This window comes from Mustelus asterias, chromosome 5 (genome assembly GCF_964213995.1).
Source record: "Mustelus asterias chromosome 5, sMusAst1.hap1.1, whole genome shotgun sequence".
NCBI lineage: Eukaryota > Metazoa > Chordata > Chondrichthyes > Carcharhiniformes > Triakidae > Mustelus > Mustelus asterias.
Window position 1 is genome coordinate 134,834,856 of NC_135805.1, and position 1,153,433 is coordinate 135,988,288.

The window sequence follows — 1,153,433 nt, forward strand, 5'->3', positions numbered from 1 at the left end:
GTGATACGTTGATTATTATGTGTGTGACACATTGTTTATTGTGTGTGCGACACATTGATTAATGGGTGTGTGACACATTGATTATTGTGTGTGTGACACATTGATTATTGTGTGTGTGACACATTGATTATTATGTGTGTGACATATTGATTATTGTGTGTGTGACACATTGATTATTGTGTGTGTGACACATTGATTATTGTGTGTGTGACACATTGATTATTGTGTGTGTGACACATTGATTATTGTGTGTGTGATACATTGATTACTGTGTGTGTGACACATTGATTATTGTTTGTGTGACACCTTGATTCTTGTGTGTGTGATACATTGATTACTGTGTGCGTGATACATTGATTATTGTGTGTGTGACACGTTGATTATTCTTTGTGTGACACATTGATTGTTGTGTGTGGGATACATTGATTACTGTGTGGGTGATACATTGATTACTGTGTATGTGATACATTGATTACTGTGTGTGTGATACATTGATTACTGTGTGTGTGACACATTGATTATTATGTTTGTGACACATTGATTATTATATTTGTGACACATTGATTATTGTGTGTGTGAGATACATTGATTATTATGTTTGTGACAGATTAATTATTATGGTTATGACACATTGATTATTGTGTTTGTGACACATTGATTATTGTGTGAGTGACACATTGATTATTGTTTGTGTGACACATTGTTTATTGTGTGTGTGATACATTGATTATTGTGTGTGAGATACATTGATTATTGTTTGTGTGATACATTGATTATTGTGTTTGTGACACACTGATTATTGTGTGTGAGATACATTGATTATTGTTTGTGTGATACATTGATTATTATGTTTGTGACACATTGATTATTGTTTGTGTGACACGTTGATTATTGTGTGTGTGATACATTAATTATTGTGTGTGTGATACATTGATTATTGTTTGTGTGATACATTGATTACTGTGTGAGTGATACATTGATTATTGTGTGTGTGACACATTGATTATTGTTTGTGTGACACATTGATTATTGTGTGTGCGATACATTGATTACTGTGTGTGTGATACATTGATTATTGTCTGCGTGACACATTGATCATTGTTTGTGTGACACATTGATTATTGTGTGTGTGATACATTGATTACTGTGTGTGTGATACATTGATTATTGTCTGTGTGATACATTGATTATTGTTTGTGTGACACATTGATTATTATGTTTGTGACACCTTGATTATTATGTTTGTGACACATTGATTATTGTTTGTGTGACACATTGATTATTGTGTTTGTGACACATTGATTATTGTGTGTGTGATACATTGATTATTGTGTTTGTGACACATTGATTATTGTGTGTGTGATACATTGATTATTGTGTGTGTGACATATTGATTATTATGTTTGTGACACATTGATTATTGTTTTTGTGACACATTGATTATTGTGTGTGTGACACATTGATTATTGTTTGTGTGACACATTGATATTATGTTTGTGACACACTGATTATTGTGTTTGTGACACAATGATTATTATGTTTGTGACACATTGATTATTGTGTGTGTGACACATTGATTATTGTTTGTGTGACACACTGATTATTATGTTTGTGACACATTGATTATTATTTTTGTGACACATTGATTATTGTTTGTGTGACACATTGATTACTGTGTGTGTGATACATTGATTATTGTTTGTGTGACACATTGATTATTGTGTGTGTGATACATTGATTACTGTGTGTGTGATACATTGATTATTGTGTGTGTGACACATTGATTTTTGTTTGTGTGACACATTGATTATTGTGTGTGTGATACATTGATTATTATGTTTGTGACACATTCATTATTGTGTGTGTGACACATTGAATATTATGTTTGTGACACATTGATTATTGTTTGTGTGACACATTGATTATTGTTTGTGTGACACATTGATTATTATGTGTGTGACACATTGATTATTATGTGTGTGACACATTGATTATTATGTTTGTGACACATTGATTATTGTGTGTGTGACACATTGATTATTGTGTGGGTGACACATTGATTATTATGTTTGTGACACATTGATTATTGTTTGTGTGACACATTGATTATTGTGTGTGTGACACATTGATTATTATGTTTGTGACACATTGATTATTATGTTTGTGACACATTGATTATTGTTTGTGTGACACATTGATTATTATGTTTGTGACACATTGATTATTGCTTGGGTGACACATTGATTATTGTGTGTGTGATACTTTGACTATAGTGTATGTGTTAAATTGATTATTATGTTTGTGACACATTGATTATTGTGTGTGTGATACATTGATTATAGTGAGTGTGATACATTGATTATTATGTTTGTGACCCATTGATTATTGTGTGTGTGATACATTGATTATTGTTTGTGTGACACATTGATTATTGTGTGTGTGATACATTGATTACTGTGTGTGTGATACATTGATTATTGTCTGAGTGACACATTGATTATTATTTGTGTGACACATTGATTATTGTGTGTGTGATACATTGATTACTGTGTGTGTGATACATTGATTATTGTGATTGTGATACATTGATTATTGTTTGTGTGACACATTGATTATTGTGTGTGTGACACATTGATTATTGTTTGTGTGACACATTGATTATTATGTTTGTGACACATTGATTATTGTGTGTGTGACACATTGATTATTATGTTTGCGACACATTGATTATTGTGTGTGACACATTGATTATTATTTTTGTGACACATTGATTATTGTTTGTGTGACACATTGATTATTGTGTGTGTGATACATTGATTATTGTTTGTGTGACAGATTGATTATTGTGTGTGTGATACATTGATTCCTGTGTATGTGATACATTGATTATTGTGTGTGTGATACATTGATTACTGTCAGTGTGATACATTGATTATTGTGTGTATGACACATTGATTATTGTTTGTGTGACACATTGATTATTATGTTTGTGACACATTGATTATTGTGTGTGTGAAACATTGATTATTGTGTGTGTGATACATTGATTATTTTGTTTGTGACACATTGATTATTGTGTGTGTGACACATTGATTCTTATGTTTGTGACACATTGATTATTATGTTTGTGACACATTGATTATTATGTTTGTGACACATTGATTATTGTTTGTGTGACACATTGATTATTGTGTGTGTGATACATTGATTATTGTTTGTGTGACACATTGATTATTGTTTGTGTGACACATTTATTATAGTGTGTGTGATACATTGATTATTATGTTAGTGACACATTGCTTATTGTGTATGTGATACATTGATTATAGTGAGTGTGATACATTGATTATTATGTTTGTGACACATTGATTATTGTGTGTGTGATACATTCATTATTGTTTGTGTGATACATTGATTATTATGTTTGTGACACATTGATTATTGTGTGTGTGATACATTGATTATTGTGTGTGTGACACATTGATTATTGTGTGTGTGACACATTGATTATTGTGTGTGTGACACATTGATTATTATTTTTGGGACACATTGATTATTGTGTGTGTGACACATTGATTATTGTGTGTGTGACACATTGTTTATTGTGTGTGTGACACATTGATTATTGTGTTTGTGATCCATTAATTATTGTGTGTGTGACACTTTGATTATTGTTTGTGTGATACATTGATTATTGTATGTGTGACACATTGATTATTGTGTGTGTGATACATTGATTATTGTGTTTGTGACACTTTGATTATTGTGTGTGTGATACATTGATTATTGTGTGTGTGACCAATTGAATATTGTGTGTGTGATACATTGATTATTGTGTGTGTGATAAATTGATTATTGTGTGTGTGACACATTGATTATTGTGTGTGTGATACATTGATTATTGTGTCTGTGATACATTGATTATTGTGTGTGTGATACATTGATTATTGTGTTTGTGATACATTGATTATTGTTTGTGTGATACATTGTATATTGTTTGTGTGATACATTGATCATTGTGTGTGTGACACATTGATTATTGTGTGTGTGATACATTGATTACTGTGTGTGTGATACGTTGATTATTATGTGTGTGACACATTGTTTATTGTGTGTGTGATACATTGATTATTGGGTGTGTGACACATTGATTATTGTGTATGTGACACATTGATTATTGTGTGTGTGACACATTGATTATTGTGTGTGTGACACATTGATTATTATGTGTGTGACATATTGATTATTGTGTGTGTGACATATTGATTATTGTGTGTGTGACACATTGATCATTGTGTGTGTGACACATTGATTATTGTTTGTGTGACACATTGATTATTGTGTGTATGACACATTGATTATTGTGTGTGTGATACATTGATTAGTGTGTGTGTGACACATTGATTATTGTTTGTGTGACACCTTGATTATTGTGTGTGTGATACATTGATTACTGGGTGTGTGATACATTGATTATTGTGTGTGTGACACATTGATTATTATGTTTGTGACATATTGATTATTGTGTGTGTGACACATTGATTATTGTGTGTGTGACACATTGATTATTGTGTGTGTGACACATTGTTTATTGTGTGTGTGACACATTGTTCATTATGTGTGTGACACATTGTTTATTGTGTGTGTGACACATTGATTATTGTGTGTGTGACACATTGATTATTGTGTGTGTGACACATTGATTATTATGTTTCTGACATATTGATTATTGTGTGTGTGACACATTGATTATTGTGTGTGTGACACATTGATGATTGTGTGTGAGAGACATTGATTATTGTTTGTGTGATGCATTGATTATTGTGTGTGTGACACATTGATTATTATGTTTGTGATCCATTGATTATTGTGTGTGTGACACATTGAATATTGTGTGTGTGACACATTGAATATTGTGTGTGTGACACATTGATTATTGTGTGTGAGACACATTGATTATTGTGTGCGTGACACATTGATTATTGTGTGTGTGACACATTGATTATTGTGTGTTTGACACATTGATTACTGTGTGTGTGACACATTGATTATTGTGTGTGTGACACATTGTTCATTATGTGTGTGACACATTGTTTATTGTGTGTGTGACACATTGATTATTGTGTGTGTGACACATTGATTATTGTGTGTGTGACACATTGATTATTATGTTTCTGACATATTGATTATTGTGTGTGTGACACATTGATTATTGTGTGTGTGACACATTGATGATTGTGTGTGTGACACATTGATTATTGTGCGTGTGACACATTGATTATTGTGTGAGTGACACATTGATTATTGTGTGTGTGACACATTGATTACTGTGTGTGAGACACATTGATTATTGTTTGCGAGACACCTTGATTATAGTGTGTGTGATACATTGATTACTGTGTGTGTGACACATTGATTATTGTGTGTGTGATACATTGATTATTGTGTGTGTGACACATTGATTATTGTTTGTGTGACACATTGATTATTGTGTGTGGGATACATTGGTTACTGTGTGTGTGACACATTGATTATTATGTTTGTGACACATTGATTATTATGTTTGTGACACATTGATTATTGTGTGTGTGATACATTGATTATTATGTTTGTGACACATTGATTATTATGGTTGTGAGACATTGATTATTATGTTTGTGGCACATTGATTATTGTGTGTGTGACACATTGATTATTGTGTGTGTGATACATTGATTACTGTGTGTGTGATACGTTGATTATTGTTTGTGCGACACGTTGATTATTGTGTGTGTGATACATTGATTACTGTGTGTGTGATACGTTGATTATTATGTGTGTGACACATTGTTTATTGTGTGTGCGACACATTGATTAATGGGTGTGTGACACATTGATTATTGTGTGTGTGACACATTGATTATTGTGTGTGTGACACATTGATTATTATGTGTGTGACATATTGATTATTGTGTGTGTGACACATTGATTATTGTGTGTGTGACACATTGATTATTGTGTGTGTGACACATTGATTATTGTGTGTGTGACACATTGATTATTGTGTGTGTGATACATTGATTACTGTGTGTGTGACACATTGATTATTGTTTGTGTGACACCTTGATTATTGTGTGTGTGATACATTGATTACTGTGTGCGTGATACATTGATTATTGTGTGTGTGACACGTTGATTATTCTTTGTGTGACACATTGATTGTTGTGTGTGGGATACATTGATTACTGTGTGGTGATACATTGATTACTGTGTATGTGATACATTGAATACTGTGTGTGTGATACATTGTTTACTGTGTGTGTGACACATTGATTATTATGTTTGTGACACATTGATTATTATATTTGTGACACATTGATTATTGTGTGTGTGAGATACATTGATTATTATGTTTGTGACACATTGATTATTATGGTTGTGACACATTGATTATTGTGTTTGTGACACATTGATTATTGTGTGAGTGACACATTGATTATTGTTTGTGTGACGCATTGTTTATTGTGTGTGTGATACATTGATTATTGTGTGTGAGATACATTGATTATTGTTTGTGTGATACATTGATTATTGTGTTTGTGACACACTGATTATTGTGTGTGAGATACATTGATTATTGTTTGTGTGATACATTGATTATTATGTTTGTGACACATTGATTATTGTTTGTGTGACACGTTGATTATTGTGTGTGTGATACATTAATTATTGTGTGTGTGATACATTGATTATTGTTTGTGTGATACATTGATTACTGTGTGAGTGATACATTGATTATTGTGTGTGTGACACATTGATTATTGTGTGTGTGACACATTGATGATTGTGTGTGTGACACATTGATTATTGTGTGTGTGACACATTGATTTTTGTGTGAGTGACACATTGATTATTGTGTGTGTGACACATTGATTACTGTGTGTGAGACACATTGATTATTGTTTGCGAGACACCTTGATTATAGTGTGTGTGATACATTGATTACTGTGTGTGTGACACATTGATTATTGTGTGTGTGATACATTGATTATTGTGTGTGTGACACATTGATTATTGTTTGTGTGACACATTGATTATTGTGTGTGGGATACATTGATTACTGTGTGTGTGACACATTGATTATTATGTGTGTGACACATTGATTATTATGTTTGTGACACATTGATTATTGTGTGTGTGATACATTGATTATTATGTTTGTGACACATTGATTATTATGGTTGTGAGACATTGATTATTATGTTTGTGGCACATTGATTATTGTGTGTGTGACACATTGATTATTGTTTGTGTGACACATTGATTATTGTTTGTGTGACACATTGTTTATTGTGTGTGTGATACATTGATCATTGTGTGTGTGACACATTGTTTATTGTGTGTGTGATACATTGATTACTGTGTGTGTGATACGTTGATTATTGTTTGTGCGGCACATTGATTATTGTGTGTGTGATACATTGATTACTGTGTGTGTGATACGTTGATTATTATGTGTGTGACACATTGTTTATTGTGTGTGCGACACATTGATTAATGGGTGTGTGACACATTGATTATTGTGTGTGTGACACATTGATTATTGTGTGTGTGACACATTGATTATTATGTGTGTGACATATTGATTATTGTGTGTGTGACACATTGATTATTGTGTGTGTGACACATTGATTATTGTGTGTGTGACACATTGATTATTGTGTGTGTGACACATTGATTATTGTGTGTGTGATACATTGATTACTGTGTGTGTGACACATTGATTATTGTTTGTGTGACACCTTGATTCTTGTGTGTGTGATACATTGATTACTGTGTGCGTGATACATTGATTATTGTGTGTGTGACACGTTGATTATTCTTTGTGTGACACATTGATTGTTGTGTGTGGGATACATTGATTACTGTGTGGGTGATACATTGATTACTGTGTATGTGATACATTGATTACTGTGTGTGTGATACATTGATTACTGTGTGTGTGACACATTGATTATTATGTTTGTGACACATTGATTATTATATTTGTGACACATTGATTATTGTGTGTGTGAGATACATTGATTATTATGTTTGTGACAGATTAATTATTATGGTTATGACACATTGATTATTGTGTTTGTGACACATTGATTATTGTGTGAGTGACACATTGATTATTGTTTGTGTGACACATTGTTTATTGTGTGTGTGATACATTGATTATTGTGTGTGAGATACATTGATTATTGTTTGTGTGATACATTGATTATTGTGTTTGTGACACACTGATTATTGTGTGTGAGATACATTGATTATTGTTTGTGTGATACATTGATTATTATGTTTGTGACACATTGATTATTGTTTGTGTGACACGTTGATTATTGTGTGTGTGATACATTAATTATTGTGTGTGTGATACATTGATTATTGTTTGTGTGATACATTGATTACTGTGTGAGTGATACATTGATTATTGTGTGTGTGACACATTGATTATTGTTTGTGTGACACATTGATTATTGTGTGTGCGATACATTGATTACTGTGTGTGTGATACATTGATTATTGTCTGCGTGACACATTGATCATTGTTTGTGTGACACATTGATTATTGTGTGTGTGATACATTGATTACTGTGTGTGTGATACATTGATTATTGTCTGTGTGATACATTGATTATTGTTTGTGTGACACATTGATTATTATGTTTGTGACACCTTGATTATTATGTTTGTGACACATTGATTATTGTTTGTGTGACACATTGATTATTGTGTTTGTGACACATTGATTATTGTGTGTGTGATACATTGATTATTGTGTTTGTGACACATTGATTATTGTGTGTGTGATACATTGATTATTGTGTGTGTGACATATTGATTATTATGTTTGTGACACATTGATTATTGTTTTTGTGACACATTGATTATTGTGTGTGTGACACATTGATTATTGTTTGTGTGACACATTGATATTATGTTTGTGACACACTGATTATTGTGTTTGTGACACAATGATTATTATGTTTGTGACACATTGATTATTGTGTGTGTGACACATTGATTATTGTTTGTGTGACACACTGATTATTATGTTTGTGACACATTGATTATTATTTTTGTGACACATTGATTATTGTTTGTGTGACACATTGATTACTGTGTGTGTGATACATTGATTATTGTTTGTGTGACACATTGATTATTGTGTGTGTGATACATTGATTACTGTGTGTGTGATACATTGATTATTGTGTGTGTGACACATTGATTTTTGTTTGTGTGACACATTGATTATTGTGTGTGTGATACATTGATTATTATGTTTGTGACACATTCATTATTGTGTGTGTGACACATTGAATATTATGTTTGTGACACATTGATTATTGTTTGTGTGACACATTGATTATTGTTTGTGTGACACATTGATTATTATGTGTGTGACACATTGATTATTATGTGTGTGACACATTGATTATTATGTTTGTGACACATTGATTATTGTGTGTGTGACACATTGATTATTGTGTGGGTGACACATTGATTATTATGTTTGTGACACATTGATTATTGTTTGTGTGACACATTGATTATTGTGTGTGTGACACATTGATTATTATGTTTGTGACACATTGATTATTATGTTTGTGACACATTGATTATTGTTTGTGTGACACATTGATTATTATGTTTGTGACACATTGATTATTGCTTGGGTGACACATTGATTATTGTGTGTGTGATACTTTGACTATAGTGTATGTGTTAAATTGATTATTATGTTTGTGACACATTGATTATTGTGTGTGTGATACATTGATTATAGTGAGTGTGATACATTGATTATTATGTTTGTGACCCATTGATTATTGTGTGTGTGATACATTGATTATTGTTTGTGTGACACATTGATTATTGTGTGTGTGATACATTGATTACTGTGTGTGTGATACATTGATTATTGTCTGAGTGACACATTGATTATTATTTGTGTGACACATTGATTATTGTGTGTGTGATACATTGATTACTGTGTGTGTGATACATTGATTATTGTGATTGTGATACATTGATTATTGTTTGTGTGACACATTGATTATTGTGTGTGTGACACATTGATTATTGTTTGTGTGACACATTGATTATTATGTTTGTGACACATTGATTATTGTGTGTGTGACACATTGATTATTATGTTTGCGACACATTGATTATTGTGTGTGACACATTGATTATTATTTTTGTGACACATTGATTATTGTTTGTGTGACACATTGATTATTGTGTGTGTGATACATTGATTATTGTTTGTGTGACAGATTGATTATTGTGTGTGTGATACATTGATTCCTGTGTATGTGATACATTGATTATTGTGTGTGTGATACATTGATTACTGTCAGTGTGATACATTGATTATTGTGTGTATGACACATTGATTATTGTTTGTGTGACACATTGATTATTATGTTTGTGACACATTGATTATTGTGTGTGTGAAACATTGATTATTGTGTGTGTGATACATTGATTATTTTGTTTGTGACACATTGATTATTGTGTGTGTGACACATTGATTCTTATGTTTGTGACACATTGATTATTATGTTTGTGACACATTGATTATTATGTTTGTGACACATTGATTATTGTTTGTGTGACACATTGATTATTGTGTGTGTGATACATTGATTATTGTTTGTGTGACACATTGATTATTGTTTGTGTGACACATTTATTATAGTGTGTGTGATACATTGATTATTATGTTAGTGACACATTGCTTATTGTGTATGTGATACATTGATTATAGTGAGTGTGATACATTGATTATTATGTTTGTGACACATTGATTATTGTGTGTGTGATACATTCATTATTGTTTGTGTGATACATTGATTATTATGTTTGTGACACATTGATTATTGTGTGTGTGATACATTGATTATTGTGTGTGTGACACATTGATTATTGTGTGTGTGACACATTGATTATTGTGTGTGTGACACATTGATTATTATTTTTGGGACACATTGATTATTGTTTGTGTGACACATTGATTATTGTGTGTGTGATACATTGATTATTGTTTGTGTGACACATTGATTATTGTGTGTGTGATACATTGATTACTGTGTGTGTGATACATTGATTATTGTGTGTGTGACACATTGATTTTTGTTGGTGTGACACATTGATTATTGTGTGTGTGATACATTGATTATTGTGTGTGTGACACATTGATTATTGTGTGTGTGACACATTGATTATTGTATGTGTGACACATTGATTATTATTTTTGTGACACATTGATTATTGTTTGTGTGACACATTGATTATTGTGTGTGTGATACATTGATTATTGTTTGTGTGACACATTGATTATTGTGTGTGTGATACATTGATTACTGTGTGTGTGATACATTGATTATTGTGTGTGTGACACATTGATTTTTGTTTGTGTGACGCATTGATTATTGTGTGTGTGATACATTGATTATTATGTTTGTGACACATTGATTATTGTGTGTGTGACACATTGATTATTATGTTTGTGACACATTGATTATTGTTTGTGTGACACATTGATTATTGTTTGTGTGCCACATTGATTATTATGTGTGTGACACATTGATTATTATGTGTGTGACACATTAATTATTATGTTTGTGACACATTGATTATTGGGTGTGTGACACATTGATTATTGTTTGTGTGCCACATTGATTATTATGTGTGTGACACATTGATTATTATGTGTGTGACACATTGATTATTATGTTTGTGACACATTGATTATTGTGTGTGTGACACATTGATTATTGTGTTTGTGACACATTGATTGTTATGTTTGTGACACATTGATTATTGTTTGTGTGACACATTGATTATTGTGTGTGTGACACATTGATTATTATGTTTGTGACACATTGATTATTATGTTTGTGACACATTGATTATTGTTTGTGTGACACATTGATTATTGTTTGTGTGCCACATTGATTATTATGTGTGTGACACATTGATTATTATGTGTGTGACACATTAATTATTATGTTTGTGACACATTGATTATTGGGTGTGTGACACATTGATTATTGTTTGTGTGCCACATTGATTATTATGTGTGTGACACATTGATTATTACGTGTGTGACACATTGATTATTCTGTTTGTGACACATTGATTATTGTGTGTGTGACACATTGATTATTGTGTGTGTGACACATTGATTGTTATGTTTGTGACACATTGATTATTGTTTGTGTGACACATTGATTATTGTGTGTGTGACACATTGATTATTATGTTTGTGACACATTGATTATTATGTTTGTGACACATTGATTATTGTTTGTGTGACTCATTGATTATTATGTTTGTGACACATTGATTATTGTTTGGGTGACACATTGATTATTGTGTGTGTGATACTTTGACTATAGTGTGTGTGTTACATTGATTATTACGTTTGTGACACATTGATTATTGTGTGTGTGACACATTGATTATTGTGTGTGTGACACATTGATTATTGTGTGTGTGACACATTGATTATTGTTTGTGTGACACATTGATTATTATCTTTGTGACACATTGATTATTGTTTGTGTGACACATTGATTATTGTGTGTGTGACACATTGATTATTGTTTGTGTGACACATTGTATATTATGTTTGTGACACATTGATTATTGTGTGTGTGACACATTGATTATTATGTTTGCGACACATTGATTATTGTGTGTGACACATTGATTATTGTTTGTGTGACACACTGATTATTGTGTGTGTGATACATTGATTATTGTTTGTGTGACACATTGATTATTGTGTGTGTGATACATTGATTATTGTTTGTGTGACACATTGATTATTGTGTGTGTGATACATTGATTCCTGTGTATGTGATACATTGATTATTGTGTGTGTGATACATTGATTACTGTCTGTGTGATACATTGATTATTGTGTGTATGACACATTGATTCTTATGTTTGTGACACATTGATTATTGTTTGTGTGACACATTGATTATAGTGAGTGTGATACATTGATTATTATGTTTGTGACACATTGATTATTGTGTGTGTGACACATTGATTATTATGTTTGTGACACATTGATTATTGTTTGTGTGACACATTGATAATTATGTGTGTGACACATTGATTATTGTGTGTGTGATACATTGATTACTGTGTGTGTGATACATTGATTATTGTGTGTGTGATACATTGATTACTGTGTGTGTGATACATTGATTATTGTGTGTGTGACACATTGATTATTGTGTGTGTGATACATTGATTATTGTTTGTGTGACACATTGATTATTGTGTGTGTGATACATTGATAACTGTGTGTGTGATACATTGATTATTGTGTGTGTGACACATTGATTTTTGTTTGTGTGACACATTGATTATTGTGTGTGTGATACATTGATTATTGTGTGTGTGACACATTGATTATTGTGTGTGTGACACATTGATTATTATTTTTGTGACACATTGATTATTGTTTGTGTGACACATTGATTATTGTGCGTGTGATACATTGATTAATGTGTGTGTGATACATTGATTATTGTGTGTGTGACACATTGATTTGAGTTTGTGTGACGCATTGATTATTGTGTGTGTGATACATTGATTATTATGTTTGTGACACATTGATTATTGTGTGTGTGACACATTGATTATTATGTTTGTGACACATTGATTATTGTTTGTGTGACACATTGATTATTATGTTTGTGACACATTGATTATTGTGTGTGTGACACATTGATTATTATGTTTGTGTGCCACATTGATTATTATGTGTGTGACACATTGATTATTATGTGTGTGACACATTGATTATTATGTTTGTGACACATTGATTATTGTGTGTGTGACACATTGATTATTGTGTGTGTGACACATTGATTGTTATGTTTGTGACACATTGATTATTGTTTGTGTGACACATTGATTATTGTGTGTGTGACACATTGATTATTATGTTTGTGACACATTGATTATTATGTTTGTGACACATTGATTATTGTTTGTGTGACACAATCATTATTATGTTTGTGACACATTGATTATTGTTTGGGTGACACATTGATTATTGTGTGTGTGATACTTTGACTATAGTGTGTGTGTTACATTGACTATTACGTTTGTGACACATTGATTATTGTGTGTGTGACACATTGATTACTGTGTGTGTGACACATTGATTATTGTGTGTGTGACACGTTGATTATTGTTTGTGTGACACATTGATTATTATGTTTGTGACACATTGATTATTGTTTGTGTGACACATTGATTATTGTGTGTGTGACACATTCATTATTGTTTGTTTGACACATTGTATATTATGTTTGTGACACATTGATTATTGTGTGTGTGACACATTGATTATTATGTTTGCGACACATTGATTATTGTGTGTGACACATTGATTATTGTTTGTGTGACACACTGATTATTGTGTGTGTGATACATTGATTATTGTTTGTGTGACACATTGATTATTGTGTGTGTGATACATTGATTATTGTTTGTGTGACACATTGATTATTGTGTGTGTGATACATTGAATCCTGTGTATGTGATACATTGATTATTGTGTGTGTGATACATTGATTACTGTCTGTGTGATACATTGATTATTGTGTGTATGACACATTGATTCTTATGTTTGTGACACATTGATTATTGTTTGTGTGACACATTGATTATTATGTGTGTGACACATTGATTATTATGTTTGTGACACATTGATTATTGTGTATGTGACACATTGATTATTGTGTGTGTGACACATTGATTCTTATGTTTGTGACACATTGATTATTGTTTGTGTGACACATTGATTATTATGTGTGTGACACATTGATTATTATGTTTGTGACACATTGATTATTGTGTATGTGACACATTGATTATTATGTTTGTGACACATTGATTATTGTTTGTGTGACACATTGATTATTGTGTGTGTGATACTTTGATTATTGTTTGTGTGACACATTGATTATTGTTTGTGTGACACATTGATTATTATGTTTGTGACACATTGATTATTGTTTGGGTGACACATTGATTATTGTTTGTGTGATACATTTATTATAGTGTGTGTGATACATTGATTATTATGTTAGTGACACATGATTATTGTGTGTGTGATACATTGATTATAGTGAGTGTGATACATTGATTATTATTATGTTTGTGACACATTGATTATTGTGTGTGTGATACATTGATTTTTGTGTGTGTGATACATTGATTATTATGTTTGTGACACATTGATTATTGTGTGTGTGACACATTGATTATTGTGTGTCTGACACATTGATTATTGTGTGTGTGACACATTGATTATTATTTTTGTGACACATTGATTATTGTTTGTGTGACACATTGATTATTGTGTGTGTGATACATTGAATATTGTTTGTGTGACACATTGATTATTGTGTCTGTGATACATTGATAACTGTGTGTGTGATACATTGATTATTGTGTGTGTGACACATTGATTTTTGTTTGTGTGACACATTGATTTTTGTGTGTGTGATACATTGATTATTATGTTTGTGACACATTGATTATTGTGTGTGTGACACATTGATTATTATGTTTGTGACACATTGATTATTGTTTGTGTGACACATTGATTATTATGTGTGTGACACATTGATTATTATGTGTGTGACACATTGATTATTATGTTTGTGACACATTGATTATTGTGTGTGTGACACATTGATTATTGTGTGGGTGACACATTGATTGTTATGTTTGTGACACATTGATTATTGTTTGTGTGACACATTGACTATTGTGTGTGTGACACATTGATTATTATGTTTGTGACACATTGATTATTATGTTTGTGACACATTTATTATTGTTTGTGTGACACATTGATTATTATGTTTGTGACACATTGATTATTGTTTGGGTGACACATTGATTACTGTGGGTGTGATACTTTGACTATAGTGTGTGTGTTACATTGATTATTATGTTTGTGACACATTGATTATTGTGTGTGTGATACATTGATTATAGTGAGTGTGATACATTGATTATTATGTTTGTGACACATTGATTATTGTGTGTGTGACACATTGATTATTGTGTGTGTGACACATTGATTATTGTTTGTGTGACACATTGATTATTATGTTTGTGACACATTGATTATTGTTTGTGTGACACATTGATTATTGTGTGTGTGACACATTGATTATTGTTTGTGTGACACATTGATTATTATGTTTGTGACACATTGATTATTGTGTGTGTGACACATTGATTATTATGTTTGCGACACATTGATTATTGTGTGTGACACATTGATTATTGTTTGTGTGACACACTGATTATTATGCTTGTGACACATTGATTATTATTTTTGTGACACATTGATTATTGTTTGTGTGACACATTGATTATTGTGTGTGTGATACATTGATTATTGTTTGTGTGACACATTGATTATTGTGTGTGTGATACATTGATTCCTGTGTATGTGATACATTGATTATTGTGTGTGTGATACATTGATTACTGTCTGTGTGATACATTGATTATTGTGTGTATGACAAATTGATTATTGTTTGTGTGACACATTGATTATTATGTTTGTGACACATTGATTATTTTGTGTGTGAAACATTGATTATTGTGTGTGTGATACATTGATTATTATGTCTGTGACACATTGATTATTGTGTGTGTGACACATTGATTCTTATGTTTGTGACACATTGATTATTGTTTGTGTGACACATTGATTATTATGTGTGTGACACATTGATTATTATGTTTGTGACACATTGATTATTGTGTATGTGACACATTGATTATTGTGTGTGTGTGACACATTGATTATTATGTTTGTGACACATTGATTATTGTGTGTGTGATACATTGATTATAGTGAGTGTGATACATTGATTATTATGTTTGTGACACATTGATTATTGTGTGTGTGACACATTGATTATTATGTTTGTGACACATTGATTATTATGTTTGTGACACATTGATTATTGTTTGTGTGACACATTGATTATTGTGTGTGTGATACATTGATTATTGTTTGTGTGACACATTGATTATTGTTTGTGTGACACATTGATTATTATGTTTGTGACACATTGATTATTGTTTGGGTGACACATTGATTATTGTGTGTGTGATACATTTATTATAGTGTGTGATACATTGATTATTATGTTAGTGATACATTGATTATTGTGTGTGTGACACATTGATTATTGTGTGTGTGATACATTGATTATTGTGTGTGTGACACATTGATTATTGTGTGTGTGACACATTGATTATTTTGTATGTGATACATTGATTCTTGTGTGTGAGACACATGATTAATGTATGTGGCACACATTGATTAATGTGTGTGCGATACATTGATCATTGTCTATGTGATACATTGATTACTGTGTGTGAGACGCATTGACTGTTGTGTGTGAGACACTGAGTTTTGTTTGTGGGATACATTGATTATTGTTTGTGGGATACATTGATCATTGTGTGTGCGATACATTGTTTATTGTGTGTGTGATACATTGATTATTCTGTGTGATACATTGATTATTGTGTGTGATACATTGATTATTGTGTGTGTGATACATTGATTGTTGTGTGTGTGACCCATTGATTATTGTTTGTGCGACACATTGATTATTGTGTGTAATATATTGATTATTGTGTGTGCGACACATTGGTTATTGGGTGTGTGTGATACATTGATAATTGTTTGGGTGACAGATTGATCATTGTGTGTGCGACACATTGATTATTGTGTGTGTGATACATTGATTATAGTGAGTGTGACACATTTTTTATTGTGTGTGTGATACACTGATTAGTGTGTGTGTGACTCATTGATTATTGTGTGTGTGATACATTGATTATTGTGTGTGTGACACATTGATTATTGTTTGTGCGACACATTGATTATTGTGTGTGTGATACATTGATTATCGTGTGTGTGACACATTGATTATTGTGTGTGTGACACATTGATTATTGTTTGTGTGACACATTGATTATTATGTTTGTGACACATTGATTATTGTGTGTGTGACACATTGATTATTATGTTTGCGACACATTGATTATTGTGTGTGACACATTGATTATTGTTTGTGTGACACATTGATTATTATGTTTGTGACACATTGATTATTGTTTGGGTGACACATTGATTATTGTTTGTGTGACACATTGATTATTGTGTGTGTGACACATTGATTATTGTGTTTGTGACACATTGATTATTGTATGTGTGACACATTGATTATTGTGTGTGTGACACAGTGATTGTTGTGTGTGTGACACATTGATTATTGTGTGTGTGACACATTGATTATTGTGTTTGTGACACATTGATTATTGTATGTGTGACACATTGATTATTGTGTGTGTGACACATTGATTGTTGTGTGTGTGACACATTGATTATTGTGTGTGTGACACATTGATTATTGTGTGTGTGACACATTGATTATTGTGTGTGTGACACATTGATTATTATGTGTGTGATACATTGATTATTGTTTGTGTGATACATTGATTATTGTGTGTGTGACACATTGATTATTGTGTGTGAGATACATTGATGATTGCTTGTGTAATACATTGATGATTGTGTGTGTGACACATTGATTATTATGTTTGTGACACTTTGATTATTGTGTGTGTGACACATTGATTATTGTGTGTGTGACACATTGATTATTGTTTGTGTGATACTTTGATTATTGTGTGTGTGACACATTGATTATTGTGTGTGAGACACATTGATTATTGTTTGTGTGATACATTGATTATTGTGTGTGTGACACATTGATTATTGTGTGTGAGATACATTGATTATTGTTTGTGTGATACATTGATTATTGTGTGTGTGATACATTGATTATTATGTTTGTGATACATTGATTATTGTGTGTGTGACACATTGATTATTATGTGTGTGACACATTGATTATTGTTTGTGTGACACATTGATTATTATGTTTGTGACACATTGATTATTGTTTGGGTGACACATTGATTATTGTGTGTGTGATACTTTGACTATAGTTTGTGTGTTACATTGATTATTACGTTTGTGACACATTGATTATTGTGTGTGTGACACATTGATTATTGTGTGTGTGACACATTGATTATTGTGTGTGTGACACGTTGATTATTGTTTGTGTGACACATTGATTATTATGTTTGTGACACATTGATTATTGTTTGTGTGACGCATTGATTATTGTGTGTGTGACACATTGATTATTGTTTGTGTGACACATTGTATATTATGTTTGTGACACATTGATTATTGTGTGTGTGACACATTGATTATTATGTTTGCGACACATTGATTATTGTGTGTGACACATTGATTATTGTTTGTGTGACACACTGATTATTGTGTGTGTGATACATTGATTATTGTTTGTGTGACACATTGATTATTGTGTGTGTGATACATTGATTATTGTTTGTGTGACACATTGATTATTGTGTGTGTGATACATTGAATATTGTGTGTGTGATACATTGATTACTGTCTGTGTGATACATTGATTATTGTGTGTATGACACATTGATTCTTATGTTTGTGACACATTGATTATTGTTTGTGTGACACATTGATTATTATGTGTGTGACACATTGATTATTATGTTTGTGACACATTGATTATTGTGTATGTGACACATTGATTATTGTGTGTGTGACACATTGATTATTATGTTTGTGACACATTGATTATTGTTTGTGTGACACATTGATTATTATGTGTGTGACACATTGATTATTATGTTTGTGACACATTGATTATTGTGTATGTGACACATTGATTATTATGTTTGTGACACATTGATTATTGTTTGTGTGACACATTGATTATTGTGTGTGTGATACTTTGATTATTGTTTGTGTGACACATTGATTATTGTTTGTGTGACACATTGATTATTATGTTTGTGACACATTGATTATTGTTTGGGTGACACATTGATTATTGTTTGTGTGATACATTTATTATAGTGTGTGTGATACATTGATTATTATGTTAGTGACACATGATTATTGTGTGTGTGATACATTGATTATAGTGAGTGTGATACATTGATTATTATTATTATGTTTGTGACACATTGATTATTGTGTGTGTGATACATTGATTTTTGTGTGTGTGATACATTGATTATTATGTTTGTGACACATTGATTATTGTGTGTGTGACACATTGTTTATTGTGTGTGTGACACATTGATTATTGTGTGTGTGACACATTAATTATTATTTTTGTGACACATTGATTATTGTTTGTGTGACACATTGATTATTGTGTGTGTGATACATTGAATATTGTTTGTGTGACACATTGATTATTGTGTGTGTGATACATTGATAACTGTGTGTGTGATACATTGATTATTGTGTGTGTGACACATTGATTTTTGTGTGTGTGATACATTGATTATTATGTTTGTGACACATTGATTATTGTGTGTGTGACACATTGATTATTATGTTTGTGACACATTGATTATTGTTTGTGTGACACATTGATTATTATGTGTGTGACACATTGATTATTATGTGTGTGACACATTGATTATTATGTTTGTGACACATTGATTATTGTGTGTGTGACACATTGATTATTGTGTGGGTGACACATTGATTGTTATGTTTGTGACACATTGATTATTGTTTGTGTGACACATTGATTATTGTGTGTGTGACACATTGATTATTATGTTTGTGACACATTGATTATTATGTTTGTGACACATTTATTATTGTTTGTGTGACACATTGATTATTATGTTTGTGACACATTGATTATTGTTTGGGTGACACATTGATTACTGTGGGTGTGATACTTTGACTATAGTGTGTGTGTTACATTGATTATTATGTTTGTGACACATTGATTATTGTGTGTGTGATACATTGATTATAGTGAGTGTGATACATTGATTATTATGTTTGTGACACATTGATTATTGTGTGTGTGACACATTGATTATTGTGTGTGTGACACATTGATTATTGTTTGTGTGACACATTGATTATTATGTTTGTGACACATTGATTATTGTTTGTGTGACACATTGATTATTGTGTGTGTGACACATTGATTATTGTTTGTGTGACACATTGATTATTATGTTTGTGACACATTGATTATTGTGTGTGTGACACATTGATTATTATGTTTGCGACACATTGATTATTGTGTGTGACACATTGATTATTGTTTGTGTGACACACTGATTATTATGCTTGTGACACATTGATTATTATTTTTGTGACACATTGATTATTGTTTGTGTGACACATTGATTATTGTGTGTGTGATACATTGATTATTGTTTGTGTGACACATTGATTATTGTGTGTGTGATACATTGATTCCTGTGTATGTGATACATTGATTATTGTGTGTGTGATACATTGATTACTGTCTGTGTGATACATTGATTATTGTGTGTATGACAAATTGATTATTGTTTGTGTGACACATTGATTATTATGTTTGTGACACATTGATTATTTTGTGTGTGAAACATTGATTATTGTGTGTGTGATACATTGATTATTATGTCTGTGACACATTGATTATTGTGTGTGTGACACATTGATTCTTATGTTTGTGACACATTGATTATTGTTTGTGTGACACATTGATTATTATGTGTGTGACACATTGATTATTATGTTTGTGACACATTGATTATTGTGTATGTGACACATTGATTATTGTGTGTGTGTGACACATTGATTATTATGTTTGTGACACATTGATTATTGTGTGTGTGATACATTGATTATAGTGAGTGTGATACATTGATTATTATGTTTGTGACACATTGATTATTGTGTGTGTGACACATTGATTATTATGTTTGTGACACATTGATTATTATGTTTGTGACACATTGATTATTGTTTGTGTGACACATTGATTATTGTGTGTGTGATACATTGATTATTGTTTGTGTGACACATTGATTATTGTTTGTGTGACACATTGATTATTATGTTTGTGACACATTGATTATTGTTTGGGTGACACATTGATTATTGTGTGTGTGATACATTTATTATAGTGTGTGATACATTGATTATTATGTTAGTGATACATTGATTATTGTGTGTGTGACACATTGATTATTGTGTGTGTGATACATTGATTATTGTGTGTGTGACACATTGATTATTGTGTGTGTGACACATTGATTATTTTGTATGTGATACATTGATTCTTGTGTGTGAGACACATGATTAATGTATGTGGCACACATTGATTAATGTGTGTGCGATACATTGATCATTGTCTATGTGATACATTGATTACTGTGTGTGAGACGCATTGACTGTTGTGTGTGAGACACTGAGTTTTGTTTGTGGGATACATTGATTATTGTTTGTGGGATACATTGATCATTGTGTGTGCGATACATTGTTTATTGTGTGTGTGATACATTGATTATTCTGTGTGATACATTGATTATTGTGTGTGATACATTGATTATTGTGTGTGTGATACATTGATTGTTGTGTGTGTGACCCATTGATTATTGTTTGTGCGACACATTGATTATTGTGTGTAATATATTGATTATTGTGTGTGCGACACATTGGTTATTGTGTGTGTGTGATACATTGATAATTGTTTGGGTGACAGATTGATCATTGTGTGTGCGACACATTGATTATTGTGTGTGTGATACATTGATTATAGTGAGTGTGACACATTTTTTATTGTGTGTGTGATACACTGATTAGTGTGTGTGTGACTCATTGATTATTGTGTGTGTGATACATTGATTATTGTGTGTGTGACACATTGATTATTGTTTGTGCGACACATTGATTATTGTGTGTGTGATACATTGATTATCGTGTGTGTGACACATTGATTATTGTGTGTGTGACACATTGATTATTGTTTGTGTGACACATTGATTATTATGTTTGTGACACATTGATTATTGTGTGTGTGACACATTGATTATTATGTTTGCGACACATTGATTATTGTGTGTGACACATTGATTATTGTTTCTGTGACACATTGATTATTATGTTTGTGACACATTGATTATTGTTTGGGTGACACATTGATTATTGTTTGTGTGACACATTGATTATTGTGTGTGTGACACATTGATTATTGTGTTTGTGACACATTGATTATTGTATGTGTGACACATTGATTATTGTGTGTGTGACACATTGATTGTTGTGTGTGTGACACATTGATTATTGTGTGTGTGACACATTGATTATTGTGTTTGTGACACATTGATTATTGTATGTGTGACACATTGATTATTGTGTGTGTGACACATTGATTGTTGTGTGTGTGACACATTGATTATTGTGTGTGTGACACATTGATTATTGTGTGTGTGACACATTGATTATTGTGTGTGTGACACATTGATTATTATGTGTGTGATACATTGATTATTGTTTGTGTGATACATTGATTATTGTGTGTGTGACACATTGATTATTGTGTGTGAGATACATTGATGATTGCTTGTGTAATACATTGATGATTGTGTGTGTGACACATTGATTATTATGTTTGTGACACTTTGATTATTGTGTGTGTGACACATTGATTATTGTGTGTGTGACACATTGATTATTGTTTGTGTGATACTTTGATTATTGTGTGTGTGACACATTGATTATTGTGTGTGAGACACATTGATTATTGTTTGTGTGATACATTGATTATTGTGTGTGTGACACATTGATTATTGTGTGTGAGATACATTGATTATTGTTTGTGTGATACATTGATTATTGTGTGTGTGATACATTGATTATTATGTTTGTGATACATTGATTATTGTGTGTGTGACACATTGATTATTGTGTGTGTGACACATTGATTATTGTGTGTGTGACACATTGATTGTTGTGTGTGTGACACATTGATTATTGTGTGTGTGACACATTGATTATTGTGTGTGTGACACATTGATTATTATGTGTGAGACACATTGATTATTGTGTGTGTGTCACATTGATTATTGTGTGTGTGACACATTGATTATTGTATGTGTGACACATTGATTATTGTGTGTGTGATACATTGATTACTGTGTGTGTGATACATTGATTATTGTTTGTGTGACACATTGATTATTGTGTGTGTGGTACATTGATTACTGTGTGTGATACATTGATTATTGTGTGTGTGACTCATTGACACATTGATTATTATGTTTGTGACACATTGATTATTGTGTGTGTGACACATTGATTATTATGTTTGTGACACATTGATTATTGTGTATGTGACACATTGATTATTGTGTGTGTGACACATTGATTATTATGTTTGTGACACATTGATTATTGTTTGTGTGACACATTGATTATTATGTGTGTGACACATTGATTATTATGTTTGTGACACATTGATTATTGTGTATGTGACACATTGATTATTATGTTTGTGACACATTGATTATTGTTTGTGTGACACATTGATTATTGTGTGTGTGATACTTTGATTATTGTTTGTGTGACACATTGATTATTGTTTGTGTGACACATTGATTATTATGTTTGTGACACATTGATTATTGTTTGGGTGACACATTGATTATTGTTTGTGTGATACATTTATTATAGTGTGTGTGATACATTGATTATTATGTTAGTGACACATGATTATTGTGTGTGTGATACATTGATTATAGTGAGTGTGATACATTGATTATTATTATGTTTGTGACACATTGATTATTGTGTGTGTGATACATTGATTTTTGTGTGTGTGATACATTGATTATTATGTTTGTGACACATTGATTATTGTGTGTGTGACACATTGATTATTGTGTGTGTGACACATTGATTATTGTGTGTGTGACACATTGATTATTATTTTTGTGACACATTGATTATTGTTTGTGTGACACATTGATTATTGTGTGTGTGATACATTGAATATTGTTTGTGTGACACATTGATTATTGTGTGTGTGACACATTGATTGTTGTGTGTGTGACACATTGATTATTGTGTGTGTGACACATTGATTATTGTGTTTGTGACACATTGATTATTGTATGTGTGACACATTGATTATTGTGTGTGTGACACATTGATTGTTGTGTGTGTGACACATTGATTATTGTGTGTGTGACACATTGATTATTGTGTGTGTGACACATTGATTATTGTGTGTGTGACACATTGATTATTATGTGTGTGATACATTGATTATTGTTTGTGTGATACATTGATTATTGTGTGTGTGACACATTGATTATTGTGTGTGAGATACATTGATGATTGCTTGTGTAATACATTGATGATTGTGTGTGTGACACATTGATTATTATGTTTGTGACACTTTGATTATTGTGTGTGTGACACATTGATTATTGTGTGTGTGACACATTGATTATTGTTTGTGTGATACTTTGATTATTGTGTGTGTGACACATTGATTATTGTGTGTGAGACACATTGATTATTGTTTGTGTGATACATTGATTATTGTGTGTGTGACACATTGATTATTGTGTGTGAGATACATTGATTATTGTTTGTGTGATACATTGATTATTGTGTGTGTGATACATTGATTATTATGTTTGTGATACATTGATTATTGTGTGTGTGACACATTGATTATTGTGTGTGTGACACATTGATTATTGTGTGTGTGACACATTGATTGTTGTGTGTGTGACACATTGATTATTGTGTGTGTGACACATTGATTATTGTGTGTGTGACACATTGATTATTATGTGTGAGACACATTGATTATTGTGTGTGTGTCACATTGATTATTGTGTGTGTGACACATTGATTATTGTATGTGTGACACATTGATTATTGTGTGTGTGATACATTGATTACTGTGTGTGTGATACATTGATTATTGTTTGTGTGACACATTGATTATTGTGTGTGTGGTACATTGATTACTGTGTGTGATACATTGATTATTGTGTGTGTGACTCATTGACACATTGATTATTATGTTTGTGACACATTGATTATTGTGTGTGTGACACATTGATTATTATGTTTGTGACACATTGATTATTGTGTATGTGACACATTGATTATTGTGTGTGTGACACATTGATTATTATGTTTGTGACACATTGATTATTGTTTGTGTGACACATTGATTATTATGTGTGTGACACATTGATTATTATGTTTGTGACACATTGATTATTGTGTATGTGACACATTGATTATTATGTTTGTGACACATTGATTATTGTTTGTGTGACACATTGATTATTGTGTGTGTGATACTTTGATTATTGTTTGTGTGACACATTGATTATTGTTTGTGTGACACATTGATTATTATGTTTGTGACACATTGATTATTGTTTGGGTGACACATTGATTATTGTTTGTGTGATACATTTATTATAGTGTGTGTGATACATTGATTATTATGTTAGTGACACATGATTATTGTGTGTGTGATACATTGATTATAGTGAGTGTGATACATTGATTATTATTATGTTTGTGACACATTGATTATTGTGTGTGTGATACATTGATTATTATGTTTGTGACACATTGATTATTGTGTGTGTGACACATTGATTATTGTGTGTGTGACACATTGATTATTGTGTGTGTGACACATTGATTATTATTTTTGTGACACATTGATTATTGTTTGTGTGACACATTGATTATTGTGTGTGTGATACATTGAATATTGTTTGTGTGACACATTGATTATTGTGTGTGTGATACATTGATAACTGTGTGTGTGATACATTGATTATTGTGTGTGTGACACATTGATTTTTGTTTGTGTGACACATTGATTTTTGTGTGTGTGATACATTGATTATTATGTTTGTGACACATTGATTATTGTGTGTGTGACACATTGATTATTATGTTTGTGACACATTGATTATTGTTTGTGTGACACATTGATTATTATGTGTGTGACACATTGATTATTATGTGTGTGACACATTGATTATTATGTTTGTGACACATTGATTATTGTGTGTGTGACACATTGATTATTGTGTGGGTGACACATTGATTGTTATGTTTGTGACACATTGATTATTGTTTGTGTGACACATTGATTATTGTGTGTGTGACACATTGATTATTATGTTTGTGACACATTGATTATTGTTTGGGTGACACATTGATTACTGTGGGTGTGATACTTTGACTATAGTGTGTGTGTTACATTGATTATTATGTTTGTGACACATTGATTATTGTGTGTGTGATACATTGATTATAGTGAGTGTGATACATTGATTATTATGTTTGTGACACATTGATTATTGTGTGTGTGACACATTGATTATTGTGTGTGTGACACATTGATTATTGTTTGTGTGACACATTGATTATTATGTTTGTGACACATTGATTATTGTTTGTGTGACACATTGATTATTGTGTGTGTGACACATTGATTATTGTTTGTGTGACACATTGATTATTATGTTTGTGACACATTGATTATTGTGTGTGTGACACATTGATTATTATGTTTGCGACACATTGATTATTGTGTGTGACACATTGATTATTGTTTGTGTGACACACTGATTATTATGCTTGTGACACATTGATTATTATTTTTGTGACACATTGATTATTGTTTGTGTGACACATTGATTATTGTGTGTGTGATACATTGATTATTGTTTGTGTGACACATTGATTATTGTGTGTGTGATACATTGATTCCTGTGTATGTGATACATTGATTATTGTGTGTGTGATACATTGATTACTGTCTGTGTGATACATTGATTATTGTGTGTATGACAAATTGATTATTGTTTGTGTGACACATTGATTATTATGTTTGTGACACATTGATTATTTTGTGTGTGAAACATTGATTATTGTGTGTGTGATACATTGATTATTATGTCTGTGACACATTGATTATTGTGTGTGTGACACATTGATTCTTATGTTTGTGACACATTGATTATTGTTTGTGTGACACATTGATTATTATGTGTGTGACACATTGATTATTATGTTTGTGACACATTGATTATTGTGTATGTGACACATTGATTATTGTGTGTGTGTGATACATTGATTATTATGTTTGTGACACATTGATTATTGTGTGTGTGACACATTGATTATTGTGTGTGTGACACATTGATTATTGTGTGTGTGACACATTGATTATTATTTTTGTGACACATTGATTATTGTTTGTGTGACACATTGATTATTGTGTGTGTGATACATTGAATATTGTTTGTGTGACACATTGATTATTGTGTGTGTGACACATTGATTGTTGTGTGTGTGACACATTGATTATTGTGTGTGTGACACATTGATTATTGTGTTTGTGACACATTGATTATTGTATGTGTGACACATTGATTATTGTGTGTGTGACACATTGATTGTTGTGTGTGTGACACATTGATTATTGTGTGTGTGACACATTGATTATTGTGTGTGTGACACATTGATTATTGTGTGTGTGACACATTGATTATTATGTGTGTGATACATTGATTATTGTTTGTGTGATACATTGATTATTGTGTGTGTGACACATTGATTATTGTGTGTGAGATACATTGATGATTGCTTGTGTAATACATTGATGATTGTGTGTGTGACACATTGATTATTATGTTTGTGACACTTTGATTATTGTGTGTGTGACACATTGATTATTGTGTGTGTGACACATTGATTATTGTTTGTGTGATACTTTGATTATTGTGTGTGTGACACATTGATTATTGTGTGTGAGACACATTGATTATTGTTTGTGTGATACATTGATTATTGTGTGTGTGACACATTGATTATTGTGTGTGAGATACATTGATTATTGTTTGTGTGATACATTGATTATTGTGTGTGTGATACATTGATTATTATGTTTGTGATACATTGATTATTGTGTGTGTGACACATTGATTATTGTGTGTGTGACACATTGATTATTGTGTGTGTGACACATTGATTGTTGTGTGTGTGACACATTGATTATTGTGTGTGTGACACATTGATTATTGTGTGTGTGACACATTGATTATTATGTGTGAGACACATTGATTATTGTGTGTGTGTCACATTGATTATTGTGTGTGTGACACATTGATTATTGTATGTGTGACACATTGATTATTGTGTGTGTGATACATTGATTACTGTGTGTGTGATACATTGATTATTGTTTGTGTGACACATTGATTATTGTGTGTGTGGTACATTGATTACTGTGTGTGATACATTGATTATTGTGTGTGTGACTCATTGACACATTGATTATTATGTTTGTGACACATTGATTATTGTGTGTGTGACACATTGATTATTATGTTTGTGACACATTGATTATTGTGTATGTGACACATTGATTATTGTGTGTGTGACACATTGATTATTATGTTTGTGACACATTGATTATTGTTTGTGTGACACATTGATTATTATGTGTGTGACACATTGATTATTATGTTTGTGACACATTGATTATTGTGTATGTGACACATTGATTATTATGTTTGTGACACATTGATTATTGTTTGTGTGACACATTGATTATTGTGTGTGTGATACTTTGATTATTGTTTGTGTGACACATTGATTATTGTTTGTGTGACACATTGATTATTATGTTTGTGACACATTGATTATTGTTTGGGTGACACATTGATTATTGTTTGTGTGATACATTTATTATAGTGTGTGTGATACATTGATTATTATGTTAGTGACACATGATTATTGTGTGTGTGATACATTGATTATAGTGAGTGTGATACATTGATTATTATTATGTTTGTGACACATTGATTATTGTGTGTGTGATACATTGATTATTATGTTTGTGACACATTGATTATTGTGTGTGTGACACATTGATTATTGTGTGTGTGACACATTGATTATTGTGTGTGTGACACATTGATTATTATTTTTGTGACACATTGATTATTGTTTGTGTGACACATTGATTATTGTGTGTGTGATACATTGAATATTGTTTGTGTGACACATTGATTATTGTGTGTGTGATACATTGATAACTGTGTGTGTGATACATTGATTATTGTGTGTGTGACACATTGATTTTTGTTTGTGTGACACATTGATTTTTGTGTGTGTGATACATTGATTATTATGTTTGTGACACATTGATTATTGTGTGTGTGACACATTGATTATTATGTTTGTGACACATTGATTATTGTTTGTGTGACACATTGATTATTATGTGTGTGACACATTGATTATTATGTGTGTGACACATTGATTATTATGTTTGTGACACATTGATTATTGTGTGTGTGACACATTGATTATTGTGTGGGTGACACATTGATTGTTATGTTTGTGACACATTGATTATTGTTTGTGTGACACATTGATTATTGTGTGTGTGACACATTGATTATTATGTTTGTGACACATTGATTATTGTTTGGGTGACACATTGATTACTGTGGGTGTGATACTTTGACTATAGTGTGTGTGTTACATTGATTATTATGTTTGTGACACATTGATTATTGTGTGTGTGATACATTGATTATAGTGAGTGTGATACATTGATTATTATGTTTGTGACACATTGATTATTGTGTGTGTGACACATTGATTATTGTGTGTGTGACACATTGATTATTGTTTGTGTGACACATTGATTATTATGTTTGTGACACATTGATTATTGTTTGTGTGACACATTGATTATTGTGTGTGTGACACATTGATTATTGTTTGTGTGACACATTGATTATTATGTTTGTGACACATTGATTATTGTGTGTGTGACACATTGATTATTATGTTTGCGACACATTGATTATTGTGTGTGACACATTGATTATTGTTTGTGTGACACACTGATTATTATGCTTGTGACACATTGATTATTATTTTTGTGACACATTGATTATTGTTTGTGTGACACATTGATTATTGTGTGTGTGATACATTGATTATTGTTTGTGTGACACATTGATTATTGTGTGTGTGATACATTGATTCCTGTGTATGTGATACATTGATTATTGTGTGTGTGATACATTGATTACTGTCTGTGTGATACATTGATTATTGTGTGTATGACAAATTGATTATTGTTTGTGTGACACATTGATTATTATGTTTGTGACACATTGATTATTTTGTGTGTGAAACATTGATTATTGTGTGTGTGATACATTGATTATTATGTCTGTGACACATTGATTATTGTGTGTGTGACACATTGATTCTTATGTTTGTGACACATTGATTATTGTTTGTGTGACACATTGATTATTATGTGTGTGACACATTGATTATTATGTTTGTGACACATTGATTATTGTGTATGTGACACATTGATTATTGTGTGTGTGTGACACATTGATTATTATGTTTGTGACACATTGATTATTGTGTGTGTGATACATTGATTATAGTGAGTGTGATACATTGATTATTATGTTTGTGACACATTGATTATTGTGTGTGTGACACATTGATTATTATGTTTGTGACACATTGATTATTATGTTTGTGACACATTGATTATTGTTTGTGTGACACATTGATTATTGTGTGTGTGATACATTTATTATAGTGTGTGATACATTGATTATTATGTTAGTGATACATTGATTATTGTGTGTGTGACACATTGATTATTGTGTGTGTGATACATTGATTATTGTGTGTGTGACACATTGATTATTGTGTGTGTGACACATTGATTATTTTGTATGTGATACATTGATTCTTGTGTGTGAGACACATGATTAATGTATGTGGCACACATTGATTAATGTGTGTGCGATACATTGATCATTGTCTATGTGATACATTGATTACTGTGTGTGAGACGCATTGACTGTTGTGTGTGAGACACTGAGTTTTGTTTGTGGGATACATTGATTATTGTTTGTGGGATACATTGATCATTGTGTGTGCGATACATTGTTTATTGTGTGTGTGATACATTGATTATTCTGTGTGATACATTGATTATTGTGTGTGATACATTGATTATTGTGTGTGTGATACATTGATTGTTGTGTGTGTGACCCATTGATTATTGTTTGTGCGACACATTGATTATTGTGTGTAATATATTGATTATTGTGTGTGCGACACATTGGTTATTGTGTGTGTGTGATACATTGATAATTGTTTGGGTGACAGATTGATCATTGTGTGTGCGACACATTGATTATTGTGTGTGTGATACATTGATTATAGTGAGTGTGACACATTTTTTATTGTGTGTGTGATACACTGATTAGTGTGTGTGTGACTCATTGATTATTGTGTGTGTGATACATTGATTATTGTGTGTGTGACACATTGATTATTGTTTGTGCGACACATTGATTATTGTGTGTGTGATACATTGATTATCGTGTGTGTGACACATTGATTATTGTGTGTGTAACATATTGATTATTATGTTTGTGACACATTGATTATTGTTTGTGTGACACGTTGATCATTGAGTGTGTGACACGTTGATTATTGTTTATGTGACACATTGATTATTGTTTATGTGATACATTGATTATTGTTTGTGTGAAACATTGATTATTGTGTGTGTGACACATTGATTATTGTGTGTGTGACACATTGATTATTGTGTTTGTGACACATTGATTATTGTGTGTGTGACACATTGATTGTTTTGTGTGTGACACATTGATTATTATGTGTGTGATACATTGATTATTGTTGGTGTGATACATTGATTATTGTGTGTGTGACACATTGATTATTGTGTGTGAGATACATTGATGATTGTTTGTGTAATACATTGATTATTGTGTGTGTGACACATTGATTATTATGTTTGTGACACTTTGATTATTGTGTGTGTGACACATTGATTATTGTGTGTGTGACACATTGATTATTGTTTGTGTGATACATTGATTATTGTGTGTGTGACACATTGATTATTGTGTGTGAGACACATTGATTATTGTTTGTGTGATACATTGATTATTGTGTGTGTGACACATTGATTATTGTTTGTGTGATACATTGATTATTGTGTGTGTGACACATTGATTATTGTGTGTGTGACACATTGATTATTGTGTGTGTGACACATTGATTATTGTGTGTGTGATACATTGCTTATTGCGTGTGTGGTACATTGATTACTGTGTGTGTGATACATTGATTATTGTGTGTGTGACACATTGACACATTGATTATTATGTTTGTGACACATTGATTATTGTCTGTGTGACACATTGATTATTATGTGTGTGACACATTGATTATTATGTTTGTGACACATTGATTATTGTGTGTGTGACACTTTGACTATTATGTTTGTGACACATTGATTATAGTTTGTGTGACACATTGATTATTGTTTGTGTGACACATTGATTATTATGTTTGTGACACATTGATTATTATGTTTGTGATACATTGATTATTGTGTGTGTGATACATTGATTACTGTGTGTGTGACACATTGATTACTGTTTGTGTGATACATTGATTATTGTGTGTGTTTCTCACATTGATTATTGTTTGTGTGACACATTGATTATTGTTTGTGTGATACAATGATTATTGTTTGTGTGACACATTGATTATTGTGTGTGTGATACATTGATTACTGTGTGTGTGATACATTGGTTATTGTGTGTGTGACACATTGATTATTGTTTGTGTGACACATTAATTATTGTGTGTGTGATACATTGATTACTGTGTGTGTGATATATTGATTATTTTCTGTGTGACACATTGATTATTGTTTGTGTGACACATTGATTATTGTGTGTGTGGTACATTGATTACTGTGTGTGTGATACATTGATTATTGTCTGTGTGATACATTGATTGTTGTTTGTGTGACACATTGATTATTATGTTTGTGACACATTGATTATTATGTTTGTGACACATTGATTATTGTTTGTGTGACACATTGATTATTGTGTGTGTGACACATTGAGTATTATGTTTGTGACACATTGATTATTATGTTTGTGACACATTGATTATTATTTTTGTGACACATTGATTATTGTTTGTGTGACACATTGATTATTGTGTGTGATACATTGATTATTGGTTGTGTGACACATTGATTATTGTTTGGGAGACACATTGATTATTGTGTGTGTGATACATTTATTATAGTGTGTGTGATACATTGATTATTATGTTAGTGACACATTGATTATTGTGTGTGTGATACATTGATTATAGTGAGTGTGATACATTGATTATTATGTTTGTGACACATTGATTATTGTGTGTGTGATACATTGATTATTGTGTGCGTGATACATTGATTATTATGTTTGTGACACATTGATTATTGTGTGTGTGATACTTTGATTATTGTGTGTGTGACACATTGATTATTGTGTGTGTGACACATTGATTATTGTGCGTGTGATACATTGATTATTGTATGTGTGACACTTTGATTATTATGTTGGTGACACATTGATTATTGTTTGTGTGACACATTGATTATTGTATGTGTGACACATTGATTATTGTGTGTGTGACACATTGATTATTATGTTTGTGAGACATTGATTATTATGTTTGTGACACATTGATTATTGTGTGTGTGACACATTGATTATTGTCTGGGTGACACAGTAATTATTGTGTGTGAGACATATTGATTATTGTGTTTGTGACACATTGAGTATTATGTTTGTGACACATTGATTATTGTGTGTGTGACACATTGATTATTGTGTGTGTGACACATTGACACATTGATTATTATGTTTGTGACACATTGATTATTGTGTGTGTGACACATTGATTATTGTGTGTGTGACACATTGATTATTGTATGTGCGACACATTGCGTATTGTGTGTGTGATATACTGATTACTGTGTGTGTGACTCATGGATTATTGAGTGTGTGATACATTGATTATTGCGTGTGTGATACATTGATTATTGTGTGTGTGCTACATTGATTATTGTGTCTGCGACACATTGATTATTGTGTGTGCAAGACATTTATTGTTCCTTATGTGATGCATTGATTAATGTGGGTGTGACACATTGTTTATTGTGTGTTTTGTACATTGATTATTGTATGTGTGATACATTGATTATTGTGTGTGTCACACATTGATTAATGTCTATGGGCCACATTGATTAATGCGTGTGGGATAGACTGATTACTATGTGTGTGACACATTGATCATTGTGTGTGTGATATATTGATTATTGTGTGGGTGACACATTGATTATTGTGTATGTGATACCTTGATTATTGTCTGTGTGATACATTGATTATTGTCTGTGAGACACATTGATTATTGTGTGTGAGACACATTGATTATTGTTTGTGTGATACATTGATTATTGTGCATGTGATCCATTGATTATTGTGTGTGAGACACATGAATAATGTATGTGTCACACATTGATTAATGTGTGTGCGATACATTGATCATTGTGTATGTGATACATTGATTACTGTGTGTGAGACACATTGACGATTGTGTGTGAGACAGTATTAGTTTTGTTTGTGGGATACATTGATTATTGTGTGTGAGATACATTGATTATTGTGTGTGTGATACATTGATTATTGTGTGTGTGACACATTGATTATTGTGTGTGCGACACTGATTATTGTGTGTGCAACACACTGATTATTGTGTGTGATACATTGATTACTGTGTGTGCGATACATCGATTATTGTTTGTGCGACATATTGATTATTGTGTATGTGTTACATTGGTTATTGTGTGTATGATACATTGATTTATTTATGCATGACTCATTGATCAACCTGTGTGCGATATATTGATTGTTGTGTTTGTGATACATTGATTATTGCATGTGAGACACATTGATTATTGTGTGTGAGACACATTGATTATTTTGTATGTGATACATTGATTATTGTGTATGTGATACATTGATTCTTGTGTGTGAGACACATGATTAATGTATGTGGCACACATTGATTAATGTGTGTGCGATACATTGATCATTGTGTATGTGATACATTGATTACTGTGTGTGAGACGCTGAGTTTTGTTTGTGGGATACATTGATTATTGTTTGTGGGATACATTGATCATTGTGTGTGCGATACATTGTTTATTGTGTGTGTGATACATTGATTATTCTGTGTGATACATTGATTATTGTGTGTGATACATTGATTATTGTGTGTGTGATACATTGATTATTGTGTGTGTGATACATTGATTGTTGTGTGTGTGACCCATTGATTATTTTTTGTGCGACACATTGATTATTGTGTGTAATATATTGATTATTGTGTGTGCGACACATTGGTTATTGTGTGTGTGTGATACATTGATAATTGTTTGGGTGACAGATTGATCATTGTGTGTGCGACACATTGATTATTGTGTGTGTGATACATTGATTATAGTGTGTGTGACACGTTTTTATAGTGTGTGTGACACATTGATTATTGTGTGTGTAACATATTGATTATTATGTTTGTGACACATTGATTAATGTGTGTGTGACACGTTGATTATTGAGTGTGTGACACGTTGATTATTGTTAATGTGACACATTGATTATTGTTTATGTGATACATTGATTATTGTTTGTGTGAAACATTGATTATTGTGTTTGTGGCACATTGATTATTGTATGTGTGACACATTGATTATTGTGTGTGTGACACATTGATTGTTGTGTGTGTGATACATTGATTATTGTGTGTGTGACACATTGATTATTGTGTGTGTGACACATTGATTATTGTGTGTGTGACACATTGATTATTGTGTTTGTGACACATTGATTATTGTATGTGTGACACATTGATTATTGTGTGTGTGACACATTGATTGTTGTGTGTGTGACACATTGATTATTGTGTGTGTGACACATTGATTATTGTGTGTGTGACACATTGATTATTGTGTGTGTGACACATTGATTATTGTGTGTGTGACACATTGATTATTATGTGTGTGATACATTGATTATTGTTTGTGTGATACATTGATTATTGTGTGTGTGACACATTGATTATTGTGTGTGAGATACATTGATGATTGCTTGTGTAATACATTGATGATTGTGTGTGTGACACATTGATTATTATGTTTGTGACACTTTGATTATTGTGTGTGTGACACATTGATTATTGTGTGTGTGACACATTGATTATTGTTTGTGTGATACTTTGATTATTGTGTGTGTGACACATTGATTATTGTGTGTGAGACACATTGATTATTGTTTGTGTGATACATTGATTATTGTGTGTGTGACACATTGATTATTGTGTGTGAGATACATTGATTATTGTTTGTGTGATACATTGATTATTGTGTGTGTGATACATTGATTATTATGTTTGTGATACATTGATTATTGTGTGTGTGACACATTGATTATTGTGTGTGTGACACATTGATTATTGTGTGTGTGACACATTGATTGTTGTGTGTGTGACACATTGATTATTGTGTGTGTGACACATTGATTATTGTGTGTGTGACACATTGATTATTATGTGTGAGACACATTGATTATTGTGTGTGTGTCACATTGATTATTGTGTGTGTGACACATTGATTATTGTATGTGTGACACATTGATTATTGTGTGTGTGATACATTGATTACTGTGTGTGTGATACATTGATTATTGTTTGTGTGACACATTGATTATTGTGTGTGTGGTACATTGATTACTGTGTGTGATACATTGATTATTGTGTGTGTGACTCATTGACACATTGATTATTATGTTTGTGACACATTGATTATTGTGTGTGTGACACATTGATTATTGTGTGTGTGATACATTGCTTTTTGTGTTTGTGGTACATTAATTACTGTGTGTGTGATACATTGATTATTGTGTGTGTGACACATTGACACATTGATTATTATGTTTGTGACACATTGATTATTGTGTGTGTGACACATTGATTATTGTGTGTGTGATACATTGCTTATTATGTTTGTGACACATTGATTAATGTGTGTGCGACACATTAATTATTATGTTTGTGACACACTGATTATTGTTTGTGTGACACATTGATTATTATGTGTGTGACACATTGATTATTATGTTTGTGACACATTGATTATTGTGTGTGTGACACATTGACTATTATGTTTGTGACACATTGATTATTATGTTTGTGATACATTGATTATTGTGTGTGTGATACATTGAATACTGTGTGTGTGACACATTGATTACTGTGTGTGATACATTGATTATTGTGTGTGTTTCTCACTTTGATTATTGTTTGTGTGACACATTGATTATTATGTTTGTGACACATTGATTATTGTTTGTGTGACACATTGATTATTGTGTGTGTGACACATTGATTATTGTTTGTGTGATACTTTGATTATTGTGTGTGTGATACATTGATTATTGTGTGTGAGACACATTGATTATTGTTTGTGTGACACATTGATTATTGTGTGTGTGACACATTGATTATTGTGTGTGAGATACATTGATTATTGTGTGTGAGATACATTGATGATTGTTTGTGTAATACATTGATGATTGTGTGTGTGACACATTGATTATTATGTTTGTGACACATTGATTATTGTTTGTGTGATACTTTGATTATTGTGTGTGTGACACATTGATTATTGTGTGTGAGACACATTGATTATTGTTTGTGTGACACATTGATTATTGTGTGTGTGACACATTGATTATTGTGTGTGAGATACATTGATTATTGTTTGTGTGATACATTGATTATTGTGTGTGACACATTGATTATTATGTTTGTGATACATTGATTATTGTGTGTGTGACACATTGATTATTGTGTGTGTGACACATTGATTATTGTGTGTGTGACACATTGATTGTTGTGTGTGTGACACATTGATTATTGTGTGTGTGACACATTGATTATTGTGTGTGTGACACATTGATTATTATGTGTGTGACACATTGATTATTGTGTGTGTGACACATTGATTATTGTGTGTGCGACACATTGATTATTGTATGTGTGACACATTGATTATTGTGTGTGTGACACATTGACTATTATGTTTGTGACACATTGATTATAGTTTGTGTGACACATTGATTATTGTCTGTGTGACACATTGATTATTATGTTTGTGACACATTGATTATTATGTTTGTGATACATTGATTATTGTGTGTGTGATACATTGATTACTGTGTGTGTGACACATTGATTACTGTGTGTGATACATTGATTATTGTGTGTGTTTCTCACATTGATTATTGTTTGTGTGACACATTGATTATTATGTTTGTGACACATTGATTATTGTTTGTGTGACACATTGATTATTCTGTGTGTGACACATTGATTATTGTGTGTGAGATACATTGATTATTGTTTGTGTGATACATTGATTATTGTGTGTGTGACACATTGATTATTATGTTTGTGATACATTGATTATTGTGTGTGTGACACATTGATTATTGTGTGTGTGACACATTGATTATTGTGTGTGACACATTGATTGTTGTGTGTGTGACACATTGATTATTGTGTGTGTGACACATTGATTATTGTGTGTGTGACACATTGATTATTATGTGTGTGACACATTGATTATTGTGTGTGTGACACATTGATTATTGTATGTGTGACACATTGATTATTGTGTGTGTGATACATTGATTACTGTGTGTGTGATACATTGATTATTGTTTGTGTGACACATTGATTATTGTGTGTGTGGTACATTGATTACTGTGTGTGTTATACATTGATTATTGTGTGTGTGACTCATTGACACATTGATTATGATGTTTGTGACACATTGATTATTGTGTGTGTGACACATTGATTATTGTGTGTGTGATACATTGCTTATTGTGTGTGTGGTACATTAATTACTGTGTGTGTGATACATTGATTATTGTGTCTGTGACACATTGACACATTGATTATTATGTTTGTGACACATTGATTATTGTTTGTGTGACACATTGATTATTGTGTGTGTGACACATTGATTATTATGTTTGTGACACATTGATTATTATGTTTGTGACACATTGATTATTATTTTTGTGACACATTGATTATTGTTTGTGTGACACATTGATTATTGTGTGTGATACATTGATTATTGGTTGTGTGACACATTGATTATTGTTTGGGTGACACATTGATTATTGTGTGTGTGATACATTTATTATAGTGTGTGTGATACATTGATTATTATGTTAGTGACACATTGATTATTGTGTGTGTGATTCATTGATTATAGTGAGTGTGATACATTGATTATTATGTTTGTGACACACTGATTATTGTGTGTGTGATACATTGATTATTGTGTGTGTGATACATTGATTATTATGTTTGTGACACATTGATTATTGTGTGTGTGATACTTTGATTATTGTGTGTGTGACACATTGATTATTGTGTGTGTGACACATTGATTATTGTGCGTGTGATACATTGATTATTGTATGTGTGACACATTGATTATTATGTTGGTGACACATTGATTATTGTTTGTGTGACACATTGATTATTGTATGTGTGACACATTGATTATTGTGTGTGTGACACATTGATTATTATGTTTGTGAGACATTGATTATTATGTTTGTGACACATTGATTATTGTGTGTGTGACACATTGATTATTGTCTGGGTGACACATTGATTATTGTGTGTGAGACATATTGATTATTGTGTGTGTGACACATTGAGTATTATGTTTGTGACACATTGATTATTGTGTGTGTGACACATTGATTATTGTGTGTGTGACACATTGACACATTGATTATTATGTTTGTGACACATTGATTATTGTGTGTGTGACACATTGACACATTGATTATTATGTTTGTGACACATTGATTATTGTGTGTGTGACACATTGATTATTGTGTGTGTGACATATTGATTATTGTATGTGCGACACATTGCGTATTGTGTGTGTGATATACTGATTACTGTGTGTGTGACTCATGGATTATTGAGTGTGTGATACATTGATTATTGCGTGTGTGATACATTGATTATTGTGTGTGTGCTACATTGATTATTGTGTCTGCGACACATTGATTATTGTGTGTGCAAGACATTTATTGTTCCTTATGTGATGCATTGATTAATGTGGGTGTGACACATTGTTTATTGTGTGTTTTGTACATTGATTATTGTATGTGTGATACATTGATTATTGTGTGTGTCACACATTGATTAATGTCTATGGGCCACATTGATTAATGCGTGTGGGATAGACTGATTACTATGTGTGTGACACATTGATCATTGTGTGTGTGATATATTGATTATTGTGTGGGTGACACATTGATTATTGTGTATGTGATACATTGATTATTGTCTGTGTGATACATTGATTATTGTCTGTGAGACACATTGATTATTGTGTGTGAGACACATTGATTATTGTTTGTGTGATACATTGATTATTGTGCATGTGATACATTGATTATTGTGTGTGAGACACATGATTAATGTATGTGTCACACATTGATTAATGTGTGTGCGATACATTGATCATTGTGTATGTGATACATTGATTACTGTGTGTGAGACACATTGACGATTGTGTGTGAGACAGTATTAGTTTTGTTTGTGGGATACATTGATTATTGTGTGTGAGATACATTGATTATTGTGTGTGTGATACATTGATTATTGTGTGTGTGACACATTGATTATTGTGTGTGCGACACTGATTATTGTGTGTGCAACACACTGATTATTGTGTGTGATACATTGATTACTGTGTGTGCGATACATCGATTATTGTTTGTGCGACATATTGATCATTGTGTATGTGTTACATTGGTTATTGTGTGTATGATACATTGATTTATTTATGCATGACTCATTGATCAACCTGTGTGTGATATATTGATTGTTGTGTTTGTGATACATTGATTATTGCATGTGAGATACATTGATTATTGTGTGTGAGACACATTGATTATTTTGTATGTGATACATTGATTATTGTGTATGTGATACATTGATTCTTGTGTGTGAGACACATGATTAATGTATGTGGCACACATTGATTAATGTGTGTGCGATACATTGATCATTGTGTATGTGATACATTGATTACTGTGTGAGAGACGCATTGACTATTGTGTGTGAGACACTGAGTTTTGTTTGTGGGATACATTGATTATTGTTTGTGGGATACATTGATCATTGTGTGTGCGATACATTGTTTATTGTGTGTGTGATACATTGATTATTCTGTGTGATACATTGATTATTGTGTGTGATACATTGATTATTGTGTGTGTGATACATTGATTATTGTGTGTGTGATACATTGATTGTTGTGTGTGTGACCCATTGATTATTTTTTGTGCGACACATTGATTATTGTGTGTAATATATTGATTATTGTGTGTGCGACACATTGGTTATTGTGTGTGTGTGATACATTGATAATTGTTTGGGTGACAGATTGATCATTGTGTGTGCGACACATTGATTATTGTGTGTGTGATATATTGATTATAGTGTGTGTGACACGTTTTTATAGTGTGTGTGACACATTGATTATTGTGTGTGTAACATATTGATTATTATGTTTGTGACACATTGATTAATGTGTGTGTGACACGTTGATTATTGAGTGTGTGACACGTTAATTATTGTTTATGTGACACATTGATTATTGTTTATGTGATACATTGATTATTGTTTGTGTGAAACATTGATTATTGTGTTTGTGACACATTGATTATTGTATGTGTGACACATTGATTATTGTGTGTGTGACACATTGTTGTGTGTGTGATACATTGATTATTGTGTGTGTGACACATTGATTATTGTGTGTGTGACACATTGATTATTGTGTTTGTGACACATTGATTATTGTATGTGTGACACATTGATTATGGTGTGTGTGACACATTGATTGTTGTGTGTGTGACACATTGATTATTGTTTGTGTGACACATTGATTATTGTGTGTGTGACACATTGATTATTGTGTGTGTGACACATTGATTATTATGTGTGTGATACATTGATTATTGTTTGTGTGATACATTGATTATTGTGTGTGTGATACATTGATTATTGTGTCTGCGACACATTGATTATTGTGTGTGCAAGACATTTATTATTCCTTGTGTGGTACATTGATTGTTGTGTGTGTGACACATTGATAAATGTGTATGGGCCACATTGATTATTCTGTGTGAGACAGATTGATTATTGTCTGTGAGACACATTGATAATTGTGTGTGAGACACATTGATTATTGTGTATGTGATACATTGATTATTGTGTAGGTGATGCATTGATTTTTGTCTGTGTGATACATTGATTACTGTGTGTGAGACGCATTGACTATTGTGTGTGAGACACTATGAGTTTTGTTTGTGGGATACATTGATTATTGTTTTTGGGATACATTGATCATTGTGTGTGTGATTCATTGATTACTGTGTGTGAGATACATTGATTATTGTGTGTGTGATACATTGATTCTTGTGTATGTGATATATTGATTATTGTGTGTGCGAAACATTGATTATGGTGTGTGTGATACATTGATTATTGTGAATGCGACACATTGATCATAGTGTGAGTCATACATTGATTATTGTGTGTGTGAATCACTGATTATTGTCTGTGTGATACATTGGTTATTGTGTGTAGGACACATTGATTATTGTGTGTGTGATACATTGATTATTGTGTGTGTGACACATTGATTATTGTTTGTGCGACACATTGATTATTGTGTGTAATATATTGATTATTTTGTGTGCGACACATTGATTATTGTGTGTGTGAAACATTGATTATTGTTTGGGTGACACATTGATTATTGTATGTGCGACACATTGATTATTGTGTGTGTGACACATTGATTATTATGTTTGAGACACATTGATTATTGTGTGTGTGATATATTGATTATTGTGTGTGAGACACATTGATTATTGTGTGTGAGACCCATTGATTATTTTTTGTGCGACACATTGATTATTGTGTGTAATATATTGATTATTGTGTGTGCGACACATTGGTTATTGTGTGTGTGTGATACATTGATAATTGTTTGGGTGACAGATTGATCATTGTGTGTGCGACACATTGATTATTGTGTGTGTGATACATTGATTATAGTGTGTGTGACACATTTTTTATTGTGTGTGTGATACACTGATTAGTGTGTGTGTGACTCATTGATTATTGTGTGTGTGATACATTGATTATTGTGTGTGTGACACATTGATTATTTTTTGTGCGACACATTGATTATTGTGTGTGTGATACATTGATTATAGTGTGTGTGACACATTGATTATTGTGAGTGTAACATATTGATTATTATGTTTGTGACACATTGATTAATGTGTGTGTGACACGTTGATTATTGAGTGTGTGACACGTTGATTATTGTTTATGTGACACATTGATTATTGTTTTTGTGATACATTGATTATTGTTTGTGTGAAACATTGATAATTGTGTGTGTGACACATTGATTATTGTGTGTGTGACACATTGATTATTGTTTGTGTGATACATTGATTATTGTGTGTGTGACACATTGATTATTGTGTGTGAGACACATTGATTATTGTTTGTGTGATACATTGATTATTGTGTGTGTGACACATTGATTATTGTGTGTGAGATACATTGATTATTGTTTGTGTGATACATTGATTATTGTGTGTGTGACACATTGATTATTATGTTTGTGATACATTGATTATTGTGTGTGTGACACATTGATTATTGTGTGTGTGACACATTGATTATTGTGTGTGTGACACATTGATTATTGTGTGTGTGACACATTGATTATTATGTGTGTGACACATTGATTATTGTGTGTGTGACACATTGATTATTGTGTGTGTGACACATTGATTATTGTGTGTGTGGTACATTGATTACTGTGTGTGTGATACATTGATTATTGTGTGTGTGACTCATTGACACATTGATTATTATGTTTGTGACACATTGATTATTGTGTGTGTGACACATTGATTATTGTGTGTGTGATACATTGCTTATTGTGTGTGTGGTACATTAATTACTGTGTGTGTGATACATTGATTATTGTGTGTGCGACACATTGATTATTGTGTGTGTGACACATTAAATATTGTTTATGTGATACATTGAATACTGTGTGTGAGACGCATTGACTATTGTCTGTGAGACACTATGAGTTTTGTTTTTGGGATACATTGATTATTGTGTGTGAGATACATTGATTATTGTGTGTGTGACACATTGATTATTATGTTTGAGACACATTGATTATTGTGTATGTGATACCTTGATTATTGTGTGTGAGACACATTGATTATTGTGTGTGAGACACATTGATTATTGTGTGTGTGACACGTTGATTATTGTGTGTGTGAAACATTGATTATTGTTTGGGTGACACATTGATTATTGTATGTGCGACACATTGATTATTGTGTGTGTGATACATTGATTATTGTGTGTGTGACACATTGATTATTATGTTTGAGACACATTGATTATTGTGTGTGTGATACATTGATTATTGTGTGTGAGACACATTGATTATTGTGTGTGAGACCCATTGATTATTTTTTGTGCGACACATTGATTATTGTGTGTAATATATTGATTATTGTGTGTGCGACACATTGGTTATTGTGTGTGTGTGATACATTGATAATTGTTTGGGTGACAGATTGATCATTGTGTGTGCGACACATTGATTATTGTGTGTGTGATACATTGATTATAGTGTGTGTGATACATTTTTTATTGTGTGTGTGATACACTGATTAGTGTGTGTGTGACTCATTGATTATTGTGTGTGTGATACATTGATTATTGTGTGTGTGACACATTGATTATTTTTTGTGCGACACATTGATTATTGTGTGTGTGATACATTGATTATAGTGTGTGTGACACATTGATTATTGTGTGTGTAACATATTGATTATTATGTTTGTGACACATTGATTAATGTGTGTGTGACACGTTGATTATTGAGTGTGTGACACGTTGATTATTGTTTATGTGACACATTGATTATTGTTTATGTGATACATTGATTATTGTTTGTGTGAAACATTGATAATTGTGTGTGTGACACATTGATTATTGTGTCTGCGACACATTGATTATTGTGTGTGCAAGACATTTATTGTTCCTTATGTGATGCATTGATTAATGTGGGTGTGACACATTGTTTATTGTGTGTTTTGTACATTGATTATTGTATGTGTGATACATTGATTATTGTGTGTGTCACACATTGATTAATGTCTATGGGCCACATTGATTAATGCGTGTGGGATAGACTGATTACTATGTGTGTGACACATTGATCATTGTGTGTGTGATATATTGATTATTGTGTGGGTGACACATTGATTATTGTGTATGTGATACATTGATTATTGTCTGTGTGATACATTGATTATTGTCTGTGAGACACATTGATTATTGTGTGTGAGACACATTGATTATTGTTTGTGTGATACATTGATTATTGTGCATGTGATACATTGATTATTGTGTGTGAGACACATGATTAATGTATGTGTCACACATTGATTAATGTGTGTGCGATACATTGATCATTGTGTATGTGATACATTGATTACTGTGTGTGAGACACATTGACGATTGTGTGTGAGACAGTATTAGTTTTGTTTGTGGGATACATTGATTATTGTGTGTGAGATACATTGATTATTGTGTGTGTGATACATTGATTATTGTGTGTGTGACACATTGATTATTGTGTGTGCGACACTGATTATTGTGTGTGCAACACACTGATTATTGTGTGTGATACATTGATTACTGTGTGTGCGATACATCGATTATTGTTTGTGCGACATATTGATCATTGTGTATGTGTTACATTGGTTATTGTGTGTATGATACATTGATTTATTTATGCATGACTCATTGATCAACCTGTGTGTGATATATTGATTGTTGTGTTTGTGATACATTGATTATTGCATGTGAGATACATTGATTATTGTGTGTGAGACACATTGATTATTTTGTATGTGATACATTGATTATTGTGTATGTGATACATTGATTCTTGTGTGTGAGACACATGATTAATGTATGTGGCACACATTGATTAATGTGTGTGCGATACATTGATCATTGTGTATGTGATACATTGATTACTGTGTGAGAGACGCATTGACTATTGTGTGTGAGACACTGAGTTTTGTTTGTGGGATACATTGATTATTGTTTGTGGGATACATTGATCATTGTGTGTGCGATACATTGTTTATTGTGTGTGTGATACATTGATTATTCTGTGTGATACATTGATTATTGTGTGTGATACATTGATTATTGTGTGTGTGATACATTGATTATTGTGTGTGTGATACATTGATTGTTGTGTGTGTGACCCATTGATTATTTTTTGTGCGACACATTGATTATTGTGTGTAATATATTGATTATTGTGTGTGCGACACATTGGTTATTGTGTGTGTGTGATACATTGATAATTGTTTGGGTGACAGATTGATCATTGTGTGTGCGACACATTGATTATTGTGTGTGTGATATATTGATTATAGTGTGTGTGACACGTTTTTATAGTGTGTGTGACACATTGATTATTGTGTGTGTAACATATTGATTATTATGTTTGTGACACATTGATTAATGTGTGTGTGACACGTTGATTATTGAGTGTGTGACACGTTAATTATTGTTTATGTGACACATTGATTATTGTTTATGTGATACATTGATTATTGTTTGTGTGAAACATTGATTATTGTGTTTGTGACACATTGATTATTGTATGTGTGACACATTGATTATTGTGTGTGTGACACATTGTTGTGTGTGTGATACATTGATTATTGTGTGTGTGACACATTGATTATTGTGTGTGTGACACATTGATTATTGTGTTTGTGACACATTGATTATTGTATGTGTGACACATTGATTATGGTGTGTGTGACACATTGATTGTTGTGTGTGTGACACATTGATTATTGTTTGTGTGACACATTGATTATTGTGTGTGTGACACATTGATTATTGTGTGTGTGACACATTGATTATTATGTGTGTGATACATTGATTATTGTTTGTGTGATACATTGATTATTGTGTGTGTGATACATTGATTATTGTGTCTGCGACACATTGATTATTGTGTGTGCAAGACATTTATTATTCCTTGTGTGGTACATTGATTGTTGTGTGTGTGACACATTGATAAATGTGTATGGGCCACATTGATTATTCTGTGTGAGACAGATTGATTATTGTCTGTGAGACACATTGATAATTGTGTGTGAGACACATTGATTATTGTGTATGTGATACATTGATTATTGTGTAGGTGATGCATTGATTTTTGTCTGTGTGATACATTGATTACTGTGTGTGAGACGCATTGACTATTGTGTGTGAGACACTATGAGTTTTGTTTGTGGGATACATTGATTATTGTTTTTGGGATACATTGATCATTGTGTGTGTGATTCATTGATTACTGTGTGTGAGATACATTGATTATTGTGTGTGTGATACATTGATTCTTGTGTATGTGATATATTGATTATTGTGTGTGCGAAACATTGATTATGGTGTGTGTGATACATTGATTATTGTGAATGCGACACATTGATCATAGTGTGAGTCATACATTGATTATTGTGTGTGTGAATCACTGATTATTGTCTGTGTGATACATTGGTTATTGTGTGTAGGACACATTGATTATTGTGTGTGTGATACATTGATTATTGTGTGTGTGACACATTGATTATTGTTTGTGCGACACATTGATTATTGTGTGTAATATATTGATTATTTTGTGTGCGACACATTGATTATTGTGTGTGTGAAACATTGATTATTGTTTGGGTGACACATTGATTATTGTATGTGCGACACATTGATTATTGTGTGTGTGACACATTGATTATTATGTTTGAGACACATTGATTATTGTGTGTGTGATATATTGATTATTGTGTGTGAGACACATTGATTATTGTGTGTGAGACCCATTGATTATTTTTTGTGCGACACATTGATTATTGTGTGTAATATATTGATTATTGTGTGTGCGACACATTGGTTATTGTGTGTGTGTGATACATTGATAATTGTTTGGGTGACAGATTGATCATTGTGTGTGCGACACATTGATTATTGTGTGTGTGATACATTGATTATAGTGTGTGTGACACATTTTTTATTGTGTGTGTGATACACTGATTAGTGTGTGTGTGACTCATTGATTATTGTGTGTGTGATACATTGATTATTGTGTGTGTGACACATTGATTATTTTTTGTGCGACACATTGATTATTGTGTGTGTGATACATTGATTATAGTGTGTGTGACACATTGATTATTGTGAGTGTAACATATTGATTATTATGTTTGTGACACATTGATTAATGTGTGTGTGACACGTTGATTATTGAGTGTGTGACACGTTGATTATTGTTTATGTGACACATTGATTATTGTTTTTGTGATACATTGATTATTGTTTGTGTGAAACATTGATAATTGTGTGTGTGACACATTGATTATTGTGTGTGTGACACATTGATTATTGTTTGTGTGATACATTGATTATTGTGTGTGTGACACATTGATTATTGTGTGTGAGACACATTGATTATTGTTTGTGTGATACATTGATTATTGTGTGTGTGACACATTGATTATTGTGTGTGAGATACATTGATTATTGTTTGTGTGATACATTGATTATTGTGTGTGTGACACATTGATTATTATGTTTGTGATACATTGATTATTGTGTGTGTGACACATTGATTATTGTGTGTGTGACACATTGATTATTGTGTGTGTGACACATTGATTATTGTGTGTGTGACACATTGATTATTATGTGTGTGACACATTGATTATTGTGTGTGTGACACATTGATTATTGTGTGTGTGACACATTGATTATTGTGTGTGTGGTACATTGATTACTGTGTGTGTGATACATTGATTATTGTGTGTGTGACTCATTGACACATTGATTATTATGTTTGTGACACATTGATTATTGTGTGTGTGACACATTGATTATTGTGTGTGTGATACATTGCTTATTGTGTGTGTGGTACATTAATTACTGTGTGTGTGATACATTGATTATTGTGTGTGCGACACATTGATTATTGTGTGTGTGACACATTAAATATTGTTTATGTGATACATTGAATACTGTGTGTGAGACGCATTGACTATTGTCTGTGAGACACTATGAGTTTTGTTTTTGGGATACATTGATTATTGTGTGTGAGATACATTGATTATTGTGTGTGTGACACATTGATTATTATGTTTGAGACACATTGATTATTGTGTATGTGATACCTTGATTATTGTGTGTGAGACACATTGATTATTGTGTGTGAGACACATTGATTATTGTGTGTGTGACACGTTGATTATTGTGTGTGTGAAACATTGATTATTGTTTGGGTGACACATTGATTATTGTATGTGCGACACATTGATTATTGTGTGTGTGATACATTGATTATTGTGTGTGTGACACATTGATTATTATGTTTGAGACACATTGATTATTGTGTGTGTGATACATTGATTATTGTGTGTGAGACACATTGATTATTGTGTGTGAGACCCATTGATTATTTTTTGTGCGACACATTGATTATTGTGTGTAATATATTGATTATTGTGTGTGCGACACATTGGTTATTGTGTGTGTGTGATACATTGATAATTGTTTGGGTGACAGATTGATCATTGTGTGTGCGACACATTGATTATTGTGTGTGTGATACATTGATTATAGTGTGTGTGATACATTTTTTATTGTGTGTGTGATACACTGATTAGTGTGTGTGTGACTCATTGATTATTGTGTGTGTGATACATTGATTATTGTGTGTGTGACACATTGATTATTTTTTGTGCGACACATTGATTATTGTGTGTGTGATACATTGATTATAGTGTGTGTGACACATTGATTATTGTGTGTGTAACATATTGATTATTATGTTTGTGACACATTGATTAATGTGTGTGTGACACGTTGATTATTGAGTGTGTGACACGTTGATTATTGTTTATGTGACACATTGATTATTGTTTATGTGATACATTGATTATTGTTTGTGTGAAACATTGATAATTGTGTGTGTGACACATTGATTATTGTGTGTGTGACACATTGATTATTGTTTGTGTGATACATTGATTATTGTGTGTGTGACACATTGATTATTGTGTGTGAGACACATTGATTATTGTTTGTGTGATACATTGATTATTGTGTGTGTGACACATTGATTATTGTGTGTGAGATACATTGATTATTGTTTGTGTGATACATTGATTATTGTGTGTGTGACACATTGATTATTATGTTTGTGATACATTGATTATTGTGTGTGTGACACATTGATTATTGTGTGTGTGACACATTGATTATTGTGTGTGTGACACATTGATTATTGTGTGTGTGACACATTGATTATTATGTGTGTGACACATTGATTATTGTGTGTGTGACACATTGATTATTGTGTGTGTGACACATTGATTATTGTGTGTGTGGTACATTGATTACTGTGTGTGTGATACATTGATTATTGTGTGTGTGACTCATTGACACATTGATTATTATGTTTGTGACATATTGATTATTGTGTGTGTGACACATTGATTATTGTGTGTGTGATACATTGCTTATTGTGTGTGTGGTACATTAATTACTGTGTGTGTGATACATTGATTATTGTGTGTGCGACACATTGATTATTGTGTGTGTGACACATTAAATATTGTTTATGTGATACATTGAATACTGTGTGTGAGACGCATTGACTATTGTCTGTGAGACACTATGAGTTTTGTTTTTGGGATACATTGATTATTGTGTGTGAGATACATTGATTATTGTGTGTGTGACACATTGATTATTATGTTTGAGACACATTGATTATTGTGTATGTGATACCTTGATTATTGTGTGTGAGACACATTGATTCTTGTGTGTGAGACACATTGATTATTGTGTGTGTGACACGTTGATTATTGTGTGTGCGACACTCTTATTATTGTTTGTGCAACACACTGATTATTGTGTGTGTGATACATTGATTATAGTGTGTGTGACACATTTTTTATTGTGTGTGTAACATATTGATTATAGTGTGTGTGATAAACTGATTATTGTGTGTGTGCCTCATTGATTATTGTGTGTGTGCCTCATTGATTATTGTGTGTGTGACACATTGATTATTGTGTGTGCGACACTCTTATTATTGTTTGTGCAACACACTGATTATTGTGTGTGTGATACATTGATTATAGTGTGTGTGACACATTTTTTATTGTGTGTGTAACATATTGATTATAGTGTGTGTGATAAACTGATTATTGTGTGTGTGCCTCATTGATTATTGTGTGTGTGCCTCATTGATTATTGTGTGTGTGTTACATTGATTATTGTGTGTGTGACACATTGATTATTGTGTGTGCGACACATTGATTATTGTGTGTGTGACTCATTGATTATTGTGTGTGTGACACATTGATTATTGTGTGTGTGACTCTTGGATTATTGTGTGTGTGATACATTGATTATTGCGTGTGTGATACATTGATTATTGTGTCTGCGACACATTGATTATTGTGTGTGCAAGACATTTATTATTCCTTGTGTGGTACATTGATTGTTGTGTGTGTGACACATTGATAAATGTGTATGGGCCACATTGATTATTCTGTGTGAGACAGATTGATTATTGTCTGTGAGACACATTGATAATTGTGTGTGAGACACATTGATTATTGTGTATGTGATACATTGATTATTGTGTAGGTGATGCATTGATTTTTGTCTGTGTGATACATTGATTACTGTGTGTGAGACGCATTGACTATTGTGTGTGAGACACTATGAGTTTTGTTTGTGGGATACATTGATTATTGTTTTTGGGATTCATTGATCATTGTGTGTGTGATACATTGATTACTGTGTGTGAGATACATTGATTATTGTGTGTGTGATACATTGATTCTTGTGTATGTGATATATTGATTATTGTGTGTGCGAAACATTGATTATGGTGTGTGTGATACATTGATTATTGTGAATGCGACACATTGATCATAGTGTGAGTCATACATTGATTATTGTGTGTGTGAATCACTGATTATTGTCTGTGTGATACATTGGTTATTGTGTGTACGACACATTGATTATTGTGTGTGTGATACATTGATTATTGTGTGTGTGACACATTGATTATTGTGTGTAATATATTGATTATTTTGTGTGCGACACATTGATTATTGTGTGTGTGAAACATTGATTATTGTTTGGGTGACACATTGATTATTGTATGTGCGACACATTGATTATTGTGTGTGTGATACATTGATTATTGTGTGTGTGACACATTGATTATTATGTTTGAGACACATTGATTATTGTGTGTGTGATACATTGATTATTGTGTGTGAGACACATTGATTATTGTGTGTGAGACCCATTGATTATTTTTTGTGCGACACATTGATTATTGTGTGTAATATATTGATTATTGTGTGTGCGACACATTGGTTATTGTGTGTGTGTGATACATTGATAATTGTTTGGGTGACAGATTGATCATTGTGTGTGCGACACATTGATTATTGTGTGTGTGATACATTGATTATAGTGTGTGTGACACATTTTTTATTGTGTGTGTGATACACTGATTAGTGAGTGTGTGACTCATTGATTATTGTGTGTGTGATACATTGATTATTGTGTGTGTGACACATTGATTATTTTTTGTGCGACACATTGATTATTGTGTGTGTGATACATTGATTATAGTGTGTGTGACACATTGATTATTGTGTGTGTAACATATTGATTATTATGTTTGTGACACATTGATTAATGTGTGTGTGACACGTTGATTATTGAGTGTGTGACACGTTGATTATTGTTTATGTGACACATTGATTATTGTTTATGTGATACATTGATTATTGTTTGTGTGAAACATTGATAATTGTGTGTGTGACACATTGATTATTGTGTGTGTGACACATTGATTATTGTTTGTGTGATACATTGATTATTGTGTGTGTGACACATTGATTATTGTGTGTGAGACACATTGATTATTGTTTGTGTGATACATTGATTATTGTGTGTGTGACACATTGATTATTGTGTGTGAGATACATTGATTATTGTTTGTGTGATACATTGATTATTGTGTGTGTGACACATTGATTATTATGTTTGTGATACATTGATTATTGTGTGTGTGACACATTGATTATTGTGTGTGTGACACATTGATTATTGTGTGTGTGACACATTGATTATTGTGTGTGTGACACATTGATTATTGTGTGTGTGACACATTGATTATTGTGTGTGTGACACATTGATTATTGTGTTTGTGGTACATTGATTACTGTGTGTGTGATACATTGATTATTGTGTGTGTGACTCATTGACACATTGATTATTATGTTTGTGACACATTGATTATTGTGTGTGTGACACATTGATTATTGTGTGTGTGATACATTGCTTATTGTGTGTGTGGTACATTAATTACTGTGTGTGTGATACATTGATTATTGTGTGTGCGACACATTGATTATTGTGTGTGTGACACATTAAATATTGTTTATGTGATACATTGAATACTGTGTGTTGAGACGCATTGACTATTGTCTGTGAGACACTATGAGTTTTGTTTTTGGGATACATTGATTATTGTGTGTGAGATACATTGATTATTGTGTGTGTGACACATTGATTATTATGTTTGAGACACATTGATTATTGTGTATGTGATACCTTGATTATTGTGTGTGAGACACATTGATTATTGTGTGTGAGACACATTGATTATTGTGTGTGTGACACATTGATTATTGTGTGTGCGACACTCTTATTATTGTTTGTGCAACACACTGATTATTGTGTGTGTGATACATTGATTATAGTGTGTGTGACACATTTTTTATTGTGTGTGTAACATATTGATTATAGTGTGTGTGATAAACTGATTATTGTGTGTGTGCCTCATTGATTATTGTGTGTGTGCCTCATTGATTATTGTGTGTGTGTTACATTGATTATTGTGTGTGTGACACATTGATTATTGTGTGTGCGACACATTGATTATTGTGTGTGTGACTCATTGATTATTGTGTGTGTGACACATTGATTATTGTGTGTGTGACTCTTGGATTATTGTGTGTGTGATACATTGATTATTGCGTGTGTGATACATTGATTATTGTGTCTGCGACACATTGATTATTGTGTGTGCAAGACATTTATTATTCCTTGTGTGGTACATTGATTGTTGTGTGTGTGACACATTGATAAATGTGTATGGGCCACATTGATTATTCTGTGTGAGACAGATTGATTATTGTCTGTGAGACACATTGATAATTGTGTGTGAGACACATTGATTATTGTGTATGTGATACATTGATTATTGTGTCGGTGATGCATTGATTTTTGTCTGTGTGATACATTGATTACTGTGTGTGAGACGCATTGACTATTGTGTGTGAGACACTATGAGTTTTGTTTGTGGGATACATTGATTATTGTTTTTGGGATTCATTGATCATTGTGTGTGTGATACATTGATTACTGTGTGTGAGATACATTGATTATTGTGTGTGTGATACATTGATTCTTGTGTATGTGATATATTGATTATTGTGTGTGCGAAACATTGATTATGGTGTGTGTGATACATTGATTATTGTGAATGCGACACAATGATCATAGTGTGAGTCATACATTGATTATTGTGTGTGTGAATCACTGATTATTGTCTGTGTGATACATTGGTTATTGTGTGTAGGACACATTGATTATTGTGTGTGTGATACATTGATTATTGTGTGTGTGACACATTGATTATTGTTTGTGCGACACATTGATTATTGTGTGTAATATATTGATTATTTTGTGTGCGACACATTGATTATTGTGTGTGTGAAACATTGATTATTGTTTGGGTGACACATTGATTATTGTGTGTGCGACACATTGATTATTGTGTGTGTGATACATTGATTATTGTGTGTGTGACACATTGATTATTATGGTTGAGACACGTTGATTATTGTGTGTGTGATACATTGATTATTGTGTGTGAGACACATTGATTATTGTGTGTGAGACCCATTGATTATTTTTTGTGCGACACATTGATTATTGTGTGTAATATATTGATTATTGTGTGTGCGACACATTGGTTATTGTGTGTGTGTGATACATTGATAATTGTTTGGGTGACAGATTGATCATTGTGTGTGCGACACATTGATTATTGTGTGTGTGATACATTGATTATAGTGTGTGTGACACATTTTTTATTGTGTGTGTGATACACTGATTAGTGTGTGTGTGACTCATTGATTATTGTGTGTGTGATACATTGATTATTGTGTGTGTGACACATTGATTATTTTTTGTGTGACACATTGATTATTGTTTGTGCGACACATTGATTATTGTGTGTAATATATTGATTATTTTGTGTGCGACACATTGATTATTGTGTGTGTGAAACATTGATTATTGTTTGGGTGACACATTGATTATTGTGTGTGCGACACATTGATTATTGTGTGTGTGATACATTGATTATTGTGTGTGTGACACATTGATTATTATGGTTGAGACACATTGATTATTGTGTGTGTGATACATTGATTATTGTGTGTGAGACACATTGATTATTGTGTGTGAGACCCATTGATTATTTTTTGTGCGACACATTGATTATTGTGTGTAATATATTGATTATTGTGTGTGCGACACATTGGTTATTGTGTGTGTGTGATACATTGATAATTGTTTGGGTGACAGATTGATCATTGTGTGTGCGACACATTGATTATTGTGTGTGTGATACATTGATTATAGTGTGTGTGACACATTTTTTATTGTGTGTGTGATACACTGATTAGTGTGTGTGTGACTCATTGATTATTGTGTGTGTGATACATTGATTATTGTGTGTGTGACACATTGATTATTTTTTGTGCGACACATTGATTATTGTGTGTGTGATACATTGATTATAGTGTGTGTGACACATTGATTATTGTGTGTGTAACAGATTGATTATTATGATTGTGACACATTGATTAATGTGTGTGTGACACGTTGATTATTGAGTGTGTGACACGTTGATTATTGTTTATGTGACACATTGATTATTGTTTATGTGATACATTGATTATTGTTTGTGTGAAACATTGATAATTGTGTGTGTGACACATTTTTTATTGTGTGTGTAACATATTGATTATAGTGTGTGTGATAAACTGATTATTGTGTGTGTGCCTCATTGATTATTGTGTGTGTGCCTCATTGATTATTGTGTGTGTGTTACATTGATTATTGTGTGTGTGACACATTGATTATTGTGTGTGCGACACATTGATTATTGTGTGTGTGACTCATTGATTATTGTGTTTGTGACACATTGATTATTGTGTGTGTGACACATTGATTATTGTGTGTGTGACTCTTGGATTATTGTGTGTGTGATACATTGATTATTGCGTGTGTGATACATTGATTATTGTGTCTGCGACACATTGATTATTGTGTGTGCAAGACATTTATTATTCCTTGTGTGGTACATTGCTTGTTGTGTGTGTGACACATTGATAAATGTGTACGGGCCACATTGATTATTCTGTGTGAGACAGATTGATTATTGTCTGTGAGACACATTGATAATTGTGTGTGAGACACATTGATTATTGTGTATGTGATACATTGATTATTGTGTAGGTGATGCATTGATTTTTGTCTGTGTGATACATTGATTACTGTGTGTGAGACGCATTGACTATTGTGTGTGAGACACTATGAGTTTTGTTTGTGGGATACATTGATTATTGTTTTTGGGATACATTGATCATTGTGTGTGTGATACATTGATTACTGTGTGTGAGATACATTGATTATTGTGTGTGTGATACATTGATTCTTGTGTATGTGATACATTGATTATTGTGTAGGTGATGCATTGATTTTTGTCTGTGTGATACATTGATTACTGTGTGTGAGACGCATTGACTATTGTGTGTGAGACACTATGAGTTTTGTTTGTGGGATACATTGATTATTGTTTTTGGGATACATTGATCATTGTGTGTGTGATTCATTGATTACTGTGTGTGAGATACATTGATTATTGTGTGTGTGATACATTGATTCTTGTGTATGTGATATATTGATTATTGTGTGTGCGAAACATTGATTATGGTGTGTGTGATACATTGATTATTGTGAATGCGACACATTGATCATAGTGTGAGTCATACATTGATTATTGTGTGTGTGAATCACTGATTATTGTCTGGGTGATACATTGGTTATTGTGTGTACGACACATTGATTATTGTGTGTGTGATACATTGATTATTGTGTGTGTGACACATTGATTATTGTTTGTGCGACAAATTGATTATTGTGTGTAATATATTGATTATTTTGTGTGCGACACATTGATTATTGTGTGTGTGAAACATTGATTATTGTTTGGGTGACACATTGATTATTGTGTGTGCGACACATTGATTATTGTGTGTGCGACACATTGATTATTGTGTGTGTGATACATTGATTATTGTGTGTGTGAGACATTGATTATTATGTTTGAGACACATTGATTATTGTGTGTGTGATACATTGATTATTGTGTGTGAGACACATTGATTATTGTGTGTGAGACCCATTGATTGTTTTTTGTGCGACACATTGATTATTATGTGTGTGACACATTGATTATTGTGTGTGTGACACATTGATTATTGTGTGTATGACACATTGATTATTGTGTGTGTGACACATTGATTATTGTGTGTGTGATACATTGATTACTGTGTGTGTGATACATTGATTATTGTTTGTGTGACACATTGATTATTGTGTGTGTGGTACATTGATTACTGTGTGTGTGATACATTGATTATTGTGTGTGTGACACATTGACACATTGATTATTATGTTTGTGACACATTGATTATTGTGTGTGTGACACATTGATTATTGTGTGTGTGACAGATTGCTTATTGTGTGTGTAGTACATTGATTACTGAGTGTGTGATACATTGATTATTGTGTGTGTGACACATTGACACATTGATTATTATGTTTGTGACACATTAATTATTGTGTGTGTGACACATTGATTATTGTGTGTGTGATACATTGCTTATTATGTTTGTGACACATTGATTATTGTGTGTGTGACACATTGATTATTATGTTTGTGACACATTGATTATTGTTTGTGTGACACATTGATTATTATGTGTGTGACACATTGATTATTATGTTTGTGACACATTGATTATTGTGTGTGTGACACATTGACTATTATGTTTGTGACACATTGATTATTGTTTGTGTGACACATTGAATATTGTGTGTGTGACATATTGATTATTATGTTTGTGACACATTGATTATTATGTTTGTGATACATTGATTATTGTGTGTGTGATACATTGATTACTGTGTGTGTGACACATTGATTACTGTGTGTGTGATACATTGATTATTGTGTGTGTTTCTCACATTGATTATTGTTTGTGTGACACATTGATTATTGTGTGTGTGATACATTGATTATTGTTTGTGTGACACATTGATTATTGTGTGTGTGGTACATTGATTACTGTGTGTGTGATACATTGATTATTGTCTGTGTGATACATTGATTATTGTTTGAGTGACACATTGATTATTATGTTTGTGACACATTGATTATTATGTTTGTGACACATTGATTATTGTTTGTGTGACACATTGATTACTGTGTGTGTGACACATTGATTATTGTCTGTGTGACACATTGATTATTATGTTTGTCACACATTGATTATTATTGTTTGTGACACATTGATTATTATTTTTGTGACACATTGATTATTGTTTGTGTGACACATTGATTATTGTGTGTGTGGTACATTGATTATTGTTTGTGTGACACATTGATTTTTGTGTGTGTGATACATTGATTACTGTGTGTGTGATACATTGATTATTGTGTGTGTGATACATTGATTACTGTGTGTGTGATACATTGATTATTGTGTGTGTGACACATTGATTATTGTTTGTGTGACACATTGATTATTATGTTTGTGACACATTGATTATTGTGTGTGTGATACATTGATTATTGTGTGTGTGATACATTGATTAATATGTTTGTGACACATTGATTGTTGTTTGTGTGACACATTGATTATTATGTGTGTGACACATTGATTATTATGTTTGTGACACATTGATTATTGTGTGTGTGACACATTGATTATTGTGTGTGTGACACATTGATTATTGTGTGTGCGACACATTGATTATTATGTTTGTGACACATTGATTATTGTTTGTGTGACACATTGATTATTGTGTGTGTGACACATTGATTATTATGTTTGTGTCATATTGATTATTATGTTTGTGACACATTGATTATTGTTTGTGTGACACATTGATTATTGTGTGTGTGATACATTGATTACTGTGTGTGTAACACATTGATTATTTTTTTTGTGACACATTGATTATTATGTTTGTGACACATTGATTATTGTTTGGGGGACACATTGATTATTGTTTGTGTGATACATTGATTATCGTGTGTGTGATACATTAATTATTATGTTTGTGACACATTGATTATTGTGTGAGTGATACATTGATTATAGTGTGTGTGATGCATTGATTATTATGTTTGTGACACATTGATTATTGTGTGTGTGATACATTGATTATTGTGTGTGTGATACATTGATTATCATGTTTGTGACACATTGATTATTGTGTGTGTGACACATTGATTAATGTGTGTGTGATACATTGATTATTGTGTGTGTGACACATTGATTATTATGTTTGTGACACATTGATTATTGTTTGTGTGACACATTAATGATTATGTGTGTGACACATTGATTATTGTGTGTGTGACACATTGATTATTGTGTGTGTGACACATTGATTATTATGTTTGTGAGACATTGATTATTATGTTTGTGACACATTAATGATTATGTGTGTGACACATTGATTATTGTGTGTGTGACACATTGATTATTGTGTGTGTGACACATTGATTATTATGTTTGTGAGACATTGATTATTATGTTTGTGACACATTGATTATTATGTTTGTGACACATTGATTATTGTGTGTGTGACACATTGATTATTGTGTGTGTGACATATTGATTATTTTGTTTGTGAGAGATTGATTATTATGTTTGTGACACATTGATTATTGTTTATGTGACACATTGATTATTGTGTGTGTGACACATTGATTATTGTGTGTGTGGTACATTGATTACTGTGTGTGTGATACATTGATTATTGTGTGTGTGACACATTGACACATTGATTATTATGTTTGTGACACATTGATTATTGTGTGTGTGACACATTGATTATTGTGTGTGTGACAGATTGCTTATTGTGTGTGTAGTACATTGATTACTGAGTGTGTGATACATTGATTATTGTGTTTGTGACACATTGACACATTGATTATTATGTTTGTGACACATTAATTATTGTGTGTGTGACACATTGATTATTGTGTGTGTGATACATTGCTTATTATGTTTGTGACACATTGATTATTGTGTGTGTGACACATTGATTATTATGTTTGTGACACATTGATTATTGTTTGTGTGACACATTGATTATTATGTGTGTGACACATTGATTATTATGTTTGTGACACATTGATTATTGTGTGTGTGACACATTGACTATTATGTTTGTGACACATTGATTATTGTTTGTGTGACACATTGAATATTGTGTGTGTGACATATTGATTATTATGTTTGTGACACATTGATTATTATGTTTGTGATACATTGATTATTGTGTGTGTGATACATTGATTACTGTGTGTGTGACACATTGATTACTGTGTGTGTGATACATTGATTATTGTGTGTGTTTCTCACATTGATTATTGTTTGTGTGACACATTGATTATTGTGTGTGTGATACATTGATTATTGTTTGTGTGACACATTGATTATTGTGTGTGTGGTACATTGATTACTGTGTGTGTGATACATTGATTATTGTCTGTGTGATACATTGATTATTGTTTGAGTGACACATTGATTATTATGTTTGTGACACATTGATTATTATGTTTGTGACACATTGATTATTGTTTGTGTGACACATTGATTACTGTGTGTGTGACACATTGATTATTGTCTGTGTGACACATTGATTATTATGTTTGTCACACATTGATTATTATTGTTTGTGACACATTGATTATTATTTTTGTGACACATTGATTATTGTTTGTGTGACACATTGATTATTGTGTGTGTGGTACATTGATTATTGTTTGTGTGACACATTGATTTTTGTGTGTGTGATACATTGATTACTGTGTGTGTGATACATTGATTATTGTGTGTGTGATACATTGATTACTGTGTGTGTGATACATTGATTATTGTGTGTGTGACACATTGATTATTGTTTGTGTGACACATTGATTATTATGTTTGTGACACATTGATTATTGTGTGTGTGATACATTGATTATTGTGTGTGTGATACATTGATTAATATGTTTGTGACACATTGATTGTTGTTTGTGTGACACATTGATTATTATGTGTGTGACACATTGATTATTATGTTTGTGACACATTGATTATTGTGTGTGTGACACATTGATTATTGTGTGTGTGACACATTGATTATTGTGTGTGCGACACATTGATTATTATGTTTGTGACACATTGATTATTGTTTGTGTGACACATTGATTATTGTGTGTGTGACACATTGATTATTATGTTTGTGTCATATTGATTATTATGTTTGTGACACATTGATTATTGTTTGTGTGACACATTGATTATTGTGTGTGTGATACATTGATTACTGTGTGTGTAACACATTGATTATTTTTTTTGTGACACATTGATTATTATGTTTGTGACACATTGATTATTGTTTGGGGGACACATTGATTATTGTTTGTGTGATACATTGATTATCGTGTGTGTGATACATTAATTATTATGTTTGTGACACATTGATTATTGTGTGAGTGATACATTGATTATAGTGTGTGTGATGCATTGATTATTATGTTTGTGACACATTGATTATTGTGTGTGTGATACATTGATTATTGTGTGTGTGATACATTGATTATCATGTTTGTGACACATTGATTATTGTGTGTGTGACACATTGATTAATGTGTGTGTGATACATTGATTATTGTGTGTGTGACACATTGATTATTATGTTTGTGACACATTGATTATTGTTTGTGTGACACATTAATGATTATGTGTGTGACACATTGATTATTGTGTGTGTGACACATTGATTATTGTGTGTGTGACACATTGATTATTATGTTTGTGAGACATTGATTATTATGTTTGTGACACATTGATTATTATGTTTGTGACACATTGATTATTGTGTGTGTGACACATTGATTATTGTGTGTGTGACATATTGATTATTTTGTTTGTGAGAGATTGATTATTATGTTTGTGACACATTGATTATTGTTTATGTGACACATTGATTATTGTGTGTGTGACACATTGATTATTGTGTGTGTGACACATTGATTATTATGTGTGTGACACATTGATTATTATGTTTGTGACACATTGATTATTGTGTGTGTGACACATTGACTATTATGTTTGTGACACATTGATTATTGTTTCTGTGACACATTGATTATTGTGTGTGTGACACATTGATTATTATGTTTGTGACACATTGATTATTATGTTTGTGATACATTGATTATTGTGTGTGTGATACATTGATTACTGTGTGTGTGACACATTGATTACTGTGTGTGTGATACATTGATTATTGTGTGTGTTTCTCACATTGATTATTGTTTGTGTGACACATTGATTATTGTGTGTGTGATACATTGATTATTGTTTGTGTGACACATTGATTATTGTGTGTGTGATACATTGATTACTGTGTGTGTGATACATTGATTATTGTGTGTGTGACACATTGATTATTGTTTGTGTGACACATTGATTATTGTGTGTGTGATACATTGATTACTGTGTGTGTGATATATTGATTATTGTCTGTGTGACACATTGATTATTGTTTGTGTGACACATTGATTATTGTGTGTGTGGTACATTGATTACTGTGTGTGTGATACATTGATTATTGTCTTTGTGATACATTGATTATTGTTTGAGTGACACATTGATTATTATGTTTGTGACACATTGATTATTATGTTTGTGACACATTGATTATTGTTTGTGTGACACATTGATTACTGTGTGTGTGACACATTGATTATTGTGTGTGTGACACATTGATTATTATGTTTGCGAAACATTGATTATTATTTTTGTGACAAATTGATTATTGTTTGTGTGACACATTGATTATTGTGTGTGTGATACATTGATTATTGTTTGTGTGACACATTGATTATTGTGTGTGTGATACATTGATTACTGTGTATGTGATACATTGCTTATCGTGTGTGTGATACATTGATTACTGTGTGTGTGATACATTGATTATTGTGTGTGTGACACATTGATTATTGTTTGTGTGACACATTGATTATTATGTTTGTGACACATTAATTATTGTGCGTGTGATACATTGATTATTGTGTGTGTGATACATTGATTAATATGTTTGTGACACATTGATTATTGTTTGTGTGACACATTGATTATTATGTGTGTGACACATTGATTATTATGTTTGTGACAAATTGATTATTGTGTGTGTGACACATTGATTATTGTGTGTGTGACACATTGATTATTGTGTGTGTGACACATTGATTATTGTGTGTGTGACATATTGATTATTATGTTTGTGAGAGATTGATTATTATGTTTGTGACACATTGATTATTGTTTATGTGACACATTGATTATTGTGTGTGTGACACATTGATTATTGTGTGTGTGACACGTTGATTATTATGTGTGTGACACATTGATTATTATGTTTGTGACACATTGATTATTGTGTGTGTGACACATTGACTATTATGTTTGTGACACATTGATTATTGTTTCTGTGACACATTGATTATTGTGTGTGTGACACATTGATTATTCTGTTTGTGACACATTGATTATTATGTTTGTGATACATTGATTATTGTGTGTGTGATACATTGATTACTGTGTGTGTGACACATTGATTACTGTGTGTGTGACACATTGATTATTGTGTGTGTGATACATTGATTATTGTGTGTGTGACACATTGATTATTATGTTTGTGACACATTGATTATTGTTTGTGTGACACATTAATGATTATGTGTGTGACACATTGATTATTGTGTGTGTGACACATTGATTATTGTGTGTGTGACACATTGATTATTATGTTTGTGAGACATTGATTATTATGTTTGTGACACATTGATTATTATGATTGTGACACATTGATTATTGTGTGTGTGACACATTGATTATTGTGTGTGTGACACATTGATTATTATGTTTGTGAGAGATTGATTATTATGTTTGTGACACATTGATTATTGTTTATGTGACACATTGATTATTGTGTGTGTGACACATTGATTATTGTGTGTGTGACACATTGATTATTGTGTGTGTGACACATTGATTATTATGTTTGTGAGACATTGATTATTGTGTGTGTGACACATTGATTATTGTGTGTGTGACACATTGATTATTTTTTTATGTCATACATTGATTATTGAGTGTGTGATAAATTGATTATTGTGTGTTTGACACATTGATTATTGTTTGTGCGACACATTGCGTATTGTGTGTGTGATATACTGATTACTGTGTGTCTGACTCATGGATTATTGAGTGTGTGATACATTGATTATTGCGTGTGTGATACATTGATTATTGTGTGTGTGATACATTGATTATTGTGTCTGCGACACATTGATTATTGTGTTGTGCAAGACATTTATTATTCCTTATGTGATACATTGATTAATGTGGGTGTGACACATTGTTTATTGTTTGTTTTGTACATTGATTTTTGTATGTGTGATACATTGATTATTGTGTGTGTGACACATTGATTAATGTCTATGGGCCACATTGATTAATGCGTGTGGGATAGACTGATTACTATGTGTGTGACACATTGATCATTGTGTGTGTGATATATTGATTAATGTGTGGGTGACACATTGATTATTGTCTGTGAGACACATTGATTATTGTGTGTGAGACACATTGATTATTGTGTGTGTGACACATTAAATATTGTTTCTGTGATACATTGAATACTGTGTGTGAGACGCATTGACTATTGTCTGTGAGACACTATGAGTTTTGTTTGTGGGATACATTGATTATTGTGTGTGAGATACATTGATTATTGTGTGTGAGATACATTGATTATTGTGTGTGTGACACTTTGATTATTATGTTTGAGACACATTGATTATTGTGTATGTGATACCTTGATTATTGTGTGTGAGACACATTGATTATTGTGTGTGAGACACATTGATTATTGTGTGTGTGACACATTGATTATTGTGTGTGCAACACACTGATTATTGTGTGTGATACATTGATTATTGTGTGTGTGATACATTGATAATTGTGTGAGTGTTGCATTGATTATTGTGTGTGCGACAAATGGATTATTTTGTGTGCGACACATTCACAGTGTGTGTGCAAATTATTGGTTATTGTGTGAGCGATACATTGATTTTTAATTGTGCAACATATTGATTATTGTGTATGTGACACACTATGTGTGCGATACATCGATTATTGTTTGTGCGACATATTGATTATTGTGTATGTGTTACATTGGTTATTGTGTGTATGATACATTGATTTATGTATGCATGACTCATTGATCAACCTGTGTGCGATATATTGATTCTTGTGTTTGTGATACATTGATTATTGTATGTGAGACACATTGATTATTGTGTGTGAGACACATTGATTATTTTGTATGTGATACATTGATTATTGTGTATGTGATACATTGAATCTTGTGTGTGAGACACATGATTAATGTTTGTGGCACACATTGATTAATGTGTGTGCGATACATTGATCATTGTGTATGTGATACATTGATTACTGTGTGTGAGACGCATTGACTATTGTGTGTGAGACACTGAGTTTTGTTTGTGGGATGCATTGATTATTGTTTGTGGGATACATTGATCATTGTGTGTGTGATACATTGATTATAGTGTGTGTGACACATTTTTTATTGTGTGTGTAACATATTGATTATTGTTTGTGTGATAAACTGATTATTGTCTGTGTGCCTCATTGATTATTGTGTGTGTGCCTCATTGATTATTGTGTGTGTGTTACATTGATTATTGTGTGTGTGACACATTGATTATTGTGTGTGCGACACATTGATTATTGTGTGTGTGACTCATTGATTATTGTGTGTGTGACACATTGATTATTGTGTGTGTGACTCTTGGATTATTGTGTGTGTGATACATTGATTATTGCGTGTGTGATACATTGATTATTGTGTCTGCGACACATTGATTATTGTGTGTGCAAGACATTTATTATTCCTTGTGTGATACATTGATTATTGTGTGTGTGACACATTGATAAATGTGTATGGGCCACATTGATTATTCTGTGTGAGACAGATTGATTATTGTCTGTGAGACACATTGATAATTGTGTGTGAGACACATTGATTATTGTGTATGTGATACATTGATTATTGTGTAGGTGATACATTGATTTTTGTCTGTGTGATACATTGAATACCGTGTGTGAGACGCATTGACTATTGTGTGTGAGACACTATGAGTTCTGTTTGTGGGATACATTGATTATGGTTTTTGGGATACATTGATCATTGTGTGTGTGATACATTGATTACTGTGTGTGAGATACATTGATTATTGTGTGTGTGATACATTGATTCTTGTGTATGTGATATATTGATTATTGTGTGTGCGAAACATTGATTATGGTGTGTGTGATACATTGATTATTGTGAATGCGACACATTGATCATAGTGTGAGTCATACATTGATTATTGTGTGTGTGAATCACTGATTATTGTCTGTGTGATACATTGGTTATTGTGTGTACGACACATTGATTATTGTGTGTGTGATACATTGATTATTGTGTGTGTGACACATTGATTATTGTTTGTGCGACACATTGATTATTGTGTGTAATATATTGATTATTTTGTGTGCGACACATTGATTATTGTGTGTGTGTGATACATTGATTATTGTTTGTGTGACACATTGATTATTGTGTGTGCGACACATTGATTATTGTGTGTGTGATACATTGATTATTGTGTGTGTGACACATTGATTATTATGTATGTGATACATTGATTATTGTGTGTGAGACCCATTGATTATTGTGTGTGAGACACATTGATTATTGTGTGAGTGACACTCTGATTATTGTGTGTGCAACACACTGATTATTGTGTGTGATACATTTATTATTGTGTGTGTTGCATTGATTATTGTGTGTGCGACAAATGGATTATTTTGTGCGCGACACATTCACAGTGTGTGTGCAGATTATTGGTTATTGTGTGAGCGATACATTGATTTTTAATTGTGCAACATATTGATTATTGTGTATGTGACACACTATGTGTGCGATACATTGATTATTGTTTGTAAGACATATTGATTATTGTGTATGTGTTACATTGGTTATTGTGTGTATGATACATTCATTTATGTATGCATGACTCATTGATCAACCTGTGTGCGATATATTTATTATTGTGTATGTGATACATTGATTATTGTGTGTGAGACACATTGATTATTTTGTATGTGATACATTGATTATTGTGTATGTGATACATTGATTCTTGTGTGTGAGACACATGATTAATGCATGTGGCACACATTGATTAATGTGTGTGCGATACATTGATCATTGTGTATGTGATACATTGATTACTGTGTGTGAGACGCATTGACTATTGTGTGTGAGACACATTGATTATTGTGTGTGTGATACATTGATTATTCTGTGTGTGATACATTGATTATTGTGTGTGTGATACATTGATTATTGTGTGTGTGACACATTGATTATTGTTTGTGCGACACATTGATTATTGTGTGTAATATATTGATTATTGTGTGTGCGACACATTGATTATTGTGTGTGTGTGATACATTGATTCTTGTTTGGGTGACAGATTGATCATTGTGTGTGCGACACATTGATAATTGTGTGTATAATACATTGATTATAGTGTGTGTGACACATTTTTTATTGTGTGTGTGACACATTGATTACTGTGTGTGTGATACACTGATTATTGTGTGTGTGACTCATTGATTATTGTGTGTGTGATACATTGATTATTGTGTGTGTAACACATTGATTATTGTTTGTGCGACACATTGATTGTGTGTGTGATACATTGATTATCGTGTGTGGGACACATTTTTTATTGTGTGTGTAACATATTGATTATTGTGTGTGTGATACATTGATTATTGTGTGTGTGATACATGGATTATTGTGTGTGTAATACATTGATTATTGTGCGTATGACACATTGATTGTGTGTGGGCAACACACTGATCATTGTGTGTGTGATACATTGATTATTATGTGTGTGACACTTTTCTTATTGTGTGTGTGACACATTGATTATTGTGTGTGTGATACACTGATTATTGTGTGTGTGCCTCATTGATTATTGTGTGAGTGTTACAATGATTATTGTGTGTGTGACACATTGATTATTGTTTGTGCGACACAATGATTATTGTGTGTGTGACTCATTGATTATTGTGTGTGTGACACATTGATTATTGTGTGTGTGACTCTTGGATTATTGTGTGTGTGATACATTGATTATTGTGTTTGCAAGACATTTATTATTCCTTGTGTGATACATTGATTAATGTGTGTGTGACTCATTGATTATTGTGTGTGTGACACATTGATTATTGTGTGTGTGACTCCTGGATTATTGTGTGTGTGATACATTGATTATTGCGTGTGTGATACATTGATTAATGTGTCTGCGACACATTGATTATTGTGTGTGCAAGACATTTATTATTCCTTGTGTGATACATTGATTAATGTGTGTGTGACACATTGTTTATTGTGTGTTTTGTACATTGATTATTGTGTGTGTGACACATTGATAAATGTGTATGGGCCACATTGATTATTGTGTGTGAGACACATTGATTATTGTGTATGTGATACATTGATTATTGTGGTGGTGATACATTGATTTTTGTCTGTGTGATACATTGATTACTGTGTGTGAGACGCATTGACTATTTTGTGTAATAAACTATGAGTGTTGTTTGTGGGATACATTGATTATTGTTTGTGGGATACATTGATTCTTGTGTATGTGATACATTGATTATTGTGTGTGCGAAACATTGATTATGGTGTGTGTGATACATTGATTATTGTGAATGCGACACATTGATCATAGTGTGAGTGATACATTGATTATTGTGTGTGTGAATCACTGATTATTGTCTGTGTGATACATTGGTTATTGTGTGTACGACACATTGATTATTGTGTGTGTGATACATTGATTATTGTGTGTGTGACACATTGATTATTGTTTGTGCGACACATTGATTATTGTGTGTAATATATTGATTATTGTGTGTGCGACACATTGATTATTGTGTGTGTGTGATACATTGATTATTGTTTGGGTGACACATTGATTATTGTGTGTGCGACACATTGATTATTGTGTGTGTGATACATTGATTATAGTGTGTGTGACACATTTTGTATTGTGTGTGTGACACATTGATTATTGTGTGTGTGACACATTGATTATAGTGTGTGTGACACATTTTTTATTGTGTGTGTCACATATTGATTATTGTGTGTGTGATACACTGATTATTGTGTGTGTGACTCATTGATTATTGTGTGTGTGATACATTGATTATTGTGTGTGTGACACATTGATAAATGTGTATGGGCCACATTGATTATTGTGTGTGAGACACATTGATTATTGTCTGTGAGACACATTGATAATTGTGTATGTGATACATTGATTATTGTGGTGGTGATACATTGATTTTTGTCTGTGTGATACATTGATTACTGTGTGTGAGACGCATTGACTATTGTGTGTAATAAACTATGAGTGTTGTTTGTGGGATACATTGATTATTGTTTGTGGGATACATTGGACATTGTGTGTGTGATACATTGATTATTGTGTGTGAGATACATTGATTATTGTGTGTGAGATACATTGATTCTTGTGTATGTGATACATTGATTATTGTGTGTGCGAAACATTGATTATGGTGTGTGTGATACATTGATTATTGTGAATGCGACACATTGATCATAGTGTGAGTGATACATTGATTATTGTGTGTGTGAATCACTGATTATTGTCTGTGTGATACATTGGTTATTGTGTGTACGACACATTGATTATTGTGTGTGTGATACATTGATTATTGTGTGTGTGACACATTGATTATTGTTTGTGCGATACATTGATTATTGTGTGTAATATATTGATTATTGTGTGTGCGACACATTGATTATTGTGTGTGTGTGATACATTGATTATTGTTTGGGTGACACATTGATTATTGTGTGTGCGACACATTGATTATTGTGTGTGTGATACATTGATTATAGTGTGTGTGACACATTTTGTATTGTGTGTGTGACACATTGATTATTGTGTGTGTGACACATTGATTATAGTGTGTGTGACACATTTTTTATTGTGTGTGTCACATATTGATTATTGTGTGTGTGATACACTGATTATTGTGTGTGTGACTCATTGATTATTGTGTGTGTGATACATTGATTATTGTGTGTGTGACACATTGATTATTGTATGTGTAACTCTTAGATTATTGTGTGTGTGATACATTGATTCTTGTGTATGTGATACATTGATTATTGTGTGTGTGATACATTGATTATTGCATGTGTGATACATTGATTATTGTGTCTGCGACACATTGATTATTGTGTGTGCAAGAGATTTATTTTTCCTTGTGTGATACATTGATTAATGTGTGTGTGACACATTGTTTATTGTGTGTTTTGTACATTGATTATTGTGTGTGTGACACATTGATAAATGTGTATGGGCCACATTGATTATTGTGTGTGAGACTCATTGATTATTGTCTGTGAGACACATTGATAATTGTGTGTGAGACACATTGATTATTGTGTAGGTGATTCATTGATTTTTGTCTGTGTGATACATTGATTACTGTGTGTGAGACGCATTGACTATTGTGTGTGATACACTATGAGTTTTGTTTATGGGATACATTGATTATTGTTTGTGGGATACATTGATCATTGTGTGTGTGATACATTGATTATTGTGTGTGCGAAACATTGATCGTTGTGTGTGTGATACATTGATTATTGTGTGTGCGAAACATTGATTATAGTGTGAGTGATACATTGATTATTGTGTGTGTGAATCACTGATTATTGTCTGTATGATACATTGATTGTAGCGTGTGTGATACATTGATTATTGTGTGTGCGACACATTGATTATTGTGTGCGCAAGACATTTATTATTCCTTGTGTGAAACATTGATCATTGTGTGTGTGACACATTGATTAATGTGTATGGGCCACATTGATTAATGCATGTGGGATGGACTGATTAATATGTGTGTGGCACATTGATCATTGTGTGTGTGAGATATTGATTACTGTGTGTGAGACACATTGATTATTGTGTGTGCAATAAATTGATTATTGGGTGTGTGACACATTTATTATTGTTTTGGTGATACATTTATTATTGTTTTGGTGATTCATTAATTATTGTGCGTGTGATACATTGATTGTTGAGTGCGTGATACATTGATTATTGCATGTGCAACGCATTGATTATTGTGTGAGTGAATCTTTTTTTATTGTGTGTGCGTGATACATTGATTAATGTGTGTGTGATACATTGATTATTGTGCGTTTGATACATTGATTATGATGTGTGTGATACTTCCATTATTGTGTGTATGATACATTGATTATTATGTGTGTGATACATTGATTATTGTGAATGCGACACATTGATTATAGTGTGATTGATACATTGATTATTGTGTGTGTGAATCACTGATTATTGTCTGTGTGATACATTGTTTATTGTGTGTGCGACACATTGATAAATGTGTGTGTGACACATTGATTATTGTCTGTGCGACATATTGATTCTGGTGTGTGTGATACATTGATTATTGGGAATGCGACACATTGATCATAGTGTGAGTGATACATTGATTATTGTGTGTGTGAATCACTGATTATTGTCTGTGTGATACATTGGTTATTGTGTGTACGACACATTGATTATTGTGTGTGTGATACATTGATTATTGTGTGTGTGACACATTGATTATTGTTTGTGCGACACATTGATTATTGGGTGTGTGTGATGCATTGATTATTGTTTGGGTGACACATTGATTTTTGTGTGTGTGACACATTGATTATAGTGTGTGTGACACATTGATTATAGTGTGTGTGACACATTGATTATTGTGTGTGTGACACATTGATTATAGTGTGTGTGACACATTTTTTATTGTGTGTGCAGCACGTTGATTATTGTGTGTGTGATACATTGATTATTGTGTGTGAGATACATTGATTCTTGTGTATGTGATACATTGATTATTGTGTGTGCGAAACATTGATAATGGTGTGTGTGATACATTGATTATTGTGAATGCGACACATTGATCATAGTGTGAGTGATACATTGATTATTGTGTGTGTGAATCACTGATTATTGTCTGTGTGATACATTGGTTATTGTGTGTACGACACATTGATTATTGTGTGTGCAACACATTGATTATTGTTTGTGCGACACATTGATTAATGTATGCGTGACACATAGATTATTGTGTATGTGATACATTGATTATTGTCTGTGAGGCACATTGATTATTGTGTGTGAGACACATTGATTATTGTGTATGTGATACATTGATTATTGTGTATGTGAAACATTGATTATTGTGTGTGAGACACATGATTAATGTATGTGTCACACATTGATTAATGTGTGTGCGATACATTGATGATTGTGTATGTGATACATTGATTACTGTGTGTGAGACGCATTGACTATTGTGTGTGAGACACTATGAGTTTTGTTTGTGGGATACATTGACTATTGTTTCTGGGATACATTGATCATTGTGTGTGCGATACATTGATTATTGTGTGTGAGATACATTGATTCTTGTGTATCTGATACATTGATTATTGTGTGTGGAGAAACATTCATTATTGTGTGTGCAACACATTGATTACTGTGTGTGAGACACATTGATTATTGTGTGAGTGATACTTTTATTATTGTGTATGCGTGATATATTGATTAATTTGTATGGGACACAATGATTATTGTGTGTGTGATACATTGATTATTGTGACTGCGACCCATTGATTATAGTGTGAGTGATGCATTGATTATTGTGTGTGAGAATCACTGATTATTGTCTGTGATACATTGATTAGTGAGTGTGCGACACTTTGATTATTGTGTGTGCAGCACGTTGATTATTGTGTGTGTGATACATTGATTATTGTGTGTGAGATACATTGATTCTTGTGTATGTGATACATTGATTATTGTGTGTGCGAAACATTGATTATTGTGTGTGTGAAACATTGATCATTGTGTGAGCGACACATTGATTATTGTGTATGTGATACATTGATTATTGTGTGTGAGACGCATTGACTATTGTGTGTGAGACACTATGAGTTTTGTTTGTGGGATACATTGACTATTGTTTCTGGGATACATTGATAATTGTGTGTGCGATACATTGATTATTGTGTGTGAGATACATTGATTCTTGTGTATCTGATACATTGATTATTGTGTGTGAAGAAACATTGATTATTGTGTGTGTGAAACATTGATTATTGTTTGGGTGACACATTCATTATTGTGTGTGCAACACATTGATTACTGTGTGTGAGACACATTGATTATTGTGTGAGTGATACTTTTATTATTGTGTATGCGTGATATATTGATTAATTTGTATGGGACACAATGATTATTGTGTGTGTGATACATTGATTATTGTGACTGCGACCCATTGATTATAGTGTGAGTGATGCATTGATTATTGTGTGTGAGAATCACTGATTATTGTCTGTGATACATTGATTAGTGAGTGTGCGACACTTTGATTATTGTGTGTGCAGCACGTTGATTATTGTGTGTGTGATACATTGATTATTGTGTGTGAGATACATTGATTCTTGTGTATGTGATACATTGATTATTGTGTGTGCGAAACATTGATTATTGTGTGTGTGAAACATTGATCATTGTGTGAGCGACATATTGATTATTGTGTATGTGATACATTGATTATTGTGTGTGAGACGCATTGATTATTGTTTGTGTGAAACATTGATTATTGTGTGTGATATATTGATAATTGTGTGTGTGACACATTGATTATTGTATGTGTGTGATACATTGATTATTGTTTGGGTGACACATCGATTATTGTGTGTGCAACACATTGATTACTGTGTGTGAGACACATTGATTATTGTATGAGTGATACTTTTATTATTGTGTGTGCGTGATATATTGATTAATGTGTATGGGACACATTGATTAATGTGTGTGTGATACTTTAATTATTGTGTGTGCGATACATTGATTATTATGTGTGTGATACATTGATTATTGTGAATGCGACCCATTGATTATAGTGTGAGTGAAACATTGATTATTGTGTGTGAGAATCACTGATTATTGTCTGTGATACATTGATTCGTGTGTGTGCGACACTTTGATTATTGTGTGTGCAGCACATTGATTATTGTGTGTGTGATACATAGATTATTGTGTGTGTGATACATTGATTATTGTGTGTGCGACACATTGATTATCGTGTGTGTGACACGTTGATTATTGTGTGTGCGATACATTATTGTGTGTGCGACACATTGATTATTGTGTATGTGACACATTGATTATTGTGTGTGCAACACATTAATTATTGTGCGTGCGACAAATTGATTATTGTGTGTGCAACACATTGATTATTGTGTGTGTGTTACTTTAATTATTGTGTGTGTGATGCATTGATACATTGATTATTGTGAATGCGATACTTTGATTATTGTGTGTGTGATACATTGATTATTGTATCTGTGACTCACTGATTATTTTCAGTGTGACATTGATTATTGTGTGTGTGACACTTTGATTATTGTGTGTGTGATACATTGATTATGTATGTGATACATTGATTATTGTGCGTGCGGCAAATTGATTATTGTGTGTGCAACACATTGATTATTGTGTGTGTGATACTTTAATTATTGTGTGTGTGATACATTGATTATTATGTGTGTGATACATTGATTATTGTCAATGCGATACTTTGATTATTGTGTGTGTGATACATTGATTATTGTATCTGTGACTCACTGATTATTTTCTGTGTGATACATTGATTATTGTGTGTGCGACACTTTGATTATTGTGTGTGTGATACATTGATTATTGTGTGTGTGACACATTGATTATAGTGTGTGTGATACATTGATTATTTTGTGTGCGACACATTGATTATTGTGTGTGCAAGACATTTATTATTCCTTGTGTGATACATTGATTGGTGTGTGTGTGACACATTGTTTGTTGTATGTTTTGTACATTGATTATTGTCTGTGTGAAACATTGATTATTGTGTGTGTGACACATTGATTATTGTGTATGGGCCACATTGATTAATGCGTGAGGAATGGACTGATTAATATGTGTGTGGCACATTGATCATTGTGTGTGTGAGATATTGATTACTGTGTGTGAGACACATTGATTATTGTGTGTGCAATAAATTGATTATTGGGTGTGTGACACATTTATTATTGTTTTGGTGATACATTAATTATTATGCGTGTAATACATTGATTATTGTGTGTGTGATACGTTGATTATTGTGCATGTGATACATTGATTATTGAGTGCATGATACATTGATTATTGCATGTGCAACGCATTGATTATTGTGTGAGTGATTCTTTTATGATTGTGTGTGCGTGATACATTGATTAATGTGTGTGGGGCACATTGATTAATGTGTGTGTGATACATTGATTATTGTGCGTGTGATACATTGATTATGATGTGTGTGATACTTCCATTATTGTGTGTATGATACATTGATTATTATGTGAGTGATACATTGATTATTGTGAATGCGACACATTGATTATAGTGTGAGTGATACATTGATTATTGTGTGTGTGAATCACTGATTATTGTCTGTGTGATACATTGGTTATTGTGTGTGCGACACATTGATTATTGTGTGTATGATGCAATGATTATTGTGTGTGTGATACATTGATTATTGTGCGTACGACACATTGCTTATTGCGTGTGTGATACAATGATTATTGTGTGTGTGACTCATTGCTTATTGTGTGTGTGATACAATGATTATAGTGTGAGTGATACATTGATTATTGTGCGTACGACACATTGCTTATTGTGTGAGTGATACAATGATTATTGTTTGTGTGATACATTGATTATTGTGTCTGCGACACAATGATTATGTGTGTATGATACTTTGATTATTGTGAGTGTGATACATTGTTTATTGTGTGTATTGTACATTGATTATTGTGTATGTGACACATTGATTATTGTGTGTGTGATACATTGATTATTGTGTGTGCGACAAATTGATAATTTTTTTCCAAACATTGATTATTGAGTGTGCGAAACATTGATCATTGTGTGTGAGACTCATTGTTCATTGTGTGAGCGACACATTGATTATTGTGTATGTGACATATTGATTATTGCGCGTGAGACACATTGATTATTGTGTGTGTGAAACATTGCTTCTTGTGTGTAATATATTGATTATTGTGTGTGCGACACATTGATTATTGTGCGTGTGATACATTGATTATTGAGTGCGTGATACATTGATTATTGCATGTGCAACGTATTGATTATTGTGTGAGTGATTCTTTTATGATTGTGCGTGCGTGATTCATTGATTAATGTGTGTGGGACACATCGATTAATGCGTGTGTGATACATTGGTTATTGTGTATGCGACACATTGATTATTGTGTGTGTGAAACTTTCATTATTGTGCGTGTGATACTTTGATTACTGTGAATGCGACACATTGACTATAGTGTGAGTGATACATTGATTATTGTGTGTGTGAATCACTGATTAGTGTCTGTGTGGTACATTGGTTATTGTGTGTGTGACACATTGATTATTGTGTGTGTGATACATTGATTATTGTGCGTGCGACAAATGGATTATTTTGTGTGCGACACTTTCACATTGCGTGTGCAAATTATTGGTTATTGTGTGTGCGACACATTGATTATTGTGTGTGTGATACATTTATTATTGTGTGTGGGATACAATGATAATTGTGTGTGTGACACATTGATTATTGTGTGTGTGATACATTGATTAATGTGTGAGTGTTGCATCGATTATTGTGTGTGTGACAAATGGATTATTTTGTGTGCGACACATTCACATTGTTTGTGCAAATTATTGGTTATTGTGTGTGCGAATCATTGATTTTAAATGGTGCGACATATTGATTATTGTGTATGTGACACACTATGTGTGCGATACATTGATTATTGTTTGTGCAACATATTGACTATTGTGTATGTGTTACATTGGTTATTGTCTGAATGATACATTGATTTATGTATGCATGACTCATTGATTAACCTGTGTGCGATATATTGATTATTGTGTATGTGATACATTGATTATTGTGTGGGTGGCACATTGATTATTGTGTTTGTGATACATTGATTATTGTATGTGAGACACATTGATTATTGTGTGCGAGTCACATTGATTATTGTGTATGTGATACATTGATTATTGTGTGTGAGACACATTATTAATGCATGTGTCACACATTGATTAATGTGTGTGCGATACATTGATCGTTGTGTATGTGATACATTGATTACCGTGTGTGAGACGCATTGACTATTGTGTGAGCGACACATTGATTATTGTATCTGTGATACATTCATTATTGTGTGTGAGACGCATTGATTATTTTGTGTGTGATACACTGATTATTGTGCATGTGATACATTGATTATTGAGTGCGTGATACATTGATTATTGCACGTGGAACGCATTGATTGTTGTGTGAGGACACATTGATTAATGTGTGTGTGAAACATTGATTATTGTGTGTGTGATACATCGATTATTATGTGTGTGATACATTGATTATTGTGTGTGCGACACATTGATTATTGTGTGTTCAACACATTGATCATTGTGTGCGACACATTTTTTATTGTGTGTGTGACACATTGATTATTGTGTGTGTGATACACTGATTATTGTGTGTATGACTCATTGATTTTTGAGTGTGTGCCACATTGATTATTGTTTGTGCGACACATTGATGATTGTGTGTGTCACACATTGATTATTGTGTGTGTGACACATTGATTATTGTGTGTGATACATTGATTATTGTGTGTGTGACTCATTGATTATTGTTTGTGCGACACATTGATGATTGTGTGTGTGACACATTGATTATTGTGTGTGTGATACATTGATTATTGTGTGTGAGATACATTGATTCTTGTGTATCTGATACATTGATTATTGTGTGTGCGAAACATTGATTGTTGAGTGTACGAAACATTGATCATTGTGCGTGAGACTCATTGTTCATATGTGAGGGACACATTGATTATTGTGTATGTGATACATTGATTATTGTGTGTGAGACGCATTGATTATTGTGTGTAATATATTGATTATTGTTTGTGCGAAAAATTGATTATTGAGTATGCGAAACATTGATCATTGTGTGTGAGACTCTTTGTTCATATGTGAGGGACACATTGATTATTGTGTATGTGATACATTGATTATTGTGTGTGCGACACATTGATTATTGTATGTTTGATACATTATTGTGTGTGCGACACATTGATTATTGTGTGTGTGACACATTGAATATTGTGTGTGTGGTAAATTGATTATTGTGCATGCGACAAATTGATTATTGTGTGTGCAACATATTGATTATTGTGTGTGTGATACTTTAATTATTGTGTGTGTGATACATTGATTATTATGTGTGTGATACATTGATTATTGTGAATGCGACACTTTGATTATTGTGTGTGTGATACATTGATTATTGTGTCTGTGACTCACTGATTATTTTCTGTGTGACACATTGATTATTGTGTGTGTGATACATTGATTATTGTGTGTGTGATACATTCATTATTAAGTGCGTGATACATTGATTATTGCATGTGCAACGCATTGATTATTGTGTGAGTGATTCTTTTATGATTGTGTGTGCGTGATACATTGATTGATGTGTGTGGGACATATTGATTAATGTGTGTGTGATACATTGATTATTGTGTGTGTGATACATTGATTATTGTGTGTATGATACATTGATTATTATTGTGTGTGCTACACTGAGTACTGTGGATGCGACACATTGACTATAGTGTGAGTGATACATTGATTAACGTGTGTGTGAATCACTGATTATTGTCTGTGTGATACATTGGTTATTGTGCGTATGACATTGATTATTGTGTTTTGATACATTGATTATTGTGTGTGTGACACATTTTTTATTGTGTGTGTGACACATTGCTTATTGTGTGTGTGATACACTGATTATTGTGTGTGTGACTCATTGATTATTGGGTGTGTGATACACTGATTATTGTGTGTGTGACTCATGGATTATTGTGTGTGTGATACATTGATTATAGTTTGTGTGACACATTTTTTATTGTGTGTGTGACACATTGCTTATTGTGTGTGTGATACACTGATTATTGTGTGTGAGACACATTGATTATTGTTTGAGCGACACATTGATTATTGTGGGTGTGACACATTGATTATTGTGTGTGTGACACATTGATTATTGTGTGTGTGATACACTGATCATTGTGTGTGTGACTCACTGATTATTGTGTGTGCAGCACATTGATTATTGTGTGTGTAATACATTGATTATTATGTGAGTGATACATTGATTATTGTGTGTGCGACACATTGGTAATTGTGTGTATTGTACATTGATTATTGTGCGTGTGATACATGGATTATTGTGCGTGCAAGATATTTATTATTCCTTGTGTGATACATTGATTAATGTGTGTGTGACACATTGTTTATTGTGTGTCTGATGGATGGATTATTGTGTGTGTGATACATTGATTATTGTGTCTGCGACACATTGATTATTGTGCGTTCAAGACATTTATTATTCCTTGTGTGATACATTGATTAATGTGTGTGTGACACATTGTTTATTGTGTGTTTTGTACATTGATTCTTGTGTGTGTGACACATTGATTATTGTGTGTGCAAGACATTTATTATTCCTTGTATGATACATTGATTAATGTGTGTGTGACACATTGTTTATTGTGTGTTTTGTACATTGATCATTGTGTGTGCGACACATTGATTATACTGTGGGTTATACATTGATTACTGTGCGTGTGACACATTGATTGCCCTGTGTGTGATACATTGATTATTGTGTGTGTAATACATTGATTATTGTGTCTCCGACTCATTGATTATTGCGTCTGCGACTCATTGATTATTGACTGCATGACACATTGATTATTGTGTGTGAGACTCATTGATTATTGTGTGTGAGACACTCTGAGTATTGTTTGTGGGATACATTGATCATTGTGTGAGCGACACATTGATTATTGTGTGTGTGATACTTTGATTATTGTGTGTGTGATACATTGATTATTGTGTGTGCAACGCATTGATTATTGTGTGTGATACATTGATTATTGTGTGTGTGTGATACATTGATTACTGTGTGTGTGATACATTAATTATTGTATGTGTGATACATTGATTAATGTGTGAGTGGTACATTGATTATTGTGTTTGTGATTCATTGATTATTGTGTGTGTGATACATTGATTGATGTGTGAGTGTTGCATTGATTATTGTGTGTGCGACAAATCGATTATTTTGTGTGCGGCACATTGACATTGTGTGTGCGAATTATTGGTTATTGTGTGTGCAATACATTGATTTTTAATTGTGCAACACATTGATTATTGCGTATGCGACACACTAATCACTCTGTGCGATACATTGCGTCTTGTTTGTGCGACATATTGCCTATTGTGTATGTGTTACATTGGTTATTGTGTGTATGATACATTGATTTATGTATGCATGACTCATTGATTAACCTGTGTGCGATTCATTGATTATCCTGTGTGCGATTCATTGATTATCCTGTGTGCGATTCATTGATTATTGTGTATGTGATACATTGATTATTGTGTGTGTGATACATTGAGTATTGTGTCTCCGACTCATTGATTATTGCGTCTGCGACTCATTGATTATTGACTGCATGACACATTGATTATTGTGTGTGAGACACTATGAGTATTGTTTGTGGGATACATTGATCATTGTGTGAGCGACACATTGATTATTGTGTGTGTGATACTTTGATTATTGTATGTGAGATGCATTGATTATTGTGTGTGAGACACATTGATTATTGTGTGAGCGACACATTGATTATTGTGTGTGTGATGCTTTGATTATTGTATGTGAGATGCATTGATTATTGTGTGTGAGACACATTGATTATTGTGTGTGCGACCCATTGATTATTGTGTGTGCGACACATTGTTATTGTGTGTGCGACACATTGATTATTGTGTGTGAGACACATTGGTTATTGTATGTGCGATGCATTGATTATTTCACGTGCGACACATTGATGATTGTGTGTTTAACACATTGATTATTGTGTGTGTGATACATTGATAATTGTGTCTGCGACACATTGATTATAGTGTGTGTGACACATTGATTATTGTTGGTGGAGTCCATTGATTATTGTCTGTGTGATACGTTGATCAATTGATTAATGAGTATGCTACATTGATTATTGTCTGTGAGAAAGACATTGATTATGTTTGTGGGAGATATTCATTATTGTGTATGTAATTCGTTGATTATTGTGTGAATGACACTTTGATTATTGCGTGTGTGATACTTTAATTAATGTGTGTTGGGTTACATTGATAATAGTAATAATCATAATCATGTGTGACGCATTGATTATTGTGTGTGGAACACAGTGATTATTCTGTGTGTGATATATTAATGTTTGTGATTGCAACACATTGAATATTGTGCGTGGGAAACATTGATTATTGTGTGTGCAACACACTGGTTATTGTGTGTGTGATATATTTATTATTGTGGTTGCGACACATTGATTATTCTGTATGCAATACATTGATGATTGTGGTTGCGACGCATTGGTTATTGTGTCTGTGATGTATTGATAATTGTGCCTGCGACACATTGATTATTGTGCGTGGGATACATTGATTACTGTGTGTTTGATAAATTGGTCATTGTTTGCGCAACACACTGATTATTGTGTGTGTGATATATTTATTATTGTGGTTGCGACACATTGATTATTGTCTGTGCAATAAATTGATTATTGGGTGTGTGATAAATTATTGTGTGTGTGATACATTGATTATTGTTTGCTTGACGCATTGATTATTGTTTGCTTGACGCATTGATTATTGTGTGTGCGATACATTGATTAATGTGTGTGTGAAAGATTGTTTATTGTGTGTTTTGTGCATTGATTATTGTGTGTGTTGTACATTGATTATACTGTGGGTGATACATTGATTACTGTGTGTGTGATACATTGATTACTGTGTGTGTGACACATTGATTACTGTGTGTGTGATACATTGATTATTGCGTGTGTGATACATTGATTATTGTGTGTGTGACACATTGATTACTGTGTGTGTGATACATTGATTATTGTGTCTGCGACTCATTGATTATTGTGTGTGTGACACATTGATTATTGTGTGAGTGACACATTGACTATTCTGTGTATGACACATTGATTATTGTGTGTGTGACACATTGATTATTGTGTGTGTGATACATTGATTATTGTGTGTGTGATACATTGATTATTGTGTGTGTGATACATTGATTATCGTGTGTGCAACGCATTGATTATTGTGTGTGATACTTTGATTATTGTGTGTGTGTGATACATTGATTATTGTATGTGTGATACATTGATTATTGTACGTGTGATACATTGCTTAATGTGTGAGTGGTACATTGATTATTGTGTTTGTGATTCATTGATTATTGTGTGTGTATGATACATTGATTATTGTGTGAGTGGTACATTGATTATTGTGTGTGTGATACATTGATTATTGTGTGTGTGTGATACATTGATTATTGTGTGAGTGGTACATTGATTATTGTGTGTGTGATACATTGATTATTGTGTGTGTGTGATACATTGATTATTGTGTGAGTGGTACATTGGTTATTGTGTGTGTGATACATTGATTATTGTGTGTGTGAGATACATTGATTATTGTGTGTGTGATACATTGATTATTGTGTGTGTGTGATACATTGATTATTGTGTGAGTGGTACATTGATTATTGTGTGTGTGATACATTGATTATTGTGTGTGTGTGATACATTGATTAATGTGAGTGGTACATTGATTATTGTGTGTGTGATACATTGATTATTGTGTGTGTGATACATTGATTAATGTGTGAGTGTTGCATTGATTATTGTGTGTGCGATAAATCGATTATTTTGTGTGCGACACATTGATTATTGTGTGTGCAACACACTGATTATTGTGTGTGTGATACATTGATTATTGTGTGTGTGTGATACATTGATTATTGTGTGTGCAACGCATTGATTATTGTGTGTGATACATTGATTATTGTGTGTGTGTGATACATTGATTATTGTATGTGTGATACATTGATTAATGTGTGAGTGGTACATTGATTATTGTGTTTGTGATTCATTGATTATTGTGTGTGTGACACATTGATTAATGTGTGAGTGTTGCATTGATTATTGTGTGTGCGACAAATGGATTATTTTGTGTGCGACACATTGACATTGTGCGTGCGAATTATTGGTTATTGTGTGTGCGATACATTGATTTTTAATTGTGCGACACATTGATTATTGCGTATGCGACACACTAATCACTCTATGCGATACATTGATTCTTGTTTGTGCGACATATTGCCTATTGTGTATGTGTTACATTGGTTATTGTGTGTATGATACATTGATTTATGTATGCATGACTCATTGATTAACCTGTGTGCGATTCATGGATTATTGTGTATGTGATACATTGATTATTGTGTGTGCGATTCATTGATTATTGTGTGTGCGACACATTGATTATTGTGTGTGCGACACATTGATTATTGTGTGTGCGACACATTGATTATTGTGTGTGCGACACATTGATTATTGTGTGTGCGATACATTGATTATTGTGTATGTGATACATTGATTCTTGCGTGTGCGACACATTGATTATTGTGTGTGTGACACATTGATTATTGTGTGTGTGATACATTGATTATTGTGTATGTGACACATTGATTATTGTGTGTGTGACACACTAATCACTCTGTGTGCGATACATTGATTATTGTGTGTGCGTTACATTGATAATTGTGTCTGTGACACATTGATTATAGTGTGTGTGGTAAATTGATTATTGTGTGTGAGACACATTAATTATTGTTTGTGGGGTAAATTGATTATTGTCTGTGGGGTACATTGATCAATGTGTGTGAGACACTTTGATTTTTGTGTGTGAGACACGTTGATTAATGTGTATGGGACATTGATTATTGGCTGTTGGAAATACATTGATTCTGTTTGTGGGAGATATTCATTATTGTGTATGTAATTCATTGATTATTGTGTGAATTACACTTTGACTATTGTGTGTGTGATACTTTAATTCACCTGAGTTGGGTTACATTGATAATAATAATAATCATCATAATAATGTGTGACGCATTGATTATTGTTTGTGGAACACAGTGATTATTCTGTGAGTGATATATTGGTGTTTATGGTTGCAACACATTGAAAATTGTGCGTGGGAAACATTGATTATTGTGTGTGCGACACATTGGTCATTGTGTGTGCAACACACTGATTATTGTGTTTGTGATATATTTATTATTGTGGTTGTGACACTTTGGTTGTTGTGTGTGCGATACATTGATGATTGTGTATGGGATATGAAGTGGGGAAAACAGGTAGAGGGGTACACAACATGGCTGCCTGGCCCATAAACGGTCACCTGGGAAAAGAGACATTAAACAGGCACTGACTTTTAGTGCAGACAGTTATTTAAAGTTAAAACATGCAGGGAACAAATGCTACAGGAAGCCAGGGCTTGAGGCACTTTTCAATAAAGGACAGTCCCAGGACAAAAGGATCTGTTAAAAAGATTAGCCACAAATGGGAATGGGAATACATAAATGCAGGGAACCAATTTCTGTATGAATAGACCGAAACCAAACCATTGATAGTCACTGACAGAGGAAAAGTATCCATTCATAGAACAATGCGATGTGAACATGCTTATGTCTGTATTTGTCTCTAACGATGTGTGAACGATCGATCACCTACTTGATTACAACGATGTGATAATGGCAAGATGTCCGGTCCATCTACTGTGTAAAGGGCGGCACAGTAGCACAGTGGTTAGCACTGCTGCTTCACAGCTCCAGGGAACTGGGTTTGATTCCCGGCTTGGGTCACTGTCTGTGTGGAGTTTGCACATTCTCCTCGTGTCTGCGTGGGTTTCCTCCGGGTGCTCTGGTTTCCTCCCACAGTCCAAAGATGTGTAGATTAGGTTAATTGGCTATGCTAAAAATTGCCCTTAGTGTCTTGAGATGCGTAGGTTAGAGGGATTAGTGGGTAAATATGTAGGGATATGGGGGCAGGGCCTGGGTGGGATTGTGGTCGGTGCAGACTCGATGGGCCGAATGGCCTCTTTCTGTACTGTAGGGTTTCTATGATTTCTATAAAGATGGACTGCTCCTATTGTCTCATTGAGAGAAGGTAGCTGTCTGGAAGCACTGTGGAGTGCCAGTGCCTTTTCTCCACGAACCTTCGTTAAAATCATAGAAACCCTACAGTGCAGAAGGAGGCCATTCGGCCCATCGAATCTGCACCGACCACAATCCCACCCAGGCAAATAAAACTGTATTGTTGAAAACTCCAGTCTGAATCCGAAGTGGCATTTTTCCCACAACAGGATACATTGATTACTGTGTTTGTCATACATTGATTATTGTTTGCTTGACGCATTGATTATTGTTTGCTTGATGCATTGATTATTGTGTGTGCGATACATTGATTAATGTGTGTGTGAAAGATTGTTTATTGTGTGTTTTGTGCATTGATTATTGTGTGTGTTGTACATTGATTATACTGTGGGTGATACATTGATTATTGTGTGTGTTGTACATTGATTATACTGTGGGTGATACATTGATTACTGTGTGTGTGATACATTGATTATTGTGTGTGTGACACATTGATTACTGTGTGTGTGATACATTGATTATTGCGTGCGTGATACATTGATTATTGTGTGTGTGACACATTGATTACTGTGTGTGTGATACATTGATTATTGTGTCTGCGACTCATTGATTATTGTGTGTGTGACACATTGATTATTGTGTGAGTGACACATTGACTATTCTGTGTATGACACATTAATTATTGTGTGTGTGACACATTGATCATTGTGTGTGTGATACATTGATTATTGTGTGTGCGATACATTGATTACTGGGTGTGTGACACATTGATCTGTGTGTGCGAAACATTGATTATTGTGTGTGTGATACATTGATTATTGTGTGTGTGATACATTGATTACTGGGTGTGTGACACATTGATCTGTGTGTGCGAAACATTGATTATTGTGTGTGTAACACATTGATTATTGTGTGTGTGATACATTGATCATTGTGTGTGCGATACATTGATTATTGTGTGTGTGATACATTGATTATTGGATGTATGACACATGGATTATTGTGTGTGTGATACATTGATTATTGTGTGTGCGATACATTGATCATTGTGTGTGTGATACATTGATTATTGTGTGTGTGATACATTGATTATTGTGTGTGTGATACATTGGTTAATGTGTGAGTGATACATTGATTATTGTGTGTGTGATACATTGATTAATTTGTGAGTGATACATTGATTATTGTGTGTGCGATACATTGATTACTGGGTGTGTGACACATTGATCTGTGTGTGCGAAACATTGATTATTGTGTGTGTGATACATTGATTATTGTGTGTGTGACACATTGATTATTGTGTGTGTGATACATTGATCATTGTGTGTGCGATACATTGATTATTGTGTGTGTGATACATTGATTATTGTGTGGATGACACATTGATTATTGTGTGTGTGATACATTGATTATTGTGTGTGTGATACATTGATTAATGTGTGAGTGATACATTGATTATTGTGTGTGTGATACATTGATTATTGTGTGTGGGGAATACTGATAATTGTGTGTGCGACACACTGATTATTGTGTTTGTGATATATTTATTATTGTGGTTGCGACACATTGATTGTTGTGTGTGCGATACATTGATGATTGTGTATGGGATATGAAGTGGGGAAAACATGTAGAGGGGTACACAACATGGCTGCCTGGCCCATAAACGGTCACCTGGGAAAAGAGACATTAAACAGGCACTGACTTTTAGTGCAGACAGTTATTTAAAGTTAAAACATGCAGGGAACAAATGCTACAGGAAGCCAGGGCTTGAGGCACTTTTCAATAAAGGACAGTCCCAGGACAAAAGGATCTGTTAAAAAGATTAGCCACAAATGGGAATGGGAATACATAAATGCAGGGAACCAATTTCTGTATGAATAGACCGAAACCAAACCATTGATAGTCACTGACAGAGGAAAAGTATCCATTCATAGAACAATGCGATGTGAACATGCTTATGTCTGTATTTGTCTCTAACGATGTGTGAACGATCGATCACCTACTTGATTACAACGATGTGATAATGGCAAGATGTCCGGTCCATCTACTGTGTAAAGGGCGGCACAGTAGCACAGTGGTTAGCACTGCTGCTTCACAGCTCCAGGGAACTGGGTTTGATTCCCGGCTTGGGTCACTGTCTGTGTGGAGTTTGCACATTCTCCTCGTGTCTGCGTGGGTTTCCTCCGGGTGCTCTGGTTTCCTCCCACAGTCCAAAGATGTGTAGATTAGGTTAATTGGCTATGCTAAAAATTGCCCTTAGTGTCTTGAGATGCGTAGGTTAGAGGGATTAGTGGGTAAATATGTAGGGATATGGGGGCAGGGCCTGGGTGGGATTGTGGTCGGTGCAGACTCGATGGGCCGAATGGCCTCTTTCTGTACTGTAGGGTTTCTATGATTTCTATAAAGATGGACTGCTCCTATTGTCTCATTGAGAGAAGGTAGCTGTCTGGAAGCACTGTGGAGTGCCAGTGCCTTTTCTCCACGAACCTTCGTTAAAATCATAGAAACCCTACAGTGCAGAAGGAGGCCATTCGGATCTGCACCGACCACAATCCCACCCAGGCAAATAAAACTGTATTGTTGAAAACTCCAGTCTGAATCCGAAGTGGCATTTTTCCCACAACAGGATACATTGATTACTGTGTTTGTCATACATTGATTATTGTTTGCTTGACGCATTGATTATTGTTTGCTTGATGCATTGATTATTGTGTGTGCGATACATTGATTAATGTGTGTGTGAAAGATTGTTTATTGTGTGTTTTGTGCATTGATTATTGTGTGTGTTGTACATTGATTATACTGTGGGTGATACATTGATTATTGTGTGTGTTGTACATTGATTATACTGTGGGTGATACATTGATTACTGTGTGTGTGATACATTGATTATTGTGTGTGTGACACATTGATTACTGTGTGTGTGATACATTGATTATTGCGTGCGTGATACATTGATTATTGTGTGTGTGACACATTGATTACTGTGTGTGTGATACATTGATTATTGTGTCTGCGACTCATTGATTATTGTGTGTGTGACACATTGATTATTGTGTGAGTGACACATTGACTATTCTGTGTATGACACATTAATTATTGTGTGTGTGACACATTGATCATTGTGTGTGTGATACATTGATTATTGTGTGTGTGATACATTGATTATTGTGTGTGTGATACATTGGTTAATGTGTGAGTGATACATTGATTATTGTGTGTGTGATACATTGATTAATTTGTGAGTGATACATTGATTATTGTGTGTGCGATACATTGATTACTGGGTGTGTGACACATTGATCTGTGTGTGCGAAACATTGATTATTGTGTGTGTGATACATTGATTATTGTGTGTGTGACACATTGATTATTGTGTGTGTGATACATTGATCATTGTGTGTGCGATACATTGATTATTGTGTGTGTGATACATTGATTATTGTGTGGATGACACATTGATTATTGTGTGTGTGATACATTGATTATTGTGTGTGTGATACATTGATTAATGTGTGAGTGATACATTGATTATTGTGTGTGTGATACATTGATTATTGTGTGTGGGGAATACTGATAATTGTGTGTGCGACACACTGATTATTGTGTTTGTGATATATTTATTATTGTGGTTGCGACACATTGATTGTTGTGTGTGCGATACATTGATGATTGTGTATGGGATATGAAGTGGGGAAAACATGTAGAGGGGTACACAACATGGCTGCCTGGCCCATAAACGGTCACCTGGGAAAAGAGACATTAAACAGGCACTGACTTTTAGTGCAGACAGTTATTTAAAGTTAAAACATGCAGGGAACAAATGCTACAGGAAGCCAGGGCTTGAGGCACTTTTCAATAAAGGACAGTCCCAGGACAAAAGGATCTGTTAAAAAGATTAGCCACAAATGGGAATGGGAATACATAAATGCAGGGAACCAATTTCTGTATGAATAGACCGAAACCAAACCATTGATAGTCACTGACAGAGGAAAAGTATCCATTCATAGAACAATGCGATGTGAACATGCTTATGTCTGTATTTGTCTCTAACGATGTGTGAACAATCGATCACCTACTTGATTACAACGATGTGATAATGGCAAGATGTCCGGTCCATCTACTGTGTAAAGGGGCGGCACAGTAGCACAGTGGTTAGCACTGCTGCTTCACAGCTCCAGGGAACTGGGTTTGATTCCCGGCTTGGGTCACTGTCTGTGTGGAGTTTGCACATTCTCCTCGTGTCTGCGTGGGTTTCCTCCGGGTGCTCTGGTTTCCTCCCACAGTCCAAAGATGTGTAGATTAGGTTAATTGGCTATGCTAAAAATTGCCCTTAGTGTCTTGAGATGCGTAGGTTAGAGGGATTAGTGGGTAAATATGTAGGGATATGGGGGCAGGGCCTGGGTGGGATTGTGGTCGGTGCAGACTCAATGGGCCGAATGGCCCCTTTCTGTACTGTAGGGTTTCTATGATTTCTATAAGGATGGACTGCTCCTATTGTCTCATTGAGAGAAGGTAGCTGTCTGGAAGCACTGTGGAGTGCCAGTGCCTTTTCTCCACGAACCTTCGTTAAAATCATAGAAACCCTACAGTGCAGAAGGAGGCCATTCGGCCCATCGAGTCTGCACAGACCACAATCCCACCCAGGCAAATAAAACTGTATTGTTGAAAACTCCAGTCTGAATCCGAATTGGCATTTTTCCCACAATAGGATACATTGATTACTGTGTTTGTCATATATTGATGATTGTTTGCTTGACGCATTGATTATTGTTTGCTTGACGCATTGATTATTGTGTGTGCGATACATTGATTAATGTGTGCGTGAAAGATTGTTTATTGTGTGTTTTGTGCATTGATTATTGTGTGTGTTGTACATTGATTATACTGTGGGTGATACATTGATTATTGTGTGTGTTGTACATTGTTTATACTGTGGGTGATACATTGATTACTGTGTGTGTGATACATTGATTATTGTGTGTGTGACACATTGATTACTGTGTGTGTGATACATTGATTATTGTGTGTATGATACATTGATTACTGCGTGTGTGATACATTGATTATTGTGTATGTGATACATTGATTATTGTGTGTGTGATACATTGATTACTGTGTGTGTGATACATTGATTATTGTGTGTGTGACACATTGATTACTGTGTGTGTGATACATTGATTATTGTGTGTATGATACATTGATTACTGCGTGTGTGATACATTGATTATTGTGTATGTGATACATTGATTACTGTGTGTGTGATACATTGATTACTGTGTGTGTGATACATTGATTATTGTGTGTGTGACACATTGATTACTGCGTGTGTGATACATTGATTATTGTGTATGTGATACATTGATTATTGTGTGTGTGATACATTGATTACTGTGTGTGTGATACATTGATTATTGTGTGTGTGACACATTGATTACTGTGTGTGTGATACATTGATTATTGTGTGCGACAAATGGATTATTTTGTGTGCAGCGCAATAACATTGTGTGTACGAATTATTGGTTATTGTGTGAGTGATACATTGATTTTTGATTGTGCGACACATTGATTATTGTTTGTGCAACATATTGACTATTGCATATGTGTTACATTGGTTATTGTGTGTATGATACGTTAATTTATGTATGCATGACTCATTGATTAATCAGTGTGCGATACGTTGATTATTGTGTATGTGATACCTTGATTATTGTGTGTGAGACACATTGATTAGTGTGTGTGTGAGACACATTGATTATTGTGTATGTGATACATTTATTATTGTGTGTGAGACACATTGAATACTGTGTGTGCGAAACTTTGATCATTGTGTGTGAGACTCATTGATTATTGTGTGTGCGACACACTGATTATTGTGTGTGTGAAACATTGATTATTGTGCGTGTGATACATTGATTAATGTTTGTGTGATACATTGATTATTGTGTGTGTGACACATTGATTATTGTGTGTGTGATACATTGATTATTGTGTGTGATACATTGATTATTGTGTGAGTGATACTTTGATTATTGTGTGTGCGACACATTGATTATTGTGTGTGTGATACTTTGATTATTGTGTGTGTGACACATTGATTATTGTGTATGCAGCACATTGATTATTGTGTGTGATACATTGATTATTGTGTGTGTGACACATTGATTATTGTGTGTGATACATTGATTATTGTGTGAGTGATACTTTGATTATAGTGTGTGTGACACATTGATTATTGTGTGTGTGATGCATTGATTATTGTGTGTGATACATTGATTATTGTGTGTGCGACACATTGAATATTGTGTGTGTGATACTTTGATTATTGTGTTTGTGACACATTGATTATTGTGTATGCAGCACATTGATTATTGTGTGTGATACATTGATTATTGTGTGTGTGACACATTGATTATTGTGTGTGATACATTGATTATTGTGTGAGTGATACTTTGATTATTGTGTGTGTGACACATTGATTATTGTGTGTGTGATGCATTGATTATTGTGTGTGATACATTGATTATTGTGTGTGCGACACATTGATTATTGTGTGTGCGACACATTGATTATTGTGTGTGCGATACATTGATTATTGTGTGTGTGACACATTGATTATTGTGTGTGCGACACATTGATTATTGTGTGTGCGATATATTGATTATTGTGTGTGTGATACATTGATTATTGTGTGTGATACATTGATTATTGTGTGTGCGACACTTTAATTATTGTGTGTGCGACACATTGACTATTGTGTGAGTGATACTTTGATTATTGTGTGTGTGACACATTGATTATTGTGTGTGTGATACATTGATTATTGTGTGTGATACATTGATTATTGTGTGTGCGAAACATTGATTATTGTGTGTGCGACACACTGATTATTGTGTGTGTGATACATTGATTATTGTGTGTGCGACACATTGATTATTGTGTGTGCGACACATTGATTACTGTGTGTGTGATACATTGATTATTGTGTGCGTGACACATTGATTATTGTGTGTGTGATACATTGATTATTGTGTGTGCGACACATTGATTATTGTGTGTGAGACACATTGATTATTGTGTGTGTGATACATTGATTATTGTGTGCGTGACACATTGATTATTGTGTGTGTGATACATTGATTATTGTGTGTGCGACACATTGATTATTGTGTGTGAGACACATTGATTATTGTGTGTGCGACACATTGATTATTGTGTGTGTGACACATTGATTATTGTGTGTGTGATACATTGATTATTGTGTGTGTGATACATTGATTATTGTGTGTGCGACACATTGATTATTGTGTGTGCGACACATTGATTATTGTGTGTGTGACACATTGATTATTGTGTGTGTGACACATTGATTATTGTTTGTGCGACACATTGATTATTGTGTGTGTGACACATTGATTATTGTGTGTGTGATACATTGATTATTGTGTGTGTGATACATTGATTATTGTGTGTGCGACACATTGATTATTGTGTGTGTGACACATTGATTATTGTGTGTGTGATACATTGATTATTGTGTGTGCGACACATTGATTATTGTGTGTGCGACACATTGATTATTGTGTGTGTGATGCATTGATTATTGTGTGTGTGATACATTGATTATTGTGTGTGTGACACATTGATTATTGTGTGTGTGATACATTGATTATTGTGTGTGACACACTGATTATTGTGTGTGCGACACATTGATTATTGTGTGTGCGATACATTGATTATTGTGTGTGTGATGCATTGATTATTGTGTGTGATACATTGATTATTGTGTGAGTAATACTTTGATTATTGTGTGTGTGACACATTGATTATTGTGTGTGTGATACATTGATTATTGTGTGTGCGACACATTGAATATTGTGTGTGTGATACTTTGATTATTGTGTGTTTGACACATTGATTATTGTGTGTGTGATGCATTGATTATTGTGTGTGTGATACATTGATTATTGTGTGTGTGACACATTGATTATTGTGTGTGTGATACATTGATTATTGTGTGTGACACACTGATTATTGTGTGTGTGATACATTGATTATTGTGTGTTTGACACATTGATTATTGTGTGTGATACATTGATTATTGTGTGAGTGATACTTTGATTATTGTGTGTGTGACACATTGATTATTCTGTGTGTGATGCATTGATTATTGTGTGTGATACATTGATTATTGTGTGAGTAATACTTTGATTATTGTGTGTGCGATACATTGATTATTGTGTGTGTGACACATTGATTATTGTGTGTGCGACACATTGATTATTGTGTGTGCGATACATTGATTATTGTGTGTGCGACACATTGACTATTGTGTGAGTGATACTTTGATTATTGTGTGTGTGACACATTGATTATTGTGTGTGTGATACATTGATTATTGTGTGTGATACATTGATTATTGTGTGTGCGACACATTGATTATTGTGTGTGCGACACACTGATTATTGTGTGTGTGATACATTGATTATTGTGTGTGCGACACATTGATTATTGTGTGAGTAATACTTTGATTATTGTGTGTGTGACACATTGATTATTGTGTGTGTGATACATTGATTATTGTGTGTGCGACACATTGAATATTGTGTGTGTGATACTTTGATTATTGTGTTTGTGACACATTGATTATTGTGTATGCAGCACATTGATTATTGTGTGTGATACATTGATTATTGTGTGTTTGACACATTGATTATTGTGTGTGATACATTGATTATTGTGTGAGTGATACTTTGATTATTGTGTGTGTGATACATTGATTATTGTGTGTGTGATGCATTGATTATTGTGTGTGATACATTGATTATTGTGTGAGTAATACTTTGATTATTGTGTGTGCGATACATTGATTATTGTGTGTGTGACACATTGATTATTGTGTGTGCGACACATTGATTATTGTGTGTGCGATACATTGATTATTGTGTGTGCGACACATTGACTATTGTGTGAGTGATACTTTGATTATTGTGTGTGTGACACATTGATTATTGTGTGTGTGATACATTGATTATTGTGTGTGATACATTGATTATTGTGTGTGCGACACATTGATTATTGTGTGTGCGACACACTGATTATTGTGTGTGTGATACATTGATTATTGTGTGTGCGACACATTGATTATTGTGTGTGCGACACATTGATTATTGTGTGTGTGATACATTGATTATTGTGTGCGGGACACATTGATTATTGTGTGTGTGATACATTGATTATTGTGTGTGCGACACATTGATTATTGTGTGTGTGATACATTGATTATTGTGTGTGCGACACATTGATTATTGTGTGTGTGACACATTGATTATTGTGTGTGAGATACATTGATTATTGTGTGTGTGATACATTGATTATTGTGTGTGCGACACATTGATTATTGTGTGTGCGACACATTGATTATTGTGTGTGTGACACATTGATTATTGTGTGTGTGATACATTGATTATTGTTTGTGCGACACATTGATTATTGTGTGTGTGACACATTGATTATTGTGTGTGTGATACATTGATTATTGTGTGTGTGATACATTGATTATTGTGTGTGCGACACATTGATTATTGTGTGTGCGACACATTGATTATTGTGTGTGTGACACATTGATTATTGTGTGTGTGATACATTGATTATTGTGTGTGTGACAGATTGATTATTGTGTGTGTGACACATTGATTATTGTGTGTGTGATACATTGATTATTGTGTGTGTGATACATTGATTATTGTGTGTGTGACACATTGATTATTGTGTGTGTGATACATTGATTATTGTGTGTGTGATACATTGATTATTGTGTGTGCGACACATTGATTATTGTGTAAGCGACACATTGATTATTGTGTGTGTGATACATTGATTATTGTGTGTGTGATACATTGATTATTGTGTGTGCGACACATTGATTATTGTGTGTGCGACACATTGATTATTGTGTGTGATACACTGATTATTGTGTGTGCAACACATTGATTATTGTGTGTGTGATACATTGATTATTGTGTGTGTGATACTTTGATTATTGTGTGTGCGACACATTGATTATTGTGTGTGCGATACATTATTATTGTGTGTGCGACACATTGACTATTGTGTGAGTGATACATTGATTATTGTGTGAGTAATACTTTGATTATTGTGTGTGCGATACATTGATTATTGTGTGTGTGACACATTGATTATTGTGTGTGCGGCACATTGATTATTGTGTGTGCGATACATTGATTATTGTGTGTGCGACACATTGACTATTGTGTGAGTGATACTTTGATTATTGTGTGTGTGACACATTGATTATTGTGTGTGTGATACATTGATTATTGTGTGTGATACATTGAGTATTGTGTGTGCGACACATTGATTATTGTGTGTGCGACACACTGATTATTGTGTGTGTGATACATTGATTATTGTGTGTGCGACACATTGATTATTGTGTGTGCGACACATTGATTATTGTGTGTGTGATACATTGATTATTGTGTGCGGGACACATTGATTATTGTGTGTGCGACACATTGATTATTGTGTGTGCGACACATTGATTATTGTGTGCGTGATACATTGATTATTGTGTGTGCGACACATTGATTATTGTGTGTGTGACACATTGATTATTGTGTGTGAGATACATTGATTATTGTGTGTGTGATACATTGATTATTGTGTGTGCGACACATTGATTATTGTGTGTGCGACACATTGATTATTGTGTGTGTGACACATTGATTATTGTGTGTGTGATACATTGATTATTGTTTGTGCGACACATTGATTATTGTGTGTGTGACACATTGATTATTGTGTGTGTGATACTTTGATTATTGTGTGTGTGATACATTGATTATTGTGTGTGCGACACATTGATTATTGTGTGTGCGACACATTGATTATTGTGTGTGTGACACATTGATTATTGTGTGTGTGATACATTGATTATTGTGTGTGTGACAGATTGATTATTGTGTGTGTGACACATTGATTATTGTGTGTGTGATACATTGATTATTGTGTGTGCGACACATTGATTATAGTGTGTGCGACACATTGATTATTGTGTGTGTGATACATTGATTATTGTGTGTGTGATACATTGATTATTGTGTGTGCGACACATTGATTATTGTGTGTGCGACACATTGATTATTGTGTGTGTGATACATTGATTATTGTGTGTGATACATTGATTATTGTGTGTGCGACACATTGATTATTGTGTGTGCGACACATTGATTATTGTGTGTGATACACTGATTATTGTGTGTGCAACACATTGATTATTGTGTGTGTGATACATTGATTATTGTGTGTGTGATACATTGATTATTGTGTGCGTGACACATTGATTATTGTGCGTGTAACACATTCATTATTGTGTGTGTGATACATTGATTATTGTGTGTGATACATTGATTATTGTGTGTGCGACACATTGATTATTGTGTGTGATACATTGATTATTGTGTGTGCGACACATTGATTATTGTGTGTGCGACACATTGATTATTGTGTGTGCGACACCTTGATTATTGTGTGTGCGACACATTGATTATTGTGTGTGCGACACATTGATTATTGTGTGAGTGATACTTTGATTATTGTGTGTGCGACACATTGATTATTGTGTGAGTGATACTTTGATTATTGTGTGTGCGACACATTGATTATTGTGTGAGTGATAATTTGATTATTGTGTGTGTGATACATTGATTATTGTGTGTGCAACACATTGATTATTGTGTGTGTGATACATTGATTATTGTGTGAGTGATACTTTGATTATTGTGTGTGTGATACATTGATTATTGTGTGTGCAACACATTGATTATTGTGTGAGTGATACATTGATTATTGTGTGAGTGATACTTTGATTATTGTGTGTGTGATACATTGATTATTGTGTGAGCAACACATTGATTATTGTGTGAGTGATACTTTGATTATTGTGTGTGCGACACATTGACTATTGTGTGAGTGATACTTTGATTATTGTGTGTGTGACACATTGATTATTGTGTCTGTGATACATTGATTATTGTGTGTGATACATTGATTATTGTGTGTGCGACACATTGATTATTGTGTGTGCGACACACTGATTATTGTGTGTGTGATACATTGATTATTGTGTGTGCGACACATTGATTATTGTGTGTGCGACACATTGATTATTGTGTGTGTGATACATTGATTATTGTGTGCGGGACACATTGATTATTGTGTGTGCGACACATTGATTATTGTGTGTGCGACACATTGATTATTGTGTGCGTGATACATTGATTATTGTGTGTGCGACACATTGATTATTGTGTGTGTGACACATTGATTATTGTGTGTGAGATACATTGATTATTGTGTGTGTGATACATTGATTATTGTGTGTGCGACACATTGATTATTGTGTGTGCGACACATTGATTATTGTGTGTGTGACACATTGATTATTGTGTGTGTGATACATTGATTATTGTTTGTGCGACACATTGATTATTGTGTGTGTGACACATTGATTATTGTGTGTGTGATACATTGATTATTGTGTATGTGATACATTGATTATTGTGTGTGCGACACATTGATTATTGTGTGTGCGACACATTGATTATTGTGTGTGTGACACATTGATTATTGTGTGTGTGATACATTGATTATTGTGTGTGTGACAGATTGATTATTGTGTGTGTGACACATTGATTATTGTGTGTGTGATACATTGATTATTGTGTGTGCGACACATTGATTATTGTGTGTGCGACACATTGATTATTGTGTGTGTAATACATTGATTATTGTGTGTGTGATACATTGATTATTGTGTGTGCGACACATTGATTATTGTGTGTGCGACACATTGATTATTGTGTGTGTGATACATTGATTATTGTGTGTGTGATACATTGATTATTGTGTGTGCGACACATTGATTATTGTGTGTGCGACACATTGATTATTGTGTGTGATACACTGATTATTGTGTGTGCAACACATTGATTATTGTGTGTGTGATACATTGATTATTGTGTGTGCGACACATTGATTATTGTGTGTGATACACTGATTATTGTGTGTGCAACACATTGATTATTGTGTGTGTGATACATTGATTATTGTGTGTGTGATACTTTGATTATTGTATGTGCGACACATTGATTATTGTGTGTGCGATACATTGATTATTGTGTGTGCGACACATTGACTATTGTGTGAGTGATACATTGATTATTGTGTGAGTAATACTTTGATTATTGTGTGTGCGATACATTGATTATTGTGTGTGTGACACATTGATTATTGTGTGTGCGACACATTGATTATTGTGTGTGCGATACATTGATTATTGTGTGTGCGACACATTGACTATTGTGTGAGTGATACATTGATTATTGTGTGTGATACATTGATTATTGTGTGTGCGACACATTGATTATTGTGTGTGTGACACATTGATTATTGTGTGTGAGATACATTGATTATTGTGTGTGTGATACATTGATTATTGTGTGTGCGACACATTGATTATTGTGTGTGCGACACATTGATTATTGTGTGTGTGATACATTGATTATTGTGTGCGGGACACATTGATTATTGTGTGTGCGACACATTGATTATTGTGTGTGCGACACATTGATTATTGTGTGCGTGATACATTGATTATTGTGTGTGCGACACATTGATTATTGTGTGTGTGACACATTGATTATTGTGTGTGAGATACATTGATTATTGTGTGTGTGATACATTGATTATTGTGTGTGCGACACATTGATTATTGTGTGTGCGACACATTGATTATTGTGTGTGTGACACATTGATTATTGTGTGTGTGACACATTGATTATTGTGTGTGTGATACACTGATTATTGTGTGTGTGATACATTGATTATTGTGTGTGCGACACATTGATTATTGTGTGTGCGACACATTGATTATTGTGTGTGTGACACATTGATTATTGTGTGTGTGATACATTGATTATTGTGTGTGTGACAGATTGATTATTGTGTGTGTGACACATTGATTATTGTGTGTGCGATACATTGATTATTGTGTGTGCGACACATTGACTATTGTGTGAGTGATACTTTGATTATTGTGTGTGTGACACATTGATTATTGTGTGTGTGATACATTGATTATTGTGTGTGATACATTGAGTATTGTGTGTGCGACACATTGATTATTGTGTGTGCGACACACTGATTATTGTGTGTGTGATACATTGATTATTGTGTGTGCGACACATTGATTATTGTGTGTGCGACACATTGATTATTGTGTGTGTGATACATTGATTATTGTGTGCGGGACACATTGATTATTGTGTGTGCGACACATTGATTATTGTGTGTGCGACACATTGATTATTGTGTGCGTGATACATTGATTATTGTGTGTGCGACACATTGATTATTGTGTGTGTGACACATTGATTATTGTGTGTGAGATACATTGATTATTGTGTGTGTGATACATTGATTATTGTGTGTGCGACACATTGATTATTGTGTGTGCGACACATTGATTATTGTGTGTGTGACACATTGATTATTGTGTGTGTGATACATTGATTATTGTTTGTGCGACACATTGATTATTGTGTGTGTGACACATTGATTATTGTGTGTGTGATACTTTGATTATTGTGTGTGTGATACATTGATTATTGTGTGTGCGACACATTGATTATTGTGTGTGCGACACATTGATTATTGTGTGTGTGACACATTGATTATTGTGTGTGTGATACATTGATTATTGTGTGTGTGACAGATTGATTATTGTGTGTGTGACACATTGATTATTGTGTGTGTGATACATTGATTATTGTGTGTGCGACACATTGATTATAGTGTGTGCGACACATTGATTATTGTGTGTGTGATACATTGATTATTGTGTGTGTGATACATTGATTATTGTGTGTGCGACACATTGATTATTGTGTGTGCGACACATTGATTATTGTGTGTGTGATACATTGATTATTGTGTGTGATACATTGATTATTGTGTGTGCGACACATTGATTATTGTGTGTGCGACACATTGATTATTGTGTGTGATACACTGATTATTGTGTGTGCAACACATTGATTATTGTGTGTGTGATACATTGATTATTGTGTGTGTGATACATTGATTATTGTGTGCGTGACACATTGATTATTGTGCGTGTAACACATTCATTATTGTGTGTGTGATACATTGATTATTGTGTGTGATACATTGATTATTGTGTGTGCGACACATTGATTATTGTGTGTGATACATTGATTATTGTGTGTGCGACACATTGATTATTGTGTGTGCGACACATTGATTATTGTGTGTGCGACACCTTGATTATTGTGTGTGCGACACATTGATTATTGTGTGTGCGACACATTGATTATTGTGTGAGTGATACTTTGATTATTGTGTGTGCGACACATTGATTATTGTGTGAGTGATACTTTGATTATTGTGTGTGCGACACATTGATTATTGTGTGAGTGATAATTTGATTATTGTGTGTGTGATACATTGATTATTGTGTGTGCAACACATTGATTATTGTGTGTGTGATACATTGATTATTGTGTGAGTGATACTTTGATTATTGTGTGTGTGATACATTGATTATTGTGTGTGCAACACATTGATTATTGTGTGAGTGATACATTGATTATTGTGTGAGTGATACTTTGATTATTGTGTGTGTGATACATTGATTATTGTGTGAGCAACACATTGATTATTGTGTGAGTGATACTTTGATTATTGTGTGTGCGACACATTGACTATTGTGTGAGTGATACTTTGATTATTGTGTGTGTGACACATTGATTATTGTGTCTGTGATACATTGATTATTGTGTGTGATACATTGATTATTGTGTGTGCGACACATTGATTATTGTGTGTGCGACACACTGATTATTGTGTGTGTGATACATTGATTATTGTGTGTGCGACACATTGATTATTGTGTGTGCGACACATTGATTATTGTGTGTGTGATACATTGATTATTGTGTGCGGGACACATTGATTATTGTGTGTGCGACACATTGATTATTGTGTGTGCGACACATTGATTATTGTGTGCGTGATACATTGATTATTGTGTGTGCGACACATTGATTATTGTGTGTGTGACACATTGATTATTGTGTGTGAGATACATTGATTATTGTGTGTGTGATACATTGATTATTGTGTGTGCGACACATTGATTATTGTGTGTGCGACACATTGATTATTGTGTGTGTGACACATTGATTATTGTGTGTGTGATACATTGATTATTGTTTGTGCGACACATTGATTATTGTGTGTGTGACACATTGATTATTGTGTGTGTGATACATTGATTATTGTGTATGTGATACATTGATTATTGTGTGTGCGACACATTGATTATTGTGTGTGCGACACATTGATTATTGTGTGTGTGACACATTGATTATTGTGTGTGTGATACATTGATTATTGTGTGTGTGACAGATTGATTATTGTGTGTGTGACACATTGATTATTGTGTGTGTGATACATTGATTATTGTGTGTGCGACACATTGATTATTGTGTGTGCGACACATTGATTATTGTGTGTGTAATACATTGATTATTGTGTGTGTGATACATTGATTATTGTGTGTGCGACACATTGATTATTGTGTGTGCGACACATTGATTATTGTGTGTGTGATACATTGATTATTGTGTGTGTGATACATTGATTATTGTGTGTGCGACACATTGATTATTGTGTGTGCGACACATTGATTATTGTGTGTGATACACTGATTATTGTGTGTGCAACACATTGATTATTGTGTGTGTGATACATTGATTATTGTGTGTGCGACACATTGATTATTGTGTGTGATACACTGATTATTGTGTGTGCAACACATTGATTATTGTGTGTGTGATACATTGATTATTGTGTGTGTGATACTTTGATTATTGTATGTGCGACACATTGATTATTGTGTGTGCGATACATTGATTATTGTGTGTGCGACACATTGACTATTGTGTGAGTGATACATTGATTATTGTGTGAGTAATACTTTGATTATTGTGTGTGCGATACATTGATTATTGTGTGTGTGACACATTGATTATTGTGTGTGCGACACATTGATTATTGTGTGTGCGATACATTGATTATTGTGTGTGCGACACATTGACTATTGTGTGAGTGATACATTGATTATTGTGTGTGATACATTGATTATTGTGTGTGCGACACATTGATTATTGTGTGTGTGACACATTGATTATTGTGTGTGAGATACATTGATTATTGTGTGTGTGATACATTGATTATTGTGTGTGCGACACATTGATTATTGTGTGTGCGACACATTGATTATTGTGTGTGTGATACATTGATTATTGTGTGCGGGACACATTGATTATTGTGTGTGCGACACATTGATTATTGTGTGTGCGACACATTGATTATTGTGTGCGTGATACATTGATTATTGTGTGTGCGACACATTGATTATTGTGTGTGTGACACATTGATTATTGTGTGTGAGATACATTGATTATTGTGTGTGTGATACATTGATTATTGTGTGTGCGACACATTGATTATTGTGTGTGCGACACATTGATTATTGTGTGTGTGACACATTGATTATTGTGTGTGTGACACATTGATTATTGTGTGTGTGATACACTGATTATTGTGTGTGTGATACATTGATTATTGTGTGTGCGACACATTGATTATTGTGTGTGCGACACATTGATTATTGTGTGTGTGACACATTGATTATTGTGTGTGTGATACATTGATTATTGTGTGTGTGACAGATTGATTATTGTGTGTGTGACACATTGATTATTGTGTGTGTGATACATTGATTATTGTGTGTGCGACACATTGATTATTGTGTGTGCGACACATTGATTATTGTGTGTGTGATACATTGATTATTGTGTGTGTGATACATTGATTATTGTGTGTGCGACACATTGATTATTGTGTGTGCGACACATTGATTATTGTGTGTGTGATACATTGATTATTGTGTGTGTGATACATTGATTATTGTGTGTGCGACACATTGATTATTGTGTGTGCGACACATTGATTATTGTGTGTGATACACTGATTATTGTGTGTGCAACACATTGATTATTGTGTGTGTGATACATTGATTATTGTGTGTGTGATACATTGATTATTGTGTGCGTGACACATTGATTATTGTGCGTGTAACACATTCATTATTGTGTGTGTGATACATTGATTATTGTGTGTGATACATTGATTATTGTGTGTGCGACACATTGATTATTGTGTGTGATACATTGATTATTGTGTGTGCGACACATTGATTATTGTGTGTGCGACACATTGATTATTGTGTGTGCGACACCTTGATTATTGTGTGTGCGACACATTGATTATTGTGTGTGCGACACATTGATTATTGTTTGAGTGATACTTTGATTATTGTGTGTGCGACACATTGATTATTGTGTGAGTGATACTTTGATTATTGTGTGTGCGACACATTGATTATTGTGTGAGTGATAATTTGATTATTGTGTGTGTGATACATTGATTATTGTGTGTGCAACACATTGATTATTGTGTGTGTGATACATTGATTATTGTGTGAGTGATACATTGATTATTGTGTGTGTGATACATTGATTATTGTGTGTGCAACACATTGATTATTGTGTGAGTGATACTTTGATTATTGTGTGTGCGACACATTGATTATCGTGTGTGTGATACATTGATTATTATGTGTGCGACACATTGATTATTGTGTGTGTGATACATTGATTAATGTGTGTGATACATTGATTATTGTGTGTGTGATACATTGATTATTGTTTGTGTGACACATTGATTATTGTGTGTGTGATACATTGATTATTGTTTGTGTGACACATTGATTATTGTGTGTGTGATACATTGATTATTGTGTGTGTGATACTTTGATTATTGTGTGTGCGACACATTGATTATTGAGTGTGTGATACATTGATTAATGTGTGTGATACATTGATTATTGTGTGTGTGATACATTGATTATTGTTTGCGTGACACATTGATTATTGTGTGTGTGATACATTGATTATTGTGTGTGTGACACATTGATTATTGTGTGTGCGATACATTGATTATTGTGTTTGCGACACATTGATTATTGTGTGTGTGATACATTGATTATTGTGTATGTGATACATTGATTATTGTGTGTGCGACACATTGATTATTGTGTGTGTGATACATTGATTATTGTGTGTGCGACACATTGATTATTGTGTGTGTGATACATTGATTAATGTGTGTGATACATTGATTATTGTGTGTGTGATACATTGATTATTGTTTGTGTGACACATTGATTATTGTGTGTGTGATACATTGATTATTGTTTGTGTGACACATTGATTATTGTGTGTGTGATACATTGATTATTGTGTGTGTGATACATTGATTATTGTGTGTGCGACACATTGATTATTGAGTGTGTGATACATTGATTAATGTGTGTGATACATTGATTATTGTGTGTGTGATACATTGATTATTGTTTGCGTGACACATTGATTATTGTGTGTGTGATACATTGATTATTGTGTGTGTGATACATTGATTATTGTGTGTGCGATACATTGATTATTGTGTTTGCGACACATTGATTATTGTGTGTGTGATACATTGATTATTGTGTGTGTGATACATTGATTATTGTGTGTGCGACACATTGATTATTGTGTGTGTGATACATTGATTAATGTGTGTGATCCATTGATTATTGTGTGTGTGATGCATTGATTAATGTGTGTGTGATACATTGATTAATGTGTATGTGATACATGATTATTGTGTGTGCGACACATTGATTATTGTGTGTGTGACACATTGATTATTGTGTGTGTGACACATTGATTATTGTGTGTGTGATACATTGATTATTGTGTGTGTGATACATTGATTATTGTGTGTGCGACACATTGATTATTGTGTGTGCGACACATTGATTATTGTGTGTGTGATACATTGATTATTGTGTGTGCGACACATTGATTATTGCGTGTGTGACACATTGATTATTGTGTGTGCGATACATTGATTATTGTGTGAGTGATACTTTGATTATTGTGTGTGTGACACATTGATTATTGTGTGTGTGATACATTGATTATTGTGTGTGGGATACATTGATTATTTTGAGTGTGATACATTGATTATTGTGTGTGTGACACATTGATCATTGTGTGTGTGATACATTGATTATTGTGTGTGATACATTGATTATTGTGTGAGTGATACTTTGATTATTGTGTGAGTGATGCTTTGATTATTGTGTGTGTGATACATTGATTATTGTGTGTGTAACACATTGATCATTGTGTGTGTGATACATTGATCATTGTGTGTGTGACACATTGATTATTGTGTGTGTGATACATTGATTATTGTGTGTGTGATACATTGATTATTGTGTGTGTGATACATTGATTATTGTGTGCGTGACACATTGATCATTGTGTGTGTGATACATTGATTATTGTGTGTGTGATACATTGATTATTGTGTGAGTGATACTTTGATTATTGTGTGTGCAATACATTGATTTTTGTGTGTGCGACACTTTGATTATTGTGTGTGCGGCACATTGATTATTGTGTGTGTGATACATTGATTATTGTGTGTGTGATACATTGATTATTGTGTGTGCGAAACATTGATTATTGTGTGTGTGATACATTGATTAATGTGTGTGTGACACACTGATTATTGTGTGTATGATACATTGATTAATGTGTGTGTGATACATTGATTAATGTGTGTGATACATTGATAATTGTGTGTGTGATACATTGATTAATGTGTGTGCGATACATTGATTATTGTGTGAGTGATACTTTGATTATTGTGTGTGCGATACATTGATTATTGTGTGAGTGATACTTTGATTATTGTGCGTGTGACACATTGATTATTGTGTGTGTGATACATTGATTATTGTGTGTGTGATACATTGATTATTGTGTGTGCGACACATTGATTATTGTGTTTGCGATACATTGATTATTGTTTGTGGAGTACATTGATTACTGTGTGTGTGATAAATTGATTATTGTTTGTGTGATACATTGATCAATGTGTGTGAGACACATTGATCAATGTGTGTGAGACACATTGATTAATGTGTATGGTACATTGATTATTATCTGTGAGAAATACATTGATTATGTTTGTGGGAGATATTCATTCTTGTGTATGTTATTCATTCTTGTGTATGTAATTCATTGATTGTTGTGTGTGTGATACTTTAATTAATGTCTGTTGGGTCACATTGATAATGATAATCATCATAATAATGTGTGACTCATTGATTATTGTGTGTGGAACACAGTGATTATTCTGTGTGTGATATATTGATGTTTGTGGTTGCAACACATTGAATATTGTGCGTGGAAAACATTGATTATTGTGTGTGTGACACATTGGTCATTGTGTGTGCAACACACTGATTATTGAGTGTGTGATATATTTATTTTTGTGGTTGCGACACATTGATTGTTGTGTGTGCGATACGTTGATGATTGTGTATGGGATATGAAGTGGGGAAAACATGTAGAGGGGTACACAACATGGCTGCCTGGCCCATTAACGGTCACCTGGGAAAAGAGACATTAAACAGGCACTGACTTTTAGTGCAGACAGTTATTTAAAGTTCAAACATGCAGGGAACAAATGCTACAGGAAGCCAGGGCTTGAGGTACTTTTCGATAAAGGACAGTCCCGGGACAAAAAGATCTGTTAAAAAGATTAGCCACAAATGGTAATGGGAATACATAAATGCAGGGAACCAATTTCTGTATGAATAGACCGAAACCAATCCATTGACAGTCCAAAGATGTGCGGGTTAGGTTGATTGGCCAGGTTATAAATTGCCCCTTAGAGTCCTGGGATGTGTGGATTAGCGGGTAAATATGTGGGGGTCGGGCCTGGGTGGGATTGTGGTCGGTGCAGACTCGATGGGCCGAATGGCCCCCTTCTGCACTGTAGGGTTTCTATGATTTCTATAGTCACTGACGGAGGAAATGTATCCATTCATAGAACAATGCGATGTGAACATGCTTATGTCTGTATTTGTCTATAACGATGTGTGAACGATCAATCACCTACTTGATTACAATGATGTGATAATGGCGAGATGTCCGGTCCATCTATTGTGTAAAGGGTATAAAGATGGACCGCTCCGATTGTCTCATTGAGAGAAGGTAGCTGTCTAGAAGCACTGCGGAGTGCCAGTGCCTTTTCTCTACGAAGCTTCGTTAGAATAAAACTGTATTGTTGAAACCTCCAGTCTGACTCCGAAGTGGCATTTTTCCCACCACAGGATACATTGATTACTGTGTTTGTCATACATTGATTATTGTTTGTTTGACACATTGATTATTGTGTGTGCGACACATTGATTAATGTGTGTGCGAAAGATTGATTATTGTGTGCGAAGCACGTTGATAATTCTGTGTGCGACACAGTGAATATTGTGTATGTGTACAATAATTTATTATTTGTGAGACACATTGGTCATTGTGTGTGTGACATATTGATGATTGTTTGTGGGATACATTGATTATTGCGTATGAGATGTGTTGATTATTGTGTGTGTGGTACTTTGATTAATGTATGTTGGGTTACATTGATAATTGTGTTCGCGACACGTTGGTTATTGTGTGTGCAACACATAGATTATTGTGTGTGCGACACATTGATTACTCTGTGTGTGATACAGTGATGATTGTGGTTGCGAAACATTGATTATTGCATTTCGGAAACATTAATAATTGTGCGTGTGACACATTGGTCATTGTGTGTGCGACACACTGATTATTGTGTTTGTGACACATTGATAATTTAGTCTGCGACACATTGATTATTGTGTGTCTGATACATTGATTATTGTGCGCGTGATACATTAATTATTGTGCGTGTGATACATTGATTATTGTGTGTGAGACACATTGATTATTGTGTGTGTGAGACATTGATTATTGTGCGTGTGATACATTGATTATTGTGTATAAGACACATTGATTATTGTGTGTGTGGTACATTGATTATTGTGCGTGTGATACATTGATTATTGTGTATAAGACACATTGATTATTGTGTATGTGATACATTGATTATTGTGTATAAGACACATTGATTATTGTGTGTGTGATACATTTATTATTGTGGATTCGACACTTTGATTATTGTGTGTTCGACACATTGATTATTGTATGTTCGACACATTGATTATTTTGTGCGCGAGACTTTGATTTTTGTGTATGTGACACTTATTATTGTGTGTGAGACATTGATTATTGTGTGTGTGATACTTTGATTATTTTATGTGCGAGTCATTGATTATTGTGTGTGAGAATCATTGAATATTGTGTGGGCAAGACGCACCGGTTATTTTGTGTTCGACACTGAGTATTGTGTGTGTTACAATGACTATATTGACACATTTACTGGTGCCAGATACATCTCTTGATCTGAATGCATTGATAAAATATGTGAGATCTTGCTGTTGAAGAAATAACACCTTTTTTCCCAGCGATGTGGGATCGCCTCTGGATTTTCTCAGCACTTCCGCATGATTAATTCAAATCAAACAGTCATCAGATTAATGTTTGCCATTTTAACAGCAATGCTCAAGCATTTCTTTAAGCCCTTTACCCTGGCAGTGCCATAAATCTGTCTGAACTCGGCCAGGATAAATAAGTAAACACCTCCGTAATGTATTGCTCAGACGAAGAAGAACATTCAATTTTGCAATGAGTTGTATCACCTGAGAAAATGTACCTTTTTAGATTTGACCTGCCAATTGTGTATTAATCCAGCCTTTGAGTTGTCAGATCGGTAGAGTCCCACTCGAACATTTCATATTTAAATTTATAACATTTTTTTTGGTCTGAGGGAATTATTTCCCATTGTTAATAATAAATCTGGCCGAACTCTCTAATGGCTCCTGTTCAATTATGAATGAGGATCAACAATCTGCAAAGGTCACCCAGCATTGGGAAGGTGATGAGAGCGAGACAGAAGCATCCGGAAACAATTTCAAAATAACTCAGAAGGGCACCAATTCGTGCTGTCTTAACTTTCTGATTACTTCATTCTAAATGGTGCAACAGAAAAAAACTAGGTGGAGACTTGGGGTGGAACAGTTGTTCGCACTGCTGCCTCACAGCGCCAGGGACCCGGGTTCAATTCCAGCCTTGGGTCACTGTCTATCTGGAGTCTGCACATTTTCCCCGTGTCTGCGTGTGTTTCCTCCGGTTGCTCTGGTTTTCTCCCACAGTCTAGCAGTGTGTAGGTTAGGTTGATTGGCTATGCAAAATTGTCCTTTAGTGTCCCAAGAAGTGTAAGGGGGAATTAGAATCATACAATCATACAGCACAGAAGAAGCCCTTTGGCCCATCGAGCCTGCACCGACACATTAAAAACACATCCCATCTACTGGCACTTGGTCCATTGCCCTGAATGTTATGACCTGTCAAGTGCTCTTCCAGATACTTTTTAAAGGATGTGAGGCAACCTGCCTCTAACACCTCCCAGGCAGATGTATTCCAGACCATCACCACCCTCTGGGTAAAAGTGTTTTTCCTCACATCCCCCTGAACCTTCTGCACCTCACCTTGAACTGATGTCACCTCATGACTGACCCTTCAACTAAGGAGAACAGCTATTCCTTATCCACTCTGTCCTCATAATCTTATACACCCCGATCAGGGATAAGACACTCTTACCACTGCCCCTTGACATTCAATGGTGTAACCATCACTGAATCCCCCACTGTCAACATCCTTGGGGGTTACCATTGACCAGAAACACAGCTGGACTCACCACATAAACACAGTGGCTACAAGAGCAGATCAGACGCTAGGAATACTGCGGCGAGTAACTCACCTCCTGACTCCCCAAAGCCTTTCCACTATCTACAAGGCATAGTCAGGAGTGTGATGGAATACTCCCCACTTGCCTGGATGGGTGCAGCTCCAACAACACTCAAGAAGCTTGACATCATCCAGGACAAAGCAGCCGCTTGATTGGCATGACATCTCCAAATATTCAATCCCTCCACCACTGACGCTCAGTAGCAGCAGTGTGTACTATCTACAAGATGCACTGCAGCAATTCACCAAAGATCCTTAGACAGCCAAACCCATCCTTCCAAACCCACAACCACCTCCACCTTGAAGGACATGGGCAGCAACTACAGGAAACACCACCACCTGCAAGTTCCCCTCAAAGCCACTCACCGTCCTGATTTGGAAATATATCGCCGTTCCTTCACAGTCGCTGGATCAAAATCTTGGAATTCCTTCCCTAAAAGCATTGTGGGTCAACCCACAGCACGTGGACTGCAGCGATTCAAGAAGGCAGCTCACCACCACCTTCTCAAGGGCAACTAGGGATGGGCAATAAATGCTGGCCGAGCCAGCGACACCTGTGTCCCACGAATGAATAAAAATAAAGGTCACCTCTCAGTCTTGTCTGCTCCAACAAAAACAACCCAAGCCTACCCAACCTCTCTTCATAATTTAGATGTTCCATCCCAGGCATCATCCAGGTGAATCTCCTTTGCACCCCCTCCAATGCAATCAGTTCTAGCAAGCAGAACTGCACACAGTACTCGACAAGCGGGGTAAATCCTTGGGGTTATGTGGATGGGACCTGGGTAAGATTTTTTTAAAAGGGGGTTCAGTGCACACTTGATGGGCTGAATGGTCTGCTTGAGCAATCAAAAAAAATTATAATTCTTTGGGGAGTTGAGCGCAAGAGAAATAGTTGGAGATTTCAGGCTTGTTCTCCAGCTCAACTGACAGGAACAAGAAAAGGAAAAATTTATTTTCAGCATGCAGACATTTTCTCAACAATTACAAGTCCCCAGGGGCCATCAAAAATTCTCACAACATTATGATTAATTGAGCATTCTTAATCATTTCATCGTCTCTCATCACTTCTGGCAGATATTGATAGAGAGTGCAGACAATTAGAATAACAGCACAAAACGTGGGTGTTTTCAGAAGAAAGCTATACTGCAATCTTCAGAATCTGTTTGCACAAGGACTATTTAGCAATGTCACGCATCCTGGGTGAGCCAAGAAAGTCTCAACATACAGAAGTAGTTTGAGAGTATTAATTGGATTCTTGTGGTGTTGTTAGATTTGCCAACCTTTATTCAAAGAAGGAAAAGAAAATTACAGCACAGGAACAGGCCTTTTTGTCCTCCAAGCCTGCACTGACCATGTCTTTCCTTTGAACGCTTCCAATTGTTAGTTCGAAAGGTGACACAGTGGTTTGCACCACTGCCTCACAGCACCAGTTCGATTCCCGGCTTGGGTCACTGCCTGTGCGGAGTCTGCACGTTCTCCCCGTGTCTGTGTGGGTTTCCTCCGGGTGCTCCGGTTTCTTCCGACCCTCCAAAGACATGCAGGTTAGATGGATTGGCCGTGCTAAATTGACTCTTAGTGTCAGCAGGACCAGAAAAGGTAAATATATGGGGTTACAGGGATAGGGCCTGGATGGGGTTGTGGTCGGTGCAGACTCGATGGGCCGAATGGCCTCCTTCTGCACTGTAGGGATTCTATGATATAAAATAAATATGGGAGGGGAGGGGGAATAGGGAGGGTACAGCTGATGGTCAAGAATCATCCCATCAGTCAGTGTGTGTTTTTCCCAGCTGCCATCGGAAGGGCAGGATGGATGTGTCAAGTGACCATTGTGAGGGTGGTATCTTCAGAGATACATCCATCCAGAGCTGACGTTCCTGGCTCCATTTGTAGCACTCTTGCCCCAGAGTCAGAAGATGATCATTTCAAATCCCACTCCAGTGCAGTGCCGAGGGAGTGCTGCACTGCCAGAGTCTTTCAGATGTGAAACTGAACACCGGCCTACTCTCTTGGATGGGTGCAAAAGATCCAATGGGAGCGCATTGAAGAAGAGCAAGAAGCTTCTCCTTTGTGCACTAACCAATATTTATCCCTCAATCAATGCGGATTATCTACTCATTATCACCTGGCTGATGGGGAGAACTTGTGGTGTGCAAATTCGCTTTCTTGTCATCTGCATTACCGCACTTAAAAGCACGTTCTTGGCTATAAAGTGCCTTGGTACATCTGGTGGCCATGAAAGGTGCTACATCAATGCAGGACGTTTTGATTGCTCAATATAAGTGTTTCAGGTTCTGAAACTTTTGTTGCAATCTAAATAAAGTGGTGTGAAGCGGATAAAAGCTCTTTGTCATTGATACCATGAATGACCCTGTCTGTACAACCTCTAAAACGCTGTCAAAGAACAAAGAACAGTACAGGAAACAGGCCCTTCGGCCCTCCAAGCCTGTGCCGCTCCTTGGTCCAACTAGACCAATCGTTTGTATCCCTCCATTCCCAGGCTGCTCATGTGACTATCCAGGTAAGTCTTAAATGATGTCAGCGTGCCTGCCTCCACCACCCTACTTGGCAGCGCATTCCAGGCCCCCACCACCCTCTGTGTAAAAAACATCCCTCTAATATCGGAGTTATACTTCGCCCCTCTCACCTTGAGCCCGTGACCCCTCGTGAACGTCACACCTGATCTGGGAAAAAGCTTCCCACCGTTCACCCTATCTATCCCCTTCATAATCTTGTATACCTCTATTAGATCTCCCCTCATTCTCCGTCTTTCCAGGAAGAACAACCCCAGTTGACCCAATCTCTCCTCATAGCTAAGACCCTACATACCAGGCAACATCCTGGTAAACCTTCTCTGCACTCTCTCTAATGCCTCCACGTCCTTCTGGTAGCTCGGCGACCAGAACTGGACGCAGTACTCCAAATGTGGCCTAACCAGCGTTCTATACAGCTGCATCATCAGACTTCAGCTTTTATACTCTATACCCCGTCCTATAAAGGCAAGCATACCATATGCCTTCTTCACCACCTTCTCCACCTGTGTTGCCACCTTCAAGGATTTGTGGACTTGCACACCTAGGTCCCTCTGTGTTTCTATACTCCTGATGACTCTGCCATTTATTGTATAACTCCTCCCTACATAACTCTCTCCCTCCCTGTCAATCATTGAGTAGCTGTTTACAGAGAAGGTTTTCAAAGCCGTGCCCCTTCACGTTTCAGGAGCAGGGGCATTTCAAATTCTTGCCAGGTTTTCCCATGGTTCTTTGGTTCTGTACACCGTGAATACCGGGAGAGTGCGTACGGAGGATGGAAGCATAGAAACTAGAAGCAGGACCAGGCCATTCGGCCCTTCCGCCTCCTCCGCCATTCATTATGATCATGGCTGATCATCGAATTCAAAATCCTGATTCCCCCCTTCCTCCCCCCATATCCCTTGATCCCTTTAGCCCCAAGAGCTATATCTAATTTCCTCTTGAAATCAGACAATGTTTGATTTGATTTGATTTGATTTATTATTGTCACATTATTAGTATACAGTGAAAAATATTGTTTCTTGCGCACCATATAGACAAAGCATACCGTTTATAGAGAAGGAAAGAATAAAATGCAGAATGTAATGTTACAGTCATAGCTAAGGTGTGGAGAAAGATCAACTCAATGCAAAATAAGTCCATTTAAAAGTCTGGTAGCAGCAGGGAAGAAGCTGATCTTGAGTTGGTTGGTATGTGATCTCAGACTTTTGTATCTTTTTCCCGATGGAAGAAGGTGGAAGAGAGAATGTCCGGGGTGCGTGGGATCCTTAATTATGTTGGCTGCTTTGCCGAGGCAGCAGAAAGTGTAGACGGAGTCAATGAATGGGAGACTGGTTTGCGTGATGGATTGGGCTTCATTCATGACCTTTTGTAGTTTCTTGCGGTCTTGGTCAGAGCAGGAGCCACACCAAGCAGTGATACAACCAGAAAGAATGCATTCTATGGTGCATTTTTAAAAGTTGGTGAAAGTTCTGGCCTCAACTATTTTCTGCAGTAGTGAATTTCACACATTCAACACTTTCTGGGTGAAGAAATTTCTCCTCACCTCAGTCCTCAAAGCTTTATTCCTTATTTTCAAACTATGACCCCTAGTTTTGGACTCCCCACCATTCGGAACATTCTTTCTGTATCTACCCTGTCTAACCCTGTTACAATTTTACAAGTTTCTATGAGATCCCCTCTCACTCTTCTAAACTCCTTTGAATATAATCTTAACCGACTTAGTCTCTCCTCATATGACAGACCTGCCATCTCAGGAATCAGCCTGGTAAACCTTCGCTGCACTCCCTCTATAGCAAAGACATCCTTCCTCAGATAAGGACATCAGAATTACAGCACAATATTCCAGGTGTAGCCTCACCAACGGACAATTGCAGCGAAACATCCCTATCCCTATACTCAAATCCTCTCGCTATGAAGGCCAACGTACCATTTGCCACCTTTACTGCCTGCTGTACCTGCGCGCTTACTTTCAGCGACTGATGCACAAGGGCACCAATGACTCACTGAGTAAAAGCATGGAAGGGACATGGGGATATGAGGGGCATGGAGGGGGCACAGGGGCATGGAGGGGGGAAGGGCGATGTGGAGGTATGGATCAGAGGCATGGAAGATATGAGGGGGTATGGAGAGAACATGGGGTTACGGAGAGTGCAGCGGGGTCAGGTTTGAGAGCATAACAGTCTAACTGGGCTGAACTCCTGGTAAACGGAGATGAGTTAGTCCCGCTGGAGGGAACAGAGGCCATGGAGGCCCCCCCAGAGAGATCGGGGGTAAGGACGTGTACCCCCTTGGGGTTGCAGGGTGAGTTGGGACTGCCGGGTGTGGCGGAGGGTGGGGGGCGGGGGGGTGTGGCGGTCAGGAATGCGGGAGGATGGTCAGGGAGGTTGGGCTGGCCAGGGTGGAGGGGGGGTTGGGACTGGCCCAGAGAGATCCAGGAGGCCAGCGATCGGGGGCAGGGTGGGGGGTGGGGGGCGGGTGGTGATCAGAGTGGTAGCGATGCAAGGGTCATGGGGCTGGCCAGTGATCAAAGGCCGGCAGTGCAGGGCCACTGTACTCACGCTAATCCCCGTTCTGATGGATCGTTGCATGCGCGGTGGCCTGATCAGTGCTCTGCTGCTAGCCGGCCACTCCAGCCGGAATGGGTCACGCCCACTGATTTTCAGAGTGAATCCCGCTTGGGCACTCTGCAGTGCTCAGAATGTGGATGATTCATTCTGAAAATCACACTAAAAATTCAGCAGGACTTACTCCAGTTTTCACATGAATTTGGCACATAGAAATTATTTGGGAGAATCGCTACCAATATATATGTATCACATGGCCTGGCTTAAGGTGAAGCAATCTTGCACATATTACTAATGCTGAAAGATATACCCTTCATGACAGGATCTCTTTCCCACTTTAGTGGGTAACTTTCCTCATTCCCATCCAATGTTCGGAGGAAAGACAGAATTTGTCAAGGGGTGGGGGGAGGGTAACTTTGCCTTCTACACTGCACCCACCTCAGCCAGAGTTGACCCTGGCAACAACACCTGACAGGAGCTAAACAAGGCTCAGAATGATGGAGAGCTGTAGCAAGGAGCTAACATTGCAATGGCTGCAAAATTACATCACCCTCAAAATGGGTGTAGCATTGCAATGAGGGATTGATCACTGCCCATTACTTGTGAAGTAGGCAGTGTGCAAACTCTGTGCTATCGGCTGACTGAAATCAGATCAGAGTGTAGAGCATTGAGAACACTATTGACTGGCTGCCTGACTGAGTAAAGGAGGGAGCAGTAAACCTGCACTTCATCGAATGGGTGAGGGAGAGGAGAGAGGGGGAGGGGGACAAGGGCAGTATTGCATTTTGGCTGGAGCAGGTGCCGGAAGGAATTCTCAAAACATGTCTGGATTTTGCTGAAAACAGAAAGGTGTTGCTGAAGCTTTTCACTCATCAGGAAGAAAAAACACAAAAGAATGCCAAATATCGAACCATCATTTGAGGAGAAAAGGGTGCTGATTGGTTGTTGGTGTAGCACACTCAGGAGTGTTCAGTAAGTGCTTCCCAATCACAGAATCACATGTAGCAGTGGGCGTTTTGGGTTTTGCTAGTGTGGGTCTGTACTGTCCACAGTCAAAGAAATAAGCAAACATAGAAAATAGGAGTAGGCCATTTCAAGCCTACTCCCCCATTCATTTGCAGATACGATAGCGACTTTTAAGGGTTGTCTTGTCAAATACAGGAAAAGGATGGGAATAGAGGGATATTGTCCCCGCAAGGGTAGGGGTTTTAGTTAAGTCGGGCAGCATGGTTGATGCAGACTTGGAGGGCTGAAGGGCCTGTTCCTGTGCAGTAATTTTCTTTGTTTTTTGTTCTTTGTTCATTCTGATCATGGCTGATTATCCAACGTAATAGCCTGTTCCTGCCTTCTCTGCATATCCTTTGATCCCTTCCATCCCAAGTGTTATATCTAACTCCTTCTTGAAAAACTACAATGTTTTGGCCTCGATTATTTTCTGTGTTAGCAAATTCCACAGGCTCATCACTTTCTGGGTGAAAACAATTCTCCTCACCTCAGTCCTAAATGGTCTACCCTGTATCCTCAGACTGTGACCCCTGATTCTGGACTCCCCCACCATCTGGAACATCCTTCCTGCATCTACCCTGTCTAGTCACACTGTCTCTCATGCAGGACAAGGTGACACATCATGGGAGGCAGCAGGAGTTAATGCCCCAATCTCCATGGAGAAGGCAGTGGTCACCATCAACAGGGCAACCATGACTGACGCTGTCGCCAGTGGCAGAGTTCGAAAGATTGAAGAGGACTTTATACTCAAACCTAATCCTCCTTCTCACTTCCCCCAGTTCAATTTACAAGTTACTGTAGGCATACATTTTATTCCTTCTGCTCCTTCCCTTCAGCCTCTCTCCCTTCAGGTCCACAAGAACAGCAAACCTGGCCAGGCAATGGTCGAAGGACAGGAAGAGAGTGATGAAGGAGAAACGCTGTCTCTCGCTAGCACACCAGCTCAGATACTATGGCGCTCCTAGAATCATAAAATCCCAACAGTGCAGAAGGAGGTCATTCAGCCCATCCAGTCTGCACCAACCACAATCCCACCCAGGCTCTATCCCCATCACCTCATGCATTTACTCTAGCTAGTCCCTCTGACACTAAGGGGCAAGTTAGCATGGCCAATCCACCAGCCCGCACGTCCTTGGACTGTGGGAGGAAACCGGAGCACTCGAAGGAAATCCATGCAGAAATGGAGAGAAGGTGCAGACTCCACACAGACAGTGACCCAAGCCAGGATTTGAACCCGGGTGTCTGGCGCTGTGAGGCAGCAGTGCTAACCACTGTGCCTTTAAGAAATGTCGTTTAATCACGTTTCTCTGCAGTTTTCTTTTAAGCAGGCCTGTGTTTTTTAGATTGAAAACATATAATGGGCCTTTATGTTTACTTTTAATTTGCGCCTAATGTCCTGAAGTTTTATGACCCTTTTGAATTGTTGGGGTTGACAGGTCAAGGTCAGGTGGTTCCTTCACAGAGGAAGCCAAGGATTCACTTTCAGTTTGGCTAGTGAGAAGTTGTTTGAAGTCCAGATTGAAAACAGTGTTTCTGTCTTTCTCCCTGGTCGTGGAAGTTCTGCTGGCTCGGCAGAAGCTGTTGATCTCCAGACCGAAACGCAGTTTGTTTCTGTGTCTCTCCCTGGTATTGGAAATTTAGCTCTTGGTGGCTAGCAGGTAACTGGAAGCTAGGAGTTCCTCTGTCTCTTGAAGTGGGCTGAAAGGACCAGGGTCGGAAGGCCTCAACGTTTTAACTCAATATTCAAAGGAGTAAACCACAGAGGGACTTGCAAAGCTGCAAGATCCAGCACCACATAAGCATACTGACTTTCTGTGTTAAGCCTGAAACAGGTGTGTGTGTTTGTAGGAGGTTGTTTGGTTGGAACAGTATATTTAGTTGTTAAGGTATATAAAATATCATGATTGTCTTTTTTCTTGTTTGTAATTAATAAAACTTACAGCTAATATTCTTATACATGTTGACTATATTCTTAAATAAACTTTGTTTGATAAAAGCTCCCCAGTGGGTCATTTGAATCATACCTGGAGTGAAACGTTAGATGCTCACCTGTGCCAAATTCAAAGTGCAAATCTTATGATTTAGGCTGACCTCATAAAACACCTTGGAGTTTCTGACCTGGATTATAACAATACTGAAACAGTGATCACTCCGAAGGATGCTGAAGAGATCTGCATGTGGTGAAGAGGCATGTGAGCCAGGGCAGGGGACATGGGTAACATAGGTGCCAACTTGTCAGAGGGCAACGAGTTCTGGTGCAGAGGACTCAGATGAACACTTTATTGGGTTGTCTTACAGAATAAAGGTTGATGGATTTACATACAGTATCGGTAGGACTTGGGTTTGGATAAAGCTTTTAGGACTGAGGTGAGGAGAAATTTCTTCACCCAGAGAGTGGTGAATGTGTGGAATTCACTGCTACAGGAAGTAATTGAGGCCAAAATGTTGTGTGATTTCAAGAAGAAATTAGACATAGTTCTCAAGGGATCAAGGGGTATGAGGGAGTGGGGGGAGAGAAGGGGTGAATCAGGATATTGAATTTGATGATCAGCCATGATCGTAATGAATGGCAGAGCAGGCTCAAAGGGCCGAATGGCCTCCTCCTGCTTCTAGTTTCTGTATATGTTTCGATGTATGACTGCCAGACTGCCTGTGTACATGGATGAGTCTGATACCAACGTTATCGGAGGTTTCATACAGAGCAGGGAGCCCATGTTGTCCAATGTGTAAATGCTGCTTCTCAGAATAGATCAGGAGGGATCTGTTGCCTTCTGATGATTGTCAGTCCATCGAATCACTTGTTTTTGTTTTATATCCCTATATGTCCCTGTTCAACATCTGGAGCTAAAATTGACTTCGATATCACAGAACCATAGAATCCTACAGTGCAGAAGGAGGCCATTTGGCCCATCGAGTCTACATTGACCACAATCCCACCCAGGCCCTATTCCCGTAACCTTCATTAATGCTGCTAGTCCCCCTGACGCTAGGGCCAATTTAGCATGGCCAATCCACCTAACCCGCACATTTTTGGACTGTGGGAGGAAACCCACGCAGTACGGGGAGAAAGTGCAAACTCCACATGGACAGTGACCAAAGCCGGGAATCGAATTTGTGAGGCAGCAGTGCTAACCACTGTGCCACCGTGCCGCCCCATAGAGTTACTTTAACTGAGAATTTACCTTTAATGAAAGGAAGCCTCATGGTTCTATGGTGTCTTTCAAAAAAAGGACAATCCCAAAGTGCTGCATAGCTAATGAGGTAGTTTAAACAAGTAGTGGAGGCTGTAATGTTGTAATTGGAGTGACTGCCTGTGCAAGGATAATTCATGACCCTTTAGTTAACGTCTGCTGTAAATCTGAATTTGTGTGTGCTGGTGTTGGAGATGGGTTAACAAAGCAGAAATGTGAGCTGCTCCAAAACGGCTATCAACAAGACAGCACAACCTTACAATTAAAGCCAGGCCCTTCAGGGGTGACACCTTCTCATGCAAAGGACAATGGAAATCTGGAACTCTCTCCCAGAAAAGCTGTCAAGTCTGAGGAGCAACTGTACATTGTAAAGGCAAAATTGCTCGACTTTTCTTAGGCAAGGGTATTGAGGATTAGACTATCGAGCAGAATAAAGTTCAGATACAGTTTGTAACACTCTGCACCCTCTCTTTTCCTTCTCCACTATGTACTCTATGAATAGTATGCTTTGTCCGTATAGCGGGCAAGAAATAACACATTTCTTTGTATCCCAATACATGTGACAATAATAAATCAAATCCATTCAATGGCACAGAACAGGCTCAAGGGACTGAATGGCCACATCCAGCTCCTGTGTTTCACTACTCTACGGTGATGTAGAGAATTAACATTAATACCGAATTGAACTGCACAATATGAGGCGTGGAGAGACCATATAGCTAACAAAGATTTCTTAGAAGTGTGCTTAATACATTCAGGATGATTGATGCTTAACTGGAAGAGAATCCACGGAGTACAGAAATCGTCACCATTTCCACACTTGATTGACAGATCTATTTTATAAATTATCAATGTAGTGGTTAATTGCTGCTCAATAAACCTTGTGACCAGCTGGAACGATGTGTTCCATTCTATTAGATCTTCGATAATTGGAATCGAACAAAGGGCTGGAGTCAGAGACAGAAAGAAGTTCAAAAGATGGAACTGGAAATTGACGCCCTTTCTCCTCTGATGCTTTGGAAAATGCCGGTGGAAGTCTCCAGGGACATAATGAAGGCAGCAGGGATTGGAGGCGGAGGGGGAATGAACAGTGCCTCAATGTCAGGCCTCATTCGAGCAACGTTACACATCAGGCTGCTGAGTCAGTCATGGACGAAGGGAGCAGCAGTGATTCCAGAAGGGCAGGGAACAAGAGGGCAGCAAAGAGTGAGGGTTTAGTGGCAGCAAAAGGAAAAACAAAAAGTGCAATGGTAATAAGAATGGATTGAGCGGAAGCGATGAAGATGTGACTAAATGAGGGCAGCTAAAACTCTATAAAAGATTAACATAGGAACATAAGAATTAGGAGCAGAAGTAGGTGAATTCAGCCCTTCAAGCCTGCTCTGCCATTCAATCAGATCATGGCTCCCTGTCTCAAATCCATCTCCCACCTGTTCCCTGTATTCCTTTATGCCATTTTTTATATCTATCTCTTTCTTGAAACCATTCAACGATTCAGACTCCACCGCGCTATGGGGCACCGAGTTCCACAAATTCACCACCCTCATCTCAGTTTTAAATCTACCGCCTCTCAACCTATACCTGTGACCTCTTGTTCTAGATTGCCCCGTAAGAGGAAACATTTGGTCTATGTTTGCTCTATCAATCCCTTTTAGGATGTTATATATCTCGATCAAGCCAGATCCCCTCTCATCCTTCTAAACTCCAGCAAACTGGGGTGCCACAGTGGCACAGTGGTTAGCACTGCTGCCTCACAGCTACAGGTTTGAAGAACCACAAAGCAGGCAACAAATCTTTTCCTGACTTCTTTAGCTGGGGCGGGGGGAGGATTTCAGATGATCATGTGACCCATTCAACCCTCAGGCCAAAGTACGTCATAATAGCATGACATCCCTCGGTGATGTCAAGACACTTCAGGTTTCATTGACAATAAAAGGGTATTTATTGCTAAATAGAATTGGGTACAGGGGATTGCAACCCATGACTGCCTTGGTGCACAACCTCATTTCTTACATGCTTACTACATGGTTGCTTGATGATTCTGCCTGGGAGAGAATTCTAACCCCTAGGGTGATCACTCGCTTTCCATTCCCATTGGTCCCTCATTCTCCTGTTATCTGTGTTGGTTTTCTCCAGGTGATCCAGTTTCCTCCCACAGTCCAAAAGATGTGCGGGTTAGGTGGATTGGCCATGCTAAATTTCCCCTTAGTGTCAGCAGGACTAGCTAGGGTAAATGCATGGGATTATGGGGCTAGGGCTTGGGTGGGATTGTGGTCGGCGCAGACTCGATGGACCAAATGGCCTCCTTCTGCACTGTAGGATTCTATGAAGGCAAGTGACCCTCTTCTGCTGTGCAGTCTGACACCACATCACTATACACATGGATCTTGGGACAATGTCCGGGGCTCTCCCCGAGCAATCTGGAGACCGGAGTCAAAGAAATTGGTAGCATCTTTCCCACTCTCTATAGAGTTATTCCTGATAATGAATAGTTCTTTAGGTAATCCACTCAGTGGTCGTCACTCTTTCCAATATATTACACTAACCTCAAGAGATTCCAGGTCTGACAGTGAAAAAGATGGCACAGTTTGGAAGTTGAAGGAACTCTGGGCCGTCTGTTACATCAGAGAGCATGATGGGATTTTAAGCTCTTCAGCCAGTGCTGAGCTTTCAAAGCAAAGACAGCAACATCATAGCCAGGCGCCTGCAGGAGACTTTAATCTCTCTCTTCCTTGATGCAGTCACGAAAGCAGAGTTAAGTTATAAAGAGGATATCACAACTAAGCTGAGACGTTTGCCCAGAAGCAGGTGACTCTGAAGGACAGGAGATGGACAGGAGATATCCGTGGTGAAGGAGGAAATGAAGATAAGAGGCAGGTCCTTAGGCTAAGGGACTGATCGACCCTCCGTTTGAAATGTCACTCTCCAATATCACTCCCAATCATCCCTTACCTAACCAGCTAACAGCTTTGCTCATGAAGTCAATCTTAATTTGGCAGCATAATGTATGATTATCCCTCTCCCCATAGTCAGCGCAATAACTTCCTCATTAGTGTAGAGGTTAGTATCCCCGCCTGTCACGCGGGAGACGGGGATTCAATTCCACGAGCGGGAGCTACCAAGTTCTATAATGGCATGGTGGCGCTGTCTGTTTGTGGGCGACACAGCGGCACAGTGGTTAGCACTGCTGCTTCACAGCGCCAGGGACCCGGGTTCAATTCCGGCCTCGGGTCACTGTCTGTGTGGAGTCTGCAGCACATTCTCCCCGTGTCTGCGTGGGTTTCCTCCGGGTGCTCCAGTTTCCTCCCACACTCCAAAGATGAGCAGGTTAGGTAGATTAGCCATGCTAAATTGCCCCTTAGTGTCTGGGGGACTAGCTAGGGTAAATGCATGAGGTTACATGAATAGCATCTGGGTGGGATTGTGTTCGGTGCAGACTTGATGGGCTGAATGGCCTCCTCCTGCACTGTAGGATTCTATGATTCTCTATGATATAAGATAACAAACTGATAGAAAGATTTATTTTACCACACAGAGGTTGGACAGGGAATCAGGGAATTCTACCAAATGACCCAATCCTCTGCCCAACACTTCAGTCTGTGGTTATCTAAAGCGTACAATGTTTCTTTTTATACTTAATCTCCGAGGGAGGATGTGTAGAATTCTCTCAAGCACTATAGTTTTTTTCTATTCATTCATGGGACATGGGCGTCGCTGGCTGACCAGCATTTATTGCAATCCCTTGTTCAGAGGGCAATTGAGAGTCAACCACATTGCTGTGCCTCCGGAGTCGCGTGTAGGCCAGACCAGGTACGGATGGCAGATTTCCTTCCCTCAAGGATATTAGTGAATCAGATGGGGTTTTCAACAGTGGTTTCATGGTGATCAGTAGACTCTTAATTTCAGTTTTTGTTTTATTGAATTCAAATTCCCCCATCTGTCATGGCGGGATTCTAACCCGGGTCCCCAGAACATTAGCTGAGTTTTGGGATTTCTAGTCTCGTGATAATACCACGAGGCCATCGCCTCCTCTAGTTGGGTAATCTTCCTTCCTTCTCACTTTCATTTACAACACATTGCTGCTGCCTGTAGCTACACCTGCCAGGAAATCTACCATCACGGTGTGTCACACTCGTCTGTCTAGCTCCAATCTCACACATTCACTCGAACTCAATTGCAACTGTTCTGTGACATCTGTCATCTAACTACATCAAGGTCGACCCCCACCACCCCCCGCTTTCTGCTGTCCTACACTTTGCCATCTAGAAGAGATCTCAGTAGCCTTCCAGCTCTGATCAAATGACTGAATTATGGACATTTTCTTTTCTGGATGTCATTTTATAGTTATTTGGTTTAGTATTGTGTTGGGTCCATTCATTCATTTGAACAGGTGAGAGGACAGCACTTGGTACAAGTTTTAAAATGGTTTTATTTTATTATATTAGAATCCCTACAGTACAGAAAGAGACCATTCGGCCCATCGAGTCTGCACCAACCACAATCCCACCCAGGCTCTACCCCGATATCCCTACATATTCTACCCACTAATCCCTCTAACCTACGCATCTCAGGACACTAAGGGGCACTTTAGCATGGCCAATCAACCTAACCCGCACATCTTTGGACTGTGGGAGGAAACCGGAGCACCTGGAGGAAACCCATGAAGACACAAGGAGAATGTGCAAACTCCGCACAGACAGCGACCCGAGCCGGGAATCGAACCCGGGTCCCTGGAGCTGTGAAGCAGCTACCGTGCCACCACAGACTTGAAAAGAAAACAACATAACAGAAGCAAAGAAAAACGAACTTGGAGACTGGCTTCTCAGCCAGGTCCTGTACTGAACTTGAACACACTGAACTAAACTGAACTGAACACACTGTTCCAAAATATCTTTCAACCCATATCTCGTTGTTGGAAGTGTTTTTCGCAGTCTTTCTCCATCTTAGAAAAGCAATCCTCGCAGCTGCTGTCATGGGAAACTGTTGTTTGCTTGCATTGTGTACCCTTCAGGAATGCAGTCAATTTTTAGCTAACCCATCATGCCTTCTGATTCTACGTGTAGTCAAGCCAGCTACAATTGTGCAGCTTAGCAGAGTTAGTTAACCCCGACAGCCTAGCATTTAAATGTAATTGTGCATAAGCAGAAATATCTTAAAATAAAGTATTTGCATAGACTGAAACAAACAGAGCGAAGCATATACAGGATCTCTCATCTTGTCACATGTATTAGTATACAGTTAAAAGTATTGTCTCTTGCGCACTATACAGACAGAGCATACCATTTATAGTATACATAGAAGAGAAGAGAAGGAGAGGGTGCAGAATGTAGTGTTACAGTCAGAGCTAGAGGTGTAGAGAAAGATCAACTTAATATAAGGTAGGTCCATATAAGATGGCAACAGGGAAGAAATTCTTCTTGTGTCAGTTGGTACGTGACCTCAGACTTTTGTATCTTTTTTTTGCTCTTGAAGTTTTATTCACCTCTTCATTTGTCCTATGGTTTGTATGGAATTTTACTCGACAGTGGAGGATAGCTTTTCCCTTCAAATACCTGGAAAGGGGAGTTTCATGATTGAAATATGTGTTTAAAAAAATCTCTTTCCTCCGTATTAATGTGTGCTGTAAAATTTCTGATTAAATTTCGATCGATATACTAAACTACCACAGATCATTTGTTCTTAAAAGTGCTTTACCTATCTCCTGCTTTTGTGAACACATCATAGTATTAGTTGAGGATGTGTAATATTCGATGGCTACAACAGAATCATTAGGCCAATGACACTATGAATCCTGGGGAGCAAACTTCAGCATTTGTGTAGCTCTCTTGCCTCTTGCTCCTCGCCATCTGTGATTCTATATAATATGTACAATGTATTGATTTGGATGGAAGGCTAAACACATTCAGCATTTACTTATGTGACTAAACAATGCTCCCGCTGCTTAACAATGTCAGAGCTGTCACTTTGATGTCACTCAGTAGAGGTGATCAGTTATGCAGCCTCCTCTCACGCACTGGTTAAGCAGAGTAATTGATGACATTGGCGGAAGGAAACGAGAAAACACTGCTGGCCTTTCCCGGAGAGCTCGCAGGGTTAGTCGATGCTTCTGGATAGATTACGGGCAGCAAACGTTCAACTCCTTGCCTGCTAATTACTTTACAGTGAAGGTCACAGCGACTACTGAACACCTGCAAATTGAACATTCTCTTCCTGGCAAGTGAACGAGTTGATGCAGCAACTAATTAAAGTATGCAAGATCAGACCCAACCTAGTGCCTCATGATGACAAGTCAAATAAGCTGCACTGTACTGCGGGGGGGGCAATCTCTGCTTCATCCCGAGTTCAGTGCGAGGCTGAACAATAAGCACCTCAGAATCTGAGGGTTTTGGGTTCACGGAGAGTAAACGTTTGTAAAAGTATTATCCGTAAAGTGAGGTTGTCCTGATTGCTATGAAAGGCGCGAACTTAAATGCGTGAATAATCTTGTCTCACAGCAAGTCCAACAGGTTTATTTGGAATCACGAGCTTTCGGAGTGCTGCTCCTTCATCAGTTGAGTCTGATCACCTGGAATGATAGAATCATAGCATCCCTACAGTGCAGGAAGCGGCCATTTGGCCCATCGAGTTTGCAAGGACCAAAATCCCACCCAGGTCCTATTACCGTAATCCCTCATATTTAGCCTGCTAATCCCCTTGACAATAGGGATAATTTAGCATGGCCAATCAACCTAACCCGCACATCTTTGGACTGCGGGAGGAAACCGGAGCACCCAGAGGAAATCCACGCAGACACGAGGAGAACGTGCCAACTCCACACAGACAATGACTCGAGGCTGGAATTGAACCCGGGTCCCTGGCGCTGTGAAGCGGCAGTGCTAACCACTGTGCCACCCTGCAGCCCTCATGAAGGAGCCTGATGAAGGAGCAGCGCTCTGAAAGCTTGTGATTCCAAATTCCTGTTGGACTTTAACCTGTGTTGTGAGACTTCTTGCTGTGCCCACCCCAGTCTAACTCCGGCATTTACACATCATGAATAATCTCGGGCAGACATTTTGAAAACAGGATGCCCCATGGCATTTTGCCAGTGGCCAGGCAGTTGGAAGATACCTCCCCCACCCAGAGGTAAGATGCACTCCTTAGGTGGAAAGTTAAGGCCTCTCCTTGCAGTTGGCAATCTACCAGGAGCAGATGGGCCTACCACTATTTGGACAGGCTGTCTGCTTGACCCTGGCAGGCTCATGAGGTGGGGGCTTCCTAATGGTTCCACACAAGAGATGGAAATGGCTGTGACTGTGTAACCACCAGACCCCCAAACACCCATCCCCCACCCCCCACTCCCCACTCCCCACACCAACAGCTCCACCAACTCATACCTCTCACCGAGAGCTGCCTGACGGGCCCCGGTAATGCTTGACCCCAGCAAAGGCCATTCCTCAGCTGGGTGCAGTTCCAGGTGTGAACACTACTCTCTATGGCATTGCTGGAGTTGAAGGCCCCTCCAATTGGCCAGCACTCTTTGGAGGGGGTATCTTCTCCGTTAAAGGCCCCATGGCAGCTCACTAACAGCAGGAGGCAGTGTTGTCCTTGATCTGCCAGCCTGTCGTTGGGGTGTCCGTCACTCTGACAAAATTCAGCCTTCCTGTGCAGTGCTGAGGGAGTGCTGTACTGCCAGAGGTGCTGACTTTCAGATGAGACATTAAACCAAGGCTCCATGTATCCCCTGCAGTGGATTTAAAAGTATCTGCAGCACACATGAGCAGGGGAGTTGCCCCCAGAGTCCTGGTCAATATTTATCCCTTAAAAAAAACTCAATGCTGACCTGGACATTTGGGATAACCCCCTCACTCTTCTTTGAAGTAGGGATCGTTTTCACCCACAGCGGACAGGTATTGGCCTTGATTTAACATCTTTCACAGAAGAAGGCCCCTCTGACAGTGTAGCACACCCAGTGCTGCACTGGAGTGTTGACCTGGATTATGTTCTCAAGTCGTAGAATCATACAGTGCAGAAGAGGCTCTTCGGCCCATCGTGCCTGCACTGACTCATTAGAAACACCTGAAATCCCACTTAATGCCATCTGCCAGCGCTTAGCCCATAGCCCTGTCTCTAGTGTTAGGTTCAGGTCAGAAACTCCAAAGTGTTTTATGGAGCCCGCCTGGATCATAAGTTTTGCATCTTGAATTTGGCTCGGATAAGCAAGACAGTTTCACTTCAGGTATGATTCAAGTGACCCACTAGGGAGCTTTTATCAAACAAAGTTTATTTAAGAATATAGTTAACATGTATAGTAAAAATATTAGCAATAACTTCTATCAATTACAAACAATACCAAAACAAGCATGATAATGTATAACTCTTATAGCTCTTCATTGATACAGGTGAATATAGGAGCTGTCCCAATCAAACCAATCCCATAAACAAGACACTTCAACCAGGTTTAATGCAGCATAGACTAATGCTCACGTGATACTGAACTTGAGACCTTGGGATGAAGTCTGCAGTTCTCTGGATAGACTCAGAACAGTTTGAAGTCAGCACAGCTTCCCAAAACAACAGGGACTCTCGGCAAGCCACCAAGAGCAGACTGCCCCCTTCAGAAAGGTAAGACTTTGCTTTCAGATAATCAGCAGAATTTCCAAAACCAGTGGGGGAGAGAGAGAGACTTCTTTTCAGCTTGCTGTCCCTTCTAAAACTAAACTCTAACTTGCAGCCAAACAGACAAAAAAACCTTAAACTCGCTAGGAAGGAAACAAAGACCTGTACCAAGCCTATGACCTTCCTTCTAACAATGAAGAGCTATAAAACCAATCCTGGAATAAACATAAACAAATCACATTTAATCCATGTAAGGAGCAATAAAAGGACTCATCGTAGTCAGCCCGGCAACAATGACATCAGCTAAAGCTGTGAGCTGCAGAGAGCATGATTTTGAAAAAAAATCTCTTAAAGGTCACTGACGTCACACTCGCTTCCTGATGAAATCCACAAGTGGCAGATCAAGTGGGAGGGTAGGGATGAGGCAAATCTTTGCAAAAGACCCCGAAAATGTTTATGTAATCCATTGACCATGCTTGCCAAGACTGAAGGGAGGAGAGGACAAAGACATGACAGACTAAATGGAAGAGATAATTATTCCAATGTACCACCAGGAAGTGATGACAGAAGCCATTATGCGAACTCTCTCTCTGATGGCTGCTGAAATGAGGAGTGACATTGGGTGTGGCGCTTGAGTGAGGCGGCTACTCCTGCTCATCACTCCCATCCCCCCTGGCATGAGCCACATTGCCAGCAGCGGCGAAACCACAGCTGCCAGGTGCTGACTCTGACTGTGCCAGTCTGGTGACACCTGGCAAGCTGCAGGCGCCCTTGAAGCAGATGGGACTGCTAGGTCTTGGCCACCGTGGGTCTTGCCATCTCTGTGGTCCACTGGCAAGAAGGTACGACAATCCCTGCTGGTACAACTGGTGGCAAATTGATGGGTGCACCTCGCCAAGGCGATACTCGGTGATCTCCCAGTCCAGCAGAGCGCTCCTATTCCTGCAGAATTTACTGAGAGTGCGGGCTGGGGTACTTCGAGAGAACCACACTCAGTTAGTGGGATATTCAGCAGCTTTGTTTGCGATGTCAGGCACACTTGGCACTGTCTACCTTGGAAATATAGCCTTCCCTTGGTCTAATCCTTTGGTAAAACCAGGCAATGTGTGGATGCAAAGTGGTACAGCAAAGTGGGGTTGGCGGGGGGATGGCTGGCGGTGGCGGGGGGCGGGGTGGGGGGGGGGGGGGGTGGAGGCATCAGTACTGAATGACACTACTGCAGCCTGGCTTGTCTGGTCACCCACTTCCTTCTTCATACAGTTCCGACAGGGCAAGTCCCATTGGGAAACACACTGATAACTAATGGAGTAGAAATAACTGGGCAACATGGAAACATGCAGAGTGTCCAGTCAGTGTATTTCCGATTTCCTGACAATGACCCCCTGCAATTTTTTGATACGGGCATCGCTGGCAAGTCCAGCATTTGTTGCCCATCCCTGATTGCCCCTTGAATTGCTAAATACCCCGGACAACAACCTGTGGGTCTGGAGTCACATGTAGGCCAGACCAGGTAAGGACGGCAGATTTCCTTCCCTAAAGGACATTAGTGAACCAGATGGGGTTTTTTTTTAACAACAATCGGCAATGGTTTCATGGCCATTTCTGACTTTTACTTTCCAGATTTTTATTGAATTCAAATTTTACCATCTGCCATGGTGGGATTCGAACGCAGGTCCCCAAAACATTGCCCTAGGTCTCTGGATTACTAGTCCAGTGACAATATCACTATGCCACCACCTCCCCTGAAATATGACAAGAGTTCACCAGTGGTTCTAATGGTGTGGTGCACAGGCCATTGGCGATTTGTGAGGGTCCTTCGGCTGATCCGTAGGGCTGATCCAAATAACCCACAATGCCATGGATGTGGCCATATTCGAGAATAGGCCGGAAGCCTCACCTCCACCGAACATATAACGTCACAACAAGACCAGCTCCCGTGAATGTGGCCCGAGTCATCCCAAGCTCGATCACCAGCAATTTAATAAAGGCACAATCCTGTGGACATTGGAAATGTGATATAAAAACAGGAAATGCTGGATAAACTCAGCGGGCCTGGCAGCATCTGCAGAGAGAGAAACAGAGTTAACGTTTCCATTCTAATACGACTCTGCTGAAGATGACACAAGACGTTCGCTGGGATGCTCCGATCTTGCCCACCCCGCCACTGCTGCCAGTGAGACCGGAGTGAAAACTCCATTCATTGCAGCGGGACTGGAGAATCCCAGTCGTGGGCGAGGTGGGAGAATCCTGGCCGTTAACCCGGTTTGATTCTCCCACAGATGCTGCCAGACCTGCTGGGTTTTTCCAGCACCTTTGTGACCAACAATGACCTAATTTTACAAGTGAGATTGATGTTACTGTTACAGTGAGATCAGATCTTCAACACTTGCAGTGTTGAAGACAATAGAGGCAGATTTGAGGCTGAAGTGTGTATTCTTGGAACCAGACCTCACCTTATTGGTGTCTCACCCAAAGCAGCATCATTCTTCACACTAATTTTGAAGATTTATTTTTATGCAGCAGTGAGTGAACATGGGTGAGGTTAGAATCATAGAAACCCTACAGAGCAGAAGGAAGCTATTCAGCTCATCGAGTCTGCACCGACAACAATTCCACCCAAGCCCTATCCCCGTAACCCCGCTAATCCCTCTAACCTATGCATCCCTGGACACTAAGGGGCAAGTTTGCATGGCCAATGCACCTAACCCGCACATCTTTGGACTGTGGGAGGAAACCGGAGCACCCGGAGGAAACCCACGGAGACACGGGGAGAACACGCAGACTCCGCACAGACAGCGACCCAAGCCGGGAATCGAACCCGGGTCCCTGGAGCTGTAAGGCAGCAGTGCTAACGACTGTGCCACCGTGCTGACCAGCATGTGGTCCCTGAGATCCTTTGCCCCACAGTTTCAGAGACAAAAAGAGTTTGAGAGCTTTTTTTTTCAGTCGTGGGACATGGGCGTCGCTGGCTGGCCAGCATTTGTTGCCCATTCCTAGTTGTCCTTGGAGGGCAGTTGAGAGTCAAGCACGTTGCTGTGGTTCTGGAGTCACATAAAGACCAGACAAGGTAAGGACAGCAGATTTTCTTCCCGAAAGGACATTAGTGAACCAGATGTTTTTCCGACAATCGACAATGGTGTGGTGAACCATAGATGGTTACCACTATGGGTACTGAACCATAGATGGTTATCACTATGGGTACTTGTACATATGTTACTCTTGTTACTGTTGGAGTTAGGGTTGGGGTGTTCCACCTGTTGGTATTGTTCTGTGGTACACTCCGGTTGACTCCGCCTTCCTATAGGAGTATAAAGGTCACTGCACTTCCTAGTGACCCGTTAGTCTGGGATTGTATTGTTAAGCAGTATGCTCCATTCTTGTTGCTAATAAAAGCCTTTATTTCCCGGGTACGATCCAGCCTCCCGAGTGAATTAATCGCGCATCAAATGGTTTCATGGTCATCAGTAGATTCTTCATTCCAGATAATTTTTATTGAATTCAAATTCTACCAGCTGCCATGGCGGAATTCGAACCTTGGTCTCCAGAAAATTAGCTGAGTGGCTGGATTAATAGTCTAGCGATAATATCACTAGGCCATCGCCTCCCCTATAGCCCTACATGCAGGATATGCCAGTCAGACATAAATATTTGAATAGCATACCTGGCCCATTTTCGCTGTGATCAGGAAGACATTGAGGATCACAGAAATCTTCCATACATTAAGAGGTTAGCCAGCCCACAAGACAGATGCTGGTTTGTTGAAGGAGCAGTCCTGTTTAGTTCCACACCCCCACATGGTGGCACAGTAGTTAGCACTGCTGCCTCACAGCGCCAGGGAGCTGGGTTCGATTCCTGGCTTGGGTCACTGTCTGTGTGGATTTGCACGTTCTCCCCATGTCTGTGTGGGTTTCCTCCGGGTGTTCTGGTTTCCTCCCACACTCCGAAGATGAATAGGTTAGGGGGATTAGCCATGGTAAAATGTGTGGCGTTATGGGAATAATGCTGGGGAAAGGGCCTGGGTGAGATGCTTTCTGTCAGTGAGTCGGTGCAGACTCGATGAGCTAAATGGCCTCCTTTTGCACAGTAGGGATTCTATGATTTTATCTAGAATCCTAAGGCCTGGACTTTCCCCACCCCTTCCCCGCAGTGTGTTTTCCCATAGGGGGGGTGACTGTCGGTGGGATTTTCCAGTCCGGCTGAAGTCAAATAACTATTTACGTCCCTCGTCAGCCATGCTGCTGGAAAACCCACTGTCAGGGGTCACCTTTGGCAGGACTGGAAAATCTCACCCTCAAGAAGGGCTGGAAACTCCCACCCTAAGTTCCTCATTGTCAAGTACCTATCCAACTCTCTTTGAGAATTATTATTGGAATTCCACAACGTTTTCAGGAGTGTGTTCCGGGTCCCAACAACTCTCCGAGAGAAAAAAATATTCTCCTCACCTCCTCTCCCCTCAAGATCTTTAACCAATGATTTTGAATCCATAGCCTCTGATCATTCACTATGATCATTCACTCGCCAGAGAAAATACTTCCTCTTTGAGGTACCAGAACCTCTCACCGTTTTGTAAATTTGGTCGCATCTGTTCCAAGAGGAGCACTCCTAAATTCCCATCTTCTTCTCATGACTGAAGTCCCTCATCGCTGCTAACGTCCTGGTAAATTCCCTCTGAATCCTTTCTGAGGCCTTAGTGCAAAAGAGGCCTCTCGGCCCATCGAGTCTACACCAAGCCTCCAACAGAGCATTTTACCCAGGCCTTATCCCCATACCTCCATTATTTACCCAACTAATCCCTCGAACCTACACATTTTTGGACACCAAAGGGCAATTTAGCATGGCCATTTCATCTAACTTGCACACCTTTGGACTTTGGGAGGAACCCGGAGCACCCAGAGGAAACGCACGCAGATACGGGGAGAACGTGCAAACTCCACACAGACAGTCACGCAAGGCCAGAATTGAACCCGGGTCCCTGACACTGTGAGACAGCAGTGCTAACCACTGTGCCACCCATCTTTCATGGGATGTGAGTGTTGCTGGCAAGTCTAGCATTTATTGCCCATCCTTAATTGCCCTCGAACTGAGGGGCATTTAAAATGCAACCACGTTGGTGTAGATCCGGGATCACATTCAGGCCAGACAGAGTGAGGATGGCAGATTTCCTTTCTTAAAGAACATTAGTGGTGTAATAACCTCAAAGGCCACTTGTTGAGCCTTCAGGTATGAACAGTTCATTGTTTAGCAATATTTCTATGTGTACAAGCAATGGTCTGACAGAACTTTATACACATCTACTCGCCAGCTGAGGTTCCTCCCTGTCTTAGGAAGTTAATAACTCCAGACGTCGGCTGTGAAGGAACTGCGCTTTTATTACATAAATGAAAATAAACAATAACTGTGGTTCGACGACTCAGGCAGCAAGGTGACACAGTGGTTAGCACTGCTGCCTCACAGCGCCAGAGACCTGGCTTCAATTCCAGCCTTGGGTCACTGTCTGTGCGGAGCTTGCAGATTCTCCCCTTGTCTGCGTGGGTTTCCTCTGGGTGCTCCGGTTTTCTCCCACACTCCAAAGATGTGCAGGTTAGGCTGATTGGCCATGTTAAATTGCCCCTTAGCATCAGGGAAATTAGCAGGGTTGTGGGCGTGGGGCCTGGGAGGGATTGTTGTTGGTGGAGACTCGATGGGCCGAATGGTCTCCTTCTGCACTGTAGGGTTTCTATGAATAACCACACGCCTGTAGTGAACACAGCAGGTCCCAACTGGAACTAAAGGGCTAATGGACACTCTCAGGGTCCTGCTTATAAATGGCTCAGTATACGAACTCCACCCGGTTGGCTAATTACCAGTCCTCAGGGAGCTCATATCCAACAAGCCCAACTGGGAGATCAATTAGTGTCTCCCCATGCATATTATGGGGTAATCACTTGGACACACTCCCTTGCACCCTATTGGCACCCTATTGGCACTCCATTGGGTCCAGCCCGATCGTGTGGCTCTCAGGGATCACTCCCTTAAAGAGGCCACACCATCACAAGCGGATAATCACCTCTGCTGCTACTGCTTAACGGCTATCATCGACACCAAGTGATATAATCTCACATTGTATATACTGATCAATTATAGTCTTCAAAAAGAAAATGGCAACAGTCTGTTCAGATGCAGAGACAGGAGTTAATTGATTGAATCCGAGACACAGACACTGCAATCAGCAGTAAAGTATGTGCCAGGATCAATATTGGTAACCACAAAATAAGAACCTACATTGCACATGTAAAGGATGTTGCTTGACAGATTAATGTGATTCTTATTGTAGGATAGCTTTTAAGTTTATTTATTAGTGTCACAAGTAGGCTTGCATTAACACTGCAATGAAATTACTGTGAAATCCCCTAGTCGCCACACTCCGGCACCTGTTCGGGTACACTGAGGGAGAATTTTGCACGGCCAATGCACCTAACCAGCACGTCTTTTGGACTGTGGGAGGAAACCAGAGCACCCGGAGGAAACCCACACAGACATGGGGAGAACATGCAGACTCCACATAGACAGTGATCCAAGACCGGGAATCGAACCCGGGTCCCTGACGCTGTGAGGCAGCAGTGCTAACCATTGTGCCACCATGTCACCCATTAGTTACTTTCATTTGACCTGGAGATGAAGCAGAATTGGAAATCATGGCCATCTCATCTCCAGGCCACCTAAAGGTCAGGGGGTGGTTTTGACCAACAGGGGTGAAAGGATACTGGGGGTGTTCAAAAGGACAGGTCTCTCCGCCAAGGTGGAGGAGAATGATGAGGAAGAAAGAGACGGTGACAGAGGCTTTGGTTTACAAATCCAGCTGGGAGATTTTCTGGCCTGCTCTGTGGTGTGTCTCTTGCGGCGAGAGGCGGTGTGTTGCTTGCCGGCGATGGGATCTTCCAATCCCGCTGCTGTCAATAGGATTTCCCATTGACTCCACCCCATGCCGCTGGGAAACCTGTGGAGAGTGTGCGCTGTCAACAGGACCGGAAGATCCCACCGGCATGAAAAATTCCATCCATAATTTTCCAACCAGCTACAGCTGGGGAGCCAATGGACTAGTGATAGTATCACGAGACTATTAATCCAGAAACTCCACTAATGTTCTGGGGACCCGGGTTCGAATCCCGCCATGGCAGATGGAGGAATTTGAATTCAATTAAAAATATCTGGGATTAAGAATCTACTGATGACCATGAAACCATTGTCGATTGTTGGAAAAACCCATCTGATTCACTAATGTCCTTTAGGGAAGGAAATCTGCCGTCCTTACCTGGTCTGGCCTACACGTGACTCCAGAGCTACAGCAATGTGGGTGACTCTCAACTGCCCTCCAAGGGCAACTAGGGATGGGCAATAAATGCTGGCCAGCCAGCGATGCCCATGTCCCACACATGAATTTTAAAAAAGCTGAGGCTAGGCGGCTGATAATTGGACAAAGAGAAAAATGTTCTCATTTGAATGCAGATTCCAAAATATTTCTGGATGCATACACAATCACAAAGTCATTCCAGTACAGGAGGAGTCCATTCGGCCCACTGTGTCCGTGCTGAATCTCTGCAAGAGCAATGCATCTAGTTCCACTCCCTCACCTGTTTCAATAGTCCTGTCATTTTTTTCTCTTCTCCTTTGAATGCTTGGATTGCACTTTCCTTGATCATGCTTTCCAGCATTATATTCCAGATCCTAACCGCCTGCTGTGTTTTAAAGAAAAGCTTCTCCTCGTTTAATCATTGTGTCTTAATCATAGTCACTTTAAATCTGTGCCCTCCGATTCTCCAATAGAAACAGTTTCTCCCTTTCAACTCGGTCCCCACCCTTCAGAACTTTGAACACCTCTATAAAATCTCCTCTCAATCTACACTTCTCTAAGGAGGACAACCTCAATTCTCCAATCTGTCTGCGTAACTGAAATTCCTCTTCCTCGGAACCATTCTCCTCAATCTTTACTGCACTCCATTCCATGCCTTCACATCCTTCCAAAAGTGAGGCGCAATGGGCGGAATCTTCTCGTCCCGCCCGCCACGGGAATCTTGACTCCTGACTTGTCATCAGTTTTCCAGAGGGGTGATGCCAGTGTCAGGTGGGCTGCCCCCTCAGGCCTATTGTGACCCATGATACAGTGCCTCTTCAGTGCCTCAGTCCACCCCAGCTGTTATTTTGCCCTGGCACACTGAGGCTCATGCCAAGCGGGGTTGGCCAGCAGCATGGGCTGATGCCAGGAAAGGGAGTCAAATAACTCCTCCGAGGCCACTGTCCCTTCACTAAATTTAGATTTATTTACACAGTTAGCAACACTCTGACAGGTACTTCCATGTCCAGGGTTTAACCCAGAGTGCCAGTAACCCTGACACTCCGCATTATGTACAAATGCAGGGCTCCCTGAGTGGACAAGCCATTACTGCCTTAATCTGGGAACTCGTATTGTAAGAGGTCCAGATCACGGGCCTCATTAAAGTCATTACAGAGAGTGGGTACCTCATGTTACCCACCTGAGGAACATCACCAAGAACCTTCCCCTCTGTAGACGGGGTTTCCTCCTGAGACTATGTATTTGCTCAAACTTAAGCTTATACAAAGACTCAAAATGCAGTGTACTGATTATTAAGACATTACTTTATTTAACCAAATGATCGAATGGGAGAATGATACGAGGAAGGCCTGCACTCAAGGTAAAGAATGCGGGCAGCCGGTTATCAGTCTGAAGAACAATGCCCCTGTGAAGGCAATTATAGATTCCCAATATCGTATTGCCCACCTTTACGGTGGGCATTATCCAGTAAACATTAATACAAATCAGTCAATAATCATCCTGTCATTAACTCCAGCTAATAACGATACACACCATGACCCCATGGGATTTCATTTGTCATTAATTACGGATGTTACCTCCCTTCTATTGCCCAGCGATGTGAGACGCTGGACAGTGAAATGGGAGAATGATTCCCACCGAATTGAACTCACATAACTCTCGTCCAACCCTGAGAAATTCTTCATGTCTGTTCGTCACATGCTAATCTCTCGGAGTTGTATGACCCTATTTCTAAGGCTAGCATCGGTAGCCATCTTGTTCCTGACCACTGCTGATAACATTACTGCTTACAGTGAATCTATTGTTCCTTCCCTCTCCCACCAGGGCCTGCTATATTTTGTCTGTGACTGAAGTTTCACAAAATGTAACCAAAAGCAAAACACATCCAATTACATGTTTTAAATGAGAAATATTTGTTAATTATGCAGAGCTGTCTTCTATGGTAACAGCCCTGGCTGGCTTATGTTATGATGTGGAGATGCCGGCGTTGGACTGGGGTGAACACAGTAAGAGTTTTAACAACACCAGGTTAAAGTCCAACAGGTTTATTTGGTAGCAAACACCATAAGTTTTCGGAGCGCTGCTCCTTGGTCAGATGGAGTGGAAATGTGCTCTCAAACAGTGCACAGAGCCACAAAATCAAGTTACAGAAGACTGATTAGAATGCAAATCCCTACAGCCAGCCAGGTCTTAAAGATGCAGACAATGTGGGTGGAGGGAGCATTAAGCACAGGTTAAAGAGATGTGTATTGTCTCCAGACAGGACAGCCTTTAAGTCCAGGAGGCAAGCTGTGGGGGTTACTGATAATGTGACATAAATCCAACATCCCGGTTTAGGCCGTCCTCATGTGTGCGGAACTTGACTATCAGTTTCTGCTCAGCGGCTCTGCGCTGTCGTGTGTCGTGAAGGCCGCCTTGGAGAACGCTTATGTTCCCAGAGTCCAAGATCATTCATTCTAAAGTTAGTATTGTGTTAGTGTTCCTAAATCTATGGTTATGTGTTAATTAGCCTAATTAGCCCCCCGACATAACCCTCCCTAGCCTCTCAGATCTCTTCACCCCCATCACTGGGGCCTGTCAGTAAGGCTCCTGCCGCTAGGACAGCATGATGGTGCAGCAGTTAGCACTGCTGCCTCACAGCGCCAGGGGCCCGGTTTCAATTCCCAGGTTGTCTGTGCGGAGTCTGTACGTTCTCCCCGTGTTTGCGTGGGTTTCCTCCGGGTACTCCGGTTACCTCCCACAGTCTGAAAGACGTGCTGGTTAGATGCATTGGCCATGCTAAATTCTCCCTCAGTGTACCCGAACAGGCGCCTGAGTGGGGTGACTAGGGGATTTTCACAGTAACTTGATTGCGGTGTTAATGTAAGTCTACTTGTGACACTGATAAATAAATAAATTTAAGTGCATGATACCATAATGAGAGTTTGATACTGGAGGAAGCTGACTTACCCTGGTGGAGCGGGTGAGGTAATTCATCCTCTTCCAACAGCACTAGATGGCTGATTGAGTGCGGTTTCCAGCCACGTTGACTTCCTTTGTTCCAGGCCAGAGATGTGGCTGAGGCGCTTGTAAGGGGAATTTTCTCGGGGTGCCCCACTGGGCAGTCTTGCATTCAGCTGAACCCAGCTAACACAAAGACTTTGCGAAAGACAGTATGCAGTTAAAAATGTTCCTGATTTGACCAACACGCATTGGGAGAGAGATGGTTCCAGGGTTCTAACCTCTCTCTGATGTTACATCACAAACAAACAAATATACATTTCTGAAGATTTGATCTCCCGTCCCACCTGTTATCCAAACTGGACGGTCCAATTACATTAATACACTTTATTTACTTCGGCCAATAGCATTTTACCTTCTGGCAGAATTAGGAATTCATTGATCAACCAAACCCATAGACTCACTCTCCCCCTTGCCTAGTAACTTCACCAATGTAAATCCAGTAGTTTCCAGGATTGGTCCTAACACCTGCAGTCCTGGGAACAATAAGGGAGCCATCTTCCCTGTTTGTTTTCCTGCCACCTTATCAGTAGAGGCTACATCGCAGCTACTCATCACAGCTCGAAGCCGAATCCTTCTATTCATTTCAAAAACCTCAGCAATGTAGCTGCCTGGCTTGCCTCTGATAATAGGGTAAATGCTCTATTCTTCATTGTTCCAAAAGAATGCGGTCTGTCGAATTAAACCTATTTCCCATTATGCCAAGGGGTAAACTGCTTGTTGGCCACAGCTCACAAAAAAATACAAAAATACAGTTTAAATTTATAATGCTTGTTCAAAAATGATTATATATGTGCTTCTACAGACAATACCTACATAGCATAAAACTGAGGCACATTGTGATACCTTATATATATACAAATATATATAAGGCACACTGTGGTCCCTATTTTAAACAAATCCACTTTGTTTTAATAGTCTCAAGGCAGGGGTTTCTGTATCTCCCACTACAGGTGCTTCCTGGAGCCACCCTTAGCATGCAGGACATGCCTGTGTACCCACACTCCTCTGATCAAAGCCTCGATGGCGTTGTAAGTGAAATGGGGTGCTGCCTTCTCCTTGAGATTTTCGGCTGCCCTCTTGTGCTGGAAGACATCGCTGCATGTCCTGAAGACAGGTGGGCTGGAGAGAGTGAGATGTGTAGAACTGATGTTGAAATACGGTGCCCGGAGCTTGCAGCAGGTGGACGAATCAGCTCCCAACTCGGCAGGAGATTCCACCTGATACTCAGCTGTGCACAATTAATGAGCTTCCAAAGGCAGAATCGAGGGTGTTTTTTTTCTAATTCATTCGTGGGACACGGGCATCGCTGGCTGGCCAGCATTTATTGCCCATCCCTAGTTGCCCTTGAGAAGGTGGTGGTGAGCTGCCTGCTTGAATCACTGCAGCCCACGTGCTGTGGATTGACCCACAATGCCGTTAGGGAGGGAATTCCAGGATTTTGACCTAGTGACTGCGAAGGAATGGCGATATATTTCCAAGTCAGGATGGTGAGTGGCTTGGAGGGGAACTTGCAGGTGGTGGTGTTTCCAGGTATCTGCTGCCCTTGTCTTTCTAGATGGAAGTAGTTGTGGGTTTGCAAGGTGCTATCTAAGGATTTTTGGTGAATTGCTGCAGTGCATTTTGTAGATGGTACACCTGCCACTGAGCGTGGGTGATGGAGGGAATGGATGCTTGTGGATGGGGTGCTAATCAAGCGGGCTGCTTTGTCCTGGATGGTGTTGAGCTTCTTGAGTGTTGTTGGAGCTGCACCCATCCAGGCAAGTGGGGAGTATTCCATCACACTCCTGACTTGTGCCTTGTAGATGGTGGACAGTCTTTGGGGAATCAGGAGGTGAGTTACTTGCTGCTGTATTCCTAGCCTCTGACCTGCTCTTGTAGCCATTGAGTGTATGTGGTGAGTCCTGTTGAGTTTCTGGTCAATGGTAACCCCAAGGATGTTGACAGTGGGGGATTCCGTGATGGTAACACCATTGAATCCTGGTGATTAGTGTCTCTTATTAGTGATGGTCATTGCCTGGCATTTGTGTGAAGGTTGCCCCACTTGAGCCAAGGGTGATGCTGATACTGCCCATCACTGCATATAGTCACCTTAAAGGAAAACCCCACACAAAGGGTTCAGCAGAAATAAAATTGATGAGCTTGCATTTCTCCTCTGAAAAAGTTGTTGTTCAGCATGCAATTTGTTTCAGTGAAGCAACTGACATTACACATTGATTTTTGGATGAATTAGCCTCACAATAGATAAATATGTGCTTGCATTGATTTTAATACTACCTCAGTAGATACAAACAAACGAGAATACAAAACTCTAATTGCCTAATAAAGTTAGTGCTATGCCGCTTGTGCCCTCACTCACACCAAGTCATGTTCATTCATTGCCTTTGTGCTGAGTGAGCTTATAGACTCCAGGTACAGTAAGAGCCAATTTTAAAATTCTCAACCTTGTGTCTAAATCTCTCTATGACCTCTATCACTGCGCCGCCTCCACAGCACGGTGGCACAGTGGTTGGCACTGCTGCCTCACAGTGCCAGGGATCCGGCTTCGATTTCGGCCTTGGGTGACTGTCAGTCTGCATGTGATTTGCATGTTCTCCCCATGTCTGCATGGGTTTCCTCGGGGTGCTCCGGATTCTGCCCCCCCCCCGCCCCATATGCAGGTTATGTGGACTGGCCATGTTAAATTGACTCTTAGGGTGGAATTTTCCTGCCCCGCTCGCCACGGGAATCGTAGTGGGCGCGGGGCAGACCGTGCGAAGGTCCGTTGACCTCAGGCGGGAATTTCCAGCCCAATTGCCAGAATTTTACCGCCTCCCCTGCTCGAGGCTTGTAAGATCCCGCCTGAGACCAACGGACAATGTCGTTCTGTGAGCCTGTGGTAAAATCGGCAGTAGAATTCCAGCCAATGTGTCCAAAGATGTGTAGGTTCGGGGGATTAGCCCGGGTAAATGCATGGGATTACAGGGATAAGGCAGAGGGGAGGGCCTGGGTGGGATGTTCTCTTGGAGAGTCGGTGTAGATTTGATGGGCTGAATGGCCTCTTTCTGCACTTTATGGTTCCAGCCCCACAACCCTCCAAGAAATCTGTTATCCTCTAATTCTGGCCTCTTGCATATCCCAGATTCTAATTGTTCCACTATTGGTCGCCACCTCTTCATTTATCTTTTGATAAAGTTACCTCAAAGGCTACGAATTGCTTGTGCCAATGGGATGTGCGGCATGATATTGGGGTACTGGTGTGAGTGTGCAGATGCGATTTCTTACGTGTGAAATAACTACCATACGGAAATGCAGGGTGAACTTACTCTGAAGGGCAGGTTGTTGATCAAATCTACTAAAATTCCATTAACTCTAAAAGATCACAAGGAGGAGTAGCAGTAGGCCTTTGTCCTTGGAGGTCTGCTCCACCGACCAGTAAGATTGTGTTTGGCTCCACTTCCTGTTTGCTGCCGACGACCCTTGACCCTCTTATAGATTCCCGCAGCTACCTGGACTACACTTCCTCACGATTGCTTCCCAGGAAGAATGCGTCCTCCATACTTGCCCCCAATTCCTGTTGTATCTGTTCTGACAATGCAACTGTGGGGACGTGGCCCCAAAAGGGGGCGATCCCTGAGGGCCACGTAATAGGGCCGGACACTATGGAGAGGCCGCATGGGAAGGCTGGCCGATCAGGAGTGAAGCCATACATCCTGCAAGGGGAATGACCTTCAGTTGGAGCCAGGGAGGAGAACAGAGTAGATCTCTGTGTGAGTTTTCTATCAGAACGTTAACTTGTAAATATATTATTATTAGTTAATACATCCTTCGCTGTTGGAGCCACATTGAGTCGCCTCCAGTTATTGCAGCAACATTTCATCCCAGTGCTTTCGATGTATCTTTCCTTATCCCCAACTGAGAATTCCCTGATTGACAGTGCCCTCAACTGTGCCCATTCCATTTCCAAAATTTCTGTTTTTCACCCTTTCCCCACCTCAGCACAGCCAATGGCAGCGCAGTGGCACAGTGGTTAGCATTGCTGCCTCACAGCGCCAGGGACCCGAGTTCGATTCCCGGCTCAGGTCACTGTCTGTGTGGAGTCAGCACGTTCTCCCCGTGTCTGCGTGGGTTTCCTCCGGGTGCTCCGGTTTCCTCCCACAGTCCGAAAGTCATGATGGTTAGGTGCATTGGCCATGCTAAATTCTCCCTCAGTGTACCCGAACAGGGGCCGGAGTGTGGCGATTAGGGGATTTTCACAGTAACTTCATTGCAGTGTTAATGTAAGCCTAGTTGTGACACTAATAAATAAACTTCAAACTGAAGTGCACTCCTGAGTACTGGAGATGGCCATTTCTTGCTTTCGTGAAGGTATCCGTTGTCCATTCTAACCTGCCTGTGGAGCCCAATTGCAGAGCTACAGGGCTTTTCACAGCCTGGGCAAGGAGGCCAGCTGGAATTTTCTGCCCAGTAACACCGAAGGGATTCCCTCATCTCGCCATTATAGTGAACGGAGATTGGGTTGAACGCCAAGTTCTCCATCCCCGGTCGCAGAGGCAATGGCTGAACAATTCCAGCCAACATGTTTGATTTTGTTTGGACTGCCTAGTCTCTCTCGTCTGTCTTTGGCCAAGCGGAGTTTGCGTTTCTCATTCTTTTTGTCACATCTGGAATATACTGCGGTGGTGGTGGGTAAATCCTAAAGGAGTGCATTTTGAGATGTTGTGTGTGACAGAGCTGGTAAGATGTGCACATGAGAAACACCTACATTTGAGTTGGTCACAGTGGGGGATGGATTGCACAGTCCGAATCCCACTCTCTCAGTCTCCCACAATTGTTCCCAGTGGTTTGCCAAGTCTAGATGGCCAATGTTTATTTGTTTAGTCATTCATGGGACATGGGCGTCGCTGGCTGGTCAGCATTTATTGCCCATCCTTAGTTGCCTGAGGGCAGTTGAGAGTCAACCACATTGCTGTGGCTCCGGACTCACATGTAGGCCAGACCAGGTAAGGACGGCAGATTTCCTTCCCTAGAGGACATTAGTGAACCAGATGGGTTTTTACAACAATTGACAATGGTTTCATGGTTATCATTAGACTCTTAATTCCAGATATTTTTTATTGAATTCAAATTCCACCATCTGCCGTGGTGGGATTCGAACCTGGGTTCCCAGGACATTAGCTGGGTTTCTGGATTTATAGTCTTGCGATAATACCACTCAGCTATTGCCTCCCTATGATGTGCTTGACTTCAGTAGATGATGGGTAGCATCTTTTACGGCCATGGTAATGAACATTACCGCTGTCCACACAGCTGTGCCGTGATGCTTTCAGTACCACGTTCTCCCCGTGTCTGCGTGCGTTTCCTCCGGGTGCTCCAGTTTCATAGAATCCCGAAGTACAGGAGGAGGCCATTTGGCCCATTGAGTTTGTACTGACCACGTCCCATCCAGGCCCTATTCCCGTAACCCCACACATTTATCCTGTTAATCCCCCTGACACTAATGGACAATTTGGCATGGCCAATCAACCTAACCCGCACATCTTTGGACTGTGGGAGGTAACCGGAGCACCCGGAGGAAACCCACACAAACACGGGGAGAACGTGCAGACTCCACACAGACTGTGACCCGAGGCTGGAATTGTACTCGGGTCCCTGGCGCTGTGAGGCAGCAGTGCCGGCCATTCCTCCCACTCTCCAAAGATGTGCAGGTTAGGTGGATTGGCCGAGTTAAATTGCATCTTAGGTTGGATAGATTAGCCATGGGAAAGGTTGCGGGGATAGGTCGGGGAAGAGGGCCTGGGTAAGGTACTCTGTCAGACGCCAGAATTATAAGGCCCGGCCCGCCACGGAACCGGAGCGGGCGAAGGGCGGGCAACGGAAATGTCTGTTGAACCTCGGGCAGGATTTTCCGGACTCGGGTCAAGCGAGGCCGTAAAATCCTGCCCAGAGACTCTGGTACAGATGCGATGGGCCAAATGGCCTCTTCTGCACTATAGAGATTCCTTGACTCTGTGGGCGAGCGGTAGAGTGTTGGAGATGTTCCTAACGCAGGGGGATTACTCTGCAGGCCAGTGTGTTACTGTCCGTAATGATCGCATCAAAGCTTCACACCACCATCAGCATTCAGCACAGCGCTGTGACCTAGAGGAAAGCATTCAATTTGTTAAAAGGTCAAACCTGCTTAGCCTCAAGCTTGCAGAATTGAAGCTGAGAAAACAATTCCGTCGCTGTTTACAGGCTGTGCTCTGACAACTTGTGTCCTTATCACCTTAAAGAGGGAGGCTTTCATTTGATGGCCTCAATCCCTTAAGTAAATTTCTCGCTGGTGGTCACAGCAGGAAGGAAACTATTTTTGATTTTATTATTGCTTTACATTCTTCTTCTATAACCTGTTGCTACATTTCACTGAGCGTGCACTCTGCTTAGAACAATATTGACTAACACCTGTTGTACACCTTTAATTTAAACACTTTCCAAGCATTCCAGTTTAATGAGACAAACAAGGACAAACAGTAATTCAATTATTTCTTTATTTAACCCTTCTAGCACCAACTCAAACTTAAACAGTTGCAGTTCATTAACTCTTCACTGAACTTTAACTCTAACTGAACATCAACTGAACTTTAACTCTTAAACTGCACATTAACTTTAACTGAGCATCAGTTTTAACTATGTAATTGAAAATAGATACTACCGAGTTTCGGAAAACTTTGGCCAAGAAATATCCTCGATGTTGAATCTATCTTCATCTTTGAAGCATCCTTCAGGGTACATTTCTTGTTGCGGTGGTAAGTCTCTGAGTTATTGCTGCCAAACAAACAACTCACATGTTCTTTTATCCACAATTCTCCACTCGCTTCACTCGCTTCTGGAAGATTCTCTATCATCCAGCCAACTGTGTAACCAGAAACCGATCATATGGCTCGAACATCCAGTGAAATTAATTTTGAATGAAACCATTACACTTAGTTCAAACTGTACACTCCATTACACTCAGTTCAAACTGCATACTCCATACATAGCAGCCATAAATCAGAGATGCAATGTCAGAGTCAATGTAAACAACTTCCTTTATCTGGCGTCAGATCGCAGCTCCCAGACCAGAGCCTCTTTATGACCTGCATCTATGAGTTGACCAAAATTCCCAGCATGCTTCACTCTCAGCAGAAGAGCCATTTTAAAGCCACTATTGCCATGATTGTTGTTAAATTATTGTTGCAGCCATTCTTTCCCCGTTCACACACCCCTAGCTCTTTGAACATACTGTGTACCAGGAAGGGTGGAGTTACATTCAACCATTCCCAGCCCCAATGTTAAAATCAAAGTGACGAGAGTTTGTTCTATAATTCAGGAAGTATGACAACTCCACTTCACCATACTTCCCGACCACATTGAGAAATCGCACAAATCATCAGCACTGTTGAGCTTTACGGTGCAATGTGGCATCCAATTAATCTATATCGCATCAATAAATCATGCTGTCTTTATTCCGCGTTTACTTTTTGAAGCACATTCAATCAATTTGGCCCTCTGCTGTGCTTGCAACAGCATCGAATGCTTTATTTCATCTTGCCTCGGTGTGCTAACCGTTCCAGAAACTTAACATCAGTCTTATTAATCACTCTGAACTTTAAAGCTCTCTGCATTCATTCTTGAACTGAGGACCGAGTTCCTGACCTCCATTTAAATCAATTGCATCTTAACCTCTAACTATTAAACCTAATTACAGCTGAAAGGCTAATTCCGAGCTGGTAGCAGAGATCTGTTTATATTGGAGTGTTTCAAGAACTGCCGAGCCAAAAACAAAATACTGAGAGATGACTGCAACACTAAACACAATCGTGAGAATCCCCCCTTTACGCTTGCGTGTAAATCTACCACCTATTTGCTACATGATGCGCTATTCAGACACAAGGCTTGGAGCTCAGTATTTACTGTTAACGAAGCTACCAGAACTTATATACACTATCCCAGGCTGAAGGGGTCCCGGCCAGAGCAGGGACTCTTATACCTCTCCCAGGAGGCGGAGCCCGACTGGGATGTGCCACAACACTACAGTACAAAGGTGTAACAACCCCACCCTAACCCCAACAGCAACAATAGCACAACCCAACAGTAACATATGTACATCCTTGTAGTACTGGCCAGCCCCTGGCTCAGCACTATCCAGTGGGAACCAACGATGGTTCACCACATTCACCCCTCCTTTGAGAACAAAGGCCGGCAGGGTACAAAAAATCAGAATAAAGTGTCAGCAGTCTATAAGTTCAGACGGTCAGGGGGACCGCACCGTCATTGTGACCTCCTCAATACCGGCGGTGACACCGGAGTAGGCACTTGCGGTGGCGTTCTCCACAAAGCGGCATCCAGCTGTTCTTCCACGGACTCACAGGCCGGTTGACCCTGAGGTGACGGTAGTCCAGGGGATCCTGACACGCCCTGCGGTGGCGACCATCTTCTGGGCTCAGGCAAGCTGTACATGGGAGTAAAATGGTTAAGCAATGGTCCCGATGCTGCCCGCGCCATGTCCGGGGAAGAAACAGGAGATAAAGGGTTTGTTACAGGGGGTATGGGAGCGACAGGGGTTGCTACGTCCCCTGCTGGCGCCAGGTCTCGGATCAAGATCGTGTCCTCTCGCCCGTCAGGGTATGCCACATAGGCATACTGAGGGTTGGCGTGGAGGAGATGGACCTGTTCGACCAACGGGTCGGACTTGCGTGCCCTTACATGTCGCCGCAGGAGGACGGGTCCTGAGTACGTCAACCAAGACGGTGATGAGGTCCCCGAGGAAGACTTCCGAGGGAATGAGAACATCCTCTCGTGGGGAGTAGCATTGGTTGCCGTACACAGGAGGGAGCGAATAGAATGGAGTGCATCAGGGAGCACCTCTTGCCAACGGGAGACTGGAAGACCTTTTGACTTCAACGCCAGTAAGACAGCCTTCCAGACTGTAGCATTCTCACGTTCCACCTGTCCATTACCCCTAGGGTTGTAGCTCGTAGTCCTACTAGAGGCAATCCCGTATGAGAGCAGGAATTGCCTCAAGTCATCGCTCATGAACGACGAGCCCCTGTCGCTATGGATGTAGCTGGGGTACCTGAACAGGGTAAAGAGATCACGGAATGCCTTGATAACCGTGGCAGCGGATGTATCAGAGCAGGGAACAACAAAAGGGAACCGAGAGTACTCGTCAATGATATTGAGGAAGTACACATTCCGATCTGTTGAGGGAAGGGGGCGCTTAAAATCGACACTCAGTCTCTCGAAGGGACGAGTGGCCTTGACTAAATCTGCCCGGTCAGGTCGGTAAAAGTGCGGTTTGCATTCTGCGCAAACCCGTCAGCTCCTTGTTACTGACCTGACGTCCTCCACCGAGTAAGGCAGGTTGCGGGCTTTTATAAAGTGGTAGAGCCGAGTGACCCCAGGATGGCACAGGTCATTATGGAGGGCGTGCAAACGGTCCTCCTGTATACTAGCGCATGTTCCACGCGAGAGGGCATCCGAGGGCTCATTGAGTTTCCCTGGACGATACATGATGTCGTAGTTATAGGTGGAGAGTTCAATTCTCCACCACAAGATCTTGTCATTCTTGATCTTGCCCCTCTGCGTGTTGTTAAACATGAACGCCACGGACCGCTGGTCCGTGATCAGGGTGAACCGTTTTCCCGCCAAGTAATGGCGCCAGTGCCTGACGGCCTCCACAATGGCCTGGGCCTCCTTTTCCACTGCTGAATGCCGAATTTCGGGGCCTTGGAGGGTGCGGGAAAAAAATGCGACGGGCCTGCCCGCCTGGTTAAGTGTGGCGGCCAGGGCGAAATCAGATGCATCGCTCTCCACCTGAAAGGGGATGGACTCGTCTACAGCGTGCATCGTAGCTTTCGCGATGTCGGCTTTCAATTTATCGAAGGCCAATCTGGCCTCTGGCGTTAAGGGAAAAGTCGTGGACTTAATGAGCGGACGGGCTTTATCCGCGTAGTTGGGAACCCACTGCGCATAATAAGAGAAGAAGCCTAAGCATCTTCTCAGTGCTTTTGCACTAGCAGGTAAGGGAAGTTCAGAAAGGGGGCACATATGGTCTGGATCAGGGCCAATGACCCCGTTTTCCACCACGTATCCTAGGATGGCTAGTCGGCGCGTACGAAACACACACTTCTCCCTGTTGTAGGTCAAGTTCAGGCGAGATGCAGTGCGTAAGAAGTTCAGGAGATTCGTGTCGTGGACCTGCTGGTCATGGCCGCAGATGGTGACATTATCCAGGTACGGGAAGGTAGCCCGCAGCCCGTTCTGGTCCACCATTCGGTCCATAGCACGCTGGAAGACCGAGACCCCATTGGTGACACCAAAGGGAACCCTGAGAAAGTGATACAAGCGACCATCCGCCTCAAAAGCCGTGTATTGTCGGTCCTCTGGGCGAATGGGGAGTTGGTGGTAGGCAGACTTGAGGTCTATGGTGGAGAACACCCGGTACTGCGCAATCTGATTGACCATGTCAGATATGCGCGGGAGGGGATACGCATCCAGCTGCGTATATCGGTTAATGGTCTGACTGTAGTCAATGACCATCCGGGGTTTGTTCCCGCTCTTGACCACCACGACCTGCGCTCTCCACGGACTAGCACTGGGTTGTATGATCCTTTCTTTGAGGAGCCGCTGAACCTCAGATCTAATGAAGATCCGATCCTCAGTGCTGTAACGCCTACTTTTAGTCGTGATGGGCTTGCAGCCTGGCACAAGATTCTGGAACAAGGAGGGTGTGGTGATCTTCAGCGTCGAGAGGCTGCAGGCGGGGCGCGTTGGGCAATTTGGAGGCTGCTGCTGTTTTCCCACTGCCAGTGAAGGGAGTGGCCCACCATACTGTAAGATTACACTCCTCAAGTGGACCATGAAGTTTAGTCCGAGAAGTATTGGCGCGCAAAGATACGGCAACACAAGGAGCTTGAAACTGTGCCTTGCACCTTCAAGGTTACCACGCAACTCCATAGCACGGCAACAGACCGGGACCTTGATGCCATAGAGATTGTCTGTTTGGCAGGTTGAATCTGGAGTCCACACCGCTTCACAGTGTCTGGGTGGATAAAGCTCTCAGTGCTCCCGCTGTCAAACAGACAATAAACCACGTGGTTATTTACCTGGATATTCATCATAGATTTGTCAAGTCTATGATGCTTGGCCTGGTCCAGGATGATCGACACCACCGTTGGTTCATGAGCGCCACTGCAGGCAGCTGAAGTCGATGAGGAGGACCCCTGCTGGTCGTTCGTGGTCAGTGTCGACCAACATGGCTGCCCCCATGAATCGCACGTGGGTGAGGACGCCAAACTCAGCGACCCCTGGTGGTCATACTCCTCCGACTCCATCGACCGTAATGGCGTCGTCCTGGTCTCGCACGTGGACGAACCCCGCGACGACTTCGATGACGAAGACCCGAGCTCTGAAGAATCGCAGGCCGCACTGCCGTTCCTGGGTTTAGATCGGCACACTTTTGAATAATGCCCTTTTTTACCGCATGCGGTGCACAACACAGCTTTAGCGGGACACTTTTGCCGAGTATGCTTCGCTCCTCCACAGAAATAGCACCACGGGCCGCCCGGGGCTGCTGTCGTCGTCTGGCCCGAATGGGAGCATGCCATTACACAGCATTTCGAACCCGAGGGACGAGGAGGGATTGGCGACTGCTCCTGCCACGTTGTCTCCACATGATCCTCCGGATATAATACCAAGCTTTTGGAGGCCGACTCAAGCATCTCTGCTAACTCGATGGCCTGGGTAAGATTAAGGTTACCCTTCTCCAACAGTTTAAGTCGAATGTACGATGATCCGACCCCGGCCACAAACGCATCTCGGGCGAGGTCGTACATGCTCTGCTCAGCCGACACAGCTTTGCAGTTACAGCCCCTGGCTAGCTGTAGGAGCTCGTTCGCATATTCCTCCATCGTTTCGCCCGACTGCCGTCGTCGAGTCGCTAGGAGGTAACGAGCGTGTATTTCATTGGGTGGTTTGATATAGCGCTTCTTTAGAAGCTCGAGGGCCTTAGGATAATCGGTGGCCGCACGGATCGCGAGGTAGACAGTGTCGCTTACCCTCGCATGGAGGACCCAGAGTCTGTCATCATCTGTGGTGACCGCTGCGGAGGCTGCCAGGTAGTCTTCGAAACACTTCAGCCAGTGGTCGAAGGTGTTAGAAGCGCCCACCGCACGTGGATCTAGTGTAAGGCGTTCCAGCTTCAGAATTTGCTCCATACTCTCTTTTTTTTTCTCGACGAGAGTTTAACGACATTAAATAAAATTGATGCGCTATTCAGACATGAGGCTTGGAGCTCAGTAAATGAAAGGCTTTTATTTACTGTTAACGAAGCTACCAGAACTTATATACACTATCCCAGACTGAAGGGGTCCCGGCCAGAGCAGGGGCTTTTATACCTCTCCCAGGAGGCGGAGCCCGACTGGGATGTGCCACAACACTACAGTACAAAGGTGTAACAACCCCACCCTAACCCCAACAGCAACAATAGCACAACCCAACAGTAACATATGTATATCCTTGTAGTACTGGCCAGCCCCTGGCTCAGCACTATCCAGTGGGAACCAACGATGGTTCACCACACTACAGTACTGGAGTCCAGAACTCGGGGTCACAGTCTAAGAATAAGGGGTGAGCCATTCAGGACTGAGATGAGGAAGAACTTCTTCACTCAGAGAATTGTGAACCTATGGAGTTCTCTGGCACAGAAAGCTATTAAGGCCAATTCGCCAAATATATTCAAGAGAGAGCTGGATGTGGCCCCTGTGGCTAAAGGGATTAAGGGGGTATGGAGAGAAAGCGGGAGTGATCATATTGAATCGTGGTGCAGGCTCGAAGGGCTGAATGGCCTAATCCTGCATCTATTTTCTATATTTCTGCGTGCCTGTGTGCCTGTATCTGTGTGTCTGTGTATCTGTGTGTCTGTGTGTCCGTGTCTGTGTGTCCGCCTGTTCGCATGTCCATGTCTCTGTGTGTCTATGTGTCTATTTGTCTGTGTCCTGTATCTGTATGTCCATGCGTCTGTGTGTCTGTGTCTGTGTCTGTGTCCTGTATCTGTGTGTTTGCGTGTCTGCATGTCTGCGCGTTCGCATGTCCGCGTGTCTGTGTGTCTATTTGTCTGTGCCCTGTGTCTGTGTGTCCATGTGTTTGTGTGTCTGTGTGTCTGTGTCCTGTATCTGCGTGTCCGCATTTCCCTGTGCCCCCGTGGCCCCATGTCTGTGTCTCTGTGCTTCCGTGTTTCCATGTACTGAATTCACAATTTATTGTCAACAATTTGAAACAAAACTTCAAATAATTATTGTGTGAAGGTATCTCTCTATAATCATTGCCAGCATATCAAGAATCCTTGACAGGTCCGTGCTACAAACCATTTAGATCAATTGTTATCCAGTCAGAAACAAAACCACTTGCATTTATGTCATCGTTTTTGTACTGCAAAAGGTCCCAAGCTGCTTCACAGAAGCAATTATCAAACCATAATCGACCACCAACCAAAGAAGATGATCAATCGCTCGGCCACAGAGTTAGGGAAGAAGGACGAAGAAGTAGACAGATGTTGATGGGTACAGAGATTTGGGGAGGTCATTCCGGAGCTTAATGGCTGGGCAGCCTAAAGCATGGCAGTCACCGGTGAAGCGAATTGAGAGAATTCCGAAATCAGAAGCGCAAAGGGACTTGGGAGTCCTAGTTCAGGATCCTCTTACGGTTAACTTGCAGGTTGAGTTGGTAGTTAAGAAGGCAAATACAATGTTAGCATTCATTTCGAGAGGACTAGAGTACAAAAGCAGGGTTGGATGGCTGAGCATTAAGTCAGACCACATTGGGAATATTGTGAGCAATTTTGGACCCCATATCTAAGGAAGGATGCGCTGGCCCATGAGAGGGTCCAGAGTATGTTCATAAGAATGATGCTGGGAATGAAAAGCTTGATGTATGAAGAGCATCTGAGGACTCTGGGTCTGTACTCGATGGAGTTTAGAAGGATGAGGGGGAATATTATTGAAACTTACAGATTACTGCAAGGTCTGGATAGAGTGGAGGTGGGGAAGATGTAGGAGAGACGACGATCCGAGGGCACAGCCTCAGAGTAAAGAACCGAGATGAGGAGGAATTTCTTCAACCAGAGGGTGGTGAATCTGTGGAATTCATTGCCACAGAAGGCTGTGGAGGCCAGGTCATTGAGTGTATTTAAGACAGAGATAGAGAGGTTCTTGATTGGTAAGGGGATCAAAGGTTACGGGGAAAAGGCAGGAGAATGGGGTTGAGAAACTTATCAACCATGATTGAATGGTAGAGCAGACTCGATGGGCCAAATGGCCTAATTCTGCTCCTATATCCTATGGTCTTAGGTGCTGAGGGAGTATAGAAATCTTGGGGGTCTGTAGGACTGGAGGAGCTTCCAGAAGGAGGGACGAGAGAAGGCCTGGGAGGGGTTTGAATACGAGGATGAAGTACACTAATCATAGGAGCACAATGTGAAATGCTCAAAGTTTTTAAAGTTTATTTATTAGTGTCACTAGTAGGTTTACATTAACACTGCAATGAAGTTACTGTGAAAATCTCCTAGTCTCCGCACTCCAGCACCTGTTCTGGTGCAATGAGGGAGAATTTAGCACCTAACCAGCATGTTTTTCGGACTGTGGGAGGAAACCGGAGCACCCGAAGGAAACCCACACGGACACGGGGAGAACGTGCAAACCCCACACAGACAGTGACCCAAGTCAGCAATCGAATCCGGGTCCCTGGCTCTGTGAGGCAGCGGTGCTAACGACTGTGCCACCATGCTGTCCCATTGTGAAATGAGGAGATAATGTGCATCATAGCTGGAAACGAAACAGGTGAATAGTCGGCAATTGTGCTGTGCACAATTGTGCTGTGGGGGAACAAAAGACTCATTGCAAACTCAAGAACCGACTGAAGTCAAGCCTGAAACCATGCACTGTCAAGTTCTGTTATTTTCATCCTCCCACCTTGTCAGGCAGGAAAAGTGACAACAGATATGAAGTGGTAATGACAGGGTTTCACTCCAATGGGAAGCAACTTCTGTTGGAGAAACATTCAAGGTAAAATGCTTCAAGACAACACATCGGCTCAGTCACTTTCTTGATGCAATTTCTAAAGCATTTGTTTGGGTTTTTTTACATTGGAAACCAATTTGTCTATTTTGAAGTGTTAATTGTATAAATTAAGTGTATACAGGTGGGGAAACTCATTGGATAATTACTTGTCAAGGAGTGAGTATTTGGTTAATTTTATTTATTTGTTAATTGATGCTTCAAAGGGTAGTTTACGTTCATACGTTTATTTTATTAGTGTCACAAGTAGGTACATTAACATTGCAATGAAGTTACGATAAAAATTCCCTAGTCACCACACTCCAGCACCTGTTTGGGTACATTTAGGGGGAATTTAGCATAGCCAATGCACCTAACCAGCACGTCTTTCAACTGTGGGAGGAAACCGGAGCACCCGGAGGAAACCCATGCAGACACAGGGAGGGAGTGCAAACTCCACACCGAGAATGACCCAAGTCACAAATTGTTTCCAATGTAAAAAAAACCTGAACAAATGCTTTGGAAATTGCATCAAGAAAGTGACTGAGCCGATGTGTTGCCGTGAAGCATTTTACCTTGAATGTTTCTCCAACAGAAGTTGCTTCCCATTGGAGTGAAACCCTGTCATTACCACTTCATATCTGTTGTCACTGTTCCTGCCTGACAAGGTGGGAGGATGAAAATAATAGAACTTCTGATGACATTTTATCAATGGCCACCCATTAGTTTCAGTCTGAGAACGTGTGTGTTTGGGCCCAGAAAAATGGGTGGATTTTACCCAACCACCCCAAGGCAGGCACCATCTTGAAGCAGATCTTTTATTGGGCGTCAGGCGTGAGTGACTACTATGTATATTTAAATTAGTGCCCACCTGCAGCTCTTTATGCACATGCTATTTACCAGTTCTACAATGGACCAACAAATCTTGCACGCTATTAAGAGATGGGAACGTCCTCTCTTGTATCCACTAGCCCACTATTTCATTCATTTTGACTGCTGCTGTGCTGTTCTTAATGCGGTGCTCTCTCATGGCTGGGAATAAACTTTGGGAAGAAAGTTAGTTGGCCAACTGACTAGGCACTTCTGGTAAAACAGAGAAACCAAGCGCAACTTCCACATCTCCATTCACATTCAGAGTGAGAAAGGAGCAAGTGGCATTACTACAAGGAAACCTGCAAATAAGTCGAGGGGAGGAAAGCATTGGATTTAATAAGAGTTAGCAAGCATCCCTTCCGCTAGTGTCACAGCTTGGTATGTCTCCTGCTCTGACCAAGACCGCAGTAAACTACAAAGAGTTGTAAACGAAGCCCAGTCCATCACACAAACCAGCCTCCCATCCATTGACTCCGTCTACACTTCCCGCTGCCTCGGAAAGGCAACCAGCATAATCAAAGACCCCACTCTCTTCCATCTTTTTCCGTCAGGAAAAAGATGCAAAAGTCTGAGATCACGTACCAACCGACTCAAGAACAGTTTCTTTCCTGCTGCCATCAGACTTCTGAATGGACCTACCTTACACTAAGTTGATCTTTCTCTACACTCCAGCTATGACTGTAACACTACATTCTGCACTCTCTCCTTTCCTTCTCTATATATTGTATGCTTTGTCTGTATAGTGCGCAAGAAACAATACTTTTCACTGTATACTAATTCGTGAGACAATAATAAAGAAAATCAAAAGAATTAAAAAATATGCAAAGAGAAGTTAATGGGACTTATTAAGAGTGAGCCATATCCAGGAGTCGATTTCATTCTTCTTGAGTCGGTTGGTACGTGACCCCCGATTTTTGCATCTTTTTCCCGACGGAAGAAGGTGGAAGCGAGAATGTCTGGGGTGTGTGGGGTCCTTAATTATGCTGGCTGCTTTTCCGAGGCAGCGAGAAGTGTGGCCTGTGTATTATAATAGCTGAGGAATTTAACTGTCCAGATTCACTTGCCATGCTTTCACTTTGAAAATGTGATTCCATTAATCAGAGCAGAACTAGACTTGTCAGTTTGATGTGGATTGTAAGGAAGTTACTGGGATATAATCAGGACTTTTAAAATTTTTTATTTGTTTCTCCAAGTTACAAAGCGGAGAGTGGGCAGAGCAAGCCCTTAATCCAGAAACCTCAGCTTGTTACCATTTCTATCAATACCTTGAATGAAGGTGAAGTGAACTGAGGATAGAGTTGTGTATCCAGGTTTGCAGATAACATGAAGATCAGAGACATGGTAAACTTTGTGGACAGGAGCAATGAAGTACAAAGAGACAGAGCCAGATTAAACAAGTGAGTAAAGTTGCAACAAGTACGCTCAATGTGGGAATGTGTGAAGCCACCCACATGCGGAAGCAAAATTGGAATATTTCCTGAATGGTGAGAAACTAGGAGCTGAGGAGGAACAAAGAGATTGAGATACCTATGCCCACAAATCACTAAAAGCTCATGGACGGGTACAGAAAGTAATCACGAATGCTTATCTCAAAGGGGTTGTAGTTCAGGAGTGATATGGAGAATTTTAATATGTAAGGGTCGCGGAGTGGGATGGGGGGGAGTGGAGGATTGGAAGTCTGGTTGGAGTGGGAGTTAAACCCCCCCAAAATGCCAGGATATCAAGAACCCAACATGACCCTGCTACCTTCCAGCTTCCACTAGGATATGTGCAGAGGTACACAGGAAACTCCAGCAGAGATGTCAAGCTTCCAATTTAAATGTGCCAAGAGACAATTAATTCAGACCTTAAGTCAGCATTCCAGCTGGGGTGCCACAGTGGCACAGTGGTTAGTGCTGCTGCCTCACAGTGTCAGGGACCCAGGTTCAATTCCTGGCTTGTGTCACTGTGCAAAGTCTGCACCTTCTCCCCGTGTCTGTGCGGGTTTCCTCCAGGTGCTCCGGTTTCCTCCCACAGTCCAAAAGATGTTAGGTGCTGGTTAGGTGCATTGGCTGTGCTAAATTCTCCCTCAGTGTGTCCGAACAGGCGCCGAATTTTCACAGTAACTTCATTGCGGTATGATTGCAAGGGACCTGTGTTCGAGTCCCAGCTTGGGTGACTGTGCGGAGACTGCACGTTCTCCCCATGTCTGCGTGGGTTTCCTCCCACAGTCTGAAAGACGTGCCGGTTAGGTGCATTGGCCGTGCTAAATTCTCCCTCAGTGTACCCGAACAGGCTTCAGAGTGTGGCGACTAGGAAATTTTCACAGTAACTTCATTGCAGTGTTAATGCAAAAACTTGTGACGCTAATAAATAAACAAATAAACAAACAGTAGCCCAAGAGCAAAATCTGCCCTGTAAAATTAGTGAGGCGATGAGGGAAATACATTTTGAAGAAAGGTGGGGATTGAGGAAAGCAAATTACTTTGCTTTACAGGGAAATGTGAAGTTTTGTTTTGGGGCTTTTAATAAGAATGTTCCCATTGTTAATGATATCTTCGTAAGTTGTAGGGAAAAAGATGTTGGATGCTTACACGAGTTCATAACTTCTGCAACAAGCTTATTTGCCTCTACATATCATCTTGCTGTTGAATTCACTAGGCAACATTTTCTTTGACTTATTTGCCCTCTGGTACATGATACTCTTCAATATTTCACAGCATCCTTTCACTTTCAGCTGCAATGAAGTCTTTTGGAAGCACATTATCCTCCAAATATCTCATTAATTAGCCTTGAGTTCTCATATTGCACCTTTCTCCTTGCTGAAATGGTAATGGAACTTTATTTTTCCAAGAACTCCTTTTTCAATTACGGCCATCTCCACAGAAGTATGTCGCAAGAACATGCGTTCACATTTTTGATCGATTTTTTGTTGCTGGAATGGTAAGGGACATATCTAATTCATAGAATCTCGACAGAGCAGAAAGAGGCCATTCGGCCCATGACAACATGCATGACAACAATCCCACCCAAGACCTAACCCCATAACCCACGTATTTACCATGCTAATCCCCCGAACATGAGGGGAGAATTTAGCATGGCCAGTGCACCTAACCAGCACATCTTTTGAACTGTGGGAGGAAACCGGAGCACCCGGAGGAAACCCACGCAGACACGGGCAGAACGTGCAAACTCCACACAGACAGTGACCCGAGGCCAGAATTGAGCCTGGGTCCCTGGCACTGTGCGGCAGCAGTGCTAATTACTGTGCCGCCGTGCTTCACAGCTAATAATTAAACAGTCATCTTTGAAACTAAATCTGAGTGGAATTTAATATTGATGATGCACCAGGATGAGATGGGATAAATCCCACATTTCAAATTGGTACAGTAGAGTCTACAGCACAGAAAGAGGCCATTCAGTCAAACTGATTCATTCTCATGTTTATGCTTCATTACCTCCCGTACCTTTTCATTTAACCACATCCTGTATTCATTACACAACTCACCTCAGCCAGTCCATATGACAGAAGAGCCCCATTCCACCCATTCTCTTGATAAATTCCTTTATCTCCTGTTATATTTGTCAGTGACTGCCCTATATTGATGACCCCTTGAGTTTTGCGCTTCCCCCAAAAGTAGCAGCTTCTTTGTGAGGTATACCCTATCAAATGCCTTCATAATTTTTAAGATGTCTGTCAGGTCCCCCCCCCCCCCCCTACCCCCCCCCTCAGTTTTTTAGACCATAAGACATCGGAGCAGAAGTAGGCCATTCAGCCCATCGAATCTGCTCTGCCATTCAATAAAATCATGGCTGATTTAATATAATAATCCTCAACTCCACATTCTCCTTAACCCTTGACTCCCTTACTGATTAAAAATCTGTCTATCTCAGCATTGAACATAATGACCCAGCCTCTACAGCCCTCTGCGGTAAAGAATTCCATAGATTCATTGCCCTCTGAAGGAAGAAATTCCTCCTCATCACTATCTTAAATAGGCGACCCCTTACTCTGAGATTACGCCCTCTGGTCCTAGACTCTCCCACAATGGGAAACAACTTCTCAGCATCTACCCTGTTAACCCCATGAGAATCCTAATGTCTCAATAACAAGAGGGCAGCTCTAACGGAGCAGCACTCCCTCAGCACCACACTGGGAGTGTCAGCTTACATTGTGTACTTAAGTCTTCATTGAATTGAAATTTGAACTTACAACATTCTTACTCAAGAGGTGGGAATATTACCGCCTGAGCCAAGGCTGATCATTAGTATAATAACTCCAAGAGTCATCTGTGAAGGAACGGTGCTTTACTGCACCAAATAAAGTCAAACAAAAACCACAAGCCTGTGGTGAACACAAACAGGTCCTTCCAGTGGGACAATGGAATAGTGGACCCACTCAGGGGCCTGTTTTATACAGGCCTCGGTATACGAGCTCCACCTGGTGAGTTTTTAAAAATTCATTTGTGGGACATGGGTTTCGCTAGCTGGCCAGCATTTATTGCCCATCCTTGGTTGCCCCTGGAGGGCAGCTGAGAGTCAACCACATTGCTGTGGCTCTGGAGTCACATGTAGGCCAGACCAGGTAAGGACAGCAGATTTCCTTCCCCAAAGGGGCATTAGTGAACCAGATGGGTTTTTCCGACAATGGTGTCAGTAGATTCTTAATGCCAGATTTCTTTAGTGAATTCAAATTCCACCATCTGCCGTAGCGGGATTCAAACCTGGGTCCCCCAGAACATGAGCTGAGTTTCTGGATTGATAGTCTAGCGATAATACCACTTGGCCATTGCCCCACCTGGTGAGTTAATTACCAATCCCCAGGGAGCTTATATTCAACGCGTCCGACAGGCAGGTAAATCAGTGATTCCCCATGCAAGTCCTGGGGGTTATCAGAATTAGATTATCAACTCCAGTGAATCCAAACTTAGGAAGTCAACATGCACTAGATTGGGCTAACTGGCTTTTCATGCATCCTTAATGTAACAGGAGTTGACAGTCGATCTCTTGGTGATTCAGTGATTCATGTTTCAGAGATGAAAAATAATTCTGGTGTCAAAATGTCTCCTCCTGTCATCTTGCTGCTGTTTACTTTCACTCTTCTAAGCATTTCCACAGGTTATTGTCTATTATTAACTTAAAGTACTGTTCCAGAAGGTTCCAAAGTTCACATTGCCTACTTTGAAATCCTTTCTGAAATATTTCCACTCTAACTTGGCGGCACGGTAGCACAGTGGTTAGCACTGCTGCTTCACAGCTCCAGGGTCCCGGGTTCGATTCCCGGCTCGGGTCACTGTCTGTGTGGAGTTTGCACATTCTCCTCGTGTCTGCGTGGGTTTCCTCCGGGTGCTCCGGTTTCCTCCCACAGTCCAAAGATGTGCAGGTTAGGTTGATTGGCCAGGTTAAAAATTGCCCCTTAGAGTCCTGAGATGCGTAGGTTAGTGGGATTAGCTGGTAAATATGTGGGGGTAGGGCCTGGGTGGGATTGTGGTCAGTGCAGACTCGATGGGCCGAATGGCCTCCTTCTGCACTGTAGGGTTTCTATGATTTCTATGATGAACTTTAGACTGTTGTAACAAAGTTGGAAAGAATGGGGTACAGGACAATAAAAAAAAACTAACTACTGCAGTGCAAGTTTTAAGTTTATTTATTCGTGTCAAAAGTACGCTTACACTAACACTGCAACAAAGTTATTGTGAAAATCCCCTAGTCGCCACACTCTGGCACTTGTTCGGATACACTGAGGGAGAATTTAGCATGGCCAATGCACCTAACCAGCACGTCTTTTGGACTGTGGGAGGAAACCAGAGGAAATCCACGCAGACATGGGGAGAACATGCAGACTCCACACAGACAGTGACCCAAGCTGGGAATTGAACCCGGTTCCCTGGTGCTATGAGGCAGCAGTGCTAACCACTGTGCCGCCGTGTTGCTCTGAGTCAATATTTTCGAGATTCTTTGTGTAAAGGTGATGCCCAGTTTGATAAAGCTCTGCTCTTCTCTCAAAGGGGATTTCTATTTCTCTGTGTCACTGGGTTCACCCCCATTATTCTCTGCTTCTCTCTCCATGATTGATCGTGTACCTATTGCCACTATTCCAATGAAGCTCAGTGCAACGTTTGAGAAACACCTCCAATTTCAATTAGACCATTACAACCCTTTAACCTGAAGGCCGAGGTCAGCAACTTCAGATTATTACCAAGACCTCCTCCCTTTTACTCCCGCTTTCTCAGGCTGAGCTGCTGATATTGGTTCTGTGATTGCTATTTACACCACTTTGAAACGCAGCTTAATTCTTTTGCTTTCTTACTTGCCCTATTACCATCTCTTTTTTCCCATCATCCTTCCAGTTTTCTTCCCTCTCACAGATCTGTCTCGTTCTTTCTCTTCCTGTGATGTCATAACTATGTTAGCGGTTGTGGGTCTTACACCAAAAGAAAAAGACGTGATTTGCACAAGTAGATTCAAACTAACAATGTTTATTGAAAGAGATCGTACCTGTCCAGAGGAGAGACTGAAAGTAAAACAGCAGCCTGTGCAACACCCTAATGACATTGCCATCAAATCAAGTGATCAGCTCTTAAAGCAAACTGCAACCATGTATATATATTTATGTATGTATATGTATGTATGTATATGTATGTATATATATTTATGTATATGTATGTATGTATATGTATGTATATATATTTATGTATGTATATGTATGTGTATGTATATATAAAGACTTCCTTCTCCTCCCCTCTTTTCCTGCCTCTCCATTTGCTTAAAACCTGTCATGTCACTTACTTTTCTCCAGCTCTGATGAAAGTTCTTTGATCTGAAATGATTATTCTGACCCACTGAGTGTTTCCATAGGTTTTTTATGGAATCATAGAATAGTATCATAGATTCCCGGCAGTGCAGAAGGAGGCCATTCGGCTCAATGACTCTGCACTGACTCTCTGACAGAGTACCTTTACCCTGGCCCTATCACTGTACTGCTACATATGGACCCCCTGCTAACCTGCACATCTTTGGACACTAAGAGGCAATTTAGCATGGCCAATCCACCTAACCTGCACATTTTTTATAATGTGGGTGGGAACCAGAGGAAACCCACACAGATATGGGTAGAACATACAGACAGTCACCCTAGGCCATAATTGAACCCAGATCCTTGGCACTGCACCACCCGGTACAAGACCAAATTTCAGGGATATCAGCATCCACAGTTCTTGATGCATGAAGAAACAACCTTGCCTTATTATCCTGTAAGTCCATCGCCATTGGCAAGAAAGACAGAGGGCACCCAGCATGCATACCTAAGCGAGACATTCGGAGGAATGCAGAAATTCTCCTGGATGGGAAGTTGAAAGATGCGAGTGGAAATGGCGAGTGTGCGGTCCATTGCAAAATAATAGAAGTGCTCAAGCTTACAGGAAGAGTCAAACATGTCTGAGACTGGGTATTCATCCAGTTTGCCAACAACAGACCTGCAAATGTATATCACATTTATGCATCTGTTGTCACTTTCGAAAGACTTTTAATTATTCATTTCTAATTGACAGCCGAACAAATATCCAGAGCAATTACACAAAGCAATCAATAAGGTATTATTATACCTCTGGAGTCATAAATTGCTTTTATTTACCACTTGAAAATGCAATGTAATATCCCAAGGCACCAAGCGGGGCATTATCAAACAAAATTAACACCAAAAACCAAAAGAGAAAATGCTGGAAAATCTCAGCAGGTCTGGCAGCATCTGTAAGGAGAGAAAAGAGCTGATGTTTCGAGCCCAGATGACCCTTTGTCAAAGCTAAAAGGCATAGAAAGTGGGGGCTAATTATACTGTAGGGTGAGGGAATGAAAGATGAGTCATAGCCATAAAAACAAGGGGAAAGGTTAAGAGGTGCAAATGGCAGTCCACAGAGAGAATAGAAGGTGTGAATGACCAAATGGCAGAGAAGCTGAAATCAGAGGGTAAGCTGTGACAGATAAAGATATGGGGGTGTGGGTGGGGGTGGGTGGTGGGTGGGGGGTGGGGGGGGGGGTGATGGATAGGAGAAGGATAAAATGGAGATAAAGCTTTTAAAAATATAGTTTTTAAAAAAAAAGATTTATCTCAATTTGAGATAAAATTAATTATTTATCTCGATTTGAGATAAAGGGGGAAAAGGGAAGCAAAGGGGGAGAAAAGGTAAGAAAGGGGGATAAAAAAGGGGGAAAAGAGTGAGAGGGAGGAAGAAAAATAAAAAAGACATTAAAGATATAAAAGGTAGAGAACAGTTAAAAAATTAAATAAAATGAAAGCAAAGGGGTCGAGGTGGGGTAGAGCTAGTCATCTGAAGTTGTTGAATTTGATGTTGAGACTGGAAAGCTGTAACATGCCTAGCCGGAAGGTGAGATGCTGTTCCCCCGCACCTTCATCTGTCACAGTTGATTGCCCTGTGATGAGAGCCATCACAGATGGAGGGAAAAGGTGCCAATGCACTTTGAGGGAGGCCGGTCAAATATTTATTCATCAATCACCATGACCCCAAAGCAGATTATCAGGTTATTATCTCGTTGTTATTTGTGGGACCTTGCTGTGAGCCAATTAGCGACTGTGTTCCCCACGTTATCACAATGACCACGATGAGACTGCATGGTGGCACAGTGGTAAGCACTGATGCCTCACAGTGCTAGGGACCCGGGTTCAATTCCAATCATTGTCTGTGTAGAGTTTGCACATTCTGCCAGTATCTGCGTGGGTTTCTTCCGGATTCTCCGGTTTCCTCCCACACTCCAAAGATGTGCGGGTTAGGTGGATTGGCCATGCTGAATTGTCTCTTCGTGTCAGGAGGATTAACAGGTTAAATACCTAGGGTTATGGGGATAAGGCCTGCGTGGGATTGTTGTTGGTGTAGACTCGATGGGCCTCTCTCTGCACTTTGGAATTCTATGATTCAATGACTGCCCTTCAAAAAGTACTCCATTGTTTGTCTGCTGCTCCTGAAGACATTTAAGGTGCTATATAAATGCACATTCTTTATTCTAAATCAAGGAGAGTTATTGAGGTCCAACAGCAAGCCTGGTAAAATGCCAGGCATGGTTTTCTCTGCAGTGCCCCACCCCCACACCCTGCTACAGGCCATCATGCTGCATCCTTTTACAACACACGCAAGAACTCTGAATACTGTACTGTCCTGCCTGGCCTGTTTATTACGCACTGGAGCTATCATCTAGGATTAATCGTCCTGAGAAATGACCAGAACAAAATGCCATTGGGAGAGTTTTTTCTCCCAGTTTTATGAATAGTGTGTGAGTGGCCTTATGTCTGTCTTGCTTGCTGATATTGATGCAGAATTTCACTGTATCTTTCTCTTTTCCGTTCTCATCTGATTCTCAAGCCACTTTCGGGGCTAATTTGAGTGCGAATTGCATGGTTATCTTATGCCCAACCACTGTAATGCAGACAGTGTGTCAACTTTGCACTGTCTGCTTGTTGCGTGACCTGTGTCCAGCCAGTGCTAACTGCACTGTTTAACTGGTTGGATCCATGAGCAGGGATTGCAATATTGCAAGAGGTTAGCACCAAGCACCAAGCCTGCACTCTTTAGAGGAGGGGCACAGAGGCTGCAGCATGTCCTGGGCTTTGCAGTTGGGAGAGTGCCCTTCAAGCTTTCTGACACTCTTGAGGGGGTGTTAGTGAAAGGCACAGACAGGGGGAGAGATGTCCTGTATCCACAATGACAAGGCGGCACAGTGGCACAGTGGCTGGCACTGCTGCCTCACAGCGCCAGGGACCAAGGTTCAGTTCTGGCCCCGGGTCACTGTCTGTGTGGCGTCCGTACGTTCTCCACATGTCTGCGTGGGTTTCCTCTGGGTGCTCCGGTTCCTTCCCACAGTGTGAAGATGTGCGGGTTGTGTTGATTGGCCGTGCTAAATTGTCCCCAGTGTCAGGGGGATTAGCAGGGTAAATATGTGGGGTTACGGGCCTGGGTGGGATTGTGGGCCAAATGGCCTCCTTCTGCACTGTAGAGATTCTAAGATGTCCTCCAGCAACATTCGCAGAAGAGCAGAGAGCCATGGAAGTTTGTGCCGTCAAGTCAAGCTCCAATGAACTGGATGCAGTTCAATGACCTCACATGGGTGGTCAAGGTCAGTAAATGCATTGCCAAATACCACACTATCACAGAATCACAGAATACTACAGTGCAGAAGAGGTCCTTCAGCCCATCAAGTCTACACCAACGCATGACCTGCCCACCTCATCCCATTTACCAGCACTTGGCCCAGAGCCTTGAATGTTATGATGTCCCAAGTACTCATCCAAGTACTTTTTAAAGGATGTGAGGCATCCCGCCTCTACCACCCTTCCAGGCAGTGCATTCTAGACCATCACCACCCTCTGAGTAAAAAAGGTTTTCCTTAAATCCCCCCTAAACATCCCACCCCTCACTTTTAACTTGTGTTCCCTCGTAACTGACCCTTCAGTTAAGGGGAACAGCTGTTCCCTATCCACCCTGTCCATGCCCCTCATAATCTTGTACAACTCAATCAGTCACCCCTCAGTCTTCTCTGCTCCAGAGAAAACAACCCAAGCCTATCCAGCCTCTCTTTATAATGTTCCATCCCAGGCAATATCCTGGTGAATCTCCTCTGCACCCCCTCCACAGTGCAATCACATCCTTCCTATAATGTGGCGACCAGAACTGCACACACTTCTCCAGCTGTGGCCTCACCAGAGTTCTATGCAACTTCAACATGACCTCTCTCCTTTAGTAATCTATACCTCAATTGATAAAGTTGAGTGTGCCATACATTGCACTGACTAAACAAGTAGCATCAGCTCAACGTGCCCCCAGCACTCACCGACCCACCATCTCTATCAATCAGGCTTCATATCTAATGTTCATGGTTTCACTTCCCCCGCACACACCCAGCGTTGTACAAGCCTCACACCAACAACTCACAACTTGCACACACTACCTGCCATCTAAAGTGACAGTCACATCACCCAAACACCACATTCACTGACACACATCCCTCCCTCTTGTAGGTCAAAGCAGACCGAACTAGAAGGAGACAAGCATGTCTACGTGACGTAATGTCCATGGAGGAGACCGTGCAGGTCATTAATCGGACATCCATTGTTGACGTCATAGCCAGTGAGAGAGCTGAAATCATCGATGGTATCCTCAGGCCGAATCCTCCTTTCCCATCTCCCATCGTGCCCCCCTATCCCACACCCTCTTCTGATTGGCGGCATGGTGGCACAGTGGTCAGAGCATCAGGGACCCGGGCGCGATTCCCAGCTTGGGTCACTGTCTATGTGGAGTTTGCACGTTCTCCCCATGTCTGCGTGGGTTTCCTCCGGGTGCTCCGGTTTCCTCCCACAGTCTGAAAGACGTGCTGGTTAGGTGCATTAACCATGTTAAATTCACCCTCAGTGTACCCGAACAGGCACAGGAGTGTGGCGACTGGGGGATTTCACAGTAACTTCGTTGCAGTGTTTACAGGATGTGGGTGGTGTAGCCGACCGCTGAGTTTCCCCATTTTCCTGTGCCACAACCTTACCTTTATGTTATTTGCCTTTTACATGGCAGAGAGGTGCAACCTGGCAAGGCAGTGTGGGACGACAAGAAAATACAGTGGTTACTTGGCTTGACTTGACTTGAACAACCACTAGCTCAGATTCTGGCACTGAGCATATCTTAGCGGATAGATCCGTGCGCTAATCAATAGGTGATGAGACATTAGGAACAAATGGGCATCAGACAAGGCAGGAGCAAAGAGAGTGCAGGTTCCACCTCACAGGAGGTCAAAGGGTTATGTTGCAGAGGACTCAGATGAACACTGGCACAAGGGAAGATGGTTGTGGTGTTTGCAGGTCAATCATCTCTGTCCCAGGACATCACTGCAGAAGTTCCTCCTGTCTCCTGATTTTCCCCCGTCTGTTTTCTCTTTATTCTTCAGTGGGATGTGGGTGTTGCTGAAAAGTCCATCAATAATTGCCCATCTCTAATTTCCCCTTGAACTGAGGGGCTTGCTACATCATTTCAGAGGGGCAGTTAAGAGTCAACCACATTGCTGTAGGCCGGACTGGGTAAGGACGGCAGCTTTCCTTCCCAAAAGGTCATTAGTTAACCTTAGAAACAGGTGCTAAGAAGCCCAGTCTTTTGCCCCATGTATTTGAAACTGCTGTAGTTTGTCCCTTCTTGTACCAGGAGATCCACTGTCATGATGCAACACCTACAATAGCTCAGCTGAAAACATCCTGTGATGGCCGACATCCAAGTATGCCTAGAGCAGCCCCTCTGCACTTTGCCCTTGAGCTGAGATCTCTGTAGCTTTTCAACTCTGATCAAATGGCCAATGTGCAGACATTTTCCTTTCTGGATGTCACTCTTTAAGAGTTTTGTTCTTGCCATGTCATGCACCTCTTAATTTGTCCTATGGCCTGTGTATAAAATTTTAAGCCTCAGTGTCCATATTTACAACAGAGAGCAGAAAACTCTTTATAATAACTCCAGGAGTCGGCTGTAAAGGTACAGTGCTTTATTGCACAGAATAAAGGAAAGAAAAGCCACAAGTCCGTGGTGAACACAGACAGATCCTAACCGGGACAATGCAATAATGGACCCACTCAGGGGCTTGCTTTATAAAGCGCTCGGTATACGAGCTCCACCTGGTGAGTTAATTACCAATCCCCAGGGAGCTCATATTCAACCAGTCCGACAGGGAAGCCAATCAGTGATTCCCCATGCAAGTCCTGGGGATTATCACACTCTTGCGCTCGACTTACTGCTTAATTCTTTCCAATGCAATCCACTTATGCAAAAACCAATGCAAAAATTGTAGAATTTCCAGCACAAATTACATTTGGTGGCAGTTTGGGTTTGCATGATCTTTTTAGCTTATTCCTCCCCCCCCAGGGGATAATCGGTTACACCCCCTCTCCTCCCCCCCCCAGGGGATGATACGTCACACCCCCTCTCCACCGCCCGCCCCCCCCCCAGGGAATGAGATGTCACACTCCCCTCCCACACACCCCTCCCCCGCCCCACCCGCTCCCTCCCCACGACCAGAGGATGAACATGAGAGAGCCGCTCTCTCCGCTTTCTGCTTTTTTTTTCGCGCCCGGGTGCGGTCAGATTTTTTTTGACCTGCGCATGCGCAGCTCAGAGCTCCGATCGGTCCGCCAATGCTAAGCCCCGCCCACAGCGCGAATCGGGCCGGAGCCGGCAAAACACGTAAGGGCGCGCTGCAAAGAGGATTCCAGGCGCGGATCTATTTGACGCCCAGATCCGGCACTTAGACTCAAAATGTTAAAATTCCCCACATTGTCTGTACCTTTAAGACTTGATTCCCTGTAAAGACTCGCATTCCAACCATTATCTTGTAAATTGAGTTTGTGTCTTTATATGACCTGTTTGTGAACACAAGTCCTCACTCACCTGATGAAGAGACAGTGCTCCGAAAGCTTGTGGTTTGTGCTACCAAATAAACCTGTTGGACTTTAACCTGGTGTGGTGAGACTTCTTACCATCTACAAGACTCACTGCAGCAACTCACTAAGGCTCCTTTGACAGCACCTTACAAAGCCACGACCTAGAATGACAAGGGCAACAGATGCATTGGAAGTTCACCTCCACACAACATCCTGATTTGAAAATATATCACCATTCCTTCACTGTCGCTGGGTGAAAATCTAGGTACACCACCGCCCGCCCCCCGCTAACAGCACTATGGGTGTACCTACACCACACGAACTGCAGCGATTCAAGATGTTGACTCCCCACAGCCTTCTGAAGGGCAACTAGAGAAGGACAATAAAAATGCTGGCCGAGCCAGCGACCACCCCCCCACCCGCCCCCCACCCCACAATGCCATGAAAACATTTTGTAAAAGTCTCCTACATTAACTCAAAGATTCGGAGGGTTCCAGACTGTAGTGGGATCTTTCTCTTTATTCCACTTACAGGCCGGTATTTGGGGGTCTGCCGATAGCTGCGAGTGTCTCTCTCTTACAGGCCTTGAAATTTCAAAGGCTGGGGAATGCTGCACTGGGGCAACTCCGCAGGAGAGAGCGCTGAATCAGGCTCACCGTTTATACCTGACCGGTAACCTGATACTTATATCACACAGTCATCCCAAAACCGCCACCAAGGCCTGAGTGATTCACTCCCTTGTCGGTGGGACAACGGCCACCCTGCACCCACTCCACTCGAGTAGGTCTCCAAAAGAGAACAGAGAGACTCTGTTCTTTATATCTCCTGACCAGCAGTCTCCCTTGAGTGAGTGGGTTCGAATCGCTCAGATCACCCTCGGTTCTAGACTCCAGATTTATGGTGCGGGGTATTGAAACTGTGACCTCGCCAGAGTGCGCTGATGAGAGAACAAGAGGCAAGACGAACTCCAAACGAGTTTCAAAACTTACAGTGATTTATTTAACAATAGAATCAACCTCTCCAATACCCCGCCACACATGAATAAAACTTATACTTTATACTATCACTATGGGAGAAATGCTAACGGGTACATCGTAAACTCTTACTTTACACAGTTCAAAACAAGATTATTGAACTTTAAAATAACAATACACCACCCCTCCCCTTGCCTCAACTTCTATCCTATCCTCGGGAGCTTCACAAGGTTGGCTGGGATACTCACAATTCTAAAAGGGGTTCCTTTGTGGTGGGCTCGAATGTCTCAGTGCAGGGTCGGAACTGGGCTGCTGTTGGTCTTCACCTCTGCACATCAGCTTGCGATTCTGGAAGAGAGCTCGGTTTGGCTCGTCTGCCTCCCTTGATCTTAACATTCAGCCCAATTTAACAACCAACTTCCCTGCCCCCGGACCTGATTTCAAGTACAATGGGCTTCCGATCACCGGCAGTCTCGGTTTTAATTGGGTCAAGTCCAAACACAAAAGGCTGGAACTGCCTTGACCCCCGGGGGTTGTTATTTTAATGTCTTCTTAATGCTCCTCCGGAGCTTCCTGAACGGTGTCCCATTAGTGGGATGGGTCTTCTTGTCTTCTGTGGATGGGCCGATTTCCGTGGCCATTGACTCCCTGCTGGTCTGTTTACTGTTCGTCTGCTGGTCTCCATCTCCCCTTGTCCTTCTGATGATTAGATCACTGGTGTGTCTGCCTTTCTGGCCACTTGCATATTCAGGGGGCTCACACCTTTCCTTAGCACAGTCCACAGGCAGGTTATGTTTGTCCTGCCGAGCCTTCTGGGAGGTTTTAACAGCCAGCAGCCAGAGTTGGCCACTTTTAAACTGTCAGGTTTTCTCCTGAGTCCTTTTAAAATATGGAGGATTGCTCTGAAACTTACACAGACACAAGGAATTGCCTATTGGAAGTCCAAACATTCTGGGAAGTTGCTGCTTAGTCAGAGAGGTGCCCTGCTGTGCCCCTCTGAGGTACAACCCCCTGGGGAACGGAAATTCTAGGTCTATATTTTGTAAGGTAAGTGGCATCCCAGATGGGAACTCAGCCATTTATAACTACATACTCTGTGATTTGTTGTTTCATGCACCATTTGAAACGGTAAATAATACCTTTTTATAGTGGCATCCGTAAGATTGGGAAAACTGAACAAAATGTACTATGCATGAACAGAAGGGGGTAGAGTTTTCTTTTGCACAGTTGGTGTTCTGGGCAGATTACACCCACAATTGTGCTTGTTTGGAAAAACCTATTAATTTCTTCAAGTTTCTACTCAATATTATTTGCATATTGCTGAACGCAAATCTGCCATGGACCCATGCAATCCAACAACATTTGGAACATTGTTTGGCTATAAAAAGAATATTGTTAAAAACAATTTTTTATTCATTCATGTGACATGGGTGTCATTGACTGACCAGCATTTATTGCCCATCCCCAGTTGCCCAAGGGCAGTTGAGAGTCAACCACATTGCTGTATCTGGAGTCACATGTAGGCCAGACCAGGTAAGGATGGCAGATTTCCTTCCCTAAAGGACATTAGTGAACCAGATGGGTTTTTCTGACAATCAACAATGGTTTCATGGTCATCAGTAGATTCTTCATTCCAGATTTATTTTTACTGAATTCAAATTCCACGACCTGCAATGGCAGGATTTGAACCCGGGTCCACAGAACATTAGCTAAGTTTCTGGATAAATAGTTGATAGATAATACCACTAGGCCATCGCCTCCCCCTGTTACTTGATATACTTAAGAATGGTAACTTGGTTAAGTTTGAATAATGGGTGGCACAGTTGTTAGCACTGCTGCCTCACAGCACCAGGGACCCGGGTTCAATTCCAGCCTCGGGCCACTGTCTGTGTGGAGTTTGCACGTTCTCCCAGTATCTCGTGGGATTTCTCCAGGTGCTCCGGTTTCCTCCCACAGTCCAAAGATGTGCGGGTGGTTGATTGGCCATGGTAAATTGCCCCTTAATGTCAAAGGGATTTGCAGGATAAAGACATGGGGTGACGGGGATAGGGCTTGGGTGGGATTGTTGGTGCAGACTTGATGGCCTCCTTCTGCACTGTAGAGATTGTATGAATGGGGTTGAACTTGGGTTTATCACAATTAATTAAGCACTTTGAAACACAGCGTCAATCCACACGTGAATAATCCAATTTTTAATAACTGTAAATGTAAAAATAATGATCGAACAATTGCCGATTAGCATTGGAGTGCAGCATTCCGGTTTTTAGTAAATTAGGAAGAATTCATTTAAATGTCTTTGTGCCCAAAACGACCAGTTTATTTTTTAAAAAGTCTCCTGCAGAGGCCCAGAAATGGGCCAGATTATGCACGCCAGGGTGCATAATTAGTCCTGGGGTGCATCCAATTTTGATCATAGATCATAGAAACCCTACAGTACAGAAAGAGGCCATTCGGCCCATCGAGTCTGCACCGACCACAATCCCACCCAGGCCCTACTCCCATATCCCTACATATTTACCCACTAATCCCTCTAAACTATGCATCTCAGGACACTAAGGGCAATTTTTAGCATGGCCAATCAACCTAACCCGCACATCTTTGGACTGTGGGAGGAAACCGGAGCACCCGGAGGAAACCCACGCAGACACGAAGAGAATGTGCAAACTCCACACAGTGACCCAAGCCGGGAATCGAACCCAGATGCCTGGAGCTGTGAAGCAGCAGTGCTAACCACTGTGCTACCGTGCCGCCCCATTTGCTGCTGGACCCTGCTTCTACTTCTCTCCAGTGATGATGCCAGGAGGGATCGGCCGCAGACAGGCAGCGGAAACCCTCCCCCGACCAGAGGATGAGACGTCACACCCCCTCTCCTCCCACCCCCCCAGGGGATGATCGGTCACACCCCCTCTCCTCCCCCCCCCCCCCCACAAGGGGATGATCGGTCACACCCCCTCTCCTCCCACCCCCCCCAGGGGATGATCGGTCACAACCCCTCTCCTCCCCCCCCCCCACAAGGGGATGAGACGTCCCACCCCCTCTCCTCCTCCCACCGCCCTCCCGCCCGCCCCAACCAGAGGATGACCTGGGTCAGAGAGCCATTGCAGGTCGGTAACAGCGCGGACGCGGATCAGGCCAGAAGACAGTCAAGTGTGATTTGGCGGTAGAGTTGGGCGCGCGGTTCATTAAGTCGATTTAAAAGCATGCAGATGCACTTAAATCGTCGGGCCGCCCGATTCAGGTGCGCGCCGGACCCGCGCCCGAATCGGGTGTCGGTAAAGACGCGATCTGCTCGGAATCGGGTGCAGATCGCGGTCTTGGCCCGACGCCCAACTTTACCGTGATTTTGCGACCGGACATTTTGGTAAAACCAGGCCCAATGTGAGTGGAGAGAGGGCTAAGCACAGGTTAAAGAGATGTGTATTGTCTCCAGCCAGGACAGTTAGTGAGATTTTGCAAGCCCAGGCAAGTCGTTAAAGATAGTGTGACATGAACCCAAGATCCTGGTTAAGGCTGTCCTCATGTGTGCGGAACTTGGCTATCAGTCTCTGCTCAGCGATTCTGCGTTGTCGTGTGTCATGAAGGCCGCCTTGGAGAACGCTTACCCGAAGATCAGAGGCTGAATGCCCATGACTGCTGAAGTGTTCCCCAACAGGAAGAGAACACTTTTGCCTGGTGATTGTCGAGCGGTGTTCATTCATCCATTGTCGTAGCGTCTGCATGGTCTCCCCAATGTACCATGCCTCGGGACATCCTTTCCTGCAGCGTATCAGGTAGACAACGTTGGCCGAGTTGCAAGAGTATGCACCATGTACCTGGTGGATGGTGTTCTCACGTGAGATGATGGCATCCGTGTCAATGATCCGGCACATCTTGCAGAGGTTGCTGTGGCAGGGTTGTGTGGTGTCGTGGTCACTGTTCTCCTGAAGGCTGGGTAGTTTGCTGCGGACAATGGTCTGTTTGAGGTTGTGCAGTTGTTTGGTGGCAAGAAGTGGGAGTGTGAGGATGGCCTTGTCCGTTGTCCACAGCAACCTACCCAGCCTTCAGGAGAACAGTGACCACGACAACACCATCCACCAGGTACATGGTACATACTCTTGCAACTCTGCCAACTTTGTCTACCTGATACGCTGTAGGAAAGGATGTCCCGAGGCATGGTATATTAGGGAGACCATGCAGACGCTACAACAACGGATAAATGAACACCGCTCGACAATCACCAGGCAAGTGTTCTCTTCCTGTTGGGGAACACTTCAGCAGTCAAGGGCATTCAGCCTCTGATCTTTGGGTAAGCGTTCTCCAAGGCGGCCCCCACGACGCACGACAACCCAAATCACTGAGCAGAAACTGATAGCCAAGTTCCGCACACATGAGGATGGCCTCAACTGGAATCTTGGGTTCATGTCACACTATCTGTAACACCCACGACTTGCCTGGGCTTGCAAATTCTCACTAATTGTCCTGTCTGGAGACAATACACATCTCTTTAACCTGTGCTTAACCCTCTCTCCACTCACATTGTCTGTACCTTTAAGACTTGATTACCTGTAAAGACTCACATTCCAACCATTATCTTGTAAATTGAGTTTGTGTCTATCTCTGCCCTGTTTGTGAACACAACTTCTCACTCACCTGATGAAGAGGCAGTGCTCCAAAAGCTTGTCGTTTGTGCTACCAAATAAACCTGTTGGACTTTAACCTGGTGTTGTGAAACTTCTTACTGTATTTAACCCAGTCCAACACCAGCATTTCCACATCTTGTAGATGGTACAGACTGCTGCCACTAGATGACAGTGTTGAGGGAGAAGATGTTGAAGGTGGTTAAGGGGGTGCCAATCAAACAGGCTGCTCTTTCTTGGATGGTGTCAAGCTTTTTGAGCGTTGTTGGAGTTGCACTCATCTAGGCAAGTGGAGAGTATTCCATCACACTCCTGACTTGTGCCTTGTAAATGGTGGACAGGCTTTGGGGAGTCAGGAGGTGAGTTACTCTCCACAGAATTCCCAGCCTCTGACCTGCTCTTGTACCTACAGTATTTCTGTGGATAGTCTAATTCATTTTTTGGTCAATGATAAGCCCCAGGATGTTGATAATGAGGGAGTCAGTGCTGGTGATGACATTGAATGTCAAGAGGTGATGGTTGGATTCTCTCTTAATGGAGATGGCCATTGCCTGGCATTTGTGTGGTGCAAATGTTTCTTATCATTTATCATCCCAAGCCTGAACATTTTTCACATCTTGCTGCATATAGACACTGCTTCAGTATCTGAGGAGTCCTGAATGGTGCTGAACATTGTGCAATCATCACTGAACATCCCCACTTCTGACCTTATGATGGGAGGAAGATCATTGATGAAGCAGCTGAAGATGGTTGGTATTGATCCAGAAGGAACTCTTCCAGCATAGACAATAAAAATATAACAAAACTTACTCCAACTTATAAATCAAAGAAAAGATTGAATAAAGAAACTTAATTAATCCAACACTTGAGGTCTCACCCTGGGCCATTCCAACTTCCCCACTACAAATGACTCTAATTTATACTGAGTCACCTGATCATTGCATCATTCTGTCATTGGTTACATAGTTTACAGGGTCAGCTGACCCTTACAGCTTGTTACCATTGGTCACATTGCAACAGATTCAATGTTATCACCGGTTAGATTCTAAGAGTTAGAATCCTGCAGTGATGTCTGGAGCTGAGATGATTTTCCTCCAACCACCACAACTTCCTTTATGTCAGGAATTCTCTTTCCACAGACCAGCTGAATACTTCCAGCACTTCACATTTTTATTTCCGGTTTCCAGCATGCACAGGATTTTGCTTTTATGACAGAAATATGAGCTTTGACAAGTGAATTTTATATGCGAAGGAATGACCGTTGCAGACAGAATGAGAGCTTTCAGAGTGGAAGATTGGCCTGGGGCGGAACAGAACATTTGAGCAGGGAGAAGAGATTGAACTTTGCTGTGTTGTAAAGAGAACATATTATACAGAGATACTTGTGATGTGGAACAAGCTGGGCCCTTGGGTCTCTCACTGCTCCATTGCACCATCTCACCACTTTGTTGCTGTGATTCACATGCGCTTAATGTCCACACTTTACTCGTTAAGTGCTTTTTAAAAATTCTTTCATAGAATGTATGTGTTGCTGAGAATGCCAGCATTCTCATCGTTAAGGATGAGATTTCTAAATTCTTGGAAGTGCAGGGTCGGATTAAGACAAGTCAGCATGGATTTAGTAAGGGGAGGTCGTGCCTGACAAACCTGTTAGAGTTCTTTGAAGAGATAACAAATAGGTTAGACCAAGGAGAGCCAATGGATGTTATCTATCTTGACTTCCAAAAGGCCTTTGACAAGGTGCCTCATGGGAGACTGCTGAGTAAAATAAGGGCCCATGGTATTCGAGGCAAGGTACTAACATGGATTGACGATTGGCTGTCAGACAGAAGGCAGAGAGTTGGGATAAAAGGTTCTTTCTCAGAATGGCAACCGGTGACAAGTGGTGTCCCGCAGGGTTCAGTGTTGGGGCCACAGCTGTTCTCTTTATATATTAACGATCTAGATGACGGGACTGGGAGCATTCTGGCCAAGTTTGCCGATGATACAAAGATAGGTGGAGGGGCAGGTAGTATTGAGGAGGTGGGGAGGCTGCAGAAAGATTTAGACAGTTTAGGAGAGTGGTCCAAGAAGTGGCTGATGAAATTCAACGTGGGCAAGTGCGAGGTCGTACACTTTGGAAAAAAGAATAGAGGCATGGACTATTTTCTAAACGGTGACAAAATTCATAATGCTAAAGTGCAAAGGGACTTGGGAGTCCTAGTCCAGGATTCTCTAAAGGTAAACTTGCAGGTTGAGTCCGTAATTAAGAAAGCAAATGTAATGTTGTCATTTATCTCAAGAGGCTTGGAATACAAAAGCAGGGATGTACTTCTGAGGCTTTATAAAGCACTGGTTAGGCCCCATTTGGAGTACTGTGAGCAATTTTGGGCCCCACACCTCAGGAAGGACATACTGGCACTGGAGCGGGTCCAGCGGAGATTCACACGGATGATCCCAGGAATGGTAGGCCTGACATACGATGAACGTCTGAGGATCGTGGGATTATATTCATTGGAGTTTAGGAGGTTGAGGGGAGATCTGATAGAAACTTACAAGATAATGAACGGCTTAGATAGGATGGACGTAGGGAAGTTGTTTCCATTAACAGGGGAGACTAGGACGCGGGGGCACAGCCTTAGAATAAAAGGGAGTCACTTTAGAACAGAGATGAGGAGAAATTTCTTCAGCCAGAGAGTGGTGGGTCTGTGGAATTCATTGCCACAGAGGGCTGTGGAGGCCGAGACGTTGAGCGTCTTCAAGACAGAAATTGATAAATTCTTGATTTCTCGAGGAATTAAGGGCTATGGGGAGAGAGCGGGTAAATGGAGTTGAAATCAACCATGATTGAATGGTGGAGTGGACTCGATGGGCCGAATGGCCTTACTTCCGCTCCTATGTCTTATGGTCTTATTTGTTGCCCATCCCTAATTGTCTTTGGGAGAAGGTGGTGATGAACTACCTTCTTGAACTACTGCAATCCCTGTGGTGTAGTTACACCGTAAGAAGTTTAACAACACCAGGTTAAAGTCCAACAGGTTTATTTGGTAGCAAATGCCACTAGCTTTCGGAGCACTGCCCCTTCGTCAGGTGGAGTGGAGATCTGCTCACAAACAGGGCATACAGAGACACAAACTCAATTTACAGAATAATGATTGGAATGCAGTCTTTACAGACAATCAAGTCTTAAAGATACAAACAATGTGAGTGGAGAGAGCCTTAAGCACAGGACTTTAACCTGGTGTTGTTAAACGTCTTACTGTGTTTACCCCAGTCCAACGCCGGCATCTCCACATCATGTATTTACACCCAAAGTGCTGTTAGGGAGGGAGTTGAAAGATTTTGACCCAGTGAAACTGAAGGAAAGGCAATATAGTTCTGTTTTTTTTCCAGTCATTTGATTTGATTTATTATTTTTGCATGTATTTGTACACAGTGAAAAGTATGCTATATAGACAAAGCATACCGTTCATAGAGAAGGAAAGGAGAGAGTGCAGAATGTAGTGTTACAGTCATAGCTAGGGCGTAGAGAAAGATCAACTTAATATGAGGCAGGTCCATTCAAAAGTCTGATGGCAGCAGGGAAGAAGCTGTTCTTGAGTCGGTTGGTATCTGACCTCAGACTTTTGTGTCTTTTTCCCGACGGTAGAAGGAGGAAGAGAGTATGTCCGGAGAACGTGGGATCCTTAATTATGCTGGCTGCTTTTCCGAGGCAGCAGGAAGTGTAGACAGAGTCAGTGGATGGGAGGTTGGTTTTGTGAAGGACTGGGCTTCATTCACAACCTTTTGTAGTTTCTTGTGGTCTTTGGCAGAGCAGGAGCCATATCAAGCTGTGATACAGCCAGAAAGAATGCTAGATATAAAGGGAAGTACTTCATTAGGCATTTTGATTAGCACCTTATCCTGTTCATGAGCGTTTCATGATCTATGTATGTGGACTGCCAAGTCTCTTTGGACCTCCACTGTTACTGGCTTGTCATCATTTTCTCATCGATCCATTTTAGGTGCAAAATGGATGATCTCACGCTTTCTTACATTGAAACCCATGAGCCACGGTATTTGCTCTTTGGTTAATCTATTATTCTAATGGTAGAATGCCAGTTACAGCTGAGAGGTAGTGTCCATCCCAATGTATGAGGCCAAGGACAGAGAGTAGGCATGCTGTAAAGATTAAAATCCCTTCGCAGGAGTTTAATGATACAAAGTTAGCGGGGGGAAAATAAGCAGTGAGGAGGGCACAAAGATGCTGTGGAAGCATGTTGATGGTTTGGGCGACTGGGAAAGAAGACAGTAGATGGAATGCAATGTGGTGAAGTGCGAAGTTACTATATTTTAATAGTGAGAGCGATTCTTTCAGTGCAGACTGGGCTGAATGGCCTCCTTCTGCACTGTCGGGATTCTATGGAGAGACTGGGAGATATTCACAAGGACCTTGTGTCCTTGTACATGAATCACAGAAAGTTTAATATGCAGGTACAACAAGCAATTAGTAAGACAATTGGTATATTAGCCGTTATTACAGCAGAATTGGAACACAAGATGAAAGAACTCTAACTGCATTTGCAAAGGGCATCAGCAAGATCACAACTGGAGTACTTTGTGTAGTTTTGGTTTCCTTACCTCAGTAAGGACGTATTCATTCCTGGTTGATGGGAGGAGGGAATTGCCCATTGAGGAAAGGTTGAGAAGGTTAGGGCAGTACGGTGGCACAGTGGTTAGCACAGCTGCCTCACAGGGACCCGGGTTCAGTTCCGACCTCAAGTGATTGTTTATGTGGAGTCTGCACGTTCTCCCTGTGTCTGCGGGGGTTTCCTCCGGGTGCTCCGGTTTCCTCCCACACTCCAAAGATGGACAAGTTAGGGGGACTGACCATTCTAAATTGCCCCTTAGTATCAGGGGGATTAGCAGGGTAAATACATGGGGTTATGGGGATAGCGCCTAGGTGGGATTGTTGTCGGTACAGGCTCAATGGGCTGAATAGCCTTCTCCTGCATTGTAGGGATTCTATGATTATTCCAACATTCCCTAGAGTTTCGAAGACTGTGAGGTGAAGCCATTGAAACACGTGGGATGAGATTCTCTGGCCTCCCAGCCGTGTGTTTCCCACCGGCAGGAGGTGGCACATTGTTCGCTAACAGCGGAATTCTCCAGTCCTGCCGCTGCCAATGGGAAACCCGTAGGTGGGGATGCTCTGCCGGCATGCACTGCCACAGAATTCCGGCCACAGCATTTTTAAGGAAGTCAACAAGGCAAATGCAGAGAAACTGTTTCCTTGTCTGTGGAGCCTAGAATACAGGATTACAGCCTTAGAGTTGTTGATCCAGAAGGAACTCTTCCAGTGTAGACAATAAAAATAAAACTAAAGTTACTCCAACGTATAAATCAAAGGTTTAATAAAGAAACTCCATTACTCCAACACTTGAGGCCTCACCCTGGGCCATTCCAAGCTCCCCACAATTCTAATTTATACTGAGTCAGCTGATCATCACATCATTCTGTCATTGGTTACATGGTTTCAGCTGACCCTTACAGCTTGTTACCATTGGTCACATTACAACAGATCCAATGTGATCACTGGGTATATTCGAGCAAGAGTAATGGATTGTTTATTTGGGACTGAGATGAGGAGAAATATCTTCACTCAAAGGATTGTGAATCTTTGGAATTCTTCACCCCAGAGAGCTGTGGATGTTCAGTTGTTGATTCTATTCAGGACGGGACTCAGTAGAATTTTGGGTATTAAGTGAATTAAGGGATAGGAGAATAGTGCAGGAATGTGGCATTGTGGTAGAATATGAACAGTGATCTTGTTGAATAATGCAGCATGTTTGAAGAGGCAAACAGCCTATTCTTTATATTTTGTTTATTCGTGTCACACATAGGCTTATATTCACACTGCAATGAAGTTACTGTGAAAATCCCTAGTTGCCACACTCTGGCGCCTGTTCGGGTACACTGAGGGAAAACTTAGCACAGTCAATGCACGTAACCAGCACGTCTTATTGACTGTGGGAGGAAACCAGAGCACCCGGAGGAAACCCACGCAGACATGGGGAGAACATGCAAACTCCACACAGACAATGACCCAAGCTGGGGATCGAACCCATGTCCCTGGTGCTGTGAGGCAACAGTGCTAACCACTGTGCCACAGTGCCGCCCGCTGTCCCTATTTCCCTTGTATTGGTCGAATTCTTCTATGCATGTCTAATGTCACTGAAATGACACAGGGATTTGTGAGAGTTATAGGTGGGCAGCATCTAGGGGGTGGAGAATATTAAATACCCAACCTCCTGCATCGCTGAAAGATTCATTCAGGAATATGAAGGAAACATGTGAATCCTACAGAGGGAGAATTAAGAACTTTTTAACCCAACATTAAAATTTTCAACACACCCTGAGAAGTATCATTTCCTCTCTGCATGGTACATTTTTATATATGCTGTTGAAAAAAATAAATATTTTGTTGAAGGATACAGAACAATCCTGAGTGCAAAGAACTCAACCAACAGACAATTGAAAATTACCAGTCGGGCTTCCACTGTGACTCACTAACACTTGCTGGAAGTTACATGAATTCATATGCAGGGCTATGTCTTCTACAATCAGAAAGGACATGAAAGTGAAAAGTGAAAGTTTATTTATTAGCACAAGTAGGCTCACATTCACACTGCAAAGAAGTTACTGTGAAAATCCCCCAGTTGCCACAATCCAGTGCCTGTTCGGGTACACACTGAGGGAGAATTTAGCATGGCCAATGCACCTGACCACCCTGTCTCATGGACTCTGGGAGGAAACCGGAGCACCCGAAGGAAACCTACGCAGACACGGGAGAACGTGCAGACTCCGCACAGACAGTGACCCAAGCTGGGAATTGAACCCGGGTCCCTGGCACTGTGAGGCAGCAGTGCTAACCACTGTGCCACCGAGCCACCCATGTTCAGGCATTGAGCATTTTTCAGTCAAACAAATGCATGGGAGACAACAGTTCCTTGATGCATTTGCCTTGGTGACACCTTGACAGGATGCAAAGATGCTTCAGCGTGATTTGGACAGGCTGAGTGTGTGGGCATCGGCATGGCAAATGCAGTATAATGTGGATAAGTGTGAGGTTATCCCCTTTGGTAGCAATAATAGGATGGCAGATTATTACTCGAATGGGTGTAAATTGCGAGAGTTGGATACTCAACGAGACCTTGGAGTCCTCATGCATCAGTCCCTGAAAGTAAGTGCGCAGGTACAGCAGGCAATAATGAAGGCAAGTGGTATGTTGGCCTTCATAGTGAGATTTGAGTAGAGGGACAAGGATGTTTTGCTTCAATTTATAGGGTGTTCGTGAAGCCACACCTGGAGTATTGTGTGCAGTTTTGGTGTCCTTATCTGAGGAAGGATGTCCTTGCTATAGAGGGAGTACAGCGAAGGTTTACCAGGCTGATTCCTGGGATGGCAGGTCTGTCATATGAAGAGAGACTAAATTGATTAGGATTATATTCACTGGAGTTTAGAAGAGTGAGGGGGATCTCATAGAAACTTATCAAATTCTAACAAGGTTAGACAGGGTAGATTCAGAAAGAATGTATCTAATGGTGGGGGAGTCCAAAACTTAGGGGTCATAGTTTGAAGATAAGGGGTAAACCTTTTAGAACTGAGGTGAGGAGAAATTTCTTCTCCCAGAGGGTGGTGAATGTGGGGAATTCACTACCACAGAAAGTAGTTGAGGCCAAAACATTGTGTGATTAGATATAACTCTTGGGGCTAAAAGGATCAAGGGATATGGGGGAAGTGGGGAGCAGGATATAGAATTTAATGATCATCCATGATCAAAATGAATGGTGGAATGGGCTGAATGGCCTACTCCTGCTTCTAGTTTGTGTGTTTCTATGACCTATCAGAGTTGACTTATCTGCTTTGAGCTTTCACAGGAGCTTCGGGGGAATAACTGTGCGCTGGTGCATTCTCCATGGCAATGACTGCACCAATCACAGTCCACTTCCCAGCCAATCAACATCCTTTGAAATTTGATATTCTTGCATCGGTCCTGGTGAGTTCAAGGTGAAAAGTTTTGACAGCATGTCACTTTATTCAGCAACACTCAAGTCCTGGAGTACCAAGCAACTATAAATATGTACTACTACATTATTTACCAAGTAGAGACCATAATTTAAGTCTTAAGGCACATGAAGTGCCAATAATCAGACGCCTGTTACGCTAGAACACCAGATCAGTCATCTTTATAATGTCTCTGTTTATCTAGGGGGTATGTAGCTGTCAATGAATCTAAGATTAACTTTATTAAAGTCTTCCAATATATGATTGCAAAGCAAATAGAAATATCACCCAAGGAGCTTATAGTGCATCAAACATTTGAGATGTCACCTCGAGTTTGCACATAATGATTGCAAAATTGCCCAAAATCTTTAGGGAGGCTAAGGTATTAAATACTTAATGAAAACTCAACAGAAAGCCTTAAATGGGCTCTTACATTTGTAATGAGGAATAATGAACTCACGAGCGCATTGCAAATAATGATTTTCTCCCCTTGGTATAATCCTCATTACAGCTGAGCAGGAAATGTATTCACTCATCGCATTGATTGCAAAGAGTTGAAAAATATGCCTCCTTTGATTGTAACAGCTTCCAATGCAAGTGGTGATGCAATCAGAGTGACAATCAGAAACAAAATGATGCATCTGAGAAGTATCTAATAGTCATAATTCTTTGATCAGACTTGCTCTGACTCCCATTGCTCTCAATTGGACTCAAGTAGGATGAAATACAACTTTCACATTCAATGCTACAGGGCGGCATGTTGGCCCAGCGGTCAGCACTGCTGCCTCACAGCGCTGGAAACCGGGTTTGATTCCCGGCTTGGGTCACTGTCCGTGTGGAGTCTGCACGTTCTCCCTGTGCCTGCATGTATTTCCTCCGCTTGCTCCGGTTTCCTCTCACAGTCTGAAAGACATGCTGGTTAGGTGCATTGGCCATTCTTAATTCTCCCTCAATGTACCCGAACAGGCTCCGGAGTGTGGCAACTAGGGGATTTTCACAGTAACTTCATTGCAGTGTTAATGTAAGCCTACTTGTGACACTAATACTTAAACTCAAACTATTATTGGAAAATCACATGAAGTTCTAAATTGGGAAAAGTTTGGAAATCACAGATTAAATAAAATGCTAAAACCCATTTCCTCTTACTATTTAATTAATAAAGGGATTTTAAAAATAAGCAGTAAACAAATGAGTAAACAACTGTAGAAAGAACACTTTGGAACACAGGATTGCGGGTGGATAGGATAGTTCTTTATCTTAGCACCCTGATCAGTTTCAGTAGTTTCTCTGCAGACCCTATAGCCCAGTAATTATTGCATGCAGCAATGATATTCAACAGTCATAGACTCATCAGTGTCATAGCATCATAGAATACCTACAGTGCAGAAGGAGGCCATTTGGCCCATTGAGCCTGCACCGACCACCCAGCCCCTAAACCCACAACCCCACGTATTTACCCTGCTAATCCCTCTGACACTAAAGGCGGGATTTTCCGGTGCTCGCCCCAAAACTGGAAAATCCTGCCCATGGTCAATGGATCTTTGCATGGTCTGCCTCCCAGCCCACTATGATTCCCGTGGCAGGCAGGATGGGAAAATTCCCTGAGAACAGGCAATTTAGCATGGCCAATCGACTGAACCCGCACATCTTTGGACTGTAGGAGGAAACTGGAACACCCGGAGGTAACCCACGCAGACACAGGGAGAACGTGCAAACTCCACACAGACAGTGACCTGGAATCGAACCTGACACTGTGAGTTAGCAGTGCCACTCATAATCAAAATGACTTCCTTTCTGGGCCAGGGAGGTTGATTGGCATTGCAGTAGCAATTATCATATTGTTAAAAGAATACTTAGGCTGTTAAATTCCAGTCCTAACTTCCTGAGATGAGTCTAATAGGAAAATTAAAATACTTAGCTGGCAGGGGAGAGTTAATATTCAGGTCATTTGGCTAAGATCAAGTGTCAGATGAAGCCCAATGTAGGGTGCAATATCTTATCGTGTCAGCTTGGATCGAGTCGATCTCCTTTGTGGGGACAAGGAATTGGATTCCATTTGAATTTGAATTGGTTTTTCAAGGACCAAGCAAGCAAGGAGATGGATTAAGGCCAGTATTTTATGACCTCGCTCGGGCGAGGCTCCTAAAATCCCTCCCGAGGCCAACGGAGATTTTTGTTGAATTAAACCTGGTTCCCTGGCACTGTGTGGCAGCAGTGCTAACCATTGCGCCACCATGCCATCCCAATATCACTGAAAACAGAGATATGTCACTGAAGCTTTAAGTCTTGCGCTCATCAGGAGAAACACAAGAGTGCCAAATTTCAAAGGTTCACAATAATGGCAGTAAAATTCCACCATAGGGGTTTGCTCTGTCCACTCTCTGCACACTGGCTTTGCAACTTTAACAATGGAGTAAAAAATTTTAATACCCCGGCAATTTCTTAAAAATAACAGGAAGGTTATGAGATTCAGCTTGTGCCGAGCAAATAGTAGACTCATGTAAATTGCCCAGCAGATTTCTAGAGATTTACAATTCATTCCACATCCCTTAATTCCCTGAACCCATTGTCTGATTTGCACATTAGGAGTTGTATTTATGTGGTTAACATGCTGCTATTTTACCAGTAAGCTCTGACCGATTGATCCCAATGTTAGTCACATGCTTTCTCTCTCTAGTTGGTCAAGAGTCAGGCAAACTTGGAATGTTTGGAAGGATGGACTGAGGTAACAAAGCGATCACTCACACTTAAACCGTGGCCAAGTCTTCTGCACAACACCAATTACTGTTGGATTGCTGCTCTGCTTCCTCGTTACTTACCCTGCACCAGAGCCCCACATCCCTCATTCCAAACCAGGCTTCCTCAGCAATACATACCACAGCTGTCCTGGGAGCTCTTTCCTCAAGTGCAGGACGATAGGGGGGAAGCCAAATCATTAGCTGCTGTATTCCGGTATCTTTCAAGGCCTCAGAGCCACTTTGAAAAGGGATAAAGAGAAGGTAAGAGGGTGATAGGTGGGTGGGTGAGGAGGTAGGGCGTTGGGTGAGTGACTGAGGGGTGGGAAGTTAGGTGAGTGGGTGAGGGGGAAGCGTGTTAGGTGGGAGGGTGAGAGGGTTGGGTGGTAGGTGAGTGGGTAGGGTGGTGGATGGGTGAGGAGTTAGGGTGGTAGGTGCGTGGGTGAGGGGGTGAGGAAGTAGGGTATTAGGTGAGTGGGTGAGGGATAGAGTGGTAGATAAGTTGGTGAAGGTGCAGAGTGGCAAGTGGATGGGTAAGGGCAGCCAGTCAGTTAAGTTTGTTGATTAGTGTCACAAGTAGGCTTACACTAACACTGCACTGAAGTTACTGTGAAAATCCCCTTGTCACCGCACTCCGGCACCTGTTCGGGTACACTGAGGGAGAATTTAGCATGGCTAATGCGCCTAACCAGCACATCTTTCAGACTGTGTGATGAAACCAGAGCACCCGGAGGAAACCCACGCAGACACGGGGAGAACGTGCAAACTCCACACAGACAGTGACCCAAGCCAGGAATCGAACCCATGTCCCTGGCGCTGTGAGGCAGCAGTGCTAACCATGGCGCCATAACTGACTCAAATGGAGTCAAGCAGAAGACTAAAGGTGAAACAATTGTGTCTGAAGTGGGTTGATCTGGTGTGAGGCAAGTGGACAAGATTTAGAATCTGAAGAACTGTGAAAAAGGAAGAAAATAAACCCCTAAAACACACATGGTGAAAAGAGAAAAAAAGTCAATGAAGAAAAAGGGACAGACTGAGGAAAGGGAAACAATAATAGGCAGTATCTTATACACACATATAAACATTTACCAAACATTTAAATAAGCGCAGGTGAAATTTAAAGGGATGGATAATATGGTTACTGCATTACTGCACTTGACTTCCTGACATTTATCACATGTAAATGCAAAAGGTATATAAACAGAAAGGATGTTGTGTTACAGTTCTGTAGAAGGTTTATTTAGACTCGAAGCAATCACTCTGCTTCTATCTCCACAGATGCTGCCAGGCCTGCTGAGTTATCCAGAATTTTCTGTATCTTATGCTATCTTACTACATGTTTTAAATTGAGTTTACTAAAGGTAGAGCAGCACGTACTATCTATATTTTTTTTTCCTTCAGGCGTAGGACATGGGCGTCGCTGGATGGCCAGCATTTATTGCCCATCCCTAGTTGCCCTTGGAGGGCAGTTGAGAGTCAACCACATTGCTGTGGATCTGGACTCACATGTAGGCCAGACCAAAAAAAACGTTTATTTATTAGTCACAAGTAAGGCTTACATTAACACTGCAATGAAGTTACTGTGAAATTCCCCTAGTCACCACACACCGGCGCCTATTCGGGTCAATGCACCTAACCAGATAAGGATGGCAGATTTCCTTCTCTAATTAGTGAACCAGGTGGGTTTCTCCAACAATTGACTCATGGCCATCAGCAGACTCTTATGCCGGAATCTTACCGTCCCGTCCGCCATGGAAATCGGAGCGGGTGAACAACGGAAGGGTCCGTTGACCTCGGGCAGGATTTTACGGCTTCAGGATGAACGAGGCTGGAAAATCCCGCTTTTAATTCTAGATTTTTTTTTATTGAATTCAAATTCCACCATCTGCCGTGGCGGGATTCAAACCTGGAACCCCCAGAATATCAGGTGAGTTTTTGGATTAATAGTCCACTGATAAAACCACTCGGCCATCGCCTCCCCTATCACCAGCCCGTAGTTATTGTCAGTGCGGACTCGATCGATGAAAGGGCCTTTTCTGCGCTGTTTGACTCCATGACCAAGATAATGGGATAGAATCAAAATACTGCGGATGCTGGAATCTGAAACAAAAACAGAAAATGCTGGAAAATCTCAGCAGGTCTGACAGCACCTGTGGGGAGAGAATAATGCCAACATTTTGAGTCTAAATGCCACTTCGTCAGAGCCTCCTTCTACACTGCAGGGATTCTATGATAAGAAGACCAAGATAAGTGTTGGAATTCTACCCCCTTGCCAGTTTCGGAGCGGGCGTGAGGTGGACGACGGAAATATCAGTCGATCTCGGGTAGGAATTTCCGATTTCGCCCGAGCCATAAAAACCCGCCCAAAATGAGAGTATGCCTTGAAAGCATGATTAGAAAAGTAAATCAAATCACTATTTGGCATGATATTTGAAGCCAGTTTGTGTTTCATTTACTGAACAGTTTGCACCTGTACCCTGTTCAAACACACAATGAACGTGGGGCTACTGTAGGGTCAGAGGTGATCACACTGTGTTTTGAATGGAGCTTACGGAAGACAGAGCTGCGTGAGTGGTGCAACTCAAAGGCCAACTCATTTTCTGCACAGCTGAAGAGACAGCATGTGTCAAGACTGTAATTTTATTTCCTCGGGGAGTAGTCCGGCTTTGTGACAAAGAGCAAGCTGACTGCTCAGGCTAAATAAATTCATTTCTGATCAGCTGTCTTGAATGACTGCCCAGTGCGCTGTGGGAAAGCTTGCGAAGAAGCTTGTTTTCCTTTCAGACTAACCACTGGATTGGCTTCCAAGGCAGCACGATCCTGGTACAGCAAAACCTCCATGAGAAAGATCAACGTATTTCATAATCAGAACAATTTTTCTCCACCAAAAAAACCCACCAGTCAAAGTTGCTTGTTGCAGAAACATCAGAGTCGCAGGACATGCCTGTGTGGAATTTACACGCTCTCCCTGTGTCTGTGTGGGTTTCCTCCGAGTGCTCCGGTTTCCCCCCACAGTCCAAAGATGTGCAGGTTAGGGGGATTGGTCATGCTTAATTGACCCCTAGTGTCTCAAGACGTGTAGGTTAGGTGGATTAGCCATTCTAAATTGCCCCTTAGTGTCCCAAGATGTGCAGGTTAGGGGGATTAGCTTGGGGTAAATACGTGGGGTTACGGGGATAAGGCCTGGGTAAAATGCTCTGTCGAAGAATCAGTGCAGACTCAATGGGCCGAATGACATCTTTCTGCAATGGTTTCATGGTCATCAGTAGATTCTTAATTCCAGATATTTTTTATTGAAGTCAAATTCCACCATCTGCCGTGGTGGGGGATTCGAACCCGGGTCCGCAGAACATTAGCTGAGTTTCTGGATTAATAATCCAGCGATAATTCCACTCGACCCATCGCCTTCCCTTGTGTGGTGCAGAGTGATGCCAGTGGCACGGGTTCAATCCCTCCAATATTAACGATAGAGGGTTGGCAGCAGGAGAAATACTTAATACAATTAATGTTACCAGAGAGGCAGTGCTGGGTAGACTAATGGGACTGAAGGTGGATAAGTCCCCGGGTCCGGATGGAATGCATCCCAGGGTATTGAAAGAAATGTCAGAGGTAATAGTGGATGCGTTAGTGATTATTTATCAAAACTCGTTGCATTCTGGGGTAGTGCCGGTTGATTGGAAAACGGCTAATGTTACGCCGCTGTTTAAAAAAGGAAGGAGACAAAAGGCGGGTAACTATAGGCCGGTCAGCTTAACGTCTGTAGTAGGGAAAATGCTGGAATCCATTATTAAAGAGGAGATAGCAGGGCATCTGGATAGAAATGGTTCGATCAATCAGACGCAGCATGGATTCATGAGGGGAAAGTCGTGCTTGACGAACATGTTGGATTTTTATGAAGATGTGACTAGGGCGGTTGATGGAGGAGAACCGGTGGATGCGGTGTTTTTGGATTTCCAAAAGGCGTTTGATAAGGTGCCCCATAAAAGGCTACTGAAGAAGATTAGGGCACACGGAGTTGGGGGTAGTGTGTTAAAGTGGATTGGGGACTGGCTATCCGACAGGAAGCAAAGAGTCGGAATAAATGGGTGTTTTTCCGGTTGGAGGAAGGTAACTAGTGGCGTGCCGCAGGGATCGGTACTCGGGCCGCAACTATTTACCATTTATATAGATGATCTGGAGGAGGGGACGGAGTGTAGGGTAACGAAGTTTGCAGATGACACAAAGATAAGTGGAAAAGTGAATCGTGTGGAGGACGGAGAAGATCTGCAGAGAGATTTGGACAGGCTGAGTGAGTGGGCGAGGATATGGCAAATGGAGTATAACGTTGAGAAATGCGAGGTTATACACTTTGGAGGAAATAATAACAAATGGGATTACTATCTCAATGGAAACAAATTAAAACATGCTACCGTGCAAAGGGACCTGGGGGTCCTTGTGCATGAGACGCAAAAGCCCAGTCTGCAGGTACAACAGGTGATCAAGAAGGCAAATGGGATGTTGGCCTATATTGCGAAGGGGATAGAATATAAAAGCAGGGATGTCTTGATGCACCTGTACAGGGCATTGGTGAGGCCGCAGCTGGAATACTGTGTGCAGTATTGGTCCCCTTATATGAGGAAGGATATATTGGCATTGGAGGGAGTGCAGAGAAGGTTCACCAGGTTGATACCGGAGATGAGGGGTTTGGATTATGAGGAGAGGCTGAGGAGATTGGGTTTGTACTCGTTGGAGTTTAGAAGGATGAGGGGGGATCTTATGGAGACTTATAAGATAATGCGGGGGCTGGATAGGGTGGAGGCGGAGAGATTCTTTCCACTTAGTAAGGAAGTTAAAACTAGAGGACACAGCCTCAAAATAAAGGGGGGTCGGTTTAAGACAGAGTTGAGGAGGAACTTCTTCTCCCAGAGGGTGGTGAATCTCTGGAATTCTCTGCCCACTGAGGTGGTGGAGGCTACCTCGCTGAATATGTTTAAAGCGCGGATGGATGGATTCCTGATCGGTAAGGGAATTAAGGGTTATGGGGATCAGGCGGGTAAGTGGTACTGATCCACGTCAGATCAGCCATGATCTTATTGAATGGCGGGGCAGGCTCGAGGGGCTAGATGACCTACTCCTGCTCCTATTTCTTATGTTCTTATGTTCTTATGCCTCCTTGTCTTGCCTAGAGCTTTCAGAGTGGGGCTCTTCAGGCTGTGAGTTGCCAAAACTTGTCTCTCTCTGGTGGACAGAGATTCCTTTGGCACCACGACTAGGTGATGATATCCCTGCATCTGACTTTCTTTACTCACTGCTGCTAAGCATGGTTGCAATAACCACTATTTATTGCCAACCAGGATGCTCAGATTGCTTCTATTTCCCTTCCAAATTATTTCTTTTCCTTTTAAGTAATTGCCCCTTCCTGGATTTTTTTTGGAATTTGCCACATTGAATTTGATCTGACACATGTCTGTTCAATTCCCAAATCCTTTTACAAGTTAGCCACCTTTGAAATCTATCATCTTTTATAACATTTATAAACTATTGAGCTTGTGACTTTCCAGATCATTTCTAAAGCTACTCAAAAAAAGAGATTCCAGTTAGACCCCACAGGATGCCACTAATAATAAACCCCTGGACTGATGCTAATACTGTACCATCAGCCTCTGTGATATATCAGTCAACCAACTATACAGCTACTGAAAATAGTTTCACCTTTATCCAATGTTTCCCGTTTCCTTTATTTTAGTCCCAGCCTTTCCAAAGGTTAGTATTGTATTCATTGGAGTTTAGAAGAGTGAGAGAGCATCTCATCGGAACTTATAAAATTCTAACAGGATTAGACAGGGTAGATTCAGGAAGAATGTTCCCAATGGTGGGGGAGTCCAGAACTAGGGGTCATAGTTTGAGGATAAGGGGTAAACCTTTTAGAACTGAGGTGAGGGAAAATTTCTTCACCCAGAGGGTAGTGAATGTGTGGAATTCACCACCACAGGAAGTAGTTGAGCCCAATGCGTTTTGTAATTTCAAGAAGAAATTTGATATAGCTCTAGGGACTGAAGGGATCAAGGGATATTGGGGGAATGTGGAATCAGGATATTGAATTTGATGATTAGCCATGATCATAATGAAAGGTGGGTGGAGTAAGCTCGAAGGGCCGAATGGCCCACTCCTGCTTTTAGTTGACACGGTGGCACAGTGGTTAGCACTGCTGCCTCACAGCGCCAGGGACCCGGGTTTGATTCCTGGCTTGGGTCACTGTCTGTGTGGAGTTTGCATGTTTTCCCCATGTCTGCGTGGGTTTCCTCAGAGTGCTCTGGTCTCCTCCCACATTCTGAAAGACATGCTGGTTAGGTGCATTGACCCGAACAGGTGCCGGAGTGTGGCAACTAGGGGAATTTCACAGTTACTTTATTGCAATGTTAATGTAAGCCTTGCTTGTGACTAATAAATGAGCTTTAACTTTTTAACTTTAATTATGTTTCCAACTGTATCGAAGACCTTACTGAAATCTAAGTACATTACATTCACTGCCTTACCCATATCAAGCTATTTCAAGGGATGAGGGAGGAGTTGGCTAAGGTAGACTGGGAGCAAAAACTTTATGGTGGGACAGTTGAGGAACAGTGGAGGACTTTGAAAGCGATCTTTCACAGTGCTCAGCAAAAGTATATACCAGTGATAAGGAAGGACTGTAGAAAAAGAGATAATCAGCCATGGATATCTAAGGAAATAAAGGAGGGTATCAAATTGAAAGAAAATGCATACAAAGTGGCAAAGATTAGTGGGAACCTAGAGGATTGGGAAATCTTAAAAGGTCAGCAGAAAGCCACAAAAAAAGCTATAAAGAAAAGTAAGATGGATTATGAGACTAAACTAGCTCAGAATATAAAAACAGATAGCAAAAGTTTCTACAAATATATAAAATGAAAAAGAGTGGCTAAAGTAAACATTGGTCCTTTAGAGGATGAGAAGGGGGATGTAATAACTGGAAATGAGAAAATGGCTGAGGCATTGAACAGGTATTTTGTGTCAGTCTTCACAGTGGAAGACACAAATAACATGCCAAAAATTGATGACAGGAAGGCTATGGCAGGTGAGGACCTAGAAACTATCATTATCATGAAAAAGGTAGTGTTGGGCAAGTTAATGGTGCTAAAGGTAGACAAGTCTCCTGGTCCTGATGGAATGCATCCCAGGGTACTAAAAGAGATGGCGGGAGAAATAACAAATGCACTAATGGTAATTTACCAAAATTCGCTGGACTCTGGGGTGATTCCTGCAGATTGGAAAACAGCAAATGTGATGCCACTGTTTAAAAAAGGAGGTAGACAAAAGGCAGGTAACTATAGGCCGGTTAGCTTAACTTCTGTAGAAGGGAAAATGCTTGAATCTATCATCAAGGAAGAAATAGCAAGACATCTGGATACAAATTGTCCCATTGGTAAGACGCAGCATGGGTTCATGAAGGGCAGGTCATGTTTGACTAATTTGGTGGAATTCTTTGAGAACATTACATGTGCAGTGGACAATGGGGAACCTGTGGATGTGGTGTATCTGGATTTCCAGAAGGCATTTGACAAGGTGCCGCACCAAGGACTGCTACATAAGATAAAGGTGCACGGTGTTATGGGTAATGTATTAGCATGGATAAAGGCTTGGTTAACTAACAGAAAGCAAAGAGTGGGGGTAAATGGGTAATTTTCTGGTTGGCGATCAGTGACTAGTGATGTGCCTCAGGGATCAGTGTTGGGACTGCAATTGTTTACGATTTACATAGATGATTTGGAGTTGGGGACCAAGTGTAGTGTGTCATAATTTGCAGATGACACTAAGATGGGTGGCAGAGCGAAGTGTGCAGAGAACGCTGAAAGTCTGCAAAGGGATAGAGATAGTCTAAGTGAGTGGGCGAGGGTCTGGCAGATGGAGTACAATGTTGGTAAATGTGAGGTCATCCATTTTGGTAGGAATAACAGCAAAATGGACTACTATTTAAATGGTAAAAAATTGCAGCATGCTGCTGTGCAGAGGGACCTGGGTGTCCTTGTGCAGGAATCTCAAGGAGTTGGTTTGCAGGTGCAGCAGGTAATTAAGAAGGCAAATGGAATTTTGTCCTTCATTGCTAGAGGGATGGAGTTTAAAAACAGCGAGGTTATGTTGCAGCTGTATAAGGTGCTGGTGAGGTCACATCTGGAGTACTGTGTGACAGTTTTGGTCTCCTTACTTGAGAAAGGATATACTGGCACTGGAGGGGGTGCAGAGGAGATTCACTAGGTTGATTCCGGAGTTGAGAGGGTTGGCCTATGAGGAGAGACTGAGTAGACTGGGGCTATACTCATTGGAATTCAGAAGAATGAGGGGAGATCTTATAGAAACATATAAGATTATGAAGGGTATAGATAAGATAGAAGCAGGGAAGTTGTTTCCACTGGCGGGTGAAACTAGAACTGGGGGGGCATAGCCTCAAAATAAGGGGGAGCAGATTTAGGACTGAGTTGAGGAGAACTTCTTCACACAAAGGGTTGTGAATCTGTGGAATTCCCTGCCCAGTGAAGCAGTTGAGGCTACCCCATTGAATGTTTTTAAGACAAGGATAGATAAATTTTTGAACAGTAAAGGAATTAAGGGTTATGGTGAGAGGGCGGGTAAGTGGAGCTGAGTCCACAAAGAGATCAGCCATGATCTTATTGAATGGTGGAGCAGGCTCGAGGGGCCAGATGGCCTACTCCTGCTCCTCGTTCTTATGTTCCTATCACAATCTCAAATAAAACCAGAAATTATGTTAACATTATCTCCCCTTGTTGATTGGTCGTTTGATATTTTGTTTTCTTGTGGTGTGGCCAGCACTGACAAGACCAGCATTTACTGCCCATCCCTAATTGCCTTTGAACTGAGTGGCTTGCTCGGCCATTTCAGAGGGCAGTTAAGAAAGAATCAGTCACATTGCTGTAGGTCTGGAGTTACATGTAGATCAGACTGGGTAAGGATTAAAAATATTCATTTATGGAATGTGGGTGTCACTGGCTAGACCAGCATTTATTGTCCATCCCTAGTTGCCTTTAAGAAGGTGATGATGAACTGCTGCAATCCCTGTGGTGTAGGTACACCCACCGTGCTGTTGGTGGTGGGAGTTCCAGGAATTTGACCCAGCGAACGTGAAGGAACAGCGATATATTTCCAAGTCAGGATGGTGAGTGGCTTGGAGGGGAACCTCCAGGCGGTGGTGTTTCCAGGTATCTGCTGCTCTTGTCCGTCTAGATGGTCATGGGGTTGGAAGGTGCTTCCGAAGGAACTTTGGTGAGTTTCTGCAGTGCATTTTGTAGATGCTACACATGGCTGCCACAGTTTGTCGGTGGTGGAGGGAGTGGATGTTTGTAGATGTGGTGCCAATCAAGCTGCCTGCTTTGTCCTGGATGGTGTCAAGCTTCCTGAGTGTTGTTGGAGCTGCCTCCATCCAGGCAAATGGGGAGTATTCCATCACACTCCTGACTTGTGTCTTGTAGATGGTGGACAGGCTTTGGGGAGTCAGGAGGTGAGTTACCCAGTGCAGTATTCCTAGACTCTGACCTGTTCTAGGAGGCAGATTTCCTTCAGTAATGGACATTCACAAACCGGATATGTTTTTACAACAATCGATGACAGTTTCATGATCACCATTACTGAGACTAACTTCATATTCCAGATTTATTTTATTGATGCTCTATGAATTTAACTTCAATCAAGTTTTACATAACGCTACCAACAAAGGCCATGAAGCACATTGGTCTGTAATTTTCTGCGTGACTTACGGTACATTGAAAAAAACACACTGAGATGTTTGCATTTCTTCAATTTCCAGGCGCTGTTCCAGTGTTCACTGATTTCTGGATGATGTACGCTAGAGTTCCTGCAATTTGCTCCCTGGGCAGCATAAGAATCCCTGAATGTATTTCAGTTTGGCCCCCTGAGGTTTATTTACCATAAGTTTATGCAAACATTCAGAAACCATAACACGAATAATGTCACAAGCTATTTCTGCAACCCCCTCTAGTTCCCTTTTATAGATTATAGAATCCTGTCCCTCCCTTGATTCTAACTTAGGCACCACTTACTTACCCTTCTGCAATCTGTGATGTATTGTTGTCGTTATCAAATCCCTCTTTCAGTGACTCTGCTTCTTTCCTTGTTTTTCTTTTCATCTTAATATAACTATGAACAAAAGCCTCGTCGATGTGTGTTCTCTGCTTGCTGGGTGAGAATTGGCTAGCTCCCAGATTGCTTCGGTGTACAGAAAGTAATTGGCGATGTACCCAAAGAAAAAGGTTCCTGATTGAATCCGAATTAACCATTTGTATTTGAGGGGTAAATACCAGAAACGTATTCCTGTCTGCACACAGAGTATTAACTCAGTACAGACTACAGTTTGTCAAACAGATCTACTGATTGGGTGATCTATCATAGAATTGTGGAGGAAAGAAGGAGGCCATTCAGCCCCTCCGTGCCCATCTTGAATCTTTGAAGGAGACATCTAATTTATCCCACTCCATTGCCATGGCAAAAGGTAGTGGAAATCTGGGATTCAGCCTGTCACAAGAATTGTTGACATGGGGGTGGCGTGGTTGGGAGTCAACTGCAAATATCAAAGGTGAGATAATAGACTTTGCTTTCAGAAAGGATATTATGTCTTATAGGGAATAAGGCAGATAAATAGATTTAAGGTGCGGATCTACCCAATTGTTGGTACAGGCTCGAGGACCTGAATAATCTATTCCTCTTTCTTTTCCGCTGTAATAAGCTCTTTTGCAAGACAAGTTGGACTTCCCGAAGGCTGCAATGCTGGCAAGAAATGCAGAGGTAACCCAAATCCCAAATCTAAGTTTAAGTTTTAAAAAATGTTTTAGTGTCACAAGTAGGCTTACATTAACGCTGCAGTGAAGTTACTGTGAAAATCCCCTAGTCGCTACACTCCGGTGCCTGTTCAGTTACACTGAGGGAAAATTTGGCATGGCCAATGCACCTAACCAGCACGTCTTTCGGACTGTGGGAGGAAACCAGAGCACCCGGAAGAAACCCACGCAGACACTAAAGTTTAAAGTTGATTTATTAATGTCACAAGTAGGCTTGCATTTACGCTGCAATGAAGAAAATCCCTTAGTCACCACGCTCCACATGGGGCGAATGTGCTGACGCCCGCACAGTGACCCAAGCCGGGAATTAAAGCCTGCCGTGGTGAGGCAGCCATGCTAACCACTGTGCCACCGTGCAGAGGGTGTAGAGGGTGCACAGAGCTAAGTGAATCCACAATCAACAGATCAGATCTAAGCTCTGAAGTCCTGCCACACCCAGTCATGAATGGTGGTGGACAATTAACTCACTGGAGGAAGAGGCTACACAAGTATCCCCATCCTCAATGATGGAGGAACACAGCACATCAGTGCAAAAGATAAGGCTGAAGTATTCACAGCAGTCTTCAGCCAGAAGTACCGAGTGAACGATCCAGCTCGGCCTCTTCCAGCATCTCAGATGCCAGTCTCCAGCAAATTTGATTCACTCCACGTGATATCAGGAAACAGTTGGAGGCACTGGATACTGCAAAGGCAATGATAACATTCTGGCAATAGTACTGAAGACTTGTGCTCCAGAACTTGCCGCTCCCCTAGCCAAACTCTTCCAGTACAGTTACAACACTGGCATCTACCCGCAATGTGGAAAATTGCCCAGGTATGTCCTGTACACAAAAAGCAGGACAAATCCAACCCGGCCAATTACTGCCCAATCAGTCTACTCTCGATCATCAGTAAAGTGATGGGAGGGGTCATCGACAGTGCTATCAAGCAACACCTGCTCAGCAATAACCTGCTCAGTCACGTCCAGTTTGGGTTTCATCAGGGTCACTCAACTCCTGACCTCATTACAGCCTTGGTTCAAACATGGACGAAAGAGCTGAATTCCACAGGTGAAGTCAGAGTGACAGCCCTTGACATCAAGGAACCCTTGGAAAACTAGAAAAAATGGGTATTGGGGGTAACCTCTCCACTGGTTGGTGTCATACCCAGTACATAGGAAGCTGGTTGTGGTTGTGGAGGCTCAGTCATCTCAGCTCCAGGACGTCTCTGCAGGAATCCCTCAGGGTAGTGCCCTAGGCCCAACAATCTTCAGCTGCTTCATCATTGGCCTTCCCTCCGTCGTAAGGTCAGAAGTGGGGATGTTCACCGATGATTGCACAATGTTCAGCACCATTCATGACTCCTCAGATATTGAAGCAGTCCTTGTTCAAATGCAATAAGATCTGGACGATATCCAGACTTGGGCTGACAAGTGGCAAGTAACATTCGCGCCACACAAATGCCAGGCAATGACCATCACCAATAAGAGACACTCTAACCACCGCCCCTTGACATTCAATGGTGTAACCATCACTGAATCCCCCACTGTCAACATCCTTGGGGTTACCATTGACCAGAAACTCAACTGGACTCACCACATAAACACAGTGGCTACAAGAGCAGGTCAGAGGCTGGGAATACGGCAATGAGTGACTCACCTCCTGACTCCCCAAAGCCTATCCACCATCTCCAAGGCACCAGTCAGGAGTGTGATGGAATACTCACCACTTGCCTGGATGGGTGCAGCTCCAACAACACTCAAGGAGCTTGACACCATCCAGGACAAAGCAGCCCACTTGATTGGCATCACATCCACCAACATCCATTCCTTCCAACGCTGGCCAGCCAGCGACGCCCATGTCCCACGAATGAATAACAAAAAGAGAATCACCTGCAAAGGCCTCTCTTGTCCTGCACCATTACTGCAGGTAACCCCAAAAGGAGCTTTCCCTGCAACTCCCACCCCCACCTCACTTCCCGTTTCACTTCCTGTTTCCCATCTAATCCTGTTCCTCACCCCCCCTTGACACTACCCAGGCCAAAGCAGCCCGCTTGATTGGCACCACATCCACAAACATCCATTCCCTCCATCACCGACGCTCAGTAGCAGCAGTGTGTACTATCTACAAGATGCACTGCAGCAATTCACCAAAGATCCTTAGACAGCACCTTCCAAAACCATGACCACTTCCATCTAGAAGGATAAGAGCAGCAGATACCTGGGAACACCACTACCTGCAAGTTCCCATCCGAGCCACTCATCATCCTGACTTGGAAATATATCGCTGTTTCTTTGCAGTCGCTGGGTTAAAATCCTGGAATTCCCTGCCTAACGGCCTCCTCCTGTGGGGGCAATCTCAAACAAGAGGTCACAGCTATAGGTTGAGAGACAGTAGATTTAAAACTGAGATGAGGAGGAACTACTTCTTGCAGAGGGTGGTGAATTTGTGCCATAGCACGGTGGAGTCTGAATCTGAATGAAAATTTGTCACCCTCTCGCCACTGAATCCTGGCTTACATCTGGGACTTTGGGTAAGGATAGGGACGTCCCTCCCACAGATTAAATAGCCTGTCCACACTTACTGCCAAATGGTCACTTGTCCCTCACTCAATCAACATCATAACAAAGGAACATCTGGTCATTGCTGTGCGTGGGATCTTGCTGTGCACAGCATTTAATCAATTCATTTCCCTCCAATGAAACAGTGAGTGCACTTCCCCAAGTAGTTTATTGGCTGTGAAATATCTGAGTCATTCTGAGATCTTGAAAGGAATTCTGCATACATAAGCCTTCCTTATATGGTAGCACAGTGGTTAGCACTGCTGCCTCACAGTGCCACGAATCTGGGTTTGATTCCAGCCTCGGGTCACTGTCTGTGTGGAGTCTGCACGTTCTCCCTGTGTCTGTGTGGGTTTCCTCCGGGTCTCCGGTTTTCTCCCACAGTCTGAAAGACGTGCAGGTTAGGTGCATTGGCCGTGCTAAATTCTCCCTCAGTGTACCTGAACAGGTGCCGGAGTGTGGCGACGAGGGGATTTCATTGCAGCATTAATGTGAGTCTACCTGTGACACTAAATAAACTTTTCTTTAGGTGGATTGGCCATGCTAAGTTGCTCCTTAGTGTGTAAAGATGTGTAGGTTAGAGGGATTGGCCATGTAAATGTATGAGGTTCTGGGAATAGGGCAGTGTGGGTCAGACCCGATGGGCCAAACAGCCTCTCCTGCACTGTCGGGATTCTATGATGTTGGGAGACAGTTCACGCATTTCCTACGCAAGTCAAGTTTAAAGTTTATTTATTATTGTCACAAGTAGGTTTACATGAACATTGCAATGAAGTTACTGTGAAAATCCCCTAGTTGCCACACTCCGGCGCCTGTTCGGGCACACTGAGGGAGAATTTAGCATGGCCAATGCACCTAACCCGCACGTCTTTCGGACAATGGGAGAAAACCGGAGCGACCGGAGGAAACGTACGCAGATATGGGGAAAACGTACAGACTCTACACAGCCAGTGACCGAAGCTGGGAATCGAACCATGGTCCCTGGCGCTGTGAGGCAGTAGTGCTAACCACTGTGCCACTGTGCCACTCTCAATGAAGAAGATGAAGAGTAGTTTACAGAAGGGCTGGAATACTGGAAGTCAATATTGCGGAGGAGATCACACGAAAGGAAAGTCCGCATGTCCAATGCGGGGGAATCTGCGTTCCATTTCCAAATAGTTGAATCAATTTCATAGAATCATAGAAACCCTACAGTGCAGAAGGAGGCCATTCGGCCCATCGAGTCTGCACCGACCACAATCCCACCCAGGCCCTACCCCCACATATTTACCTGCTAATCCCTCTAACCTACGCATCCCAGGACTCTAAGGGGCAATTTTTAACCTGGCCAATCAACCTAACCTGCACATCTTTGGACTGTGGGAGGAAACCGGAGCACCCGGAGGAAACCCACGCAGACACGAGGAGAATGTGCAAACTCCACACAGACAGTGACCCGAGCCGGGAATCGAACCCAGGACCCTGGAGCTGTGAAGCAGCAGTGCTAACCGCTGTGCTACCGTGCCGCCCTGCTACCGTGCCGCCCAATTTGCATCAAGTGTTGTGCTGGAAAGAAGAAAAGTAAGTCCATAACGATGGTTGATGGAGAGAAGATGGATGACGATGCTGGTGAATCACTCTACACCCTTGAACACGTTGGCACCATCAAGTCTCAAGGTTAAAATGGATTTTGACTTTTAGAATAGTGACGACAGAAGGAGAGCATCAAGTGAATATCAAGTGTCAGATAGACACAAGTGCTAGAGGCAACATCACAAGCTTCACAGACCTGTGTCAAGCAACTCGAGATGGTGGCTCAACAATGAAACCATCAGAGTTGAAACCAGGCAAAGTTGAGACAAAATGATTGAACAGTGCTGACACAAAGAGGGTAAACTGAGCAGAGTGACTCACACATTCAGAATGTGATAATCCCCCAGGACTTCAGGGAATCTCTGATTGACTACCCTGTAGGACCCGTTGAATATTAGTTCCCTGGGGATTGGTAATTAACTCACCAGGTGGAGCTCATATACCGAGCCCTGTATAAAGCAGGCCCCTGAGTGGGTCCATTATTGCATTGTCCCAGTTAGGACCTGTTTGTGTTCACAACAGGCTTGTGGTTTTTACTTTACTTTATTTTGCGCAATAAAGCACTGTACCTTTACAGCCGGCTCCTGAGTTATTACAGGGAAGAAAGAAGATCATCAGATTCAGGTAGTAGCCACCAAGTATAATTGTCTCATCTCCGTAAGACCATAAGAGATAGGAGCAGAATTAGGCCATTTAGCCCATTGAGTCTGCTCCACCATTCAATCATGGCTAATATGATTCTCATCCCCATTCTCCTGCCTTCTCCCTGTAACCCTTGATCCCCTTATTGATCAAGAACCTATCTATCTATGTCTTAAATCTCTGTTTCAGCTGAAATGAGTCAAAAACTTAGACTGGTAACCCTCCACCTAACCAAAGAAATTTGTGGCATTTCACTCCGCATTAGACATTGGCTACTGGACATATCCTGATAGCTTGCAAAGGTGTCTTGGGTGTCTTCCTGGTGAATATACTGGGCGGCACGGTGGCACAGTGGTTAGCACTGCTGCCTCACAGCGCCAAGGACCCAGGTTCGATTCCTGGCTTGGGTTACTGTCTGTGCAGAGTCTCCACGTTTTCCCTGTGCCTGGGTGGGTTTCCTCCGGGTGCTCCGGTTTCCTCCTACAGTCCAAAAGATGTGCTGGTTAGGTGCATTACCAAGCTAAATTCTCCCTCAGTGTACCCGAACAGGTACCGGAGTGCGGCAACTGGGGGATTTTCATAGTAACTTCATTGCAGTGTTAATGTAAGTCTACTTGTGCCACAATAATAAACAAACTTTGAAGTGGATGAAAGTGTGAGACCAAGTCAGCATCGTCCGCAGAGAGTCCCGGCTGCCCTCAAGCCCTAGCCTAAAATACAAAGATAGCAGAGTCTGAAAAGATGGGAACCAGTGTCAGTTCCTGATAGAATTAGCAGCATGAAAACAGAGGGGGGATAAAACCTGGAAAGCTGAGCGTGCACATAGATCCAACGGTCGTCAATAAAACTTTGGAGCGATCTCACTGGCCCATGCCACCCTAGATGTGAAGGATGGTTACTGGCAAGTGAAATTAGATAAAGTAGCAGTTTCCTGACTAGCTTCTGGATACCATTTGGGAGGTACAGATGGTTGCACATTCTGTTTGGCATTTCTACTGCTCTGGATGAATATCAGCACAAATAGCAAGGGGTATCCAAAGATCCATCAGCACTGGAAGCAATGATGGATGATCAGGGTGCGAAGATATGACAGACAACCACAGTCAGAACCTAGTCAGGACAACTTGCTGGAGAGAACCCTCCAGAGAAACCTGAAGCTGAACAAGAGAGAACTGCAACTGCAGATGATGAAGTAGCATAATTGGTCATGTACTGATGGCACAGCACGATGGCACAATAGTTAGCACTGCTGCCTCACAGTGCCAGGGACCCGGGTTCAATTACAGCCTCGGGTGACTGTGCGGAGTTTGCACATTCTCCCCATGTCTCTACCGAGTGCTCCGGTTTCCTCCCACAGTCCAAAGATGTGCAGGTTAAGTGGATTGGCCATGCTAAATTGACCCTTAGTGTCCAAGATGTGTAGCTTAGGGGGATTAGCGGGGTGAATACACGAGGCTACCGGGATAGGGTGGGCCGGAGTAAAGTGCTCTGTAGGAGAGTCAGTGCAGACTCAGTGGGCCGAATAGGCTCCTTCTGCACTGTCGGATACTATGATACTCGATAGTACCGGGACTGTACTCTGATCCTGATATGGTGCAAGCTGTAACAGAGATGCTGCAACCAATTGATGTGAAAGTTGTTCATCGATATGTTGTATTTGTGAAACAACTAGCAAAGTTCTTACCCGTTTGTCATCAAAGTGTGAACCTCTATGCAAGCTCATTGTAAAGGATGGTTAATGGTGGTGGGGCACAGAAGAAGATGCAGCTATTACTACACATCAAAGTAATAACAGCAATACCAGGCCAGTGCAGAAGTGTGTTCATGGCAAAGTCACTATGCTGTGAGCTGTCAGTAAAACAGGACTTAGAATCATAGAATCCCTTATTTATTTTATTGCATTTATTTATTATTAGTGTCACAGTAGGCTTACATTAACACTGCAATGAAGTTACCGTGAAAATCCCGTAGTTGCCACACTCCTGCACCTGTTTGGATGCACTGAGGGCGAATTTAGCAGGGCCAATGCACCTAACCAGCACATCTTTCAGACTGCGGGAGGAAATCGGAGCACCCGGAGGAAATCTACGCAGACACAGGGAGAATGTGTAGACTCCACACAGACAGTGACCCAAGTCGGGAATCGAACCCGGGTCCCTGGCGCTGTGAGGCAGCAGTGCTAACAATTGTGCCACCTAACATGCAGAAGGAGACCATTCGGCCCATCGAGCCTGCACCGGCAACAATTCCACTCAGGCCCTATCCCCGTCATTCCACATATTTACCCTGCTAATTCCCCTGACACTAAGGGGAAATTTACCATGGCCAATCCACATCTTTGGACTGTGGGAGGAAACCGGAGCACCCAGAGGAAACCCATTCAGACACGGGGAGAACATGCAAGCTCCACAGTAACCTCATTGCAGTGTTAATGTAAGTCTACTTGTGACATGAATAAAGAAATAAATGTTAAACCGAGGTCCGGAATTGAACCCGGGTCCCTGGTGCTGTGAGGCTGCGGTGCTAACCACTGTGCCACCGTGCAACCAACTTTGGAGGAGCAATCATTCAGCAAGGACAATCAGTTGTGTTTCATTCAGAGCATGATCGCAAGTGGAATGATGCTACGCACAGACTGAGAAAGAGAATCTGGCTATTGTCTTGGCTTGTGTGCATTTTAATCAGTCCCTCCTTGGAAGAGACAAAGTTTGACCTCAATTCGTATCAAAGCACCTTTCTTAATCCCTTTCTGGCTGCTCCAAAGTGCCTGCAAAGCATGTTCCATTATTTGCCAAAGGTATCATTTGAATTACAAGCAGGGGAAGCAGATGTACATCACCAACCTGCTGTCCAGCGCTGCACTCTCTTTGAAGAACATTGACGATGCTCATACAGACTGTGACATTTTCCAGATTCAACAGGAAGCAACAACACCAGTTGTTGCCATGCAAAAACTCAGTTTGCAGGTGCAGCAGGTGATCAAGAAGGCGAATGGAATGTTGGCCTTTATCGCGAAGGGGATGGAGTATTAAAGCGGGGAGGTCTTGCTGCAATTGTACAAGGTACTGGTGAGGCCGCAACTGGAGTACTGTGTGCAATTTTGGTCCCCTTATTTGCGGAAGGATGTATTGGCCTTGGAGGGAGTACAGAGAAGGTTCACCAGGTTGATACCGGAGATGAGGGGGTTAGCTTATGAGGAGAGATTGAGTAGATTGGGCCTGTACTCGTTGGAGTTTAGAAGGCTGAGGGGAGATCTTATAGAGACATATAAGATAATGAAGGGTCTCAACAGGGTAGAGGCAGAGAGATTCTTTCCACTTAGAAAGGGAACAAGAAGTAGAGGACACAGCCTCAAAATAAGGGGGAGTCAGTTTAGGACAGAGTTGAGGAGGAACTTCTTCTCTCAGAGGGTAGTGAATCTCTGGAATTCTCTGCCCATTGAAGCAGTGGAGGCTACCTCGTTAAATATGTTTAAGTCACAGGTAGATAGATTTCTGATCAATAAGGGAATTAAGGGTTATGGGGAGCGGGCGGGTAAGTGGAACTAAACCACGATCAGATCAGCCATGATCTTATTGAATGGCGGGGCAGGCTCGAGGGGCTAGATGGCCGACTCCTGCTCCTATTTCTTATGTTCTTATTTAACACGAATTGCTCTAGAAGTCATCGAACTGCCAGAGACCAGAATCGGGGCGGGCGAGGCTCGCAGAATGTCATTCTCCATTGGCCTCGGACGGGATCTTACGAGCCTCAGGTGGGCGAGGCGGTAAAATTCCGGCACTTGAATCTGACAGACAGGCATCTTGCTCAGATCAGGCAAACTACACAACGAGAAGCAACTCTCTGAGTGCTGCAGGAAGTAGTGATGAGAGGATGTCCTGAAACCATCAAACACGCATCTGTTGCTCCAAAACAGCCTTGGGCATACAGAGAGAAACATCGACATCCTGGAAGTTACCACTGACCATGAACTGGACCAGCCAGAAAAATATTGTGGCAAAAGGGTGACTTGGATAGACGGAGTTGAAGTGATTGCCCAAGATGTACATCTTGTACAAAGGGACTAGAGTCATCACCATGAAAAAAGATGGGAACAGAAACCATCAGGAATGAAGTCTAGTCTGAAGAAGACGAGAGAAGCGATCAAGACCGCAAGAAACTACAGCGGATCGTGAATGAAGTCCAGTCCATTGACTCTGTCTACACTTCCCGCTGCCTCGGAAAAGCAGCCAGCATAATCAAGGACCCCACGCACCCCAACGTACTCTCTTCCACCTACTTCCGTCAGGAATAAGATACAAAAGATACCTTCTAATTCTATATTTTACTCTTGTTCTGCTTCTATTCTGTTGCTGCTTCTAAAACTTTATTCTATCTCTTTTAAACTCTCTAACAGTGCTCTAATTCAATCCTTAGCTATGACTGTAACACTACCTTCTATACTCTCTCCTTTCCTTCTCTATGAACAGTATGCTTTGCCTGTATAGCGCGCAAGAAACAATACTTTTCACTGTATACTAATACATGTGACAATAATAAATCAAATCAAAAGTCTGAGATCACGTACCAACCAACTCAAGAACAGCTTCTTCCCTGCTGCCATTAGACTTTTGAATGAACCTACCTTATATTAAGCTGATCTTTCTCTACACCCTAACTATGACAGTAACACTACATTCTGCACCCTCTCCTTTCCTTCTCCCCTATGCACTCTATGAGCGGTATGCTTTGTCTGTATAGTGTGCAAGAAACAATGCTTTTGACTGCATCCCAATACATGTGACAATAATAAATCAAATCAAAAAGGTGCTCTACTTGGCAAACACAAGCAATGAGATCAAGGCCCATATCAGTCAATGCAGTGCTTGGAAGCAGCATCAAGTTAAGGAAGCAACACGATTCCTGACAACCCAGAGAAGACTAGAATTAAGAAACAGTTTGTTGTTCACAAGTCCAGACTCCTGTACAGGTACAGGACCCTCCTCTGTCATCACAGCCACTGGAGGTTTGTGTCACTGGCTGGGGCCAGATTGCCCTAACAACAGCTCCCAGTACTGGGAGACACCCGCTCCCCTTCCCGAGAAAGGCACACCCACACCTCCCTGCTCACTTGAGAAGGAGGAGGACCTGGCAGAGACTCCAGTTACCTTGTCCATCCTCACCTTACTATTGAAGGCTGTGGAGGCAAGTCATTGAGTGTACTTAAGACAGAGATAGACAGGCTCTTGACTGGTAAGGGAATCAAAAGTTATGGGAACAAATCATAAAATCATAGACTCCTACAGTGCAGAAGGAGGCCATTTGGCTCATCGAGTCTGCACCGACCACAATCCCACCCAGATTCATTACCCCATGCATTTACCCTAGCTCGTCCCCCGATAATAAGGGGCAATTTTAGCATGGCCAATCCACCTAACCAGCATACCTTTGGACTGTGGGAGGAAACTGGAGCACCCGGAGGAAACCCATATAGACATGGGGAGAATGTGCAAACCTCACACGGACAGTCACTCGATTTATTGTCACATGCATTTTTTTTATTTATTAGTGTCACAAGTAGGCTTACATTAACACTGCAACAAAGTTACTGTGAAAATCCCCTAGTCGCCACACTCCGGCACCTGTTCGGGTACACTGAGGGAGAATTTAGCATGGCTAATGCACCTAACCAGCACATCTTTCAGACTGTGGGAGAAAACTGGAGCACCCGGAGGAAACCCACACAGAGACGGGGAGGATGTGCAGACTCCACACAGACAGTGACTCAAGCCGGGAATTGAACCCGGGTCCCTGGCGCTGTGAGGCAGCAGTGCTAACCACTGTGCCACCCAGTGTCTATACTCCAAAGTTGGGAAAATGGGTTTGAGAAACTTAAAAGCCATGATTGAATGGCAGAGCAGTCTCTATGGACCAAATGGTCCAATTCTGCTCCATTATCTTAGGGTCTTATGGTCTAATTGGCTGCATACAGCTCCAGGACAAGGTGATGGTTTGTAAGTCTGGACATACTTCCAGCATCCTCTTCAGGGTCTGTTGGATCTGGCTCTCCATGGAGGGAGTCGACACTGCACATACCTGAGGCATGCCAGTACACACGGTCTGGATCGACTCCCCCTTTGTCCGCACATGTCCTTTACAGTTCCATCAGATGGTTCCCTCACATCTTACTGCAGCTCCAGTACGTTCAGTGCGACTAACTCTGGAAGGTTGTCATCAGCCTGGGGCTCAGCATAGATCTAGCCTCAGATTGTCAGTGACCTCAGCTGTCACAGCTACCTGGGTCCACCGACAATGTGTTCACCCACTGCAGACCCTGAATCGAATGATAAGCACATACCCAGTGGCGTATCTGTGCTGATGGAGGGATTAGGAGAATGTTGTGGCACGGCATAAAATCCTACAGTGCAGAAGGAGGCCATTCGGCCCATTGAGTCTGCATGGACCACAATCCCACCCAGGCCCTATCCCCATAACCCCATGCATTTACCCTAGCTAGTTCCCCTGACACTCAGGGGCAATTTAGCATGGCCAATCCACCTAAACCGTACATCTTTGGACTGTGGGAGGAAGCCGGAGGAAACCCACGCAGACACGGGGAGAATGTGTAGACTCCACACAGACAGTGACCCGAGCCGGGAATTGAACTCAGGTCCTTGGCTCTGTGAGGCAGCAGTGCTAACCACTGTGCCACCGTGCTGCATTCCCTGAGGAATCCCCCTTCTCCTCAGAGGTGGACTGACAGACCCTGATTTCTGCAGCTGAAGCCCCTCATCTTGCCGCTGTTTGATTTGTAAGGATGAATGTGTGAAGGGTGGGAATGAAGTACCCATGTTGATGCATTGTTTATGTATGCACCAGTTAATGCAATCGCAATGATGGCAGATTATTACTGCTATTCCTGACTGCTCGAAGCAAGTGGTACTCAGATCAACTCAATGTTGAGTCTCAAGTGGATGAAGTCCTTGGACCTTTGATTGCAGAAGTATCTTAGTGATGTGATATGAAAATTTGGATAATCCCCAAGCCATTTCAGAGAAGTAGTGTGATGAAATATGATCATTAATAGCATTGAAAATCAAGATTAAAAATATCAGCAATTATTATTCAATTCAAAGTTATATTTTTGTGTTAAATATATTCATCAGATCTCATCTCTATGAGTTAAAGGACTGGAATATTAATCCCAAATGAGTATATTTGTGAATTGTAATGTGAAGTGGTGCCTCCAGAAATTCTGAAGTCATAAAGTGACAGATTATTCTTGCTATAAATACCTTCAATAGTTAGATGCCACCGGGAATAGTTCCAATCATGGTTCAAATGGGGTTACACTCAATAGCTCAAGAGCGGGAAGGTTGTGGGATCACCAATTCACCAAAGATCCTTAGACAGCACCTTTCAAACCTACGACCACTTCCATCTCAAAGGACAAGAGCAGCAGATACATGGGAACACCACCACCTGTAAGTTCCCCTCCAAGCCGCTCAACATCCTGACTTGGAAATGTATCGCCGTTCCTTCACTGTCACTGGGTCAAAATCCTGGAATTCCCTCCCTGACAGCACACAACCCACAGCACGTGGACGGCAGGGATTCAAGAAGGCAGCTCACCACCACCTTCTCAAGGGCAACTAGGGATGGGCAATAAATGCTGGCCAGCCAGCGACACTCATATCCCATGAATGAATAAAAAAAAATAGTCCCAGTCCAGGAGCCTTAAATATATTGGCTTACTTTCCCAATGCTGTAATGAGGGAGTATTGCAGTGCCCAATTTCTTAAACTGAGGCCACAGCTGCCCTCATGGGTGCATGTACTGCTTTTCTGAGTCTAGGTCAATACTTGTCCCTCAACCAACATCACTAAAACAGATTATCTGGTCATCATCACATTTATGTCTGTTGGAGTTGGCTGTGTGTAAATTGGCTGTCGCGTTTCCTATATTACAAAAGTGTCTATGCTCCAAAACTGCAAAGCACTTTAGGATGTCCTGAGATTTTGGAAGCTGCTCTGTAAATACTGTTATGTATGTTTGCCGCGTAGCTCTTTTAAGGGAATGGGTCATGTGACCCGGGGTGTGGGGTGAACTGGCCGGGAACCACCGCAAAAGGCCAGTCTTCATTCGGAGTGTGGAGCGAATAAACTGCAATAAAGATCTGTGTTTCCTGATGCCTGGCTGTGGAGTAGTTCTCGGGAGTAAGGAATTTAACAAATACAAGTTCTCTCTCTTGTGGTAACAAATTAACGATAGCACTTCTGTAGCCTTGTAACAGCCAATGACATGGTCACATCACCATTCCACCCAGCCAGAAACTTAGATGTCCTAACTCCAGTGAAGCAGCAGAGAGCCTGGCAAAATGACTCCTCCCACACAAATAACATACTCTCCAAGACCACCGGATACTGAGCATCCCCTCTGTCCGATTTGGTTGGCATTATTTAAAGGGAAGCAGGAAATTTTCCCCAAGTTCTGGTCAACATTCATCCTTATTTGATTTATTATTGTCACATGTCTTAGCATACAGTGAAAAGTATTGTTTCTTGTGCTTTACAGACAAAGCATACCGTTCATAGAGAAGGAAAGGAGAGAGTGCAGAATGTAGTGTTACAGTCATGGCTAGGATGTAGAGAAAGATCAACTTACTATGAGGTAGGTCCATTCAAAAGTCTGATGGCAGCAGGGAAGAAGCTGTTCTTGAGTTGGTTGGTACGCAACCTCAAACTTTTGTATCCTTTTCTCGACGGAAGAAGATGGAAGAGAGAATGTCCGGGGTGTGTTGAGTCCTTAATTATGCTGACTGCTTTTCCGAGGTAGCAGGAAGTATAAACATGTGTAACCAACATGGTCATAATTGGGTTGGAAAATCCCACCCATTGTGTATCCCAACGTAATGCAAGAACTTACCTTTCTTACCAAAGATGGCTGTGACATAGCAGCCTCCACTTTAAGAGCTACACTACAGCACCGGAAGGTGATGTCACGAGAAAAATGGCCTGACAATTTTCAATTGACCTCCATCCTCCAACTATTTTGTAGGAGAGTTCCAGATGGCCACTACCCATTGGGTGAAGAAGTGCTTCCTGACATCATTCCCAACAGCCCAGCTCCAATTTTAAGGTATGCCCATTGTTCTGGACTCCTCCACCCCCAGACACCACCATAGAAACATAAAATATCAGTAGGCCATTCAGCCCTACAAGCCTGCTCCATCATTCATCATGATCATGGCCTATCATCCAACTCAATAGCCTGGTCACACATTCCCCCGTACCCTTTGAGCTCCTTCATCCCAAGTGCTATATTTAGCAGCCTCTTGAAAACAGACAGGGCTGAATTTTCCCATCCCACCTGCCAAGGGAATCGTAGTGGGGGGGATGGGGGCAAACCATGGAAAGGTCCATCGACCTCGGGCAGGAATTTCCAGCCTTGGGGCGAACGCGGCCGGAAAATCCCACCCACCATGTTTTTTTCTGTGGTAAAGAATTCCACAGGCTGACCACTCTCTGGGTGAAGACATTTCTCCTCATCTGAGTCCTAAAATATTTACCCTGTATCCTTAGACTGCGACCCCTGGTTCTGGACTCCCCCATCATCAGGAACAAATCTCATCTATGTGACCTTTGCTCATAATTTAATACCCTTAACCTTTTATAAATATTATATTGAGAAAGCTAGCTGTCTGGAAGTCAAAATTCAGATTCTGATTTTAGTTAGGTTTCCCAAACTCCGAAGCAGCACAAACTGTCAGTAAGATAAAGTCCTGATTAACCTCTATTGATTGAGGTTCTAGGAGTAGAATACATGATTTTAGCAGAGGTTTGATTTGATTTGATTTATTATTATCACATGTATTGTATACAGTGAAAAGTATTGTTTCTTGCACGCTATACAGACAAAGCACCATTCATAGAGAAGGAAAGGAGAGGGTGCAGAATGTAGTGTTACAGTCATAGCTAGGGTGTGGAGAAAGATTAACTTAATGCAAGGTAGGTCCATTCAAAAGTTTGATGACACCAGGGAAGAAGCTGTTTTTGAATTGGTTGGTACGTGACCTCAGACTTTATCTTTTTCCTGACGGAAAATGATGGAAGACGGTATGTCCAGCGTATGGGGTCCTTGATTATGTGCTGTCTGCTTTTCCAAGGCAGCTGGAAGTGTAGACAGACTCAATGGGTGGAGGCTGGTTTGCGTGATGGATTGGGCTACGTTTCTTGCGATCTTGGGCAGAGCAGGGAGGCATATCGAGCTGCAAGGAATAGGTTTCATTCCCATGACTGAGCAATATCAGATCCATATTGCAGAATTAGGAGCATGTCTGTAATTCTCCTGTCCACTAAATCCATGTTTGCTTTCATTCCAGAAACAAAGTTAAACAGGGAAAATGGAGTCAATTCCTTGGTGAACTTCCCTGCGTTGTTTCAGTAAAAGCTGAGTTGTGGACAATGAACATACCACCCGACTTGAGTACACAATACCATAAGATATAGGAGCAGAATTAGGCCATTCGGCCCACTGTGCCACCATGCCACCCTTTGAATTTGAATTCAATACAAAAAATCTGAAATTAAGAATCTACTGATGACCATGAAACCATTGTCGACTGTCGGAAAAACCCATCTGGTTCACTAATGTCCTTTAGGGAAGGAAATCTGCTGTCCTTACCTGGTCTGGCCTACATGTAACTCCAGGGCCACAGCAACGTGGTTGACTCTCAACTGCCCTCAGGCAACGAGGGATCGGCAATCAATTCTGGCCCAGCCAGTGACGCCCATGTCCCACAAATGAATAAACAAAAAAGGCAATGCCCAGGGTGTTCTGGGTAAAAGGTCAAGGATGAATGTCACTTTAAGTGAACTTTAGTTCCACGTACAGAGCAGTGAATGAAAGTGAGGGAATCATACCTGATATAGCAGTATCATTATGGCAGTGGCATAGTGGTTAGCACTGCTGCATCACAGCATCAGGGACCCAGGTTCAATTCCACCATGGGTTACTGTCTGTGTGGAGTTTGCACGTTCTCCCCGTGTCTGTTTGGGTTTCCTCCCACAGTCCAAAGATGTGTGGGTTAGGTGGATTGGCCATGCTAAATTGATCCTTAGTGCCAGAGGATTAGTAGGTAAATTCATGGGGTTACAGGGATAGCGTCTGGGTAGGATTGTGGTTGGTGCAGACTCGATGGGCTGAATGGCCTCCTTTTGCACTGTTGGGATTCACTGATTCTATGTATACTGCCTACCATGGCAGTATTAAATGCAGGTCGTACTGAGTGAAGGTTGGCTATTACATTATAGGTAAGATGAAAAATATACTTAGTGAGGAATTGAGTTATGATGATTCCTATAAGGTCCCTCATTCTAAAGAAGATGAAGCCAAAGGCGCAAAGATTTAGAGTTACTCATATAATTGAGCCTCCTTAGAGACTGGCTAATCAACGAACAATGTTCACACCTTGAGGGATGGCGATAATTATTCTCTCCACGCTAAATATAATCCATGTATGTCCCTTCTGTAAAAGCATCATGAGCTGACACAATGAAGGCCCGTGGGCAAGTTGCTGTTATTGCCCAGCCTGTTTCTCCATAGTCAAGAGCTGCCTTTTCACCTGAGTGTTAGTTTACTACAAAGCAAATCATACAGAATCCATGAAGAATTAAAATATCATAGGAACATAGGAACTAGGAGCAGGAGTTGGCCACTCGGCCCGTCGTGCCTGCTGCCCCATTCAACAAGATCATGGCTTTTCTTTTAGTCATTCTTGGGATGTGGGCGTCACTGGCTGGCTAGCATTTATTGCCCAATCCTAGTTGCCCTTGAGAAGGTAGTGAGCTGCAGTTCTGTGAGTTGACCCACAATGCCATTAGGGAGGGAATTCCAGGTATTTGACCCAGCGACCGCGAAGGAATGGTGATATATTGCTAATGTGGAAATGCCGGCGTTGGACTGGGGTAAACACAGTAAGAGTTTTAACAACACCAGGTTAAAGTCCCACAGGTTTATTTGGTAGCAAATGCCATTAGCTTTTGGAGTGCTGCTCCTTCGTCAGATGGAGTCTGGTGGAGTCAGATGGAATCTGGAGTCTAACCTCTCCATCTGACGAAGGAGCAGCGCTCCGAAAGCTACTGGCATTTGCTACCAAATAAACCTGTTGGACTTTAACCTGGTGTTGTTAAAACTCTTACGATATATTCCCAAGTCAGGATGGTGAGTGGTTTGGAGGGGAACTTGCAGGTGGTGGGGTTCCCATGTATCTACGGCCCTTGTCCTTCGAGTTGGAAGTGGTCATGGGTTTGGAAGGTGCTGTCTAAGGACCTTTGGTAAATCTAATTATAACCTCAACCCCACTTTTTTGTCTACCCCGATAACCTTTCACCCCCTTATTAATCAAGAATCTATCAAACTCTGCCTTAAAAATATTCATAGCCTCTGCTTCCACTGCCTTTGGAGGAAGAACATTCCAGACTCACCACCCTCTGAGAGAAAACATTTCTCCTCATCTCCGTCTGAAATGGGCGACCCCTTATTTCTAAAGAGTGACCCCTGGTTCTAGATTCTCTGACAAAAGAAAACATTCTCTCCACATCCACATCAGTTTCGATCAAGTCATCTCTTACTCTTCTAAACTCTGGTGAATACACACCTAATCTCTCCACCTTTCCTCACAAGACAACTCATCCATTAGTTTCATAAACCGTCTCTGAACTATTTCTTTCAGATTTATATCTTTCCTTTGATAAGGAGACCAATACTGTACACACTACCCTTGATGTGATCTCAACAATACCCTGTTCAACTGAAGCATAACCTCACTACTTTGGTAATCAATTCTCCTCACAATAAATGATAACATTCTATTAGCTTTCCTAATTACTTGCTGTACTTGTATACTAACTCTGGATGCCCGCTTGATGCCCACTCTATCAGAATGGATGTTAATAAAGAATAATGAAGGGCACAGTGGTTAGCACTGCTGCCTCACAGCGCCAGAGACCCAGGTTCAATTCTGGCATTGGGTGACTGTTTGTGTGGAGTCTGCACTTTCTCCCCGTGTCTGTGTGGGTTTCCTCCGGGTGTTCCGGTTTTCTCGCACAGTCCAAAAATGTGCAGGTTAGGTGGATTGCTAAACATGCTAAATTGCTCCTTAGTGTCCCAAGACGTGTAGGTTAGGGGAATTAGCCATGGTAAATTGCCCCTTAGTTTCCCAAGATGTGTAGGTTAGGGGGATTAGCTGGGTAATATATAAAGTTACGGGGATAGGGCGGGGCCGAGCCTAGTTAAGATACTCAGTCGGAAAGTCGGTACACACTCATTACTCCACATCTTACATCTCAGAAATGCCACACACACACACACACACACACACACCATACACCACAGACCCCGCACACCCCACACACCACATACACACATCACATGCACACACACACCACATACACACACACACACCACATACACCACATTCACACATACACCACATACACACACACTCCACTGGACCACCTTCTTCACCATCTTAGGATCACCCACTCCCGCTCAGTTACCTGCGGTCCAATTGTGAGTGACTCCTCACGTCTCTCAGGCGGTGGGGCCTGGGGAGGGAAATCTCCGCCACAGAGATTATGAAAATGTGTACATCCGAGTTTCTACCTCATTGTATTTATGTTTAGGAGGCGGTGGGGCAGAACGGCTCTGGACTTGGTGATCAGTAATACTTGTATCAAGACAGTCGGCAGCTCGGGAGCCCGAGATTAACCATTAGAGTTTGAACTCCAACATGGCCAGAGGTTGACGCAAGTGGCTCACATCTTCCATTGTTCCCAGTTGAGATTCATTCCCCATCAACCAAACTTCATTTGCACTGACATGAAAACAGAAGTGTTTGTGAGGCAATTTCATCGATAGCTTGAAATGGTACACAAGGACATTTAAAACCAGAAACTTGGCTCAATTCTTTTCTCTTTGATCCCTTGCAACGGATGTACCCCTTCAGGAATATTAACACAGAAAGATGTACATTATATTATTGCAATGGCTGACCCCAGTTTGTAAAGGACAAATGTTCAAAACATAAAACTTATTTTTATTAATTCTTGGCATGTTGATAGACCCATCGAGTCTGCTCTGCCATTCAATCATGGCTGGTATGTTTCTCAACCCCATTCTCCCACTTTTTCCCCATAACCTTTGATCCCCTTACTCATCAAGACATATCCATCTCTGGCTAAAATATACTCAATGACCAGGCCTCTACAGCCTTCTGTGGCAATGAATTCCACAGATTCGCCTCCCTTTGGCTGAAGAAATTCCTCCTCATCTCAGTTCTAAAGGGTCATCCCTTTACTCTGAGGCTGTGCCCTCGGATCCGAGTCTCTCCGACTAATGGAAACATGTCACCCATTCCTTCACTGTCACTGGATCAAAATCCTGGAACTCCCTCTGTGATAACCCCCAGGACTTGCATAGGAATCACTGATTGGCTTCCTTGTAGGACTCGTTGAATACGAGCTCACTGGGAATAGGTAATTAACTCACCAGGTGGAGCTCGAATATTGAGCCTTGTATAAATCAGGCCCTTGAGTGGGTCCATTATTGCATTTCCCGGTTGAGAGCTGTTTGTGTTCACCACATTCCAAAGATGTGCGGGTTAGGTTGATTGGCCATGATAATTGCCCCTTAGCGTCAGGGGGACTAGCAGGGTAAATACATGGAGTTATGGGGATTGGGTGGGATTATGGTCGGTGAAAGCTTGATGGGCTGAATGGCCTCCTTCTGCACTGTCGGGATTCTATGATTCTATGAAATTCAACCATCTGCCATGGCAGGATTCAAACTCGGGTCCCCAGGGCATTAGCTGAGTTTCTGGATTAATAGTTCAGTGATAATATCACTAGGCCATTGTCTCCCTTTGTCGACTGTGGCAGTATTTAGACTGGATGGACACACAATAATTCCAATCAAACCTATCCACCGGGAAACCAACATGATCAGATGCAACATTAACTTCACATCCAGGCCAATTCTATTTTGCACTGAAATTAATATGGGGTGGGTATAGAACCAAAGTCAGACCCAATCCCATGGGATACCTGCCTTGCGAATTAGGTTAAAATTACCTCTGGAATATACTTTTTTAAATTGGCTTATTTATCACCTTTTATATTCTCGTCTGTCTGCTGAGAAGCATTCATATCCGTACAGAAGGGAGCATCTACTGAACCTCAAACTACCAAATATCAGGATGCTTTTGTGTTTCTCCAGCACCGTTACCACATCTAAAAGACACCGGCTTTCATTCAAATCCAATAAAGCTTGAGCCAATGGTGTGGAGTGTGTGTCCTTTCAACAGGGGAAGTCATAAGTGCCTTGTTGGTTGCAGGTGGAAACCCAGAATGTTACATTTCTTCCCTGGTGCTAGAGGTCCAGGAAGTCACTGAGCAGCTGTGGAGGATTCTGAGAATGGAGGGTGAACTGTCAGCATTTGTTGATATTATTAGTACCAATGGCTTAGGCAGAAAGAGTTCTTGCAAGCAGATTTTAGCGAGCCAGCTATCGAAGTTAAAGTTTATTTATTAGTGTCACAAGTAGGCTTACACTGTAGGCGGGCATAAATTTTGTGGGTATTAGGATTAGAATATTTCTTAAACTATAACTCGATAAATGAAGCAAAACAGGACAGCATTCAGCCAGAAAGGTGTGAGTAAGGCAAGCAGGCATCTTTTAAACACAGAAACCAGGTTGACAAAGACTCAGGAACTCGCATCAATATGCTATTCAGAAAATATCTTGAGACCTGGAAAACTTCCTGACATCCCATCAAACACCCATTGTCCAAAGGAATTCAGAGACATAAAGCAATTATCACACTCTTAAACCAAACTTTACATATTAAAACTCTAGACCAGAAAACCCATTAACGGGATAACTATAAAAGAAAACCATTTACACATCAAACTCCACACCCACAAACCTATTGAAACAGGATGATTATATCAGGAAACCACTCACAAACCATTTACATATCAAAACAGATCGTTACTATAACTATACTCCGTTTTGGCAGGCAGGCAGAGTACTTTGCGGGACTGTCTTGTCTGTGTCCTGATTGTACCTCCGTCGACGTAAAAAAACTACAATAAACTGTGCTGTTATCGATCTTGGCTCTGGGTGCGAGTGGTGTGGTATCTGTTCACTCGCGCTAACAACACTAACACTGCAATGAAGTTACTGTGAAAATCCTCGCGTCGCCACACTCCAACGCCTGTTCGGGTACACTGAGGGAGGATTTAGCATGGCCAATGCACCTAAACCAGTACGTCTTTCGGACTGTGGGAGGAAACATTCATACAATAGGACAGATGTCAGAGGTAGGTTCTTTACTCAGAGAATAGTAAGGGCGTGGAATGCCCTGCCTGCAGCAGTAGTGGACTCGCCAACATTAAGGGCATTTAAATGGTCATTCGATAAACAGATGGATGATATTGGAATAGTGTAGGTTAGATGGGCTTTAGGTTGGTTTCACAGGTCGGCGCAACATCGAGGGCCGAAGGGCCTGTACTGCGCTGTAATGTTCTATGTTCTATGGAACCGGAGAACCCAGAGGAAACACACACAGACACGGGGAGAATGTGCAAACTCCACACAGACAGTGACCCAACCCTGGGATTCAAACCCAGGTCACCGACGCTGTGAGGCAGCAGTGCTAAACACTGTTCAGCCGTGCACAGTGTAAGAGTTAAACAGTGGGAGCGGCAAAAGTGTAGATCCTTGGAGACACCAGAGGTAATGGTATGGGGGCAGAAAGAGAAGTCACTGAGTTAGTTCTAACTCTGATGGACTAGAGAATGGAATAAAATGATGGCTCTCCCACTCAGTTGGATGATGGGGCAGAATGTTGCAGCTATCTGTGCCAAAGCCTGCACACACTGTCGCTTTGGATGAGAAGGGACAGTGTACAATGACCACAGCCATGTTGAATATCATTTGTAACATTAGCACGAGCTGTTTCAGAAACTGTAATTGGAGTGGAATCCTGTTTCGTGGGAATAAAACATGGAGATCTGAGATAGATGGAGCCAGACCCATCCAGTGACCTGAACACAAAATCTAAGCTGGCATTTGGGTGCGGTGTGGAGGGAGTGCTGCGCTGTTGGAGGAGCTGTCTTTCATGTAATTCAATAAACTGGACTCCCTCCAGCTGCTCGACGATGTGGAAAAGCTCCTTCTGCATGATTTGAAGCATAGAACAGTGCTTTACACCAGTGTCCGGGTCAATCTTTAACCTGCAGTGAAACCCATTGAAAAAACAAATCACTTCATGATCGTATTGTGAATTGCTGGCGTTTCCTGTCTGCAGAGAGGCTGCCATGTTTCCAACATTGCAACACCCACGACACTTCCTCACCTCCTCACTGGCTGTAAAATACTTTGCAATGGCATAAAATACTTTTCAAAGGCACTGTACAGATACGAGGCCTCCTTCCTCAAATCATCCACTCCATCCCCACTTGTACCAAGTATTGGCTTCACCTTAAACAAAGGGACCTGACTGAATAAAACAGACCTCCAACATTGAAACTGGAGTAACAGCCAAACACTGCATCAGGCAGGAAAATCCCCCATTGCAAAGAATATAGAGGACCATCCCTACACTGTAACCACAACACAGGACCATTCCCGCACTGTAACCACAACACAGGACCATCCCCACACTGTAACCACAACACAGGACCATCCCCACACTGTAACCACAACACAGGACCATCCCCACACTGTAACCACAACACAGGACCATCCCCACACTGTAACCACAACACAGGACCATCCCCACACTGTAACCACAACACAGGACCATCCCAGCACTGTAACCACAACACAGGACCATCCCTACACTGTAACCACAACACAGGACCATTCCCGCACTGTAACCACAACACAGGACCATCCCCACACTGTAACCACAACACAGGACCATCCCCACACTGTAACCACAACACAGGACCATCCCCACACTGTAACCACAACACAGGACCATCCCCACACTGTAACCACAACACAGGACCATCCTCACACTGTAACCACAACACAGGACCATCCCTACATTGTAACCACAACACAGGACCATTCCCGCACTGTAACCACAACACAGGACCATCCCCACACTGTAACCACAACACAGGACCATCCCCACACTGTAACCACAACACAGGACCATCCCCACACTAACAACAACACAGGACCATCCCTGCACTGTACCCACAACACAGGACCATCCCTACACTATAACCACAACACAGGACCATTCCCGCACTGTAACCACAACACAGGACCATCCCCACACTGTAACCACAACACAAGACCATCCCCACACTGTTACCACAACACAGGACCATCCCTGCACTGTAACCACAACACAGGACCATCCCTACACTATAACCACAACACAGGGCCACTCCCGCACTGTAACCGCAACACAGGACCATCCCCACACTGTAACCACAACACAGGACCATCCCTGCACTGTAACCACAACACAGGACCATCCCTACACTGTAACCACAACACAGGACCATTCCCGCACTGTAACCACAACACAGGACCATCCCCACACTGTAACCACAACACAGGACCATCGCCACACTGTAACCACAACACAGGACCATTCCCACACTGAAACCACAACACAGGACCATCCCGACACTGTAACCACAACACAGGACCATTCCCGCACTGTAACCACAACACAGGAGAATTCCCGCACTGTAACCACAACACAGGACCATCCCCACACTGTAACCACAACACAGGGTCATCCCACACTGTCACCACAACACAGGACCATCACTACACTGAAACCACAACAGAGGATCATTCCCGCACTGTAACCACAACACAGGACCATCCCCACACTGTAACCACAACACAGGGTCATCCCCACACTGTAACCACAACACACGACCATCCCTACACTGTAACCACAAAACAGGACCATCCCTGCACTGTATCCAACAACACAGGACCATCCCCACGCTGTAACCACAACACAGGACCATCCCTGCACTGTATCCAACAACACAGGACCATCCCCAAACTGTAACCACAACACAGGACCATCCCTTCACTGTATCCGACAACACAGGACCATCCCCAAACTGTAACCACAACACAGGACCATGCCGACACTGTAAACACAACACAGGACCATCCCTGCACTGTATCCAACAACACAGGACCATCCCCACGCTATAACCACAACACAGGACCATTCCCACACTCTAAACACAACACAGGACCATCCCCACACTGTAACCACAACACAGGACCATCCCCACACTGTAACCACAACACAGGATGAGACTCACACTGTAACCACAACACAGGACCATCTCCACACTATAACCACAACACAGGACCATTCCCACACTGTAAACACAACACAGGACCATCCCCACACCGTAACCACAACACAGGGTCATCCCCACACTGTAACCGCAACACAGGATCATCCCCACACTGCACCACAACACAGGATCATCCCTGCACTGTATCCAAAAACACAGGACGATCCTCAAACTGTAACCACAACACAAGACCATCCCCACACTCTAAACACAACACAGGACCATCCCGACAGTATTACCACAACACCGGCCCATCCCCACACTGTAAACACAACACAGGACAATCCCCACATTGTAACCACAACACAGGACCATCCCTGCACTGTAGCCAGAACACAGGACCATCCCCACACTGTAAACACAACACAGGACCATCCCCACACTGTAACCACAACACAGGATGAGACTCACACTGTAACCACAACACAGGACCATCCCCACACTATAACCACAAAACAGGACCATCCCTGCACTGTATCCGACAACACAGGACCATCCCCAAACTGTAACCAGAACACAGGACCATCACCACACTGTAACCACAACACAGGACCATCCCCACACTGTACCACAACACAGGATCATCCCTGCAATGTATCCAAAAACTCAGGACGATCCTCAAACTGTAACCACAACACAAGACCATCCCCACACTCTAAACACAACACAGGACCATCCCCACACTGTAACCACAACACAGGATCATCCCGACAGTATAACCACAACACCGGCCCATCCCCACACTGTAAACACAACACAGGACAATCCCCACATTGTAACCACAACACAGGACAATCCCCACATTGTAACCACAACACAGGACCATCCCTGCACTGTAGCCAGAACACCGGACCATCCCCACACTGTAAACACAACACAGGACCATCCCCACACTGTAACCACAACACAGGATGAGACTCACACTGTAACCACAACACAGGACCATCCCCACACGATAACCACAAAACAGGACCATCCCTGCACTGTATCCGACAACACAGGACCATCCCCAAACTGTAACCAGAACACAGGACCATCACCACACTGTAACCACAACACAGGACCATCCCCACACTGTACCACAACACAGGATCATCCCTGCAATGTATCCAAAAACTCAGGACGATCCTCAAACTGTAACCACAACACAAGACCATCCCCACACTCTAAACACAACACAGGACCATCCCCACACTGTAACCACAACACAGGATCATCCCGACAGTATAACCACAACACCGGCCCATCCCCACACTGTAAACACAACACAGAACAATCCCCACATTGCAACCACAACACAGGACCATCCCTGCACTGTAGCCAGAACACAGGACCATCCCTAAACTGTAACCACAACACAGGACCATCTCCACACTGTAACCACAACACAGGACGAGACTCACACTGTAACCACAACACAGGACCATTCCATCACTGTAACCACAACACAAGACCAGCCTCACACTGTAACGACAACACAGGACCATCCCCACACTGTCCCATAACACAGGACCATCCCCACACTGTAACCACAACACAGGACCATCCCCACACTGTAACCACAACACACGACCATCCCCACACTGTATCCACAACACAGGACCATCCCCACACTGTAACCACAACACAGGACCATACCCAAACTGTAACCACAACACAGGACCATCCCCGCACTGTAACCACAATACAGGACCATGCACACACTGTAACCACAACAGAGGACCATCCCGACACTGCAACCACAACACAGGACTATCCCTGCACTATAACCACAACACAGGACCATCCCCACACTGTAACCACAACACAGGACTATCCCTGCACTGTAACCACAACACAGGACCATCATCACACTGCAACCACAACACAGGACCATCCCCGTACTGTAAACACAACACAGGAACATCCACTCACTGTAACCAAGAAACAGGACCATCCCCACACTGTAACCACAACACAGGGCCATCCCCACACTGTAACTACAACAGAGGAGAATCCACACACTGTAACCACTACACAGGATCATCCGCACACTGTTACCAGAACATGGGAGAATCCACACACTGTAACCACAATACGGGACAATCCCTGCATTGTAACCACAACACAGGTCCATCCCCGCACTGTAAACATAACACAGGACCATCCCCACAGTTTAACCACAACACAGGACCATTGGCACACTGTTACCAGAACATGGGAGAATCCACACACTGTAACCACAACACAGGACCATCCCCACACTGTCACCACAACACAGGACCTTCCCCGCACTGTAACCACAACACAGGACCATTCACACACTGTAACCACAACACAGGACCATCCCCACACTGTAACCACAATACAGGACCATCCCGACACTGTAACCACTACACAGGACCATCCACACACTGTAACCACAACACAGGACCATCCCCACACTGTAGCCACAACACAGGACCATCCGCACACTGTTACCAGAACATGAAAGAATCCACACAGTGTAACCACAACACTGGACCATCCCCACACTGTAACCACAACACAGGACCATCCCCACACTGTAAACACAACACAGGACCATCCCCAAACTTTAACCACTGCACAGGACCATCCACACACTGTAGCCACAACACAGGACCATCCGCACACAGTTACCACAACACAGGTCCATCCCCACACTGTAAACACAACACAGGACTATCCCCACACTGTAACCACAACACAGGACCATCCCCACACTGTAAACACAACACAGGACCATCCCCAAACTTTAACCACTGCACAGGACCATCCCCAAACTTTAACCACTGCACAGGACCATCCACACACTGTAGCCACAACACAGGACCATCCGCACACAGTTACCACAACACAGGTCCATCCCCACACTGTAAACACAACACAGGACTATCCCCACACTGTAACCACAACACAGGACCATCCCCACACTGTAAACACAACACAGGACCATCCCCAAACTTTAACCACTGCACAGGACCATCCGCACACTGTTACCACAACACAGGGCCATCCCCACACTGTAACTACAACAGAGGAGAATCCACACCCTGTAACCACTACACAGGATCATCCGCACACTGTTATCAGAACATGGGAGAATCCACACACTGTAACCACAATACGGGACAATCCCTGCATTGTAACCACAACACAGGTCCATCCCCGCACTGTAAACATAACACAGGACCATCCCCACAGTTTAACCACAACACAGGACCATTGGCACACTGTTACCAGAACATGGGAGAATCCACACACTGTAACCACAACACAGGACCATCCCCACACTGTCACCACAACACAGGACCTTCCCCGCACTGTAACCACAACACAGGACCATTCACACACTGTAACCACAACACAGGACCATCCCCACACTGTAACCACAATACAGGACCATCCCGACACTGTAACCACTACACAGGACCATCCACACACTGTAACCACAACACAGGACCATCCCCACACTGTAGCCACAATACAGGACCATCCGCACACTGTTACCAGAACATGAAAGAATCCACACAGTGTAACCACAACACTGGACCATCCCCACACTGTAACCACAACACAGGACCATCCCCACACTGTAAACACAACACAGGACCATCCCCAAACTTTAACCACTGCACAGGACCATCCACACACTGTAGCCACAACACAGGACCATCCGCACACAGTTACCACAACACAGGTCCATCCCCACACTGTAAACACAACACAGGACTATCCCCACACTGTAAACACAACACAGGACCATCCCCAAACTTTAACCACTGCACAGGACCATCCGCACACTGTTACCACAACACAGGACCATCCCCACACTGTAACCACAACACAAGACCATCCCCACACTCTAAACACAACACAGGACCATCCCCACACTGTAACCACAACACAGGATCATCCCGACAGTATAACCACAACACCGGCCCATCCCCACACTGTAAACACAACACAGGACAATTCCCACATTGCAACCACAACACAGGACCATCCCTGCACTGTAGCCAGAACACAGGACCATCCCTAAACTGTAACCACAACACAGGACCATCTCCACACTGTAACCACAACACAGGACGAGACTCACACTGTAACCACAACACAGGACCATTCCATCACTGTAACCACAACACAAGACCAGCCTCACACTGTAACGACAACACAGGACCATCCCCACACTGTCCCATAACACAGGACCATCCCCACACTGTAACCACAACACAGGACCATCCCAACACTGTAACCACAAAACAGGACCATCCCCCCACTGTAACCACAACACACGACCATCCCCACACTGTATCCACAACACAGGACCATCCCCACACTGTAACCACAACACAGGACCATACCCAAACTGTAACCACAACACAGGACCATCCCCGCACTGTAACCACAATACAGGACCATCCACACACTGTAACCACAACAGAGGACCATCCCGACACTGCAACCACAACACAGGACTATCCCTGCACTATAACCACAACACAGGACCATCCCCACACTGTAACCACAACACAGGACTATCCCTGCACTGTAACCACAACACAGGACCATCATCACACTGCAACCACAACACAGGACCATCCCCGTACTGTAAACACAACACAGGAACATCCACTCACTGTAACCAAGAAACAGGACCATCCCCACACTGTAACCACAACACAGGGCCATCCCCACACTGTAACTACAACAGAGGAGAATCCACACACTGTAACCACTACACAGGATCATCCGCACACTGTTACCAGAACATGGGAGAATCCACACACTGTAACCACAATACGGGACAATCCCTGCATTGTAACCACAACACAGGTCCATCCCCGCACTGTAAACATAACACAGGACCATCCCCACAGTTTAACCACAACACAGGACCATTGGCACACTGTTACCAGAACATGGGAGAATCCACACACTGTAACCACAACACAGGACCATCCCCACACTGTCACCACAACACAGGACCTTCCCCGCACTGTAACCACAACACAGGACCATTCACACACTGTAACCACAACACAGGACCATCCCCACACTGTAACCACAATACAGGACCATCCCGACACTGTAACCACTACACAGGACCATCCACACACTGTAACCACAACACAGGACCATCCCCACACTGTAGCCACAACACAGGACCATCCGCACACTGTTACCAGAACATGAAAGAATCCACACAGTGTAACCACAACACTGGACCATCCCCACACTGTAACCACAACACAGGACCATCCCCACACTGTAAACACAACACAGGACCATCCCCAAACTTTAACCACTGCACAGGACCATCCACACACTGTAGCCACAACACAGGACCATCCGCACACAGTTACCACAACACAGGTCCATCCCCACACTGTAAACACAACACAGGACTATCCCCACACTGTAACCACAACACAGGACCATCCCCACACTGTAAACACAACACAGGACCATCCCCAAACTTTAACCACTGCACAGGACCATCCGCACACTGTTACCACAACACAGGGCCATCCCCACACTGTAACTACAACAGAGGAGAATCCACACACTGTAACCACTACACAGGATCATCCGCACACTGTTACCAGAACATGGGAGAATCCACACACTGTAACCACAATACGGGACAATCCCTGCATTGTAACCACAACACAGGTCCATCCCCGCACTGTAAACATAACACAGGACCATCCCCACAGTTTAACCACAACACAGGACCATTGGCACACTGTTACCAGAACATGGGAGAATCCACACACTGTAACCACAACACAGGACCATCCCCACACTGTCACCACAACACAGGACCTTCCCCGCACTGTAACCACAACACAGGACCATTCACACACTGTAACCACAACACAGGACCATCCCCACACTGTAACCACAATACAGGACCATCCCGACACTGTAACCACTACACAGGACCATCCACACACTGTAACCACAACACAGGACCATCCCCACACTGTAGCCACAATACAGGACCATCCGCACACTGTTACCAGAACATGAAAGAATCCACACAGTGTAACCACAACACTGGACCATCCCCACACTGTAACCACAACACAGGACCATCCCCACACTGTAAACACAACACAGGACCATCCCCAAACTTTAACCACTGCACAGGACCATCCACACACTGTAGCCACAACACAGGACCATCCGCACACAGTTACCACAACACAGGTCCATCCCCACACTGTAAACACAACACAGGACTATCCCCACACTGTAAACACAACACAGGACCATCCCCAAACTTTAACCACTGCACAGGACCATCCGCACACTGTTACCACAACACAGGACCATCCCCACACTGTAAACACAACACAGGACCATCCCCACACTGTAAACGCAACACAGGACCATCCCCAAACTTTAAACACTGCACAGGACCATCCGCACACTGTTACCACAACACAGGACCATCCCCACACTGTAAACATAACACCGGACCATCCCCACACTGTAACCACAACACAGGACCATCCCCACACTGTAAACACAACACAGGACCATCCCCGAACTTTAACCACTGCACAGGACCATCCACACACTGTGGCCACAACACAGGACCATCCGCACACTGTTACCACTACACAGGACCATGCATACACTGTAACCACAACACAGGACCATCCCCGAACTTTAACCACTGCACAGGACCATCCACACACTGTAACCACAACACAGGACCATCCACACACGGTAACCACAACACAGGACCATCACCACACTGTAACCACTACACAGGATCATCACCGCACTGTAACCACAAAACAGGACCATCCCCACACTGTAACCACAACACAGGACCATGCACACACTGTAACCACGACACAGGACCATGCATGCACTGTAACCACAACACAGGACCATCCACACACTGTAACCACAACACAGGACCATCCCTGCACTGTAAGCGCAACACAGAACCATCCCCACACTGTAACCACAGAACAGGACCATTCCCACACTGTAACCACAACACAGGCCCATCCCCACACTGTAACCACTACACAGGACCATCCCCACACTGTAACCACAACACAGGAGAATCCACATAATGTAACCAGAACACAGGACCATCCCCGCACTGTAGCCACAACACAGGGCCATCCCCATAGTTTAACCACAACACAGGACCATTCGCACACTGTTACCAGAACATGGGAGAATCCACACACTGTAACCACAACACAGGATCACTCCTACACTGTAACCGCAACACAGGACCACCCCCACACTTTAACCACAACTCAGGACCATCTGCACGCTGTTACCAGAACACGGGAGAATCCACACAATGTAACCACACACAAGACCATCCCCACACTGTAACGATAGCAGAGGACCATTCCCACACAGTAACCACTACACAGGACCATGCTCACACTGTAACCACAACACAGGACCATCCCCACACTGTAACCACAACACAGGACCGTCCCCACACTGTAACCACAACACAGGACCATGCTCACACTGTAACCACAACTCAGGACCATCCCCACACTGTAACCACAACACAGGACCATGCTCACACTGTAACCACAACACAGGACCATCCGCACACTGTAACCACAACACAGGGCCATCCCCACACTGTAACCACTACACAGGACCATCCACACACTGTAACTACAACAGAGGAGAATCCACACACTGTAATCACAACACAGGACCATCCGCACACTGTTACCAGAACACGGGAGAATCCACAAACTATCCGACAGGAAGCAGAGAGTCGGAATAAATGGGTGCTTTTCTGGTTGGCAGATGGTAGCTAGTGGCATGCCGCAGTGATCGGTACTGGGGCCTCAACTATTTACCATTTATCTAGACGATCTGGAGGAGGGAATTGAGTGGAGGATAACAAAGTTTGCAGATGACACAAAGATAAGTGGATAAGTGAATTGTGTGGAGGGCGTAGAAGGTCTGCAGAGAGATCTGGACAGGCTGAGTGAGTGGGCGTGGATCTGGCAGATGGAGTATAACGTTGACAAATGGAAGAAATAATAGCAAATTGGATTATTATCTAAATGGAAAGAAATTACAACATGCTACTGTGCAGAGGGACCTGGGGGTCCTTGTGCATGAGACGCAAAAACCCAGTCTGCAGGTGCAACAGGTGATCAAGAAGGCAAATGGGATGTTGGCCTATATCGCAAGGGGGATAGAATATAAAAGCAGAGATGTCTTGCTGCATCTGTACAGGGCATTGGTGAGGCCGTAGCTGGAATACTGTGTGCAGTTTTGGTCCCCTTATTTGCGGAAGGATATATTGGCCTTGGAGGGAGTGCAGAGAAGGTTCACCAGGTTGATACCAGAGATGAGGGGTGTTGATAATGAGGAGAGACTGAGCAAATTGGGTTTGGACTCGTTGGAATTTAGAAGGCTGAGGGGAATCTTATAGAGACCTATAAGATAATGAAGGGGCTGGATAGGGTAGAGGTGGAGAGATTCTTTCCACCTAGGAAGGAAACTAGAACTAGAGGGCCTCAAAATAAAGGGGGGTCAGTTTACATAGAAACATAGAAAACTACAGCACAAAACAGGCCCTTCGGCCCCACAAGTTGTGCCGAACATATCCCGACCTTTTAGGCCTACCTATAACCCTCCATCATATAAAGTCCCATGTACTCATCCAGGAGTCTCTTAAAAGACCCTATTGAGTTTGCCTCCACCACCACTGGCCGATTCCACCCAGGGCCATCCCCACAGTTTAACCACAATGTAGCCGATTCCACTCGCCCACCACCTCTGTGTGAAAATCTTCCCCCTAACATTTCCCCTGTACCTACCCCCCAGCACCTTAAACCTGTGTCCTCTCATAGCAGCCATTTCCACCCTGGTAAAAAGCCTCTGAGAGTCCACCCGATCTATGCCTCTCAACATCTTGTATACCTCTATTAGGTCTCCTCTCATCCTACGTCTCTCCAAGGAGAAAAGACCGAGCTCCCTCAGCCTATCCTCATAAGGCATGCCACGCAATCCAGGCAACACCCTTGTAAATCTCCTCTGCACCCTTTCAATCTTTTCCACATCCTTCCTGTAATGAGGCGACCAGAACTGAGCACAGTACTCCAAGTGGGGTCTGACGAGGGTCTTATATAGCAGCTGCATCATTATCCCCGGACTCCTAAACTCAATCCCTCAATTGATAAAGACCAGCACACCATACGCCTTCTTAACCACCTCCTCCACCTGCGGGGCCGATTTTAGAGTCCTATGGACCTGGACCCCAAGGTCCTTCTGATCCTCGACAGTACTAAGAGTCTTTCCCTTTATATTGTACTCCTTCATCCCATTCGACCTGCCAAAATGGACCACTACGCATTTATCTGGGTTGAAGTCCATCTGCCACTTCTCCGCCCAGTCTTGCATCCTATCTATGTCCCTCTGTAACTTCTGACATCCCTCCAGACTATCCACAACCCCACCAACCTTCGTGTCGTCGGCAAACTTACCAACCCATCCCTCCGCTTCCTCATCCAGGTCATTTATGAAAATGACAAACAGCAAGGGTCCCAGAACAGATCCCTGGGGCACACCACTGGTGACCGACCTCCATTTAGAAAAAGACCCATCTGTACACACTCTCTGCCTCCTTTGGGCGAGCCAGTTCTGGATCCACAGGGCAGCAGCCCCTTGGATCCCATGCCCTCTCACTTTTTCGAGAAGCCTTGCATGGGGGACCTGATCGAACGCCTTGCTAAAATCCATATAAACCACATCTACCGCTTTCCCTTTGTCAATGTGTTTCGTCACATTTTCGAAGAACTCCACCAGGTTCGTAAGGCACGAACTGCCTTTGACAAAGAAGTTTAGGACAGAGTTGAGGAGGAACTTCTTCTCTCAGAGGGTGGTGAATCTCTGGAATTCTCTGCCCACTGAAGTGGTGGAGGCTACCTCGTTGAATATGTTTAAATCACGGATAGATGGATACCTGATCGGTAAGGGAATTAGGGGTTATAGGGATCAGGCGGGTAAGTGGAACTGATCCACTTCAGATCAGCCATGCTCTTATTGAATGGCAGGGCAGGCTCGAGGGGCTAGATGGCCTACTCCTGCTCCTATTTCTTATGTTCTTATGTTCTTACAACACAGGACCATCCGCACACTGTTACCAGAACACACGAGAAACCACATACTGTAACCAAAACACGGGACCATCCTCACACTGTAACCACAACACAGGACCACCCCGCACTGTAAACACAACACAGGACCATCCTCACACTGTAACCACAACACAGGACTATCCCCACACTGTAACCACGGCACAGGACCATCCACACACTGTAACTACAACACAGGAGAATCCACACACTGTCACCACAACACAGGACCATCCCCAAACTGTAACCACAACACAGAACCATCCACACACTGTAACCACAACACAGGATCACTCCTATACTGTAACCACAACACAGGTCCATCCCCGCACTCTAACCATAGCACAGGACAATCCCCACAGTGTCACCACTACACAGGACCATTCCCACACTGTAACCACCAACACAGGACCATTGCCAAACTGTAAACACCACACAGGACCATCCCCACATTGTAACCACAACACAGGACCATCGCCAAACTGTAAACACCACACAGGACCATCCCCACATTGTAACCACTACACAGGCTCCTGACACACTGTAACCACAACACAGGACCATCCCCACACTGAAACCACAACACAGGATCGTCCACACATTGTAACCACTACACAGAACCATTCCCACACTGTAACCACAACACAGGACCATCCTCACACTGTAACCACAACACAGGACCGTCCCTACACTGTAACCACAACACACGACCATCCCCACACTGTAACCACAACACAGGACCATCCTCACACTGTAACCACAACACAGGATCACCCACACACTGTAACCACAACACAGGACCACCCCGCACTGTAAACAAAACACAGGACCATCCACACACGGTAACCACAACACAGGACCATTCCCACACTGTAACCACAACACAGGAACATCCTCACACTGTACCGACTACACAGGACCATCCCCACACTGTAACCACAACACAGGACCATCTTCATACAGTAACCACTACACAGGACCATCTTCATACTGTAACCACCTCACAAGACCATCCTCACAATGTAACCACTACACAGAACCATCCCCGCACTGTAACCACAACACACGACCATCCCCAAACTGTAAACACAACACAGTGCCATCCGCACACTAACCACAACACAGGACTTTCTGCACACTGTGACCACAACACCATTCTCACAATGTAACCACTATACAGGACCATCCAGGCACTATAACCACAAAACAGGATCATCCTCACATTGTAATCACAACACAACACAGTACCATCCTCACATTGTAATCGCAGCACAGGACCATCCCCACACTGTAACCGCAACACAGGACCATTCCCACACTGTAACCATGGCACAGGACCATCCACACACTGTAACTAGAACACAGGAGAATCCACACACTGTAACCACAACACAGGACCATCCCCATACTGTAACCACAACACAGGACCATCCGCACACTGTTACCAGAACATGGGAGAATCCACACACTGAAAACACAACACAGGACCATTCCTACACTGTAACCACAACACAGGTCCATCCCCGCACTGTAACCACAGCACAGGACCATCCCCACACTGTCACCACAGCACAGGACCATCGCCATTTTGTAAACACCACACAGGACCATCCCCACATTGTGATCACTACATAGGACCATCCTCACACTGTAACAACAACACAGGACCATCCGCACACTGTTACCAGAACACGGGAGAATCCACACACTGTAAACACAACACAGGACCATCCCCGCACTGTAACCACAACACAGGACCATCCCCACACTGTAACCACAACACAGGATTACCCACACACTGTAACCACAACACAGGACCACCCCGCACTGTAAACAAAACACAGGACCATCCACGCACTGCAACCACAACACAGGACCATTCCCACACTGTAACCACAACACAGGAAAATCCTCACTCTGTACCGACTACACAGGACCATCCCCACACTGTAACCACAACACAGGACCATCTTCATACAGTAACCACTACACAGGACCATCTTCATACTGTAACCACCTCACAAGACCATCCTCACAATGTAACCACTACACAGGACCATCCCCGCACTGTAACCACAACACACGACCATCCCCAAACTGTAAACACAACACAGTGCCATCCGCACACTAACCACAACACAGGACTTTCCGCACACTGTGACCACAACAACATTCTCACAATGGAACTACTATACAGGACCATCCACGCACTGTAACCACAAAACAGGATCATCCTCACATTGTAATCACAACACAACACAGTACCATCCTCACATTGTAACCGCAGCACAGGACCATCCCCACACTGTAACCACAACACAGGACCATTCCCACACTGTAACCACTATGCAGGACCATCCTCACACTGTAACCACAACACAGGACCATCCCTGCACTGTAACCACAACGCAGGACCATCCTCACACTGTACCCACAACACAGGACCATCCCCACACTGTAACCATGGCACAGGACCATCCACACACTGTAACTACAACACAGGAGAATCCACACACTGTAACCACAACACAGGACCATTCCTACACTGTAACCACAACACAGGACCATCCGCACACTGTTACCAGAACATGGGAGAATCCACACACTGAAAACACAACACAGGACCATTTCTACACTGTAACCACAACACAGGTCCATCCCTGCACTGTAACCACAGCACAGGACCATCCCCACACTGTCACCACAACACAGGACCATCGCCATTTTGTAAACACCACACAGGACCATCCGCACATTGTAACCACTACATAGGACCATCCTCACACTGTAACCAGAACACAGGACCATCCGCACACTGTTACCAGAACAAGGGAGAATCCACACACTGTAAACACAACACAGGACCATCCCCGCACTGTAACCACAGCACAGGACCATCCCCATACTGTCACCACAGCACAGGACCATCCCCACACAGTCACCACCACACAGGACCATTCCCACACTGTAACCACAACACAGGATCATCGCCAAACTGTAAACACCACACAGGACCATCCGCACATTGTAACCACTACACAGGACCATTCCCACACTGTAACCACAACACAGGACCATCCCCACACTGTAACCACAACACAGGATCGTCCACACATTGTAACCACTACACAGGACCATTCCCACACTGTAACCACAACACAGGACCATCGCCAAACTGTAAACACCACACAGGACCATCCCCACATTGTAACCACTACACAGGACCATGCACACACTGTAACCACAACACAGGACCATCCCCACATTGTAACCACAGCACAGGACCATCCTGACAGTGTAACCACAACACAGGACCGTCCCCACACTGTAACCACAACACAGGACCATCCGCACACTGTCAACACCACACAGGACCATTCCCACACTGTAACCACAACACAGGATCATCGCCATTTTGTAAACACCACACAGGACCATCCCCACATTGTGATCACTCCATAGGACCATCCTCACACTGTAACCACAACACAGGACCATCCGCACACTGTTACCAGAACACGGGAGAATCCACACACTGTAAACACAACACAGGACCATCCCCGCACTGTAACCACAACACAGGACCATCCCCACACTGTAACCACAACACAGGATGACCCACACACTGTAACCACAACACAGGACCACCCCGCACTGTAAACAAAACACAGGACCATCCACGCACTGCAACCACAACACAGGACCATTCCCACACTGTAACCACAACACAGGAAAATCCTCACTCTGTACCGACTACACAGGACCATCCCCACACTGTAACCACAACACAGGACCATCTTCATACAGTAACCACTACACAGGACCATCTTCATACTGTAACCACCTCACAAGACCATCCTCACAATGTAACCACTACACAGGACCATCCCCGCACTGTAACCACAACACACGACCATCCCCAAACTGTAAACACAACACAGTGCCATCCGCACACTAACCACAACACAGGACCATCCACGCACTGTAACCACAAAACAGGATCATCCTCACATTGTAATCACAACACAACACAGTACCATCCTCACATTGTAACCGCAGCACAGGACCATCCCCACACTGTAACCACAACACAGGACCATTCCCACACTGTAACCACTATGCAGGACCATCCTCACACTGTAACCACAACACAGGACCATCCCTGCACTGTAACCACAACGCAGGACCATCCTCACACTGTAACCACAACACAGGACCATCCGCACACTGTCAACACCACACAGGACCATTCCCACACTGTAACCACAACACAGGATCATCGCCAAACTGTAAACACCACACAGGACCATCCGCACATTGTAACCACTACACAGGACCATTCCCACACTGTAACCACAACACAGGACCATCCCCACACTGTAACCACAACACAGGATCGTCCACACATTGTAACCACTACACAGGACCATTCGCACACTGTAACCACAACACAGGACCATCGCCAAACTGTAAACACCACACAGGACCATCCCGACATTGTAACCACTACACAGGACACTGCACACACTGTAACCACAACACAGGACCATCCCCACACTGTAACCACAGCACAGGATCATCCACACATTGTAACCACTACACAGGACCATCCTCACAGTGTAACCACAACACAGGACCGTCCCCACACTGTAACCACAACACACCACCATCTTCACACTGTAACCACAACACACGACCAACCTCACACTGTAACCACAACACAGGATCACCCGCACACTGTAACCACAACACAGGACCACCCCGCACTGTAAACAACACACAGGACCATCCACACACTGTAACCACAACACAGGACCATTCCCACACTGTAACCACAACACAGGAACATCCTCACACTGTACCCACTACACAGGACCATCCCCACACTGTAATCACAACACAGGACCATCTTCATACAGTAACCACTACACAGGACCATCTTCATACTGTCACCACCTCACAGGACCATCCTCACAATGTAACCACTACACAGGACCATCCCCGCACTGTAACCACAACACAGGACCACCCCACACTGTAACCACAACACAGGATCGTCCACACATTGTAACCACGACACAGAACCATTCCCACACTGTAACCACAACACAGAACCATCGCCAAACTGTAAACACCACACAGGACCATCCCCACATTGTAACCACGACACAGGACCCTGCACACACTGTAACCACAACACAGGACCATTCCTACACTGTAACCACAACACAGGTCCATCCCCGCACTGTAACCACAGCACAGGACCATCCCCACACTGTCACCACAACACAAGACCATCGCCAAATTGTAAACACCACACAGTACCATCCCCACATTGCAACCACTACATAGGACCATCCTCACACTGTAACCACAACACAGGACCATCCGCACAATGTTACCAGAACACGGGAGAATCCACACACTGTAAACACAACACAGGATCATCGCCAAACTGTAAACACCACACAGGACCATCCGCACATTGTAACCACTACACAGGACCATTCCCACACTGTAACCACAACACAGGACCATCCCCACACTGTAACCACAACACAGGATCGTCCACACATTGTAACCACTACACAGGACCATTCCCACACTGTAACCACTACACAGGACCATCGCCAAACTGTAAACACCACACAGGACCATCCCGACATTGTAACCACTACACAGGACCCTGCACACACTGTAACCACAACACAGGACCATCCCCACACTGTAACCACAGCACAGGATCATCCACACATTGTAACCACTACACAGGACCATCCTCACAGTGTAACCACAACACAGGACCGTCCCCACACTGTAACCACAACACACGACCATCCTCACACTGTAACCACAACACACGACCAACCTCACACTGTAACCACAACACAGGATCACCCACACACTGTAACCGCAACACAGGACCACCCCACACTGTAAACAAAACACAGGACCATCCACACACTGTAACCACAACACAGGACCATTCCCACACTGTAACCACAACACAGGAACATCCTCACACTGTACCCACTACACAGGACCATCCCCACACTGTAACCACAACACAGGACCATCTTCATACAGTAACCACTACACAGGACCATCTTCATACTGTCACCACCTCACAAGACCATCCTCACAATGTAACCACTACACAGGACCATCCCCGCACTGTAACCACAACACAGGACCACCCCACACTGTAACCACAACACAGGATCGTCCACACATTGTAACCACTACACAGAACCATTCCCACACTGTAACCACAACACAGAACCATCGCCAAACTGTAAACGCCAAACAGGACCATCCCCACATTGTAACCACTACACAGGACCCTGCACACACTGTAACCACAACACAGGACCATTCCGACACTGTAACCACAACACAGGTCCATCCCCGCACTGTAACCACAGCACAGGACCATCCCCACACTGTCACCACAACACAAGACCATCGCCAAATTGTAAACACCATACAGTACCATCCCCACATTGTAAACACTACATAGGACCATCCTCACACTGTAACCACAACACAGGACCATCCGCACACTGTTACCAGAACACGGGAGAATCCACACACTTTAAACACAACACAGGGCCATCCCCGCACTGTAACAACAACACAGGACCATCCCCACACTGTAACCACAACACAGGACCATCGCCAAACTGTAAACACCACATAGGACCATCCCCACATTGTAACCACTACACAGGACCATCCCCGCACTGTAACCACAACACAGGACCACCCCACACTGTAACCACAACACAGGATCGTCCACACATTGTAACCACTACACAGAACCATTCCCACACTGTAACCACAACACAGGACCATCGCCAAAATGTAAACACCACACAGGACCATCCCCACATTGTAACCACTACACAGGACCCTGCACACACTGTAACCACAACACAGGACCATCCCCACATTGTAACCACAACACAGGACCATCCCCACACTGTAACCACTACACAGGACCATCCACACACTGTAACTACAACAGAGGAGAATTCACACACTGTAACCACTACACAGGACCATTCCCACACTGTAACCACTACGCAGGACCATCCTCACACTGTAACCACAACACAGGACCCTCCCTGCACTGTAACCACAACACAGGACCATCCTCACACTGTAACCACAACACAGGACTATCCCCACACTGTAACCACGGCACAGGACCATCCCCAAACTGTAACCACAACACAGGACCATCCCCAAACTGTAACCACAACACAGGACCATCCGCACACTGTTACCGGAACATGGGAGAATCCACTCACTGTAACCACAACACAGGATCACTCCTATACTGTAACCACAACACAGGTCCATCCCCGCACTCTAACCACAGCACAGGACCATCCCCACACTGTCACCACTACACAGGACCATTCCCACACTGTAACCAACAACACAGGACCATCGCCAAACTGTAAACACCACACAGGACCATCCCCACATTGTAACCACTACACAGGACCATTCCCACACTGTCACCACAACACAGGACCATTGCCAAACTGTAAACACCACACAGGACCATCCCCACATTGTAACCACTACACAGGCCCCTGCACACACTGTAACCACAACACAGGACCATCCCCACACTGAAACCACAACACAGGATCGTCCACACATTGTAACCACTACACAGAACCATTCCCACACTGTAACCACAACACAGGACCATCGCCAAACTGTAAACACCACACAGGACCATCCCCACATTGTAACCACTAGACAGGACCCTGCACACACTTTAACCACAACACAGGACCATCCTCACACTGCAACCACAACACAGGACCGTCCCCACACTGTAACCACAACACACGACCATCCTCACACTGTAACCACAACACAGGACCATCCTCACACTGTAACCACAACACAGGATCATCCACACATTGTAACCACTACACAGGACCATCCTCACACTGTAACCACAACACAGGACCATCCCTGCACTGTAACCACAACGCAGGACCATCCTCACACTGTACCCACAACACAGGACCATCCCCACACTGTAACCATGGCACAGGACCATCCACACACTGTACCTACAACACAGGAGAATCGACACACTGTAACCACAACACAGGACCATCCCCATACTGTAACCACAACACAGGTCCATCCGCACACTGTTACCAGAACATGGGAGAATCCACACACTGAAAACACAACACAGGACCATTCCTACACTGTAACCACAACACAGGTCCATCCCCGCACTGTAACCACAGCACAGGACCATCCCCATACTGTCACCATAACACAAGACCATCGCCAAATTGTAAACACCACACAGTACCATCCCCACATTGTAACCACTACATAGGACCATCCTCATACTGTAACCACAACACAGGACCATCCGCACACTGTTACCAGAACACGGGAGAATCCACACACTGTAAACACAACACAGGGCCATCCCCGCACTGTAACCACAACACAGGACCATCCCCGCACTGTAACCACAACACAGGACCATCCCCACACTGTAACCACTACACAGGACCATCCACACACTGTAACTACAACAGAGGAGAATTCACATAATGTAACCACAACACAGGACCATTCCTATACTGTAACCACAACACAGGTCCATCCCCGCACTGTAACCACAGCACAGGACAATCCCCACACTGTCACCACCACACAGGACCATTCCCACACTGTAACCACAACACAGGACCATCGCCAAACTGTAAACACCACACAGGACCATCCCCACATTGTAACCACAACACAGGACCCTGCACACACTGTAACCACAACACAGGACCATCCCCACACTGTAACCACAACACAGGATGGTCCACACATTGTAACCACTACACAGGACCATTCCCACACTGTAACCACAACACAGGACCATCCCCAAACTGTAAACACCCCACAGGACCATCCCGACATTGTAACAACTACACAGGACCCTGCACACACTGTAACCACAACACAGGACCATCCCCACACTGTAACCACAACACAGGATCATCCACACATTGTAACCACTACACAGGACCATCCTCACACTGTAACCACAACACAGGACCGTCCCCACACTGTAACCACAACACACGACCATCCTCACACTGTAACCACAACACACGACCATCCTCACACTGTAACCACAACACAGGATCACCCACACACTGTAACCACAACACAGGACCACCCCGCACTGTAAACAAAACACAGGACCATCCACACACTGTAACCACAACACAGGACCATTCCCTCACTGTAACCACAACACAGGAACATCCTCACACTGTACCCACTACACAGGACCATCCCCACACTGTAACCACAACACAGGACCATCTTCATACAGTAACCACTACACAGGACCATCTTCATACTGTCACCACCTCACAAGACCATCCTCACAATGTAACCACTACACAGGACCATCCCCGCACTGTAACCACAACACAGGACCACCCCACACTGTAACCACAACACAGGATCGTCCACACATTGTAACCACTACACAGGACCCTGCACACACTGTAACCACAACACAGGACCATCCCCACACTGTAACCACTACACAGGACCATCCACACACTGTAACTGCAACAGAGGAGAATTCACACACTGTAACCACTACACAGGACCATTCCCACACTGTAACCACTACGCAGGACCATCCTCACACTGTAACCACAACACAGGACCCTCCCTGCACTGTAACCACAACACAGGACCATCCTCACACTGTAGCCACAACACAGGACTATCCCCACACTGTAACCACGGCACAGGACCATCCCCAAACTGTAACCACAACACAGGACCATCCCCAAACTGTAACCACAACACAGGACCATCCGCACACTGTTACCGGAACATGGGAGAATCCACACACTGTAACCACAACACAGGATCACTCCTATACTGTAACCACAACACAGGTCCATCCCCGCACTCTAACCACAGCACAGGAACATCCTCACACTGTACCCACTACACAGGACCATCCCCACAGTGTAACCACAACACAGGACCATCTTCATACAGTAACCACTACACAGGACCATCTTCATACTGTCACCACCTCACAAGACCATCCTCACAATGTAACCACTACACAGGACCATCCCCGCACTGTAACCACAACACAGGACCACCCCACACTGTAACCACAACACAGGATCGTCCACACATTGTAACCACTACACAGAACCATTCCCACACTGTAACCACAACACAGGACCATCGCCAAACTGTAAACACCACACAGGACCATCCCCACATTGTAACCACTACACAGGACCCTGCATACACTGTAACCACTACACAGGACCATCCACACACTGTAACTACAACAGAGGAGAATTCACACACTGTAACCAAAACACAGGACCATCCTCACACTGTAACCACAACACAGGACCCTCCCTGCACTGTAACCACAACACAGGACCATCCCCACACTGTAACCACAACACAGGACTATCCCCACACTGTAACCACGGCACAGGACCATCCCCAAACTGTAACCACAACACAGGACCATCCCCAAACTGTAACCACAACACAGGACCATCCGCACACTGTTACCGGAACATGGGAGAATCCACACACTGTAACCACAACACAGGATCACTCCTATACTGTAACCACAACACAGGTCCATCCCCGCACTCTAACCACAGCACAGGACCATCCCCACACTGTCACCACTACACAGGACCATTCCCACACTGTAACCAACAACACAGGACCATCGCCAAACTGTAAACACCACACAGGACCATCCCCACATTGTAACCACTACACAGGACCATTCCCACACTGTAACCACAACACAGGACCATCGCCAAACTGTAAACACCACACAGGACCATCCCCACATTGTAACCACAACACAGGACCCTGCACACACTGTAAACACCACACAGGACCATCCCCGCACTGTAACCACAACACAGGATCATCCACACATTCTAACCACTACACAGGACCATCCTCACACTGTAACCACAACACAGGACCATCCTCACACTGCAACCACAACACAGGACCGTCCCCACACTGTAACCACAACACACGACCATCCTCACACTGTAACCACAACACAGGACCATCCTCACACTGTAACCACAACACAGGATCACCCACACACTGTAACCACAACACAGGACCATTCCCACACTGTAACCACAACACAGGAACATCCTCACACTGTACCCACTACACAGGACCATCCCCACACTGTAACCACAACACGGGACCATCGTCATACAGTAACCACTACACAGGACCATCTTCATACTGTAACCACCTCACAAGACCATCCTCACAATGTAACCACTACACAGGACCATCCCCGCACTGTAACCACAACACAGGATCATCCACACATTCTAACCACTACACAGGACCATCCTCACACTGTAACCACAACACAGGACCATCCTCACACTGCAACCACAACACAGGACCGTCCCCACACTGTAACCACAACACACGACCATCCTCACACTGTAACCACAACACAGGACCATCCTCACACTGTAGCCACAACACAGGATCACCCACACACTGTAACCACAACACAGGACCATTCCCATACTGTAACCACAACACAGGAACATCCTCACACTGTACCCACTACACAGGACCATCCCCACACTGTAACCACAACACGGGACCATCTTCATACAGTAACCACTACACAGGACCATCTTCATACTGTAACCACCTCACAAGACCATCCTCACAATGTAACCACTACACAGGACCATCCCCGCATTGTAACCACAACACACGACCATCCCCAAACTGTAAACACAACACAGTGCCATCCGCACACTGTAACCACAGCACAGGACTTTCCGCACACTGTGACCACAACACCATTCTCACAATGTAAGCACTATACAGGACCTTCCACGCACTGTAACCACAAAACAGGATCATCCTCACATTGTAATCACAACACAGGACCATCTGCCAGCTGTAAACACAACACAGTATCATCCTCACATTGTAACCGCAGCACAGGACCATCCCCACACTGTAACCACAACACAGGACCATTCCCACACTGTAACCACTATGCAGGACCATCCTCACACTGTAACCACAACGCAGGACCATCCCTGCACTGTACCCACAACACAGGACCATCCCCACACTGTAACCATGGCACAGGACCATCCACACACTGTAACTACAACACAGGAGAATCCACACACTGTAACCACAACACAGGACCATCCCCATACTGTAACCACAACACAGGACCATCCGCACACTGTTACCAGAACATGGGAGAATCCACACACTGAAAACACAACACAGGACCATTCCTACACTGTAACTACAACACAGGTCCATCCCCGCACGGTAACCACAGCACAGGACCATCCCCACACTGTCACCACAACACAAGACCATCGCCAAATTGTAAACACCACACAGTACCATCCCCACATTGTAACCACTACATAGGACCATCCTCACACTGTAACCACAACACAGGACCATCCGCACACTGTTACCAGAACACGGGAGAATCCACACACTGTAAACACAACACAGGGCCATCCCCGCACTGTAACCACAACACAGGACCATCCCCACACTGTAACCACTACACAGGACCATCCACACACTGTAACTACAACAGAGGAGAATTCACACACTGTAACCACAACACAGGACCATTCCTATACTGTAACCACAACTCAGGTACATCCCCGCACTGTAACCACAGCACAGGACAATCCCCACACTGTCACCACCACACAGGACCATTCCCACACTGTAACCACAACACAGGACCATCGCCAAACTGTAAACACCACACAGGACCATCCCCACATTGTAACCACTACACAGGACCCTGCACACACTGTAACCACAACACAGGACCATCCCCACACTGTAACCACAACAGAGGATCGTCCACACATTGTAACCACTACACAGGACCATTCCCACACTGTAACCACAACACAGGACCATCCCCAAACTGTAAACACCCCACAGGACCATCCCCACATTGTAACCACTACACAGGACCCTGCACACACTGTAACCACAACACAGGACCATCCTCACACTGTAACCACAACACAGGATCATCCACACATTGTAACCACTACACAGGACCATCCTCACACTGTAACCACAACACAGGACCGTCCCTACACTGTAACCACAACACACGACCATCCTCACACTGTAACCACAACACACGACCATCTTCACACTGTAACCACAACACAGGATCACCCACACACTGTAACCACAACACAGGACCACCCGGCACTGTAAACAAAACACAGGACCATCCACACACTGTAACCACAACACAGGACCATTCCTACACTGTAACCACAACACAGGAACATCCTCACACTGTACCCACTGCACAGGACCATCCCCACACTGTAACCACAACACAGGACCATCTTCATACAGTAACCACTACACAGGACCATCTTCATACTGTCACCACCTCACAAGACCATCCTCACAATGTAACCACTACACAGGACCATCCCCGCACTGTAGCCACAACACAGTACCACCCCACACTGTAACCACAACACAGGACCATTCCCACACTGTAACCACTATGCAGGACCATCCTCACACTGTAACCACAACACAGGACCATCCCTGCACTGTAACCACAACACAGGACCATCCCCACACTGTAACCATGGCACAGGACCATCCACACACTGAAACTACAACACAGGAGAATCCATACACTGTAACGACAACACAGGAGAATCCCCATACTGTAACCACAACACAGGACCATCCACACACTGTTACCAGAACATGGGAGAATCCACACACAGTAACCACAACACAGGACCATTCCTACACTGTAACCACAGCACAGGACCATCCCCACACCGTCACCACTACACAGGACCATTCCCACACTGTAACCACAACACAGGACCATCCCCACATTGTAACCACTACACAGGACCATCCTCACACTGTAACCACAACACAGGACCATCCTCACACTGTAACCACAACACAGGACCATCCACCCACTGTTACCAGAACATGGGATAATCCACACACTGTAAACACAACACAGGACCATTCCTACACTGTAACCACAGCATAGGTCCATCCCCGCACTCTAACCACAGCACAGGACCATCCCCACACTGTCACCACTACACAGGACCATTCCCACACTGTAACCACAACACAGGACCATCGCCAGATTGTAAACACCACACAGGACCATCCCCACATTGTAACCACTACACAGGACCATCCTCACACTGTAACCACAACACAGGACCGTCCCCACACTGTAACCACAACACACGACCATCTCCGCACTGTAAACATAACACAGGATGAGACTCACACTGTAACCACAACACAGGATCATCCACACACTGTAACCACAACACAGGACCATTCGCACACTGTTACCAGAACACGGGAAAATCCACACAATATAGCCACATAGCACAGGACCATTCCTATACAAAGAACAAAGAACAATACAGCACAGGAACAGGCCCTTCGGCCCTCCAAGCCCACGCCGCTCCCTGGTCCAAACTAGACCATTCTTTTGTATCCCTCCATTCCCACTCCATTCATGTGGCTATCTAGATAAGTCTTAAACATTCCCAGTGTGTCCGCCTCCACCACCTTGCCCGACAACGCATTCCAGGCCCCCACCACCCTCTGTGTAAAATATGTCCTTCTGATATCCGTGTTAAACCTCCTCCCCCCCTCACCTTGAACCTATGACCCCTCGTGAACGTCACCACCGACCTGGGAAAAAGCTTCCCACCGTTCACCATATCTATGTCTTTCATAATTTTATACACCTCTGTAACCATACACAGTCTTCCACCACCACCAAGCCTTGGTTTGATACCAAGTCTCACAAAACTTTCTTTCACATTCCAAGTGCTACTGGGTGCCGAATGTTTACCTTCAACCACTTGACATTGCAGATCACCTTGCTGTGTCCAATTTGCACCGAGGGATTGAGGAAATGGTAGCATTGAGTTTGATTTACCCAGCCACAGTAATTCAGAGCCAGAAGCTACCTCCCGTGTAGCTACACTAGCCTGTAGTTACAAAGTATTGCAGTGTTGATCACCATCAGCAGTGGCGTGGGATACAGATTAACATCTCATTCCGAATCCAGCATAATCATACACTTCATTACTGTAACAAAGTACTTAAAAGAAAGGAGACAGTTCAAGAAGAAAAGTAATTTGATATAAATGAGATGTAATTAAATGCAAAGAAACTTCATTAAGATGATACATTTAGCATTTTATTAAAAGTACATGAATTCGCTTAGCTCCTAACTATGTGGGAAACGTATTAATATAAATAAAATTCCGTCAATATAATATAGTTCCAGTGATAGATGTCTTCATGAAAATTGGACTACTTAAACTACACCTAACTTGAATGTTAACAATTTAAAGAGCATGAAACAACATAAGTCATCATTACGATGTTAAAACTTCTGTAGAAATAACATACCTCCCTTGGCATTGCCCAGAGATATCTCGCCACTGAGTCCAGACCTTCTGATGTTGAAGATTCTCGCAGCTGATGGTTCCCTGGGTGGAATTTTCCTATCCCGCCTGCTGCAGGACTTGTAGCGGGCAGGACATGGAGCATGAAAAAGCCTGTTGACCTCAGGCGGGAGTTTTCCAGACTCGTGACGCGCGCTGCCAGAAAATTCCGCCCACCCCCCCATCTCAGTTTGTAGTCGTGGCAAGCACAAGACAATCAGAAAACCAGAACGAACTCCATATTCCTTCACCCAGACACTTTTTAGCTTACCTGTCGTTTGCATGAGACATTTATCTGAGGGCCACCCCCGCAGCCCCAGCCCCAAATATCAGATGCATATTAAAGATCCCATGACGCTATTTCTAAGGTGAGCAGGGGAGCTCTCGCCCGTGTCCTGGCCAATATTTATCCCTTCGCCACCCACCCACTGACATTGTTAAAATTGATCACTGACCACTGACACCTCTACTTTCTCAGAAGACTATGGAAATTCGGCATGTCTGCAACAACTCTCACCAACTTTTACAGATGCATCATAGAAAGCATTCTTTCTGGTTGTATCACAGCTTGGTATGGCTACTGCTCTGCCCAAGACCACAAGAAACTACAAATAGTTGTGAACGAAGCCCAGTCCCTCACTCAAACCAGCCTCCTATTCATTGACTCTGTCAACTATTCCCACTGCCTCGGAAAAACCGCCAGCATAATCAAGGACCCCACGCATCCTGGACCTATACTCTTCCACCTTCTACCGTCGGGAAAAAGATGCAAAGGTCTGAGGTCATGTACCAACCAACTCAAGAACAGCTTCTTCCCTACTGCCATCTGACTTTTGAATGGACCTACTTTACATTAAGTTGATCTTTCTCTACACCCTAGCTATGACGATAACACTACATTCAACGCTCTCTCCTTTCCTTCTGTATGAAGGGTATGCTTTGTCTGCATAGCGCACAAGAAACAATATTTTTCACTGTATACTAATACATGTGAAAATAATAAATCAAAATCAAATTATGACATGGCTGTTTGTGGGATCTTGCTGTGCCTAGACTAACTTCTGTGTTTCCAAAATTACAACAGGGACTACACGTCGAAAGTACTTAATTGGCTGTAAAGTGCCTTGGGACATTCTCCCCGTGTCTACGTGGGTTTCCTCCGGGTGCTCCAGTTTCCTCCCACAGATCAAAGACGTACAGGTTAGGTTGTTTCGCCAAATTGAATTGCCCCTCAATGTTAGGGGGTCTAGTGGATTAATGCGTGGAATTACGGGGATAGGGCCTCGGTGGGATTGTGGTCGATGCAGACTCGATGGGCCAAATGGCCTCCTTCTGCACTGTAGGGATTTATGATTCTATGAGATGTCCTGCTGATGTGAGTGGTACTGTATAAATATGAGTCTTGAGAAATGGCTACAAACTGAGACAGGGGGCAGAATTTTCCAGCTGCACTCTCCCAAAAACAAGTCTTGATTATGAGTATAAAGTCACATTGAAGTCTTGAGAAAGAATGTAAATAGCATTATGTGGACTTCATAGAATCCCTACAGTGCAGAAAGAGGCCATTCGGCCCATCAAGTCTACACTGACAACAACCCTACCCCAGGCCCTATTCCCACAACCCCACACATTTACCCCGCTAATCCCTCTAACCTACACATCCTGGTACATTATGGGGCAATTTAGAATGGCCAATCAGCTTAACTCACAAATTTTTGAATTGTGGGAGGAAACCGGAGCACCCGGAGGAAACCCATTCTGATAGAGGGAGAACGGGCAGACTCCGCACAGACAGTGACCCAAGGCCGGAATTGAACTCAGGTCTCTGGCACTGTGACGCAGCAGTGCTAACCACTGTGCCACCATGCTGACTTCATAGGACATTCTGCCTAACAGGTCAAAATCTGTGTTCCTGTTCCACACGCGCCTTCCCCCACCTCTCCTCTTCTCACACAATCAGAAGATCCTTCAATTCCTCTTTCCATGGTGTACTTACGAAGTACCCCCTGAAATACAGCCAAACTATTCATCGGAACAACTCCTTGTGGTTAAAAAGTTCCATGTTCTCAAAACTCTCTCGGTCTCTTGGGTAAAGAAGCTATGGTGATTGTCCCTTTAAGATTCTATCTGCAGAGTAAGGGTCACTGGGGAACTAATCAGGGTAAGAGTTTTAACAACACCAGGTTAAAGTCCAACAGGTTTATTTCGTAGCAAATACCATTAGCTTTCGGAGCACTGCTCCTTCATCAGATGGAGTGGAAATGTGCTCTCAAACAGGGCACAGAGTGTCTCTGTGCCCTGTTTGAGAGTACATTTCCACTCCGTCTGACGAAGGAGCAGCGCTCCGAAAGCTAATGGTATTTGCTACGAAATAAACCTGTTGGACTTTAACCTGGTGTTGTTAAAACTCTTACTGTGTTCACCCCAGTCCAACGCCGGCATCTCCACATCATAACTAATCAGGGAACAGGGTGAGGGATCACCGTGCTGAATTCCAGAACCTTCTCAGAAGCTGACTAGCAGCCATGAGACTGCAAGCCTTTTTATTATAGTTACATCTAAATAAGTATTGCAATTGTTATTTATCTAACTGGTGAACTGGCGACAAGGATAAAAAAAAAGAAGTGGTCCCAAGATTATGAGTATAAAGTTATGTTGAAGTTCAATTCAAATTGAGAAACAGAAGAGTGTTTGCAGATATGGATAAGCCTTGTGGTGCCTCTGTTTAAAGCTTATTTATTAGTGTCAGAAGTAGGCTTATATTAACACTGCAATGAAGTTACTGTGAAAATCCCCTAGTCGTCACACTCTGGCGCCTGTTTGGATACACTAAGGGAGAATTTAGCATGACCAATGCACCTAAGCAGTGTGTCTTTCAGACTGTGGGAGGAAACCGGTGCACCTGGAGGAAACCCACGCAGACACGGGGAGAACGTGCAAACTCTACACAGACATATGCAGCCTCACATCTCCAACTAGCCCGATTCCAAGTCATTTACTGAGAGAGTTGAATTGGCGAAAACACACCACCATCCAAAACCACCAGTCAGATTGCAGTGATTTAAGTTCAACTCAACCGGGACTGCCCATGAGGAAACTATTGCAAATTATATTACCAAGGGATTCCCAGCCAGGATTTCAACCTCACCTTCCGATGTTCCTCTCCCCTGGAGTGCCACGTGTACTCAAGCTTGGCCTTCCGCGCAATCTCTCGGATACCCGGCTGTGCCAGCAGAACACCAAGATACACACGTCTATGATAAGCACAGTAAGAAGTCTCACAACACCAGGTTAAAGTCCAACAGGTTTATTTGGTAGCAAATACCATAAGCTTTCGGAGCGCTGCCCCTTCGTCAGATGGAGTGAAGGAAAGCTTATGGTATTTGCTACCAAATAAACCTGTTGGACTTTAACCTGGTGTTGTGAGACTTCTTACTGTGCTTACCCCAGTCCAACGCCGGCATCTTCACATTATGATAAGCAGCCACAGAAATCTTCGGTGACTTCACCCCCTCAACTCTGCCTCTCCCTCATTTCTCCCCCTGACTACACCAACCCACCTCCCCCCCACCTCCACCTGCCACCAGATCATTCGACTAGCGTACCGCTCCCCCGCCACACTTCCACCACCCCCCCGCCCCCCCCCGCCAACAATCTCCCTCCCCTACAATCCCTGGCCACCTCATAAAACCATGAGATATGGGAGCAGGATTAGGCCATCCGGCCCATTGCGTCTGCTCTGCCATTCAATCATGGCTGGTAAGTTTCTCAACCCTATTCTCCCCATCTTTTCCCTGTAACAAATAGAATCCCTACAGTGCAGAAGAAGGCCATTCGGCCCATCAAGTCTGCACTGAGTCTAACCTTTGATCCTCTGACCAATCAAGAACCTATCAATCTTTGTCTTGAATACACTCAATGACCTGGCCTCCACAGCCTCCTGTGGCAATGAATTCCACAGATTCACCACCCTCTGGGCTTACGATCCTCTGAAAGCTCCCCCAAACCCCACGATCCACTTATTTCCACCCGCACGGAAGATCCAACTCACAGAGCTTTTGGAACACTACAGTTGCCGTGGAAACCGTCATCGTTTGCACAAAGGCACAGCAAGCGCCAAAACAATTAATGTTTCCAGTGCAAATTAGACTAATAATTATACAGGCAGCGGGGACTCAGTCTCACTGAAGCATTAAAAAAATCTAATAACAAACTTAAAAAAAACAAAAGGAAATTCTTCCTTTCACACTCCCATGGAGATTTGATTCAACCTTTGAACAGTAAGACAGAAAGCTAATGAGCAGGAAATGTGCGACAAGCAAGCAAGAACTCAAGCTGGTGGGGTAACTGAAGACACACTTTGGATTTAATTGAAAACATGTACTCTCACTCTCTGGAAGTAATGCGGCTGAATCCTTCATCACTTGTGAAGCAAAATAGCACCATCCTGCAATGATTATTGTCATAAGTCACACTGCTGAACAAATTATCTTTCCCACCCACCCTAGCCCTTATCCAGTTGGTACAGCCAGTGTCTCTGAATGCTCTCTGGGTTAAATATGTTTGCCCCCCTCACGGTTCTCAACCAGCACTTGACCCCATTAAACCCAGTGGGTAAAAGAAATGCTTGAAAAACTAATCCAACACTGAGAGTAAATTATTGAGCTTTCTGTCTGTGGACACACACTTAGAAAGCTCAATGGGCGGCACGGTGGCACAGTGGTTAGCACTGCTGCCTCACAGCTCAAGGGATCTGGGTTCGATTCCCTGCTTGGGTCACTGTCTGTATGGAGTTTGCACGTTCTCCCTGTGTCTGCGTGGTTTCCTTCGGTTTCCTCCCACAGTCCAAAGGTGTGTGGGTTAGCTTGATTGGGCATGCTAAATTGCCCCTTAGTGTCCCGGGATGTGATAAATTAGAGGGATTAGAAAGTTAACGAAGCGGATTTGGGCCTGGGTGGGATTGTAGTCGGTGCAGACTCATTGGGCCAAATGGCCTCCTTCTGCACTGTAAGAATTCTATGATTTCTAACTACTTCTGTGCCTCATTCTCATCAGCTGTTGGAACCCAAATCCATTCCTCTGGTACATCTAGATTTGACAATTCCAATGCTGACTCCATGTCAGTGGTTGGAGGGGGGAGGGGATCCACATCTCACACCAATGATATTCTAATCCGGCATTGAGGGAGTGCTGCAGTGTCAGTTGTGTTGGCCGTAATTTTCCAAAAAAAAAACCAAATGCCCAACAGCTGGAAAGTGGGGGTTTTTCCCACCCATCTTCTGGGCGAGCTGAGTGAAATGAATTTACACACTCAGTGCAACACAGAGGGCATCAGGGGATTCACACCGGCGGAGTGGGTGGGGTGGGGTTGATCCCACCCGTGAGACTAGCAGCAGGGTGCTGAGGGGGCCACTGCGCATGCGCTGATCTCCCAGTATATCGAGAGATCAGCTGACATGTGCTTTCCCCCCCCACCCCTCACCCTGTACATCGCCGGCCTCCCAATCATCAGCCCAGATGCCCCCATCCCCACCACTGCTGTTGAGGATTAACCCAAATAATGCACGATGAGTATTCAAATGTGTCAAATTTTTAATTGCTTGTGAACACGTGAGAACACAAATGCAGCACAAAGCATCGCAGGGTGTTCTGTTGATTCATGTAGAAAATGCAATAGCTATAGTTCACCGTATCTTGCTTTTTGGAAGTTTGTTAATGAAAATGAAATCTTCATCCTGTGGCCAAGGTTGGAAGCAGCGTTTATGGAACTAACACAAGGTTTACTCGTCTCTTATCCTGATAAGCTTATTGTTTATCCACACAAGCGCTGGCCTCACTGAAGGCCTTGTCTGGCTAATAATAATTTTCCATTACTTAACAGAGTTATTTGTCATAACTTAATTTCCACAATTGTTGTAATTTAATATCTTCATACCAGCTTCTGCCGTTTGTAACTGCTTTTAACTATAGTTTCACTATATTTATTGCTTTATTTGAAGTGAGCATCCTTAATCTTGCAGATCAAAGTGAATTAAATACTTGGCCATAGCTAGAATTACAACTTAATTTCCACGCTGCCTGATTGCCGGTCCTCACTCAAGGCACCATTTTTTAAAAATGCAGATAGTTCCTCCCCCGTGCCCTGGTCAATATTTACCCGTCAACCAAAAACACTCAACTAGGCTATCTTGTCATGATCACATGGGTGTTTGTGGGCTCTTGCTGTGCACAAATTGGCTGCCACATTTTCTGGGTTAAAGCAATGACAACACTTCCAAAACATCTCATTGGATGTCATAGAGTCATTGAGGTTTACAACATGGAAACGGGCCCTTCGGCCCAACTTGTCCATGCCGCCGCTTTTTTTAACCACTAAGCTAGTCCCAATTGCCCATATCCCTCGATAGCCACCTTACCCATGTAACTTTCTAAATGCTTTTTAAAAGACAAAATTGTACCTGCTTCTACTATTACCTCTGGCAACTTGTTCCAGACACTCACCAACCTCTGTGTGAAAAAAATTACTCCTCTGGACCCTTTCTATCTCTCCCCTCTCACCTTAAACCCATGCCCTCTAGTTTTAGACTCCTCTATCTTTGGGAAAATATGTTGACTATCTACCTTATCTATACCGCTCATTATTTTATAGATCTCTATAAGATCACCCCTAAGCCTCCTACGCTCCAGGGAAAAAAGTCCCAGTCTATCTAGCCTCTCTTTATAACTGAAACCATCAAGTCCCGGCAGCATCCTAGTAAATCTTTTCTGCACTCTTTCTAGTTTAATAATATCCTTTCTATAATAGGGTGACCAGAACTGTACACAGTATTCCAAGTGTGGCCTTACCAATGTCTTGCACAACTTCAATAAGGATGTGAAGTGCTTTGGGATATTCTGGGATCAGGAAAGACATGATTTAAATGCAATCTTTGGGTATGAAATTGGGATTTGAGTGTTGCTCGAGACAGCGCTGTGAAGCAGATCATCCCTCTCGAAGTGTGAATGGCCTGTGACATTCCCCCACCCAGAGCAAGTTCTTTGCCCTCCCCATAGTCTGGGCTCCCTCTGAGTGGTGTTCAACATGGAGGAGCATGATTCTCCAGCTGAGGGAGGGCAATAGGTGCAACTCAGAGGGAGGTTCCCATCACGCCGTGAGACTTTATGGAATGCAAAGTCAATGTTGAGGATTTCCAGCTCAATTGTTCCCAACTGTGTACTACTGTGCTGCCTGCTCTGTTGGGTATGTCCTTTAGGAACTCTGGGCTTCCCACAGAATCATGGTGTTTTTTCCCTTCACGTCACGTCACCACCAGTGGCTTCCTGTGCTGGACACATAACCCTGTTCTCTGCCCAGCAGTTTCATCTTCCATTGTTTTGATTTAAAAAAAATATTCATTCATGGGACGTGGGCGTCACTGGAGGCCAGCATTTATTGCCCAACCCTTCTTGCCCTTGGAGAAGAGTTGAAAGTCAATCACATTGCTGTGGATCTGAAATCACATGTAGGTCACACCAGGCAAGGGTGGCAGATTTCCTTCCCTCAAGGACATTAGTGAACCAGATGGGTTGTTGTGAGAATTGATAATAGATTCTTACTTCCAGATTTTTTTAAAAATTGAATTCAAATTCCACCAGCTGCCGTGGTGGGATTCGAACCCGGGTCCCCAGAACATTAGCTGAGTTTCTGGATTAATAGTTTGGTGATAACAAAAGTTTATTTATTAGTGTCACAAGGAGGCTTACATTAACACTGCAATGAAGTTACTGTGAAAATCCCCTAGTCGCCACACTCCGGCGCCTGTTCGGGTACACTGAGGGAGAATTTAACATGGCCAATGCACCTAACCAGCACATCTTTCAGACTGTGGGAGGAAATCGTAGCACCCGGAGGAAACCCACACAGACATGGAGAGAACGTGCAAACTCCACACTGACAGTGACCCAAGCCAGGAGTCAAACCTGGCTCCCTGGCGTTGTGAGGCAGCAGTGCTAACCACTGTGCCACCGTGCCACCACTAGGCCATTGACTCCCCAGTCAGCAATAATATTCAATAGATACCTATTTTAATTGAATGCAACCTCTCTTCAAGAGGGACTGACCGCCTTTAAGAGGAGCAGGCTGATGGCACCATGGGCTATGTTCCTCGGGCTCTTACTGAGCACTAAGATAGCCAATAGCGCAGAAGACCCTTGACCTTCACTACAGTCAAGTAAATGAGGTGGCAGCATCAAAGACGTGTGCTCTGCATGTCCACCAGAATGAGACATGGATCTGTTGGGAATCAGAAACTCCCCACTGAAACCGGCAACATAAATCTTTTGTTCCAGGGCTGCCCGCAACAGGTTGTCATTGCTTCAAAGAGCTTCACATTAATACAAGATGGAGCCCGTTGACTTGACAGTACAATTTTCCACTAAACCTTTCCCCCAAGCTGGTGGCAAACTGGGAGCTTCTCAGAAGACAAGCACTCTTTCAAGATAAATATAGAACACAATGTACGCTAGAACCATAATAGGACAAGTCACAATGATACAAACAACTGGACAGAAGTATGGAGCACTTTTTCGCTGAAGGAGAAATTAATACCTGCCAGGATCTGCTGGACAAAAAAAACTAGAGGCCGTTGAGTAGTGCGATCTTGGGACCTAGTATTATTTTACAGAGAAGAATGAGTTAGATAACCTCCCTCATCTCTACTTATCTATGTGATTCCCACCATGTCAGAGAATACTGTAATCTCCTGCAATTATTGATAGCAGGACATTTTCTCAGAATCCTTCTTACAGTCGCTGTGAGATACTCTCATCCCAGCAGGTCTCCAAGGCTTGGTCTGTACTTACTCAGCATTTATAGGGAAGGTCAAGGAAAATGACTTACTGCAAAGTAGATGGTACCATTTTTCTTTTCAATCTAGCTTAAATTCAGCCTGCTGCAGGCTTCTCAACATTTCCCAGCACATTTTGTAACTAAATTCCTTTCAATTGTACATTCATAATATCGCAAACTGCTTTATAACAAATGGAAGTCTTTATTTTTTAAGTGTAGTCACTCTTACAATATATATAGCAAATGCAGCTTCCAATTATTCCCACACCAACAGCACTATAATTACCAGATAATCTGTTTTTACATATGTTGGTTGAAGCATGAAAATTGGATAGGCCAATGGGAGGGTATGGTAGCGTGGCCCCTTTAAGGGGCAGATGTTAATGGGTCATGAGACATCCCTCCTTGGGGCCTGTCAGGAGGAAGCACATAAATGCCACCTATTGCGTGTTAGGGCATGGGTCCTGGTAGGAGGAAGCCTTCAGTGTGAGCCCAGGAGTCAGTGGAACTAGACCTGTATCAGTGTTGAGTTTGTTTGTATACACCGTTGCGATTCAAGCATTCCTCCTCGACATAGAAACTAGAAGCAGATGTAGGCCATTCGGCCTTTCAATCATGGCTGATCATCAAATTCAATATCCTAATCCCCTTTTCCCTCCATATCTTTTGATCCCTTTAGCCCCAAGCGCTATATTTGATTTCTTCTTGAAATCACACAATGTTTCACCTCAACCACTTTCTATGGTTGTAGGAGGAAATGAACAAACTGAGTCTTCTGAGACTGTGTAAAACTTCAACAAAAACGGCATTATTCAACATGCATGAGGGAGAGCAGGACTCGTGGCTGTAACTATAGCTTGCTTCCCAGCTACTCTACTGAGCATTGGTTCTTACAGATTCCTATACCCCTTTCTTTACATTACAAAGCACTACCTTTACATCAGGTCATCATATTGTTACTTTGCCTTTGTTACAGTTCTGTTTTTGATTACATTATCCGGTTCCATTGTCTTGTGTGCTTTAGTTTTAATCATTTTCTGGACATCTCCTGTCTACCTGTTTACAATATCAAAGCATTGTTTTGTCAAACTGATTTTGATTGGGTGTTAATTGTCCCATCTCCCGGATATTTGATTAGTTTTTCAGAGGCACAATGGTTCCTCTAGACTTTCTGAAGCCTTGATAAGTGATATTAATTCTCATGTGGTTGTTGTAACCTTGGAATGATCCTACCTAGGGTGTGACTGTTTTAGTGCTGTCTAAGATATAGTTATTTGTATTTTGTCCTGTCTGCCTGCAGTGAGTGTGAATACTACAGTGCTGTCTGTTTAATCCTTTCCATTCCTTCCTCTCTGCTGCAACCCACACTCCCTCGGTTTGCCCTACTACAGTGGTAGTGAATTCCACACACTCACCACTCCTTGGGTGAAGATACTGTGTGCTATTACAGAGGGTTAGCATTGCTGCCTCACAGTGCCAGGGGCCTGGGTTCGATTCCCGGCTTGGGTCACTGTCTGTGTAGAGCTTACACGTTCTCATAGTGTCATAGAGTCATAGAAGTTTACAGCATGGAAACAGGCCCTTCGGCCCAACTTGTCCATGCCGCTCTTTTTTTTTAAACCCCTAACCTAATCCCAATTGCCCGCATTTGGCCCATATCCCTCTATACCCATCGTACCCATATAACTGTCTAAATGCTTTTTAAAAGACAAAATTGTACCCGCCTCTACTACTACCTCTGGCAGCTTGTTCCAGACACTCTGTGTGAAAAAATTGCCCCTCTGGACACTTTTGTATCTCTCCTCTCTCACCTTAAACCTATGTCCTCTGGATTTAGACTCCCCTACCTTTGGGAAAAGATATCTCCTTTCCTCCCCCGCCCCAAGTTGCACTGTGGGATGTTTCACATCCACTTGTGTGGACATAGGCATGACATCTTTAGCAGGGCAGCATTCCCTCTGTACTGCAATGAAGTGTTAAGTCAAGTGGTGCTGAAATGGGACTTGAACTCCTGACCTTCTGATTTAGAATGCCACCCACTGGGCCAGGGTGTCAAACCAACCAAAGTGAATTTTGATAGATCACTGGTGTGAGAGAAAATCTGCCCTGTCGTCCGATGTTGTATGTTGCCTTGTCAAAGATTCTTGACTCCGACCAACATGATCCCTAGCTGGGACAGAGCAAGTTGCCACTGCTCCCTACGCCTAATGTGGAGATGCCACTCTGAACAGAACGGGAGAACAATTTTTATGTTGATCAGGTTTTCAGTGGGAAACTGATAACAACTGGAGAGATATTGGCCTGGATTCTCCCAAAAAAAACACTAAGGGCGAATTTTCCCGTTCTGCCTGCCATGGCAATTGTCATGGATGAGGGATGGACCTTGGGAAGGTCTGTTGACCTCAGGCAGTATTTTCCGGTTTAGGGGCGAGCGCGGATGGAAAATTCTACCCAAGCATCCAACAGTCAGGAAAACAGGAGACTTTCCTGTCCATTTTTTGACAATTTCCGGCCTGAGGATGATTATGTCGGAAAACATACGCCAGTCGTGACTCCGGCCATTGGCTTTCCGCTGATGTCTAACAGCCCTCCACGCTACTGAAGCGCCGCAGCAGGCAGGGAGAATCACCCCCATTGCTTTGTTTCTCAATGAGATACCAATATCATGACAAGGGGTGTCTATTGATTTTCAAGTGGCAGCGGCTGGTGGCAGAGCAAGATCCAACAGTTGTAGGGATTGAATGAAAACCATCCCACTCAGAGTAGGATAACAAATGACATTCTATGTGGCCACGACAAGAGTAAACCAATCCCTCCTTAATCTGCCTGCAGATGTTGATCCCCTTAGACTCACCATCATCGTCCAACACCTCTTCACTGCCATCTATTCTTACCTATCTACTCATCCAATCACAGCCAGGTCACAGCCAATCATGTCAACATCTGTGAGGTTAGCATTGACCAGAAACTCAACTGGACTCACCACATAAACACAGTGACTACCAGAGCAGGTCAGAGGCTAGGAATACTGCGATGAGTAACTCACTTCCTGACTCCACAAAGCCTGTCCACCATCTACAAGGCACAAGTCAGGAGTGTGATGGAATACTCACCACTTGCCTGGATGGGTGCAGCTCCAACAACACTCAAGAAGCTTGACACCATCCAGGACAAAGCAGCCCACTTGATTGGCACCCCATCCACAAACGCCCACTCCCTCCACCACCGACGCTCAGTAGCAGCAGTGTGTACTATCTACAAGATGCACTGCAGCAGTTCACCAAAGATCCTCAGACAGCACCTTCCAAACCCATGGCCACTTCCATCTAAAAGGGGCAAGGGCAGCAGATAGATGGCAACACCACCACCTGCAGGTTCCCCTCCAAGCCACTCACCATCCTGACTTGGAAATATATCGGCGTTCCTTCGCTATCGCTGGGTCAAAATCCTGGAATTCCCTCCCTAACGGCATTGTGGATCAACCCACAGCACGTGGACTGCAGCGATTCAAGAAGGCAGCTCAACACCACCTTCTCAAGGGCAACTAGGGATGGGCAATATATGCTGGCCAGCCAGCAACACCCATGTCCCACGAATGAATAAAAAAAGAGAATCACCTGCAAAGGCCTCTCTTGTCCTGCACCATTACTGCAGGTAACCCCAAAAGGAGCTATCCCTGCAACTCTCACCCCCACCCCACTTCCCATTTCACTTCCTGTTTCCCATCTACATCCTGTCCCTCACCCCCCCATCCCCCCTCACCCAACCACACACACACACTCACACACACTCTCTCAATGGTTTATCTGCTTGCCTGACCTCCACTACTGAATGAGCTTATTGGGAAGACAGAAACCATATCCTTCAGTCCCCACCCATATGCTCCTGACAGATTCAGCTCACCCACGGCTGAACTCCCCGTCAATGTTTGTGTCAATTTTCCCAATGCATGCCTTGTTGCCATCTGGTAGCAGAGGTCCCCATAAGCGGTCCTTCTATTAAAGGATCCTCCCCCACTATGTCAGGGACCTGGGGTAGAGACTGGTGCATGCAGCAGTACCATACAATTGTAGGTTGCACCAGTCCACAGGCTCCCAAGAAACCTGCCCTTTTTGCGATCTTGTGGAGTCCGTGGGCCATGACTATGTTGAATGTTACAGGCTGCACTCCCTTTTCAGTTCCCTTTAAAAGCTGCTATGATGTTTTGTTTGCACTTCAGTCCCACGTTCCTGGTTTACGGGCACCCGGTGTGGAGTGGGGCGGGGATGACGGAGGACCTCCTCGTGAACCTGCTCCTGGGCCTGGCCAAACTCGCCATCAACAGGTCCAGGCAGCGGATGACCGAGGGGGTCATCCGACCCAACTGTCTGCCCCTCTACTGTGGCTAACAATCATGGTTGGATGTCCCTGGAGAGGGAGCGTGCGGTGTCCGAGGGAACCGTTGAGGCCTTCCGTGCTCTTTGGGCACCGTAGGGACTGGGGTGTATTATCAACCCCTTCAATCACATTTCAGTTTTATGTTTTAAGTTTCCTTTCTGTTTTGTCTTTTGTTTTGGGCGGTTCCCCTCTTTTTGGGGGCTGTCCCTTTTAATTTGTCCCTCAGTTAATTTGATTTAGTTTATTAGTTTAAGAAGGCTAGCACTGCTGTCTCACAGCTCCAGGGACCTGGGTTCGATTCCCGGCTTGGGTCACTGTCTGTGTGGTGTTTGCATGTTTTCCCCGTGTCTGCATGGGTTTCCTCCGGGTGCTCCGGTTTCCTCCCACAGTCCAAAGATGTGCGGGTTAGGTTGATTGGCCATGTTAAATTGCACCTTAGTGTCCCAGGATGCGTAGGTTAGAGGGATTAGCAGGGTAAATATGTGGGGTGACGGGGATAGGGCCTGGTTGGTGCAGGCTCGATGGGCCAAACAGCCTCCTTCTGCACTGTAGGAATTCTATGATTCTTTTTAGGTTGGTCAAAACGAATGACTGCTGAACTTCACCCATGCCCTTTTAGTGACCCGACAACTTTCTAATCTTATGTAGCCTACTGCTTCTTCCAGGTGCTCCACCAGGATGCACATCAGAGGTGGAGGGGTCCAGCTGTGATCCACGCGCGCCCTTTGCCTGTGCTGCCCTTGGGAGCCGTCCCTGGGGGGCCGAGAACTGGAGGGCACCAGCCAACGTGCAGATGACACTGATGTTTCTGTGCCACCCTGTTCATCTCGCTGGCCCTGAGATGCCCCGGTGTGAGAAAGGGGGGGAATCGGAAGGTTTTGGGATTTCTGGAGCCTCCTGTGTGGAAGGCACCAGCATGGATTCGAAGCCCTTTCTCCTCCCTTGGGGTGCCCATAGGCCCTGAGGACCCTCCATGGATTGCCAGGGCTGCTGAACTGAGCTCCACAAGCCTCGCCGTCACCTGGAGTCTCAGATATGTCTGCCCCATGTTCTGTGTCCCCTCAGCCCTGGCCCTCTGAGACTGGGCCAAGCTCTGGAGCCCCTCTGCCACAGCATTCTGTGAGCAAACCAAGCTCTGGGGCCCCTCAGCATTAGCCCCCTGAGACTGGGCTAAGTTGTCGAAGCTCACAGCCATGGCCTGCTGTGTCTGCAGAATGCCAGCAAGAGTCCCAGCCATGGCCAGCAGGGTCTCCCACATGCCCCCAACACCTGTGGCCACAGAATGCCAGCAACACCCTTGGCCGTGGCCCACTGTGTCTCCAGGATGGCCTGGACCCTGTCACCCATGAGGCCAAATCCAGGTCAGTGGGGGATGGAGAGGCCAGCGATGTCTGGTTCACTGGGGGAATGGGGAGGCCAGGAGGCCAGCGATGTCCGTAGGGGATGAGAGACCAGCGATCTCAATGCTGGGAGGATTTGTTTAACGATCTCCCAGAGATCGGCGCATGCACGGTGGCCCGCTGAGCATGCTCATTTCAGCCTCTTCAGTGGGAATAAGCCCTTGCAGAGTGATTCATGCTCATGCCTTCTGCAGTGCTGAGTGTGGGAGATTCATTTTGAAAATGCCGCTGAAAAAATCGGTGGGAGTTACTCCAGTTTTTACGTGAATTCAACACTTAGAATTTTTTTGGGAGAATCCCAGCCAGGATGTTTGATATTGCGATGTTTTGATTAGCATAGGATTAGACCAGCACCACCCACAGTGTGATGTAGAGATACGCCTGATAGTATTCAGTCAGGATGGCATCAGCACCTAGTTTCGACTATTCCAATTCCCACACCTAGTGGTGCACGAAGGCAGACTTTGTCTGTTTCCATGGCTAGTATAGGGGAAGCGATGGCCCAGTGGTATTATCGCTGGACTATTAATCCAGAAACTCAGTTGATGCTCTGGAGACTCAGGTTTGAATCCCGCTATGGCAGCTGGTGGAATTTGAATTCAATAAAAAATATCTGGAATTAAGAATCTATTGATAACCATGAATCAATTGTCGGAAAAATCCATCTGGTTCGCTAATGTCCTTCAGGGAGGGAAATCTGCTGTCCTTACCTGGTCTGGCCTACATGTATCTCAAGAGCCATAGCAATGTGGTTGACTCTCAACTGCTCCCTGAAATGGCCTAACAAGCCATTCCGTTCCAGGGTGACTAGAGATGGGTAATAAATGCTGGCCAGCCAGCAACGCCCATGGCCCACGAATGAATAAAAAAAATAGTAATTCCTGGAACTAGTCTGTTGCCAGAGGCTTATAGCTTGAGGGGGACCACTCCACATCAAGTCCCCCCTCCCTTACTGCCAGCCACTGGCATGTTGGGAGGGTTTGCAATCTGTTTGACTGCATTATCAACACACCTACCTCGGCCATCAACTGGGACTCGAACCTGGAGCTTCTGGCTCAGAGGCAGGGACACTACCCACTGCGCCACAAGACCATCTAGTTCTGATGTATATATAGTGATGTATATATAGATAGTGGTGTATATGTAGATAATAATGTATATATGGAGAGTGATGTATATATAGATAGTGATGTATATATATGGATACTGATGTATATATAGATAGGAATGTATATATGGATAGTGCTGTATATATAGTGATGTATCTAAGGCTTGGAGAGGCGTGAGCGGCAGAGAGGCAGAGTGGTTTAGGGAGAGAATTGTCGAACTCAGGGCCAAGGCAGCTGCAAGCACGGCTACCAATGGTGGAGTGATTGAAAACAGGAATTTCTTTGAGTGAGGACCTTTTCACATAGTGTCGGGTTCAATCTGCCACTCACAATTTATTTGTTATCCAGATACATTCCAATCGCAGACTGTTGACTTCTCGCATGTTGTAATATGTTGACTGTTTAATAAATACAATTGGAGGAAAGGATATTTCATTACACAGTAGAGAGCCCGCCCTGTATAATTTAGTCTGACACTGACACAGCTTGCTAGTATACTCTGTGACAGAACAATGCGGAGCGGAGAAGCTACGGCATCTCCTCCGGAGCCTTCAACATGTCATTGATGAAGACGAACATCTCGCCAAAGCCATCCCCACACCCCCACTTCTTGCCTTCAAACAACCGCAAAACCTCAAACAGACCATTGTCCGCAGCAAACTACCCAGCCTTCAGGAGAACAGTGACCACGACACCACACAACCCTGCCACAGCAACCTCTGCAAGACGTGCCGGATCATCGACACGGATGCCATCATCTCACGTGAGAACACCATCTACCAGGTACATGGTACCTACTCTTGCAACTCGGCCAACGTTGTCTACCTGATACACTGCAGGAAAGGATGTCCCGAGGCATGGTACATTGGGGAAACCATGCAGACGCTACGACAACGGATGAATGAACACCGCTCAACAATCACCAGGCAAGACTGTTCTCTTCCTGTGGGGGAGCACTTCAGCAGTCATGGGCATTCAGCCTTGGATCTTCAGGTAAGCGTTCTCCAAGGCGGCCTTCACGACACACGACAGCGCAGAGTCGCTGAGCAGAAACTGATAGCCAAGTTCCGCACACATGAGGACGGCCTAAACTGGGATGTTGGATTTATGTCACATTATCAGTAACCCCCACAGCTTTCCCCCTGATCTTGCAGAATCTCACTAGCTGTTCTGTCTGGAGACAATACACATCTCTTTAACCTGTGTTGAATGCTCCCTCCATCCACATTGTCTGTACCTTTAAGACCTGGCTGGCTGTAAAGATTTGCATTCTAATTAGTATTCTGTAACTTGATTTCTGTGTCTGTGCACTGTTGGAGAACAGATATCCACTCCATCTGACGAAGGGGCAGCGCTCCGAAAGCTTATGGTATTTGCTACCAAATAAATCTGTTGGACTTTAACCTGGTGTTGTGAGACTTCTTACAGAACAATGTGGACAGGAGAAACTTCTGTTTTATTGCAATCTGGTTGACAGATGGATTGGCTGATGTGGAAACTGCTTAAACTTCGTTTCACTGACTCTGGGCTAGGAGACCATACACTCTGCCGAAATACTACCCATATATACATTGCTACACTAAATATATTGCTATCCATATATATGCATTGCTACCCATATATACATTGGTACACTATATACATTGGTACACTATATACATTGCTACCCATATATACATTGCTATCCATGTATACATTGCTACACTATATACATTGCTATCTATATATATACATTGCTGCCCATATATACATTGTTATACTATATACGTTGCCATCCTATATACATTAACACCCATATATACATTGCTACACCATGTACATTTCTACCCATATATACATTGCTACCCATATATACATTGCTACCCATATATTCTTTGCTACACTATATATATTGCTACCATATATACATTGCTATCTATATATACATTGCTGCCCGTATGTACATTGCCACACTTTATACATTGCTACCCATATATACATTGCCACACTTTATACATTGCCACCCATATATACATTGTAACACTATATACATTGATACCCATATATACATTGCCACCCATATGTACATTACTATCCATAAATGCATTACTACCCAAATATACATTGCTACCCTATATACATTGCTACCAATTTATATTACTACCCATACATACATCACTATCCATATATAATCACTGCCCATATGCACATCACTATCCATATATACATCACTATTCATACATACATCACTATCACATATACATATAAATATACATCACTATCCATATATATACATCATTATCTATATATACTTCACTCTCCATATATATACATCACTATCCGTGTACGCATTACTATCCATATACACATCAATATCCATATATACATCACTATCCATGTATATACATCACTATCCATATACACATCAATATCCATATGTGTACATCACCATCCAGATATATATATATATATATATATATGTATCACTATCCATGTACACATCATTATCCATATATATAATCACCCTGAATGAAGCAAAACAGCCTTTGCTGCTGTTGGGATGATTTCTTCAATTTAACATAATGATGAAATTGCAGATCTGTGGTACACCCTCCAGTTTCCTGGAAGGGTTAACAGCCTTCCTTGTCTGTACATTATCTACCTTGTTTGTACCTATCTTCTGATCTTCATTGTGATTTCAAGACTTCAAGTTTCGAATATTTGTTTCTGGGTTAGTCAAAGCAACTTTCTTTATCGTGGGATGTTCCTGATTTCTCTCTCGTTTTTATTATAAAATTAGACTGGCGACCTTGTACGGTTTCCCAATTGCACAGAAAATAAAATGAACTACATACTGGGTTTTAACCTATGTAGGATTTCTTTTTTTCTGCAGGTTGTACTTGTGGAGGCGTTAACTAAATTGTAAGAAAAGAAGTGGGCGCAGAATTAAGATTTTGTAATAACAAAATGTAGATGTGATTATCTTTGTTTTATCAAGGTCAAAACAGCAGAACTAACCCGAGGATGGAGATTTTCTCCATTCACAACAGAAACACATTATTTAGCTGGTGACAACTCAGTCTATGAAAGTGATACTCTAGGAAGGTTATACAGAGAGGAATGTAATGTCCATTTTGTGAACCCAAACCCAATTAGGCTGATGACACTACTAACTACTTCATCTGGAGAAACCATACATAAATTGAGGCACAGAACATATCAAAACAGATATCGGTTGTACATGCATTCATGAAGAGACAGCATTAACAAGACTTACATATGGTGGCATCACAGGTCAGTGTAGTACAGCGATATCTAGCATAGCAAGGGTTAATATGGGAAAGGAAAACAGTTGTGGCTACAAACAGTACAATACTGATTCCAGGCATTGAGTTCCTTAGCAATTTCTTATACAGTGTGATGTAAAGAGACGCAAGACTTGAGATTGTAGTTAGGTGCAGACCGGACAGAGACCTGTGTAGAAGCCAGCATGGAGTTAGCTCATAGAAACATAGAAACATAGAAAATAAGTGCAGGAGTAGGCCATTTGGCCCTTCAAGCCTGCACCACCATTCAATATGATCCTGGTTGATCATACACTTTCAGTATCCCACTCCCACTTTCTCTTCTTACCCCTTGATCCCTTTTGCCGCAAGGGCCACGTCCAGCTCCCTCTTGAACATATCTAACAAACTGGCCCCAACAGTTAAAATTCCACAGGTTCACAACTCTCTGAGTGAAGAAGTTCTTTCTCATCTCAATCCTGAATGGCTTACCCCTTATTCTTAGACTGTGACCCCTAGTTCTGGACTTCCCCAACATCGGAACATTCTTCCTGCATCCACATGTCCAGTCCCATCAGGATTTTATATGTTTCAATGAGATCCCCTCTCATTCTTCTGAATTCTAGTGAGTACAAGCTCAGTCCATCCAGTCTCTCTTCATATGTCAGTCCTGCTATTCCAGGAATCAGTCTGGTGAACCTTCGCTGGACTCCCTCAATCGCAAGAATGTTCTTCCTCAGACTAGGAGACCAAGACTGTACATAATATTCAAGGTGTGGCCTCACCAAGGCCCTGTATAACTGCGACAAGACATCCTTACTCCTATACTCAAATCCTTTTGCTGTGAAGGTCAGCATGCCATTAGCTTTCCTCACCGTCTGCTATACCTGCATGCCAACTTTCAACGACTGTTCCACCATGACACCCAGGTCACGATGCACTTTTCCTAAACTGCCATCATTCCGATAACAATCTTCCCTCCTGTTTTTGCCACCAAAGTGGATAACCTCACATTTATCCACATTATATTGCATTTGCCAAGTATTTGCCCACTCAGTCAGCCTGTCCAAGTCACCCTGCAGCCTCTTAGCACCCTCCACAATGCACACTTCCACCCAGCTTAGTGTTGTCTACAGATTTGGAGATATTGCATTTAATTCCTTCGTCCAAATCATTAATGCATATTGTGAAGAGCTGGGGTCCCAGCTGAGGTCCTGCGTTACCCCACTAGACACTACCTGCCACTCTGAAAAGGACCCGTTTATTCCCACTCCCTGCTTTCTGTCTACCAACCAGTTCTTTATCCACGTCAATACATTACCCCCAATACCATGAGCTTTAATTTTGCTCACTAATCTCTTGTGTAGGCCCTTGTCAAAAACCTTTTAAATTTTATTGTTGCTAACTTAACAACAACAATTACGATGCCAAGAGAAAAAAAATGAGAAAAAATAAAAGAAAAACTTCATCACCAATCACCAGCCAACCTGTTGGCTGTGACATCATGGCTCAATTTCGTTCTACTTCTCTCTTGCCCTCGAGTCTCCGGCTCAGCTCCGCCTCTCCCGAAGGTGAATGTCTGGGTTTGATTTGATTTATTATTGTCACATGTATTAGGAGACATTGAAAAGTATTGTTTCTTGCGTGCCACACAAAGTATACCGTTCATAGAGAAGGAAAGGAGAGGTTCAGAATTTAGTGTTACAGTCATAGCTAGGGTATAGAGAAAGATCAACTGAATGAGAGGTGAGTCCATTCAAAAATCTGATGGCAGCAGGGAAGAAGCTGTTCATGAGTCAGTTGGTACATGATCTCAGACGTTTGTATCTCTTCCCTGATGGAAGAAGGTGGAAGAGAGAATGTCCAGGGTGCGTAGTGTCCTTGACTATGCTGGATGATCGTAATGTGGAGATAACCAGGTGCTTGCAGCTGTAGTCAGGTTCCCAGTCCTGTAGAACTAAGGGATAGCTTCGGCCACATACCCTGTATGCACGTATATAATTATGGGTCATCATTTAAAGTAAAAGTTTATTTATTATTCACAAGTAATGCTTACATTAACACTGCAATGAAGTTACTGGGTAATTCCCTGGTTGCCACACTCAATGCACCTAACCAGCACATCTTTCAGACTGTGGGAGGAAACCGGAGCACCCGGAGGATACCCACGCAGACATGGGGAGAACGTGCAGACTCTGCACAGACAGTGACCCAAGGCAGGAATCAAACCCGAGTCCCTGACGCTGTAAGGCAGCAATGCTAACCACTGGGGACACCGATTTGTCACTTAATGTCAACCATGCAAGACCCAGAACCTCTTCATAAGGCCTACTGAACGGAATTGAACTGAACAACATACAGCAGTCTAGGCCAGATGGAGACCGTAAGATATAGGAACAGAATTAGGCCATTCAGCCCATTGAGTCTGCTCGATCATGGCTGATATGATTCTCATCCCCATTCTACTACCTTCTCCCCATAGCCCTTGATCCCCTTATAGGAAGAACCTATCTATCTCTGTCTTAAAGACTCTCAGTGACCTCTGTGGCAATGAGTTCCACCAAATGGGAATGCAGGTTGAATCTCAGCTTTTCTTTCAACCTGTTTTAGTCCTAATTTATGCAAATTTTATTTCCATTCTAGCATTATTTATATTATCTGATCCTTTGATTTTCCAGACCCTTCTGCACTGATCATTGCTTCCTCAGTTGGTACTGGTGACTTTCTCTCACCTAATTCTTGACGGCCACCATCTTGACCCATCAGCCATGTTTCCGTGTGTCACTCCTCACCCAATTGGGTTATTGCATTGTCAATCATGCCATCAGATTGAAGGTGACTTGGATTGACTTAACTCTGCTCGAGAGAAAGCCCTGCTTTTATCAGGAGACTTTGTTGTAGTTTAGCTGATGGGTTCAAAGAATCTGTGAACGGTATCCCCAACCACCAACCACAACATTCCCCCCACCTCCAACCCCATACCCATTCTCCAATTAAAATAAAAAATGATTTATGGGATGTGTGTGTTTCTGGCGAGGCCGGCATTTATTGTACATCCGTGAATGCCCTTCAGAAGGTGATAGTGAGCTGCCCTCTTGGACTGCTGCAGCCCAGGTGGTGTAGGTACACCCACAATGCTGTTAGGGAGGGAGTTCCAGGATTTTGATCCAGCGACGATATCATTCCAAGTCAGGACGGTGAGTGACTTGGAGGAGAACTTCCAGGTGATGGTGTTTCCATGTATCTGCTTCCCTTGTCCTTCTAGAAGTAGTGGTCATGGGTCTGGTAGGTGCTGCCTAAGGAGCGTTGGTGAGTTCCTGCAGTGCACTTTGTCAATGATACACACTGTTGCCGCTGTGTGTCAGTGGTGGAGGGAGTGGATGTTTGTGGATGAGGTGACAATCACGTGGGCTGCTTTGTCCTGGATGGTGCTGAGCTTCCTGAGTGTTATTGGAGATGTACCCATCCAGGCAAGTGGTGAGTATTCCATCATATTCCTGACTTGTGTTTTGTCGATGGCGGCCAGGACTTGGGAAGTCAGGAGGCGAGTTACACACTGCAGGATTCCTAACCTCTAACATGAATCCATATGGCGAATCCAGTTCAACTTCTGGTCAATGGTAATCACCTAGGATGTTGATAGTGGGAGACTCAGCAATAGTAATGCCATTGAATGTCAAGAAGCGATGATTAGATCCTCTCTTTTTGGAGATAGTCATTGCCTAGGTAATCTGTGGTGTAAATGTTACTTGCTACTTGTCAGCTCAAGCCTGGATATTGTCCAGGTCTTGCTGTATTTCATAGAAAACATAGAATCATAGCATCACTACTGTGCAGAAGGAAGCCATTTGGCCCATTGAGTCTGCACAAACCCACTGACAGAGCACCTTACCCAGGACCATCCCCCCACCCTCTCCCCATAACCCCACATTCCCCTAACTTATCTTGGGACACTAAAGGGCAATTTAGCATGGCCAATCTATCTCTTTGGACTTTGGGAGGAAACTGGAGCACCTGGAGGAAACCTACGCAGACATGGGAGAATGTGTAGACTCCAAACTCCACACTGACAATCCCCCAAGGCTGGAATCGAACCCGGATATCTGGCACTGTGAGACAGTAGTGCTAACCACTGTGCCACTGTGCTGCCCATTTTGGACATGCACTGACTACCTCAGTATCTGAGGAGTGGTGAGTGGTGATGAACATTGTGCAATCATCAGCGAACATCCCCACTTCTGAACTTATGATGGAGGAAAGATCATTGATGAAGGAGATGAAGGTGATTAGGACAAGGGCACTACCTTGAGGAACTCCTGCAGAGATGTCTTGGAGTTGAGTTGATTGAACTCCAACAATCAATAACCATCTTCCTTTAGAATAGAACCATAGAATCATCTGCCTACAGTGCAGAAAGAGGCTATCCAGCCCAACAAGTATGCACCGACTGTCCAAAAGATCATCCACCCAGTCCCTCCCCTTTGCCCTATCCTTGTAAGCCTGCACATTTACCCTGCCTAATCCCCCAAACGACATAGCTTTGGACTGTGGGAGGAAACCGGAGCACCCGGGGGAAACCCATGCAGACACAGGGAGAACGTGCAGACTCCGCATAGACAGTGACCCACGCTGGAATCAAACCCAGGTCCGTGGCGCTGAGCGGCAGCAGTGCTAACCTTGGTGCCAGTTACGACTCCATCCAGCGGAGGGTTTTCCCCTGATTGCCACTGACTCTAGTTTTGCTAGGGCTGCTTGATGCCACAAATGGTCAAATGCTGCCTTGATTTCAAGGGCTGTCACTCTCACCACATTGAGTCTACATAAGTCTCCTCCCAGCTCGCTTCCTCTCACTCTGTCAATATATTATTATTCTATTCCTTTCTCCCTCATGTAATAACCTAGCTTCCTGTTAATAGTATCCGTGCCACTCACTTTAACTGCTCCCTGTAATTTCAAGTTCCATAAATTCACCACTCTCCAGTTAACCAATTTTCTTCTGAATTATCTGCTGGTTTTGTTTGTGCCTATCCCATATTGATGGCTCCTGGCCTTGGGCAGCTCAGTGGCATAGTGGTTAGCACTACTGCCTCACAGCACAAGGGATCCAGGTTCGATTCCAGCCTCAGGTCACTGTCTGCGTGGAGTCTACATGTTCTCTCCGTGTCTGCGTGGGTTTCCTCCGGATGCTCTGGTTTCCTCCCACAGTCCAAAGATATGCGGGTTATGTTGATTAGCCATGCTAAATTGCCCCTTAGTATCAGGGGCCTAGCTAGGGTAAATACGTGGGGTTACAAGGATTAGGCCTGGGTGGGATTGTTATTGGTGCAGGCTCGATGGGAAAAATGGCCTCCTCCTGCACTGTAGGGATGTTCTATGATCCTATCCTATATTGATAGCTCCTAGGCTTGGAGACAAGTGAAAACACTTCCAATAAGGTTCTACCTTACTGAACCCTTTCCTAATCTTATAAACCTCTATCAAGTCATCCTTCAAACCTTTCTTTTCTGGTGCCCTCAGTGTGGGACTGCAGGGGCTGGAGAAGCAAACAAAGAATGGTTGAAGGAAGAGGTAACCTTCTTAGCTTGACAAGTCTGATAGAGTCATTAAACTCTTTACTATATTGCAGACATGTCCTGAAACCTAATCCCTGGCATTGGGCTCCATAGCAATTTCTTCCCATTGACTGTCTGTGTGGAGTTTGCTACTCTCCCCGTGTCTGCGTGAGTTTCCTTCCGGTGCTCTAGTTTCCTCCCACACTCCAAAGATGTACGGGTTGGGTGGATTGGCCATGCTAAACTGCTCCTTAGTGTCGGGGGACTAGCTAGGGTAAATGCTTGGCGTTGTGGAGATAGGGCCTGGGTGGGATTGAGCTTGGAGCAGACTCAATGGGCCAAATGGCCTCCTTCTGCACTGTAGGATTCTATAATTGGCTATGCTAAGTTGCTCCTTAGTGTCCAACGATTTGTAGATAAGGTGGATTACCGGTATAAATGCCTGGGGTTACGGGGATAGGGTGGGTGGTGGGCCTGTGTGAAATGCTGTGTTGGAGAGCTGGTGCAGACTCTCTGCACAGTGCTGTTTATATGGTTATTGCCTGAAGAGCTCCTGGGTTCCTTTGGTAGTGAAATGAGATTGGGGAGGGGTGGGTGTTGGGTGTTGTGTACCTTCTGTCAACATGTAACAGTGCCCTCATGCAGGAGATTGAAAGAATGGCTTCCAAGACATTTCACTGTTTGGCAGAACGTGATGTTCCCTTGAGATCTGTAATGAGGTCTCAATCTTCAAGGATCAGCATGAAATCACCAAGAATTAAAGATTAATCTGCTGATTGCAACCAAAAACTATAGCAGCGATAAAAATGGCGGTATGTTTATTTAAATTTTCTTTGAACTGTTTAATTTATTAGTTGTAAAAAATATTGGAGATGGGAAATAAAGGTCTATTTGACTGAACATAAATCCAATTATGTAACAAGTCTATTCAGTTTTCAATTGGTGAAGGAAGGATAATGCATACAGTGAATGGTCCAATGGTTGGAGAGCAGGGCCGGATAGTTTGAGATGGGAGGTCACCTGATGACCCCTCCAGTAACCCACCCGACCAGAGTTGACAGACCTCACTGTACCGTCTGATGGGCATGGATACCGAAGCAGAAGAAGCTCAATGACCTTGTCAGAAAGGGCGAGGTATGCAGGTACAATTCCCACCAAGAAATAAAGTGATTGCGGAGTGGAGGAACGCATTACCATAAAATGTTTTATTCATTATCTTCACAAGTAAAGAAAAATCATAACTTACAAAGAGTTCATGACATCTCAGGCGTTCGCTGCTTTGATACATTGGCCAAAATTGTATTCTGAAGTTGTTTCATTTATAAAAAAAAGCAACAAGAAGTTTCCAATCAACTGATGGGGAATTAATTCCTTTTATGTGTCATCTTGTGTGAGGTCACCTGCACTCTGATAAAGCCAGCAAAACCTTCAACACGGGACACAAAGCATGCAGGAAGCACATTCCGATTAGCTCATTAATACTTGTTTGAGAGTGAAAAATGGCAATTCAACTTAACAAATAGAATAGGGAAGATCAGTGCTTTGAGACACTGAAATGTATTGTGTGCTGTGCAGGTACCAATTCTGTCTAACGTTCCAGACTAATGAAAATATATCTATACCGTATCTCCTTAATTAACATATTCCAGTTTGATTTATTCTTGAAACCTTATTTATTCATAATCCACTCTGAATTACAGCAACAGTGAAATAATTAATATGACAAGTTGTATGCTGACTATCTTCTGTTGCACTTTGTCACTTGTAACATAATTATGTCAACTGACTTGTTGACAATGCTTAAGAAAAGAATCTTTAAGAGATGTCACTCAAACATTACCAACTGAAAGTATGTTTAGTTTAGTTTATTTATTAGTGGCCTTACATTAACACTGAAATGAAGTTACTGTGAAAATACCCTCATCGCCACACTCTGGCGCCTGTTTGGGTACACTGAGAGAGAATTAAACATGGCCAATGCACCTAACCAGCACGTCTTTCAGAATGTGGGAGGAAACTGGAACACCGGGAGGAAACCCACGCGGACACGGGGAGAAGGTGCAAACTCCGCACAGACAGTGACCCAAGCCGGGAATCGAACTCGGGTCCCTGGCACTGTGCCACCAGGTTTATGTACTTTAACTTTAACCTGGTGTTGTTAGACTTCTTACTGTGTTTACCCCAGTCCAACGACGGCATCTCCACATCATGACTGTGCCACCATGCCACCCACAGAAGTGGACTATTCAGTCCTTCAAGTCTGCTCCACCGTTCAGTTTAATAGTGCCTGACCCGGCCAAGGTACAAAGTTATAAAACGAACTCCTGTGAGATTATCAAGGGACATTCAGCACGGGAAAGGATACAGTGGTGAAAAAATGCATTTTTTTTCCCTTTGCTAGATTCAGACCTCGGCTACCCACTGAGTAGAAGCAGGAGAGGATGAAGGAGAAGCTTTTCCCCAGGGTGGAAAGGTTAACTACAAGTGGGCACAGGTTCAAGGTGAGAGGGGGATAGTTTAAAGAAGACGAGTGGAGAAAGATTTTCATACAGTGGATGGTGGGGCCTGGAACGCACTGCCAGTGGAGGTGGTGGAAGTAGGCACATTAGCAATGTTCAAGGCATATCTTGATAGACACATGAAAGGGAGATAAACAGAGGGATAGAAACTGCATATGGGCAATAAGTATTGGGTCTCAATAAGGATTAGGAATTGGCATGGGCTTGGTAGGCTGAAGGGCCTGTTCCTGTGCTGTATAGTTCCTTGTTGTCCTGATTGGACAAGCCATGACTCCCTGCAAAGAATTTCCAGGCCATACAAATCCTGTATACATCTTAACGCATCATTATGCTTTTGGATTGGTTTATTATTGTCGCAATTATTGATATACAATGAAAAGTATTGTTTCTTGCACACTATGGAGACAAAACATACCATTCATAGATTACATAGGGGATAAGGAGAGGAGAGGGTGCAGAATGTAGTGTTGCAGTCATAGCTGAGAAGGGTATGCTAAATAAAAGGGGCAAAAAGGAATGTTCTGCTTTCAATCGTCATCAAAAATTTAAAGATGTGCGGGTTAGATCAATTGGCCAGGGTTAAGGGCACCGTAGTGTCAGGGGGAACAGCAGGGTAAATACATGGGGTTAAGGGAATAGGGCCTGGGTGAAATTGTGGTCAGTGCAGACTCGATGGGCCAAATGGCCTCCCTCTGCATTGTAGGGATTCTATGATTCTATGACACTGAACACGTCTATCAAATTTCCCATTGACCTGTTCTGCTCTGAGGAGAAGCTTCTCTGGTTCCTTATCCCTGTTAACATTGCAGTAAATCTCAACGTTCAACATGGCTCTTGCCTCCTTCTTTACTGCTGAGTTCACAGAAGAACTCACTTTTCGAGTGAAGACAGGGTGCAAAGTATTCAGTTAATACCTTGACCATACCTCCAGGAGAAGATATCCTTTTTGGTCCCTTCCTTTGACCATCGTTTTACTGGCTGATGACGATCTCTTTCATTTTACCGACATTGAGGGAGAGATTATTGTCATTGCATTGAGTGATCATTCACTCCAAGTATCTAGTCAGTCTGAACTATATGAACAAGACTCATCAAACGCTAGGAATCAGCTCAAGGGGCACTTGTTTATAAATCAGAACATGATGGACTGACCTTAATATCGTGGTGAAGTCAGATTATGAATGCCATCCGAGAACACTGGGGCTAACTTTAGATATTGTTGTGAAATGGGAAGCGTCAAATTAATGATGATAAATCTCGCTGGCTTTTCACTTCCGTTGGCTGATTTGACATTTTGCATGAACAGCGAAATTCCCAATTACAGCCTTTGAGTTTTGGGAACTTAACATAAGACTGTGAGGCCTAGGCTCCTAGTGCAATGATCAGACCTGAAACAAAGTTATAAATGAGAAAATGTTTCACATTCCCTCCCCTATCCCTGAGATATGGATTTGTATGGGCTATGAAGTAAAATCCAATTTTACATGCTGTTGGGTAAAACAAATCTTTAAACCAGCCCTAATGAATAAGGTGGTGACTCAGAGACAAATCACCAGCATTTTGTGTATGGGGCGGCACGGTGGTACAGTGGTTAGCACGACTGCCTCACAGCACCAGGGACCCAGGTTCGATTCCAGGCTTGGATCACTGCCAGAAATTTCTTCACTCAGAGGGTGGTGAATGCGTGGAATTCACTACTACAGAATGCTATGAGGCCAAAATGTTGTGTGATTTCACAAAGAAATTCGATGTAGCTCTTGGGGTTAAAGGGATCAAGGGATATGGGGGGAAAGGGGATCAGGATATTGAATTTGATGATCAGCCATGATCAAAATGAAAGGCGGAGCAGGCTCAAAGGGCCGAATGGCCTACTCCAGCTTCTAGTTTCTATGTTTCTCTGGTTCCCAGGGCAGTGCAATTGCCTAGAGGAAGTTTACGCTTTTGGGCATTTGCCATTCAAATCCTGACCTATAAAGTTCCGCGAGGGGATTCCCCAGCACACCCTCCCAAACCATACCTCGTCTGATTCGTGCCAAAGTTCAATAGGCGAAAGAGATGGGAGACGCAGACATGGGTGGAGATTGCCGTGTGGATTCCGATAATAGCATGCAAAGCTATGTAAACTCATGCTAATCAGCAGCCCGCTAGTTTTCAGCGGGTTCCCGGCAGGGCCATTTTTCTCCGGCTGGGAGATGCGCGTGGGTCGTAAAAGCTGGTGGGGAACCCGCGAAATGGCCGACACACATGTCTCCCGGCCCGACCCAGATGAAAAGTTGCAGGTCGCGATGGGAGAATCGCGGCCATTCTTTCTGAATCTACCCTGTCGAACCCTGTTAGAATTTTATAAGTTTCTATGAGATGCCCTCTCACCCTTCTAAACTCCAGTGAATCCAAAAATGCTATGTAAATCGTACACTTCAGATGGTGCCGACAAGGTAACACCAATGATTACCCACAGAAAGTTAGAAGAATAAAAATCTCTCTTCCAGTCCCATGGAACCCCATGAAATTCCTTCACACCCACCCGGGCCCCCACACCTGACATCACCCAGACCTGTTCTGATCTCTCCCACAGCCTGACCTGATCCTTCCTCACACCACACCCAGCAGTACTCATGGCCTTATGGTCTGACCGCCACCCCCTACCCCCATGCACCCCCCCCCCCCCCCCCCCCCACCGAAGTCCGGCCTCTTAGTCCGCAGAGGTCTGACCCATCGCCCACCTCCCCTTTGCTTTGACCCACCCCTGAGGTCCAAAATCCCACCCTCCAAACCCCCTCTGATGTCTCACTCTCCCCTCCCTACCTCAGAGCTTGTATCCACCCACCCATGGCTTAGCCGTGGTAAATTGCCCCTTAATGTCAAAAGATGTGCAGGTTAGGTGGATTAGCCATGGTAAATTGCCCCTTAGTGTCCAAAGATGTTTAGGTTAGATGGCTTAGCCATAGTAACTTGCCCATTAGTGTCCAGGAATGTGTGGGTTAGCTGGATTAGCTATGGTGAATTGCCCCTTAGTGTCCAAAAATGTGTAGGTTAAGTAGCTTAGCCATGGTAAAGGCACAAGGCTACGGATTTGGAGTGAGCCTGGGTAAGATGTTCTTTTGGAGAGTCGGTGCATACATGATGGCTTCCTTCTGCACTCCAGGAACCACTGCACTGGTTCTATGCCAGATGCATCTTCCTTGCCAACCCACCCAGAGACTGATAATCGATACCTTACCATTTTCTCCCTGGTTGCAATACACCCCCATTCCTCCTGCTGTCAGGCAGAAGATGCTTTGACCTGATGTTTTGACCCTGTTCTGTTTCATTTTTCCCTTTACTCTATACCCACTGCACTTTCTCCTCCCCACTCAGCCTCTGGTGGATCATCTCACTTCCTGATGGTCTTATATCCCATGACCCAGTTCCACTATCTGTGCTGATTGGAATTTCCCGTCTCTGGCATTTCCAGCTCTCCCCACACTGAAGTCAATTTTCCAGGCCATTCCTTCCATTCCCACGGGGAGAATTTCCTGGACACGCCAGCAATCCCTGGAGCATCACCTCCTCTTGTGTCAGTTGTGGCTCAGTGATTAGCATTCTCTCCTCTTGAGTCAAAATGTTCTGGGTTCAAGTCTCCCTCCAGGTCTTGAGCACAAAAAAGAAATCAAGGCTGACACCCCAGTGCAGAACCGAGGGAGTGCTGCACCGTCCGAGGCGTTGCTTTTCCGATGAGCTGAGGCCCAGTCTTCTCTCAGGAGGATGTAAAAAAAATCAGGTTTGTATTTGGAAGAAGAGTTGGGATGTCCTGGCTAATATTAAATCTCAATCAGCATAAGTAAATAAACAAATTATCTGGTCATTATCACATTGCTCTTTGTGGGAGCTTGCTGCATCACATTGGCTATTGTGTTTCCGATATTACCAACAATGTGCATACTTCACAAGAATGTCATTTGGTGTTTTGAGACATCCACTGGTTGTGAAAGGTGCGATATAAATGCAAGCCTTCCTTTTCTTGAGCTTCTCTCCCATATCTCCTATCATTTCCCATCTGTCTCCTCATCCGCTGTCCTCTCCACATTCTCTCATTCCACTTTCTCCCTTCCTTTGACCTTTCCTTGTCTCTCTCTCTCTACCTCTATCTCTACTTCTCTGTTTGATTCCCTCCCCCTTTCTCATTTCTGCCTTCCTCTACTCCCTCAATCACCCTTTCCCTTCTCTCCTGTTTGTCCATTCATTTTTCCCCATCTTTTTGAACCCTCGGCCCTGTCCCCTATTCCACTGCCTGCTTTCCCACCATCCACCCCTCCCCCCCACCCCTGCCTATATTGCTTTCTTTCATTTGCACCCAGTTTCCCCTCTCTTTTTCCCTCCCTCTCCTTCCCGCCTCGCTCCAAATTCGCCCTTCACTTCCTCCTTCCCGTTCTCCTGCTCCCTGGATTATTTACATTGGTCTAACTAATTTGAGGCCATGGCGTGGTGATATTGTCACTGTACTAGTAATCCTGGGTTTGAATCCAACCACAGCAGATGGTGAAATCTGAATCCAATAAAAATCTGGAAATAAGCATCTACTGATGACTATGAAACCATTGTCGATTGTCAGAAAAACCTATCTGGTTCACTAATGTCCTTTAGGGAAGGAAACCTGTCATCCTTACCTGGTCTGGCCTACATGTGACTCCAGATCCACAACAATCATAGAATCATAGAAACCCTACAGTGCAGAAAGAGGCCATTCGGCCCATTGAGTCTGCACCGACCACAATCCCACCCAGGCCCTATCCCCATATCCCCACATATTTACCCTCTAATGCTTCTAACCTATGCATCCCGGGACACTAAGGGGCAATTTTAGCATGGCCAATTAACCTGACCCGCACATCTTTGGATTGTGGGAGGAAACCGGAGCACCCGGAGGAAACCCACGCAGACACGAGGAGAATGTGCAAACTCCACACAGACAGTGATCCGAGCCGGGAATCGAACCCAGGTCCCTGGAGCTGTGAAGCAGCAGTGCTAACCACTGTGCTATCGTGCCGCCAACAATGTGGTTGACTCTTAAGTGTCTCCTGAAATGATCTAGCAAACCACTCAAGTCAAGGGCAAATGCCCTCAGGGATGGGTAACAAATGTTGGCTAAGCCAGCGACACTCACACCCCAAGACCGAATGAAAAAAAGAGATTCCCAATATCCAAGATTCCACTCAAGAGCTCTGGAGAAGGAAGTGAGGTGGGGATGGAGTGTTGGTGTGCAAGGGCAGCGATCAAGGGAGGTTTGTTTCAGGAGGGTTTGATGATGGCAGATTTGAAGGGAAGGGGACTGTACCAGAGGAACAGAAACTGTTAACAATATCAGGTAGATGCAAAACTGTCAGGTAATTTAAAAAAACGATGCACATCCAGCCAGCATCACATGCACGATAGCAGGAACACCATGTCTAGGCACTTCCTTCCTTAACCTGTCCCTCTCAAATCTCCCCTCCCAAACCTCCCCTCCCTCAGCCATGTCATCTGCTGGGAAAGGCAAAAATATGGAGAAAAGTCTGTGAAAAGTGAGGGAAAGTTACATGAAAATGCCACAATTTCCTCAGGCAGTCAAAACCAGTCATAGAGGTTTACAGCATGGAAACAGGCCCTTTGGCCTAACTTGTCCAAACTGCCCAGTTTTTGCTATTAAGCAAGTGCCAATTGCCTGCATTTGGCCCATATCCCTCTATACCCATCTTATCCATGTAACTGTCTAAATGCTTTTTAAAAGACAAATTGTACCTGCTTCTACTACCACCTCTGGCAGCTCGTTCCAGACACTCAACACCCTCTCTGTGAAAAAATTGCCCCACTCGATCTATTTTGTATCTCTCCCCTCTCATCTTAAACCTATGCCCTCTAGTTTTAGAATGTCCTTCCTTTGGGAAAAGGTTTTGACCATCTACGTTATCTGTGCCCCTCATTATTTTATAGATCTCTATAGCATCACCCCTCAGTCTCCTACGCTCCAGGGAAAAAAGTCCCAGTCAATCCAGCCTCTCCTCAACTCAAACAATCAAGTCCCAGTCACATCCTCGTAAATCTTTTCTTCACTCTTTCTAATTTAATAATATCCTTTCTATAATAGAGTGACCCCAACTGTACACAGTATTCCAAGTGTGGCCTTACAAATTTCTTGTACAACTTCAACAAGACGTCCCAACTCCTGTATTCAATGTTCTGACCAATGAAACCAAGCATGCCGAATGCCTTCTTCACGACCCTGTCCACCTGTGACTCCACTTTCAAGGAGCTATGAACCTGTAACCCCAGATCTCTTTGTTCTACAACTCTCCCCAATGCCGTGCCATTAACTGAGTAAGTCCTGCCCTGGTTCAATCTACCAAAATGCATCACTATACATTTATCTAAATTAAACTCCATCTGCCATTCATCAGCCCATTGGCCCAATTGATCAAGATCCTGCTGCAATCCTAGATAACCTTCTTCACTGTCCACTATGCCACCAATCTGGGTGTCATCTGCAAACATACTAACCATGCCTCCTAAATTCTCTTCCAAATCATAAATATAAATGACAAATAACAGTGGACCCAACACCAATCCCTGAGGCACACTTTTGGTCACAGGCCTTGAAGTGGGAGATTTCTAACCAGTTAATAAGGTTTTTAAACAGTAAACACTAAGGCACTGACAGGACTACCAGTAAAGAGTTAAAGGATTCTTGAAACAACCTAATAACTTAATGAGAGAATAGTTTACACATATGTGAATGCAGTAAGATAATTAAACAGGTAATTATGAATTTAAAATATATATATGCTGATATTTTAAATGTGTTTTAAGTATTGTATGAATCATTGTATGATCCAAGGTATGATGGTAAAGATGGATAGTTCAGAAGCAAAGTCCTGGGAACCCTGTAATTAGCAAAATCCACTTCAGAAAGTTTCTTATGCGGGAACACATATTGCAACATTTATGAATAGGGGTATTCATTGTCTAGACTTAGGATGGAAATGTACCCAGAGGTGGGGTCATGTATCTATCCAGTTTGGCAGTGATCCAGTGGGAACATCCACTTTGACCTTTATAGTAAGTGAATATGGTAACCAGGCAACAAGGAAGTAGCTTTAGCCAAGATGAGAGTTAGCGTCCGGATTTAATGGACAAATGAGGTATCATTATGCTGGATGGTAGAATGCAATTGGCTGAGGTGAATGTCAGGGATTATTATTGATGTATGTATACTAAATGTAATTAATTTTAAGCTAATGTAAGACAGGAATGATTGACAAGAAAAACTATAATTGATCTGCTTTTGATTGTATATGTCAGATTCACCAGAGAGGTTCTGTCACTCTATCTGAGAGCTATTTAACTCTTTTTGGTGATCTCCTTGCAGCTGCTGTTTTCTTTAAAAAAAATGTTATGTCTTTACACTGAAATATCTGCCTTGTGAGTTTTGTATTGTCTAAAGTTAAGACAGTATGGTCATCTCGATTTACCCCACAATAGGCCTCCAGTTTGAAAAGCAACCTCTACAACCACCCACTGTCTTCTGTAATTAAGCCAATTTTGTATGCAATTGGCTACCTCACCCTCGATGCCGTGAGATTTAATCTTATGCAACAACCTGCCATGCGGTACCTTGTCAAAGACCTTGCTAAAGTCCATGTAGACAATGCTCCTGCACTGCCCTCATCTACCTTCTTGGTTACCCCTTCAAAAAACTCAATCAAATTTGTGAGACATGATTTTACATTCACAAAGCCATGCTGACCGTCCCTAATCAGTCCTTGTATCTCTAAATGCTTGTAGATCCTATCTCTCAGAATAGCTTCCAACAACTTACCCACTACAAACGTTAGGCTCACCGGCCTGTAGCTCCCAGACTTTTCCCTGCAGCCCTTCTTAAACAAAGGCACAATATTCGCCACCCTCAATCTTCAGACACCTCACCTGTGGCTGTCGGTGATTCAAGTATCTCTGCTCGGAGATTATCCTTGCTAACTTGCAAAGAAAAAGGGCCATCTGAGTCTGCGAGTGTGTTTGGACTTGCAGACATTCTGTCGGGAGAATAGAAAGTTGCAATGAATCATAGAATCATCGAATGCTACAGTGCAGAAGGAGGCCATTCGGCCCTTCAGGTCTGCACCGACCACAATCCCAACCAGGCCCTATCCCCATAACCTCATGTATTTACCCTCGCTAGTCCCCCTGACACTAAGGAGCAATTTAGCATGGCCAATCCACCTAACCCGCACTTCTTTAGACTTTTTAAATTCGGGGAAAACATTGTTTTTGACTTTGCCAACCTACCTGGATCAGAAAGAAAAAACAAAAACACTTAATTAATCATAAGTTAATTGAAGAGTGCTGAATATTTGAAACAAAGTCCTGTATCAAGGTATCAACTTCAATTACTTATGCAAGTTTGAGTTGCTGTTCATTTTATATTCTTCCGCTGCATTTTGGACAATGAATCAATGCTTGCAAGTGAAGATCATGTAGCTATCCTGTTTGGACTTCCAGCCTGATTAAAAAAAGGGATAAGGGGATATGGGGAACAGGTGGGGGTGGATTTGAGACCAGGGAGAGGTCAGCCATGATCTGATTGAATGGCGGAGCAGGCTGGAAGGGTTGAATTTGCCTACTTCTGCTCCTAATTCCTATGCTCCTGTGAAGTTGACCAGCCACTCAGCACATCTGGATAAACAGCTGGCTTGGGTAAAAAGAAGAAACACACAGAAAGCTTTTGTGAAGAGATCTTCTCAGCAGTCAGTCGTACATAATAGAAGAACCTCAGTGGAATTATGATGAATTAAGTGCCCGCGTTACTTCCTAAAGAGTTTAGTCATTGATCTGAACAGCCTCTCAGTATTTATATGTAAAAACAAATGCACAGGGGAGACAGAGCACTTACGCTTTGGTTTCACATTTTTTTTTGGTTTCTATGCTCTTTCAGATGTGAAAATGTTGGCCTTGACGTCCGTCAGGAATGTTTTTGACCATGTGTTGATCGTATCAAGTTCTTGCTGCACTTTTCCAAGCAATTCTGCTTCTCGGAATAGGGCCAATATTTTTTTGTAATAAGACAGTGCGTTATTGTGTTGACAGTTACAGGGCAATAAATTGCTTGCTTCTTCAGGCTCGTTTGTAGTGTAGAATAATTTGTCGTAAAAATCAATTGCATGGATTTTCAGGGCAATATCACATACATTTATATGGCTAGCCTCCACAATTAATTATATTGGATTTTGGGAAAAAGGTTGCACATTACATTGCTGGACGTGGCTGGTTATTGATGTTCTAATGGCATTGATTATGGCCATTTATCTTTGTTTCATGTACCATGTTCAATGCAAACACTAGGAGGAGAGTTGTGTTTATAACTATAATATTGTTACATTATATTAAGTAATATAATAACTGCAATATCGTAATACATTTCTGCTGCAATATTTGGGTGAATTTTTTAAAAATTCACCTACTCCTCTTATTTTCTTTTTAATCTTTTCTCTTGAAAACGCTTACCGTTCGAGGGACCTGAGCAGCCATTGGCAACAAATCCCTCTGCAGAAATTCCTCACCAAAAATGCAGCACCACAGCACAGGTGCCCTTATATCCTGTGCACTGCTGCCTCACAGTGCCAGGGACCCAGGTTCCATTCTAGCCTCAGGTCACTGTCTGTGTGGACAGACACATTTTCCCCGTGTCTGCGTGGGTTTCCTCCGGGTGCTCCCATTCCTCCCACACTCCAAAGATGTGCAGGTTTGCTTGACTGGCCATAAATTGCTAGGGGGATTAGCAGGGTAAATAGATGGGGTTGGGGGTATGGGTCCTGAATGGGATTGTGGTTAGTGCAGACTCAATGGGCCAAATGGCCTCCTTCTGCACTGTAGGGATCCTATGGTTCTATTCTATGATAGAGGGGTCCTGGGTGTTAATAGGATTCGAGCTGGTTGGTGAAGCTGGAAACTAAGACATCGAGCTTTCCTTTACTGAGGATTATTGACTTATTAAATCATAGAGGCTCTCCCCAGACGTAAACCAGTGTCCCAGCCGTCACCTATTTAATTACTCTTATTAAACTAATGAAACAAATATACTCACTCATTCATTCATTCAGAACTCCTTAAAGGGGCACTGTAACAAAAAGACGTAGGGTGGGATTTTCCTGCCGCGCTCGCCCCAAGACCGGAAAATCCCGCCCGAGGTCGCCGGACCTTTTCATGGTTCGCCTGCTACGATTCCTGGGAAAAGTCCGCCCAAAAACTTTAAAACAAACTTATCAAACTGATGATGTCCTCCAGCCCCTTCCAGTCACAGAAGGCCTCAAATCTATCGGTGGACACCACATGCTTCCTCTCCAAGGACACTCACTCACAAACATAGTGGCGAAAGGGGCAAGACAGTTGGGTCTAATGGTGCCCCATTGCCAGAACCTGTTCATAGACACCTTGGCTAGATTCTAGAACATAGAATAGTCCAGCACAGGAAAAGGACTTTCAGCCCACGATGTTGTGCCGAACATGATGCCAAATTGAACTAATCCCTTCTGCCTGCATTTGGTCCATATCCCTCTATTCTCTCCTATTTATACCTGCTCAAGAACAATTAATAACCATCAGCTATTTCCCTGAACCGTAACAATTTAATTGACAAGATGCTAAAAGTGGAAGTACCCCAAGGTGGTCTTTGTTTTGCTGCAGAATGTATTAAAACTTTCTGGCTTTGCTGCTGGTAAACTAATCATTCGAAAATCTCTCCCTTAATATCGAAACATTGTCCCCTGTGCCTATTTTATTTCCAGGACTTCCTGTGCCACACTCGTCCCCTCAATCAGTGCCAGGGACCTGGCTTTGATTCTCGGCTTGGGTCACCGTCTGTGTGGAGTCTGAACGTTCTCCCCCATGTTTGCGTGGGTTTCCTCTGGGTGCTCTGGTTTCCTCCCACAGTCCAAAAGACGTGTTGGTTAGGTATATTGGCCATACTTAAATCTCCCTCAGTGTACCCGAACAGGCACGGAGTTTGGCACCTCGGGGGTTTTCACGGTAACTTCATTGCAGTGTTAATGTAAATCTACTTGTGACTAACAAGTAAACTTAAAGTTCACACTTCACTTCACTGAAGCAGTGCTCCTTGATTCATTTCATATCCCCTGGCAAAGGGTTGTAAATGAAGCCCAGTCCATCACGCAAACCAGCCCCCCATCCATTGACTCCGTCTCCACTTCCAGCTGCTTTGAAAAGCAGCCAGCACAATCAAGGACCCCAAGCACCCTGGATACTCCCTTCTTCCATCGGGGAAAATCTACAAAAGTCTGAGATCACATACCAATCGACTCAAGAACAGCTTTGTCCCTGCTGCCATCAGGTTTTGAAGGCCTGGGTGGAGATATCGGTTTTGTGATGTGCTCTCTTGTCCTGTAGGGACTCTTGTTCTCTTTAATGTTGAGATTGCTTGGCTCAAAGACTTTCCTACTTGGATCTGTCCAGCATTGTTGAGTTTTGGGGGGGCGGGCTCATGCTACAGGTTCTGAGATTGACTTTCAGAAATGTCTTTGTACCTAAGTTTGGGATGCCCTTTGGTGCTCCAGAATATTGGCTGCAGAATATTGCCTTTGGTATGTGGAATCTTCCATGTTAACCAAACATGGTTAACTGTGAAGCTGAGCTCCGCCGAGCTCTCGATATCAGGGATACGGCACCTTGCAAGAACATCAGTGTTAAAGATTTTGTCGGTCACTTGATGTTGCAGACAGTGAAGGCAGAATCCATCTAGCTGCGTTTTGTGATGTCGGTAGCCTCACAGCTATAGAGAAGTGATGCGAGGACCACTGCCTGGTAGACTTTGATATGTGCTTGGAGATTAAACCCCATGCTCTCTCTACACCATGTGGATACGCCTGCTGAATGGTGGCACAGAATGGTTAGCACTGCTGCCTCAATGCACCAGGGACCCGGGTTTGGTTCCCGGCTTGGGTAACTGCCCCTGGGGAGTTTGCACGTTCTCCCCATGTCTGCGTGAGTTTCCTCCGGGTGATCCAGTTTCCTCCTACAGTCCAAAGATATGCAGGTTTGGTGGATTTGTGAAGCTGAATTGTCCCTTAGTGTCGGGAAGGTTAGCAGGGTAAATACATGGGGTTATGGGGATAGGGCCTGGGTGGCATTGTTGTCAGTGCAGGCTTGATGGGCTGAATGGCCCCCTTCTGCATTGTATGGATTCTATGATTTTATTCTATGACATGGGTGTCGCTGGCTGGCCAGCATTTATTATCCATCCCTTGTTGACCTTGTTCAGAGGGCAGTTGAGAGTCAACCATATAGCTGTGGCTCTGGAGTCACATGGAGGCCAGACCAGGAAAGGATGACAGATTTTCTTCCCTAAAGGACATTAATGAACCAGATGGGTTTTTCCGACAATCGACAATGGTTTTATGGTCATCAGTAGATTCTTAATTCCAGATTTTTTTATTGAATTCAAAATTCACCATCTGCAATGAACATAGAAACATAGAAACCCTACAGTGCAGCAGGAGGCCATTCGGCCCATCGAGTCTGCACCGACCACAATCCCACCCAGGCCCTACCCCCACATATTTTACCCGCTAATCCCTCTAACCTATGCATCCCAGGACTCTAAGGGACAATTTTTAACCTGGCCAATCAACCTAACCAGCACATCTTTGGACTGTGGGAGGAAACCGGAGCACCCGGAGGAAACCCACGCAGACACGAGGAGAATGTGCAAACTCCACACAGACAGTGACCCGAGCCGGGAATCGAACCCGGGACCCTGGAGCTGTGAAGCAGCAGTGCTAACCACTGTGCTACCGTGCCGCCCTTATGGTTGGATTTGAACCCAGGTCCTCAGAACATTAGTTAAATTTCTGGATTAATAGTCTAGCAATAATACCACCAGGCCATCACCTTTCCATGTACAGTGAGGGATGGGGGTGATATCCGGGGAGGAGGATGTGGGGGGAGTGACAGATCGGCCAATGCGCTATGCACACTGGGAGCAATGGCACCCTTTATAGCTCAGCAGCCGGATTCCCAGCGTGAATAGGCGCCGCCCAGTCTCCCTACTGGTGAGAATCACGCTTTGCCTCATTTCGTTTTCTAAACCCTACGATTGCTTTTGGGATCTCGCCCAAAACTTGACTGCAGTTCTTTCTCTTTTTCATGATTGTTCAGCATTTAGAATTTTCTTGGTAAGATCGCCCCCTTCTTCCTTTTCAGATTCTCAAGCATTCTGAGACGTGGGCAAAGCGGACAACAAACAGCTGGATATCTCCTGGTGTTTATCAGAAACCACACTTCTAAAGTACTTCATTGGCTGTCATGATACCATAAGGTCACAAAAAGGGCTATATAAATACCTCACTGATACATACCTACTTCTTTCTTTCCTTCTTTTCTTTCTTTTCTTGCTTTCAAGACAGGTCATGTATTAAATCTGGATTACAAAGTTATATGATTTATAATGAGACTTGAACTCATAAAGCACCTTTTACAATCTCAGGACATCCCAAAGCAGTATTAAGAATTGTAGTCACTCTGGCAGTGTAGGCAATGTGGATAATGATTTTTATCTTTGAATTATTAAAGGGTTTACACAAATCACGTTAAGAATGAATTCCCAGGTGATTTATGACAATGAGTGAATATGGAAATGAAGGATGGATAGGAAGTAAGGGCAATAATTATGGTCGTTAGAAATGATGTTCACGTTTTGCCAGGGGCTTACCTCCATGATGTAAATCAATCTCTGATACCTCGTCAAATTGGTACTGATTCATGAGCAAGTGTTGGTGAAGCAGTCATAGAAATCATAGAAACCCTACAGTGCAGAAGGAGGCCATTCGGCCCATCGAGTCTGCACCGACCACAATCCCACCCAGGCCCTACCCCCACATATTTACCCGCTAATCCCTCTAACCTACGCATCTCAGGGGCAATTTTAACCTGGCCAATCAACCTAACCCGCACATCTTTAGACTGTGGGAGGAAACCGGAGCACCCGGAGGAAACCCACGCAAACACGAGGAGAATGTGCAAACTCCACACAGACAGTGACCCAAGCCGGGAATCGAACTCGGGACCCTGGAGCTGTGAAGCAGCAGTGCTAACCACTGTGCTACCGTGCCGCCCCAACATTTGCTGCTGTTACTGTTAAGCCCAGTTCTGTCCTGTTTTGATATGAGCATACAGTTCCACTGGAGAGCCACTGGATAATGCTCAGAAGCGGACGCTCCCCCTGGTTTCCTTCCCCCTGACGCCCTCTCCCTAGATCTGTCATTCCGCCCACCCATCCTCCCCAGATATCTCTCCCCACTCCTCACTCTATGTGGGGAGGCAATGGCCTAGCGGATTATCGCTAGACTATTAATCCAGAAACTCAGCTAATGTTCTGGGGACACAGGGTTGAATCCCGCCACGGCAGATGGTGGAATTTGAATTCAATAAAAACGTCTGGAATTAAAAACCTACTGATACCTATGGAACCATTGTCGATTGATGGAAAAACCCATCTGGTGCGCTAATGTCCTTTAGGGAAGGAAATCTGCCATCTTTCCCTGGTGTGGCCAACATGTGACTCAAACCAGAGCCATTTGAGCAGCCCTTAACAGCACCGCAACTAAATACCAGTTCACTCATCCACTTGTCAGAAAAATCTGCTTTTTAAAAATTCATTTGTGGGCCATGTTCATTACTGCCTGACCAACATTTATCGCCCATCCCTCGTTGTTCTTGGAGGGCAGTTGAGAGTCAACCACATTGCTGTGGCTCTGGAGTCACATGTAGGCCAGACCAGGTAAGGACGGCAGATTTCCTTCCCTAAAGGATATTAGTGAACCAGATGGGTTTTTCCAACAATCGACAATGATTTCATGGTCATTAGTAGGTTCTTCATTCCAGATATTTTTTATTGAATTAGAATTCCCCCACCTGCTGTGGCTGGATTGGAACCTGGGTCCTCAGAAGGTTAGCTAAACGTCTGGATTAGTCGTCTAGTGATAATGCCACTGAGCCATTATTAAGAGGAATTTCTTAAAGTCAAATTATAAAGTATGCTTGGCTAATCTTTTTGAAAGTTCAGATGTTTACCGATAATCATTAAAGACACAAATGAGGTAATTATACAATGATATAGTATCCGGTGCAGGACTATAATAATTGCTGCTTTAGGTGCTGCTACATACATACATGTCTAAATAATGCTACGGTGTCAAAATAAAAGCAAGGGAAAAAAATATTCAACAAAAAAAGGTCAAATACAGTGGAACCCCGATTTTACGCGCCCCGATTTAACGCGAAATCGGCCATGCGTGATCGCGCGACGGACCCTTTTTTTTGCCGGTTTAGTGATTTAGCGCGACCCCGATTTAGCGCGAGCCCGATAACATTCGCGATAACATTTTATGGACCCCAACCATTGCGTTAAAACAGTGCTCCACTGCATTTGCACAATAAGAAAGAAATGAAATGTAAAAATATTAAATGCTGTCACAGTGATAAAATGGTCTGGGGACCCAAGTTCAAATCCCACCACAGCAGGTGGTGGCATTGACTTGAGCTGGTGACAATTTCATTGAGTTGAGCTGGTGATATTAAAAAGTGATCTTGTCCTCACTGCTCCTCCTTATTGTGTTGTGCCTGCCGTACAGTCTGTTTTAACCCTTATACAATGGACAAATAACTGCGAGTAGACGTCTTGTTAGTACAACCAATATTTATTTAAGACACACAATCAATAATCACCCACCCAACCAATAATAAGTTACCTTACAGAAAATACTAGAGTTCAAGTCCAATACAAGACCTTGATTTAACTTTGCGTGACGGGCAAGTACCCAAGCAGATATTGGCCTTTATCTGTGCGCTGGTCTCGGCCGTCCTCTGCGTAGTCTGCTCCTTTCGTCTGGTCTGGCACTCTGGCTCTGGTCTTCCTTCCTTCTCGGGTGTGGTGGCTCTCCTCGTGCTGGTCGATGCTGGCGATGGTCACCGTTGTTGTAGCCCGTTCGTAGGGTCAGAGAGAGAGAGAGAGAGAGAGCTTCTTCAGTTGTGCAGAAGCTTTTATCCCTCCTTGGTTTTGTGTCCCTTTTGGGCGGTCTCCTGCTTCTTGTCAATCAATCGATCAGGGCTTGATCTGTGTTCACCCCAGTCCAACGCCAGCATCTCTACACGATAAGAGTCCAATCAGGTGCTGCCACACCGATCTTTGGGTGTGTACCCAACGGCCATGCCTGTAGGTGCTGGAGGCACATAGGTCACACACTTCCCTCCCAAATAAAGGGTTAAGGTAAACAAGTATGTTTGACCAGAAAGTGACCATTGTCTTTGGGATGGCCTATTGCCTGTGTATTCAGTCGTCTGAGTTGCAGCCTGTGTATCTCTGTCTTTTAGGCTGCAGCCTGTCGTTTTAGTTCTTTAAGAAGTTTCACAACACCAGGTTAAAGTCCAACAGGTTTATTTGGTAGCAAATACCATGAGCTTTCGGAGCGCTGCCCCTTCGTCAGATGGAGTGATTTAGTTCTTGCCCAATTGTCCCAGAGTGCTTTACACATCGCCATTTTAGGTGGCCCGTTTGGCCACAATTGCCATTCCTTCACTTGAATCCCTGGGACAGGACAGGACAGGACAGGACATCCCGGTGGGGTAAGGGGGCAATTTTAATCATGGTCAGCTGAGATTGTCAAGGGGGGTCACCACTAACTGAAAGATTTGGACCTTTCTGTTGGTTTAGTGTGATGTGCTGTACAGTCACAGAAATCAAGATTTGTTATGCGCACACATGCAAACAAACACACACACGCAAACACTCATGCACATACACCCACCCACATGCACACACACGCATACATGTGCATACATGCACACACACACATGCACCCACTAACACACACACACAAAACACTCACACGCACACATATGCACACACATGCACATCCAAATTCACACAGACACACACACACGCACGCACACGCGCACACATACAAACTCACATGGACACTTGCGCACACACATGCACACTCGCACACATGTGCACACATGAACACACATGCATACATACGCACACACATAGCTGACGATCTCCCTGCCAAGCATTCAGAAAACTATTCCCACTTTGGTTGTCCCATCAAGTTGCTGTTTTACTTGATTCACAAACAAGAACATGAGTTTGGCATTGTTTCTCAGTGTCAACGCTGGATGCAGTCTTCAGTTACCCCAACCCAGTGAAAGTTTTGGAAATGCAATGTTATGTCAGAACCAAATCCATGCACCTTGTCAATCTTTTGGAGGAGGTTGAAGCTGACACAGACTTTCCTTCTCATGAGTGAAAACTCTTTATTTTGGAGCACAATCACTGTCTCCCGTGCTTGTTTTTGTACTGCAGCATCACTTGCAACACTCCTTTGACATGGAGTTTGATACATATAACTGTGCCATGGGTGACCACAGACATTGTTTCATTGGCCACAGTCCCTTATCTGCCAGAATCATCACACTGGCTCCTGTGCCTTACTTAAAATTGGTGAGGTAAAAAGTGTAGGTAAGTCAGCATTCCAAAATATAAATCTGGGATACTTGATTTCTTGGTTTATATAAATCACAAACAGCAGAGGTCCCAATACAGAAACCTGCGGAACACCACTAGTCACAGGCATCCAGCCGGAAAAAGACCCTTCCACTACCACCCTCTGTCTTCTGTGACCAAGCCAGTTCTCCACCCATCTAGCCACCTCCCCCTTTATCCCATGAGAGCCAACCTTTTGCACCAACCTACCATGAGGGACTTTGTCAAACGCTTTACTAAAGTCCATATAGACGACATCCACGGCCCTTCCCTCATTAACCATTCTAGTCACTTCTTCAAAAAACTCCACCAGGTTAGTGAGGCAGGACCTCCCTCTCACAAAACCACGCTGATATCGTTAATGAGTTTATTCCTTTCTAAATGCGCATACATCCTATCTCTAAGAATCCTCTCCAACAACTTCCCTACCACGGACATCAAGCTCACCGGCCTATAATTATAAAAGTTGGGGTCTGATGTTGCAGCTGTATAGAACGTTGGCTCGGCCGCATTTGGAATACTGCGCCCAGTTCTGGTCGCCACACTACCAGAAGGACGTGGAGGCTTTAGAGAGAGTACAGAGGAGGTTTACCAGGATGTTGCCTGGTATGGAAGGGCTTAGTTATGAGGAGAGATTGGGTAAACTGGGGTTGTTCTCACTGGAAAGACAGAGGATGAGGGGTGACTTAATAGAGGTGTATAAAATTATGAAAGGCATAGATAGGGTGAACGGTGGGAAGCTTTTTCCCAGATCGGTGGTGACGTTCACGAGGGGTCATAGGTTCAAGGTGAGGGGGGGGAGGTTTAACACGGATATCAGAAGAATGTATTTTACACAGAGGGTGGTGGGGGCCTGGAATGCGCTGCCGGGCAAGGTGGTGGAGGCGGACACACTGGGAACGTTTAAGACTTATCTAGATAGCCACATGAACGGAGTGGGAATGGAGGGATACAAAAGAATGGTCTAGTTTGGACCAGGGAGCGGTGCGGGCTTGGAGGGCCGAAAGGCCTGTTCCTGTCCTGTATTGTTCTTTGTTCTTTGTTCTTTGGTGTAGCTCATCTTTGTCATGGACTCATTGGGATCCTTTTCACATCTCGAGGTTTTCGGCTTAAGTTGTAAGTGAAAACACTGCACAGTGAATGTTGGGCACGGTTCACACCTATGAGGTCTTTTTGGCACCATGTCTTGCTTACGTATTGCTTTCCTTGTCCTAGAATCTCCTTGCATCTTTGTTTGCTTTATGAGCTGGACTGTTGGGGTGTAACTTCATCATGCAAAATGGATCGATTGTGTGCCAGACTTCCAATTGTCTGACAATTTAGATGACTTTTTCCAAAAGCATCCAACATTTTCCTTCTTGAGACTGGAGTACAAAGAACAAAGAACAATACAACACAGGAACAGACCCTTTGGCCCTCCAAGCCTGCACCGATCATGTGTTCCTAACTAGACCATCCGTTTGTATCCCTCTATTCCCAGCCTGTTCATGTGGCTATCTAGATAAGTCTTAAATGATCCTAGCGTGTCTGCCTCAACCACCTTGCTTGGTAGTGCATTCCAGGCCCCCACCGCCCTCTGTGTAAAATACGTCCCCCGCATATCTGTATTGAACCTTGCCCCCCTTACCTTGAACTTGTGACCCCTTGTGTTTGTCATCTGACTACATCTGACTAAGTATCATCAGCCACTACCACTACTATTCAGTCTCTTACGAGCTCTGACTTAAGGTCAAGCCAATCTGTTTAATTCATTTATGGAAGAGTGCACAGGTTCCACAAGCTTTGAGACTCTGTTGCTCACTTCAATTTTTTATTGTTTCTTAGGTTAAAGCAGGTGTCAAATAACATCACGACCTCTGCAAAGTTATCAGAAGATTCATTTACTCTTTGTCTGGCAATTATGTCATTGGCTATTGGACCTACTGAATATAATAGTATAGTTCATGAACACCATTGACATCCACTTTAGCCATTAAAACAGATTTTTTGGCAATTATCTTATTCCTGCTCATGACAGCTTGCTGTGCACAAATTCTCTGCTGTGTCTTTCCATGTTACAACACATATCTCATCGGCTGTAACATGTTTTGGGATCCATGATATGGAGATGCTGGCGTTGGACTGGGTGGGCACCATAAGAAGTCTCACAACATCAGGTTAAAGTCCAACAGGTTTATTTGGAATCACGAGCTTTCGGAGCGCTGCTCCTTCCTCAGGTGAGTGGAGAGTTGGATTCACAAACACATATATAGACAGAGATGCAATTGCAAGATAATGGTTGGAATGCAAGTCTTAACAGCTAAGCAAGTCTTTACAGGCACAGACAGCGCGAGAGAGGGATAATCACAGGTTAACGAGGTGTGACTTGTCTCAAGCCAGGATAGTTAATAGGATTCTTCAAGCCTAGGCCAAATGGTGCGGGTTACAGGTAGTGTGACATGAACCCAAGATCCTAGTTGAGGCCGTCCTTATGCGTAAATGACAACGCAGAATCACCAAGCAGAAACTGATAACCAATTTCCGCACACATGAGGATGGCCTCAACCGGGATCTTGGGTTCATGTCTCACTACTTGTAACCCCCACCATTTGGCCCGGGCTTGCAAAATCTCACTAACTGTCCTGGCTTGAGACCTCTTTAACCTGTGATTATCTCTCTCTCCACTCGCACTGTACCTGTAAAGACTTGATTAGCTGTAAAGACTCGCATTCCAACCATTATCTTGCAATTGTGTCTCTGTATATGTCGTGCTTGTGAAACCTACCTCTCCACTTACCTGAGGAAGGAGCAGCGCTCCGAAAGCTCACGATTCCAAATAAACCCGTTGGACTTTAACCTGATATTGTGAGACTTCTTACTATGTTTTGGGATGTGAAAGGTGCAATAGAAATGCAAGGATTCATTTTGCTTCAGGAGCGAAGAAGGAGGAACAGTTAAGGTTAGGATCAGAACAGGAAAAAAAGAAAACCTTAGAAAACTTGTCGCGATTAAAGGAAAAAAATGGAAAGACTTTGAAAACAGATCGCACCCATCACTCTCCTTCAGATTGTGCTTGGCCTGTTTGGCTTTCCAGCATTTTCTGCACTGGTTATTGAGAAACTGTACTGGCGTTGTAATGGTTATTTTCATACAGTTCACTTTACAGTGAGTAATGCTGATTCCTGCCATCTGTTATGAACATTTTATCACGAAGACAGTGTATTTTGAATAACAGATTACTGTGTTACACACTGATGAAGTTTTCACCAACTCCTCACATTTACATTTCTCGATGGTCGCACTTGCACAGCGTATTACTTTGGCAATCAATTATTCATATAAATATGAACAGCGCTAATTGCAAATTATAAATTCTGTGCAGGTGTTATTGCCGCATTAATACCTTATTCATTGCGAAACTTCCGCAGAAGCAAACTTGTGTTATTCTCACAGATTTAGCAATGATTCTAAATGCAGTATTAAATAAGAGCTTTCACTGTGCTATGAAGCAGCTTCAATTTGCAGGTTTCAAACCTATTTCGTGGGTGGCATGGTGACACAGTGGTTAGCACTGCTGCCTCACAGTGCCAACGACCCAGGTTCAATTCCCGTCTTCGGTCAATGCCTGTACCGAGTCTGCATGTTCTTCCCGTGGCTGTGTGGGTTTACTCCGGGTGCTCCGGTTTCTTCCCACACTCCAAAAATGTGCAGGTTAGGTGGATTGGTCATGCTAATTTCTCCTCAGTGTACCCGAACAGGCGCAGGAATGTGGCAACTCGGGGATTTTCACAGTAAAGTCATTGCAGTGTCAATGTAAGCCTACTTGCGATAAATAAACTTAACTTAACCTTAACTTAACTATTCCTGGTCTCAGATGTGCCTTTCTGCTGAACTTCGAAAGTACCTGAATGAGTGAGGAGATACTGAGATGCATCGAGGTGCTGGGGGGAACTCCCCTTCTCTTTTTCAAAATAGTTCCGTGGGATCATTTATGTCCACCTGAGTGGTCTAATATTTTACCCCAAAAGACAACACCTCTGACAGTTCAGCATACGCACAATACTGCAGTGGAGCTATCAGTATTAATTATGTGCTCAAATCCCCCAGAATGGAAGCTGAACTGGCAACAACGGTAGCACAGTGGTTAGCACTGCTGCCTCACAGCGCTAGGAACCCGGGCTCAATTCCAGCCTCGGGTGACTGTCTGTGTGGAGTCTGCACGTTCTCCCTGTGTCTGCGTGGGTTTCCTCCGGGTGCTCCGGTTTCCTCCCGCAGTCCAAAGGTGTGCAGGTTAGGTGCATTGGCCGTGGTAAATGCATGGAATTATGGGGTTGGGAGTTGGTGCAGACCCAATGAGCCAAATGGCCTTCTTTTGCCACAGTAAGAAGTTTAACAACACCAGGTTAAAGTCCAACAGGTTTATTTGGTAGCAAAAGCCACACAAGCTTTCGAGGCTCTGAGCCCCTTCTTCAGGTGAGTGGGAATTCTGTTCACAAACAGAACTTATAAGACACAGACTCAATTTACATGAATAATGGTTGGAATGCGAATACTTACAACTAATCCAGTCTTTAAGAAACAAAACAATGGGAGTGGAGAGAGCATCAAGACAGGCTAAAAGATGTGTATTGTCTCCAGACAAGACAGCCAGTGAAACTCTGCAGGTCCACGCAACTGTGGGAGTTACAAATAGTGTGACATAAATTCTGATTCTAGGATCGCATGATAAAGACTCAGGAGGAAAAAAGCAGAAATATTTATGTGAAATAGTGTGACATAAACCCAATATCCCGGTTGAGGCCGTCCTTGTGTGTGCGGAACCTGGCTATCAGTTTCTGCTCCGCGACTCTGCGCTGTCGTGTGTCGCGAAGGCCGCCTTGGAGAACGCTTACCCGAATATCAGAGGCCGAATGCCCGTGACCGCTGAAGTGCTCCCCAACAGGAAGAGAACAGTCTTGCCTGGTGATTGTCGAGCGGTGTTCATTCATCCGTTGTCGCAGCGTCTGCATAGTTTCCCCAATGTACCATGCCTCGGGACATCCTTTCTTGCAGCGTATCAGGTAGACAACGTTGGCCGAGTTGCAAGAGTATGTACCGTGTACCTGGTGGATGGTGTTCTCACGTGAGATGATGGCATCTGTGTCGATGATCCGGCACGTCTTGCAGAGGTTGCTGTGGCAGGGTTGTGTGGTGTCTTGGTCACTGTTCTCCTGAAGGCTGGGTAGTTTGCTGCGGACAATGGTCTGTTTGAGGTTGTGCGGTTGTTTGAAGGCAAGAAGTGGGGGTGTGGGGATGGCCTTGGCGAGATGTTCGTCTTCATCAATGACATGTTGAAGGCTCCGGAGGAGATGCCGTAGCTTCTCCGCTCCGGGGAAGTACTGGACAACGAAGGGTACTCTGTCCACTGTGTCCCGTGTTTGTCTTCTGAGGTGGTCGGTGCGGTTTTTTTCTTTTGCCATGCAGTGACTCTATGAACCTCCTGACCCAAAGGCTAGAGTGTTACACACTGAGAGGTGGCTGACATTGCAAATGTATGTGCTTTAAATATGAAACATTGGCTTTCTGGTGAAGGGTCTCCTGGTTATAAGTAACATTTGCGCCACACCAGTGCCAGGCAATTATCAACTTCAACAGCAGAGAATCTAACCATCTCCCCTTGACATTCGAAGGCATTGCTGAATCCCACAACCTGGGCATTACCCTTAACCAGAAACTGAACCAGACTGTAGACAGTGTGAGAGGGAGGATAGGCAGGTGACAGAGAAGGGGAGCGCTCAGGGCAACTAGACAAATACATGAAGAGGATGGGAATGGAAGGATATGGACTTCATAAGTGCATACGGTTTTAGTTTAGGCAGACATTATGATTGGCGCAGGCTTGGAGGCCGAAGGGCCTGTTCCTGTGCTGTACTGTTCTTGTTCAACACACTGATGCTTTGAAATTGGAAGAAATACCTTGTGCAGATTTTTTAAGCACCATCTTGGAAATGTATTAACTGGAACAACATCATGGGGGTATCTGCTCACACCTCAGGTGTGTCTCACCCATAGCTGCACTAGGGCAGCATGTCCAGACCAACAGGGGCCAAAGCTCCCATATTATTAATTCTCATGCCTAACATCATGCAATTTTGTCAGCTTGATAATATTGGCAATTTGCTGTTCTTCATGCCATTGTGTTGCGGATTATAATATATTGAATTAATTTGTTATATTAAATATTTATTAATTTGGAAGACATGACTTGTCAATGACATGGCAGCATGCAAAACATGGATAGCACCTCACGTATATGGAACAGAGAATTTTCATCTGCTTTTGGGATAACAAACTGTCAAACATCTATATACACAGCCACAACAGGCTGCACAGTGGTTAGCATTGTTGCCTCACAGCACCAGGGACCCGGGTTCAATTCCTGGCTTGGGTCACTGTCTGTGTGGCTTTTGCACATTCTTCCCGTGTCTGCATGGGTTTCCTCCGGGTGCTCCGGTTTCTTCCCACAGTCCAAAAGACATGCTGGTTAGGTGCATTGGCCATGCTAAATTGCCCTTTAGTGTCCCAAGATGTGGAGATTAGTGGGGTTACCATAAATACCAGAATGGGGCCTGCGCAAGACGCTCTGTTGGAGAGTTGGCGCAGATCTGATGGACCAAATGGCCTTCTTCTGCACTGTAGGAATTCTATGATTTAGTGCATGAACAGCAATTGCAACAAGATGGAACCACGGCAGCTCCATCATTAAGAGTCGTTCAAAATGTTCGAGGGTTCTGCGGTCATTAAAACAGTTCTATGTGTTCCATGGGGTTAATTGAAGGAAAAAGATTAAGTAGCGAAAATCAATGGCCAAGTTACTCAACTACGAATGACACAACTTGTCTTCATCTGGCACCCCAACATGCTTCACGGAATCATGGAATTCCTGCATTGCAGAAAGATGCGATTCGGCCCATCAATTCAGCACTGACCACAATCCCACCCAGGCCCTATTCCCATAACCCCATACATTTACCCTAGCCAGCCCCCCTGACACTAAGGGGCAATTTAGCATGGCCAACCCACCCAACCCGCACATGGGCGGCACGGTAGCACAGTGGTTAGCACTGCTGCTTCACAGCTCCAGGGACCTGGGTTCGATTGCCGTCTTAGGCCACTGTCTCCACTGTGTGGAGTTTGCACATTCTCCTCGTGTCTGCGTGGGTTTCCTCTGGGTGCTCCGTTTCCTCCCACAGTCCAAAGATGTGCGGGTTAAGCTAAAGTTGCCCCTTAGTGTCCTGAGATGCATAGGTTAGAGGGATTAGCGGGTAAAAATGTATGGATATGGGGGTAGAGCCTGGGTGGGGTTGTGCTAGGTGCAGACTCGATGGGCCAAACGGCCTCTTTCTGCACTGTAGGGTTTCTATGATTCTATGATCTTTCAGACTGTGGGAGGAAAACGGAGCACCCAGAGGAAATCCACACCGACACAGGGAGAACGTGCAAACTCCATACAGACAGTGACCCAAGCTGGGAATTGAACACAGGTCCCTGGCACTGTGAGGCAGCAGTGCTCACCACTGTGCCACCGTGCCACCCTATAGAGTGAAGCAAAGGAGGAGACGTGAGGAAGAGTGGCTTAATGTTTGGTCAAAGAGGCGGATTTTGAGAAAAGTCCAAGAGGAGGAGATGGAGAGGTTTACAGAGAGAATGCAGGTGGTTGAAAGCATGGTGCGAGGGTTATGGAAATAAAGGATTCACAAGAAGATCGTGACCGAGGAACAGAGCCTCAGCAGTGTTAGAATGTAACCGGTGATAACATTGGATCTGTTGTAATGTGACCAATGGTAACAAGCTGTAAGGGTCAGCTGACCCAGTAAACCATGTAATGAATGATAGAATGATGTGATGGTCAGCTGACTCAGTATAAATTAGAACATTTTGTGAATGCTGGGGAACTTGGAATGGCTCAGGGTGAGACTGCAAGTGTTGGAGGAATGAAGTTTCTTTATTATACCTTTTCTTTGATTTATAAATTGGGGTAAGATTTCTTTATATTTTTATTTTCTACACTGGACGAGTTCCTTCTGTATTGCCAATCAGAAGGTGTGGCACCAGGATAGGTACAGATTTAAACTTTAAGGATAAGAGTTTGAAGAAAGTCAATTCCAATTGGATCGATGGGTGGTGAATAGGCAACATCTGATGTCAGATAGGATAGAGATAGCAGAGGGTTGGATGAGCTGAGCTTTCTGGAGGATAATCAGCAGTGCATCAGAACAACTGAGTCTGACTGTGACAGTGGAAGTTTCAATGGCAGACAAGCAAAGGCTTGATGGAGGCAGGTGAAAGAAGACAGTCTCTATGACAGTCCCTTTTGAATTGATTTATTATTGCCACATGTATTAGTATACTGTGAAAAGTATTTCTTGTGTGCTGCTATACAGACAAAGCATACTGTACATAGAGAAGGAAAGGAGAGAGTGTAGAATGTAGTGTTACAACCTGTGGTGAACCATCGTTGGTTCCCACTGGATAGTGCTGAGCCAGGGGCTGGCCAGGACTACAAGGATGTACATATGTTACTGTTGGATTGTGCTATTGTTGTTGTTGGGTTAGGGTGGGGTTGTTACACCTTTGTACTGTAGTGTTGTGGCACATCCCAGTCGGGCTCCGCCTCCTGGGAGAGGTATAAGAGTCCCTGCTCTGGCCGGGACCCCTTCAGTCTGGGATAGTGTATATAAGTTCTGGTAGCTTCATTAACAGTAAATAAAAGCCTTCATTTACTGAGCTTCGAGCCTCGTGTCTGAATAGCGCATCACAACCATAGCTAGGGTGTAGGGAAAATTCAACTTAATGCGAGGTAGGTCCATTCAAAATCTGATGGCAGCAGGGAAGAAGCTGTTCTTGAGTTGGTTGGTATGTGACCTCTTTTGTACCTTTTTTCCCCAGGGAAGAAGGTGGAAGAGAGTATGCCCTCGGTGTGTGGGGACCTTGATTATGCTGGCTGCTTTTCCAAGGCAGCAGAAAGTGTAGGCAGAATCAAATGGGAGGCTGGTTTGTGTGATGGACTGGGCTTTCTTCACGACCCTTTGTAGTTTCTTTGGCAGAGCAGGAGTCATACCAAGCTCTGATACAACCAGAAAGAATGCTTCCTCTGGTGTGTCTGTAAAGGTTAGTGAGAGTTGCAGCTGACATGCCAAATTTCCTTAGTCTTCTGGGAAAGTAGAGGCATTGGTGGGCTTTCTTAACTATAGTGTCCATGTGTATAGCATGCAAACTTGATGTCAGAGATATAATTTGCACAATGATGACTGAAAGGGTTAAAAATCACATAAGCTGCAAGCTGAATCTCTGTCACACAGGGAAAGTTATGTGCAAATGACAGGTCTTGATTAAAGCAGACCCAGATAAGGGTCAAGGACCATTAATTGAACGATGTGCAGCTGCAGCACATGTTTGCCCATTAGAACCAGGAACAATGGAAAGGGAGGGTGCTATACCATTGGACAAAATTACAGTTTAAAATTTATTTATTAGTGTCACATGTAGGTTTACATTAACACTGCAATGAAGTTACTTGAAAATCCCCTTGTTGCCACATACTGGCACCTGTTTGGGTACACTGAGGAAGAATTTAGCACGGCCAATGCACCTAACCAGCATATGTTTCAGACATGGGAGGAAACCGGAGCACCCGGAGGAAATTCTCACAGACACGGAGAATGTGCAGAATCTGCAGTGACCCAAGCTGGGAATCAAATCTGGGTCCCTGGTGCTGTGAGGCAGCAGTGCTAATCACTCTGCCACTGTGCTGCCCAGCTATCATTGCTTGATGATATAACAAGTAATAAATGGACAACTATACCCTTGTGCATGCATGATGTTACCTTTACTGTGAGTAGATAGAGAACTCCTATACTTTGATTGGTATCTGTAATCAAATTTGAAACTATAATTGCTTGTGTATTTCTGAATTCTACACTCTGGCTGGTCTTAAAGATACCAAATAAACCTGTTGGACTTTAACCTAGTGTTAAACTTCTTACTGTACTTAAAGATTTGGTCAGGGTTCTGTAGCTGCAGCAATAAATCATCATGAAACCAATCTGCGGCTCTGTCTGGCTACTTGAGCGGAAACAATGGTTTTAAATACAACAAGGGAACAATTATGACTGCTGCGCAACAAAGACATTGAACCCTAGCACTCTGGCCTAGATGCTATGGCCCCCATTGGGGCAGTTTTCATTGAGAGGGCATGTAAAATATGTCGGGTGGCTAGCCCACCGCCTTCTTGCCCACTCCTGGGTTGGACCCCATCAAATTCTAGGTGGGTGCTTAAATTGACAGCCATGGTGGCAGTGGTTAGCACTGCTGCCTCAGTGACAGGGATCTAGTTCAATTCTGGCCTTGGGTCACTGTCTGTGTGGAGTTTGCATATGCCCCTGTGTCTGCGTGGGTTTCATTTGGGTGCACTGGTTTCCCCTCCAAGTCCAAAAATGTGCAGGTTGGGTGGATTGGCCATGCTAAATTGCCCCTTAGTGTCAGGGGGAATAGCAGGGTAAATATGTGGAGTTGTAGGGATAGGGTCTAGGTGGAATTGTTGTTGGTGCAGGTTCGATAGAATCCCTACAGTGCAGAAAGAGGTCTATGATACTTGCATGAATTAAATTTCAATTAGACATGTTAGGAAGCCAATTGACCAAGATAATACACTGCCCGCACATTAATACATTTGGCATGGACAAGAGTTGGCAGGCTATCTTTTGTGGACAAGATTAAAAATGGCGGCAAGGAAGCAGGGCACCTCAATCAGAGGGTGCATTGGGGAAACCCCCCCCCCAAAATCCCACAGCCTCACTTCCATTCTCGCCAACTGTATTCCAAAATCAGCCCCCTCCACGGGTGTCACCAGCAACATTGTTAGAGGGCTGGTGAGTGGGCCATAAGATTGAAATCCAGCGCTTCACTAACCATGACCCCAGGAATAAGATTTAATACATGCCAAATATTTCATACAGTAAATGCTTAATCATTTATGGTAATAGAACTGTCATCAACTTCAAACGGTGAGAAGAAAATACATCTTTACACTTTGCGCATGGCTCTCACAATCAATAATCAGCGTGCACTCACTTCACTTGCCCTTGCTGATTGTCACATGCCCCTGTCTACATCAACGGGGATGAAGTGGAAATAGTCGAGAGCTTTAAATTGTTAGGAGTCCAGCTCATCAACAACCTGTCCTGGTCCCTCCACACCAACACTATAGTTAAGAAAGCTCACCAACGCCTCCAATTTCTCAGGCGGTGAAGGAACTTTGACATGTCAGCTACGACTGTCACCATCTTTTACAGATGCATGATAGAAAGGATTCTTTCTGGTTGTATCACAGCTTGATATGGCTCCTACTCTGCCCAAGGCCGCAAGAAACTACAAAGGGCCGTGAATGAAGCCCATCTATCATGCAAACCAGCCTCCCATCCATTGATTGCGTCTACACTTCCTGCTGCCTCAGAAAAGCAACCAGCATTATCAAGGACCCCATGCACCCTGGACATGCACTCTTTCCTTCTTCCGTCAGGAAAAAGATACAAAAGTCTGAGGTCACGTACCAACCGACTCGAGAACAAATTCTTCCCTGCTGCCATCAGACTTTTGAATGGACCTACCTTATATTAAGTTGATCTTTCTCTGCACCCGAGCTATGATTGTATCACTACATTCTGCACCCTCTCCTTTCCTTCTCCCCTACTGTTCATACTCCTCTATGAACAGTATGCATTTTCTGTATAGCGCGCAAAAAACAATACTTTTCACTTCATACCATGTCACTGGAAGACCACCAACCCACCCTGACACCTCCCTCTATTACTAGTGGCCAATTGTGGCCTGGCTTATCTCCAACACTTTCTGTCAGGGGGGAGATGATTGGGGAGCCAGCTCCAATTCACTGCCTCGCTCTGATGTTCTTCTGGCCTGCCTGGAGAGACAGGAGAGACCTGATTGTTTTGAGAGGATGAAAGGAAGAGGTGCCTGTGAGGGATGAGTGTGATGTCATTCCAAGATATGTGGCTGGTCAGATGGGGAATGAGGAACTAAAACAAAGATGATTGCACACTGCAAGATTGCTAGTCTGAGGAGCGACATGCAGGAGAAGGCTGGGGAAAGTAGTTAGGAAGTTTGTACTTGAATGTGCCATGCCACTCAAGTTCCCTGCCCTGCCCGTCACTTAACCTCTGGCAGCACTGTATAAGACCATAAGATACAGGAGCAGAATCAGGCCATTCAGCCCATCGAGTCTGCTCTGCCATTCATTCATGGCTGATGTGGTTCTCATCCCCATCCTTCTGTCTTCTCCCTGTAACCCTTTTAATCCTCTTATTAATCAAGAGCCTGTCTATCTCTGTCTTAAATACACTGACCTGGCTCCACAGCTCTCTGTGGCTATGGGTTCCACAGATTCCCCACTTTCTGGCTGAAGAAATTCCTCCTCATCTCAGTTTTAAAAGAGCGTCCCTTCAATCTGAGGCTGTGTCCTCGCGTTCTAGTCTCTCCTACTAGTGGAAACATCCTCTCCTCGTCCACTCTATCTAGGCCTCTCAGTATTCCGTAAGTTTCAATTAGATTCCCCCTCCCCCCATCCTTCTAAACTCCATCGAGTATAGACCCAGACTCCTCAACCGCTCCTCTTATGACAAACGCTTCATTCCTGGGGTAATTCTTGTGAACCTCCTCTGAACCCCCTCCAAGGCCAGCACACCTTTCCTTGGGTATGGGGTCCAAAACTGCTCACAGTATTCCAAATGGGGTCTGACCAGAGCCCTGTACAGCCTCAGCAGCATCCAGGAGTGAGACTCCACACTCCTGTTCATGATCTCCTCAACCTTGCTTGCTTGTCATCTGAGGCCGCACTTCTTCCCCCTGTAGACAGGAGGAAGGGAATCTCCCTGGGACTCCTGACGGCATGGGGTTCAGGAATGTATTGGAGATGTGTGGGCACTACTTTCCCACTCTGATTCTCAATCCGTGCTGCCCCTCACTCTGTCCTGAAACTTCTGGAATGCTCCAATTCTGACCCGCATGATCCCGTTCAATATTGGAGTTGAATAGGCTGATGTGATGGCCGTCAACCTCACCGACTCGGTGAGGGCTCAGCATCTAGATTCCATGCCAAGAGAATGGTGGTCAGGGTAGATTCAGTCATGGCTTTCAAAGGAAACTTAGATAATCATCTGAAGAGAAAATCGTAAAGTTTATTTATTCGTCACAAGTAAGCTTACATTAACACTGCAATGAAGTTACTGTGAAAATCCCCTAGTCGCCACACTCTGGCGCCTGTTCGGGTTACACTGAGGGAGGATTTAGCACGGCCAATGCACCTAACCTACAAATCTTTGGACTGTGGGCAGAAACTGGAGCACCCAGAGGAAACCCACGCAGACACGGGGAGAATGTACAGAGAGTGACCCAAGCCAGGAATCGAACCCAGGTCCCTGGCCCTGTGAGGCAGCAATGCTACCAACTGGGCCACCGTGCCACCCTGAGAAAAGAAATACAGTGCTTCGAGGAAAAGCCGGGGTAGTGCAGGAAGCAGGAAGCCAGTACAGATAGGAAGGACCGGATGGGCTCCTTCCCATTCATAACCATTCTATGATTCTGATTGGTTGGGAATCCCAGATGTCCGATTCAATTGCAGGGACCTGTGATGTTGACTGAGGGATAACAGTGGGGGCACACGGGAGAACTCCCCTGAGCTTCTTTGAGCAGTGCATGGGGATCTCCTGCAGCCACCTGAGAGAGAGGTTAGGCTGAATCAATGTCCCATCTGAAAGAGAGCCATCCAGAATCCTCCCAAAGAAATTCTAAGTGTCGAATGTGTGTGAAAACTGGAGTATTTTACGCTGATTTTCAGTGGGAGTTCAGAGACGAATCTCTCACACTCTGTGCACTGCATCTGCAGAGGTCACCAGCATGAATATCATTAAGTTTCAGGAGGCGGGGCCTATCCCTGCTGGAGAGGCTGAAACCAGCACGCTGAGTGGGCCACTACACATCACCGATCTGTCACTGCCCAGATCAGCACACGCATAATGGCCCCACACTGCTGGCCTCCCAACCGCTGGCCAGCTCCACGACCCCCACAACGCCGGCTCTCTTCACCCCCCCCCCCGCCCCCCCCAACCACACAGCCTGATTGCTGCCTCCTCCTGACCACTCTCAGGCCCAGCCCCCCACTACAGATTTTCCGACCCCCCCCCGCCCAGCCTGCCCCGATTGGTGGCCTACCTCCTTCCCCCACCGATCCTTATGCAGAGTGGCAACGGGATCACCCCTGGGCCCTGCCCCCATATGCCCTGTCCCCTTGGCACTGGTGAGCAGTGCCAAGATGCCCTCGGAGCATTGGCACTTTGCCCCTTGGGCAGTGCCAGGGAGTACAGGCTGGCATCGCTAGGGTGCCAATGCCCAGCGGGCACCCCCCCCCCACTCCCCTGAGCACCCAACCCTCTGGGGGGCCCCCTTCATTCCAGCGGGATTGGGCCGCCAGCTCCCCAAAAGTGGGGAGCTACTCCAAACCTCACTGGAGTGAAACACTCTGGCTTGGGGCCCGCTAATAGCATTTAAATTATATTAAATTCCCCCCCACCCCCCCTGCCCCGCCCCCCCATGTACCTAATGCAGCTCCTATTTCTGGCGCGGAGTTGATGGCGGCAGAAATCTGGCACTGGGAGAGGTGCTCAGGGCCGGACGCCCAGCACCTATCGCGCCACTCTGGCCCTGATAAAATCTCCCAGCCCCCTGCGCGGATGGGAGAATCGCCCCCGGACTGTGCATTTTCCCTGAATCCAGCCATGGACTATCAGTTTAAATTTGATGCTGTACTCACTGGAGTGCAGCTTCAATCCACAACACTGACTCGGCTGTGACTGTTGTCACTGAGGTAAGAAGTCTCACAACACCAGGTTAAAGTCCAACAGGTTTATTTGGTAGCACAAGCCACTAGCTTTCGGAACACTGCTCCTTCATCAGGTTAGTGGGAGTTCTGTTCACCAGCAGGGCATTTAAAGACACAAACTCAATTTACAAAATAATGGTTGGAATGCGAGTCTTTACAGGTAATCAAGTCTTAAAGGTACAGACAATGTGAGTGGAGATAGAGCCAAGCACAGGTTAAAGAGGTGTGTATTGTCTCCAGCCAGTACAGTTAGTGAGATTTTGCAAGCCCAGGCAAATCATGGGGGTTACAGATAGTGTGATATGAACCCAAGATCCCGGTTGAGGCTGTCCTCATGTGTGCGGAACTTGGCTATCAGTCTCTGCTCAGCGACTCTGCATTGTCGTGTGTTGTGAAGGACACCTTGGAGAACGCTTACCCGAAGATCAGAGGCCGAGTGCCCGTGACTACTGAAATGTTCCTCAACAGGAAGAGAACACTCTTGCCTGGTGATTGTCGAGTGGTGTTCATTCATCCGTTGTCATAGCGTCTGCATGGTCTCCCCAATGTACCATGCCTCGGGACATCCTTTCCTGCAGTGTATCAGGTAGATAATGTTGGCCGAGTTGCAAGTGTATGTACCGTGTACCTAGTGGATGGTGTTCTCAAGTGAGATGATGACATCCGTGTTGATGATCCGGCACGTCTTGCAGAGGTTGCTGTGGCAGGGTTGTGAGGTGTCGTGGTCACTGTTCTCCTGAAGGCTGGATAGTTTGCTGCGGACAATGGTCTGTTTGAGGTTGTGCGGTTGTTTGAAGGCAAGAAGTGGGGGTGTGGGGATGGCCTTGGCGAGATGTTCGTCTTCATCAATGACATGTTGAAGGCTCCAGAGAAGATGTCATAGCTTCTCCACTCCGGGGAAGTACTGGACGACGAAGGGTACTCTGTCCGCCGTGTCCCGTGTTTGTCTTAGAGTCATAGAATCATAGAAACCCTACAGAGGCCATTCGGCCCATCGGGTCTGCACCAACCACAATCCCACCCAGGCCCTAACCCCATATCCTTACATATTTACCCACTAATCCCTCTAATTTACACATCTCAGGACACTAAGGGCAATTTTAGCATAGCCAATCAACCTAACCCGCACATCTTTGGACTGTGGGAGGAAACCGGAACACCCGGAGGAAACCCACGCAGACACAAGGAGAATGTGCAAACTCTACACAGACAGTGACCCAAGCCGAGAATCGAACCCAGGTCCCTGGAGCTGTGAAGCAGCAGTGCTAACCACTGTGCTACCGTGTCGCCCTTCTGAGGAGGTCGGTGCGGTTTTTCACTGGCGCGTTGGAACTGTCAATCGATGAGTCGAGCGCCATATCCTGTTCTTATGAGGGCATCTTTCAGCGTCTGGAGGTGTCTGTTGCGATCCTCCTCATCTGAGCAGATCCTGTCTATACAGAGGGCTTGTCTGTAGGGGATGTCACGGAGTCATGGCTAACGCAGGCCATATGGAATCAGCCACTCCAACATATATCTCAATTTTCGCCACCATTGACTACAATACAAATGAAAATCAGCAGAGACATTGTAATGCGCAATTCGATTATTGACGTTCAACCTTGTTATCACCCAACATTCGTCCCACCCGGGCTGACCAGGTTAAATACTGATGGTGAATTGTCAAAATAAACCCATGGAAATCTGCCCCAGATGAATCAAAGAAAATGCAAATGTGGCACAGTGGTCAGCACTGCGTCCTCACAGCTCCAGGAACCTGGGTTCAATTCCTGGTTTGGGTCACTGTCTGTGCAGAGTCTGCACCTTCTCCCCGTGTCTCTATGGGTTTCCTCCAGGTGTCCCGGTTTCCTGTCGAGATCAGTGGGCGGGGCCTATTCCCGATACAAGGCTTCTGCTTACGTCTTCCAGCTCCTCTTATTTATTTATTGATTGATTTATCAGAAGTAGGCTTCCATTAACACTGCAATGAAGTTACTGTGAAACTCCTCTAGTCGTCACACTCCGGTGCCTGTTCAGGTACATTGAGAGAGAATTTAGCATGGCCAATGAACCTAACCAGCATGTCTTTCAGACTGTGGGAGGAAACCGGAGCACCCGGAGGAAACCCACGAAGACACGGGGAGAATGTGTAGACTCCACACAGAAAGTGACCCAAGCCAGGAATCAAACCCGGGTCCCTGGCGCTGTGAGGCAGCAGTGCTAACCATTGTGCCACTGTGCCACCCTTATGCCCTTAGCCATGTTTCCCAAACCATGGGTGAAAACCCCAAATGGCGTCACGAGAACAGCAAACAGAATCGTCGAATCATCATAGAATCATAGAATCCCTACAGTGCAGAAGGAGGCCATTCGGTCCATCGAGTCTGCACCGACCACAATCCCACCCATGCCCTATCCCCATAACACCACATGTTTACCCGGCTAATCCCCCTGACAGTGAGGGTCAATTTAGCACGGCCAATCCACCTAACCCACACAACTTTGGACAGTGGGAGGATTGTGTTTGGTGCAGCCTCGATGGGCCGAATGGCCTCTGTCTGCACTGTAAGGATTCTATGATTCCATTTTGATTTTACTAATATCTGAAGTCACCTTAACTTTCAAATATTTAAAATGGGACCAAGTTGGAAAGTAGTTTGGGTATAGCTGATCTTGGTCCTCAGCTCCGGAAAGCCTCCCTGACTTCTCGAACTGTCTTAACATCCACAAAATGCTCCTTAAAACCAATCTCTTTGATCAAGGTCTTGCTCACACAATATCTCTCGGTGTGACAATTTGGCTGATGATACTTTTGTGAGGCGATGTTTTACTATGTTAACGGCGCTATTTAAATGCAAGCAGTACTATCCCAGATACATTATCAAGAGGAATAGTCACCCGCTTTTACGATCCTGACCAGAGTTATAGCTTAAAAGACATTTGTCAGAATATGAATTACAAGAGACCTCGTGAGAACAGCTCTGTGATCCAATGTACATGCTGGGCTTCCTGTGAAGTCACGAGGCTCATCAATAATACAAATTGCAAATGTGAATGAGAGCAGTCAAGTTGGTTTATTGAGTAAATTAATAAGAATGAGTCTAACCAGATTAGGCTTTGCAAGCTAATTTGCTGTTGAAGTCTGCTACTCAGATACTTTGGGCCCGATTTTACCATCAAGTTGTACCTGTTTTCGGGCGCGAAAACTCGATTAAAGTCAGGCGTGAGGTGAGTAACGCTATCCACGCCCGTCTCCGCGCCGGTTCCCCCTTTACCAAGGCCCGAAAATGGTTGTGATCAGGACCGCGCCCAAAACGGGCGTGACAGCCGTTTAAATGCATTTGCATGCATTTAAATTGACTTAATGATACTGCACATCCAACCTTACCGGCACTTCCCCCTTTACCACCGCATTCGCCCATCCAGAATCGGCGCAAAACAGACATGCTCAACAAAAGTCCGATTTGGGCGCTCCAGTTAGTGAGGAGGTAGGTGCTGAGGGTCCGACCACTCTCTGTTTGAGATCGGTGGGGGGGGAGGGGGTTCCGCTTTCACTTTGCCTGAGATTGGTGAGGGGGGAAGGGAGCGAAGGGGGGAGGGGTCTGCGATCGCTCTAGGTGGGGGGGAGAAGGGGGTCAGTAATGTTGTGGGGGTGGGGCAATGTCTGTGGGGGTCAGGGGGAGGCATTATCCGGCCCGGGAGCGAAGTGGCAGGGGAGCTGCATTCTACCATTTTTTTTCTGCACATGCGCAGTTGGAGTCACCAATTGGAGCTGCGGGATTTCGGATGCGTTAAGCCCCGTCCACAGGCTTGTGCAGCGTGATTCGGAATCGCTGATATTTTTCCAGCAGAGTGCGTATGGGGACGCCGGAGAACGGGTCTAAAAGTCAGATCTGAAACACTCCCAGTTTCAAGTGCGCCCAGCACTTAGAATCAAAATGGTAAAATAGGGCCCTTTGTGTGGGGGGTGGGGGGGGTGAATGTTTACAAGGTCAGGGTGAGGTCACTTCCTTTGCATTCCAGTGCTGGATGCCCCTACCACCCTGACTGGGCCCCGTGGTAGCTGTTTTCACATCTTCCATCCTCCAGCCCAGAAATAACAGAAGAACATTTAGCCCTTTGAACCTGTTCCACCGTCTAATTAGATCATGGCTGATCTGTATTGCAACGCCATTTGCGCAACTTATTTCTGCTACTCTTAATACCTTTGCCTAGGTCATTCATGTGGTCTATTGCATTCGCTGCTCACAGTGCGGTCTACTAGACATCAGAGACCAACCGCAAACTGGGTGACCCCTTTGCTGAACACATTCGGTCAGTCCACAAGCAGGACCCAGACCTTCCTGTCACTTGCCTTTTCAACACCACCCTGCTCTCCTGTCCACATGTCCCTCCTTGGCCTTTTGCAATGTTCCAACGCAAACTGGAGGAGCAGCATCTCATCTTCCGATTGGGCACTTTACAACCTTCTGTACTGAACACTGAGTTCAACAGCTTCAGAGTATGAACTCTCTCCTCCACCTTCACCCCATTTCCATTTATTTAACTACTTTTTATCTTATTAATCCATTTTTATTACTTTATATTCTTATTATTTTTAAATTCAGTTTCTTCCATTGTTTCATTTATCCACTTCTGAATCTCGCTTTCCATCTTGATCCTACCCACCCTGTCAACCACCCCCCTACCCCACTAAGGCCATCTGCCACATTCCTCAGGTTGTCCCCTGATACTTGGCATAGTGGTTAGCACGGCTGCCTCACAGCGCCAGGGATCTGCGTTCAATTCCGACCTCGGGTCACTGTCTGTGTGGAGTTTGCACATTCTCCCCGTGTTTACATAGGCTTCCTCCGGGTGCTCCGGTTTCCTCCCACACTCCAGAGATGTGTGGGTAAGGTGGATTGGCCATGCTAAATTGCCCCTTAGTGTTTCAACATGTGTAGATTAGGGGGATTAGTGAGGTAAATACTTGAGGGAACAGATCTGGGTGGGATTGCCCCTTAGTGTCAGTGGGATTGCGTGGGGTTACAGGGATAAGGCCTATGTGGGATTGTTGTTGGTGCAGACTCGATGGCCCGAATGGCCTCCTTCTTCACTGTAGGGATTCGATGATTTACACATTTCAATCTCTTAATGGACGCAATTAGCACTATCGTGGTCAATTTCACAAACCGCCACCCCCCCCCCCCGCCCCTCCCCCAGACCCCAACCCTTACTGTATAAATCTTGTCCTAGTTTCTTTGTCTTCAGCTCTGATGAAGGGTTATCCAGACTCAAAACATTGCCTCTATTCTCTCCTCACAGATGCTGTCAGACCTGCTGAGATTTTCTAGCATTTTCTGTTTTTTGGTTCAGATTCCAACATCCACAGGATTTTGCTTGTAACAATTTCTCAGTTTTGGTTTTCAACACTTTAATGGCCCCGACCTCAGCAGCTCTTTGGGGGGGCGGGTGGTGGTGGGGGTGGTGAGCTTTAGCTTTCCAATCCCTCTAGTGTGGAAAAAGTGCTTCCCGACATCATTTTTGAATAGCCTGAGCCTAATTTAAATTTCATTTGGATTGCCTCTCCCCACCCCCTACTGAGAAAATTGTTCCTCTCTATCCACCTTATCAAATCCTTTAATCGCCTTAATCATGTCGATTAGACCACCCTTAATCTGCCATCTTGGGATATTTTGATTTATTGTCACTTGTATTGGTATACAGTGAAAAGTATTGTTTCTTGCGCGCTATACAGACAAAGCATACCATACTGAGAACTAACACTTAACCACTCAGAGAGGAGTACCTCACCTCATAATCTGTTAAAAGTGTGTGAGAAATAGTCTGACGTTCAGCAACTTTTAGTGGTTAAATCAAAATAACTATCTGAGACTCTCTGTAAAATCAACAAGTAACACTTTATTTAATTAATAGTGAACAGGTTAACTAAACTATTAACAAACCCAATAAAACACCATTCTAATAGAATGCTGTTTAGATAAATACAATTGGCACTTATTAACAAAAAAAAGAAATTTGGTTAGTTACTTTCAAAATTTCAACCAGGTTTGTCAGAATCTTCTGTCTTTCTTCTGTCTGAAATCTCTAGCTTCTTTTGCTTCCTTTTCTATCAGATGAGGTGTTGAGCTAAAAGGTATTAGTTGTGAGAGAGGGAGCAGTTGCAGGCTGTTTTGTGGTTTAAATTGATTGGGCAAAATTCAAAAATAGCCTGTTGTCTTTGCAGCGTTACTGCCTGGCCTTTGATGCAATGTTTCACTTTGGGCTCTCTGTGTACTTGCATTTTTTTAAACACCTCTTTTTAACAGACAATATTACAAACACCAACTTCACAACAGTCTAAGTATTTTCTTGCGCGCTATACAGACAAAGCATACCGTACATAGAGAAGGAAAGGAGAGGGTGCAGAATGTAGTGTTACAGTTGAAGAAGGGAAAGGGTTAATGTTTTTGTACTCAATGTATTTTGTACCTAAAAGGTTGAACTTTGTACCTGGAATGTATCACAAACATATCATTTCCTTGTGGCAAGTCACCCCTTTTTTATATTGCTCCTGGTAGTAGCATAAGCCATTTGTTCATGTCTTTCATGTTACTTTTATGATAAGCCATTTGTTCATGGTTCACTCGCTTGTTTATATCATTCGGATAAAACAGATAGTTGAATATAGATGTTAGGAGGCTTTCCCGTGGGCTTGTCTGTGATTTAAGCAGAGGATGCAGCCACCAAATGGTAGAGTGCGAGAATGGCCGTTTGAAGGAGAACTCCCACTGGGACAGTCACTCAGTCACTTCAAAGGAAACGCTGCGGGAAGAGCAGGGGACCAGAGGTGACACCTTGACTGCAACGACCAGAAGAATTGTGCTTTATGACCCAAGGATACCAGATGGTCTCTAACCATGATCCAAAGACTATCAGAAGCTGTTAAAGGAACTATAATTTACGATCAAGGACTGTTAACTGGACTTTGCTTTATGGCTTGTATTGGGAACCCTGATGTATAAATATCCATGTTTCTTGTGTTCAGAGAGAACTTTGGCTTCCGCTTTCAAGGGGTCAGGTTCTCCCATAAGCTTATGAGAATAAACCCTGACTGTATTTTTGACTCATACCAGCTTATAGAGGTATATTTTCCGACTTCACAGTCATAGCTAGGGTGTACAGAAAGGTCAATAGAGCACTGTTAGAGAGTTTAAAAGAGTTAGAATAAACTTTCAGGAGTAAAAGATAGAATTAGAGGGTATGCTGGGCACAGCTCACAAGAAGTCACCTCGCTCCAGCGTCATCTTGGAAGCAATCATATACAAGCCTAGGTCATGGACCTGCTTCTCAGAATTGAACCCCTTGGGCCCCGGTATCATTCAGGTGAACCAACATCTCCAAGGTTAATATCAATATATCCTTCCTTCGGTGCAGCACCCAGAACTGAATCAAGCACTCTTGATGGAGTCAATCAGAACTTTTCATAGCTTATCACAGCGTTGGAGGTGGAAGATGGGTCGACTGTCTTTAAGGCTGCAGAGAGATTGAGAAGGACAAGATAGGAGAGTGCACATGCAGTCATTAAGGATGTTAGTTTTAACTTTGTTGAATGCAACTTCAGAACACAAGAAAGAGGAGCGTGAGTGAGCCATTCAGTTCCTCAGGCCTGCTCCACCATTTGATAAGAGTTGACTTTTAACCTCGATTCCACTTTGCCAGTCTATCCTTATTTCCTTCAATTCCCTAACAGAGATCGTGCTGGTGGCACAGTGGTTAGCGTCAGGGACCCGGGTTCAATTCTAGTCTGTGTGGAGTTTGCACATTCTCCCCATGTCTACGTGGGTTTCCTCCGGGTGCTCCGGTTTCCTCCCAAGTCCAAAGATGTGCGGGTTAGGTTGATTGGCCATGCTAAATTGTCCCTTAGTGTCAGGGGAACTAGTGAGATAAATATGTGAGGTTCCTGAGTGGGATTGTTGTCTGTGCAGGTTTGATGGACCGAATGGCCTCCTTCTGTACTGTAGGGATTCTATGATCTCAGCTCAAATATACTCAGCTCCTCTGAGGTGTTTTTCATTCGTTCATGAGGTATGGGCCGCTGGCTGGGCCAGCATTTATTGCCCATCCCTGAGGGCATTTAAGAGTCAACCACATTGCTGTGGCTCTGGAGTCACATGTAGACCAGGCCGGGTAAGATGACAGATTTCCTCCCCTAAAGGATATTAGTGAATCAGATTCACAACCCTCTGAGTGAAGATGTTCCTTCTAATCAGTCCTAAATGCGAGGCCCCTTATCCTCAGACTATGATTCACTATTCTAGATTCCCTAGTCTGGGACAACAGTCTCTCCAGATCAATTTTGTCAAGTCCTTTAAGGACATGATGGGTGGGATTTTATGGCCTCACACTCAGGTGGGACCAGAAATTCCCACCCGAGGTCAATGGAGATTTCCATTGTCGGACCTTCGTCCGCTCCAATTCCGCGGCGGGCGAGATAGCAGAGTTCTGGCTGATATGTTTCAATTAAAACATCACTAATTCTTCAACCTGAGAATATAAGGCCATTTCAGTAAATCTTTCCACAGAGCTTAACTCTCTCATCCCAGGAATCAAACTTGTGGGATAAAAGCAAAATACTGCAGGTGCTCAAATGTGAAGCAAAAACAGAAAATGCTGGAAAGCCTCAGCAGATCTGACAACAGCTGTGGAGAGACACTGGGGCGGCACGGTGGCACAGTGGTTAGCACTGCTACCTCATAATGCCAGGATCCCTGGTTCGATTCCCGGCTTGGGTCAATGTCTGTGGGGAGCTTGCAAGTTCTCCCTGTGTCTGTGTGGGTTTCTTCCGGGTGCTCCGGTTTCCTCCCACAATCCGAAAGACGTGCTGGTTGGCCATGCTAAATTCTCCCTCAGTGTACCCGAACAGGTGCCGGAGTGTGGCGACTAGGGGATTTTCACAGTAACTTCATTGCAGTGTTAATGTAAGCCTACTTGTGATAAATAAACGTTATTTTTAATAAATAAACTAGAATGGAAAACTGGTTCAAGGGGATTAGATTTTAAAAAAGGGCTGGAGAAGCTTAAAAATAATTACAGTATAGAAATGATGAGCACATGTTAGTGAAGATGGATGGACAAAAGGAACAAGATATCAGGAAAGCTGGAGGAGATTGCAAGCAAAGGAATGGGTTTATGGAGTATTAAACCAGTAATCAAATGAGTTATGAGGACAGATTGACAGAACTGGGATGGTTTGCAGTTGCGACAAGATTGAGAGGGTCATCATTCAGGACTTTAATATGGTGAAGGGTTAACATGAATGAAAGTGACTTATTGGAAATGTGGAGCAGGGAACATAAATACAAAACATAAATATAAAACCCAACAGGATCCAATAGGCAGCAAGAAACCATAGATTTCAAGATTCTCCCCTCCCCCAGTGCAGTAAAGATGTTTGAAGCACTCCTACCAATTGTCGATGATGCAACAAGGAGATAGACTTGATTTGTTTTATTGTTGTTACATGTATTGGGATACAATGAAAAGTATTGTTTCTTGTACGCTATACAGACAAAGCATACCATTCATAGAGTACATAGGGAAGAAGGAGGGGAGAAGGAACAGAATATAGTGTTACAGTCATAGCTAGGGTGCAGAGAAAGGTCAATTTAATATAAGGTAGGTCCATTCAAAAGTCTGATGGCAGCAGGGAAGAAGCTGTTCTTGAGTCTGGTTGGTACGTGATCTCAGACTTTTGTTTTTTTTTCCTGACGGAATAAGGTGGAAGAGAGGATGTCTGGGGTGTGTGGGGTCCTTGATTATGCTGGCTGCTTTACTGAGGCAGCGGGAAGTGTAGATGGAGTCAATGGATGGGAGGCTGGTTTGCATGGTGGACTGGGATTCATTCATGACCCTTTGTAGTTTCTTGCAGCCTTGATCAGAGCAGGAGCCATACCAAGCTGTGATGGTTCCAGAAATGATACTTTCTTTGGTGCATCTGTAAAAGTTAAAGCGTCCTAGCGGACATGCCAAATTTCCTTAGCCTCCTGAGAAAATAGAGGCATTGGTAGGCTTTCTTAACTATAGCATCAGCGTGAAGGGGCCAGGACAGGTTGTTGGTGATCTGGACACCTAGGAACTCAAAGCTCTCGACCATTTCCACTTCATCCACATTGACATAGACAGGGGCACGTCCTCCACTACACTTCCTGAAGACGATGACTATCTCCTTCATGATAGTGACATTGAAGGAGAGATTATTGTCATCCCACCAATTCACCAGAGTCTCTGGGTGTAACTTTACCATCTCGCCTGCCCATCGATGGACAGAGTGAGCCGTAAAATTAGACGAGAGCCGAGAAATCAGGATCACGCCTGATTTCCGGCGAGGTCGGCCTCTCCTCGGAAATGGGCAAGGGGCAGGATAATTGATTTAGATATATTATAATGCCGATTTGCATGTGTTTAGTGAGCCTGGCGCTGAATCGTCCCGGCTCATTTGCCTTTGTGGCCTCGGCGGGAGAGTTTCTCTCTGGCGTGGAAACCACCTGCTGCCCATGAACGGGGAATAGCCATGTTGGCCTCGCTGGTAGAACTGGGGGCCATTAAGGCCCCTCCGGGGATGCCAAGGCCAAAAGGGGATGCCCCTTGGGTCGTGCCAGCCTCGCCCCAAGACCGGAAAATCCCACCTGAGGCCAGCGGACCTTTGCATAGACCGCCCTCGCCCCACCCACACCCGCTACAATTCCCACGTCAGGCGGGACAGGAACATTCCGGTAACTAAGTCCATCTAAATCCTCCTGTAGTTGCTTTATATCTGCCTCAAAACACACATTCCACTGTACAGATGCATCTTCAGAGACTCCCTTAATGAACACAAAAAGGATTTATTAATACGAACTGTTTAGCTGCCTCACAGCTGCCGTGAGTTTTCTACATGTCTCTTTGCCCAGGACCCCCTCTCACCATGGGGTGATTCCACATTCAGAGTCAGGATTGGTCACACAGGCCATGCGACCCTTACTCTGCTGTGTTGCCCTCAAAGGGGCAATCAGTATGCCCGCCCAGCTTTGTTCCAGAGATATTGGAAAGATGGGACAAAATCCTCAACATTTAAGTGTGATACCATAACACTTATGCCAGAACTGAGAGGTTCTACCTTTCAGTAAATATTAAAACAGGCTCTTATCGCTGGAAAAGGAAAGACTAAGGGGTGGCCTCTAGAATGATGAAGGGGTTTTGTGATAACCCCCATGACATGGATGGGGAATCACTGACTTCCTTGTATTTCTTTTAATGCAAAACTAATAAACTAAATCAAACAGTCAAACAGCCCCATTATATTAAGCTGATCTTTCTCTACACCTTAGCTATGACTAATAGTACATTCTGCACTGTCTCCTTTCCTTCTCCCCAATGTACTCTATGAACGGTATGCTTTGTCTGTATAGCGCTCAAGAAACAATACTTTTCACTGTATACTCGTACATAGTGGCAAGGTTGCACGGTGGTAAGCACTGCTGCCTCTCAGTATCAGGGACCCGGGTTCGATTATCGGCTTGGGTCATTGTGCGGAGACTGCACATTCTCCCCGTGTCTGCGTGGGTTTCTTCCGGGTGCTCCGGTTTCCCCCCTCAGCCTGAAAGATGTGCTGGTTAGGTGCATTGGCCATGCTAAATTCTTCCTCAGTGTACCCGAACAGATGCCAGAGTGTGACGACTAGGGGATTTTCACAGTAACTTCATTGCAGTGTTAATTTTAAGCCCACTTGTGACACTAATAAATAAAGAAAATACATGTGACAGTAATAAATCAAATCAAAAGCACCAATGACATGGATTTATCTCTGTGAACGAATGCCTAAACAGATGCCACCAGGTACCAGGACACAAGTGACAGAGGAAAGCTGGTGTGATGTGGCACAGTGACGCAGTGGTGAGCACAGTGACGCAGTGGTTAGCACAGTGACGCAGTGGTTAGCACAGTGACGCAGTGGTTAGCACAGTGACGCAGTGGTTAGCACAGTGACACAGTGGTTAGCACAGTGACGCAGTGGTTAGCACAGTGACGCAGTGGTTAGCACAGTGACGCAGTGGTTAGCACAGTGACGCAGTGGTTAGCACAGTGACGCAGTGGTTAGCACAGTGACGCAGTGGTTAGCACAGTGACGCAGTGGTTAGCACAGTGACACAGTGGTTAGCACAGTGACGCAGTGGTTAGCACAGTGACGCAGTGGTTAGCACAGTGACGCAGTGGTTAGCACAGTGACGCAGTGGTTAGCACTGCTGCCTCACTGCGCCAGGGACCCGGGAATGATTCCTGGCTTGGGTCACTGTCTGTGTGAAGTTTGCACATTCTCCGTGACTGCATGGGTTTCCTCCAGATGCTCTGCTTTCCTCCCACAGTCCAAAGATGTGCGGGTTAGTTGGATTGGCCATGCTAAATTGGCCATGCTAAAAGCTCGGCACAATATCGTGGGCCGAAGGGCCTGTTCTGTCCTGTACTGTTCTATGTTCTATGTTTAAATTGCCTCTTAGTGTCAGGGGGACTAGCATGGGGTTATAGGGATAGGGCCTGGGTGGGATTGTGGTCAGTGCAGACTGAATGGGCCGAGTGGCCTCCTTCTGCACTGTCGGGATTCTGTGATTCATTTACTGACCTGCCTTCAGGTCAGATCTGCACAATAAAAATAGTACAGTCAGCATGAAATCTGCTGACCATTGCTTTTCCATGGCTGTTTGAATCAGGAGTCTAGAATGTGCCAATGACCTAGAAGTTGAATGTTACAATCTCTGTGCTTTCCCAAGCATAATTCACAGCCTATGTGCTCCCAACTCTGAATGTTTATGCAGCTTTATTAAGCAGATGTTCCATGACACAGCCATTCCTTTCCGACTTCCAGAAGGAATAGGTTTTGGGCCAATAAATGGATGAACGTACCGTGTGCAACTCTTGACTCCAATTTCTGCACAGAGTTCTCCTGCTTCTGCAGTCGCGCGACGTGAAGATAATTCTCTTCCCTTCCCCTGAATGTTTAAAAGGCTTCTGTGTCAGCAGGGTTTTATATTTTAGCGCTGTGATTAATGATGCTGAAACGTACCATTAATCATGCTGTGAAAATTGACTTGTTAGTGCCTCATAATTGAGTTAAAAAAAATAATTGTGGCACAAGGCGCACCAACAACTTTCATTCGCATTGACACCAAATTAACAATGTCCCCAAAGTGTAGGTTAGCAATGCAAGAAGTAAGATCCGGCGCAGTTGCAAGTGTAATGGCCCAGATAGATTGGAAATGTTATAATGGCCGGTATTGTACCAGCGAAGCAGTGTTGCAAAAAAATTACTTTAGGGATTGTAGGGAATGGTGCATTCTACGATGGTGGAGAGTTATTTCTAATATAACCTCTAGAAATAGATGTCAATTACACCATTAACCTCTGGAATTGCACACTCATTACACCAGTCATCTATATAAGAATGCCAGGTAATGAGGTGTGAACATAGGCCATTAAGCAGACCAAGTTGGAGCCTGCCGTCCCCACTAAGGCAAAGGAGTCAATTAAAAATAGCTGCAGATAGCTGCAGGATGTCTCGAAGCTACGGACTTCTGGACCTTGGGGTGCAACTGGCAGTACGAAATCCTGACAATGAGACTGTCCTCGTATGGTTCCGTTGAAGGTCGACAGCACACCTGGAAGCATGCGTGCTTCTATGTATGTGTGTACATATGTCTATGTATGTGTATGTTGGGGGTCAGTTTAGCTCAGTTGGCTGGATGGCTGGTTCATGATGCAGAGTGACCCCAACAGCGCGGGTTCAATTCCCGTACCGGCTGAGATTATTCATGAAGACATCGTCTTCTCAACCTTGCCTGAGGTGAGGTGATCCTCAGGTTAAAGTATATCTGTCAGCCTGTGGCCATCTGGCACAGTGGCGATTTTACCTATGTGTATAGGATTCAACTTGTCCAGATGTTAGCAGTCACCTGAGTTGGGAGCATTTCGTGTCTCTGACTCCAGGTATCATAGATCATAGAATTCCTACAGTGCAGAACGAGGCCATTCGGCCCATCAAGTCTGCACCGGCCACAATCCCACCCAGGCCCTATTCCCGTAACCCCACATATTTACTCTGCCAATCCCCCTGACACTAAGAGGCAATTTATCATGGCCAATCAATCTAACTCACACATCATTGGACTGTGGGAGGAAACCGGAGCACCCGGAGGAAACCCATGTAGACACAGGGAGAACATGCAAACTCCACACAGGCAGTGACCCAAAGCAAGAATTGAACCCGGGTCCCTGGTGCTGTGAGGCAGCAGTGCTCACCACTGTGTCACCGTGCCACCCCATATCTGGGTTCCAGTCCCCATCCAGATATTTAAGCACAGCATTTGTATTCCATACAAAGTCCTGGCCAATGTTTATACCTTAACCAACGCTTGGAGCAGGGTGAGAACAGAAAATGCTGGAAAGACTCAGTAGCAGCTGTGGAGCAAACGATTTAATGGCCTGAATCTTCCAAGGGGACGCAGCAATGGTTGGAATGCCTCTCTGCTCGGAAATTCCCCTGACTCCAAGCTGCTTCCAGGACCGTCTGATCCCGGCTTTTGGGGGAATGTGCAGCATAGCGTCCCGGGAGGGAGCGGGGAGCTCCATCACAGTGAGATAGCGTCAGGGTGAGACGGGACAAACCCTGGTGTTATGGCACTAACTGCTATGCAGTATGTGTCCAAAACAGGTTAATCTGGTTTTCAGGTTGATATTCTTGGGACAATCCTGTGAGAAAATTGGCTACTGTGTTTTCAACATGGCAGATTCAGAATAAGTCCAGTGAATGTGAAGCGCTTTTGGAGATGCCTGGAGGCCATGGAAGTTCACACAGTGGTTAGCACTGCTGCCTCACAGCACCAGGGACCCGTGTTCGATTCCTGGCTTGGATCACTGTCTGTGGAGAGTCTGCACATTCTCCCTGTGTCTGCATGAGTTTCTTCCAGGTGCTCTGGTTTCCTCCCACAGTCCGAAAGATGCAATGTTTAGGTGCATTGGCCATGCTAAATTCTCCCTCAGTGTACCCGAACAGGTGCCGGATTGTGGCGACTGGGGGATTTTCACAGTAACTTCATTGCAAGTAAGCCTACTTTGGGGTGGCACGGTGGCACAGTGGTGAGCACTGCTGCCTCATAGCACCAGGGACCCGGGTTCAATTCCGGCCTCGGGTCACTGTCTGTGTGGAGTTTGCACGTTCTCCCTGTGTCTGTGTGGGTTTCCTCCAGGTGCTCCAGTTTCCTCCCACAGTCCAAAGATGTGTGGGTTAGGTTGATTGGCCGTGATACTTTCCCCTCAATGTCAGGGGGATTAGGAAGGTAAATATGTGGGGTTACTGGGATGGGGCCTGGGTGGGAATGTTGTCGGTGCAGGCTCACTGGGCCAAATTACCACCTCCTGCACTGTAGATTTAATGATACTTGTGACACTAAATAAATAAACTTTAAACCCTTCTTTCCTCACTCATTTCTGAACTCCCAACATCTGCCCTCCTTCCCATTCTTACTTTTCTCTCTCTCTCATGCCCCTCATTCCTCATTTCCCTCACTCTTATTTTCTCTATTCTCTGTGTGGAAATAATGGAAATATGTTAACAGATATCCGATGTAATGAGATGTAACTTTTGTAAAGAGTAAATTGCTCGATCTGACACAAAATGCAAATCCTTTCTGTATTTGAGTTGTTTGATTTAAGCATTTCCCTGCTGAGTGGAACCTGCAAAGGACAGAAATGTGTTCAGTCGAGTGTGAAGCTGCTCTAATGTGGAGTGCTGTAGTGAATGCTAAACTCCTTGGGTGTCGGTTAATAAACAGTTTCTGTTTTACTCATCCCAAACCTGAGGCTTCAATTTATCTCGGAACAGGAGGAGATTCAGCTGTGCCTGGTGACTGAGGGAGTTCTTGCACTGTTGGGGGTGCTGTCTTTGAGATGCCACATTGAACCAAGTCCCAGTCAACACCCTCAGGTAGATGAGAATTCCACACCACGATTTCAACAGAGAGCACCGAATTTCTCCTGTCCTGACTGATATTTGTCCAGTAAGAAGTCTCACAGCACCAGGTTAAAGTCCAACAGGTTTATTTGGTAGCAAATGCCATAAGCTTTCGGAGCACAGCTCCTTCGTCCATATTTGTCCATCAGGTCTACACAGTAGTTAGCACTGCTGCTTCACAGCACCAGGAACCTGGATTCGATTCCCGGCTTGGGCCACTGTCTGTGTGGAGTTTGCACATTCTCCCTGTGTCTGCGTGGGTTTCCTCCGGATGCTCCGGTTTCCTCCCACAGTCCAAAGGTGTGCAGGTTCGGTGGATTGGCCAAGCTAAAATTGCCCCTTCGTGTCAGGGGGATTAGCAGGGCAAATGCGTAGGGTTACGGGGATAGGTGGGATTGTTGTCAATGCAGACTTGATGGGCCAAATGGCCTCCTTCTGCACTGTGGAATTCTATGATTTTAAAACTGGAACCCACTGCTTAAAAATAAGGAATTGCACATTTAAGACAGAGATGAGGATTTTTTTCCTCTCAGTAGATAATGAAGGAAACTCCTTCCTCAAAAGGACATGGAAGCAGAATATTTGAATACTTTTTAACTCAAAGCTACACAGATTCTATAGACTCATCAGGCACGATATTACTCCCTGTTCACGCCATGCTCCTGCCAGCCGGCGGGATGGGAAAATCCCACTAGCGTGAACAGTGGTAAGCTTCTGGCCATAGAGTTTTACAGCGCAGAAAGAGGACCTTCGGCCCATTGCATCTGCATCAGCCATCAAGCAACTATCTATTCTCATCTCACTTTCCAGCAGCCTTGTATGCTGTGGTGTTTCAAGTGCTCATCTAAATGCTTCTTCAATGTTGTGAGGGTTTCCGCCTCTACCACCTTTTCAGGCAGTGAGCTCCAGATTGCCACAACCCCCCTGGGTGAAAAAGTTTTTCCTCAAATCCTCTTCAAATCTCTTGCCCCTTACTTTAGAACCATGCCCCCTGTTTATTGACCCTTCTACAAAGGGGGAAAGTTTCTTCCTATCCGCCCTATCTATGTCCCTCATAATTCTGTACACCTCGATCAGCCTTCTGTACACCCCTCAGCCTTCTCTGTTCTAAGGAGAAGAACCCTGGTCTAACCAGCCTCTCTTCATAGCTGAAACGCTCCAGCCCAGGCAACATTCTGGTGAATCTCCTCTGCACCCTTTCTAGTGCAATAAGTCTGGCTACCAGAACCGCACAGAATACTCCAGCTGTGGTCTAATGAGCATTTTATACAGCCCCCTGCTCTTATATTCTGTAAGAAGTCTCACAACACCAGCTTAAAGACCAACAGGTTTATTTGGAATCACAAGCTTTCAGAGGCTGCTCCTTCATCAGGTGACTCACTATGTTATAGAGAAAATCAAACTACATCCTTTTAACCCACAAATACAGTAAATTAAACTTAAAGCTATTTCTTGCTCCTTACACCTACAAATACAACTTACTGAAAAAACTATCTTTAGTTCCTAACAGCATGGATGGAAGCTTGGCGAGCTAACATGAAACAGAGTGTGGACATAATATGGCCTTCTTTTGGTTGGCCAGATAGAGTGATTGGCATGCCACAAGCCTCAGTGTTGGGGCTTCAACATCTTACTATTTATATCAATTACTTTAGATTGAGGCGCCCTCCGGGTGCTCCGGTTTTCTCCCACAGTCCAAAGATGCGTGGGTTAGGTAGATTGGCCATGCTAAATTACCCCTTGGTGTCACAGGTCTAGCTAGGGTAAATGCATGGGGTTATGGGAATAGGGCCTGGGTGCGATTGTGGTTGGTGCAGATACGATGGGCCGAATGGCCTCCTTCTGCACTGTAGGATTCTATGATTCTATTCTAAGATTCATCCACTCAGTGACTTGGGGCCCTCCCTGAGCATTCCTAGTTCTGTGATTTAAAATATTATCAAGCCTCTCCAATGGTTGGACTGTTGAAGGCAGTCATGGTAAATCCCTGATCCGTGCAGAGCAGGAGGCCTGACAGGAATTACACAAGTGGCAAGCTGTGGACAGAGGAGGCAAGTTCACACAGGTTTCCCACTATTGGCTCACTCTCCCGCAGAGTCAGTTTGGAAGTGTGTTTGCGAGGATGTTGGCTGCAAACTCCCATCATGCCTGGCAGTGACACCTCCAATCGCCAATGTCCATTGACACTCATTGTAGAGTCCAACATAAAGTCAGCCAGTCAGCAATGTCTCTGAGAGCAATTGACGCTGTGGAATCATCACCTAAAGCCCTTGGTGAAGGGAGAAATGGCAGAAAAGATCATTGAAGGGAATAAATTTATGTCATTTCTTCCATGGGAGATGGTTATTTGTTTCACCATGATGGTTACGCATAGCTATCTCTAAATATATCATGCTCTCCATCACTAACTATTCATAGAATCCCAACATTGTAGAACGAGGCCATTCAGCCCATCAAGTCTGCACTGACGACAACTTCAACCCACGTATTTATCCTGACACTAATGGGCAATTTAGCATGGCCAATCAATCTAACCTGCACACCTTGAGTGTGGGAGGAAACCGGAGCATGCAGAGGAAACCCACGCAGACACAGGGAGATCGCGCAATCTCCACCCAGACAGTGACCCAAGTCGGGAATCGAACCCGGGTTCCTGGCGCTGTGAGGCAGCAGAGCTAACCACTGTGCCACCGTGTCACCCAATTACAAACTCCACTTTCCTCTCCTTTCTCTACATTATTTTGTTGACTCGGCCTTTGGCCTATTAATTGTCATTCCCTCTCCCCAGCAGCATCCAGCCTACTTCGTAAACCTTTGGAGAAACATCAAAATACTTTATCTTGAAGGAACAAATCACTTACTCATCAGGTCTAACATGGTGCTAAACCTCAGGTTTTTGACACATCAAGGGTGATCCGGTGACCCTTCACTCCCAGCAGGAAGTGGTGTTCACAGGAAGCAACTCACGGGCATCAAGGTTGAGGAAGGGAACAGATGAGAGCAAGGGGGGCTAGCCAAGGAGAAGGGCATGGTGGCACAGTTAGCACTGCTACCCCACAGCACCAGGGACCCAGATTCGATTCCCAGCTTGTGTCACTGTCTGTGTGGAGTCTGCACGTTCTCCCCGTGTCTGTGTGGGTTTCCTTTTGGGAGCTTTGGTTTCTTCCTACAGTCCAAAGATGTGTGGGATAGGTGGATTGGCTGTACTAAATTGTCCCTTAGTGTCAGGGGGATTAGCAGGGAAAATACATAGGGTTATGGGTATAGGGGCTGGGTTGGATTATTGTCAGTGCAGACTTGATGGACCGAATGGCCTCCTTCTGCACTGCAGGGATTCAATGAATATGAGTAATCATGCAAACGTGTATGGAGCAGGTGGTAAATTGTGAGACAACATATTTCGAAAAGAGGGGATCTCATAGAAACTTAAGATTCTAACAGGGTTAGACAGGGCAGATTCAGAAAGAATGTTCCCGATGGTGGGAGAATCCAGAACTATGGGTCATAGTTTGAGGATAAGGGGTAAATCTTTTAAACTGAGGTGAGGAGAAATTTCTTCACCCAGAGAGTGGTGAATGTGTGGAATTCACCACCACAGGAAGTAGTTGAGGCCAAAACCTTGTGTAATTTCAAGAAAAAAATAAATATAGCTCTTGGGGCCAAAGGGATCAAGGATATGTGAGGAAGAGGAGAATGAGGATATTGAATTTGATGATCAGCCATGATCACAATGAATGGCGGAGCAGGCTCAATGGGCCGAATGGCCTGCTCCTGCTTCTAGTTTCTATGTCTATGAAAACTGTTAAGACGTAAAATTCCTTTGAATTAACACTGCTTCATCACTGAATTTATTCTGGAAATAACCAACCTCCCCCGACAGTTCATACCTAACTGTACATGGCAGATACTTAGAATATATTTGCAGTATTTCTCGGAAGTGACCACTTGTGGGAGAGCCAGAGGTATAATCACCAATAAATTCATTATGGAACTCAGGAGAAACCTTTTTGTTTAGAGAGCGAGCAGAGGTGGATCTGGCTGTCACCAGGAATGGCCGAGGCAAATGACATAAATACATTTGGAGAGAAAGTAGATGCTTTAAAGTTTATTAGTGTCACAAGTAGGCTTACATTAACGCTGCAATGAAGTTACTGTGAAAATTCCCTAGTCGCCACACTCCGACGCCTGTTCGGGTACACTGAGGGAGAATTTAGCACGGCCAATGCACCCTAACCAGCACGTCTTTTGGACAGTGGGAGGAAACCGGAGCACCTGGAGGAAACACAGGGAGAACGTGCAGACTCTGCACAGTGACCCAAGCCGTGAATCGAACCCAGGTCCCTGGTGCTGTGAGGCAGCAGTGCTAACCACTGTGCCACCGTGCTGCCCAGGTATCGGCAGTTTGATTCCAAGGCAGATGACTGCTGGCTATCAGAACTGGATGGATGGAAGTATATTCCTAAATGCAGTTTCAGGCGCTCCTTACAGCTTGGAACTCATTTGTCTTGCTTGTTCTGCAGCCAAGTATTTTTTTGTAAGTTAGCTCGGCTTCCTGGTCCAACTTCTTTCTTGCTGTGGACACCTGCCAGTTCTGGATGACGGAAATCCTGAACTTCTCTCCACCACCTGCCACTCCATATGGCTGGATCTCACATCAGCCAGTGAGGATGATGGACCATTTCTCTACTTCACTGCTAATTGTTCCACCTCGCTCCTTGGCTGGGCGGCAGTGCTCCCCATAGACCTTGACCCAAAGTTGATCCAACACTCAGAAGGACCTAAATACCTTTAAGTCCTTTATCCAGCTATCCAGTGGCACAGTGGTTAGCGCAGCTGCCTCAATTCCCGGCTTGGGTCACTGTCCATGCGGAGTCTGCACGTTCTCCTCGTGTCTGCGTGGGTTTCCTCCGGGTGCTCCGGTTTCCTCCCACGGTCCGGAAGACGTGCTGGTTAGGTGCATTGGCCATGCTAAATTCTCCCTCAGTGTACCCGAACAGGCGCCGGAGTGTGGCGATGAGGGGATTTTCACAGTAACTTCATTGCAGTGTTAATGTAAGCCTACTTGTGACACTAATCAATAAATTTTAAATATCGATTGTTTAGTTGTTTAATAGAGCTGTCTCGCCAATAAATACAGAAATGGTGAGACGAACATAATTAATTTCTGGATAAAAAAGTCATCACAAGTGAAACTTTGCTCTCTGCCCTCCATTCATATCAGGTACAGTCCAAACTCAGAGCTTCCAATCCCTATTAAAGTTTCCAGATGACAGCAGGCTCGGTTTCGTTGTAAGATACAATTTGGTGCCTCTCCACCTCAATTAGATTGAGAACTAGTGCTAAATTATGCTTTTTTTCCCCTAATTATAATTTCAGTTATTGGTACAAATTGGATATTCCATGGTGGGTGTTGAATTAATCTTGGAGTGTTGCCATGTTCCACTTACATTGTAACTGGAAGAAGAGAATTCATGATCTCGCGCGCACTGTGGGGAGGCAAGCTCACAGGATGTACAGAGCAGAGTATGATGGCAATATGTTCTTCGTGGCTTGTGTTCCCCCGATTGGCAAACTGGCTGGAAATAGCAACTCCTTGAGCTTATGTAAGAAGTTTGAAAAATAAGTTTAAAAAAACTGTCGGATGCATCCTGAATCAACCATTTAACCCTCTTCCTTCTGGCATTGCTATCAGATGAATTACCTGACCTTTTTATCTCGTTGCTGCTTGTGGGGGCTTGCTGTGTACAAACTGCATCTCCACATCACAAACTGGCTGCCAGTGATCCTGGTACTTTGTTGTCAAGCCCATTGAGGTGTGCTGAGAATGTGAAAGATAAATGTAAGTACGTAAGATGGACTCAGGAATTGGAAGTACAGCTTCAATATCCGGACAAATGTGAGGAAATGCATTTTGGAAGGTCTAAGACAGATAGGAAATATACAGTAAATGGCAGAACCCTCAAGAGTATTGATAGGCAAACAGGTACACAAGTCACTGAAAGTGGCAATGCAGGTGGAGAAGGTAGTCAAGAAGGCATACGGCATGCTTGCCTTCATCATTGACAGGGTATTGAGTTTAAAAATTGGCAAGTCATGTTGACGCTTTATAGAACCTTAGTGAGGCCGCACTTGGAATATAGTGTTCAATTCTGGTCGCCACACTACCAGAAGGATGTGGAGGCTTTGGAGAGGGTACAGAAAAGATTTACCAGGATGTTGCCTGGTATGGAGTGCATTAGCTATGAGGAGAGGTTGGAGAAACTTGGTTTGTTCTCACTGGAGCGACGGAGGTAGAGGGGAGACCTGATAAAAGTCTACAAGATTGAGAGGCATGGACAGAATGGATAGTCAGAAGCTTTTTCCCAGGGTGGAAGAGTCAATTACTAGGGGGCATAGGTTTAAGGTGCAAGGTTTAAAGGAGATGCACAAGGCAGATTTTTTACAGAGTAGTGGATGCCTGGAACTCGTTGCCGGGGGAGGTAGTGGAAGCAGATACGGTAGTGACTTTTAAGGGGCATCTTGACAAGTACATGAATGAGATGGGAATAGAGGGATATGGTCCCTGGAAGGGTAGGGGGTTTTAGTTAAGTCGGGCAGCATGGTCGATGCAGGCTTGGAGGGCCGAAGGGCCTGTTCCTGTGCTGTAATTTTCTTTGTTCTTTGTTCTTTGTTATTTGCAAACAACACCAAATGGAAGGACTTAGTTAGCAGCAGGGACGGCATGGTGGCACAGTGTTTAGCACTGCTGCCTCACAGCACCAGGGACCCGTGTTCGAATCCCAGCTTCAGTCACTGTCTGTGTGGAGTTTGCACATTCTCCCCGTGTCTGTGTGGGTTTCCTTTGGGTGCTCCGGTTTCCTCCCACAGTCTGAAAGATGTGCTGATTGATGCGCGATTAATCCACTCGGGAGGTTAGATCGTACCCGGGAATAAAGGCTTTTATTCGCAACAATAATAGAGCATACTGCTTAACAATACTATCCCAGACTAAGGGCCACTAGGAAGTAGCAGTGACCTTTATACTCCTATAAGAAGGCGGCGCCAAACGGAGTGTACCACAGAACAATGCTAACAGGTGGAACACCCCAACCCTAACCCCAACAGTAACAAGAGTAACATATGTACAAGTACCCATAGTGATAACCATCTATGGTTCAGTACCCATAGTGGTAACCATCTATGGTTCAGTACCCATAGTGGTAACCATCTATGGTTCACCACACTGGTTAGGTAGATTAGCCGTACTAAATTGCCCCTTAGTGTCAGGGGGACTTGCTAGGGTAAATGCATGGGGTTATGGGGATAGGGCCTGTGGGATTGTGGTCAGTGCAGACTCGATGCGCCAAATGGCCGCCTCCTGCACTAAAGGGTTCTATGATTACAACAGAATGCAGGAATCTTGCAGAATAGGCATAATTGCCAACTGAACGTCAATATAGATAAGTGCAAACTGGTATATTATGGTAGTGAAAATAGGGTGGATACACTGGGGAAAAAACATTCTAAATGGGGTGGTAGAATAGAGGAATTTGAGAGTGCAGAATCATAGAATCCCTGCGATGCAGAGGAGACCATTCAGCCCCATGGGTCTACACTGACTCCCCGAAAGCAACTCACCCATCCCCGAAACCCCACATATTTAATCCACTAATCCCGCTAACCTACACATCATGGGACAATAAGGAGCAATTTAGCCTGGCCAATCCACATAACCCGCAGATTTTTTGGACCGTGGGAGGAAACCGGAGCACCCGGAGGAAACCCAAGTGACCCAAACCAAGAATCAAACCCAGGTCCCTGGTGCTGTGAGGCAACAGTGCTAACCACTGTAGTTAAGGTGAATAACATGGATGCATTCAAAGGAATGTTGGTGGCACAGTGGTTAGCACTGCTGCCTCACAGTGCCAGGGACCTGGGTTCAATTCCTGGCTTGGTCACTGTCTGTGCGGAATCATCACGTTCGCCCTGATGTGTAGATTAGCAGATTAAATACATAGGGTTACGGGGATAGGGTGAGTTGCTGTTGGGGAGTCAGTGTAGACGCGTTGGGCTGATTGGTTTCTTCTGCACTGTAGGGATTCTATACTTGCAAATTCCTCGACTCTACCGTCTCCTTTCGAACCCTTTTTCCCCAATGTATCCACCCTTTCTTCTGTACCAATATATTTGTCTAATTTATATATCCACATGGGTTTCCTCCCACAGAAAGACGTGCTGGTTAGGTGCATTGGCCATGCTAAATTCTCCTTCAGTGTACCCGAACAGGTGCCGGAGTGTGGCGACTCGGGGATTTTCACGGTAACTTCATTGCAGTGTTAATGTAAGCCTACTTGTGACACTAATAAATAAACTTTCAACTTGATAAACACAAGGCGGGGAATGAATGGAAAGTTATGCCGATGGGATAAGATGAAGAAGGAATTGGCGCTTTAACATTGGCACGGATCTGTTGGATGGAATGGTTTGTATCGTGCTGTACATTTTTAAAGTTTATTTATTAGTCACAAGTAAGGCTTACATTAACACTGCAATGAAGTTACTGTGAAATTCCCCTTGGTACATACTTTGTAACGCATTGTAGAATTTGCCTGTCATCTCCAGTCTGTGCCAAGACGGAGCTACACAAATAATAAACATAAAAATCTCCCAGAGCGATTGCCAATCTGTGGGGAAGTGTTGATGGGTTAACTTTTCAGGAAGCAGCTGGCACCAGCATCTTCTGATAATGGATGAAAGACAAATACAGATACAGCCTCCAGCTACGTGTCCAGTGCCTTCCAGTATCAACAAGCAGGTTTCAATTTAGCTTTTTACTGATACTTAGAATTGAAGGAAGTTTGGTGATTTGTTCTGTTCCTTCTGCTGCGCCCATTTGAGAAGTGGCAGATGCTGCAATTTCTATGTTAATGCTTCCTTTGCATCTGAAGCTGGTGGAATCTTCCAATACACTCAAATTTAGTTTTAAAGTTTACTTATTAGTGTCACAAGTAGGCTGACATTAACACTGCGATGGAGTTACTGTGAAAATCCCCTAGTCGTCACACCGGCGCCTGTTCGGGTAAACTGAGGGAGAATTTAACATGGCCAATGCACCGAACCAGCACGTCTTTCAGACTGTGGGAGGAATCAGAGGAAACCCATGCAGACACAGGGAGAACGTGCAAACTCCACACAGACACTGACCCAAGGCTGGAATTGAAACCAGGTCCCTAGTGCTGTGAGGCAGCAGCGCTAACCATTGTGCCACTGCGCCAATTTAATTTGTTAATCCTGCTAGCCTACACATCGGGGAGAACGTGCAGACTCTGCACAGACAGTGACCCAAGCCAGGAATCAAACCCAGGTCCCTGGAGCTGTGAGGCAGCAGTGCTAACCACTGTAGCACCAACATCCCTATGAATGCATCCATGTTATTCACCCTAATTACAGTGGTTAGCACTGCTACCTCACAGTGCCAGGGACCTGGGTTTGATTCCTGGCTTAGGTCACTTGGATTTCCTCCTGGTGTTCCATTTTCCTTCCACAGTCCACCAAGGACCTAAAGTGAAAATAAGCAGCTCATGGTTCATTTGGCCAGGACACTACCTAACTGGGATCCTCAGCCATCCAGCTCCAGACAGTTCCAGTCACTCAGTGTTTATTGATCTCAGGCAGATTAACAGTTGAGTCTCTTCAGTAAGATATAACTGGAGGGGCGGGGGGATGGGGGATGGGGAGCTTCAAGCCCTCACACAGTCACTGATGTCAGGATGTTAGTGCCTGCGTGGGAGAAGGATGCGGCAGACACTCGCCATAAGATATAGGAGCAGAATTAGGCCATTCTGCCCATCAAGTCTGCTCCGTCATTCGATCATGGCTGAGAAGTTTCTCAACCCATCTCCCGCCTTTTCCCCGTAACCTTTGATCCCCTTACCAATCATCTGTCTCTGTCTTAAATACACTCAATGATCTGATCTCCACAGCCTTCTGTGGCAATGAATTCCACAGATTCACCGCCCTCTGGTTGAAGAAATTCCCCATCATATCAGTTCTAAAGGGTCGTCCCTTTACTCTGAGGCTGTGCCCTTGGATTCTAGTTTCTCCTACTAATGGAGACATCTTCCCCACATCCACTCTATCCAGGTCTCACTGATGGTTTGCCACCTGGTGAGCAGGGAAGTGGAGGACTCACCCCATAATGGTGGACCAGCTGGCTGTTGTCTCTCTGGCCTCCCAGATGAGGACAACACCACCTCCGCCTCTCTGCCAGTCACCAGGTGATCCTCCAAGTCTGTGACGACTGAGGAGTACCCGGCCATGTCGCTGAGCGAACCTCCGGAGGTGGTGCCAGCCACAGGACAACCGCCAAGGTCATGTATGCCAACAGGGCACCAGAGTCAGCAAACTTCCACTGTCAGCAAAGGGGCAGGGAGGTGGGTGCACACCTAGATGTAGCACCCACAAAAAGCTCAAACCACACTGATTGCAACCAGGGGGTTTCACTGGGAGCTTTTGCTTTCTTTTTCTATCACAGTACTCTGTTAATTTTTAAAAATTCATTTGTGGGACATGGGCATCACTGGCTGGCCAGCATTTATTGCCCATCCCAAGTTACCCTTGGAGGGCAGTTGAGAGTCAACCACATTGCTGTGACTTTGGAGTCACATGTCAGCCAGATTTCCTTCCCTCAAGGACATTAGTGAACCAGATGGGTTTTCCTGACAATGGTTTCATGGTCATCAGTAGATTCTTAATTCCAGATATTTTTTATTGAATTCAAATTCCACCATCTGTTATGGCAGGATTTGAACCCAGGTCCCTCGGACATTAGCTGAGTTGCTGGATTAATAGTCCAGCAATAATGCCACTAGGCCGTCGCCTCCCCAGTGATTAGAATGGATTTGTTTTGGTTTGTTTCATGTAAATATTCCCACCATTAAACACTTATTGCACTCAAGCCATAAGTGTCCTGTGTGCTCCATTGGTGTGGAGATGCCGGCATTGGACTGGGGTAAACACAGTAAGAAGTCTCACAACACCAGGTTAAAGTCCAACAGGTTTATTTGGTAGCAAATACCATAAGCTTTCGGAGCGCTGCTCCTTCGTCAGATGGAGTGGAAATGTGCTCTCAAACAGTGCACAGAGACACAAAATCAAGTTGCAGAATACTGATTAGAATGCGAATCCCTACAGCCAACCAGGTCTTAAAGGTACAAACAATGTGGGTGGAGGGAGTATTAAACACAGGTTAAAGAGATGTGTATTGTCTCCAGACAGAACAGCTAGTGAGATTCTGCAAGCCCAGGAGGCAAGCTGTGGGGGTTACTGATAATGTGACATAAATCCAACATCCCGGTTTCGGCCATCATCATGTGTGCGGAACTTGGCTATCAGTCAAGTGCTCCCCCACTTCCTGTGGGGGAGCACTTCAGCAGTCACGGGCATTCAGCCTTGGATCTTCAGGTAAGTGTTCTCCAAGGCGGCCTTCACGACACACGACAGCGCAGAGTCGCTGAGCAGAAACTGATAGCCAAGTTCCGCACACATGAGGATGGCCTAAACCGGGATGTTGGATTTATGTCACATTATCAGTAACCCCCACAGCTTGCCTCCTGGGCTTGCAGAATCTCACTAGCTGTTCTGTCTGGAGACAATACACATGTCTTTAACCTGTGTTGAATGCTCCCTCCACCCACATTGTCTGTACCTTTAAGACCTGGCTGGTTGTAGGGATTCGCATTCTAATCAGTATTCTGCAACTTGATTTTGTGTCTGTTTGCACTGTTTGAGAGCACATTTCCACTCCATCTGACGAAGGAGCAGCGCTCTGAAAGCTTATGGTATTTGCTACCAAATAAATCAGTTGGACTTTAACCTGGTGTTGTGAGACTTCTTACTGTGCTCTATTGGTGTCAGTGCCATCACTGGCTGCTGAGAGTTCTGTGGTATCCCATTTTATTCCGAGGGCAATGGGCTCATGGCCTGGCTAAGTGTTGGGTATCTGGGATTGAGGTGGTGTGGAAAGGCAGGGCATGCCAGCCTAGCTGAATCAGGACCTCCCTGGTATACCTGTCCCTCTACAAATTACTGATTGCTGCCCCATTTTCCTTGCCCTCTGGCTGCCTGGCATCTGCATCTGAGTCAAGATTGGGGCAGCACGATGGCACAGTGGTTATCACTGTTGTCTCACAGTGCCAAAGATCCGGGTTCGATTCCCAGCTCAGGTCACTGTCTGTGTGGAGTCTACACATTCTCCCCGTGTCTGCTCCCACAGTCCAAAGATGTGCAGGTTAGGTGCATCGGGCATGCTAAATTCTCCCTCAGGGTACCCAAACAGGCGTCGGAGTGTGGCGTCTAGGGGGTTTTCACAGTAACTTCATTGCAGTGTTAATGTAAAAGTCTACTTGTGACACTAATAAATAAATGAAACATCTGAGACAGGTACTGCAGCTTCAGTGTTGCCCTGTTTTAGAGGATCTCCCCTGGAGAGAACGGGGTTATGAAGTGTGCAATGTCTATAGCGGCACTTGCTCAGGCAGGTACTGCAGGGCACCTCTATCTGTCGGAGCAACTGAAGTTTTTCTTCAGCAGGCCAATGGCTCCTGTCCATCACCGTCCTAGTGGATGCATGGCAGTAGTTGTACCTTTCCTCAGCCTCTGTCCTTGGGAACCTAACAGACATCACCATCCAACTTTTCAATGGGTCGCACATGTTGCCAATCAACCACCCATTGAGACGAGCTGGAGCAGTGGAGAGTCTTGACACTTGCGAGTGCTGAAGTACGTAAGCATCGTGTGAGCTGCCCGGGTACCTTACACACAGAATCTGGGTCTTGTGGTCACAGACTAAGCGAACGTTCATAGAGGGAAAACCCTTCCTGTTCACAAGTACCAGCTGATGGCCATATGGGTGCAATGGATGGCACCCTGGCTGTGGGTAAACCCTGTAGTGGTAGTGAATCCCCTCGCCTGCTCGGCCTGGCTGACTTGCACCATTCTGAAATAAATGAATGTCCTTACATGCCTGAACAGGGTGTCAATCTCACTGTGCACAGTGAGACTTTATAAAGATCACCCACGGTGCTTTGGAATGATCGGAGGCATTAGGGTTTGGCGCCTTCTGTTGTCTGTGACCGGGGAGGTGCAGAGATCAGTTCCATTCAGGAGGTCCACACAAGCTTTTATAAAAACAGCAGGAGGTTTATTTTTAGGTGTGCATGGTGCAGGCTGCAATCCCCAACTGTCATCAGCTGTGGAGGCCCCGCTGATCTCATGGAGTGATCGCCCTCTTAAAGGGGCCATGCCACACACAGTAATTCCTGAATGCATGATATCTTCAAGCCAAGGCATTTTATGTCCACCTACACAATTGGAGGCTATTTCCGGGCCAATCATCCAGCATTTGACGGTCACTGCTGAAGGCGAGGGTATAATCCTTCAATACAGAGCCTTGGTCACACTCCATCTGGAGACCTTTGTTCAGTTGTAGCCACCACACCACATTTAGGGTGAGGCAACTTGGGAGGAAGCACGCTACAGTTAAGAAAGCCCACCAATGCCTCTACTTTCTGAGGAGGCAAAGGAAATTCATCATGTCTGCTATGACTCTCACCAATTTTTACAGCTGCAACATAGAAAGCATCCTTTCTGATTGTATCACAGCTTGGTATGGCTCCTGCTCCGACCAAGACCAACAAAGGGATGTGAACGAAGCCCAGTCCATCACACAAACCAACCTCCCATTCATTGACTCCGTCTACGCTTCCTGCTGCCTCGGAAAAGCAGCCCAGCATAATTAGGTACCCCACACACCCCGGACATTGTCTCTTCCACCTTTTTACATTGGGAAAAAGATACAAAGTCTGAGATTACACACTGACCGACTCGAGAACAGCTTCTTCCCTGCTGCCATCAGACTTTTGAATGGACGTACCCTTATATTAAGGTGATCTTTCTCTACATCCTAGCTATGACTGTAACACTACGGTCTGCACTCTCTCCTTTCCTTCTCCCTGATGTACTCTATGGACGGTATGCTTTGTCTGTATAGCACACAAGAAACAATACTTTGCACTGTTTCCCGATACACGTGACAGTAATAAATCAAACCAAAAGGAAAATAAAGGATAATAGAAATCTGGAACTTTCTCCCAGTAAAACTGTGACAGGAGGCTTACAATTGGAGCAATAGACTGAGATTGAAAGGTTTTTATTGGGTAACTTACCAAGGGATATTGAGTAAAGGCTGGATAATGGAGCTGAGGTTTTAGATTAACGATGATGTCATCATTGTGAACAGCAGAATAAATTGAGGGGCTAACTGGTGGAATTGGTTTAATTCTGCTCCTATCAATGCCTCTGAGGCCTAGAGGATCCTCTGCCAACAAGGACACGCTATTGAAGGTTTGGACAGCCTTGGGTGTGATCAAGAGTGAAGAATCCTTGAGGGCAGAAGGATTAATTGGTTAAAAAATGATAAATCTGAGTTTAGCAATGCAGCAAGTCTGCATAAAAACATAAAAGATAGGAGGAGGCCATTCGGCCCTCCGAGTCTGCTCCACCATTCATCACGATCATGGCTAATCGTCCAACTCAATAGCCTAATCCTGCTTTCTCCCCATAACCTTTGATCCCATTCACCCAAGTGCTATATCCAGCCGCCTCTTGAATACATTCAATGTTTTGGCATCAACTACTTCCTGTGGTAATGAATTCCACAGGTTCACCACTCTTTGGGTGAAGAAATAACTCCTCACCTCCGTCCTAAATGGTCTACCCCGAATCCTCAGACTGTGACCCCTGGTTCTGGACTCCCCCACCATCGGGAACATCCTCCCTGCATCTACCCTGTCTAGTCCTGTTAGAATTTTATAAGTCTCTATAAGACCCCCCTCATTCGTCTGAATTTCAGCGAAAACAATCCTAACCTAGTCAATCTCTCCTCATACATCAGTCCCGCCATCTCCAGAATCAGCCTGGTAGGTTAAGAGGGGATGGAGTAGCCAAGAATGTCGATTGATGAAGAAAGATTAATGGGAAAGTTATCATAGGTAAGATGGTCAGTTGGACTGGAAGAGAGAGAGAGATGAAGAAATTGTTCTTTGCTACATTTACAATAAGATCTTCATGGTGCATTGAAGGACATGGAGGCGATGATAAGATGCTGAGTCAGTCATTGCACTTTAAACGAGTTTAAAGTCCAACAGGTTTATTTGGAATCATAACTTCCAGAACACTGCTCCTTCATCACTCACCTAAGGAAGGAGCAGCGCTCCAAAAGCTTGTGATTCCAAGTAAACCTGTTGTACTTAAACCTGGTGTTGTGAGACTTCTTACTGTGCCCACCCCAGTCCAACACCAGCATCTCCACATCATGGCATTATGAGAACACCTGAGATTGTAAACATTGAGTATGTGCAATAAGAAGTATCCTGCATCCCAGGCAGGGGTGTTCACCCTACTGGATGGCCGTCTCCTGTTGTGTCGGTAAAGGGTTTCACTCCTCTGCATGACTCCATTGAGCTGTCTGGTCAATGTCCCCCTGCGTCAAGGGCAGTGCAGGCTTCTTGGCAGCCATTGCTGGCAGTCATTGTGAAACAAGTGCTAGGAACCACTTCATTTTCTGCGCCGTACCCATGTTTTTGGTTAGATTTTGCCCAGAGAGTGCAGCCGTAAGCAAAAGGAGGGACAGGGTATGGCCGTGTGTGAAGAAGGCCTCTGATATATAAAGAACGAAATGCAAGAGAGGACTGACCCCGGGAATTCTGTGAACAAGGAGTCCAAATAAACTATCAGCTCCAGCTGATGAAAGCAACTTGAAAGAGAATGAAACAGCCCCAAGCGCAGTTTTAAGTGGAGAACATATTCAGATATCATCAGGACCGGAGACCTCATTGGATTCCAGAGGGCAGTGAATTTGACAGACTCGGTTAATCTGAACCCTATCAAAGGCGGTAGGGGGCCTTCAGGCATGTATAAGCAGGAGTTGCTCTCCTTACAGCAGAGTCAGTTCAGGGGTAATTTAACAGAGGTGCTCAAAGTTACTGCGGCTATTGATAGAGTGGAGAGGAAGAAACAGTTGCCCCCAGCAAGGTCAGTAAGCATAAGACACAGCTTTAAGATCATTGGCAAAAAGAACAGCAGTCAGGGGAGGAGGAGAAAGTTGTTCATGGGAGTGAATTGCTGCGGTCTGCCTGAAAGAGAAGGAGATTAAATCGTAACTTTCAGAAGAGGATTAGGTAGATACACAGAAAGAGAAAAGATTGCAGAGTAATGGGAAGAGAGAAGAGGAGATGGACAATTTGAATGACACTGCCAAAGAGGATTACTGTGCTGTGACATACAAAAGGCCCTGGAGATGATGACTGAACAGTGGCACAGTGGTTAGCACTGCTGCCTCACAACGCAAGGGGCCCAGGTTCAATTCCAGCCTCGGGTGACTGTCAGTCATAGAGGTTTACAGCATGGAAACAGGCCCTTTGGCCCAACTTGTCCATGCCGCCCTTTTTTTAAAAACCCCTAAGCTAATCCCAATTGCCCGCATTTGGCCCATATATACCCATCGTACCCATGTAACTATCTAAATGCTTTTTAAAAGACAAAATTGTACCCGCCTCTACTACTACCTCTGGCAGCTTGTTCCAGACACTCACCACCCTCTGTGTGAAAAAATTGCTCCTCTGGACACTTTTGTATCTCTCCCCTCTCACCTTAAACCTATGCCCTCTAGTTTTAGACTCCCCTACCTTTGCGAAAAGATATTGACTATCTAGCTGATCTATGCTCCTCATTATTTTATAGATCTCTATAAGATCACCCCTCAGCCTCCTACGGTCCAGAGAAAAAAGTCCCAGTCTATCCAGCCTCTCCTTATAACTCAATCCATCAAGTCCCGGTGGCATCCTAGTAAATCTTTTCTGCACTCTTGTAGTGTCTGTGCGGAGTCTGCACATTTTCCCTGTGTCTGCGTGGGTTTCCTCCGGGTGCTCCAGTTTCCTTCCACAGTCCAAAAGATGTGCTGGTTAGGTGCATTGGCCATGCTAAATTCTCCCTCAGTGTACCCGAACAGGCGCCAGAGTGTGTTGACTCGGGGATTTTCACAGTAACTTGGAGATGGAAACTCGTCTCCAAACTCCGTGGCCTGGGCCTCGGCACCTCCTTCTACGACTGGATCCTGAACTTCCTAACTCACAGACCACAATCAGTAAGGATAGGCAACAACACGTCCTCCACGATAATCCTCAACACCGGTGCCCCACAAGCTGTGTTCTCAGCCCCCTACTGTACTCCTTATACACCTATGACTGTGCAGCCAAACTCCCCTCCAATTCAATTTTCAAGTTTGCTGACGACATCACCGTAGTGGGTCGGATCTCAAACAATGATGAGACAGAGCACAGGAATGAGATTGAGAATCTGGTGAACTGGTGTGGCAACAATAATCTCTCCCTCAATGTCAACAAAACGAAGATGATTGTCATCGAATTCAGGAAGCGTAAAGGAGAACATGCCCCTGTCTACATCAACGGGGACGAAGTAGAAAGGGTTGAGAGCTTCAGGGTTTTAGGTGTCCAGATCACCAACAACCTACCCTGGTCCCCCCATGCCGACACTATAGTTAAGAAAGCCCACCAATGCCTCTACTTTCTCAGAAGACTAAGAAAATTTGACATGTCAGCTACGACTCTCACCAACTTTTACAGATGCATAGAAAGCATTCTTTCTGGTTGTATCACAGCTTGGTATGGCTCCTGCTCTGCCCAAGACCGCAAGAAACTACAAAAGGTCGTGAATGTAGCCCAATCCATCATGCAAACCAGCCTCCTATCCATTGACTCTGTCTACACTTCCCGCTGCCTCGGCAAAGCAGTCAACATAATAAAGGATCCCACGTACCCCGGACATTCTCTCTTCCACCTTCTTCCTTCAGGAAAAAGATACAAAAGTCTGAGGTCACATACCAACCAACTCAAAAACAGTTTCTTCACTGCTGCATTAAGTTGATCTTTCTCTACATTCTAGCTATGACACTAACACTACATTCTGCAATCTCTCGTTTCCTTCTCTGTGAACGGTATGTTTTGTCTGTATACTGCGCAAGAAACAATACTTTTCACTGTATGTTAATACATGTGACAATAATAAATCAAATCAAATCAAAAACTTCATTGCAGTGTTAATGTGAGCCTACATGCGACACTAATAAATATACTTAAACTTAAAACTTATGTCCCTGGATCATTAGCCTGGGACACTGGATTACTCGCCCAGTGATATTACCACTACACCACCATCTCCCCTGCTTATCAGGAAGCGAGAGGAATAAAAAAAGATTCACAAAGGTTTACAACGACAGACTTGACAGAGACTTATAAGAGGTGCTGCTTAAGGAGTGTTAGGGGGATTCACAAAAGTTATGAAACATAGAGCTGGTAGATGTAATTGAACCATGCCTCAGAATTGTCCCTGTAGACTATTCCAAATACTAAAGTATGTTCCGAATGTAGGCAAGAGTCGGGAACCCAGCAGTTAATTTGTACCCAGCTCTCGCAGACCACAATGTAATAATGCCCTGGTAAACTGCTGTTTTATGATGCCAGGGCTCGGGGACAATTCCCATTGATCTTCAATACCATGCCCATGACACCTTTTATGCCCATTGAGGTGGCAAAGAGAGTCTCAGTTTAACATCTCACCCAAAACAAATTTGACCACTGGCAGTGCAGCGCTCCCTCAGTACTGCACCGAAGTATCAGCCTGGGATTTTGTGTTCGCATCACTGGAGTGGGACCAATGACGGGATTATCCGGCTAATCCCACAGGCGACATCTTCCGGTCCCGCTGATGGAGACCATCACTGTCACGGGTTCCCCAGCAACAGAGGGTACAGATGACAAGAAGCACTGATGGCAGTGTTGGGACTGGAAAATCTGGAAAATGCTGGGTAGAAACTAGAAGTAGAAACTAGAAGTAGGAGTGGGCCATTCGGCCCTTCGAGCCTGCTCCACCATTCATTTTGATCATGGCTGATCATCAAATTCAATATCCTGATCCTCCCCCCTTCCCCCCACATCCCTTTATCCCTTTAGCCCCAAGAGCTATATCTAATTCTTCTTGAAATCACACAACGTTTTGCCCTCAACTATATTCTGTGGTAGTGAATTCCACACATTCACCACCCATTGGGTGAAGGTTTTACCCTTATCCTCAAACTATGACCCCTAGTTCTGGACTCCCCCACCATCGGGAACATTCTTTCTGAATCTACCCTGTCTAACCTTGTTAGAATTTTATAAGCTTCTATGAGATTCCCTCTCACTCTTCCAAACTCCAGTTTAATCTCTCCTCATATGACAGACCTGCCATCCCAGGAATCAGCCTGGTAAACCTTTGTTGTGCTTCCTCTATAGCAAGGACATCCTTCCTCAGATAAGGACACCAAAACTGCACACAATACTCCAGGTGTGGCCTCACCAACACCCGATACAGTTGTAGCAAAACATCCCTATCCCTATACTCAAATCCTCTCGCTATGAAGGCCAACATACCATTTGCCTTCTTTACTGCCTGCTGTACTTTCAGCGACTGAATGTCTCGTCCACTGCTGCAAGGCACACCGTGGTGTGGGGGTTTGGTGGGGGCAGGGGGAACCTCACCCTCTGTCTATTAGATTGACAGATCCAATCACTGAGCCATGGCTGACACCAGCAGAAGTAACTCAGGAAAAAGTCTTCCGTCCCAGTTAGTATCTCCTCACTTAATGTTTCCCTGTACTACAACAGTGACTACACTTCAAATATATTTCATTGGCCGTCCAGGGGCTCTGGGACATCCTGAGGTCATGAAAGGCATGATAGTAAATGCAAGTTCTTCGTACATGCTTCAGTGGCACACGTGGGAGGATTGAGAATCTGAAAGTAGTTATTGCCACAGCGAAATGGGATTATTGATTCTGAAAGGTGGGCCCAGTTTCCTCAGGGTGGGATTCTCCGGCTGTACTCACCTTAAAACCGGAGAATCCCACTCAAGGTCAATAGACCTTTGCATGGTTCCCTCCAACACCACCCCTCCACCCCTCCCCACCCCCCACCTACTACAATTCCCGTGGTGGGCGGGACAGGAGAATTCTGGCCATGTTGTGTGAAATCAAATCTAAATAGTTTACAAAGAAACAGTGGGATCAGGTTTTTCATAAATCCTGACTATCCCAAACCAGCCTTTCCTTTTGCAAATAGAGTCATGCAGCACAGAAAGAGGCCCTTTGGCCCATCGTGTCAGCACTGGCTATCATAGAATCCCGACAGTGCGGAAGGAGGCCATTTGCCCACCGAGCCTGCACTGACCACAATCTACCCGTGTCTGTGTGGGTTTCCTCTGGGTTTTTTAAATAGAATTTCATACAATCCCTACAGTGCAGAAGGAGGCCATTTGACCCATCGAGTCTGCACTGACTACAATCCACCCAGGCCCTATCCCTCTAACCCCACGCATTTACCCCGGTCCTATTCCCATAACTTTATTTACTCTGCTAGTCCCCGCTAGTGACACAATGGGGCAATTTAGCATGGCCAATCAACCTAACCCACACATCTTTGGACTGTGAGAGGAAACCCACAAATAATCATACGGTTTCCTCCAACACAAAGATGTGCGGGTTAGGTTGATTGGTCATGGTAAATTGCCCCTTAGTGTCAGGGGGACGAGCGGCGTAAATGCGTGGGGTTAGAGGGATAGGGCCTGGGTGGATTGTAGTCAGTGCAGACTCGATGGGTCAAATGGCCTCCTTCTGCACTGTAGGGATTGTATGAAATTCTATTTAAAAAACCCAGAGGAAACCCACACAGACACGGGGAGAATGTGCAGACTCCTGAAATACAGTGACCCAAGGCCAGAATCAAATCTGGGTCCCTGGCACTGTGACGCAACAGTGCTAGCCACTGAATCACTGCACCACCCCTATCAAACACCTACCTATTCATGATCCCATTTTCCAGCACTTGGTCTGTAACCCCCCCCCCCCACCTCCCCACACACACACAAATAATTGCTACACAAGGTGCTTCAAGTGTTCATCCGAATGCTTCTTAAATGTTGTGTGGGGTTCCTGCCTCTACCACTCTTTCAGGCAGTGAGTTCCAGAATCCCACATCCTGTAGGTAAAAGAGTTTTCCTCAAATCCCCTCTAAATCTCCTGCCCCTTATCTTAAATCCATGCCCCCCTAGTAATTGACCCTTCTACTAAGAGGAAAAGTTCCTTCCTACCTACCCTGTCTGTGTCCTTCATAACTTTCTTTGAAAGCATGCGAAGAAATTATTCATGGAGTTTACAGGGGATTTAATATATTTGCTTTTCTCCCACTATGATACAAGTTGGTTTTATGTTGTCCTCTCAATAAAACCTTGATATTATCCTATTTGATTTAACAAAGCAAACATTTCATCTTTACTGAGTTTGACCGTCTCAGTCAGATTGCCCAGGTAAAAAGTTTGAAAGGAAATAAAAGCAAAAAGCATACAATCTAAATTCTAATATCAATAATCTGTAACCCAATGCCATCCTAACCTTGTGGACATATACCGTCTCCAGTGTTAAGGAACAGCCTATGTAAGCATCACAAGGAAAATCAATGTGAACTGTGGCTAACTTTCAATTGAAAATAAAAAGGAACAGAATTGATTGTTTTTTAAAAAAACATAAATCTCCAATCAACAAAATTTAATAAAATAAGTAGACCTCGTCATAACTTAAATGAAATTTAAATCAATGCTGGCTACACTTACATATTTCAGCATTTCCAATATTTTAAATGTTTACATGGGGCCGACTTTATGACAGCTTCAGTTCAGCATTGGAAGATAAATTGGGTGGCACGGTCGCATAATGGTTAGCACTGCTGACTCACAACACCAGGGACCCGGCTTCGATTCCAGCCTCGGGCCACTGTCTGTGTGGAGTTAGTGCGTTCTTCCCCTTGTCTGCGTGGATTTCCTCCGGGTGCTCCGGTTTCCTCCCACAGTCCCAAGATGTATAAGCTAGGTGGATTGGCCATGCTAACTTGCCCCTTAGCGTCCTAAAATGTGTAGATTAGATGGATTAACCATGGTAAAATATGTGGGGTTATGGGGATAGGGTGCGGGGTAGGATGCTCAGTCAGAGTCAGTGCAGACCCGATGGGCCGAATGGCCTCTTCTGCACTTTAGGGATTCTATGATTTGATGCGATATCTTGAATGAAGCACTTTTGAACAATATGGTTACATCTTTTGGAAAAAATGTTGCAAATGATTTTGTAACATTTTATGTAGAATCTGTTTTCACTTGAGATTCCAGAATTGGCCTCAGTTTGCTAGTGAGGAGGTAAATGAAACATCGGCGCTTCACAGGAATACTAGAAAATGAAGGAGAAAGCCATTGACTTCAGGAAGCGTAATAAAGGGCATGCCCTTGTCTATATCAATGCGGATGAAGTGGAAATGGTCGAGAACTTCAAGTTTCTAGGTGTCCAGATCACCAACAGCCTGTCCTGGTCCCTCCATGCCGACGCTATAGTTAAGAAAGCCCCCCAATGCCTCTACCTTTTCAGGTGGCTAAGGAAAATTGGCATGTCCACTACAAATCTCACCAATTTTTACAGATGCACCATAGAAAGCATTCTTTCTGGGTGTATCACAGCTTGGTATGGCTCCTGCTCTGCCCAAGACCACGAAAAACTACAAAAGGTCATGAATGAATCCCAGTCCATCACGCAAACCAGCCTCCCATCCATCAACTCTGTCTACACTTCCCGCTGCCTCACGAAAGCATCCGGCGTAATCAAGGACCCCACGCACCCCAGACATTCTCTCTTCCACCTTCTTCCGTCGGGAAAAAGTTACAAAAGTCTGAAGTCAAGTACCAACTGACTCAAGAACAGCTTCTTCCCTGCTGACATCAGAATTTTGAACGGACCTACCTTGCATTAAGTTGATCTTTCTCCACACCCTGGCTATGACTGTAACACTACATCCTGTACCCTCTCCTTTCCTTCCCCCCCTATGTACTCTATGCTTTATCTGTATAATGCGCAAGAAACAATACTTTTCACCATATCCCAATCCATGTGACAATAATAAATCAAATCAAAGAAATCACCAAGGTGCATAAGTGGAGATTTGGGCAGAAGGGCTTGGTCAAAGAGATTGATTTTAAGGAGCATCTTAAAGGAAGGAAAGAGAAGTAAAGGGGACTAGGAGAACATTCCAGACCTTGGCAGCTGAAGGTGAATGGCAGGAATTTTTTGCAGAGAGGAGTGAAGCCAGCAGATACATCTGTGTACATTGTTAGGTCTGACAGAATAAGTTGTCAAATACACTGCTCACTGAGATTCAAAGAGCAAAGTGATTTTGTATTGCGAGTTTCAGATAGTCATCAATCTTTCTCAAATACAGCTTCACACGTCTCTCTTTAGAAGCCAGCTCGCCTATTGCTGCTGTGTTCCCATCACTTTTTTCCTCCACTTGAAGCAGCTTATTTGATAACTCCAGGTTAATGGCACTGTTTGGTGAAAGATAACAGGCTCTTTGATGTATCTGTGATGTCTCTACTTCCAAAAGCCATTTAATAACCTTACTACTTTGGTGTTTTTTGTCATAGATAGAGTCATTGAGGTTTACAACATGAAAACAGGCCCTTCGGCCCAACTTGTCCATGCCATCCTTTTTTTATCACTAGGCTAGTCCCAATTACCCGCGCTTAGCTCATATCCCTCTATACCCATCTTACCCATGTAACTGCCTAAATGCTTTTTAAAAGACAAAATTGTACCCACCTCTACTACTACCTCTGGCAGCTCGTTCCAGACACTCACCAACCTCTGTGTGAAAAAATTGCCCCTCTGGATCCTTTTGTATCTCTCCCCTCTCACCTTAAATCTATGCCCTCTAGTTTTAGATTCCCCGACCTTTGGGAAAAGATATTGACTATCCAGCTGATATATACCCTTAATTATTTTATAGACCTCTATAAGATCACCCCTAAACCTCCTACACTCAAGCCTTGTCATCCAGCCTTTGTTCTCCCAACGCTCAGCATACCTCTCTGAGACAGCCTTTGTACATCGGAAGAGTGGAAGGCTCATCTTGTGTTTTGACTGGTGCAATCTTCTTGGATAGGCAATGATATCAACATAGGATAACCATCTTATTTACCATAGAATCATGGAATCCCAACAGTGCAGAAGGAGGCCATTTGGCCCATTGAGCCTGCACCAATTTAATCCCACCCAGGCCTTATCCCCATAACCCCACGTATTTACCCTGCTAACCCCCCTGACATTAAGGGGCAATTGTTCGAGGTCAATCCAAGTAACCCGCACATACTTGGACTGTAGGAGGAAACCGGAGCATCCAGAGGAAATCCATACAGACACGGAAGAATGTGCAACCTCCGCACAGACGGGCACCCGAGGCTGGAATTGAACCCGGGTCCCTGGCATGGTGAGGCAGCAGTGCTAACCACTGTGCCACCGTGCCGCCCTAATGTGCTTTTCCTTAAAAGAGACACCCTCCCCTGAATATCCTCCTTGTAAATTTGATCAGAAATCTGCTTGGTAGGTTTCATTTTGCCTTGGATCATCTTGTAAACAAAGAGTAGAAATAAATGGGTCTTTTTCCAAATGACAGGCTAATGAGGTTCCGCAGGGATTGGTGCTGCGACCTCAGCTGTTCACAATGTATATTCATGGTTTAGAAGAGGGAATTAAATGTAATATCGGCAAATTTGCAAATGACACAAAGTTGGGTGGGAGGGTGGGCTGTGAGGAGGATACAGAGATGCTTCTGTGTGATTTGGACAGGCTGAGTGAGTGAGCAAATGCCTGGCAGATGTGGTATAATCTGAGAGAGGGGAATGTGTCCTCGTACACCAGTCACTGAAGATAAGCATGCCATTGCAGCAGGCGGTAAAGAAAGCAAAGAAGGCAAATGGTATTTTGGGCTTTACAGCGAGAGGATTTGAGTACAGGAGCAGGGATGGCTTGATGCAATTATACACGGCCTTGATGAAGCCACAACAGAAATCTGGTGTCTCCTTTGGTCTCCTTATCTGAGGAAGGATGTTCTTGCTATGGAGGGAGTGCAGCGAAGGTTTACCAGACTGATTCTTGGAATGGCATGATTGATGTATGTCATAGAGTTATTGGGGCAAATTTTACAGTCCCGCCCACCACGGGAATTGGAGCAGGTGGTGGGGTAGAACATGGAAAGGTCTGTTGACCTCAGCAGGATTTTCTGGCCTTGGGGCAAGCGTGGCCGGAACATCCCGCCCCCCCCAGAGTTTTAAAGCATGGAAAGAGGTCCTTTGGCCCATCGTTTCCATGCTGACCAAGGAGGAGAGATTCAGTCAGTTAGGATTATATTTGCTGGAGTTTAGTCGGGTATATAGTGGGATAGTCGAAGGATACGAGGTGAACCTTTTAGGACTGAGATGGGGAGAAATGTCTTCACCCAGAGAATGGTGAATGCATGGAATTCACTACCAGAGAAATCATTTGAGGCCAAAGTATTATGGGTGGGATTTTCCAGCCACACTCGCCCTTGGACTGGAAACTCCCACCCGAGGTCAACGCACGTTTACATGGTCCACTGAATTTCCTGTCTCGCCCGCTATGATTCCCGTGGTGGGCAAGACAGGAAAATTCCACCCTATATGTTTTCAAGAAGGAGTTAGGTATACCTCTTGGGGAGAAGGGGTTCAAAGGACATGGGAGAAAGCTGGATCAGGCTATTGAGATGGATGATATAAGATAATGCGGGGGCTGGATAGGGTGGAGGCGGAGAGATTCTTTCCACTTAGTAAGGAAGTTAAAACTAGAGGACACAGCCTCAAAATAAAGGGGGGTCGGTTTAAGACAGAGTTGAGGAGGAACTTCTTCTCCCAGAGGGTGGTGAATCTCTGGAATTCTCTGCCCACTGAGGTGGTGGAGGCTACCTCGCTGAATATGTTTAAAGCGCGGATGGATGGATTCCTGATCAGTAAGGGTATTAAGGGTTATGGGGATCAGGCGGGTAAGTGGTACTGATCCACGTCAGATCAGCCATGATCTTATTGAATGGCGGGGCAGGCTCGAGGGGCTAGATGGCCTACTCCTGCTCCTATTTCTTATGTTCTTATGTTCTTATGTTCTTATGATCAGCCAGTAGGCTTGAAGGGCCGAAAGGCCTCCTCTTACTCCTATTTTCCATGTTTCTAAGTTTCATAGAATCCCTACAGTGCAAAAGGAGGCCATTCAGCCCATCGAGTCTGCACTGACCACAACCCTACCCAGGCCCTATTCCCATAACCCCCCGTATTCTGTTAATCCCCTGACATTAGGGTCAATTCAGCATGGCCAATCAACCTAACCCGTACATCTTTGGGAGGAAACTGGAGCACCCAGAGGAAACTCACGCAGATGGGGGGAGAACGTGCAAACTCTGCACAGACAGTGACCCGAGACTGGAATTGAACCCAGGTCCCTGGCATTGTGAGGCAGCAGTGCTAACCACTGTGCCACCCTTAGTTGATACGGCAGACATTCGAATGAGTCGTCACCGTCACAAGGACATGGGATTGCCCCGAGATTATCTAGTGTCACCAAAGTTGCCAGGCAGGCCTGGATTGATTTTGAAAAGCCTGCTGCACCTGGTATTCCCAGACCATCTCCCATCCAAGTACTAACCAGGCCTGACTCTGCTTAGCTTCTGAGATCAGAGGAGATTGGACGTTTTTAGACTAGTATGGCTGTAGGCAAATGGGAAGTCTGTACAGTGCTGAATTCTGAAGACATCAAACACAGTGAGTGGCTCTCTGGTCATCCTTAAGATAAGAGCACTGATTGTCCAGTGTTTCTTAGGAGTGAAGTTAGGAAGGCAGGCTGCATAAACCAGGCTTGTAGTCAATGTGGAAGATAAAAGAATGAGCAGTTCTCTGCGAAGATGATGTAAACACAAAGGGCAGTGGAAATTTCGAACACCCCGGCCCAGAAAAGGGGCCAACCTAACATCTAAAAACTGAGATCTCTGTGGAACAAGGGTAAGAACTAAGGTGGGTAATTGGATCTAAGAGTCAGATCAGGTTGGCGGGATTGAATGGTTTACTTGTGTACCTAGGCCCCAAGTTACAGGTGACTGAAATATGCCTGTCAGAAAACTGAAGTGAGACAAAACTTGTCTCTGAAAGCAGTACTTAATACTTTCTTTGAGGACCCTCCAGTTATATGGCAGTGGGACGGCAATTAGACAACTGGCTGACATATTTCTTTCTTAAAGATGGTTGCGTATAGCTATCAATGTTAGGCAGCAGGTGGGAGTAGCTGCTAACACCGTGTCAAATGATTGACTCAAGGTATCCAGCCATAGATATCCAAGGACAAACCCAGGCTGTGTGACTTGTTCATAGGGCCCACTTGATGCCAGATACGTTGTGGCCAATGATTCTTCTGCCCATCCACAGCTGAAAACACAAACAAAATACAGCAAAGGGTCGAACAGTCACTCATCCAATGGGCAGTTTTTTTGTTAAGGTAACCAAGGAGCTGCCAACCAAAAGCATGGTGTGGAGATGTCGGCGTTGGACTGGGGTGTGGACAGCAAGAGGTAACCTGGTGTTGTGAGATTTCTTAGTGAACCAAAAGCAAATGGCCTTTAAAGCAGCTTCTTTGGAGTAAGCAAAAACTGCAATGGTGATTATAAATTTAAAATTTATTTTTTTACTAGTGTCACAAGTAGGCTTACATTAACACTGCAATGAAGTTCCTGTGAAAATCCCCTCGTCGCCACACTCCGGTGCCTGTTCGGGTACACTGAGGGAGAATTTAGCACGGCCAGTGCACCTAACCAGCATGTCTTTCGGACTGTGGGAGGAAACCCACGCAGACACGGGGAGAACGTGTAAACTCCACACAGACAGTGACCCAAGCCGGGAATCGAACCCGGGTCCCTGACACTGTGAGGCAGCAATGCTAACCACTGTGCCACCGTGCCGCCCCTAAATATAACACAGCAGACCTTCCAATCAGGAGGGTAACTTAAGGAATGGGGTCGGTGAGTTACATTGATCTATAAAGAAATACAATTACACAGAAATAATCTTAAATGTTTTTTTTGTCAGCCCACCTGTTGTAAACTCCATTTAAATGGGTTTATCTGGGCTGGTGCCAATCACTGACAAGAGCTTACACTCGCTGAATAAATGTGTAAACACATCGTCACCATCCTCACAGAGTGGGCACTGAGTCACCACCCAACAGGCTTTACCAGGCCCCACCTACATGGAGACCAGGGGAACTTGTAGAGTGGACAGAGGGTTTTAATAAAGCACTTTAACAAGGAACAATGGATGCTGCACAGCATCAACTAGGAGGAGGACACACATGGACTGATTTCATGTTGAGTTCCTGCTGGTAAGATGTGGGTGTCCTGGAAGCAGTGAACAGCACTGATCCACGCCTGTATCGAATAAGATTCTGTTTGATCCCTGCAGCGTTCCAGCATTGTGTGTGTGTGTGTGTGTGTGTGTGGTGTTTGCGATTGTGTGTGTATGTGCGGATATGTGAGTGTATGTGTGGTGTGTGTGAATGTGTGTGAATGTGTGTGTTTGTGTACTTGTGGGTGTGCGTACATCATGTGCTTGTGTGTGTGTACTTGTGCATGGGTGTGTGTATGTGTGTATACATGTGCATGTGGGTGCGTGTACATCATGTGGGCGTGTGTGTACATGTGAATGTGTGTGTGTGTGTACATCATGTGCTTGTGTATGTGTGTTTTCTTACTTGTGAAATTCAATTTAAAATAAATCAGTAGCAAAGGTTTTTTGTTTAAAGAGAATAGGTTAGTTTATTTCAGCCTATTACTCTGAAAGTTATTGAAGAAAAGACAAAGTTAGTAACACACTGGCACATGCATACACACACATATACACGTACACACACATACACGTACACACATACATGTACACACATACACGCGCACACATACACGTACACACACACACACATACATGCACACACACACAAGCACAAATTAAAGTAAAAATAAAACAATACACATGAACATATATCAAGATTAGTCCATATTCAGTGCAGGTCTGATATGTTCTTAAGTCGAATGGCCCTGAAGTGAGGGCCTTGAGGGTATAGAGTTGTCTCTGAAGACGTGATAGCTTCCACTCCCAAATTGCTGGAAGTTGCAGGAAGAGATGAGCTTAGTAGGTGGAATGAGAAGGAGAGAAACTTCCTTACCTCTGTCCTGCAGGTGTGGGCACTTTCAGCTCCCTATTTATTTTATAACAGACCAGCAGCTGGTTTAAGGTGTCTCTCTCGCTCTGCCTGTCCCTGGGATCAAGCCTTTTTCTAGATGGTTCTCTCAAGATGTTTCTCTGTGATTCTCTCAGCTTCCTGCGCTTTTCGACGCTAGTTTTTGCAGGAACTAAGATGGCCACTGTTACCATGTAACCTGTACAAGATGCCAAGTCATCTCCTGAATAAGGCATCAACATTACAAACAGTCCTCCTCCCACTGGGGTTCTCAGCTAAGGTACAATTTACATTTTTATAATGAGACGTCAATGAGGCTTTGTTATCTCTTGGATGAGAATATAGTGAATCAGAATTAAAGTAAGGATTGTTTTACCTGTCCTCTCTGAAGAAGAGGTCTGCAATGCACAATTCTTTCTGGGAGCCTGAATCCATTTTGGGATCTGTCTTCCAACTCAGTCCATGGTTTTTTTTATCATGACCTTCAAAGCAGATTTTTTTCCCCCTAAGTTTGTAGTATCACAAGTGCACTCTGTACCATTGTAATCCACAAGTAGGAGGGTATGTGCCATTATCTTGATTTTATCTGGGACGTACCCTACAACTCCAAGTCTGAACTCAGGAGACATTTCTACACAAAGAGGGTTGTGAATCTTTGGCAATTTTCTACCCTAGGGGCGGCACGGTAGCCCAGTGGTTAGCACTGCTGCCTTACAACGCCAGGGACCCGGGTTCAATTCCCGGCTCGGGTCACTGTCTGTGTGGAGTCTACACGTTCTCCCCGTGCCTGCGTGGGTTTCCTCCGGGTGTTCCGGTTTCCTCCCACAGTCTGAAAGACATGCTTGTTAGGTTGAATGGCCATGCCAAGTTGTCCCTTAGTGTCCCAGGATGCGTTGGTTAGAGAGATTAGCGGCGTAAATATGTGGAGTGACCGCGATAGAGCCTGAGTGGGATTGCTGTCGGTGCAGACCTGATGGGCCAAATGGCCTCCTTCTGCACTGCAGGATTTCTAGGTTCATTGGCCATGTTAAACTCTCCTTCAGTGTACCCGAACAGGTGCCGGAGTGTGGCGACTAGGGGATTTTCACAGTAACTTCATTGCAGTGTTAATGTAAGTCTACTTGTGATACTAATAAATAAACTTACAAACTTAAACCCCTGAAAGCAGTGGACACTCAGTCATCGACAGGAACCAGCGACAGTAACGGAAGATCTTGCCGGCAGGAACAGCTGGAGAATTTTGGCCAGTGCCTTTCACAATCTGAAGATGTGCCAAAGTAGTCCGCAGTTGATCAGTTGCGACAATGTGATATAATAACCACGTAATTTGTTTTTTGTGATGTTGCCTGAGGGGTAAATACTGGCCAGAACATGAAAGAGTACTTCCATATTCTCGTACTAAATTGTCCATGAGAACTTTCACACCTGCCAGAGAGAGCAGACAGCTCATCTGAGTGGTACGGTGGCACAGTGGTTAGAACCGGTGGAAAGCAACTGAAAGGCTGAACACAGAGTTGGATCCAAGAAACCGTGCAAGAGGTGTAGATCTGTCAGTTTGGTTCATTACAACGGTACAGAGGCACAGTGGTTAGCACTGCTGCCTCACAGCACCAGGGACCCGGGTTCAGTTCCCAGCTTGGGTCACCGTCTGTATGGAGTCTGCATGTTCTCCCCGTGTCTGCTTGGGTTCTCTCTGGATGCTCCGGTTTCCTCCCACAGTCTGAAAGACGTGCTGGGTAGGTGCATTGGCTGTGCTAAATTCTCCCTCAGGGTACCCGGACAGGCGCCGGAGTGTGACAACTAGGGGATTTTCATTGTAACTTTTTTGCAGTGTTAATGTAAGCCTACTTGCGACACTAATAAATAAACTTTAACTGCTGCCTCTCAGCGCCAGGGACCCAGATTCGATTCTGGCCTTGGTTCACTGTCTGAGTGGGGTTTGCACATTCTCGCCATGTCTGCGTGTGTTTCCTCCGGGTGCTCTGATTTCCACCCACACTCCAAAGCTGTGCGGCTTAGGTGGATTGGCCATGCTAAATTGCCCCTTCGTGTCAGGGGGACTAGCAAAGTATATACATTGAGTTATAGGGCCTGGGTGGTATTATTGTTGGTGCAGACTCAATGGGCCGAATGGCCTATAGGGATTCTATGAAAGATGACACCTCTGACAGTGCTCTCAGTGCAGCGCTGGGGTGTCATCTTAGATTATGGGCTCAAGTCTCTGGAGTGGGATTCGAACCCATCACTTTCTGACTCACAGAGGGAAGAGTGCCACCCACTCACTGAGTCACAATTGGCAGCTTCTGCTCCTGAAGATGGATGCCAAGACTGGGATTGAAGAGAAGCTCGATTTTGAGGATAAATATCACACAACTGATTTGAGGACAGTCCAGAAAGTGAAGTCTGCAAATTTTCTCTGTCAATTGCAACACCCGATCGAACTGGTGGAAAGCAACTGAAAGTCTGAACTCATAGTTGGATCCAAGAAACCGTGCAAGAGGTGTACGTCTGTCAGTTTGGTTCACTACAACGGGCATGGTGGCACAGTGGTTAGCACTGCGGCCTCACAGCACAAGGGACCCGGGTTCGATTCCCAGCTTGGGTCAGTATCTATGCGGAGTCTGCACGTTCTCCCCGTGTCTGCATGGGTTTCCTCCAAATGTCCGGTTTTCTCCCACAGTCCGAAAGATGTGCTGGTTAGGTGCATTGGCTGTGCTAAATTGCTCCTTAGATTAGCAAGATAAATATGTGGGGTTACAGGGATAGGGCCTTGGTATGGCGCAGGCATGATGGGCCAAATGGCCTCCTTCTGCACTGTAGGGTTTCTATGATTCTATTCTATCTGTGAAATTCTGCTGGACCGTGATTCAGGATGCAATCTGGACCAGCTTGACGGAACCTACAGCATCAAGGCACAATGTAAAAACTGTGTCAGCGACCCTTGTCTCCGCCAACATGACTGGAACAGAGCAGCTTTGTCCTGCTCTTTGTCCTGCCTGGAGATCATTTCTGGCCATCATGTCTCATCCAATAGCTGGCACCTCTGGCTGTGAGATGCTTCGTCAATATGACACTGAGGTAGGCCGCCTAGGTTGGTGTTCACGTCACCAGAATGAGGTCTTGGACCCACAGGATTGCGCCCTCTGGAGGCGTTGACCTTACACTGAATGGAGAGAAACATCGAAAATTGGAGAAGGGGAGGTCATTCAATCCTTTCGAGCCTGCTCCACCATTCAATATGATCGTGGCGGATCCTCTATCTCAATGCCATACTCACACTCTCTCCCAATACCTCTTGACATTTGGAGTCTATACTTCTTAAATATACTCAGTGATGGCCGCCACAGCTTTCTGTGGTAGAGAATTCCACAGGTTCACCACCCTCTGAGTGAAGAAATTTCTATCTCAAGTTTTTAGGTGTCCAAATCACCAACAATCTGCCTGGTCCCGCCACGCTGATGCTATAGTTAAAAAAAACCACCAACACCTCTACTTTGTCAGGAGGCTAAGGAAATTCAGCATGCCCGTTACGACTCTCACCAATTTTAACAGACGCACTATAGAAAGCATCCTTTCCAGATGCATCTACTCCGACCAAGACCGCAAGAAAATACAAAGGGTCGTGAATGTAGCCCAGTCCATCACGTAAACCAGCCTTCCATCCATTGACTCTGTCTACACTTCCTGCTGCTTCAGGAAATCAGCCAGCATAATCAAGGGCCCCACACAGCCCGGACATTCTCTCTTCCAGCTTCTTCCATCAGAAAAAAGATACAAAAGTCTGAGGTCACGTACCAACCGACTCAAGAACAGCTTCTTCCCTGCTGCCATCAGACTTTTGAATGGACTTACCTCACACTAAGTTGATCTTTCTCTACACCCTAGCTATGACTGTAACACTATTTTCTGCACTCTCGTTTCCTTCTCTATGAACAGTATGCTTTGTCTATATAGCGCGCAAGAAACAATACTTTTTACTATATACCAATACGTGTGACAATAATAAATCAAATCAAATCAAATCAAATCTTATCTCAGTCCTAAATAGCCTCCCCCATACCGTGACCTCTTGTTCTCGACCCTCCCAGCCTGAGGAAACAACATCCCTGTATTCAATCTGCCTTTAGTATTACAGGTAACTAATGGGATATTTTCCTGTCAAATTTACAATTTTGCGATGCCGTTCATGTAAAGTGCGCTGTTTCTGATTTGTTTAAGAGTCGCAGATGGATCCCCAACTGGGGGCACACAAATTAACAGTACATTATATCATTGCAGCTCTTAATATTCATGACCAAATTACACACTCACACACGCACACACACGCACACACACACACACACACATGCACACACATGCACACACACACACACAAACATCCATGCACACACACACACCCATGCACACACACACACACACCCATGCACACACACCCATGCACACTCACACACACACACACACCCATGCACACACACACACATACACACACACACATATACACACTCACACACACACACCCATGCACACACACACACCCATGCACACACACACACACACACACACACACATACACACACACCCACCCATGCACACACACACTCACACACCCACCCATGCACACACACACACCCATGCACACAAACACACACACCCATGCACACACACACACACACCCATGCACACACGCGCACACACACGCATGCACACACATGCACACACACACACACGCACACACACCCATGCACACACACACCCGCATACACACACACACACACATACACACACACACATACACACACTCACACACACACATACACACACTCACACACACACATACACACACTCACACACACACACCCATGCACACACGCACACACACGCACACACACAGTCACCCAAGGTAGAATCAAACCTGGTTCTTTGGCCCTGTGAGGCAGCGTTGCTAACCACTGTGCCACGTGCTACTCCGAAGCTCAAAGGAACTCATTCCCTAAAATTCCCCAAAATTCAACTTCTGACAGCTCTTGTGTAGCCGGTGGCAATCTCCGGCTGAGAAAGCTGGACCTTCAGGAGGAGTTAAGTGGCTCCAATAAGAGCATTTGAACTGAAAGGACTCAGACGGACATTACATGTGTCAGGGATTGCTGGGTAGACAGATGAGTGGGCGGTCGAGAAAGCTGGTTTAAGAGGAACTTGTTTGAGGAGGCGATATTAAGAAAGCTGTCAGATCTTGGACATGCGATTGGAACAGGAGGGGAGTGTTTGTAGAAAGAGTTGACGCAAAGCAGAACACCTGGAGAACATGCATAAGGAAGAACCAAAATTGGTAATATCAGAATGTGGACTGGCCTCTCTATGGGCAGTGATGGCAGCAGAGAATAGAAATCAGTGAAGAAAGATTTTTCATAGCGCGGCTTACCCTTGGAATGAGGTCAGATGAAAGTCAGGGACAGCACAGTGGTTAGCACTGCTGCCTCACAGCACCAGGGACCCGGGTTCGATTCCTGGCTTGGGTCACTGTCTGTGCAGAGTCTGCACGTTCTCCCCGTGTCTGCGTGGGTTTGCTTCGGGTGCTCCGATTTCCTCCCACAGTCTGAAAGGTTTGGTTAGGTGCATTGGCCGTGCTAAATTCTCCCTCAGTGTACCCGAACAGGCGCTGGAATGTGGCAACTAGGAGATTTTCACAGTAACTTCATTGCAGTGTTAATGTAAGCCTACTTGTGACTAATTTTAAAACAATCTGGTCTTTGTTAGTGTTCATGCTCCTTCCACACTATGGTATTCAGTCTATTATTCTCTTTCTTGCTCCTGAGTTCGTTCAGCCTCCGATTTCAAGGTATCAATGCCTGTCACCTCAGCCAGTCACTGTGGCAGCCAGTTCCGCATTCTCACCACGCTCTGGGTAAATTTGTATTGAATTTTCTATTTGATTTATTGGTAACTGTTTACAGCCCTTCATTCGGGTCTCCTCCACCAGTGAAACACCTTCACCACATCTCCCCTCTAACAATTGTGAAGAGTTCCGATCGGTCACCGTGCAGCTCGTTCTGCCTTGTCCGGCAGTTATAAACGCTCGGTTCTGCGATCATCCTTGTGAGTCTTTCCTGCACATTCTCCAGTGCTCCTCCGGGCTATTTATCAGATGGAAATCAGAAATACGTACAAGTGCTGCAAGTACTCAAAACCAGTTTCTCTATATTTCTTAGTCAAAATGCTCAATTCTGAGAAACTTGCTAAGGAATCGAGTCTGTTTGAATCACAGAGCAGAAATCTGAAATTACTGAACAATTAATAAAAACCACAGAGCACTCAAAACCACCAGTCGACCATAAGATTTAGGAGCAGAATTAGGACATTCGGCCCATCGAGTCTGCTCCACCATTCAATCATGGCTGATAAGTTTCTCAACCCCATTCTCCCACCTTTCCCCATAACCTTTGATCCCCTTACCAATCAAGAACCTGTCTATCTCTGTCTTAAATACACTCACTGACCTGGCCTCCATAGCCTTGTGTGGCAATGAATTCCACAGATTCATCACCCTCTGGCTGAATGGCCCATTTCTGTGCTTTAGATTCTGGGTAAATTGATATATTAACTGTCTCATAAAAATAGTGTAAATTAAGCTTCTAATGTGTCAAATATTCAGAGGGTGCTTGGAATATTGCATACAATTATATAGCGTTGTGACAGATTGCGATGATGAACTTTCAAGCTACAATTGTCTGGTGAGAGAAACAACAGCCCAATTTCGGGACAATTGGATTAGAACATAGAACATAGAACATTACAGCGCAGTACAGGCCCTTCGGCCCTCGATGTTGCGCCGACCAGTGAAACCAATCTAAAGCCCATCTAACCTACACTATTCCAATATCATCCATATGTTTATCCAATAACCATTTGAATGCTCTTAATGTTGACGAGTCCACTACTGCTGCAGGCAGGGCATTCCATGCCCTGACTACTCTCTGCAATTCAGGACACTTGGACTGGATTGGACGTGAAAGGTGAATCATAGACTTCCTTTAGTGCAGAAGGAGGCCATTCGGCCCATTGAGCCTACACCGACAACAATCCCACCCTGGCCCGAAACACGGAACCCCATGTATTTATCCCATAATCGCCCTGACACTAAGGGGCAATTTAGCATGGCCGATCCACCTAACCTGCACATCTTTGGACTGTGGGAGGAAACCGGAGCACCCGGAGGAAACCCACACAGACACGGGGAGAACGTGCAGACTCCACACAAACAGTGACCCAAGGCCAGAATTGAACCCAGGCCCCTGGAGCAGTGAGGCAGCATGGCTAACCACTGTGCCACCGGGAAGCCCTATTGGTGCTTTGCATCAATTAAAACTGAAGCTGACAGGATTGACATGTAAATTCAGTGTTCGCTCACATCCTATATCAGTCTGGTCTCTATGTGACCCAACAGTGAGGTTGTTGACCCTCGGAAATGGCCGTGTAAGCCACTCCACAGCATTTAGGAAGACAGCCCATCATTCCCTTCCCAGGACATCTGACCAGCCTTGGCAGCAATGCCCACATCCCAAGAGCAAAGCAAATTTGCTGCATTAATAATAATACCAGAATTATATAAGATCCCCTTTGGAGGCAGAGGAAGCCATGAATATTGAGTTATTCAAATGCAAATTAGACAGATTTCAGAAAATAAGAATTTGGGATTTAATATATAATCAACTGGAGATGTGACATGTGATGAGTGTAGCATTGTTTGGAAGATCAAGTGACTTTGGACCTATGGCTCCTGAAGCTCTCCATCAGCTGGAATTTAATTCAGTTAAAAGCACGGTGGCACAGTAGTTAGCACTGTGCCTCATAGCTCCAGCGTCCCGGGTTCAATTCTGGCCATTGTCGGGGGATTTTTTTTAAAAATACGTGGGGTTCCGGGGATAGGGCCTGAGTGGGATTGTGGTCGGTGCAGGCTCGATGGGCCAAATGGCCTCCTTTTGCACTGTAGGGTTTCTATGATTCATCATCTCATGTCTGGATCCATTTTTTTTATTCGTTCATGGGATGTGGGCTTCGTTGGCTGGGCCAGTATTGCCCTGAGGGCAATTAAGAGTGAATCACATTGCTGTGGCTCTGGGATCACGTGTCTATGGTGGGATTTGAACCCGGGCCCCCAGAACATTAGCCTGGATCTTCTCGATGAGTTGTATGATTAATAGAGATTCTTCACCGTGATTAGTCAATACCTCCATCATCATTGCGTGATAGCACTGCCAGGAGAGGAACTAGATGGACCTTGGTCTCTTATGTCGGTGCATTCCCCAAATTCCTATGTCTAATCTAGGTGCAGTTTAATAATTTATCAGCAGCACACTGCACTGCTCTTGGTCAGAGTCGGCACTGTGAAGAGGATCCAGTTTCAAAGGAACCCTTTTTTTAACTTTCCCAGTGGGAAAGGGGAAGAACGCTACTCCAAGTCTCAACAAGAAGGTTTAGGCCTTCTCAGCCCCAGGCTGACCTCCCGCAAGATGCTCCCGTGACTTACCTTCCTGCCATTGAACCTTCATCTGCTGTTGGCTAGTAGCCTCCTGCTACCTGAAACCCCCTCTCTTGCCCTCTTGTAACGATTGCCGCTTTCATGTGGGTAGCTGAGTGGCAACATGCGCCCAAGCTTCAAGTAACATTCGCGCCACACAAATTCCAGGCAATGACCATCACCAATAACAGACACTCTAACCACTGCCCTGTGACATTCAATGGTGTCACCATCACTGAATCCCCCACTGTCAACATCCTTGGGGTTACCATTGACCAGAAACTCAACTGGACTCACCACATAAACACAGTGGCTACAAGAGCAGGTCAGAGGCTAGGAATACTGCGGCAAGTAACTCACCTCCTGACTCCCCAAAGCCTATCCACCATCTACAATGCACAAGTCAGGAGTGTGATGAAATACTCCCTATTCGCCTGGTTGAGTGCAGCTCCAAACACTCAAGAAGCCTGACGCCATCCAGGACAAAGCAGCCCGCTTGATTGGCACCACATCGACAAACACCCACTCCCTCCACCACTGACACTCATGAGCATCAGTGTGTACTATCTACAAGATGCACTACAGCAATTCACCAAAAGTCCTTAGACAGCACCTTCCAAACCCATGACCACTTCCATCTAGAAGGACAAGGGCAGCAGATACATGGGAACACCACCACCTGCAAGTTCCCCTCCAAGCCACTCACTGTCCTGACTTGGAAATATATTGCTGTTCCTTTGCAGTCACTGGGTCAAAATCCTGGAATTCCCTCCCTAACGGCATTGTGGATCAACCCACAGCATGTGGACTGCAGCGATTCAAGAAGGCAGCTCACCACCACCTCAAGGGCAACTCGGGATGAGCAATAAATGCTGGCCAGCCAGCGATGCCCATGTCCCACAAATGAATAGAAAAAATGCCAAAGTGGGCACATTTGTGCTTGTAATCCAAGGCAGTACTGAGGGTGTGCTGCACTGCCTACGGCACGAGGTTTGGAGTAGAACACTAAACCGATGCCGCGTCTGTTCTCTCAAGTAGACATTTAAAAATTCTATTGTGTTATTGGAAAAAGAGCGGTGGAGTCCTCCCTGATGACCAGACCAATATTTATTCCTCAACCAATATCACTAAAGCAGATGATCTGGTCCTGGTCAATTGCAGTTTGTGGGAGTTGCTGTGAGCAAATTGGTTCACATTGCAACCACACAAAACAAATACTTAAATGGCTGCAAAATCCACTGGGCCACCCTGAGGCTGTGGAAGGCACTACAGTGATCAGTACTGCAGAATAAGAACTAGGAGCAGGAGTAGGCTGCCTGGCCCCTCGAGCCTGCTCCACCATTCAATAAGATCATAGAAATCATAGAAACCCTACAGTGCAGAAGGAGGCCATTCGGCTCATCGAGTCTGCACCGACCACAATCCCACCCAGGCCCCACCCCCACATACCTTACCCACTAATCCCTCTAACCTACACATCCCAGGACTCTAAGGGGCAATTTTTTTTTTAGCCTGGCCAATCAACCTAACCCGCACATCTTTGGACTGTGGGAGGAAACCGGAGCACCCGGAGGAAACCCACGCAGACACGAGGAGAATGTGCAAACTCCACACAGACAGTGACCCGAGCCGGGAATCGAACCCAGGACCCTGGAGCTGTGAAGCAGCAGTGCTAACCACTGTGCTACCGTGCCGCCCCACTGTGCTACCTCATGGCTGATTTTTTCATGGACTCAGCTCCACTTACCCGCCCGCTCACCATAACCCTTAATTTCTTTACTGTTCAAAGATTTATCTATCCTTGTCTTAAAAACATTCAATGGGGTAGCCTCAATTGCTTCATTGGGCAGGGAATTCCACAGATTCACAACCCTTTGGCTGAAAAGGTTCCTCCTCAACTCAGTCCTAAATCTGCTCCCCCTTAATTTGAGGCCTTGCCCCCTAGTTCTAGTTTCACCTGCCAGTGGAAACAACCTCCCTGCTTCTAGCTTATCTATTCCCTTCATAATCTTATATGTTTCTGTAAGATCTCCCTTCATTCTTCTGAATTCCAATGAGTATAGCCCCAGTCTACTCAATCTCTCCTCATGAGCCAACCCTCTCAACTCCGGAATCAACCTCGTGAATCTCCTCTGCACCCCCTCCAGTGCCAGTACATGCTTTCTCAAGTAAGAAGACCAAAACTGTACACAGTACAGAATAGTTACCTTTGACCATTTGATATGCATGGGCCCAGGCTGCATGTCACAATGCATGTCCCAGTACAACCTGGCAGTCCAAAGCTGTCAACAGTAGCATTGATTTTTTTACTCATCCTCCGAAATGTACCCAACAACCTTGTATTTCCATGTGGGAGGCACAGCGAGGAACGATCTGTAAATATTCCCTTGCTCGCTGAAAGAGAAAGCAATCAATTCTCATGTCCTTCATTAAAACACTGAGTTGTTGCAAAGTAATTAAGTTCATTCATTTGAGCTGAGAAATACAAAGGTGACAACCTTGGTGATTATTGGTTTCTCCCATTGATCTGACCTCTCAATACCGCCGCCACTCCTTTTGAAGCCAGCACACTTGCAAGCCTGTGGTCATGCATTGCTAACCCCCCCATCTAGTTAAGGCACTGACATGTGTCACCAGGTTTCTAAGCATTGCAGTCTGCCAGTCTTAGCTTTTTCCAACAATGATTAATTGCCTCAGATCTCTAATCAGACGTTGTTTGACTAATTGGAGAATTGTGCCAGCAGAGCCCATTATAAGCTCAGGATTTGGAGGGTAAATGAGGGTTAAGATTCCAAGAAAGTATTTCTGGCCCAGATTTTGCTGGTAAATTAATGATCAGTTTAATGGAAAATTCTGCCCTCGCCAATCTGAGGGCAGGATTTTCCAGTCCCACTGATCGTGGATTTTGACAGACTGGCAAAAAAAGGCCGTCAAATTCGGACAGGAGCTTCCGGTCCGGGAAAATCCTGTCCCTAATATGGAAATAGGTGGCACAATGATTAGCACCTCTGCCTCACAGCGCCAGGGACCTGGGTTCAATTCCTGCCTTGTGTCACTGTCTGTGCAGAGTCTGCACATTCTCCCCATGTCTGTATGGGTTTCCTCCAGGCACTCTGGCTTCCCCCCGAAAGATGGGCTGGTTAGGTGCATTGGCCATGCTAAATTCTCCCTCAGTGTATCCGAACAGGCGCCGGAGTGTGGCGACTAGGGGATTTTCGCAGTAACTTCATTGCAGTGTTAATGTAAGCCTACTTGTGACAATAATAAATAAAAAACAATGGATCACGTGAGGGCTTTCACTCTTGGCCAATGGGACTGCTGATCTCAGAGTGCTGGAAGGCTTCCCATTGGCCCTCCAGCGTTATGAGTCCCTGATTGGATGGTGAGCTCTTTCCCTGACCTTTGTCTGAAGTCAGGACCCATAATTAGTTAGTTCCCGACCAATGATTAAAAATTCAGTCCGTGGAATCTCATTCCTACAGGGAATAAATTGTTGCTGGAGATTTTTTAAAAATATTAAATGAAAATGTTTTTCTCACTTTTCCTTTCTGTCTTTATTCTCGATCTCCCCTTCAATCCAATCTTTATTTCTCTCTCCTATTTCACCATAAGTTATCATATAATCCCGACAGTGCAGAAGGAGATCAATCAGCCCATCGAGTCTGCACCGACTCTCTGACAGAGCATCTTACCCAGGCCCCACTCCCGTAACCCCACATATTTATACCACTAATTCCCCCAACCTACATATCTTTTGACACTAAGGGACAATTTAGCATGGCCAATCCAACTAACCTGCACATCGTTGGAGTGTGGGAGGAAACCAGAGCCCACAGAGGAAACGCATGCAGATACAAGGGGAATGTGCAAACTCCGCACAATCGCCCGAGGCCAGAATCGAACCCGGGTCCCTGGCGCTGTGAGGCAGCAGTGTTAACCACTGTGCCACCATGCTGCCTCCACTTGATGTGAAACCTAATTTACCCAATTTCCTAACGCTCCAGATTCCCTGGTGTCAGTTCGCACATCCATCATTTTGAGCTGCTAAACATCTAGAAGCTGAATGGTGAGGGCAAAGAGCCTAACCAATGGGACACAGTGGTTGGGATTTTCCAGCCTCGCTTGCCCCAAGGCTGGAAAATCCCGCCTGAGGTCAACGGACCTTTGCATGGTCCATGTCCCGCCTGCTACAAGCTACAATTCCTGCGGTAGGCAGGATCGGAAAATTCCGCCCAGCGTGTGACCCCAGCAAATTCTAGCCAATAGCTCTTTGTCACCAATTTGGTCCAAAGTTACCCGGGTTTGCAGAAGCAGCTGTAGAATGGCTCATGGGAATTCCATTATTGTTCACTCAATAACTTGGAGCCCTTCAGCCCCTCGAACCTGCTCTGCTATTTAGAGGATTGTGGCTAATCTGATTGGGGCCTCGATGGCACTTTCCTGCCTATCCCCCACAACTCTTGACTCCCTTGTCCATTGAAAATGGGTGGAATTTTCCCATCCCGCCCGCCACAGGGATCGCAACGGGCAGGGCCGAACCATGCAAAGGTCTGCTAATCTTGAATGGGATGTTCTAGCCTTGGGGCGAGGGGGGCCAGAAAATCCTGCCTAATGTGTCAAACTCAGCCTGGCATATATTCATATAACCATTGAATCCCTACAGTGCAGAAGGAGGCCATTCGGCCCATCGAGTCTGCACTGATCACAATCCCACCTCGGCCCTATCCCCATAACCCCATGCATTTACCCTAGCTAATCCCCCCAGACATTAAGGGGTAATTTTACATGGTGAATCCACCTAACCTGCACATCTTTGGACAGTGGGAGGAAACCGGAGCACCCGAAGGAAACCCACGCTGACACGGGAAGAATGTGCAAACTCCACACAGACAGTGATCCAAGCCGGGAATCGAACCCAAGTCCCTGGTGCTGTGAATCAGCAGTGCTAACTATTGTGCCACTGTGCCATCCACTGCGCACTGGGGAAGAGATTTCCAAAGACTAATGACCCTTTGAAAGAAGGAATTCCTCCTCCTCCCCACTGAGTGAACCTTCTGCCCTCAGGGTAATTGCAGAATGCTAACCTTAGAACTCACTACATTGCCTTTAAACCCTAACCCTAACTCTGTGATGCACTATCAATCAAGCAAAGACTAGTTTGTACGCAAGAACAAATAGACTTTTATTCGCAAAAGACTTGGAGCACACCCATGCTGCTGAACTGGTTATAGACTGAGGCAGGGGGGATTGGGAGCAGTCACCTTTATACCTGGACCAGGGGGGGAGGAGTCTCAGGCAGGGCCAGCAGGGGCATGCCCAGGCATGTCACACACACACACACAGGCAATAAGCTAACAGTGGTTTACCACACCTTGTCCACTCTGAACTCTAAGCAGCACTCTTTCAAATCACAATTCCTTTCCCCCAACTACAACCCTCTTTTTTCCTTGAGTTTAAATGCCCCTTTCTGAACTAAAAACCTCAGGGGCTTGGGAGTGTCCATTGAATATATTTTCCTTTATGACCCATTGACTAAATTGTGACCATTACATATGAATGTTGTATTGTTTTTTTGTCACGGAACGCACCGATAAATCACTGCAAGCTGCAAGAACACTTTAACAAATAAAAATAAAATGCTTCTATTTTATAATGCTCTCAGCAAGTCTCAAAGCTTTTCATAGTCAATGAATTACCTGTGGATTGCAGCGGGATCTTGATCAATTGGGTCAGTGGGCTGATGAATGGCAGCTGGAGTTTAATTTAGATAAATGCAAGGTGATGCATTTTGGTAGATTGAACCAGGACAGGACTTACTCAGTTAATGGTGGGGCATTGGGGAGAATTAAGGAACAAATATACGTCGGGGTAGAGGTTCATAGCTCCTTGAAAGTGGAGTCGCAGGTGGACAGAGAGGTGAAGAAGTCATTCAGCATGCTTGGTTTCACTGGTCAGATAATTGAATAAAGGAGTCTTATTGAAGTTGTGCAAGACATTGGTAAGGCCACACTTGGAATACTGTGTGCAATTCTGGTCACCCTATTATAGAAAGGATATTATTAAACTAGAAAGAGTGCAGAAAAGATTTACTAGGATGTTACCGGGACTTGATGGTTTGAGTTATAAGGAGAGGACTGGATAGACTGGGACTTTTTTCCCTGGAGTGGAGGAGGCTTAGAGATGATCTTATAGAACTCTATAAAATAGTGAGGAGCATAGATCAGCTAGATAGTCAACATTGTTTCCCAAAGGTAGGGGAGTCTAAAACTAGAGGGCATAGATTTAAGGTGAGAGGGGAGAGATACAAAAGTGTCCAGAGGGGCAATTGTTTCACACAGAGGGTGGTGTGTCTGGAACAAGCTACCAGAGGTAGTAGTAGAGGTGGGTACAATTTTGCCTTTTAAACAGTTACATGGGTAAGATTGGTATAGAGGGATATGGGCCAAATGCAGGCAATTGGGACTAGTTTAATGGCAAAAACTGGGCAGCATTGACAAGTTGGGCCGAAGGGCCTGTTCTCATGCTGCAAACCTCTATGACAATAAGTTTAGTCATTGTGGTAAAAATTGAAACAAAGCTGCCAATTTGCGCATAGCAAGCTCCCACAGAGCGTTGGGATAACATGCTGATAACCTGTTTTTTGGTGATTTGATGGAGGGATAATTATTGGCCCGGAATATTTACCGGGAAGAAGGCTGTTGCCTCTCTTCAAATAATCCCACAGGAACTTTTACATCACTTGTAGTAGGATGACAGGGCCCGAGTTTACCCTCACATCCAGCACCACTCCTTCAAAGTGACGCTGAAATCCCAGCCTAGGTTTCTGAGGTTTGAACCTGTTTGGGTTTTGGAAGTGCAATCCTTTACTACATATCTGACACACCGCCAAGGAAATGTCTGGAGGCAGCCACGACACATTCAGCTCAATAAGAAGTTTAACAACACTAGGTTAAAGTCCAACACGTTTATTTGGTAGCAAAAGCCACAAGCTTTCGGAGCCTTAAGCTCCTTCTTCAGGTACCACCTGAAGAAGGTGCTTAAGGCTCCGAAAGCTTGTGGCTTTTGCTACCAAATAAACCTGTTGGACTTTAACCTGGTGTTGTTAAACTTCTTACTGTGTCTACCCCAGTCCAACGCCGGCATCTCCACATTCAGCTCAAGACAGACACCGCACTAAAAGTAGTCTTTTAGTTCATAATGGAAACCACGACCTTCCTACTTGGTGGTGAGAGTGCCATCCATTGAACCTTGCCACTGTGTGAAATGGATGAGGCAAGCTTCACTGCCCAATTTACTTCTGGAATGGGGGCGGGATATGGTTCATTTGCCATTGGTGTCACAATGTTGGCCATTGAACAAGCTAATGTTTAATCTGGTCAAAAAGTGCAACAGTACGACTGATATTGTCAGGCCAACCAAGCACACAGCCCATCTGTTACTACATTTGCTGGCCATATGTTTGACCTACAAAGAAGTGTACTGTGACTGCAACTGGGATTACCCACGCCATGCCAATAACCACTCTGATTGGTGTCTGGTTCAATAAGTAATCTGCCCCAACTCTATCTCCCTATCCTCCAGCACTGCCTGTTAAGATCCAAAGTAGCCGATAGATCTTCTTTCATCTGGAGTGTACTGTGACTTAACATAGAAACATAGAAACTAGAAGCAGGAGTCGGCCATTCAGCCCTTCGAGCTTCTTCCGCCCTTCATTATGATCATGTCTGATCATCGAATTCAAAATCCTTATCTCCCCCTTCCCCCATATCCCTTGATCCCTTCAGCCCCTAGATCAATATCTAGTTTCTTCTGAAATCACACAATGTTTTAGCCTCAACTACTTTCTGTGGTAGTGAATTCCACACATTCACCACCCTCTGGGTGAAGAAATTTCTCCTCACCTCAATTCTAAAAGTTTTCCCTTTTATCCTCAAACTATGACACCTAGTTCTGGACTTCCCCACCATCGGGAACATCCTTTCTGAATCTACCTTGTCTAACGCTGTTAGAATTTTATACATTTCTATGAGATCCCCTCTCATTCTTTTAAACTCCAGTGAATATAAATGTAACTGGCTTAGTCTCTCTCCTCATATGACAGATCTGCCACTCAGGAATCAGCCTGGTAAACCTTTGCTGTACTCCCTCTATAGCAAGGACATCCTTCCTCAGATAAGGACACCAAGACTGCACACAATACTCCAGGTGTGACTTCACCAATGCCCTATACAATTGTCGAATTGCACACATGCAATAATGGACAGGAAAGGAATCTCTGACCCATCCAACCTCACACTCCAGTGTGGTACTGAGGGAGTGCTGCACTGCTGTTTTGGTGAGACATCAAACCAAGCCCAATCTGCTCTTGGGGACAATGAAAAAGATCCTGAGGCACTATTACACAGAAGGTATGTGCATTCTTCCTGGTGTCGTGCCTCATATTTATCCTTCAATCAGTATCACGAAAAGTAGTTTGGGGACGGCACGGTGGCACAGTGGTTAGCACTGTTGCCTCACAGCATCAGGGATCCGGCTTCAATCCAGCCACGGTTGACTGTCTGCACATTCTCCCCATGTCTGCGTGTGTTTCCGAAGGGTGCCGTGGTGTCCTCCCACAGTCTGAAATATGTGCTGGGTAGGTGCATTGACCAAGCTAAATTCTCCCTCAGTGTACCCGAACAGGCACAGGAGAGTGGCGACTAGGGGATTTTCACAGTAACTTCATTGCAGTGTGAATGTGAGCCTACTTGTGACGAATAGAACAAAGAAAAAAGAACAAAGAAAAGTACAACACAGGAACAGGAACCCATCAGGTTCACTAATGTCCTTTGGGGAAGGAAATCTGCCGTCCTTACCCGGTCTGGCCTACATGTGACTCCAGAACCACAGCAATGTGGTTGACTCTCAACTGCCCTCGGGCAACTAAGGATGGGCAAGAAATGCTGACCAGCCAGCGACGCCCATGTCCCACAAATGACTAACAAAAAAATAGGCCCTTCAGCCCTCCAAGCCTGATGTCCTAGCTAAACTAAAAAAAAACCTTCTGCCCTTACTCAGTCCATATACCTCTCTTCCTTCCCTATTCATGTACCCTATTCATGTATAAATAAATAAATTATTGGTCATTATCATGTTTCTGTTGCTGGGATCTTTCTGTGCAGAAAAGGGGGCTGCCTGCTTCATTCACGACAACAATGTCTCCTGCTTCCAAACTTGCTTGGTGATGAAGTGCTTGTGTCATGAAAGGTGCTGTGGAAAGGCAAGCTCTTCCCCTTCAAATCGAACCCTGGCGTTCTGACATTTTCCATCTTTGTATCAGATTCCGAGCATTCGCAGGTTTGCCATTTGATTTCTGCCAGCATTATTGACAGGTCTGAACCAGGTTCGTGCCTGCGAGTACAGATAATGTGCTCTCGAAATGTCTGCACACTGGCAAGTATATACACAAGGAAGGCATCTCCACTTTTATTGATGAAAAAGTCTTTCTTTTTTGAGTTGCCATCAAAGATCTTCCTCAATTCATCATTTATTCATCAGGGTTGAACTTCCCTCCCTTTCATCTGAACCTCAATTAGCCTTCAGTGATAATTTCACCGGATCTAAAAACCCTGGACAAACCACGTTTCAGACTCACCGGGACTTTATTATGGAGGAGTGCCCGTGAGTTTTGGCAAAACAGCAGGTGAGCCAAAGAATCTGAGGGGGCATCGTCTATATCTTGTAGAGTTAGACCTCTTGGCAATAGAGTTCATGACAAGAATGAACTATGACGTACATTGGCCGGAGTTTTACTGTCCAGCCTGCCAGGGGAATCGGAATGGGTGAGGGGCAGATGAATGGCTTTGGGATGAACGAGGCCATAAAATCCCACCCCTTAGGTCAGAGTGTTGAACATTTATAAATACACTCTGAGTTGTTTTCAGTGGCACAGTGGTTAGCACTGCTGCCTCACAGTGTCAGGGTCCCGGGTTCAATACCGGCCTTCGGTCACTGTCTGTGTGGAGCTTGCACCTTCTCCCCGTGTCTGCGTGGGTTTCCTCCGGGTGCTCCAGTTTCTTCCTATGCTCCAGTGGTGTGCAGGTCAGGTGAATTAGCCATACTCAATTTCCCATTAGTGTCAGGGAGATTAGCAGAGTAAATACATGGGGTTACGGGGATAGGGTCTGGGTAGGACTGTTATCGATGCAGGTTCGATGATCTGAATGGCCTCTTTCAGCAGTATATGGTCTCCCATTGTGTCTGAGTTAGCCCTCGGTGAATGAGTTCTCCCGTTGTGGTCAGCAAGATGGTACAATGGATAGCAGTGCTGCCTCACAGTGCCAGGTTCATTTCCGGCCTTGGGTGACTGTCTGTGCGGAGTCTGCACATGCTCCTGGTATCTGTGTGGGTTTCAATTGGGGTGCTCTGGTTTCCTCCCACAGTCCAAAGATGTGCAGGTTAGGTTGATTGGTCATGCTAAATTGCCCCTTAGTGTCCAAAGATGCGCAAGTTAGGTGGATTGGTCATGCTAAATTGCTCCTTAGCATCCAAAGCTGTGTAGGTAAGGTGGATTGGCCATAGTAAATGGGCCCTTAGTAGCCAAAGATATGTAGGTAAGGCAGATTGGCCATGACAAATTGCCCGTTAGTGTCCAAAGATGTGTAGGCTAGGTGGATTGACCATAATAAGTGTGCAAGGTTACGTAGATAGGGCGGGGTTTGGGCCTGGGGGCAGATGTTCTTTCGGAGAGTTGGTGCAGAATCGATGGGCCGGGTGGCCTCTTTGTGTGCTGTAAAGCTTCTATGGATTCTACTCGCTCCACCTCCTGATCTCTCCTCATAGCACTGTAATTTCCACAGCCCACTCTCCTATTTCAGATATTTATCCAGCTCCGTCTTGTCAGTTACTTTTGAAACAGCTTTCACCAATCTTTCAGGCAGTGCGTTCCAGATCAAAACAACCTGCTGTGTAAAAAAAGACCAGTTTCCCCATCTCCCCTCCAGTCCTTTTTGCCAATGTTTTGAGAGCGCAGAACCTGCCTTTACAGACAAGATGCCCAGAAGAGAAACAGGATGCAGAAATCTCTCTTCGACAATGTGATTTGGAACAAGGCAGTGTGGCTAAGAGCATCGAGCTAGAATTAGGTGCAAGATGGGAAAAGAGAGATTTATTTCCCAATTGCATCCCCCTTTTTGAGCTGCATGCACACTCCACTCTCTAAAAGGTTGTTCATCAAGGAAGAGGATGCTTTGCTTCAAGCCAATATTAAATCTAATGATTTTTTTTTCGAAAAGAAGCTCGTTAAATAAGGGAGGTTATTGCTCTCCTGGTTCCCATCCAGGCTCGTGGTTGAAAGGTGTGGGTGGAGGGGGGCGAAATGTTTCAAATATTTTAATCTTATTACACTGCTCAGCGAACTCAAATGCAGAGCTTAATAACAACAGAGGATTAGGCTGCCTTGGAATGTTGGCTCATAACTTGATGTCCTTAATAAATGTATGCGGTTATATATTTTGAACCAAAAAAAAGTAAATATTCCATCGACATTTGAAATAATACATGTCAAGTTTAAAGTTTATTTTATTAGTGCCACAAGTAGGCTCACATTTACACTGCAATGAAGTTACTGTCAAAATTTAGTTGCCACACTCCGGCATTTGTTCGGGTACACTGAGGGTGAATTTAGCACAGCCAATGCATCTAACCAGCACGTCTTTCAGACTGTGGGAGGAAACTGGAGCACCCGGAGGAAACCCATGGAGACACAGGAAGAAAGTGCAAACTCCACACAGACAGTGACCCAAGCCAGGAATCGAACCCGGGTCCCTGGCGCTGTGAGGCAGCAGTGCTAACCACTGTGCCACCCATGATAATTATGTGTAGTAAACATGTAGTATATGTACATGGGAGTGTGTATGTGGAATATCACATTTCTCTCAAATAACATGTGGGAAGTACTGGTAAATGTTGCACTGCTGATATCCTAATGCATTGACCAGGATGTGTCAGGCTTAGGATGATCCCCGTTATGGAGAGATTGTCTTACGAGCAAAGATTAACAGGTTGGGACTCTACTCATTGGAATTTAGAGTGAGAGGTGATCTCATTGAAACAAATAGGGTTCTTAAGGGGCTTGACAGGGTAAATGTTGAGGGATCTTTCCCCTCATGGGAGAGTCTGGAACCAGAGGGCATAGTCTCAGAATAAAGGGGTGCCAATTTAAGACTGAGATGAGGGGAAATTTCTTCTCTCAGAGGTTTGCGAGTCTTTGGAACTCCTTGCCACAGAGAACTGTGGGGGCAGAGTTCTTGTGTATATTTAAGGCTGAGATAGATAGATTTTTGCTCAGTAAGGGAATCAAGGGTTAAGGGAAAGGGCAGGAAAGTGGATGTGAGGAACATTGGATGAGCCATGAACCTATTGAATGGTGGAGCAGGCTCAAGGGGCCAAATGGACGCTGATGTTCCTATTTCTTATTCAATTTGATTTGATTTATTATTGTCATATGTGTTGGGATACAGTGAAAATTATTGTTTATTACGCACTATACAGACAAAACATACAGTTCATAGAGTACATAGGAAAGGAGAGGGTGCAAAATGTAGTGTTACAGTCATAGCTAGGATGTAGAGAAAGATCAACTTAGGGCCCGATTTTACCAAAATCTTTGGTATTTTACCAAAGATACCATGAAATCGCGGTAAATTCGGGCGTCGGGCCTTTAGCGCGATCTGCACCCGATTCCGAGGAGATCGCGGCTTTACCGACACCCGATTCGGGCGCGGATCCGGTCCGTGCCCGAATCAGGCGGCCCGATGATTTAAATGCATGGTTGGTAGGGGGGAGGAGGACGTAAACCATTCCAGGCACGTAAACCATTCATTATCTTTACTGTTAAAGGATAGGAATTGAAACATTTGAATGTTTTAATTCCTATCCTTTAACAGTAAAAGGCATCTCTTTTCAACATATTGTTACACTTTAGAAAGTTAATAAACTAATTTTTCTGCATAAACTATCATTACATTCATTTGATCTAAAATATTAAACTTCTGACACTGTTTAAGTATATCCTAGATGTTCCTGGGACTAGAAATTTCTTCTAAAGAACTGTTGCTTCAGGATATATGCTACAAGTACTGGGTTTGTTATATATTTATTTTACAATATGTTGATGGGGAAACATCTCTGTGACAACAGGAATGAACAGGCACTCAAAATGTACTTTGTTCTGTGTGGTCGAAGATTCTCAGAAATGCACATTTTATTTTTCACTGGAGCCCTGCAAGTAGACACAATGAGCCCAAAATAACCCAAGCAGCTCACATTCATTCCTGAAACAAAAGTAAACAGTTGAAATAGATGCAAGTGAAATCTTTCGACAAAAGCTTTGAGTTTAATAGCGTTATCAGATTGTTGGAACAATATTTTCTCTAACAAGAGCAGGTATAATTATTGCCAACTCTTCCATGTGTCAGAGAGCCGCTCTCTCTGCTTTTTTTTCTTTCCCGCCCGGGCGCGCTGCTTCACATTTTTTTTCGAACTGCACATGCGCAGTTCAGAGCTCCGATCGTTCCGGCAGCGCTAAGCCCCGCCCACTGCGCGGATCAGACCGGAGCCGGCAAAAAGCATATGGGCGCGCTGGAAAGAGGATTCCGGGCTCGGATCTGTATTACGCCTGGATCCCGCCCTTAGACTCCAAATGGTAAAATCGGGCCCTTAGTGTGAGGTAGGTCCATTCAGCATGGAAGAAGCTGTTCTTGAGTCAGTTGGTACGTGATTTCAGAGTTTTGTAAATTTTTCCCAACAGAATAAGGTGGAAGAGAGAATGACCGGGTTGCGTGGGGTGCTTAGTTATGCTGGCTGCTTTTCCAAGGCAGCGGGAAGTGTAGATGGAATCAATGGATAGGAGGCTGGATTACGTGATGGACTGGGCCATGACCCTTTGTAGTTTCTTACGGTCTTGGTCAGAGCAGGAGCCATACCAAGTTGTGATACATCTGGATAGGATGCTTTCTATGGTGCATCTGTAAAAATTGGTGAGAGTCATAGCGGACATGCCAAATTTCCTTAGCCTCCTGAGAAAGTAGAGGCGTTGGTGGACTTGCTGAACTATGGTGCCATTGTTGTTGATCTGGACACCAAGATGTAGACAGGGGCATGTCCTCCACTACGCTTCTTGAAGTCGATGACTCGCTCCTTCATTTTACTGACATTGATAATGTCTTATCAGTTGTGCACCAACTTGTGTCCCGTTCCAGCAAAGCCCTCTTCCTTTTTTATAAAGAAAAGAAAGCAACTTTGCCAGTGTATTCAAGGATATATGAGTTGATGCCAGCAAGGAGTGTGTGCATAATGATTGATCATCATTTATATTTTGGACATAACATAGGAACATAGAAACTAGAAGCAGGAATAGGCTATTTGGCCATTTGAGCCTGCTTCAACATTCATTATGATCATGGCTGGTCATCGAATTCAATATCCCCCCTTCCTCCCCTTGATCCCTTTAGCCCAAAGAGCTATATTTAATTTCTTCTTGAAATCACACAATATTTTGGCCTCAACTACTTTCTGCAGCAGTGAATTCCACACATTCATCACCCTCTGGGTGAAGAAATTTCTCCTCACCTCAGTCCCTTATTCTCAAACTATGACCCCTAGTTCTGGACTCACCCAGCATCAGAAATGTTCTTTCTGAGTTTAGTGTCACAAGTAGGCTTATATCAACACTGCAATGAAGTTACTGTGAAAATCCCCTTGTTGCCACACACTGGCACCTGTTCGGGTACACTGAGGGAGAATTTAGAATGGCCAATGCACGCCTTTCGGACCATGGGAGCACCCAGAGGAAATCCACACAGACACAAGAAGAACATGCACACTCCACGCGGACAGTGACCCAAGCTGGGGAATCGAACCCAGATCCCTGTTGCTGTGCGGCAGCAGTGCTAATCACTATGCCACCTGTGAATCTACCCTGACTAATCCTGTTAGAATTTTATAAGTTTCTATGTGATCCCCTCTCACTCTTCTAAACTCCAATGAATATAATCCTAACCGACTTAATCTCTCCTCATATGACAGACCTGCCATCCCCAGAATCAGCCTGGTAAACCTTCGCTGCATCATCTCTAACGCAAGGACTATAGATAACATCAGGCAACATCCAGAGGGGGCTTTGCCCAAGCAGGGTGCTAAGAGTCATCTGTGGCCAATGTCTTACATTCAATGTATCGGTATGTATGTGTCTGTGCGTATGTATGTGAGAGTATATGTCTGTATGCATCCTTGTGGGTATATGTGTGTATCCATAATTATGTGTGTCCTGAGTATACATCTATGTGCTTTGTGAGGATATGTCTGTGTGTCTGTGAGGATATGTCTGTGTGTCTGTGAGGATATGTCTGTGTGTCTGTGACTATAGGCAGAATTCTACAGCCTCGCTCGGGCGAGGTCAATGGACATTTCTGTTGTCCATTGGCCTCCGATTCCGTGGCAGGCAGGGCGGTAGAATTCCGGAATATATTGTTATGTGCTTTGTGAGGATATATGTGTGTGTGTGTTTGAATATATGTCTATGAGTATACCCCCTGTGTATCTGTGAGGATATGTGCATCTATGTCTGCGAGTATATGTCTGTGTGTGTATGTGAGTATACATCTGTATGTCCCCATGGGAATGTGTCTGTGACTATATGTCTATGTGCTTTGTGAGGGTATATGTGTGTGTGTGTGAGTGTGTGTGTCTATGAGATGAAGAGGAAGGTGTGCAAAGGAGAGATCTCGATGTTTGGGAGGTGGACAGTAGGACAGCAGGAGACCCTGTTACTCACTTTGACTGACAGCAAGGACTGACCAATGAGCACCCGGAGTTGCTTCCGGGTGGCTGGGCTGTGCCCAATGAGAGTTGGGAGGAGGCGGGGCTGTATTGGGAAATTGGCGAAGCGAGAGAGAGAGAGAGAGCGCTGTCAGTGAGCCCAGTGCATGCACTGAGTGTGCCAGCCAAGGGACAGATACAACCACTCAATTAGACATTGTGTGCGCTGGGAGAAACCAAGGAGAGCTTTCAACCTTTTTTAAAAAAGACTCCAAATAAATTATTTGAAATACACATTGCAAATTTGTACTGCACAAAATAAAAGATGCAGAGAGAGAAATTTTTACCAGAGCTGATGGCTGAGAAGGATACACTGGATCCATCTTTTGTTCATGCCGCACGCCTGCTGACAGAAGGTAAGTTGTGCTGTGGAGAACCGAACCCTCCACATGGTTAATTGTTGCTCTGACAGATGTGTTAAGCATCAGCATCTCTTTTCTTTGCAAAATGACCTCTCCACCCACCCTCCTCTCTAAACTAGCCTCCCTCCGAGTGACCGAGAAACTAGTGTGTGTGTGTGGTGGTGTGTCGCCCCGGTGTGTGTTTGGGGCTGTCAGCGGCTCATGAATCATCCTTTTGCACAGTCCCGTTCAATTGTTCCATCTTCAGTTGTTAACAGGTGTTGCTGCGAGTGAGCTGTCCACTGGCTCAGGTGCTGCACATAGCAGCTAACTGTTATCAGTGCTTGTGTGGTTATTTATATATTACTAAGAGTCAGCAATGATCAATGTCTAATATTTAATGTATAGGTATGTAAGTGTCTGTGCATATGTATGTGTGAGTATATGTCTTTATCTTGTCTGTGTGGGTCTATGTGTGTGTCTATGCCTATATGTGTGTGCTGAGTATATATCTATGTGCTTTGTGAGGATATGTGTGTGTGTGTGTATGAGTATATGTCTATGTGCTTTGTGAGGATATATATGTGTGTGTGTATGAGTATATGTCTATGTGCTTTGTGAGGATATATATGTGTGTGTGTATGATTATATGTCTGTGTGCTTTGTGAGGATATATATGTGTGTGTGTATGAGTATATGTCTATGTGCTTTGTGAGGATATATATGTGTGTGTGCTGAGTATATATCTATGTGCTTTGTGAGGATATGTGTGTGTGTGTGTATGAGTATATGTCTATGTGCTTTGTGAGGATATATATGTGTGTGTGTATGAGTATATGTCTATGTGCTTTGTGAGGATATATATGTGTGTGTGTATGAGTATATGTCTGTGTGCTTTGTGAGGATATATATGTGTGTGTGTATGAGTATATGTCTGTGTGCTTTGTGAGGCTATATGTGTATGTATGTGAGTATATGTTTATTAAAATATGCCTGTGTGTCTGTAAGGATGTGTCCATGTGTGTCTGTGACTATATGTCTAAGTGCTTTGTGAGGTTATATGTGTGTCTGTGTGAATATATGTTGATGAGTATATCCCCGTGTGTCTGTGAGGATATATCTGTGTGTGTCTGTGAGTATATGTCTATGTGTTTTGTGAGGATGTATGTGTGCGAGTATATGTCTATGAGTATATGCCTGCGTATCTGTGAGTATTTGCCTATGTCTGTGTGTCTTTGAGCATATGCCTGTGTGTGTCCGAGAGTATATACCTTTGTGCCTGGGTAGATATGTGTGTGCCTGTGAGGATATGTGTCAGTGAGCATGTGTGTATATATATATATATATATATATACATATGTCAATGTTAAAAATGCAAAGTCTATCCCATGACGAAAGGTAGATGATGGGTTTTGCAGCTTTTAAAGATTCAAAAATCTGTCTCCTGTGTGAAAGAAGATGAAGGAATGTTTTGGTTGGTGTAAATGGATTGCAGTTTCTGAGGATTATTTATTTTTTTGCTTTTGATATGAGTTTGGTTATTTTGTGCGTGTGTGTGTGAATGTGAGTATGAGTGTGTGTGTGTGTGTTAAAACATTTATGAAACCAGCCCGCCCGAGTGTTGTTCATTGCCTGCTGCAAATCTGTGTGTTGTGCTCAATTTTGTTGGGTTGGAAGGGGGGGGGGGGGTGGAGGGAAGTCTGAGTGCTATAGTTCTGACTCTGTGCCATAGAGGGCAGCAGAGAGACATGTGCAGACCAAAGTGGAGAGTTCAGCAATTGAGATGGTCCGTCAAAATAATCCTTGTCAAGTGGATCCCTTGCTCCAGTTGTGTGTCTGTTCACAAGCTTCATTGTCAACACAGGGGATAGTTGAACTTTATTTGGATTTTGGGCTTTTTCTCTGAGCTGTGTTGACCCATCAGCGCCAAGAATTGGTGATGAACCAGTAAACTGGGTCATGAAAACAGATGTCTGAGCCTCACAGAATCTCTTCCAGTCTTGTGGTCTTCATATGATTGAAATCAGTTTGCTTGGGAAAGAGAATTCCAGGGAGGTGGATGGGAGAGGAAGAATTCAATGTCTTCCCCTAGTTGTGTTAGTTCCTGGAAAGCAGGTAGAGCCATCTGTTTGACTGGCTGACGCTGCATTTGATAGCATTGCTTATGTTTCTGGCAGGTGTGGGGTAAGGGGAACTGGGCCAATATATGGGGCATTATTAAGGCTGCAGCCTTTATAATCAGCTAGCTGCTTAAGAAAGTAAAGGCACCAGCAAAGGTGCATGGAAAGAATCCTACATGCTGGGGCGACATGGTGGCACAGTGGTTAGCACTGCTGCCTCACAGCTCCAGGGACCCGGGTTCGATTCCCGCTTGGATCACTGTCTGTGTGGAGTTTGCACATTCTCCCCGTGTCTGCGTGGGTTTCCTCCGGGTGCTCTGGTTTCCTCCCACACTCCAAAGATGTGCGGGTTGGGTTGATTGGCCATGCTAAATTGCCCTTTAGTGTCAGGGGGATTAGCTAGGGTAAATGCATGGGGATAGAGTCTGGGTGGGATTGTGGTCGGTGCAGGCTCGACAGGCTGAATAGCCTCCTTCTGCACTGTAAGATTCTGTGGCATCTATAATATCAGAACAGAGAGCTTCTACTATAAGGAAAGGCTGTAGACACCGAGGCTCTTTCTTTCCCCCTCTTGAAAAGCTATTAAGCTAGTTTGGTATCATGCAGTTCGGCCCTGGCAGCCTTGCCTGCCCTCAACAATATTAAACGATCTGTATTAGTGCGATATGTATCTTTGTCTTGTACAAGGACTGGAGGAACATTGCAATCCAGGGCAGGCAGATGGTTTGGAACATGCGCCACTTCCTCGTGGGCATCTTTTGCGAACTGTCGAGCGTACGAGACAAGCTCATTTCCCAGTTTCTAGCGATGTTAGCTTAAAAGAGAAGATTTTGGCAAAGCATCAACATTACAAAAGCAATGTCTGCAATAGTTCGGGCAGATGAAGTCGCTGTGTTCTGGCAACACCATCACCAACTTTGGATGTAGCTGACATGAAATAGGAGGTAGTTTTTCTTCTCTCTCTCTCCCTTTTAATCATAGAACCCCTACAGTGCAGAAGGAGACCATTCGACCCGTCGAGTCTGCACCGACCACAATCTCGCCCAGGCCCTATCCTCATAACCCCACATATTTACCCTGCTAACCCCCTGACACTAAGGGTCAATTTAGCATGGCCAATCCACCTAACCCACACATCTTTTCACAGTAACATAATTGCAGTGTTAATGTAAGCTTTACTTGGGACTGATAAATAAACTTTAACTTTTCTTCGGAATGTGGGAGGAAATCGGAGCAACCGAAGGAAACCCACACAGACACGGGGAGAATGTGCAAACTCTGCACAGACAGTGACCCAAGCCGGGAATCGAACCCGGGTCCCTGGCGCTGTGAGGCAGCAGTGCTAACCACTGTGCCACCCTGCCGCTCTTTTCAAGTACTTAAGGGAGGCCTGTTAGTTTGCGAGGATTCACAGGCATTGAGGAATGTGTTATGAAACACCAAACAAGCATTTGGCTACATTGTAATGTCCCTTCACCACTTCTGTTTTACAAACAACATCTTTTTCCTGTTGGGTCGAGAGACAGAGGTGACCTGGTTTAAAGGTGGTTGGCGAATCCGCAGGGACTCGGGGAATGTTTTACACTGTGATTGGTTGGCTTTGTGATACATTATTGTCTGATTTGTAAAACAGGGGCAGCATAGTGGCGCAGTGGTTGGCACTGCGGCCTCACAGCACCAGGGACCCGGGTTCAATTTGGGACTTCGGTGACTTTGTGGAGTTTGCATGTTCTCCCCATGTCTGTGTGGGTTTCCTCCGGGTGCTCCGGTTTCCTCCCACAGTCCAATGATGTGCCGGTTAGGTGGATTGGCCATGATAAATTGACCCTTAGTGCCCAAAAATGCTATGCAATTGACTACTACGTTTGCCTGCAGTGCTAGGGAGGTGTTCAGAGTCACGAGGAGTCTGGGCAGAGTAGATCGGGAGAAACTGGCACAGTGGTTAGCACTGCAGCCTCACAGTGCCAGGAACCCCGGGTTCGATTTCTAGCTTGGGTCACTGTCTGTCTGGATTCTGCACGTTTTCCCCGTGTCTGCGTGGGTTTCCTCTGGGTGCTCCGGTTTCCTCCCACAGTCTGAAAGACGTGCTGATTAGGTGCATTGGCCGTGCTAAATTCTCCCTCAATGTACCCAAACAGGTGCCGGAGTTTGGCGACTAGGGGATTTTCACAGTAACTTCATTGCAGTGTTAATGTAAGCCTACTTGTGACACTAAATGTTGGCTCAGGGTGGAATTTTCCAGCCCCTCCTGCCGGCGGGATTTTCCAGTCCCACTGATGTCAGTGGGCTTTTCACTGGCTGGCCTCATTTTCCATCAGTGTGGTGGAGGAAGTTTCAGTTGTGGCTTTAAAAAAGCCAACAGGAATAAGTACCTGATGAGAAAACAATTTTAGGGCTATATTGAAAGGAGGGAGAGCGGGAGGTAGGACCAGCAGAGAGAGCCGATCCAAATAGGATGGACTGAATAGCCTCTTCCTGTGCTGCCACCATTCTACAACCCTCTGACTCACTCATCTGGTTGTGAATAGTAACTTTATCATTAGGGAAGCTTGTTGCGGGCGGGGTGAGGGAGGGAGGTGCCTATATTGAAATAGTTACTGAGCTTGATGTTTGGGGTTGGGGGTGGGGGGGATGTTGAAATAAAAGGGTCCAGATTTTGAGCTCAGTAATAAAGAAACAAACAGCAGCTATGGTTCATTTGTACCGACAGCTGCTCACGGATGTCCTGTGAGACTCTGCACTGGGAACTTACAGCAATTTGAAAGCCAAAAAATAAAATGCACGGCCCTCCACAGGGGATCCGGGGCAAGGGTGAGCAGGGGCAAGCCACTGCGTGTCTGGTTAGCAAATCAGATTGAAGAATCTTTACAAACCCGGGGGCCAAGATCAGGAAGCGTTAGTTAGAATAGTTAATGAATTATCAAATCCCGCGTGGAAAGTGAAATTGAGGGAAGGAAAGATAAAGTTTAAAGAGAAGTAAGGAAAGAAAAAAGACTTGTCTTTATTTTGATTTGATTTACTATTGTCACATGTATTGGTATACAGTGAAAAGTATTGTTTCTTGCGCGCTATACAGACAAAGCATACCGTTCATAGAGAAGGAAAGGAGACAGTGCAGAATGTAGTGTTACAGTCATAGCTAGGGTGTAGAGAAAGATCAACTTAGTGTGAGGTAGGTCCATTCAAAAGTCTGACGGCATCAGGGAAGAAGCTGTTCTTGAGTCAGTTGGTACGTGACCTCAGACTTTTGTATCTTTTTCCCGACATAAGAAGATGGAAGAGAACATGTCCGGGGTGCGTCATCAAGTCCTGGAGTGGGACTTAAACATGGAATATTATCAGTCAGAGGTGAAAAGCGACCAACTGAGACACAGTTACGAACATATATGAACGTACGATATAGGAGCAGGGGAGGCCATTCAGCCCCTCCAGCTGGCTCCGCCATTCATTATGATCATGGCTGACCTGTTTGTGTTTCGAATTCCACATTCCCATCTATCCTGATAATCTTTGATTCCCTAACCTAACAAGAATCTATCTACCCCCACCTTAAAGATATTTAGTGATCTCATCTGCACCAACTTCTCAGGCAGAGACTTCCAAAGTCGTTCGACCCTCAGTCCTAATAGGGGACCCTTAATTTGAAAACAGTGCCCCTCATACTGGATTCACCCAACAGAGGAAACATTCTTTCCATGTCCATAGGGGAGGCAATGACTTAGTGGTATTATCGCTAGACTATCAATCCAGAAACTCAGCCAATGTTCAGGGGACCCGGGTTCGAATCCCATCGTGGCAGAAGGTGGAATTTGAATTCAATAAAAAATGCCAGGAATTAAGAATTTACTGATGACCATGAAAACATTGTCAATTGTCGGAAAAACCTATCTGGTTCACTAATGTCCTTCAGGGAAGGAAATCTTCCGTCCTTATTCTGGTCTGGCCTACATGTGACTCCAGAGCCACAGCAATGTGGTTGACTCTCCACTGTCCTCCAAGGGCAACTAGGGCTGGGAAATAAATGCTGGCCCAGCCAGCGACGCCCATGTCCCACGAATGAATAAAAAATACCTTGTCAATACAGTTCAGGATCTTATACTTCAGTCCAGTCACTGTTCTAATCTCCAGTGAAATCAGGCCCAAGTTGATGCTGAGAGTGGTTAAAGAAAAAAATAAAAATAAATAAGATTTTAAAAAATCTCCAGCAATAATTGAAATCTGAAGGACTGAGACTCCACACACGTAAAAGTAAATTGACAGTGTAGTGAGATGGTTTGACAAAAGGATGGTACGGTGGCACAGTGCTTAGCACTGCTGCCTCACAGCGCCAGGGACCCGGGTTCAATTCTGGCCTCAGATGTCAGTGTGGAGTTTGCACATTTCCCCCGTGTCTGCATGGGTTTCCTCCAGGTGCTCTGGTTTCCTCCCACAGTCCAAAGATGTACAGGTTAGGTTGATTGGCCAGGGTAAATTGCCCCTTAGCGTCAGGGGGACTAGCAGGGTAATTCTGTGGGGTTGTGGGGATAGAGCCTGGGTGGGATTGTGGTTGGTACAGGCTCGATGGGCCGAATGGCCTCCTTCTGCACTGTAGGGGTTCTATGATTCTAATATTTTGGACTTACCATGCTGTTTAAATATACTGACACATGAGTGGACAAGCTTGTTCTGGCATGTTTGCTAGGTTATCTGTGGCTACATGCCCCAATCTCCCACAGTGTGTATTAAAGGCTGGGTGATACACCAATATCGGGAAGCTTATGGTGGGACAGACCAAATCAAAGAGCCAGCGTCCTGATTTCCATATTTAGCTCCTGATAACTGACTGCTGTTCTCAGTGGAAAAGCCACTCGCTACACTGACTTGGAAATACGTCGCCGTTCCTTTACTGTTGCAGAGTTAAACATCCTGGAACTCCTTCAGGGTGTTACCCCAGAGGCAGCAGCATTTCACAAAGGCAGCTCACCACCGCCTTCTCAAGGGCAACCAGGGATGGGCAGTAAATGCTGGTCTCGCCAGTGACATTCTATAAATACATTGACAAAAATTCAGGCCAATGTCCCACAACAAACAGACTTGGTTTTGAGTGCTTCTTAACTTACAGAACACTGAAAGGCCTGGATAAAGTGGACGTGGGGAAGATGTTTCCATCAGTCGGAGAGATTAGGATCCGAGGGCACGGCCACAGAGTAAAGGGATGACCCTTTAGAACCGAGATGTGGAAGAATTTCTTCAGCCAGAGGGTGGTGAATCTATGGAACTCATCGCCACAGAAGGCTGTGGAGGCCAGGTCATTGAGTGTATTTAAGACAGAGATAGATAGGTTCTTGATTGGTAAGGGGATCAAAGGTTACGGGGAGAAGGTGGGAGAATGGGGTTGAAAAACTTATCAGCCATGATTGAATGGTGGAGCAGACTCGATGGGCCGAATGGCCTAATTCTGCTCCAATATCTTATGGTCTTCTGGTGGTTTTGTGTGCTCTGTAATTTTTATTAATTGTTCGGTAAATTTAGATTTCTGCTCTGTGATTCAAACACTCGATTTCCTGGTAAATTTCTGAGAAACTGGTTTTGAGTACTTGCAGCACTTGGACGTATTTCTGATTTCCAAATGATAAATAGCCCGGAGGAGCACTGGAGAATGTGCAGAAAAGACTCGCAAGGATGATCGCAGAACCGAGCGTTTATAACTGCCGGACAAGGCAGAACGAGCTGCACGGTGACCGATAGGAACTCTTCACAATTGTTAGAGGGGAGATGTGGTGAAGGTGTTTCACTGGTGGAGGAGACCCGAATGAAGGGCTGTAAATAGTTACCAATAAATCAAATAGAAAATTCAATACAAATTTACCCAGAGCGTGGTGAGAATGCGGAACTGGCTGCCACAGTGACTGGCTGAGGTGACAGGCATTGATACCTTGAAATGGGAGGCTGAACGAACTCAGGAGCAAGAAAGAGAATAATAGACTGAATACCATAGTGTGGAAGGAGCATGAACACTAACAAAGACCAGATTGTTTATTAAATTAGTGTCACAAGTAGGCTTACATTAACACTGCAATGAAGTTACTGTGAAAATCTCCTAGTCGCCACACTCCGGCGCCTGTTCGGGTACACTGAGGGGGAATTTAACACGGCCAATGCACCTAACCAGCACATCTTGTGGAATGTGGGAGGAACCGAAGCACCCGGAGGAAACCCACGCAGACACGGGGAGAACGTGCAGACTCCGCACAGACAGTGACGCAAGCCAGGAATTGAACCCGGGTCCCTGGCGCTGTGAGGCAGCAGTGCTAACCACTGTGCCACCGTGTGGAGGCTTGTGCAGATCATGAATACTAACAAAGACCAGATCGGCCAGATGAACTTTCCTTCCCTATGAACAGGATGTTTTTCTGTGTACCACAAGAAACAATACTTTTCACTGTATACCAATACACGTGATAATAATAAATCAAATCAGATGAAAATGGTGTGTTTCTGTGCTGTAAAATTCAAAGTCATTCCAGGAAACTTATCAAATCTATTTTATTTTTGGATGGTAGTTTATTTTTTCATCTTGGTGCTGAAGAGTAAAGCTCCCTCCTCAAGGACCTTGTACGTCCCTGTTCCAAGTTTGCTGGTCACTTACACTTTACCATTAGTCAGTGGCAGGCTGTCCCAGTTCACTTTCGAATTGAGAAAGTAATTTGATAACAAGCCTGTTGATATTCCTAACCCAGAATGTGGCCTATGTTTTTCAGGTGGAGATTTGGCACCTGCTCAAGCAAATGAGCTTAACTCCAGGTGCAAAGCTGTGTATGAAAGTTGATTGGAATGCTTTCAAGCTCGGCCTATGTCCAGATATAGATTGAAATGAATTTGGTGGGAATAAAGGGAAAAGAACCGAGTAAGGTCAGAAGGAGGGTTTTTTTAGTTTAGTTCGGGCATCCTGATCGACACAGGGTTGGAGGGCTGTAGGGCCTGTTCCTGCTGTACTTTTCTTTGTTCTTTGTTCTTTGAATTCATTGGACAGATTGATACACAGTATCCTGTGCCAGTAATGATTTGAGTTATCCTTGTCACATGTATTGGGATACAGTGAAAAGTATTGTTTTTTGCGCACTATACAAAGCATGCCATTCATAGAGTGCATAGAGGAGAAGGAAAAGAGAGAGTGCAGAATGTGGTGTTACAGTCGTAGCTAGGGTGTCGAGAAAGATCAACTTAATATAAGGTAGGTCCATTCAAAAGTCTGATGGCAGCAGGGAAGAGTCGGTTGGTACGTGACCTCAGACTTTTGTATCTTTTTCCCGACAGAAGAATCTTAGAATCATAGAATCTTACAGTGCAGAAAAGGTGGAAGAGAGTATGTCTGGGGTGTGTGGGATCCTTGATTATGCTGGCTGCTTTTCCGAGGCAGCGGGAAGTGTAGACAGAGTCAGTGGATGGGAGGTTGGCTACATTCACAACCCTTTATAGTTACTTGCGGTCTTGTTCAGAGCAGGAGCCATACGTACCAATGCCCCTGTAAACAGATCAAACAGGCAAGCTGGCTAAGGAAATAGGAAGCATTCAGGTCACTTTACAGAGAGGGGTGGACATCTCCCAATCTAGCCTGAAATCTGCTGGGCTGGATCATTGGGACAGGCAGCAGTGGTCAGCTTAATGGTGGTGCCCATTCCTCTCTATGTCAGAAGGTTGTTGATTTAAGGTTCCATTCTGGAGACATGAGCACACATTCCACACTGAAACTCCAGTGTGGTACCGACGGAGTGCTGCACTGCTACAACTGTCGTCATGGGCGACACGTGGCACAGTGCTTAGCAGTGCTCTCTCATAGAGCCAGGGACCCAGGTTCGATTCCCAGCTTGGGTCACTGTCTGTGTGGAGCTTGCACGTTCTCTCCATGTCTGCGTGGGTTTCCTCTGGGTGTTCCAGTTTCCTCCCACAGTCCAACGATGAGCGGGTCAGGGGGAATGGCCATGCCATTGCATGGCGTAGCAAGGGTAAATGGACAGGGTTATGGGGATAGGGACGAGGTGGGATTGTTGTTGGTGCAGACTTAATGGGCCGAATGTCCTCCTTCTGCACTGTAGGATTTTATGATTTTGGTTGGGATGTTAAGCTGAGGTTCCACCTGCCCTCTCAGGTGATTGGGAGATCCCACTACACGTTTTTGAAGAAGGGTTGGGGACAAGGTATCCCCATTGCCCTGGGCAATATTTCACCTCCAATCAACAACGCAAACAAATTGATGCTCTGCTCGCAATCCAACGTTGCTACTTGCGGGAGCTTGCTGTGCACAAAATGGCTGCTGCGCTACCCACATTACAGTCTGTGACGATGTTTCACAGAGTACTTCATTGGTTGTAGAACTCTTCTGAGGTTGTCTAGATCTTAATTTCAGCCTTTCTGTCTAAGGCAGTTATAAGGAGCACAGTATGTGTGAGTCAGGTATTCATTACGCGATGTTCTGGTAAATGTAACTTTTCCATGCCATTTTTATTGTTTTATATTTTGGTTGTTTTCCTGTGCACTTCAGACTCAGGGAGAAGTGCAGCAGAGAAAGCTCTCAAAGGAGAAAAACACTCACTGGTGTATTAAATTTCAAACACTAATCCGCGCAGTGATGCTTCAGCAAATAACATTTATATACTCAGATCTTTGCATTGCAATTTTGCAATATGTGGACAGTATGGGCACAGGAGTAGGCCATTCAGAATAACAATCATTCAGTTGGATTGTGACTGACCAGGTTAGAGCAAATCATTTCTGTCTATTTACCGATTGAACCCCTTCATTTGATTTGATTTGATTTGATTTATTACTGTCGCATGTATTGGGATACAGTGAAAAGTTTTGTTTCTTGCATGCGATACAGACAAAGCATACAGTATATTGGGAAGGAAAGGAGAGAGTGCAAATGTAGTGTTACAGAGAAAGATCAACTTAATGCAAGGTAGGTCCATTCAAAAGTCTGATGGCAACAGGGAAGAAGCTGTTCTTGAGTCGGTTGGTACGTGACCTCAGAATTTTGTATCTTTTTCCCAACGGAAGAAGATGTGGGGTCCTTGATTATGCTGGCTGCTTTTCCAACGCTGTGGGAAGTGTAGACAGTGTCAGTGGGTGAGAGGCTGGTTTGTTTGATGGACTGGGCTACATTCATGACCCTTTGTAGTTTCCTGCGGTCTTGGGCAGAGCAAGAACCATACTAAGCTGTGATACAACCAGGAAGAATGCTTTCTATGGTGCATCTGTAGAAGTTCATTGATTAGGCACACCCCCCAATCCCACACCCATCTTTCTAAAGCGAAGTGAATATAAGTCAACCTGTCCCTTTGATTTCTCTGTTTAAACCCCAGTAGAACTGTGGCAAATCTATGCCTTACACTTTCAATATAATCATTAAAGGAGCAGCACAGTGGTACAGTGGTTAGCACTGCTGCCTCATGGCGCCAGGGACCCAGGTTCAATTCCAGCCTTGGGTGACTGTGCAGAGTTTGCAAATTCTCTCTGTGTCTGCGTGGGTTTCCTCCGGGTGCTCCAGTTTTATCCCACAGTCCAAAGATAAAATAGAACAGAATCCCTACAGTGCAGAAGGAGGACACTTGGCCCATTGAGTCTGCACCGACAACAATCCCACCTTAGCCCTTTTCCTGTAACCCCACGTATTTCCCCTGCCAGTCCCCCTCACATTGAGGGGCAATTTAACATGCCTAACCTGCACGTCTTTGGATCTGTTTGGACATCTTTGGACTGTGGGAAGATGCGCAGGTTAGGTGGATTGGCCATACTAAATTGTCCCTCAGTGTCCAAAAGATGTGTAGGTTATTTGGATTAGCCAATGCGTGGGGTTACAGGGATAGGACAGTGGCTGGTAGGCCTGGGTCAGAGGCTCTTTTGGAGTTTCAGTGCCACGCGATGGGCCGAAAGGCCTCTGTAGGGATTCTTATAGATTCTAAAGTATGTGATATTTCAAAATTATGTTAAAAATGACATTGACTCATCTGGGCAATGAGGCTGCCTTGGGATCGATCAAATAAATTAAGCAGGATTAAGTTTAACGGGATCAGCTCAGTATATTGGCTGCCCCGAGTTATTATTTTTTGTAATGCTGTACAAAGACTTTTCTGTATGTCAGAATCTATTTTGCTAGTTACTAATTTCACTCAATGAGGATCAGTGGTGTAATACCTGTTCACAATTATAGCTTGATGCTCTGCGCCACTAATTATTACAATGTTTATTTAACATCATCAGCTTTTAATTGGTTTAGGATCAGCCAGTGTTTATAAACCATGTAATTTGTTGCTTCTACCTGAGATTATTTTATCTTTTATCACTGTTGACATTTGGTTTCTTGGTTGACTAGGTGAGATGAATGTGTGGCAGTCTTCCTTGTTCCATAGCACACACTTTGCCAAGTATCATTCTGCTGCAGTGCCCTCTTACCTTTGATATGGAGGACTCTGGGCAACTGTCCCACCTGAGAGCACTCTGGTGCAGTGCTGCACTGTCACAGGTATTATTTCTGAGGATAAAACATCAAACTGAGAGCTTATCCATCTCCCGGGTGAATTTCGACAATTTTGTGATGTTACTTGGAGGACACAATGGCACGGTGACACAGTGGTTAACACTGCTGCCTCACAGTGCCAGGCACCCGGGTTTGATTCGGACCTTGAGTCAATGACTGTGCGGAGTCTGCATGTTCTCCACGTGTCTGCGTGGGTTTCCTCCGAGTGCTCCGATTTCGACCCAAACTTTAAAGATGTGCAGGTTAGGTGGATTGGCCAAGTTAAATTGCCCCTTCGTGTCAGGGGGATTAGCAGGGTGCAGGTGTGTGGTTACAGGAGTAGGGCTTGGATGGGATTGTTTTTGGTGCAGGTTCGATGGGCCGAATGGCCTCCTTATGCCAGTAGGGATTCTATGATTCTACATTAAGGGGCATTCTCTAGTGCCTTGGCCATTTAAAAACAATGTCATTGTTGTTTGTGGGGTCTTGCTATGCAATTGACTACCACATTTCCCTGCAGTGCCAGGGAGGTGTTCAGAATCATGAGGGGTCTGGACAGAGTAGATCGGGAGTAACTGGCACAGTGGTTAGCACTGCTGCCTCACAGCTCCAGGGACCCGGGTTCGATTCCCAGCTTGGGTCACTGTCTGTGTGGAGTCTGCATGTTCTCCCCGTTTCTGTGTGGGTTTCCTACATTCTGCACTGTCTCGTTTCATTCTCTATGACCAGTATGCTTGGTCTGTATAACGCGCAAGAAACAATACTTTTCACAGTAAGTTAATACATATGACAACAATAAATCAAATTAAATCAAATCAAATCATTGGTGAGACCACACCTGGAGTAGTGTATGCTTAGAGTTTTGGTGTCCTTATCTGAGGCAGGATGTCCTTGCTATAGAGGGGGTACAGCGAAGGTTTACCAGGCTGATTCCTGGGGTGGCAGGTCTGACAGATGAGGAGAGACTAAGTCGGTTAGGATTACATTCATTGGAGCTTAGAAGAGCGAGATGGGATCTCATAGAAACTTATAAAATTCTAACAGGGTTAGACCGGGTAGATTCAGAAAGAATGTTCCCGATGATGGGGGAGTCCAGAACTAGGGGTCATAGTTTGAGGATAAGGGGAGGAGAAATTTCTTCACCCAGAGGGTGGTGAATGTGTGGAATTCACTACCACAGAAAGTAGTTGAGGCCAAAACGTTGTGTGATTTCAAGTAGAAATTAGATATAGCCCTTCGGGCTAAAGGGATCAAGGGATATGGGAGGAAAGGGGATCAGGATATTGAATTTGATGATCAGCCATCATCACAATAAATGGCAGAGCAGGCTTGAAGTGCTGAATGGCCTACTCCTGCTTCTAGTTTCTATGTTTCTCAGTGGTAAAAGAGCGACATGAGGAAAAGCTTTTTACTCAGCAAGTGCTTTGGATAAGGAATGCCCTGCCAGGGAGTGTGGTGGATGTAGTAATATGGATTCTTCAGATATCTCAGTGATCAGATCTTGAGATTTGTTGATTTAAATAAGGACCCTTTATTGCTATTCTTTAAGTACTTACAGATGCTAGCTTAGCGTCATGCGTGGTGCTACTTCTCCATGCAGGTAGGCTTCTGGAGTTTTCTCTTGGGTCGAATAGTATGTGATTCTGTACATCACACTATGGGCAGTGCCTTTCTCCAGTCCCACGTTGACCCTTGCTCAGTCAAGCATCTTTGTATTTCAGTGGTAGGCAAACAATATCGTAACATCCGTCCCTCTACAAATTAGCCAAGATTGCCTAATGGAGGAGTGACTGATTCCGATGAAGCAACTTTGCATATGCCAATGGCATCGACTGGAGTTAGTGTCACAAGTAGGCTTACATTAACACTGCAATGAAGTCACTGAGAAAATCCCCTAGTTGCCACACTCCGGTATCTGTTTGGGTACACTAAGGGAGAATTTAGCATGGCCAATGCACCTAAACCAGCATGTCTTTCAGAGTGTGGGAAGAAACCAGAGCACCCGGAGGAAACCCACACAGACATGGGGAAAACATGCAGACTCTGCACAAATCATGAATCAAACCCGGATCCCTGGCGCTGTGAGGCAGCAGTGCTAACCACTGTGCCACCGTGCCACTCGGGTCAGGTATCAGCTGCGGCTCATTGGACAGACACAAACCTCTGAGTCAGAAGGTTACAGGTTTTACACTCCACTCCGAGCACTGGAGCACAATATTCTGAGCTTACACTTTAGAATCATAGAATCATAGAAACCCTACAGTGCAGAAGGAGGCCATTCGGCCCATCGAGTCTGCACCGACCACAATCCCACCCAGGCCCTACCCCCACATATTTACCCACTAATCCCTCTAACCTACGCATCCCAGGACTCTAAGGGGCAATTTTTAACCTGGCCAATCAACCTAACCCGCACATCTTTGGACTGTGGGAGGAAACCGGAGCACCCGGAGGAAACCCACGCAGACACGAGGAGAATGTGCAAACTCCACACAGACAGTGACCCGAGCCGGGAATCGAACCCGGGACCCTGGAGCTGTGAAGCAGCAGTGCTAACCACTGTGCTACCGTGCCGCCCTTTACTGCAGTACTAAGGGAGTGCTGCACTGTTGGAGATGCTGTCCATCGGATAGGGCATTATATCAAGACTCCTGCCCTCATTGGCACAGTGGTTAGCACTGCTACCCCACAGCACCAGGGTCCTAGGTTCAATTCCTGGTTTTGGTGACTGTGCGGAGTCTGCACATTCTCCCCGTGTCTGCATGGCTTTCCTCCAATGCTCCAGTTTCCTCCCACATTCTGAAAGACGTGCTGGTTAGGTGCATTGGCCGTGCTAAATTCTCCCTCAGTGTACCCGAACAGGCGCCAGAGTGTGGCAACTAGGGGATTTTCACAGTAACTTCATTGCAGTGTTAATGTAAGCCTACCTGTGACGCTAATAAATAAACTTTTAAAAAACTTAGGTAGATGTAAATGATCGCATGGAACTAGTTTGAAAAACGAAGGGAGTTGTTCTTAGTTCTGTGGCCAATATTTAACGCTTAGCCAACATCATGAAATACATCAGGTTATCTGCTTGTCATCACATTGCTGTTTGTGGGATCATGCTGTGTGCGAATGATCTGCTGTGTTTCCCACATTGCGACAGTGACTACTCTTCAAGATTACTTTATTGGCTGGAAAGCACTTTGCAATATCCTGCAGTTATGAAAAGTGCAACATAAATACAACACTTTTTTCTTCCAAAGCTGAGCATAAGTGTTACTGATTGGGAGGAAAAAAAATGTAGGTGTCCAACTAGTGAGGAGAAAATATGAGAAAGGAACCCAAGCATGATGGGTTCAGCTGGCACCATGCCCAGGCCTTATTGAGCACCAGACAGCAAATCAAATGGGACATGAGCCCTGGTCTAATCAGTAGTCTGAAATTGTGAGGGCATCAAACATGCATTGTTCCAGTCCCATGTAGTTTAACTCCAGGAAATATTCCAGTCCTAGACTTGTAGTGTAATAAAGTTTATTTATTAGTGTCACAAGTAGGCTAGCATTAACACTGCAATGAAGTTACTGTGAAAATCCCCTAGTCGCCACACTCCGGCGCCTGTTCGGGTACACTGAGGGAGAATTTAGCATGGTCAATGTACCTAACCAGAACATCTTTCAGACTGTGGGAGGGAACTGGAGCACCCGGCGGAAACCCACGCAGACACGGGGAGAACATGCAGACCCCGCACAGACAGTGACCCAACCCGGAAATCGAACCCGAGTCCCTGGCGCTGTAAGGCATAAGAACATAAGAACATAAGAAATAGGAGCAGGAGTAGGCCATCTAGCCCCTCGAGCCTGCCCCGCCATTCAATAAGATCATGGTTGATCTGAAGTGGATCAGTTCCACTTACCCACCTGATCCCTATAACCCCTAATTCCCTTACCGATCAGGAATCCATCTATCCGTGATTTAAACATATTCAACGAGGTAGCCTCCACCACTTCAGTGGGCAGAGAATTCCAGAGATTCACCACCCTCTGAGAGAAGAAGTTCCTCCTCAACTCTGTCCTAAACTGAACCCCCTTTATTTTGAGGCTGTGCCCTCTAGTTCTAGTTTCCTTTCTAAGTGGAAAGAATCTCTCCACCTCTACCCTATCCAGCCCCTTCATTATCTTATAGGTCTCTATAAGATCCCCCCTCAGCCTTCTAAATTCCAACGAGTACAAACCCAATCTGCTCAGTCTCTCCTCATAATCAACACCCCTCATCTCTGGTATCAACCTGGTGAACCTTCTCTGCACTCCCTCCAAGGCCAATATATCCTTCCGCAAATAAGGGGACCAATACTGCACACAGTATTCCAGCTGCGGCCTCACCACTGCCCTGTACAGATGCAGCAAGACATCTATGCTTTTATATTCTATCCCCTTTGCGATATAGGCCAACATCCCATTTGCCTTCTTGATCACCTGTTGCACCTGCAGACTGGGTTTTTGCGTCTCATGCACAAGGACCCCCAGGTCCCTTTGCACAGTAGCATGTTGTAATTTCTTTCCATTTAGATAATAATCCAATTTGCTATTATTTCTTCCAAAGTGAATAACCTCGCATTTGTCAACGTTATACTCCATCTGCCAGATCCTTGCCCACTCACTCAGCCTGTCCAAATCTCTCTGCAGACGTTCTACGCCCTCCACACGATTCACTTTTCCACTTATCTTTGTGTCGTCTGCAAACTTTGTTACCCTACACTCAGTCCCCTCATTACCCTGCACTCAGTCCCCTCTGTAGCAGTGCTACATCCTGCGGTGGCTGATCTCTCAATTTTTGGAGATTAAAAAGTGTTCAGATGAGAATTCAGGACCAATCTCTGTACCCAGAGCATGGTGAGAATGTGGAACGTGCTACCAACATTCCCTTTAATATTTAGTTGTTGTGCATGGACAATATTTTCGGTGAGAAATCTGTGCACACACGGTACTTATCATGAAACAAGACCAGCACCCCCCACCTCCCCCGTCATCTGCAGAACCTGGTGGGAATGTTGCTACCACTGGGAGTAATTGGGGCCATTAACATTCTCTGGCAGTTAACAGGGAAGTTAAATAAGTTCACGAGGGAGAAAGGAACAGAAGTTTATTCAGATAGGAAGAGATATGTAAGGGCAGGAAGAGGCTCATGTGGATAGTAAACAACAGATCGGGCCAGATGACTTGTTTCTGTGCTGTAAAAGCCTACATAATTCCAGTGTCAGAGAACAAGGTCTATTTTTGAACTCTTCAGATTCACAATGAGACATGGGATGGGACCTTTTGGGGGGTTAAAAAGCTAGTGTGGGGTAATATTTCAGGAATAATCACCACAGTAAGACTGAGGCTCCAGACTATAAACTAATAACGTCTGTGGCTGATGGTAGGAAGCAGTTCTACTCACTGATCTGTTAAGACCTGGAATGATCTCCTGGGCAGGGTAAGATAATGGAGGCAAAGCGCTCAAATTATTAAAAGGTTGGGACCCAGAGTTGCTGTGGACATGGAGCAAATGGGCTCCCTCAAGTGTATCTGTCTTTGAGACTTTTATTTATATCAAGAAAAGACTCATGCTGATTCTCAAATCATAACTTTGTTCATCTGAGTAATATAAGTGAGTAGGGCAGTTTACAGGTCACACAAGAATCTTAAAATTAACCTGTGTGCTAACCAATGTGGAAATTAGCAAGCCAGATACATATGGTTTATTATGGAGAATGACTAGAATCTCTACAGAGTAGAAGGAGGCAATTCGGCCTCCTTCGAGTGCACCGACTCTTACGAGGCCCTATCCCCGTACCCCACGTATTCACCCCACTAATCTTGCTAACATGTATATCTTGGGACACGAAGGGGTAATTGAGCATGGCCAATCGACCTAACCTGTACATCTTTGGACACCAAGGGGCAATTTAGCATGGCCAATCCACTGAACCTGCACATCTTTGGACTGTGGGAGGAAACCGGAGCACCCGGAGGAAACCCATGCAGACACGGGGAGAATGTGCAAACTCCACACAGGCAGTGACCCAAGGCAGGAATTGAAGCCTGGTCCCTGGTGCTGTGAGGCAGCAGTGCTAACCACTGTGCCACCGTGCCACCCAAGTTCTTGCTAATCTTGCTCTGATTTGGATTTTAACTTACCGATCTTGAACCTACGAGGATGCTTCTCTACATTCTATGCATGTTCCTGTTCCACAGGTCCCAGTGCAGCTGGGTTTGTAATCTTTAGTTAAGTTCCCTTTACCATCAACAAGGTCTCTGCAAGGTCTAAACCATGTGATTTGTTTCCTCTCCCCTGCATTATTTTCACTGTTGTGAGGGTTAGTGTACCTTTAAGAGTGTTTCTTTTAAAATTCATACTCACAGCCTCAGGTGATGTTGTTGTAGGGAGAGGTGAAAAAAACTGTGGGCAGCTCAGGTGACCGAGTTTTTCATTTTCAGTTTCAATTTGGAGCTGCAGGTGGAAGTTTTTAGTTTTAGAAGGGACAGCAAGCTAAAAAGAAGTGTTTCCCTCTCTCCCTGTTGTTTTGAAAGTTCTGCTGGTTTCCTGAAGGGTGAAAAATCTGCTGTTGTTGGGGGCTCGACCAGAGACTCTCTGGTGTTTTGGGAAGCTGTCTTGTCTTCAAACTGCTCTGAGTCTCAAAAGCATTTGGCTGCAGAATTCAACTAACAGCCTCAATCCCATTATCACGTGAGCAGTAGACTTTTCTGTGTTGAATCTTTTTAAAGAGTTGTCTCTGGGAGTTAGTTTTGATTGGGACAGCTTACATATATTCATTAAGGGCTATACATTATAGTGGTTGTTTTGTTTCTTGTTTGTAATTGATAGAAGTTATTGCTAATTTTCTTCCTATACATGTTCACTATATTCTTAAATGAACTTTGTTTGATAAAAGCTCCCTAGTGGATCACTTGAATCACACCTGAAGTGAAACATCTCATGCTTATCCTAGCCAAATTCAAGATGCAAAACTTATGATTCAGGCGGGCTTCATAAAACACTTTGGAGTTTCCGACCTGAACCATAACACTGTGTTTTCGATATGCCAGAGTACATTTTACGAGTTACTAATATCAATCAATGATGATTAGCATGATAATATCTATTTAGAATTATAGCTTGATGCACTTTGCCAGTAATTATTACTTTGCTTATTTAATATTGTCAGCTTTTAATTGGTTTTGGCTCCGACAGTGTTTATAAGCCATGCAATTTGTTGTCTCAATCGAAGGTTATTTTATCTTCTATCACTCCTGATATGATTAGGTGAGATTAATGTATAGTTGTTTTCCTTACTCCAAAGCCCATTTGCTGCCAGTCTCAGTCTGGTTAGTGGGAGCCCTCTCGTTATCATGGATTCCAGCCCCACACTGCAGACTTTTGCACATGATACAAGCCAATCTGCACATTGTGATTTTGTGGGATGCTGACAGTTTCATAAGACCATAGGATACAAGAGCAGAATTAGGCCATTTGGCCCATCGAGTCTGCTCCGCCATTTAATCATGGCTGTTAAGTTTCTCAACCCCATTCTCCCTCTTTTTCTCCGTACCCTTGATCCCCTTACCAATCAGGGACCTCTCTATCTCTGTCTTAAATTAACGCAAAGACCTAGACTCGACAGCCTTCTGTGGCAGTGAATTCCTTAGATTCACTGCTCTCTGACTGAAGAAATTCCTCCTCATCTCAGTTCTAAAGGGTCGTCCCTTTACCCCGAGGCTGTGCTCTTGGATCCGAGTCTCTCCGACTAATGGAAACATCTTCCCCACGTCCACTCTATCCAGGCCTTTCAGTATTCTGTAAGTTTTGATGAGATCCCCCCTCATCCTTCTAAACTCCATCGAGTACAGACCCAGAGTCCTCAAACGATCCTCATATGTCAAGCTTTTGATTCCCGGGATCATTCTCATGAACTTCGGGATTTTGAGGCCCTGGTCAAGAAGAAGAAAGAGGCACATGACATGCATAGGCACCTGGGATCAAGTGAATCCCTTGAAGAGTGTAGGGGGTGTAGGAGTAGAGTTAAGAGAGAAATCAGGAGGGCAAAAAGGGGACATGCAATTATTTTGGCAGATAAGGCAAAGGAGAATTCAAAGAGCTTCTACAAATACATAAAGGTCAAAAGAGTAACAAAGGAGAGAGTAGGGCCTCTTAAGGATCAACAAGGTCATCTGTGTGCGGATCCACAAAAGAGATGGGTGAGATCCCAAATGAATATTTCTCATCAGTATTTACTATGAGAAAAGCATGGATGTTAGGGAACTTGGGGAAATAAATAGTGATATCTTGAGGAGTGTACATATTACAAAGAAGGAGGTGCTGGAAGTCTCAAAGCGCATCGAGGTAGATAAATCCCCGGGACTTGATGAAGTGTATCCCAGGGCATTGTGGGAGGCTATGGAGGAAATTGCGTGTCCCCTAGCCGAGATACTTGAATCATCGATAGTCACGGATGAGGTGCCTGAAGATTGGAGAGTGGCAAATGTTGTGCCTTTGTTTAAAAAAGGCTACAGGGAAAAGCCTGGGGACTACAGGCCAGTGAGCCTCACATCTGTGGTGGGTAAATTGTTGGAAGGTATTTTGAGGGACAGGATCTACAGGCTTTTAGAGATGCAAGGACTGATTAGGAACAGTCATCATGGCTTTGTGAGTGGAAAATCATGTCTCACAAATTTGATTGAGTTTTTTGAAGGGGTAACCAAGAAGGTAGATGAGGGCAGTGCAGTTGATATTGTCTACATGGACTTTAGCAAAGCCTTTGACAAGGTACCGCATGGTAGGTTGTTGCATAAGGTTAAATCTCACAGGATCCAGGGTGAGGTATCTAAATGGATACAAAATTGGCTTCTTGACAGAAGCCAGAGGGTTGTTGTAGAGGATTGTTTTTCAAATTGGAGGCCTGTGACCAGCGGTGTGCCTCAGGGATCAGTGCTGGGTCCACTAATATTTGTCATTTATATTAATGATTTGGATGAGAATTTAGGAGGCATGGTTAGTAAGTTTGCAGATGACACCAAGATTGGTGGCATCGTGGGCAGTGAAGAAAGTTATCTCTGATTGCAATGGGATCTTGATCAATTGGGCCAGTGGGCTGACGAATGGCAGATGGAGTTTAATTTAGACAAATGCAAGGTGATGCATTTTGGTAGATTGAACCAGGGCAGAACTTACTCAGTTAATGGTAGGGTCTTGGGGAGAGTTACAGAACAAAGAGATCTCGGGGTACATGCTCATAGCTCCTTGAAAGTGGAGTCATAGGTGGACAGAATGGTGAAGAAGGCATTCGGCATGCTTGGTTTCATTGGTCAGAACATTGAATACAGGAGTTGGGACATCTTGTTGAAGTTGTACAAGACATTGGTAAGGCCACACTTGGAATACTGTGTGCAGTTCTGGTCACTCTATTATAGAAAGGATATTATTAAACTAGAAAGAGTGCAGAAAAGATTTACTAGGATGCTACCGGGACTTGATGGTTTGAGTTATAAGAGGGCTTTTTTCTCTGGAGCGTGGGAGGCTGAGGGGTAATCTTATAGAGTTCTATAAAATAATGAGAGGCACAGATCAGCTAGATAGTCAATACCTTTTCCCAAAGGTAGGGGAATCTAAAACTGGAGGGCATAGGTTTAAGGTGAGAGGGGAGAGATACAAAAGTGTCCAGAGGGGCAATTTTTTCACAGAGGTTGGTGAGTGTCTGGAACAAGCTGCCAGAGGTAGTAGTAGAGATGGGTACAATTTTGTCTTTTAAAAAGCATTTAAATAGTTACATGGATAAGATGGATATAGAGGGATATGGGCCAAATGCGGGCAATTGGGATTAGCTTAGGGGTTTTTAAAAAAAAGGGCGGCATGGACAAGTTGGGCCGAAGGGCCTGTTTCCATGCTGTAAACCTCTATGACTCTATGACTCTAACTTCCTCTGCACCCTCTCCAAGGCCAGCACATCTTCCTTAGATACGGGGCCCAAAATTACTTGAAATATTCTATGTTCCCCTTGAAATCTTCTTGTGCCTCTCCGGCGCTGTTAGAAGCTGCCATCAAAGCATCTGAAATCCATGTTCTGCTTTCCTTTTTGGGGCCTATTGAATTAAATCACGGAGAGATTTCACAAATGTTGCTTCTTATTAATTTTTAAGCAGTTACCGCATCTGAGAATGATTGAAAATTCCACAGAGAGCACGTTAATGATGGACTCACAATAGTCACTACAGAAGCAGGCTCCAGAGATCAAGAATCTTCAATGGGAAAAGCAAAAACAGATTCCCAGATACACAGAATTTTGTGAGAGGCGTGTGGGAGTGTGTCAATTAGTCAATACATCAGTTAGAAAGGTACTGGATATTATATACTGTGTATGTAATATATGGGTTTTCAACGTAGCAAAGGGAAACACATCATGTATTCACTTTTCTGGGAATTGTCAATATTTCTTGATTACATGTTTCACAGAACATATGAGTGATGTGACTGGTGGGGGTGGGGGGGGGGAGTAGAATGTTAAATTGCAAATGTGAGACAGCATACAATGGGATGTAAACCTCCAACTCTACTAGGCTTCCTTCTGAAGTGTTGACCGAGAATTCTGGTTTACCCAGATGTCCGTACATGTTGCAATCACTGTGCTTATACCCTGCGGCGCCGCATGTCTTAGAATGAGGTAATTGATGTTGTCACGAATGCAACGGACTTCTCTTCTGAAAGCTGGCAGGGAGGTAATGATGGATAAAACCTACACATCACAAATGTGTAATAAAAATCACACCTACGGGAAGGACTGAGCTGCATTGTGACGTGGGTGGCATGGTAACACAGTGGTTAGCACTGCTGCCTTACAGCGCCAGGGATCTGGGTTCAATTCCGGCCTTGGGTGACTGTCCGTGCGGAGTTTGCATGTTCTCCCCATGTCTGTGTGGGTTTCCTCCAAGTGCTCCGGTTTTCTCCCACAGTCCAAAGATGTGCAGGGTAGGTGGATTGGCCATGCTGAATTGCTCCTTGGTGTCCAAACATGTGAAGGTCAGGTGGATTAGCCAAGATAAATTGCCCCTTGATGTCCAAAAATGTGCAGGTTAGGTGGATTAGCTAAGGTAAATTGTGCCTTGGTGTCCAAAGATATGCAGGTTAGGTGGATTAGCCAAGGTAAATTGCTCCTTGGTGTCCAAAGCAACTGGCCCCGATGGGGTACCCGGACGTGCACTGAGATCCTGCCCGGATCAGCTGGCAGGGGTATTCACAGACATCTTCAACCTCTCTTTACAACAACCTGAGGTCCCTATCTGCTTCAAGCAGACCACCATCATCCCGGTACCTAAGAAAAACCACGCAGCGTGCCTTAATGACTATTGGCTGGTGGCTCTGACATCCATCATTATGAAGTGCTTCGAAAAGTTAATCATGACACAAATCCATTGCAACCTCCCAGACTACCTGGATCCACTACAGTTTGCCTACCGCCGTAACAGTCCACAGCAAAAGCCATTTCCCTGGCCCTGCACTCAACCCTGGAACACCGAGATAACAAGGGCACCCATGTCAGACTCCGACTTATTGACTACAGCTCAGCCTTCAACACCATTATTCCCACGAAACTCAACTCCAAACTCCGTGGCCTGGGCCTCGGCACCTCCCTCTGCGATTGGATCCTGAACTTCCTAACTCACAGACCACAATCAGTAAGGATAGGCAATAACACCTCCTCTACGATCATCCTCAACACCGGTGCCCCACAAGGCTGTGTTCTCAGCCCCCCTACTATACTCCTTATACACCTCCAACTGTGCGGCCAAATTCCCCTCCAATTCGATTTTCAAGTTTGCTGATGACACCACCGTAATGGGTCGAATCTCAAACAATGACGAGACAGAATACAAGAATGAGATAGAGAATCTGGTGAACTGGTGCGGCAACAATAATCTCTCCCTTAGTGTCAACAAAATGAAGGAGATTGTCATCGACTTCAGGAAGCGTAAAGGAGAACATGCTCCTGTCTACATCAAAGGGGACGAAGTAGAAAGGGTCGAGAGCTTCAAGTTTTTAGGTGTCCAGATCACCAACAACTAGTCCTGGTCCCCCGATGCAGACACTATAGTTAAGAAAACCCATCAAGGCCTCTACTTTCTCAGAAGACTAAGGAAATTTGGCATATCAGCTACGACTCTCACCAACTTTTACAGATGCATCATAGAAAGTATTCTTTCTGATTGTATCACAGCTTGGTGTGGCTCCTGCTCTGCCCAAGGCCTCAAGGAACTACAAAAGGTCGTGAATGAAGCCCAATCCACCACGCAAACCAGCCTCCCATCCATTGACTCTATCGACACTTCCCGCTGCCTCGGCAAAGCAGCCAGCATAATTAAGGACCCTATGCACCCCGGGCATTCTCTCTTCCACCTTCTTCCTTCAGGAAAAAGATACACAAGTCTGAGGTCACATACCAACCGACTCAAGAACAGCTTCTTCCCTGTTGTTGCCAGACTTTTGAATGGACTTATCTTGCATTAAGTTGATCTTTCTCTACACCCTAGCTATGACTGTAACACTACATTCTGCACTTTCTCGTTTCCTTCTCTATGAACGGTATGTTTTGTCTGTATAGAGCGCACAAAACTTTTCATTGTATGTTAATACATGTGACAATAATAAATCAAATCAAATCAAAGATGTGTGTTAGGTGGATTAGTCATGGTGAATACACAAGGTTATAGGGGTAGGCCAGCAGGAGTGCCTGGGTGGGATGCTCTTTCAGAGTCTGTGCAGACCCGATGGGCCGAATGGCCTCTTCCTGCACTGTAGGGATTCTATGGTTCTATGACATATTAACAACTTGCTTACATATAGTGCCTTCAGTGCAGTATGACATCTCAAGGAACTTCACAGTAGCTTAATCAAAGTTTGACACTTAATGCAATGTCAAGACAGTGGCCTAAAGCTTGGTCAAAGAAATAAGGGAGTGTCTTAAAAAAAGCAAGAGGGTTAGATTGACATAGGGAAAGAATTTCAGAACTTAGGGCGCTTGAAGGCAGGGCTACCAATGTTGAAGCGATTAAAATTGGGAATGCACAAGAGGTCCAAATTACAGGCGGATAAGAGTTTTAGCATCGGAGGAGACTGCAAAAGATAGAGAAAGTCAAGGCCATAGTGCGTTTAAAAATAACAATGAAAATTTTAACATTGAGGCACCGTGGGACTATGGTCATAGAGATGATGGATGAATGGAACTTGGTATAAGTTAGGATATGGGCAAAATTGGATGACCTCAAGTTTTCTTTTTATTCATTCGTGGGACATGGGCATCACTGGCTGGCCAGCATTTATTGCCCATTCCTAGTTGCCCGAGAGTGTACCACATTGCTGTGGCTCTGGAGTCATATGTAGGCCAGACCAGGTAAGGATGGCAGATTTCTTTCCCTAAAGTGCATTAGTGAACCAGGTGGGCTTATCTGACAATCAACAGTGGTTTTATGGTCATCAGTAGATTCCTAATTCCAGATATCTTTTATTGAATTCAAATTCTACCATCAGCCATGGCAGGATTCGAACCCGGGTCCCCAGAACATTACCTGAGTTTCTAGATTAATAGTCCAGCGATAATACCACTAGACCATTACCTCCCCGAAGTGACTGGATAACTATGGAATAGTCAAGTTGAGAGAAATCTGATGCAGTTCAAATCAATGATGGGAAATAGAATTGCACCCAAAGTTTCTGATCGGTTGAGTTCCTGCTGTCAATCATAATATCTGTTTATAGGCGCACAAGCCTCATAACTAGTTAAAGTATAATATTGATGAAGGCCTGAGTCTCTGGTTCATCAGCTAAATGGAGAAAGTTCAACGTGCCTACGTGAGGACGGAAAGAAACCAAATCAAACCTAGATTAGAAGAAGCATAATATTTTTATTTCTATTTTCCAATAAGTTCACGTGAAATGTTTGAACAAGCATTGTGCGATGCGCAATGTTGCAAACAAGGTATCTTGATTCCACTGTAGAAAGCGGTGGTGTTGCTCCATTCTCATCCTGTGTGTGAGGTCAAAGGGAGGTTTTGTCCCGTGGAACTTTAGTCTTCATTTAATCCATCATTGTGTGTCGTTACTGTCTTGAAGAGCAGCTGCATAAACCAGTACCAATACTCTATAGAAATTGAGAATTTGACCCTATATAATAGCATATTTGAGTTTACTGAGAGCCAAGTTTCTTTCCATAATTTAAAATGTATATTTTATCATCTGCTGATGGCTGGCACCCACTTACCTCCCCATCAGGTGCATATCAAGATGTCGGCTGGGCCGAGTGCCAAGTTGGTGCCATGACAATAATGAGATGATTGGGCATTCAAGCTTCACACCAGTTTGTAATCCAGGCTATTGTTTCAGGACAGTGCTGAGGGAGCACTGCATTATCAGAGGTGCTTGCCTTCTTTCATCTAGATGCTAACTCGAGGCCTTGCCTCAGGTGGATGTAAAAGATCCAGCGTTATTTTCCTGAAGAACAAGATGTTCTTCGAGTGTCTCAGTCAACATTCACCCTGTGACCAACAACAGGGGAAGTAAACTGCTGAGTTGCTGTGTGTGTGTGTGTGTGTGCAAACGTTCTGCTCAGTTTCCCTTTGTAAAGACAGTGGCTGTATTTTTAAAAATCACTAATTGGCAGTGAAGGACTTCATGTTGTTCTATGACATAAGAATGACAAAAATGCGATCTTGTGATATATAAATGAGTGGCACGATGGCACAGTGGTTAGCACTGCTGCTTCACAGCACCAGGGACCTGGGTTCAAGTCCCAGCTTGGGTCACTGTCTGTGTGGAGTTTGCATGTTCTCCCCATGTCTGCGTGGGTTTCCTCCGGGTGCTCCGGTTTGCTCCCACAGTCCAAAGATGTACGGGTTAGGTGGATTAGCCATGCTAAATAGCCCCTTAGTGTCTCGGGATGGGTAGGTTAGAGGGATTAGCGGGGTAAATGTGAGTGGTTATGGGGGTGGGGCCTGGGTGAGATTGTTGTCAGTGCAGACCAGATGGGCTGAGTGGCCTCCTTCTGTGCTGTAGGGATTCTATGATAATTTCCTCTAAATCTCGGCATCATGACATTAGTAGTAGTAATGCCAAAACAAAAGACTAACCATGATTCTTATGTGAGGAATAAAAGAATAAAAGAATGACCAGGGTGAGGTTAGGGCCGGTCAAGGACAGTAGTGGGAACTTGTGTATGGAGTCAGTAGAGATAGGCGAGGTGATGAATGAATACTTTTCTTCAGTGTTCACCAAGGAGAGGGGCCATGTTTTTGAGGAAGAGAAGGTGTTACAGGCTAATAGGCTGGAGGAAATAGTTGTTCGGAGGGAGGATGTACTGGCAGTTTTGAATAAACTGAAGGTCGACAAGTCCCCTGGGCCTGATGAAATGTATTCTAGGATTCTTTGGGAGGCAAGAGATGAGATTGCAGAGCCTTTGGCTTTGATCTTTGGGTCCTCACTGTCCACGGGGATGGTGCCAGAGGACTGGAGAGTGGCGAATGTTGTTCCTCTGTTTAAGAAAGGGAATAGAAATGACCCTGGTAATTATAGACCGGTTAGTCTTACTTCGGTGTTTGGTAAATTGATGGAAAAGGTCCTTAGTGATGGGATTTACGACCATTTAGAAAGATGCGGATTAATCCGGGATAGTCAGCACGGATTCGTGAAGGGCAAGTCGTGCCTCACAAATTTGATAGAATTTTTTGAGGAGGTAACTAAGTGTGTTGATAAAGGTAGGGCAGTTGATGTCATATACATGGATTTTAGTAAGGCGTTTGATAAGGTCCACCATGGTCGACTTATGATGAAAGTAAGGAGGTGTGGGATAGAGGGAAAGTTGGCCGATTGGATAGGTAACTGGCTGTCTGATCGAAGACAGAGGGTGGTGGTGGATGGAAAATTTTCGGAATGGAGGCAGGTTGCTAGCGGAGTGCCACAGGGATCAGTGCTTGGTCCTCTGCTCTTTGTGATTTTTATTAATGACTTAGAGGAGGGGGCTGAAGGGTGGATCAGTAAATTTGCTGATGACACCAAGATTGGCAGAGTAGTGGATGAGGTGGAGGGCTGTTGTAGGCTGCAAAGAGGCATAGATAGGATGCAAAGCTGGGCTGAAAAATGGCAAATGGAGTTTAACCCTGATTATTGTGAGGTGATTCATTTTGGTAGGACTAATTTAAATGTGGATTACAGGGTCAATGGTAGGGTTCTGAAGAGTGTGGAGGAACAGAGAGATCTTGGGGTCCATATCCACAGATCTCTAAAGGTTGCCACTCAAGTGCATAGAGCTGTGAAGAAGGCATATAGTGTGTTAGCTTTTATTAACAGGGGGTTGGAGTTTAAGAGCCGTGGGGTTATGCTGCAACTGTACAGGACCTTGGTGAGACCACATGTGGAATATTGTGTGCAGTTCTGGTCACCTCACTATAGGAAGGATGTGGAAGCGCTGGAAAGAGTGCAGAGGAGATTTACCAGGATGCTGCCTGGTTTGGAGGGTAGGTCTTATGAGGAAAGGTTGAGGGATCTAGGGCTGTTCTCTCTGGAGCGGAGGAGGCTGAGGGGAGACTTAATAAAGGTTTATAAAATGATGAAGGGGATAGATAGAATGAACATTCAAAGACTATTTCCTCGGGTGGATGGAGCTATTACAAGGGGGCATAACTATAGGGTTCGTGGTGGGAGATATAGGAAGGATATCAGAGGTAGGTTCTTTACGCAGAGAGTGGTTGGGGTGTGGAATGGACTGCCTGCAGTGATAGTGGAGTCAGACACTTTAGGAACATTTAAGCGGTTATTGGATAGGCACATGGAGCACACCAGAATGATAGGGAGTGGGATAGCTTGATCTTGGTTTCAGATAAAGCTCGGCACAACATCGTGGGCCGAAGGGCCTGTTCTGTGCTGCACTGTTCTATGTTCTATGTTTATGATCTACTGGGAAGAAAGTAGGATTAACATTGCACGGTGATCTGATTTACCAGGTAATCTCGATAAAGGTTGAAGAATAATCACAGATAGCTGCAGTCTGTGCTGGAACTGAGAAGTCGGCCAGAATTCTCCAACTGTTCACGCTGATGGAATTCTCTAGTCCCGCCAGCAGGTCACCCCCGCCCGTGGGTTTCCTGCCGGTACGGGGTGACGTCGATGGGAATTCCCATTGACAGCGGAGGGACCAGAGAATCCCACCACTAGCAAACAACACGCCACCTCCTGCCGACGGGAAACACGTGACTGGGAGACCAGAGAATCTCATCTCTATTACAAAGTAGCCAAGTGTTATGGGGGAGCTGATGGAATGGTGGACTTAAGGCCGCAATCAGATCAGCCATTAACTTACTGACTAATGGATCAGGCTAGATGGGCCAAATGGCCTATTCCTGTGTCTATTGCCTTAAGGCCAACTTTACAGAATGCCATCCACAGATTTGAATATACAGCCTCCTTTGATGAACTATTGCAAAGAGACCAAGGTTTGCATTAATATAACATCACAGGATACCCCACAGGCAGTTTACAATGAGTAAAATACCTCTGAATTGTTGTCACTGTTATAAATATAGGAAATGTGACAGCCAATTTGTGAAGAGCAAGATCGCACAAGCTGCAATGAAATAATGAGAATCCTTCTTTTAAATGTTGGCTGAGGGATAAATATTGGCCATGACTCTTCTCTTCCTTGAGTACTGCCAGGAGGTCTTTGATGTTCACCTAAGAGGCCAGATGGGCAGTAGGCCTATTTTCTTACTTGATATGGGCACCTCCGACAGTGCAACACTCCCTCAGTAGGGGACTGTAAAATCAGCCTAGATCCTGTCCTTAAGTCTCTGAAGTGGGACTTTGTGGTGGATTATAATCCTTTTGGGACAATCCTACATCAGACATAGTTCTCAGGTGATTCCTCACAACCTTCGGTTGAGAAATACAGATCCCAAGGACACTAAAGGAATCTGACGGCCTGATCCAATTCACTGCAAAGAACAGGAGCTTCCAAAGAGTATTACACTCTCCAGATAGGCTCTTCAAGCCAGATTATAACTTTCTGGATATTAATTGCGCCTGGGAATAACTTCTTAGTAATGCACAGCCCAACCAAAGAAGGTACAGAATGAGCTTCATGAACTAATGTTACAGAAACCATTTGCGACAATATAATTTCTGAAATATAGAACAGTTTATTAAAGAACTAAATATGCAATTCGCAGTAGGCGAGGCAGTTAATCGCAACATTAAATAGTTCTAGGAAAAGAAAAGAAAAATAGGCTTTTATTTCTGGTAGAAAATCTAGTTTTTCAATTGAATTATTGTTGCAGTAAGGTCAGATATCCAACAGTTAGTAAAGTGAACCTTATTTCAATCTCCAATTGAAGGCTACAGAGTTAGCGAGATGACTCGGTCCCAGTTAAGGAGAGAATTACGTCTTACCTCAGTAGCCACATCTTTACCTTGAGATTCACTTTGGAAGGAGTAACAGGAATACAGAGTACTGGGCTAATGGTAAGATACTTGGTAGTGCGGATGAACAGAGGGATCTGGGTGTCCATGTGCGTAGATCCCTGAAAGTTGGCACCCAGGTTGACAGGGTTGTTAAGAAGGCGTACGGTGTGTTAGCTTTTATTGGTAGAGGGATTGAGTTTCAGAGCCAGGAGGTCATGCTGCAACTGTACAAAACTCTGGTGCGGCCGCATTTGGAGTATTGCGTACAGTTCTGGTCGCCGCATTATAGGAAAGATGTGGAAGTGTTGGAAAGGGTGCAGAGGAGATTTACCAGGATGTTGCCTGGTATGGTGGGAAAATCGTATGAGGAAAGGCTGAGGGGCTTGAGGTTGTTTTCGTTAGAGAGAAGAAGGTTAAGAGGTGACTTAATAGAGGCATACAAGATGATCAGAGGATTAGATAGGGTGGATAGTGAGAGCCTTTTTCCTCGGATGGTGGTGGCTAGCACGAGGGGACATAGCTTTAAATTGAGGGGTGAGAGATATAGGACAGATGTTAGAGGTAGGTTCTTTACTCAGAGAGTAGTAAGGGCGCGGAACGCCCTGCCTGCAGCAATAGTGGACTCGTCAACATTAAGAGCATTCAAATGGTCATTGGGTAAACATATGGATGATATTGGAACAGTGTAGGTTAGAGGGGCTTTAGATTGGTTCCACTGGTCGGCGCAACATCGAGGGCCGAAGGGCCTGTACTGCGCTGTAATGTTCTATGTTCTATATGCCCAAGTGATTGACGTAATTGAGTAATCCAGCACATGCTTCGATTTTTAGAGTATTTTTTGAGGGTGCTTGCTAATTTTTTTACATAAAGGAGTTCATGAGACCTGGGGTGGGCAGGCCAGATAGATATAGAACTGGCTTGGTCATAGAAGGCAGCGTAGCAGTGGAAAGGTGCTTTTCAGAATGGAGTGGTGTTCTGCAGGGATCAGTGCTGGGATCTTTGTTGTTTGTAATGCATATAAATGATCTGGAGGAAAATCTAGGTGGTCTGATTAGTAAGTTTGTGGATGACACAAAAATTGGTGGAGTTACAGATAGTGATGAAGATTGTCAAAGGGTACAGCAGGATATAAATAAATTGCGGAAAAATGGCAGATGGAGTTTAATCCAGACAAATGCAAGGTGATGCATTTTGGAAGATCAAATTCGGGTGCGAGTTATACAGTAAATGGCAGAACTCTTAGGAGCACTGACATACAGAGGGATCTGGGCGTGCAAGTCCATAGATCCCTGAAAGTGGCAACACAGGTGGATAAGGTGGTCAAGAAGACACACAGCATGCTTGCCTTCATCAGCCGGGGCATTGAGTATAAAAGTTGACAAGTTATGTCACAGCTGTATAAAACTTGACTTAGGCCACGTTTAGGATATTGCGTGCGGTTCCGGTTGCCACACTATCAGAAGGGCGTGGATGCTTTGGAGAGGATGCAAAGAAGGTTTACCAGGATGATGCCTGGTCTGGAGAGTTTTGGGTATGAGGAGAGCTTGGATAAACTTGGATTGTTTTCATTGGAAAGACGGAGGCTGGAGGGCGACCTGATAGAGGTCTACAAAATTATGAGAGGCACAAACAGGGTGAATAGTCAGAGGCTTTTTCCCTTGGATGGAAATGTCGACTACTAGAGGGCACAGGTTCAAGGTGAGAGGTAGTAAATTTAGAGGAGATGTGAGGGGAAAGTTTTCCTACAGAGGGTGGTGGGTGCCTGGAACGCACTGCCAGTGGAGGTGGTGGAAGCAGGCACATTAGCAACATTCAAGGCATATCTTGATAGACACATGAATGGGAGGCAAACAGGGATTGAAACTACGTAGCGGCACAGGCTTGGTGGCGGCTTGGGGATTTTCACAGTAACTTCATTGCAGTGTTAATGTAAGCCTACTTCTGACAATAATAAATCAACTTTTTATTAGAGTTTAAGAACTAAGGGATGAGCCAGCAACAAACAAAAAGCCTACAGAAAGGGATGTGGCCACAGGGCACATGTCCCCACAAGGAAGTCAAACAAGAGGGCGCGAGATTGATCCATTGAAAGGTCAGGTGATGGAGGGATTTAGTAAACCATTCATTAGCAATGAACCAGGAATCACTTTGGATAAAGCATGGGGGGAAGTTGATGTCTGCCATTAATAAACTACCAATAAATTCATTTAATAAACTACTGCTGTTCCTAATACCATTGCTGACTGTCTAGATACTGACTTTAAGTTTACAGGAGGCAAGTAGGTTACTGTCAATGTGATGTTCAACAAACATTTGCTGTAAACAGAGGGTATAACTGAAAGCCTTGTGTAGCATTGATGCCTCTTATGTGAATGTTAATCGTGTTAACACACTGTTGTACAGGAGTACACTTGTAATGTTTGTGTCTGGCTTCATCTTTTGATAATTCTGGCATGAGGAATTAGTACATTTCACACGGATAGTACTGTAATTCCATATTAATTGGCTTAGGGCGGAACAACTAAATTACTTGGATTGGATATATGACAAAAACTGGGTTGGCATCTTGTAAACGCTATATATCTAACAGAAACCCTATCGAAGAGGGTGGAAAGAATACTCCAACACTTCAAGTGTATTCTGACAGAATGGCAACATTTCTGACTCTATTTCATATGCGCTCTCTCATCTACTATTGTAAGCTTATTACATAGAGGTTGCGGCAGAGGACGAGGCCTTTCAGCCCAACTGATACACACCGTGTTAATGCCCAACATGATGTTCATCCCATTCCTCTTTATCTAGCCCCAGCAGGCTCCCTATCTTGCAGAAGGAGGCCATTTGGCCCATCTAGTCTCCACCAACTCTCTGACAGAGCATCTTACCCAGGCTAACTCCCCCCGCACTATCTCCATAACCCCAAGCATTTAACCTACACACCTTCGGACACCAATAAGCAATTTAGCATGGCCAGTCAACGTAACCCTGCACATCTTTGGACTGTGGGAAGAAACCGGGGCACCTAGAGGACCCCCACGCAGACACATAGAGAATGTGCAAACTCCACACAGACATCGAAGGTCGGAATCGAACCCGTATCCCCAGTGCTGTGAGGTAGCAGTACTAACCACTGTGCCACCGTACCTTCCTTTCTCCCTCATGTGCTTTCCCTTTGCATCTGCGCTATTTGCCTCAACTACCTTTCTACCGGCGAGCTCCACTTGCTCATCACTCTGAATAAACAGGTTTCTCTTTTTTTCTTATTCAATCGTTGGGTGTGGGCGCCACTCGCCGTCCAGCATTTATTGCCCATCCCTAGTTGCCCTTGTTCAGAGGGCAGTTGAGAGCCAATCACATTGCTGTGGCTCTGGAGTTTTTCTGACAATCAACAATGGTGTCATGGTCATCAGTAGATTCTTAATTCCAAGTATTTTCTGGCGGGATTAGATCCCGGGTCCCCAGAACATTAACTTGAGTTCCATATTCGGTGTATTTGTGAATATTTTTAATTTATTGTTCTTAATTTTAGACTCTCACATAAGTGGAGACATCTGGAATTAAGAATCTATTGATGACCATGAAACCATTGCCGATTGTCGGAAAAACCCATCTGGTTCACTAATGTCCGTTAGGGAAGGAAATCTGCCTTATTTACCCGGTCTGGCCTACATGTGACTCCAGAGCCACAGCAATGTGGTTGACTCTCAACTGCCCTCCAAGGGCAACTAGGGATGGGCAATAAATGCTGGCCAGCCAGCGATGCCCATGTCCCACAAGTGATTTAAAAAATACCCACCTTCAGAGGGTATAACTGAAAGCCTTGTGTAGCATTGATGCCTCTTATGTGACTGTTAATCGTGTTAACACACTGTTGTACAGGAGTACACTTGTAATGTTTGTGTCTGGCTTCATCTTTTGATAATTCTGGCATGAGGAATTAGTACATTTCACACGGATAGTACTGTAATTCCATATTAATTGGCTTAGGGCGGAACAACTAAATTACTTGGATTGGATATATTACAAAAACACACACACACCCTCTCACACACTCTCTCTCTCACACACACACACACTCTCTCTCACACACTCTCTCTCTCTCTCTCTCACACACCCTCTCACACATACCCTGTCTCTCTCACACTCTCACACACACTCTCTCTCTCTCATAATCCCGATTATGCCACTCTCCCCACTCTCCTCTTATCTAAAGGAAAGAATCCCTATCCAGCCTTTCTTAATAGATGTCAGGCCTGACTCATTGGGGAAGATAAGAAGCTCAGTTTTAATAATGAATTTCAAGCCTCAACGCTTCACACCTCACGCCTCCACCCTCCCACATTCCCCCTCATATCCCCCATGTCCCCTCCATACCTTCTCATATTCTCCATAACCCTCAATAGGCATTCATCAATTATTCATTATGGGTGGACCTAAGAAACTAGGAAAAGGATTTTACAGCCCTTCCTGCTGGCAGAATTTTCCAGTCCTGCTGAAGACGACTCCCAGTTGCGGGTTCTCCAGCGGTGGGATGAGTGGGCCACACAAAGTGCAGTAGGCTTCCGCTCCCGTTGACAACCAATGGTGACCTGCCTCTGCTGCTGGAAAACACACAGCGGGGGGGGGGGGCCTGGAAAATCCCACCCAATGGCCAGATTTTCCGGCCCAACTACGACAGGTTCTGCTGTGACGAGCCAGCCAAAAGCCCATTGATTTTGGTGGGAATGGAAGATCCTGCCTATAGGCAGGACTGGAAAATCCTGGTCTCTGAAGTGGACATGAAAATAATAAACTTCTAGAAATCTAATAGAGCTCTCACTCAAACACACTTTCTTATGGAAAGAAACTCATTCAAAAATATGTCAATCCCCTTGTGTGGTCAATTTGTTGCAAAAACAAACAAATATCTATTTGACTAATCCGAGTCACGGTATTGTGGGATGGGAATGACACAGCATTGGGAGCTTCACTTTTAGGGCGGCACAGTGGTTAGTACTGCTGCCCCACAGCGGCAGAGGCCTGGGTTCAATTCCCACTCGGGTCACTGTCGGTGTGGAGCCTGCATGTTTTCCCCATGTCTGCGTGGGTTTCCTCCGGGTGTTCCAGTTTCCTTCCACAGTCAAAAAACGTGCTGGTTAGATGCATTGGCCATGCTAAATTCTCCCTTAGTGTACCCGAACAGGTGCTGGAGTGTGGTGACTAGGGGATTTTCACAGTAACTTCATTGCCACGTGAATGTAAGCCTACTTGTGACTAATAAATAAACTTTAAAACTTTACTTTAATCACATCATAGGCAGATAATTCATTAATAACCTCTTAAAACTGCCAATCAAAATGTGAACACAGCCCTCTGTGGTACTGGACATTTTCAACTCAGCCAAGCACTCATCATGAACTTAACTATAATAACAAACCTCAGAAGTGTAGACAAGTAAGATTATTGAAATTGAAATATAGCTGACCTTTTTTCTTAAGTTGCATCAGATATCCTGTCAATCAGACAGGCCTGGAGCAGGTGGGGGCTATTCTTTCTCTAAGTGAAAGCTGGTGAAGATTTATTTTCATTTCAAAAGGACTCTGGGCATCCAAATCACTTCAGGTTATTACACTAAAGATCTTAAGCAGTGTTTCCTTCAGTTTTAAATGCATTAGAACATTTTTCCCAAAAATAATCTAACGCATCTCAACACTTGTGCAGAGTAATGGTCAACTTACTTTTGCAGGATAAACCCATAAAAACAGCCATAAAAACACATTTAACTTATAATACAGCATCTAACTATTGGAACTAAAAGGACAAACCGTCTTGATATATTTCAAAGCCTATCAATGAAAGAGTTCCAGGCGTAGGTGACCTTTGGTTCATTTGGGACTGGGAACCTATCATGGTTCGCAATACCTCTGAGAGGCTGTGAAACAGGTCTACCTGCTGACGGGGTATTGCAGGGCTGCGGAGGGGCAGGTTTAAACTGCCCACCCCTGCAATGGAGTCGGTAAGGGTGGGATCGTTTGGGCGGCACGGTAGCACAGTGGTTAGCACTGCTGCTTCACAGCTCCAGGGACCTGGGTTCGATTCCCGGCTTAGGTCACTCTCTGTGTGGAGTTTGCACATTCTCCTCGTGTCTGCGTGGGTTTCCTCCGGGTGCTCCGGTTTCCTCCCACAGTCCAAAGATGTGCGGGTTAGGTTGATTGGCCAAGCTAAATTGCCCTTAGTGTCCTGGGATGCGTAGGTTAGAGGGATTAGTGAGTAAATACGTAGGGATATGGGGGTAGGGCCTGGGTGGGATTGTGGTCGGTGCAGACTCGATGGGCCGAATGGCCTCTTTCTGTGCTGTTGGGTTTCTAAGATTCTAAGATTTCTAAGATCGCAGCATGCGGGCAGGCAAACAGCACTCTTATCCCATCCCTCCATTTTAGTATTTTTCCAAGCTACCACCCTCACAGGGATATCTGCAACTTGTTTTGCTTTTCCCTGAAATGCTGACCCTTGTTCTGTTGTTGACACATTCTGCTACCTTTCCTTCACGCCACTATTAGCACCTTCTTTAGTCTTTAACACTTCCATTATCACTCCCTTTGTCTTGTGCCCATGACGTCTTTGACTTTCTATTCTGCTCTCCCTCTCCAACTATGCACTCCATCACATTTCTACCCCTCTTCAGTCTTGTAGAAGAGTCATAGAAACATTGAACTAGAAGCAGAGATAGGCTATTCGGCCCTTCGAGCCTGCTCCGCCATTCATTATGATCATGGCTGATCATCAAATTCAGTATCCTCATCTTCCCCCCCCCCTCCCCCCCTCCCCCCCCCAACCCCCATCCCTCACCATATCCCTTGATCCCTTTAGCCCCAAGAGCAATATCTATTTCCTTCTTGTAACCTCACAACGTTTTGGCCTCAACCACTTTCTATAGTAGTGAATTCCACACATTCACCACTCTCTGGGTGAAGAAATTTCTCCTCACCTCAGTCCTAAAAGGTTTACCCCTTATCCTCAAACTATGACCCCCAGTTCTGGACTCTCCCACCATCTTGGAACTTTCTCTCTGAATCTGCCCTGTCTAACCCTGTTAGAATTTTACAAGTTTCTATGAGATCCCCTCTCACTCTTCTAAACTCCAGTGGATATAATCCTAACCGACTTAGTCTCCCCTCATGTGACAGACCTGCCATCCCAGGAATCAGCCTGGTAAACCTTTGCTGTACTCCCTCTATAGCAAGGACATCCGTCCTCAGATAAGGTCACCAAAACTTGCACACAATACTCCAGGTGTGGCCTCACCAACACCCTATACAATTGCAGCAAAACATCCCTATCCCTATAATCAAATCCTCTCGCTATGAAGACCAACGTACCATTTGCCTAAAAGCAAATTACTGCAGGTGCTGGAATCTGAAACCAAAAGAGAAAATGCTGGAAAATCTCAGCAGGTCTGACAGCATCTGTAAGGAGAGAAAAGAGCTGATGTTTCTAGTCCAGACGACCTTTTGTCAAAGCATACCATTTGCCTTCTTTACTGTCTGTGGACTCGAATCATTAACTGTGTTTCGCTCTCCGCAGATGCTGTCTGACCTGCTGAGTCTTTCCAGCACTTTCTATTTTTATTATAGAAGGACATTTCCATTTATTAAGAAGTCACGCAGTAACACAAAATATATTTGCCTGTAATTATTTTCCCAAGTAATGAATTACAAGCTAAGTAAAGATAGATGTGATTGTTATTGATTCAACCAATTATCTTGTTTGTTTTATTCCCAAATGAATGCTGTGATTTGAAGATTTATTTGCCAAATGCTGCAGTGAAATTGAGTTGTGAACAATGTTTTTCTTATATTTGATATTATCAGTCACAGTCGACCAACATTATTAAATTCAATTATTTATAATCAGATTTACAGTGCAGTCTGTGCAATGTTGCAGTCACACTTTTAGCCTCTTTTGCTGCTTCTTTCTTGTCAGTGGGGATTGAGCAGGGGTTTGGGAGCCCAGCATGTTCATGCGTTTCTCTTCCTTCTAAATTTCTTTTTTAATTCCGTTATGGGCATTGCTGGCTGGGTCAGCATTTGTTGCCCCTCACTAATTGCCCCTGAGCTGAGTGGCTTGTTGGGCCATTTCCAAGTCTACCCCATTGCTGTGGGTCTGGAGTCACGTGTGGGCCAGACCAGGTAAGGACGGTAGATTTCCTTCCTTAACAGACATTAGTGAACCAGATTGGGATTTACAATAGTTGACAGTGGTTTCATCAACAGACTTTTAATTCCAGATTTTTATTGAATTCAAATTCTCCCAATGTGGTGATATAAACAGGGCCTAGTTTTAAGGCTGATAAAATTGGATATCCTAAATTAAAGAATTGGGCACATTGAAATCAAACACAGTCAAACCTCAGGCAGGCCAATTGTACAATACACAAATGTGTCTGGGCCTGACCCATCAACCACCCATTAAAGGTCGTTACACTCTACTTGAGACTTAGCAGGAGATCATGGCACCTCATTGAAATGCATCCGTCTATTGTTAGAAGCCCAGATCGGGCCAGACTTTCTGTCACCAAGAGATCCTGTAGAAACCTTACCTGATAACAAGTTTAACAACATGGAGATGGACACCTGGGGGGCGGACCCTGGTGTCCTGTCAGGCAGACATCAAGAAACCCACTGGGTATTGGAACCCCCTCCTGGGACCTCATTGGCCGGAAGCCAGAGAAGTTTCTGGAAAGGCACGCAGGCTGGGGATAAAGGGACACACTCAGAGGCACACTGCAGCGAAGACTCGACGAGGGAGGCAGTTGTGACCATTCGGAAGACTGACCAGAGAAGGAAGGAAGGAAGAAGCGGCCATCGAGACTCACCTTCGTGACGACAGACCAGAGGGACTCAGAGAATCGGACCTGCAGTTTAACCAAACCACCTTTACGGGTAGTATACTTGAATCTGGGGTATCCTCTTGTTTTATGTGGGTAATTTAAGGGTTAATAGTGTTATTTAATAAACTTGTTGAACTCTTACTTGTGTTTGTCCTTTGTCCACCTTGCAAATAAGGGCACCGGGGTAAAACCTTGGAGTAAGTAAACTGGTTGAAAGTATCTGAGAATTAACAGCTACAACACCATGGTGGGATTCAAACCCGTGTCCACAAAGCATTATCCCGGGGTCTGGGGGTTACTAGTACAGTGATAATACCACTATGCCACTGCCTCTATTCCAATTGTTTATGCTCATGAGGTGACTAATGTTGGTCCTTGGGATTGAAATTTATTTTTCATATGTTTCCAACTGCAACTTGTATATTTCCAAGTCAGGTTGCCTGTCAGGGAGAATTTCCTTTGCCTTCCTCAGAAAAGTTTATTTGAGTGTAACAAGTAGAACATAGAACATTACAGCGCAGTACAGGCCCTTCGGCCCTCGATGTTGCACCGACCAGTGAAACCAATCTAAAGCCCATCGAACCTACACTATTCCAATATCATCCATGTTTATCCAATGACCATTTAAATGCCCTTAATGTTGGTGAGTCCACTACTGCTGCAGGCAGGGCATTCCATGTCCTTACTACTCTCTGAGTGAAGAACCTACCTCTGACATCTGTTCTATATCTATCACCCCTCAATTTAAAGCTATGACCTCTCGTGCTAGCGATCACCATCCGAGGAAAAAGGCTCTCACTATCCACCCTATCTAATCCTCTGATCATCTTGTATGCCTCTATTAAGTCACCTCTTAACCTTCTTCTCTCTAACGAAAACAACCTCAAGTCCCTCAGCCTTTCCTCATAAGACCTTCCCACCATACCAGGCAACATCCTAATAAATCTTCTCTGCACCCTTTCCAATGCTTCCACATCCTTCCTATAATGCGGCGACCAGAACTGTACGCAATACTCCAAGTACGGCCACACCAGAGTTTTGTACAGCTGCAACATGACCTCCTGGCTCCGAAACTCAATCCCTCTACCAATAAAAGCCAACACTCCGTGCACCTTCTTAACAACCCTGTCAACCTGGGTGCCAACTTTCAGGGATCTATGCACATGGACACCAAGATCTCTCTGCTCATCCACACTACCAAGTATCTTACCATTAGCCCAGTACTCTGTAATCCTGTTACTCCTTCCAAAGTGAATCATCTCACACTTTTCCGCATTAAACTCCATTTGCCACATCTCAGCCCAGCTCTGCAGCTTATCTATGTCCCTCTGTAACCTGCAACAACCTTCCGCACTGTCCACAACTCCACCGACTTTAGTGTCATCTGCAAATTTACTAACCCATCCTTCTACGCTCTCATCCAGGTCATTTATAAAAATGACAAACAGCAGTGGCCCCAAAACAGATCCTTGCAGTACACCACTAGTAACTGAACTCCAGGATGAATATTTCCCATCAACCACCATCCTCTGTCTTCTTACAGCTAGCCAATTCCTGATCCAAACCGCTAAATCACCCTCAATCCCATGTGTCCGTATTTTCTGCAATAGCTTATCATGGGGAACCTTATCAAACGCTTTACTGAAATCCATATACACCACATCAACTGCTTTACCCTAATCCATCTCTTTGGTCACCTTCTCAAAGAACTTAATAAGGTTTGTGAGGCACGATCTACCCTTCACAAAACCGTGTTGACTATCCCTAATCAAATTATTCCTTTCTAGGTGATTATAAATCCTATCTCTTATAATCCTTTCCAAAACTTTGCCCACAACAGAAGTAAGGCTCACTGGTCTATAATTACCAGGGTTGTCCCTACTCCCCTTCTTGAACAAGGGGACAACATTTGCTATCCTCCAGTCTTCTGGCACTATTCCTGTAGACAATGACGACATAAAGATCAAAGCCAAGGCTCTGCAACCTCCTCCCTAGCCTCCCAGAGAATCCTAGGATAAATCCCATCCGGCCCAGGGGACTTATCTATTTTCACACTTTTCAGAATTGTTCCTCCTTGTTAACCTCAATCCCGTCTAGTCCAATAGCCTGTATCTCAGTATTCTCCTCAACAACATTGTCTTTTTCCTGCGTGAATACTGACGAAAAATATTCATTTAGCACCTGTCCTATCCCTTCAGACTCCACGCACAACTTCCCACTACTGTCCTTGACTGGCCCTAATCTTACCCTAGTCATTCTTTTATTCCTGACATACCTGTAGAAAGCTTTAGGGTTTTCCTTGATCCTACCTGTCAAAGACTTCTCATGTCCCCTCCTGGCTCTTCTTAGCTCTCTCTTTAGGTCCTTCCTGGGTAATTTATAACTCGCAAGCACCCTAACTGAGCCTTCACGTCTCATCTTTACATAAGTCTCCTTCTTCCTCTTCACAAGAGATTCAACCTCCTTAGTAAACCACAGTTCCCTCGCTCGACCACTTCCTCCCTGCTGATAGGTCCCAGACTTATCAAGGACACGCAGTAGCTGTTCCTTGAACAAGCTCCACATTTCAATTATGCCCATCCCCTGCAGTTTCCTTCCCCAACCTATGCATCCTAAATCTCACCTAATCACATCATAATTTCCTTTCCCCCAGCTATAACTCCTGCCCTTCGGTATATATCTATCCCTTTCCATCGCTAAAGTAAACGTAACCGAATTGTGGTCACTATCACCAAAGTGTTCACCTACCTCCAAATCTAACACCTGGCCTGGTTCATTACCCAGTACCAAATCCAATGTGGCCTCGCCTCTTGTTGGCCTATCTACATACTGTGTCAGGAAACCCTCCTGCACACATTGGACAAAAACTGACCCATCTAAAGTACTCGAACTATAGCTTTTCCAGTCAATATTTGTTTACATTAACACTTCAATGAAGTTACTGTGAAAATCCCCTAGTTGCCACACTCCAGCGCCTGTTCGGGTACATTGAGGGAGAATTTAGCACGGCCAATGCACCTAACCAACACGTCTTTCGGACTGTGGGAGGAAACCGGAGCACCTAGAGGAAACCCACGCAGACACGGGGAGAATGTGCAAACTCCACACAGACAGTGACCCAAGCCAGGAATTGAACCCGGGTCCCTGGCGCTGTGAGGCAGCAGTGCTATGTGATGCCAGCCCATGAGTCATTCTCTGACCAGAAGCATGGCTTCACTGAATGCAACCTAATTTTTCTCCGGAACTCACGGGCTGGGTTTATCCCAGATCGTTCGAGCTCTGACAACGGACTCCGTTCCGGGTCAGGAAGCTGCCTGCCGGAAAGCCCTGTCTCACTAAGGACCGAGGATGTCTGAGGGGCCGCTGTGGTAACTGGCCGCCAGCCCCATTTGGGGGGATGGGTACTGCTGAGGCGGGTCTGGAACTGTGAGCCCAATTTGGAGGACTGCTTGCTGGTCAACACTAAATGGCTGCACTGGAGACTCCCATAGCCAACGGTGAAATCCCACTGCAAGATCCAATGTTTGTATACATCCATCCACATGGCCTCTGGCTCCAGTGAGATGGTGGCCTCCCCATCTGGTAGGAGGGCTGTTCTGTGCATGAGAATGTTACAGCAACACCATACAATTGCCCCAATTGCTGCCTTAACCACCCTGACTGGCTGTGCCCTTTGGTGGTGATGATACATCGGGAAGCCATCATTATTGCAGCACCCATTTTCCCACTTCCCGACACCCCACTTCCAACCCCACACCTTTAAAAACACTGGGATACTTTATCTTTGTGTCAACTGGACATGTATCCTGACATCGAAAGTGGAATATCATCGGCCTGAACCCTGTTCCCACTTCCTCTTCTTATATCTTGACCTATTTGCATTTATTCAATGTTCCCTTTTGAAATTCTACCAACCATTTCATTCCATCCCTCTCTTTGTTTTTCATTCTGTCCTTGCCTCCTGCTGCTGAAACCTTCATCCATTCTGCTGTTACGTCTGGACCTCACTATTCTGGTGCTCACCTGGCCACTCTGCATAAACTTGAGGTCATATAAAGTTTGGTTGCCAATATCCTAACATGTCCCGAGCCTCGCTTACCCATCACCCCTGTGTTCTTTCACTTACATTGGTTCTTGGTCTTGGAAGCCATCCATGGCTTCCCTCCTCCTATGTCTGTAACCTCCTCTATCCCAACAATCCTCTGACAGCTCCATACTCCTCCAATTCTGGTCTCTTGCATATCCCCCTCTTCCCTTCTCACCACCACTGGTGGCTGTGCCTTCCCTGAGCTCTGGAAATCCTTCCCTAAACCTCTTGACTTTTCTGCCCTCCTTTAGAATGCTCCTTAGAAACGACCTTTTTGACCAAGGCATCAGTTATCTCTTACACTATTTCATCGAAGTGCCTCAGAGTCAATTTATGTTTTCATAAGATGCCTGCAAAGTATCTTGGAAAGTCTGCACTCAGGGGTGATGTGGTCAGGACACCGGCCTAGTAATCAAGAGGCCTGGGCTGATATTCAGGGGAAGGTACGGAGGCACAGTGGTTAACACCAGGGACCCAGGTTCGATTCCAGCCTTGGGTGACTGTCTGTGTTGAGTGTTGAGTTTGCACATTCTCACTGTCTCCAGTGCTCTGCTTCCCTCCCACAGTCCAGAGGCGTGTAAGGTAGGTGGATTGGCCGTGTTCAATGTGCAGGGTTAAGGAGCTACTGTGGGGAGAGTGGGCCGAGGTACAATGCCCTTTCGGAGAGTTGGTGTAGACTCGATGGGCTGGATGGCCTCCTTCTGCACTGTAGGGGCTCCATGGGCATGGGATCAAATCCCATCACGGCATCTGGTGGAATTCAAGTTCAGTTAATAAGCCATGAAACTATCATTGATTTTTGTAAAACTCACCTGGTTCAGGAAAGGAGGTCTGCCATCTTTACCTGGTCAGGCCAACATGTGACACCAGATCCACAGCAATGTGGTTGACTTAATTGCCCTCGGTCTTAACAAGCCACTCAGTTCAAGGGCAATTAGGCATGGGCAACAAATGCCTGTGATGAAAAATGTTAAAGGTGCTTTGTAAATGCAAGTTGATGTTTTTATTGGATTTTAATCCTTTTTTGCCATCCTTATATTTCCGTTTGTAACATCTTTAGCCTTGTTTCTGGTGGGTTGGAGATCTCAAGGCCTTGAAGAAGGTGCAGAGGAGATTTACCAACTTGGGAGCAGGAATAAGGGATTTCAGTCATGTGGAGAGATTGGAGAAGATTGGATAGAGAAGACTGAGGGAAGGTTCAATGGAGATGTTCAAAATGGTGAGGCGTTTCGATGTAGCAGATAGTGAGAAACCGTTTCCACTGGCCGTAGGCTCAGTAACCAATGGACACAGATTTAAGATAATTGGACAAAAGAACACAATGGGGGGATGGGGAGTGAGTTGTTTTGATCTGGAATATACAGGATGAAGGGGTAATGGAGGCAGATTCAGTATTAATTTTCAGAAGGCACTTGGATAAGTACTTGAAATTGAGAGATTGATAAGGCCATGGGTGAAGAGCAGGAGAGTGGGGCCAATTGGATAGCTCCGACAAAGAACCAGCACAGCAAATGTGGGCCAAATGGCCTCATGTATTGCAAGATTCTGTGAATAGTTGCTGGCGAGCTGCCTCAAACTCCTCGAAATGGTCAATTAGAGAATAACGATGAAGTCTTGGAGCTGGGAATCCACCTTACCCACAATCTTTGGAAGGAGTCTTCAAGAGAGAAAATGGACACCATCTATTTTGTCTCTGTCATTTTCTTCAAACGTAAACTTGCAACTGCCAAACAGCTTGATCCCAGTGGATTTCTATTAGTGGTTAAAACTGGGATCTGTGATATCTTTAGAATTTTCTTTGTTGACTTTTGTTTCATAAAGCATACAATGGGTAAAAATATAAATGGCAGAAAATAATTGTCCTTCTTGCCCTGGAAGAATAATTTATGGGACCCCTGCTGAGTGAAGACATGTCCATGTATATGGCCATTGTATTCCCTCAGTTTCTGTCTCAGTGAAACACCAGTAGATAACCAAACTTCTTTAGCACAGTGCTACTTCTCATTGCTGTCTAACCTAAGGATTTCAGTGAAATGCTTGAAAATGGCTTTTGATCGCCCTCCCCTCTTCTTGTCAGTGTTAGCTGATGCTCAGAATTAGTTCCACCATAAGACATAAGAGCAGAGGTATGCCATTCGGCCCATCAAGTCTCCTCAACCATTCAGTGCGATCATGACTAAACAGATATAAACTTCAACACCACTTTCCCGCCTTATCCCCATAATGCTTGATTTCCTTACTGATTATCTCTACACATGGGTTTTAATTTCTGGTGCTTGTGGTTAGCACTGCTGCCTCACAGCGCCAGCAACCCGGGTTCAATTCTGCCCTCGGGTGACCGTCTCTGTGGAATCTGCATGTTCTCCCCCGTGTCTGCGTGGGTTTCCTCTGGGCGCCCTGGTTTCCTCCCACAGTCCAAAGATGTGCGGGTTAGGTTGACTGGCCGTGCTAAACTGCCTCTTAGTGTGAGGGGGACTAGCAGAGTAAATATGTGGGGTTAAATGGGATAGGGCCTGGCCAGGATTGTTGCCGGTGCAGGCTTGATGGGCAGATTGGCCATCTGCAGTGTAGGGATTCTACGATCTCGGTCGGTGCACAGCTAGTCACAACATGCATTATGTTCCTAATCCATAAACATTGTTTAAATGAACCTGCGGATACTATATAGTCGAGTAGAACCAGCTGTGACAAATAACCTTTATTACATCAGCTTATGGAGTCAACACAGTGTGAATAGATACTGAATCTCTAAGCATGGTGCTGTGTATCACTGCTAAAAGAGCTTAAACCTTTGATCTATCACTTTTTTTTCTGCACTATGAGTTGAAGCTGGAGCAATGTTCCCATCAGGCTTTCAACTATGTTCCAGAATGTTCCAAACATCTATTTTCATCCCCACAGCAAAATATAAACCGGCTGCAATTTTCCTGTCCGCATTTTTCCCTCCTGCAGTTCATTTAATTGGGGATCCGGGGAAATCGTTCCTTGATGGAATTAAAAGAACTTGCAGCTCTTGAGAAATTATGTTTACTTAAAATTTAAATACCGAACCGACATAAGTAATAATTTCCAATACAATTATATATAAAAAAAGATTTCTTTCATCTTTCCCTTCCTGAGCAGTGATCTCACTTTCAGCTTTAAAACTTACTTTTTGTCGTGATTGTGGTGTCTGTCTCTTTAAGACAGTACAGCAGAGGAGGGTCACCCGACTCGAGGAGCCAACAGGAACTGAGAGTGAGTGATCACCCCATAGGGTGAAGTCCTCTCTCGAGCAGAATACATCTAGAAGCCATGTAGTGAGTATGCAAGGACTGGAACAGCTCGGCAAGCTGCTCCCAGGGCAGCCTATGGCTGCAAACAACTGTACATAGTTTCTCTTTATCAATAAATCAATAAATACCTTTTGTTCCGATGAAGTCTGAGGTATCTTGACGATGCCAGAAGTGTGCGACACTACATAACATCTTCCTTGCTATCAACTTATGTGGTTTGATTTCAAATTATGAACCGCTTTGCTTCTGAGGTCCCATTACATTAAAAATGCAACAAAAGGGCAGCACGGTGGCACAGTGGTTAGCACTGCTGCCTCACAGTGCCAGGTACCCAGGTTCGATTCCCGGCTTGGGTCACTGTCTCTGCAGAGTCTGCATGTTCTTCCCGTGTCTGCATGAGCTTTCTCTGGGTGCTCTGGTTTCCTCCCACAGTCTGAAAGACGTGCTGGTTAGGTGCATTGGCCGTGCTAAATTCTCCCTCAGTGTACCCAAATGGACGCCTGAGTGTGGCGACTAGGGGATTTTCACAGTAACTTCATTGCAGTGTTAATGTAAACCTACTTGTGACTAATAAATAACTAAGTTCAAATTGCTGTTGTTAATTGTTCTTGCCACATAGGGGATCTACCTGTCTTGTGGTGATGTACCATAACATTGGACTGCTGACACCTAGCGCACATCTATTTTTAGAAGAGAAAAATAAACCGGCAACAAAGGGTGAACGTTTTAACAGAGAAATTTAGTGGACAACTGAAATACCAACCAAGTGAGAATTCAAAGCGATGTCTTTCCCTTGAATGTGGAACATGCAAAAGTTGAGATGAGGAGAACAGTTACATTTCATAGAATCCCTACAGTGCAGAAGGAGGCCATTCAGCCCATTGAGCCTGCGCCAACTACAATCCCAGTCAGGCTCTATCCCAGTAACCCCACATGTTTATCCTGCTCGTCCCCCTAAGGGACAATTTAGCATAGTCAATCTACCTGACAAACACATGAGGGAGAAAGGAATAAATGTTTTTTTTAAGTTTATGTATTAGTGTCACAAGTCGGCTTACATTAACACTGCAATGAAGTTTCTGTGAAAATCCTCCAGTCGCCACACTCCGGCGCCTGTTCGGGTACACTGAGGGGGAATTTAGCATGGCCAATGCACCTAACCAGCACGTCTTTCGGACTGTGGGAGGAAACCGGAGCACCCGGAGGAAACCCACGCAGACATGGGCAAGATGTTTAGACTCCGCACAGACAGTGACCCGAGGCTGGAATTGAACCCGGGTCCCTGGCGATGTGAAGCAGCAGTGCTAACCACTGTGCCACCGTGCTGCCCCAGGTTAATAGGATGGGGTGGGGGAGGTAGGAGGAAATGTGGGAGGAACCCAAACATTGGCCAAAAGGCTATTTTACTTTGTACATTCTAAGGATGATGATCTTGTAAAAGTGTTCGAAATTATACCGCTGTTCTTCTGGAGTCACAAAGTGGATTTCTGAGGACTGGCATTGGGTCATCGATTTGCAGCATTCGTGCCCATTGAGAAAAAAGCGACACCACCATTTATTTCCCATTTGAACAAACTGTCTCATCAAAAGCTCTGGCACGATGCAATGTAACTTTAGCTTGTAGCGGGAGAAGAGCTGTCTTTGATGCTAAGCCTTGGGGGAGAGCTGACTGAAGGAGTCGTTAGCTGCAACATTTCACACTCTCACATTTTCAAAGCTGCTGATCCGCAAACCCATTTGGCATCTTAAAGAAGAAGAAAGGCTTAACATTTATATAACACCTTTCACAAACCTCACGATAGCTCAATAAAGAACCTTTAAAGTGTAGTCACTGTGATAACCGTAGAATCATCCAATCCCTACAGTCGGAGGCCATTTGGCCCATCGAGCCTACACTGACTCTCTGACAGAGTATTTTACCGAGGCCCTCTCCCTGTAACCCCACACATTTACTATGGCTAATCCACCTAACCTCTGCATCTTTGGACATCAAGGGGCAATTTGCATGGCCATTGCATCTAACCTGTACATTTTGGAATGTGGGAGGAAACCGGAGCATCTGGAGGAAACCCACGCAAACATGGGGGGAACATGCGAACTCCAAACTAACAGTGTCCTAAGCCAGGAATCGAACCAGGGTCCCTGGCACTGTGAGGCAGCAGTGCTAACCACTGTGCCACCGTGCCGCCCTACCACTGTGCCACCATGCCATCCTTGTAGGATGTAGAAATCATATCACCCAATTTGCACACAGCAAGCTCCCACTATCAGCAGTGCAATTGTTGGGAGAGTTTTGCTTATATATCTGTATGTGTTTAGGAAATATCCATCATATTCTGTCAATTAATTGATCATTAATTGCTAAAACTATTTACACATCTACACTACAAGGTACAAACTAGGAGCTATCTCCATACTTAGGCCTATTGACATCTCGGCTTAACACCACCCTGACCCTGGATCTGGGCCATGTGTCTTCTTACATCACTGTGCTGGGGATGTACTCAGTCCCACTTTAACTCTGTATGTGCCAGACCCTTATACTATGGCAATAATAACAACATGGCTGGTTTACTGTTGTTTGAGGATTTAACATTGCCTGGGGCAATGAGGGGGATCCTCATGTTCTTAATTGAATGTATCCCTTTAGTTCGTTTATATTCAACTCAGAGGTTAAACCGTTTATCATCTTGTTTGAAGGATATCGGTTTGGCAGTGCAACACTCTGTCAGTACCACATTGGAGGGTAAGCCTAGATTCTGTGTTCAAGTCTCCAGAGTGGGACTTGAACCCTTTTAGTGAGAGTGAGAGAGCTATCAACTGAGACACAGCTGATGGTCATGGGCTGTGCAAAGCAGTCTACCATGTTGATAAACCTCAGGAATTCCAGGGCTTTGATCGATAATCCTGAGCGGGGACATTCAGGATTCATAGAATTCCTACAGTGCAGAAGGAGGCCATTCAGCCCATCAAGTCTGCACCGACCACAATCCCACCCAGGCCCTATCCCCGTAACCCCACACAATTATCCTGCTAATCTCCTGACAGGGTCAATTTAGCATGGCCAATCAACCTAACCCACACATGTTTGGAGTGTGGGAGGAAACCGGAGCACTCGGAGGAAACCCACACAGACACGGGGAGAACGTGCAGACTCTGCACAGACAGTGACCCAAGCCGGGAATCAAACCCAGGTCTCTGGCGCTGTGAGGCAGCAGTGCTAACCACCGTGCCACCGTGCCGTTGTTTTCCGCTGTCCTCAATCTTTTCCTACAGGAGGTCTGGTGGTGCAGTGGATAGCATTCCTACCTTGTGGCGCAGTGGGTAGCATCCCTACCTTTGGACTTGAAGTTCTGGGTTCGAGTCCCACACCACGACTTGTTGGCCATGGAAGGAATGTTCAAAGCACGGTTCATTGAACAGATAATCAGTTTGGGATTCCTTCCACCACATCGCCACCTTATTCCCCAGTGGGAAAAACAGCGCGTGTGAGTGTGAAGATACGCTAAAAAAAATCCAATCTTGCTGGCAGTTTCCCAGTTGATGACTGTGTTTTTAATTCATGAGTTTTTGAAACCCTTGAGTTGTGATTTTGTTGCTGACAAAATGATGGAAACAGGAAGTAAGTGTGATTTGTGACAGTTCCTCAGCAGACTATAGCATTGATATCAGTAACCATTATCCTCTGTGCTTGATGTGAAGAGCTTTCAACTGCTCTCTATTTAACTTGAGTGTAATTTTAAATATGTAATACTTTGGGTACGGATGCTTGATTCTTTATATAGCTTGCTGTGAATTTATATGCATATGTATACTATATATATCTATACAAATATATATTTAGATCATATATATTTAAATTGCATAGATTTATATAATGTAAATTTATATAATGAATGATGAAAATTTTTTACTGCTCCATGGTTGGCATCACACCAGTGTTAGTGAGGTCCACCTCAGATATTAATTGTCTGTCCATTCCAATCTTCTTCCCACACCTAGTGGTGAACTCAGGCAGACTTTTGTCTCTTTCCATAGTTAGTAATTCCCCAGACAGGTCACTAGTCTATTGACAGAGGCTCATAGCTTGAGGGGCACCGCTCCACATCAAGTGTGGCTGTCCAGGAGTCACTCCTGCTCTTACCACCAGCCATTGGCATGTTTCGAAGGTTGACACACTCAAGCTTATTTGGCTGCACCTTCCTGGACCATCAAGACATTTCACAGCTTGGTATGGCTCCTGCTCTGACCAAGATGGCAAGAAACTACAAAGGCTTGTAACGGAGCCCAGTCCATCACTCAAACCAGCCTCCCACCCATTGACACTGTCTACACTTCCCGCTGCCTCAGAAAAGCAATTTTGTGTAATTGACTAGAAACAGTGTTGAAAATGTCCATTAACCATTTTACCTCCAACTGACACAAGTATCGCAACCAGATCCTCAAATGACCTCGATCAGATCACCCCTCAGCCTTCTCTGCGCTAACGAAAACAACCCAAGCCTACCCAACCTCTCTTCATAACTTAAATGTTGCATCCCAGGCAGCATCCTGGTGAATCTCCTCTGCACCACCTCCAGTGCAATCACATCCTTCCTATAATGTGGCGACCAGAACTGCACACAAAACTCCAGCTGTGGCCTCACAAAAGCTCTATACAACTCCAACATCACTTTCCGAGAAACATACTGCTGTAGTAAACTCTCTTGGACATACTGTAGAAACTTTTGCCCCTACTGCCCTTTGCACAACTCCGATTTGGGTAATAAAAGTAATAAAATATTATAACTATATATTTCTCTGTAATTTTCTTGTAGATTTCTTCCTCTACATCCTTCCCACTAGTTGGTGTCCTATAGATTACACCGAGTTACGTAATTACACCTTTTTTGTTCCTCGGTTCTAGCTAAATAGATTCTGCCCTTGACCCCTCGAAGACATCCTCTTTTTCCAGCACTCTAATGCTATCTTTCGTCAATACTGTTACCCCCCCATTCCACTTTTCCTTTCCGTTGTTTCTTGAACACCTGTATCCAGGGATATTTAGCACCCAATCCTGACCTTCTTTGAGCCAGGTCTCTTGTTATAGCCACAACGTCATATTCCCACAAGTTAAACTGCGCCTGTAACTCACTAATCTTATTAACCACTGTAAATTACTGAAAGTGCGAGTTGCTAGCGGGTTCAAAGTAGGGTCATTGTTGATCCCATTGTTCACCTTGGAGTTTAAGGATTTGAATGGTTTGAAATGCTCTGAAACATCAGCCTTGGAGACAGGATTACATAAACGGTATCACACAATTTAGAACCAGAAACAAGTGAGTAAGACAGCCTTCTGTCAAAGGTTCAGATTGCTCTTCAAATCATGGAAATGATGAACCAAAGGCAGCTGCTGCTTGCAAACAGAATGTAGATATTTTACAGCAATTTGCAGCAATTAAAATATGATGCTTTTCCTCGCTGCTGGTCAGAAACGTTTCTTGTTTAGCAAGGGGTAGATAGTGGCATAGGGTGAGCAGCCAGTGGTTTGGTGGTAATATATCTATGCTGCTAACATGAAGTAATAAGCTAATACTGCAAGGACATGGGTTCAAATCCCACCATGGCAACGAGTGGAATTTAAATATTTTTTAAAAATCAGGAATTGCAAGCTAATCATCAGCAATAGTGACAATTGTCAAAAAATATATCAGGTTCACTCAAGTCTGTTAGGGGTGGGATTCTGCCGTCCTTATCCTTAGTGGCCTAGTGGTATTATCACTAGACTATTAATCCAGGAAACTCAGCTAATGTTCTGGGAAACCTGGATTCGAATCCCGCCACAGCAACTGGTGGAGTTTGAATTCAATAAAAAATAAAAATCTGGAATTAAGAATCTACTGATGACCATGAAATCATTGTCGATTGTCGGAAAAACCCATCTGGTTCACTAATGTCCTTTCGGAAAGGAAATTTGTCCTTACCTGGTGTGGCCTACATGTGACTCCAGAGCCACAGCAATGTGGTTTTTCTTAACTGCCCTCTGAACAAGGGCAACTAGGGATGGGCAATAAATGCTGGCCAGACTGCAACGCCCATGTTCCAGGAATGAATAACCCGGTCTGGCCTACATGTGACCTCAGACCCATAGCAATGTGGGCTGGCTCTTAACCACCCTCTGAAACGGCCGAGGGAGACACGCAGTTCAAGGGGCAATTAGGGATGGACAACAAATGCCGGTCCAGCCAGTGAAGCTCACATCCCAACAAGGAATTAATGGGAGCCGGTATTCTCTATCAGTAATGTGCACATCCAGAGTGCCAGTCTAATGCTTCTTCAAAATTTTACTATTTAACATAGGAACATCAGAATCAGGAGCAGAAGTAGGCAAATTCAGCCTTTCAAGCCTGCTCCGCCATTCAATCAGATCATAGCTGATCTCTCCCTGGTCTCAAATCCACCTCCCTCCCACTCTCCATATCCCTTCATCCCGTTTTTTAATTAGAAATATGTCTATCTCCTTCTTGAAACCATTGAGCGGCATGGTGGCACAGTGGACTGCTGCCTCACTGCGCCAGGGACCTGGGTTCGATTCCCAGCTTGGGTCACTGTCTGTGTGGAGTCTGCACATTCTCCCCGTGTCTGCGTGGTTTTCCATCGGATGCTCCGGTTTCCTCCCACAGTCCGAAAGACGTGCTGGTTAGGTGCATTGGCCATGCTAAATTCTCCCTCAATGTACCCGAACAGGCACCGGAGTGTGGCGACTAGGGGGCTTTCACAGTAACTTCATTGCCGTGTTAATGTAAGCCAATTGTCACACGAATAAATAAACGTTAAACTTTTAAAAATGTTCTCTATCATGAGTGCCATGGCAACATTGGATGTTCGGAATGTCCCTGCGCGATCAGGCGCCTGACAACAATTTGAATGACCAAAGCATCAGTGGGGCCACCATTGAGGAGGACTTTCAGATTGGTAAATCTTTGCAGCACTCCTAAGGTTCTGTAAGGATATTTGCTAGCTTTTCTGATGTTGGAGTTGCCTGACTCCTTCAGCCTTTCTCACACTGCCCTGTATTGTGGTCAGTGCCTCCGTGAAGGTGGCTATATACTGCTGGGGGTGCGCTAAAATCAGGGGGGTTGTTCAGACTCTGCAGAATTGCCCGGGTTGGGGGTTGACTTTCACAAATGAGAGGAATGATTGCCCATCGCACTTGAGCCAATGACCGTCACGGTTTAGTATGTAACCGCTGATAACATTGGATCTGTTGTTGTGTGACCAATGGTGTCAAGCTGTAAGGGTCAGCTGACCGAATAAACTATGTAACCAATGTCAAAATGATGTGATGATCAGCTGACTGGCTGACTCAGTGGGGGCGATTCTCCCAAAAAAGTTCTAAGTGCTGAATTCGAAGGAAAACTGCTGTAATTCACTATTGTTTTTTTCAGTGGGAGTTCAGACTCGAACCTCCCACACTCTGTGCAATGCAGAGGTCACAATTGTGAATATCATTAAAAGCTTGTGCGTGCGTTCCAGAACTGCCAGAGTCTGACAGTTCTGGAACTCTGCGCGTGTGCAGTGGCCCCGATCTGTCAGCTTCTGGTTTGCTGGCCAGCTCGATCGCTGGCTAGCCCGGGACCCCCTCAGCACTGCCCCTCCAACTCCCTATACCCGATTACAGGTCGATCATGGCCCCCACAAGCATTTCTGGGCCAGCCCCAACCCCCACCCCATCCAAGAGCACCCCGATCTCTGGCACCTTCCCAGCAGTGACTATCCTCCCACTCATTCCCCCCCCCCCCCCCCCCCCCCCCCCAGGAGGCACCGCCCCTCCTCAGCAGATTTCCCCTCCACAGGAGGCAGACCCCCCCAAAGGGAGGCAGACCCCCCCCCGGGAAACCTCCCCCCCCCCCCCCGCCCCACCCCCACCCCCCCACAGCCTGCCCCGATCACTGGCCTCCCTCCAATCCCAACCGGATCCCAATGCAGAGTGACAGTGGGACCCCCACCCCCACTGATCGCCCCTAAGCCCTGCCCCCTAGGTCTTGCCCCGCGGCACTGCCCCCTATGCCCCGCTCACTTGGCACTGCTCAAAGCCCAATGGGCAGGGCCAAGATGCTCCATGGACATGGGCACTTTGCCCTTTGGGCAGTTCTAGGGGGCACAGGCTGGCACTGCCAGGGTGCCAATGCCCAAGGGGCACCATTCCCTGCTACCTGACCACCTGGGGGGGCCCCGATTGCCCTCCCTTCACTCCAGCGGGGTCTCCCCTAGTTCCCTGAAAGTGGGGAGCTACTCTAAACCCCGCTGGGGTGAAATACTCCTGGTGGGGTGGAAGATGCTGAAGAATTCAGTCCCGGGCCTGATAATCACATTCAAATGACATTAAAAATAGATTAAAATCACTTACCTGCTGTTCCTGCCGTGGTCCCGACCTCACTAGATATCCGTCGCTGGGAGATGCACACATGTCGGAAAAGCATGCGCGCATCTCGCGAATCGGCGCACGCACGATTCTCCCGGCCCGACCCACCAAAAAATAAGCTGGTTGGGACGGGAGAATCGCGGCCAGTATAAATAAGAACCTGTTTGGAATTGTTAAAAATTGTTAGAATGGCCTAGGATGAGGCCTCAAGTGCTGGAGTAATGAAGTTTCTTTATGAACACTTTTTCTTTGATTTATAAGTTGGAGTAAGTTTTGTTTTATTTTATTGCCCACAACTGAAGACTTCCTTCAGGAGGATCAAGATGGTAGCAGAGAACGGTTGTCTTCAATGATTTTGAAAAAGTAAAGGGGTATCTGTTAGAATCTCACCGGTGATAACATTGGATCTGTTGTAATGTGACCAATGGTAACAAGCTGTAAGGGTCAGCTGACCCAGTAAACCATGTAACCAATGACAGAATGATGTGATGATCGGTTGATCAGTTGACTCAGTATAAATTAAAGTCATTTATAGTGGGGAACTTGGAATGGCCCAGGGTGAGGCCTCAAGGGTTGGAGTAATGATATTTCTTTGTTAAACCTTTTCTTTGATTTATAAGTTGGAGGAAGTTTTGTTATATTTTATTGCCCACAACTGAAGAGTTCCTTCTCCTGGATCAGCAATGAGGATGAGGCACATCCTGTTTACTTGTGAATTGAAACATATTCCCCGTCAAGAATACCAATAGGCAGTTTATTTTCCAATCACAAGACACAAATGACTCCTCATCAGTCCCGTCAGTCCAGTGGTTGGTGATGGATTGGTGAGGTTGAAGGTTTGCTGATTGTAACTTCTCTTTTTAAGTCAACAACATTTATTTTTTTAAGCTGTGAGTCACTATCACTGAAACTAAGCCTGAAGAGTCCGAGGACATATCACACCTTTGTTTAAATTACAGTGCATTTCAAACCTTTCTATTCTTAAAAGGCAGGGACTAGAAATGAGTTATTGATTAATGGTACACAAATACTTTCAATCTTCAACATTCTGTTATTTTGAGAAGTATTAACCCATGGTTCCAGGGGTGAGAACATAGAACAGTACAGCACAGAACAGGCCCTTCGGCCCACAATGTTGTGCCGAGCTTTATCTGAAACCAAGATCAAGCTATCCCACTCCCTATCATCCTGGTGTGCTCCATGTGCCTATCCAATAACCGCTTAAATGTTCCTAAAGTGTCTGACTCCACTATCACTGCAGGCAGTCCATTCCACACCCCAACCACTCTCTGCGTGAAGAACCTACCTCTGATATCCTTCCTATATCTCCCACCATGAACCCTACAGTTATGCCCCCTTGTAATAGCTCCATCCACCCGAGGAAATAGTCTTTGAACGTTCACTCTGTCTATCCCCTTCATCATTTTATAAACCTCTATTAAGTCTCCCCTCAGCCTCCTCCACTCCAGAGAGAACAGCCCTAGCTCCCTCAACCTTTCCTCATAAGACCTACCCTCCAAACCAGGCAGCATCCTGGTAAATCTCCTCTGCACACTTTCCAGCGCTTCCACATCCTTCTTATAGTGAGGTGACCAGAACTGCACACAATACTCCAAATGTGGTCTCACCAAGGTCCTGTACAGTTGCAGCATAACCCCACGGCTCTTAAACTCCAAACCCCTGAAGCTTCAGAGAAGCTTCAGCTATGAGAATAGATTGGGGAGGTTGGGACTCTTTTCTCCTCAGGGAGGAGAAAGCTAAGAGATTTGATAGAGGTGTTCAAAATCATAAGGGGCCTGGACAGAATAGATAGGGAGAAACTTTACCCACACTTCGAAGGATCGAGAACAAGAGGACTCAGATTGAAAGTATTTTTCAAAAGAAGCAAAAGTGACATGACCTTTTCACACAGCGAGTGGTTCGGATCTGAAATGCGCTGTCCGAGAGTGTGGTGGAGGCAGGTTCAACTGAGGCTTTCAAGAGGAAATGAAAATGATTATTTGAAGGGGTCACAGGGGTCAGGCATGAGGATGGCACTTGGCAAATTGTTCATCTGGAGAGCTGGTGCAGATATGATGGGCTGAATTACCTCCTTCCCCACTGCAACAATTCACTGATCCTGTGATTTTCCCATTCCGCCGACCACAGGAATCATAGCGGGCGAGGGGCAGACCATGGAAAGGTCTGTTGTCCTCAGGTGGGATTTTCCAGTTTCAGAGCACGTGTGGTCGGAAAATCTCACTCTTGGGCTTCATTTAATTCATCTTTGGAATAGGAGTATTGCTAGATAGGCCAATATTAGTGGCCCATGTCCAATTGTACTTCAAGAAGGTGGTAAAGACTTACCTTCTTGAACTACCACAGTCCATGTGCACCCACAGTGTTTTGACCCAGCGACAGGCAAGGAATAGCAATAGAGTTCCAATACATGACCACACATAACTTGGAAGGAAACTTGAAGACGATGGTTTTCCGTCTGCCACTCTTTGGGAAGAGGTGGACATCATGGGTTTGGAAGGTGCTGTCCAAGGAGCCTTGGCATGTCGCTGCAGTGCATCTTGCAACCTTTATGCACTGCTGCCAATAGTGGAGGGAGCGAATATTGAAGGTGAGGGAAGGGGTGCCAGGCTGCTTTGCCCTGGATGGTGTCGAGCTTTCTTTTTATTCATTTGTGGGATATTGGCGTCGCTGGTTGGCCAGCATTTATTACCCATCTCTAATTGCCCAAGGGCAGTTGAGAGTCAACCATGTTGCTGTGGCTCTGGAGTCACATGTAGGCCAGACCGGGTAAGGACAGCAGATTTCCTTCCCTAAAGGACATTAGTGAACCAGATGGGTTTTTCCAACAATCGACAATGGTTTCATGGTCATCAGTAGCTTCTTAATTCTAGATTTTTTAATTGAATTTAAATTCCACCATCTGCCGTGGCAGGATTTGAACCTGGATCCCCAAAACGTTAGTTGAGTTCCTGGATTAATAGTCTAGTGATCATACCACTAGGCCATAGCCTCTCCTTCTTGAGTGTTCATAGAAATCATAGAAACCCTACAGTACAGAAAGAGGCCATTCGGCCCATCGAGTCTGCACCGACCACAATCCCACCCAGGCCCTACCCCCATAACCCTATATATTTTACCTGCTAATCCCTCTAATCTACGCATCCCAGGACACTAAGGGGCAATTTTAGCATGGCCAATCAACCTAACCCGCACATCTTTGGACTGTGGGAGGAAACCGGAGCACCCGGAGAAAACCCACGCAGACACGAGGAGAATGTGCAAACTCCACATTGACAGTGACCCAAGCCAGGAATCGAACCCAGGTCCCTGGAGCTGTGAAGCAGCAGTGCTAACCACTGTGCTACCGTGCCGCCCAAAGCTGCACCCATCCAGTGAAGTGGAGATTATTCATCACGTGTTGAGAAGGTGTACCACATTGAAACATGAAGCATACACATACTATGGGCAGCAGCAACTTTGAGCTTAAATTGTTCTTTACATTGTTCCCTGTCTTGGAAGTGACACACTGCAGTCATTAAAACAAAACGCCAAAACATTTTTTTGTTTTGCAAGAACAGTTGGAGGAAATAATGTCAGTCAGTGGAGTTGACTAACTGCCTCACGCCTGAGCCTTGCAACCTATTACACCCCTAACTGTTTCTTAATACCATTGCTCACATTCCCCATTGGGCAACCACTGATGTCATGTAATGGTTAATTGCAGCTCATTGGGTAGCAACAGAAAACTTTCCACAAAAGTGGTAAGTTGCAGTTGTATTGACTGCAACCCAGCCATCCTCAGACCAAGGATCCTCAACACTGCAGGAATGTCTTTGAAGTTTATTTCTTAGTGTCACAAATAGGCTTACATTAACACTGCAATGAAGTTACTGTGAAAAGCCCCCAGTCGCCACACTCCGGCGTCTGTTCGGGTACACTGAGGGAAAATTTAGCACGGCCAATCCACCTAACCAGCACGTCTTTCAAACTGTGGGAGGAAACCAGAGCACCCGGAGGAAACCCACGCAGACACAGGGGAGAATGTGCAGACTCCACACAGACAGTGACCCAATCCGGGAATTGAACCCGGGTCCCTGGCGCTGTGTGGCAGCAGTGCTAACCACTGTGCCACCATGCCGCCCGTGTGTGAAATCTCATTCGACATCATTCCTATCCATTTTCCAATCTCTGTCCAATCCCTAGTCCATTGTGCAGGCAGCAGGGAGCATCCTGAATAGGCCCAAGAGCAACTGAAACCAGACACACAAAAAAGCACCATTAAAAAGGCCAGACATGTTCCCTTCATCAGAACTGGAAAAACCTTACCCCTGTAACAGGTCTTCCGGAAAGAGCAGAAGTAGGGAAAGTGGGGGAGGGAGGGAAGGTCCGTGAGAGGGTGGAAGGCAGGAGAGATTGCAATGAACATCAGAATCATTACAGCAACCAAAGCAAAATACTGCAGATGCTGGAAAATCTGAAATAAAAGCAGAAAATGCTGAAATACTCAGCAGGTCTGGCGGCATCTGTGGAGAGAGAGCTATTGGCTGAAATCTGCCAACCCCATCACGAGTCATTAAAAACTCCACTCCCATTGGCCAGACCAGAAGATCCCACCAGCGAGAAGAGCCGGAAAGTTCCGGCCAATGTTTCTGGTTAAGAATCTGAAGGAACATTGAAAAATCTGGAATTAAATGTCTAAGGATGACCATGAAACCTTTGTCGTAAAAACCCATCTAGTTCATTAATGTCCTTTAGGAAAGGAAATCTGCTCTCAGCTAATGTTCTGGGAACCGGGTTCAAATCCCACCATGGCAGTTGGTGGAATTTGAATTCAATTAAAAAATCTGGAATTAAGAATCTGCTAATGATCATGAAACTATTGTCGATTGTCGGAAAAACCCATCTGGTTCACTGATGTCCTTTAGGAAAGGAAATCTGCCGTCCTTACCTGGTCTGGCCTACATGTGACTCCAGACCCACAACAATGTGGTTGACTCTTAAATGCCCCCAGGGATGGGAGGGTCGGGAGGTTTAGGGGGAATTTGAGGAAAAAATGTTTTACCCAGAGGGTGGTGACGGTCTGGAATGCACTGCCTGGGAGGTGGTGGAGGCGGGATGCCTCACATCCTTTAAAAAGTACCTGGATGAGTATTTGGCACACCATAATACTCAAGGCTATGGGCCAAGTGGAACTAAGTGGGAAGGTCAGGATCTTTCATGCATCGGTGTAGACTCGATGGGCTGAAGGGCCTCTACTGCAGTGTAGTATTCTGTGGATGGGCAATAAATTACGCCCACATCCCATGAACGAATAAATAAAAAACACCGTTAGATAAGGCTGACAACACTAAATATTCCAGTGTGAGAAACAAGCACGTTCACCACGGGAGTTCAATTTTTCTTTATGGATTTCTTTGTACGAAGTTTTGTACCTTAGTTTCGTTTACCTGTGGAAGTCCATCATTGTGGATGGATGGAGCTGTAGGAGACGGCCTTCCCCGCAATGGGATTGGTAAGAGGGCAGAACGCTGAAGAGAATAACATGGTTCAGTATCCCTGCCAGTCTCTGATGCCTCTGCGCGATATTCCACTTAGGAAGCTTGAGTTCTGGATAAGCAGTAAAGCAGCTCTGTGTTGTGTGAGGTTCAGTACTGGATGACCATCGCTCAGTGAACTGGCACAGTGCCTTTCTGCTCTTGTTCGGTCCATCATGTTATTCCTGGTAACAGAACTTTCAATCAGTCTACAACTGGAGCCACAAATCTTTATACAACAGGAATTCTGCCCATGACAATAAACCGATCCAGATGTGTGTTGTGTGGAAATTTCAAGAAGTGGCCAGCTGTGTCTTAAACTAAGACAATTCAAAACTTGCAAGGCAAATATCTCTATAAAAGATGTAACAAATTTATTTAACATAAAATATAAGGCAAGATAATATAAATGCACAGCCAACCAGAGTCTGACGAAGGGTTAAACAGCTCGAAGGACAGAGTGACAGAAACTCTCTGAAAGAGCTAGATTACAGAGTCAATTACAGATCAATTCTACTTTTTCATAATCAATAATTCTGCCTTTCATCAGGTTAAGATCAATTCCATTTAACAGTTCCACATCAATGCAAATCTCTGTCAAGTACCTCAGCCAATCATAAGATACTTAATAGCATGGTGATATCTCATTTGTCCAACCGATTCTGGACATATGCTGGAATTTTACCGCCTTGCCCGCCCGATGCTCGTAAGATCCTGCCCGAGGCCAATGGAGAATGCTGTACTGCGAGACCCGCCCGCCCCGATCCTGGGGTGGGCGAGGCAGTAAAACTCTGGACGTATTCTCCCCTTTTGGCACTAACTCCCTGTCGCTTGGTAACGGCAGAGCTACTGCAATGGACGTTCCCACCGGCTCACTGCCGAGTTGAATAGACATGTGTTCCTGCGTCCAGGTTCATATCTATTCTGTGTCTGGGCAATGAATACATCTATTTATTAATGTTGCATAATACGTCCCCTCTTAGGTATGCCACCAGATAAAACTTTCTGACTAACCTATTTCCAGACCTTTGGCTTTAAACTATTGACTCCGTGCCTTTCTGTAACTTTGCTTGGCTAAAGTGTACACTTATATTGAAATACATTTAAAATATCAGCATATATGTTTTAAAATCAGAGTCACTTGTTTTGATACACAAATGTGAATGCAGTAAATGTAAGCTGTTTGTGTTAGCTCACCCAATAATCATTTAACTTTTACTGATTCCTTGTCCTTTGAAAGATTGCATTCTGTCTATAAATTTTATTCGCTGGTTCAAATTTCCCTTCCATGCTGTGTTTTCCTGTATAAATAAGCAGCATTTTATTGACGTATTTCACACTGCACGGTAAAGTCCAACTGGTCACGGGTTACATTCCCACATGTTCCCACAAAAGAGGTGATGCCGAACATACTTTATAACGGGACTGAATTAGACAGGTTTCAGCCATCCCAAAATTTGTCGTCTTAAAGGCACAGTGGCAATAAAAACTTCTGCGTTTTGAGTAAATTCAAGACAATTTTACTGGAAGAATTGTTTAAGAAAGCAAATAAACAAGAACAAAGGCAAAAGGAGAGGTCCACTCTACGCCACCTTGTCAAGATACAAAAGTCTGAGGTCACGTACCAACCGACTCAAGAACAGCTTCTTCCCTGCTGCCATCAGACCTTTGGATGGATCTACCTTATATTAAGCTGATCTTTCTCTACACCCTAGCTATGACTGTAACACTACATTCTGCATCCTCACTTTTCCTTCCCCCCCCATGTACTCTATGAACGGTATGCTTTGTCAGCATATTGCTCAAGAAACAATACTTTTCCCTGTATCCCAATACATGTGACAATAATAAATCAAATCAAATCACTTTTAGCACCGGTGACACCAACCCTTTCCTACTTTTAACATATTCGTTCAGTTCAAGTGCCTTATTTCTAATGTTTGGACCATTGGGGGTGGGAAAGACCAGACAGTGGGGTCCTTGCAGAGGGGGTGGTCCGATATCATGGGGGAGTGGTGTCTGGAGGGGGATCTAGCCGGGTCGGGGGGATGGTTTGTGAGGTGAGCTGGGTTGGGCCGGGGGGTGCTATCCAGCCATGTCTGGAGGGGACGGGTCAGGTCGAAGAGGCAGTTGTCAAGCCGGGTTGGGGTGGGTCAGTTCGGGGCGAGGTGGGGGTGGGGGGGAACATCCACCCAGGTCGGGGGTGGGGGGGAGGGAACATTAGGTCACGTTGGAGGGGCAATCCGGGGTCGGGTAGAATGGGGCCCAGTTGAGGCGGGGGTCCATTCAAGATTCACAGCCTGGCCTGTGGGTTGGGGGCGGGGGGGGAGGGGGCTGGAGGGGGGGAGGGAGAGAAGGAGTCCTGTGTGAGTGCGGCAGGTCGGGGTGGGAGGGGATTCCATGTGGGGTCAGGGTGGGGAATACATGGGTTCGTAGATCAGAGGGATAGTCCCCTGATGAGGTGCGGAGGGGAGGGGGGTGGTGGGGCGGGTGGGAAGGGGGTAGTGGGGGGAGTCCCATGCGGTGATCAATTTGGGTATTTAAAATAATTACACAGAAGTTAGAAGTGATGTTATTCCTTCTAACTTTATTCAAATTAACTAGTCGGGTAACTCTGGGAGAACCCAAAGTTAACACTTTAAATTGTTTTGTCGGATGTTCCACAGTGCAGAGCAATTGCCCGGGGGGAAGTTAGCATTAAGTACCATGCAGACCCTTACCTGGGAACCTCCAAGATGGATTCCCCAGCATTTCCTAGGGGTACTCCCTAATCCAACTCTGGGGAGCTAAGAAGTTACAGCTCAATGATTCAGAAACAGGGAAGAGATACAGTTCCGATGGGAACAGTTTGCTATAATCTTCCAGCCATCTGTTCATGTTTACAGGATCCTGCCCCAAGTCAGGAACATAAGCTCTGCTCTCTGCTCCTGAGGCCCTCTCAAGAGGCTGTCCAATCATGTTTTCCACTTTGATATGTAAAGTTTATTTAATAGTGTCACAAGTAGGTTTACATTAACACTGCAATGAAGTTACTGTGAAAATCCCCAAGTCGCCACACTCCGGCGCCTGTTCACATTACACTGAGGGAGAATTTAGCATGGCCAATGCACCTAACGAACACGTCTTTTGGACTGGGAGGAAACCGGAGAATCGGGACAAAACCCACGCAGACATGGGGAGAATGTGCAGACTCCACACAGATAGTGTCCCAAGCCAGGAATCGAGCCCAGGTCCCTGGTGCTGTGAGGCAGCTGTGCTAACCACTGTGCCACCATGCCACCCCCATTATAGAATCCCTACAGTACAGAAGGAGGCCATTCAGCCCATCGGGTCTGCACCCACCCAGGCCCTATCCCCATTACCCCATGTACTTACCCTGCTATTCCCCCTGATGCTAAGGCTAATCCACCTAACCTGCACAGCTTTGGAGTGTGGGATGAAACCGGAGCACCCGGAGGAAACCCACGCAGACATGGGGAGAACGTGCAGACTCCGCACAGACAGTGACCCAAGGCCAGAGTTGAACCTGGGTCCCTGGTGCTGTGAGGCAGCAAAGCTAACCACTTTGTTCTGCACACGTGGAATTATGCCTTCTCTGAGTGCATCATGATTTGCCCAATGACAGACTGTCTCTTCATACTGTGCAGGTTTATTTTGAGAGTTCTACTTTCTGTCTTTACATAAATTTACCAAAAGGAAATATGGAACTCCTTGTGAAGAGGCAAGTTCTGCACTGAAGTTGGCCCACATGCACAAGGGGGTAACAAAAACAAGTATTCCCAATAAAATCAGCATTCTTTAACCAGGCAGTTTAGGTATTGTATCCTCGTTATTGGTTGACCATAAACCATAGGACATAGAAGCAGAATAAGGCCATTCAGCCCATTGAGTCTGCTCCGCCATTCAATCATGGCTGATATTTTTTTCATCCCCATTCTCCTGTCTTTTCCCCATAACCCCTGATCTTCTTATTAATCAAGAACCTGTCTATCTCTGTCTTAACGACACTCAATGACCCGGCCTCCACAGCCTTCTGCGGCAAAGAATTCCACAGATTCACCACCCTCTGGCTGAAGAAATTCCTCCTCATCTCTGTTTAAAAGGATCATCCCTTTAGCTTGAGGTTGTGCCCTCTGGTTCTAGTTTTTCCTACTAGTGGAAACATCCTCTCCATGTCCAATCTGTCCAGGCCTCGCAATATCCTGTAACTTTCAATAAGGTCCCCTCTCATCCTTCTAAACTCCAACGAGCACAGATCCAGAATCCTGAACCGTTCCTCATACAACAAGCTCTTCATTCCAGGGATCATTCTTGTGAACCTCCTCTGGACCTTTTCCAAGGCCAGCACATCCTTCCTTAGATATGGGGCCCAAAACCGCTCACAATGCTCCAAATGCAGTCTGACCAGAGCCTTATACAGCCTCAGAAGTGCATCCCTGCTCTTGTATTCTAGCCCTCTTGACATGAATGCTAACATTGCATTTGCCTTCCTAACTGCCGACTGAACCTGCACGTTAACCTTAAGAGAATCTTGAACAAGGATTCCCAAGTCCCTTTGTGTTTCTGATTTCCTAAGCATTTCCCATTTAGAAAATAGTCTATACCTCCATTCCTCCTTCCAAAGTGCATAACCTCACACTTTTCCACATTGTATTCCATCTGCCACTTCTTTGCCCACTCTCCTCCCCTGTCCAAGTCCTTCTGCAGCCCCCCTGCTTCCTCAATACTACCTGTCCCTCTACATTTCTTTGTATCATCTGCAAACTTAGCAACAGTTCCTTCAGTTCCTTCCTCCAAATTGTTAATATATATTGTGAAAAGTTGTGGTCCCAGCATTGACCCTTAAGGCACAGCACTAGTCACTGACTGCCATCCTGAAAAAGACCCCTTTATCCCCACTCTCTGCCTTCTGCCAGTCAGCCAATCCTCTATCCATGCCAGGATCTTACCCTTAACACCATGGGCACTTAACTTATTTAACAGTCTCCTATGTGACACCTTGTCAAAGGCCTTCTGGGCATCTAAATAACTCACGTCCACTGGCTCTCCTTTATCTAACTTCCTTGTTACCTCCTCAAAGAACTCTAACAGATTTGTCAGACATGACCTCCCCTTGACAAAGCCGTGCTGACTCAGTCCTACTTTATCATGCACTTCCAAGTCTCTGCGATCTCATCTTTAATAATGGACTCTAAAATCTTGCCAATGACCGAAGTCAGGCTAACCGGCCTATAATTTCCCATCTGCTGCCTCCCTCCCTTCTACATTCGCTACTTTCCAGTCCTCTGGTACCCTCCTTGCCTCAAGTGATTCCTGAAAGATCACCACCAATGCCTCCAGAATTTCCTCAGCCATCTCTTTTAGAACCCTGGGGTGTAGTCCATTCGATCCAGGTGATTTATCCACCTTTAGACCTTTCAGTTTCCCCGGAACCTTCTCCTTAACATTGGTGAATTGAAGCCAATTTATCAAAGAGGGAGTGTAGCCGGTTAGCTCATTTGATTAGAGTGTGGTGCTAATAATGCCAAGATTATGGGTTCAATCGCCATACTGGCCAGGTGTAATTACCTGTGCTTATCTTTGGGGCAGCACGGTGGCACAGTGGTTAGCATTGCTGCCTCACAACGCCAGTGAGTGGGTTCGATTCTCGGCTTGGGTCACTGCCTATGTGGAGTTGGCAAGTTCTCCCCGTGTCAGCGTGGATTTCCTCCGGGTGCTCCAATTTCCTCCCACAGTCCAACAATGTGCGGGTTAGGTTGATTGGCCAGGCTAAATTGCCCCTTAGTGCCAGGGGGACTAGCTAGGGTAAATAAGTGGGGCTACAGGGATAGGAGCTGGGTGGGATTGTGGTCGGTGCAGACGCGATGGGCCGAATAGCCTCCTTCTGCACTGCAGGATTCTATGATTCGAATAAAATTTGGAATTGAAAGCTAATGGTAACTCTGAAACTATCACTGATTGTCCTTGCAAATATAGCAGGTAAGAAATTTTAAAAGGTAGTTCATACATGTCAACCAGTGTTACACCAGTGTTACACTGGTCAATAATGGTAATGGCTCTGTAGACTCGGGGCAGTGGATCAAGACTTCTTTAGCACTGACTCTGTGGAGGCTGTTGTATCAGGGCCTGACTGAGGCACACATACCATCAGCATTCCACAACGCAACTGTGCTTTCTGTCTGCAAGTAGGGGGATTGGTATGCATTCAAAAGTGGCTGCTGATGTCTTTGGCCAGTGTGCTCTGCACAGGAGTTTTTGGGGCTAATGTGATGTGCATTTTGGATGCTTCGGGAGACTTGCAGCGTGATCAGGAAGGAAGGGACTGCGTTTTGCTCTCATCAGCAATCTCCAGGGCAGGTTGTGGAAGAAGAATCATACTAAGGGGAGGATGAGGCAACCATGGCTGATGAGGGAAGTCAGGGGCAAAATAAAAGCAAAAGAAAAAGCATACAGTATGGCAAAGATTAGTGGGAAGCCAGGGGATTGGGAAGCCTTTAAAAACCAACAGAGGACAGCTAAAAAAAAATAAGGAGCAGAAGATGAAATATTAGGGTGAACTAGCCAGTAATATAAAAGAATATGGCAAGAGTTCTTTTAGATATATAAAGGGTAAGAGAAAGGCAAGATTGGACCCTTGACACTGGAGAATTAGTTTAAAGTTTAAGTTTATTTTATTAGTGTCACAAGTATGCTTATATTAACACTGCAATGAGGTTATTGTGAAAATCCCCTAGTCGTCACACTCCTAAGTTCGGGTACACTGAGGGAGAATTTAGCACAGCTAATGCACCTAACCAGCACGTCTTTCGGACTGTGGGAGGAAACCAGAGCACCCAGAGGAAACCCACGCAGACACAGGGAGAACGGGCAGACAGTGACCCAAGCCGGGAATTGAACCCAGATCCCTGGTGCTGTGAGGTAGCAGTGCTAGCCACTGTGCCACTGTGTCAAAATGGGGAACAAAGAAATGATGGGGGAACTGAATAGGTATTCTGCGTCAGTCTTCGCAGTAGAAGACACCAGTAACATACCCAAAGTTTAAGCGAGTCGGGGGTAGAGCTGAGTATGGTCGCTATTCCTAAGGAGGAGGTGCTGGGGAAGGTCAGAAGGTGGATAAATCACATGGACTAGATGGATTACACCCCAGAGTTCTGAAGGAGATAGCTGAAGAGATAGTGGAGGCATTAGTGGTGATCTTTCAGGAATCACTGGAGTCAGGGAGGGTACTGTGCTTACCCCAGTCCAACGCCGGCATCTCCACGTCAGGGAGGGTCCCAGAGGACTGGGAAATTGCTAATGTACCACCCCTGTTTAAGAAGGGAGGGAGGCAAAAGACAGGAAACTACAGGCCGGTTAGTCTGACCTCGGTCGTTGGTAAGATATTAGAGTCCATTATTAAGGATAAGATTTCAGAATATTTGGAAGTGCATGTTAAATAGGGCAAAGTCAGCATGGTTTCATCAAGGGGAGGTCAGACCTGACAAACCTTTGGAATTCTTTGAGGAGGTAACGAGCAGGTTAGACGAAGGAGGGACAGTGGATGTTATCTACTTGGATTCCAGAAGTCCTTTGACAAGGTGCCACACTAGAGGCTTCTGATTAAGATAAGAGCCCATGGTGTTAGAGGCAAAGTACTAGCATGGATAGAAGATTGGCTGACTGGCAGAAGGCAGAGAGTGGGATAAAAGGGTCCTTTTCAGGATAGCAGCCGGTGCTAATGGAGTCAGTGTTGGGACCACAATTTTTCATTTTCTACATCAATGATCTGAGGGAATTGTGGCTAAGTTTGCAGATGATACAAAGATAGGTGGAGGGACAGGTAGTATTGAGGAGGCAGGAAGGCTGTACAAGAACTTGGACAAGTTAGGAGAGTGGGCAAAGAATTGGCAGATGGAATACAACATGGGAAAGTGTGAGGTTTTGCACTTTGGTAGGAAGAATAAAAGCATAAACTAATTTCTAAATGGGGAGAAAATTCAGAAATTGGAAACGCAGAGGGACTTGGGAGTCCTAGTTCAGGATTCTCTTCAGGTTGAGTTGGTACTTAGGAAGGCAAATGCAATGTTAGCATTCATTTCAAGAGGGTTAGAAGACAAAGGCAGAGTTGGACTGCTGTGGCTTTATAAGGCTCTGGTCAGACCACATTTTAAGTATTGTGAGCAATTTTGGGCTCCGTATCTAAGGAAGGATGTGCTGGCCCTAGAAAGGGTCCAGAGGAGGTTCACGAGAATGATCCTGTGAATGAAAAACTTGACGTATGAGGAGTGTTTGAGGACTCTGGGTCTGTACTCGATGGAGTTTTGAAAGATGAGGGGGGATCTCATTGAAACTTACAGAATACTGAAAGGCCTGGATAGAGTGGACATGGGGAAGATGTCTCCATTAGTAGGAGAGTCTAGGATCTGTGGGCACAGCCTCAGAGTAAAAGAATGACCCTTTAGAACCGAGATGAGGAGGAATTTCTTCAGCCAGAAGGTGGTGAATCTGTGGAATTCATTGCCACAGAAGACTGTAGAGGTCAGGTCATTGAGTGTATTTAAGACAGAGATAGATAGATAGGTTCTTGATTGGTAAGGGGATCAAAGGTTCATGGAATCATAGCATCCTACAATGCAGAAGGAGGCCATTTGGCCCATCGAGTCTGCACCAACGACAATCCAACCCAGGCCCTATCCCCACAACCCCATGAATTTACTCTAGCTAGTCCCCGTAAAACTGAGGGGCAATTTAGCATGGCCAATCCACTTAACCTGCACATCTTTAGACTGTGGAAGAAACCCAAGTACCCAGAGGAAACCCGAGCAGAGACGGGGAGAACGTGCATACGCCACACAGTGACCCAAGCCGGGAATCGAACCCAGGCCCCTGGCGCTGTGAGGCAGCAGTGGCAGCTGTGCCACTGTGCCTGTTACGGGGAAAAGGCGGGAGAATGGGATTGAGAAACTTTTCAGCCATGATTGAATGGCGGAGCAGACTTGATGGGCTGAATGGCCCAATTCTGCTCCTATATCTTATGGCCTTATAGTCTCGATGTGGCATTGCAAAATGCCATAAAACTCAGGGGAAAGTCCTTTATCGCTTTCATTGATTTATACCTTTGGCACTGCTGAAGACGGGACCTTCAAGAAGATAAAAGAGGCACCTGTCCCGACTGCTGATTCATAAGTTCACCATGTTGATGAATGCCAATATTAGCTGGTAGCCTGCCCAGTTCACTGCTGGGACGAGGCCAGGAGGACTTTGCTCCTTCAGTGACAGTAGATGAAAGCACTGCTGGGTGACATGTGTTTAAACTGGACTCCTGTTTGTCAGCCAATTTGCATGAGTATGATTATATTTATTCTCTCCGCAAAGCGTGCCAACCTGAGCCATCTTCATGCACATGAGCAGTATCGATTATTTATTCTGGGTGACATTGTGCACTTTTCTTATTTTCACGTCTTTTACAGCTCCAGAAAGAAAGATATTATTATTCGCAGTGTTGCACCATTTCATCATAGCACATCATAAAGCGAACACTTCTTATCCTTAATAATGGTATAAAGATCAAGAGTTGGTCCCAGCTAATACTTCACTTTAATCACAGATTCTTTCCAATGGGTCATCAATCCAGATCTGTCGAAAGTTTTTTTAAAAAGTTTATTTATTATTCTCACAAGTAGGCTGACAATAACACTGCAATGAAGTTACTGTGAATATCCCTTAGCCGCCACACTCTGGTGCCTGTTCGGGTACACCGAGGAAGAATTTAGCACGGCCAATTCACCTAACCTGCATCTTTTGATGGTGGGAGGAAACCGGAGCGCCCAGAGGAAACCCACGCAGACATGGGGAGAAGGTGCAGACTCCGCACAGACAGTGACCCAGGCCGGGAATCAAACCCAGGTCCCTGGCGCTGTGAGGCAGCAGTGCTAACCACTGTGCCACCTCAATCATTCATTCGTTTGGATTGCTGTACTGGGTATTCACAGTTTGCTGTTACATCGTTCTAAATAAATCAAATAAATGGGGCTTGCTTGCCCTCGATACAGATGGAAAAACCCTCCTGCGCAATTTTAGCAGCGATCCTGCAGAGACCCTTTCCAGAATACATTTCTCAGGTTTCAAGGCAGAATTTTCACTTGTCTCCAAAATGGACTTGAAAGTGACCGAATTCAAAGTTTCCTTTGGGGGCTTGGGTCTACTTTCGATCTTATACCTTCACTGTTTACGTTTCACCTTCAGAAATACACAAATCCCCCACTGTTGGTCCAGACCTGACCTTTATCCTTCTCTGCAAGTGAAGACAAATTGATAAAGCTTCAGCTCACGACCCAACAGGCTCATGTCTTGCTGCATGCTTTCTGGAACCATTGTTGTCATTTGTCCCACGTAGGACACTGGAGATTCAGTTATCACCAAGACACGGGCTTAATGACCCTATTGAATTTGATTTGATTTATTGTTGTCACATGTATTGGGATACAATGAAAGGTATTGTTTCCTGCACGCGATACAAAACATACCGTTCATAGAATACATGGGAGAGAAGGAAAGGAGAGCGTGCAGGATGTAGTGTTACAGTCATGGCTAAAGTTTATTTATTAGTGACAAGTAAGGCTTCCATTAACACTGCAATGAAGTTACTGTGAAATTCCCCTAGCCGCCACGGTCCAGCGCCTGTTCGGCTCAATGCACCTAACCAGCACGTCTTTCAGATTATGGGAAGAAACCGGAGCACCCGGAGGAAACCCACGCAGACACAGAGAGAACGTGCAAACTCCACACAGCCAGTGACCCAAGCCGGGAATTGAACCCGGGTCCTTGGTGCTGCTAACCGTTGTGCCATCATGCCGCCCTTGCTCGTGTGTAAAGAAAGATCAACTTAGTGTGAGGTAGGTCCATTCAAAAGTCTGATGGCACCAGGGAAGAAGCTGTTCTTGAGTCGGTTGGTACGTGATCTCAGACTTTTGTATTTTTTTCCCGACGGAAAAAGGTGAAAGAGAGAATGTCCTGGGTACGTGGGGTCCTTGATTATGCTGGCTGCTTTTCCAGGACAGTGGGAAGTGTAGATTAAGTCAGTGGATAGGAGGCTGGTTTGCGTGATGGACTGGGCTACGCTCATGACCCTTTGTAGTTTCTTGCGGTCTTGGGCAGAGCAGGAGCCATTCCAAACCGTGATACAACCAGAAAGAATGCTGTCTATGGTGCATCTGTAGAAGTTGGTGAGAGTCATAGCAGACACACCGGACTGGCCGCTGTGCAGTGGCTGGAATTTACTGCTCAATTTCAAGAGGGAGCACTATTAGCCTCACCGTCAGCTGTTCCACAAAATCTCGGCAAGAAGATAAAGACAGAGCGAAATGCCATATTCATCAAAACTAAACTAAACAAAGTTTCACTCCTTTAACTGAAGAATTGCCAATACGGTTGTGGCATTATTATTCCATCTCATTCCATGAATGTTCTGCCTGAAGGTAGGTCTTTGCCTTATTGTCTGCTGAGGCTTCATCCTGAGCCATTTCCTGTCGGTGATGGTTTTCCATTGCTTCCCACTCTCGGGGGCCTGGGGAGGAGGCAGGTCCCCAGTCTGTCTCAGTCGGGAATGGGAATTGAACCCTCACTGTTGTCATTATTCTGAACTGCACATTGGCCATTTAGTCAACCGAGTGCACCACTCTCCAATGGAAAGGCTTATCATCAAATAAAAACCTGCAAAGGTGATTTCATTCCAGAAAGGCCATAGTTATATTTCTTAAATTTTTAATGACTTTTTAATTACTTTTTCTTTCTTTGGGGTTTTTTCAAGAGTTTCATCTGAAATGTTCAGCGCCATTGCGCAGTCTCAATGATGGGAAAATAGGCGAGGTGAGCTTTCATTTTATTTATTCTCCAGATCTGGGTGTCACTGGCAAGGCCAGCATTTATTACCCATCCCCCATTACCCTCAGTGGTGAGCGGCCTTCGTGATTGCAGCAGAGTGGCTGACAAGGCGACTTAAGATTTACCAATCGAGGTATAGATTACAGAAGCAGGGAAGTCATGTTGGAATTGTACTGAACTTTGGTGAGGCCACAGCTGGAGTACTGTGTGCAGTTCTGGTCGCCACATTATAGGAAGGATGTGATTGCACTGGAGGGGGTGCAGAGGAGATGCACCAGGATGCTGCCTGGGATGGAACATTTAAGTTATGAAGAAAGGTTGGGTCGGCTTGGATTGTTTTCGTTGGAGCAGAGAAGACTGAGGGCGACCTGATCGAGGTCATTTGAGGATCTGGTTGCGACAGTTGTGTCAGTTGGAGGTAAAATGGCTAACGAACATTTTCAACACTGTTTCTAGTCAATTACACAAAACTGCTCATAATTTGCAACGAACTTGAAGGAAAGTGGACATTCTGAAAGAAGGAAAGGTGGAAAAGATGCTAGAGTGTAATCTTATACTGCAACAAAAGCACTGGGCTGTGTAAACAATTTGTTATGGGCTCCCAGTTATACAATGGCTCCTCTGTATTCTCTGGCCCACGTTGGCTCCTAGTTAAACAAAGCCTCTAATTTAAAACTTCCATGATTGTGTTCAGATCCCTCCATGGCCTGACACCTTCCTAGCTGTGGAAACTCCTTTGGCTCTACAAACCTCTCAGATAGCTTGTGCTCCTCCAAGTCCCACCATCCTGATTTTAATCACAACACCGCTGGTGGTGGTGACTTCAGTTACCAAGACTCTATGGCCTGGAATGTTCTCCCTAAACTTCTTTGTCACTCCATCTCACTTGCACTGTTTAAGTTATTCCTTGAAGCCTACCTCTCTGACCAAGCTTTTGAAAATCTGTCCTGGCATCTCCTTACGTGGTGTGGAGATGCTGGCGTTGTACTGGGGTGGGCACAGTAAGAAGTCTCACAACACTAGGTTAAAGTCCAACAGGTTTATTTGGTATCACAAGCTTTTGGAGCACTGCCCGTTCATCAGGGGAAGGGGCAGTGCTCCGAAAGCTCATGATACCAAATAAACCTGTTGGACTTTAACCTGGTGTTGTGAGACTTCTTACTCTCCTTACATGATTCGCTGTCGTGTTTTGTTGTGTCATGCTCCGTTGAAGCACTTTGGTATGTTTTATGATGTTAAAGACACTATGGGCTGAAATTCTCACATCTTGCCAGCCGCGGGAATCGTAGCGGGTGAGACGGAAAAGTCAGCGGAGCATTTTTGCCGCTTTATAAAACTTTGGTTAGGCCGCACCTAAGAATATTGCATTCAATTCTGGTCGCCACATCACAGGAAAGATGTGGAGGCTTTGGAGAGGGTGCAGAAGGGGTTTACCAGGATGCTACCTGGATTAGAGGGCGTGAGCTATAAGGAAAGGCTGGACAAACTTGTTTTCTCTGGAGCGGCGGAGGCTGAAGGGAGATCTGATCGAAGTTGATAAAGTTATGAGAGGATGTAGGGTTGACAGTCAGAATCTTTTTCCCAGAGTTGAAATGTCTCGGGGGCATGAACAAAGAACAAAGAACAATACAGCACAGGAACAGGCCCTTCGGCCCTCCAAGCCTGCACCGATCATGTGTTCCTAACTAGACCATCCGTTTGTATCCCTCTATTCCCTGTCTGTTCATGTGGCTAGCCAGATAAGTCCTAAATGATCCCAGCGTGTCTGCCTCAACCACCTTGCTTGGTAGTGCATTCCAGGCCCCCACCATCCTCTGTGTAAAATACGTCCCCCGCATATCTGTGTTGAACCTTGCCCCTCTTACCTTGAACTTGTGACCCCTGGTGTTTGTCATTTCTGACCTGGGAAAAAGCTTCCAACTGTTCACCCTATCTATGCCCTTCATAATTTTATAAACTTCTATTAGGTCGCCCCTCAACCTCCATCTTTCCAGGGAGAACAACCCTAGTTTACTCAATCTCACCTCATAGCTAATACCCTCCATACCAGGCAACACCCTGGTAAATCTTTTCTGCACTCTCTCCAAAGCCTCCATGTCCTTCTGGCAGTGTGGCGACCAGAACTGGACGCAGTATTCCAGATGTGGCCTAACCAACGTTCTATATAACTGCAACATCATATGCCAACTTTTATACTCTATGCCATATGCCTTCTTCACCACCCTCTCCACCCAGCTGCCACCTTTAAGGATCTGTGGACTTGCACACCCAGATCCCTCTGTGTGTCTATATTCCTGATGGTTCTGCCATTTATTGTATAGCTCCCCCTGCATTAGATCTACCAAAATGCATCACTTCGCATTTATCTGGATTAAATTCCATCTGCCATTTCTCCGCCCAATTTTCCAGCCTATCGATATCCTGCTGTATTCTCTGACAATGTTCATCACTATCCGCAACTCCAGCAATCTTTGTGTCGTCCACAAACTTACTAATCAGGCCAGCTACATCTTCTTCCAAATCATTTATATATATCACAAACAGCAGAGGTCCCAGTACAGAGCCCTGCGGAACACCACTAGTAAGAGTTTTAACAACACCAGGTTAAAGTCCAACAGGTTTATTTGGTAGCAAATGCCATTCGCTTTCGGAGCGCTGCTCCTTCATCAGATGGAGTGGATATCTGCTCATCCACATCATGAGCACCACTAGTCACAGACCTCCAATCAGAAAAAGACCCGCCCACTGCTACCCTCTGTCTTCTATGGCCAAGCCAGTTCTGTACCCATCTAGCTAGTTCCCCTTTGATCCCATGAGATTTAACCTTTTGCACCAGCCTGCCATAAGGGACCTTGTCAAATGCTTTACTAAAATCCACGTAGATGGCATCCACGGCTCTTCCCTCGTCAATCATTTTTGTCACCTCCTCAAAAAACTCAACCAAATTTGTGAGGCATGACCTCCCTCGTACAAAACCATGCTGTCTATCGCTAATGAGACTATTCAGTCCTAAATGTGTATAGATCCTATCTCTAAGAATCTTCTCCAACAATTTCCCTACCACGGACGTCAAGCTCACTGGCCTATAATTACCCGGGTTATCCTTGCTACCCTTCTTAAATAACGGGACCACATTTGCTATCCTCCAATCCTCTGGGACCTCACCTGTGTCCAATGAAGAAACAAAGATTTCAGTTAGAGGCCCAGCAATTTCATCTCTTGTCTCTCTCAGTCATTTAGGACAGATGCCATCTGGCCCTGGGGATTTGTCTACCTTAATGCTTCCTAAAACACCAAACACTTCCTCCCTTGTAATTGCGATTTGTTCTAACAGGTCTACACATCCCTCTGAGACACGACCAATCAACGTGTCCCTCTCCTTTGTGAATACTAATGCAAAGTATTCATTTCGGATCTCACCTACTTCCTCGGGTTCTAAGCATAATTCCCCTCCTTTGTTCTTGAGAGGTCCGACTCTTTCTCTGACAACCCTCTTGTTCCTAACGTATGTATAAAATGCTTTGGGATTCTCCTTAATCCTGTCTGCCAAGGACATTTCGTGACCCCTTTTTGACTTCTAACTCCCTGTTTGAGTTCTTTTCTACTTTCTCTGTATTCCTCCAGTGTTTCATCTGTTTTTAGCTGCCTGGACCTTATGTATGCCTCTTTTTTCTTTTTGATTAGACCCACAGTTTCTCTGGTTATCCACGGCTCTCGAATCCGACCTTTCCTACCTTTCCTATCCTTCCTTTTTACAGGCACATGCCTGTCCTGCACTCCTATCAACTGCTCCTTAAAAGACTCCCACATGCCAGATGTGGATTTACCCTTGAACAGCCTCTCCCAATCAACAGCCACCAAATCCTGCCTAATCCGGCTGTAGTTAGCCTTCCCCCAATTCAGCACTGTACCCATAGGACAACACTCATCCTTTTCCATGACTATCCAAAGGTTTACAGAATTGTGGTCACTGTTCACCACATGTTCCCCCACTGAAACTTTGATGACCTGACCAGGCTCATTCCCCAGTACTAGGTCCAGTATAGCCCCCTCTCTAGTTGAACGATCAACATATTGTTCCAAAGAACCTTCCTGGACACATTTTACAAATTCCTCCCCGTCCAGGCCCCCAGCCCTAAGGGATTTCCAGTCTATATAAGGAAAATTAAAGTCTCCCACTACAACAACCCTATTTTTTCTACACCTGTCCAGAATCTCCTTACATATCCGTTCCGTTCCGGCACTTAAGGTGAGAGGGGGAAAGTTCAAAGCAGATGTGAGGGACATGTTCTTTTTACAGAGAGAGTGGTAGGTGTCTGGAATGTGCTGCCAGGGATGGTGGTGGAGGCAGATACAATAGGGGCATTTAGATAAGCACATGACTACACAAGGAATAGAGGGATATGGAGCAAGGACAGGCAGGAGGGATGAGTTTAATTTGGCGTCACGTACAGCACAACATCGTGGGCCGAAGGGCCTGTTCCTGTGCTGTTCTATGTTCTATTTATCAGTCCGTTGAGCTTGGATGGGAATTTCTGGTCTTGGGCCACCTGCGACCAGAGAATCCCACCCTGTGCAAATACAAGTTGTTGTTGTTGAGTCTTGATGAGGAAGATGGGAATACGGAGGTACAGGGACAAGGTGGGAAATGGCAATGAGAGAGCATGGAGGTTTCTGTGGACCATGAACACCATAGACTCGTGGGGCCGAATGGCCTGCTTCTGTGCAGCACATTGCATATCATGCGCTTTGAGATTATTTGAGGTCGGCAAGGGGACAACATCAAGGCCTGATCATTAGCATCTTAACCACTCATCATTGCAAGCTTACTGTCCTTTTAACTGCGGAAAGATATTTATCAGGAAAACACAATAGAGCTCTCCCCCATTCAATGCAAAGTATGTTAGGAAGCCAGTTACAGCCTGTGCTGGACTCGCATTCTTTATACGGTCACTGGAGGCGAGTTAACATCAGCTTGCTTGTATGCCGTCTGCTTGTCTGATCGTTGCCCTTTGTTAACGATGGTCCTGCAGCCACAGGATGTGTTACGATTGTCTATTATGTCCATGGCTCGTTTGGATTCGGATCAAGAAGGCATTCCAGGGCACTCCGCGTTGCTAAATAAATAATGTCGCTGCAGTGTTCACTGGAGTGAGCTCCACTCACAGGGGAGCAAGATGAAGAATGTGCATTGTATGTGAAGAGGATACTTCCTTGAGCTGGAGCTGGCGAGGACTGGGATGCAATTAGTTTACTGCCGCACTGTCAGTTTGAAAATGGCACCAGCACGTTAGAGGGGAACGTTGTTTGCCATCGCAGAGTGAACTAATACCCTGAAAATTAATAATATAAAAGCCCAGCTTTGTCTGTCTGACATTTATGGTGTAAACTCACAAGGTCGCAGAGGTCACCTTCTCCAGTGAACGGAAAGGGAATTGTGTGTTTAGCAATAATGAGAAGTCCAAAGTCACAGCACGGGCAGAATGTTTCAGGGCACCTCATTGGCCACAGAGGAACCAGCAGAGTGCTGCACTTCTGCCCCTCACTCTTTCCCCTTCTCCTCGCAATTGGCATCAGCATTTAAACTGCTGACCCCTTGGCCAAACAGGGAAGCTGTGCCTCCTGGCCCAACTCCATTACCATTAACAGGAGACTCATTGAGAGCACAAAGATGGCACTGTGTGTTTTATTCAATGTTAAACTCCGCCTTGTGGATGATTGGAAGTTCATGAACAGGTATTTTCCAATTCTTGTCCATAGAATCCAGAGAATCCTACAGTACAGAAGGAGTCAATTCGGCCCATCGAGCCTGCACTGACAGCAATCCCACCCAGGCCCTATTCCCGTAACCCCACATAATTGCCCTAGCTCCTCCCCCTGACACTAAGGGGCAATTTAAAACCTGGCCAATCCACCTAACCTGCACATCTTTGGACTGTGGGAGGAAACTGGAGCACTCAAAGGAAACCCACGCAGACACGGGGAGAACGTGTAGACTCGGCACAGACGGTGACCCAAGGCAGGAATCGAACCTGGGTCCCTGGTGCTGTGAGGTAACAGTGCTAACCACTGTGCCACTGTGAAAGTCAGTGAGGAATGCTCTCCCGCCAACACTGGCTGCCTTGCCAGGGCCATTAATTGGCTACAGGCAAGACTTCCAGCCCCATCTGGGGGAAAGCTCACCCTGAACCCCTCTTAGAACCCTGCCTGCCGTCCTGATGTCTGTCTGCGCCCTGTTCCCAGGTTCGTGTGCTGACCATTGCTGGGACTACACTCAGTTCTCAAAGAGAAGGGGGGAGTGCTAATGGAGGCCAGACTGAAAGTAAATCCGGGATATCGGCGGGGCCTAGCTAGAAGGCCCTACCGGCGGGGGAAGCAAGGGAGTTGCATTGTGAGATTTGACAGGCTGGGGGTGAGGGCTAAAAGGGGGATATGACATCTGACCAGATCCTTTGACGGTTACAGGGAACCCCTAAAGGAGTTGCCCTACTGCTGACCTGACACCAGCCTGAGCAGTTATAGCTGCCGGCTGTGTGTGTGTGTGTGTGTGTGTGTCGGTAAAGAGAATAAAGTGATGGACTGCGACTGAGAGGCTTAGGGGCAGCTGAGTAGGTGACGGACATGCCAGTTACTGCATTTTACACCCCCCATCCCCGACTCCCCCACCACCTTGAAACCTGCTGGTGAGTGAGCGCAAGACGCTACCCTATGCGTGCATTATCGTCTTTTTGTTGAGACGAAATTAGAGATGTAAATATACTGGCACTCCATGTGGTCGGCACACATTGATGGTCATTTTTTGTTGGCACAGCTGCCTCACAGCGCCAGGGACCCAGGTTCGATTCCCGGCTTGGGTCACTGTCTGTGTGGAGTCTGCGCGTTCTCCCCGTGTCTGTGTGGGTTTCCTCCGGGTGCTCCGGTTTCCTCCCACAGTCCGAAAGATGTGCTGGTTAGGTGCATTGGCCATGCTAAATTCTCCCTCAGTGTACCCAAACAGGCACTGGAGTGTGGCGACTAGGGGATTTTCACAGTCACTTCATTGCAGTGTGGCACTAATAAGTAAACTAAATGTTTTTTCTTTAAAAAAATTTTTGTTGTATTTTTTTTGTTTCCTCTTGCGGAAATTTTCCTTTAGTTCCAGAGTACTCAGCACTCTGCGGGACACGGCTGAACCACCTTCTCCCTTCTCGGCATTGTCCAAGACCACCCTCACTGAGATGTTATAGGCAAATTCAAAGTCCTGTAAGGGCTCTGCCAACACCTTGAGATGAACTCACACGTGGGCAGTACACTGCACTCTAGGCCACATATTTTCTTGTCTTGACTGACTGTTCCCACCCTGTGGTGAACCATTGTTGGTTACCACCAGGAGTGCTGAGCCATGGTTGGCCAGCACTATGGGTTTGTAGATATGTTACTGTTGGGGTTAGGGTTGGGCTGTTCTACCTGTTAATATAGTCCTATGGTACACTCCAGTTGGCTCTGCTTCCTGGAGATGTATAAAGGTCACTGCTCTGTCTGGTGACCCTTTAGTCTGGGATTGTATATTGTATATAGTAGCTCCGTTATTGTTGGTAATAAAAGCCTTTATTTCCCGGGTACAATCTAGCCTCCCGTGTGATTTATCGCGCATCACACCCAGAGCACCAGGCCTTCCCTTTTTCACTCATCCATGCCCCTAATCCGGCAAAGTGGCACAGTGGTTAGCACTACTGCCTCACACCGACAGGGACTCGGGTTCGATTCCCGGCTTGGGTCACTGTCTGTGTGGAGTCTGCATGTTCTCCCCGTGTCTGCGTGGGTTTTCACCGGGTGCTCCAGCTTCCTCCCACAGTCTAAAGATGTGCAGGTCAGGTTGATTGGCCGTGCTAAATTGCCCCTTAGTGTCCCAGGATGTGTAGGTTCGAGGGATTAGCGGGGTAAATGTGTGGGGTTGTGGGGATAGGCCGAATGGCCTCCTTCTGCACTGTAGGGTTTCTATCTCTCTCTTTTTCTGAATCACCCTTCTGCTCCTCCATGCCCCTGACCCCTGCAACAGCCCTCATCACTGCCCGCCTCTCACCAAACTGCTCACCGCTGACTCACCCTCACCACTCTCAAGCCTCCATGCCAGCTGCCATTTTCCTGCTCCCCTTCCTTGTGCTGTGGAGTTTGAGAAGGAAAAGCTCTGGCCTCAGACACAGCGACACAAATCTGACTGGGACATGGCCAGCTTTCAGCCAACGTGAAGCGGTGGTGAGAAGATTCTCACACGCTGCCAACTTCACCGTGAAAGTGGGATGTAATGAAATAAACTGCAATAAACTTCACTTACTCTTTCCCGCTTACTCCAACTCAGGGTCACGTGGAGTCAGAACCTCTCCCAACAGACACTGGGTGTTGGGCAGGGTACAATCATTTACAGGACATGCACGCACACACACAAACATGCATGCGCACATGCATACACATTTCCCCCACACACACATGCACACATTCCATTCACATGCACATCACACACTCACACACACGCTCACACACATCACACATAACACATATACCCCACGCACACACACATCCCACATACCCACACATCCCACACACATTGTATCTGTACCATAGAATCCTTACAGTGCAGAAAGAGGCCATCCTGCCCATCAAGTCAGCACCGACTCTCCGAAAGTGCATCCCACCCAGGCCCTTCCCTCTGCTCCATCCCCATACCTCCATGCATCCACAAAGGCCAATCCCCCTAACCCACACATCCTGGGACACTAAGGGGCAATTTAGCATGGCCAACCCACCTAACCTGCACATCTTTGGACTGTGGGAGGAGACTGGAGCACCCGGAGGAAACCCACGCAGATATGGGGAGAACGTGCAAACTCCACATAGACAGTCACCCGAGGCAGGAATTTAGCCCATGTCCCTGGCGCTGTGAGGCAGCAGTGCTACCCACTGTGCCACCATGCAGCCCAATTAAAAAAAAACGTTATGCTAAAGAACATTCATGGTATGCTAATATATTACAAGTAGAAATCCACCACATGACAAGCAAACGGCCCGGCCTGCCACTAACACACTGCTGACTTTATCTCTGCATCTCAACTCACCATCCGTAAATCCAAATTTTGCATCCCATCTAATTCAGACACCCCCCCCACCCCCGCCGCCCACCGCCGTGTCATGTTTCCCATCCTTACAGGTTCTGTAGAAAGCCCCTCCAACTGCCCGCATCAATCTGTTCTGAACTGGAATGTTTTGTGATTTCAGTAATGCTGTTTCTGGCAATGTTGAAGTGTCAGTTTCTGGTTTGAAGTATTTTCTATTCCCAAAAGGGGATGTTGAATCTTCACTGAGATTTGTCATAGTTTGTGTGTAATTTTTGAATATAAATGCTTCATTCTGCAGTGTGACATTGCAATTGTTGCTTTGTTTTTAGAAAAATATTTCCATTCAAAAGCTGTCAAAATACACTGACAGTGGAACATTCGGATATTTATTAGTGTCAAAAATATAGCTATCTTGAAATTTATTTTGATTTACTTGATTCCCATAGAAGGGATATTGTGTATTTATGCCATCGTAACCCACGCACCTACTGTATCGTAACTCAGCCTCCTAATGACACAGACAGCTTACCTTATTGTAAATCAGGCACCCACTGTAACCTAACCAATGATCTCTCTAACACCTCTCCAGCTCTGGCGAAGGGTTATCCAGACTCAAAACATTGCCTCTATTCTCTCTCCACAGATGCTGTCAGACCAGCTGAGATTTTCCAGCATTTTCTACTTTTGTATCCCTCTAACATCCCTTTGTTAAGTGTGGTTGGCTTGTTGCACTGTGCATTCCCTCGGCTATGCATGTGCACATCTTAAAGGGCAATTTGCTTGTGCACATCCTATTTTCTTATTGTGCTGCATATTCCCCATTGCTGGAAAGGCAGTTACCCACACAGTTTAGAGTATCACTGATCACAACCCAGGCACCCGAATGCTTCATAAACCAGGCACCTACCATGCTGTAATCCAGATACCCAGTTTATTATAACCAAAGTGCCCATTGAATTGGAACCTCGGTTCCAATTCAATGCCACATTGCAACAAGGCAAGTTTCTGAACTGCAGGATCAATTGGATTGATGTGAACACTAGATCTGTTGGTTTATGATGACTTTGTCCTTTAGAGGGAAAAACTTCAATAACAGAATGGGAAAATGTCCCCCAAACATAATTATATTTCAAAATTAACATCATTGAAGAAATCAAGATAAAAATCAACATTGGCCTGTGTTTCATAGGGTGAAAGAGAGAAAAATAAAAGGGATAACTAGGGATGTGTGTGTGATATACTAACTCCACACATGTACACTATTGATGTCAAGGCCTGTGTGTGTGATATACTAACTCCACGCATGTACACTATTGATGTCAGGGTCTGTGTGTGCGATATACCAATTCCACACATGTACACTATTGATGTCAGGGTCTGTGTGTGCGATATACTAACTCCACGCATGTACACTATTGATGTCAAGGCCTGTGTGTGTGATATACTAACTCCACGCATGTACACTATTGATGTCAGGGTCTGTGTGTGCGATATACTAACTCCACGCATGTACACTATTGATGTCAAGGCCTGTGTGTGTGATATACTAACTCCACGCATGTACACTATTGATGTCAGGGTCTGTGTGTGTGATATACTAACTCCACGCATGTACACTATTGATGTCAGGGTCTGTGTGTGCGATATACTAGTTCCACACATGTACACTATTGATGTCAGGGTCTGTGTGTGTTATATACTAACTCCACACATGTACACAATAGAGATGTCAGGGTCTGTGTGTGTGATATACTAATTCCACACATGTACGCTATTGATGTCAGGGTCTGTGTGTGTGATATACTAATTCCACACATGTACACTATTGATGTCAGAGTCTGTGTGTGCGATATACTAATTCCACACATGTACACTATTGATGTCAGAGTCTGTGTGTGCGATATACTAATTCCACACATGTACACTATTGATGTCAGGGTCGGTGTGTGCGATATACTAGTTCCACACATGTACACTATTGATGTCAGGGTCTGTGTGTGTGATATACTAATTCCACACATGTACACTATTGATGTCAGGATCTGTGTGTGCGATGTACTAGCTCCACACATGTACACTATTGATGTCAGGGTCTGTGTGTGCGATATACTAACTCCACGCATGTACACCATTGATGTCAGGGTCTGTGCGTGCGATATACTAGCTCCACACATGTACAGTATTGATGTCAGGGCCTGTGTGTGTGATATACTAACTGCACACATGTACATTATAGAGATATGGAGGCTTAAGTTTCTTTGTGTCACTCCATGCTGTGGAAAGGAGTAAATACAAAGATGGGGCAGAGAAAAGAACAGAAATAGTTTCAGTGAAATCCACCTGTTTAGGTTTCCACATGCCTTTCAACTTTTCTCATTCTGTATCTGCTGAATAAAGGATCATTTAAGCCTTAATGTGAGTAGCACTTACTCTAGAATCTGCTAGAAACCAGTACACTGTTTATCCTCGAGATGTGGGCATTAATTTTAGGAAGGCGATGGCCTAGTGGTATTATCGCTAGATTATTAATCCAAAAACTCAGCTAATATTCTGGGGACCTGTGTTTGAATCCTGGCAGCTGGTGGAATTTGAATTCAATAAAAGAAATCTAGAATTAAGAATCTACTGATGACCATGAAACCATTGTCAATTGTCGGAAAAACCCATCTGGTTCACTAATGTGCTTTAGGGAAGGAAATCTGCCATCCTTACCTGGTCTGGCCTACATGTGACACCAGAGCCACAGCAATGTGGTTGACTCTCAACTGCCCTCTCAGGGCAACTAGGGATGGGCAATAAATGCTGGCCAGCCAGCGACGCCCATGTCCCACAAATGATTAAAAAACATTGTCTTTGGTCGAAGAAAATAGACATGAACGAATTGGAAACCTGCTTTCCACAGCGCCTGATGAGAAACCGAAGCATTATGCAAAACGGGCTGTCCATTCACTATTCTAAGAGCAGCGAGGGGCCTCTTGCACATTCAATTAGATAATGACTCAATCTCCCCGCTTACCGTACTGAAGAAAGAATCTATCAAGGGGAAACGATCTAAATCAAAATGCTTTCTCAGGGAGTGTCTCGGTGCCTTTGGCACCAACTTTCTTGATGTGGAGATGCCGGTGTTGGACTGGGGTAAACACAGTAAGAAGTTTAATAACACCAGGTTAAAGTCCAACAGGTTTATTTGGTAGCAAATAAGATACCTTTTCTTAAAGACTTGATTAGCTGTAAGTATTCGCATTCCAACCATTATTCAGGTAAATTGAGTCTGTGTCTTTATATGCCCTGTTTGTGAACAGAATTCCCACTCACCTGAAGAAGGGGCTTGGAGCTCCGAAAGCTTGTGTGGCTTTTACTACCAAATAAACCTGTTGGACTTTAACCTGGTGTTGTTAAACTTCTTACCAACTTTCTTCACAGAGTTGTCACTAATGTTCCTATCTCTGGAAAGGGAGTAAGAAGTTGCCATAAAGTAGCATAAAACAGGCAATAGCAACTACTTCCTCCGATAGGGGAGAGTCCAATACATGGGGACACAACCTTCAAGTTAAAGCCAGACTGTTCAGGGGTGATGTCAGTTGTGGCTCAGTTGATAGAAGGCTCAAGGTTCTGTGTTCATATTCCAATTCACAACTTGAGTCCAAGAATCGAACATAAGAACATTGGCCATCTGACTCCTCGAGCCTGCTCCACCATTCAGTAAGATTATGGCTGATCTTTTCGTGGACTCAGCTCCACTTACCCGCCCGCTCATCATAACCCTTAATTTCTTTATGTTCAAAAATTTATCTATCCTTGCCTTAAAAACATTCAGTGAGGTAGCCTCAACTGCTTCACTGGGCAGGGAATTCCACAGATTCACAACCCTTTGGGTAACGAAGTTCTTCCTCAACTCAGTCCTAAATCTGTTCCCTCTTATTTTGAGGCCATGCCCCCTAGTTCTAGTTTCACCCGCCAGTGGAAACAACTTCCCTGCTTCTATCTTATCTATTCCCTTCATAATCTTAGATGTTTCAATAAGATCTCCTCTCATTCTTCTGAATTCCAATGTGTATAGCCCCAGTCTACTCAGTCTCTCCTCATAAGCCAACCCTCTCAACTCTGGAATCAATCTAGTGAATCTCCTCTGCACCCCCTCCAGTGCCAGTATATCCTTTCTCAAGTAAGGAGACCAAAACTATACTCAGTACTCCAGGTGTGGCCTCACCAGCACCTTATACAGCTGCAACATAACCTCACTGTTTTTAAATTCCATCCCTCTAGCAATGAAGGACAAAAGTCCATTTGCCTTCTTAATTACCTGCTGCATCTGCAAACCAACCTACAGCTCCAGCCAATACTGTAGGAGGGGTGAGCTGCCCAAGGCTAATGGGATTACCATTGGAAAGAAACTATGGACCAGCCACACAAATATTGTGACTGCAAGATCAGGTCAGAGAGTGGGAATTGTGAGATGAGTAACTCAACTCCCGATTCCCCAAATCCTGTCCACCATCTGCAAGGCAGGATCAGAAGTGTGATGGGATACTCTCCACCTGCCTGGATGAGTGTGGTGCTATCAGCACTTGAGAAGCTCAACACCATCCAGCATAAAGCAGCCTATTTCATTTGTATCCCACCCACCACCACAAGTATTCACTCCCTTCACCACCGATGTACAATGACAGTTGTGTGTACAACCTACAAGATGCACAGCAGCAACTCACCAAGCCTCCTTTAACAGCACCTTCCAAACCAAAGATCTTTACCATCCAGTTGGACAAGGGCCGCAGATGCATGGGAACACCACTACCTGTAAGATTCCCCTCCCCAAACCACACCTTCCTGACTTGGAAATGCATCGCTGTTCCTTCATTGTTGCTGAGTCAAAGTCCTGAAACTACCTCCCAAACAGCACTGTGGGGACTCCAACACGACATGGACTACAAAGGTTCAAGATGATGGGTTAGCACCCTCTTCTCGAGAGCGGTTAAGGATAAGCAATCAATGTTGGATTAGCCAGCGATGCTCGCATCCCATAAAGCAATTGAAGAAAAATATGCGAACATGCTCAGCCAGGCAGTGACGTCAACAGCCTGGGATAATTAGTTTATTATTAAACTAGAAAGAGTGCAGAAAAGATTTACTAGGATGCTATTGGGACTTGATGGTTTGAGTTATAAGGAGAGGCTGGATAGACTGGGACTGTTTTCTCGAGAGGGTAGAAGGCTTAGGGGTGATCTTATAGAGGTCTATAAAATAATCAGGGATATAGATCAGCTAGATAGTCAATACCTTTTCCCAAAGATAGGAGAGTCTAAAACTAGAGGGCATATGTTTAAGATGAGAGGGGAGAGATACAAAAAGGTCCAGAGGAGTAATCTTTTCCACACAGAGGGGGGTGAGTGTCTGGAACAAGCTGCCAGAGGTAGTAGTAGAGGCGGGTACAATTTTAAAAAGCATTTAGACAGTTGCATGGGTAAAATAAGTATAGAAGGATAAGGGCCAAATGTGGGCAATTGGAACTAGCTTAGTGATTTGAAAAAAAGGGAGGCATGGACAAGTTGGGCTGAAGGGCCTGTTTCCATGCTGGAAACCGCTATTACTCTATGACTCCATGATATTCAGCGTGTGATGGTCACATCATGCCTGTATCGACAGCTGGGCAGCAGACTCTGTACTGATAAAAGGAAAGCAACATGGAATCGTGGACACTGTAACCTCTCAAAATGGTTTCCAAAAGCCAGGCGATATCTCAGACAAAATGTCTGGGAAGTTACTTAAAAATGCAAATGAATCAAAATTGACTATCCCTCATTGTTTCAATGGAGGAGATTTATAAGACAATGGCTACTGTACCCATGAAGATGAAATGTCAAATAAAGTATTTTAGTGAGCCAGTCGTACTGGTATGTTGATGGGATATCAATCGGTAGCACAGTGGTTAGCACTGCTGCCTCACAGCACCGAGGACCTGGGTTTGATTCCCGGCTTGGGTCACTGTGTGTGCAGAGTCTGCACTTTCTCCCTGTGTCTGCGTGGGTTTCCTCCGGGTGCTCTGGTTTCCTCCCACAGTCTGAAAGACATGCTGGTGAGGTGCACTGGCCATGCTAAATTCTCCCTCAGTGTATCCAAACAGGTGTTGGAGTGTGACGACTCGGGGATTTTCACAGTAACTTCATTGCAGTCTTAATGTAAGCCTACTTGTGACACAAATAAATTTGAAACTTTAAACTTTAAAAACTTTAATCATCCTCCCCATTGTGTATCATTCGCCTGGTCTCCCACCCATTATGTGGACAATGGGATATATTGACATGACCATCATATGACTCAAACTAGCAGGAGAGCTGGTTAACATCTTATTACTCAACAAGGCAATCCAGCAATGCTGCGTGGGACCAACAGCACAGAGAGATCACTCCTAGGGAAGAAGAAACAAACACTATCTGTAAAAACAGTCATCTTAGACAGTGAAAGGGACTAATTTGCTAATCACTTGAAAGAATATATTTCTTCTCTACAAAAGCTCGGTCACAATTTTATATGAAAACCTTAAAAAACATTCAACCTCAGTTTGTGTTCAAAGAACCAAGAGAGAGAATCCTTCAGACCTGCAATGATTTTAGTCTTCAAGGACTAGTTAAGAATAGGTGATTTGTTTCAGAATATGTGAACTTTTATCTGATTACTCTGTTAATAATCGAAGTGCATGTTTCATCTTTAGAACTCATCTTTTCTTAAGTTGATGTGCGTGGAATGAAGGGTTTGTCATATGAGGAGCGGTGGAGGTCTCTGGGTCTGTACTCAATGGAGTTTAGAAGGATGAAGGGGGATCTAATTGAAACTTACAGAATACTGAGAGGCCTGGATAGAGTGGACATGGAGAGAATGTTTCCATTTGTGGGAGAGACTAGAACTCGAGGGCACAACTTCAGAGTGAAGGGACACTCTTTTAAACTGAGATGAGGAAGAATTTATTTAGCCAAAGGGTGGTGAATCTGTGGAACTCATTGGCACAGAGGGCTGTGGAGGCCAGGTCATTGAGTGTCTTTAAGACAGAGATAGATAGGTTCTTGATCAATAAGGGAATCTAGGGTTACGGGGAGAATGCAGGAGAATGGACATGAGAATCATATCAACCATGTTTGAATGGCGGAGCAGACTTGATGGGCCAAATGGCCTAATTCTGCTCCTATATCTTATGGTCTTATGGCCTTTTCTTCAAAAAGTGCCGGGGGATCTTTGATGCCCACAAGAGAGGGCAGACGGGACTGTACACAGGATCTTATCTGATAGATAGTAACCGCTGAGAGTACGGTACTTCTTCACTACTGCACTGGAGTGTCAGTTTAGATATTGTGTTCAAAGTTTCTGAACTGGAACTAAAACCCACAACCTTCTGACTTGGAAATGAGAGTGTGTTACTCAGTGAGCCATGGCTGACCCCTTAAAGGCAAGTTATTGAGGTCTACATATGTCACCTTCAATAGAATTCAGTGGACTGTTATTCTGAGATATCTTCCAGCTATATTTTAGAACAGGCTAATATTCAAAAAGAATAAAATCGTATTCTTTAAAGTTTACCTCTAAAGCATTGCCTTCTGATGGGAGTAAAGCCTTAATCTTCCTCAGTATTCAGAGTGATGCAACCCAATTCTCAACAATAAACTGAATGTCAGCTAATGGCACAATAACAGTTACACATTTTGATTTGATTTGATTTATTATTGTCACATGTATTGGTATACAGTGAAAAGTATTGTTTCTTGTGCATTATACAGACAAAACATACCGTTCATAGAGAAGGAAAGGAGAGAGCGCAGAATGTAATGTTACAGTCATAGCTAGGATGTAGAGAAAGATCAACTTAGTGGGAGGTAGATCCATTCAAAAGGCAACGGGGAAGAAGTTGTTCTTGAGTCGGTTGGTACGTAACCTCAGACTTTTGTATCTTTTTCCCGACGGAAGAAGGTGGAAGAGATTATGTCCAGAGTGCGTGGATTTCCTTAATTATGCTGACTGCTTTTCCGAGGCAGCAGGAAGTGCAGACAGAGTCAATGGATGGGAGGCTGGATTGCGTGATGGATTAGGCTACATTCACAAGCCTTTGTAGTTTCACACTCATTCTCTATGGGCGGATCTTCCAGCCACGCTTGCTCCGAAACTGGAAAATCCCACCTGAGGTCAACAGACCTTTGTATTGTCCATGTCCCGCACACTATGATTCCTGTGGTGGGCGGGATGTGAAAATTCCACAATATGACTCAAATCTCAGCATATGGTGCCCGGCACAGTTGTAGTTGAGTTCATAACTAATCGGGATGAGATTAGCTAATTTTGCCTGGAATTCCAGAGAACATACAGTCCAGAAACAGACCATTTGATGCAAATGGTCTGTGCAGGAGTCTATGTGTTATGTTCCCTACTTCTCTTCCTCTGACCCGCCCTGTATAGTCTTTTGTTCCTATTTCTCTCATTCAGGTTCCCCCCCTTATACATCAATATGCTTCGCCTCAACTCCGGCCGTTATAGTGAATCCCACATTCCACACATGGGGCACAATGGTGGCATTGTGACAATTGGGGACGCAATGGCCTAGTGGTATTATCAATCGACTATTAATCCAGAAACTCAGCTAATGTTGTGGGGACCTGGGTTCAAATCCCGCCACGGCAGATGGTGGAATTTGAATTCAATAAAAAACAATCTGGAATTAAGAATCTACTGATGACCGTGAAACCATTGCTGATTGTCGGAAAAACCCATCGGGTTCACTAATGTCCTTCTCCATCACTGAGAAACAAGAATGGAGAATTCAAACTTGCTGCTGGTTTTTACCAACATGACAAGAGCCACTCTTAATAATTAGTTGTGTTGTGTGACTGCCATTGGTGGAATCTGTTGTTGCGAAGTTGGGTAGAGTAACGTAGATTGGGAGATAGGAAGTTAGAATTTGGTGTTTGTAAAATTGTAAAATGCCAGGGGGGAAGGCGTGGTCCCGTTAAAAGGTGGTGCTTTTTCTGTGCTTAGAGATGTAAAATGCAAGTACACAAAGAGCCCAAACTGAAACATTTGTATTGAAAGGCCAAGCAGCAGTGTTTACCAAGACAACAGGCTTTTAAATTTAGCCAATCAGTTTGAATCAAACACTTCGATATCAACAACCTTTTAAATTTAAACCAGATGGTTTTGACAACCTCGGACCAATCCTATTGAGAGAAATATTGATATGTCATCACGGGTATAAAAGAAGGGGGCAGTGGGACAAAAAGGGTGGAGCAACTGCCACCTGCCAGAGCTAACAGTTCTCAGCTTTCAGCTCTCAAGAGAGAGAGAATCGCTGGCTCTCATAGCTTCATCTATGTCTTAGAGAAAGCACCATCTAGATAGCAAAGGTACCAAAGAAGAAAGAAGTTCCGGACAGAAGAATCAACAGAGAAGGCCCAGAATATTCCAGAAGACACAAACCCTGATTGTAATTTAGAGAGTGACTAAATCCTAATTTTGTTAATGAGTGGGAGTTGTATTTATTTGAACAGCATTCCATTAGAATCTTGTTTTATTCGGGAAGAGTTAATATTTGGAAGGGATTTATTTAGTTTGTTAATAGTTTAGTTAATTTGCTCACTGTTAATAGGACAAATAAATTGTTATGTGTTGATTTTAGAGTGAGTGTCAGGGATTCAATCTGTATTTAACCCCTAGAAGTTGCTGAAACGCAGGTCACACCACCTCACACTCACCTTTTACAGATTATAGGGTGAGGTACTCCTCTTTGGGTGTTTCGGTGTTTGTTCTCAGAGAGGGGAATCAACCTCTCCTTTGTAACACTTTAAAACTCAGGAGGCAGGTCTCAAAGACAAAATAGTTAACAGCCTTTCCCGAATAGCACGTCACATTTTAACCCTCGCGGGTAGCTGCTTCTAGATGATTTCCTGCCTGACAGTGACAGCAGTTAACTAAGTGACTGAGTGGGCAGTGCTTCCAACTCCAAATCACAAGGTTGGTGGTTCGAAGCCCAGCCCAGTGATGTGAGCATGGTGTCTACACTTACACTCTAGTACAGAGCCGTGAGCCACTTCATTGTAGCCGCTAGTTTCTTTCCAAATGAGATGTTAAACCAATGTCCCGATGCTCTTTCTGAGGAGGCCGTGATGAGCAGAATTATTCTCTGTGGAGTTCGAGTCAATATTTATCCCTTAACCAATATCACATAAAAAAACTAATCATCTGTTCGTCTGCTAACTGGCTGCTGTGTTCCCTACATCAGAAGGGCAGCACGATGGCACTGTAGTTAGCACTGCTGCCTCACAGCACCAGGGACCAGGATTCGATTTCCGGCTTGGGTCACTGTCTGTGCAGAGTCTGCATGTTCTCCCCGTATCTGTGTGGGTTTCCCCCGAGTGCTCCAATTTCCTCCCAGAATCCAAAGATGTGCTGGTCAGGTTGATTGGCCATGTTAAATTGCCCCTTAGTGTCAAGGGATTAGCAGGGTAATTACATGGGGCTATGGGGATAAAGCCTGGGTGGGATTGTGGTTGGTGCAGACTCAATGGGCCAAATGGCCTCCTTCTGCACTGTCAAGATTCTATGATTCTATTAAAACAGTGCTTACAATTCCTCATTACTTCCTGGGCTGCAAAGACCTTTGGGACATTCCAAGGTCATGAATAAATGCAGGTCTTTTTTTTAACCTCGAGAACCTGGATTCAGAACCTGAACCTGGCTTAAATTCAATATCTGCCCAGAATGAATGGGCTTTAACCAACACTGTGGTTAATGGGTGTACAATACAAAGGAGCTAATGGAGCAATTCCACTCATAAAGATCATAGGCATGGTTTGAAGAGAAATTATTATTTCTATCAGCAGATATTATTATTATAATCTTTTATTATAATCAGTTAAATAAGACAAGAGTTACAACAGAGAGGAAACTTATCTGATCTATTCAACATTTCAAAAGGGGTTGATGAACACTGAGGGGGTTCTCCAACGCCGAGGGGATTTTTCAACGCCGAGGGGATTCTTCAACGCCGAGGGGGATTGTCCAACGCCGAGGGGATTGTCCAACGCCGAGGGGATTGTCCAACACCGAGGGGGATTGTCCAATGCCGAGGGGATTCTTCAACGCCGAGGGGATTGTCCAACGCTGAGGGGATTCTTCAACGCCGAGGGGATTGTCCAATGCCGAGGGGATTCTCCAACGCCGAGGGGATTGTCCAACGCCGAGGGGATTGTCCAACGCCGAGGGGATTGTCCAACGCCGAGGGGATTGTCCAACACCGAGGGGGATTGTCCAATGCCGAGGGGATTCTTCAACGCCGAGGGGATTGTCCAATGCCGAGGGGATTCTCCAACACCGAGGGGATTGTCCAACACCGAGGGGATTTTCCAATGCCGAGATGATTGTCCAACGCCGAGGGGATTTTCCAATGCCGAGGGGATTGTCCAACGCCGAGGGGGATTGTCCAACGCCAAGGGGATTGTCCAATGCCGAGGGGATTTTCCAATGCCAAGGGGATTGTCCAACGCTGAGGGGATTTTCCAATGCCGAGGGGGTTCTCCAACGCCGAGGGGGTTCTCCAACGCCGAGGGGGTTCTCCAATGCCGAGGGTGTTCTCCAACGCTGAGGGGTTCTCCAACGCCGAGCGGATTCTCCAACACTGAGGGGATTGTCCAACGCTGAGGGGATTGTCCAATGCTGAGGGGATTGTCCAATGCCAAGGGGGTTCTCCAACGCCGAGGTGATTCTCCAATGCCGAGGGTGTTCTCCAACGCTGAGGGGTTCTCCAACGCCGAGCGGATTCTCCAACACTGAGGGGATTCTCCAACGCCGAGGGGATTGTCCAATGCTGACGGGATTCTCCAATGCTGAGGGGATTCTCCAATGCTGAGGGGATTCTCCAATGCTGAGGGGATTGTTCAACACCGAAGGGGTTCTCCAGTGCCGAAGGGCTTGTCCAATGCTGAAGGGATTCTGAAGGCAATCAGGTCTCTTCATCTTGGTAGATACTTCCATCTAAACTGCATAACCAATGAGGAGATCAGTGCCGTGACAAGAATCCAAAGAAATTAAACAGGAAACACATTGGAAGAAAGACTTGCCACGAACAGAGCATAGAGCCGTAATAAAAACAGTGATGGCGTTTTATGTTTTTATTTAAATCACAACTCAAATCATTAGTAGATATAAAGAGAAAGCTTGAACAGCTATAATGCAGCTGGAGTGTCATTACACAATGGGACATTTCAATTTACCATCAATAAGGATCATCCTAAATAATGAGCGAAAACATATTGAAGCAATCACACTGAAAGATGCCAATGTGAGAGGGTTTGAAGGTTAAAAATCTGTATGGAATGTGTAGAGCATTGCTGAGTCAGACAGCATGGCAAGATCCTGGTTAGGCATGTTCAATTGCAACAAGATCTGGACAATATCCAGGCCTGGGCTGACAAGTGGCAAGTAACATTCGTGTCACACAAATGCCAAGCAATGACCATCACCAACAAGAGACACTCTAACCACCACCCCTTGACATTCAATGGTGTAACCATCACTGAATCCCCCACTGTCAACATCCTTGGGGTTACCATTGACCAGAAACTCAACTGGACTCACCACATAAACACAATGACTACAAGAGCAGGTCAAAGACTAGGAATACTGCAGCGAGTAACTCACCCCCTGACTCTCCAAAGCTTATCCACCATATACAAGGCACAAGTCAGGACTGTGATGGAATACTCCTTGCTCATCTGGGTGCAGCTTCAACAACACTCAAAAAGCTTGACACCATCGAGGACAAAGCAGCCCGCTTGATTGGCACCACATCTACAAACATCCACTCTCTCCACCACTGACGCCCAGTAACAGCAGTGTGTACTATCTACAAGATTCACTGCAAGAATTCACCAAAGATCCTTAGACAGCACCTTCCAAACCCACGACCACTTCCATCTAGAAGGACAAGGACAGCAGATACATGGGAACACCACCACCTGCAAGTTCCCTCCAAGCCACTCATCGTCCTGACTTGGAAATATATCACCATTCCTTCATAGTCGCTGGGTCAAAATCCTGGAATTCTCTCCCTAACGACGTTGTAGATCGAGCCACAGCACGTGGACTGCAGCGATTCAAGAAGGCGGCTCACCACCACTTTCTCGAGGGCAACTAGGGATGGGCAATAAACGCTGGTCAGCCAGCGACGCCCATGTCCCACGAATGAATAAAAAATAAGGCTTTACCACTCATCTAATTTTGAACTGCTCAGTTAAGTTGTGAAGTGGGATGTCTGTAATTTTTGAGCTGTATATATATGAAAAATGCCCATCATATTACCTCTTCCTCCACATTTCACAAGGTCACTGCATAGCAGGAGGCCATTCGACCCACTACGCCTTTTCGACTGTTCTTTAGAAATCCAGATTTATTCCTACTGCCCAGCCTCCCCTTTCATTCAAATATCTATCTAATTTTCACTTTCAATGTGGACTGGGCTCTGACATATTCCTGGAGATGTCATCTCATGACCTGTGGCCTCTGACCACCCCGCCCTGCCTTCTTACCATTGGTCGTCCCACGTGTCCATCGCCATGGTGCTCTGCCTCCTACCCCAGTCAGAGAATGAATGGGCTTCTCGGTAACCGATTGGATGATTCCTCACTGCATATCAGCAGCCCCTTTTTTTAATCTCAGCTCTGATATTTCTAAAATTAATATTCTAAGAACCTGTGAAAAAAAAAATTCTCAATGATTTTTCTCCAGGGACATTTGCAGAGTTTTGAAGATTAATCTTTAATTCCTCGGGAAATCCTTGAAGATAGACAACCCTACCTGAGATGAAACATTCCACACTCCATCAATCTTCACCAGAAACAATTCTCCAAACTGCTTTCTTCCCTCTCAATTCAGAATTTTAAATTGTTCATTATTCAGCTTGTTATGCCTCCCACTCTTACCAAGACCACAAGAAACTACAAAGTGTTGTGAGTGTAGCTCAGTCCATCAAACAAACCAATCTCCCATCCATCGACTCTGTCTACACTTCCCACTGCCTCAGGAAAGCAGCCACATAACAGAGGGGAGGCAGCGGCCTTGTGATATTATAGCTAGATTATTAATCCAGAAACTCAGCTAATGTTCTGGGGACCCGGGTCCGAATCCTACCTTGTCAGATAGTGGAATTTGAATTAAATTTTTAAAATCTGGAATTGAGAATCGACTGATGACCGTGAAACGATTGTCGATTGTCGGAAAAACCCATCTGGTTCACGAATGTCCTTCAGGGAATGAAATCTACTGTCCTTACCTGGTCTGGCCTACATGTGTCTCCAGCATTGTGGTTGACTATGAGCAACCCTCTAAAATGGTATAGCAAGCCACTCAGTTCAAGGGCAACGAGAGATGGGCCATAAATGCTGGCCAGCTGGTGACACCCACGCCCCACAAATGAATAAAAACAAATCAAGGACCCCACGCATCCCAGACATATTGTCTTCCATCAGGAAAAAGGTACAAAAGTCTGAGGTCACGTACCAACCGACTAAAGAACAGCTTCTTCCCTGCTGCCATCAGACTTCTGAATGGACCTACCTTATATTAAGTTGATCTTTCTCTACACTCTAGCTATGACTGTAACACGACATTGTGCACCCTCTCCTTTACTTCTCTCCTATGTACTCTATGAATGGTATGCTTTGTCTGCATAGCCCACGAGAAACAATACTTTTCGCTGTATTCCCTTGTCTTCAAAGACTATTTCCTCGGGTGGATGGAGCTATTACAAGGGGGCATAACTATAGGGTTCGTGGTGGGAGATACAGGAAGGATATCAGAGGTAGGTTCTTTACGCAGAGAGTGGTTGGGGTGTGGAATGGACTGCCTGCAGTGATAGTGGAGTCAGACACTTTAGGAACATTTAAGCGGTTATTGGATAGGCACATGGAGCACACCAGGATGATAGGGAGTGGGATAGCTTGATCTTGGTTTCAGATAAAGCTCGGCACAACATCGTGGGCCGAAGGGCCTGTTCTGTGCTGTACTGTTCTATGTTCTATGTTCTATACTAATAATATGACAATAATCTATCAAATCAAATCAAATCATCACTGATGCACCAATCACAGGGAATTATCTTCCACTGTTCAGTTTGTGAAACTATGGCACCTGTGGAATTCAAGTTCATATAATTAAATAAATCTGAAATAATAAGCTCAGGTCAGATGTTCCCCTTGGGGGCAGGAAGAGGGAATTGGGAGATTTCCTGACTATGTGCTCCTGTCTGCCACCTGACACCAGGAGTTTGAAGCTGTGGGTTTGGATGCAGTTCTTGCAACAGGCCCGAGATGGAGGTGGTCATGAAGAGTAAGTCGGAGCGAGGGCGATGAAGGGGGCATAAGAACACTGTGGAGAGCGATGACCCCGAGAGCTGAGACGAGCCTTCTAACAAGCCCACCTTTCACTCAAACTCCTCTCACCTGACTCTGGCTGAGGCCTGCCTGTGGGGGAGGTGGCTGGGTCCCAAACCTCCCCCTTGTCTCCAAGATACACAATTATGGGCGGGTACAGGTAGAGGTGGTGCTGATTTGGGTTGGCGGTGTCGGATTGACTTGTGTTTCATCAAAGCCGAGATAAGAATCTGGGCCCTGGACTCCTGTCTGCATTAAAGAAAGTTTAAAGTTTATGTATTACTGTCACAAGTAGGCTTACATTAACACTGCAATGAAGTTACTGTGTATAGAAGTCCCCTAGTCGCCACACTGCAGCGCCTGTTTGGATACATTGAGGGTCAATTTAGCTTGGCCAATGCACATAACCAGTGCGTCTTTGGAGTGTGGGAGGAAACCGGAGCACCCGGAGGAAACCCACGCAGACATGGGGAGAACGCGCAGACTCCACACAGACACTGACCCAAGCCGGCAATCGAATCTGGGTCCCTGGCGCTGTGAGGCAACAGTGCTAACCACTGTGCCGCCTGGGCAAGGTGTAAAAAAGGTTCACAAAGATGACACCAAAACTGAGAAGTTATAGTGAACAGAAAAGACTGAACAAGTTGGGACTGTTTCGTTAGGGAAGAGAAGTTCAAGGGGTGATCTGGTAGCATTCTTTAGGTTTTGAAAATGTTTGATGGAGTGGACAGAGAGAAGATGCTTCTCGGCATGATGAGGTCCAAAACGAGAGTCCACTATCAAATCCAATAGGAAGTGCGGGAGAAAGGTCTTTGCACCGAACAATAAGAATTTCATCGAATGTCGTGTTGTGAAGCTGAGTGTGTAAAGATGTAAAAGAATTGTAAAAACTCCTGGAGGGGTAAACAGTGCATGGTCCCTTTAAAAGCTGGTTTGGTGTTCAATGCTGAGGTGTTTAAAAAACAGAGGCAGACCGGGTACGAAGATTCCAACATTTGTTGCAGAGACCAAAACATCAGGGTTGCCTTGGTAACAGACTTTGCAGGTTTTTGCATTCTAACAGCCTGTGAGTTTAAAGAAAACATTCAGCTAACAGGAACCTATCAAATTTGAATTTGCTTTTGTTGCCAACCTCAGACCAATCCGGGTACAGGGGAATGAATAGGTCAACAGGAGTATAAACAGAAACTCAATGGCCTGATTGCAGTTCAGTTGAGTTCAACTGAGAGCCAGCCAGAAGGGAAGGCCATCTCTAGAGCAGTTCTCCCCCTGCCAGCTAAAGAACTGTCTCTGAAGAGAATTCTTCACCCATCTAACAACAAGATATCAAGATCTTACAAACAGAAAGATCACCAGAAAAACTCCAAAACTTCCGAAAGCCATCAAACCTGGTTGTACATATTTTTTGAGAGTGACTAAAATTCTTTTATTACTTTTTGGGTACTGAATGGTCCTTGTCTTTATTTGAACAACATTTCAGTTGAATCTTCCTTTAATTCATGTGTTACTTGTTTAGTTAAAGTTCCGGTTGGTTAACTAAAATAACTTGTCAACTATTCACTTAAAGCGAGTGTCAGGTCTTTATATTAGTGAAGGTCTAACACCTTCCCAAACACTTTTATCAGATTATGAAGTGAAATAAAGGGGATTAACCTCTGCATTGTAACAATAGGCATTGTTGGCAATGCTAGCATTCGGTCCATCACTGATTGCCCTTGGATTGGCATGCATGGCCATTTCCGGGGGCAGTTAGGAGTCAACCATATTGCTGTGGATCTGGAGTCACATGTAGGTCAGACCAGGAAAGGACAGCAGATTTCCTTCCCGAAAAGACATGAGTGACCCAGATGTTTTTTTTCTAACAATCGATGGTTGTTTCATGGTCACCATGATTGAGACATTCCATATTTATTAATGAATTTAAATTCAATTCAACAACACCATGATGGGATTTGAACCTGTGTCCCCAAAGCATTAACCTGAGCCTCTGGATTACTAGTCCAGTGACATTGGACAGGATTCTCTGATCTCATCCATGTCCTCCCCATTGCAAATGAGAATGGAGAACACCACAGTGGAAAAAAATCAGAAGGATGGGAGTGGGAAGATGATGTAGTGGTAATCTCACTGGGATTAGTAATCCAGAGGCCCAGACTCAAGCTCTCACCAGGGCAGGCAGAGGAATTTCAATTCAATTAATAAAACAAAATCTGTAATTAAAGCCATGAAACTATCATTGATTGCCCCATCTGCTCCACTAATGCTCCTTTAGGGAGAAAAATCTGTCATCCTTACCCAGTCTGGCCTACATGTGACTCCAGGTCCTTAGTTGACTCTGAACTTCCCTCTGAAATGGCCAAGCAAACCACTCAGTTCAACGGTAACTAAGGATGGGGAACGAATGTCGGTCTTGCCAGTGGTGCGCACATCCCATAAATACATAAAAAGATGGTTCACTGTGTACGATTGCTTCAAGCTCAATTCTCAAGACTAACTTTCGTGGCTTCCTATACCCTGGGTGCAGTGCTTCTGGTACCTGTGACCCTGAGCTCTCATTGGCACTGGGGCGGCCGCCCATGCCATGCTCCAGCAGTTCAACTGAATAGACAGCAAAAAGGTGAAGTCAACCATACCATGTTCTGACCTTCAATGACTAAATCTTGGTCCATTCGCCCCATGAACCTGGACATCAAATACTTTGCAGATCTGCAGGAGAGCGCGTGCTGTGTGGTTTGGTCCTGAAAGAAACACCGCCAATGGATACGAGTGGATCTGGGCAAGGAGAGCGGGGAGGGGAGCTGCTACCCTCCAACACCAACCACATTCGCCCAATCCCGCCTTGAATGCTCTGTGTCAAACCCATCCCTCCACCGGAGGTGAGAATCAAAATCGAGCCAACCTTGAGGCCGCGATCTCAGTAATTTTTTTACTGGTGTCACAAGTGGGCTTACATTAACACTGCAATGAAGTTACTGTGAAAATCCCCGAGTCGCCACACTCCGGCGCCTGTTTGGGTACACTGAGGGAGAATTTAGCATGGCCAATACACCTAATCAGCACGTCTTTCGGACCGTGGGAGGAAACCAGAGAACCCGGAGGAAACCCACGCAGACACGGAGAGAATGTGCAGACTCTGCACAGACAGTGACCCAAACCGGGAATTGAACCCGAGTCCCTGGTGCTGTGAGGCAGCAATGCTAACCACTGTGCCCGTTAGCCTCACTATTTTTATTGACTCTGCTGGAAAAATTGGACTTTTAAAAGAAATGGTTTTAGTCCAGAAGGCTGCTGATTTCGCCAACCCCATTGATCCCTGGTTGAGAGCTTTTGATGTTGGATACTGGACACAGTTGGAACCCGATAGTTTTTCTTAAAGCAAGAGTAACACTTTTTCAATAAAATGCAGTGGCAGATTAATTTGACAACTGACTTGGGCCCCTGAGGGGCAGAGAAACAAAGAAAATCTAAAACCAGAATTTCTTTTATGCAGCTCACCAGTGGAAAAGCTCACGTTGTGCGCAAAATCTATCAGACACTGGGAAGATAATACATTGCATTATTGAGATGGATTTTTCTCACTCTGAGCTATAAAAGCTGCAGAAATGATCACTGTTGTTTCTCCAGCTACAGATTGTTCCTTGAGCTATAGATTGTTCAGGACATTGGTAACACACGGGTTGATATAAGACACCTTGTGACCTGTGCTGTAAAATTGAAATACAATCAGTGGGAGCATGAGGCTGTTTAAGCTGTATTTTTGCACATTATTGTTGAAAATATGTGTGTGTGTGCTTCAGGAAGGAGACTAAATTTACTTCAGAGTAACGATGGATAACTTTCTGTTTTTGTGCTTTCTGAGTTGAAGATTTACTCCATCCTATCTCTCCAATTGTTTCCAACTGAATAAATCTAAGCCAGACCGGTCTGTTGGACATTCCTCTTTTTTCTGTAATTGGGCGAGTTATACTTTAAGAGCTAAATTTACATGGACGCAATTTTCATTTTCTCTTATCGACCGTGAAAAAAGAAGTTACAAAACTTGTCCTCAAACAATTCTATGATCCGTCCCTCAATCATTCCATGTTTCTCTCATTCTTCGGACAAGGCATTCAGTCCACCCCGGGATTGGAAATCGTTGTCCAAAATCAACAGACCTTTTGCCGGTCCGCCAAATCTTCTGACCCGCTGGTTGATGGGGGGGCGGGGTGGGGGGGGGGGTGGTGGGGACTGGAAAATCTTGCCCTCGGTATTCATACATGAACAAAATATCGCTCATGATATTTTAGGAACGTAGATCACAAAATTTGTCTTCATAGCACCCGCAGTGCTTTTTAAATTATTTTTTAATCATTCGTGGGACATGGGTGTCGCTGGCTGGCCAGCATTTATTGCCCGTTCCTAGTTTCCCGAGCACAATTGAGAGTCAACTACATTGCTGTGGCTCTGGAGTCACGTGTAGGCCAGACCAGGTAAGGACAGCAGATTTCCTTCCCTAAAGGACATTAGTGAACCAGATGGGTTTTTCTGACAATCGGCAATGGTTTCATGGCCATCAGTAGATTCTTAATTCCAAATATTTTTTATTGAATTCCAATTCTACTATCTGCCGTGGCGGGATTCGAACCCCGGTCCCTCAGAACATTAACTGAGTTTCTGGATTAATAGTCGAGCGATAATACTACTAGGCCATCACCTCATGCTTTCGGCGGGGTGGTAGGAGGTCTCCCGATTCACTGGGAGATTGGGATGCCCTGCACAATGGTGCCCAAGTACTCTGAAGACTCTGGGCAGCAGTTACTGTGAAGTTACAGTGAAAATCCCCTTGTCGCCACACTAAATTCTGCCTCAGTGTATCCGACCCCCGCCGACTATGGCAAGGTCTGCAAGACATAACAGGCTACAAGATGAGGGCATGTAAAATCGCCGGCTCCAACGCACCCCTCCCTGATGAGCTCAATGCATTCTATGCCCATTTTGAGCAAAATGTCAGCGAGAGCACACCCTCCACCCCGGAAGCCATGGCTGAACATGTATCTGAGGTCATCATTGTAAACATCAGAGCAGCCTCCTCAAAACAACTGGCCCAAATGGGGTACCCGGGTGAGCACTCAGATCCTGCACGGATCAGCTGGCGAAGGTATTCACAGACATCTTTAACCTTTCTTTACACCATTCTGAGTTCCCTATCTGTTTCAAGAAGATGACCATCATCCCGGTAGCAAAGAAAAGCCAAGCAGCGTGCCTTAATGACTGTTGTCCGGTGGCTCTGACATCCATCATTATGAAGTGCTTCGAAAGATAAGTCATGGCACGAATCAAATCCAGCCTCCCGGACTGCCTGGATCCACTACAGTTTGCCTACCACCTCAACAGGTCCACAGCAGACACCATCTCCCTGGCCCTGCGCTCAACCCTGGAACACCTAGATAACAAGGACACCTATGTCAGACTCCTATTTATCAACTACAGCTCAGCCGTCAACACCATTACTCCGAAGAAACTCATCTCCAAACTCCGTGGCCTGGGCCTCGGCTCCTCCCTCTGCAACTGGATCCTGAGCTTCCTAACTCACAGACCACAATCAGTAAGGATAGCCAACAATACCTCCTCCACGATCATCCTTAACACCGCTCCCCAGAAGGCTGTGTCCTCATCCTCTTACTATACTCCTTATACACCTATGACTGTGTGGCCAAATTCCCCTCCAATCCGATTTTCAGGTTTGCTGATGACACCACCATAGTGGGTCGGATCTCAAACAATGATGAGACAGAATACAGGAAAGAGATAGAGAACCTGGTGAACTGATGCGACGACAATAATCTCTCCCTCAATGTCAACAAACGAAGGAGATTGTCATTGACATCAGGAAACGTAGTGGAGGACATGCCCCTGTCGACATCAGTGGGGACGAAGTAGAAATGGTCGAGAGCTTAAGGTTTTAGGTGTCCAGATTACCAACAACCTGTCCTGGTCCCTCCATGCCGACGCTATAGTTAAGAAAGTCACCAATGCCTCTATTTTCACAGAAGACGAAGGAAATTTGTCATGCCCGCTACGACTCTCACCAACTTTTACAGATGCACCACAGAAAGAATGTTTTCTGGTTGTATCATAGCTTGGTATAGCTCCTGCTCTGACCAAGACCGCAAGAAACTATAAAGGGTCGTGAACTAAGCCCAATCCATCACTCAAACCAGCCTCCCACTCATCGAAAAAGCAGCCAGCATAATTAAGGACCCCACGCACCCCAAACATACTCTCTTCCATCTTCTTCCATTGGAAAAAGATACAGAAGTCTGAGAATACGTACCAACCGACTCAAGAACAGCTTCTTTCCTACTGCCATCAGACATTTGAATGGACTTACCTTATATTAAGTTGATCTTTCTCTGCACCCTAGCTATGACTGTAACGCTACATTCTGCACTCTCTCCTTTCCTTCTCTATGTACGGTTTGTTTTGTCTGTTTTACGCACAAGAAACAATACTTTTCACTGTATTCCAATACATGTGACAATAATAAATCAAATCAAATTATCCAATGCTTTTGAAACTCTAAGTACACTACACCTGCTGGTTCCCCTTCATTCATTATGCTAGTTACATCCTTAAAAATCTCTCACTATTTCCCTTTAAATACCCATTTTGACTTTGCCCAGTCATATTGCGATTTTCTGAAGTGCTCTGTTGGCATCTCTCTGGGGCGGCATTGCCACCTCACAGCGCCAGGGACCCGGGTTCGATTCCTGGCTTGAGTCAGTGTCTGTGTGGAGTTTGCACATTTTCCCCGTGTCTGCGTGTGTTTCCTCCGGGTGCTCCGGTTTCCTCCCACACTCCAAAGATGTGCGGCTTCGGTGGATTGGCCATGCTAAATTAACCCTTAGTGCCAGGGGAAAGCTAGGGTAAAGGGGATAGGGCCTGGTAGGATTGTGGTCGGTACAGACTCAATGGGCCGAATGACCTCCTTCTGCAAAGTAGGATTCTACGATTCTATAACAGGTTCCACCATTTTGCTACTACCAATGTTCGGCTAACGGGTTTACACTTCGCTCTTTTTTCCTCATTCTCCTTTCCTAAATGGTGGGGTTATGTTTGCTACCTCCCAGACCTTAGGAACTGTTCTAGAATCTAGGAAATTCTGAAAGATCATAAGGAATGCATCCATTATCTCCGCAGCTACCTCTTCTAATGGATGCAATTTTTCATGTTTACCAGATGTGCCGCTACTTAGTCCCATTTAATTTTTCCAGTCCTATTTATTTATACTGATTTCTTTAATTTCCTCATTTTTGCTTTGACCCTTGGTTCCCCATTAATTCCAGAATGTTTTTTTTGTCTCTTCTAATGTAAGGACATATACAAAGTAATATCTCTGCCATGTCATCATTTCTCTTTATAACTTCACCTGTCTCTGCTTCTAATGGGCACACATTTGTTTTCATTGATCCCTTCCTTTTTGTATACCTGTCGAAACATTTACAATCTGTTTTTGTTCTCTTGCTAATCTACTCTAATAATCTCTTTCCTTATCTGTTTCTTGCCCCTTGTTTGTTGAATTCTTAAATCTTCTCGGTGGCACAGTGGTTAGCACTGCTGTCTCACAGGGCCAGGGACCCGGGTTCAATTCCTGGCTTGGGTCACTGTCTGTGCGGGGTCTGCATATTCTCCCCGTGCCTGAGTGGGTTTCCTCCAGGTGCTCCGGTTTCCTCCCACAGTTGGAAAGATGTGCTGGTTAGGTGGATTGGCCGTGCTAAATTGTTCTTTGGTGTCTCAACATGTGTAGGTTAGGGGGGATTAGCGGGGTAAATGTTAGAATATAGTCATTGATAACATTGGTGATATGATAGATCCAATGGTAACAAGCTGTGACCCGGTAGACAATGTAACCAATGACAAAATGATGTGGCGGTCAGCTGATCAGCAGATGGGATTTGTGGGAGCTTGTATGGCCTAGGGTGTGGCCTCAAGTGTTGGAGTATTGAAGTGTCTTTATTAAACCATTTTCTTTGATTTACTTTCTGAAGTAAGTTCCTTTTATTGCTTGCAACTGAAGTATTCCTTCTACTGGATCGACAGTAAATAGGTGGGGTTACAGGGATAGAGCCTGGGTAAGATGCTCTTTCAGAGAGTTGGTTTAGATATGACGGGCTGAATGGTCTCCTTCTGCATTGTAGGATTGTATGATACTGGATCCTCAGGCCCACTACTCTTTTTGGCAACATTATAAGCCTTCTCCTTTGATGCAATACCACCCTAAACTTCTCTCAATTCACCACAGTTGGACCAATATTTCCTGTGATGTTTTTGTTCCCGATGATGTTTGAATTCTCTAAATTGCTTGCCTACTATCATTCCTTTTAACGCATTTGCCCAATCTAACTTGACCAACCAACCCTCGTGCGGAAGTATTTCACTTTGTTGAATTTAAGAGCCAAGTTTCGAATTAACTTAATCACTTTCAAACTTGATACAAAATTGATTTGATTTGATTTATTATTGTCACATGTGAGATGTATACGATGAAAAGAATTGTTTCTTGTGCGCTATACAGACAAAGCATACCGTTCATAGAGTACATGGGGAGAAGGAAATGTAGTGTTATAGTCATAGCTAGGGTGTAGAGAAAGAGCAGCTTAATAAGGGTGGCGTGGTGGCACAGTGGTTAGCACAGTGGTTAGTGCCAGGGACCCAGGTTCAATTCCAGCCTCGGGTCACTGTCTGTGTAGAGTTTGCATGCTCTCCCCGTGTCTGCATGGGTTTCCTTCAGGTGCTCCAGTTTCCTCCTACTGTCCAAAGCTGTGTGGGTTAGGTTGATTGGCTATGCTAAATGAACTCCAGTGTCGGGGAATTAGCAGGGTATATATGAGGGGTTACGAGAATAGGGCCAGGGTGGGATTGTGGTTGGTGCAGACTCGATGGATGCATCCTTCTATAAGGATTCTGTAAGGATTCTATGATTCTATGATAAGGTAGGTCCATTCAAAAGTCTGATGGCAGCAGGGAAGAAGCTGTTCTTGTTAAAATATTATGGTCACTCTTCCCTAAAAGGCCTCTTTATGACAAAGTTACGAATGAATCCTTTCTCATTCCACAATGCGAGATCTAAAACAATCTATTCTTTATTTGGTTCCTCAACATGTTGCCCTAGAAAGCTATCTTGCATACATTCCATGACCTTGCCTTCCTCATTATTATTGCAAATTTGGTTTATCCAGTCAATTCCCCATGATTACCATATTACCCTACAATGGGGACTTTTATTTTCTTGATTGATATTCTGTCCTACACTACAATTACTGTTAGGGGTCTAATACACATCACTGTTTTCTGACATTTCCTCTTTCCCAGCTCTATGCAAACTAATTCTACTTCGAGATTTTCCAAGCTGAGATCCTTTATTTGTATTGTTGTTATCCCAGCCTTTATTAACTATATTTGCCACCAACACATTTTCTGTTTGCCCCTCTCTCTTCCAAAAGTTAACTATCCTGGAATGCAATTATTTCCACCCTTGTCACTATGCAAACGTGATTCCATAATGACTATTGAATCAAACCCATTCATTTCTATATGTGCTATTAACTGAGGGAATGTGTTGTGAATGCTTTGCCTATTCAGGTATAATGGCTTTATATTTGATGTTTGTCCCTGGTGTCACCTCAGTTATTCATGCCTCATTACCTTTGTTAAGAGCCCTACCCTTTTCTGACCCACTCTGCCCAATTTTGCCAAATGATTTTTCTATTCTAGGTTTAGGTGTTAAGTGTCTGTGCTGGGAATATGCAGAATAGGGGAGATGGTAGTGTAGTGGTATTGTCACTGGACTCATAATCCAGAGATGTAGGGTAATGCTCTGTGGACCTGGATTCGAATTCCACCACAGCAGATGACGCAAGATGAACAAATTAAAATGTCCAGAATTACAAATCTAATGATGATCGTGAAATCATTGTCGTAAAAAATCCATCTGGCTGCCCAGTGGTTAGCACTGCAGCCTCACAGTACCAGGGACCCGGGTTCGATTCCCGGCTTGGTCACTGTCTGTGCGGATTCTGCACGTTCTCCCCGTGTCTGCGTGGGTTTCCTCCGGGTGCTCCGGTTTCCTCCCACAGTCTGAAAGATGTGCTGCTTAGGTGCACTGGCCATGCTAAATTTTCCCTCAGTGTACCCGAACAGGCACCACAGTGTGGCAACGAGGGGACTTTCACAGTAACTTCACTGCAGTGTTAATGTAAGCCAACTTGTGACGCTAATAAATAAACTTAATGTCCTTTAAGGAAGGAAATCTGCTGTCCTTACCTGGTCTGGCCTATGTGTGAGTTCAGACCCACAGCAATGTGGTTGACTCTTAAGTGTCCTCTGAACTGGCCTAGCAAACTACTCAGTTCAAGGGGCAATTAGGGATAGGCAACAAATGCTGGCCCAGCCAGCAATGTCCACATCCCCTAAATGAATAAAAAGAAGACCGATTTTGATGTCCGTCAATGAGTCACATTTATTTGATACCAGCACTGCCAGTTTGGACCTTGTCGCTCCAGTTAACACTCTCTCTTAAACATGTATGGCTAATCTATATCTTGACTGCATCTGCATGCCTTGATACATAACCCTTACAGATTGAGTATCCTTTATCCAAAATGCTTAAGTGGATTTTGGATAATTTTGGTTTCTGGGTACCACATATAAACTTACATTACATTAGCCAAGGCCTAAGCTAACTGTAGTCATAAATAAATATAGGAACATAGGAATTAGGAGCAGAAGTAGGCAAATTCAACCCTTCGAGCCTGCTCTGCCATTCAATCAGATCATGGCTGATCTCTCCCTGGTCTCAAATCCACCTCCCCACCTGTTCCCCATATCCTTTTATCCTGTTTTTTTAATTAGAAATATATCTATCTCCCTCTTGAAACCATTTAATGATTCAGACTCCATCACACTATTGGACAAAGAGTTCCACAAATTCACCACCCTCTGCGAGAAGTAGTTCCTCCTCATCTCAGTTTTAAATCTAAATGCAATGGCTGGAAAAGTAAGATGTATCACTGAATAATGAATACAGGGAATCTGTAATAGGTTTCTTTTTGACGTGTTCACCACAAAAATTGCAAGGTAAACAGCGCAGACAAACAATTAGGCTTCCCACGCTAAGGGTTGCATGTATGACTGAGAGCTGTTCTTATTGAAATAGATAAGATTCGGAGGGTGATTAGCAGGGGCGTTCCTGCGATGATGTTTCCTCTCACTGGGGAATCCAAATTGAGGAGGCACAAGCTTAAAAATAAAGTATCTCCCACTGAAGGCAGCCATGAGGAGGAATTTTTTTCTCCCACAAGGTTGTTAGACTTTTTATTCATTCATGGGACATGAGCGTCACTGGCTGGCCAGCATTTATTGCCCATCCCTAGTTGCCCTAGGAGGGCAGTTGAGAGTCACCCACATTGCTGTGGCTCTGGAGTCACATGTAGGCCATGGTAAGGACGGCAGGTTTCCTTCTCTGAAGGACATTAGTGAACCAGATGGGTTTTTCCAACAATCAGCAATGGTTTCATGGTCAACAATAGATTCTTAATTCCAAATATTTCTTACTGAAATCAAATTCCATCATCTTCCGTGGCAGGATTCGAATCCAGGTCCCCAGAACATTAGCTGAGTTTCTGGATTAATAGTCTAGCAATAATACCACTCGGCCATTGCCTCCCCTTCCGTGCTGCCGAGATTACCAGTAATGGGCTGCGGGTTAAATTGTGTATTGCGATCCCAGTGCCCATGTTCGGGTGGCCACCAAATGGAGGAACACCTCATTCAACCTGAGGCCAGAATTGAATCCAGGTTCCTGACGCTGTGAGGCAGCTGTGCTAACCACTGTGCCACCGTGCCGCCCACATTCTGATGTGCATGCAAATTTATTTTTGTGACATGGGGCTCTGAATTAAACATCAGAATCCAAGCGTACCCTGGTCTCAGTGTTACCAAGCCAGTGTATCATCTCTGAAGACCTATAAACCATCACATTTGGCTCCATAATGCTGCTGAAGCAGATAGTATCTTTGGTCAGATACGGTGTGATCCACACACACACACCACTACCACCATTCCCCTGCTCCCCTCCACCCCTCCCCACCTTTGATTTGATTTCTTATTGTCATATGTATTGGTGTACAGTGAAAAGTATTGTTTCTTGCGCGCTGCATAGATAAGGCATGCTGTCCATAGAGAAGGAAAGGAGAGGGTTACAGTCATAGCTAGGGTGTAGAGAAAGATCAACTTCGAACATAGAAACATGGAACATAGAAAAACTACAGCACACACAGGCCCTTCGGCCCACAAGTTGCGCCGAACATGTCCCTACCTACTAGGCTTACCTATAACCCTCTATCTTACTAACTTCCATGAACTTATCCAAAAGTCTCTTAAAAGACCCTATTGAATCCGCCTCCACCACCACTACCGGCAGTCGATTCCACACACCCACCACCCTCTGAGTGAAAAACTTACCCCTAACATCTCCTCTGTACCTACTCCCCAGCACCCTAATCCTGTGACCTCTTGTGGCAACCATTCCAGCCCTGGGTAAAAGCCTCTGAGAATCCACTCTATCAATACCTCTCAACACCTCTATCAGGTCACCTCTCATCCTTCGCCTCTCCAAGGAGAAAAGACCTAGCTCTCTCAACCTATGCTCATAGGGCATGTCATCTAATCCAGGCAACATCCTTGAAAATCTCCTCTGCACCCTTTCTATGGCTTCCACATCCTTTCTGTAATGAGGCAACCAGAACTGGGCACAGCACTCCAGGTGGGGTCCGACCAGGGTCCTATACAGCTGCAGCATTATCTCCCGATTTCTAAACTCAATTCCTCAATTGATGAAGGCCAGTAATCCATACGCCCTCTTAATTACAACCTCTACCTGCGACGCTGCTTTGAGCGTCCTATGAACCCGGACCCCAAGATCCTTCTGATCTTCCACACTGCCAAGCGTCTTACCCTTAATATTATATTCTTTCAACCTATTCGACCTGCCAAAATGAACCACCACATACTTATCTGGGTTGAAGTCCATCTGCCACTTCTCCGCCCAGTCTTGCATCTTATCTATGTCTCGTTGCAACTGCTGACATCCCTCTACACTATCCACAACACCACCAACCTTTGTGTCATCAGCAAACTTGCCAACCCATCCTTCCACTTCCTCATCCAGGTCATTTATAAAAATCACAAAGAGCAAGGGTCCCAGATCCCTGGGGCACTCCACTGGTGACCGACCTCCATGCTGAAAAAGACCCATCTACAACCACTCTTTGCCTTCTGTGGGCAAGCCAGTTCTGAATCCACAAAGCAACGTTCCCTTGGATCCCATGCCCCTTCACTTTCTCAATAAGCCTTGCATGGGGCACCGTATCAAACTTAATAAAAGTTAGGTCCATTCAAAAGTCTGACAGCAGCAGGGAAGAAGCTGTTCTTGAGTCGGTTGGTACGTGACCTCAGACTTTTGTATCTTTTCGCCGTTGGAAGAAAATGAAAGAGAGAATGTCTGGGATGCGTGGGGTCCTTAATTGTACTGGTTGCTTTGTCGAGGCAGCGGGACTTGTAGACAGGATCAATGGATGGGAGGCTGCCTTGTGTGATGGACTGGGCTTCAATCATGACCTGTTGTAGTTTATTGTGGTCTTGGGCAGAGCAGGAGTCATACCAAGCTGTGATACAACCAGAAAGAATGCTTTCTATGGTGCATCTGTAAAAGTTGGTGAGAGTCGTAGCTGACATGCTGAATTTCCTTAGTCTTCTGAGAAAGTAGAGGCGTTGGTGGGCTTTCTTAACTATAGCATCGGCATGGAGGGACCAGGACAGGTTGTTGGTGATCTGGGACACCAAAAACTTGAAGTTCTCGACCATATCTATTTTGCCCCCATTGATGGAGACAGGGCCATGTTCTCCACTACGCTTCCTGAAGTTAATGACTATCTCTTTCATTTTTTTGACATTGGGGGAGAGATTATTGTCGTGGCACCAGTTCACCAGATTCTCTATCTCATTCCTGTACTCTGTCTTGTCATTGTTTGAGATCCAACCCACTACAATGGTGTTATCAGCAAACTTGAAAATTGAATTGGAGGGGAATTTGGCGCACAGTCATAGATGTATAAGGAGTATAGTAAGAGGCTGAGAACACAGTCTTGTGGAGAACCAGTGTTGAGGATGATCGTGGAGGAGGCATTTTTGCCTATCCTTACTGATTGTGGTCTGTGAGTTAGGAAGTTCAGGATCCAGTCGCAGAGGGAGCCGAGCCCCAGGACATGGAGTTTGGAGATGAGTTGTGTAGGAATAATGGTCTTAAAGACTGAACTGTAGTCAATAAATAGGAGTCTGACATAGATGTCCTTGTTATCTAGGTGTTCCAATGTTGAGTGTAGGACTAGGGAGATGGCATCTGCTGTGGACCTGTTGCGGCGGTAGGCAAACTGTAGTGGATCCAGGCAATCTGAGAGGCCGGATTTGATTTGTGCCATGACTCACCTTTCGAAGCACTTCATAATATTGGCAGTCAGAGCCACCGGATGATAGTCATTAAGGCACGCTGCCTGTCATTTCTTTGGTACCGGGTTGGTGGTCGTCTTCTTGAAACAGATAGGGACCTCAGATTGGTGTAAAGAAAGGTTGAAGATGTCTGTGAATATCTCTACCAGCTGATCTGCGCAGGATCTGAGTTCTCGTCCGGGTACCCCATCCGGGCCAGTCACTTTCCGTGGGTTGACCTTCGAGAAAGCTGCTCTGAAGTCTGCACCGATGATCTCAGATACAGGTTCACCTGAGACTTCCAGGGTGGAGGATGTGATCTCGCTGACCTCATGCTTAAAACGAACTTAGAATGTCGGGGAAAATACATTCGTGCCAGCGATTTTACATACCTTCATCTTGTAGCCTTTTATGGGTTGCAGACCTTGCCACAGTCAACAGGGATCTGTCTGGCTAGCCTGGGACTCTAGCTTGGTCCGGTGCTGTCTTTTGGCATCTTTGATGGATTTCCATAGATCACACCTGACTTTCTTGTGTAGGTCAGGCCTGGACTTCAGCAAGCAGTGGATATCCCTGTTCATCCATGGTTTCCAATAGAGGACAGAGCGGTGTCACTGCTACCTGCCCGAGCTGACACCTCAGCAATCCTGGTAATCAGCTGGAGTGCAGTCTGCTGTGGCAACCTGCGGGCCCCTTTTAGCACTGAAATCCATGATGGCAGCACCCTGAGGCTCCCCGGCAGCAAGCACAGATCTCTCATGTCCTCAGTCTGAGCTCCCACTGCAGCACTGTGCCACTGCCTAGTTTGTTTTTCACTAAAACTGTTGTCAAACCTTCCTGCTGCACAGCTCCCCACCACCTACTCAGGGACAATCAGGGATGGGCAATAAATGCTGGCCTAGCCATCAATGTCCAAACTCCATGAACGAAGAAAGAAATATTTACTTGTTGGGCATATTGAAAATCATAGGCGTTTCATCCCTGTTGTCGATGTGATCTCGTGGGTATTTATGTTTTGGCCACTGATTGATGATGAATCATTGGAAACAGGTCACTTTGGCATCAAGATCATTTAGTAGTCTCTGATTGATCTTGCGATTTCTGCTGCAACTCTAGACATTTTCATTCCATAAAGCTGCTACACCAACCATTTGAAATCTTTGGAGCGTTTGATTTGGCGTTGCGTTGTTGGTGATGATAAATAAACTTTAAACTTTGTTTTGGGAGTCTCATGTCAGGCATGTGGACAATGTGGTCCACCCAGCGAAGCTGATCGAGCATGGCCAGTGCTTCAGTGCTGGGGATGCTGGAAAATGCCACCTGTAGTTTTTAAGGGAGCTTTAAAGGTGGAGGGAGAGGCAGAGAATTTTCTGGAGGGATGGATTCCAGGGTTTAGGGCCCAGGCAGCTGGAGGCACGGCTGTCAATTGTGGGCTTGCAGGAACTAAAGTAAAGTTAGGTTTATTTATTAGCCACAAGTAGGCTTACATTAACACTGCAATGAAGTTACTGTGAAAATCCCCGAGTCGCCACACTCCGGCATCTGTTCGGGTACACTGAGGGAGAATTTAGCACGGCCAATGCACCTAACCAGCACGTCTTTTGGATTGTGGGAGGAAACTGGAGCATCCAGAGGAAACCCACACAGACATGGGAGAGGACATGGAGACTCCGCACACAGTGACCCAAGCCGGGAATTGAACGCAGGTCACTGGTGCTGTGAGGCAGCAGTGCTAACCGCTGAGTTGCCGTGAACTGAATACACACAAAGGACGCGGTTTGGAAGGGCGCAGAAGGGTTGTCGGCTCCGGGTGAGGTTACAGATTTCAGGACAGTGTCAGACCTGAGAGACATTCGAACGCTGGGAGGGGAATTTTAATTCAGGGCCAGGGGTTGAGCAGTGCAGCTGCCAGTCAGGACTGCATGCCTCCGAGCTGCCCTAGAAAGCAACACCTCGCAAAGGCTGAAGAAAAGGTCGAGGCATTTGAATCCCTAATGCCCGAACATTTGCAGGAAGTATTTTAATGAGTCTGGGGCCAATCCAGACTGATGCTTTGTCTGCCACCTTGTCAAGAGCTGTCGCTAGGAGCTGACCCCTTTCAGACAACATCGAGCAATTTTTAAAAAAAATAATTACCTCTTCTACATGGAGCCTTTCCGGGTCACTTTGTGTTTGTTCATTTTTATCTGGATCCCCGAATAATTTAAGAAGAAAAGGATGCCACAATGGGGAGAGTGCAGGCTCTGTGGAGACAGATGAACAAAATTGGCTTTCTGTGCTTGTCTTTATATTATGATTTACTTTCCACTTCCCCATGACCTTTCCATCATTGTGTTTCTGTTCTCGCTGCAGCCTGAGATGGAATCAGCGATACACCTTTGCAAGAGCACATTATTTCCTCAATGTGAACCTTACTTGCTGGCGTCTGATGTGACTTTATATTAAGAATAGAAATGCGATGTGTTTCTTTCACAACCAGATTCATGTTGTTCATGAAGGATTAGCACATCCAGTTGCGATTCACTTGCTAGCATGTTACCTATGAATCAGAATATCATAGGTTTAACTCCAGCTCCAGAGGTTTGAGTTCAAAATCTAAAGTATTTTTATTTATTAGTCACAAGTGGACTTACATTAACACTGCAATGAAGTTACTGTGAAAATCCCCTAGTTGTCACACTCCTGTTCGGGTACACTGAGGGAGAATTTAGCATGGCCAATACACCTAACCAGCACATCTTTCAGACTGTGGGAAGAAACCGGAGCACCCGGAGGAAACCCATGCAAACATGGGGAGAACGTGCAGACTCCGCACAGACAGTGACCCAAGCCGGGAATCGAACCCGGGTCCCTGGCACTGGGAGGCAGCAGTGCTAATCACTGTGCAACCGTGCCACCCATTGATAGGTTGGTACTTTTACAATGTGGAGATTATCCCTTTTTGAGAAGTAATGCTGAACCCCCCAAAGAGAAACACCTCGCCTTGTAATCTGTTAAGAGTGTGTGGGAATGTGTGAACTGTCCTTCAGTAACATTTACTGGTTAACTAACAGAAATACCTGACATTCACTTTAAAACGAACACTTATTTAACTAACAGGGAACTTTAACTAAACAAGTAACATACCGAATAAAATAAGATTCTAATGGAATGCTGTTCAAATAAATATAATACTCATTCATTAACCAAATAATAATAATAATAATAGAATTCAGTCACTCTCAAAAATATACAACCAGGTTTTGTGGCTTTTAGAAACTTTTGGAGTTCTTCTGTTGATTCCTTGGTCTGTAAGTTCTTTTTGATTTGGTACCTTTCACTAGTTAGATGGTGCGCTCTCTTAAGACATATCCAAAGCTGGCAGAGTTGATAGCTGCTCTCTCCCTCTCGAGGCTTGAGGTGGCAGTTGCTAACTGCTGTTTTGCCCCTTTGCACTCTCTTTGACATCTGTGATGACCTATCAATTAGGATTGGTCTGATGCTGTTAACAACAACAAATTCAAATGTTACAGGTTCTTGGTATCTGAGTGTCTGCTTTAAATTGATAGGCTGAATTTAAATACATTCAAATGGCTGAAGGCTGTTACCAAGGCAACTCTACTGCCTGGCCTATGATACAAATGTTTCAATCTGGGACCCCATAGGCACCTGCATTTAAAACTCCAAGCACTGAAACAAAACACCAGCTTTTAAAGGGACCACATAATGGTACTCGATGAAGTTTAAAAGGATGAGGGGGAATCTCATTGAAACTTACATAATACTGAAAGGCCTGGATAGAGTGGACGTGGGGAAGATGTTTCTATTAGTAGGAGAGACTAGGATCTGAGGGCACAGCCTCAGAATAAAGAGATGACCCTACAGAACCGAGATGAGGAAGAATTTCTTCAGCCAGAGGGTGGTGAATCTATAGAATTCATTGCCACAGAAGGCTGTGGAGGCCGGGTCATTGAGTGTATTTAAGACAGAGATAGATAGGTTCTTGATTGGTAAGGGGATCAAAGGTTACGGGGAAAAGGTAGGAGAATAGAGTTGAGAAACTTATTAGCCATAATTGAATGGCGGAGCAGACTCAATGGGCCGAATGGCCTAATTCTGCTCCTATATCTTATGGTCTTCTGGTATAAATGCAAGTCTGTCTTCCTGCGTGCTTTCATGCCCCTGATATTTCAGGGTGGAGTTCAGCCTGTTTGACCAGACAGCTCCCAGGTTCAGTGCTGAGTTTGTTCATCTCAGACAGGGAGGTGAGAGAGGGGCTGGAATTCTTTCTCAACATCTGTTACATTACAATTGTGTCGAGGGCTCTGTTGGTTGTGGGTTCAAGTCCTAATCCAGATACCTGAGTACAAAATACAGGATTGACAATTTAGTGCAGTACTGAGGGAGTGCAGCACTGCCTTTGAGAATCATAGAAACCCAACAGTGCAGAAGGAGGCCATTTGGCCATCGAGCCTGCACTGACCACAATCCCAGCCAGACCCTATACCCACGTAACCCCATATTTTTACTCTGCTAATCCCCCTGACACTAAGAATCAATTTAGTATGGCCAATTAACCTAACTAGGTTGATTGGCCATGCTAAATTGACTCTTAGTGTCAGGGGGATTAGCAGAGTAAAAATATGGAGTTACATGGGTATAGGGTCTGGCTGGGATTGTGGTCGGTGCAGGCTTGATGGGCCAAATGGCCTCCTTCTGCACTGTAGGGATTCTATGATATCTTTGGAGTGTGGGAGGAAACTGAAGCACCCGGAGGAAATCCACGCAGACACAAGGAGAATATACAAACTCCACACAGACAGTGACCCAAGCCGGGAGTTGGACCCAGGTCCTGTGAGGCAGCAGTGCTAACCACTGTGCCACCGTATATAGTCCCACATACCTGAAGAGACCAAACCGTGAGAGGCAAGTCCTGCCACAGTTATGATATATGAAGGTACTAACAATTTTCACTGTGGGCTGTTGTTTACAGTTTTGGCACCTGTTGCCAAGTCGCTGTAGCCGCTGATTGTCATGGTGGTACCTGCTGACCTGCAGGGGATGCCACCATTTTGTCAGCTAATATCTCCCAGGCACGAGAATCAGCGTTTAGTTCATGTCAGGCATCCCTGAAGCAGAGCTTTGGGTTTCCTCCTGATCATCTGGTTCTGCCGACCTCACCACACAGACCATCTTCGATCCTGTAAACATGCCCGAGCCATTAACCACTTCCAGTGATCAGGGGTGGAAATATGACACCCTATCCCAAAACTAAATTTTTCTTGATCCTTATAGTCAGGAAAAATAAATTACAGCCATGGGAGAGACTGACTCCTTCTAATTGGTGAGAGTGGCACAGTAGCACAGTGGTTAGCACTGTGACTTGCCTCTGTGTGAGTTCTTTGGAGCTATACTTCCTGGTAGTCTCAGACTTAACTGGTTGTTTACATCTAATAAAGAGCTCCCAGTGTTCAAGTCATCAAGCCTACCTCATGGTTCTTGAGGCACCATAAGTCTATAACTGTATCCATGCCAGGTGAAATAAAAACTTCCATTTTGGCCCCTCTGTCTTTGAGTGGAAAATGGAGAAGCGCTTTCTAAGCCGGCATCAGCAGCTTGCATTCACAGATACACCTTTAATGTGCCTCACAGTGCCTCACAAGCAGTGCTAACAAATGCAATTTGACACTGAGACACAGGAGGTGTCCAAAAGGCATCAAAGAGGAAGCTTTCAAGGAACAGGCTTGGGTCAAGACAGCTGAAGGCAGGTGGCACAGTGATTAGCACTGCTGCCTCACAGAGCCAGGGACCCGGGTTCGATTCCCGGCTTGGGTCACTGTACGGAGTTTGCACGTTCTCCCCGTGTCTGCTTGGGTTTCCTCCGGGTGCTCCAGTTTCGCTCCCACAGTCCGAAAGACTGGTTAGGTGCATTGGCCATGCTAAATTCTCACTCAGTGTACCCGAACAGGCGCTGGAGTGTGGCGACTAGGGGATTTTCACAATAACTTCATTGCAGTGTTAGTGTAAACCTACTTGTGATACTGATAAATAAACTTTAAACTGAACAAAATTTGGGAATACGCATGAAGCAGTGTTCGGAGGAGCACGGATACTCCGGAAGATATCTGGATCACACCTGTAAGGATCAAAAGCAAAACAATCAGTCTGAGAATATAAATTCAAATGATTCATTGACATCTATTCTCTCAAAAGTCTGTTCAATGTGCTCATACTCGATTTGATTTGATCTGTTATTGTCACATGTATCGAGATACAATGAAAAGTATTGTTTCTTGCGTGCTATACAAACAAAGCATACCGTTCATAGAGTACATGGAGAGAAGGAAAGGAGAGGGTGCAGAATGTACTGTTACAGTCATAGATAGGGTGTAGAGAGATAGGGTGTAGAGAAAGATCAACTTAATGGTGTTGGAAACCATTGTCTTCAGTGCATTGCACCAGAGAGCAGGGAACACTTTATTCGGCACAGGAGGAAGCCATTGGGCCCACTGTGCCTGTGGCGACTCTTTTAAAGAGCTAGTCAATTAGTCTCATACCCCTGCTCTTTTCTCTTAACCTTGTAAATCTTCCCTTTCAATGACTTTTCAGAGATCTTTCCTATAGGCTGCCCCCTTGTGGTCACATCTTTCCCGATGCTCTCGATTCCGACACTTTGAACAAAGTTTTGTCCTATTTTAACATTCCTCCTTGCTTCTTAGATCCTGATCATGCCTCCCTTGGGATTAATATTTGCTCCATCATAGAGGAAATGTCAGTTGATCGTAAACCAAGGGAATTAAAAGACAGGTCTTGCTAAGTACTTAGATCCATGAAACTCAGATCGCTTGAGAATACAATGCAGGCTGGCAGCTTTTCTGTATGAAATTATTCATGTGTAATTTCTGTGCAATGTGTGCTGATATTTAAAACTTAAATCTGTACGCTTAACACAACATTAAAATACCTCATACTTAAGTCCTTGGTTTAATTAATCTCGAGTTGATTTGGTTTACTTGCTAACAACGCTGCTTTCTGGATTATCCGACAATGGATAAATGTCTTAATGTATTCTAGTCCTGGCATCAATTTTATCCTATCAGGATGAGGGAATGTTGATATTGAGGTATGGAAGGAAGAAAGGAAGCTAACATTTCTCTTCCAGGGGTATCAACAGAAGTGAAGGCACTGCCATTGTACAGGATTTTTAAACATTTGTTTATGGGGTGTGGGTGACACTGGCAATACGAACATTTATTGCCCATCCCTAATTGCCCTTGAACTGAGTGGCTTGCGAGGCCACTTCAGAGTCAACCACATCGCTGTGGATCTGGAGTGACATGTAAATCATAGAAATCATAGAAACCCTACAGTGCAGAAGCAGGCCATTCGGCCCATCGAGTCTGCACCGACCGCAATCCCACCCAGGCCCTACCCCCACATATTTACCCGCTAATCCCTCTAACCTACACATCCCAGGACTCTAAGGGGCAATTTTTAACCTGGCCAATCAACCTAACCCGCACATCTTTGGACTGTGGGAGGAAACCGGAGCACCCGGAGGAAACCCACGCAGACACAAGGAGAATGTGCAAACTCCACACAGACAGTGACCCGAGCCGGGAATCGAACCCGGAACCCTGGAGCTGTGAAGCAGCAGTGCTAACCACTGTGCTACCGTGTAGGCCCAGAAAGGACAGGAAGATTTCCTTCCCTAAAAGAAGATGGATTTTTTTCCATAATGGTCAACATTAGACATTTAATTCCAGATTTTTATTCAATTTCAATGTCACCATCTATTGTGATTGGATTCGAACCCAGGTCCCCAGAACATTAGCCTGGGTCTCTGGATTACTAGTACAGTGACAATACCCACTAGGCCATCACCACCCCAGTGCAGCAAGCCAATTTGCACACAGCAAGCTCCCACAAACAGCCAATTAATGAATGATCAGATAACCTGATTTGTCCATCTTGGTTGGGGGATTAATCCTTGGCCAGGACACTGAGGAGATCTGCCCAGCAAATGGGATCTCTTATCTCCAGCTGAAAGAGCAGACAGGTTTATTATATAAGTAACATCTTATTCAAGAGCCAGCACTCCCTCAGACCTGCACTGGGAGCGCAGGCCAGTGTTATGTCTCTGGAATTGGTTTCAAACCTTCTGACTGAGAGGTTCCCACTGAGTCAAGGCAGCAAACACTGTGAAAACAGCAGAGCAAATTCACCCCCCAACTCTATAACCATGAACACCTGGCCAAATCTCTAAAGAGCAATCACTTTGGTCCCAGTGTGATATTTTTCGCTGTGGTTGGTTGGACGATGGAAGATGTGTTGCAATTAAGGCTGGGCACTGGGGGAAAACGATGATGGACAGTTTGGCAACTCCTGTCACAAAGTATTTATCGAGTGACAATAGAATTCGAAATACAAACAGAAAATGCTGGAGGTGCTGTGGTGAACCATTGTTGGTTACCACCAGGTAGTGCTGAGCCATGGTCTGGCCAGTACTATGAGTCTGTAGATATGTTACTGTTGGGGTTAGGGTTGGACTGTTCTACCTGTTAATATAGTCCTATGGTACACCCCAGTTGGCTCCACCTTCCGGGAGAGGTATAAAGGTCACTGCTCTGCCTGGTGACACTTTAGTCTGGGATTGTATATTGTATATAGTAGCTCCGTTATTGTTGGTAATAAAAGCCTTTATTTCCCGGGTACATCCAGCCTCCCGTGTGATTTATCGCGCATCAATTTTATTACCAACAACATTTTTTTTTTGACAAAAAAACAAAAGAAAACCATGGAGCAAATGCTGAAACCCGAACGGCTTACGTTGGATCCATGTGCAGCGGGAGCGTCGAACACTTTCGACCATTGCTTGAAGTGTTTCCAAGATTACCTCGACGCCTCCACAGCGGTTCAAAACGACGCCGACAGTCTGCGGGTCCTCCACGCGAGGGTAAGCGACGCTGTATACTTAGCGATCCGTGAGGCCCAAGACTACAAAGGGGCCATCGAGCTTCTCAAAAAGCGATACAACAAACCGCCGAATGAGATCCATGCTCGACACCTTCTAGCCACTCGACGGCGGCAGCCCGGCGAAACGACAGAACAGTACCTGTGTGAACCTCAGCAGCTAGCCAGAGCCTGCAACTGCAAGCCAGTGTCGGCGGCCCAGTATATGAGCGACCTAGTTCGAGATGCATTCGTGGCAGGAATTGGCTCGTCGTACATTCGCCTTCGGCTGCTAGAGCAAGGTAACCTCGGCCTCACTAAAACCGTAGAATTAGCTGACACTCTAGAAACGGCCTCCAAAAGTCTGGAGATGTACCCCGACGACCGCGTGGGGACATTGTGGCAGGTGCAGCCGCAGGCTCCACTTTATTCAGCGGTTTCGAAAAACTGCACGATTGCGTTTCCAGCCTCGGACCTGACAACGGCAGCAGCTCCAGGAGGCCCACGGTGTTACTTCTGTGGGGGGGTGAAACATCCGCGGCAGCGATGTCCAACTAAAGCGGTATTGTGCTCCGCCTGTGGCAAGAAGGGGCATTATTCCAAAGTCTGCCGGACGAAACCACCCTCCAAACATAGCAGTGCGGCGTGTGATTCCCCGGAGCCGGTTTCCCTGTCTTCAGCGTCTGCGAGGTCTTCCACCACGTGCAATTCCAGAGCGTCGCCATTCCTAACGACGGAGTCACAAGACATGTGCGACCTGCAGGGGCCGCCGTTTTTGGCGCCATCGACCTCGTGCGACCTATGGGGGCAGCCATTTTGGTCGGCACCGACCGCAAATGACCAGCAGGGGCCGTCATCAACCAGCTCAGCTGCCTGCAGTTGCACCCACGATCCAACGGTGGCATCAATCATCCTGGACCAGGCCAAGCCTCACAGACTCGACAAGTCCATGATGGACATACAGGTAAACGGACGCCAGATTTATTGTTTGTTTGACTGTGGGAGTACGGAGAGCTTCATTCACCCTGACACCGTGAAGCGGTGCGGTCTCCAGATTCGGACTGTCAAGCAGACAATTTCGATGGTGTCAAGGTCCCGGTCTGTCACCATGCTAGGGAGCTGCGTGGTCAACCTGACGATGCAGGGCACGGTTTACGAGAGCTTCAGGCTCCTTGTGTTACCGCACCTTTGCGCGCCGATACTCCTAGGACTAGATTTTATGGCTCACCTGAAGAGTGTAACCCTGCAGTACGATGGGCCACTCCCTCCGCTTTCAGTGGGAGCACTGCAGCCTCTAAATTGCCCAAAGCGCTCGCCTGAATCTGACCTACAACAGGGAGAAGTGTGTTTCGCAAGCGCCGCCTCGCTATCCTCGGATACGTGGTGGAAAACGGGGTCCTCGGCCCTGATCCAGACCGTATGCGTCCCCTCCTCGAACTTCCCCTGCCCACTCGCATCAAAGCACTGAGAAGATGCTTAGGCTTCTTCTCATACTATGCACAGTGGGTTCCCAATTACGCGGACAAAGCCCGTCCGCTCATCAAGTCTACCTCCTTTTCCCTAACAACAGAGGCTCGCTTAGCCTTTGCAGGAATAAAAGCCGACATCGCGAAAGCCACGATGCACGCTATTGATGAGTCCATCCCCTTCCAGGTGGAGAGTGATGCATCTGATTTCGCCCTGGCCGCCACACTTAACCAGGCGGGCAGGCCCGTCGCCTTTTTCTCTCGCACCCTCCAAGGCCCTGAAATTCGGCATTCTGCAGTGGAAAAAGAGGCCCAGGCCATTGTGGAGGCCATTCGGCATTGGCGCCATTACTTGGCGGGAAAACGGTTCACTCTGCTCACGGACCAGCGGTCCGTGGCATTCATGTTCAACAACACGTTACGGGGTAAGATCAAGAATGATAAAATCTTGAGGTGGAGAATCGAACTCTCCACCTACAATTATGATATCATGTACCGTCCAGGGAAGCTCAACGAGCCCTCGGACGCCTTGTCGCGTGGAACATGCGCTAGTGTGCAGGAGAATCGATTACAGGCTCTCCACAATGACCTCTGCCATCCGGGGGTCACTCGGCTCTTCCATTTTATAAAGGCCCGGAATCTACCCTACTCGGTGGAGGATGTCAGGTCCATAACTCGAAGCTGCCAGGTATGTGCTGAATGCAAACCGCACTTCTACCGACCTGACAGGGCACACCTCATTAAGGCCACTCGTCCTTTTGAAAGACTGAGTGTGGACTTCAAGGGCCCCCTTCCCTCGACAGATCGGAACGTGTACTTCCTCAATGTGATTGACGAGTACTCACGATTCCCTTTTGTCATTCCCTGTTCTGATATGACCGCTGCCACGGTTATCAAAGCATTACGGGATCTTTTCACCCTGTTCAGTTACCCCTGTTATATCCACAGTGATAGGGGCTCGTCGTTCATGAGCGACGACTTGAGGCAATACCTGCTCTTAAACGGGATTGCCTCTAGTGGAACCACGAGCTACAATCCTCGGGGTAACGGGCAGGTTGAACGAGAGAATGCTACAGTCTGGAAGGCTGTCTTACTGGCGTTGAGGTCTAAAGGCCTTCCAGTCTCCCATTGGCAAGAGGTACTCCCTGATGCGCTCCATTCCATCCGCTCACTCCTGTGTACAGCAACCAACGCTACTCCTCATGAGAGACTGTTTTCATTCCCTAGGAAGTCTTCCTCTGGGACCTCATTACCGTCTTGGTTGACGTACTCAGGACCTGTCCTCCTGCGGCGGCATGTTAGGACCCGCAAGTCCGACCCTTTGGTTGAACAGGTCCATCTCCTCCACGCCAACCCTCAATATGCCTATGTGGCATATCCTGACGGGCTAGAGGACACGGTCTCGATTCGAGATCTGGTGCCTGCAGGGGGCTTGGAAACCCCAGTCGCTCCCACACCCCCAGTTAGGGACCCCCCCCAACCATTATCTCTTCTCCTGACACGGCGCGGGCAGTATCGGGACCACCACTTAACCCTCTTACTCCCGTGTACAGCTTGCCTGAGTCCAGGAGATTGTCGCCACCTCGAGGCGTGCTCGAGTCCAGCGGATTGTCACCACCTCGTGGTCTACCGGCCCGTGAGGAACTGGAGGAGCTACTGGACACCGCCTTGGAGAGAAGGTCACCGCGATTGCCTGAACCGGCGTCATCGCCAGTGTTGAGGAGGTCGCAGAGACGGTGCGGTCCCCCAAAACGATTGAACTTATAGACAGATGAACAGTTGTTCTGTTTTTTTTGTGCCCCACCGGCCTTTCTTTTTAAAGGAGGGGTGAATGTGGTGAACCATTGTTGGTTACCACCAGGAGTGCTGAGCCATGGTCTGGCCAGTACTATGAGTCTGTAGATATGTTACTGTTGGGGTTAGGGTTGGGCTGTTCTACCTGTTAATATAGTCCTATGGTACACTCCAGTTGGCTCCGCCTCCTGGGAGAGGTATAAAGGTCACTGCTCTGCCTGGTGACCCTTTAGTCTGGGATTGTATATTGTATATAGTAGCTCTGTTATTGTTGGCAATAAAAGCCTTTATTTCCCAGGTACATCCTGCCTCCCGTGTGAGTTATCGTGCATCAGGTGCTCAGTGGGTCTGGCAGCCTGTGTGGAGCAAGAGATAGAGTTCAACAAAAGGTCACCGAGCTCAGAGCTTAACTCACCCCCAGATGCTGCCTGACATGCTGAGTATTTGGACCATTCTTTGGCGGATCCCCTCCCCCCACTCAACCCCTGGGTTGTGGAGGCGGCCTGCATTGGCATGATCTTCTGGGCCCACCACTGTCAACAAGATTGATCATGGTTGTTTGCACCCTGCGCTGCTAGGGATCCCACAGCAAGGAGGGACTCTCTGTCACCGGCACCAGACAATTTCACTGCCTGGAACAGCCGGCAAATCCTGCCCTTTGCTATTTATTTTTCAAACTGCCAGCATTTTGCTTCTGAAGACAGGACTAGATAGAGCGGCACAGTGGTTAGCACTGCTGCCTCACAGCGCCAGGGACCCGGGTTCAATTCCCGGCTTGGGTCACTGTCTGTGTGGAGTCTGCACATTCTCCCCGTGTCTGCATGGGTTTCCTCCGGGTGCTCTGGTTTCCTCCCACAGTCCAAAGATGTAGAGGCTAGGTTGGTTGGCCATGCTAAATTGACCAAAGTGTCAGGGGGATTAGCAGGATAAATATGTGGCGTTAGGGGGATTGAGCCTGGGTGGGATTATTGTCTGTGCAGACCTGATGGGCCAAATGGCCTCCTTCTGAACTGTAGGGATTCAACGATTCTATGATTTTGGTCCTGGGGTCTTTTTTTACTGCCCATCAGCCCGCACATTTCTAGCCTGTTCCCTTCACTCGGTCACAGGTTACAGCCTGGGGGAAGTAGAGAACTGGCAGAGCTGAGCTTTGATATTCAGGGAGTATTGTTACTTGAGCCAGATATAGGAGAGATGTAGAACTACAATCCTAGCAGATGATGATGTCTGCAGGGGAGGAGGAGGGAACTCAGTTAGTAATTTCTTTCCGTAACAAGAACATACAAATGTAGCTTTGGGATCAGGACATCATCCAGCTGTGTCTCTGGAGTCACATGTAGGTCAGACCGGGTAAGGATGGCAGATTTCCTTCCCTAAAGGACATTAGTGAACCAGGTGGGTTTTTCCAACAATCGACAATGGTTTCATGGTCATCATTAGACTGTTAATTCCAGATTTTTATTAAAGTCAAATTCCACCATCTGCCGTGGTGGGATTTGAACCGAGGTCTGGGTCTCTGGATTACTAGTCCTGTGACAATATCACTACGTCATCGCCTCCCATGAAGCTGAATTGAAGCTTAATCTCCCACTCCAAGCAATTCAGAAGCAAAATTGTGGAACTGTGATTTACCCTTAGTAAACCTGATGTCATCCTAAATGCAATTGCCTGTTACCCTATCTCTAAACCCTAAAATGCAGCAAGACCTGGACACCGTGAGCCTAATAGCTCCAGGGACCCAGATTCAATTCCAGCCTCAGGGGACTGTGTGGATTTTGCATATTCCGCTGTGTCTGCGTGGGTTTCCTCTGGGGTCCTCCCACACTCCAAAGATGTGCAGGATAGGTGGATTGGCCATGCTCAGTTGCAATTTAGTGTCCTAAGGTATGTCGGTTAGGTGGTAAATGTGTGTATTTACAGGGATAGGGCAAGGGAGAGAGCCTGGGTAAGACACTCTGTCAGAGAGTCGGTGCAGACTCGATGGGCCGAATGGCCTCTTCTACAACGTAGGGATTCTATGATTTGATGAAAACCAGGCTTGGGCTGATAAGTGACAAGTATCATTCGTGTGGCACAAGTACCAGGCAATGACCGTCTCCAACAAGAGAGAATCTAACCGTTGTCCCTTGAAAGTCAATTGCTGAATATTCCCATTGTCAACGCCCTGGGGTTACCACTGACCCAAACCTGAACTGAGCTGGACTAGCCATATAAATATCGTGGCTCTGAACAGAATTGGAAGGGAGTAACTGTTCCCATTGGTGGAAGGGTTGGGAACCAGAGGTGTCAGATTTCAGATGATTCACAAAAAAGCCAGTGGCAACATAGGAAGAAATGTTTGAAGCTGTGAGTGGCTAAGATCTGGGATGTCCAGCGTGAGGCTGACTCAGGTCTGGTGTTCAAAGCAAAATTAGATAAGTGCCTGAAGATAAAATATTTGCACATCTACAGGGAAAAGACTGCTGACTTAGACTTTAGAAAGGATTTGAAGCTTTAGACGGCTTACGGAACTAATACCTGGAGTGGGAGAGTTGTCTTGTGAGGAAAGGTTGGATTAGGTTCTTATCCAGCGGAGTTTATACGAGTAAGAGGTGACTTGATCAAAACTTGTAAGATCCTGGGGTGGTTAACGGTGGAGAGGATGTTTCCTCTTGTCAGAGAATCTGGAACTCGGGGTCGCTGTTTAGGGATAAGGGGTCGCACATTAATGCGGCACTCTTCTGTCACTGTGATACACTTTGTATTTGCATCGCACTTTAACATCGTAAAGCTTTCCAGGAGACTTCACAGGACAATTGGCTTTCTAACAAGCAAACAAGCAGGTAGGGAGTCATAGAGTCACAGAACAATACAGCACGGAAACAGGCCCTTCTGCCCAACCGCTCCATGCCGATCATGATGCCCTCCCAGCTAGTCCCATTTGCCCACGATTGGCCCATATCCCTCTAATCCTTTCCCATCCACGTACTTACCCAAATGCTTTTTAAATGTTGCTATTGAAGCTGCTTCAATCACTTTGTCTGGCAGCTCATTCCATATACGCACCACCCTCTGCGTGAAGAGTTGCCCCTCAGGTCGCTTTTAAATCTTTCCCCTCTCACCTTAAACCTCTGCCCTCTAGTTTTCAATTACCCTTCCCTGGGGAAAAGACTGTGTGCGTTCATCCTATCAATGCCCCTCATGATTTTTATACACCTCAATAAGGTCACCCCTCATTCTCCTATATTCTAAGGAATAAAGTGCCAGCCTGGCCAACCACTCCCTATAACTCATGCTCACTAGTCTTGGCAACATTCTCGTAAATCTTCTCTGCACTCTTTCCAGTTTATCAATGTCTTTCCTATAATAGGGTGACCGAAACTGTACACAATACTCCGAGTGCGGCCTCACCAACAACTTATACAACTGCAACATAATATCCCAACTCCTATACTCAATGCCCTGATTGCTGAAGGCCAGTGTGCTAAACACCTTCTTCACCACTCTGTCTACCTGTGACGCCGCTTTAAACGAAGATATCAGAACCAAAGATCAAACAGCCAGGTTTACAGAACAACTTAAGGGAGAAAAGGGTTTGGAGGAGTTTTGGGACAGGGCCTTGAAAGCTGAGGACAGAATTAAAATCAGGGATGGAACAGTTAGAGGGAGCCAATGGTGTGGTCATAATGCTATTGTCACTGGACGAGTAATCCAGAGACCCAGGGTAATGTTCTGGGACCTGGATTTGAATTCCACCACGGAAGATGGTGAAATTTGAATTCAATAGAAATCTGGAATTAAAAGTCTAATGACGTCCGTGAAACCATTGTCGATTGTTGTAAAAATCCATCTGGTTCACGAATGTCCTTTAGGGGAGGAAATCTGCTGTCCTTACCTGGTCTGGCCTACATGTGACAAATGTGGTTAAAGTGCCCAGCAACCCACTCAGTTGAAGGGCATTTAGAAATGGGCAATAGATGCTGGCCTTGCCAACAACATTCACACCACATGAATGAATTTTTAAAAAGCTAAAATCGGGGATGCTCAAGGAGCCAGAATTTTCAGAATGTAGATCTCATGGAAGATTCTGGAGATTGTTTGATATTGCAGAGATCGGGAAAGAGCTGAAAACAAGGGTGAGAATTTTAAAATTGAATGGAATGAGTGAGCAGGGGGCTAATGGGTGGACAGGATTTGGACTGTATAAGAACAAGAGCAGCAGAGCTTTGTATCATAGAATCTACAGTGCAGAAGAAGGCCATTCGGCCCATCGAGTCTGCACAGACCACAATCCCACCCAGGCCCTATTCCCGTAACCATACATATTTACCCTGCTAATTCCCCTGACACTAGGGTCAATTTAGCATGGCTAATCCACCTAACCTGCACATGTTTGGAGTGTGGGAGGAAACCGGAGCACCCGGAGGAAACCCACCCAGACACGGGGAGAACATGCAGACTCCACACAGACAGTGACCCGAAGTCAGAATTGAACCCAGTTCCCTGGCGCTGTGAGGCAGCAGTGCTAACCACTTTGGTTAATTCAGCATTGGATAATCTCAGGTTTATGGAGCGTAGAATATGGGAGACCAGTTGGAATAGTTCAGCCCAGAGGAGGAAATGCAGACATGAGGATTTCATTGAAACATAGAAAATTGGCGCAGGTGTAGGCCATTCGGCCCTTCGAGCCTGCTCCTCCATTCATTATGATCATCCAACTCAATAGACTGATCCCATCCTCCCCCCATATCCTTTGTTTCCCCAATTTCTATATCTAACTGCTTTTTAAAACATTCAATGTTATGGTCTCAACTACACAGGCTGACCACTCTCTGGGTGAAGAAATGTGTCCTCATCTCTGTCCTAAATGGTCTACCCTGTATCCTCTGACTGTGACCCCTGGTCCAGGACACACCCACCATCGAGAACATCCAATCAGCAACTGATGAGCTGAGACAGTGCAGTCAGGTGTTTTTACAGAGGCAAAAATAGGCATTCTTGGTGGTGGTGTGGTCGGAATGGAAGTGATGGCCTAGTGGTATTTTCGCTAGACTATTAAACCAGCGAATGTTCTGGGGACCTGGGTTTGAATCCCGTCATGGCAAATGGTGGAGTGTGAATTCAATAAAAAATATCTGGAATTAAGAATCTACTGATGACCATGAAACCATTGTCAATTGTTGGAAAAACCCATCTGGTTCACTAATGTCCTTTCAGGAAGGAAATCTGCTTTCCTTACCTGGTCTGGCCTACATATGACTCCAGACCCACAGCAATGTGGTTGACTCTCAACTGCGCTCTGAATAAGGGCAACTAGGGATGGGCAATAAATGCTGGCCAGCCAGTGACGTCTATGTCCCAGAAAATAAAGTCCTTCCTGGGGTCAGTTTTGTCACCAATGCCGGTGTTCTCTGGCTGCCCCATGGTGCTTTGCTCGGCAGCAAGAGTGAGACGCTGTTTGCCAGCGGTGGGATCTTCCGGTCACGCTGCTGTCAACGGGATTTCCCATTGATTCCACCCTGCGCTGCCGGGAAACCACGGTGGGGACGCATCATCGCAAGACCAGAAGATCCAAATCATTAATATGTAATGTGAACAGTTAGGGTCCGAGCACAGATCCCTGCAGAACCCCACTCGTCACTGAATGCCAATCAGAAAACAAGTTATTTATGCCAACTCTTTGCTTCCTATCTGCGAACCAACTTTCTCACTCTGTGCATTGCAGAGGTCACTAGCCTGTATATCATTAAAATTCAGTGGGTGGGATCTATTTCCACTGGCACTGAGCAGGTCACTGAGCATGCTCTGATCTATCAGTACTGACATCAGCGCATGTGCAGCAGCCCTGCACTGCCTCCCTCCTTATCGCTGGCCAGCCCAATCGCTGGCCAGACCCGTGATCCCTGCATTGCCGTCCCTCTGACCCCCCCCACGGCCCGATTGCTGGCCCACTGACCACTCTCTGGCCAAGCCCCGATCTCCAGGCACCACACCCCTCCCGATTCCCCGCCCCCGCAGTCCTGATCTTCTCCCTCCTCCCTGCAGTTCTGATCCCCCTCTTGCAGACTGTCCCCCCCCCACCAAACCCCACCGCCCACCCCGATCGCTGGCCTCCCCCCACCCCCACCAATTGGTACACCAGGCCCAGCCCCATCAGGCCCCACCTCCATAGGCCCTGCCCCCTTTGCATTGCCCCATACCGAATGGGCAGCGTCAAAGTGCCCCCTTGGGCAGTGCCAGGGGGTCCAAGCTGGTACTGCCCAAGGTGCCAATACCCGGGGGCATCCCCCTGGTGCCCGATGCTTTGGGGGGCCCCCTTCATTCCCGCAGGGTCGGGCTGCTAGTTGTCGGGGGGGTGGTGGGGGGGGGGGGGGGGGGGGGGGGGGATGGTGGGGGGGGGGTGGCGGTGGGATAGTGAGGGGGGGCTGCCAGCGCGCCCAGAGACTTCAGTCCCGGGCCCGCGAATGAAATTTAAATTATATTCGAATGATCATTTAAATGCTCTGGACGTCACCTCGCCGATTTCCAACTGGGAGCTGACGCCGCTGGAAATCGGGCACTGGGAGATGCTATCGGGGTGGGAACGCATGCACGAACCCCTCGAATCGGCTGAGACGAGAATCTCTGGCCTGCAGTGGGATTGGAGAATCACGGTCGTTACTTGCACTCCCTTGTGCTTTAACTTTACATAGCAGTCCGTCATGCGAGACCTTGTTGAAAGCCTTCTGAAAGCCTAAGTAAACCACGTCCACTGGTTCTCCTCGGTCAACTCTACTAGTTACATCCTCAAAAAATTCCAATAGATTCATCAAGTATGATTTCCCTTTTGTAAATCCATGCTGACTTTGTCTGATTATACCACTGCCTTCCAAATGCCGAGTTATGAAATTCTTGATAATAGACTCCAGCAGCTTCCCCAGTACCGACATTAGGCTCACTGGTCTATCGTTCAGCTGCATCTACTCGAAGCTTGACCATCCCCTACCCTCCCCCCATCCTTCACGATGCTCGCCAAAACCTTTTTGGCCAACCTTTTAGTTCACTGTCTCAATAAGGGGAGGTGATGGCCTAGTGGTATTATCGCTAGACCATTAATCCAGGAACTCTGCCTATGTTCTGGGGATCCAGATTCGAAACCCGCTATGGCAGGTGGTGGAATTTGAATTCAATAAAAATATCTGGAATTAAGAATCTGCTGATGACCATGAAACCATTGTCAATTGTCGGAAAAACCCATCTGGTTCACTACTGTCCTTTAGGGAAGGAAATTTGCCGTCCTTACCTGGTCTGGCCTACATATGAATTCAGTTGACTCTCAACCGTCTTCAGGCAACCAGAGATGGGCAATAAGTGATGGCCAGCCAGAGACGTCCATGCCTCACGATTGAATAAAATAAATACCTCCCTGCGTGGCCTGGTGCTAACATGCTTGAAGCACCTTTTACTAATGCAGTTCATTGTTGTCAAGAAGCCCAAATGTAAGAATGTGGAGCTCTCGAGCATTGGAGATGGGTTGGAATAAGTGTAGGTCGCCACGTGGAAGAGGAAGCATTGTCAAGAGGAAAAGAGGAGGTCAGACCATGTCGGAGTATTGTAGGCCTATCTTCCACCCATGCGCCATTTGAACTGGGTCCCACGCTGAGAACTCAGGGCCGCTAAATTTCCCTCCAGGGGCTTATGGCAGCACTATCCACAACTCACCACTGCTCCTAAATCAGATGTGTCCTGTACCCTTATCCTGATGTCCCGGCCAACTTGCCAACTTGTAACAGGCAGCAAAATTACCTTTTAACAGTACCGAAGTAGTGAGGTCAAAAATGTACATGAAAATTCAGACCACAGCTGGGGTCTCACTGGCAGAATTGATGAATGAGGCAGCGCTGCCTTGCAAGGTTAGGTTGAGTGAGGTACTTGAGTGAACATATATCAGAAACACGAAGAGCATGAACGGAAAATATTTCTTAAAATCCAACCGGCATTCATTCTTTCCGTATGTAGGTCAACAATGCGGATTGCTGATGTTTCACCCTCTTCAGAACTGCATCGCAGCTGCAGAAATTTACAGAAAGAGATGATGTTTTCATTAGCGCAGAGGACGGTGTTTCACTTCGCTTGGTTACAGAAATGACAACACTGAGATTTTTCGGTTTTTGCAGACTGCCTCTTCACCAGGACACAGCCCATACCGTATACACTCGGTAACCTGTTCAAATTGCCAGTCAGATTTACGTTCAATGATGAACCGTACATTGGAGATGAAAATAGAAGATGCTGGAAACTCTCAGCAGGTCGGGCGGCCTCTGTAGCTGAGGTCCGTTGACATTGGGTGGGATTTACAGCTTTGGGTTCAATGCAGCTGGAAAATCCCGTTCAATGTCTCAGGTCGGTGGCCTTTAGCTAGGAATTAATTTCGAGATTTAGGGTGGAATTCTCCCATCCTGGGGTTTGGTGTTGGTGGGGACGGAGAATCCAGCGGGAGCCAAAATGTCAAAATCCCACCAGTGTAAAATCACTTTGCGGGTTGATGTTGACTCAATCCTCCCACTGGCTGGTGATGTGAATGTCATTTGCATTAATTTACATCTCATGAATGCTCATTAAAACCCTGTTCCTGCCCTCCATCTCCATGCCAAGCTGGTCTTCATAGACAGCACCGTGCTGCTGGACCCATGGGTTCTCCTGTGTCACTGACCCAGATCAGTACAGAGCCTGGGGTTTGCGAGTACACGGGTCTCCTCGCTGCCACACACCAGTGTCTACCTGGACAGCCCTGTGCTGCGGGACTCTTACAGCCATCGCAACAAAGGTCCGAAGTTCAACCGAGGGTGGAGCGTGAGATGAGGCCCCAGAGGGGGTGGGTGGGGGAGGCCTGATGAAGACAATGGTGGGGGGGGCACAATTTGGAAGGGGGGGTAGTGTAAGGGCTCACAATGGCATGCAGAGGGTTGAGGAGGTTGATCATTGAGGATGAAGAACATTGGAAGGCAAAGGGAAGACCGAGGGGAGGGAAGCTGGATCCTGACAAGGCTGTATGAAAACAAGGGGGTCAAAGGGACACCACATCCTTTACTGGAAGGGGAGGCACAAAGACTCCAGATTGGGGGGGGGGGGGGGGGGGGGGTAGAGGTCCAATTGGGGCACGGAGGCCATGCAGATGATGGACTCGGGGGAGAGAGGAAGGGTGGTTGAATTGAGGAACAGATTTCCTCTTGAGGCTGTTGGCCTTTTCCCTCTGGTGAAGACAGGGAGGGGCTGTCATTAAATATGGCGTCCTGGGACCTTTGAACCCACCAGCCAATGGCAGATGGACAAATCAGCTGTCAGCCCGCCAGGAGATTCGGAGGGGAACTCACCTGTGCATAATTAATGAGGTTCCAAGCGCAGAGCCTGCTGCAGGATCCTGCCATTCTGGCCAGTGGGAAAGGCGCTGCCAGAGTGATCTGCCACCCCACTTAGTCTCAAAAACAGAGAATTCAATTTTTAGAGATTTAAAATGTTTCAAACAAGAGACAGGGAAGAAACAATCTGATAGGATGGAAGGCAGGTGAGATTAAATATCAAAAGGGCTAAAGGTACAAATGTTATGCTCACAGAATATGGAGTAATGCAGTATAAATTTGTAATGGACAAGTAACTTCAAAACGTAATAAAGAATGGGTATTTTAAACCAAAATGGAGTTGAGAGGTCAGGTGACCTTCTTTTCTGTTAATATACGTGGAAGTACACAAGACCCCTCGGTTATCCTTCATTTTTAAAATTCAAATGTGGGACATGGCTGGCCAGCATTTATTGCCCGTCCCGAGTTGCCCTTGCGAAGATGGTGGGTGAGCTGCCTTCTTGAATCGCTGCAGTCCACATGCTGTGGGTTGACCCACAATGCCGTTTGGGAGGGAATTCCAGGATTTTGACCTTGCGACCACGAAGGAACAGCGAGATATTTCCAAGTCAGGATGGTGAGTGGCTTGGAGGGGAACTTCGGGTGGTGGTGTTCCCATGTAGCTGTTGCCCTTGTCCTTCTAGATGGAAGTGGCCGTGGGTTTGGAAGGTGCTGTCTAAGGAAACTTGGAGAGTTCCTGCAGTGCATCTTGTAAACAGTACACACTGCTGCTATTGAGCATTTGTAGATGTGATGCCAATCAAGCCAGACATACTCTCTTCCACCTTCTTCCGTTGGGAAAAAGATACAAAAGTCAGATCACGTATTGACTGACTCAAGAATAGCTTCTTCCCTGCTGCCATCAGACTTTTGAGTGGACCGACTTTATATTAAGTTTATCTTTCTCTACATCCTAGCTATGACTGTAACACTGCATTCTGCACCCTCTCCTTTTCTTCTCCCCCATGTACTTTATGAATGGTATGCTTTGTCTGTATAGCGCGCAAGAAACAATACTTTTCACTGTAAACCAATACAGTGAAATAAATCAGATTTGAAAAAAGAATCAAAGGCTGCAATGTTTCAAAACTTAATCACGGAGAAAGTGCAAAATTTGGAAATATTAAGATCTAAGTGCATGCGACCTCTTGCAATCACTTCTATATAGTGTGTGTGTGTTTGCAAATATATTTGTGTGTTGAATAATAAACATTTATCTTTCTTCTTTACAATGTACAAAACAAACCTGGTCATTTTTCCACTTTGGACAGTTGCAGCACTCAGCACGAGGCTGAAGAAGCTCTTTTTTTAAAAAAACACATCCGATCAGTGGTGAGATGGAAAGCATGGGAACCACACTGATCAATCAGCTCTCTCCTGTCAGTAACAGAGGGGAAAAGGAGATGGCAGTGGGGCAGGCAGCAAAACAGTGCTGTGTCCAGAGAAGGTGTAAGTGGCAATAGCAGAAACATTGCCGGTAACCGCTGTCTGAAAAAGTGGCAGCGACGGTTACGGTATTGAATTGCCGAGCTTGATTTTTGAGTCTGGAAGTTTGTAAAGTTTGTCTCATCAAAGGAGGTAATATTTATTGAGCAGAGTGTGTCAGTTAAATGGGGCAGGCGGTTGATATTTCTGTATAAAGTCTTCAAAGCCTTTCAGCCGCAGTACCAATTATTCACGCAGCTGAAATTGGGCGGATTGCTGCCGTACCGAGAAGAGATTGACTAGGTTAGGATTGCTTTTGCTGGAGTTCAGACAAATGAGGGGGCATCTCATAGAGACTTATAAAATTCTAACAGGACTAGACAGGGTAGATGCAGGGAGGATGTTCCTGATGGTGGGGGTGTCCAGAACCAGGGGTCACAGTCTGAGGATTCAGGGTAGACCATTTAGGAGGGTGATGAGGAGATATTTCTTCACCCAAAGAGTGGTGGGCCTGTGGAATTCATTACCACAGGAAGCAGTTGATGCCAAAACATTGAATGTAAAGTTTTTGAAGTTTATTTATTAGTCACAAGTAGGCTTACATTCACACTGCAATGAAGTTACCGTGAAAATCCTCTAGTCGCCACACTCCGGCGCCTGTTCGGGTACACTGAGGGAGAATTTAGCATGGCCAATTCACCTAAGCAGCACGTCTTTTGGACTGTGGGAGGAAAGTGGAGCACATGGAGGAAACCCACGCAGACACAGGGAGAATGTGCAAACTCCACACAGACAGTAACCCAAGCCGGGAATCGAACCCGGGTCCCTGGTGCTGTGAGGAGCAGTACTAACCACTGTGCCACTGTGCCAACCCGTATTCAAGAGGCGGCTAGATATAGCACTTGGGGTGAACGGGATCAAAAGTTATGGGGAGAACGCAGGATTAGGCTATTGAGATGGATGATCAACCATGATCGTGATGAATGGTGTAGCAGGCTCAAAGGGCTGAATGGCCTCCTCCTGCTCCTATCTTCTCTGTTTCTACGTCCCAGATTAATGCATGAAAACACCCAACCAAACCTTCCCAATAAACCTCAGGCGACTTAAAATAAGCAACTATCTTACCACTGGGTTCTTGCCACTCGCAATTTAATTGGTGGCACAAATTACAGAGAATAATTACGCTTCAGAGTAAAAAAGACTTAATTATTATGTGTGAGTTTTACCCTTGACTTCAGAAGTCCTAATACCGATTTGCATTTTTCTTCCTCTGTTTACTCTGGTGAATTGTTTGCATTCTGTGATAGAAATTGTTCACATCTGACTCCAAGGGGTCAACACTAAAGAAAGTGGTAAATTGCTTTCCAGTTATCAGTATTGCTTTGTTTCATTTTACAATTTATTCGCTTAATAACATGTCAATAATTACAGCATAATTACACCCACACTCATTATCAAGTCCATATGCACTCGGATTGGGATAAAGTCTCAACCAGTTACTCCTCCTGCAGATGATAAAATAGTAATTAACTTTTTTGATTAGATTTACTCTAATTTTTGCCCATCAACTTGTGCTTTTAAACAATTAAATTTAATGAATATTTATACTGCAGTCAACTGTATGCAGAAGAAAGATTTTTCCTGCACTGGGCATTCCCCTTCACTGTCTGTTCCGTTTGCCTTCACCATTGGCAAACCACAAAGGCCACCGTGTCAGGGTAAAATAGATCTACTCAAACAACAATGATTTCTACATATGGCAAACACTATCACACAAGGTCGGCTGTGAACATAAGTGTCAACTGTCGTTACTGAGATTACGGGTCATCAGTATGAAAAGCAAACAAAATTGAGGGAGTTCAGAGAATCTCTACACTGTAGAAGGAGGTCCATCGAGTCTGCACCGACTCTACGACTGAGCGCCTTACCCAGGCCCTCGTAACCCCACATACTGAGGCTACTAACCTAAGCATCCCGGGACACTAAAGGGCAATTTAGCATGGCCAATCAACCTAACCCACACTTCTCTGGACTGTGGGAGGAAACCGGAGCATCCGGAGGAAACCCACGCAGACACGGGGAGAACGTGCAGGCTCCGCACAGACAGTGACCCAAGGCTGGAGTTGAACCCGGGCCCCTGGCGCTGTGAGGCAGCAGTGCTAACCACTGGACCCACTGTTCTGCTTCATTTGAGGAAAGACAAATGTGGCAATTTTTTTGACAAAGGACACATTCAGGGGAAATGTGGACACAGTGGTAATGCCACTGGATCAACAATCCAGAGACCCAGGTTAAGGTTCTGGAGGACACAGGTTCAAATCCCACCCTTGCCGCTGGTGGAATTTAGGGAGTGATTCTATCATCCCACCGTGCTAAATGTTTAGCGCGGCAGGCCAGGAGAATCGCATGTCGACCGATTTGCGGGATTCCCGCGAGCGTTTGAGCCGCGATTGAGCGGCACGGGAAATCGACGGGGAGGCGAAGGTAATATTTAAATAGCTTTAAAATACAATTTCAATGTGATTAGCGGGCCCGGGGCTGAATTCTCCAGGCCTCTATCATCTCCCACCCTGCCAGAATATTTCACTCCAGCAGGGCTCAGACTAGCTCCCCAGTTTCGGGGAACTAATGGACAATCTGGGGCAATCGAGGCCCCCAGAGAGTCAGGCATTGGGGGGGGGGGGGGCGGTACCATCTGGGCATGGGTACCCTGGCAGTGCCAGCCTGTGCCCCCAGCACTGCCCAAGGGGAAAAGTGCCCATGCCCAGGGGGCACCTGGGCACTGCCCACTGGGCATGGGGCAGTGCCAAGGGGGCAGGGCTATTGGAAGTGGGGCCAAGGGGCAGGGCCAGCTGGGGGTAGGACCTAGGGGTGATCAGTGGGGGTGGGGGAATCCCGCTGCCTCTCTGCATGGGGTTCGGTGGGGGCTGGAGAGAGGCCAGCAATCGGGGCGGCCTGGGGGTGGGTGGTCAGCCTGGGGGGGTGGTCTGCCGGGGTTGGGGCCTGCCGGGGAGGGGGAGGTGGGATCATCACTGGCCAGGGGGGAGGGGGCGGCTGTAGATCGGGTGCTCTGTAACAGAGGGGAGTGGGGGCTGGCCAAGGAATGGTCATGGGGGCCGCGATTGGCCATGGGGTTGGGGGGGGGGGGTGGTGGGGGCGGGGGGGGGCGGTGGGGGGTTGGCTGCGAGATTGAGCTGACCAGCAAACTGCAAGTTGAAAGTTCAGGATCACTGAACATGCGCGGAGGCCCGGAACTGTCAGTCTCCGATGTGAATAGGCCCCGACACCGAGCTTTTAATGATATTCACAATTGTGTCCTCTGCATTGCACAGTGTGGGAGATTCTAGTCTGAAGTTGCACTGAAAAAACCAGTGTGATTTACACCTGTTTTCCCGCGAATTCGACACTGAGAACGTTTTTGGGAGAATCAGGGCCTTAAATTCAATTACTAATTTCTGGAGTTGAAAGCATGGCGATTATCGCTAATTGCTGCAACAACTCATCTGGTTCAGTAATGTCCCCTTTAGAGAAGGAGGTCTGCCGTCCTTACCTGCTCCGGCCTACAGGGGACTCCAGAATGTGGCTGATGGTTCACCGTCCTCTGGTGGTATGGTGGCACAGCGGTTGCTGGGGACCAGCTTTGATCCCCATTGGTGGAAACCTTCACCGGCGAGGTTGGAATTCCAAGTGAGCCCGGACAATAACGTCCAGAGCTCGCTAAAGGAATTAAATTAACATATGCACTGTGCCCAATGGAATATTCTTGAAGGGGAAGGATTTGCAGAGCTATGGGGAGTGAAAAGGTGGGGGCGGGTTTATTCGTAAGACATGGGCGTCGCTGACTGGCCAGCATTTATTGCCCATCCCTAGTTGCCTGAGGGCAGTTGAGATTCAACCACATTCCTATGGCTCTGGAGCCAGATGTAAGCCAGACCAGGTAAGGACAGCAGATTTCCTTCCCTAAAGGATATTAGTGAACCAGATGGGTTTCTTCCGACAATCGACAAGGGTTTCATGGTCATCAGTAGATTCTTAATTCCAGATACTTTTTATTGAATTCAAATTCTACCATCTGCCGTTGCGGGATTCAAACCCAGGTCCTCAGAACACTAGCTGAGTTTCTGGATTAATAGTCCAGCGATAATATCACTGGGCCACCACCTCCCCTTGAGGGGGGAGTTTGAGACTTATTAGATGGCTCTTTGAAAGAGCCAGCATAGATACGATGGATTGAATGGCCTTATTCTGCACGGTGTCATTCTACGTGGTCTTGGATATGCAGGTACCATGTCAATAGGAAGTCCACCCTGAAACAGTTAGGTATGTTTTTGGGAGTACTCTGGCTGCCCTGATATGTTGATGGAAAATAAACACAACTGCTCCTTAGCCCTCAATCCATATAACATAAAAGTTTAAAGGGAAATAAAAAGGAAATAGGTTTGTGAAATTGTGTACCACAGGAGTAAGTGGATGTGGCTTGGTTCTGAATGAGGCAGCAAGCTGTTTATTGAATCGACATTTTAATTACCTTTCCAAGTTCTTCATTAAATTTGATGTATTCTGACCTCTTTACAGAAATTGATCAATTCCAGAACAACAGCACAAAAAAGGAGGAAGAGAAACAATACCTGGATGTTATCAGCAACAAAAACATTAAACTAGCTGAAAGAGTGCTGATTCCAGTTAAACAGTATCCAAAGGTACGAGAAGTGTGGTGATTTGTTCTGTCCAGTGCTCAGCTTGTGATTTATTTAGATAATAAGTACTTTTCTTGCAATTCAGTTGAATAATGTACCATGGACAGCAGAGAAACAGGCCATTCGGCCCAACTAGCCGATGTTGATGTTTTTATGGTGGTGGCACGGTGGCACAGTGGTTAGCACTGCTGCCTCACAGTGCCAGGGACCCGGGTTCAATTCCCGGTTTGGGTCTGTGCGGAGTCTGCGCGTTCTCCCCGTGTCTGCGTGGGTTTCCTCCGGGTGCTCCGGTTTCCTCCCACAGTCCAAAAGACATGCTGGTTAGGTACATTGGCCGTGCCAAATTCTCCCTCAGTGTACCCGAACAGGTGCCGGAGTGTGACAACTGGGGGATTTTCACAGTAACTTCATTGCAGTGTTAATGTAAGCCGACTTGTGACAGTAATAAATAAACTTAAACTTTTTTAAAAATCTTTTAAATTTTTATGCCCCACATGTTTTATCCCACCTTCATTTAACTCAGTTCTTCTCGCTCTTTTCTCCCATAGAGTGGTTGAGGGTAACAATGTCTAAGGGGAAGCTAAGTAGATGAGGGAGAAAGGATTCGACGGAGATGCTGATGGCGTTCGATGAGTGAGATGTGACAGCTATAAATCGAATCAAATCAAATAGAGAATGGGGAATGCCTATATGGAGTTACATAGAACTTACAGTACCGAAACGGGCCATTCAGCCCAACTGGTCGATGCAAGTGTTCATGCCCCATGTGAACCACCTCTCACGTCTCTAACCCTATCAGTATATCATTCTATTCTTTTCTCTCTCGCTAATGCTCATCTTGCTTCCCTTATGTCTACTTATTCACTTTAGCTATCCCTTTTGATAGTGCATTCCACATTCTAGCCACCCGTGAATGGAGGAATTTCTCCTCGGTTGAAGTAAATTAAAAACATATTGTCACAGCATATATGTAAGCCGTACTATGTCTTGTGGTGCAGTGGGTATCATCCCTGCCTCTGAAGTTCCGGGTTCGAGTCCCACCCCAAGACCTGATAGATAAGGAAGGTGCGCTGATAACACGGCCAAACAGGTTGAGTGTCAACGTGCAAATCCTTCCAGACACACCAATGGCTGCCGGTAAAAGTGGAAGAGACTCCTGGTCAGCTATGCTTGATGCAGAGTGGTGCCCCTCAAGCTATAACCCCCTGGTGACAGACCAGTGACCTGTTTCTGGAATGACTAGCTATGGAAAGAAATGCAAGTCCGTCTTAGTTTATCACTAGGTGCAGGAAGAGAATTGGAATTTACTATACTGCATTAGTTCAAGAAGACAGCCCCCCACCACCTTCTCCAGGATAATTAGCGATGCCTATTTGGTGTATCATTCTCTGAATCCTTGACATAATTTACCATAGATGTTGGTAGCTCTTATTTGCCCTTGGTGATTTGTGCTGTCTGCCATTTGTCATTGCCACATCAATCTGTGCTGCTTCTTGTTTCAACCATTCTTCACTTCCATTTCTCTCTTCTCATTGACTATTTTTTTAAAATCCTTCATCCCCTCTGTAAGGACTTTAACCAGGCAATTGAGGTGGGCCTGTTAGAATATGAACTCCCTGATTAAGGGCCAAATTGATGGGTCAGTCAGGGATCATCTTGCTTTGTACTTAACCAGAAGTGTCAGTTTCTCTGGGACTCCTAGTGTGGACTGCTAACTGAAGGCACTCTGTATGCTGTTGTCATACTTGTAAATAGAGGGATTTTGGTGAAGGGACTTCTGCCTCCGAAGACATATATTGCACCCTTGTTAGAGTGGCTACCTGTTGTGATCAGACAGTCCCACTCCAAGATTTCCTCTCAGCATTAGTTCAGAAAAATCCATAAATGTTCCACCCGGTACATAGAATCTCGCTGACCTACATAGGTTCCTTTTCCCAGCAGTCTCTGCGATTCTCCTATTCCGGTCGCTTGACAATCCCATATTGTTGCTCCAGCATTGGTAGTTAGGCTTTCTGCCTGCCTAGGCCCGAAGCACTGGAATTCTTCCCAGCACCTCCGCATCTCAGACCTCTTTAACTCTGTCTCCCTCCTTTAAGAGCTAGCTTTTTGACTCTGTGTCAAATTTTGTTTGACAACACTCCTGTGAAACAGCCTGGGATGTTTTACTGGACCAAAAGTCACTATAAGGATGCAGGTTGTTTGTAAATGTGTTCGTGGGTTCATTAAAATGGCTGCACTAAGAAAGGTGTTGAAGGCAGTCACAATTGCTTTGAAGTTTGGCTCCAGTTGAAGTCCGTTCTAAGGTTTTGACAGTCTCGTTGCTGGGAATACTGGTTAAGAGATTTTTAAAAAAGCACCTCACTTGTCTTTCTTTGACACGCGAATCCCAGGAGTGCTTAGCCTGCATTCTGTCATCTGAAAGAACATGCCGAGAGCGTATGGATGCTGACATCGGATCCTCATTAGAGGCTGGCACTACCCGATCCTTCTCCCCCGTCACTGAGCCACCTCACTTCACACAAACATTGCAGCATAGATTGGGTTGCAGACGGAATGAGGGCCAATTGAATTCCCTGCACAAGCGTAGACGAAGCAGCTTGTTCAGTACCTCAGAGCATCCAGAATAAGGCACCAAGATTCAATCGGCTGATTCCATTTCATACCCTTGAGCTATAGGGTGGCACAGTGGTTAGCACTGCTGCCTCACAGCGCCAGGGGTCTGGGTTCGATTCCCAGCCTTGGGTCACTGTCTGTGCGAAGTCTGTATGTTCTCCCCATGTCTGCGTGGGTTTCCTCCGGATGCTCCGGTTTCATCCCACAGTCCAAAAGACGTGCTGGTTAGGTGCATTGGCCATGCTAAATTCTCCCTCAGTGTACCCGAACAGGCGTCGGAGTGTGGCGACTAGGGGATTTTGACAGTAACTTCATTGCAGTGTTAATGTAAGCTTACTTGTGACACTAATCAATAAAGTTAAAACTTGCAAACAGTGGCAACTTCTTTTGAAGTCAGGAACCCAGAACTGGACCCTCCCCGGTCCTTTTGGACACCATTGCTCATGCCCTTTCAGCTGTGAATTCTGAATGAATCCATCCACCCTGACTTTTGTTGTTAGCTGTTCATTTCAGACAGCTCTAAGAGTGTGTGGGAAAGAAACTCACGATGATTGATGGGCTGAAAAAATAACTTGTTACTTTATTCTTTCTTTAAACTGCAGCTTTTTTGTTTCAAAATCGTACTTAAAATAGGCTTTATCCATTCATTAAAAGTCAACGTATTCTCTTGACGAGACACTTACAGCGGGAGGGACAAAGGATTTTCATTTGCCCACATTTTGTTCTCAATGTTGTTGTTAACCCTACTAACGTGGTTCCTAATGGCTCATTGAATATCTAATGTCCGGGGCAGGTTTTTCCGGACTTCTGCCAGTGGGAGGTGCCGCATTGTTCACTAATGGCAGGATTCTCTGATCCTGCCACTGTAAATGGGAATTCCCATTGACGTTACCCCACATCGGCAGGAAACCCGCGAGCAGGGGTGCGCTGCTAGCGGGACCGGAGAATCCTACCGGCATGAATGGCTGGAGAATTCCAACCATGCTGTTCCAATTTTCTTACCACACTTAGTGATGCACTGTGGTAGCCTTCATAGAATCATAGAATGTCTACAGTACAGGAGGAGGCCATTCAGCCCATTGAGTCTGCATCAGCCACAATCCCACCCAGGCCCTATCCCCGTAATCCCACATATTTACCCTGCTAATCCACCTGACACTAGGGTCAATTTAGCATGGCCGATCCACCCAACCAGCATGTCCTTTGGACTGTGGGAGGAAACCGGAGCACCCGGAGGAAACCCATGCAGACATGGGGAGAAAGTACAAATTCCACACAGACAGTCACCCGAGGCTGGAATTGAACCTGGGTCCATGGTGCTGTGAGGCAGCAGTGCCAATATGTCTCCCCCTCCATCGCTAATAATTCCCAGAACATATCGCTAGTCTATCACTAGGGGTTTATAGCTTGAGGTGCACCACTCCACATCAAGCGTGGCTGATCAGGGATCTCTCCTGCCAACCATTGGGCATGTTGCAAGGATTTGCAACCTATTTGACCGCGTTATGAATGCACCTTCTTTGACCTCAAGTCCTGGGGTGGGACTCGAACCCGAAGCTTCTGCATCAGGGGCAGCGATGCTACCCACTGTGCCACAAGACTGCCTGTTTCCTGTTGTTCGCTCACCACTTTCTGCACAGCTGTTTTGGTGAATTTGCTCTGTGACTCTGATTAGGACAAATAGCTGAGAAAGTTTCTAGGACTCTCTAGCAATGTCACTATTTTGATGAATTTGGTTTTGTCTTTTGATTTGATTTGATCTGATTTGATTTATTATTGTCACATGTATTCGTATGCAGTGAAAAGTATTGTTTCTTGCGCACTCTACAGGCAAGGCATACCATTCATAGAGAAGGAAAGGAGAGAGTGCAGAATGTAGCGTTACAGTCATAGCTAAGGTGTAGAGAAAGTTCAACTTAGTGCGAGGCCGGTCCTTTCAAAAGTCTGATAGCAACAGGGAAGAAGCTGTTCTTGAGTTGGCACGGTAGCACAGTGGTTAGCACTGCTGCCTCACAGCTCCAGGGACCTGGGTTCGATTCCTGGCTTGGATCACTGTCTCTGTGGAGTTTGCACATTCTCCTCGTCTCTGCTTGGGTTTCCTCCGGGTGCTCCAGTTTCCTCCCACAGTCCAAAGATGTGCAGGTTAGGTTGATTGGCCATGCTAAAATTGCCCCTGAGATGCATAGGTTAGAGGGATTAGTGGGTAAATGTGTAGGGATATGGGGGTAGGGCCTGGGTGGGATTGTGGTCGGTGCAGACTTGATGGGCCAAATGGCCTCTTTCTGCATTGTAGGGTTTCTATGATTCTATGAGTCGGTTGACGAGTGACCTCAGACTTTTATATCTTTTTCCAAACTGAGGAAGGTGGAAGAGAGAATGTCCGGGCTGTGTGGGGTCCTTGATTATGCTGCTTTTCCGAGACAGAGAGGTAAGTGTAGGCAGAGTCAATGGATGGGAGGCTGGTGAACGATGGACTGGGCTTCATTCACGACCCTTTGTAGCTTCTTGTAGTCTTGGACAGAGCAGGAGCCATACCAAGCTGTGATACAACCAGAAAGAATACTTTCTTTGGTGCATCAGTAAAGGTTGGTGAGAGTCATAGCTGACATGCCAAATTTCCTTAGTCTTCTGAGAAAGTAAAGGCATTGGTGGGTTTTAGGTTGGTCTTTGTGTTCATGAAGGAAGACGGGACTCTGTTGGTATTGTACATCTATGTATATCTTGCAAAGATTAATTTATTCTATCCAACATTCTCCAATAGATTCTCACAGGAGAAAATCTGACTGCTTTTTGATGAACTGACTCCAGTGTTTTTAGATTGACATTAATATCTAATTGTTGCCGTTTGATCCCATGTATAACTCTATCCATGAATAAAAATGTTTGATCGTGTTAGAAAAGTGTCTGCTGTGACTCATATGAACCATCTCTTGGAAGTTACACAAGACACAGAAGAGATCCCGGGTTTATTTACCATCAGTGAATTGTCCACATCGGATTACCACGTGTATCCCGTCATACCTTGGGTTCAAAGGGAGCAAGAAACCTGTTTTGGCCACTAGCTTTCTTTTGGCTCCTGACACGGTGGCACAGTGGTTAGCACTGCTGCTTCACAGTGCCAGGGACCCGGGTTCGATTCCCAGCTTGGGTCACTGTCTGTGTGGAGTTTGCATGTTCTCCCCATGTCTGCGTGGGTTTTCTCCGGGTGCTCCGGTTTCCTCCCACAGTCCGAAAGACGTGCTGGTCAGGTGCATTGGTCATGCTAAATTCTCCCTCGGTGTCCCCAAGCAGGCGCCAGAATGTGGTGACTAGGGGATTTTCACAGTGACTTCATTGCAGTGTTAATGTAAGCCTACTTGTGACAATAATAAATAAACTTAAAACTTACAAACAGTGGCAACAACTTTTGAAGCCGGTACCCAGGACTGGTCCTTTAGTGTCCAAATTGCCCCTTAATGTCCAAAGATGAGTGGGTTAGGTGGGATTAGTCATGGTAAATGCATGGGATTGTGGAGATAGGGCGGAGAGGAGGTGGACCTGGGTAAGATGTTCTTCAGGAGAGTTAATGCTGATTCGTTGGGCCGAATAGCCTCATTCTGTACTGTAGGGATTCTATGGCTCTATGCGACCCATCGTGTCTGTCCCAGTTCATGACTTGGTGTCATTTCCCTGCACATTGTCTCTATTCAAGTCATCAACCACCAGCCCCTTGAATGGTGTATTGAGTCTTGGATGAATCGATAGGGCGGCACGGTGGCACAGTGGTTAGCACTACTGCCTCACAGTGCCAGGGACCCGGTTTCAATTCCCAGCTTGGGTCACCGTGTGGAGTTTGCACGTTCTCCCCATGTCTGCGTGGGTTTCCTCCGGGTGCTCCGGTTTCCTCCCACTGTCCAAAGGTTAGATGGATTCACCAGGCTAAATTGCTCCTTAGTGTCCCAAGATGTGTAGCTTACGTGGATTGGCCATGCCAAATTGCCCCTTTCGGGTGGAATTTTCCCACCCCGCCCACCGCAGAAATCATAGCAGGCGGGACAGGACCATACAAAGATCGACTGACCTCGGGCGGGATTTTCAGGTTTTCGGGTGAGTGCGGAAAGAAAATCCCACCCCTAGTGTCCCAAGATGTGTAGGTTAGATGGATTAGCCAAGGAAAATGTGCCGAGATAGGGCAGGAGGGAGGAGTTAGGTGGAATGCTCTTTCGGAGAGTCAGTGCAGAGTGGATGGGCTGAATGGGCTCCTTCTGCACTGTGGGGATTCTGTGATTCTCTGATAGTCACTGTGCCTTGTTTTGAGCAGCAAATCCAACACCTAATTTTTAACTTGTTCTAAAGTTCTAGGCAGGGCTGATTATTTGACTTCTAAACTCCGTTTTCTGAATTATTTGGAATCCTGCACACAGCAAGGCCGCAGTTCGTATTTTATTCAACACAAAAGCGATTGTTAATGTCTTCAATGGAGGCCGTTCAACCTTTTTTAAATTCATTTGTGGGACATGGGCGTCACTGGCTGGCCAGCATTTATTGCCCATCCCTTGTTGCTCTTGGAAGGCAGTTGAGAGTCAACCACATTGCTGTGGCTCTGGAGTCACATGTAGGCCAGACCAGGTAAGGACGGCAGATTTCCTTCCCTAAAGGACAAGAGTGAGCCAGATCGGATTTTCCGACAATGGTTTCATGGTCATCAGTAGATTCCTAATTCCAGATGTATTTTATTGAATTCAAATTCCACCTTCTGCCGTGGCGGGATTCGAACTCGGGTCCCCAGAACATTAACTGAGTTTCTGGTTCCTGCGCTTTATACAGACAAAGCATACCATTCATAGAGAAGGAAAGGAGAAGATGCAGAATGTAGTGTTACAATCATAGCTCGGGTGTAGAGAAAGATCAACTTAATATAAGGTAGGTACATTCAAAAGTCTGATGGCAGCAGGGAAGAAGCTGTTCTTGAGTCGGTTGTTTCTTGACCTCAGACTCTTGTATCTTTTTCCCACCAGAAGGAGGTAGAAGAGAGAATGTCCGGGGTGCGTGGGGTCCTTGATTATGCTGGCTGCTTTTCTGAGGCAGCGGGAAGTGTAGACAGAGTCAATGGATGGGAGGCTGGTTTGCGTGATATGTGTAGTTTCTTACCTCCCTGACCTGATATTAAATATCTGTCAACAATTCTCTGTTTCAACAGAGCAGCCGAGTAACATTGTTAACCTTGCACATTCCTCCTTTAGAACAATGACTCCAGTTCACAAATATCACGAGGTGCTTTGGGATGTCCCGAGGTCGCGAAAGGCACTTTATGAATAACCGTTTACTTGTTCTTAACATTCGAGCAGGAATAAAAAGATTTTTCTGCCAAACGGCTTGCTCCAAAGGAACCATTTGGCGGAAGGAGAGCCCAGCTGTGTGATAAATAATCTAGAATATTAATGTCAATTTTTTTTGTGTACAGATGGAATATCGAGAGACCAAAAACTGCCTTTTAAACATGGGTATTAATTTTTTTTAAGTGTATTTTTTCATCTGCTCAAATAAAAAAGGCTAAAAACAACAGCAAAAAAGCTGGATAAACTCAGCAGGACTGACAGCAGTATTGGAGAGAAATAAATGTTGGATCTAAATGATCCTCCTACAGAACTGAAGCAAGGATGAAATGTACAGAATTATATTGTTTGAAAGAGGTGGAAGTGGTGGGCCAGGTTAGAAGACCAGGGATAGGTCAGGGCAAAGGAGATCAGGGAGAAAGACGCAGCGAATGTGGTGAAGTGGAGCGATGATAATAATCACACCCTCAATATCAGCAAAACGAAGGAGATGGTCATCGACTTCACAAAACGTAGTGGAGGGCATGCCCGTGTCTACATCAACGGGGATGAAGTGGAAATGGTCGAGAGCTTCAAGTTTCTTGGTGTCCAGATCACCACCAACCTGTTCTGGTCCCTCCATGCCGACGCTATAGTTAAGAAAGCCCACCAAAGCCTCCACTTTCTCAGAAGACTAAGGAGGCTAGGATTTTTTCTGCGTGGGTTCCCTTCGGGTGCTCCGGTTTCCTCCCACAGTCCAAAGATGTGCGGGTTAGGTGCATTGGCCATGCTAAATTGCCCCTTAGTGTCCCAGCATGCGTAGGTTCGAGGGATTAGCAGGATAAATATGTGGGGTTAAATATGTTGTCAGTGCAGACTCGATGGGTCAAATGGCCTCTTTCTGCACTGTAGGGATTCTATGACTTTCAGCATGCCCGCTACGACTCTCACCAATTTTTACAGATGCACCATAGAAAGCACCCTTTCCAGACATATCACAGCTTAGTACAGCTCCTGCTCTGACCGCAAGAAACTGCACATATCACACAAACCAGCCTCCCACTCATTGACTCCGTCCACACTTCCCACTGCCTCAGAAAAGCAGCCAGCAGAATTAGGGACCCCACGCACACTTGACATACTCTCTTCCACCTTCTTCCATAGGGAAAACGATACAAAAGTCTGAGATCACATACAAACCGACTCAAAAATGACTTCTTCCCTGCTGCCATCCGACCTTTGAATGGACCTACCTTATATTAAGTTGATCTTTCTCTATACCCTAGCTATGACTGTCACACTACATTCTGCACCCTCTCCTTTCCTTCTCTATGAATGGTATGCTTTGTCTGTGTAAAGCGCAAGAAACAATGATTTTCACTGAATACCAATACATGTGACAATAAAAAATCAAATTAAATCAAATTTAGGAATCCTAAGATCTCTGAACTTATCGAACTCTGGCCTGATTTTAGTTGCTCTTACATTGATAGCTGACTGGTCCCTAAGCTCTGGAATTTCCTCCTTATGCCTCTCTGCCACTATATCTCACTTTCCTACTTGAAAACAACCTCCTCGACTAAGCCTTCTGTCATGTAATATCATCTTCTGTGGCTCTGTGTCATATTCTGTTGAATAACATTCTTGTGAAATGCCTTGGGAGATTTGATTATGTTGAAGCAATATATACATATAAGTTCTTGTTATACTGTAGGAAGAAATTGGCATATAATTCTCTTATAACTAAATTACTAGAGAAACAGGGAATGGTTGAAGTTATAAAGGAAAATATTCTAAACACAGGAGGTGATAATGAACAGACCATGAAAATGTTTGCATGTTCAGTTATCCAGAAAGCCACTGTTCCTATTGCGTTACTCCCACAATCTATTTCCCACTTCACTCGCTCCATTCCTGTCCAAGTCTTCAGCTGCCAAGGCCCAAGGCTCTGAAGTTCCTTCCGCTAAAATCTCTGCCCCGCTGCCACCCCCTCTCGCTGTACTTCTTCTTGACCCAGGGTAATTCTATGGAGACCGCAGATCCCACCACGGCAGATGGTGAAATTTGAATTCAATAAAAATCTAAATTAAAGGTCTACTGATGATCATGAAACCATTGTCAGTTGTCCTAAAAACCCATCTGGTTCACGAATGTCCTTTAGGGAAGGACAACTGCCGTCCTTACCTGATCTGGCCTACATGTGACTCCAGAGCCACAGCAATGTGGTTGACTCTTAAATGCCCTCAGGGAAGGGCAATAAATGCTAGTCCAGCCAGTGTCGCCCATACCCCATGAATGAATAAAAAAAATACTTCTTAAAAATACTAAATGAGTACTTTGCATTTGCCTTTACCAAGAAAGATAGGGCGGCATGGTGGCATGGTAGTTAGCACTGCTGCCTTACAACACCAGGGACCCAGGTTTGATTCCAGCCCTGGCTAACTGTGTGGAGTTTACATGTTCGACCTGTGTCTGCTTGGGTTTCCTCCAGATGCTCCGGTTTCCTCCCACATTCCAAAGATGCGCAGGTTAGTTGGACTTGCCATGCTAAATTGTCCCTTAGTGCCTAAAGATGTGTAATTAGGTGGATTAGCCATGGTATATGCGCAAGGTTACGGGGATAGATGCTCTTTCAGGGAGTCAGTGTAGACGCGATGGGTTGAATGGCCTCCTTCTGCACTGTGGTGGCTGTGGTGATTCGAAGATGCTGCTACCAACTGAAAGGCAGTAAAGATAGGCTATAAACATTGATAAATAAAGGCTGGCTTTGCTTAAATTTGATGTTGCCAGATGAGATGCACATGAATGTATTGGCATATTCTTCTAAACTCCCTTAGATACAAGGATGGTGCCAAGAGACTGGATAGAAATTTAAATCCAGCAACTACAGGTCAGTCAGTTTAAAATCGGTGATAGGAAAACTTGAAGAGACAATAACTTGGGACAAAATTCACAGTCACTTGGAAAAGCGCAGATTGATTAAGGAAAACGAGTATAGATTTGTCAAGTCTGTTCAAGGCTAAGATAGACAGATTTTTAATCAGTCAGGGAATCAAGTGTTATGGGGATAAGGCAGGAAAGTGGAGTTGAGGATTATCACTTCAGATCAGTTATAATCTTTTTTTTGAATGCTGCCACAAGTAGGCTTACATTAACACTGCAATGAAGTTACTGTGAAAATCCCCTAGTCGCCACACTCCGGCGCCTGTTCGGGTACACGGAGGGAGAATTTAGCATGGCCAATGCACCTAACCAGCATATCTTTCAGACTGTGGAGGAAACCGGAGCACCCGGAGGAAACCCATGCAGACATGGGGAGAACGTGCAAACTCCGCACAGACAGTGACCCAAGCCAGGAATGGAACCCGTGTCCCTGGCGGTGTGAGGCAGCAGTGATCTCATTGAATGGCAGAGCAGTCTCGATGGTCCAAATGGGCTACTTCCGCTCCCATGTTTTATGGTCTTATGGTGGAGTGGGCGAATATGTGGCTGGTGAAATTTAATGCAGAAAAATTAATGCAGAAAAATGTGAAGTGACACAGTCGGAAGAACAAGTGGAGGCAACATAAAATAATGGATACAATTCGAAAGGGAATGCAGGGATAGAGGGACCTGTGAGTATAGGTGCACAAATCATTGAAGGTGGAGGGACCGGTTGATAAAGTGGTTAAAAAGGCAGATGAGATCCTTGGTCTTTATAAATTGAGGAATCACAAAGCAAGGATGTTAAGATGAACTGACCCAAAATACTTGGTCGGCCTCAACTGGAACATTGAACGAGATTTTACAGGCTCACTCCACCCGAAAATCCCGCCTGAGGTCAAAGGATCTTCCCATTGTCCGCCCCTCACCCGCTCCGATTCCCAGCGCAGGCGGAGTGGTAGAATTCCGGTCATTGTCTCCAATTCTGGGCACCAAACTTTGGGCAGAAGGTAAAGGCTTTAGTGAGAGAAAGATTCACTAAAATGGTGCCAGGGATGAAGGGCTTCAGTTATGTAGACAGATTGATGAAACTGGGGCTCTCCGCAGCACGGTGGCACAGTGGTTAGCACTGCTGCCTCACAGCGCCAGGGATCCGGGATCAATTCCCAGCTTGGGTCACTGTGTGGAATTTGCACATTCTCTCCATGTCTGTGTGGGTTTCCCCCGGGTGCTTCAGTTTTATCCCATGCTCCAAAGATGTGCGGGTTAGGTGGATTGGCAATGCTCAACTGCTCCTTAGTGTCAGGGGGACTAGCTAGGGTAAATGCATGGGGTTATGGGGATAGGGCCTGGGAGGGATTGTGGTCAGTTAAGACTCGATGGGCCAAATGGCCTCCTTCTGCACTGTAGGATTCTATGATCCTCCTTATTGAAGATGTCCAAGAGGAGGTTTGATAGAGGTGTTCAAAATTACAAAGGGTCTGGACAGAGCACAAGGGTGAAGAACCAGAGGACATTGATGGAATGTGATTTGCACCCACGGTGACATGAGGTAAATTCTGTTCACACAGTGTATGGCTCGGATCACTGCCTGAGAGTGTGGTGAAGGCAGATTCAACTGTAGCTTTTAAAAGGGAGTTTTTAAATAGTTGAAGGGCTACAGGGAAAAGTTTAAGTTTTTTTTATTAGTGTCACAAGTAGGCTTACATTAACACTGCGATGAAGTTACTGTGAAAATCCTCTAGTCGCCACACTCCGGCGCCTGTTCTGGTACACTGAGGGAGAATTTACATGGCCAATGCACCTAACCAGCACGTCTTTGAGACTGTGGGAGAAAACTGGAACACCCAGAGGTTTGATTTTGATTTGAGTTATTTTGTCACATGTATTGGGATACAGTGAAAAGTATTGTTTCTTGCATGCAATACAGATAAAGCATACCATTCATAGAGTACATAGGGGAGAAGGAAAGGAAAGCAGAATGTAGTGTTACAGTCATAGTGAGGGTGTAGAGAAAGATCAGCTTAATATAGGGTAGGTCCATTCAAAAGTCTGATGGCAGCTGAGAAGAAGCTGTTCTTGAGTCGGTTGGTACGTGATCTCAGACTTTTGTATCTTTTTCCTGATGGAAGAAGGTGGAAGAGAGAATGTCCGGGGTGCGTGGGGTCCTTGATTGTGCTGGGCTGCTTTTCCGAGGCAGCGGGAAGTGTAGACGGAGTCAATGGATGGGAGGCTGGTTTGCGTAATGGACTGGGCTTTGTTCACGACCCTCTACAGTTTCATGCTGTCTTGGACAGAGCAGGAGCCAGACCAAGCTGTGATATATCCGGGTCAGGATGCTTGCTATGGTGCGTCTGTAAAAGTTGGTGAGCAGTGTAGCGGACATAGCAAATTTCCTTAGCCTCTTGAGGGGCTGAATGGCATCATCCTGCTCCTATTGCGATGAACAGGCCGCTCCAGCTGCTTGGGAATAGGAGTGCATAATAATCTGCCACTTTTCCATCGATGCTGTCTTCAAATTTGAAGTGGATGGAAGCAGAGAAGTAAAAATGAGAGCAGCCATCCATTTTATTTGGTTGCTATTAAACATGAGTCACAAAGATTCATTAGCTGCTTTCGAGCAATGTATCCATTAATCTTGCTTTAACAGAGACACTCTCTTTAGTGTTTATATTGGGACGAGGCTAGTCAATTAAACCCATCGTCCAGCATTAGATTTCAATTTGGTGTTATTCAGATCATGTTGAAATTCTCTTTTATATGCGCTGTGACAGATCTCAATCATCGAGAGTCACACTGCCCCCAGCCACGCATCAGTGAGACAACAGCAGTGCAGTTCAGATTCCAGTCACTCAGCTTTTACTGTATCTTCCTTAAGGGGAATCTCAAATAAATGCTGTTCTCCACAGCCTTCCTCTAAAGGAGCACTGGTGTGGAGATGCCGGCGTTGGACTGGGGTGGGCATAGTATGAAGTCTCACAATACCAGGTTAAAGTACCAGGGACCCGGGTTCAATTCCAGCCTTGGGTCACTGCCTGTGTGGAGTCTGCACATTCTCCCCGTGTCTGCGTGGGTCTCCTCCGGGTGCTCCGGTTTCCCCCCACAGTCCAAAACGACGTGTCAGGCTCTGGCGAAGGATCATTCAGACTCGCAACGTTGGCTCTGTTCTCTCTCCACAGATGCTGTCAGGTCTGCTGAGTTACACCAGCATTTTACATTTTCGTTTCAACTTCCAGCTTCTTTGCCTTTATCCCCCTTTCCCGCGCTGAAAACAAGCTGATCATTAACCGGCTCACTCTGTCATGAGTCTTTGCACCTTCACAAATGGCAATGCTGGCAAATCGACAGGCTGGTCAGTGCCACAAAATTACGTTCTTGCCTCAGCTCCACTCCTGTTCCCATAATGGGGCAAAGATCATGTCCCTCATTGGGAAACCGTCTTAGAGTGGATGTAAAGGAATACTCAGGGACTTTGCAATTTCCTGAGCAGCGTCAGTCCTGGCAAGCTCCTTCTGTTCGGGAGGTGTGCACCGTAAATGCTCTGGCTGTCAAAACCCAAACTCTTGTGGTTACTTCCCCAGTTCAAGGAGGGTATGTTAACACAGAGCACAGGTTGAAGATGGGGCTGGAGAATTACGCCCTGAAATCTCTGACAGCCTCCCCCAACTCCAGTAATTTTTTTTTTATTCATGGGACATGGACATCACTGGCTGGCCAGCATTTATTGCCCCTAGTTGCCCGTGGAGGGCAGTTGAAAGGCAACCACATTGCTGTAGCTCTGGAGTCACATGTAGGCCAGACCAGGTAAGGATGGCAGATTTCCTTCCCTAAAGGAATTAGTGAACCAGATGGGTTTTTTCAACAATCGACAATGAATCATAGAATCCCTACGGTGCAGAAGGAGGCCATTCGCCCTATCAAGCCTGCACCCAGGTCCTGCACCAGGTACCGGCACGGTAGCACAGTGGTTAGCACTGCTGCTTCACAGCTCCAGGGTCCCGGGTTCGATTCCCGGCTCGGGTCACTGTCTGTGTGGAGTTTGCACATTCTCCTCGTGTCTGCGTGGGTTTCCTCCGGGTGCTCCGGTTTCCTCCCACAGTCCAAAGATGTGCGGGTTAGGTTGATTGGCCAGGTTAAAAATTGTCCCTGAGATGTGTAGTTAGAGGGATTAGCGGGTAAATATGTGGGGGTAGGGCCTGGGTGGGATTGTGGTCGGTGCAGACTCGATGGGCCGAATGGCCTCCTTCTGCACTGTAGGGTTTCTATGATTTCTATGATTCTATGATAAGCCCATATATTTACCCTGCTAATCCCCCTGACACAATGGGGCAATTTACCATGGCCAATCCAACTAATCCTCACATTTTTGGATTGAGGGAGGAAACAAGAATATCCGGAGGAAACCCACGCAGACACGAGGAGAATATGCCGACTCCATACAGACAGTGACCCAAGTCGGGAACTGAATCCGGGTCTCTGGCGCTGTGAGGAAGCAGTGCTAATCACTGTGTCATCCCACTCTGCATTCCGTTTCATGGTCATCGGTGGATTTTTAATTCCAGATATTTTCTACTGATTTCAAATTTCACCACCTGCCGTGGCGGGATTCGAACCCAGGTCGGTCCCCCAGAACATTAACTGGATTTTCTGGAATGATTTTTTAAAATCCAATTCAATCAAATCAAGTCCAGTTCGGAGTCTCAACAAGTTGAGACATTCCCGATCCAAGCTGACAAGACAGGGCTCTCACCTCCTGTCTTGGGCTTGATCTACATGATCCAAGCTGATTGGAGTAGGCATTGCATCTCCTCCAAGGCTTGATCTCATTTGCATCTTAGCCAAAAGGCAGAGATGCCGCTTTTAAAAATTGCTTCAAATGAAGCTAAAATGTAACCTAATGACTTCAACCAAGTACAGCATGTTGATACTACACTTGATCTTAGCCAAAAGGTCAATTAAACCCATCGTCCAGCATTAGATTTCAATTTGGTGTTATTCAGATCATGTTGAAATTCTCTTTTATATGCGCTGTGACAGATCTGGAATAATAGTCTAGCGATAATACCACTAGGCCCTTGCCTCCCCTGAATGGGAGTGTAACATTGTGCAACCTTACCTTTGATACCCATGCTTTTGATTCGTTCTTGCTCTCTCCCCCCTTACCCTTTGCAACCTTGGCACTGCTGCACACTATGTGATTGGTTCTGCTTGGCTTCTGAAGCTTAAAAGATATTACTTGTTTTATTTACAATGCAGGGTATAAAAACTAATTGACATTGCTTTAGATATGTTGATCCACACTGCTCAGCCAGATTGTGAATGTCACTGCGGTAAATAACACAATGAATGCAACATAAAATAGCACTTGAATGGAAAGCAGCACCTCTTGTGACTCACTGAAGTAATAGATTCAAGAAAATATCAATACCGGACTAATGTTTATGTAGCGTAATAAATAATCTATTAGCAGCCCGAAGTACTGACTGTTCTTTCCACTTCATCTAATCAATTACTTTTTATGCCCTGTGGGTGTATTCTGAATCATATGTGGTTAAAAAGTGGACCTTCTTACAACTATTTTACGTTCATATAATAGGCACGAAAAGGACCAATTTTGTGGACCAATGTCATCATAGAATCATAGAATCCCTACAGTGCAAAAGGAGGCCATTCGGCCCATCGGGTCTGCACCGACCACCCAGGCCCTATTCCCGTAACCCCACTTATTTAACCTGCTAATCCCTTGACACTAGGGTAAATTTAGCTTGGCCAATCAACCTAAGCCGCACATCTTTGGACTGTGGGAGGAAACCAGAGCACCCGGGGGAAACCCACGCAGACACAGGGAGAACATGCAAACCCAACACAGACAGTGACCCGAGGCTGGAATTGAACCTGGGTCCTCCCAAGAATGCTGTTTAAAAGGTTGGCCTACTTTTCAGGCACTAGGAGGGTGGAGGGGAGGGCAAGCCCAAAACAGGCCTTAGCACCCTCTGTGTATGTTCATGGGGTCCTTGGGGCTGTTTCGGGACTCTCAGAGAGTGTGGATCCCTTTGGTCGCAGCAGTGGTTAGTTAGGTGTTGATGTAACCTAGCCAGCAGCCCATCATCAGAATGATGGGGCTTTTCTTCCTTATTTTAGCGTGGAGGCATCATTCTTTCCAGCAACTGCCCACCAAGCCCACTCCTCGCACCTTCTGAGGCATACCTTTGGGCAGCCACAAGCTGCATTTTATACCCCCCATCCCCGACTCCCCCACCACCTTGAAACCTGCTGGTGGGTGAGTGCAAGATGCTACCCTATGCGTGCATGATCGTCTTTTTGTTGAAATAAGCTCAGTTAGAGATGTAAATATATTGGCACTCCATATGGTCGGCACACATTGATGGCTACAGGAGAGTTACAGTCATTTCTGCCTCACAGCGCCAGGAACCCGGGTTCGATTCCTGGCTTGGGTCACTGTCTGTGTGGAGTCTGCATGTTCTCCCCATGTCTGCGAGGGTTTCCTCCAGGTGCTCCGGTTTCCTCCTACAGTCCATTGGTTAGGTGCATTGGCCATGCTCAATTCTCCCTCAGTGTACCCGAACAGGTGCCGGAGTGTGGCGACTAGGGGATTTTCACAGTAACTTCATTGCAGTGTTAATGTAAGCCTACTTGTGACACTAATAAAATAAGCTAAATGTTTAAATGGATAATGTAACATAAGGGGCAGGTGGAGGGGGGATTATCGATGTAGAGTCCTGATAATGAGATGTAAATTTATTGTAATGACCTTCCTGATGTTGAACGTCAGGATTCCTGCTATGTCATTGGTGGGGGCGCGGGCACAATTGCAATGGGAAAATCCACTGGCGTAAATTGCAGTTTGAGCCTCTTACGATATTTTGCGCTCATGTCACCTTTCACATCCACTGCGAATGGGAACGCAAATTCGCAGCCATAATGTTAATATATCCCAAACCCAATTCACTTGACATTGTGGATGCTGAGACGGTGTTTGATTTGATTTGATTTATTATTCTCACATGTATTGGGATACAGTAAAATGTATTGTTTCTTGAGCATTGTACAGACAAAGCATATCGTTCATAGAGAAGGAAAGGAGAGAGTGCAGAATGTAGTGTTTCAGTCATAGCTAGGGTGTAGAGAAAGATCAACTTACTGCGAGGTAGGTCCATTCAAAAGTCTGATGGCAGCAGGGAAGAAGCTGTTCTTGAGTCGGATGGTATGTGATGTCAGACTTTTGTATCTTTTTCCTGACGGAAGGTGTAAGAGAATATGTCCGCGTGGGGATTTTAATTATGCTGGCTTTTTTGAGGCAACAGGAAGTGTAGATGGAGTCAGTGGATGGGAGGCTGGCTTGCGTGATGGAGTGGCCATAATTCATGACCCTTTGTAGTTTCTTGCGGTCTTGGTCAGAGCAGGAGCCATACCAAGCTGTGATACATCTGGAAAGGATGCTTTCAATGGTGCATCTATAAAAATTGGGGAGAGTCGTAGTGGACATGCCAGAGGCATTGGTGGGCTTTCCTAACTATAGCGTCGGCGTGGAGAGACCAGGGCAGGTTGTTGGTGATCTGGACACCTAGAAACTTGAAGCTCTCGACCATTTCCACTTCATCCCTTTTGATGCAGACAGGGGCATGCCCTCCTTTACGCTTCCTGAAGTTGATAACTATCTCCTTCATTTTCCTGACTTTTTCCCCTTCTGAGGGTATTGAGAACTGGGGGGAACAGTTTCAGAATAACGGATCTTCCATTTAAGAAGAAGAGGAGGAAGAATTTCTTTTCTGAGAGGGCCCTTTGTCTTTGGAACTCTCTTCCCCAGAGAAGAGAGAAGTGTTGTTGAATATATTGAAGGCTGAGTTAGACAGGTTTCTGATTGTCATTGATTTTGATTTGATTTGATTTGATTTATTATTGTCACATGTATTATCATACAGTGAAAAGTATTGTTTCTTGAGCGCTATACAGACAAAACATACCGTGCATAGAGAAGGAAACGAGAGAGTGCAGAATGTAGTGTCACAATCATAGCTAGGGTGTAGAGAAAGATCAACTTAATGCGAGGTAGGTCCATTCAAAAGTCTGACAGCAGCAGGGAAGAAGCTGTTTTTGAGTCGGTTGGTACGTGACCTCAGACTTTTGTATCTTTCTCCCGACAGAAGAAGGTGGAAGACGAAATGTCCCGGGTGCGTGGGGTCCTTAATTATGCTGGCTGCTTTTCCGAGGCACGGGAAGTATAGACAGAGTCAGAAAAGCAGGAAAGTGGAGTTAGAATAAAGAATAAAGAAAAGTACAGCACAAGAACAGGCCCTTCAGCCTTCCAAGCCTGTGCCAATCATGATACCCTAACTGAAAAAAAACCTGCCCTTGTTTGGTCTGTATCCCTCCCTATTCATGTACCCAACCAGATGCCTCTTAAATGTTGCTAATATGTTTGCTTCTACCACTTCTGGCAGTGCACTCCAGGAACCCACCATTCTCTGCGTGAAAAACATCCTCTGCACATCTCCCTTAAACTTTCTCCCTCCCATCTTAAACCTGTGTCCCCTTGTAATTGACACTTCCACACTGGGAAAAAGCCTCTGACTATCCACCCTGTCTATACCTCTCATAATTTTGTAGACTTCTTTCAGGTCTCCTCTCAGCTTCCATCTTTCCAGTGAAAACAATCCTAGTTTATTCAACCTCTCCCCATAGTCAACGCCCTCGAGATCAGGCAACATCCTGGTGAAGCTTCTTTGCACTCTCTCCAAAACTTCCATGTCCTTCTGATAATGTGGTGACCAGAACTGCATGCAATACTCCAAATGCGGCCTAACCAAGGTTTTATATAGCTGTAACATGATTTCCCAACTCCTGTACTCAGTGTCCCAGCTGATGAAGGCAAGCATGCCACATACTTTCTTAATCACCTTGGCCACCTGTGTTGCCACTTTTAGGGAACTGTGGACCTGCACGCCCAGATCCCTCTGTATGTTAATGTTCCTAAGATTTCTGCCATTTACAGTATAATTCACACCTAAATTTGATCCTCCAAAATGAATCACCTCGCATTTTTCTGGATTAAACTCCATCCGCCATTTCTGTGCCCAAGTCTCCAATCTATCTATACCCTCTTATATCCTCTGACAATCCTTGGCACTACCAGCAACTCCGCCAATCTTCATGTCATTCCCAAACTTACTGATCAGACCACCCACATTTTCCTCCAGATCATTTATATATACTACAAATAATAAAGGTTCCAATACTGATCCCTGCAGAACACCACTAGCTACAGATCTCCATTCTGAAAAACACCCTTCCACCAATACTCTCTGTCTTCTATAACCAAGCCTGTTCTGTATCCATCCAGCCAACCCATCGTGAATCCCATGTGATTTTAGTTTTTTTTACCAGTCTGCCATGTGGCACCTTGTCAAATAAAGTCCATATAAATTACATCCACAGTCCTTTCCTCATCAATTTTCTTTGTCACCTCTTCAAAAAACTCAATCAAGTTGGTGAGACATGAGTTTCCCCATACAAAACCATGCTGCCTGCCACTAACTAGTCCATCTTCCTCCAAATGTGCATATATCCTGTTCCTCAGTATCTTCTCGAAAAGCTTCCCCACCACTAATGTCAGGGTCACCGGCCTCTAATTTGCTGGATTACCCCTGCTTCCTTTCTTAAACAAAGGAACAACATTGGCTATTCTCCAGTCCTCTGGAACATTGCCTGTGGTCAAAGAGGATGCAATGATATCTGTTAAGGCCCCAACTATGTTTCCCCTTGCCTCCCACGGTAACCTGGGATAATTCCCATCTGGCCCTGGGACTTGACTTCCTTCATGCAATTTAGGATACTCAACACTTTCTGCTTTAATATATTGATGTTCTCAAGAGCGTTCACACACCTATCACTGACCTCAATATCCGTCATGTCCTTCTCCTTGGTGAATACTGATACAAAGCACTAATTAAGGATTTCACCCTCTTCCTGTGGTTCCATGCATAACTCCCCTCCATTGTTCTTCAGTGGGTTTACTCTTTCTCTTGCTATCCTCTTGCTCCTAAGCCACAGTCAGGCCAACCAGGATCTTATTGAATGATGGAGCAGGCTTGATGAACCGAATGGTCCACCCCTGGTCCTAATTCTTATGATCTTACATTTCCTGGGCATCTTCTTAGTACAATATGACACTTTTAGCTCTCAAAGTGTAAGTGTGTCGAAAGGAATTTTCACCCCAAGATAAGAGTGGGGAGGCACAATGGCCCATTGCTGCCTCAGAGTGCCAGGGTCTGGGTTCGATTCCAGCCTCAGGTGACTGTGTGGAGTCGCATGTTCTCTCTGTGTCTGCGTGTGACTATTGTTACAAAGCAGTGATTGATCCCCCCTCTGAGAACTAACACCGAAACACCCAAAGAGGAGTACCTCGCCCTATAATCTGTAAAAGGTGTATGTGAAGTGGTGAGACCTGTTCTTCAGCAACTTCTAGTGGTTAAATAAAAATAAATCCCTGACACTCTCTCTGAAATCAACAAGTAACAATTTATTTATCGAACTAACAGTGAGCAAATTATGTAACTATTAACAAACCGAATAAATCCCTTCTATCTATCAACTATTCCCAAATAAAACAAGATCCAACTCATTAATAAAATAGAATTTAGTCACTCTCTAAATTACAACCAGATTTTGTGTCTTCCGGAATATTCTGGGCTTTCTCTGTTGATTCGTCTGTCTGGAACTTCTTTCTTCTTTGGTACCTTTGCTATCTAGATGGTGTTTTCTCTAAGACATGGATGAAGCCATGAGAGCCAGCGATTCTCTTTCTCTTGAGAACTGAGTGCTGAGAGCTGTTAGCTCTGGCAGGTGGTAGTTGCTCTACAGCTTTGTCCCATTGCCCCCTTCTTTTATATCTGTGATGACATATCAAAATTTCCCACAATAGGATTAGTCCGAGGTTGTCAAAAACATCAGATTTAAATTGAATAGGTTTTTGGTATCTAAGTGCCTGATTCAAATTGATTGGCTAAATTCAAAAGCTTGTTGTTTTGGTAAAAACTGCTGCTTGGCCTTTTGATACAAATGTTTCAGTTTGGGCTCTTTGTGTACTTGCATTTTAAGTCTCTAAGCACAGAAAAAGCACCACCTTTTAACGGGAGCACACAATGCTTTCTCCCCCCTAGCATTTTACAATTTTACACACACCAAATTCTAACTTCCCACCTCCTAATCTACAAATACTCTCCCCAACTTCACAACACTATGCTTAATGTGGAATGACGCCACTCAAGCTCCAATCCCCTGGCAACAAACTGGTGACCTGCTCCAGGAATAATTAACCAGAGAAACAGATGAAAGTCTCACCAATGTACAGTCAGTGTGCGGAAAGGATGTGAAGGAGATAATTCAGTTTGTCCCTGGATAATTTAGACCACTTGCTTTAGCAGCAGCAGGAATCATAGCAGGCGAGACAGAAAATTGGACAGACCATTTAATGGTTTGAATCACACGGGGACCAATATCCTGGCCGGTAGGTTGGCTAAAGTTACTGGGGAGAATTTAAACTAGATAGGTTGGGGGGAGGGGAGCTAGAAGAGTTGACTAGGATCAAGGAACTAATTGATGGGGTGGAGGATGCAGGGGTAAGGGGAATTACAAAATTAATGGTAGAGGAGAGGGTGCAAGTGAATGAAGGCGGTAATTTAGATAAGGGAGTAGAGGGAGAGGGTGATCGCGACTCATCAAAGCGGGTCCAGATAAAAGCTGGAATAAGGACACTTTGCCTGAATGCACGAAGCATTCGGAACAAGGTAAATGAGTTGATGGTGCAAATCAGCACGAGTGGGTACGATCTAGTGGCCATTACAGAAACGTGGCTGAAAGGTGACCAGGACTGGGAGATGAATATCCAGGGGTATCAGGCGTTTAGGAAGAATAGACAGGAAGGAAAAGGTGGTGGGGTCGCGCTATTAATAAGAGATAATATCAGGGTAGTACTGAGGGATGACATAGGCTCTGAGGAACAAAACGTGGAATCATTATGGGTAGAGATGAGGAATAGTAGAGGGAGAAAGACACTAGTAGGTGTGGTATATAGGCCCCCAAATAATAATGTTGAGGTAGGGAGGGCTATAAACAAGCAGATAAGGGATGCGTGTAAAAACGGAACGGCAATAATCATGGGGGACTTCAACATGCACATTGACTGGCAGACTCAAGTCGGTAAGGGTGGAATGGAGGAAGAGTTCTTAGAATGCTGTCGGGATAGTTTCCTTGAACAGCATGTTACGGAACCGACGAGGGAACGAGCTATTTTGGATCTGGTATTGTGTAACGAGGTAGGTAGAATTAAGGATCTTATTGTGAAGGACCCTCTTGGGTCTAGTGACCACAATATGGTCGAATTTCTGATTCAGATGGAAGAGGAGAAAGTTTGGTCCCAAACCAGTGTCCTCTGTTTGAACAGAGGGAAATATGATAGGATGAGGGATGAATTGGCTAAGGTAGACTGGGAGAGCAGGCTGGCAGGTAGGATAGCTGAGGAACAGTGGAGGATTTTTAAGGAGATCCTTTTCAGTTCTCAGCAAAAATATATTCCAGCAAAAAACAAGGATTGTAAGAAAAGGGAGAACCAGCCGTGGATAACGAAGGAAATAAAGGAGAGTATTAAAATAAAAACAGCTGCGTACAGAGTGGCCAAAAATAGTGGAGAAACAAGTGATTGGAAAAATTTAAGAAACAACAAAGAGAGACTAAGAAAGCGATAAAGAAAGGAAAGATAGACTATGAAGCTCGGCTAGCAATTAATATAAAAAATGATAGTAAAAGTTTTTATAAATATATAAAAAGGAATAGAGTGGCTAGAGTGAATGTTGGACCCTTGGAGGACGAGAGGGGGGAGTTAATAGTGGGAAATGAGGATATGGCTGAGTCTTTAAATAAGTTTTTTGTGTCGGTCTTCACGGTGGAGGACACAAATAGTTTGCCAAATATTAACGATAGAGGGTTGGCAGCAGGAGAAATACTTAATACCATTAATGTTACCAGAGAGGCAGTGCTGGGTAGACTAATGGGACTGAAGGTGGATAAGTCCCCGGGTCCGGATGGAATGCATCCCAGGGTATTGAAAGAAATGTCAGAGGTAATAGTGGATGCGTTAGTGATTATTTATCAAAACTCGTTGCATTCTGGGGTAGTGCCGGTTGATTGGAAAACGGCTAATGTTACGCCGCTGTTTAAAAAAGGAAGGAGACAAAAGGCGGGTAACTATAGGCCGGTCAGCTTAACGTCTGTAGTAGGGAAAATGCTGGAATCCATTATTAAAGAGGAGATAGCAGGGCATCTGGATAGAAATGGTTCGATCAATCAGACGCAGCATGGATTCATGAGGGGAAAGTCGTGCTTGACGAACATGTTGGATTTTTATGAAGATGTGACTAGGGCGGTTGATGGAGGAGAACCGGTGGATGCGGTGTTTTTGGATTTCCAAAAGGCGTTTGATAAGGTGCCCCATAAAAGGCTACTGAAGAAGATTAGGGCACACGGAGTTGGGGGTAGTGTGTTAAAGTGGATTGGGGACTGGCTATCCGACAGGAAGCAAAGAGTCGGAATAAATGGGTGTTTTTCCGGTTGGAGGAAGGTAACTAGTGGCGTGCCGCAGGGATCGGTACTCGGGCCGCAACTATTTACCATTTATATAGATGATCTGGAGGAGGGGACGGAGTGTAGGGTAACGAAGTTTGCAGACGACACAAAGATAAGTGGAAAAGTGAATCGTGTGGAGGACGGAGAAGATCTGCAGAGAGATTTGGACAGGCTGAGTGAGTGGGCGAGGATATGGCAAATGGAGTATAACGTTGAGAAATGCGAGGTTATACACTTTGGAGGAAATAATAACAAATGGGATTACTATCTCAATGGAAACAAATTAAAACATGCTACCGTGCAAAGGGACCTGGGGGTCCTTGTGCATGAGACGCAAAAGCCCAGTCTGCAGGTACAACAGGTGATCAAGAAGGCAAATGGGATGTTGGCCTATATTGCGAAGGGGATAGAATATAAAAGCAGGAATGTCTTGATGCACCTGTACAGGGCATTGGTGAGGCCGCAGCTGGAATACTGTGTGCAGTATTGGTCCCCTTATATGAGGAAGGATATATTGGCATTGGAGGGAGTGCAGAGAAGGTTCACCAGGTTGATACCGGAGATGAGGGGTTTGGATTATGAGGAGAGGCTGAGGAGATTGGGTTTGTACTCGTTGGAGTTTAGAAGGATGAGGGGGGATCTTATGGAGACTTATAAGATAATGCGGGGGCTGGATAGGGTGGAGGCGGAGAGATTCTTTCCACTTAGTAAGGAAGTTAAAACTAGAGGACACAGCCTCAAAATAAAGGGGGGTCGGTTTAAGACAGAGTTGAGGAGGAACTTCTTCTCCCAGAGGGTGGTGAATCTCTGGAATTCTCTGCCCACTGAGGTGGTGGAGGCTACCTCGCTGAATATGTTTAAAGCGCGGATGGATGGATTCCTGATCGGTAAGGGAATTAAGGGTTATGGGGATCAGGCGGGTAAGTGGTACTGATCCACCTCAGATCAGCCATGATCTTATTGAATGGCGGGGCAGGCTCGAGGGGCTAGATGGCCTACTCCTGCTCCTATTTCTTATGTTCTTATTCTTATGTTTATTGAGCTGGCATGGAAATTTGATTTAATTTGATTTATTATTTGATTTATTATTGTCACATGTATTTGTGTGCAGTGAAAAGTATTGTTTCTTACGTGCCACACAGACAAAGCATACCATTCATAGAGAAGGAAACGAGAGTCAAAGATCAGGTGTGGAGAAAGATCAATTTAATGCGAGGTTGGTCCATTCAAAAGTCTGATAGCAGCAGGGAAGAAGCTGTTCTTGAGTCGGTTGGTACGTGACCTCAGACTTTTGTATCTTTTTCCCAACAGAAGAAGGTAGAAGAAAGTATGTCTGGGATGCGTGGAGTCCTTGATTATGCTGGCTGCTTTTCCGAGGCAGTGGGAAGCGTAGACAGAGTCAATGGATGGGAGGTTGGTTTGCGTGATGGACTGGGCTATGTTCACGGCCTTTTGTAGTTTCTTGCAGTCTTGGGACGCACGTGGTCGGAAAATCCCGTCCGAGAACTTGAGGCCTGACTATGTGTCCTTGGTTGACTGAATGGCATCAGTTTCACGTGATACAAGCAGAAAGTGCTGGAAATATCCAGCACATTTGGCAGCATCTGTGGAGAGTGAAACAGAGTTACTGCCAGAATTCTCCCAACAAGAGGAAATAACATACTTGACCTCATCCTTACCAACCTGCCGGTTGTGCATCTGTCCATGACAATATCAGTAAGAGTGATCACCGCACAGTCCTTGTGGAGACAAAGTCCCACCTTCACATTGAGAATAACCTCCATCGTGTTGTGTGGCACTATCACCATGCTAAATGGGACAGACTTCAAACCGATCTAGCAACTCAAGATTGGGCATCCATGAGGTGCTGTGGGCCATTAACAGCAGCGGAATTGTACTCCAGCACAATCTGCTACCTCATAACCCGGCATATCCCCCACTCAACCATTACCATCAAGCCAGGGGATCAACCCTGGTTCAATGGAGAGTGCAGGAGGGCATGCCAGGAGCAGCACCAGGCATACCTAAAAATGAGGTGTGAACCTCGTGAAGCTTCCAAACAGGACTACTTGTATGCCAAAGGACAAAAACAGCAAGTGATAGACAGAGCAAAGCAACCCCTCAACCAACGAATCAGATCTAACCTCTGCAGTCCCGCCACATCCAGTCGAGAATGGTGGTGGACAATTAAACAACTCACTGGAGGAGGAGGCTCCACAAATATCCCCATCCTCAATGATGGAGGAGCCCAGCACATCAGTGCAAAAGATAAGGCTGTAGTATTCGCAGCAGTCTTCAGCCAGAAGTACCGAGTGGACGATTCAGCTCGGCCTCTTCCAGTGGTTCCCAGCATCTCAGATGCCAGTCTCCAGCCAATTCAATTCACTCCACGTGATATCAGGAAACGGTTGGAGGCACTGGATACTGCAAAGGCAATGGGCCCTGATAACATTCCGGCAATAGTACTGAAGACTTGTGCTCCAGAACTTGCCGCTCCCCTAGCCAAACTCTTCCAGTACAGTTACAACACTGGCATCTACCCAACAATGTGGAAAATTGCCCAGGTATGTCCTGTACACAAAGCAGGACAAATCCAACCCGGCCAATTACCGCCCAATCAGTCTACTCTCGATCATCAGTAAAGTGATAGAAGGGGTCATCAACAGTGCTATCAAGCAGCACCTGCTCAGTAATAACTGGCTCAGTGACGCCCAGTTTGGATTTCATCAGAGTCACACTCAGCTCTTCACCTCATTACAGCCTTGGTTCAAACATGGACAAAAGAGCTGAATTCATGATGTGAGGTGAGAGTGACAGCCCTTGACATCAAAGCCGCATTTGACCGAGTGTGGCATTAAGGGGCAAATTCTCCACTGGTTGGCATCATACCTGGTACATAGGAAGATGGTTGTGGCTGTGGAGGGTCGGTCATCCCAACTCCAGGACATCTCTGCAGGAGTCCCTCAGGGTAGTGTCCGAGGCCCAACAATCTTCCGCTGCTTCATCAATGACCTTCCCTCCGCTATATGGTCAGAAGTGGGGATGTTCACCGATGATTGCACAATGTTCAGCACCATTCATGACTCCTCAGATACTGAAACAGTCCAAGTTCAAATGCAACAAGATCTGGACAATAGCCAGGCTTGGGCTGACAGGTGGCAAGTAACATACACGCCACACAAATGCCAGGCAATGACAATTACCAATAAGAGACACTCTAACCACCACACCTTGACATTCAATGGTGTTACCATCACTGAATCCCCCACTGTCAACATCGTTGGGGTTACCATTGACCAGAAACTCAACTGGACTCACCACATAAACACAGTGGCTGCAATAGCAGGTGAGAGGCTAGGAATACTGCGGTGAGTAACTCACCTCCTGACTCCCCAAAGCCTATCCACCATCTACAAGGCACAAGTCAGGAGTGTGATGGAATACTTGCCTGGATGACTGCAGCTCCAACAACACTCAGGAAGCTCGACACCATCCAGGATAAAGAGCCTGCTTGATTGGCATCTACAAACATCCACTCCCTCCACCACCAACGCTCAGTAGCAGCAGTGTGTACTATCTACAAGATGCACCAAATCTGCAATTTACCAAAGATCCTTAGACAGCACCTTCCAAACCCACGACCACTTCCATCTAGAAGGACAAGGGCAGCAGATACATGGGGAACACCACCACCTGCAAGTTCCCCTCCAAGCCACTCATCATCCTGACTTGGAAATATATCGCCGTTCCTTTGCAGTCGCTGGGTCAAAATCCTGGAATTCCCTCCCTAACGGCATTGTGGGACAACTCACAGCACGTGGACTGCAGCGATTCAAGAAGTCAGCTCAGCACCACCTTCTCAAGGGCAACTAGGGATGGGCAATAAATGCTGGCCAGCCAGCGATGCCCATGTCCCACAAATGAATTTTAAAAAAGAATCCCGCCTGCAGTAGGTTTAACGGGAGTTAAAAAGTCGGAAACCCGCCAGTGTAAAATTATGCTGTGATTCTCCCAATAGTGGGTCGATGCTGAGTTGATCTTCCCACTGGCTGATGGTGTGAATGCCATTTACAATCATTTGCACCTCATGAATGCTCATTAAGTTGGCCATCGGGTGTCCCGCCAGGCCTTGCGATCTTGCATCACGTCAGCGTGAAATTATGTTGGTCTAAACCCCAATTGGTGAAGTGTGGCATGCACACAGCAGTGCTCAGTTCACCAGAGACTTGGGGGTGAGTGTAGCAACCTCTTACTATAGTGCTGCACTGCCCCTGATGCGCTGTTCACCACTCTGCCGGGCAGACCCATTTCTGCCCTCCATCGCCATGCCGAACTGGTCTTCGTGGACAACACCATGCTGCTGGACACCTGGACCCTCCTTCATCACTGACTCAGATCAGTACAGAGCCTGGGGTTCAGGAGTACAGGGATCTTGTTCCTCTTGGTGGCACACACCAGTGACTATCTAGACAACACAGTGTTACGGGACTCATGGACCCTCCTGCATCACTGACTCAGGGCAGTCCAAAACTTGAGGTCTTGAATATAAGGACTTTTAGGACTGAAGTGAGGAGAAATTTCTTCACCCAGAGGGTGGTGAATGTGTGGAATTAATTACCACAGAATGTAGTTGAAACCAAAACTACTGTGTGATTTCAAGAAGGAATTGGATATAACTCTTGGGGCTAAAGGGATTAAGGGATATGGAGAGAAGGCTGGGATCAGGATATTGAATTCGATGATCAGCCATGATCAAAATGAATGGCGGAGCAGGCTCGAAGGGCTGAATGGCAGTGCACAAATTGGCTGCAGCATTTCCAACATTAGAATGTGTTTTTTCATTTGTGGGACATGGGCATCGCTGGCTGGCCAGCATTTATTGCCCATCCCTAGTTGCCCTTGAGAAGGTGGCGGTGAGCTGCCTTCCTGAATCGCAGCAGCCCACATGCTGTGGGTTGACCCACAATGCTGTTAGGGAGGGAATTCCAGGATTTTGTCCAGTGACTGCGAAGGAGCGGCGATATATTTCCAAGAAGGTTGGGTTGATTGGCCATGCTAAATTGCCCTTCGTGTCAGGGGGAATAACAGGGTAAATATGTGGGGGTATGGGGATAGAGCCTGAGTGGGATTGTTGTCGGTGTAGACTCGATGGGCCGAATGGATCCCTCTGCACTGTAGGAATTCTATGAGTCTATGATTATTGTTGGCAATTTTCCAACATGTCATATTTTAAATGTTACCTTTTCCTTCCATTGCCTATCCATTTGCTTTCACTTTTGCTTAATCTGATCTTTCTCTCCCTTGCTCTTACTCTTTCTGAGCCTCACTTGACTCTGATTCACCCCATTCCCTCTTATGGACGGTTGCTTTTATGGTTCACCAAGTCAGGAGATGCCCCTCACACCCTCCTCCTGCGTGTATACCAGCTGAAATTTCCAGCAACTTAAGAAGATTTTGAGCTGAAAGGTACGGGAATGACTTGAATAAGGCCCTGAGATTCTGTACTCCAGCAAGTTCTGTGTTCAGAGCAGTGCCAGGCCACTGATAATAGTTGTGTAATTTTAATAACTAAAGCAATTTGCCGCCTCTGAGTAATCCCGCAGTGGCTTTGTTCTGGACATGACAGGTCAGGACAGGGATTAGAATTCTAGAATCCTGCAGTGATGTATGAATGAAGTAGCAGTAAATTCCCTATTGTTAAACCATTCCTCATTCTGTCAATTCCCTGCTACGCACTGCTCAACCTTGGCTAAATTGATTAATAAAAACTGCTGCAATTGTTTCATCTCCCTAACAACTTCTCTACATTCAGGCACCAACACAGTAGAACAAAGCCAGTGAAGTGGTACAGAAAATTTTAAAAACACATTATATATATATATATCACCAAATATCCCATCGCTGTTCAATTTGAACAATGTATGTGTGAGTGTTGCATCAGTTGTCAACCTGATTAGAGGCCGCAGCTCGGATTTATCTTCAACTGTAATTTTATTTTTTATAACACATTGAAGACACAGTTGTTCTTGTTTCGGTGAAGAGATGCACGGGAGATTGACGAGACCAAAAGATATCATAGAATCCCTACAGTGCAGAAGGAGGTCATTCAGCCCATTGAGTCTGCAGCGACCACAATCCCACCCAGGCCCTATTCCCGTAACCCCACGTATTTACCCTGCCATTCCCCTGACACGAAGGGGCAATTTAGCATGCCCAATCAGACTAACCCGCACATTTTTCGACTATAGGAGGAAACCGGAGCACCCGGAGGAATCCCACGCAGACACAGGGAGAACGTGCAGACTCCGCACAGACAGTGACCCAAGCCAGGAATTGAATCCGGGTCCCTGGCGCTGTGAGGCAGCAGTACTAACCACTGTGCCACTATGGCAGCAGAATTAGGCTATTCGGCCCATTGAGTCTGCTCCGCCATTCAGTCACGGCTGATAAATTTCTCAACTCCATTCTCCCACCTTTTCCCCATAACCTTTGATCCCCTTACCAATCAAGAACCTATCTATCTCTGTCTCAATACACTCAATGACTTGGCTTCCATTGCCTTCTGTGGCAATGAATTCCACAGATTCACCACCCTCTGACTGAAGAAATTCCTCCTCATCTCGGTTCTAAAGGGTCGTCCCTTTATTCTGAGGCTGTGGCCTCAGATCCTAGTGTCAAAGAATGCTTCAAAAATCAGGACCAACTCACCAGCCGCAGGGGCTCTTTTCTCCAGGATGGTCTGTCAACAGAGGTGTGGGGTGGAGACTCTCATTCCCCCACCACTGCCCCCCCACACCACTCGCACCCCACCCCCCCTTCTCCCCGCCACTCCTGATTGAGTCCTGAGCAAAACGACAGACAACATCCTTCCTGCCCAGAGGCCATTTGAGACTCTTAAGGGCCTTTATTCAACCAGTGTGGGGCAGGGACCATGCCATAGAATCATAGAATCCCTATCGTGCATGAAGAGGCCATTCGGCCCATCCTCCAAAGGGAATCCCAGCCTGGCCCTCTCTCCACCCTATCCCACTAACCCCACACATTTGCCTTGGCTTTGTCATCTAATCTAGGACCCTAAGGGGAAATTTGGCGTGGCCAATCCAAATAACTCGTACATCTTTGGGCCGTGGGAGGAAACCGGAGCACCCGAAGGAAACCCACGCAGACACGGAGAGAACATGCAGGCTCCGCACAGACAGTGACCCTAGGCCGGAATTGAACCCGGGTCCCTGGTGCTGCAAGACAGTAGTGCTAACCACTGTGCCACCATAGCGCCCTTGCCATGTGGGTAATCCAACAGGTAGACCCTAGTGGGTATGTCTGCAGCCTGGCAAGGTGTGGTGGAGGAGGAGGAACGATGCCCCCTACTCAGGCAACCTGTATCCAATGGAGGAACCCGGCTGTGGCAAGGACCACCCTCATGTAAAGACCCTGCTTGCCCTTAAAAACTAGCCCTTCCCCCACCCCGGCCATGCCCTCCCTCACTGGCTCCGACAAACCCGTCGTGCCTCATTTTCCCCCACGGTTACAGCAATAATTTGCAGCCTGGGCCTATTGCAATATTAGCAGTGGCCACCACTCCTTGTGGCGCTATTGGTACTGGAGAGCTGGTGGCCTCTGATTGGCCGGCAGCTGGAGGAGCTGGGGCGTTTTCGTTGACCAAGACGAGGACTCCATCATCAGGCAGGTCAGCACCTGCTTAGCATTAAATAGACCCTGAATGGCCATGGCTAGTTTCCCACCAGCTCGCCATCTGGTGGACAGTCCCAACATGGCGGCCAGTAAAGTCCAGTTCAGGAAAGACTTATTAACAACAAAGGTGGCTGTAGTATAGATCTCTGTTCTGCAAATGGCAATTAATGCTAGATCAAATGTTAATTTTAAATCTGTTTAAAGTTGTTATTGTCACACGTAGGCTTACATTAACACTGCAGTGAACTTACTGTGAAAATCCCCTAGTCGTCACACTCCAGTGCCTGTTTGGGTACGCTGAGGGAGAATTTAGCACAGCCAATGCACCTAACCAGCACATCTTTCAGACTGTGGGAGGAAACCGGAGCACCCGGAGGAAACCCATTTAGACGCGGGGGGAACATGTAGACTCCGCACAGACAGTGACCCAAGCTGGGAATCGAACCCGGGTCCCTGGCGTTGTGAGGCAGCAGTGCTAACCGCTATGCCACCATGAGATTGTTGCTATTAAGGGATAAAGGGGGAAAAGGCCGATATGTGGATCAGCCATTATCTTGTTGAATGACAGAACAAGTACGCAGGGATAAAGAGTCCATTCCTGTTCCTATAATATGGTGACAGGGTTTGATCAACAGAGATGGGAGGAGGCTAATGGAATGTAAACCACCAGCACAGATCATTTGGGCTGAATGGCCAGTGCTGTAAATTCTACATATTTCTATGTAAACCACTTGGTGATATAAACTACAGTAAATCACCCCATTTGAGAGGGGTTTCAGGAACAGAGCGCTCAGGGGCAGGGTGGGGGGTTTAATGTTGACAAATCTGTGAGGGTATCAGAACAAGTTGGAAATATACTTTATGTGATGGAGTGGCATACTGGTAAAGTTCCTGAGCTAGTCATCCAGAGTCTCCAGTTAATGCCCTGGGGCACACATTTCAAATCCCACCATAGCTGATGGTGGAATTTAAATTGAATCAAAAAATTGGGATAGTCGCAACAATAGAAACATAGAAGATAGGAGCAGGAGGAGGCCATTTGGCCCTTCGAACCTGCTCCGCCATTCATCACGATCATGGCTGATCATCCAACTCAATAGCTTAATCGTGCTTTCTCCCCATAACCTTTTACCCCGTTTGCCCCAAGTGCTATATCCAGCCGCCTCTTGAATACATTCAATGTGTTGGCATCAACTACTTCCTGTGGTAACTCTTTGGGTTAAGAAATGTGTCCTCATCTCTGTCCTAAATGGTCTACCCTATATCCTCAGACTGTGACCCCTGGTTCTGGACTCCTTCATCATTGGGAACATCCTTCCTGCATCTACTCCATCTCGTTCTGTTAGAATTTTAAAAGTCTCTATGAGATTCCTCCCTCATTCGTCTGAACTCCAGCGAAAACAATCCTAACCTAGTCAATCTCTCCTCATACATCAGTCCCGCCATCCCCGGAACCAGCCTGGTAAACCTTCACTGCACTCCCTCAATGGTGGCCACGAAACAATAATGATTGTCGGAAAAACCCATCTGGTTCACGAATATCCTTTAGGGAAGGAAATCTGCTGTCCTTACCCGACCTGGCCTACATGTGACTCCAAACCCACAGCAATGTGGTTGACTCTTAAATTCCCCATGAAATGGCCAAACAAACCACTCAGTTCAAGGGGCAATTAGGGAAACAAACACCTACAGCCCATGAAAACAAAGGAACAAAAAGGGACGTTGGCTTTATAAATAGTCTAAGTATAACTATACTAGTACAGTATAGCAGATATGGTAAGTCTTCATATCGTCCTGGCTAGGTTTTAACACAAGAACTGCGTTCAAATTTTGGATATCATCCCTTTGGAAAGGATGTCAACTTCCTGGAGCTGGGTAGAGAGGAGATCATCGAATCCCTACAGTGCAGAAGGAGGTCATTTGGCTGTCAAGGCTGTACCATCAACAATCCCACCCAGGCCCTATCGCGATAACCCTCACATATTTACCCTGTTAGTCATGCTGACACTGAGGGACAATTTATCATGGCCAAAGAACCTAGCCTGCACGTCTTTGGACTGTGGGAGGAAACCAGAGCACCCGAAGGAAACCCACGCAGACACGAGGAAAATGTGCAAACGCCACACAGACAGAGGTTGGAATTGAACGTGGGTCCCTGGCTTGTGAGGGAGCAGTGCTAACCAGTGAGCTACTGTGATGTACTAGAATGGAAACATGGGTGGAAGATGTACGTTATGTGGCAAGAGCGGAGGAACTGGGATTGGTCCTCTTGTTGCAGAGAGGGTTAAGGGGAAAGGTATTCAACATTAAAGTAATTTTGGGTCAGGAGTAACTGTTCTCACTGGCAGGAGGGAGAGTTACCAGAGGGCAGAGACTTCAGAAAATTAGCTAGAAAAATAAAAGCGATTTGAGAATTTATTTTTTCACAGAGTGACTTGCTGTGATCCAGAATGTTCTGTCAGACAGGGTGGTGAGAGCAGATTCAGCAATAACTTAAAAAAAAGGAACTTGATAAATTATTCAAGAGGAAAGAAAATTGCAAGGGAGAGAGAGTAGAGTTATTGGGACCAAGTTTTTTAAAGTTTATTTATTAGTGTCACAAGTAGGCTTACATTAACACTGCAGTGAAGTTACTGTGAAAATCCCCTAGTCGCCACACTCCAGCGCCTGTTCGGGTACACTGAGGGAGAATTTAGCATGGCCATGCACCTAACCAGCAGTTTTTTGCACTGTGGGAGGAAGCCGGAGCACCCGAGGAAACCCATGCAGACACGGGGAGAACGTGCAGACTCCATACAGACAGTGACCCAAGCCAGCAATCGAATCTAGGTCCCTGGTGCTGTGAGGCAGCAGTGCTAACCACTGTGCCACCATGCCAGCAGGGGCGAGCTGTTTCAAAGGCTGAATGGCCTCCTGTATTATTGGGATATATGATTCAAACACTTGTGGTAGTATGGGCTGAGGTTAGAAACAGGAAAGGAGAGGTCACCCTGTTGGGAGTTTTCTATAGGCCTCCGAAAAGTTCCAGAGATGTAGAGGAAAGGATTGCAAAAATGATTCAGGATAGGAGCGAAAGTAACAGGGTAGTTGTTATGGGGGACTTTAACTTTACAAATATTGACTGGAAAAGCGATAGTTCGAGTACTTTAGAGGGGTCAGTTTTTGTCCAATGTGTGCAGGAGGGTTTCCTGACACAGTATGTAGATAGACCAACAAGAGGCGAGGCCACATTGGATTTGGTACTGGGTAATGAACCAGGCCAGGTGTTAGATTTGGAGATAGGTGAACACTTTGGTGATAGTGACTACAATTCGGTTACGTTTACTTTAGCGATGGAAAGGGATAGGTATATACCACAGGGCAAGAGTTATAGCTGGGGGAAAGGAAATCAAGATACGATTAGGCGAGATTTAGGATGCATAGGATGTGGAAGGAAACTGCAGGGGATGGGCACAATTGAAATGTGGAGCTTGTTCAAGGAGCAGCTACTGCATGTCCTTGATAAATATGTACCTGTCAGGCAGGGAGGAAGTGGTCGAGCGAGGGAACCGTGGTTTACTAAAGAAGTTGAATCTCTTGTGAAGAGGAAGAAGGAGCCTTATGTAAAGATGAGACGTGACGGCTCAGTTAGGGCACTTGAGAGTTACAAGTTAGCCAGGAAGGACCTAAAGAGAGAGCTAAGAAGAGCCAGGAGGGGACATGAGAAGTCTTTGGCAGGTAGGATCAAGGAAAACCCTAAAGCTTTCTATAGGTATGTCAGGAATAAAAGAATGACGAGGGTAAGATTAGGGCCAGTCAAGGACAATAGTGGGAAGTTGTGCGTGGAGTCCAAAGAGATAGGAGAGGCACTAAATGAATATTTTTCATCAGTATTCACACTGGAAAAAGACAATGTTGTTGAGGAGAATACTGAGATACAGGCTATTAGATTAGATGGGATTGAGGTTCATAAGGAGGCGGTGTTAGCAATTCTGGAAAGTGTGAAAATAGATAAGTCCCCTGGGCCGGATGGGATTTATCCTAGGATTCTCTGGGAGGCTAGGGAGGAGATTGCAGAGCCTTTGGCTTTGATCTTTATGTCGTCATTGTCTACAGGAATAGTGCCAGAAGACTGAAGGATAGCAAATGTTGTCCCCTTGTTCAAGAAGGGGAGTAGAGACAACCCTGGTAATTATAGACCAGTGAGCCTTACTTCTGTTGTGGGCAAAGTTTTGGAAAGGATTATAAGAGATAGGATTTATAAACATCTAGAAAGGAATAATTTGATTAGCGATAGTCAACACGGTTTTGTGAAGGGTAGGTCATGCCTCACAAACCTTATTGAGTTCTTTGAGAAGGTGACCAAAGAGGCAGATAAGGGTAAAGCAGTTGATGTGGTGTATATGGATTTCAGTAAAGCGTTTGATAAGGTTCCCCACGGTAAGCTTTTGCAGAAGATACGGAGGCATGGGATTGAGGGTGATTTAGCGGTTTGGATCAGAAATTGGCTAGCTGTAAGAAAACAGAGGGTAGTGGTTGATGGGAAATGATCATCCTGGAGTTCAGTTACTAGTGTTGTACCGCAAGGATCTGTTTTGGGGCCACTGCTGTTTGTCATTTTTATAAATGACCTGGATGAGGGCGGAGAAGGATGGGTTAGTAAATTTGCGGATGATATTAAAGTCGGTGGAGTTGTGGACAGTGCGGAAGGATGTTGCAGGTTACAGAGGGACATAGATAAGCTGCAGAGCTGGGATGAGAGGTGGCAAATGGAGTTTAATGCGGAAAAGTATGAGATGATTCACTTTGGAAGGAGTAACAGGAATACAGAGTACTGGGCTAATGGTAAGATACTAGGTAGTGTGGATGAGCAGAGAGATCTTGGTGTCCATGTGCATAGACCCCTGAAAGTTGGCACCCAGGTTGACAGGGTTGTTAAGAAGGCGTACGATGTGTTCGCTTTTATTGGTAGAGGGATTGAGTTTCGGAGCCATGAGGTCATGTTGCAGCTGTACAAAACTCTGGTGCGGCCGCACTTGGAGTATTGCGTACAGTTCTGGTCGCTGCATTATAGGAAGGATGTGGAAGCATTGGAAAGGGTGCAGAGGAGATTTACCAGGATGTTGCCTGGTATGGTGGGAAGGTCTTATGAGGAAAGGCTGAGGGACTTGAGGCTGTTTTCATTAGACAGAAGAAGGTTAAGATGTGACTTAATAGAGGCATACAAGATGATCAGAGGATTAGATGGGGTGGACAGTGAGAGCCTTTTTCCTCAGATGGGGATGGCTAGCACGAGGGGACATAGCTTTAAATTGAGGGGTGATAGATATAGGACAGATGTCAGAGGTAGGTTCTTTACTCAGAGAGTAGTAAGCGCGTGGAATGCCCTGCCTGCAACAGTAGTGGACTCGCCAACATTAAGGGCATTTAAATGGTCATTGGATAAACATATGGATGATATTGGAATGGTGTAGGTTAGATGGGCTTTAGATTGGTTTCACAGGTAGGCGCAACATCGAGGGCCGAAGGGCCTGTACTGTGCTGTAATGTTCTGAGTTCTATGTTCTATTGTGATCATAGTATTTACAGCATATTAATTCTCAGGTTTAAAACATACACAACGGGGAATATACAGGATCACTCAACTTTAACATGTGGCTAAATATTAGCTTGTCTGCTATGATTGAATAAAGCCCCATTTCAGTCTTTATCTGTTTTGCTGCGGTTCCACGTACAGTACCATCCTAAAGTTTCTTACGCTTGAGCTGTGTTGCAATGGGCAATGTGCAAAAGGCCCTATTGCCTACAGGCTGTTTGTGTGAGATAAGTGTCTAGGGCTGATAAAAATAGACAGGGGAACAGGTATGATACACCATGCAGAAAGGGAACCTGTGCCTTTATAGAATTGAACCAGCAGATTGCTTTTTCCAAAGACCTGAGGATATTTTTTTTTGGGACGAACAGGTGTAAAACTGGATAACACGCACGTACACTGTCCAATGCTTCTCTCTTTCCTTTATTCACTGAATCATATCAATTAACATGATTGCCTTCACAGCCAGCCTAATTAGCAGGTATCTACCCTACATTAGTTCTGGATGTAACACTTGCTAAAGTTCTTGCGAGATAAACAGCAGCTTAGCAGCATTGCAGTCTAATTTAGCGGAACAAATCACAAAGGGAAATCTTCCGGCAATTCTATCCTCCATCAATAGTACAATCAATGTCAGCACCATGGTGTGTGAAACAGTTAGCTGGTATGGCTCATAACAATAAGACACTCCTTAATGAATGCAAGAAGTTATTCAGGAATGATTCCAGTTGCACTACTTTCACTACAATATATTATCCTTTACTTAAGTTTAAAGTTTATTTATTAATGTCACAAGTAGGCTTACATTAACACTGCAATGAAGTTACTGTGAAAATCCTCTAGTCGCTACACTCCGGCGCCTGTTCGGGTACACTAAGGGGCAATTTAGCATGGCCAATGCACCTAACCAGCATGTCTTTCAGACTGTGGGAGGAAACCAGAGCACTCAGAGGAAACTCACGCAGACACGGGGAGAACATGCAGCCTCCGTACAGACAGTGATCCCAAGCCGGGAATCGAACCCTGGTCCCTGGCGCTGTGGGACAACAGTACCAACCACCGTGCCACCCTACTTCAAGCTAAAGTTGCATTTACACTGCAATTGTGTCCTGAAGTGGTTCTGTAATGCTATCTACAAACTGCATTTATATAGTGCCTTTTAACGCATAAAAGATCCCAGGATGCTTCACTGGAGCAGCTACCAGACCAGACCAGACATGGGTCCAAACCACATAAGAAAAATTAGAAAGGGTAGATGACCAAATGATCAGTCAAAGAAGCAGGTTTTAAGTTGCTTCTTAAAGGAGTGGCACGGTGGCACTGTGGTTAACACTGCTGCCTCACAGCACAGGGACCCGAGTTCGATTCCCGGCTTGGGTCACTGTCTGCACTTTCTACCCTGCATAGGTTTCCTCCGGGTGTTCCGGTTTCCTCCCACAGTCTGAAAGACGTGCTGGTTAGGTGTATTGGCCATGCTAAATTCTCCCTCAGTGTACCCGAACAGGTGCTGGAGTGTGGCGACTCGGGGATTGCGACAATAACTTTACTGCAGTCTTAATGTAAGCCTACTTGTGATACCAATAAATAAACTGTAACTTAAGAGGAAGAGTAGCGAGGAGTTTCTCGAGGTTAGGCCCTTGGCAATGGAAGGCATAGCCACCAATGTTGAGGTGAGGAAATACTCAATGGAACAGAATAGGCCAAGAGCGAGCCAAGCGAGAGGACTCTGCATGTACAAAAAGCCGCTCAAACTTAAATCCAACAGACTGTTTGGCGGTGTGCCCATGACTGCTGGCTAAACTTTGCTAGAATATCCAGACATCCTTTGATACAAGGAATGCCTGGGACACATATGAAGGAGTCGGGGAAAAGATACAAAAGTCTGAGATCACGTACCAACTGACTCAAGAACAGCTTCTTTCCTGCTGCCATCAAACTTTTGAATGGACCTACCTCACATTAAGTTGATCTTTCTCTTCACCCTAGCTATGACTGTAACACTACATTCTGCACCCTCCCCTTTCCTTCTCTATAAATGGTATGCTTTGTCTGTATAGTGCGCAAGAAACAATACTTTACAATGTATACTAATACGTGACAATAATAAATCAAATCAAATCAAGAAGGTAGCGGGCCCATCAGCAAAGAGAATGGCTCCATTGAAAATAAAGTCAGTGGATGTCATCGCTGACTGCAACAAACAGTTGGAGAGGTGGATGGAACACTGCCTCGAGTTGTACTCTAGGAAGAACACCGTCACTAAGGAAGCTCTAAACACCACAGAGAGCCTGCCTGCCATGAACCTAGATACCATACCTACAGTGGAGGAGCTTAGCAAAGCTATTGATGCACTTGCCATGGGCAAAGCAAGTGCGTGCGGACTCCATACAGCCTGCACTCCTCAGACATGGGAAACCGGCAGTCCTATAGCATCAACATGAACTTCTCTGTCTCTGCTGGCGGGAGGGGCAGTGTCCTAGGATATGCACGATTCCAAGATTGTGACCCGGTACAAGAACGAGGGGGAACTACAGCAATTGCTACAAATAGCTACACTCCTAGCCAAAGCTGTTCCAGTACAGCTACAACACTGGCATCTACCCAACAGCATGGAAAATTGCCCAGCCATGGGGTGGCATGGTGGCACAGTGGTTAGCACTGATGCCTCACCGCGCCAGGGACCCGGGTTCGATTCCGGCCTCAGGTCACTGTCTATGCGGAGTTTGCACGTTCTTCCTGTGTCTGTGTCCGGTTTCCTCCCACAGTCCAAAGTTGCGCAGGTTAGGTTGATTGGCTATGGGTAAATTGCCCCTTAGTGTCAGGGGGATTAGCAGAGAAAAATGCATGGGATTACAGGGATAGGGCCTGGGTGGGATTGTTGTCAGTGCAGGCTTGATGGGCCGAATGGCCTCCTTCTGCACTGTAGGGATTCTATGATTCTGTGATTCATGTCCTGTACAGCAGGACAAATCCAGTTAGGTTGATTACCGCCCCATCAGTCTACGTTCAATCATCAGTGAAGTGATGGAAGGCGGTGCCCATGGGGGGTAAGACCAGGACAACATTTAGGCATGGACTGAACAAAGTAACATTCGTGCCATAAAATGAAAAGCAATAACCATCTCCAAGAAGGGAGAAACCTGTGACAGGAATAAAAACAAACTTTTGAGACCTACCCCTGTTGAGCATCATGGGAAAAGTATTGTCCATGTTGCCCTGATCAGACCTCAGATCTTGGCTGAATGCTTCTACCCAGAATTCCCAGTGTGGTTTCAGAGCTGGAAGATCCACAATTGACATCATCTTCTCAGTCCTGTGGCTGCAAGACAAATGTGAACAATGGAGACCACTACATATTGCTTTCACTGATCTCACCAAGACATTTGATTATGTGAGCAGAGGGAGGTCTCTTTAAGCAGCTGGAGAAAAATGGCTGCTTCGTGCGCCCTCCTCTTTCCATGACAACATTAAGCTTAGCTATGATGGGACAATGTCGGAATTCTTTCAGATCCGCTGTGGAATCATGCCCTCGCACCAACGCTCTTCAGCATGTTCTTCCATCTGCTGCTGATATGCTTTTAGCACATCTATGGAGGGTGCCTCCTTTCATGTCAATGGAACCATAGACCCATGAACCATAGAATCCCTACAGTGCAGAAGGAGGCCATTCAGCCCACTGAGTCTGCGCTGACTTTCTGAAAGAGCATCCCACCCAGGCTCACCTATCTGCCCTATCCTGGTAACGCCATGCAATTACCATGGCTAATCCACCTAACTTACACACTTTAGGACACGAAGGGGCAATTTACCATGGCCAATCCACCTAACCTGCACGGCTTTGGGTGGCATTGTGGCAAGCACTGCTGCCTCACAGAACCAGGACCCAGGTTTGATTCCTGACTTGGGTCACTATCTGTGTGGAGTTTGCACATTCTCCCCGTGTCTACGTGTGTTTCCTCCGGGTGCTCCAGTTTCCTTCCACAGTCCAAAAGATGTGCTGGTTAGATGCATTGGCCATACTAAGTTCTCTCTCAGTGTACCCGAACAGGCGCCAGAGTGTGGTGACTGGGGATTTTCACAGTAACTTCATTGTAGTGTTAATGTAAGCCGACTTGTGACTAATAAATAAACTTTAGACTCTTTGGAATGTGGGAGGAAACTGGAGCACCCGGAGGAAACCCACACAGACACAGGGAGAACGTGTAGACTCCACACAGACAGCCATCCAAGGCCAGAATTGAACCCATGTCCCTGGAGCTGTGAGGCAGCAGTGCTAACCACTGTGCCACCGTGCTGCCCAGAACTGAGGGAAAGCTGTTCATTCTTGTTCACCTGAGATCCTGGAAAGAAGGTGTGCCAAATTCTCATCAGTAATTTGCTCTTCCCTGATGATGCCACACTAACATTCCACAACCAGGGTCCCCTTCAGCAGCAAATGGATAGACTCTCTCACATCTGAGAAGGGTTTTGTTTGACCACATGCATCAGGACAACAAGTGTCATGGTCCAGGATGTTGCTGTGCTACCATTTATCCGCACTGACAATGGGAAGGTGGAGGTTGTTGGTCGCTTCACATATCTCAGCTCCACAATCACCAGCAATCTGTCTCTTGAAGTTGAAATCGACACACACATCACAAAAGCTGCAGTTAAGTCCTAGCTAATATAAACTCTCTCCAACACCGATACTCAGTAGCAGCAGTGTGTACCATCTACAAGATGCACTGCAGCAATTCACCAAAGATTTGGGGGCAGCACGGTGGCACAGTGGTTAACACTGCTGCCTCACAGCGCCAGGGACCTGGGTTTAATTCCTGGCTTGGGTTACTACCTTTGTAGAGTTTGCACGTTTTCCCGATGTCTGCGTGGGTTTCCCCCGGGTGCTCCGAATTCCTCCCACAGTCCAAAAATATGCAGGTCAGGTTGATTCGCCATGCTAAGTTTCCCCTTAGTGTCCCGGGATGTGTAGGTTTAGCAAGATAAATATGTGGGGTTACGGGAGCAGGATGCGATTTTTGTCAGTGCAGATTTAATGGGGCGAATGGCCTCCTTCTGCACTGTAGGAATTGTATGATTTCTATGATCCTTAAACAGCACCTTGCAAACCCACAACCACTTCCATCTAGAAGGACAAGAGCTGCAGATATATGGGAACACTGCCACCTGCAGATTCCCCTCCAAGCCACTCACCATCCTGACTTGGAAATATATCGCTGTTCCTTTGCAGTCGCTGGGTCAAAATCCCAGAATTCCCTCCCTAACGGCATTGTGGGTCAACCCACAGCACGTGGACTGCAGCGATTCAAGAAGGGAGCTCACCACCACTTTCTCAAAGACAACTAGGAATGGGCAATAAATGCTGGCCTGGTCAGCGACACCCACACCCGGCGAATGAATAAAAAAGGTGAGAGAGTGTGGACAATAGCAACCTGACTGAGAACACAGAACTGCGAGTCTCCCAAAGCCTGTCCTCTGCACTCTGCTCCAGTGGTGAGATTGGACAACACAAAGACTGAATAGTTTCTCACCTTCTCTATCTCAGACATATCCTTGGCAGGATAAGGTCACCGACTCGGAGGTCCTGTGTATTAATTCTAGCTAAGCCAATAATGTCTGCGCTGGGTGATGACCTTAGATGCAAAAAACCTTCTGTACAGTGGGCTGGTAACTGTGTTTCCTTGGTGACCAACCCTTCACTATCAGGACATCTGGCTAAGGACAGTGCTAACCACAGTGGCACAGTGGTTAGCACTGCTGCCTCACAACGCCAGGGACTCGGGTTCAATTCCAGCCTCATGTCACTGTGCGTGTGGAGTCTGCACATTCTCTGCATTGGTTTCCTCTGTGTTCTCCGGTTTTCTCCCACACTCCAAAGATGTGCAGGTTAGGTTGATTGGCCATGCTAAATTGTCCCTAGTGTCAGGGGGATTAGCAGGGTAAATATTTGGGGTTATGGGAATGGGACCTGGGTGGGATTGTGGTCGGTGCAGATTCGATGGGCTGAATGGCCTCCTTCTGCATTGTGGGGATTCTATGACATCTGCAAGCGGGATATGAAGGTGGCGGATATTGCCACTGACACAGTTGCTGATGACTGACCTCTGGATGCTGACTAGAGGAAGAGGCAAGGCGAAATAGAGAGCGAATCTAACCGAGAAGAGGACCCAGTGAAAACCAAGGCCGGTGGATTGTGCATCTTCTCAGCCCAGTGTCTTCCTGTGTATTCCTCTGCAGTAAATGTGGCAGAAAGTACCATGGCAGAGTGTGACTCCTAAACCACACCAGACGGAGTTAACCACCACAAAGCAAAGCATCGTCTTACAAAATGGAAAGCTGATGAGGGAAGAGTTGCAGGAGTGTTGTAGGACTGGAGGTAAATCACACAGCTCGGAAGGCGGCCATTTTCCAGCTGTCAGTAAGAACAATTTTGCGAGCCCCGCTCACACATCCTTTCCCCATCGACCTGCAATTTTCTGCTGCCCACAGTTCCTCTTTGAGTGACAGGACTGAACCTGTCCCCACCACACTCCCCCTTGGTGTATTCCACATCCTAACCATCCAATGCATCAAAACTATTTCCCTCTTGTCACTTTTTTGTTCCTTTGCCATTCGTCTTAAATCTGTGACCTTGGCTTCTCAACCATTCTGCCAAGGAGGGCAGATTCTCTCCATTTTCTCTCATGATCTTTAATGCCTCTGTCAAATTCCCTCTCAATCTTCTCTGAGGAGAACGTTCCCAGCTCCTTTGTCCTCAAAACAAGGGTGCCTCATCCTTGGAACCATTCGTCTAAGTGTCTACTTTCATTCTCGCTGAGGCTTATCACATCCTAACAGGTGCAGCATTGAAAGCATCCTTTCCGGATGTATCACAGCTAGGTATGTCTCCTGCTCTGACCAACACCGCAAGAAAATGCTAACCACTGTGCCACTGTCACCCACAGTGGTTTGCACTGTTTCCTTACAGCGCCAGGGACCCAGGTTTCGATTCTTGGGTCACTGTCTGTGTGGAGTCTGCACGTTCTCCCCATGTCTCCGTGTGTTTCCTCCGGGTGTTCCGGTTTCCTCCCACAGTCCAAAGATGTGCGGGTTCAGTTGATTGGCCGTGCTAAATTGCCCATAGTGTCCTAGATTGTAGGTTAGAGGGATTAGCGGGGTAAATGTTTGGGGTTGTGGGGATAGGGCCTGGAGTGGGGTTGTTGTCGATGCAGATTCAATGGGCTGAATGGCCTCCTTCTGCGCTGTAGGGTTTCTATGATTTTATAGAGTCTGAAAGACATGCTGGTTCGGCACATTGGGCCGTGCTAAATTCTCCCTCAGTGTACCCGAACAGGCGCCGGAGTGTGACGACTCGGAGATTTTCACAGTAACTTCATTGCAGTGTTAATGTAAGCCTACTTCTGACACTAATAAATAAACTTTGAACGTTAAATGAACACAAAGCCCTGCTGAGATTCTAACTCAGGATCGCCTGTTTACTAGACAGACGCTTCAACCAGCTGGTTTTTTGCGTGAGTCTCTGGAGTAGGATTCAACCCCACGACCTTCAGGTGAGAACCCAGCGAGCAGTGGTCTTATTGAATGGGGCAGCAGGCTCCAGAGAGCCGAATGGCCTACTCCTGCTCCTATTCCTTGTGTTTTTTTGTTCTCAAGAGCCATTGATGCCTGTGTAACAGTGTGTATGTGACTATTGTAAACAGTACTTTGTGCCTTACCCTAATGTGAAAGGCTTTTATTATCTTTTTACTTTGTATGCGATGCTTCTCCTCACACACTTCACTGAACAATTAATTCCGCTCCCAATCAGTAAACCATCCAACCATTTGCTGATGCCCTCGCCGTTATTAATTAAATCTGCAGCAGGCTGAAAAAAAAGTTTTCACAGACATTAATCATGAAAATCAATTTAATACCAAACAGAGCCATCTGCACCTTCATCTTTCCTGAGCTTGTTAACCTTTGCTCCAGGTTTAAACAGCCTTTGTACACCCTGGGTTGCTTTGACAGCAACTATGACACTAATTTGTTTTGATCTTGCACTGGAACATCGCAGGGGCTCTGGCAAATAAAATTTGACACCAAACCACCTCTGGAAATGACCAAAGAGAAAAGTGCGATAGAATCATAGAATCCCTACAGTGGAGAAGGAGGCCATTCAGCCCATCAAGTCTGCACTGACCACAATCCCACCCAGACCCTATCCCCATAACCCCACATATTTACTCTGCTCGTCCCCCTCTCACTAGGGTCAATTGAGCATGGCCAATCAACCTAACCCGCACATTTTTGGAGTGTGAGAGGATACCGGAGCACCCGGAGGAAGCCCATGCAGACACCGGGAGAACGCCACACAGACATTGACCTGAGGCTGGAATTGAACCCGGGTCCCTGGCGCTGTGAGGCAGCAGTGCTAACCACTGTGCCACCGTGCCGCCCAGGTAGTTACAGATGGAGAGACTTGGGGAGCAAATTGTAGCAACATGCACTGCACTGGGATCACAAAGCAATTTGGGTGCGATCTGATATCCAGTTAAAGAAATGTCTTTTCCCAAAGATAGGAGAGTGTAAAACTAAAGGGCATTGGTTTATGGTGAGAGGGGAGAGATACAAAAACATCCAGAGGGGCAATGTTTTCACACAGAGGTTGGTGAGTGTCTGGAATGAGCTGCCAGATGGAGTAGTAGAGGTGCATCCAATTTTGTCTTTTAACAAGCATTTAGACAGTTATAGATGGGTATAGAGGGATATGGGCCAAACGCAGGCAATTGGGACTAGCTTAATGGTAAAAACTGGGCAGCATGGACAAAGAACAATACAGCACAGGAACAGGCCCTTTGGCCCTCCAAGCCCGTGCCGCTCATGTGCCCACGAGACCATTCTTTTGTATCCCTCTATTCCCAGTCTGTTCATGTGGCTATCTAGATAAGTCTTAAACGATCCCAGCGTGTCCGCCTCAATCACCTTGCTTGGCAGTGCATTCCAGGCCCCCACCACCCTCTGTGTAAAATATGTCCCCCTGACATCTGTGTTGAACCTTGCCCCCCTCACCTTGAACCCGTGACCCCTTGTGTTCATCACCTCCGACGTGGGAAAAAGCTTCCCACTGTTCACTCTATCTATGTCCCTCATAATCTTATACACCTCTATTAGGTCGCCCCCTCATCCTCCGTCTTTCCAGGGAGAACAACCCCAGTTTACCTAATCTATCCTCATAGCTAAAACCCTCCATACCAGGCAACATCCTGGTAAACCTTCTCTGTACTCTCTCCAAAGCCTCCACGTCCTTCTGGTAGTGTGGCGACCAGAACTGGACGCAGTATTCCAAATGTGGCCTAACCATCGTTCTATACAGCTGCAACATCATATGCCAACTTTTATATTCTATGCCCCGTCCAATAAAAGCAAGCATGCCATATGCCTTCTTCACCACCCTCTCCACCTGTGCTGCCACCTTTAAGGATCTGTGGACTTGTACACCCAGGTCCCTCTGTGTGTCTATACTCCTGATGGTTCTACCATTTATTGTATAGCTCCCCTTTACATTAGATCTACCGAAATGCATCACTTCGCATTTATCTGGATTAAATTCCATCTGCCATTTCTCCGCCCAATTTTCCAGCCTATCTATATCCTGCTGTATTCTCTGACAATGTTCATCACTATCCGCAACTCCAGCAATCTTTGTGTCATCCGCAAACTTACTGATCACACCAGCTACATCTTCCTCCAAATCATTTATATATATCACAAACAGCAGAGGTCCCAGTACAGAGCCCTGCGGAACACCACTAGTCACAGACCTCCAACTGGAAAAAGACCCCTCCACTGCTCCCCTCTGTCTCCTATGGCCAAGCCAGTTCTCCACCCATTTGGCTAGGTCACCTTTTATCCCATGAGATTTAACCTTTTGCACCAGCCTGCCATGAGGGACCTTGTCAAATGCTTTACTAAAATCTATATAGACGACATCCATGGCCCTTCCTTCGTCAATCGTTTTTGTCACCAAGTTGGGCCGAAGGGCCTGTTTATACTCTGTACAGACAAGTTGGGCCGAAGAGCCTGTTTCCAGGCTGTAAACCTCTATGACTCTAAAAGAACCTCGCCAGTTTGCTAACAATATGTGCCGGTTAATTACTGCACTATCCCAGTGAATGGACTGTTAATTCATCCAATCTCACCTAATTAAATGAGAACCTTCCATATTGGACCTTAAAAAAACTGGTTAGCTTTTCAGATGGTTAAATAAAACATCTTGAGCCTGTTACAGACCCCGTCTCTGTGTTTTTTGACAAGACTGTAGTATTTTAACACTAACAGAAGTCGATTATCTACCATATATTTGTACAAGTGTATCACTGATAACAACTGTCTGGCACATTATCTCTTTGCTCATGTTAAAGATGAACATTCGCAGCTTGCCGATTGTAATATGTTCTTACTACCGAGCTACATTAACTCTTCATTTGTCAAGACTGATTATTTGAACTTCAGTCAACCCGAAAAGCAAATTAAATGCAGAGCTGATATGTATCTTTTCCCTGTCACACCTTGCCGGATATCATTAACAACAATATAAAAAAAGCAAATTGCCCTGCACTGCAGCAAGGTTGGTGAGTGTGTGGGATTCACCACCACAGCAGGTAGTTAAGGCCAAAACCTTGTCTGATTTCAAGAAGACATTAGGTATAGCTCTTGGGGCCAAAGGGATCAAGGGATATGGGGGGGGAAAGGGGGGGATCAGGATATTGAATTCGATGATCAGCCATGATCAAGTTGAATGGTGGAGCAGGCTCGAAGGGCCGAGTGGCCTACTCCTGCTTCTAGTTTCTATGTTTCTATGAAATCTGAAATAAAACCAGGGCATGCTGTAAATATGCAGCAGGCCAAGCAGCATATAATTTTAAAAATTTAAACTTTATTTATTAATGTCACAAGTAGGCTTACATTAACACTGCAATGAAGTTACTGTGAAAATCCCCTAGTTGCCACACTCCAGCGCCTATTCGGGTACACTGAGTGAGAATTTAGCATGGCCAATGCACCTAACCAGCACATCTTTCAGACTGTGGGAGGAAACCAGAGCACCCAGAGGAAACCCACGCAGACACGGGGAGAACGTGCAGACTCTGCACAGATGGTGACCCAAGCCGGGAATCAAACCCGGGTCCCTGACGCTGTGAGGCAGCGGTGCTAACCACTGTGCTGGAGTGTTGCAACTCGGGGATTTTTACAGTAACTTAATCGCAGTATTAATGCAAGCCTACTTGTGACATTAATAAACTTAAACTTAAAAGCCCTCAGAATCACCCAGTTTGTCCCACGTGTACGTCTGAATGCAGACATTGCACACCCCCATATAGTCACCAGAGAGGGGCAACAGAGGTTACAAATCCAGCCAGCTGGGGGAAATATTAGTCAAGGAAGTCAATCTGGCTCGGATTCATAAAATACAGCATCCACACCTTCTGTGAGGCAATCTTTGCCCAGAGCCAAAGTTATATATTTAAGTGTTTGCAGATTGCTTTAAGAGCTGATCGCTTGATTTGATGGTGATGTCCTCAGGGTGTTTGCACAGGCTGCTATTTTACTTTATACTCTGTACCGGCAAGAACCCCTACAATGGGCCCTATTTTACCATTTGGTATTAAGTGCTGGGTGGACTTTGAAACTGGGAATTTTTCAGATCTGACTTTTAGACCCATTCTCAGGCGCCCCCATACACACTCTGCCTGCAAAAAAAGCAGCGATTGCGAATCATGCTGCAGAAGCCTGTGGGTGGGGCTTAACACGCCCGAAACGCTGCAGCTGCGATCGGCGCCTCCAACTGCGCATGTGCAGTAAATAAAAGAAAAACGCTCTCCTGCGACATCACACCCGGCCCAGATAATGCCTCCCTTCGGCCCCCACAGACATTACCCCACCCCCACAACATAACTGACCCCCTTAGCCCCATACACCCCCACCACCCAGACCGATCACGGCCCCGTGTCCCCTTCCCCCCCCCCCCCACCAATCGCACGCAGAGTGGCAGCGGAACATCCTGCCCCTGCCCCCCTGCTCCCCCCCACCAGACAGCCATCTGACCCAACTCCCCCCCCCCCCCCCCCCCCCTCACTGATATGAGTCAGAGAGCCACCAGAAGCTCTGAACTTACTTCCTCAGAAGCTGGAACGCCCAAGTCGGATTTTTTAGAGCATGTCTGCTTTGTGCCGATTCTGGATGGGCGAACGCGGTGGTAAAGGGGGAAGTGCCGGTAACGTTGGGCATGCAGCCCATTAAGTCAATTTAAATACATGAAAATGCATTTAAACTGATGTCGCATCCCTTTCGGTCGCAGTCCCGATCACAGCCACTTTCAGCCATTAGTAAAGGAGGAACGGTCGTGGAGGTGGTCGTGGATCGCGCTACCCGCCTCACACCCGACTTTACCACGTTTTCGCACCCGAAAATGAGCGGTACATGATGGTAAAATCAGGCCCTATAAATCTAATGTTGTTTGTTTGAATCTTCATGTGCTTCCATTGAATAGAATCCCCACAGTGCAGAGGGAGGCTATTTGGCCCATCGAGTCTGCACCCATCACAATCCCACCCATGCTCTGCTCCCGTAACCCGTGTATTTACCCTGTTAACCCTCCCCCTGGCACTAAGGGGAAATTTAGCACTGCCAATGCACCTAACCCGCACATCTTTGGACTGTGGGAGGAAACCGGAGCACCCGGAGGAAACCCACGCAGACACGGGAAGAACGTGCAGACTCCGCACAGACAGCGACTCAAGCCGGGAATCGAAACCAGGTCCCTGGCGCTGTGAGGCAGCAGTGCTAACCACTGTGCCACCGTGCCGTCCTTTTTTGTTTAAAACCCGCAACACCTAACGTAATTGGGAAATTACAGATACCGCGATCCTATGCCTGCAGTCTGGGAAGGGCAGCCTCGAGATTATCTACTCCTAGAGAAAAGAACTGCTTCTTGACATCTAACCTAAATCTAAGCGATACAACTTGAGATTGTAAACCCGGATACAGTCCTTCTTCATCTACTTAAGTTCAAACAAACTGCCGACATGAACACAATTTAATTCCATTCTGGTCTTTGTGTCATTCATCTTATAGCACTGCGATGCTCAGTGGGAATGCATTTTGCAAATCAGAACCTCCAACTGGACTTTCCCAGGACAACGCTCCCACTGAATATCATTCTCATCTGGGAGAAATGAGTTGACAGAGTGCCCCAATCGTGTGGTCCCCAAATTCAAGCTCATTCCTTCCAATAAACTTCCAAAATCTTTCATTCTGAAAGAAGGGAGTACTAATCTTGTCTAATTCAATTGCACTTTCTGTGAAATTTGTAATTAATGTTTCCTCAAGCTATTCAATCACAATGGCACCGTGGTTAGCACTGCTGCCTCACAGCGCCAGGGACCAGGGTTCGATTCCCAGCTTGGGTCACTCTCTGTGTGGAGTCTACATGTTCTCCCTGTGTCTGTGTGGGTTTCCTCCCACACTCCAAAGACATGTGGGTTAGGTGGATTGGCCATGCTAAATTGCCCCTTAGTGTCAGGGGGGCTAGTTAGGTTAAATGTATGGGGTTATGGGGATAGGGCCGGGTGGGATTGTGGTTGGTGCAGACTCGATGGGCCAAATGGTCTCCTTCTGCATGGTAGGATTCTATGATTCTATCACGATGGCACGGTGGTTAGCACTGCCTCACAGCGCCAGGGACCCGGGTTGTTTTCCCAGCTTGGGTCACTGCCTGTGTGGAGCCTGCATGTTCTCCCCAAGTCTGCGTGGGTTTCCTCCCGCAGTCCAAAAGACATGCCGGTTCGGCGCTAAATTCTCCCTCAGTGTATCTGAACAGGCGCCGGAGTGTGGCAACTAGGGGATTTTCACAGTAACTTCATTGCAGTGTTTATGTAAGCCTACTTGTGACACTAATAAATAAACTTAACCCAGGTATGTGTGGTGGTGATGGGGGTCTGTTGGGTTGGGGGAGGTGGAGGCATGTGATGAACATTGATGGTTCAAATAAAAGGCAAAAGAAAGACTTGTTGCTTCAGCCAGTTGTCAGGCTGAGTTTTCACAGATAGATGAGATCATTAAATCAGACCTCGAGGCTGCGTTCTCAGACAGTAGATGTAGATGATGGAAAGTAAAACCTTCAGGCACTGGAGTGTCTGGCAAGAGGCCCACAGGTCATAAAATCAGGGGGAAGCAGCCATACTTCAAAGGTGTGTTTCACTTTAATGTCAAGTTGGAACTGTGATGAAATGTTATACTTGGATGAGTGCACATGTAATATGGAGATGCGATGCTTGCATCTGACGGGGTTATAAAATGTAGAGATAAAAGATTGGCATGATTGAGCACGTTTTAGAAATGCTAATGCCGGCGGCTTAAGCACTGCCCAGACTGCGTTGAAAGCTGCAGAAAGTGGAGCAAACTGATATTGATTCTTGATGGATATCTTCCTTTGAAACACAAGTCAACTAATTCCACAAGAAGCTACGACTTGCTCTATGCTTCATAAAATGAACTCTGTCTTTAATTCATCGAGCAAAAAATCAAACCAACAGAGAATTTGAAGAACTATGATTGTTTAATTATCTTGGAAGCCGGTGTTGTGAGCACTGATAATGATCTAAAGACATCTGCAACACCAAAGGTGACAGGAATGACAGAAGGAAGTTTAAAACTGATGTGAAATATCTGACTGGGTGCCTTATAACGTCACAGTCTGAACAAGAATTTTAGATGCCCTGTTGGTGAATTAAGGTAGATTTTGATAGGATGGTATGAAGTTGTCAACAAAAAATCCTGCGTATCTTAGAACGAAGAGTGTGAAAAATCACTGTTAAAAAGTGATTCAGGGCTGCAGTCAAGCAAGGTAATCAATTGTTCAGTGATCAATGGAAAGTAACCATTTACTGGCGCATGGTGGCACAGTGGTTAGCACTGCTGCCACACAGCGTCAGGGTTCGATTCCCGGCTTGGTTATTGTCTGTGCGGAGTCTGCACATTCCCCCCGTGTCTGCGTGGGTTTCCTCCCATAGTCCGAAAGGCATGCTGGTTAGGTGCAATGGCCATGCTAAATTCTCCCTCAGTGTACCCGAGGGAAAGGGCAGAGGAGGGAAAGGGCGGAGGAGGGGAAGGGCGGAGGAGGGAAAGGGCGGAGGAGGGAAAGGGCGGAGGAGGGAAAGGGCAGAGGGGGAAAGGGCAGAGGAGGGAAAGGGCGGAGGGGGGAAAGGGCGGAGGAGGGAAAGGGCGGAGGGGGGAAAGGGCAGAGGGGGGAAAGGGCGGAGGGGGGAAAGGGAGGAGGGGGAAAAGGGCGGAGGAGGGAAAGGGCGGAGGGGGGAAAGGGCGGAGGGGGGAAAGGGCGGAGGGGGGAAAGGGCGGAGGAGGGAAAGGGCGGAGGGGGGAAAGGGCGGAGGAGGGAAAGGGCGGAAGGGGGAAAGGGCAGAGGAGGGAAAGGGCGGAAGGGGGGAAAGGGCGGAGGAGGGAAAGGGCGGAGGGGGGAAAGGGCGGAGGAGGGAAAGGGCGGAGGGGGGAAAGGGCGGAGGGGGGAAAGGGCGGAGGAGGGGAAGGGCGGAGGAGGGAAAGGGCGGAGGAGGGAAAGGGCGGAGGAGGGAAAGGGCGGAGGGGGAAAGGGCAGAGGAGGGAAAGGGCGGAGGGGGGAAAGGGCGGAGGAGGGAAAGGGCGGAGGGGGGAAAGGGCAGAGGGGGGAAAGGGCGGAGGGGGGAAAGGGAGGAGGGGGGAAAGGGCGGAGGAGGGAAAGGGCGGAGGGGGGAAAGGGCGGAGGGGGGAAAGGGCGGAGGGGGGAAAGGGCGGAGGAGGGAAAGGGCGGAGGGGGGAAAGGGCGGAGGAGGGAAAGGGCGGAGGGGGGAAAGGGCAGAGGAGGGAAAGGGCGGAAGGGGGGAAAGGGCGGAGGAGGGAAAGGGCGGAGGGGGGAAAGGGCGGAGGAGGGAAAGGGCGGAGGGGGGAAAGGGCGGAGGAGGGAAAGGGCGGAGGAGGGAAAGGGCGGAGGGGGGAAAGGGTGGAGGAGGGAAAGGGCGGAGGGGGGAAAGGGCGGAGGGGGGAAAGGGCAGAGGGGGGAGTGTGGCGACTTGGAGATTTTCACAGTAACTTCATTGCAGTGTTAATGTAAGCCTACTTGTGACATTAATAATTAAACTTTAAGCTTTAAAACATTTGCTGACTGATTGGCTGTATAACTCTTGTAACTTATTTATGACGCTTGGGTATATTGTATTGTTAATTAGTATTCCGGTTAGTTCAGTTGGTTGGACAACTGCTTCGTGACACAGAATGACGCCAACAGTGTGGGTTCAATTCCCATACCAGCTGAGGTTATTTATGAAGGCCCACCTTCTCAACCTTGCCTGAGGTGTGGCGATCCCCAGTCATCATGGTGAATGGAGACTTTGTCTTACCTAATCAAGTACCTTTCCTGACCTAGTAAAGGCATTCGTGTTTCATTAGGGCTCTGAGGGTTAGCTTACTATTTCTCATAACTCTGATATCCTGCAGTAGAGTCACCTACGTCTAACAAATCTTCCCACCACCGGTAAGCCTTTTAATCACAAAGCTACGCATCCATCTCTCAATTTATTCCTCAATTTACCCTGTTTGTTGACTTGTGGATTCCCTGTGTTGTAAGTGTGGTGAACCATAGTTGGTTACCACTATGGGCACTGAACCATAGCTCGTCAGCACTATGGGTACTTGTAGATATGTTACTGTTGTCACTGTTGGGGTTAGGATTGGGCTGATCTACCTGTTGATATTGTTCTGTGGTACACTCCAGTTGGCTCCGCCTACCTGGAGGAGTATAAAGGTCACTGCACTGCCTGGTGACCCTTTAGTCTGGGATTATATTGTATATAGTGTGCTCCATTCTTGTTAGTAATAAAAGCCTTTATTTCCCGGGTACAATCTAGCCTCCCGAGTGATTTAATCGCGCATCAATTTTATTACTAACAAAATTTTGGTAAAAAAAAACCATGGAGCAAATGTTGAAACCCGATCGGCTTACTTTAGATCCACGTGCGGCGGGAGCGTCGAACACTTTCGACCATTGGTTAAAGTGTTTTCAAGACTACATCGATGCCTCAACAGCCATTCAAAACGACACCGATAGACTGCGGGTCCTCCACGCAAGGGTAAGCGACACCGTATACTTATCAATCCGCGATGCCCAAGACTACAAAGGGGCCATCGAACGACTTAAGAAACTGTACAACAAACCGCCAAACGAGATCCATGCTCGACACCTTCTAGCCACTCGACGGCGGCAGCCCGGCGAAACGACAGGACAGTACCTGCGCGAACTTCAGCAGTTAGCCAGAGCCTGCAATTGCAAGCCAGAGTCGGCGGCCCAGTATACGAACGACTTGATCCGGGATGCGTTCGTGGCGGGAATCGGCTCATCATATATTCGCCTGCGGCTGCTAGAGCAAGGTAACCTAGACCTCGCTAAGACAGTAGAATTGGCTGACACGATGGAAACGGCCTCCAGAAGTCTAGAAACTTACCCCACCGACCACGTGGGAACATCGTGGCAAGTACAGCCACCGACTCAACTCTACCCAGCGGCTCCGAAAAACTGCGCGATTGTGCTTTCAACCTCGGACCTGACGACGGCGGCAGCTCCAGGAGGCCCGCGGTGCTATTTCTGTGGATTGGCGAAACACCCTCGGCAGCGATGTCCAGCTAGAACGGTATTTTGCTCCGCGTGTGGGAAGAAAGGGCATTATGCCAAAGTCTGCAGGGCCAAACCACCCTCCAAGCATAGCAGCGCGGCGTGTGATTCTCCAGAGCCTGTCTCCTTGTCTCCAGCTTCTTCGAGGTCTTCCACCACGTGCGATTCCAGAGCGCCGCCATTCCTGATGACGAAGACGTAAGGCACGTGCGACCTGCAGGGGCCGCCACTTTTAGCGCCACCGACCACGTGCGATCCATGGGCGCAGCCATTTTGGTCGGCACCGACCGCAGATGACCAGCAGGGGTCATCATCATCAACCATCTCAGCTGCCTGCAGTTGCAGTCAAGACCCAACAGTGGCGTCAGTCATCCTGGACCAGGCCAAGCCTCACAGACTCAACAAGTCCATGATGGGCATAGAGGTAAATGGATGCCTAATTCATTGTTTGTTTGACAGCGGGAGCACGGAGAGTTTCATTCACCCTGACACCGTGAAACGGTGCGGTCTCCGAGTACGGACTGTCAGACAGACAATTTCGATGGCGTTGAGGTCCCGGTCTGTTACCGTGCTAGGGAGCTGCGTGGTCAACCGTACGGTGGGGGGCACAGTTTATGAGAACTTCAGGCTCCTCGTGTTACCGCACCTTTGCGCTCCGATACTCCTGGGACTAGACTTTATGGTCCACCTGAGGAGTGTAACCCTGCAGTACGATGGGCCACTCCCTCCACTTTCAGTGGGAGCACAGCAGCCTCCAAATTGCCCAGTGCGCTCCATGTGTAGCCTCTCAACACTCAGAATCACCCCACCATCCTTATTCGAGAATTTCGTGCCAGGCTGCAAGCCCATCACAACTAAGAGCAGGCGTTACAGCGCTGAGGATCGGATCTTTATTCGATCTGAAGTTCAGCGGCTCCTCAGGGAAGGGATCATTCAACCTAGCACTAGTCCATGGAGAGCGCAAGTCGTGGTGGTTAAAACTGGAGACAAACCCCGGATGGTCATAGACTATAGTCAGACCATTAATAGATACACGCAGCTGGATGCGTATCCTCTCCCGCGCATATCTGACATGGTCAACCAGATTGCGCAGTACCGGGTGTTCTCCACCATTGACTTGAAGTCAGCTTACCACCAGCTCCCCATTCGCCCAGAGGACCGAAAATATACGGCCTTTGAGGTGGATGGTCGTCTTTACCACTTTTTAAGGGTTCCCTTTGGCATCACGAATGGGGTCTCGGTCTTCCAGCGTGCAATGGACCGAATGGTGGACCAGAACGGGCTGCGGGCTACCTTCCTGTACCTGGATAACGTCACTATCTGCGGCCATGACCAGCAGGACCACGATGCCAACCTCCTTAGATTTCTACGTATTGCGTCTCGCCTGAATCTGACCTACAACAGGGAGAAGTGCGTATTTAGCAAGTGCCGCCTAGCAATTCTCGGATACGTGGTGGAAAACAGGGTCCTTGGCCCTGATCCAGACCGTATGCGTCCCCTCCTTGGACTTGCCCTGCCCACTAGTATCAAAGCACTGAGAAGATGCTTAGGTTTCTTTTCATACTATGCACAGTGGGTTCCCAATTATGCGGACAAAGCCTGTCCGCTCATCAAGTCTACCTCTTTTCCCCTAGCAGCAGAGGCTCGCTTAGCCTTTGAAGGGATAAAAGCCGACATCGCGAAAGCCACGATGCACGCTGTTGATGAGTCCATCCCCTTTCAGGTGGAGAGTGATGCATCTGATTTCGCCCTGGCCGCCACACTTAACCAGGCGGGCAGGCCCGTCGCCTTTTTCTCTTGCACCCTCCAAGGCCCTGAAATTCGGCACTCCGCGGTGGACAAAGAGGCCCAGGCCATTGTGGAGGCCGTCCGGCATTGACGCCATTACTTGGCGGGAAAACGATTCACCCTGCTCACGGACCAGCGGTCCGTAGCGTTCATGTTCAACAACACGTTACGGGGTAAGATCAAAAATGATAAAATCTTGAGGTGGAGAATCGAACTCTCCACCTACAACTATGATATCATGTACCGTCCGGGGAAGCTCAATGAGCCCCCAGACGCCCTGTTGCATGGAATATGTGCAAGTGTGCAGGAGGATCGATTACAGGCCCTCCACAATGATCTCTGCCATCCGGGGATCACTCGGCTCTTCCATTTCGTAAAGGCCCGGAATCTACCCTACTCAGTGGATGATGTCAGGTCCATAACCCGAAGCTGCTAGGTATGTGCTGAATGCAAACCGCACTTCTACCGACCTGACAGGGCACACCTCATTAAGGCCACTCGCCCTTTTGAAAGACTGAGTGTGGACTTCAAGGGCCCCCTTCCTTCGACAGATCGGAACGTGTACTTCCTCAATGTGATTGACGAGTACTCACGATTCCCTTTTGCCATTCCCTGTTCAGATATGACCGCTGCCACGGTTATCAAAGCATTACAGGATCTTTTCACCCTGTTCAGTTACCCCAGCTATATCCACAGTGATAGGGGCTCGTCATTTATGAGTGACGACTTGAGGCAATACCTGCTCTCAAAAGGGATTGCCTCAAGTAGAACTACGAGTTACAACCCCAGGGGTAACGGACAGGTTGAACGAGAAAATGTTACAGTCTGGAAGGCTGTCTTACTGGCGTTGAGGTCTAAAGGTCTTCCAGTCTCCCGTTGGCAAGAGGTACTCTCTGATGCGCTCCATTCCATCCGGTCCCTCCTGTGTACGGCAACCAACGCTACTCCACATGAGAGGATGTTTTCCTTCCCGAGGAAGTCTTCCTCTGGGACCTCATTACCGTCTTGGTTGATGTACTCAGGACCTGTCCTCCTGCGGCGGCATGTTAGGACCCGCAAGTCCGACCCTTTGGTTGAACAGGTCCATCTCCTCCACGCCAACCCTCAATATGCCTATGTGGCATATCCTGATGGGCGAGAGGACACGGTCTCTATTAGAGATCTGGCGCCTGCAGGGGACTTGGAAACCCCAGTCGCTCCCACACCCCTAGTTAGGGACCCCTTGACCTTTATCTCCCCTCCTGACACGGCGCGGGCAGTATCGGGACCACCACTTAATCCTCTTACTCCCGTGTACAGCTTGCCTGAGTCCAGGAGATTGTCACCACCTCGAGGCGTGCTCGAGTCCAGCAGATTGTCGCCACCTCGTGGTCCACCCGTCCGTGAGGAACTGGAGGAGTCACTGGACACCGCCTTGGAGAGAAGGTCACCACGGTCACCAGAACCGGCGTTACCGCCAGTGTTGAGGAGGTCGCAGAGACGGTGCGGTCCTCCAATATGACTGAACTTGTGAATATATGAACAGTTGTTCTGTTTTTTTTTGCCCCGCCAGCCTTTGTTTTAAAGGAGGGGTGAATGTGGTGAACCATAGTTGGTTACCACTATGGGTACTGAACCATAGATGGTCAGCACTATGGGTACTTGTAGATATGTTACTGTTGTCACTGTTGGGGTTGGGCTGTTCTACCTGTTGATATTGTTCTGTGGTACACTCCGGTTGGCTCCGCCTACCTGGAGGAGTATAAAGGTCACTGCACTGCCTGGTGACCCTTTAGTCTGGGATTGTATTGTATATAGTGTGCTCCATTCTTGTTAGTAATAAAAGCCTTTATTTCCCGGGTACGATCCAGCCTCCCGAGTGATTTAATCGCGCATCAGTAAGCCTTGGCTGTTCACCTTTGTTTCTCAATTTAGGGAAAAGATAAGCATTTACCCAATGTCATTAAGTTGGTAATTCTCCAGCAGGGCTGAGGAAGCAGCGAGAGATCTGAAAGGTCCACGTGATATCCATGTCAGCAAGTAGCAATGCAGAATTGCCTTTCTATATCTATTTTTTCCCCTCCCAATGGTTTATTTTACATCGAAGGAGTCCAAGTTGATGCAGTGTGAAAATAATAAATAATGTAGTTGGAACATATAAGCGTAACAGTTGTTCAATACCGGTAAATTACTTCACAGTCAGCGGAAAATATTACAAGAAAGGACTTGAATTTATACCATTCCTTTCACGACCTTGGAATATCCCAGAGCACCTTACAGACAGTTTAATACTTTTTGAAGTGTGGTCGCAGTGGTAATGTAGCGAGCACAGCAACCGATATGCGCACAGCATGATCCCACAAGCAGCGATGAGTAAATAGATAGATGATTTGCCTTCAGTGACAATGATTGATGGTTAAATTTTGTCCAGGACATCAGGGAAAACTATTTTCTTTGAAATAGAACCATAGAATCCCTACAGTGTGGAAGTAGGCCATTCGGCCCACCGAGTCTGCACCGATCACAATCCTACCCAGGCCCTATCCCCGTAACCTCACATATTTACCCTACTAACCCCCCTGACACTAGGGTCAATTCAGCATAGCCAATCAACCCAACCCACACATCTTTGGACTGTGGGAGGAAACGGGAGCATCCAGTGGAAACCCACGCAGACACGGGGAGAACGTTCAGACTCCGCACAGACGGTGACCCAAGCCTGGAATTGAACCCGGGCCCCTGGCGCTGAGAGGCAGCAGTGCTAACCACTGTGCCACCGTGCTGTCCTAAATAGTGCCATAGAGCATTTGAGACATACAGGCCACGATTTTACCAGCTCATCCCACCCATTAATGAGCGGAGCGAGCCGATAAAATAGCGTGAGAGCCAAGGAATCAGGATCACGCCCGATTGCTCAGCTCTCATGATCTTACCAGACCAGTGAGGTCAGCCTCTTGCCTCTTTTCTGGCGGGAGGCTGAATATATTATTTAAATTTCTTTAGTAAGCCCGACAATCAATCATGCGGTAAACAGGGAACAGTCATGTTGCCCACACCAGAAGAACCGGAGGCCACTGAGGCCCCCCAGGGAGGCTGAGGGCAAGGGGTGTGCCCCTGGGGCAGTGCCAGCCTGACACCTTGGCATTGCCCACCACCTGAAGGGGACAGGGCAGATGAGGGTGGGGCCTGAAGGGGGGCATCGATCAGGGAGGGGCGGGGGCATTGTGCACTCTGCCTGCGTCGGTGGTAGAAGGAGGGGGGGGGGGCTGCTGCCACTCTGAGTGCGATTGGTGGGGGGAGGGAGGGTGGCCTGCTGCTGCTGCTCTGCCTGCAATCAGTGAGGGGGCACGATCGGTCTGGGTGGCAGGGGGTGGTAGGGGTTATATTTATTGGTAGCGTAGGGCTCGCGATCAGTTGCAGGCACCCATGATTGTGGGGGTGGGGGTTTGGATGGAGACTGCAGCAGCAGATGCCACGGAGGTCTGCACATGCGCAATAGCTCCCTCTGCTGCTTGATCAAGCTGGCTTATGATTTAACCCCACCCACCGCCTTTAGAAGCTAAAAGTTGTCTAGCCCATTTTTTTCAATGTCTCAATCCATAAAATTGGGAGTAAAAATGCGCCCAAAAATGGATCTGCAACTCTCCCATTTTCACACTAACTGGACACTTTTCTCATAAAGTTCCACCCGTAGGATTCTCAGGGGACTTGACAGGGTAGATGCTGAGAGGATGTTTCCCCTTGTGAGAGGGTCCAGGACCAGAGGGCGTAATCTCAGAGTTAGTGGTTGCACTTTTAAGACAGAGATGAATAAGAACTAATTCTCTCAGAGAGCAGTGAATCTGTGGAATTCTTTCCTACAGAGGGCTGGAGGGGCTGTGTTGTTAACTATGTTTAAAGTTGAGGTAGATTTTTAATAAGTAAACAAATCAAGACTTATGGAGATAAAGTGGGAAAGGGGAGTTGAGGATTATCATAGAAAATGAGTCACGATCTTATTGAATGGTGGAGCAGGCTTGATGGGCCAAATGGCCTGCTTCTCCTCCTACGCCTCATGGTCTTATGTTTATTTATTAGTGTCACAAGTAGGCTTACATTAACACTGCAATGAAGTTGCTGTGAAAATCCCCTCGTCGCCACACTCCGGTGCCTTTTCGGGTACACTGAGGGAGAATTTAGCACGGCCAATGCACCTAACCAGCGCGTTTTCTGGACTGAGGGAAGAAACTGGAGCACCCGGAAGAAACCCACACAGACACGGGGAGAACATGCAGACTCCGCACAGACAGTGACCGGGAATCGAACTCGGGTCCTTGGCGCTGTGAGGCAGCAGTGCGAATCACTGTACCACCATGTCGCCACTACTCCTTAGAGGACAGGCTGGGCTTTAGCTCAATGTCTGATCCAAAAATGGCATCTCCAACAGTGCAGCACTCCCTGAACCTGCGCCTCAATCTGTAGAGTGGGTTTTGAATCCACCACCTTCTGACACAGAGGTGAGAGTGCTACCTACTTAGACAGGACTGACGCCAATGAGGGTGAAGTTCAGGTTAGCATTGAAGGATGTAGCATCAGTATGTATGGAAAGTCTGCAATGCAAAACTAAGAGGCCGCAGTGCCATGGGAATAATTTAACGCAGAGACATAGAATGGTTGCAGGACAGAAGGAGGCCATTCAGCCTGTCGTGTTTGTGCTTGCTGTTTGCAGTTCTCTGTTAAAACAGTCCACAAACTATGCTGCAATGCACTAAAATTCTGAAGAATGATCCTTTCCCATTCTGTTAGTAGATGTGGTTTATGGCACCTCTCAGAAAATAGGATCCATGGGGCTGGGTAAGTTTGGCAGATTTCCTTCCCTGAAGACACTAATGAAACAGATAGGTTTTTATGTACCTATTGGTACATAAATTGGCATAGGTATGAGCAATGAGAATAGATTTTGTTCCAAAATTATTATAGATAGATCCTCTTTCATGTGAGCTCCAAAAGAATAGTTTTCTTAAGTAAGGGAATTAAAACTGTACACAATACCCCAGGTGCAGTCCCAATGTACTGTAAACTTAGTCCACACTAATTAAAAATATGTTTCCCCATTCTCTCAAGTTTTATCTTACATTTTGCCTCCCAAAACATCATCGAATCATATGACAGACAGTCTGGGATGGCAGGTCTGCCATATGAGGCGAGACTAAGTCGGTTAGGATTATATTCACTGGAGTTTAGAAGAATGAGAGGGGATCTCATAGGTACCTATAAAATTCTAACAGGGTTGGACAGGGCAGATTCAGAAAGAATGTTCCCAATGGTGGGGGGAGTCTAGAACTAGGGGTCATAGTTTGAGGATAAGGGGTAAACCTTTTAGAACTAAGGGGAGGAGAAATTTCTTCACCCAGAGGATGGTGAATGTGTGGAATTCACTATCACAGAAAGTAGTTGAGACCAAAACATTGTGTGATTTCAAGAATAAATTCGATATAGCTCTTGGGGCTAAAGACATCAAGAGATATGGGAGGAAGGGGAGGATCAGGATATTGAATTCGGTGATCAGCCATGATCAAAATAAATGGCGGAGCAGGCTCAAAGGGCCGAATGGCCCACTCCTGCTTCTAGTTTCGATGTTTCTATGAATCAGAAAATCATAAGGTCATAAGAAATAAGAGCAGGAGTAGGCCATTCAACCCACCAAGAATGTTGCACCATTCCATAAGTTGATAGGTGATTTGATTATAGCATTAACTCCACTTTCTTGGGAATTCCAAAGATTAGCAACCCTCTGAGAGAAGAAATTCCTCTTCACTTCTCTCTTAGATGGGAGACCCGTTGGTTTCAAATTGTTCCCTAGCTTTGGATTCCCTCATGTGAGGAAATAATCTTTCAGCATCCGATGAGGAGAAACCCAATCTGCTCAATTTTTCCTTGTGAGACAACCCCATCATCTCAAGAATCAGCCTGACGAATCTTCTCTGAAATCCTTCCAATGCAAATATATCCCTCCTTAAGGAAAGGAGAACCAATTCCTATGCAATAATTTAGGTGTGATCTCAGCAATGCCCTGTAGAGTTGTAACCAATGGAAGGAGTATGGGGGCAAGGCAGGAAGTCACTTTTTAAAATTCATTTGTGGCCAGCATTTATTGCCCATCCCTAGTTGCCCCTGTTTAGAGGGTAGTTGAGAGTCAACCACATTGCTGTGGGTCTGGAGTCACATGCAGACCAGACCAGGTAAGGACAGCAGATTTCCTTCCCTAAAGGACATTAGTGAACCAGATGGGTTTTCCCGACAATCAACAATGGTTTCATGGTCATCAGTAGATTCTTAATTCCAGATACTTTTTATTGAATTCAAATTCCACCATCTGCTGTGGCGGGATTTGAACCAGGGTCCCCAGAACATTAGCTGAGTTTCTGGATTAGTAGTCTAGCGATAATACCACGAGGCCATTGCCTCCCCATTTTTCACGAGCTTTATTTGTGTAATTAATTACTCAATTTTAATCCTTTTTTTATCCTGATGCACAACCCATAATTGTTTGGTCCTGACGTACATAATCTGTGCTATGTTCCTGGCAAAGTTTGGCAATGGGGAGCTAAATCGAGAAAATCCTTGTTTGATTGAGGCGTTAGGTGATGGCCAGGGTGGGGCCCAGTTCGTAGTGTGGTTTCACTGGTGAGTGGGCCTATGCTTCGGTGAATCTATAGGCACCCAGATGATGGCTGCCATATTAAGTGAAGTTGTGGGCAATAGTCTCGGCTCACCAGCACAGGTTATTGGTGCTCACATTGATGAACTGCTAGATGTCCGAAAGAGGATGCACCATCATCGCATCCCTACAGTGAGGAAGGAGGCCATTCAGCCCATCGTGTCTGCACCAACTCTCCGATAGAGCATCTTACCTATCCCTGTAGACCCACACATTTACCCCACTAATCGCCCTAACCTACAGACCTTGGGTCATTAAGGGGAAATTTAGCATGGCCAACCCACCTAACCTGCATATCTTTAGACTGTGGGAGGAAATCGGAGCACCCGGAGGAAATCCACGCAGACACAGGGAGAACATGCAAGCTCTGCACAGATAGTGACCCGAGGCTGGAATCGGACCTGGGTCCCTGGCGCTTTGAGGCACCAGTGTTAACCACTGTGCCACCATGCCACCCTGGAAGTAGAGAAGAGAATCTATCAGTAAACAGGGCAGCTTCCTCAGTGGGGGCTCATCTTCAGCCCTTGGGAATCCTGCTGCATGGTATGTCCTGGTTGATTCAGGGAGATGGGGCCAGAGAAGGAGCACCTGGTCTCCCCAGGGGAGATGGAGGTGAATTCCCGGCTGAATTTGAGAATTGGCTGCCATGCTTTCACAATCTCAATTTGAAGACTGGATGCTTCGATTCGATGGAGCACATTGCCTCTGGTCTTATGTTGTCTTGTCCTCGGTGTTCGTCGAGATGGGCTGGAGGTTGCCGGACATGACACGCGTTCGCCACTCACCAGGGCCCAGGTTTTCCTCTTCACCAGAGCTTCAGAGCGATTACATGGTGGAGGTGCAAAGACTTCCGTGAAACTCTGGATGATTCTGTCATGACTTTGGCCTTTTCAAGCTCTGTAGAGGATCATATTATACCGCAGTTCATCATTAATCATGAACTTTGTCCCCTTGTGATTCTACTTGGCAGCACGATGGCACAGTGGTTTGCACTGCTGCCTCACAGCGCCAGGGACCCAGGTTCGATTCCCGGCTTGGGTCACTGTCTGTGCAGAGTCTGCACGTTCTCCCCATGTCTGCGTGGGTTTCCTCCCACAGTCCAAAGATGTGTGGGTTATGCGGATTGGCCATGTTAAATTGCCCCTTAGCATCAGGGAGACTAGCTAGGGTAAATGCATGGGGTTATGGGGATAGGGCCTGGGTGGCACTGTGGTTAGTGCACACTCGATGGGCCATATGGCCTACTTCTGCACTGTAGGATTCTATAATTCTACTCCTAATTTTATGATATTGTCTTTTATCCTGACAAGAGTGTGTGATATTTGCGTACAGAGGCATTTATCGCCTGTTGCCCTGTTGCACTGTGAAATTCAGGATTTGTTAATCCTGGGCTGTACCCCCTGTAACTATATCCTTGTGTTGATCCTGTGCTGTGCCTTTCTCATATTGATGGGGGAAAACCTGTCGCTGAGCTCTGAGGTGAATTTTGCTGATTATTCTGTTTAGAGTAATCCTTGTTAATCCATGAATCTATCCTGTTACATGATCTATCATATTGATGGGGGCAATCCTGTGAGTGAGCATGGTAGTGAATTTCTGCTTGTTTTCCTGATCTCCGAGTGAACCCAGGGACATCCAAATTACTGGAGCTGTGTGGTTTTTATCCATCTTCTCATTTAAGAATTCCGGCACACATAGTGATGGGACTTCTTCACCTGAGGGCGACACGGTGGCACAGTGGTTAGCACTGCTGCCTCACAGCCCCAGGGACCTGGGTTGGATTTCCAGCTTGGGTCACTGTCTGTGCGGAGTCTGCACGTTCTCCCCGTGTCTGCGTGGGTTTCCTCTGGGCGCTCCGGTTTCCTCCCACAGTCTGAAGACGTGCTGGTTAGCTGCATTGGCCATGCTAAATTCTCCCTCAGTGTATCCAAACATGCGCCAGAGTGTGGCGACTAGGGGATTTTCACAGTAACTTCATTGCAGTGTTAATGTAAGCCTACTTGTGATTAATAAATAAATTTTAACTTTATATCCTTCATTACAATTCTGGTTAAAGGGAGTAGTGTCTTTGCAGGGAGGTAGGCAAGTGGTTTAATGTGGAGGTAGTGGGTAGGGCCCCATGACTCCTCACAGCGAGTGAGGGAAACTCCCCTAGAGCGTTTGTTTTGAATTTCCTTTTTTTTATTAGGGGGAACACGGGCATCGCTGGCTGGCCAGCATTCATTGTAAGAAGTTTAACAACAGCAGGTTAAAGTCCAACAGGTTTATTTGGTAGCAAAAGCCACACAAGCTTTCGGAGCTCCATTCATTGCCCATCCCTAGTTGCCTGAGAAAAATTGAGGGTCAACCACATTGCTGTGGCTCTGGAGTGACATGTAGGCCAGACCAGGTAAGGATGGCAGATTTCCTTCTCTAAAGGACATTAGTGAACCAGATGGATTTGCCCGACAATCGACAATGGTTTCATGGTCATCAGTAGATTCTTAATTCCAGATTTATTTTTATTGGATTTAAATTCCACCATCTGCTGTGGCGGGATTCGAACCTGGGTCCCCAGAATATTTTGCGCTATAGAATCGCCAATAGAACTATTGGAGCCACGTTTTTCTTTTGGACTTTTGTTATTTTGGGATTGAGGAAATCCTTGCTTGTTTCCTGTGAAGGGACAGAGAGATCATGTTTCCGGGAAAAGACTGGGTTATTTTTTCTATTGTTAGTGTCTCTGGTGTTGTTGGAGCGGGTGAATTATGTACCGGGCGGGTGGGATCATCCTTGGTTATCTAGCCTTGTTTGGTTGGTCTTCTACTTTGACTTGATTGCACTAGTAGTGACAGTGGTTATTCGATTACTTGGCTTATGGAATGTATGGAGGGCTATTATCCTGTCGTGAGGGTTTCTTTGATTGGGGAAATGGGTGGAATATCTTTGATGGTGAGGCCTAAGGCCTCCAGATCAGGTAGTTTGCTTTTTCAATGTGAGTATTCTTGGCTTGGTGGTCCTCATTCTGGTGTCTTGTTAAGCAGTTAGGGAAGTAGTGGCTGTGCTTATCAGGTACAAGAATCATAGAATCCTACAGTGCAGAAGGAGGCCTATTGGCCCATTGATTCTGCAACACTGACCACAATTCCACCCAGGCCCTACCCCCATAACCCCATGTATTTACCCTGCTTATCCCTCTGACACCCAGGGGTAATTTAGCATGGCCACCCAACCTAACTTGCACAGCTTTGGACTGTGGGAGGGAACCAGAGCACCTGGAGGAAACCCACACAGACACGGGGAGAATGTGCAAACTCCACACAGTGACCCAATCCAGGAATCGAACCTGGGTCCCTGGCGCTGTGAGGCAGCAGTGCTAACCACTGTGCCACCGTGTTAGGAGAAGGGTATGTTGGGCAGGGGAGTAGATTATCCTGCACTGAGACGTCCCTTTTGGGTTTCTGGACTGCTCCCTTTCCAGGGATTTACTTCCCCTGTTGGCTGCAGAGCCTGAGTACGAGGCAAGTGCTTCAGTTCAGTGTTGTTAAAGTCTTTCTTTGGATGGAGATTAGGCTGAATGGTGGATGGAGTCGGTCACATCCTCCAAGTGTTCTTATCTGGAGACTTCCAGTCTGTCCACCTTTCAGAGTTGGGTTCCACTGGGATGGGACAGTATCCTTCTGAGGTTGGATCCTGGTATCCTGCCTGGGAAATTATGCTGAAATTTCCCACCAACTATTTGGGGGCCTATAGTACAATCCTATCAAAGTGATTTCCCCCTTCTTATTTCTCAGTTCTGCCCATTTAGACTCAGTGGGTGAACCCTCAGATATATCCCCTCTCAGTACTGCCGTGATGTTTTCCTTAATCAATTCCTTAATGCAAATCCCCTTCCTCTCTTATCCCCTGTTCCATCTTTCCTATAGCATCTGTGCCCTGGAACATTGAGCTGCCAGTCCTGTCCTCCCCTTGTCCATGTTTCCCTTAGCCATGTGACAAAAATAAATCAAATCAAATCAAGTCATACATGAACCATGGGAAAACCCTATTCTGGAGCCAAGAAGGTTTTAAGAGATAAGTTCAAAGGTGTTGCCAACTTCATCTGTCATAATGAAATGCGTTCTGACAAACTAATTATGTTTTTATTACAGAGCTCGATGTAGGGCTTTGTTGAGAAAAGATAAATGGCCATTGAGTTGACCAGTATTGTGAAAATGGAAAAGTTTTCTGATGCATTGGAATATATTTTCCACTGGATAAATTGCTCTTCTGCATTGAACTGTGGAAGTTGTATTTTATGCTTTAACTTGTTCTTTGATTGACAGCTCAGACATCTGTTTCTCTGTTACAACGTTTGAACAGATGGCTGAGTTCTTGAATTGATATTTCAGACATCTGATTCACTGCTTCAAAGCTTGAATAGATAGCTGAGCTCTTTAAATAATTTCAAAGGTTTTGATGCATTCAGCTCTGGAGGATTTGTTGACAGAGTTGTACAATGGAATCTCATTATGAATGTTTGGTTGAGCTCCCTCCAAATCCATGAATGGATTCAACTCAGAAGGGGTTGTTGATACAGCTGATGTGAATTTCATTATATTTAGAGTATTTATGAACTGCTGGGAGGATAATGATTTTTTAAAGTTGGTTTTAAGTGATTGGTTCTTCATTTTGATAGTTTTGTGAGCATCTAAATGACTTTCCAGTGTCATTATAGGGGCTATGAGTTCTGTACATAGTGGGTCCTGGGTGAGTAGGCATGTCAGTGAAGGGCATATAGGAGGCATGGGGGTACAGATAGGATATGGGGTTAAAGTAGTATAAGGGAGACATGGAGTTATACAGGGGGCTTTCAGGAGTGATAGGGTGAGGGTTATGAGGTCTGATTCTCATTGACCGAATTGGGCCAATAACCCAGTGAATGGAGCTTGCTGCCTGGGCATTCACCCATCTTGGTTCCCATATTGGACCTGTTTTGGGTGGCAGTGGCCCTCCCTCCAGCCTGGCCCCACCAACCCACCATGAAGGTAATCATAGAAAATCATAGAAACCCTACAGTACAGAAAGAGGCCATTCGGCCCATCGAGTCGGCACCGACCACAATCCCACCCAGGCCCTATCCCCACATATTTACCCACTAATTCCTCTAACCTACGCATTTCAGGACACTAAGGGCAATTTTTAGCATGGCCAATCAACCTAACCCGCACATGTTTGGACTGTGGGAGGAAACCGGAGCACCCGGAGGAAACCCACGCAGACACGAGGAGAATGTGCAAACTCCACACAGGCAGTGACCCGAGCCGGGAATCGAACCCAGGTCCCTGGAGCTGTGAAGCAGCAGTGCTAACCACTGTGCTACCGTGCCGCCCCAGTACCGGACACTGCTGAGCAGGAGGGGGAAATTACAACATCAGGAAGCAGCCCAACCTCTACAAAAGGAACCTGGCTCTCGGAGTTTAATATATGGAAATTGTGGTGGGAAGTTTGTGCCTTTCTGTTGCACAATATGTAATAAAAATTCACACAGTGTATCACACTGTCAATCTGCCAGAGTAAACCAACTCATTAAATTGGACACAGAATGGAGCAAAATCTTTATTTTTATCCTGGATTTTTCCCACATACCAGTGAATAGTGGGAACTAGACTGACAGTAAACATGGGGCTGAATTTTCACCCCTAAGATGGATAGCGTGAGTCACAAAATTTGCCTTGGGGAAAAAGTGCCTCTGTCAGATCCAATTTTCATTCCATGAGGTGTGGGTACAGGATGGAGTCAGGCCCATTGCCACCTGGAAACAGTTTGGAGCCAGCCATAGGGGCTGACAAGTGCTGAGGCAGTCTGCTCACAAGGCCCACCTCCATTTTAGACCATCATGCCTCGCACCCATCAACCCTCCCCACCTACTCCTCATGCCATGTCCATGCCAGCTCATGCCTCAATAGTCTCTTATAGCTCCATGTCAACTTAACGGCAACTCATGCAAACCCTTGCCCGCTACCCTTTTCCCTTACACCCTACATGCCAACTCACCCTGCACCCACATGGGCAGACCTCAGTAGTTGTGTTGAGATTAAACAAAAGAAAAGTCTCTTGCAGCCTTCATGATATTAACCAAACATTCCCATTCATGAAACCCCATTCAAAACATTAAAAGACCCTCAAATATTCAATCTTTATTGAAACAAAGAGGTTTATATTCATAACCCCACACCAAAGATGAAAGCAAGCCTGCAGGAGCCAGAAGAGCTTAAGATGGAAAATGATACATTGGCCTTCATTGCAAGAGGAATTGAGGACAGGAGCAGGGATTTCTTACTGCAGCTGTACAAGACCTTGGTGAAACAACACCTGGTGATTTGGTCTCCTTACCCAAGAAAGAATATACTTGCCACAGAGGGAGTGCAATGAATGTTCACCAGACTGATTCCTGGGATGGCAAGATTATTGTGCAAGGAGAACTTGGGTTGACCGGGCCTGTATTCACTGTAGTTTAGAAGAGTGAGAGGGGATCTCATTGAAATGTGTAAGATCTGACAGACCTGGACAGACTGGGTGCAGGTTTGATATTTCCTCCGGCTGTTGGGTTTAGAGCAAGGGGTCACAGTCTCAGGATATAGGGTAGACCATTTAGGACTGAGATGAGGAGAAATTTCTTCACTCAGATGAGGTGAACCTATGGAATTTTCAACCACAGAAGGCTGTGAAGGCCAAGTCACTGAATATATTGAAGAAGGAAATGGATTTATTGTCCAGACTTGAAAAGAATCAAGGGGTATGGGGAGAGCACAAGGATATGGCATTGAGATAGAGGATCAGCCATGTTCATATTGAATGGTGGAGCAGGCTTGAAGGGCTGAATGGTCTGTTTCTGCTCCTATTTTCTATGTTTCAAAGATTGCTAATATTTTAATCACCTTTTTGATCTATGAGTAAAAACCGGCAAACTTACATCCTCCCCACTGCCTCCCCCACACATTGCTGGGATGATTTCAAGTTGTGAAAAGCAATCAAGCATCAATAATGATTGCCCTTGAGTATTGTCAACAAACATCTATTGTAACTGTGAGAGCAGATTTGTTTTCAACTCTCAGACATCGGCAGGCTGTTTTTGATTTTTTTTAAAGGTTGGAGATTTGAGCAATTTTCCCAGCTTGAATTTTTTACCTCACTGACAGGGGCAGGCTGTTTTAAAATAAAATTCAAGGGCTGGGGATTTAAATAACTGTGCAGCTTGACCATAAATCTGTGATGCTCAAATTGTGGATTAAAACCCTCCCGACAGTGATAATAACGTCTGTTTCAGCTCAGCACTTTTTTTGTATTTTGCACATTAACAGATGAGTACATGAATAAAAGTAAATTACTGCCGATGCTGGAATCTGAAACCAAAAAAGAAAATGCTAGAAAATCTCAATAGGTCTGGCAGCATCTGTAAGGAGAGAAAAGAGCTGATGTTTCGAGTCCTTTCTCAAAGTGAAACTATATGAATATTATTATTGTCACATGAATAAGTATACAGTGAAAAGTATTGTTTCTTGCATGCTATACAGACAAAGCATACCGTTCATAGAGTACATAGGGGAGTAAGAAAGGAGAGGGTGCAGAATATAGTGTTACAGGCATAGCTAGGGTGTAGAGAAAAATCAACTTAATCTAAGGTAGGTCCATTCAAAAGTCTGATGGCAGCAGGAAAGAAGCTGTCTTTGAGCCAGTTGGTGCGTGACCTCAGGCTGTTACCCACTGGAAGAAGGTGGAAGAAAGTATGTCCAGGGAGCGTGGGGTCCGTGATTATGCTAGTTGCTTTCCGAGGCAGCGGAAAGGATGCTTTCTAAAGTGCATCTGTAAAAGTTGGCAAGAGTTGTAGTGGACATGCCAAATTTCCTTAGCCTCCTGAGAAATTAGAGGCATGGGGGGGCTTTCTTAACTATAATGTCGGCGTGGAGGGACCAGGACATGTTGTAGGTGATCTAGACACCTACAAATTTGAAGCTCTTGACCATTTCCACTTCATCTCTAGTGATGTAGTCAGGGGCATGTCCTCCACTCCGCTTTCTGAGGTCAATGACTATCTCCTTCGTTTGGCAGACATTGAGGGATGTCATGGCATAAGCCATGTTTGGCGACAATGAGGACGTTACTTACAGAGTGAATGTATTGCCAAGTCACCAAGCTGGGGCTGTATCTGCACTATACAAGGGGGCATAGCCTTTAGAATTAGACCCAGACTGTTAAGGAGCGATGGCAGGAAACACTTCTTTTATTATTTATTTTATTAATGTCACAAGTAGGCTTACATTAACACTGCAATGAAGCTACTGTGAAAATCCCCCAGTCACCACACTCCGGCCCCTGTTCGGGTACACTGAGGGAGAATTTAGCATGGCCAATGCACCTAACCAGCACGTCTTTCGGAGTGTGGGAGGAAACCGGGGCACCCGGAGGAAACCCACGCAGACATGGGGAGAACGTGCAGGCTCCACACAGACAGTGACCCAAGCCGAGAATCAAACCCGGGTCCCTGGCGCTGTGAGGCAGCAGCAACCATCATCCTGGTACCAATGAAAAGCCAAGCAGCTTGCCTTAATAACTATCATCCGGTGGCTCTGACATCCATCATTATGAAGTGCTTCGAAAGGCTAGTCATGGTACGAATCAATTCTGGCCCCCCAAATTGCTGGATTCACTACAGTTTGACTACTGCTGCAACAGGTCTACAGCAGACTCCATCTCCCTGGCCCTGCACTCAACCCTGGAACACCTAGATAACAAGGACACCTATGTCAGACTCCTATTTATTGACTATAGCTCAGCCTTCAACACCATTATTCCTATGGAATTCATCTCCAAAATCTGTGGCTTGGGGCTCGGCTCCTCCCTCTGCAACTGGATCCAGACTTCCTAACCCACAGACCGCAATCAGTAAGGATAGGCAACAACATCTCCTCCATGATAATCCTCAACACTGGTGCTCCACAAGGCTGTGTTCTCAGCCCCTTACTATACTCCTTATACACCTATGACTGTGTGGCCAAATTCCCCTCCAATTCGATTTTCAAGTTTGCTGATGACACCACCTTAGTGGGTCGATCTCAAACAATGATGACACGGAGTACAGGAAAGCGATAGAGAATCTGGTGAACTGATGCGATGGCAATAATCTCTCCCTCAATGTCAGGAAAATGAAGGAGATAATCATCGACTTCAGGAAGCGTAAAGGAGAACATGCCCCTGTCTACATCAATGGGGACAAAGTAGAAATCGCTGAGAGCTTCAGGTTTTTAGGTGTCCAGATCACCAACAACCTGTCCTGGTTTCTCCCCCCCCCCCGCCCCCCCCCACCCCATGCCAACACTATAGTTAAGAAAGCCCACCAACGCCTCTACTTTCTCAGAAGACTAAGGAAATTTGGCACGTCTGCTATGACCCTCACCAACCTTTACAGATACACCATAGAAAGCATCCTTTCTGGTTGTATCACAGCTTGGTATGGCTCCTGCTCTGCCCAAGACCGCAAGGAACTACAAACGGTCGTGCACGAAGCCCAGCCCATCACTCAAACTAGCCTCCTATCCACTGACTCTGTCTACCCTTCCCGTTGCCTTGGAAAAGCAGCCGGTATAACCAAGGACCCCATGCACCCCAGGCATACTCTCTTCCACCTTCTTCCATCGGGAAAAACTTACAAAATCTGAACTCACATACCAACTGATTCAAAAACAGCTTCTTCCCCGCTGCCATCAGAGTTTTGACTGGACCTACCTCGCATTAAGTTGATCTTTCTCTACACCCTAGCTATGACTGTAACACTACATTCTGACTCCTTTCCTTTTCTATGCTTTGTCTGTATAGTGCGCAAGAAACAATACTTTTCACTGTATACCAATACATGTGGCAATAATAAATCAAATCAAACCACTGTGCCACTATGCCGCACCAAGAGTAGTGGAATCTTTGCCTCCATCCCTCGCCCTCCCAATGCTGCTGAGGCTTTCTCCAAAGCTCCTTCTTTAATTGATTAGTTACTCTTGAAGTGCAGATGCTATTGTGGATCAGGCACATCTGTTAAGGCAGAAGGGTTACAGTTAATGGCAGAAGTGGAACAAGTGAATCAAATATTTTTATCAGGCCGACTCTAAGAGGAACAAAAGTTTAAGGTAGGAGCTGTCTGCGGTAATTTGTCAAAGGTACAACTTATTGTTTCCAACATTCCCACATGAAACTGTGAGCCTTTTATTGGATATACAGTTAATGACAAACATCGAAAACAAATGATTGCACAGTGACCCAGCAATGTTCAAGGTTATATTCCTGGGTAAGTGATGAGTAGTATAATGTAAAATTGATGAACTGCTATTAAAATCAAACATTTGGCAGCGCTGCTATTGTGTAGAATTCCAGGCGACATAATATTAGCTAATGTGACAAATACTGTTGTGATAATTCTCCCTGAAGTTGCTCTCAGCATCTCCTTTTCCGTTTCAATTTCTGTGCTCCAGTCAACGTTTCGCCTTGCTGAATAGCCCCCCTCCTCAGTTCACTGTCAATTAGCATCACGTTAGAGAAGAAAAACAGCTAAATGAGTATCTGATTAGTGAGAGTGACTGTTATAAGAATCATAGATCCCCGGTGTTCCGTGGAACCCAGCTTGGGAAACACTGATACAGCCACTTCACATACAACAAACTGACACAACCAGCAAGGTAATAACCAGATAACATGTTCTAGCGATGTCGGTTAAGGGACGAATCCTGGCGAGGACATCAGTGAGTGCCCTATTCATATTCAAAATATTGGTGTCAACTTGTATCTTTTATGTCCACCTGTTATGTTTCAACGTGATGACGACACCTTTGATAGTGCAGCACTCCCTCGGTGTTGCAGCAGAATGCCAATGTAGTTTTTGTGCTCAAATACCTGGAGTGGTCATTATCACGTTGCTATTTCTGGATTTATCACGTTAACACATTTCAAAATAACTTAATTGGGTGGAAAGCACTTTGGAATGCACGAAGGACATGAAAGACGCTATCAAAATGCAAGCCTTGTTGATGAAGGCCCATTCTATTGATTGTAGATTTTCCTCTTTGCATTATTTGAATGGACACTTGATGACTTCCCAAGATACTTATTGTTTGTTATTGACACATTTACTGTTTTATTGGTTACAATTTTCCATAATAACTAGTGTTGAGATAACAGTTAATCAGATTGTAAACACGCTGTTGCCATATTTGTGCTATCTTGCACAAGTAATGGGGAGGCAATGGCCGAGTGGTATTATCGCTTGACTATTAATTTAGAAACTCAGCTAATGTCTTGGGGACCCAGGTTCAAATTCCACCACGGCCGATGGTGGAGTTGGAATTCAATATAAAATACATCTGGAATTAAGAATCTACTGATGACCATGAAACCATTGTCGATTGTCAGAAAATCCCATCTGGTTCACTAATGCCCTTTCGGGAAGGAAATCTGCCGTCCTTAGCTGGTCTGGCCTACATGTGACTCCAGAGCCACAGCAATATGGTTGACTCTCAACTGCCCTCGGGCAACTAGAGGTGAGCAATAAATGCTGGCCAGCCAGCGACACCCATGTCACATGAATTAATAAAAAAGAGAGGTAGCCCAACATTTCAACAAGTGAGCTAACAAAACCTCTACCTCCTCAACTCCCACTCTGACCTTATTTGGAGGAGGACTTCTTTCTTTGGCTGGAATCCTTCCACAAGCGTGAGCTCACCTAAAACTATTTGGTCTGCCTCTGGACTTGCATCAATACTGTTCATTCAATGTTTGCTGATCCACATTGAATCCCAGCCAACCAACCACTCAACCTGTGTGCCAGCTGTACAGCTATGAGCACAGAAAGTAATGCTGACACTCCCATTACAGAACTGGCAGAGTGCTGCATTGTTGAAAGCACTGAGATGCTGACGCAAGGCTGCTTCTGCCCTCTCAAGGTGAGCACAAAAGATTCAGTGGAACCAGCCTGAAAGAAAGCAGGGCAGCTATGCTTGGTGTCCTGTCCAATAATTATCCCCCAATCAACACAAAAAAAACTGGTTATGTTCTCTTTACTTCATTTCTTATTTTGTGGGATCTTGCACAAATTGGTTGCCATGTTTCCCACACTGCAACAGTGACTACACTTAAAACAGTTCTTCATTCTCTGCAAAGTGCTTCGTAATATCTCGAGATCACAAAAAACCTTTCCGAAAATGTGATTATTTCCCTTATTTCGTTCAAATCCCTTAATGGTCCCAATCCACCCATTGCCTGTAATCCCCTCTAAATCCACAAGTTTACAACATCTCTGCACTTCTTTTCCCTACCTTTGACAACCATGTCTTCAGGTTAGTAGACTCCAAGCTCTAGAATTCCCTCCTTTCCTCCGGGTGCTCTGGTTTTCTCCCACAGTCCGAAAGACGTGCTGGTTAGATGCATTGGCCGTGCTAAATTCTCCCTCAGTGTCCAAACAGGCGCCGGACTGTGACAACTAGGGGATTTTCACAGTAACTTCATTGCAGTGTTAACGTAAGCCTACTTGTGACACTGATAAATAAACTTAACCTCAAACCTTATGGGCGGGATTTTCCGGCCCCAAGGCCGGAAATTCCTACCCGAGGTCACCGGATCTTTGCATGGTCCATGTCCCACCCACTACAATTCCCATGGTGGGCAGAAAGGGAAAATTCTGCCCTTTGTCTAGCTATCTCTCTCTCCTCTTTCAGTGAGATCTTCAAACTAAATAGTGAAGTATTGAAGGGTGGGGGGGTGGGGGAGGGGGGGAGGTGGGGGGGGCGGTCACTGAGCATTCAGGAAAGTGGAAGGTTTGGAAAATTAAAGAAAAGGAAGAAGGCAATAGTACAGGGTAATGAGATGGGTAATAATATGTGTGCGAAAGGAAGGGACAGTGCATGCAAACGGGAAGATGCACTAGCAAATAAGGTCATGGAAGGGAAAAATGGCAAAAACACAGAATTAAAGGCTGTTTATTTCATAACAAGATAAAAAGGATGAGATCAGTACAACAGTGAGAAATGATCTTGGTTCAGCGGAATTGGTTCGGATAAGAAATAACAAGAAAAGAAGTGATTGGTGGGAGAAATTAAAAGTCCCTCCTAACAATAACTACAGGAGATGGCGATTTGATTTATTATTGTCATATGTATTAGTATACAGCGAAAAGTATTGTTTCTCGCATGCTATACAGACAAAGCATACCGTTCATAGAGAAGGAAACGAGAGAGTGCAGAATATAGTGTTACAGTCATAGCTAGGGTGTAGAGAAAGATCAGCTTAATGCAAGGTAGGTCCATTCAAAAGTCTGACGGCAGCAGGGAAGAAGCTGTTCTTGAGTCGGTTGGTACGTGACCTCAGATTTTTGTATCTTTTTCCCAACGGAAGAAGATGGAAGAGAGAATGTTCGGGGTGCGTGGGGTCCTTGATTATGCTGGTTGCTTTGCAGTGGGAAGTGTAGAAGTCAATGGGTGGGAGGATGGTTTGCGTGATGGATTGGGCTACATTCACAAACTTTTGTAGTTTCTTGCGGTCTTGGGCAGAGCAGGAGCCAGTAGGAGAAGCTGGAGAAGCTGGAGAAGCTGTGGCAGACATTTACAGATGTATTTCAGAACTCTCAATAAAGTATTCTACTGAGGAAGAAAGACTAGCAGAATGATGCACTATCCGTGGCTAACTAAGCAAGTTAAGGATGGTATCAAATTGAAAGAAAAGATAAACAATGCTGCAACTATTAGTGGTAAGTCGGAAGATATTTTAGAAACTAGCAAAGGCTGATTAAAACAAAATAAAGTCAGAGGAGTTGGAGCACATGAGGAAACCAGCAATAAATATCAAAACAAACAGTAAAAGCTTCTCCAAGTCTATGAAAAGGAAAAGAATAGCTAAAGTGAGCATTGGTCCCTTAGAGGGTGAGACTGCTAAATTCATATGGGAAACAAGGAAATGGTAACCTCTCCATAAAAGCAAAATACTGCAGATGCTCAAAATCTGAAATATAAAACGGAAAATGCTGGATAATCTCAGCAGGTATGGCCACATCTACTTTTTTAAAGTTTAAAGTTTATTTATGAGTGTCACAAGTAGGCTTACATTAACACTGCAATGAAGTTACTGTGAAAATCCCCTAGTCGCTACACTCTGGCACCTGTTCGGGGACACTGAGGGAGAATTTAGCACGGCCAATGCACCTAACCAGTACATCTTTCGGACTGTGGGAGGAAACCGGCGCACTCGGAGGAAACCCACGCAGACACGGGGAGAACGTGCAAACTCCACACAGACAGTGACCCGAGGCCGGAATTGAACCCGGGTCCCCGGCGCTGTGAGGCAGCAGGGCTTGGCAGTGTGGATGCTGAATGGATGTTTCCCCTCATGGGGGAATCGAGAGCCAGGGGACAGCATTTAAAGAACAATTTAGAAAGTTGCCTCGCCCTTAAAAAAGAGATGAGGAGGAATTTCTTCCCTCAGAGGGTTTCTAGCATTTGGAATTTTCTTCCCTGGAGAGCAGTGGCGACTGGCTCATTGATTATATTCAAGGCTGAGTTAGATTTTTGATCCACAAGGGAGTGGAGGGTGGGGGTAGGAAGGAAAGTGAAGTTAAGGACACATTCAGATCAGCCATGATCTTATCGAATGGCAGAGCAGGCTTGAGGGGCCGAATGGCCTACTCCTGCTCCTATTTCTTTTGATCTCTTGTTCTTTATGTTCAAGATGCCTCGTTAAACTTCCCTCTTTGTTCTAATGGCTTCCTATGTGGCTCAACATCAAAGAGTGAGTGTGTGCGTAGGAGTGCCCAGCTGCGCGTATTCTTGCCTCCTTCCCTATTGCTTCAGTGATTCCATCTCGCTGAGCTGAGAAAGTGGCAGTTCCATCTCAAGGTCAGGCCATCAGTCATTAAGAATCATTCACCTCCATTAATCCACCTACAGACCAGAGAGTCCTACCGTCAGCACCTCTTCATTTTGAAAAAAAAATCAGCCAGACGGAATTCATTTTTACACCCCCACTACCCCCCCCCCACCCCCCCGCCCCCCCCCCCCCCCCCACCCCCCACTCCCCGGCCACCTTTATTTCTTAATTCTCAGTGTCTGTTCACATCACGTGGGTGGGGGAGGGGGTGGCAGAATTGGAATGAATGTCTTATCGAAGTCCAAGGGTTTTGAACATTACAGAGAGTGAGCGACAGTTAGGGTGGGATAAGACGTGATGGGAGTTAAGATACAGGCAGCAAAATTTCAGAGCACCTTAACTTTACCGGGAGTGGTATCAGTTGATAATTTCACCTGCCTATGTTTATGAACAAATGGTCAAGGCACAGTGTGATGTTCTGTCTGTGAGTGAAATACATCATACCACATGATGCACTATCAATGAAGCGAAGACTAGTTTGTATGCAGGAACAAATAGGCTTTTATTCGCAAAAGACTTGGAGCACACCCATGCTGATGAACTGGTCCAGACTGAGGCAGGGGGTGGGGAGCAGTCACCTTTATACCTGGACCAAGGGGGGAGAAGTCCCAGGCAGGGCCGGCAGGGGCATGTCCAGGCATGTCACACACACACACACACACAGGCAATGAGTTAACAGTGGTTTACCACACCATATACTTCCTGTCAGTTGTACCCTAGCAGTGATTTGATTTGATTTATTGTTGTCACAAGTATTGGGATACAGTGAAAAGTATTGTTTCTTGCGTGCTATACAGACAAAGCATACCGTTTATAGAGAAGGAAACGAGAAAGTGCAGAATGTAGTGTTACAGTCATAGCTAGGGTGTAGAGAAAGATCAACTTAAATATAAGCTAGATCCATTCAAAAGTCTGATGGCAGCAGGGCAGAAGCTGTTCTTGTGTCAGTTGGTACGTGACCCCAGACTTTTGTATCTTTATTCTGATAGAAGAAGGTAGAAGAGAATATGTCCGGGGTGCGTGGGGTTCTTGATTATGCTGGCTGCTTTTCCCGAGGCAGCGGGAAGTGGAGACAGAATCAGTGGATGGGAGGCTGGTTTGAGTGATGGACTGGGCTTCGTTCACGACCCTTTGTAGTTTCTTGCGGTTTTAGACAGAGCAGGAGACATACCAAGCTGTAATACATCCGGAAAGGATGCTTTCTACGGTGCCTCTGTAAAGCTTGGTGAGAGTCATAGCGAACATGCCAAATTTCCTTAGCCTCTTGAGAAAGTAGAGGCGTTGGTGGGCTTCCTTAACTATAGTGTCAGCATGGGGGACCAGGACAGGTTGTTGGTGATGTGGACACCTAAAAACTTGAAGCTCTCGATCATTTCCACTTCATCCCCAATGATATAGACAGGGACACTACGCTTCCTGATGTCAATGACTATCTCCTTCATGTTAGATTCCAATGACAATCAGTGTGTTTCTGGTGTCTGTCACCTCAAAGGGGCTTGAGGGTGAATTAAGATTCTAAATGCTACCTTCCCAAAAGCAATTGATGATTTGATTTGCTATTAAAACATTACCCCAATCAGAAACTGGCCAAAACTGGACTACAACATGGGAAAGTGTGAGGTTATGCACTTCAGGAAGAATAGATTTTGATTTGATTTGATTTATTATTGTCACATGTATTAGTGTAGAGTGAAAATTATTGTTTCTTGTATACTATACAGATATCAACTTTTATGGCATAATAATTTATTTCATAATAGAGGCATAAACTATTTTCTAAATGGGGAGAGAATTCAGAAATCGGAAGTGCAAAGAGACTTGGGAGTCCTAGTTCAGGATTCCCTTACGGTTAATTTGCAGGTTGAGTTGGTAGTTAGGAAGACAAATGCAATGTTAGCATTCATTTCAAGAGGGCTAGAATACAAAAGCAGGGATGTACCACTGAGGCTTTATAAAGCTCTGGTGAGACCACATTTGGAATATTGTGAGCAATTTTGGGCCCTGTATCTAAGGAAGGATGTGCTGATCTTGGAGAGGGTCCAGAGGAGGTTCACAAGAATGGTCCCAGGAATGAAAAGTTTGACGCGTGAGGAGTGTTTGAGGACTCTGGGTCTGTACTCGATGGAGTTTAGAAGGATGAGGGGGAATCTCATTGAAAGCCTGGATAGAGTGGACGTGGGGAAGATATTTCCATTAGTCGGAGAGAATAGGATACACGAGTAGAGGGACGACCCTTTAGAACTGAGATGAGGAGGAATTTCTTCAGCCAGAGGGTGGTGAATCTGTGGAATTCATTGCCACAGAAGGCTGTGTCGACCAGGTCATTGAACGCATTTAAGACAGGGATAGATAGGTTCTTGATTGGTCAGGGGATCAAAGGTTACAGGGAAAAGGCGGGAGAATGGGGTTGTGAAACTTTTCAGCCATGATTGAAAGTGGAGCAGGCTCGAAGGGTTTGAATGGCCTAATTCTGCTCCTATATCTTATGGTCTTATAATATTCAAAAGAGTGAAGCCCTTTAAGATGGATTTGCAGGCCCACTCACTACTATAAAATCTTCCCCTCCAGCTCCCATGACCGAGCTCCCGGGTGCCCATGTCTGGGAGCTCATACTCCCAGACAAACCCGGAGCTAAAAGCAGAGTGAAATGTCTAGCAAACGGACAGCTCCTGCTGCAGGTCGTCTGGCATGTTAGATATTTTGTTAAGTAAATGGTTAAACGAACAGATACTTCCAGTGCAACAATCCACCAGATTACAGGAGCAGCTGAAAGAATAGAGACCAATCTGTCTCTCTCTGTTCAGGAAAACAATCTTTTTTTAGGCACCACGGCGAAGGCGCAGAATTGATTTCAGTGAGCAGCTTGTTGCAATCTTGCAGTGTGCGTGTGGGGACCATTTGTTGGTTGGTGGTGGTTTATTTTCTGCTTATGGCATGACTGGGAACATTTCTGGTCCATCAGTAATCCTCTTAACTTGCCGGATCTTCATATTATTGCAGGCAATAGATGAAGTGAACTCGTGAGACAGAAAGGCACTGGAGTACATGGAGACATCCATCTCCTCACAGATAAAAGTTCACTTTATCCACCTCACCCAGTTCCGGATCACAGTCGTACCTTGGTGTGATCGGGGAAACCTCACAGCGCAGAAGGATGGGTGGCACAGTGAGTGTCACGGTGGCACAGTGTTTAGCACTGCTGCCTGGGACCCGGGTTAAATTCCAGCCTCGGGTTTCTTCTCTGTTTGGAGTTTCCACATTCTTCCCGTCTCTGCGTGGGTTTCCTCCAGGTCCAAAGATGTGTGGGTTAGGGGGATTGGCCATGCTAAATTGTCCCTTAGTGTCAGGGGGATGAATAGGGTAAATACGTGGGATTATGGGAATAAGGCCTGGGTGAGATTGTGGTCGGTGCAGACTCGATGGGCCGAATGGTCTCTTTCTGCACTGTAGGGATTCTATGATTCTATGCTCTGGTTTCCTCCCACACTCCAAAGATGTGCGAGTTAGGGGGATTGGCCATGCTAAATTGACCCTTAGTGTCAAGGGGATCAGCAGAGTAAATATGAGGGGTTACAGGGATAGGGCCTGGGTGGGGTTGTGGTCGGTGCAGACTCGATGGGCTGAATGGCCTCCTTCTGCACTGTAGGGATTCTATGATTCTCTATGAAGAATCCCAGCACACCTGCCCAGACCCTGGCTTTGTCCATTGGAGCTGATCATGTGTCCCTCTTTTCTCAGAGCTTCCTATTGCTCAGGGCTTCCTAAACTGTGGGTCATGACACCATGACACCACCCCCCCTCCCCCCTCACCCACCCACCCAATGGAGCCGTGGAATGAGAAATTGGGTTGTGAACTCTGAGACAGCCAAGCTGACTGTGGACTGAGATTTTTCAGGTCTGCAGTCGGCCCCAAGGCCTCAATAAATGTGTCTGTTGTGAGGCCAGATAGCTGACGGCAACAAAGACTACAAAATGGTAGGTGTCTGATTTTATCTTCGTACACCTGTACACCTAATGCTTAAACTCCCCATGGTGGCACAGTGGTTAGCACTGCTGCCTCACAGTGCCAGGGACCCAGGTTCAATTCCAGCCTTGGTTCACTGTCTGTGAGGACAAACTCCAAACAAACAGTGACCTGAGGCCACACTCCGGCGCCTGTTCGGGTACGCTGAGGGAGAATTTAACATGGCCAATGCACTTAACTAGCACGTCTTTCGCACTGTGGGAGGAAACCGGAGCACCGGAGGAAACCCACGCAGACACGGGGAGGACGTGCAGACTCCGCACAGAGAATGAATCAAGCAGGAATCGAATTCGGGGTCCTGGCGCTGAGAGGCAGCAGTGCTAACCGCTGTGCCACTGTGGTGCCCTATTTGGGTGTCTGTAGTTCACCCCCAGCAGTGTGATTGTCCCCCTACCCATTGATACTCAGTCTGGACTGCAGTCTCCCACTCCCAGAATGAAAATTCAGTCTCTTTCCCATGGGCACTCCAGCGCAGTACTGAGGGAGTACACCTCTGTCACAGGTTCTGGCTCTCAGTTGAAATGTTAAACCGAGATTTCTATGATGGACATAACTGATCCCATAACGTTATTTAAAAGAATAGCAGGTGGGTTCTTGACAATGTTGTGACAAATATTCAGGTCTCCTCAACAAATATAAAGAAAACAGGCTATTTGACCACTTAAACATTGTTGTTTGTGACATCTTGCTGTGCGCAATTTAGCTGCTGTCTTGCTCAAAATATGAAGAGGGCAACATTTCTAAAGTACTTCAAAAGTTTCCAGGGCAATGCCTTGACCAATCAAAGTTAACCTGCCTGGTTTGAATTTAAACAAAGCTCGGTAGTTAATTGTCAGTCACCAGTTGACTGATGCATTCTCCATGGCAACGCCTCTACCAATCAGTGTCCACTTGCCAATCAGCACTCTCTTCTTATGCAGTATAAATCGTTGTTCCTGTCACATGTGCTATTCTTGTGAATTGTCCTGATGATTTAATTTGATGTATTAGTATACAGTGAAAAGTATTGTTTCTTGTGCACTGTACAGACAAAGCATTCTGTCCATAGAGTACACAGGGGAGAAAGAAAGGAGAAAGCAGAATGCAGTCTTACAGTCATAGCTAGGATACAGAGAAAGATCAGCTAAATATAAGGTGGGTCCATTCAAAAGTCTGATGGCAGCAGGGAAGGGGCTGTTCCTGAGTTGGTTGGTACGTGACCTCAGACTTTTGTATTTTTTTCCGACGGAAGAAGGTGGGGCCCTTGATTATGCTGGCTGCTGTTCCGAAGCAGCAGGGTGTGTCGACAAAGTCAATGGGTCGGAGGCTAGTTTGCATAATGGACTAGGCTTTTTACACAACCCTTTGTAGTTTCTTGCGATCTTGGTCAGAGCAGACCATAAGACCATTAGGCATAGGAGCGGAATTAGGCCACTCGGCTCATCGAGTCTGCTCCGCCATTCAATCATGGCTGATATTTTTCTTATCCCCATTCTCCTGCCTTTTCCCCATAACCCCTGATCTCCTTATTAATCAAGAACTTATCTATCTCTGCCTTAAAGACACTCAATGACCTGGCCTCTACAGCCTTCTGCGGCAAAGAGATCCACAGATTCACCACCCTCTGGCTGAAGAAATTCCTCCTCATCTCTGTTTTAAAGGATCATCTCTTCAACTTGAGGTCGTGCCCTCTGGTTCTAGCTTTTCCTACTAGTGGAAACATCCTCTCCATGTCCACTCTCTCCAGGCCTCGCAGTATCCTGTAAGTTTCAATAAGCTCCCTCCTCATCCTTCTAAACTCCAACGAGTACAGACCCAGAGTCCTCAACCGTTCCTCATATGACAAGCTCTTAATTCCAGGGATCATTCTTGTGAACCACCTCTGGACCCTTTCCAAGGCCAGAACTTCCTTCCTTAGATATGGGGCCTAAAACTGTTCACAATACTTCAAATGGAGTCTGACCAGAGCCTTATACAGCCTCAGAAGTACATCCCTGCTCTTGTATTCTAGCCCTCTCAACATGAATGCCAACATTGCATTTGCTTTCCTAACTGCCGACTGAACCTGCACGTTAACCTTAAGAGACTCTTGAACAATGAATCCCAAGTTCCTTCGTGCTTCTGATTTCCTAAGCATTCTCCCTTTTAGAAAATAGTCTATGCCTCCATTCCTCCTTCCAAAGTGCATAACCTCACACTTTTCCACATTGTGTTCCATCTGCCACTTCTTTGCCCACTCTCCCAACCTGTCCAAGTCCCTCTGCAGCCCCCCTGCTTCCTCAATACTACCTGTCCTTCTACATATCTTTGTATCATCTGCAAACTTAGCAACAGTGCCTTTAGTTCCTTCCTCCAAATCATTAATCTATATTGTGAAAAGTTATGGTCCCAGCCCTGACCCCTGAGGCACACCACTAGTCACCGGCTGCCATCCTTTATCCCCACTCTCTGCCCTCTGCCAGTCATCCTATCCTCTATCCATGACAGGATCTTATCCTTAACACCATGGGCACTTAACTTATTGAACAGTCTCCTATGCGGCACCTTGTCAAAGACCTTCTGGAAACCTAAATAAATCAGGTCCACTGGTTCTCCTTTATCTAACTTCCTTGTTATCTCCTCAAAGAACCAGGAGCCATACCTAGCTGTGATACATCCAGAAAGAATGTTTTCTATGGTGCATCTGTAGAGGTTGTTGAGAGCCAAATTTCCTTAGCCTCCTGAGAAAGTAGAAGCATTGGTGGGCTTTCTTAACTACTGCATCGGCATGTGGGGACCAGGACAGGTTGTTGGTGATCTGGACACCGAGAATCTTGAAGCTCTCGACCATTTCCACTTCAACCCCATTGAAGTAGGCAGGGGCATGACTTCCACTACGCTTCCTGAAGTCAATGACTATTTCTTTCATTTTACTGACATCCAGGGAGAGATTATTGTTGCCGCACCAGTTCATCGATTCTCTATCTCTTTCCTGTACTCTGTCTCATCATTGTTTGAGATCCAAGCCACTATGGTGATGTCATCAGCAAACTTGAAAATCGATGAATACAAGACAAAAAGCTTTGACAACATATGTCTTTTTTCACCAATACTCCAGTACTATTATTTGCAAAGTGCTTTGATCCATCCTGTGGTTGTGTGAAAGGCACTATATCAATGTAGGTCGAGCTGACATATTTTTCCAAATAAGGAATATCAAGAAGCACCGAATCCAAAGAACAAAACAGTTATGGGTTTAATTCACAGGCGGCCCCTCATTTGCAAGGAATCAAAGCTACTTAAAGTTTAAGTTGATTTACTGGTTTCACAAGTAGGCTTACATTAACACTGCAATGAAGTCACTGTGAAAATCCCCTAGTCGTCACACTCCGGCACCTGTTTGGGTACACTGAGGCAGAATTTAGTGTGGCCAATGCACCTAACCAGCACGTCTTTCGGATTGTGGGAGGAAACCGGAGCACCCGGAGGAAACCCATGCAGACACGGGAAGAACATGCAGACTTGGGAGCAGAGGGCCCGACTCCATTCCGCCCCCTGCCTCACTGTGGCAAAAATATGGTGGGCATGGCCTCCTTAATGGAGATTAGTTTGTGGAATCGGTAACTTTTCTGACTCTCACTTCCCCCATCCTCCTTCACAAAATATCCGGCCCATAGTCTTTACCTCATTCTCCAAAAAGTCTTGTTCTGAAAACCTTCCCTATCTCTCTAACCTCCTTCAGCCCTTCGAGATACCTGTGCTCCTCCAGTTATGAGAACCCATGATTTTCAATGCTGCCCCTTTGGGGCCATGCCTTCAGTTGTCTAGGCATTAGCTGTCCAGCTTTGGAATCCCCTCCCTAAACCTTTTCAACTCTTCACCCATACCTCCTTTAAGATGCTTCTTAAAATCTACCTTTCTGGACAAGCTTTTGCTCACCCATCCTAATGTCTCAATATGTGACTTGGCATCAGGCTTTAGTTAAGAATGTTCCTATGATGAACCTGGGAATTGTTCGCTATGGTAAAGATGCTATCTATAAATGCACGCGGTTGCTATTGTTGAGAAAGGGAAGGAAATATACTATCAAAGAACAAAGAACAAAGAACAATACAGCACAGGAACAGGCCCTTCGGCCCTCCAAGCCCACGCCGCTCCCTGGTCCAAACTAGACCACTCTCGGTCTTCAGATGGTGAAGAGGATATGAAGATTTTACAGACGGAAATAGATGGCTAGGAAAATGGGCCAACATTTGGCAGATGGAGTTTAACATGGATAAGTGTTAAGTTATCCATTTTGGCAGAAAACCTAGAAAGGTGAGTTATTATCTAAATGGAAAGCGGATTCAAAATGCATCTGGGCAGAGGGATCTGATGTTCATGAATCGCAGAAAGTCGGTATGCAGGTACTGCATGGGAAATGGGATGTTGGCATTTATTGCAAAAGGACTGGAGTATAAAAGTAGAGAAGTGTTATTGCAATTGTATAGGATGTTGGTGAGACCACATCTGGAGTATTGTGTCCAGTTTTGGTCTCCTTATTTGATGAAGGATGTGGTGACATTGGAAGCGGTTCAGAGGAGGTTCACCAGATTGATTCCAGCGATGAAAGGGTTGATGTACAGGAGAGATTAAACAGTTTGGGCTTGTACTTGCTGGAGTTTAGAATGATGAGAGGGGATCTGATCGAGGTATATAAAATTCTAAAAGGGATTGATAGAGTAAACATTGACCAAGTGTTTCCTCTTACGGGGCAATCTAGAACAAGAGGTCAAAGGTAGAGGTGGAGAGGCGGTAGATTTAAAACTTAGATGAGGAGGAATTACTTCTCACAGAGGGTGATGAATTTGTGGAACTCGCTGCCCCATAGCATGGTGGAGTCTGAATCATTAAATGGTTTCAAGAAGGAGATGGATATATTTCTCATACAAAACAGGTTAAAAGGGTATGAAGAATAGGTGGGGAGAGATCAGCCATGATCTGATTGAATGGCGGAGCAGGCTCTTAGGGCTGAATTTGACTACTTCTGCTCCTAATTCCTATGTTCCTATGGTCTGGCCTGCACATGATTCTGGACCCACAGAAATGTGGTTGACCCTTAACTGGCCCTCAGAAATGGGCAAGCCAATCAGTTCAAGGGTAATTAGTAATAGGCAACAAATGTTGAACTTGCTGGTGATGCCCACAAACCAATAAAAGAATAAAGAAAAGAAATGGAATCGGGAGCATCACCCTTTGTAATCCTTACAAATGATCATGGTTCAATGAGTTACTGTGCTGTGTGATGTTGCAATGTGTTTTCTAAAGCTAGATCTTCATTTCTATCCCTGGTCTCTCTATTGATTTGACTGGCTCTGCAAATACAGATGGTACATAGATCTCAGTGACCCTGGGATAAGGAGGGGGTTGGAGGAGGAAACCAGTCGGAGATTCCACCAGCTCATTGCTACCAAAATGACTCCTGCTGCAACATTTATAAGTTGAAAGGCCAGAGATTGGCTCCAACTGTGATGCCCCTTAAGGTTGGCAAGAGCTTGCCATAAGGATCCTCAAGTGATGAATGGAGTCTTAACTCAGGTTCCACAGGGAAACTGAAACATATGGAAAGGTCTGAGAGTCACTCCACTGAGATTGGAGACGGGCAACAAAATTTGAAATAAATGACAGGAAGACACTGTCATGTGAGTGTACCTTTAAGAAAGGTTTTTAAATCATGCAGTTTACAGCTTCAATGATGTCATTGCGGTGGAGCTAAGCTGTGGCAGTCAGGTGATAAGGCTTTGTTCCTTTGGGCTTTCAGTTTCATTTTGGGGAGTGTGTGTTGGAAGCAGTTCAGCAGCAAGCTCAGAAGCAGTCCCTCTCTCTCTGTCCTTCTCTTTGTTTGGTTCAGAAACTATTATCATTTAGCTGAAGGAGAGGTGTATTGCCATCCTGCCTTAAAGAAGTTGTGTTTTGGGAAACAGATTCGACTACAACCTCTTCTGAGTTTCTTCGCAAGGGATTTTCAGCAGTCAACCCAGGAGGCTGGATTTGTGTCACAACGGGCATTAACCTGTGCTGTATTGTGCTTATTTGGAAGGTTTTGTGTATTGGATGTTGGCTTTGGTTGGAACACATTAGAGATATTACTTAAGAGTTATATATTATCGTGGTTGTTGTGTTCCTTGTTTGTAATTGTTAATTCTTGCTAATTGTCTTACATATAAACAATATTCTTAATTGAACTTTGTTTTTGATAAAAGCTCCTCGTGAGTCAGTTGAATCACACCTGAAGTGAAACCTCTCATGCTCATCCCAGCCAAATTCAACGTAAAACGTTACAGGTCAGGCGAGCTTCATAGAAAACCTTGAAGTATCTGACCTGACTTGTAACAATGCTAAACATCACTCAGAGCTCCCTCCCTAACAGCACTGAGGGTGTACCTTCACCATAACGAGTGGTTAAAGAAGGTAACTTTTGCAGGGCAATTAGGGATGGGCAATAGGTGCTGGCTTTGCCAGAGGTGTTCATACCCCATGAACGAATAAATGAAGAAAAACTAGAGTAAATATGACTAGCTTTGTTATGGTGTAAGCTCAAATCTCTTGGGTTTTGAAGCCAAGTGTATGCATGAAAACGGGCCCTTCTAACCAAACTGTCTCTCATTCCACAGTTCAATTTTGTGGGGAAGTTGCTCGGACCACGAGGGAACTCGCTAAAGAGGTTGCAGGAGGAAACAGGTGCAAAAATGTCCATCTTGGGCAAAGGGTCAATGAGGGACAAAGCCAAGGTAAGAACATCAAAGATGGCCATTCAGAATCCAAAAGAGAAAATGCTGGAAAATACTCAGCAGGTCTGGCAGCATCTGCGAGGAGAGAAAAGAGCTGACCTTTCGAGCTTAGGTGACCCTTTAAAGGGTATGTTTCAAGTCGAAACGTCAGCTCTTTTCTCTCCTTACAGATGCTGCCAGACCTGCTGAGAATTTCCAGCATTTTCTCTTTTGGTTTCAGATTCCAGCATCCGCAGTAATTTGCTTTTATGCATTGGTCATTTATAATGTCGGGTATTGTGAATCTAACCTCCACTTTCCAAAATAGGCTAACTTTCCTATCATGCGAAGGTTTTCCGAGGTTGAATTTGGGGCATGTAGAAAAAGCATTGTATTATCCGGGAGAGCAAGTTCTATATTTTAATAATTTTAATATGGAGAACTTACCATGCTAAAAGGAGTGATTTAAGTGTCAGGGAAAGATTTGAATATGAAAATGTGCCTTAAAGCTGTAGAAAGAGATTTTCTAAAATGTCTCACATTTATAAAAAAAAAAGAAAATCATCCTTCCGTTCTGTTAATGACTGAAATCCAACAGTTTAATTCATCGCCATTATGCAATACAGCGCTAGAAATTGGATTGCAGATAAATCTGTAAGTAGCTATTTCACATCAGAGGCTAAGGAGTGATTCTGAATTCCAGCGCTCCCAATGGGAATTGCCATCGGCACAGACACGGCAGCTCAGGAAATCAGGCGCTGCACATCTGTGATCACCCGAGCTAAGCTCCTTATGCATGCTGCTTCCTGCTGGGAGCTCTGAGTCACAGCAGCGTTCTCCTAATGCCTTCCCATGGATCTTGTTTCACGCTGTGTTAACATCGCTCAGCCATTCAGAGAAACAAACAAAGGAAAGCGTTGTGTACATTTACCAATTGATGACATTTTTGTGTAAGTTAGAGTTTTGTACAGGATAATGTCCACCAGGGATTAAGCGCAAAGAGATAAGGCACATCATCTGTACCAAATGTGAACTCCACTCATGGTCCAGGAGAGAGGAGGCGGAGGATGAACTGGGCTGCTCTTCGAAAGAGCCACTATAGACTCAGTGGGCCGAATGGCCTCCTTCTGTGTCATAGTGGTTAGCACTGCAGCCTCACACCACCAGGGACCTGGGTTTGATTTCGGCCTTGGGTCACTGTCTGTGTGGAGTTTGCACGTTCTCCCTGTGCCTGCGTGGGTTTCCTCCGGGTGCTCCGGTTTCCTCCCACAGTTTGAAAGACGTGCTGGTTAGATGCATTGGCCATGCTAAATTCCCCCTCAGTGTACCTGAACAGGCGCCGGAATGTTAATGTATGATTACTTGTGACACTGATAAATAAATTTAAACATTTACTATTTCATCGTGATATAGTTCAGTACAAATACTGGTTTCCACTCCGCCCTTCTGTATCCTCTCTCCGTCCAGAAGCAACTCCCCAACTGGGGGACCATTTTGTGATTTGATTTTGATGTGATTTGATTTATTATTGTCTCGTGGATGAGTATACAGTGAAAAGTATTGTTTCTTGCGCGCTATACAGACATAGCATACCATTCATAGAGAAAGAAAGGAGAGGGTTCAGAATGTAGTGTTACAGTCATAGCTAGGACGTACCTTCCAGCATCCACCTCTTAAGTATAAGCTTCATCAGCTCTCAACTCATTCTGTTTTCGCTCTTAAAGGGACCTGCATTTCTAACATTGTCAATCTGCAGCTTGTTGGCCTTTGTTGCTTTTTAATTTCCTTTCCCACATTCCCTTTCCTTTCCTCCCTCTTTTTTATCTTTCCCTCATTCTCCAGCTTAGCCACCGATATAAAACTGTATCCTTTCAACTTATAGATAAGTAGCAGTGAGTGTGACCCACCTGCAGAGGCAGCTCACCAGCCATTGTTATAGACAGTCTCTCCTCCAGATCAAATCCCTGAACATGATGGTTTACCATGGAAACAGAATCCTTCCCTCTCTGCTCGGAGGAGGATGTTGTCATTGACTTTATGGATTTGTAAAAGGGGTATCAACATTCACCCGGCTAACCATTAAATGGTTCTCAGGACGGCACGGTGGCACATTGGTTGGCACAGCTGCCTCACAGCAGCAGGGACACAGCTTCGATTCCACCCTTGGGTCAAACTCTGTGTGGAGTCTGCATGTTCTCCCCATGTCTGTGCGAGTTTCCTCTGAGTGCTCCGGTTTCCTCCCACAGTCCAAAGTTATGCAGATTAGGTGGATTGGCCATGCTAAATTGCCCCTTAATGTCCAAAGATGTGTAAAATCCTTACAGTGTAGAAGGAGGCCATTTGGCCCATCAAGCCTGCACTGACAACAACCCCACTCAGGCCCTATCCTCGTAACTCCACATATTTACCCTGTAGTCCACCTGACACTAAGGGCCAACCCATCTAACCCGCACATTTTTGGACTGTGGGAGGAAACCCATGAAGATACAGGGAGAATGTGCAAACTCCACACAATCACCTGAGGCTGGAATTAAACCCAGGTCCCTAGTGCTGTGAGGCAGCAGCCTAACCATTGTGCCACCATGCCGCCATTGTAGGTGAGGGGAATATGTGGGGTTACAGGGATAGGGCCTGAGTAAGATACTCTGTCAGACAATTGGTGCAGACTTGATGAACTGAATGGCTTGCAGCTGTACTGTAGGGATCCTATGGTTCTAAAGGAAACTGGCCAAGTTAAATTAAAATTTAGTTCCGGGTTCTGAGGACGCGCGTCCATCTCTCCAGAGCCCACAGACCATGGGAAGCCACAAGAATGCCAGGTCACATGGTACAAAATTGCCAGGATGAGAGGCAGGCAGTCTGGAGTCTGGTCCAGCAACGCTCTCCATCATGGACGTCTAGGCCTGATGTCACCCACCATGATCAGGTCCACAAAGGGGGTCTTCTGACTTGGCCACTCTGTCCCTCTGCGCTGGGTGCCAAATAACAGTGAGAAGTCTTACAACACCGGGTTAAAGTCCAACAGGTTTATTTGGCAGCACAAGCTTTCGGAGTGCTGCTCCTTCTTCAGGTGAGTGGGAGTTGTGTTCACAAACAGGGCATATAAAGACACAAACTCAATTTACAAGATAATGGTTGGAATGCGAGTCTTTACAGGTAATCAAGTCTTAAAGGAACAGACAATGTGAGTGGAGAGAGGGTTAAGCACAGGTTAAAGAGATGTGTATTGTCTCCAGACAGGACAGTTAGTGAGATTTTGCAAGCCCAGGCAAGTCGTGGGGGTTACAGATAGTGTGACATGAACCCAAGATCCCGGTTGAGGCCGTCCTCATGTGTGCGGAACTTGGCTATTCATTTCTGCTCAGTGATTCTGCGTTGTCATGTGTCATGAAGGCCGCCTTGGAGAACGCTTACCCGAAGATCAGAGGCTGAATACATAACTGCTGAAGTGTTCCCCAACAGGAAGAGAACACTCCTGCGTGGTGATTGTCGAGCGGTGTTCATTCATCCATTGTCGTAGCGTCTGCATGGTCTCCCCAATGTACCATACCTCGGGAGATCCTTTCCTGCAGCGTAATCAGGTAGACAACGTTGGCCGAGTTGTAAGAATATGTACCGTCTACCTGGTGGATGGTGTTCTCACGTGGGATGATGGCATCCGTGTTGATGATCCGGCACATCTTGCAGAGGTTGCTGTGGCAGGGGGTGTCGTGGTCACTGTTCCCCTGAAGGCTGGGTTGATCTTCGGGTAAGTGTTCTCCAAGGCGGCCTTCACGACACACGGCAACGCAGAATCACTGAGCAGAAACTGATAGCCAAGTTCCGCACACATGGGGACGGCCTCAACCGGGATCTTGGGTTCATGTCACACTATCTGTAACCCCCACGACTTGCCTGGGCTTGCAAAATCTCACTAACTGTCCTGGTTGGAGACAATACACATCTCTTTAACCTGTGCTTAATCCTCTCTCCACTCACGTTGTCTGTTCCTTTAAGACTTGATTACCTGTAAAGACTCGCATTCCAACCATTATCTTGTAAATTGAGTTTGTGTCTCTATGTGCCCTGTTTGTGAACACAACTCCTCATTCACCTGATGAAGGGCAGTTCTCCGAAAGCTTGTGGCTTGTGCTACCAAATAAACCCGTTGGACTTTAACCTGGTGTTGTGAGACTTCTTACTGTGCACATCCCAGTCCAACGCCGGCATCTCCACATCCTGGGTGCCAAATGTCAGGAGCCTGGGCCTGAAGCATAGAAGAACAGCCCCCACGGAAACAGATATCCAGGGAGCGGTTCTCCTCATTGATTAGCGCAGTGGGCCGGATTGGTGCGATCCACGCTGGGCGTCCGACCCCGAGCGCCTCTCCCAGCACTAGATTTCTAGCACCATCAGTTCCCTGCCAGAAATAGGCGCAGAGCTGCATTAGGTATGCAGAGGGGGATTTTAATAGAATTTAAAATATGATTAGCAGGCTAATGAGTGAAGCTTCCGGGCTCGCTAGCATCTTACCACCCGTACCCCCCACTCACCAGAGTGGTTCACTTCCGTGGGGTTTAAAGCAGCTCCCCACTTTCGTGGAGCTAGCAGCTCGGCCTGCTGGAGTGAAATGGGGGCAATCAGGGCCTTTTGGATATTGGTACCTTGGCAGTGCCAGCCCGTGCCTCCTGGCACAGCCCAAGGGGCAAAGTGCCCATGCCCAAGGGGACCTTGGCAGTGCCCATCGGGCATGGAGCATTGACAAGGGGATGGGGCCTAGAGGTGGGGCCTAATGGGGGCAGAGCCTGGTGGGATTTTCATGGGAGTGGGGAGGGGGGGTCCCGCTGCTATTCTGCAGAGGGATTGGTGGGGGAAGGAGGGAGGCTGGCGATCAGGATGGGATGGTGGGGGATGGGGGGGTGGCCAGCTTGCTGGGGGAGTGGGGGGGGGGGGGGGGGTCGGGACTGGGGCAGAGGGGTCGGAACTGCAGGGGGGGGATAACAGTTGGGGGGATCGGCGGTGGGGCCTGGAGATCGGGGAGGCCGGGAAGGAGGTTCGGGGCTGAGCCGGGGAATGGTCGGGGGGGCCCAGCGATCGGACCAGTGGGGGGGCAGACGGAAGGCCGGCATTGCGGGGGGTCACAAGGTTGGCCAGTGATCGAGCTGGCCAGCAAATGGAGAGGCCGGCAGTGAGGGGCCATTGCGCACGCGCCAATCTCGGCGCTGACAGATCGGCGATGCGCAGTGGCTCGCTCAGTGCGCTGGTTTCAGCCTCTCCAGTGGGGATAGGCTCCGTCCCCTGAAAATGAATGATATTTACGCTGTTGGTCTCTGATTGCACAGAGTGTGAGAGATTCTTCTCTGAACACCCTCTGAAAAAAGTGTGAATTACTCCAGTTTTCACGCAAATTCGACACTTTGAATTTTTTTGGAGCGAATCCCGGCCCTAAAGTCTCTGCCCATCCTCATAAACCTGTCAGGATTACACATGTAGCCTTGGTAAACAGTTTGAACAGTATTTATTTAAGAATCAGTTTGTTGGATTGATATAATCTCCCAGAAGAAGCACAGAGATCTGACTTTTCAAATTATGGGTTTAATCATCTTCACACCCTTTTGTAAGAATCATATTATAATTCTCATTAAGGAGATGGCCCGGACAGAATTAATGATCAGGTTAAGCAGACAGTAAATCTAACGGTTGGCTGCTTTGTTTGATTTGATGCTCTGAGTTTCCATTTTAACTCCAGTGTGCCAAATCCCTTAATGACACCAGATCAATGTGTGAACACTCGGGAGAGACGGAATTGACAGCTGAGCCAGAGAGGAAGAGAAGTGGAAAAAACTGTAACTTGCTCGGTTTTCTCAGCGGTGGGTTGTATGTTTCTTTATTCCTGTTCTGGCGAGTATGATTGGAATCTCAAACACACGGTGGCGCAGTGGTTAGCACTGCTGCCTCACAGCGCCAGGGACCTGGATTCAATTCCCAGCTTAGGTCACTGTCCGTGTCGAGTCTGCACGTTCTCCCCGTGTCTGCGTGGGTTTCCTCCGGGTGCTCCGGTTTTCTCCCACAGTCTGAAAGACGTGCTGGTTGGGGGCATTAGCCATGCTAAATTTTCCCTCAGTGTACCCGAACAGGCACCGGAGTGTGGCGACTAGGGGATTTTCATAGTAACTTCATTGCAGTGTTAATGTAAGCCGACTTGTGACACTGCTAAATAAACTTTAAAGCTTTATTGTTATGAGCTGCTCCCCGGGGTTGTGTAATGTGACTCAGGTAGAAGGAAGCAGTCTTCACGGAGGTCTGAATTTTTAAGATAGCAGGGACATGGCCCCCCACCATCCGGGGACTTGGCAGCGAGCACATCCCCACTAACTCTGACAGGTCCACTGGCAATTTACCCTCTCAAATGAGAATCTATAGGCCAGCTAGTTTGGCCTCTGTGGTGGGGAAGTTGCTGGAGTCAGTCATTAAGGAGTTAATTAACCATTGATTGGCAGCAAGCAGGACATCCGTCCTCACTTGGATGGAAGTCCTCGCCTTGTACAGCTGCCGGCCCATTAAATTGGCCAACACCTCTCCAGACCATCCAATCACAGTGCCGCAGTGGTGGGAGGAAGCACTGCAGCGCTGTGCAAGGGCCTAAGTGCGGGGACATGGAATTCAGGAAGGTGGCAGGAGTCCTGAGGAGGGGAGGGTAGCAGCCTATCTACCTACCCCAAATGGGAAGGGGACAATTGAGGTATCGGATGAAAGGCTGAGGTGGGCAGAGGAGAGGGTGGTCTGGATGTCTCAGGTCCTTGAGCAGGGGTATCTGATGGAGGCGCCCCTCTCCTCCACCTTACAGTCCAAAATCAAGGATTTTCCATGCTTTTATTTCAACCCCTGCTCTATCAGACACACCTACCAAAAATCATGGCTGGGCAGAAAAAGGCTGTTTTGTGGCCATCTCAGTGCTTTACTTGGGGCAAGGGTGGGCTTCCTGTTTGGTCATAAAATTAATTCCAGGTTGGGGTGGGCAGGATACCGGATGGAATCCCATCCATGGAATTTTACACTCCCTCTCACCTCAATACCCATCAGTGGGAGGGGGAGGACATAACATGTAGGCTGTACTGTTGCCCGTGTCTCCGAGGTTTGCCTGAGTTACTCAGTCCGGGTTAATTAGTCATGTGTTCTGAATCCTACTCAAGGCACTTGACTGTCCCATTCAACCACACACCCACACACACACACACACACACACACACTCCCACTCTCTTACTCACTCCCTTACTCTCTCGCACTCACTCTCACACTCGCACTCACTCTCACACTCGCTCACTCTCACACTCGCTCACTCTCTCACACACGCACACACACTCTCACTCTCTTACTCACTCCCTTACTCTCTCACACTCACTCTCACACTCGCTCACTCTCACACTCGCTCACTCTCTCACACACACACACACTCACACTCACAGACACACTCACATTCACATACACACACATACACACATACACACACACTCTCTTACTCTCTTACTCACTCCCTTACTCTCTCGCACTCGCTCTCACACTCGCTCACTCTCACACTCGCTCATTCTCACACTCGCTCACTCTCTCACACACACACACACACTCACACTCACACTCACAGACACACTCACATTCACATACACACACATACACACACACACTCTTACTCTCTTACTCACTCCCTTACTCTCTCGCACTCACTCTCACACTCGCTCACTCTCACACTCGCTCACTCTCACACTCGCTCACTCTCTCACACACACACACACACACTCACACTCACAGACACACTCACATTCACATACACACACACACTCACACACACACACACACCCACACAATCATACATACAAACACACACACTTACACACACACCTACAGACTCACACCCACTCACACCCACACACACCCACACACACCCACACACACTTACACACATTTACACAAGCACACACACACTTACACACTAACACTCAGTCACGCACACGCATACTTGCACACGCATACTCGCACACTCTCTCACATATACACACACACATACACCACAGTTGGAAATTATAGACCTGTTAGCTTGACCTCTGTGGTGGGGAAGTTGCTGGAGTCAATCATTAAGCAGGAGATAACTGAAAAATTGGAAAAACAAAGTTCAATTAACCAGTGTCAACACAGTTTTATCGTGCTTGATAAACTTGCTGGAGTTCTTTGAGTACATAACCAGCAAGGTGAATAATGGGGAACCTGTGGATGTAGTATATCTAGTATTTCCAGAAAGCATTTGACAAGGTGCCGCATAAAAGATTGGTCTAGAAGGTTAGATCCCAGAGGGTTGGGGGTAGAGTATTGACTTGGATAGGGGATTGGCTGACTGACAGAGTGTGGAGATGCCGGCGTTGGACTGGGGTAAACACAGTAAGAAGTCTCACAACACCAGGTTAAAGTCCAACAGGTTTATTTGGTAGCAAAAGCTACTAGCTTTCGGAGCGCTTGCTGCTCCTTTGTCAGGTGAGTGGAAGTTCTGTTCACAAACAGGGCATATAAAGACACAAACTCAATTTACAAAATAATGCTTGGAATGCGAGTCTTTACAGGTAATCAAGTCTTAAAGGTACAGACAATGTGAGTGGAGAGAGGGTTAAGCACAGGTTAAAGAGATGTGTATTGTCTCCAGACAGGACAGTTAGTGAGATTTTGCAAGCCCAGGCAAATCGTGGGGGTTACAGATAGTGTGACATGAACCCAAGATCCTGGTTGAGGCCATCCTCATGTGTGCGGAACTTGGCTAACAGTTTCTGCTCAGCGACTCTGCGCTGTCGTGTGTCATGAAGACCGCCTTGGAGAACGCTTACCAGCTTCTTACTGACTGACAGAAAGCAGAGGGTCGAGGCAAATCGGTTCTTCTCTGAATGGTGAACTCTAACTAGTGGGGTGCCGCAGGGGGCAGTTCTCACACCTCAACTGTCTACAATCTATATGAATAATCTGCAAGCAGGGACAGAGTATAGCAGCAAAATTCACGGATGATACTAAAGCAGATGGGAAAGTAGGCTGTGATGAGGAGAAACAGAGTTTACAGATGGATATTGATAGGCTAGGAGAATGGGCCAGAATCTGGCAGATGGAATTTAATGTGGATAAGTGTGAGGTTTTCCATTTTGGCCGGAAAAATAAAAGGGTAAATTATTATTTAAATGGGAAGCACATTCACAGTGCGTCAGTGCAGAGGGATCTGGATGTCCTTGTGCATGAATCACAGAAAGTGGATATGCAGGTGCAGCATACAATAAGAAAGGCAAATGGAATCTTGGCATTTATTGCAAAAGGATGAGATTTTAAAAGTAAAGAAGTGCTGTTGCAATTGTATAGGGTGTTTATTGAGACCACATCTCGAGTATTGTGTCCAGTGTTGGTCTCCTTACTTGAGGAAGGGTGTGGTGGCATTGGAGGCAGTTCAGAGGACCAGATCACCAGATTGATTCCGGGGATGAAAGGGTTGACGTACGAGGAGAGGTTGGGCTATACTCGCTGGAGTTCAGAAGAATGAGGGTTTTATAAACCTCTGATTGAGGTTTATAAAATACTGAAAGGGATTGATAAGGTGGACATTGTACAGATATTCCCTTTTGTGGGACAGTTTAGAACAAGAGGTCATTGATACAGAGTGAGAGGGGGTAGGCTCAAAACTGAGATCAGGAGGTTGTGAATCTGTGGCTTCAAGAAAGAAATAGATATGTTTCTGAGGTGTTAAAAGGTTTTGGGGGGGGGGCAGGCAGGAAAGGGGAGTTGAGACCAGGATAAGATCAGCCATGGGCGGCGCAGTAGCACAGTGGTTAGCACTGCTGCTTCACAGCTCCAGGGACCTGTGTTCGATTCCCGGCTTGGGTCACTGTCTGTGTGGAGTTTGCACATTCTCCTCGTGTCTGCGTGGGTTTCCTCCGGGTGCTCCGGTTTCCTCCCACAGTCCAAAGATGTGCGGGTTAGGTTGATTGGCCATGCTAAATTGCCCTTAGTGTCCTGAGATGTGTAGGTTAGAGGGATTAGTGGGTAAATATGTAGGGATACGGGGCTAGGGCCTGGGTGGGATTGTGGTCGGTGCAGACTCGATGGGCCGAATGGCCTCTTTCTGTACTGTAGGGTTTCTATGATTCTATGATTCTATGATCTGATTGAAAGGCGGAACGGCTCAAAGGGCTGAACTGCCCACTCCTGTTCCTATGTAACAAGCACACGTGTGCACACACACACACGTGCACACACACACACACACACACACACGCATACCTGAATAACAACGGAATTTGAAGTGTAAGATGACATTTAGCCACAACCTGACTCCGAACACCATTGTCAACTCTAGATGTCTGTTTTTTCAAACTGCCTGATTTATTTGAACTCACTTTTTGAACATTTTTATTAATATTGCATGCCCTCGGGGATTTAGGGATGTTTTCTCAACTGTTATTCACGGCTTGACAAGTCAACGGAACATTAGAAAAATATTGTGGTCCTTGTATCAGGATAAATCTTTCCCGTCAGCCTCAACTACAGATTGGAAATGTTCTTAGAAATATCAGAACCTAAAGCAATATTCCTTCTCCTCTTTTCACCAGTTCAAAGGAACTGCTTGATGTAATTTGAAAGAAGATTTCCATTTTGATGATATCTTTCATGTCAGGTAATCTGGAAGCACATTACAGTCATCATAGAATCCCTACTGTGCAGAAGGAGGCCATTCGGCCCATCGAGTCTGCACCTACCGCAATCCCACCCAGGCCTTATCCCCATAGCTCCATGCATTCGCCCTAGCTAGTCCCCCTGACACTAAGGGGCAATTTAGCATGGTCAGTCTGCCTAACCCACGCATCTTTGGAGTGGGGGAGGAAACCAGAACACCCAGAGGAAACTCACGCAGACACGGGGAGAATGTGCAAACTCCATACAGACAGTGGCTCAACGTAATACTTTCTGAAGTTGGTCAGTGCTGCAACATAGAAAGCAGGGCAGCTCATTTGTAAATTCCCAAGAACACCAATGTGATGATGACCAGGAATGTTGGCGTCAACCTTCACACCTAACTAACCTGCCTGATAACCCTGTGGAATTGGGGGGTTTAATTACTCCCTACCCCCAGATGGATACAGAAAGATAGGTGGGAAGATTTGATTTGATTTGATCTATTATTGTCACATGTATTAGCATACAGTGAAAAGTATTGTTTCTTGTGCGCTATACAGACAAAACATACCTTTCATAGAGAAGGAAAGGAGAGAGTGTAGAATGTTGTGTTGCAATCATAGCTAGGGTGTAGAAAAAGATCAACTTAATGCAAGGTAAGTCCATTCAAAAGTCTGACAGCAGCAGGGAAGAAGCTGTTCTTGAGTCGGTTGGTATTTGACCTCAGACTTTTGTATCTTTTTTCCGAAGGAAGAAGGTGGAAGAGAGAATGTCTGGGGTGAGTGGGGTCCTTAATTATGCTGGCTGCTTTGCCGAGGCAGCAGGAAGTGTAGACGGAGTCAATGGATGGGAGGCTGGTTTGCGCGATGGATTGGGCTACATTCATGACCTTTTGTGGTTCCTTGTCATTTTGGGCAGAGCAGGAGCCATACCAAGCTGTTATGCAACGAGAAAGAATGCTTTCTATGGTGCATCTGTAAAGGTTGGTGAGAGTCGTAGCTGACATGCCAAACTTCCTTAGTCTTCTGAGAAAGTAGAGGCGATTGGTGGGCTTTCTTAACTTTAGTGTCAGCATGGGGAGACCAGGACAGGTTGTTGGTGATCTGGACATCTAAAAACTTGAAGCTCTCGATCCTTTCTACTTCGCCCCCATTGATGTAGACAGGGGCATGTTCTCCTTTATGCTTCCTGAAGTTGATGACAATCTCCTTCGTTTTGTTGACATTGAGGGAGAGATTATTGTAAGAGTTTTAAAGTTTTATTTATTAGTGCCACAAATAGGCTTACATCAACACTGCAATGAAGTTACTGTGAAAATCCCATAGTTGCCACATTCCGGCGCCTGTTCGGATACACTGAGGGAAAATTTAGCATGGCCGATGCACCTAAGCAGCACGTCTTTCAGACTGTGGGAGGGAGCCAGAGCACCCGGAGGAAACCCATGCAGACATGGGGAGAACGTGCAGACTCCGCACAGACAGTGACCCAAGCCTGGAATCGAACCCGGGTCCCTGGCACTGTGTGGCAACAGTGCTAACCACTGTGTCACTGTGCCACCCTAGGTCATAAGGGGGCACAAGGGGATATAGATTGGTTCAGTGAGTAGGCAAAGAACTGGCAAATGGAGTATAATGTGGGCAAATGTGAAATTGTCCATTTTTGCAGGAGGAAAAAGACATTTATAATCTAAAAGCTGAGAGATTGCAGGGGGATCTGGGTGTCCTTATGCATGAATCACAAAAGGTCAGTCTACAAGTACAGCAAGTAATTTGGAAAGCTAATAGAATGTTTATTGTGAGGGAAATTGAATATGAAAGTAGGGAGGTTATGCTTCAGTTGTACAGGACACTGGTGAGACCACATCTGGAGTATTGGGCATAGTATTGGTCTCCTAATATAAGGAAGGATGTAAATGCATTAGAAACAGCTCAGCGAAGGTTTACCAGGATGTTACCTGCCATGGAGGGTATTAAGTATGAGGGGAGATTGAATAAACTGGGATTGTTCTCCCTGGAAAGTCGGAGGCTAAGGGGCGGGAATGTCAGTTCCTCTGGGACTCCTGAAGATAGACTGCTGACTGATAGCACTCTGTACTGCTGTTGGAATTGTAAATAAAGGGATATTGGTGAAGGGACTTCTGCCTCCGAAGATTTATTACAGTTTGTATCTGCTAGAGTTTAGAAGAGTTAAGAGGCAACTTGATCGAAACTTTTAAGATCCTGAGCGGTGTTAACAGGGTGAATGTGGAGAGGATGTTTCCTCTTGTGAGAGATTCTAGAAGTAGGGGTCACTGTTTAAACATGAGGGGTCACCCATTTAAGACGGATATATTTTTCTCTCAGAGGGTAGTGAGTCTCTAGAACTCTCTTCCTCAAAAGGCAGTAGAATCTTTAAGACAGAGTGAGATAGATTTGTGATTAAAAAGGGGTGAAAGATTACCGGGTAGGTGGGAGAATGCAGTCAGATCCGGCACAACCTTGCTGAATGGTAGTACAGCATCGAAGGGCCGAGTGGCCTACTCCTGCTCCGAATTGATATGTCTGAAAGCACGAGGGGAATGTAGGTATTTTTTCCAAGGAGAAGCTAAAGGTTGTAAAAAGAAATGCGAACCATGGGAGAGGAAACGTTAAGGGTTTAGGTTACAGTCACTGATTGCGGTCAACAGAATTACACAGAAATGGTAAAGTGTAGACAGCATCATTTTAAAAGCATTAAGTCATGTCTCATTGATTTATTAGAGTGCTTTGAGGAAGGAACTGAATGAGTGGGTGAATGATATCCAATGAAGAGAAGATACTTGTACTTTTCAAAAGGCATTGATAAGGTACTGCATCTGAGGCTTTGAAGATAAAGGCTGAGAATTAATGGAAAAGCAGCCAGCTGGATTAAAATAAGGCTGGTGATGATGAATGGCTAATGCTGCCTCTGATTAGTATGTGCTCTTCAGCGGTCTCTGATAAGGCCTTGTTGCTGTTTACAACGTTCAAAATGATAATGGAGAACCCGAACTCCACTAATGTTAGATTTACTGAAGACGCCAGGCTATGTGATCAGTTGCCTTTAGTGCAGGGAAGATGAATAAAGTTCAAAGGATTCTGGACAATTTCACAAACAATGGAAATTCATTGAAAAACACATTGCGGTCAATGTAATACTTTCTGAAGTTGGTCAGTGCTGTAAAATAGGAAGCAGGGCAGCTCGCTTGTAAATTCCCACGAACACCAATGTGATAACCAGGAATGTTCACACCTTCACACCTGACTAACCTGCCTGATAACACTGTGGAATGGGGGTTTAATTACTCCTCACCACCAGATAGATACAGAAAGATAAAGTCATTGAAAAAAAATATTTTCAGCATGGAAAGGAAAAGATTTACCTCTGAGCGTCAGTGAAATTGGCTAGACTGCGATTGATGTAACTGACTGCATCCTGAGATGAATTGAACCACTGGGAAACCTGTCACAAATATATTGGGTGAGATTCTTCGGCCTCCAGAAGAGAGGAGCAGGGCGGCACGGCAGCACAGTGGTTAGCACTGCTGCCTCACAATGCCAGGGACCCAGATTCAATTCCTGGCTTGAGTCACTGTCTGTGTGGAGTTTGTACATTCTCCCCGTGTCTGCGTGGGTTTCCTCTGGATGCTCCGGTTTCCTCCCACAGTCCAAAGATGTGCGGGGTAGGTGGATTGGCCATGCTAAATTGACCCTTAGTGTCAGGGGGACTAGCTAGGGTAAGTGCATGGGGTTATGTGGATAGGGGCTGGATGAGATTGTGGTCATGCAGGCTTGATGGGCCGAATGGCCTTCTTCTGCACTGTAGGGATTCGAGGATTCAATGATTCTCCCAGCCGCATGTTTCCCACCGGCGAGAGGTGGCGTGTTGTTTGCTAGCATTGGGATTCTCTGGTCCCACCGCTGTCAATGGGAATTCCCATTGATGCCACCCCACTCCAATGGGAAATCCACGGGTGGAGTGCGTTGCTGGTGCGACCAGAGAATTCCAGCCATTGGTTTTCTATCCAAGAAAGAAAGGAAGAGCATACATTTATAGAATGCCATTGGTGACATCCCAAAGTCCTCCACAACTATTGAAGTCCTCCTTTTGAAGTATAGCCACCAAAGTTGTAGTTACAACTTTGGAAGAACGGCAGCCAAAATGTGCACAGCAAGATCCCACAAACAGTAGAGAGATAATGGATAGATCATTTAATTCTGTGGTCTTGATCGAGGGATGATTGTGGCCAGGACACCGGGGAGAACTCCCCTGTTCTTTTTCAAAGTATTGCCACGGGGCCTTTTACGTCCACCCGAGAGGGCACCGGGGCTATTGCACAGTTATTTGGACAGAAAGATGGTGCCACCAACAGCACCGCAGACTCTCAATGCTGCATTGAAGTGTCAGCCTGGATTGTAGGCTGCGGGACTTGAATCCCCAACCACCCGGCACAGCAGTGAGAGTGCCACGGTTGATACTAATGGGGAGATCGGCTCTTTTGGGTGGCAACATGCCTGCAGTGAGTTGTTTTCCGAACCAGCACATATTTAAAAGCACTATGCATTCTGGAAATCTGTATATGGAATTATTCCAAGCAACCACAAATGCTAATTTCCTGCATGTTGTGTCCTATGATTTCAATCAGGCACTGTTTGCTAATGCTGATCTTTGAAGCACTGATTGTGGCACTTGTATTACTTGAAGTGTAATCTTATTACAAATTGTTTCTGCACACAGGGAACCATCTGTTAGCATCTCCATGCTAATTGAATAGTATAAAGCATTGTTTGCATTTGGCTGCAGAAGGACTTGTCCCAGAACAGAGGCTTTCATGATGCCCCATAGCTTAGAAACTAAAGATTTACTGAGCTCAGGGGCTCAGCTTCATTCTGAGTTTGCAGATTGCTTAAACCAGGACTTTCACAAAGTAGGCCAGCTACCTGATCTTGATTTGAGTTTATTATTGTCACAGTGATGCAAGCATTAGGTTGATTGGCCATGCTAATTGTTAAACTAAGAAGAGTGCTGAAAAGACTTGATGGTTTGAGTTACAAGGAGAGGCTGGATAGAGTGGGACTTTTCTCCATGTAGCATGGGAGACTAAGGGGTGATCTTATAGAGGTCTATAAAATAATGAGGGGCATAGATCAGCTAGATAGTCAACATCTTTTCCCAAAGGAGTTTAACACTAGAGGGCATAGGTTTAATGTGAGAGGGGAAAAAAGTGTCCAGAGGGGCAAATATTTCACTGAGAGGGTGGAAAGTGTCTGGAATGAGCTGCCAGAGGTAGTAGTAGAGGCAGGTACAATTTTGTCTTTTAAAAAGCATTAAGACAGTTACATGGGTAAGATGGGTATAGAGGGATATGGGACAAACTGGGACTAGCTTAGTGGTTTAAAAATAAGGGCAGCATGGGCAAGTTGGGCTGAAGGGCCTGTTTCCATGCTATAAACCTTTATGACTCTGCTAAATTGCCCCTTAGCATCAGGGGGACTAGCGGGGTAAATAAATGACGTTGCAGGGATAGGACCTGAGTGGGATTGTTGTCAATGCAGACTCGACGGGCCGGATGGCCTCCTTCTGCACTGCAGGGGTTATATGAAATGTATTGTTTCTTGCGCACTATAAAAACAAAACATACCATTCATAGAGTACATAGGGGAGAAGGAAAGGAGAGGGCGCAGGATGCAGTGTTACAGTCATAGCTAGGGTGCAGAGAAAGATCAGCTTAATATAAGGTAGGTCCATTCAACAGTCTGATGGCAGCAGGGAAAGTCGGCTGGTACGTGTTCTCGGACTTTTGTATCTTTTTTCCCGATGGAAGAAGGTGGAAGAGAGTATGTCCAGGGTGCGTAGGCTCCTTGATTATGCTGGCTGCTTTTCCAAGGCAGCGGGAAGTGTAGACAGAGTCAATGGATGGGAGACTAGTTTGAGTGATGGACTGGGCTACGTTCACAACCCTTTGTAGTTTCTTGGTCAGAGCAGGAGCCATACCAAGCTGTGATTCATCCAGAAAAAATGCTTTCTATGGTGCATCTGAAAAAATTGCTGAGAGGCGTAGCGGATGTGCCAAATTTCCTTCGTCTTCTGAGAAAGTAGAGACGTTGATGGGCTTTCTTAACAATAGCGTCAATGTGGAGGGACCAGGACAGGTTGTTAGTGATCTGAACACCTAGAAACTTGAAGCTCTCAACCATTTCTGCTTCATCCCCCTTGATGTCCTCCACTACGCTTCCTGAAGTCAATGCCAATCTCCTTCATTTCACAGACGTTGAAGGAGAGATTGTTGTCCTCTTCATATTTCAACAATAACAGCTTGCAATTTAGAGTACCTTTATTTATAGAATCCCTACAGTGCATTCGGCCCATTGAGTCTGCACTGACTACAATCCCACCCAGGCCCCATTCCCGTAACCACTCATATTTACCTGCTAATCCTATGACACTAGGGTCAATTTAACATGGCCAATCAACCTAACCCACACATCTTTGGGCTGTGGGAGGAAACCGGAGCACCCTGAGGAAACCCACACAGACACGGGGAGAATGTGCAAATTCCACACAGACAGTGACCCAATGCCGGAATTGAACCCAGGTCCCCGGCGCTGTGAGGCATCAATGCACCGTGCCACCCAATCTCACTGTCCCGCAGGAGCATTATCAAACAAACTTTGGCACGGAGCCAGGTAAGGAGATCTTAGGACAGCCTTCATTTGAAGGAATGACCAAAAGAAGTGGAGGTATAGAGGGGGAGAGATAGAGGAACCTGCAATTCCATAACTTTTTGGGGTCTGAACATGGCCATCAATGGGGACGCGATGAAAATTAGGGATAAGTAGCCAGAATTGGAGGAGCACAGGAATCCCAGAAAGTTGGGGTCTTAAAGGATGTTCCAGAGAAAGGGGGGGGTGGTCGGGGGATGGGGGCGGAGGAGGGAATGGCACGAAGTGGAGGTGTGGGTGGGCGGGGGGTGGGGGGGAGGGAGTGGATTAGTGAGACCATGATGATACTTGAAAACAAGGGTGAGAATTTTAACATTGGCTCTAAAATCTAGTGATGCCTCAGTGTCGATCAGGGAGTACACGGACGATAGGTGAACGGGACTTGTTGCGACACAGGCAACAGAGCTTTGGATGAGCCCAGGTTTATGCAAGTTGCAAGGTGAGAAGCAGGTTAGAAAAGCATTGGAACAATTAAATCAAGACGTCTTACTACATTAACAGTATTACATATTTTTTTATTCATTCATGGGATATGGGTGTCGCTGGCGATGCCAGCATTTATTGCCCATCCTTAGCTGCCCTTGAGAAGGTGGTGGTGAGCTGCCTTCTTGAATCGCTGCAGTCTACGTGCTGTGGGTTGACCCACAATGCCGTTGGGGAGAGGATTCCAGAATTTGGCCACAGCGTCTGTGAAGGAACGTTGATATGTTTCCAAGTCAGGATGGTGAGTGGCTTGAAGGGGACTTTGCAGGTCGTGGTGTTCCCATGTATCTGCTGCCCTTGTCCTTCTAGATGGGAGTAGTCGTGGGTCTGGAAGGTGCTGTTTAAGGATGTTTGGTAAATTGCTGCAGTGCATCTTGTAGATGTTACACACTGCTGCTACTGAGCGTCGGTGGTGGAGGGATTGAATGTCGTGGATGTGGTGCCAATCAGGTGGGCTGCTTTGTCCTGGATGGTATCAAGCTTCTTGAGTGTTGTTGGAGCTGCAGCCATCCAGGCAAGTGGGGAGTATTCCATCACACTCCTGACTTGTGCCTTGTAGATGGAGGACATGCTTTGGGGAGTCTGCGTGCCACAGTATTCCTAGCCTCCAACCTTGTCTCTTGTAGCTACTGTGTTTATGTAGTGAGTCCAGTTGAGTTTCTCATCAATAGCAACCCCAAGGATGTTGACATTCTGATAATAAATACAAGTTTATGTTGAATAGAGTATTGGCTACCTTCACAACATGCGTGGCCCAGAAGGGTGTGTGATCTGGGCTTGTAATCTCAAATTGAGGTAAGCTGACTCTGTTATTATCCGACAAACATTGGTAGTTGTGAAGCCAGCAGGCTCCCTCCCATTGCCCAAATGGGGCCAGAATCCAGAATTCTGGCACCTGTATCCAGAACCTGCCATTTCTGCAGTGGGTGGAGGTTGTGGGGGGAGTTGGGGGGACACACACACATATATTTCACACATCCACAGTTTTGTGAAGGCAGTAAGGCATTAAGGGTGCAGTTTTCACCATGGATACATTGGGCGAAACGGTTCCCACTGGAAGTTGAGCAACCAGGAATTTTGGATTTAAGAACAGTAGGAATAGAACCTGAGGAGATGTCAGGAGAATTGGTTTTCCGGAGTGAGTTATGATCTGGAATGTCGGGTGATATTCTCCAGCCTCCCAGCCATGTGTCTCCTGCCAGCTGGAGGTGGCGAGTTGTTCGTAAGCAATGGGATTCCTCTGGTCCCGCTGCTGTCAATGGGAATTCTCATTGGCGTCACCTCACACCAGTGGGAATCCCCCAGGTGGGGGTGCGCTGCTGGTGGGACTGGAGAATCCCACAGCTTCAACACGAACTTATAAAAGAACAAAGAACAATACAGCACAGGAACAGGCCCTTCAGCCCTCTAAACCTGCGCCGATCATGATGCCTGCCTAAACTAAAACCGTATGCACTTAGAGTCTGTATCCTTCCATTCCCATCCTATTCATGTATTTGTCTAGATGGCCCTCAGATGCTGCAGTTGTACCTGCTCCCACCACCTTCCCAGGCAGCGCATTCCAGATATTCACCACCCTCTGTGTAAAAAACTTGCCTTGCACATCTCCTCTAATCTTTCCTCACGCACCTTATACCTATGTCCCCTAGTACTTGACTTTTCTACCCTAGGAAAGGGCATCTGACTATCCACTCTGTCCATGCCACTCATAATCTTGTAAATCTCTATCAGGTCACCCCTCAACCTCCATCATTCCAGTGAGAACAAACCAAGGTTATCCAACCTCTCCTCATAGCTAATACCCTCCAGACCAGGCAACATCCTGGTAAATCCCTTCTGGATTCTAACTTATAGAAGGAAAGAATTGACGAGGAGAAAATGCGGAGCGATGCAAAAGATCAAGCTAGCTGGGTTAATTGAATGGCTGTTTGAAAGAGTCAGCACCAGCCCAATGGGCCAAATGACCTCATTCTGTGTTATGAAACCAAGTCCATTCCCACTAATCCCACGTCGACCACTGGCCTTTACTATCCCAACCCAAGGGCAGTATTTCCTCCCCCTCCTTCCCCCCACTGGTGGGATCTTCCTGTTCTGTCCCCTCGCAGTGTGTTTCCCAGCAGCAGGATGGTGAGTCACACAAACAGCCCTAGGCTTTGGCAGGATCCAGAAGATTCCTCTGGTGGCCAAAGACTTGGCACATCCATCGTGGGCAAACCTGCTGTGGGAGCATGGGGTTGGTGTTGGAGTTGGGGTGGGTATGGATAATCCTGGCCCAAGAGCTGGTAAGCCCTGGGATATCTCAGGGGATGTCATAGTGGCACAGTAGTTAGCATTGCTGCCTCACCAGGAGCCAGGTTTGATTCCTGGCCTCGGGTGACGGTCTGTGAGGAGTTTGCACATTCTCCCCGTGTCTGCGAGGGTTTCCCCTGAGTGCTCTAGTTTCCTCCCACAGCCCCAAGGTGTGTGGGTTAGGTGGATTGGCCATGCTAAATTGTCCCTAGCGTCTGGGGGATTAGCTAGGGTAAATATGTGGAGTTACTTGAATAGGGCCTGGGTGGGATTGTGGTCGGTGCAGACACGATGGGCTGAATGGCCTCTTTCTGCACTGTAAGGATTCTATGATTCTATCTGATCAAAAATGTCTTAGACCTAAGATGTATTTAAAAAGAAACTCCCAATCAAAAGAAACCTTTGACTCATGACATTCTGGAGGATATAAATGATATTCTCTTAACGGCAGCCAGAAATATGTATTACAATTTGAAATTGAGGAACAAGAGAGCAGATGGCTACCTAATGCAATGCAACATTCCCCGATTAAGATAATGCAAACAACTTGGTTTCAAAGAGATGAGACTTAATGGACTATCCAAACAGTTTAGTACAGTCAATTCATTCCAAAGCCTGCGGTGATACATTCCAAGAGATATCCATTATACAATAATACTTTGAAAGTGTACTAACGATCTGGCAACTTAAAATTCAGAGTAGAGGCACTTTGAATTGTGAGAAATGAGAATAAAAGTCTTTGTCAACTAACCTGATGGACTTTTATGCAGGTGTAAATTCTCTGACACCACTGTGCCTTTAAATAATGTATTTTTAGTCATGTTCTCTGCAGTTTGTAAGCAATCCTGTTTTTTTTTTGTTTTCACTATTGGCGCCGGTTGCCTGATTTGAGGACCTTTTATTGCTGCTTAAATGGCTTAAATGGGGTTTTGTTTATTTTTACTCTGTGCCTAATGCACTTCCTGGGAGTTTACGACCTGTCGAGTTGTTGTGGGAAGAATGATTGACAGGTCAAGTGGGATAGTTTCTTTTCTCTCTGCCAAGAGTTCTTACTTTCAGTTTTGGTTGTTGGTTTGTTAGAAAGTGTATGGACTCCCGGCTGAAGCCAGTGTGTTTGCCTCCCTCCCTATTATTAGAAATTCTGCTATGTTGTTAGCAGTTTTCTCTTGCCTTCCTGGAGTGAAAACTTTGCTGTAAGTGGTTTGCTGGCTAAAAGCTGGAGACCAGCAGTGGCATTGTCTCATCCTTGAAGTGCTAGGATTCCCAGAAGGGAGAAGCCAGAGTTTCAATTCGATCCAAAGGATTAATTCACAGCAGGTATTGCTGAGCTACAAAGACATGTGAGCATTCTTATTTTCTGTGCTAAACTTGTGGAAGGTGTATGTTTATAGGGAGCTTTGTTGTGTTGGGCCAGTGCATTTAGTTGTTAAGGTTATACAATATCCTGGGTATTTTCCTGTTGTAATTGGGAGAAGTTATTGCTAAGTTCCTTTCTATACGTGTTAACTATATTCTAAAATATACTTAGTTTTGGGCAGCACGGTGGCATAATGGTTAGCACTGCTGCCTCACAGCGCCGGGGACCCAGGTTCAACTCCAGCCTCAGGTCATTGTCTGTGCGGAGTTTGCACGTTCTCCGCATGTCTGCATGGGTTTCCTCCCACAGCCCAAAGATGTGCAGGTTAGGTTGATTGCCCAAGCTAAATTGACCCTACTGTCAGGGGATTAGCAGGGTAAATATATGGGGTTACGGGAATGGGGCCTGGATGGGATTGTGGTCGGTGCAGACTCAATGGGCCGAATGGCCTCCTTCTGCACTGTAGGGATTCTATGATAAAAGCTCCCTAGTGGGCTACTTGAATCATACCTGGAGTGAAACATCTTATTCTTACCCTAGCCAAATTCAAAGTGCAAAAACTATGATCTCGGCCAACTTCATAAAACAACTTTCTTGTACAACTTCAACAAGACATCCCAACTCCTGTATGGGATGTCTTGTTGAAATTGTACAAGACATTGGTAAGGCCACACTTGGAATACTGTGTGCAGTTCTGGTCACCCTATTATAGAAAGGATATTATTAAACTAGAAAGAGTGCAGAAGAGATTTACTAGGATGCTACCGAGACTTGATGGTTTGAGTTATAAGGAGAGGCTGGATAGAGTGGAACTTTTTTCTCTGGAGCGCAGGAGGCTGAGGGGTGACCTTATAGAGGTCTATAAAATAATGAGAGGCACAGATCAGCTAGATAGTCAATATCTTTTCCCAAATGTAGGGGAGTCTAAAACTAGAGGGGATAGGTTTAAGGTGAGAGGGGAGAGATACAAAAGTGTCCAGAGGGGCAATTTTTTCACGCAGAGGGTGGTGAGTGTCTGGAACAAACTGCCAGAGGTAGTAGTAGAGGCGGGTACAATTTTGCCTTTTTAAAAGCATTTAGACAGTTACATGGATAAAATGGGTATAGAGGGATATGGGCCAAATGGGATTAGCTTAGGGGTTTCAAAAAAAGGGCGGCATGGACAAGTTGGGCTGAAGGGCCTGTTTCCATGCTGTAAACCTCTATGACTATGAACTTGGAGTTTCTGACCTGGATTATAACAAATGTTATGTATTCCAGATATCACTCACTATTGAGTGGTAACAAGGTACTCGATAGCAGCAAACAAAGTGTAGAATTACTCCTGTCACCCATCTCCCTGGTACTGCTATCCTTTTGCGTTAGAAGTAATGGGGGGCATTGACCTTGTGCATCCAAGTTTGGACAGGTGTACTTAAATAAGATGTCAACAGTAGGAATGCCTTTCCTGACATCTTTCAAACCTTCAGTATCCCTGAGCCAATGCCCTGATGAATTCCATTCGCAAAGGGCTGACGTTTAATATCTCTCCAAGGTATCTTTCCAAAAACAGCATTATTCCTTCAGATAAGATATAAACTGAGGCTCCAGCAGCCCTCTCAGGTGGATGGAGAAGGTTCCCCAGCCACTATTTTGAAGAACAGCTAGGAAATTATCCCCCTGGTGGCCTGGTTGACCTTCCAGTCGAGGATGGTGGAAGTTCTGCTCGGAGATACTGGCCGGGATTCTCCGATCTCATTCGCCCCGCCAACCCTGCCAGCGAGAATGGAGAATTTGGCGTTCACTGCAGTAGGACTGGAGAATCCCAGGGTTATGGGGATAGGGCAGGGTGGTGGGCCTGGGTAAGATGACCTTTTGGGAGCGTCAGTGCAGAATCAGTGGGCCAAATGGCGGGATTCTGTGGATTATAGAATCATCGAATTTTACAGCACAGAAGACCACTCAGTCCATCAAGTCTGCACCAGCTCCCAAAAGAGCTCCTCAGCTTCACCAGCCCTCTCTCTGTAGCCCTCCAAATGCACCACCTTCAAATATGTATCCAGTTCTTTTTTGAAACCTCCAATCGGATCTGCTTCCACCTCTCTCCCAGGCAGCACATTCCAAATCCCAACAACTCTGAGTAAAGAAGTTTCTCCTCATCTCACTCCTAGCTCCCTTGTGGGCCACCCTGATATTGTGACCCTTAGTCTCTGATACATCAATGAGCAGAAGCAGAATAAAATGTCAAAATTGTTCATAACTTTGAACGCCTTATTTTTTGTTTTATTCATTCATGGGACATGGGCGTCGCTGGTTGGCCAGCATTTGTTGCCCATCCCTAGTTGCCCTTGTTAGAGGGTAGTTGAGAGTCAACCACATCATATGTAGGCCAGATTTCCTTCTCTTAAGGACATTAGTGAACCAGATGGGTTTTTCCGACAATCGTTTCATGGTCATAAAGTAGATCTTTAATTCCAGATTTTATTTGTTAAATTCAAATTCCACCATCTGTCATGGCGGGATTCGAACACGGGTCCCCCAGAACATGAGCTGAGTTTCTGGATTAATAGTCTGGTGATAATACCACTGGGCCATTGCCTCTCCTAAGGTCAACTTACCTGATGGACTTTCATGCAGGTGTAAATTCCCCATTTCTCTAATCTTTCTTTGTACCTAAAATTCCTCATTCCCGGTATCAGTCTCGTAAATCTCCTTCACTCGGGCTTTAACACCATTGCATAGGTCACCCTGTTATAGAAAGGATATTATTAAACTAGAAAAGTGCAGAAAAGATTTACCAGGATGCTACCGGGACTTGATGGTTTGAGTTATGAGGAGAGGCTGGATAGACCGGGACTTTTTTCCCTGGAGCAGAAGAGGCTTAGGAGTGACCTTATAGAGGTTTGTAAAATAATCAGGGGCACAGATCAGGCAGATAGTCAATATCTTTTCCTAAAGGTAGCGGAGTCTAAAACTAGAGGGTGTCGGGTTTAATGTGAGAGGGGAGAGATACAAAAGTGTCCAGAGGGGCAAATGTTTCACTGAGAGGGTGGTAATTGTCTGGAACGAGCTGCCAGAGGTAGTAGTAGAGGCGGGTACAATTTTGTCTTTTAAAAAGCATTTAGATAGTTACATGGGTAATATGTGTATCAAGGGATGTGGGCCAAATGCAGACAATTGGGACTAAATGGTAAAAACTGGACAGCATGGACAAGTTGGGCCGAAAGGCCTGTTTCCATGCTGTAAACCTCTATGGCTTTATAAGTTAGGTGCCCAGAACACCTGCGAATGTGTTCTGACCGATGATTTGTAGAGATATAGCATCACTTTTTTGATTCTCTTGCCAATCACATCAAATCCTTTCGATATGGACCTCCTGCCTTCAAATGTAGGCTCTCCTTATTTTCTTAATCAAAACCCCTTCGTGTCAGGGAGATTAGCAGCGTGAATACGTGGGGTTACGGGGATTGGGACTGGGTGGGATTGTTGTTGATGGGCCGAATGGCCTCTTTCTGCACTGTAGGGATTTTACGATAGCAATAACTCCATGAAAACCCCTGAATGCCTCAATCAAATCTTCCCTGCACAAAGGGGAGCCTCTGTACCCTGCCTGCATAACTGGTTAAGTCGTTATTTATTTATTTCTGTTTATGCGATGTTGCTGATACAGAATGCCTTCACATCAGAAGTAATTTATTCCACAAAGTCGCTTGAGAGATCGCCAAGTGACAAGGTACTACATTATTATAATCCCTTATTCCCAATCTCTCCAGAAATTAATCTAAATTTCTCTTGAACTGGTTTACACTACCCATTTTAACAGCTTTCCCAGCTACCTCGCTGCACACCTTAAAATTGCCCCAGTGGTAGGGCAAACTCCAGCCAAGCTCCTTCTATTTATCCTGCTGCTAATTTTTAAAAATCGTGTGTCCTCTGGCATTTTAAGAACTGTAAACAACCTGCTTGGCTCAATTTTACAAATCCTCTGCATAATCTTGATAACTTTGATTAGAAAAACTTCGATCTCCCCTTCCCCCCGAAAGACAAGAATGGAAGAAGCTGGAAGAGAGAATGTCTGGGATGCATGGGGTCCTTAATTATGCTGGCTGCTTTTCCAAGTATAGATGGAATCAACAGATAGGAGGCTGGTTTGCGTGATGGACTGGGCTACATTCACAACCCTTTGTAGTTTTTTGCAGATAAGTCCATTCAGCCCTTCAAGCCTGTTCTGCCATCCATTGTGATCATGGTTGAACTGCCTCCAAATTCCTGCTTTGACTCCATATCCCCTGGTTTATTTAGCATTCTGGCCGAGACTTTTTTTTCAACTAACCAAACATTGATTTGATGGGTTCCCTGAGGTAAAATGTAGATCTCGTTTCCTCAGGACCCCTCTATCTCTCAGCTCTTACAGCATCAGGACCTTCAACCCCTGCCACCACTGCTCCCCCCACCCCTCTCCTCAGCTCCGGCAGGGTAATGATTGGGTTAAACTGGTCTTCATGGGCATTGCCGTATAAGAAATGTCTCGGATGGGATTCTTTGAACTAAGAACGTGAAGATATTCCGCCGGAGGAGAATGTGGTTTGGAATAATTCCGCAAGACAAACTCTCGCGGAAGGTTGGGTTGGCAGAGAGAACACAACATAAGAAATAGGAGCCAAATAGCACTTGGCCCTTTCAGCCTGCTGCACCATTTAGTAAGATCTATGGGCGGCACGGTGGCACAGTGGTTAGCACTGCTGCCTCACAGTGCCAGGGACCCGGGTTCGATTCCTGGCTTGGATCACTGTCTATGTGGAGTTTGCACGTTCTCCCCGTGGGTTTCCTCAGGGTGCTCCGGTTTCCTCCTACAGTCCAAAGAGATTAAGGGCTGCCCCCAAGATCAACAGCCTTACCTCCTCATCCCACCTCTCTCTGAGCAGAAGTCTTTAAGTCGCCACACTCCGGCGCCTGTTCGAGTACACTGAGGGAGAATTTAGCTTGGCCAATCCACCTAACCAGCATGTCTTCGGACTGTGGGAGGAAACCGGAGCACCCGGAGGAAACCCACGCAGACACGGGGAGAACGTGTAGACTCTGCACAAACAGTGGGTGGCACAGTGGTTAACACTGCTGCGTCACAACGCCAGGGACCCAGGTTCGATTCCCAGCTTGGGTCACTGTCTGTGCGGAGTCTGCACGTTCTCCCTGTGCCTACTTGTGTTTCCTCCAGGTGCTCCCTTTTGACACTAATAAATAAACTAAACTGAACAGTGACCCAAGCCAGGAATCAAACCCGGGTCCCTGGCTCTGTGAGACAGCAGTGCTTTTAACCACTGTGCCACCAGCCCATCTTCACCTCCCTCTGTGGGCGATACATGACCCTGCACCTTTTGAGAAGCCTCCGGCATGTAAGGAAGGCGGAAAAATAAGATGGTCCATGCTTCACACTTTGTAACAGGAAAGGAGTGCATTTTCATTGATCCATGTAATTTGAAACTGTCTTTTGAGATGGAAAACAATGAAACAGAACACAAGTTGGTCGATGTGGTTCAGCTGATAGCTGCATGAAACACTAGATAGGTCTGAGTCACAGACTATAGCATGATTATGGCTGGGAGATGATGCCATCAGAAACTGGGATAATGAAGATGTGGCCTTAGATAGTGTTACTCTCTGAATAGCTTATTTCTAAGCCGAGAACTTGATTTAAAAAAGCAAGTTTATTTGGATTTTTGCTTTCACCTTGTTGCATCTGCTCCACATACGATACATGATGGTTAAATAGCACAGACAACAAAGGAGACCGGGAGAAAAATGCCCACAGTCACAAAGACTGAAGACTGCTCCACAATGGGAGTTCAAATCAGAGAACAGGGACAATATTCAGGAAACCCTGTATTTAAACTTTGCTCTGTTTGCCTGTGGCCCCATGGGAGCTCTGCAATGTCCCAACACAATGATAAAGGTTTTTGAGATTACTATCAATGTAAGTGCCCCCGCTGTTGGAGAAACTGCACAAAACAGAACAAATTAACATTTTAGAAATGACCTGCACATGCATAAATTACAGCGGCCCATGCAGATGTGACCAGTGTGTACAGCAATGGCAATACAGGTGCGCACAGCAGTGTACCCTACAGATATGCAGAGCAACAACCATACAGATGTGTACAGCAATGACCGACAAGTATGTAATGCATTGACCAAGCGGGTATATAGAGCAATGACCACATAGATGTACAGTAAGAAGTCTCACAACACAGGTTATCACAACACCACATCATCACATAGATGTGCACAGTACTGAGTGTAGAGGTATGTAGAACAATGACCAAACAGATGTGTAGAGCAATGACCAAGCAGATGTGCGCAGTATTGAGAGTAAAGATATGTCGAGCAATGATCATACAGATGTGCGCAACAGTGACACCTGCAGGTGCAAGCTGTATTATAATACCCATAGGGCCCGATTTTACCAAAACTTCGTGCCCATTTTCGGGCGCAGAATCGTAATAAAGTCGGGCATCGGGCCTCTAACGCGATCTGCACCCGAATCCGAGCAGATTGCGGCTTTACCGACACCCGATTCGGGCGTGGGTCCAGCCCGCGCCTGAATCGGGCGGCCTGACAATTTAAATACATTAGCATGCACTTAAATCGACTGAATGAACCGCGCGCCCAACCCTACCGCCAAATCCCACCTGACCGTCTTCTGGCCCGTTCCGGATCCGCGCTTTTAGCGACCTGCAGAATAAAAGTCTGAAGCGGATTTCTATTCTGCAGGGGAACCTCCGAAGCCCCCTCTGCCCTTGTGAAGTCACCATCCTCCTCGGCCATCCTTCGCGGACCCCTCCGCTAACCACCCCGGGAGACTCCCCCCCCGGATCAGACCCCCCTGGGAGGCAGGCCCCCCTCGGCAGAGCACACCCCCAACCTACCTCGATCGCTGGTCTCCCTCCACCATCCTTCCGTTAGCAAGATAAGCTGTATGTTCCTCAGCTAGATCCACTTTGGTCAACACAAAGATGGTCCTTCTGCCTTGTGGGTCCATCTGGCTCACCAAGTCAGTAACAACACTGCGTTCAGCATCTACTGAACCATCTTGGATACAAAGGATAATGAATGGTACTGGTTGATCTTCTTGGTGCTATCAGCACTGTAACATCAGGAATGGCTGCCGACACCAAGGATATAATTTTTAGCATAAGCAAGGCTTACATGCAGAACCCTAATGCCATTATCCTTTGTATCCAAGATGGTTCAGTAGATGCTGAATGCAGTATTGTAACTGACTTGGTGAGCCAGATGGACCCGTCATACCCCCTCTCCCCCCCGCCCCCCCCGGCCAGATGATCTGGGTCAGAGAGCCGCTCTCTCTGTTTTTTTCTTTCGCGCCCAGGTGCGCTGCTTTGGATTTTCTTTGGAACTGCACATGCTCAGTTCAGAGCTCCGATTGTTCCAGCAGCACTAAGCCCCGCCCACAGCGCGAATTGGACCGGAGCTGGCAAAACGCGTATGGGCGCGCTGGAAAGAGGATTCCAGGCTCGGATCTATTTGACGCCCAGATTCGGCACTTAGACTCAAAATGGTAAAATCAGGCCCATCGTGTTCTGATCCTTGGCCATCCCCAATGTTCTTGATAAAATCAGGTTCAAGTAAACAAAGTTTAAGATTCAAGACATATACTCAGTGAATAAAACCACAAGATCCACCGGTTTTGAACAAACAAAACTAAACGTTACTATGCAAGTTCAGAAAGATAAAACAACTTAGAATAGCCATCTTGTGCCCTAATGTTCAGAGTTAAGTATGGCCTACATGGGAATTAACAAGCAAACTTTGGTCAAACACACCACAGTGCATAATAAATGTCAAATGTGACCAGAATAGATTCCGTGGATTTTGCAATAACACACCCAGATCAGTAATGCTGTAAGCCCAACCAACCTGACTGGAACTTCGGGTGGGATTTTCTAGCTACTCGCCCCAAAGCCAAAAAAATCCCGCCTAAGGGTCAATGGACCTTTGCATGGTCCACTCCTTGCCCACTATGATTTCCGTGGCGGGCGGGGTGGGTAATTTCCCCCCTTCATCCTCTCTCTCTCTATCACGAGAATTTCCAGTTTCCACATGTGAAGATTTTGCCTTGAAATTCTCCTCAAACAGCTTCAGTGACAGCCCACCTCAGTGTGTAAATCCTGCCTTCTGTGATTCCATTTCTCTGGATTTCCAAGTACAATCAAGCAGCAACTTAGAAGCACAATGTCAGCTCTTTGTCTGCACCAGCAGAACACCACTGATCTGAAGGGGTACCTAAGCTGCAAAGGCCCACAGCATGGAGTCACCTACCTCCGGCTGCCGTTTTAGATCATCAGAACTTCTTCTGAGCCTTCTTTGATTACCAGAGCTTTGTCAAAGCCCACTTCATGTAAACCCTGCTCCCCATAGCCTTTGCTTTAATTGGAGCCTGTTTCTCTGCTCTGCTCTTTCTCAGAACTTAATTGAGACCAATTTCTGTCTCCTGCCTTTGTCCCTTACCTGTGACTTCCATTTGGGACCTTCATCTGCCTACCTCCTTGTACCTCTCTCTGGGACACTTTTTGGCCCTTCTGATTAAAACTGACTCACTGACTAAAAACTGGCTCACCATTGAACTGATCTGAACAGCACTCCAAGGGGGTCCCGCTTTTTTTACTAGGCAGCAACAAGTGTAATAGGCATTGGAACATTCACAGTCTGCAAACTTACATATCGCATAGACACGGGAAGAATGGATTTCAGAATCACAACAATGACGGTACAGATGTGTACAGCAGGGATGCCTACAGGTGTGCAGAATAATCATCTTACAGCTGTGTCGAGCAATGAGCCTTGCAGATTTGCACAGCAAGGAACTCAACATCTGTGTAGATCAACAGTGGTCCGAAAAATGGCCTGACAGATCAGTAAGGAAGCAAAGGTTGGAGGTGAACTCAGCAGTGTGGGTTAGAGAAAGATTGATATGAGAAACAAAGAGGTTTTTCTTTGGGTAATGAAACCAGAAAATGCCAGAAAAACACAGCAGGTCTGGCAGCATCCAAGGAGAGAGAAACAAAGCTAACCGTTCAAGTCCAAGATGACTCTTTTTCAAAACAGAATTCTGAAGAAGAGTCATATGGACTCGAAACCTTAACTCAGTTTCTCTCTTAATATCAAGTAGGTTCATTCAAAAGTCTGATGGCAGCAGGGAAGAAGCTGTTCTTATGTCAGTTGATACGTGTATCTTTTTCCCAACGGAAGAAGGCGGAAGAGAGAATGTGTGTGGTGCATGGGGTCCTCGATTATGCTGGCTGCTTTTCCGAGGCAGCGGGAAGTGTAGACAGAGTTAATAGATGGGAGGCTGGTTTGCGTGGTGGACTGAATTTCGTTCACGACCCTTTGAGGTTTCTTGCGGTCTTGGTCAGAGCAGGAGTCATACCAAGCTGTGATGCATCTGTAAAGGATGCTATCTAAGGTGCATCTGTTTAAAAAAACCTTAGCCTTCTGAGAACGTAGACGCATTGTTGGGCTTTCTGAACTATAGCGTCTGCATGGAGGGACCAGGACCGGTTGTTGGTGATCTGGACACTTTGAAACTTGAAGCTCTCGACCATTTCCACTTCATCCCCGTAGATGTAGACAGGGGCATGCCCTCCACTACGCTTCCTGACATTGATGACAATCTAGTGGAGGTGGTGTCACCAGCAAACTTGAAAATGGAGTTGGAGGGGAATTTGGCCACACAGTCATAGGTGTATAAGGAGTATAGTAGGGGGCTGAGACACAGTCTTGTGGGGCACTGGCATTGAGGATAATTGTGGAAGAGGTGTTGTTGCCTATCCTTACTGTCACAGCGAAAAGGATTGTTTGTGATGAGATACTGAGAGGGATTTTCAGTCCGCACTCACCTCAAGACCAAAAAATCCCATCCGAGGTCAACAGACCTTTGCATGGTCCATGTCTCACTTACTACAATCCCCTGGGGGCAGGAGGGGAAATTCCACCCACTGTCTCCTCTGGTGGGGAAGGAAGGTCAGAACAAGACAGCACAACTTTAATACTTAAGTTGAAATTTTTCAGGGGTGAAACCAGCAAGTATTCTTCCACACAGGGAGCAGTGGAAATCTGGAATTATCTCCGCCAAAAGACTATCGAGTAGTTGCAGTTTTTAAGATTCAGTTGAATAGATTTAGACTAAGTCAGGGTTTTCAGCGGTGTGGAGTAATAGGTGGCTGGAAGCAGATTGGCCAGGATCGAATTGAGGGGGGAAAAATGTCATGCTTCGAACCTGGCTGTGATTTGATTTGATTTATTATCATCACATGTATTGATATACAGTGAAAAGTGTTGTTTCTTGCACGCTCTACAGACAAAGCATACCGTACATAGAGAAGGAAAGGAGAGGGTGCAGAATGTAGTGTTACAGTCATAGCTAGGGTGTAGAGAAAGATCAGCTTAATGTGAGGTAGCTCCATTTAAAAGTCTGCTGGCAGCAGGGAAGAAGCTGTTCTTGAGTCGGTTGGTGCATGACTTCAGACTTTTGTATCTGTTTCCCAACGGAAGAAGATTGAAGAGAGAATGTCTGGGCTGCATGGGGTCCTTGATTATGCTGGCTACTTTTCTGAGGTAGACGGAGTCAATCGATGGGAGGCTGGTTTGTGCGATGGATTGGGCTGCATTCACAACCCTTTATAGTTTCTTGCAGTCTTGGACAGACAAGAGCCATACCAAGCTGTGATACATCCGGAAAGGATGCTTTCTATGGAGCGTCTGTAAAGGTTGGTGAGAGTCATAGCGGACATGCCAAGTTTCCTTAGCCTTTTGAGAAAGTAGAGGCTTTGGTGGGCTTTTTTAACGATAGTGTCAGCATGGAGGGATCAGGACAGATTGTTGGTGTATTGAACACCGAGAAGCTCTTGGCCATTTGGGATGGAGCATGGCCTGTGAATTGTTTGTGGTTAGCTGGATTGAAATATTCTCCGTTGGCTTCCATCAACAGAGTGTGGAGGGTTGAGATGGGAAAGGGGAATGGCGACAGTTGCGGGTTCAGATGTCTCCAGCTACTTAAAGGGGCAGGTGACTTTGACGACCTGAAAAATTAATCTTGTTTTGGAAAGAGGCTTAGGGACCGTGGCGAATCGGATTTTTGGTTTGATGTCCCTTATTGACATTTTCTTTTATTCATTCGTGGGACATGGGTGTCACTGGCTGGCCAGCATTTATTGCCCATCACTAGTAGCCCAAAGGCAGTTGAGAGTCAGCCATATTGCTGTGGCTCTGGAGTCACATGTAGGCCAGACCATGTAAGGATGGCAGATTTCCTTCTCTAATTAGTGAACCAGATGGGTTTTTCTGACAATCGACAATGGTTTCATGGTCATCAGTAGATTTTTAATTCCAGATTTTTTTATTGACTTCAAATTCCAGCATCTGCCGTGTAGGATTTGAACCCATGAACATTAGCTGAGTTTCTGGATTAATAGTCTAGAGACAGTACCACTAGGCCATCGCCTCCCCATAGATGCCACTTGCATTTATCCGTTCCAGTGCCATAAATGTCAAATTCTCATCCTTGTCTTCAAATCCCTCCATAGCTTCACTTCCTTATGGTGAGGTGATGGAGCAGTGGCATTGTCACTGGACTAGTAATCTAGAGTGCCCATGTCAGATGGTGGAATTTGAATTCAATTAAAAAAAACACCTGTAATTAAAAGACCATGCAATCATTGTCGATTGTAAAAACCCATCTGGTTCATTAATGTCCTTCAGGGAAGGAAATCTGCCGTCCTTACCTGGTCTGGCCTACATGTGACTATAGATCCCCAGCAATGTGGCTGACTATTAACTGCCCTCTGAAATGGCCTAGCAAGCCACTCAGTTGAAGGGCAATTATGGATGGGCGACAAATGATGGCCTATCCAGCGACACCCACATCCCATAATATCCTGGAACTTCCTCTACTCTCAACTGTTATAATATAACCAGTGAAGCAGAGGAATCTGTTATAGTGTAACCAATGGTAACATGCTGTGAGGGTCAGCTGACCCGGTAGACAATGTAACCAATGGCAAAATGATGTGGTGGTCAGCTGACCCAGTACAAAGAGAAAACAGATGGGATTGTGGGGAGCTTGTGTGGCCCAGGGTGTGGCCTTGAGTGTTGTTGTAATGAAGCTTCTTTATGAAACCTTTTTCTTAGATTTACTTTGTGAAGTTAATTCTTCTTATTGCTTGCAACTGAATCAACCTTACTTCCAGATGAGCATCAACCCTCCGGGAGCTCTTTGTTCCTCTAGTTGTGGCCTCTTTTGTATGCCCAATTCTACTGCATTATTGGCTAGGCTCTGAAATTCCATTGCTTCTCCTGACCTATGTCCTCCTTCAACACCACAGGGGGGATTCTCCCATGTCGCCCGCCATGGTAATCATAGCCGGTGGGGTGGGGGGGGGGGGGTGGGGGGGGAGTGGGGGGGGGGGGAGTGTAGGGGAGACCATGCAAAGGTCCATTGACATCAGGTGGGATTCTCTGGTTCTGGTGCGAGCGCGGCTGGAGAATCCCACCCACCTCTCTGACCGAGCTTTTGGGTCATATGTCCTCATATTTGCTTTTTTTGCATGGTGCTAGGTTTTCCCTGATAACATTCCAGTGAAATGCCTTTTCACACTTTATTATGTTAAAGTCCCTATATAAATGCAAATTATTGTTCACAGCTGGGCTTTGGTTTCCCGGAACAGATGTAAGTCCGTCGTCATTAACGGACCCCAACCCAGTGGACCAATTTCCAACCGTATTATTCCAAATGTGACATTGGTACACAAGTGCAGAGAAAGCATCTTATTTTAATTGGCAAAGCTGAAGGATGTACAATGCCAATAAAGAGTGTGTAATGGTGATTTCAGTACAGAATTTAACATACAAAACCTGAGGCAGCCTGCCAGTAATGGCTGATGTATGTTTATTAGTACTTGTCTGAACGATCTCCATTAGTTAACCAGTCTGTGTTCATAGACTCTGTAGCAAAGGCTATTTGAACCACCACATCCTATGCTATAAATAATCACCATAGATTTGGAGACAGCATTTACCCTTTCATGCATACACAAATCATTACAGGTAGCAGGGCAACTTGACAAGGCTGTTAAAAATGCAACACAGGAGCCTTAGCATTATAAATGAAAGCATCACATACACAAGCCAGGAAGGTATGTTAATTCCATCATCAATCATTGTTCATCTGGTACCATGGGTACCACGCTTTAGGAAGGATGTGGAAAGGGTGCGGAGGAGATTTACCAGGATTGTAGGATTTTGAAAAGGCGGCAGAAACTGGAATTCCTCTTCTGCAGAACAAAGGAATTCAAACGGAGATTTTATCAAAGTTTTCAATGTGTTGAGAATTAACCAGATGATGCACGGAGAGTGCTCACAAACTACGCCTTAATTGCTTGTGCACAAGGAGAACAACACAATGGGTCTCACTATGACGTTCTGACCAAGTTCTGTAAAACCGTTTCAATTATAGCATTCTGCAGCCAACACATGCCAGTTAAAATACCAATAGCATTAGTTTGGTGTTCACCTTCAAGGAATACAATTCAATCCTTGGTTTGTATATTTATCGCTATACACACAGATGATCAGAGTCCTTGACATTTTAGCACACAATATTCAGTAAACATCTTTATCCTCCCTAACCACAAACCTTACCCAGAACTGGGAGTCTCAGTACTTACTCATCCTTGTTCAAGCAGACCCACACCTTTCACCTGCTAACAGCTGATTCCAACCCCAAAAAGGGACCTTAATAGAATAAATAGGGGAGACGATGGCCAAGTGGTATTGTCACTAGACTATTAATCCAAAAGCTCAGCTAATGTTCTGGGGACCTGAGTTTGAATCCCGCCACGGCAGATGGTGGAATTTGAATTCATTAATATTGAAATAAGAATCATCTCCTGCACACCAAGATCTAGATCATTAAAGTACATCAGGAAAAGCTAGGGTCCTAATACCAACTTGGAGTACTCCACTACAAACTTTCCTTCAGCCCAAAAATTTCAGCCAATTTCGTATCCATGTTGCTACTGTCTTTTTTATTCCATGAGCTATAACTTCTGTCACAAGTCTGTTGTCTGGCACTGTATAAAATGCATTTTTAAAGTCCATACACACCACATCCAAGATGTGGAGGTGCCAGCGTTGGACTGGGGTAAGCACAGTAAGAAGTCTCAACATCAGGTTAAAGTCCAACAGGTTTATTTGGTAGCACAAGCCACAAGCTTTCGGAGCGCTGCCCCTTCATCAGGTGAATGGGAGTTCTGTTCACAAACAGGACATATAGAAACATAGAAACCCTACAGTGCAGAAACAGGCTATTCGGCCCATCGAGTCTGCACCGACCACAATCCCACCCAGGCCCTACCCCCATATCCCGACACATTTTTACTCGCTAATCCCTCTAACTTGCACATCTCAGGACACTAAGGGGCAATTTTAGCATGGCCAATCAATCTAACCCGCACATCTTTGGACTGTGGGAGGAAACCGGAGCACCCGGAGGAAACCCACGCAGACACGAGGAGAATGTGCAAACTCCACACAGACAGTGACCCAAGCCGGGAATCGAACCCAGGTCCCTGGAGCTGTGAAGCAGCAGTGCTAACTGCTATAGACACAAACTCAATTTACAAGATAATGGTTGGAATGCGAGCATTATATATGCCCTGTTTGTGAACACAATTCCCACTCACCTGATGAAGGGGCAGTGCTCTGAAAGCTTGTGGCTTGTGCTACCAAATAAACCTGTTGGACTTTAACCTGGTGTTGTGAGAATTCTTACACTACATCCAAGGCATTATCCTCATAGACCCTCTCTGTTACCTCTTGAAACACCTCAACAAGTTAGTTAAACACAATTTTCCCTTAAGAAATCCATGCTGGCTGATCTTAATCAACCTACAATTTCTATGTGACTATTAATTCTATGCTGAATAATTCTTTCCAGAAGCTTCACAGTGGCACAGTGGTTAGCACTGCTGCCTCACGGCGCCAGCGATCCAAGTTCAATTCCGGGTCACTGTCTGTGTGGATTTTGCATATTCTCCCCATGTCTGCATGAGTTTCCTCCGGGTGCTCCAGCTTCCTCCCACAGTCCAAAGATGTGCAAGATAAGTTGATTGGCCATACTAAATTGACCCTTGGTGTCAAGGAGGCTAGCAGGGTAAAAATGTGGGGTTATGGGGATAGGGCCTGGGTGGAATTGTGGTCGGTGCAGACTCAATGGGACGAACGGCCTCCTTCTGCACTGTAGGATTCTATGATTCTAAGCTTCCCCACTGCTAAAGCTAAACTGAATGGTCTGTAATTGCTGGATTTAGACTTACAACCTTTTTTGAACAAGAGCGTATTGTTTGCAATTCTCCAGTCCTCACGCACCTCCTCTGAATGTAGAAAAGACTGGAAGATTATGGCCAGCACCCCTGCAATTTCCACTCTCATTTCCTTCAATATCCCGGATGCATCTCATCTGGTCCCAGTGGCTTGTCCACTTTAAGCACCAACAGTTGATCCAATACCACCTCCTTATAAATTTTGAACCCTCCTAATTTCTTCCTCTGTCACCACAGCCTGGCTGACATCTGCTTCCTTGGTAAATACAAATGCAAAGTTTTCATCTAATACCCTCAGTACAGTAAAGAGATAGACAATCTGGTAAATTGGTGCAATGACAATAATCTCGTCAACAAAACGAAGGAGATAGTCATCGGCTTCAGGAAGCATAGTGGAGGGCATGACGGCAAAGTTGGGTGTGCAGCCCATTAAGTCAATTTAAATGCGTGATCTTTGGGTCCTCGCTGTCCACAGGGATGGTGCCAGAGGACTGGAGAGTGGCAAATGTTGTTCCTCTGTTTAAGAAAGGGAATAGAAATGACCCTGGTAATTATAGACCGGTTAGTCTGACTTCGGTGGTTGGTAAATTGATGGAAAAGGTCCTTAGGGATGGGATTTACGACCATTTAGAAAGATGCGGATTAATCCGGGATAGTCAGCACGGATTTGTGAAGGGCAAATCGTGCCTCACAAATTTGATAGAATTTTTTGAGGAGGTAACTAGGTGTGTTGATGAAGGTAGGGCGGTTGATGTCATATACATGGATTTTAGTAAGGCGTTTGATAAGGTCCCCCATGGTCGGCTTATGATGAAAGTAAGGAGGTGTGGGATAGAGGGAAAGTTGGCCGATTGGATAGGTAACTGGCTATCTGATCGAAGACAGAGGGTGGTGGTGGATGGAAAATTTTCGGACTGGAGGCAGGTTGCTAGCGGAGTGCCGCAGGGATCGGTGCTTGGTCCTCTGCTCTTTGTGATTTTTATTAATGACTTAGAGGAAGGGGCTGAAGGGTGGATCAGTAAATTTGCTGATGACACCAAGATTGGTGGAGTAGTGGATGAGGTGGAGGGGTGTTGTAGGCTGCAAAGAGACATAGATAGGATGCAAAGCTGGGCTGAAAAATGGCAAATGGAGTTTAACCCTGATAAATGTGAGGTGATTCATTTTGGTCGGACAAATTTAAATGTGGATTACAGGGTCAAAGGTAGGGTTCTGAAGACTGTGGAGGAACAGAGAGATCTTGGGGTCCATATCCACAGATCTCTAAAGGTTGCCACTCAAGTGGATAGAGCTGTGAAGAAGGCCTATAGTGTGTTAGCTTTTATTAACAGGGGGTTGGAGTTTAAGAGCCGTGGGGTTATGCTGCAACTGTACAGGACCTTGGTGAGACCGCATTTGGAATATTGCGTGCAGTTCTGGTCACCTCACTATAAGAAGGATGTGGAAGCGCTGGAGAGAGTGCAGAGGAGATTTACCAGGATGCTGCCTGGTTTGGAGTGTCGGTCTTATGAGGAAAGGTTGAGGGAGCTGGGGCTGTTCTCTCTGGAGCGGAGGAGATTGAGGGGAGACTTAATAGAGGTTTATAAAATGATGAAGGGGATAGATCGAGTGAACGTTCAAAGACTATTTCCTCGGGTGGATGGAGCTATTACAAGGGGGCATAACTATAGGGTTCATGGTGGGAGATATAGGAAGGATATCAGAGGTAGGTTCTTCACGCAGAGAGTGGTTGGGGTGTGGAATGGACTGCCTGCAGTGATAGTGGAGTCAGACACTTTAGGAACATTTAAGCGGTTATTGGATAGGCACATGGAGCACACCAGGATGGTAGGGAGTGGGATAGCTTGATCTTGGTTTCAGATGAAGGTCGGCACAACATCGTGGGCCGAAGGGCCTGTTCTGTGCTGTACTGTTCTATGTTCTATGTTCTATGTAATGCATTTAAATGGCCATTGCGCCTGTTCCAGGCGCGGTCTCGATTGCGGCCATTTTCGGGCCTTGGTAAAGGGGGAACCAGCGCGGAGGCGGGCGCGGATCGCGCTACTCGCCCCACGCCCGACTTTACCAAGTTTTCGCACCTGAAAACAGATGCAACACAATGGTAAGATCGGGCCCTTAGTGTCAGGGGGATTTTCAGGATAAATACGTGGGGTTATGGGGATACGACTTGGGTGGGATTGTGATCAATGCAGACTCGATGGGCTGAATGGCCTCCTTCTGCACTGTAGGGATTCTATGATTCTATGAATTCTTCAGTTTGGGGTTTATTTATTGAACCTTCCATCATGTTTTCCTCTACTGTTCCTGGCTGCTGCAGGCTTCGATATTGTAACTTACAGAGGGCCAAGAATGGCTGTTCCTATGGGAATTCTGAGCGAACAATGAGATGAGGGACAAGTGTTGGTGACGGTCCAACAAGTGCAATTCCGAAGCCCCCCCACCAAGGCAATTTGTCTTAGCCCATCACTGCAAGGGGACCTAGAATTGAACGCATTGGGAGAGATCCTTCTTTTGAAGCCTTCAATAAATGAGTAAGGCTCCTGCAGAAATGCGCCATCTGTTGCACAGTGACCTTTGCATAACATCAGGATCAAGGGCACCTTTTGCTGCAGGAAGGCAACTTTTCACAACAGGACGCTGTCTTGACACCACGTCCTTCTAAACCCACGCAGTCTGAATGTATGCATGCATCAGGGAAATGATAAATGTGGGTTGCAGGGAGAAGCACTTACCATCACTTTCATCAAGGGTGCATGGTGGCATAGTGATTAGCACTGCTGCCTCACAGCCAGGGACCCGGGTTCAATTCCTGGCTTGGGTCACCATCTGTGCAGTGTCTGCATGTTCTCCCCGTGTCTGCGTGGGTTTCTTCCGGGTGCTCCTGTTTCCTCCCACAGTCCGAAAGACACACTGGTTAGGTCCTAAATTCTCCCTCAGTGTACCCGAATCGGCGCCGGAGAGTGGCGACTTAGGGGATTTTCACAGTAACTTAATTGCAGTGTTAACCCACTTAGAGACACTAATAATTAAACTTCAAAAATTTTATGACTTGCGAATAAATATTCCTCGGTTTTGATTTTTCCCCATGTTGCCCCATATTTTCTTTGTGCAAAATACTGTGTTTGCAATGCTGTATGCAGTTCTGGTCACCTTATTATAGAAAGGATATTATTAAACCAGAAAGAGTGCAGAAAAGATTTACTAGGATGCTTTGAGATGCTTACTCGATGGTTTGAGATATAAGGAGAGGCTGGATACACTGAGACTTTTTTCTCTGGAGCATAGGAGGCTGAGGGGTGATCTCATAGAGATCTATAAAATAATGAGGGGCATAGATCAGCTAGATAGTCAATATCTTTTCCCAAAGGTAGGGGAGTCGAAAACTAGAGGGCATAGGTTTAAGATGAGAGAGGGGAGAGATACAAAAGGGTCCAGAGGGGCAACTTTTTCACATAGTGAGCGGTGAGTGTCTGGAACGAGCTACCAGAGGTAGTAGTAGAGGCGGGTACAATTTTTTCTTTTAAAAAGCATTTAGATAGTTACATGAGTGAGATGGGTATCAAGGGATATGGGCCAAACGCGGGCAAATGGGACTAGCTTAGTGGTTATATAAAGGGGCAGCATGGACAAGTTGGGCCGAAGGGCCTGCTTCCATGCTGTAAAGCTCTATGACTCGAGCCAAGGTGTTGGAGTGACATTAAAAAATATCAGAAGGGATGTGATAAAGGTAAGTGGGGATGAGTAATGCGCAGTCAAACCTACTCAAAATGCATGTTGTTCTTGATGAAGCTCCACTAATCATTGTTCACTAATTGTTGCTGGTGACATTTTTAACATTAGAGGAGAACAATCACTCCTTCTGTCTTTGTGAATATTAATATCAAACACTGAATGAATTTTGACATTTGAAAGTGCAGCTTTGCTGTGAAGTGGAAAACAATGGGTGGGCAATGAGTGGGATTCTACACAGCCCCCGCACACCCTCTGCCCCCCCGTTTTCCAGCACTGGAGATGATCCGCCATTGGTTGCAGCCAGCACCGCGGCATGGTGGCACAGTGGTTAGCACTGCTGCTTGTCAGCACCTGGGACCTGGGTTCAATTCCTGGCCTCGGGTCACTGTCTGTGTGGAGTTTGCACGTTCTCCCCGTGTCTGGATGGGTTTCCTCCGGGCGCTCCTGCTTCCTCCCACAGTCCAAAGATATGCGGGCTAGGTGGATTGGCCAGGCTAAAATTGACCCTAGTGTCAAGGGGATTAGCTAGGGTAAATGTGTGGGGCTACAAGAATAGGGCTTGGGTGCGATTGTGTTCGGTACAGACTCGGTGGGTCGAATGGCCTCCTTCTGTACCGTAGGGATTCTGTGATTCTATGGTTGCCGGCTGGATCTTCCAGTCCTGCCGAGGTCAATGTCATTTCGGATGATTCACACCCTCTACCGCAGTGGGGGGTAGGGGGTCACAATCGGCAATGCTGGAAAATCCCGCCAGTGAGAAGGGGCTGGAAAATGCAGTCCAATATCAAAAGGGAATTGAAGATATCCATCAATGTGCAGCACCTTTAACATCGCAAAAGCAGTTCACAGGAGCATTAGCAATCAAACTATAACTGAGCAAAGTAAATGAAATCCTTTCCTTCATTGGTAGAGGTCTGGAATATAAAAGTAAGGGTATAATATTGGAATTGTATAAAACATTGTTTAGGCCCAACTGGAATATTGTGTGCAGTTCTGGTCACCACATTACAGGAAGGACATAATTGCTCTGGAGAGAATGCAGAGGAGGTTTACACGATTGTTGCCAGGTTAGAAAAGTGTAGCTATGAGGAGAGTTTGGATAGGTTGGGGTTATTTTCAATGGATCATCGAAGGCTGAGGGGTGACTTGATTGAGATGTATAAAATTATGAGGGGAAGCGATCGAGTGGACAGGATAAAATTGTTTCCCTTGGTGGAGAATTCTAGCCATGATGTGGAGATGCCGGCGTTGGACTGGGGTAAACACAGTAAGAAGTCTCACAACACCAGGTTAAAGTCCAACAGAATTCTAGAACCAGGGGACATAGATTCAAAGATGTCCAAAGATGTGCAGGTTAGGTTGACTGGCCATGCTAAAATTGCCCATTAGTGTCCTGAGATGTGTAGATTAGAGAGATTAGTGGGTAAAATATGTAGGGATAGGGCCTGGGTGGGATTGTGGTCGGTGCAGACTCGATGGGCCAAAGGGCCTCTTTCTGCACTGTAGGGTATCTATCTATCTATCTATCTATCTATCTATCTATCTATCTATCTATCTATCTATCTATCTATCTATCTATCTATCTATCTATCTATCTATCTATCGATTCAAGGTAAGTGGCAGTAGGCGTAAAGGGGACATGAGGAAGAACTTTTTTATGCAGAGGGTGTGGGTGTCTGGAATTTCCTGCCTGAAGCACGGTGGTTAGCACTGCTGCCTCACAGTGCGAGGGACCCGGGTTCGATTCCCGGCTTGGGTCACTGTCTGTTGAGTTTGCACATTCTCCCCGTGTCTGCGTGGGTTTCCTCCGGGTGCTCCGGTTTCCTCCCACACTTCAAAGATGTGCGGGTTGGAGATTGGCCATGCTAAGTTACTCCTTAGTGCCAGGAGACTAGCTAGGGTAAATGCATGGGGGTGTGGGGATAGGGCCTGGGTGGGATTGTGGTCGGTGCAGACTCGATGGGCTGAATGGCCTCCTTCTGCACTGTAGGATTCTATGATTCTATGAGTTGGTGGTGAAGGTAGATAGTCTAAACTCTTTAAACTCTGGATCTGCACCTTAAATGCTGTAAACTACAGGGCTATGCGCCGGGTGCAGGAAGGTGGGATTAGAAAGGGCACCTGGGTGACCTCGGGCTGGCATGAGCATGATGGGCCGAATGACCTCCTTCTGTGCTGTAACCTTTCTATGGTTCTGTGGCTCTATGGATGTTGGGCTGGAGAAGGTGATAGAGATAAGGATGGGCAAAGCACGGGACAAGTTTAACCACAAAGGCGAGAATGTTCAAATTAAGCCATTGCTAGACTGAAGGCTGAGAAGCAGAAGGGCAACGAGTGACTGAGCCATGATGCGAGGTAAGATATCATACGAGACCATTCAGCCTATTGAATGGTCTTGTATGATGCTCCGACAGAGTATCTTACCCAGACCCTCTCTCCACCCCAACCCCTGATAGTTACGCCACTAACCTGCAAACCTTTGGAGTATGGGAGGAAACCGGACTACCTGGAGTAAACCCACGCAGACACGAAGAGAATGTGCAGATTTTGCGCAGACAGTCACCGAAGGCCGGAATCGAACCCAGGTCCCTGGTGCAGTGAGGCAGCAGTGCTAACCACTGTGCCACCGTGCCCATGGGCAGTAGGATGCTGAGTGGTCTCAAGTTCATTTGGAAAGTACTCACAGGAATATGGGTGAGTGGGACTAATTGGATTACTCATCCAAGGAATCAGCACAGGCTAGATGGGCTGATTGGCCTGCATCTTCCGTGAGAGCCCTCAAGGTGATAGCCTCATGTGATACCAATTTGTAAATCATAACTGTTTGTCTCTGTTGATCTCTTAAACTTATGTACAAGTGCAAACTGTACACCTGCACGCCAACTGCCTTTTAGTGAACTGGAGGTTGACAGAACTGTTCTTGTCCCTCTCTCCTCTCACATGTTAATCATGGGAACCCTACAGTGCAGAAGGAGGCCATTTGACCCATCGAGTCTGCACTGACAACAATCCCACCCCAGCCCTATCCCCACAACCCCACACATTTACCCTGCTAATCCCTCTAACCTACACATCCCGGGACACTAAGGGGCAATTTTTGCATGGCCATTCAACCTAACCCGCACATCTTTGGACTGTGGGAGGAAACTCACGCAGACACAGAGAGAACGTGCTGAGTCCATACAGACAGTGACCCAAACTGGGAATCGAACCCAGGTTCCTGGAGCTGTGAGGCAGCAGTGCTAACCACCGTGCCACTATGCTGTCCCATGTCAGTGTGAAGCTCACAAAATTAATTCTTTTAAATTTGTTCTCAACGATACGGATTATAAATTCTTTGTACATAGCGCAGCGAAGTATGTACCACTGCATTTGGCAGAATTTAACTGCCCCAGATAATTTTGTTTCTTGTATCAGTGAGCCTCCCTACAGCCAGAGAGAGAGAGAGATGGCCATTTTGTGTTGAACAGTGACATTTTTGTGATTGAAACGGTGTGTGCTCAGAGTTGGGGCAGAAGCCAAATAGCCGATAAATCTGAAGTCGCTTCCATCAACTTTGAAAATTGCTCACCAGGAATTTGAACAATCGACAGTCAGGCTGTAAATAATGCTTGGCACCCACACAGCAATTGCTTAAACTTGTCATTTGAAGTCACATCATGAGGTGTCAGCCGTGGCTCAGTGGCTTGCTCGCTTTCCTCTGAGTGAGGAAGGTTGTGTGTTCAAGTCCCACTTAAGCGGGTTGTACTGGCTAACGCGCCAGTGCAATACTGAGGGAGTGCTGCACTGCCAGCAGCACTGTTGTTCTTTTTGAATGACACATTAAACAAAGACTTGGGTGAATGTTAAAAGCACTATTTGAAGGACAGCAATCGAGTGCTCCCCAGTGCCCTGGCCAGTATTCATCTCTCTACCTGTGATTCTGACAGTGGGAGCTTGCTGTGCACAAATTGGCTGCAGCATTTCCTACATTGACATAGAATCCCTACAGTGCAGAAGGAGGCCATTCAGCCCATCGAGTCTGCACCAACTCTCCGACAAAGCATCCTACCCGGACCCTATCCCCATAACCCTATGTATTTACCTGCTGATCCATCTAACTGACACACCTTGGGACACTAAGGGGCAATTTAGCCTGGTCAATGCACCGGACCAGCATGTCTTTCGGACTGTGGGAGGAACCTGAGCACCCGGAGGGAAATCACACAGACATGAGGAGAACATGCAGACTCCGCACAGACAGTGACCCAAGGCCGGAATCGAACCTGGATCTCTGGCACTGGAAGGAAGCAGTGCTAACCATTGTGCCACTGTGCCGTGACTACACTTCAGCACTATCTCATGGGCTGTAGAATGCTCTGGGATATCCTGAGGTTGTGAAAGGTGCTATATAAATGCATATTTTTCTCTTTTTCATTTTGCAGCGCCGGTTTCCTTCCACAGTCCAAAGTTGTGCAGATTAGGTGGATTGGCCATGCTAAATTGCACCTTAGTTTCAGGGTGATTAGTTCGATAAATATGTGGGGTTCCGGGGATAGGGCCTGGGTGGGATTGTTGTCGGTGCAGGCTCGATGGGCCAAGTGGCCTCCTTCTGCACTGCAGGGTTTCTAAGTGAAAGAGTTTCTGCTTAAATTACACCAATAAAACTACTATAATTTACTTAAAGCCTACATGTTTCTATTCAAAAGTATAATATTGCTTCAGTAACAGAGAATGTGAAATCTATGTTTGTTTATGAATGGTTCAAGTTCAATTGCAATAAATATATTTGCCAATTTTGCAAAAGGTGATAAGGTAACAGAATTTAATTTGTTATATCTTTAATTCTTTTATAAAACATTGCCCTGACAGTAATTATAATAGAATGGTATCATACCATTTTGTTTAAATTGATTTTTAAAGGCTAACCCTTCTGGGCTTTGTTCAAATACTGTTTATTAAGTCAGCAAGGATCTGAATGTTATTAGAAAGCTTTGTGATATTGTTGCTACTTATGCAACTGTACATTTATTCAACAGCAGCCTAGTGGCGCATGTAAGTCAGCATGGACCCTCTGCGAGAGGTTGGCCTTATTAACTCCCACCCTCATCCGTTACAGTACATCATATAATCTAACCCTTTGTGAACTAACTCTCTCAGAAGTGCACAACCATTAGTGCACCATAATTAAGAATGTAATAACATCTTTTATTTCCATTATTAGTTGCAAACCGATCTCATTAGGACAGAATTACAGTGGGCTGTATCAGATTAGCAGAACACAAACAAGTCATTTGGGACAACTGGTCTCCTCCGGTGGTCATGTGAGCTTCCTCCCACCTTGCTTCTCCTCATCCCATCAGCATTTCCCTCTATTCCTTTCTCCTGCATCTTCATGTAGCTTCCTCCTCATGGTAGTGAGTTCCCCATTTGCACCATTCTGTATGCAGAAGCTTCTCTTGAATTCCCGACTGGGTTTATTAGTAACCATCTTATATTCATGGACTCCCCAAACAAGTGTAAATTTGAGGGCTGCACGGTGGTACAGTGGTTAGCACTGCTGCCTCACAGCGCCAGGGACCCGGGTTCAATTCCGGCCTCAGGTGACTGTCTGTGTGGAGTTTGCACATTCTGTGTGAGTTTCGGGTGACTATCTGTGTGAGTTTCCTTCGTGTGCTCTGGTTTCCTCCCATAGTCCAAAGATGTGTGGGCTCGGTGGATTGGCCATGCGAAATTGCCCCATAGTGTCCGGGGACTAGCTAGGGTAAATACGTGGGGTTACAGGATTAGGGCCTGGGTGGGATTCTTGTTAGTGGTGGCTTGATGGGCCGAATGGCCTCCTTCTGAACTGTAGGGATTCTATGATTTTGGGTGGAATTTTCCTGTCCCATCCGCAACGGGAATCATCGCGGGGGATGGACCATGCAAAAGTCCGTTGACTTCGGGTGGGATTTTCCGGCCTTGGGGTGAATGCAGCCAGGAAATCCCACCCTTTTTCTCTATCTGCCCTGTGGAACTCCTTCAGCATTAAGACACCAATCGGGTCACTCCTCAGCCTTTACTACAGAAAAGAGCCTGTTTGACCTTGCCTGATCATGATAACCTCAGTTTTGTTCTGTTACGATGCAGAGGATTAATCCCTTTCACCTCATTTTGTGATCAGGTAAAAGTGTTTGGGAAGGTGTTAACGTTTAGAGGTTCATTGACATAAAGACCTGACACTCACTTTTAGAGAATAATTAACAAGTTATTTTATTTAACTAATCAGAACTTTAACTAAACAAGTAACATTTTAATTACAGGATGGTTCAACTGAAATGCTGTTCAAAGAAAGACAAGGACCATTCAGTACCAAAACAGTGATAACTGAGTCTTAGTCACTCTCAAAAAACCAGGCTTGAAAGCTTTGGAGTTTTTTTTCTGTACTTGTCTGCTGTCTATAAGTGCAGCCTGATTTGGTACTTTTCGCTGGTTAAATGGTGAGTTCTCTTAAAACATATCTGAAGCTGGCAGCGTTAAGAACTAGTTGTTTCCGTTGATCTAACTGCCTTTAACTGCTTCAGTTGATCGGACTCTGGCTCTGGCTCTCGAGATGTTCTTCTGAGCTGGCTCTTGCTCTGGCCTTTGCCTTTTTTTCACCAAGGCAGCACTGATGCTTGGTCCTCGAAACAAATGTTGCAACTTAGAGTCTGTGTGTAATCGGCATCCAAGCACTGAACTCAAAAACCAGCCTCTAAAGGAACCACGCACTGTTTTCTTTCCCTCTAGCATTTTTACAATTATTTACAAACTTTCTTTGCCTCTTTACAAACTCTAACTGTCTTTACAAACTGTCTCTTTACAAACTCAACTTTGCAACAGTTCTCATTGGATCTTTTTATTTGCATCTTCCCTCGTGCCTTTCTGATACTTTTTTATAATACACAGTGTGGTGAACCATTGTTGGTTCCCACCAGGTAGTGCTGAGCCATGGTCTGGCCAGTACTATGAGTCTGTAGATATGTTACTGTTGGGGTTAGGGTTGGGCTGTTCTACCTGTTAATATAGTCCTTATGGTACACCCCAGTCGGCTCCGCCTCCTGGGAGAGGTATAAAGGTCACTGCTCTGCCTGGTGACCCTTTAGTCTGGGATCGTATACTGTATATGGTAGCTCTGTTATTGTTGGCAATAAAAGCCTTTATTTCCCGAGTACATCCAGCCTCTCGTGTGTTATATCGCGCATCAATTTTATTGCCAACAAGTAAATTCTTTTTTTTGGAAAAAAAACGACAAAAGAAAACATGGAGCAAATGCTTAAACCCGAACGGCTTACGTTGGACCCACGTGCGGCGGGAGCATCGAACACTTTCGACCACTGGTTGAAGTGTTTCCAAGATTACCTCGACGCCTACACAGCGGTCACCGACGACGCCGACAGACTCCGGGTCCTCCACGCGAGGGTAGGCGACGCTGTATACCTAGCGATCCGTGGGGCCACCGACTACAAAGGGGCCCTTGAGCTTTTCAAGAAGCGATACAACAAACCGCCGAATGAGATCCATGCTCGATACCTTCTAGCCACTCAACGGCGGCAGCCTGGCAAAACAACGGAACAGTACGCGTGCGAGCTTCAACAGCTAGCCAGAGCCTGCAACTGCAAGTCAGTGTCGGCAGACCAGTACATGAACGACCTCGCTCAAGATGCGTTCGTGGCGGGAATCGGCTCATCGTACATCCGCCTTCGGCTGTTGGAGCAAGGTAACCTCGATCTCACTAAAACCATAGAGTTAGCTGACGCTCTAGAAACGGCCTCCAAAAGTCTGGCGATGTACCCCGACGACCACGTGGAGACAGTGTGGCAGGGGCAGTCGCAGACTCCACTTCATTCAGCGGGACCGAAAAACTGCACGATTGCGTTCCCAGCCTCAGACCTGACGACGGCAGCAGCTCCAGGTGGCCCGCGGTGTTACTTCTGTGGGGGGGTGAAACACCCTCGGCAGCGATGTCCAGCTAAAGCGGTGTTGTGCTCCGCCTGCGGCAAGAAGGGGCACTATTCCAAGGTATGCCGGTCCAAACTTCCATCCAAGAACAGCAGTGCGGCGTGTGATTCCCCGGAGCCGGCCTCCTTGTCTTCTGCGTCTTCAAGGTCTTCTACCACGTGCGATTCCAGGACGTCGCCATTCTGAACGACGGAGTCACAAGACACGTGCGACCTGCAGGGGCCGCAGGTTTTGGCGCCATCGTCCACGTGCGACCTATGGGGGCAGCCATTTTGGTCGGCACCAACCGCGAATGACCAGCAGGGGTCGTCATCAACCATCTCAGCTGCCTGCAGTTGCACCCACGAACCAACGGTGGCGTCGACCATCCTGGGCCAAGCCAAGCCTCACAGACCCGACAAGTCCATGATGGACATACAGGTAAACAAACGCCCGATTTATTGTTTGTTTGACAGCGGGAGCACGGAGAGCTTCATTCACCCAGACACCGTGAAGCGGTGTGGTCTCCAGATTTGGACTGTCAAGCAGACAATTTCGATGGCGTCAAGGTCCCGGTCTGTCACCGTGCTAGGGAGTTGCGTGGTCAATCTGACGGTGCAGGGCACGGTTTACGAGAACTTCAGGCTCCTTGTGTTACCGCATCTTTGCACGCCAATACTCCTAGGACTAGATTTTATGGTCCACTTGAAGAGTGTAACCCTGCAGTACGATGGGCCACTCCCTCCGCTTTCAGTGGGAGACCCGCAGCCTCTAAATTGCCCACCGCGCTCCACATGTCGTCTCTCAATGCTTAGGATTACCACACCCTCCCTATTCAGAATCTCGTGCCAGGCTGCAAGCCCATCGCAACAAAGAGCAGGCGTTACAGCGCTGAGGATCGGATCTTCATTCGATCTGAAGTTCAGCGGCTCCTCAAGGAAGGGATCATCCAACCTAGCGCTAGTCCTTGGAGAGCGCAAGTCATGGTGGTTAAGAATGGGAATAAACCCCGGATGGTCATTGACTATAGTCAGACCATTAACAGATACACGCAGCTGGATGCGTATCCCCTCCCGCGCATATCTGACATGGTCAATCAGATTGCGCAGTACCGGGTGTTCTCCACCATCGACTTAAAATCTGCTTACCACCAGTTCCCCATTCGCCCAGAGGACCGACAATACACGGCCTTTGAGGCGGATGGTCGTCTGTGCCATTTTTTAAGGGTTCCTTTTGGTGTCACGAATGGGGTCTCGGTCTTCCAGCGTGCTATGGACCGAATGGTGGACCAGAACGGACTGCGGGCTACCTTCCCGTACCTGGATAACGTCACCATCTGCGGCCATGACCAGCAGGACCACAATGCCAACCTTCTTAGATTCTTACGCACTGCATCTCGCCTGAATCTGACCTACAACAGGGAGAAGTGTGTATTTCGCACGCGCCGCCGAGCTATCCTCGGATACGTGGTGGAAAACAGGGTCCTTGGCCCTGATCCAGACCGTATGCGTCCTCTCCTCGAACTTCCCCTGCCCACTAGCGTCAAAGCACTGAGAAGATATGTAGGCTTCTTCTCATACTACGCACAGTGGGTTCCCAATTACGCGGACAAAGCCCGTCCGCTCATCAAGTCTACCTCTTTTCCCCTAGCAACAGAGGCTCGCTTAGCCTTTGCAAGAATAAAAGCCGACATCGCGAAAGCCACGATGCACGCTATCGATGAGTCCATCCCCTTCCAGGTGGAGAGTGATGCATCTGATTTCGCCCTGGCCGCCACACTTAACCAGGCGGGCAGGCCCGTCGCCTTTTTCTCTCGCACCCTCCAAGGCCCTGAAATTCGGCATTCTGCAGTGGAAAAGGAGGCCCAGGCCATTGTGGAGGCCGTTCGGCATTGGCGCCATTACTTGGCGGGAAAACGATTCACCCTGCTCACGGACCAGCGGTCCGTGGCGTTCATGTTCAACAACACGTTACGGGGTAAGATCAAGAATGATAAGATCTTGAGGTGGAGAATCGAACTCTCCACCTACAATTATGATATCATGTATCGTCCAGGGAAGCTCAACGAGCCCTCGGATGCCCTGTCGCCTGGAACATGCGCTAGTGTGCAGGAGAATCGATTGCAGGCTCTCCACAATGACCTCTGCCATCCGGGGGTCACTCGGCTCTTCCACTTCATAAAAGCCCGGAATCTACCCTACTCGGTGGAGGATGTCAGGTCCATAACCAGAAGCTGCCGGGTATGCGCGGAATGCAAACCGCACTTCTACCGACCTGACAGGGCACAACTCGTTAAGGCCACTCGTCCCTTCGAAAGACTGAGTGTGGACTTTAAGGGCCCCCTTCCCTCGACAGATCGGAACGTGTACTTCCTCAATGTGGTTGATGAGTACTCACGATTCCCTTTTGTCATTCCCTGTTCTGATATGACCGCTGCCACGGTTATCAAGGCATTTCGTGATCTTTTCACCCTGTTCAGTTACCCCTGTTATATCCACAGCGACAGGGGCTCGTCGTTCATGAGCGATGACTTGAGGCAATACCTGCTCTCATATGGGATTGCCTCTAGTAGAACCACGAGCTACAACCCAAGGGGTAACGGACAGGTCGAACGAGAGAATGCTACAGTCTGGAAGGCTGTCTTACTGGCGTTGAGGTCTAAAGGTCTTCCAGTCTCCCGTTGGCAAGAGGTACTCCCTGATGCGCTCCACTCCATACGCTCACTCCTGTGTACGGCAACCAACGCTACTCCTCATGAGAGAATGTTTTCATTCCCTAGGAAGTCTTCCTCTGGGACCTCATTACCGTCTTGGTTGACGTACTCAGGACCTGTCCTCCTGTGGCGGCATGTTAGGACCCGCAAGTCCGACCCTTTGGTTGAACAGGTCCATCTCCTCCACGCCAACTCTCAGTATGCCTACGTGGCATATCCTGACGGGCGAGAGGACACGGTCTCGATTCGAGACCTGGCGCCAGCAGGGGGCTTGGAAACGCCTGTCACTCCCACACCTCCTGTTAGGGACCCCCCAACCATTATTTCCCCTCCTGACACGGCGCGGGCAGTATCGGGACCACCACTTAACCCTCTTACTCCCGTGTACAGCTTGCCTGAGTCCAGGAGATGGTCGCCACTTCAAGGCGTGCCCGAGTTCAGCGGATTGTCACCACCTTGGGGTCTACCGGCCCGTGAGGCACTGGAGGAGTCGCTGGACACCGCCTTGGAGAGAACGTCACCGCGATTGCCTGAACCGGTGTCATCGCCGGTGTTGAGGAGGTCACAGCGACGGTGCGGTCCCCCAGACCGTTTGAACTTATAGACAGATGAACAATTGTTCTGTGTTTTTTGTACCCCGCCGGCCTTTGTTTTCAAAGGAGGGGTGAATGCGGTGAACCATTGTTGGTTCCCACCAGGTAGTGCTGAGCCATGGTCTGGCCAGTACTATGAGTCTGTATATATGTTACTGTTGGGGTTAGGGTTGGGCTGTTCTACCTGTTAATATAGTCCTTATGGTACACCCCAGTCAGCTCCGCCTCCTGGGAGAGGTATAAAGGTCACTGCTCTGCCTGGTGATCCTTTAGTCTGGGATCGTATACTGTATATGGTAGCTCTGTTATTGTTGTCAATAAAAGCCTTTATTTCCCGAGTACATCCAGCCTCTCGTGTGTTATATCGCGCATCACACAGGCCAGAACTCACACTGTATTACAGATGAGATCTAAGCGGGGCTGTATACAAGTTTAACATGACAGGCTGGGTTTTTGCCATACCAATGGGAAGCGGTAACTGGGTCTGTTTCTGGGTCAGAAACCTGCTTCTGGTGGGATTCTGGCTGAAGTTCAGATTTGTTATGGGACGGACTGAGCCCTTCATTGTCCTGGGGACGGTCTCCTACCCAGTTAAAGCTGGTGAGGAGGTCGGAGAAATCTATTCAGAGACCTGTGGCAAACATTACTGAGGCGGCTGGTTGCCCTGAGGGAGAAGGCTTGGGTCAAAGCCTTCCACTGGGCCACAGGGAAGCTAGACAATGCAGGGGAGCATCCAGGAGGGAGAGCAGGAAGGACTTCTCAGATGGTAGCAGAAGGAGGTCACCTCATGGTATCACAGGGGCACCTCAATCCTCAGTGTTATTTTCCTCTGCCTTCAATCCCTCCTCTTCTCTTACCTCATGTTCCTCCTCTTCTAGCGTCTCACCGTCCACACGGTCTGCACCACTCTGATGGTCTATGCTACAGAGACTACAGTTGACCACCACACTGACTGAGACACTTGCAGAAGAGTACTGAAGGGCAATTGGGACTAGCTTAGTGGTTAAAAACTGGGCGGCATGGACAAGTTCGCCCGAAGGGCCTGTTTCCATGCTGTAAACATCTCTGTTCCAGCCCGAACCCAGCTCTGAAAACCATGCCCAACCTGTCTGCTTGTGGGTGGCTCAGTGGCACAGTGGTTAGCACTGCTGCCTCACAGCGCCAGGGAGCCAGGTTCGATTTCCGGCTTGGGTCACTGTCTGTGTGGAGTCTACGTGGGTTTCCTCCCACAATCCAAAAGACATGCTGGTTAGGTGCATTGGCTCTATTATTCCCTTTGAACAAAGCCACAGCTGTCAGTCAAGCTTAGAGTCTACGTAAACATTGTGGTTAGGAACAATAGAGGTACTTGAGATGCATTTGAGCATGAAGGGAAATGTAAATAAACACAGCTGACTGGAGGCTGAGGAGAAATCCACTAAGCTGTCAATGGAAACCTCTTTCAAAGCACTGCACTTTGAAATCGACAGAGATCAAAGGTTTTCTATGTAATACAGAGGGTTTCAGCTTGCTAGGAAAGTTCAGAGACTTCAAATCAGAGCTGTGTGAATAATTGGGGCTGAGTGCACAGCTGTGAAAGGGAATCACTGCCAATGAAATTGACATCTCCTCTCAGAGAACTTCCAAGGGGTCTGCTCACACCTGCAGCTTCTGACAGGGAGAAAGGGAAATCTCTGCTAAAGAATGGAGTGCTGCGATGATTTTAAATCTTGCCAGGTGACCGGCATGTGCATGGGAATTTGCCCAGATTACAGGCAGGAGAAGTCCAGCCACGAGACCCCGATCCCACGGGAGAGTGGTGAAGTCAACTCCTTACTCCCAGCCAGAGCCCACCCAACTTGGAATGGCTCCTGCTCTATCCAAGACCACAAGGAACTACAAAGGATTGTGATAATAGCCCAGTCCATCACACAAATCGGCCTCCCATCCATTGACTCTGTCTATACTTCCCACTGCCTCGGAAAAGCAGCCAGCAGAATCAAGGACCCCACGCATCCGGACATTCTCTCTTCCACCTTCTTCCATCGGGAAAAAGATACAAAAGTCTGAGATCATGTACCAACCCACTCAAGAACAACTTCTTCCCTGCTGTTCCGCCCCTCGACCGCCGCCCCCCCACCACCCAACCCCCCCCCCCCCCCCCCACTACCCCTCCCACCACCCCCCACCTCCCCCCCTCCTGTTTTTCTCTCTCCAAAGATGTTGCCAGATTGGTGGGCATTCCATTTTCTGTTTCCATCCCAGATTTCCAGCACTTACGGTATTTTTCCATCTGTGTCTATAGTTTCAGAGGGGCAGCAGGAGAGGGGCAGGGGCAATATGTGCGGGTGAAGAATAAAACAGCGGCACACTGCTGCCATGCCCTGAGATTTTGGATAATTTGGCAACAGAGAACTCTTGGGTTGCTGTTCATTTAAATTCAGCACACCAGGGGTTAAATCCACAGACATGCCTCGGAAAGTATATCAATCCGACAGACAAAATGGCTACAAGTATTCACCTTCCTAAGTTCCAATCCAGTTCGAGGTAATGAAGTCTAATAATACATTTGGATCCCTCTGTGCGTGTGTGTCTGTATGTGTGTGCTTGTGTGGGTGTGCGTGGGTGTGTCTGAGTGTGTGTGCATGTGTTCATTGTGTGTGCATGTGTGTGTATGTGTATGTTTGTGTGCAAGTATGTGTGTGTGAGTGTCTGTGTGTGTATTTGAGTGTGCGTTGTGAGTGTGTGTTTTGAGTATGTGTGCATTTGAAGTGTGTGTAAATGTGTGTATGTATGATTGTGTGTGAGAGTATGTGTATGTGCGTGTGTGCGCTTGTGTGGGTGTGCGTGGGTGTGTCTGAGTGTGTTATGTATGATATATGTGTGTGCGTGAGTCGATGTGTGAGTGTATGTAATAGTGTGTGTATGTGTGCGTATGTGAGGTGTATGTATGTAGTGCGTGTGTGTTTCTGTGTGTGTGTGTGAGAGTGTCTGTGTGTGTGTGAATGTGAGTGCGTGAGCGTGTGTGTGTATGAGAGAGAACATGTGTGTGAGAGTATGTGTGTGAATGTGAGTGTGTGAGCGTGTGTGTGAATGTGAGTGTGTGAGCGTGTGTGTGTGTATGAGAGTGAATATGTGTGTGAGTGTGAGTGTGTGTGTGTGAGCATGAGTGTGTGTGAGCGTGAGTGTGTGTGTGTGTGTGAATATGTGTGAGCGTGTGTGTGAGCGTGAGTGTGTGTGAGCGTGAGTGTGTGTGAGTGTGTGTGAGTGTGTGAGTATGTGTGTGTGTGAGTGTGAGTGTGTGTGAGCGTGAGTGTGTGTGAGCGTGAGTGTGTGTGAGCGTGAGTGTGTGAGCGTGAGTGTGTGTTATAGAAGAATCTAATAGTCGGTAAAGTTTCTCTTACTGAAGGACACAACATTCAGCTCAGGCGTCAGGCTTGAGCTCCTTGAGTTACTAAAGTCGAGACATTGTGTAAATGGTAAATGTGCTGAATTTTGGTTCATTGGGATTAACTGGAGCAGAGCACGGAGAAAATAACATGACCAATCTGCCTGGATGTTCCAGTGAAGCAAAGAGAAGTCAGGGATTTGCTCTGCTTCCTCCCTCCCCTTTCTCAACCTGTTATTTTGTACACACTGAGCTGTCAAATGTGATCTGGTATTATTGTCTTACATTGATTCACTTACAACCCTCTTGAATAGGTCAGTGTGTTTGTGTTTCTGAGGGCATGATCAAAAGGAATGCTTTAATTTCAAGCTAATTTTGAACGTGGTTATGTTGCCAGCTGGTAATAGGATCGCTTGTATTAGATATTCTGTGCATTCAATCAATGTAGTGTTGGCAAGAGTCCCAGCCAGAATTTTCCTCACTCATGATGGTGCTGGGGAATAATCCGTCCTGTTTCAGTGATTGGCTCAGATGAGAAAGTGTTTAAACAACTGGGCCGGGATTCTCCTTAAAAAATTCTAAAGTGTAGAATTTACGTGAAAACTGAAGTAAATCACATTGCTTCTTTCAGTGGGGGTTTGGAAATGAATCTCCTACACTCTGAGCACTTCAGCAGTCACGGGCATTCAGCCTTGGATCTTCAGGTAAGCGTTCTCCAAGGCGGCCTTCACGACACACGACAGCGCAGAGTCGCTGAGCAGAAACTGATAGCCAAGTTCCGCACACATGAGGACGGCCTAAACCGGGATGTTGGATTTATGTCACATTATCAATAACCCCCACAGCTTGCCTCCCGGACTTGCAGAATTTCACCAGCTGTTCTGTCTGGAGACAATACACATTTCTTTAACCTGTGTTGAATGCTCCCTCCACCCACATTGTCTGTGCATTTAAGACCTGGCTGGCTGTAGAGATTTGCATTCTAATCAGTATTCTGTAATTTGATTTCTGTGTCTGTTTGCACTGTTTGAGAACAGAGACCACTCCATCTGACGAAGGAGCAGTGCTCCGAAAGCTTATGGTATAAACCTGTTGGACTTTAACCTGGTGTTGTGAGACTTCTTACTATGCAGAGTGAACCAGCATGATTCGTGGGGGTTGCCTATTCCTGCTGGAGAGGCCGGCAGCATAGCGCGGACCGGGCCACTGTGCATGCACCGATCTGTCGATACTGTATGCGTGGTGGCCCTGCACTGCCGACCTCCCGATCACTCCCTCTCCGCCCCACCCACCGCGGACCGATCGCTGGCCCCCCAACCACATCCGGTCCAGCCTCCCCCCCCTCCCCCACTGGCAGTCCCTCCATCCCACACTGATCCCTCTGCAGAGTGGCAGCAGGACCCCCCCACCCCCCCGATTGCCCCACCAGACCTCACCCACAAAAACACCGTCCCCATAGGCCCAGCCCCCTTGGCACTGCTCAAGTGTCCCCTGGGCATGGGCACTTTGCCCCTTGGGCAGTGCCAGTGGGAAGAGGCTGGCACCACCAAGGTGCCAGTACCCAGGGGGCACCCCCCCACCTGACCCTCTGGAGGGTCCCGATTGCCCCCCCCCCCCCGACTCCAGCGGGGTCAGGCTGCTAGCTCCCCGAAAGTGAAATACTCTGGCAGGAGGGGTGGGGAAGAGGCTAGCGAGCCTGGAAACTTCTGTCCCAGGCCTGCTAAGCATATTTAAGATATATGATCATTAGTATTACCATAATTTAGGTGCCGCCCCATAGATTTTGGGTGTGACGCCACTGGAAATCTGGCACTGGGAGACGCTAGCAGGACAGGATGCCCAGCGCAGATCCCACGCATCGAACACCGCTGGAATCTTCCAGCCCGCTGCGCTAATTTTTTTTTTGCTGGATGGAAAAATCACCCCCTGTTGTTTACATGAGCTTTCCTTGGTGGGATTTGAACCCACATCTCTAGAGCATTCCCCTGGGTGTCTCGATTACTGATCCAGTGACAATGCCACTATGCTACTGCCTCCCTCTAATCTGCAGGGTGAGCTGTGGCTCAGTTGCTATCTCTCTTGCCTCCTGAGTCACAAGGCTCTCAATTCAAATATCACTCCAGACTTGAGTTCAAAGACTGACACTCCAGTGCAGCACAGAGGGAATGCTGCATGGTCACAGGTGCTGCCTTCCTTGATGTTATAAGTGAGGCTGCCATACCCAACAACACAGGTAACCAATCTTCACAGAGTCCTGGAGTTGGATGGCCACTGGACCAATTTCCTTTTATTCATACATGGGACATGGGTGTCACTAGTTGGCCAGCATTTATTGCCCATCCCTAGTTGCCTGAGGGCAGTTGAGAGTCAACCATATTGCTGTGGCTCTGGAGTCACATGTAGGCCAGACCAGGTAAGGACGGCAGATTTCCTTCCCTAAAGGACATTAGTGAACCAGATGGGTTTTTCCAAGAATTGACAATGGTTTCATGGTCATCAGTAGATTTTTAATTCCAGATTTTTAAAATTTAATTCAAATTCCACCGTCTGCCGCGGCGAGATTCGAACCCGGGTCCCCGGAACATTAGTTGAGTTTCTGGATTAACAGTCTCTTGATAATATTACTAGGCCATTTCCCCCCTCTCCCCCGCAATCAGGTCATCCCAGCCAAGCCATAGGAACATAGAAAATAGAAGCAGGAGCAGCCTATTTGGCCCTTCGAATCATGCTCCACCATTCACTTCGGTCATGGCTGATCATCAAATTCAATATCCTGATCCCCCTTCCTTCCATATCCCTTGATCCCTTTCGTCCCTGTTTTCTGTGGTAGTGAATTCCATACATTCACCACTCCCTGGGTGAAGAAATTTCTCCTCACCTCAGTTCTAAAAGGTTTACCTCCTATCCTCAAACTATGGCCCCTAGTTCTGGACTTCCCCACACCAGGGGGCACAGGCTGGCACTGCCAAGGTGCCAATGCTCAGGGGGCACCTCCACCCGACCCTCTGGGAGGGCTCCAATTGCCCCCTTCTTGATTCCAGCAGGGTTGGGCCGCTAGCTCCCTGAAAGTGGGGAGCTAGTATAATCTCCACTGGAATAAAATACTCTGGTAGGAGGATGGGGAGAGGCTAGCGAGCCTGGTCCTGCTAATCACACTTAAAATATATGGTAATTAGTATTACCATAACTTATGTGCCTCCCTGCAGATTTCCGGCACAGATGTGACGCTGCCTGTAACCAATTTAATTTAACCAACCTTTCTGAATCTACCCTGTCTAACCTTGTTAGAATTTTGTAAGTTTCTATAAGATCCCCTCTCACTCTTCTAAACTCCAGTGAATATAATCCTAACCGACTTAGTCTCTCCTCATATGTCAAACCTGTCATCCCAGGAATCAGCCTGGTAAACCTTCGCTGTACCCCCTCTATAGCAAGGACATCCTTCCTCAGATAAGGACACCAAAACTGCACACAATTCTCCAGGTGTGGCCTCACCAACTTCCTATACAATTGCAGCAAAACATCCCTATCCCTACGCTCAAATCCTCTCGCTATGAAGGCCAACATACCATTTGCCTTCTTTACTGCCTGCTTACTTTCAGTGACTGATGCATGAGGACACCAAGGTCTAGCTGAGTATCCACCTCTTTCAATTTACACCCATTCAAGTAATAGTTATTGCAACCAAAGAGGATAACCTCACATTTATCCACATTACACTGCATCTGCCATGCACATGTCAACACACTCTGGGATGAAGATTATCAGCACATCGAGATTTTTCCACCTTCAATCCAATCAATTTCATAGAATCATACAGTGCAGAAGGAGGCCATTCCGCCCATTGAGTCTGCACTAAACACAATCCCACCCAGGCCCTATCCCCATAACCCCATGTATTTACCGTAGCTAGTCCCCCAGATACTAAGGGGCAATTTAGCATGGCCAATCCACCTAAACCACATATCTTTAGACTGTGGGAAGAAACTGGAGCACCCGGAGGAAACCCACGCAGACACTGGGAGAACGTGCAGACTCCGTACAGACAGTGACCCAAGCTGGGAATCGAACCCGGGTCCCTGGCGCTGTGAGGCAGCAGTGCTAACCACTGTGCCACCGTGCCGCCCAAAACCATTTCTCTATTAATGTAGGGGCGGCACGGTAGCACAGTGGTTCGCACTGCTGCTTCACAGCTCCAGGGTCCCGGGTTCGATTCCCGGCTCGGGTCACTGTCTGTGTGGAGTTTACACATTCTCCTCGTGTCTGCGTGGGTTTCCTCCGGGTGCTCCGGTTTCCTCCCACAGTCCAAAGATGTGTGGGTTAGGTTGATTGGCCAAGTTTTTTAAAAAAAATGCCCCTTAGAGTCCTGAGATGCGTAGGTTAGAGGGATTAGCGGGTGAATATGTGGGGGTAGGGCCTGGGTGGGATTGTGGTCGGTGCAGACTCGATGGGCCGAATGGCCTCCTTCTGCACTGTAGGGTTTCTATGATTTCTATGATTCCTTTCAGCTCCTCACTAAAACTGGTCTCTCTCAGAATGTCGGGTACATTATTCATGTCTCCCTTTGTGAAGACTGAAGCAAAGTATGAATTCTATTCCTCGGCCATTTCTTTATTCCCCATTATGAATTCTCCCGTTTCTGACTGTAAGGGACCCACATTCATTTTTGTCAAACTTTTTCTCTTCACATACTTATAGAAACTTATACAATCAGTTTTCATGCTCCCTGCTAGCTTACTTTCATACTATATTTTTCCTTTCTTAATCAATCCTTTGGTCCTCTTTTGCTGAATTTTAAACTGCTCCCAATCCTCAGGCCTATTGCTTTCTCTTGCCAATTTGTATGCTTCTTCCTCGAACTTAATACTGTCTCTAATTTCCCTTGTAAACCATGGTTTGGCCACAATTCCCTTCCCATTCTTGGGCCAAACAGGAGTAAACAATTTCTGGAGTTCACCTATTCGTTCTTTATATGCCTGCCATTGCCTGCCCACTGTCTTTCCTTTCAGCAATGTTTCCCAGTCCATCATGGCCAATTTATGCCTCATACCATCACAGTTACCTTTATTGAGATTAAGGACTCTGGTCTCAGAATCAATACATCATGATCCACCTTGACAAAGAATTCTACCATATTATGGTCATTCGTCCCCAAGGGTTCTCTCACAACTAGATTGCCAATGAATCCATTCTCATTGCAAAACATCCAGTCCAAGATGGCCTGCTCCCTTGTTGGTTCCTCAACGTATTGCTCCAGAAAACCATCCCATATGCACTCCAGAAATTCCTCCTCTTGCACTGTGGCTGATTTGACTCTCCCAATCTATATGCAGATTAAAGTCCCCCATAACCACAGATGTTCCTTTAACACATGTATCGCTGATTCCCTGTCTAATGCTTTTCCCAACATTACCACGACAGTTCGGTGGTCTGTATACCACCCCCACCAATGACTTTTGCCCCTTGTCATATTAATATCATCTTTGATCAACAATGAAACTCCACCACCTTTTCCTTTCTGTCCGTCCTTCCGAATAACTGAATAGCCCTCAATGTTTAGTTCCCATTCTTGGTCACCTTGGAGCCATGTCTCCGTAATTCCAACTACATCATATCCCTTTACATCTATCTGTGCAACTAATTCATCCATTTTGTTTCGAATGCTCCAAGCATTCAGGTACAAAACCTTAAAGTGGGTACTGCACTTTTAACGTTTCTTTTCCCTTTCCTACTATTTTTTACTTGGTCCTTATCTGATTCTGGCCCTTTATTTCTCTGCCTATCACTTTCCTTGTTCTCCTCACTGTCTTTTCCTCTTGTTCTTAAGCCAAAACATCAATAAAGGTACTTTCAGAATGGTTCACTGAACATAGACCAGGAAAAACAGTTACTTGGCTTCCGCTGTCTCCCTTTCTAACCCTGGGGCATTGAAGCCACTGATACCACCTGAGCTGGGGGTATGAAATTAGGATAGTCTAAGATCAAACCTTGGTTGTACCATGCTTGGAGTACGATGTATAATCCTGGTTTCTGTATTATTAAAGTCATAGAGACGCACTTGCAAAGGGACAGTAAATCCCAGCGGTGGAGGGGCTGCAGTCAAACCCCCCTGACAATAGTGGGATCAGAAGATCCCACCACCAGGCAATGGTGAGCCACCTCTGCCATCTCAACACATGCAGCAGGGATGGGCGAAAATTAGGATTTGACCACATAAGGTTGCTGTTGTTTCTCTGAGGCAGATTTCCATCTATTCCCACACCAAATCTTACCTGGAATAGGTCGTGACTCTGTTGCCCAGGGCTTATAGCTTGAGGGGTGCCACTCCCCATCAAGTGGGCTGACCAGGAGTCTCTCCCGCTCTCACCATCAGCCATTGGCGTGTTTGGAAGGATTTGCAGATTGATTCTCAACACATTATGAATGCATCTTCCTCAGCCATTAAGTCGCGGGGTTGGACCGAATCAGGACTTCTGGCTCAGAGGCAGGGATACTAACGCACTGTGCCACAAGACCTCCGCCATGTAAGGCAGTAACTTATAAGCCAATAGGAAGAGCATCTTTACACAAGAGTGGTGAGAATGTGGAACTCGCTACCACGAGGAGTCATTGTGGTGAATAGCATCGATACATTTGGCACAGTGATTGGCACTGCTGCCTCACAACGCCAGGGACTCGCATTTGATTCCTGGCTTGGGTCAGTGTCTGTGCGGAGTCTGCACATTCTCCCCGTGTCTGCATGGGTTTCCTTTGGATGCTTTGGTTTCCTCCCATAGTACAGAAGGTGTGCTGCTCAAATTCTCCCTTAGTGCACCCGAACAAGCATGATGGGCCGAATGGCCTCCTTCTGCACTGTAGGGATTCTGTGGTTCTATGACACCTGGGCTGGGGGCAGGTGATTAGCACAAACTAAGATCAAACCTTGGTTGTTTCGGAGTGTGGCGACTAGGGGATTTTCACAGTCACTTCATTGCAGTGTTAATATAAGCCTGCTTGTGACACTAATCATAGAATTCTACAGTGCAGAAGGAGGCCATTTGGCCCATCGAGTCTGCACCAACCACAATTCCACCCAGACCCTCTCCCTACAACCCCACGTATTTATCCTGCTAATCCCGCAGTTTAGCATGGCCAATCCACCTAACCCGCACATCTTTGGACTGTGGGAGGAAACCGGAGCACCCGGAGGAAACCCACACAGACACGAGGAGAATGTGCAGACTCCGCACAGCCAGTGACCCGAGGCCGGAATTGAACCCGGGTCCCTGGCACTTGAAGCAACAGTGTTAACCACTGTGCCACCGTGCTGCCCAATAAAATGAACTTTAAACATTTCAGGCAAGGATAGATAACTGCACGAGAGAGAGAGGAACAGGAGAAGTTGATTGGATTTGATGAAATAAACTGGGAAAAGGAATGCGTGGGGCAGAAACACCAGCGTCAGGATAAGCTGGGTGACTTTCACTGAGTGTTGGCAATTCTGTGTGAAACCGGGGACTTCCCTGGTGACTCAGCAACATCCCAGTCAGCGCAGTGACTGAGCAAGCCATCAGTAAAGAATCAGAAAGGTGTTTTCTCCAAGCAGTCTGTTTTCTCTCCTTATAGTTACTTGTTTTCAGCAGGATGACAGCCTATAAAATATTATTGATAGGACAAGCGATTCGGCAGATTTCTCACTCTCTGCTGCCCATCTATTTTTCTATTACTGTATTTAAGCTGTGCCAGGCTCAAAGTGACAGTAATGAAGTATAAAAACATCCTGCGCTGACAGCAAATCAGTCAAGCACACAAACGTCTGACTTGTAAAATATACAATCAGTTCAAGAAAATTCAAATGAAAGGAGTATAGGCGGATGACAGCGCTGGAACTAAATAAATAAGTTACGGTGCTGGGGTTAGGCCACATGTTTGACTGTGTCTATCGCCCCTCTTCAAAATCTGCTCTCCAATACCCAGTCCAGGCTGCTGTTAATTGTCCTCTTTATGAGCTCCTCTTCATCTAACCTGTTCAACGTGGGGGAGATGGTGCTGCAGTGATAGTGGCACTGGATTCATAATCCAGAGGCCTGAGCTAATGCTCAGGAGATTAGGGGTTCAAATGCCACCACAGCAGCTGATGGAATATAACTTCAGTGATTTAACCAGCAACATAGCAAATAGGAGGTGGCCGTTCGGCCCTTCGAGCCTGCCCCGCCATTCATTATGATCATGGCTGTTCATCTAACTCAACAGTCTGATCCCGCCTGCCCCACCTCCTCCGAATCATGGAATCCCTATAGTGCAGAAGGAGGCCATTCGACCCATCAAGTCTGCACCGACCCTACCCAGGCCCTATTCCCATAACCCCAAATATTTACCCTACTAATCCCCCTGACATTAAGGGGCAGTTTAGCATGGCCAATACACCTAACCCACACATCTTGGACTGTGGGAGGAAACCGGAGCACCGGGAGGAAACCCACGCAGACATGGGGAGAACATGCAGACTCTGCACAGACAGTGACCCACAGAGGCCGGAATTGAACCCGGGTCCCTGGTGCTGTGAGGCAGCAGTGCTAACACTGTGCCACCATGCTGCCTCTATCCTTTGACCCCCTTCGCCTCAGGTGCTATATCTAACTGGCTCTTGAAAACATACAGGCCAGAATTCGTCGGTCGTTCACGCCGGCGGGATTCTCCAGTCCCGCTGGCAGTGCACCCTCGCCCGCGGGTTTCCCGCCGGTGTGGGGTGATGTTAATGGGAATTCCCATTGACAGCAGCAGGACCAGAGAATCCCGCCGCTTGCAAACAATGCGCCACCTCGCTCCGCCGGGAAACACACGGCTTGGAGGGCGGAGAATCGCGCCCACAATGTTTTGGCGTCAACTCCGTTCCATGGTAATGAATTCCACAGGCTGACCACTCTCTGGGTGAAGAAATGTCTCCTCATCTCTGTCCTAAACAGTCTACCCTGTATCCACAGACTGTGACCCCTGGTTCCGGACACCATCACCATCGGCAACATCCTTCTTGTATTTATTCTGTCGAGTCCTGTTCAAATTTTAGTGGTTTCAATGAGATTCTCCTCTAATTCTTCTGAACTCCAGCGAATTCAGTCCGAACTGCCTCAATTTCTCCTCATACGTCAGTCCCGCCAGGATTCAGTCTGGTAAATCTTCACTATACTTCCTCTATAGCAAGAACATGCTTCCTCAGATAAGGAGACCAGAACTGCACACAATATTCCAGGTGTGGTCTTACCAAAGTTCTGCATGATTGCATCGAGACATCCTTACCCCTGAATAGACTAGCTTTTCCAGATATCATAGGATCGTATCGCAGAAGATCCAGTGCAGAAGGAGGCCATTTGGCCCATCGCGTTTCCACCGACAACAATCCCACCCAGGCTCTATCCGCATAACCCCATACACTTACCCTAGCTAGTCTCCCTGACACTAAGGGGCAATTTAGCATGGCCAATCCACCTAACCCGCACATCTTGGGGCTGTGGGAGGACTTGGTGGTGCAGTGATAATGGCACTGGATTCGTAATCCAGAGGCCCAAGCTAATGCTCAGGAGAATAGGGGTTCAAATTCCACCACAGCAGCTGATGGAATATAAATTCAGTGAATTAATCAGCAACATAGCAAATAGGAGTTGGCAATTCAGCCCTTCAAGCCTGCTCCACCACCAGTCATTATAGCATGGGAATAGAGGGATATGGTCCCCAGAAGGGTAGGGGTTTTAGTTTAGTCAGGCAGCATGATCGGTGCAGGCTTGGAGGGCCTGTTCCTGTGCTGTAATTTTCTTTGGTCTTTGTTCTTTGAAACCAGAGCACCCGGAGGAAACCCACGCAGATGTGGGGAGAACGTGCGGACTCCGCACAGAGAGTGACCCAAGGCCGGATTCGAACCCGGGTCCCTGGCGCTGTGAGGCAGCAGTGCTAACCACTGTGCCACCGTGCTGCCCTGTCTGACACATTCAGTTGAACATCTGAAACCCGGTCTCCTGATTGTTCTGCTACCGCTTCAACTTGCTTGTTCTTTTGCTGTTCAATAAATTGTTTGGCAGGAAGAGTATAAGAGAATGTCTGGTGTCATTCTGTCACTTTCTGAATCTATAATGAAGATGCTCTGAAATGGAGTTCTCAAATGCGAACTAGATATTCAAGCAAGTGAAAATTCTCTCCACGTTTGGAATGTTGTGCTCTGCTTCTCTGAGTTGACAACCTCAGTCACGCCTGCACTCCTCCCCTTCTTAACTCTTGTGTATCTTCAACTTGTATTACTCCACCATTGGTGACCATGTGGCACGGTGACATAGTGGTTAGCACTGCTGCCTCACAGTGCCAGGGACCCGGGTTCAATTCTGTCCTTGGGTCACTGTCTGCGCGGAATCTGCACGTTCTCCCCGTGTCTGCGTGGGTTTCATCCGGGTGATCTGGTTTCCTCCCATAGTCCGAAAGACGTGCTGGTTAGATGCATTGGCCGTGCTAAATTCTCCCTTAGTGTACCCGAACAGGTGCCGAAGGGTGGTGACTAGGGGATTTTCATAGTAACTTCATTGCAGTGTTACTGTAAGCCTACTTGTGATACTAATAAATGAACTTAAAGACTGAAGCTGCTGCTTCAGAGAGCAGTGGGGTGAAGGGGTAAGGCTGTTGATTTTCAGGGCAGTCCTTAATCTCCAGTTCTGAAATGCTCCAAAGTGATAACCCTTATCACTGTTTGTGATTTATATAAATGATCTGGAAGAAGGAGTAACTGGGGTGATCAGCAAGTTTGCGGACGACACAAAACTGGCAGGACTTGCAGATAGTGAGGAACATTGTCAGAGGCTACAGAAGGATATAGATAGGCTGGAAATTTGGGCAAAGAAATGGCAGATGGAGTTCAATCCTGATAAATGCGAAGTGATGCATTTTGGTGGGAATAATGTAGGGAGGAGCTACACGATAAATGGAAGAACCATAAAGGGTGTACAGACGCAGAGGGACCTGGGTGTGCAAGTCCGCAGATCTTTGAAGGTGACGTCACAGGTGGAGAAGGTGGTGAAGAAGGCATATGGCATGCTTGCCTTTATAGGACGGGACATAGAGTATAAAAGTTGGGGTCTGATGTTGCAGATGTATAGAACGTTGGTTCAGCCGCATTTGGAATACTGCGTCCAGTTCTGGTCGCCACACTACCAGAAGGACGTGGAGGCTTTGGAGAGAGTACAGAGGAGGTTTACCAGGATGTTGCCTGGTATGGAGGGCTTGGTTATGAGGAGAGATTGGGGAAACTGGGGTTGTTCTCCTTGGAAAGACGGAGGATGAGGGGAGACTTAATAGAGGTGTATAAAATTATGAAAGGCATAGATAGGGTGAACGGTGGGAAGCTTTTCCCCGGGTCGGTGGTGACGTTCACGAGGGGTCATAGGTTCAAGGTGAAGGGGGGGAGGTTTAACACAGATATCAGAAGGACATATTTTACACAGAGGGTCGTGGGGGCCTGGAATGTGTTGCCGGGCAAGGTGGTGGAGGCGGACACACTGGGAACGTTTAAGACTTATCTAGACAGCTATATGAACGGAGTGGGAATGGAGGGATACAAAAGAGTGGTCTAGTTTGGACCAGGGAGCGGCGCGGGCTAATTGTTCTTTGTTTCTCGTTTCAAGGCTTCATTCTATGATCATCTTGCTGGTGCCAGTACAGAGCGAGACTGCGGATAGTTGGGAACCTGTCTCGGGGGCAGGGAATTCAGATGGTGTTCGTAAAGCAGAAGTGGAAATGAATAGGGTTGGGAAGCGTTTTCTGATCAGGGCCAGTGTGATCTCCTGGACTCGTTTCGATCGCCACAGGGGGTCGGAGAGGAATTTCCCAGATTTTTTTTCCCCATATTGGCCCTGGGGTTTTCACTCTGGGTTTTCGCCTCTCCCTGGAGATCACATGGTCTGGAATGGGGGGGTGGGGGTGAGTTAATAGGTTGTGATGAACAAAGCATCGTAGCTGTGAGGGACAGCTCGGTGGATAGGATATTAGGATGTAGATAGGCTGGAAAATTGGGCGGGGATCCTGGATTCAGGATTCAATCCTGGACCGGGGAGCGGCGCGGGCTTGGGGGGCCGAGGGGCCTGTTCCTGTGCTGTATTGTTCTTTGTTCTTTGTTCTTATTGGTCACAATGGTTATATTTTAGTCAGTGTAATTAAGACGTGACACATGGTGATATCTGAACATGACATTGGAGAGGCGATGGCCAAGTGGTATGATCACTAGACTAATAATCCAGAAACTCAGCTAATGCTCTGGGGACCCGGGTTCAAATCCCGCCATGGCAGACAGTGGAGTTTGAATTCAATAAAAAATATCTGGAATTAAGAATTAAGATGATGTCTGGAATTAAGATGACCATGAAACCATTGCCGATTGTCGGAAAAATCCATCTGGTTCACTCATGTCCTTTTAGGGAAGGAAATCTGCCGTCCTTACCTGGTCTGGCCTACATGTGACTCCAGCGCCACAGCAATGTGGTTGACTCTTAACTGCCCTCTGAAATAGCCTAGCAATCATAGAATCCTACAGTGCAGAAGGAGGCCATTCATGCCCATTGAGCCTGCACCGACCACAATCCCACCCAGGCCCAACCCCCATAACTCCATGTATTTACCCTAGCTAGTCCCCCTGACACTAAGGGGAAATTTAGCATCGCCAATCAAAATAAGCCGCACGTCTTTGGAAGGAAACCAGAGCACCCGGAGGAAACCCACGCAGGCACGGGGAGAATGTGCAAACTCCACACAGACAGTGACTCAAAGCGGGAATCGAACCCAGGTCCCTGGCACTTTGAGGCAACAGTGCTAACCACTGTGCCACCGTGCCTAGCAAGCCACTCAGTTCAAAAGCAACTGGGGATGGGCAATAAATACTGGCCAACCAGCCACCCATGCCCCCAAATGAATAAAAAAAGTAAAATCAGTACAATTATGCCCTGGGTAGATGCCTACTTGTGATACGAATAAATAAACTTTTTAAAAACTTTAAAGTTCCTCCTTTCCATTTCAGAACCCTTCCTAAATGTTTGGAACTCTTCTTCACCCAGGAAGAAGAACTGCGAAAAAGTGGAGAAGCCAAGTATGCGCACTTAGGAGATGATCTTCATGTGCTCATCGAGGTGTTCGTCCCTGCTGGAGAAGCTTATTCCCGCATGAGCCACGCACTGGAAGAGGTGAAGAAATTCCTGGTCCCAGTAAGTTCCTTCACCTTCTGGATAATAAAGTCTCGATCTGTTTAATTTTTTTTGTATTTCTAGATGTATTTATGAGCTGCTCTTGTGAGATGTAACACATTTTTTACACAGCACACTCTCAGTCACCTAATGTCTTGGAAGGCACTGTTTATATCTATCAGTGATCGGTAGCCAACTTTACCGAGGAGCGTCTGTGGATGCTGTGATATGAGCTTCTTCTGCTGCTCTGCTCATCTTAGCTTTACCATGAATCAAGTCTTTTCACACTGTGAGAGATTCTATGTATGTTTCGTCCTGTTTGCTTCAGTCTATGCAAAGACCTCATTTTAAGATATTTCTGCCTATGCAATTACATTTAAATGATAAACTGTAGGGGTTAACTAACACTGCTAACTTGACTACATTTTAAAACTCAGAAAGCATTCTGGGTTTGCTAAAAATTGACTGCATTCCTTAAGGGTGCACAATGCAGGCAAAACCGGCTTTTCGTAATAGCAGCTGCAAGGTCTGTTTTTGCAGACGGAGACAGCATATGAAAAACACTTTCGATAATGGGATAAGGATTGAAATATATTTTCACTTCAGTACATGTTTAGTTCAGTTCAGTTCTTAGATTTCATTCATCTTCGTGCATGTTTTTGTACAGGGCTTGGCTATGAAGCCAGTCTCCAAGTTCGCACCCTTCTCACTTTATCATGTTAATCGTTTCATTAAGTTTTGTTCAATAAAAGAAAATAATTTTAAAACTCGTACCAAGTGCTGCCCCCTCATCTATTTAGAGAAATGAATGGACCCTACACATTGTTATGGTTCAGGTTAGAAACTCCAAAGTGTTTTATGAAGCCCGCCTGAATTAAAAGTTTTGCATCTTGAATTTGGCTAGGATAAGCCTGAGATGTTCCACTTCAGGTGTGATTCAAAAGACCCACTAAGGAGCTTTTATCAACAAATTTTATTTAAGAATATAGTTAACACGTATAGTAAGAAAATTAGCAAGAACCTTTATCAATTACAAACAAAAACAAAACAACCACACCAAATGAAACCTTTAATGAATATATCCAATAATGTTCCAAATCAAAAACCAAAACCTCCCTTCAAACAAGTTTAATATAGCACAGGTTAATGCTCACTTGATACAAGAATTGATTATTTTCCTTATGGGGCTCCAGTCAAATAATCCTGTGACTCAGAGCAGTTTGAAAACAGGACAGGTTTCCAAGGCACCTGAGAGACTTTAGTCCAGTCCCCAAAAACAGCAACTTCTGTTCTTCAGGAAAGCAAGATCGTGTTTTCAGGAAAGCAAAAGAATTTCCAAAAAAACCCAAAAGAAATAGGGAAAGAGAGGGATTGGATGCTTTTAACAGTCCATCTCAGAGAACTGAAACTGAAAATGAAAACCTGTCACCTGGCTTGTCACAGTAACAGTTTTAACAACACCAGGTGTTTACCCCAGTCCAACGCCAGCATCTCCACATCATGACCTGGCTTTTCTGCAGGGTTTTTTTCCTGACCTCACATTTTGCTACATGTATTTTTTTTTAATTCTTAAAGGCATACTAACATCACAATACACAAGTTCTCTCAGTGTGTGGGAATGCGGTGCTCAGATTCAGCAATAGGAGTGAAAACAAGATTTCCACATGCTTTAAGAGTTATGAATTCTCATGGTGGAATTTGATTTGAGGTTTTGATTTGATTTATTATTGTCACGTACATCAGGATACAGTGAAAAGTATTGTTTCTTGTGCGCTATACAGACAAAGCATACTGTACATAGGGAAGAAAAGGAGAGAGTGCAGAATGTAGCGTTACAGTCATAGCTGTACAGTACAGGCTGCAGAGAAAGATCAACTTAATGCAAGGTAGGACCATTCAAAAGTCTGACAGCAGCAGGGAAGAAGCTGTTCTTGAGTCAGTTGGTACATAACCTCAGACTTTTCCCAACGGAAGAAGGTGGAAGAGAGAATGTCCGGGGTGCATCATCAAGTCCTGGAGTGGGACTTGAACATCGAATATTATGAGGCAGAGGTGAAAAGCGACCAACTGACGCACAGTTACGAATATATGAACGTACGATATAGGAGCAGGGGAGGCCATTCAGCCCATCCAGCCGGCTGATCATGGCTGACCTGTTTGTGTTTCAAATTCCACATTCCCATCTATCCTGATAATCTTTGATTCCCTTACCTAACAAGAATATATCTACCTCCACCTTAAAGATATTTAGTGATCCCAACTGCACCAACGTCTAAGTGAGAGACTTCCAAAGTCACTCAACCCTCTGAGAGAAAAAAATTCTCCTCATCTCTGTCCTAATAGGGGACCCTTAATTTTAAAACAGTGCCCTAATACTGGACTCACCCAACAGAGGAAACATCCTTTCCATGTCCATAGGGGAGGTGATGGCCTAGTGATATTATCGATGGACTATTAATCCAGAACTCAGCTCATGTTCTGGGGACCTGGGTTCGAATCCCATCATGGCAGAAGGTGGAATTTGAATTCAACAAAAAATATTTGGAATTAAGAATCTACTGATAACCATGATTGTCGATTGTCAGGAAAACCCATCTGGTTCACTAATGTTTTTTTACAGAAGTTGATGGTCTACTTATAAAATTGAATCCACCAACTCTTTTGGATTTGATTTATTATTGTCCCATGTGTATACAGTGAAAATTATTGTTTCCTGTGTGCTGTACAGACAAAGCATACCATCCATAGAGTACATAGGGAAGAAGGACTGGAGAGGGTGCAGAATGTGGTGTTACAGTCATAGATAGGGTGTAGAGAAAGAGGGTGGAATTTTCCCATCCTGCCCGCCATGGGAATCGTAGTGAGCAGGGGTGGACAATGCAAAGGTCTGTTGACCACTGGCTGGACTTTCTGGTCTTGGGGCGAGCGCAGCTGGACAATCCTGTCCAGAGAGTTAGAGTAGATTTTTAAAAGCATAGAACGAGAATATGAGATAGAATTAGAGGAGATGCTGAGGACAGCTCATGAGATGCTTGCCTCACTCCAGCGCTGGGATGACATTGGATGAAATTTTACAGCCTCTCCTGCTAATGGAATCTTCCAGTCCTGCCAAAGTCAGTGCGACCTTTCGCCGCATTTTACATGTGCCCTGCACCCTGATCGCTCTCCTCCCCCCAACTCCGCCCCCGCCCCCCCATACCGGATTGTAAAATTCCACCCTTTGAATAAGACTATTTTATGGAGCCATGTAAAATCTGCTTTGAAAAAAGCAGTTGTCAGCTTCAAAGATTTCCTTCAAAGAGTTGATAGGCCTAGAGGTTTTGAGTAGTGTACTTTGCCCAGTGTCTGGAGCAGGTGAGGAGAGGTGGCTATAGATGGTGCACTGACATGCAAGATGCATCAGAGGATCGACGGACACCATACCGTCCTGCCCCTCTCATTCGTGACGTCTGGTTACGCTTATTCAAGGCAGACATTATCATCCATTTGGCACAGCCAGCCAATCAGCAGCAAGAATATTAACACGTGCCGACCTATTACCATTTAAGGGAAATCTGGATATGGGGAGGCAATGGCCTCGTGGTATTATTGCTAGTCTATTAATCCAGAAACTCCACGAATGTTCTGGGGACCCGGGTTCGAATCCCGCCATGGCAGAAGGTGGAATTTGAATTCAATTAAAAAATCTGGAATTAAGAATCTACTGATGACCATGAAACTATTGCCAAAATTGTCCTAAAAACCCATCTGGTTCACTGATGTCCTTTAGGGAAGGAAATCTGTCGTCCTTACCTGGTCTGGCCTACATGTGACTCCAGAGCCACAGCAATGTGGTTGACTCTCAACTGCCCTCCAAGGGCAACTAGGGATGGGCAATAAATGTTGGCCAGTCAGTGATGCCCATGTCCCACACATGAATAAAATTAAACACATGAGGGAGAAACGAACTGAAGACTAAATCAAGAGGAAGTAGGTAGGGAGGATGCTTGTGTGAAGCATAAACACCCACATGAGCCAGTTGTGTTGCGTGATCTGTTTCTCTCATGTAAATATTACATAATTCTAGGCAAAGGAGCATTTCACTGCAGTTGGCGATGAAAGGCTGTAATTATCAGACAAATTAGCAATTGAATTTACACAAGCAGATGAATTAATACTTGAAGTCCATTACACATCCTTTGTGATCATTTTTTTAATGTTCAAGAAACAAGGAGCCCGATAAGTGAATGCCGTGAGGTTTGAAAGGATAGTGTGGAGCACTCGCAGTCACTGTGTTGTACGCCCCTCCCAAAGGCAGAATCCCACTCCCAGGACTTGGGGCGGCACGATGGCCTAGTGGTTAGCACTGCTGCCTCACAGCGCAAGGGACCCGGGTTCGATTCCAGGCTTGGGTCACTGTCTGTGTGGAGTTTGCACGTTCTCCCCATGTCTGTGTGGGTTTCCTCCGGGTGCTCCGGTTTCCTCCCACAGTCCGAAAGACGTGCTGGTTAGGTGCATTGGCCATGCTAAATTCTCCCTCAGTGTATCTGAACAGGCGCCGGAGTGTGGCGACTAGGGGATTTTCACGTAACTTCATTGCAATGTTAATGTAAGCCTACTTATGACACTAATAAATAAACTTAAACTTAAACAAAATGGAAGCCTCGGGGGTGGTGCCAGCGTATGTTGTGGTGCCAGCGTACGTACCACTGGGCTTGAAGTACTTGGTTCAAGTCCCAGCTGAGGAGTTCTTAGATGTGGAAAGTGTGTTCACAACATGGTCAAACAGCTTGATTACCAGCCTGGAAATCATTCCAAGAAGACCGATTGGCGGGCAGTAAGAGTGGGAGAGTTTCCTGGTCCGTCACACTGCAGAAGGTAACGGCAAACTACTGCAATACATTGCCAAACATAACCTTGCACCAATCCATTGAAATCCCATGATCACCAGCACCCTGTTAGAGCATGGTACCCAGAGAAGGATAGCCAAAAAGTATTTCCAACGGGCAGGCCTGCCATTGCTCATTTTCTGTGTCCAAACTCTGTGCCCGGTCCACACGTGTTAATTGCCTCCTTAGACCTCTGAAAGGGACTCTTTCTCATCTTTCACTTTTGCCTCCGTTATTGTGAGAGTTGGCACAGTGAATTTCTTTGCCGACTCCAGGTTATCTCAGCAGAGAAAGTCTTTTGGAATCTCATGGTGGGTGTGCCTTGCTTTTTTTATTGGTTTATCCAGCTTAGTTTATTTATTAATGTCACAAGTAGGCTTACATTAACATTGCAGTGAAGTTACTGTGAAAATCCCCTAGTCACCACACTCCAGCACCTGTTTGGGTACACTGAGGGAGAATTTAGCATGGCCAATGCACCTAACCAGCACGTCTTTCGGACTTTGAGAGGAATCCGGAGCACCCGGAAGAAACCCATGCAGACACGAGGAGAACGTGCAGACTCCGCACAGACAATGACCCAAGCCGGGAATTGAACCCAGGTCCCTGGCACTGTGAGGCAGCAGTGCCAACCATTGTGCCACCAAGTTGCAAGCAGCCAAAGATAAATCTGCTGTTTCTATAGAAATTCGCGCTCTTCATCCAGAGACAGTGACCCAGTTTTATCCTGTCACCGCATACAAATTGGCTGCTGTGTTTCCTACATTAGAACAGTGGCTGTGCTTCAAAAATACTTCACTGGCTGGAAAGCGCAGTGGGACATGCTGAGGTCACAGAAGCTACGACATAAATCTAAGCCTTCTTTCCCTTCCGAGCAAGCCCTTGTCTTCCACGTATATTTTCTCTTCAGGTTAAACCTATAAATAATAGATGGTCAACTGTTTCAGTTCCAATTAGCTCAGATTGCTAGTTTTGCTAATAATTAGTCTGCCTGTTTGGAGTTGATAAGTGGTCCTCAGAAGAAAAGCAGAGCTTGCCCTTGTTAGCCTTTTAATAATGCAATTAGTAATCAATACATGACAGGACAACTAAAGGTGAGGATTGTTTCAGTTCATTTACATAGGGATTCCTGGAGGAAGCCTATGCAAAGTCTTGTGAATACAACCACAGAATCATAGAGTCATAGAATCACGACAGTGCAGAAGAGGCCATTCTGCCCATCAAGGCTGCACCAACAACAAACCTACCCACGAATCACCAGACTCAGGTGGGGTCCATTGCCTTTACTCTTTGCATCATCGACCAGCAATTCAGCCATTGATTGGATAGGAATCCCCTGGTCCCACCACTGTGTGCTTTGAGACGATGGAGGCCACCTGCCATTGGCTGATGGCGGGATTGTCTAGTCCTATTGCTGTCAACGGCTTTTCCCATTGTTCACCTTTGGGAAACCCATGGCTGTGGGGAGGGAGCGGGGGGCTGGGTGGTGCGGTCACTGTCGACGGTACCAGAAGATCCCATCAGCAACTTTCCAACCCAACTCTTCCTCCGGTCACCACCCGTTCCCCCAACCATTTAACTGGACTACCCCCGCCCCCCCACCTCCCCCCCCTCCCCCTTCTCCCCCCCTCCCCCCCCTCCTCCCCCACCCTCCCCCCCTCCTCCCCCTCTCCTCTCCCCCACCCCTTCCCCCTTCTCCCTCCTCCCCGCTCCTCCCCCCTCCCCCCTCCCCCCTCCTCCCCCCTCCCCCCTCCCCCCTCCTCCCCCTCCCCCCTCCTCCCCCTCCTCCCCTCCCCCCTCCTCCCCCCTCCTCCCCATCCCCCCTCCTCCCCCCTCCTCCCCCTCCCTCCTCCCTCCTCCTCCCCCTTCCCCCCTCCCCCCCTCCCCCATCCTCCCCCCTCCCCCCTCCTCCCCCCTCCTCCCTCCTCCCCCTCCTCCCCCTCCCCCCTCCTCCCCCCTTCCCCCTCCCCCCTCCCTCCTCCCCCCTCCTCCCCCCCTCCTCCCCCCTACTCCGCCCCCCTGCCCCCCGCCGCCCCCCGCCACCCCCCGCCGCCCGCCCCCCGCCGCCCCCCCGCCCCCCGCCGCCCCCCGCCACCCCCCCCGCCCCCCGCCGCCCCCCGCCACCCCCCCCGCCCCCCGCCGCCCCCCCACCCCCCGCCGCCCCCCCCGCCCCCCGCCGCCCCCCCCCGCCCCCCAGCCATGGGTTCCCCAAAGATGAACAATGGGAAAACCCGTTGACAGCAATAGGACTAGACAATCCTGCCATCAGCCAATGGCAGGTGGCCTCCATCGTCGCAAAGCACACAGTGGTAGGACCAGGGGATTCCTATCCAATCAATGGCTGAATTGCTGGTAGATGATGCAAAGAGTAAAGGCAATGGACTCCACCTGAGTCTGGATAAGGATACAAGTTAAAAAACAAGCCACGTAGAAACTAATGGCCATCCCCTGTGGAGATAATGGGAAATGATGGGAACTGATTATAATCAGAATAAGAGTAATCCTGTGAACAGTGTCCCAGACAGGTTTGTGGACTTCACCTTCCAGGAATATACAATAATTAGCATAAAAGCCAGCTCAGAAACATGGTCAGGGTGGTCTCGTGCTGTGGTGCTGGATTATGTGTGGTGGAGAAGCAGAAAGCCAGCAGCAGACAAAAGTTTTTTTGCAGTATCTCTCTCATTGTTGCGGCAAGCCAAGCCAGCAAAGCCACAGCTGGATAGGAAGCAGGGCCTATTCTCAGCCAACTGATGAGCATGGTATCTTGAAATTGACTATTCATCTGCTGAAGTCAGCACTAGTTCAGTCAGGATGGCCGAGCGGTCTAAGGTGCTGCATCCAGGTTGCACTCTCCTCTGGAGGCATGTGTTCAAAACCCACTACTGGCATTAATTTGGGGCAGCATGGTGGCACAGAGGTTAGCACTGCTGCCTCACAGCACCAGGGACCCAGGTTCAATTCCCGGCTTGGGTCACTATCTGTGCGGAGTCTGCACGTTTTCCCCATGTCTGCATGGGTTTCCTCTCGGTGCTCCAGTTTCCTCCCACAGTCTGAAGATGTGCGGGTTGGGTTGATTGGCCATGCTAAATTGTCCCCAGTGTCAGGGGTATTAGCAGGGTAAATATGTAGAGTGATGGGCATAGGGCCTGGATGGGATTGTGGTCTGTGCAGACTCAATGGGCCAAATGGCCTCCTTCTGCACTGCAGGGATTCTATGATTCGATGTTATTCGAATCAGACAGTGGTTAGCACTGCTACCTCACAGTGCCAGGGACTCGGGTTCGATTCCCAGTCTGTGTGGCGTTTGCACATTCTTCCCGTGTCTTTGTGGGTTTCCACCGGGTGCTCCGGTTTCCTCCCACAGTCTGAAAGACGTGCTGGTTAGGTGCATTGACCCGAACAGGCGTGGACTGTGGCGACGAGGGGAATTTCACAGTAACTTCATTGCAGCGTTAATGTAAGCCTTACTTGTGACAAGTAAATAAATAAACTTAATAAACTTATAAACATATCGCAACGGCTCCACTGTTTCATCATCTACTCCTCACAAACAAATCAAGGACTGTTTTATATATTGTCATTTCTAATCTGTATGAATGTATGTACACTTGTTTGAGCACTTTCTTGCGTTTAGCCTGGTTAAGTTGGCTCCTTTGAAACAGAAATTTTTTGCGACTCCAGAGCCACAGCAATGTAGCTGACTCTCAACTGCCCTCTGAACAAGGGCAACTGGGGATGGACAATAAACGCTGGTCCAGCCAGCAACACCCATGATTGAATAAAAAAAAGATCTGGAGCTTGGGGCCCAGGGATTTGAAGGCACAGCCATCAACACCAGAGTCAGGAATGCTCAAGAGGCCAAAATTAGAGGAGCACAGATCTCCCCGAGGGATGGAGGAGATGAGTGAGATACGGCAGGGGCGAGGGATTTGAAAACAAGGTGGGTATTTTGAAATCAGGGTATTGCATGGCTGGGAGACAATATAGGTCAGGAAGCACAGGAGTGAGGGGGGAATGGGACTGGGTGTGAGTGAAGACGTGGGAAGCTTGGGCTGCACAGTGGTTAGCACAGCTGCCTCACAGCTCCAGGGACCCAGGTTCGATTCCTGGCTTGGGTCACTGTCTGTGTGGAGTCTGCACGTTCTCCCCTGTCTGCGTGGGTTTCCTCCGGGTGCTCCAGTTTCCTCCCACAGTCTGAAAGATGTGCGGGTTAGGTGGATTGGCCATTCTAAATTGCCCCTTGGTGTCAGGGGGATTAGCTAGAGTAAATGCATGGGGTTATGGGGATAGGGCCTGGGTGGGATTGTGGTCAGTGCAGACTCGATGGGCGGAATGGCCCCTTTCTGCAGTGTAGGATTTTATGAATCTAAACAAAGTTTTGGATGACTTCAAGCTTATGGATAGTAGAATGTAAGAGAGCTGGAATAGTCAAATCTAGAGGTTCATCAGCACATGGGCAAAATCAGGCGATATAATGGAGATGTAGACAGTCTTAGTGACGGTGTGAATATGGGTTCAGAAACTCATCTCGCAAGATTGCAAGCGGATTGGTTTATTGTGAGACTTTTGCCCGGGACAGGGATAGAGTGGGTAGCTAGGCAACAGAGAAAATATGAGCGTTGCTTTTCTGGGGTGAATCCAGATTGCGATTAAAGTGCATGAACTTTTGGGGGAAATTTCCCCTGGGGTAAAACACCAGATGTCTCAGTTCAAACAATGAACAAAGCCATGCCACAGAAGGCACTCAGCACTCGTACACTAGACCGATAGATTATACTTAAAGTCTCGTTCTGTGTTTGGCGGCTCTCGCTGTTGCTTGGGCGAGATCGTTGACGGAGATGGTCTTCCGAAAGCCAAAGTTCTTGGGTTTAAGCCAACTGTGGTTGGGCCTATTCCTGGAGGCTTGTTCAACCACAATCTCACCCATTAAACCACCCTGTATGATCAAACAGTTATCTCCACCCCCAAACCCACCCCCCAAACCCATCCCCCCCCCGCTCCTCCCACACCCGTCTGAACCAATCAACAAAAGTGTTCAAGGAAAATGAAAGAGAAATTCCTTTGATAAAGCCTCTGTAATCTTTCTCAGAGCAGTGTCCGCAGAGTTAACCTAGCACTCCTGCCTCATCCAGAGCAATCCTGGAGCGTTGGCAACACTCTACGAATTCTTGTAAGGCAGTAATTAATCAGATTGTCCTGAAGTCTGTTAATGTTATACTTCTACTGATTTCTTGTTACATCGGAGTGATAGTCACCTTTGGTATTCTGTCTGATAAGCAAGGAAGACTAAGTCCATTTAGATGCAGTGGCGGCTGAAGGCTGTTTGTAAAGCAATGGTTATTTTCGACAATGAAACTAATTAAAAGGCTTTCCAATGCACTGACCTTCAGTTAGTTGATAACAGGCTCTGCAGAAGGAGAGTAGGAGATGGGGAGAGAATGCTGCAGATTTCTAATTAGACGTTTCATTTGTTCGAGTAACATTAAAGAGTGGAGTTATAGGTAAGGTAACAAAGTGAGGAGGGGGGCAGTTTGGGTTGGTCAATGGGGGAAAAGGACTTAGTAAAATTAAAACTATAAACAACATGGAAAGGAGCTTGTGGGATTGTATTAGGATGTGCAGAAGCATGTGAATCATGGGGTGAGATTCTCGGCCTCCCAGTCACGTGTTTCCCGACAGCAGGAGGCGGCACTTTGTTTGCTAGTGGTGGGATTCTCTGCTCCCGCTGCTGTCAATGGAAATTCCCACTGACATCACCTAATGCCGATGGGAAACAGTGGGACCGGAGAATCCCACCGGCATGAACGGCCGGAGAATTCCGGCCATCGTCTCTGGAAGGAATAAGGAAATGGTATTCCCGCTTCCACAATTTCCATTGCTACAAGCCGCCAGGGCCCAGATCCATGGAATTCTCTCCATTCACCTCCTTCTCCTCCTTAGAGCCCACCTTGTTGACCAAGCACCTGTCCTTATATCTCCTTATGCATCGTAGCATCAAATTTGGTTTGAAAATTGTCCTTGTGAAGCACATCGAGATATTGGGATAGACCCTTATGTTCTCAGGGTGGTTTGCAACCTCTGTACTGAGCTCAAAAAGGGAACATGTTTACCGAGTAATCTGACCAAACAGGCCGGATTTTGGCATCAGTGCTACTCATTGAATGTATTTTGATTCTTGTATACTTGATAAGTCTGGGACATCTGCCCTCAATTGCCTAACAAACCAATTGATTTGCAAAGTGAATGCTAAGTGAGAACGCACACACCTCACACTCTTCTTGAAACAGGCCGTGAGGTTCCTCCAGAATAGAAGAATTTGCACTGTGATATCATGAGGCTTAACTGACAACTCCCAAAGGTTTATTGGACTGATTCCTGGGATGGCAGATCTGTCATATGAGGAGAGACTAAGTCGGTTAGGATTATATTCACTAGAGTTTAGAAGAGTGAGAGGGAATCTCATAAAAACCTTAAAAATTCCAAAAGGGTTAGACAGGGTAGATTCAGAAAGAATGTTCCCAATGTTGGGGGAGTCCAGAGCTCGGCGTGATAGTTTGAGGATAAGGGGCAAATCTTTTCGAACTGAGGTGAGGAGAAATTTCTTCAGCCAGAGGCTGGTGAATGTGTGGAATTCACTGCCACAGAAAGTAATTGAGGCCAAAATGTCTGATTTAAAGAGGAAATTAGATATAGCTCTTGGGGCTAAAAGGATCGAGGGATATGGGGGGCAAGGGGGGATCAGGATATTGAATTTGATGATCAGCCATGATCAAAATGAATGGTACAGCAGGCTCGAAGGGCCGAATGGCCAGTTCCTGCTTCGAGTTTCTGTGTATTTCCCTGATTGGATTTGAAAGCTCAGTGTCTTGTTTACCGTGGATTTCTTGTCTGGATTCACCTACAAAAGGACTACACCAGTGCAAAAGATCCTACTTCAGACAGAGTTCCCTGAAGAAGTGTGACCTCTTTAATACATCACACCATCCTATTTGTATATATTCTGCTTAAAATACGTTTCATTAAATTATGATACATTCAGTTATATATTCTATTATATACTTTAAACATAAAACTCTCCTGACTAGACTTTACTTCCTTTTTAGGTTTTGTGCATCAGTATAAGCACATGGACTCTGACCCATGACAATGTTTTGTTTTCTTTGTTTGTTTGTCGGACTGGGTGTCGCAGCCGAACCCAGTATTTATTACCCATTCCGAATTGCCCTTGAGAAGGTGGTGGCGAGCTGCCTTCTTGAATCACTGCAGTCCATAATGTGTAGGTAAACCCACAGTGCTGTTAGGGAGGGAGTTCTAGGATTTTGACCCAGCGAGAGTGAAGGGACTGCGATATATTTCCAAGTCAGGATGGTGGGTGGCCTGGAGGGAACTTCCAGGTGGTGTTAGTCCCAAGCATCTGCTGCCCTTATCCTTCTAGATGGCAGGTTTGCGGGTTTGGAAGGTGCTGCTAAAGGAGCCAAGATGAGTTGCTGCAGTGCATCTTGCAGAGAATTCACTGGCCTCACCCGCGGCTGGGATTCTCCAGTCCCGCTGCAGTGAATGGAGTTTTGGCTGAGCGTACAAATTCTCCATTCTGGCTGGCAGTGATGCTGGGGCGAGCAAGTTTGGAGAATCCTGGCTACTGTGCTTGTCAACACTGTTGTACTGTAGGAAATGCACAACAAGCTCCCACAAAGAGCAGTAAGTGCTGGAAAACCTTAACAGGTCTGGCAGCATTTGTGGAAAGCGGAACAGACTTCTTCAGAACGCCAGAGTTCCAAACAAAAGCGTGAATTCCACTCACCTGATGAAGGAGCAGCACTCTGAAAGCTCGTGACACCAAATAAACCTGTTGGACTTTAACCTGGTGTTGTGAGACTTCTTACTGTGCCCACTCCAGTCCAATGCCAGCACCTCCGCACTAAAAAAAACTCAAAACATTAACTGTTTCTCTCTCCATAGATGCTGCCAGACCTGCTGATATTTTCCAGCACCTTCTGATTTTATTTCAGATTTCCAGCATCTGCAGGGTTTAGCTTCTATCTCGCAAACAGCAATCAGTTAATGACCAAATCATTTAAAGGTTAAAGTTTAGATGTTAGTGTCACAAGTAGGCTTATATGAACACTGCATTGAAGTTACTGTGAAAATCCCTGAGTCGCCACACTCCGGCGCCTGTTCGGGTACACTGAGGGAGAACTAAGCATGGCCAATGCACCTAACCAACACGTCTTTTGGACTGTGGGAGGAAACCAGAGCACCCGGAGGAAACCCACACAGACACGGGGAGAACGTGCGGGCTCCACACAGACAGTGACCCAAGCTGGGAATTGAACCCGGGTCCCTGGCGCTGTGAGGCAGCAGTGCTGACCACTGTGCCACCATGCTTAATTTCTTTTCATGTGTCGGTTGAGGGCCAGGGCAGAAGGCAGGATACCCTGACTGTTCAGTGAAGATAGCCATGGGTTCTTCAGCAACCATCAGAGAGGACAGAGGACGGGACTCTGACTTAACATCTCATCTAATGTGTGTTTTGTCTGTATAGCGCACAAGAAACAATACTTTTCACTGTATGCTAATACATGTGACAATAATAAATCAAATCAAATCAAACCACTGACAGTAGAGTACTCCTTCACTACTACACGGAAGGGTCAGCCTAGCTTATCGCTAACACCCTCTGCCCTCACTTATTCTCCCGTGCCACTGAAAGTGAATGGAATTGTGGCTGGAACACCAAGTTCTATGTTCTCAGTGGGGAGGGCATGGATAAGATCGGAGAATCCCACCCCATGTTCTCAAACTGCTAAAGTGAGGCTTGAATCCATGATCTTCTGATTCAAAGGTGAGAGTGCTACCAACTGAACTGGATGTGACAGCAGTTGGAGGGCCAGAGGAGGCGATGGCCTCATGGTATTATCACTAAACTATTCATCCAGAAGCTCAGCTACTGTTCTGGGGGACCCGGGTTCGAATCCCGCCTCAGCAGATGGTGGAATTTGAATTCAATGAAAAAAAGAATCTGTGCCGCAATTCTCCAGCCATTCACACTGGCGGGATTCTCCGGTTCTGCCGGCAACACAATCCCCACCCTCTGCGGGTTTCCCGCCGGCGTGGGGTGATATAAATGGAAATTCCCATTGACAGTGGCAGGACCAGTAAATCCCGCAAACAACACGCCACCTCCTGCTGGTGGGAAACATGCGGCTGGGAGGTCGGAGAATCTCACCACTTGAATGAAGAATCTACTGATGATCATGAAACCATTGTTGATTGGCGGAAAAACCCATCTGATTCACTAATGTCCTTTAGGGAAGGAAATCTGCTGTCCTTACCTGGTCTGGCCTACATGTGACTCCAGAGCCACAGCAATGTGATTGACTTTCAACTGCCCTCAGGCAACTAGGTATGGGCAATAAATGCTGGCCAGCCAGCAACACCCAAATCCCACAAATGGATTTAAAAAAAGTTGGATTACTGGAGTATGGCATTGTAAACTGGGATACTATATATACAGGCTGGTGTATATAACCTTCGCTGCTTAGAAATACCCCCCAGAGTGTTGATGTCAGCCACCTTATGTTAGAACATTTTTTTTTTTGCTTCTACTGCAATGGGTATGAAGTGTTTGCTTATCTAATGCTTCTGGACACTATTGATTTGCATACGACAATGACCTACGTTTGGAAAAGAATTTTGTATCACCTCGAAAAATAATTAAGTTGCCCTTCAAAGCCAATCACTCTCACAGGGATGAGGAGGAAATGATTTATTAAATTACGAGGGTTGAGGAGCGAGAAAGGAGAGCTTAATTTACTCTCTGAGTTGAGATAACATCATGAGCTACTCGATGAGAGCATTAAACTCTCCGCCATCTCTGATTTTGTTTTGCTGCAATATTTACAATGAGTTCAGTAAAATGAAAGTGGGGCTAATTGGAAGTTCGGTAGAATTCACATCGCGCAAGGACTGAAAGGGGTTATTTGTAAAGAGGCCAATGTAAAATAGTATTGATCACGAGAATCCCAGATGGTCCATTTGAGAAGCGAGGGCAACAACTTCCTGGCCTCATTGTCAAAAGGGTCTGCTTCTTGGACCGCCCATCCAGGTTGAGTTTTCTTATGGTTTATAGAGGACTCTGTTACGCCTGTAAGAACAGAATAAAGGTTTCTCCCCAGACATTAGCTTAGCGTATTTTACTAGTGTCACAAGTCGGCTTACATTAACACTGCAGTGAAGTTACTGTGAAAATCCCCTAGTCGCCACACTCCGGCGCCTGTTCGGGTACACTGAGGGAGAATTTAGCATGGCCAATGCACCTAACCCGCACATCTTTCGGACTATGGGAGGAAACCGGAGCACCCGGAGGAAACCCACGCAGACACGGGGAGAACGTGCAGACTCCGCACAGGCAGTGACTCAGGTCGGGAAGTGAACCCAGGTCCCTGGCGCTGTGAGGCAGCAGTGCTAACCACTGTGCCACCATGCTGCCCCCAGTATAACACTATATTAGCGTCTAGTATCTGCTAACATAGGCTAACATTGTGGAAAGGAGAACAAAAGAACAAAGTATTTGATTTGATTTATTTTCGCATGTATTAGCTTCAGTGAAATGTATTGTTTCTTGCGCGCTACACAGACAAAGCATACCATACATAGAGAAGGAAAGGAGAGAGTGCAGAATGTAGTGTTACAGTCATAGCTAGGGTGTAGAGAAAGATCAACTTCATATAAGGTTGGTCCATTCAAAACATTATTTAAATAGAGAAAAATTGCAGAAAGCTGCAACAGAAAGGGACTTGGGGATATATGTGCACAAAACACAGAAAGCTGGCACACAGGTATAGCAGGAAATCAGGAAGGCCAATGGAATGTTGGCCCTGATTCCAAGGGGGTCGGAGTATAAGAGTAGGGAAGTCTTACTGCAACTGTACAAGGTACTGGTGAGACCACATCGGGAGTACTCTGAGCAATTCTGGTCCCCTTATTTAAGGAAAGATTATTTCATTGGAGGCAGTTTAAGGTTCACTTGGATGATCCCCAGAATGGAGGGATTGTTTTATGAGGAAAGGTTAAACAGATTAAGACTCTACTCATTGGAATTCAGAAGAATGAGAGGTGATCACATTGAAACAAATAAAGTTCTTAAGAGGCTTACCAGGTAAATGCTGAGAGGATGTCTCCCCTCGTGGGAGAGTCTGGAATCAGAGGGCATAGTCTCAGAATAAAGGGGTGCAAATTTAAGACTGAGATGAGGGGGAATTTCTTCTCTCACAGAAATCACAGAAACCCTACAGTGCAGAAAGAGGCCATTTGGCCCATCGAGTCTGCACCGATCACAATCCCACCCAGGCCCTATCCCCGTATCCCTACATATTTACCCGCTAATCCCTCTAACCTACACATCTCAGGACACTATGGGACAATTGTAGCATGGCCAATCAACCAAACCCGCACATCTTTGGACTGTGGGAGGAAACTGGAGCACCCGGAGGAAATCCACGCAGACACGAGGAGAATGTGCAAACTCCACACAGACAATGACCCAAGCTAAGAATCGAACCCAGGTCCCTGGAGCTGTGAAGCAGCAGTGCTAACCACTGTGCTACCGTGCCGCCCCTCAACCTTCTCTCAGAAGGTTGTGAGTCTTTAGAACTCCTTGCCACAGAGAGCTGTGGGGGCAGAGTCCTTGTGTATATTTAAGGCTGAGATAGATAGATTTTTGATCAATAAGGGAATCAAGAGTTAAGGGAAAAGGCAGGAAAGTGGCCGTGAGGAATGTTGGATCAGAAATGACTTTACTAAATGGCAGAGAAGGCTTGAGGGGTCGAATGGCCTGCTCTTGGTCTTATTATGGGAGATGGTGTTGTAGTGGCAATGTCACTGGATTACCAATCCAGAGGCCCAAGCTATTGATCTGTGGACATGAGTTCAAATCCCACCATAGCAGCCGATGGAATATAAAATTAAATGCATAAAGTCTGGAATGTAAAGCTAATGTTCATAATGGCAGAGCAAGATAATCATCTCCAGTTGTTGTTGTAAAAACCAATCTGGTTCACTGATGCCTTTTGTCCTTACCTGGTCTGGCCTACATGTGACTCTGGAGCCAGTGCAAATCTAAACTGCCCTCTGAATTGGTCTCTCAGTTCAAGAGAAATTAGGGATGTGAAGCAGTCTTGTCAACGATGTCCATCAAAAAATAAACAAAAATCAAATGTGATATCTGGTGTTGAACAAGAACCGAAGGTTTGCACTTTTGGCTTATATTGACATGTAGGCCGGAATCTTACTGTCCCGCCCACCACAGGAATCGGAGAGGGTGAAGGATGATCTATAGGAAGGTCCACTGACCTTGGGCAGGATTTTATGGCTTCAGGATGAGCGAAACTGTCAAGTCCTGCCCATAATCTATAATAAACCATGTGCTTTAGCTTGTCGAGTCTTCAAAACCAGAATATGTCTTGAACAAGTTATTTTTCCATAGATTTTTGAAATTGTATCATTTTTCACTGTGGAGGTATGGCCTGAATTTTCTAATTGGGTCTCTCCAGTTTATGTCCACAAACCAATCAGGAAAGTAAAGTTTATTTATTAGTGTCACAAGTCGGTTTGCATTAACACTGCAATGATGTTACTGTGCAAATCCCCTAGTGGCCACACTCCAGCAGCTGTTCAGGTACACTGAGGGAGAATTTAGCATGGCCAATGCACCTAACCAGCACATCTTTCAGACTGTGGGAGGAAGCTGGAGCACCCGGAGGAAACCCACACAGACACGGGGAGAACGTGCAGACTCTGCACAGACAGTGACTCAAGCCGGGAATTGAACTGGGGTCCCTGGCGCTGTGAGGCAGCTAATCATTGTGCTACCATGCCACTCAGACAGTTGTGCTTTTCGAGTACTGGGAGAGATGGAATTTCTTTACTGGGTGATGGTATCCTGGCATACGGACCAAAGGTGGATAAGTGCAGATCAGCCATGATCTAATCTTCGCACAGGCTACAGCATCGGTTCATCAGCTCCTCTTTGACTTTGATGTGCCCTTGCAGATGATGTTCCTCCACTGGTCAAGATTGGCCATGTTAAATTGCCCCTTAGTGTCCTGAGATGTGTAGGCGAGGGGGGATTAGTGGGGTTAATACGTGGGGTTACGGGGATAGGGCTTGAGTACAATGCTCTGTCGGAGAGTCAGCGCAGACTCGACGGGCCAAATGCACAGTAGGGATTCAATGGGTGAGGTTTTACGGCCTCGCTCGACCTGAGACCGGAAAATCCCGCCCGAGGACAACGGACATTTCTATTGTTCACCCTTCGCCTGCTCCAATTCTGTGACAGGCAGGGCAGTAAAATTCCAGCCAATGATTCTAAGTCTCAGGAGTCAATTCAGTAAGTGTTACTTGCGAGCATTGAGCTGGAGTGTTCATAGAAACTAGAAGCAGGAGTAGACGATTTGGCCCATCGAGCTGCTCCACCATTCATCTTGATCATGGCTGGTCATCGAATTCAATATCCTGATCCCCCTTCCCCCCCATATCCCTCGATCCCTTTAGCTAAATCTAATTTCTTCTTGAAATCACACAACGTTTTGGCCTCAACTACATTCTGTGGTAGTGAATTCCACACATTCACCATCCTCTGGGTGAAGAAATTTCTCCTCACCTCAGTTCTAAAAGGTTTACCCCTTATCCTCAAACTATGACCCCTAGTTCTGGGCTTCCCCACCATTAGGAACATTCTTTCTGAATCTACCCTGTCTAACCCTGTTAGAATTTTATAAGTTTCCAGGCGATCCCCTCTCACTCTTCTAAACTCCAGTGAATATGATCCTAACCAACTTAGTCTCTCCTCACATGACAGAGCTGCCATCCCAGGAATCAGCCTGGTAAACCTTCGCTGTACTTCCTCTATAGCAAGGACATTCTTCCTCAGATAAGGACACCAAAACTGCACTCAATACTCATGGTGTGACCTCACCAATGGACTGTACAATTGCAGCAAAACATCCCTATCCCTAAACTCCAATCCTCTCGCTATGAAGGCCAACATATCATTTGCCTTCTTTACTGGCTGCTGTACCTGCGAGCTTACTTTCAGCGACTAATGCATGAGGACTCCAAGGTCTCGTTGCGTATCCATCTCTCTCAAGTTTCACCCATTCAAGTAATAATCTGCCTTCCTATTATTGCTACCAAAGTGGAGAACTTCACATTTATCCACGTAACTCTGCATCTGCCATGCAGATGCCCACACACTCAGCCTGTCCAAATCACGCTGAAGCATCTCTGCATCCTCATCACCGCTCACCCTCCTACCCAACTTTGTATCATCTGCAACTTTGGAAATAATACATTGAGTTCCCTCTTCCAAATCATTAATATATAATGTGAAACATTAACCTCTGATGCAGCTGGATTTGGGGATTGGCGTGCTTTCCTTTTTCCGGAGGCGCTGCCAGGATATTTGCTGTCCCCATCTGACAGTTAACAATTAGAGAACTATAAGGAGGTGGCTGGTTGTATACATTCACAACTGATTTAACTGCAAACATGGGCAACTAGGCAGTCAGCCAAGAGGTCTTGGCACCAGGCCTGTCCTGAGCAAGCAGAGGCAATGATCTAGCTATCTAACTAGAATAGACAGCAATTACTTTGGGTGTCAGCAGTGGCTGAGTCTTGTCCCATTTTTATCCCTCGCCCACATCACTTATATAGAGAGAAACCGATTACTGGTTTTGTTCATTCGCTGGGTGAAAATCCAGGGACTCCCTCCCTAACAGCACTGTGAGTTTGCCTACACCTCAGGGAATACAGTGGTTCAAGAAGGCAGCTCATCGCCACCTTCCCAAGGGCAATTCGGGATGGGTAATAAATGCTGGTTTAGCTAGCGATGCCCGCAGCCCATGAATGAATAAAAAGTATTAATTGACGCCAAAACATTGTGGGATCAAGGGAGAAAGGGAGGAAAGGGGGAATCAGGATATTGAATTTGATGATCAGCCATGATCAAGTTGAATGGTGGAGCAGGCTCGAAGGGTTGTATGGCCTACTCCTGCTTCTACTTTCGATGTTTCTATGACCCAATGTAGATGTGATGGACCAAAATAGCTTCCTTTTGCAATGTAAAAAATTCTGTGATTCTGTGGCTATTATTACTTTGTAAGAGCTTGCTGTGAATAAATTAGCTGCTGCATTTTCCTACAATAGTGACCACATATCAAAAACACATCATTGGTAGCAAAGCTTCACTGATTGTGTAAAGCACCATCTAAATGCAAAGCCTTTATTTCTTGCCGAAATCTGCTGGAATATTTGTTTGTTTAGAATAATGTATTCTGGAACCAACCAAGGAACAGAGTATATCATAAAAGCAAAATATTGTGGATGCTGGAATCTGAATCAAAAACAGAAAATGCTGGAAAATCTCAGCAGGTCTGACAGCATCTGTGGAGCGAGAACAGAGCCAACGTTTCGAGTCTAGATGACGCTTCAGAGCTCAAATCTCCCAGTATCCATCTTGTCAAAACCTGGACATGAATTGGGAGATGCATGTCAGAACCCTGATTTGATTTGATTTGTTATTGTCACATAAAGAACAAAGAACAGTACAGCACAGGAAACAGGCCCTTCGGCCCTCCAAGCCTGTGCCGCTCATTGGTCCAACTAGACCATTCGTTTGTATCCCAGACCGCCCATGTGACTATCCAGGTAAGTCCCAAATGATGCCAGTGTGTCTGCCTCCACCACCCTACTTGGCAGCGCATTCCAGGCCCCCACCACTCTCCGTGTAAAAAACGTCCCTCTGACATCTGAGTTATACCTCGCCCCTCTCACCTTGAGCCCGTGACCCCTCGTAATTGTCACCTCCGACCGGGGAAAAAGCTTCCCACTGTTCACCCTATCTATACCCTTCATAATTCCGCACACCTCCATTAGGTCTCCCCTCACTCTCTGTCCTTCCAGGGAGAACAAGCCCAGTTTACCCAATCTCTCCTCATAGCTAAGACCCTCCATACCAGGCAACATCCCGACAAACCTCCTCCGCACCCCCCCCAAAGCCCCCACGTCCCTCCGGCAGTGCGGCGACCAGAACTGGACGCAGTACTCCAAACGTGGCCCAACCAACGCTCTATACAGCCGCAACATCAGACCCCAGCTTTCACACTCCAAACCCTGTCCTATAAAGGCAAGCACACCACATGCCTTCTTCACCACCTTCGCCACCTGTGCTGCCACCTTCAAGGATTTGTGGACTTGCACACCTCGGTCCCTCTGTGTTTCTATACTCTTGATGGCTCTGCCATTTATTGTATAACTCCCCCCCTACATTAGTTCTTCCAAAATGCATCACTTCGCATTTATCTGGATTAAATTCCATCTGCCATTTCTCCGCCCAGTTTTACAGCCTATCTATATCCTGCTGTATTGTCCGACAATGTTCATCGCTATCCGCAAGTCCAGCTATCTTCGTGTCATCCGCAAACTTGCTGATTACACCAGTTACACCTTCTTCCAAATCATTTACATATATCACAAATAGCAGAGGCCCCAGTACAGAGCCCTGCGGAACACCACTGGTCACAGACCTCCAGCTGGAAAAAGACCCTTCGACTGCTACCCTCTGTCTCCTGTGGCCAAGCCAGTTTTCTACCCATCTAGCCACCACTCCTTGTATCCCATGAGCCTTAACCTTCTTAACCAACCTGCCATGAGGGACTTTGTCAAATGCCTTACTGAAATCCATATAGACGACATCCACGGCCCTTCCTTCGTCAACCGTTTTTGTCACTTCCTCAAAAAACTCCACCAAATTTGTAAGGCACGACCTCCCTCTTACAAAACCATGCTGTCTGTCACTAATGAGATTGTTCCGTTCTAAATGCACATACAGTCAGTTATTGGGATATAGTGAAAAGTATTGTTTCTTGTGCGCTGCACAAAGCATACTGTTCGTAGAGTACATATGGGAGAAGGAAAGGAGAAGGTACAGAAGGTAGTGTTACAATCATAGCTAGCATGTAGCGAAAGATCAACTTAATGTGAGGTAGGTCCATTCAAAAGTCTGATGGCAGCAGAGAAAAAGCTGTTCTTGAATCGGTTGGTACATGATCTCGGACTTGTGTATCTTTTTCCGGACGGCAGAAGATGGAAGAGAGAATGTCCAGGGTGCGCGGGGTCTTTGATTATGCTGGCTGCTTTTCCAAGGCAGTGGGAAGTGTAGACAGAGTCAATAGATGGGAGACTGATTTGCGTGATGAACTGGGCTTCATTCACGACCCCCTGTAACCTTGCGGAGGTTTGGATGCACACAGATGTCCTGAAATTGCCTGGGAGGTTTCAACTTATGATGGGCACATTTGCTATGTCCGGGATCCTCTGTGAAAATCTCCAATATTAAGCATTGATTCAGAGGCCAGTTACACGGGGCCTACCTGGACAATCACCCAGGAAATATTACATTGGTTGGTGCCTTGTTGAACTCAGTGATTAGCCGACAATGTGCACCACGACCGATTCCCACCCCAACCAACAAATCACCACCTGACACTCGCCAATCCAACTCTTCCTCCTGTTACCACCCACTCCCCCAAGCATTTAACTGGACTCCCCTCCCCTCCCCTCCCCCCCCCCCCCCCCCCCCCCCATCCCCTCCAACCCCAGCCTAGATTTTTTGGACAGGACCCCGCGAGTTGGAAAACTCCAAATACGGCACCTTTATTCAGAAAAGGAGTGAGACAGGAAGCAGGAAACTATAGGTCAGTTAGCCTACATCTGATAATGAACCACAGAACCTCTGCAGTGCCCATAGAGCCTGCATTGAACAAACAAGAATCCCACCCAGACTCTATTCCCCTAACCCCACGTATTTACCCTGCTAATCCCTCTGACACTAAGGGGCAATTTAGCATGGCCAATCAACCGAACCTGCACACCTTTGGATTGTGGGAGGAAACCGGAGCACCCGGAGGAAACCCACACAGACAGGGGGAGAACATGCAAACTCCACAGTGACCCAAGCCAGGAATCGAACCCGGGTCCCTGGCGCTGTGAGGCAGCAGTGCTAACCACTGTGCCACCGTGCTGCCCAGGAGGCAAGTGGCACATTTGCCTTTATTGCATGGTTAATATAGTATAGAAGTCGGGAATTCTTAATGCAGCCAAACAGGACACTGTTGAGAGCACACCTGGAGTACTGTGTATGGATTTGATCTCCTCACTTACAGAATGATATATTAGCATTGGAAACAGTTCAGAGAGGGTGCAGTTGGCTGATTCCTGGGATGAAGGAATTGCCTCATGAAGAAAGGTCAAGCAGTTTGGAGATCTTATTGAAACATGTACCATCTTGGAGGTGGCGGGGGGAGAGTGGCGGGGGGGGAGGGGTGGGGGTTACTGTTGACAGGGTGGATGCTCAGGAGACATTTAACCTTGTGGGGGAATCTAGAAGCTGGGGGGGTCGGGGGAACAGGCAAAAATGATTGATCTCCCATTTCATTGTCTATATGGACTTTAGTAAAGCGTTTGACAAAGTCCCTCATGGTAGGCGAGTGAAAAAGGTTGGATCCCATGGGATAAAGGGGGAGGTGGCTAGATGGGTGGAGAACTGGCTTGGTCATAGAAGACAGAGGGTGGTAGTGGAAGGGTCTTTTTCCGGCTGAAGGCCTGTGACTAGTGGTGTACCGCAGGGCTCTGTATTGGGACCTCTGCTGTTTGTGATTTATATAAATGATCTGGAAGAAGGAGTAACTGGGGTGATCAGTAAGTTTGCGGACGACACAAAACTGGCAGGACTTGCAGATAGTGAGGAACATTGTCAGAGGCTACAGAAGGATATAGATAGGCTGGAAATTTGGGCAAGGAAATGGCAGATGGGGTTCAATCCTGATAAATGCGAAGTGATGCATTTTGGTGGGAATAATGTAGGGAGGAGCTACACGATAAATGGAAGAACCATAAAGGGTGTAGAGACGCAGAGGGACCTGGGTGTGCAAGTCCACAGATCTTTGAAGGTGACGTCACAGGTGGAGAAGGTGGTGAAGAAGGCATATGGCATGCTAGCCTTTATAGGACGGGGCATAGAGTATAAGAGTTGGGGTCTGATGTTGCAGATGTATAGAACGTTGGTTCAGCCGCATTTGGAATGCTGCGTCCAGTTCTGGTCGCCACACTACCAGAAGGACGTGGAGGCTTTGGAGAGAGTACAGAGGAGGTTTACCAGGATGTTGCCTGGTATGGAGGGGCTTGGTTATGAGGAGAGATTGGGGAAACTGGGGTTGTTCTCCTTGGAAAGACGGAGGATGAGGGGAGACTTAATAGAGGTGTATAAAATTATGGAAGGCATAGATAGGGTGAACGGTGGGAAGCTTTTCCCCGGGTCGGTGGTGACGTTCATGAGGGGTCATAGGTTCAAGGTGAAGGGGGGAGGTTTAACGCAGATATCAGAAGGACATATTTCACACAGAGGGTCGTGGGGGCCTGGAATGTGTTGCCGGGCAAGGTGGTGGAGGCGGACACACTGGGAACGTTTAAGACTTATCTAGACAGCTATATGAACGGAGTGGGAATGGAGGGATACAAAAGAGTGGTCTAGTTTGGACCAGGGAGCGGCGCGGGCTAATTGTTCCTTGTTTCTCGTTTCAAGGCTTCATTCTATGATCATCTTGCTGGTGCCAGTACAGAGCGAGACTGCGGATAGTTGGGAACCTGTCTCGGGGGCAGGGAATTCATATGGTGTTCGTGGAAGTGGAAATGACTAGGGTTGGGAAGCATTTTCCGATCGGGGCCATTGTGATCTCCTGGACTCGTTTCGATTGCCTCAGGGGGTCGGAGAGGAATTTCCCAGATTTTTTTTCCCCATATTGGCCCTGGGGTTTTTCACTCTGGGTTTTCGCCTCTCCCTGGAGATCACATGGTCTGGAATGGGGGGGTGGGGGTGAGTTAATAGGTTGTAATGAACAAAGCATCGTAGCTGTGAGGGACAGCTCGGTGGATAGGATATTGGTATGTAGATAGGCTGGAAAATTGGGCGGGGATCCTGGATTCAGGATTCAATCCTGGACCGGGGAGCAGCGCGGGCTTGGAGGGCCGAAGGGCCTGTTCCTGTGCTGTATTGCTCTTTGTTCTTTGTTGTTCTTTGTTCAGGTAAGACAGAGATGAGGAGGAAATTCTTCTCTGAGGGTGGTTTGTCTTTGAAAATGTTTTCATTAGAGAGCAGTGGAGGCTGGATCACTGAATATATTCAAGGCAGTTTTAGACAGATTTCCGACAGACGAAGGAATCAAGGGGAATGGAGGAACGGGCAGGAGAGTGGAGTTATGATCACAATCACATCAAGCGGTGATCTTATTGAACGGTGGAATAGGTTGGATCCATGAAATGTCCTTCCCTGCAGCTGTTTCTCATGCTCTTGTGATTTGCACTTCATGCAGAATGCAGTGGATTCAAACTTGCCCCGTCCTTCAGGGAAACATTCCATTTGTTCTTTGGGCTGATGGCAGTGTGGGAAACTTGGATTCCATTGGCACCTGCCTCTTTCCATAGGCCCGACCAGCCTTGCACCCATCCCCTCCAGCCAAACAACACTCCCCCTCTCCTGCCCTCCCTGCCAGCACCCCCCCCCCAAGTATTTTCTGAAAATTGGCACCTATAATTCTAGTAGCACAAATTGAAGAACATGGAGGCAAAATGTCCAATTTGATTTGATTTATTTATTATTGTCACATGTATTGCTATGCAGTGAAAAGTTTTGTTTCTTGTGCACTGTACAGACAAAGCATACAGTTCATAGAGTACAAAGAGGAAGAGGAAAGGAGAGAGTGCAGAATGTAGTGTTACAGTCATAGCTAGGGTGTCGAGAAAGATCAACTTAATATAAGGTAAATCCATTCAAAAGTCTGATGGCAGCAGGAAAGAAGCTGTTCTTGAATTGGTTGGTACATGACCTCAGTCTTTTGTATCTTTTTCCCGACGGAAGAAGTTGGAAGAGAGAATGTCTGGGGTGCGTGGGGTCCTCGATTATGCTGGCTGCTTTGCCGAGGCAGTGGGAAGTGTAGACAGTGTCAATGGATGGGAGGCTGGTTTGCGTGGTGCATTGGGCTACATTCATGACCTTTTGTAGTTCCTTGCGGTCTTGGGCAGAGCAGGAGCCATACCAAGCTGTGATACAACCAGAAAGAATGCTTTCTATGGTGCATCTGTAAAGGCTGGTGAGAGTCGTAGCTGACATACCAAATTTCCTTAGTCTTCTGAGAAAGTAGAGGCGTTGGTGGGCTTTTTAAACTGTAGTGTTAGCATGTACTGCTGTGCAGTGAAAATTCTTGGTTCTTGTGCACTATACAGATAAAGCAAACCATTCATTGAGTACAAAGAGGAGAAGGAAAGGAGAGGGTACAGATGTACTGTTACAGTCATAGCTAGGGTGTAGAGAAAGATCGACTTAATATAAGGTAGGTCCATTCAAAAGTCTGATGGCAGCAGGGAAGAAGCTGTTCTTGAGTCGGTTAGTACATGACCTCAGTCTTTTGTATCTCTTTCCCGACGGAAGAAGGTGGAAGAGAGTATGTCTAGTGTGTGTGGGGTCCTTGATTATGCTGGCTGCTTTCCCAAGGCAGCGGGAAGTGTAGGCGGAGTCAATGGATGGGAAGCCGATTTGCATGATAGACTGGGTTTCGTTCTCAACACTTTGTTGTTTCTTGTAGTCTTGGTCAGAGCAGGAGCCATACCAAGCTGTGATACATCTGGAAATCCTTCTATGGTGCATCTGTAAAAATTGGTGTGAGTCGTAGCAGACATGCTGAATTTTCATAGCCTCCTGAGAAAGTAAAGGCGTTGGTGAGCTTTCTTAACTTATGGCATCGGTGTGGAGGAACCAGGACAGGTTGTTGGTGATCTGGACACCTAGAAACTTGAAGATCTTAACCATTTCCACTTCATCCCCATTGATGTAGACAGGGCATGTTCTCCACTAAGATTCCTGAAGTAATGAAAAAGATGGCTTAATTAAAAATTGGGGATTTGCACTCGAGGAGCTTATTAACAATCACACTTTTATGCCCCGTTGCATATTTAGCTGTCTGATAAAAATTAAAATGATTTTGCTGATTAGCTGCGATCTGTCTCTAATTATGCACATCGTTAATGAGAATGTCATCACAGCTCGGACAGAATTTGTGGCGCCAGACTTGCAAAACCTTCATCATTCAGCTCTGCTGAAGTTGCTGATTGCTGGGATGGCGCGGTGGCTCAGTGGTTAGCACTGCTGCCTCACAGCACTAGGGAGCCAGGTTCAATTCCAGCCACTGGTCACTGTGTGTGTGGAGTTTGCATGTCCTCTCCGTGTCAGCGTGAGTTTCTGCTGGGTACTCTGGTTTCCTCCCACAGTCCGAAGGTGTGCGGGTTAGGTGGACTGGCCATGTTAAATTGACTCTGTTGTAGGGAAATATCCCTTACCAGTGCAGAATAGAAGTTGAGTCGCAAATCAAGGTTCAAAGCGTGTCTTTATTGTACAATTACTGGGATCCCAGGGAGACCCCCGTAGCCAGCTCAGAAACAGTGGCTTGGCCACGTTGATCTCAATTAAATCACATCAGCTCTGGATCTTTATAGGGATCCAAAATTCGCGCGGGAACATTTGATTATGCCTTTTTTTACACAATGTATAAAGTGGTCTGTCAGTTTCAAAAGTCCCTAGGAAGTTTCATGGATTAGCATTTGTATGGTGTGTGTTCGTGTTAATGGGATTACTTGGTCCTGCCCCGGTGTCTAAATGCGTTTCCCATTACCATCTCTATGTGTCCTCTTATTTAAATTGATCCTATTGTTCCGTGTCTGTGTTTCCTGCTTGTGAGATTGAGTGTTAATGTCATCCTGTCCTGTTGGGTGTCTGGGGTATTTCATTCTTAACCTTTTATCCTTATCTCTTAGTTTATCAGATTTTTATGTCTGCCTTGGCCAGTTTAAAATGCAGCTACGCGCTGTTGCTAGGCAGATTAGGGATCTTCCGTAGTTTCTGAAATTCGTGAGTCTCTCAGCTGTGCAGGGGGGGACCCGATCGAATATCCATCCGGGGGTGCCCCTCTGCATTGTTGGCCCGTTATGAGTGGTGCCAATTAGTCCAATATGTAAATATGTTTGATGATACAAATATGGTTTTCTGGAAAATTTCCTCCTTCAGTCCCTCCTCTCGTCCAGGGGGTGCCATTCATGGCTGACCCCCCATGGACGACCTTCAGAGGAACAGTGATTTGTACAGCTGTTGTCCTTGCCGTTGTTCCTCTTCTTCTGTGTCGTTGTTAAGTTCTTGCATCTGGATACTGGCAGTGGGTAGCATTCTTGATGTAATATTTGCACATATCACTTTAATACAGGTTAGGCCAAGGCAGAGTGTGAACAGGATGGCTACTACTAGGATTAATCCCTTCATAATATATGCTCCCCAAACTGTGTTAAACAGCCATCCTAACCACCCATCAGTCCCTGTTAACCCCTGTTTAAAGTTATCCAATTGCTTTTGTATCCCGGACATGGCTGCTGTTATGTTTAGTGTCTCGTCGTGTACGTATGTGATGCATTTTTCCTTGATGATGGTGCATACCCCCCCTTGTCTGGCTAGCTGATAGTCCACCGCATATCTCGTTTGTTGTGTGTATAGTCTGAGTTCTGCGAGTTCTTGGTCAATTGCGCCTAATGCTTGTAGGGTGTTGTTTCCTAAAATGGTCAGTCCACATATGAAGAAGTTCCTATTACTGGCACTGATCACCCCTGCGGCGCCTCCCAGGGATAGTGTCCCCAGAAATCCATATCCTAAAGAAGACCCTAGTGTGACAGGGGCCTGCCAGTCGGAGCAAAATTCTGCGCTGATGGCCCTGGTCACTATGCGTTTCTGGACATGCCCTTCACTTGGGCATGGAACCGTGAGAGGTCTGATTGTCCCTACGGAAAAGAACCTTGGAGGCCTGTCTGTGGCCGTCATATATACATTTTTAAATAAAAACACATACCCGTCTTTAACCCGATAACATGCATTACCCCGGGGTCGTTTGACCGCATGGCCCCATCTTGTGGAACCTTCCCTCCCCCTTGACTGTCCACTTGATTGTACCTCTTGGCGAGAATCAAATGGATATGTCCCCGAGGCTGAGCTTACGTGGGTGCCGTTGCACTTGCCACACATAAGCTGCCTACCCGCGGTGACTGCAATGCATTTTTGTTGCTTGCAGTCACAAGTGAAGTGTCCTTCCCGGACCCGGCACTCCTGGAGAGCACAATGTGCCTCAGCGCACGAATCATTTTTAGGGACAAAGGCATGCACGCACCCCCATCCCTCTCCCTTAAAACATTGTGGGTAGTTCCCATGTGTCTCCTCCGGTTGGGGTCCCGTCCCCCTTAGAATTCCCGGCTCAGTGAGCTCTACACACCTTCCTTGTATCCCTTGCTTAAAGTACCCAATATGTTCTTTGCAGGGTGCCCCCGATGTGTCAATAGTGAATAACTCTTGTGGGAGCCACCCTGGTGTTGCGATGAATAGGGAGTTTACTGATCGTGCTGAGGGGTAACAAGCGGTCCTATTCCCATAGATCTGGATGTGTGTTTTCAGGAATAGGTTTCCTTCCATGATTGGTGGTTCTGCTCCCCTAACCCCCATATGTTGGAGTGTATTTACAATGGTCAGGGTTATTATCAGATATGTCCCTGTTCCCATATCGCTCTTTTTTTTTCAACAGTATTTTACAATTACAGTATATACAGAAAATAAACAGGCAATTAAATTAAAAGTAGTTGGTTCCGACGTCTTGATAGTAGATCTGGTCCTGGTTCCTGTGGAAGTTGAATGAGCAAAACGGTATTTTTTTAGTTCATTTGTCCTCATATAGTTTTAATTGGGTCCAGTGTTTCCAGACCCCCTGTCCCCTTATATCTATACAGGCACAGGTATCTCCGCTAATAATGACCTCGTAAGGTCCGTGCCATCTTGGGGCAAATCCTGGTTTTGCAGGAAGCACTTTTGTTAATACCCGGCTCCCGGCTTTTGGGACTTCTGGTAATATTTCTGAGTCCCCCTCTGCGTCGACCTGTGCCTGATTAGAAATTACGGACCGGCGCATCCCCTTCAATTGGGTGCTAAGGTCTCGGATGTATTGTCGGATACATCCATTCATTTGTATGTAGTCTTATCAAAAGACATCGCTTTCCCCATTAAAATCACATGCCATACAGTTCCGATCTTTATATGAGTACTCTTACACTATCTCTAATTTGATCATTTGTTTGCGTGCAAGCGCTACACCACAGTACTTCACAAAATAATTATGTCTTTATCAATGCCCAATATAGTATATGAATATATCATACAAAGTTGGTTAAGGCTTTTCAGGATTTGATGTTATTCTTGTGTCTATATGGCAGTGCTATACTGTATAATAAAAATAATCAAGCGGCAGTTGTATCATACCACTTTACACATCGTACCCGTGATATCCAAACCCTTTTAATTCAAGCCGTTTCTATTTTTAAACTGAGCTCCAGATCGAAACCCCCGCACTCTAGGAAAAGTAACAGGCGCCGAATCAAAATCAAAGCAGGTACAATACATACCAGTTATTTGATTAGGAACATTTTGGTTTCTTAACTGGCTAGGTTTTAAGCTTTGCAGTGCTTTTATATTTGGCAAACCTTGAACCTTGATGGCTCATGAAATTCCGACGGCAGTACATAATTTTAAACTAGTTCAGAATACTAAACTATCTGACGTTCGCAAATCGCGATATTCTGCGATTAATACTGTATTTCACTGACTTGATACACTTTAAACTAATTCATAGACCTCAGTCTTTTGTTCCTGCTTTTCTACCTTTCCACAAAATAACTTATTTTCTTCTCTTAACCCCTCAACTAACTCTTATAATTTCTACTTCAAGACAAAGGAAAGAGCACATGCTTCCTTCCAAGGTTTAAATCCTTTCTTAACGTTAAAACAAACAACAACAAAGCATCCACGCAACCACTTTGTTTAAACACACACACACACACATGGAAGCTTCCAAAAGTCATTCCACAGTACATCCTTTTTCATTCAAACTTATCATTTCAGACTGGGATGAGTGTAAAACATTCAAAGAGAATACAGAACATTGATTAAGACAATCGCTTTTATTCTTCTTTCTTCCAAACTGTAATTAACTCAAAGCAAAAGTAAATTCAAGAAATCCTATCACTTTAATCTTTAACAGTTTTAACACTCTCCCAGCCCCCTGAGGCTAAACCAAGGTGCAATACACTGCACCCACTGCCTGTAGCAAACATTCCACAGGAACAAAGAGCTCCCTGCTCTCAATCTAATTACAACAACAACCACCTACATTCGACAAGCTACCAGATCTCACAAACACACTGAAATACAAAAACTAAGATCTCTCCTATCCATCTGCTGCCTTTCCCCTGGCGTAAAAGGCTTATAGGTTGCCTTTGGTTGTGCTAACGTCCCTCCTCTCGTGACTGGCGCTAGATTATAATTTTCTACGTTTTCTTCTGATGCTGGAGTGGCTGTATGTTTCTGCACTGACTCGTATGGGCGCCGAGGGTCCGTTTCCTCTGATCTCTGCGTTATCTCCGCAGTGTGTCTTCTGTGTTCTAATTCCCTCACTCTCTCCTGCAATACTTTAATTTGTTCTGTCTCTTTGTGTCTCTCCTCCATTGAGGCATTTACTTCCTCAATTAGTCCAGCTAACTGGGTCACTAATATTACTCCCATTACTTTTGTTTTGTCCCGTTTAACTCCGTCTACCCACTTTCTTTGATCTTCTAAAGTTTGTGATGCGTTCCACCCGTTCCGTTTCATCTTTGCAACAATCGCTTCTCTGGCTAACAGATACTTCAAAATGAGAGCTACTGCAGTTTCTCCCTTAACAACGTGGTCTGCCATTTTTCTGTCTAGCAGTCCTGCAACCCCCGTATGCTGGCTGCTACAGTAAAAGTGCCTCAACTCTCTCCCTTATCTCCTGTCACTGATACTGCCCCAGCACCGTCTGTATTGCTGTAGGGCCTCGTAGTGAGGTTCCAGTGGGTCTCTTTCCCCTGGGCTCCCCCAACTATTCCTGACACCTCACGCTTGGACTATTTTGTGTTGTCTTATTGGGATGTGTGCTGGTTGTTTAGTGGGTTTGTCCGCCCCTGTTCCCAGCCCCTCTAAGTACAACGCCTCCCGCTCGGCCACCACCCCCACTAGCAGGGTTGATCCGTTACCCCAAAACCGGGTATCCTGCTATGGGCTGTGGTGTTCCCTACAGACGAACAAGGTTATCAAACTCCGCCCGGGTCCCTAATGGATCCTCCGTCGTCGTGTCTCTTGGTCAGGATGGATCGGGTCCCCTTTTCCTCAACACTTACACACATGTATTCTGTTATCAAAGCCCCTGTTATAGTTAGTAACTGTATCGACTCTGAGGTTGTTCGTCCCTTCAGAGTCAGTGTTGTTACCCGATTTACACTGTCCGTGCCTTGCACCCTGAGTGCCTGTGCCTCTTAGCGCCCGCTTCAAAACCCAACCTTAGCGTGGGAGATTTCTCCTCTTAACGTCCAGTTTAGGGTAGGGCACCTTGAGTCAAGCACTCCCTTGTCCTATTGCCTTGGCACAGACAGCGGTTTCATTTACAATCCTGGGTTAGTTACACCAATTAGTTCTGCATGCGGTACTTATCTTTATATTAGTCTTAATTCCTGTTATCAAATAGCCCAAAACCTGTTATCTTTACCTCTGGTCCTTTACTCCTATTAAAGTTAAAAGTTACTTACCTTCTTCCACGCGGTCGTTCTGACCTGTACCTCTTTAGTGCGGACTTCTGTTTCAATTTAAAAACTTAGGCAAGATTATACAGTTCTACAAGACAACAATACTTAAAACAGACAAACCCTAACCCTTAAAGGTACCTCACTTTGAACGGAGACCTGCACTCGCCTTTGACTGCTCTGGATTTGTATCAGATTCGTTTAAATTTGATCCCGACTTTCAAACTGTGGCCATCAGTCAGAAGTCAGATATCAAATCCTGCCGACTACGCCATTTTGTTGTAGGGAAATATCCCTTACCAGTGCAGAATAGAAGTTGAGTCGCAAATCAAGGTTCAAAGCGTGTCTTTATTGTACAATTACTGGGATCCCAGGGAGACCCCCGTAGCCAGCTCAGAAACAGTGGCTTGGCCACGTTGATCTCAATTAAATCACATCAGCTCTGGATCTTTATAGGGATCCAAAATTCGCGCGGGAACATTTGATTATGCCTTTTTTTACACAATGTATAAAGTGGTCTGTCAGTTTCAAAAGTCCCTAGGAAGTTTCATGGATTAGCATTTGTATGGTGTGTGTTCGTGTTAATGGGATTACTTGGTCCTGCCCCGGTGTCTAAATGCGTTTCCCATTACCATCTCTATGTGTCCTCTTATTTAAATTGATCCTATTGTTCCGTGTCTGTGTTTCCTGCTTGTGAGATTGAGTGTTAATGTCATCCTGTCCTGTTGGGTGTCTGGGGTATTTCATTCTTAACCTTTTATCCTTATCTCTTAGTTTATCAGATTTTTATGTCTGCCTTGGCCAGTTTAAAATGCAGCTACGCGCTGTTGCAAGGCAGATTAGGGATCTTCCGTAGTTTCTGAAATTCGTGAGTCTCTCAGCTGTGCAGGGGGGGACCCGATCGAATATCCATCCGGGGGTGCCCCTCTGCATTGTTGGCCCGTTATGAGTGGTGCCAATTAGTCCAATATGTAAATATGTTTGATGATACAAATATGGTTTTCTGGAAAATTTCCTCCTTCAACTCTTTGTGTTTAAAGGGATTAGCAGGATAAATATGTGGGGTTATGGGATAGGGCTTGAGTGGGATTGTGATAGGTGCAGGCACGATTGGCTGAATGGCCTCCTTTTGCACTGTAGGGATTCTATGATTCCCCCCCCTCCCCCCTTCTGCTGTTGTACTCCAGGTGAATATTTAGCATCATTCAGATTTTCTTATTTCAGGTTGTAAACCAGACTCACCCCTTTGCCCTGAATTAAAATTACTCTGCACAAAAACACTCAGTAATCTCACGCGGCACCGATCGGTCAAGCAGAGAATAATTGATTGAAGATTTTTTTTAAAAGACCTTCACGCAGATCACGTTACCCTTGCCGTTGACAATTCTATTACATCTCAGAACTTCATGCATAAGGGACGTGTAAAACTGCAGAGCGGGTAATAAAAATATGTCTTCAGTCAGCTTGAGCACGGCACTTATAAAGAGGAAAAAACAGCTTGCGAAGAACGTTGGCCTGGGTTGTATTGGTGTTGCAAACCGACAAGGGCACATCTGACTCCTCGCTTTAACCACAAGTACATTCTCAAGTGCAAAATCTCGCAGGCGGCATATTTTCAGCCAGTTGCAAGGCAGAGGGGCTTTCATATTCACTCACTGCAGCAAATCGATTGTAAGCCACGAAGAAAGCCCTCCTAATCCTACCAGAATGATGGCATTTCGAAGTCACGGGCTAACTCGTTGGCACAATAGTTCACACATCCGGCAGCACGGATTAGGGCCAGGTGCAGGATGCAAACCGGCGCTGGGAGAGTCAGAATTTAAGGAGAATTAAAATGTCAAGGGCTGAAGTCAACGGGCTGAATCTGACCCTCCGAGATCAGTGGGGGGAGAGGGGGGGGTTCCTTTCCCACTTTGCAGAGGGTATCATGGGACATGTTGATGTCAGAGGCGCTATTTACAACACCCTGTTTCCGATAATGCAGCAGGCAGGCAGGTCCAAATGTTGGGAACGCACCAACGTTATTTAAATATCAACTTAAAAAGCAATTCAGCTAACTAACTAATCATCTCTGCAACAATCGACACGGTGGTACAATGGTTAACACTGCTGCCTCACAGCGCCAGGGACCCAGGTTCGATTCCTGGTTTGGGTCACTCTCTGTGCAGAGTCTGCACGTTCTCCCCATGTCTGCATGGGTTTCCTCCGGGTGCTCCAGCTTCCTCCCACAGTCCGAAAGATGTGCTGGTTAGGTGCATTGACCATGCTAAATTCTCCCTCAGTGTACCCGAAGAGGCGCCAGAGTGTGGCGACTAGGGGATTTTCACAGTAACTTCATTGCAGTGTTAATGTAAGCCTACTTGTGACACTAATAAATTAAACTTAAACTTGTATCATTAATCAATAAGAATTGTCATTTGTTGGTTTTTTGGATTTATTGTGCTGAATGTTTGCTCACAGGTTGGGAACATTCCCGTTTCTGCAAAGCCCACTTGGGAGAAAGTGCCTTGAATTCTTTGTATTTTTGTTCCGGGGCAGGGGGTAGTTGGGTGCCAACACCACCACCCTGGGAAGAGTTGGGAGGCAGCCACAAGGGTTGACAGGTGCCAAGGTGAGGCCCACCTTGTTTTACTTTATTCATTTTTGGGACAAGGGCCTCACTGGCTGGGCCAGCATTTATTGCCCATCCCTAATTGCCTTTGAACTAAGTGGCTTGCTCGGCCATTTCAGAGGGCAGTTCCCTCAAGGACATTAGCGAACAAGATGGGTTTTTCCAACAATCGACAATGATTTTGTGGTCATCAGTAGATTCTTAATTCCAAATTTTTAAAAAATTAAATTCAAATTCCACCATCTGCCGTGGTGGGGTTTGAACCCAGATCGTCAGCTGAGTTTGTGGATTAATAGGCTAGTGATAATACCACTAGGCCATCACCTCCCCTGACAGATATAATACTTAAATTAACCTTTTTAAATAACACCACTGAAATAATGACGAGGAGGATGTTAGAAAAACATTGTTGTTCTCCATATATTAGAGAGGTATCTGAATCAGTATAAGACAGTCCCAGGAACCAAAGTCAAATTTTACATTCCTTTTCCAGAGCAAGATTTTTGCCCTTTAGGTCTGGACCCCAAATTTAGGGTGAAATGGGGTCACAACCCCACACAGCGTGCGGAACTGGCATCTGGCAGTGAATCGGCCATTTAGCAGGTTCTTCAGTCCGGCCATCTGCCGTGGCAGGGTTCAAACCCGGGCCCCCAGAACATTAGCTAAGTTTCTGGATTAATAATAGTGAAGATAATACCACCAGGCCATCGCCTCCCCACATGGTGGGTGCTCTGGGACTTTATCCCAGTTACAGTAAAAACAACAAAACAAACATCCCCTTCTCCATGAAACTCCTCAGAATGCTAGCTATCTCAAAGCCTTCATGCCTTGACGCACCTGTTTTTGCATGCGGTCCATCTCACGCTTTAAGATTAGTTACTGCTGATCCGTCAGTCTGTCGGACCATTTTTCCACCCTGTTACTTTGTGCTAGATCCAATTTTATCTGACTGCACTTTGCATTTTTCCAGTCGATTGCACAACTTGCATTATCCTTTTCAGTTCCCGCATTGAGTACAGTTTTAGACTGGCTGTATTTCCCAATTGCTCTCTTAGCGTCACATCAGTTACTTCCCCACTTCACTCTCCAGAATTGAGCTGTTGATAGTGGGAAGCTAATTCCTCTGATGGGAGCAGATGGAACCAAGGGAGGGCTTGGTCTTGGAATGAGAGCCAGGCCATTCAGGGGTGTCACCGGGAAGCATTTCTTCACACTGATGGCTAGTGGAAATCTGGGTTGAAAGATCGATCAGCCACGGGTTAATGGGATTACAGAGCAGCACTAGAGGGACTGAAGGTCCTACTCCTGTTCTGTGATGTCTAAATCAAGTAATGCTGTTACCCTTATTGAACTAGAAGCACACTGATCTCAGAAGCAGTCCTGGGTGCCTTAGAGGATATGAGCTATAAGGAAAGCTGGACAAACTAAGGGTTGTTTTCTCTGGTGGTGGAGGGGAGATCTGATGGAAGTCTATAAAATTATCAGAGGCATCGATAGGTTTGAAAGTCAGAATCTGTTTCCCAGAGGTGAGATGCCTAATACTAGGGGGCATGCACTTAAGATGAGAGGGGAAAGTTCAAAGGAGATGTTAGGGGCTAAGTTTTTTACACAGAGAGTGATAGGTATCTGGAACACGCTGCAAGGGCTGGTGGTGGGTGCAGATACAATAGGGGCATTTAAGGGACTTTTATATAAGCACGTGAATATGCAAGGAGTGGTACAGACCAAGGGCAGGCAGAAGGGATTAGTTTAATTTGGCATCATGTTCAGCACATCATTGTGGGCCGAAGGGCCTGTTCCTGTGCTGTACTGTTCCAAGTCCTATCCCCACTTTGAATATATGCAAATTCAATTCCAGGTTGAAATCACCCAATTTTATTGCCCTGTTGTTTTTGCATTTCTTCCTGAACTATTCCCTGCTATCCCATCTACACTGTTTAGCGGCTTGTAGTGTATACCAACAGTCATAACACTTGTACTCCCATCAGTTAACTCTATCAGTATTGATTCAGACTTAATGCAACCCCTTTGGGAAATCCTCAGATCTGGCATTGAGATAAAATCCTTCACTAACACCATATTCCCACCCTCACTCTCCTGAAAATGCTATAACCAGGAATATTAAGTACCCAGTTTGATCCAGCAACGTCCCTATTGTAGATGCCTCATCATAACCTCCATAATTACTAATACTTCAAACTCTCCAGTTTGCTTTGAATGCTTTGCACAAAGGGGGGGGGGGGGGGGAGGGGGGGCGGGGGGGCTGGTCATCAGGAGTGTTGAGGTGGGAGGCAGCAGCCCAGATTATGCTGATGGGTATGCATTTCTATAACAGTATTTCACAGCTTTATAGCCAGTGCCGGACTCCTGAAACATAGCCTTAAGTTTAATTATTAGTGTCACAAGTAGGCTTACATTAAAACTGCAATGAAGTTACTGTGAAAATTCCCTAGTCACCACACTCCGGTGCCTGTTCGGGTACACGGAGGGAGAATTTAGCACGGCCAACGCACCTAACCAGCACGTCTTTCAGACTGTGGAAGGAAACCGGAGCACCCGGAGGAAACCCATGTAGACACGGGGAGAACGTGCAGACTCCACACAAACTGGGACCTAAGCTGGGTATTGAACCCGGGTCCCTGGCGCTGTGAGGCAGCAGTGCTAACCACTGTGCCACTGTAAGATTATGAAAGGTAAACCTATCAGGGAGATATTTCTCCACCCAGAGAGTCAACGGACTGTGCAATTCACTCACGTTTCATTGGATCTAATATGCTGTGGGGCACCCTGATGTTGTGAAAGGCACTATATAAATGCAAGTCTTTCTTTGTTAAGGAGTGGAAGAATGTATAGAGGGAAACTGGATAAATATACGAGGGAAAAAGGGATAGAAGGATATGCTGATAGAAGGGATGAAATGATGTAGAACTGAAGGAGGCTCATATAGAGCAGAAAAACTGGGAATGACTAGATTGGATGAATGGCCTGATTCTGTGCGTGTAATTCTATGGAATACATATTTATTAATGAGGTTCTGTTCACCAATTGTGCACTAACTTCATTATTTGACATATTGCTCCGTTTCTATAGCAGTAATATAGGAAGAGAACATTGAACGGCGAATGATGGAAATGAAAGGCCAATTTCTCTTCTCAGGATTACAATGATGAGATCCGTCAGGAACAGCTGAGGGAGTTGTCCTACCTGAACGGTTCCGAGGAATCCACTCGAGGGAGGGGGACTCGTGGGAGAGGAATCCGATCTGCCCTGACGCCAACAGCAAGGTAAACTCGCCCGGGGAAGGGGCACAGGGAAAGCGGTGGGTAGGGAAAGACCAGCAGCTCTGTCAAGTCTGACTCTGCACTCGTGACAGAAGGAGGGCAATGACCAGATACGTCCTACCCCCAGCTCCACACCCCACAGGCATGTGATCTCCTGAGAGAGGCAGAGACACCCAGGCAAACACAATGACCAAACACCCTGAGGGCATTCCTTTAGAGTCATAGGCCAGAATTTTACCATTCCGCCCGCCACGGGAATTGGAGCGGGCCAGAGGCAGACAAAGGGAAGGTCCGTTAACCTCGGGCGGGATTTCACCATTTTGGGATGAGGAGGCCATAAAATCCCATCCAAAGGGTCATGCAGCAACACTACACGAAAACAGGCCCTTCGGCCCAACTGGTCCATGCCGACCATGGCACTATCCCAGCTAGTCCCAATTGCTCGCATTTGGCCCATATCCCTCTGATCCTTCCCCATCCATGTACTTATCCAAATGCTTTTTAAATGTTGCTATTGAACCTGCCTCAACCACTTTCTCTGGTAGCTCATTCCACACATTTCACTCTCTGCGTGAAGAAGTTGCCCCTCAGGTCCCTTTTACATCTTTCTCCTCTCACCTTAAACCTGTGCCCTCTAGTTTTCAATTCCCCTTCCCTGGGGTAAAGACTGCGGGCGGGACTTTCCAGCTGTGCTCGCCCCAAAACCAGAAAATCCTGCCCGAGGTCAACAGACTTTCGCATGGTCCCGTCCGCCCCCCCCCAACACCCCCCCCCCCCCCCCACCCCCACCCCCCCCCCCACCCCCACCCCCTCCCCCCCATCCGCTATGATTCCCGTGGAGGATTGGAAAACTCCCCCGATTATGCGGCCATCCTATCAATGCCTCTCATGATTTTGTACACCTCAATAAGATCACCCCTCATTCTCCTACGTTCCGAGGAATAAAGTCCCAGCCTGGCCAACCACTCCCTATAACTCATGCTCACTAGTCCTGGCAACACCCTCGTAAACCTTCTCTGCACTCTTTCCAGTTTATCAATGTCTTTCCAATAACAGGGTGACCAAAACTGTACACAATACTCCATATTTCTACCCACTGAGGCACTGGAACACAATCAACCCAACCCACACAACGTTTGACGGTGGGAGGAAACTGGAGCACCCAGCGGAAACCCATGCAGACACGGGGAGAATGTACAAACACCACACAGACAGTGACCCGAGGCCAGCAATGAACCCGGGTCCCTGGCGCTGTGAGGCAGCAGTGCTGACCACTGTGCCGTTCTACGTGCTTGAATGTCGACACTGATTCCTGATAGAGGAACTTCCACGGCAGACAGTCAGTGACTCTGTCTCAGTGTCTTGCTACCTTTCATGTGGTCACTTTGTTTCATTCAATCGTGGGAAATTGGCTAGGCCAGCGTTTAATGGCGGTACCTAATCGCCCATGGGAAGATGGTGGTGAGCCACCACCTTGAACTGCTGCAGGTACACCCCAGTGCTGTTAGGGGGGAGTTCCTGGATTTTTATCCAATGACAGTGAAGGAACAGCGATATATTTCCAAGCCAAGTGGGTGAGGGTCTTGCAGGGGAAATTGCAGGCGTCGGTTTCTCCATGTGTCTGCTCCCCTTCTAGGTGGGAGAAGTTAATGGGTTTGGAAAGCTGTTTAAGGAACCTTGGCAAATTACTGCAGTGCACCTTGTAGATGGTACACACTGGCACTGTGCGTCAATGGTGGACGGAGTGTTAGTCGATGAGTAAAGCAGGCTGCTTTGCCATGGATGGTGCCGAGCTTGTCAAGAGCTGTTGGAGCTGCACCCATCCAGGCAAGTGGGCAGTATTCCATCACACTCCTGACTTGTGCCTTGTAAATGGTGGACAGGCTTTCGGGAGTCAGGTGATGAGTTAATCTCTGGCCTGCTCTTGTAGCCACAGTATTTATTTGGCTACTCCAGTTTATTTTCTGGTCAATAGTAACGCCCAGGGTGATGATAGTAAGTGATTCAGCGATGGTAATGACATTGAATGTTCATGGTAGATGGTTAGATTCCTTCTTGTTGGAGATGGTCATTACCTGGCATTTGTGTGGCATGAATATTACTTCCCACTTACCAGCCCAAGCCTGGATATTGTCCAGGTCTTGCTGCATTTGAACATGGGCTGCTTCAGTATCTAAGGATTCATAAATGGTGATGAATATTGTGCAATATTCTGACCATATGATGGAGGGACGGTCATTGATGAAGCAGCTGAAGATGGTTGGGCCTAGGACACTACCCTGAGGAACTCCTGCAGTGGTGTTCTGGAGCTGAGATGATTGACCTCCAAGCACCGTCTTCCTTCATGCTAGGTGGGGAGTTTTTCTCTGATTCACATTGACCCCAGTTTTGCTCGGACTACTTGATGCCACACTTCGTCAAATTCTCCCTTAATAGCAAGGGGCAGTCACTCACCTCTCGAGTTCAGCTCTTTAGTCCATGATTGGATGAGGCTGTAATGAAGTCAGGAGTTGTGTGACCCTGGTGAAACTCAAACTGAGCGTCCGTGAGCAGGGTATTGCTGAATGAAGTGCCGCTTGATAGCACTGTTGATGACCCCTTCCATCACTTGACTGATGATTGAGATTAGACTGATTGGGTGGCAATTGTCTGGGTTGGATTTGTCCTGACTTGTGTGGACGGCCCATACCTGGGCAATATTCTACAAGGCCAGGTAGACACCAGTACTGTAGCTGGACCAGAACAGCTTGGCTCGGATGGCAGCTCGTTCTTGAGCACAAGTCATTCGTACCATTTGGCCATTTAATTTCAGTCTAACATTGCCGAGATGGATTTTTGCTTTCTCTCTCTCACTTCCTGTCTGTGTGGGGTTTGCACATTCTTCTCGTGTCTGAGTGGGTTTCCTCCGGGTGTCTGGTTTGCTCCCACACTCCAAAGATGTGCTGGTTAGTTTGATTGGCCATGCTAAATTGACCCTAGTGGCAGGGGATTAACAGGGTAAATATGTGGGGTTGTGGGAATAGGGCCTGGGTGGGATTGTGGTCGGTACCGACTCAATGGACCAAATGACCTCCTTTTGCACTGTAGGGATTCTATGATTCATACCAAAATAACTGGCAGCAAGAGGTCACATGATACATTAAGCCAAACACACATGCTGACTAGAGCATCAAGGCTAAATAATTCCTAACTCCCTTTCCACCCACCACCCCCTCAGAACTCACCTCAGCAGACATGTAATCTTCTGGGATTGTGTTGTGTATGTGTTATCTGTCTCTTTAAGAGGCTACAGTAGAAGTGAGTCTCCTGATTTGAGGGACCAATGGGGAACTGAGAGCAAGTGATCACCCAAGAGGGTGGAGGCTTCTCTCTCAGACAGAATCATCGAGCAACCATGTAGTTAGCGTGTGCTAACTGGGCTCTGCCCCACAGCACCATTGGAGTGGCAAACCCCCTTTTCTCAAGTTTCTCTTATTGGTAAATACCTCCCTGTTCCTCACAAAGTCCGAAGCTTAACAGTTCCAGAAGCTAGTCACACAAAAATACATAACAGCGTGTCATAGTCAAAACCCTAGACTGATAAAAGAAAAGCCCCCCACTCCTCCCCACTCCCCCTCAGGTCATTGAAACCAGTCTGCGTGATTATATGGTCTGTGTGTTACCCATAAACACATTTGCCTTCTTTATGGAATATAGGACTCAAGAGCTATAGCAGGCCATTCAGCCTCCGCGTTGGCTATACCATTCAATAAGATCATGGCTGCTCCTGACGTGACCTTAATCCATTTTCCTGTCTGCCCTCTGATAATCCTTGATTCCCTTCTCAAACAAGACTCTCTCTAACACAGCCTTGAATTCATTCAGTGACCCAGCCATTGATGCAATGTGATAGGATGTGATCTCTAACCCAGCCAGGAACTTGTCCAGCTCTTTATTGAAGGAATTCTAGAGGCTCACTGCCCTCTGGGAACAGAGAAACTGAACATTATCCAGTCCATTCATATCCCAAATGTTACCTGGTCTTCTTCAAACTGCCAAACCAGGATAATCTATTAATGGGTACAGAAATCTTAGTTCAAAAGTTTGTAAGAGGCAGTTAAGAATATATGCATTATGTGTGTGTGTCTGTATATATGTGTGTGCAAACATGTATATATGTGGGAGGATGAACATGTGTACGTCCTCACACATGTGTGTGAGGGTGTCTTGTCTATAAATGTATGGATATGTGTGTATGTGAGTGTATATACATGTGTGTGCATATGTGTATGTATGTATTTTTGCATGCAAATGTGCATATATATATGTGTATGTATATGTGTGTGCATGTATGTGTGTGTATAAATGTGAATGTGTATGTGAATGGGTATATGTGTGAGTGTATGTGTATCTGTACAAGAGGGTGTGTGTGTGTATGTATGTGTGTGTATGTATGTGTGCGAGTGTATGTGTCTGTATATTTGTTAGTGTGATGAAGGAAAAAATACTCAGGACAAGGACTCTCAACTCATCCCCACTGCGCCCCCGCCCCCAGTTAATTGTATCTGTGCGGGTGTATGTATGTCTGCGAGTGTGTGTATATGCACGAGTGTGTGTATGTATGTGAATGTGTGTGTGTATGTTTGTGTGTGTATGTCTGTGAGTGTATGTATGTGCGAGTGTGTGCATGTATGTGAGTGTGTAGATGTGCGAGTGTGTGTATGTATGTGACTGTGTGTGCACGTATGTGTGTGTATATGCATGTGAATGTGTGTATGCGAGAGTGTATAAATATGCAAGTGTCTGTGTATGTGTGTGAGTGTGTGTGTATGCATGTGAGTGTGTGTGTGTGCGAGTGTGTGTATATGTGTGAGTGAATGTGTGCGTTTGTGTATATTTGTTAGTGTGATAAAGGAAAAATTACTCAGGACAAGAATTCTCAACTCATTCTCCCCTCCCCAAGTAATTGTGTGTGAGTACGTATATGTGTGTGTGTGTAAATGTGTGTGTAAATGTGTGTGTGCGAATGTGTGTATATGCGCCTGTGTGTATGTGTGTTTATATATATTTGTGTCTATTTGAGTGTGTATGTGTGAGTGTGCATATGATTGTATGTGTGTATATGGGTATAAATAATATTAGTGATAATAAGGAAGGGAACAACAGAAAATCTTTTCCCTTTCTAATGTAATTGTTTGAAATGAATCACAGAGGACTAATTCCTTCCTTTGCCTTGCCCGTGTATTCCAACCCTTATTATACATGTTCCTTCTTCTCTGAAGTTTGATTCCTTTTCTATGTTGGATGGCATTAGGATATCTTGCAAATGTTTTGAATATTATACATTAATACGCCTTAGAATGGCTGAAGTGACTACAGTGATCATGTTACCGAACCAATGAATCCAGTTAGGCCTGGCCTGGTAAGGCAGACAAATCCCACCATTGCCAATGGGAGCTCAGTTTGAAGAGAACTCTGAAACTGGGGCCGCGATTCTCCCAAGAGTGCTGAATTGGCCGGAAAACTGTTCTAAATCCTGACTGTTTTGTCAGTTCAGCTTCTCACCTGAATCTCCGCACTCTGTGCACTGCAGAGGTCCCAGCCAGGAATATCATTAAAAACCCAGGGGGCGGGGCCTATTCGCACCAGAGTTTGACAGCTCTGGAACTCTGCGCATGCGCAGTGGCCCCAAACTGTCAACCTCCCCATTTGCTGGTCAGCCTGATCGCTGGCCAGCCCGGGACCCCCGGAGTGCTGCCCCTCCAGTCCCCCCACAGCAATTCCTGGGCCAGCCATGACCCCCCCACCTCCGTCCCGGAATACCCCCGATCTCCAGCCCACCCCCCAGCAGTGGGGATCCCCCCACCCCCCTCGCTAACCACCCCCCCCCCCCGGGGTCAGACCCTCCTCCGGGAGTCAGGCCCACCCCCCCCCTCTACCCCCCCCTCCCCCCCCCACCGGCAGACCACCCCTCCCCCTGCCCACCCCAATCACTGCCCTCCCTCCATCCCAGACCAATCCTGTCTTCAGAGTGGCAGCGGGACCCCCCACCCCCACCGATTGCCCCCAGGCCCCGCCCACAATGAGCCCCACCCCCTTGGCACTGCCCGATGCCTGGTGTGCAGTGCCAAGGTGCCCTCTGGGCATGGACACTTTGCCCCTTGGGCAGTGCCAGGGGTACAGGCTGGCACTACCAGGGTGCCCATGCCCAGGGGGCACCACCACCCTCCCACCACCCAACCCCCCGGGGGGCCCCCGATTGCCCCCCAACTTATTCCGGCGGGGTCTCCCGCTAGTTCCCCGAATGTGGGGAGCCAGTCTGAACTCCGCTGGAATGAAGTACTCCTGGCGGGGTGGGAGATTCAATCAGGTCCTGAAAGTTCCCGATAATGACCTGCTAAACATATTTAAAATACATTTTTAAAAGATTCAAATCGCTTACCTGCCTTCCCGCCGGTTTCCAGCGTGGTCTGACCGGCGACTGTTCGCCGGCTCTGGGAGATGCGCATGCGTTCCCTGTGCATGTGCAAATCCTGGTACAAGGCTGGCGATGCGCATCTCCCACCCCGACCCAACAGAAACGTTGCAAGTCGCGATGGGAGAATCGTGGCCTGGGTGTTCGTGAAAGTGTCCATGAAGCTGTTGGATTATTAAAAACCCCAACTGGCTCTCAAATGTCACTTTGGAGAATGAAATCTGCCCAGTCTGACTTCCATGTGACTCCAGTCCCACACTAACACGTACCGCCCTTCTAAAAGCCCCTCCAGAAGTACCAAATCATGACCATTAATCCACGAAGAAAGCCCATCTTCTCAGATTAACCAGCCATGGACAATGAATCCAATCCAATGGCCCCACACCCCAAGATGATTTATTAAATGTCAACATTCTGCATTCTTTTAGGGGACGTACCAGTGCTCTCCTTCCAGGACGAGGAATTCCAGTGCCCAGGGGGACGCCAGTTGCACGTGGGGCCCCCTCTCTATCCCATCCAGTGAGGGGGACTCCAGCACCACGCAGCAGAGGAGGACACGGGGCAACTGGCTATCGACCTCCACCCCCACCAGAAGAAGATTCTTATGACGAATACGTGAGTACCCAGAAATGTGCCCTCGACATTTTCAATACAGCACTGAAAACAAATGTGTCAGAGGCCAGTATGGTTCAACGGTCAAATATATTTACTGCCCATTGGGGAGGTTAGTCTCATCTACGCTGTAGGTAGATTTAATTCCTGATCTACCATGAATGAGCTGGCTTCAGAAGGACACAGTCAGCGGTTGTCATTGAGTTCAATGTCCCTGGATGAAGAAGGCAGCCTGGGTTCCTGCTCTTCATCATTTCCAAATACTGCTGTTGGAGCATGTACATGTGTGAATGACAGGAACTTGTACATGTGTGATCGCCAGGAGCATGTTCATGTGTGAACACTAAGCATGTACATGTGTGAATGACAGAAACTTGTACATGTGCGATCACCAAGAGCATGTTCATGTGTGAACACTGAGCATGTATATGTGTAAAATGACATGAATTTGTATACACGCGATCACCATGAACATGCACATGTGTTCACCAGGAACATGAACATGTGTGAACATTAAGCATGTGAATGACAAGAACTTGTACACATGTGATCACCAGGAACATGCACATATGTTCACCTGTAGACGTGTGAACACTAAACATATACATGTGTGAATGGCCGGAACCTGTGCACGTGATTGCCAGGAACATATACATATGTGAATGACAGGAATTGGTGCATGTGATTGCCAGGAACATGTATACATAGGATCACCAGGAACATGTACATGTGTGAACACTAAGAGCATGTGCACATGTGAAGCCAGGGCACTGTACACATGTGAATATGAGAAATATTTAACAAGAAACATTGACATGTAAGGAACCAGATAATGACAGGACTGCGTTAGGGTTGAAATGAAAGTTATCATTCACTGTTTAGACTCACATGATGCCTTGCCTTCCTGGACATGGCGCCAGTGACCAGCTGGCTAGCATAGGGCACACTAAAGGAGACAGTGGAGAACTGAACTTTTACTATCGTTTAGTTACAATTCCTGGTTGTGGCTGAGATATTTCTGCTGTTTGAAGTGATAAATAGTCCTGAGCGCGTGGCTTTCAGACATTGCCCAGTGTGTAACTTTGCAATGCAATAGCCTGGAGTGTAATATCCCCTTAGGAACTGAACTGGATATTCTGCGTCCCGTCAATACCTGTAATCTTTTGGTTGGTGGATTGATAACACTTTAGTGTTGCATTATTTTACAGACAGCAACTGAGCCAGCAGTTGTCAAATGCCACGTAAACAAATGCTAAATGGGTGGCACGACGGCACAGTGGTTAGCGCTGCTGCCTCACAGCGTCGGGGACCTGGGTTCGATTCCCGGCTTGGGTCAATGTCTGTGCGGAGTCTGCACGTTCTCCCCATGTCTGCATGGGTTTCCTCCAGGTGCTCCGGTTTCCTCCCACAATCCGAAAGACGTGCTGGTTAGGTGCATTGGCCATGCTAAATTCTCCCTCAGTGTACCCGAACAGGAGCCGGTGTGTGGTGACTAGGGGATTTTCACAGTAACTTCATTGCAATGTTAACATAAGTCTACTTGTGACACTAATAAACAAAATTAAGAAATATACTTCACTTGGCTTCAAGCTGTTCCTCACCAATAAGGAAAATAACAAACGACATTGCCTTGACTGAGTTAGCAGGTTGGCTAATGTTCAGCCTTTGGTCAGAGCGTCCCATGTTTCACAAAGGCTGGAATGGCCTTATAATCAAGTGAATACAATTTGCATCTTTCCTCCAGCAGTCAATTCTGACCGAATAACATCAAACATGCATTCTGGGAGGAATCTGGGTGCCCTAGTGCATGATTCGTCAAAGTTTAATATGTAGGTACAGCAAGTACCGGAACTTGATGGTTTGAGTTATAAGGAGAGGCTGGATCGACTGGGACTTTTTTCTCTGGAGCAGAGAAGGCTTAGGAGTGATCTTACAGAGGTCTATAAAATAATGAGGGGCACAGATCAGGTAGATAGTCAACATCTTTTCCCAAAGGGAGGGGAGTCTAAAACTAGAGGGCATAGGTTTAAGGTGAGAGGGGAGAGATACAAAAGGGTCTAGAGGGATAATTTTGTCACTCAGAGGTTGGTGAATGTCTGGAACAAGCTGCCAGAGGCAGTAGTAGAGGCGGGTACAATTTTGTCTTTTAAAAAGCTTTCAGACAGTTACATGGGTAAGATGGGTATAGAGGGATATGGGCCAAATGCGGGCAATTGGGACTAGCTTAGGGGTTTAAAAAAAAGGGTAGCATGGACAAGATGGGCCGAAGGGCCTGTTTCCATGCTGTAAACCTCTATGACTCCTATGACTCAAAGTAGTTAGGAGATGGTTGTAACACCATGAATTCTGCCTGGGGATACACCAACATTGGGAACTACTGCCTGCAAATGGACAAAAGGCCTCAGTGGTCTTGCTCGGACATTCAGCTGCCAAGCTGCCTCCAATGCATTGCTTGGCTCTTGATAGGACACAACTGAAAGAAACTCAACGATCTATTCTGCCATGGCAAACCCGACACCGGATAAAAAGACAACTGTTTGATGGGTTTCCTAACTCTTTCTAGGGATGGAGGGGCATCACTGGTAAGGCCAGGAAAATTGACTCCCTTCATGAAAATGAATGATTGAGGCCTTAACTGTCTTAATTACCAGCCTACCATCTGTACGGGCAGCCTGCTCCTGGGAAATTTGCCAGAGCCGGAATACGTCTGGGAGCCACCCTATTTTCCCAGCCCCAACCACCACCTCCCAGCCAAGTGGTGGCATGGTGGCACAATGGTTAGCACTGCTATCTCACAGCACCAGAGACCCAGGTTCAATTCCCGACTTGGGTTACTGTCTGTGTGGAGTCTGCACATTCTCCCCGTATCTGCGTGGGTTTCCTCCGGGTGCTCCGGTTTCCTCTCACACTGCAAAAGACGTGTTGTTTAGGTGCATTGGCCATGCTAAATTCTCTCTCAGTGTACCTGAACAGGTGCCAGAATGTGGCGATGAGGGGAACTTCACAGGAACTTCATTGCAGTGTTAATGTAAGCCTGTTAGTGACATTAATAAATAAAACTTTAAACTGGATCTGGTCTTTGTAACTTGATCAGAGGCAGGAACTGCAAGTGGAGGAGTGGGAATGGGTGACAATGCTGTTGATGTTAGTGGGAAGTTAATGGTAGAATTGAAAGAAGATGGCCCTGAAGGAGCAAACTTATCGTGCAGACAGGGTCGCGATTCGATGCAGTGAAAGGCGAGATAATAAGGTTTACCTTTTGTTGAGGTCGTACACATGACAACGACAGAATTTACATTTCAAATCAACCTGCCAAAAGAGACAGCATTTACCTCAAGGCCAATGAGAGGTCGGCAACAAAGGCTGGCCTTGCCAGCAATGCACACATCCCATGAATGGTTAAGAAATAAATGTTTCCGTACAGCTGAAAATTAGAAATAAAACACAAAATTGTGGCAAAACTCAGCAGGTCTGGCAGATTCTGGTCAGAGATGAACAGAAGGACAATGGAAGTTTTTAAAATTCATTCGTGGGACATGGGCGTCGCTGGCTGGCCAGCATTTATTGCCTATCCCTCGCTGCCCGAGGGCAGTTGAGAGTCAACCACATTGCTGTGGCTCTGGAGTCACATGTAGGCCAGACCAGGTAAGGAAGGCAGATTTCCTTCCCTAAAGGACATTAGTCAACCAGATGGGTTTTTCCGACAATCGACAATGGTTTCATGGTCATCAGTAGATTTTTTAATTCCAGATTCTTTTTATTGAAAAATATCAGCCATGATTGAATGGCGGATTGATGGGCCGAGTGGCCTAATTCTGCTCCTATGTTTTATGTCTTATGATTTATTTCTCATCTCTTGCTGCCCAGGAGGAGATGGTGGTGAGCCACCTATGTGAACCACTGCAGTTATAAGAACATAACAAGAATAAACCACTGAGTCTTCTGAGCCTCTCCCCCTGTTGTTTTAAATTCACAGAATCACAGATATGTTACAGTGCAGAAGGAGGCCATTTGGCTCAACATGTCTGCACCAGCTCCCCAAAGGAGCATTGTGGCTCTGTGCCATTCTCCTGCCCCTTCCCCGTACACCTGTACCTTTATTCAAATAATCATCTAATGCCATCTTAAATGCCTCAATTGAACCTGCCTCCACCACACTTTGAGGCAGAACACTCCAGACGTGAACCACTCGCTTGAAATAAGTTTTTTCTCACATCACATTTGCTTCTTTTGCAAATCTGGAATACTCTCCACTTGCCTGGATGGGTGCAGCTCCAATAACACTCAAGAAGCTTGACACCATCCAGGACAAAGCAGCCTGCTTGATTGCAACCCCTTCCACAACATTCAATCCCTCCACCACTGACGCTCAGTAGCAACAGTGTGTACCATCTACAAGATGCCCTGCAGCGACTCACTAAGGTTCCTTAGGCAGCAACTTCCAAACCCATGACCACTACCACCTAGAAGGACAAGGGCAGCAGATACCTGGAACACCACCGCCTGCAAGTTCCCCTCCAAGCCACACACTATCTTGACTTGGAAATACATCGCCATTCTTTCACTATCGCTGGGTCAAAATCCTGGAACTTTCACCCTAACAGTACTGTAGGTGACCTACACCTCAGGGACTGCAGTTGTTCAAGAAAGCAGCTCACCACCACCTTCTCAAGGGCAACTAGGAATGGGCAATAAAAGCTGGTATAGCCAGTGACGCCCACATCCCACAGAATAAGTTTTAAAAATAAGAAATATAAGTCTGTGCCCTCTCATTCTTGATCCTTTTATGAGTGGGAACAGTTTCTCCCGATCTACTCTGTCCAGCACTCTCTACAATGAATTTACATCCTTCCTATTGTGTGGCGCCCAGAACTGTACACAATATTCCAGCTGAGGTCAAACTAGTGTCTTGTATGAATTCAGCGTGATCTACTTGCTCTTGTACTCTATGCCCCTTTTAATACATGCTTTATTAACTGCTCTCTCCACCTGTCCTGCCACCTTCAATGATCTATGCACATATACACCCAGCTCCCTCTGCTCCTGCACCCCTTCTGAGAATTTTATCCCTTGTTCTACATTGTCTTTTGTAAGACCATAAGATATTGGAGCAGAATTAGGCCATTCAGCCCATCAAGTCTGCTCTGCCATCCAATCATGACTGATAATTTTCTCAATCCCATTCTCCCAACTTTAGCCCGTAACCTTTGATCCCCTGACCAATCAAGAACCTATCTATCTCTGTCTTAAATATACTCAATGCCCTGGCTTCCACAGTCTTCTGTGGCAATGAATTCCACAGACTCACCACCCTCTGGCTGAAGAAATTCCTCCTCATCTCGGTTCTAAAGGGTTGTCCCTTTGCTCTGAGGCTGTGCCCTTGGATCCTAGTTTCTCCTACTAATGGAAACATCTTCCCTACGTCCACTCTATCTGGGCCTTTCAGTATTCTAATGAGATTCCCCCTCATCCTTTTAAACTCCATTGGGAACAGACCCAGAGTCCTCAAATGCTCCTCATGCATCAAGCTTTTCATTCCTGGGATCATTCACGTGAACCTCCTCTGGACCCTCCATGTTTCCATGTTCTTCCTAACAAAAGGCATCAATCCCCCCCAACCCCCCCACCCCCCTCACCCCACTTCTCCACATATCCACATTATGGCTGACATATACTTTAACTCCATTTACTTACCTTATTTAAGTCACCCTTAATATCCTTACTGAAATAAATCCCATAGAGCAGTTTGGTTAGAAGTTATGGGATTTTGACTCCACAGCAATGGAGGAAAGGCGATATATTCCTAAGTCAGGATGGTGAGTATTGGAGGGGAACTTGCAGGTGGTGGTGTTCCCATGTGTCTGCTGCCCTTGTCCTTCTAAGTGGCAGTGGGTTTGGAAGATGCTGTCGAAGGAGCCTTGGTGGGTTCCTGCAGTGCATCTTATAAATAGTACACAAGCTGCCACTGTTTGATGGTAGTGGAGGCAGTGCATGTTGAAGGTGATGGGGGAGATGACAATCAAGTGGGCTATTTTGTCCTGGATGGTGTCAAGCTTGTTGTTGGAGTTGCACCCATCCAGACAAGTGGAGAATATTCCAGCACACTCCTGACTTGTGTCTTGTAGATGGCAGACAAGCTTTGGGCAGACAGGAGGTGAAATATTTCAATTCTTAGCCTCCAGTAGCCATGGCAGCAATGGAAATACAAACAGGAATAGATGTGAAATGGGCTGGCAAATTGTCAGTGCCTACTTTACAGTATTGCACAAAGATATCCCCTCCCTCCCCCCTCCCATGCATTGACTCGATCAACACCACGCTGCCAAATTATCTGCTTATTTACTTCACTGTTTGTGGGTTTAGCACAGGATAATTAACGACCATGTTTCTCCACATTCCATCAATGGTGACAATTCAAAGGTACTTAGAATCATAGAATCCCTACAGTGCAGAAGGAGGCCATTCAGCCCATCGAGTCTGCACTGACAACAATCCCACCCAGGCCCTATTCCCATAACCCCACATATTTACCCTGCTAATCTCCCTGACACTAGGGTCAATTTAGCATGGCCAATCCACCTAACCCACACATCTTTGGACTGTGGGAGGAAACTGGAGCACCCCGAGGAAACCCACGCCGACACGGGGAGGACGTGAAGACTCCACACAGACAGTGACCCAAGCCGGGAATCGAACCCGGGTCCCTGGTGCTGTGAGGCAGCAGTGCTAACCACTGTGCCACTGTATTGCCCCAAAAAGCCATCATAGGCCAGGTGACCATAGGCTGATTTAACCTGAGGATCACCACACCTCAGGTGGGCCTTCATGAATAACCCCAGCCGGTATGGGAATTGAACCTTCACTATTGGCATTGTTCTGCATCACTAACCGGTTGTCCAGCCAACTGAGCTAAACTGACCCCAACATTGGCTGCGAAACACTTTGGACAGAATTTTCCCCTCCCGCTCTCCATGGGAATCGTAGTGGGCAGGGCACAGACCATGCAAAAGGTCCGTTGACCGTGGGCGGAATTTTCCGGACTTGGGACGAGCACGGTCAGAAAATCCCTCCCCTTGCATTGCCCGGGGGATGTGAAAGGCGCTATCGAAATTCAAGTTTGTTCTTTTCTATCACAGGCTTCCCCAAGCATTTCTCATCTGTACGCACTTCAGCATGCAGTCCCTATGTGGGCGAATGAAAGACTCATTTCATTCAGAGCACGTCCCACCATCAGTGAAGATATGAATGGTCAATGATCTGTTTTGAATAATGTTAACTGTGCAGGACAGAAATAGATCTCCACACAAGTTTTCAGATTATGCAATGATGCCTTTAGCTCTATCTAAAGCACTGAAATCAACAGACAAAAACCCTGGTTTAACATCTCACAATACAGGATAGCAATTCTGACAATGTACTACCCTGGACAGGATTAAGTGTCAGTTTAGATAATGAATTCCAAGACACTGGACTAGGCTTGAAGCAACCATCTTGCAACACTCAACTGACCCACGCCACTAATTGCCCTGTGATCGGTTCCTGTAGCAGGACACCTCGCATCTCAGGATCTTAGTCTCTGCTGCACTGCCTGGCAGAATGGGACCGCCAGAATTGATACTGACCCCAACTGACATCCCACGGTTATCCCAGTCAGAACACATTGACTGAATCTGTGCACGGTTACCATGAGGGGGGAGGAAGTGGGGGTGCACACAGAGTCGATGACAAGCGTATCAGTCGTGGTAGCACTTTTGCCTCTAAGTCACAATGTTCTGGGTTCAAGTGGGAGGTGATGGCCTAGTGGTATTATCGCTAGACAATTAATTGAGAAATTGTTCTGGGGACCTGGTTCGATCACCATGGCAGATGGTGGAATTTGAATTCAATAAAAAATATCTGGAATTAAGAATCTATGGATGACCATAAAACCATTGTCGATTGTCAGAAAAACTCATCTGATTCACTAATGTCCTTTAAGGAAGGAAATCTGCCGTCCTTACCTGGTCTGGCCTACATGTGACTCCAGAGCCACAGCAATGTGGTTGACTCTCAACTGCCCTCTGAAATGGCCTAGCCAGCCACTCAATTGTGACCAGCATTGTGGGTCAACCTACGGCACGTGGACTGCAGTGTTTCAAAAAAGGCGGCTCACTACCACCTTCTCAAGGGCAACTAGGAATGGGCAATAAATGCTGGCCTAGCCAGCAACACCTATGTCCCACGAGTTAATTTTTTAAAAGTGTCACTCCAGGACCTGAGCACAAAAAGCAAGGCTGGCACTCTGGTGCAGCACTGAGGGAGCGCTGTGCGGAGGCAAGTGTTGCCTCTTGGACGAGGCATTACACAAAGGCCCCATCAGCCTGCTCTGGTAAAAGATCCAATGGCGCCATTTTGAAATAATAAAGCCCTCGGGCCGGGCTGATATTTCTCCCTCATTCAACATCACAAAAGAGATTATCTAGTCATTATAATGTTGTTTGTGGGAGCTTGCTGTGCATAAAATTGGTTGCCATGTTTCCTGCATTACAAAAGTGACTATTTTAAGATTACTTCATTGGTTGCAATCCAGTGTTTGTGTGAAGTGATATATTGTTCTGCTCCTCATGGGGATTCCTTTAATCAAAATAACCAAACTCACTGAAGAACCCCAAATGAAGAAATTACCAACATGACTTTTACTCCTTGTAACTTATACTTTGACACAAATCAGAATCAATGTTATTTAAACATAAATTAGCAGGCAAACCATGGTTAGTACAAACCATAACTCATGCATGGATTAGCAGATACAACAAAGAATATCCCACTGATTTGCTGGATAGTCCATCCTGACTGAATGATCCCAGTTTCAGCCACATAGTTCTTAGAATCATAGAATCCCTACAGTGCAGAAGGATGCCATTCGGCCCATCGAGTCTGCACTGACGTCAATCCCACCCAGGCTCTATCCCCGTAACCCCACGTAATCCCCCTGACACTAAGGGGCAATCCCACCCAGACCTGTTCCCCGTAACCCTAAGTATTTACCCCGCTAACCCCCCTAACCTACACATCCTGGGACACGAAGGGGCAATTTAACCCGGCCAATCCACCTGACCCGCACATCTTTGGAGTGTGGGAGGAAACCGGAGCATCCAGAGGAAACCCATGGCAGACACGAGGAGAACGTGAAAACTCCACACGGACAGTCACCCGAGGCCGGAATTGAACCCGGGTCTCTGGCGCTATGAGGCTGCAGTGCTAACCACTGTGCCAACGTGCTGCCCCTTCTTCTTCCAAGTAGAATTCCAGTCCTCTTCCTTCAAAGATTCAGCTGACTCTCTGCAGATATAAATATTCTTCCATCCGTGCAATCATGGGTCTTTTTTTTCCCAGAACCTTCTGAACTCTTGGATCCCGACAGTTGTGGTAAAGTGGATCTGTTGGACCTCCATTTGCCTGCACACGTTTGGGCTTATTCTGGGAATTAAATCACTCAGAAGTGAAAGATACAGCAGTGGCAGTCCTAAATGTGCTTTCCAACTGCTGAGAAATCCGTTTCTCCAGCTCTTCCCATTCCTCCTTGTGTCTGCCACATGGCTTCCGTATTGTTAACTTTCTTCCTTCCTTCTGTTGGTTCTACTTCCAGGTCAAGGGTCGCCGTGTCACATGGACTGGTATTCCTTACTATCCGGAAAAAAAAATTATAATTGGACACTTCACAAGTGATTCAAACTCTTAAAGTCCTTCTTAGGCATATTTAGAAACAATTACCGATTCCTCAAACATTTTAAAGCAATGCCAAGTTTTCCTCACTGTCATTGCTTCCAGGTCAAATATAAGTGGAAGCGTTTCAAATTTCCTTTCAAGTGAGGACAGGAGGCGTTAAGGAAGGGAAGGCGGTGTCGTTACATGTTCTGTTACCTTGAATATTGCTGGACAACGAAGCAAGAACCAAGTAAAATGGGACCTTGTAGAGGTTTCTAGCTGTCCTGAGCTGCCACCTATCCACTGGTGAACCGACAGTAACATTTTCACCCTACCAAAACCTTCTGGTCTTGCTTACATTGCCAATTGGGACTTTCCACTGTTTCTTCACTCAACTGCTGAGAACTCACGTATTGATAAACAGAGTATAGAAATTCCAAGCCGGAGGCTGATATCTGTGGATTATTCTGGATTCCGTCCGATATCTGGCTGCTGCAGTCAAATTCTTTCCTTGTTACATTCCACCCTCCCTCCGGATAAAACTCATACCAACCTCGTTGGAAATCGAAATTGAAATTCAGATTTTAACACTTGCAAGTGACAGGGGATGAGGGACATGACTCACGCTTCTTTAGCATGTAGTTAAGCACAATGTTTCTTTTCCTCAATGCTCACGTTTTTCCCTTTCCCGGCCTTGTCAAGACTATGGGCGGAGCTTTCCCGTCCCGCCCACCACAGGAATCGTAGCGGGCAGGACAAAAATTACGGCGGACCATGCAACGGTCCGTTGACCTTGGGTGGGATTTTCCGGACTTGAGGGGGCGAGTTAAAATCTTGCCCTATGTATTGCAGGAGGACTGCAGGAGGAAGTCAGGGAGACGTATTTTACACAGAGGGTGGTGGGGGCCTGGAATGCACTGCCAAGCAAGGTGATTGAGGCGGACACTCTGGGATCGTTTAAGACTTATCCAGATAACCACATGAACAGACTGGGAATAGAGGGATACAAAAGAATGGTCTCGTGGGCACATGAGCAGCGCAGGCTTGGAGGGCCAAAGGGCCTGTTCCTGTGCTGTATTGTTCTTTGTTCTTTCAGGCCCATTGAGCCTGCATTGACAACAGTACCACCCAGGCCCGATCCCCATTACCCCAAGTATTTTACCCATTAGTCCCCCTGACATAAGGGGCAATTTAGCATGGCCAATCAATCTAACCCATACATCCTTGGAGTGTGGGAGGAAACCGGAGCACCCGGAGGAAACCCACCCAGACATGGGGAGAATGTGCAAACTCCACACAGACAGTGAACCAAGCCAGGAATTGAACCCGAATCCCTGGCATTGTGAGGCAGCAGTGCTAACCACTGTGCCATCTTGCCGCCCCCCAACCCTTTGGAAGTAGTCCTTCTACAAAGCCAGCACAGGAGAGATGGGCCATAAAGCTTCCTTCTGTGTTATATTGTTCTATGATTCTTGGTTGAGCCAATCTAACACTTCTTGGCAATCCATTACAATGTCCAGGCCAAGACGATAGTCATCAACTTCAGAAAGTGTAGCGGAGGACTTGCCTCTGTCTACATCAACGGGGATGAAGTGGAAATGGTCGAGAGTTTCACATTTCTAGGTGTCCAGATCACCAACAACTTGTCCTGGTCCCCCCATGCCAACGCTATAGTTAAGAAAGCCCACCAAACGCTTCTACTTTCTCAGGAGACTAAGGAAATTCGGCATGTCTGCTATGACTCACACCAACCTTTACAAATGCGCCATAGAAAACATCCTTTCCGGATGTATCACAGCTTGGTATGGCTCCTGCTCTGACCAAGACCACAAGAAGCTATAAAGGGTTGTTAACGAAGCCCAGTCCATCACACAAACCAACCTCCCATCAATTGACTCTGTATACACTTCCCGCTGCCTCGGAAAAGCAGTCAGCATAATCAAGGACCCCACGCACCCCTGACATATTCTCTTCAATCTTCTTCCATCAGGAAAAAGATACAAAAGTCTGAGATCACGTACCAGCTGACTCAAGAACAGCTTCTTCCCTGCTGCCATCAGACTTTTGAATGGACCTACCTTATATTAAGTTGATCTTTCTCTACACCCTAGCTATGACTGTAACACTACATTCTGCACCCTCTCCTTTCCTTCTCTCCTATGTACTCCATGAACGGTATGCTTTGTCTGTGCAGCACGCAAGGAACGATACTTTTCACTGTATACTAATACATGTGACAATAATAAATCAAATCAAATCAAAATCAACCTCGGGGAATGGCGAATAACCATCTCATTAAATTGCCAAATGGATTTCTTCCAGAGCAAATGGATAAGTGAACAGTAACGATGATACAATTGTCAACGTTTGCATTTCTTGCATTTCAGTCCCAACTCTCCTGGCTTTGGGACATCTCAGCAGTTCGAATCAATAAGGTGTAGTCACCGTTGTAATTTTTTAATTCTTTCACAGGATGCGGGTGTCGTTCATGAGGCCACCATTTATTGCCATCCCTAATCGCCCTCGAGTCCCAAATTGCCCTTGAGAAGGTGGTGGAAAGTTGCCTTCTGGAACCGCTGCAGTCCATGTGACATAGGTGCACCCACAGTGCTGTTAGAGAGGGAGTTCCAGAACATCCATCCTACAACACTGAAAGAACGGCAATATATTCCCATGATGTGTGGCTCGGAGGGGGACTTTCGTGTCAGGAACACTGCTGCCAATTTGTGCACAGCAAGATTCCGCAAGCAGCAATGTATCAAAGCTCACATAACGTCTTTGTTTTTAATGATGTTGGTTGAGGGTAAATTATCAGCCAGGACACCAGAAAAATCTGTTGTGTTCATCTTCAAAAAGTGCGATAGAATCTTTTCCATTTGCCTGGAGGCTTGGTAGGGTCTTGATTTCACATCTCATCAGAAAAACAGCACCTCCAACAATGCTGCCCTCTCTCAATACTGCACTGCAGTGTCAGCCTAGATTATGGATTCAGATCTCGGATTGCGACTTAAATGCAGAACATTCTGACAGAGACACCGTTGCTACCTGAAGGTCTATTCAGAGCCTAAAGGTGGTATTAAACTTCTAAGAATTGCCTTGACCTACACTGCTATCCAACCCTCTGATCTGAGGGAAGATTAAGTTCAACTCCCAAGTTATTTGAACAAGAGCTTTGCAGATGATCAGACCACAGAGAAATAAGACTGATGGCCTTTTGCTTCAGTCTCTGGAGAGGGACTGGAAGGACAGCTTCCTGACTTAGAGGTGAGAGTGCCATCCACTCAACCAATAGATGGGTCAGTTATTTTTAATTTTATTTAGTATCCTATAGAATCCCTACAGTGCAGAAGGAGGCTACTTGGCTCATTGACTCTGCACTGACCCTCCAACAGAGCATCTTACCCAGACCCTATCTCTGTAATCCTATGTATTTACCACGCTAATCCACCTAACCTACACATCTTGAAACTCTAAGGGTCATTTACCATGGCCAATCAACCTAACCTGCACATCTTTGGACTGTGGGAGGAAACCCACGCAGATAACGGGGACCATAAAACCATAAGATATAGGAGCAGAATTAGGCCATTCAGCCCATCGAGTTTGCTCTGCCATTCAATCATGGCTGATATGATTCTCATCCCCATTCTCCTGCCTTCTCCCCTTAGCCCTTGATCCCGTTATTGATCAAGAACCTATCTATCTCTGTCTTAAAGATACTCAATGACCTGGCCTCCAGAGCCCTTTGTGGCTGTGAGTTCCACAGATTCACCACCCTCTGGCTGAATAAATTCCTCCTCATCTCAGTTTTAAAGGAGCGTCCCTTCACTCTGAGGTTGTGCCCTCAAGTTTCAGTCTCTCCCACAAGTGGAAACATCCTCTCCACATCCACTCTACCGAGGCCCCTCAGTATTCTGTTAGTTTCAATTCCCCCCTCATCTTTCTAAACTCCATCGAGCATAGACCCAGACTCTTCAACCCTTCATTCCTGGGATCATTCTTGTGAACCTCCTCTGAAGCCCCTCCAAGGCCAGCACATTCTTCCTTAGATATGGGGCCCAAAACTGCTCACAATATTCCAAATGGGGTCTGACCAGAGCCTTATACAGCCTCAGCAGTACATCCCTGCTCTTGTATTCTAGCTCTCTAGAAATGAATGCTAACATTGAACTTGACTTCCTAACTGCTGACTGAACCTGCACATTAATCTTAATAGAATCCTGAAACTCCACACAGTCACCCAAGGCTGGGATTGAGCCCAGGTCCCTGGCATTGTGAGGCACCAGTGCTAACCATTACGCCACCGTACCTCAAAGAAGGTATCCTTTCTGCCATCTCCAGTGATATACCCACCAAGTTTGACTTGGCAATTGAACCAGACAACGTGACCACAGTGCACCGGTTTTATATTCTTGATGTCTCATACCCAATTTTGAGCATGTCTTTTGAGTCAACATGGCGCCAGTTTCCTGCTTCAGAACTACTTCAATCCCCAAAATTTCCTGCTCCCATTGTGCCAGAGGTCAGAACATATTGCTCTAAAAACTCTCAAACCCAAATAAAACTCGGGGATTCTGTATCACCCAACTGTTTCACTAATGTCCTTCAGGGAAGGAAATCTGTCGTCCTTACCTGGTCTGGCCTACATGTGACTCCAGAGCCACAGCAATGTGGTTGACTCGCAACTGCCCTCCAAGGGGAACTGGGGATGGGCAATAAAGACTGGCCAGCCAGCGTCGCCCATGTCCCACGAATGAATAAAAAAAAGACTGCACCTTCCAAAATCCAGTCCCTATATCTTTAGAAATTTGAAGTTAAAACTGAACCTCTTTCCACTGATGTAGTGATGAGACAAAGAAGGCAGACAAACCATCTATCAACCAACATCTGATTATCATCTTGAAATAATCTTACTGCAATTATTCTGCAATTGCTAATTTCTCTAGTAATGACCTCTCAGCATCAAGCAGCGAGCGAAAAGGACCAACATGCGAATAATTGGCCCTCATGAACTTTGCGCCATGTATTATTTGAATGCATTTTGGGGTGACACGGTGGCTCAGTGGTTAGCACTGCTGCCTCGCAGCGCCAGGGACCTGGATTCGATTCCTGGCTTGGGTCACTGTCTGTGCGGAGTCTGCACGTTCTCCCCATGTCTGCGTGGGTTTCCTCCGGGTGCACCAGTTTCCTCTCTCAGTCTGAAAGACGTGCTGGTTAGATGCATTGGCCGTGCTAAATTCTCCCACAGTGTACCCGAACAGGTGCCGGAGTGTGGTGACTCGGGGATTTTCACAGTAGCTTCATTGCAGCGTTAATGTGAGCCTACCTGTGACACTAATAAATAATAAACTGAAACTAAACTAAACTATTTATACCCAGAGGTATATAGGTGATTTCCAAAGAGACAATCTCTACACCGGTTTCTGGTGCCAATTGTAAAATCACTCAAGCTTCAGGCTTTCTGCTCATGTGGAGCTCTGGATGATATTACAGCTCAGTAATTACACCCACATTTCCATTCCAACGGGAAGGGGGGAGCGGGTGGGGGGGGCGGGGGGGTGAAGAAAATATTACAGGGATAACATTCTACTCGTTCCTCCATTTCAATCTCCTTGAAATCAGCTCAATCTGCAGGAGCAAAGGAAATAAAAAAATAAGAATAAAACCAATCTTTCCTGTTTGCATTTCTGCCTGGGCAGAAATCACGTCTTTTCTCTGCACCGGACTATATTTTGCATTTCCACTTAACTTGGGGTGCTATCTTCCAACTGGGACACTGAGGGTGGCACGGTGGCACAATGGTTAGCATTGCTGCCTCGCAGTGCCAGGGACCCAGGTTCAATTCATGCCTTGGGTCACTGTCTGTGTGGAGTTTCCAAATTCTCTCCGGTGCTCCGGTTTCCCCCAGTAGTGCGAATGATGTGCAGCTACTGTCGAATGCTAAATATCACCCATTTGGGTCACTGTCTGTGCAGAGTCTGCACGTTCTCCTCATATCTGCATGGGTTTCCTCTGGGTGCTCCAGTTTCCTCCCACAGCTTGATTTGATTTATTATTGTCATATGTATTGGAAAAGTATTGTTTCTTGCGCGCTCTACAGACAAAGCATACCATACATAGAGAAGGAAAGGAGAGGGTGCACAATGTAATGTTACAGTCATAGCTAGGGTGTAGAGAAAGATCGACTTAATACAAGGTAGGTCTACTCAAACGTCCGATGGCAGCAGGTAAGAAGCTGTTCTTGAGCCGGTTGGCACTTGACCTCAGACTTTTGCATCTTTTTCCCAATGGAAGAAGGTGGAAGAGAGTGTCCGGGATGTGTGGGGTCCTTGATTATTTTTCCTAGGCAGCAGGAACTGTAGGCAGCGTAAATGGATGGGAGGCTGGTTTGCCTGATAGACTGGGCTACGTTCACGACCCTTTGTTGTTTCTTGCGGTCTTGGGCAGAGCAGGAGCCATACCAAGCTGTGATACAACCAGAAACAATACTTTCTATGGTGCCTCTGTAAAAGCTGATGAGAGCGGTATCTCTTTCCTGTACTCCGTCTCATCATCGTTTGAGACCCACTACGGTGGTGTCACAAACTTTAAAATTGAGTTGCAGGGAATTTGACCACACAGACATAGGTGGAGAAGGAATATAGTCGGGGGTTGAGGACACAGCCTTGTGGGGCACTGGTGTGGAGGATGGTCGTGGAGGAGCTGTTGCTGCCTATCCTTACTGATTCCGAAAGACGTGTTGGTTAGGTGCAGTGGCCATGCTAAATTCCCCCTCAGTGTACCTCAACAGGTGTCAGAGTGTGGCAACTAGGGGATTTTCACAGTAACTTCATTGCAGTGTTAACGTAAGCCTACACCTGACACTAATAAATAAACTTTAAATTTGAGCATTTAACTGAGATCTCTTCTGCCTTCCCAGGTGAATGTAAAAGATCCCCTACTAGAGTTGGAAGAAGAATAGGGCAATAGCTGTCCCTCAACAAACGTCACCAAAAAACAAATAAGCTTGTCATTATGTTGTTGCTTGTGGAATCTTGCTGTGCACTAATTAACTGCTGCATTTCCTGCAAGGCAGCGGTGACTGTATTTCAAAAGTGCTGCAAAGTACTTTGAGACGTCCTAAGGTTGTTGGGGGCAAGACTTCCTTTTTCATCCTAAATCGCTTGCCTCTTAACTAATTTTCAGCATTCAGCCTACTTTCTGACTGTAAATTGTCTTTGCCCGCTGGCACCTCCCAGATCACTATCATTCAAGTGTAAATGTTTTGACAGTGAGTGCACCAGAAGTAGTCCATACGTTATGCATTCCATCCTGAGTGTTGCATTTAGATTTTTTTATGATCCAGGTCAGAAACTCCAAGGTGTTTTATGAAGTCAGCCTGGATCATAAGTTTTGCACTTTGAATTTTGGCGCGGGTAAGCATAAGATTTTTCACTCCAGGTATGATTCAAGTGACCCACTAGGGAGCTTTTATCAAGCAAAGTTTATATAAGGTTGAATTATAATAAGAAAAATTAGCAATATGTTTTACCAATTATAAACAAAAAAAACAACCATGATATTGTGTAAACCTCAATAGCTAATTATACTGTTCCAACCAAAAAGACCCCAACAAACATATACTCTGTTCGAGGCTTAGCACAGAAAGCAAGTATGCTCACGTGATGCTGGACTTGCAGTTTTGCAACGCCAGCTGTGAATTAGTCCTTTGGTTGTGGAATTGAAACGCTGAGGCTTTCCACACCTGGAACTTTCAGCACACATCAAGAGACAGAGACACTACTTGTCTCTCACCTCTAACTAGTCAGCCACCGACAGTAGAATTTCCAATAACAGGGAGAGAGATAAGAACACTGCTTTCAGCCTGCAGCCCGAATAGCTTCTGCCAAAATGAAAGTAAATCCCTTTGGATTTCTCCTGTGAGGATAAAAAAAAACTGTCCAAAGGCACCTGACCTGCCAATCAGTCGCAAATCAACTATTCCCAAAACTCTGGGACACAGCATTAGGCCCAGATTAAAAATAAACAAGCTGCCCATTCTATGGCTTCAGCAACAATAAAAGATCACAGTTCACTGACAGTTTGGTGCAAAAAAAAGGCCAGGCCCATTTGAAAATGCTGCAGAGAACCTGATTAAAAATTAATTCCTTAAAGGCACAGTGGCATCACAGTTTGTGCACATCACCTCAGCTAGAATCTATTGGCCTTAGAGGCTTTGCAATGTGGGTTCACGCAGAAGGGGACAGTTACCCAAACACTAACGGCAGTCATAGAGTCATAGAGGTTTACAGCATGGAAACAGGCCCTTTGGCCCAACTTGTCCATGCCGCCCATTTTTTTTAAAACCCCTAAGCTAATTGCCCACACTTGGCCCAAAACCCTCTATACCCATCGTACCCATGTAACTATCCAAATGCTTTTTAAAAGACAAAATTGTATCCGCCTCTACTACTACCTCTAGCAGTTTGTTCCAGACACTCACCACCCTCTGTGTGAAAAAATTGCCCCTCTGAACGCTTTTGTATCTCTCCCCTCTCACCTTAAACCTAAGCCCTCTGGTTTTAAACTCCCCTACCTTTGGGAAAAGATATTGACTATCTAGCTAATCTGTGCCCCTCATTATTTTATAGACCTCTATGAGATCACCCCTCAGCCTCCTAATCTCCAGAGAAAAAAGTCCCAGTCTATCCAGCCTCTCCTTATAACTCAATTCATCAAGTCCCAGTCGCATCCTAGTAAATCTTTTCTGCACTCTTTCTCGTTTAATAATATCCTTTCTATAATAAGGTGACCAGAATTGCACACAGTATTCCAAGTGTGGCCTTACCAATGTCTTGTACAACTTCAACAAGACGTCCCAACTTCTGTATTCAATGTTCTGACCAATGAAACAAAACATGCCGAATGCCTTCTTCACCACTCTGTCCACCTGTGACTCCACTTTCAAGGAACTATGAACATGTACCCCTAGATCTCTTTGTTCTGTAACTCTCCCCAACGCCCTACCATTAACTGAGTAAGTCCTGCCCTGGTTCAATCAACCAAAATGCATCACCTCGCATTTGTCTAAATTAAACTCCATCTGCCATTCGTCAGCCCGCTGGCCCAATTGATCAAGATCCCGTTGCAATTGGAGATAACTTTCTTCACTGTCCACTATGCCACCAATCTTGGTGTCATCTGCAAACTTGTTAACCATGCCCCCTATATTCTCATCTAAGACTCACACTCTTAGGTTAGGTAGCGGTGCAGATCTGGCCAGTGGTCAGGGACAGGAGGGTGTGCCAGAGTCAGGAAGGTGAGGGTCTCCCTAGTGAAATATCAGAATGTCCTTGGCCTTCTACAACAGACAAGGACTGGGTCCTAGCTGCCTTTATGGATGACGGCAAAGTCTGTAACATAGAGGAGCAATGCGAGCCTGGCACCATAGATACTATTTATTTATTTCATTTATTAGTGTTACAAATAGGCTTACATTAACACTGCTATGAAGTTACTGTGAAAATCCCCGCGTTGCCGCACCCTGGCGCCTGTTCGGGTATACTGAGGGAGAATTTAGCATGGCCAATGCACTTAACCAGAATTTAGCATGGCCAATGCACTTAACCAGCACATCTTTCGGACTGTGGGAGGAAACAGGAGCACCCAGAGGAAACCCACACAGACACGGGGAGAACATGCAAACTCTACACAGACAGTGACCCGAGCCAGGAATTGAACCCAGGTCTCTGGCTCTGTGAGGCAGCAGTGCTAACCACTGTGCCACCGTGCCACCCATACTGGAAGCCATTCAAGGGAGGAATAGAGTGAAAGGGAATGTGGTCGTGGTAGGTCCCAGCACGGTCATGGGGATTGCCCTCTGAAACTGTGTTGTCTGCCCAGTGCCAAATAGGTGGGAACAAAACTTGGCGTGGGAGGATCCAGCCATCATGGTCCGATGACTTGGTTAAAATGTGGAATGAGGACTGCTGAGGGAAATTGGCAAGTTAAAATGAACATGAATTGGCGGAGGATATGCAGATTGGAAGCTTAAATGCTTAAGCTGGAAGCGTCGGCTGTAATTCTCCCATTCCACCCGCCACTGGAATTTTAGCGGGCGGGTTGCAAACAATGTGAAACCCCATTGACAGTCGGGCGGGAATTTCCAACTTTTAGACCAGCGCAGCCGGAGACTTCTGCCCATAGTGACCGGGGCAGGGGTTTTTGATGCGGAAAGTATTGGCACCTATACTGGGATATGAGAGAGATGTTCCACTGAAACCAAGCTGGGTCCACTGTCCTACTACATAGAGGCATAGAGGGCTTGAAACTAATGAAATTAGAGTGGAAGGATCCAAGAAAGCACAAAATCAAATGTACTCAGAACAATATCAAGGTTGGAGAGTGATTCGAGTAAAGATGAGCAGAGTGGGTCAGGATGGGGCAGAGAACTCAACATGACTTCATGACTAAAGTGACAACAAAGAAAAACTTAAAGCCATAGGCTCCACAGGTGTCTGAATGCAAAGCATTCATAACAAAAACAGATCAATTAATAGCAATTCAAATAAATGGGATAAATCTAATTGCCATTATGGAGACAGGGTTAGAGTGGCCAAGGTTGGAAATTGAATATTCCAGGATTCTTGGCTTTTAGGAGACATGGTGGCACGGTGGCACAGTGGTTAGCACTGCTACCTCACTGCGCCAGAGACCCAGGTTCAATTCCGGCATCGGGTCACTGTCTGTACGGAGTCTACACGTTCTCCCCGTGTCTGCGTGCGTTTCATCCGGTTGCCCCCCACACTCCAAAGATGTGTGGGTTAGGTTGATTGGCCATGCTAAATTGCCCCTTCGTGTCAGACGGACTAGCAGGTTAAATAAGTGGGTTTAAGTGGACAGGTCCTCGGTGGGATTGTGGTCGATACAGTCTCGATGGGCCCAAATGGCCTCCTTCTGCACTGTAGGGATTCTATGGGCAAAATGGAAGACATGATGTGGAGATGTCAACGTTGGACTGGGGTGGGCACAGTAAGAAGTCTCACAACACCAGGTTAAAGTCCAACAGGTTTATTTGGAATCACGAGCTTTCGGAGCGCTGCTCCTTCAACAGGTGAGTGGAGGTAGGTTCACAAACACTGCATATATAGACAAAGACACAATTGCAAGATAATTATAGATTGGAATGTGAAGAATGGTTGGAATGCGAGTCCTTACAGGTAATCAAGTCTTTCCAGTAACAAACAACGGAGAGAGAGATAATCACAGGTTAAAGAGGTGTGAATTGTCTCAAGCCAGGACAGTTAGTAGGATTTTGCAAACCCAGGCAGTATTGTGGGGGTTACAAGTATTGTGACATGAACCCAAAATCCCAGTTGAGGCCATCCTCATACATGCATTTGTGAACCTACCTCCACTCACCTGATGAAGGAGCAGTGCTCCGTAAGCTCGTGAAAAGGTCTCTCACGGCAGACTGGTGCAGAAGGTGAAGTCGCAGGGGATCAGAGGTGAGCTGGCAAGATGGATACAAAACTGGCTCGGTCAAAGAAGTCAGAAGGTAGCAGTGGAAGCGTGCGTTTCTGAATGGAGGGCTGTGACAAATGGCGTTCCTCAGGGATCAGTGCTGGGACCTTTGCTGTTTGTAATATATATAAATGATTTGAAGGAAAATGTAACTGGTTTGATTAGTAAGTTTGCAGATGACACAAAGGTTGGTGGAATTGTGGATAGCGATGAGGACCATCAGAGGATACAGCAGGATGTAGATCGGTTGGAGACTAGGGCGGAGGGATGGCAGATGAAGTTTAATCTGGACAAATATGAGGTAACGCATTTTGGAAGGTCTAATAAAGATAAGAAATATACAATAAATGGCAGAACTCTTAAGAGTATTGATAGGCAGAGGGATCTGGGTGTACAGATACACAGGTCACTGAAAGTGGCAACGCAGGTGGAGAAGGTAGTCAAGAAGGCATGTGGCATGCTTGCCTTGATCGGCCGGGGCACTGAGTTTAAAAATTGGCAAGTCATGTTGCAGCTTTATAGAATCTTAGTTGGGCCGCACTTGGAATATAGTGTTCAATTCTGGTCACCACACGACCAGAAGGATGTGGAGGCTTTGGAGAGGGTACAGAAAAGATTTACCAGGATGTTGCCTGGTATGGAGGGTATTAGCTATGAGGAGAGGTTGGAGAAACTTGGTTTGTTCTCACTGGAACGACGGAGGTTGAGGGGCAACCTGATAGAAGTCTACAAGATTATGAAGGGCATGGGCAGAGTGGATAATCAGAAGCTTTTTCCCAGGATGGAAGAGTCAATTACTAGGGGGCTTAGGTTTAACGTGCGAGGGGCAAGGTTTAAAGGAGATGTACGAGGCAAGTATTTTACACAGAGGGTGGTGGGTGCCTGGAACTCGCTGCCAGGAGAGATAGTGGAAGCAGATGCGATAGTGAGTTTTAAGGAGCATCTTGACAAATACATGAATAGGATGGGAATAGAGGGATAGGGAAGGGGAGGGGGTTTTAGTTCAGTTGGGCAGCATGGTCAGTGCAGGCTTGGAGGGCCGAAGGGCCTGTTCCTGTGCTGTAATTTTCTTTGTTCTTTGATCTTTGATTCCAAATAAACCTGTTGGACTTTAGCCTGGCGTTGTGAGACTTCTTAAAATGGAAGAGGAGGAGCGGAGTAGCTCTAATAATAAAGGATGGGATAGAGACCATGAAGAGAAAGGACCTTAGCCCAGAAAATCAATGGGCCCTATTTTACCATTTGGAGTCTAAGGGCCGGATCCGGGCATAATAGAGATCCGAGCCTGGAATCCTCTTTGCAGCGCGCCCATACACTTTTTGCCGGCTCTGGTCCAATCCGCATAGTGGGCGGGGCTTAGAGCTGCCAGAACGATCGGAGCTCTGAACTGCGCATGCGCAGCTCGAAAAAAAATCTGAAGCAACGTGCCCGGGTGTGAAAGAAAAAAACAGCAGAGAGAGCAGAGTCGGGGGGAGGATCAGGGTGAGGGTGGACTTGGGAGAATCTTGCAAACTGAAAATAATGTAGCACCTTTTATCTATGGGAAAGGTCATTAAACTACAGTGTCCCAGTGAGCAATTAGTGACCTGGATAATACATTTGTGATCTGTAACTGGATTGTTGATGTCCCTGTAGCCATGAGTCAGGTGCTCAAATGTTCAGAGTCATGTGGTGAACTTGGAAGAATTGTCCCCGTGTTGCCAATACAAACTTCTTTTCACTATGGTTGATTTCCCAGATTTAGTAATCTCCTTGAACCCTATTTCCAACCAAGTTCCACCACGGGGCCAATTCTTCCAAGTTCACCACATGACTCTGAACATTTGAGCACCTGGCTCATGGTTACAGGGACATCAACAATCCAGTTACAGATCACAAATGTATTATACAGGTCACTAATTGCTCACTGGGACACTGTAGTTTAATTACCTTTCCCATAGATAATTAGGCAGCACAAAGAAGATGCTACACTATTTTCAGTTTGCAAGATTCTCCCAAGTCCATCCTCCCCCGCATCCTCCCCACAACCAGAGATCCATCTGAGCCCGCCCCCCTCCTCTGATGGACGCTAGCAGAAGGCCAGGAAGGTGCTGCAAGCTCTCGAAGGATGGTGGAGGGAGACCAGCGATCAAGGTAGGTTGGGGGTGTGCTCTGCCGAGGGGGGCCTGCCTCCCAGGGGGGTCTGATCCCGGCCGGGGGGGGGTTCTGCCGGGGGGGCCTGCCTCCCAGGGGGATCCGATCCCGGGGGGAAGGTGTCTCCCGGGTGGGGCTTGCCTCCCAGGGAGGTCCGATCCCGGGGGGGTGGGGGGCGACTGCCGGGGTGGTTAGCGGGGGGTCTGCGAAGGATGGTCGAGGAGGATGGGCTTTGGAGGTTCCCTGCAGAATAGAAATCCACTTCGGATTTTTATTCTGCAGGTCGCTTACAGCACGGATCCGGAACGGACCAGAAGACGGTCAAGTGGGATTTGGCGGTAGAGTTGGGCGCGCGGTTCATTAAGTCGATTTAAATGCATGCAGATGCATTTAAATCGTCGGGCCGCTGGATTCAGGCGCGGACCGGACCCACGCCCGAATAGGGTGCTGGTAAAGCCGCGATCTGATTGGATTCGGGTGCAGATCGCGTTAAAGGCCCGACACCCGACTTTACCGCGATTTCGCACCCGTATTTGGTAAAATAGGGCCCAATAAGTCAAATCAATTTTGGTGGAGCAAAGGGCAGATGAAACTGTTGGCGGGGGTAGTTCATAGGCCACTTAACTGTAATTATAGTTTTGTCAAGGAGAGTATAAATTAGGAAATTAGAGGTTCATGAAACAAGGATAATACAGTGATCATGGGAGACATTAATCTTCATAGAGACTAGGCAAACCAAACGTGCAGCAACCATGCGGAGGATGAGTTCACGGAATGTAGTATGATCAGTATGTCAAAGAACCAACAAGGGAAAAGGCTATTTTATATTCAGTGTTGTGCAATGACCCAGGTCAATTAATAACCTTGTACTGAAAGAGCCTCCGGAGAAGGGTGATATGATAGAATTTTAACGCAATTGCTCTCAAACACAGTAACAAATCCGAAACTGGGGTTTTACTACAGAACGAAGCAGAATGATAGAACGCAAGCCAGAGCTTCAGATACAAACTCAGGGAGCCACTTCTCGGCACAATGGACTGTGGAAATCTAGACTTCTCTCCCCGACTCCGACCCCACAAATAAGGTTGTGGATTCTGGGGGACAATTGTTGCTCTCGATGCTGAGATTAATAGATATTCATTCGATTAAGAATGATGAGTAAATGGAGTTGAGATGTGGATCTGAATCTTACCGAATGACTCGGAGGGGCTGAATGGCCAATTCTTAGAATCATAGAATCCCCACAGTGCGGAAGGAGGCCATTCAGCCCATCCAAGCCTGCACTGACAAGAATCTCACCCTGGCACTATCCCCATAACCCCATGCATTTACCCTGCTAGTCCCCCGAACACGAAGGGTCAATTTAACATGGCCAATCAACCCAACCTGCACATCTTTGGTGTGTGGGAGGGAACCGGAGCATGCAGGAAACCTATGCAGACACGGGGAGAATGTGCAGACTCCTTACAGACAACCACCTGAGGTCAGAATTGAACCTAGGTCCCTAGTGCTGTGAGGCAGCAGTGCTAGCCGCTGTGCCACCATGCCACCCGAAAGGATGCTTGCTCCTGTGTTCCCAGTTTGGGATCGAATCAGACATTACTGTTGGCCTCAGTCATAGTTTCATCAAAGACCCGAACAGGTGTGCTTCCGACTGTGTTCAATCAATAGAAATTACATGGAGCGGCACAGTGGTTAGCACTGCGGCCTCACAGCACCAGGGACCCGGGTTCGATTCCCGGCTTGGGTCACTGTCTGTGTGGAGTCCGCACGTTCTCCCCGTGTCTGCGTGGGTTTCCTCCGGGTGCTCCGGTTTCCTCCCGTGGTCTGAAAGACCTGCTGGTTAGGTGCATTGGCCATGCTAAATTCTCCCTCAGTGTAACCAGACAGGTGCCGGAGTGTGGCGATTAGGGGATTTTCACAGGAACTGAAGTGCAATATGAATGTAAGCCAACTTGTGACACTAATAAATAAAATAATTTCCAGCATTGCCCGATGCCAGTGTTTATATTCCATACAAGCATCCTCCCACCCGAATTTATGTCAATATATATCCTTACACTTCTGCACATATTTATTTAGCATTCCCTTAAATGCATCAGTGCTATTCTCAGCATCCCATGTGGTGGTGAGTTCCACATTCTCATCTCTCTGGATAAAGAGGTTTATTTTGAATTTCCCTGTTGGATTTATCAGTGACTGTCTAATATTTAAGGTCTCTGGTATTAGACGGCTCCACAAGTGGAAGCATTATCGCGATCAAATCTCTTCATTATTTTCTGGATTATTAAAAAAGAAAATGGAAATCATGGACAAATGTCCCTTTCCCAATTAGCATTGGGACATGAGTTACAGCACACACTGTCCTACAGCCCACAATCTGCCCTTGTATTTTCTTGATAACCTTGCTTTGAAGTTATTTTCATCCCCTTGTGAATACAGTGTGCTGCATTACAGGTATGGAAAGTGAGACTGTTCATTTATTTTTGCTTAAGACTGTAAGATAAAATGGCTGGCTCGCTCCCCATTGATATTCTTATCTTCTTCGGCAGTATCTTGATGGTGACTTCTTCCAAACTGACAATGGATTGGAGCGAGATTGAATTAAATATGGTGACTGACAGTCTCGGTCACAGGTGGCAGATGGTGGTTGGAGGAATGGGTGGGGTCCTCGGGTGGCGACGCACTCCTTTCACTGTGGAGTCCATTTAAACAGCGCACTACAACACAGTCTATTCAAACAGTTCACTGCAACAGAGTCTATTTAAACAGCGCACTACAACACAGTCTATTCAAACAGTTCACTGCAACAGAGTCTATTTAAACAGCGCACTACAACACAGTCTATTCAAACAGTTCACTGCAACAGAGTCTATTTAAACAGCGCACTACAACACAGTCGATTCAAACAGTTCACTGCAACAGAGTCTATTTAAACAGTGCACTACAACACAGTCGATTCAAACAGTTCACTGCAACAGAGTCTATTTAAACAGCGCACTACAACACAGTCTATTTAAACAGCGCACTGCAACAGAGTCGATTGAAACAGCGCACTACAACAGAGTCTATTTAAACAGCACACTACAACAGAGTCTATTTAAACAGCGCACTACAACAGAGTCTATTTAAACAGTTCACTGCAACAGAGTCTATTTAAACAGCGCACTACAGCAGAGTCTATTTAAACAGTTCACTGCAACAGAGTCTATTTAAACAGCGCACTACAACAGAGTCTATTTAAACAGCACACGACAACAGAGTCTATTTAAACAGCACACTACAACAGTCTGTCCAAACATCGCACTACAACAGAGTCTATTTAAATAGCGCACTACAACAGAGTCTATTTAAACAGCACACTACAACAGAGTCTATTTAAACAGCGCACTACAACAGAGTCTATTTAAACAGCGCACTACAACAGAGTCTATTTAAACAGCGCACTACAACAGAGTCTATTTAAACAGTGCACTACAACAGAGTCTATTTAAACAGCGCAATACAACAGAGTCTATTTAAACAGCGCACTACAACAGGGTCAATTTAAACAGTTCACAGCAACAGAGTCTATTTAAACAGCGCACTACAACAGAGCCTATTTAAACAGCACACTACAACAGAGTCTATTTAAACAGCACACTACAACAGAGTCTATTTAAACAGCGCACTACAACAGAGTCTTTTGAAACAGCACACTGCAACAGAGTCTATTTAAACAGTGCACTGCAACAGAGTCTATTTCAACAGTGCACTGAAACAGAGTCTATTGAAACAGCGCACTACAACAGAGTCTATTTAAACAGTGCACTGAAACTGAGTCTATTTAAACAGTGCACTACAACAGAGTCTATTTAAACAGTGCACTGAAACTGAGTCTATTTAAACAGCGCACTACAAAAGAGTCTATTTCAACAGTGCACTTCAACAGAGTCTATTTAAACAGCGCACTGCAACAGAGGCTATTTAAACAGCTCACTGCAACAGAGTCTATTTCAACAGTGCACCACAGCAGAGTCTATTTAAACAGCGCACTTCAACAGAGTCTATTTAAACAGTGCACTGAAACAGAGTCTATTTAAACAACGCACTACAACAGAGTCTATTTCAACAGTGCACTCAAACAGAGTCTATTTAAACAGCGCACTGCAACAAAGTCTATTTAAACAGCGCACTACAACAGAGTCGATTTAAACAGCGCACAACAACAGAGTCTATTTAAACAGCGCACTACAACAGAGTCTATTTAAACAGCGCACTACAACAGAGTCTATTTAAACAGCTCACTGCAACAGAGTCTATTTCAACAGTGCACCACAGCAGAGTCTATTTAAACAGCGCACTACAACAGAGTCTATTTAAACAGTGCACTACAACAGAGTCTATTTAAACAGCGCACTACAACAGAGTCTATTTAAACAGTGCACTGAAACAGTCTATTGAAACAGCGCACTACAACAGAGTCTATTTAAACAGCGCACTACAACAGAGTCTATTGAAACAGCGCACTGCAACAGAGTCTACTAAACAGCGCATTACAACAGAGTCTATTTAAACAGCTCACTACGACAGAGTCTATTTAAACAGCGCACTGCAACAGTCTATTTAAACAGCGCACGACAACATTGTCTGTTTAAACAGTGTGCTACAACAGTCTATTTAAACAGTGCGCCACAGCAGAGTCTATTTAAATAGCACACTGCAGCAGAGTCTATTTAAATAGTGCGCTCCTACAGCATCAATTGAAACAGTGCACGACAACAAAGTCTATTTGAACAGCGCACTACAACAGAGTTTATGTAAAGACACCCTACAACAGAGTCTATTTCAACAGTGCGCTGCAACAGAGTCTATTTAAACACACCCTACAACAGAGTCTATTTGAACAGCGCACTACAACAGAGTCAATTTAAACAGTGCACTGCAACAGAGTCTATTTGAACAGCACACTTCAACAAAGTCTATTTAAACAGCGCACTACAACAGAGTCTATTTCAACAGTGCACTGAAACAGAGTCTATTTTAACAGCGCACTACAACAGAGTCTATTTAAACAGTGCACTGCAACAGAGTCTATTTAAACAGAGCACTGCAACAGAGACTATTGAAACAGCGCACAACATTGTCTATTTAAACAGCTCACTGCAACATTTTATATTTACACAGCGCACTACGAAAGTGTCTTTAACAGCGCAATGCAACACAGTCTATTTAAACAGCGTACTACAACAGTCTATTTAAACAGCGCACTGCAACAGAGTCTATTGAAACAGCGCAGTACAACAGAGTCTTTTTACACAGCGCACGACAACAGAGTCTATTTAAACAGATCACTGCAACAGGGTGTATTTAAACAACGCACTTCAACAGAGTCTATTTAAACACATCCGACAACAGCGTCTATTTGAACAGCGCGCTGCAACAGTCTATTTAAACACATCCGACAGCAGCGACTATTGAAACATCGCGCTGAAACAGAGTCTATTTGAACAGCGCACTACAACAGTGTCTACGAAACAGCGCATTGCAACAGTCTATTTAAACACATCCGACAACAGCGTCTATTTGAACAGCGCGCTGCAACAGTCTATTTAAACACATCCGACAGCAGCGTCTATTGAAACATCGCGCTGAAACAGTCTATTTAAACATCGCGCTGAAACAGAGTCTATTTGAACAGCGCACTACAACAGTGTCTATTTAAACAGCGCACTGCAACAGAGTCGACTAAACAGCGCATTACAACAGAGTCTATTTAAACACATCCGACAGCAGCGTCTATTGAAACATCGCGCTGAAACAGAGTCTATTTAAACATCGCGCTGAAACAGAGTCTATTTGAACAGCGCACTACAACAGTGTCTATTTAAACAGCGCACTGCAACAAAGTCTACTAAACAGCGCATTACAACAGAGTCTATTTAAACAGCGCACTGCAACAGAATCTACTAAACAGCGCATTACAACAGAGTCTATTGAAACAGCTCACGACAACAGAGCCGATTTAAACAGCGCACTGCAACAGAGTCTACGAAACAGCGCACTACAACAGAGTCTATTTAAACAGCGCACTACAACAGAGTCTATTTAAACAGCGCACTGCAACAGAGTCTACTAAACAACGCATTACAACAGTGTCTATTTAAACAGCGCACTACAACAGAGTCTATTTAAACAGCGCACTGCAACTGAGTCTACTAAACAGCGCATTACAACAGAGTCTATTGAAACAGCGCACTGCAACAGAGTCTAAACAGCGCACTGCAACAGAGTCTACTAAACAGCGCATTACAACAGAGTCCATTGAAACAGCTCACTACAACAGAGTCTATTTAAACAGCTCACTACAACAGTCTATTTAAACAGCGCACTGCAACAGAGACTATTTAAACAGTGCATTGCAACAGAGTCTATTTAAACAGCGCACTACAACAGTGTCTATTTAAACAGCGCACTGCAACAAAGTCTACTAAACAGCGCATTACAACAGAGTCTATTTAAACAGCGCACTGCAACAGAATCTACTAAACAGCGCATTACAACAGAGTCTATTTAAACAGCTCACGACAACAGAGCCTATTTAAACAGCGCACTGCAACAGAGTCTACTAAACAGCGCACTACAACAGAGTATATTTAAACAGCGCACTGCAACAGAGTCTACTAAACAACGCATTACAACAGTGTCTATTTAAACAGCGCACTACAACAGAGTCTATTTAAACAGCGCACTGGAACAGAGTCTACTAAACAGCGCATTACAACAGAGTCTATTTAAACAGCGCACTACAACAGAGGCTATTTAAACAGCGCACTGCAACAGAGTCTACTAAACAGCGCATTACAACAGAGTCCATTGAAACAGCTCACTACAACAGAGTCTATTTAAACAGCTCACTACAACAGTCTATTTAAACAGCGCACTGCAACAGAGACTATTTAAACAGCGCACGACAACATTGTCTGTTTAAACAGTGTGCTACAACAGTCTATTTAAACAGTGCGCCACAGCAGAGTCTATTTAAATAGCACACTGCAGCAGAGTCCATTTAAATAGTGCGCTCCTACAGCATCAATTGAAACAGTGCACGACAACAAAGTCTATTTGAACAGCGCACTACAACAGAGTTTATTTAAAGACACCCTACAACAGAGTCTATTTCAACAGTGCGCTGCAACAGAGTCTATTTAAACACACGCTACAACAGAGTCTATTTGAACAGCGCACTACAACAGAGTCAATTTAAACAGTGCACTGCAACAGAGTCTATTTAAACAGTGCACTGCAACAGAGTCTATTTAAACAGCGCACTAAAACAGAGTCTATTTAAACAGCGCACTACAACAGAGTCTATTTAAACAGCACACTTCAACAGAGTCTATTTAAACAGCGCTCTGTAACAGAGTCTATTTAAACAGCGCTCTGTAACAGAGTCTATTTAAACAGCGCACTACAACATTGTCTATTTAACAGCGCAATGCAACACAGTCAATTTAAACAGCATACTACAACGAGTCTATTTAAACAGCGCACTACAAATAATACTCTATTAAAACAATGCATGACAACACAGTCTTATTAAACAGTGCACGATAACAGAGTCTTTTTAAACAGCGCACGACAGCAAAGTCTATTAAAACCACACACTACAACAAAATCTATTGAAACAGCGGACCAGAACAGAGTCTATTTAAACAGTGAACTGCAACAGAGTCTATTTAAACAGCGGACCAGAACAGAGTCTATTTAAACAGTGCACTGCAACAGAGTCTATTTAAACAGCGCACTACAACATTGTCTATTTAAACATCGCACTACAACAGAGTCTATTTAAACAGCACACTACAACAGAGTCTATTTAAACAGCACACTACAACAGAGTCTATTTAAACATCGCACTGCAACAGAGTCTATTTAAACAGCACACTACAACAGAGTCTATTTAAACATCGCACTACAACAGAGTCTAATTAAACAGCACTCTACAACAGAGTCTATTTAAACAGCACACTACAACAGAGTCTATTTAAACATCGCACTACAACAGAGTCTATTTAAACAGCACACTACAACAGAGTCTATTTAAACAGCACACTACAACAGAGTCTATTTAAACATCGCACTACAACAGAGTCTATTTAAACAGCGCTCTGCAACAGACTCTATTTAAAAAGCGTACTACAACAGTCTATTTAAACAGCGCACTACAACACAGTCGATTGAAACAGCGCACTGCAACAGAGTTTATTTAAAAAGCGCTCTGTAACAGAGTCTATTTAAACAGCACACTACAACAGAGTCTATTGAAACAGCGCACTATAACGGAGTCTATTGAAACAGTGCACTACAACAGAGTCTATTTAAACAGCGCACTACAACAGAGTCTATTTAAACAGCGCACTGCAACATTGTCTATTTAAACAGTTCACTGCAACAGAGTCTAATTAAACAGTGCACTGCAACAGAGTCTATTTAAACAGCGCACTACAACAGAGTCTATTGAAACAGCGCACTACAACAGAGTCTATTTAAACAGCGCACAACAACAGAGTCTATTTCAACAGTGCAGCACAGCAGAGTCTATTTAAACAGCGCACTACAACAGAGTTTATTTAAACAGTGCACTGAAACAGAGTCTATTGAAACAGCGCACTACAACAGAGTCTATTTAAACAGTGCACTGAAACAGAATCTATTTAAACAGCGCACTGCAACAGAGTCTACTAAACAGCGCATTACAACAGAGTCTATTTCAACAGCGCACTACAACAGAGTCTATTTAAACAGTGCACTGCAACAGAGTCTACTAAACAGCGCATTACAACAGAGTCTATTTAAACAGCGCACTGCAACAGAATCTACTAAACAGCGCATTACAACAGAGTCTATTGAAACAGCTCACGACAACAGAGCCGATTTAAACAGCGCACTGCAACAGAGTCTACGAAACAGCGCACTACAACAGAGTCTATTTAAACAGCGCACTACAACAGAGTCTATTTAAACAGCGCACTGCAACAGAGTCTACTAAACAACGCATTACAACAGTGTCTATTTAAACAGCGCACTACAACAGAGTCTATTTAAACAGCGCACTGCAACTGAGTCTACTAAACAGCGCATTACAACAGAGTCTATTTAAACAGCGCACTACAACAGAGTCTAAACAGCGCACTGCAACAGAGTCTACTAAACAGCGCATTACAACAGAGTCCATTGAAACAGCTCACTACAACAGAGTCTATTTAAACAGCTCACTACAACAGTCTATTTAAACAGCGCACTGCAACAGAGACTATTTAAACAGTGCATTGCAACAGAGTCTATTTAAACAGCGCACTACAACAGTGCCTATTTAAACAGCGCACTGCAACAAAGTCTACTAAACAGCGCATTACAACAGAGTCTATTTAAACAGCGCACTGCAACAGAATCTACTAAACAGCGCATTACAACAGAGTCTATTTAAACAGCTCACGACAACAGAGCCTATTTAAACAGCGCACTGCAACAGAGTATATTTAAACAGCGCACTGCAACAGAGTCTACTAAACAACGCATTACAACAGTGTCTATTTAAACAGCGCACTACAACAGAGTCTATTTAAACAGCGCACTGGAACAGAGTCTACTAAACAGCGCATTACAACAGAGTCTATTTAAACAGCGCACTACAACAGAGGCTATTTAAACAGCGCACTGCAACAGAGTCTACTAAACAGCGCATTACAACAGAGTCCATTGAAACAGCTCACTACAACAGAGTCTATTTAAACAGCTCACTACAACAGTCTATTTAAACAGCGCACTGCAACAGAGACTATTTAAACAGTGCATTGCAACAGAGTCTATTTAAACAGCGCACTACAACAGAGTCTATTTAAACAGCGCACGACAACATTGTCTGTTTAAACAGTGTGCTACAACAGTCTATTTAAACAGTGCGCCACAGCAGAGTCTATTTAAATAGCACACTGCAGCAGAGTCCATTTAAATAGTGCGCTCCTACAGCATCAATTGAAACAGTGCACGACAACAAAGTCTATTTGAACAGCGCACTACAACAGAGTTTATTTAAAGACACCCTACAACAGAGTCTATTTCAACAGTGCGCTGCAACAGAGTCTATTTAAACACACGCTACAACAGAGTCTATTTGAACAGCGCACTACAACAGAGTCAATTTAAACAGTGCACTGCAACAGAGTCTATTTAAACAGTGCACTGCAACAGAGTCTATTTAAACAGCGCACTAAAACAGAGTCTATTTAAACAGCGCACTACAACAGAGTCTATTTAAACAGCACACTTCAACAGAGTCTATTTAAACAGCGCTCTGTAACAGAGTCTATTTAAACAGCGCACTACAACATTGTCTATTTAACAGCGCAATGCAACACAGTCAATTTAAACAGCATACTACAACGAGTCTATTTAAACAGCGCACTACAAATAATACTCTATTAAAACAATGCATGACAACACAGTCTTATTAAACAGTGCACGATAACAGAGTCTTTTTAAACAGCGCACGACAGCAAAGTCTATTAAAACCACACACTACAACAAAATCTATTGAAACAGCGGACCAGAACAGAGTCTATTTAAACAGTGAACTGCAACAGAGTCTATTTAAACAGCGGACCAGAACAGAGTCTATTTAAACAGTGCACTGCAACAGAGTCTATTTAAACAGCGCACTACAACATTGTCTATTTAAACATCGCACTACAACAGAGTCTATTTAAACAGCACACTACAACAGAGTCTATTTAAACAGCACACTACAACAGAGTCTATTTAAACATCGCACTGCAACAGAGTCTATTTAAACAGCACACTACAACAGAGTCTATTTAAACATCGCACTACAACAGAGTCTAATTAAACAGCACACTACAACAGAGTCTATTTAAACAGCACACTACAACAGAGTCTATTTAAACATCGCACTACAACAGAGTCTATTTAAACAGCACACTACAACAGAGTCTATTTAAACAGCACACTACAACAGAGTCTATTTAAACATCGCACTACAACAGAGTCTATTTAAACAGCGCTCTGCAACAGACTCTATTTAAAAAGCGTACTACAACAGTCTATTTAAACAGCGCACTACAACACAGTCGATTGAAACAGCGCACTGCAACAGAGTTTATTTAAAAAGCGCTCTGTAACAGAGTCTATTTAAACAGCACACTACAACAGAGTCTATTGAAACAGCGCACTATAACGGAGTCTATTGAAACAGTGCACTACAACAGAGTCTATTTAAACAGCGCACTACAACAGAGTCTATTTAAACAGCGCACTGCAACATTGTCTATTTAAACAGTTCACTGCAACAGAGTCTAATTAAACAGTGCACTGCAACAGAGTCTATTTAAACAGCGCACTACAACAGAGTCTATTGAAACAGCGCACTACAACAGAGTCTATTTAAACAGCGCACAACAACAGAGTCTATTTCAACAGTGCAGCACAGCAGAGTCTATTTAAACAGCGCACTACAACAGAGTTTATTTAAACAGTGCACTGAAACAGAGTCTATTGAAACAGCGCACTACAACAGAGTCGATTTAAACAGTGCACTGAAACAGAATCTATTTAAACAGCGCACTGCAACAGAGTCTACTAAACAGCGCATTACAACAGAGTCTATTTCAACAGCGCACTACAACAGAGTCTATTTAAACAGTGCACTGCAACAGAGTCTACTAAACAGCGCATTACAACAGAGTCTATTTAAACAGCGCACTGCAACAGAATCTACTAAACAGCGCATTACAACAGAGTCTATTGAAACAGCTCACGACAACAGAGCCGATTTAAACAGCGCACTGCAACAGAGTCTACGAAACAGCGCACTACAACAGAGTCTATTTAAACAGCGCACTACAACAGAGTCTATTTAAACAGCGCACTGCAACAGAGTCTACTAAACAACGCATTACAACAGTGTCTATTTAAACAGCGCACTACAACAGAGTCTATTTAAACAGCGCACTGCAACTGAGTCTACTAAACAGCGCATTACAACAGAGTCTATTTAAACAGCGCACTACAACAGAGTCTAAACAGCGCACTGCAACAGAGTCTACTAAACAGCGCATTACAACAGAGTCCATTGAAACAGCTCACTACAACAGAGTCTATTTAAACAGCTCACTACAACAGTCTATTTAAACAGCGCACTGCAACAGAGACTATTTAAACAGTGCATTGCAACAGAGTCTATTTAAACAGCGCACTACAACAGTGTCTATTTAAACAGCGCACTGCAACAAAGTCTACTAAACAGCGCATTACAACAGAGTCTATTTAAACAGCGCACTGCAACAGAATCTACTAAACAGCGCATTACAACAGAGTCTATTTAAACAGCTCACGACAACAGAGCCTATTAAAACAGCGCACTGCAACAGAGTCTACTAAACAGCGCACTACAACAGAGTATATTTAAACAGCGCACTGCAACAGAGTCTACTAAACAACGCATTACAACAGTGTCTATTTAAACAGCGCACTACAACAGAGTCTATTTAAACAGCGCACTGGAACAGAGTCTACTAAACAGCGCATTACAACAGAGTCTATTTAAACAGCGCACTACAACAGAGGCTATTTAAACAGCGCACTGCAACAGAGTCTACTAAACAGCGCATTACAACAGAGTCCATTGAAACAGCTCACTACAACAGAGTCTATTTAAACAGCTCACTACAACAGTCTATTTAAACAGCGCACTGCAACAGAGACTATTTAAACAGTGCATTGCAACAGAGTCTATTTAAACAGCGCACTACAACAGAGTCTATTTAAACAGCGCACGACAACATTGTCTGTTTAAACAGTGTGCTACAACAGTCTATTTAAATAGTGCGCCACAGCAGAGTCTATTTAAATAGCACACTGCAGCAGAGTCCATTTAAATAGTGCGCTCCTACAGCATCAATTGAAACAGTGCACGACAACAAAGTCTATTTGAACAGCGCACTACAACAGAGTTTATTTAAAGACACCCTACAACAGAGTCTATTTCAACAGTGCGCTGCAACAGAGTCTATTTAAACACACGCTACAACAGAGTCTATTTGAACAGCGCACTACAACAGAGTCAATTTAAACAGTGCACTGCAACAGAGTCTATTTAAACAGTGCACTGCAACAGAGTCTATTTAAACAGCGCACTAAAACAGAGTCTATTTAAACAGCGCACTACAACAGAGTCTATTTAAACAGCACACTTCAACAGAGTCTATTTAAACAGCGCTCTGTAACAGAGTCTATTTAAACAGCGCACTACAACATTGTCTATTTAACAGCGCAATGCAACACAGTCAATTTAAACAGCATACTACAACGAGTCTATTTAAACAGCGCACTACAAATAATACTCTATTAAAACAATGCATGACAACACAGTCTTATTAAACAGTGCACGATAACAGAGTCTTTTTAAACAGCGCACGACAGCAAAGTCTATTAAAACCACACACTACAACAAAATCTATTGAAACAGCGGACCAGAACAGAGTCTATTTAAACAGTGAACTGCAACAGAGTCTATTTAAACAGCGGACCAGAACAGAGTCTATTTAAACAGTGCACTGCAACAGAGTCTATTTAAACAGCGCACTACAACATTGTCTATTTAAACATCGCACTACAACAGAGTCTATTTAAACAGCACACTACAACAGAGTCTATTTAAACAGCACACTACAACAGAGTCTATTTAAACATCGCACTGCAACAGAGTCTATTTAAACAGCACACTACAACAGAGTCTATTTAAACATCGCACTACAACAGAGTCTAATTAAACAGCACACTACAACAGAGTCTATTTAAACAGCACACTACAACAGAGTCTATTTAAACATCGCACTACAACAGAGTCTATTTAAACAGCACACTACAACAGAGTCTATTTAAACAGCACACTACAACAGAGTCTATTTAAACATCGCACTACAACAGAGTCTATTTAAACAGCGCTCTGCAACAGACTCTATTTAAAAAGCGTACTACAACAGTCTATTTAAACAGCGCACTACAACACAGTCGATTGAAACAGCGCACTGCAACAGAGTTTATTTAAAAAGCGCTCTGTAACAGAGTCTATTTAAACAGCACACTACAACAGAGTCTATTGAAACAGCGCACTATAACGGAGTCTATTGAAACAGTGCACTACAACAGAGTCTATTTAAACAGCGCACTACAACAGAGTCTATTTAAACAGCGCACTGCAACATTGTCTATTTAAACAGTTCACTGCAACAGAGTCTAATTAAACAGTGCACTGCAACAGAGTCTATTTAAACAGCGCACTACAACAGAGTCTATTGAAACAGCGCACTACAACAGAGTCTATTTAAACAGCGCACAACAACAGAGTCTATTTCAACAGTGCAGCACAGCAGAGTCTATTTAAACAGCGCACTACAACAGAGTTTATTTAAACAGTGCACTGAAACAGAGTCTATTGAAACAGCGCACTACAACAGAGTCTATTTAAACAGTGCACTGAAACAGAATCTATTTAAACAGCGCACTGCAACAGAGTCTACTAAACAGCGCATTACAACAGAGTCTATTTCAACAGCGCACTACAACAGAGTCTATTTAAACAGTGCACTGCAACAGAGTCTACTAAACAGCGCATTACAACAGAGTCTATTTAAACAGCTCACTACAACAGAGTCTATTTAAACAGCGCACTGCAACAGAGACTATTTAAACAGTGCATTGCAACAGAGTCTATTTAAACAGCGCACTACAACAGAGTCTATTTAAACAGCGCACTACAACATTGTCTGTTTAAACAGTGTGCTACAACAGTCTATTTAAACAGTGCACGACAACATTGTCTGTTTAAACAGTGTGCTACAACAGTCTATTTAAACATTGCGCCACAGCAGAGTCTATTTAAATAGCACACTGCAGCAGAGTCTATTTAAATAGTGCGCTCCTACAGCATCAATTGAAACAGTGCACAACAAAAAAGTCTATTTGAACAGCGCACTACAACAGAGTTTATTTAGAGACACCCTACAACAGAGGCTATTTCAACAGTGCGCTGCAACAGAGTCTATTTAAACACACCCTACAACAGAGTCTATTTGAACAGCGCACTACAACAGAGTCAATTTAAACAGTGCACTGCAACAGAGTCTATTTAAACAGTGCACTGCAACAGAGTCTATTTAAACAGCACACTACAACAGAGTCTATTTAAACAGCGCACTACAACAGAGTCTATTTGAACAGCACACTTCAACAGAGTCTATTTAAACAGCGCACTACAACAGAGTCTATTTAAACAGTGCACTGCAACAGAGTCTATTTAAACAGCGCACTACAACAGAGTCTATTTGAACAGCGCAATGCAACACAGGCTATTGAAACAGCGCACTACAACAGAGTCTATTTAAACAGCACACTTCAACAGAGTCTATTTAAACAGCGCTCTGTAACAGAGTCTATTTAAACAGCGCACTACAACATTGTCTATTTAACAGCGCAATGCAACACAGTCAATTTAAACAGCATACTACAACGAGTCTATTTAAACAGCGCACTACAAATAATACTCTATTTAAACAATGCATGACAACACAGTCTTATTAAACAGTGCACGACAACAGAGTCTTTTTAAAAAGCGCACGACAGCAAAGTCTATTAAAACCACACACTACAACAAAATCTATTGAAACAGTGGACCAGAACAGAGTCTATTTAAGCAGTGCACTGCAACAGAGTCTATTTAAACAGCGCACTACAACAGAGTCTATTTAAACAGCGCACTGCAACAGAGTCTACTAAACAGCGCATTACAACAGAGTCTATTTAAACAGCTCACTACAACAGAGTCTATTTAAACAGCGCACTGCAACAGAGACTATTCAAACAGTGCATTGCAACAGAGTCTATTGAAACAGCGCACTACAACAGAGTCTATTTAAACAGTGCACGACAACATTGTCTGTTTAAACAGTGTGCGACAACAGTCTATTTAAACAGTGCGCCACAGCAGAGTCTATTTAAATCGCACACTGCAGCAGAGTCCATTTAAATAGTGCGCTCCTACAGCATCAATTGAAACAGTGCACGACAACAAAGTCTATTTGAACAGCGCACTACAACAGAGTTTATTTAAAGACACCCTACAACAGAGTCTATTTCAACAGTGCGCTGCAACAGAGTCTATTTAAACACACCCTACAACAGAGTCTATTTGAACAGCGCACTACAACAGAGTCAATTTAAACAGTGCACTGCAACAGAGTCTACTTAAACAGTGCACTGCAACAGAGTCTATTTAAACAGCGCACTAAAACAGAGTCTATTTAAACAGCGCACTACAACAGAGTCTATTTGAACAGCACACTTCAACAGAGTCTATTTAAGCAGCGCACTACAACAGAGTCTATTTAAACAGTGCACTGCAACAGAGTCTATTTAAACAGCGCACTACAACAGAGTCTATTTAAACAGTGCACTGCAACAGAGTCTATTTAAACAGCGCGCTACAACAGAGTCTATTTAAACAGCACACTTCAACAGAGTCTATTTGAACAGCGCTCTGTAACAGAGTCTATTTAAACAGCGCACTACAACATTGTCTATTTAACAGCGCAATGCAACACAGTCAATTTAAACAGCATACTACAACGAGTCTATTTAAACAGCGCACTACAAATAATACTCTATTTAAACAATGCATGACAACACAGTCTTATTAAACAGTGCACGATAACAGAGTCTTTTTAAACAGCGCACGACAGCAAAGTCTATTAAAACCACACACGACAACAAAATCTATTGAAACAGCGGACCAGAACAGAGTCTATTTAAACAGTGCACTGCAACAGAGTCTATTTAAACAGCGCACTACCACATTGTCTATTTAAACATCACACTACAACAGAGTCTATTTAAACAGCACACTACAACAGAGTCTATTTAAACAGCACACTACAACAGAGTCTATTTAAACATCGCACTACAACAGAGTCTATTTAAACAGCAAACTACAACAGAGTCTATTTAAACAGCACACTACAACAGAGTCTATTTAAACATCGCACTACAACAGAGTCTAATTAAACAGCACACTACAACAGAGTCTATTTAGACAGCACACTACAACAGAGTCTATTTAAACAACACACTACAACAGAGTCTATTTAAACATCGCACTACAACAGAGTCTATTTAAACAGCACACTACAACAGAGTCTATTTAAACAACACACTACAACAGAGTCTATTTAAACATCGCACTACAACAGAGTCTATTTTAACAGCGCTCTGTAACAGACTCTATTTAAAAAGCATACTACAACAGAGTCTATTTAAACAGCGCACTACAACACAGTCGATTGAAACAGCGCACTGCAACAGAGTTTATTTAAAAAGCGCTCTGTAACAGAGTCTATTTAAACAGCACACTACAACAGAGTCTATTTAAACAGCGCACTGCAACACAGTCGATTGAAACAGCGCACTGCAACAGAGTCTATTTAAACAGCGCTCTGTAACAGAGTCGATTGAAACAGCTCACTACAACAGTCGAATTGAACAGCGCACTGCAACAGTCTATTTGAACAGCGCACTGCAACACAGTCCATTGAAACAGCGCGCTACAACAGAGTCTATTTAAACAGCACACTTCAACAGAGTCTATTGAAACAGCGCACTACAACAGAGTCTATTTAAACAGCACACTTCAACAGAATCTATTTAAACAGCGCACTACAACAGAGTCTATTTAAACAGCACACTACAACAGAGTCTATTTAAATATCGCACTACAACAGAGTCTATTTAAACAGCACACTACAACAGAGTCTATTTAAACAGCACACTACAACTGAGTCTATTTAAACATCGCACTACAACAGAGTCTATTTAAACAGCGCTCTGTAACAGACTCTATTTAAAAAGCGTACTACAACAGTCTATTTAAACAGCGCACTACAACACAGTCGATTGAAACAGCGCACTGCAACAGAGTTTATTTAAAAAGCGCTCTGTAACAGAGTCTATTTAAACAGCACACTACAACAGAGTCTATTTAAACAGCGCACTACAACGGAGTCTATTGAAACAGCGCACTACAACAGAGTCTATTTAAACAGCGCACTACAAAAGAGTCTATTTAAACAGCGCACTGCAACATTGTCTATTTAAACAGTTCACTGCAACAGAGTCTAATTAAACAGTGCACTGCAACAGAGTCTATTTAAACAGCGCACTACACCAGAGTCTATTGAAACAGCGCACTACAACAGAGTCTATTTAAACAGCTCACTGCAACAGAGTCTATTTCAACAGTGCACCACAGGAGAGTCTATTTAAACAGCGCACTACAACAGAGTTTATTTAAACAGTGCACTGAAACAGAGTCTATTGAAACAGCGCACTACAACAGAGTCTATTTAAACAGTGCACTGAAACAGAATCTATTTAAACAGCGCACTGCAACCGTGTCTACTAAACAGCGCATTACAACAGAGTCTATTTCAACAGCACACTACAACAGAGTCTATTTAAACAGTGCACTGCAACAGAGTCTACTAAACAGCGCATTACAACAGAGTCTATTTAAACAGCTCACTACAACAGAGTCTATTTAAACAGCGCACTGCAACAGAGACTATTTAAACAGTGCATTGCAACAGAGTCTATTTAAACAGCGCACTACAACAGAGTCTATTTAAACAGCGCACTACAACATTGTCTGTTTAAACAGTGTGCTACAACAGTCTATTTAAACAGTGCGCCACAGCAGAGTCTATTTAAATAGCACACTGCAGCAGAGTCTATTTAAATAGTGCGCTCCTACAGCATCAATTGAAACAGTGCACAACAAAAAAGTCTATTTGAACAGCGCACTACAACAGAGTTTATTTAGAGACACCCTACAACAGAGTCTATTTCAACAGTGCGCTGCAACAGAGTCTATTTAAACACACCCTACAACAGAGTCTATTTGAACAGCGCACTACAACAGAGTCAATTTAAACAGTGCACTGCAACAGAGTCTATTTAAACAGTGCACTGCAACAGAGTCTATTTAAACAGCACACTACAACAGAGTCTATTTAAACAGCGCACTACAACAGAGTCTATTTGAACAGCACACTTCAACAGAGTCTATTTAAACAGCGCACTACAACAGAGTCTATTTAAACAGTGCACTGCAACAGAGTCTATTTAAACAGCGCACTACAACAGAGTCTATTTGAACAGCGCAATGCAACACAGGCTATTGAAACAGCGCACTACAACAGAGTCTATTTAAACAGCACACTTCAACAGAGTCTATTTAAACAGCGCTCTGTAACAGAGTCTATTTAAACAGCGCACTACAACATTGTCTATTTAACAGCGCAATGCAACACAGTCAATTTAAACAGCATACTACAACGAGTCTATTTAAACAGCGCACTACAAATAATACTCTATTTAAACAATGCATGACAACACAGTCCTATTAAACAGTGCACGACAACAGAGTCTTTTTAAACAGCGCACGACAGCAAAGTCTATTAAAACCACACACTACAACAAAATCTATTGAAACAGCGGACCAGAACAGAGTCTATTTAAACAGTGCACTGCAACAGAGTCTATTTAAACAGCGCACTACAACATTGTCTATTTAAACATCGCGCTACAACAGAGTCTATTTAAACAGCACACTACAACAGAGTCTATTTAAACAGCACACTACAACAGAGTCTATTTAAACATCGCACTGCAACAGTCTATTTAAACAGCACACTACAACAGAGTCTATTTAAACATCGCACTACAACAGAGTCTAATTAAACAGCACACTACAACAGAGTCTATTTAAACAGCACACTACAACAGAGTCTATTTAAACAGCACACTACAACAGAGTCTATTTAAACATCGCACTACAACAGAGTCTATTTAAACAGCGCTCTGTAACAGACTCTATTTAAAAAGCGTACTACAACAGTCTACTTAAACAGCGCACTACAACACGGTCGATTGAAACAGCGCACTGCAACAGAGTTTATTTAAAAAGCGCTCTGTAACAGAGTCTATTTAAACAGCACACTACAACAGAGTCTATTTAAACAGCGCACTACAACGGAGTCTATTGAAACAGCGCACTACAACAGAGTCTATTTAAACAGCGCACTACAACAGAGTCTATTTAAACAGCGCACTGCAACATTGTCTATTTAAACAGTTCACTGCAACAGAGTCTAATTAAACAGTGCACTGCAACAGAGTCTATTAAACAGCGCACTACAACAGAGTCTATTGAAACAGCGCACTACAACAGAGTCTATTTAAACAGCTCACTGCAACAGAGTCTATTTCAACAGTGCACCACAGCAGAGTCTATTTAAACAGCGCACTACAACAGAGTTTATTTAAACAGTGCACTGAAACAGAGTCTATTGAAACAGCGCACTACAACAGAGTCTATTTAAACAGTGCACTGAAACAGAATCTATTTAAACAGCGCACTGCAACAGAGTCTACTAAACAGCGCATTACAACAGAGTCTATTTCAACAGCGCACTACAACGGAGTCTATTTAAACAGTGCACTGCAACAGAGTCTACGAAACAGCGCATTACAACAGAGTCTATTTAAACAGCTCACTACAACAGAGTCTATTTAAACAGCGCACTGCAACAGAGTTTATTTAAACAGTGCACTGAAACAGAGTCTATTGAAACAGCGCACTACAACAGAGTCTATTTAAACAGTGCACTGAAACAGAATCTATTTAAACAGTGCATTGCAACAGAGTCTATTTAAACAGCGCACTACAACAGAGTCTATTTAAACAGCGCACTACAACATTGTCTGTTTAAACAGTGTGCTACAACAGTCTATTTAAACATTGCGCCACAGCAGAGTCTATTTAAATAGCACACTGCAGCAGAGTCTATTTAAATAGTGCGCTCCTACAGCATCAATTGAAACAGTGCACGACAAAAAAGTCTATTTGAACAGCGCACTACAACAGAGTTTATTTAGAGACACCCTACAACAGAGTCTATTTCAACAGTGCGCTGCAACAGAGTCTATTTAAACACACCCTACAACAGAGTCTATTTGAACAGCGCACTACAACAGAGTCAATTTAAACAGTGCACTGCAACAGAGTCTATTTAAACAGTGCACTGCAACAGAGTCTATTTAAACAGCACACTACAACAGAGTCTATTTAAACAGCGCACGACAACAGAGTCTATTTGAACAGCACACTTCAACAGAGTCTATTTAAACAGCGCACTACAACAGAGTCTATTTAAACAGTGCACTGCAACAGAGTCTATTTAAACAGCGCACTACAACAGAGTCTATTTGAACAGCGCAATGCAACACAGGCTATTGGAACAGCGCACTACAACAGAGTCTATTTAAACAGCACACTTCAACAGAGTCTATTTAAACAGCGCTCTGTAACAGAGTCTATTTAAACAGCGCACTACAACATTGTCTATTTAACAGCGCAATGCAACACAGTCAATTTAAACAGCATACTACAACGAGTCTATTTAAACAGCGCACTACAAATAATACTCTATTTAAACAATGCATGACAACACAGTCTTATTAAACAGTGCACGACAACAGAGTCTTTTTAAACAGCGCACGACAGCAAAGTCTATTAAAACCACACACTACAACAAAATCTATTGAAACAGTGGACCAGAACAGAGTCTATTTAAACAGTGCACTGCAACAGAGTCTATTTAAACAGCGCACTACAACAGAGTCTATTTAAACAGCGCACTGCAACAGAGTCTACTAAACAGCGCATTACAACAGAGTCTATTGAAACAGCGCACTGCAACAGAGACTATTTAAACAGTGCATTGCAACAGAGTCTATTTAAGCAGCGCACTACAACAGAGTCTATTTAAACAGTGCACGACAACATTGTCTGTTTAAACAGTGTGCGACAACAGTCTATTTAAACAGTGCGCCACAGCAGAGTCTATTTAAATAGCACACTGCAGCAGAGTCCATTTAAATAGTGCGCTCCTACAGCATCAATTGAAACAGTGCACGACAACAAAGTCTATTTGAACAGCGCACTACAACAGAGTTTATTTAAAGACACCCTATAACAGAGTCTATTTCAACAGTGCGCTGCAACAGAGTCTATTTAAACACACCCTACAACAGAGTCTATTTGAACAGCGCACTACAACAGAGTCAATTTAAACAGTGCACTGCAACAGAGTCTACTTAAACAGTGCACTGCAACAGAGTCTATTTAAACAGCGCACTAAAACAGAGTCTATTTAAACAGCGCACTACAACAGAGTCTATTTGAACAGCACACTTCAACAGAGTCTATTTAAACAGCGCACTACAACAGAGTCTATTTAAACAGTGCACTGCAACAGAGTCTATTTAAACAGCGCACTACAACAGAGTCTATTTAAACAGTGCACTGCAACAGAGTCTATTTAAACAGCGCACTACAACAGAGTCTATTTAAACAGCACACTTCAACAGAGTCTATTTGAACAGCGCTCTGTAACAGAGTCTATTTAAACAGCGCACTACAACATTGTCTATTTAACAGCGCAATGCAACACAGTCAATTTAAACAGCATACTACAACGAGTCTATTTAAACAGCGCACTACAAATAATACTCTATTTAAACAATGCATGACAACACAGTCTTATTAAACAGTGCACGATAACAGAGTCTTTTTAAACAGCGCACGACAGCAAAGTCTATTAAAACCACACACTACAACAAAATCTATTGAAACAGCGGACCAGAACAGAGTCTATTTAAACAGTGCACTGCAACAGAGTCTATTTAAACAGCGCACTACAACATTGTCTATTTAAACATCACACTACAACAGAGTCTATTTAAACAGCACACTACAACAGAGTCTATTTAAACAGCACACTTCAACAGAGTCTATTTAAACATCGCACTACAACAGAGTCTATTTAAACAGCATACTACAACAGAGTCTATTTAAACATCGCACTACAACAGAGTCTAATTAAACAGCACACTACAACAGAGTATTTAAACAGCACACTACAACAGAGTCTATTTAAACATCGCACTACAACAGAGTCTATTTAAACATCGCACTACAACAGAGTCTATTTAAACAGCACACTACAACAGAGACTATTTAAACATCGCACTACAACAGAGTCTATTTAAACAGCGCTCTGTAACAGACTCTATTTAAAAAGCGTACAACAACAGAGTCTATTTAAACAGCGCACTACAACACAGTCGATTGAAACAGCGCACTGCAACAGAGTTTATTTAAAAAGCGCTCTGTAACAGAGTCTATTTAAACAGCACACTACAACAGAGTCTATTTAAACAGCGCACTGCAACACAGTCGATTGAAACAGCGCACTGCAACAGAGTCTATTTAAACAGCGCTCTGTAACAGAGTCGATTGAAACAGCTCACTACAACAGTCGATTTGAACAGCGCACTGCAACAGTCTATTTGAACAGCGCACTGCAACACAGTCCATTGAAACAGCGCGCTACAACAGAGTCTATTTAAACAGCACACTTCAACAGAGTCTATTGAAACAGCGCACTACAACAGAGTCTATTTAAACAGCACACTTCAACAGAATCTATTTAAACAGCGCACTACAACAGAGTCTATTTAAACAGCACACTGCAACATTGTCTATTTAAAAAGCACACTACAACAGAGTCTATTTGAACAGCGCACTGCAACACAGTCGATTGAAACAGCGCACTACAACACAATCTATTTAAACAGTTCACTGCAACAGAGTCTATTTAAACAGCGCACTACAACACAGTCTATTTAAACAGCTCACTGCAACAGAGACTAATTAAACAGTGCACTGCAACAGTCTATTTAAACAGCGCACTACAACAGAGTCTATTGAAACAGCGCACTACAACGGAGTCTATTGAAACAGCGCACTACAACAGAGTCTATTGAAACAGCGCACTACAACAGTGTCTATTTAAACAGCGCACTGCAACATTGTCTATTTAAACAGTTCACTGCAACAGAGTCTAATTAAACAGTGCACTGCAACAGAGTCTATTTAAATAGCGCACTACAACAGAGTCTATTGAAACAGCGCACTACAACAGAGTCTATTTCAACAGCTCACTGCAACAGAGTCTATTTAAACAGCGCTCTGTAACAGAGTCGATTGAAACTGCTCACTACAACAGTCGATTTGAACAGCGCACTGCAACAGTCTATTTGAACAGCGCACTGCAACACAGTCCATTGAAACAGCGCACTGCAACACAGTCTATTTAAACAGTTCACTGCAACAGAGTCTATTTAAACAGCGCACTACAACACAGTCTATTTAAACAGCTCACTGCAACAGAGTCTAATTAAACAGTGCACTGCAACAGTCTATTTAAACAGCACACTTCAACAGAGTCTATTTAAACAGCGCTCTGTAACAGAGTCTATTTAAACAGCGCACTACAACATTGTCTATTTGCAGCGCAATGCAACACAGTCAATTTAAACAGCATACTACAACGAGTCTATTTAAACAGCGCACTACAAATAATACTCTATTAAACAATGCATGACAACACAGTCTTTTGAAACAGCGCACGACAGCAAAGTCTATTAAAACCACACACTACAACAAAATATATTGAAACAGCGGACCAGAACAGAGTCTATTTAAACAGTGCACTGCAACAGAGTCTATTTAAACAGCGCACTACAACATTGTCTATTTAAACATCACACTACAACAGAGTCTATTTAAACAGCACACTACAACAGAGTCTATTTAAACACCACACTACAACAGAGTCTATTTAAACATCGCACTACAACAGAGTCTATTTAAACAGCACACTACAACAGAGTCTATTTAAACATCGCACTACAACAGAGTCTAATTAAACAGCACACTACAACAGAGTATTTAAACAGCACACTACAACAGAGTCTATTTAAACATCGCCCTACAACAGAGTCTATTTAAACAGCGCTCTGTAACAGACTCTATTTAAAAAGCGTACTACAACAGAGTCTATTTAAACAGCGCACTACAACACAGTCGATTGAAAGAGCGCACTGCAACAGAGTTTATTTAAAAAGCGCTCTGTAACAGAGTCTATTTAAACAGCACACTACAACAGAGTCTATTTAAACAGCGCACTGCAACACAGTCGATTGAAACAGCGCACTGCAACAGAGTCTATTTAAACAGCGCTCTGTAACAGAGTCGATTGAAACAGCTCACTACAACAGTCGATTTGAACAGCGCACTGCAACAGTCTATTTGAACAGCGCACTGCAACACAGTCCATTGAAACAGCGCACTACAACAGAGTCTATTTAAACAGCACAATTCAACAGAGTCTATTGAAACAGCGCACTACAACAGAGTCTATTGAAACAGCACACTTCAACAGAATCTATTTAAACAGCGCACTACAACAGAGTCTATTTAAACAGCACACTGCAACATTGTCTATTTAAACAGCGCTCTGTAACAGAGTCTATTTAAACAGCTCACTGCAACACAGTCGATTGAAACAGCGCTCTGTAACAGACTCTATTTAAAAAGCGTACTACAACAGTCTATTTAAACAGCGCACTACAACACAGTCGATTGAAACAGCGCACTGCAACAGAGTTTATTTAAAAAGCGCACTACAACACAGTCTATTTAAACAGCTCACTGCAACAGAGTCTAATTAAACAGTGCACTGCAACAGTCTATTTAAACAGCGCACTACAACAGAGTCTATTGAAACAGCGCACTACAACAGAGTCTATTTAAACAGCGCACTACAACAGAGTCTATTGAAACAGCGCACTACAACAGAGTCTATTTAAACAGCGCACTACAACAGAGTCTATTTAAACAGCGCACTACAACGGAGTCTATTGAAACAGCGCACTACAACAGAGTCTATTTAAACAGCGCACTACAACAGAGTCTATTTAAACAGCGCACTGCAACATTGTCTATTTAAACAGTTCACTGCAACAGAGTCTAATTGAACAGTGCACTGCAACAGAGGCTATTTAAACAGCGCACTACAACAGAGTCTATTGAAACAGCGCACTACAACAGAGTCTATTTAAACAGCTCACTGCAACAGAGTCTATTTCAACAGTGCACCACAGCAGAGTCTATTTAAACAGCGCACTACAACAGAGTCTATTTAAACAGTGCACTGAAACAGAGTTTATTGAAACAGCGCACTACAACAGAGTCTATTTAAACAGTGCACTGAAACAGAGTCTATTTAAACAGCGCACTGCAACAGAGTCTACTAAACAGCGCATTACAACAGAGTCTATTTCAACAGCGCACTACAACAGAGTCTATTTAAACAGCGCACTGCAACAGAGTCTACTAAACAGCGCATTACAACAGAGTCTATTTAAACAGCTCACTACAACAGAGTCTATTTAAACAGCGCACTGCAACAGAGACTATTTAAACAGTGCATTGCAACAGAGTCTATTTAAACAGCGCACTACAACAGAGTCTATTTAAACAGCGCACCTCAACAGAGTCTATTTAAACAGCGCACTACAACAGAGTCTATTTAAACAGCGCACTACAACATTGTCTGTTTAAACAGTGTGCTACAACAGTCTATTTAAACATTGCGCCACAGCAGAGTCTATTTAAATAGCACACTGCAGCAGAGTCTATTTAAATAGTGCGCTCCTACAGCATCAATTGAAACAGTGCACGACAAAAAAGTCTATTTGAACAGCGCACTACAACAGAGTTTATTTAGAGACACCCTACAACAGAGTCTATTTCAACAGTGCGCTGCAACAGAGTCTATTTAAACACACCCTACAACAGAGTCTATTGGAACAGCGCACTACAACAGAGTCAATTTAAACAGCGCACTACAACAGAGTCTATTTAAACAGTGCACTACAACAGAGTCAATTTAAACAGTGCACTGCAACAGAGTCAATTTAAACAGTGCACTGCAACAGAGTCTATTTAAACAGTGCACTGCAACAGAGTCTATTTAAACAGCGCACTACAACAGAGTCTATTGAAACAGCGCACTACAACAGAGTCTATTTGAACAGCACACTTCAACAGAGTCTATTTAAACAGCGCACGACAACAGAGTCTATTTAAACAGTGCACTGCAACAGAGTCTATTTAAACAGCGCACTACAACAGAGTCTATTTGAACAGCGCAATGCAACACAGGCTATTGAAACAGCGCACTACAACAGAGTCTATTTAAACAGCACACTTCAACAGAGTCTATTTAAACAGCGCTCTGTAACAGAGTCTATTTAAACAGCGCACTACAACATTGTCTATTTAACAGCGCAATGCAACACAGTCAATTTAAACAGCATACTACAACGAGTCTATTTAAACAGCGCACTACAAATAATACTCTATTTAAACAATGCATGACAACACAGTCTTATTAAACAGTGCACGATAACAGAGTCTTTTTAAACAGCGCACGACAGCAAAGTCTATTAAAACAACACACTACAACAAAATCTATTGAAACAGTGGACCAGAACAGAGTGTATTTAAACAGTGCACTGCAACTGAGTCTATTTAAACAGCGCACTACAACATTGTCTATTTAAACATCGCACTACAACAGAGTCTATTTAAACAGCACACTACAACAGAGTCTATTTAAACAGCACACTACAACAGAGTCTATTTAAACATCGCACTACAAGAGAGTCTATTTAAACAGCACACTACAACAGAGTCTATTTAAACATCGCACTACAACAGAGTCTATTTAAACAGCACACTACAACAGAGTCTATTTAAACATCGCACTACAACAGTCTATTTAAACAGCACACTACAACAGAGTCTATTTAAACAGCGCTCTGTAACAGACTCTATTTAAAAAGCGTACTACAACAGAGTCTATTGAAACAGCGCACTACAACAGAGTCGATTGAAACAGCGCACTGCAACAGAGTTTATTTAAAAAGCGCTCTGTAACAGAGTCTATTTAAACAGCACACAACAACATTGTCTATTTGCAGCGCAATGCAACACAGTCAATTTAAACAGCATACTACAACGAGTCTATTTAAACAGCGCACTACAAATAATACTCTATTAAAACAATGCATGACAACACAGTCTTTTTAAACAGCGCACGACAGCAAAGTCTATTAAAACCACACACTACAACAAAATATATTGAAACAGCGGACCAGAACAGAGTCTATTTAAACAGTGCACTGCAACAGAGTCTATTTAAACAGCGCACTACAACATTGTCTATTTAAACATCACACTACAACAGAGTCTATTTAAACAGCACACTACAACAGAGACTATTTAAACACCACACTACAACAGAGTCTATTTAAACATCGCACTACAACAGAGTCTATTTAAACAGCACACTACAACAGAGTCTATTTAAACATCGCACTACAACAGAGTCTAATTAAACAGCACACTACAACAGAGTATTTAAACAGCACACTACAACAGAGTCTATTTAAACATCGCCCTACAACAGAGTCTATTTAAACAGCGCTCTGTAACAGACTCTATTTAAAAAGCGTACTACAACAGAGTCTATTTAAACAGCGCACTACAACACAGTCGATTGAAAGAGCGCACTGCAACAGAGTTTATTTAAAAAGCGCTCTGTAACAGAGTCTATTTAAACAGCACACTACAACAGAGTCTATTTAAACAGCGCACTGCAACACAGTCGATTGAAACAGCGCACTGCAACAGAGTCTATTTAAACAGCGCTCTGTAACAGAGTCGATTGAAACAGCTCACTACAACAGTCGATTTGAACAGCGCACTGCAACAGTCTATTTGAACAGCGCACTGCAACACAGTCCATTGAAACAGCGCGCTACAACAGAGTCTATTTAAACAGCACACTTCAACAGAGTCTATTGAAACAGCGCACTACAACAGAGTCTATTGAAACAGCACACTTCAACAGAATCTATTTAAACAGCGCACTACAACAGAGTCTATTTAAACAGCACACTGCAACATTGTCTATTTAAACAGCGCTCTGTAACAGAGTCTATTTAAACAGCTCACTGCAACACAGTCGATTGAAACAGCGCTCTGTAACAGACTCTATTTAAAAAGCGTACTACAACAGTCTATTTAAACAGCGCACTACAACACAGTCGATTGAAACAGCGCACTGCAACAGAGTTTATTTAAACAGCGCACTACAACACAGTCTATTTAAACAGCTCACTGCAACAGAGTCTAATTAAACAGTGCACTGCAACAGTCTATTTAAACAGCGCACTACAACAGAGTCTATTGAAACAGCGCACTACAACAGAGTCTATTTAAACAGCGCACTACAACAGAGTCTATTGAAACAGCGCACTACAACAGAGTCTATTTAAACAGCGCACTACAACAGAGTCTATTTAAACAGCGCACTACAACGGAGTCTATTGAAAAAGCGCACTACAACAGAGTCTATTTAAACAGCGCACTACAACAGAGTCTATTTAAACAGCGCACTGCAACATTGTCTATTTAAACAGTTCACTGCAACAGAGTCTAGTTCAACAGTGCACCACAGCAGAGTCTATTTAAACAGCGCACTACAACAGAGTCTATTTAAACAGTGCACTGAAACAGAGTTTATTGAAACAGCGCACTACAACAGAGTCTATTTAAACAGTGCACTGAAACAGAGTCTATTTAAACATCGCACGACAACAGAGTCTATTTAAACAGCGCACTACAACAGAGTCTATTTCAACAGTGCACGACAACAGAGTCTATTTAAACAGTGCACTACAACAGAGTCTATTTAAACAGTGCACTGCAACAGAGTCTATTTAAACAGCGCACTGCAACAAAGTCTATTGAAACAGCGCACTACAACAGGGTCTATTTAAACAGCTCACTGCAACAGAGTCTATTTAAACAGCTCACTGCAACAGAATCTATTTCAAAAGTGCACCACAGCAGAGTCTATTTAAACAGTGCACTACAACAGAGTCTATTTAAACATCGCACTGCAACAGAGTCTATTTAAACAGCGCACTGCAACAAAGTCTATTGAAACAGCGCACTACAACAGAGTCTATTTAAACAGCGCACTACAACAGAGTCTATTTAAACATCGCACTGTAACAGAGTCTATTTAAACAGCACACTACAACAGTGTCTATTTAAACAGCGCAATGCAACAAAGTCTATTGAAACAGCGCACTACAACAGAGTCTATTTAAACAGCGCACTACAACAGAGTCTATTTAAACATCGCACTGCAACAGAGTCTATTTAAACAGCACACTACAACAGAGTCTATTTAAACATCGCACTACAACAGAGTCTATTTAAACAGCACACTACAACAGAGTCTATTTAAACAGCGCTCTGTAACAGACTCTATTTAAAAAGCGTACTACAACAGAGTTTATTTAAACAGCGCACTACAACACAGTCGATTGAAACAGCGCACTGCAACAGAGTTTATTTAAAAAGCGCTCTGTAACAGAGTCTATTTAAACAGCACACTACAACAGAGTCTATTTAAACAGCGCACTGCAACACAGTCGATTGAAACAGCGCACTACAACAGAGTCTATTTCAACAGCGCACTACAACAGAGTCTATTTAAACAGCGCACTGCAACAGAGTCTACTAAACAGCGCATTACAACAGAGTCTATTTAAACAGCTCACTACAACAGAGTCTATTTAAACAGCGCACTGCAACAGAGACTATTTAAACAGTGCATTGCAACAGAGTCTATTTAAACAGCGCACTACAACAGAGTCTATTTAAACAGCGCACTACAACATTGTCTGTTTAAACAGTGTGCTACAACAGTCTATTTAAACATTGCGCCACAGCAGAGTCTATTTAAATAGCACACTGCAGCAGAGTCTATTTAAATAGTGCGCTCCTACAGCATCAATTGAAACAGTGCACGACAAAAAAGTCTATTTGAACAGCGCACTACAACAGAGTTTATTTAGAGACACCCTACAACAGAGTCTATTTCAACAGTGCGCTGCAACAGAGTCTATTTAAACACACCCTACAACAGAGTCTATTTGAACAGCGCACTACAACAGAGTCAATTTAAACAGTGCACTGCAACAGAGTCTATTTAAACAGTGCACTGCAACAGAGTCGATTGAAACAGCGCACTGCAACAGAGTCTATTTAAACAGCGCACGACAACAGAGTCTATTTGAACAGCACACTTCAACAGAGTCTATTTAAACAGCGCACTACAACAGAGTCTATTTAAACAGTGCACTGCAACAGAGTCTATTTAAACAGCGCACTACAACAGAGTCTATTTGAACAGCGCAATGCAACACAGGCTATTGAAACAGCGCACTACAACAGAGTCTATTTAAACAGCACACTTCAACAGAGTCTATTTAAACAGCGCTCTGTAACAGAGTCGATTTAAACAGCGCACTACAACATTGTCTATTTAACAGCGCAATGCAACACAGTCAATTTAAACAGCATACTACAACGAGTCTATTTAAACAGCGCACTACAACATTGTCTATTTAACAGCGCAATGCAACACAGTCAATTTAAACAGCATACTACAACGAGTCTATTTAAACAGCGCACTACAAATAATACTCTATTTAAACAATGCATGACAACACAGTCTTATTAAACAGTGCACGATAACAGAGTCTTTTTAAACAGCGCACGACAGCAAAGTCTATTAAAACCACACACTACAACAAAATCTATTGAAACAGTGGACCAGAACAGAGTCTATTTAAACAGTGCACTGCAACAGAGTCTATTTAAACAGCGCACTACAACATTGTCTATTTAAACATCGCACTACAACAGAGTCTATTTAAACAGCACACTACAACAGAGTCTATTTAAACAGCACACTACAACAGAGTCTATTTAAACATCGCACTACAAGAGAGTCTATTTAAACAGCACACTACAACAGAGTCTATTTAAACATCGCACTACAACAGAGTCTATTTAAACAGCACACTACAACAGAGTCTATTTAAACATCGCACTACAACAGAGTCTATTTAAACAGCACACTACAACAGAGTCTATTTAAACAGCGCTCTGTAACAGACTCTATTTCAAAAGCGTACTACAACATAGTCTATTTAAACAGCGCACTACAACAGAGTCGATTGAAACAGCGCACTGCAACAGAGTTTATTTAAAAAGCGCTCTGTAACAGAGTCTATTTAAACAGCACACTACAACAGAGTCTATTTAAACAGCGCACTGCAACACAGTCGATTGAAACAGCGCACTACAACAGAGTCTATTTAAACAGCACACTACAACAGTCTATTTGAACAGCGCACTGCAACACAGTCTATTGAAACAGCGCGCTACAACAGAGTCTATTTAAACAGCACACTTCAACAGAGTCTATTGAAACAGCTCACTACAACAGAGTCTATTTAAACAGCACACTTCAACAGAGTCTATTTAAACAGCGCACTACAACAGAGTCTATTTAAACAGCACACTGCAACATTGTCTATTTAAGCAGCACACTACAACAGAGTCTATTTGAACAGCGCACTGCAACACAGTCGATAGAAACAGCGCACTACAACACAGTCTATTTAAACAGTTCACTGCAACAGAGTCTATTTAAACAGCGCACTACAACACAGTCTAATAAAACAGCTTACTGCAACAGAGTCTATTTCAACAGTGCACTGAAACAGAGTCTATTGAAACAGCGCACTACAACAGAGTCTATTTAAACAGCGCACTACAACACAGTCGATTGAAACAGCGCACTGCAACAGAGTTTATTTAAAAAGCGCACTACAACACAGTCTATTTAAACAGCTCACTGCAACAGAGTCTAATTAAACAGTGCACTGCAACAGTCTATTTAAACAGCGCACTACAACAGAGTCTATTGAAACAGCGCACTACAACAGAGTCTATTTAAACAGCGCACTACAACAGAGTCTATTGAAACAGCGCACTACAACAGAGTCTATTTAAACAGCGCACTACAACAGAGTCTATTTAAACAGCGCACTACAACGGAGTCTATTGAAACAGCGCACTACAACAGAGTCTATTTAAACAGCGCACTACAACAGAGTCTATTTAAACAGCGCACTGCAACATTGTCTATTTAAACAGTTCACTGCAACAGAGTCTAATTGAACAGTGCACTGCAACAGAGGCTATTTAAACAGCGCACTACAACAGAGTCTATTGAAACAGCGCACTACAACAGAGTCTATTTAAACAGCTCACTGCAACAGAGTCTATTTCAACAGTGCACCACAGCAGAGTCTATTTAAACAGCGCACTACAACAGAGTCTATTTAAACAGTGCACTGAAACAGAGTTTATTGAAACAGCGCACTACAACAGAGTCTATTTAAACAGTGCACTGAAACAGAGTCTATTTAAACAGCGCACTGCAACAGAGTCTACTAAACAGCGCATTACAACAGAGTCTATTTCAACAGCGCACTACAACAGAGTCTATTTAAACAGCGCACTGCAACAGAGTCTACTAAACAGCGCATTACAACAGAGTCTATTTAAACAGCTCACTACAACAGAGTCTATTTAAACAGCGCACTGCAACAGAGACTATTTAAACAGTGCATTGCAACAGAGTCTATTTAAACAGCGCACTACAACAGAGTCTATTTAAACAGCGCACCTCAACAGAGTCTATTTAAACAGCGCACTACAACAGAGTCTATTTAAACAGCGCACTACAACATTGTCTGTTTAAACAGTGTGCTACAACAGTCTATTTAAACATTGCGCCACAGCAGAGTCTATTTAAATAGCACACTGCAGCAGAGTCTATTTAAATAGTGCGCTCCTACAGCATCAATTGAAACAGTGCACGACAAAAAAGTCTATTTGAACAGCGCACTACAACAGAGTTTATTTAGAGACACCCTACAACAGAGTCTATTTCAACAGTGCGCTGCAACAGAGTCTATTTAAACACACCCTACAACAGAGTCTATTGGAACAGCGCACTACAACAGAGTCAATTTAAACAGCGCACTACAACAGAGTCTATTTAAACAGTGCACTACAACAGAGTCAATTTAAACAGTGCACTGCAACAGAGTCAATTTAAACAGTGCACTGCAACAGAGTCTATTTAAACAGTGCACTGCAACAGAGTCTATTTAAACAGCGCACTACAACAGAGTCTATTGAAACAGCGCACTACAACAGAGTCTATTTGAACAGCACACTTCAACAGAGTCTATTTAAACAGCGCACGACAACAGAGTCTATTTAAACAGTGCACTGCAACAGAGTCTATTTAAACAGCGCACTACAACAGAGTCTATTTGAACAGCGCAATGCAACACAGGCTATTGAAACAGCGCACTACAACAGAGTCTATTTAAACAGCACACTTCAACAGAGTCTATTTAAACAGCGCTCTGTAACAGAGTCTATTTAAACAGCGCACTACAACATTGTCTATTTAACAGCGCAATGCAACACAGTCAATTTAAACAGCATACTACAACGAGTCTATTTAAACAGCGCACTACAAATAATACTCTATTTAAACAATGCATGACAACACAGTCTTATTAAACAGTGCACGATAACAGAGTCTTTTTAAACAGCGCACGACAGCAAAGTCTATTAAAACAACACACTACAACAAAATCTATTGAAACAGTGGACCAGAACAGAGTGTATTTAAACAGTGCACTGCAACTGAGTCTATTTAAACAGCGCACTACAACATTGTCTATTTAAACATCGCACTACAACAGAGTCTATTTAAACAGCACACTACAACAGAGTCTATTTAAACAGCACACTACAACAGAGTCTATTTAAACATCGCACTACAAGAGAGTCTATTTAAACAGCACACTACAACAGAGTCTATTTAAACATCGCACTACAACAGAGTCTATTTAAACAGCACACTACAACAGAGTCTATTTAAACATCGCACTACAACAGTCTATTTAAACAGCACACTACAACAGAGTCTATTTAAACAGCGCTCTGTAACAGACTCTATTTAAAAAGCGTACTACAACAGAGTCTATTGAAACAGCGCACTACAACAGAGTCGATTGAAACAGCGCACTGCAACAGAGTTTATTTAAAAAGCGCTCTGTAACAGAGTCTATTTAAACAGCACACAACAACATTGTCTATTTGCAGCGCAATGCAACACAGTCAATTTAAACAGCATACTACAACGAGTCTATTTAAACAGCGCACTACAAATAATACTCTATTAAAACAATGCATGACAACACAGTCTTTTTAAACAGCGCACGACAGCAAAGTCTATTAAAACCACACACTACAACAAAATATATTGAAACAGCGGACCAGAACAGAGTCTATTTAAACAGTGCACTGCAACAGAGTCTATTTAAACAGCGCACTACAACATTGTCTATTTAAACATCACACTACAACAGAGTCTATTTAAACAGCACACTACAACAGAGACTATTTAAACACCACACTACAACAGAGTCTATTTAAACATCGCACTACAACAGAGTCTATTTAAACAGCACACTACAACAGAGTCTATTTAAACATCGCACTACAACAGAGTCTAATTAAACAGCACACTACAACAGAGTATTTAAACAGCACACTACAACAGAGTCTATTTAAACATCGCCCTACAACAGAGTCTATTTAAACAGCGCTCTGTAACAGACTCTATTTAAAAAGCGTACTACAACAGAGTCTATTTAAACAGCGCACTACAACACAGTCGATTGAAAGAGCGCACTGCAACAGAGTTTATTTAAAAAGCGCTCTGTAACAGAGTCTATTTAAACAGCACACTACAACAGAGTCTATTTAAACAGCGCACTGCAACACAGTCGATTGAAACAGCGCACTGCAACAGAGTCTATTTAAACAGCGCTCTGTAACAGAGTCGATTGAAACAGCTCACTACAACAGTCGATTTGAACAGCGCACTGCAACAGTCTATTTGAACAGCGCACTGCAACACAGTCCATTGAAACAGCGCGCTACAACAGAGTCTATTTAAACAGCACACTTCAACAGAGTCTATTGAAACAGCGCACTACAACAGAGTCTATTGAAACAGCACACTTCAACAGAATCTATTTAAACAGCGCACTACAACAGAGTCTATTTAAACAGCACACTGCAACATTGTCTATTTAAACAGCGCTCTGTAACAGAGTCTATTTAAACAGCTCACTGCAACACAGTCGATTGAAACAGCGCTCTGTAACAGACTCTATTTAAAAAGCGTACTACAACAGTCTATTTAAACAGCGCACTACAACACAGTCGATTGAAACAGCGCACTGCAACAGAGTTTATTTAAACAGCGCACTACAACACAGTCTATTTAAACAGCTCACTGCAACAGAGTCTAATTAAACAGTGCACTGCAACAGTCTATTTAAACAGCGCACTACAACAGAGTCTATTGAAACAGCGCACTACAACAGAGTCTATTTAAACAGCGCACTACAACAGAGTCTATTGAAACAGCGCACTACAACAGAGTCTATTTAAACAGCGCACTACAACAGAGTCTATTTAAACAGCGCACTACAACGGAGTCTATTGAAAAAGCGCACTACAACAGAGTCTATTTAAACAGCGCACTACAACAGAGTCTATTTAAACAGCGCACTGCAACATTGTCTATTTAAACAGTTCACTGCAACAGAGTCTAGTTCAACAGTGCACCACAGCAGAGTCTATTTAAACAGCGCACTACAACAGAGTCTATTTAAACAGTGCACTGAAACAGAGTTTATTGAAACAGCGCACTACAACAGAGTCTATTTAAACAGTGCACTGAAACAGAGTCTATTTAAACATCGCACGACAACAGAGTCTATTTAAACAGCGCACTACAACAGAGTCTATTTCAACAGTGCACGACAACAGAGTCTATTTAAACAGTGCACTACAACAGAGTCTATTTAAACAGTGCACTGCAACAGAGTCTATTTAAACAGCGCACTGCAACAAAGTCTATTGAAACAGCGCACTACAACAGGGTCTATTTAAACAGCTCACTGCAACAGAGTCTATTTAAACAGCTCACTGCAACAGAATCTATTTCAAAAGTGCACCACAGCAGAGTCTATTTAAACAGTGCACTACAACAGAGTCTATTTAAACATCGCACTGCAACAGAGTCTATTTAAACAGCGCACTGCAACAAAGTCTATTGAAACAGCGCACTACAACAGAGTCTATTTAAACAGCGCACTACAACAGAGTCTATTTAAACATCGCACTGTAACAGAGTCTATTTAAACAGCACACTACAACAGTGTCTATTTAAACAGCGCAATGCAACAAAGTCTATTGAAACAGCGCACTACAACAGAGTCTATTTAAACAGCGCACTACAACAGAGTCTATTTAAACATCGCACTGCAACAGAGTCTATTTAAACAGCACACTACAACAGAGTCTATTTAAACATCGCACTACAACAGAGTCTATTTAAACAGCACACTACAACAGAGTCTATTTAAACAGCGCTCTGTAACAGACTCTATTTAAAAAGCGTACTACAACAGAGTTTATTTAAACAGCGCACTACAACACAGTCGATTGAAACAGCGCACTGCAACAGAGTTTATTTAAAAAGCGCTCTGTAACAGAGTCTATTTAAACAGCACACTACAACAGAGTCTATTTAAACAGCGCACTGCAACACAGTCGATTGAAACAGCGCACTACAACAGAGTCTATTTCAACAGCGCACTACAACAGAGTCTATTTAAACAGCGCACTGCAACAGAGTCTACTAAACAGCGCATTACAACAGAGTCTATTTAAACAGCTCACTACAACAGAGTCTATTTAAACAGCGCACTGCAACAGAGACTATTTAAACAGTGCATTGCAACAGAGTCTATTTAAACAGCGCACTACAACAGAGTCTATTTAAACAGCGCACTACAACATTGTCTGTTTAAACAGTGTGCTACAACAGTCTATTTAAACATTGCGCCACAGCAGAGTCTATTTAAATAGCACACTGCAGCAGAGTCTATTTAAATAGTGCGCTCCTACAGCATCAATTGAAACAGTGCACGACAAAAAAGTCTATTTGAACAGCGCACTACAACAGAGTTTATTTAGAGACACCCTACAACAGAGTCTATTTCAACAGTGCGCTGCAACAGAGTCTATTTAAACACACCCTACAACAGAGTCTATTTGAACAGCGCACTACAACAGAGTCAATTTAAACAGTGCACTGCAACAGAGTCTATTTAAACAGTGCACTGCAACAGAGTCGATTGAAACAGCGCACTGCAACAGAGTCTATTTAAACAGCGCACGACAACAGAGTCTATTTGAACAGCACACTTCAACAGAGTCTATTTAAACAGCGCACTACAACAGAGTCTATTTAAACAGTGCACTGCAACAGAGTCTATTTAAACAGCGCACTACAACAGAGTCTATTTGAACAGCGCAATGCAACACAGGCTATTGAAACAGCGCACTACAACAGAGTCTATTTAAACAGCACACTTCAACAGAGTCTATTTAAACAGCGCTCTGTAACAGAGTCGATTTAAACAGCGCACTACAACATTGTCTATTTAACAGCGCAATGCAACACAGTCAATTTAAACAGCATACTACAACGAGTCTATTTAAACAGCGCACTACAACATTGTCTATTTAACAGCGCAATGCAACACAGTCAATTTAAACAGCATACTACAACGAGTCTATTTAAACAGCGCACTACAAATAATACTCTATTTAAACAATGCATGACAACACAGTCTTATTAAACAGTGCACGATAACAGAGTCTTTTTAAACAGCGCACGACAGCAAAGTCTATTAAAACCACACACTACAACAAAATCTATTGAAACAGTGGACCAGAACAGAGTCTATTTAAACAGTGCACTGCAACAGAGTCTATTTAAACAGCGCACTACAACATTGTCTATTTAAACATCGCACTACAACAGAGTCTATTTAAACAGCACACTACAACAGAGTCTATTTAAACAGCACACTACAACAGAGTCTATTTAAACATCGCACTACAAGAGAGTCTATTTAAACAGCACACTACAACAGAGTCTATTTAAACATCGCACTACAACAGAGTCTATTTAAACAGCACACTACAACAGAGTCTATTTAAACATCGCACTACAACAGAGTCTATTTAAACAGCACACTACAACAGAGTCTATTTAAACAGCGCTCTGTAACAGACTCTATTTCAAAAGCGTACTACAACATAGTCTATTTAAACAGCGCACTACAACAGAGTCGATTGAAACAGCGCACTGCAACAGAGTTTATTTAAAAAGCGCTCTGTAACAGAGTCTATTTAAACAGCACACTACAACAGAGTCTATTTAAACAGCGCACTGCAACACAGTCGATTGAAACAGCGCACTACAACAGAGTCTATTTAAACAGCACACTACAACAGTCTATTTGAACAGCGCACTGCAACACAGTCTATTGAAACAGCGCGCTACAACAGAGTCTATTTAAACAGCACACTTCAACAGAGTCTATTGAAACAGCTCACTACAACAGAGTCTATTTAAACAGCACACTTCAACAGAGTCTATTTAAACAGCGCACTACAACAGAGTCTATTTAAACAGCACACTGCAACATTGTCTATTTAAGCAGCACACTACAACAGAGTCTATTTGAACAGCGCACTGCAACACAGTCGATAGAAACAGCGCACTACAACACAGTCTATTTAAACAGTTCACTGCAACAGAGTCTATTTAAACAGCGCACTACAACACAGTCTAATAAAACAGCTTACTGCAACAGAGTCTATTTCAACAGTGCACTGAAACAGAGTCTATTGAAACAGCGCACTACAACAGAGTCTATTTAAACAGCGCACTGCAACAGAGTCCATTTAAACAGCGCACTACAACACAGTCTATTTAAACAGCTCACTGCAACAGAGTCTATTTCAACAGTGCACTGAAACAGAGTCTATTGAAACAGCGCACTCCAACAGAGTCTATTTAAACAGCACACTACAACAGAGTCTAATTAAACAGTGCACTGCAACAGAGTCTATTTAAACAGCGCACTACAACAGATTCTATTGAAACAGCGCACTACAACAGAGTCTATTTAAACTGCGCACTACAACAGAGTCTATTGAAACAGCGCACTACAACAGAGTCTATTTAAACAGCGCACTACACAGAGTCTATTAAAACAGTGCACTACAACAGAGTCTATTGAAACAGCGCACTACAACAGAGTCTATTGAAACAGCACACTACAACAGAGTCTATTTAAACATCGCACTGCAACAGAGTCTATTTAAACAGCACACTACAACAGTCTATTTAAACATCGCACTACAACAAATACTATTTAAACAGCACACTACAACAGAGTCTATTTAAACAGCGCTCTGTAACAGAGTCTATTTAAAAAGCGTACTACAACAGAGTCTATTTAAACAGCGCACTACAACACAGTCGATTGAAACAGCGCACTGCAACAGAGTTTATTTAAAAAGCGCTCTGTAACAGAGTCTATTTAAACAGCACACTACAACAGAGTCTATTTAAACAGCGCACTGCAACACAGTCGATTGAAACAGCGCACTACAACAGAGTCTATTTAAACAGCGCACTACAACAAAGTCTATTTAAACAGCGCACAACAACAGTCTATTTAAGCAGCGCACTACAACAAAGTCTATTTAAACAGTGCACTACAACAGAGTCTATTTAAACAGTGCACTGAAACAGAGTCTATTTAAACATCGCACTACAACAAAGTCTATTTAAACAGTGCACTACAACAGAGTCTATTTAAACAGTGCACTGAAACAGAGTCTATTTAAACAGCGCACTACAACAGAGTCTATTTCAACAGTGCACTACAACAGAGTCTATTTAAACAGTGCACTACAACAGAGTCTATTTAAACAGTGCACTGCAACAGAGTCTATTTAAACAGCGCACTGCAACAAAGTCTATTGAAACAGCGCACTACAACAGAGTCTATTTAAACAGCTCACTGCAACAGAGTCTATTTAAACAGCTCACTGCAACAGAGTCTATTTCAACAGTGCACCACAGCAGAGTCTATTTAAACAGTGCACTACAACAGAGTCTATTTAAACAGCGCTCTGTAACAGACTCTATTTAAAAAGCGTACTACAACAGAGTTTATTTAAACAGCGCACTACAACACAGTCGATTGAAACAGCGCACTGCAACAGAGTTTATTTAAAAAGCGCTCTGTAACAGAGTCTATTTAAACAGCACACTACAACAGAGTCTATTTAAACAGCGCACTGCAACACAGTCGATTGAAACAGCGCACTACAAGAGTCTATTTCAACAGCGCACTACAACAGAGTCTATTTAAACAGCGCACTGCAACAGAGTCTACTAAACAGCGCATTACAACAGAGTCTATTTAAACAGCTCACTACAACAGAGTCTATTTAAACAGCGCACTGCAACAGAGACTATTTAAACAGTGCATTGCAACAGAGTCTATTTAAACAGCGCACTACAACAGAGTCTATTTAAACAGCGCACTACAACATTGTCTGTTTAAACAGTGTGCTACAACAGTCTATTTAAACATTGCGCCACAGCAGAGTCTATTTAAATAGCACACTGCAGCAGAGTCTATTTAAATAGTGCGCTCCTACAGCATCAATTGAAACAGTGCACGACAAAAAAGTCTATTTGAACAGCGCACTACAACAGAGTTTATTTAGAGACACCCTACAACAGAGTCTATTTCAACAGTGCGCTGCAACAGAGTCTATTTAAACACACCCTACAACAGAGTCTATTTGAACAGCGCACTACAACAGAGTCAATTTAAACAGTGCACTGCAACAGAGTCTATTTAAACAGTGCACTGCAACAGAGTCGATTTAAACAGCGCACTGCAACAGAGTCTATTTAAACAGCGCACGACAACAGAGTCTATTTGAACAGCACACTTCAACAGAGTCTATTTAAACAGCGCACTACAACAGAGTCTATTTAAACAGTGCACTGCAACAGAGTCTATTTAAACAGCGCACTACAACAGAGTCTATTTGAACAGCGCAATGCAACACAGGCTATTGAAACAGCGCACTACAACAGAGTCTATTTAAACAGCACACTTCAACAGAGTCTATTTAAACAGCGCTCTGTAACAGAGTCGATTTAAACAGCGCACTACAACATTGTCTATTTAACAGCGCAATGCAACACAGTCAATTTAAACAGCATACTACAACGAGTCTATTTAAACAGCGCACTACAACATTGTCTATTTAACAGCGCAATGCAACACAGTCAATTTAAACAGCATACTACAACGAGTCTATTTAAACAGCGCACTACAAATAATACTCTATTTAAACAATGCATGACAACACAGTCTTATTAAACAGTGCACGATAACAGAGTCTTTTTAAACAGCGCACGACAGCAAAGTCTATTAAAACCACACACTACAACAAAATCTATTGAAACAGTGGACCAGAACAGAGTCTATTTAAACAGTGCACTGCAACAGAGTCTATTTAAACAGCGCACTACAACATTGTCTATTTAAACATCGCACTACAACAGAGTCTATTTAAACAGCACACTACAACAGAGTCTATTTAAACAGCACACTACAACAGAGTCTATTTAAACATCGCACTACAAGAGAGTCTATTTAAACAGCACACTACAACAGAGTCTATTTAAACATCGCACTACAACAGAGTCTATTTAAACAGCACACTACAACAGAGTCTATTTAAACATCGCACTACAACAGAGTCTATTTAAACAGCACACTACAACAGAGTCTATTTAAACAGCGCTCTGTAACAGACTCTATTTCAAAAGCGTACTACAACATAGTCTATTTAAACAGCGCACTACAACAGAGTCGATTGAAACAGCGCACTGCAACAGAGTTTATTTAAAAAGCGCTCTGTAACAGAGTCTATTTAAACAGCACACTACAACAGAGTCTATTTAAACAGCGCACTGCAACACAGTCGATTGAAACAGCGCACTACAACAGAGTCTATTTAAACAGCACACTACAACAGTCTATTTGAACAGCGCACTGCAACACAGTCTATTGAAACAGCGCGCTACAACAGAGTCTATTTAAACAGCACACTTCAACAGAGTCTATTGAAACAGCTCACTACAACAGAGTCTATTTAAACAGCACACTTCAACAGAGTCTATTTAAACAGCGCACTACAACAGAGTCTATTTAAACAGCACACTGCAACATTGTCTATTTAAGCAGCACACTACAACAGAGTCTATTTGAACAGCGCACTGCAACACAGTCGATAGAAACAGCGCACTACAACACAGTCTATTTAAACAGTTCACTGCAACAGAGTCTATTTAAACAGCGCACTACAACACAGTCTAATAAAACAGCTTACTGCAACAGAGTCTATTTCAACAGTGCACTGAAACAGAGTCTATTGAAACAGCGCACTACAACAGAGTCTATTTAAACAGCGCACTGCAACAGAGTCCATTTAAACAGCGCACTACAACACAGTCTATTTAAACAGCTCACTGCAACAGAGTCTATTTCAACAGTGCACTGAAACAGAGTCTATTGAAACAGCGCACTCCAACAGAGTCTATTTAAACAGCACACTACAACAGAGTCTAATTAAACAGTGCACTGCAACAGAGTCTATTTAAACAGCGCACTACAACAGATTCTATTGAAACAGCGCACTACAACAGAGTCTATTTAAACTGCGCACTACAACAGAGTCTATTGAAACAGCGCACTACAACAGAGTCTATTTAAACAGCGCACTACACAGAGTCTATTAAAACAGTGCACTACAACAGAGTCTATTGAAACAGCGCACTACAACAGAGTCTATTGAAACAGCACACTACAACAGAGTCTATTTAAACATCGCACTGCAACAGAGTCTATTTAAACAGCACACTACAACAGTCTATTTAAACATCGCACTACAACAAATTCTATTTAAACAGCACACTACAACAGAGTCTATTTAAACAGCGCTCTGTAACAGAGTCTATTTAAAAAGCGTACTACAACAGAGTCTATTTAAACAGCGCACTACAACACAGTCGATTGAAACAGCGCACTGCAACAGAGTTTATTTAAAAAGCGCTCTGTAACAGAGTCTATTTAAACAGCACACTACAACAGAGTCTATTTAAACAGCGCACTGCAACACAGTCGATTGAAACAGCGCACTACAACAGAGTCTATTTAAACAGCGCACTACAACAAAGTCTATTTAAACAGCGCACAACAACAGTCTATTTAAGCAGCGCACTACAACAAAGTCTATTTAAACAGTGCACTACAACAGAGTCTATTTAAACAGTGCACTGAAACAGAGTCTATTTAAACATCGCACTACAACAAAGTCTATTTAAACAGTGCACTACAACAGAGTCTATTTAAACAGTGCACTGAAACAGAGTCTATTTAAACAGCGCACTACAACAGAGTCTATTTCAACAGTGCACTACAACAGAGTCTATTTAAACAGTGCACTACAACAGAGTCTATTTAAACAGTGCACTGCAACAGAGTCTATTTCAACAGCGCACTGCAACAAAGTCTATTGAAACAGCGCACTACAACAGAGTCTATTTAAACAGCTCACTGCAACAGAGTCTATTTAAACAGCTCACTGCAACAGAGTCTATTTCAACAGTGCACCACAGCAGAGTCTATTTAAACAGTGCACTACAACAGAGTCTATTTAAACATCGCACTTCAACAGAGTCTATTTAAACAGCGCACTGCAACAAAGTCTATTGAAACAGCGCACTACAACAGAGTCTATTTAAACAGCGCACTACAACAGACTCTATTTAAACATCGCACTGCAACAGAGTCTATTTAAACAGCACACTACAACAGTGTCTATTTAAACAGCGCAATGCAACAAAGTCTATTGAAACAGCGCACTACAACAGAGTCTATTTAAACAGCGCACTACAACAGACTCTATTTAATCATCGCACTACAACAGAGTCTACTTAAACAGCACACTACAACAGAGTCTATTTAAACAGCGCTCTGTAACAGACTCTATTTAAAAAGCGTACTAGAACAGAGTCTATTTAAACAGCGCACTACAACACAGTCGATTGAAACAGCGCACTGCAACAGAGTTTATTTAAAAAGCGCTCTGTAACAGAGTCTATTTAAACAGCACACTACAACAGAGTCTATTTAAACAGCGCACTGCAACACAGTCGATTGAAACAGCGCACTACAACAGAGTCTATTTAAACAGCGCTCTGTAACAGAGTCGATTGAAACAGCTCACTACAACAGAGTCTATTTAAACAGCACACTACAACAGTCTATTTGAACAGCGCACTGCAACACAGTCTATTGAAACAGCACGCTACAACAGAGTCTATTTAAACAGCACACTTCAACAGAGTCTATTGAAACAGCGCACTACAACAGAGTCTATTTAAACAGCACACTTCAACAGAGTCTATTTAAACAGCGCACTACAACAGAGTCGATTTAAACAGCGCACTGCAACAGAGTCTACTAAACAGCGCATTACAACAGAGTCTATTTAAACAGCTCACTACAACAGAGTCTATTTAAACAGCGCACTGCAACAGAGACTATTTAAACAGTGCATTGCAACAGAGTCTATTTAAACAGCGCACTACAATAGAGTCTATTTAAACAGCGCACTGCGACAGAGTCTATTTAAACAGCGCACTACAACACAGTCTATTTAAACAGCTCACTGCAACAGAGTCTATTTCAACAGTGCACTGAAACAGAGTCTATTTAAACAGCGCACTGAAACAGAGTTTATTGAAACAGCGCACTACAACAGAGTCTATTTAAACAGCGCACTGCAACAGAGTCTATTTAAACAGCGCACTTCAACACAGTCTATTTAAACAGCTCACTGCAACAGAGTCGATTTAAACTGCGCACTTCAAAAGAGTCCATTGAAACAGCGCACTACAACAGAGTCTAATTAAACAGTGCACTGCAACAGAGTCTATTTAAACAGCGCACTACAACAGAGTCTATTGAAACAGCGCACTGCAACAGAGTCTATTTAAACAGCTCACTGCAACAGAGTCAATTTCAACAGTGCACCACAGCAGAGTCTATTTAGACAGCGCACTACAACAGAGTCTATTTCAACAGCGCTCTGTAACAGACTCTATTTAAACAGCGCACTACAACAGTCTATTTAAACATCGCACTACAACAGAGTCTATTTAAACAGTGCACTGAAACAGAGTCTATTTAAACAGCACACTACAACAGAGTCTATTTAAACATCGCACTACAACAGAGTCTATTTAAACAGCACACTACAACAGAGTCTATTTAAACATCGCACTACAACAGAGTCTATTTAAACAGCACACTACAACAGAGTCTATTTAAACAGCGCTCTGTAACAGACTCTATTTCAAAAGCGTACTACAACATAGTCTATTTAAACAGCGCACTACAACAGAGTCGATTGAAACAGCGCACTGCAACAGAGTTTATTTAAAAAGCGCTCTGTAACAGAGTCTATTTAAACAGCACACTACAACAGAGTCTATTTAAACAGCGCACTGCAACACAGTCGATTGAAACAGCGCACTACAACAGAGTCTATTTAAACAGCACACTACAACAGTCTATTTGAACAGCGCACTGCAACACAGTCTATTGAAACAGCGCGCTACAACAGAGTCTATTTAAACAGCACACTTCAACAGAGTCTATTGAAACAGCTCACTACAACAGAGTCTATTTAAACAGCACACTTCAACAGAGTCTATTTAAACAGCGCACTACAACAGAGTCTATTTAAACAGCACACTGCAACATTGTCTATTTAAGCAGCACACTACAACAGAGTCTATTTGAACAGCGCACTGCAACACAGTCGATAGAAACAGCGCACTACAACACAGTCTATTTAAACAGTTCACTGCAACAGAGTCTATTTAAACAGCGCACTACAACACAGTCTAATAAAACAGCTTACTGCAACAGAGTCTATTTCAACAGTGCACTGAAACAGAGTCTATTGAAACAGCGCAATACAACAGAGTCTATTTAAACAGCGCACTGCAACAGAGTCCATTTAAACAGCGCACTACAACACAGTCTATTTAAACAGCTCACTGCAACAGAGTCTATTTCAACAGTGCACTGAAACAGAGTCTATTGAAACAGCGCACTCCAACAGAGTCTATTTAAACAGCACACTACAACAGAGTCTAATTAAACAGTGCACTGCAACAGAGTCTATTTAAACAGCGCACTACAACAGATTCTATTGAAACAGCGCACTACAACAGAGTCTATTTAAACTGCGCACTACAACAGAGTCTATTGAAACAGCGCACTACAACAGAGTCTATTTAAACAGCGCACTACACAGAGTCTATTAAAACAGTGCACTACAACAGAGTCTATTGAAACAGCGCACTACAACAGAGTCTATTGAAACAGCACACTACAACAGAGTCTATTTAAACATCGCACTGCAACAGAGTCTATTTAAACAGCACACTACAACAGTCTATTTAAACATCGCACTACAACAAATTCTATTTAAACAGCACACTACAACAGAGTCTATTTAAACAGCGCTCTGTAACAGAGTCTATTTAAAAAGCGTACTAATACAGAGACTATTTAAACAGCGCACTACAACACAGTCGATTGAAACAGCGCACTGCAACAGAGTTTATTTAAAAAGCGCTCTGTAACAGAGTCTATTTAAACAGCACACTACAACAGAGTCTATTTAAACAGCGCACTGCAACACAGTCGATTGAAACAGCGCACTACAACAGAGTCTATTTAAACAGCGCACTACAACAAAGTCTATTTAAACAGCGCACAACAACAGTCTATTTAAGCAGCGCACTACAACAAAGTCTATTTAAACAGTGCACTACAACAGAGTCTATTTAAACAGTGCACTGAAACAGAGTCTATTTAAACATCGCACTACAACAAAGTCTATTTAAACAGTGCACTACAACAGAGTCTATTTAAACAGTGCACTGAAACAGAGTCTATTTAAACAGCGCACTACAACAGAGTCTATTTCAACAGTGCACTACAACAGAGTCTATTTAAACAGTGCACTACAACAGAGTCTATTTAAACAGTGCACTGCAACAGAGTCTATTTAAACAGCGCACTGCAACAAAGTCTATTGAAACAGCGCACTACAACAGAGTCTATTTAAACAGCTCACTGCAACAGAGTCTATTTAAACAGCTCACTGCAACAGAGTCTATTTCAACAGTGCACCACAGCAGAGTCTATTTAAACAGTGCACTACAACAGAGTCTATTTAAACATCGCACTGCAACAGAGTCTATTTAAACAGCGCACTGCAACAAAGTCTATTGAAACAGCGCACTACAACAGAGTCTATTTAAACAGCGCACTACAACAGAGTCTATTTAAACATCGCACTGCAACAGAGTCTATTTAAACAGCACACTACAACAGTGTCTATTTAAACAGCGCAATGCAACAAAGTCTATTGAAACAGCGCACTACAACAGAGTCTATTTAAACAGCGCACTACAACAGAGTCTATTTAAACATCGCACTACAACAGAGTCTACTTAAACAGCACACTACAACAGAGTCTATTTAAACAGCGCTCTGTAACAGACTCTATTTAAAAAGCGTACTAGAACAGAGTCTATTTAAACAGCACACTACAACAGAGTCTATTTAAACAGCGCACTGCAACACAGTCGATTGAAACAGCGCACTACAACAGAGTCTATTTAAACAGCGCTCTGTAACAGAGTCGATTGAAACAGCTCACTACAACAGAGTCTATTTAAACAGCACACTACAACAGTCTATTTGAACAGCGCACTGCAACACAGTCTATTGAAACAGCACGCTACAACAGAGTCTATTTAAACAGCACACTTCAACAGAGTCTATTGAAACAGCGCACTACAACAGAGTCTATTTAAACAGCACACTTCAACAGAGTCTATTTAAACAGCGCACTACAACAGAGTCGATTTAAACAGCGCACTGCAACAGAGTCTACTAAACAGCGCATTACAACAGAGTCTATTTAAACAGCTCACTACAACAGAGTCTATTTAAACAGCGCACTGCAACAGAGACTATTTAAACAGTGCATTGCAACAGAGTCTATTTAAACAGCGCACTACAACAGAGTCTATTTAAACAGCGCACTGCGACAGAGTCTATTTAAACAGCGCACTACAACACAGTCTATTTAAACAGCTCACTGCAACAGAGTCTATTTCAACAGTGCACTGAAACAGAGTCTATTTAAACAGCGCACTGAAACAGAGTTTATTGAAACAGCGCACTACAACAGAGTCTATTTAAACAGCGCACTGCAACAGAGTCTATTTAAACAGCGCACTACAACACAGTCTATTTAAACAGCTCACTGCAACAGAGTCTATTTAAACTGCGCACTTCAACAGAGTCCATTGAAACAGCGCACTACAACAGAGTCTAATTAAACAGTGCACTGCAACAGAGTCTATTTAAACAGCGCACTACAACAGAGTCTATTGAAACAGCGCACTACAACAGAGTCTATTTAAACAGCTCACTGCAACAGAGTCACTTTCAACAGTGCACCACAGCAGAGTCTATTTAGACAGCGCACTACAACAGAGTCTATTTCAACAGCGCTCTGTAACAGACTCTATTTAAACAGCGCACTACAACAGTCTATTTAAACATCGCACTACAACAGAGTCTATTTAAACAGCGCACTGCAACAAAGTCTATTGAAACAGCGCACTGCAACAGAGTCTATTTAAACACTGCACTGAAACAGAGTCTATTTGAACAGCGCACTGCAACAGAGTCTATTGAAACAGCGCACTACAACAGAGTCTATTTAAACATCGCACTGCAACAGAGTCTATTTAAACAGCACACTACAACAGTGTCTATTTAAACAGCGCAATGCAACAAAGTCTATTGAAACAGCGCACTACAACAGAGTCTATTTAAACAGCGCACTACAACAGAGTCTATTTAAACATCGCACTACAACAGAGTCTACTTAAACAGCACACTACAACAGAGTCTATTTAAACAGCGCTCTGTAACAGACTCTATTTAAAAAGCGTACTAGAACAGAGTCTATTTAAACAGCACACTACAACAGAGTCTATTTAAACAGCGCACTGCAACACAGTCGATTGAAACAGCGCACTACAACAGAGTCTATTTAAACAGCGCTCTGTAACAGAGTCGATTGAAACAGCTCACTACAACAGAGTCTATTTAAACAGCACACTACAACAGTCTATTTGAACAGCGCACTGCAACACAGTCTATTGAAACAGCACGCTACAACAGAGTCTATTTAAACAGCACACTTCAACAGAGTCTATTGAAACAGCGCACTACAACAGAGTCTATTTAAACAGCACACTTCAACAGAGTCTATTTAAACAGCGCACTACAACAGAGTCGATTTAAACAGCGCACTGCAACAGAGTCTACTAAACAGCGCATTACAACAGAGTCTATTTAAACAGCTCACTACAACAGAGTCTATTTAAACAGCGCACTGCAACAGAGACTATTTAAACAGTGCATTGCAACAGAGTCTATTTAAACAGCGCACTACAACAGAGTCTATTTAAACAGCGCACTGCGACAGAGTCTATTTAAACAGCGCACTACAACACAGTCTATTTAAACAGCTCACTGCAACAGAGTCTATTTCAACAGTGCACTGAAACAGAGTCTATTTAAACAGCGCACTGAAACAGAGTTTATTGAAACAGCGCACTACAACAGAGTCTATTTAAACAGCGCACTGCAACAGAGTCTATTTAAACAGCGCACTACAACACAGTCTATTTAAACAGCTCACTGCAACAGAGTCTATTTAAACTGCGCACTTCAACAGAGTCCATTGAAACAGCGCACTACAACAGAGTCTAATTAAACAGTGCACTGCAACAGAGTCTATTTAAACAGCGCACTACAACAGAGTCTATTGAAACAGCGCACTACAACAGAGTCTATTTAAACAGCTCACTGCAACAGAGTCACTTTCAACAGTGCACCACAGCAGAGTCTATTTAGACAGCGCACTACAACAGAGTCTATTTCAACAGCGCTCTGTAACAGACTCTATTTAAACAGCGCACTACAACAGTCTATTTAAACATCGCACTACAACAGAGTCTATTTAAACAGCGCACTGCAACAAAGTCTATTGAAACAGCGCACTGCAACAGAGTCTATTTAAACACTGCACTGAAACAGAGTCTATTTGAACAGCGCACTGCAACAGAGTCTATTGAAACAGCGCACTACAACAGAGTCTATTTAAACAGTGCACTGCAACAAAGTCTATTGAAACAGAACACTACAACAGAGTCTATTTAAACAGTGCACTGAAACAGAGTCTATTGAAACAGTGCACTGCAACAGAGTCTATTTAAACACCGCACTACAACAGAGTCTATTTCAACAGTGCACTGAAACAGAGTCTATTTAAACAGCGCACTACAACAGAGTCTATTTCAACAGTGCACTGAAACAGAGTCTATTTCAACAGCGCACTGCAACAAAGTCTATTGAAACAGCGCACTACAACACAGTCTATTTAAACAGCGCACTACAACAGAGTCTATTTCAACAGTGCACTGAAACAGAGTCTATTTAAACAGCGCACTACAACAGAGTCTATTTAAACAGCTCACTGCAACAGAGTCTATTTCAACAGTGCACAACAGCAGAGTCTATTTAAACAGCTCACTACACCAGAGTCTATTTAAACAGCGCACTACAACAGAGTCTATTTAAACAGCGCACTACAACAGAGTCTATTTCAACAGTGCACTGAAACAGAGTCTATTTAAACAGCGCACTACAACAGAGTCTATTTAAACAGCGCACTACAACAGAGTCTATTTCAACAGCGCACTACAACAGAGTCTATTTCAACAGTGCACTGAAACAGAGTCTATTTAAACAGCGCACTACAACAGAGTCTATTAAACAGCGCACAACAACAGTCTATTTAAACAGCGCACTGCAACAAAGTCTATTTAAACAGCGCACTACAACAGAGTCTATTTAAACAGCTCACTGCAACAGAGTCTATTTCAACAGTGCACCGCAGCAGAGTCTATTTAAACAGCGCACTACAACAGAGTCTATTTAAACAGTGCACTGAAACAGAGTCTATTGAAACAGCGCACTACAACAGAGTCTATTTAAATAGCGCACTACAACAGAGTCTATTTAAACAGCGCACTGCAACAGAGTCTATTTAAACAGCGCACTGCAACAGAGTCTATTGAAACAGCGCACTACAACAGAGTCTATTGAAACAGCGCACTGCAACAGAGTCTATTTGAACAGAGCACTGCAACAGAGACTATTTAAACAGCGCACAACAACATTGTCTATTTAAACAGCTCACTGCAACATTTTATATTTACACAGCGCACTACAAAAGTGTCTTTAACAGCGCAATGCAACACAGTCTATTTAAACAGCGTACTACAACAGTCTATTTAAACAGCGCACTGCGACAGAGTCTATTGAAACAGCGCAGTATAACAGAGTCTTTTTAAACAGCGCACTACAACAGAGTCTATTTAAACAGATCACTGCAACAGGGTGTATTTAAACAACGCACTTCAACAGAGTCTATTTAAACACATCCGACAACAGCGTCTATTTGAACAGCGCGCTGCAACAGTCTATTTAAACACATCCGACAGCAGCGTCTATCGAAACATCGCGCTGAAACAGAGTCTATTTGAACAGCGCACTACAACAGTGTCTATTTAAACAGCGCACTGCAACAGAGTCTACTATACAGCGCATTACAACAGAGTCTATTTAAACACATCCGACAGCAGCGTCTATTTAAACATCGCGCTGAAACAGAGTCTATTGAAACATCGCGCTGAAACAGAGTCTATTTGAACAGCGCACTACAACAGTGTCTATTTCAACTGTGCACTGCAACAAAGTCTACTAAACAGCGCATTACAACAGAGTCTATTTAAACACATCCGACAGCAGCGTCTATTTAAACATCGCGCTGAAACAGAGTCTATTTAAACAGTGTACTACAACAGTGTCAATTTAAACAGCGCACTGCAACAAAGTCTACTAAACAGGGCATTACAACAGAGTCTATTTAAACAGCGCACTGCAACAGAGTCCACTAAACAGCGCATTACAACAGAGTCTATTTAAACAGCTCACTACAACAGAGCCTATTTAAACAGCGCACTGCAACAGAGTCTAATAAAGAGCGCACTACAACAGAGTCTATTTAAACAGCGCACTACAACAGAGTCTATTTAAACAGCGCACTGCAACAGAGTCTATTTAAACAGCGCATTACAACAGTGTCTATTTAAACAGCGCACTACAACAGAGTCTATTTAAACAGCGCACTGCAACAGAGTCTACTAAACAGCGCATTACAACAGAGTCTATTTAAACAGCGCACTACAACAGAGTCTATTTAAACAGCGCACTGCAACAGAGTCTACTAAACAGCACATTACAACAGAGTCTATTTAAACAGCTCACTACAACAGAGTCTATTTAAACAGCACACTACAACAGAGTCTATTTAAACATCGCACTACAACAGAGTCTATTTAAACAGCACACTACAACAGAGTCTATTTAAACATCGCACTACAACAGAGTCTATTTAAACATTGCACTGCAACAGAGTCTATTTAAACAGAACACTACAACAGAGTCTATTTAAACATCGCACTACAACAGAGTCTATTTAAACAGCGCACTACAACAGAGTCTATTTAAACATCGCACTACAACAGAGTCTATTTAAACAGCACACTACAACAGAGTCTATTTAAACAGCGCTCTGTAACGGACTCTATTTAAAAAGCGTACTACAACAGAGTCTATTTAAACAGCGCACTACAACACAGTCGATTGAAACAGCGCACTGCAACAGAGTCTATTTAAACAGCGCTCTGTAACAGAGTCAATTGAAACAGCTCACTACAACAGAGTCTATTTAAACAGCACACTACAACACTCTATTTGAACAGCGCACTGCAACACAGTCTATTGAAACAGCGCGCTACAACAGAGTCTATTTAAACAGCACACTTCAACAGAGTCTATTGAAACAGCGCACTACAACAGAGTCTATTTAAACAGCACACTTCAACAGAGTCTATTTAAACAGCGCACTACAACAAAGTCTATTTAAACAGCACACTGCAACATTGTCTATTTAAACAGCACACTACAACAGAGTCTATTTGAACAGCGCACTGCAACACAGTCGATTGAAACAGCGCACTACAACACAGTCTATTTAAACAGTTCACTGCAACAGAGTCTATTTAAACAGCGCACTACAACACAGTCTATTTAAACAGCTCACTGCAACAGAGTCTATTTCAACAGTGCACTGAAACAGAGTCTATTGAAACAGCGCACTACAACAGAGTCTATTTAAACAGCGCACTGCAACAAAGTCTATTTAAACAGCGCACTACAACACAGTCTATTTAAACAGCTCACTGCAACAGAGTCTATTTCAACAGTGCACTGAAACAGAGTCTATTGAAACAGCGCACTACAACAGAGTCTATTTAAACAGCGCACTACGACAGAGTCTATTGAAACAGCGCACTACAACAGAGTCTATTTAAACAGCGCACGACAACAGAGTCTATTGAAACAGCGCACTACAACAGAGTCTATTTAAACAGTGCACTACAACAGAGTCTATTTAAACAGCGCTCTGTAACAGAGTCTATTTAAACAGCACACTGCAACATTGTCTATTTAAACAGCACACTACAACAGAGTCTATTTGAACAGCGCACTGCAACACAGTCGATTGAAACAGTGCACTGCAACAGAGTCTATTTAAACAGCACACGACAACAGGCTCTATTTAAACAGCACACTTCAACTAAGTCTATTTAAACAGCGCACTACAACAGAGTCTATTTAAGCAGCTCAAGGCAACACTGCATATTTACACAGCGCACTACAACAGAGTCTATTTAACAGCGCAATGCAACACAGTCAATTTAAACAACGCACTACAAATAATAGTCTATTTAAACAATGCATGACAACGCAGTCTTATTAAACAGTGCACTGCAACAGTGTCTTTTTAAACAGCGCACGACAGCAAAGTCTATTAAAACCACACACGACAACAAAATCTTTTAAAAAGCGGACCAGAACAGAGTCCATTTAGACAGTGCACTGCAACAGAGTCTATTTAAACAGCGCACTACAACATTGTCTATTTGAACAGCGCACTACAACAGAGGCCATTTAAACAGGGCACTACAACATTGTCGATTAAACAGTGCGCGACAACAGTCTATTTAAACAGCGCTCTGTAACAGAGTCTATTTAAACAGCGCACTGCAACAAAGTCTATTTAAACAGCGCACTACAACAGAGTCTATTTAAACAGCTCACTGCAACAGAGTCTATTTCAACAGCGCACCACAGCAGAGTCGATTTAAACAGCGCACTACAACAGAGTCTATTTAAACCGTGCACTGAAACAGAGTCTATTGAAACAGCGCACTACAACAGAGTCTATTTAAACAGCGCACTACAACAGAGTCTATTTAAACAGCGCACTACAACAGAGTCTATTTAAACAGCGCACTACAACAGAGTCTATTTCAACAGTGCACTGAAACAGAGTCTATTTAAACAGCGCACTACAACAGAGTCTATTTAAACAGTGCACTGCAACAGAGTCTATTTAAACAGCGCACTACAACAGAGTCTATTTAAACAGCGCACTGCAACAGAGTCTATTTAAACAGCGCACTGCAACAGAGTCTATTTAAACAGCGCACTACAACAGAGTCTATTGAAACAGCGCACTGCAACAGAGTCTATTTGAACAGAGCACTGCAACAGAGACTATTTAAACAGCGCACAACAACATTGTCTATTTAAACAGCTCACTGCAACATTTTATATTTACACAGCGCACTCCAAAAGTGTCTTTAACAGCGCAATGCAACACAGTCCATTTAAACAGCGTACTACAACAGTCTATTTAAACAGCGCACTGCGACAGAGTCTATTGAAACAGCGCAGTACAACAGAGTCTTTTTACACAGCGCACTACAACAGAGTCTATTTAAACAGATCACTGCAACAGGGTGTATTTAAACAACGCGCTTCAACAGAGTCTATTTAAACACATCCGACAACAGCGTCTATGTGAACAGCGCGCTGCAACAGTCTATTTAAACACATCCGACAGCAGCGTCTATTGAAACATCGCGCTGAAACAGAATCTATTTGAACAGCACACTACAACAGTGTCTATTTAAACAGCGCACTGCAACAGAGTCTACTAAACAGTGCATTACAACAGAGTCTATTTAAACACATCCGACAGCAGCGTCTATTTAAACATCGCGCTGAAACAGAGTCTATTTAAACATTGCGCTGAAACAGAGTCTATTTGAACAGCGCACTACAACAGTGTCTATTTAAACAGCGCACTGCAACAAAGTCTACTAAACAGCCCATTACAACAGAGTCTATTTAAACACATCCGACAGCAGCGTCTATTTAAACATCGCGCTGAAACAGAGTCCATTTAAACAGCGTACTACAACAGTGTCTGTTTAAACAGCGCACTGCAACAAAGTCTACTAAACAGCGCTTTACAACAGAGTCTATTTAAACAGCGCACTGCAACAGAGTCCACTAAACAGCGCATTACAACAGAGTCTATATAAACAGCTCACTACAACAGAGCCTATTTAAACAGCGCACTGCAACAGAGTCTACTAAAGAGCGCACTACAACAGAGTCTATTTAAACAGCGCACTACAACAGAGTCTATTTAAACAGCGCACTGCAACAGAGTCTACTAAACAGCGCATTACAACAGTGTCTATTTAAACAGCGCATTACAACAGAGTCTATTTAAACAGCGCACTGCAACAGAGTCTACTAAACCGCGCATTACAACAGAGTCTATTTAAACAACGCACTACAACAGAGTCTATTTAAACAGCGCACTGCAACAGAGACTATTTAAACAGTGCATTGCAACAGAGTCTATTTAAACAGCGCACTACAACAGAGTCTATTTAAACAGCGCACTACAACATTGTCTGTTTAAACAGTGTGCTACAACAGTCTATTTAAACAGTGCGCCACAGCAGAATCTATTTAAATAGCACACTGCAGCAGAGTCTATTTAAATAGTGCGCTCCAAAAGCATCAATTGAAACAGTGCACGACAACAAAGTCTATTGAAACAGCACACTACAACAGAGTCAATTTAAACAGTGCACTGCAACAGAGTCTATTTAAACAGTGCACTGCAACAGAGTCTATTTAAACACACCCTACAACAGAGTCTATTTAAACAGCGCACTACAACAGAGTCTATTTGAACAGCACACTTCAACAGAGTCGATTGAAACAGAGCACTACAACAGAGTCTATTTAAACAGTGCACTGCAACAGAGTCTATTTAAACAGCACACTACAACAGAGTCTATTTGAACAGCGCAAGGCAACACAGGCTATTGAAACAGCGCACTACAACAGAGTCTATTTAAACAGCACACTTCAACAGAGTCTATTTAAACAGCGCTCTGTAACAGAGTCTATTTAAACAGCGCACTACAACATTGTCTATTTAACAGCGCAATGCAACACAGTCAATTTAATCAGCATACTACAACGAGTCTATTTAAACAGCGCACGACAAATAATACTCTATTTAAACAATGCATGACAACACAGTCTTATTCAACAGTGCACGATAACAGAGTCTTTTTAAACAGCGCACGACAGCAAAGTCTATTAAAACCACACGCTACAACAAAATCTATTGAAACAGCGGACCAGAACAGAGTCTATTTAAACAGTGCACTGCAACAGAGTCTATTTAAACAGCGCACAACAACATTGTCTATTCAAACATCGCACTACAACAGAGTCTATTTAAACAGCGCACTACAACAGAGTCTATTTAAACGGCACACTACAACAGAGTCTCTTTAAACAGCGCACTACAACAGAGTCTATTTAAACATCGCACTACAACAGAGTCTATTTAAACAGCACACTACAACAGAGTCTATTTAAACAGCACACTACAACAGAGTCTATTTAAACATCGCACTGCAACAGAGTCTATTTAAACAGCACACTACAACAGAGTCTATTTAAACAGCGCTCTGTAACAGACTCTATTTAAACAGCGTACTACAACAGAGTCTATTTAAACAGCGCACTACAACACAGTCGATTGAAACAGCGCACTGCAACAGAGTTTATTTAAACAGCGCTCTGTAACAGAGTCGATTGAAACAGCTCACTACAACAGAGTCTATTTAAACAGCACACTACAACAGTCTATTTGAACAGCGCACTGCAACACAGTCTATTGAAACAGCGCGCTACAACAGAGTCTATTTAAACAGCACACTTCAACAGAGTCTATTGAAACAGCGCACTACAACAGAGTCTATTTAAACAGCACACTTCAACAGAGTCTATTTAAACAGCGCACTACAACAGAGTCTATTTAAACAGCACACTGCAACATTGTCTATTTCAACAGCACACTACAACAGAGTCTATTTGAACAGCGCACTGCAACAGAGTCGATTGAAACAGCGCACTACAACACAGTCTATTTAAACAGTTCACTGCAACAGAGTCTATTTAAACAGCGCACGACAACACAGTCTATTTAAACAGCTCACTGCAACAGAGTCTATTTCAACAGTACACTGAAACAGAGTCTATTGAAACAGCGCACTACAACAGAGTCTATTTAAACAGCGCACTGCAACAGAGTCTATTTAAACAGCGCACTACAACACAGTCTATTTAAACAGCTCACTGCAACAGAGTCTATTTCAACAGTGCACTGAAACAGAGGCTATTGAAACAGCGCACTACAACAGAGTCTATTGAAACAGCGCACTACAATAGAGTCTAATTAAACAGTGCACTGCAACAGAGTCTATTCAAACAGCGCACTACAACAGAGTCTATTTAAACAGCGCACTACAACAGAGTCTATTTAAACAGCGCTCTGTAACAGAGTCTATTTAAACAGCACACTGCAAGAGTCTATTTAAACAGCGCTCTGTAACAGACTCTATTTAAAAAGCGTACTACAACAGAGTCTATTTCAACAGCGCACTACAACAGAGTCTATTTCAACAGTGCACTGAAACAGAGTCTATTTAAACAGCGCACTACAACAGAGTCTATTTCAACAGCGCACTACAACAGAGTCTATTTCAACAGTGCACTGAAACAGAGTCTATTTAAACAGCGCACTACAACAGAGCCTATTTAAACAGCGCACAACAACAGAGTCTATTTAAACAGCGCACTGCAACAAAGTCTATTTAAACAGCACACTACAACAGTGTCTATTTAAACAGCGCAATGCAACAAAGTCTATTGAAACAGCGCACTACAACAGAGTCTATTTAAACAGCGCACTACAACAGAGTCTATTTAAACATCGCACTGCAACAGAGTCTATTTAAACAGCACACTACAACAGAGTCTCTTTAAACAGCGCACTACAACAGAGTCTATTTAAACAGCACACTACAACAGAGTCTATTTAAACAGCGCTCTGTAACAGACTCTATTTAAAAAGCATACTACAACAGAGTCTATTTAAACAGCGCACTACAACACAGTCGATTGAAACAGCGCGCTGCAGCAGAGTTTATTTAAAAAACGCTCTGTAACAGAGTCTATTTAAACAGCACACTACAACAGAGTCTATTTAAACAGCGCACTGCAACACAGTCGATTGAAACAGCGCACTACAACAGAGTCTATTTAAACAGCGCTCTGTAACAGAGTCGATTGAAACAGCTCACTACAACAGAGTCTATTTAAACAGCACACTACAACAGTCTATTTGAACAGCGCACTGCAACACAGTCTATTGAAACAGCACGCTACAACAGAGTCTATTTAAACAGCACACTTCAACAGAGTCTATTGAAACAGCGCACTACAACGGAGTCTATTTAAACAGCACACTTCAACAGAGTCTATTTAAACAGCGCACTACAACAGAGTCGATTTAAACAGCACACTGCAACATTGTCTATTTAAACAGCACACTACAACAGAGTCTATTTGAACAGCGCACTGCAACACAGTCGATTGAAACAGGGCACTACAACACAGTCTATTTAAACAGTTCACTGCAACAGAGTCTATTTAATCAGCGCACTACAACACAGACTATTTAAACAGCTCACTGCAACAGAGTCTATTTCAACAGTGCACTGAAACAGAGTCTGTTTAAACAGCGCACTACAACAGAGTCTATTTAAACAGCGCACTGCAACAGAGTCTATTTAAACAGCGCACTACAACAGAGTCTATTTAAACAGCGCACTGCAACAGAGTCTATTTAAACAGCGCACTACAACACAGTCTATTTAAACAGCTCACTGCAACAGAGTCTATTTCAACAGTGCACTGAATCAGAGTCTATTTAAACAGTGCACTGAAACAGAGTCTATTGAAACAGCGCACTACAACAGAGTCTATTTAAACAGCGCACTGCAACAGAGTCTATTTAAACAGCGCACTACAACACAGTCTATTTAAACAGCTCACTGCAACAGAGTCTATTTCAACAGTGCACTGAAACAGAGTCTATTTAACAGTGCACTACAACAGTCTATTTAAACATCGCACTACAACAGAGTCTATTTAAACAGTGCACTGAAACAGAGTCTATTTAAACAGCGCACTGCAACAAAGTCTATTGAAACAGCGCACTGCAACAGAGTCTATTTAAACAGCGCACTGCAACAGACTCTATTTAAACAGCGCACTACAACAGAGTCTATTTAAACAGCGCACTGCAACAGAGTCTATTTAAACAGCGCACTACAACACAGTCTATTTAAACAGCTCACTGCAACAGAGTCTATTTCAACAGTGCACTGAAACAGAGTCTATTTAACAGTGCACTACAACAGTCTATTTAAACATCGCACTACAACAGAGTCTATTTAAACAGTGCACTGAAACAGAGTCTATTTAAACAGCGCACTGCAACAAAGTCTATTGAAACAGCGCACTGCAACAGAGTCTATTTAAACACTGCACTGAAACAGAGTCTATTTGAACAGCGCACTGCAACAGAGTCTATTGAAACAGCGCACTACAACAGAGTCTATTTAAACAGTGCACTGCAACAAAGTCTATTGAAACAGCACACTACAACAGAGTCTATTTAAACAGTGCACTGAAACAGAGTCTATTTAAACAGCGCACTGCAACAGAGTCTATTGAAACAGCGCACTACAACAGAGTCTATTTAAACAGTGCACTGCAACGGAGTCTATTTAAACAGCGCACTACAACAGAGTCTATTTAAACAGCGCACTACAACACAGTCGATTCAAACAGTTCACTGCAACAGAGTCTATTTAAACAGCGCACTACAACAGAGTCTATTTCAACAGTGCACTGAAACAGAGTCTATTGAAACAGCGCACTACAACAGAGTCTATTTCAACAGTGCACTGAAACAGAGTCGATTTAAACAGCGCACTGCAACAAAGTCTTTTGAAACAGCGCACTACAACACAGTCTATTTAAACAGCGCACTACAACAGAGTCTATTTCAACAGTGCACTGAAACAGAGTCTATTTAAACAGCGCACTACAACAGAGTCTATTTAAACAGCTCACTGCAACAGAGTCTATTTCAACAGTGCACCACAGCAGAGTCTATTTAAACAGCTCACTACAACAGAGTCTATTTAAACAGCGCACTACAACAGAGTCTATTTAAACAGCGCACTGCAACAGAGTCTATTTCAACAGCGCACTACAACAGAGTCTATTTCAACAGTGCACTGAAACAGAGTCTATTTAAACAGCGCACTACAACAGAGTCTATTTAAACAGCGCACTACAACAGAGTCTATTTCAACAGCGCACTACAACAGAGTCTATTTCAACAGTGCACTGAAACAGAGTCTATTTAAACAGCGCACTACAACAGAGTCTATTTAAACAGCGCACAACAACAGTCTATTTAAACAGCGCACTGCAACAAAGTCTATTTAAACGGCGCACTACAACAGAGTCTATTTAAACAGCTCACTGCAACACAGTCTATTTCAACAGTGCACCACAGCAGAGTCTATTTAAACAGCGCACTACAACAGAGTCTATTTAAACAGTGCACTGAAACAGAGTCTATTGAAACAGCGCACTACAACAGTCTATTTAAATAGCGCACTACAACAGAGTCTATTTAAACAGCGCACTGCAACAGAGTCTATTTAAACAGCGCACTGCAACAGAGTCTATTTAAACAGCGCACTACAACAGAGTCTATTGAAACAGCGCACTGCAACAGAGTCTATTTGAACAGAGCACTGCAACAGAGACTATTTAAACAGCGCACAACAACATTGTCTGTTTAAACAGCTCACTGCAACATTTTATATTTACACAGCGCACTACAAAAGTGTCTTTAACAGCGCAATGCAACACAGTCTATTTAAACAGCGTACTACAACAGTCTATTTAAACAGCGCACTGCGACAGAGTCTATTGAAACAGCGCAGTACAACAGAGTCTTTTTACACAGCGCACTACAACAGAGTCTATTTAAACAGATCACTGCAACAGGGTGTATTTAAACAACGCACTTCAACAGAGTCTATTTAAACACATCCGAACACAGCGTCTATCGAAACATCGCGCTGAAACCGAGTCTATTTGAACAGCGCGCTGCAACAGTCTATTTAAACACATCCGACAGCAGCGTCTATCGAAACATCGCGCTGAAACAGAGTCTATTTGAACAGCGCACTACCACAGTGTCTATTTAAACAGCGCACTGCAACAGAGTCTACTAAACAGCGCATTACAACAGAGTCTATTTAAACACATCCGACAGCAGCGTCTATTTAAACATCGCGCTGAAACAGAGTCTATTGAAACATCGCGCTGAAACAGAGTCTATTTGAACAGCGCACTACAACAGTGTCTATTTAAACAGCGCACTGCAACAAAGTCTACTAAACAGCGCATTACAACAGAGTCTATTTAAACACATCCGACAGCAGCGTCTATTTAAACATCGCGCTGAAACAGAGTCTATTTAAACAGTGTACGACAACAGTGTCAATTTAAACAGCGCACTGCAACAAAGTCCACTAAACAGCGCATTACAACAGAGTCTATTTAAACAGCTCACTACAACAGAGCCTATTTAAACAGCGCACTGCAACAGAGTCTACTAAAGAGCGCACTACAACAGAGTCTACTAAACAGCGCATTACAACAGAGTCTATTTAAACAGCGCACTACAACAGAGTCTATTTAAACAGCGCACTGCAACAGAGTCTACTAAACAGCGCATTACAACAGAGTCTATTTAAACAGCTCACTACAACAGAGTCTATCTAAACAGCGCACTGCAACAGAGACTATTTAAACAGTGCATTGCAACAGAGTCTATTTAAACAGCGCACTACAACAGAGTCTATTTAAACAGCGCACTACAACATTGTCTGTTTAAACAGTGTGCTACAACAGTCTATTTAAACAGTGCGCCACAGCAGAGTCTATTTAAATAGCACACTGCAGCAGAGTCTATTTAAATAGTGCGCTCCTACAGGATCAATTGAAAAAGTGCACGACAACAAAGTCTATTTGAACAGCGCACTACAACAGAGTCAATTTAAACAGTGCACTGCAACAGAGTCTATTTAAACAGTGCACTGCAACAGAGTCTATTTAAACAGCGCACTACAACAGAGTCTATTTAAACAGCGCACTACAACAGAGTCTATTTGAACAGCACACTTCAACAGAGTCTATTTAAACAGCGCACTACAACAGAGTCTATTTAAACAGCGCACTACAACAGAGTCTATTTAAACAGCGCACTACAACAGAGTCTATTTGAACAGCACACTTCAACAGAGTCTATTTAAACAGCGCACTACAACAGAGTCTATTTAAACAGTGCACTGCAACAGAGTCTATTTAAACAGCGCACTACAACAGAGTCTATTTGAACAGCGCAATGCAACACAGGCTATTTAAACAGCGCACTACAACAGAGTCTATTTAAACAGCACACTTCAACAGAGTCTATTTGAACAGCGCTCTGTAACAGAGTCTATTTAACAGCGCAATGCAACACAGTCAATTTAATCAGCATACTACAACGAGTCTATTTAAACAGCGCACTACAAATAATACTCTATTTAAACAATGCATGACAACACAGTCTTATTCAACAGTGCACGATAACAGAGTCTTTTTAAACAGCGCACGACAGCAAAGTCTATTAAAACCACACACGACAACAAAATCTATTGAAACAGCGGACCAGAACAGAGTCTATTTAAACAGTGCACTGCAACAGAGTCTATTTAAACAGCGCACTACAACATTGTCTATTTAAACATCACACTACAACAGAGTCTATTTAAACAGCACACTACAACAGAGTCTATTTAAACAGCACACTACAACAGAGTCTATGTAAACATCGCACTACAACAGAGTCTATTTAAACAGCACACTACAACAGAGTCTATTGAAACATCGCACTACAACAGAGTCTATTTAAACAGCACACTACAACAGAGTCTATTTAAACATTGCACTGCAACAGAGTCTATTTAAACAGCACACTACAACAGAGTCTATTTAAACATCGCACTACAACAGAGTCTATTTAAACAGCACACTACAACAGAGTCTATTTAAACAGCGCTCTGTAACAGACTCTATTTAAAAAGCGTACTACAACAGAGTCTATTTAAACAGCGCACTACAACACAGTCGATTGAAACAGCGCACTGCAACAGAGTCTATTTAAACAGCGCTCTGTAACAGAGTCTATTTAAACAGCACACTACAACAGAGTCTATTTAAACAGCACACTACAACAGAGTCTATGTAAACATCGCACTACAACAGAGTCTATTTAAACAGCACACTACAACAGAGTCTATTTAAACAGCACACTACAACAGAGTCTATGTAAACATCGCACTACAACAGAGTCTATTTAAACAGCACACTACAACAGAGTCTATTGAAACATCGCACTACAACAGAGTCTATTTAAACAGCACACTACAACAGAGTCTCTTTAAACATCGCACTACAACAGAGTCTATTTAAACAGCACACTACAACAGAGTCTATTTAAACAGCGCTCTGTAACAGACTCTATTTAAAAAGCGTACTACAACAGAGTCTATTTAAACAGCGCACTACAACACAGTCGATTGAAACAGCGCGCTGCAGCAGAGTTTATTTAAAAAACGCTCTGTAACAGAGTCTATTTAAACAGCACACTACAACAGAGTCTATTTAAACAGCGCACTGCAACACAGTCGATTGAAACAGCGCACTACAACAGAGTCTATTTAAACAGCGCTCTGTAACAGAGTCGATTGAAACAGCTCACTACAACAGAGTCTATTTAAACAGCACACTACAACAGTCTATTTGAACAGCGCACTGCAACACAGTCTATAGAAACAGCACGCTACAACAGAGTCTATTTAAACAGCACACTTCAACAGAGTCTATTGAAACAGCGCACTACAACGGAGTCTATTTAAACAGCACACTTCAACAGAGTCTATTTAAACAGCGCACTACAACAGAGTCGATTTAAACAGCACACTGCAACATTGTCTATTTAAACAGCACACTACAACAGAGTCTATTTGAACAGCGCACTGCAACACAGTCGATTGAAACAGGGCACTACAACACAGTCTATTTAAACAGTTCACTGCAACAGAGTCTATTTAATCAGCGCACTACAACACAGTCTATTTAAACAGCTCACTGCAACAGAGTCTATTTCAACAGTGCACTGAAACAGAGTCTGTTTAAACAGCGCACTACAACAGAGTCTATTTAAACAGCGCACTGCAACAGAGTCTATTTAAACAGCGCACTACAACAGAGTCTATTTAAACAGCGCACTGCAACAGAGTCTATTTAAACAGCGCACTACAACACAGTCTATTTAAACAGCTCACTGCAACAGAGTCTATTTCAACAGTGCACTGAATCAGAGTCTATTTAAACAGCGCACTGAAACAGAGTCTATTGAAACAGCGCACTACAACAGAGTCTATTTAAACAGCGCACTGCAACAGAGTCTATTTAAACAGCGCACTACAACACAGTCTATTTAAACAGCTCACTGCAACAGAGTCTATTTCAACAGTGCACTGAAACAGAGTCTATTTAACAGTGCACTACAACAGTCTATTTAAACATCGCACTACAACAGAGTCTATTTAAACAGTGCACTGAAACAGAGTCTATTTAAACAGCGCACTGCAACAAAGTCTATTGAAACAGCGCACTGCAACAGAGTCTATTTAAACACTGCACTGAAACAGAGTCTATTTGAACAGCGCACTGCAACAGAGTCTATTGAAACAGCGCACTACAACAGAGTCTATTTAAACAGTGCACTGCAACAAAGTCTATTGAAACAGCACACTACAACAGAGTCTATTTAAACAGTGCACTGAAACAGAGTCTATTTAAACAGCGCACTGCAACAGAGTCTATTGAAACAGCGCACTACAACAGAGTCTATTTAAACAGTGCACTGCAACAGAGTCTATTTAAACAGCGCACTACAACAGAGTCTATTTAAACAGCGCACTACAACACAGTCGATTCAAACAGTTCACTGCAACAGAGTCTATTTAAACAGCGCACTACAACAGAGTCTATTTCAACAGTGCACTGAAACAGAGTCTATTGAAACAGCGCACTACAACAGAGTCTATTTCAACAGTGCACTGAAACAGAGTCGATTTAAACAGCGCACTGCAACAAAGTCTTTTGAAACAGCGCACTACAACACAGTCTATTTAAACAGCGCACTACAACAGAGTCTATTTCAACAGTGCACTGAAACAGAGTCTATTTAAACAGCGCACTACAACAGAGTCTATTTAAACAGCTCACTGCAACAGAGTCTATTTCAACAGTGCACCACAGCAGAGTCTATTTAAACAGCTCACTACAACAGAGTCTATTTAAACAGCGCACTACAACAGAGTCTATTTAAACAGCGCACTGCAACAGAGTCTATTTCAACAGCGCACTACAACAGAGTCTATTTCAACAGTGCACTGAAACAGAGTCTATTTAAACAGCGCACTACAACAGAGTCTATTTAAACAGCGCACTACAACAGAGTCTATTTCAACAGCGCACTACAACAGAGTCTATTTCAACAGTGCACTGAAACAGAGTCTATTTAAACAGCGCACTACAACAGAGTCTATTTAAACAGCGCACAACAACAGTCTATTTAAACAGCGCACTGCAACAAAGTCTATTTAAACAGCGCATTACAACAGAGTCTATTTAAACAGCTCACTGCAACACAGTCTATTTCAACAGTGCACCACAGCAGAGTCTATTTAAACAGCGCACTACAACAGAGTCTATTTAAACAGTGCACTGAAACAGAGTCTATTGAAACAGCGCACTACAACAGTCTATTTAAATAGCGCACTACAACAGAGTCTATTTAAACAGCGCACTGCAACAGAGTCTATTTAAACAGCGCACTGCAACAGAGTCTATTTAAACAGCGCACTACAACAGAGTCTATTGAAACAGCGCACTGCAACAGAGTCTATTTGAACAGAGCACTGCAACAGAGACTATTTAAACAGCGCACAACAACATTGTCTGTTTAAACAGCTCACTGCAACATTTTATATTTACACAGCGCACTACAAAAGTGTCTTTAACAGCGCAATGCAACACAGTCTATTTAAACAGCGTACTACAACAGTCTATTTAAACAGCGCACTGCGACAGAGTCTATTGAAACAGCGCAGTACAACAGAGTCTTTTTACACAGCGCACTACAACAGAGTCTATTTAAACAGATCACTGCAACAGGGTGTATTTAAACAACGCACTTCAACAGAGTCTATTTAAACACATCCGAACACAGCGTCTATCGAAACATCGCGCTGAAACAGAGTCTATTTGAACAGCGCGCTGCAACAGTCTATTTAAACACATCCGACAGCAGCGTCTATCGAAACATCGCGCTGAAACAGAGTCTATTTGAACAGCGCACTACCACAGTGTCTATTTAAACAGCGCACTGCAACAGAGTCTACTAAACAGCGCATTACAACAGAGTCTATTTAAACACATCCGACAGCAGCGTCTATTTAAACATCGCGCTGAAACAGAGTCTATTGAAACATCGCGCTGAAACAGAGTCTATTTGAACAGCGCACTACAACAGTGTCTATTTAAACAGCGCACTGCAACAAAGTCTACTAAACAGCGCATTACAACAGAGTCTATTTAAACACATCCGACAGCAGCGTCTATTTAAACATCGCGCTGAAACAGAGTCTATTTAAACAGTGTACGACAACAGTGTCAATTTAAACAGCGCACTGCAACAAAGTCCACTAAACAGCGCATTACAACAGAGTCTATTTAAACAGCTCACTACAACAGAGCCTATTTAAACAGCGCACTGCAACAGAGTCTACTAAAGAGCGCACTACAACAGAGTCTACTAAACAGCGCATTACAACAGAGTCTATTTAAACAGCGCACTACAACAGAGTCTATTTAAACAGCGCACTGCAACAGAGTCTACTAAACAGCGCATTACAACAGAGTCTATTTAAACAGCTCACTACAACAGAGTCTATCTAAACAGCGCACTGCAACAGAGACTATTTAAACAGTGCATTGCAACAGAGTCTATTTAAACAGCGCACTACAACAGAGTCTATTTAAACAGCGCACTACAACATTGTCTGTTTAAACAGTGTGCTACAACAGTCTATTTAAACAGTGCGCCACAGCAGAGTCTATTTAAATAGCACACTGCAGCAGAGTCTATTTAAATAGTGCGCTCCTACAGGATCAATTGAAAAAGTGCACGACAACAAAGTCTATTTGAACAGCGCACTACAACAGAGTCAATTTAAACAGTGCACTGCAACAGAGTCTATTTAAACAGTGCACTGCAACAGAGTCTATTTAAACAGCGCACTACAACAGAGTCTATTTAAACAGCGCACTACAACAGAGTCTATTTGAACAGCACACTTCAACAGAGTCTATTTAAACAGCGCACTACAACAGAGTCTATTTAAACAGTGCACTGCAACAGAGTCTATTTAAACAGCGCACTACAACAGAGTCTATTTGAACAGCGCAATGCAACACAGGCTATTTAAACAGCGCACTACAACAGTCTATTTAAACAGCACACTTCAACAGAGTCTATTTGAACAGCGCTCTGTAACAGAGTCTATTTAACAGCGCAATGCAACACAGTCAATTTAATCAGCATACTACAACGAGTCTATTTAAACAGCGCACTACAAATAATACTCTATTTAAACAATGCATGACAACACAGTCTTATTCAACAGTGCACGATAACAGAGTCTTTTTAAACAGCGCACGACAGCAAAGTCTATTAAAACCACACGCTACAACAAAATCTATTGAAACAGCGGACCAGAACAGAGTCTATTTAAACAGTTCACTGCAACAGAGTCTATTTGAACAGCGCACTGCAACACAGTCGATTGAAACAGCACACTACAACACAGTCTATTTAAACAGTTCACTGCAACAGAGTCTATTTAAACAGCGCACTACAACAGAGTCTATTTAAACAGCTCACTGCAACAGAGTCTATTTCAACAGTGCACTGAAACAGACTCTATTTAAACAGCACACTACAACAGAGTCTATTTAAACATTGCACTGCAACAGAGTCTATTTAAACAGCACACTACAACAGAGTCTATTTAAACATCGCACTACAACAGAGTCTATTTAAACAGCACACTACAACAGAGTCTATTTAAACAGCGCTCTGTAACGGACTCTATTTAAAAAGCGTACTACAACAGAGTCTATTTAAACAGCGCACTACAACACAGTCGATTGAAACAGCGCACTGCAACAGAGTTCATTTAAACAGCGCTCTGTAACAGAGTCGATTGAAACAGCTCACTACAACAGAGTCTATTTAAACAGCACACTACAACAGTCTATTTGAACAGCGCACTGCAACACAGTCTATTGAAACAGCGCGCTACAACAGAGTCTATTTAAACAGCACACTTCAACAGAGTCTATTGAAACAGCGCACTACAACAGAGTCTATTTAAACAGCACACTTCAACAGAGTCTATTTAAACAGCGCACTACAACAGAGTCTATTTAAACAGCACACTGCAACATTGTCTATTTAAACAGCACACTACAACAGAGTCTATTTGAACAGCGCACTGCAACAGAGTCGATTGAAACAGCGCACTACAACACAGTCTATTTAAACAGTTCACTGCAACAGAGTCTATTTAAACAGCGCACTACAACACAGTCTATTTAAACAGCTCACTGCAACAGAGTCTATTTCAACAGTGCACTGAAACAGAGTCTATTGAAACAGCGCACTACAACAGAGTCTATTTAAACAGCACACTTCAACAGAGTCTATTTAAACAGCGCTCTGTAACAGAGTCTATTTAAACAGCGCACTACAACATTGTCTATTTAACAGCGCAATGCAACACAGTCAATTTAATCAGCATACTACAACGAGTCTATTTAAACAGCGCACTACAAATAATACTCGATTCAAACAATGCATGACAACACAGTCTTATTCAACAGTGCACGATAACAGAGTCTTTTTAAACAGCGCACGACAGCAAAGTCTATTAAAACCACACGCTACAACAAAATCTATTGAAACAGCGGACCAGAACAGAGTCTATTTAAACAGTTCACTGCAACAGAGTCTATTTGAACAGCGCACTGCAACACAGTCGATTGAAACAGCACACTACAACACAGTCTATTTAAACAGTTCACTGCAACAGAGTCTATTTAAACAGCGCACTACAACAGAGTCTATTTAAACAGCTCACTGCAACAGAGTCTATTTCAACAGTGCACTGAAACAGAGTCTATTGAAACAGCGCACTACAACAGAGTCTATTTAAACAGCGCACTACGACAGAGTCTATTGAAACAGCGCACTACAACAGAGTCTATTTAAACAGCGCACTACAACAGAGTCTATTGAAACAGCGCACTACAACAGAGTCTATTTAAACAGTGCACTACAACAGAGTCTATTTAAACAGCGCTCTGTAACAGAGTCTATTTAAACAGCGCACTACAACAGAGTCTATTTAAACAGCGCACTACAACAGAGTCTATTTCAACAGTGCACTGAAACAGAGTCTATTTTAACAGCGCACTACAACAGAGTCTATTTAAACAGTGCACTGCAACAGAGTCTATTTAAACAGCGCACTACAACAGAGTCTATTTAAACAGCGCACTGCAACAGAGTCTATTTAAACAGCGCACTGCAACAGAGTCTATTTAAACAGCGCACTACAACAGAGTCTATTGAAACAGCGCACTGCAACAGAGTCTATTTGAACAGAGCACTGCAACAGAGACTATTTAAACAGCGCACAACAACATTGTCTATTTAAACAGCTCACTGCAACATTTTATATTTACACAGCGCACTACAAAAGTGTCTTTAACAGCGCAATGCAACACAGTCCATTTAAACAGTGTACTACAACAGTCTATTTAAACAGCGCACTGCGACAGAGTCTATTGAAACAGCGCAGTACAACAGAGTCTTTTTACACAGCGCACTACAACAGAGTCTATTTAAACAGATCACTGCAACAGGGTGTATTTAAACAACGCACTTCAACAGAGTCTATTTAAACACATCCGACAACAGCGTCTATTTGAACAGCGTGCTGCAACAGTCTATTTAAACACATCCGACAGCAGCGTCTATTGAAACATCGCGCTGAAACAGAGTCTATTTAAACATTGCGCTGAAACAGAGTCTATTTGAACAGCGCACTACAACAGTGTCTATTTAAACAGCGCACTGCAACAAAGTCTACTAAGCAGCGCATTACAACAGAGTCTATTTAAACACATCCGACAGCAGCGTCTATTTAAACATCGCGCTGAAACAGAGTCCATTTAAACAGCGTACTACAACAGTGTCTATTTAAACAGCGCACTGCAACAAAGTCTACTAAACAGCGCATTACAACAGAGTCTATTTAAACAGCGCACTGCAACAGAGTCCACTAAACAGTGCATTACAACAGAGTCTATATAAACAGCTCACTACAACAGAGCCTATTTAAACAGCGCACTGCAACAGAGTCTACTAAAGAGCGCACTACAACAGAGTCTATTTAAACAGCGCACTACAACAGAGTCTATTTAAACAGCGCACTGCAACAGAGTCTACTAAACAGCGCATTACAACAGTGTCTATTTAAACAGCGCACTACAACAGAGTCTATTTAAACAGCGCACTGCAACAGAGTCTGCTAAACCGCGCATTACAACAGAGTCTATTTAAACAGCGCACTACAACAGAGTCTATTTAAACAGCGCACTGCAACAGAGACTATTTAAACAGTGCATTGCAACAGAGTCTATTTAAACAGCGCACTACAACAGTGTCTATTTAAACAGCGCACTACAACATTGTCTGTTTAAACAGTGTGCTACAACAGTCTATTTAAACAGTGCGCCACAGCAGAGTCTATTTAAATAGCACACTGCAGCAGAGTCTATTTAAATAGTGCGCTCCTACAGCATCAATTGAAACAGTGCACGACAACAAAGTCTATTTAAACAGCGCACTACAGCAGAGTCAATTTAAACAGTGCACTGCAACAGAGTCTATTTAAACAGTGCACTGCAACAGAGTCTATTTAAACAGCGCACTACAACAGAGTCTATTTAAACAGCGCACTACAACAGAGTCTATTTGAACAGCACACTTCAACAGAGTCGATTGAAACAGAGCACTACAACAGAGTCTATTTAAACAGTGCACTGCAACAGAGTCTATTTAAACAGCGCACTACAACAGAGTCTATTTGAACAGCGCAATGCAACACAGGCTATTGAAACAGCGCACTACAACAGTCTATTTAAACAGCACACTTCAACAGAGTCTATTTGAACAGCGCTCTGTAACAGAGTCTATTTAAACAGCGCACTACAACATTGTCTATTTAACAGCGCAATGCAACACAGTCAATTTAATCAGCATACTACAACGAGTCTATTTAAACAGCGCACTACAAATAATACTCTATTTAAACAATGCATGACAACACAGTCTTATTCAACAGTGCACGATAACAGAGTCTTTTTAAACAGCGCACGACAGCAAAGTCTATTAAAACCACACGCTACAACAAAATCTATTGAAACATCGGACCAGAACAGAGTCTATTTAAACAGTGCACTGCAACAGAGTCTATTTAAACAGCGCACAACAACATTGTCTATTCAAACATCGCACTACAACAGAGTCTATTTAAACAGCACACTACAACAGAGTCTATTTAAACAGCACACTACAACAGAGTCTATTTAAACATCGCACTACAACAGAGTCTATTTAAACAGCACACTACAACAGAGTCTATTTAAACATCGCACTACAACAGAGTCTATTTAAACAGCACACTACAACAGAGTCTATTTAAACAGCACACTACAACAGAGTCTATTTAAACATTGCACTGCAACAGAGTCTATTTAAACAGCACACTACAACAGAGTCTATTTAAACAGCGCTCTGTAACAGACTCTATTTAAAAAGCGTACTACAACCGAGTCTATTTAAACAGCGCACTACAACACAGTCGATTGAAACAGCGCACTGCAACAGAGTTCATTTAAACAGCGCTCTGTAACAGAGTCGATTGAAACAGCTCACTACAACAGAGTCTATTTAAACAGCACACTACAACAGTCTATTTGAACAGCGCACTGCAACACAGTCTATTGAAACAGCGCGCTACAACAGAGTCTATTTAAACAGCACACTTCAACAGAGTCTATTGAAACAGCGCACTACAACAGAGTCTATTTAAACAGCACACTTCAACAGAGTCTATTTAAACAGCGCACTACAACAGAGTCTATTTAAACAGCACACTGCAACATTGTCTATTTAAACAGCACACTACAACAGAGTCTATTTGAACAGCGCACTGCAACAGAGTCGATTGAAACAGCGCACTACAACACAGTCTATTTAAACAGTTCACTGCAACAGAGTCTATTTAAACAGCGCACTACAACACAGTCTATTTAAACAGCTCACTGCAACAGAGTCGATTGAAACAGCTCACTACAACAGAGTCTATTTAAACAGCACACTACAACAGTCTATTTGAACAGCGCACTGCAACACAGTCTATTGAAACAGCGCGCTACAACAGAGTCTATTTAAACAGCACACTTCAACAGAGTCTATTGAAACAGCGCACTACAACAGAGTCTATTTAAACAGCACACTTCAACAGAGTCTATTTAAACAGCGCACTACAACAGAGTCTATTTAAACAGCACACTGCAACATTGTCTATTTAAACAGCACACTACAACAGAGTCTATTTGAACAGCGCACTGCAACAGAGTCGATTGAAACAGCGCACTACAACACAGTCTATTTAAACAGTTCACTGCAACAGAGTCTATTTAAACAGCGCACTACAACACAGTCTATTTAAACAGCTCACTGCAACAGAGTCTATTTCAACAGTGCACTGCAACAGAGTCGATTGAAACAGCGCACTACAACACAGTCTATTTAAACAGTTCACTGCAACAGAGTCTATTTAAACAGCGCACTACAACAGAGTCTATTTAAACAGCTCACTGCAACAGAGTCTATTTCAACAGTGCACTGAAACAGAGTCTATTGAAACAGCGCACTACAACAGAGTCTATTTAAACAGCGCACTACGACAGAGTCTATTGAAACAGCGCACTACAACAGAGTCTATTTAAACAGCGCACTACAACAGAGTCTATTGAAACAGCGCACTACAACAGAGTCTATTTAAACAGTGCACTACAACAGAGTCTATTTAAACAGCGCTCTGTAACAGAGTCTATTTAAACAGCGCACTACAACAGAGTCTATTTAAACAGCGCACTACAACAGAGTCTATTTCAACAGTGCACTGAAACAGAGTCTATTTTAACAGCGCACTACAACAGAGTCTATTTAAACAGTGCACTGCAACAGAGTCTATTTAAACAGCGCACTACAACAGAGTCTATTTAAACAGCGCACTGCAACAGAGTCTATTTAAACAGCGCACTGCAACAGAGTCTATTTAAACAGCGCACTACAACAGAGTCTATTGAAACAGCGCACTGCAACAGAGTCTATTTGAACAGAGCACTGCAACAGAGACTATTTAAACAGCGCACAACAACATTGTCTATTTAAACAGCTCACTGCAACATTTTATATTTACACAGCGCACTACAAAAGTGTCTTTAACAGCGCAATGCAACACAGTCCATTTAAACAGTGTACTACAACAGTCTATTTAAACAGCGCACTGCGACAGAGTCTATTGAAACAGCGCAGTACAACAGAGTCTTTTTACACAGCGCACTACAACAGAGTCTATTTAAACAGATCACTGCAACAGGGTGTATTTAAACAACGCACTTCAACAGAGTCTATTTAAACACATCCGACAACAGCGTCTATTTGAACAGCGTGCTGCAACAGTCTATTTAAACACATCCGACAGCAGCGTCTATTGAAACATCGCGCTGAAACAGAGTCTATTTAAACATTGCGCTGAAACAGAGTCTATTTGAACAGCGCACTACAACAGTGTCTATTTAAACAGCGCACTGCAACAAAGTCTACTAAACAGCGCATTACAACAGAGTCTATTTAAACACATCCGACAGCAGCGTCTATTTAAACATCGCGCTGAAACAGAGTCCATTTAAACAGCGTACTACAACAGTGTCTATTTAAACAGCGCACTGCAACAAAGTCTACTAAACAGCGCATTACAACAGAGTCTATTTAAACAGCGCACTGCAACAGAGTCCACTAAACAGCGCATTACAACAGAGTCTATATAAACAGCTCACTACAACAGAGCCTATTTAAACAGCGCACTGCAACAGAGTCTACTAAAGAGCGCACTACAACAGAGTCTATTTAAACAGCGCACTACAACAGAGTCTATTTAAACAGCGCACTGCAACAGAGTCTACTAAACAGCGCATTACAACAGTGTCTATTTAAACAGCGCACTACAACAGAGTCTATTTAAACAGCGCACTGCAACAGAGTCTGCTAAACCGCGCATTACAACAGAGTCTATTTAAACAGCGCACTACAACAGAGTCTATTTAAACAGCGCACTGCAACAGAGACTATTTAAACAGTGCATTGCAACAGAGTCTATTTAAACAGCGCACTACAACAGTGTCTATTTAAACAGCGCACTACAACATTGTCTGTTTAAACAGTGTGCTACAACAGTCTATTTAAACAGTGCGCCACAGCAGAGTCTATTTAAATAGCACACTGCAGCAGAGTCTATTTAAATAGTGCGCTCCTACAGCATCAATTGAAACAGTGCACGACAACAAAGTCTATTTAAACAGCGCACTACAGCAGAGTCAATTTAAACAGTGCACTGCAACAGAGTCTATTTAAACAGTGCACTGCAACAGAGTCTATTTAAACAGCGCACTACAACAGAGTCTATTTAAACAGCGCACTACAACAGAGTCTATTTGAACAGCACACTTCAACAGAGTCGATTGAAACAGAGCACTACAACAGAGTCTATTTAAACAGTGCACTGCAACAGAGTCTATTTAAACAGCGCACTACAACAGAGTCTATTTGAACAGCGCAATGCAACACAGGCTATTGAAACAGCGCACTACAACAGAGTCTATTTAAACAGCACACTTCAACAGAGTCTATTTAAACAGCGCTCTGTAACAGAGTCTATTTAAACAGCGCACTACAACATTGTCTATTTAACAGCGCAATGCAACACAGTCAATTTAATCAGCATACTACAACGAGTCTATTTAAACAGCGCACTACAAATAATACTCTATTTAAACAATGCATGACAACACAGTCTTATTCAACAGTGCACGATAACAGAGTCTTTTTAAACAGCGCACGACAGCAAAGTCTATTAAAACCACACGCTACAACAAAATCTATTGAAACATCGGACCAGAACAGAGTCTATTTAAACAGTGCACTGCAACAGAGTCTATTTAAACAGCGCACAACAACATTGTCTATTCAAACATCGCACTACAACAGAGTCTATTTAAACAGCACACTACAACAGAGTCTATTTAAACAGCACACTACAACAGAGTCTATTTAAACATCGCACTACAACAGAGTCTATTTAAACAGCACACTACAACAGAGTCTATTTAAACATCGCACTACAACAGAGTCTATTTAAACAGCACACTACAACAGAGTCTATTTAAACAGCACACTACAACAGAGTCTATTTAAACATTGCACTGCAACAGAGTCTATTTAAACAGCACACTACAACAGAGTCTATTTAAACAGCGCTCTGTAACAGACTCTATTTAAAAAGCGTACTACAACAGAGTCTATTTAAACAGCGCACTACAACACAGTCGATTGAAACAGCGCACTGCAACAGAGTTCATTTAAACAGCGCTCTGTAACAGAGTCGATTGAAACAGCTCACTACAACAGAGTCTATTTAAACAGCACACTACAACAGTCTATTTGAACAGCGCACTGCAACACAGTCTATTGAAACAGCGCGCTACAACAGAGTCTATTTAAACAGCACACTTCAACAGAGTCTATTGAAACAGCGCACTACAACAGAGTCTATTTAAACAGCACACTTCAACAGAGTCTATTTAAACAGCGCACTACAACAGAGTCTATTTAAACAGCACACTGCAACATTGTCTATTTAAACAGCACACTACAACAGAGTCTATTTGAACAGCGCACTGCAACAGAGTCGATTGAAACAGCGCACTACAACACAGTCTATTTAAACAGTTCACTGCAACAGAGTCTATTTAAACAGCGCACTACAACACAGTCTATTTAAACAGCTCACTGCAACAGAGTCTATTTCAACAGTGCACTGAAACAGAGTCTATTGAAACAGCGCACTACAACAGAGTCTATTTAAACAGCACACTTCAACAGAGTCTATTTAAACAGCGCTCTGTAACAGAATCTATTTAAACAGCGCACTACAACATTGTCTATTTAACAGCGCAATGCAACACAGTCAATTTAATCAGCATACTACAACGAGTCTATTTAAACAGCGCACTACAAATAATACTCTATTCAAACAATGCATGACAACACAGTCTTATTCAACAGTGCACGATAACAGAGTCTTTTTAAACAGCGCACGACAGCAAAGTCTATTAAAACCACACGCTACAACAAAATCTATTGAAACAGCGGACCAGAACAGAGTCTATTTAAACAGTTCACTGCAACAGAGTCTATTTGAACAGCGCACTGCAACACAGTCGATTGAAACAGCACACTACAACACAGTCTATTTAAACAGTTCACTGCAACAGAGTCTATTTAAACAGCGCACTACAACAGAGTCTATTTAAACAGCTCACTGCAACAGAGTCTATTTCAACAGTGCACTGAAACAGAGTCTATTGAAACAGCGCACTACAACAGAGTCTATTTAAACAGCGCACTACGACAGAGTCTATTGAAACAGCGCACTACAACAGAGTCTATTTAAACAGCGCACTACAACAGAGTCTATTGAAACAGCGCACTACAACAGAGTCTATTTAAACAGTGCACTACAACAGAGTCTATTTAAACAGCGCTCTGTAACAGAGTCTATTTAAACAGCGCACTACAACAGAGTCTATTTAAACAGCGCACTACAACAGAGTCTATTTCAACAGTGCACTGAAACAGAGTCTATTTAAACAGCGCACTACAACAGAGTCTATTTAAACAGTGCACTGCAACAGAGTCTATTTAAACAGCGCACTACAACAGAGTCTATTTAAACAGCGCACTGCAACAGAGTCTATTTAAACAGCGCACTGCAACAGAGTCTATTTAAACAGCGCACTACAACAGAGTCTATTGAAACAGCGCACTGCAACAGAGTCTATTTGAACAGAGCACTGCAACAGAGACTATTTAAACAGCGCACAACAACATTGTCTATTTAAACAGCTCACTGCAACATTTTATATTTACACAGCGCACTACAAAAGTGTCTTTAACAGCGCAATGCAACACAGTCCATTTAAACAGCGTACTACAACAGTCTATTTAAACAGCGCACTGCGACAGAGTCTATTGAAACAGCGCAGTACAACAGAGTCTTTTTACACAGTGCACTACAACAGAGTCTATTTAAACAGATCACTGCAACAGGGTGTATTTAAACAACGCACTTCAACAGAGTCTATTTAAACACATCCGACAACAGCGTCTATTTGAACAGCGTGCTGCAACAGTCTATTTAAACACATCCGACAGCAGCGTCTATTGAAACATCGCGCTGAAACAGAGTCTATTTGAACAGCACACGACAACAGTGTCTATTTAAACAGCGCACTGCAACAGAGTCTACTAAACAGCGCATTACAACAGAGTCTATTTAAACACATCCGACAGCAGCGTCTATTTAAACATCGCGCTGAAACAGAGTCTATTTAAACATTGCGCTGAAACAGAGTCTATTTGAACAGCGCACTACAACAGTGTCTATTTAAACAGCGCACTGCAACAAAGTCTACTAAACAGCACATTACAACAGAGTCTATTTAAACACATCCGACAGCAGCGTCTATTTAAACATCGCGCTGAAACAGAGTCCATTTAAACAGCGTACTACAACAGTGTCTATTTAAACAGCGCACTGCAACAAAGTCTACTAAACAGCGCATTACAACAGAGTCTATTTAAACAGCGCACTGCAACAGAGTCCACTAAACAGCGCATTACAACAGAGTCTATATAAACAGCTCACTACAACAGAGCCTATTTAAACAGCGCACTGCAACAGAGTCTACTAAAGAGCGCACTACAACAGAGTCTATTTAAACAGCGCACTACAACAGAGTCTATTTAAACAGCGCACTGCAACAGAGTCTACTAAACAGCGCATTACAACAGTGTCTATTTAAACAGCGCACTACAACAGAGTCTATTTAAACAGCGCACTGCAACAGAGTCTGCTAAACCGCGCATTACAACAGAGTCTATTTAAACAGCGCACTACAACAGAGTCTATTTAAACAGCGCACTGCAACAGAGACTATTTAAACAGTGCATTGCAACACAGGCTATTGAAACAGCGCACTACAACAGAGTCTATTTAAACAGCACACTTCAACAGAGTCTATTTAAACAGCGCTCTGTAACAGAGTCTATTTAAACAGCGCACTACAACATTGTCTATTTAACAGCGCAATGCAACACAGTCAATTTAATCAGCATACTACAACGAGTCTATTTAAACAGCGCACTACAAATAATACTCGATTTAAACAATGCATGACAACACAGTCTTATTCAACAGTGCACGATAACAGAGTCTTTTTAAACAGCGCACGACAGCAAAGTCTATTAAAACCACACGCTACAACAAAATCTATTGAAACATCGGACCAGAACAGAGTCTATTTAAACAGTGCACTGCAACAGAGTCTATTTAAACAGCGCACAACAACATTGTCTATTCAAACATCGCACTACAACAGAGTCTATTTAAACAGCACACTACAACAGAGTCTATTTAAACAGCACACTACAACAGAGTCTATTTAAACATCGCACTACAACAGAGTCTATTTAAACAGCACACTACAACAGAGTCTATTTAAACATCGCACTACAACAGAGTCTATTTAAACAGCACACTACAACAGAGTCTATTTAAACATTGCACTGCAACAGAGTCTATTTAAACAGCACACTACAACAGAGTCTATTTAAACATCGCACTACAACAGAGTCTATTTAAACAGCACACTACAACAGAGTCTATTTGAACAGCGCTCTGTAACAGACTCTATTTAAAAAGCGTACTACAACAGAGTCTATTTAAACAGCGCACTACAACACAGTCGATTGAAACAGCGCACTGCAACAGAGTTTATTTAAACAGCGCTCTGTAACAGAGTCGATTGAAACAGCTCACTACAACAGAGTCTATTTAAACAGCACACTACAACAGTCTATTTGAACAGCGCACTGCAAACAGTCTATTGAAACAGCGCGCTACAACAGAGTCTATTTAAACAGCACACTTCAACAGAGTCTATTGAAACAGCGCACTACAACAGAGTCTATTTAAACAGCACACTTCAACAGAGTCTATTTAAACAGCGCACTACAACAGAGTCTATTTAAACAGCACACTGCAACATTGTCTATTTAAACAGCACACTACAACAGAGTCTATTTGAACAGCGCACTGCAACAGAGTCGATTGAAACAGCGCACTACAACACAGTCTATTTAAACAGTTCACTGCAACAGAGTCTATTTAAACAGCGCACTACAACACAGTCTATTTAAACAGCTCACTGCAACAGAGTCTATTTCAACAGTGCACTGAAACAGAGTCTATTGAAACAGCGCACTACAACAGAGTCTATTTAAACAGCACACTTCAACAGAGTCTATTTAAACAGCGCTCTGTAACAGAGTCTATTTAAACAGCGCACTACAACATTGTCTATTTAACAGCGCAATGCAACACAGTCAATTTAATCAGCATACTACAACGAGTCTATTTAAACAGCGCACTACAAATAATACTCTATTTAAACAATGCATGACAACACAGTCTTATTCAACAGTGCACGATAACAGAGTCTTTTTAAACAGCGCACGACAGCAAAGTCTATTAAAACCACACGCTACAACAAAATCTATTGAAACAGCGGACCAGAACAGAGTCTATTGAAACAGTTCACTGCAACAGAGTCTATTTAAACAGCGCACTGCAACAAAGTCTATTTAAACAGCGCACTACAACAGAGTCTATTTAAACAGCTCACTGCAACAGAGTCTATTTCAACAGCGCACCACAGCAGAGTCTATTTAAACAGCGCACTACAACAGAGTCTATTTAAACCGTGCACAGAAACAGAGTCTATTGAAACAGCGCACTACAACAGAGTCTATTTAAACAGCGCACTACAACAGAGTCTATTTAAACAGCGCACTACAACAGAGTCTATTTAAACAGCGCACTACAACAGAGTCTATTTCAACAGTGCACTGAAACAGAGTCTATTTAAACAGCGCACTACAACAGAGTCTATTTAAACAGTGCACTGCAACAGAGTCTATTTAAACAGCGCACTACAACAGAGTCTATTTAAACAGCGCACTGCAACAGAGTCTATTTAAACAGCGCACTGCAACAGAGTCTATTTAAACAGCGCACTACAACAGAGTCTATTGAAACAGCGCACTGCAACAGAGTCTATTTGAACAGAGCACTGCAACAGAGACTATTTAAACAGCGCACAACAACATTGTCTATTTAAAGAGCTCACTGCAACATTTTATATTTACACAGCGCACTACAAAAGTGTCTTTAACAGCGCAATGCAACACAGTCCATTTAAACAGCGTACTACAACAGTCTATTTAAACAGCGCACTGCGACAGAGTCTATTGAAACAGCGCAGTACAACAGAGTCTTTTTACACAGCGCACTACAACAGAGTCTATTTAAACAGATCACTGCAACAGGGTGTATTTAAACAACGCACTTCAACAGAGTCTATTTAAACACATCCGACAACAGCGTCTATTTGAACAGCGTGCTGCAACAGTCTATTTAAACACATCCGACAGCAGCGTCTATTGAAACATCGCGCTGAAACAGAGTCTATTTAAACATTGCGCTGAAACAGAGTCTATTTGAACAGCGCACTACAACAGTGTCTATTTAAACAGCGCACTGCAACAAAGTCTACTAAACAGCGCATTACAACAGAGTCTATTTAAACACATCCGACAGCAGCGTCTATTTAAACATCGCGCTGAAACAGAGTCCATTTAAACAGCGTACTACAACAGTGTCTATTTAAACAGCGCACTGCAACAAAGTCTACTAAACAGCGCATTACAACAGAGTCTATTTAAACAGCGCACTGCAACAGAGTCTATATAAACAGCTCACTACAACAGAGCCTATTTAAACAGCGCACTGCAACAGAGTCTACTAAAGAGCGCACTACAACAGAGTCTATTTAAACAGCGCACTACAACAGAGTCTATTTAAACAGCGCACTGCAACAGAGTCTACTAAACAGCGCATTACAACAGTGTCTATTTAAACAGCGCACTACAACAGAGTCTATTTAAACAGCGCACTGCAACAGAGTCTGCTAAACCGCGCATTACAACAGAGTCTATTTAAACAGCGCACTACAACAGAGTCTATTTAAACAGCGCACTGCAACAGAGACTATTTAAACAGTGCATTGCAACAGAGTCTATTTAAACAGCGCACTACAACAGTGTCTATTTAAACAGCGCACTACAACATTGTCTGTTTAAACAGTGTGCTACAACAGTCTATTTAAACAGTGCGCCACAGCAGAGTCTATTTAAATAGCACACTGCAGCAGAGTCTATTTAAATAGTGCGCTCCTACAGCATCAATTGAAACAGTGCACGACAACAAAGTCTATTTAAACAGCGCACTACAGCAGAGTCAATTTAAACAGTGCACTGCAACAGAGTCTATTTAAACAGTGCACTGCAACAGAGTCTATTTAAACAGCGCACTACAACAGAGTCTATTTAAACAGCGCACTACAACAGAGTCTATTTAAACAGCGCACTACAACAGAGTCTATTTGAACAGCACACTTCAACAGAGTCGATTGAAACAGAGCACTACAACAGAGTCTATTTAAACAGTGCACTGCAACAGAGTCTATTTAAACAGCGCACTACAACAGAGTCTATTTAAACAGCGCACTACAACAGAGTCTATTTGAACAGCACACTTCAACAGAGTCGATTGAAACAGAGCACTACAACAGAGTCTATTTAAACAGTGCACTGCAACAGAGTCTATTTAAACAGCGCACTACAACAGAGTCTATTTGAACAGCGCAATGCAACACAGGCTATTGAAACAGCGCACTACAACAGAGTCTATTTAAACAGCACACTTCAACAGAGTCTATTTAAACAGCGCTCTGTAACAGAGTCTATTTAAACAGCGCACTACAACATTGTCTATTTAACAGTGCAATGCAACACAGTCAATTTAATCAGCATACTACAACGAGTCTATTTAAACAGCGCACTACAAATAATACTCTATTTAAACAATGCATGACAACACAGTCTTATTCAACAGTGCACGATAACAGAGTCTTTTTAAACAGCGCACGACAGCAAAGTCTATTAAAACCACACGCTACAACAAAATCTATTGAAACATCGGACCAGAACAGAGTCTATTTAAACAGTGCACTGCAACAGAGTCTATTTAAACAGCGCACAACAACATTGTCTATTCAAACATCGCACTACAACAGAGTCTATTTAAACAGCACACTACAACAGAGTCTATTTAAACAGCACACTACAACAGAGTCTATTTAAACATCGCACTACAACAGAGTCTATTTAAACAGCACACTACAACAGAGTCTATTTAAACATCGCACTACAACAGAGTCTATTTAAACAGCACACTACAACAGAGTCTATTTAAACAGCACACTACAACAGAGTCTATTTAAACATTGCACTGCAACAGAGTCTATTTAAACAGCACACTACAACAGAGTCTATTTAAACAGCGCTCTGTAACAGACTCTATTTAAAAAGCGTACTACAACAGAGTCTATTTAAACAGCGCACTACAACACAGTCGATTGAAACAGCGCACTGCAACAGAGTTCATTTAAACAGCGCTCTGTAACAGAGTCGATTGAAACAGCTCACTACAACAGAGTCTATTTAAACAGCACACTACAACAGTCTATTTGAACAGCGCACTGCAACACAGTCTATTGAAACAGCGCGCTACAACAGAGTCTATTTAAACAGCACACTTCAACAGAGTCTATTGAAACAGCGCACTACAACAGAGTCTATTTAAACAGCACACTTCAACAGAGTCTATTTAAACAGCGCACTACAACAGAGTCTATTTAAACAGCACACTGCAACATTGTCTATTTAAACAGCACACTACAACAGAGTCTATTTGAACAGCGCACTGCAACAGAGTCGATTGAAACAGCGCACTACAACACAGTCTATTTAAACAGTTCACTGCAACAGAGTCTATTTAAACAGCGCACTACAACACAGTCTATTTAAACAGCTCACTGCAACAGAGTCTATTTCAACAGTGCACTGAAACAGAGTCTATTGAAACAGCGCACTACAACAGAGTCTATTTAAACAGCACACTTCAACAGAGTCTATTTAAACAGCGCTCTGTAACAGAGTCTATTTAAACAGCGCACTACAACATTGTCTATTTAACAGCGCAATGCAACACAGTCAATTTAATCAGCATACTACAACGAGTCTATTTAAACAGCGCACTACAAATAATACTCGATTCAAACAATGCATGACAACACAGTCTTATTCAACAGTGCACGATAACAGAGTCTTTTTAAACAGCGCACGACAGCAAAGTCTATTAAAACCACACGCTACAACAAAATCTATTGAAACAGCGGACCAGAACAGAGTCTATTTAAACAGTTCACTGCAACAGAGTCTATTTGAACAGCGCACTGCAACACAGTCGATTGAAACAGCACACTACAACACAGTCTATTTAAACAGTTCACTGCAACAGAGTCTATTTAAACAGCGCACTACAACAGAGTCTATTTAAACAGCTCACTGCAACAGAGTCTATTTCAACAGTGCACTGAAACAGAGTCTATTGAAACAGCGCACTACAACAGAGTCTATTTAAACAGCGCACTACGACAGAGTCTATTGAAACAGCGCACTACAACAGAGTCTATTTAAACAGCGCACTACAACAGAGTCTATTGAAACAGCGCACTACAACAGAGTCTATTTAAACAGTGCACTACAACAGAGTCTATTTAAACAGCGCTCTGTAACAGAGTCTATTTAAACAGCGCACTACAACAGAGTCTATTTAAACAGCGCACTACAACAGAGTCTATTTCAACAGTGCACTGAAACAGAGTCTATTTAAACAGCGCACTACAACAGAGTCTATTTAAACAGTGCACTGCAACAGAGTCTATTTAAACAGCGCACTACAACAGAGTCTATTTAAACAGCGCACTACAACAGAGTCTATTTGAACAGCACACTTCAACAGAGTCGATTGAAACAGAGCACTACAACAGAGTCTATTTAAACAGTGCACTGCAACAGAGTCTATTTAAACAGCGCACTACAACAGAGTCTATTTGAACAGCGCAATGCAACACAGGCTATTGAAACAGCGCACTACAACAGAGTCTATTTAAACAGCACACTTCAACAGAGTCTATTTAAACAGCGCTCTGTAACAGAGTCTATTTAAACAGCGCACTACAACATTGTCTATTTAACAGTGCAATGCAACACAGTCAATTTAATCAGCATACTACAACGAGTCTATTTAAACAGCGCACTACAAATAATACTCTATTTAAACAATGCATGACAACACAGTCTTATTCAACAGTGCACGATAACAGAGTCTTTTTAAACAGCGCACGACAGCAAAGTCTATTAAAACCACACGCTACAACAAAATCTATTGAAACATCGGACCAGAACAGAGTCTATTTAAACAGTGCACTGCAACAGAGTCTATTTAAACAGCGCACAACAACATTGTCTATTCAAACATCGCACTACAACAGAGTCTATTTAAACAGCACACTACAACAGAGTCTATTTAAACAGCACACTACAACAGAGTCTATTTAAACATCGCACTACAACAGAGTCTATTTAAACAGCACACTACAACAGAGTCTATTTAAACATCGCACTACAACAGAGTCTATTTAAACAGCACACTACAACAGAGTCTATTTAAACAGCACACTACAACAGAGTCTATTTAAACATTGCACTGCAACAGAGTCTATTTAAACAGCACACTACAACAGAGTCTATTTAAACAGCGCTCTGTAACAGACTCTATTTAAAAAGCGTACTACAACAGAGTCTATTTAAACAGCGCACTACAACACAGTCGATTGAAACAGCGCACTGCAACAGAGTTCATTTAAACAGCGCTCTGTAACAGAGTCGATTGAAACAGCTCACTACAACAGAGTCTATTTAAACAGCACACTACAACAGTCTATTTGAACAGCGCACTGCAACACAGTCTATTGAAACAGCGCGCTACAACAGAGTCTATTTAAACAGCACACTTCAACAGAGTCTATTGAAACAGCGCACTACAACAGAGTCTATTTAAACAGCACACTTCAACAGAGTCTATTTAAACAGCGCACTACAACAGAGTCTATTTAAACAGCACACTGCAACATTGTCTATTTAAACAGCACACTACAACAGAGTCTATTTGAACAGCGCACTGCAACAGAGTCGATTGAAACAGCGCACTACAACACAGTCTATTTAAACAGTTCACTGCAACAGAGTCTATTTAAACAGCGCACTACAACACAGTCTATTTAAACAGCTCACTGCAACAGAGTCTATTTCAACAGTGCACTGAAACAGAGTCTATTGAAACAGCGCACTACAACAGAGTCTATTTAAACAGCACACTTCAACAGAGTCTATTTAAACAGCGCTCTGTAACAGAGTCTATTTAAACAGCGCACTACAACATTGTCTATTTAACAGCGCAATGCAACACAGTCAATTTAATCAGCATACTACAACGAGTCTATTTAAACAGCGCACTACAAATAATACTCGATTCAAACAATGCATGACAACACAGTCTTATTCAACAGTGCACGATAACAGAGTCTTTTTAAACAGCGCACGACAGCAAAGTCTATTAAAACCACACGCTACAACAAAATCTATTGAAACAGCGGACCAGAACAGAGTCTATTTAAACAGTTCACTGCAACAGAGTCTATTTGAACAGCGCACTGCAACACAGTCGATTGAAACAGCACACTACAACACAGTCTATTTAAACAGTTCACTGCAACAGAGTCTATTTAAACAGCGCACTACAACAGAGTCTATTTAAACAGCTCACTGCAACAGAGTCTATTTCAACAGTGCACTGAAACAGAGTCTATTGAAACAGCGCACTACAACAGAGTCTATTTAAACAGCGCACTACGACAGAGTCTATTGAAACAGCGCACTACAACAGAGTCTATTTAAACAGCGCACTACAACAGAGTCTATTGAAACAGCGCACTACAACAGAGTCTATTTAAACAGTGCACTACAACAGAGTCTATTTAAACAGCGCTCTGTAACAGAGTCTATTTAAACAGCGCACTACAACAGAGTCTATTTAAACAGCGCACTACAACAGAGTCTATTTCAACAGTGCACTGAAACAGAGTCTATTTAAACAGCGCACTACAACAGAGTCTATTTAAACAGTGCACTGCAACAGAGTCTATTTAAACAGCGCACTACAACAGAGTCTATTTAAACAGCGCACTGCAACAGAGTCTATTTAAACAGCGCACTGCAACAGAGTCTATTTAAACAGCGCACTACAACAGAGTCTATTGAAACAGCGCACTGCAACAGAGTCTATTTGAACAGAGCACTGCAACAGAGACTATTTAAACAGCGCACAACAACATTGTCTATTTAAACAGCTCACTGCAACATTTTATATTTACACAGCGCACTACAAAAGTGTCTTTAACAGCGCAATGCAACACAGTCCATTTAAACAGCGTACTACAACAGTCTATTTAAACAGCGCACTGCGACAGAGTCTATTGAAACAGCGCAGTACAACAGAGTCTTTTTACACAGCGCACTACAACAGAGTCTATTTAAACAGATCACTGCAACAGGGTGTATTTAAACAACGCACTTCAACAGAGTCTATTTAAACACATCCGACAACAGCGTCTATTTGAACAGCGTGCTGCAACAGTCTATTTAAACACATCCGACAGCAGCGTCTATTGAAACATCGCGCTGAAACAGAGTCTATTTGAACAGCACACGACAACAGTGTCTATTTAAACAGCGCACTGCAACAGAGTCTACTAAACAGCGCATTACAACAGAGTCTATTTAAACACATCCGACAGCAGCGTCTATTTAAACATCGCGCTGAAACAGAGTCTATTTAAACATTGCGCTGAAACAGAGTCTATTTGAACAGCGCACTACAACAGTGTCTATTTAAACAGCGCACTGCAACAAAGTCTACTAAACAGCGCATTACAACAGAGTCTATTTAAACACATCCGACAGCAGCGTCTATTTAAACATCGCGCTGAAACAGAGTCCATTTAAACAGCGTACTACAACAGTGTCTATTTAAACAGCGCACTGCAACAAAGTCTACTAAACAGCGCATTACAACAGAGTCTATTTAAACAGCGCACTACAACAGAGTCTATTTAAACAGCACACTACAACAGAGTCTATTTAAACATTGCACTGCAACAGAGTCTATTTAAACAGCACACGACAACAGAGTCTATTTAAACATCGCACTACAACAGAGTCTATTGAAACAGCACACTACAACAGAGTCTATTTAAACAGCGCTCTGTAACAGACTCTATTTAAAAAGCGTACTACAACAGAGTCTATTTAAACAGCGCACTACAACACAGTCGATTGAAACAGCGCATTGCAACAGAGTCTATTTAAACAGCGCACTACAACAGAGTCTATTTAAACAGCACACTACAACAGAGTCTATTTAAACATTGCACTGCAACAGAGTCTATTTAAACAGCACACGACAACAGAGTCTATTTAAACATTGCACTGCAACAGAGTCTATTTAAACAGCACACTACAACAGAGTCTATTTAAACAGCGCTCTGTAACAGACTCTATTTAAAAAGCGTACTACAACAGAGTCTATTTAAACAGCGCTCTGTAACAGAGTCAATTGAAACAGCTCACTACAACAGAGTCTATTTAAACAGCACACTACAACAGTCTATTTGAACAGCGCACTGCAACACAGTCTATTGAAACAGCGCGCTACAACAGAGTCTATTTAAACAGCACACTTCAACAGAGTCTATTGAAACAGCGCACTACAACAGAGTCTATTTAAACAGCACACTTCAACAGAGTCTATTTAAACAGCGCACTACAACAGAGTCTATTTAAACAGCACACTGCAACATTGTCTATTTAAACAGCACACTACAACAGAGTCTATTTGAACAGCGCACTGCAACAGAGTCGATTGAAACAGCGCACTACAACACAGTCTATTTAAACAGTTCACTGCAACAGAGTCTATTTAAACAGCGCACTACAACACAGTCTATTTAAACAGCTCACTGCAACAGAGTCTATTTCAACAGTGCACTGAAACAGAGTCTATTGAAACAGCGCACTACAACAGAGTCTATTTAAACAGCACACTTCAACAGAGTCTATTTAAACAGCGCTCTGTAACAGAGTCTATTTAAACAGCGCACTACAACATTGTCTATTTAACAGCGCAATGCAACACAGTCAATTTAATCAGCATACTACAACGAGTCTATTTAAACAGCGCACTACAAATAATACTCTATTTAAACAATGCATGACAACACAGTCTTATTCAACAGTGCACGATAACAGAGTCTTTTTAAACAGCGCACGACAGCAAAGTCTATTAAAACCACACGCTACAACAAAATCTATTGAAACAGCGGACCAGAACAGAGTCTATTTAAACAGTGCACTGCAACAGAGTCTATTTAAACAGCGCACAACAACATTGTCTATTCAAACATCGCACTACAACAGAGTCTATTTAAACAGCACACTACAACAGAGTCTATTTAAACAGCACACTACAACAGAGTCTATTTAAACATCGCACTACAACAGAGTCTATTTAAACAGCACACTACAACAGAGTCTATTTAAACATCGCACTACAACAGAGTCTATTTAAACAGCACACTACAACAGAGTCTATTTAAACAGCACACTACAACAGAGTCTATTTAAACAGCACACTACAACAGAGTCTATTTAAACAGCACACTACAACAGAGTCTATTTAAACATCGCACTACAACAGAGTCTATTTAAACAGCACACTACAACAGAGTCTACTTAAACATCGCACTACAACAGAGTCTATTTAAACAGCACACTACAACAGAGTCTATTTAAACATCGCACTACAACAGAGTCTATTTAAACAGCACACTACAACAGAGTCTATTTAAACAGCGCTCTGTAACAGACTCTATTTAAAAGCGTACTACAACAGAGTCTATTTAAACAGCGCACTACAACACAGTCGATTGAAACAGCGCACTGCAACAGAGTTTATTTAAACAGCGCTCTGTAACAGAGTCGATTGAAACAGCTCACTACAACAGAGTCTATTTAAACAGCACACTACAACAGTCTATTTGAACAGCGCACTGCAACACAGTCTATTGAAACAGCGCGCTACAACAGAGTCTATTTAAACAGCACACTTCAACAGAGTCTATTGAAACAGCGCACTACAACAGAGCCTATTTAAACAGCACACTTCAACAGAGTCTATTTAAACAGCGCACTACAACAGAGTCTATTTAAACAGCACACTGCAACATTGTCTATTTAAACAGCACACTACAACAGAGTCTATTTCAACAGTGCACTGAAACAGAGTCTATTGAAACAGCGCACTACAACAGAGTCTATTTAAACAGCGCACTGCAACAGAGTCTATTTAAACAGCGCACTACAACACAGTCTATTTAAACAGCTCACTGCAACAGAGTCTATTTCAACAGTGCACTGAAACAGAGGCTATTGAAACAGCGCACTACAACAGAGTCTATTTAAACAGCGCACTACAATAGAGTCTAATTAAACAGTGCACTGCAACAGAGTCTATTTAAACAGCGCACTACAACAGAGTCTATTTAAACAGCTCACTGCAACAGAGTCTATTTCAACAGTGCACTGAAACAGAGTCTATTGAAACAGCGCACTACAACAGAGTCTATTTAAACAGCGCACTGCAACAGAGTCTATTTAAACAGCGCACTACAACACAGTCTATTTAAACAGCTCACTGCAACAGAGTCTATTTCAACAGTGCACTGAAACAGAGGCTATTGAAACAGCGCACTACAACAGAGTCTATTTAAACAGCGCACTACAATAGAGTCTAATTAAACAGTGCACTGCAACAGAGTCTATTTAAACAGCGCACTACAACAGAGTCTATTTAAACAGCGCACTACAACAGAGTCTATTGAAACAGCGCACTACAACAGAGTCTATTTAAACAGCGCACTACAACAGAGTCTATTTAAACAGCGCACTACAACAGAGTCTATTTAAACAGCGCTCTGTAACAGAGTCTATTTAAACAGCACACTGCAACATTGTCTATTTAAACAGCACACTACAACAGAGTCGATTTGAACAGCGCACTGCAACAGAGTCTATTGAAACAGTGCACTGCAACAGAGTCTATTTAAACAGCACACTTCAACTAAGTCTATTTAAACAGCGCACTACAACAGAGTCTGTTTAAGCAGCTCAAGGCAACACTGTATATTTACACAGCGCACTACAACAGAGTCTATTTAACAGCGCAATGCAACACAGTCAATTTAAATAGCGCACTACAAATAATAGTCTATTTAAACAATGCATGACAACGCAGTATTATTAAACAGTGCACGGCAACAGAGTCTTTTTAAACAGCGCAGGACAGCAAAGTCTATTAAAACCACACACGACAACAAAATCTTTTAAAAAGCGGACCAGAACAGAGTCCATTTAGACAGTGCACTGCAACAGAGTTTATTTAAACAGCGCACTACAACATTGTCTATTTGAACAGCGCACTACAACAGAGGCCATTTAAACAGCGCACTCCAACATTGTCGATTAAACAGTGCGCGACAACAGTCTATTTAAACAGCGCTCTGTAACAGAGTCTATTTAAACAGCACACTGCAACAGAGTCTATTTAAACAGCGCACTGCAACAGAGTCTATTTAAACAGCGCACTGCAACAGAGTCTATTTAAACAGCGCACTGCAACAGAGTCTATTTAAACAGCGCACTGCAACAGAGTCTATTTAAACAGCGCACTGCAACAGAGTCTATTTAAACAGCGCACTGCAACACAGTCTATTTAAACAGTGCACTGCAACACAGTCTATTTAAACAGCGCACTGCAACAGTCTATTTAAACAGCGCACTGAAACAGAGTCTATTTAAACAGCGCACTGCAACAGAGTCTATTTAAACAGCGCACGACAACATTGTCTGTTTAAACAGTGTGCTACAACAGTCTATTTAAACAGTGCGCCACAGCAGAGTCTATTTAAATAGCGCACTGCAACAGAGTCTATTTAAATAGTGCGCTCCTACAGCATCTATTGAAACAGCGCACTGCAACAAAGTCTATTTAAACAGCGCACTACAACAGAGTCTCTTTAAACAGCGCACTGCAACAAAGTCTATTTGAACAGCGCACTGCAACAAAGTCTATTTAAACAGCGCACTACAACAGAGTCTATTTAAACAGCGCACTGCAACAAAGTCTATTTAAACAGCGCACTGCAACAAAGTCTATTTCAACAGCGCACTGCAACAAAGCCTATTTGAACAGCGCACTGCAACAAAGTCTATTTGGACAGGCACTACAACAGAGTCTATTTAAACAGCGCACTGCAACAGAGTCTATTGAAACAGCGCACTACAACAGAGTCTATTTAAACAGCGCACTGCAACAAAGTCTATTTGAACAGCGCACTGCAACAGAGTCTATTGAAACAGTGCACTACAACAGAGTCTATTTAAACAGCGCACTGCAACAAAGTCTATTTGAACAGCGCACTACAACAGAGTCTATTGAAACAGTGCACTACAACAGAGTCTATTTGAACAGCGCACTGCAACAAAGTCTATTTGAACAGCGAACTGCAACAGAGTATATTTAAACAGCGCACTACAACAGAGTCTATTTAAGCAGCGCACTACAACATTGTCTTTTTAAACAGCGCACTGCAACAGAGTCTATTTAAACAGCGCTCTGTAACAGAGTCGATTGAAACAGCACACTACAACAGAGTCTATTTGAACAGCGCACTACAACAGAGTCTATTTAAACAGCGCACTACAACAGAGTCTATTTAAACAGCACACTACAACAGACTCTATTTAAATAGCGTACTACAACAGAGTCTATTTAAACAGCGCACTACAACACAGTCGATTGAAACAGCGCACTGCAACAGAGTTTATTTAAAAAGCGCTCTGTAACAGAGTCTATTTAAACAGCACACGACAACAGAGTCTATTTAAACAGTGCACTGCAACACAGTCGATTGAAACAGCGCACTGCAACAGAGTCTATTTAAACAGCGTTCTGTCACAGAGTCGATTGAAACAGCTCACTACAACAGAGTCTATTTAAACAGCACACTACAACAGTCTATTTGAACAGCGCACTGCAACACAGTCTATTGAAACAGCGCGCTACAACAGAGTCTATTTAAACAGCACACTTCAACAGAGTCTATTGAAACAGCGCACTACAACAGAGTCTATTTAAACAGCACACTTCAACAGAGTCTATTTAAACAGCGCACTACAACAGAGTCTATTTAAACAGCACACTGCAACATTGTCTATTTAAACAGCACACTACAACAGAGTCTATTTGAACAGCGCACTGCAACAGAGTCGATTGAAACAGCGCACTACAACACAGTCTATTTAAACAGTTCACTGCAACAGAGTCTATTTAAACAGCGCACTGCAACACAGTCTATTTAAACAGCTCACTGCAACAGAGTCTAATTAAACAGCGCACTACAACACAGTGTATTTAAACAGCTCACTGCAACAGAGTCTATTTCAACAGTGCACTGAAACAGAGTCTATTGAAACAGCGCACTACAACAGAGTCTATTTAAACAGCGCACTGCAACAGAGTCTATTTAAACAGCGCACTACAACACAGTCTATTTAAACAGCTCACTGCAACAGAGTCTAATTAAACAGTGCACTGCAACAGAGTCTATTTAAACAGCGCACTACAACAGAGTCTATTGAAACAGCGCACTACAACAGAGTCCATTTAAACAGCGCACTACAACAGAGTCTATTGAAACAGCACACTACAACAGAGTCTATTTGAACAGCGCACTGCAACAGTCGATTGAAACAGTGCACTGCAACAGAGTCTATTTAAACAGCACACTACAACAGAGTCTATTTAAACAGCACACTTCAACATTGTCTATTTAAACAGCGCACTACAACAGAGTCTATTTAAGCAGCTCAAGGCAACACTGTATATTTACACAGCGCACTACAACAGAGTCTATTTAACAGCGCAATGCAACACAGTCAATTTAAACAGCGCACTACAAAAAATAGTCTATTTAAACAATGCATGACAACGCAGTCTTATTAAACAGTGCACTGCAACAGAGTCTTTTTAACCAGCGCAGGACAGCAAAGTCTATTAAAACCACACACGACAACAAAATCTTTTAAAAAGCGGACCAGAACAGAGTCCATTTAGACAGTGCACTGCAACAGAGTCTATTTAAACAGCGCACTACAACATTGTCTATTTGAACAGCGCACTACAACAGAGGCCATTTAAACAGCGCACTACAACAAAGTCTATTTGAACAGCGCACTGCAACAGAGTCTATTGAAACAGCGCACTACAACAGAGTCTATTTAAACAGCGCACTGCAACAAAGTCTATTTGAACAGCGCACTACAACAGAGTCTATTGAAACAGCGCACTACAACAGAGTCTATTTGAACAGCGCACTGCAACAAAGTCTATTTGAACAGCGAACTGCAACAGAGTATATTTAAACAGCGCACTACAACAGAGTCTATTTAAGCAGCGCACTACAACATTGTCTATTTAAACAGCGCACTGCAACAGAGTCTATTTAAACAGCGCTCTGTAACAGAGTCGATTGAAACAGCACACTACAACAGAGTCTATTTGAACAGCGCACTACAACAGAGTCTATTTAAACAGCGCACTACAACAGAGTCTATTTAAACAGCACACTACAACAGACTCTATTTAAATAGCGTACTACAACAGAGTCTATTTAAACAGCGCACTACAACACAGTCGATTGAAACAGCGCACTGCAACAGAGTTTATTTAAAAAGCGCTCTGTAACAGAGTCTATTTAAACAGCACACGACAACAGAGTCTATTTAAACAGTGCACTGCAACACAGTCGATTGAAACAGCGCACTGCAACAGAGTCTATTTAAACAGCGTTCTGTAACAGAGTCGACTGAAACAGCTCACTACAACAGAGTCTATTTAAACAGCACACTACAACAGTCTATTTGAACAGCGCACTGCAACACAGTCTATTGAAACAGCGCGCTACAACAGAGTCTATTTAAACAGCACACTTCAACAGAGTCTATTGAAACAGCGCACTACAACAGAGTCTATTTAAACAGCACACTTCAACAGAGTCTATTTAAACAGCGCACTACAACAGAGTCTATTTAAACAGCACACTGCAACATTGTCTATTTAAACAGCACACTACAACAGAGTCTATTTGAACAGCGCACTGCAACAGAGTCGATTGAAACAGCGCACTACAACACAGTCTATTTAAACAGTTCACTGCAACAGAGTCTATTTAAACAGCGCACTACAACACAGTCTATTTAAACAGCTCACTGCAACAGAGTCTAATTAAACAGCGCACTACAACACAGTCTATTTAAACAGCTCACTGCAACAGAGTCTATTTCAACAGTGCACTGAAACAGAGTCTATTGAAACAGCGCACTACAACAGAGTCTATTTAAACAGCGCACTGCAACAGAGTCTATTTAAACAGCGCACTACAACACAGTCTATTTAAACAGCTCACTGCAACAGAGTCTATTTCAACAGTGCACTGAAACAGAGTCTATTGAAACAGCGCACTACAACAGAGTCTATTTAAACAGCGCACTACAACAGAGTCTAATTAAACAGTGCACTGCAACAGAGTCTATTTAAACAGCGCACTACAACAGAGTCTATTGAAACAGCGCACTACAACAGAGTCCATTTAAACAGCGCACTACAACAGAGTCTATTGAAACAGCACACTACAACAGAGTCTATTTGAACAGCGCACTGCAACACAGTCGATTGAAACAGTGCACTGCAACAGAGTCTATTTAAACAGCACACTACAACAGAGTCTATTTAAACAGCACACTTCAACATTGTCTATTTAAACAGCGCACTACAACAGAGTCTATTTTAGCAGCTCAAGGCAACACTGTATATTTACACAGCGCACTACAACAGAGTCTATTTAACAGCGCAATGCAACACAGTCAATATAAACAGCGCACTACAAAAAATAGTCTATTTAAACAATGCATGACAACGCAGTCGTATTAAACAGTGCACTGCAACAGAGTCTTTTTAACCAGCGCAGGACAGCAAAGTCTATTAAAACCACACACGACAACAAAATCTTTTAAAAAGCGGACCAGAACAGAGTCCATTTAGACAGTGCACTGCAACAGAGTCTATTTAAACAGCGCACTACAACACTGTCCATTTGAACAGTGCACTACAACAGAGGCCATTTAAACAGCGCACTACAACATTGTCGATTAAACAGTGCGCGACAACAGTCTATTTAAACAGCGCTCTGTAACAGAGTCTATTTAAACAGCACACTGCAACAGAGTCTATTTAAACAGCGCACTGCAACAGAGTCTATTTAAACAGCGCACTGCAACAGAGTCTATTTAAACAGCGCACTACAACAGAGTCTATTTAAACAGCGCTCTGTAACAGAGTCTATTTAAACAGCACACTGCAACATTGTCTATTTAAACAGCACACTACAACAGAGTCTATTTGAACAGCGCACTGCAACACAGTCGATTGAAACAGTGCACTGCAACAGAGTCTATTTAAACAGCACACTACAACAGAGTCTATTTAAACAGCACACTTCAACTAAGTCTATTTAAACAGCGCACTACAACAGAGTCTATTTAAGCAGCTCAAGGCAACACTTTATATTTACACAGCGCACTACAACAGAGTCTATTTAACAGCGCAATGCAACACAGTCAATTTAAACAGCGCACTACAAATAATAGTCTATTGAAACAATGCATGACAACGCAGTCTTATTAAACAGTGCACTGCAACAGAGTCTTTTTCAACAGCGCAGGACAGCAAAGTCTATTAAAACCACACACGACAACAAAATCTTTTAAAAAGCGGACCAGAACAGAGTCCATTTAGACAGTGCACTGCAACAGAGTCTATTTAAACAGCGCACTACAACATTGTCTATTTGAACAGCGCACTACAACAGAGGCCATTTAAACAGCGCACTACAACATTGTCGATTAAACAGTGCGCGACAACAGAGTCTATTTAAACTGCGCACTGCAACAGAGTCTATTTAAACAGCGCACTGCAACAGAGTCTATTTAAACAGCGCACTGCAACAGAGTCTATTTAAACAGCACTCTGCAACAGAGTCTATTTAAACAGCGCACTGCAACAGAGTCTATTTAAACAGCGCACTGCAACGGAGTCTATTTAAACAGCGCACTGCAACAGAGTCTATTTAAACAGCGCACTGCAACAGAGTCTATTTAAACAGCGCACTGCAACAGAGTCTATTTAAACAGCGCACTGCAACAGAGTCTATTTAAACAGCGCACTGCAACAGAGTCTATTTAAACAGCGCACTGCAACAGAGTCTATTTAAACAGCGCACTGCAACATAGTCTATTTAAACAGCGCACTGCAACAGAGTCTATTTAAACTGCGCACTGCAACACAGTCTATTTAAACAGCGCACTGCAACAGTCTATTTAAACAGCGCACTGCAACAGAGTCTATTTAAACAGCGCACTGCAACAGAGTCTATTTAAACAGCGCACTACAACATTGTCTGTTTAAACAGTGTGCTACAACAGTCTATTTAAACAGTGCGCCACAGCAGAGTCTATTTAAATAGCGCACTGCAGCAGAGTCTATTTAAATAGTGCGCTCCTACAGCATCTATTGAAACAGCGCACTGCAACAAAGTCTATTTAAACAGCGCACTACAACAGAGTCTATTTAAACAGCGCACTGCAACAAAGTCTATTTGAACAGCGCACTGCAACAAAGTCTATTTAAACAGCGCACTACAACAGAGTCTATTTAAACAGCGCACTGCAACAAAGTCTATTTAAACAGCGCACTGCAACAAAGTCTATTTGAACAGCGCACTGCAACAAAGCCTATTTGAACAGCGCACTGCAACAAAGTCTATTTGAACAGGCACTACAACAGAGTCTATTTAAACAGCGCACTGCAACAAAGTCTATTTGAACAGCGCACTGCAACAAAGTCTATTTGAACAGCGCACTGCAACAAAGTCTATTTAAACAGCGCACTACAACAGAGTCTATTGAAACAGCGCACTGCAACAGAGTCTATTGAAACAGCGCACTCCAACAGAGTCTATTTGAACAGCGCACTGCAAAAAAGTCTATTTGAACAGCGCACTGCAACAGAGTCTATTTAAACAGCGCACTGCAGCAAAGTCTATTTGAACCGCGCACTACAACAGAGTCTATTGAAACAGCGCACTACAACAGAGTCTATTTGAACAGCGCACTGCAACAAAGTCTATTTAAACAGCGCACTACAACAGAGTCTATTTAAACAGCGCACTGCAACAAAGTCTATTTGAACAGCGAACTGCAACAGAGTATATTTAAACAGCGCACTACAACAGAGTCTATTTAAGCAGCGCACTACAACATTGTCTATTTAAACAGCGCACTGCAACAGAGTCTATTTAAACAGCGCTCTGTAACAGAGTCGATTGAAACAGCACACTACAACAGAGTCTATTTGAACAGCGCACTACAACAGAGTCTATTTAAACAGCGCACTACAACAGAGTCTATTTAAACAGCACACTACAACAGAGTCTATTTGAACAGCGCACTACAACAGTCCATTTGAACAGCGCACTGCAACACAGTCTATTTAAACAGCGCACTACAACAGAGTCTATTTAAACAGCGCACTGCAACAAAGTCTATTTAAACAGCGCACTGCAACAAAGTCTATTTGAACAGCGCACTGCAACAAAGCCTATTTGAACAGCGCACTGCAACAAAGTCTATTTGAACAGGCACTACAACAGAGTCTATTTAAACAGCGCACTGCAACAAAGTCTATTTGAACAGCGCACTGCAACAAAGTCTATTTGAACAGCGCACTGCAACAAAGTCTATTTAAACAGCGCACTACAACAGAGTCTATTGAAACAGCGCACTGCAACAGAGTCTATTGAAACAGCGCACTCCAACAGAGTCTATTTGAACAGCGCACTGCAAAAAAGTCTATTTGAACAGCGCACTGCAACAGAGTCTATTTAAACAGCGCACTGCAGCAAAGTCTATTTGAACCGCGCACTACAACAGAGTCTATTGAAACAGCGCACTACAACAGAGTCTATTTGAACAGCGCACTGCAACAAAGTCTATTTAAACAGCGCACTACAACAGAGTCTATTTAAACAGCGCACTGCAACAAAGTCTATTTGAACAGCGAACTGCAACAGAGTATATTTAAACAGCGCACTACAACAGAGTCTATTTAAGCAGCGCACTACAACATTGTCTATTTAAACAGCGCACTGCAACAGAGTCTATTTAAACAGCGCTCTGTAACAGAGTCGATTGAAACAGCACACTACAACAGAGTCTATTTGAACAGCGCACTACAACAGAGTCTATTTAAACAGCGCACTACAACAGAGTCTATTTAAACAGCACACTACAACAGAGTCTATTTGAACAGCGCACTACAACAGTCCATTTGAACAGCGCACTGCAACACAGTCTATTGAAACAGCGCGCTACAACAGAGTCTATTTAAACAGCACACTTCAACAGAGTCTATTGAAACAGCGCACTACAACAGAGTCTATTTAAACAGAACACTTCAACAGAGTCTATTTAAACAGCGCACTACAACAGAGTCTATTTAAACAGCACACTGCAACATTGTCGATTTAAACAGCACAATACAACAGAGTCTATTTGAACAGCGCACTGCAACACAGACGATTGAAACAGCGCACTACAACAGAGTCTATTTAAACAGCGCACTACAACAGAGTCTATTTAAACAGCGCTCTGTAACAGAGTCTATTTGAACAGCGCACTGCAACATTGTCTATTTAAACAGCGCACTGCAACAGAGTCTATTTAAACAGCACACTGCAACATTGTCTATTTAAACAGCACACTACAACAGAGTCTATTTGAACAGCGCACTGCAACACAGTCGATTGAAACAGTGCACTGCAACAGAGTCTATTTAAACAGCACACTACAACTGACTCTATTTAAACAGCACACTACAACAGAGTCTATTTAAGCAGCTCATGGCAACACTGTATATTTACACAGCGCACTACAACAGAGTCTATTTAACACCGCAATGCAACACAGTCAATTTAAACAGCATACTACAACAGGGTCTATTTAAACAGCGCACTACAAATAATAGTCTATTTAAACAATGCATGACAACGCAGTCGTATTAAACAGTGCACTGCAACAGAGTCTTTTTAAACAGCGCAGGACAGCAAAGTCTATTAAAACCACACACGACAACAAAATCTTTTAAAAAGCGGACCAGAACAGAGTCCATTTAGACAGTGCACTGCAACAGAGTCTATTTAAACAGTGCACTACAACATTGTTTATTTGAACAGCGCACTACAACAGAGGCCATTTAAACAGCGCACTACAACATTGTCGATTAAACAGTGCGCGACAACAGTCTATTTAAACAGCGCTCTGTAACAGAGTCTATTTAAACAGCGCACTGCAACAGAGTCTATTTAAACAGCGCACTGCAACAGAGTCTATTTAAACAGCGCACTACAACAGAGTCTATTTAAACAGCGCACTGCAACAGAGTCTATTTAAACAGCGCTCTGTAACAGAGTCTATTTAAACAGCACACTGCAACATTGTCTATTTAAACAGCACACTACAACAGAGTCTATTTGAACAGCGCACTGCAACACAGTCGATTGAAACAGTGCACTGCAACAGAGTCTATTTAAACAGCACACTACAACAGAGTCTATTTAAACAGCACACTTCAACATTGTCTATTTAAACAGCGCACTACAACAGAGTCTATTTAAGCAGCTCAAGGCAACACTTTATATTTACACAGCACACTACAACAGAGTCTATTTAACAGCGCAATGCAACACAGTCAATTTAAACAGCGCACTACAAATAATAGTCTATTTAAACAATGCATGACAACGCAGTCTTATTAAACAGTGCACTGCAACAGAGTCTTTTTAAACAGCGCAGGACAGCAAAGTCTATTAAAACCACACACGACAACAAAATCGTTTAAAAAGCGGACCAGAACAGAGTCCATTTAGACAGTGCACTGCAACAGAGTCTATTTAAACAGTGCACTACAACATTGTCTATTTGAACAGCGCACTACAACAGAGGCCATTTAAACAGCGCACTACAACATTGTCGATTAAACAGTGCGCGACAACAGTCTATTTAAACAGCACTCTGTAACAGAGTCTATTTAAACAGCGCACTGCAACAGAGTCTTTTTAAACAGCGCACTGCAACAGAGTCTATTTAAACAGTGCACTGCAACAGAGTCTATTTAAACAGCACACTGCAACAGAGTCTATTTAAACAGCGCACTGCAACAGAGTCTATTTAAACAGCGCACTGCAACGGAGTCTATTTAAACAGCGCACTGCAACAGAGTCTATTTAAACAGCGCACTGCAACAGAGTCTATTTAAACAGCGCACTGCAACAGAGTCTATTTAAACAGCGCACTGCAACAAAGTCTATTTAAACTGCGCATTGCAACACAGTCTATTTAAACAGCGCACTGCAACAGAGTCTATTTAAACAGCGCACTGCAACAGAGTCTATTTAAACAGCGCACGACAACATTGTCTGTTTAAACAGTGTGCTACAACAGTCTATTTAAACAGTGCGCCACAGCAGAGTCTATTTAAATAGCGCACTGCAACAGAGTCTATTTAAATAGTGCGCTCCTACAGCATCTATTGAAACAGCGCACTGCAACAAAGTCTATTTAAACAGCGCACTGCAACAAAGTCTATTTAAACAGCGCACTACAACAGAGTCTATTTAAACAGCGCACTGCAACAAAGTCTATTTAAACAGCGCACTGCAACAAAGTCTATTTGAACAGCGCACTGCAACAAAGCCTATTTGAACAGCGCACTGCAACAAAGTCTATTTGAACAGGCACTACAACAGAGTCTATTTAAACAGCGCACTGCAACACAGTCTATTTGAACAGCGCACTGCAACAAAGTCTATTTGAACAGCGCACTGCAACAAAGTCTATTTAAACAGCGCACTACAACAGAGTCTATTGAAACAGCGCACTGCAACAGAGTCTATTGAAACAGCGCACTACAACAGAGTCTATTTAAACAGCGCACTGCAACAAAGTCTATTTGAACAGCGCACTACAACAGAGTCTATTTAAACAGCGCACTGCAGCAAAGTCTATTTGAACAGCGCACTACAACAGAGTCTATTGAAACAGCGAACTACAACAGAGTCTATTTGAACAGCGCACTGCAACAAAGTCTATTTAAGCAGCGCACTACAACAGAGTCTATTTAAACAGCGCACTGCAACAAAGTCTATTTGAACAGCGAACTGCAACAGAGTATATTTAAACAGCGCACTACAACAGAGTCTATTTAAGCAGCGCACTACAACATTGTCTATTTAAACAGCGCACTGCAACAGAGTCTATTTAAACAGCGCTCTGTAACAGAGTCGATTGAAACAGCACACTACAACAGAGTCTATTTGAACAGCGCACTACAACAGAGTCTATTTCAACAGCGCACTACAACAGAGTCTATTTAAACAGCACACTACAACAGAGTCTATTTGAACAGCGCACTACAACAGTCCATTTGAACAGCGCACTGCAACACAGTCTATTGAAACAGCGCGCTACAACAGAGTCTATTTAAACAGCACACTTCAACAGAGTCTATTGAAACAGCGCACTACAACAGAGTCTATTTAAACAGAACACTTCAACAGAGTCTATTTAAACAGCGCACTACAACAGAGTCTATTTAAACAGCACACTGCAACATTGTCGATTTAAACAGCACACTACAACAGAGTCTATTTGAACAGCGCACTGCAACACAGTCGATTGAAACAGCGCACTACAACAGAGTCTATTTAAACAGCGCACTACAACAGAGTCTATTTAAACAGCGCTCTGTAACAGAGTCTATTTGAACAGCGCACTGCAACACAGTCGATTGAAACAGTGCACTGCAACAGAGTCTATTTAAACAGCACACTACAACTGACTCTATTTAAACAGCACACTACAACAGAGTGTATTTCAGCAGCTCATGGCAACACTGTATATTTACACAGCGCACTACAACAGAGTCTATTTAACAGCGCAATGCAACACAGTCAATTTAAACAGCATACTACAACAGGGTCTATTTAAACAGCGCACTACAAATAATAGTCTATTTAAACAATGCATGACAACGCAGTCGTATTAAACAGTGCACTGCAACAGAGTCTTTTTAAACAGCGCAGGACAGCAAAGTCTATTAAAACCACACACGACAACAAAATCTTTTAAAAAGCGGACCAGAACAGAGTCCATTGAGACAGTGCACTGCAACAGAGTCTATTTAAACAGTGCACTACAACATTGTCTATTTGAACAGCGCACTACAACAGAGGCCATTTAAACAGCGCACTACAACATTGTCGATTAAACAGTGCGCGACAACAGTCTATTTAAACAGCGCTCTGTAACAGAGTCTATTTAACCAGCGCACTGCAACAGAGTCTATTTAAACAGCGCACTGCAACAGAGTCTATTTAAACAGCGCACTACAACAGAGTCTATTTAAACAGCGCACTGCAACAGAGTCTATTTAAACAGCGCACTGCAACAGAGTCTATTTAAACAGCGCCCTGCAACAGTGTCTATTTAAACAGCGCACTGCAACAGAGTCTATTTAAACAGCTCACTACAACATTGTCCGTTTAAACAGTGTGCTGCAACAGTCTATTTAAACAGTGCGCCACAGCAGAGTCTATTTAAACAGCACACTGCAAGAGTCTATTGAAATAGTGCGCTCCTACAGCATCTATTGAAACAGCGCACTGCAACAAAGTCTATTTAAACAGCGCACTGCAACAAAGTCTATTTAAACAGCGCACTACAACAGAGTCTATTTAAACAGCGCACTGCAACAAAGTCTATTTAAACAGCGCACTGCAACAAAGTCTATTTGAACAGCGCACTGCAACAAAGTCTATTTGAACAGCGCACTGCAACAAAGTCTATTTGAACAGGCACTACAACAGAGTCTATTTAAACAGCGCACTGCAACAAAGTCTATTTGAACAGCGCACTGCAACAAAGTTTATTTAAACAGCGCACTGCAACAAAGTCTATTTGAACAGGCACTACAACAGAGTCTATTTAAACAGCACACTGCAACAAAGTCTATTTGAACAGCGCACTGCAACAAAGTCTATTTGAACAGCGCATTACAACAGAGTCTATTTAAACAGCGCACTACAGCAGAGTCTATCCAAACATCGCACTACAACAGAGTCTATTTAAACAGCGCATTACAACAGAGTCTATTTAAACAGCGCACTGCAACAGTGACTATTTAAACAGTGCACTACAACAGAGTCTATTTAAACAGTGCACTACGACACAGTCTAATTAAACAGTGCACTGCAACAGTGACGATTTAAACAGTGCACTACAACAGAGTCCATTAAAAATCGCACTACTACAGAGTCCATTTAAAAAGTGCACTACAGCAGAGTGCTAAAATAAGCCTACTGGCGACAGTAATAAGTAAACATGAACTCTGGAGCCACATGTCGGCCAGACCAGCCCTGGACAACAGATTTCCTTCCCTCAAGGACATTAGTGAACCAGATGGGATTTTCCTGACAATCGACAATGGTTTCATGGTCATCAGTAGATTCTTAATTCCATTTTGTTGAATTCAAATTCCACCATCTGCCATGGCAGGATTCGAACCCAGATCCCCAGAACATTAGCGGATTTTCTGGATTAATGGTTCAGCGATAATACCACTAGACCAGCGCCTCCCCTTAATGTGGAGCACTGGGAACAGTGAGATAGTTTGGTATAGAATTCAGATTAGTAATGCTATGGAGAGAGAGTGTCGCTGTCAGAGGTGGGTGGAATTCCCCACTCCTACTCGAGTGTTATTTTTCTCAAGCTCGTCGGGGTATAGAATTACAACTGTTTGCATCTCCAAAGTAATTCATCACATTGTTGCTGAATCCCTCGGGATTTCTTTCAGAAACCTGTCTCACTTAAAGGTTGACATAATCCTTTATTCAATCACAGATGCAGGTGGTATATTCCACAACCTTCTGTGTGTAAAAAGAAATGTTTCTCCTACATCTGCTCTCTGTTCCAAATCCTTACCATTACTCTTGAATCAATACGTGCCCTTGTTCTCAATCCTTCCATCCTCGAAACCCGCCTGTTTCTATCTGCCTTGTCCATTTTGATTTTTAAGTAACTCCTCCAAACATCTTTCTCAGCTCGAACAAGGAAAATGCCTTGATCATTCCCAGTCTTTGTATGGGTGGCACAGTGGTTAGGCACTGCTTCCTCTTAGCACCAGGGACCTGGGTTCGATTCCCAGCTTGGGTCACTGTGTGGAGTTTGCACATTCTTCCCGTCTCTGCGTGGGTTTCCTTTGGGTGCTGTGGTTTCCTCCCACAGTCCGAAAGATGTGCTTGTTAGGTGGATTGGCCTTGCCAAAATTCTCCCAAAGTGTATCCAAACAGGCGCTAGAGTGTGGCGACTCGGGGATTTTCACAGTAACTTCATTACAGTGTTAATGTAAGCCTACTTGTGATACTAATAAATAAACTTTAAACTTTCGAAATCCGATAGAATCTGTACTGTTCTCTGCTTGTTGCCTGAAAGTCGTTCCTGGAGTGCATTCTGCCCCAGGAACAGGAGGAGGCCATTCAGCCCTTCAAGCCTGTTCAAGCCATGCTGTTAGGTCATGGCCGATCTGTATCTGAATTCTAACTATCCAGCCTGCTTCCATTACCCGTACTGTTCTCGCTTAATCATTTCAATGTTGAAATTTTCGGTTAACCCCCAGCACCCCCCCCGCTCCCCGCCCCTCCGTCCATCCTGGACTTTGATTTTTGATTTGATTTGATTTATTATTGTCACATGTATTAGTATACAATGAAAAGTATTGTTTCTTGCGTGCTATACAGACAACACATACCGTTCATAGAGAAGGAAAGGAGAAAGTGCAGAATGTAGTGTTACAGTCATAGCTAGGGCGTAGAGAAGATCAATGTAGTGCAAGGTAGGTCCATTCACAAGTCTGACAGCAGCAGGGAAGAAGCTGTTCTTGAATCGGTTGGTACGTGACCTCAGACTTTTGTATCTTTCTCGACGGAAGAAGGTGGAAGAGAGAATGTCCGGGGTGCGTGGGGTCCTTGATTATGCTGGCTGCTTTTCCGAGGCAGCAGGAAGTGTAGACAGAGTCAATGGATGGGAGGCTGGTTTGTGTGATGGACTGGGCTACGTTCACGACCCTTTATAGTTTCTTGTGTTTGTGCTTTGTATTTGGGAGATTTCCATCACACTCTCTGTGGAGAGGTGCTTCCCCACATCACCCCAATGGTTGAAAGCTATATCTCCCATGTTTGGAGGTTTTGTGGCACAGTGGATCATGTCCCTGCCTCGGAGCCGGGAGCCTCTAGTCCCATTATAGCTCATGAAGGCCAAGGAAGGTACTGTCATAATGGAGTCCAACAGCTTGAGTATCAACCTCCAAACCCTTCTCACACACTCACGTGGCAGGCAGTGAGAACTGCGAGGAGTATCCTGGCCAGCCCTGTGATGGAAGGAACGTTGGCTTATACCCTTAGCTCCAGGATATGATGCGCATGCTGCCTTGGTAACCTGGACTCCCTGGGGGAAACAGTGACACACCGCCATCTTATTCTGCATCCCCCTAACACCTTCTCTATATGGAGTTTGCACGTTCTCCCCATGTCTGCGTGGGTTTCCTCCAGGTGCTCCGCTTTCCTCCCACATTCCCAAAAGATGTACGGGTTAGGTGGATTGGCGATGCTAAAATTGCCTCTTAGTGTCAGGGGGACTAGCTAGGGTAAATTAAATGCATGGGGTTATGGGGATAGGGCCTGGGTGAGATTGTGGTCGGTGCAGACTCAATGGGCCGAATGGCCTCCTTCTGCATGGTAGGAATCTATGACTCTCTCTCTATCTGCACTAACAAATCCCTTCATCATTTTCAGCACTTTGATTAGATCACCCTTTGTCCCTCTAAACTGAACAATCATATCAACCCAATCTATGCCCTCTGATCTCATAGTTTAACTCTTTGAGATCAGTGCACACGGTTAAACTGGTGAGGCTGTTTGCAGAAGGGCACTGCCATTATTCACATGATGCCAGCCAGTACTGGAGCAAGCTCCAGCCTTAGATTAGCACAAAGTGTGAAGAATTGAAAAGGGTGGCCTCATTTTGTCATCGTGGTGCTGGAATAAACCATCTCCGTGGTCCCTGGAGAAGGAAGCCAGATAAACATTGCTGGAGGTTAAATCCAGGGAGATTGCCCGACAGCAGTACTTGCAGATGGCAGAGCAGCAAAGCAAACACAGGACGCAGTAAATGATGTTTACTTTACAGGCTAAACAGAGAAGGAAAGACTAGCTTGTGAGATTGCACACACTCACGTACTCTCACACACACCAACTCACACAGACGCTATCACACACACACTCACTATCGCACACACCAACTCACACAGGCACTATCACAGACACACTTATCATCACACACACCAACTCACACAGGCACTATCACAGACACACTTATCATCGCACACACCAACTCACACAGACACTATCACACACACACTCACTATCACACACACCAACTCACACAGACACTATCACACACACACTCACTATCACACACACCAACTCACACAGGCACTATCATACACACACTTATCATCACACACACCAACTCACACAGACACTATCACACACACACTCACTATCACACACACCAACTCACACAGGCACTATCATACACACACTTATCATCACACACACCAACTCACACAGACACTATCATACACACACTTATCATTGCACACACCAACTCACACAGACACTATCATACACACACTTATCATTGCACACACCAACTCACACAGGCACTATCATACACACACACACTTATCATCGCACACACCAACTCACACAGACACTATCACACACACACTCACTATCACACACACCAACTCACACAGACACTATCACACACGCACTCACTATCACACACACCAACTCACACAGACACTATCACACACGCACTCACTATCACACACACCAACTCACACAGACACTATCACACACACACTCACTATCACACACACCAACTCACACAGACACTATCACACACGCACTCACTATCACACACACCAACTCACACAGACACTATCACACACACACTCACTATCACATACACCAACTCACACAGGCACTATCACACACACTCACTATCACACACACCAACTCACACAGACACTATCACACACGCACTCACTATCACACACACCAACTCACACAGACACTATCACACACACACTTATCATGACACACACACACTTATCATCGCACACACCAACTCACACAGGCACTATCACACACACACTCACTATCACACACACCAACTCACACAGACACTATCACACACACACTCACTATCACACACACCAACTCACACAGACACTATCACACACACACTCACTATCACACACACCAACTCACACAGACACTATCACACACACACTCACTATCACACACACCAACTCACACAGACACTATCACACACGCACTCACTATCACACACACCAACTCACACAGGCACTATCACACACACTCACTATCGCACACACCAACTCACACAGGCACTATCACACACACACTTATCATGACACACACACACTTATCATCGCACACACCAACTCACACAGACACTGTCACACACACACACACTTATCATCGCACACACCAACTCACACAGGCACTATCACACACGCACTCACTATCACACACACCAACTCACACAGGCACTATCACACACACACTCACTATCACACACACCAACTCACACAGGCACTATCACACACGCACTCACTATCACACACACCAACTCACACAGGCACTATCACACACGCACTCACTATCACACACACCAACTCACACAGACACTATCACACACGCACTCACTATCACACACACCAACTCACACAGACACTATCACACACGCACTCACTATCACACACACCAACTCACACAGGCACTATCACACACACACTTATCATGACACACACACACTTATCATCGCACACACCAACTTACACAGGCACTATCACACACACACTCACTATCACACACACCAACTCACACAGGCACTATCACACACACACTCACTATCACACACACCAACTCACACAGACACTATCACACACACACTCACTATCACACACACCAACTCACACAGACACTATCACACACACACTTATCATGACACACACACACTTATCATCGCACACACCAACTTACACAGGCACTATCACACACACACTCACTATCACACACACCAACTCACACAGGCACTATCACACACACACTCACTATCACACACACCAACTCACACAGACACTATCACACACACACTCACTATCACACACACCAACTCACACAGACACTATCACACACACACTCACTATCACACACACCAACTCACACAGACACTATCACACACACACTCACTATCACACACACCAACTCACACAGACACTATCACACACGCACTCACTATCACACACACCAACTCACACAGGCACTATCACACACACTCACTATCGCACACACCAACTCACACAGGCACTATCACACACACACTTATCATGACACACACACACTTATCATCGCACACACCAACTCACACAGACACTGTCACACACACACACACTTATCATCGCACACACCAACTCACACAGGCACTATCACACACACACTCACTATCACACACACCAACTCACACAGGCACTATCACACACACTCACTATCACACACACCAACTCACACAGGCACTATCACACACACACACACACACTCACTATTACACACACCAACTCACACGGACACCACACACACACACTTATCATCACACACACCAACTCACACAGACACTATCACACGCACACACTTATCATCGCACACACCAACTCACACAGACACTATCACACGCACACACTTATCATCACACACACCAACTCACACAGACACTATCACACGCACACACTTATCATCACACACGCCAACTCACACAGACACTATCACACACACTTATCATCGCACACACCAACTCACACAGACACTATCACACACACACTCACTATCACACACACCAACTCACACAGACACTATCACACACACTTATCATCGCACACACCAACTCACACAGACACTATCACACACGCACTCACTATCACACACACCAACTCACACAGACACTATCACACACGCACTCACTATCACACACACCAACTCACACAGGCACTATCACACACACACTCACTATCACACACACCAACTCACACAGACACTATCACACACACACTTATCATGACACACACACACTTATCATCGCACACACCAACTTACACAGGCACTATCACACACACACTCACTATCACACACACCAACTCACACAGGCACTATCACACACACACTCACTATCACACACACCAACTCACACAGACACTATCACACACACACTCACTATCACACACACCAACTCACACAGACACTATCACACACACACTCACTATCACACACACCAACTCACACAGACACTATCACACACGCACTCACTATCACACACACCAACTCACACAGGCACTATCACACACACTCACTATCGCACACACCAACTCACACAGGCACTATCACACACACACTTATCATGACACACACACACTTATCATCGCACACACCAACTCACACAGACACTGTCACACACACACACACTTATCATCGCACACACCAACTCACACAGGCACTATCACACACACACTCACTATCACACACACCAACTCACACAGGCACTATCACACACACTCACTATCACACACACCAACTCACACAGGCACTATCACACACACACACACACACTCACTATTACACACACCAACTCACACGGACACCACACACACACACTTATCATCACACACACCAACTCACACAGACACTATCACACGCACACACTTATCATCGCACACACCAACTCACACAGACACTATCACACGCACACACTTATCATCACACACACCAACTCACACAGACACTATCACACGCACACACTTATCATCACACACGCCAACTCACACAGACACTATCACACACACTTATCATCGCACACACCAACTCACACAGACACTATCACACACGCACTCACTATCACACACACACCAACTCACACAGGCACTATCACACACGCACTCACTATCACACACACCAACTCACACAGGCACTATCACACACACACTCACTATCACACACACCAACTCACACAGACACTATCACACACGCACTCACTATCACACACACCAACTCACACAGACACTATCACACACACACTTATCATCGCACACACCAACTCACACAGGCACTATCACACACACACTTATCATGACACACACACACTTATCATCGCACACACCAACTTACACAGGCACTATCACACACACACTCACTATCACACACACCAACTCACACAGACACTATCACACACACACTCACTATCACACACACCAACTCACACAGGCACTATCACACACACACTCACTATCACACACACCAACTCACACAGGCACTATCACACACACACTTATCATGACACACACACACTTATCATCGCACACACCAACTTACACAGGCACTATCACACACACACTCACTATCACACACACCAACTCACACAGACACTATCACACACACACTCACTATCACACACACCAACTCACACAGACACTATCACACACACACTCACTATCACACACACCAACTCACACAGACACTATCACACACACACTTATCATGACACACACACACTTATCATCGCACACACCAACTTACACAGGCACTATCACACACACACTCACTATCACACACACCAACTCACACAGGCACTATCACACACACACTTATCATGACACACACACACTTATCATCGCACACACCAACTTACACAGGCACTATCACACACACACTCACTATCACATACACCAACTCACACAGGCACTATCACACACACACTTATCATGACACACACACACTTATCATCGCACACACCAACTCACACAGGCACTATCACACACACACTCACTATCACACACACCAACTCACACAGGCACTATCACACACACTCACTATCGCACACACCAACTCACACAGGCACTATCACACACACACTCACTATCACACACACCAACTCACACAGGCACTATCACACACACTCACTATCGCACACACCAACTCACACAGGCACTATCACACACACACACACACACTCACTATCACACACACCAACTCACACAGGCACTATCACACACACACTCACTATCACACACACCAACTCACACAGACACTATCACACACACTCACTATCGCACACACCAACTCACACAGGCACTATCACACACACTCACTATCGCACACACCAACTCACACAGGCACTATCACACACACACTCACTATCACACACACCAACTCACACAGACACTATCACACACACTCACTATCGCACACACCAACTCACACAGGCACTATCACACACACTCACTATCGCACACACCAACTCACACAGGCACTATCACACACACACTCACTATCGCACACACCAACTCACACAGGCACTATCACACACACACACACACACTCACTATCACACACACCAACTCACACAGGCACTATCACACACACACTCACTATCACACACACCAACTCACACAGGCACTATCACACACACACTCACTATCACACACACCAACTCACACAGGCACTATCACACACACTCACTATCACACACACCAACTCACACAGGCACTATCACACACACTCACTATCGCACACACCAACTCACACAGGCACTATCACACACACACTTATCATGACACACACACACTTATCATCGCACACACCAACTCACACAGGCACTATCACACACACACTCACTATCACACACACCAACTCACACAGGCACTATCACACACACTCACTATCACACACACCAACTCACACAGGCACTATCACACACACACACACACACTCACTATTACACACACCAACTCACACGGACACCACACACACACACTTATCATCACACACACCAACTCACACAGACACTATCACACGCACACACTTATCATCACACACACCAACTCACACAGACACTATCACACGCACACACTTATCATCACACACGCCAACTCACACAGACACTATCACACACACTTATCATCGCACACACCAACTCACACAGACACTATCACACACACACTCACTATCACACACACCAACTCACACAGGCACTATCACACACGCACTCACTATCACACACACCAACTCACACAGACACTATCACACACACACTCACTATCACACACACCAACTCACACAGACACTATCACACACACACACACACACTATTACACACACCAACTCACACAGACACTATCACACACACTTATCATCGCACACACCAACTCACACAGACACTATCACACACACACTCACTATCACACACACCAACCCACACAGACACTATCACACACACACTCACTATTACACACACCAACTCACACAGACACTATCACACACACTTATCATCGCACACACCAACTCACACAGACACTGTCACACACACACACACTTATCATCGCACACACCAACTCACACAGGCACTATCACACACACACTCACTATCGCACACACCAACTCACACAGACACTATCACACACATACACTTATCATCGTATGCACAAGCTCACACAGACACTATCACACACGCACACTTATCATCGCACACACCAACTCACACAGGCACTATCACACACATACACTTATCATCGTATGCACAAGCTCACACAGACACTATCACACACGCACACTTATCATCACACACACCAACTCACACAGGCACTAACACATACTCACACACTTATCATGACACACACTATCACACACACATTGGCACACATGCCATTAACACACACACTCACACACACGCTCACTCAGACACTATCACACACGCACACACTTACCATTAACACACTCACTATCATACACACACTCACTCAGACACAATCACACATACCATTAACACACTCACTATCACACACGCACACTGTCAATCACACTATCACACACACACTCACTATCACATACACTAGCATACACACACACACTTACCATCATACAACTATCATACACACACTTACCATCATACAACTATCATACGCACACACACACAGTCACATGCATATACAAACACACACACACGCAGCACTATATATATTGTGCTGTCTGGCCTTTTTAAAGCACCTTAGAGACAGCCAGGAAGGAGCGAACTCAGTTGATATTTGCCCAGGAGTAATGAGATGTGGCATAAAGTATATCCGACACTATTACATCCACTGTCAGAGCGAGAATGCAAATCTTGGTTTCCAACGAAACAAGGGATTGGATGGTTGCAATGTGCGATGAGTTGTAAATAGGGAAAATACACTCACTCCACTTATCAGGCTAACAGTGAACCATCCAAGTGTCACAGTTTGTAAGTTCTCCTGTCAGTCTTGCTGTCTAACCGACCGAGAATATACAGGATAATGCCTCACGAGCTGTGCGCTGCCAGCTTCACCAGCGTGGCACCTTAGCAGCAAATTGCAAATCCTTTCTTGCAATTAAAATGACCCCAGTTGTTCTCTGCTGCTGGTGCTGTCGACACAGCTTGTTGTTTAAATGCTTTGTGTTCCGATCTGTGGGGCACAGCGTTGTAATCTTATAGATCGATTTCATAGAATCCTACAGCGCAGAAGGAGGCCATTCAGCCCATCGAGCCTGAACCGACCACAATCCCACCCAGGCCTAATCCCCGTAACCCCATGCATTTACCCAAGCTAGTTCCCCTGACACTAAGGGGCAATTTAACATGGCCAATCCACCTAACCCACACATCTTAGGGTTAGGGTTCAGACTCTTTGCCTCTGCGGTTCTTCCTCAGAAAACCACAACAAGTTGGATTCTGAGTGTTATTTCTAAGTGCTGCAAATGGCCGTGGACAGTTCAGAATAACAGCAGCTCTCATTCTGACATCAGTCACATTGTGAATGGTTAGCTGCCAGGGACTGTCATTTTCCTCCACACATCAGAAACATTGCCACAGGGGAGTGAATAGCTCCCCAGCGGCCAGCTGCCCATCACCAGATTCCCTTTATTGACAAACTTGTCCCCATTCCTAACAGCGCTTCAGGTACAAAGTCAGAATCCGGAGCGCCTGACACTCCTCATGATATGCACAGGTGAGGCTCCCTGATTGGGCAGGAAATCGTGACCTCAATCAGGGAGCTCATACTCCAAGAGGCCCACATCATAGGCCTCGCTGAGGTAATTAGCAGAAGCTTTGTCAGTCGTGGCATGGAGGGTGTGCTGTCACCTCAGAATCTGTATGTTGTGGGTTTGAATCCTGCTTATAAAGACTTGATCGCAAAGTCGAGGCCGATCCTCCCACTGCAGCGCTGAGGGAGGGCTGCACTGTCAGGGGTGCTCTCTTTCAAATGGGACTTTAACTTAAGACGCCATCTCAGGTGAGCGTGTAAGATCCCACAGCCACGATAATGAAGAAAAGTTTTCCCCTCCGCCAATATTTATCCCTCAACCAATATCATATAAAGAAAAAGATGATCAGGGCATTATTTCACTGTTGTTGATGGGGATCTGTTGTGTGTAAAATTGGACTGGCTGCTATGTCTCAATGATGAGAATGTGCCTTCAAACATCCTTGTATTTTCCTCAAAATGTAACTGTATTTGGTTCAAAATTCTGGAATTCCCTCCCAGGGGCGGCACGGTGGCACAGTGGTTAGCACTGCTGCCTCACAGTGCCAGGGTTCGATTCATGGCTTGGGTCACTGTCTGTGTGGGCAGGGTAGCCAGGGTAGTACATGAAGGAGGGAGGGTTAGAAAGATCTGCTGATAGGACGATGTGAAAATTGAGGGGAAGAGGCTCGTGTGGAGCACACTCGCTAGCATGGGCCACTTGGACTGAATGGCCTGCCTGTGTTATGTCGACCTTATAAAGAGGGGAGTTACAACCTCATTTTAATGTGATCTAAGATGATTTAATTTGACTGACTGATTTAACAGGAAACGGACCAAGATTGCAGTGGTAAAGGAGCAAGTCAAGATTGCTTTGAATGCATGGGAAGTAGAATGATGTAGGTGGAAGGGATTAATGAGTGCTTTTCATTGTGCATATTGCCACAGTACTCAGTCACCTAATAGAAATTCATCTTGTAAGGTGCTTTAAGTGACATAAGCCCACATGCAATGACAGCCTAAAGTAGCTACTAACTCGAGCCTCTTGTGCAAGGCATTTTGTTTCTCCGTCTTGTCGGAGAAAGTCTCAATCAACAAGAGGCAACACTTCAGAACACATGTGCACGCCAGAAGATCTTTAAACCCACTTTGAGGGGGTGGTGGGCGAGATTACCAAAAAGGAGACTGCAGATGACGGAGGAGCTGGAGGAGATCAGCATGCTACTGTCCAATTATACACTCAGATACCTTGATCATGCTGATAAATGGGACATCTGGCAGACATATAGCAGGGGGGGGGCATCGCTATCTAAAATCGAGGGCACCGGGAAAAGGAGGGGACAGGCTGCTGCTTCCAATGCCACCGGAGTCAAAGCAGTGCAATCATACACAGATCCCAGTCCCCAGACACACTTCCTCATTATATTCCAGCCCTGATAATTCATCTTGCCCCGGATCCAAGTTGTAGCCAAAGACCAACAGGCCATTTAGCCCTCCCACCAACCCTAAAAGCAGACGGGCCAAGGAAAATTGCTTTCCATCGCTCCCTCTAAACCATCAGCTTGATTCTCAGCACACTCGCCTCTGACTCTTGCGCTCACCTGCCAATCAGAAATTGCGCTGGTGTACGATGACATCGATAAGGATGCCTGCATCTTCTCCCGCGATTACACGTGCTGTTCCAGGTCAGGCACGCACCCGCCCAGTCTGTGTAAAATTCTGGTCTATGAATCCCAGTTTTAAAATGAAGAGCTGACCCAGTGTTAACTCCCATTCATGATGGAGAGTAACAAACCTCTTCCCGCCTTTGGCAAGGAGCAGGAGGAAGAGAAAGGGGCAAGTGGAAAGAATGGCTCTTTTGAAGATCCAGCCTCCGCGCAATGGGCTGAATGGCCTCCTTCACAGAGAGTGGAGGGTGCCTGGAACAGCCTGCCGAAGGAGATGGTGGCAGCAGGCACATTAGCAACATTTAAGAGATATCTGGATGGGTACATCTCATAGCACATAGCCTGCTCCTCTTGTTTGCGCCCTCCCCATCCCCCTCCACCCACTGAATACCCAGGGAGTCCGCAATGTGGGCCGTGCTTGGACCAACTCTACAATCAGCTAAATGAAAATTTTGTGCACTGCTTTCCAGACACAGACGCAACACAAATTGTAAATCTCACGCCCAAAACCCAGACTAATCTTCAGTCCCTATTCACTACAGTACTGCCTTTTTAAAAACTCAGTTGTGGGACATGGGCATCACTGGCCACCATTTATTGCCCATCCCTAATTGCCCTTGTTCAGAGGGCAGTTGAGAGTCAACCACATTGCTGCGGCTCTGGAGTCACATGTAGACCAGACCAGGTAAGGACGGCAAATCCCCTTCCCTAAAGGAACCAGGTGGGTTTTTCCAACAATGGCTTCACAGTCCGCAATAGATTCTTAATTTTTTTTAATGAATTCAAATTCCACCATCTGCCGTGGTGGGATTTGAACCCAGGTCCCCAGAACATTAGCCAAGTTCCTGGATTAATAGTCGTGTGATAATACCACTGGGCCATCGCCAGGGATGTGAAATCTCTGAATCAACCTTCAAAAGCTGCTAACATTGTTAGTGCCTGTGGTTTGTTAGTGCTTCGAGACAGGCATAATTGACAGCGAATCTTCACCAGTCTAGGTGCCACATGACCCGACAATCTGTGATAATACCCCTGAGGATCCTGTAGGCAGCCACACCGGAATTCGCCTCACTCGCGGATCCACGGTGTCGATTTATTATACTGGGAATGCACACACATCAGAGAGCAATCATGTTTATTATCCAATTGGCCAGTGAGACTAAGTGGCTCGCAAAAGAGGTAATTTAATCAAAATATGCTAATTGTATTGGCTTTCGTGCTGTGTGATATGTACCCACTGGGAGCTGCTGGCACATTTGTATACACACGTGTCTCCTCTGACACATGTGGCTCATAGATAGGACAAGCACCCTCTTGCTCAATAGCCTGTCCAGGGGAAACAATATCACAGGCACTCTTCAGCTGTGCTCAAGGGGGGTTGTACTTTCACCGCGAAGCCAGAAGATCGGAGATTCAAGTCTCACTCCAGGTACTTTGGCAGATTCATGGCTGATTGTCCAGTGCTGCAGAGAGGGAGCTGGGTGCTGCTGAAGGCTCCATCTTGCCGTCGGAAGATTAAATTGCTCTCTCTCTCTCTCTGTATCTATCTATCTGATGGATATAGTAAGAAGTCTCACAACACCAGGTTAAAGCCCAACAGGCTTATTTGGAATTTGAGCTTTTGGAGTCTCGCTCCTTCATTAGATGTGTCACCCGACTAAGGAGCAGCGCTCTGAAAGCTCGTGATTCCAGATAAACCTATCGGACTTTAACCTGGTGTTGTGAGACTTCTTACTGTGCCCACCCCAGTCCACCGCCGACATCTCCACATCATATCTGCTGGATGTGAAAGATCACTTTGCAGTATTTGAAGAACTGTTCTGACTGATGTGGCACAGTGATCAGCACTGCTGCCTCACAGCACCAGCGACCCGGGTTCAATTCCCAGCTTGGGTCGCTGTCTGTGCGGAGTCTGCACGTTCTCCCCGTGTCTGCGTGGGTTTCCTCCGGTGCTCCAGTTTCGTCCCACAAGCTGAAAGATGTGCAATTGAGCAGATTAGTGAGGTATAGGCCTTGCTAAATTGCCCCTTAGTGCCAGGGGGACTAGCAGGTTAAAGACATGAGGTTATTGGGGTAGGTGCTGGGTGGGATTGCTGTCGATGCAGGTTGATGGGCCGAATGGCCTCTTTCTCCACTGTAAGGATTCTCTGATGTCTGTTCCTGTGCCATTGTCACATCGCTGTTTATTGGCTCTTGCTGTGTGTGAATCGACTGCAGTGTACCCGATGACAGCGAATAACCACCAGAAAAGTTCATCATTGGATAAAAACTACTTTAGTTCGTCCTGAGGTTGTGAAACATTAATGTTAAGTTTTTTCGGGGGTTTGTAGGGCTGGAATGGAGTCCAGAGGCAGAGAAGAGCAAAGCATAGTGATAATATTACTGGGCCAATAATCCAGAGGCTCAGGCTCAGGACAAGAGATCAAATCTCACCACAGCAACTGCAGGAATTAAAATTCAATGACTAAATCGGGATGAATCTCAGAAATGGTGGCCATGAAACGATTGTGAAAACCAATGGGGTTCACGTGGTCAGGTCGATATGTGACTCCAGAGACACAGCTATGTGAAGGACCCAAATGTACCCTCTGAACTGGCCTAACAAGCCAGTCAGTTCAACGGCAATTAAGGCTGCTTATCCCCACGGCACAAATGCTGGCTGCAGTCATTTACACAGAGAGGGAAGAGTCACGGAGAGAGGGCAGAGTCACGGAGAGGGTGCAGAGTCACGGAGAGGGAGCAGAGTGACAGAGAGGGAGCAGAGTCACGGAGAGGGTGCAGAGTGACGGAGAGGGAGCAGAGTCACGGAGAGGGTGCAGAGTGACGGAGAGGGAGCAGAGTGACAGAGAGGGTGCAGAGTGACAGAGAGGGTGCAGAGTGACAGAGAGGGTACAGAGTGACAGAGAGGGTACAGAGTGACAGAGAGGGTACAGAGTGACAGAGTGCAGAGTGACAGAGAGGGAGCAGAGTGACAGAGAGGGTACAGAGTGACAGAGTGCAGAGTGACAGAGAGGGAGCAGAGTGACAGAGAGGGTGCAGAGTGACGGAGAGGGAGCAGAGTGACAGAGAGGGTACAGAGTGACAGAGTGCAGAGTGACAGAGAGGGTACAGAGTGACAGAGAGGGTACAGAGTGACAGAGAGGGTGCAGAGTGACAGAGAGGGTGCAGAGTGACAGAGAGGGTACAGAGTGACAGAGAGGGAGCAGAGTGACGGAGAGGGTGCAGAGTGACGGAGAGGGTGCAGAGTGACAGAGAGGGTACAGAGTGACGGAGAGGGAGCAGAGTGACGGAGAGGGTGCAGAGTGACAGAGAGGGTGCAGAGTGACGGAGAGGGAGCAGAGTGACGGAGAGGGTGCAGAGTGACAGAGAGGGTGCAGAGTGACGGAGAGGGAGCAGAGTGACAGAGAGGGTACAGAGTGACAGAGAGGGTGCAGAGTGACGGAGAGGGAGCAGAGTGACAGAGAGGGTACAGAGTGACAGAGAGGGTACAGAGTGACAGAGTGCAGAGTGACAGAGAGGGAGCAGAGTGACAGAGAGGGTACAGAGTGACAGAGTGCAGAGTGACAGAGAGGGAGCAGAGTGACAGAGAGGGTGCAGAGTGACAGAGAGGGTACAGAGTGACAGAGTGCAGAGTGACAGAGAGGGAGCAGAGTGACAGAGAGGGTACAGAGTGACAGAGTGCAGAGTGACAGAGAGGGAGCAGAGTGACAGAGAGGGTGCAGAGTGACGGAGAGGGTGCAGAGTGACAGAGAGGGTACAGAGTGACAGAGTGCAGAGTGACAGAGAGGGAGCAGAGTGACAGAGAGGGAGCAGAGTGACAGAGAGGGTACAGAGTGACAGAGTGCAGAGTGACAGAGAGGGTGCAGAGTGACAGAGAGGGTGCAGAGTGACAGAGAGGGTACAGAGTGACAGAGTGCAGAGTGACAGAGAGGGAGCAGAGTGACGGAGAGGGTGCAGAGTGACAGAGAGGGTACAGAGTGACAGAGAGGGAGCAGAGTGACGGAGAGGGTGCAGAGTGACAGAGAGGGTACAGAGTGACAGAGAGGGAGCAGAGTGACAGAGAGGGTACAGAGTGACAGAGTGCAGAGTGACAGAGAGGGTACAGAGTGACAGAGTGCAGAGTGACAGAGAGGGTGCAGAGTGACAGAGAGGGTACAGAGTGACAGAGAGGGTACAGAGTGACAGAGTGCAGAGTGACAGAGAGGGTGCAGAGTGACAGAGAGGGAGCAGAGTGACGGAGAGGGAGCAGAGTGACAGAGAGGGAGCAGAGTGACAGAGAGGGAGCAGAGTGACAGAGAGGGTACAGAGTGACAGAGAGGGTACAGAGTGACAGAGAGGGAGCAGAGTGACAGAGAGGGTGCAGAGTGACAGAGAGGGAGCAGAGTGACAGAGAGGGTACAGAGTGACAGAGAGGGTACAGAGTGACAGAGAGGGTACAGAGTGACAGAGAGGGTACAGAGTGACAGAGAGGGTGCAGAGTGACAGAGAGGGAGCAGAGTGACGGAGAGGGTGCAGAGTGACGGAGAGGGTGCAGAGTGACAGAGAGGGAGCAGAGTGACGGAGAGGGTGCAGAGTGACAGAGAGGGTGCAGAGTGACAGAGAGGGTACAGAGTGACAGAGTGCAGAGTGACAGAGAGGGTACAGAGTGACAGAGAGGGAGCAGAGTGACGGAGAGGGAGCAGAGTGACGGAGAGGGTGCAGAGTGACGGAGAGGGTGCAGAGTGACAGAGAAGGTGCAGAGTGACAGAGAGGGAGCAGAGTGACAGAGAGGGTGCAGGGTGACAGAGAGGGTACAGAGTGACGGAGAGGGTGCAGAGTGACAGAGAGGGTGCAGAGTGACAGAGAGGGTGCAGAGTGACGGAGAGGGAGCAGAGTGACGGAGAGGGTGCAGAGTGACGGAGAGGGTGCAGAGTCACAGGGTGCAGAGTGACAGAGTGCAGAGTGACAGAGTGCAGAGTGACAGAGAGGGTGCAGAGTGATGGAGAGGGAGCAGAGTGACAGAGAGGGAGCAGAGTGATGGAGAAGGTGCAGAGTGACGGAGAGGGTGCAGAGTCACAGGGTGCAGAGTGACAGAGTGCAGAGTGACGGAGAGGGTGCAGAGTGACAGAGTGCAGAGTGACGGAGAGGGTGCAGAGTGACAGAGTGCAGAGTGACGGAGAGGGTGCAGAGTGACAGAGAGAGTACAGAGTGACGGAGAGGGTGCAGAGTCACAGGGTGCAGAGTGACAGAGAGGGTGCAGAGTGACAGAGAGGGAGCAGAGTGACGGAGAGGGTGCAGAGTGACGGAGAGGGTGCAGAGTGACAGAGAGGGAGCAGAGTGACGGAGAGGGTGCAGAGTGACGGAGAGGGTGCAGAGTCACAGGGTGCAGAGTGACAGAGTGCAGAGTGACAGAGTGCAGAGTGACAGAGAGGGAGCAGAGTAACGGAGAGGGAGCAGAGTGACAGAGAGGGTGCAGAGTGACGGGGAGGGCGCAGAGACAGTTTCTTGAAGGGAAAGGTACAATGCACCATATTTTAACATGACAATCAGTCAGGATAAATATTGATAAACTGGTGACAGATTCTGTGATGGATACAGATATTCTTAACTTTGGACATGTATTCAAACTTTAAATTTTCCCACTTCCTTTGATCCTGCTTTGGAATTCTGCCAACACCTCTCTGCCGTGCCTCTGGAAAAAAGCAACTTATTTCACTCCTTCCTCCTGCTGCAGTGGTTACTGGACTGAGCAGCGCGATCGCAGGCTGATATTAGCAACAGCATGAATATTTATGAAAAGACTCAAAGTGATCACTTTTTTTACACAAGCGCTACCCAGAATCCTGTCTTTTGTCGTGATTTATAAAGGTCATATTAATGGAGCTTTCATTACAAATAAAACAGTTGCGCGCACAATGGAAATGCAATCTCTTATTTCTGTAGCCAAATAAATTTCTGGACACAAATCTGGTGGTTCAATCGCATGTGCCTGCTGGTAATATTCATTTTCTTTTTCCCAGGACTTGTCTGTCTCGGTGTTTGCCCTTGTAGCTGTTATTTTTGTCATACCCGACTGTCTCTCCCAGGTGTCGCTGAATGATTAATGGTTTTGGAGTCAGTCCTCGGTTCCTGTTTAATTTGCAGCATGAAGCTGGCTGTACCTCGGCACAGACTTGTCTTGCAAATTATCAGCTCTGTAATTGATGTGAGAGATCTTTAAACAAGAGATAGTGCGGCTCGAGAGCGGCACGGAGCAATGATATGGTGAAGAACAGGCAAGCCATGTGGCCAATATTTGCTCAGGTCATTGTCGAATGGCAGCACGAGGCACAGTGGTTGGCGCTGCTGCCTTGCAACGTCAAGGACCCGGATTCCATTCCTGGCTCGGGGCACTGTCTGCACTTTCTCCCCAGCCTGGGTTCCATTCCTGGCTCATAGAATCATAGAATCTCTCCAGTGCAGATTGAGGCAATTCGGCCCATCGAGTCTGCACCAACCACAATCCCACCCAGGCCTTATCCCCGTAACCCCATGCATTTACCCTAGCTCGTCCCCCTGATGCTAAGGGACAATTTAGCATTGCCAATTCATCCAACCAGCATATCTTTCAGACTGTGGGAGGAAACCAGAGCACCCGGAGGAAACCCACGCAGACACGGGGAGAACGTGCAGACTCCACACAGACAGTGACCCGAGCCGGGAATCGAACCCGAATCCCTGGTGCTGTGAGGCAGCAGTGCTAACCATACCACTCGGGGCACTGTCTGCACATTCTCCCCGTGTCTGCGTGGGTTTCCTCCGGGTGCTCCATTTTCTTCCCACAGTCCAAAAGACCTGCTGGTTAGGTGTATTGGCCAGCTAAATTCTCCCTCAGTGTACCCGAACAGGCACCGGAGTGCGGTGACTCGGGGATTTTCACAGTAACTTCATTGCAGTGTTAATGTAAGCCTACTTGTGACACTAATAAATAAACTTAAACTTAACTTTTGATGAGGGGTGAGTGGGTAAAGCCCCCTTGCTATCAAGCATTGGATCACCTGCTGCTGAAACAGTTATCCATGTCTTTGTTACCTTGACGAGTTCATACTCTCCTGAATGGCCTCCCATCTTCCACACTCCCTAAACTCCCATTCATACAAAACACTGCTCTCCATAAACCCCATTTATCACCAACTGCGTTCGTCAATCCATATTAGCCTCAGGTCTTGCACTGTTAATATTGACATCGTGCTTTAAGTTGGTAATGGAGCACAGCTGTCCACAACTTGGGGGAAGAATGAGAGAATCATTGCAAGAGTATCTAAACCAGTTCCCTCTGTCTGTTTGGAAGAAACTGGGAGAGTCTTGGAGGAACTGGGAGAGTCTTGGAGGAACTGGGAGAGTCCGGAAGGAATTGGAAGAGTCTGGGAGGAATGGAAGAGTCTGGGAGGACCTGGGAGAGCCCGGGAGGACCTGGGAGAGTCCGGGAGGACCTGGGAGAGTCCGGGAGGACCTGGGAGAGTCCAGGAGGAACTGGGAGAGTCCGGGAGATTGTGTTTTATTGTAGGGCCACTTCTCACCTAAACCTCCGGTCATCGCCGAGAGGTTCAGACTCCATAAACATAACCAACAAGCTCGTAACACGGTTCGTAGCTACCTTGAAAAAATTACCTGTATCTTGTGAATTTGGGAATGTCTTAAATTACACCTTTAGAGACAGACTAATGTGTGGGTTAAGAAGCAAAGTTATCCAGAAAAGGCTGATAACGGAAAGCAACTTAAACCTAAAGAAGGCTTTAGTAGTTGCGATCTCTATAGAATTAGCAACTAAAGAAGCCGAAGGAGTGGCACGGTGGCACAGTGGTTAGCACTGCTGCCTCACGGCGTCAGGGTCCCGGGTTCAATTCCCGCCTCGGGTCACTGTCTGTGTGGAGTTTGTGCATTCTCCCCGTGTCTGCGTGGGTTTCCTCCGGGTGCTTCGGTTTCCTCCCACAGTCCAAAGCTGTGCGGGTTAGGTTGATTGGCCGTGCTAAATTGACCCTCGTGTCAGGGGATTATCAGGGTAAATATGCAGCGTTACGGGAATAGGGCCTGGGTGGGATTGTGGTCAGTGTAGACTCGATGGGCTGAATGGCCTCCTTCTGCACTGTAGGGATTCCATGATATGGACAAGACACCTCTCCATGATCTCTTCTAACAATTAAGTTTGATCACTAGAATCCATAAAATGTCGGCTGAGACCCGAACACAGAAATGGTTCAAAATGTCCATTGATGTGTAAAATCTGGGTATGCAGCAACAGGATACTGGTGCAAAGATACCAAATGCAGCAATTGTGGTAAAAAGGGACACAGCGAATGCGTGTGTGTTGGAGAAATAAACAACAGGTTCCAAATAAGAACTATAAAAAACATAAACCAAATGTATCAAATGGAAAACCAAATAGAGGGGAAAGGATCCAGGTTACAAAAAGGGCATGAGAAAGCATCAGAATTATAGTCAGATGACGCGCTGTCGTTGAATGTACTAACCATTGTGGGAGCAACAAACCATTACCGGTTCACTCCTTTACTGGCTCCTTGATCTCTTCTGTCAATTGCACAATGTTTATTGATATAAGGTGATGAGATTTCAAGTGCTTGCGATTTCAGCTATCGATATCTTAAAGAATCTGGATTATTGATTTTTAATTGGGATGTAGTAACAGGAAGTTTTTTTTAAGAAAGTGGAACATTATCAATGAATAGCTGTGGTTTTAAAGTTTTTTTTAACACATCCTATTGTCACTATAGGATTCATTGCTTCAATGCAGCAGTCAGAGGGGGAAGGAGCATGTAAGTGCCTAAGCTTAGCATGGGGTGCCACAGTATCCAATGAATTAGGAGCAGGAGTAGGCCACTCAGCCTCTCGAGCCTGCGTCACCATTCATTAAGATCATTGTTGATCTATTTTAACTCTACATTACTGCCTACCTAAATGGTCTTTCATACCCTTGCTTATCAATAACCTAAGGATCGTATTATGGCATGGAGATCATGAGATGAACCTTTTGAGCTTGCCTTTCTCACAGTTCCCTCATTCAGACAGCTCTGAGCTGTTGTGGACCACTTTGAAAAGTTGGCCCTGACTCCATGGAAAATTTGCAGAGGGCTAGGACATGCCTTTCCCCACAGTGGAGTCGGAGTGCAGTGCCTGTGCTTGCAACCCACACCATCTCGCACCCCTTAAAAGGCTGTCCCAAAAATTGGAAACCTGGGAATGGGGTCAGGTGATTCCGGAATGGGGAGCTGCCTGCCATTGAAAATGGCTGGTAGCCACGGGTGGCATCTTGTCACAAACTTTGGGGGCGGGGGGGAGGGGGGGGCGGGGGGGATGCAGTCTCATTAGCCCGAGCCGCTTGGTCTTTCAATCCCTTCCTCTCCGCATTGATGAATGGTGCGTTTGGTTCCTGCATTTACAGGATCGAGAGTCATCACCGTGGGGTGGCACAGTTTCAAACGACAGTCTCCTGACAAACCTGGTACCTATCATGACCATGTTCCTTTTTACTCTATCCCTCTCTTGAATGGCCTCCAGAATGGGCGGCACACTGGCACAATGGTTAGCACTGCTGCCTCACAGCACCAAGGACCCGGGTTCGATTCCCGGCTTGGGTCACTGTCTGTGCGGAGTCTGCACATTCTCCCTGTGTCTGTGTGGGTTTCCTCTGGGTGCTCCGGTTTCCTCCCACAGTCCGAAAGATGTGCTGGTTAGGTGCATTGGCCATGCTAAATTCTCCCTCAGTGTACCCAAACAGGCGCCAGAGTGTGGCGACAAGGGGAGTTTCACAGTAACTTCATTGCAGTGTTAATGTAAGCCTACTTGTGACACTAATTTTAAAAAAATCACTGTCAGGGTGCGGTGTCTCGAACATTTGTTGTGTTTCTTAACGATTTTCGAGACTCAGTGAAGCTGCAATTTGCCTTGCCAGGCAGCTGACGTCTTTTTATAAGGCAGATGTGATGAATAGAAATGGGAAGGTGCTTAAATTAAGGCTTACTAATTGGGTTGTTTGAATGGCAGGCGTGACCATGTTATAAATCATGGCAACATGACATGTAACGACTACCCACTGATGCATTCTGGGATGAAAAATGAGGCAAGGCAATGCAAACTAAATGGCATCAATTTTAAAGAGGGTGCGGGGAGAGAGAGAACCGAGAATTCACGTACACAAAGCTTCGGAGGTAGCAGAAGTGTTTGACAAGCAGAATCCTTGGCTTTACAAGTAGAACACAAAAGCAAAGGAATGATGCTAAACTTTGATGCTTCGGGCTCATTTGGATAATTGCACTGAATTCTGGGCGCCACGCATTAACAGAGAAACTCGAAGCAGGAGGAGGCCATTCGGCCCTTCAAGCCTGCTCCACCATTCATTATGATCATGGCTGATCATCGGATTCAATATCCTGAACCCCCCCTTCCTCCGATATCCCTTGATCTCTTTAGCCCCAAGAGCTATATCTAATTTCTTCTTGAAATCACCTAACGTTTTGGCCTCAGCTACATTCTGTGGTAGTGAATTCCACACATTCACCACCCTCTGGGTGAAGACATTTCTCCTCACCTCAGTTCTAAAAGGTTTACCCCTTATCCTCAAACTATGACCCCGAGTTCTGGACTTCCCCACCATCGGGAACATTCTTTCTGAATCTACCCTGTCTAACCCTGTTAGAATTTTATAAGTCTCTATGAGATCCCCTTTCACTCTTCTAAACTTCAATGAATACAATCCTAACCGACTTAAGAGGGATGCGAGAGCCTTGGAGTAGATGGAGAGACTCAAGAACAGCTTCTTCCCTGCTGCCATCAGACTTTTGAATGGACCTGCCATATATTAAGTTGGTCTTTCTCTGCACCCTAGCTATGACTGTAACACTACATTCTGCACCCTCTGCTTTCCTTCTCCCCTATGTACTCTATGAATGGTATGCTTTGTCTGCATAACGCGTAAGAAACATTATTTTTCACTGTATCCCAATACATGTGACAATAATAAATCAAATCAAAGAGGAAATTGACTAAAATGGGGCCAAGTACAAGGGACTTCAGTTATGTGAAAAGGCCACAGTGGGTGGAGCTGCTTTCCTTAGAGGCGAGAAAATTTAGTGGTGATGTCGAATCATAGAGTGCCTACAATGCAGAAGGAGGCCATTCAGCCCATTGAGTCTGCATCAACCACAATCCCACCCAGGCCCTATTCCCACAACCCCACATATTTTCCCTGCTAACCCCCCTGACACTCGGGTCAATTTATCATGGCCAATCAACCTAACTTAACCTAATCTTTGGACTGTGGGAGGAAGCCGGAGCACCCGGAGGAAACCCACCCAGAGACGGGGAGAACGTGCAAACTCCACACAGACAGTGACCCGAGGCCACAATTGAACCCGGATCCCTAGTGCTGTGAGGCAGCAGTGCTAACCACTGTGCCACCGTGCTATCCTGTGTAATGGAGGTGTTCAAAATTGTGATGGGATAGAAAATCCTTTCATTAACAGGAAGTTCAGTAACCAGTGGAGACCGATATTCTATAATTGGTAAAAGAATTAGAGGGGGGATGAGGGGAGTTTTATTCAAATGTTTTGTCATTTGGAATACACTGCCTGAAAGGGTAGGGGAAGCAGATTGGAACTTTCAAAAGGGAATTGGATAACCACTTCCGGGGGAACATTTGCAGGGCTATAGGGAAAGGGACTCATTGGAAAGCTCTTTCAATAGGCCTTTTGAACCTTCTGGGGACCCTGGTTCGAATCCTGCCACAGCAGATGGGGGGATTTGAGTTCAATAAAAAATGTGGAATTAGGAATCTACTGATGACCATGAAACAATTGTCGATTGTTGCAAAAACCCATCTGGTTCACTAATGTCCTTTAGGGAAGGAAATCTGCCGTCCTTACCAGGTCTGGCCTACATGTGATTCCAAAGCCACAGCAATGTGGTTGACTCTCAACTGCCCTCCAAGAGCAACTAAGGATGGGCAATAAATGCTGGCCAGCCAGCGACGCCCATTCATTTATTTTAGAATGAATAAATAAATCAAATGGCCTTCTGCTCCAATATCAGAGCAAATATGCTGAAGATGGAGAAACAGAGTTAACATTTTGAATACAAATCTGATTCAGCTCTGTGGAAAGTTGCGCTGGACTCGAAACGTTGGCCAGGGTTTTACTGTCCCGTCCGCCATGGGAATTGGAGCGGGCGAGGGGGCGGAGCATGGGAAGGTCCATTGACCTCGGGCGGATTTTACGGTTTTGGGAGGAGCAAGGCCGTAAAATCCCACCCATTTACTCCGTCCTTCTCTCTCTGCAGATGCTGCCAGATCTGCTGAGTTTCTCCAGCATTTTCTGTTTTCATTTCCACCTTCCACTCGATATCATTCCATGAACAATTTCATCCCTCTAAGACTCGCTGCGTCCTCTTGAATGGTTTTCAAGCTGCTGTGTAATTTATTGTTCGTGCCTGTGTCTCTGTACATCCATATCTTCCTGTTCTTCCTTCGTTTTAAGGATTTTACTGTCTCTATCAATTTCAGCAGCCTGGCTTTCATTGCTAACTCGAATTCTTATCAATTCTCTGCTTGCAGCCTGTTTCCCAGAGATGCTCACTGCCGAATTCCAAAAGTCCCTTCCATTAGTATAAAAGAATTTCAGCTCATCCATTAGCACTTCCTTATCTGAATTTCAACCTTACATTTCTCTGTATACTCAGAGCAACATTATTCCCTCATGTCCCATGGTCGGCTAAGGTTCATTGTATTTACTCCCAGCGATATACACTTGGGATAATCCCTTTGAATATAAATTAATCAAGCCGCCTAAAACTGTTCTTAATAGGTCACTGCCTTATATAAAGCACAGCTGCTGGCAACTTATACTGTTACACTCTGGATGGAATTTTGCTTAGAGCCCTGTACATTTTTCCCTTACAACAGTATATCTAATTCTTATTTAGAAAGTTACTCCTTCTGCTTGGGCTGTGCTCGCAACACCCTTTCAGACAGTGCATTCGGATCACAGAGTGATATACACTGCACCTGCTTTCAATGGAAAATGTTCTCTAACAACACGAGAGTTAGGAGAGAGAGCACAGGGGGACAGGGGAGACGGAGCACAGAGAGACATGAGAGAGGGGGGAGAGAGCACAGAGCGTGGGGAGAGAGCACAGGGAGACATGAGAGAGGGGGGAGAGAGCACAGAGCGTGGGGAGAGAGAGCACAGGGAGACAGGAGAGGGGGAGAGAGAGAGCACAGAGTGAGTGAAGAGAGAGCATAGGGAGACAGGAGAGAGGTGGTGAGAGAGCGCAGAGCGAGGAGAGAGAGAGCACAGGGAGACAGGAGAGAGGGGGGAGAGAGCACAGAGCGTGGGGAGAGAGAGCACAGGGAAACATGAGAGAGGGGGGAGAGAGCACAGAGCATGGGGAGATAGAGCACAGGGAGACAGGAGAGGGAGAGAGAGAGAGCACAGAGTGAGGGAAGAGAGAGCATAGGGAGACAGGAGAGAGGGGTGAGAGAGCACAGAGCGAGGAGAGAGAGAGCACAGGGAGACAGGAGAGAGGGGTGAGAGAGCGCAGAGCGAGGAGAGAGAGAGAGCACAGGGAGACAGGAGAGAGGGGTGAGAGAGCGCAGAGTGAGGAGAGAGAGAGAGAGAGTGAGCACAGGGAGACAGGAGAGAGGGGGGAGAGAGCACAGAGCATGGGGAGATAGAGCACAGGGAGACAGGAGAGGGGGAGAGAGAGAGAGCACAGAATGAGGGAAGAGAGAGAGAGAGAGAGCACAGGGAGACAGGAGAGAGGGGGGAGAGAAAACAGAGCGAGGGGAGAGAGAGCACAGGGAGACAGGAGAGAGGGGTGAGAGAGCGCAGAGCGAGGAGAGAGAGAGAGTGAGCACAGGGAGACAGGAGAGAGGGGGGAGAGAAAACAGAGCGAGGGGAGAGAGAGCACAGGGAGACAGGAGAGAGGGGGAGAGAGCACAGAGCGAGGGGAGAGCGAGCACAGGGAGACAGAAAAGAGGAGGGAGAGAGCACAGAGCAAGGGGAGAGAGAGAGTGAGCACAGGGAGACAGGAGAGAGGGCAGGGAGAAAACAGAGCGAGGGGAGAGGGAGCACAGGGAGACAGGAGAGAGGGGGAGAGAGAGCACAGAGCAAGGAGAGAGAGAGAAAGGGAATAGCAAGACGGGGAGAGGGGGGGAGTGAGCACAGAGCGAGGAGGGAGAGAGCGCTGGGAGACAGGAGAGAGGGGGGAGAGAGTACAGGGCGAGGGGAGAGAGGGCACAGGGAGACTGGAGAGAGAGAACAGAGAGAGCGGAGTGAGGGCACACAGAGAGAGTAGAGAGCAAACAGAGAGCACAGAGAGAGCACAGAGACAGCAGAGAAAGGGAGCATTGTGAGCGCGAAGAGAGAGAGCACAGGAGAACGGGGAGAGAGCACGCAGAGAGCAGGGAGAGAGAAACAACAGGGAGAATGGACAGAGAGAACAGGGAGATTGGAGAGAGAGCAGAGAGAGCTCAGGGAGAGAGAGCATGGGGAGACTGGAGCGAGGGGGGAGAGAGCACAGGGAGACAGGAGAAAGAGCATAGGGAGAGAGCACAGAGTGAGGGGAGAGAGAGCATAGGGAGACAGGAGCAGGGCACACAGAGAGAGGGGAGAGAGAGAGCACAGGGAGACTGGAGAGAGAGAACAGGGAGAGCAGAGTGAGGGCACACAGAGAGAGGGGAGAGAGAGCAGAGAAAGGGAGTATCGTGAGCGTGGCAGATGGAATTTAATCCAGATAAATGCAAAGTGATGCATTTTGGTAGATCTAATGCGGGGGAGCTATACAATACATGGCAGAACCATCAGGAGTATAGACACACAGAGGGATCTGGGTGTGCAAGTCCACAGATCCTTAAAGGTGGCAGCACAGGTGGAAAAGGTGGTGAAGAAGGCATATGGCATGTTTGCCTTTATTGGATGGGGCATAGAGTATAAAAGTTGGCATATGATGTTGCAGTTATATAGAACGTTGGTTAGGCCACATTTGGAATACTGCGTCCAGTTCTGGTCGCCACACTACCAGAAGGACATGGGGGCTTTGGAGAGAGTACAGAGAAGGTTTACCAGGATGTTGCCTGGTATGGAGGGTATTGGCTATGAGGAGAGATTGAGCAAACTATGGTTGTTCTCCCTGGAAAGACGGAGTTGAGGGGTGACCTAATAGAAGTTTATAAAATTATGAAGGGCATAGATAGTGTGAACAGTTGGAAGCTTTTTCCCAGGTCAGAAATGACAAACACAAGGGGTCACAAGATCAAGGTAAGGGGGGCAAGGTTCAATACAGATATGCGGGGGACGTATTTTACACAGAGGGTGGTGGGGGCCTGGAATGCACTACCAAGCAAGGTGGTTGAGGCAGACACGCTAGGACTTATCTAGATAGCCACATGAACAGACAGGGAATAGAGGGATACAAACGGATGGTCTAGTTAGGAACACATGATCGGTGCAAGCTTGGAGGGCCGAAGGGCCTGTTCCTGTGCTTCTTTGTTCTTTGTTCTTTGTGAAGGGAGAGAGCACAGGAGAACGGAGAGAGAGCTCACAGAGAGTGGGGAGAAAGAACAGAGAGAGACTGGAGAGAGAAAGAACAGGGAGAATGGACAGAGAGAACAGAGGGATTGGAGGGAGAGCAGAGAGAGCTCAGGGAGAGCAGGGAGAGAGAGCACACAGAGAGTGGGGAGAGAGAACAGAGAGACTGGAGAGAGAGCTCAGGGAGAGAGAGCACGGGGAGACTGGAGGTTAGCTAATGTAAACCCACTAATCAAAAAGGGAGGTCGAAAGAAAACAGGGAACTCTAGACCAGTGAGCCTAACGTCGGTACTGGGGAAGTTGCTAGAATCTATTATCAAGGATTTCATAACTCGGCATTTGGAAGGCAATGGCATAATCAGACAAAGTCAGCACGGATTTACAAAAGGGAAATGGTGCTTGACGATTCTATTGGAATTTTGTGAGGATATAACTAGTAGAGTTGAATGAGAAAAACAGTGGATGTGGTTTATTTAGACTTTCAGAAGGCTTTCGACCAGGTCTCATGTAACAGACGACTATGTAAAGCTAAAGCACAGGGATCGCAGGTAACGTCTTGAGATGGATAGAAAGCTGGTTAGCAGATAGGAAGCAAAGAGTTGGCATAAATGGGTCTTTTTCTGATTGGCAGTCAGTGACGAGTGGGGTTCTGCAGGGATCTGTGCTAGGACCCCAACTGTTCACATTACATATTAATGATTTGGAAGAGGGAACTGAATGTATTATTTCCAAATTTGCAGATGATACAAAGTTGGGTGGAAGAGTGAGCTGTGAGGAGGATACAGAGATGCTTCAGTGTGATTTGGACAGGCTGAGTGTGTGGGCATCTGCATGGCATATGCAGTATAATGTGGATAAATGTGAGGTTATCCACATTGGTGGCAATAATAGGGAGGCAGATTATTACTTGAATGGGTGTAAATTGAGAGAGATGGATACTCAACAAGGCCTTGGAGTCCTCGTGCATCAGTCACTGAAAGTAAGTGCACAGGTACAGCAGGCAATAAAGAAGGCAAATGGTATGGTGGCCTTCATAGCGAGAGGATTTGAGTGTAGGGATAGGGATGTTTTGCTGCAATTATACAGCGCATTGGTGAGGCCACACCCGGAGTGTTGTGTGCAGTTTAGGTGTCGTTATCTGAGGAAGGATGTCCTTGCTATTGAGGATTTACAGTGAAGGTTTAGCAGGCTGATTCCTGGGATGGCAGGTCTGTCATATGAGGAGAGATTAATAGCCCGATTTTACCAAAACGGGCACGAAATCACAGTAAAGTTGGGCATCGGGCCTATACCGCGATCTGCACTCGATTCCAAGCAGATTGCAGCTTTATCAACACCCAAATCGGGCGCCCCGACGATTTAAATGCATTTGCATGCATTTAAATCCACTTAATGAACCGCGCGCCCAATTCTACCGCCAAATCCCACTTTACCGTCTTCTGGTCCAATGCAGATCCGCGCTCTAATCGACCTGCCAAATAAATATCCAAAGTCGCCGCTGCAGCCTCCGAAGAGCGGGTGTGACCGATCATCCCCTGGAAGGGGGGGGTGGGGGGGTGGGAGGAGAGGGGGTGTGACCGATCATCCCCTGGGCAGGGGGGGGGGGGCGCCGCCACTCTGCGGCCAATCGGTGCGGAGGGAGGGGGAAGGGGGTTCCGCTGAGGTGAATAATGACAGTCGTGGTGTTTGAAGTATGCGGCCACTCCGGAGAGGAGGGATTCGTTCCTCCGGTGGGGAGGAGGGATCGGCCGCAGAGTGGCAGCGGAACCCCCTGCCCCCTCCCTCCCCACCGACCGGCCGCAGGGTGGCAGCGGAACCCCCTGCCCCCTCCCTCCCACCGATCGGCCGCAGGGTGGCAGCGGAGCCCCCTGCCCCCTCCCTCCCCACCGATCGGCCGCAGAGTGGCAGTGCCCCCCCACCCCCCAGAGGATGATCAGTCACACCCACTCTCCTCCCACCCACCCCCCCAGGGGATGATCGGTCACACCCCCTCTCCTCCCACCCCCTCCCCCCTCCCAGATGGTCTGTGTCAGAGAGCCGCTCTCTCTGCTTCAGATTATTTTCGAACTGCGCGTGCGCAGTTCAGAGCTCTGATCGTTCCGGCAGCACCAAGCCCCGCCCACAGCGCGGATCGGACCAGACCCGGCAAAATGCGTATGGGCGCGCTCCAAAGAGGATTCCGGGCTCGGATCCGTATTACGCCTGGATCCTGCCCTTAGGCCCCGAGTGGTTAAATCCCCTCTTGGGACTAAAGGGATCAAGGAATATGGGAGGAAGGGGGGACCAGGATATTGAATTCAATGATCCATGATCAAGATGAATGGCAGAGCAGACTCAAAGGGCCAAATGGCCTACTCCTGCTTCTAGTTTCTATGTTTCCATGGAGAGAGAGAGAAAGTACAGAGAGCTGGAGAGAGAGCACAGGGAGACACTTGATGCATCCGGTCACTATGTGTGTGGGAATGGTCACCAGTAGCTCCACCCCAGCTTGAAGGCAGTTGGTGTCACTGCAGAACATCAGATGAGCGGTTCCAAGGTCATTAGTTCCAGGAGCTGGTCACCCCACGAGCACTGATTGATCAGAATACGAGGTGGGTGGCCATGCGGAAGAGGAGGAAGTGGCAGGTTGCGTAATCTGTGTCTAACATAGCCGAGCACTGGAGAATACTGGATGTGACAATACCCTGAAGGAGTGCAGCCCAGACACTGGCACCACTGGACAAGGGCCTGTACAGGGGGGAACAGTTAGGAGGCTCCACAGCTAGGAGGACAAACAGGCATTTCTGGAACTGCCATTGCCACTCTCACATGGTACATTACTTTCCTAGTGTTCAAGAACATCATGGAGTGAGTGCAGGATACACCACACAGGGAAGGAAGTGAGCCAGGAGTCCTGATACACAATGGTACTAATGACATAGAGATGGCAGGTATTGCGGTCATATGGTCTGATTTTCAGGAGATGTTACTCCTGAAGAGAAGGACTCTTAATTGTAGGACCTCACCTCTGGAGGACTCCAAGTGCCACATGCGAGCCAGAGCAGAAATAGGGGGATAGAAAGGATCGGTGCAGGAGGGTAAGACTTCACACACTTGGGGGATTGATACCAGGTCTGGGATGGAAAACACCTATTCAAAATGTTACAACTCAAGATGCCAGGGACCAATGTCTTCCCGAGGATGTGCATTGTGGTTCTGTAGAACTGACAGGAAGATGGGAAGTAGAAAAGAGGATTAGGATGTATAAAGTGTGAGTGTTTGCCAGTATTGGAGAAGGACATGTTTCCATATTAGAAAGGAGTGGACTCAGAATGACTACAGGGATTTGAAAGACAGGATTACAATGCAAGAGTGTAAACACACAAAGTTAAGTGAATTAAGATTAGTGAGAACAAGCACAAAAGGTAATGTAGGAATACACGTAATGGCAATAGCAGAGAAAATGACTTAAAATTACCCTTCTAAAAGTGGCTGGGCACTTATTGTACGAGTGAATCTTAGAATCCCTACAGCACAGAAAGAGGCGATTCGGCCCATCGAGTCTGCATCGACCACAATCCCACCTAGACCCTACCCCCACATCCCTACATATTTACCCACTAATCCCTTTAACCTATGCATCCCAGGACACTAAGAGCAATTTTTTAGCATGGCCAATCAACCTAACCCGCACATCTTTGGACTGTGGGAGGAAACCAGAGCACCCGGAGGAAACCCACGCAGACACGAGGAGAATGTGCAAACTCCACACAGACAGTGACCCAAGCCGGGAATCAAACCCAGGTCCCTGGAGCTGTGAAGCAGCAGTGCTAACCACTGTGCTACCGTGCCGCCCTAAAGGTTTTAAAGTGTTAAGAAAGGTAGAAAAGTATAAAATGGAGATTGTGTGGCGGGGAGGATGAGGGGAGGCCCATGGCCTAACTCACACCAAGTCCCATTCAGCCATCAGCCTCTATGCTCACTGACCTGACATGCAATGGCTCAGATCAGAAGTTGAGACCTTGTGTCCAAATCTCTCTATCGTCTCACTGTTCCAACCACCATCCTACAACCCTCGGAGATCTCAACAAATTCGGATCTCTTCTGCATCTCCTTAACTCCAACATTGATGGCCATGCCTTACAAGACCATAAGATATCAGAACAGAATTAGGCCCATGGAGTCTGCTCCGTCATTCAATCACGACTGACAAGTTTCTCAACCCCATTCTCCTGCCTTTTCCCCGTAACCTTTGATCCCCTTACCAATCAAGACCCTATCTATCCACCCTGCCTTAAATACACTCAATGACCCGACCTCCACAGCTTTATGTGGCAATGAGTTCCACAGATTCACCACCCTCTGGCTGAAGAAATTCCTCCTCATCGCGGCTCTAAAGGGTCGTCCCTTTACTCTGAGGTTGTGCCGTTGGATCCTAGTCTTTCCTACTAATGGAAACATCTTCCCCGCGTCCACTCTATCCAGGCCTTTCAGTATTCTGTAAGTTTCAATGAGATTCCCTCATCCTTCTGAACTTCATTGAGTACAGACCCAGAGTCCTCAGATGCTCCTCCTACATCAAGCTTTTCACTCCCAGGATCATTCTCATGAAACTCCTCTGGGACCTTCAGCTGCCTAAGCCTTAAACTCAGGAATTCCCTCCTTAGGCTTCTTCATCTCGCTCTCTCTCACTCTTTCTCTCCTTTATGGTTGCTCCTGAGAAACTACTGAAAAATTAGAAATCTGGCAGTTTGTGGAGAAAGTGACAGGATTGTTAGGAAAACCTGATCTGTTCTCCAATGTTCTTCAGATAAGGGAAGCTGTCTCCTCCGCCCAGACTGGGGGGTCCTGTCTGGCAGCAAGTAGCCCGCCATACCCTCCCAGTCTCCAAGCAAAGAATCATAGAAACCCTACAGTGCAGAAGGAGGCCACTTGGCCCATCGAGTCTGCACCGACCACAATCCCACCCAGGCCCTACCCCCACATCCCTACATATTTTACCCGCTAATCCCTCTAATCTACGCATCTCAGGACACTAGGGGGCAAGTTTTTAACATGGCCAATCAACCTAACCCGCACGTCTTTGGACTGCGGGAGGAAACCGGAGCACCCGGAGGAAACCCACACAGACACGAGGAGAATGTGCAAACTCCACACAGACAGTGACCCAAGCCGGGAATCGAACCCAGGTCCCTGGAGCTGTGAAGCAGCAGTGCTAACCACTGTGCTGCCGGTAGCACAGTGGTTAGCTTAAAGGCTTAATGGAAGTGAGTCCACCATTACCTACTCAAGGCAATTAGGACGAAGTAGCAAAGTTGACTTGCTAGCACCACCCACAAATATAAAATACTCAACTGGACCAGATCCGTTTGAATATGTTCGAATAAATACTGTAGCGAGAGACACCATTCAGGGATTCTGCAGCAAGTAACTCACCTCCTGACTCCCCAAATCCAGCCCACCATCTACAAGTCAGGAGTGTGATGGAATACTCTCCACTTGCCTGGATGGTGCAGCTCCAACAACACTCAAGAATTTTGACCATCCAGGACAAAGCAGCCCACTTGATTGGCACCACATCCACAAGCATTCACTCCCCCCACCACAGAGAGACAGTGGCAGCAGTGTGTATTATCTACAAGATGCATTGCAGCAACTCATCAAAGCTCCTTTGACAGCACCTCCCAAACCCACGACCTCTACCATCCAGAAGATACATGGGAACACCACCATCTAGAGGTACCCCTCCAAGCCACTTTCCATCTTGACTTGGAAATATATCACCCTTTCCTTCACTGGATCAAAATCCTGGAATTCCCTCTCTTCCAGCCCTGTGGGTGTACCTATACCAGATGAACTGCAACGGTTCAAGGAGGCAGCTCACCATCACCTTCTCAAGGGCAGTTAGGGATGGGTAATAAATGCTGGCCTAGCCAGCAATGCCCACATCCCCTAAATGATTCAAAGAAAATTCCTTATCTGGTCATAAAAGCTTACTGCCGTCAGCAAGTTTCATAATGGTGCTAATATTATCCCCCTCCATATCACTTCTGAGAGAATTAAGAGCAGGGACCCAGAACATATACTTACAGAATTCTGTCAATGACTTTCCTCTGGTGAGGGACTTTGTCAATCACATTAATTTGCCATTAGCTCCATGCGCTTTATATCTTTGCAATCAACCTCATAAAATGAAATACCATTTACCACAACTCTAAGTGCATCGTTGAATATCTTTCATCCAGCCATTTAATTACCTCCTCAAAGGATTCCAGTAGATTCATAAAGTACAACAAGAAGCAAGAAGAAGGAAGGAAAGGCAAGGTTATATTACCAGCTTAGATCAAATAATTGTCGCATTTTGTTTTTCAATCTTTTTAAATACAGCACTGACCTAAGCATGAGGAACTATGGGGGTGGATCGGTGGCACAGTGGTTTGCATTGCTTCTGGGTTCGATTCCCCCAGCCAAGGTCACTGATGTGAGTGATCTTTAAACAGAGATAGAGCGTGCAGAGCAATGAAGAATGGGCAAGCTGTGTGCCCAATATTTGCTTGGTGGCACAGTGGTTGGCACTGCTGCCTCACAGCACCAGGGACCCAGGTTCGATTCCCAGCTTGGGTCACTGTCTGTGTGGAGTCTGCACATTCTCCCCATGTCTGCGTGGGTTTCCTCCGGGGGCTCCGGTTTCCTCCCACAATCTAAAAGACGTGCTGGTTAGGTGGATTGGTCATGCTAAATTCTCCCTCAGTGTAGCCGAACAGGCGCCGGAGTGTGGTGACTAGGGGAATTTCACAGTGACTTCATTGCAGTGTTAATGTAAGCCTACTTATGACAATAATAAATACACTTTAAAAAGCATTTACTTTCTAATTGTTTCGGGTGCTTAAGGAGTCCATATGCACGGGGCCGAAATTGGTCAAGGTTCAGTAGTCTAGCATCACAATGCAGTGACTCATTCATTAGCTAGTCCAGTGAGCTGGTTCCTGTTTAATGAGGCCGACATAGAGAAGATCTTTCCACTTGTGGCTGAGACCAGAGTTAGAAGCCATTAAAGTGAGATAGTGACTCATAAATCTACTGGGGAAATCAGAAGCAACTACTTTATACAGAGGGTGGTGGCAATCCACAACCCATGACCACCAAGAGACGTTGAGGTGGTTAATACAGGTGAATTTATGCTGGATAAGCACGTGAGGGTTGGGTGTTGCTGGCTAGGTCAGCATTTATTGCCCATCCCTTGAGAAGGTGATGATGAGCTGCCTTCTTGAATTGCTGCAGTCCCAGAGGTGTAGGAACACCCACAGTGCTGTTAGGGAGGGATGGGGGTTGGGGTGGGGGGAAGGGGTGGAGTTCCATGATTTTGACCCAGCAAGAGTGAAGGAACGGCGACAAATTTCCAAGTCAGGATGGTGAGTAGCTTGGAGGGGTACTTGCAGGGGGTGGTGTCCCCAGGTATTTGCTGCCATTATCCTTCTACCAGAGATTGTGGTTTTGGAAGGCGCTGTCTAAGGTGAGTTGCTGCAGCCTTACCTGGTCAATGCTACACACTGATGCCGCTGTGCGACAGTGATGGAGGGAGTGAATGTTCAAGGTAGTGGAAGGGGCACCAACTTTGTCCTGGATTGTGGGGAGTGTTCCATCACACTCCTAACATGTGCCTTGTCGATGGTGGATAGGCTTTGGGTTGCCAGGAGGTGAGTTGCTCACCACAGGATTCCCAGCCTCTGACCTGCTCCAGTAGCCACAGCATCTATATGTACAGTTTCTGGTAACCCCCAGTAGATAGGGGTATGTTGATAAAGGAATAGAAGAATATGTTGATAGAATAGAATGCGGAAGGAGGCCATTCGGCCCATTGAGCCTCCACTGACAACAATCCCATCCAGGCCTTACCCCCATAACCATACGCATTTACCCGAGCTAATAATCCCCCTGACATTAAGGGGCAATTTAGCACGGCCAATCAACCTAACCCGCACATCTTTGGAGTGAGGGAGGAAATCGGAGCGCCCGGAGGAAGCCCACGCAGACACGGGGAGAATGTGCAGACTCCGCACAGTGACTCAAGGCTGGAATCAAACCCACGTCCCTGGCGCGGTGAGGCAGCAGTGCTAACCACTGTGCTACCGTGCCAGCCCACGGGGTAGATGATGAGGGGTGGGAGAAGGCTGATGTGGAACATAAACACTGGCAGCCAGCTGGACCAAATGGATTGGTTTCTGTGCTGTAAGTACCTTCTGATGTTTTGTAATGTTGAAATAAAAATAGCAGAAGAACAAACTCAGTGTAGCAGCGTCTCGCACAAAGCTGTGAATGTTCTGGCAGTGAACAGTAAGGATGCAGAGAAGGACATTTGTTTGAGTTATTTAAACACACAGAGGTCAGCAAGGTCAGTCTGGTAACCATCAGGCTACTGCTGCCAAAAGATGCTCATCGGCTGTGTGACATTTTCCGAACTCAAACAAACTCCGAGATTCACATTCGTATCATCATACCCTCAATTGAATAGATCCCACGGTAGCGTCCAGCAATCAGTGAGGGAATTCTCCTCGGTGTCCTGTCACTAATTAAGGGCGACACAGTGGCACAATGGTTAGCACTGCTGCCTCACAATGCCAGGGACCCGAGTTCGATACCAGCCTCGGGTGACTGTCTTTGTGGAGTTTGAAAATTCTCCCGTGTCTGCGTGGGTTTCCTCCGGGTGCTCCAGTTTCCCACCCACAGTCCAAAGATGTGCATGTTAGGCTGATTGGCCACATTAATTGCCCCTTGGTGTCAGGTGGAATAGCAGGACAAATGTGTGGGGTTACGGAGATAGGGCTGGATGGGATTATTGTTGGTGCAGACTGGATGGGCTGAATGACCTCCAGTAGGGATTCTATCATTCTAGCCCTCAGTCAACATCACTGAGATTACCTGGTGTCTGGAACCCGATGGAGACTGATGAGAGAGCAATTTCCCAGCAAGTGACAGAAAGAGCTGCAAGAGAAGCTTTCACATTTTAAGACTTTTACTGCAACAAACAAACTAAAATCAACATAAATCAAACATTACTCAACTGGTAATTAATACACCAAACTAAAGAGAAGGAATGTTTGCATTAATTGACCAGCACAATTGAGATATATCTCTTGCCACACCAGATCAAAATGGAAATTAGTTGTCTCAATATGTGTGTGTATGTTTCCATGCATGTTTGCTTGCTTGCTGGCTGCCCTTCTGTAGCTCCAGCTCATTTCCTGCTTCTCGTACAAACCCACATGAAATCAGCATTCCCTTTTCAGCAGACCACAGGTCCTCAAACTAAGGGGAAGAGGATAGTTCATCAATCTTGTATTTTTAATCTTTAAAAAAACAGGATTAACTATAGCACCCTTTATTCAATGTTGTTTGTAATGATGCACAAGGCAGACATTCACCTGATCCATACACGGATATTCCTGGAACAGGTCACTAATCTGTCAGCAAAGGCTTATAGCTTGAGGGGCTCCTGCAATAAGTCCTCAGAGGTAGAAGTCCCTTCACCAAAATCCCTTTATTTACAGCATACAGAGTGCCTTCAGTTAGCAGTCTACACTCGGAGTCCCAGAGGAACTGACACTTCTGGTTAAGTACAAAGCAAGGGGCTCCCTGATTGGCCCATCAATTTGGCCCTTAATTGGGGTGTTCGTACTCCAACAGGCCCACCTCAATGGCCTGATTAAAGTCATTACAGCACCACTCCACACTGAGTGTGGGTGACCAGGAGTCTCTCCCACTCTTACCGCCAGCCATTGGCGTGTTTGGGAGGACTTTGCAGGTTGACACTCAACCTGTTGGCTGTGTTATGGACGCACCTTCCTTGGTGGGACTCGAACCTGGAGCTTCTGGCTCGGAGGTAGCGATACTACCCACTGCGCCATAGGGCCTTCATTTTGATTAGCGGCGCTTCTTCAAAATATACTTCCCTTGGTTTGAACTGTGTCTAATTTGAATGAGTGGATCTTGTGGTCTGTAGTGTGAAGTGGTACCTTTGATTTTAAAAACTGATTAACTTGAGTTAATTAATCTGGCAATGGAAGATCCAATTTGCAGTGATGTATTATGACTTAAGTAGCACATTTAACTGTTTATTTTGCTATTCGTCATAAGTAGAAGCTGAAGGAATGAGGAAGATCAGTAGGTACTAATTTCGAATTCACGGTAATTATATTAATGACCAAATTGTAAAGGCAAATATGGATCATTACATTTTCAGTAGAAAGAATTCTACTTAATCCATCACAGTAAATTGTCATGTTAAACTTTGCTCTGCATTCATAGAAGCGTAGTTCACAGAATGAGGCCATTCAATCCATTGTGTTTGTGTCAATCCTTTCTGCTCTTTCCCCATAGTCCTTGTAAGATGCTTCCCTTCAAGCAATTATTCAATTCCCTATTCAATCTGCTTCCACCCGCCCCCCTCTTCCCCAGGAAATACAATCCAGATCACAATGACTTTCTGAATTGAAATTTTATACTGGGGCTGCTATCTTGCTTGGGTTGGTTGCTGTAAAGGGAGCAAGCATCTCCTTTGGAAGCCCACCACCTCCCCCCCACCAACCCCTCGCAATGCCCTTTGGAAGCTCTCCCAAGGCCTTCCCACCCCTATGTTTTCCCCTTCGCCCTGCACCGTCTAGCCCAGGCTCCATTCCCCTCACCCCCTCTCCTTGCCAACCAAGCCCATCTCCATTGGCAATCACTGTCAGGGATTGGATGCAGTCCCAGCAGCGACCAGCACTCCCAGTGGTGCTATTGGGACAAAAGAGGTGCCAGATATTTGATTCGCTGGCAGGTCTCGGAGGCAGGACTTTCTCCCCGGGTGGCAGTGGAATTCTCTCCTCAAGCCAATTAAAAACTTGATTGAATTAAATTAAACAAGCTGGTACAGTGGGGATGGACTCGACCCCAATCTTAACACAAGAAATAGGAGCAGGAGTAGGCCACCAGGCCCTTCAAACCTGCCCCAGCATCCAATACGATCATGGCTGATCTATGCCAGCCTCAGCTCCTTCTCTGTGCCATTTCCCCATAGCCCCTCTATTCCACCTCCACTTTAAATTCTTCTAATAATCCAGCCTCCATACCCTGTGGGGCAGAGAATTTCAGAGATTCACCACCCTCCGTGAGAAGAAATTTCTACACACCTCAGTTTTAAATGACCAGCCCTTTATCTTGTAGTTATGTCCCCTTGTTCCAGGCTCTCCCACTGGTGAAAATATCTCATCATCCACCCTGTCAAGCCCCCTCAGGATCTTATACATTTGAATAAAGTCACCCCTTATTCTTCTAAACTCCAAGGGATACAGGTCCAGACTATTTAGTCTACAGAATATAGATGCAAACTTTTTCTTTTATTCATTCATGGGACATGGGCGTCGCTGGCTGGCCAACATTTATTGCCCATCTCTAATTATTGAGAGTCAACCACATTGCTGTGGCTCTGGAGTCACATATAGGCCAGAACAGGTAAGGACGGCAGATTTCCTTCTCTAAAGGATATTAGTATTCAGAATATAGACCCAGATTATTTTATGCCGAGGGTGCTGGGGGCTCACCACATCTCCCTTAAAATCCAGTCCTTTATTTCCTTTCTAGTCCTTTTCCTACCTTGATTGCAGCTTCTTTCTATCACTTGACCATTGATGGTTCTGGCAACTTGTAAAACTGAGGGGTTCATTCCACAAGGACAATGACAACGCTTCAGTGCATCACATACCCACCACAACCGTGGCCCCCAACTTCCTCACTTGGGGAAAATTTCTTGTAACTGCCTCAAACAATCTCCTTTACAAAGCGATTTAAGTGATTCTTTAGTTGCACAGAGCCTTGGTCAGACCTCACCTGGAGTATCACATTCAATTCTGGGCATCACCCCCAAGGAAGGGTATTTTTTAAATTCATTCATGGGACATGGCCATCGCTGGCTGGCCAGCATTTATTGCCCATCCCTAGTTGCCTGAGGGCAGTTGAGAGTCAACCACATTGCTGTGGCTCTTGAGTGACATGTAGGCCAGACTGGGTAAGGACGGCAGATTTCCTTCCTGAGAGGACATTAGTGAACCAGATGGGTTTTCCTGACAATCGACAACAGTTTCATGGTCATCAGTCAATTCTTAATTCCAGATATGTTTTATTGAATTCAATTTCCACCACCTGCTGTGGTGGGATTCGAACCCGGGTCCCCAGAACATTGGCTGAGTTTCTGGATTAATAATCTAGCAATAATACCACTAGGCCATCGCTTTGTAGCGATTATCATGTAGATTCAATAGAATTATCCCACAGTTAAAAGGCTGAGACAATAAGGTCAGCTTGCAAAAAAACATAGCTTGTATTCCCTTTCATCGAGAAGATCTTTACTAGTTCGAGGGGCTGAATGGCCTTCTTCTGCTCCTATTTTGGAGAACTCCACTTGGTTAGGGTTCTGTTATTGGCTCATCACTTTGTAAATACCTATAGAGTGTGTCATTAAAATGCTGCATCTGTTCAACAACATTGAACATTAATAGAATCTGAGTGCAGCAATGCCTTGATTTTAAAATTCTCATCTTTGTGTTTAAATACTTCCGTGGCTTCTCCTCTTCCTAATTGCCTTTGGGCGGCACGATGGCACGATGGTTAGCACTGCTGCCTCACAGCGCCAGGGACCCGGGTTCAATTCCCGGCTTAGGTCACTGCCTGTGCGGAATCTGCGTGTTCTCCCCGTATCTGTGTGGGTTTCCACCAGGTGCTCCGGTTTCCTCCCACACTCCAAAGATGTGCGGGTTGGGTGGATTGGCCATGCTAAATTGACCCTTAGTGTCAGGGGGACTAGCTAAGGTAAATGCATGGGATTATGGGCGGCACGGTAGCACAGTGGTTAGCACTGCTGCTTCTCAGCTCCAGGGACCTGGGTTCGAATCCCGGCTTGGGTCGCTGTCTGTGTGGAGTTTGCACATTCTCCCTGTGTCTGCGTGGGTTTCCTCCGGGTGCTCCGGTTTCCTCCCACAGTCCAAAGATGTGCGGGCTAGGTTGATTGGCCATTCTAAATTGCCCCTTAGTGTCCCGGGATGCATAGGTTAGAGGGGTTAGTGGGTAAATATGTAGGGATATGTGGATAGAACCTGGGTGGGATTGTGGTTGGTGCAGACCCGATGGGCCGAATGGCCTCTTTCTGCACTGTAGGATTCCATGGGGATAGGGCCTGGGTGGGATTATGGTTGGTGCAGCCTCAATGGGCCGAATGGCCTCCTTCTGCACTGTGGGGATCCTATGATTCTAACTCTATAGAGCCATCGTGAATTCTGCACTCCTTTAATTCTGGACTATTCCATGTCCCCGATTTTATGCACTGCACCATTTGCCAGAATACCTTCTGTGGCCTGGGCTTTGAAATCCCACCCTCCACCCCAACACCTCCCCCAAACTCTCCTCCTGTCTCCCATCCTTTCCTCCTTTAAGACACTCTGTTAGTCATCGATCTCCTTCTGTGATCATCAAGTAGTCTTTTACAATGCTCTTAAGTAGTGCATTGTGATGCTCACTGCATGATGATGCAAGGTAAATACAAATTGTTGTTGTGAGGGGGCTATCAGTGACAGGGCTATCAGTGACGGGCCGAAGGGAGAACGCATGCACTAGAGATCAGAGTCAGAGCAAATTAGAGTTTTGATATGGGAGTAGTATAATCATAGAATCCCTACAGTGCAGAAAGAGGCCATTTGGCCTATCAAATCTGCACCTACTCTCTGAAAGAGCATCGAATCCAGGCCCTCCCCTCTGCCCTATCTCGGTAACCCCGCAAATGTAGCATGGCTGATTCCCCTGAACTATGCATGTTTGGAGTGTGGGAGGAAACCAGAGCAATCGGAGGAAATTCATGCAGACACGGGGGAGAACGTGCAAACTCTGCACAGTCACCTAAGGCTGAAATCGAATGTAGGTCTCTGGACGCTGTAAAGAGCAGTGCTAGCCACCGTATCCCCACTTGTCACACGGGAGAACGGAGTTCAATTCCCAGACACGGAGCTCTAAAATTTCCTCACCGCGCATTGACAACGCCTCTTTGGATGGCATGGTGGCACAGTGGTTAGCACTGCTGCCTCACAGCGCCAGGGACCCAGGTTCGATTCCTGGCTTGGGTCACTGTCTGTGCGGAGTCTGCAGGTTCTCCCGTGTCTGCGTGGGTTTCCTCCGGGTGCTCCGGTTTCTTCCCACTGTCCGAAAGACGTGCTGGTTAGGTGCATTGGCCGTGCTAAATTCTCCCTCAATCTACCCGAACAGGTGTCAGAGTGTGGCGACGAGGGGATTTTCACAGTAACTTCATTGCAGTGTTAATGTAAGCCTACTTGTGACAATATTAACAAAATAAACTTGAATGACCTTATTCTAGTTTTACATTTGTGGCCCTTTGTTCTGGGCTCCCCCTACAAGAGGAAATATTTATTCTCTATCTTTAATCATCTTTAACACTTCAATTGGATTATTCCTTAATCTTCCATACGCAGGAGAATGTGAGCATTGTCTCTGCACCTTGTTCTCCTGATTTAACCCTCTAAATTTACCATACTTGGTGAATCTGCATTGCAGCCCTCCAAGGCCAATAGATCCTTCATAAAATCCTTTAATCATCTTAAACACCTCAAATTACACTCTCACAAAAAGGCAAAATTACCATGTGACATTAGAGTAATCGTGAGTAGAAGAACTTCAGATTCAAAGGGAAACAATAAAGGGAGGAAATTGCACTCCTTGTCAGATTGAGTACACACTCAGGGCCCGATTTTACCAAAACTTCGCGCCCGTTTTCCGGCACATTGCTTGAAACTGACTTTGAGCCACGGCTGAAGGGACCGGGCTTCACACGGGTCCACTGGTGTCTGCCCGGGGAGGGGGGGGGGGGCGGTGGTGGGGGGCCGGCCCACTTGGAACTCTGGTGGGGGAGGGATGAGGAGACGGGCGGGCCAACATCGCCCTCTTGGGGGGGTGGAAGGAGGCGAGGGGGTGGGAGGAGGGGAGGGGGTGTGACTTATCATCCCCTGGGGGGGTGGGGGGGGAGGGGGTGTGATGTATCATCCCATGGGGGGGGGGGGGGGGGCAGAGGGGGTGTGACTCTCATCCTGTGGTCGGGTTCCACTGAGTCTGCCTCAGCCCTCAGTCTCCATCTGCTAGTGAATATTATCCCAGGAACAGGAGGAGTTGGCAAATGTCACTACAACCTCGTATGTATTGCCTGCGAATTTTTAACATGCATGGAAAATATTTAAAGTTAAAGTTTATTTATCAGTGCCACAATAGGCTTACCTTAACACTGAAATGAAGTTACTGAGAAAATCCCCTAGTCGCCACGCTCCGGCGCCTGTTCGGGTACACTGAGGGAGAATTTAGCATGACCAATGCACCTAACCAGCACTTCTTTCGGACTGTGGGAGCACCCGGCGGAAACCCACGCAGACACGGGGAGAACGTGCAGACTTCGCACAGACAGTGACCCAAGTCGGGTATCAAACCCTGCTGTGAGGCAGCAGTGCTAACCACTGTGCAACCATACCGCCCTGCAACATTATAAAATAAAAATGTTCGGGTGATGTCACCAAGCACCAAAGAGTTAAACAAACATTCTTAAAGGTGACACAAAAACAGGAAAATGCTGGAAAATCTCAGCAGCATTTTCCGGTTTTAGTTTCAGATTCCAGCAGCCGCAGTATTTTCCGTTTATTTTTACAAGTGATATATTCGGCAAGTGCGTCTACGGGAATGTAATGGATGATGCTTTTCCTTATTTCATCATAGAATCCCTACAGTTCGGAAGGAGGCCATTTGGCCCATCGAGTCTGCACCAACCACAATCCCGCCCAGGCCCTATTCCCGTAACCCCACATATTTACCCAGCTGATCCCCCTGATGCTCAGGTCAATTTAGCATGGCCAATCAACCTAACCCGCACATCTTTGGACTGTGGGAGGAAACCGGAGCACTCGGAGGAAACCCACGCAGTCACGGGGAGAATGTGCAGACTCCACACAGACTCCACACCTGAGGCTGGAATTGAACCCGGGTCCCTGGTGTTGTGAGGCAGCAGTGCTGACCACTGTGCCACCGTGAGATGTGGGTGCCACTGACAAGGCCAGCATTTGTGCCCATCCCTAATTGCCCCTTGAACTGAGTGACTTGTCAAACAGCTGTGAGTCAACCACATTGCTGTGCGCCTGGAGTCACATGTAGGCCAGACAGGATAAGGACGGCAGATTTCCTTCCCTAAAAGGGCATTAGTGAACCAGATGGGTTTGTACAACAATCGATGATAGTCTCCCAGTCACTCTTACTGAGACTAGTTTTTAAGCACAGATCTTATTAATTGAATTTAAGTTCCACTGTCTGCCCTTGTGGGATTTGAACCCGTGTCCCCAGGATTATGAGTCCAGCAATCCTTACCATTCTGGCACCATCTCCCGACAGTTGGATATTTCTGTTATCTCTATTGGTGTTTTGCCAAAATAAGCTGTATCCATTAAAAATACTCAAAGAATAAAATATATATTTCAGAACGATCCAAATTTGCTAAATTTTTATTGTTTTTATTTGTTGCAGCCTTTCCTTGATGCTCTATTCTATTTGGCCTAGAGTTATCAGAGAATTTATTAATTTATTGAAATTTACAAATAAACAGAAGCCACGATAGATTTATGTGCTCTGTTTAAATAGATATAAAAAGAGCCATTTACAACTGTCACGATGTTGGGTCAATTTTTATTACTGCAATACTTTTTTACAGTCTATTGAAGAGGGGTAAAAGTCAAACCAACTAATTTGAGTTGGCATTTATTGCAAAAGAAATAGAATCTAGAAGTAGTGAGGTGTTGCTGCTACTGTACAAAGCATTAGTGAGACAGCACTTAGAACATTGTGTACAGTTTTGGTCCCTTTACTTTTACCCAAACATTTTTATTTTATTCAGGGTGGCACGGTGGCACAGTGGTTAGCACTGCTGCTTCAGAGCTCCACGTACCCGGATTTGATTCCTGGCTTGGGTCACTGTTTGTATGGAGTTTGCACGTTCTCCCTGTGTCTGCATGGGTTTCCTCCGGGTGCTCTGGTTTCTTCCCACACTCCAAATATGAGCGGGTCAGGTGATTGGCCATGCTAAATTGCCCCTTAGTGTTATGGGATGCGTAGGTTAGAGGGATTAGCGGGGTAAATATGTGGGGTTACAGGGATAGGGCCCCCCACCCTCACCGATCTGAGTTAGAGAGCCGTTGGAAGCTCTGAACTTACCTCTTTTTGGAGGGCCGAAGGGCCTGTTTCCTGTGCTGTACTGTTCTCTTCAGCAGCTGGAGCACCCGAAACAGACCTTTGCCCAGCAGGTCTGTTTCGCGCCGAATCTGGACACGCGAACGCGGTGGTAAAGGGGGAAACGCTGATAAAGTTGGGCGGGCTCTTCATTAATTCAATTTAAATGCATGCAAAGCATTTAAATCGCCGTTGCGCCCGTTTCGGGTGCGAATCGGATCGCGGCCATTTTCAGGCCTCAGTAAAGTGGGCATCTGCGTGGATGCGGGTGCGGATCGCGTTAATGGCCTCACACCCAATTTTACCACGTTTTCGCACCCAAAAACGGGCACAATGCAGTGGTAAAATCGGGCCCATTGTGTTTGCATTCTTGAAAAGTTGTGATGTCCAAGGAATGGCCGGCATGTCCTTCCTGATCCCGAGTCGGGAATTTTGAAGGAAGAGTGGCGCTGGGCTCTTGAATTTCTGCCGTCCATCTGGTGAAGATATTCCTTTCTTTTTGTTTATTCATTTGTGGAACATGGGCGTCGCTGGCTGGCCAGCATTGATTGTCCTAGTTGCCCTTGGAGGGCAGGTGAGAGTCAATCACATTGCTGATCCATTGCTGAGTGGAAGGCTTTGGTTCTAGAGTCATAGAATTCCTAAAGTGCAGAAAGAGGCCATTCGGCCTGCACCAACTGCAATCCCTCCCAGGCCCTATCCCCATAACCCCATATATTTACCCTGCCAATCCCCCCTGACACAAATGGACAATTTAGCATGGCCAATCCACCTAACTCACAAATCTTTGAACTGTGGGAGGAAACCAGAGCACTCGGAGGAAACCCCCTCAGACACGGGGAGAATGTGCAAACTCAACACAGACGATGACCCAAGCTGGGAATCGAACCCAGGTCCCTGGCGCTGTGAGGCAGCAGTGCTCACCACTGTGCCATTATTTTTGTTGTTTGTTATTCTTTCATGGGATGTGGACGGCGTTGGTGAGGCCGGCATTTGTTGCCCATCCCTAATTACCCCCAAACTGACTAGCTTGCTCAGCTATTTAAGAGGGAAGCTAAGAGTTCGACCATATTGCCGTGGGCCTGGAGTTCTCCGCCATTAAAAAGGTGAAATACTTCTATTTCTAAAGCTCCTTTCACCACCACTTTAGTTTCATAACTCAACGCACTTCACAGCCAATGAAGCGCTATTTAATCACTGTTGCAAGGTAGGAAACACAGCAGACTACATGCGGACCCCAAACTCCCATAAACGACAAAGTGATAATGGTCAAATGGCCTGTTTTTCTTGTGATTTTGATTAGGGGATAAATATTGAGCAGGTTGTCAGGGATAACTCCCCCGCTCTTCTTCAATATTGCACCAGAGCATCATTTACATCAATCTGGGGGGGGGGGGGGGGGGGGGGGGGGGGGGCGGGGGGAAGCGGGGGCGGGGGGGGGGGAGAGGGGCAGACAGGTCTCAGTTTAACATCCTACCCTTTGATAGGTGAGCACTCCCCAGGTGTTGCACTGGAGTGTCAGTATAAATCTTGTGCTCGGGCCAAAGGAGCGGGATTGGAACCATAACCTCCTGCCTCAGAGGCCAGAGTGCTTGCTACTCACCACAGTCATAGCTGACACATGTTGGGCAAAGTTGTGAAAGATCTTTCTGTTATTTATTAGTGTCACAAGTAGGCTTACATTAACACTGCAATAAAGTTACTGTGAAAACCCCCTAGTCGCCACACTCCGGCGCCTGTTCGGGTACACTGAGGGAGAATTTAGCATGGCCAATGCACCTAACCATCACATCTTTTGGACTATGGGAGGAAACCGGAGCACCCGGAGGAAACCCACGCAGATACAGGGAGACTCATGCAGACTCCACACAGACAGTGACCCAAGCCAGGAATTGAACCCTGGTCCCTGACGCTGTGAGATAGCAGTGCTAACGACTGCGCCACTGTGACGCATTATATATAATTGGGAGGTGGTGGCATAGTGGCATTGTCACTGAACTAGTAATTCAGAGACCCAGGGCACCCGGGTTCAAATCCCACCATGGCAGATGGTGAAAACAATATTCAACAAAAATCTGGAACCAAATGTCTAATGATGACCATGAAACTTATGTCAATTATCATTAAAAACTATCTGGTTCACTAATGTCCTTTAGGGAAGGAAATCTGCCGTCCCTTACCTGGTCTGGCCGACATGTGACTCCAGAGCCACAGTAATGTGGTTGACTTCTCCGGTGGAGTAGTCGGGTCCTGTCTGTGCTATAATGCGGCAGCACGGTGGCACAGTGGTTAGCACTGCTGCCTCATAGCACCAGGGACCCGGGTTCGATTCCCAGCTTGGGTCACTGTCTGTGTGGAGTCTGCATGTTCTCCCCGTGCCTGCGTGGGTTTCCTCCGGGTGCTCCGATTTCCTCCCACACTTCAAAGATATGCGGATTAGGAGGATGTGCCGTGATAAGTTGCCCCTTAGTGTCTGGGGGACCAGCAGGGTAAATTAGTGGGCTTATAGGGTAAGACCTGGTTGGGATTGTTGTTGATGCAGACTTGATGGGCCGAATGGCCTCCTTCTGCATTGTAGGAAATAATTTTTTTCAGGGGATTTTCACAGTAGCTTCATTGCAGTGTTAATGTAAGCCCATTTGTGACACTAATAAATAATTTTTAAAAAAACTTTAATGGTAGCAGGAATCCATTTTTTGCCTGTGGTATAGTTCCTTGCTAAAACGTCTTGACACTGGCAGGAAGCACAACATTTTGCTTTATTCTCCCACCGTCTGACCCAATCCTGCTGGTTTTTCTGGACAATTTATTTTGTCTTTGGTGGTTTTAGTGAGTCGAATGTGGTACGTAGTTTGACCATTAGCAATGCCTGAGAAACATGTGTTGTTGAGTGAGCTGTAATTGAGCAGGAATTGACAATGCATTTTGTCAATGAACCTTATTCTCTGGTTACCTTTAACCGGTGCTTCACGGTTTGCACAAAATGTTCTGTCAGCCTCCTTGTTGCTGGATGGTAAGGAGCAGACCCAATGGCCGGAACTCCACCAGCTCGCCTGCCACAGAATCGGAGCGACGAGGGTCCGACAACGAAAATCTCCATTGGCCTCGCTCGAGTGAGGCCATAAAATCCATAGTGTTGAATCCTGTTCTCCTTCAAGAAGTTTTCAAACTCTTCAGAAATGAACCGTAGTCCATTATCGCTCAGCAGTTGTCCAGGGTAACTAAATCTGCTGAAGATTTCACCCAAACTCTGTTTTCTCTGAAGACGTTGACTTCATGATGGCGACTTCTGGCCATCCTGCTTTGAATGACCATTGCCCAGAATGAGAAACATACGCCGTTCAAACGGTCTGGCATAATCAACGTGTACCCATTGCCATGCTCCTTCTTGGCCATTCTCACCAGTGTCATGGCGCTAATGGCAGCAGGTTCCACACTTTTGCACAATTCAGATTTCCGTATCGAAACTAGCCACCAAATATAGCTGGCTATCTCCTTCATTCTTACAAAACCACAGTGGCCTTCATGGAATTGATTTAATGCACATTTCCTCAGTAGTGTTGGAATGATAACTCTCATTTCCCAGAGGAGACAACCTGCCTGTATGGATAACTCAAGCGTTCAAGTGGAATATGACTTAGACTCCTCAGGTTTGTCCTTGAAGCACCCTGTCCGTTACCTCGGGAAGTACCGGGTCACTTCTGGTGTGCTTCTTCACATGTCCTGCGGTGACAGGAGTATTGTCTACTTGCTTGAAATAGAAAATGTTTCCACACGAACCATTCATCAACAAACTATTTGATAAGGACGTAGGACCTAGAAGCAGGAGGAGGCCATTTGGCCTCTCGAGCCTGGTCCGCCATTCAATAAGATCATGACTGACCTTAAAAGGATAGTCGGGAAAATCCATTTGCGTTATGTGAAGGCTTGACTGATGATACTTGATAGTATAGGTGTGTGCTGACAACAGCAATGCCCGTCCCTGCAGTCTGCTTGCTGCCAGCGATGGAGTCCCTGTATATGATGGTCCATCAATAAAATGAATTTCCTTCCCTACAGGAAATGGTAGAACTGTCGTATTCCAAAAATGATTCCGAGGGATTTTTTCTCATAAATGCTTTTGATTTTATTCAATGTTCTGCACGCAAAGGCTTCTTTCACCTGTCGGCATGATGTGGGAAGCCACCACCCCACCAACACAAGGTGATGTGGCACATGCCAAACGTAGGGTAAAGTTGGATCAAAATGTGTAGTGCCTCATCCCCACATCTGCTGTGCTCTGTCAGCCTTTTCAGTGTAGCCACCATATTGTGCAATCGATCCGCCCGCTTCAAGGGGTGGCACGGTGGCACAGTGGTTAGCACTGCTGCCTCACAGCACCAGAGACCCGGGTTCAATTCCGGCCTCGGGTCGCTGTCTGTGTGGAGTCTGCACATTCTCCCCATGTCTGTGTGGGTTTCCTCCGGGAGCTCCGGTTTCCTCCCACAGTCCAAAGATGTGCGGGTTAAGTTGATTGGCCATGCTAAATTGACCCTAATGTCAGGGGGGTTAGCAGGGTACATATGTGGGATTAGGGGAATAGGGCTTGGGTGGAAGTGTGGTCGGTGCAGACTCGATAGGCCAAATGGTCTCCTTCTGCACTCGGGATTCTATAGGATTATACAAAACCTTTTGGCAATGATCAGAGGTTTTGGTGAAAAGTGGCCCTGCAAAATCTCCACTGTTTCTTCACATATCTTTCGGCCTACCTTTGTCATCTGCACCAGGCTCTGGAGAAGGTTAAATGTTTTCCCCTACCATTATGCTCAGGAAAGTGCGGACTTTTATATCTTCTGCTGTCACATTAGCTTGCACAAAATCGTCAAACCATTCCATAGATGAGCACCATCACTCATCTGTATTCTCATCAAACAGTCTGATGCGCCCAAAACCCCCACCATTTTTAGTCTAGGGAAGGACCTGCGTGCGCGCAGTGTGTCCCGGGACTTTAGCACTACCTTGCTCCCCTTCTTCCAAAATAAGGCACAACCCGAGCTCAACCTGCTTTCTTTGTGTTTTAACACCCCCCGCCTGCTCCCCCCCCCCCAACCAAGCTCTAAATTAACGGTTGCGGGTACTTGCTTCTCACGGCTACCAAGTTCATTTCGGGCCATGGCGGGCCTCTCTTTAAAGTTATTTTTTTCTAATTTCATTTTTGATGACTTTTGATTACTCCGAGTGGCTGCAAGCGCTGTTTGTCTTCCTCGTCGCCAGTTTTTGTTTACCTTCCTTGTCGCCATTTTTTGTTTGCTTTCCTCAGCGACAGCTTTTGAATGGTTCACCAAATCTAAGAACTTTATTCAGGAGATGTTAACACAACAGGCTGTGATGGTACCCCACCCCGTTGCCCACGCAAATGCCAAGGATGTCAACTCTGGTGACGTCATGCAGTCACCCTACTAAAGTGCCCCTGTTCGGCTGCAAGGCTGCTAGTAAGGAAACATTAATAAAACTATCAATGCGCAACAGAGAGTATTCCATCATATGGTGGGCCAAATGGCCACCTTCTTGCACCATAATGATTCTGTGATTCAGCGAATCGGTGCACCTTAATATAGAATCATGGAATACCTACAGTGCAGGAAGAGGCCATTCGGCCCATCAAGCCTGCACCGACAACAATCCCACCTAGCCACTATCCCCATAACCCCACATATTTACACTGCTTATCCCCCTAACCTACACATCTTGGGACATTAAGGGGCAATGTAGCACGGCCAATCAAACTGACCTGTACATCTTTGTAATGTGGGAGGAAACCGGAGCACCTGGAGGAAACCCACGCAGACACGGGGAGAAACTCCCCACAGACAGCGACTCAAGGCCGGAATTGAACCCGGGTCCCTGGCGCTGTGAGGCAGCAGTGCTAGCCACTGTGCCACCGTACAGCCCCAATATCTAGCAGCTAGTGTGAGGTACAAGTCAGATGGGAAATGTTTGTAACAGCAAACTAATCCCAATGTACTATTTTCAGAGACATCAACTGGATTATAATCTTTGATTATGTTCTGTTGCACCAGAACAGAACAGAGCAGACTGTAATGAACACATTAAAAAGCCTTCAACACTTCAGTGCTTCCAGCAGTCAAAATCATTGTGCGTTTTCCACAGAGGATGAAGGTTTGAAATTGAAAATGTTTTGTTCTCAAATCTGTCTGCGTCACCGCCATGTGCTTTGACGGGATTTGGCACTAATGAGAAATAAATCCTAATGCTGTATCCTTTCACTTTTAATTCAGCACAACTTTCCTGCCATTCCCAAGTATTATTAACCTTTATTTAAAAAAACACCTGTTTTGATTTGAAGATATTGCAGCTTGGAAAATCATTGGGTGGTGCGCTGTTCTGTTTTGATTTGGAATTGTCAGTCACTCCAATAAGGGTGTCCCAGTCTGAAAATTAAGTTTATAGAATTTTGCCTGTGCCATAGCAGTAGATTCATGATATTGAAGCAAATTTTCCCACAGATTCCTCAATAATGTTTTCATTTAGTGACCAGTATAGAACCATAGAATCCCTACAGTGCAGAAGGAGGCTATTTGCCCCATCGAGCCTGCACTGACAACAATCCCACCCAGGCAATGTGTCCCTAACCCCAAGTATTTACCCTGCAAATTCCCCTGATGCTAAGGGGCAATTTGGCATGGCTAATCAACCCAACTCGCACAGCTTTGGAGTGTGGGAGGAAACCGGAGCACCCGGAGGAAACCCACACAGACACGGGGAGAATGTGCAGACTCCACACAGACAGTCACCCAAGCCAGGAATCGAACCCGGGTCCCTGACGCTGTGAGGCAGCAGTGCTAACCACTGTGCCACCATGTCGCTCAGATTATGACTGTGTTTTATTTGTCACTCAGGCTTGGGATAATTGGGTGGCAAAGGCAGAACATGGGCAGGGCATTCTGATGTGGCAAGAAATGATAGCGACCAACCAGCTGAATCCATTCAAATTACTCTCTAATTTTGCTTTCATGCCCAACATAAAATTCGCAACTTGCATTTAAATAGCGATTTTAACGTTTCTAAAAGGTGCTTCACAAGAATGTCACCTGACAAAATAACGAAACTGAGCTGAGCAGGAACATTATTGAATTATGAGACTGAGCCAGAGTAGGGCGGGGGGGGGGGGGAGGGGTGTCCAATGGATGACGAGAAACTTGGTCAAAGAGGTAGATTTTAAGGTGTATTGTGAAGGAGGAAAGAGAGAGGTGTTCGCACTTCTGAACTCAGGTTGGGTGGGATATGTCGCATGGCTTGCTGAATGAACACTGTTTGAACCATAGAAACATAGAATTCCTGTAGTGTAGAAGGTCGCTATTTGGCCCATTGAGACTGCATCGACTCTCCAAAAGAGCATCTTACTCAGGCCCAGTCCCCCCGTCCTTTCCCCAAAACCCTGTGCATTAGCCCCATGGCTAATCTACCTAACCTGCACACCTTTGGACACTAAGGGACAATTTAGCATGGCCAATGCACCTGACCCGCACATCTTTGGAGTGTGGGAGGAAACCAAAGCACCCAGAGAAAACCCACACAGACACGGGGAGAATGTGCAAACTCCCCACAGAAAGTGACCCAAGCCAGGAATCGAACCTGGGTCCCTGTTACGAGGCAGCATTGCTAACCAATGACAATGCCGTGCTGATGGAGTGCTGCACTGTCAGAGGTGCAGTCATTTACAAAAGTGAGGCCCTGTTACAAGTAGGCAGCCATGATCCCGGGCACTCTTCTGAAGAAGAGTATAGAAGTTCACGCTAATAGTTATCCTCCAATCTAAAATACATAGAGTCATTGAGTCATAGAGGTTTACAGCATAGAAACAGGCCCTTTGGTCCAACTTGTCCATGCCGCCCTTTTTTTTTAAACCCCTAATTGCCCGCATTTGGCCCATATCCCTCTATACCCATCTTCCCCATGTAACTGTCTAAACGCTTTTTAAAAGACAAAATTGTATCCGCCTCTACTACTACCTCTGGCAGTTTGTTCCGGGCACTCACCACCCTCTGTGAAAAATTGCCCCTCTGGACCCTTTTGTATCTCTCCCCTCTCACCTTAAACCTATGCCCTCTAGTTTTAGACTCCCCTACCTTTGGGAAAAGATATTGATTATCTAGCTGATCTGTGCCCGCATTATTTTATAAACCTCTATAAGATCACCCTTCAGTCTCCTACGCTTCAGAGAAAAAAGTCCCAGTCTATCCAGCCTCTCCTTATAACTCAAACCATCAAGTCCCGGTAGCATCCCAGTAAATCTATTCTGCACTCTTTCTAGTTTAATAATATCCTTTCTATAATCGGGTGACCAGAACTATACACAGTATTTCAAGTGTGTTCTTACCAATGTCTTGTACAACTTCAACAAGATGTCACAACTCCTGTATTCAATGTTCTGTCCAATGAAACCAAGCATGCTGAATGCCTTCTTCACCACTCTGTCCACCTGTGACTCCACTTTCAAGGAGCTATGAACCTGTACCCCTAAATCTCTTTGTTCTGTAACTCTCCCCAACTCCCTACCATTAATTGAGTAAGTCCTGCCCTGGTTCAATCTACCAAAATGCATCACCTCGTATTTATCTAAATTAAACTCTATTTGCCATTCGTCAGCCCACTGGCCCAATTGATCAAGATTCTGTTGCAATCCAAGGTAACCTTCTTCACTGTCCACTATGCCACCAATCTTGGTGTCATCTGCAAACTTACTAACCATGCCTCCTATATTCTCATCCAAATCATTAATATAAATGACAAATAACAGTGGACCGCACTGATCCCGGAGTCACACCGCTGGTCACAGGCCTCCAGTATGAAAAACAACTCTCTACACCCACCTTCTGGCTTCTATCATCAACCAATTTTGTATCCATTTAGATACCTCACTCTGGATCCCGTGAGTTTTAACCTTATGCAACAATCTACCATGCGGTACCTTGTCAAAGGCTTTGCTGAAGTCCACGTAGACAACATCAACTGCACTGCCCTCATCTACCTTCTTGGTTACCCCTTCAAAAAACTCAATCAAATTTGTGAGACATGATTTTCCACTCACAAAGCCGTGCTGACTGTCCCTAATCAGTTCTTGCTTCTCTAAATGCCTGTAGATCCTGTCTCTCAAAATACCTTCCAACAACTTACCCACCACAGATGTGAGGGTCTCCGGCCTGTAGTTCCCAGGCTTTTCTCTGCAGCCCTTTTTAAACAAAGACACAACATTTGCCACTGTCCAATCTTCAGGCACCTCACCCGTGACTATCGATGATTGTCATTGATTATCTGGTCATTATCTGATTGTTGTTTGTGGAAGTTTACAGTTGTGTTTTAACACATTTTCTATTCGTCTTTAAGATTATTGCTGAATAAAGAGACACACTGTCAAAGCTTTTTATCTTGTACTCTTGGTAATGCTGTTGCTATGGAAATGAACTGTGAATGCCAGGGAACATTCTCCATGGCAACTCCTCTACCATTCAGACACCACTTGACAACCAGTCAGCACTCTCTTCACATGTAGTATAAATTGTTGTTCTCTTTGATTTGAATTTTTGATTTGATTTATTATTGTCGCATGAATCGGGATACAGTGAAAAGTATTGTTTCTTGCGCGCTACACAGAAAAGCATTCCTAGAGTACACACGGGGGAAGGAAAGATGAGAGCGCAGAATGTAGTATTACAGTCATAGCTAGGGCGTGGAGAAAGATCTGGGGTGGGATTTTCCGACTGTGCTCTCCCCAAAATCGGAAAATCCTGCCCGAGGTCAATGGACATTTGCATGGTCCGTATCCCGTCCACTATGATTCATGTGACAGGCAGGATGGGATAATTCTGCCCCCTGGTGTCCTTGCAAATCTGTTCTGATGAGTGCAAGGTGAGAAGCTTTGACAGCATGTCTCTTTTCCCAATGATACTCAAGTTCTCTTATGACCAAGCAGCTATTTATAAGATCCTTGTTAAATCCTGCTATGTTTCTAATTCTTTCAATGCGTCTTCCACTTTTAAACAAGGTTAGATATGCTCAAGCATCTAATGAGTATATTGAAGGACATAACCTGATCAGTTTTGTTGTCCCTCCAGGGATACGATGATGGCTATGGAGGAGAATATGATGAACAGAGCTATGACGCCTATGATAATAGCTATGCAAGCCAAGTGGAGAGGTGAGTTAAATGGGACAGGTAGTCCTGCAGTTTCATGTTAGTTTCAACTGCACTATGTTAAAGAAATACACCAAGTTATTTGAGAAATAAAAAAGTAAATGAAAGGAAATTTTACACATCATCATCTCTGCTCCTAAATTGTGCAGGAATATATATCAGCATCATCCATGGTCAGGTTGAGACATGATTACAGGAACATGATCATTCAGCCCCTCAATTCTGTTCCGTCATTCAATTTGATCACGGCTGAGTTGCACCTTGACTCCCATTTAGCTACATTGGTTTTCATAGAATCATAGAATCTCTACAATGCAGAAGGAGACCATTTGGCCCATCGAGTCTGCACTGACCACAGTCCCACCCAGGCCCTATCCCCACATATTTGCCCTGCTTATCCCCCTGACACTAAGACTGGAATTTTACCAGTGCGCCAGCCACAGAAATCGGAGTGGGCGAGTGGTGCAGCATGGGAAAGTCCGTCAACCTTGGACGGGATTTTACCATTTCGGGATGAGCGAGACTGTAAAATCCTGCCCTAGGTGCCAATTAAGCATGGCCAATCCACCTAACCTGCACATCTTTGGACTGTGGGAGGAAACCGGAGCGCCCGGAGGAAACTCAAGCAGACACGGGGAGAAGGTGCAGACTCCACACAGACAGTGACCCAAGCCGGGAATTGAACCCGGGTCCCTGAAGCTGCGAGGCAGTAATGCTAACCACTGTGCCACGGTTTTACTTCCCCTCAGTTCCCCTGTTGTAGTTATGAAGGGAAAACATGACGAGAGAAGGAATAGAGGTGTAAAAACAACCCTTACACATATTTATGTAACACTTCAGTAAAATATCCCAATGTGCTTCACAAGAGGCTGAAGAGACAAAATTTGAAGAGTTATTCTGGTACTAATACCCCATAACCAGGGGAGATCAGAGAGAGAGGAGGGTGGGATTTTAAAATCATGGCATTGCTAGCCATGTAAGTCAGTGCGCAGGGAGATGAAGGGTGAGCAGGACTTGGTGCAGGTTAGGACAAGAGCAGCAGAGATTTTGGATAATCTCAGGTTAATGGGTGGTAAAATGTGAGAGGGCAGTCAGAAGTGCTTTGGAGCAGCAGAGACTAGAAGTCACAAAGGCAAAGATGGGGTTTTCAACAGTAGCTCTGCAGTGATAGTGCAAAATCCAGAGCCAAAGGTTCCCTCACACCTCCACCTCCTGCTGCAAACATGGCCAGTCGTAGTGTTCAAACCAGCCTGTTTCTGCCCTTTCAAGCTCATTTTTCTGTTTATGGGATGTGGGTGTCGTGGGTGTCGTTGGCTATGCCATCATTTGTTCTCCATCCCGAATTACCTTGGAGAAGATGGTGAGCTGTCTTCTTGAACCGCTACAGTCCATGTTTTTTTTTATTCATTCGTGGGATATGGGCGTCGCTGGCTGGCCAGCATTTATTGCACATCCCCACTTTCTCTTGAACTGAAGGCTTGCTAAGAAATTTCAGAGGGCAGTTGAGAGTCAACCACATTACTGTGTCTCTGGAATCACATGTAGGCCAGACCAGGTAAGGACGGCAGATTTCCTTCCCTAAAGGACATTAGTGAACCAGATGGGTTTTTCCGACAATGGTTTTCATGGTCATCAATAGATTGTTAATTCCAGGTATTTTTTACTGAATTCAAATTTCACCATCTGCCGTGGCGGGATTCGAACCCAGGACCCGAGAACTGAGTTTCTGAATTAATAGTCTAGCCATCGTCTCCCCAAGTACACCTACAGTGCTGTTAGGGAGGGAGTTCCAGGCATTTGACCCAGCCACAGTGAAGGAATGGCAATGTATTTCCAAGTCAGGATGGTGAGTGGTTTGGAGGGGAAGTTGCAAGCAGTGGTGTTCCCATGCATCTTCTGCCCCTTGTCCTTCGAGGCGATAGCAGTCATGGGTTTGGAAGATGCTGTCTAAGGAAACTTGGTGAGTTCCTGCAGTACACACTGCTGCTACGATGTGTCAGTGGTGGAGGGAGTGCCAATAAAAGGGGACTGCTTTCATAGAAATCATAGAAACCCTACAGTGCAGAAGGAGGCCATTCGGCCCATCGAGTCTGCACCGACCACAATCCCACCCAGGCCCTACCCCCACATATTTACCCGCTAATCCTCCTAACCTATGCATCTCAGGGGCAATTTTAACCTGGCCAATCAACCTAACCCGCACATCTTTGGACTGTGGGAGGAAACCGGAGCACCCGGAGGAAACCCACGCAAACACGAGGAGAATGTGCAAACTCCACACAGATAGTGACCCAAGCCGGGAATCGAACTCGGGACCCTGGAGCTGTGAAGCAGCAGTGCTAACCACTGTGCTACCGTGCCGCCCACGTTCTGCCCACTATCCATTGTTCTGGATAGTATTGAGCTTCTTGAGTTTGGAGTCACTGGAGTTTGGAAGAGTGAGAGGGGATCTCATAGAAACTTATAAAATTCTAACAGGGTTAGACAAAGTAGATTCAGGAAGAATGTTCCCGATGGGGAGTCCAGAATTAGGGGTCATAGTTTGAGGATAAGGGGTAAACCTTTTAGATCTGAGCTGAGGAGAAATTTCTTCACCAAGAGAGTGGTGAGTGTGTGGAATTCACTACCACCAAATGTGGTTGAGGCCAAAACGTTGTGTGATTTCAAGAAGAAATTAGATATAGCTCTTGGGGATAAAGGGATCAAGAGATATGGAGAGAACAGTGTATCAGGATATTGAATTAATTGATCAACCAACATCAAGTTGAATGGCAGAGCAGACCTGAAGGGCCGAATGACCTACTTCTGCTTCTAGTTTCCATGTACGCTGTTGGAGCTGCACCCATCCAGGCAGGTGAAGAGTATTCCATCACATTCCTGACTTGTACCTTGTAGATAGTGGACAGGCTTTGGGGAGTCAGGAGGTGACTTACTCGCTGCAGGATTCCCAGCCTCTGACCTGCTCTTGTAGCCACAGCATTTAGTTCAGTTCAGTTTCTGGTCAATGGTAACCTCAAGGATGTTGATAGTGGCGACTCAGAGATGGCAGTAAAATTGAATGTTAATGGGAGATGGATAGACCCTCTCTTGTTGGAGGTGGACATTGCCTGGCACTTGTGTGGTGCACATGTAACTTGGCACTTAGCAGCCCTGGCCTGGATATTGTCCAGGTCTCTATTTAAAAATAAGAGGGTGCCCATTTAAAACAGAGAGGAGGAGAATTTGTTTTCTCTCAGATGGCCATGAGGCAGTAGAGGCAAATATTTGAATATTTTTAAATGCAGAGGGAGACAGATTCTCAATAAGCCAAGGGCTGAAAGGTTATGGGGGTCAGGAATGTGGAGTTGAGCTTAAAATCAGATCAGCCATGATCTTATTGAATGGCGGAGAAGGGTTACACTTCCTAATTCATGCGTTTGTGTGTTCATTCTTGGACATGGACTGCTACTGACGAGTCACAAATGGTGCTGAACACTGTGCAATCATCGGCGAACATCTCCTGCACCCCCCCGCCCCCCACCGCCACCACCACCCCCCCTAAAGGGACCACATCGGAAATGCCAGCATGCACCCTCCGTTTTCTCAGCTACCACCCTCCCCCACCCGCCCAGCACTCAGCCTTTCCCAGCGCACGTTACACAGTGCCTCCCGAACGTCTGCAAGGTCAGGAGGTATTACTCTCTCGAGTGATATTGATAATTCTGGTCAGGACGAACATTTCAATGCTTCTGGTGGTTCCAGCAATTCTGACCCCTCTCTATATTGGTACTGTTGTGTTTTGCAGTGTCTGTATTCCAGTGCAAGCTGTGCCCAAAAAGGCACGCCTTTTTGAGAAGTGCATTTTTCCAAATGTTCGAACTGTGCATGTTTGGTGGATTAGTCATGCTAAATTCTAGAATACAAGAGCAGGGATGTATGGCTGATGCTGTATAAGGCTCTGGTCAGACCCCATTTGGAATATTGTGAGCAGTTTTGGGCCCCATACCTAAGGAAGGATGTGCTGGCCTTGGAAAGGGTCCAGAGGAGGTTCACAAGAATGATCCCAGGAATGAAGGATTTGTCAGATGAGGAGCGATTGAGGACTCAAGGGCACAACTTCAGAGTGAAGGGACGCTCCTTTAGAATTGAGATGAAGAGGAATTTCTTCAGCCAGAGGGTGGTGAATCTGTGGAACTCATTGCCACAGAGGCGCTGTGAAGGCCGGGTCATTGAGTATCTTTAAGACAGAGATAGATAGGTTCTTGATCAATAAGGGGATCAAGGATTACGGGGAGAAGGCAGGAGAATGGGGATGAGAATTACATCAGCCATGATTGAATGGCGGAACAGACTCAATGGGCCAAATGGCCTAATTCTGCTCCTATATTTTATGGCCTTATGGTCTGTTAATACCGGTAGTATTGATGGATGAATGGAGCTGGTAAGTCGAGTGGTACTGGTGAAGCGATACCAGTGATTCTAGTGATATGGAACTTCTGGTAAAGCTAGTAAATCTGGTGATCCTAGTAATCGTGGTAAGCCTAGCGATTGAAGTGTAGCTGATAATTGCAGTGAACCTAGCAAGTGGGGTGCTGTAAGTCTAATGGTACAAGTAGCTATAGTGAAACTGGTAAGTCTGGTGGTACTCGTAATTATAGAGGTTCCAGCCTTGTGAGTAATTGCTGTAATATAGGTTAATCTTGAACATGATTTACCACTTCTCCGTCTGGAGTGCGGTTCTCGGTCTGGAGTGCGGTTCTCAGTCTGGAGTGCAGTTCTCGGTCTGGAGTGCGGTTCTCGGTCTAGAGTGCAGTTCTCGGTCTGGAGTGCAGTTCTTAGTCTGGAGTGCAGTTCTCGGTCTGGAGTGCAGTTCTCGGTCTGGAGTGCAGTTCTCGGTCTGGAGTGCGGTTCTCGGTCTGGAGTACAGTTCTCGGTCTGGAGTGCGGTTCTCAGTCTGGAGTGCAGTTCTCGGTCTGGAGTGCGGTTCTCGGTCCGTCTGGAGTGCGGTTCTCAGTCCATCTGGAGCGCGGTTCTCAATCCGTCTGGGGTGTGGTTCTCGATCCGTCTGGAGTGAGGTTCTCGTCTGTCTGGAGTGCAGTTCTCCGTCTGTTTGGAGTGTGGTTCTCTGTCTGTCTGGAGTGCGGTTCTCGGTCTGGAGTGCAATTCTCTGTCTGTCTGGAGTGCGGTTCTCCATCTGCCTGGAGTGCGGTTCTCCGTCTGTCTGGAGTGTGGTTCTCCGTCTGTCTGGAGTGCAGTTCTCTGTCTGCCTGGAGTGTGGTTCACAGTCTGGAGTGCGGTTCTCCGTCTGTCTGGAGTGCGGTTCTCCGTCTGTCTGGAGTGCAGTTCTCTGTCTGTCTGGAGTGTGGTTCACAGTCTGGAGTGCGGTTCTCGGTCTGGAGTGCAGTTCTCCGTCCGGAGTGCAGTTTTCCATCCGGGCTGCCATTCTCCATCTGGAATGCGTTCCATAGATAAAAAGGGATGTTATGTACTTTACTTTACTGAACATAGAGTCCTGCTAATGACAGCAATGGTGAATCAGCAAACTATATACCAGAGCATGGAGCAGGAGTTATACTGAGTGAAATGAAACCTTCCCAAGTCACTGCACTCATTGATCATCCCTCCAACCCTTTCCATTCATATCAAAATATTAAATAAATAAATCCGAAATCATTTGCAAATAAATTTGCTGTCTTAAACACAAGTACCTCAGTAATAGTGACATTCTTCAATCAGTTTTTATGCGTGCCTTAAGAATCTGTTAAAGTGCAATAGGTGACAATCTATTGAACAGTAATTTTTGCAGTGACTCACACTGATGGATCTGCCTGAAGGCAGGTTCTCTGCTCAGTGCTCCACACATTGTGGTTTTGGACTTTCCTCTTCAGTCGCTCACTGGAACCTCCCAATTCCAAGTTGTCGAACTTCATCATTTTCTTTCTTTCTCTTGGTCTACACCTCTTTAATCCTCCTTCAATCACCTCCGTCAGCAGCTGCTCATGTTCTAGGATATGGTCAGTCCAGCCTTGTTGCCTTTTCTTGATGATTTTCCTTAATGATCTTTCCTCTGCCGCCATCTTGAAAACGTCACCATTGTTCGTGTGATTGGCCCACTCCATCCTTCCCCAGAACCACATTTCACTGCTTTTTAGTCCATAGGTGTCAGGCGCTATCTCACCAAAAAAATTCTAAATGCTGAACACGGGAGAGATTCACGCCCAACTTTTCAGTAATCTTTCAGACATAATCTTATGCCACTTAGTGCAAAAAAGAGGCAAAGTGTAATTCATGCCAGTAGGGGGAGTGGGTGGAGTCTATTCTCACTGGAAAACTGGCTGATCACAGCTAGAGTGCGCTGTTGCACATGTGCAGATCTCTCAGTGTACACAGAACATGAGAGATCTGTCAGTCCCCCAACCCCCTGGATATCGTGCCCTCACCCCCCCTGGAAATTGCTTCGATGCCCCCCCGCTCCCCCCACCCCAGCTGATCATCTCCCCCATCCCTTCCCCCATGCCCTGGCCAAACGCCACCCTGGCCAATTCCCAATTGCAGAGTGTGCAGCCCACTGCCTCCCTTTAGACTCTGCTCCCTTCAGGTCCCTCCCTTCAAGCCTCACCTCTTGGCACTGCCCAGTGGGCAGTGCCAAGGTACCCAGTGGGCAGCGGCAGACAGGCAGTGCCAGAGACCAAGGCTGGTAGTGCCAAGCTGGCACCGCCCAAGGGGCACTGCCCTCTGCCCACAACCACTTGGGGGCCCTCAATGTCCTCCCGTCCCACTGACAAGCCAATCACGACAGGTCCCTGTTGGTGGGAACCATAAATGATACTCGCTGGTGAGAAAATTCACTGGCGAGGCCATTAAGGCAAGTAAGCACGGACAATTCCATCCTGGGCTCATTAATCACATTGAAATGAATATTTAAATATTCAAATCAGCCTCGCGCTCTTCCCAGTCACTCCGTTCACTTTTCTCAAGGTCCACTCCAAATGACAGTTTTAATCATTCTTTTCAGATCTCGACTCTTTCCTAAGCTCAGAAATTCTGAGCTATCAGAAATTAATGGCCAACGAATGGTATCTAATTCAGTTTACATTTTCCACCTTTGGTGCCAGCTACCCGCAATCTATAGCAATGATTTTGTTTGTTACTTTTTTCTTTCAGAGGATGTGAGCATTGTGTATGCCCATCCCTAATTGACCCTTGAACTGAGTTGCTTGCTCGGGCATTTCAGGGGACAGTTAAGAGTCAAACACTTTGCAGTTTCTCTGGAGTCGCGTGTAGGCCAGACCAGATAAGGACAGTAGATTTCCTTCCCTAAACGATATGAGTGAACTAGATGGGTTTTAATAACAATGACAACAGTTTCACAGTCACCATTACTGAGACACACTTTCAATTCCAGATTTGAATTTAAATTCAGCCAGTTGCCATGGTGAGATTTGAACCCATGTCCTCAACACACATTCCCCCCTAGCTTTGTATCATTTCTGAACTTGGAAATATTCCATTTTGTCACTCCCCACATCCAAATCGATGATATATATTGTGAACAGCTGGGGCCCATGTCCTGATCCTTGTGGTCCTCCACTAGCCACAGCCTGCCAATTTGAGAATGACCCATTGATTCCTACTCTCTGCTTTCTGCCGTTAGCCAATCCTCAATACATGACAGTGTGTTGCCTGCGAGCCCATGTGCCTTTATTTTGCTAATTAACCTGCTGTGGGCAACTTTATCAAAAACCTTTTGAAAATTCAAATATACTATATCTATCAGCTTTCCTTTATCAATTTTGTTCTTAGCATTTTCAAAACACAAGTTTGTCAGACATGATTTCCTATTTGTAAATCCATGCTGATTATGTCCAGTTAGATCATGATTACCCACATGTCTTTATCACATCCTTTATAATAGATTCCAGCATTTTCCCTACTACTAATGTAAGGTTAACAGGGCTGTAGTTCTCTGTTTTCTCTCTCCCTCCATTCTTAAATAATGGGGTGGCAAAAGAAAAGATATAGGAGAAAGTTGCTGATTACAGGACTGTTCAAGCCCTCTCCTTAAAAGCAGGTACAGATTAACACAGGAGGATGCAAATGTAGAATTTGTCTGAGCCAATCCTGACCACAGTTATGCAGGAAAGTCTGCATCGGATCATAGAATTCCTACAGTACAGCAGGAGGCCATTCGGTCTCTCAAGTCTGCACCAACACCAATCCCATCCAGGCCCTATCCCCATAACCCCACATATTTACCTTGCTAATCCCCCTGACACTAAGGGGCAATCAACCTAACCTGCACATTTTTGGAGTGTGGGAGGGAACCGGAGCACCCGGAGGAAACCCACACAGACACGGGGAGAATGTGCAGACTCCACACAGACAGTCACCCGAGGCCAGAATTGAACCTGGGTCCCTGGCGCTTTGAGGCAGCAGTGCTAACCACCAGGGACTCAGGTTCAATTCTGGCCTTGAGTGACTATCTGTGTAAAGTTTGCACGTTTTCCCCGTGTCTGCGTGGGTTTCCTTCAAAAGGATTAAACTGCTCCTCTTAAGTCAGTCACTTCATTTGAATGATATATTGATCTAAAACTTCCCTTCAAAACTATTTTGTTCTGTTATTTACATCACTTAATTCAAGTCATTGAGCAACTGGAAAATGTTAGTTGAAAAATGAGTTTGAATTATAAGGAGCAGGCTGTATTAAAACAGCTCACAGTTGCTGTTTATAATAACCTCAATACAGGGGTGACTATTAATTATGTAATTTTACTAATAGTTTGGGTGATATACCATTATGTATCCAAAACAATTTAAGGGCAGCATTTTATTAAACTAGCAATGCAATCTTTATGCGCACGATAAACTGAATAATAGTTTGATAGGAATATATAAATGGGTCAATTGGAATTATGTCAGATTTAACAATAAAGTTCAGTGAGCTGATTAAGCTTGATTGCAGTGAACGTGATAAAATTTTCTAAATGTTTCAAAACCATTATTTCTTATTCAGTCTGAAGGCACAGTGGTTAGCACTGCTGCCTCACAGCACGAGGGACTTGGGTTTGATTCCTGGCTTGGGTCACTGGGCGGAGCCTGCACGTTCTCCCCATGTCTGCGTGGGTTTCCTCCGGGTGCTCCGGTTTCCTCCCACAGTCTGAAAGACGTGCTGGTTAGGTTCATTGGCCATGCTAAATTCTCCCTCAGTGTACCCGAACAGGCACCGGAATGTGGCGACTAGCGGATTTTCACAGTAACTTCATTGCAGTGTTAATGTAAGCCTACTTGTGACACTAATAAATAAACTTTAAAACTTTAAGGCAGCAGCAACAATGACTGGAAGCACCCTGATACAGTGCAGTGAGATCGATGTGCAGGCCTGGCTCTAGGGAAAAATGCTATTTCAAAATGGCTACTTGATGATCGCCATGAATAAACTTTGTGAGATTGGCAATGCTACAAATAGGTCAGATTGCACTGTGGTTAGAACGTGGAGCTGGCTATCACAAGGAGCAGTTAAGGGAATAAGGGAAAGTTCGATAAACACATCGGGGCAGAAGGGCAGCATGGTGGCACAGTGGTTAGCACTGCTGCCTCACAGCAACAGGGACCTATATTTGATTCCAAGCTTGGGCCACTGTCTGTATGGAGTTTGCATGTTCTCCCCGTGTCTGCGTGGGTTTCCTCTACAGAATAAAAGCATATTTTGATTTTGATTTGATTTATTATTGTCACATGTATTGGGATACAGTATTGTTTCTTGCGCGCTATACAGACAGAGCATACCGCCATAGAGTGCATAGGGGAGAAGGAAAAGAGAGGGTGCAGAATGTAGTGTTACAGTCATAGCTTAATATAAGGATATGCTGATGGGCTATTTGAATAAGGGTGGGAGGAGGCACTTGAAGAGCGTCATCACCTAGCCCAGATGGGCTGAATGGCCTGTCTCTGTGCTCTACATGCTGTGGACCTGTGTGTGTCCAAAAAGACCAAGGGTGGCTGGAATTTTGATCATGTTTTCCTGAGCCAGAATGTTCAGGCTCTTAATAACATCAAACCTTAATCCCTCTGCTAATACCTGGTATTAAATGTTCATCCACAAAGTTGATTTCAGAGGTTTTACACTCCACTGTACTTCAGGCATCATGCTGCCTGCTGTTACAAGGGATTTACAGTGTTGGCAAATGTGCTGAATGTTGAGTATAACACATTGGCTGCTGCAAACTGGCAGAATCATATAGAATCAGAATGAAACCATTCAGCCCATTGGGCTTGTGATGGCTCTTTGGAGAAGTGATCCACTTAGTCTATCTCCCCCCCTGCAGTTTCCCCGCAGCCCTGCAAATTCCTCCTTTTTCAGAGTGGCATCCTCAATAGGTAGCACCGTCACAGCTTCCAGTCCCACTCCAGGATCTGAGCGCAGCAATCAAGGCGGACACCTTATAGGAGAGGCGATAGCGGAGTGGTATTGTCACTGGATTAGTAATCCAGAGATCCAGGGTAATGCTCTGCGGGCTCGCGTTCGAATCCCACCACAGCAGATGGTGAAATTTGAAATCAATAAAAATATGGAATTAAAAGCCTAATGATGACCATCAAACCATTGTCGGGAAAAACCCATCTAGTTCACTGATGTCCTTTAGGGAAGGAAATCTGCTGTCCTTACCTGGCCTGGCCTACATGTGACTGCAGACCCACAGCACTGTGGTTGACTCTCAAATGCCCTCAGGGATGGGCAATAAATGCTGGCCCAGTCAGCGATGCCCATGTCCCAGGAACGGATATAAAAAAAACTCCAGTGCGGTTCTGAGGAAATGCTTCAAGAGGTGCCAAACTTCAGATGGGACATTAAACCAGGGCCACATCTATCTGCTCAGGTTTATGCCCTACATCTCTTCGACACTCGATCGAGAAAGTAGAGCTGTGGGTGGCACAGCGCCTAGCATTGCTGCCTCACAGCGCCAGGGACCCGAGTTCAATTCCTGGCTTGGGTCACTGTCTGTGCGGAGTCTGCACGTTCTCCCCGTGTCTGCGTGGGTTTCCTCCGGGTGCTCCGGTTTCCTCCCACAGTCTGAAAGACGTGCTAGTTAGATGCATTGGCCATGCTAAATTCTCCCTCAGTGTACCCGAACAGTCGCCAGAGTGTGGCGACGAAGGGATTTTCACAATAACTTCATTGCCGTGTTAATGTAAGCCTCCTTGTGACACTAAGTGTCCTGGACAACATTTATCCCTTGATCCAGAGCGCGAAGCACCTAGTCATTATCGCATTGCCGTTCATGGGATCACGGTGCGCGCAAATTGGTATCTGCGCTTCCGACAACCACACTTCAAAAGTACTTCATTGACTGTAAAATGCTTTGGGACGTCTGGTATTCATGTAAAGTGTTATTTAAATACAAGTCTTTCTTTCTTATCCCCATTTGCAAACTGCTGTTGAATTATGTATAACAATTCTCCACATACGAGAAAAAAAGTTATCTGGTTTTTGCAGCAATTACCCTAAATTTGTCTTCTTTGCTTACCAACCCTCATGCCAACAGAAACAATCCCTCCCCATTTACTCGATCAAGTATAATTTACAACATTTCCATCAAATCTCCCCTTAAATTTTCTCTGCTCTGAGGAGAACAATGCCAGTTTCTTTTTATTTTTAATTAAGTAATCATTACCCGATTTAAATCTCAAGTCATAATAAATTTATGTAAGTTTATAAGGGATGCTGATTACAATTTTGTTGCAGCTCCATGGCAACCATCTACTATTAACAATAAAAACAGAATTGTCACCAGTATAATTATTTTAACTATTCTTGCCACTTACCTACAAATCTAGGTTGCAATGATTTTCTTATTTATTTATTAGTGTCACAAGTAGGCTTACATTAACACTGCAATGAAGTCACACTCCGTTGCCTGTTCGGGTACACTGAGGGAGAATTTAGCACGGCCAATGCACCTAACCAGCACGTCTTTCAGACTGTGGGAGGAAACCGGAGCACCCGGAGGAAACCCACGCAGACACGAGGAGAATGTTCAGACTTCGTACAGACAGTGACCCAAGCCAGGAATCGAACCTGGGTCCCTGGCTCTGTGAGGCAGAAGTGCCAAACACTGTGCCACCGTGTCTTACTGAACCTGTGTCCCCAGAGTGTTAGCCTGGGCCTTTATTAGTCCAGTGGCGTTACCTCAACACCACTGTCTCTCCCAATAAAGTGTGCGTTGCATAATGTGGTCCTACAGAGAGGGAAAACCCTGCCAGAAGACAATGCGATGGACATAGCCCACCCTTTGCTGAAGATTCTGATGAAGAGGAGGATTTGCAATGCCAGCTGGTGTGAATGCCAGTCCACTGGAGGGTCTGGGTACCAGGGAGACAAGAGATTCACTCATAGTAAGATGATTCCTTTCATAATAATTCTGCAACATGACAGCAGCTTCTCGGTCCTTGCCACCTTCTTGTCTTATCACCCTGTCATTAACACTGAGATCCAGTCTATTTTCTGATAATGCTTCCATTTAACTAGCTTACTGTGGACGTGATGCGTAATGCTAAATTCCCCAATTATTCATGAATGCCTAAATTCTTCACTTGTGCACTGAGGGCTACTGTCACTCATCACATTGTCAGGAATGCCATGGTGGCTGAAGTGTGTTTTCAGGCATTCTGTAATCTCACTGGTAGTCATTAACATCAGCTGCTCTAACTCCCAGTAGTCTGAATAATTCTCGACTGTGACGTGATAATCAGTTCCAGCGAGAGTGAATGGTCTATTCCAAGCTTCATCCATGGTCTGTCTGGGATATCGTTAGTTAATGAGCAGCTCTTTATCTTGCTTACCTTGATGTTCATTCCAAGCACTGCTCTGACTGATATGGTCCTTGATCTCACTGCATGTGTTTGTCCAGTAGAGCGTTCCTCTTGCCTTCCTCAGACAAGACTCAATTCCTTGATGGTGATTGGATGCAGTTCAGCATTTCTTTTCTCATCTCTTTAGAGATATTGACTCGAGCCCCTTTGTATAAGATTGTCACCTTGGGCAATCACTTTTTAAAAAGTGATCTTATAGGACATGGGCATCACTGGATAGTCCAGCATTTATTGCCCATTCCGAATTGCCCTTGAGAAAGTGGGATGAACTATCTCCTTAACTGCTATAGACCATGTGGTGTAGGTACACCCACTGTGCTGTTAGGGAGGGAGTTACCAGATTTTGGCCCAGTGACAGTGAATGAAAAGTGAAACAGTTTTAAGTCAGGATGTATCTGTTGCCCTCATCCCTCTAGAGGGTAGAGGTCAGAAAAATACTGTCAGGTCAGAGACTGGGAATGCCCTGGAGAGTAACTCACCTCCTGACTCCTCAAAGCCCATCCACCATCTACAAGGCACAAGAAGTGAGTGTGATGGGTTTGGAAAGTGCTGTCGAAGGAGTCTTGATGAGTTGCTGCAGTGCATCTTGTAGCTGGTACACCTGCTGCCATTGTGTATCAGTGGTGAAGGGAATGAATGTTGAAGGTGGTGACTGATCAAGAGGTTGCTCTGTCCTGGATGGTGTCAAGCTTCTTGAGTGTTGTTGGAGGCGCACCCGTCCAGGCAAGCGGGGAGTATTCCATCACACTCCCTTCTTGTGCCTCGTAGATGGTGAATGGGCTTTGAGGAGTCAGGAGGTGAGTTACTCTCCAGGGCATTCCCAGTCTCTGACCTGCTCTTGCAGCCACAGTATTTTTCTGGCTGGTCCAGTTCAGTTTCTGGTCAGTGGTAACCACCAGGATGTCAATGTCCCTCTCTGTATGTCCAAGACTCCCTTGGGGAAACAGCTGTGTGCTTGATGGTTTCAGTCCATCACTACTTCCGAAAGCACTTGGAGAGATGTTTCTCATTGTGTGGTTTGCCTGCTCTGATCTTTTGGAGTTTGTCCAATTTGGTATACCTTGTCTGCTCTGATCACAATGTTGGTCTCTTCTACATTGGGTGGTATGGTGGCATAGTGGTTAGCACTGATGTCTCACAGCACCAGGGACCTGGGCTCAATTCCAGACTTGGGTGATTTGGGAGTTTGCACATTCTCCCGGTGACTCCCCGGGTGCTCCGGTTTCCTCCCACACTCCAAAGATATGCAGGTGAGATGGATTGGCCAGACTAAATTGCTCCTTAGTGTGTCAGGGAGATTAGCAGGGTAAAAACGTGGGGTTACGGGGATAATTACATGGGGTTACAGGGATAGGGCCTGGATGGGAATGTTGTCAAGCGCAGCCTCTATGGGCCGAGTTGATGGCCTAGTGGTATTATCGTTGGACTATTAATCCAGGAACTCAGCTAATGTTCTGGGGCCCGGGTTCGAATCCCGCCACGGCTGATGGTGAAATTTGAATTCAATGAAAAATATCTGGAATTAAGAATCTACTGATGACCAAGAAACCATTGTCAATTGTCAGAAAAACCCATCTGGTTCACTAATGTCCTTTAGGGAAGGAAATCTGTCAACTGCCCTTGGGCAACAAGGGATGGGCAATAAATGCAGGCCAGCCAGCGACACCAAAGTCCCACGAATGAGTAAAATAAAGAATAAAATAAATCTGAATGACCTCTTTCTGCACTTTAGGGATTCTATGATTGGGAAGATGAATTGCAGAGCAGCTAATTGATTTGCAGAACTCTTCTATTCAGTCCATAATTATTACCCCAATCTTGCCTTCCCTGTGAGGGTGGTACAGTGGCACAGTGGTTAGCACAGCTGCCTCACAGCACCAGGGACATGGGTTCGATTCCTGGCTTGGGTCACTGTCTGTGTGGAGTCTGCACATTCTCCCAGTGTCTGCGTGGGTTTCCTCCGGGTGCTCTGATCTCCTCCCACAGTCCAAAAGATGTACTGGTTAGGTGCATTGGCGATGCTAAATTCTCCCTCAGTGTATCCAAACAGACACCGGAGTGTGGCAACTTAGGGGAATTTCACAGTAACTTCATTGCAGTGTTAATGTAAGCCTACTTGTGACACAAATTAATAAACTTAAAAACTTTAAACTTTAACTTTAATCCTCTGACCCCATTCTGACCTCCCTGTGCTTGACTTCCTTCACGGTTCCAAAGGGACTTAATGGAAGCCTGAGGAACGTCAACCCTTCTTTCAATTAGGCACTTTACAACCTTCTGGACACATTGTTTGTACTGGATAAGAGTGACTGGGTTTTGGTATGGAACATTTGTACATAAGCATTCTCTTGAAACGTAAGTGCTGCATGGTCGCACAGTTGAATCACCAGAATCGTTTGGCAGTTATATCATTTATCTGACAATTGAGCTCCTTCAGCAATGTACAAGAGAACTGATTATCACTTTTTCTGATGTGTCACTAGTTACTTTATGTTCCCATACATTCCGTCCAGAAAGAAATATGCTCTGCAGCTATTATATCAGGTGTTATGAACACATAACCTATGCTGACACTCCTAACGCAGTGCTGAGGGAGTGCTGCACTGTTGCCATCTTTCAAGTGAATCCCTCTCAGGTGGATGTAAAAGATTGCCTGGCGCAATTAGTAAAAAATGTGCAGCAAATTTCTCCCCGGTGTCCTGGAAAATATTTATCCCTCATCCAACCTCGCTGGAACAAGATTATTTGGTTATCACTTCTTGAGAAAGAGCAGACACTTTTTCCTAGTGTCTTGATGAATGCTTATCTCTCATTGAATCCCTACAGTGCAGAAGGAGGCCATTTCGCCCATCGAGTCTGCACCGATCACATCCCACACAAGCCCTATTCCCGCAACCCTCATTTACAGTAGCTTATCCCCTTGACACTAGGGTCAATTTAGCATGGCCAATCAACCTGACCCGCACATCTTTGGACTGTGGGAGGAAACCAGAGCACCCGGAGAAAACCCACGCAGACATGGGGAGAATGTGCAAACTCCACACAGACAGTGACCCGAGGATGGAATTGAACCTGGGTCCCTGGCGCTGTGAGGCAGCAGTGCTAACCACTGTGCCACCATGCTGCCCAACAATAGCAGTTAGAAAAAAGAAAGTGACATTGTTATTTATCGTGTCACTGTTTGTGGGAGCTTGCTGAGCATAGACTCAAGAACAGCTTCTTCCCTGCTGACATCAGACTTTTGAATGGACCTACCATATGTTAAGCTTATCTTTCTCCCTAGCTATGGCTGCAACACTACATTCTGCACCCTCTCCTTACCTTCTCTATGTAGGTGTGCTTTGTTGGTAAAACACGCAAGAAACAATACTCTTCACGGTATACTAATACATGTGACAATAATAAATCAAATCAAAATTGGCTGCCACGTTTCCAAGGTTACAACAGGATTAAAAACTGCTGAATTAGCTGTAAAACACTTTGGGGAAATCTTGGGATTATGAAAGATGCTCGAGAAAATAAAGTCTTTTTTTATCTTCAGATTGTCATTAAAATCTGCAATCAATTATCCCCCCCCACCCCCCTCCCCTAACCCCCCCCCCCCCAACTCTATAAAATGAGAAAATCCTCCCTTTGGTGTTCACTTGTATAATATTACATCTCTTAGGTTCTGCCCACAAACAGAGGTTATCAGACTAAATTTTTGATATGATTTGATTTATTATTGTCACATGGTATACAGTGAAAAGTATTGTTGCTTGCGCGCTATCCGGACAAACATACTGTACATAGAGTACATAGCAGAGAAGGAAAAGAGAGGGTGCAGAATGTAATGTTACAGTCATAGCTAGGGAGAAAGATTAGCTTAACATAAGGCAGGTCCATTCAAAAGTCTGATGGCAGCAGGGAAGAAGCAGTTCTTGAGTCGGTTGGTACTTGATCTCAGACTTTTGTATCTTTTCCCTGACAAATTAAGGTGGAAGAGAGAATGTCCACGTTGCATGGAGTCCTTGATTATGCTGGCTGCTTTTCCGAGGCAGCGGAAAGTGTAGACAGAGTCAATGGATGGGAGGCTGGTTTGCGTGACGGACTGGGCTAAATTCACGACCCTTTGTAGTCAGAGCCATACCAAGCTGTGATACATCTATGGTGTATCTGCATAAAATTGGTGAGAGTTGTAGCCAAATTTCCTTAGTCTTCTGAGAAAGTAGAGGTGATGTTGGACTTTCTTAACTATAGCATCAGCGTGGAGGGACCAGGACAGGTTGTTGGTGATTTGGACACCTAGAAACTTGAAGCTCTCAACCCTTTCCACTTCATCCCCATTGATGTAGACAGGGGCATGTCCTCCACTACACCAAGTGGGTACTAATATAGATTTGCACCTACTTTTTTATGCTCGACATAGCGAATAGAGGAAAATATGCCATTATGGAATTCCACTGCACACAAGGGGCCACTTGGTTTGCCATACCTGCTTTGAAGCTTTGGAATAGCTATCCACTTCATCCCGTGCCCTTGCCCTCTTCCCCTAGCCCTTGCCTGCGTTAATCAATCTGTTTCTTTAGTGTTTTCCACAGTGCAGGCAGGGTTAGCACCAGTCTCCTACAAGCTACAGGAGTACATATTTTGCTTGAGCAAGCCTAAGTCAATTAATATGTGTCAGAGTTTTGATGTCTGACAAGCAAATGGAAGATTAATTTGCCGATATCAACTGAAAGTAGACTCATCAGTCTTAATCTGCTGACAATTGGATTATTACAGCAACAATTCAGTCTAGACAAGCATCCTGCATATCTTTTTTAAACGTGGTATTTAAATCATTATGAAAGCTATAATATGCAGCACAGTGGTTAGCACTGCTGCCTCCCAGCGCCAGGGACCCGGGTTCGATTCCCGGCTTGGGACACTGTCTGTGTGGAGTTCGCACGTTCTCTCCGTGTCTGCGTGGGTTTCCTCGGGTGCTCCAATTTCCTCCCACAGTCAAAAGAGGTGCGGGTTAGGTGGATTGGCCGTGCTAAATTGCCCCTTCGTGTCAGGGGGACTAGCTAGGGTAAATGCATAGGGTATTGGGGATAAGGCCTGGGTGGGATTGTAGTCAGTGCAGTCTCAATGGGCCAAATGACCTCCTTCTGCACTGTAGGATTCTATAATTCTATGCAATGCTATCGCTTTTTTTTATTCATTCGTGGGACATGGGGGTCGCTGGCTGGCCAGCATTTATTGCCCATCCCTAGTTGCCCGAGGGCAGTTAAGAGTCAACCACATTGCTGTGGCGCTGGAGTCATATGTTGCCAGACAGGGTAAGGATGGCAGATTTCCTTCCCTAAAGGACATTAGTGAACCAGATGGGTTTTTCTGACAATCAACAATGGTCTTCAGTAGTGTTATCCAGCTTTAATCGAAACACCTTCCAAGCATTCCAGCTCAACGAGACAAACAAAGACAGCAATTCAATCACTTCTCTACTTCACATTTCTGGTACCAACTCAAACACAAACAACTGCAACTCATCAACTCTCCACCGAACTTTAACTTGAACTGAACATCAACTTCAACTGAACTTCAACTCTTCAACTGCACTTTAACTCTAACCAAACATCAACTCCAGCCATTTAACTGAAAATAGACACTACTGAGTTAGGAAAACCTTGGCCAAGAAATATCCCCGATGTGGAATCTACCTTCTTCTCTCTGAAGTATTCTTCAGGACACAAGCTTTCTTGTGATGGTTGTTCTCTTGGAGTTATCGCTACCAAACAAAGCCAATTGTGTTACCAGAAACTGATCACATGGCTTGAACATCCAGTGAAATTACTTTTGAACGACGCCATGATACGTAGTTCATTTTACATGTCCCACACATAGCAGCCATAAATCGGAGCCACGCTGTCTCAGTTAATGTAAACAACTTCTCTGATCTGACCAAACACAGGAATCTTCGGATCACAGCTCCCAGACCAGAGCCTCTTTACCACCAGCATCTGGGTGTTTTAATCTATAAGTTGACCAAAATTCCCAGCATGCTTCACTCTCAGCCAGACTAGCCATATTAAAGCCACTATTGCCATTATTGTTGTTAAATTATTGTTGCAGCGTTCTTTCTCTGTCTACAGTAGATTCTTACTTCTAGATATTTGTTATTGAATTCAAATTCCACCACCAGCCATGGCGGGGTTCGTAGAATCATAGAATCCTACACTGCAGAAGGAGGCCATTCGGCCCAATCCCACCCAGCCCTATCTCCGTAACCCCATGCATTTACTCTAGCTAGTCCCCCTGACACCAAGGGGCAATTTAGCATAGCCAATCGACCTAACCCGCACATCTTTGGAGTATGGGAGGAAACGGAGCACCCGGAGGAAACCCATGCAGACACAGGGAGAATGTGCAAACTCCACACAGATAGTGACCCAAGCCGGGAATCGAACCCGGGTCCCTGGCACTGTGAGGCAGCAGTGCTAACCCCACTGTGCCAACGTGCCGCCCTATTCACAGTGCGCAAAGAATTCAGGATTTTCCATACCCATCGTGTGAAGAAATGCAATATCGCTTCCCTTCTGGACAATCTGACTCTCGTTGTAAGATTACTCTCCCTGACCTTTGATCCCCACATCAAAGCAAGTAGTCACTCCCTATCTATCAACCCGATGGAATCCTTTGAACATTCATCACAACGTGATAAGCAACAGCATTTGAGAATGTTGTTCTGTTGATACGGATGACGGTTTATGCTGCTGATTTGCTGAAATGCCTGAAAATATGAGCAAATTGTTTAAACGTGGCAGTTAATGTGGCCACATGATTTGGAGTTTCAGCGTTATTTTGTATTACATTTGGCACATTGAGAGATCCGTCGGTACATGAGAAAAACATTGGAAAATTTGTAATTATTCAAATGCTGAGGCGTTTGGTTCCCTCTGGGTAAACATTAGGAACCGTGACATGAATTTCAAAGTGAAGATGTTTAAGATGTCTTTGCAGCGATGGGCCTTCTTCAGTTATCCTCCATTGTTTAGTGACCTTTGATTCGATGGATCTGTATCAATCGATTCCTTTATTTCGTGTGAGGATGTTGTCCAACCACAAAATTATTCATAGGCTTTGTTGTTCCCACAGCGCATGGGGGGGCTGGAACATCTGCAATGGAATTAGATCTCGGGGGGCTGTGTACAACTGGTGGCCAATCAGAAGCCGTCCACTTTACTCCAACATGGGAGACCAGTTTCAGCCTCATTGACTCTGAGATGTTAACGGAGTTGCGAGGATTTTCGGTGAACAACTTTGCAAACTTAAATGCAGACACGTGGGTGGTTTATCATAACAGGGGTGGGTAATTTAACCCCTTCAGCTCTGATCAAATTGTTCATGGCTGATCTGCACATAAACACCATCTTCCTATTTATTTGTGTCATAAGTAGGCTTACATTAACACTGCAATGAAGTTACTGTGAAAATTCCCCAGTCGCCACGTTCCAGCACCTGTTCGGGTAAACTGAGGGAGAATTTAGCATGGCCAATGCACCCAACCAGAGCATCTTTCAGACTGTGGGAGCACCCGGAGGAAACCCACGCAGACACGGCGAGAACGTGCAGACTCTGCACAGACAGTTACCCGAGGCCGGAATCGAACCTGCGTCCCAGGCGCTGTGAGGCAGCAGTGCTAACCACTGCGCCACCATGCTGGACCCAAACTGTATTGTTTTATTCTTTTCAAGAGATGTGGGCACATTTGAACTGAATGGCTTAATTGCAAGGTCATTTCAGAAGGCACTTTAGAGTCAACCACATTGTTGTGGGTCTGGAGTCGCAGGTAGGCCAGACTAGCTATGGAGGGCAGCCAGGAAAGCCCTAGTTGATCTCCAACAACCAAAGCCTTTTGAGGGAAAGAATTCCAGTTTTCCACAGACATGTATTTGATTTGATTTGATTTATTATTGTCACATGTTTTGAAATACAGTGAAAAGTATTGTTTCTTACGTGCTATACAGGCAAAGCATACCATTCATAGAGTACATAGGGGAGAAGGAAAGATATGGTGTATGATATAGTGTTACAGTTATAGCTAGGGTGTAAAGAAAGGTCAGCTTAATATAGGGTAGGTCCACTCAAAAGTCTGATGGTAGCAGGGAAGAAGTTGTCCTTGAGTCGGTTGGTACATGATCTCAGACTTTTGTATCTTTTTCCCGACGGACGAAGGTGTAAGAGAGAATGTCTGGGGTGACTGGGGTCCTTAATTATGCTGGTTGTCTTTCTGAGACAGCGGGAAGTGTAGATGGAGTCAATGAATGGGAGGCTGGTTTGCATGACTGACTGGGCTACATTTACAACCCTTTGCAGTTTCTTGTGGGCTTGTTCAGAGCAGGGGCTATGCCAAACTGTCTTACATCCGGAAAGGATGCTTTCTATGGTCCATCTGTAAAAGTTAGTGAGAGTCGTAGCGGACATGTCAAACTTTCTTAGCCTCCTGAAGGTGGACTTCCTTAACTATCGCATCGGCATGAAGGGACTAGGGCAGGCTGTTGGTGTGTCTGTAAAGAGGTGCTCCTGATTTCACCCCGACTCTGATTTTAACCTATAGGCCTCTTTCTTGTGGATACCCCCACCAGGGAAAAGAGTTCTTTCACCTTAATGTTTTCCCAGTTGTATTAAGGCTTCCTGATTCCCCTTTTGCAATACAAGATTGTACAAACTGCCTCTAATATTAATAAACCAGCAAAACTATGAATGTAAACCAAGGGACATGAACTGTGAATGGGACTTTGGTGCTGCATAGAATTGGTCTCATGTTGCAATTGGCTTGAGTACATTTAATTAAGAAGGGAACTTGATGTCTAATTGCTAAGTTTATTTATTATGGTATTAATACATTGTTCTTTCTCTGCATCTCTCATGAGAATGATCCCAGGAATGAAAATGGGAAGGCAATGGCGTGGTGGTATTATCACTCGACTGTTAATCCAGAAACTCAGCTAATGTTCTGGGGACCCAGGTTCGAATCCCACCACGGCAGATGGTGGAATTTGAATTCACTTTTAAAAATCCAGAATTAAGAATCTACTGATGATCCATGAAACCATTGTCACTTGTCGCAAAAACCCATCTGGTTCACTAATGTCCTTCAGGGAAGGAAATCTGCCATCCTTACTTGGTCTGGCCAACATGTGACTCCAGAGCCACAGCAATGTGGTTGACTTTCAACTGCTCTCCAAGGACAACTAGGGATGGGCAATAAATGCTGGCCAGCTAGCGATGCCTATGTCCCACGAATGAATATAAAAAAATGAAAAGTTTGACTTGTGAAGAGCGTTTGAGGACTCTGGGTCTGTACTCGGTGGAATTTAGCAGGATGAGAGGGGGATGTCATTGAGACTTACAGAATACTGAAAGGCTTGGATAGAGTGGACATGGAGAAGATGTTTCCATTAGTAGGAGAGACTAGGATCCGAGAGCACAGCCTCAGAGTAAAGGGACAACCCTTTAGAGCTGAGATGAGGATGGATTTCTTCAGCCAGAGGGTGGTGAATCTGTGGAATTTATTGCCACAGAAGGCTATGATGGCCAGGTCATTGAGTGTATTTAAGACAGAGATAGATAGGTTCTTGATTGGTAAGGGGATCAAAGGTTATAGGGAAAAGGCGGGAAAATGGGGTTGAGAAACCTATCAGCCATGATTGAATGGCGGAGCAGACTCGATGGGCCGAATGGCCTAATTCTGCTCCAATATCTTATGGTCTTACTTTCGTCAAAGGCCTCCGACCTTGTCGGTAACTGGGATTTTCCGGTGCCACTGAAGTGAATGGAGTTTTGACAGGAGCGCCAAGTTCCTGTTCTCGCTGGCAGCAGAGCGGGCACAGATGAGATCGGAGAATGATGCCCATTGTCACAATCTCTGAGGCTTTAGGCGTTGTCTAAGTGCTTCTACTGTTCCTAAGAATGGCAGAAGCCAACAGCGCGGGTTCAGTTTCAAAACCGGCTGAGGTTATTCATGAAGGCCCTGCCTTCTCAACCTTGCCTGAGGTGTGGTGATCCTCAGGTTAAAGCACCATCTGTCAGCTCTCCCCCTCAAAGGAGGGAGCAGCCTGTGGTCATCTAGGATTACAGCGACTTTACCTTCATCAACGTTTGACACCAAGCCACATTAGCAGATGCGAAGACAGGTCCGAAGGGTTTTGAGGAGTTTTTGAAAAGAGAATATAAAAGAAGTCGGGAGCCTATATCAAGCTGCTTCTTGACCAGCATGTGGGAGAGCCCTGCAAATCTTTGCCAAAGTCTCCAGATATTAGTAAACAGGAATTTGCAGGGTCGATTTGGATAGAGCTTCATTGTTTCCAGTGTCTAGGTCAAAACCAGGCAACTTTTCAAATCATACTTTAGTTATTAGTGTCACAAGTAGGCTTACATTAAAATTCAATGAAATTACTGTGAAAATCTCCTAGTCGCCACACTCCAGCGCCTGTTCGGGTACACTGAGGGAGTGACCCAAGCCGGGAATCGAACCCGGGTCCCTGGCGCTGTGAGGCAGTAGTGCTAACCACCGTGCCATCGTACAGCATAAAATTCGGCCATTTGGTCCTTCATTGTGGTGCTGCCTCTTTTAAAGAGTTGTTCAATCAGCCCCACTGCTATTACAAGTACATTAAGAGTAAAAAGGATAACTAGGGAAAGAGTAGGGCCCATTCAGGGCCACAGTGGCAATTTGTCGCTGGAGGAAGTAGGTCGGGTTCTAAATGAATATTTAGTATCGGTGTTCACTAGTGATGGGGCCGATTGTGGATATAGAAATCAGGGAGAAGGACTGTGATACAATTAAACAACTTAACATAGACAGACAGGAGGTTCTGGGTGGTTGAATCTCCAGGGTTGAATGAAATGGATCCCAGGCTGTTGAGTGAGACAAGGGAGGAAATAGCAGGGGCACTGGCAATAATTTTCAATTACTCTGGCCACAGGAGAGGTACACACAGTAAGAGTTTTAACAACACCAGGTTAAAGTCCAACAGGTTTATTTGGTAGCAAATGCCATTAGCTTTCGGAGCGCTGCTCCTTCGTCAGATGGAGTGGGGATCTGCCTGCCAGAGGATTGGAGTAAGAAGTTTAACAACACCAGGTTAAAGTCCAGTTGTTAAACTTCTTACTGTGTTTACCCCAGTCCAACGCCGGCATCTCCACATCATGACTACCAGAGGATTGGAGGACAGCCAATTATTCAAGAAGGGAGGAAGGGATAAAACAGGAAACTACACACCAGTCTGTCTCACCTCAGTGGTAAAAAGCTACTGGAAGCAATTCTGAGAAACAGAATTGATCTGCATTTGGAGAGGCAGGAATTAATCTAGAACAGTCAGCATGGTTTTGTTAAGGGGAGGTTGTGTCTGACCAACTTGATTGAACTTTCCAAAGAGGCGACAAGATGTGTAGATAAATCCGCTGCATTTTAAAGGGTGGCACGGTGGCACAGCGATTAGCATTGCTGCCTCACAGCGTCAAGGATCCGGGTTCGAATCCCAGCTTTGGTCACTGTCTGTGTGGAGTTTGCACGTTCTTCCCGTGTCTGCGTGGGTTTCCTCCAGGTGCTCTGGAGGATGCTGGAATCTGAAACAAAAGCAGAAAAATGCTGGAAAATATCAGCAGGTCTGGCAGCACCTGTGGAGAGAGAATAGAGCCAACGTTTCGAGACGAGAGGACCCTTCATCAGAGCGAGACAAGGGTTGACGAAGGTTGTTTTCCTTGGAGCAGAGGAGATTGGAGGGAGTGGCGGGAGGGGAGTGGGGAACATGATTGAGATGTATAAAATTATGAGGGGCACAGATAGAGTAGACAGGAAGAAACCTTTCCACTTGGTGGAAGGACCAATGACCACAGGGCATCGATTTAAAGTAAGGGGCAGGAGGTTTAGAGGAGATGTGAGGAAAGCTTTTTCACCCAGAGGGTGGTGGGAGGCAGGAACTCCCTGCCTGAAAGGGTAATTGAGACAGGAACCCTCATAAGATTTAACAAGTATAGGGCGGCACGATGGCATAGTGGTTAGCACTGCTGCCTCACAGCGCCAGTTCGATTCCCGGCTCGGGTCACTGCCTGTGCGGAGTCTGCACGTTCTCCTGTGTCTGCATGGGTTTCCTCCGGGTGCTCCGGTTTCCTCCCACTGTCCGAAAGACGTGCTGGTTAGGTGCATTGGCCTTGCTAAATTCTCCCTCAGTGTACCCGAACAGGCGCCGGAGTGTGGCGTCTGGGGGGTTTTCACAATAACTTCATTGTAGTGTTAATGTAAGCCTACTCATGACTAATAAATAAATTCTTTAAAGTATTTTGATGTGCACTTGCGATGCTGAGGCTATGGGCTAAGTGCTGGAAAGGGGATTAGAACAGTTAAGTGGTTTGTCTTTGACCAGTGCAAATGCGATAGGCCGAAGGGCCTTTTTCTGTGCTGCACACATCTATGATTCATTCCTATAGCTCTGTCATTTTTTGTATTAAAGTGTTCATCCAATTCCCTTTTAAAAGTTATTCTGCTTCTAGCACCCAGTGCATTCCAGATCACAACAGCTCTGTTAAATAAATTCTCATCTCCCTGCTGGTATTTTCCCAATTACCTTCCAGCCAGTAAAAACCACTCTGTTTACCCCATCAAAACCCAACATGAATTTGAGCACCTCTCTGAAATTTCTCTGCTCGAAGGAACATAATCCTGGCTTCTCCAGCCTCTCCAATAACTGAGGTCCTTCATTACTGGCATCATACTGGTAAATCTACTTAGTACCGTGTCCGAAGGCCTTTAGTCAAATTGCAAAAGAGGGATAGCACTCCTTTGGCTGATGGCTTTTCACAGATGAAGGACGTGTCTGAAGAGTTAGTCATTTTGATCCTCCTCCCCCCCCACCCCCTCGATGGAACTATTCAATGTCATACTACTGTCATCCCTAAAGTAAGAGAGGTAACTGTGCAAGCCTGAAGTACATCCTGTGTGTCTATACAAACGTAGAAACTAGAAGAAGGAGTAGGCCATTCGGCCCTTTGAACCCTGTTCTGCCATTCATCATGATCATGGCTGATCATTGAATTCAATATCCTGATCCCCCCTTCCCCAGATATCCCTTGATCCCTTTAGCCCCAAGAGCTATATCTAATTTCTTCTTGAAATCAGACAATGCTTTGGCCTCAACTCCATTCTGTGGCAGTGAATCGCACACATTCTTGCGATGTTTTTTGTTTCTTTTACTGTGAAGCCCATTACAGGGCGGCACAGTGGCACAATGGTTACCACTGTTGCCTCACAGCGCCCGAGGGACCCCGGGTTCAATTCCCGGCCTCGGGTGACTGTCTGTGTGGAGTTTGCACGTTCTCCCTGTGTCTGGGTGGGTTTCCTCCAGGTGCTCCGGTTTCCTCCCACGGTCCGTTAGGCTAGGTGGATTGGCCATGCAACATTTCCTAGTGTCCCAGGGTGTGTGGGTTAGGGGAATTAGCAGGGTAAATATGTGTGGTTGCGGGGATAGGAGCTGGGTAAGATGCTCTGTTGAAGAGTCGGTGCAAACTCGATGGGCCAAATGGCCTCCTTCAGCACTGTCAGGATTCTATGACTCTTAAGTAGCTTGTTCAAAGCCGCTGTCATTTCTCTGTTTCCCCATAATAATTCCTCACTCTTGTCCTCTAAGGAACCAATGACCACCTTAACTAATCTTTTCCTTTTTATATACCTTTACTCTGTTTTTTATATAGTTTTCTCTCATACTTTATTTCTTCCCTCTTTGTTATTTTTCCAGTCATTCTTTGCTGATTACTATTTTGTTCTCAATCTTCTGGCCTATCGTTAACCCATGAACTGTTCTCCATCATTTCTTTCAATTTGATACTATCCCAAACTTCCTTACTTAGCCACAGATGGTAATTCGTCTTTCTCAACTCAGAATATTTTTATTCAGAAAAATATGAAGGGTGGGATTCTCCCAAAAGAATTCTAAGTGCCGAATTTGCGTGCAAACTGGATCCTGCTGGATCTTTCAGCGGGATTTTCAAATTGAATCTCCCACACTCTGTGCACTGTAGAATACACTAGGGTGAATCATGCTGAAACTCAGTGAGCGGGGTCTATTCTGGCTGGAGCGGCCGGCAGCACAGTGCTGAGTGAGCCACTGTGCATGCACCCATCTGTCAGCGCCAAGACCGGTGCATGCGAAATAGCCTGGCACTGCCGGCCTCCCGATCGCTGGCCCCCCGGATGTGTCCAGACCGGCCCCTGTCCCCCCCCCCCACAGCCTGCCTCGATCTCCTCCTCTTCCCCCCCGCTGGAGTCCTGATCTCCCGATCCCCCCCCCCCCCCCGCTCCCCCCCCCGGCAGCCCCGACCCCACCCCGATGATCAACCTCGATCAGCCCTTCCCTCCCTCTGTCAGCAATGGAAAATTTAGTGCTCAGCTAAACTCCATTCATTGCAGCGGGACCAGAACAGTCCAGCTGCAAGAGGGGTCGGAGAATTCCAGCCCAAGATGCCAATTTCATCCCACATTTCTCATGCTAAATCTGAATGTGAACATCTAAAATATTATGATCACTCTTACCTAGTGGTTCTTTTACTATGAGGTCATCAATTAGTCTTGTCTCAGTACACATCACCAGGTCTAAAATTGCCTGTTCCCTGTTCCAGAACATATTTTTCCAGGAAGTGGACCTGAATACATTCTATGAACTCATCCTCCAGACTACCTTTGACCATTTAATTTGCCCAATCCAAATGAAGATTAAATTCATCCACGGTCATTGCAGTACCTTCCTTGTAAGCTCCCATTTTTTTCTTGATTTGTACTCAGTCCCACAGTCTAGGTACTCTCAGTGGACCTATGATTTATTGCCACCTGTGGCTTCTTTCCTTTGCTGTTATCTCCACCCAAACTCATTCTACATCCTGATTCTCTGAACCAGGATCATTTCTAATTACTGCGCTGACCTCATCCTTTATGAACAGAGCCATTTCCTTTCCCCCTGTTCCTCCAAAAGGTCAGATAGCCTTGTGTATTCCAGCCTGAGCCTTGGTCGCTGTGCAACTGTGTCTCTGTAATGGCTATTGTTTCATACTCATTATTTCTATCTCTGCTATCAATTCACCAGTCTGATTATTAATCATAGAATAGAATCCCTACAGTGCAGAAAGTGGCCATTTAGCTCATCGAGTCTGCACCGACAACAGTCCAACCTAGGCCTTATGCCCATAACCCCACATATTTACCCTGCTAATCCCCCTGACACTAAGGGTCAATTTAGCATGGCCAATCCACCTAACCCACACATCTTTGGACTGTGGGAGGGAACTGGAGCACCCAGGGTGTGGTAAACCACTGTTAGTTTATTACCTGTATATGTGACATGCCTGGACATGCCCCTGCCGGCCCTACTCGAGATTCCTCCCCCGCCCCGGTCCAGGTATAAAGGCGACTGCTCCCCACCCCCCTGCCTCAGTCTGGACCATTTCATCGGCATGGGTGTGCTCCAAGTCTTTTGCTAATAAAAGCCTATTTGTTCTTGCATACAAACTAGTCTTTGCTCGATTGATGGCGCATCACAGAGGAAACCCACACAGACACAGGGAGAATGTGCAGACTCCGCTCAGACAGTGATCCAAGCCGGGAATCGAACCCGGGTCCCTGGTGCTGTGAGGCAGCAGTGTTAATAATTGTGCCACCATGCTGCTGTTAGCATTCAGATAAAGAGCCTTTAATTCTGTCTTTCTTTCCTTTTATTCCTGCTCTTATTTCCTGGTACACTCCTGTGTTAGGAAGATCTGCCCCTTCCTGTCACACTCTGGTTATCATTATCCATACTCCTACCCTGCTCTATTTTCTTGTCTTTTCCTGTTCAGTTTCTAAATTTCTTGTTACATGAACATTCCCCTCCACTTTTAGTTTAATGTCCTCTCTGCCACCCGAATTGCAACTTGACAGCTGATGAAGCGGCAAAAACAAAAAAATCACAGAAAGCTCGAAGATTCGCAAGAACACTGGTCCCAGTATGGTTCAGGTCAAGGTCATGTCAAAGGTTCATCTTCCTCTATTGCCAGTACTGCTGCCAGTCTTTTTTTATTCATTCCTGGGACATGGTCATCGCTGGCTGGCCAGCATTTATTGCCCATCCCTAGTTGCCCGAGGGCAGTTGAGAGTCAACCACATTGCTGTGGCTCTGTAGGCCAGATCAGGTAAGGAGGCAGATTTCCTTCCCTAAGGGACAGTAGTGAACCAGATGAGTTTTTCTGAAAATCGACAATGGTTTCATGGCCATCAGCAGATTCTTCATTCCAGATATTTTTTATTGAATTCAAATCCCACCATCTGCCGTGGTGGGATTCAAACCCAGGTCCCCAGAACATTAGCTGGGTTTCTGGATCAATAGTCTAGTGATAAGACCACTGGGCCATCGCTTCCCCACAGTGCCCCTTTGAAACCCCATTGTTGCACCCTAATCTTTGAGCCACACACTCTCTGATCTAAGCTACCATACGCCAACTTGCTTGTTGTTAAAAGCAGAAATCTAGAAATGATCACCTTTATGGGTTCTACTTTTAAATTTAGCCCCCAGCTACTCATATTCCTCCAGTATACCTCTTTCAAAATCCTATCTATGTCATCAGTACCAACGGGGATCCTTACCTTCCTACTCCATGTCCTGCTCCAGCCCTGAGGAGGTGTCCCTTTCCCCCTGACTCCGGGAAGGCATCACAGCTCTTGGGACTCTCACTTTCCCTGCAGAGAACTGCCTCACTAAACTGTCCAATTCTGCAACTACATTTATTTTAACCCCCTCCCATCCTCGTTGAATGTCCCCCTGCTGTGGTCAGATGATTTGAAGTCCCAACTCCTGTTCACACAGGCTACCAGATCACCAAACCTATTGGACAATTGCAAGGGAATGTGGCTCCACCATTACTGCCTTCTGTATCGTCATATCTACCTCTCTGACAGTCACACCCTCATGTCCCTCTGTCTGAGCCATGGACTAAATCACAAGACCCGAGTCTAAAGAGGTACAGCTTCCTCTGGAACAAAATGGCCAGTATTATATGACCTCGCTCGGGTGAGGCTCGTAAAATCCCACCCGAGGCCAACAGTGAATTCCATTCTGCAAGCCACTCTCGCCCCGATTCCAGGGTGGGTGTGGTGGTAAAATTCCGACTAATATCTTCTTCCCTGATGCCTCCTGGTGTCCAAGGCTGGGCTTTCAGCTCATTAAGGTGGCATAGTGGTTAGCACTGCTGCCTCACAGCACCAGGGACCCGGGTTCGATTCCCAGCTTGGGTCTCTGTCTATGCGGAGTCTGCACAATCTCCTTGTGTCTGAGTGGGTTTCCTCCGGGTGCTCCAGTTTCCTCCCACAGTCCAAAAGATGTGCTGGTTAGGTGTATTGGCCATGTTAAATTCTCCCTCAGTGTACCCGAACAGGCGCCGGTGTGTGGCGACTAGGGGAATTTCACAGTAACTTCATTGCAGTGTTAATGCAAGCCTACCTTACAACACTAATAAATAAACTTAAACTTCAACTCTGAGCCAAAGTTCCCCAAACTGCAGACACATGTTGCAGATACTGTGGTGATTTAATACAACTGAATGGCTTGCTGGACCATTTCAGAGGGCAGTTAAGAATTTGATTTGATTTATTATTGTCACATGTATTAGTATACAGTAAAAAGTATTGTTTCTTGCGCGCTATACAGACAAAGCATACCGTTCATAGAGAAGGAAGCGAGAGAGTGGAGAATGTAGAGAAAAAAGCTGGAATAAAGTTTTAGAAGCATAGAACGAGAGTAAAAGATAGAATTTGAAGGAATGCTGGGCACAACTTGCAAGAGGTTGCCTCGCTCCAGCGCCATCTTGGAATCTTGGAATTGCTGTGGGTCTGGAGTCACCATAAGACATAGGAGCAGAATTAGGCCACTCGGCCCATCGAGTCTGCTCTGCCATTCAATCATGGCTGATATTTTTCTCATCCCCATTCTCCTGCCTTTTCCCCATAATCCCTGACCCCCTTATTAATCGAGAACCTATCTATGTCACATGTCGGCCAGACCAGGTAAAGACGGCAGATTTCCTTCTCCTGTAGAAAAGTGGTATCACCTAATTATTTAAAGCATGTTACAAGCATTATTCCGATAAAAGCTCGAGTATAGATGACAGAAGCTTTATGTCTTTATTAACTTGCATGTAAATAACAGTGAGTAAGTGATGATTCAGCCTGTTTGTGGCACTGGCATTTGCAACCTTAACACACAATGAGCTGCAGATGCCTTCAAGTTACGGGACATGCTGATCTGTCACATTTTCTAACATTTATCTCCAACTAAATATTTCATCAACAAGGACTGAAGTGTTGAAGAGGAAGGAATACTTGCTGCACTCTTCCAGTTACAAGATTTTATCCCATAGGGTAGCTTTCTCATGGAATATGGGTCTCATAGCAACTACAGGGTAATTTCAATGCATCCGCCCTCCCAATGGGTAGGTGCACTCATGCTCAGGTGGAGCATGGGCCTTCAGCTGCCTGGACTCTAACCGTGGAAATTCCCCAGCTCAAACCTCTCTGTGCCTCTCTCACCATTAAGACACTCCTTAAAACACACCTAAGCTTGTCCTAATGGCTCAGTGTTTGATAAGCCTCTTATGAGACACTTTAGAAGATACTACTGTGTTAAAAACCTTTTTGAGGAGATTTTATCCCTGCATTAGCCACCAGTGTAAACAATGGGAGTTTTTTCTTTATTCATTCGTGGGAGGGACATGGGCATCACTGGCTGGCCAGCATTTATTGCCCATCCCTAGTTGCCCTTGGAGGGCAGTTGAGAGTCAACCACATTACTGTGGCTCTAGAGTCACGTGTAGGCCAGACCGAGTAAGTACGGCAGATTTCCTGGGCTTTTATGACAATCGACAATGGCTTCATGGCCATCAGTAGATTCTTAATTCCAGATTTTTTTATTGAATTCAAGTTCCACCATCTGCTGGGGCGGGATTCGAACCCGGGTCCCCAGAACATCATTTAAGTTGATGGATTAATAGTCCTGCGGTAATATCACTAGGCCATCGCCTCCCCAACTATTCTCGATGGTCAGATCTAATTTCCCAATTTTCTACATCCCTCGCCCATAACGTCTGGGCGGGAACCTCATTTCAATTAAGTTGAATCAATTCAAATATAATTAAAGGCCTTTCTGGCAATAGTTTTCCCCTTCACTGAAGAGCCATACCTTACCGACCTGACATCACATCCGTGAGATTTAAAACAGGCTTTTAAAAACTTGAAGCAGTTACAGGGAGGGGCGGTAAGTACAGCATCCGGGGTTAGGGGGAGGGGAGAGGGACATGCATGGCCCCTGGCAGTGCCAACTTGGCAGTGCTGGGAGACTCCTTGGGGTTTTCCACTTCCATGTGTGGGTTTGCCCCGGGGAGGGGTGGCACTCCTGATGCTTGCGGTTGGAGGATGCCCCAGTGCTTGTTGGGGGGGGGGCGGGCAGGGGTGGATGTCCACCATCTTGCCTTTTAAAGGTGTCCTCCTGAGCTCTAACAGGCCCAGCCAGAATGGCGGCGAAAACCGCACTCCGGATTCTCTGTGCACAGAGTGCTGGAGAATCTGGAGAGTAAACTCGGGCGTGCGGCTGGAGAGCTACACATCGGTTTTTCACACTGAAACCGACACTCCGACAATTCATGGGAAGATTCCGCCTGATGTAAATGCGAGATTTTGTTCTCGTTTCTGTCTTAGGCTGAAACTTGCCGGCTATTGCTGCCGGGATCTTCCAGTCCCGCCGACAACGAGCCCCTGTCGCTGGGGTGCAGAAGGTGCGGAGAAGAGGAAAAGTCGCGAAAAGTAACAGGACTGGAAGATCCCACCAATGGCGGGTTGTCTCTGCCACTGCAAAACTTCCCAGGGGTGGGGGGATGAAGGGAAAAATCCCATCCTAAGATTCGTCACTACGGTATCCCAGGCCTGTCTCTAAGTCACTCAGTCACAGTGCTCACCTTGGGCAGAGAGCTGTCTGACAGTCGCCTTGTGCACAGATTTAGCTGATCGGCTCGGGAAACTTGATAACCATTGATGGAGAACACAGTGAATTCTTCACTGGAAACACGCACAGATTGAGGCTCCTTCTCATATCACAGCTCAAGCATCCTTTCATTACTCCTGTGACTCCATGAGGAGCATCTGTTGGGTTTTTGCTTTGATGCTTTAAGATAATGTGAGGAAAGATAAACCAAGGCCTTAAACCTTTCTAACCAACTGAATTTTATTAACATTAAAATGCATCTAGCTTCACGGATAGAGCTTCATGTCATCGTAGAATCCCTACAGTGCAGAAAGAGGCCATTCAGCCCATCGAGTCTGCACCAACAACAATCCCACCCAGACCCCATCCCCGTAGCCCCAGGTAGTTATCCACATAGTCCCCCTGACACTAAGGGCCAATTTAGCATGGCCAGTCAACCTAATCAGGGCACATCAGGGTGGCACGGTGGTAATTTTACCCAACATTACCCAAATATTTAAAAAATTTTCAGGGCAGCACAGTGGCACTGCCGCCTCACAGCGCCAGAGACCTAGGCTCGATTCCCAGCTTGGGTCACTGTCTGTGAGGAGTCTGCACATTCTCCCCGTGCCTGCGTGGGTTTCCTCCGGGTGCTCCAGTTTTCCATCAAGCCTGGAGCACATCAGCTCAGATAGAAGCATGTGCTTAAGGGTCAGGCAATGATATCTCGACCAACGTTACACTCCTGAAAAAAAATAGATCAAGTCACTTCTTGGGACTATTCACGCAAGAAATTAACACTTTTATGGCTTCGGAGAGAGGTGGCCTGGGACCTTATCTTCTCAGTGACATTTTCTGATGGTTTTGGACAATACAGCAATACACAACATTCCTCTGCAGTGTCACAGTGTGTATGAAACAATGCTCCAACACTATCTGCTCTGTATAGAGTTATCAGAGCTGTACATGTGCTTTTAACAAGGGGCTGTGTTCACAACTCCAGTTTGTAATAAGCAGCAGACAGACATTGTATCCCCCGACACTTTCATCAAACTGCAAAAACCATGAAGCGAAACTGAATTCAGCAACAAACTGAGTTCAGGGCTGGAGTGTGGGGGAATCAGGAGAGCTGGAAACTCTTTTTCAAACACAGCAAGTTGTTGTGATCTGGATCACGCTGCCTGAACAGCTGCTGGCAACAGATTCAATAATAATTCCTCAAAAGGAACTTGCATAAATACTCGAGAGGGGGAGAGAGAGAGAGAGCGGGGGGGGAAGGAGGGGAAGAATAAATTGCAGGGACATGAAGGAAGAGACAAGGGGTACTAATCAGAACATAGAATCTCAGAATCCCTAGAGTGCAGAAGGAGGCCATTCAGCCCATTGAGCCTGCACGGACAATAATCCCACCCAGGCCCTATCCCCATTACCCCACGCATTTTCCTTGCTTATCCCGCTGACACGAAAGGGGCAATTTAGCATGGCCAATCCACCTAACCCGCACATCTTTGGAGTGTGGGAGGAAACCGGAGCACCCGGAGGAAACCCACGCAGACACGGGGAGAATGTGCAGACTCCGCGCAGACAGCCGAGAATTGAACCTGGATCCCTGGCGCTAGGAGGCAACAGTGCTAAGCACTGTGCCACCATGCTGCCGATAGGTATTCCAAAGAGACAGCACAGGCGCTAGAGGCCGAACGGCAGTGCTGTAGACTTTGGGTGGGTTTTTTTTACCCCCATGTTTTGCCATAGTTTGCAGAAGCATCGGTGGTTCGCCATTGGCCGCTGAAGATTCCGCCAATATCTATGGCGTTTCACGTGACTCACCCGTCCCACCACCAGGGAACCCGGTGGTGGGGGGGCAGGGAAGGTGCCTTTGCGAGACCGGACAATCCCACTTGCGGGAAGGCCAGGAAAATCCTTCCTTTGATCCAGCGATGTTAGCTTAGAACCAAAGTCAGACTGACACAAGTGAGAAATGGACAGTGAAATATTGCCTGGAGTGAATAGGTCAGGATGTATATATTGTCAGAATGTCAATAAATATTGACAGCAGAATGATAAATGGTTACGTTATGGGACAAGGTTACATTGAGTTGTCCTGTAATCCCCTGATTATAGAAGATCAAAGAATGATCTGATTGAAGTGCACAAGGTTCACGGTGGCACAGCGGCACAGTGGTTGGCACCGCTGCCTCACAACGCCAGGGACCCGGGTTCAATTCCAGCCTCGGGTCACTGTCTGTGTGGAGTTTGCACATTCTCCCCATGTCTGCGTGGGTTTCCTCCGGGTGCTCCGGTTTCCTCCCACAGTCCAAAGATGTGCGGGTTAGCTGGATTGGCCATGCTAAATTGACCCTCAGTGTCAGAGGGATTAGCAGGGTAAATGTGTGGGGTAATGGGAATGGGGCCTGGGTGGGACTGTGCTCGGTACAGAATTGATGGGCTAAATTGCCTCCTTCTGCACTGCAGGGATTCTATGATTTGATGATTCTTAATATAAGAGTCTGGTGGGGTAGATAGTGAAGAACCAACTCCACTGGTGGGAAGGATCCAGAACAAGAAAGCAGAAGCTTAAAATCAGAGTTGGACCCTTCGGATAAAAGCAAATTACTGCGGATGCTGGAATCTGAAACCAAAAGAGAAAATGCTGGAAAATCTCAGCAGGTCTGGCAGCACCTGTAAGGAGAGAAAAGAGCTCTTACAGATGCTGCCAGACCTGCTGAGATTTTCCAGCATTTTCTCTTTTGACCATTCAGAGGTGGTATCAGAAAGCACTTCCTCACTCAGGGGTGAGTGGAAATCTGGAACTCTCCCCCACAAAAAGCTGTTGAGGCTTGTGGCGGTGGGGTGAGGATAACTGAACATTTGAAAACTGAGACTGATAGATTTTTGTTACGCAAGGGTGTTAAGGGTTACAGAACCAAAGCAGGCAGATGGAGTTAAGCTCCAGATCGGCCGTGATCTCACTGAGTGCACACCATCTCGCCGGGAGACCCGCACGTCGGTGAGAACGGAAGATTCTGCCGGCGGGAACAGCCGGAAAGTTCCGGCCATGGTGAGAAGTGCAATGGAGAGAGAATAGGGCCAACGTTTCGAGTCAGGATGATCCAGATTCGAAAGGTTGACTCTATTCTCTCTCCACAGATGCTGTCAGATCTGCTGAGTTTCTGTGTCAGTACCTTGTCGCACACCCATTCTTAATGTTAACAGTTTAAAAACCTGAGGGATGTTTTGGCTGGAATTTTTCACACCATGTTTTGATCAATGCAATGATCAGTCTTTCTTTTCCAATATTACAGCGGCCCTGAATATTACGATTATGGACATGGAACGAGTGAAGAAATCTACGAAAGTTACGGTAAACTCAGTTCCAGTTTTTGTTGACAATAGAGTGACTCCACGTTTAAGAAAGGATGTATTTGCATTGAAGTTGTTACAGCGAAAGTTCACTAATTGGTCACTGGGTAAAGGCTGAGTAAAGAGTGCCTGTATTCTGTGGCGTTTAGAAGAATAAGAGTGCACAGATGTGCGGGTTAGATGGATTGTTCATGCTAATTTACCCCTTAGTGTCAGGGGGATTAGCAGGGTAATTACATGGGGTTATGGGAATAGGGCCTGGGTGGGATTGTTGCCAGTACAGGGCCCGATGGGCTGAAAGGCTTCCTTCTGCACTGTAGGGATTCTATTGTTTGAGCCTCTCGGTTGCAGTTCAGTAAAGGAGACATGAGTTCTGCTTCTTCATAAACTACCTTTATCTCTTTGATCCGACTCTATATACAATCCTCCATCAACAACCAGTGCCATCTATGACTTCTTTATATATCAGTGACTTCTACTGAATAATTGACATCAAATGAGGACTGATAACATCTATGAGGAGCAATCTCATTGAAACCTACAAAATTCTGAGGGGGATGCACAGAGTAAGTGTTGAGACATTGGGCCCGATTTTATTATCAAGTTGCGCCTGTTTTCGGGCGCGAAAACTTGGTAAAGTCAGGCGTGAGGCGAGTAGCACGATCCGCACCTGCCTCCGCGCTGGTTTCCCCTTTTACCAAGGCCCGAAAATGGCCGTGATCGGGACCGCACCCGAAACGGGTGCGACGGCCATTTAAATGCATTTGCATGAATTTAAATTGACTTAATGGGCTGCACGTCCAACCTTACTGGCACTTCCCCCTTTACTACCCCATTCGCCCATCCAGAATCGGTGTGAAAGAGACATACTCTACAAATGTCTGATTCGGGCGCTCCAGTTAATGAGGAGGTAAGTGCCGAGCGTCGGACACCTCTTTCCTTGAGATCGGGGGGGCGGGGGGGAGGGAGGGGAGGCGATAGGTGGGTCTGACGGCTCTCTGCTTGAGATCAATGGGGAGGGGTGAGGGTGAAAGGGGGGGCTTGCTGCCACTCTGCCTGAGATCAGTGGGGGGGCAAGGGGAGTGCGCTGCCACTCTGCCTGAGATCAGTGAGGGGGAAGGGGAGTCTGCTGCCACTCTGGGCACGGTGTTGTGGGCAGCATGGTAGCACAGTGGTTAGCACTGCTGCTTCACAGCTCCAGGGACCTGGGTTCGATTCCCGGCTTAGGTCACTGTCTGTGTGGAGTTTGCACATTCTCCTCGTGTCTGCGTGGGTTTCCTCCGGGTGCTCCGGTTTCCTCCCACAGTCCAAAGATGTGCAGGTTAGGTTGATTGGCCATGCTAAAATTGCCCCTTAGTGTCCTGAGATGTGTAGGTTAGAGGGATTAGCGGGTGGATATGGGGGTAGGGCCTGGGTGGGGTTGTGGTCGGTGCAGACTCGATGGGCCAAATGGCCTCTTTCTGCACTGTAGGGTGTCTATGATTCTGCCTGAGATCAGTGAGGGGGCAGGGGGGATCCACTGCCACTCTGCCTGAGTTTGGTGGAGGGCAAGGCGGGGAGGGCCCACGATCGGTCTGGGTGGCGGAGGGGTGGGGGAATAAGGGGGTCAGTAATGTTGTGGGGGTGGGGCAATGTCTGTGGGAGCCAGGGGGAGCCATTATCTGGCCTAGGAGCGATGTGGCAGGGGAGCAGCATTCTATCTTTTGTTTCTGCACATGCGCAGTTAGAGGCCCCGATCGGAGCTGCAGGATTTCGGGCGTGTTAAGCCCCGCCCATGGACATCTGCAGCGTGATTCAGAATCGCTGATATTTTTTCAGGCAGACCGTGCATGGGGGCGCCTGAGAACGGGTCTAAAAGTCAGATCTCAAACACTCCCAGTTTCAAGTCCGCCCAGCACTTAGAATCAAAATGGTAAAATAGGGCCCGTTGTTTCTGATGACCAGGGGACAGTCTCAGGATATGGGGCTGATCATTTAGGACTGAGATGAGAATAAATTTCTTCACTCAAAGGGTTGTGAATCTTTGGAATTCTCTACTGATGCTCATGGTTGAATATATTTAAGGCTCGGATTGACTGATGTTTGGTCAGGGAATTTAGGAATACATGGAGCGGGTGGGTAAATGGAGTTGAAACCCAGGATCAGCCATGATCGTCAGGACTGGTGGAGCAGACTCGATGGGCCGAATGGCCACTCATGCTCCTATCCGTTGTGTTCCAATGCTCTGGAATTTCTTTCAGAAATCAAAGAGTTAAGAAGAATAGCCATTGACTTGAATTTGCAACGCTTTCCTTGGGAAAATGTAATTCATGGCAACCCAACAGAAAGCTGGCCACTTGAAACTCAGCTGTCCACATTCAGCACCTGTCTGACCTCTGGTCAAATAATCAGCCAGAGAGTGGCCAACAACTCTATCCAGCCTGTCCCACATTTAAGGCGGGGTTAGGTGACAGATGAGAGCGGAGAATCCAGCGGGAGTCAAAATGTCAAAATCCCACCAGTGTAAAATCACATTGCGATTCTCACAATGGTAGGCTAATGTTTAGTCAATAATCACACTGGCTGGTGGTGTGAATGTCATTTGCATTAATCTACATCTCATGAATGCTCATTAAAACAGCATCCCATAGGTTCCTTCAATCTTGTGGGGGGTCACGCCTGCGTGAAATTACATCGGTCTAAACCATAATTGCTAAACTATGGCGTGCATAAGGAGTCGTCAGAGACTTTGGTTATTTGTCATTTATATTAATGATTTGGATGGGAATTTAGGAGGCATGGTTAGTAAGTTTGCAGATGACACCAAGATTGGTGGCATAGTGGACAGTGAAGAAGATTATCTAGGATTGCAATGGGATCTTGATCAATTGGACCAGTGGGCTGACGAATGGCAGATGGAGTTTAATTTATATAAATGTGAGGTGATGCTTTTTGGTAGATGGAACCAGGGCAGGACTTACTCAGTTAATGGTAGGGTGTTGGGGACAGTTATAGAACAAAGCGATCTCGGGGTACAGGTTCATAGCTCCTTGAAAGTGAAGTCACAGGTGGACAGAGTGGTGAAGAAGGCACTCAGCATGCTTGGTTTCATTGGTCGGAACATTGAATACAGGAATTGGAATGTCTTGTTGAAGTTGTACAGACATGGGTAAGGCCACACTTGGAATACTGTGTACAGTTCTGGTCACCCTATTATAGAAAGGATATTATTAAACTAGAGGGAGTGCAGAAAAGATTTACTAGGGTGCTACTGGGACTTGATGGTTTGAGTTATAAGGAAAGGTTGGATAGACTGGGACTTTTTTCCCTGGAGCGTAGGAGGCTTAGGGGTGATCTTATAAATGTCTATGAAATAATGAGGGGCACAGATCAGCTAGATAGTCAATATATTTTCCCAAAGGTAGGGGAGGAGAGGGAATAGGTTTAAGGTGAGAGGAGAGAGATACAAAAGTGTCCAGAGCAGCATTTTCTTCACACAGAAGGTGATGAGTGTCTGTAGTAGCGGCGGGTACAATTTTGTCTTTTAAAAAGCGTTTGGACAGTTGCATGGGTATGATGGCTATAAAGGGATATGGGCCAAATACAGGCAATTGAGACTAGCTTAGGGGTTAAAGAAAAAAGGGTGGCATGGACAAGTTGGGCCGAAGGGCCTGATTCCATGCTGTAAACCTGCATGGCTCTATGACTATGACTATGAGACTGCAACAATTTTCTGCCATAGTGCTGCACTGCTCCTGATGCACTGTTCACCACTCTGCTGAGGCAGATCGGTTCCTGCCCTCCATCTCCATGTCGAGCTGGTCTTTCTTCATGGACAGCACCATGCTGCTGGACCCATGGACCCTCCTGTGTCACAGAGTCAGGTCAGTATTGAATCTGGGTTTGGGGAGTACAGGGCTCTCCCGCCCCCTGGTGCCGCACACCAGTGTCTATCTGGACAGTTCTGTGCTGCGGGACTCGTGGAGCCATCGCAACAAAGGTCCCGAAGTTCGAAGGGATGAAGGGTGAGGTGAAGCCGGAGTGGGGTGGCCGGGGCGGGGGAGGGGGGTGCTCGGGGAAGAGATGGCCTGATGAAGTCAAGGGGGGAATATGGAAGGGGGGGGGGGGTAGTGTGAGGGCTCACAATGGCATGCAGAGGGTTGAGGAGATCGATCGATGAGGATGATAAACATTGGAAGACAGAGGGAAGACCGAGGGGAGGGAAGCTGGATCCTGACAAGGTTGTATGAAAAGCTCACAAACAAGGGGGTCAAAGTGACAACACATCCTTGACTGGAAGGAGAGGCACAAAGACTGCAGATATGGGCGGTAGATGTCCAAGTGTGGCATGGGTGCCATGCAGATGATGGACTTGGGGAAGGGGAGTGGCGGTTGAATTGAGGAACAGATTTCCGCTTGAGGCTGCTGCACAGTCTGATGAAGACAGCGGGGCTGGACAGAGTGATCGGAGTGTGCTGGACTGGTGTGTAAATAGGACGCTGGGACTTTGAAACCACCAGCTGAGGGCGGGCGGACAAATCAATTGCCGGCCTGCCAGGAGATTCGGAGGGGAACTCACCCATGCATAATTAATGAGATTCCAAGCACAGAATCTGCCGCGGGATCCTGCCATGCTGGCCAGCGGGAAGGGCGCCACCAGAACCACATGCCACCCTACTTAATCTCAAAATGGGAGGATTCTACCCTCAGAGCCGACAAGCAGGCCATTCAGCCCAACTGCCCAATGCTGGTGTTCATGCTGTAAATACAGGCCAGTTAGCTCAGCGTCAGTGGTAGGTTAAAGTTTTAGAAACATAATCGGGGGGAGAAATTATTTATCAGGCCCTTGGAGAGGTTTGAGTTAATTAAGGAGAGCCAGCATAGATTTGTTGAAGGCAAATCATGTTTGACTAATCTAATTGAATTCTTTGATGAAGTAACGGCTTATGATGAAAGTGAGGAGGTGTGGGATAGAGGGAAAGTTGGCCGATGGGCATAAGTTGGGAACAGAAACTGTCAGAGAAAGGAACTAATGAAAAGTGGAACTTTTTCAAGGAACAAATACTGGATGTCCTTGATAGGTATGTTCCTGTCAGGCAGGGAGGAAATGGCCGAGTGAGGGAACCATGGTTCACAAAAGAGGTGGAATGTCTTGTGAAAAGGAAGAGGGAAGCTTATGTAGGGATGAGGAAACAAGGTTCAGATGGCTCGATTGAGGGTTACAAGTTAGCAAGGAATGAGCTGAAAAAGGGGCTTAGGAGAGCTAGGAGGGGACATGAGAAGTCCTTGGCGGGTCGGATCAAGGAAAACCCCAAGGCTTTTTACTCTTATGTGAGGAATAAAAGAATGACCAGGGTGAGGTTAGGGCCGGTCAAGGACAGTAGTGGGAACTTGTGTATGGAGTCAGTAGAGATAGGCGAGGTGATGAATGAATACTTTTCTTCAGTGTTCACCAAGGAGAGGGGCCATGTTTTTGAGGAAGAGAAGGTGTTACAGGCTAATAGGCTGGAGGAAATAGATGTTCGGAGGGAGGATGTCTTGGCAGTTTTGAATAAACTGAAGGTCGATAAGTCCCCTGGGCCTGATGAAATGTATCCTAGGATTCTGTGGGAGGCAAGGGATGAGATTGCAGAGCCTTTGGTGTTGATCTTTGGGTCCTCGCTGTCCACGGGGATGGTGCCAGAGGACTGGAGAATGGCGAATGTTGTTCCTCTGTTTAAGAAAGGGAATAGAAATGACCCTGGTAATTATAGACCGGTTAGTCTTACTTCGGTGGTTGGTAAATTGATGGAAAGGGTCCTTAGGGATGGGATTTACGACCATTTAGAAAGATGCGGATTAATCCGAGATAGTCAGCACGGATTCGTGAAGGGCAAGTCGTGCCTCACAAATTTGATAGAATTTTTTGAGGAGGTAACTAAGTGTGTTGATGAAGGTAGGGCAGTTGATGTCATATACATGGATTTTAGTAAGGCGTTTGATAAGGTCCCCCATGGTCGGCTTATGATGAAAGTGAGGAGGTGTGGGATAGAGGGAAAGTTGGCCGATTGGATAGGTAACTGGCTGTCTGACCGAAGACAGAGGGTGGTGGTCGATGGAAAATTTTTGGATTGGAGGCAGGTTGCTAGCGGTGTGCCGCAGGGATCAGTGCTTGGTCCTCTGCTCTTTGTGATTTTTATTAATGACTTAGAGGAGGGGGCTGAAGGGTGGGTCAGTAAATTTGCTGATGACACCAAGATTGGTGGAGTAGTGGATGAGGTGGAGGGCTGTTGTAGGCTGCAAAGAGACATAGATAGGATGCAAAGCTGGGCTGAAAAATGGCAAATGGAGTTTAACCCTGATAAATGTGAGGTGATTCATTTTGGTAGGACAAATTTAAATGTGGATTACAGGGTCAAAGGTAGGGTTCTGAAGACTGTGGAGGAACAGAGAGATCTTGGGGTCCATATCCACAGATCTCTAAAGGTTGCCACTCAAGTGGATAGAGCTGTGAAGAAGGCCTATAGTGTGTTAGCTTTTATTAACAGGGGGTTGGAGTTTAAGAGCCGTGGGGTTATGCTGCAACTGTACAGGACCTTGGTGAGACCACATTTGGAATATTGTGTGCAGTCTGGTCACCTCACTATAAGAAGGATGTGGAAGCGCTGGAAAGAGTGCAGAGGAGATTTACCAGGATGCTGCCTGGTTTGGAGGGTAGGTCATATGAGGAAAGGTTGAGGGAGCTAGGGTTGTTCTCTCTGGAGCGGAGGAGGCTGAGGGGAGACTTAATAGAGGTGTATAAAATGATGAAGGGGATAGATAGAGTGAACGTTCAAAGACTATTTCCTCGGGTGGATGGAGCTATTACAAGGGGGCATAACTATAGGGTTCGTGGTGGGAGATACAGGATGGATATCAGAGGTAGGTTCTTTACGCAGAGAGTGGTTGGGGTGTGGAATGGACTGCCTGCAGTGATAGTGGAGTCAGACACTTTAGAAACATTTAAGCGGTTATTGGATAGGCACATGGAGCACACCAGGATGATAGGGAGTGGGATAGCTTGATCTTGGTTTCAGATAAAGCTCGGCACAACATCGTGGGCCGAAGGGCCTGTTCTGTGCTGTACTGTTCTATGTTCTAAGAATGGCAGATGGAATTTAATCTGAATAAATGCGAGGTGATGCATTTTGGTAGATCAAATTCAGGTGGGAGCTATAAAATAAATGGCTGAACAATCAGGAGCGTAGACACAGAGATCTGGGAGTACAGGTCCACAGATCCTCAAAAGTGGAGGCACAGGTGGAAAAGGTGGTGACGAAAGCATATGACATGGTTGCCTTCATCAGCCAGGGCATCGAGTATAAAAATTGGCAAATTGTGTTACAGTTATATAAAACGTTGGTTAGGCCACATTGGGAATACTGTGTCCAATTTTGGTCACCACACTAGCAAAAGGACGTGGAGGCTTTGGAGAGAGTGCAGAAAAGGTTTATCAGGATGTTGCCTGGTATGGAGGGTATTAGCTATGAGGAGAGATTAAATGAACTGGGATGTTCTCCCTGGAAAGGCAGAGGCTGAGGGGCAACCTGATAGAAGTTTATTAAATTATGAGAGCTATAGATAGAGCGAACAAATAGAAGCTTTCTCCCAAGGCAGAAATGACAATTACAAGGGGGCACAAGTTCAAGATAAGGGGGGAAAGGTTCAGTGGAGATGTGCGGGGGAAGTTTTTTACACAGAGGGTGGTGGGGGTCTGGAATGCACTGCCAAATGAGGCAGTTGAGGCAGACACGTTAGCCACATTTAAGACTTATCTTGATAGACATATGAACAAATGGGGAATAGAGGGATATAAGCGGTTGGTCTAGATAGGTAAACGTGATGGGCGCAGGATCGGAGGGCTGAAATGACCTGTTCTTGTTGCTGAAGGAAATGCAATGGATGTTGTCGATATGGATTTAAAGAAAGAATTTGACAAAAGAACCACATAAGAGGCTGTTTAACAAAATTATGGCTTGTGGCACAAGAGAGTGTCACTTTGAAAGATTGTCTTAAAGTCAGAATTTTGTGCCAGAAGCTTGTTTTTCAGCCTGCTAAGTAGTCATCACTGGCACTCCTCAAGTGTCAGTGGGAGGATCACTGGATTTGTTGATATATGTAAACGATTTTGACACTAAAACACAGAGTTAACAATTTCCCGAAGATATTAAAGGTGGCGGAACGGCAGCCAATGAGGCTGATGCCAACTGAAGGCAACAGGACGTGGTTAGGCTGGCAGAATGGGCAGGCAAGTGGCAGGTGGAATTTAACAGAGAGAAGAGTAAGACTCAATAGCACAGTTCTAACAATGTGCAGTGAAAGAGGGATCCGAGAGGGATCCGAGAGTTCACCCCTGAAGATGGCATGACATATTGAGGGAGGGATTAGCAAAGCATATGGGGTCTTGATCAAGGGGTATAGGGGGAAGGTGGGATTAGGGTATTGAAGTTGATGATCAGCCACGATCAAAATGAATGATGGAGCAGGCTTGAAGGGCTGAATGACCTACTCCTTCTATTTTCTATGCATGTTTCTATGTATGTTTCTATGTATCAAATCAGTCATACCGGTAGGAAAATAACTACGCAGATGGAAATCGGCGGGAATGTGGCAACCCTGCGCATGGGCAACAGTCAACAAAATGTCTCATGGGCTGCGCACAGAACCCAGATGGGCCACATGTGGGCCCCGGGTCACAGGTTATCCACCAGACTACGTGAACAGTGTCACTGCTTTAACTCGTAGTTGAGTAGCCTGGAGGCTTCTTAATATTCCACTCACAATTACACTGATGCAAGTATATCACTCATTCCCCCCCAAAAAACACTCATGGAATCATAGAGAGAATGAGTGGGCTGGATAAGCCCAAGGGACTTTTTCCAAATTGTTAATGTCAAGAAAATAAGAACAGCGGTGATAAAAGTTGAAATTCATGGCCGATTTAATGGCTTAAAACATCTGGCGATTCATCTTCGATCAAAAATTGGTGGAGTAATTAATTACAAGCCCAGTTTGTTCACCAATGGAACTCTAAGCAATCTGGTTAGTGCTTTTTGATGTCAATTTGTGTTTCATCAGTGAATCGTGGAATGGTTACAGCACAGAAAGAGGCCATTCAGCCCAACATAACTGTGCTGGGTCACTGTCTGTGTGGAGTCTGCACGTTCTCCTCGTGTCTGCATGGGCTTCCTCCGGGTGCTCCGGTTCCCTCCCACAGTCTGAAAGTGTTGGTTAGGTGCATTGGCCACGCTAAATTCTCCCTCAGTGTACCCGAACAGGTGCCAGAGTGTGGCGACTCGGGGATTTTCACAGTAACTTCAAAACAACCACTTTACATCTGTGTTCTCTAACCCTTCCACCAATAGGGATAAGAGTGGCACGGTGGCACAGTGGTTATCACTGCTGCCTCACAATGGCAGGGACCCGGGTTCAATTCCAGTCTCAGGTCACTGTCTATGCGGAGTTTGCACGTTCTCCCCGTGTCTGCATGGGTTTCTTCCGGGTGCTCCGGTTTCCTCCCACACTCCAAAGATGTGCGGGTTCGGTGAATTGGCCATGCTAAATTGACCCTAGTGTCAGGGAAATTAACAGGGTAAAATGTGGGGTTACAGGAATAGGGGCTGGGTGGGATTGTGGTCGGTGGGGACTCAATGGGCCGCATGGCCTCCTTCTGCACTGTAGGATTCTATGAACAGTTTCTGCCTTCCTATCTTGTCCAGACATTTCATGATGTTTCACACCTCCATCAAATCACTTCCCAACTTTCGCTGTTTTAAGGAGTGTGGCAACTAAAATGAATTCACCGTGCTGTTACTTTGATCCAAGTGTTTAAATGCATTGAAATAGTTGTTTTTTCTGCAATATATATGTTCTGCATTTGAAGTCTGGTATATTGATCAGTGATAGGGGTGGCACAGTGGGTTAGCACTGGTGCCTCACAGCGCCAGGTTCCCGAGCTTAATTCTGGCCTTGGGTGACAGTCAGTGTGGAGTTTGAATGTTCTCCCCGTGTCTCCCCGGGTTTCCTCCGGGTGCTCCAGTTTCCTCCTACAGTCCAAAGATATGCAGGTTAGGTGGATAGGTGGACTAGCAGGGTAAATACGTGAGGTTACAGGGATGGTGCTTGAGTGGAATTGTTGTTGGTGCAGGCTCGTTGGGCCGAATGGCCGCCTTCTGCATTGTAGCTTCAAGTTTAAGTTAATATATTATTGTCAGAAGTAGGCTTGCATTAACACTGCAATGAATTTGCTGTGAAAATCCCCTAGTCGCCACACTCCGGCGCCTGTTCAGAAACATTAAGGGAGAATTTAGCATGGCCAATGCACCTAACCAGCACGTCTTTCAGACTGTGTTAAGAAACCAGAGCACCTGGAGGAAACCCACGCAGACAAGGGAAGAATGTGCAGACTATGCACAGACAGTGACCCAAACTGGGAATCGAACCCAGGTCATAGAGTCATCGAGGTTTACAGCATGCAAACAGGCCCTTTGGCCCAACTTGTCCATACAGATTCAATGATTGTATGGTTTAACGGGTAGAGGCCTGGATTCACATTCCATCACTGGAGCTGGTGGGACTTAAATTCAGTACAGTGAAAGCTAGTCTCGGTAATGGTGGCCATGAAATTATCATCAATTGTCACTAAAACCCATCTGGTTCACTTTAGAGAAGGAAATCTGCCGGCCTTACCTGCTCTGGCCTACATGCGACTCCAGAACCACAGCAATGTGGTTGACTCTTAACCGCCCCTCTGAAGTGCCCTCGCAAACATTCATTCCAAGGGCAATAAGTTCCGGCCTTTCCAGTAATGACACATTCCATAAAAGGAGAAAAGATTCTCCTTTGCAAAAGTAGAGCTGTTATATATTTTGGCAGGAAAAATACAAGGTGGGAAATTAATTATAGGGTGAGTGGAACGTGTGGATCGAACACACAAAAGGTGTCTTAAGAAACGTATGACTGAGACCCTTAATCAAGGATATTCAAGGGTAGGGTTGTGCACATTGCAAAATGTGACACATTCATTTTGTGGAGGGATGCTTGACTGAGTACCACAGCAGTGTGAAAAGTAGCATTACGTTGATTAATATTTGACACCAGCAAAGCAGGTGCAGCTGAATGGAAACTGTCATTCATGTCGACTACATATTGTAAGCTGCACTTGGATATTTTAATGGAAGTATTGTATTGCTTAAACATGACACAGAATGCAGATTAATAGACTGTGATTTGGATACAGGTACAGTGCCATTTGGTTTCCGTGTTGTCAGGGTATTTTGGCATGAACATGGACAGTGTTTTCTTCCTGAGCAGGAGAACACAGATTTCAATTATTGCAGACTTCTGTTTCCTCCAGGAAGGAGTCAAATTGGAGGCATCTGTAAGTCAGCCATATTGGGGAATAAAAGATATGTTCCCTGTACTGAGTCGTGCCAATGGAAATGGAACAGCCACCTTACATGGTCTTATTTTTGCAATTGAAAACCTTATTTTGGTTCTAAGTGCTGGGCGGACTTGAAACTGGGAGTGTTTCAGATCTGATTTTTAGACCCGTTTTCCGGTACCCCCATACGCACTCTGCCTGTAAAAATATCAGCGTTTCCGCAGAAGCCAGTGGGCGGGGCTTAACGCGCCCGAAACCCTACTGCTCCCATTGCAGCCTCCAACTGCGCATGCGCAGAAAAGAAGTTATAGAATGCGTCTCCCCTGCCACATCGCTCCCGGGGCCAGATAATGCCTCCCCCGGCCCCCACAGACATTGCCCCAATCCCCCACAACATTATTGACCCCCTTTTCCCCCACCCCCTCCACCACCCACACCGATCGCGGGCCCCTTCCCCCCTCCCCCCCCAACCGATCTCAGGCAGGGTGATCCCCCTCCCTCTTCCCCCCCCCCCCCACCGATCTCAGGCAGAGTGATCCACCCTCCCCCTTACCCCCCCCCCCCCCCCCCGATCTCAGGCAAAGTGGCAGCAGACCCCCCCCTTTCCCCTCACCAATCTCAAGTAGAGAGCCGTCCGTCACTCGGTACTTACCTCCTCATTGACCCTCACTGAAGGAGCACCCAAATCGGACTTATGTGGAGCAGGTCTGTTTTGTGTCGATTCTGGATGGGCGAACGCTGTGGTAAAGGGGGAAGTGCTGGTAAAGTTGGGCGTGCAGCCCATTAAGTCAATTTAAATGCATTTAAATGGCCATCGTGCCCGTTTCGGGCGCGGTCTCAATCGTGGCCATTTTCAGGCCTTGGTAAAGGGAGAACTGGCGCAGAGTCAGGCGCAGATCATACTACTCGCCTCACGCCCGAAGTTATCAAGTTTGCACGCCCGAAAATGGGCACAGCTTGATGGTAAAATCGGCCTCTGAGACTCCAATCTCTTTTCCCCACTCAAAGTTGTATGTAGCAGATTTCACACTATTTATGAAAGTGCTGGTACTTATATAGTGCCTAGCATCACCTCAGGATATTCCGGAGAGCACTACAGCCCATAAGTGCCTTCAGAGATGGTGCAGCAGCCAATTCACACATAGAAAGTTCCCACAAACAGCAGTCAGATGATGATCTGATCACCTGTTTAATGTCAAGGTGATTGCCCAATCAATCTTTGTCAGGATAAGCAGAACACCTTGGGCCTTCTTCGAAAGAGTGCCGTGGAATCTTTTCCATCCATCTGGGAGGGGGGTAGAAGCTTCAGTTTAACACTTTGGCTGAAAGGCGGCACCTGCGACAGTGCGGCACTCCCTCGGCAGCTCGCTGGAGCATCGCTGGAGTATTTGTTCAGGACTGTGGAAGGAATTAGCCCATGGAGTCAGCGACTCAGGAATGAGAGTGCCACCCTCTGGGTCCACGTTAAATAAAATATATTCAATGGACCAAATCACCTCATTTATCATGATGAAATTTCCCATCTTCAATATTGGATGGAAGTCTGGGTGGAGAGCTGGATAAAGCCAGCAAAGTGCAATCAATCCATTGACTCAACAAGCTCAAAAAGAAATATATTCAAACCTTATTGCTGCCAGCAGGTTTGACTGTGCACATCATTGAGCAAGACAGCTTAACTAAAGGTACCGTAACATATTGGGGCAGCATGATGGCACAGTGGTTATCACTGCTGCCTCACAGTTCCAGGGGCCCATGTTCGATTCCTGGCTCAGGTCACTGTCTGCGCAGAGTCTGCACGTTCTCCCCGTGTCTGCGTGGGTTTCCTCTGGGTGCTCCGGTTTCCTTCCACAGTCCAAAGATGTGCGCGTTAGGTGCATGGGCCATGCTAAATTACTCCTTAGTGTCCTGGATGTGTAGGCTTGAGGGATTAGCGGTGTAAATATGTGGGATTCCGGGAACAGGGCCGAAGTGGGATTGTTGTCGGTGCAGACTCGAAGGGCTGGAGGGCCTCCTTCTGCAGTGCAGGGATTCTATGATTTCTATGCTATTGAATTACTCTCAAGGTTTAAAGTTTATTTATTAGTCACAAGTAGGCTTACATTAACACTGCAATGAATTTACTGTGAAAATTCCCCTAGTCGCCACACTCCGACACCTGTTTGGGGACACTGAGGGAGAATCTAGCACGGCCAATGCACCTAACCAGCACGCCTTTCAGATTGTGGGATGACAGCAGAGCACCCGGAGGAAACCCACGCAGACACGGGGAGAACGTGCAGACTCCTCACAGACAGTGACCATAGAGCCCGGAATCGAACCCAGGCCCCTGGCGCTGTGAGGCAGCAGTGCTGACCACTGCTCCACCGTGCCACCCTTTGCTGCTGTGCCGCCCCAATGAAGTGGCTTGTATTCAAATCCCTTTGTGGCCTTATTCCGTCCCTATCTCTATAACATCCTTTGGTCCTGCAACCCTTCAAGGTTTCTGCGTTCCTTCAATTCATAGAAACATGGGAAATCGGAACATGAAGAGGCCATTCAGCCCTTCGAGCCTGCCCCGCCATTCATTGTGATCATGATTGATCATCCAACTCAATAACCTGGTATTCCTTGTGCATCCCTGATTTTCATCGCTCATCCTTGCTCCGTTGGTCAACCAACGGATGCCTGGGCCTTAAGTGCTGGAATTCCCTCCATAAACATTTCCACCTCTACCTCTCCAGATCTTATCACCTGATACCTCCCTGTGTTGCCCAGAGTCAGATTGTGTCCAATAATGCATCTATAGAGTCCCTTCTGATATATTTATTGTATTTTCACAGCATGGGGAGGGGGTGTCGTAGCGGGAATGTCACTGGACAAGTAATCATGAGGCTCAGGCTAATGTTCTGGGGACATGGGTTCAAATTCCACCAGGGTATCTGACCATGACAATTATCTTCAAATGTCATCACAAGTTGTGATGACACAGAAGGAGGCCATTCGGCCCATTGTGTCTGCATCGGCTCTCCAAATGAGCCTTATGACTTGGTGGCATTCCCTGTAATTCCTTGCACTACTCATTATTTAATGCCTCGATTGAACCTGCTTCCACCACACTTCCAGGCAGTGCACTCCAGACCCGAACCACTCAAAGTGTGCAAAGGTTCTGCCTCACATCATAATCGTACAGCGTAGAAAGAGACCCATCAGCCCATCGTGTCTGTGCCAGCCTTCAAAAGGCGGGTAACTACAGGCCGGTTAGCTTAATGTCCGTAGTTGGGAAAATGCTGGAGTCCATCATTAAAGAGGAAATAGCAGAGCACCTGGATAAGAATGGTTCGGTCAAGCAGACGCAGCATGGATTCTTGAAGGGAAAGTCGTGTTTGACGAATTTACTGGATTTTTATGAAGATGTGACTAGTGCGGTTGACAGAGGGGAACCGGTGGATGTGGTGTTTTTAGATTTCCAGAAGGCATTCGATAAGGTGCCTCACAAAAGGTTGCTGCAGAAGATTGGGGTACACGGAGTTAGGGGTAAGGTGTTGGCGTGGATTGGGGATTGGCTATCTAACAGGAAGCAGAGAGTTGGAATAAATGGGTGCTTTTCTGGTTGGCAGTTGGTGACCAGTGGCGTGCTGCAGGGATCGGTGCTGGGGCCTCAACTGTTTACCATTTACATAGACGATCTGGAGGAGGGGACTGAGTGTAGGGTATCAAAGTTTGCTGATGACACGAAGATGAGTGGGAAAGCGAATTGCGTGGAGGACGCAGAAAGTCTGCAGAGAGATTTGGATAGGCTGAGCGAGTGGGCGAGGATCTGGCAGATGGAATATAACGTTGGCAAATGTGAGGTTATCCACTTTGGAAGAAATAATAGTAAATTGGAATATTATTTAAATGGAGAAAAATTACATCATGCTACTGTGCAGAGGGACCTGGGGGTCCTTGTGCACGAATTGCAAAAACTCAGTCTGCAGGTGTAGCAGGTGATCAAGAAGGCGAATGGAATGTTGGCCTTTATCGCGAGGGGGATAGAATATAAAAGCAGGAAGGTCTTGCTGCAACTATACAAGGCACTGGTGAGGCCGCAACTGGAGTACTGTGTGCAGTTTTGGTCCCCTTATTTGCGAAAGGATATATTGGCCTTGGAGGGAGTACAGAGAAGGTTCACCAGGTTGATACCGGAGATGAGGGGTGTAGCTTATGAGGAGAGATTAAACAGATTGGGTCTGTACTCGGTGGAGTTTAGAAGGCTGAGGGGTGATCTTATAGAGACATATAAGATAATGAAGGGACTGGATAGGGTAGAGGTAGAGAGATTCTTTCCACTGAGAAGGGAAACCACAACTAGAGGGCACAGCCTCAAAATAAGTGGGGGCCGGTTCAGAACAGAGTTGAGGGGGAACTTCTTCTCTCAGAGGGTAGTGAATCTCTGGAATTCTCTGCCCATTGAAGTGGTGGAGGCTTCCTCGTTGAATATGTTTAAATCACGGGTAGATAGATTTCTGATCGATAAGGGAATTAGGGGTTATAGGGATCAGGCGGGTAAGTGGAACTGATTCGCTTCAGATCAGCCATGATCTTGTTGAATGGCGGGGCAGGCTCGAGGGGCTAGATGGCCTACTCCTGCTCCTATTTCTTATGTTCTTATGTTCTTCAAGAACCTATCTATTCTAATCCCATTTTCCAGCACTTGGTCCATATCACATTTGCTTCTTTTGCAAATCACTTTAACAATGTGCCCTCTCATTGTTAATCTTTTTACAAGTGGAAACAGTTTCTCCCTATCTCCTCTGTCCAGTATGAACACGATGTGGAGATGTGGAGTATTAACACAGCATTGGGAGAGGGTGAATATTGATTGTGATTGTGAATATCTCTATCAAATCTCCTCTTGACCTTCTGTCCAAAGAGAACAGTCCCAACCTTTCCAATTTTTCCTCATAACTGAAGTTTCCCACCCCTGGAACCATTCTTGTAAACCTCTTTGGCACTCTCTCCAATGTTCGCATTCTTCCGATAGTGTAGTGCCCACAACTGCACACAATATTCCAGCTGAGGTCTAACTGGTGTCTTGTATAAATTCAGCATAATCTCCTTGCTCTTGTACTCTATGCCCCTGTCCTGCTACCTTAAATGATCAATGCACAAATACCCTGGTCCCCTGCTCCTGCACCTCATAAGAATTTTATCCCTTATTTTATACTGTCACTCCATGTTCTTCCTACCAAAATCATAGAATCCCTACAGTGCAGGAAGAGCCATTTTGGCCCATTGAGTCTGCACCGATACAATCCCTCCCAGGCCCTATTTCCATAACCCCACTAACTTACCTGCTAACCCCCTGACACTCAGGGGCAATTTAGCATGGCCAATCAACCTAACTCTCACATCTTTGGACTGTGGGAGGAAACCGGAGCATCCGGAGGAAACTCACGCAGACACGGGGAGAATGTGCAAACTCCACACAGACAGTGACCCAAGCTGGGAATCGAATCCGGGTCCCTGGCACTCTGAGGCAGCAGTGCGAACCAACGTGCCACCATACCGCATCATCTATTCTCCACATTGAATTTCACCTGCCACCTATCTGCCCATTCCACCAACTTGTCTATGTCCTTTTGAAATTCTACGTGTCCTTTTCACAGTTTACAATGCTTCCAAATTTTGTATCATCTGCAAACTTTAAAATTTTCCCCATACACCAAGATCTGGATCATTAATATATATCAGGAAAAGCAAGGATCCCCTGAGGAACTCCATCACAAACCTTCCTCCAGCCTGAAAAATACCATCGCTCTCTGTTTCCTATTATTCAGCCAATTTTGTACAATAAAATCTCATTTGGTTCACTAACGCCCCTTTAGGGAAGGAAATCTGCCATCCTTAGCTGATCTGGCCCACATGTGACTCCAGATCCACAGCAACGTGATTGACTCTCAACTGCCCTCTGTAAACCATTCAGTGATGTCAAATCCCACAAAAGAGTGTTTTGTTCAGAAAAGGTCATACAAGATGCTGCTGTCTTTTTTATATTCATTCGTGGGACATGGGTGTCGCTGGCTGGCTAACATTACAGTGGCACAGTGGTTAGCACTGCTGCTTCACAGTGCCAGGGACACAGATTCAATTCCTGGCTTGGGTCACTGTATGTGCGGGGTCTGCATGTTCTCCCCGTGTCTGTGTGGTTTTCCTCCGGGTGCTCCGGTTTCCTCCCACAGTCTGAAAGACGTGCTGGTTAGGTGCACTGGCCATGCTAAATTCTCCCTCAGTGTACCTGAACAGGCGCTGGAATGTGGCGACTAGAAGATTTTCACAGTAACTTCATTGCAGTGTTAATGTAAGCCTACATGTGACAATAATAGTTGCCCTTTGAGAGCAGTTGAGAGTCAACCACATTGCTGTGGCTCTGGAGTCACATGTAGGTCAGACCAGGTCAGGAAGGCAGATTTCCTTCCCTAAAGGACATTAATGAACCAGATGAGTTTTTCCAACAATTGACAATGGTTTTATGGTCATCAGTAGATTCTTAATTCCAACTTTTTTTTATTGAGATTTAAATTCCACCATCTGCTGTGGCGGGATTCGAACCCGGGTCCCACAGGACATTAGCTGAGTTTCTGGATTAATAGTCGTGTGATAATACCACTAGGCCATCACCTCCCCAAGGTTACACATCGCTGAGCATGATAAGAAAGTGAATCTTCAAATTGTTGCATATTCTCAATAAAAAGGTTGTAAAGATGCATACAGCTTGATCACAGTATCATATATTGTACGTCAGATAAGGTGGTGAGCTTTTAAACTTGGAACCACATTTTGAGAGATCCCTGATGTTGACATTTTCCAGGACACATTTGGCATTACTTCTTACATACATCAAAGTAACAGTGTGAGACAACATGTTCTAAATTCAGTGATGGCTGAATGTGCTTGATGAGAGCATTTCACATCTCTGTGTCAGACACATAAATCTTCATACTTAACAAACCAACATAGATCTTAAACTGAATGGTGAGTGCAGGCCAATTTGAACTTTTGTTCCAATGACACAGTCTGCCATCAATGTAAATGAAATAAGCAAGTTCAATTTAACTGCATTTAGTAAAACGCTGGAGAATTGGAGTGAAGGAGAGGTGGGGGGGGGCGGTGCGGGATGTGGAGACTATAGACATCCCTGAGTCTTTTTTTAAATTCATTCCAGGACAAGGCTGGCACAGTGGTTAGCACTGTTGCCTCACAGCAGCAGCGACCCGGTTCAATTCCGGCCTCGGGTCATTGTCTGTGTGGATTTGCACATTCTCCCCGTGTCTGCGTGGGTTGCCTTCAGGTGCTCCAGTTTCCTCCCATAGTTCAAAGATGTGCCGGTAAGGTTGATTGGCTATGCTAAATTGACCCTAAATTGCTAAATTGAAATGTATCCGAGGATTCTTTGGGAGGCGAGGGATGAGATTGCAGAGCCTTTGGCTTTGATCTTTGGGTCCTCGCTGTCCACGGGGATGGTGCCAGAGGACTGGAGAATGGCTAATGTTGTTCCTCTGTTTAAGAAAGGGAATAGAAATGACCCTGGTAATTATAGACCGGTTAGTCTTACTTCGGTGGTTGGTAAATTGATGGAAAAGGTCCTTAGAGATAGGATTTACGACCATTTAGAAAGATGCGGATTAATCCGGGATAGTCAGCACGGATTCGTGAAGGGCAAGTCGTGCCTCACAAATTTGATTGAATTTTTTGAGGAGGTAACTAAGTGTGTTGATGAAGGTAGGGCAGTTGATGTCATATACATGGATTTTAGTAAGGCGTTTGATAAGGTCCCCCATGGTCGGCTTATGATGAAAGTGAGGAGGTGTGGGATAGAGGGAAAGTTGGCCGATTGGATAGGTAACTGGCTGTCTGATCGAAGACAGAGGGTGGTGGTCGATGGAAAATTTTCCGATGGGAGGCAGGTTGCTAGCGGAGTGCCGCAGGGATCAGTGCTTGGTCCTCTGCTCTTTGTGGTTTTTATCAATGACTTAGAGGAGGGGGCTGAAGGGTGGGTCAGTAAATTTGCTGATGACACCAAGATTGGTGGAGTAGTGGATGAGGTGGAGGGCTGTTGTAGGCTGCAAAGAGACATAGATAGGATGCAAAGCTGGGCTGAAAAATGGCAAATGGAGTTTAACCCTGATAAATGTGAGGTGATTCATTTTGGTAGGACAAATTTAAATGTGGATTACAGGGTCAAAGGTAGGGTTCTGAAGACTGTGGAGGAACAGAGAGATCTTGGGGTCCATATCCACAGATCTCTAAAGGTTGCCACTCAAGTGGATAGAGCTGTGAAGAAGGCCTATAGTGTGTTAGCTTTTATTAACAGGGGGTTGGAGTTTAAGAGCCGTGGGGTTATGCTGCAACTGTACAGGACCTTGGTGAGACCACATTTGGAATATTGCGTGCAGTTCTGGTCACCTCACTATAAGAAGAATGTGGAAGCGCTGGAAAGAGTGCAGAGGAGATTTACCAGGATGCTGCCTGGTTTGGAGTGTCGGTCTTATGAGGAAAGGTTGAGGGAGCTAGGGCTGTTCTCTCTGGAGCGGAGGAGGCTGAGGTGAGACTTAATAGAGGTTTATAAAATGATGAAGGGGATAGATAGAGTGAACGTTCAAAGACTATTTCCTCGGGTGGATGGAGCTATTACGAGGGGGCATAACTATAGGGTTCGTGGTGGGAGATACAGGAAGGATATCAGAGGTAGGTTCTTTACGCAGAGAGTGGTTGGGGTGTGGAATGGACTGCCTGCAGTGATAGTGGAGTCAGACACTTTAGGAACATTTAAGCGGTTATTGGATAGGCACATGGAGCACACCAGGATGATAGGGAGTGGGATAGCTTGATCTTGGTTTCAGATAAAGCTCGGCACAACATCGTGGGCCGAAGGGCCTGTTCTGTGCTGCACTGTTCTATGTTCTATGTTCTATCAATTTTAAATAACAGCAAAAATTATTTTTTAAAATATACAAAACTCTTTGGTACTTGTTTTGGCTGTCAGCTTCTTTGTATTTTTAAATTGCATTCAAAAGATTTTGGAATATGGATATGGCATAAGCTTAATCTTTGGGGCCTCTTCAAAGGTCCATAAATGAGCAATAATGCATAGAAACTCAACGGTGATTATATTATGTTGGGTTAATGGGTTTCTAGTGTAATTTATTTTTCAAAAGGAACTCACAAAAACACAAATTATATTTGATGCACTTTGTGCTGAGAATCCCGTGATCTTTTCTCTCTGATTTCAGAGTGAAGTGCACAGAAAACCACAACACAGAAACCCCATGTCCAGATCACTATTTGGCTCCTTGCGTTGCTATTGTAGCCATCAACGCTTCCCCTTTCCTGAAGCACCTCTTTCATCATTAAGTTTATTTATTCGTGTTGCAAGTAGGCTGACATTAACACCACAATGAAGTTACTGTGAAAATCCCCTAGTTGCCACACTCCGGTACCTGTTAAGGTACACTGAGGGAGAATTTAGCACAGCCAATGCACCTTACCCGCACGTCTTTCGGGCTGTGGGAGGAAACCGGAGGACACAGGGAGAACATTCAGACTCCACACAGACAGTGACCCAAGCCAGGAACCGAAAACAGCTCCCTGATGCTATGAGGCAGCAGCTCTGACCACTTATTTATTATAAATTTATAAACACATGAATGTATCGACACCTTATTCTCTGAAGGTTGCTTCTCTGCAGCTGCGCTATCACAGTTCATAATGCTTGCTTGCTAAACTATTAACAAAACATTTTCCAGAGAATGATTCTCAACCGTTGCTATGTCTTGTCTTATGGTTGACAGATGTTGTTAAGCTTGGAAAGATCAGAAACTAAGGCCGGAATTTTACCGGCACGCCCGCCTGATTCCGGGGGTGGGTGAGGCTCGGAGAACGGCATTCTCTGTTGGCCTCGGGCAGAATCGTATGAACCTCGGGCAGACGTGCTAGTAAAATTCCGCCTTATATTTAATTTTGCCTTGCTGTCTGGTAGACAAGAAGGTTCTGTTATACTACACACGAATCTCTAGCGCTACTTTGGAGCGTGGGGTGAGATTTTCCGACCTCCCAGTCGCGTATTTCCCACCGGCAGGAGAGGGCGCGTTGTTTGCTAGCGGCGGAATTCTCTGGTCCCGCTGCTGTCAATGGGAATTCCCATTCATGTCACCCCACACCGGCGGGAAACCCGCGGATGGTGGTGCGCTGCCGGCGGGACAAGAGAATCTCGCCAGCGAGAACGGCAAGAGAATTCTAGCCATGATTCCTCCAGAACAGTTATACATAACACGTTAGTTCCTGGCTAAGTAGTTCCTAGCTATTAACGGGTAACACAACAATATTTAACAGCCATCCCAAAATAACCTCTCCCCCCCTTAAGGTGGTGAGCAATATCACACATATAGATGTGACCGACTAACATCTGCATTGATATAACCATTGGGAAAACTGTTACTGAGTTTTACTTTAAACCGAGGCTAACATTTCTTTTTCTGTTTCCAAGGTCAGGAAGAATGGGTCACAACCCGGCCGAGCCTGAAGGCACCAATCCCCAGGCCAAGGGGGACCTACAGAGAACATCCCTATGGTAGATATTGAAGGCAGCCCTTGTCCCACAATGAGCACACTGAGTACATGAGTGTCCTGTGGTCATCATACAAACAACTACAAGACAAGTAATAGTTCATTTATTTTCTTGCCCGGGGATAGCTTCTCTTGGGTACCCTTGCGTATCCTATTTCCTAAAACCTTAATGAAACATTGGCTTTATTTTATGGCAGTAACTCATAGAATAGACAAGTCAGTCCACAGAACATGCAACAAGGATGCTTTTCCTTCCTCTTGTTTCTTTTTTCCTTTCATTGTTCTATGTGTAGAAGTATGTTCAACTAGCATGAACTGGTGACGAGTTTAATATCTCCAAGCCCACCATCTATTCAAGGTGAATGCTTATTTAGGGATAATGGAAGATTGTAACAAGATTCTCTTTATTTGAATAGGTGATTAAACAAGTTGTAGATAAGTTGTTTTAAACTGTCTTCTTTTAATATTTGTCAGTTTAAGATGTTCAATATTTAATTTGTAAACTTTAATTTTAAAAAAAAGATGATGTTTAATGGAATTGAGAACAATTAGCTATGTATGTAGCTAACTTTATTAAAGTGATCTGTTCAGTGTGATAAACTGTATGTGGTGATAAAAATTGCATAAAGTTCCGTGTGTAAGCTTATCTAAATAGGTGACTTTAATTTGTCAAATACATTTTGCCATAACTTGTCAATAAAGCTGAACTCTTTTGTAAAGAATTAAAATTTGGAATTATTTCATTCTAGTTCTTAAATGTCTACCTCTTCTGTTCCACAGGCATTGCCTAAACTGTTGCTACAATAAACCAAAACGAACCCTTAAGTTGGTTTTTAAGAACTTGACACTGTGTAAGAACATAAAAGCTGTATTAACACCCAGTGGATGTAAATAACGTTTTTATTTAAAAACAAAAGAAGTTAACATGCTAATCTGTTTATTTGACTCTTCATTCGTAAACTTTAATGCAGAACATGTTAGAGCAATAAATGGATTTTAAACTATCCTTATAAGCTTGATCTTACTAAACGCAAAACTCTTAATTGACTTGTTTGTGTTAGCATGTCTCTCATGACAATGTAATGGAGATTAATGAGGTAAGATCTCTTCCCACTTTAGCCTGTCTAAATGCCTTGGACCGTTGAATTCTCCTGCACCTTAAATATCCCATCAACATGTGCGTATTACATGGAAACCCATTCTTGTCTTCACTCCAAAAAAAAAGGCATTTAATGCATTATTGAAATGATAATAATTGTCTTTGCCAGGAAATCATCAGTGTCACTGCCCAATTGTTTGACATTCACTTTTTTAAAAACTTTATTTGTAATTTCCAGTGCTAATGTATCTGAATTTCACCGCTCGTGAAAGCAGTTTAGAGGGGCTGATATTTCTTTTTGAGGCAATCAGACATGATGACTGATTATTAAGAGACTATATCGCAGGACCCAAAGGATGTCTAAACGTTAAACACCCTGCAGAGACAAGGTAACACTAATCGTAACTCTATAATTTTGCTGCATATTCAACATTTATTTTAAATATTTACAAGTGACGCCGTTACTGTCAGTTAAAAAAGTAAACCTTCCAAACTGTGATAAACAAACGTAGGAGTTCTAGGTGATTAAAATGGCTAATTAGCAATAACTAATGACCACGTCATTGTTTCTTTTCAATATATAACCCTGCTTCCGATAAACAAGATTTAAAAGACCAATAATTGTACTTGCAGCTCTGGCTAAAACCTCAATTGTGTAAACTGCATCGTAAAAAGGAAAAGCAGAAAGAAATTAGAGTGAAATCCATTTTCTTTTAGGATAATCGAAAGCGTTATCGATCTTTTAGTATTTTGTTAATATTGAAACGATGGCATTTTTTGTCCTTGCGAGTGGTTTACTTTTTTCATAGTAACAAAAATGCAAGCAAATTATACAGCTTGTGCAAGCGAGTGTCTTGAAACTAGAGTTGCATGCGAAGATGTATTTCGTAACGTACTTTCTTTCTTTGCACTTAAGGGGCAACAGTTATGTTTTACAAAGCCTGTTTTAAAAAAAACAATGTGAAGGACGACCATTGGTTTGCCCGCTGCTGAAGCTTGTTCCTCTGTTTTGTTCCTTTCCAGGTGTCTGGTAGTAGGTTAACCGGGGAAAACGCAACACCAACATTAAGGTTCAGGTAGGCAATGCAATGCCGAGTTCAGGGTTAAAACGAGAAACGCCCCTGAGATCAGTCAAATCACATCTTTGTCAGCTGCTCGGTGCCGGTTAGAGCTTGTCGGCTTTTGGTTAGAAGGGTCAGTGTGAATTGTTTTTTTCTTTACTCTTGTAAATTGCATTGTACCCGCAACTGTTGGTCAAAGAGCAGAAAACAAATGTATCCGTTTGCAGTTTCTCCAACAGGAGCTCTTGTAGAATCATAGAATCCCTACAGTGCAGAAGGAGCGCATTAGGCGCATCAAGTCTGCACCGACCACAATCCTACACGGGCCCTATCCCCGTAACGCCACATATTTACCCTGTTAATCCCCCTGACATTAGGGTCAATTTAGCATAGCTAATCCACCTAACCCACACATCTTTGCACTTAAGGGGCAACAGTTCTGCTGTCTCTCGTGGCGCAGCGTGGGTAGTGTCCCAGCCTCTTGGTCGGAAGCATCGGGTACAAGTCCCAAGCCAGGACTTGCTTGCCCGGCATTCTTGCTGGGTTTGATGGACAATTTAGGCCGGTATTCTGCAACCTTCGCCGGCGGCCAGGATTCTCCTTGCTGCAAATGGATGTTTGGCTGAGCGCCAAATTCTCCATCCTCGCCGGCCACAGTGGCGGGATGTGAACGACATCGCGGCATTCCGGCCATGATTAAAGAGGCATTCGCCCCACCATTCTGAAAAGGGGGGGGGGAGGGAAGAATGAAGAATAAAATTTATCCAGCCTCAATTTTATTGTAGGTGTGTGAGCTGATTAAGAGATTTACCCTACTGATCTCCCAACTAAGGGGCAATTGAGTATGGCCAATCAACATTTGATTGTATATGAAACTGTCTGATATTGTATATTGCAGCCGTCTGATTGTGTAGTTTCTTCATTAAAAAGAAGCGGGATATGGTGGTGGGTGGCAGTAGCACTACTAAGAATCCAGAGCCAAGGAGAGGTGATGGTGTAGTGGTATTGTCACTGGATTAGTAATCTAGAGGGACCTGGGTTCAAATCCCACCATGGCAGACGGTGAATTCAATGAAATTCTGGAATTAAAAGCCTAATTGTCGATCTGGTTCACTAGTGTCCTTTGGGGGAGAAATTATACTGCCATTACCTAGTCTGGCCTACATGTGACTCTAGATCCACAGCATTGTGGTTGACTCTGGAATGGCCTCGCAATCAGGGATGGGCCCAGACAGTCATGTCCGCATCCCATCAACGAATAAAAAGATTCAGACAATTCAGCCCGTTCAGTTTCCTAATGAAGTGGAAGTGAAATTATGCTTGTTAAGTCATTCTTTGTTATTTATTATTCTGCATAATCATAAAACCTTGCATGAAAGAAACGTACTGGAACGGGTTAGTTTTTCTTTTGTCTTTCCATTAAATATTGCTTGGTGTATCGGATGGGTGAGAACCTGGTGCAAGCTTGTCGGAGACAACTGGGAATCAGTTTAACGACAGGAGTACTCAGTTTTAATAAGTGTTCAGTCCACCTCCTGTGAACATTACGATTTTTAAATCACAGAAAATTACTTTTAGAATCATAGAAATTTTGCTGCCATTACCTAGTCTGGCCTACATGTGACTCTAGATCCACAGCAATGTGGTTGACTCTGAAATGGCCTAGCAAGCAGTGTAGAAGGAGGCCATTTGGCTCATCGAGTCTGCACTGACCACAATCCCACCCAGGTTCTAGTCCCCCTGACACTAAGGGGCAATTTAGCATGGCCAATGCACCTAACCCGCATTTCTTTTACAAAAAAAACTGCTGACTCATTCATCAGTTTCATTGGTGTACTCTAGTCAGTTTGGGAGTGACATTAACTATCTTGTGATATGTTACAGTTTTTTAGAGAATATTTAGAATCATAGAATCACTACAGTGCAGAAGGGGGTCATTCAGCCCATTGAGTCTGCACCGACCACAATGCCTCCCAGACCTTATCCCCGTAACCCCACTTATTTACCCTGCTAATCCCCCTGGTACTAAGGGGCAATTTAGGCAATCGACCCAACCTGCACATCTCTGGACCGTGGGAAGCAACCAGAGCACCCAGAGGAAACCCACGCAGACACAGGGAGAACGTGCAAGACTCCGCAAAGACAATGACCCAAGGCCGGAATTGAACCTGGATCCCTGGTGCTGTGAGGTAGCAGTGCTAACCACTGTGCCACCATTTTAAACATACTTGGTATGCCTAAGAAACTAAGCATCATTTGAAGAGCCTACTCTGAACACGTACAATTGGTGGAATGTCACAGTTTTGTCTTGAGGATGTGGCCAGCTTTGTGGGTTGTGGGGCTACAGCTGAATTGAATTTTCAAACTGGTCTGACAGATTGCAGAGAACTCTAAAACATGTGGTTTTGGAGGTAACATGGGGAAGATGTTTCCATCAGTCGGAGAGACGAGGATCTGAGGGCACAGCCTCAGAGTAAAGGATAAAAGACCCTTTAGAACCGAGATGAGGAGGAATTTCTTCAGCCTCCACGTCCTTCTGGTAGTGCGGCGACCAGAACTGGATGCATTACTCCAAATGTGGCCTAACCAGCGTTCTATACAGCTGCATCATCAGACTCCAGCTTTTATACTCTATACCCCGTCCTATAAAGGCAAGCATACCATATGCCTTCTTCACCACCTTCTCCACCTGTACTGTCACCTTCAAGGATTTGTGGACTTGCACACCTAGGTCCCTCTGTGTTTCTATACTCCTGATGACTCTGCCATTTATTGTATAACTCCTCCCTACATTAGTTCTTCCAAAATGCCGTGATTGAATGGCAGAGCAGACCGATGGGCCAAATGGCCTAATTCTGCCCCTATTTCTTATGGTTTAACTCACTTGTGTTTAAAATTGCCCAATCATTTGTGCTCAGATGGCGTTAATATAGCTACCTTGGGTCTGTGGTACCTAGACCTCTATCCCTTAGTGATAAGCCGTTTTAATCCTCTCTACGTTCCAGGTTTACACAGACTTCCAGCGTGGGATTTTCCAGCTGTGCTCTCCCCAAGATCGGAAAATCCCCCCCGAGGTCAACGGACCTTTGCATGGTCCTGTCCCGCCTGCTATGATTCCCGTGGCAGGCGGGACGGGAAAAATCACTATTCTGTGATCTTACTGAGGCTTTAGATGCTCCGTTGTGGTAATTTTATAACAGCCAGTTTGATTCCACCATTCGTTGCACCGTCTGTATTTTCTCTTCACCCTTCTGTCGTGGCTCTTGTACAATCAATCTTCTTATGGCCATCATGTACAGCTAAAGGATGAAAGCATGATAATCTGTTGGATTTGCCTTAAAGCACAGATGTTATTGTCTCAGTTCGCCAAAGTGTAACTCGTGCATCACTGGTGTTTGCTGTGTTCTTTATATGCTTTACAGGATGACTTGGGGACAACGATTTAATTCTTGAAGCAATTGGTCCATACTCGATGCGGTTGGATCTAAATAATTTCCGACAGTGACTAACTTTTACAAGTGCACCATAGAAAGCATTCTTTCTGGATGTATCACAGCTTGGTATGGTTCCTGTTCTGCCCAAAACTGCACGAAATTACAAAGGGTCGTGAATGTAGCCCAATCCATCACGCAAACCAGCCTCCCATCCACTGACTCCGTCTACACTTCCCGCTGCCTCGGCAAAGCAGCCAGCATAATCAAGGACCCCACGCACCCCGGACATTTTCTCTTCCGCCTTCTTCCATCAGGAAAAAGATACAAATGCCTGAGGACACTTACCAACCGACTCAAGAACAGCTTCTTCCCTGCTGCCATCGGGGCAATTTAGCATGGCCAATTAACCTAACCCGCACACCTTTAGAGTGTGGGAGGAAACCGGAGCACCCGGAGGAAACCTACGCAGACATGGGGAGAACGTGCAAACTCCACACAGACAATGACCCAAGCTGGGAATCGAACCCGAATCCCTGGCACTGTGAGGCAGCAGTGCTAACCCACTGTGCCGCCCCTGTGGCCTCGGGAGCAGAGATTGCTGATTCCAGAGCTGGTGCCCAGGGTAGCTTGTGTTGGCAGCATTCCGCTCAGTAGCAAAGTGTGAGGAAGCTCATCACCCTCTCTTCCTCCATTCTATCATGATCTTCGACCTTCTAAAGCAGGAAGCTGCCTGGCAAGGACTGCCCTCACCTCCAAGCACCCATTAATACACTTGATTTCTCAGGGCTGGTAGTTTCGCCCATATCAATCATTTGTTCAAACCTTTCTGATCAATGGACAGATGCTGTAGTTGGCAATGGAGTGCCACCTTCTCCTTGCCCATCACCTTAACTCAAACGTGTTGTTTCATTTACAACATACGGCCTGCCGAGACGGCACAGTGGTTAGCGGCAATGCCTCATGGCACCAGGGATCCAGGTTCAATTCTGGCCTTGAATGATTGTCTGTGCAGAGTCTGCACATTCTCCTCGAATCTGCGTGGGTTTCCTCCTCCGATATGTAGGTTAGGTGGATTGGCCATGCTAAATTGTCCCTTAGAATCAAAATGGTAAAATAGGGTTCTAAGTGCTGGGCGGACTTGAAACTGAGAATGTTTCAGATCTGACTTTTAGACGCTTTCTCAGGTGCTCCCATACACACTCTGCCTGAAAAAAATATCAGTGATTCTGAATCGCGCTGCACAAGCCTGTGGGCGGGTCTTAACGCGCCTGAAATCCTGCAGCTCCGATCGGGGCCTCCAACTGCGCATGTGCAGAAAGAAATGACAGAATGCTGCTCCCCTGCCACATCGCTCCCGGGCTGAATAATGCCTCCCCCTGACTCCCACAGACATTGCCCCACCCCCACATTACTGAGCCCCTTATCCCCCCACCACCCAGGCCAATTGCAGGCTCCTCCCTCCTTCCCCCCCCTACCCCCCACTGATCTCAGGCAGAGTGGCAGCAGACCCCCCTTCTCTCCCCCCCGCCGCCCCCCCCACCACCGTTCTCAGGCAGAGTAACAGTGGACCTCCCCCCCCCCCCCCCCCCCCCCACCCCCTGCACTGATCTCGAGCAGATCGGCAGCGGACCTCCCCGCCCCCCACGCTGATCTCAAGCAGAGAGCTGTTGGATGCTCGACACTTACCTCCTCACTATCTGGAGAGCCCGAATTGGACTTTTATGGAGCATGTCTATTTTGGATGGGCGAATGCGATGGTAAAGGGGAAAATGCCGGTAAAGTTGGACGTGTAGCCCATTAAGTCAATCTAAATGTATGCAAATGGCTGTCGCGCCTGTTTTGGGCGCGGTCCCGATCATGGCCATTTTCGGGCCTTGGTAATGGGGGAACCGGCGCGGAGGTGGGCGCAGATTGCGCTACTCGCCTCATGCCCGAATTTACCAAGTTTTTGCGCCTGAAAACGAGTGCAACTTGGTGGTAAAATCAGGCCCTTAGTGTCCAAAGATGTGTAGGTCAGGTGGATCGGCCATGGTAAATGCATGGGGTTACAGGGATAGGGCCTGGGTGGAATGCTCTTTCGGATATTCGATGCAAACTCAATGGGCTAAAAGGCCTCTTTGTGCACTATACGCATTCTATGGTTCTAAGGTTGAAGGTTTGAAATGTTATGCCAGCCAATTCTATAATATTCTTAACATCACGATTTCTTACAACAAGAAAGTGTTCAGGTTCCTGCCAGGGGAACCAAAGATAGCAAGGCAGCACTTGGAACCAGGTCAGCTACGCCTTCTCCTTCTGAATGGAAATGAGTGGTGAGGAGTGCAGAGTAAGGGCTTAACTGGGATTATTGAATCTATTCTTCACAGTACAATGATGGTGATCGGCCAACCTGGGGAGGATCAAGAACAAGAGATGTTGGAAACAATCAGCAGGTCAGGAAGTGTCTGCGGAGAAAGAAATAGAGGTAATGTTTCACACTGATATCTTATTGTCTGAATTGAAAAAATGCTGAAGATTAAGCAACTTTTAAACAAGTGCAGATATATTACAACCCTATTTGACCTTGCACCTTCATCCCTTTTCTCATTTAATCTCTTCTGCTGTGCATCCTATCGCAAACCCATCCCTCTTGTTCTTTCCGCACCTCCCTCCTTTGCCTGCCTCTGTCCTTCCTCAAGGATGGCACAGTGGTTAGCACTGCTGCCTCACAGCACCAGGGACCCAGGTTTGATTCCCGGCTTGGGTCACTGTCTATGGGGAGTTTGCACGTTCTCCCTGTGTCTGTGTGGGTTTCCTCCGGGTGCTCCAACTTCCTCCCACAATCCGAAAGACTTGCTGGTTGGGTGGATTGGCCATGCTAAATTGCCCCTTAGTGTCAGGGGCAATTAGCAGGGTAAATACGTGGGGTTACGGGAATAGGGCCTGGGTGGGATTGTGGTCGGTGCAAACTCAATGGACTAAATGGCCTCCTTCTGCACTGTAGGGATTCTAATAAATAAAATTTCTTGGAAGCCTCATCAACCTGAAACATTGGCCCTGTTGCTAACAGGGAAGGCGGAATGACTTTTCGTGGCTCCAACCGACTGGGAATGGAAAGCCACTGTTGAATTTAAAAGCCAAACCTCATTTCAGTTCGGGTTGGGGGGGGTGGTGGTATTGGCAGTGGGGACAGATCACTGGGGAGAAGAGGGGTGCAGGGGAAGAATTGTGAAGGATAGGCATCCCCCAGGAATGGTCAGGCTAGATTCTCCCTCAGTGTACCCGAACAGGCAACTAGGGAATTTTCACAGTAACTTCATCGCAGTGTTAATGTAAGCCTACTTGTGACACTAATAAATAAACTAAAAAAAACTAAGGGCGTCACCAATGGAGCAAAGGTCGAGGTGGGGAAGAGAGCATGGATTCGAGAGAAGGGGACACAAGTGGCGACAGGAGAGGGCACAGAGGAAGAAAAGAGCGCTGGGGAGGGGGAGAAGAGGAGGATCTGGGGATGCAAGCAACAGGACATGGGGCAGAAGAGGGCACTTCAAGGGACAGAGAAAAGGACCTGGGGATGCGGACAACCTGGACGGCACGGTAGCACAGTGGTTAGCACTGCTGCTTCACAGCACCAGGGACCCGGGTTCGATTCCCGGCTTGGGTCTGTGTGTTTGTGTGGAGTTTGCACATTCTCCTCGTGTCTGCGTGGGTTTCCTCCGGGTACTCCGGGTTCCTCCCACATCCTGAAAGACGTGCTGGTTAGGTGCATTGACCCAAACAGTTGTCGGACTGTAGCAACTAGGGGACTTCCTCAGTAACTTCATTGCAGTGTGAATGTAAGCCTTTCTTGTGATTAATAAATAAACTTTAACAGGGTATGGGGCAGAAGAGAGCACTGCAGGGGGGGTGGAAAAGTGGTCCTGGAGTGTGAAGATCAGGGAATGGGGCAGAAGAGGGCATGTGACCTGGGTATCGAGCGGGCACCGTGACAGGGGAGGGAGCGCACAGCTGCTGGGAAAAGGTGGCAGCAACAGATTTTTCCTGGAAGTTAAAAATGATCCCATTAACTCTATCCTTTCCTCCACAGATGCTGCCAGACCTGCTGAATGGCTCCAGCAATTTCTGTTCTCATTTCAGATTTTGAGCATCTGCAGGGTTTTGCTTTCACTGGGGGGAAATTCAGGTCCGCAGTGGGTTGTTTTCTCTAGTAGTCGTAGGGACAGGAGTGGGCCATGCTGCCACCTGAGATTCTTCCACCATTCCATTTCGATTGTGGCTGATCCATATCGTCTACCTGCCCCGATTCCATATTCTTCTCGGCTAATAAAAATCAATCACTCTCAGATTGAAAGCTATTAGTTGAGCTGCCCTCTCCGACTTTCTGTGGGCGAGGGAGTTCCATACCTTGACCACACTTTGTGCTCAGAAGCATTCCCGAACATCTCTCCTGAATGAATCATCATAGAATCCCTACAGTGCAGAAGGAGGCCATTCGGCCCATCGAGTCTGCACCGACAATAATCCCACCCCAGGCCCTATCCCCACAACCCCACACATTTACCCCGCTAATCCCTCTAACCTACACATCCCAGGACACTAAGGGGCAATTTAACGTGGCCAATGCACCTAACCCGCACATCTTTGGACTGTGGGAGGAAACCAGAGCACCGGGAGGAAACCCACGCAGACATGGGGAGAATGTGCAAACTCCGCACAGACAGTAATCCAAGCCGGGAATCGAACCCAGGCCCCTGGAGCTGTGAGGCAGCAGTGCTAACCACTGTGCCACCATGCCACGAATGGGTTGGCTTTGACTCAAATGTTATGTCCCCCTTATCCTAGAGAGATCACCATCAGCAGAAAATCTTACTCTGTTTCTACTGTGACAACAACTTTCAATCAATAACCTGTTGCACAATTATGTCATCTGCAATTGACCCAATTGAGTAAAGAAGTCTTCAGTTTCAAAATCAATTTGGTTGCTTGTTGCTGATAAAAAGCAGTGGTAGCAGTGATAGTCTGAATGGAGGCAGGTTCAGTGCTGACACAGAGCAGAGGTGTTTTTGGGCCTATGGATTCACAGGACAACAAAGATAACATTGTTGGTTGATGAGGCTGTGGGGTGGTGGGGAGAGGGGAATAGAGCTAATAGAACTCGAGGTTTCATCTCACATGGTGTAGAATTTAAAAGACTAGAGATAATTGTTGTGTTCTAAGGGCCTGGCAAGCAATGTTAGCATTCATTTTGAGAGGACTAGAATACAATAGCAGGGATGTGCTGCTAAGGTTTTATAAGGCTCTGGTCAGACCACAATTGGAATATTGCGAGCAATTTTGGGCCCTATATCTAAGGAAGGATGTGCTGGCCTCAGAGAGGGTCCAGAGGAGGTTCACGAGAATGATCCCAGGAATGTAAAGCTTGACGTATGAGGAGCGTTTGAGGACTCTGGGTCTGTACTCGATGGAGTTTAGAAGGATGAGGGGGGATCTCATTGAAACTTATAGAATATTGAACGGCCTGGACAGAGTGGATGTGGGGAAGATGTTTCCATTAGTCGGAGAGACTAGGATCCGAGGGCTCAGCCTCAGAGTAAAGGGACGACCCTTTAGAACCGAGATTAGGAGGAATTTCTTCAGCCAGAGGGTGGTGAATCTGTGGAATTCATTGCCACAGAAGGCTGTGGAGGGCAGTTCATTGGGTGTATTTAAGACAGGAATAGATAGGTTCTTGATTGGCAAGAGGATCAAAGGTTACGGGGAAAAGGCAGGAGAATGGGGTTTGAGAAACTTATCAGCCATGATTGAATGGCAGAGCAGACTCGATGGGCCGAATGGCCTAATTCTGCTCCACCGTTTAATACGATCAAGGCTGAGTAAAGAACCACCCACACAATGGTGTTAGAAGGCACATGACCCAGGCCAAGGGTTATTGTGGTTTTGGTTCGAGATGTGTTAAGAATTAGGCATAAAAATAGCTCCTTGCCTGTTATCTATACTGTATATAAATATATATATATATAAAATCATGTTAAGCAGTTAATAGAGGCTTGTTGTTAACATATAGAAGACCATGACTACAGACTACTTTCTGTAACCAACACCATTATGTCATGGTGTCAACTGGGAATAGAAAATCCTCAACCTCAAACTGAGAAAGAAAATCTTCAGCAGATTGTGAACTGAAAGTCACTCCCAATGAAGCTACAGACACTGAGAAAGGTCTAGACAGAAGAGTCTGGAAGCTAAAGGCCTAGGTTTTACTGCAGCAGGAGACTCCATAGAATCTCCCTTGGAAGACAGGTTTCAGTACACAAGAGTCCATAGCCCACAAAGGTTACAGCCAGTGCTGAGAAGCCCCGTTAATTCAGTCAGAAGTGCCGATTGAATGACACCCGTTGCTAATCCCAATTCCCAATTTTGAGCCTTGACACATGGCCTACGAGTTGAAAAGAAAAAGAAAGTTAACTTACTGAACTCTCGAGGACCTTGCCACCATCCAAACCTTGCCACTTTGTGAAACCTGCCAAAACTGGCAAGCACAGGAGATCAATTGTTCTGCAGTAAATGGTGACACCATCTTGGAAGGTTGTAAACTTGGAGCCACACTTTAAAAATCTTCAACATGAATCACAATTCCACATTTCCAACTCCACTTGGACTCCCCCAAGACCTAATTAGCCACAAAATTGGTGCCTTTAGAGGAAAAGATGTTTTAAGGTATGTCATTGCTTCTGGTTTAAATCAAAGGTCAGAAGAAGATCAGCACACTTCTTCACTCAATTAGCCAATTGCAGATGACATAATTGTGCAACAGAATATAAATAAGTCATCTGCCAAATTTGGTTTGAAAATCCTTTGACATTTATTTCAACTTGCAATCCAACAAAATATTGGAATGGGCCAAGTCATTGAGAGTCCAAATTCTGGGGGAACCTGTCAATTGTTTCATAAAGGATCTCCGCAGAGGGGGTATGAATATAGAGGTTTAAAATTTGAGCTCATCCGAGACAGAATCGTGGAGGTTTGTGCAGATGATTCACTCTTTGACCTCCCACAAGTAAAAAATGACCTAACCCCAGACAAGGCAATCCAGATAACAAAGAACAAAGAACAGTACAGCACAGGAAACAGGCCCTTCGGCCCTCCAAGTCTGTGCCGCTCCTTGGTCCAACTAGACCAATCGTTTGTATCCCTCCATTCCCAGGCTGCTCATGTGACTATCCAGGTAAGTCTTAAACGATGTCAGCGTGCCTGCCTCCACCACCCTACTTGGCAGCGCATTCCAGGCCCCCACCACCCTCTGTGTAAAATACATCCCTCTGATATCGGAGTTATACCTCGCCCCTCTCAGCTTGAGCCCGTGACCCCTCGTGATCGTCACCTCCGACCTGGGAAAAAGCTTCCCACTGTTCACCCTATCTATCCCCTTCATAATCTTGTACACCTCTATTAGATCTCCCCTCATTCTCCGTCTTTATAGTTGGACTGCCTGAGCTACGTGAACAACACAGGCTGATCCTAAAGAGCGAGAATAAGACATGGGGAAGAAACTCCAGTCCAGCTTAGCAGTCAGAAAGACGCAGGGACAATCCAAGTCAAGGAAAATAATTCCCGACCCGCCCAGCAGAACAATCTTGCCGGCACGGCAGTGCGGAGCATCCTCAGCAGTGTCCCATGAGTACAGCTCACTGTTCCAGTCTGACTCCAGCACCGCACGGATAACCCAAATGTAATTCAGGAGGTGAAGACGGAGAACATGGAAAACACAAAGCCATGTCTTTTGGGTGAGGTCAGAGATTGGGGGTTCCTCATTTTGGAACGCTGACACCATGGTGAATGGTCATCCGATAAATTTAAATGAGCTTCAGATGTCAGTGTCACGGTCCTGTCAGACAAGGAACCGCGGCTCAAAGATCTCTGGTTTCAAGCACTGGACACTCCACCTTACAGGCAAGAGGAGTCTGCCGTCTGGGCCTCAGCATGATCCTAGAACCTCCTGAGATATGGCAGTAAACAGATCTTTGAGCTGATGTATGTTATCCTTATCTCTCCTGAGTGGGGACAACTTCACCCTGGGTCTCCTGTAGATGGTGGAGGATGTAAAAGTGGCACAGTGGTTAGCACTGCTGCCTCACAGCTCCAGGGACCCGGGTTCAATTCCCGGCTTGAGTCACTGTCTGTGCAGAGTTTGCACGTTCTCCTCATGTGTGTCTGGGTTTCCTCCGGGTGCTCCGGTTTCCTCCCACAGTCCAAATACTTGCAGTTTAGGTGCATTGGCCCTTGGTGTCCCACGATGCGCAGATTAGAGGGATTAGCAGGGTGAAATATGTGGGGTTACGGGGATAGGGCCTGGGTGGGATTGTTGTCGGTGCAGACTCGATGGGCCGAATGGCTGACCTGCAATCACATTACACAGGTTACACAGCCATTCTTCTGCTGATGTTCTGTGGACCAGGAGTTCAAATCCCAGCAAGGCAAATGGTGGAATTCAGTAAAAAATATCTGGAATTAAGAACCTACTGATGACGATGAAACCATTGTCGATTGTCAGAAAACCCCATCTGGTTCACTAATGTCTTTTAGGGAAGGAAATCTGCCGTCCTTACCAGGTCTGGCCTACATGTGACTCCAGAGCCACGGCAATGTGGTTGACTCTCAAGTGCTGCTTTCCTGTCTTCTGGGGTGGGGTGTAGTGGGGGAATGTTAGATAGTCATTCCAAACAAGTATCCACTCCTGACAATCCAAGAACCTTTGGCATCATTTCAATCTTCACAAAGCTCCATCTGTGACAGAACTATATTCAGATTGTTCCAGAAGAGCTTTTGTTATTGACTTGTGTTGTACCACAGAATTCCTTATGGGCCAAGTTCAACACCTAGTGCATTCCAGAAGATAGTTTGTTCAGTCATGTCAGAGGAGTTGAGGCACTCACCTAATTGATGGTGTCATTGTCCATGGAAGGGACCAAACAGAACAGGATCAATGATTATCAGAGGGACTCCCTCGACTCTCCAAACACAATCTGGTGTCCAATAAGGGCAATGGCACATTTCATAAAATCATAGAATCCCTACAGCACGGAAGGATGCCATCTGGCCCATTGAGTTTGCCCTGATCACAATCCCACCCAGGCCCTATCCCCTGCACTAAGGGGCAATTTAGCATGGCCAATCAACCCAACCCGCACATCTTTGGACTGTGGGAGGAAACCGGAGCACCCGGAGGAAACCCACGCAGACACAGGGAGAACGTGCAAACTCCACACAGACAGTGACTCAAGCCGGGAATCGAACCGGGCCCTGGTGCTGTGAGGCAGCAGTGCTAACCACTGTGCCACACTGCCGCCTGTGGAAGCTTGACTTTCCAGGGGCTTGGAGTACTGCCTACCCTCGATAAAGTCATAAAGCCATGACACCATCTCCTGTGAAAGGGTTGGCACCTCTCGGTCATGCCAACTTTTATCAGACATTCGAGGCTAAGTGGGCGAGATGGTGGAGCCTCTTCATGAGTTACTGCACAAGGATAAAAATGGACAATCTCACAGCAAACAGCTATTGAAATAGAAGGGCTCCCCACTGGGCGCCACAGCCTCCACGCGTCTCTGGCCGCCAGATTCCCAGTATGAATTATGCTAATGGCCATTCCTATGTAATTAGCAGGCCCGGGACTGAAGCCTCCGGGCCCACTAGCCTTTCCCCCGCCCAGGAGTGTTTCATTCCAGCGGGGTTAACAACAACTCCCCACTAGTGGGGAGTGGCTGCCATGACCCCACTGGAGTGAAGGGGGGGCCACGGAGGCTCCCCAGGGGGTGGGGGTCAAGAGGGCATGCCCCCTGGGCATTGCCAGCTTGGCAGTGAGAGCCTGACCTCCTGGCACTGCCCAAGAGGCAAAGTGACAATGCCCAGGAGGCACCTTGGCACTGCCCACAGGGCATTGGGCAGTGCCAAGGGGGTGGGGCTTAATGGGGGGCAGCCTGCTGGAGGGGTCAGGGCTGCAGGGGGAGGGGGTTGGGGCTGCCAGAGGTAGGGGGGCAGGGTTTCAAAGCTGGCCACAACACACCAGGCCACCAGCACTCGGGTGCTGGGGGGCTCGCATAGCCAGCATTGCGGGGTCACAGGGCTGCCCAGTGATCGAGTTGGCCAGCGATCGGGAGGCCGGCAGTGCGGGGTTACTGCGCATGCGCTGATCTCGGCACTGACAGATTGGCGCATGCACAGTGGCCCGCTCAGCGCTATGTTGCTGGCCTCTCCTGCTGAATTTTAATGATCTTCATGCTCGGTCTCTGTGATGCACAGAGTGTGGGAGATTTGTTTTGAAAATCCCACTGAAAAAATCAGCGGGATTTACTCCAGTTTTTACGCAAATTCGGCACTTAGAATTTTATTTGGGAGAATCCCACCCGATATTTTTGCAGCTCCCAGGAATCAACATTTTCTATTTATTGTTCATGATTTACATAGCGAATGGACAGAGGTCCTTGCAACAAACTCTATAATAACCAACTCACTTTTTGTGAAAAGGAAATCATATTTAACTAATTTATTGGAGTTCTTTAAAGGAGTCACATGCACTGTGGATAAAAGGATACCTGTAGACATACTGTTGCCACATCAAAGATTATTGCAGAAAATAAAAGCTCATGGTATAGGGGGTAACATATTAGCCTGGATTGAAGATTGGCTGGCAGGAAACAGAAAACAGTATAAATGGGTCTTTTTCTGATTAGCAGGATATGACGAGTGGCATTGTTGATGACAAATGATACTAAGATACTGTCTTTGCTGGGGCCTCAACTTTTTATGGTTTATATCAATGACTTAGATGAGGGGAGTGAAGGCATGGTATCTAAATTTGAAGATGCCACAAAGATAGGTTGGAAAGTATGTTGTGAAGTAGACATAAGGAGGATGCGGATAGATAGAGACAGATTGAATGAGTGGGAAAAAGTCTGGCAGATGGAGTATAATGTGGGAAAATGGGAAGTTGTTCACTTTGGCAGGAAGAATAAAAAAACAGAGTGTTATTTAAATTGCAGAAATCACAGAAACACTACAGTGCAGAAAGAGGCCATTCGGCCCATCGAGTCTGCACTGACCACAATCCCACCCAGGCCCTACCCCCATATCCCTACATATTTACCCGTTAATCCCTCTAACCTACACATCTCAGGACACTAAGGGGCAATTTTAGCATGGCCAATCAACTTAACCCGCACATCTTTGGACTGTGGGAGGAAACTGGAACACCCGGAGAAAACCCACGCAGACACGAGGAGAATGTGCAAACTCCACACAGACAGTGGCCCGAGCCGGGAATCGAACCCAGGTCCCTGGAGCTGTGAAGCAGCAGTGCTAACCACTGTGCTACCGTGGAGATCGATTGCAGGATGCAGAGGGATCTAGGTGTTCTAGTGCATGAGCCCCACAAAGATCGTATGCAGGTACAGCAAGTAATTAAGAAGGCTAACGAATGCTATCATTTATTATGAGAGGAATTGAACAAAGAGTAAAGATGTTATGCTTTAGTTATACAGGGAATTGGAGAGACCCACATCTCAAATTGTGTGTAGTTTTGGTCTCCTTATTTAAGGAAGAATATAAATGCATTGGAGGTGGTTCAAAGGAAGTTTACTAGATTGATACCTGGAACGAACAGATTTTCTGATGTGGAAAGGCTGGACAGACTGGGCATGTTTCCACTGGAGTTTAGAAGAGTGAGGGGTGACTTGATTGAAGGGTGTAAGATCCTGAACAGTATGACAAGATGAACATGGAAAGGATGTTTCCCCTTGTGGGTGAGTGCAGAACTAAGGGGCACTGTTTTAAAATTAAGAGTCGCCTTTATTGGACAGAGATGAGAATAATTTTTTCCTCTCAGTGGGTTGTGTGCCTTTGGAACTCTCAGAATGTAGTGCAAGTGGGATTATTGAATATTTTTAAGGCGGAGGTAGATAGATTCTTGTTTGGCAAACTTATTGGAGATAAATGGGAATCTGGAATTCAAGACACAAACAGATCAGCCATAATCTAACTGAAGGGTGGAACAGACTTGAGGGGCTGAATGGCCTACTCCTGCTCCAATTTTGTATGTTCATATGTTCATTCATTGACATTCCAAGCACAATGTTTACAACAAATTCCATAACAACCACTTCAGTCATTGACGTTCATGACAATTGCCAGAGATTATCACTACAGATAATATAGTTTATTTATTAGTGTCACAAGTAGGCTTACATTAACACTGCAATGAAGTTACTGTGAAAACCCTCTAGTTGCCGCACTCTGGCACCTGTTCGGGCACAGGCTGAGGGAGAATTTAGTATGGCCAATCCATCTAACCAGCACGTCTTTCGGACTGTGGTAGGAAACCGGAGTACCCGGAGGAAATCCACACAGATACGGGGAGAACGTGCAGACTCCGCACAGTGACCCAAGCCGGGAATCGAACCTGGGTCCCTGGTGCTGTGAGGCAGCAGTGCTTTTCATAGTTTGTTTCCAGTTAGCTCAGGGACTTCCCAGCAAGTTACAGAATTCATCACTTTCTGACATCGCGCACCAATGCACAATCGAATGGTAGCATCGGGTAACTTAAAAGGCTGATAAAGAGTAGTCTGAGTTTTCGTATTTTGTGGGGAACTGTTTGAACGATCCATTCACATTCACACATATCGATCTACCCTACACTCTCTAACCAGAAAGGCACCGGCTGAAATTATGATAGGTCATAACCTTCGCGTGCCAATGACTATTCTTAAACCGTCAACCACCAGTCAACGAGAATGTCAGAGCAAAAGCAAATGAAATCGCAAACTATCAAGGGAAAAACAAAGCATACTTTGACAAGGAAACAGCTGCAAACAAACCACAATTTGAATCAAATGGCTAAATGATGACCACAAACTTGCATCATCTCTCTCAGGACCAAAACAGATCGAGTGGTTCCTAGGTACCGGTGCATACTTGTTGGATGAAAAATTCAGGTGGAATGCAGGATGCTTGACAGTGAGCAGAGCAAGATATTGTGGTTTTGAGGAAACATTTCCCTTTCCTAAGAGTTATATTAACCATCTGCCTCATCATGTTGATCACACAGAACCACACATCAAATTTGTATATCTAATCACAGATCGAAGAGATCTACATAGCTTAAAGACTATTTCTGTACTTAAAGAAAATAGATACGTTAAACTCTTAAGAAATTATTTAATTAAAAGTAAGGTCTTTAGTTAAAAGGGAGAAAAATGTAATGGTTACTGTTTTGATTGATCTGTGTTTGATTATGTTATGTTCTCTGATCCATGTAACTGTATTTGATTGTTTAAGCCTATGGATAGAGTTGGAGAGCTTATGGAAATTGTTAGAAAGTTCCAGAGAGAAGAATTGGATTTTGGCTGAGACCACCTGTATGTACAAAGTCTGATGAGTTCTGAGATGTTTCGAAGTATTGCAAATAAAACTGTTGAACATTTGCACTCGTGTCATCTCTGCATTTCTCTGAGATAGAGACATATAAGATATACAGCAACCTGGCAAATACATAACACAGATTATAAAAACTCACTGCATAAAATATTATCTCACCCTACCATCCCCTTCTCACCACAACCACCACCACCCTGGTTCTTCTTTTGGAAATTGGTATAAATCTATACCCTCTAGTGAACAACACATCTGGAAATGCCAAATCCATGCCTACTTTATCAAAGCTCCTCATAATTCTGAACCTTTAGTATTAAATCTCCCTTTAAGCTTCTCTGAAGTTTATTCTAAGCAAAAACAGACAATGCTGGAGAATCTCAGCAGGTCTGACAGCATCTGTGGGGAAAGAATAGAGCCAATGTTTCAAGTCTAGATGACTCTTCATCAGAGCTGACCCGAAACGTTTGCTCTATTCTCTCCCCACAGATGCTGTCAGACCTGCTGAGATTTTCCAGCATTTTCTGTTGTGTTTCAGATTCCAGCATCTGCAGTATTTTGCATTTGTTTTAAAGTTTATTTATTACTGTCACAAGTAGGCTTACATTAACACTGCAATGAAGTTACAGTGAAAATCTCCTAGTCGCCACACTCCGACGCCTGTTCGGGTACACTGAGGGAGAACTTAGCACGGCCAATGCACCTAACCAGTGCGACTTTCAGACTGTGGGAGGAAACCGGAGCACCCGGAGCAAACTCACACAGTCACCGGGAGAACGTGCAGACTCCGCACAGACAGTGACCCAAGCCAGGAATCAAACCCCTGTCCCTGGTGCTGTGAGGTAGTAGTGCTAACTATTGTGCCACCGTGCCACCTTCTTCTCTAAGGAGAGCAACCCCAGCTCCTCCAGTCTCTGCACATAACTTATCAGTAGTACCATTCCAGTAAATCTTTTTGGCATCTTTGCCAAGCTCTTCCTAAAGTGTGGCGCTCAGAATTAAATGTGAAACAAAGACCTAATCAGTAATTTACAAAGATTTGGATTCAGCGTCTACACCAAATGGATCCGTTCCTTTTGTCTTGAGATTTGATTGGGTTCCTGTTCCTAGTTTCCCTCTCAGTCAGAGGGATTAGGCCCCAGATCTGCCAGGTAGAAATACTGAGTGAGTGAGGGGATCGAGTGGCTGGGGATGTGGCATTGATACAGGATCTGAGCTACATGGGCATTGAAAGGTGCTTAATGCTCATATATCTCATTGGCCTGCCTGAAATTTGAGAATGAAAGCACCTGGCATTTTGTTTCATTCAGCACCAGAGGTATTTAATGCTCGTGTGCTATTTTCTCTCAATCACGAAGTGTTGATCATGGGTGGCACGGTGGCAAAGTGGTCAGCACTGCTACCTCACAACGCCAGGGACCCGGGTTCTATTCCCAACTTGGGTCACTGTCTGTGTGGAGTCTGCATGTTCTCCCCGTGTCTGCGTGGGTTTCCTCTGGGAGCTCCAGTCTCCTCTCATCCCACAGTCCGAAAGATATGCTAGTTAGGTGGATTGGCCATGCTAAGTTCTCCCTCAGTGTACCCAAACAAGTGCCGGAGTGTGGCAACTAGGGAATTTTCACAGTAACTTCATTGCAGTGTTAATGTAAGCCTACTTGTGGCTAATAAATAAACTTTTAACATCAGGTGACAGGAGTTTTCTTTAAGATAATTAGAACGCAGTTTCACTGTTACTGACTGGTCTGGCAAGATGGTAACATTTTGAGCAATGAACAGGCATTTTGTAATTACTAAATAGGAGCAAACGTTAGCTGACTTCAAGATAGAGTGGAAGTGCTAACAGAAAATATTTTCACTAGTGTCTCTGCGGGAGGTCTAATGTAATTAGACCTCCCGCTTTTGGTGATTGGCTAAAAATATAAATTACACTGATGCGCGTTATCATACACGAGGCCAGATGCTCAGGAAATAAAGGCTTTTATTTACTGTAATGAAGCAGCCAATAATTATATACACGATCCCAGACTGAGGGGTCCCAGCCAGAGCAGGGACCTTTATACCTCTCCCAGGAGGCGGAGCCCGACTGGGATGTACCACAACACTACAATACAAAGGTGTAAAAACCCCACCCTAACCCCAACAGCAACAAGTAGCACAACCCATCCCTAACCCAACAGTAACATATGTACATCCTTGCAGTACTGGCCAGACCCTGGCTCAGTACTATCCAGTGGGAACCAACGATGGTTCACCACATTCACCCCTCCTTTGAGAACAAAGGCCGGCGGGGTACAAAAAAACAGAATAAAATGTCATCAGTCTATAAGTTCAGACGGTCAGGGGAACGGCACCGTCGTTGTGACCTCATCAATACCGGCGGTGACACCAGAGTAGGCACTTGCGGTGGCGTTCTCCCCAAGGCGGCGTCCAGCTGTTCTTCCACGGACTCACAGGCCGGTTGACCCTGAGGTGACGGTAGTCCATGGAGTCCTGACATGCCCTGAAGTGGCGACCATCCTCTGGACTCAGGCAAGCTGTACACGGGAGTAAAAGGGTTAAGCAATGGTCCCGATGCTGCCCGCGCCGTGTCCGGGGAAGAAACAAGAGTTAAGGGGTTTGTAACAGGGGGTATGGGAGCGACAGGGGTTGCTATGTCCCCTGCTGGCGCCAGGTCTCGGATCGAGACCGTGTCCTCTCGCCTGTCAGGGTATGCCACATAGGCATACTGAGGGTTGGCGTGGAGGAGATGGACCTGTTCGACCAACGGGTCGGACTTGCGGGCCCTTACATGTCACCGCAGGAGGACGGGTCCTGAGTACGTCAACCAAGACGGTAATGAGGTCCCCGAGGAAGACTTCCGAGGGAATGAAAACATCCTCTCATGGGGAGTAGCATTGGTTGCCGTACACAGGAGTAAGCGAATAGAATGGAGCACATCAGGGAACACCTCTTGCCAACAGGAGACTGGAAGACTTTTTGACTTCAACGCCAGTAAGACAGCCTTCCAGACTGTAGCATTCTCACGTTCCACCTGTCCGTTACCCCTAGGGTTGTAGCTCGTGGTCCTACTAGAGGCAATCCTGTATGAGAGCAGGAATTGCCTCAAGTCATCACTCATGAACGACGAGCCCCTGTCGCTGTGAATGTAGCCGGGGTACCCGAACAGGGTAAAGAGATCACGGAATGCCTTGATAACCGTGGCAGCGGATGTATCAGAGCAGGGAACAACAAAAGGGAACCTAGAGTACTCGTCAATGATATTGAGGAAGTACATATTCCGATCTGTTGAGGGAAGGTGGCCCTTAAAATCGACACTCAGTCTCTCGAAGGGACGAGTGGCCTTGACTAAATGTGCCCGGTCAGGTCGGTAAAAGTGCGGTTTGCATTCCGCGCAAACCCGACAGCTTCTTGTTACGGACCTGACGTCCTCCACCGAGTAGGGCAGATTGCGGGCTTTTATAAAGTGGTAGAGCCGAGTGACCCCAGGATGGTTCACCACATACACCAAGTTTCATGATCAACTGTAGGATTTTATGGAAGGTTTCTGAGATTTGCCACAGGAGATTTTGTTTTAGTTACTTTGAGGCTAGTCATCAAGGGTGCTTTTCATTATTCTTGGTAGCCCGCCAAAGCTTTCAAGGTCCCCACACAAGTGAGCAATTATTTAATGAGGCCTTGTTATGTTTTTCTTTTGTGAGTCGAAGAGCAGGAGTGGCAGGTGAAACATTGTAAGTCGATCAAAGTGTGAGTATCACCAGGAACACAAGACATCGGGAAATAACAATTCATCATTATATAGTCAGAGGCTTTTTCCCCAGTGTCAATTACAAGGGGGCACAGGTTCAAGGTGAGAGAGGGAAAGTTTAAGGGAGATGTGCGGGGGAAGTTTTGCACACAGAGAGCGGTGAGTGCCTGGAATGCACTGCCAGAGGAGGTGGTGGAAGCAGGCACATGAGTAACATTTAATAGACAGCTAGAGGGGTACATGAATAGGGAGGGAATAGAGGGATACAGCCCAAGTAAGGGCAGAAGGTTTTTCTTTAGTCTAGCTAGGGCATCATGATCGGCACAGGCTTGGAGGGCTGAAGGGCCTGTTCTTTTAGAAACATAGAAAACTACAGCACAAAACAGGCCCTTCAGCCCCACAAGTTGTGCCGAACATATCCCTACCTTTTAGGCCTACCTATAACCCTCCATCCTATTAAGTCCCATGTACTCATCCAGGAGTCTCTTAAAAGACCCTATTGAGTTTGCCTCCACCACCACTGACGGCAGCCGATTCCACTCGCCCACCACCCTCTGTGTGAAAAACTTACCCCTCACATTTCCCCTGTACCTACCCCCCAGCACCTTAAACCTGTGTCCTCTTGTAGCAGCCATTTCCACCCTGGGAAAAAGCCTCTGGGAGTCCACCCGATCTATGCCTCTCAACATCTTATATACCTCTATTAGGTCTCCTCTCATCCTACGTCTCTCCAAGGAGAAAAGACCGAGCTCCCTCAGCCTATCCTCATAAGGCATGCCACTCAATCCAGGCAACATCCTTGTAAATCTCCTCTGCACCCTTTCGATCATTTCCACATCCCTCCTGTAATGAGGCGACCTGAACTGAGCACAGTACTCCAAGTGGGGTCTGACGAGGGTCTTATATAGCTGCATCATTATCCCCGGACTCCTAAACTCAATCCCTCGATTGATTTTCTTTGTTCTTTGTTGTTATTATCAGATGGACATGCTACTGAACCTGGTGAGTGGTACCTTTCCGAGGATTCTGCTTAAGGTGTGCGCCTTTCAGCTGAATAAGGTTGTTTAGACTGTTGTAGAGTTTCACTGGTGCATTTCAATTTGCAGAAAGCTTCGACTGAGACTAATTATCAAGGGTTCATGTGGCGTACAAACTCCAATATAGACAGGTTGGGTGAAATGACCTATGTCTGTGATATAGACTCTCACTGTGTAACTCTCATGCAGTTCAATTGCCTACGCTATCTGGGGAATCGCTTTACTCTGTGTCATTGATAGATTTTAGCTGAGGTCAGTGCTTTCAGTTTCTCAAATTAATTAAATTAAAAGCATTTCAAGTGTAATGATCACAATTAATCTTCTGTACATCTATGATATTGTACCAAAAATGGTGACAATCTGACCCATGTGTCCAATTTGACGATATTAATGCAGCGCCAGATTGCCACACAGAGTGAACTGAGAATATAAATTTCATACTCAGAAACTCATCATAAAACACAGAAGGAAAAGCTCAGCCCATCATGCCTGCACCTGCTCTTTGAGAAAGCTATCCTACTAGTCCCACTTCTCACTCTCCACAGCCCCGCAAATCTTTCCTTTTCAATTATTTATCCAATTCCCTTTTGAAGGCTATTGTATCTGCTTCCACTACCGTTTCAGACAGGCATCCCAGTCAAAAACAACTTGCTATTTTTAGAAATAAAGACTCCTTATCTCCTTTAGCAGCCTGCCCCTCTGTTCTTCCGTTCACGTATTCCGGTCACTTAATGGACTCTGTTTAGCACCATCTCAGCCTCCTGTATCCTCATTTGCATTCCCTTTGTCCCATTCCCCCCTCCCCTCACCCTCACAGTATAAATCTCCACTGATTCTCTTTGTTCTCAGCTCTGACAAAGAGTCATCCAGACTCGAAACGTTGGCTCTATTCTTTCCCCACAGATGCTGTCAGGCCTGCTGAGATTTTCCAGCATTTTCTGTTCTTGTTTCAGATTCCAGCATCCGCATTTGCTTTTATCTCCTTATCTCCTCCCTGGTTCTTTAGCTAAGGGTATTTTTTTCTTTCTGAAACTGAGGTTAGGACTTTCTGCAGATTCTGATTGTTGAACTGATGGCCTGAGATTGGAAGTATGGAAGAAGGTATTTTCGCCAAATAGCAAGAATAATGAAAAGCACCCTTAATGACTTTGATTCTTCACGAACAGCAAGTGCATCGGTGAATGTAGTTCCCAATACTAGCTTGCATGTTCATTTTCTGGTAAAGTTGGTGGAGCACTCGTCCATTGACATTATCCAAGCCCGCGCCGCTCATGTGCCCACGAGACCATTCTTTTCTATCCCTCTATTCCCAGTCTGTTCATGTGGTTATCTAGATCAGTCTTAAACGATCCCAGCGTGTCCGCCTCAATCACCTTGCTTGGCAGTGCATTCCAGGCCCCCACCACCCTCTGTAAAATACGTCCCCCTGACATCTGTGTTGAACCTTGCCCCCCTCACCTTGAACCCGTGACCCTTTCGTCACACAATAAATGTTAAATGTGGATATGCTGAACAAGAAGCTAGTTAAACACATGATGGAGAAAGAAACAGAAGGATACATTGATCGGCTGGGAGAAGGCTCAATTGGGCACACATTCCAGCACGGACCAGTTTGGCTGAATGGTCTGTTTCTCTGCTGTATGGTCTAGGTAATTTTCCTCATGTATTCATTTATTTATTGTCACAAGTAGGCTTACATTAACACTGCAATGAAGTTACTGTGAAAACCCCCTAGTCACCACACTCTGGCGCCTGTTTGGGTACACTGAGGGAAAATTTAGCATGGCCAATGCATCTAACCAACACGTCTTTCAGACCATGGGAGGAAGCCAAGGAGACACGGTAAGAATGTGCAGGCTCCGCACAGACAAATGAACAGATCTTTCTCTTGGAGTTGATATGACTTGTCCAGTTCAGCTTCTGGTCAGTGGTGACTAGCCCCACCCCCGCACCCACTGGCAAGGTGTTGATGTTGAGGCCCCTAACAATGATGGAGCCATGCCAGCACTACAGTTAAGAAAGCCCGCCAAAGCCTCTACTTTCTCAGGAGGCTAAGGAAATTCAGCATGTCTGTTACGACTCTCACCAGTTTTTACAGATGTACCATAGAAAGTATCCTTTCCGGATGTATCACAGCTTGGTATGGTTCCTGCTCTGACCAAGATTGCAAGGAACTACAAAGGGTCATGAATGTAGCCCAATCCATCATGTAAACCAGCCTCCCATCTATTGACTTTGTCTACACTTCCCACTGCCTCAGAAAAGCAGCCAGCGTAATCAAGGACCCCATGCATCCCGGACATACTCTCTTCCACCTTCTTCCGTCGGGGAAAAGATACAAAAGTCTGAGATCACGTACCAACCGACTCAAGAACAGCTTCTTCCCTGCTGCCATCAGACTTCTGAATGGACCTATCTTGCATTAAATTGATCTTTCTCTGCACCCTAGCTATGACTGTAACATTACATTCTGCACCCTCCTTTCCTTCTCCCCTATCTAACCTATGAACGGTATGCTTTGGCTGTATAGCGTGCAAGAAACAATACTTTTCACTGTATCCCAATACACATGTCAATAATAAATCAAATCAAATTAAATCAACAAAATGGCAGAGTCTTCTCTTGACCAAAGTGGTGAACTCCTGGCATTTAGGTAACATAAGCATTTCCTCATTCCTGTCTGCCAGGGTCTAAATGTTATTCTTGTCCTACTGCAGTCTGATTTGGACTCTTCATTGATTGCAGGGTCATTGGAGAATAGGTCCCGTCATAGCCTGAGAACAAACGTAAGCAGCTACACTGAAAATGCTTCCCTGATAAACTTCTGAAGTGATCTCCTGAGGAAAAGAGAAATACAACGTTGGGATCATGCGCAGTGCTTTCAGCCAATGAATGTGATAATGCGGAAAACATGGTCGCCAGTGTGTGCACAGCAAGCTCCCATAAACAGCAATGTGATAATGATCAGATAATCTCATTTTGTGATGTTGATTGAGGGATTAATATTGGCCAGTGCACTCGGGCTAACTCCCTTCTTCTTAGAAATAGTTTTTATTAAATCCATTCATGGGATGTGGGCTCGGCCAGTATTTAATGCCATCTCTAATTACCCAAGAGGAGGTGGCAGTGAGCTGCCTTCTTTCTTTTTATTCATTCATGGAACATGGGCGTCGCTAGCTGGTCAGCATTTTATTGCCCATCCCTAGTTGCCCTTGGACGGCAGTTGAGAGTCAACCACATTGCTGTGTCTCTGGAGCCATATATAGGCCAGATAGGGTAAGGATGGCAAATTTCCTTCCCTAAAGGACTTTGTGAACCAGATGGATTTTTCTGACAACCAACAATGGTTTCACGGTCATCAGTAGATTCTTAATTCCAGATTTTTTTATTGAATACAAATTCCAACATCTGTCGTGGCAGGATTCGAACCCGAGTACCCAGAACATGAGCTGAGTTTTTGGATTCATAGTTCAGTGATAATACCACTAAGCCATCGCCTAACATGGCACCTCAGCATTCCACAAGGAGTGACAACCTAGATTTTTGTGCCCAAGTCCAAGAAGTGGGCAGCCTCTGATTCAGAGAGGAGAGTGCTGCCAACTGAGCTATTGTTGACACACAATCACCAATAATGGACCTTTGACAACTCAACCATCTTTCTTTGGTCAGGTAGAACTCAGCAACTCGAGCAATTTTGCTTTGGCACACCTTCCCCCCCTCCCAATGTGCCTCTAATCTTCATTTGACCCTTTCCCTCACAGTATCTGTAGCGTCGATATGTAAAGCCTCTCTTAAAAAGCTGCTCCTACTCCTTCCTTGAGTAAGAGCATGTCCTGTGGGACAGGAAGGGAAGTGTGGCCGTTGCTCCTTCCTGCACTTCCACAGAAAGACTTCCTGTCCACTGCTGAACCTCCCCCCCCCCCGCCCCACCCTTCCTCCAAATCTGAGTGTGTGGCCATTACCTTCAGGTACCACATAGGAGCCACAAGTAACCCCACCGTTTAACCAATTGACAAACCACTTTTGGCATCGGCAGTTCACCAATTCTATTTCAGTGAGACCCAACAAAGATTTTGATTTGATTGATTATTGTCACATGTATTAGTATACAGTGAAAAGTATTGTTTCCAGCGATACAAACAAAGTATATCATTCATAGAGAAGGAAAGGAGAGAGTGCAGAATGTGGCGTTACAATCATAGCTAGGGTGTAGAGAAAGATCAACTTAATATAAGGTACGTCCATTCAAAAGTCCGACGGCAGCAGGGAAGAAGCTGTTCTTGAGTCGGTTGGTACGTGACCTCAGACTTTTGTATCTTTCTCCCGACAGAAGAAGATGGAAGGGAGTATTCCCGGGGTGCATGGGGTCTTTGATTATGCTTGCTGCTTTTCCGAGGCAGCGGGAAATGTAGACAGAGCCAATAGATGATAGGCATAGAATAGAAGGAGACCATAGATCATAGAATCCCTACAGTGCAAAAGGAGGCCATTTGGCCCATCGAGTCTACACTGACAACAATCCCACCCTGGCCCTTTCCCCGCAACCCTACATATTCAACCCACTAATCCCTCTAACCTACACATCCCAAAACACTAAGGGGCAATTTAGCATGGCCAATCAGCAGAGAGATGAGGGGTGAACCCACTGAGAAGGGAGGCTTGTTTCATCCATTACTCACCAGTTAGCCTGACATCGGTCATTGGTAAGATTTTATTAACCATTATTAGGGGCGGCACGGTAGCACAGTGGTTAGCACTGCTGCTTCACAGCTCCAGGGTCCCGGGTTCGATTCCCGGCTCGGGTCACTGTCTGTGTGGAGTTTGCACATTCTCCTCGTGTCTGCGTGGGTTTCCTCCGGGTGCTCCGGTTTCCTCCCACAGTCCAAAGATGTGCAGGTTAGGTTGATTGGCCAGGTTATAAATTGCCCCTTAGAGTCCTGGGATGCGTAGGTTAGAGGGATTAGCGGGTAAATCTGTGGGGGTCGGGCCTGGGTGGGATTGTGGTCGGTGCAGACTCGATGGGTCGAATGGCCTCCTTCTGCACTGTAGGGATTCTGTGATTAAGTCCATTATTCAGGAAGAGATTTCGGTAAAATAGGTAAAACAGCATGGTTTCATTGAGGGGAGGTCGTGCCTCACAAATCCATTAGAATTCTTTGAGGAGGCAATGAGCAGATTAGACAAAGGGGAGCCAATGGACGTTATCTATTTGGATTTCCAGAAGGCCTTTGACAAGGTGCCATACTAGAGGCTGCTGAAGTGTTAGAGGCAAAGTACTAGAATGGATAGAAGATTGGCTGACCAGTAGAAGGCAAAGAGTAGGGATAAAGGATCCTTTTCAGGATGGCAGCTGGTGACCAGTGGAGTTCACTTTATACATCTATACACCAATCAGGTTACGGGGAAAAAGTGGGAGAATGGGGTTGAGAAGCTTATCAGCCATGATTGAATGGCAAAGCAGACTCGATGGGCCGAATGGCCTAATTCTGCTCCTATATCTTATGGTCGAACTCACTTGTGTTTAAAATTGCCCAATTGTTTGTGCTTGGATGGTGTTAATATAACCACCTCGACTCTGGTCACATGAAAATCAGCCACTGCCTGGATCATCATTGCATACAAAACAACATTTCCATCAAAATGGTAAATTCAGCATGGTGATTTATACTGAGATTTCCTTCCGCACTTCCTCAATCATCAAAGAAGTCAAAGCGCACACCTATTTAAAGTTTAAAGTTTATTTATTAGTGTCACAAGAGTGCTTACATTAACATTGCAATGAAGTTATTGAGAAAATCCCCTAGTCGCCACACTCCGGCGCCTGTTCGGGTGTACACTGAGGGAGAATTTAGCACGGCCAATGCACCTAACCAGCACGTCTTTCGGACTGCAGGAGGAAACCGGAGGAAACCCACGCAGACACGGGGAGAATGTGCAGACTCCACACAGACAGTGACCCAAACCGCGAATCGAACCCGGGTCCCTGGCGCTGTGAGGCAGCAGTGCTAACCCACCGTGCCACCGTGCTGCCCTATGTCGACAGGATCATAGAAAGAGGAGGAAACCACTCAGCCCCTTATGCCTGCTTCCCATTGTCCAACTAGGTCACGGTTGATCTGTACCTTATCTCCATTCACCCACCTCTCTCCCATTTCTCTTTCCTCATTAAAGTCTATCCATTGCATTTGGAAATTTTCAACTGCAGCAGGCTGAGCAGATTTTAGGGGCAGGAAGTCCTAGATTCCCTTTATCATTTTTGTGAAGAAGTGCTGGTTGCACTAAATGGCTGGGGGTAGGGGATGTTGTTGAGTGGGATTTGATAAATTTTAGAACTTCCCACCATTTATGAATACAGTTTGACAGTGGCGAACGTCCCATTGTGTAGAATAAAGACTATCCACAGCTAATCAGAGCATGGAACCATAGAAAGGTCACAGCACAGAAGGAGGCCATTCAGCCCATCTTGTCCATGCCAGCCCAATGCACTCAGGTGCCCTTTCTAATCCCACCTTAGAATCATAGAATCCCTACAATGCAGAAGGAGGCCATTCGGCCCATTGAATCTGCACTGACCACAATTCCACCCAGGCCCTAATCCGGCAAACCCACATATTTACCCTGCTAATACCCCTGACAGTAGGGTGAATTTAGCACGGCCAATCCAACTAACCCGCACATCTTTGGACTGTGGGAGGAAACCGGAGCACCCGGAGGAAACCCACGCAGACATGGGGGGAATGTGCAGAGTCCACACAGTGACCCAAGGCCAGAATAGAATCTGGGTCCCTGGCACTGTGAGGCAGCAGTACTAACCACTGTGCCACCATGCTGTCCCTTCCTGCACCCAATCCATAGCCCTGTAGCTTAAGGTGCAGGTTCAGGTATGTTTTAAAAGAGTTTAGGGTTTCTGCCTCCACCACCAACTCGGGCAGCGAATTCCAGACACCCGCTACCCTCTGGGTAAAACATTTCTTCCTCATGTCCTCTCTACACATTGTGCCACATATCTTGAATCTGTGTCCCCTGGTTCTAGAATTCTCCACCAAGGGAAATGATTTTATCCTGTCCACTCTATCTCTGCCCCTCAGAATTTTGTACACCTCAGACAAAGCTTCATTTTAATTGTAAAATACCACCTTGTAGCAAAATCGATCAAAGGCAAAATCTGATGTAGTCTATTGGCCATTGCGTGGTGAGAACGTATGACAATAGTCCAAAGAGGCATCCTGTACCCATAACTCCAAAATGTACACTCCTCTCCATCAAGGCACCATCTAGTGAACTGTGAGGAGGAGCATGCTAAACTTCAAGAGAACATCGACTGGCCGATGGCATGGATGGACATGTGGCAGATGAGATTTAACGCAGAGAGAAGTGTGAAGTGATTCATTTTGGTGAGAAGAATGAGGAGACGCAATATAAACGGTGAGCTTGACGTCCGTGGTAGGGAAGTTGTTGGAGAAGATTCTTAGAGATAGGATGTATGCGCATTTAGAAAGGAATAAACTCATTAACGATAGTCAGCATGGTTTTGTGAGAGGGAGGTCATGCCTCACTAACCTGGTGGAGTTTTTTGAAGAAGTGACTAGAATGGTTGACGAGGGAAGGGCCGTGGATGTCGTCTATATGGACTTTAGTAAAGCGTTTGACAAAGTCCCTCATGGTAGGTTGGTGCAAAAGGTTGGATCTCATGGGATAAAGGGGGAGGTGGCTAGATGGGTGGAGAACTGGCTTGGTCACAGAAGACAGAGGGTGGTGGTGGAAGGGTCTTTTTCCGGCTGGATGCCTGTGACTAGTGGTGTTCCGCAGGGCTCTGTATTGGGACCTCTGCTGTTTGTGATTTATATAAACGATCTGGAAGAAGGTGTAACTGGGGTGATCAGTAAGTTTGCGGACGACACGAAAATGGCTGGACTTGCAGATAGTGAAGAACATTGTCAGAGGCTACAGAAGGATATAGATAGGCTGGAAATTTCGGCAAAGAAATGGCAGATGGAGTTCAATCCAGATAAATGCGAAGTGATGCATTTTGGTAGAACTAACGTAGGGGGGAGCTATACGATAAATGGCAGAACCATAAAGGGTGTAGATACACAGAGGGACCTGGGTGTGCAAGTCCACAGATCCTTGAAGGTGACGGCACAGGTGGAGAAGGTAGTGAAGAAGGCATATGGCATGCTTGCCTTTATAGGATGGGGCATAGAGTATAAAAGTTGGGGTCTGATGTTGCGGTTGTATAGAACGTTGGTTCGGCCGCATTTGGAATACTGCGCCCAGTTCTGGTCGCCACACTACCAGAAGGACGTGGAGGCTTTGGAGAGAGTACAGAGGAGGTTTACCAGGATGTTGCCTGGTATGGAAGGACTTAGTTATGAGGAGAGATTGGGTAAACTGGGGTTGTTCTCCCTGAAAAGACGGAGGATGAGAGGTGACCTAATAGAGGTGTATAAACTTATGAAAGGCATAGATAGGGTGAACGGTGGGAAGGTTTTTCCCAGGTCGGTGGTGACGTTCACGAGGGGTCATAGGTTCAAGGTGAGAGGGGGGAGGTTTAACACGGATATCAGAAAGACGTATTTTACACAGAGGGTGGTGGGGGCCTGGAATGCGCTGCCGGACAAGGTGGTGGAGGTGGACACACTGAGAACATTTAAGACTTATCTAGACAGCCATATGAACGGAGTGGGAATGGAGGGATACAAAAGAATGGTCTAGTTTGGACCAGGGAGCGGCGCGGGCTTGGAGGGCCGAAGGGCCTGTTCCTGTGCTGTATTGTTCTTTGTTGTTCTTTGTATAAGATGGAGGGTAAAATTCTAAAGGGTGTGCAGTAGGTGGCACGGTGGCACAGTGATTCGCACTGCTGCCTCACAGTGCCAGGGACCCGGGTTCAATTCCTAACTTGGGTCACTGTCTGTGCGGAGTCTTCACGTTCTCCGCGTGTCTGCGTGGGTTTCCTCCGGGTGCTCCGGTTTCATCCCACAGTCTGAAAGCCGTGCTGGGTAGGTGCACTAGCTGTGCTAAATTCTCCCTCAGTGTACCCGTACAGGTGCCAGAGTGTGGCGCCTCGGGGATTTTCACAGTAACTTCATTGCAGTGTTAATGTAACACTTGTGACACTAATCAATACGCTTTAAACTTAAGATGGCACCATGATCTCTCTGGAGCCTGTTGCTGGCTCCAAGAGTCCCTGTCCCATTAGAGTGATGACATAAACCACGCCCGCTGATTTATTTTCCTTAAAGAGGCCCAAAATCTGGAGAGAAAACGAATCTGTGCAACTGGAGCACTACATGCCAGTTTTCTGACCGAACTTGACACTTCTGGTAAGATCACCCCCACAGTGTCCATTGGACCTTTTGTCCAGGGGCAGATGCTGCCACCGTTTAGAATCATAGAATAGAAACAGCCATTTGGCCCATCAAGCCTGCACTGACAACATTCCCACCCAGGCTCCATCCCCTTAACCCCACATATTTACCCTGCCAATCCTTGACACTAAGGGGCAATTTAGCATGGCCAATCAACCTAACCCACACATCTTTGGACTGTGGGAGGAAACTCACACAGAGACAGGGAGAACGTACAAACTCCACACAGACAGTGACCCAAGCCGGGAATCGAACCCAGGTCCATGGAGCTGTGAGGCAGCAATGCTAACCACTGTGCCACCGAGCCACCCCATCTGAAGTCTCCTCCAAGCATGTACAACAGGGCAGCACTTACTCCATGTTAAACTCAGTGTGGAGCTCAGGTCCCTGGAGTGGAATGTCAACCAACATCCTTTTGATCCAAAGATGAAAGTGCTACCCATTGATGTATGGCTCATGTTATTAGAACTCTACAGTGAACATCTTTACTTTGATAAAACATCTGTATAAATCAGCAATGAGAAACAAAATCTGCAAGGAAACAAAGGAAACTTGGAACAAAGCAACGACTGAACAAGTACATTTGGAGCACTTCATATTTTCCCACTTGTATTTCTTCTGTCAGGTATGTGGCAAAAACAATAAAGTTCTGATTAAACTATTATCAATTTACTGAATGTGAACATGGTGGATCTCTTAGTCATGCAGTCCCAACAAGGAGTGACACTCGCACAGATTGTTGAGTGACACGGTGGCACAGTGGTTAGCACCTCTGCCTCACAGCGCCAGGGACCCAGGTTTGATTCCCGGCTTGGATCACTGTGTTTACGGAGGCTGCACATTCTCCCTGTGTCTGTGTGGGTTTCCTCTGAGTGCTCCGGTTTCCTCCCACAATCCAAAAGATGTACTGGTTAAGTGCATTTGTCATGCTAAATTCTCTCTCAGTGTGGTGACCAGGGGATTTTCACAGTGACTTCATCGCAGTGTTAATGTAAGCCTACTTGTGACACTAATAAATAAACTTTAAACAAGTGATCTGACTGTCTTTCCAAATGAAAGTTCTTTTATCCCTGATAATGGTTTCCAGTAACTTCCTCGACACCGGTTAGGCTGACTGACCTGTAGCTTTCTGGTTTGAGAGATGAGAGGAGATAAGGCACTCCACAGCTTTAGTAGACTGGGAATAACATTGTCAAATTGCCTGCAAATCTATGGGGGCTGCTTTCTCTGGACTCCCACCATACTCTGGGACTCACTCAATAATTCTGGCCAAATTTTAGTCAGTATGAACCCCAAGGTGGCGCTGAACCTGTTGCAGATCTCCCAGGAAGTCCAGGTGGCTGTGGCAACGTGCGCTTTTACCTGGAGCTACAGATAGTGATGGTCGAAGCTTCAAAGTTCCTTCCATCACAGGAATCTCTGACACTCTTACCACAGCCATTGGTGCGTAGTGCCAGGAGGATATTGTAGGTTGCCACTCGACCTATTTGACCACATTACGAATATGCCTTCCTTGGCCATCAAGTGGGCAGCATGGTGGCACAGTGGTTAGCACTGCTGCCTCACAGCGCCAGGGACCCAGGTTCAATTCCAGACTCAGGTCACTGTCTGTGTGGAGCCTGCACGTTCTCCCCGTGTCTGCGTGGGTTTCCTCCGGGTGCTCCAGTTTCCTCCCACACTCCAAAGAGTGTGGGTTAGGTTGATTGGTCACGCTAAATTGACCTTTAGTGTCAGGGGACTAGCAGAGTAAATGAGGGTTACGGGAATAGGGCCTGGGTGGGATTGTGGTTGGTACAGACTCAATGGACTGAATGGCCTCCTTCTGTACTGTAGGGATTCTATGATTCGATGAAATCCTGGGTCGGGGTTCGAACCTGGAGTTTACTGGCTCAGAGGCAGGGACGCTACCCTTCTGCGTCACACAACCATGCAGAGCCCAATTTAACTCAGTAGATTTGCTGCCCTCTCATTTCCAAGTCAGAGAAGGAAGAGGACTAAAAGGCAAATACTAATTTGATAATCCAATTACAAAAAGCTCCAGTAATCTCGGAGAAATCTCAAAATGAAATTAATGACAAATAATTTCCTAAATTATAGGGATTTGGTGAAAAGGTATGGTTTTAAGGGGAAAGTAATACATTTCAACATTTTTCAAGTGCTAAGAATAAAGATTAATAGAAAAATTGGGCACTTGGGATGAAAAATGGTATTTCCAAAGCAAAATTTCTGGAAATTTGAAATTAAAAATTGAAAATAAGGTTTATTTATTAGTGTCACAAGTAGGCTTACATTAGCACTGCAATGAAGTTACTCTGAAAATTCTCTAGTTGCCACACCTTTCCTTTATCAATTTTGTTCATTTCATTTTCAAAACACAAGTTTGTCAGATGTGATTTCCTATTTGTAAATCCATGCTGATTATGTCCAGTTAGATCATGATTACCCACATGTCTTTATCACATTCTGTATAATAGATTCCAGCATTTTCCCTACTACTAATGTAAGGCTAACAGGTCTGAAGTTCTCTTTTTTCTCTCTCCTTCACTTCTTAAATAATGGGGTGGCAAAAGAAAAGATATTGGACAAGGTTGCTGATTGAAGGACTGTTCAAGCCCTCTCCTTAAAAGCAGGTACAGATTAACACAGGAGGATGCAAATACATAGCTTGTTCTCAGCCAATCCTGGCCTCAGTTATGCAGGAAGGGATGTATCGAATCATAGAATACCTACAGTGCAGAAGGAGGCCATTTGACCCACCCAGTCTGCACTGACCACAATCCCACCAAGGCCCTATCCCCATAACCCCACATATTTACCTTGCTAATCCCTCTGACACTAACAGGCAATTTAGCATGGCCCATCTCCCTAACCCGCACATCTTTGGAGTGTGGGAGGAAACCGGAGCACCCGGAGGAAACCCACGCAGACACGGGGAGAATGTGCAAATTCCACACAGACAGTGACCCAAGCCGGGAATCGAACCCGGGTCCCTGGCGCTGTGAGGCAGCAATGCTAATCACTACACCACCGTGGAATACTCAGCAAGTCTCCCAGTAATTGCTGATACATTTGGTATGTGAGAAAAATCTGTGCGTATGAACAATAATATTTCAATGTACCGGCCGCAAAAGTTTTTTGTCATTACTAGTTACTGTCACACACGTCGACTGAAAAAGCCGCAATGATCTTTCACGATTCTTGTTGTTGAACAGCGGCAGTTAATTAAGAACAGGGATCTTTTCGGGAGCCTGCAGAAGTAAATGTAAGTTTAGCTGATGAAAAATTGCTGTCGCCTAACTGTGGTAGTGGATGCAGAGTTGTTAAAATGAAAAATGAATGCAATGCGCCTGGGAATAAGGAAATACCGGGCAACAAAGGCCGCTGTACGCTTGAGGGAACTACTGAATAATGTGCTGTCATTGTGCCTTAATATCAGGCAGAAAATATTTGAATTTGAAATTCAGCTGGAGCCGTCCAGGTTGCTGGGTGAGTTGCAGAGCCCAGGCAAAATTATATAATTGCATTTGGATGATGACACTCGCTTTTAAAGCTCTTTTTCTCATGGTTGATCGTGTTAGATTCCAACATAAAAGGAACATTACTTACGGGTAAAGAGTTTTCAGGGTGCTACATGCTCAATTATGCATTGCTAAAGTCTTTCTCAGGTTTCTCGTACAGGCTCATGTCGCTCTTTTTTGAATATTTTAAAAACGACTTGCTTTTTGTCTGAAGGCGCCTTTCATTTAAGTCGCCGGCAGAAACTAACGGGAAATTCTGGCACTTAGATGAGTGGCGTTGTTTTAAAAGCATCCCAGTTTAAAGCAACAAGCCAAACAATGAAGCCTTTGCAACAACAAAAGACGCAGGAAAGTCACTTTGTTGCACCCTGTTTAAAACACTTATCAGAGGAATAAATTGTTTGATGCAGAGTGACACCTTGTGACGCTCTCAAAATATGTTGCATTTGAACGGCGGTGGGGAGGTGTGGGGTGGACACACTGACTTTGGGTGCTCCGAGAATCACAGAATCCTACAGGGCAGAGGAGGTCATTCAGCCCATCGAGTCTGCACCGACCACAATCCCACCCAAGCCCTATCCCCATAACCATAGCTAGTCCTCAAACACTAACGGGCAATTTAGCATAGTCAATCCACCTAACCCACACATCTTTGGACTGTGAAAGAAATGATATCGATTCAGCCGCCTTAACCTCTGCGGGAGTGAAAACAAGGAGAGATGTGTGTCACAAGCAGCTGAATCAATATCATCCAGTTTAAACACCATCCACCCAAAGTCTAAATTATCCTTCAGTGTACCGGATGAGACTTACCACCGGACCATGTGTGTCAGCCTGGGATGAGGTGAAAATGGTCTTTCTCCACATAGATCCAAGCCGTAGCAAATCACTGGTCTCTGTCCTCAGAGCGTGCATTTATTGAAAGTTTACTGCCAGTCCTACTGCTATTGTGTGCATTGATTAACTGCTAGGCATTCGAGAAATTCTTCAACCAGCTGGCAAACCTCTCAACAGCTTGGTATGGGGCATTGAGACTGCCACTGAAGCACAGGTCAGGGACTTGTCCATTATCGGCAGTGGCATAGTGGTATTGTCACTGGGCTAGTAATCCAGAGACGAAGCATAATGCCCTGGGGACCCAAGTTCAAATCCCACCACAGCAGCTAGGGTAATGTGGCACAGTGGTTAGCGCTGCTGTCTCACAGCGCCAGGGACCTGAGTTCGATTCCCAGCTTGGGTCACTGTCTGCGCAGAATTTACACATTCGCCCCGTGTCTGCGTGGGGTTCCTCCGAAAGACGTGCTGGTTAGGTGCATTGGCCATGCTAAATTCTCCCTCAGTGTACCCAAACAGGCACCGGAGTGTGGCGACTAGGGGATTTTCACAGTAACTTCATTACAGTGTTAATGTAAGCCTACTTGTGGCTAATAAATAAACTTTACTTTAATTTGATTTTATTTATTGTTAGGTAATTTCCAATAGTGTCCACTTGTGTCAGGGGGCCAAAGAGCAGGGTAAATGTATGGGATTACGCGAATAGGGTCTGGGTGAGAATGTTGTCGGTGCAGCCTCGATCATATCAGATTGGTCATGATCTCATTGAATGGATTAGCAGACTCAATGGGCCGAATGGCCTACTTCTGCTCTTACATCTTTTGGTCCTATGATCCCGATTCTGACCATTACCAGGTAAGGCTATGGTAATAAAGGGGATGATTTTCATTTGCAGCATAAGAGACAGTTGGGACAGGACAGGTAATCTCCTGACTAGAGTAGAGCTTCACTCCGTAAGACAGGAGATAGAGGCACGGTGGGCAACCTAACAGTGCATTGAACTACTGCTGTATAAAGAGGAGAACATCTTTCGAGAATGCTGCTGGCATGTCTTAGAGCAGTCAAAGGGGAGACAGGCAGAGAGAATTAGAATCACAGAATCCCTACAGTGCAGACAGAGCCCATTCGGCCCATCAAGTCTGTGCCGACCACAATCCCACCTAGGCCCTATTCCCGTAACCCCATATATTTACCCTGCTAATCCCCCTGACATTAGAGTTAATTTAGCATGGCCAATCAACCTAACCCGCACATCTTTGGATGTGGGAGAAAACCGGAGCACCCGGAGGAAACCCACGCAGACACAGGGATAATGTGCAAACTCCACACAGACAGCGACCCAAGCCGGAATTGAATCCGGGTCCCTGGTGCTGCGAGGAAGCAGTGCTAACCACTGTGCCACGTGCCGCCCCAAAAGGTTTGTTGAAAATGGGATGGACCAAGTCTGAGGGAGAAAGGCCATTGTGTTCCCCTTGATCGTGCACTGTGTCAGACAGAGAGCTTGGGCACAAACAAGACAGGTCTCCTGTGCCAGGGTGACATGGTGGCACAATGGTTAGCACTGCTGCCTCACTGTGCCAGGGACCCGGGTTTGATTCCCGGCTTGGCTCACAGTCATGCAGGGCCTGGCCTTGACGGCCTCCTCCATATTACCGAGGACTCCTCTCAGTCACTGCTCAGCGCTCCATATTCTCCTGGAATCTACCACACAGCAGTGGAAGTACTGAAGCTGTGGCCAGTTGCAGGGACGGGCACTCAAAGGAAGTTGATGTTGTTGCTGCCTCTTAAGGTGGTACCACCTCTGTAACCTTATTCTCCTCACCAGCCTCAGCGGGTATGATGCCCGCCACCAATCCAGGAGCCTTTGAGCCACTCAGCGTCAGATTAGGCAATCTCAATTTTAACACCAAACTGGCATTAGAGGATTGAGACATGCCTCAAACCAACAACCCCCACCTCCTCCCCCCCCCCCCCCCCCCCCCCCCCCACCCCATCCCATGCCCAATGACCTCAGTGATTCTAACTCCCAACCTCACCTACACATCCCAGGCCTGCCCAGAGCCAATGGCCAGTAGCAGAAGTATCTCAGGCTCCAGGCACCATTAACCAAGACCTCAGGAAGAGCTGGCATGGGGTAAGCCACAAGGAAGGAGGTTGCGAGCAGGAAGGGACAGAGGAGGTGGAGGCCTAAATGTTCTTTCTGGGATCCAGCAGGTATATTCCTTTTTTGTCAGGCTTAGGCTTGTTTTCCTGCTATGGGGAAAGCACAACAGCATCCCCAATGGGGCGGCACAGTGGCACAGTGGTCAGCACTGCTGCCTCACAGCACCAGGGACCCGGCTTCAATCCCCGGCTTGTGTCATTGTCTGTGTGGAGTCTGCACGCTCTCCCAGTGTCTGCGTGGGTTTCCTCCGGGTGCTCCGGTTTCCTCTCACAGCCCAAAAGACGTGCTGGTTAGATGCATTGGCCGTGCTAAGTTCTCCCTCAGTGTACCCGAACAGGCACTGGAGTGTGGTGATTAGGAGATTTTCATAGTAACTTCATTGCAGTGTTAATGTAAGCCTACTTGTGACAAAACGAAGGAGATAGTCATCGACTTCAGGAAGTGGAGGGCATGCCCCTGTCCACAACACAATGAAGTAGAAATGGTCGAAAGCTTCAGGTTTTTAGGTGTCCAGATCACCAACAACCTTTCCTGGTCCCTCCATGCCGGTGCTATAGTTAAGAAAGCCCACCAATTCCTCTACTTTCTCAGGAGACTAAGGAAATTTGTCACGTCCGCTACGACTCTCACCAACTTTTACAGGTGCACCATAAAAAGAATTCTTTCGGGTTGTACCACAGCTTGGTATGGCTCCTGCTCTGTCCAAGACTACAAGAAACTACAAAGGGTTGTAAATGTAGCCCAATCCATCACGCAAACCAGCTTCCCATCCATTGACTTTGTCTACACTTCCCGCTGCCTCGAAAAAGCAGCCAGCATAATTAAAGACCCCACGCACCCCGGACATCCTCTCTTCCACCTTCTTCTGTCGGGAAAAAGATACAAAAGTCGGAGGACACGTACCAACCAACTCAAGAACAGCTTCTTTCCTGCTGCCATCAGACCTACCTCACATTAAGTTGATCTTTCTCTACACCCTAGCTATGACTGTAACACTACATTCTGCGCTCTCTTGTTTCCTTCTCTATGAACGGTATGTTTTGCGTGTATAGTGCGCAAGAAACAATACTTTTCACTGCATACCAATACATGTGACAATAATAAATCAAATCTAATAAATAAACTTTGAACAATCTGCCCCAATCTGGCCAACAATTAAAATTCCCCCCTAAATGGGCCAAATGGCTTAATTCTGCTGCTATGTCTCAATCTGTTGTAACCTGTGAGCTGCAAAAATCTCCTGCCCTGCAGCTCCCCTGGCAACCGTCAGGACACAGCAAAGGTGTGCAGCAAACCGGGTATTAAACAATCGGCAGGGTTGTAACGGAGCAAAGCCAGGAGTGTCAAATCATTGGAGTTAGTGTTCCATGAGTGAATGCATGAATCCAGCTCCCATAAAAGCATGCGCTTCATTGCACCTCTGTTAAGCCACTGTGCGTCTGAAGGCTGCAAAGGTGTCAGGAGCTAGATGGACAGTGGTGGAGCTGGTCTCTCGTGAGCTGGGATTTCCTGTCATTTCTTGTTGTTGATATGCAGCCAGACTCAATTGAAAATGAACAACTCAGGTACATACTAGCCATACAGAACAGTGATGGGCAACCTTGGCTAGTGAGTGGGCCGCATGAGTGGCCCTCCTTCATCTCAGTGGGCCGCAAGATTGAAATCGGGCCCTTCGCTAAACATGACCCCATGAATAAGATTAAATACATTTAACAAATGATAGAAAACTCTTGATCATTTATATATCAATAGAACCATCATCAAATGGTAAGAAGAAAAGAAATATTTACGCTCTGGATGCAGAGGGAGTGCACGGCTCTCACATTCAACATCTTCACTTGCCCTTGCTTTACCTGCGCATCACTTCAGTCACACTGAAAAAATCTACGCAGATGGAAATCAGCAGAATGTGGTGACGCTGCATGTGGGCAACAGTCAACACAATGTCTTGTAGGCCACACTCGGAATACAGATAGGCCAAATGTGGGCCCTGGGCTGCAAGTTGCCCACCACTGATCCAGAATGTTGGTTAGGAGGCTTAAGATTGAATAGCAGGTGGGACAACCATTCATGATCTCCACATTGATGGGATAGCCATTAACAATCTCTCCCTCAATGTCAACAAAACGAAGGAGATTGTCACCGACTTCAGGAAGCGTAGTGGAGAACATACCCCTGTCTACATCAATGGGGATGAAATAGAAACGGTCGGGAGCTTCAAGTTTTTAGATGTTCAGATCACCAACAACCTGTCCTGGTCCCCCATGCCGACACTATAGTTAAGAAAGCCCATCAATGCCTCTACTTTCCCAGAAGACTAAGGAAATTCGGCGTGTCAGCTACAACTCTCACTAACTTTTACAGATGCACCATAGAAAGCATCCTTTCCGGATGTATCATAGCTTGGTATGGCTCCTGCTCTGACCAAAACCGCAAGAAGGGTCGTGAATGAAGCCCAGTCCATCACACAAACCAGACTCCCATCCATTGACTCTGTCTGCACTTCCCGCTGCCTCGGAAAGGCAGCCAACATAATTAAGGACCCCACGCATCGTCAACATACTCTCTTCCACCTTCTTCCATCGGGAAAAGGATACAAACATCTCACGTTATGTACCAACTGACTTAAGAACAGCTTCTTCCCTGCTGCCATCAGACTTTTGAATGGACCTACCTCACTCTGAATTGCTCTTTCTCTATATAGCTACGACTGTAACACAACATTCTGCACCATCCCCTTTCCTTCTCTATGAACGGTATGCTTTGTCTGTATAACATGCAAGAAACAATACTTTTCATTGCATACTAATACATGTGACAATAATAAATCAAATCAAATCAAATCATTGATCTCATTACATTCTACCTGCAGTTGAAATCAGGACAAAGACCACAAGATAAAAGCAAATTACTGCGGATGCTGGAATCTGAAGCCAAAAGAGAAAATGCTGGAAAATCTCAGCAGGTCTGACAGCATCTGTAAGGGGAGAAAAGAGCTGATGTTTTGAGTCCAGACGACCCTTTGTCAAAGTGAAAAGGCACAGATGCATAAAGGCCAATTGCGACCAACAAATCTGGACCTTTTACAGCAGAATCATTCTCACCGATTACATTTATTAATTTTTAAGGGTTATATTTGTCCGATTGTGAATCTGAGAGATCCTCTATCCTCCATAGATCTTCAGTCGTTCGGTGTATTCAAGACGTGGACAGGACTCTCCCAATACTAGCCGGTGGGTTCAATGGTGGGCACAGTGGGGCAGGAATTTCTTCAGTCAGAGGATGGTGAATCTGTGGAACTCTTTGTCACAGAAGGCTGCGGAGACCAGGTCATTGAGTGTCTTTAAGACAGAGATAGATAGGTTCTTAATAAATAAGGGGATCAGGGGTTATGGGGAGAAAGCAGAAGAATGGGGATGAGAAAAATATCAGCCATGATTGAATGGTGGAGCAAACTCAATGCACCGAGTGGCCTAATTCTGCTCCTATGTCTTATGGTCTTATGGGTTTGAGTTTATTGAGGTTGTGTCTATATATGCCCTGTTTGTGAACACAACTCCCATTCATCTGATGAAGGGGCAGTGCTCCTAAAGTTTGTGCTACCATAAACCTGTTGGACTTTAACTTGGTGTTGTGAGACTTCTTACTGGTCTTATGGAGGAACATGACGGGAGGCCCAGTAATCGGCTTCATGCTGGCGGGATCTTCTATTGGTGCCCGCCCATGGCAGATCAGAAAACCCACCAGAGGCTGGCATTGTCCTCATTTGCATCTGAACTAATTCCCACCACCCCCCACCCCTCCCTAACTCCCTAAGGGAAATATGAATGTGAAGCCAGCTTGCTGTGCTCAGTGCCGGATGTGGGAGGTCGTGGAGTCGCCTAACCTCCCAGAGGTGCATATCTGCGCGAGGTGTATTGAGCTGCGGCTCCTAAGGGGCCGAGTTAGGGAACTGGAGCTGCTGCTCGAGGACATTCGTCTGATCAGGGAAAACGAGGAGGTGATAGATAGGAGTTATAGGCAGGTGGTCACACCAGGGACACAAGGATCAGGCGGGTGGGTCACAGTTAGGAAAGGGAAGAGTCAGGTGGTTCAGAGTACCCCAGTGGTTGTGCCTCTTAAGAATAAGTACTCTTGTTTGAGTACTGATGGGGGGGACAGCCCACTTGGGGGAAGCAGCAGTGGTCGTGCCTCCTGTGCGGAGTCCAGCCCTGTAGCAAAAAAAGGTAAGGAAAGGAGTAGGGAGCCAGTGGTGATTGGGGACTCCACAGTGAGGGGGTCAGACAGGCGTTTCTGTGGAAGAAGTCTAGAAACGCGGATGGTGGTTTGCCTCCCTGGAGCTGGGATCAGGGATGTTTCCGACAGGGTCCAAGAAATCCTTAAGTGGGAGGGAGAGGAGCCAGAGGTCGTGGTGCATACTGGTACTGCCGACGTAGGCAGGAAAGGGGAAGGGGTTATGAAAAGAGAATATAGGGAGTTAGGTAGGGAGTTAAGTAAAAGGAACGCGAAGGTAGTACTCTCAGGATTGCTATCTGCGCCACGAGACAGTGAGGGAAGGAACGGAATAAGGTGGAGGATGAATGAGTGGCTGAGGGATTGGAGCAGGGGTCAGGGATTCAGGTTCCTGGATCATTGGGACCTCTTTAGGGGCAGGTGCGACCTGTACAAAAAGGACGGGTTTCATTTAAATCCCAGGGGGACCAATATCCTGGCGGGAAGGTTTGCTAAGGCTACTGGGGAGTGTTTAAACTAGAATTGGGGGGTGGGAATCAAAATGTGGTGACTGGGAGAGAGGAGGTTAGAGTAAAAATAAGAGGGGCTGGTCGGCAGTGTGAGAGGGAGGATAGGCAGGTGAAGGGGAAGGGGAGCTCTCAGGCCGAAGGGTTGAGGTGTGTTTATTTTAATGCAAGGAGTATAGTGAACAAAATGGATGAGCTTAGAGCGTGGATCGCTGCTTGGAAGTGTGATGTGGTGGCCATTACAGAGACTTAGTTATCTCAGGGTCAGGACTGGGTACTTCAAGTACTTTCAGATGTTTCAGGAGGGACAGGGAAGGAGGCAAAAGAGGTGGGGGAGTGGCACTGTTGATCAGGGATAGTGTCACAGCTGTAGAAAAGATGGATGCCACGGAAGGATTGTCTACGGAGTCTCTGTGGGTGGAGGTTAGGAACAGAAAGGAGTCGGTAACTTTACTGGGTGTTTTCTATAGGCCGCCCAATAGTAGCAGAGGATGCGGAGGAGCAGATTGGGAAGCAGATTCTGGAGAGATGTGATAATAACAGAGTGGTCGTGATGGGAGATTTTAATTTCCCAAATATCGATTGGAATATCCCTAGGGTAAGGGGTTTAGATGGAGAGGAGTTTGTTAGGTGTGTTCAGGAGAGCTTCCTGACACAGTATGTGGATAAGCCTACAAGAGGAGAGGCTGTGCTTGATTTGATATTAGGGAATGAACCTGGACAGGTGTCAGATCTATCGGTGGGAGAGCATTTTGGGGATAGTAATCATAACTCTATCTCCTGTACACTAGCATTGGAGAGAGATAGGATCAGCCAAGCCAGGAAAGTGTTTATCTGGAGTAAGGGCAACTATGATCCTATTAGGCAGGAAATTAGATGCATAAATTGGAAGGAGGTTTTCTCAGGGAAATGTACGGAAGAAATGTGGCAAATTTTCAAGGCAAATTTGTCTGGAGCTCTGCACGGCAATGTTCCGGTGCGACAGGGGAGTTATGGTAGGTTACAGGAACTGTGGTGCACAAAAGCTGTAATGGAGTTAGTCAGGAAGAAAAGAAAAGCCTACAAAAGGTTCAGGGAGCTAGGTAATGTTAGAAATCTAGAAGAGTATACGACTAGTTGGAAGGAACTAAAGAGGGAAATTAGAAGAGCCAGGAGGGGACATGAGAAGGCCTTGGCAGACAGGATAAAGGAAAACCCCAAGGTATTCTACAAGTATGGGAAGAGCAAGAGGATAAGATGTGAAGGAGTAGGACCTATCAAATGTGACGGTGGGAAAGTCTGTATTGAACCGGTTGAAATAGCAGAGGTACTCAATGAATACTTTGCTTCAGTATTCACAGTGGAAAAGGATCTTGGTAGTTGCACTGCAGACTTGCAGTGGACTGAGAAGATTGAGCATGTGGGCATTAGGAAAGAGGATGTGTTGGAGCTGTTGAAAAGCATCAAGTTAGATAAATCGCCGGGACCGGATGGGATGTACCCCAGGTTACTGTGGGAGGCGAGGGAAGAGATTGCTGATCCTCTGGCGATGATCTTTGCATCGTCAATGGAGACGGGAGAGGTTCCGGAGGATTGGAGGATGGCGGATGTGGTTCCGTTATTCAAGAAAGGGAGAAGAGATAGCCCAGGAAATTATAGACCAGTGAGTCTAACCTCAGTGGTAGGTAAGTTGATGGAGAAGATCCTGAGAGGCAGGATTTATGAACATTTGGAAAGGAATAGTATGATCAGAAGTAGCCAGCACGGCTTTGTCCGAGGCAGATCATGCCTTACGAGTCTGATTGAGTTTTCTGAAGATGTGACTGGATACTTAGGTGGGGGAAGAGCGGTAGATGTGGTTTATATGGATTTCAGTAAGGCGTTTGATAAGGTGCCCCATGCAAGGCTTATGGAGAAAGTGAAGGGGCATGGGATACGAGGGAACGTTGCTTTGTGGATTCAGAACTGGCTTGCCCACAGAAGGCAAAGAGTGGTTGTAGATGGGTCTTTTTCAGAGTGGAGGTCGGTCACCAGTGGGGTGCCCCAGGGATCTGTTCTGGGACCCTTGATCTTTGTGATTTTTATAAATGACCTGGATGAGGAAGTGGAAGGATGGTTTGGCAAGTTTGCTGATGACACAAAGGTTGGAGGTGTTGTGGATAGTGTAGAGGGGTGTCAGCGGTTGCAACGAGACATAGATAAGATGCAAGACTGGGCGGAGAAGTGGCAGATGGACTTCAACCCAGATAAGTGTGTGGTGGTTCATTTTGGCAGGTCGAATAGGATGGAAGAATATAATATTAAGGGTAAGACGTTTGGCAGTGTGGAAGAACAGAGGGATCTTGGGGTCCGGGTTCATAGGACGCTCAAAGCGGCGTCACAGGTAGAGGCTGTGGTTAAGAAGGCGTATGGATTACTGGCCTTCATCAATAGAGGAATTGAGTTTAGAAATCGGGAGATAATGCTGCAGCTGTATAGGACCCTGGTCAGACCCCACCTGGAGTACTGTGCCCAGTTCTGGTTGCCTCATTACAGAAAGGATGTGGAAGCCATAGAACGGGTGCAGAGGAGATTTACGCGGATGTTGCCGGGATTAAGTGGTATGCCTTATGAGGATGGGTTGAGAGAGCTAGCTCTATTCTCCTTGGAGAGGCGAAGGATGAGAGGTGACCTGATAGAGGTGTATAAGATGTTGAGAGGTATTGATAGAGTGGATTCTCAGAGGCTTTTACCCAGGGCTGAAATGATTGTCACGAGAGGCCACAGGTTTAGGGTGCTGGGGAGTAGGTACAGAGGCGATGTTAGGGGTAAGTTTTTCACTCAGAGGGTGGTGGGTGTGTGGAATCGGCTGCCAGTGGTGGTGGTGGAGGCGGATTCAATTGAGTCTTTTAAGAGACTTTTGGATAGGTTCTTGGAGGTTAGTAAGATAGAGGATTATAGATGAGCCTAGAAGGTAAGGAAATTGTTCGGCGCAACTTGTGGGCCGAAGGGCCTGTTTGTGCTGCAGCTTTTCTCTGTTCTATGTTCTAACTCCCGCACGCCAGAACTTCTGTGTTCTGGTGGGAAAACATTCCGGCATGAAACGCGTCTGGAACAATGTGGCACGCCAAGGTTGGGACATGAGCCAGAGCTTCGATTCCCATGGCGGGCGGGAGGGTAGAATTCCTGAGAATGAGACACTTAGGTCTGTATAAACGGACCACGCGGCTTGCAAATTGTGCAGTCAGCGTAGCTTGGGATATACAAAAACCATATTATACATTTCCATATGTAGTAAGTGTCCTGTATTTAATCTGCCCTTCAGGAGAGATGCCTATAGTCAGAAGTGATTTCCAAGCACATTTGTTCTATTTTCAGTCCTTCCCAGCTGAAAGCACATCGGTAGACTGCCGACAGTCCTGTCAACAACTGTAAAAATGCTTGGCAGGCGCGTGTATCTTTACCAGTGCCGCTCCTATACTGGAGTGAGGGGTGCAGTGGACATTCTGTTCCGACTGTGTGAGCACAGAACTCACTCTTATCATTTGTGGGAAAGAAAGACAGAACTGTCAGGTCAGATAAAGAGATAGATCGTTAAGACCTATACAAGATATATGTATCACGTGGGTGGATCTGCTATGTATTGAGATGGTTCATCCATGTTAGATGTATGAGGTATGTAGATATATATTTGTTGCATGGATACATAATATAGATAAGCACACACTAGATTGGTGAACGTACAGATTGACATATGATGAATGATGGACAATAGACACAACACCAAAAAAAAATTTTTTTTTAACTATATAAATATGAAAAAGAAAAGATAAATGATATTTGATAAAATAATGGGATAAAGTTTTCACTTTGGACACAACAGAAATTTCATTCAAAATTGTGCCAATTTTGCAAAGTGAAGCTGGAGATCAGGTTTCCGTGGAAACCTGAGATGAAATCTCCTGTCACGATGAGGGTGTTGGAAAGCCAGCCAGAGGCCTGTGCTGCCTCTTCTTTGCAAGGCCTGCTGGATCTTATGATTCCTCTCCTCCCCTCCTCCCCACTCCTCCTCCTCCTCCTCCTCCTCCTCACCCCTCCCCCCTCCCCTCCTCCCTCCTCCTCCATCTCACCCTCCTTCTCCCCTCCTCCTCTTTCCCTCCTCCTCCCCCTCCCCCTCCACCTCCTCCTCACCCCTCCCCTCTCCTCCTCCCTCCTCCTCCATCTCGCCCTCCTCCTCTCCCTTCTCCCCTCTTCCCCTCCGCCTCCCCTCCTAATCCGCTCCTCCCCTCCGCCCTCTCTACCCCTCCTCCTCCTCCCTTCGTCTTCTCTCCTCCTGCCCTCCCCCTCTCCACCCCTCCTCCCCCTTCCTCACCCTTCCTCCTCCTCTCCTCCTCCTCCCCTACCCCTTGTGGTAAACCACTGTTAGCTTATTGCCTGTGTGTGTGTGACATGCCTGAGCATGCCCCTGCCGGCCCTGCCTGGGACTCCTCCCCTCCCAGTCCAGGTATAAAGGCGACTGCTCCCCACCCCCTGCCTCAGTCTCTGGACCAGTTCATCGGCATGGGTGTGCTCCAAGTTTTTTGCGAATAAAAGCCTATTTGTTCTTGCATACAAACTAGTCTTTGCTTGATTGATAGTGCATCAATTTTATTCGCAAAAGTTTTGGGATGGAGCAGATACTAAAACCCGATAGACTCGAATTGGATCCTCAAGCTGTAGGAGCCTCTAACAGCTTCAATCACTGGCTGCGATGTTTCGAAACTTTCCTCACCGCCTCCGCCTCCGTCGTCCAGACCGAAACCGACAAGCTACACGTGCTCCACGCCCGGGTAAGCGATCAAGTATTCTCGATGATTAGAGACGCTGAAACTTACAAGGACGCGATCAAACTTTTAAAAGGCCAGTACAACAGTCTAATGAAATCTATGCCAGACATCTTCTGGCTACTCGCAGACAACAGCCAGGAGAATCGGGCGATCAATTCCTGCGTGCGTTGCGAGCACTTGGCAGGGCCTGCAACTGCAAGGCCGTAACAGCCGCCCAAAACACTGAGGACAGTGCCGGAGACAGAGTTTTTATCAGGTCCGAAGTACAACGGCTCCTAGGGAAGGGGATCATCGAGGCCAGTACCAGCCCCTGGAGAGCCCAAGTAGTAGTTGTTAAGACTGGGGAGAAACATTGCATGGTCATTGACGACAACCAGACCATTAACCGCTACACGCAGCTGGACGCATACCCCCTTCCCCGCATATCTGACATGGTTAATCAGATTGCGCAATATCGGGTGTTCTCCACCATCGACTTAAAATCTGCATACCACCAGCTCCCTATCCGCCCGGAAGACCGCCAATATACTGCTTTCGAGGCGGATGGCCGCCTCTATCACTTCCTTAGTGTTCCCTTCGGCGTCACCAATGGGGTCTCGGTTTTCCAGCGTGAGATGGACCGAATGGTAGACCAGAACGGGCCGCGGGCCACCTTCCCGGACCTGGATAATGTTACCATCTGCTGCCATGATCAGCAGGACCACGACGCCAACCTCCACAAATTCCTCCACACTGCCACACTCCTAAATCTGAGCTATAATAAGGAGAAGTGCGTATTCCGCACACGCCGCCTCGCCATCCTTGGTTGTGTTGTGGAAAACGGGGTCATCGGTCCCGATCCCGACTACATGCGTCCCCTCCTGGAACTCCCCCTCCCCACCAGCCTCAAAGCACTGAGGAGATGCCTGGGCTTCTTCTCGTATTACGCCCAGTGGGTACCCAATTATGCGGATAAAGCCCGTCCACTCATCAAATCCACCTCTTTTCCCCTGACGGCAGAGGCCCGCCTGGCCTTCTTCTCATGAACCCTCCAAGGCCCTGAAATTCGACACTCCTCTGCCGAAAAGGAGGCCCAAGCCATAGTGGAAGCTGTACGGCACTGGCGCCACTACTTAGCTGGTAAACGATTCACCCTACTCACAGACCAACGGTCAGTTGCATTCATGTTCAATAACACACAGCGGGGCAAGATCAAAAATGATAAAATATTGAGGTGGAGAATCGAGCTTTCCACCTACAATTACGACATCTTATACCGGCCCGGGAAGCTCAATGAGCCCCCAGACACCCTGTCCCGGGGAATATGTGCCAGCGCACAAATAGACCAATTGCAGACTCTCCACAACGACCTCTGGCACCGGGGGTCACCAGGTTTTTTCACTTCATTAAAGCCCGTAACCTGCCCTACTCCATTGAGGAAGTCAGGTCTATAACCAGACACTGCCGGTCTGCGCAGAGTGCAAGCCACACTTCTATCGGCCAGACAGAGCACACCTCATAAAGGCCACCCGCCCTTTCGAACGCCTAAGCGTCGACTTCAAAGGCCCCCTCCCCTCTTCTGACCGCAACATATACTCCCTCAACATCATTGACGAATATTCACGTTTCCCCTTCGCTATTCCCTGCCCAGATATGACCTTGGGCACGGTCGTCAGGACCCTGCACAGCCTCTTCACCCTGTTCGGTTTCCCTAGCTATAATCATAGCGACCGGGGATCCTCCTTTATGAGTGATGAGCTGCGACAGTACCTGCTCTCCAAAGGCACAGCCTTGAGTAGGACCACCAGCTACAACCCCAGGGGGAACGGACAGGTAGAGAGGGAGAACGTGACAGTCTGGAAGGCCGTTTTACTAGCTCTGAGGTCTAAAGGTCTTCCAGTCACCCACTGGCAAGAGGTCCTCCCTGATGCACTACACTGGATTAGATCACTCCTTTGCACAGCTACCAATGCTACCCCTCATAAAAGAATATTTGTTTTCCCCAGAAAGTCCTCCTCGGGGACCTCACTACCATCGTGGCTGACGTCCCCAGGCCCTGTCCTGCTCCGGAAGCACGTGAGGACCCATAAGTCGGACCCCCTGGTCGAAAGGGTCCAACTCCTCCACGCCAACCCCCAATACGCCTACGTGGCGTACCCTGACGGGCGGGAGGACACGGTTTCTATTCAAGACCTGGCACCCGCAGGTGCCCCAGGGACCACTACGACCCACAACCCCACACCCCCAACCCCCGTATACAGCACACCTGGAGCCCCAGGAGCCGCCACCACGCACCCAACAGTCGGAAGGGACTACAGACAACTCGAGCGACTACAGCCTGGCGCCTGAACCAACACCGCGGCCACCAGAACCGACACCACAACCGGCACTACGGCGGTCGCAGCGGCAGATCAAGCCCCCAGAGAGACTAAATTTGTAAATTTGTAATTCTGTAAATATTGTTCCACCCACCTCACCCCCGCCGGACTCTTTTTTAAAAACAGGGGGTGAATGTGGTAAACCACTGTTAGCTTATTGCCTGTGTGTGTGTGACATGCCTGGACACGATCCTGCCGGCCCTGCCTGGGACTCCTCCCCCCCCCGGTCCAGGTATAAAGGTGACTGCTCCCCACCCCCTGCCTCAGTCTCTGGACCAGTTCAGCAGCATGGTTGTGCTCCAAGTCTTTTGCTAATAAAAGCCTATTTGTTCTTGCATACAAACTAGTCTTTGCTTGATTGATAGTGCATCACCCCTTTCCCCTCCTCCTCCCCTTCCACCCCCCTCTCACCCTCCTCCCCCCTCACCCTTCCTCCTCTCTTCCTCTTTCCCTCCCCCTTCCCACCCCTTTTTCCCCTCCTCCCCCCTCTCACCCTCGCCCCCTCTCACCCTTCCACCTCCTCCTCTTCCTGCCCTACCCCTCCCCCCTCCCCCTCCCCCTCCTCTCCCTCCTCCCCCTTTCCTCCTCCTCCCCTCCCCCTCCTCCCCTACTCCTCTCCCTCCTCCCTTACCCCTCCCCCTCCTCTCCTACCCCTCCCCCTCCTCCCCTACCCCTCCCCCTCCTCCCCTACCCCTCCCCCTCCTCCCCTACCCCTCCCACTCCTCCCCTACCCCTCCCCCTCCTCTCCTACCCCTCCCCCTCCTCCCCTACCCCTCCCCTCCTTCCCTATCCCTCCTCCTCCCCTCCTCTCCCCCCCTCCCCATCCCTCTCTCCCTCCTCTTCCCCCTCCTCCTCCCCTCCTCTCCTCCCCCTCACTCCCTCCCCCTTTCCCTCCCCTTCTCCCCCCCCCCCCTCCCAATCAGGCAGCACCAGCAGAATCCTGTGGTATTATCTCTAGACTATTAATCCTATTAATCCAGAAACTCAGCTAATGTTCTGGGGACCCGGGTTCAAATCCCGCAGATGGTGGAATTTGAATTCAATTTTAAAAGTCTGGAATTAAGAATCTACTAATGACCATGAAACCATTGTCGATTGTCGGAAAAACCCATCGGCTAGGGATGGGCAACAAATGCTGGCCAGAGATGCCCTTGTCCCACGACTGAATTTAAAAAATCAAATCCCCCCCCCGACTGGCGGCGGATGTCCCGCCCGCCCGGAGATGCCATCCAATGAGAGGTTGACAGACCCTGCGATCGACAGTGACGTGGCTGCAGTGAGAACAATGCCCGCTGGAGTGCCAGGACCCAGGAGAAATAGTTAAATGACATCAGGGAGGGGGGAGAGGGGGAGCGGGGAGAGGGGGACAGGATGCATGGGAATGTGAGCTGTTGAGTGGGAGGGTGAGCTGTGAGGAGGATGCAGAGATGCTTCAGCGTGATTTGGACGGGCTGAGTGTTGGGCATATGCATGGCAGATGCAGTATAATGTGGATAAATGTGAGGTTATCCACTTTGGTAGCAATAATAGGAAGACAGATTATTACTTGAATGGGTATAAACTGAGAGAGTTGGATACTCAACGAGACCTTGGAGTCCTCGTGCATCAGTCGCTGAAAGTAAGCACGCGGGTACAGCAGGCAGTAAAGAAGGCAAATGGTATATTCGCCTTCACAATAAGAGGATTTAAATATAGGGATAGGGATGTTTTGCTGCAATTGTATAGGGCGCTGGTGAGGCCACACTTGGAGTATTGTGTGCAGTTTTGGTGATCTTAGCTGAGGAAAGATGTCCTTGCAATAGAGGGAGTACAGCGAAGGTTAACCAGGCTGATTCCTGGGATGGCAGGTCTGTCATTTGAGGAGAGATTAAGTTGGTTAGGATTATATTCACTGGAGTTTAGAAGAGTGAGAGGGGATCTCATAGAAACTTATAAAATTCTAACAGGGTTAGACAGGGTAGATTCAGAAAGAATGTTCCCAATGATGGGGAAGTCCAGAATTAGGGGTCATAGTTTGAGGATAAGGGGTAAACCTTTTAGAACTGAGGTGAGGAGAAATTTCTTCACCCAGAGGGTGGTGAATGTGTGGAATTCACTACTACAGAAAGTAGTTGAGGCCAAAACGTTGTGTGATTTCAAGAAGAAATTAGATATAGCTCTTCGGACTAAAGGGATCAAGGGATATGGGGGGAAAGGGGAATCAGGATATTGAATTTGATGATCAGCCGTGATCTTAATGAATGGCGGAGCAGGTTCGAAGGGCTGAATGGCCTCCTCCTGCTTCTAGTTTCTATGCTTCTGTGTTTCTAACGGGGGCGGCACAGTGGCGCTGTGGTTAGCACTATTGCCTCATAGAGCCAGGGACCCGGGTTCAATTCTGGCCTCGGCTCACTGTCTGTGTCGAGTTTGCACATTCTCCGCGTCTCTGCGAGAGTTTCCTCCGGGTGCTCCGGCTTCCTCCCACACTCCAAAGATGTGCGGGTTAGGTTGATTGGCCATGATAAATTGTCCCTTAGTGTCAGGGGGATTAGCAGAGTCAATACGTGAGGTTACGGGGATAAAGCCTGGGTGGGATTGAGTCGGTATAGACTCGATGGGCCAAATGGCCCTCTTCTGCATTGTAGGGATTCTATGATTCTAAGCAAGGGCAGTTGCGTGACTCTCAGTGAGTACATTCCTGCCCGATTCCCATTCCCTTGATTAGGGACTGAGTGACTTTGTTTGAGTACACGCCACCAGCCCCCAAGGTACACTTTTCTGCCAGGCCACACGTCAACAGGCCAACCTGGAGCTGGGTTCACCCCAGCAGTGGCAGCAAGAGGCCCTTAAGAGGTCCTTAATTGGCAGTGGGGCAGGGAGTTTGTCCATGGGCTTTCCTGCCCAGAACTTAGTGCAGCAGAGGCAGGAAAGCGGCTGGGTTTAGCTACACCACCACCCTGCATTCCCGCTCGCACATTAGAGTATCGTGCCCGTTAGAAAATGTTGCACAGCGGGCACCAGCAGTCAGCTTGAGTGATTATTTCTGGTTCTACACAGTAGACACTTGGGAACAGGTCTTGTGACGCAGTGGGTACTTTTGGGCTAGAATTTCTGGGTTCAAGGCACACTCCTGATGGCCACGGAAGGTGTGTTCGTAATGGGGCCAGGCAGGTAAACCCTTCCAGTACGCTTGATGGTAATGAAACGGTGGGAGCGGGAGTGTTTCCTGGTCAGCCATATTGCACAAGGCAATGGCAAACCACACCAGTACTTGGCCAAATACTGTCCTAGAATCCCCACAGTGCAGAAAGAGGCCCCATTCGGCCCATCAAGCCTGCGCCAGCAACAATCTTTATCCCCGTAACCCCGTGTATCTACCCTGCTAATCCCCCAGACAATAAGGGACAATTTCGCATGGCCAATCTACCTAACCAGCATGGTGACACAGTGGTGAGCACTGCTGACTCACTGCGACAGGGACCCCGGTTCGATTCCCGGCTTGGGTCACTGTCTGTGTGGAGTTTGCACATTCTCCCAATGTCTGCGTGGGCTTCCTCCGGGTGCTCCGGTTTCCTCCCACAGTCCGAAGGCGTGCTGGTTAGGTGCATTGGCCATGCTAAGTTCTCCCTCAGTGTACCCGAGTGTAACGACTAGGGGATTTTCACAGTAACTTCATCGCAGTGTTAATGTAAGCCTACTTGTGACACTAATAAATAAACTAAACTAAACTAACCCACACATCTTTGGACTGTGGGAGGAAACTGGAGCACCCGGAGGAAACCTACGCAGACACAGGAAGAACATGCAGACTCCACACAGACAGTGACCCGAGGCCGGAATTGAACCCAGGTACCTCTCGCTGTGAGGCAGCAGTGCTAACCATTGTGCCACCGTGCTGCCTCATTGACCAATCCAATAGAAGTCCTTATCTTTGCCAATGCCCCCATCGGGCTTTGGCTACTTATGCCAAATAGCATCGATGCATTTAAAGGGATGCTAAGTAAGTACATGAGAGAGAAAGGAGTAATAGGATATGCAGATCAGGTTAGAGAAAGGAGGCTTGTATTGGGTTGTTGGGCCCAATGGCCTGTTTCTGTGCTGTAAAATCCACATAAAAAACAACGGCCAGTTGTGAACCCTCCAGCCCATTTTCACATCACCACAGATTTGATTGCAAAATGGGCAGAGATTTAGGGTGGGGCTCCTCAGTCCCACCAGTAGTTGGCACGGTCACGGGCGCGACAGGAAAATCTGGAGAGTGGCCAGACGTCAATTGACCTTTGGCCGCTCTCCAAAGCCTCCGGTCCACCCGCAACCATGCCCACCACTGGCAGGGCTGGGAGATCCCAGCTGTAAAATGGGTCACCACGTTACACCATTAAATAGAGTTAGATGGGCAGGATTTTCCAGCCCTTCCCGCCAACAGGGTCCACTATGGTGGCAGCAGGGCGGTGGAGGGGGGGTGGAATATCCCACCCAAAATATACCTGAGCTTGTAATAATGACCTAGTTTACAAAATAAAAAGCACCTTATCATTTTGCAAATGATGCCAAGGAGAGGGAAGGGCAGAGGGAATGATACTAATTGGATAGCTTTGTCATATAGATGATGGGCTGAAGGGTCTCCCTCTGTTGCTGACCCTGTGGTTGTACTATTTGACACAAAAAAGCGAGTTTACGACTGTGTAATCCAATCCATGAAAAAAGTTTAAAGTTTATTTATTAGTGTCACAAGTAGGCTTCCATTAACACCGCAATGAAGTTATTGTGAAAATCCCCTAGTTGCCACACTCTGGCGCCTGTTCGGACACACTGAGGGAGAATTTAGCATGGCCAATGCACCTAACCAGCACATCTTTCAGACTGTGGGAGGAAACCGGAGCACCCGGAGGAAACCCACGCAGACATGGGGAGAACGTGCAGACTCCACGCAGACAGTGACCCAAGCCGGAAATTGAACCCGGGTCCCTGGCACTGTGAGGCAAAGATGCTAACCACTTTGTTGCCCCACGTGATGTTTGGAAACTGTTTTGTTTTTGGACATAGAACCTGGAACAGTACAGCACAGGAACAGGCCAACGATAATGTGCCGAGCATGGCGCCAAATTAAACTAATCCCTCCTGCCTGCCCTTGGTCCATATCCCTCTATTCCTGACATAGCCACGTGCTTCCCTAAAAGCCCCTATGTATTGTAATTTATCAGCCAGGCTTACTGCTGCCCTGCAAACGCACCCCAGAAATCATTATGATGGTGGAGTGGGTTCCTTCATATATCACTGGCCTGTAAGAGATTGCAAGCTGTCCCTAATGAGAAGAGATTTTTGACTAAATTTTCTTATGCAAGAACTTTAACCGCAAAACGCCTGGTACTGCACTTCACTCTTGATTGCTGGCAAAGTGAAGATCTGTAATATGGGGGAAGATGTTCCAGCACTTCACAATCTTGATTAAGAATATGGAACGCTGGCTGGGGAATTCTGCGGAGAAAAAAAATAAGACATTTTGCTTCGCTCGGCACATTTAGTGCAACATGGCAGGGTTGCTGAGCAGCAGATGGTGGTGAGATTCCGAGAAAACTTCCAAAAACTGTTTAATATAGAAATCGGAGGCTGTGGTGCACTGAGTGCACAGATCAAGACAGGGATAATCCATCAAGTGATGCTGTATAAGGTAACACAGCAGCATTACGGGAATATCTCCACAGAACAGTCACTTTTTTTTTAAACTTCAGAGGAAGACATGCAGCTCGCTACGTTGGCAGGATGGCAATTAAATTTGACAATATAGAGACCTTTGAGCACGTCATTAATTATTGACGGACAGCTAAATAACTGAGCCGTGCTGAAAACAAGACGGCAAAACGCACAAAAGCAATTTACTCCCACTGCAGCCCTAAATATTAGGTGGGCGATACATTCTGTGATCTTGCACTCGAACTGGGGAGATGCTCTGTTAGGGGACACGGGTCTGGCTTAAGCTCACAACCCAGGAGCAGGCCCAGTGGCCTAGTGGTCTTATCGCTAGACTATTAACCCAGAAACTCAGCTAATGTTCTGGGGCTCCGCGTTCGAATCCCGCCACAGCAGATGGTGGAATTTGAACTCAATTTTAACAATTATCTGGAATTAAGAATCTACTGATGACCATGAAATAATTGTCGGAAAAACCCATCTGGTTCACTAATGTCCTTTAGGGAAGGAAATCTGTCATCCTTACCTGGTCTGGCCTACATGTGACTTCAGATCCACATCAATGTGGTTGACTCTCAACTGCCCTCCAAGGGCAACTAGGGATGGGCAATAAATGCTGGCCAGCCAGCGACGCCCATGTCCAATGAATGACAAAAAGGTTCTTTGGCCTGAGTTCCTTAAGAGCTTACTCCTCATAGTGGCAAATCACGGAATCAATTGTTAAGGCCTCTTGCTTAATTCTTTTCAGCTGATGCAGTGTTGCTACTTGCGGCAGCCGGGGTATGATTAAACACGATAATAGCAGCACGTTACCAGGGAGCAATGCATCTGATTTCAGATTACCACCAGAAGCCACAAGGATGATAAAGTACGGTACAGTACAATACAGTACAATACAGGAACAGGCCCTTCGGCCCACCTAGCCTGCGCCCTTTAGCAGTTTGTGATAACCCACCGAATCCTTATAAAATGTGGGTTCCCCAGTAACATCGGGTCATGGCTCTGACCTCTGGGTCAGAAGGCCACGGGTCCAAGATTCACCCCAGAGACTTGAGCACAGACTCTAGGCTGACTGGCCCAGGTGCAGCACTGAGGGAGTGCTGCACTGTCTTTCAAGTGAGACAAACCAAGGCTCCGCCTGCCTTTTTAGTACAAAGAAGAGCAGGTTCGTCCTTCCAATTTTCCTTGGCCAACATTTATCATTCACAGAATCCTGACAGTGCAGAAGGAGGCCATTTGGCCCATCGAGTCTGCACCGACCACAATCCCGCCCAGGCCTTATTCCCGTAACCCCACATACTCACCCTGCTAACCCCTGACACTAAGGTCAATTTAGCATGGCCAATCAACCCTAACCTGCACATCTTTGGCCTGTGGGAGGAAACTGGAGCACCTGAAGGAAACCCACGCAGACACGGGGAGAATGTGACCCGAGGCCGCAATTGAACCCTGACCATTACGGGTGGCACGGTGGCACAGTGATCAGCACTGCTGGCTCACAGTGCCAGGGACCCGGATTCAATTCTGGCCTCGGGTGACTGTCTATGTGGAGTTCACACATTTTCCCTGTGTCTGCGTGGGTTTCCTCCGGGTGCTCCGGTTTCCTCCCACACTCCAAAGATGTACGGTTTAGATTGAGTGGACGTGCTCAATTGTCGCTTAGTGTTAGGGGAATTAACAGTGGGTTTATGGGGATAGGATCTGGGTGGGATTGTTGTTGGTGCAGGCTCAAAGGGCTGAATGGTCTTCTGCACTGGCCGCCACTGGTAAGGCCAGCAATTGTTGTCCATCCTTAATTGCCCTTGTAGGGATTCTATGATTCTTCTATGATTATCTCATTACTGTTTGTGGGATCCTGCTGTGCGCAGTTGGCTGCTGCTCTTCCTACACTACAAGTGATGACACTTGAAAAAACATTCCATTGGCTGTAAGGTGCTGAGATAATGATAGGCTGTATATAAATGTAAGTCTTTTCTTCCTCACAGTGGGCTGCCCTGTTTATAACACGGACCTACAAGCTCCAATAGGAGCACCAAGCATCTCCTGCAATATTCCCTCTCTCATTTCATTACAGACCCCTGTTCTACTACCCTGCTCACTCTCTCCCTAACATTTTTCAACCTTCCATTCATCTCACATTGCTGTTCAAATGCAATTGAATCAAAAACTGAGATGATATAAACACACAGAAGGTCTGATTTGCATTGTTAGTTTCCCTCCTCCTCCCACTCTGTTCCTGAAATAAATAGATTGCTTTTTCATCAGAGACAAATTTCTATGCACTCATATTTTCATAGAATCCTTAGTAGAAGGAGAAGGAGGCCATTCGGTCCATGAAGCATGCATCGACAACAATCCTGCCCAGGCCCTATCCCCATGACCCCATGTATTTACCCTGCTAATCCCCCTGACACTAAGGGGCAATTTAGCATGGTCAATCCACCTAACCCACACGTCTTTAGAGTGTGAGAGGAAACCAGAGCACCCGGAGGAAACCCGGGGAGAACATGCAGACTCCGCACACAGAGTAACCCAAGCCAGGAATCGAACCCAGGTCCTTGGAGCTGTGAGGCAGCAGTGCTAACCACTGTGCTACCGTGCCGCCCTGTGCCACCATGCCACCCTACCAAGTGTTGTCAATGTTTAGGGACAGAAACTCTTTTAGCACCCACCCCCTGTCCCCCACCCACAAACGAAACAAACCATTGTCACCATTTGCATTCTTTCTTGATGTTTTATGGGATGTGGCCGCCACTGGTAAGACCAGCAATTGTTGTCCATCCCTAATTGCCCTTGAACAGAGTGGCTCGGCCATTTAAGAGTTGCTGTGATTCTTTTGGGTCTGGAGTCACAAGTAGGCCAGATCAAGTGGCAGATTTCTTTCCCTCAAGGTCTTGGGCAAACCAGATGGGTTTTTTACAACAGTTTTTTACAACATGATAGTTTTGTTGTCACCATTATGGAGACTAGCTTTCAATTCCAAATTCTGAGGGCCTGAGATCTCTCCCTTCTTCACTTTTACTCTTATTTTCCTTCTCTTCCTCTTGAACTTTGTTTCTCCCTTTCGTTCTTCTTCACTTCTCCTCTTGTCATGTCTCCATCTTCCCTCCTCTCTTTCTCTCACTGCTGTATCCCTTCTGTTTGTTTCATTTCATTTTTAATGGCATATTAAACAAAATGATTTCCGCAAGTCTTTTCCTGACCACGGGATGTCCAACATTACTTCACAGGGGATAGGGCAGCACGGTGGTACAGTGGTTAGCACTGCTGCCTCAAAGCGCCAGGGACCAGGGTGTATAAAACTATGAAAGGCATAGATAGGCTGGGAAGCTTTTTCCCAGGTCGGTGGTGACGTTCACGAGGGGTCATAGGTTCAAGGTGAGGGGGGGAGGTTTAACACGGATATCAGAAGGACGTATTTTACACAGAGGGTGGTGGGGGCCTGGAATGCGCTGCCGGGCAAGGTGGTGGAGGCGGACACACTGGGAACGTTTAAGACTTATCTTGCTAGCCACATGAACGGAGTGGGAATGGAGGGATACAAAAGAATGGTCTAGTTTGGACCAGGGAGCGGCGCGGGCTTGGAGGGCCGAAGGACCTGTTCCTGTGCTGTATTGTTCTTTGTTCTTTTGTTCTTTGGACCTGGGTTCAATTCCCAGCTTGGATCACTGTCTGTGTGGAGTCTGCACGTTCTCCCCGTGTCTGCGTGGGTTTCCTCCGGGTGCTCCAGTTTCCTCCCACAATCTGAAAGATGTGCGGGTTAGGTGCATTGGCCGTGCTAAATTCTCCCTCAGTGTACCTGAACAGGCGCCAAAGTGTGGCAACTAGGGGATTTTCACAGTAACTTCATTGCGGTGTTAATGTGAGCCTACTTGTGATGAATAAATAAACTTTAAAACTTTAAACTCGTGCAACGGAAATAAACTAAAAAAAAGTTAATGAAGTACATATGAAGCGCAGGCACTTTTGGAATGTGGGTCATGTGACAGTCAATTTGCACACAGCAACCTCCCACAGCAACAATGTGAAAATGACCAGGTAATCTGAGTATTATTTGACGATATTGGTTGAGAGATCAACATTGGCCCAGGACATGCCCTAATAGGACATGTTCACAGCATTTGTGCATTCAGGTATGATCAGAAACAACCAGCGATCATTTGACATCCAATATTCAAATTTGGAATTAGTCTTTCCTGCCGACAGCAGCAGCCATCTTTGACGGTAAATCCAGTCAAAGGCCTCAAAGATGTCAAGTGGTCTTCCTCAAAATATTAGTCATGGGATCTTTCACATCCACCTGAGAGGCAGGTAGGGTCTCAGTTTGATGCCTCATCTGAACAATGACATCCCCGTCAGTGCAGCATTCCCTCAGTACTCGGATTCAAATCCCTCCACGGCAGTTGGTGGAATTTGAATTCAATAAAAAGAATTTCTGGAATTAAGAATCTACTGATGACCAATGAAACCATTGCCGATTGTTGGAAAAACCCACCTGGTTCACTAATGTCCTTTAGGGAAGGAAATCTGCCGTCCTTACCCAGCCTGGCCTACATGTGACTCCAGAGCCACAGCATTCTGGTTGGTTCTCAATTGCCCTCCAATGGCAACTAGGGATGGGCAGTAAATGCTGGCCAGCCAGTGACGCCCATGTCCCTCGAATTGAATAATAATACTGCACTGGAGTGTCCACCTAGATTTGTGTGCTCAAGCCCTGAAGTGGGAATTTAACCCAGAACCTGAAGCCGTAAATTTCTGACCCAGAGGGAAGAGTCCCAGCTGACAATCGAGAAGAAGATTTCCCAAGGGACTGGGGAATTTAGGCACCAAAGAGGCTTAAGGGGTGGTGCCACAACCATATGACTTATTTTCTCTCTGCCTCTCTGCGTCAGTGTAGTACTGAGGGAGAGCTGCCAAGTGTCGGAGGTACAGGCCGGAATTCTCCAATCCCACACACCCCGCTGCCACTGCCAGCGAGAATGGAGAATTTGGCGCTCAGCCAAATCCCCATTCGCAGAGGCGGCACCGGAGAATCCCAGTCACGGGCAAGTTCGGAGAATTCCTGCCACACCCTTACAGATGAATATTAAATCAAGGCCCAGTCACCTTCTCAGGTGGACCTAACGGCACTACTTCATAATAGAACAGGGTGTCCTCACTGGAATGACGGAGGTTGAGGGGCGACCTGATACAGGTTTACAAGATTATGAGTGGCAGGGACAGAGTGGATAGTCAGATGCTCTTTCCTAAGGTAGAAATGTCAAGTACGAGGGGACATAGGTTTAAGGTGCGTGGGGAAAAGTTTAGAAGAGATGTGCGAGGCAAGTTTTTTACACAGAGGGTGGTGAATGTCTGGAACGCGCTGCCCGGGGAGGTGGTGGGAGCAGGTACGATACGGGCATTTAAGGAGCATCTAGATGAATATATGAGTAGGATGGCAATGGATAGATATGGACTCCATAAGTGCATACGGTTTAGTTTAGGCAGGCATCATGATCGGTGCAGGCTTGGAGGGCCGAAGGGCCTGTTCCTGTGCTATACTGTTCTTTGTTTGTTCTTTGTTCTTTTTTGTTCCTGTCAAATATTTAATCCTCAACCATCATCACTAAAGCAGATTATCTTATCATCATTGCTGTTTGTGGGACCTTGCTGTGCACAGATTGGCATTTCCGACATTACAACTGCAATTACACTTCTATGGCGGTTGTCCCTTTGAGGGCAACACAGCAGAGTAAGCGTCACCTGACCTGGGTGACCAATTGGGACTCAGAGTGGGGAATCACTCCAGGGGGAGGAGTTCTCTTAGGCAGAGGCATTCCAGAACTAGCATTCACAGAAATCATTAGTTGTTCACTAATGGAGCCTCTGAAAGTGTATCGAGTACTTGAGGGTGACATGGTGGCACAGTGCTTAACACTGCTGCCTCACAGCACCAGGGACCCAGTTTCAATACCCGGCTTGGGTCACTGTCTGTGTGGAGTTTGCACATTCTCCCCGTGTCTGTGTGGGTTTCCTCCGAGTGCTCCGCTTTCCTCCCACAGGCCAAGGATGTGTGGGTTAGGTGGATTGGCCATGATAAATTGACCCTTAGTGTCAGGGGGATTAGCAGGGTAAATGCATGGGCTTATGGGGATAGGAGCCTGGGTGGGATTGTGGTCAGTACGGGCTCGATGGGCCGAATGGCCTCCTTCTGCACTGTTGAGATTCTATGATTCTATTTGTAAGCCACTTTGGGATGTTCTAAGGTCATGAAAGGCATACTTTGGAAATATATTTGCTGCCTGTATCTTACACAAAATGTCTTGAGTTTTTAATCTGTCCTTCAAGGACAATGTACCCGATTGTCATTTTCTCTTCCTGTAGGTTCTTCAGAGGGAGATGACCCAGGGCAGAATATCACCATAGCCTTGCATACAAGACACCAGATTCAGCCAAGTGCATGGCTGCTGGTCAGAGCAAGCAAGCTTGAGGAATGGGCATCAGGTAAAGCACATTGGGCAGCACGGTGGCACAGTGGTTAGCACGGCTGCCTCACAGCGCCAAGGTCCCAGGTTCAATTCTGGCCTTGGGTCACTGTCTGTGTGGAGTTTGCATATCCTCCCCGTGTCTGCGTGGGTTTCCTCCGGGTGCTCTGGTTTCCTCCCACGGTCCAAAGATGTGCGGGTTAGGTTGATTGGCTTTGCTAAATTGACCCTAGTGTCAGGGGGATTAGCAGGTTAAATGCGTAGGGTTGCAGTAGAAATGCCATGGGTGGGTTTGTGGTCGGTACAGACTTGATGGGCCAAATGGCCTCCTTCTGTATTGTAGGGATTCTATGAAAACATTGGAGAAGGAGCAGGTTGTGGGAGCAGCAGAGGAAGATGACAAGTTCAAGCAGACTCCGAACCCAGTGTCCAGATGGCCTGGGCTAGGGATTGGGCTTGCCTTTAGAGATAAGTTGATCGAAGAGGACAAGGTACCGGGTTCTACATCAGTATATCCCCCATGAACAATGCATAGTGCCTCACCAAGGCTGTACACCTGACTTCTTGACAGTGGTGTGGAGGGATTTCCTCTAATGTGGAACCACATAGAGGAACAGGCATCCCCAAAGCAGAAAGACACAACAGCCACTTGCATTAGATAGCACTTTAGCATATGAATTAGGAGCAGAAGTAGGCCATTTGGCCCCCTTAAGCCTGCTATGCCATTTGATAAGATCATTGTTGATCAGATTGTAGACTTTCTTGTCTACCCCCTATACCATATAACCGCCTTTGGAGCTATAACCAACTTGGGCGGCACAGTGGTTAGCACTGCTGCCTTAGAGCGCCAGGGACCCGGGTTCGATACCCGGCTTGGGTCACTGTCTGTGCAGAGTTTGCACGTTCTCCCCGTGTCTGCATGGGTTTTGTCCGGGTGCTCCGGTTTCCTCCAAAAGATGTGCTGGTTAGGTGCTTTGGCCATGCTAAATTCTCCCTCAGTGTACCCGAATAGGCGCCGGAATGTGGCAATAGGGGATTTTCACAGTAACTTCATTGCAGTGTTAACGTAAGCCTACTTGTGACACTGATAAACTTTTTTAAAAAGATCAATTGCAGCTGCTCCAGTCTCTCCACATAACTGAGGGCGGCTCAAATAGAACTTTGCAGCTCCCAGCATCCTGAGATGAGGGAACACTTGGATTGAAGCTTGACGTAACTTTATGTTCCAGATTGACCTGAAATTCCATTTGCCTTATTAAAAGGGAAAGAGATAATTCATGACACAGTTTAAAAATAAGCAATCTCCCATTAAAGACGGAGATGAGGAGGTTATGGGCAGGACTTTATGGCCTCGAGCGAGATCGAAATCATCACAGCACTCCATTCTGCAGCAAATACTTTCCCTTCTCCCTGTCAGAAACTGCAGTGCGATCAGACCCCTTTGAAGTCCTCTGACAGAGAGGAAATGTCAATTTCACCTGAGTTGGGGGGACGGGGGAGGGGGGGGGGGAGATTTCCATTCTGCCCAGCTATGCATTCAACCCCAATAGATACACAGCTTTGATTTGAAGTTGCTGCGGCTTCCTAACAAGCTGAAATCTTTGAAACCCTCTCCATTCCAGTGGAACCTTTGACCTGCAACAAATTCAATGTGCAGTGCCTTGAAAAAAATTCCATGGACTTCTGCTCCAGCCACCTGTGTTTATGTTCATTTCCCTTCATGCTTGAATGGATCTCAAGTACCCCATTGATACTGACCACAATGTTGACTGAGTCTAAGCCTGATCGGCAGTCCTGTGTGTGATTTCTTCAAAATGATTGTGGTTTGCAAAAGAAAAAGTAAAGCATGCTGACGCAACCCCATTCCCCCCGAACATCGCTGGCATCAGACTACTCTCCCCCTCCGCAAACAGTCAATGCTGGCACCCCCAGCTCCCACGTCTGCTCCCCCACCCCCACAAATAAATGCCTTCACTCCCCCCCAATGGGCTCCTCCTAGGGTCCACTCTGGCACAGGTTGGCATTGCCAGGTTGGCACTGCCAGGTTTGCATGGTGACATCCTGTCAGTGCCAACCTGTGCTGGGGGCTTTATCAGGGCACTGCTTCCACCGGGGGCGATACTTATCTTTACGTCCCCGGGGGAGTCCCCGAGGTGAACCTGTTGTAAACTTCAAAATGCACCAGAAAGGGGATGGAATATATGGCATGGGGAGTCTTTAATAACACTTAACTTTATTAAAATATATTAAAATCAGGTTCACATTCGTTGTGGGCATGACTCTGATTACATTGCCAGCGAGGGGCGACGATAATCGGATATTGTGATCTTGCCAGCGAGAACACAATTTTCCGTTTTTTGCCAGATCCGCCACCATTCCCGTGGACAGAGGGCGCAGGCTCAAGATCGCCCCCTGTGTGTGTAGATGTAGCGGCACAATAATTAGAAAATAGCACATCAACTGGAACCCTGTTACATAAAATGACACAGTTGGGTCATTGGGCCCACCCGGTCAGTGCTAATGTTGATCATAGAATCCCTGCAGTGCAGAAGGGGGACATTCATCCCCTTGAGTCTGCATCAACAACAATCCCACCCAGGCCCTATCCCCTTAACCCCACATACTTGCCCCGCTAATCCCTCTAACCTAATCATCCCAGGACACTTAGGGGCAATTTAGCATGGCCAATGCACCTAACCCGCACATCTTTGGACTGTGGGAGGAAACCAGAGCGCCCGGAGGAAACCCACGCAGACACGGGGAGAACGTGCAGACTCCACACAGAGAGTGACCCAAGCCAGGAATCGAACCCGAGTCCCTGGAGCTGTGAGGCAGCAGTGCTAACCACTGTGCCGCCATGCCGCCCACAATGGGCTCCTCCCACCCCTCTTCATCTCATCCCATCAACATAACCCATCTCAGTCAGTCATACAGAGCTTGAATATTGCTGGAAAAATAAATAAGTTGAAACTTTTCACCTGGCACTCACCAGCACACTTCACAAGAATGCCGGTATGAGGGGAAAACAACAATTTATAGTGTCTGAGAAGAGAGTGCTAATTGGTTGGCAAGTTGACTCTGGTGGAAGCATTGTCATGGAAAATGTAATAGTTGATGGTGAATGACAGTTAACTACCAAGAAATTGAATTTGTTTGAAATCTAAACCAGGCAGCTTGATCCTGATTGGTTAAGCCATTGCCCTGAGGAATAAGTCAACAAAATAAGTGACAGTCATTCACTGACTCATTTGTTGCCTTAACAAATTGCCTTTGAACTGAGTGTCTCCCTCGGCCATTTCAGACAAACATTGAAGAATCAACCACCTAGGCCATGGGTCTGGAGTCACATGTAGGCCAGACTAAGTAAGGACATCAGATTTCCTTCCCTAAAGAACATTACTGAACCAGATGGGTTTTTCCAACAATGGTTTCCTGGTGATCAGTAGATTCTTAATTCCAGATGGTATTTACAACAATCGATGATAGTTTCAGGGTTACCATCCATATTTTTATTGAATTCAATTTTCACCATCTACTATGGTGGGATTCAAACCAAGGTCCCCACCCTGAGTTCTGGATTACTGCTCTATTTCCTGCTTCAATGTATCAATGCTATTTACCTCCAACTGCTCCATATGGTAACGCGTTCCACATTCTAACTTTCTGGTTAAATTCCAGAATTTCCTATTGGGCGGCATTGGGTGTCATGGTGGGTAGCACTGCTGCCTCACAGCTCCAGGGACCTGCGTTTGATTCAGAAAGAATGTTCCCGATGGTGGGGGGAGTCCAGAACTAGGGGTCATAGTTTGATGATAAGAGGTAGACCTTTTAGAACTGAGGTGAGGAGAAATTTCTTCACCCAGTGGGTGGTGAATGCATGGAATTCACTACCACAGAAAGTAGCTGAGGCCAAAACATTGTGTGATTTCAAGAAGAAATTAGTTATAGCTCTTGGGCCTAAAGGGATCAAAGGATATGGGGGGAAGGGGGATCAGGATATTGAATTCGATGATCAACCATGATCAAAATGAATGGCGGAGCAGGCTTGAAGGGCCGAATGGCCTACTCCTGCTTCTAGTTTCTATGTTAATGCCTTCTTGAAAGCCTCGATTGAATCCGCCTCCAACACACTTCCAGGCAGTGCACTCCAGAACCATTTCTATCTCACATTTGCAAATCATCTTCAATCTGCCAAAACGTTACAATAAATATGTTACTGCCAATCGAGATTTATTTAATTTATTAGTGTCACAAGTAGGCTTACATTAACACTGCAATGAAGATACTGTGAAATTCCCATTGTCGCCACAATCCGGCACCTGTTCAGGTCAATGCACCTAACCAGCATGTTTTTTCAGACTGTGGGAGGAAACCCACGCAGACACGGGGAGAATGTGCAGACTCCACACAGACAGTGACCCAGGCCGGGAATCAAACCCGGGTCCCTGGCGCTGTGAGGCAGCAGTGCTAACCACCGTGCCGCCCCATTTATTTTGTTTTGAAGTGTTAAAATTTAGGAAACACAAAATGGCACACAGCAAGATCCCACAAACAACTTTGATCAGATGAGCTGCTCTTTGTTTCAAATGATGTTGGGTGAGGGAGAAAGGGGAAGATTGGAACAGGAGTAGGCTACTCAGCCCTTCGAGCCTGTTCCATCACTCAGTAGGATCGTGGCTGATCTGCCTGTGGTTTCAACTCCGCTTTCCTGTCTGCCCCTCACGACTCTCTTGCCTAACAAAGGTGTGTTGACCTGGGCCTTTAATAAATTCAGTGACCCAGCCTCCACTGCCCTCTGGGGAAGAGGATTCCACACATCGATAACCCTTTGGGAGACAATGTTTCTTCTCATCTCTCCTGCCCTTCTTCAAATGTGAACATGGAGGACGGGATTTTCCAGCCACGCTCTTTGATTTGATTTGATTTATTATTGTCACATGTATTGGGTACAGTGAAAAGTATTGTTTCTTGCGCGCTATACAAAACATACCATTCATAGTGTACTTAGGGGAGAAGGAAAGGAGAGGGCAGAATGTAGTGTGACACTCATAGTTAGGATGTAGAGAAAGACCAACTTAATATAAGGAAGGTCCATTCAAAAGTCTGATGGCAGCAGGGAAGAAGCTGTTCTTGAGTCAGTTGATACTTGACCTCAGACTTTTGTATCTTTTTCCCGATGGAAGAAGGTGGAAGAGAATATGTCCGGGGTGCGTGGGGTCCTTAATTATGCTGGGAAGTGTAGATGGAGTCAATAGATGGGAGGCTGGTTTGAGTGATGGATTGGGCTATGTTCACAGCCCTTTGTAGTTTCTTGCCATCTTGGTCAGAGCAGGAGCCATACCAAGCTGTGATAGATCTGGAAAGAATGCTTTCTATGGTGCATCGGTGAAAGTTGGTGAGAATTGTAGCTCGCCCCAAAACTGGAAAATCCCACCCGAGGTCAACGGACCTTTGCATGCTACAATTTGTGCAGCAGGCAGGATGGGAAAACTCCGCCCGGAATCTTTTATGGCAACATGAAAGGGCAGGCAGGGGCTCCTGTTCACATTCCACCTGAAAGACAACTCAAATTCGATGCATCAGTGTGGGACTATGAACCCATAACCACCTGACCTGGAGATTATAATAACTCAGGAGCCGGCTGTAAAGGTACAGTGCTTTATTGCACAAAATAAAGTAAAGCAAAAACCACAAGCCTGTGGTGAACACAAACAGGTCCCAACTGGGACAATGTAATAATGGACCCACTCAGGGGCCTGCTTTATACAGCGGTCGGTATTCCAGCTGCACCTGGGGAGTTAATTGCCAATCCTCAGGTAGCTCGTATTCAACCAGTCCTAGGGAGATCAATCAGTGATTCCCCATGCAATACCCGAGGGTTATCACAGGGCCCCAAATCCAGCCAAGGCTGGCACCTTCGTCAAGTCCCCTGACTAAGTAGAGACAGGTTCCCAATCTCTTGCAGTGTGGGTTGGCATGAATAATCTTTACCTTTGCATAAAAGTTTCAAAGTTTATTTATTAGTGTCACAAGTTGGCTTATATCAACGCTGCAATGAAGTTACTGTGAAAATCCCCTCGTTGCCACGCTCCAGCGCCTGTTCAGGTACACAGAGGGGCAATTTAGCATGACCAATGCAGCTATACAGCACGTCTTCCGGACTGTGGAGGAAACCGGAGCACCCGGAGGAAACCCACGCAGACACGGGGAGGACGTGCAGACTCCACAGTGACCCAAGCCGGGAATCGAACCTGGGTCCCTGGCGCTGTGAGGCAGCAGTGCTAACCGTTGTGCCGCCGTGAGTTGTAAAATGGTTAAGTAGATATGTGGGGAAATCCAAAACAAGGGGTTATAAGTGTATGATAATCACTAATAAATTGAATAATGAATTCAGGAAAACATTTTAAAGTTCATTTAGTATTGTCACAAACACAATCAACGTGAAACCTTAGAAGGGAGGCCGGCTGGAGGGCTGCACCTGAAACGAGCCTCCATACTCCCTTTCTGGTCACTGAACACCGCGATGAACATCTAAAGGATTAAAACACTGAACTAAGAGCTACTGTTGGCGATAATAGAAGTTGAACACTTGACGTTTGACATTTTTCTCTCTTTTCTTTCAACAGACACTTTAATCCAATTAAAATAAACAGGCTGACATCTTGATTAAAATCATGCACATAGGAATGCCCTATGAATGCATTAAACCGTCACCCTCTATTAACACAATTTCTGGCTCACGTTGCTGTTCTGAATACGTTCAAAAGGTTGTTGAGAATAAATTGATTATACCTGGAAATCATTAAATAAATGATGTTTTTTTTCCTCCAGCAATGGACCTGAATCCTGTGCATCTAAGCAGAACTAACTTATCGGGGTGGCACAGTGGTGAGAACTGTTGCCCCACAGCGCCAGGTACCCGGGTTCGATTCCCGGCTTGGGTCACTGTCTGTGCGGAGTCTGCACGTTCTCCCCGTGTCTGAGTGGGTTTCCTCCGGGTGCTCTGGTTTCCTCCCACAGTCCGAAAGACGTGCTGGTGCATTGGCCATGCTAAATTCTCCCTCAGTGTACCCGAACAGGCACCAGAATGTGGCAACTAGGGGATTTTCACAGTAACTTCATTGCAGTATAAGTAAGTAAGCCTACTTGTGACAATAATCAGTGGATTTTAAAAAGTTTTCTTTGATTTCATTATTCAATTTATTAGTTATTATCTCACATTTATAACCCCTCATTTTGGATTCTCCACAAATCGTAGAATCCCTACGGTACAAAAGGAGGTCCATCGAGCCTGCACCGACCACAATCTCACCCAGGCCCTATTCTCATAATCCCACATATTTACCCTGCTAATCCTCCTGACACTATGGGGCAATTTAGCACGGCCAATCAACCTAACCCGCACATCTTTGGACTGTGGGAGGAAACCGGAGCACCCGGAGGAAACCCACACAGACACGGGGAGAATGTGCAAACTCCACACAGAGAGTGACCCGAGGCCGGAATTGAACCCGGGCCCCTGGCGCTGTGAGGCAGCAGTGCTAACCACTCTATCAAACAGTTCATCTTAAAGCCCTCTATCAGATCACCACTCTAACCTTCCCCATTCGAGAGAAAAAGAAGTTCCAGCCTGTTCGACCTTTCCTCATCATTATAACGTCTCAATTCCTGTGTCATCCTTGTGAATCGGTAACTTTACTGGGTGTTTTCTATAGGCCGCCCACTAGTAGCAGAGATGTGGAGGAGCAGATTGGGAAGCAGATTCTGGAGAGATGTGATAATAACAGAGTGGTCGTGATGGGAGATTTTAATTTCCCAAATATCGATCGGAATATCCCTCAGGTAAGGGGTTTAGATGGAGAGGAGTTTGTTAGGTGTGTTCAGGACAGCTTCCTGACACAGTATGTGGATAAGCCTACAAGAGGAGAGGCTGTGCTTGATTTGATATTAGGGAATGAACCTGGGCAGGTGTCAGATCTATCAGTGGGAGAGCATTTTGGGGATAGTGATCATAACTCTATCTCCTTTACACTAGCATTGGAGAGAGATAGGATCAGCCGAGCTAGGAAAGTGTTTATCTGCAGTAAGGGCAACTATGATCCTATTAGGCAGGAAATTAGAGGCATAAATTGGAAGGAGGTTTTCTCAGGGAAATGTACGAAAGAAATGTGGCAAATTTTCAAGGAGAATTTGTCTGGAGCTCTGCACGGCAATGTTCCGGTGCGACAGGGGAGTTATGGTGGGTTACAGGTGAGTCTAACCTCAGTGGTAGGTAAGTTGATGGAGAAGATCCTGAGAGGCAGGATTTATGAACATTTGGAAAGGAATAGTATGATCAGAAGTAGCCAGCACGGCTTTGTCCGAGGCAGATCATGCCTTACGAGTCTGATCGAGTTTTTTGAAGATGTGACTAGACACTTAGACGGGGGAAGAGCGGTAGATGTGATTTATATGGATTTCAGTAAGGCGTTTGATAAGGTGCCCCATGCAAGGCTTATGGAGAAAGTGAAGGGGCATGGGATATAAGGGGATGTTGCTTTGTGGATTCAGAACTGGCTTGCCCACAGAAGGCAAAGAGTGGCTGTAGATGGGTCTTTTTCAGAGTGGAGGTCGGTCACCAGTGGGGTGCCCCAGGGATCCATTCTGGGAACCTTGCTCTTTGTGATTTTTATAAATGACCTGGATGAGGAAGTGGAAGGATGGGTTGGCAAGTTTGCTGATGACACAAAGGTTGGAGGTGTTGTGGATAATGTAGAGGGATGTCAGCAGTTACAACGAGACATGGATAAGATGCAAGACTGGGCGGAGAAGTGGCAGATGGACTTCAACCAAGATAAGTGTGTGGTGACTCATTTTGGCAGGTCGAATAGGATGGAAGAATATGATATTAAGGGTAAGATGCTTGGCAGTGTGGAAGAAGAGAGGGATCTTGGGGTCCGGGTTCATAGGACGCTCAAAGCAGCGTCGCAGGTAGAGGCTGTGGTTAAGAAGGCGTATGGAATACTGGCCTTCATCAATAGAGGAATTGAGTTTAGAAATCGGGAGATAATGCTGCAGCTGTATAGGACCCTGGTCAGACCCCACAAAGAACAAAGAACAATACAGCACAGGAACAGGCCCTTCGGCCCTCCAAGCCCGCGCCGCTCTGGAGTACTGTGCCCAGTTCTGGTCGCCTCATTACAGAAAGGATGTGGAAGTCATAGAACGGGTGCAGAGGAGATTTACGAGGATGTTGCCGGGATTAAGTGGTTTGCCTTATGAGGATAGGTTGAGAGAGCTAGGTCTATTCTCCTTGGAGAGGTGAAGGATGAGAGGTGACCTGATAGAGGTGTATAAGATGTTGAGAGGTATTGATAGAGTGGATTCTCAGAGGTTTTTACTGAGGGCTGAAATGGTTGTCACGAGAGGCCACAGGTTTAGGGTGCTGGGGAGTAGGTATAGAGGAGATGTTAGGGGTAAGTTTTTCACTCAGAGGGTGGTGGGTGCGTGGAATCGGCTGCCGGTAGTGGTGGTGGAAGGGGATTCGATTGAGTCTTTTAAGAGACTTTTGGATAGGTTCATGGAGGTTAGTAAGATAGAGGATTATAGATGAGCCTAGAAGGTAAGGAAATTGTTCGGCGCAACTTGTGGGCCGAAGGGCCTGTTTGTGCTGTAGCTTTCCTATGTTCTATGTTCTAATCTTCCTTGCACCTTCTCCACAGCCTCTTTACTTTTATAATGAGAACTGTTGCTGCAATTTCTGAGCCCTTCACGCCAATGGGATCTTCTGGTTCTGCTGATGTGAACAGAGATTTCAGTGCCTCACCGACTCCACCATGACGGAACCCACTGCGGGAGGGAGGGTTCGAGAACATTTCGGCCTGTGTGATATTGTCAAGATCCTTAAAGTGTTTAATGTAATTTTTCTGTTTTTCAATTACATTCCTCTGGAAGAGAACTGGAGGACTTGTGGTGCAGTGGGTAGCGTCCCTGCCTCTGAGCCACGAGTTCGATGGCCAAGGAAAGTGCGTTCATAACGTGATCACAAGGGTTGAGTGCCAATCTGCAAAGTCTTTCCAAACACGCCAATGGCTGGCGGTAAGAGCGGGGGAAAGATTCTTGGTCAGCTATACAATGTAAAAAGGATTGGAACCTCCACCATCACTGTTCATATCTCCGGACTACAATGTGGGTTTTATTTTATTCATTCGTGGGACATGGGCGTCGCTGGCTGGCTAGCATTAATTGCCCATGCCTAGTTGCCCTTGAGAAGGTGGTGGTGAGCTGCCTTCTTGAATCGTTGCAGTCCACGTTCTGTGGGTTGACCCACAATGCCGTTAGGGAGGGAATTCCAGGATTTTGACCCAGCGACTGCGAAGGAACGGTGATGTATTTCCAAGTCGGGATAGTGAGTGGTTTGGCGAGGAACTTGCAGGTGGTGGTGTTCCCATGTCTCTGCTGCCCTTGTCCTTCTAAATGGAAGTAGTCATGGATTTGGAAGGTGCTGTCTAAGGATCATTGGTGGATTGGGAAACTGGCATCTGAGATGCTGGGGACCACTGGAGGAGGCCAAGGTATGTTGCCATGGCAACTTGGACTTGCTAAGCAAACTGCAACACGTGACACTAGAAGTAAATCTCAGTGCTTGTATTGATTTGTGTAGCAGTGCTCCTCCCCTCCCCCTCGCCCGGCAATCTCTCGTGCCTCCAGCCCACGATGGGACATCAACATTTGTCTCTTGTCATTTGGGCTTTGTGTTCCCAGCATCTATCATTGCAAAGATAATGATGGGAGGTGTGGGCTGTGGATCAGACTCCAGCAAGCAAGTGTGAACAGAAACAAAGTGATGTCTTTGTACTCTCTGCTCACATCAACGTTAACTTTCCTTACTTTTAGAATGATATACATTGGAGTTTATCATAGAATGGATGGCACGGCGGCACAGTGGTTAGCACTGCTGCCTCACAGCACCAGGGATCCGTGTTCAAGTCCAGCTTTGGGTCACTGTCTGTGTGGAGTCTGCACGTTCTCCCTGTGTCTGCGTGGGTTTCCTCCGGGTGCTCCGGTTTCATCCCACAGTCCAAAGCTGTGCGGGTTAGGTTGATTGGCCGTGCTAAATTGCCTCTTGGTGTCAGGGAGATTATCAAGGTAAATACGTGGGGCTACAGGATAGGGCCTGGGTGCGACTGTGATTGGTGTAGACTCAATGGGCCAAGTGGCCTCCATTGTAGGGATTCTATGATTCTATTTTAGAAGAGTGAGAGGAGATCTCATCGAAATGTATAAAATTCTAACAGGGTTAGATAGGGTAGATTCAGAAAGAATGTTCCCGATGGTGGGAGAGTCCAGAACTAGGGATCGTAGTTTGAGGATAAGGGGTAAACCTTTTAGAACTGAGGTGAGGAGAAATTTCTTCACCCAGAGAGTGGTGAATGTGTGGAATTCATTACCACAGAAAGTAGTTGAGGCCAAAACGTTGTGTGATTTCAAGAAGAAATTCAATATAGCTCTTGGGCCTAAAGGGATCAAGGGATATGGGGGGAAGGGGGGAATCAGGATATGGAATTTGATGATCAGCCATGATCTTAATGAATGGCAGAGCAGGCCCGAAGGGCCGAATGGCCTCCTCCTGCTTCTAGTTTCCATGTTTACTGCAGCCACCCCCATTTTCAGCTCTATTAGCCCACCAGGGGTGTAAGTACCACCAGCAGGCTGCCAAAAAACTGGTTGCAATGGCTGCTCACTGGGACAGAGGCTCCCTCACCCTTGCCTCAGAAAAATCTAGCTGTAAAATTTGCAGTCGACTCCTGAGTTTATTCTGGGGGAGTTTCAGCTTTCAACTCCATGAAGAATTCCTAATGGCCTGTCTCCCATTTTAACTTTATACCTGCCTTGTTCTGGACTCCCGCACCAGAGGAAATAGCTTCACTCAACCAACCCTATCAAAAACTTTAATCCACTTAAACAACTCAATCACCCTCTTCACTTTCTACGCTCAAGGGAAGAGGCAACAACCCCTATTGTCATCAAACCCCATCTGGTTCATTAGGGAAGAAAATCTGTCGTCCTTACCCAGTCTGGCCTCCATGTGATATTAGAGCCATTCACAACAGAGTGGCTGACTCTTAACTGCCCTTTGAAAAGACCAAACAAGTCACTCAGTTCAAGGGCAATTAGGGATGGGCAATAAATGCTGGCCTGGCCAGTGATACCCACATCTCATGAAAGAATCTCACACACACACTCACGCTCGCACATACAAACACATGCTAACATACACACATGATCACTTGCACACACACACACACACACATATACACAAACACACATGCTAACATACCCACATGTACACATGCACATATGATCATTTGCACGCCCACATACACAAACACACATGCTAACATACACATGTGCACACATGCACACACGATCACTTGCACACTCACATACGCAAACACATGCTAACATACACACATGTACAAATGCACACACAATCGCTTTCACACTCACATACACAAATACACATGCTAACATGCACACATGTATACATACACATATGATCACTTGCACACTCACATACACAAATGCACATGCTAACATACACATGTGTATGAATGCACACAAGCACACACACACGCACACACACACAAACATTTAAAATATGACAAATCAGAAGACTTTGAAAATGTTCTTTTTAAATATAGATCGAATTTCCTTTTGGAAGTTTCTATCGAATCAGTCTGCTGCGTCACACTGCTCCTGCCCCTGCTTTCTGGACATTTTGCCACTTACCATAAAGCTAATCCTCTGGTAACCATGGAAACAGTTCCTCCTTTCCTTCTCTTCAAGACCTGTTGTAATTTTGAGCAACTCTATTAAATCCCTTCTTAACCTTCTCCCCTGAGAACAATCCCAGTTTCCCGAACCTCTCCACATTACTCTTGTCTCTGGTATCATTCCAGCAAGTACTCTGTGCATCTTATCCAAGACCCTGACATCCTTTCTATAGCAGGCATTGGCTAAAATACTTCTCCATTTTCTCCATCTACACTTTAAGTTTCAGTTTATTTATTAGTGTCACAAGTAGACTTACATTAACCCTGCAATGAAGTTACTTCCCGTTGCCTCGGAAAAGCAGCCAGCATAATCAAGGACCCGACGCACCCTGGGCCTACTCTCTTCCACCTTCTTCCGTCGGGAAAAAGATACAAAAGTCTGAGGTCACATATTAACCGACTCAAGAGCAGCTTCTTTCTTGCTGCTGTCAAACTTTTGAATGGACCTGCCTTATTTAAAGTTGCTCTTTCTCGACACCCTAACTATGACTGTAATACTACATTCTGCACTCTCTCCTTTCCTTCTCCCCTATGCTCTCTATGAATGGTATGCTTTGTCTGTATAGCCTGTAAGAAACAATACTTTTCATTGTATCCCAATACATGTGATAATAATAAATCATAGAATCCATACAGTGCAGAAGGAGGATATTCAGCCCATCAAGTCTGTAGTGACAACAATCCCAACCAGGCCTTATCCTTGTAACCCCATGTAATCCCCCTGGCACTAAGGGGCAATCCCACCCAGTCCTGTTCCCCATAACCCCAAGCAGTTACTCTGCTATTCCCCCTAACCTACTCATCTCGGAACACTAAGGGGCAATTTAGCGTAGCCAATCCACCTAACCTGCACATCTTTGGACTGTGAGAGGAAACTGGAGCACCCGGAGTAAACCCACGCAGACACGGGGAGAACGTGCAAACACCACACAGACAATCACCCGAGGCTGGAATTGAACCCGGGTCCCTGGAACTGTGAGGCAGCACTGCTAACCACTGTACCACCATGCCGCCCCTGAACACCAACATCTATATCTACATAGTGCCTATAACATGATGAGATGTCACAAAGAGTTTAACAACAGCATATTAAAACAAAGTGTGACAATGCGCCGCATAAGCTGATAGAAGGTTGGATGACCAAAAGTCAGACCAAAGAGGTTTTAAGGAATGTCGGAAAGTGAGGTAGGAAATTCGAGATATGCAAAGAGGGAATTCCAGAGCTTGGGGCCTGGACAGTTGAAAGCACCAGTGGTGGGACAGTTAAAATTGGGAACACGGAAAGGTGCAAAGTTGGAGGAACATCGTTACCCTAGAGAGGATGAAGATCACAGATAAAGGGAAAGCCAGTAACATGAGAAAACACAAGGGCGGGATGACGGGGGGCAGTGGAATTAGGGAAGCAGACACAAGTACTTTAGCAAAAGTTAACTCAAAGTGGCAGAGGAATCAATGGTTGTCACTGATGGTCAGGGAGTGAGTAAGCTTGTGAAGATGTTCTGTTTGTTTGTTTTAATTATTGATGTTGGCATTCTCAGGTGCAAGCTCTCTGGCAGCTATCGATTAGTAATCTTTAGATTTTATCAAAAGCCTCTTAGATCTGCCAACATAAAAAAAAATCTTCTGCTGCAGGAATGAATTTCTGTCCTGTAAAAAAGACAATGTACATTAATTTATTTTTTTAATTCATTTATTAGTGTGACAAGTAGGCTTATATTAACACTGCAATGAAGTTACTGTGAAAATCCACAAGTCGCCACAGTCCGGCGCCTGTTCGGGTACACTGAGGGAGAATTTAACACAGCTAAATTTACCATGAATACTCAAACCTCTTCCAATCAGCAAACCCACAGATACCCCATCAGGGCAACTGGAGGAGGGTGACTAATAGGGGGAGAGTAAGTAACAGGGGGAGAGTGAGTAACAGGCTGAGGACGAGTAATAGACCAAATACACAGAATGAAGAATCAAAGAGGAAGAATGACAGAATTGGCCGCACCCTCTGAAACAGGGGCATCTGTTTACACACAGCTGCCAACAGGCCAGTTAACCTCTAACAGCCTGAGCGGCCATTCCACCGCTCACAGCCAGGAGGCTTGGCCCACATCTCAGTCTGAGAGCCACGGCAACGCAGAAACCTTCATCAAGGCAGTTTAAGAATCTTCACTGGACCAGGGCAGTATGTTTTCCAGACTTAACCCTGAGCCTTGTATCGTGTGGTAGCTCTAAACTGGATTTGTCTTGTAGAGTTATTTAATTTGGATGTTATTTGGGATGGGGGAAGTCTTAAAGAGTTCAGGGATCATAAATATATTTTGGAACAAGGGCGTCATGTCTACATAATCTGTGTGTGTTTAGTAACTTATATACTTAATTGTCTTGTCGTAGTCCTGTTTGTGCATCTTTGTCTTTTCTGTAATTTAATAAATAGTCTTTATTAATTATTATGCGATGACTGGACGGGTTCTTCTCACTGGGTTTCACGTAACTCCTCACACTATGCCAATACCCCCCAACCCCCTCAGCTACTCCCCCAATCCCCCGACTACCCAATCCCCGACTACCCCCAATCCCCCAACTACCCCCAACTGCCCAACTACCCCCAACCCCCCAACTACCCCCAACCCCCCCAGCTACCCCCCAATCCCCCGACTACCCAATCCCCGACTACCCCCAATCCCCCCAGCTACCCCCCCCAATCCCCCGACTACCCAATCCCCCAACTACCCCCAATCCCCCAACTACCCCCAACCCCCCCAGCTACCCCCCAATCTCCCGACTACCCAATCCCCAACTACCCAATCCCCCGACTACCCAATCTCCCAACTACCCCCAACCCCCCTAGCTACCCCCCCCAATCCCCCGACTACCCAATCCCCCAGCTACCCCCCCAATTCCCCAGCTACCCCCCCAATCCCCTGATTACCCAATCCCCCGACTACACCCAACCTCCCCAGCTACCCCCTAATCCCCCGACTATTCCCAAACCCCCCCAGCTACCCCCCAATCCCCCAACTACACAATCCCCCGACTACCCCCAACACCCCCAGCTACCCCCAATTAAACTTCCACCCCCAACTCCGCTCCGACCCCTCAACAACTACCCCTGTTCAACTACACCTCATTCCCCGACCCTTCCGACTATTCCCTCAGCGCTGACTACTCCCCAAACCCCCCGACTTCTCTCAGCACTCGACTAACCCAAAGACCTCCAAATACACCCCCACTCCCGATTACTCCCCTGACACATGGGTGCAGGGTGGGGAGAAGGTGGGGTGAGCGAGGAATGTGCAGCTCCATCCCAATGTAAATGAAAAGGACCAATGGCACTCCTCAGAAGTCTGGTCCCATAACCACATGATAGCTGCCTGCCAACAGAAGATGCAAATCGTACGTATTGTACCTCCTGGCTTCCGGTTTGCTGCATGTGGCTGGGTCCTGGGAGTGCAAAGATGTGCGGGTTAGGTGGATTGGCCATGCTAAATTGCCCCTCAGTGTCAGGGGGACTAGCTAAGGTAAATGCATGGGGTGAGGGGGATAGGGCCTGGGTGGGATTGTGGTCAGTGCAGACTCGATGGGCTGAATAGCCTCCTTCTGCACTGTAAGATTCTATGATTCCATGAGTGTGAGGCCTTGCTTTTAATCATTACCTGTTGCAAAAATGTTAATCTGTGAGAATACAGCACCACACATTTCAGCACAGGAGCTGTTATTAAGTGCACTTTGACATGTTAATGATGCATTTTCTATGTTTACAGCAGTTCATGCTTGAATATAATGTCTACTGTAGCATTATGGTGCACTTAACCTAACACCATTTTTTTTAAACCAGTACTTATCACTTGACGGAAATCTGTTGTTGATCACTCGAACAATGTTGTCATTGGGTATCTCCAATGTCATTTAAGCATTCTTGTTTCTTCACAGAATAGGGATGGCCTAGTGGTATTATCACTGGACTATTAATCCAGAAACTCAGCTAATGTTCGGGGACCCGGGTTCGAATCCCGCCACGGCAAATGGTGGAACTTGAAATCATGTAATCCCTACAGTACGGAAGGAGGCCATTTGGCCCATCGAGTCCATACTGACCACAATCCCATCCAGGCCTTATTCCTGTAACCCCACACATTTACCCACCTCATTCCCTGACACTCAGGCCAATTTAGCATGGCCAATCAACCTAACCCGGGTCCCTGACGCTGTGAGGCAGCAAACCGCTGTTCTAACCACTGTGCCAATGTGCCGCCCTATTGATCAGGAGCCGCCTGGGGGCAAAGGTCAGGAAAATCAGCGCTACACTTTTCATCCGACGAGGAAGGAAAATTGCAGGTATCAGGAAATAAATGCAACATCATTGTGCAACAAGACTCAGTGAACAACTAAAGCTACTCAAATCACCATCCTCCCCTTTGCACTGGCATTCATTTCATTTTCTCCCCACTAAACTTTACAACCAGAGAAAGATACGGACAGAGGGATCGATTTGATTCAAGAAGATTGGAAAATATACAAAAAGTAAAGTGTGAGGTGGTAAAAGGAAAAGATAATTGGGGGGAAAAATGAGAAAATGGAGAAAACAAATTGACAAAGGCACTGGGGAATAAAAAAACATGCTTTGGATTGGCTCACAGTTATCAATTTATTAAAGAGCAAATCAAATTCCGTTGGCGAGAAATGCAGAATAGTGGGGGCTATATGCAGGATGGCAGGAATTTAATTATTTTTTTCTCCTCCCCAACAGTTTTCACTGTAGCAAAGATTTGTTGAAGGGGGTAAAAGGATATTTCGGAGTTTGTAGAGAAAAACGGTAATGAAAATGTTGTGAAGTAATACCCACAGCTGTGTGCCCTGTGGGGTGGCATGGTAGCACAGTAGTTAGCACTGCTGTCTCACAGCGTCAGGGACCCGGGTTCGATTCCCGGCTTGGGTCACTGTCTGTGCGGAGTCTGCACGTTCTCCCCGTGTCTGTGTGGGTTTCCTCCGGGTGCTCCAGTTTCCCCCCACCATCCGAAAGACGTGCTGATTAGGTGCATTGGCCGTTCTAAATTCTCCCTCAGTGTACCCGAACAGGCGCCAGAGTGTGGCACCTAGAGGAATTTCACAGTAACCTCATTGCCGTGTTAATGTAAGCCTACTTGTGACACTAATAAATAAAAACTGAAAAAAAGTCTGCTTTTAGAAACCAAAAAAATCAAATCCCCTCCCCACCTCCCCCCCTGCTCCCCCGCTCCCGCGCGCCCCCCCCCCCCGCCCCCCCCCCCCCCCCCCCCCCCCCCCCGCCGAATCTTATAGATAGTCACCCTGCTGCCTGCTGTTTTCCTGACAAACATCGTGTGGATTTGCCACAAAAATAGACCCTTTTTTAATTTATTCATTTTACAGGATCTGGGTGTCACTGGCTGGGCCCAACATTTATTGCTCGTCCCTAACTGCCTTCCATTTCAGAGGGACTGGAGAGTCGCCCACATTGCTGCGGCTCTGGAGTCACATGTAGGCCAGACCAGTGTGGTGAACCATCGTTGGTTACCACTGTGGGGTTATTCCAATGTTGCTGTTGGGTTAGGGTGTTGACACTGTGGGGTTGTTATAATGTTGTGTTGGGCTAGGGTGTTTACACTGTGGGATTAATATACCTGTGGTGGATGCTGTTATGGCACATCCCGGTCGGGCCCCGCCTCCTGGGGAGAGGTATAAGACCCTCTGCTCAGGCGGGACCCCTCCAGTCTGGAATGGTGTACTCGTGTTTAAATAGTTCCATTGTTTGTCAATAAAAGCCTTCAATCGCTGAAGCCTTGTAGCTCGTGCTTGATTGTCGCGCATCAATTTTATTGACAAACACGAAACTCTCGACAGTAAAGAGAGTATGGAGCAAATGCTGAAACCAGAGCGTCTGACGCTGGACCCACGTGCGGTCGGCGCCTCTAACACCTTCGACCACTGGCTGAAGTGTTTCGAGGACTACCTGGCAGCCTCTGCAGCAGTTACTACGGATAACGACAGACTCCAGGTCCTCCATGCGAGGGTAAGCGACACGGTCTACCTCGCGATTCGTGCGGCCACCACTTACCCGAGGGCCCTCGAGCTCTTGAAAAAGCGATACACGAGACCTCCCAACGAGATCCACGCTCGTTACCTCCTCGCTACACGACGTCGGCAGTCGGGCAAAACCATGGAGGACTACGCCAATGAGCTCTTGCAGCTTGCCAGGGGCTGCGACTGCAAAGCTGTGTCGGCCGAGCAGTACATGTACGACCTCGCCCGAGATGCGTTTGTGGCAGGGGTAGGGTCTTCGTACATCCGGCTCAAGCTGTTGGAAAGGGAATCTCAACCTGACCCAAGCGATGGAGATGGCTGAGATGCTGGAGGCGGCGTCGAAAAGCTTGGCTCTGTATCCAGAAGACCATGTGGAGACAACGTGGCAGGAGCAGTCACAAATCCCTCCTCGCCCCACGGGCTCACGCTCCCATATCGACCCGACGACGGCGGCAGCCCCAGGCGGCCCGCGGTGCTATTTTTGCGGAGGAGCCAAGCATCCACGGCAACAGTGTCCAGCTAAAACGGTGATCTGCAGTCAGTGCGGTAAAAAGGGGCACTACGCGAAAGTCTGCAGATCGAAGCCCAAGAACGGCAGTGCAGCCTGTGACCCTCCAGAACGGAGACAATCTCCATCGGCGTCGCAGTACCCACGAGGTCCGACCACGTGCGAACCCAGGACGACGCCATTGTGGCTGGCGGAGGAGGAGGATGACCACCAGGAGTCGCTATGCTTGGCGCCCTCTCCCACGTGTGATTCATGGGGGCGGCCATCTTGGTCGACGATGACCAGGAGCGACCAGCAGGGGTCCTCAGCATCAACCTCAGCTGCCTGCAGTGACGTCCAAGGGCCAACGGTGGCGTCGATCACCCTGGACCAGGCTAAGCATCACAGGCTTGACTGTTCAATGATGAACATCAAGGTAAATGGTCGTACTGTGTATTGTCTGTTTGACAGTGGGAGCACCGAGAGTTTTATTCACCCTGACACTGCAAAGAGGTGTGGACTCCGGGTTCTACCTGCCAAACAGACAATTTCTATGGCATCACGGTCCCGGTCTGTACCGATCCAAGGACGTTGTGTGGTAACTCTGGAGGTGCAGGGCACAATTTACGAGCGATACAGGCTCCTTGTGTTGCCGCATCTTTGCGCGCCAATTCTCTTCGGACTGAACTTTATGGTCCACATGAAGAGTGTGATCCTACAGTACGGTGGGCCACTCCCTTCGCTGGCAGTAGGGAATCAGCCGCAGCCTCCAAATCATCCAAAGCGCCCCGCATGCAATCTTTCCACACTAAAGATCACCACACCCTCTTTATTTAAGAATCTGGTACCAGGCTGCAAGCCCATCGCTACTAAAAGTAGGCGTTACAGCGCTGAAGACCGGATCTTCATCAGATCTGAGGTTCAGCGGCTCCTCAAAGAAGGGATCATACAGTCCAGCGCTAGTCCGTGGAGAGCACAGGTCGTGGTGGTTAAAAGTGGGAACAAACCCCGGATGGTCATCGACTACAGTCAGACCATTAATCGTTATACGCAGCTGGATGCGCATCCTCTCCCACGCATATCTGATATGGTCAATCAGATTGCGCAGTACCGGGTGTTCTCCACCATAGACCTTAAGTCCGCCTACCACCAACTCCCCATCCGCCCAGAGGACCGACAATACACGGCTTTTGAGGCGGATGGTCGTCTGTATCAGTTTCTTAGGGTTCCATTTGGTGTCACCAATGGGGTCTCGGTCTTCCAGCGTGCTATGGACCGAATGGTGGACCAGAACGGGTTGCGGGCTACCTTCCCGTACCTGGATAATGTCACCATCTGCGGCCATGACCAGCAGGACCATGACACAAACCTCCAGAACGTTTTGCGCACTGCGTCTCAAACAAAGAACAAAGAACAATACAGCACAGGAACAGGCCCTTCGGCCCCCCAAGCCTGCGCCGCTCCCCGGTCCAGGATTGAATCCTGAATCCAGGATCCCCGCCCAATTTTCCAGCCTATCTACATACCAATATCCTATCCACCGAGCTGTCCCTCACAGCTACGATGCTTTGTTCATCACAACCTATTAACTCACCCCCACCCCCCCATTCCAGACCATGTGATCTCCAGGGAGAGGCGAAAACCCAGAGTGAAAACCCCAGGGCCAATATGGGGAAAAGAAATCTGGGAAATTCCTCTCCGACCCCCTGAGGCGATCGAAACGAGTCCAGGAGATCACACTGGCCCTGATCGGAAAATGCTTCCCAACCCTAGTCATTTCCACTTCCACGAACACCATATGAATTCCCTGCCCCCGAGACAGGTTCCCAACTATCCGCAGTCTCGCTCTGTACTGGCACCAGCAAGATGATCATAGAATGAAGCCTTGAAACGAGAAACAAAGAACAATTAGCCCGCGCTGCTCCCTGGTCCAAACTAGACCACTCTTTTGTATCCCTCCATTCCCACTCCGTTCATATAGCTGTCTAGATAAGTCTTAAACGTTCCCAGTGTGTCCGCTTCCACCACCTTGCCCGGCAACACATTCCAGGCCCCCACGACCCTCTGTGTAAAATATGTCCTTCTGATATCTGTGTTAAACCTCCCCCCCTTCACCTTGAACCTATGACCCCTCGTGAACGTCACCACCGACCCGGGGAAAAGCTTCCCACCGTTCACCCTATCTATGCCTTTCATAATTTTATACACCTCTATTAAGTCTCCCCTCATCCTCCGTCTTTCCAAGGAGAACAACCCCAGTTTCCCCAATCTCTCCTCATAACCAAGCCCCTCCATACCAGGCAACATCCTGGTAAACCTCCTCTGTACTCTCTCCAAAGCCTCCACGTCCTTCTGGTAGTGTGGTGACCAGAATTGGACGCAGTATTCCAAATGCGGCCGAACCAACGTTCTATACATCTGCAACATCAGACCCCAACTCTTATACTCTATGCCCCGTCCTATAAAGGCAAGCATGCCATATGCCTTCTTCACCACCTTCTCCACCTGTGACGTCACCTTCAAAGATCTGTGGACTTGCACACCCAGGTCCCTCTGCGTCTCTACACCCTTTATGGTTCTTCCATTTATCGTGTAGCTCCTCCCTACATTATTCCCACCAAAATGCATCACTTCGCATTTATCAGGATTGAACTCCATCTGCCATTTCCTTGCCCAAATTTCCAGCCTATCTATATCCTTCTGTAGCCTCTGACAATGTTCCTCACTATCTGCAAGTCCTGCCAGTTTTGTGTCGTCCGCAAACTTACTGATCACCCCAGTTACTCCTTCTTCCAGATCATTTATATAAATCACAAATAGCAGAGGTCCCAGTACAGAGCCCTGAATCTCGCCTGAATCTGACCTATAACAGGGAGAAGTGTGTATTCCGTACGCGCAGGTTAGCTATCCTGGGATACGTGGTGGAAAACGGGGTCATCGGCCCTGATCCAGACCGCATGCGCCCCCTTACTGAACTTCCCTTGCCCGCTAGCGCAAAAGCACTGAGGAGATGCCTCGGCTTCTTCTCTTATTATGCGCAGTGGGTCCCCAACTACGCGGACAAAGCCCGTCCGCTCATCAAGTCCACGACTTTCCCACTCACGCCAGAGGCCCAATTGGCCTTCAAGGCTTTGAAAAGCGACATTGCGAAAGCCACGATGCACGCGGTGGATGAATCCATCCCTTTTCAGGTGGAAAGTGATACATCGGATTTCGCCCTGGCCGCCACACTAAACCAGGCAGGCAGGCCCGTCGCGTTTTTTTCCCGCACCCTTCAAGGTCCCGAAATTCGGCATTCAGCGGTGGAGAAGGAGGCCCAGGCTATTGTGGAGGCCATCAGACACTGGCGCCATTACCTGGCGGGGAAGCGGTTCACCCTGATCACGGATCAGCGATCCGTGGCGTTTATGTTCAGTAATACGCAGAGGGGCAAGATCAAGAATGACAAGATCTTGCGGTGGAGAATTGAGCTCTCCACCTATAATTACGATATTATGTATCGTCCAGGGAAACTCAATGAGCCCTCGGATGCCCTCTCGCGCGGAACATGCGCTACCATGCAGGAGGACCGCTTGAACGCCCTCCATAATGACCTGTGCCATCCTGGGGTCACTCGGCTCTACCACTTCATCAAAGCCCGCAACCTGCCCTACTCGGTGGAGGATGTCAGGTCAGTAACGAGAAGCTGTCGGATTTGCGCGGAATGCAAACCGCACTTTTACCGACCTGACCGGGCACAATTGGTCAAGGCCACTCGCCCCTTCGAGAGGCTGAGTGTGGAATTTAAGGGCCCCCTTCCCTCAACGGACCGGAACGTGTACTTTCTCAATATCATAGATGAATACTCCCAGTTCCCGTTTGTTGTCCCCTGTGCGGACACGTCGACTTGAGGCAATTCCTGCTCTCATTCGGGATTGCCTCTAGTAGAACCACGAGTTACAACCCTAGGGGCAACGGACAGGTGGAGAGAGAGAATGCTACAGTCTGGAAGGCTGTCCTATTGGTGCTGAAGTCCAGGGGCCTTCCAGTCTCCCGTTGGCAGGAGGTCCTTCCAAATGCGCTTCATTCCATTCGCTCCCTCCTGTGTACGGCAACCAATGCTACTCCCCACGAGAGGATGTTCTCATTCCCTCGGAAGTCGTCCTCGGGGATATCTTTACCAGCCTGGTTGACGTACCCAGGACCCGTCCTTCTGCGGCGACATGTAAGGGCCCGCAAATCCGACCCCTTGGTCGAACCGGTCCAACTCCTCCACGCCAACCCTCAGTATGCCTATGTGGCATATCCTGACGGGCGAGAGGACACAGTCTTGATTCGAGACCTGGCGCCCGCAGGGGACGTAGCAACTCCTGTCGCTCCCATACCCCCTGTCACGAATCCCCTATCACCTATCACTTATTTCTTCCCCTGACGTGGCGCGGTCAGCACCGGGACCAGTGCATAACAGTTATACTCCCATGTACAGCTTGCCTGAGACTCGGAGATCGGCGCCACCACAGAAGGTACCGAGATCCCCTGCACCACCGCTTCACCAGGGTCAACCGGCCCGGGAGTCCTCGAGGGGACAGCCGGATGCTGTTTTGGAGAGAACGCCACCGCAAGCACCTGCTCCGGTGTCACAACCGGTGTTGAGGAGATCACAGCGACGGTGCGGTCCTCCAGACCGTCTGGACTTGTAGATTTTTTTGTTAATATGTAGTCTGTTTTCGCACCCCGCCGGCCTTTGTTTTCAAAGGAGGGGTGAATGTGATGAACCATCGTTGGTTACCACTGTGGGGTTATTCCAATGTTGCTGTTGGGTTAGTGTGTTGACACTGTGGGGTTGTTATAATGTTGTGTTGGGCTAGGGTGTTTACACTGTGGGATTAATATACCTGTGGTGGATGCTGTTATGGCACATCCCGGTCGGGCCCCGCCTCCTGGGAGAGGTATAAGACCCTCTGCTCAGGCGGGACCCCTCCAGTCTGGAATGGTGTACTCGTGTTTAAATAGTTCCATTGTTTGTCAATAAAAGCCTTCAATCGCTGAAGCCTTGTACCTCGTGCTTGATTGTCGCGCATCAACCAGGTAAGGACGGCAGATTTCCTTCCCTAAAGGACATTAATGAACCAGATGCGTTTTTCCAACGATAAAAGCAAAATACTGCAGATACTGGAATCGGAAACAAAAACAGAATATGCAGGAAGATCTCAGCAGGTCTGACAGCATCTGTGGGGAGTGAATAGAGCCAATGTCTCCAGTCTCGATGACCCCTCGTCAGAACCTGATGAGATTTTCCAGTATTCTCTGTTTTTGTTTCCGATTGCAGTATCCGCAATATTTTGCTTTTATCCTAGTGTTTAACTCACTGCCGCTTCTCTTCTAGGAATGCCCTCCCTGAGGAAGTACTGCTCTTCTCTCCGACAGCTCTGACAAGGCATTTAGTCTCGAAACGTTGGCTCTATTCTCTTCCCACACATGCTGTCAGAGCTGCAGAAGCTGGTGTTCTGTTTTTTGATTATTCATTTGTGGGACACGGGCATCGCTGGATGGCCAGCATTTATTGCCCATCAGTCATCGCCCTGGAACAGAGTGGCTCGCTAGGCCATTTCAGAGGGCAGTTGAGAGTCAACCACATTGCTGTGGCTCTGGAGTCACATGTAGGCCAGACCAGGTAAGGATGGCCGATTTCCTTCCCTAAAGGAAATTTCCTTCCCCAGGCGGCACGGTAGCACAGTGGTTAGCACTGCTGCTTCACAGCTCCAGGGACCTGGGTTCGATTCCCGGCTTGGGTCACTGTCTGTGTGGAGTTTGCACATTCTCCTCGTGTCTGCGTGGGTTTCCTCCGGGTGCTCCGGTTTCCTCCCACAGTCCAAAGATGTGCGGGTTAGGTTGATTGGCCATGCTAAAATTGCCCCTTAGTGTCCTGGGATGTGTAGATTAGAGGGATTAGCGGGTAAAATCTGTAGGGATATGGGGGTAGGGCCTGGGTGGGATTGTGGTCGGTGCAGACTCGATGGGCCAAATGGCCTCTTTCTGTACTGTAGGGTTTCTATGATTTCTATGAAGGACATTAGTGAACCAGATGGGTTTTTCATCGACAATGGTTTCATGGTCATCAGTAGATTCTTAATTCCAGATATTTTTTATTGAATTCAAATTCCACCATCTGCCGTGGCGGGATTTGAACCCGGGTCCCCCAGAACATGAGCAAAGTTTCTGGATTAATAGTCTAGTAACAATACCACTAGGCCATCGCCTCCCTGTGCCAAAGCTCCTGAGATGCTGAACTGTGCTTGACATTTAATTATCAAATATTTGATTCTGACAAATGAGGAGCATTTGGAGCGGCACAGGGCTGGAGGGGGGCAGGGGGAGGGTGGGGGAGGGGGAGCGGGGGTGGATGTGATATAGTGCGACTCTGATTTGCATCTTTACCTGCAGTAAATACCAGCCTGCGTTCACTGACTCACGGATGACAGCGATTGCAATTGAGGGTGTTTTATTTCACATCTGCAAGACAAGGACTTTGACAGATTTATACAATTATGGATGGAGTAACAGGCTGAGAGGAAATTCACAGCTCTGTACAAAGATTTGGGCAGATGGTATCCAATGTTAGAGGATATGAGTACACTTTCATTGATGCTTCAAATGCCCAAAAGACCATAAGGTTTAAGAGTAGAATTAGGTCATTCAGCCCAATTAGTCTGCTCTGCCATTCAATCATGGCTGATAAGTTTCTCATCCCCATTCTCCTGCCTTTTCCCTGTAACCTCTGATCCCCTTACCAATCAAGAACCTATCTATCCCTGTCTTAAATACACTCAATGATCTGGCTTCCACAGCCTTCTAAGTAAAAGTTTATTTATTAGTCACAAGTAGGCTTACATTAATACTGCAATGAAGTTACTGTGACAATCCCCTAGTCGCCACACTCTGGCGCGGTTCGGGTACACTGAGGGAGAATTTAGCATGGCCAATGCACCTAACCAGCACGTCTTTCGGACTGTGGGAGGAAACCGGAGCACCCGGAGGAAACCCACGCAGACATGGGGAGAATGTGCAGACTCCACACAGACAGTGGCCCAAGCCGGTAATCGAATCTGGTTTCCTGGCACTGTGAGGCAGCAATACTTACCACTGTTCCACCGTGCCACCCACCATGCCAGTCTCTCCTACTACTTTTACCTGGGCTCCTGATCCCATTGTCTCCCCAGAGTACTACCCAGTGTGATGTTGCATAATCGTAGCACCTTGTGCAACCCTGAGATAAACACCGACTCTCACATCCAATCTATCACTCGGACTGCCCGTTTGCACCTCTTGAACATTGTTCTTGCCCAGCCTCATCACATCAACTTGTCAACTCCTTGCTGCCAACGATTTGCTGCCTCTTCCTCAGTGCAATATAATCCAAATCATCATCTTCAAATAATCCTCTCCACTCCTTAAATTACTTGCATGGTGGCGCAATGGTTAGCACTGCCGCCTCACAGCACCAGGGAACCAGGTTCAATTCCCGGCTTGGGTAACTGTCTGTGCGGAGACTGCACGTTCTGCCCGTGTCTGCGTGGGTTTCCTCCGGGTGCTCCAGTTTCTACCCACAGTCCGAAAGACATGCAGGTTAGGTGTATTGGCCATGCTAAATTCTCCCTCAGTGTACCTGAACAGGCGTCGGGGTGTGGCGACTAGGGGATTTTCACAGTAACTTCATTGCAGTGTTAATGTAAGCCTCAGGTTTATTTATTCATCACAAGTAGGCTAACATTAACACTGCAATGAAGTTACTGTGAAAATCCCCTAGTCGCCACACTCCGGCACCTACTTGTGATACTAATAATTAAACTTTAAACTGAACTTTCTAGCCATGTGCCCACAGCTGCCACTCCATCACCTTGAGGCTACTGCATGTTCCTCTTTCCTTCCCAATGCTGGTAGAACCTTCAATCCTCTTGAGCCATTCCCACCCATAACCCCCCCACCTCCGCAACCCCTTCATCTCACCACACTCCTTCTCACTTTGTAAATGATCCTTGAAGTCTATCACCTCAAAGGCATCTTCTCACCAAAAGGAAAGGGGAAACGGGATGAGGAGATTGATGAGAATTGCACTTCTCCAAGCCCTCTCACTACAGTGCAGTTAAATTTTCAATTAAAACCTTACCGAGCCATTTCATATATGAAAGTAAAGTTATAGTTTATTTATTAGCCTAAAGTGAGGCTTGCATTAACACAGCAATGAAGTTACTGCGGAAATCCCCTAGTCGCCACACTCCGGCGCCTGTTCGGGCACACTGAGGGAGAATTTAGCATGGCCAATGCACCAGCATTGATGAGAAGCCTCCTCTTCTCACTTCCTTTTTAAACCTCCTTCCAACTCCTGTCATTTCTGACCCTTAATTGTAAACCCCCCTCAGGGACAATTTCCATTAATGGCATTGTGTAAACTGCCCCTTTTCCATCTATCGACACGGCTGAACTTGTAAAATAACACTTCCTCAGGAAGGGGCGAACAAGAGGGAGACTGGAGACTAGAAGGAAACGGCAGAGATGCCATTTAATGTTCCTTTGTGCTTCTGGAACTAAAATATGACAGCATCCACTCAGGTCAAAGAGAGTGTGTAGATCAATCTGCTGAAATTTGAGTGGGGCACCTTAGAAATGAATCAGAAATTTCATTTGAGCCACATCATTTTAAAAGCCAATCCAACGGTTTTTGTCTCCATAACCACACACCCCCCTCGTGAAATTAGACGAGTTGAATAGAGACCATGTTGGGAAGATTAGACATGATCTGTGAAAGCGGTGAGCTTAATGGACTGAAATCCCATTCTCGTTGTGCACTCTCTTATTACTGCAACATAATCACAGCACAGCAATGTAATTACTATTTTTATTCAAGCAGGAATCAGAGTAGCACCCTACTACGTGCTCAGAAATTCTATAGCCCAGGAAGGAACCTGTGTGATCGCCAGCTCAGTAGAGGAAATTCTTTTGGGATTGTTTTTAATGGCAGAAGTTTTATTCGAGGATTCAGAACGCAGCAGTCTTTTTGGAAATGATTATTATTCAGCGAAGTGTCCTGCTTTGCTTTGCTATGGGTGGCACAATGGTTAGCACTGCTGCCTCACAGCACCAGGGACTAGGGTTCAATTCCAGCCTTGGGTCACTGTCTTTCAAATCCCCTTAAATTCAGACTTTCGAAGGCCACACCATTTAGAGGCATATTTGCCGTTAGTAATTTCTCCCACTTCCCCAGATTTTTTATTAAACCCGTACTGGTTCTTTGAAAGACTTACCCAATTACTTTCCCCCCACCCCACTCATTCCCTATAGCCGGTGGCGCAGTGGTTAGCACCGCTGCCTCACAGCGCCATGGACCCGGGTTCGATTCCTGGCTTGGGACACTGTCTGTGTGGAGTCTGCACATTCTCCCCGTGTCTGCGTGGGTTTGTGCTCCGGTTTCCTCCCACAGTCTGAAAGGCTGGTTAGGTGCATTGGCCATGCTAAATTCTCCCTCAGTGTACCCAAACAGGCGACGGAGTGTGGCGACTAAGGGGTTTTCACAGTAACTTCATTGCAGTGTTAATGTAAGCCTATTTGTGACACTAATAAATAAATTTAAACTTTGGAAAGGTTTCCGTGGAGACTATTTTGAAGAGGAATGGGGAGTTCTCTCTGAAGTTCAGGTCCCTGAACCAACATCATTACCAAAACGATTATCTAGTCATTATCTCCGTGCGACTTGTTGCATCTTGCTGTGTCCAAATTAGTTGCTGTGCTTCCAACACAACAGTAAAGGGAAGGTGAAGTCACCATAGCCCCAGTTGACCACAAGCTGCAAAGAGAGGGCTGACTGGTGGTGAGTTAACCTGAAGGTCACCACACCTCAGGCAGGGGGGCAAGGTTCAGAATTCGGGCCTTCATGACTAACCATGGTTCACTGCTGCCTCACAGCGCCAGGGGCCCGCGTTCAATCCCATCTTCGGGTGACTGTCCGTGTGGAGTTTGTACCTTCTCCTCGTGTCTGCATGAGTTTCCTCCGGGTGCTCCGGTTCCCTCCCACAGTCCAAAGATGTGCGGGTTAGGTTGATTGGCCAAGCTAAATTGCCCCTTAGTGTCAGGGTAGATTAGTAGGGTAAATGCATGGGATTACAGGGATAGGGCCTGGGTGGGATGCTCATCAATCCCCTCTTATCCAGTTTCCCTTTCCTTTTGGTGAGTCTTAGCAAGGGAGTTGAACTTTGCCAGCCGGAACCGGCTGATCCGCGTTATCACACACGAGGCTTGAGATGCTCAGGAAATAAAGGCTTTTATTTGCTGTAACAACGAAGCTACTAATTATATACACGATCCCAGACTGAGGGGTCCCAGACAGAGCAGTGACCTTTATACCTCTCCCAGGAGGCGGAGCCCGACTGGGATGTACCACAATAACTATAATACAAGGTGTAACAGCCCAACCCTAACCCCAACAGCAACAAGTAGAACAACCCATCCCTAACCCCAACAGCAACATATATACATACTTGTAGTACTGGCCAGACCCTGGCTCATTACTATTGAGTGGGAACCAACGATGGTTCACCACATTCACCCCTCCTTTGAAGACAAAGGCCGGCGGGGTACAAAAAACAGAATAATTTGTCATCAGTCTATAAGTTCAGACGGTCAGGGGGACCGCACCGTCGTTGTGACCTCCTCAATACCAGCGATGACACCGGAGTAGGCACTCGCGGTGGCGTTCTCCCCAAGGCGATGTCCAACTGTTCCTCCACAGTTTCACGGGCCGGTTGACCCTGAGGTGATGGTAATCCATGGAGTTCCGACACGCCCTGAAGTGGCGACCATCCTCTGGACTCAGGCAAGCTGAATGGCCATCATAGACTTGTCAAGTCTATGAGGCTTGGCCTGGTCCAGGATGATCGACGCCACCATTGGTTCATGAGCGCCACTGCAGGCGGCTGAGATTGACGAGGATGACCCCTGCTGGTCGTTCGCGGTCGGTGCCGACCAACATGGCCGCTCCCATAGGTCGCACGTGGGTGATGGCGCCAAACTCAGCGACCCCTGGTGGTCACACCTCTCCGACTCCGTCGACCGTAATGGTGTCGTCCTGGCCTCGCACGTGGACGAAACCCTCGACGATGCCAACGACGAAGAACCGGGCTCCGAGGAATCGCAGGACGCACTGCTGTTCCGAGAAGCAGATTTAGATCGGCACACTTTCGAATAGTGCCCCTTCTTACCGCAGGCGGAGCACAACACAGCTTTAGCGGGACACCGCTGCCGAGTATGCTTCGCTCCCCCACAGAAGTAACACCGCGGGCCGCCCAGAGCTGCTGCCGTCATCTGGCCCGAGTGTGAGCACGCCATCACGCAGCAATTCGAACCCGAGGGACGAGGAGCGATCAGCGACTGCTCCTACCACGTTGTCTCCACGTGGTCTTCAGGATACAATACTAGGCTTTTGGAGGCCGTCTCCAGCATCTCCGCTAGTTCTATTGCCTGGGTGAGGTCAAGATTACCTTTCTCCAGTAGTTTGAGTCGGATGTAAGATGATCCGACTCCCGCCACAAACGCATCTTGAGCGAGGTCGCTCATATTCTGCTCTGCCGACACTGCTTTGCAGTTACAGCTCCTGGCTAGCTGTAGGAGCTCATTCGCGTATTCCTCCATCGTTTCGCCGGACTGCCGTCGTCGAGTGGCTAAGAGGTAACGAGCGTGCATTTCGTTGGGTGGTTTAATATAACGCTTCTTAAGAAGCTCGAGGGCCTTTGTGTAGTCGGTGGCCGCACGGATCGCGAGGTAGACGGTGTCGCTTACCCTCACATGAAGGACCCGGAGTCTGTCATCATCTGTGGTGACCGTTGCGGAGGCTGCCAGGTAGTCCTCAAAACATTTCAACCAGTAGTCGAAGGTGTTAGAGGCGCCCGCCGCACATGGATCCAGTGTAAGGCGTTCAGGCTTCAGTATCTGCTCCATACTCTCTATATCGTTTTTTTTCCGACGAGAGTTTATTTACAGCAAATAAAATTGATGCGCGTTATCACACACGAGGCTTGAGATGCTCAGGAAATAAAGGCTTTTATTTGCTGTAACAACGAAGCTACTAATTATATACACGATCCCAGACTGAGGGGTCCCAGACAGAGCAGAGACCTTTATACCTCTCCCAGGAGGCGGAGCCCGACTGGGATGTACCACAATAACTATAATACAAGGTGTAACAGCCCAACCCTAACCCCAACAGCAACAAGTAGAACAACCCATCCCTAACCCCAACAGCAACATATATACATACTTGTAGTACTGGCCAGACCCTGGCTCAGTACTATCTCGTGGGAACCAACGATGGTTCACCACAACGGCATAACAATATCTCCATGGAGACAATGCGACTGGGGAGAGGGTCTTTTGACTGCCGTGCCATTCAGCCTCCTCTCACAGAGCTTGTCTGGATGTAGGCCAGGTTACCACACAGTCAAGAAGATGCCAGACACTTTCTCCTGCAGCTGTTCTGTCTCCCTGACCTCAAGGGGATGGTAATAACCTTTGATCCCACCAGGTCGTTACCGAGGAGCAATTCAAGATGGTGCTGGAGCGTGGCGACTTCTTGCGAGCTGTCCCCAGCATACCCACCGGATTGGGATTTTACAGCCTTACTCATCCCGAAACCATAAAATCCCACCGGAGGTCAATGGACCTTTCCATTGTTCACCCCTCACCCGCTCTGATTCCCTTGGTGGACGAGGCGGCAAAATTCGGACCTCTAGTTCTATCTTTTACTCTCGTTCTATGCTTTCAAAACTGTACTCTAACTCTAATAAACTCTCGAACAATGCTCTATTTCAACACTACATTCTGCACCCTCTCCTTTCCTTCTCCCCTAAGTACTCTATGAACGGTATGTTTTCCCTGTATAGCGCGCAAGAAACAATACTTTCCATTGTATCCCAGTACACTTGACAAGAATAAATCAAATCAAAGAGGAGCAGGTCGACCCAGTCCACAGGCAAACTGAGGACAACTCCCACAGTCACTGGCCCTAATACAAGGGCCGGAATTCTGTGGCCATTCACGCCGACATGATTAGCAGCATTGGCTGAAATCCCATTGACAGCGGTGGGACCAGAGAAATCCAGCACCAGCAAACAGCACACCAACTCCCGCCACCAAGAAATGCACAGTGGCACAATGGTTAGCACTGCTGCCTCACAGTGCCAGGGACCCCGGTTCGATTCCCAGCTTGGGTCACTGTCTGTGCGGAGTCTGCACATTCTCCCCGTGTCTGCGTGGGTTTCCTCCGGGTGCTCCGATTTCCTCCCACAGTCCAAAGATGTGCAGGTTAAGTGCATTGGCCATGCTAAATTGACTCCAGTGTTGGGGATTAGTAAGGTAAATATGTGGGGTTTCTGGAATAGGGCCTGGTTGGGATTGTGGTCGATGCAGTCTCGATGGGCTAAATGGCCTCCTTCTGTACTGTAGGGATTCTATGATTCTATAGAAACACATGAGTGGGAGGCTAGAGAATCTCCTGCAAGGCCAAACTCCAGATGCAGCCAATAAAGAGGAATGGGCAGATATATCTTCCCCCAATCCCTTTTATCAGCATCTTGACACTTACTGCACTGTCTGGTGGGAAGGTAATGTACCTGCCCAGCAGTAGAATCTGGCTGCCCCCTGTATCCCTCAGCATCACTCCAGGCTTACTCGCCTCACCCTGGGAAAAGGTGGCCACCCTTCCTCTGGATACAAAATCCCAGTAACGCTCAGGGATTCATTTCACCTCATCTGGACTTTCAGGAGTGCCCCTGCAGGGATTCACTGCCTCAGTCAGAGACAGAGCCTGCTCTCTGACTGACTCCCACGTTCATGCAGAAGGAACTCTTCAGTTGTGGGCAATAAAATGAAACTAGGCTTACTCCAACTTATAAATCAAAGGAAAAGGTTTAATAAAGAAACATCATTACTCCAACCCTTGAGGCCTCACCCTGGGCCATTCTAAGCTCCCACAAACCCCAGCACCTTCTTATTTAGACTGAGTCAGCTGACTGCCACATGATTTGTCATTGGTTCTATTGTTTACTGGGTCAGCTGACCCTTACAGCATGTTACCATTGGTCACTGCAACAGTTCCAATGTTATCATTGCTTACATTTTCTAATATCTCATTCTCTATAAACCCAACAAATCCAATTAGTTTTACCCGTAGCTTCCAGCAGTTGGCCCAGGTATGCCCTACCTTCCAGCAGTTAAAAATCTCAAGCTCCTTGCCTAACATTTCATTTCAGGAGGGCACTTGTAATTTCTCTCTCACCCATGGGTGCTCAATTTCTGATCACCCACTTCCCCCACAGCGTCCTTCCGCCCCCACCATCCGTCCCAGTTGGTTGGGAGTGACTAGGGGAGGGTCTCTTCTGGAATATGGGTTTATAGATCAGCTCGTGATTATTGGCCAGTCTGGCTGACTGCCTGGCCCCCGTGATCCTCTGACCCCTGGGTGTGTTCTTTTTGGAAAGGGTATGGAGCTTTTAAACTCCTCAAAGAGAATCATTTCATGGAGGCTTTTGTAAGTAGCTTCTGGTTTAAATGTCCACACCTGCTGGTCGAAAGGATGTTGCTTAAGTCTTTCAAACTCATGGTACATATCGTCAGTCCATTTCATGAGGGTACAGAATTTCTGACAGTGTGTTTCCGGCACTAACTCCCTCGATACTTCCCGCTGCCTTAGAAAAGCAGCCAGCATAATTAAGGACCCCACACACCCCGGACATTCTCTCTTCCACCTTCTTCTGTCAGGAAAAAGATACCAACTGACTCAAGAACAACTTCTTCCCTGCTGCCATCAGACTTTTGAATGGACCTACATTATATTAAGTTGATCTTTACACCCTAGCAATGACTGTAACACTACATTCTGCACTCTCTCCTTTCCTTCTCCCCTATGTACTCTATGAACAGTATGTTTGGTCAAGAAACAATGGCTGGAATTCTCCGGCTGTCCACATCAGCGGGATTCTCCAGTCCCGCTGGCAGTGCACCCTTGCCTGTGGGTTTCCCGCCGGTGTGGGGTGATGTTAATGGGAATTCCCATTGACAGCGGTGGGACCAGAGAATCCCACCGCTTGCAAACAATACTCCACCTCCCGCCAGGAGGAAACACGTGGCTGGGAGGCCAGAGAATCTTGTACAATACTTTTCACTGTATCCCAATACGTTTTATTTAAAATAAAAAGTTTTTAAGGTTCAAAGTTTACTTTATTAGTATCACATGTAGGCTTACATTAACACTGCAATGAAGTTGCTGTGAAAATCCCCGAGATATGATACATGTGAAAATAATAAATCAAACCAAAACTTGTATGCACTTAAAATAGCCCCATTTACTGCCTCATAATCAGTGACACCTTGCTCAGGGAAGAGTGAATGAGCCTTGAGAGCTTTCCCTGCAAGTTTACTCAGACGTAATAAGTACCAAAGTTGAATTGGCCAATAAGAAGAGATAAGGGGGGATCTCATCGATGCCCATTTGGGCCGTTGAGTCTGCTCCACCATTCAATCATAGCTGATAAGCTTCTCAACCCCATTCTCCTGCCTTTTCCCCACAATCTTTGATCCCCTTACCAATCAAGAACCTATCTATCTCTGTGTTAAATACACTCAATGACCTGGCTTCCACAGCCTTCTGTGGCAATGAATTCCATAGATTCACCACCCTCTGGCTGAAGAAATTCCCTCTCATCTCAGTTCTAAAGGGTCGTCTCTTTACCCTGAGGCTGTGCCCTCGGATCCAAGTCTCTCCTACTAATAGAAACATCTTCCCCACGTCCACTCTATGCAGGTCTTTCATTATTCTGTAAGTTTTGATGAGATCCTCCCCTCATCCTTCTAAACTCCATCAAGTACAGACCCAGAGTCCTCAAATGCTCCACATACATTAAGCTTTACGCTCCTGGGATCATTCTCGTGAACCTCCTCTGGACCCAGTGGAAGTGAGTTCTCCTGTAAGCAGTAAGTTTCAAAGGGGTCTTCTAACACCTGCTGCTTCTTAGATAGAGAAAGGAGAACGCAGAATGGAGTGCTACTATGATGTACCAGGATCATTCTCATGAACCTCCTCTCTTGGTAGCACATCCTTCCTTAGATACTTCCAACCAGTATCAATGAGTATCAATGATTGGGAACTCGTACTAATGGGTTCCAATCAATGCCAATGAGTTCCAATTAGTACCAATGATTACCAATAAATTCCAGTTAGTATCAATGAATTCCAATGTATGCCAATGATTATCAATCAGTACCAATGAGTTCCAATCAGTATTAATGAGTTTTAATGAGTTCCAATGAATTTCATTGAATATCAATGTGTACAAATGGGTACCAATCAGTAGCAATGAATTCCATTAAGTACCAGAGTTCCAATGAGTTGGAATGAATTCCTATGAGTATTGATAGGTTCACATGAGTAACAAAGATTTTTAATGAGTATGAATGAATTATAATATATTCAGATGAATCCCAATCATACCAATGAATTGTGATGAGTTCAAATGAGTACGAATGAGTTAATTAAGTGCCAATAAGTTCCAATGAATTCTAAAGAGTTCCACTGATTTGAAATGAATTCCGTTGATTATTGATAAGTTTGAGTGAGTATCTATGAATTCAAGTGAGTACCCATTAGTTTTAAAGAATTCCAGCAAGTATCAATGAGTTCCAATGAATACCAATGAGTTCCAATGAATTCCAATGAGCACTGATGAGTTTTAATGAACACTAATGAGTTCCAATGAGTGCCAGTGAATCCTAATATGTTCCACCGATCTCCAATGGGCTCTAATGAGTGTCAATGAATATCACTGAGTACATCCCAGAATTAATGATTCAGGGGATGAAAGTCTTTGATTGAACTAGCTTCAATTGATTCCAGAACCATCCTAATGAACAGCAAATGGAAGGCAAATTTTATTAGGTGTTCAGCTTGATAATAATTCCACTTCATAAGACTATAAGGTATAGGAGCAGAATTAGGCCATTCAGCCCATTGGGTCTGTTCCACCATTCAATCATGGCTGATAGGTTTCTCAAGCCCATTCTCCTGCCTTTTCCCCGTAACCTTTGATCACCTTACCAATCAAGAACCTACCTATCTCTGTCTTAAGTACACTCAATGACCTGGCCTCCACAGCCTCCTGTGGCAATAAATTCCACAGATTGGCTGGAGAAATTTCTCCTTATCTTGGATCTAAAGGGCCGTCCCTTTACTCTGAGGCTGTAGCCTTGGATCCCAATCTCTCCTACTAATGGAAACATCTTCCCCACATCCACTCTATCCAGGCCTTTCAGTATTCCATAAGTCTCAATGAGATCCCCCCTCATCCTTCTAAACTCCATCGAGTGCAGACCCATCGTCCTCAAACACTCCTCATGCATCGAGCTTTTCATTCCCGGAATAATTTTCATGAACCTCCTTCTAGCCCTCTCCAAGGCCAGTATCTTCCTTAGATACGGGGCCCAAAATTGCTCACAATATTCCAAATTTCCTACAGATATACAATATTTTATTCTCTGTACGAAGGAAGAGCTGAGACCAGCATCATCCGATAAGTCCTTCATTTTTGTGACTATACGAATATTAAGAAAATATGAACATATGAATTAGGAGTAGGAGTAAGCCACTCAGACCTTCGAGCCTGCTCTGCCATTCAATAAAATCTGATTGTACCTCAAACCACATTTCTGCTTGCTCCCAATATCCTTTTACTCCTTGTTTATCAAGAGTTTATCTACCTCTGCCTTAAAGATATTTAAGGACTCTGCCTCAAAATTATTTATATAAATCGTAAAGAATTGAGTCCTCAGCATGTCCCTATGGCACACTACTCATTACATCTCACCAACCAGAAAATAACTTTTAAGTTTATTTCTTAATGTCACAAGTAGGCTTACGTTAACACTGCAATGAAGTTACTGTGAAAATCCCCTAGTTGCCACACTTCGATACCTGTTCGGGTACACTGATGGAGAATTTAGCATGGTCTGTGGGAGGAAACCGGAGTACCCGGAGGAAACCCACCCAGGCACGGGGAGAACGTGCAGACTGCATGGGAAGCCGGGAATCGAACCTGGGTCCTTGGTGCTGTGAGGTAGCAGTGCTAATCACTGTGCCACCATGCCACCAAATGACCCATTTATGCCAACTCTGTTAGCTAACCAATCTTCAATCCGTGTCAATATATTACCCCCTACACCTGAACTTTTCCACAATAACCTTTGATGAGGCACTATACCAAATGCCTTCTGAAAATCTAAGTACAGTACATCAACCAGTTCCCCTTTATCTACAGAACTCCAATAAATTGGTTCAACTTGACCTAGCTTTCACAAAACCATGTTGATGCTGCCTGATTACCTTGAAATCTAATCTTCAAAGCTAATAGAACCTTCCCCAAATCTAACGAATTTTGGAAATTTAGAACAAACGTATTAACTATCTCACTTGCCACTTTTTTTAAGACTCTATGATGTCAGAACCTGGACACTTGTCAACCCGCAGGCCCAACAGTTTGCTCAGTACCACTTCCCTGGTGATTGTAATTTCCCTGAGTTCCTCTCTCCCTTCCAATTCCTGATTTACAGCCATTTCTGGGATGTTACTTAAATCCTCTATAATGAATTCTGATGCAAAATACCTGTTCAATTTATCTGCCATCTCTTTGTTTTCCATTATTAAGTCCCCAGACTCACTTCCTAAAAGTCACATACCCTTAAATATTCAGATCCCAATCTATATCACCTTCCAGCCATGACTCTGTAATGGCTATTATATCATACTTATTTATCTCTATTTGCACTGATCACCTGTTTTGTTTCAAATGTCAAGTTCATTCTGAAACAGAGCCTGAAGTTTTGTCATTTTATCATTCGTGCAACCTCTAACCTTAACTGTTGGTTTGATCTTAGACTTGTAGGTCGGAATTTTAGCATCCCACCCACTATGGGAATCGGAACGGGCGAGGGGTGGACCACGGAAAGGTCCGTTGACCTCGGGTGGGATTTTGTGGTTTCGGGATGAGCGAGGCCGTAATATCCCGCCCATAATTTCTGTCCCTTCCTGTCATTGTCATTTGCCATAGTAAAGTTTCCTCTCTTACCTTGCCTCTGCTCTTTGATATGCCACACCTTCCCACATTTGATCCCTTGCCCTCACTATTTAGGTTGAATCCCTCTCTACTTCCCTTGTTACGCAATTTGCAAGATCACTGGTCCAGATGTCAACCATCTCAATGATGCAGCCCCCACTTCTGCCCCTGTCTACATCAAGTAGAAATGGTCAAGAGCTTTAAGTTGTTAGGTGTCCAGATCACCAACAGCCCATCCTGGTCTCCCCCATGCTGACACTATAGTTAAGAAAGCCCATCGACACCTCTACTTTCTCAATTTGGCATGTCAGCCACGACTCTCACCAACTTTTACAGATGCACCATAGAAAGCATTCTTTCTGGTTGTATCACAGCTTGGTATGTCCCCTGTTCTGCCCAAGACCGCAAGAAACTACAAAGGGTCGTGAATGTAGCCCAATCCATCACGCAAACCAGCTTCCCATCCATTGACTCCGTCTACACTTCCCGTTGCCTCGGAAAAGCAGCCAGCATAATCAAGAATCCCATGCACCCCAGACATTCTCTCTTCCACTTTCTTCCATTGGGAAAAAGATACAAAAGTCTGAGGTCACGCACCAACCGACTCAAGAACAGCTTCTTCCCTGCTGCCATCCCACTTTTGAATGGACCTACCTCACATTAAGTTGATCTTTCTTTACACCCTAGCTATACTGTAGCACTACATTCTGCACCCTCTCCTTTCCTTCTCTATGAACGGTATGCTTTGTCTGCATAGCGCACAAGAAACAATACTTTTCACTATATAATACACGTGACAATAATAAATCAAATCAAATCACTTCCCCCAGTACTGATGCCAGTGCCCCACAAACCAGTACCCGCTTCTCCCACACCTGTTTCTGAGCCACATATTTCTCGAATCTTATTTGTCTTATACCAGTTTGCATGTGGCTCAGGTAATCCAGAGATTATAACCTTTGATGCTCTGCTTTTTAATTTGGTAGCCAGCTCCTCACACTGGCCTCATTCCTTGTCCTGCCTCTGTTGGCGATACGTATATAAACCATTACAACTCGTCTCCTCCCCACTGCAGGTTTTAGCCATGATCAAAATGAATGATGGAGCCAGGTTCGAAGGGCCGAATGGCCAACTCCTGCTTCTATTTCCTAAGTTCCTCTCCAGCCCTCAGCAGATGTCCCAAACCCCAGCAGGCAAGATAGCCATCTAGACTCTCACTCTTTGTTGCAGAGGACAGTGTCAATCCCCCTCTCTATGCTGTCCCCTACGACCACTACATTGCTTTTAAATCCCCACCCCCCCACTGAACAGCTTCCCGTACAATGTTGCCATGGCCAGCCTTCTCACCTACCTTGCAGATCTCACTTTTCGGCCCCACAGTTTGTGAGCACCTCCTTAGGGAGGGAATTCCAGGATTTTGATCCTGGGGCGGCACGGTGGCACAGTGGTTAGCATTGTTGCATCACAGCGCCAGGGCTCCAGGTTCAATTCCGGCCTCCGGTCACTGTTGATGTGGAGTTTGCATGTTCTCCCCGTGTCTGTGTGGGTTTCCTCTGGGTGCTCTGGTTTCCTCCCACAGTCCAAAGATGACCCTGGTGTCAGGGGATTGGCACGGTAAATATGTGGGGTTACGGGAGTAGGGCCTGGGTGGGATTGTGGTTGGTGCAGAGTCGATGGGCCAAATGGCCTCCTTCTGCATTGTAGGGATTCTATGATTCTAAAGCCAACTGCAAAAGAACGGCGATATATGTCTAAGTCAGGACGGTAATTGGCTTGGAGGGGAACTTGCAGGTGGTGGTGTTCCCATGTATCTGCTGCCCCTGTCCTTCTAGATGGAAGCGGTCATAGGTTTGGAAGGTGCTGTCTAAGGATCCTTGGTGAATCGTTGCAGTGCATCTTGTAGATAGTACACACTGCTGCTACTGAGCGTCAGTGGTGGAGGGATTGAATGTTTGTAGATGTGGTGCCAATCAAGCGGGCTGCTTTGTCCTGGATGGTGTTGAGCCTCTTGAGTGTTGTTGGAGCTGCAGCCATCCAGGCAAGTGGGGAGTATTCCATCACACTCCTGACTTGTGCCTTGTAGACGGTGGATAGGCTTTGGGGAGTCAGGAGGTGAGTTAATCGCCGCAGTATTCCTAGCCTCTGACTTGCTCTTGTAACTGTCACGTCTCAGACAAATCTACAACGTTGCAGTGGCAGTCAACTTGCATCATTAGACTGGTACATTCTAATACCTAAAGATATGAATATTATGGTCAATGAAGCAGTGGATTGATTCAGACTTCTGCATGGTAATGTTTAATTTAATTCAGGAAGCATAATGAAAGATAAGGGATTCGATGCTGCATTTGCCTAATCCAAGAAAGTGTCATTATTAAATCACTCTCCCTAATGGCAGCTAGTACATTGTCACACACACTTTCACATTAAAACTGTAGTCCTGAATCAAACTCGGTGATATGATTTAATTGCTAACTCATGGTGGGCAGCACGGTGGCACAGTGGTTAGCACTGCAGCCTCACAGCGCCAGGGACCCGGGTTCAATTCCCGGCTTGGGTCACTGTCTGTGCGGAATGTGCACATTCTCCCCGTGTCTGCGTGGGTTTCCTCCGGGTACTCCAGTTTCCTCCCACAGTCTGAAAGATGTGCGGGTTAGGTGGATTGGCAGTGCTAAATTGCCCCTTAGTGTCAGGGGGACTAGCTATGCTAAATGCATGGGGTTATGGAGATAGGGGCTGGGTAGGATTGTGGTTGGTGTGGACTCGATGGGCTGAATGGCCTCAATCTGCACGGTAGGGATTCTATGAGGATTCTATAAAATCAGTGTGTAAAACCCAAGCAAGTTGTAACTTTAGGTTGGTAGAAGTTACCTGGTTTGAAGGGAAGGGCCTGTCAATGTGTGGAAAAATGCCAAAATATTTATTTTTAAGCTGAGGACATGGGAGCAATGACTTGAAGCCAGATGTCGTCATCTTCACTTCAGTCTATAACACAGACTGGACATGGAATTTACAGCACAGTACCAGACCTTCAGTACAGCTGGTCTATTCCACTATGTCTACTCCTCATCAACTTCCTCTCACCTGCCTCCAACTAATTCCATCAGCAAATCTTTCTATTCCTTTCTTGCTCGCCTTAATCCCGCTTTAACCTCAAATGCAGCTCAAAGTACCAAGAACAATACAGCACAGGGACAGGCCCTTCGGCCCACCAAGCCTGCACAAATACACAGTTTCTATCCCTCTGTTCAGGTTCAGGCCTCTCGTTTATGTGTCTATCAAGATGCACCTCGAATAGGGCAGCATGTTGGCACAGTGGTTAACACTGCTGCCTCACAGCACCAGGGAGCTGGGTACAATTCCGGCCTTGGGTGACTGTTTGGAATTCGCACGTTCTCCCCGTGTCTGCGTGGGTTTCCTCTAGGGCTCCGGTTTCATCCCACAGTCCGAAAGACGTGCTGGTTAGGTGCATTGGCTGTGCTAAATTCTCCCTCAGTGTACCCAAACAGGCGCCGGAGTGTGACAACTAGGGGATTTTCACAGTAACTTAATTGCAGTGTTAATGTAAGCCTACTTGTGACTCTAATGAATAAACTTTACTGTACCTGGTTCTCACACCTCCACTAGCAGTGCATTCCAAGCATCCTCACCCTCTATGTGAAAAACTTTCCCCACACATCTTTCCTAAACTTACCACCTCTCACCTTAAACCTTTGCCCTCTTGCAGTTGACTCTTCCACCCTGGGGAAAAAGCCTCTGACTATCCACCCTATCTATGCCTCTCATAATCATGTAGACACCTTTTTTTTCCCCAGCTAATCCTCGAAGTAGCCAGCTCCACATTCTCACCACTATCGGAGTAAAAAGGTTTCTCCTGACTTACCTGTTGTATTTACGAGTGACTATTTTCTATTTATGGTCCCACACCAGGCTTTTAAGTAGAATCATAGAATCACTACAGTGCAGAAGACGCCATTCGGCCCATCGAGCTTGCACCAACTCTGTGACCGAGTATCTTACCCAGGCATTATCCCTGCAACCCCACACATTCGCCATGGATAATCCATCTAACCTACACATCTTGGGACACTGAGTGGTAATTTAGCATGGCCAATCTACCTAACCCGCACATCTCTGGACTGTAGGGGGAAATCGGAGCACCCGGAGGAAACCCACGCAGACACGGGGAGAACGTGCAAACTCCAAACAGTCACCCAAGGCCAAAATCGTACCCAGGTCCCTGGCGCTCTGAGGCAGCAGTGCTAACCACTGTGCCACCATGCCACCTAAATGATTGCGGGGCCCACCGTTCTTCCTGGGGGCAGGCTTCCCGCTGACATTTTAGCTGGGGTTGGGGAAGAGGGAGCGGCAGGGACTACAGCCCCCCAGTCCCACACCCCCTCCCCTCACCGTAAAATCCAGCCCGACATCTCCCCTATTAAGTCCATGGATAGTTTTGAAGAAGCCTCTGTCGCAGGCTATCCCTCATCCACTGATTTCCGAGAGAAAGATCCCCGCTCAGCCTGTTCAACCTTTCCTGATGATTTGAAGCTCTCAGTTATCAGTCCTTGTAAACCTTGTAAGGTGACTGGGAGTCTCATCAAACCACCCGCTTTGTTCTGCTGACGCTTCACTTACCAGTCGGTTATACAGAATCAAATTGGTGCAACACTGTGTGAAGTTAGCCCGGGTACAGAACCACTCTCTGTTCCAGATCCCAGAGTTTGCTTTCGGAGTGTAGGAACAGGATTCAGTCCCTCTGTCCTGTCCCCGTGTCTACGTGGGTTTCCTCCGGGTGCCTCAGTTTCCTCCCACAGTCCAAAGATGTGCAGGTTAGGTTAATTGGCCATGGTAAATTGCCCCTTAGTGTCAGGGGGATTGGCAGGGTAAATACATGTCATAACAGGGATAGGGCCTGGGTGGGATTGTGGTCGGTGCAGACTCGATGGGCCGAATGGCCTCCTTCTGCACTGTCGGGATTCTATGATGATCAATTAGATCTTTGCCTGTTTGTATCTTGGTTCCATTCATCGCCTTCGTTCCATGGCCATGAACACCCCAACAAAAATCTATCAGCCTGAGTTTTGACGGGTTCAGCGACACTCAGCCTTTTTTGCGGGAGAGAGTTTTAGATTTTCACTATCCTTTGTGTGCAGAAATGTTTCCTGTCACCACCCCAGGCTTTAATTTGAAGGATAAGTCCTCTTGTTGTGGACTCCCTCCCACTGACAGGAGGAATGGTTTGTCCCTATCTCTCCTAACAACTCCTTTAATCCTTGATGTTTACCATCCACACCATCTACATCACAGCCTGGGCACGGTGGAAGTCAGTGGGTTAGACAGAGAGGGTAATGCAGGGTGGCGAGGGCATGACATGGACAGCAATAGATCTGCAGCCCATAATACCCACCCAGGTATCCTTTCCATGGGTTGCGATGGAAATCAAGATCGAGTGGGGTAAAGTCTTCATGTTCGTTTCTCCTCCCTCCCCATCTCCCCTGCCACTCTGCCAATTCTACTCCACAAATGTACTATCTATCCTCTTGTGCTTTTCCCAACTTTCCTGATAATGGAAAAAAGCCTCATTGTGGGCCCTGCTTTGGGAACAAGTAATCTGCCATGTGCTTTATTAAATTCAGCCTTCAAACATCCAAAGGTCCTGACCTTGTGGAACTTCAGCTTTTGGCGTACATTGGATCATACTGCATAGAAGTTCCGGAGAGACCTAAAGGAGGTCATTCAGCAAAAACTTTGTTTGAACCCACCCTTTGCCTCAAAGTCATGAGTGAGGGAGCTTCCTTATCCTTCTGAACCTCTCCATAGCATTTAACATGGCTGATCACACATCCAACTCCTTCACCATGACTGAATAGAAGCAAATTACTGCTGATGCTGGAATCTGAAACCAAAAGAGAAAGCAAAATAAATTTGCTTTCCCCCCTCCCCCCAGTTTTTCCCCCTATTTTGTCCCCCTTTCCATACCTTTTCTCCACCTTTGCTTCCTCTTTCCCCCTTTTTCTCCATTTTACCTCACTCCCACCCATTCCACCACCGCCCCCCATCCCCCCCCCCCTCCCCCCCCCCCCACCCCCACACCTTTATCTGTCACAGCTTACCCTCTGATTTCAGCTTCTCTGCCGTTTGGCCATCCACACCTTCTATTCTCTCAATGACTGCCAATAGCAGCCTTTCCCCTTGTTTCTGTGGCTATGACTCATCTTTCATTCCATCATCCTACAGTATAAATATCTCCCACTTTCTATGCCTTTTAGCTTTGACAAAGGGTCGTCTGGACTCGAAACGTCAGCTCTTGTCTCTCCTTACAGATGCTGCCAGACCTGCTGAGATTTTCCAGCATTTTCTCTTTTGCCTTCACCATGACTGTTCCCCAGTTCTCCAGTTACACACTTCCTCGCTGTCTGACTGCATCCAGCTCACCTGCAGCAATGGCCTGTCCACCTGCCAGTAATGTTCCCTCTGAGGTCCTCCCTAACCCCTCCCTGCACACATACACATGCACACATACACACACACACACACACATGCACGCACACGCACACACGCACACGCACAGACACACACACATATACATAGCTATGCATACACACACACGCGCACACACACAATGCATGCATACACACACATACATCTTGCATATACACGCACACACACATGTGCACGCATACACATACACATACATGCACACACGCACATACATGCACGCATACACATACACACACACATGTGCACATATACACGCTCACGCACACACGCATGCACACACACACACGCACACATGCATACACACACACGCACACACACATACGCACACATACACATGCACATACATACATACACGTGCACACACACACAAACATGCACACACGCACACACACATGCACATACATACACACACACACACACACACACGCACACACACATGCACATACATACACACACACACACACACACACATACATACACACACACATCTATGGAAGGATGTGCTGGCCCCAGAGAGGGTCCAGAAGAGGTTCACAAGAATGATCCCAGGAATATAAAGCTTGACATGTGAGGAGTCTTTACACCCCATCGACTCTGGGTCTGTACTCGATGGAGTTTAGAAGGATGAGGAGGGGAATCTCACTGAAACTGACAGAATACTGAAAGGCCTGGATAGAGTGGACGTGGGGAAGATGTTTCCATTAGTAGGAGAGACTCGGATCCGAGGGCACAGCCTCAGAGTAAAGGGACGACCCTTTAGAACCGAGATGAGGAGGAATTTCTTCAGCCAGAGGGCGGTGAATCTGTGGAATTCATTACCACAGAAGGCTGTGGAGGCATGATTGAATAGTGGAGCAGATTCGATGGGCCAAATGGACTATATCTTATGGTCTTATGAGGGTTAGACAAAAGAATGGGGTTGAGACCACAACCAGAGTGGCCATGATCTTATTGAACAGCAGAGCAGGCTCCAAAGACTCCATGGGCTACTCCTGCTCCTCAGTTACATTTTGATTTGTAACTGTGAAGTGTCTCGGCAGATTTTAATATGTTGCATTATTGCGGGTTGTTATCATTGACACTTGGTGGAAAACCGAGACTGTCCTCCCACCAGGTGCACTGTCGGAGACAATCCCCATCTCATCATTCAGCCAAAACACACTGAGAATCTGGCATTGCTCAAAGTCAACATGACTCAACTCAGCGACGATTACCAGGTTAACGCGTTTATTCAACAGGCAGGGTTGCAGCGATGAATCCTGGCCATCACTCATTCCCTTGCCTCTCCTGGGGGATCAGGATTGCGTCCAACACGTTGCGATTCTGTGACCTTGGTAATCATAGCAGGAACTGGCAGTTCTCACTGTCTTTGCATCCACTTTCCAATCTTTGCTAATGAATCTTTCCCAGGAGTGTGGAAGGAGGAGAGAAATGCAAGCAAGCGGTGAGCATTTCATTTGAGAAGAAGGAACTTTATACGGAAGGAGGTGGGGTGTGTGGGGGGGGGGAAACAGGAAGTAATGCACTTGCCCCGAGGTGAATTTGGAGGCAGTGGGGTGCATTTAATCAAGGGGAGTCTGGCAGTTAGGGACCCCGCTGTCTTCCCATCACTACCCTGGTTAAGTCCAGGGTGGGAAGGACAGCTTCCCCGCTCTGCTATCAACCAAGGCGAAAGCGAACCCTGTTGCGTTTGTTCGCAGGCTCCTGCGGAGACTCTTCATCATCAGATGCAGTCACTTACTGAGGGACCCAGCATCAGGAAGGTGCTTTTTGGGATGACAGGTCTGTCATGTGAGACTAAATCGGTTAGGATTATATTCACTGGAGTTTAGAAAAGTGAGAGGGGATTTCATAGAAACGTATAAAATTATAAGAAGGTTAGACAGGGTAGATTCGGAAAGAATGTTCCCAATGGTGGGGGAGTCCAGAACTAGGGGTCATAAAAGCAAAACACTGCAGATGCTGGAATCCAAAACCAAAAGAGAAAATGCTGGAAAATCTCAGCAGGTCTGGCAGCATCTGTAAGTTTCCAGTCCAGGTGACCCTTTGTCAAAGCTCAGGAGCCATGGTTTGAAGATAAGGGGTAAACCTTTTAGAACTGAGGTGAGGGGAAATTTCTTCACCCAGAGAGTGGTGAGTGTGTGGAATTCACTACCACAGAAAGTAGTTGAGGTCAAAACATTATGTGATTTCAAGAAGAAATTAGATATAGCTCTTGGGGCTAAAGGGATCAAGGGGTATAGGGGGAAGGTGGGATTAGGGTATTGAATTTGATGATCAACCATAATCACAATGAATGGCGGAGCAGACTCAAAGGGCTGAATGGCCTCCTCCTTCTATTTTCAATGTATGTTTCTATGTACCACTTCAGTCATACCGGTAGGAAAATAACTGCACGGATGGAAATCGGCGGGAATGTGGCAACCCTGCATGTGGGCAACAGTCAACAAAATGTCTCATGGGCTGCACACAGAACCCAGATGGGTTGCATGTGGGCCTTGGGCCATAGGTTGTGTACCAGACTACGTGAACAGTGTTACTGCTTTAACTTGTAGTTGAGTAGCTTGGAGGCCTCTTAACATTCCACTCATATTAATACTGATGCAAGTATATCACCCGTTTCCCGCAACCCCCCCACCACACCCTCCCGAAAAAACACTCCTGGAATCATAGAGAGAATGAGTTGGCTGGATAAGCCCAAGGGACTTTTTCCAAATTGTTAATGTCAGTTAGGATTATATTCACTGGAGTTTAGAAGAGTGAGAGGGGGGTCTCATAGAAACTTATAAAATTCTAACAGGGTTAGACAGGGTAGATTCAGAAAGAATGTTCCCAATGGTGGGGTCCAGAACAAGGTATCATAGTTTGAGAATAAGGGGTGAACCTTTTAGAACTGAGGTGAGGAGAAATTTCTTCACCCAGAGAGTGGTGAATGTGTGGAATTCACTACCACAGAAAATAGTTGAGGCCAAAATAGAGTCATAGGGTCATAGAGGTTTACAGCATGGAAACATGCCCTTCGGCCCAACTTGTCCATGTTGCCCTTTTTTTTTAACCCCTAAGCTAGTCCCAATTGCCCGCATTTGGCTCATATCCCTCTATACCCATCTTACCCGTGTAACTGTCTAAACGCTTTTTAAAAGACAAAATTGTACTCATTACCTCTGGCAGCTCGTTCCAGACACTCACTACCCTCTGTGTGAAACAATTGCCCCTCTGGACCCTTTTGTATCTCTCCCCTCTCATCTTAAACCTGTGCCCTCTAGTTTTAGACTCCCCTACCTTTGGGAAAAGATATTGACTAGCTGATCTATACCCCTCATTATTTTATCGACCTCTATAAGATCGCCCCTAAGCCTCCTACGCTCCAGAGAAAAGAACCCCAGTCTATCCAGCCTCTCCTTACAACTGAAATCATCAAGTCCCGGTAGCATCCTAGTAAATTTTTTCTGCACTCTTTCTAGTTTAATAATATCTTTTCTATAATAGGGTGACCAGAACTGCACACAGTATTCCAAGTGTGGCCTTACCAATGTCTTGTACAACTCCAACAAGACGTCCCAACTCCTATATTCAATGTTCTGACCAATGAAACCAAGCATGCTGAATGCCTTCTTCACCATTCTGTCCACCTGTGACTTCACTTTCAAGGAGCTATGAACCTGTACCCCTAGATCTCTTTGTTCTATAACTCTCCCCAATGCCCTACCATTAACTGAGTAAGTCCTGCCCTGGTTCAATCGACCAAACTGCATCACCTCGCATTTATCTAAATTAAACTCTATCTGCCATTCGTCAGGCCACTGGCCCAATTGATCAAGATCCCGTTGCAATCCACGATAACCTTCTTCACAGTCAGCTATGTCACCAATCCTGGTGTCACCTGTAAACTTACTAACCATGCCTCCTATATTCTCATCCAAATGATCAATATAAATGACAAATATCAGTGGACCGAGCACCAATCCCTGAGGCACACCACTGGTCACAGGGTGTGCCTCAGGCACACAAGTGTTGTGTGATTTTCGATATAGTTCATAGGGCTAAAGGGATCAAGGGATATGGGGGGAAGGGGGATCAGGATATTGAATTTGATGATGAGCCCTGATCGAAATGAATGGCCGGGCAGACTTGAAGGGCTGAATGGCCTACTCCTGCTTCTAGTTTTGATGTTTCTAAGGTGGGGTTGTGGGGGGACGGACTGCCCCCTACCCTTGCTGCCAGTACCCCTCCCCTCTACTCCCGGAACCCCCATCTTGCCCTCATTCCCCTATGGCCTTGGTCCCTAGACATTGGGCCTCGGGCCTCTCATGGGTGCATTGCCAGCAGCTGCCACTACTCCCACTTGCTCTGCCAGCAATGGTTGCTGATTAGCTGGCAACTCTCATTGGGGACGGATTTCCTGACCTGAGGAAAGATACGCCACTCAAGTGTCTGTCTTGCACTTCATACAGTGGGTCTTCCCCAGAGGAGACAACATAGAAATCTCGCTGCCTCTCCAACCAGCAGGGGAGACCTCCATCTCCGGCATTAACTACCGTCCCGGGTGTCATATGCAGCAGCCTACAGTTGCAATCAAATTTGGCAAGTGGAAAGTTCCTTTGTTCTTGCTCGTTTGCGTTCTAAATCTTGACATTTTGTCTCAGGCAGGTTTTCATGATCACTTGCCAGGTTATTTTGATCTCCGAAGATCAAGGAACGCTAGATTGAACTGCACTTGAGAAATACGTTTGGGGACTATTTAAATCGGTGACTAAACGTTGAGGTGCAGCAAAAGAAAGATGTATTTACATAACCAGCCCGAAGACATCCCAAAGCTCTTTGTAGTGCCAATAAAAGTGGCATTGAAGTGTAGTCACTGATACACTGCAAATAAATGCTGCAGCCATTTTGTACACGGAGAGGTCCCACAAGTAAGGATGGCACAGTGGCACAGTGGTTGGCACTGCTGCCTCACAGCACCAGGGACTTAGGTTCAATTCCGGCCTCGGGTCACTGTCTGTGTGGAGTTTGCACGTTCTCCCCATGTCTGCATGGGTTTCCTCCAGGTGCTCCGGTTTCCTCCCACACTCCAAAGATGTGTGGGTTAGGTGGATTGGCCACGCTAAATTGCCCCTTAGTGTCAGGGGGATTAGCAGGGTGAAGATGTGGGGATACAGGGACAGGGATTGTTGTCAGTGCAGGCTCGATGGGATGAATGGTCTCCTTCTGCAGTGTAGGGATTCTATGATTCTAAGTAAAAACTTGTTAATGACCAGATCATTGGTTTTTCCGTGATGTCGGTTGAGGATAAATATTTTACCTGGGAGGACTCCGCCCTCTTCTTTGCATTAGTAACATTGGATTTTTAAGCCCACCTGAGTGAGCAGAAGGCCTCAGTTTAACCACTCCATGGCCTAAAGAAGCCAGCACCCTCTTTGATTTGATTTGATTTATTATTGTCACATGTATTGGTATACAGTGAAAAGTATTGTTTCTTGCGCACTATACAGACAAAGCATACCGTTCATAGAGAAGGAAATGAGAGAGTGCAGAATGTAGTGTTACAGTCATAGCTAGGGTGTAGCGAAAGATCAACTTAATGCAAGGTGGTCCATTCAAAAGTCTGATGGCAGCAGGGAAGAAGCTGTTCTTGAGTCGGTTGGTACGTGTCCTCAGACTTTTGTATCTTTTTCCCTATGGAAGAAGGTGGAAGAGAGAATGTCCAATGTGCGTGGGGTCCTGATTACGCTGGCTGCTTTGCTGAGGCAGTGGGAAGTGCAGACAGAGTCAGTGGATGGGAGGCTGGTTTGTGTGATGGATTGGGCTTCATTCACGACCCTTGTAGTTTCTTGTGACCAATACTGTATTGGGAGTCTTGGCTCATGTCTCTGCAGTGGGGCGTGAACCCACACCTTCAGACACAGAAGTTTTAGCCAGCGCCTGTCATCAACTTCAGCAGATGCTTTTTGTTTTAGCAAACTTCACCTTTTTAACTCATTAAAATCTGGCATTACTCAATTTTCTTCAGACTGATCATTTTCCCAGTGGCGTGATGGCATATTTTTAAAACAGCTTTGAAACGACCCTGCCTTTTGTGAAAGAATTGCTTTCAACCTCATAGAATCCCTATTGTGCAGAAGGCCATTCAGCCCATCGAGTCTACACCAACAACAATCCCACCCAGCCCCTATCCCCGTAATCCCATTTATTTACCCTACTAATCCCTCTAGCCTACAAATTGTGAGACACTAAGGGGCAATTTAGCATGGCCAATCAACCTAACTCGCACATCTGGTGAATGGGATCAAAGGTTATTGGGAGAAAGCAGGATTAGGCTATTGAGTTGGACGATCAGCCATGATTGTAATGAATGGCAGAGCAGGCTCGAAGGACCAATGGCCTGCTCTTGTTCCTATCTTCTATGTTTCTATGTTTCAATCTTTGGAGTGTGGGAGGAAACTGGACCACCCGGTGGAAACCCCCACACAGACACAGGGAGAATGTGCAAACTCTACACAGTCACCCAAGGTTGGAATCGAACCCGGGTCCCTGGCGCCGGAGCAGCTGGGTTTAATTTAAAAACTCTTCACTCAGCGGAACAGCGCCTCATCATTTCCGAATGGGCTTGCATCAAAATATTGTGGAGCATCAAATTAGGAAGTGTAAATGTACTAAGGGTCCTGGATGTTCTTGTCCATAATTCACTGAAGCCTAATGTGCAGGTACAGCAAGCTATTAGGAAGGCTAATGGAATGTTGGCCTTGTGACAAGAGGATTTGAGTACAGGAGTAGTGAGTCTTGCTTCAATTGTGTAGGAGCTTGGTTAGACCACATGTGGAGTACTACGTGGAGTCCTGGTCCTCTTACCTCAGAAAGGATATTATTGCCATAGGGGAATATAAGATCCATTCATTCCTCTGAATAGGCGGAGACGACACTGATACAAAGCTGAATTTCTTTTATTGAACAGATCTTACAATTAACACATTCCAGAAAGCGAAAAGAAACTGGAAAGAGAGAGAGAGAGATATTGGCAAAAGCCAGTATTGTACTGATTAAAGCAGCACTCAAAACAGACTCTGGACTCAATTAACTAAACATAGAACTGTGACTACAATATATGTTAACTCTTATCAGTGTTATTGAAACTGCTCGGCACATGCTGTCTCTAACTGCATAAACAATTTGCAGATGTTATTTTATGAAAAAGCCTGTTTTGCTTGCATTGTACTTTCATAAAAATGCAGTCAATCTTTCTAGCGAATCCTAGCATGCCTGTCGTCAAAATGTGGTCAGGTTAGTTAACTTTTTGAGCTTAGCATTTAAATGTAATTGTATAGGCAGAAATATCTTAAAATAAGTCTTTGCATTAATGAAGCAAGCAGGGCTAAGCATTCATTGGGTTCCCTCAGGGGAGTACAACAAAGGTTCACCAGACTTGTTCCAGAGATGGAGGAATTGTCCCATGAAGAGAGATTGGGCAAACTGAGCCTGTTTTCAGTCGAGTTTCAAAGAATGAGAGATGATTTCATTAAAATCTACAAAATACTTAAAGGAATAGACAGGGTGGATGCAGGTAAGATGTTTCCCTTATTTGGGGAGTCAAAAACCAGAGGTCACAATTTCAAATAAGGGGAATGCCACTGAGGACTGAGATGAGGAGAAATTTCTTTACACAGAGGGTTGTGAAACTAAGGAATTCTCTACCCAGAGGGCTGTGGAAGCTCAGTCACTGAGTATGTTTAAGGTAGAGATTGATAAATTCCTGATTAAACACTAGAACATAGAACATAGAACATTACAGCGCAGTACAGGCCCTTCGGCCCTCGATGTTGCGCCGACCAGTGGAACCAATCTAAAGCCCCTCTAATCTACACTATTCCAATATCATCCATATGTTTATCCAATAACAATTTGAATGCTCTTAATGTTGACGAGTCCACTACTGCTGCAGGCAGGGCATTCCACGCCCTTACTACTCTCTGAGTGAAGAACCTACCTCTAACATCTGTCCTATATCTCTCACCCCTCAATTTAAAGCTATGTCCCCTCGTGCTAGCCAACACCATCTGATTATGTGAAGGGTTACGGGGATAGTGGGTGTAAAAGGCATTGAATTGTCCGATTGGCCACGCTCGTGTCAAATGGCGGAGCAGGCTCGATGGGCTGAACGGCCTTCTCCTGTTCCTAAATACACATCAGACTGAGACACATTGAGGTCATTTTTTGAATGCATTTGATGGGAGCAGTGGAGAAATCAGAAATAATAGGCCCTTACTTCCTCGGAGCGGCAATCACTGGCCGGGCCAGGCCTGTGGGGTGGGGGGGGTGTGGGGGGGTGAGGGGGGGTGCGTTGGGCTGGGGAAGGGAGGAGCAGAAAATTCCACCCGTAATCGAACTCACCCAAAGGCCTGCCCGACATTTATTACCAAAAATCACAACATTCCAAAGATTTAAAACACCCGCCTTAACAGACATCCTGTTGCAGAGAGGTGAGAGGTGAGAAGCAAGGTGAAAGGTTATCCCACCATCTCTCTCCTCATCTATAACAGCACTCAACAGGAAAGATCTTTGTTTTACAGAGCCGGGTATTGGAAAGCAGCAATACCAAAAACTAAGTATTGTGGATGCTGGAAATCTGAAATCAAAGCAGAAAATGCCTAAATTAAAGGCAGGGGTTAACCAGCATCTGGGGAGAGAGAAGGAAAGTTCACATTTCAAGCCTGAGATCTGAGCTCTGATGAACCATCAGTGGCAGATCAATGCAACCCCAGGAGAAAAGACACTTAGAAACTTAACAACATAGAAACTAGAAGCAGGAGTAGGCATTAGGCCCTTCAAACCTGCTCTGCCATTCATTGTGATCATGGCTGATCATCAAATTCAATATCCTGATCACCCCCTTCCCCCCATATCCCTTGATCCCTTTAGCCCAAAGAGCAATATCTAATTTCTTCTTGAAATCACACGTTTTGGCCTCAACTACTTTCTGTGGTAGTGAATTCCACACATTCACCACCCTCTGGGTGAAGACATTTCTCCTCACCTCAGTTCTAAAAAGATTACCCCCTTATGAGCCCTGGTTCTAGACTCCCCCACCATTGGGAACATTCTTTCTGAATCTGCCCTGTCTAACACTGTTAGAATTTTATAAGTTTCTATGAGATCCCCTCTCACTCTTCTCAACTCCAGTGAATATAATCCTAACCAACTTAATCTCTCCTCATATGACAGACCTGCCATCCCAGGAATCAGCTGGGTAAACCTTTGCTGTTCTCCCTCTATAACAAGGACATCCTTCCTCAGATAAGGACACCAAAACTGCACACAATACTCCAGGTGTGGCCTTATCAACACCCTATACAATTGCAGCAAAACAGCCCTATCCCTACACTCAAATCCTCTCCTCATGAAGGCCAACATACCATTTACCTTCTTTACTGCCTTCTGTACCTGCACGCTTACTTTCAGGGACTGATACACGAGGACTCCAAGGTCTCGTTGAGTATCCACCTCTCTCGATTTACACCCATTCGAATAATAATGAGTCAATCGGCCTCCAACATCCTCCCAGGCAACGTATTCCAGAACATCACTACCCTCTGTAAAAATGTTTTTCCTCACATCCCCCCTAAACTTCCTGCCCCTCATCTTGAACCTATGTCCCCACATGACTGACCCTTCAACTAAGGGGAACAGCTGCTCCCTATCCACTCTGTCCATGTCCCTCATAATCTTGTACACCTCGATCAGATCGTCCCTCAGTCTTCTCTGCTCCAACAAAAACAACCCAAGCCTACCCAACCTCTCTTCATAACTTAAATGCTCCATCCCAGGCAGCATCCTGGTGAATCTCCTCTGCATCCCCTCCAGTGCAACCCCAGATAAATAGTTTCTCTCTACATATCCTACAAAATCCTTCAATTGTCTTAAGCACCTCAATTGGTTCATTCCTTAATGTTCCATAGCCAAAGGCACAGAAGCTCAGTCCATACAATATGTCCTCATGATTTAACCCCGGGGATCGCGCTGGTGGATCTAGATTTCACCTTCACCAAGGTCAATAGATCTTTCCTGAGATGGTGCTGTAACTGGGAATATCATGTTCCTGAATATCTCACCACTGAAATGTAAAACAAGATTATATTAGCTAACCTACACCAACAAATCAAACATAATTTATTAAGTTTAAGTGACTCCTCTCCACACTCTATAAGCCAACTTGTAACATCACCAAAGTCAATTTGGAACAAGGATCGCATAACAGGCAATTTTTAACACGCAACTGGACTTAAAGGAGTAGCCATTTTGTTTGTCACAACCATGAGGTAAAACATGAACTCATATTAGCGTGTGATGTGTGCATTTAATCATTCTCACGATATGGGAGGTGCTGACGAGGTCAACATTTATTACCCATCCCAAGTTGTCCTGATAAGTGGCCTTCTTGAACCTCAAATGTCAATTTCTATAACAAAGGAGTGATTTGCAGAGCCAGATACGAGGGCAGTTAAACGTGTTGATGTGGGACTGGAGTTACATGTAGGTTCAGACTGAATGCAAATATCTGGTTTCCTTCACTAAAGGGGGCATTGAGTACAAGAGTTGGCAAATCATGTTGCAGCTATATAGAACCTTGATTAGGCCGCATTTGGAGTATTGCGCAGTTCTGGTCACCACACTACCAGAAGGATGTGGAATCTTTGGAGAGAGTGCAAGGAAGGTTCACCAGGATGTTGCCTGGTCTCGAGGGTGTTGACTATGAGGAGAGGCTGAATAAACTAGGATTGTTTTCACTGGAAATACGGAGGCTGAGGGGAGACCTGATAGAGCTCTACAAAATTATGAGAGGCATAGACAGAGTGGATAGTCAGAGGCTTATTCCCAGGGTGCAAGTGTCAATTACAAGGGGGCACAGGTTCAAGGTGAGAGGGGTAAAGTTTAAGGGAGGTGTGTGAAGGAGGTTTTTCATGCAGAGAGCGGTGGGTGCCTGGAATGCGCTGCCAGAGGAGATGGTGGAAGCAGACACATTAACCAAATTTAAAAGGCATCTGGATAGAGAGAGATTGGAGGGATGTGGACCGAATAAGGGCAGAAAGTTTTTTTCTAAGTTTAGTTAGGACATCATGATCGGTACAGGCTTGGAGGGCCGAAGGGCCTGTTCCTGTGCTGTATTGTTCTTTGTTCTTTGTTCTTTGTTCTTTGAGGGAACAGCTGCATTGTGACTTTTACTGGCTTTGACTTTTCCAGATCTTTCTTAAAAACTGAATTCAAGTTCTCAAATGGCCATGATAAGATTTCAGTCATGTTTTCTGGATTGTTAGCACAGGCCTCACTTGTCCACCACCACAACAGTACGCAGTGATATCCATCGCAGAGTTGATGCATTCTGTCAGATAAAAATAACTTCTATCATATTGACATTAACCAGCAGGCGTAGATAAGAATTGATGCGGGTGTATATCTTATAAAGGAATATGATATTCATAGAATCCCTGCAGTGCAGAAGGAGGCCATTCAGCCATCGAGTCTGTACCCACCACAATCCCACCCAGGCCCTATTCCCGTAACCGCATAAATTTACCCTAGCTAGTCCCCCTGACACTAAGGGTCAATTTAGCATGGCCAATCCACCCAACACGCACATCTTTGGACTGTGGGAGGAAACCGGAGCACCCAGAGAAAACCCACACAGACATGAGGGGAGGGGGGGGTTGTGGGGGGAGGATCATACCATCGCACCCCGCCATACGATGGGCGGGGCAAACTGGTAAGATCGCAGGAGAACTACAAAATCAGGGTTGTGTCTGATTTCTCACCTAGCAATCTTACCGGCACTAGATATCCAGCGTGATCAGCCTCACACCCATTTCAGGCGGATGGAGAGGCGGGTGCCATTGGTCCTGGTGGGGGTGGTTGCAAATGGCTGCGGGGTTTAGGCCAGGGAAGTTAACTATAGCGGCAAAGGATGTGTTAAAGGTCTCTGCTTTCAGAACAGAGACCTGCACATGTGCAATGGTGACCTGTACTGCTATCAGCTGGCTTCCTAGCGATTTAGGCCTCGCCCCTTACTGGCGAGAAATGGTTTGCAGGATATTTTTCGTGCACAAAGTGCGTTAGATTCGACATTTGGAATTGCCGAAAAAATTGATCCAAAACTCTCTCTTTTTCACGCTCGTTCTGGACTTGGAATTTTTTTTATAAAATCACCCCTGGGGAGAACGTGTAAACTCCACAGAGACAGTCAAACCTGGGCCTCTGGTGCTGTGAAACAGCAGTGCTGACTATTACGATAATTTCCCTGGACCAGTCAGCTCTGTGGGCCACTACCTGTGTAGCCTGCAAGGTGTTCCTCAGTGAGGAATCACACAAGATTCTACTTCTCCCCCTCTGTCCTCTCCTCCTGGAAATCAGAAAAGAAAACTACCTGAATCAATTTCTCCGCAACCTACTCAATGGAAAGCCCTCATAATTTTGAACATTTTGAACAGAAGACTAAGGAAATTTGGTATGTCCGCTATGACTCTCACCAACATTTATAGATGCACCATAGAAAGCATCCTTTCTGGATGTATCACAGCTTGGTATGGCTCCTGTTTTGCCCAAGACCACAAGAAACCACAAAGCATCATGAACGAAGCCCAGGCCATCACGCAAACCAACCTCCCATTCATTGACTCTGTCCACACTTCTTGCAATCTCGGAAAAGCAGCCATCATAACGCACCCCGGACATTCTCTCTTCCATCTTCTTCCATGGGGAAAGAGATAGAAAAGTCTGAGGTCACGTACCAACTGACTCAAGAACAGCTTCTTCCCTGCTGCTGTCAGAATGGACCTACCTCTCACTAAGTTAATCTTTCTCTACACCCTAGCTATGACTGTAACACGACATTCTGCATGCTCTCCCTTCCTTCTCTATGAACAGTATGCTTTGTCTGTATAGCACAGAAGAAATAATAACTTTCACTGTATACTAATACATGTGACAATAATAAGTCAAATCAAATACCTCCTGAATCTGCTATACTCAAAGGAAAACAGTCCCTAAATGTAAGTGCTTGAAAATTAAAGTATTGTTGAAGGTCTTTTATATTAAAAAAAGCTAAGAAAGTTTCTGCAGTTACAGTGATAGTTTATAGTTCATAAAAAACACAAGGTTGGGATGGTACATGTTCACGTTGCCAGTGTATTGGGGAAATACAGCTCAATGGATTCTCCAGGCAATTCATTTTCTTTAACTGAACAATACACTCTAGTCCGGGACACTCTCAGGACACCTAGCAAATAAGAACAAAGAGCAAAGAACAGTACAACATAGGAACAGGCCCTTCGGCTCTCCAAACCTGCGCCGATCATGATGCCTGCCTAAACTAAAACTGTATGCACTTACGGAGTCCGTATCCTCCATTCCCATCCCATTCACGTATTCGTCTAAATGCCCCATAAATGCCGCTATCATACCCGCTCCCAGCACCTCCCCAGGCAGCACGTTCCAGACATTCACCACCCTCTGTGTAAAAAACTTGCCTTGCGCATCTCCTCTATACCTTTCCCCACGCACCTTAAACCTGTGTCCCCCAGTACTTGACTTTTCTATCCGAGTAAAGAGCATCTGACTATCCACTCTGTCCATGCTACTCATAATCTTGTAAACCTCTATCAGGTCTCGCCTTAACCTCCATCGTTCGAGTGAGAACAAACCGAGTTTCTCCAACTTCTCCTCATAGCTTCTCCTCCAGACAGGCAACATCTTGGTAAACTTCTTCTGTACCTTCTCCAAAGCATTCACATCTTTCTGGTAGTGTGGTGACCAGAATTGTATTCCAAATGAAGCCTAACTAAGCTTCAGTACAGCTGCAATATGACTTGTCAATTTTTATATTCAATGCCCCAACCAATGAAGGCAAGCATGATACAAGGCCTCTAATTAACATCAGTCTTCAATGGAAGCTCTGCTTCTTGTCTGAGGCACTTCAAGCCATGATAGAACCCAGAACTGCCAAGATACGACTCAGGGCTCAGGTGCATCTTTTAAACCCACCCAAACAACCAACACAGTAAGTGACCCAAGGCCAGAATTGAACCCGGGTCCCTGGCGCTGTGAGGCAGCAGTGCTAACCACTGTGCCGCCCAATGCCCATGTCTCAACGTCCGATAATGTGTTGGTTGCTTGTTAATTCTTTCTTGGGATGTGGGCATCGCTGGCTGGCCAGCATTTATTACCCATTCCTAATTAGCCTTGAGGGGGCAGTTAAGAATCAACCACATTGCCGTGGCTCTGGAGTCACATGCAAACCAGACCAGGTAAGAATGGCAGAATTCCTTCCCTAAAAAACATTACTGAACCAGATGGGTTTTTCCGACAATCGACAATGGTCATCAGTAGATTCTTGATTCCAGATTTTTTTATTGAATTCAAATTCCACCAACTTCTGTGGCGGGATTCAAACCTGGGTCCCCAGAACATTAGCTGAGTTTCTGAATTAATAGTCTAGCGATAATATCACTAGGCCATCGCCTCCCCGGCCATCAATGTTCCCAATTTGAAAGTGTATTATTCAGACCCCTAAATTGGACATATCCCATGTGCCTTGGGTGGAAGATCACTTTGGGAGCGGGCGGGGGAGTGTTTAATGATGTGTGTGCTCAGATTTCTGTACATGTGTTCCACAAGTGTTGAGTGAGAACTTTCCCTCTGCCACTCTCCGTTCCTCTTCCCCCACGCTGTGGACAGACCTGGACAGAGCCCATGGGACGGGATTCTCCGGTCTCGTCCATGGTGGGACACGGTGCAAGCGAGGACAGAGCAGTTGGCGTTCCAACCAAAACTCCATTCACCTTCAATGGCGACGGACAATCCCAGCCAGGAACGAGGTTGGAACATTTGAGCTTACAAACTGCTTACTAACTGCTCCAGTTAATCTAACTGCTCTTAACTGCCTTCAGCTGCTTCAGGTGATCTGGCCCTGCTTCTGGTTGAACTCTTGGCAGTTGAGTTCCTCTTGTACAATCCTTATGACCTATCAACATTCCTGTACTCGGATTGGCCTGATGTTGACAACAGCAGTAAGTTCAAATCTGATAGGTCCCCTTTAAACGCATAGGCTGTTAGCTGAGTGTCGTCTTTAAATTCATTGGCCAGCAAAATGCAAAAGCCTGCAGAGCCAGTTACCAAGGCAACCCTGATGCTTGGTCCTTTTGAAACAAGGGTTGCAGCCTGCAGTCTGCATTTTAGCACAGAACTCAAAAACCACTTTTAAAGGGACCACGCACTGCTTGTTCCCTCTAACAGTTTTTTTTACAATTCTTTTATATCTTTATAAACATTCTTTATATCTTTACAAACTCAACTTCACAATAGTTACAAATAAATTCTATTGTGGATGCTTCACCCAGACAGTGGTCAGAATGAAGACCCCACTGCCACAGTTGAGTTTGGACACCTTCATGAAGAAGCAAGAGAAAGGGGGGAATTTTCCCATCCCACCCGCCACAGGAATCGTAACGGGCAGGAGGCGCGGACCATGTCAAGGTCCATTGAAGTCAGGTGGGATTTTCTGGTCTTGGGGCGAGCAAGGCGGAAAATCCCACCCAAACACCTGATGGAGAAAGGATATGCTGTTGGGGTTAAATGAAAAGGGTAGAGGAAGGCTGTGAGCAGCATAAACACTGGAATAGACCAGTTGGGCCAAATGACCTTATTCACTCAGAGAATCCCTACAGTACAGAAGGAGGCTATTTGGCCCATCGAGTCTGCACCGACAACAATCCCACCCAGGCTCTCTACCCATAACCCCACTTATATACCCAGCTAACCCCCAGACAAAAAGGGGCAATTTCATATGGCCAATCAACCTAACCCACATATCTTTGGAGTGTGGGAGGAATCCAGAGCACCCAGAGGAAACACATGCAGACACGGGGAGAATGTGGAGACTCCACACTGACAGTCACCCCAGGCCAAAATTGAACCCAGGTCCCTAAATGCTGTGAGGCAGCAGTGCTAACCATTGTGCCACTGTACCTACTATGCTGACAGCTCTCCATGTGAAACACAATTGTTACTATCCTGAACATAAGTTTAAAATTTTAAAGTTTAAAGTTTTAAAGTTTAACGTTTTTTTAAAGCTTATTCATTAGTGTCACAAGTTGGCTTACATTAACACTGCAATGAAGTTACTGTGAAAATCCCCACTAAATACGTAGAGCCGTGTTCTCCGGACATTGACGCTCGTGGGATTCTCTGGACCCACTGCAGTGAACACTCATTTTCATTTTATTTGATTTATTATTGTCACATGTACTGGTATTCAATGAAAAATATTCTTTCCTGCACGCTATACAGACAAGTATACCGTTCATAAAGTACATAGGAGAGAAGGAAAGGAGAGGGTGCAGAATATAGTGTTACAGTCATAGCTAGGGTGTAAAGAAAGATCAACTCAATGCGAGGTAGGTCCATTCAAAAGTCTGATGGCAGCAGGAAGAAGTTGTTCTTGAGTCGGTTGGCACATGACCTCAGACTTTTAGAACATAGAACATAGAACATAGAACAGTACAGCACAGAACAGGCCCTTCGGCCCATGATGTTGTGCCGACCTTCATCTGAAACCAAGATCAAGCTATCCCACTCCCTACCATCCTGTTGTGCTCCATGTGCCTATCCAATAACCGCTTAAATGTTCCTAAAGTGTCTGACTCCACTATCACTGCAGGCAGTCCATTCCACACCCCAACCACTCTCTGCGTGAAGAACCTACCTCTGATATCCTTCCTATATCTCCCACCATGAACCCTATAGTTATGCCCCCTTGTAATAGCTCCATCCACCCGAGGAAATAGTCTTTGAACGTTCACTCGATCTATCCCCTTCATCATTTTATAAACCTCTATTAAGTCTCCCCTCAATCTCCTCCGCTCCAGAGAGAACAGCCCCAGCTCCCTCAACCTTTCCTCATAAGACCGACACTCCAAACCAGGCAGCATCCTGGTAAATCTCCTCTGCACTCTCTCCAGCGCTTCCACATCCTTCTTATAGTGAGGTGACCAGAACTGCACGCAATATTCCAAATGTGGTCTCACCAAGGTCCTGTACAGTTGCAGCATAACCTCACGGCTCTTAAACTCCAACCCCCTGTTAATAAAAGCTAACACACTATATGCCTTCTTCACAGCTCTATCCACTTGAGTGGCAACCTTTAGAGATCTGTGGATATGGACCCCAAGATCTCTCTGTTCCTCCACAGTCTTCAGAACCCTACCTTTGACCCTGTAATCCACATTTAAATTTGTCCGACCAAAATGAATCACCTCACATTTATCAGGGTTAAACTCCATTTGCCATTTTTCAGCCCAGCTTTGCATCCTATCTATGTCTCTTTGCAGCCTACAACACCCCTCCACCTCATCCACTACTCCACCAATCTTGGTGTCATCAGCAAATTTACTGATCCACCCTTCAGCCCCCTCCTCTAAGTCATTAATAAAAATCACAAAGAGCAGAGGACCAAGCACCGATCCCTGCGGCACTCCGCTAGCAACCTGCCTCCAGTCCGAAAATTTTCCATCCACCACCACCCTCTGTCTTCGATCAGATAGCCAGTTACCTATCCAATCGGCCAACTTTCCCTCTATCCCACACCTCCTTACTTTCATCATAAGCCGACCATGGGGGACCTTATCAAACGCCTTACTAAAATCCATGTATATGACATCAACCGCCCTACCTTCATCAACACACCTAGTTACCTCCTCAAAAAATTCTATCAAATTTGTGAGGCACGATTTGCCCTTCACAAATCCGTGCTGACTATCCCGGATTAATCCGCATCTTTCTAAATGGTCGTAAATCCCAATGTATGCTTTTCCTGAAGTAAGAAGGCGGAAGAGAGTGTGTCCGGGGTGCGTGGGGGCCTTGATTATGCTGGCTGCTTTTCTGAGGCAGCGGGAAGTGTAGACAGAGTCAATGGATGGGGGATTAGTTTACGTGATGGAATGGGCTTCGTTCACAACCCTGTGTAGCTTCTTGGCTGAGCGACGAATCCTCCATCCTCGCTGGCAGCGGAAGCGGGGCCTGAATAGCCGAAGAATTCCAGCCTTAATATCAGCTTCAACTCAGGGAAGTATTTTACGCTCTCTGCCTCTTCATGTTTGATGGAGTTAGGCACCATGAGAATAATCCGCATTTTCCATTTTACTGATTGCTGTCTGCTGAGAATAAAAGTCTTCAACTTTGCCCGAATACATTTAACATCTGTGCCCTCAGGATCTAGGTTTTGATTCTGTGCTGAAAGGGAACATTAAGTGGCCATTTAACAGTAATTGTTTTCTGTGAGGTAATGGAAGACTAATGGATATTACTTGTAGAAATGGTTGTCGAGCTTTCAGTTCAGGCCGATGACAGAATTTGAGAGCTAATCTCATTAGGGTTTTTCTAAAGGATGTCTCAAGACATTTTGAAAGTCAAAGGAATAGCAGAGCAATAGAAATCTACGCCAGAGTGACATCTATTGATGTGTTTGTGTAGCTGGCCTCACCCGGCCTGGTTTTGCCATCAAATCATACCTTAGAGACATTTCAATGATATATTTTTGCCAAATTACTTTCATTGTTAATTTGTAACAATGATTTTTCCCTCTTTCCACTGTACCCCAATCCCACCTACTGGAGTCCAGAGCCGGGGGGGGAGGGGTTTGAAATTCAGACCTTCTGAGAGTAGAGGGGCCTGGCTAATGCAGGGGAAATCTAGAAGTCTGGGTGCAGCGTGGATCCTCTCTGCCGCTGACTGTGCCCCAAGCTGGAAGGCAACATAATTGATGAACTTGACGATCAGTTGAGTGAGGAAAGTTCCAGAAGCAGGCTGCAGGACCAGGGAAGTCCAGGGAATGTTTCTGTGGGAGTCGGAGTGAGTGGTCTAATGAGGGAGTAGTTGGAGGGGTGGGGGAAAATTCCTCTGCTCTGGGGTCCCTAAGATGTGCTCTGAAGTTTAAAGTTTATTTATCAGTCTCAAAAGTAGGCTTACATTAACACTGCAATGAAATTACTGTGAAAATCCTCTAGTTGCCACACTCCGGCGCCTGTTCGGGTACACTGAGGGTGAATTTAGCATGGCCAATGCACCTAACCAGCACATCTTTCATACTGTGGGAGGAAACCGGAGCACCCGGAGGAAACCTACGCAGACACGGGGAGAACGTGCAAACTCCACACAGACAGTGACCCAAGCCAGGAATTGAACCCGGGTTCCTAGCACTGTGAGGCAGCAGTGCTAACCACTGCACCACCGTGCCGCCCTTAGCAAAGCCAGGTGAAGCAAAGCAGGCCACTTGCCTGAATAATAATAATTTCCCAAAAGACGGCCTGCCCGCTGCGTTCTGAATCCTCGAATAAAACTTCTGCCATTAAAAACAATCCCAAAATAATTCCCTCTATCGAACTGGAAATCACACACGGGCACTATACAAACAAAGCATACCGTTCATAGAGTACATAGGGAAGAAGGAATGGAGAGGGTGCAGAATGTAGTATTACAGTCATAGCTAGGGTGTAGAGAAAGAGAATTTATAAGAGAGTAGAGTTTTAGAAGCGTAGAATGAGAGTAAAAGATAGAATTAGAGGGTATGCTGGGGACAGCGCACAGAAAGTCGCCACACTCCAGTGCCATCTTGAGATATCAAGTGGCCAATTAAATCTACAAATCAGGTTAAATCCAAACATATTTGAAATGCTAACCCACCTCCTAAGTCTGGCCGGCTGCCCTGCTTGCCCCACCTCCATTAAACCAGCGATGGATTGGTGTCAACTCTCCAATAGGCTTCCATTTCTTGCCTATTTAATCCCACAAGCAGCCCATTCATCAATGTTGAAATTCCCCTTCACTGTCTGTCGCCAAGCTCCCAACTTCGGAATAACGAGGTTGCGGCTCAGTTGGTGAAACACTTGCCTCGGACTCCAAGAAGGCCTGAGCACAGAATCCGGGTTGACGCACCAGTGCAGTACTGAGGGAGTGCTGTACTGCCAGACGTGTCCATCTTTGGGATGAGATGTCTGCCCTATGAGCTAACCGGAAAAAATCCCGCTATGAGGAAGAACCCGGGAGTTTTCCCCAGGCCAATATTTAAATCTCCATTGCTGCTTAAAGCAGGTTACTAAAGCTAAATACCGCAGATACTGGAAATCTGAAATAAAAACAGAAAAACACTGTTAATGCCCAGGAGGTGACCTCCATGTTCCAGTCCAAAGGTCAACATTCACTTACTTGACCATTTTATTGTACTTGGCTGGGTTTTAGTGTCTCTGCAATTGGAATCTTCAATCCGTTTGGGCCTGTTCTGCTCCTCCTTTCTCACAATATAAATGTCAGTGGATATAATGATCATGTCACGGAGTAATCTAAAGGCTGGGAATAAAATGCTGTGGTATCTTAGATAGAGTCCATTTCCCCAACTCCCACCACCTCCATGGCAAATCTGGTGGCATGATGAGATGGCACAGTGGTTAACACTGCTGCCTCACAGCGCCAGGAACCCGGGTTTGATTCCAAGCTTGGGTCACTGTCTGTGCAGAATTTGCACGTCCTCCCCGTGTCTGCGTGGGTTTCCTCCGGGTGCTCCGGTTTCCTCCCACAGTCCAAAAGACGTGCTGGTTAGGTGCATTGGCATTGGCCATGCTAAATTCTCCCTCAGTATACCCGAACAGGCGCCGGAGTGTGGCGACAAGGGGATTTTCACAGCAACTTCATTGCAGTGTTAATGTAAGCCTACTTGTGACACTAATAAATAAACTTGAACTTCCAGGGGCACAAAGGAAGGGCCAGGCAGTGAAAGTAGCTGAATTGCAGTGTACTGGCCCAGGCTGGATGGGCTGACTGGCCTTCTTTTGTGCAGTAACCTTGCGAGGATTCGAGAAATGCACAGATCTATCCATTTTATGGTCCCAAAAAAGGACCCCAACTGCTGAAATCCATCTGCCAGAGTTTGCTCACCCATTTAATCCATCAATAATTCTTGGCAATTTTATCTTTCCGTCTCCTTACTAAGCCACCAATTTTTATGTCATTAGCAAACTTGGATGTATGGCTCTCTACCACGTTATCTAAGTCATTAATAAATATAATAAATGGTTGAGGCCCCCTGTGGGACGCCATTAATCAGTTCCTTCCAATTCAAGTACATACCTATCTGTCTTTTCCCACCTATACAACCTCCTAACAAACTCATTAACATGCATTCCACTCCACCAGCTTTACTTTAAGCTAGCCATCTCTCACACAAGTTTATTTATTTATTAATGTCACAAGTAGGCTTACTTTAACACTGCAATTAAGTTACTGTGAAAACTCCCTAGTTGCCACACTCTGGCTCCTTTCTGGGTACACTGAGGGAGAATTTAGCACGGCCAATGCAGCTAACCAGCACGCCTTTCGGACTGTGGGAGGAAACCGGAGCAGCCGGAGGAAACCCACACAGACACCGGGAAAATGTGCAGATTCCACATCCCAAGTGACCCAAGCCGGGAATCGAACCTGGGTCCCTAGCAGTGAGAGGCAGTAGTGCTAACCACTGTGCCATCATGTTTCCCTTGTGTATATATAAATATTTATATCTTCACCTTCTACCACTCTGTTACTTGCTGAAGAAATGTAATTATATTGATTAAACATGACCTACCCTTTAGTGATCTCTCCCTAATCAGCTCAGATTTCTCTTCCGTGCTCACTCCTGTCCTCATTAATTTCCCCACAATAGATGTTCCAAGAGGTCTTTCATCTCTCATTTTCTCTCTCTCACCTCTCTTAACTAAGAATTGCATTCGGCGACCATCTTCAGCTGCTTCATCAATGACCTTCTTTCCAACATAAGGTCAGAAGTGGGAATGTTCACCGATGATATATTCGCGACTCCTCAGACATTGAAGCAGTCCATGTTCAAATGCAGCAAGACCTGGACAATATCCAGGCTCGGACTGAGAAGTGGCCAGTAATATTTGCACCACACAAGTGCCAGGCAATGACCATCTCCAACAAGAGAGAATCTAAACATCTCCCCTTGACATCAATGGCATTACCATTGCAAAGGCCCAACCATCAATCTCCATTGACCAGAAACTAGTTGTCTTGTATGTGGCTACAAAAGCAGATCAGAGGCTGGGAATACTGTGGCATGTAACTCCCCAAAATGCTTGCCCACCATCTCCAAGGCACAAGTCAGGAGTGAGATGGAATACTCCCCACTTGTCTGGATGGGAGCAGCTCCAACAACATTCAAGAAGCTTGATACCATCCAGGACAAAGCAGCTCGCTTGATTGGCACCCCATCCACAAATATCCACTCCCTCCACCACTGATGCTCAGTAGCAGCAGTGTGTACTATCTACAAGATGCACTGCAGCAACTCACTGAGGTTCCTTACATTGCACCTTACACACTCCTGACTACTACCACCCAGAAGGACAATGACAGCAGATACATGGGAACACCACCACCTGTAAGTTCCCCTCCAAGCCACTCACCGTCCTGATATATATCGCCGTTCCTTCACAGTCACTGGGTCACAATCCTGGAACTCTCTCTCTAACAGCGCTGTGGGTGTACCTACACAACCTAAGCTGCAACGTTTCAAGAAGGCAGCTCACCACCACCTTCTCAGGTGCAGTTCAGGGCGCGCAACAAATACTGGTCTAGCCAGCGACGCCTACATCCAGTGAATGAATTTTCTTTAAATTCTCCAACCTAAAGGACAGTTCCAGAATCAAGAGTGTTTTGGAAGATTATGGCTAACACTGTATCTCCTGTCAACACAAGATGTCTGGATATGTGCAGAAATCCAATGACTGAAGGGGCCGAATGGCCTACTTCTGTACTGTGGGCACATCAGGCCAATGGGGCAATGTAACAGGGATCCAGAGTCAACATTAATTTCAGAGAATTTAATGCGCCCCCTTGTCTGGGAAAGCTGAACCCCCCCGCCCCCCAACACACTCAGAGGTCTGGGCTCTCTGTCAGCTGGGGGAGGCCCCAGGGAAAACTGCAGCCAATGAGCAGTGAGGTTAACATTACAGCTGGTGGGGACAGCGTGTCGGTGGGGGACAGGGCAGATCGAGGGGTTGGTGTTGGGTAGTTCACAGGGGAGGAGATTCACGAGGCTACTTTATAGCCATTATGGTCAATCGCTTTTGCAGGCAGCACGGTGGCACAGTGGTTAGCACTGCTACCTCACAGCACCAGGGACCCGGGTTCGAATTCCCGACTTGTGCCACTGTCTGTGCCGAGTCCACACATTCTCCCTGCCATCTGCATGGGTTTCTTCCGGTGCTCCAGTTTCCTCCCACACTCTGAAAGACGTGCTGGTTAGATGCATTGGCTGTGCTAAATTCTCCCTTAGTGTACCCGAACAAGCGCTGGAGTGTGGTGACTAGGGGACTTTCACAGTAACTTCATTGTAGCGTTAATGTAAGCCTACTTGTGACACTAATAATTAGGCTTTATGAGCTGCTTTGTGAAAATCGACAAACGTAAAATATGAATGAATTCAACATTATGGATGGGATTTTCCAGCCACGCTCACTGCGAGACCAGCAAATCCCAACCGAGGTCAAAAGACCTTTGCATGGTCCGATTCCCGTGGCGTGCGGGACGGGAAAATTCCAGCCCATATATTAAAGATGAAAGAATGGATTGAGTTAGGATCACAAGCAATTACATTAATGTAGATCAACATTCATATAACATTATATAATATCATATTATATTATATACCCAATCTATTATTTCTCTTTCCTAATTTTATACAGGGAGAGGATTCACACTGGCATATTGTATCAAATCCTGCCCGTAATGTTAAATTCATACATATGTAATGTTTGTCAATTTTTAGAATCATGTGTCACAAAGCAGCTCATAAAGTTTTAAAGTTGATTCATTAGTGTCACAAGAAGGCTTACATTACACGTGAGCTCTGACGAAGGGCCATCCAGACTCGAAACGTTGGCTCTATTCTCCTTATGCTTAGTCTGTATAGTGCGTAAGAAACAATACTTTTCACTGTATGTTAATACATGTGACAATAATAAATCAAATCAAATCTCCACAGATGCTGTCGGACCTGCTGAGATTTTCCAGCCGTTTCTGTTTTTGTTTCAGATTCCAGCATCCGCAGTATTTTGCTTTTAGGCTTACATTAACACTACAATGAAGTTATTGTGAAAATCCCCTAGTCGCCACACTCCGACGTCTCTTCAGGTACACTTAAAGACAACCAAAGAAATTCACGCTTCTTGGTTTTCAGATCATAACCTCACCGTGCGCTCTGAAACCCGTCCAGATAGAACCACACATGAATGGCAATACCACAAACACAGTGGCACAGTGGTTAACACTGCTGCCTCACAGTACCCCGGATTCAATTCCCAGCTTGGATGACTGTCTGTGTGAAGTTTGCACATTTTCCCCATGTCTGCGTGGGTTTCCTCTGGGTGTTCCGGTTTCCTCCCACATTCCAAAGATGTGCGGGTTAGGTGGAATGGCCATGCTAAATTGCCCCTTAGTGTCAGGGGGACTAGCTAGGGTAAATGCATGGGTTTATGGGGATAGGGCCTGGGTGGGATTGTGGTCGGTGCAGACTTGTTGGGCCAAGTGGCCTCCTTCTGCACTGTAGGACTCTATAAAACACAATCTATAGAACATAGAACATAGAACATTACAGCGCAGTACAGGCCCTTCGGCCCTCGATGTTGCGCCGACCAGTGGTACCAATCTAAAGCCCCTCTAATCTACACTATTCCAATATCATCCATATGTTTATCCAATAACCACTTGAACGCTCTCAACGTTGACGAGTCCACCACTGCTGCAGGCAGGGCATTCCACGCCCTTACTACTCTCTGAGTAAAGAACCTACCTCTAACGTCTGTCCTATATCTCTCACCCCTCCATTTAAAGCTATGTCCCCTCGTGCTAGCCAACACCATCCGAGGAAAAAGGCTCTCACTATCCACCCTATCTAATCATCTGATCATCTTGTATGCCTCTATTAAGTCGCCTCTTAACCTTCTTCTCTCTAACGAAAACAACCTCAAGCCCCTCAGCCTTTCCTCATACGATTTTCCCACCATACCAGGCAACATCCTGGTAAATCTCCTCTGCACCCTTTCCAACGCTTCCACATCTTTCCTATAATACGGCGACCAGAACTGTACGCAATACTCCAAATGCGGCCGCACCAGAGTTTTGTACAGTTGCAGCATGACCTCCTGGCTCCGAAACTCAATCCCTCTACCAATAAAAGCTAACACACCCTACGCCTTCTTAACAACCCTATCAACCTGGGTGCCAACTTTCAGGGATCTATGCATATGGACACCCAGATCCCTCTGTTCATCCACACTACCAAGTATCTTACCATTAGCCCAGTACTCTGTATTCCTGTTACTATGGCTGGAATATACCTATGGCTGGGATATACCTCTCCCAGCTGAGGCTGGGATATACCTCTCCTACTCTCCTTCATACCCGGGAGTGGAAACCAGCAGCCCCTAGGCATTTGGTCATCTTTCATTATTATTTTGAATACAGTTGCCTCACCTGAGCTAACTTCAGTGAGTTGCAGCCCTAGATTCATTGCTAGTTTCTTTGGAATATCAGGAATATTCCAAAGTTCCTCCGGTGCAAAGGCTGGCACAACAAAGTCATTCAGCAAGTTTACCATTACCTCATTTCCATTTGCAATTTGGCCCACATCTGTTTTTAAAGCACCCACAACCCCTGACTGCCCTTTTGCTTCTCATATAAAGAAAAACGCTGGGCTAAAAATGTCCTTATTTCTCAATTCTCACTGTAGAATCACCACTGTTGATTCCTTTTCCAATATTGTTGCGTTTAATGTTGTAATCATATCTTCAATCAATAAGGAATACCCTTTCTCTTCTAATGTGACAGCATGGTGTCACGGTGGTTAGCACTGCTGCTTCACAGCACCAGGGACCCAGGTTCAATTCCCGGCTTGGGTCACTGTCTGTGTGGAATCGGCACGTTAAAATTTATTTATTAGGCACAAGTAAATTTACATTAACACTGCAATGAAGTTACTGTGAAAATCCCCTAGTCGCCACACTCCGGCGCCAGTTCGGAGGAAATATTGTAGGAGGAAATATTGTGTACAATTCTAGTCGCCACATTACCAGAAGGATGTGGAAGCTTTGGAGAGAGTGCAAAACAGGTTTACCAGGATGTTGCCTGGTCTGGAGCGTATTAGTTATGAAGAGAGGTTGGATTTATTCAGTAAAGTAGTTTATTTATTAGTCACAAGTAGGCTTACATTCACACTGCAATGAAGTTACCTAGTCGCCACACTCTGGCTTGGGTACACTGAGGGAGAATTCAGCACGGCTAATGCATCTAACCACACATCTTTTGGACTATAGGAGGAAACCGGAGCACCCGGAGGAAACCCATGCAGACACGGGGAGAACATGCAGACGCCGCACAGCCAGTAACCCAGGCCAGGAATCACTGAATGGTTCTAAGAGAGAGATAAACATGTTTCTAATTTTAAAAAAGGGAATGAGGGATATGGGGAACAGGTGGGGAGGTGGATTTGAGACCAGGGAGAGATCAGCCATGATCTGATTGAATGGCAGAGCAGGCTCGAAGTACTGAATTTGCCTACTTCTGCTCCTAATTCCTATGTTCCTATGAACCCGGGACACTGGCATTGTGAGGCAGCAGTGCTAACCTCTGTATCGCCAATCTGTTTGACCCTTGTGCCAATTAGGACACGGTTCAGGTAATAATCCTGAAATGACCACATTTGAGGTTTGCTTTTTTAATCTAACTTCTGATTATTCCTCAGTAATACTAGAATTGATAAAGAAACTTAAAAATAGTGACATTTTCTCTCTCTATTTTCATAAACATGGGCTAAGGAAATATCAATCCCAATACCAGCAATGTTAAAACCTAGAGTTGCACAACATTCCTGTGACTCGCGTTGCTTAGCGACAAATATTTATAGCATAGATTCATCATTTGAATGCTGTCATAAAACATCGGTCCAGATAATAACAACTTTGGATAAAAGCAAATTCCCGTGGATGCTGGTATCTGAAACCAAAAGAGAAAATGCTGGAAACTTTCAGCAGGAGATTTTGCTCAGCAAGATAAAATCTTGCAGCATCTGTAAGGAGAGAAAAGAGCTGACGTTTCGAGTCCAGATGACCCTTTGTCAAAGCTAAAAGGGATAGAAAGTGGGAGATATTTATACTGTACGGCAATATTTATACTGTACGTTTATACAATATATCTCCCACTTTCTAAGACTTTTAGCTTTGACAAAGGGTCATCTGGACTCGAAACGTCAGTTCTTTTCTCTCCTTACAGATGCTGCCAAACCTGCCAAGATTTTCCAACATTTTCTCTTTTGGTTCATAACAAGTTTGCACCTTTAAGGCCTTGGATTTGTAGCCTCTTGATGCCCCGTTTACATTTCATAAAAACATCCCAGCTGGAAACATAGGCAGAAAACTTTACTGATGCTGTTAAATTATCCAGAGGGAAGATCAATTTTCCATTCATTTGAAACCAAATGGAATTTCCAACTTGCAATTTAATCAAAGACCATGCTTGCAATTTTGTAATGTAGATGCTACAAGGTGTACATCATGTAAGGGGCATGTAAGCCAGGAAGCTGCTGCTGAAATGACAATGAGTCGAGTGGTACTCACTGCTATTAATGAGAAAAATCATCATGCTGCTTACAGAGGGGAAGAAAAGTCTCGCGAACCATGAGTTATCACAAGGTATTGGATGATTCCCATTATTCTAGCGTTATCCCAGCAAAAGTGGCATCACACTTACAACCTCCCATTGAGTTTCCTGAAGTTCCTGCAGTTATGCATGAATTAGAATTGTAGAATCCCCACAGTTCAGAAAGCGGCGTTCGGTCCATCCAACCTGCATCAACTACAATCCTTTCAATTTGATTTGATTTATTATTGTCACATGTATTGGGATACAGTGAAAAGTATTGTTTCTTGCATGCTGTACAGACAAAACATACCATTCATAGAGAAGGAAAGGAGAAAACTGAGTAGTTTTGCAGTCATAGCTAGGGTGTGGAGAAAGATTAACTTTAGTGCGAGGTACATCCATTCAAAAGTCAGCAGGGAAGAAGCTGTTCTTGAGTCTGTTGATACATGACCTCAGACTTTTGTATCTTTTTCCTGACACAATCCCACCCAGGCCCTATCCCCATACCCAATGTATTCACCCTGCTAATCTCCCTGACACTAAGGGGCAATTTAAAGTTAATTTATTAGTCACAAGTACGCTTGCAATGAAGTTATTGTGAAAATCTCCTCATTGCCACACTCCGGCACCTGTTCGGGTACACTGAGAGAGAATTTAGCACCTAATCAGCATGTCTTTCGGACTGTGGGAGGAAACTGGAGCACCCGGAGGAAACCCACGCAGACACAGGGAGAATGGGCAGACTCCGCACAGACAGTGACCCAAGCCGGGAATCGAACCTGTATCCCTGGCACTGTGAGGCAGCAGTGCTAACCACCGTGCCACTGTGCCAAGCCTTTAATTAGCCTTTAAGCTCACTGCAAACAGTTAACTGGCATTTGGCAGGATACTTGAAAGATGAGATTTACTTTTCTGCAACATCGCTTAACCTCTCCATTGCAATTGAAATTGTGGAGTGTCATTCCTGCGGGCAGTAAATTGTTGTTGGAGATGTTTGTTTTTAAATTAAATTAATTTTTAACCATTTTTCTTACTTTTCCTTCCTGTTTCGGTTTTCATTCTCTCTTAATATTGCTCCAATCTTTCTTTCCCTCTGTTTATACTAGATGCAATTTTAATTCACCTTTTTTCTTTCTCTACTGGGAGACATACTGCTGACGCTGTGTAAGGCTCTGGTCAGAGCAGATTTAAAATATTGCGAGCAATTTTGGGCCCGGTATCTAAGGAAGGGTGTGCTGGCCTTGGAGAAGGTCCAGAGGAGCTTCACGAGAATGATCCCGGGAGTGAAAAGCTTGACATATGAGGAGGGTTTGAGGACTCTGGGTCTGTACTCGATGGAGTTTAGAAGGATGAGGGGGAATCTCATTGAAACTTACAGAATACTGAAAGGCCTGGATAGAGTGGATGTGGGGAAGATATTTCCATTAGTCGGAGAGACTAGGGTCCGAGAGCACAGCCTCAGAGTAAAGGGACGACCCTTTAGAACCGAGATGAGGAAGAATTTCTTCAGCCAGAGGGTGATGAATCTGTAGAATTCATTGCCACAGAAGGCTGTGGAGGCCGGGTCATTGAGTGTATTTAAGACAGAGATAGATAGGTTCTCGATTGGTAAGGGGATCAAAGGTTACTGGGAAAAGGCAGGAGAATGAGGTTGAGAAACTTATCAGCCATGATTGAATGGCAGAGCTGACTCGATGGGCCGAATGGCCTAACTCTGCTCCTATATCTAATAGCTTAAGTTTATTTATTAGTGTCATAAGTAGGCTTACATTATCATTGCAATGAAGTTACTGTGAAAATCCCCGAGTTGCCACACTCTGGCGTCTGTTCGGGTACACTGAGGGAGAATTTAGCATGGCCAATGCACCTAACCAGCATGTCTTTCGGATTGTGGGAGGAAACCGGAGCATCCGGAGGAAACCCACGCAGACACGGGGGGAATGTGCAGACTCCACACAGAGACAGTGACCCAAGGCTGGAATTGAACCTGGGTCCCTGGCGCTCTGAGGCAGCACTGCTAACCACTGTGCCACCGTGCCACCCTATATTGAAGCGTTATAGGACTAGGGACCAACAGTAGGCGAGCAACTCAATTTCCATCGCTCCACCGATGGTGGTCCCATCTTCTGCGTCTCGGCCCTTGGCTCTTGGGATATCCCCTTAAACTTTACCACCCCACTATCTTCCTTAAACCCTACCTCATTAACCAAGCCGGTTCCAATGCTTCCTTATTCGGCTCAGGGGTTTGGCTGCTAACCAATGTTCTGCTAAGTTGTGCTGCGATCCAGACCATATTGCGCTGTGAAGAGGCAACACAAGAGAGAGAAAATGTAGCGGCCGTATCGCTAATAACGATGGTTCTATGTAAATGCAAAAATAAGCAATGCACTGGGGACGCTGGAATCTGAAACAAGAACAGAGAGCATGCTGGGGAATCTCAGCAGGTCTGGCAGCATCTGCCGGGGGAGAAGAGAGAGTGAACGTTTAGTGTCTGTTCTGATGTGAAGACTTGAAGACGTTAACTCCGTTTTCTCTCGCCCCATACCTAAGGAAGGATGTGCTGGTCTTGGAGGAGGTCCAGAGGAGATCCACAATAATGATCCCAGGAATGAAGGTTTGTCATATAAGGAGCGGGGCAGGCTCGAGGGGCTAGATGGCCTATTCCTGCTCCTATTTCTTATGATCTTATGTTCTTAGGAGCGGTTGAGGAGTCTGGGTCTGTACTCAATGGAGTTTAGAAGGATGAGGGGGGGGGATCTCATTGAAACTTACAGAATACTGAGAGGCCAAGATAGAGTGGACATGGAGAGGATGTTTCTGCTAGTGGGAGAGACTAGAACTCGAGGGCACAACCTCAGAGTGAAGGGACGCTCCTTTAAAACTGAGATGAGAAGGAATTTCTTCAGCCCGAGGGTGGTGAATCTGTAGAATTCATTGCCACAGAGGGCGGTGGAGGTCGGGTCATTGAGTGTATTTAAGACAGAGATAGGTTCTTGATTGGTAAGGGGATCAAAGGTTAGAGGGAAAAGGGAGGAGAATGGGATTGAGAAATTTATCAGCACTGGTTGAATGGCAGACCAGTCTCAATGGACCGAATGGCCTGATTCTGCTCCTGTATCTTATGGTCTTATGATCTCTAGTTTTTCCTCAATCATTAAACCCTCACAACATTTAAGAAGCATTTAGGTGAGCATTTGAAACACATAGCACACAAGGCTATGGACCAAGTGCTGGAAAATGGGATTAGAATAGGTTGGTGTTTGAATGCCGATGCAGACACGATGGGCTGAAGGGTCTCTTTCTGAGCTGCATGACTGCCTCTATGAGTCTATCTCATTAGTTGAGGAATTAGATATTTGTCCGGTTATTCATTGAGGTCTCGTTTCCCTCACTATCTTGTTAACCACTCACAATTACAACAAGTTACAGCGCAACACTGGGTGGGATTCTCCGCCGAGCACACAAACAAAGGCTGGAAGTTCCCGCTGAGCTCAACGGACCTTTAAATGGTCGGTTGAATTTCTTGTCCTGCCGTTATGATTCCTGCAACAGGCGAGATTGGAAACTTCCGGCCATAGTTGTGAGCCAAAAAATGAGCGAGAAAGGTCAAGGACGGGATTTTCCAGCTGCACTCGCACCAAGACCATAAAATCCCGTCCCAGGTCAACAGACCTTCGCATGGTCCGTGTCCCGCCCACTACGATTCCCGTGGTGGGCAATACAGTAACATTCTGTCCCAAATGAATGGGGTACACAGCAAGATGGCCCACTTCAGCAAAATCTGGGTCTATTCAATAGATAAAGAAACATCAGTGCTAATAAAAAAAATCTATACTTACAAATTGGGATGCCAACTGTATGCCGGACAATGTTGTTACACTGATATTTCTTAAAGAGTTGAGTTGTTTGCAAAACACGCACAATGTTCCGACAAGGTGATATTAGTTCACGGATCCCAGATGTCGATCAATTTTCTTTAAATGAAAATGTTGACATCTATTTCTGTGAAATGCAATTCCCCCGTTCATTCAAAAAAGCTGAAATCAGCCCATGTCTAAAAAAGAAGTGTAATACAGCATTGCACCTTGTGTGGCCCAGTCTGGCTAATGAATATTGGTTCACTGGATTCTGTTCCTGCACCTGAGTCTCCTGGATCGAGGAAGTATAGGCTGGCAGCAACTCCTATCCCAGTGGATTTCCATCCATTCAACTAACAGGTGGACAAGCCATGCCATTGTGGGTCTGTTCAGAGACTGCACTGTTCCCCAACCAATCTTCTTCTGTTCCTGTCCCAGGCAAATCCAATTTCACCGAGTGTAAAAGTAGGAACATTTGTCCACTTTCTGATGAAGATTACTTTGGCAGCTGGGAAATATGCTCAGTGCAGACTTGATGGGCCAAATGGCTTCCTTCTGCATTATAGTCCCAGTCTATCCAGCCTCTCCTGATAACTCAAACCATCAAGCCTAGGATGCTGCCAGGACTTGATGGTTTGAGTTATAAGGAGAGGCTGGATAGACTGGGACTTTTTTTCCCTGGAGCATAGGAGGCTTAGGGGTGATCTTATAGAGGTCTTTAAAATAATGAGGAGCATCGATCAGCTAGATAGTCAATATCTTTTCCCAAAGGTAGGGAAGTCTAAAACTAGTGGGCATAGGTTTAAGGTGAGAGAGAGGAGAGATACAAAACGGTCAGAGGGGCAATTTTTTCACACAGAAGATGGTGAGTGTCTGGAACAAGCTGCCAGAGATAGTAGTAGAGGTGGATACAATTTTGTCTTTTAAAAAGCATTTAGACAGTTACATGGGTAAGATGGGTATAGAGGGATATGGGCCAAACGCGGGCAATTGGGACTAGCTTAGTGGTTAAAAAAAGGGGCAGCATGAACAAGTTGGGCCAAAGGGCCTGTTTCCATGCTGTAAACCTCTATGACTCTATAGGGATTCTATAACTCTATGATTCCCGGCTAAATGAACAGCAGTGGGTAAGATTTGCATTTCTATAGTGCCTTCCACACCTCCAGGACATCCCCCGGCACTTTTTGCAGCCAGTGAAGTGCTTTTCAAAGTGTGGTCACGGTTGTGATGTAGGAAATAGGCAGCCAATTTATGAACAGCAAGCTCCCACAAACTGCAATGTGATAAATGACCAGATCATTCATTTTGAGGCATCGATCAGATTGGTGAAACCATTGCAATGGTTATCCCTGTGAACAAGGAATGAAGGCAGAGATTTGGCTGAGGTTGGGGGAGAGATTTAAAAAAAAATAATGTTTATTTATTCGTGTCATAAGTAGGCTTACATTAAAACTGCAATGAAGTTACTGTGAAAATCCCCCTAGTCGCCACAGTCCAGCATCTGTTCGGGTACACTGAGGGAGAATTCAGCATGGCCAATGCACCTAACCAGCACCTCTTTCAGACTGTGGGAGGAAACCGGAGTACCCGGAGGAAATCCACGCAGACACGGGGAGAACATGCAGATGCCACCCAAGCCGGGAATTGAACCCGGGTCCCTGGCGCTGTGAGGCAGCAGTACCCACCATTGTGCCACCGTGCCGCCCATATGTTAGTAATTGCGAAGAAGGAGAAGAGTCTCAGAAATCGTGCTGAGACTCGGCTGTTTATTAATGGAGCTATTGTTGCTGGCGGTACGGCAGGTTTCTGGAACCTGCGAGCTGGAAGGGAGGGAATCGTGAGGCACTGATCTGTTCCATCAGCCTTCTGGCAGACCAGATTCGTAGAAATGTTCTTGTGTCCTTAAGGCACGGAGGTCAAGGAAGTTGTGAAGGAAGAAAGGACTAGGCCAGCCTGAAGATAGTGATTTACTGAAGTGAGTTCAGTGAATTTACTTATCAGTGTCACAAGTAGGCTTACATTAACACTGCAATGAAGTTACTGTGAAAACCTCCTAGTCGCCACACTCCGGTGCCTGTTCGGGTACACTGAGGGATTAAACTGAGAGACTGGGATTAAATTGAGGGATTGGGATTAAACTGAGACTGGGATTAAATTGAGAGACTGGGATTAGATTGGGAGACTGGGATTAAACTCAGATTGGGATTAAACCAAGAATACATTCTTAATGTTCCTATCTCATAGAATTATGGAATTCCTACAATGTAGAAGAGGCCATTCAGCCCATTGGGTCTGCACCGACTCTCTCACAGAGTATCTCAAGCAGGCCCTAGTCTCTGCCCTAACCCTGTAGCCCAACTCATTTTCCATGGCTAATCCCCCTCGCCTACAGATTTTTGGACATTAAGGGGCAATTTAAACCAAGAACCAGCGTATGGGTAAACCTGCCTTCAGCATTTCTGCGTATATTATCCTGGCGAGGCTGTAGTGTTGCTGGTTGAAAGGAGTAAAAGAAAGGGCTTGTATTTCTACATGGCCTGTCACAACCTCAGGATATGCCAAAGCACCTTACAGCCAACGATGTCGTCCTGTTGTAATGACTGCAAACCTTTGGCTCATACTGAACATGTAGACAAGCCGCATCAAGCCACTACAATGGATATCACTGGAGGAAGGGAATAATAAAGCTAGCAACTCATTTTCAATAGATCAGGAGCATGGCATGGCCACGGCTGAATTTTCACTGTTAATTATTTGTTGAATGGTGTGGTGGGGGAAAGATAATGGAGAGCAGGATGCAACTCAAGGCTAAAAGCAATCTGTAAATCCAGTGTTAATTCAGCTGGAACTGGAACATATTCCTGGCATTTGTTATTCCTTTAGTGAGCAAGGAATGTGAGCTTAAATAAAAGCATGACCGACTTAACAGAGGGGAAAGCTACACAGGAGGTGGCATTGCATCCATAGAATTAAGAGAGTCAGACCATTTGGCCCAATCAACTCTGCTGGTGTTCATGCTCTGTACGAACCACCTCCCATTGAACGTCATCTCAGCATATTCCTTTCTCCCTTACGTTCCTATCTCATAAAATCATAGAATCCCTACAGAGTAGAAGAGGCCATTCGGCCCATCAGGTGTGCACCGACTCTCTGACAGAGAATCTCACACAAGCCCTTGTCTCCGCCCTATCCCCGTAACCCGACACATTTACCATGGCTAATCCCCCTAATTTACATATCTTGGGACACTAAGGGGCACTTTAGCATGAACAATCCACCTAGCCTGCACATCTTTGGATGCTAAGAGGCAATTTAGCATGGCCAATCAACCTAACCTACATATCTTGGGACACTAAGGGGGAATTTAGCATGGACAACCCATCTAACCTACACATCTTTGGACACTAAGGGGCACTTTACCATGGCTAATCCATCTAACCTGCGCATCTTTGGACTGTGGGAGGAAACTGGAGCACCCAGAGGAAACCCACATAGAAACGGGGAAAATATGCACACTCCACACAGATAGTGACCCAAGCCAGGAATTGAACCCGGGTCCCTGGAGCTGTGGAGCTATGTATCCAGGTCCCCCTTAAATGTAGCTATTCTATCCCCTCTCCACATGGTGCAGAGTGCCACTCATTAGGTAAAGAGGTTTCTCCTAAATCCCCTGTTGGATTTACTGGTGACTATCTTATGAACCACTTGTTCTGGTGTCCTCCTCATAGACAATGACTGCCTTGTCAAACCCTTTCGAAATCTTAACCATCTCCATTGGGCTACCCTTGGCCTTCTCTTCTCTAAATAAAAGTCTGCTCGTCCTTTTACCGATAGGTAAATCTTTCAGGTTGGAAAACAATTACCTCCACACCACCACCCTGCCAATTCACCCATAATACGCCGGGCACCATTCACCAGCAATGAAGAGACCTCAAACTCTTGGATCTGCCAGGTATATCAGGGAAGATCAAATTGCTGCAAATACATAGGATCATAGAATATTACAATGCAGAAGGAGGCCATTCAGCCCATCAAGTCTGCACCGACCACCATCCCACCCAGGCCCTATACCCATAACCCACGCATTTATCATAGCTAGTCCCCCTAACACCAAGGGTCAATTTAACACGGCCAATCCACCTAACCCGCACATCTTTGGAGTGTGGGAGGAAACAAGAGCACCCGGTGGAAACCCACGCAGACACCGGGAGAACTTGCGGACTCCTCATAGACAATGACCAAAGCCGGGAATTGAACCCAGGTCCCGGGAGCTGTGAGGCAGCAGTGCTAACCACTGTACCACCGTGCTGACTTGAATACAGCATTAAATGAATTGGCAAATGTAATGCTTTCAGCTTGTAGACATGTAAATTAACATCTGCGGCTTTAACTCTGATTGCCTGGATGACATCCTATTTTGGTATCCCAGCAGACAATGTTGTTATTGCTATAACACTTCTCAGCAATCTGTTTGGCACTGAGGCAATGACTTAATCTGATAAACACATAAGGGAGATTGTGTCTTCACACTGGCTGGTGTCTCAACATGTACAAACAGAAAGAACCTTCTGGCTATTAGAGCTAAATGCATTTATTATATATTAAATTTATTGGATTACTTTATCTGTTCAAATAATTGAAGCAGTACAGCATTAATTTGTCCCAGGGCTTTGTACATTATTCTGGATATCCTTACCATGAGAGAATTGGGAAATGGTGGCGAAATGGTAATTGTCACCAGACTAGTAATCCAGAGGCCCAGACCGATTCTTCGTGAACACAGGCACAGTGGTTAGCACTGCTGCCTCACAGCAACAGGAACCCAGGTTAGATTCCCAGCTTGGGTCACTATCTGTGCGGAGTCTGCACATTCTCTCCGTTCTGTGTGGGTTTTCTCCGGGTGCTCCAGTTTCCTCCCACAGTCCAAAGGACGTGCTGTTTAGGTGCATTGGCCATGCTAAATTCTCCCTCAGTGTACCCCAACAGGCACCGGAGTGTGACGACTAGGGGATTTTCACAATAACTTCATTGCAGTATTAGTGTAAGCCTACCTGAGACACTAATAAATAAACTTTAAACTTGTGAATCCCACTCCGGCAGCTGGTGGAATTTAAACTCAGTCAATTAAATCTGGAATTGAAAGCTAGTCTTAGTAATGGTGACCTTGAAACGACTATTGCTGTGGGCTTTGATGTTCAGTTTTTAGTTGATCACAGCTTTACTTTGCAAGTAACCAGACCAAGTCACAGAGTTCTCTTAAACAGCTGCTTTAATTGCAAGCTATAGCGAGGACGCTGGAAAGCTACAGTTCACATCTCTGTAGCTGGCCAGAGTGCCGTATTCCAAGATAAGTAACCAATTATAGTTTTCAGATTCGATTACAAGTAATTAGCATATAGCAATCCCAATCACTTTATGCTTACTTCATTATAATATCCAATCAGTGTGAAGACTCAATACATCATTGTTTAAGTTATCATGGTGCAGTTGTTCCTGTATCTATGGATCACTCCTCTTTTCCTAGTTACAGATGTCTGATTTAATGAGCTTTGCCCAGAATAATGGCCTTGGTGCCTATCTGTGAAGGGTCTTATAAGAAGACCCTTGCTTCATAACAGCTTGTGTGATTTTTAAACCTGTGTGATCATTAACCCTTTCAATGGGCGGCACGGTAGCACAGTGGTTAGCACTGCTGCTTCACAGCTCCAGGGTCCCGGGTTCGATTCCCGGCTCGGGTCACTGTCTGTGTGGAGTTTGCACATTCTCCTCGTGTCTGTGTGGGTTTCTTCCGGGTGCTCCGGTTTCCTCCCACATCCAAAGATGTGCAGGTTAGGTTGATTGACCAGGTTAAAAATTGCCCCTTAGAATCCTGGTATGCGTAGATTAGTGGGTAAATGTGTGGGGGTAGGGCCTGGGTGGGATAGTGGTCGGTGCAGACTCGATGGGCCGAATGGCCTCCTTCTGCACTGTGGGGTTTCTGTGATTCTATGTTTAACCATTGATCGTTGTAAAAACTTATCTGGCTCACTAATGTCCTTGAGGGAAGGAAATTTGCCATCTTTACCCGGTCTGGCCTACATGTGACTCCAGAGCCACAGCAATGTGGTTCACTCTCAACTGCCCTCTGAAATGACCTAGAAAACCGCTCAGTTAAAGGTCAATTAGGGATGGGCAATAAATGCTGGCCCAATCAGCGATGCTCACATCCCATGAAAGAATAGTCAAATACTTAGCTTCATTCCAATAATGTGGTCAGGGAAGCTACAAAACGGTGCGAGAAACGTTGGAAAAAAATCAGGAACGAATTTCTTGTTTGAGAAGGAATTGATTAATTATCATAGAATCCTACAGTGCTATTCGACCCATCGAGTCTGCACCGACCACAATCCCACCCAAGCCCTATCCCCATAACCCCATACACTTACCCTGGCTAGTCCCCCTGACACTAAGGGGCAATTTAGCATGGCCAATCCACCTAACCCGCACATCTTTGGACTGTGAGAGGAAACCAGAGCACTCAGAGGAAACCCATGCAGACACGTGGAGAACATATAAATTCCACACAGGCAGTGACCCAAGCCGGGAATCGAACCTGCGTCCCTGGCATTGCAAGGCAGCAGTGCTAACCACTGTGCCACCGTGCACCGATGTTTTTATTTACAGAAAAAATAGTCTGGGATAGTAAATGAGAGCAATAACTTATATTTATATGGCGGGTTTAACATAATGAAACATCCGAAGGCACTTCACAATAGCCATTAGAAAACAAAATATGAGACCAAGCCACATGAAGAGATGTCAGCTTATCAAAAGGTTGCTCAAAGGGATAGGTTTTAAGGTGCGTCTCAAAGGAGAAAAGCAGGATAGAGAGTCCGGGAGATGTAAGGAGGAGCTTCCAGAGCTTGGGGCCTGGTTAGCTGAAAGCATGGCCACCAATGATAGAGCAATTCTCATCAAGAGTCAAAGGAGCACAGATATCTGGGAAGGTTGTGGGGAGAAGGAAGGGTAAGGCTATAGTGTGATAGTGTCACTCAGTGACGTCAAACATGAACAAGAAATTGGGACCCCATGAAATTCGGCATGTCCGCTATGCCTCTCATCAATTTTTACAGATGCACCACAGAAATCATCCTTTTCAGTTGTATCACAGCTTGGTCTGGTTCCTACTCTGTCCAAGACCGCAAGGAACTACAAAGAGTTGTGAACGTAGCCCAGTCCCTCACTCAAACCAGTCTCCCATCCATTGACTCTGTCTACACTTCCCGTTGCCTCAAAAAAGCAGCCCGCATAATCAAGGACCCCCACACACCCCGGACATATTCTCTTTCACCTTCTTCCGTCGGGAAAAAGATACAAAAGTCTGAAGTCACGTACCAACCGTCTCAAGAACAGCTTCTTCCCTGCTGCCATCAGACTTTTGAATGAACCTACCTTATATTAAGTTGATTTTTCTCTACATCCTAGCTATGACTGTAACACTACATTCTGAACCCTCTCCTTTCCTTCTCCCCTATGTATTCTATGTACAGTATACTTTGCCTGTATAGCACGCAAGAAACAATATTTTTCACTGTATCCCGATACTTGTGACAATAATAAATCAAATCAAAACTAAACCAGGCTTTTGATTCACTACATGAGCCATGACAAATAGGAATTCTCTGATCCATGCACATAATTGTCTTACAGTCAGTGTTAACGCAGTGTTCACTGATGCTGTCTGTGATGATTCCTGCAAGCTGACCCTTCGTGATTTTTCAACTGGGACTTCCAATCACGGCTGAAGCATAGATTGGTCAGCACGGACATACACGGGAAAGACCACTGAACCTGGGAAAAGACGGACAAAGAGAGGACACTTTTCATGACATTAGTTGTCATATTCAGGCAAGTTTTTAAAGGACTTACATCTTTCAGCTGGTTAGTGGGTGGGTGGGTGATTAGTTGGGTCAAGTTGGGGGGGGGATGGGGTGGGTGGAGAGGGGGAGGGCAGTTGGTTGGGGAGGACAGTTGAGTTGGGGCAGGTCGGGGTAGTCAGGTGGTTAAGTCATCAGGTCATATCAAGGGCAGTCAGATTGGGGGGACGCACAGCCTCCCCAACCAACTGCCCTCCCCCTCTCCACCCACCCCACCCCCCCCCCCCCAACTTGACCCAACTAATCACCCACCCACCCACTAACCAGCTGAAAGATGTGAGTCCTTTAAAAACTTGCCTGAATATGACAACCAATGTCATGAAAAGTGTCCTCTCTTTGTCCGTCTTTTGGGTGGAGGATGGATAATCAGGTCAGAGTGGGATGGTACTTGTGTATGGGAGGGTAATTGGTGGGGCCAGTTCTGGTGCTCGGTTCATTTACACCAGCATATGGACCAGAGAAACTTATAAAATTCTAACAGGGTTAGACAGGGTAGATTCAGAAAGAATGTTCCCGATGGTGGGGGAGTCCAGAACTAGGGGTCATAGTTTGAGGATAAGGGGTAAACCTTTTAGAACTGAGGTGAGGAGAAATTTTTTCATCCAGAGGGTGATGAATGTGTGGAATTCACTACCACAGAATGTAATTGAGGTCAAACTGTTGCCTGATTTCAAGAAGAAATTAGGTATAGCTCTTGGGGCTAAAAGGATCAAGGGGTATGGGGGGAAGGGGGGGATCAGGATATTGAATTTGATGATCAGCCATGATCATAATGAATGATGGAGCAGGCTCGAAGGGCCGAATGGCCTACTCCTGCTTCTAGTTTCTATGTTTTTACGTTTCTAGGTATTAACCAGCGTGACATTTCCTGAGTAAGTATCCAGATAAGTAACGTGTCCCTGCCAAAATCTTTGACACCGAGCTTAGTGTCGGAGATATTTGCAGAGGGTCCTGGGCAGCAGAAACTAGGAATTCGGAAGGTTAAGCTTCCTGACCAGTTGCCGAGCATCAGAACATCTGTGAAGTTTTCCCAACTTGCATCCAATCTCCAACGATCCAGATATCAGAAGATTTGGACCCTTGTATGTTATGTTCCAGATTCTCCCCGCCCTACCCAAAACCATGAGATCTCCTATGAGTGATAAAAACAGATAAAAGCCCAAATTAATTTGAGAGTAAATAAATCTGGAAAATTCCTCCCCAGTGTCTCGGCGATCGAAACTACTCCAGAAGACGGTGGTGTATGGGGGCATGAGTTCAAATCCCAACACAGCAGCTGGTGGAATTTCAATTAAATCTCTGGGCAATGGTCATCATGAAACTATAACTGATTGTTGTAAAACCCTCGTGCTTTCTAGAGAAGGAAATCTGCCATGCCCCATGAAAAAGCCGAGCAAACCTTTCAGTTCAAGGGCAATTGGGGATGGCCCACAAAATGTAGACCCAGCCCACATTCCCTGATAGAATTAAAAATTGATCCCCAATTTCCTACCTTTGGTTTTTTTTTAATTCATTTGTGGGACATGGGCGTTGCTGGCTGACCACCATTTATTGCCCATCCCTGGTGGTCCTTGAACTGAGTGGTGGCTTGCTCAGCCAATTTCAGAGGATGGTTGAGAATCAACCACATTGCTGTGGCTCTGGAGTCACATGTAGGCCAGACCAGGTAAGGACGGCAGATTTCCTTCCCTAAAGGAAACAGATGGGATTTTCCCACAATTGATAATGGTTTCATGGTCATCAAACATAGAATCATAGAATCCCTACGGTGCAGAAGAAGGCCATTCGGCCCATCACGTCTGCACCGACCACAACCCCACCCAGACCCTATCTCCGCCACCCCACATATTTACCCTGCTAATCCCTTTAACCTACTCATCCTGGGACACTAAGGGGCAATTTAGCATGGCCAGTGCACCTAACCCGCACATCTTTGGACTGTGGGAGGAAACCGGAGCACCCGGAGAAAACCCACGCAGACACGGGGAGAACATGCAAACTCCACACAGACAGTCACCCAAGCCGGGAAGCGAACCCGGATCCCTGGCACTGTGAGGCTGCAGTGCTAACCACTGTGTCACCGTGCCGCCCCCAAAGACTTTTAATTCCAGATTTTGTTTTTGATCAAAATTCCACCATCTGCCATGACGGGATTCAAAGCCGGGTCCCCAGAACATTAGCTGAGTTTCTGGATTAATAGTATAGCGATAATACCACTTGGCCATCGCCTCCCGCTCCTCTTGTATGAGGCAATCTCTGCCCCCGTGAGAAAGAGGTCCAACTCCTGTTTGAAGGCGTTAAGTGAATCCCCACCCACCACACGCAAACACAACCTGTTCCCGAGGCTTCCTACTCCATTGGAAAACAACCAGCTTCTAACATCCCACCTGGATCTGACCTTCTGCAACACAATTTTGACGCCCAAAGAGCCATTTGTTTATTGAAAAATCAAAGAGGTTGTGAAGCATTCAACTTGCCAGTGCCTATTTGTGACAGGACTGATTATCAAGGGGATGGATGGGGGGGCGGTGGGGGGGAGGGGGTGGGTGGATTCTGCGACCTAGGGCGGCACAGTGGCAGGGTCCCGGGTTCGAACCCCAGCTTGGGTCACTATCTGTGTGGAGTTTGCACATGCTCCTCGTATCTGCGTGGGTTTCCTCCGGGTGCTCCGGTTTCCTCCCACAGTCCAAAGATATGTGGCTTAGGTGGATTGGCCATACTAAAATTGACCCTTAGCGTCAGGGGAACTAGCTATGGTAAATGTATGGGGTTATGGGGATAGGGCCTGGGTGGGATTGTGGTCGGTGCAGACTCGATGGGCCAAATGGCCTCATTCTGGACTGTAAGATTCTATGGTTTGTGCCTTCCCCGCTGTCAGCGGGAATGGAAAATTTGGCACTCAGCCAAGACTCCATTCACCAAAGGGGCACTGCAAAATCCCAGCCGTGGATGAAGTCAGAGGTTTCCGGCAAAAATAACTTTCCATCTCTTATGACCTTATTTTTTAACAATTGTTTTCACAATTGTCCGTTATAATTCTGGCCTCTTGTGCATCCTTCCTCCACATCTGTAATGGCTGCACCTCGACATAATTTAAGTTGATCCTTTTTCATTTGCCAATCTCTTCAGTTGAAGGATTTAGATTTCATCAGTTATAATTCACATCTCGAATCTTCTTTCACCAAGACACATGAGCCAGCATGTTTACAATGTTCACAGCTTAAGAGATCCAAGATTTCAACAAGCTTTGGCTCACAGAGAATTAATTAAACAAACAACCCTGACACCAGCTAACAGATAAAGAACAGCACTTCATAACTTGAGGCCTGTCTGTGACACCTGGGAGTGTTCCAAGCCAACTGAAGTAATTTTGAAGATAAATAATTGAACCATTACCAGAAAAATTAAAGTTGAAGGGAAAATAATGAACAAGTTTGGCTTTTAATTCATTCATGGGAAGTGCAAATCGCTGGCTAGGCCAGCATTTGTTACCTGTCCCAAATTGCCCCTGAAAAGATGGTGGTGTGTTGCCTTCTTGAACCGTTGCAGTCCACGTTGTGTAGGAGCACCCACCGTGCTGTTAGGGAGGGAGTGCCAGGAGTTTTACCCAGTGACAGTGAAGGAATATATAGCAGCAAGAAACTACAAAGGGTTGTGAACAAAGCCCAGTCCATCACTCAAACCAGCCTCCCCATCCATTGACTCCCCTACACTTCCCGCTGCCTCAGGAAAGCAGCCAGCATAACCAAGGACCCCATGCACCCCTGACATTCTCTCTTCCACCTTGTTCCATCGGGAAAAAGATACAAAAGTCTGAGGTCACCTACCAACAAACTCAAGAACAGCTTCTACCCTGCTGCCATCAGACTTTTGAATGGACCCCAACTTGCAGTAACTTAATCTTTCTCTATACCGTAGCTATGACTGTAACACTACATTCTGCACTCTCTCCTTTCCTTCCCTATGTACGGTATGCTTTGTCTGTATAGCGCGCAAGAAACAATACTTTTCACTGAATCCCGATACATGTGACAATAATAAATCAAATCAAATCAAAAATGTCCAAGTCATGATGGCGAGTGACGTGGAGGGCAATGTGTGGGTGGTGGCGTTCCCATGTATCTGGTGCCTACATGGTGATAAAGTATGTTTGGAAGATGCTGTCAAAGGAGCCTTGGGAGGTTGCTGCTACAGATTATGAATGTGGCATAAACTGCTACCATTCTGCACTGGTGTTTTTTTCCCATTTCATCCCTGGGCTGTGGACGTTGCTGGCTCGGCCAGCGTTTATTGCCCATCCATGATTACCATTAAGTTTGCCACTGAACTTCCTTCTTGAACCGCAACAATCCGTGTGGTGTAGGTACACCCACAGTGCTGCTAGCGAGGAAGTTGTAGGATTTTGACCCAGCGACAGTGAAGAAACGGTGATATATTTCTCAGTCCAGATGGTGAGTGGCTTGGAGAATAATTCTCAAGTGTTGGTGTTTCCATGCATCTGCTTCCCTTGTACTTCCCAATGATGTGGAGATGCCGGTGTTGGACTGGGGTAAGCACAGTAAGAAGTCTCATAACACCAGGTGACGAAGGGGCAGTGCTCCGAAAGCTTATGGTATTTGCTACCAAATAAACCTGTTGGACTTTAACCTGGTGTTGTGAGACTTCTTACTGTACTTCCCAATGATACAGGCGATGGGTCTGGAAGGTGGTGCTTGAGGAGCCTTGCTAAGCTGCTGCAGCGTGTCTTGCAAATTGCACACATTGCTGCTATTTCATTGATGGTGAAGAGAGTGAATTCTGACGGTGGTGGATGGGGTGATAATCAATCAGCCTCGTTGGTGTTGAGCTTCTTAACTGTTGTTGGAGCAGCATTCTTTCAGGCAAGTGGAGAGCATCCCATCAAACTCCTCACTTGTTGATAGGCAGGGTGCCCTTGCAGCCACAATCTTTAAACAGCTGGTCCCGTTCAGTTTCTGGTCAATAGTAACACTCTGAAGGGGATTCAGCTATGATAATGCCATTGAATATCAAGGGGAGATTGTTGGATTCTTTCTTGTTTAGCTTATTTATTAGTGTCTCAAATAGGCTTACGTTAGCACTGCAATGAAGTTACGGTGAAAATCCTCTAGTTGCCACTCTAGTCTTGGGTCACTGTCTGTGTGGAGTCTCCACGTTTTCCCTGTGTCTGCGTGGGTTTCCTCCGGATGCTCCGGTTTCCTCCCACACTCCAAAAATGTGCGGGTTAGGTTGATTGGCCATGCCAAATTGATGCCAGTGTCAGGCAGATTAGCAGGGTAAATAAGTGGGCTTATGAGAATAGGGCCTGGGTGGGATTGTGGTCGGTGCAGACTTGATGGTCAAATCACCTCCTTCTGCACTGTAAGGATTCTATGGTTCTATGACTCCGGTGCCTGTTTGGGTACACCGAGGGAGAATTTAGCCCGGCCAATGCACCTAACCAGCACGTCTTTCAGACTGTGGGAGGAAACCAGAGCACCAGGAGGAAACCCACGCAGACACGGGGAGAACATGCAGACTCCACACAGACAGGAATCGAACGCAGGTTCCTGGCGCTGTGAGGCAGCAGTGCTAACCATCGTGCCACCGCGCCGCTCTTGTTGGAGATGGTCAGTGCCTGGCACCGGAGTGGAATACATGTTCCTTGCCACTTATCAGCTCAAGCCTGAATGTTGTCCCGGTCGGGTTGCATATGGACACAGACTGTTTCAGTAACTAAGGGATTGTGAATGGTGTTGAGCATTGTGTAATTTTTGAAAATTCATTCATTGAATGTGGGCATCACTGTCCTGCAAGGTCATTTTAGAGAGTATTTAAGAGTCAACTACATTGCTGTGGCTCTGGAGTCACAGGTAGGCCAGACGAGGTAAGGATGGAAGATTTCCTTCCCTAAAGGACATCAGTGAACCAGATGGGTTTTTCCGACAATCGACAACGGTTTCATGATCGTCAGTAGATTCTTAATTCCAGGTTTTTATTGATTTCAGGTTTCACGATCCACTGTGTTGGGATTTGAACCCGGACCCCCTGAGCATTACCCTGGTCTCTGGATTACTCGTCCAGTCAAAATATCACAATGCCACTGCCTCTCCAATTATCAGTGAACATCCTCACTTCTAACTTTATCATGGAGAGATGATCACCGATGAAGCAGCAGAAGCTGGTTAGGCCTAAGGCCTGAGGAACTCCTGCAGTGATGTCCTGGAACTGAAAGGATTGGCTTCCAACTACCACAAGCATCTTCCTTTGTGCCAGATATGTCTCCAACCAGCAGAGCGTTTTCCCCATTGACTCCAGTTTTACTAGGACTCCTTGAAACCACAGCAAATGCTGCCCTGATATCAAGGGCTGTCACTCTCACCTCTGGAGTTCAGCTTTTTTGTCCAAATTTGAACCAAAGCTGTAATGAGGTCAGGAGCTGAGTGGCCCTAATGGAACCCAAACTGAGCATCCGTGAGTTATTAAGACCATAAGACCATAAGGTATAGGAGCAGAATTAGGCCATTCGGCCCATCGGGTCTGCTCCACCATTTCATCAGGGCTGATAAATTTCTCAACCCCATTCTCCCGCCTTTTCCCCGTAACCTTTGATCCCCTTACCAATCAAGAGCCTATCTATCTCTGTCTTAAATACACTCAATGACCTGGCCTCCACAGCCTTCTGTGGTAATGAATTCCACAGATTCACCACCCTCTGGCTGAAGAAATTCCTCCTCATCTCGGTTCTAAAGGGTCGTCCCTTTACTCTGAGGCTGTGCCCTCGGATCCGAGTCTCTCCGACTAATGGAAACATCTTCCCCACGTCCACTCTATCCAGACCTTTCAGTATTCTGTAAGTTTCAATTAGATAGCCCCCCCTCTCCCCACTCCCCACCCCCCTTTCTAAATTCCATCGAATTCAAACCTAGATTCCTTTTGTACATCAAGATTTTCATTCCCGGGATCATTCTCGTAAACCTCCTCTGGACTCGCTCCAAGGCCAACATATCCTTCCATAGATATGTGGCCCAAAATTGCTCGCAGTAATCTAAATGTGGTCTGACCAGTGCGGTATAAAGCCTCAGCAGCTTGGGTTGAGTAAGTGCCGCTTGATAGCACTGTTGATGACCTCTTCCATCATGTTGCTGATGATCAGGAGTAGAGACTAATGGGGCGGTCATTGGCCAGGTTGGATTTGTTCTGCTTTGTGTTTACAGAATATACCCAGGCAATTTTACCCTTTGTTGGGTAGATATCAGTGTTGTCGCTGCACTAAAACAGCCTGGCTAGGGGTGCGGCAAGTTCTGGAGCACAAGTCTTCAGTACTATTGCTGAAATGTTCCCAGGGCCAATAGCCTTTGCAGCATCCAGCACCCTCAATGCTTCCTCTAAGTGGTGTCCAACATGGTAGAGTGTACGGGATGGTAGGTGGTAACCAGTGACAGAATTGCTCATGCTTGACCTGACTCCATGAAACTTCACAGGATCCAGTGCCAATGTTGAGGACTCCCAGGGCAATCCCCTCCCAACTATATACCACTGTGCTGCCCATTCCTCGGATGGGTCTGTGGGGCAGGGCGTATGCGGGGATGGTGATGGTGATGTCTGGGGCCTGGGGCGGCACGGTGGCACAGTGGTTAGCACTGCTGCCTTTTAGTACCAGGGACCCGTGTTCGATTCCCGGCTTGAGTCACTGTCTGTGAGGAGTTTGCAAGTTCTCTCCGTGTCTGCGTGGGTTTCCTTCGGGTGCTCTGGTTTCCTCCCACAGTCCGAAAGACGTACTGGTTAGGCGCATTGACCATGCTAAATTCTCCCTCAGTGTATCTGAACAGGCTTCGGAGTGTGGCGACTGAGGGATTTTCACAGTAACTTCATTGCAGTGTTAATGTAAGCCTACTTGTGACACTAATAAATGAACTTTAAGATCAAGGCGATTTGAAGGCGATGAGCTCCAAGGCATTCAACACCTCTTTGCAGTTCATAATCCACCCTTTTTATTGGACTAGTGGCTTGAATCCACAATAATAGAATGTAATTACTTTGGACAATCCAGCTATTGCTACTCGACCTTTGCCCATGAAAATGTAGGGCAACTCATCTGAAGATGTCATTCATAATCTCTCAAACAATCAAGAGAAACAACCCTGAAATCTGAACAGGTGCAGCATCAGACTTGCTCCACATACTTAAGACCTGTGTCAAGATGTGCCAAACCAGGTGAACTGGTTGTGGCAGGAACAGCCTGAGTCAGGGCGAAGCAGATCCCCAGAAGCAGAGTACAGCATCGGGGATGTTTCCGATGTTGGGGGAGAGCACTCCCAAGAAACCTGATGGTATGGAAATTACATATGTTTCCGTTGCAAGAGTTTATAGTTTTCAAGTTTAAAAGTTTATTTATTAGTGTCACAAGTAGGCTTACATTAACACTGCAATGAAGTTACTGTGAAAGTCGCCACACTCTGGCACCTGTTCAGGGGGCCAGAGTGTGGCCTAGTGGTATTATCGCTAGTCTTTAATCCAGAAACTCAGCTAATGTTCTGGGGACCCGGGTTTGAATCCCACCACAGCAGGAGGTGGAAACCTGAGCTCAATAAAAAACATCTGGAATTAAGAATTTACTGATGACCATTGTCGATCGTCAGAAAAACCCCTCTGGTTCACTAATGTCCATTAGGGAAGGAAATCTGCCATCCTTACCTGGTCTGGCCTACATGTGACTCCAGACCCATAGCAATGTGGTTGACTCTCAACTGCCCTTCAAGGGCAACTAGGGATGAGCAATAAATGCTGGCCAGCCAGCGACACCCACGTCATGTGAACAAATTTTTTAAAAGGTACACTGAGGAAAGATTTAACATGTCCAATGCACCTAACTAGGACGTTTTTCAGACTGTGGGAGGAAACCGGATCAAGACCTTGATTTGATTTGATTTAATTTGACTTATTATTATCACACATATTAACATACAGTGAAAAGTATTGTTTCTTGCGCACTATACAGACAAAGCATACCAAATATAGGGAAGGAAAGGAGAGAGTGCAGAATGTAGTGTTACAGTCATAGCTAGGGTGTAGAGAAAGATCAACTAAATATGGGGTAGGTCCATTCAAAAGTTTGATGGCAGCAGGGAAGAAGCTGTTCTTAGGTCGTTTGGTACGTGACCTCAGTCTTTTTCCCGATGGAAGAAGGTGAAAGAGAGTATGTCCAGGATTATGCTGGTTGCTTTTCCGAGGCAGTGGGAAGTGTAGACAGGATCAATGGTTGGGAGGCTGGTTTGAGTGATGGACTGAGCTATGTTCACAACCCTTTGTAGTTTCTTGTGGTCTTGGTCGGAGCAGGAGACATACCAAACTGTGATATATCCAGAAAGGATGCTTTCTCTGGTGCATTTGTTAAAGTTGGTGAGAGTTGTAGTTGAAATGCCAAATTTCCTTAGCCTCCTGAGAAAATAGATGCTATGGTGGGCTTTCTTAACTATAGTGTTGGCATGGGGGGGACTGTGGTGAACCATAGATGGTTACCACTATGGGTACTGAACCATAGATGGTTAGCACTATGGGTACTTGTACATATGTTACTGTTGTCACTGTTGGGGTTAGGGTTGGGCTGTTCTACCTGTTGATATTGTTCTGTGGACACTCCGGTTGGCTCCGCCTACCTGTAGGAGTATAAAGGTCACTGCACTGCCTGGTGACCCTTTAGTCTGGGATTGTATTGTATATAGTGTGCTCCATTCTTGTTACTAATAAAAGCCTTTATTTCCCGGGTACGATCCAGCCTCCCGAGTGATTTAATCGCGCATCAGGGACCAGGACAGGTTGTTGGTGATCTGGATACCTAGAAATATGAAGCTCTCGACCATTTCTACTTCATCCCCAGGGATATGTCACCCACTACGCTTTCTGAAGTCGATGACAATCTCCTTCGTTTTGTTGACATTGAGGGAGAGATTATTGTTCACCAGATTTTGCCAGTCTCAGCCACTCATATTAAAAAGCTGGACCAAAACAGACCCAGTGTTATGCAGGTTAAGAGGATGGTGTTTGGCAGTATGATAGGTCAGAGTAAATCAGGCCCTACGTGCAGTGTAGGATGGAGATAACACGTGTTGTTGTGTGGGGCTCGTGTTATAGTGCCACCCCTGGGGCAATGACTTTTATTACAGGAGTTGCACAATGCACACTCTGGAAAAAGCAGGATGAAAGCACTAGCCCGAAGCTATGTCTGGTGGCCGGGCATCGATAAAGAGATGGAAATAATGGTCAGACATTGCCAGAGTTGTGAAGCCCAGCGGGCAGTGTCGCCACCGGCAAGTATACATCCGTGGGATTGGTCGGGTTGGCTGTGGTCAATAGACTTGATGTGGAGATGCCGGCGTTGGACTGGGGTAAACACAGTAAGAAGTCTCACAACACCAGGTTAAAGTCCAACAGGTTTATTTGGTAGCAAAAGCCACTAGCTTTCGGAGCCTTAAGCTCCTTCTTCAGGTGAGTGGGAATTCTGTTCACAAACAGGGCATATAAAGACACAAACTCAATTTACAGAATAATGGTTGGAATGCGAATGCTTACAGCGAATCAAGTCTTAAAGGTACAAACAATGTGAGTGGAGAGAGCATTAAGACAGGTTAAAGAGATGTCTATTGTCTCCAGACAAGACAGCCAGTGAGACTCTGCAAGTCCAGGCAAGCTGTGGGGATTACAGATAGTGTGACATGAACCCAATATCCCGGTTAAGGCCGTCCTCATGTGTGCGGAACTTAGCTATCAGTTAGCCGGAGTCTTCATCATGTCATTGATGAAGACGAACATCTCGCCAAGGCCATCCCCACACCCCCACGGCCATCCCCACACCCCCACTTCTTGCCTTCAAACAACCGCACAAGCTCAAACAGACCATTATCTGCAGCAAACTACCCAGCCTTCAGGAGAACAGTCACCACGACACCACACAACCCTGCCACAGCAACCTCTGCAAGACGTGCCGGATCATAGACACGGATGCCATCTTCTCACATGAGAACACCATCCACCAGATACACGGTACATACACTTGCAACTCGGCCAACGTTGTCTACCTGATACGCTGCAGGAAAGGATGTCCCGAGGCATGGTACACTGGGGAGACCATGCAGACACTACAACAACGGATGAATGAACACCGCTTGACAATCACCAGGCAAGACTGTTCTCCTCCTGTTGGGGAACACTTCAGCGGTCACGGGCATTCGGCCTCTGACCTTCGGGTAAGCGTTCTCCAAGGCGGCCTTCACGACACACGACAACGCAGAGTTGCTGAGCAGAAACTGATAGCCAAGTTCCGCACACATGAGGACGGCCTCAACCGGGATCTTGGGTTCATGTCACACCATCTGTAACCCCCACAACTTGCCTGGGCTTACAAAATCTCACTAACTGTCCTGTCTGGAGACAACACACATCTCTTTAACCTGTGCTTAACCCTCTCTCCACTCACATTGTCTGTACCTTTAAGACTTGATTACCTGTAAAGATTCGCATTCCAACCATTATTTTGTAAATTGAGTTTGTGTCTTTATATGCCCTGTTTGTGAACAGAACTCCCACTTACCTGACGAAGGAGCAGCGCTCCGAAAGCTAGTGGATTTTGCTACCAAATAAACCTGTTGGACTTTAACCTGATGTTGTGAGACTTGTTACTGTGTTCACCCTATTAACACCAGATGAAATGGACTCAAAATTATCCCCACTGTTTGAACAGTGCCCTATTGTTCGCATCTCTCATAGACCCGCGATTCTTTACAAGAATTGGGTTTGCTAATTCGTCCTAAGCAGACCTGACCCTACAGAATTCTAAAATACAAGTGTTTCTTGGAAAGTGTGTCACAGTTTGGTAAATGACCCTTCCCGCTGAAGATTGTCACGGGCAATTTTGTGGAGTCAGATCCCAAGATAATGCCCTGAAAGAATCCAGGGATCTACAAGCTGCCTTTATTTGCAAGCGAATCGCTGCTCCTGTATTCTAGTTAACAATGTTGGCACTTCTGCTCTGAATATTAGTCTCTTTGTGATGTTCTTTTGCTTTTGTCGTGTCAGCATCATGGACTAGTGTGGCACGGAGGCACAGTGGTTAGCACTGCTGCCTCACAACACCAGGGACCTGAGTTCGATTCCCGGCTCAGGTCACTGTCTGTGTGGAGTTTGCACATTATCTGCGTGGGTTTCCTTTGGGTGCTCTGGTTTCCTCCCACAGTCCAAAGATGTGTGGGTCAGGTTGATTGGCCGTGCTAAATTGCCACTTCAGGGGGATGAGCAGGGTAAATATGTGGGGCTACGGGGATTGGGGCTGGGTGGGATTGTGGTCGGCGCAGACCAGATGGGCTGAATGGCCTCCTTCTCTACTGTAGGGATTCTATGATTCTATGACTAATGTCTGTATTTCATTAACATTGATGTATTTAGTGCCAAACACGGGACACTGATTGGATGTATTCCAGGAGGCTGCGTCACATGATATCCAAGATTTAACTGCCCAACCCAGTCATACAGCCTCCTTATCTCATCTTTTTTCCCCAGGTACAGCCATTCTCTCCTTGTCACTGTAATAAAACCCTTGAATTCCCACTCTAACAGCACTGTGAATGCCAGCAATACCCAAGAAAGACAAGGCGATGGCCTAGTGGTATTATCACTATACTATTAAAAGGAAAGTCAGCTAATGTTCTGGGGACCCAGCTTCGAATAGGACTAGCTTAGTGGTAAAAACTGGGCGGCATGGACAAGTTGGGCCGAAGTGCCTGTTTCCGAGCTGTAAATCTCTATGACTCTATGAATCCCACCACGGCAGAAGGTGGACTTTGAATTCAATAAAAAAAGTCTGGAATTAAGGATCTACTGATGACTGTGAAACCATTGTCGAATGTCGGAAAAACCCATCTAGTTCACTAGCGTCCTTTAAGAAAGGAAACCTGCGTCCTTACTCTGGTCTGGCCTAAATGTGACTCCAGGTCCACAGCAATGGGGTTGACTCTCAACTGCCCTCAAGCAACTAAGGATGGGCAATAAATGCTGGCCCAGCCAGCGACTCCCATGTTCCACGAATGATTAATGAAAAAATATGGATATCGTGGATTTATATCATGATAGCACAGAAGGAGGCTATTTGGCCTGTTATGTAAATATTGGCTGTCTGTAAGAGTTTCACAATTCGCCCCTGACGCCTACCTTTTCCCCATAGCCCTATATATAATTTACTATAGTAATGACCCAATTCCCTTTTGAAAGCTGCAACTGAATTGGCCTCCACCACACTCTCAGGCAGTGAATTTCCAGATGCTAACCACTTGCAGCAAAAGTACGTTTCTTTGGCCAATCACATTAAATGGTTTCAATTCTTTCACTGAGCGAACCATTTCTTCTGTTCTACTCTGATTAGAACTGTCAGGATTTTGAACATCTCCATCAAAATTCCTCTCGCTCTTTCTTTCCCGAAACAAAATGGATGGAGTTGGGGGGCATGGAGTACGAAATTGGAGGGAAGAGGGGAATCAGGAAAACAGAGATCCCAGGATGGTGAAAGGTCGGTCAGTGGCTGGATGGGCTCATCTTCTGCCTGTCCTTCCCCAACTAGAATCATAGAATCATAGAAACCGTACAGTGCAGAAGGAGGCCATTCGGCCCATCGAGTCAACATGCAACTAGCATGTTGCAAATTCACAGGTGAGTGAAAAAGTTTGAGTGTACCTGTTCTCCAGTCATCTCTTTAAGGACCACTGTTTAGGCGGCCAAATGCATGTGAATATATGTCTATATGAACATAATGGGGTGAATTTTCCCATTCCACCCGGCATGGGAATTGGAGTAATCGAGCCCGATTTTACCATCGCTTTGCATCTGTTTTCAGGCGCGAAAACTTGGTAAAGTCGGTCGTGAGGCGACTAGCACGATCTGCATCCTTTTTTGGATGCATTTTTTTGCATGCATTTAAATTGACTTAATGGGCTGCACGCCCAACCTTACCAGCACTTCCCCCTTTACCACCGCGTTCGCCCATCCAGAATCAGCACAAAACAGACATGCTCCATATAAGCGGGGTCACTTTGCCTGAGATCAGTGGGGGGGAAGGCGGGTCCGCTGCCACTTTGCCTGAGATCGGTGAGGGGGAAGGGGGGGAGGGGCCTGCGATCGATCTGGGTGGCCGAGGGGGTTGGGGGATAAGGGGGTCAGTAATGTTGAGGAGGATGGTGCAAAGTCTGTGGGAGTCAGGGGGAGGCATTATCCGGCCCAGCAGTGGTGTGGTAGGGGAGCGGCATTCTCTCTTTCTTTTCTGCGCATGCGCAGTTGGAAGCGCCGTTCGGAGCTGCAGGATTTCGGGTGTGTTAAGCCCCGCCCACAGGCTTGTGCTCAAATATTTTTTCCAGCAGAGTGCGAATGGGGGCGCCCCAGAATGGATCTAAAAGTCGGATCTGAAACACTCCCAGATTCAAGTCCGCCCAGTACTTAGAATCAAAATGGTAAAATAGGGCCCATAGAGTTATAGAGGTTTACAGCATCGAAACAGACCCTTCGGCCCAACTTGTCCATGCTGCCCAATTTTTACCACTAAGCTAGTCCCAATTGCCTGCATTTGGCCCATATCCCTCTATCTTACCCATGTAACTGTCTAAATGCTTTTTAAAAGACAAAATTGTACCCACCTCTACTACTACCTCTGGCAGCTCATTCCAGACACTCACCACCCTCCATTTGAAAAAATTGCCCCTTTTTATCCCTTTTGTATCTCTTCTCTCTCACCTTAAACCTATGCCCTCTAGTTTTAGACTCCCCTACCTTTGGGGAACGATATTGACTATCTACCTTGTCTATGCCCCTCATTATTTTATAGACCTCTATAAGATCACCCCTCAGCCTCCTACGCTCCACGGAAAAAGTCCCAGTCTATCCAGCCTCTCATAACTCAAGTCCCGGTACCATCTTAGTAAATCTTTCCTGCACTCTTTCTAGTTTAATAATATCCTCTCTATAATAGGGTGACCAGAACTGTACACAGTGGGCAAGGGGTGGACCGTGGAAAGGTACGTTGACCTCGGGCAGGATTTTCTGGTTTCAGGGCGAGCGTGCCCAGTGAATCAGGAACAGGAGAAAGCCACTCGGCTTCCCAAGCCTGGTCCGCCATTCAATAAGGTCATGGCTGATCTGATTTTACCCACAGTTCCACATTCCTGCCTAATTCCAATAACCTTTCACCCCCATCTCGAAGGGATGAACCTTTCACCACTTGAAGAAACTGATAGAATCCCTACAGTGCAGAAGGAGACCATTCAGCCCATCGAATCTGCACCAACCACAATCCCACTCAAGCAGTATCCCCATAACCCCATGCAGTTACCCTAGCCAGTCCCCCTGACACTAAGGGGCAATTTAGCATGGCTGTGGGAGGAAACCGGAGCACCCAGAGGAAACCCACGCAGACACGGGGAGCACGTGCAGACTCCACACACTCAGTGACCCAAGCCAGGAATTGAAACCAGGTCTCTGGCGCTGTGAGGTAGCAGTGCTAACCACTGTGCCAGCATGCCACCCCAAACGTCATGGCAATGTTAAAGGTCATTCTGAACCTTTGGGGCCACTCATTCTGCACCTCTAAAATTGAGTGTGGCTCGATCCAATTTTGTGGACAAGAGGTGGGTGGAAAGACAGGGAGGGGCTGGGATTTTCCATTCCCATCAAGGGCAGTGGCTTGCACTCGGCCGGGAGAAAATGAAGCAAGGTCGTTGGCACAAAAATCTGAGAGAGTAGGGGGTTTAAACGCTTCCCTTTTGGTAATTGTGATGTGTGATAGCATTAGCAGAGATTGTGGCTGTGTGGCTTCCTTATCAGAATCTGTGGCTAAACTAGAAGAGACTGTTTGCTCTTGTTCAATAATCTCTCTATCATTGCTGTTGGTCCCACAGGACTTAATGATCCAAGGAGTGAATTTTTGTCATTCTCTTTTTTCATGTACTGTTTTGTGTTGTACTAAGAACTGGAGCTGAAGCTACACGTGTTGGGATTAAAGGCAGGCCTACTGAGGCTCCGAGCTATCGAGAAGCCAAGAGCTGGAACAGGGCTGACATAAATTACATGGTGGCGGATTTCTTTTTTCCTGTTGGCTGCGGGGAGACCTCTTCAGAATCAGTTTTTGTTTGGAGCGTATTGTACTAACCAGCGCAGATACCCATCAGCATTGATGAATATTATCTCCCCCTCTGGAATTTAACAAGAGCTGTGATCCTCGAGGGTCCCAGTGGGTGGATTACATTGACCCGAAGCACAGGCTTCGAGGAAAGGTCGTCTGTCGTATTCACGGCTAATTCCTGTTTACAGAAACAATCATGGCTTTATACCATTTAAATTACCTACGCATTGAGATTCATTGGTTTCCTTTCCAATTACAAATCATTGTCAGCCGTTGGCAAATCTGAAACGCTTTAGCAAACCTGATATAATGTCTGTGAACATGCCAGTGTTTTGCGTTACGGATCACCGTTGATGTTAGCCTGTATCAAAAATGACACACCTTTCATCTTTCAGCAGCTGAACTGGCTCAGGATTGTAAGTCATGAAACATTCCACCCACAGCAATTTCCCAGCGAATCTACTTCAAATTCATCCGCGCCTCTTCCTTCGCCCATCCCAGTTGCCATGATCATCTCCAACTCAACACACCTCCAATCCTCCAACATGATCCAATCCTCCTCCTCAGAATGGCATGGTTAGCACTGCTGCCTCACAGCAGCCAGGGACCCGGGTTCAATTCCCAGCTTGGGTGACTGTCTGTGTGGAGTTTGCACGTTCTCCCCGCGTCTGCGTGGGTTTCCTCTGGATGCTCCGGTTTCGTAGAATCATAGAATTCCTACAGTGCAGAAAGAGGCCATTTGGCCCATCAAGTGTGTGCATGCACCGACCACAATCCCACCCCAACCCTATCCCCATAACCACTCATATCTACCCTGCTAGCCACCCTGACACTAAGGGACAATTTTCCATGGCCAATCAACCTAATCCGCACATCTTTGGAGTGTGGGAGGAAACCAGAGCACCCGGAGGAAACCCATGCAAGACACATGGAGAAAGTGCAAACACCCCACAGTCACTCGAGGCCAGAATCGAATCCGGGTCCCTGGCGCCGTGAGGCAGCAGTGTTAACCACTGTGCCACTGTGTCTCCCACTCTCCAAAGATGTGCGGGTTAGATGGATCGGCCATGTTAAATTGTCCCTTAGTGTCAGGGGGATTAGCGGGGTGAATACATGGGGTTACGGGGATAGGGCCTGGGTGGGATTGTTGTCGGTGCAAACTTAATGGGCCAAATTACCTCCTTCTGCACTGGAGGGATTCTACGAATCTATGATCTTCTTCCATTCTCTTCCTGCATCAAGTGGTGCATGATGGGGGAATTCCTTAGCTAGTCCATAGCTAGTAATTCATGGAACAGATTGTTAGTCTGTCACCAGGGACTTATAGCTTGAGGGACCCCACTCCACATCAAGCATTACTGATCAAGAGTGTCTCCCATTCTTATCTCCAGACATCGCTGTGCTCCGAAGGATTTGCAGGTTGACACCTCAACCTGTTTGACCACGTTACGAACACACCTTCCTTGGCCATCAAGTCCTGGGGTGGGACTCGAACCCGGAACTTCAGGCTCAGAGAGAGGAATGCTGTCCACTGGAGCACAAGACTTCCACCCTCCAACATAATAGTACATTGTATTTAGAAAGCAACTGTCCCAGATGTTGAAAACCACTATGTAGGGACATTATAAGACAAAATCCTGACACCGAGATGTCAGGTGCCCAAAGCCCTGGTCAAATTGCTAAGACTTAAAGAGCATCTGAAGGGAGGAAAGTGTTGTAGAAAGGTGGAAAGGTTCAGAGAGGGGACTCCAGAGTTTACTCAATGCACCGCTACCCTAGGAATGAAACTCGAGGATGCGCAAGGGGCCACAGTAAAAGGAATGCAAAGCACTCGGAGGATTGTAGAGTTGTGGGTAGCTGGAAATCCAGCAGGAAAAAGCTATGGAGAAATTTAAAAACAAGGATGGAAGTTTTAAAATTGGAACCTTAGTGGACCAGGAGCACGGTGGTACAGTGGTTAACACTGCTGCCTCACAGTGCCAGGGACCTGGGTTCGATTCCCGGCTTGGATCACTGTTTGTGTGGAGTCTGCACATTCTCCTCATGTCTGCGTGGGTTTCCTCCGGGTGCTCCGGTTTCCTCCCACAGTCCAAAGATGTGCAGGTTAGGTTGATTGGCCATGCTAAAATTGCCCTTAGTGTCCTGAGATGCATAGGTTAGAGGGATTAGTGAGTAAATATGTAGGGATATAGGTGGGATGGTGGTCGGTGCAGACTCGATGGGCTGAATGGCCTCTTTCTGTGCTGTGCTTTCTATGATTTCTAGAACAAAGAACAGTACAGCACAGAACAGGCCCTTCAGCCCACGATGTTGTGCCGAGCTTTATCTGAAACCAAGATCAAGCTATCCCACTCCCTATCATCCTGGTGTGCTCCATGTGCCTATCCAATAACCGCTTAAATGTTCCTAAAGTTTCTGACTCCACTATCACTGCAGGCAGTCCATTCCACATCCCAACCACTCTCTGCGTAAAGAACCTACCTCTGGCATCCTTCCTATATCTCCCACCATGAACCCTATAGTTATGCCCCCTTGTAATAGCTCCATCCACCCGAGGAAATAGTCTTTGAATGTTCACTCTATCTATCCCCTTCATCATTTTATAAACCTCTATTAAGTCTCCCCTCAGCCTCCTCCGCTCCAGAGAGAACAGCCCTAGCTCCCTCAACCTTTCCTCATAAGACCTACCCTCCAAACCAGGCAGCATCCTGGTAAATCTCCTCTGCACTCTTTCCAGTGCTTCCACATCCTTCTTATAGTGAGGTGACCAGAACTGCACACAATATTCCAAATGCGGTCTCACCAAGGTCCTGTACAGTTGCAGCATAACCCCACGGCTCTTAAACTCCAACCCCCTGTTAATAAAAGCTAACACACTATAGGCCTTCTTCACAGCTCTATCCACTTGAGTGGCAACCTTTAGAGATCTGTGGATATGGACCCCAAGATCTCTCTGTTCCTCCACAGTCTTCAGAACCCTACCTTTGACCCTGTAATCCACATTTAAATTAGTCCTACCAAAATGAATAAGAACATAAGAACATAAGAAATAGGAGCAGGAGTAGGCCATCTAGCCCCTCGAGCCTGCCCCGCCATTCAATAAGATCATGGCTGATCTGACGTGGATCAGTACCACTTACCCGCCTGATCCCCATAACCCTTAATTCCCTTACCGATCAGGAATCCATCCATCCGCGCTTTAAACATATTCAGCGAGGTAGCCTCCACCACCTCAGTGGGCAGAGAATTCCAGAGATTCACCACCCTCTGGGAGAAGAAGTTCCTCCTCAACTCTGTCTTAAACCGACCCCCCTTTATTTTGAGGCTGTGTCCTCTAGTTTTAACTTCCTTACTAAGTGGAAAGAATCTCTCCGCCTCCACCCTATCCAGCCCTCGCATTATCTTATAAGTCTCCATAAGATCCCCCCTCATCCTTCTAAACTCCAACGAATACAAACCCAATCTCCTCAACCTCTCCTCATAATCCAAACCCCTCATCTCCGGTATCAACCTGGTGAACCTTCTCTGCACTCCCTCCAATGCCAATATATCCTTCCTCATAGAAGGGGACCAATACTGCACACAGTATTCCAGCTGCGGCCTCACCAATGCTCTGTACAGGTGCATCAAGACATCCCTGCTTTTATATTCTATCCCCCTCGCGATATAGGCCAACATCCCATTTGCCTTCTTGATCACCTGTTGTACCTGCAGACTGGGCTTTTGCGTCTCATGCACAAGGACCCCCAGGTCCCTTTGCACGGTAGCATGTTTTAATTTGTTTCCATTGAGATAGTAATCCCATTTGTTATTATTTCCTCCAAAGTGTATAACCTCGCATTTCTCAACGTTATACTCCATTTGCCATATCCTCGCCCACTCACTCAGCCTGTCCAAATCTCTCTGCAGATCTTCTCCGTCCTCCACACGATTCACTTTTCCACTTATCTTTGTGTCGTCTGCAAACTTCGTTACCCTACACTCCGTCCCCTCCTCCAGATCATCTATATAAATGGTAAATAGTTGCGGCCCGAGTACCGATCCCTGCGGCACGCCACTAGTTACCTTCCTCCAACCGGAAAAACACCCATTTATTCCGACTCTTTGCTTCCTGTCGGATAGCCAGTCCCCAATCCACTTTAACACACTACCCCCAACTCTGTGTGCCCTAATCTTCTTCAGCAGCCTTTTATGGGGCACCTTATCAAACGCCTTTTGGAAATCCAAAAACACCGCATCCACCGGTTCTCCTCCATCAACCGCCCTAGTCACATCTTCATAAAAATCCAACATGTTCGTCAAGCACGACTGTCCCCTCATGAATCCATGCTGCGTCTGATTGATCGAACCATTTCTATCCAGATGCCCTGCTATCTCCTCTTTAATAATGGATTCCAGCATTTTCCCTACTACAGACGTTAAGCTGACCGGCCTATAGTTACCCGCCTTTTGTCTCCTTCCTTTTTTAAACAGCGGCGTAACATTAGCCGTTTTCCAATCAACCGGCACTACCCCAGAATGCAACGAGTTTTGATAAATAATCACTAACGCATCCACTATTACCTCTGACATTTCTTTCAATACCCTGGGATGTATTCCATCCGGACCTGGGGACTTGTCCACCTTCAGTCCCATTAGTCTACCCAGCACTGCCTCTCTGGTAACATTAATTGTATTAAGTATTTCTCCTGCTGCCAACCCTCTATTGTTAATATTTGGCAAACTATTTGTGTCCTCCACCGTGAAGACCGACACAAAAAACTTATTTAAAGACTCAGCCATATCCTCATTTCCCACTATTAACTCCCCCCTCTCGTCCTCCAAGGGTCCAACATTCACTCTAGCCACTCTATTCCTTTTTATATATTTATAAAAACTTTTACTATCATTTTTTATATTAATTGCTAGCCTAGCTTCATAGTCTATCCTTCCTTTCTTTATCGCTTTCTTAGTCTCTCTTTGTTGTTTCTTAAATTTTTCCCAATCACTTCTTTCTCCACTATTTTTGGCCACTCTGTACGCAGCTGTTTTTATTTTAATACTCTCCTTTATTTCCTTCGTTATCCACGGCTGGTTCTCCCTTTTCTTACAATCCTTGTTTTTTGCTGGAATATATTTTTGCTGAGGACTGAAAAGGATCTCCTTAAAAATCCTCCACTGTTCCTCAGCTATCCTACCTGCCAGCCTGCTCTCCCAGTCCACCTTAGCCAATTCATCCCTCATCCTATCATATTTCCCTCTGTTCAAACAGAGGACACTGGTTTGGGACCAAACTTTCTCCTCTTCCATCTGAATCAGAAATTCGACCATATTGTGGTCACTAGACCCAAGAGGGTCCTTCACAATAAGATCCTTAATTCTACCTACCTCGTTACACAATACCAGATCCAAAATAGCTCGTTCCCTCGTCGGTTCCGTAACATGCTGTTCAAGGAAACTATCCCGACAGCATTCTAAGAACTCTTCCTCCATTCCACCCTTACCGACTTGAGTCTGCCAGTCAATGTGCATGTTGAAGTCCCCCATAATTATAGCCGTTCCGTTTTTACACGCATTTATCAGGGTTAAACTCCATTTGCCATTTTTCAGCCCAGCTTTGCATCCTATCTATGTCTCTTTGCAGCCTACAACAGCCCTCCACCTCATCCACCAATCTTGGTGTCATCAGCAAATTTACTGATCCACCCTTCAGCCCCCTCCTCTAAGTCATTAATAAAAATCACAAAGAGCAGAGGACCAAGCACTGATCCCTGTGGCACTCCGCTAGCAACCTGCCTCCAGTCCGAAAATTTTCCATCCACCACCACCCTCTGTCTTCGATCAGATAGCCAGTTACCTATCCAATTGGCCAACTTTCCCTCTATCCCACACCTCCTTACTTTCACCATAAGCCGACCATGGGGGACCTTATCAAACGCCTTACTAAAATCCATGTATTTGACATCAACTGCCCTACCTTCATCAACACACTTAGTTACCTCCTCAAAAAATTCAATCAAATTTGTGAGGCACGACTTGCCCTTCACGAATCCGTGCTGACTATCCCGGATTAATCCGCATCTTTCTAAATGGTCGTAAATCCCATCTCTAAGGACCTTTTCCATCAATTTACCAACCACCGAAGTAAGACTAACCGGTCTATAATTACCAGGGTCATTTCTATTCCTTTTCTTAAACAGAGGAACAACATTCGCCACTCTCCAGTCCTCTGGCACCATCTGTGTGGACGGTGAGGACCCATTTCTATGATTAAATGTATGGGGTTATGGGGATAGGGCCTGGGTAGGATTGTAGCTGGTGCAGACTCGATAGGCTGAATGGCCTCCTTCTGCACTGTAGGGATTCTATGACTGTATGATTCAAGTGTACATCAGCGCTCTGACCAAGACTGCAAGAAACGACAAAGGATTGTCGTAGCCCAATCCATCACACAAACCAGCCTCACATCCACGGACTCTGTCTACACTTCCCGCTGCCTCGGAAAAGCAGCCAGCATAATTAAGGGCCCCATGTACCCCGGACATTCTCTCTTCACCTTTTTCCGTTGGGAAAAAGATACAAAAGTCTGAGGTCACGTACCAACCGCCTCAAGAACAGCTTCTTCCCTGCTGCCATCAGACTTTTGAATGGACCTACCTTATATTAAGTTGATCTTTCTCCACACCCTAGCTATGACTGTAACACTACATTCTGCACTCTCTCCTTTCCATCTCCCCTATGTATTCAATGAATGGTACGCTTTGTCTGTACAACATGCAAGAAACAATACCTGTGACAATAATAAATCAAATTAAATTGAGTTAGTGAGCACAGGGGTGATAGATGAACAGGACTTGGTACCACAGAGTCACAGAATTGTTATGGTGCAAAAGGAGGCTATTTGGCCCATCGTGTCTGCACCAGCTCTCCAAACAAGAATTATGACTTAGTGCCATTCCCCTGCCTTCCCCCCGTACCCCTGCACATTGTTCCTATTCACGTTATTATCTAATGCCCTCTTGAATGCCTCAATTGAACCTGCCTCCACCACACTTCCAGGCAGAGCATTCCAGACCCCACCCACACGCTGTGTGGAAAGGTTTATTCTCACATCATATTTGCTTCTTTTGCAATTCACCTAATATCTGTGCCCTCTTCTTCTTGATCCTTTTACGAGCGGGAGTAGTATCTCCCTATCTACTCTGCCCAGCCCTCTATATCAAACCTCCTCTTAGCCTTCTTCTCTCCAAGGAGAACAGACCCAACCTCTCCAATCTATCCTCATAACTGAAATTTCTCATCCCCGGAACCATTCTTGTAAACCTCTTCTGCACTCTCTCCAATGTGTTCACATCCTTCCTATAGTTTACCAGTAAGGATGTGGCCAGTTGACCATAAACCATAAGATCATAAGATGTAGGAGCAGCAATAGATCATTCGGCCCATTGAGTCTGCCCTGCTATTCAATGAGATCAGGACCAATACCCAATTCCACTTTCCCACCTTATCCCCTCGATTCCCTTACTGGTTAAAAACCTGTTTGTCTCAGCCTTGAACATGCTTAACAACCCAGCCTCTACAGCCCTCTGCGTAAAGAATTCCACAGATTAACTACCCTCTGGCAGATGAAATTCTTTTTGATCTTGATTTGATTTGATTTATTATTGCAACATGTATTAGTATACAGTGAAAAGTATTGTTTCTTGCACACTATACAGACAAAGCATACCGTTCATAGAGAAGGGAAGGAGGCAGAATGTAGTGTTTCAGTCATAGCTAGGGTGTAGAGAAAGATCAACTTAATATCGGGTAGCTCCATTCAAAAGTCTGATGGCAGCGGGGAAGAAGCTGTTCTTGGGTCGGTTAGTACATGACCTCAGAATTTTATACCTTTTTCCCGATGAAAGAAGGTGGAAGAGAGAATGTCCGGGGTGCATGGGTCCTTAATTATGCTGGCTGCCTTTCCAAGTCAACGGGAAGTGTAGACAGTGTCAATGGATGGGAGGCTAGTTTGAGTGATGGACTGGGCTTCATTCACGATCCTTTGTAATTTCTTACGATCTTGGACAGAGCAGAAGCCATACCAAGCTGTGATACAACCAGAAAGAATGTTCCTCATCTGTGTCTTAAATGGATGACTGATTACTCTGAGATTACACCCTCTGATCCTCGACTCTCCCACAAGGGGAAACAACCTCTCAGCTTCTACCCTGTCAAGCTCCCTGAGAATCCTATATGTCTCAATAAGGTCGTCTCTCATTCTTCTGAATTCCAATGAATACAGGCCCAGCCTACTTAACTTCTCCGCCTCAGAAAATCCCTCCATACCCGGGATCAACCTAGTGAACTCTCTCTGGGCTGCCTCCAATGCCAGTGTATCTTTCCTTAGATAAGGGGATCAAAACTGTTCACAGTATTCCAGGTGTGGTCTAACCAGTGTCTTGTACAGTTTCAGCATGACTTCTCCATGTTTCCATTCCGTTCCCTTTGAAATAAAGGCCAACATTCCATTTGCCTTCCTTAGTGCCTGCTTAACATGCATGCAGCTTATTGTGATTTATGCATAAGGACCCCCGAATCCCTCTGTGCTACAGCTTTCTGCAGTCTTTCTCCATTTAATATTCAGCTCCTTTATTCTTCTTACCAAAGTGCACAACTTCACATCTTCCTACATCATATTCCACCTGCCAAGTTTTTTCCCACTCATCTAACCTCTCCATATCCCTCTGTAGACTGTATCATCCTCACCATTTGTGTTCCCACCCATTTTGTGCCATCCGCAAACTTAGCAATAATAAATTCATTTCCTGCATCTAAGTCACTTGTACATTTTAAATAATTGTGGCCCCAGCACTGGTCCCTGTGGTACTCCACTAGTTACAGGTTACCATCCTGAAAATGCCCCTATTATCCCACCTCTCTGTCTTCTATCAGTTAGCCAATCCTCTGTCCATAATAATAAACTACCCACAACACCATGGTCTCTTATCTTATTAAGTGACCTTTTCTGTGGTATCGTATCGACGCATTCTGGAAAGCCTAGTGTGTTACATTGCGTGTCACATTACATGTGTGATACAGTGGCACAGTGGTTAGCACAGCTGCCTCACAGGCCCAGGGACCCAGGTTCAATTCTGGCCTCGGGTCACTGTCTGTGTGGAGTTTGCGTGTTCTCCCCGTGTCTGCGTGGGTTTCCTCCGTGTGCTCCGCTTTCCTTCCAAAGATGTGTGAGTTAGGCCATGATCATGGATTAGCCATGATAAATTACCCCTTAGTGTCAGGGGGACTAAGAGGGCAAATACGTGGGGTTCCAGGGATAGATCCTGGGTGGGATTGTTGTCAGTGCAGACTCAATCAGCCAAATGGCCTCCTCCTGCACTGTAGAAATTCTATGATTTATCCTGCTCTTTACCACATCAAGGAATTCCAATAATTTTGTCAGCATGATTTCCCTTTCGTACTGACTCTGCTTCATTATATTTTGTATTTCTAAATGCTCTGCTGTTACATCCTTCATAATCGACTCTAATGTATTCCCAATGACAGAAGTTAAGCTAACTGGCTTATCGCTACCTGTTTTTTGTTTCCCTCCCTTTATGAATGTGTGTGTTACATTGGCAATTTTCCAATCCTCTGGGAGTTTTCCAGAATTAAGAATTTTTTTTTAGTTGATTTATTAGTGTCACAAGTCGGTTTACATTAACACTGCAATGAAGTTACTGTAAAAATTCCCTAGTCGCCACACTCCGGCACCTGTTCGGGTACACTGAGGGCAAATTTAGCACGGCCAATGCACCTAACCAGCACGTCTTTCGGACTGTGGGAGGAAACCAGGGAACCTGGAGGCAACCCACACAGACGTGGGGAGAACGTGCAAACACCACACAGACCATGATCCTAGCTGGGAATTGAACCTGGGTCCCTGCTGCTGTGAGACAGCAGTGTTAACCATTGTGCCACCATGCCACCCTTGGATGATTCCCACCAGTGCATCCATTATCTCGGTAGTTCTTTCCTTTAATATGCTGGGATCCACCCCATAGACCCAGTAGACTTATCAGCCTTTGGCCCTATTAGTTTCCTGAGTACTTTTTCTCTGGTGATAGCTATTGTATTTATTTCTGCCCCCTCCCCCTGCCCCTTTATTATTAATATTTGGAATGTCATTAGTCTCTACCACTGTGAAGACTGATTAAAAAGGCCACAATATTACCGCCTGTTCACTCCACTGCAGTGAGGCCAGAGAATTTGGCAGCCAGCCAAATCCCCATTCACTGTGTCGGGATGAGAAAGTCCCAGCGATGTGAACAGTGGTAAGATTCCGGCCAAAGTAGTCAGTTAACTCCTCTGCCATTTCCTGGTTCCCCATTATCATTTCCCCAGTCACATTCTCCAAGGGGGTCTATGTTCACTTTGGCCTCTCTCATCCTTTTATATATTTAAATAAGCTTAAGCTGTCCATTTTCTTATTACTTGCTTGTTTACCCTCAGAGCTTAACTTCTCTTTCTTTATTATTTTGTGGTCATCATTTATTGGTTTTTAAAACTTTCCCAGTCCTCCGGTTTACCACTAATCTTTGCCACATTATATATATTTTTCTTTCAGTTTAATACTGTGCTTAACTTCCTTGGTTAACCATGGCTGAGTTTGGTACCAGCCTCTTCCTCATTCACTGATACCTCCACTCAGTTATTGGCTGAAGCCATGTTTGTACAACTATGTCCTAACTCCCTTCCACACCATCCTGTTCGAAACATGGCCACATTTCTGACTGGAATTTTGCCTACTCCAACCATCACCAATTCTTTTGCTCCACTCAGCATGTCAGCCTCGATCATTCCTTGACCCCTAACCAATCCTGAGCCTCATGTCTGATTTAAATAAGCGGACAAAAAGAGGGATTGGCACTTAGAGCCCAGTGCCCGCTGGTAAAGTGGAAGCAAAGAAAACATAGAGTCATACAGCAGAGAAAAGGCCCCTCGGCCCATCGAGTCTCCTCCCACTAAAGTAACGTTAATTCCATTTTCCAGCACTTGTCGCATATCCTTGTTTTGATATTTCAAGTTCTTGTCCAGATACTTTTTGAAGGTTGTAAGATTTCCAGCCTCCACTTCCTTCCTAGGCAGTGCATTCCAGATTCCCACCACTCTCTGAGTGATTTTTTTTTTCTCAAATCCCCTCTGAATCTCCTGCCCCTCACCTTAAAACTCTACCCCCTCATGACTGACCCCTCAACCAAGGGGAACAGCTGCTCCCTACTCACCCTGTCCATACCCCTCATAATCTTATACACCTCAGTCATGTCCCTCCCTCAGCCTTCTCTACACTAAAGAAAATAATCCAAGCCTATATTTGTGGGAGACACAGTGACACAGTGGTTAGCACTGCTGCCTCTCAGCTCCAGGGACCCGGGTTTGATTTCCGGCTTGGGTCACTTTCTGTGTGGAGTTTGCACGTTCTCCCCGTGTGTGTGTGTGCGTGGGTTTCCTCTGGGTGCTCCGGTTTCTGCCCACAGTCCAAAGATGTGTGGGTTAGGTGCATTGGCCATGCTACATTGCCCCTTATTGTCCCAGGATGCGTAAGTTAGAGGGATTAGCAGGGTAAATATGTGGGGTTATGGGGATAAGGCCTAGGTGGGATTGATGTTGGTGCAGACCCGATGGGCCTAATGGCTTCCTTCTGCACTCTAGGGATTCTATGATTCTATGCAGTCTCTCCTTATAACTCAGATGCTCCATCTGAGGCAACATCCTGATGAATCTCCTCTGTATCCCCTCAAGTGCAATCACATCCTTCCTGTAGTGAGGTGACCAGGACTGCACACAGTGCTCCAGCAGTGGCCTAACCAATGTTCTGTATAGCTCCAACATTACATCTTATACTCTATGCCACGACTGATAAACGCAAGTGTCCCATATATCATTTTAACAACCCTATTCATCTGCTCTGCCACCTTCAGGGAATAAGAATCCCAACATACATGTGTTCCTCTGAGCTTCCTAGTGTCCTGCCATTCATTAAATACTCCCTCATCTTGTTTCTTCTTCCAAAGTACATCACCTCGCACTTATAGGGTTAAACACCATCTGCCACTGCCCTGCCCATCTGACCAACCCATCTATATCTTCCTGTAACCTACGACCTTCTTCTTCACTATTAACCGCCCCTTGGTGTCAGCTGCAAACTTGCTTATCATTTCTTCCACATTATCATCTGTATCGTTGGTGAAAATAAACAAAGGCTATGAGGTGGAGATGCCGGTGTTGGACTGGGGTGGGCACAGTAAAAAGTCTCACAACACCAGGTTACAGTCCAACAGGTTTATTTGGAAACACGAGCTTTCGGAGCGCTGCTCCTTCATCACCTGAATCAAGCTCGTGAGTCCAAATAAACCTGTTGGACTTTAACCTGGTGTTGTGAGATTTCTTACTATATAAATAAAGGCAACGAGGAGAGGGGGCCTAATCAGTTTTTAATCTATTGATTTATTTATCACAAGTAGGCTTACATTAACACTGCAATGAAGTTACTGTGAAAATCTCCTGGTTGCCACACTCCGGCGCCTGTTCAGGTACACTGACGGAGAATTTAGCACGGTCAATGCACCTAACCAGCATGTCTGTCGCAGTGTGGGAGGAAACCGGAGCACCCGGAGGAAACCCACGCAGACAATGAGCAGACTCCGCACAGACAGTGACCCAAGCCAGGAATCGAACCCGGGTCCCTGGTGCTGTGAAGCAACAGTGCTAACCACTGTGCCACCGTGCCGCCCTCCAATCAGGAGAGGCATGTTCGGGAGTATGTTCGAGGTGGCAGACGGGAATTTCAGTGTCATGTCTCTGCCAGAAGTGCAGCAACCTGTGCAATATTTGACACGGGAATAGATGATACTTGAACTGGCATGACATTTATGACCTTGGCACAGATAATGCCCTGGACTGAAGCCAGGCGATGATCGCATTAACCTGACTCCCAGTCGCTGCTCGCTGGTGTATAAATCACACCTTCTAAAATCCGCAGCCTCTGCAAACTGCAATTATAATGCAGCAGATTTTATGGGCAGTGGTATCACAGTAAGGTACAAATGAAGTTCATTACTCCCACAACCAACTTGATGAAACAGGAGCAAAGAGCAGAGAATCCTCGTAAAATAAAAAAAATTAATGAACCAACAACCAACTGCCAGCAAATAAATCATTTTAAGAGGTTGGTTTTTGGTCTATAATCTCAACGATTGTTTTTACTTTTTCTCCAGTAACCTTGTTGAAAAGGGAACTTAAAGAAATAACAGAAAGTGGACATTTTCATTGCTAAAATTGAAAATACTCTTGAGATTTTAAACTAAGAACCATTAGCTAGCACGAGGGGACGTAGCTTTAAATTGAGGGGTGAGATATAGGACAGATGTTAGAGGTAGGTTCTTCACTCAGAGAGTAGTAAGGGCGTGGAATGCCCTGCCTGCAGCAGTGGTGGACTCGTCAACATTAAGAGCATTCAAATGGTTATTGGATAAACATATGGATGATATTGGAATAGTGTAGATTAGAGGGGCTTTAGATTGGTTCCACTGGTCGGCGCAACATCGAGGGCCAAAGGGCCTGTACTGCGCTGTAATGTTCTATGTTCTATGTTCTATTATCGGGACATCATTCTCCCGCTATTGAATGTTCCAGTTCTTAATATGAACATTATTTTGGTTTGAGGGTCTTGGAAACACAAATTACCAATCGGCAGAATTACAACAAGGGTTTAAAGAAGGATTGTCATTTATCGAGTTCTATTCGCAACTGCAGGACGTCTCAAAGTGATTTCCAGCCAATGACGTCAAAGATTAGGGTCCAGAGGAGGTTCACGAGAATGATCCCGGGAATGAAAAGCTTGAGGTTTGAGGAGTGTTTGAGGACGCTGGGTCTGTACTCGATGGAGTTTAGAAGGATGAAGGGGGTATCTCATTGAAACTTACAGAATACTGAAAGGCCTGGATGGAGTGGACGTGGGGAAGATGTTTCCATTAGTAGGACAGTGTGGGTTCCGAGGGCACAGCCTCAGAGTAAAGGGCGGCCCTTTAGAACCAAGATAAGAAGAATTTCTTTAGCCAGAGGCTGGTGAATCTGTGGAATTCATTGCCACAGAAGGCTGTGGAGGCTGGGTCTTTGGGTCATTGAGTGTATTTAAGACAGAGAGAGACAGATTCCTGGTAAGGGGATCAAAGGTTACGGGGAAAAGGCAGGAAAATGGGGTTGAGAAATTTATCAGCCATGATTGAATGCTTGCATTTAAATGGCACCATGAATGACCTTAGGACTGTCAATAGTCCGTTACAGTCAATGATGTACTTTAACAGTCACTGTTACTCATATGGGAAACACAGTCGCGAACAGCAAACTCACACTTACCACAAAATGGTAATGACCAGATCATCTGTTTGGTGACATTGATTGAGGAATGAATATTGGGCAGGACAACTTCTTCGAATAATGCTGTGGACCTTTTACATTCAGCTCAACGTTCATTGGTCAAGGGAAGTGACCAGCTCCCCAATCTCACCTCTCAGCCCAAAAACATGACCAGAGAATTTGTTTCTCTTCAAATTTCATGAAGTACCATAGAAATGCTGAAATGGGGCGGCACGGTGGCACAGTGGTTAGCACTGCTGCCTCCCAGCGCCAGGGACCCGAGTTCGATTCCCAGCTTGGGTCACTGTCTGTGCGGAGTCTGCACATTTTCCCCGTGTCTGCGTGGGTTTCCTCCGGTTTCCTCCCACAGTCCGAAAGACGTGCTGGTTAGGTGCATTGGCCGTGCTAAATTCTCCCTCAGTGTACCCGAACAGGCACCGGAGTGTGGCGACTATGGGATTTTCACAGTAACTTCATTGCAGCGTTAATGTAAGCCTACTTGTGACACTAATAAATAAACTATAAACTTTTAAAGTCGCACGAGTCAGTTTTTCATTAAGCTGCTACGATGTCGGTGATGTAACAAACATAAAACAAAGATTTGTACATTCTATTGACATCTTTGAACTTCATATTTTACTTTCATAGAGTTGCACAGAATCAAGGAGGCTATTCAGCTCACCATTTGTGTGCTGGTTCTTTGCAAGTATTGTCCAATTAGTCTCACTCCCTACTCTTTCTCCATAACACTGAACATTTCAGCTATTTCAGGCATTTATCCACTTTTGAAGGTTACCATTGAATGTGCTTCATACGCATTGCAACAGAAGTCTATGTCAGAAAATGGTTTTGCATACTGGATTTCATTTATTAGTGGTTAACGTTTCCAGTCTCTATGCCTCTGCATCATCTTCTTCAGCTCCGACTCAAAACATTGGACGGAATTTTACCATCACACCTGTCACAGGAATCGGAGCGGGTGAGGGGCAGACCATGGAAAGGTCCGTTGACCTCGGGCAGGATTTTCTGGTTTCCCGGCAAGTGAGGCTGGAAAATCCCGCCCATTAACTTGTTTCTGTCCCCACAGATGGGGAGGCAGTGGCATTGTGCTATTGTCACTGGACTGGTAATCCCAGGGACCCGGGTTCAAGCCCCACAAAAGTCAACCATGAAACCGTTGTCGTCAAACTTCCATCTGGTTCACTAATGTCCTTTAGGGTGGGAAATCTGCTTACCCGGTCTGGCCTACATGTGACGATGTGGAGATGCCGGCGTTGGACTGGGGTAAACACAGTAAGAAGTCTCACAACACCAGGTTAAAGTCCAACAGGTTTAAGTATTTTTTAAAAACTGACTTTAGGTTGATGTGGCAGGATTATACATCATCTCCCCAGGAGGATAAAAGCAGTCAGAGACGTAGGCACCTGTGACTCCAGATCCACAGGAAGAAATTAAAAAGGGTTGTGAACGTAGCCCAGTCCATCACGCAAACTAGCCTCCCATCCATTGACTCCATCTACACTTCCTGCTGCCTCCAGCCAGCATAATCAAGGACTCCACGCACCCCGGACATACTCTTTTCCACCTTCTTCCATCAGGAAAAAGAGACAAAAGTCTGAGGTCACGTACCAACCGACTCAAGAACAGCTTCTTCCCTGATGAAATCAGACTTTTGAATGAACTTACCTTTTATCAAGTTCATCTTTCTCTACACCCTAGTTATGAGTGTAACACTACATTCTGCACCTTTCTTATCCCTTATGTACTCTATGAACGGTATGCTTTGTCTGTGTCGCGTGCAAGAAACAATACTTTTCACTTATACCAACACATGTGACAATAATAAATCAAGTCAAATCAAACCAATGTGGTTGACTCAAAAATGCCCTCTGAAGCGGCCTAGCAAGCCATTCAGTTCAAAGGCAATTTCGGATGGGTAACAGATGCTGGCCCAGCCAGCGATGCCCTTGAATAGAAAAAGATAATGCTGCCGGACTTGCTAATTTTCTGTTTATATTTCAGATTTCCAGCTTTCACGGTGTGGTGGACCTCAGTTGTGCCTTTGTCCTATATGGACCACCGTTGTGTGTGTTTGTCATACCTGGACACATCCCCTTCCAGTTTGGTTCCTCCCCTCAGCACCTAGTATAAAGGTGGCTGTCTCCTCCCCCTTGTTCAGTCCAGGTCGGTTAATTGTTGGGATCTGCTCCTGATTCTGTTGTGAATAAAAGCCTACACTTATATTGGCATATCGGTAGTCTTTCGCCTTATTGATAGCGCATCACACGGTATTAAGCTTTTCTTTCATTTAATCAGCCTTTTGCCATATGGAGGCTGTGCTGGGGTCTTGTTTCTCCCGCACTCTGCAAAGTAGCAAGGTACAGCTTCTTGCACACTATTAGCGGTGGAACCAGTGATACAGAGCTCGGCATTAAACCAGGTCGCTCAAATTGAGTGGGATTTATGGCCACACCCGCCCCAAGACCAGAAGTTCCCTCCCGAGCTCAATGAATCTTTAAATGGTCCGCCATATTTTCCGTCTCGCCCGTGTTACAATTCCCGTGGCGGGCAAGGCAACAGAATTTCACCCATTGTTTCTGATTTGTTTCTCAGAGAAAAGCATTAAAAACTTGATTCATATCTTCCCCGATTCATGCTAAAAGTATTCCGATTCATTCCACAACCAGTTCACAAAATTAACCTTGCACACACCTAACGTATATTTATCAGTGTCGCAAGTAGGCTTACATTAACACTGCAATGAAGTTACTGTGAAAATCCCCTAGTCGCCACACTCTGGCACCTGTTCAGAGAATCACTACAGTGCAGAAGGAGGCCATTCGACCCATCGAGCCTGCACCGACAACAATCCCACCCAGGTCCTATTCCTGCAACCCCACATATTTACCCTACTAATCCCCTAATACTAGGGTCAACTTAGCATGGCCAATCAACCTAACCTGCACATCTTTGGATTGTGGGAGGAAACCGGAGCACCCGGAGGAAACCCACGCAGACACAGGGAGAATGTGCAAACTCCACACAGGCAGTGACCCAAAGCCGGAATTGAACCCGGGTCCCTGGTGCTGTGAGGCAGCAGTGCTAACCACTGTGCTACCGTGTCGTTTGGGTACACTGAGGGAAAATTTAGCATGGCCAATGCACCTAGCCAGCAGGTCATTCAGACTGCGGGAGGAAATCGGAGCACCCAGAGGAAACCCACACAGACATGGGGAAAGCATGCAGACTCCACACAGACAGTGACCCAAGGGAATCGAACCTGGGTCCCTGGCTCTGTGTGGCAGCAGTGCCAACCACTGTGTCACTATGAAGGCATGTATGCATTCCAAATGGGTAGGGGTGACAGGCAGGTCCTGAAGTGAATCTGTTGCGTTTTTACAGCAATTTGTTGTATTTCATCAACTGCCAGTCTATAAATTGCTAGTGAGGGAACTTGAATTCACAGGCCCTCCAAGTTGCAGGTCCAATTCTGCAACCACTTAGGTTATTATCAACAGAAAGACAGTATATTCTGTGGTCAGATACGAGGAAAGTCTTGTTGGTCAACACATTGGATTGTTGATATCCCAGCAATGTTACCTCAGGATGAGTGAGTGAACAGGGAGAAAATTGCGTGTGCGTTAGGGGGTGGTCAGCGAGCAGGGGCAATGTGCTTAAATGGAAAGTACAGTCAAAGAGGAGATTCAAGGCATACAGCTTAACTTCCAGTTCAGTAACATTGAGAATGGCCAGCCCTGCACTGTTCTCCAGCAATTGCCCTCCAGAATGACGACCGTGGAGTCAGTGGTAAATTTCTATCGCCCTCAAATTGCTACAGTGGATATTTCATAAGAAGTAGGATAGAAACTTAATCTGCCAAGGATCTGGGGTCGACAGATACAGAACTGGCTTGGTCATAGAAGTGATGTGGAGATGCCGGCGTTGGACTGGGGTAAACACAGTAAGAGTTTCAACAACACCAGGTTAAAGTCCAACAGGTTTATTTGGTAGCAAATACCATTAGCTTTCAGAGCGCTGCTCCTTCGTCAGATGGAGTGGAAATGTGCTCTCAAACAGGGCACAGAGACACAAAATCAAGTTACAGAATACTGATTAGAATGTGAATCCCTACAGCCAACCAGATCTTAAAGATACAGACAATGTGAGTGGAGGGAGCATTAAGCACAGGTTAAAGAGATGTGTATTGTCTCCAGACAGGAGAAGCATTGACATACAGAGGGATCTGGGCGTACAGGTCACAGATCCCTGAAAGTGGTAACATTGAGAATGGCCAGCCCTGCACTGTCTGTACGGATAAGGTGGTCAAGAAGGCACACAGTATGCGTGCCTTCATCAGCCAGGGCATCGAGTATGAAAGTTGGCAAGTTATGTTGCAGCTGTATAGTACCAGAAGATTGGAGGTTAGCGAATGTTGTCCCATTGTTTAAGAAGGGGAACAGAGACTTCCCCGGGAATTATAGACCGGTGAGTCTCACTTCTGTTGTCGGCAAGATGTTGGAAAAAATTATAAGGGATAGGATTTATAGTTATTTGGAGAGTAATGAATTGATAGGTGATAGTCAGCATGGTTTTGTGGCAGGTAGGTCGTGCCTTACTAACCTTATTGAGTTTTTTGAGAAAGTGACCAAGGAGGTGGATGGGGGCAAGGCAGTGGACGTGGTATATATGGATTTTAGTAAGGCGTTTGATAAGGTTCACCATGGTAGGCTTCTGCAGAAAATGCAGATGTATGGGATTGGGGGTGATCTAGGAAATTGGATCAGGAATTGGCTAGCGGATAGGAAACAGAGGGTGGTGGTTGATAGTAAATATTCATCATGGAGTGCGGTTACAAGTGGTGTACCTCAGGGATCTGTTTTGGGGCCACTGCTGTTTGTAATATTTATTAATGATCTGGATGAGGGTATAGTTGGGTGGATTAGCAAATTTGCTGATGACACCAAAGTCGGTGGTGTGGTAGACAGTGAGGAAGGGTGTCGTAGTTTGCAGGAAGACTTAGACAGGTTGCAAAGTTGGGCCGAGAGGTGGCGGATGGAGTTTAATGCGGAGAAGTGTGAGGTAATTCACTTTGGTAGGAATAACAGATGTGTTGAGTATAGGGCTAACGGGAGGACTTTGAATAGTGTGGAGGAGCAGAGGGATCTAGGTGTATGTGTGCATAGATCCCTGAAAGTTGGGAATCAAGTAGATAAGGTTGTTAAGAAGGCATATGGTGTCTTGGCGTTTATTGGTAGGGGGATTGAATTTAGGAGTCGTAGCGTTATGTTGCAACTGTACACAACTCTGGTGCGGCCGCACTTGGAGTACTGTGTGCAGTTCTGGTCCCCACATTACAGGAAGGATGTGGAGGCTTTGGAGAGGGTGCAGAGGAGGTTTACCAGGATGTTGCCTGGTATGGAGGGGAGATCCTATGAGGAGAGGCTGAGGGATTTGGGATTGTTTTCGCTGGAAAGGCGGCGGCTAAGAGGGGATCTTATTGAAACATATAAGATGATTAGAGGTTTAGATAGGGTGGATAGTGATAGCCTTTTTCCTCTGATGGAGAAATCCAGCACGAGGGGGCATGGCTTTAAATTGAGGGGGGGTAGTTATAGAACCGATGTCAGGGGTAGGTTCTTTACCCAGAGGGTGGTGAGGGATTGGAATGCCCTGCCAGCATCAGTAGTAAATGCGCCTAGTTTGGGGGCGTTTAAGAGATCCGTAGATAGGTTCATGGACGAAAAGAAATTGGTTTAGGTTGGAGGGTCACAGTTTTTTTTTTTAACTGGTCGGTGCAACATTGTGGGCCGAAGGGCCTGTTCTGCGCTGTAATGTTCTATGTTCTATGTTCTATGTATAAAACTTTACTTTGGAATATTGTGTGCAGTTCTGATCATCACACCACCAGAAGGACGTGGATGAATAAAAGCCCTGCAGTGCAGAAGGAGGCCATTTGGCCCATCGAGCCTGCACCAACAACAATCTCACCCAGGCCCTATCTCCGTAACCCCACGTATTTGCCCTTCTAATCCACTCGACACTAAAGGGCAATTTAGTGTGGCCAATCCACCTAACACATACATCTTCGAGAGAGGAAACCGGAGCACCCGGAGGAAACCCACGCCGACGCAGGGAGGACATGCAAATTCCGTGCAGACAGTGATCCGTGGCTGGGAATCAACCAGGGTCCCTACCGCAGTGAGGCAGCAGTGCTAACCATTGTGTCTCCGTGCCACCCCAGGATGCTTTGGAGAGGATGCAAAGTAGGTTTACCAGGATGTTGCCTGGAGAGTTTTAGGTATGAGGAGAGGTTGGATAAACTCGGATTGTTTTCACTGGAAAGACAGAGGCTGAGGGACGACCTGATAGAGGTCTACAAAATTATGAGAAGCATAGGCAAGGTGGATAGTCAGAGGCTTTTTCTCAGAGTGGAAAGGTCAACCACAAGATGGCACAGGTTTAAGGTGAGAGGTGTTAAGTTCAGGGGAGACAGGCTGGGAAAGTTTTTCACACTGAGGGTGATGGGTGCCTGGAACGCACTGCCAGTGGAGGTGGTGGCAGGCACGTTAGCAACGTTCAAGGTGCATCTTGACAGACACATGAACGGGACCCGAACTGAGAGATAGAAACCGTGTAAGGATGCAGGCTTGGTGGGGCAAAGGGCGTGTTCCTGTGCTGTGTTGTTCTTTGTACTTTGTTCTTTGTCAAAACTCGATATCAAAGATAACACCATCACTCGCGTGTTTAATAACAGGCCAAAATCCTTTTGTACTGAACTGGTGCAGAGGTGCTGTCGGATCCTATAGTTTTTCTTCCAGCCTGATAACAAACTAAACACATCTGAGTGCCTCAAATTAGCAGCCGACAGAAGTAGATTAAACCTCACTGCCGTTGAAGTGTGTGGAAACGTCAGGCCTATTTCCTTGTCCTCAAATTAATCTGCCACAAATATCCGGAATTAAATTGATTCACGGGATCAAGGAAGATGTACAAATAATTGAATCAAACTCATTCAGTAGGAGTACAAGCTATGAAATTGCACCTGACATAAGCAGGAGTGATTGTGTGGTTTGACCTAATTTGCAGAGTTGAATCAGTTAAAGAAGGACAGGAAACCAATTTGCGCGTGCTGTTTTGAGTGTAAAACGATAGCTAACTGTGAAATGACCCTTTGACTCGAGTGGTTTTAAGTAGCAATAACAATAACAGCAAACGGCACAGCCATTTACTCTTGATTTATATGCAATGGATATCCACAGAAAGGTACGACAAGCAAAAGGAGGCCATTTGATTCACCAGGCCTGTGCTGCTTCTATCAAAAAGCTAGCCAGGTAGTCCCACTCCTCCAATCTTTCCCCAAAGCCCTGCCACCATTTTCCTCCCTGATTTTCCTGATCCCCCTTCACTTTCTACTGAATCTGTCCTTTCCAGGAGTGCATTCCAAACAAAATAACAAGAATCATGGCACTTATTCCCATTTCTCCTCATCACTGGATACATCATCCATCATTCCATGCAAGACTTTCAACTGTGATATCCAAGGGTTGGTGTTGAAGAGGCTAATCTCCACAGGACTGAAGGTAGCACGTTACTCTATAGAATCATAGAATCCCTACAGTGCAGAAAGAGGCTATTTGGCCCATCGAGTCACCGACCACAATCCCTCCTAGCCCCTATCCCAATAGCCCCACGTATTTACCCTGCTAATCCCCATGACGCTAAGCGGCAATTTAGCATGGCCAATCCACCTAACCCGCACATCTTTGGACTGTAGGCGGAAACCGGAGCACCCGGAGGAAACCCACGCAAACACGGGGAGAATGTGCAGACTCCGCACAGACAGTGACCCAAGCCGGGAATCGAAACTGTGAGGCAGCAGTGCTAACCACTGTGCCACCGTGCCGCCCCATATATACATATATATAACTCTATAGTTCAATACTAGGATGGGAATTTTCCCATCTCGCCCACCACGGAAATCGTAGCAGGTGGGACAGGACCATGCAAAGATCCGTTGACCTCAGGCAGGATTTTCCGGTCTTGGGGAGAAAGTGGCTGGAAAATCTTGCCCTGGGTGTTCTCATGTATGTTATACTTCTCACTCAGGTTCATTCCTGATTCAAGCATTTTTTGGAAACCTTACCGTTATGTGGAGATGCCGGCGTTGGACTGGGGTGGGCACAGTAAGAAGTCTCACAACACCTGATGAAGGAGCAGCGCTCCGAAAGCTCGTACTTCCAAATAAACCTGTCGGACTTTAACCTGGTGTTGTGAAAGTTCTTGCCTTTATGTGGCAGACTTCAGCGTTCTTTACTTCAAGTCATGCACTGACATTATTATTACTGTACGTGACCACACAGAAAGAGGCCATTCAACCCAAACGGGTCAATGCTGTAATTTATGCTCCTCCCACCTCTTTCCATCTCACCCTATCAGCATATCTTTCTCATCCTTTGTCTTTCATGCACATATCTAACTGCCCCTAAATGTGTTTTTGCAATTCACTCAACCGTTCTATGTCACACATTCTAGACACTCTCCGAATAAAGAAGTTCCTCTTGAACTCTCTACTGAATTTATTATTGACTGTCTTAGAACCATAGTGGTGAGCACTGCTGCCTCACAGCGCCCGGGTTCGATTACTGGCTTGGGTCACTGTCTGTGCGGAGTCTGCGCGTTTTCCCCGTGTCAATGTGGGTTTCCTCCGGGTGCTCCGGTTTCCTCCCACAGTCCAAAGATGTGCTGTTTAGGTGCATTGGCCATGCTAAATTCTCCCTCAGTGTACCCGAACAGGCGTCGGAGTGTGGCGACTAGGGGATTTTCACAGTAACTTCATTGCAGTGTTAATGTAAGCCTACTTGTGACACTAATAAATAAACGATAAAAACCTTAACCATAGAATCCCTATTTTGCAGATCCTCTTTGCCTTCCTTTCTTCAATTCTTTCCAAACCTTTGCATTCTTTTTTTGCTAACCTTTCATTTCAATATTACGTTTATCACACTGTTCATACACATCGTTTCATTGCTGGCTAGTTTGTTCTTGATTCTTAGCAGAAAATGCTTCAACCAAGCGCCCAGTAATTTAGCATAGTCAAATTGCCCATAGTGTCCCGAGATGCTGATGCGCATCAATTGGACACGAGGCACGAAGCTTCGGTAAAAGAAGGCTTTTATTAACTAACAATGGAACTAACAGAACTTTAACACACTATCCCAGACTGAAGAGGTCCCGCCCGAGCAGGGGGTCTTATACCTCTCCCAGGAGGCGGAGCCCGACTGGGATGTGCCACAACAGTAACAACCACAGGTGTATCAATCCCACCCGAGCCCAACAACAACATTAGAACAACCCACCAACAACATTAGAACAATCCCACAGTGGGAACCAACGATGGTTCACCACAGATGCCTAGTTTAGATGGATTAGCCATGGTAAATATGTGGAGTTACGCGGATAAAGCCGGGAAGGGGGCCTGGGTAAGATTCTGTCAGAGAATTGGTGCAGATTTGACGGGCTGAATGGCCTCTTCTGCACTGTAGGGATTCTACGATTCATTCATATCCCTTCAGAATTAGATTATTTCCAATCTACTCATTTGGATTTTTGTTTTCTTGTCTTTTCTTTTTGTTTGTGGTTTTTACTTAGTTATTTCTCAACCTTGATCTTAAATCTTATGATGCGTAACCATTCTTGTCTACATTCTTGCCGACATGTGACTCCCTTGAGAATGATGCTGATTTACACAGACCCCATTAAAAGTGTCAGCTTCAATCTCATATCTACACCGAGTTAATTGGTCCCATCTGGGAGAAACAGAGACACTGGAGCTGGACTCAATTCCCTGCCTTCGGAAAAACCATCTTTCAGATGAGACTGTAACCTCCCAAGGGGATGTGATTTTAAAAAAATCCCACGGCGCTGCCCGAAAAAAAAGCAAGGGCATTCTCCCCCAAACTCCTGGACAACATTTATCCCACAACAAACGTAGAGAAAAAAAAGAACACAATATCCAGGCCGTTATCTCATTGCTGTGTGTGGGATTTGCTAATTCTACATTATAACAGCAGCAACACTTCAAGAGCAATCTATTGGCTATGAAGCACGTTGGGATATCTTGACATCGCGATAGATGTGACACTAATGCAAGCCCTCCTTCCTTTTTAGAATCATTGGGGGGGATTTTATTGCCTCTCTCGGGCGAGATCGGAAATTCCCACCTGAGGTCAATGGAGATTTCCGTTGTCAGACCCTCGCCCACTCCGATTCTACGGCGGGCAAGGTGGTAGAGTTCCGGCCGTAGAATTATAACATCCGTACAGTGTAGAAGGAGGCCATTCAGTCCATTGACCTGCACCGACCCCAATCCCACCCAGGCCCTAGCCACTTAATCCCACCTATTTACCCTGTTAATCCCCCTGGCACAAAGGGGCAATTTAGCATGGCCAATCAACCTAACCTACACATCTTTGGACTGTGGGAGGAAACTGGTGCATCTGGGGGAAACCCATGCAGACAGGGGGAAACGTACAGACTCCACACAGACAGTGACCCAAGCCGGGAACTGAATCTGGGTCCCTGGCGCTGTGAGGCAGCAGTGCTAACCACTGTGCCACCATGCCACCCATCACACGGTACTCCCGATAATGCAACCAGATTGTTCAGATGCACTGATGACCTTACTGCCTCTCCAGCTCTCATTAAAGTCAACAGATACCGGCATAACACAGTAGCCTCGGAAACATAGAAAAACTCTCAGAAGGATCTCCAGGATGTGATTACCCCAACTGCTCATTCAGAGGGTGGAAACAATGATCCCAGACAAAAGCAACCAAACAAAGACTCATTTATTTTTTATCTTGAAAGAGTGGCAGCATTGGCAGGATGGAGAGATTGTGAGTTGAGGGGAGGAGGAGCTGAATGGGGTTAGTGACAGAGAATCATAGAATCCCTACAGTGCAGAAGGAGGCCATTTGATCTGTTGTGATTTGGTTTATTATTGTCACATGTATTAGTATACAGTGAAAAGTATTGTTTCTTGCGCACTATACAGACAAAGCATACTGCTCATAGAGAAGGAAAGGGGAGGGTGCAGAATGTAGTGTTACAGTCATAGCTAGGGTGTAGAGAAAATCAACTTAATGCGAGGTAGGTCCATTCAAAAGTCTGATGGCAGCAGGTTTGCCCCATCTGATTTGCCCCATCAACTCTTTGACAGAGCATCTTCCCCAGGCCCATCCAGCCCCCCATTCCTGTAACCCCATGCGCTTAACCTGCTAATACCCTCCGAACCTGCACATCTTTAGACACTAAGAAGATTCCGTGGCCAGCGAACGGCACACTGCCAACTGTCGCCAAGGAAAACACTGAGGGGAGGCCAGAGTTAAACAACTTAACCCGTAAGAGGGTGGCACGGTGGCACAGTGGTTAGCACTGCTGCCTGACAGCGCCAGGGACCTGGGTTCAATCCCCAGCTTGGGTCACTGTCTGTGTGGAGTCTACACATTCTCTGAGTCTGCGTGGGTTTCCTCCGGGTGCTCCGGTTTCCTCCCACAGTCCGAAAGATGTGCAGATTAGGTGGATTGGCCGTGCTGAATTGCCTCTTAGTGTCAGAGGGACTAACTAGAATAAATGCATGGGGTTATGGGGATAGGGTCTGGGTGGGATTGTGGTCAGTGCAGACTCGATGGGCCGAATAGCCTCCTTCTGCACTGTAGGGATTCTATAATCGCCGTTCCTTCACCGTCACTGGAACTCCCTCTCTTTTTTTTTAAAAGTCCAACAGGTTTATTTGGTAGCAAAAGCCACACAAGCTTTCGGAGCTGCAAGCCCCTTCTTCAGGTGAGTGGGAATTCTGTTCACAAACAGAGCATATAAAGACACAAACTCAATTTACATGAATAATGGTTGGAATGCGAATACTTACAACTAATC

At 44.8% G+C, this 1,153,433-nt stretch overlaps 1 protein-coding gene across 3 annotated transcripts; it reads left to right on the forward strand.

Annotated features, from left to right (window-relative positions):
• The first annotated feature begins 376,214 nt into the window (after positions 1 to 376,214).
• On the forward strand, positions 376,215 to 962,845 carry LOC144494164 (KH domain-containing, RNA-binding, signal transduction-associated protein 2-like). 3 transcript variants are annotated; one of them, XM_078213769.1, is made up of 13 exons: positions 376,215 to 376,305; positions 515,956 to 516,080; positions 605,522 to 605,638; positions 673,912 to 674,058; positions 712,453 to 712,568; positions 718,323 to 718,367; positions 719,472 to 719,650; positions 722,894 to 722,904; positions 750,091 to 750,118; positions 888,137 to 888,144; positions 904,581 to 904,663; positions 940,809 to 940,867; positions 962,751 to 962,845. In XM_078213769.1, the coding sequence occupies exons 1-13, from the start codon at positions 376,215 to 376,217 to the stop codon at positions 962,843 to 962,845; spliced, it is 1,104 nt and encodes a 367-aa protein (XP_078069895.1). The 3 variants fall into 3 exon arrangements, with proteins under 3 accessions (XP_078069895.1, XP_078069894.1, XP_078069892.1); XM_078213768.1 differs by lacking the exons at positions 722,894 to 722,904; positions 750,091 to 750,118; positions 888,137 to 888,144 and having other exon boundaries at positions 719,472 to 719,646; XM_078213766.1 differs by lacking the exons at positions 718,323 to 718,367; positions 722,894 to 722,904; positions 750,091 to 750,118; positions 888,137 to 888,144 and having other exon boundaries at positions 712,453 to 712,580; positions 719,460 to 719,646.
• The last annotated feature ends 190,588 nt before the right edge of the window (positions 962,846 to 1,153,433 follow it).

Coding starts and splice junctions, on each gene's coding strand:
- LOC144494164 (XM_078213769.1), top strand. CDS start 376,215: ATGCAGAGAGAGAAATTTTTACCAGAGCTGATGGCTGAGAAGGATACA. Junction 904,664..940,808: donor TATGCAAGCCAAGTGGAGAG/GTGAGTTAAATG, acceptor CCAATATTACAG/CGGCCCTGAATATTACGATT. Junction 940,868..962,750: donor AGAAATCTACGAAAGTTACG/GTAAACTCAGTT, acceptor TCTGTTTCCAAG/GTCAGGAAGAATGGGTCACA.